Source organism: Amblyomma americanum, chromosome 10 (assembly GCF_052857255.1).
Source record: "Amblyomma americanum isolate KBUSLIRL-KWMA chromosome 10, ASM5285725v1, whole genome shotgun sequence".
NCBI classification, from domain to species: domain Eukaryota; kingdom Metazoa; phylum Arthropoda; class Arachnida; order Ixodida; family Ixodidae; genus Amblyomma; species Amblyomma americanum.
In genome coordinates, this window is record NC_135506.1 from 125,173,992 (window position 1) to 126,327,424 (window position 1,153,433).

Sequence of the window (1,153,433 nt, forward strand, 5' to 3'; positions counted from 1 at the left end):
TACATGCGAGACTTCCTCGTGAACGGGAAAGAGTGCCGAGTGCTTCGTGATTCCGCAGCTACAATGGATGTAGTTCACCCCTCTTACGTAGAACCCGATATGTTCACGGGCGAGTGCGCATGGATCAAGCAAGCCTTGGAAGCTCATAGCGTGTGTCTGCCCGTAGCAAAAGTGCTTATTGAAGGACCTTTCGGAGCACTTGAGACGGAGGCCGTAGTGTCATCTAGGCTGCCCCCCCAGTACCCGTATCTTTTTTCGAACAGGTCCGATCACCTCCTGCGCGAGAAGGGGCTTTTGTTTGGTGAGGCTAGCGTTCAGGCCTTAACCAGACCGAGAGTTCGGGAGCTCGCTGCAAAGGCGGTAGTTGCGGGGCCGACGTTGTCGAGCAATGAGAAAGGGTCGGAGGCGCAGCAAGCTGATATTCAGAGCACGTCCGAACTGAATAAAATTGAGCCTGTAGCGCTGAAGGCACCAGGTACTGGAGAGGAAATGCCCGACAAGGGAAAGTTAGAAGAGCTTCCGGTCGAGCTTCCGGGACTAGGCTCAGTTACGAACAGGGAAGACACCGATCAGGTCATTAGTGACTTAATCATTAAAGCACCGCTGTCGGCTGAGCAGAAAACCGAACTACACCAACTCTTACAAGAGTTTCAAGGTCAGTTCTCTGAGAGGCCTGGTAGGACTTCTGTCCTTACTCATGATATAGAACTTACCTCCCCAGAGCCAGTACGATCCAAGGCGTACCGGGTGTCACCCCGCCAGCGCGATATTATGGAGGCTGAGGTAAAGAAAATGCTACAGCTTGGTGTTATTGAGGCCGGTGAGAGTGATTATACCTCCCCTTTGATTTTAGTTGAGGTACCGGGCAAGGAACCTCGTCCTTGCGTCGACTACCGCAGGCTTAATTCCATTACTAAGGATCAAATTTATCCGATTCCTAACATCGAGGAGCGCCTTGAGAAAGTTAGTAGCGCTCAGTTTATTTCCACCCTAGATCTTGTCAGGGGTTATTGGCAGGTTCCACTTACAGAAGAGGCTAGTAGGTATGCGGTGTTCATTTCACCAATGGGAACATTCCGTCCTAAAGTTTTGAGTTTTGGTTTGAAGAACGCGCCATACTGCTTTTCAAGCCTCATGGACAAAGTGTTGCGGGGCAGGAAGAATTCGCTTTACCGTATTTAGACGACGTAGCGATATTCTCCGCATCCTGGTCTGAGCATATGGCACACTTGCGGGCAGTGCTAACCCGCCTGCGCGAAGCGGGCTTGACAGTCAAGGCTCCCAAGTGCCAATTAGCACAGGCCGAGGTTGTCTACCTCGGTCACGTGATTGGACAGGGTCGTCGCCGCCCCTCTGAAATAAAGGTGGCCGCTGTGCGAGACTTCCCGCAACCGCGAACGAAGACCGATATTCGGTCGTTCTTAGGTGTCGCCGGCTACTATCAGAGGTACATCCCCAGGTACTCCGATATCGCGGCTCCCCTGACGGATGCTCTAAGAAAAACAGAGCCCCAAACAGTCGTCTGGAGCGAGACAAAGGAAAGAGTTTTTAGCGCCTTAAAGAGCGCCCTAACAAGCCAACCTGTGCTACGATCGCCAGACTACACCAAAGGGTTCGTTGTTCAGTGCGATGCTAGTGAGCGAGGCATGGGCGTTGTACTGTGCCAAAGGGACAATGGAGAAGTGGAACACCCCGTCCTGTATGCTAGTCGTAAGCTGACCTGTCGTGAGCAGGCGTACAGCGCCACCGAGAAAGAGTGTGCGTGTCTCGTGTGGGCCGTTCAGAAATTGTCATGCTACCTAGCCGGCTCGAGGTTTATCATTGAGACGGATCACTGCCCTCTCCAATGGCTGCAGACCATCTCTCCAAAAAATGGCCGCCTCCTGCGCTGGAGCCTCGCTTTGCAACAATATTCCTTTGAGGTGCGTTACAAAAAGGGGAGTCTCAACGGTAACGCCGATGGCTTAAGTCGAAGCCCCTAACGTAGGAATCCGCCTCAAAGTTGTTGGTTACTGATGTTTTCTTCCTGAGGCAGGATTTTTAACATATTGCTTTTGTTTAGTGTTTCAAAGTGATTATGTGCTTTCTAGTGCAATTTTCCAATTTGTGGACGCGTTCTGAGTGCTGCTTGACTACTGTAAGGAACTAGGCAGTAGTATAAAAGGGGAAAGAGCCTGGCAGAGCTTAGTGAGGGTTGTCTCGTGCTTGCTGACTGAGCGGTTGCGTTTCGGCGTAGTTCTAACGCTTGCTGGGAACAAGCACAAAAATGGCAACTCTCCTGAAGTGACTTTGCAGTGCCCTGTGTGATCCTGAACCTGAGAACGAGGCCTTCTCTGTGCGCTGCGCTCAAGCAACGTCGAGGGACGACCGGTTTCGTTTACGAGCATCATCGAGCGACATCCCTCTGGACAGCGGATGCAGTCCCCTGACCATCGGGATCTCCTTCTCCCGGCGGGGCGGTCTGTTACGTCTCGCCTACAGCGCGCGGTGTAGCCGGCGCGGATGCACCGGATGCCGCGGCTTCGTTCATCGCTGCCGCAACGCCTCCCGCCAAGCGCGTCCAGGCAGGTTTCAGTGCCACGTGTCGTCGTGCGTGCGTGTGTGTGTGTGTGCATGTTTTGCCCACGCTTGTCAAAGCGCGGCAGCCGGGGAGAGGAGCTCCCCAACTGGGAGGCGAGGAGGTCTGACCGGCGCCGGCCTGGCGGACGCGCCCGTCACGTCTGGACATGTCGAAGCGACGCCGTATCGGATGACTCTTCCCAAGCCGTTCCCTCTTGCCCTCGACTCCGATGGTATAAAACGCCGCTGCCCCGGACGCCGAGAGAGACTTCGATTCCTTCCTTCGAGTAACGTGGTCGCCCTGACCGGCTGCTCTTTTGCGATGCCATAATAAACAAGTTGTTCTGTTGCCAGTCGACTCATCCTTTGCCGGGACCTTCGGATGTTTCCAGCTTTGCCCCAGGCCGCCAGGCCAACGCTACCCTTGGGGCTTGCAACCCAAATGCAACAGCCGGTATGTGCGACAGATACTGCGCCATTTCCTTTCCGCAAAAGCCAATTAGAGTGTTTATAAATGGCGTTTTAGAGGGGGTAATTCATCAGGGAATCGGCAGCAAATGGCGAACTGAGTTCCTTTGCTCAATGTATTTGGGCAAATTTCTCAGACGGAATATACTTTACCGAGTGCAAGGCTTCATTCCCAGCGATGTTCAGCAGGCGCGCGGAACTCGGCGATTGGTGTAGTGTTACGCCGCATGAATACAATATAAGTGAATACGACACCCATACACACACCGACACGCCACTGTTTGCAGTTTATTTGTAGCTGTGCTTATGTAAAATAAGAGGGTCCAGAAAACGACTCATCTGATAATTTAAAGAAGATTTCGGTGGTTGAGAGCCGCTTGGCCAGCGTCTTCACAGTGTGGTTAGTATGCCCTTTGGGCGCGGCGATTTTAAAGGATTATAGACACCTAGCTTTTGGGGCGTTTTGTTTCTTTATTATGATACGTAAGGCATTGTTGTACATGGACTACCATGTGGTATTCTCCTAGGACCATTAAATAATTTGTAATCGAATTTCTTTCTCGTGTTCTGTCGGTTTCGGTTTCAACAGCTTAACGATGTGGGTGACGTCAAAGTGCTGTTTTAGGTCATGTGAGGTATTAAAAACGTCAATATGATCACTGATTGAACATTTGTTGTTATTGTCGCTCTTCAAGAAGACTGACTTCAGCACTATAGTGAATTAAAACGATGAAGCAGCGAATATATCGCGGTTTTTGCATGCCTCACTAAAACAACCACACTTTGACGGCACAAGCATCGTTCGGCTGTTGGAAGTGAAACCGAAACAGCACGACAGAATAATTCGGCTATAAATTATTTATCTGTCATTGGCATATACCGTCTGGTGATTCATGATTAGTAGCGTCTTCCGCATGACTGCAGAGAAGAAAAGATGCAATCAAAAATTAGGTGTCTCTACTGCTTTAAGCGGATGCTTTTTTGCACGCCTCTTCTTTTCTTGGTGAGAAAGTGAAGGTCACTAATTTTCAAAGGTAAAGACGGTCCCAGCAAGTTTTTGTGGAGACTGCCGCTGAATCTATTCAGCTTTTATATGTCAAAAGGAAGCGAGACTAATGAGCCTGCTGCGGTCATTTTATGTTCTCGAGCCTTTGAACGATATTCATTCACATACAAAAATTGAGATTAGGAAAGAGGCATAAAATAACAGGTGACTATATTCGTAGCAAAAAGTTCAAGAAGGATAATGAACGATTAAAAACTTTTTTACATGATGTGAGCACAGTTAATCCCTAAAAACACCCGTGTAGAGATTTATTCTGGGCACCACTTTGCTCTTAGTGCTATTTCTGCAGTTCGTGAAGCTCACGAATGTTTTTACGATTTCATTTGTACAATTGTTGACTCGCATTGGCCGTATATAGAATGTAAATTTTTTACATTGTTACGATATAAGTGTTTGCTTATGATTTAACTCATTATTACAAGGTCTGCCATTTCTGCTTTCTTTACTTTGTATTTCGGCTCTTCACTAAACTACGGGTTCGATAAGCTGCGTGTAGACCGTTTAAATGAAAATCTGAGAAATTGATAAGGCCCCATAGGTGGAAATTTTATTTTGTAAAAATAATAATACTTGGTTTTTGGGGAAAGGAAATGGCGCAGTATCTGTCTCATATATCGTTGGACACCTGAACCGCGCCGCAAGGGAAGGGATAAAGGAGGGAGTGAAAGAAAGGAAGTGAAAGAAAGGAAGAATGAGTAGCCGTAGTGGAGGGCTCCGGAACAGTTTAGACCACCTGGGGATCTTTAACGTGCACTGACATCGCACAGCACATGGGCGCCTTAGTCAAAAAGGGCCTTTTAGGTTTTAAGGAACCATAAGTTTGGCAGATGCAGCTATGTTGCTAGAGAAGTGTTGTCGAAAATAAATAACTCAAAGCAAGTGTTCAACAACTTGAACTCATTTTTCCGCGACCTAAATTCTTCATAACAGTGATAAACAATATTATGTTAATTATTCTACATTGTAATTCATGTTATGTCTGTTTTTGTTCTGTCTTGTAGTTGTGGTTAGTGCTTTGCAGCTGAGAATGAAATTCAGCACAAGACTATTACCGTGCAAAATAAATCAAAGCTAATGGTGTATGAAATACCAGGAAATGGTCATGCAAACACTACAGCTCCGTGTCTTAAATAGCACCATATTTGACCGCTAAGGTTGCTCAGAATATTTTGAGGCAAATAATGACATCCACGAAAATTTGTGCTTCGTGCCGAGCGTTCTTTTGATGCAGCTCAGTGATGCCTTAGCCTGCGCTCGGATAAGTGTCCGCCGTGTTCGAAATACGCAGTGTAAGGGCGCTAAACAACCAATGGTGTTGGCCGTTCTAGTCGTGCAGCTACACCGAGCAGGGAGGCTGTCAATTAGGTCGAAAGTCGCGTTTCTGTGGAGCTTTGTGTTCTAATTAAAAGCGTCGGTGTTTAACTGGAGAGTTGTTCGACATTTCTATAGTTACCTACAGAGGACGTCGGTTCCATTCATATAAGTACAACTTAAAACGTTCCTCTTATGTCCTAGTTACTGTATAAATGAATCTTGTCTGGAACCAGACTGAGTGGAGAAAAAGACGCGATTTAAGCTTTCGCTTAGAGTCGGTTCGCAACACGGGCAGAAATATCGTACCGTGAACAAGCCAAATTGATTGTAAACATCCGAAGTCTTGTTGAAATTATAAACTGAGGCGTTTTCTCGCCACTGTAATTATGCTTAGGCATAGACTCACCGCCGGACAACCGTCGGTAAAAATGGGTCCAATCGTCTCCCGGCCTGGCGCCCGACTTTCTTCACTGGTGCGCGCTTGGGATAACCTTCGTAAACCCCGATGCAGTCCATCGCGGGCCAAGCTAAGCTTCGAACATTCTCACAGCCTCCTAAAGGTGCTACCATACGGCCAAAGTGGTACGAACAGGAGAGTATCGATGCGCTGTCACCTGGCGCGCGAACGCCTTACCGGAATGGCTTCAGCTGCGTAAGGACAACATACCCCTTCCGCACCCGCAGAGAGGTTGGCGACCACAGCGACAGGGTCCAACTCACCTCATCCTCTTGGCGCCACAGTGTCTCCGCGACGACACCTCCCTCTCACGCTCACGCTGTCGTTTGCAGTTCTTTGGACAGAGCCCACACCTCTATTCGAACCTTGAACTGCTGGCAGAAGGCTGCTTTAGCAGCAGTCATAAATAATAACTTGAAGACTAAACATTTTGACAGATTTGCCTGTCTGGTTGGGCTTGAAGACTTATAATAAACTGCACATCTCCAACCAAAACTAACTTTAACCCAACGTTTCGAAGCCGACTCGGCTCCTTCATCAGTGGTGACTGAGGGCAGTAGCTAGCGTCTTTTAAGTATGGTGGGGAGGGGGGGGGGGGGGGTGAAAAGAACAGCGGTGTCGCGAATGGCGCGGGGGAGGGGGTTTAGGCTGTTAGTCACGCTGGCGCACTGCAGGAAGTTGCTGAATGGCGACTTTTTTTCGTTGCGTTGAAGAGCGAAGTCCCTGGGCATATACTGGGCAGGTTTCGTTTTGTGCGGTTGATATTGTTCGGGGTGGTTTGGATATGCCAGGATTCCAGAAGGAGCCTCTTGTGGTAATTTGTTTCGGTTCCAAGGATGCGGGTTTCTTCAAAGTTGTTTCTATGGTCGGAGTTCTCGGAATGTTCGGCTACTGGATTGCGCTCTTGCGAATTTGCGGACGTCGTTCTTATGTTGCCGAATTCTTTGAAATTTTTGGTTTCGCCGATTTAGCTTGCGTCGCAGTCGGCAGAAGAATTTGGTAGACAATGCCTTGGGCTCTTTCTCTCGGCGGCCAATGCCTGTTCCCAAAGACCGGCCTAAACCCCCTCCCCCTCCCCCGCGCCACTCTCGACACAACTGTTCTTTTCACCCCCACCCCCCCCCCCCTCCATACTTAAAAGACGCTAGCTACTGCCCTCAGTCATCCCTGGTGAAGGAGCCGAGTCGGCTTTTAAACGTTGGGTTAAAGTTAAAATTTTGGTTGGAGATGTGCAGTTTATTATAAAAAATAACTGCGTTGGGCTTTAGAGCACAGGGCGGGTATTTTTCCTCGCGATTAGATTTTCTATCGAGGGAGAGGTGAGGTGGCAAAATGCCCTTTTGCAAGCATTTTACCCCAGAAGAACCAAGCACCTAGCTTGGGGAAATCTAGTGCCCATTAGAAAACCCGTGGTAACCGGCGGCACTAGTGATCGAACCGAGTACCTCCTGAAAGTGACGCCGGTGCACACTTAATTGGCACCGATTAAGGAAATTGTGTTTGATCAAAACTGGCCACGAAAACATGGGGAGCAATGGCGTGTCAGTGTGCTTGCGTGTGTATGTGTCTGTGTATAGTACAAATAAAAATCCTAATCACGTGGCGAGACACCAACCATAAGACAACCAATCCTCATGACAACCATAACCAATCCTCATGACTAACCATGAAAGTTGATCAACGTGAAGAAATTCAAAGAAGCGCTCCCTCGGCAAGTTCATTGCGCGGGCTTGCTTAGCGTTATCCGCGCAGAGGTATGGCTTAGTGCGTCTTGAAAACCTGACGAGTTCTCTCCGCCGGCCGAAAGCTTTCGACCCAGGCGACACAGGGACGCGTTTCGGAGGTGCGGGTCTGTGGCTGCTGCAACCCTCTTGTCTTCGACTCCAATGATTCGGCGCGCCCTGAAATCACACGCCGGCGGCGCGGCACCAGTGTGCTGTGCGGCAGTCGAGGGGCATTGTCCCGCCGAACACGATCTCTTGGTTGGGAAGGTAGCCACCACAATCAGGGCTCATGTGAGATTGGTTTGGCTGACACACCAGGCTAAGGGCCCTATATAGAGGCTACCGCTTAGAAAAGGCTACCATTTCCTCTTGTCTAGTGTGGTGTAGATGGCCTGGCCCCCGTCGGTGGAATTCTGACTCGCCACCCACGTGGCTGCGGGCCATGGGCCCGCAGGTTGAGAACGCTGGATTCCCGCGGTGTACTAAACGCACGAGCAGCCTAGGCAAGTTCGACGACCAATGACAGAACTCCTTTTTATGCATTGTGGTCTCCTCTCGTCGACTCAGTGACTTCTGCGGCGGTCCTGTGCGCTCGGCGGACTATCATGGATTTAAGTGGTACTGCTGCCAAGACTTCAGCAGAAATACGGTCTCCAATCTTGGCACCAACGCTATTACTAAATAAAGGGGCGATGATGCTGCGCTGGTGGGACACTTAATGTCCCACCGGCTAGTGGTGCGGATGACAGCAAATTAAAATATCCAAACGAATCGTCATCTAATTAGTGACGCGCATGAATGAATTAACGATATTACTAGGGGCAATATTATTTTTAATTATTTTTTGCCCCACTCTACTATATGTCCTAATATACTTTAGCCCTTTGTGCCTTCTGGCGGTGCGGGCTGGGCAAGCTGCCATTTGCTTGCTAGCTTCCATTGACTATCAGGTGGAGTGCACTAACGTAAGGTTGGTTGGTCTAGAGCGAAAAGGCCATCCTGTCTAGGGGTGAAGTGGCTAGCTCCCATTTGCCAGCTGCGATGGCTGTCAGATGGAGTACACTAATGTAAGGTAGCTACATTGCGAATACATTGCGGGTGGTTTAGCTCTGGTTAACTCTGGCTGAAAGCGGAAAGCTGCGTCTCCCTGACTACGTTTGTGGTCGAGCGACAGGGGGTTTTCATAGATAGCCATACTGAAACGCACTCAGTAGTAGGCATTTTTTTATTTGTTAAACATCTTGCTTTCTTTGGAACGACATTAAAGGTACTCACACACGAAAGTATATATTTAATATAGCTTCGGTTATATTTACAACTATATTCTTGATCCTTTTATGCGAAGATACAGAACCAAATCCGGTTCCAAACGACACGAAAACCCTGCAGACAATTTCAGAAAGCCAAATTCATAAAGAAAATTTTTTGGGGGAAAGGAAATGGCGTAATGTGAGACAAACATCATTTACTTTTCTTAATGCAAACATTCATTTTCCTTCCCTTAGGGCACGGTTCACGTGTCCACCGAGATATGAGAGTGAGAGAGAGAACAACTTTAGTTCCCACTTGAGGGTTGGGAGTTAGGGCAAGTGGGCCGAGTGTGGCCCCCAGGTGGGGGCGATGTCTTGAGCCCACGATACGAGTGCGAGTTGTCTTCTTGTCTGGTTTTGCAAGAAGTTTGATCCAACCCTCCAAGGAGGGAGCTGGAAGTAATGTTTGTGGTGGCGGGTTTCCCTCGCACCCCCAGAGGATGTGGTTGCTGAGGGGAAAACACTCCGTGGTCGCAATTAGGACAGATGGGATCATATTCCCCGTCAGTGATGAGGTACAGCCTAGAATGACCGAGATTCGAATTGGTCTGCAGTTTTCGAAGTATGGTGGCTTGCGCTAGGTCGAGGTCGGGGTGGGGAGGCGGGTACACGCGTCTTGTCTCCTCGTAGAGAAGTTGGTGATTTCCGCATAGGAAAGAAGGGCCTCGGCTAGACCATCGGGGTTTGAGGGTCGGCTGCCCGGTTGGCTAGGCCTCGGGCTAAACGGTCGACCACTTCGTTCCCAGGGTTTCCCGCGTGCGCAGGTACCCACACTAAGCTTACCGTGTGGTCGAGGCCTCGTATAGTGATGTTATAGGGGAACAGGGACAGGACTGCTCCCTGTGGTGTCCCCCGGGTGCCCATGGTCATTTTGTCGCTGCAGAGATCTCTAATGTGGAGTTCTGCCGTGCGGTTGTGGAGAATGTTGGCAATATAGTTTAACGTGCGCGTGCCTACATTCATCTGGCAGAGGTTGGTCAGTATAGATGCGTGTGGCACGTTGTTGAATGCCTTACTGACGTCGAGGCCGAGAATGGTGCATGTGGCCCGGTTAGGACCCGGGCCGAATATGTCGTGTCGTATCTGCCACAAGATGTCCTGGGTGGACAGACCAGCCCAGAAACCAATCATGGTGGGCGGAGGAGGCCCTCCTTGTCTACGTGGGTGTGAAGTCTGTGTAGAATTATGTGCTTCATAACCTTCCCCAGGGAAGACATGAGCGAGATGAGCCGGAGGTTGCCCACCTCGAGTCGTTTGCCTGGTTTGGATATGAAGATTACCTTGGCATGCTTCCAGGAGTCTGAAAGGCGACCTTCATGCCAGGGGTGATTGAAAAGGTCAGCAAGTGCTTTCAGTGAATGGTTGTCGTTGTTGCATAGCATCTTATTTGTGATGCGGTCGTCGCTGGCGGCCGCAGTAGCCTTGATGTGGTTCAGGGTGGCGCGGACTTCCGATGCCATGATGTCTCTTTTCATGTTTGGTTTCTTAGATCCCGTGTATTCCGAGGGGATGGGTATCTCTGTAGAGGTGTTGATGTATTTGTCTTTCAAGGTAAAAAGGAGTTCTTCGTTGGTGCCTTGAAACGCGTGTATGACGAGGTTGTGGTTCTTGTAGGGTGCAGATTTGGTGTGTGTCAGATCAAGCAAGTGCTTGAACATAAGCCACGTGTTCTTGCATTCCAACTGCCCGTTGAGACCGTCGCAAGTTTGGTGCCATTGCTCCTGTATGAGTTTGGCAGAGTAGACTTCGATCTCTCGTTCGAGGGGAGCGAGGTGAAGCTTGTGAGGGCGGCTGTGTTGTTGGAGCCAGCTAGCGTGGAGGCTGCGCTGGGTCTCCCATATGTGCATGAATTTGGCGTCGGGGTGGGACCATCCTCCTCCTGGGTGGCCATGGAGGTGGCGTTGGCGGCGTCGCGGAGCAGTGTCTATCTTCATGTGTCGATGTCGTTTATGAGGCTCGGAGGTCGCTGAGGCCAGACGTACCGAAAAGCGTCCCAGTTGGTGTGTGCGACAGTGCGACGGGGGCTGTGCTGTGTGTGGCAGTAAAGGTAGTGCTCAGATCATAGTGATCGCCATCCTGTCTGGGTTTAAAGTGGCCAGTTGCCAGCTTGAATTGCTGTTAGCTGGAGTGCGCTATAGTAAGGTAGCTTCAATGTGAAAAGGCCATCCTGTCTGGGTGTGAAGTGTCCAGCTGCCAGTTGCCAGCTTCCATTGCTGTTAGGTAGAGTGCGCTGAAGTGAGGTAGCTCAACTGCGAAAATGTCATCATGTCTGGGTGGTAAGTGGCCAGCTGCCAGTTGCCAGCTTCCATTGCTGTTAGGTGGAGTGTGCTCAAATCAGGTAGCCTTAATTCGAAAAGGACATACTGTCTGGGGGTGATGTGGCCAGCTCCCAGTTGCCAGCTTCCATTGCTGTCAGGTGGAGTGCGCTGAAGTAACATAGCTCCACTGCGAAAGGTCATCCTGTATGGGTGTGAAGTGGCCTGCTCCCAGTTGCCAGCTTCCATTGCTGTTAGTTTGAGTGTGCTGAAGTCAGGTAGCCTCAATTTGAAAAGGACATCCTGTCTGGGGGTGATGTGGCCAGCTCCCAGTTGCCAGCTTCTATTGCTGTCAGGTGGAGTGCGCTGAAGTAACGTAGCTCCACTGCGAAAAGGTCATCCTCTATGGGTGTGAAGTGGCCAGCTGCCAGTTGCATGCTTCCATTGCTGTCAGGTGGAGTGCGCTAAAGGTAGCTTCAATGCGAAAAGGTCATCCTATATGGGGATGAAGTCGGCAGCAGCCAGTTGCCAGCTTCCATTGCTATTAGGTGAATGTGCTGTAGTCAAGTGGCTCCACTTCGAAAAGGGCATCCTGTCTCAATGTGAAGGGGCCAGATTCCAGTTGCCATATTCCGTTGCTGTTATGTTGAGTGCGCTAATGTAAGGTCGGTTCAATGCGAAAAGGCTATCTGGTCTGGAGGTGAAGTGGCCAGCTGCCAGTTGCCAGCTTCCATTGCTGTCAGGTAGAGTGCGCTAACCTATGGCAGCTTCAGTTCGAAAAGGCCATCCTGTCTGGGGGTAATGTGGCCAGCTGCCAGTTGCCAGCTTCCATTGCTGTCAGGTGGAGTGGGCAGAAGTCAGGTAGCTTCAATGCGAAAAGGGCCTTCTGCCTGGTTGTGAAGTGGCCAGCTGCCATTTTCCAGCTTCCATTGCTGTCACGTGGAGTGCGCTAACGTAAGGTAGCTTCAATTCGAAAAGGCCATACTGTCTCGGGGATAAGTCGGCTGCTGCCAGATGCCAGCTTCCATTGCTGTCAGGTGGAGTGCATTGAAGTCAGGTAGCTCCACTGCGAAAAGGTCATCCTGTCTAGGTGTGAAGTGGCCAGCTGCCAGTTGCATGCTTCCATTGCTGTCAGGTGGAGTGCGCTAACGTATGGTAGCTTCAATGCGAAAAGTTCATTCTGTCTCGGTGTGAACTGGCTAGCTTCCAGTTGCCATATTTCATTGCAATTAGGTGGAGTGCGCTAACGTAAGGAAGGCTCAATGCGAAAAGGTCATCCTGCCTGTGTGTGAAGTGGCCAGCTGCCAATTGCCAGCTTCCATTGCTGTTAGGTGGAGTGCACTAACATCAGGTAGCTGCAATACATTCACAAAATTGACAAGAGCCCAATTTGACTTTTTGAGAAAATGACATAAACAAATAGAGGTCCCTTTTAAGGTAATTGAGTGCTTTTCAAGAGAAGGAAAGTGCAGCAGGGGGCATCAGGCAGGTGGCTGGTAGGGATTAGAAAGTTCGCGAAAACTAAGTGGCTGTAGATGGCGCAGAGCATGACAATTGGAGCGATATGGGAGACGCCTTTGTCCCGCATTGTGAGACAGTAAGGCTGACACTGATAGTAGCTAAAAATTGTGCAGAGTTGAGGCTTGCACTACTTTTTTTATGTCATGCAGGCTATCCTTATCCCTGCTTATCCTCACCTGCTTAGTAAGCTGTCTGGTCTCCGAACTTCTGGCAGTAGTCCCGGAAGCTTCAAAAAACTTGTTCAAGGATACTGCAAAAAATGATTGCAATGGCAACATGTAAGCCTCTACTTTCATTTGTCTCAGCGCGCAACAAATTTATGTGTACACATGAATACAATAGTACAATATATATATATATATATATATATATATATATATATATATATATATATATATATATATATATATATAAATATATATAGCATTTAGACTATTTGTACAAGGCCATGAGAATCTCTGGGATTTTTTAAAACACAACATCCAATCTGCACAGCTGCAGGATGGCGCAGTATCTGTCACACATCTGGGCACAGCTGAAAAGTGCTGTAAGAGAAGGGATGACGAACTGAGAGAAGAAAGGAAGAAAGAGGTGCCGTAGTGGAGGGCTCTGGTATACTTTGGACCACCTGGGGATTTTAAATGTGCACTGACATCGCAGAGCACACGGGCACCTTTTCTTTTCGCCACGGTCGAGACGCTGCCGCCGCGGTCGGATTCGAACCTGGGTGCTCCTGCTCAGTGGCCAAGCGCCCTAACCTCTGAGCCACCGCGGCAGGTATGACAGATGTTCATAAAAACATTTTAAAGACAAGCTCCTATTTTGAGGATTACAGAGCAATAACAAACTATGAACAATCCGCGAAGGTTGAAAAACAGTTCAAAAAATCAGAAAACCTATATAAAGAAGGAAACTTCTCAGTACTGCAGGTAATGCACAGAAATGCAATGAGTTTTAGCTCTTGACTGTGAAAAATGCCCTAAACATAACCTGCAACTACCAGAGCACCTATAGAAAAACTGACAGTAGCACAATGCTTTGGAAAGAATCACTTTGTATTGTTTGTGACAGCCGCTACAGAGGACATGATATTTTGCACGAAAAAGTGTATCCATTCATGTTAACTACCACAATAGAAAAAAACACGCTGTAGCGCTGCATCCACTAACATCAAAGAGAAGAAAAGGGGTAGAAAGAGCAGAGCCTCCAGAGCTCCCTACTAATGACCCTACCTGTGTACCCTTTCTAGATGAAGTCACAAAGTACATCCATAGTGCAAACCATGTTTTCAGGTTTGATGGATGAACAGTGACCACACTGACAACAGTGCTCTTAGTTGTAGATATTTTTACATTGGGCAAACCAGTCATCTCAAAAAGCAATATACTTTCAACACACTGCAAAATGAACAGCAGGTGTCTCAGTTGAGCAATGCTGATGTCAATGTAAGCACCAAAAATATTCTGACCCGCAAAAGTCTTGGGGCATCACTAATATTTTCACGTAGTGGTGACGGCAGTCGAAGCAGCGATGAAGTTCTGAAAAAAACTGTTTATTGGGCTGACTTGCACCCAAAATAGATTGAGTCACTCGGCGGCGGCGAAACGACAAGCGTGCTCGGCGGTCGTCGAACAGAATGCCCGCGTTGTCGGCCGTGCTCAATTTTAATGCTGATAGTGAATTTTCGAGATAAAGCGTGCAAAGTTACTGGAAAATTCCAGAACAACGTAGAATCAGCTCTGCCTGGCTGCGATCAATCGAGATAAATCTAGTCGCGTCTTGCGTCGCAAACAAAGCGATAAAGTGGTGTGGCGGCAAATTTGAAAAACGAACAAACACTGCAAATATTCGCGGCATTACTGCCCTCTCAAAAGAAGCATCGATCCGATGGATTAAAACAAATAATGCGACTAGTAAGAGAAAAAAACGGATCTTGCGAAAATAGAGCATGGAAATGCAGCGGCCCTTAGCGCGCATAATACGGCTTCAGACGGACTACAAGGACAACTTCTGGTTGTACGCGGCGTCGCTGGAATGCAGACATTGCGTCAGGGATGACTTCATAATCCAGTTCACATAGCCGACGAAGAACCTTGTGTGAGCCGAAATAGCGGCGCAAAAGCTTTTCACTCAATACACGGCGGCGAATGGGCGTCCACACCCAGACTTGGTCTCCTGGCTTGTATTCCGCGTTGCGTCTCCGTAGGTTGTAGCGTCTGGCGTCGGACCGCTGCTGATCTTTGATCAGTAATCGGGCAAGCCTTCGAGCTCCTTCTGCGCGTTGAAGGTGGGCGGCAACGTCGACGTTCTCTTCTTTTGTAACGTTGGGCAGCATGACGTCTAGCGTAGTCGTGGCCTCCCTGCCATGGACGAACCTAAAAGGCGTCATCTGGGTGGTCTCCTACAGTGCAGTGTTGTAGGCGAAGACGACGGAAGGCAGGATGACATCCCAGGTTTTGTGTTCGGCATCGACATACATGACGAGCATATCGGCGATGGTTTTGTTCAGGCGCTCGGTCAGTCCGTTGGTCTGCGGATGGTATGCAGTTGTCTTCCGCTGGCTGGTTTGGCTGTAACGCAGGATGGATTGCGTTAATTCCGCCGTAAATGCTGTTCCTCTGTCCGTGATGAGCACATCGGGGGCGCCGTGTCGAAGAAGAATGCATTCCACGAAAAATTTGGCGACTTCTGCTGCTGTTCCGTTTAGTAGGGCTTTCGCCTCGGCGTAGCGGGTCAGGTAGTCGGTCGCTATGATGATCCACTTATTTCCAGATGTTGACGTTGGAAAAGTGCCAAGCGAGTCCTTGCCAATCTGCTGAAAGGGTCATGAGGGAGGTTCGGTGGAGTTCAGAAATCCTGCTGGTCGTGTGGGAGGGGTCTTTCGTCGCTGACAATCTCGGCAGGATTTCACATAGTATACGACATCGGCAGACATTCGGGGCCAGTAATACTTGTTTTGAAAGCGGCAGAGGGTGCGAGTAAACCCGAGATGTCCAGCTGTCGGCTCGTCGTGTGAAGCCTGTAGAACGTCTTCGCGGAGACAAGCAGGTACAACAAGGAGGTATGCTGTTTTGCTCGCTGCAAAGTTCTTCCTCACGAGGACCTCGTTCTGCACACAGAAGGAAGACAGTCCTCGCTTAAATGAAGTTGGGGGTGAAGAAACCTTGCCTTCCAGGTACTCGATGAGGCATTTTAGGTGGGGGTCCGAGCGTTGCGGCTAGGCAAAAGAGCTGGGGCTGATGGGTCCCAGGAAGACGTCGTCATCGTCGCCCGGTGTGGTGTGTCTACAGGGGCTCGTGAGATCGTGAGAGGCTATCGGCGTCAGAGTGCTTGTGTCCGGACTTGTAAACGACGGTGACGTCAAACTCCTGGAGACGCAGACTCCATCGAGGGAGTCGGCCAGAGGGCTCCTTCAAATTGGCGAGCCAGTACAGCGCGTGGTGATCGCTGACCACCTTGAATGGTCGTCCGTACAGGTAGGGGCGGAATTTTGACGTGGCCCAGATAATGGCAAGGCACTCCTTCTCATTTGCTGAATAGTTTGCCTCGGCCTTGGAAAGGGAACGGCTAGCGTATGCGATGACCTTCTCCAGCCCGTCGCTTTTTTGAACGAGAACTGCACCTAGGTCCACGCTGCTTGCGTCGGTATGAACTTCAATATCGGAGTTTTCATCAAAATGCGCGAGGATCTGTGGGGACTGTAAACGACGCTGATGTTCCTTGAAGGCTTCTGCTTGCGGCGCTTCCCATTTAAACAGCACGTCTGTTTTCGTCAGTTGGGTCAGGAGCACGGCGATGCGCGAGAAGTTTTTCACAAATCGTCGGTAATATGCGCACAGTCCGAGAAATCTGCGCACTGCTTTCTTATCGGCCGGCGGTGGAAACTGTTCAAAGCAGCTGTTTTCTGCTGGGCCGGGCGTACTCCCTCCTTTCTAACGATGTGGCCTAGAAACAGTAGCTCTTCGCAGGCAAAGTGGCACTTCTCTGCCTCTCTGTTAGGCCAGACGACTTGATGGCGTCTAGTACTGTTCGAAGTCTTTTGAGGTGCTCTTCAAAGTTCGAGGCGAAGACAACGACGTCATCTAAATATACCAGACAAATTTGCCACTTCAGGCCTACCAGCACTGTATTCATTACTCGCTGAAACGCCTCTTGTGCGGAACAGAGACCAAATGGCATCACCTTGAACTCAAACAGCCCATCCGGAGCGATGAATGCTGTCTTCTCGAGATCTTTTTCGTCGATCTCAATTTGCCAGTAGCCGCTCTTGAGGTCCATCGATGAGAAATATTTGGCGTTGCAGAGGCGGTCCAGTGTGTCGTCGATGCGGGGGAGGGTGTAGACGTCCTTCTTTGTTATGTTGTTCAAGCGGCGGTAATCCACGCAGAATCGAAGTGCGCCGTCTTTCTTTCTCACTAGAACAACCGGTGCCGCCCATGGGCTGTTTGAAGGCTGGATGACGTCGTCGCGAAGCATTGCTTCGACTTGGTCCCGGATGGTTTGTCGTTCTCTCGGTGACACACGGTAGGCGCTTTGACGGAGAGGTCGGACGTGTTGGTCCGTTATAATGCGATGCTTGGCAATTCGCGTTTGTCGCACCTTCGGCGATGTCGAAAAACACTCACTGTAGCTTTGAAGCAGATGGCGGATCTGGTCTTGTTTGTTCCGGTGCACGGCTGGGTTGATGTCGAAAGTGGGCGAGTTCTCTTGGTCAGGCGAATCTTCTGCAGAGGGGTCGGAGAGGGTGAAGGAGTCTCGTACGTCGGATATTTCGTCGATGAAAGCAATCGTCGTTCCCCTGTTAATGTGTCGGTATTCTTCGCTGAAGTTAGCAGTACTTCGGCCTGGCCATTGCGGAAATATGCGATGCCTCTTGCGATGCTGATTCCTCGGTCTAGAAGCAACTGAATGTTGCCCTCGGTGATGGCTTCAGCGTTAATGGCTTTCGTGGCGCCTACGGTCACGATAACGCTTGAACGGGGTGGGACGCTTAGTTGTTCCTCCAAGACACTCAGGGCAACCCGATTTTGCCGAAATTTAATCGAAACGATCGCTTCATCCGTCGAAAGCGTGATCAGCTTGGATCGCAGGTCGATGATTGCCTGATGCTCATTAAGGAAATCCATACCCAAGATCACTTCGCGGGAGCATTGCGGTAGCACAACAAAGGCGCAGGATAGGTATGTCCTTTGTCCGTCATTCGCCCTGTGCGTCGTCCTAATTGCATAATGAGGTGGCCCATTGCGGTACGAATTTGTGGGCCGTCCCAAGCCGTTGTGACTTTTCTCAGCTGCGCAGCGAATGTTTCATTCATCGCCGAGTAATCGGCTCCTGTGTCGACTAGAGCGGTAACTTTCTGGCCGTCGATAGTCACTTCTAAGTCGGAGGTCCTGGCTCTTGCATTGCATGTCGCTCTCGGCGTCGGGTCACGGCTTCGTCGCGTATGCGAGTCGCGGGTGGGGCGTGTGGTCGAAGCTCTTCAGGGTGGCGGCATCGTTTTTAAGGCAGCCTGCGTCGTGGTCGGGGTTCTCATTGTGTGCGGCGTCGGTGCAGCGAGTGTTCGTTCTTCATGCGGCGTCGCAGGTGCAGCGTCTTCATGGGGCGTGGTCGGTGGAGGATCTTCGGCATTTTGCTCGTGAGCAACTTCACCGCCAGAGGTTGCTGCATTCAGTTTCCCCTACGGGGCTGGGAGACCTTCCTTGTACCGCGGCTGCGTAGCTGCGGCGTGGCGACGCAAAGCGCGAGGTTGACGGCGATGGTGAGCGCGAAAAGCGGTTCGGCGTGTACTCTTCTCGACGCAGGTACTCGTTGATTTCCTGCGCACGTTGTCGGAAGCGTGGTAGCAGGGCGTTATCGGCAAATCCTCGAAGAGCGATACGTCGGTACGGGCAGTGACGAAGGATATGGCCGGCCTCACCGCAATGGAAGCACAACGGCGGGTTGTCGGAAGTCCTCTAGGCGTCGCATTTCCTGGGGCTTGAGCGTCGGTCATAGGCTGGGCGGGCGGGGGTTGGGAGGCGGCTTTGTGGAACAAGTGGCTCATCTTGAGGAGGACGTGTGGATTGTCGTTGGGGCTGAGCAGTCCTTACTGCAGCGGCGTTGGTCATGGTCTGGGGTTCTGTGGCCGTCGGGGTGCCAAGTGCCTGCTGCACTTCTTCCCGTACCACATCCATCAGAGTCGCTGCGTGTGGCTGTGGGGAGGACGGCAGTAATCGGCGTAGCTCCTCTCGGGCGATTTCGCGGATAACTTCCCGCAAGGTGTCGCTGGTGGTGGCCGGCGTGTCCGAACGGATTGCACAGGCAGGCGAATAGCGATTGTACTGCCGAGCTCGTACGTCGAGGGTCTTCTCAATCATGCAGGCTTCTTGCATGAATTCCTCTAATTTTTTTGGCGGCTGGCGGACGAGGCTGCCAAAGAGTTGTTCTTTTACGCCGCGCATTAAAAACGGAACTTTCTTTCCCTCGGTCATCCCAGGGTCGGCGCGGCGAAATAGGCGCTTCATCTCCTCGACGTAACTGCGGACGAGCTCATTCGGAAGCTGGATCCTGGACTCGATGAGTCGTTCGGCTTTTTCTTTCCTCACGACACTGGTGAATACCTTCAATAGTTCTCTCTTGAATAGCTCCCATGTCGTAAGGGACGACTCGTAGTTTTCGTACCTCGTGCATGCGGAGTCATCCAGTTAGAAGAACACGTGTTCTATTTGTGCCGCATCATTCCACTTGTTGAATGACGCCGCGCGCTCAAATTGATCCAAAGATTATTCAGGGTCTTCGCCTAGGGATCCATTGAAAGTTGGCGGCACCCGCCGCTGCTGTGGTATGATCGGTGACGACATCTTCGGCGAGGTTGCGGTCCTCGTAGCAGCGTCTTTTCGCTGTCTAGTGCGGTCCGGCAGTTTCCGGAATTTAGGCTCCTCTCCTTGGAGACGTCGGCTGGCTCGCTGAGCTGCTGGTTCGTCCTCGGGTGCGAAGCACTTAGGGCTGGCTTCACGACTTGAAGGGGGCGTCCGGAACATGGAAGGCTACCCAGCACCTCCACCAGATGTCACGTAGTGGTGACGGCAGTCGAAGCAGCGATGAAGACGGACGAAAGGGTCTTCTAAAAGAAAATTGTTTATTAGGCTGACTTGCACCCAAAATGAACTGAATCACTCGGCGGGGGCGAAGCGACAAGTGTGCTCGGTGGTCGTCGAACAGAATGCCCGCGCTGTCGGCCGTGCTCAATTTAAAGCTGATAGCGAACTTTCGAGATAAAGCGTGCAAAGTTACTGGAACATTCCGGAACAACTTAGAATCAGCTCTGTCTGGCTGCGATCAATCGAGATAAATCTAGTCGCGTCTTGCGTCGCAAACAAAGCGATAAAGTGGTGTGGCGGCAGATTTGAAAAACGAACATACACTGCAAATATTCGCGGCAATATGCAAGCCATGAATTTAAATGGGCATCACTCTTCTTAAGAAAAAAGGTCAAACTACTCACTACCTGGTCAACTTTACTGGTGTACAATGGATGTTCAAAAGTGTGGTTTCCGACTTTTTAGCATCCCTTGACACAAAGTGCATTCAATATTCTGCATTTTCGCAGTTCTTATTTACCTGAAAATAGCACCACTTGATCCGTACTACTAAATCTGCCGGTGAGGGCACTCAGGAAGGTCGTTCAAAAAATTCCTATTCTTTGTTAGAAACTGCCTTTTCTTCATCCTCTATACTTGCGCATTTCGACCGTGATGCTGCACCAGGTGCTGTGCAGACATATTTGTGAAGTGTTTTATTGGCACAAGCAGAAAGCTAACTTACGTGTCACAATTATTTAGTTAGGTGCTTAGGACTTAGTGCAAAACTAAGTCCCAGGACTTAGTTGTGCAGGATGAATAAAAAGCAACAACGACCACAATAATTACACTGCAGCATATAACCTTAACAACGCTGAGTATCAAAAAACAAGTAGGTAATGTGTAAAAAATGAATCACCCCTCTAAGTTCACCATCATTATTGCCAGCCAAATGTTCCACTGCTGGAAAAAAGGTTCCTCCAAATGATCCTAAAATAAATTATTCCTATATTCCATACTCATGCACAAAAAAATAGAAAATTGGAGCAGTCACATTTAAGCATAATACTGCCCTTGCCTTGAAAAAGACTGCCAATCAGAGGAAAAATGTCTTTAGCAGTAAGAACATGAGCAAATGCAAAATTACTGCATGATTAGAAAAGGCCATGGGCACATATAAAAACTCCAAGAGCTGTCCCTCTGCATACACTGAAGACAATGTGCCATGTGAATTTCAAGAAGGCGGGAGGTGTCTCATATATCCCTAAGCAAGAACTTTTCTACTGAAGAGTCATACTCTACTCTAATTTCACTAAGAATAACGCTACAGGAAGCACAGTGGAAACATCTCCCAGCATCATGTGTGTACACTCTAGATTCATCCCTGTCGTCCACACTGCTCTGCAACCCCTCCGCTGCCCATAAATCTGCCCTTGTGTCGTATCTAATACTCTTTTCTTGCATTGATGAAACAACTGCCTTTATGGAAAACATACAGGCAAAGGAATTCAAATGTAAGCCATGTAGTCGAGCTCACTATCACCTTTGGGAATCCCAAGCTTGAGACAGGTGAGGTTAAAAGTTTCTTCCACCACACACACATATGGAAGGCTGGGATGAAAAACAAACTTCTCTTCATGGCCCAGAAGCAGACACGATGCGGTGCACCTATTTGGACTAATGCTGCAGACAAGGCAAGATTGTTAGAGAAAAACAACTGATATTAATAATAAGAAAACCTACCACTTATCACGATTTTTATAAATGAGCTTGGTCTATTTGCTATCCGCCAAGACCATTCTCAGAGCTAACAGGATAGTCAATTACATCGATTAGTAGTTGTATAAGAAGAATGGTGAGTTGGGTGAGTTGGATGTAGTTCATTTTGGCGGTAAAATTCAGCGGGAACGGACGATGGACAGAGAAAGGGGACAAAACAAGCGCTGAGTAGTTGTATGCAGATCATTGCATGAAATACTGCCTAATGTGCCCAAGCTGCATGCTCTCCAACTGTTTTGTAACTAATAAGTCAGCATATGTGTGAGGGAACAGTGGTTAGTTAGTCTGGTAATGAAAGCTGACTGTGCTTTCATTCTGGGGTTGTTATAAAGGGCTGACTTGCTAGTGAATATTTTGGCAGTATTTGGCAGTTGTTACGAAAATTTCACTTTCCCAATGGAGATGTCACGATACAGCAGAGCAGTGCAAAATGCAGGCCAAGATGTTTATTGGTGAACGCTGCCTGAAAGAAAAATAGGATGAACACGTCACGAATTGAAGAATGCTACACGAGTCTTTCATGATAAAGTAGTTTGGTCACATGACGCAGTCTGTCCACAAATGGGATGGGTATTACACATTCATAGGTGTTTTATACCGGGTGTTATAGGGAAGACCAAGTAATTTTCAAAAACAGGATTTTTGAGGTAAAAATATGCTTTTTGCAGCATGGTTTTGCCACTGTTCGCGGACGTCCGAAAACCTGTGATTCATTTTAACTAGTAAGGTGGTTAATTAACTTTTAGCAATTAATTTTTACTATTAGAGTTAGGCACCTGGTTGCAATTAGAGATTTGTAACCAGTCGTTAGCGACCGCCATATCAGTTTTTAGAATTTCGAAGACATGATTACTCTCGGCGCTGTGGCCCCCAAAATTTGGTTACATCGTGCCAAAATACATGCGCAGTTTAATAGCATGCAGGCAAAGAAACCCATCCAGTGCACGTAAGTAGTCGAAACAGCCAAGTAATTAAAAAGTTAATTATTAGCAATTAATTAACCAGCTTACTACCCAAGATCAATCACCACTTTTTTGGTGTGCCACTGTTGGAAGTACTACGCTGTGAAAGCCATGTTTTTACCTCAAAAATCGTATTTTTGAAAATTAGTTTTCTATGTAACACCTGATCATAGTGCGGGGAATGGTCAGGTGCAGTGTTCTGGCCGCATTAAACAGCCTTTTGTCTGGCCGACCACGGCAATATGCACACTGAGAGAGTTCGCAATGTCATATAATGTAAAAGGGTACCAAATAAGTGTAAAGTGAATGTTTTTACCATGGTGCTCTGCAAATTGTCTGGTTTTTGTGCATTTGTCAACTGTCAGTAAGCCAAAAAGCAGCATGTCATGCCAAACACTGCACCTTCATATTCTGCACTGTAGGTGGAGGGCAGAAAATGTGTATCATTTGTGCATGTAATTCTATTGGCCAGCCATAATAATGTTCACAAACCGTTTTTGATTGGAAGGCTTAGTTGGAAGGCTTAGTTGGAAGGCTTTCCAACAGAAGTAGCTGGCAAGGCTGCACTTATTCTTTCTGCTCTCTACATTATCCCGTGTTTCTTCACTGTTTTCAAATGTGTTTCATCAACTATGTCAAGTGTCTGCATTACTAGGAGTCTGAAGGGGAAGTGCTACATTATCTGCCAGCCAAACATGGAGCGGAAAAATATGGGAAGATAAAATGAAATGAATAGAAACAGCACATGTTACTTTTGAAACAATGACTGCATACAAGATGATAGCACGAAAACATGGCCTTCATAAAATTGATGCTAGATTAAGGAAGAATGATTGTTGCTGCCACAGCAAAGCAAACGTTTTAGTACTAAAGGTAGCTTAAACAATTCTTTCTAATTTGTTTCTGCATACGGTTCTGCATTAGTGCATGCGGGTAACTGCATTTTGTCTTAAGGCTGAAAAATAACCGATAAATAAATTTTTCTCTAATGATGTTACGGTTTCAACAGGTGCTTAGGATATATCACATGAGGCACTAAAAACAGCAACAATCCGTGCCTCATTTCATTCAATATGATGCTAAAGTCAGCCTGCCTCGACAACTAGAATGACAACAAATTAAGATGCAGCGATTATATTGCTTTTTATTTCACAAGTTAACTATATTAAACATAGATGTGACAGCTATTGTTACGCCATTTGAAACCGGAACCGAATGACAGAAAAAATTGCAACTATTTTTTAGATAACAGTTTAGAAGAATACAAGTGGTCATACACGGACGCTGATGCCTTAAGCAATATTAAAAAGGAGGAAGCACGCAACAGAATCTCTGCACCCATGCTCGTTTATACTATGTGCAGCACTCTATCTGTTCTCAGGGAGGCATTACTTCAAAGTAATAGTTCATAATTTAAATTACCCCTCCCCTCAAGACAAACAAATCATTAACAGTGAATATGAATATGTTAGGTTTATGTGGGTTTAAAGTCCCAAAGCGACTCAGGCTATAAGAGATGCGAATATAATTATTTACTGCCATACTTATGCATCTTTTTTTGTTGACTACAATGAGCAACAGAGCAATGGTAAGGCATCCCCAAAAAAAGCAATCATGAAAACTGATATGCACCTGAAACTCCATGTGAAAATCAAGCAGACATGTAGACAGACATGCACACAGATATTTAAATTCACCTAAAAAGCAACGCACTACTAAAAAGACAAACACACCAAGAAAACGTCAAACAAAAAATATTTCGAACTACTTAATTTTCGTGGAATTACCAGTCAAGTTAGAACATCCCAAGTCATGACAGCAAATTTCAGCCGGAAATGTCTCTACTCTCTAAGAATTCTGTAGCAAATATTACAGAAGGCAGCCTTTAAAAATGCCACGCACATGGTTCACAATCTACTACACAATAAGTACAAGGCAGGCATTTCGATGAGTATCAGTGGTCCTGCACGCATCTACACTGCACTTCTCCTCCCCTAACTTACTCCAATATAATTTTCTTCACTGTACTGCCGCTGTGCTCCTTAACAGTGCAAGATTGCGTAAGCAGTGCGTGGTCTCTCGCCAAAATGGTTAATATTTTTCTTCATGTTAAATCAACATTGGCCCATAAGACATGCTGCTGTACAGAGTTTCGCATTAATTTCTATCCAGTGGGGTTCCTCAAAATGTGTAGTAAGCTCTGCAAAAATGCAGCCATCCTACTTCACAGTGCATGCCTTGTACCTGCGACACACTGACTACTATAACGGTGGGCCAAAAGAGTGGCAAAGGCATGTTCTTTCGTCTAATCTGTGTGCTCCCAACTGCACTGTGAAAGCTTCATGGGAGCCAAGCATGGTGCCACTGATATCACGTGGAAGCCATCCATAATATTGAGGCTCCTGATACCAAACATTCCAAACAATACCTCGGCAGATACATTACCACTTCCGAGAACCAGCTACACCAAGTAACAATGCTAAAAGGACACTGAGGAGAACTCTATCATTTTTTTTTGTTAGCAAAATCTGATAGTTCGGCATTTCATGGCTTTGTTGCCGCTTTTCCGGGCGCGAAAGATGCATTTATTTCAAAGAAATTTGGATTCGAAGTTGAGAAAGTTTTTCCCGCCACTGTGATTTAAACTCGAGAACTCTTATGACGACACGGAGAACTCTTATGACGTCACAGAACGGAGTGACGTGATACGTGACGTAAATGCAGACTCCGTGATTTCTCGCGGCTACCGGTGCAGTGCGCAACCTTCCTTTGCCAGCCTCAGAGATTCGTGACTTCCATGAAGTAAGGAAAATTCCTCCAAGGTGGCGCCTCTTGTCCTAGGAAGTCATCACGCTTGTACTTGCGAGATTGGCCTGTGGCGGCGACACCTGTATTTTGGTTCTTGCTATTACAAGAGCTTTGTTTTCAGTAAGAGTGGCGTTTTTGTGATCAGGAGCTGCTATTTTATCGATACAAGCCAACTTCAATTTCTCCTCCGTGTCCTTTTAATCCCGTCCGCAGTGATGCCTCCATAGGAATCTGCATACAAGGCTGACATTAGCGACGAACCTCGTTTGTCCATATTTTTAGAAAAAGTAACAATGTCCTACACAAGCAATAACCGCAGACACACTTTGCACTGCGAAAACTGAATGAGTTAGTGCATTCGATGAATGCAGGAAGGAAACGATTGAATCCATGCTTACAGAAAGCACTATTCCTTCTAGCACTGGCTCCTTACAGCAGCAAAACACATACCATTGCAATGGAATCCAGCATATTGTATCAAACTTGCAGGGCAGTGGACACTTTAGTGATCCTTTCGATTCCTTAGCGATCATATGAATTTTTCGTTTAAGGCAATAAGAGCTACACTTGGGCTTTGACACTAGTGCCCAAATACAACCTGCACAAATCCATTCATCACAATAACTCAAGACTTGACAAACTTAACCCAAAAGTAAATTGGAGCTAGAAAAAAAAGAAAACTAAAGCAGAGGTCCGTAAAAAGGTTTGTTTTGGTTTATGGGGGTTTAACGTCCCAAAGCGACTCAGGCTATGAGAGACGCCGTAGTGAAGGGCTCCGGAAATTTCGACCACCTGGGGTTCTTTAACGTGCACTGACATCGCACAGTACACGGGCCTCTAGAATTTCGCCTCCATCGAAATTCGACCGCCACGGCCGGGATCGAACCCGCGTCTTTCGGGCCAGCAGCCGAGCGCCATAACCACTCAGCCACCGCGGCGGCTCCGTAAAAAGGATCGCACCCTAAACGTTACGGCTGCTACAAAGACAAGAAACTGTCATCAGCTCTTCAAAACTGTTACACAGTAACAATTAAGGAATCACCATCAAATTGCGCAGTGTATGGAGGAGATACGCTATTTTAAAAAAGGAACATTATGTTTCTATGTGTATAAGACCTAATGAAAAATAAGAATCATAAAATGAACTGCATTTGCATTTGCTAATGCATCTGCAATATGTGCTCTAGGTCCAAACCACATTTATATTTTTTGGAAACGCGAAATACCCGGATACGGAAAACACAAGTGCACGGGACAAATCACTCTATGTATAATTTCGTGGTTGAAAAAAATGTCAGTTCATACCACACTCTTCCAGCTTCCAATTTCAACCCAAAACGCGTTACAGAAAATCTCGACACAATCAAGGATTAAGGTCCACCAGTCTAAAAAAATTGAATCTCCAGCTGGCTGTTTAAGAGCATTGCTTTGCAGCTAGGCTACCTGCCGAATAAAGAGAAGGATTCATATACGCGAAAAAGAACAAGCGACGTGCTGAGGCGGCGCGGTAAAGACGACCGCCGTTCGCTCTGTAGCTTGGTAGGGAGACGCGCTGGGTGGGACTCTAGCACAAACCAAGCACGATCGATAGCCCAAGAGCTATGGATTCCAAACAATGACCCTCTTAACGTCTCCGATTTCCCGCATGGCGCATCCTCGCTGCGCCCCTCTTCTCGAAACCGACCGGCTCAGGCAGCCGGCGGCGGCGGCGGCGAATTTCTCCGCCTTCGTGTCTGTGCTAGCGAGCAGCGCAGCGCCGACAGGCGAGACGTGCGACCTGCACCAGCGAAAATCTGTTCGTTCTACAATGCCTGCAGGGTACGCCGGCGTTCGAAGCAAGGCGTTTTTATAACACGAGCATAATTTAGACGAGAAAACTTTCGCTTTCTCATTAGCAGAAGCTGCGCACTTCTTCAATTGGCGCGAAGGGCTTGCGTTACACACGACAGCATTGAAGTCAGGCGATCTCTAATAATGGTCTTCTGAATGTATACGTACCTTGGAAGACAGAAGGACTTTTGCAGCCCAAAGGTATGCTTCCAGCACGACATGGCCCACGTCAAATGTCTTCGGAACATCTCTGACAGCTCCAGGCGCCTCCCACCGCCTTGACTGCCGCAAACGACGCTGCTGCGCATGCGTCGCTCACTCCGCGCAGGCGCGAGCGCGCCGTAGCGTAACTGCGAGCTGTATTTCTCCGCGAAAGAATGAAGTTCGACAAAGTGTAGCGTACTTCTTGCTTTTTTTTTTAAGCAGATATAGAGCGTGTAGTGTGCATGATGTGTTTGAACTGTTTTACCACAGGGCCCTGCTCATACGTGCAAAGAATCAAACGCTCAAAGTTTAATTCTGCGTTTTAATAGTAACATAGCAGAAGCGATTTTGAAGTGATACCTATCGCTGCGCCGACTCACGGGGCTTACCACGTTCGGCTTTTTCCCGTAAATGAACGGAAAGTTCTTGCAGAGCAGCTTCCATTGCTGTTAGGTGGAGTGTGCTAACGTAAGATAGCTTCGGTGCGAAAACACCAGCCTGTCCGGGGTTGAAGTGGCCAGCTGCCAGTTGCCAGCTTCCATTGCTTTTAGGTGGAGTGCGCAAATGTCAGGTAGCTCCACCGCTAAAAGACACCATTCCCGTGGGTGAAGTGGCCAGATGCCAGTTGCTATTTCTGTGAGGTGGAGTGCACTAACGTCAGGCAGCTCCACTGCCAAAAAGCCATTTTGTCCGGGTGTGAAGTGGTGAACTGCCAGTTGCCAACTTCCATCGCTGTCAGGCGGAGTGCGCTAACGTGAGGTTGCTCTACTGTGAAAAGGCTATTTTGTATGGGGGTGAAGTGGCCAGCTGTAAGTTACCCGCTTCCAAGGCTGTCAGGTGGAGTGCGCTAACGTAAGGTAGCTCCGCTGGGAAAGGGCCATTCTGTCTGGGGCTGAAGTGACCAGTCGCCATTTGCCAGCATCCATTGCTGTCAGTTGTCGTGGGCAGAATAAGGCAGCTCCACTGCGAAATGGCGATCCTCTCTGGGCGTGAATTGGTCAGCTGACAGTTTCCATTGCTGTCACGTGGAGTGCGCTAACGTAAGGTAGCTTCAATTCGAAAAGGCCATCCTGTCTGGCGGTGACGTGACCAGCTGCCGGTTTCCAGCTTTCATTGCTGTTCGGTGGAGTGCTTTATTGGTCTGAAAGTAGATGCGGCTACTTTTAACTCTTGATGACGGTCCATGCGAACTGTTGTTGTACCTACCGTTGAGCTTTTTGCCTTCATTCAGCCAAGAGAAATCTAGACGAGTGAGGCTGCTGCTGCTGTTGTATGCCCTTGAGCCTTTTAAACAATATTAATTCCAATACGTACATTGAGGTCACGAAAAGCACGTGATAAAGAACGCAGCTGCATGATGTAGCCCAAATAGGCGATGGATGTTAGCGAGCGATGTAAAAAAATTCATAGATATGAACACGAACAGTTCAGTGCTAATAAAGTCTGTGTGGGAGGCTTATTGCTGACGCCGTGCACCTCTTTGCTTTGAGTGCCCGTTTTATAATTCATGCAGCTGATGAAGATTTTCGTCGTCTGAGTTGTGCAATTCTCGACATATTTATCGTAATTAGCATGCAAAAACTTGTCTGCTCCGATAGAAGCGCTCGGTTTTGCTTGTGCCTGATTGTGATAAGGTCTGCCTTTACTGCTTTGTTTATTTTGCATTCCGGCCGCTGATTATACCAAAAAATAACAAGATTGCAGTTAATATTGCTTAAGTACAAAAATGAACAATCCTTTCTCTTTCCCCTTTTTCTCCCTGCGTTGTTCTTTTGAAAATTTTTATTTTTATTGTTTAAAATTTTATTTTTCTTTTCAATTCTCAGCTGTCTAAATTTTCTGTTTTAATTTTACTTTTTACTTTTATTTTATACCAAGTAACCCTTCTCACTCATTTACAACATTTTTATCGAATCACTCGCGAAAAACGTGCTTCAAACTTAGCTTTTAATTTCATCGCTTCAATTTAATGAATTACAATTCGTCCCCAAAACTTTTCCTATTTCAAGATCCACTAACGCACTACCTAACACAATCAAAATTTTGCACATTTACCTCAACAGAAGAACATAATCGCGTCGACAAAAATTGCAGACACTTTTTCCTTGCGCGACATAACCATATAATGCTTTCGCATTAAAAACTATGTGCATTCATTTTTAAAAATAAAAGTGCAGGAAAAGTTGCAAAGCGCCGTTGTAGCTGAAAGTTTGTTTTCGTCGAGAATTTTCTTTATGGTTCCCAGCAACCATAACCTTGGGAAACACACCCACGTTTTAAACAGCTGATCGCTGGGGAATACATGATTCAAAGCACGTTTTTCCCAACTTGACCTCAATTTTTAAATATAAGCTCTCCATAACACCGCTAAACAATACAATGCTGATTATTGTATACGGCGATTCATCTAACCGCAATAGTTCTTCTCTCGTGTGGTGGTCGCTAATGATTCGGCAGCTGAGTGTGAAATTCAGCACTAATATATGTCCTCCGAACATTAGTCACTTGTCACACGTATGCAAATGCGAGCAGATGTAGGTTAATGTAAACACTGCAGCTCCCTTTCATACAATAGCTTTATTACCGACCACTGAGATTGCTCAGAATATCTATGGCCAAGCTATGTCGTACACGAAAACCTGCGCTTCCTACAAAGAGTTCTCTTGATGCAATTCACTCATGCCTAAACATGCCTTCACATAACTGTCCACAGGGCCCAAAACACGTAGTGAGGACGCTGAACAACAGGGAAGGTTTGGCAGCCTAGCCATGCAGCGGCGCCGAGCAGTGAAACAGCCGAATATGTCGACACTCGCGAACAGTTTGCACGTGGAACGCATATTCCAGATACATTTACGTGGAGCTTTATGCACACTTAAACCTTGCTCGCTTAACTGAAACGTTGATCCACATATTTCCTCAGCTTTATGTCTGGAACGTCGGTTCCGTTTTCATAACAGGAGCTTACAAAAAAGGTTCATTAAGCTCCTGTTACTAACTGTAATTTAAGTGGAACCAGATCAAGAGCCTATAAAAATAGTCCATCAGTCGCCTTCTTTCTTCCTGCGCAGTTCAACGTCGACAATAAAGGCATGTTTGATAGAGCACAAGACAATATAATTGGCCTAATCAACGTCTTCATTGAAAGCGACAGTGGAGTCGTGTTCGAGGTCCACCAAACATCAGAAGACAACGACGTGATTTTCGACGTGGTGAGTGAAAGTTCTCTACCCCGTTTATCTTGTGAAACTAACTAAACCGGCCCGAAAGACGCGGGTTCGATTCCGGCCGCGGCAGTCGAATTTCGATGAAGGCGAAATTCTAGAGGCCCGTGTACTGTGCGATGTCAGTGCACGTCAAAGAGCTGGAGTTGGTCGAAATTTCCGGAGCCCTTCACTACGACGTCTCTCATAGCCTGAGCTGCTTTGGGATGTTAAACCCCTAAAAAACAAAATAAACCAAACCAAAACGAACTAAAATTTTGCAATTTTAGAGCTTCGCCGTACATGCGCTAGCCGTAAGCTGCGTTTTTTTCTTCAGCGAACTATATGTACTTCGTTCAAAGAAACTGTTGCGTTGCCATTGCGTGTTGATTAGAATTTCCATCAGCAGTGCTGGTTTAAGTAAGAAAGGTTCAGCGAATCTTGCTTGCACACAGTTCTGCTGATAGCATAAATGCAGGAGTGTGTTTCGTCACAGACGTGGCGCGCATATGCTGAAGGCTGCTCTCATAAATCGAGTGCTAACACCGCCCACGAAGATGACGTCACCGCGTCATTGCGAAACGCATGCAAAATGTCAACATTGCAATATTTACATTGCAATATTGACAATGTCAATATCTGGGGGCCTGCCGGATCGCGGCGGTGCATGCAACCATGGACTGGGGGACCCACTGAGGAAGGCAAGCACACTATACCTAATAAAAGTTCCTCCTTCTCTTCCTCTACGCTTCTGCTTTTATTGCCATAAACGTGGTGACGCTAGGATCTGGTCAGGTCTTACAAGAGACTTTCATATGATTGTTTCCCCATCAAAATAGGCTGCTTCGTTGAAAAATCAAAGAAGCCACACTAACTACAGCAAAAATTGGGACACGTCGACCTCCCTAAGCAAGCCTTATTGCAACACGCAGGAGTCAAGTTTTGATTTAGAGTCTAGTTTAGGATCCAGGACAATAGCTAGTTTACGCAGGCAGCAATTAAGCCAGCAATTTGGCATTTGATCTGAAATTACTTGTGAAGCAGAGGTCAGATTTCAATACGTCAGTTAGTAAATTTCGGATCTGGACTAATTTATCAAGTCGAAGCGGTACATACAGTGTCATGTGGGTGGAAATAATGCATCATATGCAGCACAAACGAGGTAAAAATGTGCACAGGCCACGGAAGCTGGAGCTGTTGATCGAGAATGTGTTCTACGGCTGGCAGAGATAGAAGGGATTAAATGCAGCAGTGAATGAGACAAGGAAATGCGGAAAAGAGAACCGTGAGCGGGTAAAATCAACTAGCCAATGGGGTTGCGCTTCTCGTTAATGCGCTTTATAAGCTCAGCTGCTGGACTACTAGAAACGCAGGTGACCGCATACGGAACATGTAATTCCAATAGTGGGCGGCTCTGGGTTTCGACTTGGCCAGTGTGCACAGCGTTCCGCCGCCGAGTAGCCTCGCTTTGGATGAATGGCCATCGCATTTACAGCACGCGCTACTCTGGTACCCTCTCAGGCAAGCGATATATACCTTACCAATGGCGACATCGGCCAGCAGACGACGACGTGCGCTACTCTGGTACCACGGGTCGCTGCCGCGCAACCTGACTTTTCTCTATTGCCGACCCTTCGCCACCGCTTTTCTTCTCGCACTCTGTTCGAGGTCAACGTCTTTCATCCTCCGCTGCGCTCTGCGCTCGGTTGCACCAACGACGTCGAGGAACGCCGCTCAGCCGTGAACGGGAGCCTAATAGCACGCTCGAAAATGTCACTTTATGTACACGTCAGCAAATATACGTTGGTAAGTAAGGGTGTTGTTGCGGGCTAGTTGGCTTAACATTGCTTAAAAGGAAAGAGCGCAAACAAAGGACGAGAAGAGGCACGTACAACACAGGCGCTGACTCACAACTAATCTTTATTCGAAAGGTGCACACACATAAGTAGTCTCGAGGCAAGCTGTCGGCTTAGTCAACATCAGGGGCTGTGTAAAGGGCCGGATAAAAGGATAAAATGAGAGAATGAAAACAACAAGATGTAGGTAAAGGATGGACAATGGGCATTCGGCCGGGTAAACAAAGGGACGTGGCTATGCACTTTATGTAAGAGAGTTAAGAGGTTAAAAGTAATATAAGATCACTTGTCTAGAGAGGCATTCTCTTTTGCAATATGTTGATGAATGAGCTGCTGACACGTGCCGCCACGGTTTTGATTTAGGTAAGCTCATGTATCTCACGTGTGCGTTTTCCGTGGTATCTTTTCCAAGCCTTTGTTTCAAGCGTGGTATCTTTTCCAAGCCAATAGAGGATGTGCTCGTGGAGCCCGAACGGGGCGAAGGAAGCATAATCTCGGTTGGAGGTGAGCCGGCCGATGAGGGAGCGTAGCTTGGAACCTAAGCGCTGATCTTAATCAATGTTGCGGGAGTCTGATATAGAGAGAATGCAGGCGTCAGTCACACATTCGCTGTAGGAAGGCGAATCGACAGGGTGACGGGACAACCAATATTGGTCTTGGTGCAAGCAGCCAGACTTGTGGACGAGAGAAAATGAAAATTCTTGAAAGCGAAGAGCGCGGCGCCTCGGCTGACCAGTAGAGTCTTTGAAAGAAGAAAGCCACCATGAGGGGTGGTGATCTGTTATAACAGAGGACTGTTGCCCAAACAAGTAACGGCAGAATTTGGCAATTGCCCAATTTAGGGCGAGGCATTAAAGCTCGGTGATAGAATGGTTGCGCTATGGCAAGTAAAGAATAAGGCTGGCGTATGCAATATCATGCGAATCTGATTGCGTTGCCGCTGGGCAAGTAGGGCACCAATGCTATGGTTCTTCGCGTTGTCTGAAGTTCCGCGGAGGTTGAGGACCGATGTGAGCCAAGACCGGTTGAACAGTGATGGCACTGATAAGGTTTATGATAAGAGCGAACTCGGTGGATTGAGGGTGACGTTAGGTGGTGGAGTCGTCATAGCAGAGAGGGAGGTCCAATTGCAAAATGCCATAGGAACGGTCAAATATAACTGAAGAGGCTGTTAAAAAGTCAAATCGAAGGATCTCGTCCTGAGGTCACCCGGTCAGGACTCGAGTTATCTGGAATATGATATGAATATGATATCAGCCAATGCTGATTCGTGCAGTGCACGTTCAAATCACGGCAGTGGTGCTGCCATCAGAGACGCGAACGGGAGACGTGGCGGCTGGCGTTAAATCTTTCTCTAGGCAGCCGCTAAATAGATGAGCTCAGGACACACTTGGACACCAATGTGAATAAGGGCAAGGACGGGGACACCATTCACAAGAACATTCAAGAGAATACGTTGGGCAAGAGGATCTGCAGGCTGGGTCAATTAAGCAGCCTCATCGCCGCGGTCTGCATCTGATAATTTTTCAAATTTTGGGGGAGATGCATGGCGAAGAGTTGCGGCAACTAACAGAAAACGGAAGCGGTGGATTTGCGGGGATGGTGAACGGTGCGACCACAGAGCTTTCGGAGCGGGATCGTCACGGAGAGGATCGGTACGAGGTGAGGGACGCCGCTGGGCGGAGTGGCTGCTGCGGTCGATGAAGAAGAGACGGTGTGGCGAGGACCAAGGGCTGCGGCAGAGACGGGAAATCTGTTAGACGCGCGAGCACGTAAAAAATTGCCGGATCATCAGTGGTGCGCCATTAGTCAGGATTGCGGTACGGGTATCGAGGGGAGCAGCGGGAAATAGAAGTGGCAGCCGCGATCATTGAAGGGTCTAGGCTGGCTTTGCTGTTTTCCACGAGGCTATCAGAAGGTACGGCCATGTTTACAACCTCCCGTAGAACTACGGCCTTCATCTGCCAGTGCTATCCGGTAGTTGCAAGGTAGAAACCGCGGGCGTCATTGCCTCCAGTGCAGGGCGCACGATGAGGGTTCAGTTAGCCTGGTCGGAAGCTGTCATAGTTTTGACAGATCATCGTATAGAGAGCTGGAAGCAGTGCTCGGCAGCCGGTCAAAACAATAGGAAATGCGCCTGTGTTTCGCCGCACAATATTCACAGTCGTTATTCGGCTTTGGTAAGTCCCTTTGAGCGTACCGGGAAAAAAAAGTCTGGGAGAAAAATATTCTGCAAGTCCGTTCATTTGCCAAAGCGATTGACAAAGGAAATGAATGCTTATTCGACATTTCGCAGGGAGACATGCATGCTGCACGTTTAATCAGAGCGCTCCCGAGGGCACATATCCAGAAAAAGCTGACGGTCGACTGAGGCCGCCGAGGTAAGCAAGGAATACAGAAGGTTTCAGGGATAACGAAGAGTGGAAGGGGTACAGAGAGGGTTAGGAGAGAGAAGGAAAGCCGGAGGTGGGGAGGAGAAAGAGTGGTTATGTGTTCGGCTCCGCTGGTAGGGAGCCGAATGTGTAAATGAGGGGTACTCGGCTCATTGGGTGCCACGTGAAGCGCGCTTCCGCCGCAGATGACGACGAGACCGGAGTGCTTGTGCAGGGCCACGTATCATAGAAACGATCATGTCACACGGTGTTCCGCCGTCGTTCGTAGTTAAATGAATCGTGTACTATGTCCTTAATGACATGTGCGCTGATTTGTCGATGAGGTGGAAGCATTTTCTTTCACGAGTGACGGACCAAGTGCGGCGGACCTTCGTCGTTCTCTGCGATCTGAACAACAACGCACGCCGACAGCGCCAAAGAGTTCGGCCGGGTAAAACAATCACGCCAACGCAGCCCCCAAGAAGCGCCACTTTGAGTCACAAGAGGTCCAGAACGCGTAGCGTAAACAGCATTAAGATGCAGCAATGAGGAAGGCCTAGAAAGAAGCCCGCACGCAAAGATGCGTGCATGCAGCCGAAAGAATTTGTCACGAGCATGTACCGCAACAATTATTTTTCGGCGTCAATTCGTCAAGACACTTTTGGTCACCGTTTCTGTGTGTGTGTGATCGGTTAGGCACAAGGATAATCTTTCCAGGCTTCCTATCGGCAAGTATGGAGTGTTGGACCTCGCATTCGGAGAGAGTGACATGAGGCCGTGTCGTTTGTCTCGTACGCGCAAACATGCAATCGAGTCTATAGATTTCATGCAGTCCACTTGTTCTCACACATTCCTGTCGGATCACTTGTTCCATGCCCCTTAGATTTTGAAGCCTAGCTCTTATGCGCTCGTTCTTGGCTAGCGGGACGTAGACGTCGGCGGAACAGGCAGTACAAGTAGCAGAGCGAAACGTTGTCTGGAAGATGACTGTGACGGCAGGATCCCGGAGGATAACCACCCGCGTAACGCGCCACCTGCCAGTCATGAAGAGCTGAGGTCGAATTTCGCATTACCGGCTGCAGCAACCTGTGTCAATTCATTTTATACAGTCTTAATCTCGGTTCCACATAAACTGCCGTGGTACCACATAGTTTCCGGTTAAAGCCTTTGTTTGATTTATTTTATCCGCAATGAGGCTCGTTTCGGCTCTTTAAGTGGGACGTGTATTTTCGCAGCCCTTTTTTCTACTTTATAAGGAGAAACTGTATGGAGCATTTACTATTACTGGAGCAACCAGCTCCTTGTTTTTTCGCGAAACGGCTATGTGGAACAAAGGTTCGAGTTACTTCATGGCGCGTTCCGGCGATAAAACGGTGGCTTGCACCGCGATGGGAGCCTTCTTTTTACTTTGCCATAGGGCACGTGAACAGAAGGCTGCCGATAACTGGGAGCCAATGGCCTGAAAGTTCCCACCGGAATGGGGCCGCTGCTCTCTTCGCCTCAGCTGCCAGCGACAGCCCTCCGTACGTTTGCTTTGTTTATTTCACTTAGATCCTTTAAAGTTCTCATAAAGTGCTGCGTCCTGGCATACCTGCACGCGGATTGCCTTCAACTTGGCCTTCATCTCTGCCCTGTTGATACATACCCCATCGCTGTGGCCCGCAAGCCACGGTTCGAGAGCGGTTTTCATCACGGCCTCGCCGGCTTCTCCGCTGACTGGTGTCCACCTTGATATTCCTCTTCGCGGCGCCGCTTCAGGAGAGGCCCCAAAACTTTGCCATTTGTCGACTCTCAGTTTAACCTGCGTGCGCCTTGACGGGCACTCCACTTATTCGAGCCTGTTCGCTGTGCCAAAGTAAAAAGTGTAGGTTGGATTGAAAGAAGTGCATTGGCGGCTTCAAGTGACAACAATAGTGTGCGTGCATGTAGTTTGGATAGCCTTTCTTTCTCTGTCGACCTCCAGCGCTGTATATCAACAACAGGAGCGTCTGAATTGCCGTTTCATTGGAATAGGGCTTCTGCACAGTAAGCACGTCATTGAGCCTACTGTGAATTTTACTCTTGAACAAATGGATGGTTCCGATAAATGTGCATCATTTTTGGGACTGTCTGGCAAGACAGTACGTTTTTTAGTGCGAAAGGAATTCTAAGTGCAGTCTCGGCGAAAGCCGTGGTATGATTGCAGCCTCGTGGTGGGTAACGTGACTCAATTTGCAGCGGCTGTAAAAACCTTTGGTTTTGGATTTTGAGGATAGGAAATGGCGCAGTAGTTGTCTCACGTCACGGCGGAAACCCGCACCACGCTCTAAAGGAAAGAAGCTTGGAGTGAAATAACGAAAAGAGAAAGAGGTGCCGTCGTAGAGGGCTCCACAATAATTTCGACCACCTGGGGATATTTAACGTGCACTGACCATCGCACAGCACACGGGCGCCTATGTGTTTCGCCTCCATCGAAACGCGGCCGCCGCGGCCGTGTTCGTACAAAGGAGCTTCGGCTTAGTAGCCAAGTGCGCTGCCCACTGAGCTACCGCAAGGGTCTGTAAAAACAGGTGTAAAGTGATTTGGCAAGGTTGGGGATGTGATTATGGCATATCCTGGCATAATCCACGCTCAAATATAAAATGCATTACCCGAAACTTGACAAATAGGTGACCTCGGCTAAAGGCGACGAAAATTGAAAGGTGGATTCCTGAGAGGTCCCAACGTGGCCCATACCCAAGTAAGGCATGGACCACCGAAATTTGTCCTTGAAGTGACTTTGAATGAAATGAAGGAAAATTGAATGGCGGGTTGCTAACATATACTTATGGCGCATCTCCAACGTGGCCCATAGCGACATATGGCAAGCACCACCCAAATATTTTTCCATGCAATGACCTTGACTGAATTTGACAGCCGGTGAATGTGGGTGTGCTCGGGTGAAGGACAGGCTTGGCCTAATCTAGAAATGAAGTTAGCCTCTCTCCAAAAATGATTTTGGCCCACCCCCGAAATTTGCGTAGCCCACCGCAAAAATTTTAAACTTAAGTGAACTCACTTCCTGAACAGACTTGGAACACCACCAATATGGGCTTGGCCCACTCCCAAAAAATTGAAAATTGAGTTCACCCATGCTCGGAACCGACCTCGTACACGCCCAAAATTTGCGTTGCTCCCGAAATTTGGGTGTCCCATCGAGTTTTGGCAATGCTAAACAGCCAGCCATTTCATTAAATTTCTGTACGTGGAAGGCTGCTCATAACTGCATAGTATGAAAATTGAGGACTGTTTTTTCGTGATCTCTATATGAAAGCCAAGCTCAGTTGGACTGTACTCCACAGAAACACGAATGCCTTTTGCTTTGAACGACGTGTTTGCGACAACGGTTTCGTTTTATGCTGTTTTTAAGTTTAATCATTCATAACTGTAAGGCTTGTTAGGTTCTTAATTGAAAGGTCTCTTTCTAGCACGAAAATTTCCTTCGAGGGCCCACTTCGTTCAATAACTTTTCGCTAGATAGGCAATGCTTTCCGAAAAAAAAAAAGCGGAAATTGCTTACAATCTCCCTTTTATAAAGGATGCTGCTAACCGACAATAATAAAATAAAACTGTTCCTTGTCTGTGTTTGTAAGTTCTCGAGATTCTTGGGATGCAACTTGTAGTGATTGTTTCCTTTCTGTACCCGCACGTTTGTCAGGAATTCAAAGTAAAGCATTAGTTGCGCGGGTAATATCTTAAAAACATTCTTTATTGCCGCAGTGTTAGCCATTTACTGGCGCCACCATGCGGTGGGACAGCACTCGCTGCTCTTTGCCTTCCCCGGCTCGTGCGTTGGTTCGCTGAATGTGTCTGCTTTGCTAGTCCTGGTGTGCCTTTCTGCCCATTCTGACGGCTTTCAGTGACATTTTGGTGGAGGTGCTGGATATTTTCCAATGCACGAAGAGCTCCCGGGAGCCTCCGACGGCGCCCAGCTACACCCCGTGGACACAGCACCTGTTCACAAGGCAAGCCGCCGCTTGCGAGGCTAAACTCCTAAGTTTCGACCCCCGACGGCACGACCCTGCGCAATGACGTCCACTGCGACAAGTCAGACCACCCAAAATGCCGTCAGTTTCTCGCCGCTGCTTCTTCATGCGCCTCGCACTCCCGCGTCGTTTCATGGCGACAATTTCGAAGGCGTGGAAGACTGGTTGGCCAGCTACGACTGAGCCGCTGCGTTTAACCTGTGGGACGAAGACCGCAAGCTAAGCAATGTCTATTTTGTCCTGGAAGACTCCACGAAGACGTGGTTGAAGACCATGAATCCGTTATCCCCACCTGGCAAGACTTCCGGCGACTGTTGCTCGACACCTTCGGCAGCAACGAACGGAAGGAGCGAGCTGAAGTCGCCCTGCAGTCCCGAGCGAAGTGGCCAAATGAGAGCGTCACCATGTTCGTGCAAGACATGACGCGGCTCTTCAACCGCGCAGATCTTACCATGTTTGAAACAAAGAAGGTGCGTCATCTTATGGGAGGAGTGAAAGAGCCGCTTTTCGTAGGCCTTGTGCGCGACTCTCCTAGCAAAGTGGTTGACTTTGCTCGGGAGGCGATGAGCATAGAGCGCCTTGCAGCAGAGGTTCGGGCATTATGGCCGTCCGTCGAATATAACTGCTATGGACGCCAACATGCCGCTGCTTGGAACCGACTGTGAGGCTCTCCGTGAGCTTGTCAGGAGCATTGTGCGCGAGAAGCTACGGAAGCTTCGCCCTGTCGAGCAATACCCGGGTGTCGGAGCCATCTCGGATGTCATTCGTGCCGAAGTCAGTCGAGCGGTGCAGCCAATGGGCTGTCCCCAGCCGTTGCCTGAGCCGTATGTCATGACGTACAGTGAAGCGTTGCGCAGCTGTGCGCCAGCACCACAGGTGTTTTACTGCCCTGCTCCTTCTACACCGCATCAATGCTTTTCGACTTCGCCTCTTTTCTCCAACGCAAGACAACCCCTCAACAAAGCACACGCGTGGCGCTCATCGAACAACCGGCCCCTGTGCTTCCACTGCGGTGAAGCTGGCCACACATTGCGCCACTGCCCGTATCGTCGGATGGGCCTGCGAGGGTTTTCACCAGACGCACCCAGGCCACGCTATTGTGAACGACCCCGTGACATCGAGAAGTACCTGTCGGCCAGCGTCCTACCTGCGCCTTCGCCACAGCGTCCGTCCAGGTCGCCGTCGCCCCGTAGGGTCTCTTCCCCAGGCCGCCAGCCGTCCATCCGACAGTCCCGTAGTCCACGCCGCGAAAACTGAAGACGGCGACCTCTAGGGGTAGGGCCCCCGTTGCTCCGCAATTCGAACAAGATCCTCCGCTCGCCGACTTGACCCTTCAACCGGAACTACCACCTGCTCCGACCCCCTTCCGACGCCCAGAACAGCCTCTGCTTGACCCCCGTCTCTACGAACACCTCGACGCTGAACTCCGGAAACTTCCACTACGCGCATTCCGGAAAATGAGGTTGTTTCAGCCGAAATGCCGGTCCTCGCTGACATTTCATCAGTTATAGCTGAGTCATTTAAGAAAGACGATAGAGTAATCACCCCAAATGAGGGAGCAACACAGGAACGCACAATAGAAAACAGCGTGGAACTGACGAATCCTAACTGAAAAAAGGTGGAAGCGAATATTCCAAGATGTACGTCCCCAGGGATAGACGAAATTCCAATCAAGCGAATTACTGAACTTGGTCCAAGAGGCAAGGAAACGTTGATAAAATTATTCCAGGTAATCATTAAAATCGGGAAATTCTGCGCAGCTGGAAACAGTAAAATGAATTTGATTCATAATGGAAAAGGCAATAAGACGAACATAAAATCCTTCCGACCGATTACGATAAGATCAGATACATACAGGCTGGCGATGCAGGCGGTGATGATAAAAATGCAGTCATGGGTACAATGTAATAAGAATACTTGGAGAACTTCAGAACGGCTTTAGAAGTGGTAGGCGCTTAGATGATTACCTGTTCGTGCTTACCCAGTGCATAGAAATAGCAAAGGCGGAAAACAGACCTCTGTATTTAGTATTCTTGGATATAAGCGGTGCATACGACAACGTGAACAGGGAACTCCTGTGGAACATATTAAAAGGTGAAGGTGTCAGTCATCAAGTAATTAATTTTCTACAGGAAATATATCGAGAAAATGAATTTGAAATAACATGGGAAGGAATTAAGAGTACAAAAACTCTCCAGATACACAAAGGATTAAGGGAAGGTTATCCTCTATCACCGCTGCTGTTCATGCTTTATGTGATAAGTATGGAAAGAATGCTACAAGGAAGCAATCTAGGTTATGATCTGTCATACACATTAGGCGGAAAGGTTGTTAAGCAACGACTACCGGGTTTAATGTATGTGGACGATATTGTACTGTTAGCAGATAGCCAGGAAGATTTGCAAACTTTGTTGAATTGCTGTGTAGACGCAGGAGACAGTCTAGGATTCAGTTTTAGCGCAACTAAGTCAGGTGTGATGGTTTTCAACGGCACAACTGATCAGGAGCTTACAATACAAGGCCATGAAATACCCCTGGTGGCCTAATACAAATATCTCGGGGTATGGGCAAACAACGGGCATATGTACACGGAAAAGCACGAACAGTCTCTCATAGCAAAAGGGCGAAGAGATGTCGGGATAATGAAACATAGGGCACTGTTGGGGTACAACAGGTATGAAGTCCTCAGAGGTATTTGTTAAGGAATAATGGTGCCGGGGCTTACTTTCGGGAATGCGGTTCTATGCTTAAGGGCTGAAGTTCAGTCGCGATATGAAGCAAATCAGAGAACTGTCGGAAGATTAGCACTAAATGCTCACGGGAAAACCACAAACGAGGCAGTAGAGGGGGATATGAACTGGGCAACGTTCGAAGCACGAGAAGCTCAGAGTAAAGCACTATACGAAGAACGCCTGAGGAAATCGGATGATAACCGGTGGGCAGCTAAGGTATTTAAAAACCTGTACAGAAAGAGCGTTGACACAAAGTGGCGGAAACGAACTAGAAAGCTGGCCAGTAAGTTTACCAGAGACGAGGAAGGAGAAAGAAAGAGCATTAAACGACAGGTTAAAAACGCCGAAGGTAAAAATTGGATAGATTCAATGGAAAAGATGCATAGTGTAGAACTATATCGATGCTGGAAAAGGCAGATCAGGAAGGAAACGTTTTATGATAACTCAAGAGGCAGTGCCCTACTCTTTGAAGCTAGGTCAGCGTGTCTTAGAACGCGCAGCTACAGAAAAAAATTTAACGAAGAAGACACTTGTGCTGTGTGTGGTAAATCTGTAGAAACAATAGAACACCTCATCCTAAAATGCTATGGTATTCTTCCCGACGTCGATGCAGACACAGTCACTCTTCCTGAGGCTTTAGGGTTTAGACATAACAATAGTCATATAAATAAATCTGCGGTGGAAATTAGCAAAAAGCGATTGGAGGATTGGTGGTACAAAAGCAGAGAGGTGACATTAGTTGTAAAGTGTAGGAAGAGGTTTTTTTAAAGGAAATGGCGAATTGTATTAACAACTTACAGCTGAGTAAACAAAAATAAAGGAAAAGACTGAGCATAGTGGCAACAACCACTGCCCCGTTTCAAATTGGATGCTTCTACCTTCCATCCATCCATCCATCCATCCATCCATCCATCCATCCATCCATCCATCCATCCATCCATCCATCCATCCATCCATCCATCCATCAACCATCCATCCATCCATCCATCCATCCATCCATCCATCCATCCATCCATCCATCCATCCATCCATCCATCCCTCATCCGTCCGTCCGTCCGTCCGTCCGTCCGTCCGTCCGTCCGTCCGTCCATCCATCCATCCATCCATCCCATCCATCCATCCATCCATCCATCCATCCATCCATCCATCCATCCATCCATCCATCCATCCGTTGCCAGGATGAAGCCCTACCATGCCCGCTAGGACTTATTCTGCTAAGTCCGGCACCACAGACTTTATTCCGGATTTCCGTGATTCCGCGGCATCGGGACAATGCCCTTTCCAAGAGGAAGGGCAATGCCACAGTGTTAGCCATTTACTGGCGCAGCCATGCAGTGGGACAGCACCGCTGGTCTTTGTCTTCCCGGCTCGGGCGTTGGTTCGCTGAGTGTGTCTGCCTGGCTAGTCCTGGTGTGCCCTTCTGCCTTTTCTGCCGGCTTTCGGTGACAATATATATATATATATATATATATATATATATATATATATATATATATATATAATTCCCGCTAGTTCCTCGAACAGCACTGCTAGGATAGCCTCACTAGATAAAGTTCTAGCGTTAAACGTTGCCAGGTTCAGATTCCAATGGCGGCCTTTCCGGATCTATGATCAAACTATATATACAGTTTTATATAGATCCGGACAGGCCGCCATTGGAATCTGAACCTGGCAACGTTTAACGCTAGAACTTTATCTAGTGAGTCTATCCTAGCAGTGCTGTTCGAGGAACTAGCGGGAATTAAATGGGATGTGATAGGGCATAGCGAAGTTAGGAGGACAGGTGAGGCGTATACAGTACTAAAGGACGGGCACATACTGTGCTATCGCGGATTAGAGGATAGACGAGAACTAGATGTGGGGTTCCTCATTAATAAGGATATAGCTGGCAACGTAGAGGAGTTCTATAGTATTAACGAGAGGGTAGCAGCTATAGTAATTAGGCTGAATAGGAGGTACAAGCTGAAAGTGGTGCAGGCCTACGCACCCACATCCAGTCATGATGACCAGACTGTTGGAAGTTTCTATGAGGACGTAGAATCGGCAATGAATAAAGTAAAATCGCAGTACACTGTACTGATGGGCGACTTCAATGCGAAGTTGGGCAAGAAACAAAGTAACCAGAAGCCCAGTTAATATGACAGAAGGAAGCCCGATCTGGCGCCGACATGGCAGCCAGACGCTTACATCTTGTTCTTCTTCAGGTGCTGCAAATGATGGCGATTTTCGATGCTGCCGCGATGTCGACGTGCCTGCCAATGACCGGAGCCGCTTCTACCGAGCAAGTCTGTTCTGCTGACCAGGCTTTTTTGGGTGACGCTTCGCCGTTGGACCTCACAGCGCTACCGGCGCTCGAACGCTTCATCGACTGGCAACCCTGGAACTTTCCGCACAAGCATGACCTACATAAGCAGCTGTTGTACCCAGCCACACCGGGATCTGGCGCCGACATGGCAGCCAGACGCTTACATCTTATTCTTCTTCAGGTGCTGCAAATGCTGGCGATTTTCGATGCTGCCGCGATGTCGACGTGCCTGCCAATGACCGGAGCCGCTTCTACCGAGCAAGTCTGTTCTGCTGACCTGGCTTTTTTGGGTGACGCTTTGCCGTTGGACCTCACAGCGCTACCGGCGCTCGAACGCTTCATCGACTGGCAACCCTGGAACCTTCCGCACAAGCATGGCCTACATAAGCAGCTGTTGTATCCGCTTACATCTTGTTCTTCTTCAGGTTTGTTACTATTACCTTTCTGTTAATGGCAAACCGTTTAGGAAGTCGACGCCAGATCCCAACTTTGCTGTGTGCATGTTTTTACGCCTTCTGTACGACGTGTCCGCGAGCTGTTCAGGATACATAGGTTTGTTTCAAAGAAAGCTTTTGCTTGCGGGAGACGTTGAGCAAATCCCTGGGCCTCTGTCTGCTGAGCAGGAAAAGCAGATGTTCGATACTATCATGACAATACCTGTGATACAAGAGCAACAGACCGAAATATTGGACGAACTACGTTCCATTCGGCTTGAGCAAAAGAATCTCGAAGAAAAACTAACAAAACTCGCAGAAAAAGTCAAGAGCGTTGAAGATAATGTGTCACTGGTGCTCCCGCTAAAGCCTGAAGTAGAAAGATTATCTCAAAGTTCCCAGAAACTTGCTGTCGCGTGCACGGCCCTCGAGTCATCGCACGATGACCTGGAGAACCAATCACGAAGAAACAACCTAATATTCTACGGCATCCATGACAAAGAAACCGAATCGTGGGAACAATCTGAGACTAAAATTATCTCTTTTTGCGCTGAAAAGTTAAAACTTTCCGTTGACGCCGCTGCCATTGAAAGAGCGCACAGACTAGGAAGATATGCGCCCGACAAGCACAGACCCCTGATCGTTAAATTTTGGTCCTTTAAAGAAAAGAATCGTGTTCTTTCAAATGCTGCCAAACTAAAAGATACTGACTGGGCGATAAGCGAGGACTATTCGGCCAAAGTACGGCAACAAAGAAAAAAGCTCATGCAGTTTGCTAAGGCACGCGGCGGAAAGTTGAAACTGCGGTTTATTAAGCTAAACCTGGACAACAAAACCTATATGTACAACATTGAAACAGACGATATCACTTGTGTAAACCAATAGCCATCACCGAGGCTTTTAGCTAGCCCACAACCTGCTATTAAAAATGAACTTGTCTGTATTGTTGTTAATTGCCGCAGTCTAAAAAACAAAGAGGGGCTAGGTTCCGGGCTAGTTGGTAATGCATTTTAGGGGAGAAACAGCGCAATGAAACACGGACACACGAAGAACGGACACACACGTGTCCGTTCTTCCTCTCAATCTTACAAATGAAGAACGCACATGTGGCAATTGGAACCGAGTCATGGCTGGACAGCAACATAAGTGATGGTGAAATATTTCCTCCATCCTATACCACGTATAGTAAGGATCGCAATGTACGCGGTGGTGGTGTGTTCCTCCTCGTTCATAGCAATTTGAGAAGCGTGTCTGTTAACTTAGACAACGATTCCTGTGAAGCTGTCTGGTGCAGGGTACGGCTGGGCGATGGTACTTCTTTGGCAATTGGCTCTTTTTATAGGACGCCCGGTTCAACCTGCGCACAGCCATTTTTTGAACTTAGCAACACATTATTAGCCTTAGACGCAACACATATTATCCTTGCCGGTGATTTTATATGCCCAGCGTAGAATGGTCTTGTTTTAAACCAGTAATTCGCACTGCATTCCTCTTGTATACCGCTTTCCGTGAAGTAATTGGTGCTCACTCATTATTTCAGTTTGTTCATACCCCTACCAGACTCGGCCTTACCAGTGCTAATGTGCTAGACTTGTTTTTCTGCAATGACCCTAGCCTAGTCTCGTCTGTCATAACGCTGCCAGGCATAAGCGACCATGATGTAGTTTTAGCAAAAGTATCCTGTAATGCTATGAAGACCCACCACACCCAACCACACAAAGTGTCTTTTATGAAAAAGGGGATTATGCTTCGCTATCACAGGAACTCGACGCATTTTTTCCTGAGTTTCTTTCACATCAGCCATCCCTGAATATTGATTCCTTCTGGAACTTGTTTAAAACTAAAATTTTGTCACTGACGCAGACTTTCATCCCATCCCGCTTGATTTCAGCCAAGCGTCGTGACGATATGCATTGGATGAATAGACAGTTGCGGGCAATGATCAACCGGCGGAAACGGCTCTTTCGCAGATATTGTGATACGCCCGCACTAACTTTGTACTCCGAGATGAAAAAGCAAACAAAGAACATATCGAAAGAAATCCGTAAACCGAAAAGGGCATACTTCAGCACACTAGGCCAACAGCTAAATACAAACCCAAAGGCAGTCTGGAAATACGTTAGAAATAAGAGAAACAGCAGGGTCTCTGCGCCTGATATACTAGACGCAACTGATTTTGGAAGGAATTCAAAAGGTAAAGCGAGAAGTTTCAATCTTTATTTCCAATCGGTGTTTTCCGATCCCATTAATACACATACTCACTTTCAATCTTCCAGCACCCTGACCAGAATGAATGACGTAGAAATTTCTGAACGGGGGATCATGCTTTTATTACAGAAAATTAAAGTTACATCAGCACCAGGGCCTGACAACATTTCCAATTACGATTTGAAAAATTGTGCAGCTTCAGTTGCCCCGTATCTCGTTGCATTATTTCAGAAATCGCTAGAGAATTCTTCTTTGCCCCTTGACTGGAGAAGTGCCAATGTCGTTCCGATTCATAAGAGTGGTGATAAAACTAAAACATGTAACTATAGGCCCATATCGCTGACGAGCGTGTCGTGCAAAACACTGGAACATGTCATTTATACTCAGTTAATTAGCCATCTACAAAACAATAGTTTTTTCTGTTCGACACAACATGGATTTAGGTCCGGCTTCTCATGTAAAACACAGCTCGTGGAATTCACACATGACATTTCTGTTTCCTTAAACTCCGCGGGTCAGGTAGATTGTATATTTTTAGATTTTCGAAAAGCGTTCGATTTAGTTGCTCACAACCTATTGTTACAGAAGCTTTCAGAATTAAATATTCCTACCTCACTCTTATCCTGGATTGAGGCGTATCTTGCGGAAAGGAGACAGTGCGTGGTTATCGACGGTGTCAGCTCGGAAAGTGTGGGTGTAACTTCAGGTGTTCCGCAGGGGTCGGTTTTGGGCCCTCTTCTTTTTCTCATTTTTATAAATGATCTCACTAGTAACATTTCAAGTATAATCAGACTTTATGCTGATGACTGTTGTATCTTCCGCAATATTTCTTCTGAAGCAGATGCAATTTCACTACAGCATGACCTCAACTCTGTATTCTTTTGGTGCAACAACTGGAATATGGCGCTAAACATCTCCAAATGTAATCTGGTCCGGTTTACAAAAAAGAAACAATTCCTCCAAACAGACTATTTCCTTGGTAGCACTGAATTATCCGCAGTTTCAACTTATAAGTACTTGGGAGTCTTTTTTTCTACTGACCTATCATGGAATACACACGTAAATTACATATCTGCTAAAGCCAGCCGCACATTAAACTTTCTCAGACGTAACTTTAAGGACGCTCCCCTTACGCTGAAGGAGACATTATACATGTCTACTGTACGTCCGATACTTGAGTATACTTGCGCGGTTTGGGACCCGGATACAAAACTGAATATTGAGGAGCTGGAGCGCGTCCAGAAACGGGCTGCTAGGTTTGTGTCCGCCGATTACAATTTCCAAAAAAGTTCTTCGGGTTTGCGCGAGAAGTTGGGATGGCCGTTACTTGAAAACAGGCGCAAATATTTGAGACTCTCTTTCTTTTATAATGTGCTTAATAATAAAACAGGAATTCCAAAAGAGAAATACATTAATGAACCCAGCTACATTTCCGCCCGCACTGACCACCCACTTAAGGTGCGCGAGTACAATTGCCGTATAAACGTATTCAAATATAGTTTTTTCCCACGAACAGTGCATGATTGGAACTGTCTCCCTTCGCGGGTCGCTACTGCTCCTCCTACATCGTTTCTGACCGAATTGCAAAGCCACCTGTCAATATAAGTGCAATAATTCTTGTCTGAGTGTATTATGTTTTAAGCAGTGCTGTATTTAAAATGTATCTTTTTTGTGTGTATGTGTGTGTTTAGGGTATGTTTGCCTTTATACAATGGTTTTTATTTTGTTTGTTTGTTTTTGCTTCCGTGTGCATGGGTTTATTGTATTTTCTGTGTAGACCGCATCATTTGCCTAAATTATTATGTACTAGATGTTTGTTCTTATTTATGATGTTTCCCCCCTACAATAATGCCCCAATGAGGGCGCTGTAGGTACTGTGTATAAATAGAATATAAATATAAATAAATAGGTTTAAGTTTGTGTATTAGTTTGCCGCGTGAAATAGGGTCAAGAACTTTCTTCAAATCGAGCAAAATGACGTCCGTTTGCCCTTACTTAGAACATCAACAAAGCTAAGAACTACAATATTAAGGTATGGCGAAAAAGCCTTTTCCAAGGAAAAGGTGGATGACCTTTCGTAATTGAAACAAACCGCAACTAAAATTGAAAAATCTATCCAACGCATGTTAGACAGATATGATCAGCTGCTACAATTATAAGAGGAATGAGAAAGATTGATGCTAATCGGAAGAGGGCTGATGAAATAGGCACAGAGGAAATTCTTAAGTTGAAACTTCAACTGAAAGATATGGAGCGATACTGCCACTGCGAGAACATAGAAGTTTGCGAGCTATCCCTCAGAGCAAATTAAAACCTGCTGGAGAAAGTGAACGACCGCACAAATCAACTTGATTTGCCATGTCTTACAGAAAGCGATATCGAAGGTCTACATTGTGTGCCCGCTCGACCAAACACTATGCCAGCTCTATTAATCAGGTTTGCGAAGAGATCAGCAGAAACCATTGCAATAGCTCAGCGTTCAGGCTTTAAGGACGGTGTCTACTTTGTTGACAGCTTGACTGCTTTAAACAAAAAGTTGTTTTGGCTCGCGAAATCCGCAGCCAACGAAAAGGGTTGTGAATTCGTCTAGACTAAGAAAGGGAAAGTCTACATTCGTAAGGAAGCAGGTTTTAGCGCTATCAGGATTGGGTGCGAGGAAGATATTGACAAGCTAGTGTAGTCTGGCCTCATATATAAGTTTTTACACTAGGATCATCTTTTTGTTACCATGTATAATTTCAATACTAACACATTCGACGACTTACTCAGAAATGATTGCCACTCTACAGATAACTCTTGTCCAATCTACCATTTAAATGCTCAAAGCTCTAAAAATAAAACACATATTGATGGCGAAATTAAAGCTGTGGTGTACAAATTTGACTTTCTGGCATTTAGTAACCATGGTTCAGCAGTCCGGAGGATGTCATACTTATTGCAGGGTACGTGTACGTGTCACAATTCAGGGTTGGCAAACGTGGATGGGGAGTGTTCCTGTTCATGATGGACCACTTACGTTTTGAAATTTTGTACAGTTATTCACTTCTGATTGACCATTTTGGAGTTGTTACCATACGTTATCATAATATAGCTATAACGGTGGTGTACCACACCCCTCTTAGCGTTGTGGCTGTGTGTTCTCAGTTTGGTGAGTCTTATTTAGAATTTACCAGTAAATATAACATGCATGTTGTATTACTAGGCTACGTGAATATTGTCAAGTAGTGGTGAATGCAATGCGGACTGCAAGACCGCGAGATTTCTTCAATGCATAACACTAGCTCAATTTGGCAAGCCATCAATAAGCTTATCGGCAAAAAGAGACATGTTTTTTCTTCAGAAGTGCAAGTCAATGGAGTTCTCTATAGCAATGTCTCACTCGATAATCAACTCAACGCCCAATTTTTTTAATTTAGGCAATTCGACTTTGTATAACCTTCCTTTATCTGTCAAATCATTCGATTCTTTTTCGTTTCCAGCGTGTCAAACTTCAATATTTTTATCCACCACGTCTATAGATCATATTCTTTCCATAATTAATTCAGTACGCAATACATGCTCGCCTGTCCAGATGGCATCGCTCCACTTTCAATAGAAGCTGCTCCATTGTTTAGTAGCATTCCTCTCGTACACATTTTTGTAATCGAATTCTTCTTACAGGTGAGTTCTGGCATAAAATGAAATCCGCCCGCGTAAAAGTGAATTATAAAGGAGGAAAAAAGAAGGATGTCAAAAATTATAGTCCCATTTCCATACGGCTTTATTTTCTAAAGTTGCAGAGCGAGTGATCTTCACCAAGGTATACGGATCCCTGCATTCTAATACTCTCATTTGTAAGGAGCAATACGGATTTTAGCCTGGAAAATCCACCAAGACAGGTCTTTTCGAAATAAAAAATATTCTGATTTGTAATATTGAACATAAGCTTTACAATATTTGGTATATTTCTTGAGTTTACCAAATCCTTCGATTTCATTAAGCACAACATTCTGCTTCATAAGTTACACAGGTATAATATTCGTGCAAAACACGCCATCGGTTACTACAAATCTACTTGTCTAATTGCACTAAATACACGAGACTCAACGAGGCCGTATCCGACTCAGAAATAATAAACTTGGGAGTTCCTCAAGGTTCTATACAGCGGCCCCTTCTTTTTATGCTATATATTGTATGCACAGTGCGCAACATTTGTCTTCGTCTGTAAATTTTCCTCATCATCGCGCATCTGCGGCTTCGGAGGAGTGGCCGCCATATTTGCGAGTGGCGATAAAGCTCGCTCGGTCCACAGTCTCACAAGTGGTGGAGGCTGCTCTCGATCCTGCGCCCTCTCCGCCGCAACACTGCAGATACGTTCCGGTCGTATCCTGGTCGGACCATCCCCCTCGATAGAAACCGTGGACCAACACCGCAATGACACTTCCGCTGGCATTGCCGGTGCCTCAGCTGGTGCGCTTCGTTTTCATGCTTATCCCTCTGCCAGCAATCCTGACTCCAACGCAACCGCTGCTCCTCAGCCACGTGAACACCCGACATGGATCGTCACCACTCTTCAGCGCGAACTTGCTACATTTGCGGGTCATCGTGGTGACGACCTCGGGGACTCACTTGACCAGTACATCCAAGTGAATGCCTGTAATCGTTGGTACTCTGCCATGAAGCTTCTTAACGTCTCATTCTATTTAACCGTTGTAGGAAATGCTTGGTTCGTCAATCACAAGGATGCTATCCTGGACTGGACCCACTTTTCCTCGCAACTTGGGCAAATTTTTCGAACCTTTGTTGCAAGCCCAGACATCTACAAAAACATTTATATGCGCGTGTCCAGCTGCCCGGCGAATCCTACACGTCCTACATGAAATATGTATTAGGCCTGTGTCGACGTGTCAACAATGCAATGTCGGAGTGCGAACGGATCTGTCATATTATTCTTAAAGGCATCGGATCATTTGCTTTTAATGCGCTTGCTAGCCAGAAGCCTACCTCAGACCACGATATCCCTTCCACATTTCACCGTCCTGGTGACCTTCAGTCGCTCTGCCTGCAATACGCCTGGGACCCCCGCCTTTCAACCGATGTGGACTTGCGCTCTCTCATTCGCTCCATCATCCGAGATGAGCTGCGCGACTCCACCTCACCACTAGTGGAATCCCATTCGCATCGGCCTCCGACCTCGGCATTGCGTGATCTCATCAATGACGAGCTCGCTTCCGTCACTCGCCCCGAACCACCTGTACCCCTTTGTGTGCCCACATATGCGCAGGTTGCTGTGTCTCCTGCTGCTCCCGTTTATCCTTGACATCCGGCACCCGTCCAGCAGACAGTCGCCTCCTTATCTCAGCAATCCAATGTGTACCCAAAGGTTTGCCGCCCTCCTCAGCCTTCTCCTATCAGCCACTACTGTGGAATTCGCGGATATTTTTCCCGGGCTTATCCTCAGCGTCAGCGCGTCGAGCGTAACCAGTTTTGTCACTTCCGCAAACACGAACCATACGAACCATACTCATCGTATGGTTACCGCCTTACGTTTGCCGCTAATGCTCCTCATCACGACGACAAATACTCATCGGGTCCTTACCGCCCAACGTTTCTCCCCAAAGATCCTCTCCGCTTCTCTTCTCTGTAGACCTCTCCCGACCGCTTGTCGAACGTCTGGTCGCCGTGCCGCTGCTCCCCGTCCCCGTTCCCCTTCTACTCATCGCCTGTACGTCCAGCCTATCAGAAACCTAGTTCCCACACCGAAAACAAAATTGTGCAGTTTCCGGAGGTAAAGCTGCGTCGCCCGCTCACCCTTCAATTTCTCCTCTGCCACCGTTGAACATGTTAACCTTCGATGTTGTAGGCAGTATTGTAGAAGCGTTGATTGATACCGGCGCCGCTGTTTACGTTATCAGCTCTGCTTTGTGTGCTGCTAATGAAGAATCAATGCATCCTTCCGTACTGTGTGCAGCACGCGTCACTATCGACGGCATCTGGCACCACGTCGAGTTCGCTGTCATTCCCTCCTGTGCTCACCCCGTGATACTCGGCTGGGATTTCCTCCACTCCGTGCAAGCTGTCATTATATGCTGCCATCCTACTTTGCAAGTTGCTGAATCCGACCCTTCTGACGCTCCTGGAGTGCCTTCTCATTACTAGATTACCACTGCTGACCATCTACTTTATCTCGGCTCCGAAGATGTCATCTCCGTTGCTTCCGCCCACCTATACGCTGGGAACGTTTTCGACACACCAAGCCCCCGTCTTCTCCCCAGGGGTATTCTCACCGAATCCTTCAATCGCTTCACCAATGGGTCTGCCTTTCTAAATGCCTTCAATACTACGACGGAGCGCATTCGTCTAAGCACACGCAATAAAGTCGCTTCTGTGGCTACCGCTCAACCTTTCACTGCTCTTTCCTCGCTCCCATCAAGCTTCGCTATTTCGACCCATGTTTGTTCTCTTGCGTATATTTCCGCTACTATCAGCACTGGTCTCACACCTGCCCAAAAAGCAGAAATGTTTGCAATAGTGACCAAGCATACAGCTTCTTTTGATACCCAGTCAAAAGTTTTGGGCCAAACCACCGCGGCTACGCATCACATTCACACTGACGGTTCGCGCTTCATTCGCCGCCACCCTTGTCGTGCGTCATCTACTGAGTGCAAAACTATTCAAGACAATGTAACCGACATGCTAAAGCGCCACATCATACGTACTTCTTCAGGTCCTTGGTCCTCATCAGTTGTGCTGTTCTACGTATTCTACTGAGGGTTTATGGGTACTGCAGCAGGAAGGGACGTATACCTTGTGAACTCGCCGCATTGTTTGGTTTCGCGAGACCCTCCATTGGTCATGTTAAAAGGATGTACCGGATCTTACGATGCGAACTATGGAGACAGGTTCGTGTGTTCTACGAATGGCATTGTTTAATGTGCTTTTCTCTGGACCCTATCACCATCGCCGGCATGGAGCTACAGTCTCTGCGGAAACTAGCAGCGCAGACCACAGAATTCTTGTGGCAAAAGACTCTGCTTTTCCTACCCAAAGGAAGCAAAGAAGTCCAAGACGGCGGCACGGCTCCTCAGATTCTGGGGGGAGCATATATTCCGGAAGACATCGCTGTCACAGATCTCTCCGGAGAACACTCGGACTGGAAGAATGGACCAGGCGACGGGTGTACCCACACAAACGCACATTTAATACACCCTACGTGGCACACACACTAGAACACAAAACTAACAAAACTGACACAAAACACAAAGACTATAAATACACACGACCCGGCACACTGCTACCAGCGTCTACTACTAGTGTTCTACTATTAGCGGTCGGCGTTCGTGCTCACGGTTGGTTCGGTGCGGCTGCGGCGTTGTACGGCTCCCGTAGCCGGCGTCGAGGCGGCGTTCGGCATGCTTGGGCTGGCGTTGCTGGCGGCTTTCGACGTGCTTGGGCTGGCGTCGCTGGCGGCGTCGCTGGCTGCGTCGTACAAGCTCCCGGTCCAAGCGCCCGTGTAGGTGATGCCGGTGTTGTTGGCGTGCGGGCACCACCCGGATGGGTGGCAACAGCGCTGGAGACACCCCTGGCCGTAGCAGGTGGTAGCGCCCTCCCCGGAACGGGCTCAGGTACGGCAGGAAGTCCACGATGCGATGTCGTAGAACGCGAGCTCAGCGGAGCAGTAGACGGCGTCGCTCTCTTCCAGCCGATGTGTCCCTGACCTGCCGGAGCCTCCGCTTCTCTGCTGTTCCCCCCTGTGCCTCGCTCTCACTCGTCCTTTTATAGCCTCGGTGTTAGTCCACGTAAGCCTTGTCGTCGTCTTCTTCTCTTCTCCACCAATCATCTCTCTCCATCTGAGCGAATGCGTCTCCACCAATCATCTCTCTCCACCTCAACGAATGCTTTTTCTTCCTCTTTATTCTTCAGTTAATTTGCGTCGTCTTCTGCGCACCCTTTTCCTTCAAAATTTAATTTAGGCTCCTTAATATATGTGACAAGGGCCCCTCTCTCAAGAGTTTTTCTATGAAAAACTGCTCCCGTCATACTCATCTTCAAGCCATCCAGCCCACCGACTATCTTCTGTGGCGATTCTGGACCCAGCACTCAACACACCGCAGAGGTCCAGCACACACCAAACGCACACCACGAACGCAGCATACCAAATTGCGTTTTCAGAACACTAACACACCACTGCCGCTGTCAGTAAAGAGTCCTTAATAAACATGTTCGTGACCACAACACACTCCCTTGTATGATCACAACACCAACAACAGCAGCAACAACAACAAGATACATCCAAGAGATACCTAGAGCTGTTCAGTTGGCTCTACTCATGAAGTCCGCTCCAACGTTATCTCTGCCTTTAATATATTCCACCTGAAATGAGTATTCTTGCAAGGCCAAACTCCATCTCATATCTTTACTATTGTTCATTTTGGCCTTGCTTAAGTATTCAAGCGGCTGATGATCTGTTTGAATGCTAAAATGTCTCCCATAAAGATAAATGTGGAATTTCTTTACCGCCCACACTGCCGCTAGACATTCCGTCTCAACGGTGGAGTAGTTGCGTTCACTAGCCGATAATCTCTTGCTTGCAAAAAATACCGGATGTAGCACGCGATTCTCTTCTTGCAAGAGTACGGCTTCTAAAGCTCTGTCTGATGCATCAGTGCGAAGCACAAACTCTTTATCCATATTCGGAGCAAGCAGAACGGGCGGTTTTGCCATACACCCTTTTAACATCACAAATGCATTTTCATGTTCAGCAGTCCAATTCAGCTTATTGATTGCCCCCTTCTTAGCGAGTTCGACAAGCGGGTCGGCTATGTGGGCATAACCGGGAATAAAGTCCCTGTAGTATCCCGTTAACCCCAGGAACGATTGTGCCTCCTTCTTGGTCGTCGGTGTCTGGGCCTGCTGTATTTTGTCCAGGATGTCTTTCGTCGCGATGCGGCCCATCCCCAGCTTGTGTCCAAAACAAGAAATGGCTTGAAAGCCCACCTTACATTTCGCCGGTTTTATGGTTAATCTGGCTTGGTGAATTCTGTCAAATAGTTTTTCCAATGTAATTACATGCTCTTCCCACGTATCTGTTGCCACCAGGATGTCATAAATATAGTGTTCTACATTTTGGAGCCCATCCAAAACCTCCTTCATCAGGATCGTAAATATTGCAGATGCAGTCTTCACACCAAAAGGTATGAATTTAAATTGGAATAAACCCGCCGAGCACGAAAAGGCAGGCTTCTCTTTAGACGAATCTTCCATTGGTATTTGTCAATATCCTTTAGTTAAGTCAAATTTAGAAAAACCTTTTGTGAGCCACCCTAGCGAACACCACGTCCGCTCTTGGTAAGGGCTCTGCATCGGGTACTATGATGTCATTTAGCCGACGAAAATCTACACACAGTCGGTTAGTACCATCGGGTTTTTTGACAACCACGAGGGGCGCAATGTATGCTGACCACGACCTCTCAATCACATGAAGCTTCGACATATCCCGCACCTCCTTTTATATTGATTCTTGAACTGCTAAAGGTAGTGGGTATTACTTCACGTTGATTGGTCTATCTGTAGAGAGATCTAGTCTGCAACATATGACATCCGTTTTGCCCGGCACATCTGAAAACACATCCTCTTTGCTTTGGAGTAGGGCCTTTATCTGTGAGCTTCGGGCTTCATTCAAATTGGGGTTTATTAGCACCTTATCCCAACCTACAGTTTTCTTCCCACTGCATGTGGGCATCTCGACAACATCATCTGTCTCCTTGGCTACTACCGAGCATGCTACCTTGGGGGCGCACTGAACAGGATCTCTTTCTTCGTACTTTTTCAACATGTTTGCATGGAAAGCCTTCTTGGTGTTATTTATCAATAACTCATTATCCATGTTATTTTTCTTTTGCGTCACAAGGTAAGGGCCCTTCCACTGCATCAGTAACTTAATATGATCCGTGGGTAGCAAGATTAGAACCTTGTCGCCTGGATTCAGATTCCTGTGAGTGGCTTTCTTGTCATAGTAGCCTTTATAGCATTCGCGCGCCCGTTCCATACCTTGATGTGCAAGCCTGCATGTTTCTTCCAACTTGTCCCGCAACTCAAGAACGTATGTGTATGTTGCCTTGAGACCTGATGCAATTTGCTTATTAGTCCACAGCTCCTTGAGTATTGTAAGTGGACCTCTAACGGTTCTCCCATACAACATCTCAAAGGGCGAGAAACCAATACTCATTTGTGGTACTTCGCAGTAAGCGAACAAAAGAGCTGGGAGATATCTATCCCAATCAGTAGGTCTCTCCCGGCACATTTTCTTGATCATGTTTTGGGGGTGATCCGGAGTTCCCGGGTTCGAACCCGACAGCGACGGCTGCGTTTTTGTGGAGGAAAAACGCTAAGGCGCCCGTGTGCTGTGCGATGTCAGTGCACGTTAAAGATCCCCAGGTGGTCGAAATTATTCCGGAGCCCTCCACTACGGCACCTATTCTTCCTTTCTTCTTTCACTCCTTCCTTTATTCCTTCCCTTACGGCGTGGTTCAGGTGTCCAAAGATATATGAGACAGATACTGCGCCATTTCCTTTCCCCAAAAACCAATTATTATTTTTATTATTTTGAGGGTGCTGTTGAACAGCTCTACAAGCCCATTACACATGAGATGGTATGGCGTCGTCAGTAACTGTATTACTGACAAAAGTCGGTTAACCTCCTTCATTAGCTCCGATGTGAAGTTCGAGCCCCTGTCACTCAAAACTTCCCTCGGGAACCCATAACGCGAAAACATTTCCAAAAGACCCTCCGCCACTTGGATACTGTCAATAGTTATCAGTGGAATAGCGTCGGGATAACGAGTGGCCACATCAACCAGAGTAATCACTAATCTATTACCTTTGGCGGATACTGGAGAGATCGGCCCCACAATGTCAATCGGCACTCGCTGAAACGGTAGGTCGATGGCTGGCATCTTGCCCAGAGGTGCTGGACCAACTCTTGCCTTCGGAAATGTGCGCTGGCACACATCACATGAGCGAACAAAGGGCTTAACGTCACTCTGAACACCCGGCCAAAAGAACTCCTCGGTTATCCTAGGCACCGTTTTTTGAACACTCTTGTGTCCGGCCATAATGGCGTCATTTCCTAAGCGTAGCACGGTCTCTCGCATATCTCTTGGTAACACCAGCTGTTGGACGCGCCTTCCTGAACTAAATATGCATTCCCTGTGCAGAAGGCCATTTACCAATTGATATTTGAAGGACGTACCACACTTCTTTCTTTTCACTTTTCCCCCGTCTCGTTCGAAGCAGGCTTTCAAGCTCGGGTCTTCTTTTTGCCTAATTGCAATTTCGCCGGTGTTACGCTCAGGCACATCGCAACAGCATTAGAGAGCGGACGCTGCGTTGCTAGGGCTGTCGCTTGAGCTCTTGTCTCAACTGCCGACGAGAAACTGACTGCACCCGTCTGAGCTGTCGCGGGCCTTTCCTCCTTTGGATGTTCTTCAACGTGAGCATCCTCCACTCGGGATCGGGGTCTTCGACACTTCTTGCACCCGTAATGTTTCCCGTAATGTTTCTCGCTCTTCTACCTCACGAGCTTCTGCGCGTGCTTGCGCCCTTTAATCTCTCTGCCTCTTTGCCTCCTCGTCATAGACACGCATCGCCTATTCTTTGCTAAACCCCAGCTTGAGCGCCAGTTCTGTTTTTGCCAAATCCATCCTTTCTGCCGTCGAGAGATCGGAAAGACCCGAGACAAAGCAAAAAGAAAAAAAGGAAATGAATCCTGGCACAGGCTCGCCACTTACCTTTGTCACGGATCTCTCCGGAGAGCACTCCGAGTGAAAGAATGGACTGGGCGATGGGTGTACCCACACAAACGCACATTTAATACACCCTACGTGACACACACACTAGAACACAAAACTAACAAAACTAACACAAAACGCAAAGGCTATAGATACACAAGACCCTGGCACACTGCCACCAGCGTCCACTACTAGTGTTCTACTATTAGCGGTCGGCGTTCGTGCTCACGGTTGGTTCGGTGCAACTGCGGCGTTGTATGGCTCCCGTAGCCGGCGTCGAGGCGGCGTTCGGCGTGCTTGGGCTGGCGTTGCTGGCGGCGTTCGACGTGCTTGGGCTGGCGTCGCTGGCGGCGTCGCTGGCGGCATCGCTAGGTGCGTAGTACAAGCTCCCGGTGCAAGCGCCCGTGGAGGTGATGCCGGTGTTGTTGGCGTGAGGGCACCACCCGGATGGCTGGCAACAGCGCTGGAGACACCCCTGGCCGTAGCAGGTGGCAGCGTCCTCTGTTTACTCCCTGGAACGGGCTCAGGCACGGCAGGAAGTCCACGATGCGATGTCGTAGAACGCGAGCTCACCGGAGCAGTAGCCGGCGTCGCTCTCTTCCAGCCGATGTGTCCCTGACCTGCCGGAGCCTCCGCTTGTCTGCTGTTCCCCCCTGTGCCTCGCTCTCACTCGCCCTTTTATAGCCTCGCTGTTGGTCCACGTAAGCCTTGTCGTCGTCTTCTCTTCTCCACCAATCATCTCTGTCCGCCTCACCGAATGCATCTCCACCAAACATATCTCTCCACCCCAACGAATGAATTCTTCGGTTAATATTCGTCGTCTTCTTCACACCTTTTTCATTTAAAATTTAATTTAGGCTCCATAATACATGTGACAATCGTTGAAGTCCTCAAGAAGGGTCCGAAGTACACAGCCTTGAGCGGAGGATCCCGGAACATGAGCTCCTCTCCCTGAATCGACGGATTTCCAACAAAGGCGATGAGGAGGACAAAGAAAGGTGCTTGCTCGACGGTGTTGACAGCCTCGTCAGGACGGTGCCTACTAACGGGCCTCTCCAACGATCTCCAATGAAACATGTCGTTGATTTTTTCAACGACAATGACCTACGACTCCTGCAGGCCGACAAACAAGGAGGCTTCGTCGTCTTGCCGTCAGCCATGTTCAACTAAAAAGCAGCCCAGGCTATCAAGAAGAACTTCAAGACCACTAAACAGAAACTTGGAAAGGTAAAATGTCGGGTCTATTCTAGCTGTTATAAGCCAAAAGTTGGACGAGTTGTTGCCGCTCAAAGAAACTGTGCCAAGCATCGAACGGTCGGTGCAGCTCATGTCGGACAAGTACGACGAAATGTTGACGCGACTAGCTGCACAGGAAAAAGAATCGAAAGAAATACGGAAAAGGCTAGAACACCTTGAACAGAACACTCGCGCTTGTGACGATGCAACTAGAAGACTTGAGGCAGATTTGAACGACTTAGAGTGGAGAAACCGGAAGCTAAATTTAGAAATTCACGGTGTTGGTGTTTCTGAGAATGAAAATTTGCTTCTAAAAGTAAACTCTGTTGCCAGTTTGATTGAGGTTCCTGCACTTGCTGAAACAGACGTCGCCGCTATTCACCGCCTCCCATGCAAACCTGGAAAAATACCAGGTATAATCGTTCGGTATATCAGGCAATCTATCAGAGATCAATGGCTGAATAACCGATCTAAACTAAAAGAAGAGAAATCTAACCTGTTCATCCAAGAAAACATGACCAGTCAAAGCCGGCAACTGCTTCGAGAGGCTAAGGATTGGGCCAAACAAAACGAGTGCAAGTACGTGTGGCACAGGAACGGAAAAATCTTGCTGCGCAAAGCCGACGGTGACTCTGTGGTAGTAGTGCGTCACAGGTCAGACCTTCCAACCTAAGCCTGCTGACTATAGACCGTGTCAAGATTAATTTTTGTTAAAAATGGCTAGTCACAGTCATATTCTTCCGCATGAGTTAAACACCTTTGTCTCAAGTCACCATGCTGTTTCACTGAAATGCCTTCACCTAAACGTTCGCTCGCTGTACAGCAAAGAAACCGACATATATGACTTCATCACTGGTTTTAATTTTTTGTTTGATGCAGTCATGCTTAGTGAAACTTGGTGCAGGGATGACCGCGAGCTGCCCAATTTTCCGTCCTACCGGTCGTACAGTGTGAATCGAACAAATCGTCGGGGCGGTGGTGTAATGCTGTTGTTAAGAGAGCATGTGAACTGCGAGTTGCTTTCCGACTTTTGTATCTGCTGTGATGATTTTGAAATTATAACAGCTTGCGTGAATGACTATACGTTTTCTGTTTGCTACAGACCACCACATGGAAACCTTTCTAGCTTCTTTTCTTTTTATGAGCAACTGCTGTCATTTACTTCAGAAACTGGTAATTACTTGGTGTCTGCCGGGGATTTCAATATTGACATGTTGACCATCTCTGCACCGCAAAAGGCCATGCTAACCATTTTAACCTCAAACGGATATGAAAATGTCATCCGTGCGCCAACTAGGATCACAACCGAAAGCGAAACACTGCTTGATATGTTTATTACAAATGCCGATTCTACAAACGCTGCTAGTGGTGTAATATCATACGACCTAAGTGACCACCTTCCAATATTTTTTCTGTTAAGAAAACATAATCTTATATCAAACAAAAAGCATCAGTACGTTTCCCTCCAGACCATTACACAGACTGGTTTAGATAGTTTCAGAGCTGAGTTACAGTGTTGCGACATGAAGGAAATTCTGGAAACAGATAACGTAGACATCGCGTACAGCAAGCTTATTGATGAGATCTCTCGAATATATAAGCGCCATTTCCCAGAACAGAAGTTTAGAGTGGGTAAAAAGATAAGAAAGCCATGGATAACTCCCGAATTGTTAAAACAAATAAATTGTAAAAATGCACTCTACCACAAGTTTATTAAGACCAAGGATCCATGCGTATTAAAGGAATATAAATCATTTAGAAACAAACTGAACAGAAAACTAAAAGTGCATAGGAAATTCTATTTTCATGCCGAATTTGACAGCTGCTCGAATAAACCTGATATTTTATGGCAGAAGTTAAATACCCTCTTGAATCGTCGCAGGTCATCTCCGCGTGTAGAAAAGCTACTTCTTGATGGCAAAGAAATATCGGGAATTGCTCTAGCAAATACGTTTAACGATTATTTTGTGGGCTACTCCAATAGTTGTGCATCGACTGATATTTCGACATTACTGCCTGATAGAAATCAATTTTCACTTTTTTTTCGCCCTTTTACGGAACTTGAGGTACAGTCAGTTTTCCTTTCACTCAAAAATAGCTCAAGTTGCGACGTAGAAGGCATGCAGGTCCGGCCAATCAAATATGTGCTCGATATTCTTTCTCCATATCTCACTTGTATCTTTAATATGTCTTTGGCGAGCGCTATCTTTCCGAGGAGGATGCAGATTGCAAGAGTTTCGGTCCTGTTTAAGAAAGGTGACGTAAACGATATCAAAAATTACAGGCCTATTTCCATTTTACCGGTGCTATCCAAGGGATTAGAGAAGCTAATACATATGCAAATGTCTAATTTTTTTGATAAGCATAATCTTATTTCCTCTGCCCAGTTTGGATTTAGAAAACGCCGATCGACGGAATTAGCACTACTTGAGCAAAAAGAATTTATTCTGTCGCAGTTTGACAACAAGAATTTTGTGCTCGGCCTTTACATAGATTTCACTAAAGCATTTGATTGCATCCATCATTCCATATTACTTGAAAAGCTTGAGACTTACGGCGTTCGAGGACACAGTCAAAATCTCATAAAATCGTACCTAGATCATCGCCATCAATATGTACAAATAGAGAACTGCCGTTCAGATTTGAAACAAATCAACAGAGGTGTTCCTCAAGGCAGTATTCTTGGCCCGTTCCTTTTTATAGTCTATATAAATGACTTAGTTCATATCTACAGAGATGCAAAATACATTTTATACGCTGATGACGCTAGTATATTTTTTTCATCACCTGAACCTAGTAGCCTTCAGAATAAAGCCAACTCTGCTCTAAGATCCCTTCATAAATGGTCCGCAGCAAACAGTCTACAAATTAATACAAAAAAGACAAAAGCCGTAATTTTCAGACCGAAATCGAAGCAAATAAACAGCAGTCTAATCACCCTTCTTTACGAGAACGAAAAAATCGAAATAGATAGTAGTGTTAAAATACTTGGAGTTACCTTCACACAAAATATGCTTTGGGATGCGCACATTGAATCTGTGTCAGGGAAGCTATCTCGTGTTGTTGGTATGACGGCGCGACACAGAGCTATATTACCTTTCAATATAAAGCTTCTTATTTACAATACTCTCTTTTTTTCTTCTTTGTATTATTGTGTATTGGTATGGGGTACCACGACACGTACAAATCTTGAAAGAATACATATACTTCAAAAAAAAATTTGTTCGAGCACTTTTTAATGTACCGTATCATTCCCATACTTCACAGCTATTTTCGAAAGCAAACATAATACGCGCGTTTAATCTTTATAACTATAAGTTAAGTCTGGCTTTCAAACGGGAGGTGAAAGAAAATCTCAAGTTTTTTCATGAATTATCAGATCTCGATAAAAACACACATTCCTACACCACCCGTTACACAGAACCGTGGAAAGTGGTCACTGCGCGGGTAAATTATTCCAGGCAAAAAGTGTCATACACACTGCCAACCCTTTTAAATTCATTTCACAAATCAGGTATAGATTTGCATACGATTTCTGTACGAACCCTACGCCAACATTTCATTAACAATCCTTGCTTACAATAACAACTAAAAGTGTTATCTTGCCTTTTGTTATGTTTACCTGTTGTGACTATCAAGTGTGCGTGCATTAATTTTGAATATTGTGCTTTCTGCGAGTTCTTTGTTTTATTTTTTTGTTGTTGTCCTATCGCTGCCTGCTTTGTAGGGAGGCTGCGGGCTTCAGTCAAGTCGCTTGTTGTCAAGCGGCTTTTATCCGCAGTCTCCCCCATCACTGATGGAAATAAACAAGTTATTATTATTATTATTATTATTAATTTCCTTATGTGAACAACTCGGTTTACAGAAGCTCGCAAAAGGTATTCAGGACAGCAAGCGCAATAGCTTGGATGGGTTCTTCACTGCGAAGACACACAAGGAATGTGTACCTTCCAGGTGCATAGTGAGCGAAAGAGGTGCCTGGGAAAATCAAGTTAGCCGCTACCTCCTAGAACAGCTATATAACCTGGTTGTGGAAGATACATTTGGAGTCAAAAACAGTCTTGCAGTCATTGAATTTCGGCGGGAGAACAACTCACTAGGTTGTATTTTTTCTGTAGATGTGGTTGATCTCTATTACTCTATACCGCATGCAGAGTTGATGGCATCTGTCTTAGCTTGCATAGAAAAGAACGACATGATTTCTTTCCCAAATACTGCCGGTATATCTGTAGATAACTTTCTAGCCCTCTTAGAGTTTTATTTCTGTTCGACAAGCGTTTCCTTTCAGAGTCAAATGTATGTGCAAAAGCATGGTATATGAATTGGTTCATGCGTAGCTCCCGTACTGTGCAACATTATTCTTGCGGGCATTGACAGAACCCTATCGGGGGCATTTGACGCAGGCAAAGTTCTGAGGACCTTTAGGTACGCTGACGATTTTTTCATTATATTGACTAAACAATCGCCCTTGACTTACTCTGTGCAGAATATTTTATCGGATTTTAAACAACATGCTAAGGGCTTGGATTTTACATATGAACATGCGAAGGAAAACAAATTACAGTTTTTAGATATTGACGCAACCATTACTGACGAAGGTGTTTGCTGGATGTATCTTCTTCGTGCCCGCAAAGAATTGTTGCCGCATGATTCGACGCGCTCGAAAACAGCGAAACGTGCCATTGCCATCATGTGCCTTGATTCTGCTCTAAAGAAATCGTGCTGTCATAATATACAGGAAAGCTTTGACGCACAGATAAAAAAGCTTAAACAGGCAGGCTTTCCTTCCCTGGGGATTAGCTCTGTGACGGAAGCATTGCTGCAAAAGGTAAAAAAAGAAAGCGAAAAAAGAGCGAGGATGGTGAAGTATCTGAAAAGAAAATCAAACCGATGGTCATTCCATACTCCCACAAAGTGGCCCATAATCTGAAGCATGTTGCTGTAAAATACAAAGTCCCGGTGGTGTTCTCTGCACCCAGAAAACTTGCATCGCTGTGTCGGAAGATTGGAAATGATAATGCAGTCAGCAGATTGTGAAACTAAGCATGCAAACCCTTTTCTGAAATGGGCTGTGGGAGGTAGTCTATTGCATCCCGCTGACTTGTGGAAAGGTGTACATCGGCCAGACAGGCTGATGTATTAATGGACGCCTAACGGAGCATAAACGTTTGCTAAGAACCAGCACCGGATCACATTTGCCGCATCACTGCAAGGACTGTGGTAAAGAAGAGCAAAAAATTTGTGAAGCGAAGCTCCAAGAAACTCAGATATAATGTAGGAGTAAAGATAAGACTGCCCGTGAACTGCTAGAATCCTACCGGATTAAAAAAAGCGGGAGTTCCTGTGTCAGCACACCACCGCTGGTCATTCATAAGAATGAAAGTATAATTTTAGATAAATTTAGAAAGATTTGAATCACTTTTGTTCTCCCCTCTGTAGTATCCTTCCCCTCGCACTAGTCATTTACCTGTTGTTTGTTATATTGCTTTTGTCCCCTTTCCTCCACGCCTTCTTCTTGGCTATAAATAAGCCATACTTGACTTAAATAAACAGTTGCAAGTAGGGCCTGTCTCGTGTCTTCCGTTCCTGTGTGCTGTGTTTTTGTGCGCTTCATCTACTCAAGCTATGCACCAAATTGCCCAAGAACGTGTTCTACTGTGATTCCTGACATGCCTTGCATTATTTGTTTATTAATGAACGAGGACATGTAGCTGTTTACCGAAAGATGACTGCCAGCCTCTCTGCAGGGTAGGTGGGCCTCTTCTGGGTAGGCGCGTGGAGAATTTTGTAGTACACCAAATTGAGCAACTTGTCGAATGAGGCCTTAGTCATTCTGCAAGTGGCATTCGAAGCAAGTAGCATTGCATGCACAGCAGCATTAGATCCCTTTCTCACTCTTTGCATTGGTAGCGAATAGGCACTCCAGGCTGCGACCGCACCTTTCACAGCCTGGAGCTCAGTGTGCAAAGAAGTATCAACAGCATCACGCTATATACCCGAAGTGCCTGAAGTGGTAGTCCGGGTCATAGTTCTGCTGCTCGTGTGCAAGTCGGTGATACTCGCCAAATAAAGGACGATTGCAAAAATGGAACGGATGTACATGAAGCGCTTGCGCTTTCGTCGCAGTCGGTGCGCGAGCATCGTCGCGCAACATACGACCAAGCCATCCTAACAGCCCAAACAAATTGCGCGAAATCACTTGATCCGGAGCGCACAATCCAAAATGTAGTCTGCGGAGCGCGCAGCCGCTACTCGGAGGCAGCAGGCCGGATGAATGGATTTCTTCGCATGCGCGCCGCCTGTCTCGCGTCGACGCGGCATTAGTATAGGGAGGCGAATTTCAGCCCGACGCAGCGTCCCAAACATTACGTGTCCGACCGCAACCGCCGCGCTTGCACGCGCCGAGAGAATCGGAGTATAATAGAGCCTTTAAGCGGGGGCTTCATGGGGCGTTTTTCTCCTGCGATTATCGCGTGTAGACAAAAAAACGCGTCAGAGGGACGCTGGCCAGGCTACATGAGGCGTACAAGTGGCGAACGCCGCCGCAGTGTGGCCAGACAAGGCAAAAATGTTTTGGCCACCACTAAATGAACGATCAATGCTTATATGTTGTTTGCTTGTGTTATAATTAATAAATTAGGCAATAAATATCCTACAGTTATGTCTATACACATTTTCAGGTATGTTTAGTATTGTCTCGATATTTTTGTGGATGTTCAGCGGAGAGAGTTGGCCAGAACTGTTTCGTCTGGCGACCCTGTGCGACTGAAATGGCGGTGCGGATTGGGCAGACACTATATGTGAGCTTCGTTCTGTGCACTGCTTGTGGCTCTCGTTGCTGAAAACCAGTTTTGAAAAGAGTTTTCATTTACTTCGAGCGGACGGCAAGCAGGGAGATAACTGCGAGGGAGAACACGCCGCTTCTATTCTTGTGACCAAGGCCAGTGTCCATGGGGGCACATCGGCGTCTTCTGCTGTTAAATAAAAGATTATTGCTCATGAAGATGAGGGACATAGAAGACAAGCAGAAAATAAAGAGGAAATTTTAGGTGCACCCCATCTGGCAATTAAGAAAGGAGGAGGGTGAATAACGCGCGCGAAGTGCTCAAGGGACGCTGAGACGGCTGGCCGCTGCCGCCGAATACAGACGGAAGTGAGTCCGGCAGGCACTTCCGGTAGCGTCTGACGCGCGCACGCCGCGTCAAAATCTAGCCGTTCCTGATCGGCGGCGGCGGGCGTTTTTCTTGACGCCGGGCGTCAAATCAGCGCCGTCGGGCGAAAATCGCCTCAAAAACGCTCCATGTATTCCGGGCTTTACTGTGGAAATCTCATCGATCGCCTGAGTAGCGCTACGCGGCCTCTAAATGCCACGTCCCCAGCTTAACGTTTCAAGCTGGTCGACACACCGTTATTTGGCACAAATTAAGCCTCCAGGGTCACTCCTGGGTACCTGTCATTCCCCGTTCTGTTCGGCGTGAAGTTTTTCAGGCGCTTTATGATGACCCCATGGCCGGCCACTTAGGATTCGGGAGAACTTAAGACCGTATCAAGTTCCGTTGCTTTTCGCCTGGCCTCTCAGCCTCTGTCGCCAAATATATTGCATTTTGTATCCCTTGCCAATGCCGCAAATGCTCCACGTCTCCTCCTGCCGGCCTTCTACAACCCCTTCCCTGTCTTTTTTTTCACCCTTAGAAGTCGTTGGGATTGACCCCCACGGTTCATTACCACTAACGCCAACGTGCAACTATTGGATTGTCACCGCCATCTGCCACTTAACCCGGAACGCTGAAACGGACCCCGTTCCGTCCGACTCTGCCTTCGAGGTCGCCAATTTCTTCCTCAACGCTATATTTCTGTTCCATGGACCTACTCGTGTCCTTACCAGTGGCCGCGGCAAGTCCTTCCTCTCCAGTATTCTTGCCGAAGTACTTCATGCTTCCACAACCGCCCATTAAACAGCTTCAGCCCTAGACCAATCGGCTCACCGAACGGTTTCATCGCACCGTGTCTGATATGTTGTCCACATATATCCACACAGACCACACCAACTGAGACGCCATGCTCCCCTTCGTGACATTTGCCTACAATACTGCCGTGCAACGAACAACCAGCTTATCTCTGTTTTTTTCTTGTGTATGGTAGCCCACCTACCTCAAATCAAATCAAATCATATTTTATTATCCAGCAAGTATCTGGATGGTCACCTGGGCTAAAAGCTGTACGAACAGCTTGACGAAGGCCCAGGAAACCATTAGATGGCAGCAGCAGACAGAACGAAATAACAATTAATGAACAATACAGAAGTGGTCATCAAAAATAAATAGAAAATAAATTATACATCGTATGCACGAGAGCAACACAACAGCAACACGCTAACAGAATGTTTATCAATAATGTATGAATGCAATAAAAACAAGAGTACAATAATAACCGAAATTTTCTCATACGACATAAGAATAAATACAGATTACATTTTCACAAAGTATATACGCAGTAGTTTTAGACTAAATCCAGCAGTATCTTTATATTTAACAAGAAAAAATAGCAGATTGTGAGCGAAGGTTTGCAGCTTGTAATCGGTTTGAAACTGTGGCAAGGACCAAGTCTCAGTACAACGAGTGTTAACTGTTTGTGTACGATATTGTCACGTAGTGGTGACGGCAGTCGAAGCAGCGATGAAGACGGACGAAAGGGTCTTCTAAAAGAAAACTGTTTATTGGGCTGACTTGCACCCAAAATGGACTGAATCACTCGGCGGCGGCGAAGCGACAGGCGTGCTCGGCGGTCGTCGAACAGAATGCCCGCCGCTGTCGGCCGTGCTCAATTTAAAGCTGTTAGCGAACTTTCTAAATAAAGAGCGCAGTTACTAGAACATTCCGGAACAACGTAAAATCAGATCTGCCTGGCTGCAGATCAATCGAGATAAATCTAGTCGCGTCTTGCGTCGCAAACAAAGCGATAAAGTGGTGTGGCGGCCGATTTGAAAAACGAACAAACACTGCAAATATTCGCGGCATTACTCCCCTCTCAAAGAAGCATCGACCCGATGCATTAAAACAAATAATGCGACTAGTAAGGAAAAAAAGCGGATCTTGCGAAAATAGAGAATGCAAATGCAGCGGCCTTTAGCGCGCATAATACGGCTTCAGACGGACTACATGGACAACTTCTGGTCGTACGCGGCGTCGCTGGGATGCAGTCATTGCGTCAGGGATGACTTCATAATCCAGTTCACCTAGCCGATGAAGAATCTTGTAAGGGAGGAAAGAGCCCCGCAAAAGATTTTCCCTCAATCCACGGCGGCGAATGGGCGTCCACACCCAGACTTGGTCTCCTGGCGTTTATTCCGCGTTGCGTCTTCGTAGGTTGTAGCGTCTGGCGTCGCACCGCTGCTGATCTTTGATCCGTAATCTGGCAAGCCTTCCAGCGTCTTCTGCGCGTTGAAGGTAGGCGGCAACGTCGACGTTCTCTTCTTCTGTAACGTTGGGCAGCATGGCGTCTAGCGTGGTCCTAGCCTCCCTGCTATGGAAGACCCTAAATTTCCCATACAAAAATGTCCTATGGCCGGCTATAAAATTTTGGCCCAAATAGCTATAGACCTTTCCTATTTCTTTCTATAGCTGTCTATACAGGCTGATATATTTTTCTATAGAGAGCTTAAGACAATTGTATGGTTCCAAAGCTATAGCTTTAGTGGCATATATTTTTCAATAGCTGTCAATAAGCACCTCTATGGGTGCTTATAGGCGTTCATAAAAGGCCATAGACGGACATAGCTTTTTCTTAAGACGCCCATAGGACTTTTTTGTATGTGAAAGGCGTCATCTGGGTAGTCTCCTGCACTGCGGTGTTGTAGGCGAAGACGACGTAAGGCAGGATGACCTCCCAGGTTTTGTGTTCTGCATCGACATACATGGCGAGCATATCGGCGATGGTTTTGTTCAGGCGCTCGGTCAGTCCGTTCGTCTGCGGATGGTATGCAGTTGTCCTCCGGTGGCTGGTTTGGCTATAACGCAGGATGGCTAGCGTTAGTTCCGCCGTGAATGCTGTTCCTCTGTCCATGATGAGCACATCGGGGGCGCCGTGTCGAAGAAGAATGCATTCCACGAAAAATTTGGCGACTTCTGCTGCTGTTCCGTTCGGCAGGGCTTTCGCCTCGGCGTAGCGGGTCAGGTAGTCGGTCGCTATGATGATCCACTTATTTCCAGATGTTGACGTTGGAAAAGGGCCAATCAAGTCCATGCCAATCTGCTGAAAGGGCCTTGAGGGAAGTTCAATGGGGTTCAGAAATCCTGCTGGTCGTGTGGGAGGGGTCTTTCGTCGCTGACAATCTCGGCAGGATTTCACATAGTATACGACATCGGCAGACAATCGGGGCCAGTAATACTTGTCTTGAATGCGGCGGAGGGTGCGAGTAACCCCGAGATGTCCAGCTGTCGGCTCGTCATGTGAAGCCTGTAGAACTTCTTCGCGGAGACACGCAGGTGCAACAAGGAGGTAGGCTGTTTTGCTCGCTGCAAAGTTCTTCTTCACGAGGACCTCGTTCTGCACACAGAAGGAAGACAGTCCTCGCTTGAATGAAGCGGGGGTGAAAAAACCTTGCCTTCCAGGTACTCGATGAGGCGTTTTAGGTCGGAGTCCGAGCTTGGCAGTACAATCGTCTTTCCTCAGCCTGTGCAATCCGTTCGGACACGCCGGCCACCACCAGCGACAGCTTGCGGGAACTTATCCGCGAAATCGTCTGAGAGGGGCTACGCCGATTACTGCCATCCTCCCCACAGCCACAAGCAGCGACTCTTATGGACGTGGTACGGGAAGAAGTGCAACAGGCACTTGGCACCTCGACGGCCACAGAACCCCAGGCCATGACCTACGCCGCTGCAGTAAGGACTGCTCAGCCCCAACGACAACCCCCATGTCCTCCCCGAGATGAACCACTTGTTCCAGAACGCCGCCTCCCAGCCCCCGCCCGCCCAGCCTATGACCGACGCTCAAGCGCCAGGAAATGCGACGCCTGGAGGACTTCCGACAACCGGCCGTTGTGCTTCCATTGCGATGAGGCCGGCCATATTCTTCGTCACTGCCCGTACCGACGTATCGGTCTTCCAGGATTTGCCGTTAACGCCCCACGACCACGCTTCGGACAACGTCCGCAGGAAATCGACGAGTACCTGCGTCGAGAACAGTACACGCCGAACCGCTTTTCGCGCTCACCATCGCCGTCAACCTCGCGCTTTGCGTCGCCACGCCGCAGCTATGCAGCCCCGGTACGAGGAAGGTCTCCCAGGCCCCGTGGGGGAAACTAAAGGCAGCAACCTCTGGAGGTGAGGTTGCTCAAGAGCGAAACGCCGAAGATCCTCCACCGACCACGCCCCATGAAGACGCTGCACACGCGACGCCGCATGAAGAACCGGCACTCGCTGCACCGACGCCGCACACAATGAGAACCCCGACCACGACGCAGGCTGCCTTGAAAACGACGCCGCCACCCAGAAGAGCTTCGACCACACGCCCCACCCGCGACTCGCATACGCGACGAAGCCGTGACCCGACGCCGAGAGCGACATGCAATGCAAGAGCCAGGACCTCCGACTTAGAAGTGACTATCGACGGCCGGAAAGTTACCGCTCTAGTCGACACAGGAGCCAATTACTCGGTAATGAATGGAACATTCGCTGCGCAGCTGAGAAAAGTCACAACGGCCGTCTTCATCGCTGCTTCGACTGCCTTCACCACTACGTGACATCTGGTGGAGGTGCTGGGTAAACGAGCTGGGGCTGATGGGTCCCAGGAAGGCGTCCTCATCGTCGTCCGGCGGCGGTGTATCTAAAGGGGCTCGTGAGAGGCAATCGGCGTCAGAGTGCTTGCGTCCGGTGTTGTAAACGACGGTGACGTCAAACTCCTGGAGACGCAGACTCCATCGAGCGAGTCGGCCAGAGTCGTCCTTCAAATTGGCAAGCCAGCACAGCGCGTGGTAGTCGCTGACCACCTTGAACGATCGTCCGTATAGGTAGGGCCGGAACTTTGACGTAGCCCAGATGATGGCAAGGCACTCCTTCTCAGTTGTCGAATAGTTAGCCTCGGCTTTGGAAAGGGAACGGCTAGCGTATGCGATAACGTTTTCCAGTCAGTCGCTTTTTTGAACGAGGACGGCCCCCAGGCCCACGCTGCTTGCGTCGGTATGAACTTCAGTATCGGCGTTTTCGTCAAAATGCGCAAGGATCGGTGGGGACTGTAATCGACGCTGAACTTCCTTGAAGGCTTCTGCTTGCGGCGTTTCCCATTTTAACGGCACGTCTGCTTTCGTCAGGTTGGTCAGGGGCTCGGCGATGCGCGAAATGTTTTTCACAAATCGTCGGTAATATACGCACAGTCCGAGAAATCTGCGCACTGCTTTCTTATCGGCCGGCGGTGGAAACTGTTCAATAACAGCTGTTTTCTGCGGGTCCGGGCGTACTCCCTCCTTTCTAACGATGTGGCCTAGAAACAGTAGCTCTTCGTAGGCAAAGTGCCACTTCTCTGCCTTCAAGGTTAGGCCAGACGACTTGATGGCGTCTAGAACTGTTCGAAGTCTTTGGAGGTGCTCTTCAAAGTTTGAGGCAAAGACAACGACGTCATCAAAATATACCAGACAAATTTGCCACTTCAGACCTGCCAGTACTGTATCCATTACTCGCTGAAACGTCGGTGGTGCGGAACAGAGACCAAATGGCATCACCTTGAACTCAAACAGCCCATCCGGAGTAATGAATGCTGTCTTCTCGCGATCTTTTTCGTCGACCTCAATTTCCCAGTACCCGCTCTTGAGGTCCATCAATGAGAAATATTTTGCGTTGCATAGGTGGTCCAGTGTGTCGTCGATGCGGGGGAGGGGGTAGACGTCCTTCTTAGTTATGTTGTTCAAGCGGCGGTAATCCACGGAGAATCGAAGTGCGCCGTCTTTCTTTCTCACTAGAACAGCCGGTGCCGCCCATGGGCTGTTTGAAGGCTGGATGACGTCGTCGCGAAGCATTTCTTCGACTTGGTCCCGGATGGCTTGTCGTTCTCGCGGTGACACACGATAGGGGCTTTGACGGACGAAGCCATCGCTTCGATGAAAACTCGGGAAAATCACATTGCCCTGAGTGTCCTGCAGGAAGAAGTGAGCCTCCCACCCCGATCAAGCGTTATCGTGACCGTAGGCGCCACGAAAGCCATTAACGCTGAAGCCATCATCGAGGCCAACATGCAGTTGCGCCTACACCGAGGAATCAGCATCGCAAGAGGCATCGCACATTTGCGCAATTGCCAGGCCGAAGTACTGCTGACCAACTTCAGCGAAGAATACCGACACATTAACAGAGGAACGACGATTGTTTTCTTCGACGAAATATCGGACGTACGAGGCTCCTTTACCCTCTCCGACCCCTCCGCAGAAGTTTCGCCTGACCAAGGGAACTTGCCCACTTTCGACATCAACCCAGCCCTGCACCGGAACAGACAAGACCAGATCCGCAATCTGCTTCAAAGCCACAGTGAGTGTTTTTCGACACCACCGAAGGTGCGACAGACGCCAATTGCCAAGCATCGCATTAAAAAGAACAAACACTGCAAATATTCGCGGCATTATTCAAGGGAAGCAAGTTGTGTCAAGAAATTACTCATACCTGTGGAAGAAAAGTTGGTTGTTTGTAAAAAACGAAATTCATAATGTTATCTACACGGATCATATTCAATGATGCTATTGTGGTATTAACACTCGATATATCATTTTAAACGAACACTCGCCAAAGTCATAAAGGAAAAAAACAACCGTAAGAGAATTGACGTTTCATCCCATTGTGAACAAGGCACCCGTAGTGGTGTCGAAACGTCAATTCTCTTACGGTTGTTTTTTTCCTTTATGACTTTGGCGAGTGTTCGTTTAAAAGGATATGCTGAATTTCCCTCGCCAGACGGGTTTCCGTTGAACCCTCAACTATATTAACACTCGATGTTGGTTCGGTGTTTGCGATAACACGAACAATTTTCCTGTGCAAAACGAGAAGCTTGTTAATTTTTCGTTTAGTTGTTGTTGTCCATACCAGTGTACAGTAGTTAATATGAGAAAGAAATGGAGCCTAAAATATTTGTAGTTTAGCGCTTGTGGGAAGAAATGTACGGCAGCGTGAGATTACGCCAGTTACAGCAGACAGTCTTCTAGAGATATAAACAATATGAGCTTCCCATTTAAGATGGGCAGAAAAATACACACCGAGAACCTTATGCTCGCTGACTATTTCTATATGCCGGTCTTGAAAAACGAATGAATTTACCGGAGGAACTGTTTTATTCTGAACACGAAAAATAACGGCTTTGGATTAAGTTGGGTTTACTTTGATTTGATTTACTCTAGTCCATGCCGATAGTTTAGTAAGGATATCATTGCATTTTAACTCTAGTGCGCTGATATTACTCCCAGAAATAATAAGGTGCTATCATCAGCATAGAGTACGAATTTTACTGTGGTGTCGATATTTACGATATCATTGATAAAAGTATTAAATAAAAGGGACCCCAATATACTTCCTTGTGGCACGCCACATACTATTGGTGATAATGATGACCTTTGGTTGTTAATACATACGCGCTGGTACCTATTTTTTAAGTAGGATTTAATTAAAACCAAAGCGGTACCACGAATTCCATATGATGAAAGTTTACTAATGAGAATACTGTGATCAGTGGTGTCAAACGCTTTACTAAAATCGAGGAAAATTCCGGCTGTCAATAAATTATTATTAATATTTTGCAAAATTATTTCCTTCAGGGTTAACAAGGCGGCTTCAGTCGACCACCTCTTTATAAAACCATATTGTGAGTTTGTCAAAATACTGTGTTATCATAAAGGTTTGTATCGCGAGAAAGAATAATTTTTTTCAATCCCTTCGAAATTACTGCGACGACAGAAATGGGACGGTAATTGGACGCAAGGTTGTCATCACCGCCTTTGTACAACGCAGATACCCTCGCACATTTCATGGAAGTTGGAAATATGCCTGTCTCAAGGACAAGATTAAAAACATGAGCAAGGGCAGACGTTAGCAATTTTAATACATACTTAACAGGTTTAATCTGAATATCGTTAGTGTCCGATGATCTACGGTTCTTTAGGATCATGAATGTGCTGTATATTTCATTTTCATCTGTAGGAGCAAAAAATATGCTTTCAGCACAGCTATAAGCTAGGGTAACTGTATCTGAGGGAGTACTATTCGGTGTTGTAGCGTTTACAAAACAATGGTTGAAGTATTCAGCTATGTCGCGATCTCCAAGTTCACGCTCATTAATAGTTATCTTTCTCGGAATTGGACGGGAGTCATTCCGTCCAATGACATTGTTTATAATTTTTCATGCAGCACAAGGTCGTTGCTTATTTATATCTGCACACGGCTTTTGGTAATGAGCAGTCTTCGCACGTTTAACCTCCGCGTTTACTTGATTCCTTGTTTTCTTAAATTCCTTTAGGACGGCTTCAGAACGTGAACGTAGAAAATCATGATAAAGGCGGTTTTTCGTTCTAATCAATTTGAGGTGTTCCCGGTTTATCCATGGTTTTCTCGTTTTCCTTGATGACTTAAGTGTTATCAATGGGAAGTGCTTTGCATAGATATCCACAACGATTTTAATAAATTCACCGTATGCATCATTCGGATTTGTTTGAACATTTCTAAACTGTCGTGCGTTATATATTGAATTATAATGGGTTCTTTGAGTTCCCTTGTTTGAGTGCAGTTTGTTTGATAGGTCATAAATACAGTGCAATGGTCACTTATGTCAGAAGTTAGAGTGCCAGAGGTATGAACTTTAGTATTAATATTTGTCAAAATAAAGTCGAGTGCGGATTGAGTAGTGACTGTGACTCGTGTAGATATTGTGAGTAGGTACAGAAAACCAGAGAAATATAACGCAGTCCTAAATTGTCGAGTAGTGTTTATATCATAAAGTATATTTATGTTAAAATCGCCACCGCAGATAAGGCGGAAGTTGTTGCTGCATACATAGTCTAGCAATGACTCAAAAAACTCTATGAAAGTTTTTACTTTACCTCCTGGTGGACGAGATACAACAGAGATGGTTTCATTTTTGCATTGTACGGTGATTATTTCAAAGTCGGAGGTTACTTTGCTAAAGTTAGGCAAGATTTCACAGTTCTTGTGCACTTTAACATGAACTGCAACACCACCACCTCGTCTGCCAGTAGGATTTAAAAAGAAATCCCTATAACCTGGTAATCTCAACATATTACATCCGTCGCGATACCACGTCTCTGACATCACAATACTAAATTTAAACCCAAAATCATCCAGAAATGAGGTAAGAACATCTTCTTTTCCAATCACAGACCATGCATTATTGTGCAGAACAGATTCGCAAGATTTTGCAGGAGGTTCAACATCTTTAGGAAAAATGAATTCTTTGTACTTCATAGAGGAATCCATGACGTGCTAGCTAATCTGCGTTGTTATCAGAAAGAACAAGTCCTATTCCAAATGACCAAAAATGCCTTCAATATCACATTATTGTGCTATCAACACTGCCGAGCTGCCATCCGATTGCTATGCGTAGATTTTGCCGCTATACGCCCAAATTGATTTCCATTTGTGTTCGTGTTTCTTTTTTACAGTCATCGCAAGTAGTTTCTTGAGCGCGGGACATGGGCGCTCGTTTACAAAAACAGGTGCGGTATTGTCAAGGCCGAGGTCGTCATTTGTCAGCCGTGCTTTCTTGGCTTTTTTCGAGACAGCATCCCGTTTTGAGCGTGTCTTGAACTGCACGACAATGCTTTTGGTCTTAGCATTTCGTGTCGGCACCCGGTGGCAGGCTTCAATGTCACTTTCCGCTATCGGTTCTTTCACAGCACTGCCAATCCTAACAAGCAAATCTGTCATGCTTTCATTTTCTTTCTGAATGACGCCTTGAATTTCGATGTTTGCCCTCCGAGAATACTGCACTGAAGACACGATACGATCTTCAAGATCTTGAATTTTACTTTCTGCTGCGAGACATTTTTTGCCGAGGGCTTCCTTTTCTTTTGCAAGACATTCTTTTTTCAAGACTTTAATTCCAGTTTTTTCTTTAGTTCATCAATACTGCCGTGAGCAATGTCACGGCTCTGCACAAGATTCCTTTGTTCAGCTTTCAAATCCCGGATTTCATTGCGCAAATCCCTCTCTAGTGATTCGCGAAACACTTTAAGCCCTTGCCTTATTTCATGTTTAAATTTGAGAAAGTGTGGCCTTTTTAATCGACATAGTGCATGTGACAGGTGTGACAAACGGGAACAACGCTGAGAATTATATACTTGGCAAGTAAGACGGTCCTAAGAAAATACTATTTCGGAGCAGGGAGGCATTATCAATAAAAAGTTACAACCAGAGCAGCAGCAGCGACAGCAGAAAAGTATTACAAGAGGAAAAGAAAACACAGTAGTGTTAGAACTAACCTGCACACAAATAATAGAAGACTTAGACGTTGCACGTTTCGCTGTCGCTGCTGCTCTTGAGGCGGTCCCTTGATGCCGGCTTGATTTTCCGGTGGCCGCTGCTATAAAATCTCGAAACACCTTTCTTCTCTGTTCCCACCCCTCTTCCGGACTCTCCTATGACGAATTTACTTCCCGTCTTGCCTAATGCTTCCCCATTGCCGGCCTGAACACGGACGCCTACCAAACCTCCCGGAAAAGCACCTATGACTTCAAGCACGGTGCTGCGTGTTTCTTCCCTGAAGATGAAGTGTTGCTGCGGACTCCAATGGGCACCCCCGGCTTGTGTGAAAAATTCCTCAGCCGCTATATTGTTCCGTACACTGTAATCGAACAAATGTGCCCTTGAACGATCGCACTGCCCCTGCCCATCGTGTCAATGACCGTCGTTGTCGAGGTGTAGAGATTGTCCATGTTTCGCGCTTAAAGCCCTTCCCCCGTCGCCGTACTTCGCTCCGACGTGCGCCCAGGCCAGTCGCTTTTATCTGTAGGGGAGGAAAGTGCAAGCACAGGGCACGACCTTGGCCTTCATCTGTCATGATCATCGCGCATCTTCGGCTTAGGAGGAGTGACCGCCATACTTGCGAGTGGCGAAAAAGCTCGCTCCGTCCCCAGTCTAACAATATAAATGACCTAGTAAACACTCCAACTTATTCTACCATCGTTTTATATGCACATGACGCGAGCTTTTTCTTTTCCGGTTCTGATGTAGCGAACTCGAGCGTCGTTCCAGCTCTTGGCTACATGAACTTATGCTTTGGGTTGCAGCGAACAAATTGGAATTGAGTGTTAAGAAAACACAATTCATGCTTTTTGGTCATAAAAATAAGCCTATAGATTACCCCCCCCCCCCCCCCAATACCCAGACTGACTCGGTAAGCTGCTGTAAATTCATAGGCGTTTCTTTTCGCTGTGACCTAGGCTGAGCAGATTGGGCATCCGTCGCCGTAACTCAGTTAGTAGAGCACCGGACACGATATTCGGAGGTTGTGCGTTCGGATCCCACCGGCGGCACGGTTGTTTTTTCTGCTGCTTTATAAGTAATTTTCTTTACACATTGATTGGAACTACAAATTAAAACACACACACACACACACACACACACACACACACACACACACACACACACACACACACACACACACACACACACACACACACACACACACACACACACACACACACACACACACACACACACACATATATATATATATATATATATATATATATATATCTGCGATAACATGATGTACTTGACTGGTAAAATAATATACATTGAAGTATACACTTCATTTAAGGAAACATTTTTATTTTACTCGACGGAAAATGGCACCAAATTACGCCAACATATTTATGAACAAAATTGAATCAGACTTCCTTTCCTCATATCACACCAAAACGGCTTTTTACAAACGTTTTCTTGATGACATATTCATAATTTGGGCAGAAACAGAGTAAGAACTAATTCAGTTTATCACCTCATTCAGCAACATACATCCAAATATCTCGTTCATACACACGTACTCAACTAATAGCATTAACTTCCTTGATGTGCTTGTTCGTGTTGACAGGGGTGCATTAATCTCTAGCGTTTATAAAAAACCCACAGACAGACAACAGTTTCTTCATTTCATCAGTTGACACCCACGCCATTGCAAAACTTCAATTCCGTACTCACAGGCTATTCGATTCAAACGCATTTGCTCTCGATCAGAAGATTTTCAAAAAAATGCTAAACACATGGGCGAAATTCTAAAGAAACAGCGCTACCCGTCTTCAATCATCAACGATGCCATTAAAAGGGCGGAAGTTACTAACCGTAATCACATCCCTGCGGAATTCCCGCCAACACCGCATCGCTCTAATCTAGTACTGACATTCACCGACAACTTACCGAATATTAACAAAATCCTTGAAAAACAGTTCAGTATCATAGAACAAAGTGAGTGGCTCTGAAATAATTTTCCAATTGTCCCCCAGGTAACATACAGAAGGCCAAAAAATTTACAAAAACACCTTGTGCACTCAACGCTTAATAAACCGAGGCCGGTGGGTTGCACACCTTGCGGAAAGAGCAGATTGCAAGTTTGCAAACACATGCAAACCACAGCCCTGACTAAAAGTACTCATTCAGATTTCAAACATGTTATCCGAGAGGACTTAAACTGCGATTCCAGTAATGGTGTTTACATGCTCGAGTGTGGCGAATGTCAGATGCAATACATTGACCAAACAGACAATTCCTTCCCAGCAATATTTAATAACCACAGCGCACATACTCAATCTCTCCCTGGCCTCCCACTTTCGAGACACCTCCGCGAAAAAGGCCACGACTTTGATAAACTTAAAGTAACGATATTGCAGAGTAGCTTTAAAAACACTCGGGAGCGCGAACAACGCGAATCATAATGACACAAGTATATTTCGTACTGGAAAGGACCTTGATCTCCTTGTTCAGGAATGCAATGACACCTTGACTGAATTACAATATTGGTCTGAATCCAAATCTACGCGTATAAATGATAAGAAAACAGAAGCTGCTATTTTTCGTCCTAAAAATAAAGTGCTTCCCTCCTCCATCGAGATTAAACTAAGCTCGCGGTGTATAGATTTGGTTGAACAAATTAAATGTCCAGGAGTAGTTTTTTTTTCCAACATGACTTGGGATCGCCATGTGGACCATATAGCAACGAAGCGGTCTCGACCAACCGGGGTCAGAAGCCGGCTGAGATATGTTATTCCAAGAAAAATAAAGATACTCCTCTATAATTTCCTTTTCTGCTCCTATTTAAACTACTGCCACTTAGTGTGGGGTACAGCCACGGATAGCAGTCTTCAACGTATCTTTATTCTACAGAAAAAGTTCCTTCGTCTTATTTACAATGTCCCCTGGGACTCTCCAAGTGCAGATCTCTTTTTAGAAAGTGGTGTGGTAAAAACTCACAACTTGTATAAATATCGTCTAAGTATCCGGTTTAAACTTGAAACACGTAGGAATGTAAACTACCCACGTAACCTTGCTGAATTACACGCACGAGAAGCCAGCTACACGACAAGGCATGCGGAGACTTGGGTGGTGCCGACTCCTCGAATAAATTCAGGTAGAGAACGCCTGCAATGCACTCTTCCTTCCCTGTTAAATTCATATGCATATAATAATTTTGACCTCTTTAGTTCGTCAAAAAAATCTTTGCGTGCTATGTGCGTTGACATCTAGAATATGTTTATTCTTTTTCTTTGCTATCGATCTGTGTTTGTCGAGTGCGAGTGTCGATTCAGTATTGTATAATGTTGTTTCACTTTATTTTGTTGTTTAGTTATTGTATACCTGTTAATAAGCTAACCAACTGTCTTTGCTTTATAAGCCTTTGCTGTCAAGCCGCTGCCAAGCTAAAGCGGGCAGCGGCTTTGTGAAGCTGTATCTTACAGCTTTTTCTGTGCCTCCGTTGTGTGTACCTTTTCAAGGCTGAAATAAAATTTGATTTCATTTGATTTGATTTGAAAAGCTGCACCGGCAACTCCTTTATGTACGTTAGAAAAAAAAGACGACCAAGAACCGAGTTCTGAGGTACGCTTGAAGATACGTGGGCAGGATGAGATGACTGGCTGAAATTAGCAACCGACTGAAAGCAACACGCTCGGAATTCTTCAATCAATTTTAAATCTTTAAAGTGAAAATATAGCTGAGAAAGTTTTAATAATGGTTGTCGATGGGAAACTATCTCGAATGCCCTAGCAAAGTATAAAGAATGGAGTCAGTATAGATATTCAAGACGAGGTTGCCTTGCAGATACTGGAAAAATGCTGCTAATTGTGTGTGGCAAGAATACCCGGTACGAAATCTATGTTATGAACGAGGAAAAATTTGTTTAGCATCCAGGAACTGTATAATTGCAGTACTCCATGAATGAGATAGGACGATATATAATTGAATGGTCAATTTTACGACTGGATTTGTAGACTGGAACTTTATTTTCGTCTTTTCAGTCATCAGGCTTGGTGCCTGTGGCGAGGGACTTGGCAAAGAGTAACATCAAATATTGTAACGTGCAATGCGAAGGACAACCACCGAAGCTCAGCGGTCCCGGCGGTCCCAAAGTTGTTGTCCGAGCGCGCGAGCGAGAGACAACTTCTCCCTCTACTAAAGCATGAGCTGCTTCTGCTTCTGCAGTGGCATGTATCACTGCATCCCTCTTCTGCTGCAGCGACACGATGCGGCTAGGAGTTTAAAGTTAGCGAGAAGGCTTACACAGCTGCAGTCAACCGTTGTTCGGTCAGGTGGCCTGTCGTGGTAAGAATTGAAGCGCACTGTATGCACTACTTCAGTACGGTGTGACCTGCACGATGAGCAAGCCGCTGGGGCGGGAGCAACTGCATACGTCACATCACTGATACGGCGCACTACTTCGTAAGGGTTGAAGTAGCTGCGCAGCAACTTTTCATAAAGCCCGCGGTGACGAACCGTTGTCCAAACCAACATAAAGTCGCCAGGCGTGTGACTTAGAAAGGGGCGTCAGTCTCCTGTTGATGGTTAATGCGCGGGCGTGCCAGTTGCCGCACTTCCTCAGCACGCTTAATGAAGTCTGCGGCGAGGTGTCAGAGCCGCTGTAGGGGTCAACGGGCAACATACTAACCAAAGGAGTGGCCACGTGCCGACCGAAGGCAAGCTGAAAGGGGGTCAGTTGGGTTGTCTCCTGCAGGGCGGTGTTGTATTGAAACGGTGAGTATGGCAGAATTGTTTGCCAAGTTCAATGCTCGACGTCAACATACATACATAGCATGTCAGTTAGTGTGCGGTTGAGTCGTTCGACCAACCCGTTTGTTTGCGGCTGATACGTCGTAGCACGTCGATGGCTGGTGTGCGTCAGATTCATCCCGGACTGATTTAAGCGAGCTGTGAAAGCAGTTGCCTGTCAGTAGCAACAACGACGGGGGCTCCATAGCACAAGAAAATTTTGTGGGCAATGAACTGCGCGACTTCGGCAGCAGTGCCTTTGACGAGGGCCGTGGTCTGAGCGTACCGCGTCACGTACTCACTCGCAACGACTATCCAACGCGTCTCAGAGGAGGACTTCGGATAAGAACCCAGGAGGTCTATGCCCACCTGGTAGAATGAGGTCTTGTTTGGATCGACGGGGTGAAGAAATCCGAATGGTTTTACTAGAGGAGACTTCAGACGTCGGCAGTCACGCCAGGGGCGTTTTTCGTGGGCTCACACCGATGGGTGTAACCTGGGCCAATACTACTTTTGTCTAATCCGTGCGAGAGTACGGCTCAATCCAAGATGGCCGCCGGATGGTGCATCATTACAGGCACTGAATATGTCAGGCCGCAGCTGTGATGACGCGTTTCTTCTCAGGAACGCTTGTTCGCTGTTGACAAAGTTGCGCTTGGAGAGAACACCAGGCTGTAAAGTGAAGGTGTGGAGCCCACAAAGAAAACCACACGGAATGCGAGCGGCGATGCCTACGAGGCAATCGATGAGCGGAGCTAACTCCGAGCCCACCATTTGAAGCTGCGCCTTTTGGGCGGTACTAGCAGCATCCAGGAAAGGAAAATCATCGGCGGTTTCTTCAGGATCTATTTTGATAGGCGCGTGACAAACAGTCCGCGTCATGATTCTTATGTCCAAAATTGTAGACAACTGTTACGTCGCACTCTTACAAGCGCAATCTGCTTCTAGCCAAGCCTTCTGAGAGGTCTTTGAGGCTCGCCAGCCAGCATATGGAGTGGTGGCCGCTTACAGCACGGAAGGGTCGCCCGTACAGCTACGCTCCAAACTTGCTGATGGTCCATATCAGTGCCAGACATTCTTTCATCTCCGTACAATAATTGGTCTCGGAGCTCGTCAGTGCTCGACTGGCACAATGATGACCCGCTCTTCATCGTCTTGTCACTGTGTCGGTACCGCACAAATGTTAAAATTGTTTTCATCAGCGTGATGTCCGTGGAAACCTGTTCGTCGAAATTGCGTAGTATCGGAGTACTTTTTAGACGGCCGCGAAGCTCGACGAATGCCGACTCTTGTTCGCTTGAGTCAGTGAAATTAACGGTTCTGCGAGTCTTGAGAAATATTCAGCAAAGCGTCTATAATAGAAGCACAGGCCCAAATCCCGGTGAACGGCACTTTTACCAGTTGGGCGTGGAAACCTGAGACGGCAGCCGTCTTTTCAGGGTCCAGGCGAACACCTTGTTCGCTGACAACGTGACCAAGGAAGCGAAGTTTCTCAAAGCGAAAAATACATTTCTCAGGATTATGGCGAGTTGCATGGCATTTAGCGCTTCTAGCAAAATGCGCAACTGCAGCTAAGTTTGACCAAAAGTGGTCGAAAACATAACGACATCGTCCAGGTACATCAGGCAGGAGTACCACTTCAACCCCAAGAGAACCATGCATCGGAACGTGGCCAGCGCTGAGTGCACGCCAAATGGGGGCGCCTTAAGCTTGTACAGGCTTTCAGGGGTTACAAAAAGCGCCTTCTCCTGGTCTCTTTCGTCCACTTTGATTTGCCAGTACCCACTCCTCAGATGTATAGACGGGAAGTATCGGGCATACAACAATCGTTCGAGCGCCTCATCAATCCTGTGGAGCGGGTAAACATCCTTTTTTGTCATGTTATTAAGTCTTCTGCAGTGAACACAGTAGCGCAGACGTTTGTATTTTTCTTTTACAAGAGCCACAGGCAATGTCGATAGATTTGTGGGCGGCTGATTGACACTGTCTGTAAGCATTGTGGCAACCTGATTCTAAATGCCTTCTCGTTTTATCGGAGAAACACAGTATGGGCGCTGGCAGATGGGTCGCAAAGTTTCACCAGTGATGATACGGTGGTTAGCGAGTGGAGTTCGGCGACCTTCGAGCACGTAGCGAAACAGTCCGCAAAGTCTGCTAAGCGTTCCAACAGAAGATACTTCTGAGCCGATGGCAGGGCCGGGTTTCTTTTGACCGACTGAAGAACATGGTGTGGGCCAGCCCTGTCTTTAGTAGGGCCTGCCACGGTGCACAAACCTGGGACCTCAGCAACGTCGTGGAGGAAAGTGACAGCCGGGCCTTTGACCAGGTGCTGATTGATATTCGTTGGCAAAGTTTGTCTCTGCCTTTGCCTTTTGACTGTATATTCACTCGCTTCCTAAGTGAATAAACAGTTACTGGTCGCGCTTGTTTCATGTCTACCTCTTATGTTGTCCGTTTTGCGTCTCGCGTTTTTTCAAAACCATGCACCAACTTGCCCCCTAGAGTGTATTACAAAGTTGGTCAGGAGGATGTGGGTACGGCCGTCACATAGCTGGACGAAATTTCTTGCAAGGGCAAGTCCCCGCTCAAGCAGCAGTGAAGTATGGGCGTCCTCCATGCCCTCGTAGTCGTGAAATAGGACATTCCGCACGAGTGCCAGGACACTGCACCATAGCGGCATCGTGATGTCATTACCGACAATGCACAGAGTGTTGCTGCAGGGATATCGGGATTGAAAGCAGGCCACGTCCTGTTTTGTTGAGAACGTGACACATGCGTGCTGAAAGTTAATCACAGCACCGTTCGCTTGCAGGAAGTCGATCCCCAGAATCAAGTCCCTGGAACACTCAGGGAGCACAAATTCATCAACGTAGGTGAAACCACGAAGGCCAACTCGAGCCGGTGGAGCCGATTTTATGTTGTTCCAGAATAGCCTAGTAACTTTACACGCTTTATCTCGAAAATTTGCTATTAGCTTTTAATAAAGCTCGGCCGAGAGCGGCGGGCATTCTGTTCGACGACCGCCCAGCACGCTTGTTGCTACGCCGCCGCCCAGTGAATCAATTCATTGTTGGCGCAAGTAAGCCTAAATAAAAACAATAATTTAGACGCATTTTCGCTGCCTTTCCGTTCTCCGGATTGCAGTCACCACTACGAGACACTAAAGTCAATTCCAGTTGATCGGATCAGTGGCGAATGATGACTAGGTTGGTGTCGGTTAAGAAATTTCGTAAAAAATAATTTTGCATCTTCGTTATCGTTTTTTGGCGTCTTCAGATCGGGCCTCCAGATCTCGCATGACCTGTGTACTATTTCCTGCGTTGCATTGCACGCCTTATTTAGCGAAATCTGTTTTATAAATAGCCAGATTCTGGTAATGGGGGGGGGGGGGGTGCTCTCTTAATGGGCAGTTCTCTGAATTTTGGTCAGCAATAGTTTTTTCTGTAGTTCTTAGCTTGTTTTTGATGTCTTGAAAGTCACTGAGTATTGAAGCCTGACCCGAGGACAACTTCTTTAATTCAGCAAGCACCGCCTCTGTAGTGGCAGGTCCCGTATTCTTTTCTGTGTCCTCGGACAATAGTAGCAGGACGCGTGTAGTTTCTAAATATTCAGTAAAGACACCGACACAACTCTGACGGCTCAGAAGCTGCGCCAGGCAGTAATTACTGGTTTTATTTGCAAAGCGTATGGTTTACTGACCTGCATAATGAACAGAAGCGGATTAGTTTTCTGTTTCACGGTACAGCCATGAAGCGCACAGGACGTACCAGATCATCGCTGCTCTTTTATAGACAGTGTGTCAGGTGCCGTCGAAGAGGATGGGTGTGCCCAAGGTTCCGGGAAGGTCCAGGGTTTCAGAGATGACGCTGGCAGGTTTGAGTTGCTGATGGCGGTGAGGCAACGGGCTTGCATATCACGGCAATGGTAACCAAGTGGGTCTGACGGCGCTCATACCACCCCAGTCGAAATCAGAGCGGGTAGGAGCGCGTGTATGACGATTGCTGCGAGGAGATGCATCGTGAACAGAAGCAGATTAGTGGTCTGCTTCATGGTACAGCCGCCAAGCCCACTCAACACACTATGTTGCTGCATATCCCATGTTTGGTCCTCCAGAGTGTCTGTCATCAAATTGGTGCCACTCCCCGTCTCGTCACCCTTTGTCCGCCTATCTCACCTTCTTTCTCGCTCACTGCCGTATCATAACCATTCATTTTCCGTCTCACGCTCTGGTTGTTAAAACACCAACATGACCATCACTCAAGGCATGAATCGGGCAGAAATAGTAAGGCTGTAAAATATCACCTAAAGTCTATTCACTTGTGTGGCGGAGGCCGGGCTCGGATGGTGTGTAGAACTAAGTGACAGCTACAGCAGCTGGGGCACTGAAATTGAAACGCTGAAATGGGCTGAGTGGAAAAATGCGAAGAGAAAAATGTTAGGGAATATATTTGTGGTTGAAAACCACTGAAAACACCATTCTAGTTTTTCGTTTTAAAAAACAATAGTGGCGAAATTTTGATTCATAGTACAAGGCTTGTTTTGTAAAAAAACATTTTTCCTGTTCTATCACAGCAACAGCAGCTCCGAGTGGCTCTTAAAGCAACCATCTTGACCAAGGTCAATTAGTTTTACTAGGCTTGCCGCTAGCAGCAGGCCTTGGCTGGCAGTTGTTGGTTTAGCTATCTTGTGACTTCGTTGCGTGCCTCTGCTGGCATTTCGTCAGCTTCAATATAAGCTGCTTGCCTAGTTTCGTTTCGTCGTTCTATGTTCCGATGGGCTACGAGTGTGGAATTGTTTTTGGCCTACCAGCCACAGTTCCATTCGAAAGTTTCTTCCAGTCGAACGTTTTGACACATTTCACTTTTCGAAAGAAGGCGCGGCTCATGACAATTAGTGCACTGCACGTGAAGAGCTGATGCTTCACCCGAAAGTGTCAAAGTGCGAACTGCCACGCTGTTATAACACCGCGACAGTACACTATTGCAGACAATTTTGTGCGCTGTTTTGACAGAGTGCCTATAGTAGCCACAAAGCTGTCGTATAGCGCTTGTATGGGAGTTGTAAACATGTTCTGTTGTGAATGCTGTTAATTTCCTTGCATCTGCAATGGGACAGAGTGAGTACGCATTTGGCTGGCAGTATCGAGTGAGGTAATGTTCCAGAATCATTTATGTTCATGGTGAAGCAACGTCTTGTCAACGCACATTTAGAAGAAATTTCGATGCTTACAATATGACGCATAGGTCTTGCGTGTCATAGAATTTCGGTGATTGGAAAAGTACGTATGCTTTTATATCACCCTAAATGTCGGGGCGCACAATAAAGAAATCAGTAACACGGTTCGTCAAAAATAGTGAACAATCCCTTTAAAGGTCATGATAATTATGTAATACTGAACACTAGAAACTTTCACTGAAACTGTTTTGGTACGCAGTACGTTTTGTAGATATTCTGCTATCGTGATAGTGTCCTCTTATAGCGCCTTAATACCGTAGATAGAAGAAAATTGTTAAGTGTCACATGTCATGGTCTGCTCTTTGCAAGATCCGCGATGATCAGATGCTATTTCTATTTGTATGTTATTGCCGCACAGTTTTGTTAAACAATTCCTGAAAAATCTCTATAAAGAACTGCTTGTTTTATTCCTTCCTATAGCATCACGCTTACTGTTCTTATCTTCTTTGTGAGGAAACCTCGATGAGCGAAAATATGCCACAGTTCATTGTTCGCTGTCTCGCGTGGTCGAAAACTGCTCGAAACAGCGAGTAAATCTCCTATAAGCGAGTAAATATCCTATAAATATTAAAATCGTTGGGCTTCTTGATAGCTTCTAAACTTCGAATTCAGCGACGCACAGAACGCAAGGACGGAGGAAGACACAACGAGCGCTGAAAATCTAAAAATTGTGTTGATAATCACCGCTCGTCGTGTGTTCGATTTTTTTTTTCTTCGCTCACGTGTCGCGCTGAACGTTGACAAGCTCTAATATCCCGTTTGCGCGCCAAACGGCGCCTCGGCGTCACTTTTTGTTCTTGATTTATTGTTAATTTGTGCACTCAGTTCAAAAGAGGACATAGAGAAGACATAGGGGCCTAAGAAAGCTACACTACCAATCTAAAACTACCTTGCATATTCCGGAATAGATTCTCCCGTTGGTTCCACTTTCGGATCACAAAATTTAGCAGGTGAAATTCACATATGAGCAAGAAGAGGGGGTTCGATAAGCATTAAACTTTTTCTGTGTAACTTTTAATGGTTCAAGAATACCTCAGCTGCATACAGCTCGCTGCCTACCATAAATTTCATATTTCAATAGTATTTTTGTATACCTCTCCTCCACGTAACTCCCCAATATTTTTTATATATCCACAGACACATCCTGTGAACCTCTCGCCCACGCTGACTCTCGGCGCTTACATTGAAATGACCGGAACCACGGATTCAGACAAAAGGTAAGACTCATACAGTACTCATTCGCAAAAACAGCATTTCACTGTATTTTTTTCAAGCGATGTTTATTGCCTAAGGGCATCAAAACTATGTAATGAGCGATGAGTAAGATGTTTAAATAAATGAAAAAGAGTAGGCTGCTCTGATGAAATCAAGAAGTGAACGATGATATAGACCCTGTGCCCAGGCAATATAGGAACCCGGATTGTCCGGTGAGAGACCCACTGCCGCCAGGTGCAAAATTCTCGTCGGCTTCAGCGCCGGACAGTCCCACAAAAGGTGGTCGATATCCGCCTCACAGTCTCTGACCTTGCAGACTGGACACCCGGGGCGGGGATATAAATATTTCAAATGCAGCCACTTGCGTGTCACAGCTGGAGTTGGGGCAACCCCGACCCATATCCTCCGAAGCGCAACTTCCTGTGCACGGGTAAGAACACGGGGTAGGGTTACCGCACACGGAGGGATTAGAGCACGTGTGCGGCGCCGGAGGTGTTCCTTTCTTGCTAAACGGAGGGTGATGTCATCCAGAGTGAGGATTCGAGGCAAAGACGAGGTTGGGGTCGAAAGGCGGGTCGCAGAATCGGCGCGGCTTTGTGCGCTCTGGAGGTCACGCGGGACCCACTCAATACGGATTTGCTGCGGGATGCGTGCCGTTAGACGATGGATGTCTTGGCAGATTTCTGGGGTGCGACTAACTCGTCACAGTAGGCGTGTGACGTGAACGGCGTCGATGCGAATGACAATGCGGGCTGTGGGTAGCATGGGAACGGCAGCCACAGAACAAAGCCTCTTGAACCGCAAACATCTCCGCACAGAAGGAGGAAGGAGGTTGTGAGAGGCGAAACCTTGACGTTATGGTCAGAGCAGACTTGCAAGGACTAGAAACTGCCGTTGTTTTTTCGCAGGCCTGGATTCTTGCGTCAACGTACATAACGATAGAGCCATGCGGCAGACTGGCGTCTTGCTCTGTAATTCGTCCGCGAAACGACGATGCCGCGCAGGTAGATGATGCCCGACGTAGATCAGTCGGCTTGTTGTCGCTTAGCTGCACAAAACGCCAGGGAAGAAGAACTGGCGGGGGCGGCTGTAGAATGGAGTGCGATGAAGCATATGCCCTGAGTGCACACGTTATGTTTGTAAGGCTTGACTTAAGGCGGCGAGCATCGCCTCGTTGCAGCACCAGCTCATCTAGTGTATTCAACTGCGCATGTATTTAGAGCACCACGATCGGGGTAATGTGGGAAGAAGAAGTGATGACCCTCATTGCCTCTCGATTAACAGCTTCTAGACGATCCCATTTAGCTCTCGTCAAATGCTGCAATTGGGCTTGGTAAACGAGGCGCGGTTGCACAACCGCCCGCACCAACTGTCGTGCAACATGAGAGCGGGCTCCGCCTGTTTTAGGAGCAATGCGTCTAATCAGACCCAACGCCTTATTGATTGCTTTTTAGCCCGACATAGCCTCGTGTATAGTCAAGCCCAAGATTTTTACTGTCGAACTTTCTTGAATTGGAGTTCCTGATAGATGGAGACGAATTGGTGTTGCACCCAGTTTACGGCGCCCCCAGCGATTGGCGAGTGACACGAATGTTGTTTTGCTCACTGAAAGCTGCAGACCAATTGAAGAAGCAAAAGTCGACGTAATACCTATGGCTGATTTTAGGCCTGCGGCTTGAGTCATCAGGTCGTCGTGGGTGCTCCACACCGTTATGTCATCAGCATACAATAAGAACTTATTCTCAGACACATCATGTAAGCGCCAAGCAGGGAAGGATAAAAGGAATATTAGATAATGTTGGCGATAACACTGACCCCTGGGGAACGCCGCAAAGAGGATCAAATGATCCGACGGACTCAGCACTGAGGTGTATGTCAGTGTCAGCCTTCATGGAAGGATTTAACAAAAATTGCGCACTCTAACGGGGAAATACAGCATGTCAAGCGATTCCAGGATGGAAGCACGACTGATATCGTACCCCTTTTGAACGTCCCTGGCAAGTACAGTTCGTACATTGTGGCTACGAGTTGAGGCCAGAACTGCTGACGCCAAGACAGCCAGCCCATGTTCTGTACATATGGACGCACGAAAGTCAATTTGGGCGGGATGGTAGAAACCATGGTGCTCAAGCCACCACGACAGTCGTGTGGCAAACATTTTTTCGGTAAGCATGTATAACATGTATAATGTTGGTGTAAGCGATATAGGCCAGAAATTTTCGAGGTCTGCCGGAGGCTTCCCCGGCTTTGGTGTGGGGATCACAATAGCCGATTTTCCGGTTTCCGCTACGACGCCTTCTATCCATACCTTGTTAATGGTGGCGAGGATTGGAGGCAGTACAGCGGAACTTAAGTTCTTTTAAACCTCGCACGGAATGGGCTCCGGACCGCGCGCAGTCTTCCAACGGGCCTTGTCTATTGGTGCAAGCAACTCGGGCATTGAAAATGGGCTTGCAATTCCCTCGGCGTCGGCTGTAGATGGAACCTTATTGACATATGCTGGACTGGCAGCCAAGGAGACTCCTATGACCCTACAACACATCATACTTGGGGAAAAACTTCCGCGCTGCCTCCCTGGTGAAACCATCCGGAGCTAAGTTAGCTGCGAAGTATGTTGTGGGCGCTGCATCAGGACGACGGGAACCATGTTCCATTGCACGAAATGTTCGCCAGAGAGCAGCATTCGATGACTTTGTCGAGAACTGCTCCACCCCTATGCCACTGCTGTCGCGAGAGATCGCGTTCATATCTGCGAGCCTTGGCAGTAAGGTAATTGAGCCTTGTCCGTGCATGCGCGGTAGTCGAGTCGCGGTAAGCTGCCATCTCTGCTTGTCGGCGAGCAGCCCACAGGTTAAGCAGACGCACATCCGGCGCCGGGCGATTCACGTCCGTCCAGGTGACAGCAGTCCACAAGTAGTGTAGATGAATGCAGAGAGAGATCTTCGATGGTGGTGCGAAACGTGTCCCAATTGACCACAGAACAACTACGGCGTAATCCGGACGGAGACCGATGATGATAGGATGGTGATCACTACCCCAGCAGTCTGGCTCCAGGTGCCACGATGGAGTCCCGGGTTCTGACCACCACGTAAGGTCCGGAGCATATGTTGGACTGCGAGCACGGTGCACAGTCCGCGTTGCTGAATCTGGATGGTTGAGTAAAACAAACAGCGCATCCGCGAATGCGTCCCGCACACGCCTACCACAGGGGCTTGAAGTGGGGTACCCCGAGTCCGGATGAGGGGCGTTAAAGTCACCACCGACTAAAAGAAGCCACCCTGGGTGCTGTCGTCGTAGTATTTATAATGATCCCAGATTAATGCGGGAGCGAGTTCCACCTCCGGGTCTTACATAGTATGACACGACCACAACAGTTGCCGTGGGAAGCTTCACGGCCACTGCGACTACCTCTTGATATAAGGTGCACTAGTTTTCTAGAGAGAGGCAAGCTTGAGGGAAACGTGCACCAACGTCACCGCCACCTTTCCCGGAGGGGCAGCAGTGTGCACAGGATGGTCGTTCGTTGAAGGAGACATGTATCTATTAAAGCCCGGAATTGATGGCAAGGCATTGGTCTCCTGCAGTAGCAGGGCCTACACCTGGAGCTTGTTCATGCGAAGTAAAGATTTGAGCTCTATCAGCGTTGTGGGGAGGCCTCTGTAGTTCCATTGGAGCACACCACAACAACGTGTACTCGCCATTTTCGATTAGGCTTCCAAGCGTTGTAATAGAACTCATGTCAGGTTAAATAACTTGTTTACCATAAATCGGAGGAGGAGTGTTTTTCTGTCATCCTGCAGTGCTGCAGAAGACCTGGTAGAGTCTGCGAAAAACGCACGAGTGCTGGACGTAGTCGAAGGCGCTGCAGCACTGATTGGCGTGAAGTGGGATTCCGCTGGTTGTCTACGGCGAGCACGCAGTTCACGGCGTTTCCGTAGCTTACAGACCTCGGCTAAAAGGCGTGCAATTTGGTCGTCAACTGCTGCCATGCCCTCACGCAGAGGTTCCAGTATGCTGTGCTTTTGTGTAGCTTGAAGGCGACGGCGGCCCTTGTACACATTATCACTGCACGACTGTTGGGCAGGGGCTGCAGGTAGATTGGGCTCAGAAAGCTCCGGCCAGTCATCTTCCTCCCACTGAAGAGCCGAAAACCTGTTGGATGTCTGTATCGGGGCTCTGTTTTCATTCGGAGGCACTTGCTTACGGATCACAGGCCGAACCTTCTCAGTTGATTTCTGTTTTGTTGGTCAAGTTGGAGAGGTGATCTTGTGGTCATTAGTCTTGCAAAGTCCTCACCTGTAAGACGGTGTGCCTTGTGGCCGAGCCTCATCTTGCGTTGCAAAAGGACATGATCGGCGCATGTGGCCAGGTCTGAAACAGCAGTAGCAATAGACAGCACTCGGTTTGTAAGGGCGAGGCCGCAGAAGACAGCCATTGTATTAAACTCGTTCAGGGAGAGCTGGTGGGCCCTGTAGTGTAACGATGCACGAGCGCCCCTTTTCCATATACCGCACTTGGATGACACGGTGGGTTGGACAGTACAGCTCACGCTGGACGGTCGTCTTGTCTTCGGCAACGTCGACGTTGTAAACAACACAGCGTTGTAGGTCCGAACCTTCTACTAGGTACACCCTGATCGGCACTGAGATCTCGCTTGTAATCGATATGCTCTTGAGCGTTTGGAGACGCTCCACAGCTGCCAAACTCGGGAGCCACACAGTGATGGTATTAGCTTTCGTTCTATACGTGAAGCCACGAAAACCTTTGGCCCCAAAACACTCTTCCAGGTTCGCCTGAAGAATCCTGTTCGGAACGTCTGTCATTCTTTTGGCTGCTAAAACTTTAATGGCCACTTTATACGATACCGATCCCGATGCCGGCACAGCCACCTGGTTGGCATACGCTGGGCAGGAACTCTTGCCTTTTGAGCTGCAGTTGGCAGAAGACGAATCCTGGCGCTTTTGAGAACTGCGCTTAGCCGGTGGCACGGATGGAGGTGCTGAAAACAGGTCCATTGAAGACCTCTCCTCAAGCTGCATAGTTGAAGCCCCATCCAGCAGTTGAGGCTTGGCAGCCATTGTCGAGTTCCGCCCAGAGGGCGGATTGCTCACGGGCAGAAGTGCGTTTCGAGGAGGCGGGATGTGCTCTGCCGTTGATGGACCGGGAGCAGGAACCAAGGGCTGGGACCCAGGCTCAGTTGTCAAAAGTGGTGTTGCTGAAGCAGTGGTGACCGACGCGGGCGAAGTCACCTCTGCCAGCGCATCCCCGGTGGTTCTAGGCCTAGCCTCGAGGACCAGTCCAGCTGGCGGGATGACTGAGCAATTCACCGGGAGTTTCCGGAAGCAATTCACTAGCGTTTCGGTATATTAGCTACACTAAGGTCCTGCATGGAGCGCTTCCTTCGTTCTCGTTCAATTATATTCTCTTGCTTCAAGCGTCCTTTTGCAGAACCACCCCAACTCATAAAACACTTTGCTTCACCGTTGGCTGATTCCTTAAAATATAAGGCAGCTTCATATTACAATGGCTCTATTGACATTGCTAAAATATGAGAACAAGAACTTTTACAATTGCAGACAAAAAAATAAATGAACGTTTTGAGCCTACTGCTACCCATTGAATATGTCCTGATAACGCATCTTTATACGTTTCTATCACAATACCTTGCAGTCAAACATGAAACATATTTAACAGTTCCAAGCTACAACGTTCAGAAAAGACTTACAGATTGATAATAAACAACCGTCGAAGTCAAATAACGACATAGTGGTAAGGGGGAATGTAGCGGGATTAAGGAAAACGCTGCAGAAGTGATATTCGGCATTAATGGAGGAGCAAGGCCTTAACGTTCAAACAATGAACGGTAATCTGACAGCTATCATTAAAGAGTGCACAATGCATCTAGAAAGTAGGATGGTTCCAAATACACAGGCAAATTATCGGAACAGACGAACGATCTCATTAAGGAACGACAAAGTGTGAAAGCATCTAACCCTACAGACAGAAGAGAACTGTAATCTGTACGAAAGCTAATAAATAAGCGCCAGGTAGCCGACATAAGTAAGTTTAATATGGACAGAATAGCGCATGCTCTAAAGAATGGAGGCAGCCTAAGCTGGTGGTGAAGTTGAAATTAGGCATAGATTGGAAACAGATGTGTGCTTTAAGAGGCAAAGGGGTCAATGAAAATTGTAATATAGATAAGATTGTTAAGCAGCCGAGGGTTCTACATAAACCTTAACAGCTGCGAACAAAATCAGGAAGTTAATGTGCAAGCCAGGAGCACAAAGTAATGGAACATCCCACCGGTGACAAAAAAAGAAGTAAAGAAAGCCTTAGGACTAATGCCAAGAGTCAAAGCAGCTGCTGAGAATCAGGAGACAGCAGTGTTGAAAGACAGATCGGAGATTGTGCTAGAAAAGCTAGCCACCATGCATACGCATTGCCTTATAACCTCGATCGTACCAGTAGCTTGGAAGAACGCCAGCATTATCTTAACTCACAACAAAGGACACGTCACGAACTTGAAAAAATTTCTAGACCGCTCTCATTTTCCTACAAAACGTTTACTACGTCAATCGCTAATAGAATGAGGACAACCTTAGACTTCAATCAACCAAATCGTCAAGCAGCTTTGGTGAAAGCCATATTCGTAATAGGCCATATTCACACTGACAGTCAGGTGATAGAGAAACACGCCGAATGTAATAAACCCCCGCATATAGCCTTCATTGATTACGAGAAAGCATTTGACTAAGTGGAAATCTCAGCCGTCGTACAGGCGTTGTGGAATAAGGGTGAACATCCTTGTGAAAATATTGTAATATGTCTATAATGACTGTAGAGCTGTCATCGTCCTTCATAAACGCAGGAAGTGAATTCCAATATCGAGGTGTGTCAGCCAGGGAGACACTATCTCTCCAACGCTATTCACAGCTTTTTTACTGAAGGGGTTCTGAGGCCTGTATCGGAAACAGTTGGGGCTAAGAGTAAGTTCATAATACCTGAATATCGAAAAGCAATCTCAATGATTTAGCAAGATCAATCAGCGGATCTAAAAATTCACACGTAGAAAACCAAAGTAAAGTGCAGTAGTCTCGTGAGGGAACATCAGTTTATAATATGATACGAGGTGCTGGAAGTCGCACGTGATTACATCTATTTAAGGTTGGTACTGACCGCTGAACCGAATCATGAGAGAGAAAAAGCTAGAAGAATAAGATTGGGGTGGAGCGTGTAAGAAAGGTTATCTCAGATCATAAATAGCAGTTTAACAATATCCGTCAAGAGAAAAGTATACAACAGCTGTATATTACCGCTACTCACCTATGTGGCAGAAACGGGGAGGCAATCAAAAAGGGTGCATCTTAACTTAAGGTTTGTTTATAGATGGTTCATCGAAGCTAAGCACAACGCAGCAGGCTGTTGGAAAGAAAAATAAGGCCGCCAACGTCTGGAAGACGTTGAAGTAACGAGCGTTAGCTTTATTGGTTATGCGTAAAACGAAAGTCTTTCCGCATTCAGCGGAGCCAGTGAAGAAAACCCTGAGCGGTTCGGAAAAGTCATATAACTTTTTAACGCGACAGCGTCCAAGGGGCCCGTGTCGTGTCGCAGAAAAGCCGGTGTCGGGGTCCGAGCTTGGCTGTACAATCGTCCTTCCTCAGCCTGTGCAATCCGTTCGGACACGCCGGCCACCACCAGCGACAGATTGCGGGAAGTTATCCGCGAAATCCTCTGAGAGGAGCTACGCCGATTACTGCCATCCTCCCCACAGCCACAAGCAGCGACTCTGATGGACGTGGTACGGGAAGAAGTGCAACAGGCACTTGGCACCCCGACGGCCACAGAAACCCAGGCCATGACCTACGCCGCTGCAGTAAGGACTGCTCAGCCCCAACGACAACCCTCATGTCCTCCCCGAGATGAACCACTCGTTCCACAACGCCGCCTCCCTGCCCTCGCCCGCCCAGCCTATGAGCGACGCTCAAGCCCCTGGAAATGCGACACCTGTAGGACTTCCGACCACCTGTAGTTGTGCTTCCATTGCGGCGAGACCGGCCCTACTATTCGTCACTGCCCGTACCGACGTATCGGTCTACGTGGATACGCCGTTAACGCAACACGACCACGCTTCGGCTATGGTCAGCAAAAAATCGACCAGTACCTGCGTCGAGAGGAGTCTCGCCGAACCGCTTTTCGCGCTCACCATCGCCGTCTGCTTCGCTCTTTGCGTCACTACGCCACAGCTACGCAGCCGCGGTACGAGGAAGCTCTCCCAGCCATCGTAGGGGAAACTAAAAACAGCAACCTCTGGAGGCGACGTTGGTCCCGAGCAAAACACCGAACATCCTCTGCGACCATGCAGCACTCTGCCCCCGACACGCCGATGCCGCATACAATGACAACCCCGACCACGACGCGAACCGTCTTCAAAACGATGTCGCTACTGACAAAAGCTTCAAAGACACGTTCTACCCACGATTTTTATGCCCAACAAAGCCGTGAGCCGGCTTCCAGGACGATGTGCAACGCAAGAACCAGGACGTCCGAATTAAAAGTGGTTATCGACCGCCAGAATGTTAACGCTCTAGTCGACAAAGGAGCCGATTACTCGGTAATGAATGGAACATTCACTGCGCAGCTGAGTAATGTCACGACCACTTGGCAGGGCCCACAAATTCGCACCGCAGGGGGCCACCTTATTACGCCATCAGGACATCAGGACGACGCACAGCGCGAGTGACTCAAAGCACACTACTATCCTGCGACCTTCGTTGTGCAACGTCAATATTCCCGCGAAGTGATCTTGGGCATGAATTTACTTAATGAGGATCAGGCTATTGTCGACGTGCGATCCCTGTACTTCCAAAGTACACATGCTAAAATTGGAAGGATACAGAGAAGATTAGCATGGCCCCTGCGCAAGGGTGACACGCAAAATCGTGAAGCGTTCCAAATTTTTAAGTCGCTATTTTCAGTGACTCTCGTGCTGCTGTCTCGCAACTCCTTCATCCGGATCGCAGTGCAATGTGTGTACAGTGGCTCCACCACAAAAGGTTGCACTTTGCCACCCAGACCCCCGCGTCGCGTCCGGCAAGCTCCCAAGGGCTGTCCCGTACCTTGCCTTCGGACGCGCGGCATACTCTCTACTCCTGCGCATCAGGATTGGTTGCGTCTGCACGGCAGACCGACGCCACCGCCTCATGGGAGAGGCCGAAACAAACTGTATTGACTGCGGAGACACAGAAACAGTTGAGCACCTGCTCTGTGAATGCCCCGCTCAGGCTAACGTGCGCTCCATAATGCGCACCGAATACAGCAATCTTGGCCTGCCGTCGGCCACTGCCGGCGACCTAGTCTTCACTGAGGCATCGTTACAAAAAGGAAAGCTGCCCTGTTCGCTCTCGTCTCATTCTTCGATGAGGCAGGCCTTCGCAGGCGCATCTAGTGTCACCGCAGTGCTTTGTGCTGCGTGCCGTGCACACAAACCTTCTGTTCATTGTGCCCCAGTGCGCTAAATTTTCACCAACGCACGCTACATTGTGTGTTCCCGCAAAATCCTTTCCAGAGACTCTTTGGCGTCTCCACTCCCCTCCTCCTGCACTCAGAAACATACTGTGATCAATGAGTGCATGGGCGTCTTCTGACTCACACCAGTGCGCGCTTCGCAATGTGTGCCCACCCGCTGTTTCTCGTGCCACATTTTGCCGTGCTCTTGCCGTCCTTTCCTCCCCGGACCCGTCCTCTATTCTATCTATTTAACTCCCCTCCCCCAACCCTGTGCAGTGCGGCGAAGGTGTTCTCCATGAAATAGTTGCACGCCCTGCACACAATTTTTCACCAACAACCAGAACCACTTACGTGTGATCCAAGCTGATCACACTTTCGACGGACCAGGCCACCCCTTCGATGAGAACTCTGGAAAATCTCTTTGCCCTTAGTGTCCTGGAGGAAGAAGTGAACGTCACACCCTGTTCAAGCGTTATCCTGACCGTAGGTGCCACGAAAGCCATTAACACTGAAGCCATCATCGAGGAGAACATGCAGTTGCTTCTAGAGCGAGGCATCAGCATCGCAAAGAGGCATCGCACATTTGCGCAGTGGCCAGGCCGAAATACTGCTAACTTCAGCGAAGAATATCGGCACATTAACAGAGGAATTACGATTGCTTTCTTCGACGAAATATCCGACGTTTGAGACTCCGCCCTCTCCGCTGAATCCGCAGAAGATTCGCCTGAGGAAGAGAACTCGCCTATTTTCGACATCAACCCAGCCCTGCACCAGAACAGACAAGACCAGATCCACAATCTGTTTCGAAACTACAGTGTTTTACGTCATCGCCGAAGGTCCGACAAACGCCAGTTGCCAAGCATTGCATTATAACCGGCCAGCACGCCCGACCCATTTTAGACAAGACAACCCTCTTTTCCTTTGCTTTTGCATTTGAGACAAAATGTCTAAAATGCAGAAGCAAAGAAAAGGAGGGTTGTCGTCCTCTTTTTCACAAATGCAAAGTTCTTTACGGGAACAAATGTCAAATTACGAGAGAAATTGTTAAGGCTTTGGAGATAGTACGAGCTGGCGATGAATGCGGAAGTGCTCCATCAATTCTGCTGTCACAAAAAAAGATGTCCTATGTTTTATCGTTCAAGTGTGACGCTCGATGACTGTTATCTACCCTTCACCACTGTGTGGTAATGCCTTGCAGGCATTACCGAGAGTAAAAAAATTCCGTTCCTTGCATGTAATAAAGTCAGTTGGAAGTGAGCGCTCGTGTTGTCTGTCTTATTTTATGTCCTTGTTTCTTGCGATTTTACGTTCAGCATGGCATCTAGCGTGGTCTTGGCCTCCCTAATATTAATGAGCCTAAAAGGCGTCATCTGGGTGGTCTCCTGCACTGCACTGCTGTAGGCGAAGACGACGTAAGGCAGGTTGACGTCCTATGTCTTGTGGTCGGCATTGACATGCATGAAGACCATATCGGCGATGATTTTGTTCAGGCGCGCGGTCAGTGCGTTGGTATGTGGATGGTTTGCAGCAGTCCTGCGGTGGCTGGTTTCGCTGTAACGCAGAATGGCTTGAGGTATTTCCGCCATGAATGCTGTTCCAGTGTCCGTGAAGCACATCGGGGGCGCCGTGTCGCGGCAGAATGCACTCCACGAAAAATTTGGCGATTTCTGCTGCTGTTCCGTGCGGTAGGGCTCTTGCCTCAAGGTAGCGGTTCAAGTTGTCGGCCGATATGATGATCCACTTACTTCCAGACGATGACTTTGAGAAAGGGCCAAGAAAGTCCATGCTGATCTGCTGAAAGCACCTTGAGGGGGGTTCAATGTGTTTCAGAAATCCTGCTCTTCGGGTGGGAGGGGTCTTTCATCGCTGACAATCTCGACCGGTTTTCGCAAAATGTGCGACATCGACAGACAGTCGGGGCCAGTAATACTTGTCTTGAATGCGGTGGAGGGTGCGAGTAAACCCGAGATGTCCAGCTGTCGGCTCGTTGTGTGAACCCTGTAGAAATTCTTCACGGAGAGAGTAAGGTACAACAAGGCGGTATGGTGTTTTGTTCGCTGCGAAGTTCTTCACGATTACATCATTCTGTACACAGAAGGAAGATTGTCCTCGCTTTAATGATGCGGGGGGTTACGAAAACTTGCCTTCCAAGTATGCGATCAGGCGTTTTAGGCAGGGGTGCGAGCGTTCCTGCTGTACAAAGTAGCTGGTACTGAAGAATCCCAGGAAGGCGTCCTCACATTGTCAGGCGGCGGTACATCCACAAGTGCTCGTGAAAGGTAATCGGCGACAGAGTGCTTGCGTCCGGACTTGAAAATGACGGTGACGTCAAACTCCTGGAGGTGCAGACTCCATCGACTGAGGCGGCCAGAGGGGTCCTTCAAACTTGCAAGCCAGCACTGCTCGTGGTGATCGCTGACCACCTTGAACTGCCGTCCGTACAGGCGGGGGCGTAATTTCAACGTAGCCCAGATGGTGGCAAGACACTCCTCAGTTGTCGAATAGTTAGCCCCGGGCTTAGAAAGGGAACGGCTAGCGTATTCAATGACTTGCTCCAGCCCGTCACTTTTTTGAACGAGGATGGCGTCTAGGCCCACGCTGCTTGTGTCGGTACGAACTTTGGTATCTGCGTTTTCATCAAAATGTGATAGGATCGGTAGGGACTGTAAGCGACGCTGAAGTTCGTTGAAGGCTTCTGCTTGCGGCGTTTCCCATTTAAACTTCACGGCTGTCTTCGTCAGTTTTGTCATGGGCTCGGCGATGCGGGAAAAGTTTTTGACAAATCGTTGTTAACGTGCGCACAGTCAAAGGAATCTGCGCACGGCTTTCTTAACGGCCGTCGGTGGAAACTGTTCAATAGCAGCTGTTTTCTGCGGGTCTGGGCGTACTCCCTCCTTGCTAACGATGTGGCTTAGATACAGCACCTCTTCATAGGCAAAGTGGCACTTCACTGCTTTCAAGGTTAGGCCAGACGGCTTGGTGGCGTCTAGAACTGTTCGAATTCTTTTGAGTTGCTCTTAAAAGTTCGAGGCGAAGGAAACGACTTCATCTAAATATACAAGACAAATTTGCCACTTCAGGGCTGCCAGTAATATATCCATTACTCGCTGAAACGTCGCTGGTGCGGAACAGAGATCAAAAGGCACCACCTTGAACTCACAGAGGCCCCGTAACGTCGTGTTTCCTTTCGTTGTAAAATTTTGGCGATTGTATGTTTATTTCTACAATTACTGGTTCTTAAGGGTAACGGAGTGGATTCAAAGATAAGGCAAGCGTAGCAGGGGCGGCAAAGAGTTTGGTCGGTGGTTGAGATTAGACTTTTAGCAGAGCGGGCCAGCGGCCAACGGAGCGGAGCGGACGAGAGTCGACGCCGCTGCGCATGCGCAGAACGCTGAGGCGGCCAGCGGGTTTACGCCGCTGCGCGCTCGCCCGCTCCTTTGGTCATCCCAGCGGAGGGCTCCCAGCGAGCGAGCGTCGTTATTCTAATATGGCGCCCTCCATTGCCAATGATGGTGCGTCGGGCTCATCGGGTATACTATACCCAGCTTATATCGTATATCGAGCATATACTACAAGGACTGATAATAACTTGAGCAATTTTAGTATAGTAAAACCAAGCGCGATTTGTTTAGCGGAACTCCGCTTTTCACCAATAGATGGGGCAGTACATTGCTCCATTCCATAAGGATCATTCGGGCGTTTTAGGCGCTGCGCTAAAACTTTTTACTCAGGCTACGTTCTACTGGCGCTACACTGGGCGGCTCCCAGCGGAATCGGAACGTAAATATTCTCAGCTATAAGCCTCTATTAAGAAGTTTGCAGGATAGGTTGCCCCCAACTGGCAAAGAATAGGACATGGGGCAGGCCTTTCTTTTGCACTACGCGTAGCCAGGATGATAATGATAATGATGACCCAGCATAAAAATGCTAAAACTGGCTCATAGTGCACGCAGAACGAAATCAAGCAATATAAGGGTGGTGTTATTTCTCATTTTCTTGTCAAGCAGTAGTGCGCTCAAGCAACTGAGTTACGCATAATGTCAGAGCAGAAATTACCGGGGTGCTGAAATTGCCATCCTTCCATGACACTGCGTTAGTATTAAGTATTCGCCTTGCTTTAAACTGCATATTTTCTGCTTCTTATCTACCCTTTATATTTTCTTGAGTACTGTGCCGTGGACTTCTTCGCTAATTTGAAATGCTTTCCGTAATTTTGCTGATCAAGCGCTAAGCACTTTTGCTGTGGTATTTGCTCAGCCCCTGCAAGATATCTTCACGTTTTATAGCGTGAGCTACACTGGCCGAGGTTGAGCAGTTTCGCGTGGCTCCTGGAGAGCTGTGCTGCGCATGCGCCAGGAGCAGTTACGTCACACGGCGCACAGTTGACGCGCTGCAGTCGCCGCAGCCGCGCGCGCTCGCCTCGCCGGTCATCAAAAAGTGCGTCATAGCCGCGGCAGACGCAATGGCGCCGGGGCGTGCCCAGCTGCGCGCCTGCGTTGCGCAGTAGCCAAGTCTGACGTTGCGCAGGAGCCGCTTGATAGCGCCTCTTATTTTGTGCGCATGAGCAAAGGAATGAGGGGGGTACACATATAGCGGAGCGTTTGCCAGTGTAGTATAGCCATGAAGAAAGAGAGCGAAATTGCTGCTCACGCCACGTATATCCTGGAATAGCCGAGCTAAGCCACTGGTAATTTTTTCAGCTATTGTTGGTCACTTTGTTTTCGCTGATTCTTTCTTAGTCCCTTTATTTTTGCTGAGTGGTTCGTGGTTATTATTCTTGAATCAATTTACAATGCCATTTTTCAGAAAGGCGTCGGGAGAGTCTTCCCGTGGCAGACTCCGTCCAGTATCTCCTTTTACAAGCGAAGAGATTTCCCTCTCTCCAGTTTGTCAGGTGCCAAGTGTACAGAAGAATACGCCACCAAGATGATATATACTTTTTCTTCATAGACGAACTTTTAGTATTGTCGCGTTAATAAATTGCCGAAAGAACTCACGCATCACATTTTGCAATCAACAGCAGCAAGCACTTTCACTGCTCATTATTGAGAGTAAAAAAAAGAGTGTAAACATTTGGTAATCGTGAAGAACATCCGAATAACATTATACTGGTTTATTCCGGCTAGCTTGTTTCGCGCAGAGGAATGGTACGTTTCCAGAGGTAAGCTTGTTCGTTAACGAGTCGTGTCGGACGAAGACATGCGTCGTCGTCGGCGCTGATGTCGGCGTCGTATACCGGGAGTGAGAAATATGCGAAAAATGATGATGGCTTAGTCCTGTTAGGCAAGGATACACGTAGCGTAAGCGCGGCGACAACTGATTCGTAAAAGTTAATATATGAAAGGCGCGCATTCACTACATGCGCCTTTATTCACCGTTAGACCTTGAGCCGTCATGGCGGAGTGGCAGAGTCTCCGCCTGAGACGCCAAAGGCCCTGGCTTGATTCCCACCCTCGACACAGGGTATTTTTAATTCAGTGAGGATGCGGGGGGTCGACCACGTGGTCGGTCACGTGGGGCGGAGCAGCTGCCGGCGGCACGGTGCCGTGGCTGGTCACGTGGATCTTCACGCGGTTGGTCACGTGGTGCGGTTTCCAGGGGAAGCGCAGACCGGCGAGGCGCGCTCGGCGGCGGCTCCGGCGCGCCAGCTGTGCGCCGTGTGCCTTCACTGCTCCTCGCCCATGCGCAGCACGGCTCTCCAGGAGCCACGCGAAACTACTCAGCCTCGGCCAGTGTAGCTTACGCTACAGAAACTGAGATGCTGCTTGAGAACTGGACCGACGGCAATGGCCGATGCATCGCTGACAAGGTGCAATGGAGCGTCAGGAACTGGATGCATGAGCAAGGTCGAATTTGCGAGCGCCTTTTTGGCAGCAGTTAATGTAGATGCAACGTCATCAGTTTACTCATGAGTAAGTGGCGCTGCAGGATTTTTTTGGTAGGCAAAAGTTCTGTCAGAGGCTTCAGGAAATTTGCGTACTTCGGGAGAAAGCGGCCGTGAAAGTTCAGAAGTCTCAAAAGAAAACATTTAACAGAAGTCTGCCTGGTTGGGAAATTTATTGCAGTAGAAATATGAGTGACACTAACCAGGTTAATTTTTGAAGAACACGTCGGTTCGGGACCGGCTCGGTCCCTTCTTTATGGTGTGACTACGGACTTGGCTTTTTTAAAAGACCAAGCTGCGGCTCACCCATAGTGACACTATGAACAGGGGACCGAGCCGATCCCTAAACGACGTGTCTTTCAAAAATTAATCTAGTTGGAATCAGTCATCTTTCTACTAAAATTCAGAAGGATCAGGAATTCTCTAAGCTTTTAAGTGACACGGAAGGTGGAAAATCTTCAATCGAATCAACTTTGATGTCGAGAGGCCGGGGGGGGGGGGGAGGTGAATCCGACTGTGCGGCCTGCTCGTGGCCCCTCGCCCCCGCCACCGGATACAGGTCGGTCTAGTTCCGGATACTAGGCTTTTTTCCGGTGCAACGTCAGCAGCGGGGATGGGTTGGCCGGGGCCCATCCTCTGGGGATGCAAAACCCCATGGGAGTGGCAGCGACTGTGAGGGCCAGTCGCGCTTGTGTGGTCCGATGCCTGAGCGGAAGCAGGCCAGGAGAAACGCCACGCTGTACCCACGAAATCCCGCGCGGAAGGCATGTCAAAAGATCAAAAAGTTTACAAATACATACTCGCCTCGGCACGCCGGGGCGTGAGCGTCTGGTAACCGACGCGCCAGGTTCTGGCTATGGAGAGGCCAGGTTTGCGCGGGGGTTTACAGCAGCCAGGCCTCTCGGAATCGGTGCCTCGGAGAAGCGGCCTCAAGGCTGACCGCGGGGCTGTAGTTGCCATTGCGGGACGCGGAGGTAGGGAGGCGTAGAACGACCAGTGCAGAAACCGCCGATGTTGTGGAGTACCGGTGGAGGAGGCCCGATTCATCTCCCTTAAGGCACATTCTTGTTCTGTGGACCGGTCAGCGCAGCCTTGAACACTCCATCCTCAGTAGGCGTGGAGCAAGCTAGAGGAGGAAATAAGTCTATGGTTGATTGGTTGGAAGTACAGGTGGGTTCCCCCGGAGGTGTAAGATGATGCTGCCGAGGGCCGGAGGGACGATAGGCTGACGACCTAAGCCTCTGCTGGCAGGATCCCACCACGCATATTTCCGATGTCTGAAAAACCACGAAAAATACTCGACGGCAAGTAGCTGGCAGGTCCGAGACAAACACTGAAAGTCGTGGAGGGGTCCTAGGTAGCTGACCCCTGGTAAGGTTTTCCTGTCTCCAGTGGTCGGAGCCCGTTGCGTTTGTGGGTGGTCGGGCAACCCGTGAGAGGGACAGCACCATTGGGCAATCTTGACGGCCTCCCTGTGACATGGCGTTCTGAAGTTCGTCTCGGACGATTTCTGCGATGGCCATTGCCGTTTGAGCCTTCAGAGCAGTGAACATTTGCAGCTCCTCACGGATAATTTCCCGGATGAGTTCGCGCAAAGCAATCCGATTAGTACCTGTCAGCTGCGCCGTACTCGTAGGAGCGCCGTCGGACGGCCTGCTCTGCTCGCGATACCGTCTGTGGAGGGCACACTCGATGGTTGTGCCGTCCTCGACGAAGTCGCTGACGATCGTAGGCGGGTTACGCTCTAAAGCCGCAAGCGACTGCTCCTTGATGCCATGCAGGAGATACCGTAGCTTCTTTTGTTCACTGATATCCGCATTGGAACGCTAACAGAGGCGGGCCATGAGCTCCACGCACATATCGACATCCTGATTCGGTATCTAGATACGCGCTTCAAGCAGGCGCAGCGTGTTTTCGCGACGGCCAGGGCTCGGAAAGGTCTCTACTAGCTGCCGGCGGAAGGCGCGCCCTGTTGCTTACCTGGCCTCGTGATTCTCAAGCTAAATTCTGCCGCTGTCTCGAAGAGCGAAATAAACGTTCGAGAGCTTTTGGTCTGGGCTCCACTGGTCAAACTTGGGGACCCTTCCTAACTGTTCGAGCCACTCTTGCATATCCTCGAACGCATCCCCGCAGAAGCACTTCGGCACCTTGGGGTTGTGCCCCGCCACGGTGGCTCAGTGGTTAGGGCGCTCGACTACTGATCCGGAATTCCCGGGTTCGAACCCTACCGCGGCGGCTGCGTTTTTATGGAGGAAAAACTCTAAGGCGCCCGTGTGCTGTGCGATGTCAGTGCACGTTAAAGATCCCCAGGCGGTCGAAATTATTCCGGAGCCCTCCACTACGGCACCTCTCTCTTCCTTTCTTCTTTCACTCCCTCCATTAACCCTTCCCTTACGGCGCGGTTCAGGTGTCCAACGATATATGAGACCGATACTGCGCCATTTCCTTTCCCCGAAAAAACCAATTAATATCACCTTGGGGTTGTAGAGAGTCACCGGCGTAATTATGGCGTCTGCCATGGCTAAGTGGTCCTGGCGAACTTGAACGCTCGAAGAACCGCCCGGTAGATGGGTGTACTCCGGGGATAGACCTAGAATGCGGCGGCTAGGCCAATGGGCAGGAATGTCAACGCTCGGGAAGCGCTGTGGACTGCCGGAGTCCTGTGCAACCCAGCGCCTCCACCAGTGTCACGTCTCGATGAACCTCAAAGATGACCTAAGAAACAAGCGCTTTAATGGGCGACAGGAAAGAGTCCGCCCTTTTCTAGCTTCGTCTTCTAAGGAAGGAAGGAAGGAAGGCCTCAGATGTTGCTGGCACATACCCACTACGGGGGAGTGGCCAAGACACAGGCGGTTAATTACTGGATACAGGAAAGTTTTGACGGGAAAAGGAGTGGTAATAGTATGTAGTCTGAGAGATTGGAAAAGGGAAGGAAAGGGGTCCAGTTAACTTGAAGATCAAAGACGGGACAATTGCTTAATGTGCATAATAGTACACAATGCCTGTAATGTTGCAATGTCGTACTGATTGAGGGCGGGAAAAAGAAATTAGAATGGGAGTCGCTGCGTTTCTTGAAGAAAATTTTTCACAGCAGAGCGCACATTCCTGTCGCTTCGTCCAAGCAAAGAAGCGCCAATGGAAAGAACAACCGCGGAAGACACAGGCAAGCCCAGTTGATGAAATGGAATCTGCAAAATACTCTCCCTCAAATGAGAAAAGCGGCGGCAGAACAGCAGGAAGTGATCTATTGTCTCAGGTTCGGCACAAAAAGGGCACAGTGGGGAAGCTGCCAGGCCAGATCTGTGAAGGTAGAAATTTAGAAGGGGAACCCGGCAACGCAAGCGCGTGAAAGAGACCTCTAGTCTGCGTGAGCGCCAGTCTTTGCTACTCCAAGGATGCAGAAGATGCTGATATTCGGGAGATGATGTAAGAGCCGAGGCAGCACATTCCTGAAATATTGTGTAGCTGCGAAACCTCACCGCAGCTGTATATGCACATGATGGCAGGACAGCAACAATTGGGCCGCTGAGAGAGGCTCTTGCTAAGGAATCTGCAACCTCATTTAAGTGAAAGCCCATGTGACCGGGTACCCAAAGCAACCTTACCGAATTTAGATGGAGCGGAATCAGGAACTTAAAGAGGCGTAACGGCCGAGAGTCAGTGGGTGAGGATAAGGACAGAGAGTCTGTCATAACCACGACCTGGGAAACTGTAGATTCTAATTTTCGTAAGACTAAGATTACTGCTAATAATTCAGCCAGAAAAATTGGAGTGAAGTCAGGAAGACGGAGAGAAAAAGACCAATCCAGTGAAGGCGAAAAAATTCCCACACCTGCCTTTTCGCGATCCTGCGAGGCATCAGTAGCAATTAGAACATGAGAGGGAAAGGACCTTAGGTGGTCCTGCAATAGACCCTGAAGAAGTGGGAAGGGCTGCAGCTTTGCATTCGATGGGAAAATATCATCGAATTCAATCTGGACAGATGAGGAGTTGTTAAATATTTGGCGGACATCTGTGAAATGAATATTTATGCGATCAAGGAGGGACTGCACGTAACATATCTGCGGGGTATGAAATCGAGACCAGGCAGCACTAAAAAAGGCGGAAGGTTGACTAAGAAATATTATACTGGAAGCGTGAAGAGGTGAGTCGCACAATTTTAAAAATGTTTGAACTGTTAAAAGGCGAAACCTAGCTGATAACGAAGGCATTCGCGCCTCAAGGTGCAGAACAGCATTGGCGACATATTTTGGAAGCCCCAGACAAAGGCGCAACGCCTCACGCTCCAATAGCACAAGAGGGCGAAGTTTATAGGCAGGAGCTCCTGAGAATAAAACACACCCGAACTCCAATATTGTGCGGACGTACATTTTATAAATCACCAGAAGCGTATGCCTTCTCATGCCTGACCTAGCACTACAAAGCCTGCGCAGGATGCCAATGGCCCGAACTCCTTTTGCAGAAACTTGCTCAATGTGGGGCCGCCAGGAGAGAGTAGAGTCGTATATTACACCGAGATACTTCACCGTCTGAACTTGAGGTATTATGTTATTTCTATAGACCAGGCAGATATTTACTGGAACAGAAACTGGAAATACTAACAATGCGCATTTCTTCACATTAAGGGACAGATGAATTCTTCCTAGCCAGTTGTCAAGAACATTGAGGTAATTTTGTAGGGTTTGATAAAGAGTGTGAATGTCACTTTCTGATGCAAAAAATGCAATATCGTCGGCGTACACATAAGTTTTCACATTTTGAATGCATGGAATTGAGCTTAGAAAAATGTTAAAAAGAACAGGTGAGAGAACTGATCCTTGCGGAACACCTCTGGTCTGTGGGAATCTCCTTGAGGAAACACCATTTTGGCAGCAGTAAAATTCTCTATTTTCCAAGAAAACAGATATCCAGGCTACAAAATAGCTTGGGAAGTTGAGTTCCTGTAATCTTAGTAATAGAGTCGAGTGCTCCACGCTGTCGTATGCTTTACTGACATCCAAGGTGACAAGCGCAGCAAACGTTTTTCTATTGCGAGCTAATTTAATACGACTCTCAAGGTCAGTATGAGCACACCAAATTGAACAACCCGGCCTGAAACCAATTTGGCATGGATTCAATACAGCATTTTCTGAAATGAATGACATGACACGGCTGAGAAGGACCCTTTCCGCCAATTTCACAAGGTTCGATGTTAACGAAATAGGGCGTATATTGTCTAAAGTTAAGCCCTCCCCTTGCTTTTTAAGCAATGGAACTATTTCAGCAAGACGCCACTCATGCGGTATCCAAGGACCTTTAATAGAATGGTTAATTAGAGCCAACAGGTCTGCAGGAGATTCATTGAACAATATTTTGATCATAGATGAAGTGACCCTATCGGGGCCAGGAGCCGCTGGGGATAAGCGCAGAACAATTTGCGACAGCTCAGGCATAGAGACCTCAGTGAAATCACTTGAGGTGCATGTGAATATAGTAGGAGGAGGTAAAGCAGATGTAAAGCGAAGCTCTAGGCCACACGCAATATCCTCTAAGGCCTTTGCGATGTCAGCAGGGGACTGAACAAAGGATTCAATGTTGGCAGCCGGAGGAATCACCTTGTTGCGCCTCAGGAAATTAAATAAAGCTCGTTTATTTCCTGATTGGGAAAGGAAATCATAATGATTTGTATTATACTCCTCCTTTGCACGGGCGACAGTGCGCTTAAATGTTGCTGCAACATACTTATAATCCAGCCAATTTTTTGGGCATTGATTGATGAGAAGTTTCTTCCAAGCTGCTTTTCGTCGTCTATAATCACGCGTGCACTCAGCATTCCACCAATTGTTCGCGATTGCACCCTTTGTGATCTTAAGCAAAAATTCAGACTTTTGCCTTGCATGGTCCAGTACCGAACATAGATGTGCAGCCTTGCTTTCGGCACTTCTCGGAGCGCGAGTGTCTGAAGTGATTTGGAGGGCTGATTGTAGCGCGTCTTTAAAGCAATGATAATTTATTAACGTGCGCTGATGTCGCTCAGGAAGAGTTAATTTACACGCAAACTTGAAACTAATCGGTAGATGATCACTATTTGTTGCACAGTCAACAGGCGCCCAAGACATAACAGAGACTCCTGGGGAGGAAAAAGTTAAATCCAAGGCAGAGCGGCATTGACTGCGGACAAACGTAGGCAATCCGGAATTGTTTCAGATCAAGTTATTGCCAGAAGCCCAATCAAATAGTCTAGAACCAAAGCTGTCTGTTTTAAACCCCCAAGTCACATGGTGCGAATTGAAGTCGCCAAGTAAAAGAACCTGAGATCGGCTACTAGACATGAGTGAGTCAAGGGGCCGAGTGTCCCGCACACCAGAAGGGAAATATGCATTAGCTACCGTAAAGGGCTGTTGACCTGGGACACTAAGGTCAACCGCAAGGATTTCACAGTCATTGTCCGCATATTGAAAAGAAATGCATGTCCTGTGGCAAAACTTTGTAGATATGAGCACTAACAACCCTCCCCCTCGTGATGACCGGTCAAGCCGGAACGGATGGTAATCCTTGAGATGATAAGTGAAATTTGAAGTTAGCCATGTTTCCTGTAAAGCAACTAAATCCGGTAGAAGCTGAGTGCATAGGCAATTTAAATCTGTTGAAGCTGAGAATATAGATCGACAATTCCACTGGAGTACACTTAAGAACCCTATCTTGGCGGAAGTGCCGCAGCCGCGACTGCCTTTTCTAGAATACTGGTCTTAGCCTTTTGACTTGCGTTACTTTTCTTTGTCTTTGACTGGGGGCAAGATGGACCTGCAATATTCAGAGGAGACCCACTTCGTTTCTGGGCGCGGAGATCAGACTCCATATCCATACAATCCATAGAGGATGCGTCCATAACGCTATGCGAAGAGGCCTGAGAGGTCTTTTGTTGCTCACATTGTTTTTGACCCTGTGGAGCGGAATCGATAATTACAGAAGGAGGGGTAGCTTCCGAAGCCAAAGAAGACAAGAGCGGAGCGGTGGACGCCTGCAGAAGATTGGTCATCTGAGCAGCTATGACCTGCGAAATGCACGTGAACACGGTTTCCATAATGCGATCCATTGCATTTGCCACAGCTTTCTCAACTGCCGCTGTAATAGCCTGGGACCAACTAGAATCCATTATGGGTGGACATTTGGCGGCCACACTAGAGTAGGCTGAGGTTCTCTCCTTGACTGCGGCAAAAGCCTCTCTCCGCGTGCATCTGCGCTTGTCTATAAGCTCGAGCACCTGAACTTCTTGTGCTCGTGCAGGACAGTCAGGCGAATCAGCAGAGTGAGCACCGCTACACAAACAACATTTCTCTTGCTGTTCAGGACATTCCTCTCTGCAATGACGTTCCCCACAGGCACAGCAGCGTAAGGCCGATTTGCAGGCTTTGCCGCTGTGGCCAAATCACCAGCAGTTTTGACACTGAAGGGGCCGAGAGTTAAAGGCATCTACTCGAAAAACCAATGGCCACACCTTAATCTCTGACGGGCAAAATATTCCTGCAAATGTGGCAATTACGGACTCCGTAGGAATTTTTTCTCCGTCAACCATCCTGCTGCATCGATGGACAGCAATCACTCCCGCAGGCGAGAGGTTCTCAAGCGTTTCCGCAGGGCTCAATCGAGAGTCGACCCCTCGGACCAAGCCCTTGGAACATGCTAGATGAGGCGGAATGAATGCGCTCACCGGGTGGTTGGCGAATGACGTACACTTCAGCAGGTCTTCAATACAGGCTTTATCCGGCGACCTGCACAAAATGCCACCCCTGCCGAACTGCCGCACGTCGGTAATGTGCATGAAATCCTGCGATGTTGACCTAAGGGCCGCCTGCACGGCCTCCGGGTTGTTCAGTCGGATAGCGCTTCCATCGGAAGGCACTAATGCGACTGGAATGCTTGAAACACCGCTGCGGAGAAAGAGATCGATTGGGAGCTGGTCTTTAGGAAGAGATGCCGACCAAGGGGAAAACCCCTGGCCAGGAGAAGAAGTAGACATTAAACTTTCGTCCCGCACCCAATCACCCAAGAACAGGAGCGAACAGGCACAGACAAAAAGGAGAAATTTAGCAAGCTAGAGCAACACCGCCAGGTACTTAGCCACTGCCCCGCAGCCTGGGTAGCTGAGCCACGTCAACAGAACAGCGACCAGAACCAGCAGCGATTGTAGCTTGCAGGCTTTCTCACGTGTCACGCGCTCGTGGTCTCAGTCGTCGTCGTCGTCTTTCCGGAACATAAACCATCTTGCCCAACAGAAACTTCTCTTTAAATAATGTGGGCTACCAAGGAAAAGAAAGTAAAAGAGTTGAGAATTTACATGGATGCGCAATGGTGCAATGTTTGTGTCCGAAAAAAGGAAAAAAACGATGATGAAAATCAAATCAAATGATCTTGCGCTTTTGAAATTAACACTAATCTCTTCAGAACTGTCCTTGCCGAACAGGAAAAGGTAATATGCAAATATGCATCTGTCGCGAACTTTATTCGGGCAGGTGATATTAACGTAGACACGTGAAGTGCAACTAAAGACTATGGGGGAGAATCTAAAAGCATATTAGCTTCATCCCCAATTGAAAGTGCCAGTGATGACGTCCTGCGAGAGGAGTACTTGAACGACAGTTTGATAAAATCGTGTGTAGACTATATTTAAAGTAGGTGCTCTGGTCTCTTTCCGGAGTCTGGAATAATGACGAAAACTTAGCAGATAACTACTAACTATCATTAATGCTAATTGGTCCTTGCAACAAAGCCACAGAGAATATGCCCTATATGGAAATCGTTGAAAACAAAAGGCACATCAGATGGCACAAGTAACTGAGTCGGACGCATTTAGGGCATCTGATCACTTGAAACTATGTGAGCAGATGGCTAAAAAATTCTATGATATATAAAAAGTCTAGGAAGAAGAAGGCAGAACACCGAGCAAATAAAAATGGACACTTAAATGACGTTTCAGCTCCCACGCGGGAGCCTTGTTCACGAACAGGTACAGATGTGAAAGACTGGCTATTTAGGTTTGAAAATGTGCCCCAGGCAGCGGGCACATGCACTAGGAAGTGACTCGTCAGTGCGATTAAGAGTGTGTTCGGTTGTCTTAATTATTAAGGATTCTAGATATAAATGGCTTTGGAGATTCTTTTCTGTTTTTACAATGCGCGCGTTGCTCCAATCTATATCCTACTGCCTGCTTTCAGAATGTTCGGCGAGTGCATTTCAAGAAGCTTTCTTGTTTGCAATGTCATACTGGCGTTGTTTCAACCTTTTAGCAAATTTGCCACTTCACGCACATACACTTGGTCACAGTCTCTGCACGGTATACTCTATACTACGCCCGGAAATTTTTCTTTTGGCAGGCAGTCTTTTACGGTGACGAGGGCTTGCCGCAACTTTTTCTCCCGCACGTGTGACACCTCAACGTCGTAGGATCGCAAGATGCGCGCCAAGGTTTCGCTGATCCCGGGCACATATAGCACAGGTGCACGCTTTTTGGCGGCTGGGCCAATGTCAGATCGTGGATGTCGCAATAGTTTGCGTTCAACAGCGTTGACGAAATACACGGGTAGCCACATTCGGAGAGGTCCTTGCGAACTCTTTGACGGTCGGCTTTCACGTCCTCTGGCTCTATGCAGGTGCGGTCTGCTCGACGAAAAAGCGAGGCAACCCCTGATCTTATGTGAGAGGCTAGGGAAAGGTAGTTAAATTGAAGATAGCGGCCAGTATGAGTGCTCTTCCTGTTCCTTCTCAAGGGGGAGATGGGCGAAGGGTGTTTGTGGGAGGGCAATAGACAGAGCCCTAGAGGCTATAGCCAAGGCATCACAAATAAGAATGACAGATTTGGCCAAAGTGAGATTAGTAATGATAATGCATTAAACCTTATGTCGGCTGTGAGAGGCCAGTAGAGGTCAGAGCGCACCAATTGCTTGAAAGCAATATGAAGGTTAACGGTATGAACCTCAAGACCGTCTTCTTCAGTTAAAGCCGAATATCAGTTTTGTAGCGCTATCCTAAATTCCTGTACTTTCCCTCTTACGGCTAACCCGATAATGGACTTCCTCTTCACTAGCTTCTTCCGTTCCCTTTTCAAGTCTAAGCTAATTCGAGACCTTACTATTCTGTGGTCGCTACAGCGCACATTTCTGAGGACGGCCACATCCTGAACGATGCCAGGTTGAGTATGAAGTCTAGTATGAAGTCTATTTCATTTTTAGTCTCATCATTGGGGCTCTTCCAGATCCACTTCCTGTTTTCTCGTTTGCGGAAGAAGGTATTCATGATCCGTAAATTATTTCTATCTGCGAACTCGACTAATATCTCCCCCCGCTATTTCTAGTGCCTATCCCATAGTCACCCACCGCGTGGTCGTCAGCCTGCTTCTTTCCCACCTTCGCATTGAAGTCGCCAATCAGTACAGTATACTGTGATTTTACTTTATTCATTGCCAATTCTACGTCCTCTTAGAAACTTTCAACGGTCTGGTCATCATGGCTGGATGTAGGCGCGTAAGCCTGCACCACTTTCAGCTTGTACCTCCTATTCAGCCTAATTAAAATAGCTGCTACCCTCTCGCTAATACTATAGAATTCCTCTACGTTGCCAGCTATATCCTGATTAATGAGGAATCACACACCTAGTTTTCGTCTATCCTCTAATCCGCGATAGCACAGTATGTGTCCGTCCTTTATTACTGTATACGCTTCACCTGTCCTCCTAACTTCGCTAAGCCCTTTCACATCCCATGTAATTCTCGCTAGTTCCTCAATAGCTTCAATAGGTAAAGTTCTAGCGTTAAACGTTGCCAGGTTCAGATTCTGATGGCGGCCTGTCTACTCAGTGCAGGTAGTGACAGCTGATCAGGATCATGAAAGAAAAACATCACTTCACTTTATTCCCTTAAAGACCCTCGTGTGAGGGTATTACATAAGAGGTGGGACACATATAGATTAACAACAGAAAAAGTACACAAAACTTGAACGAGTTATACAAAGAAAAATGATTATCGTGATGCAAGCAAACGCGTAATTTGGTTAAGAAACATAGTTTGGCATGTGATGGCAGCAAGTTCATGGGGAAGGCCGTTCCAGTCGCTAGCAGTCCGGGGAAAGAATGATGAAGAAAAAGTTGTTGTGCGTGCTCGTGGCCGAGATACATGCTGCCGATGTCCGGTGCGAAGAGAAAAGCGCGGTGGGGGAGGGCAGATATAGGGTTCCTGTGATAGCTCGGATTAAAATAATTTATGAAATAGGGATAAACTAGCAATGTGGCGATGAAGTGCAAGAGTAGGTAGATTGGACTGCGATTTCAGAGCTGATATGCTGATATCAAAAGAGTATGAGGAATGAATGAATCTAGTTGCCCTATTTTGAACTGATTCAAGTGAGTTAGTAAGGTATACTTGTTTCGGAGACCAGATGGGCGATGCGTATTCTAATTATGATAGAACTCGTGATTTGTATGTGAGTAGCTTACCATGCTGGAGGGCAGAGTGGAGATGACGCTTTAAGAAGCCAAGCGTTTTGTTAGCAGATCAAATAATGTTCGCGATATGGCTATTCCACGTGAGGTCATGACTAAGATGAACACCGAGATATTTATATGATTGAACAGGGTCGATAGGAACGTTAGAGATAGAGTAGGGGAACAGGAGAGGATTACTGCGACGGTTGAAAGATATATACTTGCATTTGTTTATATGAAGTGTCGTTAGCCAGTCGTTGCACCAGTTTTGTACCAGATTTAGGTTATCTTGTAGGGATTGCTGGTTAACGGAGTCAGTAACTGTTTTGTAAATAACGCAATCGTCGGCAAACATCCGAATATGGCAATCTAATTTCTGAGGTAGGTCGTTAATATGAATTAGAAACAAAAGAGGCCCTAGGACGGATCCTTGGGGCACCTCTGAGGAAACTGGTAATAAGTTAGGCATTTGATTATTAATGACGACTGATTGGGAACGGTGAGTCAAAAATTCTTTTATCCATGCTAGTATGTCAGGATGCAAGCTTGGGCAGGAAAGTTTCAGAAATAGGCGGTTGTGGGGTACCTTGTCAAAAGCCTTAGCAAAGTCGAGGAAGATTGCGTCGGTTTGGAGGTTAGCGTCAAGGTTGGCATGCAGGTCATGAACGAAGATAGCTAATTGCGTTTCACAGGAGTATCCTTTACGAAATCCGTGTTGTGATGAATGGAAGAACGTATTTGAGTCCAGAAACTGCATTGTTAAAGAGTAAATGACGTGTTCCATGAGCTTGCAGGGTATGCTGGTTAGTGATATGGGGCGGTAGTTAAGTGGCGAATCTTTTTTACCCGACTTGTGGACTGGAACGACCTTCCCCACTTTCCAGTCGTGGGGTATGATACCCGTTGAAATAGACTGCGCGAACAGTAAGCATAAGAACTTGGCAGATGCATGGCGAGTGTTCTTTAGGACTTTTGTGTTAATTCCATCAATGCCGGTGGATGAAGAAAATTTTAATTTATCTATTAGAAGGGACATGCCGGTTTCTGCGAACGTAACGGTTGGCATTGCAGTTGTGGGGTCATTGGTTGTCATGAGGGGTGGTGGTTCTCGTTCATTAGTGAATACAGATGCGAAGGCAGAATTAAATATGTTAGCGCACTCAAAGTCCGAAATAACACGTCCAGAATAGTCAGTCAGGGTAACAACGCGCGAAGATTGGGGATTTAGAAGCTGCCAGAATTTAGTCGGGTTATTTGTAAGTATATTTGGCAAGTCGATATGATAAAAGGAACGTTTAACGTTTTTTAGTGCGACCAAATACGCCTTTTCAGCACCGTAATATTTTTCCCATGCGCAGTCTGCTCTGCTCAGTTTGGCACTTCTGAAGAGGCGGTTCTTTTTATTTTCTAATCTTCCAAGAGTCTTGGTGAACCAAGGTTTCTGGTGGTTAGCGCGGAAGCTGCATTTGGGGATATATTTGTTAGTCAATTCATTCATTTTGTGCTTAAACATTGACCAGTTTGTGTGGATGTCTTGTTCGTCAAATGATTCCTGATAAGATGGAAAAAAGGCCTCCAATTCCGCGTTGAAGGCCTCATAGTTTCCTTTGTTGTAAAGAGAAATTGTTTTTTGGGAAGTTTCTTTTGTCATTGGAGAGAAGTTAAAGCATGCATGAATAACTTTATGATCGCTGATTTCATGGAGGTAAGTGATAGCGTTGAGGCTGTCGGGGTAGCTAGATAGTATGAGGTCAAGGATGTTAGCAGTATCTCCGGCGATGCGTGTAGGCTGTGTTATTAGTTGCGCTAGGTTAAAGTTTAGGCAGACATCCATAAATGCACGGGATTCATCCTGTCTAAAAACAGGTTGATGAGGAGTAGACCAATTTATGCCAGGATAGTTGAAATCTCCAAAAAGGAGGATGTGTGCCTTAGGGTGTCTAGTTTTAAGTTCGTTTAAAATGTTCTGCAGTTTACGGGGGAATTCGGGACTATTATGAGGGGGTCTGTAACAAACTCCAATTAATATAGATACTCGTGTGGCTCGGCAAAGGAGCCATAGTATTTCGAGGTCTGATGTGATGTTGATGTGGGAACACTGTAACTGATTGCTTGTAGCAATAAAAACGCCCCCCCCCCCCCCCCCGAGAGCTAGTGCGATCAGCACGAAAAAGATTAAAGTTTGGTAAGTTGCAAAGAACTTCAGCGTCGCTTATACTGTCAGTCAGCCATGTCTCTGTCAAAACGAGCAGATTGCTGCCCCTTGAAGACATGAGACTGGACAGAAGATCGGTCTTTGAAAGCAGGCTGCGTATATTGGTATAGATAACCGACAGGCAAATATTCTCTCGAGGGGTGGTATAGCAAATATTAGATTTGTGACGGTAGCGAGATAAGCGCTATGCTATTTCGGTAACCGTTTCTGTGGCAGCATCAAAGGTGTAGCGTTTTTTCCCGAGAAAAAGTGTCTTGTACCGCAGGGAGAACGGTCCGGTTTCTGCTTTTGCAAACGCGAGAAGGTGTTTGCGTGCTTTTCAAACAGGAAGGGAAAAGTCTTCTCCGATGCTAAAATCGGTGCCCTTCAACTTGGGTCCCTCTGAGAGGATAGTTTCTTTTGTTTTAGAGGACAAAAATTTTACTATAATCGGCCGTCGACGGCCTTCCTCATAGAGGCCCAAACGATGTGCACGCTCAATTTGACTTGTGTCCAAGGTTATCTGTAATTTGTCCTGACAATGGTGGATTATTAATTCTTCCGATTCAACGAGCGTTTCGCGCGAATTAGAATCCGAAAGGCCATAGAATATCAAATTGTTACGGCGTTACCTATTTTCGGTGTCATCTAACCGAGCTTCAAGGTTAGTAACAAGAGCAGCAGTGTTTGCGGAGACAGATTGGGCAGATTGTAGATCGGTTTTGAGAGTAGATAAACCCTGGAAAACACTTTCTAGGTCAGCTACGCGCTTACTCAAATCAGAAATTGTTATGTCAATAGAACGCATCTGACGCTTAAGGTCCTGTACATCGGTTATTATTTGGTCTTGACCAGCTGACAATGTCTCCAGCTTAGCAAGAATACGGTCCAATTTATCAGGACCAGGATTCGTCTCAATATCGCCCGACAAGAGCAGGAGGGATTTTATGACACCAAAACATTCATCAGCGACAAAAATGCAACACTGCAGGCTCGGCAGCTGTAGCAGACAGTAGTTACTAGTTTTTTTTGCAAAAAGGCAATATGGTTTACTGACCTGCATAGCGAAAATCAGTGGATGAGGAGGCTGTGTCATGGCACAGCTACCGAGCCCACAAAGCGCCGGCGGGAAGCGGTGCTTCTTATGCGCTGGCAGGAACGATGTTGTCGCTGCCGCTTGTGCTTTCCATCCGGTGTCGAGGATCCAGTGAGGGGGCGCGGCTTTTATCGACGCTTCCGAGGCGCCCAAAGCAAAGGTTCGGTTGTTCCCATTGTAGAATGGCATTTCCAGCTCTGGTAGGACGACCCACGAAAAGTTTAAGAGCGCTGGCAAGACGTATGCGAAGGTAGGCACGAGCACCTGCATAGCGAAAATCAGTGGATGAGGAGGCTGTGTCATGGCACAGCTACCGAGCCCACACCGCTACCGAGCCCACACCACCAGGATAAAAATGGGGTGGCGCCCACATGGCATGTTCTCTCAGATCATGAGTGGCGGTTTACCAATTTCCCTCAAGAGAAAAGTGTACAACAGCTGATCCGGATCATGAGAGGGAGATAACTAGAAGGATAAGAATGGGGTGGAGTGCATATGGCAAATTATCGCAGATCATGAGTGGCAGTTTACCAATTTCCCTCAAGAGAAAAGTGTAAAACGGCCGTATCTTACAGGCACTCACCTACGGGGCAGAAACATGGAGGCTAACGAAAAGAGTTCAGCTTAAGTTAAGGACAACGGAGCGAGCCATGGAAAGAAAATGATAGGTGTAGCGTTAAGAGACCTGAAGCTGGCAGGGTGGGTGAGGGAACAAACGCGGGTTAAGGATATCCTAGTCGAAATCAAGAGGATGAGATTGGCGTGGGCAGGGCATGTAATGCGAACGCAAGATAACCGTTGGTCCTTAAGGGCAACGGAGTGGATTACAAGAGAAAGTAAGCGTAGCAGGGGCCGGCAGAAGGTAGGTGGGCGGATGAGATTAAGAAGTTCGCAGGCAAAGGGTGGATGCAGCTGGCAAAAGATAGGGTTAATTGGAGAGACATGGGATAGGCCTTTGCCCTGCAATGGGTGTAGTAAGGTTGATGATGATGATGATGAATATGGAGGACACCTCTACAGCTTCTATAATAGCGTATGTAGAGATTCGGATTGCATTCTCCGCAGGCTACATAGGGCTTTTTATTTTACTCCAAATTTCAACGCACCGAGGTGGATCAGTGGTTTCGCTGATCGGCTGCTGATCATAAGTTCCCGGGTTCCATGCTGGCCGTAGCAGTAGCATTTTGGTGGAGACGAAATAGATAACCACCCTCGCGCTATGTGGTTTTAGGGCGTGTTGAAGAATCCAAGGTGGTATAAACAATTCCGGAAATCTTCACTACTGCATCCCCCCAAACCCGTGTCATGTCTAAACGCTAAACTGCCAACTCAAAACCTAAGTTTAAGGTTGACGCAACACGAGATTACTCAGATGTCGTTTAGGTATCGCTTGTCCGGCCGTGTACTTATTTAGGCTGATTATCACTATAAAGACTACTCTTTGTTTTTAATTCGCTTTTAGAGTGTTGTGGATGGCACCGTACCCATTTCGTCATTGTAAGCACGGCAAATTGTCAATATTTCTTAGATACACCAACTGATCAGGCTACAGAAAGATTCTAACCGAACTGTACTCTTGTCCGTTTTGCAGAAATGCGTCATTCACACGTACGCTTTAGGTTTGTAGTCCGCTTTCTCTCTTCTGTCAAACGTTTTGTTGCGAATACTTTTTTTTGTACCTAAATTTATTGAACAAAAACGCCCTCATTTTTTCTCCCCCTAGGCCAAAAGTGGAGATTACCCAGTTCCCGATTCTCGCCCGTAACATACCGAAGCCAAAGGGCTACGACACGCAGGCTAAATTGTTTGTAGAGATTAAGGTTCCACAACCCTCGGGCCCCGATCAGAAGTTCACGTGCTACATCAAGTACTACAAGAGCCATATAACGGTCGACGCCGGAGCAGGGATCGACGTGATTGCCCATAAGTTTCACGAACCGAAGCGGTACCACGTTACCGGCGCCACTCTCCACAACATGACGGTGGTAAGTGTCTGGCGACTGACGTTTGCGATCGGGTCGATCTGAAACTTTGCTGGCGGCATTCGGACAGATAGCGTGCCACATTTATGCGAGTAAAACGCTTAGAGCTTTCATTGTGCTTTATTCGTAAGGCGTTCTACTGTCAAGTTCCACTAAAACACTTTCCCTCGCCTATCATTTCGAGAGATTTTCAAGAAGCAGTAGGATCTCACAGGGCAGTTTTTATTTAATATTTATTTATTCCTGTTTTAGGTTATCAATAGGATGGGAAGCAAAAACGCATAATTCATACCACATAAAAGGAATTAAACTTTAACAAATAATAAAAGACAAGAATAAGGTGTTTTAAGACCAAAGGAGCAAGAATGTATGTACAAACTGTGAGAAAAATTAAGAACGCACGTCGCTACAGTTTTGCGTCGCGGCGATCGGCTTCTGCAAGGTCTTAGACGCCACGATCGGAATAATGCCCAGCAGGGCGCTGTGGGGACATTTAGAAATATATAAATAAATAAAGCAATGAGTTGGTAAAAAAAAATTAGTTTTAAGTTACGCATTGACTTTCAAAACATGATCACATCGTGGATCATGACATTGGGCGACTGGAAGAAATTATATCTGAAGTGTTGAATTCTGGTAAAGTGCATTAAAGTGTTAAATAAACATGTTTCAAGCGACATGACAGGTTTGCTGTTTCGATGATTGCTTTTGAAGTTTCGACGCGTGAAGTGCGACTTGTCTAAGGAGATACAACACGGCCCTCTAACGATTCGATGTTGCTGAAGAAGTAGCCATTGTGAGATTCCTAAACGGATGCGGCGTATAGCGTTGTGAGTGTGACTGTGCACTTATCAGGTACTACTTTATTTTAAAATCCTGGATGTACTCTAGCCAGAATTTCTAGGAATGGTATGCTCTGCCCCTGACAAGCTGATACCCGAACGAGCCTGGGTGGGACTGGTTTAGAGCTCGCATCACAGAGGCCAACTTTCACAGAACTTAAAGAGGAGTTAATGAGCCCTTCTTAGCGCTTGTCCGAGATACCTTACTTGGACTTGCTGCACCCAAGGAAAGCATACCCTTCTGTCAAGCTTTGAGGATAGCCACTGGCTTGGTGAATCTTTAGCCTGCGTCATCTACCTGGCGGTGCACCTTCGTATAAGTGACGGACAAATAGCTTTCAACCGAAACATGGGAACAAAGCTGAACACTGGGCTTGGGAATATTTACTATCTTTTCTATTTCTTCTGTTGATGAATGAAAAATAATGAGGCAGCAAATAATTTATTGCTCAAAGATAACTGATTATGGAGGAAAAGAAAAAACAATCACGTGCCAGCCGTGGGATCTGAACCCATGACCTCCGAGTTTTGTGTGCGGTGCTCCATTGATTTAGGTACGGCGGTCGCTTTGCAGTCTTGTACTTTCGGAGGTATTTATGTTGCGTGAAACGTAACGATGAGGGAATGCACAATAGTGGCTCTATTTCACGATGGGAGAAATGTTACGCCCTGAAATAATGCGAGTGTGAAATGGAACGTTATCGAAGAGTGCATCGGGAGAGAATAAACTGTGAAATCCCTCTTATGGTACCTATGACACCAGGAGCACCAAAACCGAGGCCCTCGATTGCAATTGAGGAGGCAAAGGAACTTAGGAGAGCAGAAAGTTGGGCTGGTTGGTTGGTATGCATACTGAAGAAGTTGGCGCGGAACAACGAGGACAAGCAAGACAAACAAAGACGAGTTGTAAGTAGCGCTCGTCTTTGTTTGTCTCGCTTGTCCTCGTTCTGCTCCACCTTCTTCAGGAGGCAAAGGAAGGCAAAATAGGGGCTTGTTATGACTACATGACTGAAGCGATCAGCCACTGAACCCAGAAAAGCGTAGGAATGGTTTTCTATCTTTTTAACTTGTTATATTAGTCAGTGGGAAATTATTAGTGCATTTTTTCACGCTTGAATTATAATAAATTCGAAAGCACACAGAAAAATGGCTGTGGTTTAGCGCTAGTTAAACCTGGAGTGACGCGATAGCTACAGCTGGCCGAGTGGAACTCGCTCAGTCGAATTGCAATGTTAGTCTTTCGCCGCTGGGGTTCACTGGGCGTTCTTTTTACAACTTCGTCCCTGGGCGTGGATTCACTCTCCCTCTTCCCCCCCCCCCCCCCCCTCTGTTTCGTCGGAGCCACGTGCCACCAGCAGCTGCCATGGTGACCACAGCACCGCCGCGCTGAGGGCTCGAAATGCTACTGTAATGTAGGCGCGCGGCGCGCACACCAGCTGCGTGCTCTGAGGTCACTCCGCGCATGCGCACAACTGACGAGGCGGGCTGTGTCTGCTGCGCCGTCGGCGCAACGGCGAGGCATGCGGCGCGCACACTATCTGCTTGTTATGAGGTCACTCCGCGCATGCGCACAGCTGGCGGAGCGGTGGTGTCATGGCTCATGCGTAATGGCTGGCGTAGTGTAGTTATCGCTACAAAAACACCCGCATGCCAATGGTCAGGTTTCAAGCCATGCAAACACCACTGAAAGCAAAAAACGCCTAAGCCGCCATAGCTCAGTTGGAAGAGCAAAGTAATTCGCAGGTCGCGGGTTCGGATCCAACCGGTAACATATAGTTCGCTTTCTTATGCTCCCTCATCGATCATCGTTCAGGCATGCAGTAATCACACTGATAATGTTCCACACTAATAATTTGAAAAAAAAATTGGCGGTGGTTTAGCTGGCTGTGGTTACATCTGGAGTGACGCGATAGCTACAGCTAGCCGAGTGGAACTTGCTCACGTGACTAAACACTTGATCAGCCACGGCGCCACACCGCCGGCAGCTGCTCTGCACCACGTGACCAACCACGTGAGAGCGTAGCGGCACAGCCACTGGGTGGCAGCGCACCCAGCGCAGCCAGAGGGTGCGCTGCCACACAATAATCCACACAAAAATTTGTTTCGCATCAGAACGACCTATTCACACTGCATAAATCGAAACCAAAACATACCCACGAAGTAGCTTTCAGCGTCACCAATGCTTTTAACATGATCTACGAAGATTTCCTAACTCAGTGACGCCCGCAGCTAGCCCCAAAACACACGCCAGCATTCAGTCCTGCGGATGGCCTTCGGGCGCTGGGACGAAAGAGGCTGCCACCGTCTGGAAGACGTTGAAGTAACGAGCGTTAGCTTTATTGGCCATGCGTAAACTGAAAGTCTTTCCGCATAAAGCGCGGCCAGTGAAGAAAAGCCTGAGCGCTTCGGAAAAGTAACACACCTTTTCCACCTTACGCAGTGATGGACGCCTGGTGCCACCTATCAGATAAATGACAATGCACGTCTATTCGTTGTCGAGTTATGCTCCTTCGAGATACGTCCCACACAAAATTTGCTTCGTTTGGGCGGTCAAGGTGGGCCTAGAATTCGGCTTGCGGTGCGATATGCTAACGCTTCAATTAGTAATTGAATGTATACAAATCCTATCTATTATTTATTTGTGGTTTTATTTCTATACCACAACCCATAGTGTTTTATTAGCCAAGCAAGTTCGCTACACAACTGTACCCGGATGGGTGCCCCTTGCTGTTCGAGTATATATAACGGAACGAATGCAAACATTGTAGATGGGGCTATACGTTTCAATGCGAGATGTGCTGTTTTCTATTACTTATGTGACGATTCGTGCACATGCACCGGTGCCACGGCGAGCCGGTCAGTGACTTTTCCTGGAGACGGTTGGCCGCGCCGTCCTGGCGTCGGGTCACAGCGGAGAGACATGACCATATTTGGTTGTGGCGGAGAAACATGACCTTATATGGTAACCGTCGACGGCCCTGTCGAACGACGCTTCAGTGTCCCCGTCATTATGCACCCCTCGAGAGCTACGGGGGAGTGGACAAAGACGCGGCCACGGCTGAAGAAAGAAGCAAAGGCTTTAAAAGCGGAAGCCGACGGGAGGAAGGGGGAGAGCGATCGGGGCGAGTGGACGAGAGGGCCGGAGACGGAGCGAGGCAGAAGACTGGGGCTGCGCATTGACCTGAGCCCGGGGTCTAGCCGTCGCTAACGTTCGACCTTCGCCAACGCGCCTCCACGCCTGGCCGCTCATCCAACGACCAGCCGAGAACGAGGGCAGCACAGCCACGAGGAACTCCCAGCCCGGCCGCTGCAGACAACCAGCCATTCATCGAGCCCGGGCCACACCACGCTGACTCAGCCCCGGCGACGACGAGCCCAGCTTCTGTCCCGTAAGCGGCATCGAGCCAGATGCTTTAATTAAATCACTTCAAAATCATTTTGGAGTCTGTGCATCAATCTCCTCATGCCCAGTGTGGACCCAGGGCCATTTTAAGAAACTGGTTCATCACATTGGTGTCAGAAGTGGGGTCCACACTTAAATCATTGGGCAAAAGCTGGACTGCACCCCCGGCGAGAAGAGCTTGAGGCACTGACTATATTTGGTCTAATATGGAAGAAGCCCACTCGAGTGCACAGCCCTTTGGGGCAAGCGTACTTGCATTAGCAAACATGGTGGAGAGATTCACTGGCGACGGTCAGGGGCCGTCTATTGTTGAATTTTTTGACATGTTGGAGCAGGTGTGCAAAATGGGCGGGTTAACGGATGCACAACAGCTGGGAATGGCGAAATGTCGCATGTCAGGGGCAGCACATGATTTTGCCTGGAGAGATGAGGGAGTCAGGAAGGCGGGCACGTTGGCTGAATTTAAAAAGCTAGCGTTTAAATATTTCGACAGGGAAGCTTCTAGCGTAAAGCTCAGGCGGTTCCTCGACGCTCGGCAGAAGCCGAGGGAAGACGCACGAGCGTTTGCCGCCCGCCTTCGCTTCCTTGGGAACGAAACCCTAGCGCGAGAACCGGGGCCTGATAGTTCGAAGCAAAAGCACGCCAGAGAGCTGCTTCTGGAACAGATGACGTCCCAGTTCATCACTGGCTTGAGGGATCCGGTGCGCAGGTTTGTTCTGTCTAAGGCGCCGTCTACTTTTGAAGGAGCGGTAGAGGCAGCTGTAGACGAGGAGCGTAATGAGTTGCTTGTCTCCAGTGAGAAGGTGCGGCTTGTAACAGAGCCAAAAAGTGCAAGCGCCGACGCGAATGTTACTCAGTTGACCGATAGGCTAGACCGGCTGGAGGCGCTCCTCGCGGAAGGCCTACAGTTAAATAACAGGGGCAATTTCCGGAACCGTGAAAGGAGGCAGGTTCGCTGTTATGCTTGCAGAGGGTACGGACACGTTGCCAGATACTGTCCCGAGCTAAACCGCGAATCTGGTACGCCAAATGGGCAGCAGCGCGCGCCGACCAACACGGGGATGGAACAAAGATATATTGTGTCAAAAAACGCGTAGAGTCCCCCGCAGCCGAGCCGGTTGGGGGGGAGAGCAGTAATAGCTGTGCTATTGTAAGCGTTTTTGGAGAATCCTGCCCGATTGCCAAATTCGTGGTAAACGGGGTCACTTGCAATCTGTTGGTTGACACTGGCTCCCGGATAACGCTCCTTAAGCAAAAGTTTTTTGATCTGCTGACAAGGAAGGGAGACAGGCAGGTGCATGAGGCCCGAGAATCCCCGAAAGTAAGATTCGTGGGCATCACAGGAGCTGACCTCGGCACGGGAGGACTGTACCTTTTGCGCTTCACAATCGGGAACGAAAGTTTTGACCATCCCAGCTACATTTGTTCCGATGCTGTGTCGCTGCCGGATGGTATATCGGGCCTCGTAGGTCAGGACCTGTTACGGCAGCATGGCATCGATCTCATATTAAGCCAGAACTTCCTTTCCTGTCGCGGGGCTTTGGTCCCATTAGCAAATCGAGAGGCCGAGTACGTTGCACGAGTGGACTATGGAACAGAGCGCGAAACAGGGCTCGCTAACACACGCGGGCGTTAGTGTTAGGACAACGAGAGAAACAGTGGTGCCGCCTCGGTCAGAGATAATCTGTGTGGGAGCTATGTCAGCTCAGATTGATGAGGGACACATAGGAGTCGTTGAACCTATAGAGGGGCTCGCAATAGGACTGGGTGTGGCGGGCTGTTTGGTCACGGTTGACTCAAAGTAAAGGGTTCCTTCCGCTTATGTAACTACTCGCAACAAGAGCTTCACCTGCCGAAAAACAAAAACATACCTACATTCTCCACGGCTGAGGTAGATGAGCAGGGTACCCCGATTTGCACTACGGGCCTCGTCAATGAAAGGAAAGGAAAAGAAGGGAACCTGCAGTTTGACCTCTCTCACATCGACTGCAAAGAGCGAGGAAGAGTTGAGGGTCTCCTACAGCGCTACTCGGATGTGTTCGCTGCATCGAAGCTAGACCTGGGAAAGTGCGGAGTGATTAAACACCGCATTACAACTGGCGACTCGCCACCAGTGTACCAACGGGCCTATAGAATTCCCTACTCACAAAGAGAGGAAATGGATAGGCAGGTCCAAGAGCTAATCGACAAAGGCATTGTTGAGCATTCCAAGTCGCCGTGGGGGGCACCGGCACTTCTAGTTGAGAAACCCGATGGTTCATTTCGACTGGTAATAGACTACCGGCGATTGAATTCCGTTACAAGGATAGATCCCTACCCGCTGCCACAGGTGCAGGAAACCCTCGCGCACCTTGGGTCAGCCAAGTATTTTACAGTTGTCGACCTCGCATCGGGGTTCTGGCAGATCGAAATGGATCCACACGATGTCGACAAAACCGCATTTAACACCCCGTCTGGCCACTTTCAGTGGAGACGCATGCCGATGGGACTTGTTAACAGCCCTGCAGTCTGGCAGAGAACTGCGGACGTAATCTTGGCCGTGTTGCTGGGAAAGAGGTGCTTTGTCTACATGGACGATATAATAATTTACAGCAGCACCTTTGCCGAACACTTGGAGGCCATTGAGGAAGTGCTGGTCAGATTGCGAGCTGCTGGCTTAAAATTTGAACCTTCAAAGTGCCAACTTCTACAGCGGCAGGTCAAATACCTTGGACATATCGTTTCCGCAGACGGCGTAGAACCTGAAGCGGGAAAGTTAAGTAGCGTCCGCGACTTCCCTAGACCAACTGGAGTTCGAGGCGTTCGCGAGTCTCTTGGCTTAGTCGGATACTACCGAAGGCATGTGCGAGATTTCGCCCGAATCGCAAAGCCACTGACTGCACTAACAGCAAAAAACATAGAGTTCGTATGGTCGGAGGAGGCAGAGGTGGCGTTCGAAGAACTAAAGGAAAAATTAATAACCGCTCCCTTGCTAGGATATCCAAACTTCAGCCAGCCTTTCATTGTAGCGACTGATGCCTCGAAGTTTGCAGCGGGTGCAGTGCTGTCTCAGAATTTTGACGGCAAGGAGCACCCTATCGCTTTCGCGAGCCGGCAATTCAGTCCAGTCGAGCAGCGGTACAGTGCCACTGAGCGGGAGTGTTTTGCAGTGGTTTGGGCCGTGCGGCACTTTCGGTGCTACCTCTATGGCCACAGATTCAGGCTAGTGACCGACTGCCAACCCCTTAAGTGGCTTCTAAACGTGAAGGATCCGAGCTCGCGCCTCGCGCGCTGGAATCTGCAACTTCAGGAATACGATTTCGAGATAGAACACAAGCCAGGCAAGGTGCACACTAACGCGGACGCATTAAGTCGAGCTAACCTGGTACGCACCATGAATGAGTTTTGTCCGGCCATAGATACAAACGATCTCCGCACCGAGCAGCGAAAGGACAAAGGGCTAGAGAAAACATTTCATGCCATTTCTGGGGGGATCGCCCGGGATCCCGACAATTGTTACTTTGTTGACAACGAAGGAACCCTACGAAAGCGCACCCGGCCTACGCGGTCAGGAAGGAAGGCTGGCCAGGTGTGGGAAAGAGTGGTGGTACCAAAGTCAATGGTGCCGCACGTCTTGAGGGTTTTTCGCGATGCCCCATACGCGGGCTATTTTGGAGTAATGAAGACGCTAAGGAGGTTGGAGCGCTACTACTATTGGCAGGGCATGCGTTCAGATGTCAAAGAGTACTGCGCTAACTGCCGTTCTTGCCTGGAAAGAAAAACTCCGAAAAACCGCAGGCCGGCCCCCCTTCAGGAATTCGACGAAGTCTTGACGCCTTTTGAGAGGGTTGGCATGGATATCCTAGGCCCACTTCCGACTACGACAACAGGAAACAAATATGTACTGGTGTGCGTTGACCACCTAACTAAGTATGCTGAGATAACAGCACTGCCCGACCAAAAACCAGAAACTGTGGCACGTGCCTTTGTAGAAACAGTGGTTCTGCGGCACGGCGTTCCGCGGCAGTTGTTAACGGATCAAGGGTCAAACTTTGTGTCGAGGTTGATGAAAGATGTGTATAACCTTCTGGGAATTGACAAAAGACAGAACACCCCTTACCACCCGGCTTGTAACGGTGCTGTGGAGAGGCTTATTCAAACAGCAAGCAAACTGTTATCCCATTATGTTTCGCGAGACCAACAGGATTGGGACCTCTGGATACCGTTTGCTGTTTTTTCTTACAACACGGCGGTGCACGAGAGCTCCGGTGACTCCCCTTTCTACCTTTTGTACGGTCGCGACCCAGACACACCGAATGCGGTGGTTGATGGACAGAGACGGGTGCCATACGGGTCAGTAGATGATTATCGAGCCGAACTGACGTCTCGATTGCAAGTGGCCCATGACGTAACAGCCGAAGCATTACGGGAAGCAGCCGACAAAAGAAAAAGGCGGTTCGACCCTAGGGCTAGGGCGGTTCCTTTCAGGGTGGGAGACCGCGTATACCTTGAGTGTGTGCAGGTCAAGGCAGGGCTTGCCCTTAAGTTAACGTCCAAATGGAAAGGACCTTACCGCATAGTAGAGCAGCTATTTCAGTAGAGTTAGTTCTTGGGCTAGTTGGTATTGCTTCAAGACGGTTTCATCACCTCAGAAGTGAAGCTGCAAGATTGACAGAAGTTTGGTCAGCGCTGTGTTCGTCCTTGTTCGTCCTTCTTCTTTTCTGTCTTCTGTCTACTTTTCCTTGGCTAAAAACGTGCCGTTGCGCTGAAGAACTATCAACTTCAATAGAGCAGCTATGGCCGGTTAATTTTCGGATTCGGGAGATCGCAGGGGCCTCAACCGCTGTGGTCCATGCTAACCGGTTAAAGCAAGCACCAACATGCTCGCCTCTTTCTGAAACGGCTGCCCCAAGGGAACAGGAGGGGGAGGATAACCTTCGCACGGAGCCCGCCATTTTAAATAACCCTGCATTGCAGAAAAGCGGTCAGAGCGGCCGGCACAAAAATTTCAGTCCATGTGATGAACTGGAACGCTTCATGCAGTCGCAGCTCGGAGGCGCCCTTCTCGAGGAGGAGGCATTCCAACCTGGCAGACGTATTCCAGCCGCTAGGTACTACCTCCGTAACCGAGTAGTGGACAGGGAGGTACCTCGCTAAGACTACATTTCCTTGTTTTGTACATTACAAGTGCGCTTCGTTTAGTTTCATTTTTTGTTCGTTCTCTTGTTTGAGATGTTGTACATACTGTTAATTATGGTCTTATATTGTGCCCTCGAGTGGTATCTACGGTGAAGAATTGTTCTGAAACTCCGCTCTGGCTCGGTGCTCGTGGGGAAGAAAGGAGTGACTTGTGCGGGATACTGGCCCGAACAGCGCGGCGTGTGTGTGCATGACGAATTCCTAATGTTCAATGAACATTCCTTTTAAGAAGGAGCGGATGTGACGATTCGTGCACATGCACCGGTGCTACGGCGAGCCGGTCAGTGACTTTTCCTTGAGACGGTTGGCCGCGCCGTCCTGGCGTCGGGTCGCAGCGGAGAGACATGACCATATTTGGTTGTGGCGGAGAAACATGACCTTATATGGTAACCGTCGACGGCCCTGTCGAACGACGCTTGAGTGTCCCCGTCATTATGCACCCCTCGAGAGCCACGGGGGAGTGGACAAAGACGCGGCCACGGCTGAAGAAAGAAGCAAAGGCTTTAAAAGCGGAAGCCGACGGGAGGAAGGGGGACAGCGATCGGGGCGAGTGGACGAGAGGGCCGGAGACGGAGCGAGGCAGAAGCCTGGGGCTGCGCATTGACCTGAGCCCGGGGTCTAGCCGTCGCTAACGTTCGACCTTCGCCAACGCGCCTCCACGCCTGGCCGCTCATCCAACGACCAGCCGAGAACGAGGGCAGCACAGCCACGAAGAACTCCCAGCCCGGCCGCTGCAGACAACCAGCCATTCATCGAGCCCGTGCCACACCACGCTGACTCAGCCCCGGCGACGACGAGCCCAGCTTCTGTCCCGTAAGCGGCATCGAGCCAGATGCTTTAATTAAATCACTTCACAATCATTTTGGAGTCAGTGCATCAATCTCCTCATGCCCAGTGTGGACCCAGGGCCATGTTAAGAAACTGGTTCATCACACTTACCTGGTGCTGGGTCACCGGCGATCAGTGCTGTTACTCTGCCCGTTTGTGCCGCAATCTTCAGCTTCAAGGCGGGCCGTGGATTCTGCCCGCCGGATCGTCTATCAGTTCCGCCCAGTTTCCAACCGCCCGGGCACCACAGCCTCGTGCCGTGGGAGCCGCCCTGCCACGCGATGGCGTTCGCTGAGCCGCCGCCCAAGGCGCACTGCTTCTTCCTCAGTGTACCTGAAGGCAGCACTGTCGACGACATCATCGATGCCTTGGAAGTTGGTAGGAGTGAAGTTTGGCCTTGCGGCTGCATCGGACAACGCAGGATCAAATATCAAGAACAGGAGAGCTATTCTTCTGAACGGAGTGTCGGTACCTGTAGTTAGTGTTGGACCCGAGATTGTTCACGTCTCAGTCTTTAGAGTACTTTTATGTGTTGTTGACGCTTCAGTCGCGGCAGCCTTATCAGCGTACGGTAACGTACAGGAAGTCTATCAGTCTGTTTTCAAGGGCCGGCCTGGAATCAGCACAGGCATAAGAGTGGCGAGGGTTGAAATGAAAACTCCGATCCCAAACTTTATCTCCGTCCAAGGTCACACTGTTATGTGCGACTACCGCGGTGTGCAAAAGTTGTGTTCAAGATGACGCCTTGCCAGCCACATTGGACGAGATTGCCACAACCCCCGCTGCTCGAGGTGCCACTTAGGGGTGTGAAGTGCCATGTCGAAGGTGCGCCGGGGCACACGCCAGTGTTGACTGTGTACGACCACGATCTTTCGCGGCAGCCGCGGCTGCTGAAGTGCAGGTCGTATCTACCCCTGCTACACATGCCTGGGGGCGATTCAGATCAAGCCTCCAGCCCTGAAGATTTGGTTTTCGATGAGAAGATAGGCGAAGAAGATGCACACAGAACCAAGGAAACCGATTAACCAGAAGATGAATTCCCTGCAGTCCAGTCAACCACATCAGACGAGTCTAGCGGAGAGAACACAGGCGGGAGCACTCCGCAACCGGCCGTTACAACTTAGCCGACAAGTGAGGCCAGCTCCAGCGGTGACAGCAGTCAGGACTTCACCGAGCCACGTCGACAGTCAGCTGGACGTGGTACCCGTGCAACAAGACGCGACACCTCGACAGGCAGGCATGACATGCCGGCTAGTGTCGTACAGAACGTGCGCATGAGCAGACTTTTAACCGAATCACGGAAAATGGACTCTAAACATGCACTCGGCCCCCTCGTTGGCTCACCCGCGGGCTAAACATGCACTCGGCCCCCTCGTTGGCTCACCCGCGGGTGACGAGGCCATGGACTTCGACCGTACAACCATGAAACGGGCACACCCCGAGACGGCCGGCAGCGACAGCTCTCCTAACACCAGTAAGCCCCGCAAGATCCCTAGTGCCCCGATGCAGTCTGGGCACAAGTCCCCCTAGAATAATCGCTTTAGTTTTGTTTTTCCTTTTTCCTTGTTTCGAGAATATTCGCGTGTGCGTTTCTTGCAATGGAGGCGGTCCACTTTCTTTCTCTGAATACTCGGGGCTTTAGAAACCTGGATAAGCAGAGGGAGATAGTGGGCTTTGCCAGTGCATAGGACGCGGATATTCTTTTCCTACAAGCATGCAACTTTAGTTCCCCGTATGATGTTCAGTCCTTTCGTTCGCGCTTTTGTGTTGACGCCTTTTTTACACTTACGGATTCTTTTATGTCTGGCGTTGGAGTTGTCTTTCTCAAGCCACATTTCCCCGCGGTGCTCACTGCACGTATGGCTTTGATGGTCGCACCCTAGCCGTGGATTTTAACCTTCATGGAAGGCGAGTGAGAGCAATTGTAGTGTACGCTCCAGCCCAACGTTCTTTTACATCCGAGTTCTTCGATTCTCTCGATTCTTTCGTGCTAGATAGTTATCCAACGTTTATAGCAGGGGATTTTAACTGCGTCGAGGATTCTTACAGGGATGTAAGCGGTCGCAGACAAGGCCTGCCGTATACTGGTGTGCGAGGTTTGAAGCAGCTTATCCATAACTTTAACCTTATAGAGCAATGGCTTGAACTACATGGTAACGAGTTAGCTGCCACATAGCAACGCGGCTCGAACATGAGCAGGCTCGATCGTTTCTACTTTCCGCCAATTCTCGCTACTCATGTCACTAGTTGCGAAGTTCTGGCTTTTCCGCCAGATGTTCCGCTCATAACGGACCATTTTCCAGTATCTGTGAGGCTGCACTTTCGTCAGCCCGCCCCATCCAATAATTTTTGGAAAAAGGACATGACACTAGTGCATGACCCCGAAAGTGTGGCCATCCTACGCGAAGCGCTCGCATAAACATGCAGTCATCCCGCACAGCCACGCAGCTGGGACGATTTAAAAGCTAGTTGGCGTGACAAGCTGACCAAAGCTGGCAGAGATAGTGAGAGCACAGGCATAAGCGATGTAAAAGCAGCTGTTCGTGAATTTTTCTCAGGGATAGCTTGCATACCTGAAGATCACCGCGTCAGCCTATGTAATCCAGTCACGCTGGAAGAGCTTCGCCTGGTTTTCCAGGGAACGAACGCCTCCGCTGCAGCCGGTCCAGACGGGCTACCACTTGTTTACAAAACATTCTTCACGGAGATACAATCGCATCTTTTGTCCATCCTCAGTGGCCTTCTTGTCGACTGGTTTCGGCCAGAATCTTTTCGCGAGAGTGGTATAGTGCTCCTTCTTAAGAGTTGTGGTGTGCCTTCCGACCCAAAAGCATGGAGGCCTAAATCGCTCCTGAACTCCGATTACAAAATACTAGCTGCAATATTAGCACACCGCATAACGCCAGGGGCGCGATTACGGATCAGTCTCAAAAAACTGTCTCAATATTGAGACAGTGACGTCAAAATGACGACACCGAGAAATGCCGACCGCCGAATCGGCCAATGCGGAGCAAGGAGGCGGTGGGCTCCGCCCCGAAACCACTAATCGCACGACAAGGGACCGTAGACTAATGTTTTGCAGTAAAAACGCAGTGAATAAAAACGAGTAATGTTTTATTTTGCTAAGTAACTGTATTTCAACCCCAACAGCACCAAGCAAAAGAACCAGTGTTTTTATTTTTGCAATTAAGTTTGCTGTTCAGTCACTTTTTTTGCCGCGAAGGTGTGCTGTCAGCGGAATAGCGTGAACATGTTAGTCTGAAAATGAACAAAAACGCAATGAAGAAAACAAGCCATGTTTTATTTTGGTAGTAAACTGTGTTGCAATCTCAACAACATGAGGGAAAATTAGAAGCATTTTCAGTTTTGCAATTAAATTTGCTGCAGGTTAACTTCTCTTGCCATGAGGGCGCGCTGGCAGTGGCATAACGTGAACATGGCGTCCTGCAAGAAAACAGCTGATTCCATGGCTAGTTCCTGTTTTTTCGCGTGTCGTCTAAAATCAAGGTACTTTGCGGATGTCTTAAGTGCGCAGAAAAATCTGATTGAAGGCAGTGAATGCTACGGGCCTGCCGAGATCAACTTACAAGCAGCGCTCGGCTCGAAAATCGACGAAGACAACTTTAGTCTGTGTTCTCGGTCGGCGCCTATCGATCGCCGAGTGACGTGTGGTTCTGTTTATTTTCTTTAGAAAATACCAGAAAACCATGAATCATCACATAGAAGCAACTGCCGACAGACAGGTGCAGCTGCTGATAGCTTGCAATCTCGGTGCGGGAAATGAGAGCCGACACGGCCTGCCTCTGTGGCAGCACTCTTCTGCCTCGTAACCAAGTGTTGCCGCCCACATCGGGCTAAGCACTTGATGTTTCGTTTGTATTTTTGTAGCTCCGTTCGGTTTATGTTCAGTTGTTGCCGTAGTTTCTTTTTTTTCCTGTGCAAGATGCAGAAATTGTGATGCTTATGCTCCACTTTGTTTAGAGAGAAAGGAAGCACTTGACTTGATAACTTTGCTATTGTCACCGAGGAGAGAACGAGCTTGTTCCATTAACGTTATTTACTGATCATGTAGTAGATCCAGGGTCAACCTGGAAAGAAGTAGTTTGCTTGTATAGAGGCTAATTGCAACTGGGCAGAAAGTTGAGCAAGTTTGTTCATGTTTGCTGGTACACAGCGCTTGAATTGCATATGATCCAGGGCAGTGAGGTAGGTAGGACAGGGCAGTGATGTGTAATATTGTATTTTGCTCAGCAGGCGGAGTGATGTTGGTATAACTGGGTTTGGTGAGGGCAGTGTTTGAAGGGCTTTAAATACTTTGCATACCTTCTAACATGCACTTCCTTTCAGGTCGGAAGACCACTTGTTTTTTTTTTTTTTAATTATGGTCCATCATATCTGAGACACCCTGTATACAAGCCACTCCAGTTTGAAAGGGAACAGCCAGTTGAAAATGACTAGGACATTAAATACCTAGGCGAAAAGTAGCTTGACAGCAGTTGCACTTATCACACATATTATATGATAGCACAAGGAGCTTGTCCGGCCATTCGGCATTGTCACCGTCTCGTGTCATCATGGACAAGACTTCATAGCCCTGTGTTACGCAAACCAAGCTAGGTGTCAGTTATGGGGCAATAACCGGTTGCTCAAAATTTCCCACAATGGAGCTGCCTGTATATTCTTAGAGCTGTAGAGCATTTCCAGTAACGGTGTTGCATGATTTGTGATTGTAAACTAACCTCTAATCACACACCATCTCCTTGATGTGTCTGTGATGTTTACACATCTTTGTCTATCAGTGAAGATGTTCTAGTCATTCAGCAGTCATTATAGCCACTGCACCTTACAATCTTTATTATGCATTGTTGTACAGCGGTTTCCTTGCAGTAGGTACAGCTTTTAGCACAGAGCGAAACCCCTAGCCACACACCATTACGCTAAAAGCTTAGCTTTGGTATTTACACTACTTATATGTACCGAAATGTTTTGTAGTCCGGAAAATGCATCATGTACACTGTACTATGCCATATTTATTGTACAGGTAGCCTCTGTATGAAAGAAAACATGCACTTTGAACTCAATTTTTCAAAATTTTTTTTCTTAACTGCACTTGGAAGTGCCATATGGCATTTGTAAATCAAGGTAATGTATGCTTGTGTGTACATGGCTTTTTCTGCAATAGAAACACTCGTGTCAAATGCTGTGCCTAAAAAAATAAATTCGCTTACTGAATGTATTATGCAATAAAAAACAGCTTTTTGATTCCAACAAGCATCACAAATATTTCATGCCTTATTCCAGCACTACACGTTTGGTTCATGCATGTTCGTCACACAGGTAATGACCACAGGCACTCCACCAAGCTGGAAGGAGACAGCAGAGAAGGGGCAGGTGGGCTGACATAAGCATTGACAAAAGAGAGTTCAAAATGATGCTTTTCAGAAATTGGGCGAGCTGCTTCAACACCTTTTCCGTCTTCAGGAAGAGACTGTGCAACACGCTGCTGAGGGACTGGAAGATATACTAGCAAACACACTGAAAATGAAGTGGCAGCCGGTGGGGGCACTTGTTTGGCACTGCTGGCTTCTCGCTGCACACAGGTTGGCCAAGGGCACAATCACATCACACAATTGCTCACACACTTGCAGATGTGTGTTGTGCAATGACACAAGGAAATGACAGTGGCAACAGGGGAAGAGTGCCTGATATGACTCTCTATGCCAGCATGGTGAGTCGTCTCTGGACGCTAGATTTTCCATCGCAACTGCCGCTGCACCATCCCTCGGTACGCCTTCCTCTGGAGACGGGTCGTCCTAGAGAGGCCAAAAGTACAGCACCGTATGCTCTTCTCAGGAGGCAGGTGAGGAGGGATCCTGTCTGTACGAGGCAGCCACCATTTAGAGGTGGCCCGTTGTTATCTGGGTCAGAGGTAGTGTCGCCTGCACCCTCTGCTGATATGGGCACATCCAAACAGAGGCTGTGAAGTGCAGCACGTGCGGTGATGATGCGCACTGTCCACTTCCACTGGCACTGGTGCATCCGGTGTCCTTGAAAGCAACGGAAGCAGCTCTTCGGCACACCAATACAGCGCTCAGCCACAAATTGTGTGCAAGCATGTGGCGTGTTGTACAGGCCTTCTGCTGAGTCAGGTCTGTAATGTCATGCAACTGGTGCAGGCAGCCATGGCTCCAGTGGGTAGACATAGTCTCCTGCATAACAAAAAATGATGCAGCTAAGCATGTCCTTTCTCAGTGATCTCAACAGCATTACAGGACACTCTGCTATACAGTAGAAAACTCACGCCAAGTAGCCCACATCCAGGCTTTGCTGAATATGACATTCAAGAGCATACATACATGCAGGATTTAGATGTATAAGTGAGCACTACTGTAAGGTCAGTCTTTTACCACCATATTCATATAAATGATGCGCTATGATTGCCTACAAAACACAAGCGCTGTCAGGTGCATTTTGCTTTGGTTTCTTCAACAGGAAAGGCTATGCATTTCAACAATGTAATATGTGTCCTGTGTTTCTGCTGCAATTATATTTAACAAAAGGAAAGGGTGGCAATACACTGTATCATACTGTAAAGTGTCTGCATTTGTGTAACTGTCCAGACTGATTCTTGTAGCTTTAGCAGATCCGGCCAAATGCATAGTGCTGGAGCTCAATAGATGTGACTGAGTTCGCCCGACGGGTGACACGGCTATTTTACTGCTTACCCAGAAAAAAAAATCACCGTCGTCCAGCAGGCCTTCCTCCGCCTCGGAATGCCGCCAGACAAACGCGTCGCGGAAGGATCCGGGTCAGCGCGAGTCCACGGCCAGGATGCACATGTTCGCGCCACAGATCTGAGAAAAAACAAGCACAGCCCGTACTCACTCTCGCTGCCGAGGCCCGCACTTGTAGCTCATGCACTTGTAGCACTTGAACTCATGCGGTCAAAAACAGTGGCCGAGGTATACTCACTATTACGTCCGCAGCGTAGAACCGCTTGCGGCTCGTTCGCAGCACTGCCCCCAGACTCCTTGATAGTGATGAGTGCCCAATCGACACACCCGACGACGCCGGAGATACTGCCGCGGCGAACGTTTAGGCAAAGGACGCCCTCCTTCGCCGCCGCCTTCCCCTCGGGTCTCCTCGGAAAGCGAACACCCCCCTTCTGTTACCCAACGTTGACATTGGTCTCCGCTGCCCGCCGCAAAGGCTTGTTCACAGTCGGTTGGGCTGCGCCGACGTTTTCTTCATTTCCAACGGCGCCTTGAAACCCACCGGAGGCGAAGAAGCGCAGCGCGCACAGCACTGCCGCTCCACTGACAGCGCACTCACCCGCGCACCTCCCAGTTTAACGGCGAGTTCGTCGCACAGACACTGCGCAGTCTCCTCGAAATAACTCTCCCGCGCGTCAAAGTCGTCTTCATGCACCCTCCGACACCGTTTCTCGCGCGGTCACCCGCGTATACGACGATGTAAACAGCCGCCATTTTCTGTCTCAAACGTGTTGATACTACTTTTTCCAGTCTCAAAAAATCGTCTCAATCTGCTCGCATAATTAGATGGCCAACGTCACCACTTTTGCGCCATTTACGACGTCAGTCAGTGACGAAAAAAATCAAAATGGCCGCCGACCAATAGGAGAGAGCCAAATGATATACTTTTTGAGACAATTTCGATTGAGACTGATCCGTAATCGCGCCCCAGCTCTTTCTGACATAATAAGCAACGCACAGACATGTTGTGTGCCCGGACGCACAATTTTTTCGTCACTAGCTTTAACCAGCGATTTGTTCACTTTTGATACGTGCACGCGGATTTCGGGAGCTTTTGTTTCCCTAGATCAAAAAAAAGCCTTTGACCGCATTGAGCGTGACTACCTTTTCAAGGCTATAGACTGCTCTGGCTTCCCAGGGCATCTGATAGAGGTCTTGAGATCGTTGAACACCGACTTAGCAGCAAGCCTCGCAGTGAACGATCAGATAACCGACCCCATTCCAGTGAGCCGCGGAATAAGCCTGGGCTGCCCACTGTCATCAATTCTTTTCGTCCTTTGTATAGAACCGCTGTTGCAACAAATTCAAAGTTGCAAGTCGATACGGGGCTTTCCTCTCCCAGGCTTGGACGAGGTTAAATTATCAGTTTATGCCGATATTTCTCTGTTTATTAGAAATGCTCTATAGCTCAGAAATGCTCTATAGCTGTAATTAGCTATAGGGCATTTCTGAGGCTCTTTCACACTTACAGCTGCCTGTCAGGTGCACGTCTCAATCCAGCTAAAAGACCGAAGTTACGCTTTGGATCTTTTAATGATCAATTCCCGATGGGTAGGTGGGTAGGGTCCAATGCGTAGGTGGCATAAAAGTACTTGGTGTCACGTTCCTCGCCTCTCGCGACATGGCCCGAGGCACCTGGAAAGAAATAAAACGCAAAACTTATCAGCGCATCGAAGTCACAAAATCCTTCGACCTACCCTTCTCCGAACGAGCTTACCTTATCCAAGCAAACATTAATACAGGTAGTGAACAAAATGATAGTGGATGAGAAAGTCCCCGATGAATGGCGATTAAGTAGAATGAACATGATATATAAGGGAAAGGGGGACAAAGCAGACGTAAGTAACTATCGCCCCATAACAGTGACATCTGTGGTTTACAGGGTGGTGATGCAAATTATAAAGGATAGACTGCAGGCTTGGGTGGAGAACGAGGGGGTGTTAGGGGAACCACAGAATGGGTTCCGGAAATAAAGGAGGTTGGAGGACAATCTATTTTCATTGACACAGTGTATAGAAATGGCGGAAAAGGAACATAGGCCCTTATTGCTAGCATTTCTGGATATTAGGGGGGCCTATGACAACGTTACTCAGGAGCATTTGTGGGACATATTGGGCACATTGGATGTGGAAAATGGAGTAATTAATCCTTTAAAAGATATATATAGAGGTAACAGAGTGCTCATAAAATGGGAAAAAAATGTATCAGGGCCTGTAGAGATACAGAGGGGGCTTAGACAAGGATGTCCTCTGTCCCCTTTGTTGTTCATGTTGTACCTGCAAGGTTTGGAGGCCAAGCTAGAGGGGAGCGGACTAGGTTTCAACCTATCTTTTTTCAAGCAAGGGGAATTGATTAAACAGACATTACCGGGACTAATATATGCGGACGATATAGTGATAATGGCTGACAACAAGGAAGACCTGCAGAAGTTGTTAGACATATGCAGTACAGAGGGAGATAGATTAGGCTTCAAGTATAGTAAGGAGAAATCTGCAGTCATGACATTTAATGAAGAGGGCAGCGAGCATAGAATTCAGGAGTTCGTGCTAAAAGTAGTGAATGAGTACAAGTATCTTGGGGTGTGGATAAATAACAGTGTTGAGTATCTGACAGAGCATGAAAAATATGTAATGAATAAAGCTAGTAGGAATGCAGCTGCCATGAAAAATAGGGCACTGTGGAATTACAATAGGTATGAGGTGGTAAGAGGGATCTGGAAAGGGGTGATGGTCCCTAGCCTGACCTTCGGGAATGCGGTCCTGTGTATGAGGCCAGATGTTCAAGCAAGGCTGGAAATTAGGCAACGGGGAGTAGGGAGGTTAGCTTTGGGAGCACATGGCAATACACCAAATCAGGGGGTACAGGGTGATATGGGATGGGCGTCGTTCGAGAGCAGAGAGGCTAGCAGTAAGATAGCATTTGAGGAACGATTGAGAAGGATGGAGGAAAAGCGGTGGGCTAGGAAAGTTTTCAGATACCTGTATATAAAGAATGTTGACACGAAATGGAGAAAGCGAACTAGAAAATTGAGAAGCAAATATCTGGACAGCAGTAAGGGGGCAAATCAGCAATTATCGGTTAAGAATAAGGTTAAAGGAACAGAGAGAGCTTTGCGGAAAAGAGGGATGCTGACGAAATCGGCACTAGAAACATACCGGACCTTTAAACAGGAAATTGTCAAAGAAAATATCTATGATAATTGTAGGGGAACTTCTTTGTTGTTTGAGGCCAGGACTGGAGTTTTGCGGACTAAGACGTATAGAGTCAGGTACCAGGAGATAGACACTTTGTGCATTGCGTGCGGAGAGGAGGAGGAAACAGCTGAACACTTGATACTTTTCTGTAAAGGGCTTCACCCTACAGTGGAAGGCAGCGGGGCTGACTTACCCAAGGCATTGGGGTTTAGGGATAGTGAAGGGAAAGTGGATTTTAAGAGGTTAGAAGTAACCAAGCGAAGGTTATCTGATTGGTGGCTAAAAGCAAGACAGGAGTAAAATTTCACAAGACATGGCTAGGTGGCTTGAGCCACCGCCCGATGTAAAGGGTTCAGCCGTATCCATCCATCCATCCATCCATCCATCCATGCATCCATCCATCCATCCATCCATCCATCCATCCATCCATCCATCCATCCATCCATCCATCCATCCATCCATCCATCCATCCATCCATCCATCCATCCATCCATCCATCCATCCATCCATCCATCCATCCATCCATCCATCCATCCATCCATCCATCCATCCATCCATCCATCCATCCATCCATCCATCCATCCATCCATCCATCCATCCATCCATCCATCCATCCATCCATCCATCCATCCATCCATCCATCCATCCATCCATCCATCCATCCATCCATCCATCCATCCATCCATCCATCCATCCATCCATCCATCCATCCATCCATCCATCCATCCATCCATCCATCCATCCATCCATCCATCCATCCATCCATCCATCCATCCATCCATCCATCCATCCATCCATCCATCCATCCATCCATCCATCCATCCATCCATCCATCCATCCATCCATCCATCCATCCATCCATCCATCCATCCATCCATCCATCCATCCATCCATCCATCCATCCATCCATCCATCCATCCATCCATCCATCCATCCATCCATCCATCCATCCATCCATCCATCCATCCATCCATCCATCCATCCATCCATCCATCCATCCATCCATCCATCCATCCATCCATCCATCCATCCATCCATCCATCCATCCATCCATCCATCCATCCATCCATCCATCCATCCATCCATCCATCCATCCATCCATCCATCCATCCATCCATCCATCCATCCATCCATCCATCCATCCATCCATCCATCCATCCATCCATCCATCCATCCATCCATCCATCCATCCATCCATCCATCCATCCATCCATCCGTACTATAGTGAATATCAGCGCGTTGTGTTCCAACACTCACGTTTTGGCACGCTGTGGAGAGCTCGCCCGAATGAATTTATTATTGCATTTTCTGCCTCTTATTCGGCCGCATGGCATGGGAGGTACAAATATTACCCAAATAACTGCCCCGACCCACGTTGCACTGCTTTATCGGAACTTTTCTTACTGCGATCGCTTTAATCGCGGTATATACGGTATAAGTGGAACGAGCGAGCTCGCGACACAATCGTGACTGTCTCGGAGTCCTGTTTTTGAACCGGCGTCTTTTGCCCAATCTTATTAAAAATTTAACTCCGCAAAGAGAAAGTGGACCGACGTGCGACTAGATGTGCGGCCTAAGCTTCATTTGAACGGATGGCGGTATAATGTCCCTATAATATATTCTCTCAAAGGCGTGTTCGCTCGTGCAACTGGCTGTGCTAGTCAGTGAGCAGGTGATTACTCGTCTTAATTTCAATTATTTTCGTGCAGCAACGCTTCCAGATTATTTAGGAGTTAATATACCTCGGACACCACGCAGGCTACCGTTAAAAACATCCGACTGACGGTAGCCACGTAATGTTTGTTTGTAAATAGGCGAATATGAAGCCCTAGAGTTTCACACTGTAACATGGTTGTGATCAGAATTTTGATGCAGGGTTAATAGTTTGGGTTGATTAGCAGCAACCAAGAAAGGCATTTAAACGCTGGTTTGTGAGCAACTACAGCGCCGCATGAGTCATTCGAATGCTGCTTGTTAAGGTGATTATCGTCTTGGATCAGCATATGCAATAATGGCTTGTAAGATAACAGTGCCTTACCTCTTGTAATCTCGATGCCTAACGCGCAGTAGTTTGGACCGCCGCAGTTAATCGCTTTCGGTCGAAGTACCGTGCAGCAACAACAACAAAAACTCAAATGCAGAAAAATAGAACTCTAATTTACTCAGTTCTCTCAGAAGAAAACAAGTTGGTTACTTTAGGAATAGCGAGCAGCATGAACAGCGGGGGCTTCAACAGCGGTAACCACACCTTTGGCGTCGAGTTCGTGAGCGACGAAGTCCAACTGCAACGAAACAAATACGTCTAGCGATGCGCCAAACATGAAAGATAGATCTGCACCGCGAGCAGCATGAACAGCGTAGGCTAAAACGGCAAGAACCGCCATATTACTATCGAATTCGTGAGCGAAGGAGTCCATCTGTAACGACCCAAATACGGCAAGACATGCGCACAACATAAGAGCTAGACATATATAGCGAGCAGCATGTACAGCGGGTGTCAAACAGAGAACCGCCCCTTTAGTATGGGGTTGGTAAGCGGAGGAGTCCAATTTCGACAAAAATTCCTGCAGCAGTGTGCAAGATAAAAGCTAGACCTTCAACGCGAGCAACGTAAACATGAGGGGCGCAAACAATATGAAGCGTAACTTTCGAGTCGAGCCTGCGAACGAGTCTGACTGCAACCACATTGACACGCCACGAAATGCGCGCAATATGCACCTGCAGAATCTAGCAGAGCTGGCACGGTGGGAATAAGACAACAAAAAGCACAGCTTTCGTAGCCTACGAGCGAAGAAGTCTATCTACAACTATGCCAAACAGCATTTACTTCGATGAAAGACTGCGGTCGCTCGCGCTTCGCACCAAATCACCCGAAAAAATAAAACACGACTGACAATTGAAGAACGCCCACTCACCTCACAAAGTGGCGGATCCAGGACGTTATCGAAGTTTGCCCGGCCGATCCTGTGCAGTCAAACCTTTCGGCGAGCCACTTTGCTTTTTCCGGACGGAGTTACAAAAAATGTTTTCCCCTGCCTCCTCGGTTGTTGCATCCACACGCGCAACAGACGCTCGGCATCGTCGCAACGCGTAGACGCCGTCAAAGATGGAAAAACACTTCCCGCCAAAACTGTTGCGCAAAAAGAAAACGAAGCGCCACTCCTACCCCGGCAATGGCGCCGGCGTCTGCTGCGGAGCAAAAAAGCGCGCGCTAACACGTGACCACGGCGCCTCGGCCAATGGGAGGCTCGATTATCCGGCGACGCACTAGGAGAGGAGGGAACCCGGCAAGTTCAAAGCTTTGCGTTACTTTTGCTTCATTTGGGGGCTTTAATGGTGGTTGCTTTGTTGGATCCTGTGTCATGGTGGATCCCGTCTCCTTTGCTGTTCCTGTTGTACCTGCAAGGGTTAAAGACCAAACTAGAGGAGGGGACTACGCTTCAAGCTGTATTTTTCAAGCAAGGGGAATGGATTAAAGTCATTACCAGGACTAATATACGCGGATGATATAGTGCTAATGGCTGAGAACAAGGAAGATTTGCAGAAGTTGAAAGGCAATTGTGGTACAGAGGGAGATAGAATTAGGTTTAAAGTTTAGTAAGAAAAAATCTGCAGTCATGATGTTTAATGATGAGGGCGGCGAGCATAGAATACAGGAGTTCCCGCTAGAAGTAGTGGACGAGTACATGTACCTTGGGGTGTGTATAAATAACGGTCCTGAGTATCTGACAGAGCATGAAAAATATGTAATTAATAAACCTCGTAGCAATACTAATGCCATTAAAAATAGGGCACTGTGAAATTACAATAAGTATTCGGTGGTAAGAGGGATCTGAAAAGGGGTGATGGTTTCTAGCCTGACTTTCGGTAATGCGGTCCTGTGTACATGACAAGATGTTCGAGCAAGGTTAGAAATCAAACAACGCGGCGTAGAGGCTAGCTTTGGCAGCACATGACAATGCACCAAATCAGGGGGTACAGGGTAATATGGGATGGGCGTCGTTCGAGAGCAGAGAAGGTGGCGGTAAGGTAGCATTTGAGGAGTGATTGAGAAAAACGGGGGGAAAAGCAGTGGGCTAGGAAAGTTTTCAAATAAATGTACATAAGGAATGTTGACACGAAATGGAGAAAGCGAACTAGAATATTGAAAAGTAAATATGTGAACAGCAGTAGGGGGGCAAATAAGCAATTATCGGTTAAGAAAAAGTTAAATAAATAATAAGAGCTTTCTGGAAAACCGGGATGCTGACAAGGGCTATCGTGTGTCCTGTCTCTTACTCTTACTTTGGTCCCCGTCTGTGTATGCGCTAGTCAGTATGCTGATGAAATCGGCACTGGGAACATATGGAATCTTTAAGCAGGAAACTGCCAAAGAAAATATTTGTGATAATTGTAGGGGAAGCTCTTTGTTGTTTGAGGCCAGGACGGGGGTTTTGCGGACTAAGACATATAGAGTCAGGTACCACGAGATAGACATGTTGTGCGTTGCGTGCGGAGAGGAGGGGGAAACGTCTGAACACTTGATACTTTTCTATGAAGGGCTGCACCCTACAGCAGGAAGCAGCGGTGCTGATTTACCCAAGGCATTGGGGTTTAAGTACGGTGAAGGGAAAGTAGATTTTAATCGGCTAGAAGTAACCAAGCGAAGGCTATCTGATTGGCGGCTAAAATCAAGATAAGAGTAGAATTTCACAAGTCATGGCTAGGTTGCTTGAGCCACCACTCGATTTAAAGGGTTCAGCCTTATCCATCCATCCATCCATCCGTCCATCCATCCGTCCGTCCGTCCGTCCGGTAGCAGACCACACAAAATCTCGAAACGTGATTACTAAGAGCTCACTCTCTTAAAACCGGGCTGTGTGCAGCGTTGGGAGCCGGCGGGCGATGAGAAACGAAGACGGCAGCACCGCACATTGAAGAGCGTCGTTGCTTTATATTGTCTAGTCGGGCGCTCGCTTCGAGGGTGTACTGAGTGACGACAAAGCTTCGGGCTCACTCTGTCCTTGACACGCCATACGACTGAGAAATTTCAAGTGCGGCGTTCAGATGATTGACGGCTGTGGTAAGTACGAAAGGGGGCTCTGCAGTGCGTTCTGCGTGTGACCTTCAGTGCCGCGCTAGCGCCGACTCAAACATTTCGTATCCACAGTGCGCCGACCGGCTTTGGCAGACGCGCATTCGGCAGTCGACTAAGCGCGCGGCGCATACGCTTGCGTAGTGTCCCAGTTCGGTTCGCATCTCATATTTACGGGCGTCTCGCCTCCGTGTACGGCGCGCTCCAGTTTTGGGCTCTTAAGCGGGTGGCACAAGTGCATTCAAGCTCTCAAATGAGTGAATGAACGGTTACTGAAAAATTCCGATAAGTCCTGAGAGACGTGAGCGCTCTCTTCCGTCAAGCACTCCTTCGTTCTTCGGTGCGGCCCGGGCGCGTCGGTCCAATTTTAGCTGGCCAGCGGGCGACAGTTGTAAATTGGCCAGAGTCAGGCTATGATGATGCTTTTTGGCACGAATCATCGTCGTTATTTTCGGGAGCCGTTGAGGAAGCAGCAACACCATTTAATGTTAATTTACCAACAGTGCTTCTCAGTCGCTTTTCCTTAGGTGATCGCGCATAAAATATATATTCAAATTAGTGCGCAGCAATGTGCGCTTAACCCTTATTAACAGCTCGTTCCTTTAAAATCGTCTATTTATGGTTTTAAAAATGTCAAAGCCCCCTTCTGCGCCAACTGTATGTATCCATCCTAGCAACGAAACAGACGACTAGCAACGAAACAGGGCTTCATCGAGTTCACAGACCGGGGTCTCGACACGACATTAACATTTTCTGCCCTATTTCTTGAGCGTCCCAATGCTCGCGCATCGCGCACCAAGGCACACCACGCATGGGCGCGCGGAGCATAAGAGAGCAAAGCTGTAAGGAGGCTGCCGCGCGGCAAACGAGGCAAAGTAAAGGCGTGTTCCTTCATACCTGCCGTCAGCCGTGAAACCGCCTAAAGGCGCATTTGAAGTTTGTCAATCGTGTGACGCGTCCAGAGCAGAGTGAAGGCGAAGTTTTGTGAACGCCCGATGCACCCTCGCAGGAAGCACGCATTCAGATGGCAGCGCCGCGGTGCGACCCGACGGCCGTTCCTTGCGCCTGAGCCGCGGGCCGGGTATTTGTGATCGCGACTGTAGTGCCTACTGTATTACCGCGAGTGTCACGTAGTAACGTGATCGAACGATAACAAAGGAATGTGTGCGAGAACCTTCTTATGTTGCCTATGACTTCAAGAGTTTCAAGAGTGTCAGATTTGAAGCCCTCGCTAAACTATTCAGAAGACAAGAGCATGGAAACAGGTGCTCGTTATGACATACATTTCGGACGTCAACAACCACCAAAACCAAGTAGCATAAGAGATGTCCTTTTGTAATTCCTTGTTTCCATCAATGGGACATAAATATAAGGAGAAAAACTACCACATGCCGCCAGTGAGATTACAACACACGACTTCCGAATTTCCACTGAGGTGATTTTCTAACTGACCTACGGTGACGTCTGCACAATCTTCATTTTTTAGCAGTATTTATATGTAGGATACCCTACGCATAAGAGGTTCCATAGCGCTGATAGTAGGGACAAGACAAAACAGAAGCACTAACTTCCACTGAACGCTTTAATGGAGCTCAGAAGGTTTGTGAACGTACAACCAGCAGGGGGGGGGGGGGGGGGGGGGGGCACATGAAGGATTGTTAGAATGATGATGTGAAATAAGACATCTCGAAAGCAAACAACAAAAATAATTGCAAACAAAAAAAACTACAAACATGTAAGAGCGTTTCACATGCTCGCACAGTACCCTGCATCCAATAAAGAAAATAAATTTTTTTGATGGTGACAAGGATAGACTGCTTACACAATTTTCATTCCCAAGTTTTTCCGATTCAAAGGCTTCAATTATCTTTGTTCTTTTAAGCCTATTTTTCTATACCACTACTCATTCCTTAAAGGTAGGTTTAAGCGTACGAAAACAGCAATGACATGCCAAATGTCCGACGCCCTATCTTATTAATATTACCGTTGTGCTCGCCTAAGCGTTCGGTTTGGCAAAGGCCCGTTTGGACACTGTGCGACTTGCGCAAGAAAACGGTATCTTGTACACGTGTTGCGAGTGCACGGTAAAAACGGATTCTGGTGCCTAATCGAAACAACGACTCTGGTGAGTATTGTCAGGGCGCTTGGCCTTTGCACATGCGGGACTGTTTCTCCGGTGCATACATTGAGACCTTCACGCCCACTTTTTGGCTAAACTTTTTTAAAGGGCATGACGCCTGGTTGATATACGGCATCACCACTGTTTTGTTACCACCCACTCGTACTGCTGTAGTTTTTGTCTCCTTGACCTGCGTATGTCACCAGTCTGCAACTGCAACTACTAAGTGCCTAGGATAAGCAGCTGCCAGAAGACGATCGACCTGGTTGTTAAATCTGGGCATCATTAGGCAAGCGCAAGACTTATTCACTCCATTGGAAAGACATGTCTTCACCATACTTCCCTTGTTCAGCTTCGTAAGCGCGGACGATAAGGGCAGGAAGACCTTGTCACCCCTAGACTCATACAACCGGTAAATGCGGTCCAAGGGTACCAGTTCTAGATCAATAAATTGAATGGTCCACTGAACGGGAAGCCCATTTGTGATGCTCTGCACATTAAGATATTGGCAAAAAGTTCATATTGCCGCGAATCTTTGCAGTGTTTGTTCATTCTTCAAATCTGCCGCCATACCACTTTATCACTTTTTTTGCGACGCAGGACGCGACTACATTTATCTCGACTGATCGCAACCAGGCAGAGCTGATTCTGCGTTGTTCCGGAATGTTCTAGTAGCTTTGCACGCTTTATCTCGAAAGCTGAGCACGGCCGACAGCGGCGGGCATTCTGTTCGACGACCGCCGAGCACGCTTGTCGCTTCGCCGCCGCCGAGTGATTCAGGCCATTGTGGTTGCAAGTAAGCCCAAAAAACACTTTTCTTTAGAAGAACGTTTGTCCGCCTTCATCACTCCTTCGACTGCCGTCACCCCTACGTGACATCTGGTAGAGGTGCTGGGTAGCCTTCCATGTCCAGGACGCCCCCTTCAAGTCGTGAAGCCAGCCCGAAGCGCTTAGCACCGGAGGACGAGCCAGCAGTTTACCGAGCCAGCCGTCCTTTCCAGGGAGAGCAGCCTGAGTTCGGGACCCTGCCGGGCCGCACCAGACAGCGAAAGGACGCCGCTACGAGCACTACTGCTTCGCCAAAGATGTCGGCCTCGATCATATCGCAGCAGCCGCGGGCACCCAGACTATCAATGAATACCTATGCGAAAACCGCGAAGAAGGGTTGGACCAATATGATTGCGTGGCATCATTCAACAATTGGGATGATGCGGCGAAACTCCGGAGGGTTCAGCACGCACGTGGTATGGAAACCACGAGTCTTCCCTAATGACGTGGGAGCTTTTCAAGAAGGAACTTTTGAAGGTATTCACCAATGTCGTGAGGAAAGAAAGCAGAACGACTCCGCGAGTCCAGAATCCAGCTTCCCAATGAGCCCGTCCGCGGTTACGTGGAAGAGATGAAGCGCCTCTTTCGCCGCGTCGACCCCCAGATGACCGAGGAAAAGAAAGTTTGGTTTTTAATTCGCGGCGTAAAGGAACAAATCTTTGCAAGCCTCGTCCGCCAGCCGCCAAAAACAGTCGACGAATTCATGCAAGAAGCCTGCACGATCGAAAAGACCCTCGACGTCCGGGCGCGGCAGTACAGCCGCTTCTGTCTGTGCAATCCGTTCGGTCACGCCGGCCACCACCAGCGACAGCTTGCGGGAAGTTATCCGCGAAATCGTCCGAGTGGAGCTACGCTGATTACTGCCATCCTCCCCACAGCCACACGCAGCGACTCTGACGGATGTGGTACGGGAAGAAGTGCAACAGGAACTTGGCACCCCGACGGCCACAGAATCCGAGCACATTACCCTACGTTGCTGCAGCACGCACTCCTCAGCCCCAACGACCACCCGTACGTCCTCTCAGATATGAACAACTTATTCCAGAACGTCGCCTCCCTGCCCTCGCCCGCCCAGCCTATGAGGGACGCTCAAGCCCCAGGAAATGCGACACCTGTAGGACTTCCGACAACCGGTAGTTGTGCTTGCATTACGGTGAGGCCGGCCATATTCTTCGTCACTGCCCGTACCGACGTATCAGTCATCAAGAATTGGCCGTTGACGCCCCACGACCACGCTTCGGCAAACGTCCGCAGGAAATCGACGAGTACTTGCGTCGAGAGGAGTACACGCCAAACCGCCTTTCGCGCTCACAATCGCCGTCAACCTCTCGCTTTGCGTCGCTACGCCGCAGCTACACAGCCGCTGTACGAGGAAGGTCTCCCAGCCCCCGTAGGATGGATGGATGGATACGGCTGAACCCTTTAAATCGGGCGGCTCAAGCCACCTACCATCACTTATGAAATTTTGCTCTTCTCTTGATTTTAGCCGCCAATCAGATAACCTTGGCTTGGTTACTTCTACCCGCTTAAAATCTACTTTCCCTTCAATGTCCTTAAATCCCAATGCCTTGGATAAATCAGCTCTGCTGCTTTCCGCTGTAGGGTGAGGCCCTTTACAGAAAAGTATCAAGTGTTCAGTCGTTTCCTCCTCCTCTCCGCACGCAACGCACAACGTGTCTACCTCGTGGTACCTGACTATATACGTCTTAGTCCGCAAAACTCCCGTCCTGACCTCAAACAACGAAGGCTGCCCCTACAATTATCATAGATATTTTCTTTGAAAATTTCCTGCTTAAAAATCCTGTATGTTCCCAGTGCTGATTTCGTCACCATTCCTGTTTTCCACAGAGCTTGCTCTGTTTCTTTAACCTTTTTCTTTACCAATAATTCCTGATTTGCCCCCTCCCCCCTACTTATGCCCAGATATTTCCTTGTCAATTTCCCAGTTCGCTTTCTTCATTTCATATCAACATTCCTCATGTACAGGTATCTGAAAACTTTCCTCGCCCACTGCTTTTCTCCCATTTTTCTCAATCGCTCCTCAAATGCTATCTTACCGCCACCTTCTCTGCTCTCTAACGACGCCCATCCCATATCATCCTGTACCCCCTGATTTGGTGTATTGCCATGTGCTCCCAAAGCTATCCTCCCTACGCCACGTTGTTTACTTTCTAACCTTGCTTGAACATCTGGTCGCATGCATAGGACCGCAATACCGAAATCAGGCTAGGAACCATCACCCCTTTCCCGATCCCTCTTACCACATTATACCTATTGTAATTCCACAGTTCCCTATTTTTTTGAGAGCTGCATTCCTACTAGCTTCATTCATTAGAAAGTTTTCATGCCCTGTCAGATACTCAGCACCATTATTTATCGCCACCCCAATATCTTGTACTCTTCCACTACTTCTAGCGTGAAATCCTTTATTCTATACTCGCCGACCTCATCATTAAATGTTATGACTGCAGATTTTTCTTTACTAAACTTGAAACCTAATCTATCTCCTTCTGTACCACATATGTCTATCAACTTCTGTAAATCTTCCTTATTGTCAGCAATGTGCACTGTATCATCGGCGTATATTAGTCCCGGTAATGACTGTTTAATCAATTCCCCTTGCTTGAAAAAAGAAAGGTTGAAGCCTAGTCCGCTCCTCTCTAGCTTTGTCTCCAACCCTTGCAGGTACAACATGAACAAACTAAAGACAGCAACCTCTGGAGGTGAGGTTGCTCACGAGCGAAACACCGAAGAACCTCCACCGACCACGCCCCATGAAGACGATGCACCCGCTACGCCGCATGAAGACTTTACGCTGGCTGCACCGGCGCCGCACAAAATGACAACCCAGAGCAGGACGCGAACTGCATTCAAAACTACGCTGCCACACAGAACAGCTTCGACGACACGCCCCACCAACGATTCGCATAGGCGACGAAGCCGTGATCCGACGCCGAGGCCGAATGGCAATCCAAGAGCCAGGGCATCTGACTTAGAAGTTATTATCGACGGCGGGAAAGTTACCGCTTTTGTTGACACAGGAGTCGATTACTCGGTGATGAATCTAACATTCGCTGCGCAGCTGAGGAAAGTCACGACCGCTTGGGACGGCCCACAATCTCGCATCGCAGGGGACCACCTTATTACGCCATCAGGGCGATGCACAGTGCGAGTGACTTTCAAAGGACATACCTATCCTGCGTCCTTTGTTGTGCTACCGCAATGGTCCCGCGAAGTGATCTTGGGCATGGATTTTCCTAATGAGTATCAGGCGATCATCGAACTGCATTCCATGCAGATCCCGCTTTCGATGGACGAGGCTATTCCTTCCATGAAAACTCTGGAAAATCACGTTTCCCTGAGTGTCCTGGAGGAAGAAGTGAGCATCCCACCCCGTTCAAGCGCTATCTTGAGCGTAGGCGCCACGAAAGCCATTAACACTGAAGCAATCATCGAGGAGAACATGCAGCTGCTTCTAGGCCGAGTAATAAGCATCGCAAGAGGAATCACACATTTTCGCAATGGCCGGGCCGAAGTACTGCTGACTAACTTCAGCGAAGAATACCGGCACATAACAGAGGAGCGACGATTGCTTTCTTCGACGAACTATCATACGTACGAGACTCTTTCGCCTCTCTGACCACTCCCCAGAATATTCGCCTCACCAAGAGAACTCGCCCATTTTTCACATCAACCCAGCGCTGCCCCGGAACAGGCAGGACCAGATATGCAATTTGCTTCGAAGCAAAAGTGTTTTTCGTCATCGCCGAAGGTACGAGTAACGCCGATTGCCAAGCATCGCATTATAACCCGCCAACACGACCGACCTCTCCGTCAAAGCCCCTACCGTGTGTCGCCGCGAGAACGTCATCCAGCCATAAACAGCCTATGGGCGGCACCGGTTGTTCTAGTGAGAAAGACGGAGCACTTCGATTCTGCGTTGGTTACCGCCGCGTGAAGAACATAACAAAGAAGGACGTCTACCCTCTCCCCCGCATCCACGACACACTGGACCGGATCTGCAACGCCAAGTATTTCTCATCAATGGACTTCAAGAGCTGCTACTGGCAAATTGAGGTCGATGAAAGAGATCGTGAGAAGACGGTATTCATCACTCCGGATGGGCTCTTCGGGTTCAAAGTGATGCCATTTGGTCTCTGTTCCGCACCAGCGACGTTTCTGCGTGTAGTGGGTACAGTACTGGCAGGCCTGAAGTGGCAAATTTGTCTGCTTTGTTCAGATGACGTCATTGTCCTCGCCTCTAACTTCAAAGGACACCTCAAAGAACTTCGAAGAGTACTAGACGCCATAAAGTCGTCTGGCCTAACCTTGAAAGCAGAGAAGTGCCACTTAGCGCATGAAGAGCTCCTGTTTCTAGGCCACATCGTTGGCAAGAAGTACGTCCAGACCAGCAGAAAACAGCTGCTGTTGAACCGTTTCCACCGCCCGCGGTAAGAAAGCAGTGCGCAGATTCCTCAGATTGTGCGCATATTACCAACGATTTGTGAAAAACGTTTCCCGCATCGGCGAGCCCCTGACATACCTGACGAAGTCCGGCGTGCCATTTAAATCGAAAGCCCTGCAAGCAGAAGCCTTCAAAAAAAATAAGCGTCGTTTACAGTCCATACCGATCCTCGCACATTTTGATGAAACCCCCACACTGGGGTTCATACCGACACAAGCAGCGTGGGCCTAGGCGCCGTCCTCGTTCAAAGAACCGACGGGCTGGATCAAGTCATCGCACACGCTAACCGTTGCATTTCCAAGGCCGAGGCTGACTATTCGACGACTGAGGGGGAGTGCCTTGTCATTATCTGGGCTACGTCTAAATTACGCCCCTACCTGTACGGACGACCGTTCAAGGTAGTCAGGGATCACCATGTGCTGTGCTGGCTTGTCAATTTCAAGGACCCCTCCGGCCGCCTCGCTCGATGGAGTCTGCGCCTCCAGGAATTTGACGTCGCCGTCGTTTACAAGTCCAGACGAAAGCACTCTAACGCCGATTGCCTCTCACGAGCCCCTGTAGATTCGCCGCCTCCGGACGACGATGAGGCTGCCTTCCTGGGACCCATCAGCTCCAGCTCTTTTGTCCAGCAGCAACGTTCAGACCCCGACCTAAAACGCCTCATCGAGCACTTAGAAGGCAAAGTTTCTTCACCCCCCAGCCCATTCAAGCGAGGACTTTCTTCCTTCTGTGTACAGAGCGATGCCCTCATGAAGAAAAACTTCGCAGCGTACAAAACAGCCCACCTTCTTGTTGTACCTTCTGGTCTCCGCGGAGAAGATCTAGAGGCTTCACACGACAAGCCGACAGCGGGATATCTCGGGTTTTCTCGCACCCTCCGCCGCGTTCAAGACAAATATTACTGGTCCCGACTGTCTGCCGATGTCGCACATTATGTGAAAACCTGCCGAGATTGTCAGCGACGAAGACCACTACCACATGACCAGCAGGATTCCTGAACCCCATTTAACCCATCTCAAAGCCCTTTCAGCAGATCGGCATGGACTTGCTTAGTCCTTTCCCACAGTCAACGTCTTGAAATAAGTTTTATCATCATAGCTACCGACTACCTGACCCGCTACGCCGAGTCAAAAGCCATACCTAACGCAACAGCAGCAGAAGTCGCAAATTTTTTGTGAAGCGCATTCTTCTGCGACACGGCGACCCAGATGTGCACATCACGGACAGGGGAACAGCATTCACGGCAGAACTAACGCAAGCCATCCTGCGTTACATCCAAACCAGCCACCGGAGCATTACTGCATACCATCCGCAGACCAACGGGGTGACTGAGCGCCTGGACAAAGCCATCGCCGATATGCTCGCAATGTATGTCGATGCCGAACACAAGAGCTGGAACGCCATCCTGCCTTACGTCGTCTTCGCCTACAACGCCGCATTGCAGGAGACTGCTAAGATGACGCCTTTTAGGCTCGTCCATTGCAGGGAGGCAAAACCACACTGGACGCCAGGCTGGCCGACGCTACCGAAGAAGAGAACGTCAACGTCGCCTCCTACCTTCAACTCGCAGAAGCTCGAAGGGTTGCCCGATTACGGAGCCCATTAGCTACCGTCGATTGAGTGAAAAGCTTTTGCGCCTTTATTTCGGCCCTTACAAGGTTCTTCGTGGGCTCTGTGAACTGGATTGTGAAGTCACCCTTACGACGTGTCCCTGACCCAATGACTGCATCCCAGCGACGCCGCGTACGTCCAGAGGTTGTCCATGTCGTTTGTCTGACGCCCTGTAATGTGTGCTAAAGGACGCTGCATTTCCACACTCTGTGTTTACTTTCGCACGATCTGTTTTAGTTGTTGCTAGCCGCATTATTTGTTTAATGCATCGGATCGATGCTTTTTTGAGAGGGGAGTAATGCCGCGAATCTTCGCAGTGTTTGTTCATTCTTCAAATCATCCGCCACGCTACTTTATCGCTTTGTTTGCGACGCTAGACGCGACTACATTTATCTCGATTGATCGCAACCAGGCAGAGCTGATTCTGCGTTGTTCCGGAATGTTCTCGTAACTTTGCACGCTTTATCTCTAAAGGTCGCAATCAGCTTTAGAGTGAGCACGGCCGACAGCTGCGGGCATTTTGTTCGACGACCGCTGGGCACGCTTGTCGCTTCGCCGCCCCCGAGTAATTCAGTCCATTGTGGGCGCAAGTCAGCCCCATAAACAGTTTTCTTTTAGAACTTTTGTCCGTCTTCATCGTTCTTTCGACTGCCGTCGCCACTATGTTGCAATATAGTGCTTTCTGCTGCCCCAAAAGGATCTCTGTCGCGGTTCCGAAGCACTGCAATGCAGTCGTCTGCATATCTGAATGTTCTTAGTACGGCTTTAATCCCAAGAGCACTAAGGAGCGCAATGTCGAGGCTTGCATGCTAATGATCTTTAAGGGCCGGGGCAGTACAAGACGTGATTGTGTGAACGAGAGGATGGGTAAGCACAGGACAAAAGTTGGTGCTGGTGAAGATGACAATCTTGCTCGGCACTGCAGTAGATGACCCGGTAAATTTTCCCCGCGTTTCTCTGATGTCACCATTCTCTGCTATGAAATAACACAGAAGGCCCGTGAAATATTTGAGGCCTTTCAATAAGCTGGACATCGCGATGCTTGTTTCAGATCGCCAGCGATAGCGCTGACGATAAAATAATTTGATAATTTGAATAACCATGTTGGAGTGTCTGCCCTGTCTTGGCGCACGCGTTGAGATTACTCGGCGGTCTGTACTCAATAAAGAATTGAGTTGTTATTCCAGCCGTTGTCTTGTGCTGTTAGCTCCTTGTGTGTCCGTCTTTCTTGGCTGGTATATTTCTTATTTAACATACAAGAGCCAATACACTCTGCATTTCTTGCAGATATACCTCCTCGTTCCAATCGAAGAACTTTGACGTAGGATAAGAGGACAAAAAATTAAAAAAAAAATCAATGGACACAGCATATCCATTTTGAAAAGCAACTGCGCCAGAATGCAGTCCTTGATGCATTATGAATGCTTGTGATGTGGCCAAGAGCAGTACAGGAAAATGCGTATGTACAAACTTGCAAAACATTCTTCTAACTGTGGCCGATGGACTGCGTACAAAATCGCTTCACGTGAATATATTGCAGCACTAAAACAGGCGAAGAACACTTTTTACAATATACACTTTCGTCCATGCTATGCACTGATCCGCGAAAGTTTTGGCGCATCATCAACCCGACTGATAGCAATAACATATCTCTTGTTAACAACTCTGGAGCTACGAGTCCCCCCGAATTGCAAGCTTCCGTATTAAACGAGGTTTTCACATCCAATTTTTCTATCACCGGCTATCCCCCGCTTCCTGGCACAGTGTCATTCGATTATGCGCCCATGTATCCTGTCACAATAGACCTTGATGGTGTTGCAGACCTGATAAACTCTCTAAAAATATCCGCTGCTCCAGTCTGCGACCTAATCAATGCCAAATGCTTAAAAAATACAAGTGTTTATTCTTCCGCCACACTTACAAAAATTTTTCAGCAGTCACTTGACCAGTGTTCGCTACCTGGTGTCAACCGTGGCTAATGGACCTTTATGTTAACAAGGGCAAATTCCTGCGTATGTCTCGAGTGACTAATAACTTGCCCTCTTATCACCTTAACGGTTTGTCCCTAGGCTCTGTACACTCTTCTAAATACCTAGGTGTTCACATTACTAATGACCTTACCTAGACTGCTCATGTCACACATGTTGTTAACAACACCAACAAAACACTTGGATACCTTCGTCGTAACATTGCTAAAGACCCATCATAGTTGAAGCTTTTACTGTACAAAACACTAGTTTTACCTAAACACGAATACGCAGCATTGATATGAGATCCTTATCACCAGAACTCAACGCACTCACTTGAGATGGTCCAAAATACAGTTGCTCGATTCATTCTCTTTAATTACAACAGAACTGCAAGCATAACCAGCATGAAATCTATTCTCGGTCTGCCATCTCTTGCGTTCCGTCGTCGAGCACTTCGTCTTCGCCTTTTTCATAAACTTTTTAACCATTCTTTTCTACGCGAAGAACTTATTTCACCCCCACAGTACAACTCATCACGCATGGATCACGCCCACAAGGTTGGAATACCATTCTGCAGAACGAAAACCTACTTTCATTTCTTTTTACCCCGGACATCCGACGAGTGGAATCACCTTCCCGCACCACAGGCACTAATTGATGATCACCGTTTATTTCAAGATGCATTAGCTAACACTCTATAACTAGCAACCTTCTGTAATATTGTGCTGATATTTATATGTTTTGTTACATTGTATAACCACTCCCCTCTATAATGCCGTATGGCCCTGAGGGTATTTCAAATAATTAAATAAATAAATAAATAAATAAATGTGAAGATGGTGCAGAGAAGTGTGGTGAAGACATGCCTATCCAATGCAGTGAATAACTCATGCACTTGCTTAATGAAGATCAGTTTTGACAAATTGGTCAGTTGCCTTCTGGCAGCTCGTGATCTGATACAGGTAGTGATCGCGGTTGAAGAGGGCCTGCACAGGCGGTAAAGGACACAAAAACTACAGCCGAATGACAGGGCGCTACTGAAACAGCAGTGATGCCGCATATCCACTAGGTGTCCCACAATCTCGAAATGGTTGCAAAAAAGGTTGCAGCATGTTGTGATTTGCAGGTTGGCTTAGCTCGAGACAAACGAGGACGAGAGGGATACAGGACGGGCGCTAACTTGCAACTGAAAAAACGGAAGTAGAATTATGAGCTGAATGAAGATCTGTAAGTATGCAGTTGAGAAACTGTCTTGCATGTGCAAAGCCACCAGCCCTGAAACCCCTCATCGCAATCATTGTTCGTTTAAGCATCAGAGTCCGTTTGTACCGTGCACTGACAGCATCGTGTACTATACATCGCTTTCGTGTGGCAAGTCGTACGTTGACCAATTGGGTCGTTGTCTAAATGAGCGCTTACTTGAGCACAGCAGGAATTTTAAGGCCCAGGGATCCGGACGTTTGGCACGTCATTTCCGTCTTCCCAAGTGCAAACCTAGCTTCGAAGAGTTCGTAGTTATAGAGAAAAATGGCGATAAAACAAGAAGAGAGACAATTGGAGCATTTGCTCTAGAAAAAGTTGGGATTAAAAAATATGTAAGCAGTCCATCCTTAATACTATCAACAAAAGACATTGCCATCTTGGATGCAGGACACTGTGCGAACTTGCAAAACATGCTTATATTGTTTTCAGGTTTTCTTTCGGTTGTAGCTAATTTAGTTTAATTTTTGCATTTCGAGATGTCTGTTCTCTGTTCGTCAGCTTGATAACCCTTCATGTGGTCCCACAGCTCTTGATTGTACCTTCATAAACCTTCTAAGCGCCAATAAAGTGTTCAGTGGAAGGTAGCGCTTGTGTTCTCCGTGTCGCTGTTTTTTGCGCTATGAAAGTTAATGTCAGTTACCCAATAGCCAGAACAATCACACTTATCTTATAAACTGTATATAAACACCTCTGAAAGCAGAACATTGGATAGCCGTCACAGTGGGTAGTTATTAGAGCACCGGATGCGAAATTCGAAGGACGTGAGCTGGGATACCAACGGTGCCGAATTTTTTTTTCTTTCGCTTTTATTATTCTCCCATTGATGAAAACCACGTATTAAAAAAATCACGGTGGTTTAGCTCCGGTTAAACCTGGAGTGATGCAGCGCCGCCAGCAGCAGCTGTTCCGCACCACGTGGCTGGTCACGTGGTCAACCAGGTGACAAACCACGGGATCAGCCATGGCACCACGTCGCGGGCAGCTGCTCCGCACCACGTAACGAACCACGTGACAGCGTGGCGGCGCCGCCACGCTGAAGGCTCGAAATACTACCGTAACGTAGCTATCGTTAAAAACATCCACTATGCTCCTTGCCTTCGTTGGCTTTCCGCTTCCGTCATGTATGTCATATCAAGCACCTCTTTTCATTCCCCATGTCTGCTGAACAGTTTAACGAGATGATGAAGTGTTGGTAGCTCGAAGACATAAGGACATAACAGAGAAGTGGACGGGACGAGCGCAAGAGGGCCTCGAATCTGGCAGTCTGGAAGTATTATAAAAATTGTAAGAATCTGGCAGTATTAAAAGAGGGTTCTCGCACACCTTCCGCCCTCATCGTGTGATCGCGGTCTTACGTAGCACTCACTGTAATGCAGGACGTACTACGTCAGCCGCTGAGGGCAAGGGTGGCGCTCATGAGCACTCTCAAGGTTCGCTTAAACTACACGTAAACAAGTGCGGAAGCGGAATATTGGACAGCCGGCGGCGTAGCTCAGTTGGTAGAGCATCGGACGCGCACGTTGTAGGTTCGGATCCTGCCTGCGGCTTGTGGTTTTCTTTTCTTCTGTTTTTATTATTCCCGCATTGATGAAAAGCACAAATAAAATCTAAATGCGGCTGAACTTCTGTTGAACATGGACATGAAAATAAAAATCGGTTTTTCAAGCGAGGAAATGACGCAGTAACTATCTCACATAAATTGATGAACCAGAACCGCGCCGTAAGGGAGCGGTACTCAAGTAACACTTGTTGCTGGGCTAGTTGGTGCATAGTTCTATGTACAAACGTTAGCGCAAAATAAGATACAATCACAAGAAAGGTGTACAAGACAACGCGCTACTGACAAGTGATTTTTATTGAAAGAAACGCATCATATATAGGTTCACCGTCACACCACCTATCAGCTGCAGCAAACGTCAGAAAGATGAATGGGGTCATAAAAGCGATAAAAGAAAAACACTAAAAACATGACTTAGTTAAAAACGATAAGATCGGAGAAAGAACAATAACAGGCATTACACGTGGTGTAAAGGGCCAAAGAAACATGACTGACTGGGATCTGAAAGGATTACAACCAACCAAAAAGCATTAAAACCATAAAAATCCAGAAAAAAGCACCTGAGACAAGAAAACCATCTAAAAGGCTTTGCGTACCAAACCTTTCAGATTACACTGAGAAAAAACCACACCACCTGTACACGTATGCGTATCAGGAAAACTTTCCTAAAAACGTCTCTTCGCTTTTATACTAGAAGATAGAAGCATCACTAACGGCACTCAGGCGCGTTTTCCTAATTATAAAGGCTTCTTTTCGCGAGACACTCGATCCCGGCCTTTACCTAAAACTATATTTCTTTCAAGAATGGGCCCGCAGGTGCTTTATTCACAGTCCTTACAGTGAAGAGGCAGATTAGAACCTGTTCCCGTCCCCATCGATCGCTCATGCTCCCTCAACCTTTCATTTAGGCAACGCCATGTCTGTCCAATATACACTTTCCCACACGCGAGTGGGATTTGATAAACAACTCCTTCATTGCATTCTACTTACCTACGGGCATCCCTGGTTCCGCAGGTTTTTTCCTTTCTTTTTTCTGAGTTTACACGAGGACATAATGAGGTCAGCTTACAGGGAGCAGAGAATACAACTGGAACTTTGAATTTTGATGCAACTTTTTTCAGGTTGTGGGCAACGCGGTTGGAGTAGGGCACCACTTCTGGCCTAATTCTATCCTCAACAGGCATAGACTGTTTACGTTCCACGCCTTTTATACGGTGAAGAAGGGACTCCGCCACACTACTCAGGACAGACTGAGGGAAGCCTGCATCCTGAAGCCTTACCATCTGCAAATGGAAGCCCCTTTCCATGGTATGACAACAGGATTTCGCAATGGCGGCGTTTAAACCAGACGTAGCAATGGGTCGCTTCACTGTCTTAGAGTGTGCCGATTCATATGACAAAAAACCTTTTTTGGCACGAGGGTGGTACATCCAGCAAATTTTCCCTTTGGTTATGGAAAGTTCCAGGTCTAAAAATTGCAGTTTGTCACTTTCAGGTAGCTCTTGTGTAAATTCTTAGCCTTCTCCGTTTTCACTAATAATTCCTAGAACATCGTTAACTGTGCCTATGTAGGACTGTGTGTCCTGTTTCTTTAGTAGGATTAAAACATCATGGATGTATCTGAAAACACTCATTACCCTATTCTTGTTCAACTGCTCATTCACACTTCGATCAATCATTGAAAGGAAAATATTGCTCAGAACCGAGGCCACACACGAGCCAATACAAATCCCTTTCTTCTGTATAAGCGGCCCACTTTCAAACTGTACAATTGTTGCATTATGATAAAATTCCAACAAAGCCATGAAATTCCCTACTGACACACCAGCTGCGTTTTGAAAAGATGTACACCCGCTTTCTTCAATGCATGCTTGAACGGCTGTGAACAATTCTTTATGGGGAATGGAGTGGAAAAGATCTTTTTCATCAACAGAAAAGAAATACCCAATTTGCTGATTACCGTCAAGAAATTCAATTATATCCAAACAGTTCTTTGTTGCCAAAGGATCAGTGACCCCAAGCTGGTTAAGATGATTCAGCAGGAATTGACTAACAAGGCGTTGCCAAGATCCCCTTTCGCTTACAATACAACGGAATGGTACACCTTCTTTGTGGGTCTTAGCTGTAAAAAACATGCCAAGAGGTTTGCCCTTATAGTCACTTATAGACTTTGCTAACCTTTACAGCTTCAATTCGTTGCAGAGGGCGATGGCTCTTGACTTAGCTTTCACGGGATTGAGTTCGGACCGTTTAAAGTTTTTCTCAACTGCACGGCACGCTTTTTCATTATATACTCTCTTAGGCACTACCACAAAAATATCTTCCTTGTCGGCTTGCAGCAAACGTATGTCGTTCTCTTTGAAGATATTCACCACTCTGTTGACCGTAGACCCATATCCACTGGCTCTCTTGGAAGCCGTTCTGGCTAGCGCATCCACTCCTTCCAGCAGGCATCGCTCACGATCTTCCAACGGTGCCTTCCCTGCCATTCGCCTATTCAGAGCAAGGATCTCAAGAGCCGCTGTAGTTGGCTCTAGACTGAACTTCGGTCCTTTTTTCAAGACCTTGACGACATCCTCCGGGAGTTCAACATCACCCAGCACCTTCAGAGAACCGCTACTTGCCATCTTCCTTCCCGGAGTTCTCGATGAGTTGATCAAGAAATGACGCCGCAGGAATTCAGTGGTCTGTGCCACGAGGTTGTTATGTGCCTGGAATTTTTTTCTGCTATCCATTCAGGGTCTTGTCTATGGCAGACGTCACGAAGCCAGTCATGAAAGAGCCGTACTTGTTTCCACAGCTCGGACCGCAGGATTCTGCACAGACGTTTTACGTGCCCGAAGGAAGGACGGACTGCACTGAAGAGCGATGATCTCACCGGGTATCAATCCCTCCTTGATGCAGAACGTTATTTGTCTTGCGCGGCAGACAATGATATGTGGGTGACGATGGCTGACATTTGCGAAGAAGGTGAAGAAAAACTTAGAAAAGGGCCCACAGTTTTGGAAAGGTACTCAAGTAACACTTGTTGCCGGGCTAGTTGGTGCATAGTTTTTTGTACAAACGTTAGCGCGAAATTCTTGACGGTAATCGGCAAATTGTGTATTTCTTTTCTGTTGATGCCAATGATCTTTTCTACTCCATTCCCCATAAAGAATTGCTCACAGCTGTTCAAACATGCATTGGAGAAAGCGTGTGTACATCTTTTCAAAACGCAGCTGGTGTGTCAGTAGGGAATTTCATGACTTTGTTAGAATTATATTTTAATGCAACAATTGTAGTTTGAAAGTGGATCGCTTATACTGAAGAAAGGGATTTGTATTGGTCGTGTGTGGCCCCGGTTCTGAGCAATATTTTCCTTTCAATGATTGATCGAAGTGTGAAGGAGCAGTTGAACAAGAATAGGGCAATGAGAGTTTTCAGATACGTCGATGATTTTCTAATCCTAATAAAAAAATAGGACATACAGTCCTACAAAGGCACAGTTAACGAGGTTTTAGGAATTATTAGTGAAAACGGAGAAGGCTAAGAATTTACACAGGAGCTACCTGGAAGTGATAAACTGCAATTTTTGACCTGGAACTTTCCATAACCAAAGGGAAAATTTGCTGGATGTACCACCCTCGTGCCCATAAAGGTTTTTTGTCATATGAGTCGACACACTCTAAGGCAGTGAAGCAAGCCATTGCTACGTCTGGTTTAAACGCCGCCATTGCGAAATCCTGTTGTCTTACCATGGAAAGGGGCTTCCAGTTGCAGATGGTAAGGCTTCAGGATGCAGGCTTCCCTCAGTCTGTCCTGACTAGTGTAGTGGAGTCCATTTTTCACAGTATAAAAGGCGTGGAACGTAAACAGCCTATGCCTGTTGAGGACAGAATTAGGCAAGAAGTGGTGCCCTACTCCCACCGCGTTGCCCATAACCTGAAAAAAGTTGCATCAAAATTCAAGGCTCCAGTTGTATTCTCTCCTCCCTGTAAGCTGACCTCATTATGTCCTCGTGTAAACTCAGAAAAAAGAAAGGAAAGAAACTTGCGGAACCAGGCATGCCTGTAGGTACGTAGAATGCAATGGAGTTGTTTATCAAATCTCACTCGCCTGGGGGAAAGTGTATATTGGACAGACGGTGCGTTGCCTAAATGAAAGGAGGGAGCATGAGCGTTAGATGGGGACGAGAACAGGTTCTAATCTGCCTCTTCACTGTAAGGACTGTGAGCAAATCACCTGCGGGCTCATTCTTGAAAGAACTGAAGTTTTAGGTAGAGGCCAGAATGGAGTGTCCCGCGAATCAAAAGAAGCATTTTTTATTAGGAAAACGGGCTGAGTGCCATTAGCGATGCTTCTATCTTCTGGTATAAAAGCGAAGAAGCGTTTTTAGTGAAGTTTTCCTGATACGCACACGAGTACAGGTGCTGTGGTTTTTTCCCAGTTTAATCTGAAAAGTTGAGTGCACAAAGCCATTTAGATGGTTTTCTTGTCTCACGTGCTTTGTTCGGGATTTTTACTGTTTTAATGCTCTTTGGTTGGTCGTCATCCTTTCAGATCCTAATCAGTCATGTTTCTTTGGCCCTTTACACCACGTGTCATGCCTGTTATCGTTCTTTCTCCGATCTTATCGTTTTTAACTAGGTCATGTTTTTAATGTTTTTATTTTAAGGGAAGGAATAAAGGAGGGAGCGAGAGAAGGAAGGAAACAATGAGCTGCCGCAGTGGAGGAATAATTCCGACAACCTGGGGATCTTAAACGTGCACTGACATTGCACAGCACACGGGCGTGTTTGCGTTTTCCTCCATCGAAACACGGCCGCAGCGGTCGAGTTCGACCCCAGGTATTGCGGCTCAGTAGCTGAGCGCCTAAAGCACTGAGGCACCACAGCGGATGGGCCCAGATACAGAGCAAAACTGTGGTGTATTTGGCAAGTAGACGTGGCTTGGCGTCTGCAATGTTGAGTGCGTTCCGCATATGGATAGGCAGCGCGCCCACCCTGCAACCCTGGTTGGTGGCAGTTAATGGTTGATCGTGAGAGGTTGGTCACCTAATGAACGCTGCGGCCTATTGCTGCAGTTGCGCGTGTCTGCCGCAACGTTGTCTGCGCTAATGCTTGCCGCCTACTTCTCTCTCTCACCACACCCACGTACCTCAAAGCGCAATTGAGGTGTCCACTATCTCAGGGGCCAGTTATGCGCCTTTTCTTTGCTTTCGCAGCTCCCGCTTGTAGCGTGCAGCATTGTGCCGGGCCGCAAAAGAAGACGACATACCCAGGCACGCTCGGCGGGCGCGCGCAGATCAGAATTCGACGGCCTCACGATCGGATCTCGGCGCTGCGTCTTCTCGGCTTGCCGGCGGCTCAGCTCCCTCCCGGCTGAACGAGTCGTCTTACTAAATTTATTGACACCAGACAGCTTCGGTATGTCTGGGATGCTCCTTCCACAAACTTGTGGCTCCAGACATTGAGCTGCCCCGCCTCGGTTCCCGGCCTGCGCCTGCATCTGCCCACCACTGCACGTAGCTGGGGACCCCGGCTACCTTTGATGCCTGCCTCAAAACCTGTAAGCGATGGCCACAGCTTACTTCACTGCCTCGTCGCTTCTGTTCTCTCCGCGCTCCAGCTGCCCAAATTGTGGCCCCCGGACTGGGAACTGTGGTTCCTGACCATCAAATACAAGTTTTCGCCTAAGCGGCATCAATCTGAGAGAGACATGTACGATCATGTGATCGGAGCTCTCCCTCGTCTCACTGCTACGGTCGTCCGATACATTCTGCCGTCACCGGCTGCTGATCGCCCTTGCGACCATTTACGAACAGCGCTCATCCGGCGCACTTGTGAATCGGAGCAACGTTGCCTGCAACACCTGCCTCACCCGAATGAACACGGCGCCCGCAAGCCTACCGAGCATTTCAGTCGTAAGGTGCGCCTTGCTGCGAACTATTCTCCCTCTGTGGACGCATTTCTGCTGCGAGAACTGTTCCTGCGACGTCTTCCTCAGCGTCTGTGCGCGTTTCTTTGCGAGCGCGAATCTCTGCGCGTGTTGACAGCAGGCGTCGCCTCCTTCGACGAAATGGCTGACCAGCTCATGGACGTCTTGCCTGCGGTTCACTATTCCTCCGCTCCTGTCTCACCTGCTAGATAAGCTACCGGCGACTGCTTAGGCCGGCTACTCGCCCCCATCGCAGCGCTGAGCCGCGATATCGGCAAGCAGCCTTCCGACACTTTCCTGCGGGCACATCGCGCTGCCGCCTCATCCCAGTCTCGGCACTACGAGGCACTCCGAAGGAAAGACCGTTCCCTCTAGTCTCGTCGCCGCTGCTCGTCCAATGCGCATTATGAATGACGAACTCACCACTGCACCTTCTCAAGTCACGACCCTGCTTGGAATGTGCCGCTGTCCTTTGCCCCGGACGAACTCTTCATGGCCAGCACAGCAGCAGAGCATGCCTGGAGTCTTCGACTCCTCCGAGATCCCTGCCTGTCCGATCCCGCTGTAAACTGCAAGTAACGACCCCACCAACTGTAAAGAACTCCAGCACCTCTTCCATCACTCCTGCCTCCTAATGTCTCACCATCCGACGCCTTCTCACAGGCTGCGACGCCTTTGTGTTCTGCCACTCCCACTGTCGAGGAGCCGGACGACCCGCCTACTTCTGCTTCGAGCTCCTATGCTGAAGCCACTGCAGCCGTTCAGTCTCACTCAACACCCGGTATGTGCTTTCACACAGCCCTTGAGCCGATCTCGCATCTCGGCTCAGTGGCGGTGACAATCCTGCCTTCTCGTGAGCCTTGCACCTTAGGCTTCCTTCCGCCGGTACCGAATGTCGCGGCCTGCGAAGGTGGTGTGGCTTCAGCAGCATCCTCTATGCTTGCCGCAACGACCTCGCTGCCCACAGACAGCACTACTGGCCACGCTCAGTCCATCGGACAGTATCGGAAGCATGCACTGCAGTGGCCCCGCCTAAGCCACACCTTTCCGATAGCTGTCTTCCAGACACCCATCACATTTCGCGGCCGACCCACTACACGCTGCTTTCGCCGTGCTGTTGTTGCTCCGGCACGTCACTTATCTAGAGCACTCTTTCAGACTCCCTTTGTTGCCGCTGGGGCTTTTCTGCCCCTTGCCACACACACTTGGATACCCCGCGTCAAGTGCGTTCGCCTTTGGCCTCAGCGCCTCTTCCGCGGCCATTACGATTCAGCCTTGGCCTACTGCCCGAAGCCTGAGGCCTTTACAGGCAGCTCTACCAGGCCTCGTTCTCGCTTTGCGAACGGACTTTCCCTGACGTCCCCGTTTCACACTGCATGCCACCTCGCTTTCTCACTGTCCTATCGATCGTCTCCCTCGCGACTTCCTCGCTACCAAGGGGGGGGGGGGGGGGTGCAGCGTGCAGCGCGTTGTGCCCGGCTCCAGAAGAAGACGACATACCCCAAAACGCTCTGCGTGCGCGTGCAGATCAGAATTCGACGGCTACGCGATCGGATCTCGGCGCTGCGCTTTCTGGGTTTGCCGGTGACTGCTCCGTTCTGGCTGAACGGGTCCTCTTAATAAATTTGTAGACACCAGACACCTTGGGTTGTGTCGGGGATGCTCCTTTCACACGATCATTGTCGGTTTTGGCACAGCTGCAGCTCGGCGACGTCACGTGGTCATGAAACACACGTCGAAGAAGCTACGGGAACGAGTAGTGAAGCTTTCGCTACAAAAAAAAGAAAAAAAAACATCCTTTATGCTCCTTGGCTTCGGTGACTGTTGGGTTCCGTCATGTATGGTATAATGAGCACCTCTTTCCATTCCCTGATCTGCTGTATAGATTATCATATAGTTTAGTGTGGCTAAGTGAAGATTTCGCGCCGTAGAGCTGGTTATGGTGGGCACTTCAGATCCTTGCTGTGAATGGAAATGCATCCTTCGACCTTCATGACTTTACACTAAAGGCCTTAAGCACGAAAGCCTGTGAGCTTAAGAGATTTACCCGCCATGCATTCACCATGAAGGCCTTTGCCTAAAGAATTTGACCGCTAGGCGTTTACCGTAAAGGCATGTGACATAAAGAGTTTTATCCTACAGCCATTTTCTTTGAAGGCCATTATCAAGGTGTGCCTTTCACCCAGATGTAGCTTTGCCAGGTTCCACAGTTGGTAGGTTTCCCAAATCACGGTGGGCAGGTGGGCGGTCTGCCACCTAGCAGGTTTCCAGGCTGCCAGGTTGCCAGTAAATAAGTCCAGAAGTATTTGCCAGAACTAAGCGAGGAGCCACGACGGCAGCGGGCAGCATCAGGCGAGCGGCGGCGCTGTGGTCCCTGCCGTTACCGGCTGCTGCTCCCTGGGTGCGAGTGCAAACTGAGTAACGTAGGCCTGCGCTCTTGCCCTGCGTCCATGGATGATAAGTGCGATCAATTTCGCGCCTTTGCAAAGCTGTCATACTGAGCGAGGGCGTGGCCCTACGTCATGCAGTGTTCAGTCGCAGCCGGGGAGCAGCCGGGAGCGGCCTGGGCCGCAGCGGCGTCGCTCGGCTGCGCGCCCGCTACGGCTGCAGGTTCGGCTGTTCGGTTACTCTTGGCAAATACAGTACGCAGGGACGTGTGCCCGAACTCTGGAAACGTACCTAACAGGGCTACAGTACTAAAAATAATGTTGAAGAAATGAAGAACAGATTTTAATGTCTGTTTCGAACAACTGATTCCTTTGTTTTCTGCCGTTACTAAAGCACTGCATATAGACTAGACAAGGAACCGTTTGTTCGACGCTCTCTGGTGTGTTTACACCTGTAGATGGCTTCATCGGAAGCAAATTTTTAGCATCGCTGCCGCGTGGTCCTGGTGTTAACCTAAGTAGTGCGGAAAGTAGAGACAATGTCAGAGGCAAGTAGAGATAGCATTCGAAAAGCTCAAAGACACTTACACGGCGGTCGGCTAGCTGCGATGGCAAGCTCCGCACTGGTTAAAGTAACCCATGACAGCAACAGTGCGGTTGATCTGGGCGAGCAGAATGGAACACCAAAACTTCAGTGATAATGACAACCGCTACAGCTTAAATGTATAGAAATTGAGCAGAGGCTCGCGGTGGTAATCGGGATTCTGTTAAGAAAAGAACAAGCCAGAAGAATCTCTTCCGACAGGCTCGCGAAGGTGCGCTAGGCTTATCCCATTTGATTAATGAAGATGATTTATGGGGGTTTAAAGCCCCAAAGCTACTCAGGGACGCGGTAGCGGATGGCTTCGGATAATTTCTACAACCTAGGGTTCTTTAACGTGAACTTACATTGCACAGCTAGTGCGCGGGCCTGTGGCATTTCGACGCTATCGAAATGCGACTGCCGCGGCCGAGATCAGACCTGCGTCTTTCGGATGAGCAGATGAGCACTATAACCGCTGAGCAATCATAACAGCTAACAAATAAAGAAGGCGTAAACCGTTCTCCTTTGTTTAGGCGCGCAAAAGAGCCCATTTTACGAGAGGTCGTGCGAATGAGATTAGAGAAACTTCGCCCGAACTTGTCTGTATCTAGTAACTGCATGCCGAGGGGGCATATTTGTAGCTGTAGGAAAACCTACGGGAAGGAAGGAGATGTCAGACTTGAAAAGTTACAGATCGATCAGCTTACAACCCGTTACCTACAAGGCATTTACTAGGTAATCCCAGACAAAATCAGGGCAAACTTTAGACTCCGTCAACCAATTGATCGGGCAGGCTTTCTTACGATAGCAGACAATAGACCTTATTCACACTATCAGTGATGTGGTACAGAAATGCGCAGAATATAAGCAACGACTAAATATTACAACCTAGTCGAAATCAAGACAAAGAAATGGGCTTGGGCAGGACATGTAACGCGAAGGCAAGATAACCGCTGGTCCTTAAGGGTAACGGAGTGGGTTCCAAGAGAAAGTAAGCGTAGCAGGGGGCGGCAGAAGGTTAGGTTGGCGGATGAGATTAGGAAGTTTGCAGGCAAAGGGTAGATGCAGCTGGCAAAGGATAGGGTTAATTGGACCGACATGGGAGAGGCCTTTGCCCTGCAGTGGGTGTAGTCAGGCTGATGATGATGATGATATATAGCAGGCATTGATTACGAGAATTCATTTCGCTGGATGGAAATCTCAGCAGTCATGCTCGCATTGCTGAATGAGGATGTAGAAGAGGCTTATTTGAGAATACTGGAAAATATATATATATATCGGTTCCACCGCTACCAAAATCCTTCGGAAAGTCAGCAATAAATGCCAGTAAGGAAGGGTGTCAGGCAGGGAGACACGATCTCGCCTAAGATCTCTCAGATCATGAATGGCAGTTTAACAATAGCCCTCAAGCGCAAAGTATACAACAGCTATATCTTACCGGTACTCACCTAAGGGGCACAAACGTGGAGGCTAACAAAAAGGGTTCGGATTAAGTTAAGAACAAGGCTGTGAGCTATGGAAAGAAAAATTGTAGGTGCAACGTTGAGAGACCCGAAGCAGGAAGAGAGGTGAGGGAACAAACTCTGCTTAATAACATCCTAGGCGAAATCAAGAGGAAGAAATGGGCTTGGACTGCGCATGTAATGCGAAGGCAAGACAACCGCGGGTCCCTAAGGGTGACGGAGTGAATTCCAAGACAAGGCAAGAAGAGAGTTAGATTAGCGGAAGTAGTCTGCGCAGCTGGCAAAAGACAAGGTTAATTTGAGAAACATGAGAGAGACCATTGCCCTGGAGCGGCTGTAGTAATGCTGATAATGATGACAAAAACGAAATATATCAGAGCTATATGAACATTATTATTCCTGTTTCCTTTTGTCACCTTCGCGCACCTGCCGCGTGCACTCGTAGACAACCTCAGCGCGTGTCCTTAGTGGTCTAGGGCTCAATGAGTGGCAAGCTCAGCCAGAAACCAGCTTCCAAGAGACAGTAGGTGTTGCCGGTTTGTGCCCAGCTTTCGCCAGTGCCCAGCCAGAGAAGTGGCCGGCGCCTGACAAACAAAACAAAGTTTATGCAGCGAAGAGACGATAGAGAGGAATTTCTAATTATCACATTAACACTTAAAAAATAATCTACAACACAGTGTCACACATGCAAAGCAACACAAGTGGGAGATTACAATGCATAGAAGGCTATGCAGCTAAAGTACACAAATGCAGGGCAGAGACAAAAAGTCAAAAATAGAGGGGAGCACTTAATTCTCCTTACGTGCATCAAGGCCAAAGCCTGTGTCGTCCAGCTGAGCTAGAGCGATTGCCTCTCGCTTCTCAAATTAGTTTTAGTTTCAATGTAGGACATACTACACCTTCATTATATCCTATATCTGGTTCCAAGTTACGACATATGTCTTCTAAAACGGCCTCGTTTATTCGGACTAGGCGGCAGAGTGAATTAAGCGATGGCCTGCTAATCCATTGGGCCCTGCCCGCGTGGGTCGAACCTCCATCCTCGTCGAAATTTCTATTTTTTCGTTTTATTTATTGCCAGGTGGAGCAGGCAGTTCTTGTACACGTTTCCTTTTTGTACACATTGCAAGGAAGGCTTTCGCCTTAAAACACAATTTGTTTACAGCGCTCTGCGGCAGCCCGACTACCGGACGATCACGGCTGAGCTGTCCCGAATACTGGCGCTCGCTGCCTTGCTTGTCCTTTGGCTAGGCGAATGGTGCCGAACCAGGGAGTCGAGCGGGCGCGCTTCACGGAAGATTGAACGGCGGCACAAACTGATAGACAGCATTCAACGCCCTTCAAAAATAGACTGTTTTATTAAGCGCGCCGCAATCTTGGGAAGGTGGCACTGCACGATGCATAGGCTTTCAGCGAGCGTCCTGCGGCTGGCACAATTCGGCATTTTGGAGCTTCCACAATATTTTTTTCGTTCTTAAAGCTCCTTACTGAGAAAAAACATTTAAAGCAGCGGTGAAGCCATTTGTTCGAAAAATGATCGAACCTTCTACGGGTGATCGGGCCAGATGTGCCGCAGATGTGTAGGTAGTACATGCCTACTGACAGAAGTGAAATCTCACTCGGAGTTGTTTTTCGCAGTGGGCCATGTTTGTCTTACCTCATTCTTTGATAGCGTCTTTTGCGCTGTAACTGTGGGAGTTGTTTGTAACCTATATATGTGGTACAAAGCGGCGGTGTCGTATGGCGCTGACCGCGAACGGAGGTGAAGCGAGAGGTGCAGGCCGAGGCGAAGAAAACCATTGGGTCCAATTGCGGCTTCCACTAGTTTATCTAAAACCAGTTGGTATCAGTCGGTCATTCCAACTGGAATGTCAAATTGGAATGCCCAGGTGCTTACATTTGTGTGATCATCTGTCTGGCTACGCCAACTGCAAGGCAAGGTCTCCGCTATCTCTCCATGTAACTCTATCCTTTGCTGGCTGAGGCCACCCTTTTTCAAAGACGGCATGTAGGAAGGAGGGCGAAGGCGACGCTGGAGCTCCCTGCCGACGAGCGGACAACCACGAGCTGGCTGCACCGTACTGTTTTATGATTTTAGAATTCTGGGCCACTAATGCCAGTCCGCTCTCGCTCATCAATGTGTTCATCCGCTAAGCTTAGACCTACCACTTTTCTTTGAAAAAGCTAATCGGTTGTTTTTAGAGGATCACTTTCCCTATTGGGTTTAGTTCACGTGCTCTACAAGGTTCCAAAACGAAACGCCAACCATGGATACTGCATTTGACTAAGAGTCCAGAGGCTCAAAGATTACGAGATTTCAATGGCAACTCGCCAGAACGCTAAGCAAGGCAGGTTAAACCCTCGTAGGACGGCGGGACTCATATTTTCCCACTTACTTCATCTACTAGGAAATGGATGCTTTAGTGTGCTTTTACATTTCAGATAATGAGCTGGTTGATGTTTTGTGTGTTCTTAAAAGCTAGCGTGTACAGGTTGACACGGTACATTTCAAAGTCTGCTCATGTTTTATGTCTTTTACTTCGTTGAAGTGCTTCAAAATACTCCTAGCAAATTGCAATTCAGATGGTGGCTTTCTTCACATGTAAAAGAGAGAAATATTGATACGTAGCACATTTGAGGACTTTTTCAAAGCCATTTATACAGGTGTCTCTTTATTTTCTTCTACAGAACCAATTGGTCTAAATGGATTGAAAGTGCTGTCATTCAATATATAATCATTCCGAGTGGAGTTTTACGATCTGAATTTATGTTACTCATGCGTAGAGCTTGCACCTTATAAAGGGTTTTATCTGCCTACGATCAGTCCACTTTATCTGCAGTCCCTGATATTTTGTGAGGCTGAAATTCTTACTCGGATATAGTAGGTCTATAAACTCTCTCGGAGAAACGGTGGTCCCGGGCTCGAAACCCGGACCAGGACGAATTTTTCTTTAGGTACAAAGATTCGTTGCAAACTGTATAGCTTTCTTTTCCTGCGCTTGAGTTGAGGATAACGAGTGATTACTCGTCAACTGAATAATCAAAACAAAAAGTGTAAAGCAAGTATTTTGTTGTAATTCATTCTATAGCACTTCCTGTAAAATGTTTTGCTCGGTTAAGCATTTGTTCATATAAGTGTTGCTGTAGGAATTTACTTGAACTGACCAAGCCTCTTTCATGACGGGCTACCGGTTTCAAGGGTAAAATCGTAAAGTTTCGGGTGAGTTTAATGAGTAGTGAGAAAAGCGGCGCCAGTCTGCCCAGCACGGAGAACGGTGACCGTACTACATTCCAAGTGTTACTTTGGTTCAGGAGAAAACGGTCCGAACGGGCACTTGCTGCGCTGCTGTGCTCCTGCTTTGGCGGTGCTTCCTCGTGATTGGCCATACAAACAGCACTGGCAAGACAGCGCTATGCAAATGGAATGGAGGGGTTTGAGCTCTTGGGATCCCCTTTACAATTTTCAGTCATCGTCAGCATGCAGGTGTATTTCTGTGCGCTATTGGTTTAAGCGGTGCTTGAAGGCTCCTACATGGATGATGCATTTCGACCGGTGGTTGATCCTGGTGAGAGGAAGCTTCACACACGCTAACAAGCACACAAATACCAGAGCTTTTAGCCTAAAGAAGAATAACTCTGCTTAGGCACTTAATTGAAAGCAGTGAGGGCTGTAACCCTGGGGTTGTACATTATTTTATTGCGACACTGTGTCTGTGGCATAAAGATCTATTTATAAATATAGATTCTTGCACTACCAGTAAAAAATCAGCAGTGGCTCAGCTCGGCTATGCCAGGATATCCGTAGCGTGAGCTACGCTGAGCCGCTGAGCATCAATTGCCGCTGAGCAGCAAATTCGCTCTCCTTCTCCATGGCTATGCCACACTGGCAAACGCCCCGCTATATATGTACACACACTGAAACCTCTGCGCAAGCGATCATGCGATCACTGGCAAGAAGACGATAAAGGTAACCTGAGCTGATTAAACACTATAAAAAGAAGCACCAGAAATTATGCCCGAAAAGCCGTAGCCAGGCGGGAATGCCCAGCGGGGCGTCGTCCGCATTGCGCACTGTTGAAAATGCATATTCTTGCACTACCAGTAAAAAATCTAAATGTGAGAGCTGCTCCAGCAAGCAAAACTACCTTCAGGCACCTGTAAAAATTTAAAAATGCAGGTCCAACATACGGGCCTAGCAACTCTCGAATTCATGGCGGATGTGCTCCCGCAGCGTTCCCCGCTGCGGTGGCATGCTAGGTTGTTATTAAGATAATATTATTATTAATAATAATAATATTGTTACATCTTGGCCAGCCGAAGAAAGAGAGACAATGATCGATGACAGTAAGGTGATTTAATGGCCGCTGGCCTTGCGCGAGCGCTCCTGCCCGCGCCACTGCACAGTTCGTCGTCTTCTTCGTCACACTACCCGAGTCCACCGCGCGATTGTCCCGATCGGTGACAAAGAGATGCGCGAAGTGGTTACGGGCTTAAGAGGATGGTTGGACAGGAACGAGAAGGTGGTGAGGTGCTGGCCGCCACGATGAAGGGGATGGCTGAATGATTTCTGGTCCAAGAAGATTCCGGGCCGCAGGTGGCCATGAGCCGACGGCCGAGGTCCCAGGACGCGCCAAACGCCCTGGGCAGGGGAACGGTGTCTTCAGATGTAAGCGGCATCTTGGGTCGGTGGGGTCGGCAAGTCAGGTCCTTGCGTCGGATTCGGTTCATCGTGTTTAGTGGTCTGGGTTGGGTACAGGGCGGGAAAACAACGGCGAGGTAGGTTCGTGTCTGAAAGACTGGGGCACATCTGAGCGACGCAGGGCAAGAACTCACGGCCGACGACGACGGCTGATGCAGGACACCGAAGCTCCAGGACCAGCATGTCGATGATAACCCACACCTCCACCAAATGTTACGTGGAGGCCAGCCGAAGAAAGAGACGCGATGATCGATGGCAATGAGGTGATTTATTGGTTTTTGACCTAGCGCGAGTGCTCCTGCCCGTGCCACTGCACAGTTTGTCGTCTTTTTCTCACAATATTATTCACTCTGATGAATAAACTCTGAATTGTATCCTTTTCTTCGCGATGACTGGCCAGCTAACACTGGGGCAATTACGATACAAACACGTAATTGTACAGTGAGTTTAAAGCGAAAACATACTAGTCCTGGGGTTAATTCGCCCGCGTGTGTTATTATCTTAGCGTATGTTCGCAGATGGTAAAGAAAATCCGAGTGATGGCTAGAAAAAATGGGGTGAAGTCATCGAGCAGCAATAGGACGTTGACAGCCAGCCGAGCAGCGCAGGTGAGGAGCAATAGGTGTTAATACCAGGTTTATTTATTTATTTGTTTATTTATTAGAGATACTATCAGTCCGGTCAGGACCAAGGTAGGAGCGATACAGGGTACAGATTACAAAGGCGGAACACGACAAACAAAACACCAGCACCATCCAGTCGGTGCCAAGTTTAACATATCAAAAAATGGAACTGACCTCTAAGCAACAAATAAAAATGCGCAAAAATATCGCTGCAACGAAACAGAAAACAATGTCAAAACACCATGCCCAACACAAATGCAGGGCGCATTATATCAGGCACTATACCAACAATCACGAACTCCGGCAGAGAACATATCCAGACCCGATGCGAGCACCACATTCTCTGGCAGTCTGTTCCATTCTCTCGCCGTGGACAGGAAGAAGGAATGCTTGTAGCAGTGCTTAGAAAACTTTTGTTCTTTTACGTGTCTGCAATGTTTACCCCGAGTGATACGTGAAGTAGTTTCGCTAATGTATTGCTGCTTATCGATATGTACCATGTTGTTCATAATCTTATAGAAAAGAATGAGTCCTTTTTGTTTCCGGCGACATTGAAGAGGGCGCAAGTTCGCTAAAGTGTAAAGTGGGGTTACCTGATCTTGTCTTCGGAAGCGAGAATAGATAAAGCGAAGTGCACGTCGCTGCACTCGCTCCAGTTCAGCTGCAAGTGTTTGAGTGTAGGGATCCCACACCTCACACGCATATTCCATTATCGGGCGTACGAGCATCTTATAAGCCGTAAGCTTAGTATCCTGTGTAGCATGCTTAAGTGACCGCCTAATGAATCCTAATCTTTTATTTGCTTTAGCAACAATGTTATGTACGTGAGTGTTCCAACGCAGGTCTGAAGTAATTGTCACTCCGAGGTATGTATATTCTGTTACTCGATTAAGTTTGTTTTCTTGTAATGAGTAGTCAAATCCGAGTGGCTGATGTTTGTGTGTGATTGTCATACATACTGTTTTACTGGGGTTTAAAGACATTTTACTGGGGTTCTCAAAAATTACCCCAATTCGCGCCCTCTAGGCCGAGGCGCAAATAAACACGCTTGACGAACTGATTCACCAACAGCGCCAAGCACGGTGCACAAAATGCTGCATTTATCCCTGAAGCCGCTGCTCTCGCAAAGTATGTGGAAGATGGCTCTGTGTTTCCTGTTGTTTCCTGCATGTCACGACCGCAGTGGCTTTACCAGCAAGTCACAAACGATTGGACTAGGACTCGTGTACACTCACGATCCGTTGGCCACGTGAATGAGTGCAGTGTGGGGACGGATGTTTAGTGCTCCCCGAGGAGTAAAACTTTTGCTGCTCTCAAGACGGGGTTCTTTTTGGAGTAACTGTTCTTATTATCAAGGAGTATTAGTGCTCCTTTAAGTATCTGCTTTACTCTGACATGCGGAGAGGTACCTTTGGTGTTTAAAGGAATACAAATTTTACTCATCTTAGGAAAGGGGTTCTGTTTGTAGTGATTGTTTTAATCATCAAGGAGTATTAATGCTCCTTTTAATACCTGCTTTACACTCACGTACAGAAGAGAGGTTTATTTGCTGCCCAGACGAGTATATTTTAATTGATGAGGGAGCCTATTTTAAATGTGGTAGTCCTTTGGAAGCCGTATTTTAGACCTTTGTGTTACGCAATAAATGCCACAATAAAATTAGTTACTGATTTCAAACAATATTTTTATTCAGCACGGAACACTTGAGACCAATGTGCCGGAGCTTGCTTTCGATGTTTCGAGGGTAAGAAAAGCCAGAACACTGGTAGATACTGAACCGCCCATCAATCTCCCGCAAAATTTTTCGACGTAGTTTGCGCATTACCAGAGATACAGATGATTAAAAATGTCAGTCCGCCTTTCCCCCCCTCAACTCTTGCGCAAAAGGGAGCCATAAAAAAATAAAGAATTCAAGCTGGCGCGACGCTCCGCCTACGAATACGTCACCATTGTTTACTTCCGGTAGCCGCGCTCTCTAGCTCGCTCGCTTCAAGCCTGACGCATCATCGCATCGTCTGCCATCGACAAGATTCGCTCATATATCTTCGTTATGGACCCCTATCTCGAGCAACGCATGATACAGATGAGTACTGAGATGGGCTTCGAGCCATACAAGATTAGGCCGTTTGAAAACCAGGCGTTGAATTTCGACGACGACGAAAGCGATCCGTCGGCGGGATCACCGGACTCTCCTGACGACGGCGGTGGCGATGCTGTTGACGGGTACTGATGCATCTGGGAATAATCGTCCGCATGTTCTTACTTGTACAAGTTCTGTAAGTCACAAAATGGCAAAAAGTAGCTAGCGTGAGTGCTTGCTTTCTTCAATATTTTGAGCTGTCGCCCGTCGAGCTATGTTCTGCAGATAAACATTCAGGGCTAACGCAGGTGCAGTTGCGGCTTCTGCGGTGTAATGCCGACGCCCCTGGAGCAAGTTTGCTGCCGCGACATTCCGGCAGTAGTTGCGGAGTGCAAGGAAGGGTGCGTGACACAGCATCGCGCATTTCAGAGCGTATGCTGCACCACTGAGGTTCTCAGGGTGGTGTATTGGACGATGCGGGAGAACGGCTCCCACCTGGAAGAAGACGATGAGCTGCACAGGTAATCCAAAAGTGTCTTACAACTGAAACACAAATATATGTTCCCCATAAGCCCTGGTGATGCATTTATTTCAAAGAAATTTGGATTCGAAGTTGAGAAAGTTTTTCCCGCCGCTCTGATTCAAACTCGAGAACTCTTATGACGACACGGAGAACTCTTATGACGTCACAGAACGGAGTGACGTGATACGTGACGTAAACGCAGACTCCGTGATTTCTGACGGCTACCGGTGCGGTGCGCAACCTTACTTTGCCAGCCTCAGGGATTCGTGACTTCCATGAAGTAAGGAAAATTCCTCCAAGGTGGCGCCTCTTGTCCTAGGAAGTCATCACGCTTGTACTTGCGAGATTGGCCTGTGGCGGCGACACCTGTATTTTGCTTCTTGCTATTTTCTACATTACAAGAGCTTTGTTTTCAGTAAGAGTGGCGTTTTTGTGATCAGGAGCTGCTATTTTATCGATACAAGCCAACTTCAATTTCTCCTCGGTGTCCCTTTAAGGGGTCTTTCAAGTGCCCTATAGTTATGTAACTTCCATGGTGACTTCCTTCTTGTATGCCTGGTGAGTAGTTGCTACTTGACCAAGACAGGTTTATTTTCTACTTCTGATACCTGACTACTCACTTAAAACTGTCTTTACCTCCCCTGAACTACTTACAGAGCACTGTCATTAGCAAATAAAAGGTTGCCAGGGTGCTGTTCGTTAGATTTTGTAGCAAGTTTTCATTCCTCTGTAAACATGCAGTAATCAGTGAAAGAATTTTGTGAGCTTGTATGTTTCTGATTACTATTTGAACTTTTCCTGTAAACGAGCATGATTACTGTGCAGTCTGTAGGCCTCTTTGGAAACCTTTACATATGCCTCTTTTATTTCCTGGTTATGCATAGCTTGCATGATTGCTGATATTTTAACTAAATGGAATGCGTTTTTGTAATGCAGCTCCAATTCTTTTTTGCGGTGGCGGTGGAATTTAAATCAAGGGAATTTTACAAACAAGCCAGGTGATCAATCTTTGTTTCAGCATTGTGACATGATTGCATTGCTCTTTGTTCACAGGTAACGAAGACTCGCCTCTTTAACCACAACTTGTTCCGGGCAGACAATTTTGCCGACTTTCATGGCGAGAAGGCTGTACGTCAGGTATTTGGCGCTGCACCCTGGTGAGTCACAGCGACCGTCACCAACCAGTTCAAGTTGCACGCCTTGCAGTTCTGCGAGCGTTGCCTGCAGCTCCTGAAAAAAGCTCCATGCAAGACAACACATACTTTTCATTTCATTCCTTAATCAATAAACAGCTCACTTGTGGGACTTACATGAGCCCCATATTTCAGCACATAATATAGACTCCATATCTTAGGGTTTTTACAGTCATGACTAAGGCCCCTGGTTTGTTGCGGTTACATAAAAAATCACGGACTAAGCATTTTTCGCATAAATTGTTACTAGCCACGTTCTCTTTTGAGTGCTATTATTTTGACAGTAGATCAGCGGGAATGGCATTATGATAACAAATATCTGATTTATCTTATTAAGGCGAAAGTCTTTAATGGTTAATACTCGCGTCCGTCCGTTACAATTTAGGTCACGGGACCTTGTGATGTCACGGCATAGCCGAGAGGCCAAAAAAATGCAGATGGAATGCAACTTAGGAGGCGATTCTTAAGAGTCGCATTCCACAATAGAGAGAAGTGCTCGTCCTAAGTCGTTCTTCTACTGTGTCTGTGTGTTTTTTCGGCGCCACTGTTTACCTTTCTGGATAGAGAAGTGAAGCCTACAATAGATTTAATACATGTAGTGGCCGCTGATGCGGCAGCAGTGGACATCACTGCCTTCTTGCCACTACTCGGTATTGAAAGCAGCCCAGTCCTGCACCTGTTTGCCCTTTCTTTTCTTACTCTACTCAAGTCTTTTAGTGCCTTCTCTTTCTCAGCTACCCACACTACCTTCTTACTTCATCCATAGCCGCCTCTTCGGCACTTGCGCATAGTCCTTTGCCATAAGGCCGCTGAAAAGCTCCTCTCAAGTCTTATGACGAAGGTTGTTTTAGCTACCATTAAAAGCTTGAAAACAATTCACGCTGTAGATTGTATTTTTCAGCATTATTTGTTACCTCGCGCCAAAGTTTGCAATTATTTGTTCTCAATTAGCAGAATTTTTAATTTTCTACCGCAGAAAGTTAGGGGCCTCATTCATAACGATACGCTGGTAAATACTGCTTGAAAACGCGGCTGTAAGGAGCGACCAATACAATTTTTTTTCTAAATTCAGTGCCAAATTGTGAATCATTAAATCCTGGAAATAAAATACGTTTTTGCATTGATGAACAATGAAACCAGGACATTTCAAATGTCATATCATTATACGGCATCAGAATCTGACAGCCAAGAGCCAAGGTTCATAGTGCTAGCTCCAACGCTTATTTTGGTTTCAAAAATGGTCTGCCATACTAATTATAAATGCTGAATGGAAGCTGTCCATGTGGAGCCTCAGTTGCAGCTATACACAGTCATGCATCCTTATAGCTTTATTATACTACTTCCATCAAATTCCTTCCAGAGAACAAATAAACTAGTCTGCATCATTACTGATTGATTTATTGTTTTTGTATGTTTTTCTCCGATGAAACTGGTGTTTAAGGCGGGCTATGAAGTTGCACAGAGCTTTGTACAGCATGCAGCCATTACCTTCTTCACAGCGGACAGCAAGTAGGCCCGCTGATAATTGTAGCGTTCTCCCGCAGATAGTCTGCTCATTGATGGACCGCAGGCAACGCAGTGATGCAAGCACCAGGCATCCGCAGAACAGTATCGGCGCTGCCAGTGGAAGGTTGCCAGCTGCCTTATCACCCACATGTGGCTGGCTCTCCCAGATGTAACTATGGCCTAGTGCACACACAGCCTGCACTGTGAGCAGTGTGCCCTCCACAGTCAAGTGACTGCTGCAGATGGCAGCAGGTGCGGTAGGTGCCCACTTGCTCTCGCAGGCACCTGTCAAATACAATGAACTTTCGTTCACTTTGAACAGGTGCATCTTCATGTAAACTGAAAATAAATAGCATTCCACTGCATTCCAATTGCATGCACTCAGGGTACATTTTTTTCCTTGCAATACAAAGGTTGGACCTTTCATTCAGCTGCCCTTGTCCGAGGTTTTCATAAGTGCACTCCTACAATGCAAAATGGTTGTTGTCAATGTGAACACTCCTGGTGGCTTCCACGTTTCATAGGCCCGTTTGGCGCTAACGCTGAGATTATTAAGACTTCAACACCTATTGAAGTAATTGACATGCCAACCTATCTTCAAACACTGCATATACCTTATTTCATACTGCACTTCAGTACATGCACACATAAATTAGCTATGAGCAAAGAGGAAAGCACAGTACGTGTATCACTTTGAACGGATACCATTCGTGCAGTATGAGGAAAGGAGTGAAAAACGGGAAAGAAAAAGGCACCATAGTGAGGGCATAGAATTATTGCAGTGAATTGGAGCTCTTAAATGCGCTCTCGCATGGTTCGGCATGTGGATGCCTTCTGTATTTTGCGTGCATCAAAATTGGTTCTCTAAGGGCAAGAATTAATCACACATTCTCAGGCTGAGCTGCCGAGCAGTGACCATAAGTTTTCTGTGACAGGAGCAGATGCTGGTATAGTTGTTAAAATATTAATTATACACTTCACATATCTGCCGAAACTTGTATCCAATGGTGACATGTATGTGGTGTCGTGCTCTGCAGCTGACTGTTTAACTCCAACCCAATCAAAGCTGACCACTGTCTCAGACACCACACTTGCTGCCTCTTGTTTCTGTGGTGTTGACGCATCCTGCACTGGGTGGTATGGGCGACAGCAGGGCAGGCAGCATTGCATGTGGCTCGGTCTGAGGCCTGGCAGGAACAAGTTTTTTAATGCTGAAGTTTACCTGTGTAGCTGCAGCAATTTTCTGCACTTATTACCTGACTAGTAGTGGTTTCCAGCCTTTTCAGGCTGGAATCCCCTACCAAGTTGCGGAGTGCATCCTACTTACCAGAAGACCGTCGTAGCGGTGTTCTGGGCACATCATGCCACGGCTTTGTGGTTTGTGTTACCACCGTGTTCCTTGTTGCAGAACACATGCAGTTACGAACTGGCTCCTAAAAAAAGGCAGATGCAATTATCTGAAAGTTGTGAACTTATGGCATGCTCTCTAGACTGGCGTGTATAGCAGCACTCCTACCATTTTCTTATGAATGCTGATGCTCTTGCAAAGCAATGGAAGGCCTCTCTTTAGCTGAAATTCTTAACAGCCACAAACAAGCATGACTGAGTTGTACAGCTAACTTTTCTGAACATCATCTGCTCGCTATATGCCGTTGTCAGCCATATCCAGGAAGCAAAGGACCACGATCGCGGACAGAGAGTCAGAATGGTGTGCATTGTTGGCGTCGTAACAGTGGGACTACTCTTATTTTCCCTTATGCCTTTAAACGACTGTCCACAGCACAGGAGCATTAAAAAGATTACATTGCTTGTTTGTGGCACGTGTTATGTTATAGTAATGCTATTAAGTGGAGCTGTTGCACAGTAACTGATTACAATTCCTAGCTTATAAAGAAACAAAGACAAGTGTAATGCGGCAGCCAAATTGGGCTACTACATATTGCAGTTCTTAGCTGGCTAGTAGATGCTCCAGTGGCTTCACTAACTGTGGCTTCACTGTTCTCTACACCAGCCTGTGGTGGAACTTGACGCTGAAACTAAATTAATCATAAGGAAGCACATATTTTTTATACTCTATGATTTGTATATTAAACAAGGCTGAGCTACCTCATTTTTCGTATGTAGGAAAGAAATTGCTGGGCATGATAAAACACAATATCAAGAACACTCAAGGTGAACCAGCACTGAAATGCAAGGACAAATTTTTCCTTTCATGCAGTGTTGTTCATTTTGTTTATATATTGAAGAAATTGCATATTTACTTCTTCCTTAAGTAAATAACTTTCTCTTTTTTGCACAGTGCTATATAATGAAGCCTTTTGTGTTCACTGAATACTGAAAACTAAGTTATCAATAAGTGTCAGAAAGAGAAATCTATTTTATTCGAAGGTTTATTCGGTGAACCGATAATTAAAAAAGCAAACAAACGCAAAAATGTAGGCCCAGCTGTTTTCAGTATCTGCTTAATAGCTATAGCGCTTTTGAATGGGGACCTGTCTTTATAGCATTACTTTTCCCGACCTCCTTACAATGGCCGGCATGTCTGCACTCATGAAATTTTTACGGACAGAAACACTTTCCCGTAACTGGCAGGCTATGCGCGAATTTTCCTTCAAAACAAAATGCACGGTGACGAAGGCTTCGAAAGCCACTATCGCGTTTTTTTTTGCCGTGCCTCTACTTTCTTTGGAATGACGGAAATGTTTTTGCTGTTGCGAGGACTGCAGCCAGCGGCAAAATCACGCATGTACAAGTACGTACGGCACAGGTGGTCCCTGCACGGATATCGCACGACGGGCGCAGGTATGTTTTGTATAGTGCCATGTCAGCTAGCTAGCTATATATATATATATAATGACTAAAGGGAGACCAACGTTTGAAACAATGTAATTTGACGTTTCGGCCGTGGAACGGCCTTCATCAGAATAACTATTCAGAATAACCTACTAGGATTTTCTGATGAAGGCGTTTCACGGCCGAAACGAAAAATTACATTGTTTCAAACGTTGGTCTCTATTCAGTCACTGCTACTGACCGTGCCAAGAAGTCTTTTTCCCAGAAATATATATAAATACGATGCTGTATATATATATATATATATATATATATATATATATATATATATATATATATATATATATATATATATATATATATATACAGCATCGAATTTATATATATTTCTGGGAAAAAGACTTCTTGGCACGGTCAGTAGCAGTGACTGAATAGAGACCAACGTTTGAAACAATGTAATTTTTCGTTTCGGCCGTGAAACGCCTTCATATAAATATATAAATATATATAAATATATATATTATATATATATATATATATATATATATATATATATATATATATATATATATATATATATATATATATATATATATAAATTAAAAACATTCCCCTATGCACCTTGGTTTCGGTGACCGTTGGCTTCCTTAATATGTTAGTCAAACGAGCCCCTCATTTCCTTTACATTGTCTGCTAATAGTTTAACGGGGGTCTCGGTTCTGTCAGTCTTGTTGCCATAGGTAGCATAAGAGGGCTCTCGCACAGTTTCCGCCCTCGCCGTTAGATGACGTTCTACGTCACACTCGCGGTATTTCAGGACGTGCTACGTCCACCGCTATGGTTGAGGCTGGCGCTGGTGAACACTCTGAAGGTTCGCTTACATCCAGTAAACATAAATACCCACGAAAGCAGCAGATTGGACAGCCGTCGCCGTAGCTCAGTTGGTAAGAGCACCGGACGCGATATTCGGAGGTCGTGGGTTCGGATCCCACCGGTGGCATGGTTTTTTCTGCTACTTTATAAGTAATTTTCTTTAATACCGATTGATTGGCACTACAAATTAGAAAAAAAATTAAAACATTCCCCTATGCACCTTGGTTTCGGTGACTGTTGGCTTCCTTAATATGTTTGTCAAACGAGCCTCTCATTTCCTTTACATTGTCTGCTATATATATATATATATATATATATATATATATATATATATATATATATATATATATATATATATATATATATACGGTGCTGGAGTTCTGACTCACGCACAGCATCGTACGATAATTATCAGAGTGCCACATTACAGTTATTCCCACAGGAATACTTACCTTCGTCGTTGGAAGAAATAACGCCGGCAGAGCTCTCGGCTTCAACCTCAGCTTCTTCACATTCACACCTGTCCGCCGCACGAACTCTGGGTTGTAGCAGTAGTCGTCAGGCGAGAAATGCCGACCACAGACACGGGGGCTCTTGCGCTTGTCCGACGGGGGAGAGTCCGATGCGCTGGAGCCAGACAGCTCGCGCGCCTTCATTTTTCGGTAGAGCTTGCCGAATGGTAACACCTTGCCGGCCCCTGGCTTTGCAACCGACAACATAGCACGGCCCATTTATTCTGGTCGCGAGTGCGACGGAGGTCGCGACCTAAATCACTGGAATGTTAGCACTAGCACCGCTTCTAAAATTCCGAAATTTACTGCGCTTGTTAGCGAGCGTACTTTTCGTGTCTATATTAGGCGACCGTAGTGCGTCCCCTTCTAACACGTTGGGTATAGTTCCCGATACACCACCGGCGCCGGCGGAGTGACACACGTGCTGCGAGCAGACGACAGTATTGAAAACCGGAATTGCAGTAATAATTTTTCCCCGCCGCGGTGGCTCAGTAGTTAGGGCGCTCGACTACTGATCCGGAGTTCCCGGGTTCGAACCCGACCGCGGCGGCTGCGTTTTTATGGAGGAAAAACGCTAAGACGCCCGTGTGCTGTGCGATGTCAGTGCACGTTAAAGATCCCCAGGTGGTCGAAATTATTCCGGAGCCCTCCACTACGGACCTATTTGTTCCTCTCTTCTTTCACTCCCTCCTTTATCCCTTCCCTTACGGCGCGGTTCAGGTGTCCAACGATATATGAGACAGATACTGCGCCATTTCCTTTCCGCCAAAAACCAATTATTATTATTTATTAGTAATAATTTTTCCCCGCCGCGGTGGCTCAGTAGTTAGGGCGCTCGACTACTGATCCGGAGTTCCCGGGTTCGAACCCGACCGCGGCGGCTGCGTTTTTATGGAGGAAAAACGCTATGGCGCCCGTGTGCTGTGCGATGTCAGTGCACGTTAAAGATCCCCAGGTGGTCGAAATTATTCCGGAGCCCTCCACTACGGACCTATTTGTACCTCTCTTCTTTCACTCCCTCCTTTATCCCTTCCCTTACGGCGCTGTTCAGGTGTCCAACGATATATGAGACAGATACTGCGCCATTTCCTTTCCACCAAAAACCAATTATTATTATTATAATAATTTTTGATGCTGCACACACAATAACGGCGTAAACATGCATACAAACGACTACTTTCCTTTCTTAGATTAGAAACGTTTCCGAAAAGCAAAGATTTAATGAATCTTGCAATTTTATTTCTGTAATTACCGGGTCTGGCGTTTGGTCGCGCTGGCGTGGCGAACCAATGAGAACCCATGGCTCCTGACGTCATCTGCAACATGCGACGTCGTCTGCCAGACTTCGCTCGAAAGCCCGCCACCGATGGTCGCCGTGAGGTGCGAAAGCGGGAATTTTTTAAAATGTACTGTAAACTATCCGCTCGCTTCTGAGGCCTCGTACGTGGCATGAACGCTCAGTGGTCTGTACTCTACTTAATGAAATCATTTTATAGCCAACTTCGAACCCTCCTTTCAGAGGCCCTTTAAGTCAAGCTCACAAAACCTGTTCAGAGTACACTGTTCAATAAGTTAGATATTGTTGATGTTTCAACGTTTTTCTTGGCAAACATTAGCTAACAGGACATGGTATCTAATCTAGTCGCTAGTAAATTCTGTAGCTTGTCGGATGAGAGCGGCTGAACGCGGTTATTAGGCTATCACGAGCTGCAGAGAGCCGGTTTCGTAGCCGTTAAGGCATTGCCGCGAATAGAAAGCAGCGTTGATCGAAAACCTTTTCCCCATTAAGCTTAAAATTGAAAGGAATCAAAATTTTCTTGCTGAGGCATTTGCGCGTTCCCATTGCCTTTGCCTGCTTTCCTGTGCTGGAAGGTGCACTGTTATATAAGTTTTTTTCACTTGTGAGAAGGTTCCTCACGCGTTACGCATTGCACATAAGCAGTGGAAGCTTGCATATGCAATTTCCTTGCAGGTATAACAAAAAGCAGCGCATTTTGAGGGCGCCGTCATTCCGCGTACAGGTCAAAGGCAAGGGGGGTTAATGATACAGCAGAAGGGGTGAAACTTCATTATAATTTCTTTGGCATTGCTAGGACTACCACCAGACCCCTCCCTCCAATCCCCACTGACTTCTGTTCTGCTTTGCCCTCAAATTCGGGGCGAGAGTTCGAAAGAAAACATTCGTCGCAGGTCTATCTGGTGAGGAAAAGAATTTAAGTCACAAGAAACGCCAATTAAAAACAAAACACCATAAGTTTCGGAAACTACTCGTTTCCTTTATCAAGTGTAACTGGGGGCGTGTTGCAGCTAGCCTTTTCTTAAGCCGTCGGTTATTCATCCACCCGGTCACTATATCTAGACATTGGAATTCAAAAGGGGGGGGGGGGGGGGGGGGGGGGGGGGTTGCTGGAGAGCGCTTAACATTGCCCTTCGTCCACTGAAAATTCCATGACTTAAGTAAGAGTCTTTAGAGCGGGCGCGGCTCAGTGTCCAGCACATTATTTCCCTCAAGTTAGTCTTGTCTGCCCTAGCTCCGTTTCCTGTTCATTTGTTTGACATCCGGTCTGTGCTGCTTCATTCTTTCGCGCGAAGTGCTTGGTTTTGCCACTGTACGACGCCAAGCACTTCGAGCGCAGGATCATGTATATTTGTGTATGCCTTATTATTTTTTTCCGCTGCCTTCTGGGATCAGCAGTTAAAACCGGAACGCTTGGCTCCGCGATTTTCACATAAATGGAAGGTGTTTAGAAACTGGAAGCGACGAGAAAACTTTTCTGCAATTCTCAAATGCAGAAAGCTTACAATACCCCACATTTTGGAACTCGAGGTGTCACGACCCCATGCCCGCTGCCGAAAATCACTCCTACGTTAAGACGCCACCAACACGGAAAATATAAAAAAAATAGGCAATCTCCTTGGATATATTTATTTATTTAATTATTTATGCAAAATACCTACAGCGCCCCCAATAGGGCATTGTTGTAGGGCGAGTCATCATAAAAGCTACAGTTTAACTACAGTAATTGAGGCAAAGGAGGCATCGGCATATGCTGTGCTATGATAACAAAGAAAAAATCGCTTGCTTTGTTTACATCACAAGCATTTCTTAAAACAGGAATGGAAGCAACCGATTAGGGGAAGTAAGGTTTTGTTCTCACTGCTGATCGTAATAAGGTGACGAAAATTCACGAACCCCAAAGGCCATGCATTTTCACACTTCTCATTGCCACCTGTACAGCTTTTCTGTATTCATGGCACGTAAGTACATGAAGCAAATTTGGTCCTTAGGGAAACTGATCATACTGCCAGTTGTACATAACGAAAAGAGCCACAACTGTACTGCCGCACTTGCACTCTCAGCCACACTGTCTTTTTCAGCCGCATACAACAGCAAATTTCTCAGATTATTACTTACTTACCACTGTGCGAGTTGGCTCCTTAGGGCGATGATGAAGCCTTTCCTTTCTGTGCACCCGGCATTCACAGCAAGACTTTTAACAGTGAAAAGGGAGTGGCGTTAAGTTCATGCACGTCTGTGGCAAGAACGGAGTGTTCAATGCTGCTTGCCCCTATACACGACGATGATAGTCCGGTCTTTTGTATCCCTGTAAGTTCATGTGAAAATACAGGGAACGAATGAGGGACCGTCGGTGTCGAGAAAACGGATACGTCGCACACACCGCCATGTCGGCGCTGCGAAACAGCAGCCGCCAGCACTTGTATGCTGCGTAGACCATGAATGACCAATCGTTGCTTCTGCACGTGTTGCCGGCTTGACTGAGACTTTCATTACAGCATGTTGCAGCAGAGGTCCAAGATGTCCAGTCTCGTATGTTTCGGCAAGCGCGGGCAAAGGAGCGAGCGATAAGCTGACGGCTGCGGGAAGCGAAGGAGGTCAACGCGTTACACACCGGCATGTTGGATCGACATAGCTTGGCTGGCTAAGCCTCTCGAGGACTGCCGTCGCAGGGGATGCAGCATCAAGCATTCCGTGAACACGCTGGAGGCTTCCGAGGCAGAGTCTGTGCAGCACATGGTTGCGCAGGGCGGCGGCGCTCCGGTGTCTTGTAGCGTGACAAACGTGCACGAAGCAGCAAGAGCAGAGGCGAAAAGCGAGCAAGCAGCCACGAGAGAGAGCCGGAGCCGTCACCTGCAAGTGCAGCAAATAGAAATCTGCCACTAGGGGCGGGCAGATGCTGAGGAGTGTTTAAAGGGCCCAAAGGAGTAATCAAGCCGACGTACTGCTGTTTGGAAAAGTAGTCAAATCTTGTGAATGGTTTGTTTTACTCCTTGATTTCGTGACGGCTGTGAAATGGAGGATTTCTTCATTTTCTCGACCTGCTGCCGGTCACACTATTTGCGACAAGGAGTTTAAAAGCGGATGGTAGCCTTATATACTCCAGTGCTCATGTTATTGCCGCTCACAAGATATACCGCTACCTTTTGAGTGCTCGGTTCAAATGTTAACTGAAAAAAAATATATATTCGCAGCCTGGATGCCTTGGCACATTTAGAAATAAATGAGAAATGTTTTAATACTAGACGTGGAGAAAACTGAAAGGTTGCTTTACCACTCTTGAATTCTGGTATGGAGCGTTTGTGTTCATCTCCGCCACCTTTTTTAAACTATCAGTCACTAAATTTTGATTTATTTAGTCGTTCCCCTGTTTAACCTAGAGACCTGTTTGCAGATTTACTAACCTGATTTCATCTATGGTGGTGTTTGTTTTATCCAGCTCAGGACTTTTTCTTTTCTTCTGCATTGATCAAGTGTCTTGATATGCTTATTGCTTGTTCACTCTCTTGTGCTTTCTAGATGCTGCCTTATATATGAGCTGCTGACTCATCAAGCCGCCATGTGGCAGCTTTTTTTCCGTAGCCCCTTCATCTGTCGCACATGATGGAAAATAAAGATTTGATTTGATCATTCGAGGCTCATCTATGTTTACAGTGTGGTTTCATATGATTTCGCGTCCCATACAGCTTATGTCTCTTAGGTTGGAGTCCAGCTTGCGACAGGTGTCTGAACCGAATGTCTAAGTGTTTCATTCGGACGTATGTGAATTCAGCGCTTGTGGAATCAGCGCTAGGAGGGGCGTCTGGGTTTCATTTATCGGTGCGCAAGCTGCGTCGGTGGTCGAATGCTATTGATGACACACTAATGCTGTCGCCTTTAAAGCAAGTAACATTTTTAAGTTCGATCTGACTTTTTTTTTTCATTGCAGGTGACCGGCCCCGAACTGCTGTGAATACGAACAGCGCCCCTGGTTGACTGTAGTTCCCTCTTTTGTTTGACTTTGTTGGGTAGCTTTCATTTTTAGACAATAAAGGTTCGAGTCGCCTGCAACCGCTGCTTTACTAATTCTTAAGATGTGTCTACTTCAGTTGTGTGTTTTCGCGGGTTGAAATGCTTCTGGACGTACTTTGATTGCTTTCCCAATGCTTTTATGCAGCATATTTGAGCACTCCCGTTATATGCGTGGTCACCTTCAACCATTTCACAGTCACGTTGCATAAATACTTGCTCATTCGTTTGCGAGCACTGACCAGTATTTGGCCACTGGGGGCAATAATTTCATCATAGAGGGTGCACAAGCCTCCACATTTCCTAACGCTTTTCGACACCCTGAATAAGCGGATCTTTTTGTCGGCGAAGCCACGTGAATGTTCGATTACACACTGTCCTTGTTCACACACACAGTCCTGTTGTTGCAGAAAGAATTTCTCAAAAAGGCTTTACTATTTATTGATGCCTTTGCTCAAAATCGGACTACAGTGACCCCGCGTTTTTATGGAGGCAATACGCTAAGGCGCCCGTGTTCTGTGCGATGTAAGTGCACGTTAAAGATCCCCTGGTGGTCGAAATTATTCCGGAGGCCTCCACTAGGGCACCTCTTTCTTCCTCTCTTCTTCCAATCCCACCTTCCTCCTTTTCCTTACAGCTCGGATCGGGTGTCCAACGATATATAAGACAGATACTGCGCCATTTCCTTTCCCCAAAACTAATTATTATTATTATTATTATTATTATTATTATTATTATTATTATTATTATTATTATTATTATTATTATTATTATTATTATTATTATTATTATTATTATTATTATTATTATTATTATTATTATTATTATTATTATTATTATTATTATTATTATTATGACCCGGCACGAAGCGATAGAGCACTTGCGGCAAAAGAAAGTATTCCGCGAACAAAATATGAGGCAGCCTTGAGCAGCAATGATGAGCAGAAGAAATGCGGGGTGTTAGCAAATAATTTCTTAAATTCTTGATTAAGCAAACGCCACCACAATAAATTTTCAAATAGTTTACTAAACCAAGGAACTTTCATAGTACACAAAAAATGATGCTGGGCCCGAGCGAGTAAAAGCAGAGTGCAGAATTATTATACATTGCTATCAAGCAATATTTAACAATCAGTAATTATCTGCACAAAAAACTTCGGATGTTATCCAGGAATTCCATTGTATGCAATAATAGTATCGCACCTTAAATCCGGGATATCCGCGCCAGAACATCAGATCAGTGTGAGTAATTATCTGCGCATGCAAACTCGCGGGTTTCGGCGCGAAATCCTTCAGCGGTGTGATGCAGCTGTTGTGTAGGCCATTCTGTCTGACAAGAATGCCGAGCGAACGGGGGCGCGTATAGCCACATTGTAAAAACCCGTGTAGGTTTCAACAGGTCTCTACCAGTCTTTATAGCGAACGTCGGCCCGCGTACCATCCTGTACTAATCCTCGTCATAGGAGCCGGTCGGCAGTCAACCACCCTAGAACGGCTCCTCATATGCTTCGTTTGTACGAATGTGACTGTAGTGCATTGTATTTGCTAGGGTATATCGAAAGGCATGTGCGCCACTTTTTATATGCAGCATGTCAAGTAGACAGCGCCACGAAGTGGCATATCTTCAAGTAAGAGCAGAGGCGGTCACTCGATTGGAGCTTCCGGTTTGCTCGGTTTCTGTTTGTGCTTCTGCGCAAGAGGACGGCGCGTTAAAAAAGCGCCTTTCCCCCGAAGCCTGCTACATGCTTCACACTGCAAAGCTTCGTTTCCCTTTTCGATTTTTTTTTGTTCTGGCGGAGAGGATCCGCTCCTACACACCTCTTGCTGCACACTATATCCCACACACACCATGCGCAGCAGCGCCGTTAAATGCGACCAGCTTGCAGTGAAACGCTTCAGCCGTTATTAGATTTGCTGCAAGATAGACCACCAACGGACAGATCTTAAATAAAGGTAAGAAAAACTTGGACTACGCTTAACATACCCATAAGAGAACAGTGAGATGGCATTAGAGCTCCCTCCACAACAACAACATTTTCATAGATGGCGGGGATTTCTGATATTATTACATGAGCAGTGTTGCAATGATTAAGCGATCGGCCACTACGCCAGTAGGCCATAGGTAGACTGTGAGACCCAAGTGGCTTTTCCGGAACTCTAGTCACGCTCATCTTGGTACAGGTAGCTCTTAGAAAATTACGAGCAAGAACTTGACACTGCTGAAGGAAAGCAGTCATGAAGGCATTAAGGAATGAATGCGTAATTTCTGTTATGAAGAAAGGCTAGAAGATATCGATGACAGCTGCATAGCCACTGTAGCCTCCATAAAGCCAGCAAAAATATTCCCACAAGGATGGGTATCAGTCAAGGCGACACGATCTGTCAATACTGTTCACCGCCCATTTACAAGAGGTAATCAGAGGCCTAGATTGGGAGCTATTGGGGGCAATAGTTATTGGAGATTACTTTAGTAATGTACGACTCGCTGGTGAAAAAGCCTTGCTTTGACATTGCCTTTCAAGTAACTCAGGGAACGAACTGCAAATTAAGACCTATCACTCACGGAGAGCACAACGATGTGCCTAAAAAGTTATTATGCAGAAATTTTACATTCTAAGAAGGAAGCAGAAGTTAAAACTTTGTACCGAGATGCTGGAAGTGGTTTGGATTGCGTCTTCTTAGTACACGTTATGACCGCAGAATAGGATTGCGAGTGCTAAACAACTAGAGTAAAAATGCGATGGAGCGCATTTGGGACATTTTCTGAAATCTTGACTAGAAGAATAGAGCAAGTGTATATTACATATACTCACCTAGGATGAAGAAGTGTGGAGGCTAACGAAAAGGGTTCAGAACAATATGAGGGTGATTCAGCGATCTGTAAAAAGGAAAATGATTGATGTAATGTTAAGATACAGGATGAGGGCATGGGTGTGAGAGAACAAAGGCGGCTTAATGATACCCATCTCAAAATCAATAGAAAGAAATCAACGTGGGCAGGGTATATAATGCGAATACAATTAAGATACTCGGTGGTAACTCAGGGTAACAGACTGCATTCCAAGAGAATGCAACTGTAGCAGCAGGTGGCAGAAAAATGGGTGGGCGGATGAGATTAAGATTTTAGAGGAAAAGCTGGCCGCAGCGTACAAAGGACAGTGTGATTTGAGAGACATGGGAGCGACCTTTGTTGTGCAGTTGGCATAGTCTGGCCGATAGTGATGATGTTTATTTCCGACCTCTGAGCTCACACACACAGTAACACAATGAGCAGATGGCAACTGCATTGCATTTAATTTCATTGCCACGCACCATGGTAGGCACGTTGCACTCCATTCATTTGAGAGGTTGCGAGCTTCACATTGTGCTAGGTCGAGCACCTGCTTCTGTAGTGAACCAGAACTGTAATGCTATCACAGCAATGTAGTGCAGCTGTTGGCAAGCGTATTCAACGTACTGGAATGGCGAACTGCGGTGCCAAGAAAGCTAAATTTTGAAGCAGTACTATAGTCGGATCCACCTCAACAACTAAGCAGCCAGTTCCCCTCGAAGGTCACCCTTTAAACCAAATAAGCATGCCTATTGCCTGGACATCGCAGCTGACCGGACTGCATATGAGTAGCGCATGGAGCGCGCCCACTCTAGGTCCCCTCTCGCAAATAGATGCTAAAAATCTGTTATTCCAGCGAGAAGAAAAATGTTTGGTGACCACGTTATGTGCTTGCAATAGTTGAACACAAAATAGATTGACTTAGTTTTGAACAATATTGGCGTGCAAAGAAAAAGCGATTGAAGAAAAAGCGATCGAGGCAGTTCCGCATGAAGCGAACAGCCGGAGAGTATGGTGCAGTGCATAAACGCATTTCTGGCTGGTCAAGCAGTTAACTGTCACAAATTTATTCCATGGATTTTTTTTCGACACGTGACGGCGGACAGAACAACCAAGGAGGAAAGACGGCTTTGAGCAAAACTCTTCTGCAATAGTGTATCTCTCGACATTCAAAAGCTTCTCGCAGCGGGCCAGCTTCAGGGAAGGTCTGCGCCGAGCGGTATGCTTCAGAGAGGCATTCGCGCAATAATCAAACTATGCGGCAACCCGGCGGCTTAGTGAAGGTCCAATAGCAGACACGACATGGCAGCCTAATGAAAATCTGTTAGCGCAGCGCTGCATGCAGCCGCAAAAACGTATATAGCAAACGGAAACAAAATCACACTCTCACCTTAGGACCAGAGGTATTACAGAGGGACAATGGAAAAAACAAGAACAAGACGAGAAAAGATTCAGGAGACAGAAAAATTTAAATAACACCTGAGCATGCATACTAGCTGTAGCTTTGCGGAACATCTCGTAATTAGTGATGTCGGCAATATCTGCGGGAAGGTGATTCTAGTCGCGTGAGGTACGCGGCAAGAATGATTGAGAAAAATATCTGGTATTAGAAGAATCAAAGCCGACTTAATGAGGATGATCAGTATGATGGGTCACAAAATGGCTGTGGGATAAGGCGACAACGCATTATGGGGCGATCGTACAATTTTTGAAACAAAGCGATACGAGACACTTTGCGACGAAGTGACAGCAATTAAAGAAATACATATATTTCATGGTAGTTATGCTTGCAGTGAGGTTGTAATTAGCGAGAATGAAACGTACAGAGTTATTTTGAACCATGTTAAGAGCAGTAATAAGAATGTCCTAAGTAGGATCCCAGACTGATGTTGTATACTCTAGTTTGAAACAAATTGGTCTTTTAAATAGCAAAAGTTTGAAAGGAGAAGGAAAGTTGAAAAAATTGCGATATAAGCAACCCAGCATGCGATTAGCATTTTTGATTACATTTTCGATATGAAGAGACCGCCTTAGGTTATCAGTGATGTAAACGCCAAGGTATTTATGCGATGTTATCGACTCTAAAATTAACATTATCAACGTAATACGAAAACGGCGCGGTAGATTTTCTTGAAACACGCATGCCTTTGCATTTGTTAATATTTAGTTAGTTGAATATTTCTTGCACCAGTTGGCTACAGTGGTAAGGTCGGACTGAAGTAGACAGCTGTCATTAGTATCGCTTATTTCAATAAAAATAACGCAATCATCAGCAAAAAGGAAGGTATGAAAGTTAACAAGAGACGGAAGATCACTCATGTAGATTAAGAACAAAACCCCAAGGACTGAGCCTTGAGGACGGTCTGAATGCACTTCAGTAAAACCGGAATTAAAACCATTAGCGGTAACACACTGTGACCGATTAAGGAGAAAACACTTAACCCATTTCACTAGATTATGTTCAATATTAAGGTTATTTAGGTTCAATGAGAGGCGTCTGTGACAAACCTTATCAACAGCTTTACTAAAATCTAAGAATATACAATCAGTTAGTGATGGTTGGTCAAAGATACGGTGTAATGAAAGTGTAAAACATAAGATTTGAATTTCTTATGATTAAAATCTTTGCAAACCGTTTGCGCCAATGAGAAGAAAGCGTTTAATTCAAGAACATGAACAAGATTTGCAAATATTTTATGTACAAACATTTTGCAACATGTGCTAGTTAAAGAGATGGGACGATAGTTAAAGGCAGATGTTCTGCTACCCGACTTGTAGACTAGAACCACCTTCCAGATTTTGCGCTGTTTCGGTAGAATAGATTGGTCGTAAGATTTTTGGAAATTTTTGTTAGCATAATGGAAACAGACTGAAGTGTTTTCCAAGAACTTGGCATTAATAAAATCACAGCCTGGAGCGAAATGAAGATTGAGGTTATCAATAAGTTTAATGACGCTAAAAGTATCAACTAATATTGGCGACATATTTGCATAGTGGTAATTATAAGCTGTAGGTATGTGTCCAGCAGATATAACAGAAACGTTCTCATCAAATAAATGGTTAATAAATGTGGCAACAAGGTCTGAAGGAATTGGGACACCAGAAAAGTCGGCTAGGGCGATATTTTCGTGAGCCATGGGATTAATCACGCCCCAAAATTTTCTTATATTTGTTGCGAGACGGAAGAATGTCCGAGTGAAAGTGTTTCGTGGCGTCTTTAATTGCGTGCACGTATGCCTCGGACGCAGCCGAGTACAAAACCAAACGGTCTATAGTGGGGGACAGCTTAGCGATGCGATAAAGTCGCTTCTTTTTATTAGATAAGCGCTTGATATGATTGCTCTACCAGGAGGCATTAGTGAGGTTGATGCTGGTGCGTTTAGGAATGAATCGTTCAGCGAGCCGGTTTACTTTGGCCGAAAACGTGTTACAATTAGTGTGAACAGTACAACTTTCAAAGCCACCAAGAAAAATGTCAATAAATGAAGAGACTTCTATGTTTATAGCCTCAAAATTGGCTCACCTATAATCGCGTATCACAGTTACCTTTTTTAAATTCTGGGCAAGTTAACTTAATGAAAAGGTTAAGAAGAGCGTGATCGCTAATACCAGGCAGATAAGTTATAGATGAAAATATTGCGGGTTGGCTAGTTAGGATGACGTCTAGTGTATTGGCAACATTATCTTTAAGTATTGTAGCTTGCGTGCACACTTTGTGTAAGGAGAAAACAGAGCACACATCCAAAAATTCATTAGGTGGAGACGAGAATGGCGACAAATTGGGGATGTCGGAGCTCCAAGAGATGTTGGGAAAATTAAAATTGCCTAGTAGAATTATCGGAGATGCGGGAAAACGTGCTGTATAAGAATTAATGACGTCGTGAAGTTCATTGCAGAAGGTGGGGAGGAAGGTTGTGGGCGATAGCAGACTCCTATTTTGGCTTTTTGGTGACTAAGCGTTATTGCTGCCCATACCATTTCTAAGTCAGTCTGGACAAGCACACATGATGAAGTGATATCGTTTGAAATGGCCGGCAGCACGCCTCCGCCTCTCTGTGTTCCACGATCACAACGAAAGAACGCAAAACAATGAGCGTTAAGGAAGATATCAGAACCACGGACATGCGCGGATAGCCAGGTTTCTGTTAGATCAATAATTTTTGCAGAACACGTGTTGGTAGCTGATGACATCGAGTTATATTTGTTAAAAACACTTCTGATGTTTGTGAAAAGAACTGATTCAAAGGCTTTAAATGCCCAACCACTACCCCTCACGTGTGCCCAGGACGTGCAGGGTTCGCAATCGGCTGCGGGGAAACCAGAGCCTGCCCTGCGTGTCGGAATGTTCCCAATAGCGTCCGTGGCCAAGTCATACTAATATGCAACTTGTTGCAGCGAAATTTGTCTTTTGTACAGGAGGTTGGCTTTTACCAAATTCAAGAAGCTTTTTACGAGCGACTATTGTTGCAGCTGAAAAACCTTGAGTAAGGGCGATTTTAGTGTCCTTCAAACTATTAAGTGCAGCGAGAATGGCATCTTTTCTTTTCCAATTTAAAAATTTACCTATGCCGGGGCCATTTATTCGGCCTAAAACTCCCAACCAATGCACGCTTTCGAATGCATCAGGAGGAAGGGGATCAGTAAGACATTTAAGAGAAGAAGTTAGTTTCACTTCTGTCTCTTGCACTGTCTCATCAGAATCTGGAATGCCAAAGAATATTAAGTTGTTACGTTGAGACCATGACATCATGGAGATTATCTGTGGATACCAGTGGGCTCCAGTGGTGTAAATCTGGTGGAGAGGAACCCCTATGTATTAAAAGGTCCCGCAGTCCTAAAGTATGCCGCCAAAATAACTTGGTATTGTACCCCAATGACAAAGCCAAACCCCTTGAATTTATTTAAATTAAGAGCTGCCGTTGATACCTCACAAAACTGGTCAGACAAATGTAGTGCCTCGAGCACATTCTTTTTTTACGCAACGAAAGAGGGCGACATCATCTGCATAGGCTGAAATCTTAATTTCACATTACGCCAGAGAGAAACATTGAAGAGCTGCGCTATTAATAATACTAAGGCAAAGAGGTTCAAGATATAAGACAAACTACAAAGGCGATAATGAACAGCCTTCGCGAACAGATAATTTCAATGGAATAGGTTTGGTTAGCTCTTGGTTAACAATTAGACTTCTATGGGACTCCTTATAACAGAGTCCTATGCCCTGAGCTAAACAACCCCAATATTTGCATGCTCTAAGACAGCAAACAAGAAATCGTGAAGAACTTTATCAAATGTCTTGACAAGGTCAATCTGAAATAGAGCTACTTGTCCGGCGTCCTCTTATACTGTCAGCAGTACTGCGCCTGTAATATGAATATGAGTTTGGATGCAGCCACCTCTGATACCACAGCCCTGTTGCGTGCCTATTAAAACAGCGACAACTAGTTGCAGACGATTGCAAAGAATCTTCGCAAAAAGTTTGCAATCTACATTACAGAGAAAAATTGGACTTCTCTAAGCTCATTAGACCCGGTTTGTATCGGTGCTTTTTGGAATTAACATTGTATGCCCAGAATAAAAAGTGGGGAAAAAAAACCAACACCGTAGGAAGCCTGGAAAACCTCCATTAAAACAGGTGCTAGGCAAGTGAAAAATGTTTTATAGCACTCGCTTGCAATACCATCTGGCTCAGGAGGTTTCTCCGCCGTCAGGCCAGAAATGGCGCATATAATTTCGCCCAAAGTAATAGGCCCCTCCACTACGGCACACTGCTCATCGTCAAGATGAGGAAAGGCCTCAAATAAGCGACTTCAATCTGATCCCATATTTAGGCCCGCACAACCCCCAAACAGCTTACGATAATAGTCAAAAGAAGCATAAACAATCCTTTACAAAAATTTGAGATGAGTTTCTGGTTTAAAGTTGATTACATTTGAAATCACACTCATCAGGTATTTGTGATGACTTCTGCGGTGAGTTTCTGATTAATTGCTGCGGAAAATTTTGCCACCCATATTTTGATTAGGAAGTGATGTTCCTCCCTGTCGAAATTATAAATTGTGGTGCATATATTAGGCATTTTATGATGCATTTCTGCTTACTTCGTGGTGCATGCCTGACGACTTTCCAGTTGATTTTCTGATGCATTGCTGATTATATATGGCCACTAATATGCTGATTCAGACCTGATGTGTTTCCTCCTGAGAAGGTTTTTTGAATTTGTGATGCGTTTCATGATGCATTTCTGCTCCGCTCGTGATGCACACAGACTGAGTGTATGATTTTTCTGATTGAAATATCATGCAACTGCTGGAGTGAAATAACAAGCTGGCAGTGCGACAATCCGAAAGGGAAGCTACGCTCTAGCCACCGACTCACTTGAGACAAGTTGTTTGATCATTTACTTTATTTCCTGTGACAATATAAAGGATATGCTGTTTTTAAATTGCAGCATTGTGGTGTGAAATTTTCCAAGGACATATGCTGAAAGAGCATAAATAAAAACATGGTACATTGGCACAACGAACGGCTACATTTCTATCACAAAGGACGCAATTTTGGCGGATAGACAAAGACCAAATTAAACCGCCGTAGGAACTAGCTGTTTTGTGGACATAAAAACAAAGATTTATTTCAAAAATATTTACTTTTTTGTCTTGGCAATAGGCCTCCGAGATTGAAAATTTTAACACTTATGAAATACTGATGACCAGATATTTTAATGGCACACCGCGTCAATTGCCCACTTTCCAAGGATTTTACCTCAGAGAAGCCGAGCATCTGGCCAGGGGAAAGATTGTATCATTAGATAATCCGTAGGTATATGGCGGCACTGCAGATTGAACCCCGCTCCTCAAACATATAAAAGGCAAATGCTCAAACTTCTACGCTTCCGCGGTCGTCGCTCATAGAATATTGTTTTAAAAGCTTCCACTAGAATAGACCCCAGTGTGGCGTCAAATTATTCTATATCCAGATCCCTAGGCAATCAAAACTTCTTGCCAAGTTGTGAAAAAAATGAGAACAAAATCACCTTTTGGTGCATGGCAGTGCGCTGTGACAAAACAGACTACATAAATTAAGCGAACATAAACCATCGCTCTATAGGAGAGCGCTCATAACGATACACTCCGTATGCACGTTTGGCAAATGCAATAAAAGCCAATTGTAATAAATGACTGTATAACAACTGTTATTCCCGGCAGCTTTTTCTGTTGCATGTCGTCCTGGATAGGCCAATGAACCAAACGAAAAAAAAGAACCAATGCAGAAACTATCTTTACATGTTATAAGCAGTTTTCAGGACATGGCAATGAGATTACTGTTCACACTGTATCTGCTGTCATATGAAGTGCACAATTGTTGCGCTCTCTAAAGAACCCAAAAGCATTCAAAGACAAAGTTGTTTCATGTGTTTCAAGTGATATATAGCGAACATATTGAGCAGACAATTTATTTTCTACTTTCGAACAAAAAACTATTGAGGTGAAAATGAATACACTACTAAGTTCACATTGAGCAAAACCAAAAATTAAGAAACAAAACACATTCCCCTATGTTTTCTTTCTTTTTGATGACTGCGCTTTCTTCAAACACTGTGAATTGAGCCTGTCAAAGTTCACATGAAGTAAAGCTTCCATCACAGTTTAGGAAGGCAGCGCACATATGCTGCCTCAAAATATGGCCTATGGCCAGATTAATGGTCATACAAGAGAAGTGAAGCTGTGAAATGACATGCAAAGATATTGCTTCTCACCAGCGTTGACACAGCATCAATACATAGCACCAAACAACTACACATTTTTCCCACAATCACTAATCTGCTCATACTGGCCGGCCATGTGTGTGGCCGTTGGAAAACATAGCGTTAAAAAAGGGCTCTTCACAAATATATCCTGTCATTATGAAGATCTAAAGGCATCTTCATGCTCACAATCACATTCAAGCATTCAAGCACCTTTTCTGAAAAGGAAAGTTGACAGCAAAAAAATAAGCATGGCATTTAACACGCAACTAACTTTCCCAAGACAGCTCAGTGGTATTCATTGTAGCACTTGAAAGACATGGACATGGACAAAGACAGAAACAGAAAAGCGGCTGCACTACTCTCTCTATTCTTGTGTTTCAAGTTTCTCATTTTTTGATAATTAGCAACCAACTCACATGAAATTTACTCTGATGCAGTTATTCAGTGTTTTCAAATACATTATTTATTTTCAAACAGAGAAAACACCCTCAAATTTTTAAAAATCACAATAACAGGAATTAAATTCTTTGCTTAAAGGGGAATGTGTGTTTCATCAATGAATTTTATTATTATTTTGATGAAATTTCTGCCGCACATGAAATGCTAAATTCAGCAATATATCTGAAAAATGTTTTCTACAAGTGTCTCTACACCTTGTGGAAAGCCTCCAGATCAGAGAAAATGTGGTAAAAGAATGGTTCAGCAATCACTCAATTTATAAATGATTACTACGTAGATAAAATTTTTTTTTTCAGTGACAAATTTTTGCTTCCATTTTTCGCAAAGCAGTTGACACAGATTTGTAAAAAGTGTAAGCAACATGTCACAGTAGAAAACTAAGAGCAATGAAGATAAAAATGCAAGATGGTCTTCGCATGAAGAGGAGTTTTTTGAGGGCAACAAAACAAATGAGGTCAAAATAGCGAAACCAGTCGTGAAAAAATCTGCTCCACAAGGCGAGTGAATAGCAGAAAACCAGAACGGAGAAAAACACAATTTTTCGAGCGCTTCCCAATATGCTGCGCGGCGATGGTTCAAAAAACCATCTTTTGCAGTCCTTCGAGGTAGATTTCAGCAGTAAAATTTTGAAGTAACATAAAAGCAAGACACGAGTGGGTACAACGGTGCAGCCTTTCCCCCCAAAAAATTTCCCTTCATTTCTTCTGTGGTGAACCGAACCCTCTTCAGGCCCCTTGGGAATTTGGTGGGTGAACCTCGGTAGTGGGCGAGAAGCCGACCAAGGACCGACTTCACCGTAACTGTGCTGCAAATGTTGGTCGCCACAATGCAAAAGTTCAGGTCAGAGTGTATTAAAAAAATTCCAATTCATTCCAACCTATAATGGCCATGAGGCAAGCAGTGAAATACTGCTCTGGAGTAAAATAAATCGCCAAAAGGATGAAGGAAAGAATAACCTGAGAGGAATAACATATTTTTTCACGTTATTTATAATCTAACAAAAACCACAAACACAGAAAAAGCAAAAATCTACAATTTTGAAAGAAAGTATGTCCTGCTCAATAACCTTCTACCCTCTTACGAGAAATCCACATAAATAATTGCTGTTCCTCAAAAAGCACAATTTTTCATCGCTAGTTGATAACTATTTTAGCTGGTACACCATCCAGCTGCTCACACGGTATGAAATACGTGTGCTACTTCTCAAACAGCTTTTTCCTTTTCTGGCTATACATTCCAGTTTAGACAACGAAAGTCACACAACTGTTAGCGGGCTATGTCAAAAGGGAAAGCAGGAAGGCGATCACCCTCCGTCTTTCAAACAGAAAGGTCTCTTTAGGAAAACCGTACATGTGGATTTCCTTTAACCTTAAACGCTCTGGAAATGCACGATGGAACAACTAAAACAAAAATAGGACTCAGCTTCTGCACCAGCAATCCTATGTCACTGATTGTGCCTCCAGTCTCTAATATCCTATGAATTAACACAGCTGGCATTGTAGAGGGCCGCTTTTGAAAAGCGGCCCTCTACTCCACAGATTTTTTTTGTTTTCATTTTTTTCGTTTATATTGAAGCTTTCCATTTAATTATAACAAAAGCTAGCTATTTACATAAGCAGGTATAACCAGATGTCGAAGAATTGTTAGAGCTAGAACAGAAGGGGTCGCATCAGACCAGATCAGAGGCGGAAATTTTGAGGCTCAGAAGCTCGCACATCCGGGGTTTGTGGATGTTTGATAGCTGTTAGGTACAAATTAATTGTCTACACGGAATTAACAAAAAAAAGATACGTACCAAAAAGCTTGGTGTTCCTATTACTTTAGCATACTGCCCCCTTTCAGTGGACTGATAACAACATAGATGCTTTCTTTTAATATATTCACAAGCCACAGCCCCTCCACCAAAATGTGTTGCCTAAGACGGAGACGGATTCTTAAAAAGCAGGGTTCCAGCCTTTATTGCATACATGACACTAACCCCTAGTCTTAGTATGCCACCTGAGGACTGCTGGTGGCAATGTTCTGTAACTCTGAAAAATTATCTTTTTGCACTGCTCACAAGTATGAAAAATGCAATGATCATACAGCATTCAGGCAGAGCATAAGTGCTCAATGTTGAACACAATAATGAAGCGCTAGGGACACCTGTGCTAGTTTCTGCCATCACGACAATTATGCTTAGTACAGTAATTATCTTGTGGAGCCATGAAATCCTGTTTATAAGAATTTCAAAGGAAAACTGAAAAGAATAAAAGAATGGAACAGCAGTTTGAGATCTGCAGTAAGTCTCCACATGAGCCTTAAGGCTTAGGTCTTGAATAGGAGTTATGAGCACGAGAAAAGCAGCAAACTTTACCATCTCAGCTGCGGCACTGGTGCTAGGGGCTGCTGAGGACTCCGGTTGGTGGGTTATTTTTTTAGGTGCTTCACCATCTTGAGTGAGTAAGATTGCCAAGCACATAGAGTACAAATTAAAAATATGTCTGGCCTTATTCTCAATACCATTACTATTTGGAGTGGAACGTTCATTCCAGGCAAGCAAGCCCAAACATAAGTGTGCAACAAAAAGAGAAAACAAATTTCATACACACACACGCTGATATACAAACAGGCATACGAGCCATGTGACCAATCTGATGGCAAGCATGCATGTTTTGAGCTTAAGAATGAATGGACAAGAATTCACAACTAGTTATACTATATAAATTTTCACTGCGGAAACAAGCATACAATCTTTTCTTCCCATTTTAACGTTACTGCATTTCTTGATGTGCATTGCACCTCTTTCCTTTTTTCTTCTTTCGCTCCCTCCTTTATTTCTAAAGCGCGGTCCGCGTGTCTACCAAGATATGCGAGACAGGTTTTAGGTTTACGGGAAAAATTACTCCGCCTTATGTAAGTCCACAAAGACTAGATATATTCAGAATCAGCACACAAAAATACATGTTATCTGAAGATAATAGAATTGAATTAATTATGAACAATTTGTGTTTTGAAATCAGCTTCCTTTCCTAACACCTGAGCTTTAACATTGACAACTTGAGAAAAGAGGCTTTTTGGTACAGCATTTCTTCGTTACTTGTGCTACGTACTGTTGTTCTCTTTTTTTTATCGTCTATACCCAGCCCTTCTAAGCAATGAAAAAATGCTTTACCACCGTGCACCTCTCCCGCACTATGACCTATTATTCTCTTTCTGTTCGTTTTATTTTGTCTGCACTCAGCACTCTCAAGTGATGAAGAAGCCTCAGAGTGGTATGTAACAATAGTCGCAAATAGTGCGGAATATTGAATCTATCAGGGGCTCCGAAACACATATTCAGGGCATTGTTTGACCTGTTGGTTGCATAGAACGAGTTATAGTGATGCTATTAGCATCAGTCATACCGCGTATACTGCGTTTTTTAATATTTTAATTAGCTCGCAAAAATGAATTCGTGGCGCTGACGGTGTCACCACACAGTGGTCGTTTTTAGCAGCGGAAATGACATCACTTAGTGCGAGCTTTATGATTGGACAAAAAGTAAACATACTGAAGATTGTGTTAATAACTAGAGATAGGCTTTGTCAAGGTTTTTCGTTTTATATTACGTCCACCAAACCAACTTGTTTGCTTTAGATAAAAGCTCATTAAAGCAGTGAAACAAAAATACACCACCAGAGGCTCTGGCTGTTTTTTGTATCGAAGGACATTGCGCCTCTCTGTGCACATTCAACTGCCCGGCATAGAGCACTTATGGCTACCCTCTATATAACTTTATAGCCTGTTCTTAGCCTGCTCTGAAATGAAACGCACTTTCAAGCTCTCCCTTTTTCTTTCCTGCGACTTACCCGCACACCCAAAACGGGCAAGAATAAAACAAAAAAGAAAGAAATTTCATCAGTGCGCGAAGCATTGTCTGTAATGTGAACCTTTAGATTTCTTGTTGTGGCTGCAAAGTATGAACACAGTTATAAGAGCTTAAACCTTTAAGTAGTCCACTAAACCAATATAGAGCGATAAAAAAGTAATTCATTTCTCATAGGAGTCTTTCTGTGTCATCTGTGTGTGCCTCGTGGTTCTTCGTAGCCTTGTGCTGCTTGTGCTTTTTTGACAAGATCGCTTCTCTTCAGATGGTGAAACTTTTGCGTTTCGCGCTGCTATGGGCAAGAAACGCTGCGCAGTCCCAGGCAGCTGGAGCATCGCAGGTGCTCTTGGAGTGTCTTTCCACAAATTTTCTGCTCAGAATGAGCGGAAAACAATGTGGATGCAAGCTCTGGGCGTTCCGGAGCAATCGAATCGGCTGGTGTGCTCGGCTAATTTCGCCCGAGACGCCTTAGAAGGATCATCACAAGCTCTTGCATCCGCTGGCTACAAGCAGCGACGGCTACGATGCGACGCAGGGCCGACGGTGGCAGGCGCCCAAGGAAAAACTTCGGTAGAAGGAAGAACCATTACTTAATTACCTACGCATTGGCCGAGCAATGAAAGTTTGTGGCAATGCCCGCGTTATAGTTTCAAGAGCCTATATAAGTTAATACATCAATGAGGTTATGATGCTTTTACCGCTGTTCTTTCACAAGGAGCCATCGTCACGAGTAATGGCCCAGCAGCCGCTCGCTATGCTCTCGCCTGTCGGCCGACTGGGATCAGCCTGTTGGGCTTATGTGCGCACGTCGACGGCTCGAGCGGGGCTGAATGAATGAATGAAAAAATGAATGAATGAATGAATGAATGAATGAATGAATGAATGAATGAATGAATGAATGAATGAATGAAAACAAGGCGGGAGGTCGGTGAGAGTTCTCGCAAGGGCACGAAATTTTCTTCAGCAGGAGAGTAACCTGCTCCGCGCCCTGCGACATTTTCTGCTAGCAACAAAAGAAAAACTAGGGGAAATAGAACACGTAAACGGTACATCACTGCGGAGCGCGCGTTCCCGTTTTTCTCGCCGCACTGTCTGTTGACGAGACAAAGCAAATGAAACGCACTTTCAAGCTCTCCCTTTTTCTTTCCTGCGACTTACCCGCACACCCAAAACGGGCAAAAATAAAACAAAAAAAGAAAGAAATTTCATCAGTGCGCGAAGCATTGTCTGTAATGTGAACCTTTTGATTTCTTGTTGTGGCTGCAAAGTATGAACACAGTTATAAGAGCTTAAACCTTTAAGTAGTCCACTAAACCAATATAGAGCGATAAAAAAGTAATTAATTTCTCATACGAGTCTTTCTTCATATGTTCACAGTGGTTTTTTGCAACAGGTAGTGTGGCAGGGTGTGGCCTCTGCATGTTGGCAGAGGCTGCCACTGATCTCAAGCTGTGCTTTGCTGATAACAGGTTGTGAAAGCTGCTGGTGAAATGATTATATAAGGTAATATTTGAATTGAAGGAGTTCATCACTGCATATTTCAGGGGCACCTAACCGAACCTGAAAAAGCTGATACTACTGATGTTTCTGCACCAGAGATACCATCTACTTCAGGCATAAACGTGAGGATTTAAACTTTATGTGTACGGTCTGGTATGAAAAAGCAATTGTGCTAAAAAATTTACTTCTTACCTAGATGCCTACAGACCAGACTTCATTTTTCCTTCGAATTGGCGCAAATGTTGGTGTTCCTTCACCAGTTCAACGTGGCTTATCAGACCCTACTTTGAACATTGGAGAGAAAGTATGTGAAAACATTTGCTGAGTGACCAGGTTGTATGTTGATGCACGCATGTTTCATTTTCACCCAAACATTTCTTTGCAGCTATCAACAAGTCCAAGAATAGACCACGACTACTGCAAGCTAGTCACTGCTTCCACACAGACGCATATCACTGCTATGAATGAAAAGAAGTCTATAGGTAACTTTTTAGTTCCAAGAAGACTTCATCACCATTTATAGGAGTTTAATTCTGGTTGAGAAGTATGATATTTAGCAATAGAGTGGCGCAATGTGTGTGCGTAGCTTATTTGGTCGTTGTTTGTTTTATCAGGGCCTTGACAAGTTGCTTGGACTTCCATTTCTGAATTAAGTGCCATCATGCCTAGTGTTATTGCGAATGCCTCACTTTTCTCTCAGGTGTACAGGCCAGCTTCCAGATGAAAGCCATATAAGATGAATGTACGCAGACATAGTCTGCGTTGCTCCCTGAAGCAGGCACCACAAAATGCCAAGCAGATGGCACATCTGAGGATTCTTTGAACACATCATTGGAGTTTTTTGCAGAAGGTTCCATCATAGGGTGCTCAACATCACTGAATGCTCAACATGCATTTTCACTCTCAGTAGTGGAGCCATTTCCTGTGAAGTTCTCTGCATATGATACTTATAGCCGTCACGTGATGAGTCATTTTTGTGTGTGTTTTTTTTAATTCCACTTTAGCTTGAACCCTTCACTCCTGCAGTGATTATCTCTGAAGAGTATTCTAAGTTTTTGTTGTAATAGTAATTGTAACTAGTCTTGGGGATTTTTTACACCAGACATTATTCATATTTTTATATTGGTTCTGAGACTCCAAGTGCATCAGCACATTCTCAGAGAAAAGTCATCATCTTTGAGGAAAACTTGTTAAAATTGTTCAAAGTGTGCAGACAGTGCCAGGCACCTCGCAAAGTATCCACAAAAGTCACTGGCTCTGCACTTCAAGTCACAGCAGTATGTATGGAGCAGCATAGATTGACATGGATGAGCCAGCCTATGTTTAACAAAAAGGCGGCTGAAAATGCACTGCTTTCTGCTGCCATCTGTTTTCTGGAGCCAGTCCAGAAAAGGTGCTGCGGCTACTTCAACAAGCGGAAATCTTTGTACCGTCAAGCCGCTGGTATTATATGTATTAAGCACTCATTTTGGAGTCGGCTATCAGACACGTATGTAACAAGTGTTACAGCATCTGAAAGTTGCTGTTTAATGCCTGATACTTCTGTGCATAATGCTTGGTGCGGGAACATTTTTCTTGACCTATGTTCTTTCTGTCAGCAGCAATCAGTGCAGAACATGCTGCACATCTGTAGCATAATTAAATCAAACCCAATAAAAATTAATTTCACTTCATTTAGTAACAAGCTTTTACTGTTCTGGAAGCAGTAGATTGTGAAATAGGTTGAAAGTGACAACAATGCATTCCACAGTTCGACATGATGTCCAAAAGGCCGCATGTGAAGCATTTATTTCTGCATTGTTCTCAAGCTCATTCTACATGCTTTCATTTACCAGATGTGCGAAGATGAACAGCAAAATGTGCTTGAAGCACTAGATGGTCCGCTTAACTTGGCTGGTGATGGGCGATGTGACTCGCCAGGTTTCTCGACCAAATACTTGACCTACAGCTTCTTGGACACAGCTTCCAGCAAAGTCATTCATTTTCTTCAAGTGCAGCATGGAGAGGTGGGTCTCATGCTTCTGTCTGGCTTCTTTGTATGTGTCAGCCAACTGCCACTTTTGCACCCGTTGTATAATTCTGGGATGCATCACATCCCATTTTCAGAGTATGGAAGTATTAACAAGCAATGCCATGAAGAATTACGGGCTTGCGAAAGGCATGAAATAGCGGAGACCTCATGGTGTGGCTGTTGCATCACTAACAACTGACCGTCACCCGTATGCCAAGAAGCACATGCAAGTACATGAACCATGTGTTGACCACAAGGTTGATACGTGGCATGTTGCAAAGAGTAAGTAATCAATGTTGTGCATTGATAGCATTTTGTGCCTATGAGAATTGCTTTTTGAGAATGAGAATGAGCCTTCCTGTGAAAAATCATTAACATCTAAACATGTCAAAGTACACATTTTCTTGCAACATGAACAAGGACCCCAAGCACGCCAGGTGTCTCTGCTTATCCTGTATTGCATTTAGGTGTGGTCACAATCACTTGTTACAGCAGCTTATACCCCTGCCATGCAGGCACTTTTAAAGGGGCAGCGAAACACTGCTTGAACGGATGTCGGTTACTTTAAGATCAATTCTTTATGTCACACAGATGCTGAATCAAAAAGTACAAGAATCGATGCATAGGAACGGGAGATATTCAATGAAGAAATTTCAAAAAAACAAGCAAAACAAATGCTGCCGTCAAATCAATTTTTGCCCAGCTAACCCTTACCATTTCACTCTCCCAATGACGGCATTTAGTGCAACCATTAAAAACAGCCTATCTGAGCACTGAGCACGTGGCGCAAGTTTGTACTCCATGGTTGCCTGTTCTCTGTAACTCGTTCTTGCCAAGGCTGGCAGCGCCGTTTGCACGGTTACAACAAACATGTGAACGCCCAGCCGAACCAGCTATGCTTCATCGTCACGCCGATGGCGCAGAAGAGAACACTGATAAGTGACGTTCCCTAACTTATGGATCTGAACGCGATCCGAACTGGATCCGAACTCGAGCGCGAGATACTGCGACGTTGTGACAGCCAGCGCAAGATATCAGACACATTTAGCATAGTGCGTACCGCTACTGCTTACCGCCTACCATTGCCCGTCAGTCCTAGCACGCTGGTTGGTCACAGCGAGCAAGGAGCGCGCGCTGTTGACGGGAACGTGGCGCCATCTGGCGCCGCCGCCCGGTGATCCTCCACAAGCTGACGATGCGCACTGCTAAATGTGAAACGAACGGCTTTTTTCTTTGCATCCTTCCTCGTGACCGAAACGAACGTTGTGCAATGGCTCGATCAGATCGATTCGGCAAAGCCGTTCTCAACTACATAGAGAGTAGCCATAAGTGTCGTGCTCTATGTCGTAGGATGTTTGCAGAGAAACGCAAAGTCCTTCGATGAAAAAGTAGCCAGAGCCTCTGGTGGTGTATTTTTGTTTTACTTGCTTTACAGCGCTTTTATCTAAGGCAAAAAATTTAGTTTTGTTGATGTAATATAAAACACGAGAACTTGACAAAACGTATCTCTAGTTATTAACTCCATTTGAAGTGTGTGCGCTGTTTGTCCAATCATAAAGCTCCCATTAAGTTGTCATATCCACTGGTAAAAATCGCCACACTATGATGACACCGTCAGCGACATGAATTTAGTTTTGCGAGCTCATTAAAATATTAAAAACCGTACTATACGCAGTACGGCTGATGCTATTAGCATACCTATAACTCATTCTATGCAACCAAGAGGCAAAACAGTGCAATGATTATGTTTTTCTTGGTTCCTTTAAAGGCTATGGAGTGGATATCCTTCGAGATTCTCAATAACTATTGAACCTGAAGGAGTTTTTATGCTTTTACACAGCAAACTCAAGTTCGAGAGATTGCATCATCAAGCACCACCGTTTTGTGCCAAAATAATTGCTGCCATTGAGCCAACAAGTTTAACGTGAAAGGTTGAGAACAAAACGTTTATTTGGTACAGTTACATACCACTCTTGAAATGAAGTCTATTGTCTCGAACAGGTTGTAGTAGCATTCATGCACCTTTGAGGAAACTGGTGTTCGTTTTTTTTTTTACTGCTGGCAGCAATGATACTATGCTGCTGCGCTTTGTCATCTGACATGTCTTTTTGTTCTGCCATCGAAGATGTATATTTTGAAGTTCACTAAGATAGTGCTTTAATATTATTCCCAAGCGTTGTGCTGTGAGCCCTGTGTCGAGAGTGTGCGCAACCACTGCTTGAAGGTCCTCAAAATCTCACTACAGTTTCTTGCCGTTCCGTTGAGTTTCTAGGTTATTCAAACGATGGCCATCGGAGCCGCCCGTGTCGCAACGCTCAGTTGGCCTTTGAGTGTTTAGACAGTAGGTTTGAGAGCCCACAAAGTGACCGCGTGATGGGTAAAAAAACAGTTCAATACTATGTACAAAGTGTATCATCATACTGCAGTTTATATAGGCATAAACTGCACTGCAATGACACATTTTCACTCCAATAAATGTCTGTGCACTTGTCATATATTTGCTGCTCTCCAGGCAGTCATACTATAGGTGAACACATGTTTTTTCAACAGTAGATACTTGTTTGTGTTGGTGTAGTTGCAGCTTGAAATATGTAGCACTGACACGGACAGAAAGAATGCTTTGTGTGTGTGCTTTCTTTTGGTCCTTGTCCCTTCGTACTGCGTATTTCATATTATGCATGCTTTGTCAGTAAGCGATACATTTTTGAACCACATATTTGCGTGTGAAAAAAATAATAAACTTCACCGCAACCAGCATCTCAATTGCAACGATAAAGAAAAGGCTGGTTGCAGCGAGCAAGAAGACAGACAGCGGTAACCTTCGTCACTGGGTCCAGCCAGTGGTCAACCACCTATATTGGTGCGTCGCTGTGAGTGCAGGGGATGGAAAAATTCTTGTGACATATGGAAAAGTAAGCTTGCAAAGTCATTCCTTTACCATAATGCAATTATAAAGGGTCACTGAGGAGAAATTGAAGTTGGCTTGTATCGATAGAATACCAGCTCCTGATCACAAAAACGCCGCTCTTACTGAAAACAAAGCTCTTGCAAGATAGAAAATAGCAAGAACCAAAATACATGTATCGCCGCCACAGGCATATCTCGCAAGTAAAAGCACGGTGATGCCACAGGACAAGAGACGCCGCGTTGGAGGAATTTTCCGTCCTACATTGTTTCGCGAATCTCTGAGGCTGACAAAGGTAGGTTGAGCGGTTCAATATTGAAGGAAGTTTTGTTTTAAAGCCGATAGTACACTTTTATAACACAAGGAAGGCTGACAAAAGACAACCTGAATGCTGGAAGCAAAGAAAACCGATGCTTGACGGCGCCACAGGCGGCCAGGAGAGTTTCGATTTGTTATGGCGCTTCGCGTCTGTAAGCATTGCGTGCCCCGTGGTTTTGTTTTTGACGCGCCTCGATTTACAAGCGCCGAACAGCAGAGGAACAACAAGCGCCGCTTCAAGTGTAGTTAACTTTTGAAGGAGCCTGTTAAGGCTTGTCATATGATCGCCACGGTCGATGAAAATCTACGATGGCACGAAGTTCGGTGATCGTACAAGGCAGCACTTGTGTATTCGCACGCTCGCCCGGCGAAACATTCCCGGATGTGCCAGTCAACTTCAAGCTACTTAACGGAAATTGTTTTTAGGGACGGGAGACAAGGTACAAGGCAGTTCAGAAAAATTGCTGATGGCCTAGCTCTGTTAGGCCAGGAGACAGGTAGCGAAAGGGCGGAGATTTCTGCATCGGAAGAGTGCATTCACTAGATGCGCCTTTATTGATGGTTGTAACTTGAGCATCGTGGCGGAGTGGTAGCGTCTCCGTCACAAACGCCGAATGCCCTGGTTTGGTTCCGAACCTCTGCACAGGATGTTTTTTTTTTTCTTCAGTGAGTGAGTGGGCGGGAGGTTTCAGTGGCTCCCATGGATCATCATCATCATCATCAGCCTTACTACACCCACTGCAGGGCAAGGACCTCGCCCATGTCTCTCCAATTAACCCTGTCCGTTGCCAATTGCATCCACCCTTTGCCAGCTGCATCCACCCTGCATCCACCCCTGCTACGCCTACTTTCTCTTGGAATCCACTCCGTTACACTTAAGGACAAGCGGCTATCTTGCCTTCGCATTACATGCCCTGCCCAAGCCCACTTCATCCTCTTGATTTTGACTAGGATGTCATTAACCCGCGTTTGTTCCCTCACCCACTATGCCCGCTTCCGGTCTCGTAACGTTACACCTATCATTTTTCTCTCCATGGCTCGGCGCGTTGTCCTTAACTTAACTTATGGTGAACTCTTTTCGTTAGCCTCCACGTTTCTGCCCCGTAGGTGAGTACCGGTAAGATACAGCTGTTAAAACACTTTTCTCTTGTGGGAAATTTGTAAACTGCCACTCATGATCTGCGAGAACCTGCCATATGCGCTCCACCCCTTCTTATCCTTCTAGTTATCTCCCTCTCATGATCCGGATCAGCTGTCACTTCCGGCCCTAAGTAGACGTATTCCTTCACAACTTCCAGGCTCTCGCTGCCATTTGTGAACTGTTGTTCTTGGTTTTCTGCATGTTAATTTTTAGACCCCTCGTTCTGCTCTGCCTGTCTAACTATTGATCATGATTTGCAGTTCACCTCCTGAGTGACTCAGCAAGGCAATGTCATCAGCGAATCGCAGATTAATTAGGTATTCTTCATTTATTATTATTGTCCCATGGATGCCGTCACCCAATACGTTGGTTAGGGGTTAAGCGCAGAGCCAGGCTCTGTTAATGCGCGTTTATGCTCCGGCGTAACGCGCGCGTGCGCGCTGCACGGTTACGTCACATTGGCCAAAGCGAGACCGTCTATACTACCACTGCGATTGACCGCCGACGTGTTCGGCGGCTTCGGCGCAATCTGACCTCACTGGCGGGGAGACCTGGAGCATGTCTCTATTTCGCGCTGAGTGCGCCAGCCGTCGCCGGGCCGGCCAGGCTGATTAGGCTCCGCGGCGAGGTGCGCGTTGTGACGTAATTCAATAGCTTCGGCAGTTGGGCAGAGCTGTTCTTTTCGAGCTCGGCTAAATTAATACATTTACAGTACATATCGGAAGGTACATGCAAGTGGCCGAGACAGCCAGATCCGGAGGACCCGTTGGATCTAGCGGAAGCCGTTGAAGCGTCGTGCGCCGGCTTTAGTTTCAAGATGCCAACTTTAAACGCGACCGCCCTTGGGCATCCGTCCTTTATTGTGTCAAAAAAATAAATAACTTTGCCCTTGCAACCATTGGAGACCTCGACGCCGCCTGCTGCGCCGTGCAACCGCGCCGTTCAAGGAATCACAATCCGCTGGCCCCAAAGCCCCGGCGAGCCTCCGATGGGCGCAAGGCGCTGACCTTGTCCTGGCCCCTCGCGACTCCTCACACTGGGGTTATGATATTTAGTTTGAAACGGCTGCTCACTGAGGAAGGGGGAAGCGACCCGCCGGCGCCTAACCTAACCGTGCTCCCTCAAAAGCATCGCAAGCTCTGTGGGGCTCAGGTCGCTGAAATGCAAGCCGGAGTTTTAGCGAGAACTACGCCGTCGGTTTCAGGAACAGGATCCATCGTAATACTGGCAAGACGCCGGTGAAAACGTAAACGAAGCGACGGTACCGACCCCTGATAGATGCCTTCAACGTGCGGCAGCTGTAGCTTTCATTTCGGCAGCTGCTAGACCGTACCGCTAGACCCCAGAAATAACGAAGTCTACGTTTACATCAAGTTTCATGTCACTCCGTCCTATGACGTCATAAGAGTTCTCCGTGACATCATAAGATTTCTCGAGTTTGAATCGGAGCGGCGGGAAAACATTTTTCAACTTCGAATCTAAATTTCTTTGAAATAAATGCATCTTTCGCTCCCAAAAAAGCGGCAACTAAGCCATGGAATGCCGAACTATCAAATTTTGCTAACAAAAAAATTTATAGGTTTCTCCTCAGTGTCCCTTTAAGAGCCTGGAAGCATTCATTTGTGAACCACAGTCAGTAACATTTCTGAACTTGTTGATTAAAGAGATTAGCAGTAAAACCCTCATGAGCCATGCTGGTTTGCCATGCTAATTAGATGTGCAAACTGAAAAAAATGATTCTGATGTTGAACACTGTGTGTTCGTGAATGTGTTTTTCTAGGCATGCTGAAGTATGTTGCCAACGTCATTCTGGGCATGGTGACCCATACCCAAGGTGCCTACATGACAGCATACCAAATGTAAAATGGCTCTCACCAGGTACAGTCATGTATGTGCCTGCAGTTGCATCCACTCAAAACTAAAAATTTTCAGACACACCAGCTTACGCTCGACTCGTTGCCCTTGCATCAAAAAGGCTGCTTCTTAAAGACATTGACAAATTTTCGGCATCTGGGCAAACATACAACCTTGAGTTTTTCTACAGCGCGTTGATCTAGTTTGCCCCAAAGGCTATGTCATTTTCTACTGACATAATGCCTGCAAGGTACATCCATCACAAGTGGCTGCTTTGCTTACTTATATTGAAGAATAAGGCTAACTGTGCTTTTGTACGTTTCCACTTACATATTTTGTTATACGATTAGGACTCAGCTAGCCATTCTTTATAACAATGAAAACACTACCCGTGCTCAAGCAGTCACCAAGGATGGCGAGCGAAAATGAAAAAGGAAACAACTGAGGGCCAGAAAAGGAGAAGTAGTTGTTTTCCCAGAGAAGACTGCAACAACGTATGGTGTGTAAATAAAGTTTAGATAAACGTAACGTGGCACTGTTTTCTTTTCTATGGTATGTTCCAGCACTCATGCAAGAGGTTGTCGACCGTTGCATCTCCTGCCCTTCTTTCAGACAGGCACGGAATGAAAGAAGCAGGAGCAGCAGCCAAAACCCTTCAATAATTGAACTTTGCACGCCACGGCACAAAAAGCAGGAGCTCATTGCTACACGCCAGTCACGCTTCGCAATGAACGCAGCTATTTCTGGACTGGACCCTGCTCCCTCAACGAGCAGGGCGTGCTCAAGTGAGAAGTGACCTATGTTGTCATGGCAGGACTGTTTTAAATCCACGCTTACAGCATTGGCCCTCGCAACTTCAGCACTGCTGCTGTTCTTGGGCAGCGGTGGCTATCCCTCTGACCCAAATGTATGCCCTGCACGTAAAAGGCTGGTATGGCAGCGCCAAATTCTGCACTCATCGCGTACTGAGGATTGAGCATTGTGGTGCGAAAGCACTCATACGCTGACGAACACCGGCCAAGAATCTTGTCCAGTTGTGGTTTGTGCCAAGGGCACGGCTATGCAATGTTGAGTGAAAGAAATATTGCCACGGCAGATTCGAATCCACGGCAGCGCGAACAGATCAGCTTCGCTTGCCACTAACCAAGAGAACTATCCTATCACCGCATCCGATCACACCTGGTGTTAAACTGCAACGCACTCTCACGCTGTGCATTGCACATCGTCATCATCAACTAATACTACTGTCAGACTATTATCGTCGCCAGATGTGCGGATGACCCAGCGAAGCAAAACCATGAGGCAGCCAAGCTAAACACAGACTTTCACATGTTTACTGGGTGTAACTATGTTGAAATCCTACAGATTTTTTGGTGAGCCATCTATCTCCTGACTCCTCGCCAGTACTGGACTTGGCCGCATTTGTTGTCAGGCAACTAGCAACGTCAGCTGATCAGCCACCTTAAACCTTCAGTTTTCCTGCTGACACCTTGGTCCATGTCGCCACTGTTATATGCCCACACTAATGACCAATGTTTGCAGAGGTTGACTGTGACAAGCCCCTGTGCTTCGGTGTCAAGCTCTACCCACTGGTGTTCTTGAATTCAAGCCTTGTGAACTACTCGTGCCTTGAAAGCTTTGCCCAGAGGTCCTTGACTCTTGAAAAAGGAGGTTTCTTGCGAGAGGGGACGAGGATGAAGACTTTGTTCGATCTGCTGTCACCTCAGCTGTCATATTTTAACTTGTGGTACTTGCAGTATTGGAAGACAACTACGTCTTCAAGCCAGTACTTGTCCCTACAGTAAGGGTACGGTTGCTTCAGCGCCAGCATTGCTAAGTGGACGGCAGCAATCGAAGGAGGCCAGTACAGAGGAGGTGGCCATAGCTTCACTTTGCACGTAGCTTCCAGACCATGGGATGACCACCAAACCAGTACACCGTCATCAATTAGGATGACTCAATCATTGTGGATTGTGATGAGGTAGTTTCTGATATGGCCGATGTGGACGGCGAGTGTTTCGAAGTGAATGGTCATCAGAAGCAACAAATGCTGAGGGTTCCGGCAATGCTTTTAATGGCTCTTTAGTATTGCTGGGATTAGTACTGCTTTGCAGCTGATTCTCAACACAAGGGGTTCTTTGCCTAGATATGTGCACAGAAGACCAGGTAGACATAGTTTTGCAGTTCTGTCAAGTTGGCATCATAAGAGTGAAAGCCCAGTTGCCTTAGTGCTGTGTGAACACTTTTATTTTCAAGGGCTTCTCGACAAGGTGCTTGGAGAATGACCTCACTCACTTAAAACCATAAGGTGTTCTTTGTGCGGTGACTAGTGCGTCACATAGAGTCTCTAGAAATGGAATCAGTAGCGAACCCTGCCAACTCTGTTGAGCTGACTTTCACCCTGCAACACTAAGCACTCAGGAAAAATTAACCTTTAGTTCACAGAGTATGCGATGACAGAGTTCACTGAAACGACTCGCCAATGTTTTGTCATTGTCGCTCGACGTTTCATGAGAACGAAGCCTCCTTTTTGAAGAGAATGTGGGGTGGCGAGGCGCCTTTTATCCGCATACATCTTCATGTCTTCTTTCCTGATGTTGCCTCTTCATCATAGGAGTTTGTCATTCTCTTTATGGGTAGCCTGAAGAAGTTTGGTTGATTTTTCATCCATATTAAAGCTCAGGTAGGGACAACCCAGTTGCAGCCTTTAGTGTTGCTGCATAATTCAGCAAGTAATCATCTACCTCCGTTTTACATTCTCTCCCCTCTGCAATGGCTGTCTTTGCTATCCTCTTGACATTCTTGGTGAATATCTCTCCTTCTGCATTGGCTTGAGGCCATAGTGAAGTTACTCTGTGGTGCTTAATTCTTTTGGCTGTCATAAAGTATGCAAACTTCGAGGTAAAAAATGGTAGGCCATTGTCAATGTTGATTTTCACTGGCACACGATGAGTGGCGAATATTTTTAGCATTTTGGATGTTACTTCTTGGATATTCAGCGATGGAAGTGCAGAAACCCTAGAAATATGGAATATTCATCAACCATAATCAAGGCGTATTTCCCACTTGGAAGGAGACATGCACAATTTATATTGCTCAGGCATGAAGTTTCATTATTGTTGGTGACGGTAAGTTCGTGATAAGTCAGGCCAAAGGCATTAAAGTAGGTCTTCACCGCATTTCCGATATGTTTTCTTCCTGGATGGCCTTCTCCAGCTACTGAATCAGTGGATCATCCCCGTAAGCTTTTTCCACTCCGGGCATTGTCATGGTTTCGGGGACTGCTAACATACTGACAAAGGGTGCATATTCTTCAGTGGCTTGACCTTCTATGGTTTCCAGGTTGAAATCTCTTGCATTTCTTGATAGATAGTCTGTCGGGTTCTCTTTTGCTGATATGTGTTTCACTTTGTAGTCGTACTGTTGGAGTCATAGGCAGACACACTAATCGGGCGACAGTTCTGCACTCCAGTTATGATGTAGGCAAACGGTTAGTAGTCAGTCTCATTTACAAAGCTTCCTCCAGCCAGGTACACTCTGAAATGTCCTACTGTTGATTCTATCGTCAGAACACCGTTATCTATTTGAGGACAGCGCCTCTCTGTAGGAATCAGTGCTTCACTATTGTACACTATGGTATATAGCTTTTGTCCTTTTCTTTCTTGTGTCAACGCTGCACCTATCCCTGCTGGGCCTGTATCTGTGATGAGGCAATTTTTCCCGTCGCGTAGTAGTTGAGCAAGTGGCGGGCAGCCAGTTCTTTCCTAACGTAATAGTGTTGTTCTTTGCTGGTCCATTGAAATGTGCTGTTTTCTCAAGTAAGCGCGCGGAGATGTTCGTGAGCCTGCGCCAAGTGTGGGATAAATCAAATGCAGTAGTTAAATCATCCCCAGCAAGCTTCAACCTTCTGGGGAGTGTCTGGATTAGTAATGTGCTTGATTGCCACCACGTTGTTGTGATTTGCTGTGATACCCAGTTTGGACAATATGTTTAATATAGAAGAAGTTAGCGCAAAACTTAGACGAAGACAGAGAAGAAACACACAAGACGACAGACGAGCGCTACTACCAACTGTTTATTGGGTCTTAACACCCGGAATATATATCCGAAAAAACAAGCATGCGCAGACAGTTGGAGGCACACACGTCATACACCAGCGCCGTGACGAGGCGAAAGGTAATCCAGAAAATCACATTCAGAAGTATAAATCTGTAAGGAAGGATCACTCGCGCAGCGATCAGATAGCCTTTTAATGTGGAAGGCCTCCAGCACAAGCCTCGCTGTGACATTGGCGCTCCTGCCCAGAATCTTTGTTTTCTCAAATCGTGCCCTACACGTGCTGTCACAGGAAGAAATATGCCGCACAATATTAGCGGTTCTGTCGTTGTTTTTTAAATTTCTATCATGCTCCCGTAGCCGGTCATTAATGCAACGGCCAGTTTGACCTACATAAGAAGACCCACAAGAAAATGGTATGCTGTACACCACCCCTGTAGCGCATTTGACATAAGAAATGCCATGTTTCTTTTTGCAGCCACTCTCACAAGGGCCAGAAATGCGTCGGCAAAGCTTTGAAAGCTTGTTGGGGGCTGAGAAGACTAAGGGCACATGGTGCCTGCCGGCCACCTTCTTGAGGTTGTGTGACACTCGGTGCACATATGGAACCATATGACACTCGGTGCACATATGGAACCATATGTGCACCGAGTGTCACACAACCTCAAGAAGGTGGCCGGCAGGCACCATGTGCCCTTAGTCTTCTCAGCCCCCAACAAGCTTTCAAAGCTTTGCCGACGCATTTCTGGCCCTTGTGAGAGTGGCTGCAAAAAGAAACATGGCATTTCTTATGTCAAATGCGCTACAGGGGTGGTGTACAGCATACCATTTTCTTGTGGGTCTTCTTATGTAGGTCAAACTGGCCGTTGCATTAATGACCGGCTACGGGAGCATGATAGAAATTTAAAAAACAACGACAGAACCGCTAACATTGTGCGGCATATTTCTTCCTGTGACAGCACGTGTAGGGCACGATTTGAGAAAACAAAGATTCTGGGCAGGAGCGCCAATGTCACAGCGAGGCTTGTGCTGGAGGCCTTCCACATTAAAAGGCTATCTGATCGCTGCGCGAGTGATCCTTCCTTACAGATTTATACTTCTGAATGTGATTTTCTGGATTACCTTTCGCCTCGTCACGGCGCTGGTGTATGACGTGTGTGCCTCCAACTGTCTGCGCATGCTTGTTTTTTCGGATATATATTCCGGGTGTTAAGACCCAATAAACAGTTGGTAGTAGCGCTCGTCTGTCGTCTTGTGTGTTTCTTCTCTGTCTTCGTCTAAGTTTTGCGCTAACTTCTTCTATATTATGCAAAGCCAACTTGCCCGACAACACGCTCTTCTGGACAATATGTTTCCTAAGAACTTTACTCTTGTCGCAATCACTCAGTCCTTCATGTTCAGGGTAAGTCGGGTCTCTTGCAGTGTTCGTAGCACAAGGTGAAGCCGCTGATCGTGCTCTTTGAGAGGGCGTCGTGACACTAAAATGGCATCACTTTCGTTGATGGACCTCTCTTCGTCATTGAAGATGTATGCTTCTGCGTTTACTCAATAGAGAAGTTTCTCAGTGCGCAGCGCATGGCGAAAGTGACTATCTTTTGTGATGTCTCATCAAGGTCTAGCCGGTGATAACCCTCATTCAGGTCCAGCTTCGAGAAAACGTCACTCCATTGAGGATACAAACGACGTCTTCCATCATCGGTATGACGCGTCTTTCTCCATTGATGGCAAAATTTGCCTCCCACATGTCCACGCATGTCCTAACTTCCTCATCATACAATATGTACTTGTGCGGCAGGCTTTTCAAAGTTGTGACTGATCATCAAGTGCTGCGTTGGCTCCCAAACTTGAAGGACTCATCTTGCCGCATCGCTCAATGGAGCTTACGACTCCAAGAGTTTGGCGTTACCGTTGTTTATAAGTCCGGATGCTAACACTCTGACACCGAATACTTTATAGACGCACCACTAAAAGAAGACGACGACGCCTTCCTAGGATCAACTAGCAGCAGTGCTCGGACTCTAAGCTCCAATGCCTCATCGAGTAATTGGAAGCCAAGGTTTCTTCACCCCAACCTCATCGGAAGTGAAGACTGTGGTCTTTCGGCATACAGAATGCTGTCCTTACTTGGCAGCGGTGACAATAAACGGCGAGCACGAACTTATTGTGTTTCTGCGTTTGGCTGCACATTGCCTTCCACCGTCTGAACTTTGTGCCCTCAGCCAGCTGGCTACACGAGCCTGGCAAGAGTCGGCTTGCCCTTACAGGCTAAAAGGGTCGGTTTCGTTCAGCGGGGGTGGCTATCGGCGGCGTTCTCACCAAATTCCTCACGTCATCGAACGCCAGCTATAAAGACAGCGACTCATCGCCTTTGGCCTCAATTGGCAGCGGCGACGATAAACGGCGGGCACCAACTTACTTTGTTCCGGCGTTTTGCTGCAGATTAGTGTAAAAACTGTATCAATTGTATTTTGCCTGTGCTGTTTTTCCGACGTCGTCGCTGCTGCCAATTTGTGCGCTCTGTTCCCGTTCTTTATTTTTGTGTGCGCGTGTTTGCATATCCTTGTCGTTAACCACATAGCGAAAGATAAAGCCAAACTTGAAGAGGAACTGAAGGCTGAACTAGCCAAGATGGAGGAACAGTACAAACTGAAGTAACGGAACGTAGCCGGTGGGTAGTGGCAGAACAAAGAACGTTTATTGCCGGGTGTTGCTGGCTTATAAAGAGCGGAAAGGTCACATGACACATGACTGGCATGATACGCGGCACGTGTGATACAGTCTTGGCTCAAGCTATACATCAGCCTGCGTGCTTGATAACTTATCACGCGCACTTGATAATACTACATCCCTTCCCCCTAAGCTGGAGTAAGCGAGACGATACGGTGGCTTCCGTGGGCGTGTCGAGCGACGTGGTGGTTGGTCTTCAGCTTGAGAGCGGACTTCCCGTGTCTCCGTACCTTGATGATATTCTGCCTCCTCAGAGCTACTTTGAGCTTCGTCAGGGGTCCGGACTGGGCTCGGCTTGCTAGGTGACGACCCCACGTCGAGCCGAGGCCTGAGTTGGTCCACGTGGCGGCGCTGCGATCCCTCCGGTGTTTCTAGAGTAACCATGCGCGCTCCCGTCGTGGACACCACAGTCGCAGGCATCCATTTCCGAGCAGACCGAAACTGGCGCGACCATACAGGCTTTCCTGGTTGATAACGTGTTGGTGATTTTGTCACTGCTGGCACAGGTTCACCGGAATCATTTTCTGTGACCTTGATGTCCGTGAGTGAAGCCGTCAGCCTGGTTCTGGGACTGAAGCCAAACAGCAGTTCCGCTGGCGATTTCCCTCGCTCCAAAGGTGTCGTTCTATAACGGAATAAAAACTTGATTAGTCGTTCTTGCAATGTCCCTGCTGAATTCTTTCGAAGCCCTTCTTTTACCGTCCGCACGGCCCGCTCCGCCAACCCATTTGACTGAGGATGGTATGGGGCCGTTCGGACGTGTTTCACATGGCTTTCCTGCAAGAAACTAGACATGGTGGCACTTGTGAACTGTGGTCCGTTATCCGATACCAAGCAGTATGGTAGGCCAAACCGTGCGAAAATACCCTCAAGTACTTGAATGGTGGTCTCTGCTGTGGCGGTCTTTAAAGGTATGGCCTCCATCCACTTTATCTCGGCGTCAACCAAAACGAAAATTTGGTAGCCATCGATGGGGCCTGCAAAATCCATATGCAACCTGTACCATGGTTTGTTGCTCGCTGGCCATGGAGACGGAACCTCAGCAGCTGGCATGGGCCAGCATTGAACACATTGAGGGCAGCTTTGAACTAACAATTCGATGTCCCTATCTAGTCCAGGATACCAAAATAGCGCTCGAGCTGTGCGCTTCATGGCTGTGATACCGGGGTGACTGTTGTGCAGTTCCTTTAGCATGCATCGCTGCGCCGCCTCCGGCAACACTACTCGATGGCCCCAGTATACCAGGTCGTGGCTGGCGGCGAGCTCGTTACGGCGAGAAAAGTACGGCATCAGGTGTTGCTGTGCTGCCGATAAGTGCCGTGACCAGCCGCGTGAGATCCACCCCCTGATCCGCTGAAGCTTATCGTCCGAGCGGCTTAGGTCCGCTAGTTGCCGAGCGGAAAGGGCCGTGGAATTAAGGCCCCGTGTATAAAGCACGTATTCCATTGATTCTTGCCCTTCTCGTTCACCCAAGCCCGGCAAGGGTAGGCGACTGAGCGTGTCTGCGTTAGCATTTAGGTGTCCTGGGCGGTACTCGAGATCGTAATGGTAAGCCGACAGCAACAGGGCCCAGCGCTGGATTCTTCCCGCGGCCATGTGCGGAATTGGCCGTTCCCGGTGAAACAGCCCGGTCAGTGGCTTGTGATCCGTCACGAGAGTGAAATGATTTGCCAACAAGTAATCTCGAAACTTGGTAACGCCGAACACCAAGGCCAACGCTTCTTTTTCCAGTTGCGAATAATTCCGCTCAGCCGGCGTCAGAGCTCTCGAACGGAACGATATGGGGTGGTCCTTGTTCCCGATTCGGTGTGACAGCACCGCGCCGACCCCCACTGGTGAAGCGTCGCATTCAAGCCGCAACGGCTTTTCGGGGTCGTAGTGGACGAGAAGTACCGCTTCCCCCATAGCGCGCTTGGCTGCCTGAAAGGATTTTTCGTGCTCGGCTGCCCATTGCCACCGTGCTCCTTTAGCCAACAGCCTATAGAGTGGAGCCAACGTCGTTGCAAGATTCGGCAAAAACTTTGCGTAATATGTGATCAAACCCAAAAAGGATTTTAGCTGGCTCACCGTCTCGGGTCTTGGTGCGGCGGTGATGGCTTCCATATTCTGAGGGGTGTGCAAGCCAGTTGCGTCGATCTTGTGGCCCAAGAACGTAACTTGCTTCTCGCGGAACCTGCATTTGTCCAGGTTCAACTTGAGTCCGTTGTCGCGCAGTCGCTCGAAGACTTGCCGGAGAGTTGAATCGTCGTTCTCCTTTTCAGCAATAATGATGTCGTCCATGTACACCTTGACGCGAGGAAGACCTTGCAGAACGGATTCGAGGCGGCGCTGGAACAAAGCTGGAGCGGATGTGATGCCGAAAGCGAGGCGGTTGTATGCAAACAACCCTTTGTGTGTGTTCAACACTGCCATTTTTCGTGCTTCGTCGTCCAGTGGAAGTTGATTATACGCGTGTCGTAAATCCAAAGTAGTGAACACCTCTCCACCGTACAGAGATGCGAAGATGTCCTCAATTTTTGGCAACGGATACTGTTCCAGATGTGTCGCCAGATTTACGGTTAACTTGAAGTCTCCACACAGCCTAATATCCCCGTTTCGCTTCACTACGGGCACGACGGGCGTAGCCCACTCGGAAACTCTCACTGGTGAAAGCACTCCTTCCTGTACTTGGCGGTCGATTTCTGCAGACACCTTTTCCCGAAGCGCGTATGGCACCGGTCGAGCCTTGAGGAAGCGTGGTAGAGCGTCATCTTTTTTGTGTAGTTTCACGGGTGGTCCCTTACAGCAACCCAAACTCTGCTCGAAAACTTCTGGAAATTCCGTCAAAAGTTTCGCCGTCGTGGCGTCAGCGTGCACTGCATGTATGTTCTGCGACGCGCATTCTTCCAGTAGTGCCAGGCCAGCCTTACGGAAGGCCTGTATGGTGTTCTGGCCGCACAAAAGAGGCCCGTTGCAATCCACTACAACCAGCGAGCTGTCATCATCATCATCATCATCATCATCAGCCCTACTACACCCACTGCAGGGCAAAGGCCTCTCCCATGTCTCTCCAATTAACCCTATCCTTTGCCAGCTGCATCCACCCATTGCCTGCAAACTTCTTAATCTCATCCGACCATCTAACCTTCTGCCGCCCCCTGCTACGCTTACTTTCTCTTGGAACCCACTCCGTTACCCTTAAAGACCAGCGGTTATCTTGCCTTCGCATTACATGTCCTGCCCAAGCCCATTTCTTTCTCTTGATTTTGTCTAGGATGTCATTAACCCGTGTTTGTTCCCTCACCCACTCTGCCCGCTTCCGATCTCTTAACGTTACACCTATCATTTTTCTTTCCATGGCTCGCTGCGTTGTCCTTAACTTAAGCTGAACTCTTTTCGTTAGCCTCCACGTTTCTGCCCCATAGGTGAGTACCGGTAAGATTATGCTGTTGTACACTTTCCTCTTGAGGGAAATTGGTAAACTGCCACTCATGATCTGCGAGAATTTGCCATATGCGCTCCACCCCATTCTTATCCTTCTAGTTATCTCCCTCTCATGATCCGGATCAGCTGTCACTACCTGCCCTAAGTAGACGTATTCCGGCACAATTTCTAGGCTCTCGCTGCCAATTGTGAACTCTTGTTCCCTTGCTAGGCTGTTGAACATTACCTTGGTTTTCTGCATGTTAATTTTTAGACCCATCGATCTGCTCTGCCTGTCTAACTCGTTGATCATGATTTGCAGTTCACCTCCTGAGTGACTCAGCAAGGCAATGTCATCAGCAAATCTCAGATTATTTAGGTATTCTCCATTTATTCTTATTCCCAACTGTTCCCAATTCAGGCCTCGAAATACCTCCTGCAAACATGCGGTGAACAGCATTGGCGAGATCGTGTCTCCTTGCCTGACGCCCTTCCTTATTGGAATTTTATTGCTGACTTTATGGAGGACTATAGTAGCTGTGCAGTTGCTATATATATCTTCCAGTATTTTGACATAAGGCTCTTCTACCCCCTGATTACGCAATGCCTGTATGACTGCTGAGGTTTCCACTGAGTCGAATGCTTTCTCGTAATCAATGAAAGCTATATATAGAGGTTGGTTATATTCTGCGCATTTCTCTATCACCTGATTGATGGTGTGAATATGATCTATTGTAGAATATCCTTTACGAAAGCCTGCCTGATCATTTGGTTGATTAAAGTCTAACGTTGCCCTGACTCTATTAGCGATTACCTTAGTAAATACTTTGTAGGCAACGGATAGTAAGCTGATCGGCCTGTAATTTTTCAAGTCCTTGGCGTCTCCCTTCTTATGAATTAAGATAATGTTTGCATTCTTCCAAGCTTCTGGTACAGTCGAGGTCATAAGGCATTGCGTATACAGGGTGGCTAGTTTTTCTAGCACGATGTCCCCTCCATCCTTCAACAGATCTGCTGTTACCTGATCCTCCCCAGCTGCTTTTCCCCTTTTCATTGCTTCTAAGGCTTTCTTTACTTCATCTTTCGTTACTGGCGGGATGACGCATTGCTGTGCACCGCTGTCTTTCTCATTAGCGTTCTGATTACATTGGCTACTGTACAGGTCTGTGTAGAACTCTTCGGCTAAATTAACTATCTTATCCATATTGCTAATGACATTGCCCTGCTTGTCTCTTAATGCATACATCTGGTTTTTACCTATGCCTAGTTTCCTCTTCACTGTTTTTAGGCTACCTCCGTTCTTTAGAGCATGCTCGATTATCTCCATATTAAACTTCCTTATGTCGGCTACCTTGCGCTTATTTATTAACTTTGATAGATCCGTTAGTTCTATTCTATCGGTAGTGTTAGATGCCTTCATGTGTTGGCGCTTCTTAATCAGATCTTTCGTCACCTGAGATAGCTTCCCGGTATCTTTTCGAACTGTCCTACCGCCTACTTCTACTGCGCACTCCGTAATTATTGATGTCAGGTTATCGTGCATTGAATGAACATCAAGATCATCTTCCTCAGTTAAAGCCGAGTATCTGTTTTGCAGCGCTATCCTAAACTCCTGTGCTTTCCCTCTTACGGCTAACTCGTTAATGGTCTTCTTCTTCTCTAGCTTCTTCCGTTCCCTCTTCAAGTCTAGGCTAATTCTAGACCTTACCATTCTATGGTCGCTGCAACGCACCCTTCCGAGGACGGCCACATCCTGAATGATGCCAGGTTTAGCGCATAGTATGAAGTCTATTTCATTTTTAATCTCACCATTGGGGCTCTTCCAGGTCCACTTCCTGTTTTCTCGTTTGCGGAAGAAGGTATTCATGATCCGTAAATTATTTCTATCCGCGAATTCGACTAATAACTCTCCCCTGCTATTTCTAGAGCCTATCCCATAGTCACCTACCGCGTGGTCGTCAGCCTGCTTCTTGCCCACCTTCGCATTGAAGTCGCCCATCAGTACAGTGTACTGCGATTCTACTCTATTCATTGCTGATTCTACGTCCTCATAGAGGCTTTCAACGGTCTGGTCGTCATGGCTGGATGTGGGTGCGTAGGCCTGCACCACTTTCAGCTTGTACCTCCTATTCAGCCTAATTACTATAGCTGCTACTCTCTCGTTAATACTGTAGAACTCCTCTACGTTGCCAGCTATATCCTTATTAATGAGGAAACCCACACCTAGTTCTCGTCTGCCCTCTAACCCGCGATAGCACAGTATGTGTCCGTCCTTTAGTACTGTATACGCCTCACCTGTCCTCCTAACTTCGCTAAGCCCTATCACATCCCATTTAATTCCCGCTAGTTCCTCGAACAGCACTGCTAGGCTAGCCTCACTAGCTAAAGTTCTAGCGTTAAACGTTGCCAGGTTCAGATTCCAAAGGCGGCCTGTCCGGAGCCAGAGATTCTTAGCACCCTCCGCTGCGTCACAGGTCTGACCGCCGCCGTGGTCAGTTGCTCTGCAGCCGCTGGGGACTGAGGGCCGAGGGTTAATTGGTTTGATCATAGAAGGTTGTGGCCAAGTACTACACCAGGGTGGCCAAATCCTGCTCTGGTGAGAGAGTGCGTTGTCGGTTCTGGTCACCGAGATAAGGCCGCACTCCAGGCCTGGTTATGCAATTCCATCGACACGCGGATTTTTTTTTTAAACCCGGTGGAGAATTGCGCGGCACCAGGATTTGAACCCCGGTCCTCTTGCACGCGAGGCGGATGTTCTACCTCTACGCCATCGCTGCATCCTACTGGACTGCGAGCTGTCCACTTGCGTGTTACTGCATTCGACTTTCATGGCTACTCGGCCAAGAACCGGCAGCGGCCCCAGGAAGCACGTCAGGCGCAGTGAAGTCTTCTCCAGTGGCGGCCACCATTCGCGGTTATTATCGAATACCCTTCTTGGAATGACGCTGATAGTGGACCCTGTATCTACCAGCATGCGCAGGTTCCGGCCTTCCCAGATGAAATCCCTTTCAAATGGCCGTGCGGACAAGTTCCTACTGTTGTTGTGAGCCTCCAAAGCGTAGAGAATATCCTCGCTACTTCCGTCACTGCCGTCTAGCTCCTTCACCGCAAAGGTGCCTGAGCGGTTAGTGCGACCGCTGGAGCACATCCTTGCCAGGTGACCCTTCATGCCGCACTTGTGACACGTCGCTTTCTTGTGTCTGCACACTTCCGAACCATGGTTCGAGCCACACCTTCTGCACTGCGTGGACTCTGTCATGGATCCATGCCCGCGTCCGGACTTCTGCGAATTCCTTCTGTGCTTCTGTACGAAGTTGGCAGCACCGTTGTCGTTGAAGCTCCTCTCTTGCATTGCCCGGACATTCGTTTTTGCGGCTTCCGCTGCTTGAGAAAACGCTTCTACCTCCGCCAGGCTTAACTTCTGCTGCGACAACAAGTGTCGTCGAGCTTGTTTATCACGGATTCCGCAGACAATCCTATCCCGCAGCATGCGGTCCAAAAACTTTTCGAAACTGCAGTCCTTTGCGAGACGTCTCAAGTCGGTGATGTAGTCCCGTACCTTATCGCCTTCCGCCTGGTGCCGCATAAAGAATGCGTAGCTTGCTGCAATCTCATTGGCTTTTGGATCGAAGTGGTTGTCCAGGTGCTGTATGACGACTTCGTAGCTCAAGCTGTTCACCGATTCCGACTGGCACTGGCCTTGAAGCACGCGAACCACGTTGTCGCTCAGGGCCGACAGCAGAAGCGCACGCTTTTTTCCCGGATCTGTGATGCCGTGGCCCTCAAAAAAGGCCTCCAAACGAACACGGTAACTGCTCCAGCTACGTGTCGTATCGTCGAACTCGGGTGGCCTGGCTGTCATCGTGCAGCTATCCCATCCTCGTCGCCACTGAAGTAACGGAACGTAGCCGGTGGGTAGTGGCAGAACAAAGAACGTTTATTGCCGGGTGTTGCTGGCTTATAAAGAGCGGAAGGGTCACATGACACATGACTGGCATGATACGCGGCACGTGTGATACAGTCTTGGCTCAAGCTATACATCAGCCTGCGTGCTTGATAACTTATCACGCGCACTTGATAATACTACACAAACAACAAATTAAAGCTTCGTGAGAGCGTATCGAAAGAGAGCTTTGAAACGACATCAGAGATCTAAAGACTGAACAACGAATCTGGCCAAAAAACCTTGACTTTTCCCATGACTCTTTAGATGAGCTAAAGCAGAAACTTGAGGCTGAAATTTTGAAAAATGTAAAACTTGAAGAACAGAATCAAGAGCTTCACACGAGGTGCGCATAACTAGAGAAAAATGAAGATAAACTTGTGAAACGCATGGTCCTCATGGAGCTATATTCTACAAACACGAACATAGAAATTCATGGTGTTGAGAAACATGATGATGAGAATGCAGATTTTCACTAAAATTGGAGAGAAGATCAGCCAATCAGTGAAAATGACATTGAATGTTGCCACAGAATTCCTACTAAAATCCTGACAAGAGCATTCTTGTTGTTCAGTTCAAGTCTCGAGCAAACGTGATAGCGCACGTAGAAAAGAAAAAAAGGCCCGTCTAACAAATGAGGACATTGGAATAAAAACTCGGCACCAATATACATTAATGAAAACCTTTGCCCGGGCCTAAAAGACTCCTGGGTATGAATGTAAAGAGCAAGTATGCTCACAGCTGGAAGTCAGTATGGACTTTCAATGGGAAAATATTCGCTAAGCAGTCAGACACCTCGGATGCTATACAAATAACTTGTGAAGGTGACTTTGCAAAGATTCAGTGAATTCCGTGATTTTTTTGCTGTTGCCTAGATACACTTCAATCAAATTAAATTGGAATATCACAGCTTCGCCCTACCAGATTTCATTCGACAAAAGCAACGTTATCTGAAAAAAGTGTTACACTTTAATGCTCGTTCTGCTGATGGAAAGCACGATGACATTATTTGTTTATTAAGCCAGTTTTCTTTTAAATTCCGTGGAATCAGGATGACTGAAACCTGGTATTATGGCGGCTGCGTTATGCTTTATCTTGATGTGTATAATAATTTTTTCATGAATCGTGAAGTTCGACGTGGTGGTGGCGTTGCGATTTATATAGAGGTGTGAACAAAGTGTGAACTTCTTCAGAAAGTTTGCTAGGTTACGAATGAATATGAGTTTCTCACTGTAAAAAAATAACTTGGAAATTATAACTGTTACCTATCATCCACAAGAGGGAAATTGGTTATCGTTTTTTGAATTCTTGAATCGGCTCCTGGAGTATGTCCGTAGCAATAATCTTCAGTGAACTTGTGGAGGAGACTTCAATATAAATACCTTGCTTAATACACCGACTGTTGTGAACTTTACCGCTCGTATTCATTCTCTGGGTTTCGTAAGTGTGATTAATACACCAACCCGTTTTCACTTTATCCACTTCATCTGCACTGGATTTGTTCATTGTCAACTCTGAAATCTCGATTCACAGTGCTGGCACAACAACATCTGACATCAGTGATCATTGCCCAATTTTTGTTTTGTGACCCTGTAATGAAAGTTAGAAGTTGTTCCGAGGAGATAATCGTCCAGCATATAACTGATGATTCCCTGAGTGCGATTCAGCATGACATTAGCCAACAAAACTCGTCCTCGGTATATAATAAAACGAATGCGAGTGAGGCGTATTTAAGATTTCTTGAAATGATTTCTCAAACCTATTCTAAAGACTTCCCAATAATAACCTTTAAGCTATCAGTAAAGATAAGAAAACATTGGGTGACCCGCAAACATTTAAAAGCTATAAAGCAGAAAAATGCTCTTTTCATACATTTCTGAAAACGCGAAGTCCTGATGAGTTAAAAAATTTCAAAACTGCCAGAAATAAAGATAATGCTGAATTCTTACCAGAAAAGGTTTCATACTATGAAAAACTATTTGCGAACATCTATAGACACCAACCAGCTGCAGCGTGGAGAGCAATAAATAGTGCACTAGGAAGAGATGAATAAGAGGCAGTCCCTGATCAAGAGATTTATAGAAACCAAACAATTAGCGGTCGTGCTCTTGCCGACTTTTTCATTAAACATTTTATTGGACCTTCAGCACACATTAATAGTTGCATAACTGGCGAAGATATAGGACACTCGCGGGCCGATAGTATATTTCTTGAACCGACAGATCAGGCAGAGGTCTACAGAACATTTATGTCCTTCAACAACAGTAAAGCGCTTGATATTAATAATATCCATATCAAACCAATTAAGTATATTTTACATTAAATAACTGCTCAACTTACATATATTTTAAACCTATCTATTGAGTCGGGAGAATTTCCCACTGCAATGAAAAAGTCTAGGGTGTCAGTTGTATATAAAGTAGGCGATAAAAACTTGCCAAAAAATTACCGTCCAATGTCAAAAATAGCAACATTTGCTAAAGGTTTAGAAAAGATATTGCACTATTGTTTTAACCGATTCAATGTGAAGAATCATCTCATTTGTGATGCACAGTTTGGCTTCAGAAAAGGACGTTCAACTGAGCTAGCTTTATTGGGGTGGAAGGAACACGTGCGGCAAATTATAGAAAAGAAACTAATAACCCTTTGCCTCTTTATAGACTTTAGTAGGGCTTTCGATTCTCTTGATAACTGTGTTCTAACTCAAGCTCTCAGTCTATGCAATTCGTGACAATCCTTTATCTTTGATAAAAGCTTACTTAGCTGACAGCCAACAGTGTGTGTGTCTTAGAAACCACCAATCATCTCTAATACCTATAATCAAAGGCGTACCTCAGGGAAGTGTACTAGGCCTTCTTCTATTTAATGTCTATAAACAACATTTTGAACATTCAGAAAAGTTTAAAATTCGTTATTTACGCTGACGACTGCACTATTTTGTTCTCTGGTCCTGATGTAAATAAACAAGTCAAAATTTTAATCAACTTCTTAATCGGCTCTATGAATGGTCTAATGTTAGTCTACTAAAAATTAAGCCTGCAAAAACGAAACATGTTATTTTTTGCAGGAAAGAAAAATTTTCGCCAGAAAAAACATCACTTGTGGTGGTGAAGAAATTGAAATTGTTCACGAACACACCATACTAGTAGTAGCATTTTCTTCTCACCTTACATGAAATTCGCATGTCTAGAAGTTAACAAAAATCTCTCGTTGGTGAGAGGTGCAATTGCTTGTTGCCGCGCATTCCTTCCAGCTAAAATAAAGGTTCAAATTTATAATGCACTATTTGTGTCGCAAATAAGTTATTGCTCATTAGTCTGGTTGACAACTACTAAAACCAAGCTAGAAAAATTTACCTTCTTCAAAAGAAAACCATACGTCACATTGCCAATCTTGATTACCTAAGCCACACAGGGCAAGCTTTTGAAACGTTCAGTGTGTTAAGAATTCAAAGTATGTATGAATTCCGTATATTACTTTCATTTCATTTGTCGTTATCCTTTAGGTCAATGATAGAAGGCACTGAGCTATTGAAATAGAACGACCACACAGTAAATACTCGCAACACAGACACTTGATTAATTCCCCTTTTTGCACTGACTATAAGTTCCAAGCATTACAGCACAATCTTCCTATAATTTTGAATAGACATAAGATATCATTAGCCCTACTGTCAAAGCATTGCGTGAATTATTTCTTCGCAAATAATTCCTGACTTCTCCTTCACGCCCAAGTACAGCTTTTTCCTTGTATGTTTTTGCAAATTTGTTTTTTGCACTCCCGTATTTTCAATAATGATGATTTTGTGCTTTTTGACTCTCCTGTTATAGTGAAAACTGTAACCTGACTAAGTGTTCGCTTCTTTATTTTGTGTATGCAAAGATTCTCAACTGTATCTGCTCCTTTTTTTTCTGTGCATGTAAAGATTTGTAACTGAGTCTGCCCCTTTTCTTTGTAACGGCTGCCTGGGCCTCGTCAAGCTGTATACCTACAGCTTTTAATCCAGGCAGCCAGTCAGAATTTTCTGGGAAATAATTGAAATTGAAATTGCACTCTGAACAAAGCAGCTTGCCGCCTACTGTACCTAGAAATCCTTGCGAAGAAATTCTTCATGCTTTACATGATGAGCTGACAGCTGGACATCTTGGGTTTTCGCACATCATCCACAGCATTCAAGACAAGTATTACTGTCTCCAGTTATCTGCCGATGTCGCCCGTTATGTGGAAGCCTGCAGAGATTGTCAGCGACGGAAGGCTCCTCCCCTCAGACCAGCAGGATTCCTGATCCTTATTGAATCTCCGTCAAGACCCTTCCAACAGATTGGCATGAACCTGCTTGGCTTTTTTTCAAAGTCAACAAAGTGGAGCATTGTAGCGATAGACTACCTGACCCACTACGCCGAGGCAAAAGCCCTACTGAACGCAACAGCAGGAGAAGTCACCAAATTTTTCGTGCAGTGCATTCTTATTCGACGCGGCACCGCACAAGTGCCCAATACGGACAGAGGAACATGGTGAAGCTGACGGAAGCAATCCTGCTTTATAGCCAAAGAAGCCACCAGAGGACACCTGCGTACTATCCGCAAACCAACGGACTTGCGGAACGTCTGAAGAAAACCATCGCTGACATGCTCGCCATGTATGTCGATGCCGAACACAAGACTTGGCACGTCCATAGCCACCGCCATTGCAACTAAGAGTTTGACCGCTGCCTTGAATCGGATGTTTTTTACCTTCAGTAGTCTCTGCAGTAAGGATTAGGTGTTGTACATGTAACACATCAGGAAGACAGACCTCTCTTTTCCTGTGTTATGCTATTGACGCTGAACAGTTGGACATACTAAAGAATATAGTGATGCAATACCGGAAGAACTTTTACCTTGCTGTCAGAACAATATTAGTTATGGCCGGGCCTTGAAACATATACAAGAATGGGTTCCCGAAGTGCCAGGCGCACAAGAAGAGGCTTCCCAAAATGGACAGTGCGCATGGCTGGTGCAAGTGAGACTGGCTTCTCACTCCGCTAATAGGCAGGGGACGCATAATTGGCCCCATAATTCTGAAAAGTGTAAACTCAAAAGCGATGGGTTCTGAACAAAAGCAAAAGTTGCACATGCATGTTTTTCTCTATGTTCTGTCAATTTCTAGAATACTGTTTGCTTCGTGGCTTACAGTAGCACATGTAGCAATGCTGGGGTGCAGGTTATTCACAGTATAACAGAATGCAGCTTGATCGTTGATCGCTCAGATTATGTGGAAATTTACATATTTTTAATTTGTTCCTTCATAGTTCTCGATACTTAAAACCTGTGTAGGATTCCGATGGGAAAATTTTTCTTATGATTGATACAGCACACGAAGGGATGATTCGTCGACGCCCAATTCCAAGCCGTCCCCACATCCATCTTGTGAACTGGCGGTATGCCATGTAACGATATCTTCTGGAATTAAAAGAATAAAGACATATGTCATACTGTGATCTCTGGATTTACTCAGATCTAGTGCATATTGTTTCGACTATAATGTCTAGCTTACAGTTCATTGACAGTTATGTGCCACTATAATTTATCTTCATAGCTGTTTATGGTGGAGTTTTGTTCTAGACATTTTAGTTACAGCTTGTACAAATGTGTACCCAACCTGTTTCGTATCTGATTTAGTCGCTGCTAGGACAAAATGTGCCGTAAACGGCTAGACGTTTTATTTTGAATCTGTTGCGATAAGTCATGCACAACCGCTTGAAGCCAGGCAACCGATACGAATGCAGAAGTCAGTTTTTAAGGTGGTCGGCATTGCATTTCGCATAAATGCTGGTGTGGCTCTGGAACGTACATTCATCCATTCACTTCTTTGCACGGATTAGCGTTTTGAAGAGTCCTAAAATGGCCGATTTTTTACACAATGATTTTTTTTACAATTGTTTCAAAAGTACAACTGGCTTTCTGAAAACACACTGCGGTCATTAAGTAGAAATTTATCACCCGAAAACAATTATGCAGTTAGTCTCCAGGGAGCGTTGAGTTTTCTTGTGTGCTCTCGGATGTTCCATACAAAAATCTGAAATATGGAGTTTTATTCCAACTGGGATGCAATTCGTTACTGAAGTGGCGAGAATAGAACATTCATCATACACATTTGAAGGTGCTTTGTACATGAACGTATGAAATGAATATAAATGAATAAACTGCATCAGTGAAAGCAATGAAATACTATCTGCTTTGGCATGCACAAATAGCAGGCTTAAGAAGTTGCAGAAGCTGACAACATTTGCATGTGAACTGTCAAGCTTGCTGCTCGAGCTGACCAGCCAGTGGAGGGTACTGACGACACATGGCGAAGCAACAGCTAGGCGTTATAAAGGTAGGCGGATATCCAGCCTGGTGCAGGGACTCCGAAACTTTTTTGAGTGGGGGCAAGTCTTCGAGTCGTTTAGTTTTTTTTAATAACTCCAAGTTTTATTTAAATGTTAATTCAATTTTACTTACTTTTTGTTCATATTTACCTACTTTAATGTTCAAAAGTGTATTTGTAATGCATATAAAACTTGAAATGGGCAACTTTATATTGCCACACTACTGACTGCCATAATGGCGCCGTATCGCGGCAAAACTGTATTGCCTGGCAGTTGGCAAGCCTTGAGCCATCTCAGGGCTTGAGGCCTCCTCGTCTTCATCTCTCGAGCTGCCTGCTGCCTTGCGCGTTCCAACAGCGTCTTGCACATACAAGTAAACGAGGCCTGCGTACGTCAACCGTATTTCAGTAGAACACGTTCTTTTGCAAGTTGGTTCATAGCTTGAGTAGATGAAGCGCCCAAAACAGCACACAGGAAAAGAAAGACACCAGCGCCTGTCTCGTGTCTTTCTTTTCCTGTGTGCTGTGTCTTTGTGCGCTTCATATCCTCAAGCTACGTCAACCGTTTCTCGGTCACATATTTGGTGGAGCCGCGGGGTAACGGTCTATGTACGCTGACCTCGAGGACACCCTTGACCTCAGTTCTCAACGCATGGCTACAACACGAGTCCACAAGGCGAGCCGCCGCCTGCGATGCCTACAACCAGAGTTCGGCCAAATCGCAAGATCAGCAAGAGCCTTGACGTCCGCTACGGCTAGCCAGACAAGTCAGCTTTCCGGGAATGCCCCGCCGTTTGTCCTTCACACACTTCGGTCGCCCCCATCATTCCACGGTGAATGGTTTGAGGACGTCGAAGACTGGTTGGCCTGCTTTGACCGTGTGGCGGGCTTCAACGAGTGGGACGGCGAGCGCAAATTTCGGAACGTGTACTTCGCACTACATAGCTCGACCAAGACGTGGTATGATAACCACGAAGCTTCCTTCACTAACTGGGAGATCTTTCGCCGAGAGCTCTTAGCCACGTTCAACACCAGCGAACGAAAGGAGAAGGCTGAAATCGCCTTGCAATCGAGGTCGCAGCAGCCGAACGAGATCATCGCCATGTTTATTGAGGACATGAGGCGACTCTTCAATCGTGCCGACCCTGCTATGCCAGGGGACAAGAAGGTACGGCACCTAATGCGCGGCGTCAAAGAGGAATTGTTTGCTGGACTGGTACGTGACCCGCCAAGAACGGTGGCCGACTTTGCCAAGGAGGCAACAAGCATGGAGTGTTCTCTGCAAGAACGGGGCGCGCACTACGGCCGTCAGGCTAGTGTAGCAGCCGCTCACTAGTGTACGCCCAAGTCGCTACCCACTGTGGAGCTTCGAGAGCTTGTTAAGAGCTTGGTGCGCGAAGAACTCAAGAAACTTCGCTTCGAAGCTCCGCAGGCCAGCGTCGCTGCCATACCGGACGTGGTCCGAGATGAAGTCCGGCGAGCTTTTCAGTCGCTACCAGCACCGCAGCCAGCGCCTTATGTGGTGACATACAGTCAAGCACTACAAAGTCGTCCCGGGGCAGTGAGACAAGCCTTTTCCGCCGTCACTCCTGTGCCTTCACTGCGGTACCCAACTGCAGCTGTACCCGTCGTACCGCAGGAGCCCCTGTCCACCATGAGCAAAGCGCACGTTTAGCGTACGCCAAACAATAGGCCGCTCTGCTACCGCTGCGGGGAGCCCGGCCACATCCTCTGCCACTGCTCCTACCGCAGAATGGGTTTAAGGGGGTTTTCACCTGACGCACCTCGACCACGCTACGGAGACCGGCCGCGGGGCATCGAGCAGTATCGGTCCGATAACGTGCAGCCGGCGACCTCGCGGCGACGCCAGTCCCGGTCACCATCCCAAGGTAGTTTTTTTCGCCACGCCGCCCGTCTTTTCCTAGCCAGTTCGGAGGCGCGTCCCCACATCGGGAAAACTGAAGACGGCGTCCACCGGAGGTAGGGCCGCCGCTATTGGATAAAGTCAAGAGCCACCACCCGATAATTCGCGGCTACGATCCGACCGATGACGACTTCACCCGACGACCTCAACGACAACGACGTGCCGTGACCGACTGGTGTCGGCCGAAATCCCAGTAATCGCTGATAATCGCGATGTTACAACACTTGTGGATACCAGCGCTGATTTTTCTGTAATGAGCAGTCGTTTAGCCACGGCCCTCAGAAAGGTTCTGACCCCTTGGTCTAGACCACACATCCGCACCGCCGGCGGCCATGTGGCTATGCCAATTGGCGTCTGCACGTCACGAATCAAATCAGCAGTGCTACTTTCCCTGGTTGCTTTGCTGTGCTGCCCGAGTGCTCCAAAGACCTGATACTTGGTTTGGATTTCGTTCGGGAATATGGTGCTGTCATCAACCTTCAGGAGCTGGTCGCGTCATTTTCCGCTCAACCCCCTGTTGACGGCGATCCCGAGCCACGCGGGACTAAGTTAAGCGCCTTTGATGACCACGTATTAATCCCGTCAAGAACTAGCATGTTTGTTACTGTAGATTGTGACAAAATCACTAGAACTCGTGGCATCGCTGGAACCAACATGTCGCTGCTCCTTGGTCGGCAAGCCTATGTTGCTCGCGGATTTGTTGAGCTCAACAATGGCCGAACTGAGCTCTTGGTAACCAATTTTGGCTGTGAACTTCAGTGTGTGCCTGGCAGAACATTTATTGCGTATTTCGAAGAACTCGGCGAATTCGCGGGACAGCACGCTTTGTCCGAAGCCTCGGCATCAGTGGAGGCACCGACCACTCCCATAAAAACTGACGTGAACCCGAACCTCTCGTCTAATCAGAAACGCTGCCTCGAAAGCGTTATCCAGTCTTTCTGTGACTACTTCGCCTCGACCTCTAAGGTTAGGCAGACACCACTCACAAAGCACCGAATTATAATCGAAGCTAACCAGCGGCAGTTATGTCAGCCGCCTTACCGGATCTCTTCAAAGAAGCGTGATGCCATCCGCCGCCAAGTTCATGAAATGCTCCAGGACGACGTGTTACAGCCATCGACGAGCCCGTGGGCGTCGACTGTTCTAGACGCAAAGAAAGATGGAACCCCACTGTTCTGCGTTGATTACTGACGTTTAAACAAAGTCACAAAAAAGGATGTTTATCCTATGCCGCGCATTAATGACTCCCTGGATAGGTTGCGCCACGCCAAGTACTTCTGATCGCTAGATTTACGGAGCGACTACTGGCAAATCGAGGTGGACGAACGCGACCGCGAAAAGACCGCCTTTATTACACCAAACGGTCTGTGAGAATTCCGGGTGCCCCCTTCAGGCCTGTGCTCGGCTCCTGCAACCTTCCAGCGGATGATGGATACCGTTCTTGCCGATCTGAAATGGCACTCCTATCTCGTGTACTTGGATCACGTTGTCATCTTCTCTGATACGTTCGAAGAGCACCTGAGACGCCTGCGCGCTGTGTTCGAAGCAGTTCGGTCGGCCGGTCTTTCAATGAAGCCCGAAAAGTGTCACTTCGCTTTCGAACAGTTGAAGTTTCTGGGCCACATCGTGAGTGCTAAAGGGGTTAGCACCGACCCCGATAAGACAGCCGCCGTGGCTGCTTTTCCTGTGCCCACCGATAAGCGAAGCGTGCGTCGCTTTCTGGGTCTCTGCGCCTATTATCGGCGTTTCGTGCAGAACTCCGAGATCGCTGAACCCCTTACCCGTCTCACGAAAGATTCTGAACCGTTTTTCTGGGGCCTGGAGCAACAGGTCTTTGAACACTTCCGAACTCGGCTCCAAAGTACGCCCATCCTGAAATACTTCGACGAGTCGGCCGCCACTGAACTGCACACAGACGCCAGCAACATCGGCCTCGGTGCGGTCCTTGTGCAGTGGCAGGGACACCAAAGCGACGACATTGAACTACGGCCCCTCATTGAGTATCTGGAAGGAAGCGCTCGGTCTCCCCCATGAATCTTCTCACGCGGACTGTCATCGTGCCGTTTACGCGACGGCATCCTGTATAAGAAAAACTACAGCTCGACGAAAGCTGTTTATCTGCTCGTGGTGCCTACGGCTTTTCGCGACGAAGTCCTGCAGGCGTGCCATGATGACCCATCTTCTGGTCACCTGGGTTTTTGTCGAACTTTGGCACGAATACGGCAAAACTACTACTGGCCCAGGGTTGCTGCAGTTGTGAAGCATTACGTAAGAACTTGCCGCGAGGGCCAGCGTCGCAAGACGCCGCCGACTAAGCCAACCGGCCTACTGCAGCCTATTGATTCGCTTCTGGTCCCTTTCCATCAAGTCGGCATGGACTTACTCGGCCCATTTCCAGAGACCTCACTGGGTAGCCGCTACATTGTGGTCGCCACCGACTACCCCAGCCGATACTGTGAAACTAATCCTCTTCCCTGTGGTACCGCTGATCAAACTGCTACATTTTATCCAAAACATTGTGCTTTGTCATAGTGCACCCATCATCGTTTTAACTGACAGGGGAACAGCGTTCACCTCGGCCCTTACGCAGGAGGTTATGCGACTGAGCGGCACAAGTCACTGAAAGACAACCGCTTACCCCCCTCAAACCAACGGCCTCACCGAATAACCAAACAAGACGATCGCCGACAATATTTCAATCTAAGTCGATGCGGACCACCGGAAATGGGACGCCATGCTCCCTTACGTCACATTTTCCTATAATACTGCAGTGCAGGAAACGACACGCTTCACTCCATTTCGTTTGGTACATGGTCGCGAAGACACAACCATGCTGGATGCAGTGCTGCTTCCAACTAGCACTAACTCCTCGGTTATGGGTGCTACCCAATTCGTTCGTTACGCTGAGGCCGCCCGCCAACTAGCTAGAGAGCGCATCCGGCACCAGCAAGTTCTCGACGCTCGGTGCTATAACCCCGCCACCGAAATGCGTGTTACCAGCCCGGCGAACAAGTCTGGGTGTGGAGCCTAATCCTCATGCGAGGGTGCTCTGAGAAGCTTCTACGTCGATACTTTGGCCCCTACGAGGTGCTCCGCCAGCTCAGTGAAGTCACCTACGGAGTTCTTCCCCAGAGAACCGTTCGCTCTTCTAGACGGCCGACCTCCGAAGTTGTCCACGTCGCCCAGATGAAACTATACGACGCGCAATAGCGCCTCGCATGTGTATACACCGTACGCCACACACATCCGACTACCCTTATTGTCCTGCCTCCCATTGCTGCCGCACCGCGTCGGTGTCTTTCAGAGGGGGGGGGGGGGGGAGTAATGCCACACTACTAACTCCTATAGTGGCGCCGTATCCCGGCTTAACTGTATTACCTGGCAGTTGGCAAGCCTTGAGCCATCTCGAGGCATGAGGCCTCCTCGTCTTCATCTCTCGAGCTGCCTGCTGCCCTGCGCGTTCCATCAGCGTCTTGCACGTACAAGTAAACGAGCCCGGCGTACGTCAACCGTTTCTCAGTGAACGGTGAAAATGTACACACACACACACACACACACACACACACACACACACACACACACACACACACACACACACACACACACACACACACACACATATATTTATATATATATATATATATATATATATATATATATATATATATATATATATATATATATATATATATATATATATATATATATATATATATATATATATATATATATATATATATATATATATATATATATAAGAGAAGTGGGCACTTCTACAAAGACACTTTTATTTATCAACGTTTCGACCGCGGTGCGGTCTTCTTCGGTACTTTAGTGGTCTCGCGTCAGATGGACGTTTTAAGTTTGTGAGCTCAAGAGGAGGGAGAAAGGAGTGTAACACGCAAATAGCAACAACGGTTCAAAAAATTAAAAAAAAATAAAAAATAAAGACGGGGGTGCGGGGAGCAGACAGGGACAATATTGGGGGAGGAAGCAAAAAAATGGAAATAAAAGAAAAAAAGGGGGAAACTAGTATAGTAAGGAAGGGTGGGGTACAAAAGGAGATGGCGAAACGAGAGAAAGGGAGAGGAAGACGGTGCGGGGGACATGGGCAGCACGGCAACCACAGGCGTACGAAAGCAAAACGTGCAAACAAAACACACAAACAAAATGGACAAACACAAAGGGCGCCGCTGCAGATGCGTGGCCGAAGAGGAGCCGCTGCGCAAATGACACTGGCAGTGACGAACAGGCCGAACCAGGCGCCTTTTGGGGTCTCACTAATTTCCGGTGAGCCGAGGGCTAGAACGCTAAGGAAGGAGAGGGCTACGTTAACGAGCACATGTCTAAGAACTCACTCACGCGGTCTGGGTTTCACTGAACGGTGCACCCCTCTCCGTGGGTGGGTCGTTGAACCGACCTCGCCGGGAATACTTGTTTGTAGGGGAGGAGGGCTGGGCTAGCTGTGTGCAGATTTCAAATTGTCGGAAAATGTAAGGAAAGAACGTGAAAAGCTTATCAATACTGCACGAGCCAGGATAGTGTAAGTAGGGAGGGGTATGATTGCCTGGGATATACACTAGGAGTTATAAAAGGTATATCTGAGTTAGCCAATTAACGAGAAGTGCAGTATTATTTTGTTTGGAGGTCGTGAATAAAAGAAAGGGTACCAGGCTTTTCGTTAAGACCTTCTTGAATAGTATTAAACTTGTGGATAAAATAGGATTCACGCTGTTCACGTTCTCGCCTGTTTTTGAAGCCCCCTTGAATAATTGTTACTTTTAGTTGGTCAAATGGGTGTCCTTCTGCGTTTACATGCTTGGATAGGGGAAGGTTTGGGAGAGACTTGGCGTGTGCGCGGTGATTGTTAAATCGAATGCGGAATGCAGTGTTTGTCTGTCCTATGTATTGCTGGTTACACAAAGTGCATTCAAGAAGGTAAATAATGTTTGATGAGTCGCAGTCAAAGTTACCGTTGATTGAATGCTGGAAAACTGACCTCGTACTAGTTGCGGAACACGTAGTCTGCATGTGCTTGCAAACTTTGCAGCGACCCTTACCACAGGGCTGGCATCCATATTTTGGAGTTTTGTGTTCCTTGGAGTGTACTAGGTGGTTCTGAATGTTTTTGGCACGCCTGTAAATCACGCGGGGTGCGCATGTATATATTTTCGATAGTCGTTGACTTTGCTGGAGAATGTTAAGTGCTTATTAAGAATTCTGTTTATGTTCGGTGCGTTACTGTTAAATGTGAGGATAAGGTTTGTAGTGTAATCATTTCGGTTATCTATTTGGTGCCCCTGGAGTATTTGACTGCGGTTAACGTTTGAAGCTCTGCTTATGGCGTCATCAATAAGGGAACGTGGATAGCGCTGTGTTAAGAGCACATTGCGCATGTGTTCGGAGTTTTCATGAAAGTCTAGGTCGTTAGAGCAGATTCTTCGAAAACGATGGGCCTGCGAATAAGGGATGCTGGTTTTGCAGTGACGGGGATGGGCGCTTTGAAAATGTAGATATTTTTGTGAGTCGGTTGGTTTTCTATAAACGGTTGTACTAACTGACCCCTTGTCCACCAGAATGTCAACATCAAGAAAATTTATTTGACTGGCAGAGTAGGTGTGCGTAAACTTTATGTTTGGGTGCACAGAGTTGAAACTGTCAATGAAATGGATAAGTTGTTGTTCTGTGTTTGTCCATATTATAAAAATATCCAAATAGCGCTTGTAAAAGTACGGCTGATTTGGACAAGAAGAAAGAAATTTTGACTCTATATGATGCATGAAGATATTGGCATAATTTGGGGCCATTCTTGTCCCCATAGCGGTGCCACTTACTTGCAGATAATATTGAAGATCAAATTCGAAGCTATTATATTCTAACACAATTTTGGCTAGTGTTCCTAACACGTTTGGGCTTGGAGATTCATGAGGTTTCTGCTGTTCATAAGATTCTAAAAGGGCTGCAATGCCGTCGGCATGGGGAATGTTTGTGTATAAAGATGTTACATGGTCATCTTTGCAAGAAGTGCAAGAAGTTGGAAGGTTTTTTTTTCGGGGAGGGGGGGGGGGGGGCAACCGCCCCTTTTGCCTCCGGTGTTCCGGAGTCCCTGGGCCTGTGATCAAGCCCCATATATTGTGAAAACCTGTTCAGCCTGCGTCTGGTGCACAGCACTCGTTTTTAAAGCAAATGCGGTATCGCCATACTTTGTTACGAGACCTCATCAAAATGAAAATGTGGAATAGGTTGGACGCACTATGCGCAAAATACCGCTAACGCTTTTCTATGATAATGCCGCACGGGAAATACCTACCTGTGGATATGCATGTCCGGCACCTGGCCTCTCTCAATAAGGTCGCCGTATGCGACTTTCAGTACCTCTGTATTCAAACAGAGATATTCATCCTCGCAGATGCTGCCGTCCAACCGGGCTGCGCACTGCGCGAGGTCTCGGCAGCACAGCCGCTCCGCTGCCGTTGGCATAGCTTGAAAATTGCCGCGTGTACACCTGAATGCAGTAGCATTTTATTTATGTTCACAGTGTAGTGTTTTTCTCCACACATTTTAACTTTCTGGGTTAAAAATGAACGTATTGTCATAACAGTGGCTCCATCAGTGCATTTCGGAGTGGGAGAATGGCCACAAGGCGTTAATTTTCTAAGCCTTATCTCCGTACGTCCGCGTACATCGCACATCGTACGAAGATCGCGGGGCACACATAGGTGTTGAGAACGGCTTGGCGGAATCGATCGGATCGACCCACTGCATGCATTGCACAAGCGTTCGTTTCGGTGCCAAGGAAGGATGCAAAGAAAAAAGCCATTCGTTTCACATTTACCACTGCATATTGTCCGCTTGTGGAGGGTCACCGGGAGGCGTCGGAGTGGCTGGATGATCAGCGGCGTCAACGCCGCGCGGACTGCTGGATGCCGGGCTAGCGCGGGTCACTTCGTCATTTCTCGGTGTATCCCCAAAAGAAATAACGCGCATGTCGTCACTACGTCGCAATATCTCGCGCTTGAGCTCAGATAAATCGGGGAAAGCCATTGTTAAACGCTCCCCTCGGCATAACGAAGCGTCGTTGGGCCAGCTCTGCGCCCACGTGAATGCTGTAAACAAGGAAACGACGCTGTTACCATGGAAACGACGCTGCCAACATTAGCTTGATCGAGTTAAAGAGAACAGGCAACCACGATACGCAAACTTTCGCCACGTGCTCGGATAGGCTCTTTTGATTGGTGGCACAAAGTATCGTCAATGGGAGAGTAAAATGGGAATGGGAAGCTGCGCGAAAACCGAGTTGAGGGCATCATTTTGTTTGCTTGTATTTTGAAATTTCTTCGTTGAATATTCCTACGCATCGAGTTTTGTAATTCTTTTTGATTCAGCATCTGTGCGACATAAAGAATCCATCTGAAGTGTAACCGGCATCCGTTCAAGCGGTGTTTCGCAGCCCCTTTAAAAGAGTACAGACACCAAATTTTAGCTATGTGTTCTTTTGGAACGATGCGCAACAAATTGAAAACAGATAGGCACGTGGATTGCGCCAAAAAACTAGTAATTAACAGAATTGAAAGGTGGGCAAGTTGGAGGCTGTTCATGATGGTTTTTGGTGCGAAAACTTGACATGTATGTCTCCACCTGTACGTGTCCGGCGTCTTCTTTCTATATCTGGGATATATTAGGCTCACAAAACCGTCATGAAGTGGTATATAATTTAAAACAATTTTTTCATTTCTGTATATCTCTAAGTTTTTTTTTCACTAAGCCAAAAGACTACTATGAAATAACAGACAATCTGAAGTCACGTGAGGCATACAAGGCTAGGGTGGAGTCGCTCTTTCTTGGTTTTATTTAACGCCCACTCCTATTAACGCCTGCCCAAGAGTTCAAATCGCAAAGAAAGGTATATGGCTTTCATCATCATCAGTCTCACTTCACCCACTGCAGGGCAAAGGCCTCTCCCATGTCTTTCCAGTTAACACTCTTCTTTGCCAGCTGCATCTACACTTTGCCTGCAAACTTCTTAATCTCATCCGCCCACCTAAACTTCTGCCGCCCCCTGCTACGCTTGCCTTCTCTTGGAATCCACTCCTTTATCCTTAAGGACTAACGGTTATCTTGCTTTCGCAGTACATGCCCGGCCCAAGACCATTTCTTCCTCTTGATTTCGACTAGGATGTCATCAAAACGCATTCGTTCTCACATCCACTCTGCCTGCTTCCGGTCTCTGAACGTTAGCTACACTGATAGTTTTTCTTTCCACGGCTAGATGTGTTGTCCTTAACTTAAGGTGAACGCTTTTCGTTAGCCTGAATGTTTCTGCCCCGCACGAGATTACCGGTAAGATACAGCTGTTGTGCACCTTTCTCTTGAGGGATAATGGTAAGCTGCCATTCATGATCTGAGAGAACCTGCCACATGCGCTACACCTAAATCTTATCATTCTAGTTATTTCCTTCTCATGATGAGAATCAGTGGTCACTATTGCCCTAAGTAGACGTTTTCCTTTACCTCTTCCAGGCCCTCGCTGCCAATTGTGAACTGTTGTTCCCTTGCTAGACTGTTGAACATTACTTTGGTTTTCTGCATGTTAATCTGTAGATCCAGCATTCTGCTCTGCCTGCCTAACTCATTATTCATGATTTGCAGTTGACCTCCTGAGTGACACAGAAAGGCGATGTGATCTGCGAATCGCAGATTATTTAGATATTCTCCGTTTACTCTTATTTCTAACTGTTCCCAATTCAGGCCTCGGAATACCTCCTGTAAATAGGCGGTGAATAGCATTGGCGAGATCGTGTCTCCTTGTCTGACGCCCTTCCTTATTTGAATTTTATTACTGATTTTATGGAGGACAATGGTAGCTGTGCAGTTGTTATATATATCTTCCAGTATTTTGAGCCCTGAATACCCAATGCCTGTATGACAGGTTTCCACTGAGTCGAATGCTTTCTCGTAATCAATGAAGGCTATATATAGAGGCTGGTTATATTCTGCGCATTTTTCTATCAACTGGTTGATAGTGTGAATATGATCTATTGTGGAATATCCTTTACGAAAGCCTGCCTGATCATATGGTTTATTAAAGTTCAAGATTACACTGACTCTATTAGCGATTACCTTGGTAAATGCCTTGTAGGCAACAGATAGTATACTGATCGCTCTGTAATTTTTCAAGTCCGTGGCGTCTCACTTGGTATACATTAGGATAATGTTTGCATTTTTCCAAGCTTCTGGTACAGTCGAGGTCATAAGTCATTACGTATATAAGGTGGCTAGTTTATCTAACACGATCTCCCCTCCATCGTTCAGCAGATCTGCTGTTACCTTATCCTCACCAGCTGCTTTTCCCCTTTCCATTGGTCCTAAGGCTTCCTTTACTTCCTCTTTCGTTACTGGCGGGATGACGCAATGCTCTGCGCTTCTGTCTCTCTCATTAGTGCTATGATGACATTGGCTTCTGTACAGGTCTGTGTAGAACTCTTCGGCTACTTTAACTATCTCATCCGTATTGCTAATGGCATTGCCCTCCTTGTCTCTTAAGGCATACATCTGGTTTTTACCTATGCCTAGTTTCCTCTTCACTGCTTTTAGGCTACCTCCGTTTTTTCGAGAATGCTCGATTCTCTCTATTTGAACCTCATTATGTAGCCTACCTTGCACTTATTTATTAACTTCGATAGCTCTGTCACTTTTATTCGGTCGGTAGGGCTAGACGCCCACATGCTTCGGCGTTTCTTAATCAGATCTTTCGTCACCTGAGATAGCTTTCCGGCATCCTAGAGTCGAACTGTCCTTCCGCCTGCTTCTACTGCGCACTACGTAATGATGGCTGTCAGATTATCGTTCATTGTATGAACATCAAGATCGTCTTCCTCAGATAAATTCGAATATCTGTTTTGCAGCGATATCAGGAATTCATGAACTTTCCCTGCTACCGCTAACTCTTTAAAGGACTTTCATTTCACTAGCTTCTTTAGTTTCCTCTTCAAGTCTAAGCTAATTCGAGACCTTACCATTCTGTGGTCGTCGCAGCGCACCTTTCCGAGGACGACCACATCCTCTACGATGCCTGTTTGAGCGCATAGTATGAAGTCGATTTCAGTTTTGGTCTCACCATTGGGGCTCTTCCAGGTCCACTTCCTGTTCTCTCCTTTGCGAAAGAAGGCATTCATGTTCCGTAAATGGTTTCTATCTGCGAAGTTTATTAATAACTCTCCCCTGCTAATTCTAGAGCCTATCCCATAGTCGCCTACCACGTGGTCGCCAGCATGCTTCTTGCCCACCTTCGCATTGATGTCGCCCATCACTACAATGCAGTGTGATTTCACTTTATTCATTGCCGATTCCACGTCTTCACAGAAACTTTCAACGGTCTGGTCATCATGGCTGGATATAGGCGCGTAGGCCTGCACCACTTTAAGCTAGTACCTCCTATTGAGCTTAATTACAATCGCCGCTACCCTCTCGTTAATAATATAGAACTCCTCTACGTTGCCAGCTATATCCTTATTAATGAGGAATCGCACACCTAGTTTTCGTCTATCCTTTAATCCGCAACAGCACAGTATCTGTCCGTCCTTTAGTACTGTATACGCCTCACCTGTCCTCCTAACTTCACTATGCCTTATTACATCCCATTTAATTCCCGCTACTTCCTCGACCAGCACTGGTAGGCTAGCCTCGCTAGATAAAGGCCTAGCGTTAAACGTTGCCAGGTTCAGATTGCAATGGCTGCCAGTCCGGAGCCAGAAATTCTTAGCACCCTGCGCTGCGTCACAGGTCTGACCACCACCGTGGTCAGTTGCTCTGCAGTCGCTGGGGACTGAGGGCCGAGGGTTAATTGCTTTTCTCATAGAAGGTTGTGGCCACCAGGGTGGCCAAATCCTGTTCTGGTGATAGAGTGCGTTGTCGGTTATAGTCACCGAGATCAGGCTGCACCCCAGGCCTGGTTATGCAATTCCATCGACACGCGGATTTTTTTTTTTTCAAACCCGGTGGAGAATTGCGCGGCACCAAAATTCGAACCCCTGTCCTCTTGCACGAGAGGCGAATGCTCTACATATACGCTATAGCTGCAGGTTATTGGAGTTTAACGCCACAAAACGACTCAGGCTACGAGGAATGCCGTAGTAAAGAGCTCTGGAAATTTCGACCACCAGGGATTCTTTACCGTGCACTGACATTGCACAGTACACGGGCCTCTAGAATGTCGCCTCCATCAAAATCACAAAAAATCAATTAGCAAAAATAATTTTTGTATGACCCATGACCTAATATCGCCTGTTATCTCGCAGTTTTCTTTCGCCTGCAGAAACCGGAACCAAACTGCCACAATAGAAAAATTCAGTTATGAAATTTTTAGGCGGCGTTGGTGAACACCACATCGTGACTCTTGCATACTTTTGTCTACAACACCATTTCAAAGAAAAAAACAAACACGAGCAAAATGTGGTGTCTACTGTTTTAAATTAAGACAAAAAAAAGCACGTGCAAAAATAAATTTAAAGACACAAATATGATGATGGGAACGCAAATAAGCCTAGAAATAAGCCTAGTGAAGTGAAGTGAACTACAGTGAAGGCTTGGCTGTTGATATTCTTGACATCTTTTTTTGCTCACTGACAAAAAGGCCCGCAGGACTGATCAAAACTTGGACCAGTACATTCTGAGTACATGTCTGCAAGCGTACGACTAACAAGCCCTTGCTTTTTACATTGTTTATTTGGTGCGTCAGTAGCATAAGTAATTATTCATTGAATAGAAAAACACAGAAAGAACTGCCAGACATGAAAAATTGTGCATTCCCTGCTACTCTCCATCCACTCCGCAACGCATTCAAAATCTGGTATCCGTAGAGTTAAGACCCATGACAACAGCGGTGGCGTAAAAAAAACCCCAAGGTGGAATCAGTCAACTGCACATCAAATGTCAGAATACATGCTTCAAAACATGCTTCAAACAGACAGCATGCTTCAAAACAATCTGTTCAGCACGCCATATCTATATTGTGTCTGCCACAATATAGATTATCAGCCGAAAATATCCCAAATGCAGCAAGGCATACATGCACATCACCAATGCTGCAAAAAATCTGTGAAGTTAAGTAATCAATAAAGTGAATTGCCATAGTTGTTCTCGGCAACCTTCAGCCGCTCTTCTAGAAATTCGACATATTCCTGCATCTTCTCGAGTTGCCACTGTTCACCGCAGCCGCATTTGAAGACAGTCTGATAAACAAATTGCACATAATTTTAGTAATTTGCTCGCTGCTTGCTGCTTGCACTGCAGCAGGCAGCGTATTTCCTGAAACAAAGTGGTGCCGCATTTTGGAGACATTTCATACAAAATAAGACATGAAGGGGAGAATCTAGCATTCCCGTTTACAGGGGGTCAGTTCAGCGGCAGGGGAACCAATCTTTCTCGCTGCAAAATTTGGGGATTGCCTACCGAAAAATAAGGAGCTCCTGACAACAGCCGTGATTCCGTGTCTAAATATATGTGACAAAGTCAACATTTGAATTATGTTGCAGCTCCACCACTTAGGCTCTCTGAGACGACGACGAGGTGGCGGCAAGCATGCACACAAAGGAACACGTCTGGCTATATTCTGCGACATTTTCTGGCAATGGTGCGGAAGCTAAGAGCCAAGGCACATCCTATATTCTTACGCAGCAGAATAAAACTACACTGGCAGTTTAGTTTTCTATACAAATATAGTATATTGTGAACAATCATTATTTAAAAATCGTTATTTAAGGCACAACTTTCAAAGGTGATGGTCGTGGAAAAGATGGTTTTTTTAATTAAAACAAATACGATAGGCCCGTGTAGTTACAAGAAGCTTCAATAGATGGTGGCAGCTGCTCCAGCAGCGGAAGAAGCTCCCGTGGGGAATGCTGTGCGCCAGGCAGCCGGGTGCACCGTCGCGTGGCTGAACTAACTGGCGGAATGACATTTATGGAAGCTCCGGCCCTGTGGCCTTCCCTTCACTGCTAAGAAAATCGGTCACCGAGTGTACCAGTCCCAGCGGACAGGCCTCTCAAGCGCCCACCTGTAACCTGGATGAAATGTGGCCTCCGTGGCCACATCGATCAGCCAAGTGGCCCAGCTAAATGTGTCAAAATTTTTAAAACACAGGGAATGTCCTAGCAGAGTTAAACCAATTGGGGGTTATTGAGTGTTGCATGACCTAGCCTGCAGCATTATTTTTTGTTCTTCATAGGTTAATTAGTTAAGCCTTGATCACTATTAATTATTGACTTCACAAATTGTCTCAAAGGAAAAGTTGTGGATCACTTTGAAAAACAGCTGACTGAAACGTTTGCACCAAGATACCATTTCAGTAAAGTAGTTTTTTTACCGGCCTTAAACTAAAACTCACACAATAAAAAAAGATTACACGTGACAACGGCGCCACTTCAACGTCCCCTTTCCGAAGTGCTCTCCCCGATTAGCCTCTGCGTGCACATTGGGCAGAGATGTGAACCAGCAGCTGGTCACGTGATAGATTTAAGAGCAATAAATGAAGCTGCGTAAAGCGTATCAAGCGGCGCTAAAGGTTTTTGAAACAATTTGTAGCATTTCAATTGGCGCTTTGTACCTCAAGTCGACCATTTTAAAGTCCACTAATTAGGCCTAACTAATAATTAACTTTAAAGAAGGAAAAATTAAGGGAGGAACTTTGTTGACCTAAAGTGCGGTGAGGCGGCAGCCTGTAGCACGGTGTTGCTACTTGTGTTACTGATGTGTGGTTAAGATGTTAATTAACTACGCAATTGTTTGTGAATCTTAAATGCTGGAGGCACTGGAGCGCATTTTGGAGGCATCCGTCTGATTCGACGCCTTTCTGCAAACACTCTCCAGCGTCCTAGGCAAGGGAACCTACATATGCGCAGAGAGGGAGTAGCGTTTGAGTACATATGCGCTGAGAGGAAGTAGAGGAACTATGCCGATGATGTGGCAATTTTTTTGTAGAGATCACAGGAGCATAGAACATGCAATGTCGGTTGTTTGCAGGTTTTGTGATGTAACCAATAGCGTTGTTAATCTGGGTTAATCTGCGGGCTTTGGCATGGGAACTGCACATCTGCGCCTTTGTTTCATGCAAGTGTAAAATGGCCACATGTCTCTTCAAAGTACCTATGTGTTCCTCTTGACAAGTATCGAGATAACGATGACTTTTGGAAGGATAAAATTCAAGAACTTTCCACTCGTACACAGAAATGGTCGGTAAAGGAGCTGTCTGTATTCGCGCGTGCAAACATATGTAGTGTATACCTCGTTTCAAAACTGTGGTATTTGGTTGCAGGTCGTTTCGTGCTCTCGACTTAACAATCAAAAGTTTCATCGTCTCTTTGCAGTTTTTGTTTGGCAGTCCTCGTAGGAGAGGACTAAACGTGATGACTTATTTCTGCGTTTGTGAAAAGGGGTTTTTTATCTGCCACACTTGTACCTGAGGGAGATGGTGTCAAGATATATGTTTCTTCGAGGTCAGCGGGACCCTTTCCTGCGGACGTTTATTCAAGTGAGGATTTCTTCGGCTTTGCGAAACTATGTTATTTCCACTGTAGACGAGATGCGATACAGTGTACGTAGATTTTTAAAAGAAGTGGTCTTTCCTTTCCGGTTTCTAAATGCTCCGTTCAGTTTGGAATACCTTTCAAATGTCACGCGTAAGAAATTGCTAAAAGATTGGCTTGACTCTGCCTTCCCTGAGCCAATATATCGATCTCTGTATAGGGGGGGGGGGGAGGGGGGCCACGGAGGAAATGTTTTAAAAAGAGTAAAGAAAATGGTGGTGCCAGCGGGTGTGTGAAGACGTTTTTCTTCATGTTGCTCACTGGTACGTTGCCGGCTTAAACATGGATGCAGGAGATGGGATTGTTTTTACCATGGGTGCTGACTGCTTGTTATGTCACAAACCAGAATCCATAGATTGAAAGTGGGACGAAGATGAAGGGGCGCCCAGCGAAAAGGAGCGGCGAAAGACTGACTTTGAAATTCGACTGAGCAAGTTCCACTCGGTCAGCTGTAGCTATCGGGTCACTCCAGGTTAACCATAGCTGAACCACCGTCCATTTTTATTCTTGCTGCGAAGCCCTCACTTAGCATGCGATACTGCCTATGAATTTTCTCGTGTAATACTTCACTTGCTACTAATGGCCGGTGATATGGGGTCCAATCCTGGACCCACTGAGCCATCTACATCAGATCTGCTCAAAGCCATTCAAGCCGTCCATTCCAGGCAGTTAACTCTCTCAGAAGAGTTAAAATCTATCAAATCTTCTCTAGCCGACCACGAATACTGAATCGGTGAATTCAAAAACCGCATTTCTAAGATCGAAGCAGATTGCGCATCCTTCTAGTAAATAAAATCTGAGGTAGAAAATATCGAATCTACTACAGCCGAATGCAAGACTGCGATTGCAGCGTTGACTGCTCGCCTGGACGACGCTGAAAACCGAGAACGAAGAAATAACCTAGTGTTTTATGGCGTGAAAGATTCCAATGAAGAATCATGGCTGGATAGCGAAAAAATAATCACCGAGAGCTGCAGCCAGCACCTAGATCTATCTATCGAGCTTCGTGGCACCGTCTTGGCGCTTATTCCTCAGAGAAAAAAAGACGACCTATTATCGTTAAACTGGCTCATTTTAAAGACAAACAGCATGTGCTATCACTAAGCAGCAAATTTAATGGGACTTGCTACAGAGTCTCCCAAGATTATTCCCCAAACACTGGTCTTGCGCGTAAACTCCTCTATAATATGGTAAACGTGATAAGCTCACCTTCAAAATGAGATATGACCAGCTGACATCGGGAAATAAGTCATATGTTCTCGACTCGGCCACTAAAAACGTAATTGAGGCCAAGCCCTGGCAATTACCTCTACACAATCGCACAGTTAATCAATGTCATAGCTTCCAGTTATATTTTGTTGTTTCCAAACATCCGCAGTGTAATCCAAAAACACGACTCACAAGGGACCTGGTTGAATCTTGCTCCGATAATATAGTTTTATGAACCGAAATTTGGCTTGTCTCTGCAATTAATGATGATTCCTTATATTGATACCCTCCGAACGGACCGTACTGACGGGAGGGGTGATCGCTTATTACGTTGCTCTCGTGTGGACATTGCAAGCCCGTTAGAAATGATATGGCTTTGCTGTGATGCACCCTATCCACTTGTTATATTTAGTATCTTATAGTCCCGCAAACTTTGATTCTTCATTTAATTCTTGATTTCACGACGCGTTGAGCAGATTAACAACCTCTATACCAACACCCCAATTTTATTGTTTGGTGACTTCAACTTCCCATCTATCATGTCGTCTGATCTTGCTTCCGCACTTTCGAAATATAACCCTGCCAGCGAGTTTGTGCACACCTGTCATAGTTTCGGGCACGATCAGTTAGTGAACAGTCCCGCTCGAGTGGTTGACCATTGTGCTAATATCCTGGACCTTACGCTGACGTCGCAACCTGATAGCTGCTCCCCCTTCACTTATCTAGCCGGTCTTAGCGATCACTTGACCAATCAAGCTGCATTTTCTTTCCAGTTGCAAAAAAACAAAACGATAAAAACCGCTCACTTTTTATGACAAAAATATTATATATGTCTCAACCATGACCTCGCTGCATTTCTTGACAAGTTTACATCTCGTTTTTCTCTCCGCTGTGTCGAAGCGAACTGGGTTCTTTTCAAGTCTGAAATACAACGCCTAATCAGCATGTATATTCCGACAATCACCATATCTGAACACCCTAGTTGCCCAAGGTGTAAAAAACATTTAAAAGACTAAGCAACAAAAAGATGTGATTATTTCTTGCAGCTAAAGCTATAGGCACGGCCCAGGCCTGAATTAAATATCACACAGCCGGTACTAACTATGACATCAAGGTAGCCCGAACTAATAATATCTTCACCTCTACCGCCTTACCTAACAAGCTCCGTAATAATCCAAAGTGCATCTAGAAAACAATTATCCTCTCTACCTCTAATGTAATTTCACTGGCTCATTATTCTGGAGATTCTATTTCTGACGTTCCAAATATCCTAAACTACATATTTTGCTTCATATTCACACAGGAACCTCTTGATAGTTTCTCTGAAGCCACGTACTTTCTTCATCCGCCTATGAAAACTTTATCTTCGAACAGTGCGGGATTGCTAAAAGCATCGGCATACTAAAGAATTCTTCATCCGCAGGTGTTGACGGCATTAACGCTGTCGTTCGCAAAAACACCAAATAAATTTGTAGTATCATCTTATTTGTATTTTTTAGCAGCTGCTTTCCTCGTGCTCATTACCACGTGACTGGCGGATAGGGAAGGTCATTCCAGTGTTGAAGAAATGTAACCGATCTTCACCCCTTACCTATTGGCCAATTTCATTAACAAGTGTTTGTTGTAAAATCATGGAGCATATAACTAATTCGCATACTGCCCAATTCTTATCATCGAATAACTTCTATTACCATAACCAACACGGCTTCCGTAAAGGTCGCTCCTATGACACCCAACTTGCTCTCTTTCTTCATGATATACATGCGTGCCTCGATCGAAACATTCCCACAGATTTAATATTTCTAGATTAAAAAACATTTGATAAAGTACCCCATAGGTGCCTGAACATAAACTTTCACGCCTAAATCTACAACCCTCGGTTCTGGATTGGATTCGACCTTTCCTAAGGGACCACTATCAATTCGTCCACGCTAATTCAGACTTGTCATCCCTCTCCTGTCTTGTCTGCCGTTCCCCAAGGTTCTGTTGTAGGACCAATTCTATTTCTTATCTACGTAAATGATTTACCCTCTAACAGCAGGTCTAATGTTCGACTATTTGCTGATGGTTGTGTTATTTACCGCCCAATTAATAATCAGACTGACACCACCAGCCTTCAAGATTTTTTTCGTATCGAAGATTAGTGCCGCACTTGGCTCACGTCACTACATAGTACTAAAACGTGCCTTCTTTTTTTCCATCGCCGGCGTAACCATCAGGATAATACACAATTAGCACTATTCCTATCATGTCAGTTAACTGCTACAAGTGCCTTGGCATCCACTTAAGATTTAACCTGGTCCCATCAAATTCATCATGCTACGAACTCAGCAAACAAAGTCCTCGGGTACTTACGGCGTACAATCATTAGCTCCCCGTTCCATAAAACTTATTGCTTACTTAACAAAACATGAGTTAGCATGTGCAGCGTATGACTCTTTCTATATAACCTTATAACTATACTTGAACCTGCCCAGAACCGTGCTGTCAGATTCATTTGTTCCGGCTACTCTTATCATACTAGCGTTTCTACACTAAAATCCCAGCTCAATCTTCCCACGCTAGCCTGCGGTCAGAAATCTCCCGTCTTTTTTTGTATCATACATTGTATCACACCTTTAACCAAGATGCCCCGTATCACACGCGCTCATCGGATATCCCGTAACACCCACCCTAACGGCATCTACCCCGAGCATTCTCGCGCTGTAACATATCAGCAGTTTTTCTTCCTTTGAACAGCCAACGACTGGAATGGCCTTCCATCCGCAGTGGCGATCATGCGATCATCATCAATCCAGTTCATTTCAAATCCGCGGTCGAAGATCATCTATGTCGTAAAATAATACAATTTGGTAAGCCCCCCGCCCCCTCCCCCTTATATAATGTCCTTGCAGACATTTGGGGAATACTAAATAAATTAATAAATAAATGTTGGACAATGAGAACTTATGCCCCACTTTGAAAGAACCTCTATCCTTGGCCATCGCTACAGAGCGACAGTTTCAATAGCGATATGTGTAGACACGTAATGGTCTTGTCTTTCATCTAAGACTGAGAGTGATAAGTCAGTTCAGACGAGCTCTGCTCATAGCTAAACAATTATGCATATTTAAATTAATTTTATTGCTAATCTTGCCATATAAATTAACAAAACACTGACTGAACCCATAGGCAGAGGCTACTTTGGGGTTCAGAAAAAAAATACGTAATTTCAATGACAGAGCACTTGTGCGAAATGAAAAGCACAAAATCATGGCGAAGGACCAAAACACAACATACAATGAGGAGAAAATAAACTAATGTGCATTTTACAGCAAAATGAATAAAATTTTATAATGAAGACTACTGTACAACAAATGCAAACTGAACACGACTGTCACAGAGGTCAAATACAGCTCATAGAGTGTGTTCTTAATGTTTTATTTGTTTCATGGAACTGTTTTATTTCTGAGGGTAAAGCATTCCAAACTTTCGTTCCCCAAATCTGCACCAATCTTTCGCTGTAGAGGTTATTATTCGGTGGCAGATGAAAGTTGCTATGTGTCAGGTTTCTTGTGAGTCGAGAGGGAGAGCGGAACAGGAAAGCATTGAAAACTTGATTATAATTTATTATGTTGTTTACACACACCGCTATCTTTGAAGTCCGCATGAGGTCATAAGGAAGGATATCTGATAACTGGAAAAGTGGTTTACTTGGCTCGGTATACTTGCTTTGTGTTATAATTCGGATAGCCCGTTTTTGTAATCGCCATATGGGGTCAAGGTAAGTGTTGTATGTCAAACTCTATGATTCTACACAGTATGTAAATGACTGTTAATAAGGGCAAAATAAAGTGTACGCAGTGTATGCGTATCAAAACAATCGCAGGCCTGTAATTAAGGCATAGCAACCAGAAGCCAACTTCGAACAGACGGTGCTAACCTGATTTTTCCAGTGAAGATGTTCATCTAGAATGACACCAAGATATTTAAAGAATGTGTTCGTTCATTTGAGTGGTCGTTAATGAAAATTTAATTTTTTTGCTGGCAATTACCTTTGTTCGTGAGCTGAATACTAGATGTTTGGTTTTGCTTGAATTATTCGTCAGCTTGTTGGTAAAAAAGCAGCTTTATTTTTTTCAAATCAGCTTTTGTTTTTGCTTCTAAATCGTCTTTGTTGTCAGCTGTAACTATGATCGCAGTGCATACATTAAAATATCAGAGCAACTTAAGGCCTTCGGCAAATCATTGAAGCATAACGAGAATAACATGGGCCCTGAGATGAATCTTTCAGGATCCCCGGTCTGTAAATATTGAAGTGATGATATATGTTATTCATAACTACAACTTGTTGACGGTTTTTGATGTAACTGAAAAGTCATATGTAGACTTCACCGCGGAATCCCTTAAAGTTTAATTGGTCGAGCATAATAGCCTGATCCGGGGTATCAAACGCTTTCTTCAAATCAACAAATACTATATATCTTTGTTCTCCCATCACTTTGAAATATTTGTTTATTGCACTTCATGAAAAAGGAATGTTATGAATATTACAATGAAATAAATATTATAAATGAATATTATCAAGGGTTTGTTAATCCTCAATCGCTCTAACTTTGCGCTGACAAGCAAAATGAATATCTTTACGTTAATGCTCATTCTCTCGTCAACAAGAGTTACCAGTTGATGCTGTTTTTTGTGAGCAAGTCAAGCTCAGATATAACGTTAATATGCTAACCGAAATATTGTTCTTGTCACCAGATATTGCGCCTAGCATTAATGGATAAAACAATTTTCTGCTCACCTATCTGCCAAACGTGGAGGTTTTGTAGCAGTTGATGCCTTAGAGTCTATTTGTTTTAATGAGGTTGTAATGTATAGTGATAAGGCAGAATTATGACGCCCTTTGTTTGCGATACAACAATACTCTGGGTCGTGAATCTTCCCCGTTCGCCTAATTTAAGAGGTTTGACGAATCCAATCTTGATTTTGCTTCTTTTAAAGGCTTAACCTTCTCTCGGAGGCTGTTACTTCCAAACATCAAGTGAAGCGAACAGCATCCTCTGATTTTCGAAACGTTATTACCACACCTACTTGTGTAACGCCACCGGCTTGCACTTTTCATGGCTCTTTAGTCACTAACAAAAACACATCTTTAATTTCAGCTGGCATCAATAGTTCCGGCATTAGTGATAACTGTCCCATATTTAAAGCTTATATCGTCACCACTCTCCGAGTGAGACCACGTCTGCCAGTGATCAAAACATAATATCAGTTCAATTTATTACCTTAGTGGCTCAATTACTTCGGGGGTATCATTTAAAGGGTGGGATTTTATTGAAATCAGCAAACAGCGAAAATTGTTTAGCGTTGAAGTTGATCGGTTGTACGTTCATGAAAAAGAGAAAAGTAATGACGATGTCACGTGGTAGGCCGTCCCAGTACGGGGCTGCTTGAAAAAAGAATGAAGCAGATAGGTGGCAGTGTGTCATGGTGGCTATAGAAATTTTTAAGGAATTATTGGTACTGCTTAAGTAATTACTCCTTGCTCTTGTTGTGATATACGGTGATGGATTGAGAGAAGAATTCAACAACTTGTGATAAACGGTGAGACTAGCAAAACGGCGAACGGAAGGAAAGGGGCGGTAGTCCTGATGTCGCTTTCAAAGAAGAAATACTGACGTCGTTTGAGCACGAAGAGTGGATGAATTTTGTTTCAGAGTTTTTAACTGTTTCTAATGCATTGATTACATACTCTTGGCGCATGCTCTATATGGGAGAGGCGTATTCTAATTTCGGTATGAAAAGTGCTCGCCAGGAAAAAAGCTCTTGGAATTTGCCAAATCTAAAACAACGGCCTACAAGCTCAGCGTAGACAAACTGCGCATGGGTGATTCAGTATTCATGTACGACTCTGACACTGACCAAGTAATAGAAGTCTCACGATAGCTAAGATGCCGAAGCAATGCACGTGTTACCAAAAACCCGATCCAGTCGTCTATAGATAGCATTCCAAGCCCACCTCTCCATTTGACATTCACTAACGTACGCAGCCTTCTTCCTAAACGCACCGAACTCTGCTCATATCTTGATAATAGCAACTGTAATATACTACTTCTAACGGAAACGTGGTTGCGTCCAGATATCGCTGACGAGGAACTTCTGCCTGATAGCAACGGATTTCAAATTTACCGAAAAGATAGAATAAGCAAAAGGGGCGGTGGAGTATTAATTGCAGTTAATAATAACATTTTGTCTTTCCTTGTGGATATTCCATGTGAACTGGAAATCATATGGGTAGCAATAGCATCCCGCCTCGGTAACACTGTCTTAGGCATCTGCTTCAGGCCCCCGGACTCCCCTGCCACGTTTGTCGCTGACCTACATGACAATATCACGGCTATTCGAACCAGATTTCCTAAATCTGACATTTTCTTGTTCGGGAATTTTAATTACCCAGACATTGATTGGCTGAACCTATGTTCACATTCATCTGCCTCTAATGAGTTCATGCAGCTAACACTCGACTTTTCTTTTGTTCAACTAGTCAATGCTCCAACACGCGATGCTAATATTTTAGACCTTATTTTATCATCTGCTCCCGAGAGGGTTAGTGATATATCTTATAATGACGGGTTCAGTGATCATCAGCTTCTTCAGTTATCGATTAATGCCCCTTATTACTCACGCCGCACCCAACCAAAACAGATTCTAAATTACAGGAAGGCTGACTTTGACGCTATTAATCGTTGTCTCGAGCATTTCTCCGAAATTTTTGTGCGTGATTTTTCATCCCGGTCTGTTAACGAAAACTGGACTTTGTTCAAAGAAAAAATAGCGAAACTGGTGCGCAAACACATTCCGAGAATAACATTACGGGTCAACATATCTAAACCTTGGTATAACAATTCCTTACGAGCATTGAAAAACAAGAAAAAACGTCTTTTCAGAGCCGCGAAACGATTGCGCACTGATTCTGCGCATGCTGAGCACAGACTGTGTGAAGCATCATACTGCCATGCCATCCGGAAGGCCAAACATAAATTTTTATCACAGGACCTTCAATCGCTCATAAAAAATAACCCCGCAAAATTTTGGAAAACAATTTCCCCGTCTTGCACGTCGGACACCATTTCATTGCTTGATGAAAACAAATGTCCAATACCCTAAGAGAACTGTCCAGTCACGTTTAATGACTACTTCACATCAGTATTCACTACCGAAGACTATTCCAACCTACCTCAACCCCAAGAACTCAATTACCCATTCATGACTACAATAGATATAACAGCAGAAGGCGTAGCGTCTCTAATTAACAGTCTTAAGGTATCAACTTCCTCAGGGGTAGACGGAATAAATACAAAAATTCTCAAACACACCATACATCCCTCTAGTATCATTCTGTGTCATATTTTTAGGCAATCTTTAGCAACCGGCGAAATTCCTTATGACTGGATGATTGGCAAAATAATCCCTGTTTACAAATCTGGCGACAAAAACACAGTTAGTAACTACCGCCCCATATCACTAACGAGTATTCCATGTAAGTTACTTGAACACATCGTTGCATCTAACGACGCGCGCCATCTCGAGAACAATGATTTCTCTTTCCCACGCCAGCACGGATTCAGAAAAGGGTTTTCCTGTGATACACAACTAATTGCACTTACCAGTGATTTATTCAAGAACATGGATGAAAACTACCAGACTGACTGCATATTCATTGACTTTTCCAGAGCGTTTGACCGTGTTGCCCATTGTCGCCTTATAGCTAAAATATCGTCGCTTAATTTAGACTCGCTAACTGTCTCCTGGATCCGGAACTTCATATCTTTTCGTAAGCAGTTCACGGTAACAAACAACTTTTCATCACCCCTTAGTGACGTCACTTCTGGCGTCCCTCAGGGAAGTGTTCTCGGTCCCTTATTATTTTCAATTTTCATAAATGACCTGCCATCGCATCTTACATCATCGGTCCGACTGTTCGCCGATGACTGCATAATTTATCGCCAAATCCGCTCAACCACTGGCCATGCAATTCTTCAGCAGGACCTTGAATGTGTAACTAACTGGTGCACATCATGGCAAATGACACTTAATACTGACAAATGTAAAATCATAACAGTTAGCCGGAAGCATTCAAACTCGCTATTCACTTATTCCCTTAACAGTGTCACACTATCCCGCACGTCTTCCTATAAATACCTTGGCGTTTATGCGACTTCAAATCTTTCTTGGGCGGAACATATTCAATGCATAACTGCTAAAGCATCCCGCACGCTTGGCTACCTGATAAGAAATCTTCATAGCGCACCTGTTTCTACCCGCAAGCTAGCATACTTAACATTTGTCCGTCCCCAACTCGAATATGCATCAGCCATCTGGTCACCACATCAGGCTTATTTAATTCATTCACTCGAAGCAATTCAGAACCGTGCAGCGCGTTTTATTTCTCACGACTACAACCGTCATTCCAGCGTAACAAGCATCAAGTTATCTTTATCGCTAACAAGTTTACAGACACGTAGGGATATCGCACTTCTTTGCTTACTACAGAAACTAATATACAGTCGTCACGCGGCCACATTGCCACTTACACCCCCAATGCGCACTTCACGTCGCCTACATAATAATCTTAGCTTCCAACGTCTATTCGGCCGAACACTCGCGTTTAATTCTTCTGCTTTGCCACGTGCTATCAAGTGTTGGAATGGCCTTCCGGATTGCATTGCTACCATACGTGACCCATTAATCTTCAAAAACGAATTGACCACCTTCATGCATCCATGATATTGTACATAAATTGTTTTCGTATGTGTTGTCCAATCCATGCAGCGCCACTATTTGTTTGCTGTTTTTCCTCTGTGTCAATATATTACGTTTTTTTTTTCATGTACGGTGTAATCATTGTTTGCAGTCCAATGTATTTAATATTGTTTATTTTTTGTTCTTTCCACTTTGTACCATCTTTTGTCTGCTAAATATTGTAACCCCTCCCCTCACACAATGTTCCAAGTGTGGAACCTGTGAGGTATTTGTATAAATAAATAAAGCGAGCGGCTATGAAAAAGATACGTAGGCTGCGCATGTTGATTTCACCTTTTTAGTACCTTTGTATCAATTCTGTTCATTTGAGCTGAAGACGAAGGTTTTGATGTTCTCAATTGTGAAAGCGATGCCATCTCCAAAAAATTTAATAGCTTGCATGATGGATTCTATGTTGAACAATGGGAACTGAGAATGCGCGTCAATTTAAGTTGTGAAAACAGACGCAAATGCGTTGCTAAATATTTCCTCACATACATGGCTATCAACCGCTTCATGCGAGTCGTTAGTCAGTATGATATCATGACTGCGCTTACCATGTAAAGTGTGTTGGGTTGTGTGTTGCGTTGGGTTGCATGGCACATAGGCAGCTAAGGCAATCATGCGCCAAGATCAACGTATAGAAATGGTTTTCTGTAGAATGTTTAGGAATATAAAAAATCGTCGATGATGTAGATGGCCTAAAATATTGAACTGCCTAGTAAAAGCAGAGAAGAAGAAATATGGAAATAGGTAATTGTAAAAGCCACAGAGAAGGTAAGGTAGCCACAGCGGCTATCATTGCGAGGCAAGGATCCTGAGTCTCGCAAGTGATAAAAAAAAATCCTCAGCCTTCCGCTCAGGAATCAAAAAATGGCTGAGGTGTACCATGCATTAAAGCGGACCTGTGGTTCAAAATTTAGTTTTTCAAGCACCCCTGCGTCTTTTAGAAAGCTAAAAACGGAAGGTATGTTGGCATTATCACCTAAGAGCAGTGCTGAATAAAAAGGAATGCATTCATTATAAAATTGGGTAAAATAATTTCTTCTCGGCGTTTCAAGTTTCACACATGAAAAAAAATGTGATTAGCAGTAAGATCATCTCCGAATTCCCAAACAGGTTTGTCTTGCTTTGTTAGCAGGAAGTTGTGCGTAAGGTGCGTGTTGCCTATCCAGAGACGGCATGAAATCACTTCTTTAAACATTCATGGTGAACACATGATTTAAATTAACCTAAAACCAGTTTTACCAAGTGTAGTTAATTATTCACTTCGCCGTTCCATGCGGACTGCCAATTTTCTTTACGCTGTACTAAGTTCATGCAATGCACAAAAGGTATATTTACTTTTTACTTTTTTATTTCCTTGCCACGAGCACTAGCAGCGCACAAATCCGCCCTCTAATTGCCTCTTATCCCGACATGACTGGGAGCCAAGCAGAGTTTTATGTTTTGTCCTCGAGCTGTCGCTGTTACTCATCTTGTGTACGATGTCAGCAAGAATCGGAGTGACTGCATTTCTAGAGTGCAGAGCTGTATGTATACTGAGGGAATCTGTGTAAATAATACTGTCGGTGAGGTTTTCGTTTTCTATTTTTTCCACGGCCACACAGACTGCGTAATATTCTGCAGTGAAGATGGATGAGCACTGTTCAAGTCGTACTGTTTTCTCCGACTTCCGTCGGACCACTGGGTTTCCTACGTAAACGTCTGTTTTTGAATCATCTATATAAAACGGCGTAAAACTACTGTTTTTGTCTTCGAGTGCAAGGAATTCTTGTAGTAGATGTTGTTGAATAGTTTGTTTTTTATGAAGCTGAGTAATAGTGAGATCACAGATTGCAGGAAAATTGTACCAAGGAGGTAGTGGATCTCGTCTCCGAGCAATGTCAGGTACTTTATCTAGTACGCCGAGGTTTTGGTTCATCTCTTCAAAACGAAGGAGGAGTGGCCTGATAGCGAGCGGTTTATCGTTAAACAATGTTCTAGATGGGCACTTTGTGACTATTGGGTAACATAGGTGCTTGGGCAGCGAACGGCTTTTTAAAATCTATGAGCACGTGAGCATGGTTCTTCTATCTGTATGTGACCGTTCGTGGATTTCTACATAAAGACTATTTATCGGCGGCGTCCTGTAAGCACCAGAGGAAAGACGCAAACCTAAATTTTGTATTGGACCTAGTCGTTTCAGGTACGAAGGTCTCGCTGACCCGTAAACTAAACTTCCGTAGTCTAAACTAGAACGAACAACGGACCGATAAATTTGTAAAAGGCACATCCTATCAGAACCCCATTGTTTCCGGGAAAGTACTTGAAGCATGTTCAGACTGGGAGTCTTTCTTTTATAGAGCATTAATATATGGTAGGAACCTCAGCTTTTTGTAAAAAATAATGCCCAGAATTTTTACTTTCATTTTTTGTAGGCAGTTAGATTTTGTTTAGATGTAAGCTGGGGTTCGATTGTAGACCTCGTTTTAGTGAGAACAGCCCGCCCACAGTTTTCTGTGTGGAGAACTAGAATCCGTTTTTTCTGCCCATGTCTCTAGTTTGTTTTGTGTTAGCTCTGTTAGTTTCTCGCATGTTGCTACATTGGATGATATACAAGCTACTTGATGGTCGTCGACATAGACTGAGTACATCATGGACTTTAGGATTATTTTCCTTATGGAATTCATCTTTACAATAAACAATGTTGTGCTTGAAATACACCCCTGAGGAACCCGGTTCTCTTGAACGAAGTTCCTGGAAAGGGTTTATCTCAAGCGTACTTTAAATGAGCGGTCGGAAACGAACTCATTTAGGCAGTTCAACATCCTGCCGCGGATACCTAGGTCCACTAGGTCGCGGAGGATCCCAAACCTCCAGGTTGTATCATATGCCTTCTCCATGTCAAAGAAAACGGCAAGACAATGCTATTTGTGTATAAAATCTTCTCTTATTGTGTTTTCGAGGCGAATTAAATGGTCTGTCGTTGAGAATCTCTTTTTATAACCGCATTGATGTACATCAAGAAGTTCGCGGGATTCAAGGAGGAATGTTAATCTTATATTTAGAACACTTTCAAAAGATTTCGCGAGACAGCTTGTAAAGGCAATCGGCCTATGGCTACTTGGGGAAATTGGCGGTTTCCCAGGTTTCAGGAGTGCCACTATGACGGCTTTTTTTCACTCCTTAGGTATTTTTCCTTCTCGGACTATTTTGTTAAAGAAATTCAAGAGTGCCTCTATAGCAGGCTGGGAAAGATGGCAAGCATTTCGTAGTGTATCTGGTCGTGTCCTGGAGCAGTTTTGTTTGCCGGCATACAGTACTTTAGTAATTTCTTGGAGGGTAATTAGCCAAATGTATTTTTCATTTAGAACTCCATTTGTTGGGAGCCTGTGTTTTTCGGCGGTGCTCTTTTATTTCCAGAATTACTGGCTATAGTGTGATGAACTTGAAACTGCAGCAAAGTGCTCCCCCAATATGTCTGCCTGTTCTCCTATATTTGTTTGTGTACCGGGTCTTGTCAAGAAAGAAACTGTGAAGGGTGAGTATCGACCATTTAATTTTCGAACTTTTTCCCACATTTTCATCGATGGGGTTCAACTAATTATAGAAGGCACATGAGCTCTCCAGGATGTTTTTCGGCATTGAGCCGAATATACCGTGCTTATGCTCTGGCCGTTTTTGAAATGGATAAGGTTCTCGTTTGTTGGGTATCTGCGAGATACTCCCCATGTTTTATTTTGCAGTTTTTTTGCTTTCTTGCATTGACGTGTGTACCATACTTTTTGGTTCTGACGGACCACTCCTGATAATTTTGGGATTGATAGTGTGCTGCAGTAAGGATACATGATGTGAATGCGTCATTTATTTCGTCTATGCCGAGATTTTCTAAAGAAATATTCTCTAAACTGGACTGTTCTCTAAACAATTCCCAGTTAGCTAAATATAACTTCCAACGGCGTGGTTTTGTCGGGATGACTGTTGGTGAGGATGATAGGCCTATTATGAAAGGAAGCTGATCGCTTTAATACAGGTTGTCAAGAACATCCTATTTCAAATTGGTAAAAACATTTGGTGAACAAAACGATAAATATAGCAAGCTCATTTTCCCACTGCTTGGAGAACTGTAACTCTGTTTTCCTGTGTTCAGGAGGCAGTCATTGTTGCAGAGGAGAAAATATTCTAAAATCCGGCCTCTGACATCTGTTTGTTCGCTTCCAAAAAAAGTGGAATGAGCATTAAAATCCCAACTAAAAGAGATGGCTTCGGAAGTTGTGTTAGAAGATTTTCTAGATGGTGAAGTGTGACTATGTGACTATTTGGTGAGGTTCCATGCATACGAAACATGTTGTTATTGCCTTAAAATTGAGGACAGAGACAGCAACTGCCTCGTATGAGGTTTTTAGGTCAATTTTTTTAGTAGCAACACCACCCTGGACAACTATTGCAGTGCCTCCAGAGAGCCTGCTTGAGGTATCTCGGTCACATCGAAAGACTTGATACTTTTTCAGAATATTTTGTTTTCTGTGGTGCTATGTTAGTCTCCTGGAGACGCAGTGGTACCAGGGAGAATGAATTTAAAATATCTGTTACGTCAGTGTAGTTGTTTAAAAGTCCGCGACAGTTCCAGTGAACTGGAAAAGCCATGATTGTACACTAGTTAAGGATAAGATTTAGGAACTACGTTTGTCGGTCTTTTGGACCTGTTACAAGGACTTTATCCCTTTTTTGTGCTCAAGAGAGCTTTGCCGCCGCTGCAGCGGGGGCGTGGGAGGAGTTGCGTCCATCACCTCACGAGAGGTGCTGGAGGACCACGGCGTCGCCGCGGGTGTCTGCGTTTCAGACCTCGCCTGACGCGGCGAAGTCGCATGGGATGCCGGCCCATGGAACGGCGCTCCCTGCTTCCGGGGTGACAGAGCACCCTTCGCTATCCCTGCCTGGGGCGTGGCTGGCCCTCCCATGGGCTCGGTAGAAGCCGACTCGGTAGGTGCCAGAGTGATGTGTGGTGCTACGCTCCTGCGCACCACATCAGCGAAGCTGGATTTCGCTGTGTAGGAGAATTGGTTGGTGAGGGCAAATCGCCTCTCGCTTCTCTAAATGAACTGTTTTCTGTGGTCTGTGAGGTAATTATCTTCTTTTCCTTTTTGCAGGACAGACACGCGCTGGAGTATGCAGCATGGTCTCCGCAGTTTGCACAGCGCAGTGCTGCGTCACATTCCTCAGAGGGGGGGGGGGGGGGGGGTGTTCTTCGAAGCGCATTTTGCGCAAGTTTTTCAGCCGCGGCAACTTTTTGTGAGCCGTGGCCAAACTTCTGGCAATTGAAACATCGGCGGTGAATTGTTATGTAGTGTCTGACGTTGACCTTCATATATCCAACTTCGATAGTTTCGGGCAAGGTGGTGGTGTTAAATGTAAGGACCATGTGTTTAGTATCTATTTCCGTGTTTTAGTTGCGGATTTCCATTCTGTCAACATCAATTACATTTTGGTCAGATAGTCCTTGAAGCCTTTCGGCTTCTGTCAGATGGATAAAGTCACTTTCAGAGATTACGCCTCGGATTGTGTTGAGAGATCGGTGGGGAGTCACGGAGACAAAGATGCCCCCTATAGATCCAATGTTTTCGAGTTTGGAACACTGCATGCTATCACGTAATGCAAACAGTAAGTCACCGCTGGCCATTTTTGAGACCTTGTAGCCAGGGTCCAAGGTGTCGGTTAAGCATTTGGACACGAGAAATGGGGATATTATACGGGCTTGCTTTTCATCACATTGACTGTGTATGACATGGAACTTCGTTAAAGCCGGTTTCTTTTTGGCAAACAAATCTGCTGCTTCGTTCCGTCCTCTCTTGAGAGAGCGATCTGGTTTTGAAAGGGGAGGGAGCCATAAAAAAACGTAGTTATTTGGTCATGGTGCCGGCCACCCACCACGGAGTCCGACAAGGGGACGGACTGGAACTTGAAAGCAAGTCCTGCCTACGCCAGCTGTACACCTCAACTATAACCAAATATGACGCAACTCAGGGTAGTTCGTCACACAAGATTAACCCTTGCCATAAAGTTGAATGGCGCAAGGGAACGAACAAAGGAAGACACACAGACGGAAAGAGCGCCTCTCTGTGTCTTCCTGTGTTCGTTCCCTTGGGCCATTCAACTTTATGATGAACCAACTAGCCGAACAGCAAGTACTAATGTAACCCTCGCCGCCAGGAAAAAAGGAAAAACCAAGAAGTGAGTAGGATATAGGAGAGTTGTCAGAAAGAGATAGGAAAGTAAAAGATGGAAGGGAGGATAAGAAAAGGCGACTGCCGACTTCCCCCGGTCGCGTCAGGCCGGATGCCCGTCTACAGGAAGCTCGGGCCAAAGTGGCGTGTTGCCTCCGGCGAGGGGCCTTAAAGGTCCAAACGCTCGGCATAGGCTCAACCACCAGGATCCCCTTTTCTCCGGTCAAGGCGATGCCCCGCACGGCTAAGCGCGGGGCTCGGGTCGGGGGTGATGCACGGTTCGCCATCATCACCTTGCGGGCATGTCCCTGCGGATGCTCGTGAACCCATGGTGTCACCACTCACCAACGCCTGAAAGCTGCAGACGCCCCCCTGGGGGGCTTAGCATGTAAAAGTTGCTAGAATTGTCTAGGTTTGCTGGTTAGTAGCTGCGGTAAGGCAAGATAACCGCTGGTCCTTAAGGGTAACGCAGTCGATTCCCGCGAAGGCAAGCGTAGCAGGAGGCGGCGGAAAGTTAGGTGGGCGAATAAGATTAAGGCAAGATAACCGCTGGTCCTTAAGGGTAACGCAGTCGATTCCCGCGAAGGCAAGCGTAGCAGGAGGCGGCGGAAAGTTAGGTGGGCGAATAAGATTAAGAAGTTTGGGGGCATAGGGTGGGCGCAGGGTTAATTCGACAGACATGGGGGAGCCCTATGCCCGGCAGTGGGCGTAGTCAGGCTGATGATGATGATGATTGTGAAAAAAATGAATGCTTGGCGCTACGAGCAGCAAGTATTTTTCAGAAGCGTGGTATTTTTTCCAAGTGGCCGATTTTACGTTCGTTTGGCTTTGCGAAACAACCGTGTCTTCGTATTTTCTAATCGTTTAGGATGGTTGGTAAAGCATGGCTAATGGCGAATATTTTGGACTATTAAGGCCGCCTCAGAAGGAGCAATTTTTGTAGTATTATCAAGTACGCGTGATAAGTTGTCAAGCACGCAGGCTGATGTATAGCTTGAGCCAAGACTGTGTCACACGTGCCGCGTATCATGCCAGTCATGTGTCATGTGACCTTTCCGGTCTTTATAAGCCAGCAACACCCGGTAATAAACGTTCTTTGTTCTGCCACTACCCACCGGCTACGTTCCGTTACTTCAGTGGCGACGAGGATGGGATAGCTGCACGATGACAGCCAGGCCACCCGAGTTCGACGATACGACAGGTAGCTGGAGCAGTTACCGTGTTCGTTTGGAGGCCTTTTTTGAGGGCCACGGCATCACAGATCCGGGAAAAAAACGTGCGCTTCTGGTGTCGGCCCTGAGCGACAACGTGGTTCGCGTGCTTCAAGGCCAGTGCCAGTCGGAATCGGTGAACAGCTTGAGCTACGAAGTCGTCATACAGCACCTGGACAACCACTTCGATCCAAAAGCCAATGAGATTGCAGCAAGCTACGCATTCTTTATGCGGAACCAAGGCGATAAGGTACGGGACTACATCACCGACTTGAGACGTCTCGAGGTAGGGGTAGTATACCAAATTCCCTTCTCGTGTGGCGCCACATATATTGGCCAAACAGGAAGATGCATCAACAAGCGACTCATGGAACATGAGAACACCAGACAAAAAGACCCCCTGTCACACGTGGCGGTCCACTGCAGAAGGTGCAAATGCAAACACGAAAAAGAGTACGAAAAAAGAAAAACAGAAGGAGACCCTCTCACTAAAGGTGCATTCCGTTGCAAGAAATGCAAATGTACCCCCGACTATAAGAACACCAATATCGTGTTTCGCCATTGTGATAAGATGACGCGAGAAGTGTTTGAAGCTTTTCTTATACGTGAGGAAGGCGCAACGTGCATTAGTTGCCCATCGGTCGCCCTTTCCGAAGGGGAGATTGGATATCTGGCGTCACATGTGGCATGAGTTGACTATGGTGGCGATTAATCTTTCCTAACTCTGTATATATTTTGTGTGTTTTTTTCAATAAACCCAGTTGTTAGTCAGCGCATGTTTGTCTTTACACCTCAGTTTCCACGTCCCGTCTTTGTTGCGCTGTTTCAAAATGGATACGTACCAACTTGCCCAAATTTCTGCTTTACTCGAAAAGGACTGCAGTTTCGAAAAGTTTTTGGACCGCATGCTGCGGGATAGGATTGTCTGCGGAATCCGTGATGAACAAGCTCGACGACACATGTTGTCGCAGCAGAAGTTAAGCCTGGCGGAGGTAGAAGCGTTTTCTCAAGCAGCGGAAGCCGCAGAAACGAATGTCCGGGCAATGCAAGAGAGGAGCTTCAACGACAACGGTGCTGCCAACTTCGTACAGAAGCACAGGAGGAATCCGCAGAAGTCCGGACGCGGGCATGGATCCATGACAGAGTCCGCGCAGTGCGGAAGGTGTGGCTCGAACCGTGGTTCGGAAGTGTGCAGACACAAGAAAGCGACGTGTCACAAGTGCGGCATGAAGGGTCACCTGGCAAGGATGTGCTCCAGCGGTCGCACTAACCGCTCAGGCACCTTTGCGGTGAAGGAGCTAGACGGCAGTGACGGAAGTAGCGAGGATATTCTCTACGCTTTGGAGGCTCACAACAACAGTAGGAACTTGTCCGCACGGCCATTTGAAAGGGATTTCATCTGGGAAGGCCGGAACCTGCGCATGCTGGTAGATACAGGGTCCACTATCAGAGTATTCGATAATTCGGTATTCGATAATCACCGCGAATGGTGGCCGCCACTGGAGAAGACTTCACTGCGCCTGACGTGCTTCCTGGGGCCGCTGCCGGTTCTTGGCCAAGTAGCCATGAAAGTCGAATGCAGTAACACGCAAGTGGACAGCTCGCTGGTTGTAGTGGATTGCAACGGGCCTCTTTTGTGCGGCCAGAACACCATACAGGCCTTCCGTAAGGCTGGCCTGGCACTACTGGAAGAATGCGCGTCGCAGAACATACATGTAGTACACGGTGACGCCACGACGGCGAAACTTTTGACGGAATTTCCAGAAGTTTTCGAGCAGAGTTTGGGTTGCTGTAAGGGACCACCCGTGAAACTACACAAAAAAGATGCCGCTCTACCACGCTTCCTCAAGGCTCGACCGGTGCCATACGCGCTTCGGGAAAAGGTGTCTGCAGAAATCGACCGCCAAGTACACGAAGGAGTGCTTTCACCAGTGAGAGTATCCGAGTGGGCTACGCCCGTCGTGCCCGTAGTGAAGCGAAACGGGGATATTAGGCTGTGTGGAGACTTCAAGTTAACCGTGAATCTGGCGACACATCTGGAACAGTATCCGTTGCCAGAAATTGAGGACATCTTCGCATCTCTGTACGGCGGAGAGGTGTTCACTACTTTGGATTTACGACACGCGTATAATCAACTTCCACTGGACGACGAAGCACGAAAAATGGCCGTGTTGAACACACACAAAGGGTTGTTTGCATACAACCGCCTCGCTTTCGGCATCACATCTGCTCCAGTTTTGTTCCAGCGCCGCCTCGAATCCGTTCTGCGAGGTCTTCCTCGCGTCAAGGTGTACTTGGAGGACATCATTATTGCTGAAAAGGAGAACGACGATTCAACTCTCCGGCCAGTCTTCGAGCGACTGCGCGACAACGGAGTCAAGTTGAACCTTGACAAATGCAGGTTCCGTGAGAAGCTAGTTACGTTCTTGGGCCACAAGATCGATGCAACTGGCTTGCACCCCCCTCAGAATATGGAAGCCATCACCGCCGCACCAAGACCAGAGACGGTGAGCCAGCCAAAATCCTTTTTGGGTTTGATCACATATTACGCAAAGTTTTTGCCGAATCTTGCAACCACGTTGGCTCCACTCTATAGGCTGTTGGCGAAAGGAGCACGGTGGCAATGGGCAGCCGAGCACGAAAAATCCTTTCAGGCAGCCAAGCGCGCTATGGGGGAAGCGGAACTTCTCGTCCACTACGACCCCGAAAAGCCGTTGCGGCTTGAATGCGACGCTTCACCAGTGGGGGTCGGCGCGGTGCTGTCACACCGAATCGGGAACAAGGACCACCCCATATTGTTCCGTTCGAGAGCTCTGACGCCGGCTGAGCGGAATTATTCGCAACTGGAAAAAGAAGCGTTGGCCTTGGTGTTCGGCGTTACCAAGTTTCGAGATTACTTGTTGGCAAATCATTTCACTCTCGTGAGGGATCACAAGCCACTGACGGGGCTGTTTCACCGGGAACGGCCAATTCCGCACATGGCCGCGGGAAGAATCCAGCGCTGGGCCCTGTTGCTGTCGGCTTACCATTATGATCTCGAGTACCGCCCAAGACACCTAAATGCTAACGCAGACGCGCTCAGTCGCCTACCCTTGCCGGGCTTGGGTGAACGAGAAGGGCAAGAATCAATGGAATACGTGCTTTATACACGGGGCCTAAATTCCATGGCCCTTTCCGCTCGGCAACTAGCGGACCTAAGCCGCTCATACGATAAGCTTCAGCGGATCAGGGGGTGGATCTCACGCGGCTGGCCACGGCACTTATCGGCAGCACAGCAACACCTGATGCCGTACTTTTCTCGCCGTAACGAGCTCGCCGCCAGCCACGACCTGGTATACTGGGGCCATCGAGTAGTGTTGCCGGAGGCGGCGCAGCGATGCATGCTAAAGGAACTGCACAACAGTCACCCCGGTATCCTGGACTAGATAGGGACATCGAATTGTTAGTTCAAAGTTGCCCTCAATGTGTTCAATACTGGCCCATGCCAGCTGCTGAGGTTCCGTCTCCATGGCCAGCGAGCAACAAACGATGGTACAGGTTGCATATGGATTTTGCAGGCCCCTCGATGGCTACCAAATTTTCGTTTTGGTTGACGCCGAGACAAAGTGAATGGAGGCCATACCTTTAAAGACCGCCACAGCAGAGACCACCATTCAAGTACTTGAGGGTATTTTCGCACGGTTTGGCCTACCATACTGCTTGGTATCGGATAACGGACCACAGTTCACAAGTGCCACCATGTCTAGTTTCTTGCTGGAAAACCATGTGCAACACGTCCGAACAGCCCCATACCATCCTCAGTCAAATGGGTTGGCGGAGCGGGCCGTGCGGACGGTAAAAGAAGGGCTTCGAAAGAATTCAGGGGGGAGATTGCAAGAACGACTAATCAAGTTTTTATTCCGTTATAGAACGACACCTTTGGAGTGAGGGAAATCGCCAGCGAAACTGCTGTTGGGTTTCAGTCCCAGAACCAGGCTGACGGCCTCACTCACGGACATCAAGGTCACAGAAAATGATTCCGGTGAACCTGTGCCAGCAGTGACAATATCACCAACACGTTATCAACCAGGAAAGCCTGTATGGTCGCGCCAGTTTCGGTCTGCTCGGAAATAGATGCCTGCGACTGTGGTGTCCACGACGGGAGCGCGCATGGTTACTCTAGAAACACCGGAGGGATCGCAGCGCCGCCACGTGGACCAACTCAGGCCTCGGCTCGACGTGGGGTCGTCCCCTAGCAAGCCGAGCCCAGTCCGGACCCCTGACGAAGCTCAAAGTACCTCTGAGGAGGCAGAAGATCATCAAGGTACGGAGACACGGGAAGTCCGCTCTCAAGCTGAAGACCAACCACCACGTCGCTCGACACGCCCACAGAAGCCACCGGATCGTCTCACTTACTCCAGCTTAGGGGGAAGGGATGTAGTATTATCAAGTACGCGTGGTAAGTTATCAAGCACGCAGGCTGATGTATAGCTTGAGCCAAGACTGTGTCACACGTGCCGCGTATCATGCCAGTCATGTGTCATGTGACCTTTCCGGTCTTTATAAGCCAGCAACACCCGGCAATAAACGTTCTTTGTTCTGCCACTACCCACCGGCTACGTTACGTTACTTCAATTTTCTTGCGAAAAACTGGCGAACGGCCGCCCGGCGGCCGTTCACTGTCGATCAAGCCGCGATAGATATGTCGCCCGGCGGTCAGCCGCTGGCCGGAAGCGGCCAGCGTGAGCTCTCAACACGAAACAATCAGGGCGAGACCGCGTCTGACTTCGGCCCGCTTCTACAACATGGCCGCGCCGGTCGAAGCCGAGAAAAGTCGCACTAGGCTTTCGCTGTGTATGAAGATGCCGGCACCACAAAATTTTAGCGATGAAACGCGGAAAGTTTCAGATTTCTTCTGATTTTCAAAGCTGCTAGGCTTAGCCATACTCGTGGGTTGACGACAGGAAGCGCGGCAGGTTCAAACAGGTTAAAAAGTTTGGTTCAGAAAGAGGTCAGAAATCCTCTGAAACGGCAGAAGAGGCGGCTATAGCCCTCGCCCTAGCACATACCCAAGGGAGCATCATCCTCAGCGATTCCAAAATGGGTATCAATAATTTCGCTAAAGGGCGAATTACAAACACCTCCCTTAGAATCCTTAACGCAACCAAATTCTCACCAAATTATTCCGAATTGATATGGGTCCCAGCCCATTCGGGGAATCCGGGGAACGAGGCAGCCCACAATAAAGCCCGAGGTTTCGTCGACCGGGCAGTGGATGAGTCTGGCTCCCTGAATTTCACGAAGGACTCAATGATCACATATCATGATCTCACCAATCATTTTAAACTAGAGAGGAGAATTTTCCCCCCTCCAGACAAAAGACTTACTAAAGAACAAGAGGTTACGTGGCGTCGTCTACAGACGAGATCGATACGCACCCCATCACTCCTCGCGCACATTTATCCAGATCTTTACAACCCAAACTGCAAACACTGTGGCCAACGTGCTACCTACGATCACATCCTGTGGGACTGCAAAATAGAGCCACCTCCGGGTGATCTAGTTACAGCTCCTTCTCTCGAGCGGTGGGAGACCGTGCTGGCTAGCTCTGACCCCAGAACGCAAGTTTTGGCGGTGGAGTGGGCTGACAAAGTCGTCGAGGGCTATGTACTCTCGACCACTTAACGCGACCTCTTGCCAAGCTCTTCCCGGCGAATAAAATGTTTTACAATAAAGAAAGAGGTCAGAGTATAATTCGTCTCCTTTGTCGTCATTGAATAAATATTAGCTTAATTGTAAATACAAAGATATTATTTTCAGTATTTCACTAATCATATAGAATACCGCCGTTTCTAACAGCACTGAAATCCTGGCGGCAGCAGTCTGGCCGCATCCGCCCGTTTTCCGCCGCTTGTGGTGCTGCACGGCGGCGGTGCGTCGGCGTTGCGCCGCGCTGCTCAAAATCCGCAACGCGTGTTAACTCCATGCGGGTCGCCTTCGGGATAAACATATTACAGCGAAAGCTTTACTACGCCAGCCAGGGAGCCATTTCGGCTTGTCACGCACTTCAGCCGTGTCACGGATCTCTCCTGAGAACACTCGGACCGAAAGAAAGGACTAGGCGACGGGTGTACCCACACAAACGCACATTTAATACACGCTACGTGAGACACACACTAGAACACAAAACAAACAAAACTTACACAAAACACAAAGACTATAAATACACGCGCCCCGGGCACACTACTACTAGCGTCTACTACTAGTGTTGTACTATTAGCGGTTGGCGTTCGTGCTCACAGTTGGTTCGGTGTGGCTGCGGCGTTGTGTGGATCCCGTAGCCGGCGTCGAGGCTGCGTTCGGCGTGCATGGCTGGCGTCGCTGGCTGCGTCGCACAAGCTCCAGGTCTAAGCGCCCGTGGAGATGATGCCGGTGTTGGCTTTGGTGGCGGCGTCGCTGGCTGCGTCGTATAAGCTCCAGGTCTAATCGCCCGTGGAGATGATGCCGGTGTTGTTGGCGTTGGGGGCACCACCCGGATGGGTTGCAACAGCGCTGGAGACACCCCTGGCAGTAGCAGGTGGTAGCGTCCTCTGTTGACTCCCCGGAACGGGCTCAGGCACGGCAGGAGGTCCACGATGCGATGTCGTAGAACGCGAGCTCACCGGAGCAGTAGCCGGCGTCGCTCTCTTCCAGCCAAAGTGTCCCTGACCCGCCGGAGCCTCCGCTTCTCTGCAGTTCCCCCAGTGCCTCGCACTCACTCGCCCTTTTATAGCCTCGGTGTTAGTCCACGTAAGCCTTGTCGTCGTCTTCTCTTCTCCACCAATCATCTTTCTCCACCTCGCCGAATGCTTTTCCACCAATCATCTCTCTCCACCTCACCGAATGCCTCTTCTTCCTCTTCTTTATTCTTTGGTTAATTCACGTCGTCTTCGTCACACCATTTTCCTTTAAAATTTAATTTAGGCTCCTTAATATATGTGAAGGGCCCCCTCTCTCAAGAGTTTTTCCATGCAAAACTTCTCACGTCATCCTCATCTCCAAGCCTTCCAGCCAGCCGACTGTCTTCTGTGGCGATTCTGGACTCAGCTCACACCACACCGAAAATGTCCAGCAGACACCAAATGCACACAACGAACACAGCACACCAAATTTCGTGTTCAGAACACTAACACACCACTGCCGCTGTCCGTACAGAGTCCTTAATAAACATGTGCGTGTCCACAACACACACACTCTTGTATAATCACATAACACCAACAATAGCAAGAACAACAAGGTAAATCCCAGACACATTAACACCGCAACAACATGATATATTCCAGAGACACCCAGAGCTGACCAGTTAGCTCTATCTCTATACAAGTCTAATTTGTGACATATGATCTCAATTTGGCTTAGCCCATCCCAAAATGTCTCCCTCTTGATTTAGAGCTGGGCTGTAATCCTTTGTCTCCATTCAAATTGGGCTTCTTCAGTATTTCATCCCCTCCTGCGTTTTTCTTCCCACCGAACGTGGACACCTCGACAGCATCACCTGTCTCCTCGGCCACTACCGAACAAGTTGCCCTGGGGGTGTACCGGCATACGGGACGTCTTTCTTCATATTTATTCAACATATTTACATGAAAAACACTCTTAATGCCATCTATACACAATTTCAGTTTCGATACCTGGGGGCTGCCATATTGCTAGCCCCCAGCGCCGCGTAGCGGCGTTGCCGTTACGGGCTGTTACTTTTGGCTTGGGCTGCTCGGGCTGCGTTGCGTCTCAGCGTGTTTTGGAGTGCAGCTCGTCGTTCTGCCGGCACCCGCTCGCAAAATAAATCTGCCGAAACGTAGCAGTGGTGAGCTTGAAGCCGTATACGTGTGCATTTTGAAAGGCGCAAGCGGCTGGAAGCGCTGGTGGTCAAGACAACCAACCGCCCGTTATTGCATCGACGGAGCAAACGATCACGATAGGTGAGTGTCTGTGCTACTTACTACTAAAATAATGAATAACCGTAGTAAACAAATAAATATCGTTTTTTAACGGCTGCGTAGCGTGTTACAGTCTTTGTAAGTTACCGCGGGCCACCTGACATTCAGCGGAATGAAGGGCCGGCAGTCCGCTGACTGCGGAGTCGTCGATCTGCGCTGCCTTCTGCCACCGATGGGCTGGCGTTCCGAAATTACTCGCGAGGGCTCCGGCAATCCCGCACAGTTCGTCTTTGGCCGCATCTGACGTGTACCGTACGTTCTACTACATGTAAATCCTTCGAATTAGCTTCGTCAGTACGCGTGCTCTTTCCCGTTGTCGGCCGCGTCCCACATAGCCACACCACTGCAATGTGGAACTCGCTCGATGCGTCACGAAACAGAAAGTTGGAAAGAACGATATTGGTATACCCTTCACGCCTCGTACGTAGGCTGCACGAGCGCACGCAGCCGTGAGAGCGCAATTTGATTATGTGCGAGGCAGTGTTAGTTGATAGTCTGCCCAGTTGCCGAAATACGTGTAAAGTCGCCAACTCCTGTTGCGTCAGAGTATTTTGCGCAACTATATGTGCTTTGCGATCGGACTTGTGTGCCTTGTATTCGGGCAGTTAACCAGCATTATCGCATCTGTTTTGCACTGCTCAAATTTCAAGAAGGCAGAAGCAACTGTGGGATCCATATTATGGCAGCACTACAGTGAACTCATGATCGTACATATCTCCTTAAGAGCTGTAGCGCCCAATGCACTTTTGCCGGCCTTTGGAGGTATCTTTATTGTAATGTCCTTTTCATGCCGTCTTTTTTTTTTCAGATGGTGACATCCATGCTCATCCCCTGCTCGTGCAGCAGTGGACAGATGACACCAAACCCTGGCCAAACATAACAAGTGCTCATATTGTATGCTACTTGATTAGATCAAAGGCCTGTGATCTTAAAGAGGCAGAGGCGTACAAAAGCCTGGACTCTTATAACCAGCTGCAGTGCGGTTGGGTGGGCCGGGTGCTGAGTCACGAAGCAGCTGCTGATATTGTGTATGTGAAGGCCGATGTGCGACCCTCTCAGGCAGCAAACAAAAAACCATGGTCGCCATGGGCCTGTGTGCGGAAGAATGGTCAAGTGGTGACTGCTGGTTGTTCTTGCATGGCCGGAAAAGCACGTGTTTGTAGCCATATTGGTGCCCTGTTGTGGAAGCTAGAAATGGGCGTCCAGCTAGGCATCACTGGCATCTCATGTACCGACAAGACGGCAGCTTGGAATCGGGGTACAAAGAGAAATGTTGAGCCGGCCCTTCTCAATTCCATGTCCTTCAATCTTAAGAGGTCAACGGTGGACCCCGCAAGCACGCAGCACCCAAGGCCGACCCGAAAGGTCGAGCATTTTGCAAGCAAAGAAGAACTCGCAGACCACATCAAGAAGTCACCTTATGGCGAGCTCTTCAATATTCCTGGTGAGTATTGCTGAGATGACACACATCTATTAAACAAGCTGGTTGCCGGTGTAGTAATATGAGTGTGCTTTGCTGGTATTCAGTGTCAGATAACATTGTCACTTGCTGCATATAGTACGAGTAAGGCTCTACAACAAGGAAGTGGCAAGTGATCAAAGTCATTAGTTTCTAGAAGTTCAGTAGCACAATGAGTACCATGGACACTCATGAGTGAAAACTGATCTAAGATATAGAGCTTATGTACTTTATATGGAATACACATGCAGCTCATTTTGGAAGCCAGTCATTTTCGCAGACAGAGGAGAAAACAATTGTCACATTTTGAAGATATTTCACATTCCAAGAAAAATCTGTTTGCAAGCATATGTGAATGAGAAAAATCATGAACCTGTTTGAATTCTGTGTAATGGCTGGCTGGACGACAAATTTTCGTATTGTCGGTAACACAGAACACGAATAATGAGAGCTTCATTTCTTTCCAAGGGAAGAGAAGCCATTTTTGAGAACTCCGGCTCATAAGAAAAAAAATTTGCTCATTGACGCGTGTATCTGGGAGAGAATGAATGCTGCATTTAATGTAAAAAAAAGTTCACCGCTGTATGTGTTTAGTCCCGTTTTGCAGTGTTCCGTATGAAAGAGATGATTTCTTTCTTAGTTAGAGCTGCATATTCAGTGCAGTTATGTGCTGTGAGGATAAACTGAAATGGAACACTGTAAGGAGAAAAATAGAGTGTAAGTGTAAAAGGGATCTATATCTTTGAATGTTAGTTTGTGGAAAGACTTTGCCAAGCATTGACAATTCCTCGGAGCACATGTGCTAGCCACATATGAAAAATTTTCATTGTAGAACATATTTTCTACTTTTTTGATGAATGCAGTTGCAAGTGAACACTGGGCTGCTCCATCCATTTTTTCACTCTTGTCCTGATTGCAGTCATATTTTTGAAAATGTAGGTAGTACATTGACTACTATATGTAGGTGCGAGTTTGAGTGCCTTTCATGGAATGAAATTGGCTGTTAGGCATTGTGGTGATGCTTTTCATTTGCAGGCACCCTTCTCCACAACATATTGATGACGACGAGAAGGGAGATCCAGCAACCTTCTCAGGCACCAGCAAGTGTCCAGAGGCAACAAGCGACACATCACTCAGAGAAGGTAGCGACAAAAATGCATAAGCCTCTGTCATGCATGAACATAACTTGACTCATTTATCTTGAATTGGAGTGCAAGCTTTAGGAATGACCTGAACCCACAGCCATGCTCAATGTAATCTTGCTGACCAGGCAGTGTTGCCGCCCTTTTATTGTTGCTTAAACTGCTATAGTCAGACTTCTTAACCTCTTTGCCCTTAATAAAAATTTATAACTAGACTAATGAAGACATTTTTTTCAGGTTGCCTTCCAGTCACCGAAGTGCAAAGAAAGGCAGCTGAACAAAGTGGAGCCACCAGTGGACGACTTCGAGATTACTCTCCAAAGACCTCTGTGCAACCTCAACTTCGGAAAGCTGCTTGGAACTGAGCGAGCAGTGGATAAGCTCATCCTTACCATGACCTCTGCAAAAAAAATTGAAGCTGCCACAAGGGAGCAAAGAAACTGTGCCGAGTGGTTTTCCCACCGCAAGGGCAGGATAACTGCTTCATTGTTCAAAGATGTTTGCCGTTCCAAACGATTGAATTGCTAGTCATTAATGAAGAGAATACTTAATGACAACTGCATTACCAGCCTTGCCGTGCAGTATGGCATAAATTATGAGCAGTTAGCGAAACAGCGTGCTCTTGCTGCTTTTCAAACAAAGCATACAAATTGCAGACTCGAAGATTGCGGTTTGATGATCCATCCAAGGTATCCGTATCTTGGGTGTAGTCCAGACGGTTTGCTTGTCTGCGATTGCCACCCCCCAGCACTTTTAGAGGTTAAATGCCTATATAGCTTGCGGCATGTACATCCGGACGAATTAATTAAGGAGGGGCAGTGCAAGGCAGATTTTTGCTTAGATTCTGCAGGTGTACTAAAGGCAGCACATAAATACTACCAAGTTCAGGCACAGCTGCACCTGAACCTGGTAGGGAGCACTGTTTGCTACCTGTACTTGCATGTAGACCAAGGGAGAGCATTGATTCCAGTCAAGAGAGATGAAGGATTCATGGAAACCCACATTAATAATCTTGAAAGCTTTTTTGAGAGCATAATATTGCCTAGGCTGTGAAGGGAGTTGGTTGCTAAATTTACGAGGATAACATAAGTCTCAGCTGGATGATGCCTTTATGGTGCAGTGGATATAACCAAGGCTGATGATGCACAGCAGGAACTTCCTCCTCCTTGCACAGCTGTCTCCTAAAGACGCAGCGGCCATAGAGTGCACTGTTAGTGATGCCTGTGTTCTGCATTTTTTGCTTTCTTAGAGTGTTAATCGCACGTTCGCATTTGAAATAAATGAGTCTTGCCCTAACAGTACTGGGGTTGAAGCTGAACCTTTATTGTTCTTGCTGCTCTTTGATCAGAGGGCCCTTCAGAATGCATAGGCCAGCACAAACGAAAACAATCATGTTGATATGCTTCCTTGACTTGATAGGCAAAGCCTGCTTAAAAATTCGATAAGTCTTTATCCGATTGATAGCGCGTTCCACATGGATGCGCAGTGAAGCGATTCGCCTGGTTTTTGTCACTTCTTTTTCAGACAGTTGACTCTTTCCTAAAAGACAACAAATATGAGCATTTCAAACCCAGAGGTGCATGAAAGCTTGCAATATAGAGAACAGTCTACATACCTCTGGTGAAGGCCGGTGCATTCATGCGGATTCCTTGTGCTTCAAGATGTGGCTCAAGCTTGAATCCACGATCTGCCATAATTTCGTCGCCTGGGAGTAAATAGTCCTTCACACCACATGTCCGAACTATGTATTTATCGGAGGCCCTTCCACCATATACATCTGATACAAACATGATTAGCCCGTTGGGCGCTATGACTGTCAAAAACTTGATAGTATTTGACCCTTTGTATGCGCTGTAGCTCTGTGCCCTTGCCATTAATTTCTTGGGTCTTTGCAACCACGCCTCTGTGCAGTCAAATATGCATGTTGTGCGGTCGTAGCCATTCTTGACAAAGGTGTACGGCATACTGTCATAAACTACTGACCGAGGCAGCCACACCACTATGTCTTCCATTACTTTAGCTAAGGTGGACATCATACTTGAGAATATTGTTGACACTGTCGCAATTGAAATGCTGAATCTTCTTGCAAGGTCCCCACAGAGGAGCCCAAGTCTTAGTCTCATAAGTGTGAGCAACAGCTGTTGTTCTAAACCCAATATTCCCCCTACTTTTGTGCCATTGGCCCTCAGTAAAATAATGAGCTTATTAAAAGCATCAAATGGGAGGCCAGTGTAGAAGTGTACGTCTTGTGGCGTTAAGTACTGAAAGTGAATGCTTCTCATTGTAAGAGGAGTGTTTGAACTGTCATTTGTGTCTGCATATGTGTGGTCTGGGACTGGTTCCTCCAATTCCCACTGTGTAGAGTTGTCTTTCTTCTCCACCTGAAATAATAAACAATCTTTTATATTGTTTTGAGAATCCATTTTTTTATAAATTACCTTCATTTCTGTTTCCTCCCTTGACAAACTGCTGTTTTGTTGGTCAGCAGCCATCTGTCGGAAAAATGCAGGAAAAGAAAAACATGAAGGCAATGCAGGTTGTCTTGGTTGGAAAAGTGAACTTTGTATGAGCACTCACAGTTGTTTCTTCAAAGCTAGCGTCTAGGCGAGACGAAGCAGCATCAGTTTTCAATGAGACCTGCTAGAAAAAAAGAGGCAACATCAGAAACGACCGTCTGGAAGCTCGGACAGCATGCAAGCTTATATCCAGTTTTCTGGTGCATAGCAAGCTCGTTTTTGGAAATTAATACAGATTTGATAGTTATAGCCATGAGGGTTAACAACTTGCTGGCAGACAAACACAAGAATGGCAAAAACGGCCTATTTCAGTATGTAGTGGACCTGTATGTGCATGCATGCTTACATCTAGTTTGTTGCTGGTTGCAAATACATCTTGAACATTACTGATAACCTGTGAAAGAAAGTGCAACAGATGGCTGCAATTTAGCTTCAGCAACAAAGGAATGATGAGAGCATGCATACTTACACTCACTCCGTGGCTGAAAGGCAGGCTGACCGAGTGATGTCCGATACAAACAACCTGCCAACAGAGAAGTACATTAGCTGTGAGTGTACTTTCTCAGCACATTGCAAAGCATCAAATAGTGAATGCACACTAACACTGTTTGCTGATTGAGGACAGGCTTGCTATGGAATCTTCTGTGTTGGATGAGACATGTTATGAAACAGTGCAATAACCCTGATCTCAAATTATCTAGCATGTGATGATGCTTAACGAGCTTCTCCGTACAATAACTCTGGCTTCACTAGAACAGTCATAGCTTGTCGAGACAGATTCAGTGCAAATGACATGACAAATGCCTCGCACCTTTTGTGTGCTATACGTGAGTGTGTTGCTCCAGACGTCACTCTGCATAGGACCTCTTGCATGCTCAAATATTTTGGGAAAATTTCCCTCACAGTGCTACACTCTGTTTAGGCAACAAGTTGCACAATACTCAAAATCATGAGCTCTGAAAGCCAGTGCACTGCACAATTCCTTTTCTCTGCTTTACATGGCGGCATCAGCATAGATACGTGCCTAAAGCCATCTGCCTACCAATGTATAACTAGATATGGTACTTGATGCCTTTGTTGCACTGTATGATCTTTCTAGAAGACTCGCGTTTGTGAAATTGCTGTTCTGTATATTTTTTGTACACGAGTCTCATTTCTTGCTCGAATTTCACAGCTGTGCATTCGTCTGAACCGAATATTTGAGACTGCTGTGTTTTTATTGCTTTGAAACACCTTGCCACCTGTTTGTACTTCAGCCTGCTCCTGTAGAAGCCCGATAAATGCTAACAATATTGTGAAATAATAAATGCGAATTTCTTACATTGTGCGGTGGCGTCTGCTGAACTGCATCAGATGCTTCGGACTCGTCACTTGGGCTTTCTTGTCTCTAAAATGCGAAACAAGTGTAACGTGAGCAACAGCTAGCAAGGCAGCAATGTGGGCTAGTTGGTTGTACATTTGATGGGAATAACGCACTACACAAGGAAAAACAACAACTGAAACGACGGCGTTTGGACTTTGGTGGGAATAACCCGCTACACGAGGAAAAACGACAACTGAAACGAGGGCGCTTGTGCAAGCGCCGTCGTTTCAGTTGTTTTTCCGTGTGCAGCGCGCGTTATTCCCATCAAATGTAACGTGAGTTCCAGCATTTCCATGTACAGACTCAACAATCTGACCTTTCGTTTGACAGGTGGTGGACCACGGTCATCGCGCATCAGGCATCTGCGGCCGTGGATGACCTGAAACGATTATTATTTCTACTAACGGAAATAAAAAGCGCTCCTGTACATCACATATGGCGGTGGTGAAGTTGTAAAGCTGCACTTTTACGTTATCGACAACGTTTTAAGTTCAATCTGCGGCCAACCAGCGCATATCGCACCGCTGTCGCGAAACGTGCCCGGTGATGGAGCAAGCAATGAAAAAAAAAAGTGACAAATGCTGTACGTGCTTTTACGCATGCAAAATGCAGCATAATAAACATTTAAGCTCTGCAGCAAGCAGATTGCATGTTTACTATACGTAAAACGACAATAATTGTACTTGCCTTTCGCTCGTAGCCGAGATTCAGCATGGGCAGTGGGTTTTGCTCCGTTCGCTTGCCATCGATGAAATGCAGAGAACAGACGCGCGAGTTTGTAGTCGGGGCAAAGTCCTTTCTGTTAACCAGCGACGTCCACTGACGATTCAACTCGGGGTCGACGAGAAATCGGTGCAACATGAACATGTCACACCCGCACTGAGACCTGGACACAGCATGCTTGGCGCAAGTGCTATCGGCGATGTTTTTCCTTTTACGCTGGTTGTTGCCACAGCCGACGACTACGCAGTGCTGACCAGTTGAAGTTCGCGCCGAGTACGGCATCGCGGCATTAGTTGCGAAAGGCGAGAAAATCACGATAAGGTACGGATATCTGTAAACAAGCTACGCCGAGAAGGTAAGAGCCGGCGATGTAACAGCCCGCAGCCAGTTGGCCACCGTGGCAGGCTGGAGAAGCGCGCGGTTCGAGAGTATTTTCTCCCTCTCCCAGCAGCCCTCGGTAAAATCGTGTATAAATACCCCATAATGGCTATCCTTTTTCTTCCGCGTCACAAGGTACGGGCCCTTCCATTGCATCATTAAATTATTATGATCCATGGGTAGCAAGATGAGAACCTTGTCGCCCGGATTCAAACTCCTGTGAGTGGCTTTCTTGTCACAGTAGCCCTTATAGCGTTCGCGCGCCCTTTCCAGGCCTTGATGTGCAAGCCTGCATGTTTCTTCCAACTTGTTCCGCAACTCGAGAACGTATCTCTAAGTTGTCTTGAGATCTGATGCAATCTCCTTATTAGCCCACAGCTTCTTGAGTATTGTAAGTGGACCTCAACCGGTTCTCCCATACAACATCTCAAAGGGCGGGAAACCAAGACTCGTCTGTGGTACTTCGCGGTAAGCGAACAAGAGAGCTGGGAGATATCTATCCCAATCAGTAGGTCTCTCCTGGCACATTTTCTTGATCATATTTTTGAGGGTGCCGTTGAACCGCCCTACAAGCCCATTACACATGGGATGGTAAGGCGTCGTCAGTAACTGTCTTACTGACAAAAGACGGTTAACCTCCTTCATAAGCTCCGATGTGAAGTTCGAGCCCCGATCACTCAAAATTTCCCTAGGGAGCCCATAACGCGAAAACATTTCCACAAGACCCTCCGCCACTTGGATACTGTCCATAGTTCTCCGTGGAATAGCGTCAAGATAACGAGTGGTCACGTCAACCAGAGTTATCTATTGCCTTTGGCGGATACTGGAGAGATTGGCCCCACAATGTCAATAGACACTCGCTGACACGGTAGGTCGATGGCTGGCATCTTTCCCAGAGGTACGGGACCAACTCTTCCCCTCGGAACTGTGCGCTGGCACGCATCACATGAGCGAACAAAGCGCTTAACGTCACTCTGAACACCCGGCCAAAAGAACTCCTTGGTGATCCTAGACACCGCTTTTTGAACACCCTGGTGTCCCCATAATGGCGTCATGTCCTAAGCGTAGCACGGTCTCCCGCATATCTCTTGGTAACACCAGCTGTTGGACCCGCCTTCCTGAACTAAATATGCATTCCTTGTGCAAAAGACCCTTTACCAATTGATACTCGAATGACGTCTGACTCTTCTTTCGTTTCTCTCTTTCCCCGACTCTTTCGAGGCAAGTCTTAAGGCTCGGGTCTTCCTTTTGCCTAATTGCAATTTCGCCCGGTGTTACGCTCAGGTACAACGTAACAGGAGTAGAGAGCGGACGCTGCGTTGCTCGGGATGTCGCATGAGCTCTTGTCTCCACTGCCGACGAGAAACTGACTGCACCCGTCTGACCTGTCGCGGGCCTTTCCTCCTTTGAATGTTCTTCAACGTCGAGCATCCTCCACTCGGCATGGGGTCTTCGACACTTCTTGCACCCGTAATGTTTCCGAGGATGAGATCGTAAATGGGTTGGTCTATGCACTTTGCCACTACCTGCCCAGTATAATATGGCGTGGACACTACAATCCTTGCTTCAGGAAGGTACCTCACTGTGCGATCTACAAGAGTCACGACCGACGCTTCCCCTGTAAGATCCTCGTCCTTCACCAGGCTTATACGAACCAAGACTGTGTTAGGTCCGCTGTCTCTAAGCACCAATATAGGACGGTCCCCTATTTGCCCAACCACCACTGGCATTGCTGCCTTCGACTTGGGTGTTCCACTCACTGCCTCATTTTCCAGCGGCGTTTGCTCTCCTTTCAGCTTTGGAACTTCGGATGGCGTGACAAATTCTACCCTTGAGTCGACAACGCATGCAGCTCGGTCCTGCGTTCTGTATCGGCAATCATTCAGAGTATGACCCCTCCTCTTACAACCTTGACACACAACCTGTGTTCACTGGGCAGCGCTACTAGTCCGACAGTCAGCTGCACGGTGTCCCACTTTGCCGCAGAGAAAACACCTTACTGGCGCCTTAGACGCACCGCCATAAGCTCTTGGTTTTGCCGCATCTGTCTCTAGGACCTTTTGGGTTTCCTCCTTTGCATTACTCAAATTTCTAAGCCCTTGGGCCTCGAGGAATTGGTCTGCAGTGTCGGCGAACTCTTCTAATGAACACAACTTTCTTTCCTTCAGGAATAGCGCCAGCTTTGAGCTGCAACACGCTAAAAATTGCTCTGTGACCAGCTTGTCACGCACCCCTTCAAAACTCTTTACTGTGTTTGACATATCAAGCCACCTATCAAAATAGTTGGATAGCCTGCAGAAAAATTGCTAAGCGGTTTCCGAATCCTCAGGTTTCGCGGTGCGAAATCTCTCACGAAAACCCTCTGCCGTAAGCCTGAATCTTTGGAGGAGTGCCTTTTTGACTTTCTCGTAGTCCATGGAATCAGCAGCAGGCATCTTTCCAAACACATTCAGCGCCTCTCTGACTAAACACATGCTCAATGCCGTGGCCCATTCACAGCGCTCCCAGCCTTGCCATAAAGCTATCCGCTCGAATCGTTGCAGATATGCATCCAAATCATCTCTCTTGTCATCAAAAGGAGCCATCAGCTTTCTTGGACAAACTCTGGCCGGTCTAGGGGATTCTGTACCCCCTTAGGAACGCTGATCATTGTCCGTGATCTCCTCATATCGTCCCGCGACATGCGCCTGTTTCCACAAAATAAACTCCTTCTCCCGTTCTATCCTTCTTTTCTCCTTTTCTTCTGCCTCGCGAGCTCTTCTCTCTGCCTCGCGAGCCCTTTTCTCTTCTCGCTCTTCCGCCTCGCGAGCTCTTCTCGCTGCCTCGCGAGCTCTTTTCGCCTCGCGCTCTTCTGCTTCACGAGCGTCTGCACGTGCTTGCGCCCTTTGCTCTCTCTGCCTATCTGCCTCCTCTTTCTTCCTCTTTCCCTCCTCGTCATAGAGACGCATCGCCTCTTCCTTGCTTAACCCTAGCTTGAGCGCGAGTTCTAACGTGTTTGCCAAGTCCATACTTTCTGGCGTCGAGAGATCGGAAAAATCCGAGACAAAGCAAAAAAGAAAAAGGAAATGTAACCTGGCACAGGCTCGCCACTTATCTTTGTCACGGATTTCTCCTGAGAACACTCGGACCGAAATAATGGACTAGGCGACGGGTGTACCCACACAAACGCACATTTAATACACGCTACGTGGCACACACACTAGAACAGAAAACAAACAAAACTAACACAAAACACAAAAACTATAAATACACGCGACCCGGGCACACTTTTACTAGCGTCTACTACTAGTGTTCTACTATTAGCGGTCGGCGTTCGTGCTCACGGTTGGTTCGGTGTGGCTGCGGCGTTGTGTTGATCCCGTAGCCGGGGTCGAGGCTGCGTTCGGCGTGCTTGGGCTGGCGTCGCTGGCGGTGTTCGACGTGCTTGGGCTGGCGTCGCTGGCTGCGTCGTACAAGCTCCAGGTCCAAGCGCCCGTGGAGATGATGCCGGTGTTGGCTTTGGTGGTGGCGTCGCTGGCTGCGTCGTATAAGCTCCAGGTCCAAGCGCCCGTGGAGATGATGCCGGTGTTGTTGGCGTTGGGGGCACCACCCGGATGGGTTGCAACAGCGCTGGAGACACCCCTGGCCGTAGCAGGTGGTAGCGTCCTATGTTGACTCCCCGGAACGGGCTCAGGCACGGCAGGAAGTCCACGATGCGATGTCGTAGAACGCGAGCTCACCGGAGCAGTAGCCGGCGTCGCTCTCTTCCAGCCAAAGTGTCCCTGACCCGCCGGAGCCTCCGCTTCTCTGCATGGATGGATGGATGGAAAAAATTTATTTTCGTCAGAGAGCATGTGTGGACGATTCCGTGTCAGATGGCCATCAACCCATGGCTGACGGCGACCTGGGTGGCCCACTCCACGGCCCTGGTCTGGACGACCGGGTCTGAGCTGGCCAACACGGCCTCCCACTGCTCGAGGGAAGGATCACGCATAATGTCCGCCGGTGGCAGTGCTATGCTACAGCTCCATAATATGTGGTCATAGGTTGCCAATTCGTGACACCTTTTGCACTCCGGCTGAATGTCCGGGTAGATTTTGCTCAATACGTATGGGTTGAAGAAACATCTAGTCTGCAATCGTCGCCAGACGCATTCCTGCGCCTTCACCAATTGCTTGTCCGGGGGTGGGTAAATCCTCCGCTCAAGTCTGAAATGATTAGTAATGTCATGAAAGGATACCAGCCCATCTCTCGTGGACCTTCCCGGGACGTCCAGCTCACCTACTCGGCTGACGAAACCTCGAGCATTCATGTGAGCCGTCTCGTTCCCAGGGTTCCCAGAGTGTGCAGGTACCAAGACAATTTCTGTCTCCGTAATCCCTCGCTCCGTGGCCCGATTCAGCAACCGCGCCGCTGTGACAGATATTCTGCCCCTCGCCAAATTTCGGATGGCTGTTTTTGAATCGCTGAAGATCAGGTCAGCATCGCCGCTTCCTCAGCAGTTTCTGGGGAGCGGGTTTTGACTGATCCAGAGGCGATCAAGCGTCCTCGCCCGTCCACCACCGCAATTGCAAATTCATCCTTGTCCTTATACTCGGTGACATCTACATAGACTGCCCCGTTGTACCTCCCGTACTTAGCATGTGAAGCTTTGGCTCTTGCCTTCCTGCGGTCCTCATGATGTATTGGATGCATGTTCTTGGGCAAAGGTTTTATGTACAAGCCCTTGTGCATTTCCCGCCTCATCTGAATTTTCGTGTCACCGGCTGGAACGTCAACTCCAATGCCGATCCTTTCCAATATGTCCCTTCCTGCTTTTGTTTTTGAAAGCCTACCGAGCTGCATCACCAAGTGCGCCTCCCGTAGTTCTTCTAGGGTGTTGTGCACCCCTAATCCCAGCAGCCTTTCGGTAGACGCATTTTGAGGCAACCCAAGGGCCGCTTTATACGCCTGCTTAATCATAGCCTCCACCTTTCCTTTTTCCGCCGCGTCCAACTTCAAATAAGGCGTCGCATACACTATTCTACTGAGCACAAATGCCTGCACTAGCTTACACAAGTCTTTTTCCTTAACACCTCTCTTACGATTGGCGATTCTCCTGATTAGCCGCACGGTAGCATTGACCGTATTTTTAAGCCTTTGCAAGGACTCGCTTTTCTTCCTGTTAGTCTGCAGATACATACCCAGGATTCTGATCGTTTGGACCTCAGCGACCGGTACTCCCCCCACTTTCACCTCTAAAGGTGGTGGCGGCGTATAGTGCCTCGCATGTATCCCTCTTGGTTTATCCCTCAGAACAAAAAGCTCGGACTTGGGCTGAGAGCACGAGAGTCCTGCTTCCCCTGCTAGCTCCTCCACAATATCCACCGCCTGTTGTAGAGTTTCTTCCAACTGTGCGTCACTGCCTCTTGTTACCCATAGAGTAATGTCATCCGCATAAAATGTATGTTTAAGTCCCGATATCCCTTGCAGCCTGGGGGGTATCTTGATCAAGGCGAGAATAAATAGGAAGGGCGATTATACCGACCCTTGCGGTGTCCCCCTGCCCCCCAATGGGAAGGGATCCGATTTCATTTCTCCGACTACAATCTCCGCAGTCCTACCCTCCAGAAACGATCTGATGTACCGGAAGGTTCTACCCCCCGGTCCTATGTCTGATAGGTTCCTCAATATTGCCTCATGGGTAACATTGTCAAAGGCCTTAGTGAGGTTGAGCCCCAAGATAGCCTTGGTGCCCGTGCCGTACCCAGGATCAACCACTTCTTTTTAGCTGTAACATGACGTCCTGCGTCGATAAATTAGCCCTGAAGCCAATCATTGTTTCAGGTATCAACTCATTGTCCTCTAAATAACCCTGAAGCCTGTTCAAGACCACATGCTCCATCAATTTGGCCAAGCACGACGTTAGCGAGATGGGACGCAGATTCTCAATGCAGAGCTTCTTCCCTGGTTTAGGAATAAATGTAATCCTAGCATGTTTCCGCTCTGGCGGAATCTCCCCGGCCGCCCAATATTTATTCATCAAATTCGTGAGTGCCCCCACTGACTTGAAATCCAGGTTCCGCAGCATTTTATTAGTAACCCCGTCCGGACCCGCTGCTGACGTGGTACGAAGCTGGCCCATTGCAAACTCCACTTCCGCCACCGTAAAGTCTGCATCCAATTCAAGGTTTTCCTCTCCCGAGTAATCCGGCAAGCAACCGCCCGCCTCTCTGTTTATGTAACGACTTCGGAGTTCATGTATGAATTCCCCAATCGTGCCTTGATACCGATGCACTAGCCTAGCCATTTGCCCCTTTTGCGCAGATTTGGTTGCGGCCGGGTCTAAAAGGTGCCTCAACAACTGCCATGTTTTTTTGCATCCGAATTGCCCATTCATCCGGTCACAAATCTGCCCCCACTGTTGACACTGTAACTCCAATGTGTAGGCTTCTACTTGTCGTTCTAGCTTGGCCATTTTCCTACGGAGGACACCATTATGCCTTTGTTTCCTCCACCTCCGAAGGAGACTCGCATGTGCTTCCCACATGTGTAACAATCTAGAGTCAGCCGTAAAGCACTCCCCCTCCGTCGGAACCTCTTCTGTGGTACTCTTCACGGCCTGCTTGAGCGTGTCAATCCAGGCTCCTAACTCCTCGATTTCCCCGTTCACTATGTCATTCCTGTATTGCCGAAATCGGTCCCAGTCCGTCACTCGAGTTCCTTTCACCGTGTCTTTGTGCTTAGCAGCACTAAATATCGTGGAAAGGATATAGTGATCACTTCCCAGTGGCTGTCCCGTGTTTACCCACTGTGCATACCTGATACCATTCACAAATGTGAGGTCTGGAGAGGTGTCTATGCTTACGCTGTTGCCTATCCTGGTATAATCTAGCGGGCTGTTTAAGATCGTCCATCGCAGGTCCTGGGCAACCTGCCAAAGCTTATTTCCATTTGGGCTGGCTCGGATGTAGCCCCACTCCGGATGAGGCGCATTGAAATCTCCCACCACGATGAGTTGAGACCTAGCCGCTAGCCGTTGCGTCTTTATCAGAAGGTCTGGCAGGCCCACCCCCTTATCTTTTGGAGAAGAGTATACATTAAGAACAAATAGACTCTTATCGTCCTTTCTTTTGGGCAAAATCTCCAGCAGGACGTAGTCCTCCCTGCTGCTATCTATGGTATGCTGAATCACTGTGGTGTTGCGATGGACTAACACGGCCGTGAAGACGCTCAATACGCCTCTCGATCAATCTCTGGTGGTGTAAATGTCTTAAATCCTGGTAATTTCACCGAGCCGCTAGCCTCCTGCAAAGCTATAATGTCCGGCTTACTATCCAGATTTTGTATGTGCAACTGTAGGTTCCCCGCTTGCGACGGAAGCCCCTGCAGTTCCACTGCCAAACCTCAATTTGCTGGCGAAGGGCCATGGTGAAGCCCTAGGTTCACTAACATCGGTTCTTGGCCGGCTACGGGAGGCAATCTAACCTCTAGCATAGCATTTAGCTGTTTAAACATGTCCATTACCTGGGTCTGGAAACCCCGCATGTCATTGGTGAAGGCGTCAAGACGCTCCTCAATGTTGCCTAGTCTAGCTTCTATCCTGTCGACCCGGCGATCCAGCCTATAATGTCTTTCTTCCAGTTTTCCTACTCTCTCCGCAAGGGTAAGCATGTCTCTCTTGTGACTGTAAATACTGTCTGCGGCGTGTCCGCCGCCGAAGTTTCTGCTACTCTCTTTGCACGAGCTCCCTCATCTGCCGGAGGTGGCCTTTTGACCGTCCCCCGATTCTCCACTTTCTCCACTTCCATAGCTGTGTTATCGTCCACGCGAGAAGCGTTCGCCTGCGCCGCTTGCTGTGGGGCTTGGGCCAACGGCGTCTGTACCCTGTCTACTCTGCCGGTTTTAAGCGCGCGTTCCATCTCTGCTATCCTAGCTTCCATCTTTTTGATAGTTTCGGCTTGCTGCAGCACCTGCCTTTGTAGCTCCTTCTCTCGAGCAGTCTCATTTTGGGAGCCCGCGTTGGGCCAGCTCACCTTTTTCCTCGTGGCACTTGGGCTTCTTCCATGACCGGAACCTTGCCCTCCTCCTTTGCCAGGCTCGGGTCCGGGCAGTGGCGGGAAGGAAGCTGACCGGTCCCTGTTCTTGCTATCGCCTCTCGCACCGCTAGATGACCGCTTCCTGGGCCTCGAACGCCGCTCCTCCTTGCCCGTTTGGCTCTTGTCCTCGTTGCTCTGCTGCAGACCCGTCGGCTGCTGACGGGCTAGGCGAAACTTGCAGTTCCGACTTCCCGTGCTGTGCGCCCCATGACACACGATGCAGTCCGGCGTGCAGGTCAGCGACTCTCCCTCCGGTGGTGCAGGATGTTCTTTCCCGCAGTGGCGACACAAATTAGTCTTCGGACGATAGCAAACGTCCGCCCGATGTCCCACTCGTCTGCAGTTATAGCAGGTCTCGACTAACTCTCTATATGGGATCACAGCGTACAGACAGTTCCAATAGATGACTTGCCGGGGAACGCGCTTCCCCCCGAACGTGATCTGAATCGCCTTTGACTTGCCCAAAGGTCTGGCATCCAAAATTTCCATGTCTTCATTCCTCTTCAAGAATCCTGCGCGAATTTCTGCCAGTGGGCATCCGTTGTACGCATTGTAAATTACTCCGCGCACAGAATTCTCCGGCGCCGCCACGTACGCCGAAACCGCAAGGTCACGACCGCCCAGCTTGAGCGTCTTGACATTCGCATATGCCCCACTACGATTCATACACGGCGTGCTCACCGTCATCGTGTTGTTTCTCTCATTGACCCGCACCAGGTCTTCTTCCACCGCAGTCGCGTTCGTCAGCTTCGCTGCCGCTCTCAGGGCATATCCGAGCTCCCTCGGCGTCACTATGCTCAAGTCCCAATTCTTGGGCTGGCACACAACCTTGAAATCCTTGGCTGGCATCTGAAGAAACGGTCCCCGTTTCTTCCACACCGGCGCTTTCCCCCGCTTGACTTGGGCTGCTCCGTGCGTCTGGCGCCCGTCGCTGCCCGCCTGTTTCTCGGCAGGCCTACTCTCGGTGTGGTCCCCGTACACAGTCTTCTTGAAGCGATCTTGCGCCTTCAAAACCCAGCAGTTCCCCCAGTGCCTCGCTCTCACTCGCCCATTTATAGCCTCGGTGTTAGGAAGGAAGGAAGGAAGGAAGGAAGGAAGGAAGGAAGGAAGGAAGGAAGGAAGGAAGGAAGGAAGGAAGGAAGGAAGGAAGGAAGGAAGGAAGGAAGGAAGGAAGGAAGGAAGGAAGGAAGGAAGGAAGGAAGGCCTCAGACGTTGCTGGCACATACCCACTACGGGGGAGTGGCCAAGACACAGGCGGTTAATTACTGGATACAGGAAATTTTTGACGGGAAAAGCAGTGGAAATAGTATGTAGTCTGATAGATTGGAAGAGGGAATGAAAGCGGTCCAGTTAACTTGGAGATCGAAGACGGGACAATTGCTTAATGTGCATAATAGTACACAATGCCTGTAATGTTGCAATGTCTTACTGACTGAGATCGGGAAAAAGAAATTAGAATGGGAGTCGCTGCGTTTCTTGAAGAAAATTTTGCACACCAGAGCGCACACTCCTGTCGCTTCGTCCAAGCAAAGAAGCGCCAATGGAAAGAACAACCGCAGAAGACACAGGCAAGCCCAGTTGATGAAATGTAATTTGCAAAAGACGCTTCCTCAAATGAGAAAAGCGGCGGCAGAACAGCAGGAAGTGATCCATTGTCTCAGGTTCGGCACAAAAAGGGCACAGTGGGGAAGCTGCCAGTCCAGATCTGTGAAGGTAGAAATTTAGAAGGGGAACCCGGCAACGCAAGCGCGTGAAAGAGACCTCTAGTCTGCGTGAGCGCCAGTCTTTGCTACTCCAAGGATGCAGAAGATGCTGATATTCGGGAGATGATGTAAGAGCCGAGGCAGCAAATTCCTGAAATATTGTGTAGCTGCGAAACCTCACCGCAGCTGTATGTGCACACGGTGGTAGGACAGCAACAATTGGGCCGCTGAGACAGGCTCTTGCTAAGGAATCTGCAACCTCATTTAAGTGAAAGCCCATGTGACCTGGTACCCAAAGCAACCTTACCGAATTTAGATGCAGCGGAATCAGGAACTTAAAGAGGCGTAATGGCCGAGAGTCAGTGGCTGAGGATAAGGAAGAGCAAATGGACAGAGAGTCTGTCATAACCACGACCTGGGAAACGGTAGATTCTAATTTTCGTAAAGCTAAGATTACTGCTAATAATTCAGCCAGAAAAATTGGAGTGAAGTCAGGAAGACGGAGAGAAAAAGACCAATCCAGTGAAGGTAAAAAAATTCCCACACCTGCCTTTTCGCGATCCTGCGAGGCATCGGTAGCAATAAGAACATGAGAGGGAAAGGACCTTAGGTGGTCCTGCAATAGACCCTGAAGAAGCGGGAAGGGCTGCAGCTTTGCATTCGATGGGAAAATGTCATCGAATTCAATCTGGACAGATGAGGAGTTGTTATATATTTGGCGGACATCAGTGAAATTAATATTTATGCAATCAAGGAGGGACTGCACGTAACATATCTGCGGGGTATGAAATCGAGACCAGGCAGCACCAAAAAAGGCGGAAGGTTGAGTAAGAAATATTATACTGGAAGCGTGAAGAGGTGAGTCGCACAATTTTAAAAATGTTTGAACTGTTAAAAGGCAAAACCTAGCTGATAACGAAGGCATTCGCGCCTCAAGGTGCAGAACAGCATTGGCGACATATTTTGGAAGCCCCAGACAAAGGCGCAACGCCTCACGCTCCAAAAGCACAAGAGGGCGAAGTTTATAGGCAGGAGCTCCTGAGAATAAAACACACCCGAACTCCAAAATTGGGCGGACGTACATTTTATAAATCATCAGAAGCGTATGCCTTCTCATGCCTGACCTAGCACTACAAAGCCTGCGCAGGATGCCAATGGCCCGAACTCCTTTTGCAGAAACTTGCTCAATGTGTGGCCGCCAGGAGAGAGTAGAGTCGTATATTACACCGAGATACTTCACCGTCTGAACTTGAGGTATTATGTTATTTCTATAGACCAGGCAGATGTTTACTGGAACAGAAACTGGAAATACTAACAACGCGCATTTATTCACATTAAGGGACAGATGAATTCTTCCTAGCCAGTTGTCAAGAACATTGAGGTAATTTTGCAGGGTTCGATAAAGACTGTGAATGTCACCTGCTGATGCAAAAAATGCAACATCGTCGGCGTACACATAAGTTTTCACATTTTGAATGCATGGAATTGAGCTTAGAAAAATGTTAAAAAGAACAGGTGAGAGAACTGATCCTTGCGGAACACATCTTGTCTGTGGAAATCTCCTTGAGGAAACACCAATTTGGCAGCAGTAAAATTCTCTATTTTCTAAAAAAACAGAAATCCAGGCTAAAAAAAAACTTTGGGTAGTTGAGTTCCTGTAATCTTAGTAATGGAGTCGAGTGCTCCACGCTGTCGTATGCTTTACAGACATCCAAGGTGACAAGCGCAGCAAACTGTTTTCTATTGCGAGCTAATTTAATACGACTCTCAAGGTCAGTATGAGCACACCAAATTGAACAACCCGGCCTGAAACCAATTTGACATGGATTCAATACAGCATTTTCTGAAATGAATGACATGACACGGCTGAGAAGGACCCTTTCCACCAATTTCACTAGGTTCGATGTTAACGAAATAGGGCGTATATTGTCTAAAGTTAAGCCCTCCCCTTGGTTTTTAAGCAATGGAACTATTTCAGCAAGACGCCACTCATGCGGTATCCAAGGACCTTTAATAGAATGGTTAATTAGAGCCAACAGGTCTGCAGGAGATTCATTGAACAAAATTTTGATCATAGATGAAGTGACCTTATCGGGGCCAGGAGCCGCTGGGGATAAGCGCAGAACAATTTGCGACAGCTCAGGCATAGAGACCTCAGTGAAATCACTTGAGGTGCATGTGAATATAGTAGGAGAAGGTAAAGCAGATGTAAAGCGAAGCTCTAGGCCACACGCAATATCTTCTAAGGCCTTTGCGATGTCAGCAGGGGACTGAACGAGGGATTCAATGTTGGCAGTCGGAGGAATCACCTTGTTGCGCCTCATGAAATTAAACAAAGCTCGTTTACTTGCTGATTGGGAAAGGAAATCATAATGATTTGTATTATACTCCTCCTTTGCACGGGCGACAGTGCGCTTAAATGTTGCTGCAACATACTTATAATCCAGCCAATTTTTTGGGCATTGATTGATGAGAAGTTTCTTCCAAGCTGCTTTCCGTCGTCTATATGCACGCGTGCACTCAGCATTCCACCAATTTGTAGCGATTGCACCCTTTGTTCTCTTAACCAAAAATTCAGACGTTTGCCTTGCATGGTCCAGTACTGAACATAGATGTGCAGCCTTGCTTTCGGCACTTATCTGAGCGCGAGTGTCTGAAGTGATTTGGAGGGCTGATTTTAGAGTGTCTTTAAAGCAATTGTAATTTATTAACGTGCGCTGATGTCGCTCAGGAAGAGTTGATTTACACGCAAACTTGAAACTAATCGGTAGATGATCACTGTTTGTTGCACAGTCAACAGGCGCCCAAGACATAACGGAGACTCCTGGGGAGGAAAAAGTTAAATCCAAGGCAGAGCGGCATTGACTGCGAACAAACGTAGGCAATTCGGAATTGTTGCAGATCAAGTTGTTGCCAGAAGCCCAATCAAATAGCCTAGAACCAAAGCTGTCTGTTTTAAACCCCCAAGTCACATGGTGCGAATTGAAGTCGCCAAGTAATAGAACCTGAGATCGGCTACTAGACATGAGTGAGTCAAGGGGCCGAGTGTCACGCACACCAGACGGGAAATATGCATTAGCTACGGTAAAGGGCTGTTGACCTGGGACACTGAGGTCACCCGCAAGGATTTCAAATTCATTGTCCGCATATTGAAAAGAAATGCATGCCCTGTGGCAAAACTTTGTAGATATGAGCACTAACAACCCTCCCCCTCGTGATGACCGGTCAAGCCGGAACGGATGGTAATCCTTGAGATGATAATTGAAATTTGGAGTTAGCCATGTTTCCTGTAAAGCAACTAAATCTGGTAGAAGCTGATTGCATAGGCAATTTAAATCTATTGAAGCTGAGAATATTGATCGACAATTCCACTGGAGTACACTTAAGAACCCTATCTTGGCGGAAGTGCCGCAGCCGCGACTGCCTTTTCTAGAATACTGGTCTTAGCGTTTTGACTTGCGTTACTTTTCTTTGTCTTTGACTGGGGGCAAGATGGACCTGCAATATTCAGAGGAGACCCACTTCGTTTCTGGGCGCGGAGATCAGACTCCATATCAATACAATCCATAGAGGATGCGTCCATAACGCTATTCGAAGGAGAGGGCTGAGAGGCCTTTTGTTGCTCACATTGTTTTTGGCCCTGTGGAGCGGAATCCATTACTACAGAAGGAGGGGTAGCTTCCGAAGCCAAAGAAGACAAGAGCGGAGTGGTGGACGCCTGCAGAAGATTGGTCATCTGAGCAGCTATGACCTGCGAAATGCACGTGGACACGGTTTCCATAATGCGATCCATTGCATTTGCCACAGCTTTCTCAACTGCCGCTGTAATAGCCTGGGACAAACTAGAATCCATTATGGGTGGGAATTTGGCGGCCACACTAGAGTAGGCTGAGGCTCTCTCCTTGACTGCGGCAAAAGCCTCTCTCGGCGTGCATCTGCGCTTGTCTATAAGCTCGAGCACCTGAACTTCTTGTGCTCGTGCAGGACAGTCAGGCGAATCAGCAGGATGAGCACCGCTACACAAACAACACTTCTCTTGCTGTTCAGGACATTCCTCTCTGCCATGACGTTCCCCACAGGCACAGCAGCGTAAGGCCGATTTGCAGGCTTTGACGCTGTGGCCAAATCTCCAGCAGTTTTGACACTGAAGGGGCCGAGAGTTAAAGGCATCTACTCGAAAAACCAATGGCCACACCTTAATCTCTGACGGGCAAAATATTCCTGCAAATGTGGCAATGACGGACTCAGTAGGAATTTTTACTCCGTCAACCAGCCTGCTGCATCGATGGACAGCAACCACTCCCGCAGGCGAGAGGTTCTCAAGCGTTTCCGCAGGGCTCAATCGAGAGTCGACCCCTCGGACCAAGCCCTTGGAACATGCTAGATGAGGCGGAATGAATGCGCTCACCGGGTGGCTGGCGAAGGTCGTGCACTTTAGAAGATCTTCAATACAGTCTTTATCCGACGACCGGCACAAAACACCACCCCTGCCGAACTGCCGGACATCGATAATGTGCATAAAGTGCTTCGATGTGGACTGAAGGGCCGCCTGCACTGCCTCCGGGTTGTTCAGTCGGATAGCGCCCCCATCGGAAGGCACTAATGCGACTGGAATGCTTGAAACACCGCTGCGGAAAAAGAGATCAAGTGGGAGCTGGTCTTTAGGAAGAGATGCCGACCAAGGGGAAAACCCCTGGCCGGGAGAAGAAGTCGACAATAAGCTCTCGTCCCGCACCCAATCACCCCAGAACAGGAGTAAACAGGCACAGACAAAAAGAAGGAGAAATTTAGCAAGCTAACGCAACACCGCCAGGTACTTAGCCACTGCCCCGCAGCCTGGGTAGCTGAGCCACGTCACTGCGCTGCATGCTGCCTCGCGACCCTTCTTTAGTTAAAACAATCATAAAATCATCAACATACCTAAATACTTTAAAAACCTTGTCAATGGGTAAAACTTGCTGCAAAGCTTGGTCCATATGAGATAGAAAGATGTGACATAGCACCGGTGCCTCACAGGACCCAATGCATATGTCTGATTTCTGCAGAAAAAACTGCTGGTCAAAGGTTATAAAAGTAGATTCCAGGTAAAACTGTAATAAGGTTAAAAAGTCATCTATGGAAATACCGGCTGAGTTCTGAAAAGAAATCGGGTCATTTCCCTCAATACATTCCCTAACAGCAGAAAACAAGGGGCCATGAGGGACTGAATAGAACAAATCTACAACATCCACTGAAAAAGCACTCCCAACATCAGGGTTGGTTTCAAAAAATTCACAAATATCATTTGACCGTTTTGTCAAAAAAGGATCATTTACATGCAGCTTGGACAGGTGCTTAGTCAAATACATGCTAAGATTTTTCTGCCACGTGCCTTTTTCGGATACGATAGTTCTAAACGGCATGCTTTGCTTGTGAGTTTTGACAGAAAAGAAAACTTTGAGCGCGCTCTTTTTGCTATCTCTAATCTGGTTAGTAAGGGTGCTCAACCCCAGACCATCACACAAGGCCATCGCGGCCGATTTCACTTTTGTAGATTTTTTAGATATTGGAATGAAATTCTTTCTAACCGCTTGAGTTGCTCTCGCTGAGTAGTCATCGTCCGAGATAACTAAAAATCCGCCCTTCTTATCAGCTTGTAGTAGACGCAGTTGATTTCTTCTGCAGTACGACACAATGGCTTTTGTCGACATTCCCTTGTTTCTTGTGGTGTCCGGATAACCCGACTTTAGAAGGGATTCAACGCCTTCCAGCAGGCATTTTTCTCGCACCTCTGCTGTGGCTTTTCTATGCAATTTGTTGGTTGATGGATAATAGATTTTGACCATATTCCTAGTACAGTGGGTCTTTCCTTTTGTGTGTCATCTCCACGTTTCATTGATGATTGTATCACATGTGTCGTCGCCAACACCTGTCGTGCAAGGACAGTCGCCTTTTGCATCAAGAACGGCTTGGTCCCCGTTGAAGTAAGTGCGCTTTTTCGCCCTGTGCTTCCTTCATGGGGTCACGTAAAGCGAATTAGCAAGATCCTCAGGTCGGAGTTTTGGCGCCAGAATCGCCTTTTTTATGACCTTCTGCGTGCTGCCTGCTTCGCACAAAGTCCTGCATGTGTAGCTTGTACCGCTTTTCGATCCATCACCAAGTTGGCCTCAAGGATGACTGAGCAACAGTGGACGTGCATGCTCAACTGTTTGCTGAGGGAAGTAAGAAAGGACAAGAAGATGAAAGGTGGAGAAGGATTGGTGATAATGGGTGATGTACATCTGCCAGAGAAGATGAAATCTGTTTTGGAAAAAGGACCGAAGTACGCAGTGGAGCCAAAAGTGCCGTCTCAAAATCTATTAGCCATCAACCGACAAATTGCAAGAAAAGCCACAGCAGACGTGCGAGAAAAATGCCTACTGGAAGGCGTTGAATCCCTTCTAAAGTCGGGTTATCCGGACACCACAAGAAACAAGGGAATGTCGACGGAAGCCATTGTGTCGTACTGCAGAAGAAATCAACTGCGTCTACTACAAGCTGATAAGGAGGGTGGATTTGTAGTTATCTCGGACGATGACTACTCAGCGAGAGCAACTCAAGCGGTTAGAAAGAATTTCGTTCCAATATCTAAAAAATCTACAAAAGTGAAATCGGCCGCGATGGCCTTGTGTGATGGTCTGGGGTTGAGCACCCTTACTAACCAGATTAGAGATAGCAAAAAGAGCGCGCTCAAAGTTTTCTTTTCTGTCAAAACTCACAAGCAAAGCATGCCGTTTAGAACTATCGTATCCGAAAAAGGCACGTGGCAGAAAAATCTTAGCATGTATTTGACTAAGCACCTGTCCAAGCTGCATGTAAATGATCCTTTTTTGACAAAACGGTCAAATGATATTTGTGAATTTTTTGAAACCAACCCTGATGTTGGGAGTGCTTTTTCAGTGGATGTTGTAGATTTGTTCTATTCAGTCCCTCATGGCCCCTTGTTTTCTGCTGTTAGGGAATGTATTGAGGGAAATGACCCGATTTCTTTTCAGAACTCAGCCGGTATTTCCATAGATGACTTTTTAACCTTATTACAGTTTTACCTGGAATCTACTTTTATCACCTTTGACCAGCAGTTTTTTCTGCAGAAATCAGGCATATGCATTGGGTCCTGTGTGGCACCGGTGCTATGTCACATCTTTCTATCTCATATTGACCAAGCTCTGCAGCAAGTTTTACCCATTGCCAAGGTTTTTAAAGTATTTAGGTATGTTGATGATTTTATGATTGTTTTAACTAAAGAAGGTCTTTACAACCTTAAGAAAACGATGGACTGTGTTTTATCTGCCTTTAGAGAGCATGGAAAAGGTCTGGAGTTCACACACGAACTACCTGCTCATGATTCATTACAGTTTTTAGACTTGAAAATTGAGTTCTGTGGTGATCGGGTCTGTTGGTCTTACTTTCCGCGTGCAAAGAAGCAGCTGCTACCTTTTGACTCCTGCCATTCCAAACTTGTTAAACGCGGGATTGCTTCGCTTTGCCTTGAATCCGCTCTTAAAAAGTCATGCCCTCACAAAATGCGGGACAGTTTTTATAACCAATTGGCTAGGCTTTTTGCAGCCGGGTTCCCCCGTTCGCTCGTGACTGCGGTGGTTGAGTGTCTCCTAAACAAGACAAAGAATGGTACTGGTAGAGCTAGACCAGAGGTCCCTCGAGAAGAGGTAAGACCAGTGGTAGTGCCATACGTGCATCGTGTGGCCCATAATTTGAAAAAAGTTGCCAGCCGCCATGGTGTACGGCTCGCCTTTTCGGCACCGAGAAAGCTAGGTGGCCTTTGCTCCCGTACTGATAAAGAGAACAGGAAGGAACGAGGCTGCGGAACAAAGCACCGGAGACCGTTCGTAAAATGTGCTGAAGGGGTGGTCTACGAAATCCCCCTGTCTTGCGGGCACTCCTACATAGGCCAGACTGGCAGGTGCCTGAATGAGCGAACGAGGGAACATGAGAGAAACGTAGAGCAGAAAAAGGAAGGCACACATCTAACTAAGCACCTTAGTAAGTGCCCGTCCCGCAATTGTGAGCCTTGCTTCACTGATGTGCGCATTCTGGGCAAAAGCTGGAATACTAACGCTAGGTAGTTGATAGAAGCGTTTTTTATCAAAAAGAAAGGCGACCTGTGCGTAAGCGACACATCGATAGTATTGTACAACTGTGAAAAGAAATTCCTGGAGCGCGCCTTATCAAGTCGTACTTGAGCTTTAGGTGACCCATCTGCACATGTGACGACAAGCTATTTAATACTGATGAAGAAAACATACACTCGCCAAGGTTCAAAGAAAATAAGAATGAATTGACGTTTCGCGCCCGTACGGGTGCCTTGATCACAAAGAGGCGAAGGACGGGCAGGTGAGCTATATATGGGCAGTTTTTTGAAGGGTGCGCAGGTATATCTCTGGGAGATTGCCACGGGTCCGGTTAATCGTGTTTGGCGTGGATTGAATGCACAATGATTCTATGAGAAGGCGTTTTGGTAATGATTTTTCCTTTGCAATTACACGTGCTGCGTCCCAGTCGATGCTATGGCCAGTTTCTTGATGATGTTGCGCCAAAGCGTTTGAGATAGATTTTCCTTTGGCGACGTCATTTTGGTGCTGTTTGAGCCTTGTCTTGAATTTGCCTGTTTCTCCGATATAGGAAGCGTCGCCATCATGACAGGGGATCTTGTAGATCACACCTGGAAAGATATCGATGTCAAGAGGGTCCTTGACTCGCAAGAGTCGTTGCCGAAGTTTGCACGACGGGACGTGGGCCACATGAATGTTATAATCTGAAAAGATGCGAGCAAGGTTCTCACTCACACCGTGGGAATACGGAATCGGCACCCGCTTCTTTGCGCATGCGTCAGTTCGGATAGTCGGAGCAGAGGCGCGTCGTTCCTGGGATCGTAGCATTTGGGCTGGGTAACCGTTCCGTATCAGGTCTTGCCTGACCTGTTTCACTTCTGCTGCTCTGCGCTTAGGACTTGAGCATATCCTAAATGCGCGGTTGAACAGAGACGCCGCGACTGAGCGCTTGTGCCGGTGGGATGAGATGACTGAAAGTTTAGGTACCTTCCGGTGTGAGTGGGTTCACGATAGACGGTGGTTTGCAGAGAATGCGGTAAGCGTTCCACGAGGACGTCGAGGAAAGCGATGTGGCCATCCACTTCCTCCTCTAGGGTGAACTGAATGCTTTGCTGGAACGTGTTGAGGTGCGCTAGAAACCTGTGTACGTCTGGCCGGTTGATGACAGAGAAGCAGTCATCGACATAGTGTACAAAAAACTGCGGTGGGAGGTCGAATGAGGCAAGTGCTGCGGATTCTATTGATTCTAAGGCAAGGTTAGCACATACTACAGAAACTGAGGCACCCATGGCTGTTCCGAAAGTCTGTCTGTAGAAGTTCTTGTTGAAGGTGAAATAAGTATTCGAGAGGCAGAATTTTAGGAGTCGGCAGAGGTCGTCGGCTTCAATCGGGGTTCGTTCAGGCAAAGTCGTGTCTTCGTTCAGGGCTTTCTTGCAACACTCCACCGCAAAATCCACAGGCACAGATGTGAACAGAGACTTCACATCGAAAGAAGCCATTATTTGGGTGTCGTCAATGGGCACATTCTTCAGCTTCTCGACGAAGTCGCTTGCATTCCGGACGTGCGTGGCGGTTTTTACCGCTAGAGGGGCCAGCACCCGGTGAAGGTAACCAGAGAGCTTGTTCAACGGGGACCGTGTAAAGTCCACAATTGGACGGAGCGGTGTGCTCTCCTTGTGCACTTTTGGTACGCCGTAGATGGCAGGAGCGGCGCCATTGTGACACAGTAGCTTGTTGTAGATATATTGACCGTCGGACGGGGGGACGGGATTCCGTCGAACCCTAGACTTCACAAGCTATTTAAGTACGTTTCACGCATGCACTAAAATCAGTTGGAAGTTGGCGCTTCGTCCTGTCTCCTACCCTATGTGTCTTGTCCTTTTTTGCGCCTAAAACTATTTAATTATGAACCAAAACCAACTAGCCCAGCAGCAAGTGCCCTTGGCCAATGGTCGCGCGGTGCTGGCTTTATTTGTCCTACTCCCATACTACAGACGTAAACCACGCACCTGTCAGATTCCTGCCTCGTACCCTTCTTGCGTAGCTCTCGATTCGTCCTCAGCGCAGCGCTTATTCCAAAGACAATCGGCTGGAGCAACAGGTTGGCTTGCTGCTTGCAGAGGTGGGCTGAGTCGTTCGCTCCGCCTATCACTTGAGGATGCTGTTCCTTGCCAGACGAATACAGCGTTGTAAGTTACTGCGTTTGTTCGTTTTGTGGCACCATGATTAGCGAAAATTGTTTTCCGCGGATAAATGGTGTGGTCCGCGACGCTGACGAGGAGTCCTCGCCCCAGCACTAAAATGGCACCAGTTAATTATGGCAAGCACGGCTGCTGCTTTCAGTTTTGTGCGAAGCGCCGGAAATTTAAACTCGTTTGTAGAAAAAAGAGAACGTTCACGTGCATTTCTTTACATATTTTTGCAACTCTTTAAAGCAATAGCATATACAACACTTTATATCTTTCTGCTGCTATATAAATTACGACTCTGTTTATAGCTATTTACATCTCCAGAATTTGTGTACTTGCTTGTACTGACACTTATTTAAGACATAAGAAATATACATTGTATCGCAACCACTTTGTACGCTCGACGAGGAAAAAGCATCTCGTGCGCGAGCGGAACATAACAACAGTGAACTAAAAAAAATACACCTAACGCCCGTCGGGGTTTGTACGGCCTATCGTGTTTGATCACCCTCTTCTGCGGCCTGAAGCGACAACGACGGTAGAATAAACGTTGATGCTGCGAATAAGATATGCTGCCTTGTGGTCCAGCCTTTACGGTGACTGCGCCTGGAGACGTGCCCAAACAGACTTGATTTCGATTTGATCTGCTTCCTTTCCCTCAAGCGGTTTTTTAGTTTCGAATCTTTTTATTACCGCCTGGTTGTTGTCAAGACCAGGTCGAACGTCCGAAATGCTTCGGCATCAGCTGCTGCGCCATGCACTTGCGACTCAGTTCTTTTCGCTTCTTAAAACAATCGTAGCTGCAGCCTACCATGCACAGAGAAAAATCTATCTAGTTATCGTAACTACAGCTGAGCGTGCAAAAAGTATAGCTACGACTTGAAAGCTACTGCTACTTGGCAGTTTCAAAAAATGCCTTCTCGGAAGATATATCATTCCTTCTTTATTTCATTCTAGGATTTTTCTTACTCATCATAATTGAATCGCAAATCAATAGAGTAAACGGTATTACTAACTACCTTTACGCTCTGATTTCATATTTCTGCCAAGTAATTTCAGTACCTCTCCCGGAATGTTTCAGCGTTGCAGCTAAAAGATAAACATGATCCGAAAACGTCGCCACAGCCTTTCGTTACAATGACAACGCCGCTGCACCGCATTGTCTTTGGCTACTTTTAAACCCAGTGCAGCAGCGGGTCCACGGTGAGCAGCGCCACGAACTGCGCGCTCTATCACGCGTCAGTACCTGACCGGCGGCCTGATTATTACGAGGGATGCAAAGCGCAGCCTCACGAAAAAACGAGAGAACGTTTAAAAAATTATCTTTGTCCGCTTTTTTGTCGTCAGGCCATTCAGATGGCACTCTCCCCCACACTCTCCTCCATCCGTATGCTTGAGCACGTCGTTGATTCTAAAATGCTTTTCTACTCCGCACTATCAGAACATTTTAATTCCCAGTTTACAAGCGTACTAGAAGGAGAGGCACCGATTAAAAACACCCCCAGTTCCCTTCAATGCCCTGAAACCATGTTTTCGAAACCGACAGATGAGTCACAAGTTAAGGCTGCGTTTTTTGCCTCAAGAACAGTGAAGCCCGTCGTCGATAGTATCCAGATTAGACATATATATGATGTCATCCGTATTTATCTTCATATTTATTTTTTATTTATTCAATACTCTAAGTGCCCGCAAAAGGCAGTTCTGCGTGAGCAGTGGTGCACTGTAATCAGTGTTGTAGGCGTTACGAAAAAAAAACAACTAAATACTTTGCTCGTTACGCTATAAAACAAGGAACGCGTTACCGCCTTACGTTAGCTACAAAAAAGGTAACGCGTTACCATTACCGTTACCGAAAAAAGTATCGCACGTTACTTTGCCGTTCCTCCATGGCCATATATTTAGCTTATTTATTTTGGAATACTGTTAATCCCTTCCTGAGATTATTTACGGGAGAGGACAAAACATTCAAATACAGGTTCAATGCTAATATTTTTTAAGAGTAAAAAATAAAGGCAAAACATGCAATACACATGACAATAATAAATAAAGCAATCCTGTCATAAAACGGATGATGACACTTGAATAAAAAAAAATTTAAGAGGAGCACTGTACGACAAGATTATAAACAAGATTATGGTGAGAGGAATGTAGGCATAGAATCATCAGCGAGGGTAATAAATTTCAATATGTTGCGCTGGGCTGTGGCTGATGAATGCAAGTGATTCCAATCTCGGACAACTTGTGGAAAAAAAGAATATCGGAAATTATTACTGGGACAGAAATATTTTTCAAGTGTGAGTGCATGCTTGTGACATGCTCCTATTGTAGTGTTTATAAGAACAACGTTTGTGGGAAGCATCCTTAATGCATTATTAAGCAGTAAATACAAAAACTTAAGACGGTGTAATTTGGCACGGCTGGACACCGTATGAGGCCGAGCCATGCGTCAAAAATCTGTGACGGAATGCATGCGTCTATAGCAGTTGAAGATAAAGCGCACGGCTTTCCTATGAACCATTTCAAAATTTTTTAGTTTGGGGGAACCAAGCTATGTTAGCCTATTCTAACGCTGGACGGATAAAAGTGACGTAAGCAAGAAGTTTTACATAAGATGTAGAATGACGAAGGGTCCTTTTAAGGAAAAGTAACTCGTTCATTGTTTTGCTAGCTATGCTTTCATCATGCGTAGTCCTGTTTGTCAGAAGTAATGACTACACCCAATTATCGATATTCAGTCACACTACGGATATTCACGTTATTCCAACTGTACACATAATATAATTGAGACTTTTTCCTTGTAAGGATCATAGAGACCATTTTTACATTAATTACCATCTGCCATTTATTACACCACTCAGCAATTTTTCCTAGATCACTGTTAGTTTTTTCTGGTCATCAGAGTCTTTTATTTCTTGGTATAGCACGTACTCATCCGCAAATAGTCGCAAAAGTTTGTCTTTGCTGCAAGAACTCACGATAAAATTGATAAAGCTCATCTTTCGCATAAAACTTCTAGCCCAACCAACTTTGTACCGAAATTCGGATTTAACAAGAATACTTTGCACAAGTGTGCAGGTGCTTAGCAATGTTATTGTGGCCTAAAGTTGCCTGCTGACTTACATGTGATGGCTTCTAAGTCTGTTGCACATGATGAAACCATTTTGTGAATGACATTCAACACAAAATGACACTTAGTCATCAAATATTACTGCACAGAAAAACATCGCTGAACTGTCAACAAATTTACACTAATTCTAAAAAATGTGATGTTCCAAAATGGTTTGCATGCTTCGACTATTTGGCGAGTTGGGTGTGTTTGAGTGGTTTGGGAAGGTTGAGGTAGGTGAAGCCAACTGTTTCAATGCGTGCTCGTGCACGTGTTTCGTGCTTTATGGGTATTCTGTATTTTTCTTTTAGTTCGGTGCTTTTCAAGGGCAGGTGTTTTCTGGCATGCATGCGAACCGCAACAAGGGTTGTCGAGAGCACCTGTACTTTCGTTTATTTCCAACATCACCTTAGGTGCTCTGCTCTTTTTTCTAAAAAGGAGGCATAGTGTGTGTGTGTGTGGGGGGGGGGGGGCAATTGGAATAAAAAGTATCTATTAACCTGACACCTTACGTTACCAAGAAATGTGAACGTAAGTTCGTTACCCGTTACTGTTCCCGAAATGGTGCGAGTGCATTACTTAGCTAGCGAAAAAAGTAATGCGTTAAGGGTAATACATACTGCCAACAATGAGTGTAATGCATAAAACCTTCATGAATCAAGCGTAAGTCCGCTTGCCGTTGAATCTGACTTAGTGCTTGTTTTTAACCTTTCACTGGCATCAGGTACCTACGCTGATTTTATGAAATGTGTAAAGTTTCTCTATTATACAAAATGCAAAATGATAACGACTTGAACCACTAGAGACTTAAATCTCCTATTTTCGTTTTTTTCTGATGAGCTTAGAGATGATTATGCTCACAAGACTGGATAGCATTTTACCAAGCATGATATTTTATCTGAATGGCAGCATGGTTTTCGGAGGGGCAGGTCTACTAAATCCGCTCTTCTAAAGCAAAAAGAAATTATTCTTCAAACAATGAGGCTGACAAATCCGCATCCGGCGTTTTTGTTTACCTTAGTAAAGCTTTTGACTCTATGTGTCAGGCAAACCTTTTAAATAAGTTAGATCTTTACGACGCTCGTAGATTGTCACGTACACTTTGGCAGTCGTACTTAAATGGCCGAACCCCATGCATTGACATTAATGGCTGCTGTTCTGCTTTCCAATTAGATTGGTGTTCCTGAAGGCAGCATCCCTGGAACGCGTTTATTCAATGTCTACGCAAATGGTATTTTGTCTAGGGACAGTAAAGCCATTTTTCTACTACATTCGGATCAATCTAGTTTGCTCTTCAGTCAGTGAAATTATGCGTATTTGTTCAGAATGGTCAATATCACTTTGTAGAAATACAGATTGGTTCCAAGTAAATAGTTTAAAATAATGCTAAAACTAAGCAAGTTTTATTCGCGCCTAGAAACGAACGTGTAGTTCCATGGGCTTTAATTAGGTTTCCACCCCTGAATATGGTAAATGAACATGAAATATGGCGGTAAAATTTTCAAGCCGGTAGACATCGTAAAGCAATGTTGAAGGACTGGCTGAAAAACTGCCCTCTGCTTTAGACGCCCTGTTTCAAACCCGTGCTATTTTAACATCCTGTTCAAGCTTATAGGTTCTCATTTACTTTAGGTTCTAGTGTACTTATCTCTCGCTTGTTTAGAAATTTAGAATATAATTTTTGAACACCCTGCATTTCTTCAGCCTACATTTGCTGCTCAAGATTGCCTCTGGGATTCTTGAATAAATTTTTTTTAACACAGCGGTGGCCAAGTGGTTCACCATCCGCCTCGCATGCGGGAGGTGCGGGATTCGATCCTCAGTACCGCCGGGTACCTAACAGTGATACAATGAGTACAAGTCGGATTCATGGTATTCCAGCGCAATGGCACGTAGCCAAAGAAAGGAAGACGGAAAAGAAGAGGACGAACACATCGCTGCTGACAACTGTTTAATCAGAGACGCACACAAAGCCTAAATACTCTTAGACCAGTGCAAGCGCACACCGTAAAAGAAGCAAACAGGAAAAACATAGGAAAACAGAATCTCATCACATCTTTATCTCAAAAACTTTGAAAGGAACGCCTTTTCAGCATTATACAAAAGGACTGAGGTATCGCTGACACATGCTGACCCAGCTTTTTTAATATAGTAGACCTCTATCGTTTCATGGGTTGTTTTTAATTTCCTTCTGCTCAGAATCCTTACTCCCGAAAACATCGGAGTGCAATCCTTGCAAGTTGCGCAGTGCTCGACAAGGTTAACACCTTCCCCATTCCTTAGGTCTCTTGCGTATTCCCTAAGGCGGTCGTTGACGCAGCGCCACGTTTGCCCTATTTACGACCTGCCACACGTCAAGGGGATTTCGTACACAACACCTGTGGCGCATTCCGCAAAGCGGTTCCCGTTCTTCTTATTACACCCAGGTTTTTGGTTTTAACCTGTGATGCGTCGGGCCAACTGGCCAAGCTTTTGAGGGGCTGAAAAGACCAACGGCACATTGTGCCGGTTTACCACCTTTTTGAGGCCATGCGATAATTTGTGCACGTAGGGCATCACTTCAGGCTTTACTTTAGTCTGCGGAGGGGTTATTGCCTCCTTCCGAGTTCCGGGCTTCAACTTCTTCAATAGCGCTTCTGTACCAGCGACAACAACCGAGTCAGGGAAACCGGCTGCCTGAAGCCTAGCCAATTGATTCTCAAAACTATCTTGCATATCATGCACAGAAGATTTTCGGAGTGCAGACTCTAAGCAGAGCTTTGCGATCCCTCTCTTCACAATTTTTGAGTGGGAAGGCAATAGCTCTTTTTGTGCTATGGGCAAGTAAGACCAACACACATGCTTATTCATGAACCTAATTCTTACATCCATGAACTGCAGGCTGTCTTCAACCGGGAGCTCATACGTGAAAGTGAGCCCCCTTCCATGCTCTTTGAAAAGATTAAGTACACTCATAAGTGTACCCTCATTCGGAATGGCACAATGCTTGTCTAAAACAATTAAAAAGTCATCTACGTAACGAAACACTTTTCGAACACAGTCAATCTTAGATTGCTTAAAATGATCGCTAAAATGGCGATCAATGCATGCTAAAAAGATATCACAAAAAACCGGCGCGACACAAGACCCAATGCATATCCCCTTCTTTTGCAGATAAAACTCCTTGTCAAAGGCGATAAACGTACTACACAAATAAAATTCTAAAAGCGCTAAAACGTTTTCTACGGTCATCCCCGATGTATTTTGAAACTGAACGGGTCCGTTATCGTCAATACATTCCTTGACCGCAGCAAACAGTTCTTGGTGCGGAACGGAATAAAAAAGGTCGTCAACATCAACCGAAAAGGCTTATCTTACATCTTGGTTGTCCTTTAGGAACTGAATTACATCCATAGAACTCCTCGCCAAAAAGAGATCATTTATCTTCAGGCCATTCAACACTTTTTATAGGAATCTGCTGACATTATTCTGCCATGTTCTCCTTTCACTTACAATTGTACGAAGCAGAACACCAGGTATATGGGTCTTCACACAAAAAAAACACCTTTAACCCGCCACTTTCACTATTTTTGATGGCTTTAGCAAGCGGCAGTAGATCTAAACGCTTACAAAAATCCGCGAATTTGCCTTTAATCTGGGTGTCACGTTTTTTTTTTTTACTGCTACGAAATTTTTCTTCACTGCTTGCAAAACGTTATCATTAAACATGGCTCTGGGCATGGCGACAAAACCGGTTACTTTATCCGCCTGTAAAAGACAAAGCTCATTATACGTAAAAATCTCACGATACCATCCAAACATTTTTAGCCTTGTCTTGTCCCTTAGGTTTTACGTTCTTTGACAAACAATCTATGCCATCTAAAAGGCAACGTCCCTGATTTTCCTGAGCTGCCTTCTCGGCTATGCGACGGTTCAGGCCCACAAGCTCATGAGGGGGTACGCAAGGTTCCAGACCGAATTTCGTACCTTTGTCAAGCAAGTTCGAGATCTTGGCAGGGACAGAAGCCCCGCCCATCACTACAAGTCCACCCTTATTGCGCTCTTGTTTGTTAGGTATCCTTGATCTAGAAACAATCCATTTCAAGTTCTTGTTCCACCACACTTCCGTCAGTCTTGCAGCTACACTTCTAATGTGATGAAACCGTCTTGGCGCGATCCATTCCGGGTAGTGCGCAAAGCATGCAGCACGTAGCCAGTCGGGGTATAGCCTTACTTGTCGCCACAGTTCTGACCTTAAGAGTTTGCAAACGCGTTTCACATGCCCCCACGACGGCGGAACAGCACCAAACAAGGCACTCACTTCTGCGGGCGTCACTCTCTTCTTTATGCAAAATGCCCGGAACCTAGCACGGTACGTCGCTCTTGCAATGCTGGTCTGGAGCACATTCACATCCTAAAGACCAGGAACACGGAGGAAAGGCGAGCCCGATGTATAAGAAATGTACTTCAGTAGAGTCAGCTCTTGGGCTAGTTGGTATTCTTGAGTCACATTCATGGTATTCCATGCAACGGCACATAGCCAAGGAAAGGAAGACGGAAAAGAAGAGGACGAACACCGTCTTCCTTTCTTTGGTTATGTGCCGTTGCATGGAATACCATGAATGTGACTCAAGAATACCAACTAGCCCAAGAACTGACTCTACTGAAACGGGTACAAGCTTTCCCCTGGCCTGTTTCTCGGCTTACCTGGGGTAGAATGCTTGGAAATAGGTCTTTCAACCCCCCTTGAGAAGACGAAAACACCTTGTTCTATGGCACTCTTGGGCCATAGATGCCCTTGCGCCATAAATATCCATATTCAAGATCAATAATTTTTTATCCCATGTGCTTTATCGCCTCTTTCTGGATAGATACAGTGATGTGTATGGCAGTGACACAAATAAATGGATACTTTTTCTTAAAATATCTAGTGTTAATAATAAGACACTAGAACAAGGAACGGTATTTAATGATGGTTTCACGTCTATCCGTCGAAGAAGAGTGACGCTCATGGGGGGATTCGGAAGGCGTTAGGAAATGCGATTAGTTGTCTACCGTTGTGGCACTGTTAAGAGAGCAAATATTGAAATGGGAACCTTTGAAATTAATGAAGGCTTCAGTTTGTTCGAGTTGTTAATTATGCAAGGTAAAACAGCGCCGGGAGACAGAACAAAGAAAGAAAAGAAACGTAAAACAAGAGCTGAGTTGCAACTGATTTTTTGCTCAGAGAAACTGTCCTCTAAAATCGAGCAGCATACATGCATTTAAGGAGGCTCTCCAGGCTTGATGCTATGCAAAAGCATTGCTATAGCAGTCACACGGTTACAGAATCATAACCGCCCACTAAAACTGATAGCTGCACCCGGACGTATCTTAACAATCACCAATTCAAAGCTTCCGCATAAGTGAAACTTTTATTGTCAAAAGAAAACAAAACTACCAAACAACGTCACACCAGCTTCTCCTCTATTTCAAACGAAAAGCAGAAGTACGGTAGTCGAGGCGTGCTGTCGCTCTTCACGTCAGTTCAGGGCCGGTCACCTGCAAAGAAAAAATCACAGGACGGTAGGGAGTTTGTAACGGCAAGAAATGAAAAAAATGGAACTGTTTATTGTAGAGGATACTATAGTATAAAAATCCGCCTGGCATTTCGCAGCTGCTGTGCTCGTACATTGGAGCTACATTTATTTTATTTTTTATAGGTTGGTGCAGGAAGTTCGATTTGATTGCGGGTGCGGCGGTCGTTCGTAGAAGAGGTGCATTTTCGCCAGTCGGTCATGCGGACTGCCTCCCGCTGGGCATTCGACTCGGGCCATGGCATTTAAGCAACAATCATTGGTTCTTTTTTTCATCGTCTTCCGTCAGCCGAGGTGAGCACCGTGGTGTTCTTGGAAATGATCGCGAGAAAAGTGAGGATTTCATTTTAAAATTGCGAGAAGAAGACGCGATAAAAAGACGACGCACAAACAGGACAAATAATGAGACTTGCATCAAACTTGTTTAGTATAAGCAGGAACCTCATACGCGCCTTCAACATAACAAAAAAACAAGGTGAACAAGGTAAAATCATAGATTAAGTGTATGCAATCAAGCGACAAACAGAATAAAAAGGGAATAACAAAGCTACTTGTGCATTAACACAGATATGTATCACGGACGCGTCCATCAAGAATTTCACTCTCTTTTTCTCGATAACAATAATGATGGGGAGTTGATTCAGTTGTCATCCTTCTTGGTGATGTAGAAAGCCTTGAATACTTCTCTTTCCATTTTCATTTTTGTCTTCGATAGGAATTATGTTCCTTAAAACAAAGGTGAACAGCTGTGGCTGTCACAGCTCTTAGAGTGCAGGGGGAGATTGCTGCCCGCACCGATGCGCATAAATCGGTAATGTTCCAGAGTGCTCTAATTAAAACAGCGGCTAGTTTGTCCCATACAGGGCCGGCGCACGACAAGGGTATCACATATATCACGTCACAAATGCATTATGTGCAACTGCACTGATTGTCCTTTTTGCACAAGTTGGCATCCCGTTTTTCTTTGCTCAATAAGGGACACACCTGCTTGCGTTTGCACAGGGATTTCTTATGTGAAATTGATACCTTGTGCCTGTGAGGGCCTGTTGAGGATATTAGTAAAAACACAGTCAAGGTCACTGGTCAAATGATTCATGAAAATCACTAAAAGGTCGTCAACATAGCGCAGCACATGTAGCACTGGTAGTTAAGAAAGCTCTTTTGCTAGGCGTCTATCGAAGACGGTCATAAAAATGTCACACAGTACAGGATCGACAGAACAACTGATACAAATACCAATTTTTTGCATATAAAATTGACAATCCTGGAAGTGGCTATGGGACATAGTTAAAACTGAAACAACTCAAGAAAATGCCCGTTAATAATACCTGCAATAGGAAAGATTATTTTGCCAGATCTTCTATGCTTTCCCTTATCGTCTTGAACAGACACTTGCGGCATTAAATAAAAAAAGTTCTACTCTAACGGCAAAGGCCGTAGTGGCGGAGGGCAATCCTTTTTTAGAACTTGCACTAGATCCTTTGAGCTGCGGATGAAATATGGGTCTTGTACCCCATATGCTCCAGGTGGAGGTTCAGGAGAAAGGGGGCAGGACACCGGACACAGCACAATGTTCACTGCACTCCAGATATTTCAGGCGCTGTCGCACTGGACACCTGCTAAGTTTTTTTGGTTTGGTTCATTGGCCTAGCCAGGACGGCATGCAACTGGAAAAGCTGCAGAGAATAGCACTTGCTATACAGTGACTTATTACAATTGGCTTTTATTGCATTTGCCAAACGTGCATACAGCACGTTTGGCGAATGCACGTTATATGTGCTCTGCTAGAGAGCGATGGTTTGTGCTCGCTCACATTTAGCACTCTGATTTGTTACAGCAGACTCACATGCACAACAAAGTTATTTGTTCTCATTATTTTCACAACTCGGCAAGAAGTTTTGATTGCATAGGGACCTGGATATAGACTAATATGACGCCACACTGCGGTCAATTCTAGTGGGAGCTTGTGAAACAGTATACTATAAGTGACCACAGCGGAAACCTAGTGGTTTGAGCATTTGCCTTGTATATGTGGGAGGTGCGGGGTTCAATCTCCAGTGCCGCCATATACCTACGGGTTATCTAATGATACAATCTTTCCCCTGGCCAGATGCTCGGCTTCTCTGGGATAAAATCCTTGGAAAGTGGGTAATTGGCCCTGTGTGCGATTACAATTTGTCTTCATCTGCAGTTCATAAGTGTTAAAATTTTCAGTCTGGAGTCCTTTCTTTCAGAAAAGAACAGTAAATTTTGTTGGAATGCATTTATGTTTTCTTGTCCAAAAACAGCTACGGCTGTTAAATTTAGTCTGTGTCTATACGCCAGAATTACGTCCTTGGTGATAGAATTGCTTTCGTTGATTGTGCCATTGTAATATGTTTTTATTTCTGCTGTTTCAGCATATGTCTGGGGAAAATTTGGCACCAATTCAATTCAATTCAATTCAATTTATTTCAACACTATAATGTTGAGGACCGCGAAACAAAAAGCCTTTTGTGGCTTGACAAGGTCCGCAGCCCCTTTTAACGAGCAGTGACAGAGCATAGGTTTAGGTATTACATATTAAGCTAGATGTACCTAAGTCCCAATAACACGAGTGTCAGACGTAATTTTATAATATATACAAACATATATGTGTAAAATGAATTCAAGTGAAACAGAAAGTATATGTAGTACAGATAGCACTCACGTACAATTGGTACCGAAGGAATTAAACCTAATTACTAATACACATTATACATATATGAAATCAAAAAATGGGTCACATAAAACATACTGCATTGCACAATTCCGCAAATACACTGTTACAAAAACAATTTCTTCCATTTTTGCTTAAACAAAGAAAACATAGCTACATAGATAGCGCAATAATGAAACTTATACATTTTTAACATTATTTAGACAAGATGGTAATGTAAAGCGCCACATTTGGTACGTGTATTTAGTCCTTGCCCGTGACATCTCCCAGAGTTCGCAACGGCGCGTATTTAGCTTCCCATCTCTACGTTTTAAGTTCGATATAGTATTTAACGTGTTATTATTTCTTTTAATACCTGTCTTATATTGGTGAATTATTGTTTGCTCATTAATATCAGGCATAGGAAGTAAATTCAGTTTTTTGAAAAGAGGGTGCGTATGAGTGTCGTGGGGAACATCCAGAATACTACGGACGGCCCTTTTTTGTATTCTGTGTAATGCGGTGATAATAGAAAGTGTCGTAGTACCCCAAACAAGATGGCAATAATGAATTTTTCTGAGAGGCAAGGATTTGTATAGGAGAAGTTTGATGCTTTTAGGGAGAAAATATCTTAACTTGCATAACATTCCACTCACACGGGATATTTTCGCAGCGAATAAATACACATGCAAATTCCACGACATGTGTTGTTCGAATACAACCCCAAGACATGTAACAGTGGGCACAATCAGAATAAGAGAATTATTAAGTTGTAATGTTAGGTCTGTAGCGACATTACGATTTCTTGGTCTCAACTCAACAGAACAGCTGTTGTTTTCTTAATATTTATACTAAGTGAATTTGTGGTAGACCACAAGGACAGTTTTGTTAGTGCTTCATTTGCGATACCGATAGCCTCTGTGGAATTCGGTGCGGTAACCAGAATAGTTGTGTCGTCCGCGTACATAATAAATTTTACATTATTATCTATAGCAACTGTCATTGATATAAATACAAAAACGCAGGGGCCCCAGAATACTTCCTTGTGGCACTCCCGCGTGAACTGGCTTTAAATTAGACACATATCGTTCTATGATCACTTGTTGCATACGGTGTTGCAGATACGACTGTATTAATTCAAGAAATACGCCACGAAATCCATAATGTTCAAGTTTGTTGAGTAGTGAGGAATGATTTATACAATCAAACGCCTTCGAATAATCAACAAAGATGCCCAGAGTGCATAATTGCTGTTCAAACGACTGCAATATAATTTCCTTTTGAGTAAGTAAGGCTGTTTCTGTCGACTGCCCTTTCACAAAGCCACACTGCATACTAGTTATAAGGTCGTGTTTGATCAGAAACGATGTCATGCGGGCATGTACTAGTTTTTCTATACCGTTAAAAAAAATGGGCAACACTGATATTGGACGGTAGTTTGTCAGTTCGAGTTTATCACCACCTTTGTACAAAACTACTACCTTCGCAACCTGAAGTCATTTCGTGAACGAGCCCCTGGAAAATATCAAGTTGATTATGTGTAGTAATGCAGGTAGAATAAAGTCCAGGACATGCTTAATTGGCATGATCTCGAATCCTTCGACGTCACTAAATCTGCTGTTTTTGATAGACATAAAAGTAGTAAATACCTCATTTTCCGTAGTAGGCGCTAAAAAATGCAGATTGTTTAGTCCTGCAGCGAAGATAACTCAAAGAATTAGGATCATGAGTACTGTTTACTAAGGTTGTGAAATAGTTATTAAATGTATTTGCAAGCGTCTCATTTGGTAAAACGTTATCACCTACTGTAATTTCTGTTATGGTCGTGTTCTTATCTCCTCGCCCAAGAAAACCATTAATACGCTTCCAGATAACATCAGATTTCTTTATTACGTCATTATTGAACAAATTATTCAAATACTGCTTCTTCTCTTCACGCAAAATACTATTTGTTTTGTTTCTTTGCACCTTAAATTCATGCAAAGCTTTTTCAGTCCTGGTGTCAATAAAAGTCTTGTAGAGGTGGTTTTTGGCACGAATTTCACGGATACAGTTTCTATTTATCCTTATTTTTTTTGCTTTACGTGCTGGTTTAACTACTTTGTATTTGAAGCATTTATCTTAGGTATCCCTAAACCTACCGCAAAAGTATTCATAAGCAGTTTCTGGATCACTGGCACGCATCAGTTCTGATCAATCTATCAGCGATGTTGCCTCACGAAAATACTTCATGATTTGCATATTGACACCACGAACCATTTGTGGTAAACGGTGGTTGGATGTTGAAGGTGAACACTGGGTCATCAAAAGAAATATTGGAAGGTGATCACTTATATGAGCACTCACAACACCAGATAAAATGTTAGAATGGTGGATGTTCTTTATGAAGACGTCAATTAATGTCGATGTATCTATTGAAATAGGAGTCGGACTATTTATAACATTTTCAAAACCATTTGATTCGATTGTCTTACTAAGTTCTTCTCGAGAAGTAGAAGCCTTTAAGAAATCAATGTTTAGGTCCCCTGCCAGAATTAACTTGTAACCATTATCAGTCACCCAGCAGAAGCATTTTTGCATAAAAGACAAAGTTCTGCGTGCTCAATCCTGGTGGCCGATATAGGACGCAGAAAATATTATCATTGCAGGGAACAGTAAGCACTTCATAATTCAACGTATCAAGAGAAAAAGATGCAACAATGTTGCAACGGAGTGTGCTTTTCGCCACAAACAGAACGCCACCTCCTCTTCGACATGATCGATTCATAAAAAATGTTGTGTAGCCAGGTAACTTAACTTCCGATTCACAATAATACCATGTTTCTGTCACCATTAAAATGTCAGGAGCAAAGCCTGTTCCTCTTTATTTCGGGCAGACTGCGCATTAAGATGGATAAAAGATAGGCAGTTCTTATTTTCGGCATACAGGCTGCCAACTTCATGCGGCGCAAAATATGATGCGTGCATAGCGCTTCCCAACATGACGTCATCATTAGTAGCCATGAAACCTTGGTTAGTCAATTTTTTCCAGATCAGAAACATGCATTACTTGCAGTGACCGGGAAGATTCACTTTTTCTAGCGAAAATCCTCCCGTTCCGCGTCCATGCGAAACGCCAATTCTTTTCCCTTTTTTGCGCGATCGTCATGCCCAAAAGTTATTTCAATTCAGAGCACAGGTGTTCCTTGACAAACACAGCACAAGGCTGTGTAGCCAAGATCAGTGGCTGATAGTCGCTTCTTCCGAGTTTTGTTGAGGACAGCGTCGCGTTTTGATCGGCTGCGGAACTGTACCACAATGTTAGACTGCCCAGGATCCCTCGTTGGAATTCTGTGACAGATCTCAACATCATTTTCACTAATAGGCTCACCTACAACTTCCCCGACTTTTTTCAGAATGGCAGAAATGTTCTCGCCCAGTGAAGTTAGAACACCTTTGATTTCCAGATTCGTATTTCTGGAATATTGGTCTAGTTGTACAATTCTGAGCTCAGCTTCCAGTACACGCTTCTTCAGTAGTGTGCACCATGAAGTGAGGCAAGCGTTCTCAGCCTTGATTTCAGCGTTTTCTTTCTGAATATCTTTCATGGTGGTACACATTTCCTCAAAACATTTGTTTATATTATCCAGGCTATTCTAAATCTCTCTATTTTCCTTCCTAAATTCTCTCTCCAGAGATGCGCGCATATCAAGAATTTCTTGTTTCAAATCTTTCAGCATATTTTGTTCCTCAGGGGACATTGCAGCAAAACTAGACACATAAAAAATGACTTTAGCAGTAGCAACAGCAGAAAAAAAGCAACGTGAATAATTCAGTCGCACATAGTGCCTAACCTGCGAGGCATAGAAGAAGAGACACAGCGTAAACCGTGCTGTCCCGCTGCTGCCGCCGCTGCCAAGTGAAGCGTCCCAGTGCTTGCGTCGGGTTTATGTAGAGCTGGCACCGCAGTATGGTGATGACGTAGACCGTGACGTAAAAACAGGCTCGTGGCTTGTCACGGGATGATCACGGGCGGCCGATATATCCGTGTGGCCGGCGGACGATAGGCAATCTGCGAGGCATAGAAAAAGAGACACAGCGTAAGCCAAGCTGTCCCGCTGCTGCCGCCGCTGCCAATGGTACAATTAAAACACAGCATATGTTGTATGCTCTCACGGGAATTATAGTAAATAAACAGAAACAGTATGACTCAAGTGAGTAAGTAAACTTGAGTGTGCGTTCTCTTGTGGATCGACACATTATCACCTTGTTATTTTGAGTACAGCAGTTGCATGGCATTTCAATAAGAAACACATCATAAACTCAGTTTGTGTGCATCACGAACTAAGCAGAAATGCAGCATGGAGTTCATCACAAATTAAAGAGAATCTCCGCAGAAAGAAACACATTACGTCTTAATCAGAACATAGGTGCCCAATTTTAATCAGCAATGCATCAGATACTCAACTGGAACGTTGCTAAGCATTCACTACGAAGTAACCAGAAATGCATCATTAAATGCATCATTAAATGCATCATATATGCCTCACAGATGAAAGAGAATGTCGACACGAGGAAACCCATCATGTCCTAATGAATATCGGTGGTCGAATTTAATAAGCAATTCATCAGAAACTCAACACAGAAGTCATCACAAGTACCAAATGAGTGTGATGTCTGCAGTAATCGACTTTAAATCACGAACTCATCACAAATTTTTGCAAGGTGGTTGACAGAAGAGGGGCAAGGAACACCTGTCTTTATTTCCCGCTTTCTCATATACCGGCCTGCAGTGATCAGCATCCGACGTGCGCCGCCTTATCACGCCTTATTGCGCATGAATATGTGCGTCCAAGTTATAATGACACCGCATCCTACTTTTTGTTTTTCCACAAGCGAAGCAGTAAGAAAATTCTACAAAGAAGAACAGGCGAAAAGCAACACACGAAAAATAACCCACCTGAACGTGTAGAAGCAAGTTTAGTCGCAGGTTAAGTGATGCCATAACGTTCCGGCTTTTTTACTTTGCGGCCATAACGGACGACATCAGCCCCAGACGTTCTACTATCGTCTGGTGCAGCTGTAGCAGCAGTAGAAGGGGAGGTTGGAAAAGTGGGGAATGAATGTTTCTTTCCGGAAGTTTTCCCTGACACTCTGCTTACTCCTTGGTGCTCCACAGCTTGCAGTGTTCCTGGAAGCTCAGGGATTTTCCTCGAGGAGTCATAGCTCTCCTCTGGTTTTTAACCAATACAGGATCAGTGCACGCCGGTTCCTCCCCAGTTCCAATCCCGCGTCGGTCCTGACGACGTTGGACCGCGGCTGAGAGGCACGTCTTAAAACCATCGCACTGACCCGACTATCTTTGACCCACACTCGATTTCTGGCTCGCAACTGTTTAAGCTGTCTAGCCGCTTGATCGCTGTCGAAGTTCCGCCACTGCTGTTCTGACTGCTTAGTCTATACTGAAAAAGACTTTTAAGTTTCTAGATTTTGAAGGTTTCAACCGGCTGGGATGCAGCGCTAATTATGAGCGCCAACGTCTGTCCTTGAGTAGTTCGGCAGGGCTTTTGCTCAACGGACCTGAAGTGTTAGTGTGCCAACAGCGCCAAGTATGGATCTGCTTACTTTCCGAGGAATCGTTTGGTGGTTTGAACTGCGCGCTTCGTTGCACTGTTAGAAAGCGGATACATGGGGCTTGACGTAACATGTGTGAACCCGTACGCTTTTGAAAATGACTCGAATTCTTCTGACGAAAACTGACTACCGTTGTCAGTCGCCAATGTTGCTGGTATGCCATGCCTGGCAAAAAAGCTTCTGCGCTGTAATATAACAGCAGTAAAATTGAACGACTGTAAGAAAGGAACTTCTGGAAAGCGCGAAAAGTAGTCCACAACCGCTAGGTATCCTCTGGTTGAAATAAAACAGGTCCGCTCCTAGTTTCTGCCAGGCAAAAGTAGGCGACTTCAACGCCATCATTGGTTCTGCCCTTTGTTTCCTCAGTTTCGCGCACTCTAGGCAGCTATTCACCTCAGAAACCAGTTCTGAGCTAATTCCCAGCCACCAGCAAGATTCGCGAGCTCGAGCGCGACATCTTACGATCCCTTGATAGTCTTCATGTAACGCTGCCAGGACTTCAGCGCTCATCCCCTAAGGGATGACTAGGCAGTGATCATACATAAGAACCCCGTCACATTCTATAATGCGTGCTCTGTGCGGCTGAAAGGGCCTCAACCAACTGTTGACGTTTGCGAAACGCGGCCATGCGTTCCGGCAGTAGAACAGTATCTGCTGGCAAGTAGCATCGAATTCTTGAGCCAGCCGTACCTTATTTAGATGGGATGATGACGTTACTTCGCTGAAGGAGCCTTGAATGAAACTTCAAACCTCATCCGGCAACATCTATCCCCACACCGGACTGACTTCGTTACAAGGAGCCTGAGAAAGGGCGTCAGCAGTGAAAATATCTTTTTCAGGGATATATACAATGGTGAAGGAAAACCTCATAACCCTTATACGAAACCTTTGGATTCTCGGCGGTAACACGTCGATTGTCTATTTTCCTAGAAGAGAAACCACGGGCCAGTGATCAGTTTCAAACTAGAAGTCAAGCCATCTCAAGTAACATTCTGGGCGTCCGGCCACGTAGCTGAGAGCGAGCGCTTCCCTTTCAATTTGCGCGTATCTCTGCTCAACTGGCGTCAAGGTACGGGAGAGGAAATCACCAGGCCATTTCTGTCCGTCTGCCTGCACTTGAAGCAGCACTGCTCTGATGCCGCACAAAGATACGTCAGCCGATGAGACCGTGGGAAGCGTCGAATCGAACTTTGCAACACACTTTGCTGACGACGCCAGCTGTTTCAAAGCAGCAAACGCTCGCAAGTGCGGTTGGCCCCAATGCCACTCTTTGCTCTTCTAGATCAGTTGTTGGAGCAGCGCAGGTAGTTCAGCTAGGTTTGGAACAAACTTTTCCAAATAATTGGCCATGCCCAGAAACCTGCGCAAGTTCGGTACCGCTGACGGCGCATCGATTTATTTATTACTTCTACATGTGCATATGTCGAAGAGGGCAGACTAGCTGCGCTGCACTGTCTCGGTGTTTGCGGTGTATGGCTTGCATTGTTTTTCATCGGTTGGTTTTCCTCTGTTGTTCTTTGTAGAACTTTTTTTGTTATTGATTTTTCTTTTCTTGCTATTTTACCTAATCTGTTAACTGGCTTGTCGGTGTCTGCTCGTGAGTCGCGCCGTTCCCTTGACGCGACATGGTGTCATAAGAGGAATATTGTTCATAGGGGCGGTGTCGTGGCGCTCGGCTGACAGCAGATTGTGCAATGGACACCCCCGGCACCCCCACGTCAATACCCAGCAGCGCGCCTGCCTCTCTGCCGGGAAACTTCATCTTTGAACGGATCATTGTGTCCAAAATGGATTCAAGAGTTAGGGCAGGTTTTCCGCATGGCATTTCGCAGACAAAGAATTGCGATACCCTTTTTCACTAGTTATGCGTGTGAGGAAGTGTAGGGTAAAATGCCTTTCTTAGTTCGAAGAGCGCATTTGCAGAAAACGTGGTCATCGTCAGAAAAGGTGAGAAGCAAGTCTATCATGCGAAGCTTTCATGAAGTGGCACCTCATGAATGGAGCTGATGTCAGTCGAAGTGTGATGAAAGATATAATGTCACTGGCTGCCGAGTCGACGATGTCAAGAGGAGTAAGCTTTAAAAGGATAGAAAAAATATCAACATATCTAACAACTTCATGACCCAAGCGTCTGTATTAAGCTTAATAGGTAACACATTTTCCAAAGTAGAAAAAATTATTGACACCACACAGGAGCTACGCTCGACTCAATAACAATGCGCTGCTTCTTTATGTATCTGCGATCTTCATGCTCAACAGCAGTAGATGACAAGTAACACGTTAAATGTTTCTAAAACGAGTGGACACATAGGCACGCACTGTTCTTAAAAGTAATTGCACCTCTGATTTCGGTAAGGTCACGCAAAGTTTGAAGTAACTTCTAGTGTGCTACTGAACAGAACGAGTCCTAGACATCAATCTATATGGCAGAAGTGGCACCCGTTGGGGTACTGGAGATGAAGTCCACTACGGTCATCTAGGACTGGACTGCAGTGAGATCTTGGAGTTTAAAAGGTCATTGGACCCCCTTGGGCGGAAAATCTTGACTCTCGATTGATGGCCCGGCATGCTGTGAAATGCTTTCAAATGTGTTTTATTTTTCTCTGGACGTTCACCGTGCCTTAGTTCACTTTTGTGCCGCACTTACGGTTGTTTTTTCGTCGAGATGACATGTTAGTGTCTTTGCTTGAGCGGAATGTGGATTACGCTCATGCCAGTGTATGCCTAACGAAAGCTGCATGACAAATAGCCGGAAAAACGAAAAATAGAGGCAAAAAATTAGGTTTCCGAGTCTCCTCCGGGAGGAAGAAGCACAGAGCGCCTGGTTAAAAGCTACAACACGAGCGAACATCGTTGTGTCACTACACAGAACTGTAAGATGTTGGACACTTATTCAAAATCTTTGTAAACTACGATGCACACAAAATAAGCATTTTATTAGAAAAAGTGTCTTTAAACCAGGAAGCCTGTAAGAATCGTAAGCAGTGGGTGCAGCCTTTGAAGAGGTAAAAGTCTTTCCATGCTTGAGGCGGTATTCAAACGAAATTGAACTACCCTATGGTTTTTCGAACTTCACTTCAGTGACGCCGATATCGTGTGAGAGGTCTGCCACATCGACGAGCTTACAGGATACAATACCACTGCACTGCTTTCGCAAAGGCGTAATCCGATCAAAGTTTCCAGAATGCTCACGCGATATTTCTAAGCCAAGCCCCTCAAGTGATGACCTCGACTCGAAGCGCATGCGTCGTGAGGCTGCTGTTTTGAAGAATGTGCTTAAATGGTCTGCTGAAGTAATCAGTAGAGTTGGAAAAGCGGTTAAGATTATAAACATACACGAATGGACAGAATATGCAGCAAGCAAGAAGTGATGGTGATGGTGGATTTTTATGGCGCAAGGGTATCTGTGGTCAAAGAGCGCAATGGAACAAGGTTTTTTTCTTCTAATCAAGGTGGGGTCAAAGACCGATCTCCCAAGAATTTCACTCTAAATAAGTCGACCACTAGCCCAGGGGAAAGCCTGTGCCCTTTGTGTCATCGGTGGGCACCCGGCGACACTGGGAATCGAACCCCGCACCTCCCGCATGCGAGGCGGATGCACAACCACTTGACCACCGCTGCGGTGCAAGCAAGAAGTTTACATTCTGACATGAGATTGAAGGAAATGAATGCCTTATTTTACTGCACATCCTTGAAGAAGCACCATGCATCGAATATTCAGGTGCATTAAAAGCTGACCTTAACGTGAGATTTTACTTTGTAAAACACCAGTGAATTAACTGGCACCAGTTGCACTGCTCCAACTGTAGCAAAAGAACAAGAATTCGGGGATGGAGATACTTGTGAGCACTGAAAAGAATGCCAAACTCACAGTCCTAAATCCACCAATGAAGACATCTGCAAGCAGGTTTTTCTGCTTTCTATGTTGCAAATAAGTGGGCTGCGGAAGTGTATGCATTTGTCCTTAAATTTAAATTATTTGTTTAAATCATAGTCATGAAATATACGCGTCCCTAATAAAACATTACGCCCGGAGCTGTGGAGATAGAGTGTTTAATTTCTCAATATTGCTGCTCTCCATAAAACTTTACGTAGAAAAAGGAAGGAAAAGTTTAAAACATGTGTAAATTTATTTAAAACAATTCGTAAAGAAAAACGCCCACTGTGAACGACGGGAAAGCGCAACGCGACAGTTTGTCACATCAGTGCCTGCAGAATTTTTATAAAGCCGTTCAAAATAAGGAGAAAGAAACGGGCTTGGGCAGAGCATGTAAGTGGAAGACGAGAAAACTTAGCTACTTAAAGGTAATGGAGTGGATTCCTAGAGAAGGAAAGCGTACTAAGGGGCGGCAGAAAGTTATGTGTACGGATAACATTTAGAAGTTTATGAGGATACGGTGGCCGCAGCTGGAACGATAGGGTCGATTGAAAAGACATGAAAGAGGCCTTTCCCCTGCAGGTTGGTAAGCAGGCTGAGGGTGATAAATGCAATTTCGTCTATAAGCTTCCACGGGATTGCACAAACTGCTTCATGTGCTTCATACGCCATTCACCTCGTTTTGACGTTTAGTGATGCGCGTCCACTTTCTTTCATATGGGCTGCCAATTATGTGGGAAAGACTGGCAGATGCTTGGCTGACAGATTGAGGAACGCGCAAATGACGTCAGAATTGGCAGTAGGATCGCGCTCGTCAAGCCTGTGAATGCTTGCCATTACATTCCTGAGTATGAAAAATGCGACTTGCTTTCAGCGTACATATGCCAACAAAAAAAGGAACTGTGCCAAGTTTTCGTTGTCCAGTACAGATGTGAGAAGAGCCTGAGCGTGCCGCATGTTCGGTTTTTCAAGAGCGAAGCAGCATGTTTAATTAAGGACAGATAGGAGCGAAGATATTGCTTGTGGTAGTAGCCACAGCGATAGCCAATTAGTTGGCACACCCGCCTCGCATGCGGGAGGCTAGTGGTTCGATACCCACTGCCGGCTGGCATCCACAGGTGATACACTGGGTACAAGCTTTTCCCTAGCATGGTGCTCGGCTTTCCTACAATGACCCGCTTAGAGAATGGCCTCACCGCTAGTAGACCAAATCGCTTGTGCTGGCGCTGTTCCCTGACAGCTGCCCATGCGTATGCAAATTAACCAAAACCTTGAGTTTGGCAGTGTTTTTTGCTTGTGCTGTATATTTTATCTATTCCGACGTCGCATGAGATACACTCAATTGTAAGTTCGGCGCAATGTCTGTGGCTTCGTTTTCTCTTCCCGTATTTCGAGCAGTTCTGCTTGCTTCAGAGGAGAAATGCAAGATGCAAATCGTGCTTAGCTACTTATTGGCCTTTCCATCCCTGAAGCAGCAGTCTCTGCGACTATCTTTCACCCAGAGGGTGGATTTGCACTGCACCTGCCTGCCACCGGGGGACCTGTGATTCCGAGAGCCACTTTTATACACACTGTTCACAGTAGCGCATCCCGGACACTGAGGGCAGTCTTCAAAACTTCGGGGACATGCCCAGTTTCGCCGAGCTTTTGTAAGGTGCTTGCTGAATAGAGGCTCCTGAGTATGACGTTCGGGTAGAATGCAGGACAGATTTAGAGAGCGCACAGGGAACGTTCCAAAAGTGGTCTTCTTTTTGTTTAAACTTCACATACATAAAAAAGTGAATCTCAATAACGGCCATCATCGGGGGATCGGTTACTGCGTCCCGAGAGCACATAGAGCACTGTTTTCATCGGACTGCATTCATGGAGGTAACCATCGTTTCCAGGCGATTGTGCCACCTCATATTAGGCGTAAAAAATGGGTCAAGCGGTAAATAATGAAATTCAGTGAATAATGCTGCAGGAGATACTCATGCGTGAGCACAGCTTCCGTGTTCCCAGCTGAAAAGGTGTATCTTTAGTACGAAACCTCTATTTGCTCTCGGCCATATTGGAAACTTTAATACAGCAGTTATACAGGGTATGGGTACGCCAATTATTAATGCGAAAGCGTTATATGGTTCTGTCGCGTTAACATAAAGTGTCCGAAAATTTTGTCCACACGAATATATCGTTCTGTTGAGACAAATGTGCGAAAGTTTTAAAGTGTTGGGTAGTGCGTGAATAGATCTTGAATCGAAAATGTTAAACTGATAAAATAAAAACTGAATAATTAGAATAAATGCTCTATTTGGAGCAGATTTTGCGTAACTAATTCGATGAAAAATGACGTGAGCGCGTGAGAAGGCTTTCTAATTCTAAAGAAACTAAAAAGTAAAATGAAAACAAAAAATAATAAAGGAAGAGAAAAGATAAGAAACTTTCAATTCATAAAAAATTTAAAACGAAAAATGGAGGCAGCAAGAGAGGAAAGGGAAAGTCTTTCGCATTTTTGCTCTTAATCAGGCTCAACTGCAATCCTGTAATATTTTGTACCTGTTCTGTCTTTTGGCACTCTTTAACAGAGCGCCGCAGTTTTCAATATTAGAAAAATCGGGCTTCAAAAATAATTCATAGCCTGGAATTTCCTGGATGCATTTAGAAGTAAAATGTAAAAACAAAAATAGGTAAGAAACGAAAAAAAATGAACGAACAGAAAGAAGGCAATTTTCAACGTCACGGTTCGAACTGGTCACCTACAGGTGTCGTCCTCAGAGAACGGAGCTTTCGTTAAGGCGCGGCTGCTTGTCTTATTTCCTGAGTTTTTATATTGGTAATCAAAAGAGCCCCAAGATATAAAATCCAAAAATTTACTTCCGGAAGAGCTATTGTTGGGCTATTTTGTCTGTGAATTTAAACGCTGTAGAAAGGTTTTTCCGAAAAAATACAATTCATGGCCTCTGAAAAAACAATACATGAAACACTGTAAAAAGCCTTGGAGGGGGAGCAGGAGCATGTTTGAGGCGGTCTAGCTACTCTCGTGATGGGATTCAAGTGTCAACGAATCGACTCGTTGACTGACAAAAATGCTCTCAAGTCGCCATACATCAATGCCTCTATGTAGGCATGCCAGATACTCTGCTGATACATTTATTTATTTTTTATTTGAAAATACTGCAGCCCCATTCCAGGGGCTATAGCAGGAGTGGTTACATATATCATGCGGTACAGTTGCGCGCATAAAGGGGTACATGGCAAAATGTGAAACAAACGCTGAAGCATTACCGCTTTAAATGGCATTTTCAAACAAGATTCTGCTAGATGCTCCGGTACGCAGATCAAAAATGAGGCATTGCGGTGGAACAGCAGGGTCGATTTTCTTAAGCGTTTCAACAGGTATTTACCAAAAAAATGTGAGGTTCCGGAACAGTCGGTACTGGTTTACGCAAGCAGCAAAGCGAGGAACATGAAGAATCATCAATGATCAGGCGCACTCGAGCAGTATCGTTCATTACATATTTTGCGTTGTTTGTCCTGAGCAAATTTCGAAGAAAGGAATGGGAATAATAATGTTTCCATTCTTTTGATATAACATCTTTCTGTCTACAGCATTTTAGTACTGATGCAAATGCTTAGCTCAAGAGAAACCACAGGCGACAGCGACTTCCCGTAGATCGGCACGCGGTCGGAATCTACGAATAAGTCCGGCAATAGTCGCTCTAATATTATTTGCACGACTTCACTTAAGTTAGGCTCATTTGCATGGTCAAAGAAAAAAACGGTTTATGAGTTCCTTATTAATCAAATGAGATAAGCTGAGCCCGCCTTGCCGGACACTTCGGTATATATTATTTTGGCTTGTTCCTACTTTTTCAGGACCTCGACGACCACAGTGAACATCTGTTCAACTTCTGCAGCTTAACGTAGAAGTGGTTGCCACTGAAAATTGCTGTTTGATTCTTACCGTGTAGAACAACCGCGCTGTTGCTCTCTCGGGTTATTTTGATCCAGTGCTGAGGTTATGATCGCAGCTAGCTGATTCCCTGTAAATATGCTTAAGCGTGTTGGAGGCTATCACAACGTGCCGTTGATACTGTAGTTCTTGATGCGCATGCAATGTGTAAAGCATGGTAAAACACCTGTCTATGCTACATTTTCTTCATTTTCTCACCGCTCGTTTTCTGGTCGTGGTATCACAGCGCATATACGTAATTCTTGCTACACATGCCGCGGTCACTAAAAGTTTCCTGGCACATTGCGTTGCTTAGCTTAACACGAGACCAAAGCTGTTGGCGACGCCGATAGTTTGCTTCCGACAAAGCCACCTCTAGGAGTAAACATGCCAGGAAGCGTTGAATGAATCAAGCCGTGATTAGTCCATATGCAGTGGTTCAGGAACTAAAGACCTAAAGAATGTCAAAACATTTTTGCAAAACAGGTTCTCGGTTCTCTTCTTAATTTCTTCAATACTGTCTCTTTCTTAAACTTTGGCTAGTCAGTTTTGCGCTAATGCTTCCGCCATCGGTCGATGGAGAAAAATGGCGCTCATAGGCTGTCACTGCTGCTTGCACTATTTAATCATTTACTATTTATTCTCATACCCTAAATGCCCTTTTCAGGCATTACATAGTAGGGGGGGTCGGTGTAAAGTTACGTATAAACAATATTCCACACATAGTTCTACAAGCAACACAATTCCTGGACAACAGGCAAAATTGGAAAAAAAAGTACAGAAAATTCGAAGTTCGAGCCTTCCTAATCAGAATTTATTTGTAAAAAAACACTTTAGTTTTTGCACAAAGGCGTCATGAGTTAAGGTAAAGACAATATCACCCGGTAACTTGTTCCAGTGGTGAACGGCAAGAAACAATGGTGAATGACTAAAGAGGTGGGTACGTGCAAACACGGGTTCGATTTTGAGAGCATGATCTAAGCGCGGAGTGATACGGTGGGCGGGTCTACTATAGTATGAAGCGAATGAACGGTGACTGCGAAACAATCTGTGAAAGTGTGATAATAGCGCTAGTATTCTTCTCTTTTCAAGTGATGGTAGCTTTAGCGATGCTTTCATTGCCGTGATGCTAGGCTGACGTGAATAGTTCTTAGTTATAAATCTCTCTGCATTATTTTCTATTGTCTGCAGTTTGTGATTTAAGTACAATTGATGCGGGTTCCAAATTAAGGATGCGTATTTTATTTTTGATTGGATGAGGGTATAGTGAGCTAAAACTTTGGTGGCAGGATCAGCTTGGCGAAAGTGACGTCTGATGAAAACAAGTGCTTTAGATGATCTTCTGACAATTGCATCGATATGGTTATTTCAAGTTAGATCAGACAAAAAATGAACAGCTAGGTATTTGACTTTAGAGACAGTCTCAATGGGAATACTATTTATAGAATAAGTAATTTTGAAGCAGATTATTGGTGGTGAATGTGGGCTCGGTAGCTGTGCCATGTCGCAGCCTCCTCATCCACTGGTTTTCGCTACGCAGGTGCTCGCGCCTGCCTTTGCCTACATCTTCCCAGCCACCTTCGACACTTCGTGGCTTGTTCTACCGGACCCAGAGCAGCCGGTCTGCGTCGGGTACAACGGACCATTCGGTTTGAGCAGCGCAGATGCATCGGTGAAAAGAGCACCCCCTTCCTGGACCCTCGACATCGGATGGCAAGCGCAACCGCCAGCGACAACATCGACCTTGTCAACATATAAAGAGCACCGCCTTCCGCCCGCGCTCTGTGGGCTCGGTAGCTGTGCCTTGTAGCAGCCTCCTCATCCACTGGTTTTCGCTACGCAGGTTAGTCCATCATACTGCCTCTTTTCTAAAAAATGTAGTGACCGTTGCCTGGTACAGCTTCCGAGCCTGCAGTGTTGCATTTCTATTGCTGGTGAATGCTTTTCTGTTGTAAAATATCTTCTTCTTTTGTCCGGAGATGTTGAGATGAACCCTGGTCCGGACAAACTTGATAGTGTTCTTGCTGAACTCAAGAAGTTGTCAGCCGGTCAAGGCCAAATAATCGCGGATGTACAGGACCTTAAAGGTCAGATTCGTTCTGTCGACCAAACCATCTCCGACCTGAGCAAACGCCTAGCAGACCTGGAAAGCCTCTTTCAGGACATTGCTACCCTAAAATCTGATCTAGAATCCGTCAATTCCATTGCCGCCGGGACGGCAGCTCTTGTTACTAACCTTGAGGCCCGAATAGACGACACAGAAAACAGATCACGCCGCAACAACCTGATATTCTATGGCCTTCCAGACTCCAATCCCCGCGAATCATTCATCGAATCTGAAGAAATAATAATTAAGCACTGTCAGAAAACGTAAAGTTAACCTTAGAGCCCAGTCAGATAGAGCGTGCCCATCGCTTGGGACGCCATAACGAGGACCGCCAACGGCCAATTATAGCTAAATTCGTCTCCTTCAAAACCAAAGAAACTATCCTTTCCAAAGGTCCTATGCTGAAGGACACGAACTATAGCATTGGAGAAGATTTTACCCGCTCTGTTCAAAAAGCCCGCAAACATCTTGTCGCATTTGCAAGAGCAGAAACCGGACCGTTTTCTTTGCGGTACAAGACCCTATTTCTCGGCAAAAAACGCTACACTTTTGATGCTGCCACCGAAATGGTGAAAGAAATAGCATAGCGCTCACCGCACAATCGTCACTTATCTAATCCACGCCATACCTCCCCTCGACAGAACATTTCTTTTTCGGTTATCTATACTAATATACGCAGTCTGCTTTCAAAGTGCGATAGTGTATCCAGCCTTGTATCTTCAACAGGCTCTAACCTGCTTGTGCTGACAGAGACTTGGCTGACCGATAATGTGGGCGACACTGAAGTTCTGTGCAACTTACCTAATTTTAACCTTTTCCGTGCCGATCGCAAAGTCCCCCGAGGAGGAGGCGTCCTTATCGCTACCAGCAATCAACTACAGTGTTCCCACATTAACATCCAATCTGACCTCGAAATATTATGGCTGCTTTGTCGCGCCACGCCAGTGTCTATACTAATTGATGTTTGCTATAGGCCCCCCAACAATAACCCCGAACTCCCTCGAAAGCTGCACAACATTCTGAACCAACTTACAACAAAACACCCTAATGCACACGTGCTCCTTTTTGGAGATTTTAACTATCCTGACATAGATTGGAATAACCCTCATCAGCCTATTTTTAGACAGCATGAATCACAGGAATTTGTGGATGTTAGCTTAAATTTTAATCTTACTCAATTAGTAACCCAGCCTACACGCATCGCCGGAGACACCGCAAACATTCTTGACCTTATACTATCTAGCCACCCCGAATGCCTCAACTCCATTACTTATCTCCGGGAAATTAGTGATCACAAAGTCATCCATGCGTTTTTTACCTTCACTCCAACAATAAAAGAAACTTCCAAAAAAACAATCACCCTTTATAACAAAGGTAACTATGAGGCTATAAACAGGGCGTTGGAAGCTTATTTCCCATCTTTTCAGCACTCTTTCCCGGAACAAACCATCCACGAAAATTGGTCGATGTTTATTCATAAAATCAACGAACTTACTAACAAATATGTTACCAAATGCAGCTTCCGCGCAACCAAACAGAAACCATGGTTTACCAAGGCTCTAGGAAGTCTAGAGAACAAAAAGAAACGCTTGTTCCGCACTGCTAAACAGACTGGAAATGACTACGCATGGGAAAAATATTACGCTGCCGAAAAGACATACCTGGTCGCAGTAAAAAACGCTAAACGCTCATTTTATCATACTGACCTTCCCAATATACTTAAAGATAACCCGACTAAATTCTGGCAGCTTTTAAATCCGCAATCTATACGCACTATTACCTTAACTGATGATTCCGGGCGTGCTGTTTCTGATGTCGAGTGTGCTAACATATTTAATTCTGCTTTCGCATCTGTATTCACTCATGAACATGAACCGCCCCCCCTCATGACAGCAAATGACCAAAGAAGTTTAATTCCAGCCGTTACTTTCTCTGAGGCCGGCATATCATGTCTCATAGATAAACTAAAACTGTCATCATCTGCCGGCTTTGACGAAATCAACACCAAGGTACTAAAAAACGTTAACCATACTTCTGCCAAATTTTTATGCCTGCTGTTCTCACAGTCTCTTTCTACAGGTGTCATACCCCATGACTGGAAAGTGGGGAAGGTCGTTCCGGTCCACAAGTCGGGTAACAAAGATTCACCACTTAATTACCGACCCATATCACTCACCAGCATACCATGTAAACTCATGGAACACGTCATTTATTCTTTAACAATGCATTTTCTGGATTCAAATAACTTTTTTCACTCATCGCAGCACGGATTTCGCAAAGGATACTCATGTGAAAGTCAACTAGCACTTTACGTTCATGACTTGCATGCCAATCTTGATGCTAACCTCCAAACTGACGCAATTTTTCTCGACTTCGCTAAAGCATTTGACAAGGTACCTCATAACCACTTATTTCTGAAATTCTCTCGCCTAAACTTGCATCCCGATATACTAGCATGGATAAAAGAATTCTTAACTCACCGCTTCCAATCAGTCGTTGTCAATAACCAAATGTCTGACCTCCTACCAGTCTCCTCAGGCGTGCCCCAAGGATCCGTCCTTGGGCCACTCTTGTTTCTAATTTATATTAACGACCTACCTGAGAAATTAAATTGCCATATTCGGATGTTTGCTGATGATTGTGTTATTTACAGAACAGTCACTAACACCTTTGACCAACAATCCCTTCAAAATAATTTAACTCATGTACAAGACTGGTGCAGTGAATGGCTAATGACACTTAACACAAGCAAATGCAAATATATGTCGTTCCATCGTCGCCGTTACCCTCTTCTGTTCCAATACAGCATATCTAACGTTCCTCTCGATCTTGTCCAATCATACAAATACCTTGGTGTTCATATTTGTCATGATCTTACATGGAATACGCATATTTCAAACATCATATCATCCGCCAACAGAACACTAGGATTCTTAAAGCGTCACCTACGCTCTGCACCTCAGCATGTCAAGCTCCTCGCATACAAATCATTAGACCGATCAAAATTAGAATACGCATCTCCCATCTGGTCTCCAAAGCAAGCATATCTCTGTAATTCAATTGAAGCAGTTCAAAACCGAGCAACTAGATTCATTCATTCATCATATTCTTTTGATATCAGCATATCATCCCTCAAATCACAGTCCAGCCTACCTACCCTTGCTCATCGCCGCTACATTGCTAGTTTATGTTTGTTTCACAAGTTTTTTTACTCTGAGCTACGACAGGAACCCTACATCTGCGCACCACCACCACGCATCTCCCTCCGCACCGGCCATCAGCAGAAAGTGTCACGACCTCGCGCCCGCACCACTACATTTTCTTCATCATTCTTCCCCCGGACCGCGAACGACTGGAACGGCCTTCCCCGTGAACTTGCTGCTATCACATGCCAATCATTGTTCATCGAAGAAATCACGCGTGTACTTGCTTAGTGATAATCTTATATTTGTATAACTTTCAACTTATCTGTTAGTCTTTCTGTTTTTCATTCTGTGTGCCCCACCCATTATGTAATACCCTCTAACGAGGGTTTTTAAGGTATTAAAGTGAAGTGAAGTGAAGTGAAGTTTTTTTTGTTTTAGAGACGTTAATTTGCATTTGCCACTGTTCACACCAAGTGGTGATTCTGTCCAGGTCTGCCTGCAAAGAGATGGGTCGTCAGGGTTTGGTATTCTGTCTATATATAACACAGTCATCAGCAAATAATCTAGTATAGAGGTAATAAATTCACTTACATTGTTAATGTAGATCAGGAATTAAATTGGTCCAAGCACCGAGCCTTGCGGCACGCCAGATTTTACCGCTGTTGGGGAGAAACAGCACCCATTTATAGATACCTATTATTAACAATTAAGAAAGTTAGTAATCCTGGTGATATATTGCTTGGTAATGTTGAGAGAATTTAGCTTGAGTAATAAACGATAACGGGGTACCTTATCAAACGCTTTCGAGAAATCAATAAATATAGCGTCAATCATTAATTTAGCGTACACGGCATTATGAAGGTCAGTTATAAATTCAAACAATTGCGTCTCACACGAACGACCATGCGACAAACCATGCTGATTAGCCAGAGACCAAACGGAACAGTATTTCATTGGTTAAAGCATTATCGACCAAATTTTTATAGTTACCAACGAGCCGCCGCGGTGGCTGAGTGGTTATGGCGCTCGGCTGCTGGCCAGAAAGACGCGGGTTCAATCCCGACCGGGGCGGTCGAATTTCGATGGAGGCGAAATTCTAGAGGCCCGTGTACCGTGCGATTTCAGTTCGGGTTAAATAAACCCAAATGGTCGAAATTTCCGGAGCCCTTCACTACGGCGTCCCTCATAGCCTGAGTCACTTTGGGACGCTAAGCCCCATTACCCATAACCCATAACCTATACTGGTTAGATACCAGGAGTGACATGTGCAATGGAGGATGGCATAACTCGGTGAACTGAAACAAAAAGAACGCCACTCCTGCCTTCCCCACGAGAATTTCGATGGTTTCGGTTGACATAAAATTCCGGAAAGGCAGTTAAAAATTTCAGCGTATGACAAATTATTCTTGAACAAAGTTTCAAACAGTATAAGCATGTTGCCTCTGGACGATGAAATTACGATGGATATCAGTTCCCGCGGAAGAAGCCAGCTGCGAATATTACTCAATAACATGTAAAAAGAGAGAAGATTGAGGGTGTCGCGCGTTGACGTTTTATTCGTGAATTCTGATCTGGAGTTGTTCCTGAAAAAAATTATTAATAACGAAAGGCCTTCAATCCTTTAGTTCTACCCGAGCAGTGGTGCACTGAAGTCAGTGTTGTAGGCGTAACGAAAAAAAAGCAACTAAATACTTTGCTCGTTACGCTATAAAACAAGGAACGCGTTCCCGCCTTACGTTAGCTACAAAAAAGGTAACGCGTTACCATTACCGTTAGCGAAAAAAGTACCGCACTTTACTTTGCCGTCATTCTTTGGCCATATATTTAGCTTATTTATTTCGGAATACTGTTAATTCCTTCCTGAGATTTTTACGGGAGAGGACAAAACTTACAAATACAGGATCAATGCTAATATTTTTTAAGAGTAAAAAATAAAGGCAAAACATGCAATACACATGACAATAATAAATAAGGCAATCATGCCATAAAACTGATGACACTTGAATAAAATAAATAATCTGAGGGGACCACTGTACGACAAGATTATAAACAAGGTTATGCTGAGAGGAATGTAAGCATGGAATCATCAGCGAGGGTAATAAATTTGTATATGTTGCGCTGAGCTGTGGCTGATGGATGCAAGTGATTTCGATCTCGGACAACCTGTCTAAATAAAGAATATTGGAAAATATTACTGGGACAGAAATATTCTTAAAGGGTGAGTGCATGCTTGTGACATGCTCCCATTGTTGTGCTTATAAGAACAAAGTTTGTGGGAAGCATCCTTAATGCATTATTAAGGAGTAAATACAAAAACTTTAGACGGTGTAATTTGGCACGGCAGGACATCGTATGAAGCCGAACCATGCGTCAAATTTAGTGGCGGAATGCATCCGTCTATAGCAATTGAAGATAAAGCGCACGGCTTTCCTTTGAACCATTTCAAAAGTTTTAGTTTGGAGGAACCAAGCTATGTTAGCATATTCTATGGCTGGACGGATAAAAGTGACGTAAGCAAGAAGTTTTACATAAGATGTAGAATGACGAAGGGCCCTTTCAAGGAAAAGTAACTCGTTCATTGTTTTGCTAGGTATGCTTTCATCATGCATAGTCCTGTTTGTCAGAAGTGATGACTACACCCAATTATCGATATTCAGTCACAATACGGATATTCACGTTATTCCAACAGTTTACATAATCTAATTGAGACTTTTTCCTTGTAAGGATCATAGAGACCATTTTTACATTAATTACGATCTGCCATTTATTACACCACTCTGCAATTTTTCCTAGATCACTGTTAGTTTTTTCTGGTCATCAGAGTCTTTTATTTCTTGGTATAGCATGTACTCATCCGCAAATAGTCGCAAAAGTGTGTCCTTGCTGCAAGAACTCACGATAAAATTTATAACGAACATCTTTCACATAAAACTTCCAGCCCAAACAACTTTGTAGCCGAAATCCGGTATTAACAAGAATACTTTGCGCAAGTGTGCAGGTGCTTAGCAATGTTATTGTGGCCTAAAGTTGCCTGTAGACTTACATGTGATGGCTTCTAACTCTGTTGCACTTGATGAAACTATTTTGTGAATGACATTCAACACAAAATGACACTTAGTCATCAAATATTACTGCACAGAAAAACATCGCTGAACTGTCAAAACATTTACACTAATTCTGAAAAATGTGATGTTCCAAATTGTTTGCATGCTTCGACTCTTTGGCGAGTTGGGTGTGTTGGGTGGCGAGTTGGGAAGGTTGAGGTAGGTGAAGCCAACTGTTTCAATGCGTGCTCGTGCACGTGTTTCGTGCTTTATGGGTATTCTGTATTTTTCTTTTAGTTCGGTGCTTGTCAAGGGCAGGTGTTTTCTGGCATGCATGCGAACCGCAACAAGGGTTGTCGAGAGCACCTGTACTTTCGTTTATTTCCAACATCACCTTAGGTGCTCCGCTCTTTTTTCTAAAAAGGAGGCATAGTGTGTGTGTGTATGGGGGGGGTGGGGCAATTGGAATAAAAAGTATCTATTAACCTGACACCTTACGTTACCAAGAAATGTGAACGTAAGTTCGTTACCCGTTACTGTTCCCGAAATGGTACGGGTGCATTACTAAGCTAGCGAAAAAAGTAATGCGTTAAGGGTAATACATGCTGCCAACAATGACTGTAATGCATAAAACCTTCATGGATCAAGCGTAAGTCCACTTACCTTTGAATCTCACTTTGTTCTTGTTTTTAACCTTTCACTAGCATCAGGTACCTACGCTGACTTTATGAAATGTGGAAAGTTTCTGTATTATAAAAAGTGCAAAATGATAACGACTTCAACCACTAGGGACTTATATCTCCTATTTTAGTTTTTTTCTGAACAGCTTAGAGATGATTATGCTAACAAGACTGGATAGCTTCTTTACCAAGCATAATGGTTTATCTGAAAGGCAGCATGGTTTTCGGTGGGGCAGGGCTACCAAATCCGCTGTTCTAAAGCAAGAAGAAATTATTCTTCAAACAATGAGGCTGAGAAATTCGCATCCGGCGTTTTTGTTTACCTTAGTAAAGCTTTTGACTCTATGTGTCAGGCAAACCTTTTAAATAAGTTAGATCTTTACGACGCTCGTAGATTGTCACGTACACTTTGGCAGTCGTACTTAAATGGCCGAACCCCATGCATTGACATTAATGGCTGCTGTTCTGCTTTCCAATTAGATTGGTGTTCCTGAAGGCAGCATCCCTGGAACGCGTTTATTCAATGTCTACGCAAATGGTATTTTGTCTAGGGACAGTAAAGCCATTTTTCTACGGCATTCGGATCAATCTAGTTTGCTCTTCAGTCAGTGAAATTATGCGTATTTGTTCAGAATGGTCAATATCACTTTGTAGAAATGCAGAATTGGTTCCAAGTAAATAGTTTAAAATAATGCTAAAACTAAGGATGTTTTATTCGCGCCTAGAAACGAACGTGTAGTTCCACGGGCTTTAATTAGGTTTCCACCCCCTGAATATCGTAAATGAACATGAAATATGGCGGTAAAATTTTGAAGCCGGTCGACATGGTAAAGCAATGTTGAAGGACTTGCTGAAAAACTACCCTCTGCTTTAGGCGCCCTTTTTCAAACCCGGCCTATTTTAACATGCTGTTCAATCTTCTAGGTTGTCATTTACTTTAGGTTCTAGAGTACTTATCTCTCGCATGGTTAGAAATTTAGAATTTATTTTTGAACACCATGCATTTCTTCAGCCTACATTTGCTGCTCAAGATTGCCTTTCGGATTTTCGAATAAATTTTTTTTAACACCGCGGTGGCCAAGTGGTTCACCATCCGCCTCGCATGTGGGAGGTGCGGGATTCAATCCCCTGTGCCGCCGGGTACCTAACTGTGATACAATGGGTACAAGCTTTCTCTTGGCCTGTTGCCCGGCTTCCCTGGCCTGGAATGCTTGGAAATGGGTCTTTGACCTCCCCTTGAGAAGACGAAAACACATTGTTCTATGGCACTCTTTGTCCATAGATTATCTTGCGCCATAAATATCCATAATCAAGGTAAATACTTTTTTTATCACATGTGCTTCATCGCCTCTTTCCGGATAGATACAGTGATGTTTATGGCAGTGACACAAATAAATGGACAATTTTTCTTAAAATATGTAGTGTTAATCATAAGACACTAGTACAAGGAACGTATTTAATGATCGTTTCACGTCTCTTCGTCGAAGAAGAGTGACGCTCATGGGGGATCCGGAAGGCGTTAGGAAATGGGATGAGTTGTCTACATTTGTGGCACTGGTTAGAGAGCAAATATTGAAATGGTAACCTTTAAATTAATGAAGGCTTCGGATTGTTCGAGTTGTTAATTATACAAGGCAAAACAGTGCGGGGAGACAGAACATACGAAGAAAAGACACGTAACAAAAGCGCGGAGTTGCAACTGATGTTTTGCTCAGAGAAACTGTCCTCTAAAATGCAGCAGCATACATGCATCTAAGGAGGGTCTCCAGGCATGATGCTATACAAAAGAATTGCTATAGCAGTCACACTGTTATAGAATCATAACCGCCCACTAAAACTGACAGCTGCACCCGGACGTATCTTAACAATCACACATTCAAAGCTTCCGCATAAGTGAAACATTTATTATCAAAGAAAAACAAAACTGCCAAACAACGTCACACCAGCGTCTCGTCTATTTCAAACGAAAAGCAGAAGTACGGCAGTCGAGGCGTGCTGTCGCTCTTCACGTCAGTTCAGGGCCGGTCACCTGCAAAAAAAAAAATCACAGGACGGTTGGGAGTTTGTAACGCCCAGAAATGAAAAAATGGAACTGTTTATTGTAGAGGATACTCTAGTATAAGTATCCGCCTGACATTTCGCAGGTGCTGTGCTTGTACATCGGAGCTACATTTCTTTTATTTTTTATAGGTTGGTGCAGGAAGTTCGATTTGATTGCGGGTGCGGTGGTCGTTTGTAGAAGAGGTGCATTTTCGCCAGTCGGTCATGCGGATTGCTTCCCGCTGGGCATTCTAGTCGGGCCATGGCATTCAAGCAACAATCATTGGTTCTTTTTTCATCGTCTTCCGTCAGCCGAGGTGAGCACCGTGGTGCACTTGAAAATTATCGCGAGAAAACTGAGACTTTAATTTTAAAATTGCAAGAAGACGCGATAAAAAGACGACGGACATACAGGACAAATAATAAGGAGACTTGCATCAAATTTATTTCGTATAAGCAGGAACCTCATACGAGCCTTCAACATAACAAAACAACAAGGTAAACTCATAGATTAAGTGTATGCAATCAAGCGACAAACAAATTAAAAAGTGAATAACAAAGCAAAGTGTGCATTAACACAGAAAGGGAGCGCGGGTGCGTCCATCAAGGATTTCACTCTCTTTTTCTCGATAACAATAAAGATGGGTTGTTGACTCAGTTGTCATCCCTCTTGGCGATGCAGTATGCCTTGAATGCTTCTCTTTCTGTTTTCATTCTTGCCTTCGATAAGAATTATGCTCCTTAAAACAAAGGTGAACAGCTATGCCTGTCACAGCTGTCACAGAGCAGGGGAAGATTGCTGCCCGCACCGATGCGCATAAATCGTTAATGTTCCAGAGTGCTCTCATTAAAACAACGGCTAGTTTGTGCCATACAGGACCGGCCGCACTACAAGGGTATCACATATATCACGCCAGAAATGCATTATGTGCAACGGCACTGATTGTCCTTTTTGCACAAGTTGGCATCCCGTTCTTCATTGCTCAATAAGCGGCACACCTTCTTGAGTTTGCACAGAGATTTCATATGTGAAATTCAAACCTTGTGCCTGTGAGGGCCTGTTAAGGATAATAGTAACAACACCGTCAAGGTCACTGGTCAAAGGATTCATGAAAATTACTAAAAAGTCGTCAACATAGCGCAGCACATGTAGCACTGGGAGTTAAGAAAGCTATTTTGCTAGGCGTCCATCGAAGACGGTCATAAAAATGTCACACAGTACATTCTCGACAGAACAACCGATACAAATACCAATTTTTTACATACAAAATTGACCATCCTGGAAGGTGGCTATGGGACATAGTTAAAACTGCAACAGCTCAAGAAAACGCCCATTAATAATACCTGCTATAGGAAAGAATATTTTTCCCGATCTTCTATGCTTTCCCATATCGTCTTGAACAGACACTCTTGCGGTATTGAATAAAAAATGTTCTTCAACGCTAACGGGAACAGCCGTAGTGGCGGAGGGCAATCCTTTTTCCAGAACATGCACTAGATCCTTTTAGCCGCGGATGAAATAAGGGTCTTGTTCCACGATATGCTCGAGGTGGAGGTTCAGGAGAAAGGGGGCAGGACACCAGACACCACACAATGTTCACCACACTCCAGATATTTCAGGCGCTGTCGCACTGGCCACCTGCTCAGTTTTTTTTTCGTTTGGTTCATTGGCCTAGCCAGGACGACATGCAACTGGAAAAGCTGCACAGAATAACAGTTGTTATACAGTCACTTATTACAATTGGCTTTTATTGCATTTGCCAAACGTGCATGCAGCACGTTTGGCAAATGCACGTTATCAGTGCTCTGCTAGAGAGCGATGGTTTGTGCTCGTTCACATTTTGCATTCTGATTTGTTACAGCAGACTCACATGCACAAAAAGGTGATCTGTTCTCATTGTTTTCAAAACTTGGCAAGAATTTTTGATTGCCTAGGGACCTTGATATAGACTAATATGACGCCACACTGCGGTCAATTCTAGTGGGAGCTTCTGAAACAGTACACTATGAGTGACCACCGCGGAAACCTAGTGGTTTGAGCATTTGCCTTGTATATGTGGGAGGTGCGGGGTTCAATCTCCAGTGCCGCCATATACCTACGGGTTATTTAATGATACAATCTTTCCCCTGGCCAGATGCTCAGCTTCTCTGAGGTAAAATCCTTGGAAAGTGGGTAATTGGCCCGGTGTGCCGTTACAATTTGTCGCCATTAGTAGTTCATAAGTGTTAAAAATTTCAGTCTGGAGTCCTTGTGTCAGAAATAAACAGTAAATTTTGTTGGAATGCATTTATGTTTTCCTGTCCAAAAACAGCTATGGCTGTTAAATTTGGTCTGTGTCTATACGCCAGAATTACGTCCTTTGTGACAGAAATGTCTTCGGTGGTTGTGCCATTGTAACATGTTTTTATTTCTGCTGTCTCAGCATATGTCTGTGGAAAATTCGGCACCACAATGGTGCAATTGAAAAACAGCATATGTTGTATGCTCTCACGGGAATTATAGTAAATAAACAGAAACAGTATGTCTCAAGTGAGTAAGTAAACTAGAGTGTGCCTTCTCTTGTGGATCGACACATTGTCACCTTGTTATTTTGAGTACAGCAGTTGCATGGCATTTCAATAAGAAACACATCATAAACTCAGTTTGTGTGCATCACGAACTAAGCAGAAATGCATCATAGAGTTCATCACAAATTAAAGAGAATCTCCGCAGAAAGAAACACATCACGTCGATAGTCCAGTGTCGTCCTGTGTTCCTTGTTCCTGTGTCTTCGTCTTTTGCGCTGGTTTCCTTCTTCAATCTTAATCAGAACATAGGTGGCCAATTTTAATCAGCAATGCATCAGATGCTCAACTGGAACGTTGTTAAGCATTCACTACGAAGTAACCAGAAATGCATCTTTAAATGCATCATATATGCCTCACAGATGAAAGAGAATGTCGACAAGAGGAAACACATCATGACCTTATCAATATCGGTGGTGAAATTTAATAAGCAGTTCATCAGAAACTCAACACAGAAGTCATCACAAGTGCCTGATGAGTGTGATGTCTGCAGTAATCGACTTTGAATAAGGAACTCATCACAAATTTTTGCAAGGTGGTTGACAGATGAGGGGCAAAGAACGCCCGTCTTTATTTCCAGCTTTCTCACATACCTGCCTGCGGAGATCAGCATCCGACGTGAGCCGCCTTATCACGCCTTATTGCGCATGATTATGTGCGTACAAATTATAATGACACCGCATCCTCCTTTTTGATTTTTCTACAAACGAAGCCTTAAGAAAAGTCTACAAAGAAGAACAGGCGAAATGCAACACACTAAAAATAACACACAGTAACGCGTAGAAGCAAGTTTAGCCGCAGGTGAAGTGATGCCTTAACTTTCCGGCTTTTTTACTGCATAACGGACGACATCAGCCCCAGACGTTCTACTATTGTCTGGTGCAGCTGAAGCAGCAGTAGAAGGGGAGGATGGTAGAGTGGGGAATGAATGTTTCTTTCTGGAAGTTTCCCCTGACACTCTGCTTACTCCTCGGTGCTCTATAGCTTGCAGTGTTCCTAGAAGCTCAGGGATTTTCCTCGAGGGGTCATAGCTCTCCTCTGGTTTTTGACCAATAAAGGATCAATGCACGCCGGTTCCTCCCCAGTTCCAGTCCCGCGTCGGTCCTGACGACGTTGGACCGCGGCTGAGAGGCACGTCTTAAAACCGTCGAACTGACCCGACTGTCTTTGACCCACACTCGATTTCCAGCTCGCAAATGTTTAAGCTGTCTAGCCGCCTGATGGCTGTCGAAGGTGCGCCACTGCTGTTCTCACTGCTTAGTCTCCCCTGACAAAGACTTTTAGGTTTCTCGATTTTGAAGGTTTCAACCGGCTGGGATGCAGCGGTAATATTGAGCGCCAATGTCGATTCTTGAGTAGTTCGGCAGGGTTTTTGCTCAAGGGACCTGGAGTGTTATTGTATGCCGACCGCGCCAAGTATGGATCTGCTTACTTTTCGAGGAATCGTTTGATGGTTTGAACTGCGCGCTTTGTTGCACGGTTAGATAGCGGAAACCTGGGGCTTCACGTAACATGTGTGAATACGTACGCTTTTTGAAATTACTTGAATTCTTGAGACGAAAACTGGCTGCCGTTGTCAGTTGCCAATGTTGCCAGTATGCCACGCCTGGCAAAAAAGCTTCTCCGCTGTAATATAACAGCAGTAGAATTGAACGACTGGTAACAAAGGAACTTCCGGAAAGCGCGAAAAGTAGTCCACGACCACTAGGCATTGCCTCTGATTGAAATAAAACAGGTCCGCTCCTAGTTTCTGCCAGGCAAAAGTAGGCGATAGGCGACTTCAACGCCATCATTGATTCTGCCCTTTGTATCCTCAGTTTAGCGCACTCTAGGCACCTATTCACGTCGCCGAAACCATCTCTGAGCTAATATCCACCCACCATCAAGATTCGGGAGCTCGGGCGCGACATCTTACGATCCCTTGATATTCTTCCTGTAACGCTGCCAGGACTTCAGCGCTCATCCCCTAAGGGATGAATAGGCAGTGATCATACATAAGCACCCCGTCACATTCTATAAGGTGTGTTCTGTGCGGCCGAAAAGGATTCAAGCAAATGTTGACGTTTGCGAAAAGCGGCCATGCATTCCGGCAGTAGAACAGTATCTGCTGGCAAGTAGCATCGCCTTGTTGCGCCAGGCGCACCTTATTTAGATGAGTTCATGACGTTACTTCGCTCTAGGAGCCTTGAATGAAAAACTCATCAGGCAAAAACTGGCCCCACACCGGACTGACTTCCTTACAAGGAGCCCGAGAAAGGGCATCAGCAGTGAAAATTTCTTTTCCAGGAATGTATACAATGGTGAAGGAAAATGTCATAACCCTCATACGAAACCTTTGGATTCTCGGCGGTAACACGTCCATTGTCTATGTTCCTACAAGAGAAACCACCAGTGATCAGTTTCAAACTAGACGTAAAGCCATCTGAAGTAACATTCTGGGCGTCCGGCCACGTAGGTGAGAGCGAGCACTTCTGTTTCAATTTGCGCGTATCTCTGCTCAACTGGCGTCAAGGTACGGGAAAGGAAATGAACAGGCCGTTTCTGTCCGTCTGCCTGCACTTGAAGCAGCACTGCTATGATGCCGCACAAAGATACGTCAGCCGATGAGACCGTGGGAAGCGTCGAATCGAACTTTGCAATACACTTTGCTGACGACGCCAGCTGTTTCAAAGCAGCAAACGCTCGCACCTGTGGTGTGCCCCAAAGCCAATATTTGCTCTTCTAGAGCAGTTATTGGAGTGGCGCCGGTAGTTCAGCTAGGTTTGGAACAAACCTTTCCAAATAATTGGCCATGCCCAGAAACCTGCGCAAGTCCGGTACCGCTGATGGCGCATCGATTTATTTATTACTTCTACATGTGCATATCTCGAAGAGGGCAGACTAGCTGCGCTGCACTGTCTCGGTGTTTGTGGTGTATGGCTTGCATTGTTTTTCATCTGTTGGTTTTCCTCTGTTGTTCTTTGTAGAACTTTTTTCGTTATTGCTTTTTCCTTTCTTGCTATTTTGCCTAATCTGTTAACTGGCTTGTCGGTGTCTGCTCGTGAGTCGCGCCGTTCCCTTGACGCGACATGGTGTCATAAGAGGAATATAGTTCATAGGGGTGATGTCGTGGCGCTCGGCTGACAGCATATTGTGCAATGGACACCCCCGACTCCCCCACGTCAATACTCAGCAGGGCGCGTGCCGCTCTGCCGCGAAACTTCATCTTTGAACGGATCATTGTGTCCAAAATGGATTCAAGAGTTCGACTATTACCGATACGCCTCCGGTCTAAACGAAAGGCCAGAAGAAGTCCAAGTCCGGATGCTATTGTACAGCATGGGCAGACAAGGCATTTGACAGATGAGGGTCATAGAACCCCCGTCTTTATTTCTCACTTCCGTATATACCGGCAAGCGGTGATCAGCTTTCAACTTGCACCGCCTTATAACGGTTGCGCATGACCGCGTGCCCACAAGTCAGAATGACACCACAACCTGTTCGTAGTAACCGGCTCACCGCAGACGACTAGCTTGTTCAAAGAAACTATTCTGTATTCGTAAGGGCAGGTTTTCCGCCTGGCATTTTCCGGACAAAGAATTGCGATACCCTTTTTCACTAGTTTTGAGTGTGATGAAGTGTAGGGTAAAATGCCTTTCTCAGATCGAAGAGCGCATTTCCGGAAACGTGGTCATCGTCAGAAAAAGTGAGAAGCAAGTCTAACATCCGATGCTTTCATGAAGTGGCACCTCATGAGTGGAGCTCAGGTCAGTCTAAGTGTGATGAAAGATATAATGTCACTGGCTGCCGAGTCGACTTTGTCAAGAGGAGTAAGTTTTAAAAGGATAGAAAAAATATCAACATATCTAACACCTTCATAACCCAAGCGTCTGTATTAAGCTTAACAAGTAACACATTTTCCAAAGTAGATAAAATTATTGACATCACACTGGAGCGACGCTCGACTCAATAACAATTACTCAATAACAATAACCGCCATAACTTCACCAGAGTCCTCATAAGCGGCGATGCCTATGATCCAGGTTGACGCCAACGATATCAGCAACCTTATTGCTTCTCTAATACTGTCTTCGTCTGCAGGCTGTGATCATATCAATCGTAAACTACTAAAAAATACATCAAGAACTCCGGCTCAGATACTACAAGTAATCTTTACTCAGTCTTTACAATCCGAGGAAGTTCCCGATGATTGGAAAATTTCCCAAATCATCCCAGTCTCCAAATCCGGTGACCGCAAATTAGCCTCCAACTACCGTCCTATTTCTCTAATCAGTGTGCCATCAAATTTACTCGACCACATTGTATGCACAATCCTAATGACACATCTTGAATCTAACGACTTTTTTTTTCGCACCAGCATGGTTTTAGGAAACACCTTTCATGTGAAACCCCAGCCTGCCGAGTTCATACACGATTTGCTCGAATCCATGGATACCAACCTCCAAATAGATGCTATATTCCTCAATTACTCCAAAGCATTTGATTGGGTCCCGCACAATCATTTAATTCAAAAAGTTACATCACTAGGAATACCCGTCAACCTAATCCGTTGGATCGCATATTTTCTTTCAGGGCGCAAGCAGTTCACTTCTACAAATGATAGCCACTCTCCTCTTTCCAATGTAACATCGGGAGTCCCTCAGGGCGCCGGCCTGTCACCACTACTAGTCCTAATTTACATTAATGACCTCCCTTGCAATATAAAATCGGAATTACGGCTTTCTGCCGATGATTCCGTCATATACAGAGTAATTAGAGACACCAACGATTCATCTTTGATTCAGGACGATCTTGACACACTCTCCTCTTCGTGCGATAAATCCCTCCTCTCCTTAAACATTTACAAATGCATATCCATGTCGTTCACCAAAAAACGCACCGCGAATCTGCATCAATACAATATTGGCTCATTTTTCATTGATCCCGCATTATCCTACAGATATTTTGGCCTTCATTTAACGCCATCTCTATCATGGATAACTCACGTTCAAAACATCAGCGCTGCAGCCTATCGCACACTCGGATACCTGCGACCCCCGGAATGCTGCATCCCCCGACATAAAGAAACTTGCATATATAACATTCATTCGCCCAAAACTAGAATATGCTTCATCCATTTGGCACCCATCACAAGCGTACCTCGCCGCTGACCTTGGAGCCATACAGAATCGCGCCGTCCGATTTATATCATCTTGCTATTCAAGGAAAACCAGTATCACCGCGCTGAAAGACTCCCTGGCCATCCCTTCACTCGAGTCACGCCACATTTTATCTCGCCTCTGTCTTCTTCATCATTTCTACTATCACCCACGCACGAGACACGAAAAGCTGAAACCCCCGCACAGGACGTCTAGCCGCCTAAGCCATGACTATAGCATCGCACGCATCAACTGTCGCACCTCAGCTCTAAAGTCATCATTTCTTCCGGACGCGATAGCACTATGGAATGGCCAGCCAAATACCATCGGATCATGGACTGACCGCCAATCATTCTGGGATAAACTAAACGACCATTTTTCATATTCAATTCGGCAATTTGAACAGCTGATTATTTTTACTTATTTTTACTTTTTTTCTGTGTCATGTCTTTTTCACTATATTTTTCTCTTGTATTAATTGAGTGTTTCATATATATATATATATATATATATATATATATATATATATATATATATATATATATATATATATATATATATATATATATATATATATATATATATATAGTATTCTGTAGGGGTTCCAATGCGCCAGTTTACAAGTGTAAGTACAGTATTACGACAAACGCGACTGTTCGTTTTAAAGGTTTATTGTGCCAACAGTTTCGGGAATGGTATTCCCTTCGTCAGGGCAGGCTTACAATGAAACAGTCTTGTCAATATAAGGACACAAAGCGGGCGAGGATGTATAAACTCCGCCCTCAAAGCAAACTTGAAAGTGAGGGCAAGGGGCCGTATAATGGACCGCGCAGCAGTTCTCACAGGGGCAGTGGCCAAATTAAACACAGAAAAAACACACAGAGCAAAACGGGGAGGTGGAAATAGTAAAGGAGTAGAAAAGACAACGAGTTTGAACAGCGATAGAAAAGGGAAAGGAGCGTTAAAACCGGCTCTCGGCGCACCGGGAGGCCGCAGTCCCCCCCCTTCTCTACGACACTCCCGCAAGACGCCGCCGAGTCCGCGCCGCCGGCCCGTATCAGGTTTCCTGAGACGCTTGCTGGGGACGCGCACGAGAGACACTTGTTGCGCGCCGCAGCGGCAACCTGCAGTGGTGTCGCATGCGTATCTTTGCTTCTTTTCTTCGGTAGGCCCTTCCGTCGGGCTTTGTCTACCAGACATCCTGGCGCCCTTCTTCCCATAAATAAACTAGGCCGTTTCAACTAGAGTCCGGCAGTGCGCTTCCCGTGAAGAAGTGGCAGCCGTGGGGGAAAAAAGACAACAAATATTGAGCGAAGCCCGAGTGCGTAATGAGAAGGCAGAGAGGAATTTGGGAGAGAAAACGAAAAGGAAAAAGAGAAAAAATTAGTAGCACAAGAGAACTTTGAAAGAAGAAAATATTAACACACACAAAAAATAAAAAATAATAAAAAATATATATATGAATAGAATGGGGCGCCAACCAAATACCAAATGGTTAATGAGAATGAATTGGGCGCGGAAGACATAGCACAGAATTCAAGAAATGTATCGCACGGTAGTTAAAAAAAGAAGAAAGAAAATAATAATAATACATGTGTGCGGAAACCGTGAAAGGTTTGCGGCCCGCGGGGCAGCCGCGTGGTCCCAGTAGGCTAGGTGATAGAGTTAGAATATAGGTGTTTATTCCAGATTCCGTGTTCTATCTGGAATAAACACCTATATTCTAACTCTATCACCTAGCCTACTGGGACCACGCGGCTGCCCCGCGGGCCGCAAACCTTTCACGGTTTCCGCACACATGTATTATTATTATTTTCTTTCTTCTTTTTTTAACTACCGTGCGATACATTTCTTGAATTCTGTGCTATGTCTTCCGCGCCCAATTCATTCTCATTAACCATTTGGTATTTGGTTGGCGCCCCATTCTATTCATATATATGTTTTTTATTATTTTTTATTTTTTGTGTGTGTTAATATTTTCTTCTTTCAAAGTTCTCTTGTGCTACTAATTTTTTCTCTTTTTCCTTTTCGTTTTCTCTCCCAAATTCCTCTCTGCCTTCTCATTACGCACTCGGGCTTCGCTCAATATTTGTTGTCTTTTTTCCCCCACGGCTGCCACTTCTTCACGGGAAGCGCACTGCCGGACTCTAGTTGAAACGGCCTAGTTTATTTATGGGAAGAAGGGCGCCAGGATGTCTGGTAGACAAAGCCCGACGGAAGGGCCTACCGAAGAAAAGAAGCAAATATACGCATGCGACACCACTGCAGGTTGCCGCTGCGGCGCGCAACAAGTGTCTCTCGTGCGCGTCCCCAGCAAGCGTCTCAGGAAACCTGATACGGGCCGGCGGCGCGGACTCGGCGGCGTCTTGCGGGAGTGTCGTAGAGAAGGGGGGGACTGCGGCCTCCCGGTGCGCCGAGAGCCGGTTTTAACGCCCCTTTCCCTTTTCTATCGCTGTTCAAACTCGTTGTCTTTTCTACTCCTTTACTATTTCCACCTCCCCGTTTTGCTCTGTGTGTTTTTTCTGTGTTTAATTTGGCCACTGCCCCTGTGAGAGCTGCCGCGCGGTCCATTATACGGCCCCTTGCCCTCACTTTCAAGTTTGCTTTGAGGGCGGAGTTTATACATCCTCGCCCGCTTTGTGTCCTTATATTGACAAGACTGTTTCATTGTAAGCCTGCCCTGACGAAGGGAATACCATTCCCGAAACTGTTGGCACAATAAACCTTTAAAACGAACAGTCGCGTTTGTCGTAATACTGTACTTATATATATATATATATATATATATATATATATATATATATATATATATATATATATATATATATATATATATTGCTAGTGTTTCAAACCCGTGAATTTTACTGTGCATTGTATACGCGTGACAAGATCATTTAACTGTTAGATACTCTTTTTTTTTGTTATTGTTCTCTTTTGTCAATTTATTCTTTTTCTTTTGACCTTGATTTGGCTCCCCCCTTGAGTAATGCCTTCGGGCCGTTAAGGGAAAAAATAAATGGAATGAAATGAAATGAATACACTGCTTTTGTATGTATCTGCGATCTTCATGCTCCACAGCAGTAGGTGACAAGTAACACATTAAATGTTTCAGAAACGAGTGGACACATAGGCACGCACTGTTCTTAAAAAGAATTCCACCTCTGATTTCGGTAAGGTCATGCACAGCTTGAAGTAACTTCTAGCGTGCTACTGAATAGAACGAGTCCTAGACGTCAATCGATATGGCAGAAGTGGCACCTAATGGGATACGGGAGATGAAGTCCACTACGGTCATCTAGGACTGGACTGCAGTGAGATCTCAGAGTTTAAAGGGTCACTGGACCCCCTTGGGTGGAAACTCTTGACTCTCCATTGATGGCCCGGCATGCTGTGAAATGCTTTCGAATGCGTTTTATTTTTCTCAGGACGTTGACCGTGCCTTAGTTTACTTTTGTGCCGCACTTACGGTTGTTTTTCCGTCGAGATCATATGTTAGTGTCTTTGCTGGAGCGGAATGTGGATTACGCTCATGCCAGTGTATGCCTAACGAAAGCTGCATGACAAATAGCCGGAAAAACGAAAAATAGAGGCCAAAAAATTAGGTTTTCGAGTCTCCTCCGGGACGAAGAAGCCCAGAACGCCTGGTTAAAAGCTATAACACGAGCGAACTTTGTTGTGCCACTACACACAACTGTAAGATGTTGGCCACTTCTTCGAAATCTTTGTAAACTACGATGCACACAAATTAAGCATTTTATTAGAAAAAGTGCCTTTAAACCAGGAAGCCTGTAAGAATCGTAAGCAGTGAGTGCAGCCTTTGAAGAGGTAAAAGCCTTTCCATGCTTGAGGCGGTATTCAAACGAAATTTAACTACCCTATGGTTTTTCGAACTTCACTTCAGTGACGCCGATATCGTGTGAGAGGTCTGCCACATCGACGAGCTTACAGGGTACAATACCACTGAACTGCTTTCGCAAAGGCGTAATCTGATCAAAGTTTCCACAATGCTCACGCGATATTTCTAAGCCAAGCCCCTCAAGTGATGACCTCGACTCGAAGCGCATGCGTCGTGAGGCTGCTGTTTTGAAGTATGTGCTTAAATGGTCTCCTGAAGTAATCAGTAGAGCTGGACAAGCGGTTAAGATTATAAACATACACGAATGGACAGAATATGCAGCAAGCAAGAAGTGATGGTGATGATGATGATGGATTTTTATGGCGCAAGGGTACCTGTGGCCAAAGAGAGCCATGGCACAAGGTTTTTTTTTCTACTCAAGGCGGGGTGAAAGACCCATTTGCCAAGCATTTCATCCTAAATAAGTCGACCACTAGCCCAAGGGAAAGCCTGTGCCCTTTGTGTCATCGGTGGGCACCCGGCGACACTGGGAATCGAACCCCGCACCTCCCGCATGCGAGGCGGATGCACAACCACTTGACCACCTCTGCGGTGCAAGCAAGAAGTCTACATTTTGACATGAGATTGAAGGAAATGAATTTCTTATTTTACTGCACATCCTTCAAGAAGCATCATGCATCGAATATTCAGGTGCATTAAACTTGACTCTAACGTGAGATTTTACTTTATAAAACACCATTGAATTAACTGGCACCAGCTGCATTGTTTCAACTGTAGCAAAAGAACAAGAATTCGGGGATGGAGATACTTGTGAGCACTGAAAACAATGCCAAACTCACAGTCAAAAATCCGTCAATGAAGACATCTGCAAGCAGGTTTTTCTGCTTTCTATGTTGCAAATAAGTGGGCTGCGGAAGTCTATACATTTGTCCTTAAATTGAAATTATTTGTCTAAATCATAGTCATGAAATATACGCGTCCCTAATAGAACATTACGCCCGAAGCTGTGGAGATAGAGTGTTTAATTTCTCAATATTGCTGCGCTCCATAAAACTTTTGGTAGAAAAAGGAAGGAAAAGTTTAAAACATGTGTAAATTTATTTGAAACAAAGCGTAAAGAAAAACGGCCATTGCGAATGACGGGAAAGCGCAACGCGACAGTTTCTCACATCAGTGCCTGCAGCAGTTTTATAAAGCCGTTTAAAATAAAGAGAAGGAAACGGGCTTGGGACGATAGGGTCGACTGAAAAGGCATGAGAGAGGCCTTTCCCCAGCAGGTTGGTAAGCAGGCTGAGGTTGATAAATGCGATTTCGTCTATAAGCTTCCACGGGATAATACAAATTGCTTCATGTGCTTCATACGCCATTCACCTCGTTTTGACGATTACTGATGCGCGTCCACTTTCTTCCATATGGGCTGCGAATTATGTGGGAAACAAAAGACTGGCAGATGCTTGGCTGACAGATTGAGCAACGCGAAAATGACGTCAGAATTGGCAGTAGGATCGCTCTCGCCAAGCCTGTGAATGCTTGCCATTACATTCCTGAGTATGAAAAATGCGACTTGCTTTCCGCGTACATATGCCAACAAAAAAAGGAACTGTACCAAGTTTTCGTTGTCCAGTACAGATGTGAGAAGAGCCTGAGCGTGCCGCATGTTCGCTTTTTCAAGAGAGAAACAGTATGTTTAACTAAGCACAGATAGGAGCGACGATATTGGTTCTGGTGGCAGCCACAGCGCTAGCCAAGTAGTTTGCACACCCGCCTCGCATGCGGGAGGCTAGTGGTTCGATACCCACTGCCGGCTGGCATCCACAGGTGATACACTGGGTACAAGCTTTTCCCTAGCATGGTGCTCGGCTTTCCTACAATGACCCGCTTAGAGAATGGCCTCACCGCCAGTAGACCAAATCGCTTGTGCTGGCGCTGTTCCCTGACAGCTGCCCATGCGTATGCAAATTAACCAAAACCATGATTTTGACAGTGCTTTTTCCTTGTGCTGTATATTTTATCTATTCCGACGTCGCATGAGATGCACACAATTGTAAATTAGGCGCAATGTCTGTGGCTTCGCTTTCTTGTCCCGTATTTCGAGCAGTTCTGCTTGCTTCAGAGGAGAAATGCAAGATGCAAATCGGGCTTAGCTACTTGGTGGCCTTTCCATCCCGGAAGCAGCAGTCTCTGCGACTGTCTTTCACCCAGAGGGTGGATTTGCACTGCACCTGCTTGCCACCGGGGGACCTGTGATTCCGAGAGCCACTTTTATACACACTGTTCACAGTAGCCCAACCCGGATACTGAGGGCAGTCTTCAAAACTTCGGGGACATGCCCAGTTTCGCCGAGCTTTTGTAAGGTGCTTCCTGAATAGAGGCTCTTGAGTATGACGTTCCGGTAAAATGCAGTACAGATTTAGAAAACGCGCAGGGAACGTTCCAAAAGTGGTCTTTTTTTTTAGACTTCACATACATAAAAATGTGAATCTCACTAACGGCCATCAGCGGGGGCACAGTTACTGCGTCCCGCAAGCACATAGAGCACTGTTTTCATCGGACTGCACTCATGGAGGTAACCATCGTTTCCAGGCGATTGTGCCACCTCATATTAGGCGTAAAAAATGGGTCAAGCGGTAAATAATGAAAGGCACTGAATTATGCTGCAGGAGATACTCATGCGCGAGCACAGCCTCCGCGTTCCCAGATGAAAAGGTGCATCTTTACTAAGAAACGTCTATTTGCTCTGGGCCATATCGGGAACTTTAATAAAGCATTTATACGGGGTATGGGTACGCCGGATTATTATTGCGAAAGCGTTATATGGTTCTGTTGCGTCAACATATTGTATCGGAAAATTTTGTCCATACAAATATATCGTTCTGCTAAGATAAATGTGCAAAAGTTTGAAGGTGTTGGGTAGTGCGTGAGTAAATCTTGAATCGCAAATTTATGCTGATAAAATAAGAACTGAATAATTAGAATAAATGCTGTGTTTGGAGCAGATTTTGCGTCACTAATTCCATGAAAAACGACGTGAATGCGTGAGAAGGCTTACTTATTCTAAAGAAACTAAAAAGTAAAATGAAAACAAAAAATATTAAATTAAGAGAAAAGATGAGAAACTTTCAATTCATAAAAAATTTAAAACGAAAAATGGAGGCAGCAAGAGAGGAAAGGGAAAGTCTTTCGCATTTTCGCTCTTAATCAGACTTAACTGCAATCCTGTAATATTTTATACCTGTCCTGTCTTTTGGCACTCTTTAACAGAGCGCCGCAGTTTTCAATATTAGAAAAATCGGGCTTCAAAAATAATTCATATCCTGGAATTTCCGGGCATGCATGTAGAAGTAAAATGTAAAAACAAAAACAGGTAAGAAACGAAAAAAAACGAACGAACAGAAAGAAGGCAATTTTCAACGTCACGGTTCGATGATGCATATGGATTTTTATGGCGCAAGGGCAGCTATGGCCAAAGAGCGCCATGTCACAAGGTATTTTTTTCTTTTTCTCAAGGTGGGGTCAGAGACCCATTTCCCAAGCATTTCACCCTAAATAAGCCAAGCACCAGACCAGGGGAAAGCTTGTGCCCATTGTATCACCGGTGGGTACCTGGCGGCACTGGGGATCGAACCCCGCACCTCCCGCATACGAGGCGGATGCTCAACCACTTGGCCACCGCTGCGGTCGTCACGGTTCGAACTGGTCACCTACAGGTGTCGTCCTCAGAGAACGGAGCTTTCGTTAAGGCGCGGCTGCTTGTCTTATTTCCTGAGTTTTTATATTGGTAATCAAAAGAACCCCAAGTCATAAAATCCAAAAATTTTCTTCGGAAAGAGTTATTGTTGGGCTATTTTGTCTGCGAATTTAAACGCTGTAAAAAGGTTTTTCCGGAAAAATACAATTCATGGCCTCTGAAAAAACAATACATGAAACACTGTAAAAAGCCTTGGAGGGGGAGCAGGAGCATGTTTGAGGCGGTCTAGCTACTCTCGTAATGGGATTCAAGTCTTAACGAATTGACTCGTTGACTGACAAAAATACTCCCAAGTCGCCATACATCAATGCCTCTATGTGGGCATGCCAGATACTCTGCTGATACATCAAGCATTACCGGTTTAAATGGCATTTTCAAACAAGATTCTGCTAGATGCTCCGGTACGCAGCTCAAAAATGAGGCATTGCGGTGGAACAGCGGGGTGGACTTTCTTAAGCGTTTCAACAGGTATTTTCCAAAGAAATGTGAGGTTCCGGTATAGTCGGTACTACTTCACGCAAGCAGCAAAGCGAGGAACATGAAGAATCATCAATGATCAGGCGCACTCGAGCAGTATCGTTCATTATATATCTTGCGTTGTTTGTACTGAGCAAATTTCGAAGAAAGGAATGGGAATAATAATGTTTCCATTCTTTTGATATAACATCTTTCTGTCTACAGCATTTTAGTACTGATGTAAATGCTTAGCACAAGAGAAACCACAGGCGACATCGACTTCCCGTAGGTGGGCACGCGGTCGGAAGCTACGAACAAGTCCGGCAATAGTCGCTCTAATATTATTTTCACGACTTCACTTAAGTTAGGCTCCTTTGCATGCCCAATGGAAAAAAAAAACGGTTTATGAGTTCCTTATTAATCAAATGAGATAAGCCGAGCCCGCCTTGCCGGACACATCGGAATATATTATTTTGGCTTTTTCCTACTTTTACCGGACCTCGATGACCACATTGAACATCTGTTCAACTTCTGCAGATTAACGTAGAAGTGGTTGCCACTGAAGTTTAGTGTTTGATTCTTACCGTGTAGAACAGCTACGCCGTTGCTCTCTCGGGTTATTTTGATCCAGTGCTGAGCTTATGATCGCAGCCAGCTGATTCCCCTGTAAATGTGCTTGGACGTGTTGGAGGCTATCACAACGTGCCTCTGATACCGTAGTTCTTAATGCGCATGCAATGTGTAAAACATGGTAAAAGACCTCTCTATGCTACATTTTCTTCATTTTCTCACCGCTGGTTTTCTGGTCGTGGTATCACAGCGCATATACGTATTCCTTGCTACACATGCCGCGGTAACTAAAAATTTCCTGGCACATTGTGTTACTTAGCTTAACACGAGACCAATGCTGGTGGCGACGCTGATAGTTTGCGTCCGACAAAGCCACCTCTAGGAGTAAACATGCCGCGAAGCGTTGAATGAATCAAGCCTTGATTAGTCCATATGCAGTTGTTCAGGAACTAAAGACCTAAAGAATGTCAAAAAATTTTTGCAAGCCAGCTTCTCGGTTCTCTTCTTAATTTCTTCAACATTTCCTCTTTCTTAAACTTTGGCGAGTCAGTTTTGCACTAATGATTCCGCCATCGGTCGATCGAGAAAAATGGCACTCATACGCTGTTGCATGCTGCTTGCACTATTTATTTATTTATTATTTATTCTAATACCCTAAAGGCCCTTTCCAGGCATTACATGGGGGGGGGGGGGGGTGTACAGTTGCATATAAACAATATTCCACACATTGTTCTACAAGCAACACAAATCCTGGACAACAGGCAAAATTGGAAAAAAAAGTACAGAAATTTCGAAGTTGAGCATATGCAGGAATCGAGCCTTCTTAATTAGATTTATTTGTAAAAAACACTAGTTTTTCAACAAAGGCGTCATGATTTAAGGTGAAGACAATATCACCCTGTAGCTTGTTGTAGCGGTGAACGGCAAGAAACTATGGTGAATGACTAATTAGCTGGGTACGTGGTAACACGGGTTCGTTTTTGAGAGCATTATCTAAGCGCCTAGAGATACGGTGGGCGGGTCTAATATAGTATGAAGCGAATGAATAGTGACTGCGATACAATGCGTGAAAGTGTGATAATAGCGCTGGTATTCTTCTCTTTTCGAGTGATGGTAGATTTAGCGATGCTTTGATTGCCGTTACGCTGGACTGACGTGAATAGTTCTTAGTTATAAACCTCGCTGCTTTATTTTGTATTGACTCAAGTTTGTGAATTAAGTACATTTGATGGGGGGGACGGCGAGATCGGCTCGGGTCTGAAAGGATGGGGCACAGGCGGGCGACGCAGGCCAAGAACCCACGGCCAACGACCACGGCTGACACAAGCGCCGAGGCTCCACAACGAGGATAGGGAAGAACTCCACACCTCACACGAAATGCTACGTGACTGCCAGCCGTGAAAGAGACGTGTTGACTGATGGCAGTGAGCTGATTTAATGGCCACTGGCCTAGCGCGAGTGCTCCATACCGCGCCACTGCGAGCTTCGTCTCCTTGGTCACAATATGCTTTCTCTGTGTGCAGTAAGACCAAACCAGGTATCCCGGGCAAGCGCTAAGTAGGGACCATATACTCCTGTTTAATTTCTGTGAAAGTTGGCCTGTGTGATATGAGCTCTAGAACTGTCACCTAAAGACTCGTTTCGGCGGTAAATACGTATTGGTACAGACTTGTTTGTCGCAAAGCATACCAGTTCTAGAAAAGCTGGCTACAGTACATCCAGGGTTTTAAAATTAGGTAGCGTTGCTAACCCACACACTCGCCCTCACTCACATCACTATATTCGCTCCAAAATAACGTACAATACACCGCGGCCAATGGTGGCTCTCACCATGTGTACTTCTTCACTAACATTGAATCGTTAGAGGTCCGTGTTAGGTTTTTTTTCCTTACACAAGTCTTGCTTTTTCTGTCCAAACTCCAAAAGCAGGCTTCGATTTGGTAAACTTATTATGTTGCCAAGGCATGCATTATTAATACTTTTCTGTGCACTTCTATACTATTCATCACCACAGCTATGTACCCTATGTGCCCTAGTGAGTACCCTATACCCTATGTCTTGCCCCACGATGTGATCATTTTCAGATTTCAATGCGTACCATACAAATCACCGGTTCTTTTTGGCAACTAATTCATTTTCCACGCTATCGTTCAATGGGAATGTTTGTGGGAAGACACCCCAGAAAAATGGCTTTCTAAAAATTTCCAGAGGCCTTTCGCTGCCGCTGAAAACTTTAACGACGTGGTGTATGCCTTTATTCACAATTGGGGCACGTAGCTTTGCTTCATTTATTTATTTAGTTTTGTACTCTCAGGGCCTGGGAGCATTAATGACGAGAGTGGGGGTACATAAAAATACAATAATAAGCAGCAACAAAAAGAAACAGGAACAAAAAACAGAAACAGAGGGAAGAAGAAACACGCAGAAATAAGTGCAACACAACAGCAAGAAAATGTCCTTTAGAAGTTCCGGGTTGATAGATTAGAAAGAATGTTCATGCAGATGAGGGAAATATTTAGACAGTAACAAGTATATACAAATTCAGGGAAAAAAGTAACTTTAAGAAATTGGTTATTATCTGTTATAACAGCGATATCATGAAGAATGTAATTCCAGCCAAAACAAGTTCTACGTATGATAAGACAGAAATAGAAAGGAAAAAAACTTGATTTCATTGCATTTATGTTTATTGTTCGGTGATAGTTTGAAGGTACAAAGCACAGCTTGCAAATCGAAAATGAGTGAATCAATGCCTAGGGCTCGAGAGAGACGCCGAGAGAGAGAGAGAAAGACAGAAAGGCAGGGAGGTAAACTAGGCAGCGCAGACGCAGAGTATTCTAAATTAAAAAAAAAAGACGCAGAGTATTCTAATTTTGAGCGTACGAGTGTTTTATAAACCAATAATTTTCATAAACTTGCTGATCGAGATAAATTTCTGTGAGAGAGAAGCATGCGGTTTGCCTTATTGGCGATATTGCAACGGGTGAAATATTGGAGCACAGTCAGCCGGCTTGGTAGTAATTGGTGATGATAATGTTGATGTCGTCACACTTTACGGCACATATCATGGCGGGGTATTGGCCAATGCAGTAGTCAGCGCGCACATACCCACACTTCGTCGTCCTCAATTTCCAACGAGGGTGCAACGCCGATGCCACCGACAGTGCTCGCCATATGCATGTGCCATTATCCCCTTCCTCACGAAAAGAATCGTCCGGATTGTAAACTGAAGCAAGATAAAATTAATGTGAAGAAAGAACCCCGATAAGCGACAGAACATTGGCAGCAAAAGGCCGAGCGCATAAACGCTGCCCTTAACGTGAATAGTAAAGTTTCAGTCTGTTGATATGCACGATAAACAGAGCAGCACGGCGCGAAGAGGAGGGAATGCCTTAAGGAAGCACTTCGTAATCCACGCACTAACTCGACGGAGCGCCCTGTGGGGGCCAAAATAGTGAAGCAAAAGTTTTTCTGAGCGGCTTCTCTGACGAATGGGGCTTCAGATCCAGGCGCGTTCTCCTGTGACGGAGGTTGTAGCGCTCGGCGTCTCAGCTTTTTTGCTGACAAATGCGAAGCCTGGCTAGCCGTCGGGAGTCTTCCACAATCCGCGAAAATTATTCGGCATCCGACACGGAAGCGTCTGTTCCATCCGGTGGGAACTGTATCACATCTAACATGGCCATCTCTTCACGGCCATCAACACAGCGGAAAGGCATGTGACCAGCAATTCAATTCCTGTTCTGCAGTATTGTACACAAACGTGACGTAGGGAAGGACAAGACAGCACAGCAGTTTTAGTGGTCGAAGTTTACGTACATGGAGAGCATATCAGTCAGCGCTTTGTTTACCAGTTCTGTGAGCCCATTCGTCTGGGGAATATAAGCGGTCATCCTTCGGTGAGTGGTGCAACCGAGCTGCTTGGCTTCATGCACTAAATGCTCATTAAATGCACTTCCGCGTCCGTGATAACAGCAGCTGGAGCGTCGTGGCGAAAGCCGATGTTGTTGACAAAGAAGAGCGATTTCAGCAGCAGTGCCTCGTAGGGAGGCCTGTGTTTCGCAATAAGGCGATAAATAATCAGTGGCGACCACAATCTATCCGTGTCACAAGATATGATGTAGGAAACGGGCCTGACAGGTCCATCCAGACTTGTTGAAATGGAGCTTTAGCCGCACTGACAGGTTGGAGGAAGCCGACAGGTTTCAGAGGTGGTATCTTCCTATGCTGGCAGTCACGACAAAATATCACTTACCCTTACACTGTGACCGCAAGGTTGGGCCAGTAGTACTTCTGGCAATAGTCTGATGTGCCGGATGGGACTGTAGCACGCGTAAAACAGTCGGCGTCGTTGTGTTTTTGGCCAGGTTTGTAGATGATAGTAACGTCGAGCTCTTGGAGCCTCAAGGTCCGCTGGGCAAAACAGCCAGAATGGTCCTTGAGGTTTGCTAACGATCAAAGGGAATCATGATCACACACAACACCCTGAATTGTTGGCCATAAATGTACGCTCAAAGTTTGGGGAGCGCCCAATTCACAGTGCGGCACTCCTTTTACGCGGTGGAATATATCTTTTCTGAACGTGAGAGGGTGCAGCTTGCGTGGCGACGACTCTATCAGCACCGTCCTGCCACTAGACAAGGACCACGCCGACGTTGCTCGCATCGGCGTCGTCAAAGTGACCTAATATCGCCGACGATCGGAGACGTCTTCGGAGCGCCGCGGAGGCATTTTGCTGTTCCTGTTCCCATGCGAAGAGCACTCCTTCCTTGGTGAGAGGAGATAAGGGCTCAGCCATCTTGGAGAAATTAGCAACAAAGCGCCGGTAGTACGCGCGAAGGCCCAAACAGCGGCGCTGGAAACGCCGCAGCAGCAGTAGTCTTCTCAAGATCAGGTAGTAAGAAATCGGAGCTGACAAAGTGGTCTAGAAATTTCAGCTCGTGAAAAGCAAAGTGGCTTTTCTTCGGCTTAAGAGACAAGCCAGCAGAACGGACGCCTTGAAGGACTGCAGGTAGGCGGTTGCGATATTCTTGTAAAGTCTAAAAAAACCACGACATCATCTAAACAGACGAGGAGAATATTCAGCATTCTTTGTCACGTGGCTGGTGCAGAGCAGAGGTCGAATGGGAGCACCCTAATTTCGTATAAGCCATCTGGAGTTATAAAGGCGGTCTTTTCACAGTCACGTTCATCAATTTAAATTTGTCAGTAACCATATCTAAAATTTAATTGGTTTGTTCATAGAAGGTTTTGGCCAAGTACTGCACCAGAATGGGAGAAACGTGCTCTGGTGAGGGAGTGCGTTTTCGGTTTTGGTCACCGAGTTCAAGCCACACCCCAGGCCTGGATATGCAATTCCATCGATACACAGAGTTTTTTTCGTTTCTTTTTCAAAACCGATAGAGAATTGCGTGGCCCCGGAATTTGAACCTCGGTGTTGTTGCACGCAAGGCGGATGCTGAACCTCTACTCCATAGCTGCAATCAGATTACTTTCCGCTGGCTGCAAGGTTGCCACAAGTTCGTTGCCTTCTCAGGTAATCGCAAATAGAGGCAGGGCGACCTGGGACTTCATTTAACCAAACGTTAAGGCAGGTATTTGTAAAAGATATTCCCCAATAAACGATATTCACACTATCAGTCAGATAATAGAGAAATGCGCAATATATAACCAGTCATTAAATAGAGCCTTTTTTATTACGAGAACGCATTTGACCCAGTGTAAAACTCAGCATTGATGCAGGCACTGCGGAACCAGAGTGTAGAAGGGCCTTATGTGAAAATATTAGATCTCTATAGCAACTGCATAGCTATCATGCTTGTCCATAATGTTAGGAATGAAATTCTTATAAGGAAGTGCTTCAGGCATGGAGACACGATCTCGCCAGTGGTTTCCACCGACTGTTTACAGGAGGTATTCCAAAGCCTGAATTGCGAACTGTTGGGGATAACAGTTAATATATAATACCTAAATATTCCATGATTCGTTGAGAACATTGCCATGATGACATTCAAGAGGTGAATTGCAAAGCATGATCAATGATTTAGGCGGAGCAGACCGGTGCGCCTAAAAATAAACATGCAGAAAATCAAAGTAATGTTCAACAGTCTAGCAAGAGAACAGCAGTTCACAATTGGCAGCGAGGTGCTGGAAGTGGTAAAGAAATATGTCTGCTTAGGCAGGTAGTGACAGCTGATCCGAATGATGAGAAAGAAATAACTGGAAGAATAAGAATAGGGTGGAGCCCATATGGCAGGTTCTCGCAGACCTTGAGTGGCAGTTTAGAAATATCCCTCAACAGAAAAGTGTGGAACAGCTTTATCTCTACAGTACTCACCGACGGGGCATAAACGTGGACGCTAACGAAAACGGTTCAGCTCAAGTTGTAGGCAACGCAGCGAGCTAAGGAAAAAAAAATTATGGGTGTAACATTAAGAGACCGGGAGCGGGCAGAGTGGTTGAAGGAACAAACGCGGGTTAATAACACCCTACTCGAAATCAAGAGGAAGAAATGTGCTTGTGCAGGGAATGTAATGTGAAGGTAGGATAACTGCAGGTCCTTAAAGGTGCACTGAAGTGGAATCTGAACTCGTCCCTTTGCGGGAACTCGATCTACACGTTCCGAGCATTCTTCAAAATTGAAATTTTTGTCCTGTGGGGCTGATTCCCGTAATTTAAATTGGACTAAACATTCCTGCCCCAGCCTTTTTTTTGGACTCAACGCTGAAGGCAGGGGAAGTCAACCAACACGTGGATTGCCTTTCAGCCAGTCCCGTGGCAGCTTCGCTTTCGCTTTTATTTTGTCTTTTTTAAAGATTTTTCCGAAAAAATGGTTTCACTCGCAGACTACACGGACGGAAATTAGGCCTACGGATGTAAAAATACGCGTGGAGTCTTTGATTTACGTATCACTACGCAAAGGCTCAGCGGGAAGCCGCCACGTAACCGGCTGAAGTTCTCTCTACGCATTAGTTGACTCCTCCTACCTTCAGCGTTGAGTTCAAAAAAAGCGGGAGCCGGGGCGTTTAAACCGATTTTCATTAAGGAAATCTGAAGCACACGACGATAGTTTGAAGTTTATAAGAGTGTTGGGAACGTGTAGATGAAGTTCCCGTGGTAAAAAGACGAGACTCCTCTTTAGTGCACAATTAAGGGTAAGTGAGTAGATTACAAGAGAAGGCAAGGACTGCAGCAAGCAGCAGACTGCAGAAAGTTAGGTAGGTGGATGAGATTAAGAAGTGTATGGGAATATGGTGGTCGCAGCTTGCAAATGACGGGGTTAATTGGACAAGAATTGGAGAGGCCTTTGCTTTACAGTGGGCGTAGTCAGGCTGAGGATGATGGTGATATTTGAAGCCATCCCTCTATCTGCATGAAGAAGCACATGGTGCCAAACAACCGCACAGCGATGCTGTTCACAAGCCCAATGGAAGGCACGGGCCGCTTGCATCCGTTTTATCTAGAGGTAATTGCGATCTTGTAGCGATAGCATGTACTTGTGCGAGGCAGCAATGTTAAAGGGAGATAGCCAGAACTGGTTGTATTCTGCGAAGTCACCATGACGGCAATCAGCTGCAGGCATACACGGAGGGACGATGGCTGGAGCATTCGATGCCGCGTAGATTTGATGACATCCCTCTATCTGTATGGTCGAGCGCATGGTGTCAAACTACCGCAGAACGATGCTTTTCACACGGCCACTTTACCTTAAAACACTTTCTTTTCTCTTGGTACCTGTTTATTATTTATTCATATTTAATGCTTTTGAAGGAGTATAAATTATGCGTTTCTGTTCTCCCTTCCTTGCATAATACACTCCACTAAGGCACCTTCAAGTTGGTCACAGGAAAATATACCAACAATAAAAGCTGCACTGTCAGACACTGTCTGAGAATATCTCTGAACGGTCGGTGCGGCAAAGTGTTTTTTAGCGGCATTTGCTAAAGCCATTCACGTTTTAGGAATAACATACGTTGAAAGCTGCAAGTGTTTCAGACACATAAATAGCACTAATTCCGCCAATCCCACAACAGGTCTCAACAAGACTCGTCTGCAACCTCGTGTAGCCAAACACTTACCACTGTCATGTCGAGAACATCCGCGTGTCTAACGTGGTAACGCTTGGGATGGTAAAGCTGGTGGGAAACCACGTCGATCCCTGCTCCGCCGTCGGACATCATATAACTTCTATAGTACTTGATGTAACCCGTAAACACCCCGTCGGGAGAGGGTGGAACCCTAATTGATACTTGAATTTCATTGCCGAGGTCTTCCAGTGGCTCCTCGGAGATAATCGGGTCCTGGCCAAAGTCAACTCTTGGCCTAGGGGGAGAAAAAACATGCACGTTCTTGGTCGATAAAATTTGCTACAATTAAGAGTATTCGGAACGCAAGTCTTTACAGAATAGCGACAGCGGATTGCAAACCTACAGCGCACATGACAATGACGGATTGCTGCAAAAACGACAAGAGTACACTCAGTATTTTTGTGGGACCTGATAAAATGAAGTATGCTAAAAATTAGGGCATTAGCCGTGCTTAGAGGGTTGATGTGTGTGCGGTGCCAGTATCCCCCTTTAAATGCTAGAACACAAGAGCACAGTCGTCGTCATTGTTATTATCAGCTTAACTAAGATCACGACCGGACAATGGATTCCTGAATGACATCCTTGTAATCTTGTGCTGCGCCAGCTTTAAACTCTTATTGTGGAAGGTGGAATCTAACCAAACGCTACACACGGGCTTCGCTGGATGGCGTAGTGGAGGTTGCAGGAATAATAAACACCACCTGGGCTTCTCTAACCTGCGCTAACGCCGGATTGCTCGTGGGTATTTGTTTAATTCGCCTCTTTCGAAATACAGCAGCTGGAGCCATGATCGAACTCGCGCCCTTTATATCAGCCGCCGAAAGTCCAGTCCACTGAGCCACCGCGGGGAGTTTAAATTTAGGATAGAAGAAATCGAAGGTCTTAGGTAGCATGCAGTGAACGACTTTCGAAGCTGCACGGATGTTATGATCGAAGCCATTAAAGTGGCCTCCAGGTTGGGTTCAGAAATTTGCAATACTCTAACGTGTACTGTCGCCTCACAGCCGACACATGTGTGGTTTAAGGCGGTGTCATCACTACCCTCAGTTTGGAAAAATTTGTTCATCCGTTGTGTGGTGCCGTTAACCTCTACGAGGACTCTCCCACTGTTGTCCTGCACCCATCTACACCCTCGAGAATGCACAACCCAGAAACAAACAACCCACATCGCATTCCAGATGCTTCAACTCCCCATCCAACCACCTTTGCCGTCCGCCAGTGACAGAAGTGGGGAGCGGGCGAAAAACGGCGGGAAGCAAATGGCAGCCCACGCACTCGGTTACACGCGTCTTGCCCTTAAGGCGGAGCTGATGTGTCTGCTGCGATCTATGCAACTACCCCAAGGGCCTGCGCGGGCATTACACAAGGGGACAACAACAGTGAAAATTAAAGTAATCCAAAATTTCAGTAAGAACAAAACTAGTAGCTGTACGCACCTTAATTAAATGCACATAATACACTAAAAAAATATCAAGACAGATAGCGGGAAACATTTATTTTCATTCCAGTGTTTTGTTCCCGGAAAAAATACAGAAAAATGGAAGAATCAAGAATACAGCTCAGAGGAAACGTTCCGACCGGATTCAAATTTATCTTTACCAATGGGAGAGGCAAAGATGAGAGGGAACTGATTCCATTGAAAGCTGGCAAAAAGTAGAGGTGACTTGAATTAAGAATAATAAAAGCAAATGTAGGTTCGGCTTTCGGTTGGTGTTAAATGCGTATTAAAACATGGCGAGCAGGAGTAATATGGTATATTGCACACGAAGAACTATATAAGTTGTGGAAAAGGGAGAGAATGGAAAAAAAATCTCCGCCTTTCCAGAAAAGGTATGCTAAGATGTTTCCCCTGTTTCTGTTGCACTCTATACTCGTGAGTAATTCTTCGATAAAATAGGGCGCATCTGTTTAAGCAGACTAAAATTTCGTTACTAAGTGTAGTTGATGTGGGTTCTCATCCTAGGGGGAGTAATACTCTTTAGTAGTGCAATGCAGAATTGCACTCTAAAACTGTGTCTGCTTTTGCGAAACGAAGTTGCGTCGAAGGACGCGACGTGCCTTGTTAATAATCACATTTATGAAACTATACCAAGAAAGGTAGGATGCGAAGTGAATACATAAACACTACATGGTGGGTGCTGCTGCTATTGGCACATTGTTCAGAGTGTACGGGTCTAGAAGCTGTAGCAAATCTGAGTAGTTTCAATTTTCTATGTTATTTTTCAATTGTAATATGTGATTGTATGCGATTTTTGTGGGAAGTATCACGGGTGGTTCGCGCCCAGAACTTCGAAATCATTGATGATTTATTCTTCTGCGCAGTCAAAACGATTAACCGTGCTTTACCGTTCCTTCCCCGCGATTGGCCTTCGTAAAATCACGCCTGCACAATGCTCAAAAAGCTTTTCAAGAACAGGTAGCTGGGATGAGAACATAGGGTTCCCCTGAAGGGGCTTGTAACTTCCGCGAGGCCCCACACGGCCAGCTGTAGGCGCAAGCGCGAAAAAACAAAGGTTGCTGTCATGTCGTACATTTATAAAACTTCACATTAGCTGAAAAACTGTAGGTGGACGTTATTATGTTGACTTCGTTTTCTCCTGCCCCTGCCAAGTTTTCCCGTCTGTGCCCGGTGGTCCAGAAACCGGCAGACGCAGCACCGTGTCCCGTAGGTGAAGTATGCGGTGGCGAATATGTTAACAAATATCTTGAATGCTGTAAAAATATAGTCTACAAAATTCCGACGACCTGCGGCCATGCTTACATTGGCCAAACCGGCAGCTGCGTAAACATGCGTCTTATGGAGCATAAACATTCCTTTAACCAAGACCGCTCTTGCCCGGCTCACCACTGCAAGGATTGTGACCGGCTATGAAAACTTAAGCTACTCACGCCAAAATTTGAGAACACCACTGTTATTTTTACAGGCCATAATCAATTTACACGCGAGTTAAACGAAGCGTATTACATCGAAAAATCAATTGACACGTGCATTAGCAACCCTTCAGTTATGCTAACATGCCCTAAAATGCTTTCCTTGATGACGCTTGATTTTGTTTCGTGTATTTCTTCTTTTGTGCCGATGTTGACTGCATTGGCTTAGGTCTTTTGTGGATGCGCGTGTAACCTGTTCTCGATTAAGATCACTGGTGCGGCGTAATTGAATTTTAGTTGCTTGTTTGTTTTTATTATAGCCTTTTTCTGTACATATTGTTTTTTTCTCAATAAACGTCCATTTGGGAATGAGCTCTTGTCTCGTGTTGTGGTATTCTTCTCTGCGCCATCGTGTTTTCGCACTTGTTAACCTTGAAGGATCACATATCTCTCGGCAGATCACGCACTCATCTGCATATTATCTGACTTTAAAAAATAGGTTATAGCTTATATCATTAATATTAACCCAATATAAAATTGATCGTGGTACACAATATTACAGAAATCCAGGTTTACAGTAAGATAGGGACGATAAATTACCATTTACAAAGAATTGTTGGAGGCGATTGGTCAAAAAACATGTGACCTCTATCGAACCCTATCGCAATGTCTAAAAATATAAAGCTTATTTTAAAATGAGCCTGAACCGCGTAATTAGGGTCACTAACAAACTCTAATTGTTCAGCGTCGCAAGATCGACCGCTTAGGAAACAGTGCTGATCAGCAAAAAAAAAAAAATCTTCCTTCACTAGGTAGCCCATGATAGCAGATAAAATATAGGATATAGTAATTTGCAGGTGGTATTAGTTGACTACCTACACGGTTTACGCAGCGTACCGCATTCGTGCACCCACAGTGATAGTGAAATCATGCGTGAATGTGCTCATTTGTATTTTCAACTCCAGTATGTGTAAATGACATGCGCAGGTATGTGCTGAAGACATGAATTTCATGTGCGTGTATTCACAGTGATGCCAGTGCCAGCCAGTGCGTGTGTGTGTGGACATCACCCCATGAAACTCACTGTATTATGCCATTATTAACCTTAATTTGCTTTTTCCCTTTCCTCCCCTTCACTTTTATTTAGTGTGAAGTAGCAGGCCAGGGTCATGTTGCCACCGGCCTAACTTTCATCCTTTCGTTGGATTAAAAATCCTTTCTCTCTCTCCCTTCTGCGCATGACACTTAATTTGTTTCGTGCTTACCCTCACCGGTTATTGCAGATTCTTTTATTTGCTCAGCCATTTTCTTCCAAAATAGCACAAGCCGTTCAAATTTCTTGGGTGCAGAGCGAACAACCCCTACGTCATACCTTTTTTCCACATTTTTAGTCTTATGTGAAAGACGTTGCAAAGAAGGGAGATTGGAAAACTTCTTTCTTTCCTTCTCTTTTTGTGGACTAGGCACAAAGCTGAATCCCTAAGCATTTTAGCTATCTTATTACATCCAATAACATAACACCATCCGGCTATTCATCTTTCTTCAGTTTTTTAATTTTCTCATTGAAGCCGTTGGTTGCTTTATGAATAAAAGGTTTTGATAAAACCTACAACAGAGAGGAGACCATAATTCCTGTTTTATTATTTTTCAATTACGCAATTTTAATTTAACAAGCGGTTTTTCTACCCTTAGTAACAATCCTCAAAAGATATGCCCCGTCTCAAACTAAGATAAAAAAATTGTAGCTTGTTTTCAACCAAGAGGTTGACCAACCGATAAGTGTTGAGGAGTGTACTGTGGTTTTGTCACAGCATTTTCTTTAAATACTTTTAATACATCAGCCGTGCCCCGTGTTTTCAATAAAAATTAAGAAGCCATCGACTTGACGAAAAATGTCTGAGGCTATTCCTTGCATATTTTCTTGAATCCCGCGACAGCAAAACAGGCAAAAAAATATCGCTTACCACTGGCGCCACTCTAGACCCAATGCAAATACTCCCTTACTGGGCATACAGTTTATACTCTCATTCAAAGAACAAAAACTTCAAACCAAAAGACCGCCGCTCAAGAAAGCTGCCACAAGAAAAATGCCACATCCTCTAACAAACCGTTCTTCAGGAAGACGAAGAAGTGTGTCCCTGCTAAAGTGGCTGCACATCGCTCTTCGAAAAAGCCTCGCCATCCATGCAAATACGTTCCCTATTTGAAGAGAGCTGCATCCTCGCCTTCTGAAGAAACTCCGGATGTCCTCCCACCGTCTGAGGACTCCTGGGAACCATGCATGAGTGCAGCTGAGCTGGGCACGGACGCTAGGCTTAGAGCCTCCGCTGCCACGCTTGCGGAGGTAGCTCTGCCGGCGTCTCACGTGGCAGCACCTGCCACGCAGTCGACAACTGATCCGCGGCGCCAGGTCCAGCTTTGTGCTCTCAGTTCATAGCAGATGCACCCCTCCCGCCTTCCCGAAATGCCGAGCTGCTCGTAAATGATCTGCCCCCAGGGCCAATTGCCATCAATTCTACACCACCGGATGGGCCTCAAACCGCATCGCTTGATGAACCGGGCATTCTAATGGACTTATCGGTACCTTTACCCTTGCAAAAGTGCCCTCGTGCAACCCCAAAGCGTCCCTCAAACGACAGCCAACCGATTATATCTTCGGCAAGTGATGGCTCGCAAGGTAAGCGCACTTGTTTTAAGATCGAGAACTCGGTGGAGCCTGCACCCGGATCGTCTTCTTACAAAGTGACCATTAAATTCCTGACCAACAAAAGCCTCACGGATATACCAAACAAGATTTTACAAGATAACTTGGACGCGTGCCTCGAAACCAAAGGTTTTCGGGGCTTCACCGCCAAAAAAAAGTCCGACTCCGTTGCAGTGTGGCTTCCGACTCTGACTGCCCGAGAACGGCTGCAAACGCTCACCAGTATCTCACTAACAAGCGAGCTCTCAGTGCCAGTACAAGTGAATTTAGATGAAGGCTCCGACTTGCAGCGCTCCGTCGTCTACAATGTCGATATCACTGAGGATCAAACTGCACTCCAGCGTGAGCTGTATTGTCCCACGAACCGTGTCATCCAGGCCCGATGCACGGGAAAACGGGCGCTCATGCATAGTCACCTTGCGAACCAGAACACTATCAGCCCGTCAGTACTAACATGGCTGTATTTTACGGCCTCGCCCATATAAACCGAGTGTGGTATACTGCTATAACTGCTTCCGTACTGGGCATATGCGCAAATCCTGCCCCTTCACTGCTCCCGGAGAAAGTATATCGGAAGGGAAAGTGGCTTATCGATGCTCCCTTTGTAAACACGACGACCGCGAGATAACATCTCCAAGCTCTCCGACAAAACAAAAGGCAACACAAAAGGCTCGTTGTCGAAAGACTAAGCATTGGCCAATACATGACAGTATAACTTCATTGCAGACATCCAATCGGTTTGCTGCTCTCCAGTGGGATGACGATCACTGGCCGGAGCTCCTTGAGCACACCTCGCATGATCCTTCAGCTCAGAAGACTTCTAACGGTACTGTGCGAAAAGAACGCACCCGAAAACAGCCATCAAAGCAGCGCAGTGCGCCTGAACTACCGCAGCACGGTATGGCCGGAGTCGACGACCAAATCGCACGCATTTTAGCGGAGGTCACCAAGCTCCGGCAACACCGTGAACTGCTCGCTAGACGTAGACGGGCAGAGGAATAATCCGCCATATCTGTCAATGGCGCAGCAGCATCGCCTTCCTACCGCCTCTTCCCAGATTACCGCAATGCCACTGGTCAACTCTGCGAATTCTTTGCTCCGGTTTATGGTCAGCCAGTTGTTACCCTGACGCCCGTGATTCAACAGCGCTTAGGCTAGTAACGAGAATAGGCAAGTTCCATTCGTCCTTGTGGGCTGCAGTGTAACTGCAGAGGCATTTCCACGAAGGTGGGAGAGCTCAAGACCCGACTACTAATTCACAAGCTCCACGTAAGTGTCACGTTGCTACAGGAAACGAACACCTTGCTGCGATTCCAGGCTTCTGTGCCTACATGTCTCCTTTAAAGATAGACCGTCGTGTACAAACTGCTGCTCCCACGGGAAAGGCGGCGGTGTAAGTGGACTCACATTTTCCGCATGTGCGCCTTGCTCCCGAAAACTGGCGCAAGTCGTATCAAGAGGTAGTTGCAGTGGCTGCGAAATTTAAGAAGGGAACGGTTCTGGTCGTTTCATTTTACGTTAGACCAGCTGGTGGTACTTCCTCCCGTATTAATCTTTGTTGGTTAACAAGTGTCCGTCGGCAGTATCCCGGGTGTCTGATTTTAGTTGGAGGCGACTTTAACGCCATCACCAGGATTGGGAGTACCCCACTTCGTGCCCTCGTGGCAGGCGTGTGCTGGACGCCTTCACGGATGTCCAATTTGTGCTGTTCAACCATCCTGGGACAGCCACACGGCGAGTGCGTCAAACTCGCAGCGCTTCCTATGCTCCAGGCTTGATGTGGTGGTCGCGTCCGGGTGCTCCCTTCTGGCACATGAACCAGACTGCAGGGGAAGTGATCATCACTCTATCATCATTGGCCTTCACACCTCACATTTCCGACGTTTAGGCTACAAATTTTCTGTGATCAACTGGGACAGTTTTCGCTCCTCTATGGGCAATCTCTCCCCAGACTCTCCGCAAAGCCTTGTTGAGCGCATACAAGCAGCGCTCAACAGTGCTACAACTACCTCCTGGACTGATGTTGATCGACCGGCATCAGACCTCCTTCGGCCTTCTTAACTTGTGAGCGGCACGCCGTCAAGCCTTGCTGGCTGCTACGCGAGACCCTTCTTCGTCGCAGGCACGTACGCGATTGCACTATCTTACAGCTAAGGCACACAAATATGAACGCGACCTCTCTCGACGGCAATGGCATGCGTGGTGCGAACAAATTTCTGCAAAATCCTCGAATGCCTCTCTCTGGCGAACATTCCGTACAATGGAACGTGGTCGCCGTTCGACTTACGCAGCAGCAACCGCATGCTTCGCTCGCGGCTAACTTGTCGCCAGATGATTTCGCCAAAGAAGCAGCGCGACAGTTTTTCCCACAATACGATGCTGTGCCTTTTTCAGCCGCTAGTTTAAATATGGCAGGCATCCCAGCACATGTATATCAAATGCCGTCTGATGTCGACGCAGATGCAATTGCGTGTCCGTTCTCTATGCCTGAGTTGCTGGCTGCAATAGATCATGCGAAACGGTAAACAGCGCCCGGCCCGGACAATATTCACTACGAGGTGTACAAGAACCTGAATAGCGCTGCACTACCTCAACTACTAGACACAACAAAGTATGACTGGATGGCGTCGTGCTCGAGAGCTGGAAATCCGCTGTCGTGATTCCTATCCCGCAACCATGAAAACCTTCGATGGACCTTGGCAACTTGCGACCTTTCTCCTTAACTGTTACGCTGTGCAAGTTGGCGGAGAAACTTCTAACCACACGATTGTCATGGTGGCTAGAGCAGCACGGTTTTCACAAATCGGCTTTCGTTCATATCTTGGTACAGAGCACAAATCGACTTTCGTTTATATGTTGGTACAGAGGACGGGTTAGCTGTCTTGGCATGTGCAGTTTTGTCATCTACCCTCAGCTGCAATGTGCGTAGTGTTTTAGCAATGGACGTTGAAAAGCACATGACAACATCAGTCATGCAGCCATTCTGAACTCCATTGACATGCTTCATCTCCCTCTGAGAGTGCGTAGTTTTGTTCAATGATTTTCGGAAGGCCGAATATTTGCAATACGCCTCAGCGGCGAAGCGGTCGGATCACTTTTTCCTCACTGCGGCGTGCCCCAGGGATCAGTATTGTCGCCGACGTTATTCAATATTGCTTTCATCCCGCTGGCTTGGCGCTTACATGACATCCGTGACATAAAATTTCCTCAGTACGCTGACCACATCACGGTGTGATGTCCGACCACCCGACCACCCGGAGTCGGCCAAGGGCCGCGACGTGTCGCCCACGCGACACAAGGCGTGCATTCTCATGTGAAGTACCCCCCCCCCCTCCCCCTTGACGTGCACTCCCTTCCCACTTCGGACTGCGACTCACGGTGTGTGTGTGCCGGAGAGTATGTGACAGTGCTGCTACGCATTGCCGGATGTGCGTTTCGGCCCATCCTCGCATGCCCTCACGTGGTGCATCAAATGGTCCCTGTGGACATTGAGTGGGGTTGGAGGGCACGAACAGTGTTCACCACAGGGCGACGGCACGGTTGCGCTGACGGCGTCGAGATTGGCAGCCACGCAGTCGGCAGTGAGAAGCAAGCCGTCCGCAGCTAGTCAAGACTGTAAGATACTTCTTTTTAATAGTTGACTACTCGTCGCAGTTTTTTCGAAGTAGTATTTTGCCATCTCATTGTCCGCAGTACAAGTTTTCGCGTAAAATAAATGTGCCCCTACCTAAGCGCTGTGTCCCCTCTGTGTCGTTGTTTGTGAGCGCCTGGATTTATCAGCATGTGGAGTACCCACCAAGATATCCGTACAAGGGAGGCTGCCCTTCAATCTGCCTTGATGTTACCTGCAATTACGCATCATCCATCGGACTTCAGCTATCCGTGCATAAAACATACACGTCAGTCGCCAACCACTGGGGACGCCGTAAACTTGCTGCAAGCCCAATCCGTCTCTGTCTATCAGGCACCCCACTACCGGCAAGTCCGAATGTAAAAATCCTTGGCTTAATGATTCACCAATCAGGATGAGCGACTGCATGGCTTTCTCAAGCGAAAAGGCAAGCTTTCAGACTTTGGGTTTGATTAGAAGAAATGCTCCTAAAACTGGTGGCTCAGGCTCGTTCATTGAACGCAATCGGTGAGGGCAGTTCCGCAGCCACGTATTGTTTATCAAGCCCACTTTCAACATCTTACAAGAGCCCAATGGGATCGCCTTGAAGCCGTGAACCGAGAGGCTATGAGGACCATTACGTGCCTTCCACGCATCACACCAGTCATAGCTGTACAAGAGAATGCGCAGCTCAATACCATTGATGAGCTGGTGCAGTAGCGCCGTGAAGCGCTCAGCTTTAAGCCCACTCTATCGCACTCCATGCATGCACTGAGGACTTATGCAACGTCACACTCCATTCTTCAGCCACCAACGCCAGTTCTTCCCCTATGGAAGTTTGTACAGCTCAGCGGAAACAAGTCAGCAGATGATCGCCGGCCAACATCTGCTAATTCGGCATCGTTGCTTCGGAAGAAATTTGCGGAACAAGATGCTTGCCTGCCTGAAGGATCCATTGTTCTCTACGTAGATGCAAGCATACAAGACTGCAAAGCAACAACGGCTACCTAACTGTCCGTGCAGACCTGCCCAGAGTCAAACCACTTGGTTTCAGCTTACGGAACCCCCTTCATCCTTTTGTGCTGAGCTCGTTGCAGTTCAAGAAGCACTCTGCTCCGCGGCCGACATAACTATGCTCCCTGCGGCCCGCGTTGTCCTCTGCACGGGCGCCCTTCAAGTTGTCCGGTTTCTACGACGTGTTAGCCGCTGTCCAACGATATGTCAGGACAACCACTGGCTCGCGGCACGCATCCCGCAGCCAGTACGTATTGAGTGGGTCCCACGGGATCTGCTTATCTATCATGACCAGGCATATTTAGCGACCCGCCTTGCGAATACAAACTCATCACCGCCTCGGCTCCATAATTTGGACAATTTTACTCTGCTTTTATCAAGAAAGGAACTCCTCCGGTGCCGCACACGTGCTGTCATTCCTCCGTGTGCGGTAACCCTCCCCCGCGGTTTTACCCATGCACATGAGGTTGCGCTTAGGAGTATCCGGGTCAGGGTAGACCACACCAGCCGTCACTCGGAAGTGGCCTCAGTACCGAGATTTTTGTCCTCTGCCAGGGTGTCCGATATGCAAACACGAGAACATTGAGGCCGACATTCATCACTTACTCTGGGACTGGCCAGCTCTCAAGGCTACAAGGTTCCGGCACCTGATGGTAGCAGGTCTTTCACCAAACAGCCATGCTTCATACACTGCCTGGACGCAGGGACCGTACCATCGTTCTCTACTGGACTTCATGAAAACAGCTAACCTTTTCCATTCATTTAATCTCTACTACATCATTCATCACACCTTAACCCATCATTGATACCCTGGGGCAATAAATTTCGCTTAAAAACCGTTCTTAATATCACTACCTCTAATAAACGGTACTTTATCATTATCTAGTGTTACACATTTGAAAACAGCCATCATAAGTTCATAGTGAGGGAGCGAATGGAATAAATCAACCAGGTCAACCCTGTAGAGCGTACAGAACCCTGGGTTTTTATGCCGATGAAAACTAACGACACCCTCCGAGTTCCGAACTCTGAATCGGTCATTTATAGCCAAGGAACCCAAATGTGTCTTCAAATAGCCCGTAATTCCATATTGCCAAGTGCTCCTCTTCATCACACTAGCTCGAAACGGCATGCCTTCTTTAAACGACTTCACTAAGAAGAAAATTTTTGCCTTTCAATATATACCACCAACTCGTCCGCTTAGCTGTTGTGCTGAACTTTATTTCTTCTACTGCGGGCTCCACTATTTCACCTCACCGCAACCTGGATAACACGACTGGCGTCGACGATAGCTGAGTGTGCGTGCAAAGCTCGTGTTGCGTCGTGGCATTCGAGGCAAGGCCTTTGTCCACCAGATCTTCAGGTGATGTTTGTTTTCCCGCTGCCATCGAAGGGCCATTCCCGCCGTACGTGGAAAATATTTTCATCCGAATAGTGGCATCAAAGGTCATTTTTCAAAGACCGCCTTCGTGCTGATTGCGAAATGAGCGGAGACCATCACGGTCACCCACATATCTTCGGGGTCTGCATGGAGTGCAACTGCTGACAAGTGTATGGAGTTCCTATCGGCCGCAGTGAGACCAAAACAAGGAAGAGGACATCGCAGCTGCCAAGTCATCATTCTGGGTTAAACGCCAATTTGCAACAGCGTGCTACAAATGGGACCGAAGTTCGCGCAGCCGACAATTCGATAAAATGAAAGGGGACACTCGCCCGGTCGAGTTCTCGTCTCGCACAGGACGTTTACCAACCTGGTGGCGTGGAGGAGAGTACTGTGGGTTTGTGAAGAACATAAAATGACAAATATAAGCAGGGGTACGATGCTTTGGTGAATTTCCTACATTGGAATAATGTGAGGCTTCTGACAGCTGATATAGAAGGGTGTTTAGTGCTCCTTTCGAAAACAATGTTTCCTTCGAATGCCATGAAGGCTGAGCAGAAAACCTTTGTCCCGGTTCCGACAAAACCAGGAAAGGTTAAAGCTAGAGCTCTGCGCTTACTGGCGGGTTAGAAACTGGACTTGCTAAAAGCAGGTGTCGATAATGCAAAAGGCCTTAGTTTAAAAAAATTCCTTCTCAGCTAAGCCGCACAAAGAAGGCATGCCGTTCCGAGCTACAGTGAAAAAAGGAGCGCTTGGCAATATAAAATTTCATGGTATTTGCCGAAAAATTTGGGCTCCTTGGTTTTCAACGACCCAATCAGAGTTGGGAAGTCTGTGGGTGTCGTAAATATTCTTTTTTTTTTCAAGCGCGAAAATATGTCCTTCGGCATAAGAGGGTTATACCCCTGTCACACGGGCACTTGTATGGCCTTAAGAGCTAAGATCCTTTGCCCCAAAGGCACGTGACGCGCATCTACACGACAAAGCTTTGAGACCTTTGCGAGAAAGGTCCGTAGCCGCAAAGGTGGCCGTCAGCGGCATTAAAGTTGCTTAAAGTAGCCATCCAGATGGCAGCTCGCGAGCTCAAAGAATAAAAAATTGACGCAATTTTTACTTGTGAAAACGCAAAAAAAAATCTAATTTATCTTCTTTAATGGTTAATTTTGCGTTACAGTGTACTTAATCGTAGAGGAGACTATGACTTAAGACATCTACTCGGCTAAGAAAGGACTTGAATGCTTTTCAGGAGCCGCATCGACACACACGTGCTTGCGCTTCTCGCTTTGCTGTTTTTTATTCGTTTGCTCTTCACGGCAATTACACACTTCGTTCTAGTGTCATGCGTTTCGTCGCTCATGATTACGGCAGCACGCTAAACAAGCACAACCTAATTTCTTTGAAATACGCACAAGGACATAAGAAACAAAGCACGCTTCTCTTGCACAACGAGGAGCCGAACGGAAAAGTGCGCCTACCGTGGTCGGACCGGGAACGAGGAAAAAAAAAAGAAACTTTTGTTTCAAAATATCAATTTCTCACCGTCAGAACGCTCGTTTTTTATTGTGATAGCTACTTTTTCAAACATACACGAAAGCACTTTTAGTCTCTTAGCTGAAGTGCTACCGTCTGCATTAATTTCATAATTTTACTAGCGCCGCTTCACACACAGCGGTGAATTTTGGCATTCATGGAGGCGGCTTTCTAGCTCCTTTGTATTTGCCGTGTAGCAGCGCCGCTGCTCCTTTTCGGTTTTCCTCTTTTAGTTCAATAATACAACTTTACGGCAAAGGCCGTGAAGAAGTCCTGTGTGACAGGGGTATTATATGCACAAGTGCAGGCCGGTGTCGGCTATGAATGCCAACGAGGACCTGTATTGGGGAGAATGGGTGCAGTTTAGGCCGTCCAGTGGTCGGCTGGGGAGGTAACCCTGAACGCCGAGGTGCTGCTTGTGTGGCTGCGAAGTCCAAGACAAATCACCAAAGAGTGAGGCAACGTCGAATCCTTACCAGAAGCAGGGCAGAAACCGCAGTTGAGAAGCTGGGTCTGTGACGTCCAGCAGACCGTGCCCGCAGCCGTCAGCGAGGTATCCACCCCGATTCCCAACGCCACCTCCTCACGATGAATTAAACCGCCGTTAAGGTTGGATCCACTGGGTGAAATTAGAGTACGCGTGGAGCGGCGTAGAGTTTCCGTTTGAGGTAGTCCGACTTCTCCTGCGGTTAATTTCCGTAGAGGAAGCGGATATTGTATTTGCAGGGAATGGGGCGCATTGTCTGCTTCCCTCAGATTGTGCGTATTGCGCCTAGCCCATACAATTCGGGCAGGGCATTGATACCATTCCAAAACGGAGCACACATCGACAACAATGCCCAGGAGGCAGGCTTTGAGGTGCACAACAAACGTTCGGAGGATTTTTGAACGCGGTGCGTCTACAATGTGCCTCGGAGAGCGGAGCGCTGCGCGTTCCAACCGTGCGATACGCGAGTGCGTGTGGGATGGTGTGTGCGAGGCGACGGCGAGAGGGAGTGTGGCGAGCAGGAAGAGCGGAGAGCTGACGTGTCAGAAAACCGAGGTGTAAAGGAAGACAGCGCAGTGGATGTCGGGACATTCAAGCGTGGCGATGACAGCCGTCGGAAGTTGGGTCCGTACTGGCGTGGATCTCCCTTGGGTCACCGACGCAAGCCTGCTGCGTTCCTTGCTAGCGTGGATGTGGCAGCCGATTTACTGTGCGTCCGTGCTGCCGAAAGGCACTCTTGGACAGTCTGTTTTCAGCCTCCGGTATTTCGGGACGCCGTCGACGGGTCCTGGCTACGCTTATCCTGCTGCTGCAAAGTCCTTCGGGCTGTTGACTGGGGACCACCGGCGTCTTCCTGCAGTTCTTTCTACTCCTAATACCGCCTGGCTCTCTTCTGTGGCTTCCTTCGACGCAGACCCTGCGACGCGTCGCACTACATCCATCCGCGTCCGCTGTTCTGCAAGGCATCCCCGTTTCACCTGGGACGCTCAGTACCTGGCGAACTCTCTCCTTTACTCTGTAGTGTTGTAAGCGTGTTGAATGTGTGTTTTTCTTGTTTTCTTTTCGTATCGGCTCTTTGCCTTTTAATTATGAATATGGCTTCATTTCGTTTGATATCTTTGTTATCTTCTCTTGTTCGAATCCGCACGCGATAGCGTTCCCCTTCGGAAAGTCGAGGACGCGTTACCAGTTCGCGACACAGGCCACACGCCGTAAAGCCCCTGCTGCTTGTGTTTAGTCGGTATACAGGAGAAGACAGTGCGGAGAAGTACAGAGGAGGTCCTCTAAATTGGACAAGCCATCACGAATGGTGAAAAGCCATCACAAAATGATGAGGGTTGGCTAAGGCAAAAAGTGGAAACAACTTCCAGTTGAAACAGCCTGAACACCCCATATACATGGCTTGCAGCGTGGGGGGACACGTGTACAAAAAAAGGAACACGGCTAAGATTTGCGTACGAAGTAAAGCGCAAAACAGTTGGCACTTAAGATGTTCATTCTGCTAAATCAAGAAACATGTCAAGCATGGCAGTCACTAGTTCTTAATTATTCCACAAAAAAAGTGCCTCAAGTGAACATATGGAGTCTCAGGCACAAACAACTTAAATGAGATTACAATTGTAAACTTATGTCCCGGATGTCTTTCGAACTGCAGGTGTCAATACAGACGTTCTTCAAAATATTTTTATCTAGCAGTACTAGAACGTTATGGCACAGCATTTGATGACCAGATGTCTTGCGTGAGAAGGGGATCCACCAAGACTCAGGATTTCGAAGAGTATATGTCGGATCATTTGGTTTTAGCCCGCATATGTCTAGAAAGCTATCATAGATGTGGTGAAGAGACTTTTTATACCAAGGTACTCTTACAAGGTGAAAAATTGGGCTGGTGGTCGTTAGTCAGCGTCGTGTTCCTCCTCTCTCTTTTTTGTCTCGTTCTGCGTTCCTCCCGCCAGAAGGACTGTTTATACCATGTGGCTAAGTAATGTTCGTAGAGTTTCAGAATTTTGATGATACTGAGGCGGGTAAACAACTCATCTGTCTCGGCTCGGTTTTCTGCATTTGCAATAAAATAAATCGCATCTGTTTTGCGGTCAAAAAGTTTTTGGATTTTTGTCTCCGTAGTACTGCCTCAGACCAAAAAAAAACAATAACTGAGATAGGGCAAAAACCTTGCATTGTACACTATGAGTTTGGCACCGGTAAACAGGAGGAATATTTTGCAAGAACACCCGTGCATTTTGAAAGCTTAGACACAACATTTTCAGATTGTTCCAACTCAAATTTTCGTGAAAAATAACTCCTATTGCTCTAACAGAATATGAAACGTTTTTAATGGACTCTCTCATGCATAAACGAAAGTTTTGAAGAATTGCACGTTGCCTGGGTGCAATATAGGTGCTTTAGTTTTTGTGTATTTATGATTGGAGAATTTTCTTCACTCCAAGCCCTCAGTTTATCTAGTGTACTGTATACAACATGAATTATTGAATCAGGAGTGCCGCCCTTAAAAAGCAGAGTAGTATCGTAAGCGTATATTGTAAGCTGGGCGTCCGAGGCTTTACTGGCACTGCTAACAATGGCATCGAAGAACGAACCAACGAACGAGCGTTGATGATGATGATTCACAAATGAGAAAGCGGCCATCTTGGTCGCAGGAATTAAAGGAAATAAGGACGGCGGGTGAAGGGCTTGAGCCGAGGCACGTGCACAATCTCAGTTCTTCGACAGCGACGGTCGTTGACAGGAGACACTGGGGCTACGCGATAGTTCACTGGCGAAGTTTGTTCGGGCACCGTGTATTGGTCGATGAAGCGACTGAGAAGTTTGTCGGACAAGCCTGGCGTGCGGGTAGGCGTCCAGAGCAAGACTTTGTCACCGGGATGGTCACCACATGGTGAACGGAGTCGTAGGTGCTTTCACGCGCAGTCTGGGCAGCCTCTGTGTTGTGTGACAAGTTCGCGACAGTGGGCAGTACGTGAAGGGAATTGTTCATAGGGTGGGTCAGAGAGAACAGTTGCAGAGGAGGATGCTTCCAGGATGAATGTATGGTACTGATCATAGACCAGGAAAAACGGAGTAGCGGGTCGTGCGTTGAACTGCAGTGTTGTAGGCGAAGGTGACAAAAGGAAACAAGGAATCCCAGTTACTGTGATGAGGGTCAATGTATGAGGATAGCACATGGGACATGGTTCGATGAAAGCGTTGGGTGAGTCCATTCGTTTGCGGATGGTAGGCGGAGGTTGTCTTGTGTACAGTGTTGGCGCCGTGAAGAACTTGGACCATGATTGCACTGAGGAAAGACTTGCCGTGATCGGACAGGAGAAAATGAGAAGCTCCGTGGCGCAGAATGATGTCTCGCAGAAAAAAAAGTTTTAAATCTCCGCAGCAGAACCAGACGGTATAGCTGCGGTTTTAGCATACCGGGTGAGAGGGTTCACAGCTATGACGATCCAGCGATGTCCCGCCGCGGTCAACGGTAAAGGGCCATATAGGTCAATGCCTACAATTTTGGAAGGTCGACAGGTCAGAGAACAGGTTGAAGTAAGCCCGCTGGAGGTGACGTGGACGGTTTACAGCGTTGGCATGTTACACAAGAGGCAACGTACTTGGCAACACTCGTGGAGAGACGGGGCCAGAAAAAGCGGCTCTTGATTCTGTCGTAACTCTTAGGGTAGCAAAGTGAGTAGCGGTGGGATCGTCGTGAAAGGCACGCAAGATCTGGCGGCGAAGTGAACGGGGAACAACGGCGCCCACGGCTCTCCGAAAAGGGTGTGGTTATGCCAATAAGGCAGTCCACCCTGCATTTAAAAGTTGGTAAGTTGACGGCGCAATCGAGAATTCTGGGGTAGCGAAGTACCCTTTAGTCGGTCTATCAGCGTGCGACAGTACGAGTCCGATTGCTGGGCGGAAGCCAAATCATGCTGGATGTCGGAAAAGGCAGCAATCGACGCGGTATTCACATCTTTGATGGCCAAAATATTGGCACGTTTGGGCAAGGAAGCAGTCAAATAATTACTAGGTGAAGGTGTGCCAATGGGGCAACGAGAAAAGACATCAGCGTCGAGGTGCGTCTTGACAGAATTGTAAGTTATTGTGAACTGAAATTCTTGAATTCGTAGAATCCAGCGTCCGAGCCGGCCGGTTAAATTTTTCAGGGATAAGAGCCAGCATAAAGCGTGGTTATCAGTGACTACCACGAAACGCCGGCCGTAAAGGTAAGGACTAAATTTTTCAACAACCCAAAGAACTGCAAGGCACCCTTGTTCTGTTATAGGGTAGTTCTGCTCAGCCGGAGTGAGCGAGCGGCTGGCATCAGCGAAAACCCTTTCGCTGGTTGACTCTTGTTGCAGAAGCACAGCGCCAATGCTGCGACCACTAGCATCATTGTCCAAAATCGCTGGCAAAGACTCATCAAAATGGCACAAAACTGAATATGATGTCAGAATTCGCTTCATCTTCCGAAAGGCAGTCTCGAAGTCAGGAGTCCAGCCGAAAGGGACGCCTGTAGACAGCAGCCGATGTAGGGGGATGCAATAGAAGCGAAAATACGGATGAACCGGCGAAAATAAGACGGCAGTCCGAGGAATCTATGAAGATCTTTGAGGCAGGACGGCCGAGGAAAATGCACAAGAGCAGCTGTTTTGTCAGGATCAGGACTAATGCTATCTTTGCTGACGATATGCTAAAGGACTTTGATGGATTTTGATGCATACCGACATTTCTTCGTATTGAACTGGAGGCCGGCGCTAGAGATCAGAATCAGAATATATTTATTTAACATCATGGCGATGTTGGGTGCACCGGCAAAAAGCCAGTGGCAAGGCTTGACGAGGCCGGCGCACCCTACAGAAGCTTGGCAGTGATATACTTGTTCACGTTAATAAAACAAACGAAAGAAACAATACGAGGGCACTTTCAACAAAAAAAATGTACAAATATACAGGGCATATAACAGGTTTTGGCATTATTTAGCTATATATTTATAAGGATTTCTTATTTAATAAATGTGGGAGAGTGAAGTTCAACATTTGATACCCGTAATTTGTGCGGGTCTTAGGTACAAACCAATTCAAAACTATTCGAGTAGAGTATTTAGACTCTTTGTATTTCAGTCCAGACAGCTGTAACATAAAGCAATTGTTTTTAACAACACTTGTTTCATACCGTCTTAAGAGCAACGTTTCGCAATTAAAACTTCGAGACACTGTACGTGTTCTGAAAACGTTCGGAAAAATATTAGTATGTCGTCGAGGTAGCATAGGCAAGTTTTTTATTTGAGGCCTCGCAGAACGGTGCCGATCATACTCTCAAATATTGCGGGAGCGTTGGAGTGGCCAAAGGGCATCACATTAAACTCGTATAACCTATCGGGAGTGGCGAGAGCGGTCTTTTCTTTGTCCTCCTCATGCATGGGTATTTGCTAATAACCGGATCGAAGGTCTAAACTGGAGAAGAATTCGGCACCTTGAAGACAGTCAAGGGCGTCGTCAATGCGTGGCAAGGGATATACATCTTTTCGAGTAAGCTTATTAAGAGTACGGTAACCAACGCAAAATCTAACAGAGCCGTCCATTTTCTTCAACAGCACAACAGGCGATGACCAAGAAGTAGAAGACGGGCGAATGATGTTGTGATTCATCATATCCACAACGTTATCCTGTATTATCTTACGTCCTGAAGAAGTCACACGGTAGGGCCGGCGGCGAACTATGGTAGAACCGTCAGTTGTATTTCGTTGTGTGGCTGCAGAGGTGCGACCCAGAATATAGGAGTGAGTGTCGAATGAGCGGGCATGTTTCTTTAAGAGGGTAAGTAAGGCTTGCTGCTGGTTTGGCGAAAGGTCATGGCTGATGGAATTAGAAAGCGTCTCACCTTGCAAGAATCAGGTGCAGGGAGTGGAATGCTGAGGAGTAGAAGTCCAACAGGTTGAGTGCGGGCGATAGATGCAACTGCAGAACCTTTCCGTAGAAGAATGGGATCGTAAGTAGTGTTCCGGACGGTCAGACGGGACGAGCCCGATGAGAAGCGAAAAAGCGATTTATCAACGTTGATCCCGCGGGAGAAGGTTCATGCGCACGGTACAACTAAAACGTCACCAGCAGTAACATATGTTCGCACTTGACTTCAATAACGTGATCTCTCCCAGGGCTGAATACATTGCCATTAGTTGTTATCGCGCGCGACTGTGGCCAATGATTAAGGGGAAATATGTTTGTTTCGGCAACCTCTATCGTGCGATCACGGCACTTGACTGTAGACGCGGAAGACAGAAAGTCCCAACCAAGAATCAGTGGATGAGCACATAAGGAAAACACAGTAAGTACGACGTGATGGCGGCAGCCGTCTATGATGATCCGAGCGGTGCAATGTCCACAAGGGGATATGGGTGCTTCATTGGCGGCGCGTAAACGAGGACCACAGTAGAAGGTACGAACTTTCTTGAGCCGAGAACATAAATGAGATCGTATGGGGGAAATAGATGCGCCGGTGTCAATTAAAACTTCGACGGATATCCCTTCAACTTCTACTGGCAGCGTGTTAGACGTGGGTGCGGGAGGAATTGTATGATGAACGGTCGGTGCAACTTCACCTCTGGAAACTGCACAGGTCAGTTTTCCGGACGGCTGTCAGAGGCATACGATGCTGGTCGAAGAGGTGACGGCGAGCGACGGTAAGGAGATGGTGAACGGCGCCGTGAGGACCGGCTTGTGGATGCCCTGTCAGATGGCGGCGGCGGAAAGGTGGGCGATCAGGGTCTGTAGCAGCGTAGGTTGACGGTACGGAAACTGATCATACGTGGCCTCCCGTCGAATGTCAAGGTAGTGATGTCTCTCGTCCCACATACGCCGACGACAGACTCGGGCGACGTGGCCGCGAATGCCGCAGTAGAAGCAGACCGGCCTGGGTGAACGGGGACGCCAGAGTAAAAGGAGGCGGGCCGCAGACAGGAGCGGGTGGGTGATGCGAAACGGCGGCTGTGTTAGGATGCGGAGGACTGGAGCTGGGAGGTTGTTTAGGAGCAGGGGGAGTGGTAGCAACTGTTGGCGTACCATTGGATGCGTGTGGGGGGGCAGGGCCGGTAGAAGCCTCGGAACCGGGAGGAAGTAGGCACGGCAACCGGAACAGGGGGCTGTTAATCAATGTTTTCCATCCTGGCTGATGGGCCAACCAGTATTCGACCAGAGCGTAGCTGCAGGGTATCGATTGAGCCGGACAGGGACCAACAGCACGCTCCACCACTTGTAAGCTGGGCGTCCAAGCTTTTACTGGCACTGCCATCAATGGCGTCGAAGAACGAACCTACGAACGAGCGTTGATGATGATGATTCACAAATGGGGATGAAGTTCACGTGAAGCGAAGGGTGGTGTTGTGGTGTTGGATAATCACAGATGTGGATAATGTTCACGAAAAGTGGTCACAATATTATGTATTCTGGTATATGTAAGGCTCGTTGTTCGGGCTCCACAACCGGTGCTCCACCGTCCGAGACGGTATAACTGACGAGATCCGGCAAAACTTGACTGAAAGAAGAAAAACTGAATTTTTATACAAGAATTCACACATTTACGACAGAATAAACGGCAATAATGATTACATGGAACTGGGTAAGGAAAAATCTTCCCTCCTTGGCATCGCCGAGGATGCAAGGGATCTAAATCTATCTCAAAACCCTTTTTCCAGGCTCCGGTCTTTCACTTCCTTCCTTATCCCTTCCCTTACGGAGCGGTTCAGGTGTCCAACGATATATGAGACAGATACTGCGCCATTTCCTTTCCCCAAAAACCAATTATTATTATTATTATTAGCCCGGTTTTAAAGACCTAGAAGCCTGGCCCATCCTTTGTATCAACGAATCACAACAATCTAATAGATGATTGGTTTACAAACTGCATGGCCCGCCTTCCATTTACGGCAAGGTTCTAAACCCTCTCCCTAAAATGCACAGCAGGAAAAGAACATCAAAATCGGTATAAGAAAAGAGAATTCCGGGAATGAACCCTCGAAATGCTTGGCCCACCAGGTGCCACGCTCCATACGTATACAGTATTGCTCAAACTCTCTCTCTCAGAAGAAGAATAGCAAAAGCAATCACACATCGTGCCCGCACGTGCAATCGGTTTCATCGAAGCTCGTCCACCCTGAGGCCATTCTGCAATAAGCTCTGTCGTCGGATTCCAGCTGGGTACTACCGCAATGCTCGACAGCCGGCTCGGTCTCGACCTTCCCAGGGAGATGAGTGTTCTCGTGAACTTACGCGGTTTAGCTTGTCGCCGGCCTACCGGCTAACCAACGCCCCATAGATACCCGATCGGTGGGGTTAACTGAAATGGGGCCGCCGCTGCCCACCCGTCGTTTTCATTGCTCCCCTCCTTGAAAAGATTACTATTTTTCAAGGTTTTCCCACGAGATACTGTTCGCCAGGTCACGTCGCGCTTTGTGTTTGCCAAGACGAGGGGGCCTCCGGCGCAAAACAGTGCGGGGACAAAAGAGCGCGGCCGTCGCTGTCAGGGGCGCTTGATCCCAAGACGGGCGCTACTTTTCAGCGCCCGTCACCGAAGGGGTTTCAAAGGGGGTCCGCCACGGGGAGGTGCCCAGACCGTGCCACTGGTTCTAGTGACCCCGCGGATCATTAGATTCCTTACAGGTATGTGTTCGATGTTCGTGATGTCATTTATAAACAAAAGAAAAAATGGCGGACCTAAAATGCTACCCTGTGGAACACTAGTTTTTATATTCAAAAAAGATTGGGCCTGCTTCGTTACCATTACACATTGAAGACGATGCGACAAATATGACTTTTTAAGAGGCAGAGGAGTTCCTCGGTTGCCTAGAAATTCCAATCTTCTTAATAAACGCTGGTGATTAAGGCGGTCGAATGCCTTAAAGAAATTTCTAATTACTCCTAGACAGATGTGTTTATTTTCAAAAGCACTCAAAATAGTTTCTTTTTGCATCAACAGGACGGTTTCAGTTGACTTGTCTTCCAAAAACTCGTATTTGTATGAAGGGAGTTAGGAGAGTTTTATCGCAAAACTTCGTTAGTCTACTATGGAAAACCTTTTCTAAACCTTTAGAAAAAACGGGTAGCATGGAAATGGGACTATAATTAGACATATTATTCTAGTCTCCACTTCTAAACAACACATTAACTTTAGGAATCCGAATTAATTTCGGAAATTCCCCAGAAAACAAAGCAATTAAGGTTACATATGTAGGTAAGCACAGGAGCTGCAAGACTGTTATCATGTTTCACCGGTTCTCTTTCAATTCCATCAGTATCGAAAGCTTTACTGTGTTTGAAAGAGGTAAAAATGCTGCAAATTTTATGTTCATCAGTTGGTATAAAAATACTGTCAGTATTACGTCTTATATCTAGCTCCACAGTATCATATGAATGCACATTGCGGACAATGTTTCTCAAAAAGTTATTGAATGCTTCTGCCTATTCTGATGCTTGTATGCGGTGCCCTTGAAGAATTAATCTTCTGACAAAAGATACAGTTGAAGCTCGACCGAATAAATGATTAAGTTTGTTCAAAACGTCGCTGCTTCCTTTATAGGCTTCAAATTGGTGATGCAAGAATGCTTTTTTCTCACACTTTATAAGAGCAGTCACCTTATTCTGATATTTTTTATAGTTCACCAAGTCGCTCAAATATTTCGTAGTCAGAAATGTTTTAAAATGTTTTTTTTTATCATCTTCAAGAGCGTTTTAGTAACCCAGGGCTTGTGATTTTTTCCTTTATCTTTAATCCTTTTCTTCAAAATCCGGCTTATAAATAATCTTAAATATAGAAATGAACGACTCGTATGCTTCATCCATGGGCTCAGAGTTGTACAGATCATTCCAGCTTATGTTTGCGATGATCGCTGGGAATGCGTCAAGCGCAAGCGGTGTAATATTCTGCATGGTAAAGGAAGGTTCATTCTGCACTACTCTATAAGTGTCTTCTATGAGCATAAAAGTCGGTTAATGTTCACTGATACCACTACAAAGGACACCCGACTGTAGATGTCTTGCGCCAATATTAGAGATAACAAAATCGTTTAAAGATTCTGCGCGGACGGTCACACGGGTCGCAGTTTTTTCTAAAAAGGGTAAGTGCATTTGACTCTAATATTGAAAAGAACACTGAGCAGGCCAGTGTTTAAAGATATAAATTTTAAGATCTTCTACAAGAATAACTTTGAACCTGTTTCTGTTCACGGATTTCATGGTATTGCCAAGGAAAACAAAGAAAATACTCAAATTAGATTCAGGAGGACGGCAAATTACACAGCACATGTAGCCACGAGATTTCAAAGCTAGAAATTCAATATCTGCATTTATAATGCAGAAGTCTGGGATCAGTCCCAAGCCCAGCCCATATTTTGCCAGAATTGCTGCACCACCACCGACCTTGTGTGATCGGTTCAGGAAAGACCTTTGATAACCTGGGGGATTGTATACTTCCTTTGAGGTATACCCTGCTTCTGTTAACATAATCACGTCAAATTCAAATGAAACTTTTTTAAAAAAGGTAGCCAATTCTTATTTTTTATGTCTTGCGGGAGATATGAGTGTAAAAGCAAGTCAGCCTGATATCTTTATGAACACGAACGACGGCATTCACATCAGAGGGAGCCCCGCCATTTTCATTTAAACGATTTTATCAAGCTTTCGGATCTCATCAAGTTTGTCGGATATAAACGACATCAAATGACCCATCTTTCTATGCAAGCACCTTTCTGTTTTTTATCCAAACAAAGCACCACTTAAGTTCCTTCTTTTTTGATTAGGCGATTCCAAGTAACTGCTTAACTACCGGGCATAAAGGTTCGTTGATGAAAACTGGGGCGTGAGGGGAGTGGTGAGGATCTGTCGAAATGCGTATCTTTTTCGCCTTCTGTAGCACCGCATCAGGTTTGGAGCGATGCCGGAAATTTACGACAATATTCGGCAAAGCATCTGAGTTCTTTGCTGGCGCACGAGGAAAAATCTCAATGTGATCATCAGCAATGGGCACGCGTACAAGTTCTTCAATGTCATCAAAAATCTTAGGAAGATGATCATCCTGTCGTTGAGGTATGCCTTTTAATTCAAGGTTACAGACCCTCGAATACTGCTCGGACGCCGCGATCCTCTTCTCATGCAAGTTCGAAACATTTTTTCAGTTCTTGGCATTCAATTTGCAGTTCTTCATTTTGCTCTTTGAATGCCTTGTTCTCTGACAGCAGAGTGTCGTTTTGATCACTTAAAAACTAGAGGCTTACCTTCAGATGTCGTATTTTAGTGCTTAAAACTCGTTCGATCTTAGCTTTGAATTATCGCAACTCTTTTCTTAACTCTTCACGAAATTGGGCCAGCTCAGCAATCTCGAGCTGCTACCTGAGTGGCTCAATGTACAACACACAACACAACATTCGGGCAACAGACGGGGCGGCAATACACACAGCAATTAAGTAATATAAAAAATTGGTTCACAACGTGCAACAATTCAAAGAAAAGCGTCACACGATGCGTCTATGCCGCCCGCGCTGTTGCTAAGTTGTCGCAGCGCTGTCCTCCAGCCGCCTTATTAGAAGCTTCTACTGGTGGGCGTGCTGCACTTGCGCAGGTGTCTTGGCCGTTATCTCCTGCACGAGCCTTGGAAGTGAGCGCTGGTGTACGGTAGATTGTAAAGCAGAGACTGCAGCAATGCCTAGAAAACCGTCACACGATGCGTCTATGCCGCCCGTGCTGCGGCCAATTGGTCGAATTACGTTTGGTTGTTGCAGGCTGTAACAATAATTGGTTCTTGGGGAAAGGAAATGGCGCAGTATCTGTCTCATATATTGGCGGACACTTGAACCGCGCCTTAAAGGAAGGGATAAAAGAGGGAGTGAAAAAAGAAAGAAGTGCCGTAGTGGAGGGCTCCGGAATAATTTCAACCACATGGGGATATTTAACGTGCACTGACATAGCACAGCACATGGGCTCCTTAGCGTTTTTCCTCCATAAAAACGCTGCGGCCGCAGTCGGGTTCGAACCTGGGAACTCCGGATCAGTAGCCGAGCGCATTAACCACTGCGCCACCGCGGCGGGTTGTTGCAGGCTGTACCGATCGCGTTTGAAAACTGGACTGGCATGAATTTCTTGATGTCCATGCCCTTCTTTGGCCTTATTATGACTTTCAATATTGTTTTCTTTTTTTGTTTTGTTTTGTGCAAGGATTTGCCCTGATGCAGTCATGCTGTGCTGCCCAGCCACGCTCACAAGCATCAATGCTTAAGCGGACTGGTTACTATCATGTACAAGTGCCTGGAAAGAATGCATATTATTATTATTATTATTATTATTATTATTATTATTATTATTATTATTATTATTATTATTATTATTATTATTATTATTATTATTATTATTATTATCTTGTAGTCACTTTTAGGAATCGACGGCTGTTTCCTATTTTTCTGCTTTTCCTGGTGCATTGCCAGCTGGGCTAGCGATGCTGTCGTCTTCTGAGGTTTTACTACGGTCTGAAGTAGGTGCGTCGGGGGAGCTTAGATCTTTCCTGCGATCACGACTTGCTCACCCTTTGCTAACCTTTGGCGATTCTTCTTGCATATGTTTACGTGCCAATTAGGGCGAAGGTCTTCAGGCGTCCAGGCACGGCCTTCTTCCGCATGTGGATGACTTGGGATCTATGCGTCTATACACGACTCCAGGAACTCCTGGGGATTCGTAGAGTTCGCTAGGTCAGTGGTTGTTAAGCACAGACCACTAGGACACACCCCATTATGGTTTGATGTATTCGTGTTGACTGAGTCAGCTTCACTAGGTCTCGCCATGCTCAGTGTGCCGGCTACCGCTTGGAAGCCTCAAAAGACCGTAAAAATGACGTAAAAACACTTACAGGATTGAGAAAGGCATCGACGGATACCGGATAATGTCACAAATCTTCTCAGAACTAAATTTATGAGATTCGAGGGGTCTTTCGCAGAACTTTTTCTCTTGTTGGCAGAACCAATCCGATCTGCGTCCACTCACATCAGCTCTTCGTCTTTGTCGAGAAAGACATCGTTATGGCTAGCCAAAAAAGCCCCAGGTTGATTGCTATTGGTTTGTTGTTTGGCCTCGGTTTATGCTGGCACATACCCACTGCGGGGGAGTGGCCAAGACACTGGTGGTTAATTGCTGGAAACATGAACGTTTTGAAGGAAAAAGGAGTAGAAATAGTATATAGGCTGATAGATTGGAAGACGTAAGAACAGGGGTCCTGACAACTTGGAAATCGAAGACGGGATAATGGCTTAGTGTGCATAATAGTATACAATGCCTGTAATGTTTCAATTTTGTACTAACTGAGAGCGGGAAAAAGAAATTAGAAAGGGAGTTGCTGCGTTTCTTGGAGGAAATTTTGCACAGCAGAGCGAACATTCCGGTCGCTTTGTCCAAGCAAAGAAGCGCCAATGGAAAGAAACAACCGCAGAAGACAGAGGTAATCCCCAGCTGATGAAACAGAATTTGCAAAAGGCTCTTCCTGAAATGAGAGAAGCGGAATCAGAACAGCGGAAAGTGATCTATTGTGTCAAATTCAGAACAAAAAGGGCACAATGGGGAAACGGCCAGGCCAGATCTGTGAAGGTAGAAATTTATGACGGAAACCCTACAACGCAAACGCGTGAAAGAGACCTCTAGTCTGCGCTAGCGCCAGTTTATTGCTACTACAGGATGCAGAAGATGCTGATATTCGGGAGATGACGGAAGAGCTGAGGCAGAAAATTTCTGAATTATTGTGTAGCTGCAAACCTCACCCCAGCTGTAAAAGCACAGGTTGCCAGAACAGCAATAATTGAGCCGCAGAGAGAGGCCCTTGCTAAGGAATTTACAACCTCTTTTAAGTGAAAGCCCATGTTCCCCGTACCCCAAGCAACTTTACCGAACTTAGATGGAGCGCGGTCAGGAACTTAAAGAGGCGTAATGCCCGAGGCTCAGTGGGTGAGAATAATGGACAGAGTCCGTCATAGGCACGACCTGGGAAACGGTAGTTTCTAATTTTTGTAATGCTAAGATTACTGCTATAATTCATCCAGATAAACTGGAGAGAAGTCAGGAAGACGGAGAGAAAAAGACCAGCCCCGTAAAGATGAAAAAATTCCCATACTTGCTCTTCGCGATCCTGAGAGGCATCGGTAGCAATAAGAATATGCGAAGGAAAGGACGTTAGGGGTCCTGCAACAAACTCTGAAGAAGAGGAAAGGGCTGCAGCTTTGCATTCGATGGGAATATGTCATCGACTTAAATCTCGATAGAAGATTAGTTGTTACACATTTGGCGGACATCCGTGAATTGAATGTTTACGCGATCAAGGAGAGACTGTACCAAACATTTCTGCGGAGTATGCAAATGAGACCAGACGGCACTAAAAATACTGCAGGTTGACTAAGAATTATACTAGAGGCGTGAAGAGGCAAGTCGCACAATTTTAAAAATGTTTGAACTGTTAAAAGGCATAACCTAGCTTATAAAGATGGGATTCGCACATCAAGGTGCAGAACAGCATTGCCGAAATATTTTGCAAGCCCCAGACAGAGGCGCAACGCCTCACGCTCCAAGAGCACAAGAGGGTGATGTTTATAGGCAGGAGCTTCTGAGAACAAAACACAGCCGAACTCCAAAATTGGGCAGACGTACATTTTATAAATCATCATAAGTGTATGCCTTCTCATGCCTGACCTAGCACTACAAAGCCTGCGCAGGATGTCAATGTCCCGAACTCCTTTTGCAGAAACTTGCCCAATGTGTGGCCGCCAGGATTGAGTAGTGGCGTATATTACTCCGCGAACCTTCACCGTCTTAAGTTGAGGAATTATGTTATTTCTATAGACTAGGCCGATATTTACAGGAACAGAAACAGGAATGAATAAGAATGCGCTTTTTTCGCCTTGAGGGACAGATGAATTCTTCCTAACCAGTTGTCAAGAAAGCAGAGGTAATTTGGCATGGTTTCACAAAGAGTGTGAATGTCACCTGATGTTGCAAAAAGTGCAATATCGCCGCCGTAAACATGTGTTTTCACATTTTGAATGCATGGAATAGAGCTTAGAAAATAGTTCAAAAGAACAGGTGAGAGAACTGATCCTTGCGGTACACCTCTTGTCTGTGGAAATCACCTAGAGGAAAAACCATTTTGGCAGCAATAAAATTTTCTATTTCGAAAAATTCAGAAATCCAGGCTGCAATATAGTTTGCGAAACTGAGTTCCTGTAATCTGACTTACAGAGTCGAGTGCTCAACGCTGTCGTATGCTTTACTACATCAAAAGTGACAAGCGCAGCAAACTGTTTTCTGTTGCGGGCTAAATTAATACGACTGTCTGGGTCAGTATGAGCACACCAAATTGAACAGCCCGCCCTGAAACTGATTTGACATGGATTCAAAATAGCATTTTCAGAAATGGGAGACATGGCAGGGCTGAGAAATACCCTTTCCACCAATATCTCTAGGTTCGATGTTATTGAAATAGAGCGTGTGTTGTCTAAAGTAAAACCCTCCCCTCACTTTTTAAGCAATGGAACTATTTGTGCAGGACGTACTCACGGGGTACCCAAGGACCTTTAACGGAATGGTTAACTAGAGCCCATAGGTCTTCAAGATATTCATTGAACAAAAGTATGATCATAGATGAAGTGAGCTTATCGCGGCAAGAATGCCCTGGGGATAAGCGCAAAACTTGCGACAGCTCAGGCATAGAGACCTTAGTGAAATCACTTAAGGTGCATGTGCATTAGCTGGAGAAGGTAGAGCAGATGTAAAGTGAAGCTCTAGGCCACACGCAATGTCCTCTAAGCCATGGCGATGTCAGCTGCATGGGGACTGAACGATGAATTCAATGTTGACAGCCGGTAGAATCACTTTTTGCGCCTTATGAAATTAAACAAAGCTCGTTTATTTCCTCAGTGTTAAAGGAAATCATAATGATTTTTATTATACTCTTTTGCGCGGGAGACAGTGCGCTTAAATGTTTCTGCAACATACTTATAATCTAACCAATTTTGGGCATTGATTTATGAGAAGCTTCTTTCAAGCTGCTTTCTCTCGTCTGTATGCACGCTTGCACTCAGCATTCCAACAATTATTGGTGATTGCACCCTTGGTTTCCTTGACAAAAAATTCAGACGTTTTCGTTGCATGTTACAGTACTGAAAATAAATGTGTAGCCTTGCATTCGGCACTTGTCTCAGCGCATGGGTCTGAATTGATTTTGAGAGCTGATTTTAGCGTGTCTTTAAAGCAACTGTAATTTATTAACGTGCGCTGATGTCGCTCGGGAAGAGTTAATTTGCACGCAAACTTGAAACTAATCGGTAGATGATTGCTCTTGGTTGCACCGTCATTGCAACAAGCGCCCAAGACGTAACAGAAGCTCCTGGGGAGGAAAAAAGTCAAATCAAAGGCAGAGCGGCATTGATTCCGTAAAAATGTAGGCAATCTGGAATAGTTGGAGATGAAGCTGTTCTCAGAAATCCAATCAAATTGTCTAGAACCAAACCTGTTTGTTTTAAACCCCCACGTCACATGGTGCGTATCGAATACGACTTTCTAGGTCAGTATAAGCACATCAAATTGAACAGACCGGCCTGAAACCAATTTGAAACAGATTCAAAAAAGCATTTTGAGAAATGGGAGACATTACACTGCTGAGAAAGACCCTTTCAAACAATTTCCCTATGTTCATTGTTAATGAAATAGGTCGTATGTTGTCTAAAGTAAAACCCTCCCCTTGCTTTTTAAGTAATGCAACTATTTCTGGAAGACGCGACTCATGGGGTATCAAATGACCTTTAATGGCATGGTTAACATGAGTGAGTCTAGGGGCCAAGTGTCATGCACACCTGACGGGAAATATGCATTAGCTACCGTAATGGGCTGTTGACCCGGGACACTGAGGTCACCTGCAAAGATTTCACATTCATCGTCCGCAATTTGAAATAAATGCATGCCCTTTGAAAAAAAATTGCAGAGATTAGCAATAACAATCCTTCCGCTCATGATAACTGGTCAAGCCGGAATGGACGGTAATTTTTGAGATAATTGAAATCTGTAGTTAACCATGTTTCCTGTAATGCGAATAAATCTGGTAGACGCTGATCGCATTGGCAATTTAAATCTGCTGAAGCTTAGAATATGGAGCGGCAATTCCACTAGAGTACAATTAAGAACCCCATTTTGGTGGGAGTGCCGCAGCAGCGACTGCATTTTCTACAATCCTGGTCTTGGAATTTTGACTAGCGTTTTCTTACTTTGTCTTCGATTGGGGGCACGATGGAGCTGCAATAATCAAAGGAGACCCACTTCGCATTTGGGCGCGGATATCTGATTTCATATCAGCTAAGTGCATGGAGGATGCGTCCATAACGCTGTTCGGACGATAGACCTCAGAAGTCTTTTGTTTCTCATTTTTTTGGCCTTGTGGAGCGCATTTGATGACCAGAGAAGGAGGAGCAGCTTCCGAAGCCAAAGAGGGCAACAGCGGAGCGGTGGACGCCTGCAGCAGATTGGTCATCTGGGCAACTATAACCTGCATAATGCACGTAGATACGGTTTCCAAAATGCGATCCATTGCATTTGACACAGCTTTCTCAACTGCCGCTGCGGTTGCCTGGGACCAACTAGAATCCATTACGGGTGGGCATTTGGCGGCCACACTGAAGTAGCCTGAGGCTCTCTACTTGACTGCGGCAAAAGCCTTTCTCCGCGTGCATCTGCGCTTGTCTATAAGCTCGAGCACCTGAACTTCTTGCGCTCGTGCAGGACAGTCAGGCGAATCAGCAGGGTGAGCACCACAACAAAAACAACATACCCTCTAGCCGTTCTGGACATTCCTCTCTGTCATGACCTTCTCCACATTCACAGCAACGTAAGGCCGATTTGCAGGCTTTGCCGCTGTGGCCAAATCTCCAGCAGTTTTGACACTGAAGGGGCCGAGAGTTAAAAGCATCTACTCAAGATACCAACGATCACACCTTTTTCTCTGACAGGCAGAATATTCCTGTATATGCGGCTTCGACGCACTCCGTGGGAAGTTTTACTCCGTCGACCATTCTGCTGCATCGATGGACAGCAATCACTGCAGCAGACGAGAGGTTCTCAAGCGTTTCCATAAGGCTCAATCGATTGTCGACCCCTCGAACTAAGCCCTTGGAACACGCTAGAAGAGGCCCATTGAATGCGCTCGCGGGCTGGTTGGCAAATGACGTACACTTCAGCAGGTCTTCTATACAATGCTTATCCGGTGACCTGCACAAAATACTACCCCTGCCTAACTGCCGGACATCAGTAATTGCGCATGTATTGTTTCGATGTAGATTGAAAAGTCGCCTGCACTGCCTCCGGTCTGTTCAGCCGGATCGCGACTCCATCGGAAGGCGCTGAAGCGACCGGAATGCTGGAAACATCACTGCGGAAAAAGAGATCAATTGGGAGCTGGTCCTGAGGAAGAGAGGACGATCCAGGGGAAAAGTCCTGGCCGGGAGAAGTAGTAGACATTAAGCCTTCGTCCTGCGGCCAATCACCGTGGAACAGGAGCAAGCAGGCACAGGAAAGAAGGAGAAATTGAGCGAGCTTGTGCAACACCGCCAGGTACTTATCCGCTACGCCGCAGGAGGACAGAAGCCGAAAAGTGGCCCAATATAGAACAGACGCTCCAGCACTTTGCCTAATAGCGAGTCCATTACGATGGGTCGGTATGATGTGTCGGAGTCCTGTGGTCTGCCTGGTTTATGTAGGGAAATTGTCCTGCCCTTACGCCAGGCCACCTGGAAGTGACTAAAGCAGAGGGCGGTGGAGAATATGGTGGTGAAAAAATGCGGATGTTGTCTCCAAAGTTCTGTGACCAGAATGGCATGAGCCCATCCAGGCCAGACGCTGTACCCTGCATTATGGTAGTGACCGCCCTGTCAATCTGAACGTAAGTAAAGGCACGTCGGGCGGACCGTCTAGCGCAGGGTCTTGCGGCATTGATCTTGTATGTGTGTGGTGTGGAAGGTCAGTGGATGTGTCATCTGTTGAAACGTGCGCTGATAACAGTGTTTTGGCTGTGTCGAATAAAGAAGTGGTGAGAGTGCCGTCAAGGCGCAGTATGGGAGATAGCGTGAAGGGTGTGCGCAACCTCCCGAATGCAATTTTGAATGGGCGGCCGTATACACCATTTTTTATAAACTCGAATGCCAATGATTGAGTGTCAATATGTCGGGCATCGTCAACGTGTGGTCGGAATTTTCGATGTGCGGTGTACTAAGTGTGTCCGTGGTGTTGTCCCATGAGGTGGTCTTAGCAGCGTTGAAACCTCCTTCGGAGTGCGCGCACCCGTGAATGTTCGGTGGTGACTTCATGTGACCTCCAGGACGCAGAAATGTTTGTTCGGTTTGGAGCTGGTCTGAAGAATGAGTGACGTTTGCGTGATTTGTCTAAAATGCACTGGCATTTTGTAATAATTCGGTTAGCAGCGTCCGCCGGAGCCAGATGAACGACGGCCACCGCATCAAAGATGGGGTCACGAGACATATCTTGTAAGAGTCGTGTGGTGCCTCTCTGGGGTTAGTCTGCTTTGTGTATTCGTAGATTGTCTTCCAAATTCAACCTTGGTGTGCTTGTGCTCTTATTGTGTGCATATTTCGGATACTGTCCATGTATATGGTACAGCGAAAATTTCGGGGGATGCTTGTGTGACGTCAATCCAGCTGTCCGTGTACGTTGTTGAATCCGTAGGAGGGGATGGCCGGTCGTTTAAAGTTAACAAGCGTGAGGACATAGCTGGATTTAGGAATTCCTCTCCCGAATATCAAAAATATCTGATCCCCTGGCTGCGTATTTTGCGTTAAGTTCGCCGCCCAGAACAACCGGCATGCCCACTGTGACGATGAGTGCATGTCGAGTATCGTCTAATGTTTGGGTCATGAGAATGTGGGGAGAGGGTTTTGCCCTGCAGTGGGCGTAATCAGGCTGATGATGACGATGATGTGGATAGGTTAGGAATAAAAAAAAGAGTTTTGATTAAATGTATTGGAGCTCTTGCAGCCCGGGAATGATGGAAGTCTTTGCATACTTCGGCCCAAACACAATTTATATGGAGCGAGTTGTCAACTTCTCTCGTTAAACCTGAGCGGCGGGAAAGTAATGGTACAGGTGTGATTTTCTGCTCCTTGATTGAATTCAAGAAACCATGACAGAAGATGTTGACCAGGGTTTCCTTCAGAGGATCATGCTTCTATAGGCTCGTAAGAGCATGATATCTGGACGTGTGTCGCACTAGATTTATGATCCGAAGCACTTTCTACGCTTGCCTAAACTGCCTCAAAAAGAAGATGTTGGACCTTATGGAGGATCCAGGCCGGTCTACTGAGATTATTTCAACTGAACAATTTTGCTTATCGTCCGAAGGAGAAAAAATTTCAGTAGTGCTGAGCAGAAAGGAAGAGAATGATGAAAAAGTCGGGAAACATGGAGTCGACGTTTACTGAAAGCTTCCTCGACGCCATTGTTTTAGCGGAGCCAAGCAGTTATCACCGGAAGAGGCCTGTGCGTGTGAACTACTGATACATTAAGTAGCAGCAACAAGGAATTATTGGAATAGTCCCCTCATTTTGTAACCAAAAAAGCGTGTAATCACGGATGCCTTCCAGCAATACCGAAAGCAGTCCTTAAAAAATTGCTCTGGGAACAAACTGTCGCCTGTTGTAACAATTAATATTGGTTATCTTTGGTCAAATGTTTAGTGGAAGCCCCCAAGGTGGAGTAAGTTTCTAATAAAATAGAAAAAAGCTTCCATATAAACCTCGTAGTTAAGGAAAAATTGGTCCTGGGCTGGGGTTCGAACTCAGGACCACCGATTTTCCGGACCAGTCGCTCCAAAATCTTACTCGTTGGTCAATGATTAATTTGCTTCCTTATTGGTTACTTTTGTTTAAAAAGTCTCACATTGTGCTACTAATCTTGAACGCAACTCATTATTATCATCAACCTGACTACGCCCACTGTAGGGCAAAGGCCTCTCCAGGTCTCTTCAAATAACCCCGTTCTTTGCCACGTGCGGCCAATGTATCCCCGCTTATTTACCTCCTCCGCCCACTTAACATTATACCGCCTCTGCCTTAATTCTCATTCAATCCACTCCGTTAGGCTTAAGTACCAGAGGTCATCTTGCCTTCGCAGAACGTGCCCTACCTGTTGCATCCCGCTTGAATTTCAGTTTAGTTTTCCCTGCCGCAGTCTGTAGGTTCATCATCAGCACATCTCTCTTTTCGCTGGAACGTGCACTCTGCTCGAAATGAAGAGTCCACCCGGAGCTGTCGTCTGCTCTTGTTCGTTTCTTCTGTCCGGGTACCGGACACCACAGAATGGCGACGAGGACTGGAGTGTAATTCGCGTTCCGAGAACCGTGCTTGCAGAATAATGTCTCCCTGCATTTCTTCCGCCCCCACCATTGCTGCCTACGCCAGGCGAACCTGCAGTACCTGGGCATCACATGGAAGCTCGTCTTCCTGAACTTTCTGGAAACGGTTGTAGGCGAAGAGTTACAGCCCAGGCCAATTACTCTCAATTGCCTTGGTGTCAAAGCCCAACATGTGCACCGCAGCCTCGCTGCATTACGGAGCACCGCCGATCCTTGGGCAAGTGACTTGTCAAGAGCTTACAAAGACCCCTTGAACGGTACTGTCGCCATACTGGATGCTTATTCGCAGCAGCCACAAATGACCTGGTGGAACGCCACCGGTTTCACTAGCGCAGACAACAACCGGGTGACACTTTTGAAGCATTCGTAATTGGTGTTCGAGAACTTTCCGCTACATTAAAATTTGCAAATGTAACTTACTGCATTATTCGTAACCAGCTACTTGCTGGAACAAATTCACAAAAGGTACGAGAGCGATTAACGTGCCAGGAATCCTCTCTGACTCTTGAATGCGCGCTAAGCACTGGAAAGCATCTCGAGCAAGCACAAAAGCAATTACAAGAATTCAACGCCAGCTCTTGAGTGAAACGCCTTCAAGAAACAAAAACGCGAATTGTAGCCCCTTACGTGCGACCTGCGACCGCTGCTGTTCGATTTCACACCTCGCAAATTTGTCTGCATGTCCAGCAAAATCCAGACAACTGCCTCAACTGCGAAAATATTGAACATTTTCCAAGCTCCTGCAGGTCAAAGAAAACGAAAACTGCGCAAAGCACAGTACCGTGCCAAGAAGCTGAGATGTGCCATTGTGTCAGAGTAACAACAACAACAACGGCATCAAAATCTTAAGTATTAGCGATCAGGACGGCCCACCTAAACAAATTCGTGCCACGGTTACGATAGAACACAGATAATTTTCTCTCATTGTTGATAATGGAGCTGCAGTCTCTTTGCAAAGCGAGGGACAGTATCACAGTTTCCTCGCGGATATGTATGGCCAGCGCTCACCTGCTGTCACCGTCAACAACTACTCCGGGCAACAGATAAACATTGTCAGATGCTTTTTGGCCCAAAATGGCTCATGGCGAAAGCACCGCTGGTGTGCTGTCCCACATGGCAACTAAAAGCTGGTCTTCACTCGTGCTCGACATCTTGCGCAGCCTGGGCACAAGCATTATATATTCAACGTTGAGATGCTGCAACGTCACTCGCGCAGACTTGCCCCTCTCGCTCGCCGCCGTGATGCAGGATCAGTTTTCATACCTGTCCACGTCGGACCTCAGGCAAATCTGTGCCGCCGGTTTCTACGAAACTACGGTGCCTGCCCCTGACTCTGCAAGGATGTGTTTCCGAGGAGATGCACCATTGGCAGTCGCAGGAGGTAACGGAACCCATGACCGCTTCGGAGAGCAAAACCGAGAACCAAACCTTCCAGGCATCTATGGTTACAAAACGGCAATTTTATTCAACGCTTAAATCAGCACGAACACTCCGCATTCATCTACCCTATTCATCGTTCCAAAACGCGGCATTAGGCAGGCAGAACACAATAATTTTTATTTACCCATAGCGCAAAGAAGAATTTTTTCAGACAGAGGACAAGAGTCCACTTGTCTCATGGTCGCTTCTACTGCTCTCTTCTCATCAGTCTAGTACGGGCAGTCGCAAAGAAGGAGCCCAATAGTCTCTTGAGGTGGCAGTGTAGGCAATTTGAGTTAGTTTTTATTCCCTTCGAGCCAGATCGTGCTGATCTGGCGCCTGGGCGAAACGTGCTGATTGGTGGTTTGTGACGAAGGCCGTGCTCAAGTGTTATGTGAAATCAGCCTGGATATCCGTCTGTGACCGCCTACACACCGCCTACACGGTTTACAGAGAGTACCGCGCAAGTGCATACACAGAGACAGCTCTTAATCATGCGTGAGAGTGCACATTTGTGTTTTCATGGAGCCCATACTCCAGTATGTGTTAATGACATGCGTCGCTGTGTGTTCAAGACATGAATTTCACGTGCGTCTGTTCACCGCGATGCGAGTGCCAACCAGTGTGTGTTTGTGGACATCAACCAATGAAACTCATTGTTTTATGCCATCAACCCTCATGCCCTCTGTTCCTTTCTTTCCCTTTCCCTCTCACAAGGGCCGAGTAGCAGGCCATGGTGATGTTACCATCGGCTGACCTCTCCTTCGTTCCTCTCAATACATTTCCTTTCTCTCTCTCTACCCATAGCGCATAACATATACGGGCAGTGGCGTCGTGAGAGGGTGCGATCCGCACCGGGTGCAAGATTCAGGGGATGCTGCTGCAGCACAGAAGTGGGGCGGGGGGGGGTGGGGGCGCCCAGGGCCTTCCCTATCTGTGAATGAGCTCTGTTTGTAAGGATAGCTACATTACGGAAGCATTTCGAGCCTTCAGCGTAGCGGTGCCGTGGCGTGCCACGTGATCCCATGGCTGGTCACGTCGTTGGTCACGTGGTTGGTCACGTGACGAGCCACGTGGTTGGTCACGTGACGAGCCACGTGGTTGGTCACGTGGTGCGGAGCAGCGCCCGCGAAACCGAGCTGCAACAGCTTCGCGCAAGCCCCGTGTCAAGTGGGACGAAGATGAAGAAGGAATGCCCACAGAAACGAAGCGGCGAAAGACTGATTTTGCATTTCAACTGAGCGAGTTCCACTCAGCCAGCTGCAGCTATCGCTTCACTACAGGTTTACCCAGACCTAAATCACCGCCATTTTTTTATATTCCTCCACTCCCAGCCTTTTCTGACCATTTGCTGAGAGCGTACTTTAAGGAGTTGTACCTTGGCTATGGAGACACCTCAAAGCGGCATACATTTTGCCTGAATGAAACGTAGCATCGGTCAGCATTGCACTTCACACTCATCCCTCAGTTTAATTTTTCATCTTACGCGACGTTTTTACTTGGAAGTGCAATATTCCTCCTGATATCTTGCCTAGGGCGTCAGATACTGAACTTGCAACCTATCAAAAACTTTGCATCTAAAATGAAACCGTCTAGGTTCGCAGCAATTGCAGAATTACCTCTATAAAGCAAACTTTCAAAAAGCTTCGAAGCTGAAGAAACGATCAGCAGCTATGCAGCCCTTGTTGCATCTCAGGTAGCAGCATCCCACCGCTGCCACGAGTTATTGGGATTCAGGTAGCGTGACTGGGCCGTAGAAGAGACGAGGACGATCGGAGGAAGAAAACTGGGAAAAATTTACACAAAGAATATTTACAGTATGTACAAGTACGGGCAACTGAGAGTGCTTCTCAGTAAAGAGAGATTCTTAGGAGTCGGGAGTCTCTGATACCTCTAAAGAAGGGGGCTCTCTTGACATCAAACCAGCAGCTCCTTAAATACTCTTCTTATTCCCCAGATCCCTAGCTGGGGAATACAGTTCGAAGAATGATGTCCAATCACACGATAGCACTGTTGGTACAACCCACGGCAGGGCGGTCTTGATGCTTCTTCGCAGCTCGGCCGAGGGAAAGGGAACAGGACCCGGTCACGTTGTCGTCCCCACGGCTTCCAGGTGGCCGCGCATGTGCATCCGGAGGGCAGCTGCATGACACAGGAGTGCTGGCTGTCTCCCCGCAGGTGTCGAAAGATCCTGCACTGGTGACCGGAAGGAATACGCTTATGGTCGTCGCTGGCATTCCTGTTAAACACTATCGTTGCTATGGGGACGCTGTCGTCGCTGCTTCCGGCATTCCTGTTCGAACCTCTGGGGAGGCTATTGTTGTCGTTCCATCTGGCAGTCCTGCAGTCACGTCTCTTATCAGAATTCCACAGCAGGAATGAAGCGCGATCACAACAACCTCAAGGTGTGAAAAAATCATTGCATTTTTCTTTTTGTTCAGCAGAAACTCTTAGTCAGTAAATACGTTCAAAGTGCCAATACCTATTATTCTTAAAAGTGCCAAAGATATGAACGCAAAATGTTCGAAGAAAATTGAATTACTATATATACCTTGTCATCAAAACACTAATCCCATTGCATCTAGTGTGGTTGCCCTCACAAGAGAGGCGACCTCTTGGTGCTGCAGGAACGATTTGTTTATTTATTATAAACTGCACATCTCCAACCAAAAATTTTAATTTTAACCCAACGTTTCGAAGCCGACTCGGTTCCTTCATAAGGGGAGACTGAGGGCAGTAGCTAGCGTCTTTTAAGTATGAAGGGGAGGAGGGGGTCAAAGGAACGACAGCTGTGATGCAAAAAGCGTGGGGGAGGGGGCTTATGGCTGTTAGTCACGTTGTCGCACTGCAGGTAGGCGGTCGATGGCGACTTTTTTTCGTTGAATCGAAGAGTGATGTCCCTGGGCATATTCTGGGGGCAGGTTTCCTTTTGTGCCGTTGATGTTGTTCGGGGTGATTTGGATGTGCCAGGATTCCAGAAGGAGCCTTTTGTGGTAATTTATTTCGTTTCCGAGGATGCCGGTTTCTTCGAAGTTGATTCCATGGTCGGAGTCCTCGAATGTTCGGCTACTGGACTGCGCTCTCTTGCGAATTTGCGGACGTCGTTTTTATGTTGCCGAAATCTCTTTTAATTTTTCGGTTTCCCTGATGTAGCTTGTGTCGCAGTCGGTGCAAGGAATTTTGTAGACAATGCCTTGGGCTCTTTCTCTCCGCGGCTGTTCTTTGGTAACAGGTAGGCAACGCGCAACAGTGTTTGTGGGCTGGTGCGCAACCTGGAAGCCCACTTTTTTCAGGATTCGGGCGATGGTTTCGGTGGTGGCATTGGTTTATGTGCGTTGATTTCTTGGCGAATGTTATGTTTTTGACGTCGAATGGTTTTTTGAATAATGTCTTTTGGGTGGCCGTTCATGATGAGTTCTTTGAACACCTTTCGTTGTTTTTTTTTCTGTCAAGTTCTGTTCTGCAGTGTGTCTCAACTCTTTTGAACAGACTTCACCACTGATGCTTTATGGGCTGTCGCGTGGTTCAAAGAGAAGTGGAGGTAAGGGCCTGAATGAGTTGGATTGCGGTATACGGAGAATTTAAAGGGACACTGAGGAGAAATTGAAGTTGGCTTGTATCGATAAAATAGCAGCTCCTGATCACAAAAAGGCTACTCTTACTGAAAACAAAGCTCTTGTAATGTAGAAAATAGCAAGAACCAAAATACAGGTGTTGCCGCCACAGGCCAATCTCGCAAGTACAAGCGTGATGACTTCCTAGGACAAGAGGCGCCACCTTGGAGGAATTTTCCTTACTTCATGGAAGTCACGTATCTCTGAGGCTGGGAAAAGAAGGTTGCGCACCGCACCGGTAGCTGTCAGAAATCACAGAGTCTGCGTTTACGTCACGTATCACGTCACTCCGTTCTGTGACGTCATAAGAGTTCTCCGTGTCGTCATAAGAGTTCTCGAGTTTGAATCAGAGCGGCGGGTAAAACTTTCTCAACTTCGAATCCGAATTTCTTTGAAATAAATGCATCTTTCGCGCCCGGACAAGCGGCAACAAAGCCGTGAAATGCCAAACTATCAGATTTTGCTAACAAAAAAAATGATAGAGTTCTCCTCAGTGTCCCTTTAAGGGTACTGTGGTTTCGCGGCACGAGGACGTCCAAACACGGCAGGGGGTTTCCTTGTTCCACCTCTAGCGTGAACTGAATGTCAGGTTCCACCGAGTTTAAATGAGAAAGAAAGTTTGAATTTGAGATCTTTTGATGACGGCGAAGCAGGCGTCGACATACCTGGGGAAAATCTTTGGTTTCGGGTGGAAGAGCGTGTTGTCGGGCAAGTTGGCTTTGCATGATATAGAAAAAGTTAGCGCAAACCTTAGACGAAGACGGAGCAGAAACACACGAGACGACAGACGAGCGCAACTACCAACTGTTTATTGGGTCTTAACACCCGGAATATATATCCGAAAAAACAAGCATGCGCAGACAGTTGGAGGCACACACGTCATACACCAGCGCCGTGACGAGGCGAAAGGGAATCCAGAAAATCACATTCAGAAGTATAAATCTGTAAGGTAGGATCACTCGCGCAGCGATCAGATAGCCTTTTAATGTGGAAGGCCTCCAGCACAAGCCTCGCTGTGACATTGGCGCTCCTGCCCAGAATCTTTGTTTTCTCAAATAGTGCCCTACACGTGCTGTCACAGGAAGAAATATGCCGCACAATATTAGCGGTTCTGTCGTTGTTTTTTTTAAATTTCTATCATGCTCCCGTAGCCGGTCATTAATGCAACGGCCAGTTTGACCTACATAAGAAGACCCACAAGAAAATGGAATGCTGTACACCACCCCTGTAGCGCATTTGACATAAGAAATGCCATGTTTCTTTTTGCAGCCACTCTCAAAAGGGCCAGAAATGCGTCGACAAAGCTTTGAAAGCTTGTTGGGGGCTGAGAAGACTAAGGGCACGTGGTGCCTGCCGGCCACCTTCTTGAGGTTGTGTGACACACGGTGCACATATGGAACAACCACCGGCTTTGATGTCGAGAAATCCGGTCTTCTTTTTTGAGCGCCTTTTTGTTTTTGCAGGAGGGTTTCAGCAATAGCAGAAATGACTGGACTAGGGAAGCCTACCGCCAAGAGGCGGGAAACCTGATTATTGACACTCTCCTGAATGCTATGAGGGCACGATTTAAGAAGGGCAGACTCCAGGCAGAGTGACGCAATAGCTCTTTTCACAGCTTTTGAGTGGGAAGAGTCGTATCTCAACAACTCTTTGTTGGCACGGGGGGAGTACACCCAGCACACGTGGCGATTACAGAACCTAAGCTTTAAGTCCAGGAACCGTAACTGTTGATTATCAGGCAATTCATGCGTAAAAACCAACCCTCGTCCTAATTGATTAAAAACAGCTAAAATCTGAGAAACAACCGGGTCAAGGGATGTAAAGGTCCCAGCCCTTAATATGTTAGTGCACTTGTTGGCCCTGTTCAACCGTCGTGGGGCCATGTCAAACGCCTTCTCAAGATTCTCCGTTCGGAACTTTGGCGGCAGATCAGGCTCTACCATGACTGGATGTGGGTCGTCTGCCAGAGTTTGTACCCTGACTGGTTCGCCAAAAAGAAGACAGCTGACCTAAAGAGTCTAGTTTCGCACGTCGTCGAACAACGTTGGAGAGCTGAACTTGCCTGTCTCCTCACCTCATTCGGTAAGAAAAAAAGCCATGACAACAAGGAGCGTGTGGTCTTCGCCGGTGGTTCTACTGTGCCAGAAAACATTTTATCTGTCCTGGAAAAAGGCCCCAAGTTCTGCATTCAAACCAAGGTACCGGCTCACGAGCTCCTTGCTTTTAATAGGAATATTGCCTCAAAGGCCAACGATGAGGACAAGGAACGATGCCTACTAGAAGGTGTGGACAGCCTTAAAAGGTGTGCAAAATATTCCCCGAGTAAGTCTGGTTCTGTGGATGTGAATTCTTTTGTGCACCATTTCAAAAGCCACGATTTGTGCTTACTGCAGTCCGATAAAGACGGCAAATTTGTTTTTTTACCAAATGGCCTCTTTAAGGAAAAAGCCCTTGAGGCGCTGGGCAAAAACTTTTTGCCTGTTAAACGAAGCAAACTCAGAGTAAAAACAAAATTTGTTGACTTTTGCAAGAGCTTGCAGCTGACGCCTTTAGCGAGTGCTATTGATAACAGTTCAAAGAATTCCTTGTCGGTCTTTTTTTCGGCCAAAACACATAAACCAGATATGCCGTTTAGGACTATTGTAAGTGAGAAGGGTTCATGGCAACACCACGTCAGCCGATTTCTTCTTTCCATGCTTAAACCTCTGTCTATTAATGACCCCTTCTGGGTAAAGAGGTCAGCTGATGTTGCCGATTTTTTTAAAAACAGCGATTAGGTGTGCTCTGCCTTTTCTATCGACATTGAAGATTTGTTTTATTCGATACCACATGCTGAGTTGTTGGCCTCTGTTAGAGAGTGAATCGAAAGCTCGGGGGCGGTGGCGTTCCAGAACAATGCCGGCATTTCAACTGATAATTTTCTAAAGCTTTTAGAGTATTACTTGAATGTTACCTTTATCTTACATGACAATCAGTTTTATCTGCAGCGCAAAGGTATTTGCATAGGTTCTTGTGTAGCGCCAATTTTATGTGATATTTTTTTAGCTTTTATCGACCGCTCTTTGGAAATTGCCTTACGTGATGGTCCGGTTTTAAAAGTTTTTAGATATGTAGATGATTTTTTAATCATATTAAGGGCTGGGACCTTTACATCCCTTGACCCGGTTGTTTCTCAGATTTTAGCTGTTTTTAATCAATTAGGACGAGGGTTGGTTTTTACGCATGAATTGCCTGATAATCAACAGTTACGGTTCCTGGACTTAAAGCTTAGGTTCTGTAATCGCCACGTGTGCTGGGTGTACTCCCCCCGTGCCAACAAAGAGTTGTTGAGATACGACTCTTCCCACTCAAAAGTTGTGAAAAGAGCTATTGCGTCACTCTGCCTGGAGTCTGCCCTTCTTAAATCGTGCCCTCATAGCATTCAGGAGAGTGTCAATAATCAGGTTTCCCGCCTCTTGGCGGTAGGCTTCCCTAGTCCGGTTATTTCTGCTATTGCTGAAACCCTCCTGCAAAAACAAAAAGGCGCTCAAAAAAGAAGACCGGATTTCTCGACATCAAAGCCGGTGGTTGTTCCATATGTGCACCGTGTGTCACACAACCTCAAGAAGGTGGCCGGCAGGCACCACGTGCCCTTAGTCTTCTCAGCCCCCAACAAGCTTTCAAAGCTTTGTCGACGCATTTCTGGCCCTTTTGAGAGTGGCTGCAAAAAGAAACATGGCATTTCTTATGTCAAATGCGCTACAGGGGTGGTGTACAGCATTCCATTTTCTTGTGGGTCTTCTTATGTAGGTCAAACTGGCCGTTGCATTAATGACCGGCTACGGGAGCATGATAGAAATTTAAAAAACAACGACAGAACCGCTAATATTGTGCGGCATATTTCTTCCTGTGACAGCACGTGTAGGGCACTATTTGAGAAAACAAAGATTCTGGGCAGGAGCGCCAATGTCACAGCGAGGCTTGTGCTGGAGGCCTTCCACATTAAAAGGCTATCTGATCGCTGCGCGAGTGATCCTACCTTACAGATTTATACTTCTGAATGTGATTTTCTGGATTCCCTTTCGCCTCGTCACGGCGCTGGTGTATGACGTGTGTGCCTCCAACTGTCTGCGCATGCTTGTTTTTTCGGATATATATTCCGGGTGTTAAGACCCAATAAACAGTTGGTAGTTGCGCTCGTCTGTCGTCTCGTGTGTTTCTTCTCCGTCTTCGTCTAAGTTTTGCGCTAACTTTTTCTATATCGGGTGGAATGAGTTGAGGGCTAGTTGTTCGATGTGTTCCATGGTTAAATTGGCCATGTCGACATAGATGGATGCTCCTATTGGTGTTCCTTTAACTTCTCGGTAAACCTCCCCGTTTGGCAAGAAGCATGTGCTTGATAGACAACTCCAGGAGGTGGCACGCATCATTTACACTCAGCGGGGTTCGCGCGCTGAATGTGTCGTCACGTTGTAGGGCGTCTCCGGTAGCGGTCACCGCAAGCTTCACGGCATTGAGGAATAAGAACTCAGGAGAGGCCCTTTCCATACAACAACATGGGAGAAAAGTGTGGAGGAAGTCACGTGGTTTTTTTTCGCTCGGGAGGCTATCTTGTCCGGGCAGCTTAGCAACGGCGTCGTAGTTGCTGTTTACGAACCGGGTGGCAGCAACCGGCCGCGGCGTACTATTTGAGGTGCGGCGTAGGCATACTTTCTTTAACTGCTCAAGTTTATGTTTTTGGTGGTGCTCACAGGCTGACGTTGGCGGCGTTCAACCATATCTTAGAGCAAAATTCTTGTAGCGTGCCCGGATTTGAACGCTTTCGGCGACAACCATTCAACGACAACGTCTACTGCAGCACTGCTAGGATCCGTCGGGAGACCGCCGCTGTTCATTAAAAAGAGCATTCGTGCTGTTCGTTCACCAGTGATTCGAAACGGCGTGCACTACAGAGCGGTCGTCGGCGTATTGTGCGAACGTTTTGTGTCTTGTGCGTGCCGTGTGCTATTCGCGTTCCCGTTTCGATCAGCACTGAAACCTCGTTGCTAGTTATGCGTGTTCTTGCAACGCTCCTGCAATTACAACTGGTGTTGGTTATAATACAACTGGTATTTTTGTTTTTCGACGATTGCGCTTGTGTGAGCAGCGGGGTTCATGACATGGGCGGAGAGCGATATTGCAAAGGAAGCAGCTGCGCTCGCTTTGTTCTTAGTATATAGAAACTTTGTCGCATGCCTGTTTGAAGTGTTGTGCGAGCTATTTGCCTTTGGGACGTGCCGGGCTCATGTGCATTCGTTCATATCGAGATCAAGTCTGTATTTCTGGTCGCGCGCTGTTTTTAGATCCGTTTCTTGTAGCACGTTCAGCAATTGCTTTGTTGAGGTCATGAGAAAAAATTGCGAGAAAGGCGAAGCATTTTCGCACTTCATGACAGCGAAAAGGTTTCAACTCCCCATATGGTTCCGTTTGCCGCTCTTCGCGTCTTAATAGTATGAACGTTTACGCTCCGAGCTTTCACTGCGTAATTAAGCTCGAACTGAATTTGGGCGCCTTTTCACACATGTGTTTATTTTTCCCATGTCCCATGACAGTGTCATTTGTGGTAAAAAGTACTCATTGAAATGAGAATGCGCATGTGCATTCAATTTCAATGATGCCTGTGGTTATGCTGAAGAAAAATAATTTGATGTGTTCAATTCATTGACTTTCATTTTCTGCATGGTGGATCACAAGTGAAGTGAGCTACTCTGCAGTGGCATTACAAGCTAGTATTTCAACTAGAGAAAATTGATGTGTACAGCTGCAACTATGCTCGTTAAACATGAAACACAGCATTGAAGTAATGCACAGCACTGTGAAACCTATACTGAAGCCACTGGGTACTCCTAAACTTCAAGAAGCAGTCTGAAAAGGCACGGTGATGTATATTAATTATCATGCGCTAAACTAGATCTGTGGATGTAAAACCTGCCATGTGGCAATACTAGAAGGGTGGATTTATGGATCATTCCTAAAGGGGGGAGGAGAGGGGCTGTCTCATATGAAACATGTATTTCTTGGAATTTTTTGTTGAGAAATAGGGACTCGGCACGGTTTTCCTATGTAAAATTTCAGGCTCTTGGATGGGGATGACATTCCCCCCCCCCCATAAATCCTTCCGTGCCGTGCTACTATAGCCACTGTCGGCACTCTCTGTTTCTGTCACCTCTATGAGTAGCTATTGTCGGCGCGGTCATCATTATGAATATGTTATGATGCTAAGTTTTGCATTCAGGTTCATGAACTCAGACTTCTTAGTGTATTTCCCGATCCTCGCTGCTGCATGAGAAGCCTTTCCTGGCATGGCCAGCCACACGAAAACTTGTTATGAAGAAAAATACAGTATTCAAGACCAAAAACAAAATACTCCAGGATTTTTTTTGTCCTCACTGCTGCAGCAGAATACATTGCTGAAATACCTGCTTCCCAAACATATGCAATATAGAGATTGCAATATTCATCAACAAGAGCAGCATTAAAATGCAGGCTGAACACTAAGCTGCGGTGTTACCGTGCATGGAAGCATTGTTCACGACTTAGCCAAAACCATGGACGTGCACACTCATTCAGAATAATACTGAGAGGACTGTGCTAAAACCTTGCTCAGGGATCTGAGGCATAAAGTTCTAAATTCATTCCAACAAATGAAGATTTTTTTACAACCTCATGAGCACGTTTGACAGCTGTCCATTCGAAAATCATGATGATCTCATGTACAAAGTGTTGCAGAGGGCCATTTAAATATAAGCCTCGTGCCAGCAAGCTGGACATGGAAAGCTTCCAGGGTAGCCATGTTCTAAAGCTTTTCAGGAAGCTTAAATTTAAAGGCCGTACTTTACATTGCATTAAAGTGGGATAGTTCTTTCATAAGTATCATGAAAAGCACAGTGCAATCCAAGACACACAGCATAAAAAAGAATGAAAGATGATACACGGCACAGATTAATAAGTTGTATTTCAGTGGCACCATAAGTAATAGTTTATTTGAAAAATAGAACAAAAAAGCATGCTCTTCAAAGTATATTGTCACGTGCTGCGCATGGGCTCTGAGGAATAAAGAAGACGTGCGGCGGCTGGAAGTAGAAGAGGAAGTCAAGGATCCTGCCTCCGGCGCACCAGGCTCCTCTCGACCTGCCTTGTAAATATTATTTGTAAATAGAACCTGTAACAGTGTGGTGGAGGTGCTGGGTCGATCACCACGGACCCCTCTCGCAACCGCTACAGCCGAAGAATCGCCGGATTGCCACCGTTGCCCGTGCCAATGCCCAAGGAAGCCGACGCACGTCCGACCGGCGCCGCAACGCCCGCTTGGCAGCACTACCGTGAGCCGCGGACGTTTTCCGGGAAGGCTGGCGAAGACGTGGATGATTGGCTCACCAATTACGAGCGGGTGAGCAAATACAACGGCTGGGTTGCCACTCTTCAGCTGGCCAATGTCGTCTTCTTTCTCGATGGCACCGCGCTAACTTGGTTCGAAAACCATGAGGCATCAATAACAAGTTGGGACCGCTTCATGGAAGAGCTCCGCAGCTGCTTCGGGGATACTGTTGCCAAACGAAAATGCGCTGAGCAGTCTTTGCTTCAGAGAGCGCAAGTGCCTGGAGAGACCTGCACGACTTACATAGAAGAGGTCTTGAAGCTGTGCAATGTCGTTAATCCCAGTATGTCCGACGAAGATCGCGTTGGTCATCTCCTCAAGGGCATCGCAGAGGACGGCTACAGCTTTCTTATTAGTAAAGAAAATTTAGACTCGCCCACGGATATCATCAAGCACTGCCGCACCTTTGAAGCTCTAAAACTGCGTCGAATTACTCCCAAGTTCGGTCGCCTGCCTAACGTCACCACCGTCGCCAGCGTGGATTTCCACGAGCCTGTGAATGCGGCGACTCTCCCTGACGTCATTCGTCAAATCGTGCGTGACGAACTCTCCCGGCATCAAGATCTTGCGCGCCGCAGTGAGGTCCCGTATGGGAGCTGTTCTCTGCAGGCGGCTCCCGCCTACCGCTCCTCCCCTTGGAGTTTGTCTGCCCAGGCCCCTACCAGTGCTACTCGCATTGATTACAGCGACGCTCCCCGGATCACCCGCCCCGGCCCCAGGGCTCCAGCTCATCCGCAACGCCACCTGCGGCAGCCGGAGTACGATGGTCGTTTCGACACTGGCTACGAGGAGTGTTATCCCGAGTGCCCCCCCCCCCCCCCCCGACCCACCACTTTGTTAACGCTGTGGTATGATCGGTCACATCTCTAGATTCTGCCGTCGCCGGGGCCAGTTTTCCCGCTCCCAGCGCCAATGGTCGAACCCTCGCCTCAGTTTCAATGCGCCTGTTCATGACCGTGTCTTCACATCGTCTCAGCGCCCATCCAGTTACGCGCCACCACGGAACGACTCCCCTGCCTCTGACCGAAGTCTGACTCCACCTCCGCACCGCTCTCGCCGCTCGCCTTCCCTCCAACGTCGTTCCCCACCGTCCCCGGGAAACTAGCGTGTGCAGCCGATGGAGGTGCGGTCGCCGGATCATCGAAAGTGCCAATTCCTCTGCCCATTGTTATGTTAAGGAACCGCCTTGAAGTTTTAGTGGACGGTATTTGCGTCATGGCCTTAGTGGACACTGGTGCCACGGTGTCAGTGATGAGTTCAACTTTCAAGAACCGTCTGGGTCGTAAAATAATGTTCGCTTGGGATCGTGCTGTTATATTCCGGGGTGTAGGGGGACAATCATTGGTTCCGATTGGCATTTGTTTTGTGAATGTAGTGATCGCTGGCCACATGTTCCGAACTGAATTCACGGTGCTCCCTCGTTCTACGCATGACATTATCCTCGGTATTGACTTTTTGCACCAGTGCGGCGCTACTCTCGACTTCCGCAGTGGTGGCATATCGTTAAGTCCTGGCCTTCGGTCAGCTCTCATAGAAGACTCGCCAGTGGTTGCCCAAGTGTTTTCTGTCTCTGAAGATACCGTCGTTCCAGCAATGTCTGCTATATTCGTTCCCGTTGTGTCCTCGAGCACGATTTCTGATGCCTTCGATGCTGTGGTGGAACCTTGTTCCCTTAACTGTGCAAAGAAAAGTGTGCTAGTACCCCGCAGCGTCGGCCATGTGACCAAGGGCCATGCCACTCTTTGGACTGTCAATCATTCCAACGAACCTGCAGTATTGCCATGTGGTTTAAAACTTGCTGGCTTTGAAGAACGTTTTCCTGTACCAGTTGCCGCGATCACTGACAACGTGTCTCGTCCAATTAGACGCCGCGATGTGAGCGACTCTCAATTCCTAGCCATGGTCAACAAATCCCTACCCACTAGCGACCGCCAGGTACTAGTGGCCGTTCTTATGAAGCATGCGGACGTGTTTGACTTTGCTCGCGACCAACCACCGCCGATTCCAGCTTCCCGTACCCATCACATGATCAATACTGGATCTGCACAGCCGATTCGCCAGAAGCCATACCGCGTCTCGCCTTCCGAACGTCAGATAATCGATGAACAAGTCCGTGACATGTTGCACCGCGGCATTATTCAGGAATCCTCAAGCCCGTGGGCTGCTCCAGTGATCCTTGTCAAAAAGAAAGATGGCACTTGGCGATTTTGTGTCGACTAGTGCCGGCTTAACACTGTCACAAAGAAGGATGTTTACCCGCTCCCGCGCGTTGATGATGCCATTGACTGCCTCCACTCAGCCTCCTACTTTTCCTCGGTGGATCTACGGTCCGGGTACTGGCAGATCCCGATGCACCCGCAAGACAAAGAGAAGACAGCATTCGTGACACCTGACTGGTTGTATGAATTTAATGTTATGCCTTTCGGCTTTTGCAACGCTCCTGCCACTTTTGAACGATTTATGGATACGCTTTTACGTGGCCTGAAGTGGCAAGTTTGCATGTGTTATCTGGACGATGTTGTTATTTTTGGTAGGACCTTCGCCGAACATAACAGCCGCTTAGCCATTGTCCTAGGCTGCATAGAGAGAGCGGGCCTCGTGCTGAACTCGAAGAAGTGTCGCTTCGGTGAACGCCAAATTACTGTGCTTGGTCATCTCGTTGACAAGGATGGCCTCAGACCCGACCCGCAGAAGGTTGAAGCTGTAAGCAGTGTCAAAGAACCCAAATCAGTGAAAGAGCTCAGGAGTTTCCTAGGACTTTGCTCATATTTTCGGTGTTTCGTTCCCTAGTTTTCTGATTTAGCCTACCCGCTTACAAGTCTCCTGCAGAAAGACACCCCTTTCCACTGGACTCCCGAATGCGACTCCGCGTTTCGGCAGCTCAAGTTTCTCCTCACCTCGCGGCCAATATTGCGTCATTTCTGCCCGACAGCACCGACTGAACTCCACACTGACGCCAGCGGCATCGGCGTGGGTGCTGTGCTTATCCAACGCCATGAGGGCAATAAACACGTTGTCGCTTATGCAAGTCGCACCCTCAGCAAGTCGGAACGCAATTACACTGTAACAGAGCAAGAGTGTCTCGCCGTTGTTTTCGGCGTACAACGGTTTCGTTCGTACCTTTATGGACGTGCTTTTACAGTCGTCACAGACTATCATTCTCTGTGCTGGCTGGTCAATCTACGCGACTCCTGCGGTCGGTTGGCCCGCTGGGCGTTACGCCTCCAAGAGTTTAACTTCAAAGTGTCTTACAAAAGTGGCCGCCAACACGCCGACGCAGATTGCCTCTCGCGGCTGCCGCTCACGGTTACTACTTCCGATGATGAAAACTTCGATGACTACCTTGCTGCCGTTTCCCAAGAGTTTCCAGATCTTGGCACTTTCCAGATGGAACAACGCAAGGATCAGCACTTGGCGCCACTTTTTGCCGAAGCCCGTGACCCGACATCCGCAAGCCCTTTCTGCGTTCGCGACGGTTTACTCTACAGAACGAATTACTCGCCTGGAGGTGCGCGCTTTCTCCTCGTCGTTCCGGCTACTCTGTACTCCTCTGTTCTGCAGGCAATGCACGATGACGTCACGGCTGGGCACTTGGGGTTTGCCAGGACCCTTAACCGCATCAAAGAACGTTTTTACTGGCCAAAAATGCGTCACATTGTTCAGCGCTACGTGGCCACCTGCGTGCAGTGTCAGCGGTTCAAGCTACCCACGACTTCTCCGCCTGGACGCCTGCATCCTTTGCCACCTCCAAGCACGCCATATGAACAAGTTGGACTCGATCTGCTCGGCCCGTTTCCCCGCTCGTCCAACGGTAACCGCTGGATTATAGTGTGCGTTGATCACCACACCCGTTACTGTGAGACCGCCGCCCTACCTTGCGCCACCGCTGCTGAGGTCTCGCTCTTCCTTCTTCGTGCTGTCATCCTCCGGCATGGACCTCCTCGAGTTGTTATCAGTGACCGCGGTCGCCAGTTTACGGCAGACGTTGTGGAAGAGCTTCTGCGTCTTAGTTCATGCCATTTTCGCCACTCGACGCCGTACCATCCCCAGACTAATGGACTGGTTGAACGTACCAATCGGACACTCACGACCATGCTGGCCATGTATGTCGATTCCCGCCATAAGAACTGGGACGACGTGCTTCCCTTCATTACATACGCCTATAACACGTCGAGGCATGAAATAACTGGTTACAGCCCATTCTTCCTTCTTTATGCCCGTCCGCCTCGAAGCTCCCTCGACAGCATCTTACCTTTCTCTCTCGACACCGAGCCTTCTATTGCCAACACTCTATGCCGCGCTGAAGAAGCCCGTCGGATTGCCCGGATACGCACCTTGGCATCACAGCATCGCTCTAAGCAGCGTTATGACCGCCGGCGCAAGGATGTCTCCTACCTGCCCGGTGACGTTGTATGGTTGTGGACGCCCCTACGCAAGCGTGGCTTATCAGAAAAGCTGCTATCCCACTACACAGGCCCGTTCATCGTTGTTGCTCGCCTCAATGACCTCAACTATGTCATCTCTCCCCAATCAACGCAAGGACGCCGCTCAAGGACACCCCAGGTCGTGCATGTCGCACGGCTGAAGCCATTCCACTCTCGGGACTCCGATTGATTGACTGGCCCAGAGGGCTTCGTCTGCGAACGGGGAAATGTCACGTGCTGCGCATGGGCTCTGAGGAATAAAGAAGACGTGCGGCGGCTGGAAGTAGAAGAGGAAGTCAAGTATCCTGCCGCCGGCGCACCAGGCTCCTCTCGACCTGCCTTGTAAATATTATTTGTAAATAGAACCAGTAACAATATATATGTAAGATTTGGTTGTGTTTTCTTCTCCAATATTTTGGGAGCAGCTGTGTATTTATACACAATTTCATTGAACTAAATTTTTTGTCCATCACCTTACCTGGTGAAATTAACCTTCTAGCCCTGCTATTAACACGTACTAGTCTAGGATGAACCGGATGTAAGTATACCAGTATATTTCGCAAAGTGCAGCCTGGAAGGAACCCAGGGACACATATCTCCGTCTTCGCAAAACGAAGCAGGCAAAAGCGGCAAAAACCTGGCGTACCATGGTGGGCCACCGTATTAAGTTCCTTCCCGAGCTTACCACAGTTGCGATAAGTGCCTTCGCCGAATGCTACTTGATTATGGCCATGCAAGGCCGGACTGTTTCGTTCGAACGAGAGAGCGGGGACGGCGTGGTGACGACGCGGCAAAGAGCAAAAAATGGAAGCAGCTGGATGTCTCGCACGAACGCTTCCGACATCTCCCGTACATGAACAACGGCCAGAAGTCAAGCGCCACTCGCACTGGAGTCTCTCTAGTCTGGCTAATTCGCGTGGTTTAAAACACGCGCGAGGAAAATGTAAACAAGAGCGCAAACAAAAATAAACAAAAGCGCGCCCGAACAATATGGCGCCGAGCTCGTTTCCGGCTTCAAAAAATGTCACGTGACGGCCTCTCATTTTTTTTTCCTTCCTCCATGCTTCACGGGATTTTTTTGAAAAGGGACACCACGTCGAACGAGGCAAGGCATTCGTCGGCCTCATGGGTGGCTGTGGACACCAGTTCGATGAACTGACTGGAATGACGGCTATGCGCCGCTGTTTTTCTAGCGATTGGGGATATGAATTTGTGAAGGCGTTCTGACAACGAGCGAAGGGGGGAACGCCGGAAGTCTACAATCGGGTGCAAAGGGATCCCCGGTTTGCGGACTTTGGGCAGGCCGTAGAATGCTGGAGCCGATCCGTTGGTGCTCAGTAGCCTAAGGTAGAGGTTTCGGAAGTTGGGGCGCTTTTGGAATACTTCTTTCAATGATTTGTTTAGCCTGGCTTGGGTAGTTGTTGTGGGGTTCTTCTTCAATTTTTCATGTTCTTGACTGCTCAGTAAGGTGAATATTTTTCTTTCGCAGTCCCGTCTGTCCCGAAGGACCGTTGTGTTGCCCTTGTCCGCTGGGAAGATCACTATGTTGGTGTCTGTCTTAAGGTCTTGCAGGGCTTGCCTTTCATCCGGTGGTAGATTTGATTCTTTTCGGTGTGCTTGAATTGAATTAGGTACACCTATTGTTTTGAGCCTGACCTCTTCTCGTGCACCAGGTACGAACCTCTCGTAAACTCCGTAGATCCTGACATTCAGGTCAAGCTAGAGGTGGAACAAGAAAACTCCCTGCGGTTTTTGGACGTCTTCGTGTCCCGAAACCACAGTGCCCTTAAATTCTCCGTATACCGCAGACCAACTCACTCAGGCCGGCATCTTCACTTTTCTTTGAACCACCCGACAGTCAACAAAGCATCAGTGATGAAGTTGCTGTTCAGAAGAGTTGAGATACACTGGAGCACAGAACTTGACAGAAAAAAAGCACAACGAAAGGTATTCAAAGAACTCATCATGAAAGGCCACGCAAAAGACATTATTGAAAAAACCATTCGACGTCAAAAACACAACATTCGCCAAGAAATCAACGCACAAAGACCAATGCCACCACCAAAATACTTCACTTTACCGTACGTCAGAGGTGTCAGTGAAACCATCGCCCGAATCCTGAAAAAAGTGGGCTTCCAGGTTGCGCACCAGCCCACAAACACTGTTGCGCGTTGCCTACCTATTACCAAAGACCAGCCGCGGAGAGAAAGAGCACAATGCATTGTCTACAATATTCCTTGCACCGACTGCGACGCAAGCTACATCTGTGAAACCAGAAATTTCAAAGAATTCAGCAACATAAAAGTGACGTCCGCAAATTCGCAAGAGAGCGCAATCCAGTAGCCGATAATACTGAGGACTCCAACCATAGAATCAACTTCGAAGAAAATGACATCCTCGGAACCGAAATAAATTACCACAAAAGGTTCCTTCTGGAATCCTGGCACATCCTCACCACCTCGAACAACATCAACCGGACAAAAGGAAACCTGCCCCCAGAATATGCCCAGAGACTTCACTCTTCGATTTAAGGAAAAAAAGTCGCTATTGCATGACTGTCTCCCTGCAGTGCGACTAGCAGCCTTAATCCCTTTCCCCCTCCCCCCCCCCCCCGTCTTTCGCCTCACAGCTGTCGTTCATTTGACCCCCACCTCCCCATCATACTTGAAAGACGCTGGCTACTGCCCTCAGTCACCCCTGATGAAGGAGCCGAGTCGGCTTCGAAACGTTGTGTTAAAATTCAAATTTTTGGTTGCAGATGTGCAGTTTATTATAAATTAAAGAAGCGGTAAGAAGATTCCTGCAGCACCAAGAAGTCGCCTCTTTTTGTGAGGGCAACCACATCAGAGGAAATGGAATTATTGTGTTGATGACAAGGTATATACAGTAATACAATATTTTTCGAAAGTTTTGCTTTCATAATATTCACACTTGTACGAATATTAACTATTGGCACTTGTGAACGAATTTACTCACTCAAAGTTGGTGCCGAGCAAAAAGAAAAATGCATTTTTTTTCACACCTTGAGAACTGCGTAGCTGCTGATCGTTTGTTCAGCTCGAAACGTTTTGAAAATTTGCTTTGAAGACATAATTCAGCAATGGCTGAGAACGTAGACGGTTCTATTTTAGATGCCAAGAAGTTTTTAATAGGTTGCAAGTTCTTTATCTGACGCCCTAGGCAGGGATATCAGGAGGAATATTACACTTCCAAGTAAAAACGTCGCGTTAGATGAAAAATTAAACTGAGGGATGAGTGCGAAGTGCAATGCTGAGCGATGCTTCGTTTCATTCAGGCAAAATGTATACCGCTTCGAGGTCTCTCCATAGCCAAGGTACAACTCCTCAAAGTACGCTCTCAGCAAATGGTCAGAAAAGGCTGGGAGTGGAGGAATATAAAAAATTGGTGGTTATTTAGGTCTGGGTAAACCTGGAGTAGGGCGATAGCTGCAGCTGGCCGAGTGGAACTAGCTCAGTTGAATTGCAAAATCAGTCTTTCGACGCTCTGTTTCTGTGGGCATTCCTTCTTCATCTTAGTCCCACTTGACACGGGGCTTGCGCAAAGCTGTTGCAGCTCGGTATCACCGGCGCTGCTCCGCACCACGTGACCAACCACGTGACCAACGACGTGACCAGCCACGGGACTACGTGGCGGCGCCGCTACCGCCACGGCGCCGCCAAGCTGAAGGCTCGAAATGCTACCGTAATGTAGCTATCATTACAGACTGAGCTCATTCACAGATAGGGAAGGCACTGAGCGCCCCCCCCCCCCCCCCCGCCCCATTTCTGTGCTGCAGCAGCACTCCTTGAACACTGCACCCGGTGTGGAGCGCACCCCTCTCACGACGCCACTGCCCGTATATGTTATGCGCTATGGGCAGAGAGAGAGAAAGAAAATTTATTGAGAGGAACGGAGGAGAGGTCAGCCGATGGTAACATCACCATGGCCTGCTACTCGGCACTTGTGAGAGGGAAAGGGTAGGAAAGGCACCGAGCGCATGAAGGTTGATGATGACATAAAACAATGAGTTTCATGGGTTGATGTCCACGAACACACACTGGCTGGCACTCGCATCGCGGTGAACAGACGCACATCAAATTCATGTCTTGAACACACACCGACGCATGTCATTAACACATACTGGAGTATGGGCTTCGTGAAAACACAAATGCGCACACTCACGCATGATTAAGAGCTGTCTTTGTGTATGCACTTGCGCGGTACGCTCAGTAAACAGTGTAGGCGGTGTGCAGGCGGTCACAGACGGATATCCAGGCCGCTTTCAAATAAACACTTGAGCACGGCCTTCGTCACACACCACCAATCAGCACGTTTCGCCCTGGTGCCAGATCAGCACGATCTGGCTCGAAAGGAATAAAAACGAACTCAAATTGCCTACACTGCCACCTCAAGAGACTATTGGGCTTCCTCTTTGCGACTGCTCGTACTATACTGATGAGAAGAGAGCAGTAGAAGCGACCTTGAGACAAGTGGACTCTCGCCCTCTGTCTGAAGAAATCTTCTTGGCGCTATGGGTAAATAAAAATTATTGTATTCTGCCTGCCTAATGTCGCGTTTTGGAACGGTGAATAGGGTAGATGAAGGCGGATGTGTTCGTGCTGATTTATGCGTTGAATAAAATTGCCGTTTTGTAACCGCGGACAATGGTGAAAGGCATTATGTTTAAGTCGCTAAACAGATGCCTGGACGGTTTGGTTCTCGGTTTTGCTCTCCGAAGCGGCCAGGGTTCCGTTACCTCCTGCGACTGCCGATGGCGCATCTCCTCGGAAACACGTCCTTGCAGAGTCAGGGGCAGGCACCGTAGTTTCGTAGAAATCGGCGGCACAGATGAGCCCAGGCTGCGCAAGTTGTCGAGCCCAAGTGAAGACATGCCTTTAGTTGCCATGTGGGACAGCACACCAGCGGTGATTTCGCCATGAGCCATTTTTGGGCCAAAAAGCATCCGACAATGTTTAGCTGTTGCACGGAGTAGTTGTTTACGGTGACAGCAGGAGAGCGCCGCGCATACATATCCGCGAGGAAATTGTGATACTGTCCCTCGCTCAGCTAAGAGACTGCAGCTCCATTATCAACAATGAGAGATCATACCCTAATAAGAGGCGAATTTCATATACAGACACTGCCACATTCGATAACCTAATAGCAGACTTTATCTTGGACTCTTTCTTCGAGGAAGTTCATTCTTGTTACGTGTACGACAGATCTGCGAAGGTTATCACTTCCTTAACTGCCTCATCACAAAAGGTCAATTGGTCAAAAAACGCAAACCAAACATTCCTTGCTTGAAAAGTGACATTTTAACGGCCATTGCAGAAAAAGGCGCCCTTTACACACGTTGGAAGCGTAGTACATACAACACACGCCAAAAAGATAATTTCTGGTTGTATAGAAATACAGTTGCTGCCATGATTGGAACCTCGCAACGTAACTACTTCAATTCTGCTTTTCGTAACAACTAGCACTCTTCACGTAAAACTTGGTCAACTATCAATTGCCTTTTTGGACGAAACCCGAAACAATCTATTAGCGATTCATTTGCCAAATCCTTCAAATACTTGCCCTTTGCGGCCTGTGAGAATAATGCATTTTTCTCTCAGGTTTCCACGAAGTTATCTTTATCCCACTATGAGGTTCCACAGCCTTTATATTGCAGAGCTTCTTCAGCTCTTCTTCCCTCTATTGCACCGCAGGATCTTCATAGCATAATATTTAGCTTCAATTCTAAGAAAGCTGCCGGTATTGGAAATATCAGAATGAGTGACCTCCATCGAAATTTTACGAAATTACAGTCGGTACTGCTTTTTATGTTGAACAGTTTTATTACTGAATGCTTCATTCCACACAATTTACAAGTCTCCATAGTTAAACCATTACATAAAAGTGGCTCTTTAAAGGCTATTGAAAATTACAGGCCTATTTCAATTCCACCTGCGATTGCGCAGATTCTTACAAAACACCTATTCTGAGTTATGTAATGTTTTCTTTTCAGGAAAAATATCCTATCAGAGGCACAGTCTGGTTTCATTGAAGGTAAAGTAAGTGTTTTGTTATAAGAAAGTTCTACTGATATTATTTACTCATGTTTAGATAATCACAAATTCGCATGTGGTCTGTTTTTGGACGCTAGCAAAGCTTTAGAATGTGTTCAGCATGACCTACTGCTAGGGAAACGATGTCACCGGGTTTAGGGGCCCTTTTACTGATTTGCTGAAAGTCTTTTTCTAATCGCGCTAAAGTTGTTGAAATAAGCGGGCATCAAAGTGCTGAATCATTTTTGTCGGCAGGTGTTCAACGGGGCTCTGTTTTATTGCCTTTACTTTTCAATTTATTTGTAACTGATTTTTGAAATGCTGTAGCAAAATGTTACATTTTTCAATACGCCGATGATACGCTATTGTTCTCAACAAATGCTTCGCTGCCTCCGGCCATGGATGCTCTTAGAACGGATGTGGTGCATGTTATGGACTGGTTCTTAAAATTTTCTTTTTCAATTAATCAACATAAAATAAACTTATTTCTTTTTATAATCACGATAAAAAGCTTTTCATTATTGAACCATTGCTTTTACATTCTTCGCTTTGCCTTCATTGTTATTGCATTCCTATTAATGTTCAAATAGTGTCAAGTACCTTGGTATACTTCTTGACCGAGAAATGTCTTGAAATAGTCATCTTACCGTAGTATGTAACAAGCTTCGTGGTTTATCATGTGCACTATACAATGTTCGATATTGATTACCTTTTGCGGACTCGCGAGAATTTTGCACATGCTCTTATTTATGGTATCCTCTGATATGGAGTCACTGTGTATTATCACTGCTCAAAGACTTGGCGAATGAAATTAAATGCTATACTAAGGAACATCCTTCGATACGTGGCATACAACACGAATGTTTCACCTGACTGCAGTTTATTTTCGTTTTGACAGCTGCCCTTTTTTGATGCCCTTTTCCATCCTGTAGTTATTCTTGCTCACTTCTGGGAGAGTGAATTTTTGGTTCCTTTCATTCCTGCACAGCCTTTCCGCCAGCACCCCCGTTATACGGTACCTGGCTGCTACACTTACTATAGCCACTTCACTCGTAATTATTATATACCCAAAATTTTTAATTCTCTGTTTTATTCGATATTTTCGGTTTCTTCGCGGTCGCAATTAAAGCACTTCTTAAAAATTCGTATGTCAGTAACTTAAACTGTTCCTTTGTTCTTGTTTGCTTTTGATATAAAGGTTTATCTTTGTTTGCTTGTTTTGTCATGCCTGTTTTTCAATATATTTTTCATTCACCGACTGCCGGGTACTGCCCTAAATGCCTTCATGGCTTGCGCAGACTTGTCTTAAAGATTGTAAATATCTTTTCTGAAAATAAAGGTGTTCATTAATATTATTATTATCGCATATGCGGTCGTGTAACTAAGAATGCACCGAAAACGATTTGCCGCAACTCCGGTGGGTTCTCTCTTAAACTTGCAAACAAGATCAATGCTTTTTTTTCTGGCTGCTGTTCATGCTGCACTTTCACCATTGCACAGTCAACTGGCTCACAGAATGGGATCAGCTTTGGGTCAGCATTTATGCCGCCTTGCATCGGAAGACGTTCTGCGCTCTAATCTTTCCGGTTTTAGTGAGCGAAAGTCTTCCGGGTGGTATGGTATTTCAGCTTATGTACTATGCAGACACTTTGCACAAATCGAGCATATTTAACTCCTCATTATTAAAGAATTCATTTCCGATCAAATAATATCAAACAGCTTCAAGAAAACGCTAATTATCGCTCAGCATATCAATGGGGTAGGAAACAATGTCGAAACTTATCGTGCCATATCTATTTTGCCGTTCCTCGCGCTCGTTTTTTAAAAAAATTAACATCATTGAAGACGGCCAGTTGCCTTCAGGCTCCTGACGTGTTCACCAGTATTCGGTTCAGCTTTATCAAGAATCGTAGTTCGCAAGAAAGCTCTTGATGTCCTCTGTGATCTTTTAATTACTACTACTCACAAAACACTCACAAAAACATTGTGCATGTTTCGAAGATTTTGATTCTGTAAATAATTAAGTATTGTCTGATAAACATAGTAACTGTGGCTCCGGCGGTCCTTTTACAGGTCTTTTGTTCACTATTCAAGCGTTCACAGATTGCTGTGCGCAAGCATAAAATTTACTAGCAGCACCTAAGATCCCGTATTCCGCGAGTTCCTACCCTTGCGCTAATATTGTTCAATATTTCTGTCAGCGAATTATTCATTCCTTCAAACATGAACGTGTATTCCAGTATACGGATTGTACACTTCTGGCTGCTCGACACAAAGACTATGTGACAGCTTAACCGCACATTCAACATGATTCCGAGAAAGTCACGGAATGATGCAACAGCAAACTAATTACTGTTAACCATAAAAATACTCAGTTACTATATCTCCATCATTATGCGAATCGAATTCCTTAAGGTTTACAAAGTTTTTCCCAGATATCAAGTTGTGTACATCGTGAGGCAGCATCGCCCCTGAGGTTTTCATTGCCAATGAGCAAGGTAGCATCCGTCGGATGCAGTCGTAGCCAAACCGTTCCTCTTTTTTACGCAGGTTTTTAGATATCGCTACTAATATATGGATTTAAAAGTGATTGTCTTCGTCTCGTCGTTCTGCCTTGCCCAGGTGTCTTGCATGAAACATTTTCAGAGTGTTTTGACTCACTTTTGTTTACCTGCACATTTTCTTAACGATACTGAGCCTAATCCAGCCCAGAGGTAACAAACTCAATGAAATTATCCAGAATCAAAGCCTTCTTCATGAGAACTACAGTCTCTAAGATCATAACTTGACTTGCATATATCGGAGACAAATCAGAGACTTGCTTCAATTGAAAGCAAACTGTAAGTGCTATCACAAACAGCTCAAAGGGTGGAAGCCTCTGAGCACTCGTTGGCAGGATTGAACAGATAAATAGTTTCGCTAAGAACAAAAGTGGACTATTATTTATTTTAGAGGTACTGCCAGCCTTATTATCAGGCCTTAGGCAGGAGTGGACAACACAAATGAACAAATTCAGAAACATCAAAATCAGCAAACAAGGTACAGGACGCTGAATAATAAATCAGAACAAAAACAAAAAACACAAGGCGCTATTTAGAAAACGATTCTCATTTTTGTGGGGGGGGGGGGGGGGAGGCACATGTCACTCAGGATTTACGTGCAAGTGCGCAGATGAATGACGAAACCGTTCTGCAGTCAACCGTGTCTGCGGATAATGCATTCCAATCGCAAACAGTGCGCGGAAAAAAGGAATTTTTGAGTGCGTTAGTCCTGCACGAAAAATCAAGGACTTTTTTGGTGTGATATGAGCGCGTAGAGCGGCGGTTATCTGGCAGAATGTATAAACTTTTGTCTATTCCCAACTGGTAATGATAGAGTAAATAGAAAAATTTCATCCTATCCCGGTAACATCTCAATGTGACACTTTCCAGTTCTGCTGCTTCTAGAAGTAATGACGGGGCCGTGCGCCAGCTGTATGAGTTAAAGATGAGCCTGAATGATTTTCTTTGAACTTTCTCAAGTTTCGCAATATTAGATTGTGTATGTGGATCCCAGACAATCGCGGCAAGCCCTTGGACGGGTCGGATGATACTTTTGTAGGCTAAAATTTTAATTTCAGGCGAAGCGTTCCCTAACGTACACCTTAAAAATCCAAGTTTCTTCATTGATTTATTGTAGGTGTGTGTTACATGTTCATTCCACCTAAGATCTGATGAAATAATAACTCCCAAGCATTTGTAGCTGAAAACGACAGATAAGCACTGGTTTTTAATGTTATAAGCAAATGTTAAGGGGCTATTTTTGCATGTAACGGTCATTGCCATGGTCTTTTTAAGATTAATAGTCATCTGCCATTTCGAGCACCAAGTTTGTATTTTAGATAGGGAGGTGTTCAAAACTGCCTGGTCGTTCGCATTATGTATTTCATGATACAGGACGCCGTCGTCTGCGAAACGCCTGATGTTGACCAGTATGCCACTCAAGATATCATTTATAAAAACCGGTAAGAATAGCGGACCTAAAACTGAGCATTGTGGAATGTCTGAGTTAGCGTTTGCTGAAGAAGAAGCTGCATCATTGACTTGAACACATTGCTTCTGTAAAGGGAGGTGTTCTTGAATGCAGTTAATTAAGGTGTTGTTCTTTAGTATGGGCCTTAGTTTAAGCAGTAATTTGGAGTGAGGGACGCGGTCAAATGCTTTCTCGAAATCGAGGAAAATTATGTCAACTTGAATTTGCTTATCTAAAGCTGCTGATAAATCATGAACTGTTTGGATCAGCTGAGTTACGGTGGAAAACCCTCGCCTAAACTCATGTAGTCTGGTATCAGTTAATGTGTTATCATTGAGAAAGAAAGATATGTGTTTGAGTATTGTGTGTTCGAGCAATTTAGCACATGTGCAAAGTAAAGAAATTGGCCTGTATGACGTGAGGAGGGACGGATTTTCTGTATTTGGTATGGGTACGATCTTTGCATGCTTTCATTCGGTTGGGAGTTCCGCGCTTGATAATGACTTCTTGAATGTTAAAGTCAGGTATCTTGAACACCACTCGGCGTAGCGGAAAAGAAATGCGTTCGGAATTCCATCAGCTCCAGGCGATTTTTTGGTGTCTAGATTGAGTAAACGTGCTAACACTAATTCCTGAGTATTAGTGACGTCACCAATTGGCAGAATGTGTTCATAAACTGGAAAGTGTGGGCTGATACCGTCATCATGTGCAAACACCGAGCAGAAGTACTGGTTGAGCGCATGTGCGATATTTGCATTGTCAGCGATAAAAGTGTCACCGATACACAGTTTGGGTGCAACTTTTTTTTCGGCGATAAGTGCTGCCAGAACTTCTCCGGGGAAGAGACCAGAAATTTTTTAGCGTTTTTTTTCTGAAAATGACCTTTTGCGTTTTTTTTTATTTTTTCAGCTAATGATACACGGAAGCTGAGCAATCTGTTACAAGTGGAAATAGTGGGGCGTAGTGTGTGTTGTTTTCTTGCTTTTTTAACTTACGCTTTAACCGCACGATTTCTTTTGTTACCCGGGAATTGCGTTTTCGCAGCACTTTTCGCTTCCCCGGAACAAACTTTTGCACACATTCTAAGACGAGCCACTTGAAGGAACACCACAGGTCATCAGTTGAATGTTCATTTGATACACATAAATTGAAATGTAGAAAACGAGCTCTCCAGTGCATGAAGTTTATCAATATCTCGAAAACTACTCTCGTCGAAACAACATGCGAATTTAGGGCAGAGAAGAATCACAAGATGAAACAGTAGATGGCCTCAAGAAACATGTTATTGCGGAAATTTTTGAACATAAACTTTAAATGAAAGTAGGGAGTTTGGAGGAGGTACTACGCTTCGGGAAAAAGCTGGAGTTGAAAAACGTCCCGTGATTAAGAGGATTTTCATTTCACTGAAAAGGAAGAGGTTCTCTGTAATGCTTCAAAATTGAAGGGCTCCCAAACGTTCATTACAGAGGACTTCTTGTCTAGGCTGCGCAAAACGAGAGAGCTACGCTCGGCTAATGTTAAGAGTGTTAAGAATCCTGAAGATAAAGTGTACATGAAATATGAGAAATTAGTTGTCAATCAAGAAGTGTACGCGTGGGAGGAAAAGAAGAGCCAAAGGTATGAAGTAAGTGGTGCCGTTTCACGTGATGTCGGTCGTGACTATGCGAGTAATGCAGTAGCAACCTTTAAATCAATGAAAAACGCCGGGCGTCTTTGAAGGAAATGTGCTCACGCTTCTTCTTGACAAGCCGCCAGTTCAGTTATGTCTTCTTTGAACGTCCTTAGTAATAAACATCAAATTAAATAGATACAGTCATCAGCATAGAATATCGTTTGAAATTCTTTTGTCAGTCAGACGAAACCATCATCTGAAATTCCCCAACTACATGTGATATCTGCGAACGCCAGAACCATTGTGAATAAAATAGATAGCCTTGAGGTATTGCTCTTTTCTTATGATCCCCATCTACTAGTTATCAACTAGACATGGTTACACAGGGGTATTTTGGGGGAAGAAATTGGGCCACAGGGCTACGCCATAAAGAGACGCGATCGCGGTTAACGTAGTGGAGGGGTTGCTGTGATTGCCAAGCGTGAAGTGAACATAACGCTCCTTCGTCAAACTGATTAGCATACACGCTTGGTTTTGCGCCTAATGACGCATGGCTTGACCTTTTGCCTTTGTGCTGTGTATCTGCACCTGATGAAATGGATTATTTTATGTCTAGTCATTTCGATCGTGTAATAAATTTCCTAAATTCGAATATAATCCTGAGCGAAGATTTCAATCGCTTGCCTTCGACTGGGACAAACCGTATTATGGCCCATGTGCCTGATGTGATATTACTTGAGATCTGATGTTTTCGTTATACCTTAAGGAAGCTGTTCGTCAACACACCGGAGAGTCACCTGTTCTAGACCTATTCCTTGTTACCAAAACCTTTTTAGACGAGATGCTTGAGGTTGAACCGGGAATTTCAGATCATCGTCTTTTATACTTTTGTTGTGCTTCGCCTGCTGCTTCCGGAATGTGTACAGTTAAAATGATACAGGACTATGTTCATACTGATGATAATGAAGTTATCGACGCCTTAAAATCGCTGTTCAGCAGCTCTTGCGGTAATGATTTCATGGCATCACGAGATTTCATAGTATTGCTTTAAAAATGCAGTGCAGTACTCTGCTGAACATCTTGTTCCACTTAGAAAAGTTCACATCAACCGCCGCAATCCTACGATAAGTCAATGATTGTGATTTTTTTATGGCGCAAGGGCATCTGAGGCCAAAGGGCGCTAAGACACAAAGTATTTTTCTTCTTCTCAATGGGGGTCCAAAACCCATTTCCCAAGCATTTCACTCCAAATTAGCAGAGCACCGGACCAGGAAAACTTGTGCCCATTGAAATTGTTCAACTCAAACGCAAAGTGAAGCGATGTAGGCAGAAAGAGATACCTGCCTTAAAACAGTGCTAACTACTGAAGCAGAAACTTCACTGAAAGTTAAAATCGGAGAAGTCATCATTTTAACACGACGCTTCCCAAATGCGTCACAAGTAATTCCCAAAAATTTGGATTTTTTAGGTCGAAAGAATGAGCAGTTGAATAAAGTTCGAGTTTATGGTGGCGTTGTGACTGACTGCGCAATGTTAGCAGAAGGCTTTAACTGGTATTTTTGAAAGCGTGTTTCTGACGGAGAGGGCAACCACAACTAGAATTCGAAGTGAAGATGCCGGTAATGCACCGGCTATTTCTGTGAATGGTGTTTTGTCCATGCTGCGTAAACTTGGCGATAAAAAAGTGCTGGTCCTGATGGGCTTGCAAACGCTTTACTTAGAAATTTTTCAGCACTGTTATACGAGTTGTTAACGCAGATGTTTCAAGTCTCTTTACTTTCTGGTGCAGTTTCGGAGGACTGCAAAATGGCTCGCGTTGCACCAATCCATAAAAAAAAACGAGATAAGCTATCTCTAACCACCGACGAATTTCAACCACTTCTTTTTCTTGTAAGTTATTAGAACACAATCTCTGGTTACCTAAATTCGTTTAGAGCTGAAAATAACATTTTATCTCCTTTTCAACACGCCTTCAAAAAGGGTATGTCCAACGGGACACAGTTGGTTACTACGGTTAATGAATTCGAAGTTCTTGATAAATGAGGCAGGTTGATGTTCTTTTTTTAGACTCCCGCAATGCTTTTGACACAGTTTCTCATAATAAACTCATCATAAATTAGATAGTTTTGGCGTCTCTACTTACCTTGTTAATTGGATTGGTGCTTATCGTAAACACAGGAAACAATACGTAGAGGTTAATGGCTAAAGATCTAACTAACGTGCTTGCAGTTAGTTCAGGTGTACCCCATTGAAGTTTCTTGGGGCCGCTGCTTTTCCTAATCTATATAAATGATCTGTCGGTATCTCTCCCTGAGGTATCTCGTTAAAGCATTTCGCTGATGCCTGCATTCTGTTTGAGACCATAAATGAAAAGAATGACCACTACATCTTGAAAAATGCGCGTTTAGCTGTTCATCAGTGCTATGTAAAATGGTTTATACAATTAAACCGTGACAAAACTGTTCTTTCGTGAATTTCGCGTAAAAATATTTTTGTCCTGTCTTTTTCAGCCAGCTAAATCATTTATTCCCCGAGGTTACACATTATAAATATGTAGCGGTAACTTTAACACATGGCTAAATATGGACTTCCGACATCGCAGACATTTTAAGGCAGAAGCTTAAAGATGCCCCTTGTAAAGTCAAATTCCTTGCATACTCAACATTTATTAGGTACAAAGTAGAGTTCACTTCGGTTTTATGGGATCCATTCCTAAAGAAAGACATATACCAGATTTTGATGTTGCAAAAGAAAGTGGTTACGTTTATTTATCACAAATCCACGATGTTAGACTCACCTACAACACTGCTGCAAGCCAACCGTTCTCCAATACTTGAAGTAGGCAGAAAAATTTCCCGTCTATTGTTTATGCATAACATTTTTACGCACAAATTAAACATACCCCGGCCCACAATTCTCAAAATTTGTCGCGCCGAGCACAGAATACACGAATTTATTTGCTCGAACCGATTTTTGCAAGGACTCTCTCTTTCAAGCACAATTTTTTTCAACGGTCTGTTTCCGACTGGAACTCTCTTCTCGAGGCCAGTTTCCAGTCCTGCAGTTTAAGTAAAGCTCTCGAGAAGCATTTTCTTGCGTGAATGGGCGTTGTATTTTGTTATTTTTTTCATGATGATTATAACCTCCTGTACCCCTTTGGTATTTGTCATGTTAAATGCCTTTATAGCCCCTCCTGCATGTGACAATATATTAGCCTGCAGGATTTGGAAATAAATAAACAAATAAATTTCCTCCTTTCATGCCTGTCTCAACGGTAAAACTCTTGGGTGCAGTCTTTTGATTAAGAGATGTCTTGGATTATCTATATCTTGCTTTCACTTTTTCTGAGCGTTTTGGAACAAGAAGGTCAGCTGTGTACAGAAATCTACATTTCATTGAGAAATACACGGTTCTTGACGCGATCAAGGCATGTCCAAAATTTTGGGAGAAATTCGAAAAATTTGAGAATTAGAAATTTCTAAGGCTCAGTTAAAGAAGTATTGAAGGTAATGGTGCATTCTTCCCATATCTAGCAAAATGTTTCTTTTAGAGCGTTTCCATCGCTCGCATCCAGCAGTGAGGACTGCCGTATAAAACCAATCGGGAACACTTTTACGATAGAAAAATTGTTAACAACTAAGAAATCCAAGCCAGCCGAAAGATATATGCGGTTATACTGATTGTCAGAGTCAAAGGTTTCAATATGAAAAAAAAACTGCATTCATGAATTCTTTGGCGTTCTAAAATGCATTAGTCCAAAATTGTTGGGTGCAATGACAGGTTTTTCAATTTTTGCTCACGCCTTACTTTCTCAATCTCTTAAACGAAACTGTTTTATTTAAACACATCGTGAGAAGATTATTGTACATCATATGCTCCCATTCCATACCTAAGGTTTTATAGCTTTATACTGCCTGGAATGCGTACTAGGTACGGAAAAGCGGCTTGGCAAGTATTATGTGCCACCACACACCTAACAAGTACTTTCGCTTCACGCTAGAAATAAAATTAAAAATTTCCTTTTAAGCTAGGTTGTTAGTTCAGTATTCTACTCAATAGCTACTATTTTATCTCCTTTTATGTCTTTTTAACTAGCGGCTTTATCTTTTTCTTGGTGCTTTTGTGGCGGTGTTGTTTTTTTTGTGATGGTAATGCCTGTTGTGTTGCTTGCCACCGGGCGCTACTACTGAATACTTTTCAGGCCTCGGCAAGCCCGCATTTCTAATTCCGAATGGGCAAGGAACAATACTAATATTCTTATTATTATTATTTAGACGCTGCCACTTAGTTCAGTGGAGATGACTGACGTTTGTATCTTCTCTGCCCAACACAACATTTATAGTACGATACCAATGTAAGCGTAAGTGGGAAAAAACATAAAGCAACGACCTCCCACTCACAAAACAATGTATTAACACTCATCAGGAGCCGTCCATGTTTCTTAAAGCACACACACCGTCTTGAAGCAAAATGGCTTCACATGTGGCAGACCATTGGAGTTAATACCTTACTGAGAAGAAAAAATCTGACGGTCGATTCTTGTTCTTAGGTCAAATGCGAAGACGGTGCGCTAGAACTTCGGTATTTACTTCAGATACGGCTTTCAGGTCAACTGCTCACGCATGGAAGTTGTTGGATTAGCCGTAATGGGTAAATGCCCGCATTTGCAGAGATCCTTGGGAGTCGCCGAAACCAAGGCGCATAGGGGAATGTTTCTATTTTTTTTAATTTGCAGACCCAATCAATGGGAGAATAATACTTTGATTAACCTGTCGACTAAAGAAAATTACCTATGAAGCAGCAGAAAAAACAACCATGCCGCCGGTGAGATCCGTACCCACGACCTCCGAATATCGCGTCCGGTGCTCTACCAACTGAGCACCGGCGACGGCTGTTTAATCGGCTGCTTTCTTGGGAATATATGTTTTGCATGTAAGTGAACCTTAAGAGCTTTCACCAGCGCCACCCTCGCCCATAGTGGCGGACGCAGCACATCCTATATATAAATATAGATAGATAGATATATATAAAGTATGCAAAAGTAAACGTATTTGGTTGCTAGAGGGGTAAATGCAATGTTGAGAAACGCTTCATTTAGTCAGATTATTTTAAGTGAACGTTTCGGACAGAGCCTGTCCTTTTTCAAGGCTGAAGTTACAGCGATCTTCCTTCTCTTCTTAAGGAGTTGGCATCGGCACACATATCCGACACATGAACAAACGATCATGCAAATGGATGCTGGAAATAAGATTGGCTGAAAATATAAAATACATGGAAAGAAAGAGAGAAACAAAAAAAGAGAAAAATAAAAACGCGCTGTCGCCCGCTGCCGACCGAGCAGCCGCGGGGAGCCGGCAGAAAAAAAAAGGAGAATGAAAAAAAAGGAAAACGAGGAGCGGTATGAGAGCACAGGCACCGCTCGAGGCAACAACAGAGCTGCTGCCAGTAAGATACAGAGAAACAGACGGTGGCGGAATTGCAGATCGGATAGGAATTAGAGAAGCATGCACTCACGAGCCGCCCGCCGGCCAAGAAGAGTAAAAAATACACAGAATATAATGCAGACAGGGCAGCAGACTTCCGTCATCTGCAGCCTCTTCGGCCCGAAGAGTCAAGGAAGAATCATCGGCGCAGTGAGCTTGACTAGACACACGTGGACTCTGCATGAAAACGCATACACACAAAAAAAAAGGCGAAAAAGAAACAAGGCGGCAACACATCCGATTGCGGGAAAGTGTCTTGTGGGGGATAAATGTCAATGGCGGGAGCGTTTAAGCCAGGGTTCTTCAATTGCACCGCGCTCGGCAAGGCGGTCGAACTGGGAAGATAGGGGTGGACTGGAGGATGAAGAGCTTTGCGTAAGCGGATGGGCGAAGCTTGAAAACGATGGCGCTGGCGAGGAACAACCAATGTATGTCAAACCAGCGCTCGTAAGGTCAGCACAAGCTCTGCAAGGGGCGGATGGAGGACATTACACCCGGACTTTCATCAATGCCTTGAAGGAATTGTTCCCAGTTTTTAAATAAAGTACGACTCGCGTTGTTCTTTTTACCTGGTGTTGTTGAACCCACCCTATAGGACTGAACGTAATTGCGTCAAATTAGTGACTTTTCTTAATAATGTGTTTTGACAAGGGAAGGTTGGGTAGGGATAGGATATGAGCGCGGTGGTTATTAAAGTGAATTCGTAGGTGGTTAACTGTCTGCCCATTGTTCTGCATACTGCATACACTGCATTCTAGGAGGTATGTTACGTTGCAGGAATCACAATCAAAGTTGCCTTTAATATTCCACTTGAAGCCTGAAGCTTTCTTTATTGCATAGCTTGATGTTTGTCTGGGTTTGCAGACCTGGCGTCTACTTTTTCCACAAGGTCGGCACCCCCAGCCCGGCTGGTTACTTGTTTTGGAGTGTACTAGAATGTTTCGAATGTTTTTGGTCGTCTGTAGACTGCGTGATGGGAAGCATGAAAATTTTCGCGAGGAGCTCGCTTTGTTCGAAAATTTTGAAATGATTTTTGAGGACTTTGTTACGTTAGGCGAGTTACTAGTGAACATAAGTACGAGATTAGCCCGGTGATCTGTTTCCTCGCTGTATCGACCGCCCTCCAGTATTTGCTGTCGGTAGAGTTTAAATGCCCTTTGAATGGCACCGTCGACAATGGCGGGGGTAACGTTGCTTAATGAAGACTTCTCGCATGCGTTTGGAATTTTTTACGAAGGCTTCATCTTGGGAACATATCCTTTTAAATCGATGCGCATGAGAGTATGGGGTGTTTGTTTTAGAGTGACGAAGATGGCAGCTTTGGAAGTGTAGGTATTATTAACGGTCCGTCGGTTTTTTTTATACACCGCTGGTAAGTGAGCCTTCGTTTACCGAAATCTCAACATCTAGAAAGTTAATTGTGGTGTGGGAGTACGTGTAAGTGAAAGATATGTTGGTATGGACGAGGTTTAAGTGTTGAAAAAATGCATGATTTCTTACTATGTGTCAGTCCAAATTAAAAAGATGTCATCCAGGTAGCGTTTGTATAGGGTGAGCTTAATGGGGCAATCTTGCAGAAATTGAGTTTGAATACTATGCATGAAGATGTTGGCGTAGGTGGGGGTCATCCTTGTGCCCATGGCCGTGCCGCTAAGTTGTAAATAGTGTTGATTTTTGAATTCGAAGTTTCTATACTCGAGTACGATTTTCGTCATTATTTCTAAAACACGTGGAGCATATCCTCAATCGCAGGGAAAACAGCGACCCATATCCGTCATGCCAGTCACTTCATCGAACTGGTGACCCAAGCAATCCTTGAGGCCGACGGATGCCTTGTCTCCTTCGAGGTGGTGTCCCTTTTCACAAACACCTCGTGAAGCTTGCGGTGAAAGCTACCCGAGACGCCCTACAACGCGACTTCACACTCAGCGCACGAACCCCGCTGAGTGTAAATGATGTGTGCTGCCTCCTGGAGTTGCGCCTATCAAACACAAACTTCTCGTCAAACGGGTAATTTTGCCTACAAGATAAAGGAACAGCAATGGGAGCATCCATCTCTGTGTCGTCATGGCAATTTAACCATGGAGCACATCGAACAACGAGTCCTCAAGTCATTCCACCCGAAACCAAAGATTTTCCTCAGGTATGTCGACGACTGCTTCGCCGTCATCAAAAGATCTGAGACTCAAAATGTCCTTCATCATTTAAACTCCGTAGAACCTGAAATTCAGTTCATGCTTAAGGTGGAACAAGAAAACTCCCTGCTGTTTTTGGACGTCCTCGTGTCCCGAAACCACAATACCTTTCAATTCTTCGTATACTGCAAACCAACTCACTCAGGCCGGTGTCTCCGCTTCTCTTCGAACCACCCGACAGTCCATAAAGCATCAGTGGTGAAAACACTGTTCAGAAGAGTTGAGACACACTGCAGCACAGAACTTGACAGAAAAAAAAGAACAATGAAAGGTATTCAAAGAACTCATCATGAACGGCTACCCAAAAGACTTTATCAAAAACCATTCGATGTCAGAAACACAACATTCGTCAAGAAACCAACGCACAAAGACCAACGCCACCATCAAAATACGTCTCTTTACCTTATATCGGAGGTGTCAGCGAAACCATCGCCCGAATCGTGAAAAATTCGGGCCTCCAGGTTGCGCACAAGCCCACAAACACTGTTCCGCTTTGCCTACCTGCTCCCAAAGACCGCCCGCCGAGAGAAATAGCCCAAGGCATTGTCTACTAAATTCCATGCGCCGACTGTGACGCACGTTACATCAGCAAAACCAAAAATTTCAAAGAAAGAATAAGGCAGCATAAAAGCGAAGTCCGCAAATTCGCAAGAGAGCGCAGTCCAGTAGCCGAACATTCCGAGGACTCCGACCATAGAATCAACTTCGAAGAAACTCGCATCCTCGGAACCGAAACAAATTACCACAAAAGGCTCCTTCTGGAATCCTGGCATATCCAAACCACCCGGAACAATGTCAACCGCACAAAAGGAAACCTGTCCCAGTATATGCCCAGGGACTTCGCTCTTAAACTCAATGAAAAAAAGTCGCCATTCACCACCTCCCTGCAGTGCGACAACGTGACAAGCAGCCTGAACCCCCTCCCCTCCTCCGCGCCTTTCGCGTCAGAGTTGTCATTCCTTTGACCACCCCCCCCCCCCCACCCTCCCCCCTCCATACTTCTAAAACGCTAGCTACTGCCCTCAGTCACCCCTGATGAAGGAGCCAAAGGAGGCTTCGAAACGTTGGGATAAGTTAAAAAAATTTGGTTGGAGATGTGCAGTTCATTATAAGGAGGGGATTCCTCGTTTCTGTTTGTTCATACGCTTCGATCAGAAATTTGATGCCATCGGAATGAGGAATGTTTGTGTAGAGAGACACTACATCTAATTTTGCCTGGAAGGCTCCTATCGGAAGTTTGAGACTTGCAATTTAGCGAAGAAAATGGTTGGTGTCACGTATGTAGGATGGGTGTGTTGTTGGAATATGTCTAATTAGTGTGTCAATGTATCTGGAAATTGGTGCCGTTATCGTGCCGATTCCCGATACTACAGGGCGGCCAGGATTATTCTTTTTGTGGATTTTCAGTAGCATATAGAATCGGCCTGGTGACGAGTGTGGTGCGGTGAGGGCTTTAGATAACCGTAGGGATATGTCCCTACTCTTTGCAACTTGATCCACAGTCTCTGCTACAAATTGTTGGTGTTGCAGAGTTCGGTCTGCTTCAAGTAGTGGTGGTTGGTAACGCAGAATGCTCTGATATCCGCGTTAACTTGTGCCCGATGAGAAAAGGTTTCCCTGAGTGGCAATATTGGTGCAAAATTCTCCAATTCTTTTAGCACCGAGAATTCGTTGTTATTTAAGGGTGTCAGCGCAAAATGTAAGACCTCGAGTGAGGACGGATCTGTCATTCGTCGTTAGGACCCTGGTTGATAGAGTAACAATGGTATGGTGGAAACAGAAGTCGGTGCTTGTAACCGCAGGATTATTATTAGTAGCTGCTTTTGTACTAGATAGTTCTACGCGTGTTTTTGGAACTTTTGATGTTTGTGCAGTTCTATTGAATTTGTTGTTGGAGCTTATTGTAACAGTAGGGTTATTATCAGTAGCTGCCTCTGTTCTTGATTCTCTTTAGCTTTTTATTGAATTTGACCACGCGAGGCGTGGAACCCCCTCTCGAATGAACTTTTTGCGTCTGGTTTCGCGAAACTCAGTCGCTTTCTTCTTCTCAAAGAGCATAAGCTTGGTGGCCTCAAGCGCGGTAAGGGGATCTTTGGTTGCAGGCGCTAAAACAGACACAACACATGGACGGGGTCGCTTAACACAGGACGGGACGGAGCTTAACACAAGACGAGACGGAGCGCCACTCCGTCCCGTAACCGTGGACGGACAGAGTGGCGCTCCGTGCGGTGTTTCTGTCTTGTGTTGTGTCTGTTTTCGCGCCTGTAACCAAAGATGTTCAGTTACCATCTTGATCAGCAAGACGTTCTTTTAAGCGGTAAGGAGAATTTGTTGACGAGTACGACTATCTTCTATTCTCAGAACCACCAATGCCTTCTCAGAGTGAGCGATGGCAACTTCAAGCAATTTAAAGAGGCAGATTTTAGTATACGGTTGCAATTAACCTTCTCCTCTTCACATAGTTCACCTATTGACGGTGTTAACCACACTTGTAAACCATTTGGAACGATTTTGACTGAAGATACGCCTTTATGCTTTGAATATGGACTTGATGCCTAATTCGTTTATCCACAATATTTCTGAATTTTAGAACTTTGGAGTTATTTGAAGAAGGCTGTTCGTAGGATGCGTTAGAGAGTGTCGGGCAACCCGTTGTGCCGAACGGCAGCGTTTGCGGAGGTCGTAGCGTTACAAAGGGGTGGTGGGAAGTTCTTTCCGGCTGGATATGGTATCAACATGGCCCTGCGCAGTGGAAGGCAGCTGATGCTGCACTGCACACGAAAGTCCTGATGCTCCGCCGAGGCTTGCTGGAGTGCTGGCGCTGCTCGCTCTGGATTTCGCTGTTGTACTGGAAGTGGTGGGGGTATACACATGTTTCGCCTTAGATGGAGGTTGCTGCCGGTGGGTTCCAGCGGATAAGCCTATTTCTGAAGTGGGTCTCTCGGCGGTGCTGTCTAGTGCGGCGCCCCTGGGTTAGTTCGGGCGAGCGGGAACAACTTCACTGTCCAATTGGCGAAGAGGTGGTGGCCGCGTTGATGTCGGCAGTAGAGCTCTGCGTTGGGTCATGGTTGATCTTGCACTGGTCATCTCGCACAAGTGTCCTAGGTATTCTAGCCGTTATTTGGAATGGCACCTTTGTAGGACCATTGTTTTACTCTCCTCTACCTGTCGTTGCGTCTCCGCGCGGGTCGGCAACTCTGGGTCTCCGGCTTGTCTATCTTTTTCCCGGTGGTTCTTGAGAACCTCAGAGTAGGTGCGAGCTACTCGCGTGTGATACTGCACGGGGTACCGGGTGTAATCCTCTGTTGCCGGCAGGTGGTCTTGCCATTCTGCCAGGAAATGTCGCTGGTAGTCGAGGAGGAGGTTATACATGTGCCATGACAAGACTGAAACGCCATGAAAACTTGAACTCCATCTGCTGAGATGACACTGGATGTTGGAAAGATCTCCCGCGAATGGTTTAGGAAAACACATTGGGTTCTTGTCTACAAAGTTCAACAAGTTGGCAATTGAGCTTCGCAGCCCGGCGATTGAAGTTATCAACGAGTTGCCAGTTACTAGACCGTCGCCGGTGGTTTGGCGCACAGGGTATTAAAAGCATTGCACAAGTTACTTGAGTTTTGGGCCGGTCTGTGCGGATCATGTTGAAGGTTTCTGCGTACCTTTTGAACGTGGTCCGGATGTTGTCGCTGCTGAGATCATTCGTTCCCAAATGCAGAATCACACAGATCACACTTGGAGGCACAAAGTCAAGTAGATTCTTCAGGTCATTGATCTCGACACCAGGTTGGGTAATGAAGGCCGGGGTGCACCGACTCATAGCGTCGATGTGTTTGAAGAGGTGTTTAGTCTGCGAATCTTCAATTACTGCCCATTTTGGTGGATGAAGAAGAAACTTCCCAAAAACTATTTTAGAAGCGTTGCCAGCAGCCATCGAAGAAATGAAGTATACAAAGAAAAACGTATTTGAATACTAGAGTTTAAATGCAAAGTTGAGAAACGCTTTATATAGACAGAGATTTATATTGAGTGGACGTTTTAGACAGAGCCTGTCCTTTCTCAAGAATGAGGCTACAGTGAACTTCCTCCTCTTATTAAGGGGTTGGCGTTGGCACACGTGTCTGACATATAACAATAACAAAAGAGAGAGAGAGAGAGAATGAAAAGGAAACGCAGGGAGGTTAACCAGATGTGAGTCTCCGGTTTGCTACCCTACACTGGGGATGGGGGATAGGGGTTAGGAAGATGACAGAGAGGAAAACGCAAAAAAGAGGAACGTGCACACATGGAGACACACACACACACAAGGCGTTCCAGTTAAAGTCTTTCACACAGGCCGGTAGATTGTAAGAAGCGCAAAAGCGCTTGCACGGCCTTCTTCTGCGACGGTAGGTCCTTTCGATGTCGTAGAATTCTTTTTTCGGATAGCGGTTGGTCGTCCAGTTGGTCAAGTTCGTGGCTAAGGCATGCCCTCTGTGGACAGTACTGTGGGCAGGAGCACAATATATGGCCAATTGATTCTTCATGGCCGCAGTGGTCACAGGTTGGGGTGTCGGTCATCCCTATGCGGAAGGCATTGGCAACACCCAACCAAAGTCGATATAAAAGCGTAGCGTCTCTACGGCGAAGCTGTGATGGCGCTCGAAGACTTAATGTTGGACCAAGTGAGTACAGTCGAGTATTTTTTAAATGTGGCTCATTCCATTGCGACTCGGTGCACTGCCGAGCAAGTAGGCGGAGCTTCCGTGCCGCGTTAGTTCTAGAAAGAGGAATTGGGACGTGGCGCTCGTCAGTATGGGCTGAGCGGGCAGCGTGATCCGCCCGTTCATTGCCGATAATCCCGCAGTGATTTGGAAGCCACTGGAACGTTATTTCATGGCCGGCATCACTTATATGGTGTAACGTCTCTGTAATATGGAAGATTAGTTGTTAGTGTGGTCCGCGTCGTAGAGGTTACAGTAGAGACTGCAGTGCCGCCTTCGAATAGCAGAATATTGTCCATTTGTGTGGCGGTTCATCACCAATGTGATGAAGGGCAGTTAAGAGCGCTGCGAGCTCTGCTGCCGTCAATGTTGTCGCGTGGGTCGTCTTAAATTTGATTGTTGTAGCTTTCGCTGGAATGACGATTGCCGCCGCGGAGCTGCTTGGAAGGACAGATCCATCAGTGTAAATATGCGTTAAGTCACGGTAGTTCTCGTACAAATGTAGTAGCATGAGCTGTCTAAGGGCTGGTGATGACAGATCAGCTTTTTTCGAGATACCAGGTATAGCGAGGTTGATTTTGGCTGAGCGAGGCACCATGGAGGGATCCAAGGTATCGCAGCCGGAGTAAAACAAGCTGGCAATGATTCATCATATGCAGTTATCGTTTGGCAGAAAGATGTGTGGCCTTGCCGCTGGTAGAGAGGCTAAATGGTGAACAGGATTCCTGGCTAGATACCTTATATGGGTCCTGAGTACTTCAATTTCAAGGTGGGTCTTGACAAGGTGGTCTCGAGCGATTGCTATCGTAGCCACTGCTGAAGAAACAATAACAATAACAAAATAACAATAACAATAACAACAATTTCAACAATAACAACAACAAGCAACAATAACAATAACAAAATAACAAGCAAACAAATGCAGCACAGAAGATGGGCTGGAAAGGAAAAAATACTTGAAAAGAGAGAAAGAGAGAAGCAAGAAATAGAAAAACAAAGACGTGCTGTTGCCTGCCGCCCACCCAGCAGCCACGGGGAGGCGGAAGAAAAAAAGAAAAAAGTGGGAAAGAGAGGGGGAATAAGCAACCCACAAGGCAACAACAGAGCATCGACGAGAAAAGTGCACACAGGCTTGAGAAAAGACAGGCTCTGTCCGAAACGTCGACTCAAAATAAATCTGTCTAAATGAAGCATTTCTCAGCTTGGCACATATAAATACGAAGAAAGCTATCACTCACAGAAACCAAGGTGCATAGGGGAATATTTCTATTTTTTTTATTTGTAGCGCTGATTTTTGGGAGAATATTGCCTCGATTAATCTCACACTTCAAGAAAATCACTTCGAAAGCAGCAGAAAAAACAACCATGCCGCCGCTCGGATCCGAACCCACGACCTCCGAATATCGCGTGCGGTGCTCTACAAACTGGGCTACGGCGACGGCTGTCCAATCTGCTGCTCTCGTGAGTATTTATATTTACTGCTTCTGAGCGAACCTTGGAAGGATTGAAGGGTGGAAAGTAGGAGCGTCCTTTTTGAAACGGGGCAGTGGTAGTTGCCAGCATGCTGTTTCTTTCCTTTATTTTTGTTTAACTCTGCTGTAAGTTGTTAATAAAATTCGCGATTTTTTTTCAAAATTCGTCTTCCTACACTTTAAAACTTATGTCACCTGAATGCTTGTGAGCCACCAATCCTCCAGTCGCTTTTTGCTAATTTTCACCGCTGATTTATTTACATGAATATTGTTATCTCTAAACCCTAAGGCCTCAGGAAGAGTGACTGTGCCTGCATCTACATCGGGATGGATACCATCACATTTTAGAATGAGGTGTTCTATTGTGTCTGCAGATTTACCCCACACAGCACATGTGTCATCTTCTTCGTTAAATTTCTTTTTGTACCGGCGCGTTCTGAGACATCCTGACCTAGCTTCAAAGAGGAGGGCACTGCCTCTTGAGTTATCATAAAACGTTTCCTTCCTGATCTGCCTTCTCCAGCATGGATATAGTTCTACACTATGCGTCTTTTTTTATTGAATCTAATTTTCACCTTCGACGCTTTCAACCTGTCGTTTAATGCTCTTTCTCCTTCCTCGTTCTGGCAAACTTACTGGCCAGCTTTCTAGTTCGTTTCCTGTCAACGCTTTTTCTGTACAGGTATTTAGATACCTTAGCTGCCCATCTCTTATCGTCCAATTTCCTCAGGCGTTCTTCGTATTGTACTTTACTCTGAGCTTCCTGCGCTTCGAACGTTGCCCAGCCCACATCCCCCTGTACTGCTTCGTTTGTGGTTTCCCCGTGGGCACTAGTGCAAATCTTCGAACAGCTCTCTGATTTACTTCTAATCGCGAATGAACTTCAGCCCTTAAGCATAGAACCGCACTCCCGAAAGTAAGCCCCGGCATCATTATTCCTTCCCAAAAACCTCTGAGGACTTCATACCTGTTGTACCCCCACAATGCCCTATGTTTCATTATCCCGGCATCTCTTCGCCCTTTTGCTATGAGAGACTGTTCGTGCTTTTCCGTGTACATATGCCTTTTGTTTACCCATACCCCGAGATATTTGTATTCGGCCACTCGGGGTATTTCATGGCCTTGTATTGTAAGCTCCTGATCAGTGCGCAGATGAATGACGAAACCGTTCTGCAGTCAACCGTGTCTGCGGATAATGCATTCCAATCGCAAACAGTGCGCGGAAAAAAGGAATTTTTGAGTGCGTTAGTCCTGCACGAAAAATCAAGGACTTTTTTGGTGTGATATGAGCGCGTAGAGCGGCGGTTATCTGGCAGAATGTATAAACTTTTGTCTATTCCCAACTGGTAATGATAGAGTAAATAGAAAAATTTCATCCTATCCCGGTAACGTCTCAATGTGAGACTTTCCAGTTCTGCTGCTTCTAGAAGTAATGACGGGGCCGTGCGCCAGCTGTATGAGTTAAAGATGAGCCTGAATGATTTTCTTTGAACTTTCTCAAGTTTCGCAATATTAGATTGTGTATGTGGATCCCAGACAATCGCGGCAAGCCCTTGGACGGGTCGGATGATACTTTTGTAGGCTAAAATTTTAATTTCAGGCGAAGCGTTCCCTAACGTACACCTTAAAAATCCAAGTTTCTTCATTGATTTATTGTAGGTGTGTGTTACATGTTCATTCCACCTAAGATCTGATGAAATAATAACTCCCAAGCATTTGTAGCTGAAAACGACAGATAAGCACTGGTTTTTAATGTTATAAGCAAATGTTAAGGGGCTATTTTTGCATGTAACGGTCACTGCCATGGTCTTTTTAAGATTAATAGTCATCTGCCATTTCCAGCACCAAGTTTGTATTTTAGATAGGGAGGTGTTCAAAACTGCCTGGTCGTTCGCATTATGTATTTCATGATACAGGACGCCGTCGTCTGCTAAACGCCTGATGTTGACCAGTATGCCACTCAATATATCATTTATAAAAACCGGAAAGAATAGCGGACCTAAAACTGAGCATTGTGGAATGTCTGAGTTAGCGTTTCCTGAAGAAGAAGCTGCATCATTGACTTGAACACATTGCTTCTGTAAAGGGAGGTATTCTTGAATGCAGTTAATTAAGGTGTTGTTCTTTAGTATGGGCCTTAGCTTAAGCAGTAATTTGGAGTAAGGGACGCGGTCAAATGCTTTCTTGAAATCGAGGAAAATTATGTCGGCTTGAATTTGCTTATCTAAAGCTGCTGATAAATCATGAACTGTTTGGATCAGCTGAGTTGCGGTGGAAAACCCTCGCCTAAACTCATGTAGTATGGTATCAGTTAATGTGTTATAATTGAGAAAGAAAGATATGTGTTTGAGTATTGTGTGTTCGAGCAATTTAGCACATGTGCAAAGTAAAGAAATTGGCCTGTATGGCGTGAGGAGGGACGGATTTTCTGTATTTGGTATGGGTACGATCTTTGCATGCTTCCATTCGGTTGGGAGTTCCGCGCTTGATAATGACTTCTTGAATGTTAAAGTCAGGTATCTTGAACACCACTCGGCGTAGCGGAAAAGAAATGCGTTCGGAATTCCATCAGCTCCAGGCGATTTTTTGGTGTCTAGATTGAGTAAACGTGCTAACACCAATTCCTGAGTAATAGTGACGTCACCAATTGGCAGAATGTGTTCATAAACTGGAAAGTGTGGGCTGATACCGTCATCATGTGCAAACACCGAGCAGAAGTACTGGTTGAGCGCATGTGCGATATTTGCATTGTCAGCGATAAAAGTGTCACCGATACACAGTTTGGGTGCAACTTTTTTTTCGGCGATAAGTGCTGCCAGAACTTCTCCGGGGAAGAGACCAGAAATTTTTTAGCGTTTTTTTTCTGAAAATGACCTTTTGCGTTTTTTTTTATTTTTTCGGCTAATGATACACGGAAGCTGAGCAATCTGTTACAAGTGGAAATAGTGGGGCGTAGTGTGTGTTGTTTTCTTGCTTTTTTAACTTACGTTTTAACCGCACGATTTCTTTTGTTACCCGGGAATTGCGTTTTCGCAGCACTTTTCGCTTCCCCGGAACAAACTTTTGCACACATTCTAAGACGAGCCACTTGAAGGAACACCACAGGTCATCAGTTGAATGTTCATTTGATACACATAAATTGAAATGTAGAAAACGAGCTCTCCAGTGCATGAAGTTTATCAATATCTCGAAAACTACTCTCGTCGAAACAACATGCGAATTTAGGGCAGAGAAGAATCACAAGATGAAACAGTAGATGGCCTCAAGAAACATGTTATTGCGGAAATTTTTGAACATAAACTTTAAATGAAAGTAGGGAGTTTGGAGGAGGTACTACGCTTCGGGAAAAAGCTGGAGTTGAAAAACGTCCCGTGATTAAGAGGATTTTCATTTCACTGAAAAGGAAGAGGTTCTCTGTAATGCTTCAAAATTGAAGGGCTCCCAAACGTTCATTACAGAGGACTTCTTGTCTAGGCTGCGCAAAACGAGAGAGCTACGCTCGGCTAATGTTAAGAGTGTTAAGAATCCTGAAGATAAAGTGTACATGAAATATGAGAAATTAGTTGTCAATCAAAAAGTGTACGCGTGGGAGGAAAAGAAGAGCCAAAGGTATGAAGTAAGTGGTGCCGTTTCACGTGATGTCGGTCGTGACTATGCGAGTAATGCAGTAGCAACCTTTAAATCAATGAAAAACGCCGGGCGTCTTTGAAGGAAATGTGCTCACGCTTCTTCTTGACAAGCCGCCAGTTCAGTTATGTCTTCTTTGAACGTCCTTAGTAATAAACATCAAATTAAATAGATACAGTCATCAGCATAGAATATCGTTTGAAATTCTTTTGTCAGTCAGACGAAACCATCATCTGAAATTCCCCAACTACATGTGATATCTGCGAACGCCAGAACCATTGTGAATAAAATAGATAGCCTTGAGGTATTGCTCTTTTCTTATGATCCCCATCTACTAGTTATCAACTAGACATGGTTACACAGGGGTATTTTGGGGGAAGAAATTGGGCCACAGGGCTACGCCATAAAGAGACGCGATCGCGGTTAACGTAGTGGAGGGGTTGCTGTGATTGCCAAGCGTGAAGTGAACATAACGCTCCTTCGTCAAACTGATTAGCATACACGCTTGGTTTTGCGCCTAATGACGCATGGCTTGACCTTTTGCCTTTGTGCTGTGTATCTGCACCTGATGAAATGGATTATTTTATGTCTAGTCATTTCGATCGTGTAATAAATTTCCTAAATTCGAATATAATCCTGAGCGAAGATTTCAATCGCTTGCCTTCGACTGGGACAAACCGTATTATGGCCCATGTGCCTGATGTGATATTACTTGAGATCTGATGTTTTCGTTATACCTTAAGGAAGCTGTTCGTCAACACACCGGAGAGTCACCTGTTCTAGACCTATTCCTTGTTACCAAAACCTTTTTAGACGAGATGCTTGAGGTTGAACCGGGAATTTCAGATCATCGTCTTTTATACTTTTGTTGTGCTTCGCCTGCTGCTTCCGGAATGTGTACAGTTAAAATGATACAGGACTATGTTCATACTGATGATAATGAAGTTATCGACGCCTTAAAATCGCTGTTCAGCAGCTCTTGCGGTAATGATTTCATGGCATCACGAGATTTCATAGTATTGCTTTAAAAATGCAGTGCAGTACTCTGCTGAACATCTTGTTCCACTTAGAAAAGTTCACATCAACCGCCGCAATCCTACGATAAGTCAATGATTGTGATTTTTTTATGGCGCAAGGGCATCTGAGGCCAAAGGGCGCTAAGACACAAAGTATTTTTCTTCTTCTCAATGGGGGTCCAAAACCCATTTCCCAAGCATTTCACTCCAAATTAGCAGAGCACCGGACCAGGAAAACTTGTGCCCATTGAAATTGTTCAACTCAAACGCAAAGTGAAGCGATGTAGGCAGAAAGAGATACCTGCCTTAAAACAGTGCTAACTACTGAAGCAGAAACTTCACTGAAAGTTAAAATCGGAGAAGTCATCATTTTAACACGACGCTCCCCAAATGCGTCACAAGTAATTCCCAAAAATTTGGATTTTTTAGGTCGAAAGAATGAGCAGTTGAATAAAGTTCGAGTTTATGGTGGCGTTGTGACTGACTGCGCAATGTTAGCAGAAGGCTTTAACTGGTATTTTTGAAAGCGTGTTTCTGACGGAGAGGGCAACCACAGCTAGAATTCGAAGTGAAGATGCCGGTAATGCACCGGCTATTTCTGTGAATGGTGTTTTGTCCATGCTGCGTAAACTTGGCGATAAAAAAGTGCTGGTCCTGATGGGCTTGCAAACGCTTTACTTAGAAATTTTTCAGCACTGTTATACGAGTTGTTAACGCAGATGTTTCAAGTCTCTTTACTTTCTGGTGTAGTTTCGGAGGACTGCAAAATGGCTCGCGTTGCACCAATCCATAAAAAAAAACGAGATAAGCTATCTCTAACCACCAACGAATTTCAACCACTTCTTTTTCTTGTAAGTTATTAGAACACAATCTCTGGTTACCTAAATTCGTTTAGAGCTGAAAATAACATTTTATCTCCTTTTCAACACGCCTTCAAAAAGGGTATGTCCAACGGGACACAGTTGGTTACTACGGTTAATGAATTCGAAGTTCTTGATAAATGAGGCAGGTTGATGTTCTTTTTTTAGACTCCCGCAATGCTTTTGACACAGTTTCTCATAATAAACTCATCATAAATTAGATAGTTTTGGCGTCTCTACTTACCTTGTTAATTGGATTGGTGCTTATCGTAAACACAGGAAACAATACGTAGAGGTTAATGGCTAAAGATCTAACTAACGTGCTTGCAGTTAGTTCAGGTGTACCCCATTGAAGTTTCTTGGGGCCGCTGCTTTTCCTAATCTATATAAATGATCTGTCGGTATCTCTCCCTGAGGTATCTCGTTAAAGCATTTTGCTGATGCCTGCATTCTGTTTGAGACCATAAATGAAAAGAATGACCACTACATCTTGAAAAATGCGCGTTTAGCTGTTCATCAGTGCTATGTAAAATGGTTTATACAATTAAACCGTGACAAAACTGTTCTTTCGTGAATTTCGCGTAAAAATATTTTTGTCCTGTCTTTTTCAGCCAGCTAAATCATTTATTCCCCGAGGTTACACATTATAAATATGTAGCGGTAACTTTAACACATGGCTAAATATGGACTTCCGACATCGCAGACATTTTAAGGAAGAAGCCTAAAGATGCCCCTTGTAAAGTCAAATTCCTTGCATACTCAACATTTATTAGGTACAAAGTAGAGTTCACTTCGGTTTTATGGGATCCATTCCTAAAGAAAGACATATACCAGATTTTGATGTTGCAAAAGAAAGTGGTTACGTTTATTTATCACAAATCCACGATGTTAGACTCACCTACAACACTGCTGCAAGCCAACCGTTCTCCAATACTTGAAGTAGGCAGAAAAATTTCCCGTCTATTGTTTATGCATAACATTTTTACGCACAAATTAAACATACCCCGGCCCACAATTCTCAAAATTTGTCGCGCCGAGCACAGAATACACGAATTTATTTGCTCGAACCGATTTTTGCAAGGACTCTCTCTTTCAAGCACAATTTTTTTCAACGGTCTGTTTCCGACTGGAACTCTCTTCTCGAGGCCAGTTTCCAGTCCTGCAGTTTAAGTAAAGCTCTCGAGAAGCATTTTCTTGCGTGAATGGGCGTTGTATTTTGTTATTTTTTTCATGATGATTATAACCTCCTGTACCCCTTTGGTATTTGTCATGTTAAATGCCTTTATAGCCCCTCCTGCATGTGACAATATATTAGCCTGCAGGATTTGGAAATAAATAAACAAATAAATTTCCTCCTTTCATGCCTGTCTCAACGGTAAAACTCTTGGGTGCAGTCTTTTGATTAAGAGATGTCTTGGATTATCTATATCTTGCTTTCACTTTTTCTGAGCGTTTTGGAACAAGAAGGTCAGCTGTGTACAGAAATCTACATTTAATTGAGAAATACACGGTTCTTGACGCGATCAAGGCATGTCCAAAATTTTGGGAGAAATTCGAAAAATTTGAGAATTAGAAATTTCTAAGGCTCAGTTAAAGAAGTATTGAAGGTAATGGTGCATTCTTCCCATATCTAGCAAAATGTTTCTTTTAGAGCGTTTCCATCGCTCGCATCCAGCAGTGAGGACTGCCGTATAAAACTAATCGGGAACACTTTTACGATAGAAAAATTGTTAACAACTAAGAAATCCAAGCCAGCCGAAAGATATATGCGGTTATACTGATTGTCAGAGTCAAAGGTTTCAATATGAAAAAAAAAACTGCATTCATGAATTCTTTGGCGTTCTAAAATGCATTAGTCCAAAATTGTTGGGTGCAATGACAGGTTTTTCAATTTTTGCTCACGCCTTACTTTCTCAATCTCTTAAACGAAACTGTTTTATTTAAACACATCGTGAGAAGATTATTGTACATCATATGCTCCCATTCCATACCTAAGGTTTTATAGCTTTATACTGCCTGGAATGCGTACTAGGTACGGAAAAGCGGCTTGGCAAGTATTATGTGCCACCACACACCTAACAAGTACTTTCGCTTCACGCTAGAAATAAAATTAAAAATTTCCTTTTAAGCTAGGTTGTTAGTTCAGTATTCTACTCAATAGCTACTATTTTATCTCCTTTTATGTCTTTTTAACTAGCGGCTTTATCTTTTTCTTGGTGCTTTTGTGGCGGTGTTGTTTTTTTTGTGATGGTAATGCCTGTTGTGTTGCTTGCCACCGGGCGCTACTACTGAATACTTTTCAGGCCTCGGCAAGCCCGCATTTCTAATTCCGAATGGGCAAGGAACAATACTAATATTCTTATTATTATTATTTAGACGCTGCCACTTAGTTCAGTGGAGATGACTGACGTTTGTATCTTCTCTGCCCAACACAACATTTATAGTACGATACCAATGTAAGCGTAAGTGGGAAAAAACATAAAGCAACGACCTCCCACTCACAAAACAATGTATTAACACTCATCAGGAGCCGTCCATGTTTCTTAAAGCACACACACCGTCTTGAAGCAAAATGGCTTCACATGTGGCAGACCATTGTAGTTAATACCTTACTGAGAAGAAAAAATCTGACGGTCGATTCTTGTTCTTAGGTCAAATGCGAAGAAGGTGCGCTAGAACTTCGGTATTTACTTCAGATACGGCTTTCAGGTCAACTGCTCATGCATGGAAGTTGTTGGATTAGCCGTAATGGGTAAATGCCCGCATTTGCAGAGATCCTTGGGAGTCGCCGAAACCAAGGCGCATAGGGGAATGTTTCTATTTTTTTTAATTTGCAGACCCAATCAATGGGAGAATAATACTTTGATTAACCTGTCGACTAAAGAAAATTACCTATGAAGCAGCAGAAAAAACAACCATGCCGCCGGTGAGATCCGTACCCACGACCTCCGAATATCGCGTCCGGTGCTCTACCAACTGAGCACCGGCGACGGCTGTTTAATCGGCTGCTTTCTTGGGAATATATGTTTTGCATGTAAGTGAACCTTAAGAGCTTTCACCAGCGCCACCCTCGCCCATAGTGGCGGACGCAGCACATCCTGTATATAAATATAGATAGATAGATATATATAAAGTATGCAAAAGTAAACGTATTTGGTTGCTAGAGGGGTAAATGCAATGTTGAGAAACGCTTCATTTAGTCAGATTATTTTAAGTGAACGTTTCGGACAGAGCCTGTCCTTTTTCAAGGCTGAAGTTACAGCGATCTTCCTTCTCTTCTTAAGGAGTTGGCATCGGCACACATATCCGACACATGAACAAACGATCATGCAAATGGATGCTGGAAATAAGATTGGCTGAAAATATAAAATACATGGAAAGAAAGAGAGAAACAAAAAAAGAGAAAAATAAAAACGCGCTGTCGCCCGCTGCCGACCGAGCAGCCGCGGGGAGCCGGCAGAAAAAAAAAGGAGAATGAAAAAAAAGGAAAACGAGGAGCGGTATGAGAGCACAGGCACCGCTCGAGGCAACAACAGAGCTGCTGCCAGTAAGATACAGAGAAACAGACGGTGGCGGAATTGCAGATCGGATAGGAATTAGAGAAGCATGCACTCACGAGCCGCCCGCCGGCCAAGAAGAGTAAAAAATACACAGAATATAATGCAGACAGGGCAGCAGACTTCCGTCATCTGCAGCCTCTTCGGCCCGAAGAGTCAAGGAAGAATCATCGGCGCAGTGAGCTTGACTAGACACACGTGGACTCTGCATGAAAACGCATACACACAAAAAAAAAGGCGAAAAAGAAACAAGGCGGCAACACATCCGATTGCGGGAAAGTGTCTTGTGGGGGATAAATGTCAATGGCGGGAGCGTTTAAGCCAGGGTTCTTCAATTGCACCACGCTCGGCAAGGCGGTCGAACTGGGAAGATAGGGGTGGACTGGAGGATGAAGAGCTTTGCGTAAGCGGATGGGCGAAGCTTGAAAACGATGGCGCTGGCGAGGAACAACCAATGTATGTCAAACCAGCGCTCGTAAGGTCAGCACAAGCTCTGCAAGGGGCGGATGGAGGACATTACACCCGGATTTCATCAATGCCTTGAAGGAATTGTTCCCAGTTTTTAAATAAAGTACGACTCGCGTTGTTCTTTTTACCTGGTGTTGTTGAACCCACCCTATAGGACTGAACGTAATTGCGTCAAATTAGTGACTTTTCTTAATAATGTGTTTTGACAAGGGAAGGTTGGGTAGGGATAGGATATGAGCGCGGTGGTTATTAAAGTGAATTCGTAGGTGGTTAACTGTCTGCCCATTGTTCTGCATACTGCATACACTGCATTCTAGGAGGTATGTTACGTTGCAGGAATCACAATCAAAGTTGCCTTTAATATTCCAATTGAAGCCTGAAGCTTTCTTTATTGCATAGCTTGATGTTTGTCTGGGTTTGCAGACCTGGCGTCTACTTTTTCCACAAGGTCGGCACCCCCAGCCCGGCTGGTTACTTGTTTTGGAGTGTACTAGAATGTTTCGAATGTTTTGGTCGTCTGTAGACTGCGTGATGGGAAGCATGAAAATTTTCGCGAGGAGCTCGCTTTGTTCGAAAATTTTGAAATGATTTTTGAGGACTTTGTTACGTTAGGCGAGTTACTAGTGAACGTAAGTACGAGATTAGCCCGGTGATCTGTTTCCTCGCTGTATCGACCGCCCTCCAGTATTTGCTGTCGGTAGAGTTTAGATGCCCTTTGAATGGCACCGTCGACAATGGCGGGGGTAACGTTGCTTAATGAAGACTTCTCGCATGCGTTTGGAATTTTTTACGAAGGCTTCATCTTGGGAACATATCCTTTTAAATCGATGCGCATGAGAGTATGGGGTGTTTGTTTTAGAGTGACGAAGATGGCAGCTTTGGAAGTGTAGGTATTATTAACGGTCCGTCGGTTTTTTTTATACACCGCTGGTAAGTGAGCCTTCGTTTACCGAAATCTCAACATCTAGAAAGTTAATTGTGGTGTGGGAGTACGTGTAAGTGAAAGATATGTTGGTATGGACGAGATTTAAGTGTTGAAAAAATGCATGATTTCTTACTATGTGTCAGTCCAAATTAAAAAGATGTCATCCAGGTAGCGTTTGTATAGGGTGAGCTTAATGGGGCAATCTTGCAGAAATTGAGTTTGAATACTATGCATGAAGATGTTGGCGTAGGTGGGGGCCATCCTTGTGCCCATGGCCGTGCCGCTAAGTTGTAAATAGTGTTGATTTTTGAATTCGAAGTTTCTATACTCGAGTACGATTTTCGTCATTATTTCTAAAACACGTGGAGCATATCCTCAATCGCAGGGAAAACAGCGACCCATATTCGTCATGCCAGTCACTTCATCGAACTGGTGACCCAAGCAATCCTTGAGGCCGACGGATGCCTTGTCTCCTTCGAGGTGGTGTCCCTTTTCACAAACACCTCGTGAAGCTTGCGGTGAAAGCTACCCGAGACGCCCTACAACGCGACTTCACACTCAGCGCACGAACCCCGCTGAGTGTAAATGATGTGTGCTGCCTCCTGGAGTTGCGCCTATCAAACACAAACTTCTCGTCAAACGGGTAATTTTGCCTACAAGATAAAGGAACAGCAATGGGAGCATCCATCTCTGTGTCGTCATGGCAATTTAACCATGGAGCACATCGAACAACGAGTCCTCAAGTCATTCCACCCGAAACCAAAGATTTTCCTCAGGTATGTCGACGACTGCTTCGCCGTCATCAAAAGATCTGAGACTCAAAATGTCCTTCATCATTTGAACTCCGTAGAACCTGAAATTCAGTTCATGCTTAAGGTGGAACAAGAAAACTCCCTGCTGTTTTTGGACGTCCTCGTGTCCCGAAACCACAATACCTTTCAATTCTTCGTATACTGCAAACCAACTCACTCAGGCCGGTATCTCCGCTTCTCTTCGAACCACCCGACAGTCCATAAAGCATCAGTGGTGAAAACACTGTTCAGAAGAGTTGAGACACACTGCAGCACAGAACTTGACAGAAAAAAAAGAACAATGAAAGGTATTCAAAGAACTCATCATGAACGGCTACCCAAAAGACTTTATCAAAAACCATTCGATGTCAGAAACACAACATTCGTCAAGAAACCAACGCACAAAGACCAACGCCACCATCAAAATACGTCTCTTTACCTTATATCGGAGGTGTCAGCGAAACCATCGCCCGAATCGTGAAAAATTCGGGCCTCCAGGTTGCGCACAAGCCCACAAACACTGTTCCGCTTTGCCTACCTGCTCCCAAAGACCGCCCGCCGAGAGAAATAGCCCAAGGCATTGTCTACTAAATTCCATGCGCCGACTGTGACGCACGTTACATCAGCAAAACCAAAAATTTCAAAGAAAGAATACGGCAGCATAAAAGCGAAGTCCGCAAATTCGCAAGAGAGCGCAGTCCAGTAGCCGAACATTCCGAGGACTCCGACCATAGAATCAACTTCGAAGAAACTCGCATCCTCGGAACCGAAACAAATTACCACAAAAGGCTCCTTCTGGAATCCTGGCATATCCAAACCACCCGGAACAATGTCAACCGCACAAAAGGAAACCTGTCCCAGTATATGCCCAGGGACTTCGCTCTTAAACTCAATGAAAAAAAGTCGCCATTCACCACCTCCCTGCAGTGCGACAACGTGACAAGCAGCCTGAACCCCCTCCCCTCCTCCGCGCCTTTCGCGTCACAGTTGTCATTCCTTTGACCACCCCCCCCCCCACCCTCCCCCTTCCATACTTCTAAAACGCTAGCTACTGCCCTCAGTCACCCCTGATGAAGGAGCCAAAGGAGGCTTCGAAACGTTGGGATAAGTTAAAAAAATTTGGTTGGAGATGTGCAGTTCATTATAAGGAGGGGATTCCTCGTTTCTGTTTGTTCATACGCTTCGATCAGAAATTTGATGCCATCGGAATGAGGAATGTTTGTGTAGAGAGACACTACATCTAATTTTGCCTGGAAGGCTCCTATCGGAAGTTTGAGACTTGCAATTTAGCGAAGAAAATGGTTGGTGTCACGTATGTAGGATGGGTGTGTTGTTGGAATATGTCTAATTAGTGTGTCAATGTATCTGGAAATTGGTGCCGTTATCGTGCCGATTCCCGATACTACAGGGCGGCCAGGATTATTCTTTTTGTGGATTTTCAGTAGCATATAGAATCGGCCTGGTGACGAGTGTGGTGCGGTGAGGGCTTTAGATAACCGTAGGGATATGTCCCTACTCTTTGCAACTTGATCCACAGTCTCTGCTACAAATTGTTGGTGTTGCAGAGTTCGGTCTGCTTCAAGTAGTGGTGGTTGGTAACGCAGAATGCTCTGATATCCGCGTTAACTTGTGCCCGATGAGAAAAGGTTTCCCTGAGTGGCAATATTGGTGCAAAATTCTCCAATTCTTTTAGCACCGAGAATTCGTTGTTATTTAAGGGTGTCAGCGCAAAATGTAAGACCTCGAGTGAGGACGGATCTGTCATTCGTCGTTAGGACCCTGGTTGATAGAGTAACAATGGTATGGTGGAAACAGAAGTCGGTGCTTGTAACCGCAGGATTATTATTAGTAGCTGCTTTTGTACTAGATAGTTCTACGCGTGTTTTTGGAACTTTTGATGTTTGTGCAGTTCTATTGAATTTGTTGTTGGAGCTTATTGTAACAGTAGGGTTATTATCAGTAGCTGCCTCTGTTCTTGATTCTCTTTAGCTTTTTATTGAATTTGACCACGCGAGGCGTGGAACCCCCTCTCGAATGAACTTTTTGCGTCTGGTTTCGCGAAACTCAGTCGCTTTCTTCTTCTCAAAGAGCATAAGCTTGGTGGCCTCAAGCGCGGTAAGGGGATCTTTGGTTGCAGGCGCTAAAACAGACACAACACATGGACGGGGTCGCTTAACACAGGACGGGACGGAGCTTAACACAAGACGAGACGGAGCGCCACTCCGTCCCGTAACCGTGGACGGACAGAGTGGCGCTCCGTGCGGTGTTTCTGTCTTGTGTTGTGTCTGTTTTCGCGCCTGTAACCAAAGATGTTCAGTTACCATCTTGATCAGCAAGACGTTCTTTTAAGCGGTAAGGAGAATTTGTTGACGAGTACGACTATCTTCTATTCTCAGAACCACCAATGCCTTCTCAGAGTGAGCGATGGCAACTTCAAGCAATTTAAAGAGGCAGATTTTAGTATACGGTTGCAATTAACCTTCTCCTCTTCACATAGTTCACCTATTGACGGTGTTAACCACACTTGTAAACCATTTGGAACGATTTTGACTGAAGATACGCCTTTATGCTTTGAATATGGACTTGATACCTAATTCGTTTATCCACAATATTTCTGAATTTTAGAACTTTGGAGTTATTTGAAGAAGGCTGTTCGTAGGATGCGTTAGAGAGTGTCGGGCAACCCGTTGTGCCGAACGGCAGCGTTTGCGGAGGTCGTAGCGTGACAAAGGGGTGGTGGGAAGTTATTCTTTCCGGCTGGATATGGTATCAACATGGCCCTGCGCAGTGGAAGGCAGCTGATGCTGCACTGCACACGAAAGTCCTGATGCTCCGCCGAGGCTTGCTGGAGTGCTGGCGCTGCTCGCTCTGGATTTCGCTGTTGTACTGGAAGTGGTGGGGGTATACACATGTTTCGCCTTAGATGGAGGTTGCTGCCGGTGGGTTCCAGCGGATAAGCCTATTGCTGAAGTGGGTCTCTCGGCGGTGCTGTCTAGTGCGGCGCCCCTGGGTTAGTTCGGGCGAGCGGGAACAACTTTACTGTCCAATTGGCGAAGAGGTGGTGGCCGCGTTGATGTCGGCAGTAGAGCTCTGCGTTGGGTCATGGTTGATCTTGCACTGGTCATCTCGCACAAGTGTCCTAGGTATTCTAGCCGTTATTTGGGATGGCACCCTTGTAGGACCATTGTTTTACTCTCCTCTACCTGTCGTTGCGTCTCCGCGCGGGTCGGCAACTCTGGGTCTCCGGCTTGTCTATCTTTTTCCCGGTGGTTCTTGAGAACCTCAGAGTAGGTGCGAGCTACTCGCGTGTGATACTGCACGGGGAACCGGGTGTAATCCTCTGTTGCCGGCAGGTGGTCTTGCCATTCTGCCAGGAAATGTCGCTGGTAGTCGAGGAGGAGGTTATACATGTGCCATGACAAGACTGAAACTCCATGAAAACTTGAACTCCATCTGCTGCGATGACACTGGATGTTGGAAAGATCTCCCGCGAATGGTTTAGGAAAACACATTGGGTTCTTGTCTACAAAGTTTAACAAGTTGGCAATTGAGCTTCGCAGCCCGGCGATTGAAGTTATCAACGAGTTGCCAGTTACTAGACCGTCGCCGGTGGTTTGGCGCACAGGGTATTAAAAGCATTGCACAAGTTACTTGAGTTTTGGGCCGGTCTGTGCGGATCATGTTGAAGGTTTCTGCGTACCTTTTGAACGTGGTCCGGATGTTGTCGCTGCTGAGATCATTCGTTCCCAAATGCAGAATCACACAGATCACACTTGGAGGCACAAAGTCAAGTAGATTCTTCAGGTCATTGATCTCGACACCAGGTTGGGTAATGAAGGCCGGGGTGCACCGACTCATAGCGTCGATGTGTTTGAAGAGGTGTTTAGTCTGCGAATCTTCAATTACTGCCCATTTTGGTGGATGAAGAAGAAACTTCCCAAAAACTATTTTAGAAGCGTTGCCAGCAGCCATCGAAGAAATGAAGTATACAAAGAAAAACGTATTTGAATACTAGAGTTTAAATGCAGAGTTGAGAAACGCTTTATATAGACAGAGATTTATATTGAGTGGACGTTTTAGACAGAGCCTGTCCTTTCTCAAGAATGAGGCTACAGTGAACTTCCTCCTCTTATTAAGGGGTTGGCGTTGGCACACGTGTCTGACATATAACAATAACAAAAGAGAGAGAGAGAGAGAGAGAGAATGAAAAGGAAACGCAGGGAGGTTAACCAGATGTGAGTCTCCGGTTTGCTACCCTACACTGGGGATGGGGGATAGGGGTTAGGAAGATGACAGACAGGAAAACGCAAAAAAGAGGAACGTGCACACATGGAGACACACACACACACAAGGCGTTCCAGTTAAAGTCTTTCACACAGGCCGGTAGATTGTAAGAAGCGCAAAAGCGCTTGCACGGCCTTCTTCTGCGACGGTAGGTCCTTTCGATGTCGTAGAATTCTTTTTTCGGATAGCGGTTGGTCGTCCAGTTGGTCAAGTTTGTGGCTAAGGCATGCCCTCTGTGGACAGTACTGTGGGCAGGAGCACAATATATGGCCAATTGATTCTTCATGGCCGCAGTGGTCACAGGTTGGGGTGTCGGTCATCCCTATGCGGAAGGCATTGGCAACACCCAACCAAAGTCGATATAAAAGCGTAGCGTCTCTACGGCGAAGCTGTGATGGCGCTCGAAGACTTAATGTTGGACCAAGTGAGTACAGTCGAGTATTTTTTAAATGTGGCTCATTCCATTGCGACTCGGTGCACTGCCGAGCAAGTAGGCGGAGCTTCCGTGCCGCGTTAGTTCTAGAAAGAGGAATTGGGACGTGGCGCTCGTCAGTATGGGCTGAGCGGGCAGCGTGATCCGCCCGTTCATTGCCGATAATCCCGCAGTGATTTGGAAGCCACTGGAACGTTATTTCATGGCCGGCATCACTTATATGGTGTAACGTCTCTGTAATATGGAAGATTAGTTGTTAGTGCGGTCCGCGTCGTAGAGGTTACAGTAGAGACTGCAGTGCCGCCTTCGAATAGCAGAATATTGTCCATTTGTGTGGCGGTTCATCACCAATGTGATGAAGGGCAGTTAAGAGCGCTGCGAGCTCTGCTGCCGTCAATGTTGTCGCGTGGGTCGTCTTAAATTTGATTGTTGTAGCTTTCGCTGGAATGACGATTGCCGCCGCGGAGCTGCTTGGAAGGACAGATCCATCAGTGTAAATATGCGTTAAGTCACGGTAGTTCTCGTACAAATGTAGTAGCGTGAGCTGTCTAAGGGCTGGTGATGACAGATCAGCTTTTTTCGAGATACCAGGTATAGCGAGGTTGATTTTGGCTGAGCGAGGCACCATGGAGGGATCCAAGGTATCGCAGCCGGAGTAAAACAAGCTGGCAATGATTCATCATATGCAGTTATCGTTTGGCAGAAAGATGTGTGGCCTTGCCGCTGGTAGAGAGGCTAAATGGTGAACAGGATTCCTGGCTAGATACCTTATATGGGTCCTGAGTACTTCAATTTCAAGGTGGGTCTTGACAAGGTGGTCTCGAGCGATTGCTATCGTAGCCACTGCTGAAGAAACAATAACAATAACAAAATAACAATAACAATAACAACAATTTCAACAATAACAACAACAAGCAACAATAACAATAACAAAATAACAAGCAAACAAATGCAGCACAGAAGATGGGCTGGAAAGGAAAAAATACTTGAAAAGAGAGAAAGAGAGAAGCAAGAAATAGAAAAACAAAGACGCGCTGTTGCCTGCCGCCCACCCAGCAGCCACGGGGAGGCGGAAGAAAAAAAGAAAAAAGTGGGAAAGAGAGGGGGAATAAGCAACCCACAAGGCAACAACAGAGCATCGACGAGAAAAGTGCACACAGGCTTGAGAAAAGACAGGCTCTGTCCGAAACGTCGACTCAAAATAAATCTGTCTAAATGAAGCATTTCCCAGCTTGGCACATATAAATACGAAGAAAGCTATCACTCACAGAAACCAAGGTGCATAGGGGAATATTTCTATTTTTTTTATTTGTAGCGCTGATTTTTGGGAGAATATTGCCTCCATTAATCTCACACTTCAAGAAAATCACTTCGAAAGCAGCAGAAAAAACAACCATGCCGCCGCTCGGATCCGAACCCACGACCTCCGAATATCGCGTGCGGTGCTCTACAAACTGGGCTACGGCGACGGCTGTCCAATCTGCTGCTCTCGTGAGTATTTATATTTACTGCTTCTGAGCGAACCTTGGAAGGATTGAAGGGTGGAAAGTAGGAGCGTCCTTTTTGAAACGGGGCAGTGGTAGTTGCCACCATGCTGTTTCTTTCCTTTATTTTTGTTTAACTCTGCTGTAAGTTGTTAATAAAACTCGCGATTTTTTTCAAAATTCGTCTTCCTACACTTTAAAACTTATGTCACCTGAATGCTTGTGAGCCACCAATCCTCCAGTCGCTTTTTGCTAATTTTCACCGCTGATTTATTTACATGAATATTGTTATCTCTAAACCCTAAGGCCTCAGGAAGAGTGACTGTGCCTGCATCTACATCGGGATGGATACCATCGCATTTTAGAATGAGGTGTTCGATTGTGTCTGCAGATTTACCCCACACAGCACATGTGTCATCTTCTTCGTTAAATTTCTTTTTGTACCGGCGCGTTCTGAGACATCCTGACCTAGCTTCAAAGAGGAGGGCACTGCCTCTTGAGTTATCATAAAACGTTTCCTTCCTGATCTGCCTTCTCCAGCATGGATATAGTTCTACACTATGCTTCTTTTTTTATTGAATCTAATTTTCACCTTCGACGCTTTCAACCTGTCGTTTAATGCTCTTTCTCCTTCCTCGTTCTGGCAAACTTACTGGCCAGCTTTCTAGTTCGTTTCCTGTCAACGCTTTTTCTGTACAGGTATTTAGATACCTTAGCTGCCCATCTCTTATCGTCCAATTTCCTCAGGCGTTCTTCGTATTGTACTTTACTCTGAGCTTCCTGCGCTACGAACGTTGCCCAGCCCACATCCCCCTGTACTGCTTCGTTTGTGGTTTCCCCGTGGGCACTAGTGCAAATCTTCGAACAGCTCTCTGATTTACTTCTAATCGCGAATGAACTTCAGCCCTTAAGCATAGAACCGCACTCCCGAAAGTAAGCCCCGGCATCATTATTCCTTCCCAAATACCTCTGAGGACTTCATACCTGTTGTACCCCCACAATGCCCTATGTTTCATTATCCCGGCATCTCTTCGCCCTTTTGCTATGAGAGACTGTTCGTGCTTTTCCGTGTACATATGCCTTTTGTTTACCCATACCCCGAGATATTTGTATTCGGCCACTCGGGGTATTTCATGGCCTTGTATTGTAAGCTCCTGATCAGTGCGCAGATGAATGACGAAACCGTTCTGCAGTCAACCGTGTCTGCGGATAATGCATTCCAATCGCAAACAGTGCGCGGAAAAAAGGAATTTTTGAGTGCGTTAGTCCTGCACGAAAAATCAAGGACTTTTTTGGTGTGATATGAGCGCGTAGAGCGGCGGTTATCTGGCAGAATGTATAAACTTTTGTCTATTCCCAACTGGTAATGATAGAGTAAATAGAAAAATTTCATCCTATCCCGGTAACGTCTCAATGTGAGACTTTCCAGTTCTGCTGCTTCTAGAAGTAATGACGGGGCCGTGCGCCAGCTGTATGAGTTAAAGATGAGCCTGAATGATTTTCTTTGAACTTTCTCAAGTTTCGCAATATTAGATTGTGTATGTGGATCCCAGACAATCGCGGCAAGCCCTTGGACGGGTCGGATGATACTTTTGTAGGCTAAAATTTTAATTTCAGGCGAAGCGTTCCCTAACGTACACCTTAAAAATCCAAGTTTCTTCATTGATTTATTGTAGGTGTGTGTTACATGTTCATTCCACCTAAGATCTGATGAAATAATAACTCCCAAGCATTTGTAGCTGAAAACGACAGATAAGCACTGGTTTTTAATGTTATAAGCAAATGTTAAGGGGCTATTTTTGCATGTAACGGTCATTGCCATGGTCTTTTTAAGATTAATAGTCATCTGCCATTTCCAGCACCAAGTTTGTATTTTAGATAGGGAGGTGTTCAAAACTGCCTGGTCGTTCGCATTATGTATTTCATGATACAGGACGCCGTCGTCTGCTAAACGCCTGATGTTGACCAGTATGCCACTCAATATATCATTTATAAAAACCGGAAAGAATAGCGGACCTAAAACTGAGCATTGTGGAATGTCTGAGTTAGCGTTTCCTGAAGAAGAAGCTGCATCATTGACTTGAACACATTGCTTCTGTAAAGGGAGGTATTCTTGAATGCAGTTAATTAAGGTGTTGTTCTTTAGTATGGGCCTTAGTTTAAGCAGTAATTTGGAGTGAGGGACGCGGTCAAATGCTTTCTTGAAATCGAGGAAAATTATGTCGGCTTGAATTTGCTTATCTAAAGCTGCTGATAAATCATGAACTGTTTGGATCAGCTGAGTTGCGGTGGAAAACCCTCGCCTAAACTCATGTAGTATGGTATCAGTTAATGTGTTATAATTGAGAAAGAAAGATATGTGTTTGAGTATTGTGTGTTCGAGCAATTTAGCACATGTGCAAAGTAAAGAAATTGGCCTGTATGGCGTGAGGAGGGACGGATTTTCTGTATTTGGTATGGGTACGATCTTTGCATGCTTCCATTCGGTTGGGAGTTCCGCGCTTGATAATGACTTCTTGAATGTTAAAGTCAGGTATCTTGAACACCACTCGGCGTAGCGGAAAAGAAATGCGTTCGGAATTCCATCAGCTCCAGGCGATTTTTTGGTGTCTAGATTGAGTAAACGTGCTAACACCAATTCCTGAGTAATAGTGACGTCACCAATTGGCAGAATGTGTTCATAAACTGGAAAGTGTGGGCTGATACCGTCATCATGTGCAAACACCGAGCAGAAGTACTGGTTGAGCGCATGTGCGATATTTGCATTGTCAGCGATAAAAGTGTCACCGATACACAGTTTGGGTGCAACTTTTTTTTCGGCGATAAGTGCTGCCAGAACTTCTCCGGGGAAGAGACCAGAAATTTTTTAGCGTTTTTTTTCTGAAAATGACCTTTTGCGTTTTGTTTTATTTTTTCGGCTAATGATACACGGAAGCTGAGCAATCTGTTACAAGTGGAAATAGTGGGGCGTAGTGTGTGTTGTTTTCTTGCTTTTTTAACTTACGTTTTAACCGCACGATTTCTTTTGTTACCCGGGAATTGCGTTTTCGCAGCACTTTTCGCTTCCCCGGAACAAACTTTTGCACACATTCTAAGACGAGCCACTTGAAGGAACACCACAGGTCATCAGTTGAATGTTCATTTGATACACATAAATTGAAATGTAGAAAACGAGCTCTCCAGTGCATGAAGTTTATCAATATCTCGAAAACTACTCTCGTCGAAACAACATGCGAATTTAGGGCAGAGAAGAATCACAAGATGAAACAGTAGATGGCCTCAAGAAACATGTTATTGCGGAAATTTTTGAACATAAACTTTAAATGAAAGTAGGGAGTTTGGAGGAGGTACTACGCTTCGGGAAAAAGCTGGAGTTGAAAAACGTCCCGTGATTAAGAGGATTTTCATTTCACTGAAAAGGAAGAGGTTCTCTGTAATGCTTCAAAATTGAAGGGCTCCCAAACGTTCATTACAGAGGACTTCTTGTCTAGGCTGCGCAAAACGAGAGAGCTACGCTCGGCTAATGTTAAGAGTGTTAAGAATCCTGAAGATAAAGTGTACATGAAATATGAGAAATTAGTTGTCAATCAAAAAGTGTACGCGTGGGAGGAAAAGAAGAGCCAAAGGTATGAAGTAAGTGGTGCCGTTTCACGTGATGTCGATCGTGACTATGCGAGTAATGCAGTAGCAACCTTTAAATCAATGAAAAACGCCGGGCGTCTTTGAAGGAAATGTGCTCACGCTTCTTCTTGACAAGCCGCCAGTTCAGTTATGTCTTCTTTGAACGTCCTTAGTAATAAACATCAAATTAAATAGATACAGTCATCAGCATAGAATATCGTTTGAAATTCTTTTGTCAGTCAGACGAAACCATCATCTGAAATTCCCCAACTACATGTGATATCTGCGAACGCCAGAACCATTGTGAATAAAATAGATAGCCTTGAGGTATTGCTCTTTTCTTATGATCCCCATCTACTAGTTATCAACTAGACATGGTTACACAGGGGTATTTTGGGGGAAGAAATTGGGCCACAGGGCTACGCCATAAAGAGACGCGATCGCGGTTAACGTAGTGGAGGGGTTGCTGTGATTGCCAAGCGTGAAGTGAACATAACGCTCCTTCGTCAAACTGATTAGCATACACGCTTGGTTTTGCGCCTAATGAAGCATGGCTTGACCTTTTGCCTTTGTGCTGTGTATCTGCACCTGATGAAATGGATTATTTTATGTCTAGTCATTTCGATCGTGTAATAAATTTCCTAAATTCGAATATAATCCTGAGCGAAGATTTCAATCGCTTGCCTTCGACTGGGACAAACCGTATTATGGCCCATGTGCCTGATGTGATATTACTTGAGATCTGATGTTTTCGTTATACCTTAAGGAAGCTGTTCGTCAACACACCGGAGAGTCACCTGTTCTAGACCTATTCCTTGTTACCAAAACCTTTTTAGACGAGATGCTTGAGGTTGAACCGGGAATTTCAGATCATCGTCTTTTATACTTTTGTTGTGCTTCGCCTGCTGCTTCCGGAATGTGTACAGTTAAAATGATACAGGACTATGTTCATACTGATGATAATGAAGTTATCGACGCCTTAAAATCGCTGTTCAGCAGCTCTTGCGGTAATGATTTCATGGCATCACGAGATTTCATAGTATTGCTTTAAAAATGCAGTGCAGCACTCTGCTGAACATCTTGTTCCACTTAGAAAAGTTCACATCAACCGCCGCAATCCTACGATAAGTCAATGATTGTGATTTTTTTATGGCGCAAGGGCATCTGAGGCCAAAGGGCGCTAAGACACAAAGTATTTTTCTTCTTCTCAATGGGGGTCCAAAACCCATTTCCCAAGCATTTCACTCCAAATTAGCAGAGCACCGGACCAGGAAAACTTGTGCCCATTGAAATTGTTCAACTCAAACACAAAGTGAAGCGATGTAGGCAGAAAGAGATACCTGCCTTAAAACAGTGCTAACTACTGAAGCAGAAACTTCACTGAAAGTTAAAATCGGAGAAGTCATCATTTTAACACGACGCTCCCCAAATGCGTCACAAGTAATTCCCAAAAATTTGGATTTTTTAGGTCGAAAGAATGAGCAGTTGAATAAAGTTCGAGTTTATGGTGGCGTTGTGACTGACTGCGCAATGTTAGCAGAAGGCTTTAACTGGTATTTTTGAAAGCGTGTTTCTGACGGAGAGGGCAACCACAGCTAGAATTCGAAGTGAAGATGCCGGTAATGCACCGGCTATTTCTGTGAATGGTGTTTTGTCCATGCTGCGTAAACTTGGCGATAAAAAAGTGCTGGTCCTGATGGGCTTGCAAACGCTTTACTTAGAAATTTTTCAGCACTGTTATACGAGTTGTTAACGAAGATGTTTCAAGTCTCTTTACTTTCTGGTGTAGTTTCGGAGGACTGCAAAATGGCTCGCGTTGCACCAATCCATAAAAAAAAACGAGATAAGCTATCTCTAACCACCGACGAATTTCAACCACTTCTTTTTCTTGTAAGTTATTAGAACACAATCTCTGGTTACCTAAATTCGTTTAGAGCTGAAAATAACATTTTATCTCCTTTTCAACACGCCTTCAAAAAGGGTATGTCCAACGGGACACAGTTGGTTACTACGGTTAATGAATTCGAAGTTCTTGATAAATGAGGCAGGTTGATGTTCTTTTTTTAGACTCCCGCAATGCTTTTGACACAGTTTCTCATAATAAACTCATCATAAATTAGATAGTTTTGGCGTCTCTACTTACCTTGTTAATTGGATTGGTGCTTATCGTAAACACAGGAAACAATACGTAGAGGTTAATGGCTAAAGATCTAACTAACGTGCTTGCAGTTAGTTCAGGTGTACCCCATTGAAGTTTCTTGGGGCCGCTGCTTTTCCTAATCTATATAAATGATCTGTCGGTATCTCTCCCTGAGGTATCTCGTTAAAGCATTTTGCTGATGCCTGCATTCTGTTTGAGACCATAAATGAAAAGAATGACCACTACATCTTGAAAAATGCGCGTTTAGCTGTTCATCAGTGCTATGTAAAATGGTTTATACAATTAAACCGTGACAAAACTGTTCTTTCGTGAATTTCGCGTAAAAATATTTTTGTCCTGTCTTTTTCAGCCAGCTAAATCATTTATTCCCCGAGGTTACACATTATAAATATGTAGCGGTAACTTTAACACATGGCTAAATATGGACTTCCGACATCGCAGACATTTTAAGGCAGAAGCTTAAAGATGCCCCTTGTAAAGTCAAATTCCTTGCATACTCAACATTTATTAGGTACAAAGTAGAGTTCACTTCGGTTTTATGGGATCCATTCCTAAAGAAAGACATATACCAGATTTTGATGTTGCAAAAGAAAGTGGTTACGTTTATTTATCACAAATCCACGATGTTAGACGCACCTACAACACTGCTGCAAGCCAACCGTTCTCCAATACTTGAAGTAGGCAGAAAAATTTCCCGTCTATTGTTTATGCATAACATTTTTACGCACAAATTAAACATACCCCGGCCCACAATTCTCAAAATTTGTCGCGCCGAGCACAGAATACACGAATTTATTTGCTCGAACCGATTTTTGCAAGGACTCTCTCTTTCAAGCACAATTTTTTTCAACGGTCTGTTTCCGACTGGAACTCTCTTCTCGAGGCCAGTTTCCAGTCCTGCAGTTTAAGTAAAGCTCTCGAGAAGCATTTTCTTGCGTGAATGGGCGTTGTATTTTGTTATTTTTTTCATGATGATTATAACCTCCTGTACCCCTTTGGTATTTGTCATGTTAAATGCCTTTATAGCCCCTCCTGCATGTGACAATATATTAGCCTGCAGGATTTGGAAATAAATAAACAAATAAATTTCCTCCTTTCATGCCTGTCTCAACGGTAAAACTCTTGGGTGCAGTCTTTTGATTAAGAGATGTCTTGGATTATCTATATCTTGCTTTCACTTTTTCTGAGCGTTTTGGAACAAGAAGGTCAGCTGTGTACAGAAATCTACATTTAATTGAGAAATACACGGTTCTTGACGCGATCAAGGCATGTCCAAAATTTTGGGAGAAATTCGAAAAATTTGAGAATTAGAAATTTCTAAGGCTCAGTTAAAGAAGTATTGAAGGTAATGGTGCATTCTTCCCATATCTAGCAAAATGTTTCTTTTAGAGCGTTTCCATCGCTCGCATCCAGCAGTGAGGACTGATGTATAAAAACAATCGGGAACACTTTTACGATAGAAAAATTGTTAACAACTAAGAAATCCAAGCCAGCCGAAAGATATATGCGGTTATACTGATTGTCAGAGACAAAGGTTTCAATATGAAAAAAAAACTGCATTCATGAATTCTTTGGCGTTCTAAAATGCATTAGTCCAAAATTGTTGGGTGCAATGACAGGTTTTTCAATTTTTGCTCACGCCTTACTTTCTCAATCTCTTAAACGAAACTGTTTTATTTAAACACATCGTGAGAAGATTATTGTACATCATATGCTCCCATTCCATACCTAAGGTTTTATAGCTTTATACTGCCTGGAATGCGTACTAGGTACGGAAAAGCGGCTTGGCAAGTATTATGTGCCACCACACACCTAACAAGTACTTTCGCTTCACGCTAGAAATAAAATTAAAAATTTCCTTTTAAGCTAGGTTGTTAGTTCAGTATTCTACTCAATAGCTACTATTTTATCTCCTTTTATGTCTTTTTAACTAGCGGCTTTATCTTTTTCTTGGTGCTTTTGTGGCGGTGTTGTTTTTTTTGTGATGGTAATGCCTGTTGTGTTGCTTGCCACCGGGCGCTACTACTGAATACTTTTCAGGCCTCGGCAAGCCCGCATTTCTAATTCCGAATGGGCAAGGAACAATACTAATATTCTTATTATTATTATTTAGACGCTGCCACTTAGTTCAGTGGAGATGACTGACGTTTGTATCTTCTCTGCCCAACACAACATTTATAGTACGATACCAATGTAAGCGTAAGTGGGAAAAAACATAAAGCAACGACCTCCCACTCACAAAACAATGTATTAACACTCATCAGGAGCCGTCCATGTTTCTTAAAGCACACACACCGTCTTGAAGCAAAATGGCTTCACATGTGGCAGACCATTGGAGTTAATACCTTACTGAGAAGAAAAAATCTGACGGTCGATTCTTGTTCTTAGGTCAAATGCGAAGAAGGTGCGCTAGAACTTCGGTATTTACTTCAGATACGGCTTTCAGGTCAACTGCTCACGCATGGAAGTTGTTGGATTAGCCGTAATGGGTAAATGCCCGCATTTGCAGAGATCCTTGGGAGTCGCCGAAACCAAGGCGCATAGGGGAATGTTTCTATTTTTTTAATTTGCAGACCCAATCAATGGGAGAATAATACTTTGATTAACCTGTCGACTAAAGAAAATTACCTATGAAGCAGCAGAAAAAACAACCATGCCGCCGGTGAGATCCGTACCCACGACCTCCGAATATCGCGTCCGGTGCTCTACCAACTGAGCACCGGCGACGGCTGTTTAATCGGCTGCTTTCTTGGGAATATATGTTTTGCATGTAAGTGAACCTTAAGAGCTTTCACCAGCGCCACCCTCGCCCATAGTGGCGGACGCAGCACATCCTATATATAAATATAGATAGATAGATATATATAAAGTATGCAAAAGTAAACGTATTTGGTTGCTAGAGGGGTAAATGCAATGTTGAGAAACGCTTCATTTAGTCAGATTATTTTAAGTGAACGTTTCGGACAGAGCCTGTCCTTTTTCAAGGCTGAAGTTACAGCGATCTTCCTTCTCTTCTTAAGGAGTTGGCATCGGCACACATATCCGACACATGAACAAACGATCATGCAAATGGATGCTGGAAATAGGATTGGCTGAAAATATAAAATACATGGAAAGAAAGAGAGAAACAAAAAAAGAGAAAAATAAAAACGCGCTGTCGCCCGCTGCCGACCGAGCAGCCGCGGGGAGCCGGCAGAAAAAAAAAGGAGAATGAAAAAAAAGGAAAACGAGGAGCGGTATGAGAGCACAGGCACCGCTCGAGGCAACAACAGAGCTGCTGCCAGTAAGATACAGAGAAACAGACGGTGGCGGAATTGCAGATCGGATAGGAATTAGAGAAGCATGCACTCACGAGCCGCCCGCCGGCCAAGAAGAGTAAAAAATACACAGAATATAATGCAGACAGGGCAGCAGACTTCCGTCATCTGCAGCCTCTTCGGCCCGAAGAGTCAAGGAAGAATCATCGGCGCAGTGAGCTTGACTAGACACACGTGGACTCTGCATGAAAACGCATACACACAAAAAAAAAGGCGAAAAAGAAACAAGGCGGCAACACATCCGATTGCGGGAAAGTGTCTTGTGGGGGATAAATGTCAATGGCGGGAGCGTTTAAGCCAGGGTTCTTCAATTGCACCACGCTCGGCAAGGCGGTCGAACTGGGAAGATAGGGGTGGACTGGAGGATGAAGAGCTTTGCGTAAGCGGATGGGCGAAGCTTGAAAACGATGGCGCTGGCGAGGAACAACCAATGTATGTCAAACCAGCGCTCGTAAGGTCAGCACAAGCTCTGCAAGGGGCGGATGGAGGACATTACACCCGGACTTTCATCAATGCCTTGAAGGAATTGTTCCCAGTTTTTAAATAAAGTACGACTCGCGTTGTTCTTTTTACCTGGTGTTGTTGAACCCACCCTATAGGACTGAACGTAATTGCGTCAAATTAGTGACTTTTCTTAATAATGTGTTTTGACAAGGGAAGGTTGGGTAGGGATAGGATATGAGCGCGGTGGTTATTAAAGTGAATTCGTAGGTGGTTAACTGTCTGCCCATTGTTCTGCATACTGCATACACTGCATTCTAGGAGGTATGTTACGTTGCAGGAATCACAATCAAAGTTGCCTTTAATATTCCACTTGAAGCCTGAAGCTTTCTTTATTGCATAGCTTGATGTTTGTCTGGGTTTGCAGACCTGGCGTCTACTTTTTCCACAAGGTCGGCACCCCCAGCCCGGCTGGTTACTTGTTTTGGAGTGTACTAGAATGTTTCGAATGTTTTTGGTCGTCTGTAGACTGCGTGATGGGAAGCATGAAAATTTTCGCGAGGAGCTCGCTTTGTTCGAAAATTTTGAAATGATTTTTGAGGACTTTGTTACGTTAGGCGAGTTACTAGTGAACGTAAGTACGAGATTAGCCCGGTGATCTGTTTCCTCGCTGTATCGACCGCCCTCCAGTATTTGCTGTCGGTAGAGTTTAGATGCCCTTTGAATGGCACCGTCGACAATGGCGGGGGTAACGTTGCTTAATGAAGACTTCTCGCATGCGTTTGGAATTTTTTACGAAGGCTTCATCTTGGGAACATATCCTTTTAAATCGATGCGCATGAGAGTATGGGGTGTTTGTTTTAGAGTGACGAAGATGGCAGCTTTGGAAGTGTAGGTATTATTAACGGTCCGTCGGTTTTTTTTATACACCGCTGGTAAGTGAGCCTTCGTTTACCGAAATCTCAACATCTAGAAAGTTAATTGTGGTGTGGGAGTACGTGTAAGTGAAAGATATGTTGGTATGGACGAGGTTTAAGTGTTGAAAAAATGCATGATTTCTTACTATGTGTCAGTCCAAATTAAAAAGATGTCTTCCAGGTAGCGTTTGTATAGGGTGAGCTTAATGGGGCAATCTTGCAGAAATTGAGTTTGAATACTATGCATGAAGATGTTGGCGTAGGTGGGGGCCATCCTTGTGCCCATGGCCGTGCCGCTAAGTTGTAAATAGTGTTGATTTTTGAATTCGAAGTTCCTATACTCGAGTACGATTTTCGTCATTATTTCTAAAACACGTGGAGCATATCCTCAATCGCAGGGAAAACAGCGACCCATATCCGTCATGCCAGTCACTTCATCGAACTGGTGACCCAAGCAATCCTTGAGGCCGACGGATGCCTTGTCTCCTTCGAGGTGGTGTCCCTTTTCACAAACACCTCGTGAAGCTTGCGGTGAAAGCTACCCGAGACGCCCTACAACGCGACTTCACACTCAGCGCACGAACCCCGCTGAGTGTAAATGATGTGTGCTGCCTCCTGGAGTTGCGCCTATCAAACACAAACTTCTCGTCAAACGGGTAATTTTGCCTACAAGATAAAGGAACAGCAATGGGAGCATCCATCTCTGTGTCGTCATGGCAATTTAACCATGGAGCACATCGAACAACGAGTCCTCAAGTCATTCCACCCGAAACCAAAGATTTTCCTCAGGTATGTCGACGACTGCTTCGCCGTCATCAAAAGATCTGAGACTCAAAATGTCCTTCATCATTTAAACTCCGTAGAACCTGAAATTCAGTTCATGCTTAAGGTGGAACAAGAAAACTCCCTGCTGTTTTTGGACGTCCTCGTGTCCCGAAACCACAATACCTTTCAATTCTTCGTATACTGCAAACCAACTCACTCAGGCCGGTATCTCCGCTTCTCTTCGAACCACCCGACAGTCCATAAAGCATCAGTGGTGAAAACACTGTTCAGAAGAGTTGAGACACACTGCAGCACAGAACTTGACAGAAAAAAAAGAACAATGAAAGGTATTCAAAGAACTCATCATGAACGGCTACCCAAAAGACTTTATCAAAAACCATTCGATGTCAGAAACACAACATTCGTCAAGAAACCAACGCACAAAGACCAACGCCACCATCAAAATACGTCTCTTTACCTTATATCGGAGGTGTCAGCGAAACCATCGCCCGAATCGTGAAAAATTCGGGCCTCCAGGTTGCGCACAAGCCCACAAACACTGTTCCGCTTTGCCTACCTGCTCCCAAAGACCGCCCGCCGAGAGAAATAGCCCAAGGCATTGTCTACTAAATTCCATGCGCCGACTGTGACGCACGTTACATCAGCAAAACCAAAAATTTCAAAGAAAGAATACGGCAGCATAAAAGCGAAGTCCGCAAATTCGCAAGAGAGCGCAGTCCAGTAGCCGAACATTCCGAGGACTCCGACCATAGAATCAACTTCGAAGAAACTCGCATCCTCGGAACCGAAACAAATTACCACAAAAGGCTCCTTCTGGAATCCTGGCATATCCAAACCACCCGAACAATGTCAACCGCACAAAAGGAAACCTGTCCCAGTATATGCCCAGGGACTTCGCTCTTAAACTCAATGAAAAAAAGTCGCCATTCACCACCTCCCTGCAGTGCGACAACGTGACAAGCAGCCTGAACCCCCTCCCCTCCTCCGCGCCTTTCGCGTCACAGTTGTCATTCCTTTGACCACCCCCCCCCCCCCACCCTCCCCCCTCCATACTTCTAAAACGCTAGCTACTGCCCTCAGTCACCCCTGATGAAGGAGCCAAAGGAGGCTTCGAAACGTTGGGATAAGTTAAAAAAATTTGGTTGGAGATGTGCAGTTCATTATAAGGAGGGGATTCCTCGTTTCTGTTTGTTCATACGCTTCGATCAGAAATTTGATGCCATCGGAATGAGGAATGTTTGTGTAGAGAGACACTACATCTAATTTTGCCTGGAAGGCTCCTATCGGAAGTTTGAGACTTGCAATTTAGCGAAGAAAATGGTTGGTGTCACGTATGTAGGATGGGTGTGTTGTTGTAATATCTCTAATTAGTGTGTCAATGTATCTGGAAATTGGTGCCGTTATCGTGCCGATTCCCGATACTACGGGGCGGCCAGGATTATTCTTTTTGTGGATTTTCAGTAGCATATAGAATCGGCCTGGTGACGAGTGTGGTGCGGTGAGGGCTTTAGATAACCGTAGGGATATGTCCCTACTCTTTGCAACTTGATCCACAGTCTCTGCTACAAATTGTTGGTGTTGCAGAGTTCGGTCTGCTTCAAGTAGTGGTGGTTGGTAACGCAGAATGCTCTGATATCCGCGTTAACTTGTGCCCGATGAGAAAAGGTTTCCCTGAGTGGCAATATTGGTGCAAAATTCTCCAATTCTTTTAGCACCGAGAATTCGTTGTTATTTAAGGGTGTCAGCGCAAAATGTAAGACCTCGAGTGAGGACGGATCTGTCATTCGTCGTTAGGACCCTGGTTGATAGAGTAACAATGGTATGGTGGAAACAGAAGTCGGTGCTTGTAACCGCAGGATTATTATTAGTAGCTGCTTTTGTACTAGATAGTTCTACGCGTGTTTTTGGAACTTTTGATGTTTGTGCAGTTCTATTGAATTTGTTGTTGGAGCTTATTGTAACAGTAGGGTTATTATCAGTAGCTGCCTCTGTTCTTGATTCTCTTTAGCTTTTTATTGAATTTGACCACGCGAGGCGTGGAACCCCCTCTCGAATGAACTTTTTGCGTCTGGTTTCGCGAAACTCAGTCGCTTTCTTCTTCTCAAAGAGCATAAGCTTGGTGGCCTCAAGCGCGGTAAGGGGATCTTTGGTTGCAGGCGCTAAAACAGACACAACACATGGACGGGGTCGCTTAACACAGGACGGGACGGAGCTTAACACAAGACGAGACGGAGCGCCACTCCGTCCCGTAACCGTGGACGGACAGAGTGGCGCTCCGTGCGGTGTTTCTGTCTTGTGTTGTGTCTGTTTTCGCGCCTGTAACCAAAGATGTTCAGTTACCATCTTGATCAGCAAGACGTTCTTTTAAGCGGTAAGGAGAATTTGTTGACGAGTACGACTATCTTCTATTCTCAGAACCACCAATGCCTTCTCAGAGTGAGCGATGGCAACTTCAAGCAATTTGAAGAGGCAGATTTTAGTATACGGTTGCAATTAACCTTCTCCTCTTCACATAGTTCACCTATTGACGGTGTTAACCACACTTGTAAACCATTTGGAACGATTTTGACTGAAGATACGCCTTTATGCTTTGAATATGGACTTGATGCCTAATTCGTTTATCCACAATATTTCTGAATTTTAGAACTTTGGAGTTATTTGAAGAAGGCTGTTCGTAGGATGCGTTAGAGAGTGTCGGGCAACCCGTTGTGCCGAACGGCAGCGTTTGCGGAGGTCGTAGCGTGACAAAGAGGTGGTGGGAAGTTCTTCTTTCCGGCTGGATATGGTATCAACATGGCCCTGCGCAGTGGAAGGCAGCTGATGCTGCACTGCACACGAAAGTCCTGATGCTCCGCCGAGGCTTGCTGGAGTGCTGGCGCTGCTCGCTCTGGATTTCGCTGTTGTACTGGAAGTGGTGGGGGTATACACATGTTTCGCCTTAGATGGAGGTTGCTGCCGGTGGGTTCCAGCGGATAAGCCTATTGCTGAAGTGGGTCTCTCGGCGGTGCTGTCTAGTGCGGCGCCCCTGGGTTAGTTCGGGCGAGCGGGAACAACTTTACTGTCCAATTGGCGAAGAGGTGGTGGCCGCGTTGGTGTCGGCAGTAGAGCTCTGCGTTGGGTCATGGTTGATCTTGCACTGGTCATCTCGCACAAGTGTCCTAGGTATTCTAGCCGTTATTTGGGATGGCACCCTTGTAGGACCATTGTTTTACTCTCCTCTACCTGTCGTTGCGTCTCCGCGCGGGTCGGCAACTCTGGGTCTCCGGCTTGTCTATCTTTTTCCCGGTGGTTCTTGAGAACCTCAGAGTAGGTGCGAGCTACTCGCGTGTGATACTGCACGGGGAACCGGGTGTAATCCTCTGTTGCCGGCAGGTGGTCTTGCCATTCTGCCAGGAAATGTCGCTGGTAGTCGAGGAGGAGGTTATACATGTGTCATGACAAGACTGAAACTCCATGAAAACTTGAACTCCATCTGCTGAGATGACACTGGATGTTGGAAAGATCTCCCGCGAATGGTTTAGGAAAACACATTGGGTTCTTGTCTACAAAGTTCAACAAGTTGGCAATTGAGCTTCGCAGCCCGGCGATTGAAGTTATCAACGAGTTGCCAGTTACTAGACCGTCGCCGGTGGTTTGGCGCACAGGGTATTAAAAGCATTGCACAAGTTACTTGAGTTTTGGGCCGGTCTGTGCGGATCATGTTGAAGGTTTCTGCGTACCTTTTGAACGTGGTCCGGATGTTGTCGCTGCTGAGATTATTCGTTCCCAAATGCAGAATCACACAGATCACACTTGGAGGCACAAAGTCAAGTAGATTCTTCAGGTCATTGATCTCGACACCAGGTTGGGTAATGAAGGCCGGGGTGCACCGACTCATAGCGTCGATGTGTTTGAAGAGGTGTTTAGTCTGCGAATCTTCAATTACTGCCCATTTTGGTGGATGAAGAAGAAACTTCCCAAAAACTATTTTAGAAGCGTTGCCAGCAGCCATCGAAGAAATGAAGTATACAAAGAAAAACGTATTTGAATACTAGAGTTTAAATGCAAAGTTGAGAAACGCTTTATATAGACAGAGATTTATATTGAGTGGACGTTTTAGACAGAGCCTGTCCTTTCTCAAGAATGAGGCTACAGTGAACTTCCTCCTCTTATTAAGGGGTTGGCGTTGGCACACGTGTCTGACATATAACAATAACAAAAGAGAGAGAGAGAGAGAGAATGAAAAGGAAACGCAGGGAGGTTAACCAGATGTGAGTCTCCGGTTTGCTACCCTACACTGGGGATGGGGGATAGGGGTTAGGAAGATGACAGAGAGGAAAACGCAAAAAAGAGGAACGTGCACACATGGAGACACACACACACACAAGGCGTTCCAGTTAAAGTCTTTCACACAGGCCGGTAGATTGTAAGAAGCGCAAAAGCGCTTGCACGGCCTTCTTCTGCGACGGTAGGTCCTTTCGATGTCGTAGAATTCTTTTTTCGGATAGCGGTTGGTCGTCCAGTTGGTCAAGTTCGTGGCTAAGGCATGCCCTCTGTGGACAGTACTGTGGGCAGGAGCACAATATATGGCCAATTGATTCTTCATGGCCGCAGTGGTCACAGGTTGGGGTGTCGGTCATCCCTATGCGGAAGGCATTGGCAACACCCAACCAAAGTCGATATAAAAGCGTAGCGTCTCTACGGCGAAGCTGTGATGGCGCTCGAAGACTTAATGTTGGACCAAGTGAGTACAGTCGAGTATTTTTTAAATGTGGCTCATTCCATTGCGACTCGGTGCACTGCCGAGCAAGTAGGCGGAGCTTCCGTGCCGCGTTAGTTCTAGAAAGAGGAATTGGGACGTGGCGCTCGTCAGTATGGGCTGAGCGGGCAGCGTGATCCGCCCGTTCATTGCCGATAATCCCGCAGTGATTTGGAAGCCACTGGAACGTTATTTCATGGCCGGCATCACTTATATGGTGTAACGTCTCTGTAATATGGAAGATTAGTTGTTAGTGCGGTCCGCGTCGTAGAGGTTACAGTAGAGACTGCAGTGCCGCCTTCGAATAGCAGAATATTGTCCATTTGTGTGGCGGTTCATCACCAATGTGATGAAGGGCAGTTAAGAGAGCTGCGAGCTCTGCTGCCGTCAATGTTGTCGCGTGGGTCGTCTTAAATTTGATTGTTGTAGCTTTCGCTGGAATGACGATTGCCGCCGCGGAGCTGCTTGGAAGGACAGATCCATCAGTGTAAATATGCGTTAAGTCACGGTAGTTCTCGTACAAATGTAGTAGCGTGAGCTGTCTAAGGGCTGGTGATGACAGATCAGCTTTTTTCGAGATACCAGGTATAGCGAGGTTGATTTTGGCTGAGCGAGGCACCATGGAGGGATCCAAGGTATCGCAGCCGGAGTAAAACAAGCTGGCAATGATTCATCATATGCAGTTATCGTTTGGCAGAAAGATGTGTGGCCTTGCCGCTGGTAGAGAGGCTAAATGGTGAACAGGATTCCTGGCTAGATACCTTATATGGGTCCTGAGTACTTCAATTTCAAGGTGGGTCTTGACAAGGTGGTCTCGAGCGATTGCTATCGTAGCCACTGCTGAAGAAACAATAACAATAACAAAATAACAATAACAATAACAACAACAAGCAACAATAACAATAACAAAATAACAAGCAAACAAATGCAGCACAGAAGATGGGCTGGAAAGGAAAAAATACTTGAAAAGAGAGAAAGAGAGAAGCAAGAAATAGAAAAACAAAGACGCGCTGTTACCAGCCGCCCACCCAGCAGCCACGGGGAGGCGGAAGAAAAAAAGAAAAAAAGTGGGAAAGAGAGGGGGAATAAGCAACCCACAAGGCAACAACAGAGCATCGACGAGAAAAGTGCACACAGGCTTGAGAAAAGACAGGCTCTGTCCGAAACGTCGACTCAAAATAAATCTGTCTAAATGAAGCATTTCTCAGCTTGGCACATATAAATACGAAGAAAGCTATCACTCACAGAAACCAAGGTGCATAGGGGAATATTTCTATTTTTTTTATTTGTAGCGCTGATTTTTGGGAGAATATTGCCTCGATTAATCTCACACTTCAAGAAAATCACTTCGAAAGCAGCAGAAAAAAACAACCATGCCGCCGCTCGGATCCGAACCCACGACCTCCGAATATCGCGTGCGGTGCTCTACAAACTGGGCTACGGCGACGGCTGTCCAATCTGCTGCTCTCGTGAGTATTTATATTTACTGCTTCTGAGCGAACCTTGGAAGGATTGAAGGGTGGAAAGTAGGAGCGTCCTTTTTGAAACGGGGCAGTGGTAGTTGCCACCATGCTGTTTCTTTCCTTTATTTTTGTTTAACTCTGCTGTAAGTTGTTAATAAAATTCGCGATTTTTTTTTCAAAATTCGTCTTCCTACACTTTAAAACTTATGTCACCTGAATGGTTGTGAGCCACCAATCCTCCAGTCGCTTTTTGCTAATTTTCACCGCTGATTTATTTACATGAATATTGTTATCTCTAAACCCTAAGGCCTCAGGAAGAGTGACTGTGCCTGCATCTACATCGGGATGGATACCATCACATTTTAGAATGAGGTGTTCTATTGTGTCTGCAGATTTACCCCACACAGCACATGTGTCATCTTCTTCGTTAAATTTCTTTTTGTACCGGCGCGTTCTGAGACATCCTGACCTAGCTTCAAAGAGGAGGGCACTGCCTCTTGAGTTATCATAAAACGTTTCCTTCCTGATCTGCCTTCTCCAGCATGGATATAGTTCTACACTATGCTTCTTTTTTTATTGAATCTAATTTTCACCTTCGACGCTTTCAACCTGTCGTTTAATGCTCTTTCTCCTTCCTCGTTCTGGCAAACTTACTGGCCAGCTTTCTAGTTCGTTTCCTGTCAACGCTTTTTCTGTACAGGTATTTAGATACCTTAGCTGCCCATCTCTTATCGTCCAATTTCCTCAGGCGTTCTTCGTATTGTACTTTACTCTGAGCTTCCTGCGCTTCGAACGTTGCCCAGCCCACATCCCCCTGTACTGCTTCGTTTGTGGTTTCCCCGTGGGCACTAGTGCAAATCTTCGAACAGCTCTCTGATTTACTTCTAATCGCGAATGAACTTCAGCCCTTAAGCATAGAACCGCACTCCCGAAAGTAAGCCCCGGCATCATTATTCCTTCCCAAATACCTCTGAGGACTTCATACCTGTTGTACCCCCACAATGCCCTATGTTTCATTATCCCGGCATCTCTTCGCCCTTTTGCTATGAGAGACTGTTCGTGCTTTTCCGTGTACATATGCCTTTTGTTTACCCATACCCCGAGATATTTGTATTCGGCCACTCGGGGTATTTCATGGCCTTGTATTGTAAGCTCCTGATCAGTGCGCAGATGAATGACGAAACCGTTCTGCAGTCAACCGTGTCTGCGGATAATGCATTCCAATCGCAAACAGTGCGCGGAAAAAAGGAATTTTTGAGTGCGTTAGTCCTGCACGAAAAATCAAGGACTTTTTTGGTGTGATATGAGCGCGTAGAGCGGCGGTTATCTGGCAGAATGTATAAACTTTTGTCTATTCCCAACTGGTAATGATAGAGTAAATAGAAAAATTTCATCCTATCCCGGTAACGTCTCAATGTGAGAGTTTCCAGTTCTGCTGCTTCTAGAAGTAATGACGGGGCCGTGCGCCAGCTGTATGAGTTAAAGATGAGCCTGAATGATTTTCTTTGAACTTTCTCAAGTTTCGCAATATTAGATTGTGTATGTGGATCCCAGACAATCGCGGCAAGCCCTTGGACGGGTCGGATGATACTTTTGTAGGCTAAAATTTTAATTTCAGGCGAAGCGTTCCCTAACGTACACCTTAAAAATCCAAGTTTCTTCATTGATTTATTGTAGGTGTGTGTTACATGTTCATTCCACCTAAGATCTGATGAAATAATAACTCCCAAGCATTTGTAGCTGAAAACGACAGATAAGCACTGGTTTTTAATGTTATAAGCAAATGTTAAGGGGCTATTTTTGCATGTAACGGTCATTGCCATGGTCTTTTTAAGATTAATAGTCATCTGCCATTTCCAGCACCAAGTTTGTATTTTAGATAGGGAGGTGTTCAAAACTGCCTGGTCGTTCGCATTATGTATTTCATGATACAGGACGCCGTCGTCTGCTAAACGCCTGATGTTGACCAGTATGCCACTCAATATATCATTTATAAAAACCGGAAAGAATAGCGGACCTAAAACTGAGCATTGTGGAATGTCTGAGTTAGCGTTTCCTGAAGAAGAAGCTGCATCATTGACTTGAACACATTGCTTCTGTAAAGGGAGGTATTCTTGAATGCAGTTAATTAAGGTGTTGTTCTTTAGTATGGGCCTTAGTTTAAGCAGTAATTTGGAGTGAGGGACGCGGTCAAATGCTTTCTTGAAATCGAGGAAAATTATGTCGGCTTGAATTTGCTTATCTAAAGCTGCTGATAAATCATGAACTGTTTGGATCAGCTGAGTTGCGGTGGAAAACCCTCGCCTAAACTCATGTAGTCTGGTATCAGTTAATGTGTTATCATTGAGAAAGAAAGATATGTGTTTGAGTATTGTGTGTTCGAGCAATTTAGCACATGTGCAAAGTAAAGAAATTGGCCTGTATGGCGTGAGGAGGGACGGATTTTCTGTATTTGGTATGGGTACGATCTTTGCATGCTTCCATTCGGTTGGGAGTTCCGCGCTTGATAATGACTTCTTGAATGTTAAAGTCAGGTATCTTGAACACCACTCGGCGTAGCGGAAAAGAAATGCGTTCGGAATTCCATCAGCTCCAGGCGATTTTTTGGTGTCTAGATTGAGTAAACGTGCTAACACCAATTCCTGAGTAATAGTGACGTCACCAATTGGCAGAATGTGTTCATAAACTGGAAAGTGTGGGCTGATACCGTCATCATGTGCAAACACCGAGCAGAAGTACTGGTTGAGCGCATGTGCGATATTTGCATTGTCAGCGATAAAAGTGTCACCGATACACAGTTTGGGTGCAACTTTTTTTTCGGCGATAAGTGCTGCCAGAACTTCTCCGGGGAAGAGACCAGAAATTTTTTAGCGTTTTTTTTCTGAAAATGACCTTTTGCGTTTTTTTTTATTTTTTCGGCTAATGATACACGGAAGCTGAGCAATCTGTTACAAGTGGAAATAGTGGGGCGTAGTGTGTGTTGTTTTCTTGCTTTTTTAACTTACGTTTTAACCGCACGATTTCTTTTGTTACCCGGGAATTGCGTTTTCGCAGCACTTTTCGCTTCCCCGGAACAAACTTTTGCACACATTCTAAGACGAGCCACTTGAAGGAACACCACAGGTCATCAGTTGAATGTTCATTTGATACACATAAATTGAAATGTAGAAAACGAGCTCTCCAGTGCATGAAGTTTATCAATATCTCGAAAACTACTCTCGTCGAAACAACATGCGAATTTAGGGCAGAGAAGAATCACAAGATGAAACAGTAGATGGCCTCAAGAAACATGTTATTGCGGAAATTTTTGAACATAAACTTTAAATGAAAGTAGGGAGTTTGGAGGAGGTACTACGCTTCGGGAAAAAGCTGGAGTTGAAAAACGTCCCGTGATTAAGAGGATTTTCATTTCACTGAAAAGGAAGAGGTTCTCTGTAATGCTTCAAAATTGAAGGGCTCCCAAACGTTCATTACAGAGGACTTCTTGTCTAGGCTGCGCAAAACGAGAGAGCTACGCTCGGCTAATGTTAAGAGTGTTAAGAATCCTGAAGATAAAGTGTACATGAAATATGAGAAATTAGTTGTCAATCAAAAAGTGTACGCGTGGGAGGAAAAGAAGAGCCAAAGGTATGAAGTAAGTGGTGCCGTTTCACGTGATGTCGGTCGTGACTATGCGAGTAATGCAGTAGCAACCTTTAAATCAATGAAAAACGCCGGGCGTCTTTGAAGGAAATGTGCTCACGCTTCTTCTTGACAAGCCGCCAGTTCAGTTATGTCTTCTTTGAACGTCCTTAGTAATAAACATCAAATTAAATAGATACAGTCATCAGCATAGAATATCGTTTGAAATTCTTTTGTCAGTCAGACGAAACCATCATCTGAAATTCCCCAACTACATGTGATATCTGCGAACGCCAGAACCATTGTGAATAAAATAGATAGCCTTGAGGTATTGCTCTTTTCTTATGATCCCCATCTACTAGTTATCAACTAGACATGGTTACACAGGGGTATTTTGGGGGAAGAAATTGGGCCACAGGGCTACGCCATAAAGAGACGCGATCGCGGTTAACGTAGTGGAGGGGTTGCTGTGATTGCCAAGCGTGAAGTGAACATAACGCTCCTTCGTCAAACTGATTAGCATACACGCTTGGTTTTGCGCCTAATGACGCATGGCTTGACCTTTTGCCTTTGTGCTGTGTATCTGCACCTGATGAAAAGGATTATTTTATGTCTAGTCATTTCGATCGTGTAATAAATTTCCTAAATTCGAATATAATCCTGAGCGAAGATTTCAATCGCTTGCCTTCGACTGGGACAAACCGTATTATGGCCCATGTGCCTGATGTGATATTACTTGAGATCTGATGTTTTCGTTATACCTTAAGGAAGCTGTTCGTCAACACACCGGAGAGTCACCTGTTCTAGACCTATTTCTTGTTACCAAAACCTTTTTAGACGAGATGCTTGAGGTTGAACCGGGAATTTCAGATCATCGTCTTTTATACTTTTGTTGTGCTTCGCCTGCTGCTTCCGGAATGTGTACAGTTAAAATGATACAGGACTATGTTCATACTGATGATAATGAAGTTATCGACGCCTTAAAATCGCTGTTCAGCAGCTCTTGCGGTAATGATTTCATGGCATCACGAGATTTCATAGTATTGCTTTAAAAATGCAGTGCAGTACTCTGCTGAACATCTTGTTCCACTTAGAAAAGTTCACATCAACCGCCGCAATCCTACGATAAGTCAATGATTGTGATTTTTTTATGGCGCAAGGGCTTCTGAGGCCAAAGGGCGCTAAGACACAAAGTATTTTTCTTCTTCTCAATGGGGGTCCAAAACCCATTTCCCAAGCATTTCACTCCAAATTAGCAGAGCACCGGACCAGGAAAACTTGTGCCCATTGAAATTGTTCAACTCAAACGCAAAGTGAAGCGATGTAGGCAGAAAGAGATACCTGCCTTAAAACAGTGCTAACTACTGAAGCAGAAACTTGACTGAAAGTTAAAATCGGAGAAGTCATCATTTTAACACGACGCTCCCCAAATGCGTCACAAGTAATTCCCAAAAATTTGGATTTTTTAGGTCGAAAGAATGAGCAGTTGAATAAAGTTCGAGTTTATGGTGGCGTTGTGACTGACTGCGCAATGTTAGCAGAAGGCTTTAACTGGTATTTTTGAAAGCGTGTTTCTGACGGAGAGGGCAACCACAACTAGAATTCGAAGTGAAGATGCCGGTAATGCACCGGCTATTTCTGTGAATGGTGTTTTGTCCATGCTGCGTAAACTTGGCGATAAAAAAGTGCTGGTCCTGATGGGCTTGCAAACGCTTTACTTAGAAATTTTTCAGCACTGTTATACGAGTTGTTAACGCAGATGTTTCAAGTCTCTTTACTTTCTGGTGCAGTTTCGGAGGACTGCAAAATGGCTCGCGTTGCACCAATCCATAAAAAAAAACGAGATAAGCTATCTCTAACCACCGACGAATTTCAACCACTTCTTTTTCTTGTAAGTTATTAGAACACAATCTCTGGTTACCTAAATTCGTTTAGAGCTGAAAATAACATTTTATCTCCTTTTCAACACGCCTTCAAAAAGGGTATGTCCAACGGGACACAGTTGGTTACTACGGTTAATGAATTCGAAGTTCTTGATAAATGAGGCAGGTTGATGTTCTTTTTTTAGACTCCCGCAATGCTTTTGACACAGTTTCTCATAATAAACTCATCATAAATTAGATAGTTTTGGCGTCTCTACTTACCTTGTTAATTGGATTGGTGCTTATCGTAAACACAGGAAACAATACGTAGAGGTTAATGGCTAAAGATCTAACTAACGTGCTTGCAGTTAGTTCAGGTGTACCCCATTGAAGTTTCTTGGGGCCGCTGCTTTTCCTAATCTATATAAATGATCTGTCGGTATCTCTCCCTGAGGTATCTCGTTAAAGCATTTTGCTGATGCCTGCATTCTGTTTGAGACCATAAATGAAAAGAATGACCACTACATCTTGAAAAATGCGCGTTTAGCTGTTCATCAGTGCTATGTAAAATGGTTTATACAATTAAACCGTGACAAAACTGTTCTTTCGTGAATTTCGCGTAAAAATATTTTTGTCCTGTCTTTTTCAGCCAGCTAAATCATTTATTCCCCGAGGTTACACATTATAAATATGTAGCGGTAACTTTAACACATGGCTAAATATGGACTTCCGACATCGCAGACATTTTAAGGAAGAAGCCTAAAGATGCCCCTTGTAAAGTCAAATTCCTTGCATACTCAACATTTATTAGGTACAAAGTAGAGTTCACTTCGGTTTTATGGGATCCATTCCTAAAGAAAGACATATACCAGATTTTGATGTTGCAAAAGAAAGTGGTTACGTTTATTTATCACAAATCCACGATGTTAGACTCACCTACAACACTGCTGCAAGCCAACCGTTCTCCAATACTTGAAGTAGGCAGAAAAATTTCCCGTCTATTGCTTATGCATAACATTTTTACGCACAAATTAAACATACCCCGGCCCACAATTCTCAAAATTTGTCGCGCCGAGCACAGAATACACGAATTTATTTGCTCGAACCGATTTTTGCAAGGACTCTCTCTTTCAAGCACAATTTTTTTCAACGGTCTGTTTCCGACTGGAACTCTCTTCTCGAGGCCAGTTTCCAGTCCTGCAGTTTAAGTAAAGCTCTCGAGAAGCATTTTCTTGCGTGAATGGGCGTTGTATTTTGTTATTTTTTTCATGATGATTATAACCTCCTGTACCCCTTTGGTATTTGTCATGTTAAATGCCTTTATAGCCCCTCCTGTATGTGAGAATATATTAGCCTGCAGGATTTGGAAATAAATAAACAAATAAATTTCCTCCTTTCATGCCTGTCTCAACGGTAAAACTCTTGGGTGCAGTCTTTTGATTAAGAGATGTCTTGGATTATCTATATCTTGCTTTCACTTTTTCTGAGCGTTTTGGAACAAGAAGGTCAGCTGTGTACAGAAATCTACATTTAATTGAGAAATACACGGTTCTTGACGCGATCAAGGCATGTCCAAAATTTTGGGAGAAATTCGAAAAATTTGAGAATTAGAAATTTCTAAGGCTCAGTTAAAGAAGTATTGAAGGTAATGGTGCATTCTTCCCATATCTAGCAAAATGTTTCTTTTAGAGCGTTTCCATCGCTCGCATCCAGCAGTGAGGACTGCCGTATAAAACCAATCGGGAACACTTTTACGATAGAAAAATTGTTAACAACTAAGAAATCCAAGCCAGCCGAAAGATATATGCGGTTATACTGATTGTCAGAGTCAAAGGTTTCAATATGAAAAAAAAAACTGCATTCATGAATTCTTTGGCGTTCTAAAATGCATTAGTCCAAAATTGTTGGGTGCAATGACAGGTTTTTCAATTTTTGCTCACGCCTTACTTTCTCAATCTCTTAAACGAAACTGTTTTATTTAAACACATCGTGAGAAGATTATTGTACATCATATGCTCCCATTCCATACCTAAGGTTTTATAGCTTTATACTGCCTGGAATGCGTACTAGGTACGGAAAAGCGGCTTGGCAAGTATTATGTGCCACCACACACCTAACAAGTACTTTCGCTTCACGCTAGAAATAAAATTAAAAATTTCCTTTTAAGCTAGGTTGTTAGTTCAGTATTCTACTCAATAGCTACTATTTTATCTCCTTTTATGTCTTTTTAACTAGCGGCTTTATCTTTTTCTTGGTGCTTTTGTGGCGGTGTTGTTTTTTTTTGTGATGGTAATGCCTGTTGTGTTGCTTGCCACCGGGCGCTACTACTGAATACTTTTCAGGCCTCGGCAAGCCCGCATTTCTAATTCCGAATGGGCAAGGAACAATACTAATATTCTTATTATTATTATTTAGACGCTGCCACTTAGTTCAGTGGAGATGACTGACGTTTGTATCTTCTCTGCCCAACACAACATTTATAGTACGATACCAATGTAAGCGTAAGTGGGAAAAAACATAAAGCAACGACCTCCCACTCACAAAACAATGTATTAACACTCATCAGGAGCCGTCCATGTTTCTTAAAGCACACACACCGTCTTGAAGCAAAATGGCTTCACATGTGGCAGACCATTGGAGTTAATACCTTACTGAGAAGAAAAAATCTGACGGTCGATTCTTGTTCTTAGGTCAAATGCGAAGAAGGTGCGCTAGAACTTCGGTATTTACTTCAGATACGGCTTTCAGGTCAACTGCTCACGCATGGAAGTTGTTGGATTAGCCGTAATGGGTAAATGCCCGCATTTGCAGAGATCCTTGGGAGTCGCCGAAACCAAGGCGCATAGGGGAATGTTTCTATTTTTTTTAATTTGCAGACCCAATCAATGGGAGAATAATACTTTGATTAACCTGTCGACTAAAGAAAATTACCTATGAAGCAGCAGAAAAAACAACCATGCCGCCGGTGAGATCCGTACCCACGACCTCCGAATATCGCGTCCGGTGCTCTACCAACTGAGCACCGGCGACGGCTGTTTAATCGGCTGCTTTCTTGGGAATATATGTTTTGCATGTAAGTGAACCTTAAGAGCTTTCACCAGCGCCACCCTCGCCCATAGTGGCGGACGCAGCACATCCTATATATAAATATAGATAGATAGATATATATAAAGTATGCAAAAGTAAACGTATTTGGTTGCTAGAGGGGTAAATGCAATGTTGAGAAACGCTTCATTTAGTCAGATTATTTTAAGTGAACGTTTCGGACAGAGCCTGTCCTTTTTCAAGGCTGAAGTTACAGCGATCTTCCTTCTCTTCTTAAGGAGTTGGCATCGGCACACATATCCGACACATGAACAAACGATCATGCAAATGGATGCTGGAAATAAGATTGGCTGAAAATATAAAATACATGGAAAGAAAGAGAGAAACAAAAAAAGAGAAAAATAAAAACGCGCTGTCGCCCGCTGCCGACCGAGCAGCCGCGGGGAGCCGGCAGAAAAAAAAAGGAGAATGAAAAAAAAGGAAAACGAGGAGCGGTATGAGAGCACAGGCACCGCTCGAGGCAACAACAGAGCTGCTGCCAGTAAGATACAGAGAAACAGACGGTGGCGGAATTGCAGATCGGATAGGAATTAGAGAAGCATGCACTCACGAGCCGCCCGCCGGCCAAGAAGAGTAAAAAATACACAGAATATAATGCAGACAGGGCAGCAGACTTCCGTCATCTGCAGCCTCTTCGGCCCGAAGAGTCAAGGAAGAATCATCGGCGCAGTGAGCTTGACTAGACACACGTGGACTCTGCATGAAAACGCATACACACAAAAAAAAAGGCGAAAAAGAAACAAGGCGGCAACACATCCGATTGCGGGAAAGTGTCTTGTGGGGGATAAATGTCAATGGCGGGAGCGTTTAAGCCAGGGTTCTTCAATTGCACCGCGCTCGGCAAGGCGGTCGAACTGGGAAGATAGGGGTGGACTGGAGGATGAAGAGCTTTGCGTAAGCGGATGGGCGAAGCTTGAAAACGATGGCGCTGGCGAGGAACAAACCAATGTATGTCAAACCAGCGCTCGTAAGGTCAGCACAAGCTCTGCAAGGGGCGGATGGAGGACATTACACCCGGACTTTCATCAATGCCTTGAAGGAATTGTTCCCAGTTTTTAAATAAAGTACGACTCGCGTTGTTCTTTTTACCTGGTGTTGTTGAACCCACCCTATAGGACTGAACGTAATTGCGTCAAATTAGTGACTTTTCTTAATAATGTGTTTTGACAAGGGAAGGTTGGGTAGGGATAGGATATGAGCGCGGTGGTTATTAAAGTGAATTCGTAGGTGGTTAACTGTCTGCCCATTGTTCTGCATACTGCATACACTGCATTCTAGGAGGTATGTTACGTTGCAGGAATCACAATCAAAGTTGCCTTTAATATTCCAATTGAAGCCTGAAGCTTTCTTTATTGCATAGCTTGATGTTTGTCTGGGTTTGCAGACCTGGCGTCTACTTTTTCCACAAGGTCGGCACCCCCAGCCCGGCTGGTTACTTGTTTTGGAGTGTACTAGAATGTTTCGAATGTTTTTGGTCGTCTGTAGACTGCGTGATGGGAAGCATGAAAATTTTCGCGAGGAGCTCGCTTTGTTCGAAAATTTTGAAATGATTTTTGAGGACTTTGTTAAGTTAGGCGAGTTACTAGTGAACGTAAGTACGAGATTAGCCCGGTGATCTGTTTCCTCGCTGTATCGACCGCCCTCCAGTATTTGCTGTCGGTAGAGTTTAGATGCCCTTTGAATGGCACCGTCGACAATGGCGGGGGTAACGTTGCTTAATGAAGACTTCTCGCATGCGTTTGGAATTTTTTACGAAGGCTTCATCTTGGGAACATATCCTTTTAAATCGATGCGCATGAGAGTATGGGGTGTTTGTTTTAGAGTGACGAAGATGGCAGCTTTGGAAGTGTAGGTATTATTAACGGTCCGTCGGTTTTTTTTATACACCGCTGGTAAGTGAGCCTTCGTTTACCGAAATCTCAACATCTAGAAAGTTAATTGTGGTGTGGGAGTACGTGTAAGTGAAAGATATGTTGGTATGGACGAGGTTTAAGTGTTGAAAAAATGCATGATTTCGTACTATGTGTCAGTCCAAATTAAAAAGATGTCATCCAGGTAGCGTTTGTATAGGGTGAGCTTAATGGGGCAATCTTGCAGAAATTGAGTTTGAATACTATGCATGAAGATGTTGGCGTAGGTGGGGGCCATCCTTGTGCCCATGGCCGTGCCGCTAAGTTGTAAATAGTGTTGATTTTTGAATTCGAAGTTCCTATACTCGAGTACGATTTTCGTCATTATTTCTAAAACACGTGGAGCATATCCTCAATCGCAGGGAAAACAGCGACCCATATTCGTCATGCCAGTCACTTCATCGAACTGGTGACCCAAGCAATCCTTGAGGCCGACGGATGCCTTGTCTCCTTCGAGGTGGTGTCCCTTTTCACAAACACCTCGTGAAGCTTGCGGTGAAAGCTACCCGAGACGCCCTACAACGCGACTTCACACTCAGCGCACGAACCCCGCTGAGTGTAAATGATGTGTGCTGCCTCCTGGAGTTGCGCCTATCAAACACAAACTTCTCGTCAAACGGGTAATTTTGCCTACAAGATAAAGGAACAGCATTGGGAGCATCCATCTCTGTGTCGTCATGGCAATTTAACCATGGAGCACATCGAACAACGAGTCCTCAAGTCATTCCACCCGAAACCAAAGATTTTCCTCAGGTATGTCGACGACTGCTTCGCCGTCATCAAAAGATCTGAGACTCAAAATGTCCTTCATCATTTGAACTCCGTAGAACCTGAAATTCAGTTCATGCTTAAGGTGGAACAAGAAAACTCCCTGCTGTTTTTGGACGTCCTCGTGTCCCGAAACCACAATACCTTTCAATTCTTCGTATACTGCAAACCAACTCACTCAGGCCGGTATCTCCGCTTCTCTTCGAACCACCCGACAGTCCATAAAGCATCAGTGGTGAAAACACTGTTCAGAAGAGTTGAGACACACTGCAGCACAGAACTTGACAGAAAAAAAAGAACAATGAAAGGTATTCAAAGAACTCATCATGAACGGCTACCCAAAAGACTTTATCAAAAACCATTCGATGTCAGAAACACAACATTCGTCAAGAAACCAACGCACAAAGACCAACGCCACCATCAAAATACGTCTCTTTACCTTATATCGGAGGTGTCAGCGAAACCATCGCCCGAATCGTGAAAAATTCGGGCCTCCAGGTTGCGCACAAGCCCACAAACACTGTTCCGCTTTGCCTACCTGCTCCCAAAGACCGCCCGCCGAGAGAAATAGCCCAAGGCATTGTCTACTAAATTCCATGCGCCGACTGTGACGCACGTTACATCAGCAAAACCAAAAATTTCAAAGAAAGAATACGGCAGCATAAAAGCGAAGTCCGCAAATTCGCAAGAGAGCGCAGTCCAGTAGCCGAACATTCCGAGGACTCCGACCATAGAATCAACTTCGAAGAAACTCGCATCCTCGGAACCGAAACAAATTACCACAAAAGGCTCCTTCTGGAATCCTGGCATATCCAAACCACCCGGAACAATGTCAACCGCACAAAAGGAAACCTGTCCCAGTATATGCCCAGGGACTTCGCTCTTAAACTCAATGAAAAAAAGTCGCCATTCACCACCTCCCTGCAGTGCGACAACGTGACAAGCAGCCTGAACCCCCTCCCCTCCTCCGCGCCTTTCGCGTCACAGTTGTCATTCCTTTGACCACCCCCCCCCCACCCTCCCCCCTCCATACTTCTAAAACGCTAGCTACTGCCCTCAGTCACCCCTGATGAAGGAGCCAAAGGAGGCTTCGAAACGTTGGGATAAGTTAAAAAAATTTGGTTGGAGATGTGCAGTTCATTATAAGGAGGGGATTCCTCGTTTCTGTTTGTTCATACGCTTCGATCAGAAATTTGATGCCATCGGAATGAGGAATGTTTGTGTAGAGAGACACTACATCTAATTTTGCCTGGAAGGCTCCTATCGGAAGTTTGAGACTTGCAATTTAGCGAAGAAAATGGTTGGTGTCACGTATGTAGGATGGGTGTGTTGTTGGAATATGTCTAATTAGTGTGTCAATGTATCTGGAAATTGGTGCCGTTATCGTGCCGATTCCCGATACTACAGGGCGGCCAGGATTATTCTTTTTGTGGATTTTCAGTAGCATATAGAATCGGCCTGGTGACGAGTGTGGTGCGGTGAGGGCTTTAGATAACCGTAGGGATATGTCCCTACTCTTTGCAACTTGATCCACAGTCTCTGCTACAAATTGTTGGTGTTGCAGAGTTCGGTCTGCTTCAAGTAGTGGTGGTTGGTAACGCAGAATGCTCTGATATCCGCGTTAACTTGTGCCCGATGAGAAAAGGTTTCCCTGAGTGGCAATATTGGTGCAAAATTCTCCAATTCTTTTAGCACCGAGAATTCGTTGTTATTTAAGGGTGTCAGCGCAAAATGTAAGACCTCGAGTGAGGACGGATCTGTCATTCGTCATTAGGACCCTGGTTGATAGAGTAACAATGGTATGGTGGAAACAGAAGTCGGTGCTTGTAACCGCAGGATTATTATTAGTAGCTGCTTTTGTACTAGATAGTTCTACGCGTGTTTTTGGAACTTTTGATGTTTGTGCAGTTCTATTGAATTTGTTGTTGGAGCTTATTGTAACAGTAGGGTTATTATCAGTAGCTGCCTCTGTTCTTGATTCTCTTTAGCTTTTTATTGAATTTGACCACGCGAGGCGTGGAACCCCCTCTCGAATGAACTTTTTGCGTCTGGTTTCGCGAAACTCAGTCGCTTTCTTCTTCTCAAAGAGCATAAGCTTGGTGGCCTCAAGCGCGGTAAGGGGATCTTTGGTTGCAGGCGCTAAAACAGACACAACACATGGACGGGGTCGCTTAACACAGGACGGGACGGAGCTTAACACAAGACGAGACGGAGCGCCACTCCGTCCCGTAACCGTGGACGGACAGAGTGGCGCTCCGTGCGGTGTTTCTGTCTTGTGTTGTGTCTGTTTTCGCGCCTGTAACCAAAGATGTTCAGTTACCATCTTGATCAGCAAGACGTTCTTTTAAGCGGTAAGGAGAATTTGTTGACGAGTACGACTATCTTCTATTCTCAGAACCACCAATGCCTTCTCAGAGTGAGCGATGGCAACTTCAAGCAATTTAAAGAGGCAGATTTTAGTATACGGTTGCAATTAACCTTCTCCTCTTCACATAGTTCACCTATTGACGGTGTTAACCACACTTGTAAACCATTTGGAACGATTTTGACTGAAGATACGCCTTTATGCTTTGAATATGGACTTGATGCCTAATTCGTTTATCCACAATATTTCTGAATTTTAGAACTTTGGAGTTATTTGAAGAAGGCTGTTCGTAGGATGCGTTAGAGAGTGTCGGGCAACCCGTTGTGCCGAACGGCAGCGTTTGCGGAGGTCGTAGCGTGACAAAGGGGTGGTGGGAAGTTCTTCTTTCCGGCTGGATATGGTATCAACATGGCCCTGCGCAGTGGAAGGCAGCTGATGCTGCACTGCACACGAAAGTCCTGATGCTCCGCCGAGGCTTGCTGGAGTGCTGGCGCTGCTCGCTCTGGATTTCGCTGTTGTACTGGAAGTGGTGGGGGTATACACATGTTTCGCCTTAGATGGAGGTTGCTGCCGGTGGGTTCCAGCGGATAAGCCTATTGCTGAAGTGGGTCTCTCGGCGGTGCTGTCTAGTGCGGCGCCCCTGGGTTAGTTCGGGCGAGCGGGAACAACTTTACTGTCCAATTGGCGAAGAGGTGGTGGCCGCGTTGATGTCGGCAGTAGAGCTCTGCGTTGGGTCATGGTTGATCTTGCACTGGTCATCTCGCACAAGTGTCCTAGGTATTCTAGCCGTTATTTGGGATGGCACCCTTGTAGGACCATTGTTTTACTCTCCTCTACCTGTCGTTGCGTCTCCGCGCGGGTCGGCAACTCTGGGTCTCCGGCTTGTCTATCTTTTTCCCGGTGGTTCTTGAGAACCTCAGAGTAGGTGCGAGCTACTCGCGTGTGATACTGCACGGGGAACCGGGTGTAATCCTCTGTTGCCGGCAGGTGGTCTTGCCATTCTGCCAGGAAATGTCGCTGGTAGTCGAGGAGGAGGTTATACATGTGCCATGACAAGACTGAAACTCCATGAAAACTTGAACTCCATCTGCTGCGATGACACTGGATGTTGGAAAGATCTCCCGCGAATGGTTTAGGAAAACACATTGGGTTCTTGTCTACAAAGTTCAACAAGTTGGCAATTGAGCTTCGCAGCCCGGCGATTGAAGTTATCAACGAGTTGCCAGTTACTAGACCGTCGCCGGTGGTTTGGCGCACAGGGTATTAAAAGCATTGCACAAGTTACTTGAGTTTTGGGCCGGTCTGTGCGGATCATGTTGAAGGTTTCTGCGTACCTTTTGAACGTGGTCCGGATGTTGTCGCTGCTGAGATCATTCGTTCCCAAATGCAGAATCACACAGATCACACTTGGAGGCACAAAGTCAAGTAGATTCTTCAGGTCATTGATCTCGACACCAGGTTGGGTAATGAAGGCCGGGGTGCACCGACTCATAGCGTCGATGTGTTTGAAGAGGTGTTTAGTCTGCGAATCTTCAATTACTGCCCATTTTGGTGGATGAAGAAGAAACTTCCCAAAAACTATTTTAGAAGCGTTGCCAGCAGCCATCGAAGAAATGAAGTATACAAAGAAAAACGTATTTGAATACTAGAGTTTAAATGCAGAGTTGAGAAACGCTTTATATAGACAGAGATTTATATTGAGTGGACGTTTTAGACAGAGCCTGTCCTTTCTCAAGAATGAGGCTACAGTGAACTTCCTCCTCTTATTAAGGGGTTGGCGTTGGCACACGTGTCTGACATATAACAATAACAAAAGAGAGAGAGAGAGAGAATGAAAAGGAAACGCAGGGAGGTTAACCAGATGTGAGTCTCCGGTTTGCTACCCTACACTGGGGATGGGGGATAGGGGTTAGGAAGATGACAGAGAGGAAAACGCAAAAAAGAGGAACGTGCACACATGGAGACACACACACACACAAGGCGTTCCAGTTAAAGTCTTTCACACAGGCCGGTAGATTGTAAGAAGCGCAAAAGCGCTTGCACGGCCTTCTTCTGCGACGGTAGGTCCTTTCGATGTCGTAGAATTCTTTTTTCGGATAGCGGTTGGTCGTCCAGTTGGTCAAGTTCGTGGCTAAGGCATGCCCTCTGTGGACAGTACTGTGGGCAGGAGCACAATATATGGCCAATTGATTCTTCATGACCGCAGTGGTCACAGGTTGGGGTGTCGGTCATCCCTATGCGGAAGGCATTGGCAACACCCAACCAAAGTCGATATAAAAGCGTAGCGTCTCTACGGCGAAGCTGTGATGGCGCTCGAAGACTTAATGTTGGACCAAGTGAGTACAGTCGAGTATTTTTTAAATGTGGCTCATTCCATTGCGACTCGGTGCACTGCCGAGCAAGTAGGCGGAGCTTCCGTGCCGCGTTAGTTCTAGAAAGAGGAATTGGGACGTGGCGCTCGTCAGTATGGGCTGAGCGGGCAGCGTGATCCGCCCGTTCATTGCCGATAATCCCGCAGTGATTTGGAAGCCACTGGAACGTTATTTCATGGCCGGCATCACTTATATGGTGTAACGTCTCTGTAATATGGAAGATTAGTTGTTAGTGCGGTCCGCGTCGTAGAGGTTACAGTAGAGACTGCAGTGCCGCCTTCGAATAGCAGAATATTGTCCATTTGTGTGGCGGTTCATCACCAATGTGATGAAGGGCAGTTAAGAGCGCTGCGAGCTCTGCTGCCGTCAATGTTGTCGCGTGGGTCGTCTTAAATTTGATTGTTGTAGCTTTCGCTGGAATGACGATTGCCGCCGCGGAGCTGCTTGGAAGGACAGATCCATCAGTGTAAATATGCGTTAAGTCACGGTAGTTCTCGTACAAATGTAGTAGCGTGAGCTGTCTAAGGGCTGGTGATGACAGATCAGCTTTTTTCGAGATACCAGGTATAGCGAGGTTGATTTTGGCTGAGCGAGGCACCATGGAGGGATCCAAGGTATCGCAGCCGGAGTAAAACAAGCTGGCAATGATTCATCATATGCAGTTATCGTTTGGCAGAAAGATGTGTGGCCTTGCCGCTGGTAGAGAGACTAAATGGTGAACAGGATTCCTGGCTAGATACCTTATATGGGTCCTGAGTACTTCAATTTCAAGGTGGGTCTTGACAAGGTGGTCTCGAGCGATTGCTATCGTAGCCACTGCTGAAGAAACAATAACAATAACAAAATAACAATAACAATAACAACAATTTCAACAATAACAACAACAAGCAACAATAACAATAACAAAATAACAAGCAAACAAATGCAGCACAGAAGATGGGCTCGAAAGGAAAAAATACTTGAAAAGAGAGAAAGAGAGAAGCAAGAAATAGAAAAACAAAGACGCGCTGTTGCCTGCCGCCCACCCAGCAGCCACGGGGAGGCGGAAGAAAAAAAGAAAAAAGTGGGAAAGAGAGGGGGAATAAGCAACCCACAAGGCAACAACAGAGCATCGACGAGAAAAGTGCACACAGGCTTAAGAAAAGACAGGCTCTGTCCGAAACGTCGACTCAAAATAAATCTGTCTAAATGAAGCATTTCTCAGCTTGGCACATATAAATACGAAGAAAGCTATCACTCACAGAAACCAAGGTGCATAGGGGAATATTTCTATTTTTTTTATTTGTAGCGCTGATTTTTGGGAGAATATGGCCTCGATTAATCTCACACTTCAAGAAAATCACTTCGAAAGCAGCAGAAAAAACAACCATGCCGCCGCTCGGATCCGAACCCACGACCTCCGAATATCGCGTGCGGTGCTCTACAAACTGGGCTACGGCGACGGCTGTCCAATCTGCTGCTCTCGTGAGTATTTATATTTACTGCTTCTGAGCGAACCTTGGAAGGATTGAAGGGTGGAAAGTAGGAGCGTCCTTTTTGAAACGGGGCAGTGGTAGTTGCCACCATGCTGTTTCTTTCCTTTATTTTTGTTTAACTCTGCTGTAAGTTGTTAATAAAATTCGCGATTTTTTTTTCAAAATTCGTCTTCCTACACTTTAAAACTTATGTCACCTGAATGGTTGTGAGCCACCAATCCTCCAGTCGCTTTTTGCTAATTTTCACCGCTGATTTATTTACATGAATATTGTTATCTCTAAACCCTAAGGCCTCAGGAAGAGTGACTGTGCCTGCATCTACATCGGGATGGATACCATCACATTTTAGAATGAGGTGTTCTATTGTGTCTGCAGATTTACCCCACACAGCACATGTGTCATCTTCTTCGTTAAATTTCTTTTTGTACCGGCGCGTTCTGAGACATCCTGACCTAGCTTCAAAGAGGAGGGCACTGCCTCTTGAGTTATCATAAAACGTTTCCTTCCTGATCTGCCTTCTCCAGCATGGATATAGTTCTACACTATGCTTCTTTTTTTATTGAATCTAATTTTCACCTTCGACGCTTTCAACCTGTCGTTTAATGCTCTTTCTCCTTCCTCATTCTGGCAAACTTACTGGCCAGCTTTCTAGTTCGTTTCCTGTCAACGCTTTTTCTGTACAGGTATTTAGATACCTTAGCTGCCCATCTCTTATCGTCCAATTTCCTCAGGCGTTCTTCGTATTGTACTTTACTCTGAGCTTCCTGCGCTTCGAACGTTGCCCAGCCCACATCCCCCTGTACTGCTTCGTTTGTGGTTTCCCCGTGGGCACTAGTGCAAATCTTCGAACAGCTCTCTGATTTACTTCTAATCGCGAATGAACTTCAGCCCTTAAGCATAGAACCGCACTCCCGAAAGTAAGCCCCGGCATCATTATTCCTTCCCAAATACCTCTGAGGACTTCATACCTGTTGTACCCCCACAATGCCCTATGTTTCATTATCCCGGCATCTCTTCGCCCTTTTGCTATGAGAGACTGTTCGTGCTTTTCCGTGTACATATGCCTTTTGTTTACCCATACCCCGAGATATTTGTATTCGGCCACTCGGGGTATTTCATGGCCTTGTATTGTAAGCTCCTGATCAGTGCGCAGATGAATGACGAAACCGTTCTGCAGTCAACCGTGTCTGCGGATAATGCATTCCAATCGCAAACAGTGCGCGGAAAAAAGGAATTTTTGAGTGCGTTAGTCCTGCACGAAAAATCAAGGACTTTTTTGGTGTGATATGAGCGCGTAGAGCGGCGGTTATCTGGCAGAATGTATAAACTTTTGTCTATTCCCAACTGGTAATGATAGAGTAAATAGAAAAATTTCATCCTATCCCGGTAACGTCTCAATGTGAGAGTTTCCAGTTCTGCTGCTTCTAGAAGTAATGACGGGGCCGTGCGCCAGCTGTATGAGTTAAAGATGAGCCTGAATGATTTTCTTTGAACTTTCTCAAGTTTCGCAATATTAGATTGTGTATGTGGATCCCAGACAATCGCGGCAAGCCCTTGGACGGGTCGGATGATACTTTTGTAGGCTAAAATTTTAATTTCAGGCGAAGCGTTCCCTAACGTACACCTTAAAAATCCAAGTTTCTTCATTGATTTATTGTAGGTGTGTGTTACATGTTCATTCCACCTAAGATCTGATGAAATAATAACTCCCAAGCATTTGTAGCTGAAAACGACAGATAAGCACTGGTTTTTAATGTTATAAGCAAATGTTAAGGGGCTATTTTTGCATGTAACGGTCATTGCCATGGTCTTTTTAAGATTAATAGTCATCTGCCATTTCCAGCACCAAGTTTGTATTTTAGATAGGGAGGTGTTCAAAACTGCCTGGTCGTTCGCATTATGTATTTCATGATACAGGACGCCGTCGTCTGCTAAACGCCTGATGTTGACCAGTATGCCACTCAATATATCATTTATAAAAACCGGAAAGAATAGCGGACCTAAAACTGAGCATTGTGGAATGTCTGAGTTAGCGTTTCCTGAAGAAGAAGCTGCATCATTGACTTGAACACATTGCTTCTGTAAAGGGAGGTATTCTTGAATGCAGTTAATTAAGGTGTTGTTCTTTAGTATGGGCCTTAGTTTAAGCAGTAATTTGGAGTGAGGGACGCGGTCAAATGCTTTCTTGAAATCGAGGAAAATTATGTCGGCTTGAATTTGCTTATCTAAAGCTGCTGATAAATCATGAACTGTTTGGATCAGCTGAGTTGCGGTGGAAAACCCTCGCCTAAACTCATGTAGTCTGGTATCAGTTAATGTGTTATCATTGAGAAAGAAAGATATGTGTTTGAGTATTGTGTGTTCGAGCAATTTAGCACATGTGCAAAGTAAAGAAATTGGCCTGTATGGCGTGAGGAGGGACGGATTTTCTGTATTTGGTATGGGTACGATCTTTGCATGCTTCCATTCGGTTGGGAGTTCCGCGCTTGATAATGACTTCTTGAATGTTAAAGTCAGGTATCTTGAACACCACTCGGCGTAGCGGAAAAGAAATGCGTTCGGAATTCCATCAGCTCCAGGCGATTTTTTGGTGTCTAGATTGAGTAAACGTGCTAACACCAATTCCTGAGTAATAGTGACGTCACCAATTGGCAGAATGTGTTCATAAACTGGAAAGTGTGGGCTGATACCGTCATCATGTGCAAACACCGAGCAGAAGTACTGGTTGAGCGCATGTGCGATATTTGCATTGTCAGCGATAAAAGTGTCACCGATACACAGTTTGGGTGCAACTTTTTTTTCGGCGATAAGTGCTGCCAGAACTTCTCCGGGGAAGAGACCAGAAATTTTTTAGCGTTTTTTTTCTGAAAATGACCTTTTGCGTTTTTTTTTATTTTTTCGGCTAATGATACACGGAAGCTGAGCAATCTGTTACAAGTGGAAATAGTGGGGCGTAGTGTGTGTTGTTTTCTTGCTTTTTTAACTTACGTTTTAACCGCACGATTTCTTTTGTTACCCGGGAATTGCGTTTTCGCAGCACTTTTCGCTTCCCCGGAACAAACTTTTGCACACATTCTAAGACGAGCCACTTGAAGGAACACCACAGGTCATCAGTTGAATGTTCATTTGATACACATAAATTGAAATGTAGAAAACGAGCTCTCCAGTGCATGAAGTTTATCAATATCTCGAAAACTACTCTCGTCGAAACAACATGCGAATTTAGGGCAGAGAAGAATCACAAGATGAAACAGTAGATGGCCTCAAGAAACATGTTATTGCGGAAATTTTTGAACATAAACTTTAAATGAAAGTAGGGAGTTTGGAGGAGGTACTACGCTTCGGGAAAAAGCTGGAGTTGAAAAACGTCCCGTGATTAAGAGGATTTTCATTTCACTGAAAAGGAAGAGGTTCTCTGTAATGCTTCAAAATTGAAGGGCTCCCAAACGTTCATTACAGAGGACTTCTTGTCTAGGCTGCGCAAAACGAGAGAGCTACGCTCGGCTAATGTTAAGAGTGTTAAGAATCCTGAAGATAAAGTGTACATGAAATATGAGAAATTAGTTGTCAATCAAAAAGTGTACGCGTGGGAGAAAAAGAAGAGCCAAAGGTATGAAGTAAGTGGTGCCGTTTCACGTGATGTCGGTCGTGACTATGCGAGTAATGCAGTAGCAACCTTTAAATCAATGAAAAACGCCGGGCGTCTTTGAAGGAAATGTGCTCACGCTTCTTCTTGACAAGCCGCCAGTTCAGTTATGTCTTCTTTGAACGTCCTTAGTAATAAACATCAAATTAAATAGATACAGTCATCAGCATAGAATATCGTTTGAAATTCTTTTGTCAGTCAGACGAAACCATCATCTGAAATTCCCCAACTACATGTGATATCTGCGAACGCCAGAACCATTGTGAATAAAATAGATAGCCTTGAGGTATTGCTCTTTTCTTATGATCCCCATCTACTAGTTATCAACTAGACATGGTTACACAGGGGTATTTTGGGGGAAGAAATTGGGCCACAGGGCTACGCCATAAAGAGACGCGATCGCGGTTAACGTAGTGGAGGGGTTGCTGTGATTGCCAAGCGTGAAGTGAACATAACGCTCCTTCGTCAAACTGATTAGCATACACGCTTGGTTTTGCGCCTAATGACGCATGGCTTGACCTTTTGCCTTTGTGCTGTGTATCTGCACCTGATGAAAAGGATTATTTTATGTCTAGTCATTTCGATCGTGTAATAAATTTCCTAAATTCGAATATAATCCTGAGCGAAGATTTCAATCGCTTGCCTTCGACTGGGACAAACCGTATTATGGCCCATGTGCCTGATGTGATATTACTTGAGATCTGATGTTTTCGTTATACCTTAAGGAAGCTGTTCGTCAACACACCGGAGAGTCACCTGTTCTAGACCTATTCCTTGTTACCAAAACCTTTTTAGACGAGATGCTTGAGGTTGAACCGGGAATTTCAGATCATCGTCTTTTATACTTTTGTTGTGCTTCGCCTGCTGCTTCCGGAATGTGTACAGTTAAAATGATACAGGACTATGTTCATACTGATGATAATGAAGTTATCGACGCCTTAAAATCGCTGTTCAGCAGCTCTTGCGGTAATGATTTCATGGCATCACGAGATTTCATAGTATTGCTTTAAAAATGCAGTGCAGTACTCTGCTGAACATCTTGTTCCACTTAGAAAAGTTCACATCAACCGCCGCAATCCTACGATAAGTCAATGATTGTGATTTTTTTATGGCGCAAGGGCTTCTGAGGCCAAAGGGCGCTAAGACACAAAGTATTTTTCTTCTTCTCAATGGGGGTCCAAAACCCATTTCCCAAGCATTTCACTCCAAATTAGCAGAGCACCGGACCAGGAAAACTTGTGCCCATTGAAATTGTTCAACTCAAACGCAAAGTGAAGCGATGTAGGCAGAAAGAGATACCTGCCTTAAAACAGTGCTAACTACTGAAGCAGAAACTTGACTGAAAGTTAAAATCGGAGAAGTCATCATTTTAACACGACGCTCCCCAAATGCGTCACAAGTAATTCCCAAAAATTTGGATTTTTTAGGTCGAAAGAATGAGCAGTTGAATAAAGTTCGAGTTTATGGTGGCGTTGTGACTGACTGCGCAATGTTAGCAGAAGGCTTTAACTGGTATTTTTGAAAGCGTGTTTCTGACGGAGAGGGCAACCACAACTAGAATTCGAAGTGAAGATGCCGGTAATGCACCGGCTATTTCTGTGAATGGTGTTTTGTCCATGCTGCGTAAACTTGGCGATAAAAAAGTGCTGGTCCTGATGGGCTTGCAAACGCTTTACTTAGAAATTTTTCAGCACTGTTATACGAGTTGTTAACGCAGATGTTTCAAGTCTCTTTACTTTCTGGTGCAGTTTCGGAGGACTGCAAAATGGCTCGCGTTGCACCAATCCATAAAAAAAAACGAGATAAGCTATCTCTAACCACCGACGAATTTCAACCACTTCTTTTTCTTGTAAGTTATTAGAACACAATCTCTGGTTACCTAAATTCGTTTAGAGCTGAAAATAACATTTTATCTCCTTTTCAACACGCCTTCAAAAAGGGTATGTCCAACGGGACACAGTTGGTTACTACGGTTAATGAATTCGAAGTTCTTGATAAATGAGGCAGGTTGATGTTCTTTTTTTAGACTCCCGCAATGCTTTTGACACAGTTTCTCATAATAAACTCATCATAAATTAGATAGTTTTGGCATCTCTACTTACCTTGTTAATTGGATTGGTGCTTATCGTAAACACAGGAAACAATACGTAGAGGTTAATGGCTAAAGATCTAACTAACGTGCTTGCAGTTAGTTCAGGTGTACCCCATTGAAGTTTCTTGGGGCCGCTGCTTTTCCTAATCTATATAAATGATCTGTCGGTATCTCTCCCTGAGGTATCTCGTTAAAGCATTTTGCTGATGCCTGCATTCTGTTTGAGACCATAAATGAAAAGAATGACCACTACATCTTGAAAAATGCGCGTTTAGCTGTTCATCAGTGCTATGTAAAATGGTTTATACAATTAAACCGTGACAAAACTGTTCTTTCGTGAATTTCGCGTAAAAATATTTTTGTCCTGTCTTTTTCAGCCAGCTAAATCATTTATTCCCCGAGGTTACACATTATAAATATGTAGCGGTAACTTTAACACATGGCTAAATATGGACTTCCGACATCGCAGACATTTTAAGGAAGAAGCCTAAAGATGCCCCTTGTAAAGTCAAATTCCTTGCATACTCAACATTTATTAGGTACAAAGTAGAGTTCACTTCGGTTTTATGGGATCCATTCCTAAAGAAAGACATATACCAGATTTTGATGTTGCAAAAGAAAGTGGTTACGTTTATTTATCACAAATCCACGATGTTAGACTCACCTACAACACTGCTGCAAGCCAACCGTTCTCCAATACTTGAAGTAGGCAGAAAAATTTCCCGTCTATTGTTTATGCATAACATTTTTACGCACAAATTAAACATACCCCGGCCCACAATTCTCAAAATTTGTCGCGCCGAGCACAGAATACACGAATTTATTTGCTCGAACCGATTTTTGCAAGGACTCTCTCTTTCAAGCACAATTTTTTTCAACGGTCTGTTTCCGACTGGAACTCTCTTCTCGAGGCCAGTTTCCAGTCCTGCAGTTTAAGTAAAGCTCTCGAGAAGCATTTTCTTGCGTGAATGGGCGTTCTATTTTGTTATTTTTTTCATGATGATTATAACCTCCTGTACCCCTTTGGTATTTGTCATGTTAAATGCCTTTATAGCCCCTCCTGTATGTGAGAATATATTAGCCTGCAGGATTTGGAAATAAATAAACAAATAAATTTCCTCCTTTCATGCCTGTCTCAACGGTAAAACTCTTGGGTGCAGTCTTTTGATTAAGAGATGTCTTGGATTATCTATATCTTGCTTTCACTTTTTCTGAGCGTTTTGGAACAAGAAGGTCAGCTGTGTACAGAAATCTACATTTAATTGAGAAATACACGGTTCTTGACGCGATCAAGGCATGTCCAAAATTTTGGGAGAAATTCGAAAAATTTGAGAATTAGAAATTTCTAAGGCTCAGTTAAAGAAGTATTGAAGGTAATGGTGCATTCTTCCCATATCTAGCAAAATGTTTCTTTTAGAGCGTTTCCATCGCTCGCATCCAGCAGTGAGGACTGCCGTATAAAACCAATCGGGAACACTTTTACGATAGAAAAATTGTTAACAACTAAGAAATCCAAGCCAGCCGAAAGATATATGCGGTTATACTGATTGTCAGAGTCAAAGGTTTCAATATGAAAAAAAAAACTGCATTCATGAATTCTTTGGCGTTCTAAAATGCATTAGTCCAAAATTGTTGGGTGCAATGACAGGTTTTTCAATTTTTGCTCACGCCTTACTTTCTCAATCTCTTAAACGAAACTGTTTTATTTAAACACATCGTGAGAAGATTATTGTACATCATATGCTCCCATTCCATACCTAAGGTTTTATAGCTTTATACTGCCTGGAATGCGTACTAGGTACGGAAAAGCGGCTTGGCAAGTATTATGTGCCACCACACACCTAACAAGTACTTTCGCTTCACGCTAGAAATAAAATTAAAAATTTCCTTTTAAGCTAGGTTGTTAGTTCAGTATTCTACTCAATAGCTACTATTTTATCTCCTTTTATGTCTTTTTAACTAGCGGCTTTATCTTTTTCTTGGTGCTTTTGTGGCGGTGTTGTTTTTTTTGTGATGGTAATGCCTGTTGTGTTGCTTGCCACCGGGCGCTACTACTGAATACTTTTCAGGCCTCGGCAAGCCCGCATTTCTAATTCCGAATGGGCAAGGAACAATACTAATATTCTTATTATTATTATTTAGACGCTGCCACTTAGTTCAGTGGAGATGACTGACGTTTGTATCTTCTCTGCCCAACACAACATTTATAGTACGATACCAATGTAAGCGTAAGTGGGAAAAAACATAAAGCAACGACCTCCCACTCACAAAACAATGTATTAACACTCATCAGGAGCCGTCCATGTTTCTTAAAGCACACACACCGTCTTGAAGCAAAATGGCTTCACATGTGGCAGACCATTGGAGTTAATACCTTACTGAGAAGAAAAAATCTGACGGTCGATTCTTGTTCTTAGGTCAAATGCGAAGAAGGTGCGCTAGAACTTCGGTATTTACTTCAGATACGGCTTTCAGGTCAACTGCTCACGCATGGAAGTTGTTGGATTAGCCGTAATGGGTAAATGCCCGCATTTGCAGAGATCCTTGGGAGTCGCCGAAACCAAGGCGCATAGGGGAATGTTTCTATTTTTTTTAATTTGCAGACCCAATCAATGGGAGAATAATACTTTGATTAACCTGTCGACTAAAGAAAATTACCTATGAAGCAGCAGAAAAAACAACCATGCCGCCGGTGAGATCCGTACCCACGACCTCCGAATATCGCGTCCGGTGCTCTACCAACTGAGCACCGGCGACGGCTGTTTAATCGGCTGCTTTCTTGGGAATATATGTTTTGCATGTAAGTGAACCTTAAGAGCTTTCACCAGCGCCACCCTCGCCCATAGTGGCGGACGCAGCACATCCTATATATAAATATAGATAGATAGATATATATAAAGTATGCAAAAGTAAACGTATTTGGTTGCTAGAGGGGTAAATGCATGTTGAGAAACGCTTCATTTAGTCAGATTATTTTAAGTGAACGTTTCGGACAGAGCCTGTCCTTTTTCAAGGCTGAAGTTACAGCGATCTTCCTTCTCTTCTTAAGGAGTTGGCATCGGCACACATATCCGACACATGAACAAACGATCATGCAAATGGATGCTGGAAATAAGATTGGCTGAAAATATAAAATACATGGAAAGAAAGAGAGAAACAAAAAAAGAGAAAAATAAAAACGCGCTGTCGCCCGCTGCCGACCGAGCAGCCGCGGGGAGCCGGCAGAAAAAAAAAGGAGAATGAAAAAAAAGGAAAACGAGGAGCGGTATGAGAGCACAGGCCATATTACTTGAGGAGAAGAAGAAGAAGAAGAGCACAGGCACCGCTCGAGGCAACAACAGAGCTGCTGCCAGTAAGATACAGAGAAACAGACGGTGGCGGAATTGCAGATCGGATAGGAATTAGAGAAGCATGCACTCACGAGCCGCCCGCCGGCCAAGAAGAGTAAAAAATACACAGAATATAATGCAGACAGGGCAGCAGACTTCCGTCATCTGCAGCCTCTTCGGCCCGAAGAGTCAAGGAAGAATCATCGGCGCAGTGAGCTTGACTAGACACACGTGGACTCTGCATGAAAACGCATACACACAAAAAAAAAGGCGAAAAAGAAACAAGGCGGCAACACATCCGATTGCGGGAAAGTGTCTTGTGGGGGATAAATGTCAATGGCGGGAGCGTTTAAGCCAGGGTTCTTCAATTGCACCGCGCTCGGCAAGGCGGTCGAACTGGGAAGATAGGGGTGGACTGGAGGATGAAGAGCTTTGCGTAAGCGGATGGGCGAAGCTTGAAAACGATGGCGCTGGCGAGGAACAACCAATGTATGTCAAACCAGCGCTCGTAAGGTCAGCACAAGCTCTGCAAGGGGCGGATGGAGGACATTACACCCGGACTTTCATCAATGCCTTGAAGGAATTGTTCCCAGTTTTTAAATAAAGTACGACTCGCGTTGTTCTTTTTACCTGGTGTTGTTGAACCCACCCTATAGGACTGAACGTAATTGCGTCAAATTAGTGACTTTTCTTAATAATGTGTTTTGACAAGGGAAGGTTGGGTAGGGATAGGATATGAGCGCGGTGGTTATTAAAGTGAATTCGTAGGTGGTTAACTGTCTGCCCATTGTTCTGCATACTGCATACACTGCATTCTAGGAGGTATGTTACGTTGCAGGAATCACAATCAAAGTTGCCTTTAATATTCCAATTGAAGCCTGAAGCTTTCTTTATTGCATAGCTTGATGTTTGTCTGGGTTTGCAGACCTGGCGTCTACTTTTTCCACAAGGTCGGCACCCCCAGCCCGGCTGGTTACTTGTTTTGGAGTGTACTAGAATGTTTCGAATGTTTTTGGTCGTCTGTAGACTGCGTGATGGGAAGCATGAAAATTTTCGCGAGGAGCTCGCTTTGTTCGAAAATTTTGAAATGATTTTTGAGGACTTTGTTAAGTTAGGCGAGTTACTAGTGAACGTAAGTACGAGATTAGCCCGGTGATCTGTTTCCTCGCTGTATCGACCGCCCTCCAGTATTTGCTGTCGGTAGAGTTTAGATGCCCTTTGAATGGCACCGTCGACAATGGCGGGGGTAACGTTGCTTAATGAAGACTTCTCGCATGCGTTTGGAATTTTTTACGAAGGCTTCATCTTGGGAACATATCCTTTTAAATCGATGCGCATGAGAGTATGGGGTGTTTGTTTTAGAGTGACGAAGATGGCAGCTTTGGAAGTGTAGGTATTATTAACGGTCCGTCGGTTTTTTTTATACACCGCTGGTAAGTGAGCCTTCGTTTACCGAAATCTCAACATCTAGAAAGTTAATTGTGGTGTGGGAGTACGTGTAAGTGAAAGATATGTTGGTATGGACGAGGTTTAAGTGTTGAAAAAATGCATGATTTCGTACTATGTGTCAGTCCAAATTAAAAAGATGTCATCCAGGTAGCGTTTGTATAGGGTGAGCTTAATGGGGCAATCTTGCAGAAATTGAGTTTGAATACTATGCATGAAGATGTTGGCGTAGGTGGGGGCCATCCTTGTGCCCATGGCCGTGCCGCTAAGTTGTAAATAGTGTTGATTTTTGAATTCGAAGTTCCTATACTCGAGTACGATTTTCGTCATTATTTCTAAAACACGTGGAGCATATCCTCAATCGCAGGGAAAACAGCGACCCATATTCGTCATGCCAGTCACTTCATCGAACTGGTGACCCAAGCAATCCTTGAGGCCGACGGATGCCTTGTCTCCTTCGAGGTGGTGTCCCTTTTCACAAACACCTCGTGAAGCTTGCGGTGAAAGCTACCCGAGACGCCCTACAACGCGACTTCACACTCAGCGCACGAACCCCGCTGAGTGTAAATGATGTGTGCTGCCTCCTGGAGTTGCGCCTATCAAACACAAACTTCTCGTCAAACGGGTAATTTTGCCTACAAGATAAAGGAACAGCATTGGGAGCATCCATCTCTGTGTCGTCATGGCAATTTAACCATGGAGCACATCGAACAACGAGTCCTCAAGTCATTCCACCCGAAACCAAAGATTTTCCTCAGGTATGTCGACGACTGCTTCGCCGTCATCAAAAGATCTGAGACTCAAAATGTCCTTCATCATTTGAACTCCGTAGAACCTGAAATTCAGTTCATGCTTAAGGTGGAACAAGAAAACTCCCTGCTGTTTTTGGACGTCCTCGTGTCCCGAAACCACAATACCTTTCAATTCTTCGTATACTGCAAACCAACTCACTCAGGCCGGTATCTCCGCTTCTCTTCGAACCACCCGACAGTCCATAAAGCATCAGTGGTGAAAACACTGTTCAGAAGAGTTGAGACACACTGCAGCACAGAACTTGACAGAAAAAAAAGAACAATGAAAGGTATTCAAAGAACTCATCATGAACGGCTACCCAAAAGACTTTATCAAAAACCATTCGATGTCAGAAACACAACATTCGTCAAGAAACCAACGCACAAAGACCAACGCCACCATCAAAATACGTCTCTTTACCTTATATCGGAGGTGTCAGCGAAACCATCGCCCGAATCGTGAAAAATTCGGGCCTCCAGGTTGCGCACAAGCCCACAAACACTGTTCCGCTTTGCCTACCTGCTCCCAAAGACCGCCCGCCGAGAGAAATAGCCCAAGGCATTGTCTACTAAATTCCATGCGCCGACTGTGACGCACGTTACATCAGCAAAACCAAAAATTTCAAAGAAAGAATACGGCAGCATAAAAGCGAAGTCCGCAAATTCGCAAGAGAGCGCAGTCCAGTAGCCGAACATTCCGAGGACTCCGACCATAGAATCAACTTCGAAGAAACTCGCATCCTCGGAACCGAAACAAATTACCACAAAAGGCTCCTTCTGGAATCCTGGCATATCCAAACCACCCGGAACAATGTCAACCGCACAAAAGGAAACCTGTCCCAGTATATGCCCAGGGACTTCGCTCTTAAACTCAATGAAAAAAAGTCGCCATTCACCACCTCCCTGCAGTGCGACAACGTGACAAGCAGCCTGAACCCCCTCCCCTCCTCCGCGCCTTTCGCGTCACAGTTGTCATTCCTTTGACCACCCCCCCCCCCACCCTCCCCCCTCCATACTTCTAAAACGCTAGCTACTGCCCTCAGTCACCCCTGATGAAGGAGCCAAAGGAGGCTTCGAAACGTTGGGATAAGTTAAAAAAATTTGGTTGGAGATGTGCAGTTCATTATAAGGAGGGGATTCCTCGTTTCTGTTTGTTCATACGCTTCGATCAGAAATTTGATGCCATCGGAATGAGGAATGTTTGTGTAGAGAGACACTACATCTAATTTTGCCTGGAAGGCTCCTATCGGAAGTTTGAGACTTGCAATTTAGCGAAGAAAATGGTTGGTGTCACGTATGTAGGATGGGTGTGTTGTTGGAATATGTCTAATTAGTGTGTCAATGTATCTGGAAATTGGTGCCGTTATCGTGCCGATTCCCGATACTACAGGGCGGCCAGGATTATTCTTTTTGTGGATTTTCAGTAGCATATAGAATCGGCCTGGTGACGAGTGTGGTGCGGTGAGGGCTTTAGATAACCGTAGGGATATGTCCCTACTCTTTGCAACTTGATCCACAGTCTCTGCTACAAATTGTTGGTGTTGCAGAGTTCGGTCTGCTTCAAGTAGTGGTGGTTGGTAACGCAGAATGCTCTGATATCCGCGTTAACTTGTGCCCGATGAGAAAAGGTTTCCCTGAGTGGCAATATTGGTGCAAAATTCTCCAATTCTTTTAGCACCGAGAATTCGTTGTTATTTAAGGGTGTCAGCGCAAAATGTAAGACCTCGAGTGAGGACGGATCTGTCATTCGTCATTAGGACCCTGGTTGATAGAGTAACAATGGTATGGTGGAAACAGAAGTCGGTGCTTGTAACCGCAGGATTATTATTAGTAGCTGCTTTTGTACTAGATAGTTCTACGCGTGTTTTTGGAACTTTTGATGTTTGTGCAGTTCTATTGAATTTGTTGTTGGAGCTTATTGTAACAGTAGGGTTATTATCAGTAGCTGCCTCTGTTCTTGATTCTCTTTAGCTTTTTATTGAATTTGACCACGCGAGGCGTGGAACCCCCTCTCGAATGAACTTTTTGCGTCTGGTTTCGCGAAACTCAGTCGCTTTCTTCTTCTCAAAGAGCATAAGCTTGGTGGCCTCAAGCGCGGTAAGGGGATCTTTGGTTGCAGGCGCTAAAACAGACACAACACATGGACGGGGTCGCTTAACACAGGACGGGACGGAGCTTAACACAAGACGAGACGGAGCGCCACTCCGTCCCGTAACCGTGGACGGACAGAGTGGCGCTCCGTGCGGTGTTTCTGTCTTGTGTTGTGTCTGTTTTCGCGCCTGTAACCAAAGATGTTCAGTTACCATCTTGATCAGCAAGACGTTCTTTTAAGCGGTAAGGAGAATTTGTTGACGAGTACGACTATCTTCTATTCTCAGAACCACCAATGCCTTCTCAGAGTGAGCGATGGCAACTTCAAGCAATTTAAAGAGGCAGATTTTAGTATACGGTTGCAATTAACCTTCTCCTCTTCACATAGTTCACCTATTGACGGTGTTAACCACACTTGTAAACCATTTGGAACGATTTTGACTGAAGATACGCCTTTATGCTTTGAATATGGACTTGATGCCTAATTCGTTTATCCACAATATTTCTGAATTTTAGAACTTTGGAGTTATTTGAAGAAGGCTGTTCGTAGGATGCGTTAGAGAGTGTCGGGCAACCCGTTGTGCCGAACGGCAGCGTTTGCGGAGGTCGTAGCGTGACAAAGGGGTGGTGGGAAGTTCTTCTTTCCGGCTGGATATGGTATCAACATGGCCCTGCGCAGTGGAAGGCAGCTGATGCTGCACTGCACACGAAAGTCCTGATGCTCCGCCGAGGCTTGCTGGAGTGCTGGCGCTGCTCGCTCTGGATTTCGCTGTTGTACTGGAAGTGGTGGGGGTATACACATGTTTCGCCTTAGATGGAGGTTGCTGCCGGTGGGTTCCAGCGGATAAGCCTATTGCTGAAGTGGGTCTCTCGGCGGTGCTGTCTAGTGCGGCGCCCCTGGGTTAGTTCGGGCGAGCGGGAACAACTTTACTGTCCAATTGGCGAAGAGGTGGTGGCCGCGTTGATGTCGGCAGTAGAGCTCTGCGTTGGGTCATGGTTGATCTTGCACTGGTCATCTCGCACAAGTGTCCTAGGTATTCTAGCCGTTATTTGGGATGGCACCCTTGTAGGACCATTGTTTTACTCTCCTCTACCTGTCGTTGCGTCTCCGCGCGGGTCGGCAACTCTGGGTCTCCGGCTTGTCTATCTTTTTCCCGGTGGTTCTTGAGAACCTCAGAGTAGGTGCGAGCTACTCGCGTGTGATACTGCACGGGGAACCGGGTGTAATCCTCTGTTGCCGGCAGGTGGTCTTGCCATTCTGCCAGGAAATGTCGCTGGTAGTCGAGGAGGAGGTTATACATGTGCCATGACAAGACTGAAACTCCATGAAAACTTGAACTCCATCTGCTGCGATGACACTGGATGTTGGAAAGATCTCCCGCGAATGGTTTAGGAAAACACATTGGGTTCTTGTCTACAAAGTTCAACAAGTTGGCAATTGAGCTTCGCAGCCCGGCGATTGAAGTTATCAACGAGTTGCCAGTTACTAGACCGTCGCCGGTGGTTTGGCGCACAGGGTATTAAAAGCATTGCACAAGTTACTTGAGTTTTGGGCCGGTCTGTGCGGATCATGTTGAAGGTTTCTGCGTACCTTTTGAACGTGGTCCGGATGTTGTCGCTGCTGAGATCATTCGTTCCCAAATGCAGAATCACACAGATCACACTTGGAGGCACAAAGTCAAGTAGATTCTTCAGGTCATTGATCTCGACACCAGGTTGGGTAATGAAGGCCGGGGTGCACCGACTCATAGCGTCGATGTGTTTGAAGAGGTGTTTAGTCTGCGAATCTTCAATTACTGCCCATTTTGGTGGATGAAGAAGAAACTTCCCAAAAACTATTTTAGAAGCGTTGCCAGCAGCCATCGAAGAAATGAAGTATACAAAGAAAAACGTATTTGAATACTAGAGTTTAAATGCAGAGTTGAGAAACGCTTTATATAGACAGAGATTTATATTGAGTGGACGTTTTAGACAGAGCCTGTCCTTTCTCAAGAATGAGGCTACAGTGAACTTCCTCCTCTTATTAAGGGGTTGGCGTTGGCACACGTGTCTGACATATAACAATAACAAAAGAGAGAGAGAGAGAGAATGAAAAGGAAACGCAGGGAGGTTAACCAGATGTGAGTCTCCGGTTTGCTACCCTACACTGGGGATGGGGGATAGGGGTTAGGAAGATGACAGAGAGGAAAACGCAAAAAAGAGGAACGTGCACACATGGAGACACACACACACACAAGGCGTTCCAGTTAAAGTCTTTCACACAGGCCGGTAGATTGTAAGAAGCGCAAAAGCGCTTGCACGGCCTTCTTCTGCGACGGTAGGTCCTTTCGATGTCGTAGAATTCTTTTTTCGGATAGCGGTTGGTCGTCCAGTTGGTCAAGTTCGTGGCTAAGGCATGCCCTCTGTGGACAGTACTGTGGGCAAACGCTCACCAGCATTTCACTAACAAGCCAAATCTCAGTGCCAGTACAATTGTATTTAGTTGAAGGCTCCGACTTGCAGCGCTGCGTCGTCTACAACGCCGATATCACTGAAGATCAAACTATACTCCAGCGTGAGCTGTACCGTCCCACGCACCGTTTAATCCAGGCCCGACGCTTGGGAAAGGGGCGCACTTGCATAGTCACCTTAGAAGGCCCTCTGACACTACCAGCCCGTCTGTTCTATTATGGCTGTATTTTACGGCATCGGCCATATAAACCGAGTGCGGTATATTGCGATAGCTGCTTTCGTATTGGGCATATGCGCAAATCCTGCCCCTTCACTGCGGCTGGTGAAGGTACATCGAAAGGGAAAGTGGCATATCGATGCGGCCTTTGTGAATCCGACGACCACGAGATAACACCTCCAAGCTGTCCGACAAAACAAAAGGCAACACAAAAGGCTCGTGGTCGAATGACTCAGCATTGGCCAATACATGACAGCATAACTTCATTGCAGACATCCAATCGGTTCGCAGCTCTCCAGTGGGATGACAACGAGTGGCCGGAGCTCCCTGAGCGCACCTCGCATGATCCTTCAGCTCAGCAGCCTTCTAATGATACTGTGCGAAAAAAGAGCCTCCGAAAAACGCCAAAAAAGCAGCGCAGTGTGCCTGAAATACCGCAGGACGATAAGGCCGCAGTCGACGACCAAATCGCACGTCTTTTAGCGGAGGTCATCAAGCTCTGGAAACACCGTGAACTGCTTGCTCGACGTAGACGGGCAGCGGAAGCATAAGCCACATCTATCAATGGCGCAGCAACAACGCCTTCCTCCCTCTCACCAGTGTCATTTCCTGCCGCCTCTTTCCAGGTTACCGATGTGCCAGTGGACAACTCTGTGACTTCTTTGCTCCGGTTTATGGCCAGCCAGTTGTCCAACCTGACGTCTTTGATTCTACAGCGCTTGGGCTAGTAACTTGAAATGGCAAGTTCTAGTCGTGCTGGTGTGCTGCAGTGGAACCGCAGAGGCATTTCCGCGAAGGTGCGAGGGCTCAAGACCCGACTTCAAATTCGCAAGCTCCAAGTATGGGCCATGCTGCTACAGGAAGCAAACGCCTTGAGAACGATTCCAGGCTTCAGTGTCTGCATATCTCCTTCAATCATAGACCGTCGTGTACAAACTGCTGCTCCCCCGCGAAAGGCGGCGGTGTATGTGGACTCACGTTTTCCGCATGTACGTCTTGCTCTCGAAAATTGGTGCACGTCGTATCAAGAGGTAGGCAGTGGCTGCGAAACTTAAGAAGGGAACCGTTGTGGTCGTTTCATTTTCCGTTAGACCAGCCGGTGGTGCTTCCTCCAGTATTAATATTGGCTGGTTAATAAGTGTCCGTCGGCAGTATACCGGGTGTCCCATTTTAGTCGGAGGCGACTTTAACGCCCGTCACCAGGATTGGGGGTACCCCAATTCGAACCCTCGTAGCAGGCGTGTGCGGGACGCCTTCACGGATGCCCAATTTGTGTTGCTCAACCATCCTGGCACAGCAACTCGGCCAGTGCGTCAAACTCGCAGTGCTTCCTATGCTCCAGACTTGACGTGGTGGTCGGGTCCGGGTACTCCCTCCCGGCACATGGAGCCAGACTGCTGGGAAAGCGATTATCACCCTTTTATCATCGGTCTTCATGCCTCACATTTCCGACCTTTACGCTACAAATGTTCCGTGATCAACTGGGACAGTTTTACCTCCTGTCTGGACAATCTCTCCTAAGATTCTTCGCCTATTCTTGTTGAGCGCATACAAACAGCACTCAACAGTGCTACAACTAACACCTCGACTGATGTTGGTTGACCGGCACCAGAACTCGGCCTTCTTAACTTTTGGGCGGCACGCTGTCAAGACGAGCTGGCTGCTACGTGAGACCCTTCTTTGTCGCAGTCACGTACGCGATTGCACTATCTCACTGCTAAGGCACGCAAATATGAACGCGATCTTTCTCAACGGTAGGGGCTTACGTGGTGCGAAAAACTTTCTGCGAAATCCTCGAATGCCTCTCTCTGGCGAACAATCCGTACAGTGGAACACGGTCGCCGTTCGACTGGCGCAGCAGCAACCGCTTGCTTCGGGGCTAACTTGTCGCCAAATGATTTCGCCAAAGAAGCAGCGCGAAAGTTTTTCCCAAAATACGATGCTGGGCCTTTTTCAGCCGCTAGTTTAAGTATGGCAGGCATCCCTGCGCATGTATATCAAATGCCGTCTGATGTCGACGCAGATGCAATTGCGTGTCCGTTCTCTATGCCTGAGTTGCTGGCTGTAATAGATGACGCGAAACGTAAAAGAGCGCCTGGGCCGGACAATACTCAGTACGAGCTGTACAAGAACCTAAGTGGCGCTGCACTCCCTCAACTACTAGACATCATAAACATGGTATGGCTTGATGGCGTCGTGCCCGAGAGTTAGGAATCCTCTGTCGTGATTCCTATCCCGAAACCAGGAAAGCCTCCGACAGACCTTGCAAACTTGCGACCTATCTCCTTAACTCCTACGCTAGCCACACGATTGTTGTGGTGGCTAGAGCAGCACGGTTTTTATCACCCCGAACAAGTCGGCTTTCGTCCATATATTTGTACAGAGGACGGGTTGGCTGTCTTGGCATCTGCAGTTTTGTCATCTACCCGCAGCCGTAATATGCGTGCCGTTTTATCAATGAACGTTGAAAAGGCATATGTCAAGATCAGTCATGCAGCCATTCTGAACTCCATTGATATGCTTCGTCTCCCTCTGAGAATGCGTAGTTTTGTCGATTTATTTACGGAAGGCAGAAAAAATGCAATACACCTCAGGGGCGAAGCGGTCGGATCATTCGTTCCTCTCTGCGGCGTACCCCAGGGATCAGTATTGTCGCCGACGTTATATAATATTGCTTTCATCCCGCTGGCTAGGCGCTTACATGACATCCGTGACACAAAAATTCTTCAGTACTCTGATGACATCGCGGTGTGGAGCACTCACCAAGATCTCCATACTCAGGAGGCTGCCGTTCAATCTGCTTTGGATGTTACCTCTAATTACGCATCATCCATCGGATTTCAACTATCCGAGCATAAAACAACGTACACGTCACTCGACAACTGCTGGGGACGCCGTAAACTTGCTGCAAGTCCACTCCGTCTTTGTCTACTAGGCACCCCACTACATGAAAATCCGAGTGTAAAAATCATTGGCTTAATGATTCACCAATCAGGATAAGTGACTGCATGGCTTTCTCAGGCAAAAAGGAAAGCTATTCGGACTTTGGGTTTGATTAGAAGAATTGCTCCTAAAAAAAGTGGCGCAGGCTCGCTCGTTGCACGGCAGTTGGTGAGGGCAGTTCTGCATTACGTATTGTTCATCAAGCCCACATTCAACATCTTAAAGGAGCCCAATGAAACCGCCTTGAAGCCGTGAACCGAGAGGCTATGAGGACCATTACGTGCCTTCCACACATCACACCGGTCACAGCTTTACAAGAGAATGCACAGCTCAATACCATTGATGAGCTGGTGCAGCAACGCCGTGATGCGCGCAGCCTTAAGGCCAGTCTGTCGCAGTCCACGCACGCACTGAGGACTTATGCAACGTCACACTCCATTCTTCAGCCGCCAACGCCAGTTCTTGACCCATGGAAGTTTACACTGCTCAGCGACAACAAGCCAACAGAAAATCGCCGACCAACATCTGCTAATTCGGCTTCGTTGCTTCGCCAGAAATTTGAGGACCAAAATGTGTGCCTCTCTGAAGAATTCATTGTTGTCTACGTAGACGCAAGCATACAAGACTGCAAAGCGACCGCAGCTATTTACCGCCCGTGCAGACCTGCCCTGAATCAAACCTCTTGGTTTCAGCTTACGGAACCCTCATCGTCCTTTTATGCTGAGCTCGTTGCAGTTCAGGAAGCACCCTGCTCCGTGGCCGACATAACTATGCTCCCTGCGCGTCGGTCGTGACTCTTGTAGATAGCACAGTGAGGTACCTTCCTGAAGCTAGGATTCTAGTGTCCACGCCATATTATACAGGGCAGGTAGTGGAAAAAATTCGTAGACCAACCCATCTACGATCTCATCTTGGGGAACATTACGGGTGCAAGAGGAGTCGAAGACCCCGATCCCGAGTGGAGGATGCTCGACGTTGAGGAACATCCAAAGGAGGAAAGGCCCGCGACAGCTCAGACGAGTGCACTCAGTTTCTCGTCGGCAGTGGAGACAAGAGCTCAAGCGAAAGCCCGAGCAACGCAGCGACCGCTCTCTTCTCCTCTTACGATGTGTCTTAGCGTAACACCGGGCGAGATTGCAATTAGGCAAAAAGAAGGCCCGAGCCTGAAGGCCTGCTTCGAAAGAGTCGGGAAAAAGTTAAAAGAATGAACAGTCGTACGTCATTCGAATATAAATTGGTAAATGGTCTTTTGCACAGGGAATGAATATTAAGTTCAGGAAGGCGGGTCCAACAGCTGGTGTTAGCGAGAGATATGCGAGAGATCGTGCTACGCTCAGGACATGACGCCATTATGGCCGGACACCAGGGTGTTCAAATAATGGTGTCTAGGATCACCGAGGCCGGGTGTTCAGAGTGACGTTAAGCAGTTTGTTCGCTCATGTGACGTGTACCGGCGTACCAGCGCACAGTTCCGAAGGGAAGATTTGGGCCCGTACCTCTGGCCAAGATGGCAGCCATCGACCTACCGTTTCAGCCAGTGGCTATTGACATTGCGGGGACAATCTATATCAGTATCCGCCAAAGGCAATAGATATGTGCTTACTCTAGTTGAAGTGGCCACTCGTTATCCTGACGCTATTCCACTGAGAACTATTGACAGTATACAAGTGGCGGAGGGTCTCGTGGAAATGTTTTCGCGTTATGGGTTCCCCAGGGGAGTTTTGAGTGACCTAGGGCTCGAAGTTCACATCGGAACTAATGAAGGAGGTTAACAGCCTTTTGTCAGTAAGACAGTTACTGATGACGCTTTACCATCCCATGTATAATGGGCTTGTAGAGCGGTTCAACGGCACGCTCAAAAATATGAGCATAATATGTGCCAGGAGAGACCTACTGACTGGGATAGATATCTTCCAGCTATTTTGTTCGCTTACCGCGAAGTAACACAAACGAGCCTTGGTTTCTCGTCCTTGGAGATGTTGTATGGGAGAACCGTTAGAGGTGCACTTACAATACTCAAGGAGCTGTGGGCTAATAAAGAGATCGCATCAGATCTCAAGACAACATACACTTACGTTCTCGAGTTGCGGGACAGGTTGAAGGAAACATGCAGGCTTGGACATTAAGGCATGGAAAACGCGCGTGAACGCCATAAGGGATATTATGAAAAGAAAACCATTCAGAGAAATATGAATCCGGGCGACAGGGTTCTCGTCCTGCTGACCACGGGTCATAATAAGTTATTGATGGAAGGGCCCGTACCTTGTGACGCGGAAGAAAGAGGACATGGCTTATGAGTTATTGATAGATGACACTAAGAAGGTCTTCCATGTATATATGATGAATAAATACGAACAATGGGGTTCCGTACGGTACGCCCCCAAGGTAGCGTCTGCGATAGGGGCCGAGGAGACGGGTGATATTTCCGAGGTGCCCATGTGTATTGGGAAGAAAAATGCAGTAGGGGATGAGGTACTATTCAAGCCCAATGAGAATGAAGACATACGATCGCAGTTCTACTCCAAATCAAGAGGGAGACGTTTTTGGATGGGCCTGGCAAAACTGATGTCATATGTTACAAATTAGACTTGTATACACATAGAGCTAACTGACCACCTCTAGGTATACTTGGGATGTATCTTGTTGTTGTTGCTGTGTTAATGTATCTCTGGGATTTATCATGTTGTTGGTGGTGTTATGTGATTATGCAAACGAATGTGTTGTGGACACCAACATATTTATCAAGGACTCTGTACGGACAACGGCAGTGGTGTTAGCGTTCTGAAAACGCAGTTTGGTGTGCTAAGTTAGCGGCGTGGTCTAGGTGTGTGCTGGACATCTGCGGTGTGTTGTGTGCTGGGTCAAGAATCGCCACAGAAGATAGTCGGTTGGCTGGAAAGCTTGAAGAAGAGTATGACGTGAGCAGTTTTTCATGGGAAAACACTTGAGAGAGAGGGCCCTTGTCAAAGATAATAAGGAGTCCAAAATAAAATTATGAAGGAAAGAGGTATGAAGAAGACGACGCGAATTAACCGAAGAATAAAGAAGAGGAAGAAGAAGCATTCGTTGAGGTGGAGAGAGATGATTGGTGGAGAAGAGAAAGAGAAGACGAGGACAAGGCTTACGTGGACTAACGCCAAGGCTATAAAAGGGTGAGGAAGAGCGAGCCACGGGGAGGAACAGAGAAGCGGAGGCCCCGACGGGTCAGGGACGCTTTGGCTAGAAGAGAGCGACGCCGGCTACTGCTCCGGTGAGCTCGCGTTCTACGGCTTCGCATCGTCTACTTCCTGCCGTGCCTGATCTCGTTCCGGGGAGTCCACGGAGGAAGCTACCACCTGATACGGCCAGGGGTGTCTCCAGCGCTGTTGCCACCCATCCGGGTGGTTCCCCCAACGCCAACAACACCGGCATCAACTCTACGGGCGCTTTGACCGGGAGCTTATACGACGCAGCCAGCGACGCCGTCAGCGACGCCAGCCCAAGCACGTCGAACCCCGCCTCGACGCCGGCTACTTGATCCATACAACGCCGCAGCCGCACCGAACCAGCCGTGAGCACGAACGCCGTGAGCACGAACGCCGTGAGCAGAACGCTAATAGTAGACGCTGGTAGCAGTGTTCCCGGGTCGTGTGTATTTTTATTCTTTGTGTTTTGTGTTAGTTTTGTTAGTTTTGTGTTCTAGTGTGTGTGTGTCACGTAGGGTGTATTAAATGTGCGTCTGTGTTGGTAAAACCTGTCGCCTAGTCCATTCTTTCGGTCCGAGTGCTCTCCGGAGATATCCGTGACATCAACGCAGAAATTTGAAACTTCTTCAGAGCAGCAAGTTCATCCAACACGGGTAGCCACTCTGGTGGCTCTAGTTAGGCAAGGTAAGCTTCCCGCACGTACATAATACTTTCTATAAAATTTTCTCTCACTGGCCGAATGTTCACTTGAGAGAGACGGGCTAGTTGGTGACCATTAGTAGAGTGCATCTTGAAACCGCTCAAAAAAAAAGGGGGGGGGGGGGGGGCGAGGAAGAAACCGTTCCGCGCTCTGTCCTGTTGGTTTCTTCCTCGTACCCTGTCTTTTTTGCTCGGTTTCAAGATGCGCGAACGTTTACATCAGCATTTCTAAATGCCACCCTTGTAGTCCATAAACTGTGCAGGCCGAGTAGTATGATGAAGACATCAGGGAAACCTCCCTCGTCACCTACAGGCAAAACCCGGATCCTATAAGGTGTGATTGGCAGGTCTTTCTTTGACGTCCTTTGAAGGATGTCCCAATGAAATACAGGGTCCCAACAGTTGATGAATGCATGTTCGATCGTTTCTGGCTTTTTGCACAAGAAACAATTTACTGTCCATGGCCCAAAAATTCTCTTCTTATCCAGCCGTGTTTTGACTTGAAGTGTGTTGCTATGGCGTTGAAAGAAAAAGCTTTTAACGCAGGGTTTTACTGGCGTTCTTTTCACCCTTTTGAGAACATCCTGCCCTGAGCCTGCACAGCTTTGCTGTCGGTACATTGGTATGGGTAGCATGACATCCAATAAATTATTATGCATTTTTTTTGTTAAGAGGAAACAACTTCACGCCAAAATCTTTTTACCCTTGCACTTCTTTTAACAGAAAATGGCACGATGTACTCGTGCAGAGCATTTCACAGATGTACTTGCATGAATGTGCGCAAAAAATCATCGTTCTGGTCACGAAGAAAGAAAGAAAAACGCGTCGCAATTTGCCTCAAATATAGGAGCACAAGACCCACACCATCATTTCGAAGCGAAAGGAACAAATTGGTCCTGCTCGTACGTTCCCATGTGCTACGCCACACAAAAACTGCAAATACTCTATGTATTTTTTGTAAGTTCACACACGACATAAATAATACCTGCCGAACATACCATATCTTTGCGACTAGAAAAAGATTAGCAATAGTGGCGTGTGCGAACATAGAGAGATTGCGACCATTAGATGCAAGCGTTTTATCCCGAGCACTTTCTATTTCATCCTTCCAGTATTGACTGCTGTCATCGTAGTGCTGGAGGGGCACACCGAGATATTTCAAGGGCAGCGCTGTCCATTTTATGTTGGCAAACACTTCAAGGTGTTGGTCCCACTCGCCATGCCAGAAACCTACTGACTTGTCCCAGTTAACGCGACATCCTGTTTTATCGCAGAAATCACCCGCCTCCTGAACAGCTTCATGAACGCTGGCTCGATTATCGCAGAAGATACCATCGACCGCGTACGGAAGCACATAAACTTCCGCTCCCTCGAGTGTGAAACCGCGAATCCTTTCATTATGTATCAGGCTTAAGCAAAAGGGTTCGAGATATAACGCGAAAAGGAAAGGGGACAATGGAAAGCCTTGCCTCCCGGAGGATTTTACAGTCAGTTTCACTAAGTTTAATTACAATGATGTGCACAGCACACTCAGAGTACGCCATTTGGACACCTTTGGTGATAATATTCCCAATATTGACATATTCTAAGAGCTGAAAACGGATGTCATGGAATACTCAATCAAACGCTTTCGCCAGATCGAGTTGCAACATAGCAACTCGACCTCCGAGAGTGTCGCAGCACTCGAGAATGCTTCTCGCCACGTGTACATTGGTGGTAATGGTGCGCCCTTGAATGCCATAGGTTTAATGTGGACCTACCAGATAATTTATAACGCCTTGTGTCCTTCTTGCCAGCACTTTCATAAAGACGTTATAATCGACGTTGGTGAGTCTTATCGGCTAATAGGACCCAACCAACAGTACCCTAGTTGCGTCGTCACAATGCGGAATCAAGAAAATAAGTGCCGTCTTAAAAGTGGGAGGCAATTGTTCTGTATCATAAGCCTCCTTGAAGACTCTATGCAAAAAAGAACTGAGCTCTCATTTGAAAAATTTGTGGAAGACGGCACCTAGGCCATCAGGTCCAGGTGACTTTCCTGCACTTAGATGGTCAATAGCACATTCGATTTCGGTTATACTGATTGGCGCTTCTAATCTTTATTTAACGCTATCATCTAATTTGGGCGTTCGCCGCAAAAAATCAAACTCAAAACCTTCTTTCTTTGTATGCTCCTTTCCCAGTAAATCTCGATATTAAGCAACAAGTGCGGCTTCTATAAGATTGGGGTCGATGGTTTCCTTATTTCTGTAAAGTGTTTTGTGAATTTCGTTTTTTCAGGCATAACTCTTTTCGCCAATCAGGGATCGCTTAGTGGGCGTCTCTCCCAGCCATAATCGCTCAGAGCGTGCTCGCACCACTGCCCCTTATTCTTATCTTCATTTACAAGCCCAAGATTGCTTTTCACTTCCTTTATCTGCTTCATATAGAAACCATGCTGCGCACTTTCGATGTTCAGCAGTAACTTCCGCTGGCACCGCAAATTATTTTCCTTTTGCATTTCTTTGTGTTGCAGCACGGTTGCTCGCTCGATTGCTTTCAGTGTTACCTTGACTTTAATGCCTTCCCAGCTGGTTGCAAAGCAACTGTGATCATTCGCTCCAGTGTGCAGCAATTGTTTTAGATCTTTTACAAAGAGATCGTCTTCTAAACGTTTAGCAGTTAATTTTAAGAGATCCCGGTTAAATTGCGACTTCCCTGCTTTGGAACGGAGGTTGAACACAACGAGGCAATGATCAGAAAAAGATACCGGTATAACGTCATAGCTTTCACACAAAGGTGTCAAACCCATCGATATATATATATATATATATATATATATATATATATATATATATATATATATATATATATATATATATATATATATATGCGATCGAGCCTCGCATGGCTCTCACCTAGGAAATGCGTGAATTTCACTTGAGTGCTTGTGGATAAAAGACAGCCAACAACTGTTAACTCGTTATCGTCAACTAGCCCAATCAATGCATTAGCACTTTGATCTTTTACTTGCCAACCTTTGGCTCGGTCGTCTGGCCTACCTACAAACACAATTAAAATCTCCAAGAAATATAATATTCCGCTCGGATTTCAGATTACTGCCCTAGATTTTCAAAAAAAAAAAAACAGCTTGTGATCACATTCTTTGTTGGGTGTGTAAATGCACACAACACGCCAAGAAGACCCAGTAAAAGCAAAATCTAGGACAATAAATCGACCATTTTCACAAACAAAAGCTTGTTCTTTCAAAATTCCCACACTTTTCCGTGTACGAAGCGCGCAACTTGCCGATGCTCCTACAGCATGAGAACGGCACACGTTATAGATGGCAGTGAAAGCCTGCACTATGCGGTCCGTCTGCTTTTGGCTTCTGACCTTGGTTTCTTACACGGCAGCGATGTCAATCTCGTTTTCAATGAATAGGCGGCTAACCAGGTACTGCCTACGCCTACTTCTCATGCCTCGTACGTTCAATGTTGCTACACGTAGTGCTTTCTTAAAATTTGCTGCCGTGCTTTATCAGACCAAAAGGGCCCCGTGTGGCTTACCTCGATATGCAGTACAATAAACAATACGTCGTTGACAAAGTCTAAAGTCGCTCCCGCCGCGCAGGAAGAGCCGACTTCCTGCCATGTAGCTGGGTCTTGAGATGCTGCCACGATGAACGCAAATATTGGTTGCTTACGCTGAGGGACAATAAGCCCTCGCTCTTACGTGGGCTCCTGGTTGACCGCTTTGCGGTCAGGGTGAACTGCCTGTTTGGACTTGAAGCCTGGCCGCCGAGTCACAGCTGTTTTGGGGGCGGTTCCACGCTGGAACTGTCTCCAGCACCCATCTTCTCATGCAATCTTTTTGCTGGCCCTCCGCTCGTGGCATCCATAGGTTGTACTTTTTCTTGCCCTTCCACTACCGAAATTGTTTTCGTAGCGCTACCGGAGTCTTCTCAACAGCCTTTTTGCTGGACAGGCTTTCACTCACATGAACTTGTTTACCAGTGGTAGCATTAGCACCGTGATTTTCCTTCGCGCGTTCAGGTGCCTCACTGCCTGGGGACCGCACTCCTGGAAGTCTCTTCCGCATCTTGAGCGTCCATGACGTGCTCTGCCACCAAATCAGTCTTCGGTTGGCTTGTGATGGAAGCGTAGGTCTTGACACACTGGGTAGCGTCGTGCCCAAAGCGTCGGCATCGCTAGCACCTTGGCACCTTGCAGTCTCGCCTGACGTGGCTCGTGTTGCCGCACCGTAAACACAACGGAACCCGATTCAGCACCACCACTAAGGCAACCTCACCTGCGACACGTAACTGATGAGGTAGATCGTCAATCGCGCTTCCCGGCCTCAACTTGAGGACAACTAGCCTTGTCGTCGACGCCCTGTCGCTGATGCCGCGAACTCGGCTTTTCTCTCGGGTAACTTCTGTTGCCTTGCCATAAGCTGCTAAGGCAGCCCGCACGTTGTCGTAGCTGACTCCGTGAAGTAACCAATGAAGTTTAAGTCTGATCTCTTGGCTATCCGGATTAATGACGAGGCACCGACGCTCCTCGACGACGAGCTCCCCTTTAGCTAGCATGCGCTTTGTCGTTTCAGCTGATTTGAGTGTTACCGCCTAAACACGATTCGTTTGGTAAGCCACCAGCGCGATGACACCTTCGACACGGAACGGCCGAGCCTTCACATTTCCGTGCAAAAGGACGGTATTCAAAACTATCTGACCTGAGGGCCGTTGCGGCAGTATAACTTGGTAGTCCTCTCCAGCTTCATCAAAAACCCTGTCACCGCGACCAGAAACAGCCGCTAACACCGCTTTGTTGGAGCACATGATAAGCACGTCCGCCCGCTGGCGCGGCCGGAAGTCGAATTCCCTCCGCTACGACGGCTCAAGATTCAATCTTGAATAAAGGCGCATGTAGTGAATGCGCGCCTTTCACACATTAACTCTTCCGAAACAAATGTCGCCGCGCTTTCGCTACGTATATCCTGGCCTAACAAAGCTAGGCCAACATCAGTTTTTGAGGCGTCTGTGTTCTGCCCACCCTCTGCTTGTTTTTCACAGCTTGCCGGCCTACACTGTAACCTCTACTGAAGGAGCACGCAGCCCTTCGCACCTGGGTTTTCCCTTTTGCAGTTGATATTTTTTCGTAGGTATCGCCAATCATTTGGCGCCATCTGATTGATACGTGAGTATATTTCTTCTATATTTACTATAATGGTTGCAGATATTCCTTCGCACGTACATATTACTCGCGATCCGCAATCTGCAGAATACACGCACTTATGAGATAATTCGCGTAACACTTTCAGCAATTTTTATAATAGGCTTTTTGAGCCACAAGCACGGTTTTCTCGGCATAGCATTCTCGGTGATGTAGCACATAAGAGCACAGCTAACATGTACGAACTATCAGGTTAGTTAACTAACATAGGATAACTTTTTCCCTATTACTGTTAGGCCCCTAAATTGTTGAGAGGCGCTAACCCGCCGCAAGTAATATCTAAATAAGTTTTTATAGTTTCTAAAACGTGGTTACCCTCGGCGCTGTGGCCCCAACAACTTTTGGCTGTTTTTTGGTATTTTGGCTGGAGAAGTTGCTTTGCTTCGAAGCATCTCGAAAGTGAACGTATTTTGGCGCGATGTAGCCAATTCGTTGGGCGAGACCGCTCAAGACAACCGCGTTTTCCAAATTCAAAACCTGATATTTAGGTTTTTTTACGGTGGGCTACACGCCTCTCAGTAATTATGAACCTAAAAGAAGTAGGTAAAACTTAAATACTGAACATCAGTAAGGCAGCCTGCATACTAACTCCTTTTAACTGTAATCTAACGCATTGCAAGACTGTCCATATTATGCCAAAAAAGCGCTTTTCTCACCCGAAAAGCCAATTTTAAAAAATTGCAGAAATTTAGGGAAAACGTCTTCTATAGGCGAATTCTTCATCCCAATATTTTATCGCTGACTTTGCAAATGATTCTGTTCAAATGAAACAACAGATGGGTCATTGCGCATATGTGGACGTTAGATACCTTTAAATAAATTCTTCTTCGGGTGTGGTATTTCTCTTTAGATGGGATACAGCTGTCATGGGCTTTTGTGTCCGCTTCACTTTTGCTCCGTTTCCTGCTCATATTTTTAATGACCGAAAACCGTCGGGTCACTGCACACCGGCGGACGTTGCAAGCAATTTTTGTGCTGTCGTCTTCGGCGAAGTTCTCTCGAAGTGGCATCGCCGGACCAGAGCATGTCTTGAGCATACAGTTTTCGTGCAATGGTCGTACAGTCTAAGTAGAATTTTAAAAGGAAACAAAAGTTTTAAAATACTGATGCACCGATAACTTATTTTCAGCCATACATTTAAAAACCAAATAGGTCCCCTCTTGAAGGGTGACCAAATTTCGAGCCAATAGGAGCACGAAAGGGCCTTTGATTTCATTCGGTTAACACATGGCGAAGTGAATTAAGGGGTATTCACACGGGCGATCTAATCCCTCTGAAAGTGACCGCGGCTGCGTTCACGTCGCGCCTTCGGGAGTGCTCGCGGCGACGCAGCTTCTTGTTTTGCTCCGGCGGCGGCAGCCGACCGGGAAGGGGACCGTTCGCTCGGCCGGTATGTTCAGTCCCTGCCTCGCGAGTAGATGTGGCCTGCGGTGGCATGCGTGGGTTACAGCCCGCTTCCGTCTTTCTTTTTTTTGTCTGTTCCCGCCGTCGCGTTTTTTCCTCTTATATCCCTCCCTTTCGCGAATATATTCTTCGTTCCTTTTCAACCGTTCCCCTCAGCCTCCAAAGCCTGGCCGCTTCGCTGGCCCCTTGGGTCATGGTAGAAAGCAGCTGCTCGGTGAAACAGGCTTGAGACAGGCAGATATGTTTTCGCAAAAAAGGACAAGGATCGCCGTGCTTCTTCAAGCTTGTTCCCTTTCCTTCTTGCACGTAAGACTTAACATACATGACCAACTAGCCGAGCAGTTTGTTTTGTCGACGAACACATTCTATTCTTGTGAGTTGAAACTCTGATTCGAAATTATTTGCTTGTTGTTTTAAGCGCCGGCAGCTATTCCAGCTAAGGTCCGCAAGCTCCCAGAGGTTGAAGCCAGAGTTGGGAAGGCTATTAGAGGCCTTTCCGACCATCTCAAGTTTAGCAGGAAAGCTTTTATTTTGAGAAAGCTCTACAGAGGAGACACAGGTGATTTTTTTTCTAGTTCATACGGCATGTATCAGCAATCCTAGTCCAAAATGCATTTTGTCAAATAACGTTTTCTTTTGCGGTTTGTACGTGCAGGGGCCATCATCGAAAAGGAGAAGACAGCTTTGTAGGTTGTCCTGGCATATATGGGCAGGCGGCTGTGCGCAGCTTGTTCGGGGTAGGCGGCCGCAAAAAGCGCATTGCTGAGGTGCTAGCTGGCTGGGATAGCACCTGGGCCTGCCCTCAATGCAGCGCCTCCGTCGAACCCGGTGACTGCTACAGCAGCGGAGCCTTTGATGAGACGGTAGGGCCCTGCTGAGACCCCACAGGGCCAATTAATCGATTCCACGCAGCCTCCACTGCCCGCCTAGTCCGGCGGCTCTTTGCTATATTTTTAATAGATGTTCCACATTGCTCTTCATTACTGGCTTGCTCATTTTCAATGCACATAACAATAAGCTGAGGCATTTACAAACTCATTACATACACAATGGTTTCCAAAATGAAACATTCATCAGAGATGAACTTGGCAGTCCGAAACACAGAATCCATAGTAAGCAGTGTTGGGGAACGACTAATGGGACTGCAAGTGAGTGTACTTAGATGCATGCGGTGAACAACCAGCGGTAGAACTTGGGTGGGAAACAATCGGTAAGCAGTGAGTGGCTGGATGCCTTTGGCGAAAGCCAGTGCATTAGCTTGGGTGAGCAATAGTGGGTATCCAGCTAGTGTCGCTGGATGCCAGTGAAAAACAGTGGATAAGCTTTGGGGGGAAGCATTGGAAAGCCGCTGAGTTAGGCCGGATGCCTATGATATATAAGCCAATGAGGAATCCTTGATGGATAATGTTGAATAGCCAAGGATTGCCATTCACGCCATGCCATAAACTTGTACGCCATTACTGGCTGCTGATTGGAAAGCCAGTTGTGTGGACTTGTTCAAACACTGGATCGGGTAGCGCCCAAGTCAGATGCCATTATAGACCTTTATTGGAGCCAACTTTGTCGGGTATTCGACCACTTCTGGGCAATTATCGGCGTGCTGCTTGGGGCTGTGAAAAGTCAAACACGAAGCAGTGTCGCAAGAGGATGGCCAATAGAGAACGGCGCTCCTGCATGAAAAGCGAGTTGTCAATCATGCGAAGTAACTGCGACTCGTCGTAAAGCTCGCGCTGCTGCGGCCAAGGCGCGGGTAACCACGGCAACGGACACAGGCGCCTGAGTCGTGGCTGCATGACACAAGCTTCATGCCTTCACGCAGGGCTACAGATTCTGTCGAACAATTCACGGTCCCCAGTTCAATGCGTCTGTTACTGACAGAAATATACAGCCGCAGAAGGAGGCTCGACAGTATGCTGCGTAACACAGAACACACTCTAAAACTGAACGGGCCTTCTACAAGGCCAGTGGTGAAACATTTGTCGACGCTGAGCTCCACGATGTGACAGTCGAGGCTAGCCCCACACATCTGCAAAAAGTAGAGGCCAAGAATAACGTTGTGCGTCGATCGCGCGAGCACCTCCATTTCCGTGCTGAACACTTCACCACTTAAGGAAAGCTTAACAGTGCACACTCCAATTTTCGGTGGGACATTTTTTTTTTCCACCAAAACAAAACTTTACTTTTGAGGAGACACTCAAACGTCGCACTTATAACGGAAGCAGTGGCACCGGTATCCACTAAAGCCATCACAGCTACACCATCCACTAGCACAGTCACTTTGTTCCGCAACATACCTAAAGGCACGGATATCTCTTCCGGCGGCAGACTTCAAGCGACCTCACCTTCATCTGCCGCGCACTGACTAGTTTACCGCTGGAGGCATGGAGGACTGTCGTAGTGACGATGGAGATAGACGACTGCTGAAAGATGGAGGCGGTGTCACACTTCTATCCTATATTGGCGAACGATTCCGCATTTGTGCAGGCCATGGGTTGCCGGAATCAGGCGGGCAGGATGAGTACCGAGAAGAACGGGTTGGTAATCCGGCCGCGGATGATAGGTAGATGAGCCATAAAGGGATGATTGTCGCCGGGGACAAAATCGCGTGATGTGACCGGGCTGACCGCAGCGGTAACACACAAGATACGAACCAGGACCAGGCTGCGGCGGCAAGTAGTCATCATGCGAAATATTGGGCCGAAAGTGCTCGTCGTATGTGGCTGTCGTAGGCTGGTAAAAGCCGGACCAGTGCTTTGGGGGCAATCTCGGTATCTTGCTAGGGGGCAGCCCTCGGGGTACCTGGTGCTCCTCAAAGTCCACTGCGTTAACGGCGGCGGACGGAGGAGGGCGCGTGGGATACACAGGACCGAGGGCTGAGGAATTCTGAGTACCTGGTCAATTCTTCGCAAACAATCTGGCGGATCGTGAAGGCCAGAACACATGACGACATTGTGTCTACTGCTGTCACCGTCGTCACCCCGGACAAACGTCCAAATTTCAATGCGATACGACGCATTCAATGTCTCAAACGTTCGACAGTGCTTGATGACGTTAGACACGGACTCGACAATTTCTTTTCCGGCAAGAAAATTGTAAATGTCTTCGGCGAATCCTCTAAGAAAGTGGGAAACTTTGTCCTTTTCTCTCATGACAGGAGAGACGACCTTGGATAACTTGCCGATTTCCTCAATGTGCTTCGTATACGTCTCACCGTGAAGCTGAGCCCTTTGCGCAAGCGCTTGTTCAGCCCGCTTCTTCGTAAGTGAGTCACCAAAATACTTCTTGAAGTCCTGTACAAAGCGCTCACATGTCTTGAAAGAATCCGCGTGGTCATCATAGCACGTTAGGGCCATGTCGGTAAGGGAAAAAACGACGTCGGGAAGTCGGGCGGAGGAGTTCCACTTATTGTAACAACTCACCCGTAGGTAGTCGGTGAGCCATTCAACGACGTTGTCGCTTGTTGAGCCAGCGAACGACCGTGGGCCCCAGCAATGCTGCCATGAACTGCTGGCTGCAGACCTTGGAGCGTCGCCGTCCAGGGACATCATAGGCCCAGAAGGCGGCAGACAAGTATGCGAAGACTCCGGTGATGGTGAAGCTGGAGATCCGTCCTTGGAGGAACCTGTATACGCGGCACCTTCCACCAAGATGCTGCAACCAGTGGTTTATTCAGACCACTACGGGCGACTGAAAGGAAGAAAAGAAGGAGGAAGTCCTGAGACGTTGCTGGCACATACCCACTATGGGGGAGTGGCCAAAACACAGGCGGTTAATTGCTGGATACAGGAAAGTTTTGGCAGGAAAAGGAGTGGTAATAGGATGGTAGCCTGATAGATTAGAAGACGGAAGGACAGGGATCCTGTTAACTTGGAGATCGAAGACGGGACAATGGCTTAATGTGCATAATAGTATACAATGCCTGTAATGTTTCAATGTCGTACTGACTGAGAGCGGGAAGAAGAAATTGTAATGGGACGCGCTGCGTTTCTTGAAGAAATTTTTGCACAGCAGAGCGCACACTGCTGTCGCTTCGTACAAGAAAAGAAGCGCCAATGGGAAGAACAACCGCGGAGGACACAGGCAAGTCCAGTTGATGAAATGGAGTTTGGAAAAGACGCTTCCTCAAATGAGAGAAGCGGCGACAGAACAGCAGGAAGTGATCTATTGTCTCAGGTTCGGCACAAAAAGAGCACAGTGGGGAAGCCGCCAGGCCAGCTCTGTGAAGGTAAAAATTTAGAAGGGGAACCCGGCAACGCAAGCGCGTGAAAGAGACCTCTAGTCTGCGTGAGCGCCAGTCTTTGCTACTCCAAGGATGCAGAAGATGCTGATATTCGGGAGATGATATAGGAGCCGAGGCAGAAAATTCCTGAAATATTGTGTAGCTGCGAAACCTCTCCGCAGCTGTATATGCACACGTTGGCAGGCCAGCAACAATTGGGCCGCAGATCTAGAGAGGCTCTTGCTAAGGAATCTGCAACCTCATTTAAGTGAAAACCCATGTGACCTGGTACCCAAAGTAACCTTACCGAATTTAGATGGAGCGGAATCAGGAACTTAAAGTGGCGTAATGCCCGAGACTCAGTGGGTGAGGATAATGAAGAGCAAATGGACCGAGAGTCTGTCATAACCACGACCTGGGAGACGGTAGTTTCTAATTTTCGTAAGACTAAGATTACTGCTAATAATTCAGCCAGAAAAATGGGAGTGAAGTCAGGAAGACGGAGAGAAAAAGACCAATCCAGTGAAGGCGAAAAAATTCTCACACCTGCCTTCTCGCGATCCTGCGAGGCATCGGTAGCAATAAAAACATGAGAGGGAAAGGACCTTCGGCGGTCCTGCAACGGACCCTGAAGAAGCGGGAAGGGCTGCAGCTTTGCGTTCAATGGGAAAATGTCATCGAATTCGATCTGGACAGATGATGAGTTGTTATACAATTGGCGGACATCTGTGAAATGAATATTTATGGGATCAAGGAGGGACTGCACATACAATATCTGCGGGGTATGAAAACGAGACCAGGCAGCGCTAAAAAAGGCGGAAGGTTTACTAAGAAATATTATACTGGAAGCGTGAAGAGGTGAGTCGCAAAATTTTAAAAATGTTTGAACTGTTAAAAGGCTAAACCTAGCTGATAACGATGGCATCCGCGCCTCAAGGTGCAGAACAGCATTGGCGACATATTTTTGAAGCCCAAGACAAAGGCGCAACGCCTCACGCTCCAGCAGCACAAGAGGGCGAAGTTTATAGGCAGGAGCTCCTGAGAATAAAACAACACACTGAACTCCAAAATTGGGCGGACATACATTTTATAAATCACCAGAAGGTTATGCCTTCTCATGCCTGAGCTAGCACTACAAAGCCTGCGCAGGATGCCAATGGCCCGAACTCCTTTTGCCGTAAGTTGCTCAATGTGTGGCCGCCAGGAAAGACTAGAGTCGTATATTACTCCGAGATAATTCGCCGTGTGAACTTGAGGTATTATGTTATTTCTATAGACCAGGCAGATATTTACAGGAACTGAAACTGGGAATACTAACAATGCGCATTTCTTCACATTAAGGGACAGATGAATTCTTCCTAACCAGTTGTCAAGAACATTGAGGTAATTTTGCAGGGTTCGATAAAGAGTTTGAATGTCACCTGATGTTGCAAAAAATGCAATATCGTCGGCGTACGCATAAGTTTTCACATTTTGAATGCATGAAATTGAGCTTAGAAAAACTGTTAAAAAGAACAGGTGAGAGAACTGATCCTTGCGGTACACCTCTTGACTGTGGAAATCTCCTTGAGGAAACACCATTTTGGCAGCAGTAAAATTCTCTATTTTTCAAAAAGCAGAAATCCAGGCTACAAAATAGCTTGGGAAGTTCAGTTCCTGTAATCTTAGTAATAGAGTAGAGTGCTCAACGCTGTTGTATGCTTTACTGACATCAAAGGTGACAAGCTCAGCAAACTGTTTTCTATTGCGAGCTAATTTAATACGACTCTCAAGGTCAGTATGAGCACACCAAATTGAACAACCCGGCCTGAAACCAGTTTGACATGGATCCAATATAGCATTTTCTGAAATGAATGACATGAAACGGCTGAGAAGGACCCTTTCCACGAATTTCACAAGGTTCAATGTTAAGGAAATAGGGCGTATATTGTCTAAAGTTAAGCCCTCCCCTTGCTTTTTAAGCAGTGGAACTATTTCGTCAAGACGCCACTCATGCGGTATCCAAGGACCCTCAATAGAATGGTTAACTAGAGCCAACAGGTCTGAAGGAGATTCATTGAACAAAATTTTGATCATAAATGAAGTGACCTTATCGGGGCGAGGAGCCGCTGGGGATAAGCGCAGAACAATCTGCGACAGCTCAGGCATAGAGGCCTCAGTGAAATCACTTGAGGTGCATGTAAATATAGTAGGAGAAGGTAAGGCAGATGTAAAGCGAAGGTCTAAGCCACACGCAATATCCTCAAAGGCCTTTGCGGTGTCAGCAGGGGACTGAACGAGGGATTCAATGTTGGCAGCCAGAGGAATCACCTTGTTCCGCCTCATGAAATTAAACAAAGCTCCTTTATTTCCCGATTGTGAAAGAAAATCGAAATGATTTGTATTATACTCCTTCTTTGCACGGGCGACGGTGCGCTTAAATGTTGCTGCAACATACTTATAATCCAACCAATATTTTGGGCATTGATTGACGAGAAGTTTCTTCCAAGCTGCTTTCCGTCGTCTATATGCACGCGTGCACTCAGCATTCCACCAATTGTTCGCGATTGCAGCCTTGGTTGTCTTAACCAAAAATTAAGACTTTTGCCTTGCATGGTCCAGTACTGAACATAGATATGCAGCCTTGCTTTCGGCACTTGTCTGAGCGCTACTGTCTGAAGTGGTTTGGAGGGCTGATTTTAGCGTGTCTTTAAAGCAACTGTAATTTATTAACGTGCGCAGATGTCGCTCAGGAAAAGTTAATTTACACGCAAACTTGAAACTAATCGGTAGATGATCACTGTTGGTTGCATTGTCAACAGGCGCCCAAGACATAACAGAGACTCCTGGGGAGGAAAAAGTTAAATCCAAGGCAGAGCGGTATTGGCTCCGAACAAACGTAGGCAATCCGGAATTGTTGCAAATCAAGTTGTTGTCAGAAGCCCAATCAAACAGTCTAGAACCAAAGCTGTCTGTTTTAAACCCCCATGTCACATCGTGCGAATTGAAGTCTAAGTAATAGAACCTTAGATCGGCTACTAGACATGAGTGAGTCAAGGGGCCGAGTGTCACGCACACCAGACGGGAAATATTCATTAGCTACCGTAATGGGCTGTTGACCTGAAACACTGAGGTCAACCGGAAAGATTTCACATTCATTGTCCGCATATTGGAAAGAAATGCATGCCCTGTGGCAAAACTTTGTAGAGATGAGCACTAACAACCCTCCCCCTCGTGATTACCAGTCAAGCCGGAACGGACGGTAATTCTTGAGATGATAATTGAAATTTGAAGTTAGCCATGTTTCCTTTAAAGCAACTAAATCTGGTAGAAGCTGATTGCATAGGCAATTTAAATCTGTTGAAGCTGAGAATATAGATCGACAATTCCACTGTAGTACACTTAGGAACCCTATCTTGGCGGGAGTGCGCAGCCGCGACTGCCTTTTCTAGAATCCTGGTCTTAGCATTTTGACTTGAGTTACTTTTCTTTGTCTTTGACTGGGGGCAAGATTGGCCTGCAATATTCAGAGGAGACCTACTTCGTTTCTGGGCACGGAGATCAGACTCCATATCCATGCAGTCCATAGAGGATGCGTCGATAACGCTGGTCGAAGGAGAGGCCTCAGAGGTCTTTTGTTGCTCACATTGTTTTTGGCCCTGTGGAGCGGAATCAATTACTACAGAAGGAGGGGTAGCTTCCGAAGCCACAGAAGACAAGAGCGGAGCGGTGGACGCCTGCAGAAGATTGGTCATCTGAGCAGCTATCACCTGCGAAATGCACGTGGACACGGTTTCCATAATGCGATTCATTGCATTTGCCACAGCTTTCTCAACTGCTGCTGTAATAGACCGGGGCCAACTAGAATCCAATATGGGTGGGCATTTGGCGGCCACACTAGAGTAGCCTGAGGCTCTCCTTGACTGCGGCAAAAGCCTCTCTCCGCGTGCATCTGCCCTTGTCTATAACCTCGAGCACCTGAACTTCTTGTGCTCGTGCAGGACAGTCAGGTGAATCAGCAGGGTGAGCACAGCTACACAAACAGCATTTCTCTTGCTGTTCAGGACATTCCTCTCCGCAATGACGTTCCCCACAGCCACAGCAGCGTAAGGCCGATTTGGAGGCTTTGCCGCTGTGGCAAAATCGCCCTGCAGTTTGGACACTGAAGGGGCCGAGAGTTAAAAGCATCTACTCGAAAAACCAATGGCCACACCTTAATCTCTGACGGGCAAACTATTCCTGCAAATGTGGCAATGACGGACTCCGTAGGAATTTTTACTCCGTCAACTATCCTGCTGCATCGATGGACAGCAATCACTCCTGCAGGCAAGAGGTTCTCAAGCGTTTCCGCAAGGCTCAATCGAGAGTCGACCCCTCGGACCAAGCCCTTGGAACATGCTAGATGAGGCGGAATGAATGCGCTCACCGGGTGTTTGGCGAAGGTCGTACACTTTAGCAGGTCTTCAATACAGTCTTTATCCGGTGACCTGCACAAAATACCACCCCTGCCGAACTGCCGGACATCGGTAATGTGCATAAAGTGCTTCGATGTGGACTGAAGGGCCGCCTGCACTGCCTCCGGGTTGTTCAGTCGGATAGCGCCCCCATCGGAAGGCACTAAAGCGACCGGAATGCTCGAAACACCACTGCGGAATAATAGATCAATTGGGAGCTGGTCTTGAGGAAGAGATGCCGACCAAGGGGAAAACCCCTGGCCGGGAGAAGAATTACACATTAAGCTCTCGTCCCGCGCCCGATAACCCCAGAACAGGAGCTAGCAGGCACAGACAAAAAGAAGGAGAATTTAGGAAGCTATCGCAACACCGCCAGGTACTTAGCCGCTGCCCCGAAGCCTTTGTTGCTGGGCCACGTCACACGAGCACGACCCACTCCTGCTGCTGCTCTAACCGATTGCAGAAGGTTCCAAGTAGCTGGGTTCGCATGCCGAGCACGAGACGCATCCACCTCGTTCTCCTCATCTTCTGCGTGGCCAGCAATGGCGACCAAATAGGATAGGCATCGCGTCTTATGGGTGTCACATTAGGAAATCGGTATCGAAGAAGAGGGCCGCACGAACGAAAACGGTGGCTTATTTCAGACGTTTCAGCCGGGGCCCGGCCTTCGTCTGGGAATGCGAAAATCAACCTACGATTGTTTCTCAAATACCCATACTGTGCAAGATCATGTGATCAGCCACTATCGCCTTTTGTGTACATAATGAAATGCTCCTGATATCACAGGTGATACAGCATCCATATTAGTTTGTTTCAAAGGCATTACACAGACACGTGTAACTTGTCACATCGTCATTGATTAAAACCAAATATGAATTGCAGTACACGTGGTAAATTATTTCGTGCTGAAAGAAAGACAGTGGTGACACAGGCTGGCACTTGTGGTGTCAATTGATGCAAACTCTAGATTTTAAATAAAAACAAAAAAGGTCGTTTAACACTACTAAACAATACAACATCGATAGCGCATGCACATCTGGCACAGCAGCATACAATAATCAATACCTGTTGCGTTTACCAAGTGCAGCTTTGGCGCTCGAAAACAAAGTTATGACGCGAAAATACTAGTATTTGAAGAAATAAAAGTCAACCACGTGGCCTCTAATTGAGGTATCAGTACTTTGAAGGAAAACATAATTTTCCTGGGTTTTCATTTAGACAAGAAGTTACTTCCTTCAATTTGTTTTGATTAAAAAATATTTTCGAACCTCTTTTAATGCTTATATGTAAAGCCAGATTTAAGTACCATGGCGGTAATGTTATCATATGAGTGGCCCTGGGTTCTGACAAGCTTGAGTGCGGAAGATTAGTTAGGCTTCTCGCACGTGATCTATGATTATTAAATCGCTACCTGAAGGGCTGTTTTGTTTGCCCAATGTATTTGAGCTTACACGCACTGTACTTGAACATATAAATTACATTCTTGCTGTCGGAAGTGTAATTCGTTATGATTTTACATTAAAAGTTCGGTACTGTGCTATTTACCATTGTGGCAGTTTCCATGTGCGCGTACACCTTCCAATGATGTTTAAGGCCAGGACGGCAGCAAGTTGGTGAAGTATTTCTTGTGTTTGACGAAGCTAGCACGCCGGACAGGTTTCCCGACCTCCGGTATGTTACACGCGGGGTCTAGCCCTTGCACGTGGCCCCCTAACAACGCGACCCTGTCGACACATTCCTAGCACGACGGCAGAGCCCCATATTTGGCCTCTTGTGTTAAGATCATGAGATGAGTGGCTGTAGATCCTCTTCGACGATTGGGTTCGAACCCGACCGCGGCGGCTGCGTTTTTATGGAGGAAAAACGCTAAGGCGCCCGTGTGCTGTGCGATGTCAGTGCACGTTAAAGATCCCCAGGTGGTCGAAATTCTTCCGGAGCCCTCCACTACGGCACCTATTCTTCCTTTCTTCTTTCACTCCCTCCTTTATCCCTTCCCTTACGGCGCGGTTCAGGTGTCCAAAGATATATGAGACAGATACTGCGCCATTTCCTTCCCCAAAAAACCAATTATAATTATATATAAACAGAGATAGATGCAACTGGTTTGGAACATGGTGACCTCCTCGTCCAGCCTCCTCCGTCTAGACTTCAGGTCACAAAAGCACTGCGGCTAGAGCTCACTGTACCGTATGTTGTCAGTTGCTGGTACAATTTAAGGATTACAGTTGTATCCCCCTCCAAGAGCCTATGTCTAGATTACCGCCAATCGGCACGACAATCGATTCGTGACTGCAAGGTTTCCCATTGTAAGAATATGGCAAAAGTGAAAAACTTGCTTTACGTATATTCACTTCGACCTTTATGAATTAAACTCGTCGACGTTATCTTTCCGGGCAGTAAACTGAATATATATTACGCACTATACCTACATCACAAATAAAATGCTACTAACATCATACATAAAACAGTCGTCAAATAGTGTTTAGCTTCGCTATCTTCCTCAGTCACATAATACGAAAAGTAATAGGTGACTTCGCAACCAGCGCTACGCCTACGCCGTTTTTCTCCACATAGGTTACGCCAAACTCATCATATTTCTTTTTACTTATGTCAGCCGTCACCAGAACGGTGGAAGCGCCTGCAGCTCCATAATCCAATGTGTTCCGGACATTTCGTGTGAGAACGGTGTAAATGGTGCTTAAAAAGGTTTTTCTCTCAGCACGCAATTTTAGAACGCGGAACAATGAATACGGAAGCTACGAACTGACGATTTACGCAATTTGCGTACTGTTTCGTGTGTGCGTCGCGAATGCGACCGCATATACCAGCATGGCGGTCGTTTCCAGAATGTACACTAGAAGGCACCAGATTCCCAAGATGGCGGTGACCATGATAAAATTGTTTATACGCTTCGCGTAATACTCGGACCGAATGGCAAGGCCCTTCGCTGAGTGGTCTGCATCAGCTTTAGCCTAAGCCAATCTGTTCGCGCCGCTGCGAGTTCGAAGTTGTCTGGTTTTATGAGTAGGGCTTTGAGAACAAAATTCGAAATGACCAGCGCGGAAACAGATGAGGACGCGCGAAGAAACACTGACGACAGGACGTTCGCTGACTGCCTGGCTGCGACCATGGGTGGTTTCGTTTTGTTTGGAGAAGAGGACAGTAAGCGCCCGTCCAGTCATCAGTGTTTCTTCTGTCTCCAACCAACGAGACGATGCCATTGCGGGCCGTCCGTGCACCGGCGTCCGTAAGTGGCCGTGGATATCATTGCAGCCAATGGGATATGTCCGTTTGTGGTAGCGCATCCGTTGATTAAATAGGGCTCAGCGTGTAGTGGGATTCTTGTTTTGTACCTCTAGCTCAGAAAGAGCCAAGTATGCCAACCACCCAAGAGGCCTCTTCCGAGTGGTCTGTTGGGGTGGAAAAGTGTACGATCAATGGGCATCTTGCAATCACCCGTTCATAGAAGTGCTTGTTGCTGAGCGCGTTCGTTAAATGGTTCTAAACTCAGAACAAATTGCACTAACATAAAATACCGACACAGAAGATGGGGATGACGCGGCTGGCGCAAACTTCCAACTTATTTCATTGGGATCAAAGTGGAGTCTTACGTAGGCAATGATAAAAAACTAGCAGATAGTTCAGCATGATTAAGCGTTGCATATCGTGCAGTAATACCAGTTACGGTGGGCATTTTCGGTGCTTATGTTTTGTGAATATGAAGGCATTCTTTAGCCTATAGGCTGATACAATAAGGCCTTTACCCTTACCGCATTTTCTTTGAGAGCCTTCACCCAGGCGCTCTTCCAGGTGAAGGCCTGCCAGGTGTACACACCTTGCAGGTTGCCGAGGACTCGGTGGGCAGGTTGGCCGTGAGCCGCAAAGCATGCTTCACAGACGTATGTGTGCTCGTAAGCGAAAAATGCGCCTAGAAGGTAAACGACACTAAAAACACGCCACGAAAACAGGCAGCGCCCGTTTCTGGAGTAGAAATAGCTCAAAACATTACCCGTTCCTCGAGAAGAAATGGCTCTATGAAACTGCGCTCGCAATCTAGATTTGCGGATTGAATGTCTTCTCCAACCGACATGACGATGCCATTGCGGGCCGTCCGTGCACCGGCGTCCGTAATTGGTCGTGGACATCATTGCAGCCAATGGGATATGTCCGCTAGTGCTAGCGCATCCGTTGATTAAATAGGGCCCAGCGTGTAGTGGGATTCCTGATTTGTACCTCCAGCTCAGTAAGAGCCAAGTATGCCAACCACCCAGGAGGCCTCTGCCGAGTGGTCACCTCTACCATCGCGCACTGTAAGCTTTGTGACACGTCTGCCTGTGCATCCATTGGATATGCCTAAAAAGGATGACCAAATCAGGGCGACGCTGAAACAACTGATATGCACCTTACGGCTTACAATTGCCATAATTGACATGCCCATTGCTAAGGCTGCTGTCCAAATTTTTGGATGCTACTGAACCGGTGCTTGCCACACTTTAAATGCAGCCAGAAATCGTGGCTCTACCGTTGTCAGCACCATCACTCTCTCTCGATCAGCAGTATTTGAATAGAATGATCGACGTCTGCGAGGCCGCCTATAATATTTCAGACAGAAGATTTTCAAGTACCGATTTCCTGTGCTTATATTTTGTGAGCCGAATATCACATCTCCTTTTAGACTGTCCGGCGTTGAGAATTTTCTCCCTGAAGCGGCCAGGCATTATGGCACGGTATTACTATGCGTCCGAAACGACCTCACATTCGGCATCAAATTCTTGGAGGGAGTAGCAATAAGTATGTTGCGATCACTGTGAGTTTAAAGGGGCGCACAATCTCTGTTATAGATGGCTACAGCCCACCAAAAGGTCGATTTGACGCCATACGACAAAAACTGCTACTCGACAAGGGTTTCAGAACCACATATAATAGTAAGAGATTTCAATGCGCATCACCATGGCTGGGGAAGCGCCGTTACGAACTTTCGAGGACGGGATATCCCTACGTTCATAGAAAGTGCGGGTCTTGTTTTACTCAATGATGGCCCGCCGACCTTTTTGCACGCGACTGCCAACAGCAGCTGCCTGGACCTGGAATTTGTATCCAGGCGCCTCTCATCGTCCCAAATGTGGTTTTATGACATTGAAACTTATAGAAGTGACTATATAGCAACGTATGTGCAGCTACGGTAATTTCACCGTCGTCCACATGCCAAAATATGAAGCACCGACTGGGGTGCTTTCCGCAATGTTCGAGAAAAGAGCTTTGAGAACCTCACTAGCACAAGAGATGTGGAGCAGCATATTACTGCGGCAATGCAAGATCAAACGCGCAACATACAAGCGCCCAGTTCCACAGTTTCAGTGGATGTTATCTACGCGCAGCTTCGGACGATTCGTGGGCGGGCAGAAAGAAAATAGCGCAAGACCAAAGATGTCTCGGATCACAAGCCCTCTCGTTGCGACCAGAAGCAAATAGAGCGCTATTTAAAGAATCTAGGCAGGCAACGGTGGCGGTCGTTTAGCAACAGGCTGGATCCCCGTAAGCCACTCTCCATAATGTGGCACGTCATCTGAGCTCTGCCGACATTTCCCCAGCAGCAACACTTTTTCCGCGCATTGGCACTTTATGAAAAACGGCAAGAATAAGAGGTCGCGGAGGATTTCTGTTCGAAAATTGCCAGAAGCGCTTCTTCATTTCGGCAGCATCAATGTGATCCTCCCAGATTTGACGGCCTGGAAATTCCCTTCAGAATTCAAGAACTGAAAGCAGCGCTTTCTGCTTGTATGCATTCTTCGTCCCCAGGACCTGATAGAATCACTTACATAGCGCTTCGCCATCTGAGGCCAGAGTTAATAGAAGCCCTCATAACCTTGTTCAACCAGTACTGGTCTTCTTGCCACTGTTGCACAGCAGTGGAAAAGAAGCCGCACTGTGGATTTGCGGAAACCGGGAAAAAAGCCGCTCGACTAAGCATCCTACAGACCAGTAGCACGTACTTGCAAGCAGTATTGGAAAGACCGTGGAGCGTATGGTGTTAACCCATCTAGAATTGTTCCTTGAAACATATGGACTATACCCATCGACGATAACGTGTTTCAGCAAAGGCCGGTCTGCCATCAAGAGTAAGGTTGATCTGTTGTCGACGATAGAACATGAAAAACTCCATCACAGGTTGACTCCTGCTCTTTTCCTCGACATCAAGGGCGCATTAGATAATGTAAAGCACGGTGCAGTAATAAATCCACTGGATTAATGTGGTATTGGTGGACGTCTGCAACATTGGATTGCAAGCTCTTTGACAAACCGGGCAATCTGCATGGAGACTATTGAAGGACACATCAGCAGATCATCACGTCGCTCGTGGTGTTCCTCAGGTAGAAGTGCTCAGCCCAATGTTGTTTAATCTCGTGCTTATCGGCATTTTCAAACAATTACCGACCACTCTTTCGATGTCCGCCTACGCAGATGACATTTGCAAATGGGCATCAAGTGTCACGCGCACCAAATGCAAGCAGGGTTACAGCGCTTGGTTTCGATTACATCTGAGTACTTGAGCCGTCAAGGGCTTGAACTTTCACCGACTAAAAGCGCAATTTTGGTTTTCACATGCAAGTTAATGACCGTGTATCCGATCACAATAGACGGATAAATTGTTCCATATGCAACACAACACAGGTTCTTAGGTGTTACGATAGACCATGATCTACCATGAACGAAGCACATTTCTTTGCTCATAAAAAAGCTCGACAGCTTTGCAAGGATTCTGCGGTGTATGACAGGGAGATCCTGGGGTCCCTCTGAGCGATCTTTACTTCACCTGTATCAGGCACTGGGGGTCGGTCTTCTCAGATATAGTGCACCGTTCTCTCGGGGTTCCGACTATCAGGCCTGCGTGCGCATGAAAGCGCACAGGTTCGTGTTTTAAGAGTGTATTTTGGTTTGCGATACAAAACTTCTACATGGGGAACATTATACAAAGCTCGTGCCTGCCCAGTGTGAATTTTATTTGAAAGGAGCCACTTCGTCCGCTTTTGCGACATCTGACCAGGCATTGTCATCACCCCCTGACCAAAATTAGTATTGTGCGTTCAGATTTAGCCTTTTCCAAAGCCCACTGGATGCAGTGAAATGCAGTGCCTACAAACTACATGCCACGCCAGGTGGCGGAGGTGCCACTTTAGGCTGTGCCGAAACGGTACATACGTACAATCATTTCAGGAATAACAAAGAAGATGAACATCCCTCAGTCGGTCTGAAACCGCTAGCACTGTCAAACATTGCATCTATCTATGGTGACTCACAGCATGTTTTTGTGGACGGACCTGTGACGACCACCTCTCCAGCTGCAGCGCTGATAGTGCCTGGAAATGCCTTAACTCACCATTTCAGGCTAGTTTATAAAACGTCATCTACGACAACAGAATTGTCAGCCACATGAGAGGCCGTCCGTTATATTTGTCACCAGTCCGGACGCCAATGGATTTATTCCGCGACTTCAGATTGCCATTACAAGTCATACAAACTTACGTTAAACCAGGATATGCGAGTAGCTAGTTCAAAAATTGTGCTTTTGTTGGCTGAAACTTTTCACTGCGGCCATATCAAAAAGCTTCAGTGGATACCGAGCCATTGCGGCATAGCGAGAAACGAGTGTGCTGATGCTGAGGCTCGGCTACTGCATGCTGATGGGGCTTTCATTAAAATAGCCTTTTCCAGATCTGGCATTGGAGCCTTTCTGCCGCATTTAATGTAAGCCACAATGCAGTTGCACTGGAACTTTCGAGCCATCAACAGGAACACATCTCTAAGCGGCACACGGGCTAACCATTTCATCTGCCATCAGGGGTAATGCGAAGACAAGGGACATTATTCCACCGCCAGTTTGGCGTTGCCTACACCCAACGCTACCTTCACAAGATCGGAATTGAAACTAATCCAAATGGTTTACTGTATCCCACCATAGAGATTTTTGGACACCTTCTTTGCGAGTGCCCGAACTACACTGATAAGAGGAGAACACTGGAAGCGACTGTGGGACCACTGGGCACTCGCCCTATCTCTGAACAAACTCTTTTAGGCGCCAGAGCGAAGTGTGCTTATGGGTGTTGTGTGGCGAAGGCCGTGCTGTGGTTTTTTATGTGAAACAGGCCTGGATACCCGTCTGTGACAGCCTTTGTACTGCTTTCACAGATTATACAGCGTACCGTGTTGGTGCATATACAGTGACAGCGACATCATGCGTGAGTGTGCACATTTGTGTTTTCATGGAGCCACTACCTGAGGATGTGTTAATGACATGCGTTGGTGTGTGTTAAAGACATGAAATTCACGTGCATATAATCACTGCGGTGCGAGTGCCAGCCAGTGTGTGTTTGTGGACATCACCTCATGAAAATTATTGTATTATGCGATCATCAACCTTCATTCGCTCTTTCCGTTTCCTCCCCTTCCTCTTTCTGCAGCGTGGAGTAGTAGGCCAGAGTCGTGTTACTTCCGGCCGATCTCTTCTTCTCTCCTGTAATTAAAATCCCTTTCTCTCTTTTTTTGTGTAGTGATATCGGTGCTATCACGAGACGTGCCCGGGAGTATGCAGAGTAAGTGACTGGCGGCTCCAAGTTCATCGAGCAGTCGGCGCAGTCCAGCCACTGCAGAACAGAAGCGCCCTGAGATGCGCAGTGGAGGCATTGCAACTCTGATGGAACACATCATGAAGAGCACTCATATCTTCCAATGTTTTTGTTATTCCGGTTGGCGCTAGAGCAGTAGTAGCTGTGAGAAGAAGCAGTCCAAGGGTGAGCTTGTGTGGCTTGCAGAGAGTGTGGCCATGCTTGTGAGTTCTCACCAAGTTTTATTGTGATGTAGGGGATTCTACAGGACGCATAAGCTCATGAGAGCCCTTACTGACCACGGAGTGTTGTGTTCACGCCATGTGGGTAATCCGAAACATGTCAAATATTATTCATAACGTGATGGCTCTGACCGAAAAGTCAGTACGGTGCATAGGTGGCGTATTCATTAGGCGTAGGGGCTAAGCCGAGTACACGAATGCCGGACTTCCAAAGTACCCGCTGGCAGTTAAAGACAGCATTCAAGGGGAATGTGCTTTGGCAATGAGAGTGTCACGTGGTGTTTAAAAGCTCTTATTTGTTTGAAGATCATGTGCGAACACTTTTCTGCGCATAATCCTCGTCATTTGGAGCCGCGAGCTACTGCTGACTTTCTATGTCACTAAGGGAGCCAGTTTAAAAAAAAATGAATTTGCAAGGCTTCCATACGCACATTGACACTGAACCCATAGCCAAAGGCTAGTTTTGTGTCCATCACAATACTGTTCTTAAATGCGGCACGCTAAGACGACACACTGCGTTCATAAAATAAAAGTCAGAATCTCACCATTATAGGGATAAACAAAAGTAAGCGTACACAACGCACACATCCTCACAAAAAAAACAACACACCATAACTTCACATATTCATCAGGAACGTTTTTGAAGATTGCATAAAGTTTGTTTTCGTTTTAATATCAGCAGGTATACTATTCCATGCCAAAACTCCACTTAAATCTATTAGACTCTGCCCGCAACTATTGCGACACGCTGGTAAGTTCAGATGTTTGGCACTGGTCACTCTAGTTTCCATTTTAGGTGTGATAAATATGTTATGAGGAAGTGGGTCATTGATTTGTAAGGTTTGGTGAATTGTCTGCGCTACTTTTAAAGTGTATATTGAGTGAAAAGGCAGTATACGGGTTGCCTTGAGCGGTTTGCTCGAGTCGCTGCCAAGTAAAGAGACACAAAGCGGCTGTCATCCTTATAAAGGCCATTCTCGGGGCCGCCTCAGTGTTTCATGGCAGATCACACGTTTTCCACCCTGTGCACGTGTTCTCATTTCCATTTAAATAGGTCCTTCAAACCCTGCAGAAGACTTGAATTAGGAACTGCTAATATCAAGATGGTGGATGATACTTGAGAAACAATAGCGGCGACAATCACAAAGATGAAGAAGGGCTGGAGTTAAACGCAAATAAAAAAGGGTAGGAGGTACCCAGATAATCGGAAATGGTTTTGGGCGGTACTCCTAGTTATTCGATATAAAAGACTCAAATAATGCATATTCAGCGTTTATCAAGGTTTTTGTAGAAATATACTCTAAGCACTTGCCCTTCAAGAACATTAAGCAGTCTAAACGAATAAGAAAACCATGAATCACGCCAGAGCTCAGAAGAATGATAAAGCGAAAAACAAGTTGTACCATGCCTTTTTAAATAATCGCTCTCTAGAATCCCTAATATTATTTAAAAAAAAAGAAATAATCTAAATGCTGAGCTTAGGCGTGCTAAGATTGTGTACCATCAAAAACTGTTCGCTGATGTTAGAATGAAAAATTCAGACGCTGTGGGGAAAGTTGTAAATAACTTGTTACGTCGCAATACGAAAAATGCGCCAACTCAACGAATTATCTATAAGGGCTCTGAATTATACAGTCAGGCTCTTGCTGACTATTTAAAGAGCAATTATTTAACTACCCATTTACCTATGATGCATCTACCTGAAGTTCCATCATCTTGTAGCCCTTTCGAAAGCCTTTTCCTTGAGCCCATCAATGACCCCGAAGTATGTACAACCTTTATGAATTTGAATAATTGCAAAGTTTAGATGTTTACAATATGCAGATAAAACCAGTCATATATATACTAACTTTTATTGCAACTGTGCTTGCATACATCTTCAATTTGGTCATTGAAACGGGAGTTTACCCGGAATAAATGAAGAAAGCAAGAGTTACAGTTGCGCTTAAAGGGGGAAATAAAGATGTAGTGTCCAATTATAAACCAATATCTGTGATTCCAGTCTTTTCAAAGGGCTTGGAAAAAGTAATCTTTTCCCATCTAGTGAACTTTTTTTAATGCAAAACAAATCCTGTCTGAGGCTCAATTTGGCTTCCCAAGGGGCAAGTCGACGGAAACAGCTTTGTTATCTCTTAAGGAATGTATCCTGCAAAGTGAAGAAGTTGGCGCGGAACAACGAGGACAAGCGAGACAAACAAAGACGAGCGCTACTCACTCCTCGTCAGCTCTCGTCTTTGTTTGTCTCGCTTGTCCTCGTTGTTCAGCGCCAACTTCTTCAGTATGCATATCAACCAACTAGCCCAACTTTCTGCTCTCCTAAGTATCATGCAAAACATTGAAGCAGGTATTCTCACTGTCGGAATCTTCATTGATTTTAGTAAGGCTTTCGATTCCCTAAACCATCAAATTTTAACCCACAAACTTTCTCAAAACGGAGTTCGTGGAACACCTTCAGACCTCATGATATCATAATTGCAAAATCGAGAACAATCTGTCTATATCCGCAACCATCAGTGTTCTTTTCTGGCGGTACGAAATTGTGTGCCTCAAGGCAGCATTCTGGGCCCGATGCTTTTTAACATCTATATGAATGACATTGTGCATATTTATGACAAAGCGAAGTTAATTATATACGCCGATGATAGCGGTATACGTATCTCTGGTCACGACATAAACAAGTTAATTGAAGAGTGCAACGTTATCCTTACGAAACTAGATAACTGGTCCTCTTCTAATTGCCTCCAAATAAACCCTACAAAGACTAAGGTAATAATTTTCCGCTCAAGGAACCAGACAGTCGAACTAAAACGCGCTCCTAAATACGCAGGTCAAGAAATTCAAATTGTTGACAGCCACAAAATCCTTGGAGTTACTTTCTCGTCGCATCTCAGCTGGGTTCGGCATGTGAAAAGTATTTGTAAAAAGCTCTCTTCGGTAACAGGTGTTCTATCACGATGTCTATGGCTCCTTCCCACTCACGTGAAAATTCAAATTTATCATGGTCTTTTCGGTTCCGTTTCGAATTATTGTAACTCTGTTTGGGCAACCACCACAAAAACAAATGTGATAAAAATACAGGTTAATGAGCCCCGCCGCGGTGGCTCAGTGGTTAGGGCGCTCGACTACTGATCCGGAGTTCCCGGGTTCGAACCCGACCGCGGCGGCTGCGTTTTTATGGAGGAAAAACGCTAAGGCGCCCGTGTGCTGTGCGATGTCAGTGCACGTTAAAGATCCCCAGGTGGTCGAAATTATTCCGGAGCCCTCCACTACGGACCTATTCGTTCCTATCTTCTTTCACTCCCTATTTTATCCCTTCCCTTACGGCGCGGTTCAGGTGTCCAACGATATATGAGACAGATACTGCGCCATTTCCATTCCACCAAAAACCAATTATTATTATTATTATACAGGTTAATGAGATCCTGGTCGAAATCAAGAGAAAGAAATGGGCTTGGGCAGGGCATGTAATGCGAAGGCCAGATAACCGCTGGTCCTTAAGGGTAACGGAGTGGATTCCAAGAGAAAGTAAGCGGAGCAGGGGGCGGCAGAAGGTTAAGTGGGCGGATGAGATTAAGAAGTTTGCAGGCAAAGGGTGGATGCAGCTGGCAAAGGATAGGTTTAATCGGAGAGACATGGGAGAGGCCTTTGCCCTGCAGTGGGTGTAGTAAGGCTTATGATGATGATGATGATGTTTTTCGCATTTTGAGGTTCTTCTACCATTCTTCTTCTGCTTATAGATTTTTCTTAATACGTACTGCACATTTATTGACCGCTTCGAATCGACTCTACACCCGAAACACCGATCTGTGGTATATTCCATATTTTCGAAATAATTATAAACTACAAACGCTTGAACACAATTTACCGACCACTCTTAATAAGTACAAAGTTTTGGCTAGTGTTAAACCAAGCGAGTTAAAAATGTATTTTGTTAATATATAGCCAGGTTGCATTTTATCTGCCTCTGCTGTTTGCCGGTGCCATTTATGCCTATTAAGTGTTTTTTTCTCTCTATTTTTCTCGGGTCCTCTCTGTTTTCATGCGTCTGTAAACTATTGTTAGTGAACATACATGCTCATTGTTTTCATTGCATTGAATCTATATGTCACTTGCTTCGTTGTTTTTAGTGTTTGTTATAATATATATATTTGTGTGTGTGTGTGTGTGTGTGTGTGTGTGTGTGTGTGTGTGTGTGTGTGTGTGTGTGTGTGTGTGTGTGTGTGTGTGTGTGTGTGTGTGTGTGTGTGTGTGTGTGTGTGTGTGTGTGTGTGTGTGCGTGTGTGTGTGCGCGCGCGCGTGTGTGTGTGTGTGTGTGTGAATATTTTTTTTCTTGCTTGAAGTGCGTTTGTCCTGCACTGCCATTTCAGATGCATTTGGGCCCAGTCAAGCTGATTTTTAGCAGCTTTTAACCCTTGCGTCTCTCTAGGATGTAACTTGTATTCTGGAAAAATAAAGTGAAATGAAATGAAATTAAATTGCATTTGGAAGAGAAAGACAAGGTTTCATTTTTCAGTGTAATCTTGCGTCTCTAGAATGAAAAAGAGAACGTTGCCTCGCATCGATTGGGCTTGACGTTTGACCCCTCGTTGACCCCACTGAAAAAAAAAGGACGTCTCTAGGAAACTATTTGCGGGATCTTTCCCCCGCTTCCGGAGGAGAGGGGGAGTGGGGTTGATGGCCTCCCCTTTGTCGGGTTCGCCGCGAGACGCGACGCACAATGGACAAGACGACGAAAGGAAGCGGGCAAAGCTGCCTTTCCGAAATTAACCGTGACTTACAGGTGCCTATAGCTGTGTTTGGATTCCCATTCCCACGGGGCTCCGCGTGCCATGTCACCATGTGCGGTGAAAAGAGCAGTGTGCAGAGTTTAAATGAAACAAGTATGAAGCTATACAATGAATCCAATTACAGACAGCTAGAGGAATTTCAAGAGCATGCAGTGTGATGCTAGTTATCTCAGTAAAAAACTAATGCAGTCAACTATTATTTCATTTTTTTTATCCAACAGACATGAAATGTCTGAAGATGAATCTGTACCAAACACATCGGTGCATCACTTGTGATGCCTGAAAAAAGTTGTACGAACATATAAATGACCATGTCGAGATAATCAGGAATACCGAAAAAATGAGGAAAATAAAAACATTTTTTTTTTGTTCGAGCTCACACACCTGCTACAAACATATTTATGCGTAGCGATTTAAATGACTGTAGGAACCTTTTTCGGTAAAAAGTACAGTATGGCAAAAAGGAGTCTTTAGGAAATGCACTGTGTAGAAATAGCCATACCAATTGCATGTCATCGTTCGATAAATGTAACAAATACTGTGCAAAGAAGCTTGCTGCATAGTATAGTTGCAAGTTACTGGTTGCAGAACGCTCTGCAGTCACTGGACTGTGATTGTGTATGCACTGCATGACAGTGCGTGGATTGCAGAGCAGTTAGCCAACACAGAGATGCTTGTTCCTATCGTTTACCACACATATAAACATCATCAATGAAACAGGATGCTATGTGTAACTTTTGGACATGTTCCTTTTTGGCAGCCTCTAAAAATGTTCACGTATAAATGAGCTAGCTTGGTTTGCAGCAATATAACCACTGGACTGCTGTAACTTGCCACATTTTCAAATTGTGTGAAAATCATTGCATGTGAGGGGTCACTCCATATCCTGTTTCTTGAAGGTCCCGTTGCTTTGTTGGCAATGCTTTGACAGCCATGACCAGCTTTCCGCATTCATGTGCATAGGGTATGCCCATTACGTGCATGCATTTCTACCTATTAATAGCTTACAATGCAAACAGACAAAAAAAACGCAGAGCACAAGTACAGAGAGTGTTCGTAGTCCACACTATTCTTCACCTCAGTAAATATGGCACATACGCACGCGGGGGGATTGGCCAAGGTACAGTGGAGATTGCCAGTGAAGTATTTGCGCGAGGAAAAAAAAGACGTGAGGTGGCGGCGTAGAAGACTGAATCAAGGTAAAAATAGAGAAATTCAATTAAATTTAAGAAATATGAATTACCAGGAATAAAATCAAGCATTTTGGACATGAGACAGAATTTTGTATACAGCTAACAAGGTAACCGATCAATTGCACTTATGTAATCATGAAGGTAGCCACAAACACTACTTAACGGGAATTCCTTGGCGCTCGCACCGAACGAGAGAAGAACTGGAAGAGACAGAGGGAGTGCTAACCTTGAAAGAGGAATCTCCAAAAACTGCTTTCCTTCAACTGCGAACTGCCGGCAAGAGATGAGAAAATGATCTAATGTTTCAACTCGCCCACACGAGACACAAAGGTTTGTCGCAGTGAACCCACATCTGCGTAAGTACAAATATAAGTTAGGGATTCTGCATCGCAGAAGTGTCATGGACACTTCACAACGCCTTGATTTACATCACCGGACATTCCATGGGTACTTTAAGTGGTGGAAATCCACGGTATTGAGCAACAGATCACTCAAGCTGGCTGAAATATTTTGGAAAAGCTGGAAACGTGAAGTTTCCAACAGGATGAGGTGAGGGACGGGATAGATTACAGGAGCGCTTAGAGCTAACCTTGCAATAAATCAGCCACCTTGTTAAAATAGACACCCGAATGCCTGCAGGTACCCGGACAAAGCGGATCTCACGCACTGTGCACGGAACAAAAAACCTAAGCGGCCGATTCAATAAAGATTTTCCGGAATTTTGGAGAGAGACTAAAACTGAAAGGCAGTCTGCAAGAATAAGAACCTGTGCTACATGTCTGGAAATTTTGAGAAGAACCAAGCCAATAGCCAGAAACTCTACGAACAATATAGGAGTATAATCAGGGATGCAAACGGGATAGCTCCAAGCCAGATCTTGCGAATATATACCAATCGCCGCCTTCTCACAGCTGCCGGAGGCATCAGTGGAGAGAACAGTATGATGAAGAAAATTTTGTAGGTGTTCAGAAAGAAGACCGATTAGAATATTTGCGGGCATATGTTTCGCATGGGACGGGCAAATATGGTCGTAATAGAAGACGGGGTTAGCCTCGTATCAGCAACTAGTGGCAAGGAGATCAGATCAACCTGCAGCAGAGCTTGCATGAACCTAACTTGCGGAAGCTGATAGCGTGCCAGTGCTTTTCTTCTTCTTCTTCTTCTTCTTCTTCTTCTTCTTCTTCTTCTTCTTCTTCTTCTTCTTCTTCTTCTTCTTCTTCTTCTTCTTCTTCTTCTTCTTCTTCTTCTTCTTCTTCTTCTTCTTCTTCTTCTTCTTCTTCTTCTTCTTCTTCTTCTTCTTTCTCTTCTTATTCTTCTTCTTCTTCTTCTTCTTCTTCTTCTTCTTCTTCTTCTTCTTCTTCTTCTTCTTCTTCTTCTTCTTCTTCAGCTTCTTCTTCTTCTTCTCCTTCTCCCCAGTGCCTCCCATGCCTACTGTCTTTTTCTTCCATGAATCATGACAGCATTCCGGCTCAACCCTTTCTCCATGCTTACACAGACATTTCATTCATTCATTCATTCATTTTTATTTGTTCTTCACAACATGACGTACACATTGTGAAAGGGGCCAAGAAGAAAAGCCGTTCCTTTACGGCTTGAAAAAAAATCTTGGTCCCCCCTGGCACTGACGGCAACGAAGCAACACAATCCAGAAACAAATGTACAGAAAAAAAATATACAGAAATATACAGAGACAAACAAAATTATAACTTGGCATTTTTATGAAAGGTATGGCGACAAGCTCATGGAACGGTCGGGAAAAAAAGACATGCAGTCATAATGAAACAGTGGCTAAATATCTGTACAAGGTGTTTTGTTTATGAAATGTGTGGTGTGTATTAGGGACATACAAATTAATAAAACAACGCCTTCAGGTTCCGGAAATTTAGTCCTAAAATATCTGTTCCCGCTTTAATATTTCTCACAATTAGCCTGAAAGCCGGCCGTAGTATGAGATGAGTTTAAGGAAAATTACCTTTTTAGTCGTTTTATCTGCACTGCTTAGAAGTATGTGAAAGGTACTTTGGATGTGAGTGATTTGCCCTTTCTCTCTCATCGTCTTTTTGCGAACTGAAGTGGTGAAATATATATGACTTCTTCATTACATATTGTGCCATCATTGTCGCAATAACAAAAATTGGGCACATAGTAAATATCTGCAAGCATTGAGGATTTGTCTTTAAACTCTGACATCATTATGGATGGAATCAATACAAAGTAGAAGAAAAAGTATACTGCAGCACATATATGATTGAAAGTGAAAGGCGAATGTTGTTGATATTGTTAGCCTATCAAAAGATGTCACATACCCACACTGGGCGATCGGCCAACAATCCGGTGGCTATTCATCTGTACTCAATTAACAAAAAAGAAAACCACGAAGAACGCAACACTGGCGGATGTGCTGAATTTCAGGAACAAATTGTGCAACAAGTATCAAAAATATTCCTAACTCAGATTTTACATTGCATAATGAATCATGACTGTACCAAAGCAATGAGACATAAGTAAAGCATTTCATTCCTTTCGAGACAGAAATGAGTTATGAGGTTTGTTGAACAATTAAAAAAGTGATTTTTGATGCAGCCAGCATGGGTCATTTCAAGTTATAGTCAAGATTACAATCAAATCTGATATAGATGACACGCATGCTATGAAAGCAAGATAATTTTTTTCCTTTTTTTATGAGAAATGCACAGGCAGTTTCAAGGCCTGCTTCACATTTTAATTTCTGGCGTATACACAAAGACATGCCTATAAATTATTCGTGCGTTACAACAGAACCAACACTACTTAAGTTGGTAAATCATGTTCATTACCTGGGTGTCATTAATAGCAAACATATACTAATGCTGCTAATGTTATAGAAGAACAAACAGCGGTTTTATGAAGAACAGAAAGGGTTTAAACTGCGCGAACAAGACGGGACGAGAGGCACACAAATCGACAGACAAAGCGCAGAAGACGTTAAGTAATAAGTGATACTGTTGTGTCCATCAGGTAATGAACTGTGCGGCAGTTTCAGTTTCTCTTCTCTTATTTTCAAATTCAATTCTCTTACTTTCAGTTTCTCTTCTTCAGAGTTTCCGTTTCAGTCACATGCATGTTGCTTGACACCACGTATACGTGACGCAGGAAAAGTATAGGGTGGGGGGGGGTCGGAGGAAACTTGGCGTCATCATGACATCGCTCGCTCCGGTGTGTCCTTCGGTCTTGCATCTACAATACAACAACGTGCCGACGAGGTAAACCTTTACTATGAGTTTCACGGGATCTTACGCCCCCTCGTACATTCCTGCAAACCCCGGGCCAGCCACCAATACCATGGAACTAGTGGAAGGCACTGTTTTCTACCTACTTAGAGGCGTCTGGCGCCTGAGTTTCTTGCATCCCGGCGCAAAGCTATAGACGCTTCTGCATTCGCGCGGCGTCGGAGGTCGGCGTTGTTCCGGAACGCCTCCCGCCACGAGCGCAATTTTAAAGCGAAGGAGACCTCAATTAAGTGAAGTTACAAAACGCGAAGATGCGTCGAAGGTGCCTCCGCCCGCCTTCCGTCGCGGAGACAAAAACTGAGCTCCTTCCTAAAAACTGAGAGAGGGGGGAGAGTAACAGAAAGAAAATGGGGAACGAAGGCGCGAATTCGCCCAAGTGTGCGTTATTGCAAATGGGTTACTGCCCTATATGGAGCATCACGCTCTATTATCTGCAAAGCAGGAAAAAATAAATAAATAAAAGATATAAAAATATAAAAAGTTGAGGGGGGAATAGGCAATATGCTTTGCTGTCACAACTGTTTTCTCTGGTCATGAGCATGAAAGAATGGCAGGGGGAGGAGAAGGGCGGCATGTGGAAGCACGCACGCAATTTGGCATGACCTCAGGCGATGCAGTCGGGGTGCTGTGAATTTCAGTAGGGCTAGGACTCTGACCTCTGAAGTGTGGAGAGAGTACCAGTGTTCTCATTCATACCGGCATGCACAATATTAAACTTATATATAAAGTATGATTCTCGTTGCTCACGCTCACGGGTATTTTGGAAGCCGTTCTGTAGCAGCGTAACTTTTAGTTTGTAAAACTCGTGACCTTCCTGGGAAATGCGTTTCGAAAGGGGGAGGAGAGGAAGAGATCTGGCGTGCGCGCGGTGGTTGTTGAATCTAATTCGGAAGGAATTCTCGGTTTGGCCAATGTATTGCATCTGACAATCGCCACACTCGAGCATGCATACTAAGCTCCTACTGTCACAGTTCAAGTTTTCACGGATGGGGTGTTTGAAGTTAGAGTGTGTGCTTTGAGCTAGTGTTGTTGTCCGCATGTGCTGGCGAACTTGACAGCGATTCTTCCTGCAAGCTAGGCAAACCACAGGCTTTCCCTTATTGACAGTAGAGTGAACTACATAATTCTGTATGTTTTTTGGTAGTCTGTAGGTAACCCGTAGAACTGTTGGAAAAATTTTTGACAGTCGATCGTTTTGTTCGATTATGCTGAAATGTTTTTTTTAGAGTTTTGTTGACATTAAGAAGGTTGTTTGCGAAGGTTAACACGAGAATAGAGCGGTGTTCATTTGCGGTTGCTGATGGGGAATCCCCAAACTTTTCATTACGATCTGTTGCTTCCGCTTTCGTAACGGCATCATCAATAATAGAGGCCGGATAGCATTGGTCCCTCAGAACCTCCCGCATACGGCTAGAATTTTCTTCGAAATCTTTTGGTCGTTAGCAGATCCGTTTGAATCTGATGGCTTGGGAATATGGAATTGAAGTTTTGCAGTGGCGTGGGTGGCAGCTCTTGTAATGAAGGTTCTGTTGCCTATTCGTGGGCTTTCTATAGACACTGGTGATTAAGGTACCCTTCTCCATTCGAACTGAGACGTCCAAGAAATTAATTTGACTGGTGGAGTAAGGGTGTGTGAAACAGATGTTTGGATGTACGTTGTTAAATGCTGAAATAAACTGGATGAATTGGTTTTCGTCCATACCATGAATATGTTGTCTAGGAAGCGTTGGTAAAAAGCCGGTTTTGTTGGGTACGAGCGGATAAACTCCGATTCAATGCTATGCATATATGTTGGCATAGTTTGGCGCCATTTTCGTTCCCATAGCGGTACCATTCGTTTGTAGGTAAAAGGAGTTGTTGAATTCAAAAAAGTGGAGCTTGAGGACCAGATCAGTACTTTGGCAGCTATGGTACTTTGGCTACGAGCATCAGCGTTTTTGTGTTTTCCATAGGATGCGACCAGAGCTCGGATGCCATCATCATGCGGCATGTTGGTGTACAGAGACACTACATCAAGGGTAACTAAATATATATATGCAAAGTCGAGAGACGCTTCGTTCAGACAGATTTATTTTGAGTCGAGGTTTCGAACAGAGCCTGTCCTTTCTCAAGACTGAAATTACAGCGATCTTCCTCCCGTTCTTGAGGAGTTGTAATTGGCACACATGTCCGCCACATGAAAATAGCAACAAGCAATCGGGTGCTGGAAAGAAGATGGACACAAAAGAAAAATACTAGAAAAGGGAGAAAGAGTAATATATAGAAAAATAAAAACGCGCTGTCGCACCCTGTCCACCCAGAAGCCGCTGGGAGCGTGCAGACAAAAAAAGAGAAAGAAAGGAAAACGAGGAGCGGGAGGGGAAATGGTCGCCCCTCAAGGCAGAGCAGCAGCGAGTACAGAAACAGACGGTGGCGGATTCGCGGAGATGCGTGTACTCGCGTGCCCCTGGCCAGAACGAGTAAAAAAAAAAAAAACAGAATAAAGCGCAGACATGGCAGGACACTTCCCTGGAGCCTCTTCGGCAGGAATAGTCAATGCAGAATCAGCGGCGCAGTTAGCTTAAGTAGAGACATGTGCTGTGTGCATGCAAACACAAACACACAAAATAAAAATAAAAAAGGCGACAAAACTTTCGAGTTCGGGAAAGTGTCGTGGGAGGGGAGGGGGAGCGGGGGGTAAACGTGAATGGCGGGAGCATTTAGGCAAAGGTACTTCAACTGTACCCCACTCGGCAAAGTGGTCGAACTGGGTGGGGTGGAGGTAAAGATGCCCTTTTTAATCCCGCGCACGCTGTCAACAACGTGGGGAATTCCGAGAAAAATATAGAGAAAATGTGTCTGTCCCTGACCGGACATGACGTCATTAAAAGTCACGTGAGCATGACGTTCAGGCGTGACGTCATTTTTTTGACCAATCAGCGTTTCCAGCCTACCGACCCGCAAACACTTGTTTAGGGAACGGCTTTGCCCCAAGAATGACAAGCGATTGCGGGTCGGTAGGCTGGAAACGCTGATTGGCCCAAAAAAAGTGACGTCAGGCCTCTAACGTCATGGTCACGTGACTTTTAATGACGTCATGTCCGGTTGAGGACACACACCTTTTGCCTAGAGTCTTCTCAGAATTCCCCATGTTTGTGACAGCGTGCGCGGGATAAAGAAGCGCATCTTTACCTCCACCCCACCAAGTTCGACCACTTTGCCGAACGGGGTGCAGTTGAAGAACCCTTGCCTAAATGCTCCCGCCATTCACGTTTACCCCCCGCCTCCCCCCCCCCCACGACATTTTCCCGAACTCGGATGTTTTGTCGCCTCTTTGAAGCGTCTCTCAACTTTGCATATATATATTTAGTTACCCATGATGTAGTGTCTCTGTACACAAACATACCGCATGATGATGGCATCCGATTCTGGTCGCATTCTATGGAAAACACAAAAACGATGATGCTCCTAGCCAAAGTACCATCGCTGCACTTACTGATCTGGTCCTCAAGCTCCACTTTTTTGAATTCAACAACTCCTTTTACCTACAAACGAGTGGTACCGCTATGGGAACGAAAATGGCCCCAAACTATGCCAACATATATATGCATAGCATTGAATCGGAGTTTATCCGCTCATACCCAACAAAAACGGCTTTTTACAAACGCTTCCTAGACAACATATTCATGGTATGGACGAAAACAGAGGACCAATTCATCCAGTTTATTTCAGCATTTAACAACGTACATCCAAAGATCTGTTTCACACAACCTTACTCCACCAGTCAAATTAATTTCTTGGACGTCTCAATTCGAATGGAGAGGGTACTTTAATCACCAGTGTCTATAGAAAGCCCACGGATAGGCAACAGTACCTTCATTAGAAGAGCTGCCACCCACGCCACTGCAAAACTTCAATTCCATATTCCCAAGCCATCAGATTCAAACAGATCTGCTCACGACCAGAAGACTTCGAAAAAAATTCTAGCCGTATGCGGGAGGTTCTGAGGGACCAATGCTATCCGGCCTCCATTATTGATGATGCCGTTACGAAAGCGGAAGCAACAGATCGTAATGAAATGTTTGGGGATCCCCCATTAGCAACCGCAAATGAACACCGCTCTAATCTCGTCTTAACCTTCGCAAACAACCTTCCTAATGTCAACAAAACTCTAAAAAAACATTTCAACATAATCGAACAAAACGATCGACTGTCAAAAATTTTTCCAACAGTTCTACAGGTTACCTACAGACTACCAAAAAACATGCAGAATTATGTAGTTCACTCTACTGTCAATAAGTAAAACCCTGTGGTTTGCCTACCTTGCAGGAAGAATCGCTGTCAAGTTTGCCAGCACATGCGGACAGCACTAGCTCAAAGCACACACTCTAACTTCAAACACTCCATTCGTGAAAACTTGAACTGTGACAGTAGTAACGTAGTATGCATGCTCGAGTGTGGCGATTGTCAGATGCAATACATTGGCCAAACAGAGAATTCCTTCCGAATTAGATTCAACAACCACCGCGCGCACACCAGATCTCTTTCTCTCCTCCCCCTGTCGAAACATCTTTCCCAGGAAGGTCACGAGTTTCACAAACTAAAAGTTACGCTGCTACAGTGCGGCTTCCAAAATGCCCGTGAGCGTGAGCAACGAGAGTCATACTTTATATATCAGTTTAATACTATGCAGGCCGGTATAAATGAAAACCCTGGTACTCTCTCCACACTTCAGAGAACATAGTCCTAGCCCTACTGAAATTCACAGCACCCGGACTGCATCGCCTGAGGTCATGCCAATTTGCGTGCTTGCTTCCACATGCCGCCCTTCTCCTCCCCCTGCCAGTCTTTCTTGCTCATGACCAGAGAAAACAGTTATGAGAGCAAAACATATTGCCTATTCCCCCCCTCAACTTTTTATATTTTTTATATATTTTATTTCTTTCTTTTTCCTGCTTTGCAGATAATAGAGCGCGATGCTCCATATAGGGCAGTAGCCCATTGCAATAACGCACACTTGGGCGATTTCGCGCCTTCGTTCCCCATTTTCTTTCGGTTACTCTCCCCTCTCTCTCAGTTTTTAGGAAAGAGCCCTCTTTTTGTCTCCGCGACGGAAGGCGGGCGGAGGCACCTTCGACGCATCTTCGGGTTTCGTAACTTCACTAATTGAGGTCTCCTTCGTTTTAAAATTGCGCTCGTGGCGGGAGGCGTTCCGGAACGACGCTGACCTCCGACGCCGCGCGATTGCAGAAGCATCTTTAGCTTGGCGCCGGGATGCAGGAAACTCAGGCGCCAGACGCCTCTAAGTAGGTAGAAAACAGTGCCTTCCACTGGTTCCATGGTATTGGTGGCTGATCCGGGGTTTTCAGGAATGTACGAGGGGGCGTAAGATCCCGTGAAACTCATAGTAAAGATTTACCTCGTCGGCACGTTGTTGTATTGTACATGCAAGATCGAACGACACAACGGAGCGAGCGATGTCATGCTGACGCCAAGGTTCCTCCGACCCCCCCCCCCCCTCTACTTTTCCTCGGTCACGTATACGCGGTGTCAAGCAACATGCATGTGACTGAAACTGAAACTCTGAAGAAGAGAAACTGAAAGTAAGAGAATTGAATTTGAAAATAAGAGAAGAGGAACTGAAACTGCCGCACAGTTCGTTACCTGATGGCCACAACAGTATCACGTATTGCTTAACGTCTTCATAAAACCACTGTTTGTTCGTCTATAACATTAGCAGCATTAGCATATGTTTGCTATTATTGACACCCAGGTAATGAACATGATTTACCAACTTAAGTAGTGTTGGTTCTGGTGTAACGCATGAATAATTTATAGACATGCCTTAGTGTATACGCCAGAAATTAAATTGTGAAGCAAGCCTTGAAGGTGCCTGTGCATTTCTCATAAAAAAGGAAAAAAATATATCTTGCTTTCATAGCATGCGTGTCATCTATATCAGATGTGATTGTAATCTTGAGGTTTAACTTGAAATGACCCATGCTGGCTGCCATGAAAAATCACTTTTTTAATTGTTCAACCAACCTCATAACTCGTTTATGTCACGAAAGGAATGAAATGCTTCACTTATGTCTCATTGCTTTGGTACACTCATGGTTCATTATGCAATGTAAAATCTGATTTAGGAATATTTTGTTACTTGTTGCATGGTTTGTTCCTGAAATTCAGCACATCCGCCAGTGTTGCGTTCCCGCGTGGTTTTCTTTTTTGTTAATTGAGTACAGATGAATAGCCACCGGATTCTTCACCGATCTCCCAGTGTGGGTATGTGCGATCTTTTGATTGGCTAACAACAACAGCAACATTGGCCAGGCTATCAGCTTCCGCAAGTTAGGTTCACGCAAGCTCCGCTTCAGGTTGATCTGATCTCCTTGCAACGAGTTGCTGATACGCAGGCTAACCCCGTCTTCTATTACGACCATATTTACCCGTTCCATGCGAAACATATGCCCGCAAATATCCTAAATGGTCTTCTTTCTGAACACCTACACAATTTTCCTCATCATACTGTTCTCTCCACTGATGCCTCCGGCAGCTGTCAGAAGGCGGTGATTGGGATATTTTCGCAGGATCTGGCTTGGAGCTATTCCGTTCGTATCCCTGATTATACTTCTAAATTCTTCGTAGAGTTTTTGGCTATTGGTTTGGTTCTTCTCAAAATTCCCAGACATGTAGCACGGGTTCTTATTCTTGCAGACTGCCTTTCAGTTTTAGGCTCTCTCCAAAATTCCGGAAAATCTTTATTGAATCGGCCGCTTAGGTTTTTTGTTCCGTGCACAGTGCGTGAGATCCGCTTTGTCCGGGTACCTGCAGGCATTCGGGTGTCTATTTTAACGAGGTGGCTGATTTATTGGCAAGGTCAGCTCTCAGCGCTCCTGTAATCTTAATCTATCCCGTCCCTCACCTCATTCTGTTGGAAACTTCACGTTTCCAGTGGTTCCAACATATTTCAGCCAGCTTGAGTGATCCGTTGCTCAATAACGTGGATTTTCACCACTTAAAGTACCCATGGGATGTCCGGTGGTGTAAATCAAGGAGTTTTGAGGTGTCAATGACGCTTCTGCGAAGCAGAATCCCTCACTTAAATTTTTACTTACGCAGATACGGGTTCCCTGCGACAAACCTTTGTGTCTCATGTGGGCAAGTTGAAACATTAGACCATTTTCTCCTCTCTTGCCGGCTGTCGTTCAAGGAAATCAGTATTTGGAGGTCCCTCTTCCAATCTCTTCCAGTTCTTCTCTCGTTCGGTGCGAGCGCCAAGGAATTCCCGTTAAGCAGTGTTTGTGGCTACCTTCATGATTACATAAGTGCAGACGATCAGTTACCTTGTTAGCTGTATACAAAATTCTGTCTCATGTCCGAAATGCTTGGTTCTATTCCTGGTAATTCATATTTCCTAAATTTAATTGAATTTTCCTATCTTTATCTTGATTCAGTCTTCTACGCCGCCGCCTCACGTCTTTTTTCCCGTGCAAATACTTCATTGGCAAATCTCCACTGTACCTTGGCCAATCCCCCCGCGTGGGTATGTGCCATATTTACTGAGGTGAAGAAGAGTTTGGACTACAAATAATATCTGTACTTGTGCTCTATGTGTTTTTTTTTGTCTGTTTGCAATGTAAGCCATTACTAGGTGGAAAGGCATGCACGTAATGAACATACCATGTGCACATGAATGCGGAAAGCTGGCCATGGTTGTCCAAACATTGCCAACAAAGCAACGGGACCTTCAAGAAACAGGATAGGGTTGTGACCCCTCACATGCAATGATTTTCATACAATTTGAAAATGTGGCAATATACAGCAGTCCCGTGGTTAAATTGTTGCAAAACAAGCCAGCTCATTTAGGCGGAAACATTTTTAGAGGCTGCCAAAAAGGAACATGTCAAAAAGTTACACATAGCATCCTGTTTCATTGATGTTGTTTACATGTGTGGTAAACGATATGAACAAGCATCTCTTTGTTGGTTAACTGCATGCTTTGCTATCCACGCACTGTCATGCAGTACATACACAATCACAGTTCAGTGACTGCAGAGCGGTCTGCAATCAGTAACTTGCAACTATACTATGCAGCAAGCTTCTTTGCACAGTATTTGTTATATTTATCGAACGATGAGATGGAATTGGTATGGCTATTTCTACACAGTGCAGTTCCTAAAGACTCCTTTCTGCCATACTGTACTTTTTACCCAAAAAACATCCTACAGAGTCATTTAAATTGCTACGTATAAAGATGTTTGTAGCAGGTGTGTGAGCTCGAACAAAAAAAAATATTTTATTTTTTCTTAATTCTTTAGTATTCCTGATTATGACGACATGGGCATCTATATGTTGGTACAACTTTTTTCAGGCATTACAACTGATGTACCGATGTGTTTGGTACTAATTCATCTTCAGACCTTTCATGTCTGTTGGGTAAAAAAAAAATACGAAATAATAGTTGGCTGCATTAGGTTTCACTGAGATAACTAGAATCACACAGCATGCTCTTGAAATTCCTCTAGCTGTCTGTAATTGGCTTCATTGTATAGCTTCATACTTGTTTAATTTAAACTTTGCACACTGCTCTTTTCACCGCACATGGCGACATGGCACGCGGAGCCCCGTGGGAATGGGGGAGGAGGATTCAGAGGTCGGCTGCTACTTCCCTGGAATCCAAACACAGCTATAGGCACCTGCAAGTCACGGTTAATTTCGGAAAGGCAGCTTTCCCCGCTTCCTTTTGTCGTCTTGTCCGCCGTGCATCGTGTGTCGCGGCGAACCCGACAAAGGGGAGGCCATCAACCCCCTTCCCCTCCCCCTCCCCTCCTGAAGCAGAGGAAAGATCCCACAAATTGCTTCCTAGAGAGGTCCTTTTTTCCCTGCGGTGAACGAGGGGTCAAACGACAGGCCCAAGCAGTGTGAGGCAACGTTCTCTGTTCATTCTAGAGACGCAAGCTTACACTGCAAAATGAAACCTTGTCTTTCTCTTCCAAATGCAATTTCATTTCACTTTTACAAAATGCAAGTTACATACTGCAGAGATGCAAGGGCTAAAAGCTGCTAAAAAGCAGCTTGACTGGGGCCAAGCGCCTCTGAAATGGCAGTACTTCAAGCAAAAAAAAATTTTTAGATATACGTATAAAAAGTATTAAAAAATGTTTACGTGCTCTTCACGCAGCGCTATCCACGTTCTTTTATTGATGACGCCATAAGCAGAGCTTCAAATCTGAACCGTAGTCTAATACTACAGGGGCACCGAAGAGATAACCGAAATGATTACACTACAAACCTTATTCTCACATTTAACAGTAACGCACCGAACATAAACAGAATTCTTAATAAGCACTTTAATATTCTCCAGCAAAGTCAACGACTATCGAAAATATTTACATGCGCACCCCGCGTGATTTACAGGCGTGCCAAAAACATTCAGAACCATCTAGTCCACTCCAAGGAACACAAAACCCCAAAATATGGATTCCAGCCCTGTAGTAAAGATCGCTGCAAAGTTTGCAAGCACATGAAGACTACGTGTTCCGCAACTAGTACGAGGTCAGTTTTCCAGCATTCAATCAACGGCAAGTTTGACTGCGACTCATCAAACATTATTTACCTTCTTGAATGCACTGTGTGTAACCAGCAATACATAGGAGAGATAAACACTGCATTCCGCATTCGATTCAACAACCACCGAGCACACACCAAGTCTCTCCCCAATCTTCCCCTATCCAAGCATGTAAACTCAGAAGGACACCCATTTGACCAACTAAAAGTAACAATTATTCAAGGGGGCTTCAAAAACAGGCGAGAACGTGAACAACGTGAATTCTATTTTATCCACAAGTTTAATACTATTCAAGAATGTCTTAACGAAAAGGCTGGTATCCTTTCTTTTATTCACGACCTCCAAACAAAATAATACTGCACCTCTCGTTAATTGGCTAACTCAGATATACCCTTTATAACTCCTAGTGTATATCCCAGGCAATCATACCCCTCCTTACTTACACTATCCTGCCTCCTGCAGTATTAATAAGCTTTGACGTTCTTTCCTTACTTTTTTCCGACAATTTGAAATCTTTGTACACAGCTAGCCCAGCCCTCCTCCCCTACAAACAAGTATTCCCGGCGAGGTCGGTTCAACGACCCACCCACGGAGAGGGGTGCACCGTTCAGTGAAACCCAGACCCCCTGAGTAAGTTCTTACACATGTGCTCGTTAACGTAGCCCACTCTTTCCTTAACGTTCTAGCCCTCGGCTCACCGGAAATTAGTGAGACCCCCAAAAGGCGCCTGGTTTGGCCTGTTCGTAGCTGCCAGTGTCATTTGCGCAGCGGCGCCTCTTTGGCCACGCATCTGCAGCGGCGCCCATCTTTGTGTTTGTGCATTTTGTTTGTGTCTTGTTTGCACGTTTTGGTTTCGTACGCCTGTGGTTGCCGCGCTGCCCATATCGCGGGCACCGTCTTCCTCTCCCTTTCTCTCGTTTCGCCATCTCCTTTTTTTACCCCGTCCTTCCTTACTAGAATAGTCCCCCCCCCCCTTTTTTTCTTTTCTTTCTATTTTTTGCTTCCTCCCCCAATCTTGTCCCTGTCTGCTCCCCACACCCCTATCTTTATTTTTTTTTTTACTTTTTGTTCAATTTTTTTAACTGCAATGAAAACAATGAGCATGTATGTTCACTAACAATAGTTTACAGACGCATGAAAACAAAGAGAAGACCCGAGAAAAATAAAGAGAAAAGAAACACTCAATAGGCATACATGGCACCGGCAGACAACAAAGGAACATTAAATGCAACCTGGCTATATATTAACAAAATACATTTTTAACTCGCTTGGTTTAACACTATCCAAAACTTTGTGCTTATTAAGAGTGGTCGGTAAATTGTGTTCAAGCGTTTGTAGTTTATAATTATTTCGAAAATATGGAATATACCAGAGATCGGTATTTCAGGTGTAGAGTCGATTCGAAGCGGTCCTTAAATGTGTAGTACGTATTAAGAAATCTCTATAAGCAGGAGAAGAATGGTAAAAGAACCTCAAAGTGCGAAAAACATATATATGTTCAAAACGAATGATGTTACACTTTCTAAAAGCAGTTTGCGTTGGAGAGAGAGATAAGGAAGGTTTGCAATGTAGTGGATCATTTTCTTCTGCAGAACCTGTATTTTTATAACATTTGTTTTTGTGGTGTTGCCCAAACAGAGTTACCGAACCGAAAAGTGCATGATAAATTTGAATTTTCACGTGAGTGGGAAGGAGCCATCGACATCGTGTTAGAACACCTGCTACTGAAGAGAGCTTTTTGCAAATATTTTCCACATGTCGATCCCACCTGAGATGCGACGAGAAAGTAACTTCAAGGATTTTGTGGCTGTCTACAATTTGAATTTCTTGACCTGCGTATTTAGGAGCGCGTTGTAGTTCGACTGGCTTGTTCCTTGCACGGAAAATTATTACCTTAGTCTTTGTAGGGTTTATTTGTAGGCAATTAGAAGAGGACCAGTTCTCTAGTTTCATAAGAATTACGTTGCACTCTTCAAATAACTTGTTTATGTCGTGACCAGGGATTAGTAAACTGCTATCATCGGCGTATATAATAAATTTCGCTTTGTCATAAATATGACCAATGTCATTTATATAGATGTTAAAAAGCATCGGGCCCAGAATGCTGCCTTGAGGCACACCATTTCGTACCGCCAGAAAAGAACACTTATGGTTGTGGATATAGACAGATTGTTTTCGATTTTGCAGGTATGATTTCATGAGGTCTAAAGGTGCTCCACGAACTCCGTTTTGAGAAAGTTTATGAGTTAAAATTTGATGGTTTAGGGAATCGAAAGCCTTACTAAAATCAATGAAGAGTCCGACAGGGAGAATACCTGCTTCAGTGTTTTGCAGGATACATTCCTTAAGTGATAACAAAGCCGTTTCCGTCGACTTTCCCCTTCGGAAGCCAAATTGAGCATCAGACAGGATTTGTTTTGCATTAAAAAAGTTCACTACACGGGAAAAGATTACTGTTTCCAAGCCCTTTGAAAAGACTGGAATCACAGATATTGGTCTATAATTGGACACTACATCTTTATATCCCCCTTTAAACACAGCTGTCTCTCTTGCTTTCTTCATTTATTCCGGGTAAACTGCCGTTTCAATTAACAAATTGAAGATGTATGCAAGCACAGGTGCAATATATGATAGTACATATTTGACTGGTTTTATCTGAATATTGTCAACATCTAAGGCTTTGCTATTATTCAAATTCATAAAGGTCTCATTGGTGGGCTCAAGGAAAAGGCTTTCGAAAGGGCTACAATATGAAGGAACTTCAGGTAGATGCATCATAGGTAAATGGGTTTTTAAAAAATTGCTGTTTAAATGGCCAGCAAGAGCCTGACCGGATAATTCAGAGCCCTTATAGGTTATTCTTTGAGCTGGCGCATTTTTCGTATTGCGACGTAACAAGTTATCTACAACTTTCCACACAGTGTCTGAATTTTTCATTCTAACATCAGAGAACAGTTTTTGATGATACAGTCTTAGCACGCTTAAGCTCAGCATTTAGATTATTTCTTGTTTTTTTTTAATAAGAGATTCAAGAGAGCGATTATTTAAAACGGCATGGTACTTGTTTTTGCTCTTTATCATTCTTCTGAGCTCTGGCGTGATCCATGGTTCTCTTATTCGTTTAGACTGCTTAATGTTCTTTATATATTTCTACAAAAACCTTGATAAACGCTGAATATGCATTATTTGAGTCCTATATAGAATAACTAGGACTCCCGCCCAAAACCAGTTCCGCCTATCTGGGTACCTCCAACCTTTTTTATTGGCGTGTAACTCCAGCCCCTCTTCATCTTTGTTATTGTAGCCGCTATTAATTGTTTCTCAAGTACCATCTTGATATTAGCAGTTCCTAATTCAAGCCTTCTGCAGGGTTTGAAGGACATATTTAATTGGAAATGAGAACACGTGCACAGGGTGGAAAGCGTGTGATCTGCCAGGAAACACTGAGGCGGCCCCGAGAAGGGCCTTTATTAAGGTTGACAGCCGTTTTGTGCCTCTTCACTTGGCAGCGACGACACAGCGTGTGTGGTCCCCATGGTTTTGCCCCAGCTGTCGAAGCAATCCTCGGGCACGACCTTCGACATCTGATGTTTTTATTTAAAAAACACATGGACCAAAGTCGTGCTGTATGCAGTGCGATCGCCATGTGGTTCCACTGACGGCGAACAATCATCCACCTAGCCCGGCTCTTTAGACAGATTCAGGAAACGACTGAAAAGAACAAAAGTAACGAGCAAACAAGTTAGAACGCAAAGAAACGAAGGCGCTTTGCGCTAATGCTGTAGCGAGGTCTAATATGTAAAATTTCACGGCTGGCGTCGATTTCTACAAAGCACGGGTAGTCGCTACGGAAATAAACAAAGGCGCACTGGAGCTGGGTAAGTCTGCAGCTACAAGCACGAGTGTTTTGTCTCTACCGCCGATTTCCACACCGCGCGATCGTCATAACTTTTCTTGGACTTGCTGTTGAAGCTGACAGCGATCATAAAAATTAAGGCCGCCGACTGTAGTGACAGAGGCTTGCCATTGAAAGGAACAAAGCCGTGCACTTTGTCAACCAGGCAACGAGGCCTAGAGCGAGTTTTAGATCCGACTTGGACAAAGCGCGAGACGGCGCGCGCTTCTAACGCTTGCCGACGCAAAGAAACAAAGGCGCGCTGCGCTGGGATAATGCTGTAGCGAGGTCTAATAAGTAAATTTTCACGGCTGCCGTCGATTTCGACAAAGCGCGAGAAGTCTCTAAGGAATTAAACAAAGCTGCACTGCACTGGGTGAATGCTGGACACTTAGGCCAGGCGCGATTTCCACAATGCGCGAGTCGGAACTTCTGGACTTACCGTTACAGCTGATAGCGATCCTAAAGGGCAGATTGTAGTGGCAGAATTATCGTGGTCACTTTTACCCTGGACTTGCCACTGCAAAGGATCAAAGGCGCACTGGGGTCGATGCCCCGGCGTCTCGCCACGTGGTATCGGTTTGCGGCAAATAAGGACAGCATCGGCTCACCAGAAGCATCTAGGAAACGATGCTGCAAAAAAAGTTACGTTACAAGCGCCGCAATTTGGCGAGTTCTGCACGAGAAAACTTGCGAAAACGTTGTTCAACCCTTACCTCGTGATTGAGAACGTGCACGCCCGACAAGCGCTTCATCGTGGCTGTCAGACGGCGGTTCAGATGGCGACGCCGGCGGTCCTCAAACCGCACCTTATGTGGGTCGTCGTAATGGAGTTGCAAAATTTTGAACACCAGCACGACGTGCTCCTGCAGCAGGAAAACGAGGTCCTGGAATGCGCAAGGCATGTAGGTAAGCGGTACAGCACTTCATGAAGCGAAATTTGAGATAAAATGCGTACCTTTATGTCGCTGGCGATTTCTCGCGGGTCAGCGCCTTTTGGGGGTCGTCGCAATGTCGTGGAAGCAAGAACTGTACAGAAATTTCAGCTGGCTGCACCGACGAGCGCACCACGCAAAAAAAAAAAGCCACACCTGGACAGCTTCCGAAACGCGCGCGCCGCCCCCTACGCTCACGAAGAGAATGCCCGCCGACCACGCACGCCCGGCGGCCGGCCGGCCGGCCCTAGCGATTCCCTAGGCACTCTAGGGACAGGCAGAGAGAGGCGCGGCGACCCCACATCCGGTTGAGAACGAGGGCGAAGCGAAAAAACGTCACGCAGACACGCATCCCACTGACCAATCGGCGTTTCCAGCCCACCGACCCGCAAACGCTTCTCAAGAACGCGGCGCGCACGGGAAAACCCGGCCGCCATTGTAGGCGCATACAAATGTTCACCGCCGATACTTCCGAAGTCGCGCCCTGCCCCAGCCGGTAAGTCGGAAGTCCTTCTTACGTTGCCTTCTACTTCCGAGGAATGCCTCGTTGATGTTTTGTAGCTAGCTGGCCCGCTCTGTGTATTAATTGAAAGTGTAATAAATAGCATATGAGTGTTCACGCTGTGTCGTCCCTTCCCTTTGTCCCTCGAGCACGAACCCCAACCGTGGTTAGCGAGCGGGAACACTGCATACGCGGAGTGGGAGTGCGGGCGGGGCGAAAGGCTTTGTTCCCCCATATTTCCACAAGGTTAGAGGAGAGAACCGAGCCTTCAGGTGCACCGGGGTTGAGAACAGAGTCTGGAGGAGAACACGTGGCCAGGGGTGGTGACTTCCTTTCAGAACCTGACAAAATCTCATTTGTAAGTGTATACGCGTGAGCCGATGACCCCAGCAGACAGACAATCGAGTACGAGATCACGAGAAGGATTATCAAAAGTTCCTTTCAGATCTAACACCGGTAGATCCCTATGGGCTCCGTGCGCTGGTATGGTGGCGCCAGCAGCGACCACATCGCCAGCGCCGCCTCGTGGCGCTCGCCGCGTTAACCGGACGCTCAGTCACGGCCGGTCTCTCGAAGGGAGAGCGCGCGCGCGCCCCCCTCGAGACTGGCCCTGCGCCTTCCTCCATGCCCGATGCGTTCGCGCCAGCCCGGCCGCATAGCAGACGCGCACTGACCGCGATGCCATTCTAAGTCGCCTTCTTCTCTGCGGATTTCAACGCATTGAAAGCTTTGACGCCACCACTGCTGCATTTCGTTTCAATTGCTTTCAGGTTGGGCTGATCGCCGATTCCGAGCAACCATGATTGTGTTACAGTCCCGACGGCACTGCAATATCTGGCAGCGCAGTTGAGCTTATTGAGATTAAATACCATTACAGTTTGAGAAAGAAGGCTCTGACCCAAATAATGAAATTAGCTATGTAATTTACATCCATTGTGACATCGACTATGTGAATGGTCGGCTAGAAATGTGAAAAACGCAAACTTACTACACATATATATCAGATGATAGGGCTCTACATCCTGCAGGATCGACACTTCTTTACTTTGTGTATTCCTCTCAGAGAAGCATAGCTCTAAACAGACGAAAAGACGATGGGTTTCTTGCTAAGTACCTTCCACAGGACTTTCATGAAGACACCAAGTACATGAATTATTTTGGTCGTATTGCTCTTTTGGTAAATACTAAGCATGTAAGATTCTCTAGCGTAGCAGAAACATCACAGAATAATTACCGGTTAAATAATAGTGGAATTGACTCCGTGTCATGTATAAAATATCTGGGAGTGTTTTTCAGTCAGAACTTAACCTGGGATGCTCACATTGAATACATAACTAATAAAGCCTTTAAAAAAATTGGTCTCTTGAAACGCCGTTTACCCCTTGCGAACGCTGAAACACGGCACAGCGCTTATAAACCGCTTATCAGATCATCTGTTGAATACGCTTCTGTTATATGGAACCCCTCCCACGCGATTCTTACAAATGCTCTAGAAGCAGTACAAAATAAAGCCGTCAGATTCATACTGTCATCCTACTCACGTCATCAAAGCGTATCAGCAATGAAGCAAGCCATGAATCTTCAACCTCTTGCTACACGTAGAAAGTTCGCCCGGTTGTCATTATTTCACACCTTATACTATAGCGAAACGCCATTCTCCCGAAATCATATCTTTCCTGCACCTCATTGTTCAGCTCGCCTGGATCATGCGCATAAGGTACGTCCGATTTTCGCTCGCACACTAAAATATCAGAAGTCACCGCTGGTTTTGTCAATAAATGAATGGAACTCATTGCCACCCAGCATTGTCGGCCATACTGAATTATCATCTTTTCAAACAGCTTTACTAACATTTCTGAACACGGAAAATGCGTCATAGAGTGCTGAATGATTTACCGCGTCCGTGAATTTTTGGCGGTCCTTTCTTGCTTTGCCATTTCTTGTGTGCTGAACAGCTCCGGAGCCTCTTTTATGTGCCATTGTATTTTTAGTTACGTATTTTGCCCTAATTATTACTCACTTGTTTGAACGTGTTGAATTTTGTGGTTTCAATATGTTATACTGCACTTAACCAAATGTTACCCAAACTCTGCCCTCTGTATATTTACCATCATTTGTTATGAGTTGATTTGTTATGTGTGCTTTCTTTTCATCGTTCCCCCCCTATGTAATGCCCTCTTCTGGGTCTTTAGGGTAAATAAATAAAATAAATAAATAAATAAACTATAGAAAGGCCGCCGCGGTGGCTCAGTGGTTATGGTGCTCAGCTGCTGACCCAAATGACTCGTGTTCGATCCTGGTTGCGGCGGTCGCATTTCGGTGAAGGCAAAATTCTAGAGGACCGCGTACTGCGCGATGTCAGTGCACGTTAAAGAACTCCAAGTGGTTGCAATTATCTGGAATCTCCTACTATGGCGCCCCTTATAGTCTTCGTTGCATTGGGACGATAAACCTAATTAAAATCAAAAGATTAATTCCCGAAATTAAGGGTTTAGTGATGTTGTGAAATCAAAGAAATATATATATATATATAGAGAGAGAAATTTGAACCACTCACTATTTTTCTTTTTATTCGTCTAGAACAGGATTTGAGATCTCATAAATGCAACAAATAAAGATACAAAATTTTAAACCACTGAAGGAAATAAAATGATGCAAATAAATACACAAAAGCTTATGTGAAACAATGTGAAAAACGACATAAGCACTCTCAGAAGTACGACGTCGCTCCCACTGCATACACACACGCACGAAAAAAAAAACTAGAAACAAAATTGACACGCTGAACCACAGATGAGCATAACAAACGAAGACTTAAACTTCAGATGCTAGCTCCAAGAACTTCACCGTAGACCATTTCCTGTGACTGACTGATCGCATTCCTTCGCTCTACATAAAGACATAAAGCAGCTCCTACCAATGATGCCAGGTTCGAAACACCCCAGTCAATGTAAACCCTTTCCCAGTTCACTCTCATGAATTTAATTCCACAGTGCACTCATTTCCAGCATACCCTCTGTGCATGAGCTAGCATGCACTATGTCCAAGAAAAGCGTTTAAATATATTCGGTACCTTGACTGCAGTGTTTTTATAGCTGTTATGACATTAGGTAAACACAGCAGTAGGTACAGCACCCATAATTATCCAAGTTTGTTTCCGCCTTCGGACGAAACACCTGACCGCTCGCCTCGCTCACTGCAAACTGAACCAGAGAGCTGCGTTGGCTGCGTCCGCCTTTCGCCACCGCTGTTAACCAGGTGGCGCCACTCGCGCGCGCCAAACTGCAGCGCGCGGAGCCCATACTGCGCAGTGGTAGGAATACCCAGGAGGTAGAAATGTTGTTTTAGGATGCTCTGTGTGGAGATGAGCAGGTGGTTGCCGTGCAGCGTGAAGGAAAGAACATTAATTTCAAATAGGAATTTGTGGAGCCTGAGCTCTTGTACCTTTAGAAACATTGTTCCCGGCGGTGACCTGAGGGGAATGGGGCGGAGATTCTTAAGAGGGAGGGGCTCATCTGTGTGTTTCCTTGTTCTGTCTTTTGTCTGTTTGCTGTGTTTTCCACCCAAAACGCTAGGGATTTTCCCGGATTTGGGATCCTGAAGACTGTGGGTTCCTTGCACTCCGCAGGGAGGAAGCCAGTCACCAACAGCTCACTGAAATTGCAGAGCAGGAATGTGAGATAAGCATCAGATATATTGTAGAGAAGGGCTCAAGTTACATGACTAGGGCCGCTAACAGCACTACGTAGCATGTTAGCATGCGCGACCCTCATTTTGGCTAAAAAAATGAACGTGTTTAGGTTAACCCTCACCATTAGGATGTCAGGTGTACGGTGCATAACTTTGTACACCACGGAGAAGGAAACGTTTTTAAAGCAGCTGGATGGGGCGATCACTGTCTTTGAGGCAGCTTGTATGCAGCAGGCTCGCATACAGTTAGCCTGGCCACGATGTATACTGTGGCACATAGAGGAATATATATATATATTTGCAGCTGTGCGTAACAAATAAGTAGCCCCTTAAAGAATGCGTGGAAGTTGTGGCTAGTAAGCTACTTGGCCCACAAATCGACCTTCTCGGTGGGTTGAACCACGCATCACAGGAGTTTTAGTTCCATGCCATGGCCGTCATCCGCGCTTAATTAGACTTCATCATCATCAGCCTGACTACGCGCACTGCAGGGCACAGGCGACTCAAGCATCTCTCCAATTTATCCTTTCCTCTGCCAGCTGCGGCCACCCCCTCTCCGCAATCTTGTTAATATTCTACGCCCACCCAGCGTTCTGTCGCCCCCCGCTGCGTTTGCCTTCTCTCGGAATCAAGACCGTTAACATTGATGACCGTTGGCTATCTTGCTTTTTAATTATATGGCCTACCCACGCCCGCTTCTTCCTTATTATTTCGACTATAGATGCCATAATCCCGCGTTTGATCCCTGACTTATTCTGTCCTCCGGCCGTTTTTTCACGTTGCAGCTGTCAGTTTCCTTTCCATGTCGGTGCGTTGTCCTTTACATGAGCCCTTTCCGTTACAATCCACGTTTCTACCCCATAGGTGAGCACCAGTAAGATACAGCTGTTATGTTCTTTTGTGATGACGGATATTTGTAAAGTGCCATTCACGATCTGAGAAGACTTGCAAATGCGCTCCACCGTATCCTTATTATTGTAGCTATTTCACTATCGTGATACGCATATGCGGTGAATACCTGCCCTAAGTAGATATATTTCGTTGCCACTACCAGAATGTAACGGACATTTGTGAACTGCTGTTTATTCCGGTAGTGTTTAACTTTAGTTTGGTTGTCTGCGTATTAAATTTTAAGCCCATAGTAATGCTCTCCCTGTCTAGCTGGATCATCATGTTATTCTTCAGCAATACAATCTCATTGGCGAGTTACAGATTACTAAGGTATTCTTCATTCACTCTAATACTCAGCTGTTCCTAATCGAGGCCTCTGAATTCTTCCTGTAAGTAGGTGGTGGTTGTCGTACCGCGGCAAAACGCTATCTAGTCAATAACGGCTATGGAGTGCGCTTCACCTGAAAAGTCGAATGTGGTATTACGAGTGGCGAGCATTAGGTGATTGCACAGGCAGCACATGTCATAGGTCCGACATTGCCGACATTGGTACTATGGTGGCCTGTTCTTGCCAATGCGCGACCAATAATGGGGATACGATTGGAGAACACGTCCATTATTGGCCCAGCTATGTTCTTTATTGCCGAACAGCGGCATACCGTGGTGTACAACGGTCAACGACGGCCAGACAGAAGTATTGGCACGCCAACATCGCGTACAACCTGGCATTGGATAGGGAATATTGCGCGGGCAGTTGCAATGGCTATCCAGAGTGGCATACATCATGGCATACATTGGTCGATGTTGTCATGCAAATTTTCATGGCCAGTGAACATCATTTTTGCTCACAGCGCGACAAGAAGGGGACACGAAATGAAAGACTGACACAAAAAGTCGTTCATCTCGTGTCCCGTTTTTGTTTAGCGGTGAGCAAAAATGAACACGCACCAACTCGCCCAAATTTCCGCCTTCCAGTGAACATCAGACATATCTTTATACTAGTATAAAGTTGGTGAATATTGCCCTGGAAATTGTGATGGCTTCCCAACAGTGTATGCAAACTGGGCTTGGCTGTCCAATATTGCTCCACTTGTTGCGTTGAGTAGCCAGTGCAGCATACGTCTTGCGATGCGTTGGCCAATATTGTCTCACTGGTAACGATCGCTTATAAGAAACGTGTATATCCTGGCATATGTTGTCCAACTGTACCGCTTGTTGCGATTGGCCACTGAAATTTCATACATCCCCGCATAACCTGGTCAATATTCTCCCTCCATGCGATTTTGATGGCTCGTCGACATTGATCATGTCACTACTTGGTCTGCACGCGCGATGTCAAGCGAGCCAAGTATTGTAATATTCTACGCCACAAACCGTGCAAACTAGATTTTGCTTAGGCCACAGTGGCTAAAAAGAGAAAATAAAAACAGCTGGAAATGCACCTTTCAGTTTTGTCGATATTGACCAGAATCCAGAGCGGCTCGCGGGCGCGGCCATATTCCGCATATTGACGCTCCGCGGTGCAGGCGTTTCGCTGTGGGACTGCGAGGCAGCGGCAGGTCACCGGCCGCGCCTGCATATACCCTTGAATTACTGCCCTGCGGGCGCTAAGAATAACGTTGTCCAGCATACTTCCACAGCGTGGCTGTTTTGCAGGGAAACTTTGCTTTATCAAAAGAATAAAACTGATGTGCTAATCTTGACATTTAGTTCGGAATTCACGTTAATTGTGCCGGCCCTTAGCACGCGCTCGCGGTTATATCGTTACATTCTTGGTGCTCCATCACAGAAAAAAATATTTTTGTGTAGTATCAAGCATAATGTGCACAGCTAGCTGGCAATTTCAATTCCCATGCGCTCTTAATATTTCCTGTCGGCCAAAGAGCACCCACCACAAATAGAGCTTTCTTGTCGCCAGCCACGTGTTGCGCCAGTTACATCAACAAATTATTGTTGTGAGCTCAACACAGTCGCAGGGCTAAGAGAAAAACATTTTCTTGTTGGTTTATGCTCTCTGGCGCATAAAAATGCCTTTTCGTTTAATTTATCATAGATTGAATCAATGTGAGCCTCTCTGTAGAGAGGCCAGAGAGGCCAGACGAATTCTCTGACCCGAAGTCGCGTTCATTTTATTCGGAAGCTCTCGGCTCCTGTGACGGCGTCGCGTAGCAGCTTGGCCAAGTGTCATAGAATGTAATAAAATCGTGCATATATTGCTGTGATGCAGGCAGATACCAACAGCAGAGAGATACTATACGATCAGCCCTTTGCCCCGCCGATCCCTCACTTGCGGTAATAGCAACTTTAATTGGTAGCGGTCGTGCTTACATCCCAGTGCACGAAATGTGTTGAACAGGAAAAATAGCAAGCTCGGCGCACGGATGTCGAAGACGTACTGGTGATGGAAAATACGCGCTTCGCCTGGACAACCTTCGGTCTGCAGCAAGCCGTTCTGTTTACCGCTTGCACAGCAATGTAAAATCGAGCCGAATCATAAGTATATATTCTGATGCATAAAATTTGCATAGATGGTAGCGTACGTAAAAGACGGCAACAGTGGTCATTGAACACACGCAAGCGCAAAAATGTGCTTTTAAGTACGTGTTTCCAATCCACGCCCTACCTGGTCGACTACCCTCGGATATGTGTGTAACAATGTGTGTCAGATAACCGTAGTACGGCCTGGAGAAATCTTAGTAGTGATGCACAGCACACACCCACACATGTTACGTGATAGAGCGCATCAGCAACGGAAGCTAAGAACACGTAAACACTCATGCTACGCGCCGACGGCGTGACCTGCCCGATGTCCAACGTGCCGCGCGCGCTGACAGATGGCGACTGGTGTCGAGAGTGGGAGCGCTCCAGCAGCCTTCGTGCGAGAGTAAAAGATTCTGGTCTATAGCGGTGAGAGCCATAGGCGCAGTGCGAGCGCCAAGCGCGGCCGAGAGGTTTGGCAGGTGTGTGCGAGCCGGTCCCGTTGTGCGTACTCTGGTCTTTGATTAGGAACTTTTTAAAGTGCGCGCCCTTCGTTCCTTAGTCCCTCCGTTTCGCGGCATCATCTTCGGCGGAGGCCGCACCGCCATCCGCAGGACAGAATCTTCCCTTCTGTCTCACTTGATCGCCGCACGATGGTTCAAGTGAGCTTGGTTGAGCCGGGCCCAAGCTCGGGCAAAACGAGCGCCCTGTGCGCCCTTGAACGCTTTCCAATCGCTCTACAGAACGCACTGCGACCCTTGGTCCCCTCGCTGTCCCGAAACGTGGCCCGATGGGTTGCGGAGTGAACTCGGCGCAACACCCGCGAGTTTCAAAGAAATTGCGGGGCCGTTGCCTTACCTGTGCGAAGTAAGCATCTGCCGCAGTGGCGAATGGCCCGCTCGGTGAGGGGATCCCGAGGAGAGAGGAACCAACAAGTATACGCGTTCAACGCATGTGTGACAGAAGACTGAGAAGGAATCCACGGGTGCCCGCATTCAGAAAGATTACTTTCCACTCTAAGATTCATTCGAATGCGCTGCCGCATAAATTCTGTGGTTTGGCCCGCCAGCATCTTGAGCCTCAGAAGTGGCGTTCTCCTTACGACGGGTTAGTGCGGTGTTTTCGGTAATCTACGCAGTCGCCTAGCAAAGGAACTTAATTTTGTCGCAAAAATTATGACTCAAGTGCTTCTGTGGTTCTTCGCGCATGGCCCCAAGCCGCTGAACAATTGTGAGCATGCGCTTGAGTTCAGTGGGCACGAATAATATCTTTCGCCTGAGGCAGTGTGACAAGTATATATCTAACTTTCAGGTGGTGCTGGCGATAAGATTAAAACGTATGATATGATCCATGATATTCAACATACAACAACTAACAAAACGATCACAATGGCGTCATCGCTGCATTGAAAAATTGGAACTGTCAAAATAGAAGTCTGAAAAACTGATTCCTCCCACTGCAGCGAACGCCCGAAGATTCCATCACCTAACACAAGCGAAACTGTTCTGTGATTTTTATTTACTCCATGCAAACTTTTCACGCTGCCGTATTTATTTATTTATTTATTTCATAAATACTGCCGACTGCCCTTTGGCGGTCAAGGCAGGAGTGCACAAAGGAAGAAAATTACAAAGTGGTAACAACAAAAATAACAGCGACAAAGGGCGATTACAGTACGAGGACAAAATTCAATAAGACCAACGGGAAGCAAAAAAAAAGTACAGGCAAATCATCCGACGTCAAATAGACTAAGTGAACAGAATAAAAACAAGGAAACCGAAATACACTGTGTACTAGACACGCTACTGCGATACATGAGCCGAAACAGCAGACAAGAAGGATTCTGAAGATACCAGGTTGGTGATATCGCTTGGCAGTCGGTTCCATTCGGGAATGGTGCGTGGAAAGAAGGAACAAGAATATGCTTTTGTTCGGCATCGTGGCATCAAGATAGTCCTTTCGTGTTTGTTACGGGTGGGGCGTGTTGTGTTGTATTGCATGTAACTCTGAAAATTCAGTTTTGTTTTATTATGTATGATATTGAACAACATTTTTAGTCGGTGCTGCTTGCGACGGGATTCAAGAGTGGGAAGCCCAGATCTGTTGAGCAAACCAGACACCGAGACCTGCCGACCATAAGCGTGGTAAATAAACCGGAGTGCTTTCCTCTGGACGCCTTCAAGATTTTTTTATATCCGTTTTTGTGTGCGGATCCCATACAGCGTCGGCGTATTCGAGCACTGGACGCACAACTGATGTGTATGCTGTCAGTTTAGTTTTGCTCGTGCAATGCTTTAGGCGGTGCTTTAATAATCGAAGTTTTTTGGACGCTGCTGAGACAATGGACTGGATGTGTACGCTCCAGTTCAGGTTGGATGTCATGGTTACCCCAAGATATTTCACCTGAGTCACTGAGTTGATCGGAAGGCCATTGATTTTGTATGTGCATTGGAGCGGTTGTTTCTTTCGTGTTACTGTCATTTTTCCGCATTTTGAACTGTTTATACCCATTTGCCAAGTACAACACCAGCTGGAAACTGCTGTTAAGTATTCGGCTATGAGTGTCTGGTCTTCGACTGATGTGATACTATGGTATATAACACAGTCGTCGGCGAAGAACCGACAGCGTATGTGTGAGTTGAAGGACAGGTCGTTCAAATAAATAAGGAAGAGAAGCGGCCCAAGGACTGAGCCCTGGGGAACTCCTGAAAGTACCGGCGCTTTTGTGGAGTGAGATTCAGATATCTGAACAAACTGATGCCGCTGTGTAAGGTAGGAATCTAACCATTGTACTACTTGCCGATTATTTAACCACCACCTTATTTTTAACAAAAGATTGCCATGCGATACCCGGTCAAACGCTTTTTCGAAGTCAATGAAAATTAAATCTACCTGTCCATTATTGTCTAGTGACATCATAATTTCATTTGTGATATGAATAAGCTGCGTCACTGTCGACAAGCCTTGCCGAAACCCGTGCTGGTTTTCAATAAAAAAACCGCTCACCTCTAGGAATGAACTTATGTGGTTGAAAATAAAATATTCTAACACCTTACTGGACGTACATAACAAAGAAATTGGCCTGTAATTCTTCACGCAAAGCTTGTCTCCTGATTTGTGAATGGGTATCACATTTGCTGTTTTCCAATCGTTTGGAATTTCTCCTGTCCTGAGACTTTCAGTAAAAATAATGAAAAGGTATTTAGCGCACCACTCAGCATATCTGTACAAAAAAGCGTTAGGAATATCGTCTGGTCCAGAGGATTTTTTTTTGTGTTCAACTGCAATAGAGCCGAAACAATACCCTCCTCGTTAATAATTAGGTCTGGCAGATTGAAATGGCTAGTTCGAGATTCGGAGACTGAGTTGCTGTTACCCAGGAATACAGAAGAAAAGTGCTCATTGAAGGCAGTCGCTAAGCAGAGGGAGTCGGTAACAACTGTGCTGTTAAGGAGAAGTTTGTTAACCGGGTCTTTTTTCTGTGACAGATGCCTCCAGAACTTTTGGGGGTCAGTTTTTAGAAAATTGTGCATCTTGACATTAAAAAAGTGGTACCGTGAAGATTTTATTTTTGAACGCAGTTCAGCCCGAAGAGCCGGCAAAGCACCACCAACTTTATTGCCTGACCTTGATAAGCGCTTCACGCGACGTTTTAACTGTATGATCTCGCGTGTTATCCAGGGACACGCCATTTTCAGCTTCTTATCTTTAAGCGACACGTACTTGTTGATACATTGATGAACCGTACTTTTGAATTCTAACCACAAGTCATTCACACTTGTACGCCCATCAGTGTATTTTTTAGCAAAGGATTCATACGTCAGTTCAAGCTGATCTAGAACGCTTTCATCCTGAGCATTGTTAAAGTCGCGAAACGCTTTTCCTTCCTGATGAACAATTACTGGTCGCATCAATTCGCTTTTAAAGAGCACCGCTTCATGGTCTGATATTCCGGGAAAGACATCTGTCGAAAAGCCCAATTGACTAACAGGGTCTGATATAAATACCAGGTCAAGAAGAGAACTCGTATTGCCTGTAATGCGCGTAGGTTTCTGAACAACCTGGTTTAAGTTATAATTAAAAGCTATGCTGAGCAAAGCATCCGAGTTAGCACCAAAGTTTGAGCGCACAGAGAATCCCAGTTGATGTTTGGCAAGTTTGACAAGTGCCTAAGTCATCTTTATTCACCTTGTCATTCGCTATACAGACAAGATTTAGTTCGATACGACCACTGCCGCATTTTGTGCACTTCTTCTTGTAGTGATCGCTTATATAAGCTCATCCGTGTAAGTTGGCAAATTATCTTCGCGCGTCCCCGGCGTGCTTCATTGATGAGGCGCCATTTTATCCTCTTACTGACTTAATGTTTACTGCGCGGTTAAGAAAAGTGGATGAGCAACATTCATTGTTCCTCACCCACCTAGAAATTCTGATGTATAGAAATTTTTTAAGCCGTAGGCAAATATGAAGAAAGTGTCTCAGCTAAACTATCTTTGCACTGTTGGGAATCGTGTCGCATAGTCTATATTTTGTTCTTACTGAAGAATTACTTTGAATTATAAGCCTAAGTTCTTAAATACTGGCCCGGGAAAAGGGTAAATTAAGAAGCAGACATAAATGTTTTAAATAAGGCACCAATTAGGTAGCGTTTTTTTTTTTACCCTCGTTAAAGAACTAGCCAACGAATGGGTTAGCATATTAGTGGCGCATATTTCGCGGCCACTGAAAACGCAAACCCGGTCGAGTGGGGGCAGCGCGCTCCGGAAATGAGCGCATTTAGTTTTCAGAGAGCGTGTGTCTCGGGGGCTAGCTACTGCTATGAAGCGAGCTTCGCTAGGCGAACAATAACCAATGAGCCTAAAAACTGAACAGCTTTTCAGGGGGTAGAAATGCTGCAGACTAGGCCACACGGCTCATATCAGCACCCATGTATCAGTTTCACACACCTTTCTAGGGCGCTCCTTTTTTTATATCTGATTACAGGCTCTAGGTTCCAATTTACTGTTATCTGGCATGTCGTAACAGAAATAGAAAGGCTGCTGCCTTTATTTAGGCACAAGCGCAAGAACCGCATTTGCTTCCATATATATATATATATATATATATATATATATATATATATATATATATATATATATATATATATATATATATATATATATAAACATACGGTAATTTTCACTTCCAAACGCGTCATATAAGTTTGTCTGCTGAAGCGTGCTCCATACTATTCTGTCCGCAACTGCACAATTAATGTATGGCCCAATGTCTTTGTCCTGTCTTCAGGCACTCAGATACAATTTTTTTCCTGACCGCCTCGGTCAATCTCTCGCTTTACCTCTAGATGTGTGATCATGGCCTTAATGTTATGTGCTTTAAATTGTATTCAGTTTTGCGCATATGCTTGGGGTTATTGTGGATATATTACTCCAAATGTCACCTTATTTGTTACGTAACTTTTTTGCTTATTTATTTTTTTGTGTGATTATCCCCACTTATTCCAAGATATTCATTCACTTTCTGTATGCATTTCTGGCTTGTCCATTTTTCTGTGTTCTGTATTAATTGCTAGTGGCAGCTCTCGTTGCGAAAAGAAGTAGCCCGCGACACTGGCCGGTACCAAAACCTCTTTTTCATATGCAAGTGAAGTTTTACAATTCTGAAATATCCTACAGAACTAAGTTACTTTCTGGAGCATATGGCTGAGCCGCGAGCTGCACTTTACAGCGCTTAAGCCCGGGATACATGGAGCGTTTTTTGGGCGATTTTCGCCCGACGGCGCGCATTTGACGCCCGGCCTCGAAAAAAACGCCCGCCGCCGCCGATCTGGCCCCGCCAGATATTGACGCGCGGCGTGCGGCGAGACCGGAAGCGGCAGCCGAAGCAAGCCAATAGCAGCGCAGAAAGCCCACTCTTCCGGTTTGGCCTCCGCCGCCAACATGGCCGCCATGGCCGACGAGCACTGCTGTGTTTATTGCAAGGAAATGCTATTATCGCGAAAATAAACGCTTCACGAGACATCAAATGTCACTTTTTTTGGAGAACACGACCGAATCTTGGATCGAAATGACCACTTTTCCTCCCTGAAGCGAAGGTGCAGAAGAAAACCGCAGCCGATGGTAGCCGCGGCTGAGCGGGCATCGAAAGGTACGCGACCGCATGCATTCGAGCGCGCAAAACCTTGTAGATATCTATGCACACGTGCTGCAATCAGTACAGTGGTATCTAAATGAAAAATGTCGTTATTCTGACAGAGGAGTCAGTGTCGCTGCTCTCAAAGAGCTCCTCGCTGAATGGTATTTGCCACTTGTTGATCATATTGCTTTCGCGCTGAGAGATACGCGGCGGCGGGCTGCCGCTTTTTCGCTCCATGTATCTCCGGCCGGCGTCGCGCCGCCACGACGTTTTCCGCCGCGCGAACATCGTCGGAAAAAACGTCGCATGTATCCGGGGGTTTAGAGAGGATTCAGTTCCGGGACTGCCGCGGACACGTGTTTTTCAGCGAACATTTTAAATGGGCTATCCATGGCAGCCGCCGCTTGCAGCCATTTTTTTTTTGACGACCTACCTAGCATGCATTGCAACCCCCTTTTCCCAGCACCCCGCGAGGAAACGCACGCGTCTTTACCCTTGCCCTTTCCCCCTCCTTCCTGGCACAATAGGGGCCCTTCACATTACTATTCTTTCAATTCCCCCCCCCCCCCCCCCCCCATTCCCTGACGCGGCACCTCATCAGAGAGAGGTTACTGCCCGCGCTGCATTCCCCCTTCCCCCATCGGCGCCAAGAACGAAATTCTCCTCTCTTGACCATGCAAGCTTTTTGAGGCTTCTGTGTTCTGTCCACCCTCTGCCTGTTTCTCATGCCTTGCCAGCCTTCACTGCAACTTCAACTGAAGGAGCACAGCCCTTCGGACCTGGTTTTACCTTCTGGAATCGATACTTTTTCATAGGTATCGCCAACCATTTGGGGCCACCTTGTTGACACGTGTGTACATATCTTGTATATTAATTTTAATTGATATAGATATCGTTTGGAACGTACATATAACTCGCAACCCGCAATCTGCAAAATACACGCCGTTATGAGTTGCTCGCGTAGCACTTTCAGCAATTTTTTAAATAGTCTTCTTGAGCCACAAGAGCGCATTTTCCGGCACAGAATTCTCAGTGGTGTAGCGATCACAACACAGCTAAGAAGATACTATCAGGTTGGTTAACAAATATAGAATAATTAACCTCTGTAGATTAGTGTGAGCTTTCTTGATTATTGAGAGGCGCTAATCCACCTTAAGTAATATCCAAATCAGTTTTTATACATTTAGAAATGGGGTTACCCTCGGTTCTGTGGCCCCGACGTATCTTGGCGCGATGTAGCCCAAATTTGTTTGGCCTTGAGCGCCTAGGACAACCGCGTTTTCGAAATTCATAATCTCATATGAAGGTTACTTACCGTGGGCTACGCGCCTCTCAGTAGTTACGAAGCTAAAGAGTAATAGTTAGAAACTTTAACTACTCATTGTTATTTAAGCAGCATGCCAATTAGCTCGTTTTAACTGTAGTCTACTGCATTGCACCACTGTCAATGTTATGCCGAAAAAGCGCTCTTCTAACTCATAAATCATATGTTAAAAAAATTCCAGAAAGTCAGATGAAACACCCTCTATAGGTGAATTTTTCATGCTTTTATTTTATCACTGAATTTACAAATGATTTTGTTAAATTGCATCAACCGATGGGTCATTGCGCACATGTGGACATGACAGATCAAGAAATTCTTCTTCGGGTGTGGTATTTCTCTTTAGCTGGGATACAGCTGTCATGGGCTTTTGTGTCCGCTTCACTTTTGCTTCGGTTCCTATTCATATTTTTAATGACTGCAAACCGTCGGGTCATTGCGCACCGGCGGACGTTGCATATAATTTTTGAGCTGTAAGTCTTCGCCGACGTTCTCTCGAAGTGGCATCGCCGGACCAGAGCATGTCTTGAGCATACAGTTTTCGTTGAATGGTCGTACAGTCTAAGTAGAATTTTGAAAGGGAACAAAAGTTTGAAAATATTGACACAACCAATAATTTACTATTAGCCGAACATTTCGAGGCCAACTCGGCCCCTATTGAAGGGTGACTGAAATGCGAGCCAGTAGCAGGAGAGAAAGGCCTTCGCTGCGATTCTGTTAACACATGGCGAAGGCTATTAAGGTGTATTCACACGAGCGATGTAATCCCTCTCTAAGTGTCCGCGGGTGCGTTCAGTCGCGCTTTCCGGAGCGCTCGCGGCGACGCAGAATCCAGTTTTGCTCCAGCGGCCGCCGAGGACCCAGGAGGAGGGAACCGTTCGCTCCGCCTGTATGTTCACTCCCTGTCTCTCGGGGAGATGTGGCATAACGTGGCATGCGTGGGTTACTGCCCGTTGACGTCTTTCTTTCTTTACCAGTTCCACTCTGCATTTTTTGCTCTTATCGCGGTTCCTTTCGCGCATCTATTCTGTTTCCCCCTACGTTTTTTTTTTCCTCCTGTGTCCAGACTCCAGCACAACCCCTCAAGGGTGTATTATTTTGGCGCCTTTCTTGCTTTTCGACCCTTCCCCTCTGCCCTAAAGCCGGGCCGCTTCGCTGGTCCCTATGGTCATGGTAGAAAGCGGCTGCTCGTTGAAACAGGTTTGAGACACGCATATATCATGTTTTCGCAAAAAAGGACAAGGATCTCCCTGCTTGTTCAAACCTGTTCCTTTTCCTTTTTGTAGCGTAAGACTTAACATACATGACAAACTAGGCGACCAGTTTGTTTTGTCGCACAAGACATTCGATTTTTGTAATCTCAGATTGCCATTCACAATTATTTGCGTTTTGTTTTCGGCGCCGGCAGCTGCTCGAGCTAGAGTGGCCTGCAAGCTGCCAGAGGTTGCGGCCAGTGTTGTGAAGGCTATTATAGGCCTTCTCGACCAGCTGAAGTTCAGCAAGATAGCATTTACTTTGACAAGGCTCTGCAGTTGGGCTACAGGTTATATTTTTATTTCGAATCCTTAATGCGTGTACTGGCTATCCTATTCAATATTGTCCAAAATGCATTTTGGCAAATAACGTCTTCCATTTTGAAAACAGCGCAACAAAGACGGGACGTGGAAACTGATGGACTCATGGAACATGAGAACACCAAAAAAAAAGACCCCCTGTCACACGTGGCGGTACACTGCAGAAGGTGCAAATGCAAACACGAAAAAGAGTACGAAAAAAGAAAAACAGGAGACCCTCTCACTAAAGGTGCATTCCGTTGCAAGAAATGCAAATGTACCCCCGACTATAAGAACACCAATATCGTGTTTCGCCATTGTGATAAGATGACGCGAGAAGTTTTTGAAGCTTTTCTTATACGTGAGAAAGGCGCAACGTGCATTAGTTGCCCATCGGTCGCCCTTTCCGAAGGGGAGATTGGATATCTGGCGTCACATGTGGCATGAGTTGACTATGGTGGCGATTAATCTTTCCTAACTCTGTATATATTTTGTGTGTTTTTTTCAATAAACCCAGTTGTTAACAGCGCATGTTTGTTTGTTTGTTTGTGTTTGTTTGTTTGTTTGTTTGTGTTTGTCTTTACACCTCAGTTTCCACGTCCCGTCTTTGTTGCGCTGTTTCAAAATGGATACGTACCAACTTGCCCAAATTTCTGCTTTACTCAAATAACGTCTTCTTTTGCTGCTTGTGTGTGCGGATTCCATCGCTGAAATGGAGAGCACAGTTGTGCAGGTTGTCCCGGCGTGCATCGGCAGGCGGCTGTCCGCAGCTTGTCAACGGGGTAGGGGACCGCAAAAAGCGCATGACTGAGGTGCTTGCTGGCTGGGATAGCACCTGGGCCTGCCCCCAATGCAGCGCCTCCCTCGAACCCGGTGCCTGCTACAGCAGCGGAGCCTTTGGCGAGAAGGTCGGGCCCTACTTAGACCCTACAGGGCCAATTAATCGATTCCACGCAGCCTCCGCTGCCCGCGTAGACCTGCGGCGCCTTGTTATGTTTTTAATAAATGTTCAACATTGCTCTTCATTACTGGTTTGCTTATTTTCAATGCATGTAACAACAGAATGTGGCATTTACAAACTCACTGCATAGACAATGATTGCCAAAATGAAACATTCGTCATCAATGTATTTGGCAGTGCGAAGCACAGAATTCATAGTAAGCAATGTTGGAGACTTTTGTGAGTGCTACAGAGTGCGCTTGGATGTATGCGGTGGACAACAAGCGGTTGAACTTGGGTAGGAAATATTCGGCAGCCAGTGAGTGGCTGGATGCCTTTGGCCAAAACCAGTGCATTAGCTTGGGTGGACAATACTGGGCAGCCTGCAGGTGTCGTTGGATGCCTGTGACAAACAGTGGACAAGCTTGGGCGCGAAATATTTCATAGCCTCTGAGTTTGGCCGGCTGCCTGTGACATATACGCGAATGAGGAATCTTGGATGGCTAATATTCAATAGGCAAGTAATGCCATTAATGCCAATAAATAATCTTTTATGACATTACTGGCTGCTGATTTAAAAGCCAGTGGGATGCACTGGCTCAAACACTGCATAAGGTAGCGTCCCCGTCAGATGCCATTAGAGGCCTTTATTTGAGCCAAATTTTCCCGGCAGTCGACCAGTTCCGGTCCATTATCGGCGTGCTGCTAGGGCGTTGCTCTGGTTCTTTCATGTGCACGTATGGGACAAGCGATTGCGAGAGCTCAGGACAGGTGTCACGGGTGGCACTGCTACCGGTGCGGGTGGGTGTGTGTAGATGAGTTAGAAGCCTAAGGGGCGATTTTGAATCAGTTTATGGATTAGTGTGTTGTGTGTACGCGGGCTAAACCTAACTGCGATAAGGGGCACTAAATCACTGGCACTAAAGATCGAAATTCCCTCATAGTGTGCAGTGCGAGAGTGTGTCGAAGGGTGCAGTACAGTCCCGTGGACGACTCCGAAGAGTCAGCATCAGAAGCGGCGGAGCGAGATCCGCGTCCTCTACAGGATGGAATGAGCTTCACGGGTACATGCGGAGTGTCGTCCTGTCTCTGTCTTATAGCAGTAGTTAAGGTCTGGGTTTGCTAACCATCTAACACAATAGGGAGCCATAGCAGTTTCTAAGGTTTTAGTTGTAACTTACTGTGCCAAATCTTTTCAAGAAATTTTTCTTCCGCTGTCACACAGTTAAAGCCATGCGCCGAGCTAATGGCTGAGTTGATGGCGTCTTACGCCGGGCAGCAACTCGCCCAGACTTCTCCATGCCGCCTAATGGCGCGTTCACACTTGGACTTTCGGCGGCGAGAGCGAGCGGAATTCGCTACCGCGGCGAAGATTCCGCCGAAATACCCAGCGGAAAGGCCGATCGGTCCAGGACCAAATTCTGCTGCTGGAAAAAAATCCACCGAATCTCGTCAGCCAATAGGAAGGCGAGTACCCGCGGCGACAAACATGGCGGCGCCCTTCGAAGCAGGACGCCTCGCTTCGGACTGAGTTCGTCGCTGTTACTGCCTTTTTCAGCGCGTTTACTGGCCATAAAAGAGCCAGCGGTATTTCGCTTTGTCTTATCTCGCCCATAAAAAAACGTTCGAGCGATAAATTTGCTTTCATTTTTATTTCGGGAGACGATTCTTCCCTTTTTAGGCTTAAGAGGGGCGTCGGTTTGTTGAGAACAATGATTCCTCTCCTAACCACCAGATGGCGCCACTAGGAGTTTAAAATTGAGAATGCTAAAAATGGCGTAACGTCCGACAAAATAGCTGCATTTAGCGTACGAAAGCGTGCATACGGTTTTGGTATGTAGGCAGCATCGATTAACCTCTTGCCACATCTGTGTACGCCGTCAGCAGACGACACACAGACGATGAGCGACGACGCGGTGGCCCGGAAGTGTGAACGAGACAGCATTTCGGCGTTCATTATTACAGCGCAAAGACGGCACAGAACAAGAAGGGGACTCAACAGCGCTTCTTGTTCTGTGCCGTCTTTGCGCTGTAATAATGAATGTAGGTAACCAACTCGCCCAAAATGTTGTATTATGGAGCATTTCGGCGGCCGCGGATTCCGCTCCCTCTCGCCGCCGAATGTCCAAGTGTCACTCATCCGGCGTGGCTGTTGATACAACTGTCGGTCTACCGGCGACGGTACAAAAAGAGAGTCTGGAGATCAGAGAAAAAAGAAAGCGCGAGATGCATGCATATATGCTTCAGGCCTTTAGTACCGAACCTTTTTACTGTCCTGTACATATTTACGTACATATACTATCCTGTACATATTATACATGAGGCTGTTTTCAAGGGACTCGGGAACTTTTTTGTGAGGGGAGTGGGGGCAGAGGGGGCAGGGGGGGGGGGCAAAACTTCGAGCTTATTTTGTTACTTATTAATCGAACGCTCTTTTATAAAAATACATTTTATATTTTTTTATTTTTCAGTGGTCAAGTTGATGCAAACTGCCCCGTTTTGGTAACAACACTCAATAGTCAGGAAGACAACGAAAAGGTTTCAAAAGAAACTGTTTAAGGAACTGAGTCGCGCTTACTGAGAACTGAATGTCAAGCGTGCTCGGCGGTCATCGAACTCAATGCCTGCAGTTTGTTCTTGACCACGCTCAACTTACAGTTGGCAAGGAACCTTGAGATAAATAACCAAAAGCAACTACTGCAATCTGGAAAAATGTGGAAGCTTTTGCCCGTGACCAAGATCAATGGAGATAAGTCTGGTCGCATTTCGCATTACAAAGCAAAATGATAAAGCCGTGTTCCGGCAGTTTTGAGTGCGAACGAATAAACGGTGCAAAGATTCACGGCAATGTAAAACGAATTGAAATGGGTAGCTTTATAGATGGGAAGCTTTACGCACGAGGAGTGATCAATTGCATTAAAATGTTTGTGAGTAGTTTGTTAAGTTCTCCTAATCATGATCATGTACACGGGTAAGACAGCCGACTTCTGTTGGGACATGATTGGTTTAGGTTGCTCATATACGAAATGCTTTACAACTGGCTTCGAACCCAATAGCTCTGCCCCGACTGTGGTTGGCATGAAAACTAAGAGTCCTGGAGATGAAGTGTTTCAGTTGTCAGGCATCTGATCCAAATGCAAGCAGTCGGAGATTGCGGGGGAAGGGTGGGGGGGGGGGCGTTGTTAAGTTTACAAAGATCAATCAATCAATCAATCAATCAATCAATCAATCATTTTTTATTCAAGACAATAATACAAGACTATTGTCTTGGGGGACGTGACAAAAGGCGGAAAAGTGCCTGACGAGGTCACGCCACCTTGTGGCAAGCAGCGGTTTGACACTCATGCAGAGTTTCAACAGAGTTTACATGCAGAGAAATGTCTTAGATGAAACTGTATCCCCCAACCCCCTTATTATATATATATATATTTTTTTTTTTACAGTGCAAGAATATGTACAGGAAGCAGAGTACAAGAATAAGTGCAGCAACTTCTGCTAGCAATACATGTTAACAAAACACTTCCAAACATAAAATACATGTAAACTATCGAACTTGAAGCACATGGAACATAAAATTGAAAACAAGAAGAAAAACATGAAAACATAACACACTAGTCTTCCGTTAAGAATAATCCCTTGAATGTTTTCTTAAACCTGCTTAATGAAAGATTTTCAGTTAATAGGTCGTGAATGACGGGATAGTTGTTTAATAAATCTGCTATCTGACAGCTTAATCTTTGATGTCCATAGTTTGTTCGAGCTCGGGGCTTGACTATGATGCTTTTTCTTAAATCGTACACACTTCTTTTTTCTTGGTATTTTGTTTCAAAGGTAGATTTATCCAACCGGTATTGGCGGTAAACTTCCAGGCTTAGTCTGTATTTGTAGAACTGAGGCATTTGGAGTATTCTATGCGATCTATAGTAGGGCGCACAACTAGAGGACAGCTCTAAGTTACTGGTAGCGCGTATTGCTCTTTTTTGTATTGATAGTAAGGAATCTAAATTTGTTTTCGTGGTGGTTTGCCACACAAGAGAACAATAGCTAAAACGTGAATGTATAAGGGAGTAGTACACTAGTCGTTTGATATGGGGAGAGGGGGCGCGACCGCCTTCTTATCCCCCCCTTGTTCGGTGGTCCCTGCCCTTTTCGTATGCTCCGATGAAGACTTTTTTCGACTGGCCTGTCGTTGCGTGGACGCCGAGCCAACTGAAAGTAAACACGGCCAATATACTGTGGCCATCACAACGGCACTAATGGCTGTGGCTCGTGTTGAAGCTCTCTATCATAATCTCGAGTAGGACTTGAAGCACGGACATTGGTTGGTTGGTAATGACTTATTTAGGCCCACTTCAGTGGATCAAGTGAGGGTGGGTGAAGGGGGAGGGATGAAGAGCAGGGCGCAGACGGGCCCTCGAGCCGCTCTAGATGGCCGGCAACTGTTGGGCGACGGCGGCCTCCAGGCCCAGCCCACGATGCGAAGCTGTAGCTCTTTTGAGCTGCGCAGAGCAGCCTCCCATCTCTCCTGTGATTACATCCCTTGGAAGGGAGGTGGTTTGATTGGGCAAATTTGATATGTGTGTTTAAAATTCGCGGTAGTCCTTGGGCATAAGTGACAGGTTGGAGATTTCTCCCCTCTATGTGTGAGGGAGAGGAGGAAAGGAGATGACATGGTGGCGGTTTGTAATCGATGCCTTATCAACTGTTCGGTTTTGTCAGAGAAGGGTGAGGAGGGGGTAGATTTCGCGGGTCTTTCTATAATGGATAGTGAGGTCGTGATAGGTGAGGACACGGTCCCTCGCAATATAGAACGAGCGAGGCCGCCCGCGGCACGGTTGACGAGAGCTCGGGCTTGCCCGTGAGCGGTCGTGTTACCCGGGTGTGCACAGTGCGCAAGAAACCAGAGGAGAGTGATGTGCAGTTGGGAAGGGGGAGCAGATTGGAGGGTTTTAGCAGCCGGGGTGTTCGAGCGACTGTCTACGGAGCAAAAGACACTAAAATTTACCGCACATAATGTGTCTCAAAAGAAGTGCTTCCTATATGTAGGCTTTAACGTTCAGAAGCTACGAGTGAGCGGTGCGCTAGGGATGTTAAAGTGGCACGCTTCGGGTTAATTTAGTCGACCTGCGGTTTGTTATGCGCTGACATCGCACAGCTCGCAGGAGTCTAAAATTTCACCTCCATCGAAATGCGGCCGTCTTTGCGAGGATTTGCTCTCGCGGCCATGGCATCAGCGGCCGAACGCTAAACCACTAAGCCACCGCAGCAGGTACACGGTATTTGCGTTTGAGCATGGCAACAGAAGCCGCGTTTACATGAATGCCCCAGTAGAATATCACATCAACGTTGTGTTGTATCTCTCGCAGTAAACCGGGATAATGTGCCAAAAAGCGCGTTAATCCGCTAGTGGGCTTTGGTGAAGGACTTTGACCAGAGGGGGGTGACGCGTGGCTAACGTGTGCGTGCATGCTACTTAGGCCGTCCGCAGTGCCCCACTTGTGGGATACAATCCATAATGCACCAGAAAGAACCGACAAATGCCTCACAAGAGAGGTCGGTAACCGGTACCATTCTAATTTTCTTCCTTCCTTTTTCTTTGTGACAATTTCTTTGGCCACCATTTTTTTGCTTTTTTCCTGTGCTGCGCCTGTATACACTTTATTTTCTCCCGTGTCTAGGCTTTCCATTCTATGTGCTTGTTGCTATTATTTTATGCGACAAAGCTGTATAATTGTGTATTCACCCGGATTTATTAGTTTTATTCAGAATTTCCTCCTTTACTATCCACCTAAAAAGTAAATACGGCGTTATTTCTCTTGTCCTGCTCAAATTTATTTCTTTTCCTTTTTGAATGTTTTTCTCGTTTTCTACAACTTTTTCTTTCCTGTTTCCTCGCTGTTCGTTCTGTATTATCATTTTATCATCTCCTTTCTTCGAGTGGTGCGGTCTTTTACTGTTCCTTGCCTTTTTATTCTTCATTCTGCAAATTTATGAACATACAGGCATATTTTAGCGCAATATTTTTGTTGATGTTTTCTTTGTATTGTCTCAATGTTCATTGCTTTATAATCATTCAGGTCTCCTTTGCGTTTAGTTCTCGGCATGTGCTTTACTTTTCCTGTTTGTTTCTCCTGTCAGCATCCTCCCATTCCTCTTTTTGTCTTAATTGTGGCGATGATCTCTGCACTTTTACTTCTTCCTGCTTATTTTTTTTCTTTTACAAACGTGCACAGTGGTTTATTTCTAAATTTCTTTCCCGGTTACTTATCTTCTTTAGGCTATGACTGGCTGGTTTTGTTTGTTATCAAATTTAAGCGCGGCATTCAGTGCTAGCCTAGATTTTCTTTCATTTCTATTTTTTTTTTTCGAGAGGGTTATTACTAGAGCGTCGCCCTGTTATTATGACACCGTGGTCAACTGCCTTTACCTGATAGCGCGCCAAATTAAATACTAGTTACTCGTTTTGGAAGTGTTCACTGAAACACTGCATACTTTTGTCTGCAGTTTCATCTTCAGTCGGTGCTCCTGGCTGCTCCTGAAAAAAATTTGACCATGAAAATCCACGCAGCCTAGACATATTCACCCAAGATGGGCATGCATCTGGGTATAACTTGAAGCACTACAAGTTGCAGCAAAGTGCATTATTATTGTAGTACGCATTGCACGGATAGGTTTGTGGGAAAATGCCGTAGCACCACTCATACGAGCAGTACATGTGCAATTTATCCATTGGCAAAGCTGAGTAAGTAAATGTTTTAGAGGTTGGCTATCCAGTGAGCTTACGGGAACATCTAGAATGAAATGACCAATCTGGGCGCTAATAAAAGGTTGCTGTTGCTTGAAGCCAAAGGAAGTTGGTTACTTAACCCGTTAGCACGGTAGGGGTTATTCTGTTCATTGCATTTTACCTTGTATTCTGGTAATTTGACATTCGTTCGTAATTAGTTGCAACTTTTACATTCATACTTTTATTCTCGCTACTCGTTAGTAATAAGATGGACATGTGTTTGAGGTATTTTGAGCCTCTAACTCTGTGAGATGCGCTTACTCTATGGTAGAAATGTGAGAATGCAACTCGTATAAGCTTTGAAAAACATTGTGTGAGTGCGTTGACTGGTATTATTGAGTAATCTAGCTACATACCATTTATATAGTTTCTTTCCACGGTGTGTTAAGCCAACTCTGTAATTGAGAAGGCAGACCATCCTGTTCTGAAGCGTGTCTCTAAAAGTGTGTTAAAAACAGTTTGTTAACGGCAACTAAAATTATAACCAGCGAATAACTTGGTTACTTAAGCTTAGAGGTGGGACTGCAACAGTTTTTTTGCTATACTTGGCCAAAATGCTTCAACACGTTTTGTCTCACTATGCAATACAGCAGACTTAATCTTGTAATTTATAGCTTGTATATATTTAAGGAAATTGAGCTGTGCAGAAAGCGCAGCAGAAGATGGAGAGAGCGTGGAGAACCTGTCTGTCGAAATTGGGGGCTGACTAGCAGGCTCTGCATGTCGGCTGGTAGGCAATAATCGTTTCAGTGTTTGTTATCCTTTTCATATTAGAACAGGGTTAATATCGTACATATGAAAGCAGTGTTAGCATTTTCATATTCTCCTGCAAATATTAAACGACCAGCTACTCATGAAACATGTGTTCCCCAGGTGGAAACAGATGTGCATGGGAGAAGGCTCAACGTTTTCGCTAAGTTCTATTCCAGGATACCACGGCATTCAATAATTTGGTCTGTGCTTACAGTGTCGCATTACTGCTTCAATGGCTCCTGTCAAGTGATGGTTTTCTTGGGGGAAATCTTGAAGCTGGCACCATAAAAATTGTTTTCGCTGTTTGACAATGAGGCATGCAACCTCGTATAAAGTAGCTGTGGTAAAACACGAGTGATTTTCTTTGTGTGCACTTTTTCTCGAATCTTCTGCAGAAGCGGAGCTACAGTGAAGCAGACATGTTGAAGCGCCGCAAGCTGATGATGAGGTACACGGCGTAGGAGTGCTGGACCTTCACCACTAAAGTAAGTTTCGCAGCAACTTCCGTGTTGAGTGTATTCTAGTAATTGCGTGCGCCACTGTTTTTTGTTCTATGCAATTTTTTTTCGTGCATAACTACCCAGCATATGGTAGATGTTCCTCGGCTGCCCGTGGAATAGGCTGAAGAGGAAAAAAAAAGAACGGCTGACACAACTTTTGAAATCCTTTTTCAGCAGAGGCAGGCAGACGTGGTCCTCATACTTTCACATTTACGTCGTTAAATGGATGGGTACATGAGTGTATAGCAAACAAATGCATCTCATATTTGTCTGCAAAGTCATATATCTTCAAAATATGCCGGTATAAAATGTCGCCACGCCAAGCTGGACGAGGTCATGCATGCGGCAAAGCATTAGTGCCCAGGACACCCCAGGAGTGCCAGAAGCCGAAGCATCGATAAATTTATTAGGATTTATCTAAATGATACTTTTACGTGACTGCTGCATTACAAATCGGTGTACATGAGTGGTTAGTCTCTCCAAGAGGCTAATTAATGACAATTTATCAGTGTTCATTTTGTGTAATTTGGCTGTTGTGAAAACAGCTCCATTTTGTACCTGTTGCGGTGCCTGAGTGCGTCGGCGTTCAGCTGCCAATGCCAAAATCGAGGACTCCATCCCGACTGTGGTGACCCTGACCTCGACGAAGGCGAAGTTGAAAACCGTCCAAGTGCTGCGCGCTGTCAGCGTACATTACAGAACATCATAAGGGAGTAACTGCTCATTTGTATCCACCAAAGCGCAGCCGTTAGACTACAAAAAAAAAGCTGGCTGAGCTATTACTCCCTTATTACCAATCTACTCCACCTCGGGGATTCCCCAAAACATTTGACTACTGCAGAACATCAAGTTGCCAAAATGATTCTGGAGCTCTCCATTATTTGGTCCCTCATAGTTAGCGGGACCTTAGACCCCAAAATTAAAAGAAGTTTGATTTAGTGCTATTTTTTAGCTTAGTGTGCCTTTCTAGGTATCAGGTTTCGATTTTTTTTCATTTTGAGAGTAATTTTTTACGAAGACACGTTTACTGGCACAAAAACCTTTCGATTCATATTTCATTCACATAGGCATGTTCTTTTTTTTTCTTCCGTGCAGGTGTTCCTGCTAAAGCACCTCCTCCCCAGTGTTGAGGCTTGGACCTATATAAACGGTGGCTACCCAGAGGTCTTGTTCTGCATGTGTTTTACATGCTCGCAAAATTTCTGTGCTGAGCTGGCAGCTCCGTACGCCTGTAAAGAACTGTCAAGCCTACCCACTATTAAAGGGGCCCCGAAACACATTTTTAGTGCATTTTTTTGTATGTTGGTTGCATAGAATGAGTTATAGTGATGCTATTAGCATCGGTCATCCCGCATATACTGTGGTTATTAATATTTTAATTACCTCGCAAAAACAAATTCCTGGCGCTGACGCTGTCACCATACAGTGGCGGTTTTTAGAAGCTGTTATGACATCACTTAGGGCGAGATTGATGTTTGGACAAAGAGTAAATATACTGCAAATTGCGTTAATAACTAGAGATATGCTTTGTCAAGTTTTTCTGTTTTATATTTCATTAACAAAATCAACTTGTTTGCCCTAGATAAAAGCAATGTAAATCAAGTAAAACAAAAGACGCCACCAGAGGTACTGGCTACTTTTTGCATCGAAGGACTTTGCGCCTCTCTGTAAACATCCTGCGACCTAGCACTTAACACTTATGGCTACTCGCTATGTATCTGAGAGCGGCTTTGCGGAATCGATCCGATCGAGCCATTGCACTCTATTCGCGTTCGTTTCGGTCCAAAGGAATTAAGGATGCGTTCATTTCACATTTAGCAGGCAGTGCGCATCGTCAGCTTGTGGAGGATCACCGGGTGGTGGCGCCAGATGGCGCCACGTTCCCATCAACAGCGCGCGCTCCTTGCTCGCCGTGGCCAACCAGCGCGCTAGGAGCGACGGGCGATGGTTGGCGGTAAGCAGTATCGATACGTGCGCGCTATGCTAAATGTGTTTGATATCTTGCGCAGGCTGTCAAACCGTCGCAATATCTTGCGCTCGAGTTCGGATCCATAAGTAAGGGAACGCCACTGATCAGTGTTCCCTTCTGCGCCGTCGACGTGACAGTGGAGCATCGCTGGGTCAGCCGGGCATTCACATGTTTGTTGTAAAAATGCAAACGGCGCTGCCAGCCTTGGCATGAACGAGTTGCAGAGAACAGGCAACCATGGAGTGCAAACTTCCGTCACGTGCTAAGATAGGCTGTTTTCATTGGTCGCACTGAGTGTCGTTATTGGGAGAGTGAAATGAGAATAGGAAGCTGCTGGAAAATCGAGTTGAGGGCAGCATTTTGTTTGCATGTATTTTGCGATTTCTTCATTGAATAACTCCGGTTCCTATGCATCAATTCTCGTAATTATTCTTGAGTCAGCATCTCTGTGACATGAAGAATCCACCTGAAGCGTAACCGGCATCCGTTCAAGCAGTGTTTCGCAGCCCTTTTAAAGGGACACTGAGGAGAACTCTATCATTTTTTTTGTTAGCAAAATCTGATAGTTCGGCATTTCATGGCTTTGTTGCCGCTTGTCCGGGCGCGAAATATGCATTTATTTCAAAGAAATTTGGATTCGAAGTTCAGAATTGATTGTAAAACATTTTATTCGCCGGGAAGAGCTTGGCAAGAAGTCGCGTTAAGTGGTCGAGAGTACATAGCCCTCGACGACTTTGTCAGCCCACTCCACCGCCAAAACTTGCGTTCTGGGGTCAGAGCTAGCCAGCACGGTCTCCCACCGCTCGAGAGAAGGGGCTGTAACTAGATCACCCGGAGGTGGCTCTATTTTGCAGTCCCACAGGATGTGATCGTAGGTAGCACGTTGGCCACAGTGTTGGCAGTTTGGGTTGTAAAGATCTGGATAAATGTGCGCGAGGAGTGATGGGGTGCGTATCGATCTCGTCTGTAGACGACGCCACGTAACCTCTTGTTCTTTAGTAAGGCTTTTGTCTGGAGGGGGGAAAATTCTCCTCTCTAGTTTAAAATGATTGGTGAGATCATGATATGTGATCATTGAGTCCTTCGTGAAATTCAGGGAGCCAGACTCATCCACTGCCCGGTCGACGAAACCTCGGGCTTTATTGTGGGCTGCCTCGTTCCCCGGATTCCCCGAATGGGCTGGGACCCATATCAATTCGGAATAATTTGGTGAGAATTTGGTTGCGTTAAGGATTCTAAGGGAGGTGTTTGTAATTCGCCCTTTAGCGAAATTATTGATACCCATTTTGGAATCGCTGAGGATGATGCTCCCTTGGGTATGTGCTAGGGCGAGGGCTATAGCCGCCTCTTCTGCCGTTTCAGAGGATTTCGTTTTGATTGTCGCCGAGACGATGTGGTCACCATTCTCGTTCACAACCACAACTGCAAAGGCATTGGTATTTTTGTATTCTGCCGCATCTACATAAAGTGTTGTAGCACACTGTCTGTATTTCTTATACAAGGCTTTGGCTCGTGCTTGTCTTCTACCCTCATGGTGTAAGGGGTGCATGTTTTTGGGGAGTGGTTTGATTAGTAGGGCCGTCCTATAGGCGCGGGGTAAGTCTACTTTAGCATCGTTATTCGTAGGTTGAAAGTTAATTCCGAGCCTGGTAAGAATACTCCTGCCAGTTCTGGAATTGGCTAATCGCGCTGTTTGAGCCATTAAATGGGCTTCTTTCAGTTCATTGTAGGTGTTATGTATTCCTAACCTCATAAGCCTTTCGGTTGAGGCATTTAGTGGGAGTCCTAACGCAGCCTTATAGGCCTGCCGTATCATGCTATCCAATTTGTCCTTTTCTGCTTTCGAAAATTTCAGATAAGGGGTGGCATAGAGTATCCTGCTCAGCGCAAAGGCCTGCACTAGGCGGCATAAATCTCTTTCCCTCACCCCTTGTCTGCGGTTAGCTATGCGGCGGAGTAATCGCGCCGTCGCTTCTACCGTGCGTTTTAGCTTAGTGAGTGTGTCAGTATTTTTTCCATTTGTTTGTAAATACAACCCCAGTATTCTCATGGTCTGTACCTCTTTGACAGATCGTCCATTAACATAGACGTTTATTTGCGGGGGGGATGTCGTGGTACGCCTACCGCTTTGTTTACGACGGATCACGAAGAGTTCAGATTTTTGCTCAGAACAAGTGAGGCCAGAATCCCATGCGCATGCCTCGATGATGTCCACTGCTGCTTGGAGTGTGTCTTCTATGTAGCCTTCGCATGCTTTGGTTACCCAAAGTGTGATGTCATCTGCATAGAACGTGTGATGTAGGTCTGGTATTTGTGCCAGTTTGGGGGGAATTTTGATGAGGGAGAGGTTAAAAAGGAAAGGGGACAGGACGGAGCCCTGTGGCGTTCCTTTACTTCCTAGTTTGATTGGGGCAGACTCTATTGTTCCGACCGTTATCACTGCTGTTCTGTTAGTGAGGAAGGATCGGATGTAGTTGTACGTCCTTTCTCCGGGGTTGATTTCTGACAAGTTTGTCAAGATGGCTTTGTGGGTGACGTTGTCGAAAGCTTTAACAAGGTCTAAACCCAATATTGCTTTCGTTCCTGTTCCCTCGTCAGCTTCAATTATGTCCTTGTTAAGCTGCAAGAGAATGTCCTGGGTAGATAGTTGGGCCCTGAATCCTAACATTGTTTCAGGTAGGAGGTTCATGTCCTCCGCATAGTTTTGGAGCCTATTGAGGATGACATGCTCCATGAGTTTGCCTAGGCATGAAGTTAATGAAATTGGCCGTAGATTCTCAGTGCTGAGTTTCTTACCCGCTTTAGGAATAAAAGTGATTTTCGCGTGTTTCCACTCTGGTGGTATGTTGCCTGCATGCCAGTATTTGTTCATAAGGTCTGTAACCGCCGCGATCGACGTTGCGTCTAAGTTCCTGAGAGTCTTATTTGTAACTTTGTCTGGTCCTGCCGCAGATGTTGTCCGCAGTTTTCCAATTGCGTACCAGACCTCTGCGTCTGTGATGTCTGCGTCTAAATTTGGATTAGGAGTCCCCCGGTAGTCTGGTTGTGTGGTACTATCATCCGTGTTTAGATAACGTTCTGCTAGCTCTTTGATTAGGTCTTCAGTTGTACCCTCATATTTATGTATGAGTCTGTACAGTTGACTTTGTTGCACGGGACGTGTTTGTTCTGGATCGAGCAGGTGTCTTAGAAGATGCCATGTCTTCTTATTTCCGAGCTGTCCATTGACGCTTTCACATATTTGGTTCCATTGTTGTGTTTGGAGAGTAAGTGTATGTTCCTCGATTCGCCTCTCGATTTCAGCAATCTTTTTGCGTAGTCGCTTGTTGTGTTTTTGCTGCTTCCAGCGTTTTTGGAGGCCTTTTTGTGCCTGCCACAGGTGTAACAGTTTTGAGTCTGCAATCTGCTCCTCCTTCTCAACTGGCACCACAACGCTAGTGGAGCTGACATCCTCATTCAGGGCGATAACCCAGTCGCTAAGGTTAGAGATCTCCTTTGGAGCTGTTTTGTCGCGAAGTTGCCTGAACTTGTCCCAATCCGTGGTTCGTATTTCTTTTGCTTTGTTTTTAAGTTTTGTCGTGGGGAACGTGATGCTAAGGATGAAGTGATCACTGCCAAGGTTTTGCCCGGTGTTGACCCACTTTGCGTCCTTGACGTTTTTAGAGAGGGATAAGTCTGGAGATGTGTCTACACATACACTGTTACCCATGCGTGTGTGGTCGCTCGGGTTGTTTAGCGTTGTGAGCCCTAGTGACTGTATGATTTGCCAGAGCAGGTTCCCTTTCGGAGTTGCTTTGGTATATCCCCATGCTGGGTGTTGAGCGTTGAAGTCTCCCACAATTAATAGTTGAGCCCTAGCAGCCAGCTTTACTGTGTTTATCAACAAGTGTGGGAGTCCATTGCCTTTGTTTCTGGGAGGGTTGTATACATTAAGGATGAAGAGATTTGAGCCTCCTTTTTGCCTTGGTACTATTTCAAGTAGGGTGTAATCTTCGTCCGAATCATTTATAAAATGTTGAATTGCGGTGATATTTCTATGCACCAGAGTGGCTGTGAAGGAGCCGGCTGCGTTACTAGTATCATAATGAGGTGGCAGATATGCTTTATAGCCTGGCAGTGTAGCCCTGCCGCTAGCTTCTTGCAATGCAATCACGTCTGGGGTTGGAACAGACGGTGCTTGTTGGATGTGGAGCTGCAAGTGGGCCCGCTTGCGGCGGAAGCCTCTGCAGTTCCATTGCCAAATTTCAAATTTTTGGCGTGGTGCCATGTTGGGTTATAGATGGTTGTGGCGTCGTGGACAGATCCACGGTGGGGGGTAGGCGGGCCTCGATAGTTGTAAGCCTATCCATTATTTGCTGCATGCAGGTGGCTATTTGGGATACCTGTCCCTCTAGTGTTGCAAAGCGAATATCTATCTCTGCAAATTTGGTAGTAACGAGGCCTTGGAAGGTAGCTTGTTCTGTTGATATAGCGCTAGTTCTCTCTGACAGAGTATTGATGTCTGCCCTGAGTTTGGTAGGCGCTTTCGACGGCTGCGGGGTGTCGGATTCCGAAGCCTCGGCCTTTCTTTTGGATTCCTCGCCTTCTTTTGTAGGATGCGGTCTTTTAGTTGCTATTCTGGCGTCTGTGTCCGTCGCGTTATGGGCTGAAGACTGGGACGCGTTGGAGGGAGTGTGGCAAATAGCGTCTGTTTCCATCGCATTATTGGTCGAATCCTGGGACGCGGTGGGTGGCATTCTAGCCGCAGTGGCATTCTGTGCCTGATGCGCTTGTAACAGGCGTTTAATGTCAGCCAACTCTTTTTTAAGGCTGGCAATTTCTCTGTCTCGGGATTGTAGTTGGATCTGAAACTCCTTCTCTCGAGCGTCAATAGATTGGGAGGCCTCTGCTGGCCAGCTCACCTTTTTATTGGAGCGGCTATCGCTGCGTCCGCGGCTTGAGCTCCTCTTGTCTTTCCCTGCAGGGTTCCCCAGGGGCGGGAAGGAGCTGGAGTTGTTCCGGCTGTGGCTTCCTCCTTTTCCGGTAGCACCGTGTTCCTTCTTCCTGGGCCTAGACTGGTGTCCGTGTAGTGATGAGTCGTTGTCCCCTTGCTTGGGTGTCTGGTTGCCATGGGGCGTTCCTTGTTTGTTCTTGTTGATCAGCCGGAATTTGCAGTTCCGGCTGCCTGTGTTGTGGCCCCCGTTGCAGACGATGCATACGGGTTGGCAGGTTGGCTGTTCTCCCTCAGGTGGAGGCGAGTGATTTTCTCCGCAGCGGCGGCAAAGGTTCGTTGTAGGTTTGTAGCAGACATCGGCCCGGTGTCCTACTCTCCTGCAGTTGTAGCATACCTCATGTTGCTCCCTGAAGGGGTGGACCCGAAAGACGCCGCACTGATAGATTACTTGGCTGGGTAGCTTCTTTCCAAAAAAGGTGATTTGTATTGTTCTGGATTTCCCGATCCTTCGGGCATCCACAACTTCTATTCCTTCGTTTCGGTTTCCGAAGCCTTGGCGAACCGCTTCGGGCGAGTCTCCCGCGTAGGCGTTGTAAATGACCCCTTTTACCGAGTCTTCGGGCGCCGCCACGTACGACGTTACGTTGTAGGTTTGATCTTGGAGGTTCAGTTTTTCAATATTGGCGTATGCAGTCGCCCGTTGACGATCGGGCGTGCATAGCGTAAAGGTGTTGTTGGCCGTATTGACTCTGATAATGTCTTCATTCTTCACCGTATCATACGGCAGCCTGGCCACCTCGCAGGCGCAGAAGAGTAGTAGTCCGGGCGCAAAGTCCCTCAGATTCCAACCTTGTGGTCGGCAGACGATTTTGTAGTCGTCGGTCGGTAAGCGCGGGAGAAGGGCTTTCTTGCTGAGTGCAAATAGCTTCTTCCCGTTCTTTCGCGATGGAAAATTGGAATTAGACTTGCCTTGGCCGTGCCCCTGCGCAGGCTCGTCGTCGGTTGATGCGGGCCCTTTATTCTTCAGGCCTCGTTGTCGGTCGCGGTAACGAAGAATGGTTTCCCATTTTCCGGCCTCGAGCTCCGACGGTGATATTTTCTCGCCTTCCACGGCGTACTCCATCTGTGCGGGTCCCTGGGCGCTCAGTTCCCGGCGGAGAGGTGACGAGCTAGGTCGAGCTCGATGGCTAGGCCGGCAGTCAGCCGGCAATATGCCTAGGTGTCCGTAGATTGGCAAAATCCGGCTGCAGCAGGCACTGGACAATGGCCCGGATGTCGTCCAAAATATTCGAGCCCGAAGGCTGACTCTTTCTGCCGAAAAGTGGCTTCGAGGCGGGAGCCCATGCGAGACACGTCAGCACAGCTCCGTGGATTCTCGAAGTTCAGAAAGTTTTTCCCGCCGCTCTGATTCAAACTCGAGAACTCTTATGACGACACGGAGAACTCTTATGACGTCACAGAACGGAGTGACGTGATACGTGACGTAAACGCAGACTCCGTGATTTCTGACGGCTACCGGTGCGGTGCGCAACTTCTTTTGCCAGCCTCAAAGATTCGTGACTTCCATGAAGTAAGGAAAATTCCTCCAAGGTGGCGCCTCTTCTCCTAGGAAGTCATCACGCTTGTACTTGCGAGATTATTCTGTGGCGGCAACACCTGTATTTTGGTTCTTGCTATTTTCTACATTACAAGAGCTTTGTTTTCAGTAAGAGTGGCGTTTTTGTGATCAGGAGCTGCTATTCTATCGATACAAGCCAACTTCAATTTCTCCTCAGTGTCCCTTTAAGACTATTTCGACATAGTTGACTCTAGTAACATTCCACACGTCTCAATGTGTTGATATTAGGATAGAACAGGTGACAATAGCTTGAGATTGGATTGTAGGGGATTCAACAACAGAACATCAGAGTGCGCAACGTCAGAGTGCAGAACATCACAGTGCGGACCATCAGATTATAAAACAACAGACTACAGAAAAACTGAACGTCAAACTACATAACGTCACACTACAGAACGTCAGACTACATGTTAAGTTCACGACAAGACGAGAGATCATCAGAAATAGAGAACGTCAGAACACAGAACGTCAGACGGCAGAACGTCAGACTACCTGTCAAAGTTACGGCAAGACGACAGACCACCAGAAATTTTCTGTTGTTTTTATCGACTGGATATACACGAAACAAACAATGAGACAATAAAAATGGAAAATCATTAGATGACATGGAAGCACACGATCAAATAACAATTAGTCAATTTAAAACCAAGGCAAGATACCAAAAATCAGAGTGACACGTAAGAGTTCAGTTGAGGTTAAAGAAATAATTTTTAAATTCTTTCTTAGATGAAAAAAACTTGCTTGGATATTAGTTTAGAAGTCATGGGACATAATGCTTTAATGATTGAAACTTGTTTTGGGTGCGAAAATAGCGAACTAGCTAGTGTGGGGGTTACTACAGAATACATCTGTTATTTTCTGTTGTAAGGTTGCAAAAGTTTTAAGAAAATTTGCAGATGCAACGGACGAGAAAAAAAGCCGGTTAAAGAGTTTATGTTCATAACTGTGCAGGAAACGAATGAACCCATACTTCGCAAATCGGCTGTTTGTAGATGTGTGCATTCCAACAATAGCCACATAGCGCTAGGCTTTCTTCTGTAGCACATTAATTTCATCCAAATTTCTTTTTGCTGTTAAGCTTCAGACAAGAATGCAATAATTTGTGTGGGGTGCAAATAACGCTTTGTACAACTAGAGTTATAACTCTTTCGGGAATGAGGTTTTTGCTGCAGGAGAGAGTGCCTGCAGCAGTAGACAGCTTCTTGCAGACGTTATTAATGTGGTGATTCCAGATTAGTTGAGAAATAAATGTAACGCCAAGAACCTTATGCTCCTCTACTATTGTTTTATCTTTATTCTTATATATGATCTTATTTTGCAGTGCAGATTTATTTCTTAGTGTAAATAGTAAAACCTTAGTCTTAGCGGCATTGATTATTATGCAGTTATAGTGGGGCCAGCCTGATAGTGATTCAAGCGTTCGGTTTCCCTGCTGAGCTAAATTGTAAAGATCTTCATCTTTAAAAAGAATGCTACTGTCATCAGCGTATATCAACCATTTATCTGACAGAATAATAACAACTATATCATTAATATATAGATTAAATAATAGCGAACCTAGAACATTACCTTGCGGTACTCCCGTTTGTAGGGGCAATAGATATCGTTCAATATTATGGATATACGGATGCAGTGGACTCTATCTTTTTGGTATGGCATTATTTAATTGAGGAGCCTTTCCCGTATTCCATACTGTGAGAACTTACCTATCAGGACATTTTGGTTGAGGGAGTGAAAGGCTTTACTGAAGTCAATGAAGAAACCAAGAGTAAAATGACCAGACTCTTTCTGTTCTTTCATTAGAAGTAATGCCATTTCTGTCAACCGTGCCTCCCTATATCTATATTTGCAGTCATTTCTTATGCTGTTTTTTCTCGGGGAAGTTACGAAATCTATGAAATAAAACCTTTTCAGGCACTGCTGAAGAAATCGAGAGAATGGATATTGGCCTATACTAATTCACGACATTTATATCGTCTCTTTTGTGCACTACAGTAATACTAGCCTCTTTCATGTCATCGGGGAAAATGCTGGATTCGAGAGCTCAAGTAAAAATGTGGCTAAAACAGGAGCGATATATTATATTAACAATTTTCCTGTGTTCTTATGAATGTTATTGGGATAAAACGCCTTACTGTTTTTCATGCCAATAAACGTGTAGTAGACATCCTCGGTACCATGGACTCAAGAAACAAACTGTGCGAGGGACTGAGGCTACTGCGCTTATTGTTGGTGGGCTTATATTAGCTGCTTGGGTGATATTAACAAAATGACGGTTGAAATGATCTGCAAGTTTTACACCACACAACTCTACGCCATTATGAAGTGTCGTTTTTGGGGCAGCAATTTTCCTTCTTCTACCAAGAATATCATTTACAATATTCCATACGGCAGGTGGGTTCTTAGTTATAGCTTCAGTGAAAAGGTTTTTGTAGTAAAAATGTTTTGCCTGTTTAAGCGTGGCATTTAGAATGCTTCGCACGTTCTTAAATTCTATTAGCTTGTCTTGAAATCGTGAACGTTTGATATGTTCTGAAGTCACCCAGGGTGTCTTACTTTTCCGGATTCGCTTTGCAGTTTTAATCGGGAAATGTTTTATATAGATTAAAAGGAAAGCTTCAAGAAAGGCTGAATAAGCTCCGTCAGCATCTGTCTCATCGAATAAAAATTTCTAGTTATACGCAGTAACGTCGTGCTTAAAGATTCCAAAGCACTTTCGAAAATCGTTGTTGTTTTATGGGGTTTAACGTCCCAGGGCGACTCAGGCTATGAGGGACACCGTAGTGAAGGGCTCCGGAAATTTCGACCATCTGGGGTTTTTTAACGTGCACTGACATCGCACAGTACACGGGCCTCCAGGGTTTCGCCCTTATCGAAATTCGACTGCCGCGGCCGGGATCGAATCCGCGTCTTTCGGGTCAGCAGCCGAGCGCCATAACCACTGAGCCACCGCGGCGGCCTCTGTCGAAAATGGGCTGAGAGGTGAACTCACGGGCGAAATTTTTTTGTTCGGACCAGGAAAAGTCATGAAAACTGCGCAATGATCGCTTATGTCGAATGCGATTGTGCCCGCACTCCAGATATGTGTATTGAGATTAGTGATAAGAACGTAGTGCTGATGAACGTGAAGGTGTAACACGTGTTGAAGTCTAAATGACATTGTTGTAACCGGCTGAGAGTAGTCTAAGATCGAAGTCGTAATTGTCCATGATATCAATTCCGTCCATGATATCAATATTAAAATCACCGCCACAAGTGAACGAATAAATATTTTGAGAACGTAATCCATTAGGCTGTAAAAAAAACGTGAAAAAAATCTTTCACATTATCATATGGAGGTCGGTACACAGCCCCGACGATTTCGTTACAGGTTTTTATTGTCAGCACTTCAAAATTTGCAGTGGTTGCGGAAAATTCGTTTACTTTTTTCCAAATGCAATTCTGTGATGACGTAAAGTACCAAACCACGCCATGTCTGCCCAGGCGATTTAGAAAGAAATGTTGGTAAGCTTCAATCGGAACGATGTCAAATGCAAGAATACATCATGCTTGAGATGTAATCAGGGTTATAAATTTGAATTAAAACCTCGCAACACTTCATCAACCTCGTCACGCTTGTTGCGAATGGAACGTGCATTGATGCAAATCAGATATGTCAGATTGACTGGCTAATTTAAGATCAGCTGGATAAATAAATTCAAAGTACTCCATTTTGGAAACTGCGCAGCCACTCGATAAAGTATTTCTTTACAGAATCTTGCACAAATCAGGCTCATGCTCAAATTTGATGAGCAGCTCATCATCCGACTTTCTTGCAAGAATCTTGCTTTTCAGCGTCCGAACCGATTTCCACTCCTGTTTACGCTTCCTACCGATATCTGCTCCGAGAAGTTTCTTTTGGACAGGACAAAGATGTTCGTTGACATATATCGGGTCAGACATGTCCAGATTTATGCCAGAGTTTAAGTCTTGTTTTCCTTCCCTTCATCAGAGGAGCTTCTTCGCTTTGCTCTCGACTTAAATTGCACAACAATGTGTTTTTCAGCGTCATTTCGTTTCGGCATTCTGTGGCACATCTCGATGCATCCTCAGAGATGGGTTCTTTCAAGGAACTGCCGTTCTGCATGACAATGTCGACAACGTTTTCCTTATCTTGCAGAATTAATCCCCGAATTTCAATTTTATTCCCGGAATATTGTTCTGTCTGTGTCATGCGCCCCTCAAGGTCCCTATTTTTTTTTCCTAACTTAGGCATTTTTTCTGCAGTGCCCCGTTTTCTTTTTCAAGTGTTGATTCTTGGTGACATCAGCAATTATCTTTTCTTTCACGTCTTTGATATCCTGGTGTGCATATTCTAAGCTTCGAGTTATGTTTCGCTGCTGTCACTTCAACTCGCGAGTTTCGTTTCTTAGGTCTCTTTCAATAGTTTGTTTAAAGGTTTTAAGCTCCTGTTTTCAGCCACTGCGGTGGCTGAGTGGTTATCGCGCTCGGCTGCTGGCCCGAAACACGCGGGTTCGATCCCGGCCACGATGGTCGAATTTCGATTGAGGCGAGATTCTAGAGACCCGTGTACTGTGCAATGTAAAGAACCCCAGGTGGTCAAAATTTCTGGAGCCCTTCACTACGGCGTCTCCCACAGCCTTAGTCGCTTTGGGACGTTAAACCCATATAAACCAAAACCTAAGCTCCTGTTTTACTTCCCCCTTCATTTTATGCAGGTCCTTTGTCATGACTAGCTGAGTACACGGGTGTCGTATTAGTAACGCAAAACAGAACAGCAATGCAGGTGAAGTGATTGCACCTTTGATAGCACTTGGCAGCAGCGACAACAATGACAAAAAAAGCTTCGAAGAATCTACACGTACCTGCGGAAAGAGTGCAGAAAAGTGCTTAGTGCGATGAAAGCTGTTTCCGCCGCTGCAGCCAAGTGAGAGTAGACGAGGAACGGATGCTCGTTTTCTAGTCGGCAACAGGCCACGTGGTGCAGGTCACAGGGGCCAGGTGATATGCTGTGATGACGTGGTACCGCTCTGCGTTGTAATCCGGGCAGTCAATCAGTTGTCCACGTGTGGTCACGCAGACAGCAGGAAGCACAGCCTGGTACGCAGCTCTGATGCAAGTAAACCTGCGGCAAAGAACGCCGCAAAATGCTTAGTGCGATGAAAGCTGATTTTGCCGCTGCGGCTAAGTGAGGGCGGACGAGGAACGGATGCTCCTTTTCTAGCCGACAACAGGCAACGTGGTGCAGTTCAAAGGGTCCAGGTGATATGCTGTGATGACGTGGTATCGCTGTTCGGTGCAATGCGGGCGGTCAATCAGTTGTCCACGTGCGGTCACGCAGAGAGCACGAAGCACTGCCCGGTACGTAGCTCTCATGCAGCGCCTCCTCTATTTTTACAATAGAGGAGGTGCTGTCTCATGCAAGTAAACCTGCGGCAAAGAGCGCAGCAAGGTGTTTATTGTAATGAAACCTGTTTTCGCCGCTGCTGTGAAGGCAACAAGTCTTTTTGTGGCCGTGGCGAGTGCATCCATTATTCAAACAGGAAGCAAGGCCTTCGCAATCCCAATGACCTGATGATTGAGGCTATCATGTATCAAGTATGGGCAATACTTAGACAAGGCGCCCTGCAGGCTTCAAGACCACTTTGATCTGGTGGTAAAGCTAGAACATAATTAAGCTACTGAGGCAGTTCAAAAGCGTTGTACGGAAGGATAGGGCCGAGATGCTGCTGCACTCAAGCATCCAAAAGCTTGATGAGTGCCTTAAAATGGACAGCATGCACGGCAGTGACTAAGTGGCGTTAGCGTTCTGATATTGATCCCAAAGTCGAGGGTTCGATTCCGGTCGCAGCAGCCGTATTTTGGTCGAAGCAAACTACAATACTGACGGATGACTTACACGGCCGACTTAACCGCGGTTAAGTTTGCCTCAGTTAATATTAACCACAGTTGTGCGCTGTTAGACGGAGAGTCTAACCGCAGTTATGCCACTAACCATGGTTATCGGTAGCTGAGGTTGTCTACAGGCGCGCTCACACTAGCGGGAAGCTTCCCGCACCGGCACAGCGTCAACGTCGACGCTGCCTCGCAGCTCCTCGGAATGACGCTCACACTGCGCGCGTTTTCTCGCTGCGGTAGTCTTGGAATGTGGAGAGAGGAGGCGCTGAGGGAGGACCCGAACGAGCAGAAAGAGAAGGGGATAGTCACGTGACACTAGAGAAGACTGGAAAGCGCACCCTTTTCTCGCGTCGTCGTCTTGATTAGAGTCACTGGAAAAATCAGAGTACCGCAAAGGTCGGCATTTGACTGGCAACACTGAGCGGCCACTGCCATATACCTTCCAAGCCGACTGCGTCGCAGGAAGGCCGACGTGTTGGAAGAGCTCGATATTCGGTGACACGCCGGGTTGAGTGTTTACTCAAGTGCTTTGTGCACGAAGATAATGGTTGCTAAGAGCGAAAAGAATGTTATTTTGTGCGAAGTAATGCAGCTGGTGATTGTTTTGCACGCCGATTGTGTTTACTTCCGGAACTGTGCTACGATTGTGGGCAGCAGCTTAGCGCTGCTATCGGGAGCTTATGCACGCGTTTTTTTTCCCCCTTCCGTGGAGCGAGCTACGAAGGAAACATTTCTTTACTTCGAGCCGCAGTGAGGCAAGCTTGTGCTTTTGGGCATGAACATCGTGGACCGCCGTCGGCTTCTGGTGAATGTTTCCAAGCAGGACGAAACTAACACCTGACAGTGTCACAGGTAAGTACGTGCGTTCACTGTATAATTTCACAAGCTAAATAGGATATATTTAATTTAGTTTATAATCGGATACCGCTCGTTCTGGACTCTGCCGGGCGACTTCGTCCGCCGTATACGCACGACACACCGCGACTGCCATGTGCGTCGTGTGCGCACCGGTGTTTGGCCGTGATCGTAAGACGATCTGTGCACAGCAGGCCTAAAAACCAACTTCGATGGCCATTTTGCGCACTAAATCTAGCGTGATTACAGCAACGTATATGTACAGAAGTACACTGATAATGAGCGAGCGTTTGCTACATTGCGATTTATGAACGCGGCTGTCTAGTGCGTTCATGAGTGGCTACTCTTCTCAACTTATTTACGACTGTTTTCTTATACTGCAAAGATTTGCTGCCTGTGTAAAAAAAAAAGGCAGGAACGCCCGCTTGTGACGCAGCACTTTGTTTTTATAAGTTACATGGGTGATGTATAAAATTCTTGTGGTTTTAGAGCGGTTTATGCAACATGCCCTGCATTTGAATTGTATGTGGCCACATAGTGACAGAGTGAAACTAAAGCTACTGGGTGTTCTGTTGGTTTGTATTTCTTGTTATGGATCAAGCACAACATCATTTGGGTATGCACCGTAGCATTTCAACATAAAACATAAGTATGATGACTTCAGTTCATTACAAGCTCAAAATTTGAAGCATGTGTTGTGAATATCACCTGGCCGTCGGTTTCAAGCTCAAAATGCGTATGTATACATGAGCAAAGGATAAGTGGAAAAGAGGAAGTACTATGGGCCTCGTATTGACCATATTTTAAGAAAGGACTGCAATGTGTCAGATTCTGAAATCTTGTGTGTAGGTGACCAAAGGAAAATAAATCAAAATATGAGTTACTTGAATATTATATGCTTGCAGTGTTTGGTAATATTTTCTTGAATGTTATTTGTATAGGTCAGTTTCATTTGTAATAAAGATACAGTTACAAATTACACATTCAATGAAAGCAAGGCAGTAAACAATATGAACGCTTTTTGCGCGGTAAGCGATAGCCACCTTGCATCCATTTATTGATACCATATATAACATATACATTGCTTTCATTTTGCCGACCGCAAGCCTACAGCTTTAGTCATGAATAAAGAGGAACTTTGCGCTAGTTGGCAGTACTTTTTAGAGAGAGACTTGCCGAAGAAACAGAGGACGGAGAAAGAAGGATTGGAGAAGTGAAAACACTCAAAGAAGCTTTAATTGCAGAGACATACTCAAGGAGACCAACATGTCGGTGCTCACTGCTGTTGCAGAAAGCCTGTTTCAGAAATTGTGCAGAGAATATAGATGACCCACTGTCCTCAGTGCCACAAAGGAACAGCAGAAAAAAATTCAGATTTTGCCCTGCTTCCACCCTATCTCTGTTCTGAAATGGCAGCAGAACAGTTCAACACAGACGTAGTGTTCGTTGGCTCCCACTCCCCTCACAAGTAGTCAAGCTTTTATACACTTTTCAGCTTAATTATGGTGAAGAAACTGGTTTGAAATAGGAAGTATGTCACAAAGCTTGTTGAATGTGCAGGAGCTGTGGTTTGCAAGATAGACGTAGGTCTGTTTATATAGGCAGACTGGTCGTTTACTAAACAACTGACCAAGAGAATATGGTGCTTAACCTAATAAAATAATGCTCAATATCTGCATATACACTGTAAACCCTGTAGTTTTTATCTGCTGTACAGAAGCACAGAAGTCTTAGGACAATTAAAAGACAAGTTAGCTAGGGGGATTCCTGAGGCACCTCTCATTGATAGGTTGGGAAGGGACGCATGGCAATGATAGATCTGGTGTTGATTTTCTTCAAAGAGCACTTAGGTTACTTAATTCTAGATAATATATTTTTTTTGTCATAAGGTGAGTCTTTATTCTTGTTTTTAATTTCGCTACAGGTATGAAGCTTTCACCTTTTTGCTTTTGATAGTTTTTGCTGTGATACAAATTTTTTTCCCGTAATCACAAAGCTTTCACCATTCCTGTTTAAGTGTTGTGGCTAGACACATTGCTTTCCTTAATGGGGTTATCAAATAGAGCTCATCCCGTTCTTCCTTCATCATCCTGTGTTTCTGAGTAAATCCTCTCCTTCAAATGTGATCATGAAGTAGGCACACCATGCAAACTTCAAAAATGGGTCGACTAAGACACTTTGTCACCTGTAACAAAGTGCACGTAAATGAGTGACAGTGCCTTTTTTCTCTTTATGGCACATAAGCCAAACGTGCTTATGCTGAAGAAACTTGGAAGTGGAGGTACACCTGAAGAAGAAATTAAGAATGGCTTAGTTTTGCTCCTTCCGACTAGCAAACTGCCTGTAACATCCATCATGTACGGAAGCTACAAGTTCTGAAGCCTAATGAATTTTATGATTTCTTTTCTCGGATTTATAAAGACAACTTTAACTAAGCTTCAATGCATGTGTTGCTTGGAACGTATCACGATCTGTAATTACTGTGCTAGCAAACTAGTTTCAGTTGCAGCGCCAATAATCACAATGGCAGTGAGGTAAACCAAATGCCCCTGCTGTTGCGCCCTTGGGTTAAGTGGAGTAATCACTGACTAAAGAATAAAGAGTAGTAATAGTGGAAGCAACTGCATTTCTTTCATACATTAAATTTTGATGGCACTGCAGAGGATGCTTTGCTATCTGTGAAAAGCTTTCAAAAAGCCCATGGGATCAGCAGATACAGTTTGAGCTATGAAATTGTCTGCCTTGTCATAAACAAACTACTCTGCATTACTCTGCAGCTGAATGGCACCGACAGAGACATATTCAGCCAACGGAGGTCCTCATCTGTCACCACTGGGAAGGCACAGCATTACACAAGAAAGGAACCCTCTTACAACTCACAACAGCGGGCGCTGGTGACTGGTGCCAGGACCTTCCCCGCAAGCCTTGTTTCTTAGAAAATATGCCGGTGAGCCAGTTCCTCTTCATCCGCATGTTCCAAGCAAACACTCATTCCAAAAGTATACATCACTGACCTCACCTCCAGAAGCAAACAAGTTTGCTTCACCTACGGAACACACTGGAGGCTAACACCACCAGTGTAAATAAACAAAGTAGAAGCACTGCAAACAGCACACGCAAGACTAGAAACACATATCACCCCTGCAGTCATCTTGAACAGCAAGTGGAGTTTGCTGTACAACATAACAATAACAGCTACCTTGTGCTGAAAACACAATTTAAAAGTACCAACTCTCAAACAGCAACACCCTTGGTGCATACGAACAAAAATAAAATTTTGTACATATGACAATGAAACTGCAAGAGCATGAACACCAGAAAACACCGATTGCACAGTACCTCCTCAAAACCACAGCAAAGTCTGATTTCATCCTTTCTGAAGAATACAGAAAATAGTTTTTGAAGCTACAAAGCCTTGCATACAAGCCATAATAAGCAGAGTGAGCCAGTACTCTCATCCTAAGCACGGACCAGAACAGCTTCTCAAATACACTTAACATTTTGCCAAGATGACAGTATATAAAGCATCATCTACCACACAAATATGAATGTGTGCTTACAACCCACCTAAACAATGCAATCCAAGAACATTTCAAATGCATCAAACTGCTTGAATAAATTTTAAAAATTCTATGCTATGCGTACAGCTTCTATACAAAAAAAATAACAGCAACAATGAACAGCACTAACTGGGTTCAGCTCACAAAACTCCTGCAGGCATTTTTTCCCACATAGTGCAGCAAATTAAGCATTAGTGGAATGGCTAACAAAGACTAGACACAGAGGCACAGTCATTCAATATCTGTGCCTTCCGACTCCCTCAACAAAGACTTGGTCAGGTTTTAAAAAAAAAACCAGAACCAGCTTGCAGTGATGAGCCACGAGTCAGAAATAAATAAATAAATATTGCAAACTGGAATAATTTCTTCTTTGCCTGACCCTGAAGGCTGAACTCAGCATGGAACATCATATGTGACCAAATTCAAAACACATTTCACACCAAACACACATGGCCATTGTTGTTAGAGGACTATAAACACCTAACTTTATTGCGTGTTTTCTTCTGTCAAACGATGCGTTAGACATTAGAATACATGGGTTAGTGGGTGGTATTTGCCTACAACTGCTAAATAATTTATAATTGAATTTCTTCTGTCATGTTGTTTTGGTTTCATTGACCAATTACGCCTGTCATTTCAAGTTAATGTTTTGGTCACGTGATCCATTAAAAATTAATATAATCGCTGATGTGTAGTTTCAATTCACTACAACATTTAATCCAGCCTCTTTCAAGACCTGCAATGACAAAAAATGACCTGTCAGGAATTATATCAGTTTTTCTAGTGGATCAAGTGACCATCAACTTGACGTCACAGTCGTCGTTTGGTGAAACTGGAACAGCATCAAGAAGAAATTCAATTATAAATTATTTAGCATTTGTACACGAATACCACAGGCTGCTCCATGTATACGAATGTCTAACGCATCGTTTGAAACAAGAAAACATGCAAGCAAAGATGTGGTGTCTATAGACCTTTAAGGGTACTAAAGACAGTGACAAGCCCATATTACAAAAACACGTCATCCTTTTCAGCCTGAGACACACAAAACGTAGAATAATGGTACCCCGCTGTCGATTCTTAGCACAGTGCAACAACGTACTGATATGGACACAGAATCTATGCTTGAAGAGCTAGACCATTCTGAAAGTTACAGCTCACTTTACAGTTGAAACAGCTGCACGCATGCCAACACTTTTTGATCCGCACTTAGAGTTCTGTGCTGCTTTCCTTTGCAGCATTTCATTTTTTGCATGCAGTGCAAAGCGCAGCCTACACAACAAAAATTCACGCACAACTTTGTCTGCAACATTGTGACATACAGGAAAAGCCGTGAACGTGGGCTCCACGGCTGCAATGAGGGTTCTGACTTGATCAATGTTGGCTTTTCCCATGACAAGAGACTCTTCATTCTCCCTGAAGTAAGTCTCCACGCACTCTATGAGGTGCATAACATTTTCAGATGGTGTGCAAAGAGATTGCTTGTCTGGAACGTAGTTCTTGAGTGCCAAAAACCTGTTTTCATTCTTTGCCGGCTGGGCCAATAAAGCTGTGCAGCTCTCACAGAGCTTGTGCTTTTTCATAATGTTGCGTGCTACATAACCAGCGACATACTCTAGAGACTGCTGTTCTTCAGGCTCAAGGTGTCCTACTTCCTCTGGCATATTTATATTTCCTAGTTCTTCAGCCAAGTCAGATCGGGAGGAAAGAAAATCTGTTAGCTGAACAGAGTCATCAATGTCGTAAGAGCCATGCCTGCTTGGCTTGAAAAATTGTGCCAGGACAATGACTCTCAAAGTATACTTGAATTCCCGTGCCCTGGGCACGGGCGACTTAACTCTTATCGTGCTAAATAGGTTCTCGAGTGCGTCTTGGCAGAGGCGACTCAATAGCAGAAATTTCAAATTCTTGCTTTGCACATACAGTTCACGTAAGTTCAGTGCAGTTGTAGTTGTTATTATTATGCCGGCCTGGATAGGCTTCCATGTTGCATTCGTCTTTGCTTTGTCAATGATGCGGAGGTTCCTGATGACCTCCATGAAGTCATTCAGGAAGGTCACAGCTTCCTTTCCCTTTTCAGAGCAGAGGTCACTCAACGCCATAGTTGGCGTTCGAGATGTCATGAGGGAAAACCACTTGAACACCTGGTCCACAAACCATGCTGTCGTTAGGGCCTCTTCGTCTATTTTGCCCTGCTCGACCAGAAGCCGTAGGGCAGATGCTACTGCATGGTTAAATACAGCATATGCTGTGCCTACATTCATTTTTTCATAATGACTTGGATTTAAATGTTTTAACTTCAGGCGTGGAGCAAGCTTCAGACTATGCTTCTCGTCAATCTCGCATAGCTGCTCTAGGTACTTGATGGAAACCTGCAGAAGAAGCAAATGATCACTGTCGATTTACATGTGTAGGCTAATGTAGCATTTTGTATGTTTGCAGGCGCTTGCCTCTCATGTAATGCCCTCACAAAGGGACACTTGAGTTATCTGAATAAATAAATAAAACTGTAAAACCATATTTGTATTTATTTGAGCTGAATCCTATACATGCATCACACTGAAGTATGCATCACACTTCATTGCAGATGCAAAAGTCGCAACATTTTTCAAATAATTAAAATCCATTGTGCATGCTGTGTGGTGAACAGCAATAAAAGACGGGTTGAGACTTATACAGCAACTTACCTCATTGGATGGCAACTTGTTCTTCCGCACCGTGTCGTCGTCTAGAAGGATTTTTTGTTGCCGAACCAGGTGCCCGCGCCAGTGCTTCAGCAGGTGGGGTGCGTCCGCAAGGAAATGGAGGCTTCGGTTGTTTCCACATGGATGGGGGCAGGTGGTCCTTGGACGACCATACTTAGTGGCCATGATTCCACGTAGCCTCCAGATGGCTTGATTTCCTCCACCCATATCTGACGTAATGCAGTCCACCGATAGGCCGATGCTTTCACAGCGCCTGATGATTTCAAATAGCAAGTCCAGTACTTTGGCTGCATCAAAGGATTCAGCTGAAATGAAAATAAAATGCTGAAACCTTTCATTTATTTTTTGCACATTTTACTCATAGGGATATGCATACTGATGCTGCATTTATTGCATTATGCTGCTATTAGTGGTGCCTCTCACCCGCTCCACACTTGGCTGGCACACAGGCAACATGGCAGGGCACAAGGCCAAGTCGATAACCACTTTCTTGAAGCCTTGCTTCATTTTTTCATGCTATCTTCGTTCACTCATCAGCCGCTTAGGAGGTTTAGCAAGCAAGTAAACTAAGTACCAGCGATGACATGTCATCAGTAGTCGTGCCAAGGATGCTGCTTTAGTTGTGCGAGACATCACTTCGCATACCTATGTAACAGTCTATACAGTACGGACAACTCATTTCGGCTTTATTCTGTGGGTTGTCATTGTCTGAGACACTAGGTGGTCTTAACCAACATCAACTGCACTTTCTGTAAACCTGCCCTGTGCATTAACTCGCTACCATCCAAGAAAAAGTAGGCAGTTCAGTAAAGATTCTAGGAGGAACGTTGCTACTCCATGTTACACATCACCGGCATGCAACTCTTTAGGAATTGGCCAAACAGTCCCTGCAGTTATGCACATATGAAAAGTGAAAACATTGTGTTGTTCCCAACTTTACATGAAAATTCACTTAACCCTTTAACTTCCAACTGCTACTTACCTGTGAAATGATACCCGACAGTCTGCTTCCATCTTGATGCAATTCCACCAAGCATGAAAACCAATGCATGTGTGGCCAGTACAAGTTCTGCACTTGGGTCCGAGGAAGGAAGAGTGGGGCGGCCTGAAGAATATTTCAAGAATGCTTATTTGGGGCATAGCAGTGCAGAGCTGTCCAGCATACATTATAAAGTAAGCATGTAGTGTGTTTTATTAGCACAGGAAAGCACCAAAAATAGAATCAAAACAAATATCGCTGAGTTGGGTTTAGTAGCACATAAGCATCTAAGCCTGTCATGCAGCAAGCTTAAGCAAATTAAGTTGGACACCACTTTGATAGCTTTGTTTATCAGGTATAACAGGTTTCATCTAAAACTACACAAATATAAGGTATTCCAGGGATGCTTGAACGGCTTTCTGTGTGTACCTATACACACACATTTAGTCATTAACCCTTAGATATTGAAATTAGTGCAGTAAAAAAATTAGTTGCATTTCATTTTTGTTTCCACACTGCTAAATTAAGTATCACATGCCAGTGCTCATTACTGCATTGGTTTTAGCTGCAAGAGAACTACACTGCCTGATATGTAAACAACAGGCCGCATTTGTTTTTGATGAAGCCTTACCTATGACGGAGCGTGTTGTAATATCATAGTCCAAACCAGGTGTCAGTTGCATTTCGTCCAGCATTAGAACCGCATAACGCTCTTCATTGTGGAATGTTGCCACTTTTGATGCCAAAGCTGGAAACACTTCTTCAAGAATACCTAGAATGGCAAGAAAAGAGCCTTTTATTATGTTTGATAGCTTTAACATTAGTTCAAGGGTATTGTAGAGAGCATAATTACAGTGTATCTTTGCTGAAAAACATGCATGCTGGAATGATCACTGCTAGTTTTCTTTGAAATTCAAAATTACAAGCTTCAGCCCAGTGTTTCAAACAACCTCCCTTGTCACTATCAGAGCATTTATAAAATCTTTTCTAAAAAGATGAGTGCAAGCCTTCTGCTGCCGCCTAATATTTGTAGCTGTACTTGCTATGTGATCATCGGTGAAGTCAATAGCTAGTCCTGAGTTGCACCTGGAATTTGGAAAATGTTATTATAGAGCTGCAAACATTGCTGCATACCTGGGGTAAACTTGATGTCTTCAATATGCTTCTGAAGTGTGCGTTCAGCAGGGAGCGGCCAGCCATTACCTCTCAGGTACTCATAACCTCTTCCCCCACAGGCAAGTCTGACCTTCAGAGACTCCTGAATTGTCTTCTGAGTCCATGATGACCCTCTCATTGTTCCCTTTTGCAGGACACGGAGCTGGTCTTCTGCAAGAAGTCCATTAAAAGAACTTCTCAGGGCGTCACACTCCATTTCCGCCCTTGCACGCTTTCTTCTTTCCAAGTTAAGTTGGCGTTTCAGTACGTCAACTTCACTGAACATGTTGGGAGGTGCATCCTCTTGAATATCAGAGGTTATGGGCACTTCTGTTGCCACATCAGCAGATTCATCATGATCATGTGGCTCTTTTGAAGACTTGAGTCCATCTGCTATGCTGTCAGCAGCTGCAAAAGTTTTCATAGCAATTTTTTGGTTTCCAACACTTTTTGTACCAACATATCCAACTGCATTACTTGTAGTGCTACACTTAAAAGGGCAGTGTTAATGAAATAATTGATGTTCCTCTGTTTGGTCACCGTATCAAGCCATGATTCAGATCGTAAAAAAGTTAGAAGATCAATACCAGTTACATTCAAGTACGAAATTGTCCATTTTGCATTACATGTGGCTACATGATAACTGACCGACAACGCACTGCCGCAGTGTATGTATGAAAAAGACATTTTGATTAGGGGGAAAATTACCTATTAGCAAGTTTTCCTCTTCAGGTTCAGCCTGTTCTTCAGCCAAGTTGTTTGCTGGTGAATTAGGAAGGCGGGCGAATGGTGGCTTTCTGATTTTTTTTGGCACACGGTGAGAAAAAATACTTGGAACAGCTTTGTGCTTTAGCCTCTTCTTCCCATCCACTCTAGCCTTCTCAAAGTCTTCTGCACAAAAGTGGTCCTGCAAATTTTGTATGGTTAGAAGTGTGATGCTGGTCACCCAAACGCTGGGCTGCCCAAGGAGGCTCCCAGGGCTTTTTGAATGAAGCTTTGTTTCAGACATGTGAAACAAGAAAAACATGAAAGATAGCTGCAATAACAAGTTTAAAGACCAACTCAAGAGACAAAGAATACGTTAAAAAGGTTTAGAAGTTTACGCAACTAAAATAGCTCATTTGGGTGCAAACGCGCACGTGGCCGCAAACACGCAGCTTTAAGGATTGCTAACATTTAACTCATTTCTATTTTTCTACCTATGCCAACACAACTGCACAGAAAGCGGCCGTTATGCGGACGCATGACATGCACTGACGATGTTTTTATTGACTGTGATCGTCACGGTCTGCGAAAAACAATCAGGTGCATGGATCGAGTGACTCGAGGCGAGAGCGCGCTCACGTGCGCGGGGAAATCATGCGAGTACGTGGTGCACGTGAGGACGCGGAATTCTCGCGTGGCAAGTGGACTCTAGACAAGTGTTCCTTCGCGTGCCACGAGCACGGAATAATCGCGTGCGATGAGCAACAAACGCGAGCACGTGTACGCGCGCCAAGAGTGCGAGGCGCTAACGATCCCTGCAATGAACTATTTTCGTAGCATCGCTAACACCGCGTGCACTTCGCTTAAATATCTTCTAAAACAGTGCCGAAAAGCACAAACAAGGTGTACTTACCTCGCACACGCGGGAGTTTTTCGTAGGCTTGAAGTTCTCCCGGCCGATTCTGTGTAGCCACGCAGAACGACGCTCTCGGTCATTTTTCCCGGTCGGAATCGAGAAAAACGTCTTTCCAGACTCGGTTCGGTTGCTGCATCCGAAGGCGCAGCAGCCAGGCATGATTCCTTGCAGTCAAACACGAGTGCGACAATCAGAAAACAAGAATCGTAGGGGACCTGCGATGTCTGCGCTCTAACTCAGCCGGCCCGCCCGGCGCTTGGAAGGTATATGGCAGCCCAAGGTCACGTGGTACGGTTGGGCCAGTGAACGCGTCGGCGGCGAGGGGCAAACGAATGCGGTACTCTGAAGTTTTTCCAGTGACTCTAGTCTTGATCGTCTGCTAGCTCCCCTCCCGTCGCCCTGGCAAAGCAGCCGCCGAGTGCCCGGCCGGCCGGCCGGACGCGCGCAGCCTCAGCCTCCGCCGACGGGGTCACTGAACTGGGACCGACGTCACGGTTCACGGTCGGCGCCCATTGGCTGTTCTCGTCAGCGGCACGGGAAAAAACCGAACCCATCGCTCTGCGGGACGGCACAGCAGGCTGTCCGCGGGAGAAAACCGGCTTGTGCGGGAAGCGGCACGCGGAAAACGTCCTGCGTTGCGCGTTTTCCCGCTAATGTGAGCGCGCCTTACCTCAGTCAAGCGGCTAACTGACACAATGGCTGCCACCATGTCGGCTGAGCCCGCGATGCACGCTGCCACATCAAGTGAGCCGAAGCGTGTGAACTGGTCTGTTGCCACAAGAGAAGCACTGATACGCATCTGGGAGGACAATCTCTCGGCTCGGCGGTCAAATACGCGCAATGCAAAAATATACAGCGCCTTGGCGGACTCCCTGAACGCAGGCCTGCCGGCAGGCGAAGGGCCGTATTCAGCACAACAGATCGGGCAGAAGCTGGAAAATCTCAATAAGCACTACCGATAAGTACGAAAGCCATTTCATATAGTGGTGTAGTTTACAAGCTATTTTAGTGCTTTTTAACGCTGGTATGTGGTGCGCTGCACGTACGTACAAACATTCGCCGTGCTGCATGGTGCTTCGTCCGTCATGACAGCTACTTTGCTGTAGGGTACATCACTCTTTTTCTGGCTCACCTGTGATGTGCGCGGATCGTTACTGTCCTGAACTCGGCTCGTTTGAACTGACCACTTGTATACTTACTAACGGGAACCGCGTCAAGTGCAGTGTTTTTCGGCAGCGTCTCCTGAATTGATTCCTATATCGTCCTAAGTGATGTGCGCCAGCAGCACGCAGGTCTGTTTCGTTCTTGATGCTCTTTGGAGCGCAGAGCATCGCATGCACCCGCCTGGAAGTGCGAACGTCACTCGCGTAGTTTGCACGCGTCGTATAATGACTATAAACGTCGAAGAAATGTTGACTTAGATGATTTTGAAACTGGTCATTAGTTTGGATATTCCATTCAATTACTGTTCGTCAAGCCAAAGAAAACTTAAAACGCTTATTGCGCGTGGCAAATGACCTTACTGTGTGGGCATATCTTTGCCTAGTGGCGTAACCAGATGAAAAAGAAATTATTCTCGTGAGATCTGAATTATATTGGCCGTTAATATGTCAAAGAGAAATTTTAGTCGTGACACCCGGTTTCATTGTGTTTATGGTGACAAGTCCCTTTTTAGTAAACAGTTGTCACTGACGTACGTCCAAATCTATTATAAATGAAGCGAGCTGCATTTCATTGCGCCATTTCTATCTTCATGTAAGTTTTAGTGAAAGGGACGTAAATAACGCATGCTTAGGTAGTCTAGTATCGGCAGAATTGCAGTTTTGTATGCGAGCAGTCGGTCAGCAGGAGTAGCAAGTCTCAAAAGTCTCCTCTAAAGAGAAACTTGCAATTAACATTAGCCATTACGTAGTCAATGTACTTAGTCCAAGTGAGGTCATTAGTGATCAAGAGTCCGAGATAGTTATAATGTATCTCAAGGAAAGCTTGATAAAAGTTTCGATAGGATGAATATTCAGGTTTCTAATCTAATGCGGCGTCTGCAGTAGTGAGCAGTACAGCTTTGTGGTGGATATTCCAGCTACAATTTGGCAATTTGTTTTGGCAGTAATTTATCTGCTAACAAAAAATAGGTCGAGCATTGATTAAGAATTGCCCTGAAATATGGTATGCAAAAGCAATGTCCGCTATGGTTTCATCTTGGGGTCATTCTTTTTAACTGAAAAGTTGACCAGTCTACTTCAGGCAAATTAAAATATCCTGAAAATAGAATACGATTACTGGGTTTAACATTCGTGCACAAATATTGTTTGAGTTCATCTAATACGGCGACGATAGAGTTGAGGGCACCGTATATTGATCCAATAATATATCTAACGTTTCCATAGCGCTAGTGAAAAAATGCGCTCTATATTGGGTACATCAGGCATTGGTAAAATTCGCAGGGATGATTAAAACGAATGCTGACATCTACACCTCTGCAATCGCGACCTTTTCGTTACGAACTGTAGGCAGTGGTAACGAATTCTCTGTCAAACACTGCGTTGTTAAGCCAAGTTTCTGACAAAAAAAAACAAAACAAGGGACAAACACAAGCGCTGCGCTACGGATCATAACGCATACCCCTAGCCCGAACCATCACCTTGTTAAGTTATATTTCTGACAAAACCGCTACTTCATGGTCATGCAAAAGCGCCTCCAACACAGTTGCCTAGTTTAGGACAATGTTTGCAATTAACATTTAGCATTTTGAGGGTCTGAGTTCTTTTTGTCCGGAGTCAGTTTGATTTGTTTCTAATGTAAAGGTGTTTATTCGAAGCGAAGGCCGGTTGGCGTTGGTCGAACGGCGACGCGACGGACACACGCACAGGCGTCAAGAAGAGGAAGACGAAGACGTTGTTCGATCGCCTGTCGCCTCAGCTCTGTTTGTTTAGCTAATTTTTCCTAATTTACCTAGTTTAATTTGAATATTCGAGGACGGCAGCATCTTCAAAGCGGTACTGTCCCTACGGGAAGACTACGGGAACTTCATGAAGCGCTGGTGGTCAGCCGGATAATGTATCAATTACCTTTAATTTCCCCTTCGGCATCACAACTTGAGCGTTTCGAAGTTGTCCACAGAAAGGGCCTAAGAAGAGCCATTGGAGTTCCCCAGGCGGCTGCGAATAAGGCAGTACTTCATGAGTCCCTATCGAAACCTCTTAGCCTTATCGCTTCTCTGAGACTATTAATGCATCTTGACCGCTTAGGAGAGACGGTAGCTGGGCGATCCCTTCTCCAGCGGCTCTATAAGAGATATGAGTCGAAGGCTTACTTGGCACTCAATACTCTTAGTTCTTTAGGCATTAATGTCCGAAGGTAAAGGAAACGGTTGAAACCCCCCTGGTCTTTTCCGACCCTTGACTGTAAGGTCACAATTCCCCATGTGAGCGCAAAGCGCAGCTCTCCTTTGGCAGCAACGCGCTCGCTTGTACTGGAATACTTGGAAACAGAGTATGCCTGCCATCTTCAAATTTTCACAGATGATTCTGTGGACAAGGTCAAAGAAGCTAGCGCAGCGGCTTTTTACATTCCTTCTTTGGACTGCAAGTGGTCCGTACGCTGTACTGCTGTCGTATCCTCCACAACAGCTGAAAGTGTTGCCATTGAGGCGGCTTTACGGAAGTTAGGGTCTTTTCCGGCTCAACCTTTTGTCATCCTAACAGATTCAAAATCTGCCCTTCAGAGGTTAGAGCGCAGATTCCCTACTGACGCCTTGTCTCTAAGCTCTCTGCGCTTGGTGCAGAATCTCCACAGCAGAGGCTTTACTCTTCATTTCCAGTGGGTGCCCTCTCACATAGGAATCAACGGTAATAAGATGGCAGACAGTCTCGCCCATAAAGCTCTCTCAAGGATTCCATCAATAAAAGTACCTCAAGATGGGAAAAGTCTCTGCAAGAAAACGGTGCTCGATCACTTCAGTACCCTGTGGAGTGCGTCCCACAAGCCATGTGTGACCAAGGGTCTGAGAAGATCTCAGGCGACCCTTCTACATCGAATTCGCACGGTCTCTGCTCGCACTCCTGCTTGGATGCATAAGACCGGCATAGCATCGTCTCAGCTCTGCTCTTTATCTGGTGTGTGCGGGGATATCGAACATTATATTATGTACTGCCCAGAGTACTACGCGAAAGTCATGTGATGTTCGCTTCCTTCAAGAAGACAGGAACACGTCACAGCACAGTGCAGGACATTGTCTACCCGAGTGGAAACCAGGCATGCAGAAGGGAGGCTGCACGCCTTCTTTTAACATTTCTGCAGAACACGGATCTTGTTTTTAAATGGTGAAAGCAGGAACGGACTATGGTCTACTGTATTTGAATTTGTGCGTAGATGGTGTCTTCTGGAGTGGACTACTTTATACTGTGAGTGAATGTGTGTATGGAGCGTGGCACTACAATGGCCTATGTTCTACTGTGACTGAATATGTGAATAGATGGTGACTTCTGGAGTGGACTGTGATGTGAACTGTGTGGATTGATTGTGTGCGTAGATGGTGACTGCGGGAGAGAATGTGTGCTATTATAAGAGACTGTGCGCTTATCGAGGTAGATGCGGCATTGTTAATATCGAAGGGACGCTGCGGTGGAGCAATTGCCGGCAGATAAAGCAAGGCTAACCCCACCTGTAGCATTCAACACCTCAACCTCAACCAACCTCACTCGAAATCCCAGCTGCACTTCGTCTACCTCTTCTCTGCGCTGCTCCAACTCCTGCAGGTCGGTCGCATTACACTAAGTGTAAAGCGAGGAGCTTTTGGTTCATCACCATCATACAGTACGCTATCAATGCTTAGCTTATCATAGAGTAGCTTTGAAGCTTGACGCCCTCTTTCCCATCTTCATTAAAGCTTTCAGGCAACTGCAAAATAAAAAAGCTCGCTAAAATGCAGCATTGCGCTGAATGATGGTAGTCACTAACTCCCTGTGCCATTAGCAAACTATTAATGTGGTTGCCATTTTAGTGCCCTATCGTTTCGAATCCGCCGAAAAGTTGTGTCTACCCGAAGCCTGTTTCTAGCTCGTGCGCAACCTTGGTCACGTGACGTTGTGACGTCATCCCAAGCTGACCATCGGACTGTGAGCAAACTGCCCACCATGGCAGTTCAATTTAATGATTAGTCGCGAGAGAGTCCTCAGGAACATCTATCGGTCTCACAAGCAGCACCGATGGCAGCACCTGCCATCGAAGACCAGTGCCGCTTAGCTTAACCGCTGCACCTCTGAGCCTGGAGTGGAATCAGGACTCCCAGCTATCTCTGAATGTAGAAAATGACCAGCTCTACTGCAGTACAAGTGTTGAATGATGCAATGTCATGCGAACTTACATCATATTGTCACGTGGTGGTGACGTTGAAGAACACTGTAGCAATACTGTGAAAGACTAAACTTTTATTGGGCGAATCTGTGTCCACCAAAGAGTCTGCACTTACAGCACAGCGGTAGCGGCGAACACGGTCGGCGATCGTCGAAAATCTGTTCCGCGGGTCAAGCGCGTCGGCTGTTATATAGCAGTCGTCGAATGTTCCAGACTAATCGTTGGGACCCGCGTGCCTTCCACAAAGTTCTACACCATTCGCGTCAGGCGATGAAATCAGATAACATAAGGTTCGTCTACAACAGACAGCGAATAGAAGCATCAATGACTTGCCAGAAACTTCGGATAGATACAGGCGCGTCCCGCGCTGTGCGATAACACTTGTTAGGCGGCGAAACATGGTCGCCCGATAAAGATAAATACACATGTCATTAACCCCCTCTAGAAAATCATCGATTCGATGCTGCAAACGAAATAAAGGAAAGCACTCGTAGCAAGGAAAACAAAAATAAGGAAGTTCGTCAGCGTCCGTAAAAGGGTTTAAGGCGCACCACGTGGACCACTTCAGATTGTGCGCGGCGCCGCTGTGAATGCGAAATGCCGTCTGCACGACCTCATAGTCCAGTGAGCCAATACGTCGAATGACCTTGTAAGGTCCGAAATAGCGTCGCAATAGTTTCGCACTCAGTCCTCGTCGGCGTATCGGGGTCTATACCCAAACACGGTCGCCGGGCTGGTACTCGACGAAGCGTCGTCGCAGGTTGTAGTGTCGGCTGTCGGTGCGCTGCTGGTTCTTAATCCGTAGGTGGGCGAGCTGTCGAGCTCCTTCGGCACGCTGGAGATAGGTAGCGACGTCAAGATTTTCCTCGTCAGTGACGTGCGGCAGCATGGTGTCGAGCGTCGTCGCCGGGTTCCTACCGTAAACCAGCTTAAATGGCGTGATCTGTGTTTCTTGCACCGCTGTGTTGTAAGCGAATGTTATGTACGGCAGGACCGCATCCCATGTCTTGTGCTCGACGTCGACGTACATTGCTAGCATGTCGGCGAGGGTCATGTTCAGCCGCTCCGTGAGACCATTCATCTGCGGATGGTAGGCAGTTGTCCTCCTGTGACTTGTCTGGCTGTATTGCAGAATGGCTTGCGTGAGCTCTGCTGTAAAAGCCGTTCCTATGTCGGTGCATAATTAAATAGTTTTTAGGCGCAAAAAAGGACAAGACACATAGGGTAGGTGACAGGACGAAGCGCCAACTTCCAACTGATTTTATTGCATGCGTGAAACGTACCTAAATAGCTTGTCGTCACATGCGCAGATGGGTCACCTAAAGCTCAAGTACGACTTGATAAGGCGCGCTCCAGGAATTTCTTTTCACAGTCGTACAATACTATCGATGTGTCATTTACGCACAGGTCGCCTTTCTTTTTGATAAAAAAACGCTTCTATCAACTCGCTAGCATTAGTATTCCAGCTTTTGCCCAGAATGCGCACATCAGTGAAGCAAGGCTCACAATTGCGGGACGGGCACTTACTAATGTGCTTAGTTAGATGTGTGCCTTCCTTTTTCTGCTCTACGTTTCTCTCATGTTCCCTCGTTCGCTCATTCAGGCACCTGCCAGTCTGGCCTATGTAGGAGTGCCCGCAAGACAGGGGGATTTCGTAGACCACCCCTTCAGCACATTTTACGAACGGTCTCCTGTGCTTTGTTCCGCAGCCTCGTTCCTTGCTGTTCTCTTTATCAGTACGGGAGCAAAGGCCACCTAGCTTTCTCGGTGCCGAAAAGGCGAGCCGTACAGCATGGCGGCTGGCCACTTTTTTCAAATTATGGGCCACACGATGCACGTATGGCACCACCACTGGTCTTACCTCTTCTCGAGGGACCTCTGGCCTAGCTCTACCAGTACAATTCTTTGTCTTGTTTAGGAGACATTCAACCACCGCAGTCACGAGCGAACGGGGGAACCCGGCTGCAAAAAGCCTAGCCAATTGGTTATAAAAACTGTCCCACATTTTGTGAGGGCACGACTTTTTGAGAGCGGATTCAAGGCAAAGCGAAGCAATCCCGCGTTTAACAAGTGACAGATCGATAGTATTGTACGACTGTGAAAAGAAATTCCTGGAGCGCGCCTTATCAAGTCGTACTTGAGCTTTAGGTGACCCATCTGCGCATGTGACGACAAGCTATTTAAGTACGTTTCACGCATGCAATAAAATCAGTTGGAAGTTGGCGCTTCGTCCTGTCACCTACCCTATCTGTCTTGTCCTTTTTTGCGCCTAAAAACTATTTAATTATGAACCAAAACCAACTAGCCCAGCAGCAAGGGCTCTTAGACCTATGTCGGTGATGAGGACTTCTGGAGCACCATGTCGCAGCAGGATGTTCTCGACAAAAAATTTCGCCACTTCGGCTGCGCTGCCTTTCGGCAGAGCTTTAGTTTCAGCGAAACGGGTGAGATAGTGTGACGCCACGACGATCCACTTATTTCCGGAAGTTGATGTCGGAAACGGTCCCAACCAGTCCATCCCGATCTGCTGAAAAGGTCGGTAAGGAGGCTTGATCGGCTGTAGTAATCCCGCTGGCCTTGTCGGCAGTGTCTTGCGTAGCTGACAGTCTCGGCATGTCTTGACGCAACGGGCGACATCGGCGGTTAGGTGCGGCCAGTAATATCTTTCTTGTATCCTTGATAGCGTCCGGGAGAAACCGAGGTGCCCAGCGGTCGGATCGTCATGTAGGGCATGCAGTACTTCTGGACGCAGCGCCGACAGAACAACAAGAAGATGGCGCGGACTGGTGAGAAGTTCTTCACGAGTAGGTTGTCTTGAAGCGTGAACGAAGACAATCCACGCTTAAATGCCCTAGGGACAACGTCGGTGTGCCCTTCCAAATAATCGACTAGGGCTTTTAGCTCCGGGTCTCCTCGTTGCTGTTCGGCGAAGTCTTCCGCGGTTATTATTCCAAGGTAGGCGTCGTCATCCTCGTCATCTTGCGGCGGCGGGTCAATGGGGGCGCGTGATAGGCAATCGGCATCTGAGTGTTTTCGTCCGGACTTGTAGGTTACAGTGATGTCGTATTCTTGTAGTCTGAGGCTCCACCGTACCAGCCGTCCTGAAGGGTCCTTTAAGTAAGCTAGCCAACACAATGCGTGCTGGTCGCTGATCACTTTGAATGGCCTGCCATACAGGTAAGGGCGAAATTTCGCTGTGGCCCAAACGATGGCGAGGCATTCCTTTTAGGTTGTAGAATAATTGCCTTCCGCATTTGATAACGACTGGCTAGCGTAAGCTATCACGTGGTCATGCCCATTTTTTCTCTGGACTAGGACGGCACCGAGGCCTAGGCTACTGGCGTCAGTGTGGATTTCGGTATCGGCGTGCTCGTCGAAGTGCGCAAGTAGGGGCGGCGACTGCATGCATCGTTTGAGTTCTTGAAATGCGTCGGTCTGTGGCGTTCCCCAATTGAACTCGACGTCACATTTAGTTAGCTGTGTCAGCGGCTCAGCGATGCGTGAAAAATCCTTGACAAATCGCCTGTAGTAGGCACACATGCCAAGAAATCTACGCACTGCCTTTTTATCGATGGGCTGCGGGAACTGTGCGATGGCAGCTGTCTTCTGCGGGTCAGGGCGGACTCCAGACTTGCTGATGATGTGGCCTAGGAACAGAAGCTCATCGTAAGCGAAGCGGCACTTTTCTGGCTTCAGAGTGAGCCCTGATGACTTGATGGCCTCTAGTACTGTGGCAAGTCGCCTAAGGGGATCGTCGAAATTTGCGGCGAAGACAACGACGTCATCCAAGTAAACGAGACAGGTCTGCCACTTCAATCCTGCTAAAACCGTGTCCATCACGCGCTGGAACGTTGCAGGCGCCGAGCACATTCCAAATGGAATACCCTTTAACTCGTAGAGGCCGTCTGGGGTGATGAAGGCGGTCTTTTCGGGATCTTTTTCGTCGACTTCTATTTGCCGATAGCCAGACTTGAGGTCCATCGACGAGAAGTATTTTGCGTTGCAGAGCCGATCAAAGGCGTCGTCTATCCGTGGGAGGGGGTATACGTCCTTCTTCGTGATCTTGTTGAGACGACGATAATCGACGCAGAAACGTAGGATTCCGTCATTTTTCTTCACCAGGACAACAGGGGATGCCCACGGGCTTTTCGACGGCTGGATGATGTTGTCGCGCAGCATTTCGTCGACTTGTTCTCTTAGAGCTTCACGTTCTCGCGGCGAAATTTGGTAAGGGCTCTGGCGGAGTGGTCGAGCGCACTCATCGGTGATTATGCGATGCTTGGCGACTGGTTTGAAGTTTGAAGTTTATTATAGTTCTGACAATACAAGATTGTCATGGCGCCGGAGCAAAAGGCGAGACTATACCCGCCTGACTAGGCCCGTGGCGCCACGAGCACAGCAGACAACAGTGCACAAAAAAATGTATACATATATACACATAATACACACATATACATACTTATATATACAATAGACACAATTATACATACAATAGGTCAATGCAACTTAATAGGTATAAATAATGCAAATGAAGAAATAAAGATACAGAAAGGCCAAAAGTCAATTGTTGGAAAAATATAGTTTTGATTTGTTTTTGAATATTGAAATGGTTGAGAAATCTTGCATGATATCAAATAAAGCGTGCTCACTATTAAGTAAATTAGGAATCTGCCACTGTAAAAGCTGATTGCCGTAGTTTGTTCTAGTTTTAACCTTAATAAAGTTTTAAGCTCTTAAGGTGTAGTTAGTTGTGGTATTAGTATATATAGAAAAAAGTTATCACGATTACTTATGAATTCTAAAAATGCTTTTTCGGATAACTTTTGTTTATATAGATTATTGACACTTAAAATATTGTCCTGGTGAAAGTACTCAGAGGTATGTTCGTACATCGAGAGGTTATGAATAATACGAAGACACTTTTTCTGCATTCGGAATAGAGTTTCCAAGTTAGCCCTAGAAGTGACGCCCCAGATAAGTAGACAATAGTGTAATCTAGAATGAATAGTAGAAAAGTATAACTGATATTTAAGTTTTAAAGGTAACAGCGTGCGATGCTTATTGAGCATACCAATTAATTGTGCTATGCTACGTTTAATGGGACTTACGTGATGCGTCCACCGTAGATTTTCATGGAAGAATACACCCAAGAACTTGTACTGGGAAACCCTTTCAAGTGGTTGAGATTGAAATAGTAAGGAAGATGCGAAATTAACTGGCTTATTAATAGGAGTAAAACAATATACTTTGTTTTTTTAACATTTAGGCTCAACTGATTAGCCGATAACCATGCTGAAAGGGAATCTAACCAGTTCTTAATAAGAGGAATTAGAGTAGAGATGTTATCAGAGGAGAAAAAAACGTTTGTATCATCGGCATATAACACAATATCGGGTGTTTCTGGTATTGCCACGATATCATTGATATAAAGCAGGAAAATCGTAGGACCTATAATAGAACCCTGCGGAACGCCGTACCTAATGTCTGCTAAATCTGATTTTATGCTGTTGATTTCCACAAATTGGGAGCGGTGTGATAGATAGCTACGCAATTAGTCTAAAGTAATGCCTCTAATTCCATAAAAGGTTAATTTGGAAAAAAGTATGTCATGTTTAATTGAATCAAATGCTTTATTAAAGTCTAAAAATAAGCCTATTGTGTATTGTTGGTTTTCTATATTGGCAACAATTTTATCACGTATTTCAAGTAACGCAGATTCAGTGGATTTACCTCTTTGAAAACCATACTGATTCGGGGATATAAGGTTATGTTTTTGCATGTGTCCAGTTATTCTGGAATTTAAGGCTTTTTCAATAATTTTAGAAAAAACTGGAAGTATGGATATCGGCCGGTAATTAGTAATGCAATCAGTTGCGCCACCTTTATGCAAGACGACGATCCTAGCAATTTTCATGTTATCCGGAAATGTGCCTGTAGAAAACACAATATTTGTTAAGTCACAAAGAACATTGCATAATAAATCCGCGACTGCTTTAATCGGCGCTACTTTAATACCGTCATAGCCACAAGAAGGGCTGTTCTTTAAATTGCTAATAATGTGTGCTATTTCTGTAGGTGTAACAGGACGAAGATACATAGTATTTTGCAAACTGGTGTTAATATAGTCCGTAAAGTTGTTGCTAACTTCCGAGTCAAAGGAGCCGAAGCACAAGAACTGCTGATTGAATACTTCAGCGAGGGATTTACCGCTTAGCACTTTATCGCCGTACGCAAGTTCCTGGGGAATGCTATTTTTTGTGTGCCGCAATAGGTCCTTTAGGGTGCGCCAAGTTTTTTTAGGATCATAAAGAATGTCCGTAAATTTGTTAGCGGCATTTAGCCTGTTCCTGACCTTTTTATATTGCTTAAGAATTTCTACGTCCTTATATTTCAGGAAGTTGCTGAAGAGGTTATCTCGTGCTTTTATTCTCTTGACTAAGTCGTAGGTAACCCAGGGTTTCCTCGCTTTCTTAAACTTTCTAACAGTTACCAAAGGAAAAGAACGTACGTAAATTTCAATAATTTTCTCGAGAAAACTGTTGTATAAAAGGTTTGAATCAGATTTATTTTTATCTAAAATTTCATTACAGTTTACAGATGCAATATTTTGACGGAAATTATCTATCGCGCGATTAGTTATCACCCGCGTAGTTTTTGTCGAGTGTTCTATGGTAACCTGTGGAAAGGTGCGCTTAGGAATGAAGCAAAACAAAGGTAAATGATCACTGATCGCACTTACAAGCACTCCCGCTTTCACGTCACTTTTATCATGATTAGTCAGACACAAATAAATCAAGGTTTCACTGGATGCAGAGACGCGAGTAGGCAGAGCAATATTGTTTGAAAAGCCATACATTGATAACAGGTCGACAAATTCATTAACTGATGTGTTAGCAGGTTGCAACAAATCAATGTTAATGTCACCCAAAATTACCACACGCATTTTCAGTGACGACAGAGAATCGAGCAATGTTTCAAATCGACGGAAAAATTCAACCAGAGACCCACCGGGAGGCCTATAAACAACGCCAATTACGAAAGTTCTGCATCTGACAAAAACAATTTCGTAGTCGGACAACATAGCACAGTCTTCAGCCATTACTTCATAATGAACAGCGCTTTTTATGTAAAAAGCAACCCCACCTCTTTTTTTACTACACCTGCTCAGGCATTCAGATTTGTAACCATTGATGTGGATTACATCTTCGAATCCTCGATGACGTCGAAAAGCAGCCTTTGTATGGTCGGAGCAGACTTCTGAGCTGCTGTTGCTTAATCACGGGGAGACTTGGATGAATGTCGTAGTCTGGTTCAGGAACCATGGTCGTCGGGGTAGATGCGGCGGAATCCGAGAGGACAAACGCATTACTGGTTTCCAGAATATCCTCGATGTACGCGATCGTCGTGCCCTTGTTGATGTGCTTGAACTCCTGGCTGAAGTTTGTCAGCAACACTTCAGTTTTCCCTCCATGCAGTCGAGCGATCTCTCTTGCGACGCAAATTTCCCGGTCTAGCAGTAGACGTTGGTCGCCTTCGATGACACCTACGTCAGCGGGTATTTCGGTGCCGACCGAAATAACAACGCTGGAGCGAGGCGGGATGCTCACTTGATCTTCGAGCACACTCAAGGCGTTGTGACTACGAGGGCTCTCCGGCGGTATCGCTTTATCTTCCGACAGCGTTATTGACTTCGACTTCAGGTCGATGATTGCGCCATGTTGGTTCAGGAAGTCCATACCGAGAATGACGTCTCGTGAACACTGTTGGAGGATAACGAAGGTGGCAGGGTAAGTGCGGTCATGAATGGTTATTCTTGCCGTGCAGATTCCAGTCGGCGTGATGATGTGTCTTCCAGCGGTCCGAATTTGAGGGCCTTCCCATGCGGTCTTAACTTTTTTCAACTGGGCGGCGATGTGTCCACTCATTACGGAGTAATCAGCCCCTGTGTCCACTAAGGCGGTAACTGCGTGGCCGTCGAAAAGCACGTCGAGGTCGGTGGTTCTTTGTCTGGCGTTGCAGTTAGGTCTTGGCGCCGGATCACGGCTGCGTCGTGTTGAACTGAGTTGCAACAGCGCGTCGTCAAGTCGTCTTTCGTCGGTGTAGTCTTAGCTTCCTGACTTCGTCGGGACGGCGGCGTGTCGTTATTATGTCGTCGAGACGGTATCTGCGTCGTCTTCGTCGGCGGCGGAGGATCTTCGTCAGTTCGACGAACAACAACCGCACCTCCATCGGTTGCTGCTTTTAGTTTTCCGGATATGGGCTCGCAGAGCGGCCCCGTGCTGGGCCAGTGTATGGATGGTGCTGCGGCGACAGGTAGCGGCCTGGTGACGGCGACCGGGACGGCCGTCGAGGGCTCCACTGAGTAGCGGCGAGGTAGTCGGCGATGTCACGAGGGCGTTTGCCTCCCCGAGGGCGCGGTGCGTCCACGGCGAACCCTCGCAATCCCAGGTCGCGGTATGGGTATCGGCGGTACACATGGCCGGCTTCCCCGCAGTGGTAGCAGAGCGGGCGGTGGTCGGGAGCGCTCCAAACGTCGGTCTTCCTCGGGTAGCTGCGCTGGTCGACTGGTGGGCGTGTTGGCGGCGGCGGCGGTGGTCGACGGAATTGCGGCGGTACAGGGTCCTGGCGCGGTCGTGGAGGGGACCCTGACGGCGGGCGACAGCGGCGTAGGTCATCGCTTCTGGCTGGGGCTGCGATTATTGTGGTTGTACCTCGGGAACTCCCAGCGATCGCTGGACTTCTTTGACAATTTCGGCGACTGGGGCCACTTGAGGTTGCGGTGAAGGGAAGATCCTTTGAAGCTCCTATCGTACGACTGCCCTGATGGTCTCGCGCAGGTCGTCGGTGGCCAGTGACTGAACTCCGGCGTAGTTTGTCGAGTTCGTGCGGCGGTTGAATAATCGGTTCCGCATTTCGAGTGTCTTCTCAATGCTGGTGGCCTCGCGAAGGAACTCTTCTACTGTCGTCGGTGGGCTTCGTATCATTGCGCCGAAAAGTTCCTCCTTTACACCACGCATCAGTAGGCGGAGTTTCTTCTCCTCGGACATTTCCGGGTAGGCGTGCCGGAACAGACGGCTCATTTCCCTAGTGAAGATTGCGATCGTCTCATTCGGAAGCTGCGCTCTGGTCTCCAGTAGAGCTTGGGCTCGCTCTTTTCGCTGGACGCTTGTAAATGTTTGCAGGAAGCTGCTTCGGAACAGGTCCCACGTCGTCAAGGTGGCTTCTCGATTCTCGAACCACGTCCTGGCGGCGTCCTCCAATGCGAAATAGACATGTCGCAGCTTGTCGCCGCTTGCCCAGCTGTTAAACGTAGCGACCCTCTCATACGTTTCCAGCCAGCTTCCCGGGTCCTCAAATGTGGAACCGCAGAACGTCGGTGGTTCTCTGGGCTGCTGCAGCACGATGGGGGACGCTGGGGCTGCCATTGGGGTTGCCTCGGACACAATCTTCTTGGTCTTCGCAGGTAGAGGTCCGTGATCCAGGGGCTGCTGTTGAAGACGGCGGCTTGCTCGATTGTCTGGGACTACGTTGGTGTTCTCTGTGCGGTCCGGGCTTGGATCACGGCTTGTCGGGGGCGTCCGGTACATGAACAAAAAAAAACAAAGCACCTCTACCAGATGTCACGTGGTGGTGACGTTGAATAACACAGTAGCAATACTGTGAAAGACAAAACTAACTTTTATTGGGCGAACCTGTGCCCACCAAAGAGTCTACACATACAGCACAACGGTAGCGGCGAACACGGTCGGCGATCGTCGAAAATCTGATCCGCGGGTCAAGCGCGTCGGCTGTTATATAGCAGTCGTCGAATTTTCCAGACTAATCGTTGGGACCCGCGTGCCTTCCACAAAGGTCTATACCATTCGCGTCAGGCGTTGAAATCAGATAACATAAGGTTCTTCTACAACAGACAGCGAATAGAAGCATCAATGACTTGCCAGAAACTTCCGATAGATGCAGGCGCGTCCCGCGCTGTGCGATAACACTTGTTAGGCGGCGAAACGTGGTCGCCCGATAAAGGTAAATATACAAGTCAATATGATATATCAACTAAAGTAAGCATGTCCAGGCCAAACAACCGCACAGAAGGTCAATATAAACCGTGTGAAACAGGACTCATGAGAGGGAGATAACTAGAAGGATAAGAATGGGGTGGAGCGCATATGGAAAATTCTCGCAGATCATGAGTGGCAGTTTACCAATTTCCCTCAAGAGGAAAGTGTACAACAGCATAATCTTACCGGTACTCACCTACGGGGCAGAAACGTGGAGGCTAACGAAAAGAGTTCAGCTTAAGTTAAGGACAACGCAGCGAGCCATGGAAAGAAAAATGATAGGTGTAACGTTAAGAGATCGGAAGCGGGCAGAGTGGGTGAGGGAACAAACACGGGTTAATGACATCCTAGTCGAAATCAAGAGAAAGAAATGGGCTTGGGCAGGGCATGTAATGCGAAGGCAAGATAACCGCTGGTCTTTAAGGGTAACGGAGTGGGTTGCAAGAGAAAGTAAGCGTAGCAGGGGGCGGCAGAAGGTTAGATGGGCGGATGAGATTAAGAAGTTTGCAGGTGAAGGGTGGATGCAGCTGGCAAAGGATAGGGTTAATTGGAGAGACATGGGAGAGGACTTTGCCCTGCAGTGGGTGTAGTAAGGCTGATGATGATGATGATGAAACAGGACTAATGGTGCTAGCCCACGATTCATAGGGAAGCTAAACTGGTCGTGTTTTTTTTTGTTTTCCACGGCTACCCCTGACCGAAACGATGTGTGAATTCCCTACCATGCCTGCTAAAAATTTGATCAAAAAATCAGGCTCACGATTACGTAGTCACAGGTTTTACCAGGGACAGGAATAAACCACGAGATGTTCATTTCAATCGGAGAGCAGTACTTTTTCTTTTTTAGCGCATCGTATAAAGCAAGGTGGAGCGAGCGATCATTCAGACCAAGGTAGTTAAGTGCTGCTTTATTTTCATGGTAAGACTAGAGCATTCACCTTTGCGCACCACATTGCGGCACCGGTTTCCTATAGCGCATTTCCAGAGAAAATAGAAAGAAAATATGACTGTACTGAACTACTCACAGTGTAAATAGGAAAAAATCCGCACCAACGCGCCAACAGGCATTGATTTGACAGTAGAATATCGTTAAAAGGTTTTCTGCGCTGCAGGCAATTCTTCGAACCCTCACCGAGTTGAAATCGGACTTCGTTCCGACAAAGAAGGCCTAAAACTTGGGAATTGAACAGTCCTACTAGGTATAAGAGCGCTACTAGGTTTTACTGTAGACTCGGAGCTGATAAGGAATATGTTGACTGGGGAACCATGGTTCCCATTGGACTGACGGCCATACGTACGGCCCGGCCAGTGGCCCCTCGTTAGCGCACTTTGCAGTGTGTTTCACCGAATACTTTACACAATTTAAAAAAAATAGGATTTTTGAGTTAGAAGACTACGAGGAAGGTGTGCAGCACCGGAGTTTCGTGTTCGCCTCGTGTACCTCCACAGTGCAGAAACTACGTCTTCTCCGCGAATGTTCACCCTAAAAAGTAGGGCTTGGAAACGGGAATTCATAACGGGCTGCACAGACAAAAGCGTTGGCACGGAGAATAGTTCGGGCCACCACCCTCGCCCTCAAACAGTGAATTTTGGCCCACCTTCACCCTCACCTCATCATGCCTCCTTTCCCTCACCCTCACCATTTCTTTCCTCCCTCACCCTCGTGATCACGAATTTCCATCCGCTCATCCTAACTCACCCTCACGTCACAGTGAAATCCTCATGAGATGATGGCACGGTGTAAGAATAACATACTGAGGTTTTGACACTCTCCCCCTGCCGCGCGCGAGAGCGCCGCACGCTCGCGGCCACAATATGTTCGGGAGGGGGGGGGTGGGGGGGGGGGCGGGTGCCATGGAAACCGGTTGCTAACTTAGAGGGCGCTGCGAAAGGCGGGCCTACGCTGGGCGGCTCAGTCCGGTGTGACGCGGCACTGCGCACGTGTTTTTGCCACACCTCAGAGTGTGCGGCTGCACTGCTGTGCTGTTTTTAACAAGTTCTTTTTTTTCTCCGCCAAGATCTTTTGTTTGGCTATTGTCGGCAGAGTACCCCACAGCAGGTGAGTGCTGCGCTGAGTGCTGCGCGATGGGAAAAAAGTGCTTGGTGCCGAATTGCAATTCGGGCTACCGGACTTGTGCGGAGCATGTGCCATTATTAAAAGCTCCGCCCGACAATGTTCGTTTGGAGAAGTGGCGCCGTCCGATTCCTAGGGCCGACCGAACGTTAATGCCCACTGACCATGTCTGCGCCAAGCATTTTGCAGAGGACGCGATATCCCTGGCATATTACGCGGAGCTCGATGGCAGAGTGCTACTTGACGCGGAAAAGAGGCCCGTGCTTTCCAGAGATGGAGTTCCAACCTTAATTCAGAACTATCCCAAGTATCTCACGCGGCCAGAGAGACATAGAAAGCCACCTTGGAAACGCAAACCTTTTGCGCAAGCATCCAAGTGACGTCGGCTTTCAGTCGACGACAACCGTGCGATGGAGCCTCTCCAAGCTTCCTAGCCTGCTGTGATGCGTGCAGATCCGGAAACAGCCTTGGAGCCAGCGGTTAAGCGACAGCATCTTGACTCTGACTTTTCCACTCTGAGGCCATGTCTGGCACTTGATGGTGCTTCAACAAATACACGGCCTCGCCATTTAGCCTCCAGTGTAAAGGAGCTTATTGAAAATCATGCCAGTTCTATGATAATTTGCATCGGAATAAAAATGCCGTTTTCTCAAGCTTGCGTGCTGGGTTATGGTCCATGCTCGGACGCGCCCTTTTATCCCGTATTTTATATTTCCGGCGTGAGAAAGTTTTTACCTCAAACTTCAGTAGTAAATAGCCGCGGTATACTAGTTCGCTGCATCTTGAAAATTAGCCCACTAAACGAAACGTTTGAACGGTCTTCACATAGAGTTAAGAAGCAACGATAAGCGGGTTGCAAAAACTTCCCGATGCAATGATTTTCTTCCCTTGTGAGCGGAAAAGGCGCGAGGACCCCTTTAATGTTTAGTATGCTTGATCTATGATTATATTGAATGAAATATGAATCGAACGAGGAAGCGAAACGTGAATTAGTTTCGAGTGCTGCTCGACCGAGACTATGTAATTAACAGCTTTACACAAAATAATTTAGTGCAAACAAAATTTTAAGACTGCCACACTACTGATTTCAATATCAAGCAAAGAATTTCCTTGGTGTCTTGAATTCAATTCACGCCACCAAAGCGAAAATCAAGCTTGGACAGCCTAGATCTCAAGTCGCCAGAACCGCTCAACTGGCTGGCTGGCTGGCTGGCTGGCTGGCTGGCTGGCTGGCTGGCTGGCTGGCTGGCTGGCTGGCTGGCTGGCTGGCTGGCTGGCTGGCTGGCTGGCTGGCTGGCTGGCTGGCTGGCTGGCTGGCTGGCTGGCTGGCTGGCTGGCTGGCTGGCTGGCTGGCTGGCTGGCTGGCTGGCTGGCTGGCTGGCTGGCTGGCTGGCTGGCTGGCTGGCTGGCTGGCTGGCTGGCTGGCTGGCTGGCTGGCTGGCTGGCTGGCTGGCTGGCTGGCTGGCTGGCTGGCTGGCTGGCTGGCTGGCTGGCTGGCTGGCTGGCTGGCTGGCTGGCTGGCTGGCTGGCTGGCTGGCTGGCTGGCTGGCTGGCTGGCTGGCTGGCTGGCTGGCTGGCTGGCTGGCTGGCTGGCTGGCTGGCTGGCTGGCTGGCTGGCTGGCTGGCTGGCTGGCTGGCTGGCTGGCTGGCTGGCTGGCTGGCTGGCTGGCTGGCTGGCTGGCTGGCTGGCTGGCTGGCTGGCTGGCTGGCTGGCTGGCTGGCTGGCTGGCTGGCTGGCTGGCTGGCTGGCTGGCTGGCTGGCTGGCTGGCTGGCTGGCTGGCTGGCTGGCTGGCTGGCTGGCTGGCTGGCTGGCTGGCTGGCTGGCTGGCTGGCTGGCTGGCTGGCTGGCTGGCTGGCTGGCTGGCTGGCTGGCTGGCTGGCTGGCTGGCTGGCTGGCTGGCTGGCTGGCTGGCTGGCTGGCTGGCTGGCTGGCTGGCTGGCTGGCTGGCTGGCTGGCTGGCTGGCTGGCTGGCTGGCTGGCTGGCTGGCTGGCTGGCTGGCTGGCTGGCTGGCTGGCTGGCTGGCTGGCTGGCTGGCTGGCTGGCTGGCTGGCTGGCTGGCTGGCTGGCTGGCTGGCTGGCTGGCTGGCTGGCTGGCTGGCTGGCTGGCTGGCTGGCTGGCTGGCTGGCTGGCTGGCTGGCTGGCTGGCTGGCTGGCTGGCTGGCTGGCTGGCTGGCTGGCTGGCTGGCTGGCTGGCTGGCTGGCTGGCTGGATGGATGGATGGATGGATGGATGGATGGATGGATGGATGGATGGATGGATGGATGGATGGATGGATGGATGGATGGATGGATGGATGGATGGATGGATGGATGGATGGATGGATGGATGGATGGATGGATGGATGGATGGATGGATGGATGGATGGATGGATGGATGGATGGATGGATGGATGGATGGATGGATGGATGGATGGATGGATGGATGGATGGATGGATGGATGGATGGATGGATGGATGGATGGATGGATGGATGGATGGATGGATGGATGGATGGATGGATGGATGGATGGATGGATGGATGGATGGATGGATGGATGGATGGATGGATGGATGGATGGATGGATGGATGGATGGATGGATGGATGGATGGTGCTGAATACTTTAAATTGGGCGGTGGTTCAAGCCACCTAGCAATGATATGTGAAATTTCTCTTGTCTTAATTTTAGCCACCAATCAGATAACTTTCGCTTTGTTACTTCTACCCGCTTCTAATCTACTTTCCCTTCACGGTCCTTAAGCCCCAATCCCTCGGATAAACCATCCCACTGCTTTCCACTGTAGGGTGAAGCCCTTACAGAAAAGTATCCAGTGTTCAGCCATTTCCCTCTCCTCTCCGCACGCAATGCACGTGTCTAACTCGTGGTACGTAACTCTATATATATATTAGTCCGGAAAACTCCCGTCCTGGCCTCAAACAACAAAGAGCTTCCCCTACAATTATCATAGATATTTTCTTTGGCAAATTACTGCTTAAATATCCTGTATGTTCATAGTCCCGATTTCGTCTGCATCGCTGTTTTCCACAGGACCCTTTCTGTTTCTTTAACCTTTTTTCTTAACCAATAATTGCTGATTTGCCCCCTACTGCTGTCCAGATATTTGCTTGTCAATTTTCTAGTTCGCTTTATCCATTTCGTGTCAACATTCCTTACGTACAAGTATCTGAATACTTTTCTAGCCCACTGCTTTCCCCCATTTTTCTCAATCGCTCCTCAAGTGCTATATTACTGCTATCTTTGCTCTCGAACGACGCCAATCTCATATCACCCTGTACCCCCTGATTTGGTGTATTACCATGTGCTCCCAAAGCTAGCCTCCCTACGATGCGGTGTTTGATTTCTAACCTAGCTTGAACATCTGGTTTCATGCAGAGGACCGCATTGCCGAAAGTCAGGCTAAGAACCATCACCCTTGTCCAGATCCCTTTTACCACTTCATACCTATTGTAATTCCACAGTGCCCTATTTTTCATGACAGCTGCATTCCTAACAGCTTTATTCATTACATATTTTTCATGCCGTCAGATACTCAGCACCGTTAATTATCCACACCCCAAGATACTTGTACTCGTCCAATACTTCTAGCTTGAACTCCTCTATTCTATGCTATTCGCTGACACATATATTTGGGAGTCTAAAATAAAATTATGGAGGAAAGAGGGTTGAAGAAGACGACGAGGCTGGCGATAAGTTTGACGTGGATTAACCACAGACTAAAGAAGATGGAGAAGCATTCGGTGAGGGGGAAAGAGATGGTTGGTGCAGAGAAGAAGAGAGGACGATTATAAGGCTTACGTGGACTAACGCAAAGGCCATAAAAGAGCGAGGGAGAGCGAGGCACGGGGGTGAAAAACATTGAAGCGGAGGCTCCGGCGGGTCAGGGACGCTTCAGCTGGAAGAGAGCGACGCCGGCTACTGCTCCGGTGAGCTCGCGTTCAACGGCTTCGCATCGTGGACTTCCTACCGTTCCTGAGCCCGTTCTGGGGAGTTAACTGAGGACGCTACCACCTGCTACGGCCAGCGGTGTCTCCAGCGCTGTTGCCGCCCATCTGGGTGGTGCCCCCAACGCCAACAACACCGGCATCACCTCCACGGGTGCTTGGACCGAGAGCTTGTACGACGCAGGCAACGACGCTGCCACCCACGCCAGCCCAAGCACGTCGAACGCCACCTCGACGCCGGCTACTGCACCCGTACAACGCCGCAACCGCACCGAGCCAACCGTGAGCACGAACGCCGACCACTAACAGTAGAACACTAGTAGTAGACGCTGGTAGCAGTGTTCCCGGGTCGTGTGTATTTATAGTCTCTGTGTTTTGTGTGGTAGCGTTTGTGTCAGGTAGGGTGTATTAACTCTGCGTCTGTGTCGGTACACCCGTCGCCTAGTCCGTTCTTTCGGTCCGAGTGTTCTCTGGGAAGATCCGTGACAGCTGCCCTCATGAGTAAATATCATTACTTCAGATTTTTCCTTACTAAACTTGAAACCTTATCTATGTCACTCTGTACCACATATGTCTATCAGCTTCTGCAAATCTTCCTTGTTGTTAGCCATTAGCACTATATCATCCGCGTACATTAGTGCCGGTAATGACTGTTTAATCCATTCTCCTTGCTTGAGAAATGAAAGGTTGAAGTCTAGTCCGCTCCTGTCTAGTTTGGTCTCCAACCCTTGCAGGTACAACATGAATAACAAAGGAGACAAAATACATCCTTTAAACCCCCGCTATATCTCTATAGACCCTGATACATTTTTTTCCATTTTATAAGCGCTCTGTTACCTTTATATATGTCTTTTAAAAGATTAATTACTACATCTTCCCCGTCCAATGTACCCAGTATGTCCCACAAATACTCTTGAATAACGTTGTCGTAGGCCGCCCAATATCTAGAAATGCTAGCCATAGGAGCCTGAGTTCCTTATCAGCAATATCTATACACTAAGTCAACGAAAACAGATTGTCCTCTAACCTCATTTGCTTCCGGAACCCATTTTGTAGCTCTCCTAGCACCCTTTCGTTCTCCACCCAAGCATGCAGTTTGTCCTTTATAATCTGCATCACCACCCTGTAAGCCACAGACGTCACTGTTAAGGGACGGTAGTTGCTTATGTCAGCTTTGTCCCCCTTACCCTTATATATCGTGTTCATTCTACTTCCTCTCCATTCATTGGAACGTTGCCATCCACTATCATTTTATTCAATACCTGTATTAATGTTCGCTTGGATTTTGGTCCTAGCTTCTTTATTAACATAGTCGGAATACCATCTCGTCCTGTCGACGTGCGACTAGGAATCTTCTCTGCTCTTTCCCACTCTCTTTGCTGAAGTGATGCAATTGCGGTAGGCGGTCTATCCTCCTTCGATAAATTACGTGCAACATATCTTTCTTAAATTTTTCTGTCATCCTTGTTCCTATGTGTTTCATTGCTTCATCCCCTTCTGGTCTAATACCTTGATCTTTAACAATAAACGCTTGCTCTAGACTAGTCTTTTTACTCATTGTATTTAGATGTTTGCAGAATTTCTGAGCTGCTTTTCCATCCTTTTTATTTACTTTTGACATCCATTGGGTACCCTTTCTTCTAATTTTCTCATTGATCAGATAGGATGCTACCCTTCTACACTTTATGAAGGTATCCTTCATAAAGATATCCTTCAGCTTCTGGTTCCCCTTTCTTGGAATATTTGTTCCTTGGACGCTTCCTGACGTTTCTCTAACGCCTTCTTGACCTCCTCATCGCACCCACTCTTGGGTTTGCGTCTTTTCTCGTTTGGCTTGACTCACACCTTAGCTAGCTCTCGCTCAAGTTATCGAGTTAATTCGGTATAAGTTCATGCTGTTTCATTATCATCAAAAATTACTTTCTGAATTTCTTTGGCTACTGCTTCGAATCGCTTTTCTGAGTAAAAATTCCCCTCTGATTGTCCATCTCGCTTCAGTCCTACATTGGTTTCTCTTCTGAAACTCAACTTGACACGTTTGTGGTCACTGCCTAGACTTCTGGAACCATGTTCATCTATGCTCATTGCCCCTAATCTATTATACATCATCTGTGATATTAGTGCATAATCTATCGTCAAGTGCAGACTCCCTTCCCCCCATGTTATGAGTCCCCTCACTCTTGTCGGTACTCATGCATACAACTAAATCAAGCCTGTCACGTATGTCCAGCAGCATGCTTCCTGTCAAATCTGTGTACCCACCCAGGTCTTCTCTATGTGCATTCATGTCACCTAATATAATTATCTCGCCCTGTCCTCCTAGCTCATCAATGTCGCTTGCAATACATTCTAACATTTTCCTGCTTTCCTTTTTTGGCATTAGCTCCTGTCCACAGGTATACAAAGCCAAGGATTGTTTGCTCCGCTGCTACTTTTACTTTAGTCATAATTAATCCTTGTTTCCCAGTTTAACCCTCTGAAAATTCATAAATTTATGAATGAATGCCCCAATTTCACCCCCTTTTCTGGTGCCCTCTGTTCTATTGCAATATTCCCAAGCGTAGTCTGGGCTACAGGGTGGTTGCTCCATGTTTCTAAGATGCGTTTTCTCTAACCCATATACCATTAGTACCGCCTGCCTTAGCTGTTCTTGTATTTCCTCCCATTTCAGTCTATTTCTGCCACCTGGCATGTTAATGGAACCTATATTTGAATTAACTTGGCCCTGACGCTTGCATCTATTTTTTCTCCTATGATTCCATGGTTTCTTTGACCTTGGTTCCTCCTTCTCTCCACTGGTTCTTTCAGAGCTCGGGGTCCCCCCCCCCCCCAAAAAAAAAAAAGCTGTTGCCTGGCGACCTATCCTACTACCCACACTCTTGCCAGTGGCACCACCGAAGTGAATTCCATCCTGTGCAAAAAGGTGGGAGCTGATCTCGTACACGTCCCTGTTAACTTCCATTACCCTATATCCTAGTCGTCGACTCATTTACCTAATTACACGGTTAGCCTCAAAGACCCTCCTTAGCCCGCTGATATCGGCGCCCTCGGTCGGCTTGCAGCCGAACTGCAAGGCGCGCTCCACCATGGCCGAACATAATCGGGACGCTCCAGCTGGCGCAGTGTCAACTCTCAAGTTTTTCAATCAAGAAGTCTGTTGAATTTTTAATCGACCACGCACTTACGCTTCAAATTTCGGACAAAACCGGTCAATTCGTGGTTATGAAAAGAGAAGAACACGAGAGAAAAGCTATTGACGCCATTCGAAGGAATTTCGACGAATTGAATGTGGAGGAAAAAGATCTGGAGAAAATGAGATTGGAAGCGGCCAAATCCTGTGCCCGACTTGGTTTGGAAAAGCTCTCGAACGCGGTCAAAGGAAGCAAGGGGCTCACACTGCGGCCATTCTTTTCGGTCAAAACCCACAAAGAAGGCAACCCCTTTAGGATGATCGTTGAGGACAAGAACACATGGCAAAGTCATGTTGCTAGATACTTGCAGGTCCAACTGTCTAAGCTGACTTGTGATGACCCATACATGGTGAAAGGATCAGAGCAGGTCATCTGCTTCTTGAAGAATGGGACACCGGTGACGTGCTTGTCTGTGGACGTTAAAGACATGTTTTATTCAATTCCTCAAGACGGTGCGATTTCTGCAGTAGAGGAAAGTATTGACAGCCACGGAGCGACGAAGTTTCAGAATGAATGTGGGACGAGCGTCAGTGGGTTCCTTGAACTACTTTGGGTATATTTAAGATCCCTGTACGTGCAGTATGAAAGAAAAGTGTACGCACAGAGAGCCGGCATATGCATTGGTTCGTGTCTGGCCCCTGTGCTTTCGAACCTGTACATGGCAAAGGGTGATCGCACCCTCAGACAAGAGCTCGAAGGCGGGAACGTGTTGGCATGCTTTCGGTATGTACACGATTTCTTGCTCTGTTTTAGTACGGAAAAAGCAGGCGCGGTTGAAGCGGAGGCGATGGTCACGCTTTTTAAACGCATATTTTATGGCCTTGACTTCACGTATGAACTCCCGGAAAAAGCGATGATAAGATTCCTTGATCTACAAATACAGGAAACCCCGGTCCATACTTGCTGGTGGTATCATACGAAAAGTGAAAAAAGCATCAAGCGATATGATTCCAGCCAGTCTAAGCTTGTCAAAAGGAGTGTTGCTTAATCGTGTATGATGCATAGCCTGACGAAGTCCTGCGAGCACAAAATGACTGAGAGCATCAGCATGCAAATAAGTCGGCTGACCGATAGTGGGTTCCCTGACAACATGATCGCGTCAGTGGGCGAAAATGTGCTGAAATCCCTGACGAGGAAAGGAAAAAAAGAAGTCGAAAGAACAGAGTAATAGAGAAGGAATGGTTGTTATACCGTATATACATAAGGTATCGCACGGATTGAAGAAGGTGGCGAACAAACACCAAGTGAAAGTTGTATTCAGCGCACCAAAAAAGCTGATATGCCTGTGCAACAAGGTGAACGCAAAAGGAAAGAGTGACAAGCGCAAGGAATGTGACATTGCCCACGGGGAAAGGTTCGTACCATGCCAGAAGAACATCATATATAGAATACCAATATCATGCGGAAAACAATACATTGGACAATCGGGAAGATGTGTCAACACGCGACTTTTGGAGCATCACAATGACTGCGACAAAATTAACCACCCGGGAAATCTAGCGCAACATTGCAGCAGGTGTAAGAAGAAGTGCGCACCAATCTTCCACAGGACCACAATTGGAGGAAAACAGAAAGAAAGGATTGAAAGAGAGATAGTCGAAGCATTTTTAATCGAAAAGGCGGAAAATGGAACCTGTGTAAGCACTCCTTCTATTGCACTTAAAAAACTGAGACTGACTTGATAAGGGCAGATGCTGTGTCGTGGTGATGGTCATGTGTATGATGATGGGATGGTTGCTTCTTTCAAAAACTGACGCTGCGTATATAAACTCACCTTCCGTATGGAATAAACAGTTGTTAGTTTGTGCTTGTGCCGTGTGTATGTGTCCTTTTTGTGTCGCTTGTAGCGCATTTGTTCTCAGTAGTGTCAACACCTCAGTCTTCCTGCACCTTGGAAGAACGTTAGGACGCCATCATGAGGGTTCGCCCTTGTGAGGATGCCCATCTCTGCCTCCCGCGGTAGTGGCCGCGCTTTTTCGCAAATCTAGGACAGATGACTCGTCAAATGCACCGCGCATGATATGCGCATGCGCTTCTACAGGCGCAGGCGCTTCGCCGCATCGGAGGGGTCGGACTGCGGGATGGCCGGATTTGCGCCTGGCGCGGCGTGACCAGCCTGATGTGACTGACCACCACCGGCGCTCGCCGGCGCGCCAAAGACGTCAGGGTGCAAACGTGCCTTAAGTGTTCTAACAGCCTGCCAACTTTGAAGAAACAGTTTAATTCAATTCAATTCAATTCGTTTGTTTTCCAGAGTGGTACAAACACAAACTCTGAATGGTCCCCTGGACTAAAAGTTTCACTAAGCAACTTACGACGACCCAGGGGCCACCTTACAAGACCGCAGGCGACGCAGATTGTCAACGAAACAAAGAAAACCGCACTCATCAAAGGTCACATTGAAAAGATATGGACAATAAAGCAGGTCTCAAGAGCGCATATATACACAAAACAAACAGCCAGACAAAAAGAAAAAATTCATGAGATGATATGGAAACACACGGTCAAAGGACAATTAGACAGTTTAGAACCAAGGCAAGATATATCAAATCAGGGTGACGCGCAAGAGTTCAGTTGAGGTTAGAGAAATAATTTTTACATTCCTTCTTAGATGGAATTATTTCTTTTTTATATTTGTTTAGAAGTGATGGAACATTATGCTTTACTGACTGAAACTTAGTGTGGGGTGTTTCTAGTGAATACATCTATTGTTCGCTGTTGTAATGTTGCAACAGTTTTAAGCAAATTTGCAGATTCAACGGTCGAAAAATAAAGCCCGTTTAAGAGTTGATATTCATAACTGTGCAAAAAACGAATAATCCCATACTTCGGAAATAGGTTGTTTGTAGATGTGTGCGGTCCAACATTTGCCACATAGCGCAAGACTTCTTTCTGGAGCACATTAATTTTATCAATATTTCTTTTTGTTATTGAGCTTCAGACAAGACTGCAATATTTTATGTGGGGTGCAAATAACGCATGGTACAATTGGAGTTTAACTCTTTCGGGAATGAGGTTTTTGCAGCAGGACAGAGTGCCTGCAACAGTAGACAGCCTTTTGCAGACGTGATTAATGTGGTGATCCCAGTTTAGATGATAATTAAAAGTAACGCCAAGAACCTTATGGTCATCTACTATTGTTTTGTCTTTATTCTTATAATTGATCTTATTTTGCTCCTTGAAAACTTTATTTCTTGGTCTAAATAGTAAAACCTTAGTCTTAGTGGGATTGATTACTATGTACCCTTGATCCTGTCTTTCATGTATGACATAATTAAATTAAACTAATAAAACCTATATTTAAACTAATAGTCTAAATGAGTTACTTGGGGTGGCGCTGATAAGGAAACGTGACACACAAGAGAAAGATTAAACGAAAAAGAGAATGGGCTACCTTAGCATATCTAATAGTCCTAAACGAAAGTTCACTGCTGTTTGTGCAAGTGGGAACTGTATCAATCTTACCAGTGTTCAGAAGAAATCCTGGTTCCGGTAATTTCCATGTAAGCGCCAATAGTCAGCGTGGGTGAGAGGTACGTATATTGCCCCTGTGAATAAATAAAAGTATTGGGGAGTTAATGGGCGAAAAGGAGACAAAATACTTATTAAATGTGAGATATGCGGTATGGAGTGAGCTTTATGACCCTGAAGTATTCAGGAAGTATTCACTGTTGCAGAGAAAAAGGTTTGAAAGTATATCGAAGCTCACGTTCTTAATCATGCGTGCATATCACAAGCAAAAATTTGCGCTTCATAAGTTGCACCCACGGGGCCATCTTTTTCTGCCTATGCAATGTAGACGTAGACGGATAGCATACTTGCATACTACCGTTCACATTGAAAACATCGCGCTTGTACTGCGGAGCGAGCGCTACCTTTGAACTGAGTGCGCAACAAAAAAAAAAAACAAAAATGAAAAAAAATGAGCTGCTGTTTACTGCTGAACATGGTCAGAGAGCGAAAGCTGCGGTGTATGGGGCAATTAGACGTGGTTTGGCGTCAGCAACGTTGAGTGCGTTCTGCACGCTGAATTGGCAGCGCGTTCGCCTCGCCACCCTGGCAGTGAAATTAATGGTTGATCGCGAGACGTTGGTGAACCCAATGAACGCTGCGGCCTATTCCTACAGCGCCGCGTGTCTGCCACAACGTTGTCAGCGCTACTGCATACGCCCAGATCTCTCACCACGGCCACGTTTCTCAAAAGCGCTATTGAGACGTCCACGGCCCCTGGGAGCCAGTTATGCGCTCTTCCTTTCCTCAAAATCATAATAGTAGAACGTTGTCAACGCCAACACCAATGTACACAATGAACGCCGACGGACAATAGTTTCAATGCCGCGTTTCTGCTACAATGTTGAAATGAAAATGAAAACTGTTTTGGGGGAAAAACCTGCCGCGGTGGCTCAGTGGTTAGTGCACTCAGCTACTGATCCGGAGCGCCCGGGCTCTAACCCTAACGGGGCGGCCGCGTTTCGATGGAGGCGAAACGCAAAGGTGCTCGTGTGCTGTGCGATTCAGTGCATGTTAAAGGCGCGCAGGTGGCCGAAATTATTCGGGAGCCCTCTACTACGGCACCTGTTTCTTCCTTTCTTGTCAGTCTCTTCTTTATCCTTTCCCTAACGGCGATGTTCAGATGTCAGCCGATTACTGGGAGGCAGATAACGCGCCATTTCCTCCCCCCTCCCCCCCCAAAAAAATAATTAAAATGGTTGTTGGGGAAGGAAATGACGCAGTATATGTCTTACATCTTGACAGACAGCAGAACCACGCCGTTCGGGAAGGGATAAAGGAGGGACTGAGAGAAGAAAGGAAGAAAGAGGTGTCCTAGTGGAGGGCTCGTTAATAATTCCGACCACCTGAGGATCTTTAGCGTGCACTGACATCACACTGCACACGGGCGCCTTTGCGTTTCGCCTCCATCGAAACGCGGCCGCCGTCGTCGGGTCCACGACGTTGTTAATAACAAGGCATGCAGCGCACGTCTGTCAATACCGCCATGTAGGTTTAAGCGAGACTGAGGTGTTCACTTTCCCAGGGGGCCAGTTATGCGCCTTTACTTTTCTTTCGAAGCTCCCGCTGTTCATCGGTTTCGGCGCAGCTTCACAACACGCGCTGAAGGTGGCTGAAGGTGAAAGCGACGCGGTCGGCGAAATCGCGGAAGATGCTGTAGTAATGCTTATGTTTTAATAAAACAGACATTACGTCATGGCTTGCGGGTCGTTTTCCGGGTGACGAAATGCTAGATGATGATGATGATGAAACGATGAAAAGCATGACAGCTGACTAGTGGTGTGGGATAGACGAGACGCCTGAGCGATGACGAAATGCTAGAACGTCTCAACTTTAAGCGCGACACGTGATATAAGGGCAAGAAAAAAAAAACACGAGGAGCACTGAATTTGAAATTTTTTAGATTGTCGGAGCTCGTTGTACATCTTCCGCCTTCGTATTTTCTTGCAATATATCACTGAATTTCAAGGAGTTAACGTGCCAACACGCCCAACAAGTTGTGTGGATATCCAAATGCTGCATTTATAGCAGATTTGCACCCTGTTGCCGAGCTGTTTTGGAGTGCACGAGATAGCGAGCAGTGAACTGAAAAAATTCCTTCGCCGAGTTTTGCTCTCTAGAAAGGGAGCAATAGTTCATTTTTAAATTAAAACTGATATTGTAATATTTGAAAATTCACGACATTCAAAAATGATGGGAGAATAAGCTTACAAATGAAGGGAACAGCAAAGCTCGTTCTCACATACATGACGGAAGAAAACGGTCACCGAAACCAGGGAGCTTAGAGGATGTTTTTTGTTCTTAATTTTTGGTATAATTAGTATTACATCAATATAGTAATTATTTCATCCCATAACAACCTTCGAATATTGCGTCCGATGATGATCCACCAACTGAGCTTCGGCGACAGCGGTCCAATCTTCTGCATTCGGTGGTGATTATGTGTAGTGCAAGAGAACCTTGAGAGTGTTCTCCAGCGCTACCATCGTCCATAGCGGCAAATGTTGTACGTCTTGCATTACTGCGAGTGCTACCTGAAACGTGGTCGATGGTTAGGGCGGAAGCTGTACGATATCCCTTTTATGCTATTCGATAATCATCAGCACGTTTTTCAACCACCTGGAAAAACCAAATAAGTAACTAAAACAGTCACTCTTTATATTAAGACGATTATGGCAACAAAAACCTTGAACTCTGACAATCACTGTCCTTAGCCTCTTATCGACTTCGAACATTAATCTGGCGAGAGTAAGTGGCAACTCTTTAAGAATAAAATGGACTCATCCAACGGTAGATTCCTATAATTACAGCGAGCGAGCGCATTTTGACTCGTTGGTTAAATAATGCATTAAAATGCCTCAATGACAAGAAAAGGCTTTTTCCGACTGCCTAACGAAATAACCCTAGCACACGACAAAAGTGTTACGAAGCAGAAAGGGTTTATAGAGCGCAAGTGTTAAAAGCTCAGCAATCATTTTTGAACCCTACACTCCCCGAGATTCTGCGCACAAACCAACGTGAATTTCAAGGAGGGCGTCTATCCTAACCCTAGCAACAAATTAACACTTCGTGATTACAATAAAGCTGCAGTTGGAGAATAGAACGTTGCAGAAGTGCCTAACCGGACCTCTATTGCGGCATTATTTCGTGCACATGGTGAGGATCTGCCTGATTTTCTGTCCTTTGGTTTCGGTGTTATTGCCGATATGTCATTCAAACCGGACGGAATTGTTAAAATAATTTATTCTTTAAAACTCTCCTCGTAAGCAGGTATTGTTGACATTGACGCAAAGATAATAAAAAAAACACAAAACATGCCACAAGTTTCCAGCTCTCTCTTATATTTCAGAAACCTCTTTCGCCAAGCATTGTACCGCACAACTGGAAAGTGGGTAAAGTCATTCCAGTACCAATAAAGTACCTTCATCTTCTCGTCATAATCATTGTCCTATATCCATTGCTATCGTTACATCAAAGCTAATGAAACATGTAATCTCTCACATCATAAAATCTCTGGTATCGTTTGTTTGTTACACGGTAGCTAGCACGGATTCATACTAGGCTTTTCTCGCGATACTCAGCTGTAGTTATCAGTGGCTTAAGCTCCAACCCCGGTCTCAACAATCAGTAGACGCCCTCTTTTTAGACTTCGAAAAGACCTCTGACAAAGTTCTACACAAGCAGCTTTCTTTGAAACTGTCACATCTTAATCTCAGTTATGTTGTTCTTGATTGGCTTCTAAACTTTATAACTTAGCGGCACAGCTTTGTTTTCGCTAATAAACTCTAATCTTCCCCCATCTCTTATTTCTGGGGTACCCCAAGGCGCACTCCTTCTTTCTCTCTGAATGAATAAACGATCTACCAACTGTCATACTCTCTAACATACGCCTATTTGCAGATAATAACAGACTCGTGCGGAACATGATAATAGAATTTGTGATGTAGACATAGCCTTACGATGTGACGTCGGCTTGACTAAGTTGTGAATTAGGCATTGCATTTTAGTTTGGTGACACTATCGTGACAAGAATAAGAAGAAAATGTGTTTATCAACGAACAGTTACTAACAGTGCCCGAACAAAAATGATGTTAATACTGTAGAAGCAATACAGAATAGCGCCGCAGGTTCTTGTTTTCTGCTTATTCTTATCATGATAGTGTCACCAAGCTAAAATGCAATGCTCATCTCACAACTTTAACAAGTCGACGACACATCGTAAGGCTAAGAATACATCAAATTTTATTATCATGTTCCGCACGAGTCTGTTATCATCCCTGCCTGCCGCACCTCCAGCCTCATGAACTATGGAAACACCACTCATCCTCTGCCTGCACCCCACATCTTTCTTCATTTTTTGTACGCACTGCGCCAGACTAGAATGACTTGCCCGGCCATGTCGTGCCCCAAACTCCCCGATCACTATTCAAGGCATCAATTTAAACAGTGTTTTGCTCTGAAACACACTCCTTCATGTAACATTCCTTCAATGAGGTCTTCGAGGTAGTAATAAATAAATAAGCGTAAGCATGACAAACATTTTATTCAGTGCGATAAAAAGCTACAAAGGCCGAAGTAAACGCAAATTCAGGTGCTCACACAAAGCACGAAGAGAGAGCAATAGAAAGTAAGAGCAGATAGTTACAGTGAGCTTGAAGTTACATGAAACAAGCACTTAATCTAAGAGATCACACAGGGATATTTCAGCGAAACTGACCAGGTCCTAAAGCACAAATAGAAATAGCATCTTAGTGCCGCGACTGGGCCAAGACAGCATAATATAGTACGCGACATACAACACACTTCTGCCATCTACGCTTCTTGGTTTGGTTTATGGGGGTTCAACGTCCCAAAGAGACTCAGGCTATGAGGGACGCCGTAGTAAAGGGCTCCGGAAATTTCGACCACCTGGAGTTCTTTAACGTGCACTGACATCGCACAGTACAAGGGCCCCTGGAATTTTGAATCCATCAAAATTCGATTACCGTGGCCGGGATCGAACCCGCATCTTTCGGGCCAGCAGCCGAGGGCCATAACGACTCAGCCACTCAGCCACCGCGGCGGCCCATCTACGCTGCTGAAGCGCTATAAAGCTCACTTTGTGCTTAAACAGTTTCATTCGCAATTTTCGGTGATCAATATTATGTAAGTAGCACGAACGTACAAGGCAGGTGTTACTTTGTGAGGGATGACGCTATAAATTTATTCAAAGCATTCCCTATCATTCAGTGTGAAATAAAGCATATGTGCACTTCAAATCACCTAAACTCTATGGTACGCAAGACATATATATTACATATTGAAGACTAAAGCGCTTCCTAGTGCATGCTCGCCGTGGCGTTGCTTCTCCATGAACACAAATGATCCGCATGCATGATATCACTTAGCAAAGTGAGCAGAACGCGAGAGGATTCAGTCCTATTGCAGATCCAAAGAAATTAGCAGAATTCAAAACAGAACAAGATATTTCGGAAAAGGTGTGAAGCGATTATCTAAAGTTGCCAAACGGCACCTCCCATACACGCGTTATAAGACACGTTTCTAACCTCTACACGCACCCAGTGACAACGGCGCTTTAAAGTGACAGTAATACCCTATTCTCGCTGAGTGGTGCCGATGGAGTAATGCACACATTGACTTTCAGAATGAGCCTCAGTTGTTTGCGTGCGGTGCTCTATTTGTCTCGAACCACGCCGTCTATGGAATGGAAGAAGCGTAATTGGCTACACTGCGGCTGTGGCTAAAAAATTAGCCCAGCATCACTGACTAATGTCGCGAACGCTGACATAAGCACAGAAGCTTCTTGGCGTTCTCTACTCGCAAGGGTAAGCTTCGTAGAACTTTTCAAATCCAGAATCGATTGGCTGAGTGTTCATATATCCTTGCCACGCTCTCTCCCTCTTCCGACCACTAAAGCATATTATTTTCCGACCAATATTGCTGTGATATTTTTTTTTTCCTCCCTTTAGACTCGGGGGTTCATCGCAATCCTTTCGCGCTTGGATTTGGCTTCTCTTGCTCGAAGCTGGGGATCTTCCGCCCTCCGCTTTCTAAAGGCTTTGGTATCCCTAGCGCGGGCTTCTGAATTCGTCCGACAACACTGTGCCCGCACGCGTGCCAACTCTTGCTTGCGCTCGCAACGAGTGGCTTCTTCCGGAGAGCGCGCGACCCATTTTTTCGAACATTGAATAAACTCCTTCCAAGCGCACTCGTCTATATATGCGCTTTCCTCCGAACTACCTGACCTGTTGGGCCCGCGCTCTCTAATTAGCCGACTCCTCTCTTCTCCTTGACTCCGCCCACCAGCGCTCGGCATGTGCTCTCACCCGCGCCTTAGCTCTGACTAATTGCGCCTAACTCCCCCTCTCTCCACTACGCTGCACCTGTGCTTGGTGGTTGCGCTCTCTCTCCCCTCCTACCTGCACCTGTTTTTGGCGATTGCTCTCCCCCTCGCTAGGCTTTGCTCTCTCCACATCGCTACGCCCGCGTTACCACGCCTTGTCCCATGAAAACCTCGACCAAGAACAACTTCGCTGTTAAAAAACAGGGAGCACATGTAGCCTGTGATAACCCAGCACGGTGAAACAAAATTAACCAAGTACCTTATATTGGCAATGATAAAGGATAGCAGTGGCACGCGATGAAGTCATGAGATGGCGAGACCAGCACCTTCTAGACAAGGCCTGCAGCTAGCGACAGAACTATCACATCTTTAACCAGCCCGAAGACTCAGACACGCTTCCAAATGGAGCCAGGGTTCCACGTAGCCTGTGCGCCGCAACTCGTGATTAGCGGAGGGATCTGAATCTACAAGCGGCAACAAAGATCGGCCAGCGAAAGAGCAGCTGTCTCTGGGCATGATCACATGTTTGGGTCAGTGCTTCGGTTTTCTCTGATGTGTACCAGGTTCCAAAAGAGGGTTAAAGAACTGATTGAGATCTGTGCTTAAATTCTAGATGTTTGGTATTTTCGCATACTTTTTCTAGAAATAGCCCACACTTAGAAGCATCATGGACCTACTGAAGGCGCAGAAGACTGACCTGTTGCTATTGTTTGAGGAATTCGGAATTGATACAAGGGGCTTGGCGGAAAACCCGTATCATTCAGGCAATCACTGATTTGGGGGCAAATGATGAGGAGCTCAGTGAAGCGTGGAGCCTCGTCGAACAAAAGAAGGAAGAGCAGCTCAGACATCATAAAGGGCGGGAAAAAGAGAATAAGAGGCGTGAACATGAAAGTGAGAATAAAGCAAGAAACTGGAACAGGCATAGAGCTCCGTATGTTAGAAATGGAGTTGAGCAAGAGTAGGACAGTTGTCCCCAGGAAGCGGTATCGCCTCTCAACAAGGAGTTCAAGATGTGTAGGTATCAGGGAATATCGGTCTGCATCTTGCAGAGTTTGAAGGAACGCGCGAGAAACTGTCCTTCAGCCGAGACACTTGGTCTCAATGGCGATTGATCGTTCTGCCCCCTGTGAGGAAGTGGAGGTTGTCGCGCGTCTCAGCAGGGAGGACACGGACAAATAAGAGAAGCTCAAGGCTTGCCTTCTACAAATATACAGACTCAGCGCCGAAGCGTTAAAGCAACAATCTCGGGGAGCTAAGAATTCGAGGGACGAGAGAGATCCAGAGTTCTTGTACAAGTTCAAAGTGACTTCACTTCACTTCACTTCACTTTATTACCTTAAAGACCCCACTTTGGGCGTGTTACATAAGGGGTGGGAGTACAAATATAGATTGAATATGATTGCTTACATGATATTTATGAAATGCATATTTAAATTGTTCACAAAACTTGATTGGCAGGTGATGGCATCAACGTCGTGGGGAAGGCCATTCCAGTCTTTAGCAGTGCGAAGAAAAAAGGATGCGGAAAAAGTGACGGTGCGGGTGTGTTGGCATGACACTTGCAGTGGATGGCCGGTGCGATGAGATATGCGAGCGGGCGGTGTGATGTAGGGTGGTTGTCCGAGGGAACTGTAAAAAAAACTTATGGAACAGACTAAGAGAAGCAATGCGACGACGATGGGCAAGAGTTGATAAACCTGATTGTCGTTTAAGTGACGATACACTGATGTCGTATGAATAGGCCGAATGAATGAACCTCGTGGCGCGATTTTGGACAGATTCTAGTGAACTGATGAGATATGCTTGTTGCGGGCTCCAGATAGCAGATGCGTATTCTAGTTTTGGTCGAATGAGTGATTGGTAGGCGAGAAGTTTAATACATTGAGGGGCGTGCCGTAGATGACGTTTCAAAAAACCCATTGACCGGTTAGCTGATGCGACGATGTTCGTTACATGAGAGCGCCAGGAGAGATCCTGTCACAAGGTGACACCTAGGTACTTGTATGAGTATACAGATTCTAGTGGAACGTTAGCAACGGAGTAAAGGAAAATATGGGGGTTACGCCGGCGGTGAAAAGATACGAGTTTACATTTATTAGGATTAAGCGACATTAGCCAGTCATCGCACCAGGCATGCACTGTGTCAATGTCGTTTTGGAGCTGTGATTGGTCAAAGGTGTTGGAAATCGTGTGGTAAATAACGCAGTCGTCGGCAAACAGACGAACATTGCAAACCAGGTTTGAGGGTAAGTCGTTTATGTAGATTAAGAATAGGAGGGGAGCAAGTACAGAACCTTGGGGTACGCCTGATGTTACTGGAAGAGGGTTGGAATTCTGGCTGTTAGCGAGAACAAATTGGGAGCGGTTAGAAAGGAATTCTTCGATCCACAATAAGACGTTAGGATGCAGTTTTAGCATGGTTAGTTTTAGCAGTAAACGCCTGTGAGGAACTTTATCAAATGCTTTAGCAAAGTCTAGAAAAATAGCGTCAGTTTGTAAATTTAGGTCGAGGTTAGAGTGAACGTCATGAAGAAAGACGGCCAGTTGAGTTTCACATGACAAACCCTTGCGAAACCCGTGTTGTGAGGGATGAAAGAAGTTGATAGCGTCAAGAAAGTCCATGATTTGAGAATAGATGACGTGTTCCATGATTTTGCAAGGTATGCTGGTTAATGATATCGGACGGTAATTTAAAGGAGAATGTTTGTTACAGGACTTAAAGACGGGAATGACCTTTCCCACTTTCCAGTCATCCAGAATGGAACCTGTAGAAAGCGACTGTGAAAACAATAATAATAAGTGCATTGCAGAAATATTCTTAGTGTTGCGCAGTATTTTGGAGTTAATTTCGTCGACGCCGGCCGATGATGAAGTTTTAAGGTGTTCAATGAGCGAGGAAATGCCGGCTTCAGAAAACGCGATATCAGGCATGCTGGATTCTATATTGACGGCGAAAGTTGCAGTTGGTGGGTGAATTTCATTAGTGAACACAGATGAAAAGGCGTTATTAAAAATGTCAGCGCACTCAATGTCATCAGCTTCCTCTCCAGACTCTTTAGTTAGAGTGATGGTATGTGCCGGGTGCTCACTTATGACCTGCCAAAACTTTCTGGGATTGGAAGTCAACAATTTGGGGAGGTCTTTGTGCAGGAAAGAGTATTTTGCGTTGCGGATTTCTGATAGGTAGGTGCGTTCGGCTGTATAGTATATTTCCTTGGTCGAGTGGCTAAAGAGCACAGTGTCTTACATTGACCGGGACGCTGTAGGTGAGAGAATTTTGCTGGAGCAGTTTTACAACTGCTTCCATGAAGAGGAAAGCAATTGGCTACACGACAGGAAGAATGTAACGTCTGCGACAAAAGCTGCCGATCTGATTGAGGAGTATGCCTCACGCCAACAGTTTAACCTCAACACCAGAATTGATAGGCGTCGTAATTTTGGTACAAGTGCGAATTATCGTCACGAGTGGCACTTTGAGAGTTCTACAGTCGAGAAAGAAGAAAGGTTTCTTCGGAAAAACCTCTAAGAAAGAATGACAATGACAAGGGTGCAAAAATGGCAAAAGCGCAGAAAGACAAAGTCGCGTTCAAGGCCAGGAGGCCGCTGAGTTGCTATAGATGCAATAAGCCAGGTCACATAGCAGTGAACTGCCGAAAACAAGGGGTTGCGTTCTTGTATGTCAGTAATAGAGATGAAAACATGAAGCTGTTGGAACCTTACATTCATGACCTGGGGGCGAACGGGAAGCCTTGGAAGGTGCTGCGCGACTCAACCGCAACGATGGATGTTGTCCATCGATCGTATTTGTCACCATCTGATTACACAGGCCACTGTACATGGATCTAACAGGTAGTGCAGGAACTAAGCGTGTGCTTGCCTATAATGAAAGTAGTAATTGAGGGCCCTTTCGGTACGCTTGAAACCGAAGTCGCAGTTTCAGGAAAGCTACATAGATGCTATCCTTATTTGTTCTCCAACAAAGCGTATGTGTTAACGAGAGAACTGAATCCCTTCTGGGGACTGAACTGTGCGGGCCTTAACACGTTCGAAGGCGCGAGAACTTGCACCACAGCTTACTCCTGTGAATTCCACTGCGGAGGAAACAGCAGTTAAACTTCGGGTGGAAATGGATGAACAAGGTTCAGAAAATCACGCTAACGAGGCACCCAAGACCGGTCAACCTGGTATTAACCCTGACGAACCGCAGAACGAGGAAATCCTAGACAGTGGCCTTTTTACGCCAGTGTCAACAGTTTCACGACGCTGCTAAGTGCGAATCGAGAAGAGTTAGGTTGGAACAAACAAATGACCCGACCATACAGGAGATCAGGAAGCTCCACAGAACGAGTAAGGGTGAAAAAGAATATTGCTTTCCAGATGGCAGGGGATGCGCTTTATCGCTTGTACAATGATAAGCGTGGACTGGAGCGATACCAACTAGCCGTTCCCCAGCAGTACCGACAAAACTTACTGTGATTTTCTCATGGCGATTCGTGGTCATGCCGCCTGAGAATCAGGAAAACAAAGCAGAGGCTTTTGAAAGAGTACTATAGGCCTGGGGGACGTGAAGAGTACTATGGGCCTGGGGCGTTTTTTAAGGTCGTGCAACACATGCCAGCGAGTTGGGAAGTCTCAAGATAAGTGGAAAGCTCCGATGGTCTTAGTACCGATTATTACTTTCCCGTTTGACCGGCTGGTGATAGATGTATTTGGAACACTTCCCATGACAAAGTCGTTATATGCTCACTATGTTATGCCCTGCCACAAAATTTCCAGAGGCCGTCGCGCTGCGTGAGGTGACGTCAGAGAGTGCTGTGGATTTACTGATGTCAGTCTTTGCCCAACTTGAATTGCATTCCGGGATCCAAAGTGATCAGGTAGTGTATTGGCTAGCGCCCTAACCAGCTCATTTCTAGAGCGGTGTGGCATTAAGGTAGTTCAAAGCTCAATCCATCATCCGCAGAGCAACAGCGTAGAATGGTGGCATTGTGTTCTAAAGCGCGTGCTTAGGAGACTGGGCTATGAAAACAAGCGCGACTCTGAGGCTTGCCAACCTGCGACCCTTTTGGCTTTGTGGTCAGAACCGCATCATTACACTAGATTTAGCCCCGCCTAGTTGGTGTGCCGAAGGTCACTGCGCTCACCTCTGCGAATGGTACGCGAAGCCTGAAAAGGACGCGGAGAGGACCCGACAGTAGTACAGTTCATGTTGACTATGATGGATCGTCTACACATTGTTACGGGAAAGAATGTATTTACAGCTATGTAAACCAGGGAAGGAACACCTACGAGCGGCACTCAGAACACAGTCAAAACTTCGTTGTCGTCTTCGTCTTCGTCCACCCTTTCACTCGCTCAGTCTCGTCGTCGTCTTCCCGCTTCAGGACCCCCGGCTGATGAGACGCCGCCTCGGCGTTAGAGTGGCGACGTATGAACGTCGTGATAAGGTTTTAGGTGGGAGACATGGACGACGTCGGTGGAGGGGCCGGAGGACGATGGCGAGCACGCAAGGGGTGCAATTTCATAGTTCACGTCGGTGACACGGCGCACCACATGGTAAGGGCCCCGGTAGTGAGAAAGGAGCTTCTCGGAGAGACCGACGCTGCGTGACGGCGCCCAGAGAAGGACGAGTGATCCGGGTTCATATTCGAACGCCCAGTGATGGCGGTCGTAGGCGGACTTTGGGAAGCTGGTGAGGCACGGAGCCGACTACGGGCGATTAGGCGCGCCTGCGAGGCCTGAGCGATGGCGTCCTGAGCGTAAGCAGTGGTGGCGACTGAAGAAGACGGCATGAGTGTGTCCAAAGACAAGATGGGGTGCCGACCAAACAAAAGGTAGAAAGAGGAATAGCCGGTTGTGTTATGCCGTGAAGAGTTGTACGCAAAAGTCCCATAAGGCAAGGCAGCGTCCAAATCTCGGTGGTCTGGCGAGACATACATTGCGAACATGCCGGTGATCGTGCGGTTGAACCGTTCCGTAAGCCCGTTGGTTTGTGGATGGCAAGCTGTCGCGAGCTGGTGCTGCGTGGCACACGAAAGAAGAATGTCATTAATGACTCGGGACAGAAAATTACGACCACGGTCGGTGAGCAGATGACGAGGGGCGCCATGGTGAACAATGACGTTTTGGAGAAGAAAATCAGCGACATCGGTAGCGCAGCTGGTAGGCAAAGCACGCGTGATGGCGTACCGAGTCGTATAATCAGTTGCGACAGCGATCCACTTGTTGCCGGAGAGGGACGTGTGAAAAGGGCCAAGAAGGTCGAGGCCAACACAATGAAAAGGTTCCGGAGGTACGTCGAAGGGTTGTAGGAGACCGGCAGGCAAAGTGGAGGGCCTTTTCCGACGTTGACACAGGTCGCAAGCGGCAACATAACGCTTGACGGAACGATACAGGCCAGGCCAAAAGAAGCGGTGCCGCACTCGAGCGTACGTGCGGGACACGCCAAGGTGGCCGGCTGTCGGCAGACCGTGCAATTCTTCAAGGACAGAATAGCGTAGATGGGGTATGACGAGCAGCAATGGAGGACCATCGGAGCGTAGATTGCGGCGATATAAAATGCCATTCTGGAGCACATAAAGTTGCAGAGACGGAGATTGGTTTGCAGAGCGGAGGCTATCAAAGTTAGGGCGTAAAGATGAGTTGTGGCGCTGTTCGTTGGAGATATCTTTGAGAGCAGTGACAGCTAAGAGGCAGGGCAGGGTCTCAGGGTCTTCTAGGTCAGGTGGCTTCACAGGGTACCGAGATAAAGAGTCAGCGTCCTGGTGGCGACGACCCGACTTGTACACTACAGAGTATGAATATCCTTGGAGGCGCAAAACCCAGCGACCAAGGCGACCGGTGGAATCTTTTAGTGAAGACAGCCAGCAGAGAGCGTGGTAATCAGTGACAACAGCGAATGGGCGGCCGAACAGGTATGGGCGGAATTTAGCTAGAGCCCAGACAAGGGCGAGACACTTGCTCTCAGTAATGGAGTAATTTTGCTCTGCGGCGGATTGTAGGCGGCTGGCATAAGCGATGACGCGATCTTAAACCTGTTGACTTTAGGCTAGCACGGCACCGATCCCATATCCGGAGGCGTCGGTGTGAACACCTGTGGGAAACGACGGGTCAAAATAGGCTAATATGTGTGGAAAGGTTAGCAATTGAACGAGGGAGGAAAATGAGTGCTCTTGAGCAGGGCCCCAGGCAAAGGGGGTGTCGTTCTTAAGAAGGTCGGTGAGGGGGCGAGCGATGCTGGCGAAATCTTTGATAAAACGGCGAAAATACGAGCACAAGCCGACAAAGCTGCGCACATCTTTCGACGAGCTAGGAAGAGGAAAGTCCTTGAGGCTTGAATTTTGACTGGATCTGGGCGGACACCAGAAGCGTCAACCAGGTGTCCGAGAATAGTGAGTTGGCGGCGACCGAATTTGCATTTCGATGAGTTCAGCTGGAGTCCGGCGTTGCAGAACACTGTCAGAATACTGGAAAGGCGTTCGAGGTGCGTGGCAAAAGTAGGCGAGCAAACCACAACATCGTCAAGGTAGCAGAGGCAGGTCGACCACTTAAAGCCGCGAAGAAGGGAGTCCATCATTCGTTCAAAGGTAGCCGGCGTGTTACAGAGTCCGAATGGCATGACTAAATTGGTATAAGCCATCAGGCGTAAACAAGGCGGTCTTTTCGCGGTCCTTTTCATCAACGGCAATTTTCCAGTATCCCGATCGAAGATCAATTGAAGAGAAATATTTGGCGCCGTGGAGGCAATCTAATGCATCATCGATCCTCGGGAGAGGATATACGTCATTTTTTGTGATGCGGTTTAGGTGCCGGTAATCAACGCAGGAGAGCCAGCTGCTGTCCTTTTTTACCAGGACAACTGGTGAAGCCCAAGGGCTTGACGAGGGCTGGATGATGTCCTTTGCGAGCATCTTGTCCACCTCTTGATTGATGACGGTGCGTTCAGCGCTGGACACGCTGTACGGACGTCTGTGGATAGGAGCGGCATCACCAGTGTTTAGGCGATGCGTCACTACAGAGGTACGAGCCAAAACACGGGCATCAATGTCGAAGATATCGCGAAAAGATGATAAAAGGCACCTAAGATCGTGAGCTTGCATCGGCTGTAGGTCAGAAAAGATCATGTCGGCGTAGTCGTCCGTTGGTTTCTCGGTTGATGTGGCCGCAGGCAACAGGCTTTGATGAGTAGAAGGCAATCAGGTGTACACGACTGATATGACACATTCGGCAGCCGGACAGAGCGTGGCGGGTGAGATGCCTTGCGGGAGCGGTTGGATAGAAGAGCCAAAGTTCAGAACCTGAAGGTACGCTCGGTTGGCCGGCATTGTACAGACAGTGTGCGCAAGCGCAATACTTCGCGAGAGGGCGACGTCAAGGTCCGGAGTGACTACGTAGGGACCATCAGGGACAGGAGGAGCAGATGAGAAAGAAATGTAAGTGGCGGCTTTAGGCGTTAGACAGACAAAGTCGACAGCACAAAGGCGAGGTACAACTGGGGACGGTGACTCAGCAGAAAGGGGAAGGTCAAGCTGGACAACACTGGTGGCGCAGTTGATGAGGGCTGAATGCTCAGACACGAAGTCGAGGCTAAGAATGACATCATGAGGGCACTGGTCCAGAACAGAGAATAGAACGGATGTTTGGCGGCCGGAAATGGTCACACGGGATGTGCATAGTCCAACCACAGGAGGCGTTCCGCCGTCGGCAACGCGGAGAACGGCTGTGGGTGCAGTGGTCAGTACTTTTCTGAGGCGGCGTCGGAGGGTTGAACTCATGACGGACACGTGCGCGCCCGTATCGATAAGGGCTCTAACAGGGACTCTATCGACATGAATAGCGAGCAAATTTTGGTGTGCGCGGAGGGCTAAGCGAGGATTTTGGGACTGGGGCTGTACTGCAGCATCACCTCCAGACACTGCAAAGTCTAGGTTTCTGCTTGCGAGCGTACGTAGGGGCCAGGAGAGGAGCGACGGCAAAGTGGCGAACGAGACTGCCGACGCAGGGGAAACGGGGATCGGCTGGGGCGGGAAAACTGGCCGTTGATTGTAGCACTCTGCCAGGCTGGAGGAGGCGTGAAGTGGCTGGGCTGTTCGTCGTTGCGGTGAGAGCTGAGAGGATTGTATGCGCTACGACGGGACCAATAATTGCGACAGTGACGGGAGATGTGGCCAATACGGTGGCAGAGGAAACAAATGGGCCTGTCGTCGGGTGTCCGCCAGTCGTTAGGGTTACGTCGACGTGGAGCGAAGTAGGAAGGTCGGTCACGAGCAATCGCAGTGATGTCGGGTGGGGATGAAGGACGTACGGAGCTGACGGGTTGGAGGCCAAGATTTGCAAGCTCTTGACGGACGACGGCTTGTACCATAGAGATGGGGGGGCAAGTGGTTGTCGCCATCACATAGGTGCAGGGAGGTAGGGGACATGGCTTCGAGTTCGCGTTGAATTATGCGGGTCACATTTTCTGGAGGCGCAGGAGTTTGCCTGAGCAGCAGGTCTTCACATGGGGAAGTGGCAGCCGTGTTGGGGAGGCGTGTGTACGGCTGGCTAATACGCCTGCTTTTTGCTTCCTCGAAGTGGCGACACTCCTTAATAATGTCGTCGACTGTAGTGCATTTCTTGTAGACGAGCAGGTTGAAGGCATCGTCGGCGATCCCCTTAAATACGTGACCCTTTGTCAGATTCGGGCATGTTATTGTCAACTTTGTTGCAGAGGGCCAACACGTCCTGAATGTACGAAACATAGGACTCCGTAGAAGTTTGAGCTCGGGATGCAAGGTCCCTCTTAGTGGCGAGTGTTCGGCCGAGCGGCCGTCCAAGCAGGTCGCGCTGTTTCTGCTTCAAGACGTCCCAGCTGGTCAAATCATCTTCGTGAGTCTCGTACCAGACTCGGGCGGTGTCGTTTAGGGAGAAAATGACATTGGCGAGCATAAGGGTTGGATCAAAGCGGTTGTATGTACTCACGCGTTCATACATCTGGATCCAGTCGTCCACGTCAACGTTGTCGGTGCCAGAAAATGTCCCAGGGTCACGAGGAACAGAAAGAACGAGTGATGGCATGGCCGCTGGTGATGTTTGCTGGCAGGCGTCCTTGGTCATGATGAGTGAAGGCAGCTGTCGGCCGCTGCGGAGCTCCGTCGTTGGTAGACGTAGGGGAGAGGCGCACCGCCACCAAATATGTAACGGGAAAGAATATATTTACAGCTATGTACATCAGCGAAGGAACAGCTACGAGCCGCGCTCAGAACACAGTCAGAACTTCGTTGTCGTCTTCGTCTTTGTCCACCCGTTCACTCGCTCAGTCTGGTCGTCGTCTTCCCGCTTCAATATCGCTAAGGAACTCCTGGAGGCCATCATGAAGTCAGCCCAGGCTCGTTCCAAGGTCTACTTTGATCGGAAAGCCCGCCAACGGACGTTTTGTATCGGTGACAAGGTAATGTTGCTTAGAGCTTCAAGATAGAATAGGCTCTAAGAACACTGGGAAGGACCCGCTGGACCAATTTCCAAGCTCTCTAACACCAACTACGTGGTGAAAACCCCATGAAGGCTCAAAAGAGTGCGCACTTACCTTTGAAACCTATTGAAGCCTTACGTGCATAGAGAGGCCGCAGTAAACCTAACGCTGAACCTTCCTCAGGAGATGGAAGACAGCCTTATCTTTGTAAACAGAGAGGAAAGCAGCGAGCAGGAACTCCTCACGAAGGCTGAGCGTAGAGGAAAACTAAAATATTCTCTGTTGTCTGATCTCGGCGAACTGAAAGCAGAGTTTGATGAGTGTTTCGTAGACAGGTAGGGCAGGATTGATTTGATTGAGCATGATACTGAGCTAACTTCCGAGGAGCCAGTGCGGTTAAGGTGCTATCGACTCTCTCCAAGGCAGGGAGATAGCCTTGATAGGGATGTAGAGCGCTTGCTGAAATTAGGAGTAATCAAGTGCCCCGAAAGCGAATACGCCTCGCCTATGATGTTGGAGAAAGCTCCGGGTAAAGATCCAATGTCTGTAGCAGACTACCGGAAGTTAAATGCTCCCACCAAGGATCAAGTGTACCCTATCACTAATATGAAGAGAGAGTGGTACAGGTCAGTCGAGCAGTCCTTGGTAACTACGCTAGACCTTACGCAAGGGTACTGGCAAGTGCCGTTCACTGAGCGCGCCAGCAGATACGCAGCTTTCGTCAGTACAACCAACAATGATGAGCTATGGGCTCCAAAATTCTCCTATTTATTTTTCCCGCCCAATGGATAGTTCCAAACGGCTGTGAAGCATTTTCGCTGCCCTACTTGGACGACATTGCTGTCTTCCCAGTTTAATGGGCGGTCTATTTATTGCATCTGAGAGCATTGCTAAGCCATTTGCGTCAAGCTGGGCTCACTGTAGAGGCCTAGAAGTGTTGCCTCGTGAGGGAAACAATGGACGATTTAGGTCACAACGTAGGCCAAGGTTTCAGGAAACCCAGTGAGGCTACGATCTAGGCGCTGGCAGAGTGGCCGCGGCATAGAACAAAGGCGGACATTCGGTCATTCTTAGAGCTCATCTGATATTACAATCACTACATCCGTGATTATTTAGCTTTGGGAAGCCCCCTGAGTGATTCTCTCTGCAGGAAAGTGCCGACAAATGCAGTTTGGGACGAAAAGAAAGAAGCGTCCTTTTTAAACCTGAAGGTGGTACTAATAAGCCGCCCGTATGGCGAGCACCTGATTACGACCGAGAACTCACGGTCCAATATGATGCGAATGATCGAGGGCTAGGTGACGTTCTTAGCCAGAGGGATGACGACGTCACCGAACATCCCGCGCTCTACCTGAGCCGAAAACTGAGCTCTCGACATATGAAATACGGCGCGTTGAAAAAAAATAGTTTGCGTGTGCATATTTTGGGCTATCCAGAAATTACAATGCTATCTCGGAGGCGCCAAATTGACCGTAGAAATGGACGATTTTCCCTTTTCCTGGCTGCAAACTATGACACCAAAGAACAATCGCCATCTGAGGTGGAGCTTGATTGCGCAGCAGTATCGTTTTGACATAAACTACAAAAAGGAAAAATTGAATGGAAAAGTGGACGCACTTAGCCGTTCTTTATAAGCAGTACGGGGTGCCCTTCATGCATCCAAAATTGTTAGTCAAGTTTTTTTTCGTGCTTTTGTATGTGTGAATCTTTATCTTATCATGTTTGGTTTTCTAAGCAAACATGGGCCCTGAGATTTTTCAGTGTGGGCTTTTATCCAACAGCTTAAGCACGGACATTGCAGCAATATGTCTCTTAAATTAACTTCTTTCGGTGCTATAGCTGTTGGATAAAAGCCCAAACTGAAAATTTTTAGGACCCATGTGTGCTTAGGAAACCGAACATGATAAGATAAAGATTCACACATACAAAAGCACAAAAAAACTTAACTAACAATTTTGGATGCATGAAGGGCACCCAGTACTGCTTATAAAGAACGGCTAAGTAACTAACTTCTTTGGAGGGCAATTGAGTGCTTGTGCGAGCATGTGGTTCAAGTTTCAGAGACGCCTCAGAGAATCTGGCCAACATCAAGGAAGACAATGTTACGAGCGACAGAGAGGTGCTGGTTCATCGGCAAGAAATTCATGAAATTCAGCAAGCAATCCTTTGTGCAGCAGCAGCAACTGCTACCCGCCAAGACTCGTATGGCTGGGGACGAAGCTGTCATGACTAAGCTTGCGACACTACATTTGACCAGCCGACGAGCCCCAAAAAATGGGTGCCTCGCTGAGAAAGAGCCTGCAAAATTTCTCACGATTTGCTCAGGGGAATGACCTTCCCATTGACTGCTTCCTGCTAAAGGACGGCTGTGGACTGCGACCCACGAAGGAAAGACGTCGAGTGAATAAAATGACGGCGCCGCCAAGTAATTAGCCGTTTTTGTTAGGAGCCGGCCACACCACAGAGAGCTTGCCGCATTTGAGGCCCGCGGCGCTGCAATGACGACAGGTGTTTTCGGGGATAGGGAGCCGCTTGCACCACTGTTGCTTTCAGCGACCACCGCCTCCGAGGTGTAACGCTGGGAGCATGAGGTACGCCCCATGGCGCCGTCCTATCCACTATTCTCTTTAACAAAGCACTCCTTCACCAACCTTGACAGCTAGCTCAAACCCTTAACATACATTCTAGCCTCTACGCCGACTATATTACTGTCTGGGAAAACTGCGGCAGCGTTGCCGAAATAGAAGAACACCTACAATTGGCCCTAACCATGCACCATCGACGCATATGTATGGGAGCGTGGACTGACCTGCTCCCCCTTAAAATCAGAGCTCTTTCTCTGCCGGCCCAAACAATATGATTCAGTCAATTCACCCATCTCCCTCACCCTATGTACCCACCTCATCCCAATAGTAGACAAAATCCGCGTGCTTGGGCTTGTTATTTACTCTCATGGCGTGCACGGAGAACTCATAAAGACACAAGTACACGGTCAACAGACCACCCGACTGATTCGCCGCATAGCGAACTGCCGGGCTGGCCTCCGCGAGCGACACACGACTCGCCTCACCCAGGCTTACATCATAAGCAGCACAACATATGCCCTTCCCTACCTACACCTCAAACGAAGGAAAGAGACAGGGTAAATGCGCTCCTGCGAAGTTGCGCGAAAACGGCTCTACGTCTTCTCCCCCCCCCCTCCTCCCTAGCACATCAAACGACCGACTCTTCAAACTTGGTGTCCACAACACGTTTTAGAAACTCACAGAAGCTACCTTTATGGCAAAAATATCCCGTATATTCAACTCAGAGGCTGGCCGCACTTTATTATCCCAATTAAACCTCACCCCAATTACAAATTCTACCGAGGGGGTCCCCCTTTCCCCTATCCTCCGCTTTAACCTCAACGTACCGCCCGTGCCGAAGAACATGCACCTTGAGCGGGACAGGGACCTCAGAGTAGCAAGGGTTCGGACCCTCCACAAACAGTACGGGGATGACCACGAGGTTTTTTCTACGTGGACGCAGCGGAGTACACGTCAGGCTCCCGTATTGCCCTGGCGGCAGCCAACAATCATGCAAATCTTCTGACATCCAGCTCAATCATCACCAATTCTACTACAGAGGCAGAATAGGGAGCCAACGCGCTTGCTCTACTTTCTACATCTGCTACGAAAATTATGTCTGACTCTAAATCTGGCATTCTCAACTATGCCATTGGCTACTTATCCCACATTGCTGTTCGTTTACTACACTTCTGGCAGCCCCGGCGCCCAACAACCCTCATCTGCACGCCAGCACATGCCGGCCTCTCTGGCAACGAGGAGGCTCATTCCTTATCCCGAGGTCTCACATTCAGGGCGAGAGTCGAGCCCCTTCTACGAGCCGAGGAGCACCTGCTCGCCTTCCGACTACCGGGAACAACGAAGGCAGTAAGAATCCCCCGCCCCATCCCTCACCATAGCACTGGCCGCATACTGGCGACTACTACAACCTCGGACTGCACCACACCCCATACTACTGTATGCCCGATACCCAGACCAATTCCCCTCGGCATGCAAACTTGCGGCATATCAGGAGACTTTCTACACACTCTGCCCACATGCCCCACCTTCCCTCATCCCCCATCACCGACCGCGGTGGAGTCTTACGGGGAGACTCTTATGACCGAATCTTCTCCTCAAGACCATCGCCGGCTCATCTCCAGCGCTCTCAGAAGTATCGCTCTCCAAGGGCTATCCTTCGCTTCGTAGGGGTGCCTTCGCACAGTGAGGGAGCAACCAAGTGCCATGTAGGCGGCTTCGCCCCCTCCATTTACATCGTTGGCAATAAAAGTTTCCACCACCACTACCACCACTGTTGGTACGCTATAGAAAAGATCAGCGGATTTTCGATTTCTCCTCGCCCGTTCTCACAGGTCAACTCTGCAACGGGTGAACCCGCTTGTTACCATGCTGTGCAACTTTGATAGGTTCGCATCTTGGAAAATGTGCCTCGTGTTGGATTGGCCACCGCCAGATGAAGGGGCGGAACCTTAGGTGATTTTAGGAGCCTGCTGAGTGCGAAAGCACGCTCAGGGCCCTGGCGACAAGGATCATCCAGTCGCTCCACTCATGAACTCCCGTCTTTTGACTCTGCTCTTTCTTCAATATGTAAATAAGTTTCGTAAAAGTGCCATTAAACGCGCTTGCTTTCATTTTGCCAAACCTCAAGTACGATCTTTCCTCAACCACAAGACGCAAACAGGCTACCAAACGGAGCCCGGGTATCAGTTAGCCTATGCGCCACGACAATATGCACAACCATCATGTAGCAAGCCAAACCCTCGCGCCACAGAAATCCCCATAGTTATTAATAGGGAGAGTTAGGCTCGACAGCCTGGAGTCCCCGATGTGGTTCGACGCAGGTAGCTCCAGCAAGAATGCTGGCGCGTGGTTGCACTGTGATGTTATCAGCGGCGGCTCACAGTGCAGACCGGGAACCCTTGTGCTCAGAATTTTCTGTTCCATTTTGGTGGAAAACGTCACCAAGCTATTCGCGAGGCCGATAGTGGTACCGTGCTCCCGAAGAAAATCAGTCAAGGATGACAGCGTGAGCGATTTCACGCAGGACGGGAAACGTGGAGACGAACGTGCAGCCTCTAAACGTAACCCGTGCCTTACACAGTGGTGCGACATGTCCTCCGGCCGTACGTATGTCTGGCCCTTCCCACGGGTTCGTCTATTTTTTGTAGGGTCACCATAAGCCGTCAGTCGTAAGTCGATGGAAGAATTCGGGCCAGTATGGGGCAATGCGCTGACCTTCGTGTTGACAAGAACAGGAATGTGCAAAGAGATCCGCCCTTCAGCGCGGCCCGTCTATTTCGGTTGGGAGTGACTCGAGTGGTGCGGCAGCGGAATCTGGTAGGCAATTCGGAGTCCGGCGTCGGGACAATTCAGGCGGCCCCTTCGGGAAACCAGTTCGGCGATGGGGTGGGCGAGGTCTGGCGATTGGATCGGCGCCGCGGTGGAACCTTCTTTGCGAATCGGCGTTCGGCGGGCTCGCCTCCAAAGGTAGCTGATCTAGTTTTCCCGACGAGGGCTCGAGGAAACGCGTTGTGCTGCGGCATAAGGTGACCCAGAAGGTGAAGAGAGGCGCGATGAAGGCATTCGCGACTCGCGAAGCGGAGAAGGCGGGGGACTACGCTTGCGGGTGACGTACTCGGCGAAGCGCTGAGGCCGCTCATCAGGTCGTGGACGAAGGCTGTCGGGGGAAAATCCTCTCAGTCCCAGTTTGCGATGAGCGCACCGCTGGTAGAGATGACCTGCCTCGTTAAAGTGATAGAAGAGAGGTCGTTGATCTGAAGTGCGACAGAGATCTGTTTTCAGCGGCGCCTGGCGCTGATCCGACTAGTAGACAAGCGTTTGGGCAGTGCGAACCACGACCACTTGAGGAGTGTAACACAAGGAGCTAGGAAACGGGTCTGGGCTGCGCACGACGACCCTGAACGTCACTAGCTCGATGGGGGCCGCGTACGATGCTGGAACGGATGGGGCTGATTGCGGCGCTGGAACGACCACAGCGACCGCTACCCTGAGTGCATGCTGGACTACCACGAAGATGACGCTAGTCAACGAATCGAAGCCAGGGGAAAACATGTCTTGGAGATGCCGCAGCTCCTCACGGACCACGAAGCAGATGAGTTCGCGAACGGAGCTCGTATTTGTCCCGGGATCGTATATAGTCGACCCAGCCTAACGTGGATAGCATGTACGCAGGATGCTGTTGCCTGGGGCGAGAGGTCAGGGCGCGCTCCGCACTCTCCCGGCAGTCACTTTTGGCGAACGTACTCACAAGTTGACGGCGGCAGGCCGGCCACGTAGGCTATAGGGCCTCGCGATTCCCAACCCACGTCCGGGCAGTATATTTAAGGCTGAAGTAGACTTTCCGCATGTTCGCAGCGTCGTCCCATTTTTTCAACATTGCGAACCGTTTGTAGTGAGCTAGCCAGTTTTCTGCATCCTCGAACTGGTCACCATGAAAGGGCTTAGGGGTCCATTGGGTATGAAGGGTACCGGCGGGAGGGATAGTCGCAGTCAGGGCGGGTGGTGGCGTTACCATGAGTGATGTAGAATTCAGGGGCGGTCCGTCTAGAGGGAAGACCTCAGAGGACAAGCGTTGGAGCCCCAAGCTTGCACGACGAACAGGGATGGTGACAAGAGGCAGGCGCGTCCAGTCCTCCGCAGCAGCCGGGAGCATCGATGGCACCTCCACGAGTGTCACGCCCCAATAAGAGTCATGCAGGTAGGCGTAGGGGAGAACGCAAGAATGAGATCAGAGTGGCTGTTCGGGCGAGTTGGTTTGCCATGACGAAATATATAGCGCTAAAAAACCAGGACGAACAAAAGAAATCTCTCGTGTTGCCTCTTTCTTTGTTCTTCCTGGTTACTTAGCGCTATATGTTCCGTTCCGGCAAGAATGAGGTCGGTTCTCATTCGTGCCCCACATGCACGATTTCGGGCCGCTGAGGCCGAGGGCCAACGGTGACAGTTCCATCAGGAACGACTGCGTAGTTTTACAGTGCTATGCACGTGGCAATATAGTATGTCTCGTACAGATCCAGCGCTCATTAAATCTTGCTTCATCCTAGAATCCTCGCCCCGTAAAATCGTGCCTCGCACTTATACGTGTCAAAATGCATGAACAAACTGTAAAATTTATCTTTACTATTTTCTAACTTGTAAATCTCTCTAAGACAGTCGTTATGGCATCGTCCTATTTAGGACTTTCCAGCGGTCAGGGGGTCTTATCTACCATTCCTACCATCAGTGGACGTAGTTTTCTCATGCTTTGTCTTGCAGCCATGCGCTTCTGCGCCGCCCATTTGCGGTTTTTTCAGTCCTCAACAATACGAGTCACTTTGTGCAGATAAGGCACAGCTTCAGGTTTGATAGTGGTGCCCCCTATTCACATCTTTTTGATTGAGTGCTGCCTTTGGTTTTTAGTGTAAGACTAACGCCTAAGTTCTGCCATATCTATACATTGTGCCACCCACAAGGTAGAGCTGGTTTTTTAACCCCACACGATATCTAAGCTTATACCGCAGACAAGCGGCGCAGAAGCACATAGCTATAAGACAAAGCATGAAGCAGCTGCGTCCGCTGCGTGGTAAGGGTGGTATATAGAATCCGTCTGACCTGTGGAAAGTCGTATGGACCGCAAAGCAGGTTATGCATCAAGGAGCGCCTTAAGGCGCATGGCAAATGTTTAGAGAGTAAAGAAGATAAATGTGCACATTTGGTCATGCATGTTGACACGTGCTGCCTTTGTTGCGGTGTGAGAAAAATGAAACACGTGTAAGTGCGAAGCACGATTTTCCAGAGCGAGGTTTCTAAACAAAAGCAAGATTCAAAAGGCTAAATTTACCTTTCACATCGACCACGAGGCGCTATCAAGGTTGTCAGTGTTGGAAAATCCGATCACTTTTCGAAACTGGTAGACTTGCAGCCATTGCGCAAATCTCGAAGGGAATTTGCAATAAGCTCTTAGAAACAGCCAGGCGCTTTTTTTCCTGTACAGCTTATCACGGACGATGGTTCTTATTTCATGGTGAGGTTATTAGTTGAGACCTGTGAGGCTTTAGGCGGCCGGCACAAAAAGATGACGCCCAACAATCATCAAGCCAACATCACAGAGCGTGTCGAAACTAATCTCAAGGCAACGCTGTTGGCGTCACAGAATACCATAAGGAGAGGGGCGCTCTGAGTGGGCTTGGCTACACCAAAACGATGGGCCACACTTACCGGTGGAATTTCCCTGTCTTGCTTGTGTAGCTCCTAGGCCTATGGTGCATTGACCTCCAGGTTCAACCCCACGAGCCATGACACGTCCCGACACCCCTCTTCCAACACTGCTGCCGTACCGATCTGCCAGCCCTGAATCACCACTGTAGGACATCGGTGCACTGCTGGGATGACCGCTGTTGCCTCGCACCCAACGCATCTGCCGAACACGCATTCCTGCGTGCGTAGTTACGCCCCCTCCGCCTCAATGGATCGCCTTGCCTGCCGCCACGAAATCGGGAAACCTGCCTCGTGGCCTTGTTATCACCCCATCAGAACGCCATCATAAAGCCTGTTTCCAGCAATTGCGCCCTTCAGTGGGCTCGGTGGCACCGAAACGATGGGGCATATACTTACCGATGGAATTTTCCTGTCTTGCATGTGCAGGTGAGCAAGTGTCTTTCTCTATATGGTAAACGCACAGGCAATCTCTTTCTGTTCGTGCTGCCGAGCGCACGGTGCGCATGTGACATTCTATCTGAATGCTCTTGTGTGGTCTTCAACTTGCTTTCAAAAGCTACCGATGTTGAGGCGAATCCTGGGTCTAATCACGTTGAACCCTCGGCATCCGATCTAGTGAAAGCCATTAAACAAATTCCGACCGGAAAGTCAAACTTGCTTGCAGAGCTGGAAACTATCAAAGTATCACTATCTGACCATGAGAAAGCCTTCACTGAAGTGAACAACCGCCTCTCGAAGATCGAAGTATATCGAGCTTCTTTCTCTTCGATACAATTGAAAGTAGAAGATATGTAGTCCACAACAGCCGAATTCAAGGCTGAAATTGCAAAAATGACTGCCAGGTTGGACAATGGGGAAGATCGAGGAAGAAGAAACAACCTAGTTGTTTACGGTCAGAAAGATGCAAGCAATGAGTCCTGGCAAGATTCCGAAAAAAAAATTATGGATCACGGCGGTCAGTATCTCAATCTCTGCATTGAACCTCGAAGCATTGAACGCGCCTATCGCCTTGGCTCATTTTGTTCTGGTAAAAACCGCCCTATCATTGTACAATTCGCTTACTTTAAACATAAAGACCAGGTAATTCGTGTGCAGCAAATTTAAAGATACTGGTTACAGTCTGTCCGAGGACTATTCACCAAATGCCCCTCTTGCACGGAAGCGCCTTTATGTTTATGGTAAAAGTGAGAGCCTCACATTTAAAATAAGAGATGACAGAATGACACTCGGAAACAAAACGTACACTTTCGATCAAGTCATAACACCGTATTTGAAGCATATCTAGCAATCACTTCATCAGAAACACAGTACAAAACAGGCTCTCCGTTTCCAGTTATCTTTCTTATTTACTAATATCCGCAGTGTCATTCTCAAACGTGACGCTTTAAGCAGTTTAGTTGAACCATGTTCCGCTAATGTCCTTTTATTAATCGAAACCTGGATTACATCTGCTGTCTACGACGTCGAAATATTACCCTCTTTTCCTAGCTTTGATTTTTTACGATCAGATCGCAGGTGAATCTGATGTGGGGGAGTTCACAGATTGCTCGTTACATTGTTCGTACGTAAACATTTCAAGCCCTTTGGAAATGGTCTGACTTTGCGGCGATCAATCTTACCCTTGAGTTCTGATCGGAGTCTGTTATCGCCCTTCTAACCATGACTCTTCATTTAGTGCGCTGCTCCATGACGCTTTGAGCTGATTAATAATCCGCTATCTAAACACTCCGATCTTATTGTTCGATGACTTCAATTTTGCTTCCATAAATTGGTCTGATCTTGAATCCACTCTCTCAAAAAATAATCTTGATAGCGAATTTGTTCAGACCTGCCTTACTTTTGGGTTAGAACAAATAATTGATCATCCAGCTAGAATAACCAATCATTCTGCTAATATTTTGGACCTTGTGCTGACATCCCAACCTGGTAGTTTTTCACCTATAACTGATCTAGAAGTGCTTAGCGATCACTTGGCTATTCATGCTACTTTCTCATGTCGTGTCCAGAATAACAAAAAGAAAAAGAAAACACTTTACCTATATGATAAAGGTGATTACAACAGTTTTAACCATAACCTCACTGCTTTCCTCGATAGCTTTAGCCCTGATTTTAAATTCGTTCACTGGAATGAAACTGATTACATTTTAAGTCCGAAATACAACACCTTATGAGTATACACATTCCTACTATCACAATAACAGAGCAACCTAGTTCCCCATGGTATAATAATACACTAAAAAGATTAAACAACAAAAAGAAACGATTATTTCGTACAGCTAAAGCTACTACCGTGGCACACGCTTGGAACAAATATTTAGCTGCCTCCGCTAACTATGACGCCGAAGTCGCCAAAGCTAAGGGTAACTTCTTTCCTTACACCTTGCCTAATATGCCGCATAATAACCCAAAGCGCTTCTCGCAAACTATTACTGCTTTTACGTCTGGCGCATTTTCACTAAGTGATCAATATGGACCTACTTCTGATTTAGATGTTCCAAGTATCCTAAATGATCAGTTTTGCTCTGTATTCACTGATGAACCTCTTGATAATCTTCCTGAAGTCCTCTGTATTAATGACTCTCCTATGGAAAACATTATCTTTGAGCCGAGTGAAATATTAAAGATCGTAGAATTGTTACCACTTTAATCATCTGCTGGTGTTGACGGCATCAACCCGAAAATCTTGAAATATACTAAAGTTCTTTGTAGTTTCATATTATCTCTAATTTTTCAGCAGTCGCTTTCTTCGTCCTCACTACCACGTGATTGGCGGATCAGGATGGTCATTAACCTCTACAAAAAAGGCAATCGATCATCATCACTTAATTACAGACCAATCTCGTTAACAAGTGTTTGCTGTAAAATCATGGAACATGCAATATATTCCCATACTACCAAATTTTGATCATTTCGTAATTTTTTTCATCCTATTCAACATGACTTCCGCAAAGTTCGTTCCTGTGATACACAACTTGCTCTCTTCCTTAATGAAATACATGAATGTCTAAATCATAACCTTCCTACAGATGCCATATTCAAAGTTTTTGAAAAAGCCTTTCATACATTTCCTCATGCATGCCTCATTCTTAAACTTTCTTGCCTAAACATTCATCCTTTGGTTCTGGATTGGATCCGTGCTTTCTTAATGAACCGTTATCATATCATTCACGCTAATTCTCAATGGTCATCACTTTCCCTTGTTCTGTCTGGCGTTCAGCAAGGATTTATCTAAGCCCCCCTATTATCTCTTATTTATACAAATGATTTGCCATCTAACATAAATTCTAAAATACGGCTATTTGCTGACGATTGTGTCATCTATCGCCCAATATTCAACCAGTCCGACATTACCATCCTCGAAGAAGGCCTGCTACGCGCCTAAACGTGGTGTAAAACCTGGCTAATGTCATTAAATTCTGCTAAAACTTCCCTTCATTCATTCAACCGCCGGCACAACCACCAGGATGCAATTTATAAAATTAACAACCTTCCCATTAAATCAGTAAATTCTTATAAATATCTCGCTATCCATTTAAGTAAAAATGTAACCCGGTTGTGGAGTTCGCTGACCTTTTCGCGAACTCGTTGGTCTTGAGTTCGCAAGGTAGGCCGCTCCAGTGGGGTCGGAAGTCGTCAACAAAGGGACTCGTCCCGTCTCGGCCTCCCCTGCTTGCGGCGGACGTCCTCATTTACACCGCGCCGCCTCGGGCATAATCCGCCTTGAAAAAGCATAACCAGATACAGCTGTCGACATGTGTGCGTCGTCAAGGGGTGCCGAGACTTCGGCGATGCGGGAGAGATACAGCTGGGTGGGGACCGAGTGCTCGGTGACCAGGAAACGGATTATTCCCTAAACGACTGTGTTCTCTTTGTTGCTGTCAATAACCTGAGTCATCGCCTCGTCGGCACATGTTTCTAGCATCTGTGGTGCCGTGGGTGCCGTGGGGAACGGACGTCGCATTTTTGTTGTTTTGTGTGGTTATTTGAAACCTCCTTCCAAAATGTGTTAATCATAACTTTTTTCCCAATCTCTGATCAATGGGCGGACCTTGTTTTCCTTTCCCTAACGACTGATTGGCGAGATGGGCGTTTGTTATCTCATTGGTTGCTGTCCCCGCTATGGGCGGAGACAGAGGGTTTAAAACCAAGCGCTCTGGGTTGAGCGGGGGCTGAATTCGTCTTATCCACGATTTAGTCATGTAAATAGTTTTCTCCTTGCTTTGTTTCTTCTCGTTTTTTTACCTATGTTGTAAATAAATAGTTAACCTTCTCCTTTCCTTGAGTAATGTGAATGTTTGCGAGTTGAACCACTGGGTCATCAAGAAACCCCGATTTCATCATCAAGTAGTTTCCTCTCATCGCCACCGGAAGGGGAAACTCAACTGGCGCAGTCGACACAGGATCGCAACTGGCGCAGTCGACACAGGATCGCAACTTCTTTCTGCTCAAGGCATTGGACGGAAGGTGAGAAGAACAAGTCGGTGGACAAGCTGTTTGTCCTAAAGGAGAGAACGTGAAGCTGCGTCGAAAGACGACGTCGAGAGCTTCAGGATCACGGGTCGAGTTCGAGAGGACGTCGGAGGCTCAAGTCAGCTAGGAGCTGAAGGAGCCGAACAACAACAAGCCATCGAGGGTTCGAGTCAGCGAGCTGCTGAAAAGAACCAGGCGTCCACCTTGAACTGGTTTGAGTCAGCGAGCTGCTGAAAAGTAACCAGGCGACCAAGTCAAGCCAGTCACACGAGGCAGAAGTCAGCGAGCTGCTGAGAGATCCAGAGCTCAAGTCGTCTGCATCGAGGAGCCTGTCGTCATCACGGAGGACGACGAGATCACCGGGGCAGAGAGCAACCAGTAAGGTAGGAGACCTTTCTGCTTTCTCTGAATTCACCATGTCGGTGCAGTGTTTATGTGCTAGAAACGATAGCGCGGAAAACGGAGATAGCTGCCGTATGCTTCTTTTCATTCTAAGTTAAAAAGCAACCCTAGAGAATTCTGGCAGTTTATCAAGAAGAATAGAAAAGACGAAGTGTCAATTCCTGTGCTCGAACACAATGGGTCTCTTGTGCATGATAGTCTAGATAAGGAAGAATGTTTTAGCTCGTTCTTCGGTTCTGTTTTTTCTGCGCGCGCAACTAATACTGATTCAATATTTCACTACGGGCTCATCGGAGGGGAACCAATGAATGACATCGTATTCGACAGGACGGGTATTCAACTACAACTTCAACGTTTAAGTACCACTAGTGCCAGCGGTCCCGATGGCTTGCCGAACTATCTGCTTTCCGCTTGTGCAGGCCCATTGTCTAAATACCTTTATGTGCTCTTTGCCAAATCCTTGACTTGCGGAATGTTGCCTATAGACTGGAAAATTGCCAATGTTGTTCCTATTCCGAAGTCAGGACCTCGAAAATCTGTGTTTAATTATCGACCGGTGTCCTTGACTAGCGTACCTTGCAAGATCCTTGAGCATGTACTTTTTAGCAATATCATGACTCACTTAAATTTGTTTTCCCTGTTGATCTCTCAGCAACACGCATTTTGAAGTGGTTTTTCTTGTATTACTCAGCTTACAGAATTAACGCACGACCTAGCATCCACTCTTGACAAAGGGGGCTGTGTAAATAGCATCTTTTTAGATTTCAGGAAGGCTTTTGACCTAGTGCCCCATTGTTTACTACTTGAAAAATTATCGTGGTACAACATAAATAAAACGGTTGTTGAATGGATAAAAGAATGCTTAAATTGTAGGACACAACGCGTAGTCGTTGGAGGTAGGCTGTCGCATGGTGTTGATGTGGCATCGGGGGTGCCCCAAGGTTCAGTTTTGGGTCCGCTATTGTTTTTGTTATACATGAATGACATTACCGTTGGCATATCGTCTTTCATCCGATTGTTTGCGGAAGACTGCGTTCTGTATCGCGTTATGAAAGGTCCCGATGATTATAATGAACTACAGAAGGATTTAGACAAGGTTGCAGAGTGGTGTGGTAAATGGGGCATGAGTATAAATCTTGATAAAACTGTGCAGATGTGCATCACGAGACAAAGGTCACCAAATGTATATACATATAGCATTAACGGGACCAATCTTGCATCCGTGTGCGAATATAAATACCTTGGGGTGTACTTGACCCCTCAACTATGCTGGCACCGTCATGTTAACTATATAATTGCTAAGGCGTATAGAGTTCTTGCTATGCTACGTAGAAATGCGAAGTGCTTTCCTTTAGAAACAAGGAACCTGCTTTACAAGACTAACATAAGACCAATACTGGAATATGCTTGTACTATCTGGGACCCGTGGACTGCGACAGACATAAAGAAACTAGAAAGAGTACAAAGCTTAGCAGCCCGTTTCGTGGTTCAAAATTATACTCGGTATTTTAGCGCATCCCAAGCAAAGGAAACATTAGGCTGGAATACACTTCAAAATCGTAGAAAAACATTCAGATTAAAATTTTCGCACAATATATATCATTCTAAAACCGGCCTCAATCGTGATAGCTACATAAGGCCACCGGAGTACACTTCTGGATGTCATTTTTTCCTAAGACGGTCAGTGAGTGGAACAGGTTGCCCGGCGATGTTGTATCGCTATCTTCAAATGATGCCTTTGCTTCAGCAGTATGACTTGCAATTTTTTTTTTACTTTGTGCTTGCGTCAACAGAACCGTTTTGTTTCACTTCGCAGATGTACGGTTATGCTCTGCTTCTTTGTTCCTTCTTTATGTTGTGACGGCGATTTGCCCTGATCTGTATCTTCTATATAAACTGTATTCTATCTGTATTCTATATAAACTGCTGTTTGTCAATGATATATGTACTTCTCCCCCCCACTGTAATGCCAAACTGGCGCTGTGGGTACTGTGATAAATAAATAAATAAACAAAAAATACGGTATGATCAGGAGGGCAGGATGCGATGCATTGGGCACGAGGAGGCTGAACAGCTAAGTGAAATTGAAAATTTGAAACTGCAAATTGAACTGCAAAAGAGAAAACTTGCACAGATTCAGTTGAAATTAAGGCAGGGGACGAAAGTTGATAGCGAGGTCTTATTCGCAGCAGTTCAATGTTATACCTGCATGAAATTTGGACACTCGATGATTGAATGCCCGAATTCAAAGCAAAAACAAGATGTTCCTGCGGTGGGGACAGATGTGTGCAAACTAGTAGCTCAGGTAGAGATACTGGCGCCTGATAAGCTACATTCCCAGTCGGAGATGACTTAATAAGGTCAGTCAACCAGATGGGACAGAGGATCTGGCATGCGGAGACTTGCATACCGAAGATCAGAGTTCTGAAACCTGTGTGGATTCAGGGACTGAAATAACGTTACCAGGAGAACAAATTCAGTCACTTTCTAGGGGTGAGTGCTCTGAAGAAACAAAACAGGAAGGTGCGGTTCTCCAGGTAGCGGACGCTAATCTGACGTGTGTGCCGATGACTACAGCTTTGACAGCTGCAGCAGTTAGACAGCAGGGCCTAACCTTGTGTGTCGTGCCAGAAGAGATAGGCATAGGAGTGTTAGTCACTCCTGTGACGAACATGCTGTCAGATCCAACCAATATAGACCAGACCCAGGAGACACTTCAGTGTATTGCTCGCGAACAAGGGTTCAGCATCGCGCCCCAGCCAGTGTGCGTTAACTCTGACGCAGCATCAAGGGTCGAGGACGGGGAGAAGGCGGACCTGATTGTGAGAACGCTCTTTGCAGTCGATAGTAATCTAGCCGCCAAAGATGAGTTGTTTTGCCAGCCGGTGCTGACACTGTGCGCGCTGACAGATCTAGCTGAAGGTGTAGGGCAGCTAGTAGCATCGGAAACACACTCGCTACTAGAGCAGCCAGAAAGGGACCAGCCAGATGAAGAACATCAGAGCTCAGATTTCGATGAGCGTTTCAGAATCTCGCACGAATCTGTTCGAGACAGACTCGAGGCTTCAGTGGAGCTTCAGGCAAATCCGGAAGCTGCAAATGTTTCTGCATCAGATTGGGAGCTGACAGGGACAGCTGCAAAGAGTTTCGCAGCACATAGGAAACTGGTGGATGCGGGCAATGCCTCCATTCCTGTAGGTTTCCACATGGAGCAACCTGCCCCATTAGCAGAAGTGTGGAAGCAAGGCGGCGAAGATGATCGTAAAACGATAACGAATGAGCGCATGCTTTTCTTTGAGGAGAACGCCAGCTGTCAACGCTGGAAACAGCTAGCACTGCCGGAAACTGCATGTCAAAATGTAGGTCAAGTTGCCGATGACAGGCCCAACCCTATTCTAAAATTCAAAGTTAGGGCGAATGCAGACGCAATACCAACAGCAGCCTTCGTGGCCCGTGGGGAGTCTGTAAGCTCTGTTAATTTTGAGAAAAGCGACAAGGGAGATCCGATAGCGGCGGCAGCCTTTACAACCGGCGCCGTTCCGGATAAATCGGAATTTTGGTCCAATCTTGTGGATAACGCTCAACAGAAACATAATGTTCTGTTTCGAGATGTAGGCGGCTAGAAATCATTTCTGCAAATCTGGTGCACCGATATGACATGTGGATTCTGGAATGTGCAGATTGGTGCCCTAACCTTGTGTGTGCTGATTGAATTAAGCGCAATGTACGCGCGTGTGTGTGTGTGGACTGATGGAGCAGCCGAGCATACATGGGCGCGCGTGTGTAGTTTTGTTCCGGGAGCCTTGTGGCCGGACTTTGTCACACTGACAGCAAGTGTCCGCGTGACATTCTTGGTTGGGAGGTGTGGAGTTCGCTGACCTTTTCGCGAACTCGTTGGTCTTGTGTTCGCAAGGTAGGCCGCTCCAGTGGGGTCGGAAGTCGCCAGCAAAGGGACTCGTCCCGTCTCGGCCTCCCCTGCTTGCGGTGGACGTCCTCGTTTACACCGCGCCGCCTCGGGCACAATCCGCCTTGAAAAAGCCTAACCAGATACAGCTGTCGACATGTGTGCGTCGTCAAGGGGTGACGAGACTTCGGCGATGCAGGAGAGATACAGCTGGGTGGGGACCGAGTGCTGGGTGACCAGGAAACGGATTATTCCCTTAACGACTGTGTTCTCTTTGTTGCTGTCAGCAACCTGAGTCATCGCCTCGTCGGCACATGTTTCTAGCATCTGTGGTGCCGTGGGTGCCGTGGGGAACGGAAGTCGCATTTGTGTTGTTTGTGTGGTTATTTGAAACCTCCTTCCCAAATGTGTTAATCAGAACTTTTTCCCCAATCTCTGATCAATGGGCGGACCTTGTTTTCCTTTCCCTAACCACTGATTGGCGAGATGGGTCGTTTGTTATCTTATTGGTTGCTGTCCCCGCTAAGGGCGGAGACAGAGGGTTTAATACCAAGCGCTCTGGGTTGAGCGGGGGCTGAATTCGTTTGATCCACGATTTAGTCATGTAAATAGTTTTCTCCTTGCTTTGTTTCTTCTCGTTTTTTTTACCTATGTTGTAAAGAAATAGTTAACCTTGTCCTTTCCTTGAGTAATGTGAATGTTTGCGAGTAGAACCACCGGGTCATCAAGAAGCCCCGATTGCATCATCAAGTAGTTTCCTCTCATCGCCACCGGAAGGGGAAACTCAACTCCGGTCACAACCCATTCACCGTGTAACAAATTCAGCTAATTAAGTTTTAGGGTACCTGTGCCGTAACCTTGCCTTAGCACCGCGTTCCATAAAATTATAGCTTACTTAACATTTGTACGGTGGAAATTGGAGTTAGCATGCGCCGCCTATGATCCTAACTTTGCTAACCTCATTGAAACGCTCGAATCCGTCCATAATAGCGCTGCAAAATTCATTTGTTCTAATTTTTCATACTACACTAGCGTTTTCCCACTAAAGTTTCAGCTTAATCTTTCCACATAGGCCTGTCGTCGCAAGATTCATTCATTCATTCTTCATTTTTTTCTTACTATATAATAGAAAAAGGAGCCAAGGGAAAAGCCGTTCAAGCACGGCTTGAGTTGTCCTTGGCCCCACTTATCAGGCAGTGGCAGCAGCGAGAGCAGCACAAAAGGCAATACTCTAGGACGCAGCTAGCTTTGTCAGCATAAAGCAAACTATATACAGCAAAAAAATGGAACCGTATCAAGTGGTAAAAACGTTCAACTTATCAAAATAAACTACATCACACTGAACTAAATGAGTGCATATCATATGGCACCCAAATAATAGAGTAAGATTCAGCGGATGAACATCGCCATGAGATCAGAAAGTTGCAGTTTAGAAATGTCGATAGCTTGATTTATACAGTTATTATATGTTATTATACATTTATTATACGTGGTAAAAGATCATGCAGCATTTGTCGACCATAATTAGTCCGGCAGGTAGATATTTTCCAAAATAGGGCAGACCTCCTGGTGGTGCATACTGAATCGGCTAAGCATAGTCTGGCAATGTCGGTAAGGGTAACGCTTCCGCGCTTTTGACTAATATATAGTGCCTAGAAATATACTGGCTAGTGTGCGCAGCGCGCGCGTTTCTAACGGGAGGGCGAGGCACCCGCCGCGATGACTGCGCGGAGAGGCCGCAAGGGGCGCTGCCGGTCGAGTGGGTGCGCCTGTCGTCTGCTGTCGCGCCGATGCCGCAGCCTCGCGCGATTGCTTAGGACGTGTGAAATCAATGTTTGACAGGCATCATCTCTTGGATTGTGAAGCTGGAAGACGCTAAACGTGAGCAAAGACGTCCTGAGATGTTAAAGGCTAAGAGGCAATGCAAAGAGAGGACGTGTTTTGTTCCGTTCTGTCGAAGCGGTTATCGGTCTAACGAAGAAGAGGTGTCTTTGTTCACTGCACCGGCGGACCCAGCACGGCTTGCTGAATGGGAAAATAAGATCAAGAGGGCAGACAGAAGGCTGACACCGAAGGCTGTCGTGTGCGAAAAACATTTTGAGAATGAATGTATCGAAAGATCATTTAAAATTGCGGTGAACGGCGTCGTGAACGAACTCGAGCGAGAGAAGCCACGCCTGAAGCCCGATGCTGTCCCTACTGTATTTGAAAATTACGCAGCTCATCTTGTGCCTAAAAAGACGGTGAAAAGGATGGTGCGAATACTTTGCGACCAAGGATCAGCGCCTAAAAAACGGAAGCGAAATGTCGAGCTGGTGGAACCCGAGTTGCACTCTGCAGTCGGCGGTGGTGATACGTGGGTTGACTCTCACTGCGTCTCTCGTGGAGGCGCATCGGAGGAACTCCAGAAACGTTCCGATTCTGAGCAGACAGACATTGCTAGAGAACCGGTGTGTGATAACGAAGCGATACTGCAGTCGCCGTGCCCAGGTGATCTCGTTCGATGCACTTCTGATTCAGGTGACATGGATGAAGTTGCCGGCTGCGTCAAATGGCGTTCTAACTTATGCCTGTAGCGAGACAGAAGCTGGTGACTTCTCAAAGCTTTTCATCGAAAGAATGGTGACTTTTGGAAAACCCTTGAGTGAGCACGGTTCTGTAATTGCCACAATTTACTTCCGATGAAGAGAAAAGGAAAAGCGCGTGCTTACAGCCCGCCATGAGGCAGAGGCATTAATCAAAGAAATTGCTCTGCGTGGTCGCTGCAATGGCTGTGGCATGATTCCTGTTGCAGGCAAGCACACCTCATACAGAAATATGTACTTTGCAGAAAAATGCTTGCTGAACAACAATGGAGCAGGAGAGTCATGCTTGCACTGCAAATATTTACGGAAGCTCTCGCAAAACAACATGTACAGAAGAAAAAAGATGAAAGATCCTTGCAGTGACAAAAAAATTCAAGAATTTTTCTCGTGCTTTGAGAAAGACAAAGAAAAGCCTGGCCAATTCACAGCAGCAGTTGACTCAAATAAAGGAGCAAAACAATGCACTGAGCGAAGAAGCTCTTGAGGCAAAAACACAGTCACTCCCGAAGAAGCAGCTGTTAGCTGTGAGCTTGTTTCCTGGCCGCAAGACGAAAGTCACTGAGAGGCATGCCTTATGATGATGTCTGGATTGTGGAGTGTTTGCTAATGAGGATGCGGAGCCCATGGCTCTACGAGCACCTTCGGAAGCAGAACACTATGACTCTGCCTGGACGAAAATGCTTGCAAAAATATCTGCAACGATTTAAGGGTGGCTTTGGTCTGAACGAGAAGGTTTTTGCGGCTTTAAGCAAAAAGACCAAAAGCATGGACACGTTCAGCCGTCACGGGGGCCTGCTTGTGGATGAGATTAAGCTCTCGGAACATCTCAGTGTGAAGGCAGCTGGTGAGTTTTAATACCAATTCCAACATGTCATTCCTGTAGCTTTAAATTAATTCTACAATTCAGGTAGAAAAGCAAGATTACATTTGATTTGCTCCATTATGAGAGTCAATGTTCCACATGGATGCGTAATGTGCTTTTTGTAACAATTCAGGTAACATTGAAGGCTTCGTGGATCTTGGAGATTACACGACCAGTGACCACAAAGGTGTGCTTGCAGACCACGGGATGATTGTGCTTTTTCAGCCCTACACCGGTAAGTTGTTTCAAACGTGCCAGCTTTCAAACTCATGGCATAAACAACTTGGTCATATATCTCGCCCCATCATTGGTCTTGCCCATTCTTTAGGGAACTGGACGCAAGTCCTTGGCGTTTTTGCCTTTAATGGAAATGTAAAAGCAGACACACTGGAAAAATCGTAGTCGAATGCACGGTCCTGGCTGAACAAGCAGGCTTGTACGTTGACTCCGTGACGTGTGACGGCGCCAGCTGGAACAGGAGCATGTAGCGGACCTTTGGCATACATGGTGAGCAAGCTATAAATTTCACTCATTTGTTAATACTTTCAGCCTGTGTGTAAGCATCATAAACTTCTCAAAAGCGAAATTTCACAATTAGTTGAAATCTCCACATAATTGTTCTTAAAATGTATATAAATTATAGGCTGCAATGGATTCATAATAGTGAAGTGTACTTTTTATCGGTTTCCGTACTAATATATAGTCAAAAGCTGCAAGTTTGATATCCTGCCACTGTGGTAAATATAAAAATGTGCTACTCTATCACACCCAAAGCTGTGCAGGTGAAGCCTACACAGTGTCTCTGTTGCTGGCTTTCAAGACATTGTTCTCGCATCATCTTGTCGTTAACTAATGTACAAAACATGTTTTCAATAGGTTCTGCTACTCATCTGAGAAACAGCACGAAGCACCCTGTCGACTCTAAAAGGCAAGTTTTCTTATTCTCAGACTATCCACACCTTCTGAAAAATGTGCGGAATGGATTTGTGTCCAAAGGCTATCTGACTCCGTCTGGCTACGTTCACAGCGGTATTATCGAGACAGCGTGGGAGTCGGACCGCGACAATGTCGCGCTGAAAGCTATGCCCAACATAACAAGTTCACACCTGAAGCCAAATTCACTCGAGAAAATGAAAGTAAATTTAGCATTTCAGCTTTTTGGTGATGAGGTGATCAAGGGACTCCATGTGCACAGAAAACGTGTACATTCTGTGTACACGAATGCGGAACCAACAAAGGAATTCGTCAAGCAAATGAACCGGCTTATCCGCATAATGACCTCAAGGACGAGTCAAAAGGCTCTGAAGCCTGAAAATGCAGATGAAAAATTCCTAAAAACTTTTTTCCATTACCTAGACGCATGGCAGCGGCATGCAGAACCAGCTGGGGCGGATTTCTTACTGAAAACACGGCTTGTGGACTAAGGGTTACGATAAGAAGTACATTAGACTTGCTATCTTACCTTAGCTCCACTGTAGGATACAACTACTTCTTCACATCGCGTTTGAGTCAGGACAAACTGGAAAACGTTTTCGGCATTATAAGGCAGTCATCGGGTTGTAACGACCACCCTACCGTGTCACAGTTTCTGGTGACTGTTAACTTAATGTCTTTTTATAACCCGGCAAAACCACCGAGAGGTACGAACTGTTCACCAGATGTTATCAAAGCACTCTTGAGTGAAGCACCTGTATCACAGTCTAGCACCAAGGCAGCGCCACTTTTGAACATCATTTATGATTTATTTGACCATGGAAATGTTGATGAAGTCGAGGAGGCAATTGATAGTGTTCTGTTCAGAAATGACCATGCCGGGTACGTAGAAAGGAAAAGTAACGCTGCCTTGATCTACTATGCTGCTGGCTATGTGGCGAGAAAGACAATCGCAAAAAACGCATGCCCGCAGTGTGCATCTTGCCTTTGTGTGACAGCAAATGACGCAAACATGGATGAGAGTTCTCACTTTACGGCTCATTTTGACAACGGTGGGCTTGTTTACCCTAGTTCCGCCCTGTCCACTGCAGTCAAGCTAATCGAGGACGAATTCACCGCCTTCTTCAGCAGAAATGTTCTGCATGAAGAGAGTTTGCTAGATTTCGCCCAGCGCTTACCTTCCTCCTCACTGCCGCAGCTTGGCTGCTCTAGCCATGAGAAGGAAAATTTGTCCGAAGTGGTCAAGTTTTATGTCTTCTTAAGGTTCAGATTTTTTGTTAAGGGCCTGAACAAGGAAACAGAAGGTCAAAGGCAGCGATAAAAATTCCTTAAATTGCGCCACTGCCAGTAGCGTGAAGTATGAATAATTCTGCTTTGTCCTCTTTATGTAGCACTTTATTTGTTATATAATATGTACACTTTTGTGCGAATAAATTACGTACTTTAAGTTTCATGTGTGCAGTAAATGGAGACGTCCAGATTTTTGTTTTTATATTTTGGTGTTTTCAGATATCCGTAGATCTCATGCACGTAATTACCACTGGCTCGGCTCGATCCAACAGAGTGTTAAACAGTGGTATAAAAAACAACTTTTTAAAATCTTGTTTATTCTGGATGGAAATGAGAAACAGGTTAAATATTGCTGGCATGCTTTGGGCATGCCAGTCTTTACGTGTGGCATCGAGCTTCAGTTCTCAACATCTCGCTATCGGGTAAGTGGGCTAGTTGAATTATAAGGAAGCTGTTAAGATCGGTGGAGTTATTATAAATCGTGGTTGTAATATTCTAAATTAGGCGCATCATGAGAAAGAAATCAGAAAATGCTTGTTTTTAATGTTCTTCATTGTGAAGCACAGCTGTTCTAAGATTTTTAACGGAAATATTATTTAACGTATGTCACTATTGTAGTTTTTTTTTAAACAATTTAAGTTTTGTGCATTTTTTTAAATGCTCTGATTAAGGAAATTTTCATTAAGTTCATTATTCGCCTTCAACAAAATCAGCCCTTTAAAGTCATTTCCAATTATCAGCGTGTATTTAAATTTAATCGAGGGTGGCGCTTTAAATTTCAATGCCATGAAGTTCTAGATCTCAACGTTTTAATTTCCAGTGCAATGAAAATCTCGCACGTTCCTTCAGCTAATGTGCAGTTTATTGCTTAACCTTATTGTCATTCTTTATTTTCACTTCAGCATAGTCGAATGAAGGATATGTGGTAAGGGGCTTTGGAATTTCTGAAATAATTTTGCTCTCGAGAGCTTAGTAAATAAAATAAATCGGTTGCATGGTTAGTATCGAGTTTTTTGCGGGCGAAAGCGAACTGCTAGAATACGACAACAAATTGATTTTTGTTTGGTATTGCAAAATGTGCGCACAGTGAACGAGCTCGCGTAGTTCTTATATTACAAAACATTTTTTTAAAAAAGAGCGCTCCAAATACAAAAAAAATAGTTTGCTTCAAGCTCCTCCGAGCTCGCGTATCACGGCGCGAATTGAACGGAGATGTACCCATTCGCACAACAGCGCATCAAGCGGGCGCCGCCGGAAATCATCGACATCGGGACCTTCGCCTAGCCCGCGCTTGCCACACTAGCCAGTATATTTCTAGGCACTATAACTAATATAATATTCTCGTGATAACCTAAACCTATACAGCTCACTAACTCTGACTGAACTGTTTAAAAAGCTGAGAGGTAGATTGTAGGTCTGGCACGTTAGTAATAATGCGTAGGTTTTTCTTTTGTGTTATTAGTAACTTGTTTAGATTACCCTATGTGAGTTTGTCCCATACTAGAAAAAATTTATTTAGTTAGGATGCGAACAGAGACCTGTATATGAATAACTTCACGCTCTCAGGTAAAAGACACCTGCTTCGATTTACTATTCCTATCGTACTGCTGAATCGGTTCAACACAAAATTTACATGGTCATCCCACTGCAAGTGTTCGGAAAAATGTACTCCAATTACTTTAATACACTGCATAATTTGAATTTTTGAAGATTTAAATATTAGGTCAGATTTAAATATGGCGGCCAGTTTACCTCTAGGTTGAAAAATTGTTGCTTTTGTTTTTGTAGCATTAACCTTTAGGTGGTTATTTCTCGACCAGATATCTAACGCTCGCATGACCTCGTTTGCTTTTACAGTTGCGTCGTTGACACTTGGAGAGGCAGTAAATATGCTGATGTCATCAGCATAAAGAATAAATTTAGTTTCTGACGCTACATTAACCAGACCATTTTTGCACAGGATGAAAACCAAAGGGCCCAAAATGCCACCCTGTGGGACACCCAATATGATTTGCTTATTGCTATGTACCAAACTGTTAACAGAGACAAACTGACACCTATGTGAAAGATAGCTTTTCAACAAAGTAAGTGGAAGCCCACGGTTGCCATAGTGCTCTAATTTTTTGAAGAGAATGTTATGACGGATATAATCAAATGCCTGAATGAAGTCAACAAATACGCCTAAAACAAAATTTTTGATTTCGAAATTGTGCAAATATACTCTTTTTATCCAGTATTGCCAATTCTGAAGATAGGTTTTTTGAAAACCCTACTGCAGTGTTGTTATAATGCCATGTTTATTAAAAGATGAATAAAAAAGTTGTGAATTAATTTTTACAGGCCTTTAGAAAAAACGAGGAGGATTGATATCGGCCTAAGTTGTTGACTTCATGCCTCAAACCCTTTTTATAGGCAGTTATTACACGTGCTATTTGCATTTCTGACTGAAATTTACCCAACGATATGAAAAGATTGTAGATATAGGCAAGCACGGGATTTAATATATCAATAAGATAATTAATCGGCTTTATTTGTGCACCGTTTGCATCACAAGCGTGACAGTTCTTGAGGCTTAAAATTATAGACTGCACTTCGTTTGTGTCTGCGGGTTTTAAGAAGATTGAAATCGTATTTACCTGACCTAATACATTATAAGCAACCTGTGATGCAATGTTAAAATCTCTTCGAACAAAATAATCATTAAATCTATCAACCGTAGCCTGGCCAGCAATTGTCTGATCCTGGTGGACAATTTCTTTAACTGCTTCCTTTCCTGAATTCCGTCACATTAGTGAATTTAATTTATTCCAAACTACATCTGTGCCTGAACAAGATAAGAAAATTCGGAGACAGTACATATCTCTCGCCCTCTTCAGCTCGTTACTTAACGCCTTGCGAAAGCTTTTAAAGGCGCGAAGGTCAGCTTCATTTTATGTTCGTATAAACTTCTTAAAAATGGAATCTTTTCTATCAATTTTTTTAAGATGCGCTCGATTTATCCATGGCTTACGAGCACCTTTAACACTCGAACTATGCTTCTGGACAAAGTCTTTTTTTTATAAATAGGAACACATTGTTGCAGGAGGGTCTCATAAGCGGTTTCTGTGTCCGTTTCAGTTAGGACAGTATACCAACATGTCTGGCAGATTTCTACTCGAAAAGCATCCAGGGCGGCTTGAGTCACATGTGTATATGATAAAGGTGTATCAGCATTCGTAATGTTAAGACACTTTGTTTGAACACTAGAGCACACGGGAATGTGGTCAGTCACAGGAAAAGTAAGAACACAGCTCTTTAACGATGAAGTGTCATAATTGCTTATAAACAATTCAATTACGGTTTCCGAGGAGAGTGTCACTCGGGTCGGTGACTCAATGCAGTTTCTGCACTCATTGCAGGCAAGACGGTTTTCAAAAGTTTTGCTGCGCTGTTACTACTGAAGTCACTGTTACAGTCGCCACCGATAATAACATTAAATTGATTTTCATTTATGAAAGTTAAGGAATGATCCGTGAAGCTAAAAAACTCTGATATGCTTCCATCAGGAGGTTGGTAGCAGGCAGATAAGATTAAATTATCTAATTTTACACAAACCATGTCGTGATTATTTTTGACAAAGGTAAATTTATCTAATAAATTCGCTTGCAAGAAGTCCTTCACCAGTAGCGACACGCCACCTCCTTTTCGAGTCAACCAATGTACGCTAAACGTTTTTACGGCGGGCACGTGAAAAAGATCGAAGCTGCTTGTTTTCACGTTTCAGTAAACATTACTATGTCAAAAGAGTTTCTGAAATCTATAAACAAACTTTCAAGTACGGCGACCTTGTCTCCAATCAATTGAACATTTAAATTAAAACAGCCACGAAAACCGCTTTTTTTTTAATGTGCAAGGATTTAAGCAATTCTGTTACTGTAATGTGCCCTAGATGAGCCGTGTTAGGGCTACTCTTGCACACAGTAGAACAGTTTATCCACTCAAATCTTACAAACCACTCAGGCTCCTGATTACAGCCTCTGTTTCTCCACTTTTTCAGCGGACTAGCACCTTAACTTTAGTGTGCCATAAAAAATCATAGCCCGCCTCTTTTGCACATGTTTTCGCAGCCAAAAGGATGGTCTTAGAGTGCTTAGTCAGGTTTTCGGAGATGTAGATGTACTGTTCTAGTTCTTGCAATTTTTTCCTTTTTGGAGCAAGGAATCTCGCATGCCCTGCTGCGAAACGAAAACAATCACTCCTGGGAACCTTTCGTTTCTTTGCGGGCAGGCGATGAAGGGCTGCGACATCGCACTGCTCAGGTTCTTTAGTCCCAACTTTTCACCAATTTGATTCATCTTTTCGAGCAAATCTTTTTCAGCTGTTTCAGGAACGCCATTAATTTTAATTTTAAGGCGTCTGCTGCGCCATTCAAGATCGTCAACTTCAAGTTTCAGCTGGTTAATTTCCTTCCCTCCGTTGTCGCTTTCAAATTGGTCGACCCTTCCTAAGATGTGTTTAATTTCCGTGTCTTGTGTGTGAAGACGTTTCCGAAACTTCTCAAAATGACTGTTGATCATGTCAACAGACTCCTCTGTACTGTAAATTTTCTCATTTAGTGGAAGAAGGGAAGTAAGCTTTCTGTTCATTTCTACAACAATAACCTTAAGGTCAGCATCCTTCTTGTGGTTCGCAGCAGAGCCGCTACCTTTCGCGCCACTAGCTCTGCATGTTTCACAGTTTCAAGACTTCTTTTTAGGTTCACGCATTGCCAAAAATATCCCTTCAGTCATTCCTAAACACGCAGAGCCATGGAAGCTGAATTCGCATTCACTGCAGACAATGAATTTTTTGTCATCCCGCAAGTTCGAGCGACATACATAACAACGCGTCATTATGAAGTGCTCTCAGCTGTTACTCGTTTGTCAGAGAAATAACGCAAGCAAAACTCCACTGTACAGAAAACCGAAAACACTGGCAGCAGCACGGCAGAAAACAGAAGTGGAGAGATGAAAAGAGGATCGCTACATTCAAAACCTGCCTGCCTGAAAAAATGCAAAGTCACGTAGAAGTTAGGCCACGTCCTTTCGCTGCCGCTACCGCTGCCAGAGTGAATGGTCCTCCGAGCACAGCACCAGTCGAAAGTTCCGGCAAGAATTCTTCCGCCGACAAGGGGCGTTGAATCCTCATCGAAGGGCGATTCAAACAGTTGCAGCCGTGTGCAGAAAATCATCGTGACACCGGTAGCTGAGCGGTTGTCGCCCGTCTTTTCTTGTATCATAAATTTTTCCATACCTTTAATCAGGAAGTTATTGCAGCGATGGCGTAGAGGTAGAACATTCGCCTCGCGTGCAAGAGGACCGTGGTTCAAATCCTGGTGCCGCGCAATTCTCCACCGGGTTAAAAAAAAAATCCGCGTTTCGATGGAATTGCATAACCAGGCCTGGAGTGCGGCCTGATCTCGGTGACCAGAACCGACAACGCACTCTCTCACCAGAGCAGGATTTGGCCACCCTGGTGTAGTACTTGGCCACAACCTTGTATGATCAAACCAATTAACCCTCGGCTATCAGTCCCCAGCGGCTGCAGAGCAACTGACCACGGCGGCGATCAGACCTGTGACGCAGCGGAGGGTGCTAAGAATCTCTGGCTCCGGACAGGCCGCTATTGGAATCTGAACCTGGCAACGTTTAACGCTAGAACTTTAGCTAGTGAGGCTAGCCTAGCAGTGCTATTTGAGGAACTAGTGGGAATTAAATGGGATGTGATAGGGCTAAGCGAAGTTAGGAGGACAGGTGAGGCGTATACAGTACTAAAGGACGGACACATACTGTGCTATCGCGGGTTAGAGGATAGACGAGAACTATGTGTGGGATTCCTCATTAATAAGGATATAGCTGGCAACGTAGAGGAGCTCTACATTATTAACGAGAGGGTAGCAGCTATAGTAATTAGGCTGAATAGGAGGTACAAGCTGAAAGTGGTGCAGGCCTACGCACCCACATCCAGCCATGATGACCAGACCGTTGAAAGTTTCTATGAGGACGTAGAATCGGCAATGAATAAAGTAAAATCGCAGTACACTGTACTGATGGGCGACTTCAATGCGAAGGTGGGCAAAAAGCATGCTGACGACCACGCGGTAGGTGACTATGGGATAGGCTCTAGAAATAGCAGGGGAGAGTTATTAGTCGAATTCGCGGATAGAAATAATTTACGGATCATGAATACCTTCTTCCGCAAACGAGAAAACAGGAAATAGACCTGGAAGAGCCCCAATGGTGAGATTAAAAATGAAATCGACTTCATACTATGCGCTAAAACTGGCATCATTCAGGATGTGGCCGTCCTCGGAAAGGTGCGTTGTAGCGACCACAGAATGGTAAGGTCTAGAATTAGCTTAGACTCGAAGAGGGAACGGAAGAAGCTAGTGAAGAGGAAGACCATTAACGAGTTAGCCGTAAGAGGGAAAGCACAGGAGTTTAGGATAGCCCCGCAAAACCGATATTCGGCTTCAACTGAGGAAGTTAATCTTGATGTTCATTCAATTCACGATAATCTGACATCAATAATTACGGAGTGCGCAGCAGATGTAGGCGGTAGGACAGTTCGAAACGATACCGGGAAGCTAGCTCAGGTGACGAAAGATCTGATTAAGAAGCGCCAAAACATGAGGGCATCTAACCCTACCGATAGAATAGAACTAACGGAGATATCAAAGTTAATAAATAAGCGCAAGGTAGCCGACATAACGAAGTTTAATATGGAGAGAATCGAGCATGCTATAAAGAACGGAGGTAGCCTAAAAACAGTGAAGAGGAAACTAGGCATAGGTAAAAACCAGATGTATGCATTAAGAGACAAGCAGGGCAATGTCATTAACAATATGGATAAGATAGTTAACGTAGCCGAAGAGTTCTACACAGACCTGTACCGTAGCCAATTTATTCAGAGCGCTAATGAGAAAGACAGCAGTGCACAGCAATGCGTCATCCCGCCAGTAACGAAAGATGAAGTAAAGAAAGCCTTAGAAGCAATGTGTGGTTGTTGATGGTGTCAAAGTGTGGTTGTGATGGTGTCCTCTCTGATGCTGTCCCAGTAGAATCCAGTATTCCGCAGGGCTCAGTCTTGGGTCCCGTTTTCTTTTTAGTTTATTCTTTCAATAAAATTTAAGCAGCGCTAACTTTTAGGACGAATACACAGACGACATGACAGGACGGGCATGTCGTCTGTGTATTCGTCCTAAAAGTTAGCGCTGCTTAAATTTTATTGAAAGAATATGCATAACCAACTAGCCCCGCAACGTGTTTTACTAAGTGAACTTTCTTTTTAGTATTTATTAATGACGTTGTTCACAACGTACATGTTAAAATACGGCTTTTCGCAGACGATTGCATACTTTATCAAGAAATTTCTAGCCTTGAAGATCAACTCCTTTTAAGCGATTCACTGTCTGCAGTAGAAAAATGGTGCTCCACGTGGCAAATGACTTTGAATTCCAACAAGACAGTAGCGATGACTGTGACACGTAAAAAGAATCCTTTTAGTTTTACATACCGCTTAGCCAATGAGCCCCTCTTAGTTGTCTACGCTTTTAAATACTTAGGAATTCAGATAGTCTCAGACCTTCGATGGAACGAGCACATATCGTATATATAAAAAAAAAGCTCTAAGACACCTGCACTACTTGAGAAGAACGCTGGCACAATCCACACAAGAAATAAAGCTTTTAGCTTACAAAACATTTGTTCGGCCAATGTTGGAATATGCTGCGGCAGTGTGGGATCCCTGGATTGAAAGTAACAAACTTAAAATAGAAAATGTCCAACGCAAAGCTGCTAGATTGATCTTTAATTGTTACAGTTGGAATATTTCCCCAACAGCCCTACTGCAAACCGCAGGACTTGAACACCTGGCCATGCGTCGTCATCGAGAAAAATTTAAGTTATTCTACTTGTATTATCACAATAAACTAACGATAGAGGAAGGAATTTTAGTTGAGCACACATCTCGACACCCCACACGCTCTTACCATACTAAGACTAACGGTAGAGGAAGGAATTTTAGTTGAGCACACATCTCGACACCCCACACGCTCTTACCATACTAAGAAAGTTGCCGCGTTTTTATGCAAAATAATGTATTTAAGTATTCGTTCTTTCCCCATACTATCACTAAGTGGAATGGTTTACCTGCTGATGTTGTCAATTGCGAATCGGTGAATTTATTTTTACAAGCTCTGAAGGATGTATAGGGCTCTTATGTATCCTTGTTTTGGGCCAAGTACCGATGCCTTCGTTTGCTGCCAGGATCGATGTCATCATATGTTCTATGTCTTTGTAATCGATTTTATGTTGTGTGTACTGGTTTTTGCTCTGTTCGCTATCTGCTTCTTTTGCAATGTACTTGTCATTTTTATCAATATGTTTGCACCCCACTCCTGCCTAAAGCCTGTAACACAGGCCGGCAGTATTGGCAAAATAAATAAATAAATAAAATGGAAAAGCAGCTTGGGAAGATCAGGTAACAGCAGATCTGTTGAAGGATGGAGGGGACATCGTGCTTGAAAAACTAGCCACCCTGTATACGCAATGCCTTATGACCTCGACTGTACCAGAAGATTGGAAGAATGCAAACATTATCTTAATTCATAAGAAGGGAGACGCCAAGGACTTGAAAAATTACAGGCCGATCAGCTTACTATTCGTTGCCTACAAAGTATTTACTAAGGTAATCGCTAATAGAGTCAGGGCAACGTTAGACTTTAATCAACCAAATGATCAGGCAGGCTTTCGTAAAGGATATTCCACAATAGATCATATTCACACTATCAATCAGGTGATAGAGAAATGCGCAGAATATAACCAACCTCTATATATAGCTTTCATCGATTACGAGAAAGCATTCGACACAGTGGGAACCTCAGCAGTCATACAGGTATTGCGTAATCAGGGGGTAGAAGAGCCTTATGTCCAAATACTGGAAGATATATATAGCAACTGCACAGCTACTATAGTCCTCCATAAAGTCAGCAATAAAATTCCAATAAGGGAGGGCGTCAGGCAAGGAGACACGATCTCGCCATTGCTGTTCACCGCATGTTTACAGGAGGTATTTCGAGGCCTGAATAGGGAACAGTTGGGAATAAGAATAAATGGAGAATACCTAAATAATCTGCGATTTGCTGATGACATTGCCTTGCTGAGTCACTCAGGAGGTGAACTGCAAATCATGATCAATGAGTTAGACAGGCAGAGCAGATCGATGGGTCTAAAAATTAACATGCAGAAAACCGAAGTAATGTTCAACAGCCTAGCAAGGGAACAACAGTTTACAATTGGCAGCGAGAGCCTAGAAATAGTGACGGAATACGTCTACTTAGGGCACGTAGTGACAGCTGATCCGGATCATGAGAGGGAGATAACTAGAAGGATAAGAATGGGGTGGAGCGCATATGGCAAATTCTCGCAGATCATGAGTGGCAGTTTACCAATTTCCCTCAAGAGGAAAGTGTACAACAGCATAATCTTACCGGTACTCACCTACGGGGCAGAAACGTGGAGGCTAACGAAAAGAGTTCAGCTTAAGTTAAGGACAACGCAGCGAGCCATGGAAAGAAACATAGGTGTAACGTTAAGAGATTGGAAGCGGGCAGAGTGGGTGAGGGAACTAACACGGGTTAATGACATCCTAGTCGAAATCAAGAGAAAGAAATGGGCTTGGGCAGGGCATGTAATGCGAAGGCAAGATAACCGCTGGTCCTTAAGGGTAACGGAGTGGATTCCAAGAGGAAGTAAGCGTAGCAGGGGGCGGCAGAAAGTTAGGTGGGCGGATGAGATTAAGAAGTTTGCAGGCAAAGGGTGGATGCAGCTGGCAAAGGATAGGGTTAATTGGAGAGACATGGGAGAGGCCTTTGCCCTGCAGTGGGTGTAGTAAGGCTGATGATGATGATGATGATGATGATGATCAGGAAGTTATTCCTATCGCACACGGTCATCGTATTTCCCGTAATTGTCACCATAACGGCGTCTAAGACCCTGTGAAAGCGCGCACCGAAACATATCACCAGTCTTTTTTCTTGAAAACAGCCCGAGACTAGAATGACCTTCCATCCGATGTGGCAATCATCATCAACTTCAGCAGATTCAAAACCGCCATCGAAGATCGTCCGTATTCATGCTAATGGCCTTCTCAGCCAACCCCTCATGTAATGTACCTCGTGGTGCTTTGGGAAAAATAAATAAATAAATAAATGCAGGAAATGGCCTTCGTCACAAGGAAAACGGTAAACCGGTCTAGTAGTTTTCGCCTAGAGTTATCCTCTGCGGTCGTGAGCTGCAGGGGTCGTGCCTGTGCAGGGTGGACACGAGACTGGGCCCTTTGACATGGCTTACCTCAGAGAATACCACAGTCGTTCACTAACCACGTAGACGCGCGTGGCCCACCAGGCAGATGTCACGTTCGTACTGAGAGGACAGCGGTGACTACCATAGCCTCTCTGACGGTCACGTGGCTAGAGCTTCCCAATTTCTGCAGACGCTTGCAGTCGTTAACTCGCCAAGAGCAGCACTCCATGCTTTTGTTCCCGTTTCCTCGCCACTTTCCCTTCGTTTTTTTTATGCCCAGGAAGGTGCCCAGCTTTGTGAAAGGCTGGAGGAGATAGCCGGGCTCTATGGCACTTTTTAGCCATTTAAACTGCCGACTCTGTTGCAGTAGTCTAGGTGCGTGCGGGTGGAGGGCAACTGCGCATTACTGAACTATTGCCCGCGAGATGCGGGATATGATTGCTGCTAGGAGGACTTGGTAAGGCTACCCAAAAAGGTTGCGGAGGATTCGGGTGGAGTGCTGCTGGGGGGGCTTATGCTTTCGGCGGCACGATCCACCGGGATGTAGACGGACGCCGGAGCGGCACCTTCACAGAATAGAGAAGAGTCATCTCGTAAAAGGTATAGCTGTTTAACGTGAGTGGCTGCTGCGCGAGCAGCTAGGTTTGATGTACCTCTTTGAGCCCTTGTCTCTGCCGTTTTATCCCATTGGCGTCCCAGTGTGTTTTTGTTTTGCCACACTCAGGAATCGTGCCACTTTTGACATAGCCATAGCACTCCGCTCTCGAGTGCCTTGGCTTCATGCTCTGCTTCATCGCTACGTTTTATGCTGTGCCCCTGGGAAGCGTTGGTTGGGTCCGGAATAAACCGGTATCTATGTGATGCCGGCTGTGGGTGTTTTACCCGTCGGGCGAGACAAGGGTTCGCAGACCCTGTTCCTTGGAAAGCGAGACCTGCAATAGCTTTCTATTAATAAACTGCCATTCATAATCTTAGAGAGCCTTCCAAATCCGCTCTACCCCATTCTTAATCTTCTTGTTATTTTGCTCTCGAGAATCGCGTGTGCAGTCATTATTTGCCCTATACACGCATTTCCTTACCACATCCAGCACCTCGCTACCCATTCTAAACAACCGCTTCTTTTCGGGAATGGTGAGCAGTACTTTGGTTTTCATCAAATTAAACTTTAAACCCAGCATTATGTTTTCACTGTGTAACTCATTTATTACGTTTTGCAGTTTTTTCTTGACTGAGCTAGCAAGGTAAAGCCATCAGCGAATCTCAAAATACCAAGTACTGTCCATTAACTCTGATCCCCAACTTTCCCTAATCCAGTCCTCTGATTACCACATGTAAAGTGTTGAATAGCGCGGCGGGGGGGGGGGGGGGGGTACGGGGAGGGGGAGTGTGTCCTTTGTGGGACACTCTCCCTTGTTGGAAATTTATTTCTGACTGAAGTGAGGACTGGGTAGCTTTGCAACCGGTACATATATATTCCAGTATTTTTGCATAAGGCTCTTCTACAACATGATTCTGCTCTACCAACATGACTGCTAATATGTCGGCTGACTTTCATGAGCTTATCAGAACTTGTAATCACACAATGAAAACACTAGAGAGATGGTCAGCGGCAAATGCTATGCGTATTAAAGAAAATAAAACAAAAGCTGTTATATTCCGACCAAAAAATAAAATTATTCCACCTCATGAAAAACTAGTACTGAGTACTCACACTATTGAAATAGTTGACCATTTTAAATGTCTGGGCATATTTCTTTCCGCGAATATGAGTTGGGATTACCACGTAAGACATGTTCTGCAAAAATTAGCTCAGGTGACAGGTGTAATTGGTAGCCTTCGATACTTACTTCCAAAAAAAAATCAAGCTTCTACTCTATCATTCGCTCTTTAGCTCTCATTTAAATTATTGCCCCCTAGTATGGGGTACAACGACGGCCACAAATCTAAATCAAATATACTTGGTTCAGAAAAAATGTATTAGGCATATTTTCAATGCACCTTTTGCAGCATCTACTAATGTTTTATTCTGCATTTCAGGAATAGTTAAAATACACCAGACATACAATTATACGTTAAGCAGAAAATTCAAATGAAAAACTTGTAAGAACATAACAAATTTGCGTGTTCTGGCCAATTTAAGAATTAGGCATTTAAATTATCCCACGCGTCATGGAGAAAAGTGGGAAATAGACACAGTACGATTAAACTCCGGAAAAGAGCGCTTGTCTTACACTCTTCCGTCCCTCCTCAATCACTATGACCTTAACAATTTTGACTTATTTCATTGTTCATATCAGGATATCCTCAAGTTATACACAGTGATGTATAGCTCTGATATTTCCACTACTTAACACTGGTTATACTACAAACTTTGTCTCGTTTATCAAATCCATAACCGTATTAAATTGTTTCATCTGGTTGTATGTAATTATCTGTAACAAATTGATTTCTATATTGTATTTTCCTGTACATTCAGAGTATTTATTCTACACATTTTGTAATTTGATAGCATTTCAGATATACATTTTTCTAAGAAACTGTTTTGTATTCATTTTTGACGACTGTAAAAACTGCCTTCTGTATTAACTTAGCATTTCCTTTACTTAGTGTGTGCCCTATAGTCTGTTAAGTTTCAATTTTTGATTTATTTTACGGTAGTGCTGTTACCGCTCCGAAATTTTTCCATGGGGCTGTGGCCTAGTCAAGCTGTTCTGAAAAACAGCTTTTTGTCACAGTCCTTCTTTCTGTATCACTGACAGAATGAAAATAAAGATTGATTTATTGATTGACTTAAATGCTCCCTTGTAATAGTTGAAGGCTATCTATAGGCGTTGGTTATATTCTGCACATTTTCTATAATTTGATTGATAGTGTGATCAAATGGTTGGTAGGTCAGTTCGTTGGTAGAAGTCTAAGGTTGTCCTAACTCTATTAGCGATAACATTAGGATATATTTTATAATCAACAGACAGTAATTTGTCCTGTCTTTGTGATGAATCGCCCATGTTGTCATGTGCTCAATTGTTGAACCGTCATGGTCGTCTGTGCTGAAAGGAGAAGCAGGATAAAAAAAGTAGAAGAAGCATGCTTTTCCAGGAAACGAGCGCATGTAGCCTCGTTACTACACCTTGTAAACTATTATATCAAACGCGCTTGGATATGGAACTGAAAGAGTGAATTGACGAAGCACGTGCGAACGAGAGGCACAAGCGTGCTGCCCAAACCGATGATGCTCGCAAAGCGGAACAACAAACTCGTGCCCGTTTGGAGGTGGAGCGAACGGTACTTAAGCTGAAGCTTTTGTTGTAGGCAGGTTCTGGAGCGAAAACATCGAGCACGATGGCTGAAGCTAGAACAGTAGAGTCCCTTCCTTGTCAAAGTCCGTAGAAACTGATCCAAGTCTTCAGTGAAGTTAGTGACAAGCTGGATGCCGATGTCCAAAGCTTCGCGCGTGTAGCGTCTAGCCAAGGCTTATCTTAGAAATAAACGGGCTCTTTCTTTAATAATTTGCTTGATCGCTGAAGCTTTGAGCGTCGTGGGTCGTTTGGCGGCAGATGATGCTACTAATTATAGCAACTTGACACAGGCCATCCCACTACGCTTGCGATCGGTGTAAGTTTAGAAAAGCGCGACCACGGTATGAAAAAATGGGAGGCAGTTTTTTCTTCTACTGCAGGGTTATTTTGATAATTGCCAAGAGCTGGCCAAACCCGAGCAGACACATAAGCCGCTCCGAGATTAAGATGGTTTCTGAGCAATTTCAAATTCATGCCGCAGTGCCTAGAAAAGCTTGCCATATTCCTGAATAAGCGAGGTTTCACCACGCTGGAAAAGTTAACCAAAGGAAGCGTCCAGTACCTTGAGACGCAAGAGGTCATGGACCTAGACACAAATGTGAGGCTAAAGACTTTCCTAAGTCGGAAGGGCAGGGTCGGACGCTTTCCCAGAACTACGGGAAAGGCAAGCCTATCTTCTTCTTGTTTAATAAGCAATGACACCGAGCTGCCGACGGCTGGACGAAAGCGAGGGGGTTCAGCTTGAAGTCGGCTGTGCGCTGGAAACTCACCAATCCGGGCAAAACGATGATGCTTGCCCGTCGAGAACAGACGCCAAAGGAGAAGTGATGTTATGTGACTCGTGTGTTCCCACTGTCTCGTGTTTAGCGCTGTAGATATAGAAGTTAAAAACCAACTCGCCCAGCACACTGTATTGTCGAGAAGTGGTGGGCTCGGTCTCATAGGCTCGGTGCAACGAGAGAAAGGCCGGGGCGGAAAAATGAGCAAGGTTAACCCTAGGCCGTCTAGAATGCCAGTGGAACTCACTGCGCTGCTTTGCAAAAAGCCGAAGGTGAGCTGGAGGGACACCCCGTAATAGTACTGCGACACTCAGGATGCGACAACGTTATTGTCAAGGGGTCCCTAGTTCCTGATCCTGAGCTCACGAGCAACCACAGCATCATCTTTCTGTTAGACCACACAGCCAAATCCTTTCCCAAGGCTGACGTGGACATCGCTTCTCCATTCTTCAATTGACGGGTTACAGAGCTCTGTATGTAAGACCACCATTATGAATTGGTCCTCGGGATCATGCCGGGAGTGAATGAGGTCTTAGCGACTTTGCCTGCAAACCTTGAGAGACGCGGATGTCATCAGCGGAGCTGCCACCCATGGGAACAAACGAAGCTGCTCAAGCGCTTGCTGTGGCGGTGACATCAGCGCAAAACCATGTTCAACCACTCCAAGTTTCACCTATAGCACCACTCAGCGTGTGCCCTTCCGACCTACGTGATTGATAGCGGGCTGGCTGTATGTTGCAAGGGTGTTGAGGCTCTCGGAAACCGCTTAACAATAAGAACCACTAAGGTAAAGTTTGTGTTGCTCAACGACGTTCTCTTCCGTCAGTACAAGCTACCATCCTGCAAAGACGTGGGGCAGTTGCTCGTTCTTGTACAGCTGCGGAATTTTGTTCTATAAATGGCACGCGAAATAGTTTTCTCCGAGCAGCAGGGCATCAGACGCACGGCGACCGCCTGTTAAATGAGTTCTGGCCAGGCGCACAGGCGCGTGTTAAGCTCTTCGCAAACCCGTGTGACGCCTGTCAACGAAATGGTCCCAAAAACCTCGTTGGCCACGCTCATCTCGGCTCTGTGCCCTTTATTGATACTACTTGCAAGCGGGTGGCCATCCATATCATCGCACCCCTGTCTCCGACCTCTGCGAAAGACAACCACTGCGTGCTTACAATTGTAGACTACGCTACTCGCTGCCCCAATGTACCAGCGTCGCCGAGCATCGACACGGTTGGGATTGCAGAGGGTTACTGTGGTTCTCCTGAATGCGTACACGAAAACCTGGGCTACTTATCCCAGTCAGTAATTTTTAACCCGACAGCGTTAAAAACCTTGTTCTCCAGAAAATCTGGCGTCGCCAGTGTCGGCGTAGTGAGCGAAAAATCACCGGTATGGCTGTGGCAGATGGACCACAGAGAGCTACCTATGAGGCAGTGGCCCACCTAGGCCACGTGATCTCTCGCCTTCGTAGCAGCCTGCCCATCGGATAGAGAGCAAAGTTCCCACTCCGCCGGGTTGAATTTAAAGTAATGATTGGTCGCTCGGGAAGAGAAACCTGTGCTTTACAATGCTCACTGCTAGAAGAACCTTGCACGGCAGGGCAGTGGCGCATCGCTTAGCCGCTGCATAAATGCGCGAAGAGGGATATGAGGACTCCCAGGGATCTATGAATCGAAATTAAAGAAGGACCTTCTCTATATATGGGACCGAAGGTATTGCGCTATGGTGGCATACTTTTAAGGCGCAGCTCAAGTGTTCCTTCACTTTTTATCAAGTCCTTGTCGAGGTTTTTCTTACGGATCAAGATTACGTTAGCGTTCTTCCAAGCTTCTTGTACGCTCGAGGTCGTAATGCATTCGGTATACAACGTGGCTAGTTTTACTAGCGTAATCTCCTCTCCATCTCGGAGCTAATCTGCTGTTTCCTGATTCTGACCAGCAGCTTTTTTCCCTTTTGCACTGCTCCCAAGGATTTTTCGGCTTCCTTCTTCGTTACTTACGGTATGTCCTATTGCTATATGAGAATGCCTGTCTCATTAACGTCTGATTGGATTCGCTACTGGATGTGTTTATTTATTTATTTGAAATACCTTACATGCCGGTAGGGCATTGTGTAAAGGGGCGGCAAAACATCAAGATCAAATTTAGAAGGGGACAAGCAAAAACAGGGAAACAAGGCCCTATAGATGATTAGCAAAATTTTGAAACACCTGAATATGATATAGAACAGTTGAAATAGGAACACAGAAATAGGAAGGCATGGTAAGTAAAGATGTATTTGACATAGGAACACCGAAATAAATCCAAAAAAGGTACACAGGGTACATAGCACAAAAAATAAATTTAAAAAGCACATGGCGCGTTTACTAGTGTGAACAAAATTTGGAGAACAGAAATACAAACAAAAAGAGAGAAAAAAGTAAATGAAATGCGTAACAGAAAACGTAAATGAGATTGCATCAACATGTTAAGATGGCTTCAGTGAAATGTGCAATGAGTTGGTGATGGAAGGCATGAGGATTAGACGGTGAGGCGATGTTGTCTGAGAGGTTATTCCATAATCTGATGGCTCGCGGAAGTGCTGATGCGTTGAAAACTAATGTGTCCTCATAGATGTGTGCAAAACTGAAATGATTGTGCAATCTTTTGGATGTGCGATATGGGACATCTGGGTGAAATGGCCATGCTCTATTGAAGTGCATGTACTTGTGAGATAATGTTAGTAAAGCGATGTCACGGCGTATGCCTAAAGATTGCAAAGAAAGATCGGTTTTAATCGGAGTGACACTTGAATGGTAGTGATAGTTTTTTTAGATGAACCGGGTGGCCCTATTTTGAACGATTTCTAATGTGGTGACATGTTGTAATTAGGAGATCAAATGGAGGAAGCGAACTCAAGCTGTGGTCAAACGAATGTTAGGTATGATAGTTTCCAAATATTAGCAGGAGAATTTTGTAAGTTACGGCGTATGTACCCTAATGACTTTGAGGCCACAGCGCATATGGATGTGACATGAAAAGACCATGAAAGGTCGGACGAAGGTGAACACCAAGGTATGTGTAATGGGACACATGGGAGAGTAAGTCATCTTGAATATGGTATGTATAGTTAGAATTGTTATCTTTCCGGCTGAATGAGATGATTTTACAGTTTGCTACGTTAACGCTCTGTAAACATTTATTCCACCACTCTTTAATAAGATGAAGATCTGATTGGAGTACCAGATAGTCGATAGCAGATTTAATAGGGCGGTAGATAATACAATCATCCGAGAATATTCGCATTGAGGAAGATACGTTATTAGGTAAGTCGTTTATATATATAAGAAATAATAAAAGGCTAAGTACGCTGCCCTGCGGCACACCGGAGGTAACTGGGGAAAGGTTAGAGGACAAATTAGTATCAAATATGAACTGTTGGCAATCTGTGAGGAAGTTACGAAGCCATAATAAAGTTAACGAGTTTAGACGGAGTGATGACAACTTTGTAATCATGCGGCAGTGTGCTACGCGGTCGAAGGCTTTGGGAGAATCAAGAAATATAGAATCAGTTTGCAGGTTATCGTTGATATTAAAATGCAAGTGAGTGCTTAGTTTGCATATCTCGTTTTCAAAACCATCTGTAACAAGGAGCCATCACGATCTTAATATCCAACCTTTTTTTGCCCGTACTAACGCTTTGAAATACAGCTTTTTTCCGCGTACCGTCGAAAGTTGGAACTCTTTGCATGGCAATATTCGTGGATTACCAATTTCGTATTTTGCGTCGGCAATTGAGTCGTAGCTTTGTATGGTGTTGTCTGCAGCATTTATATCTGTAAATTCTTGTCATGTACCCTTTTATGTGTGGAATTGTACCACTTCATATCTAACCACTCCTGCTATAGTCCCTAGAATGGGGCTGCAGCATTTTCAAATAATAATAATAATAATAATAATAATAATAATAATAATAATAATAATAATAATAATAATAATAATAATAATAATAATAATAATAATAACTGTGTTTCACTCGAATGACCCCTTCAAAACCAATGTTGATTCCGGTAAAAAAAGTTATTGTGCTCAAGATGACAGAAAACATGAGATGTATTCTCAGGACCTTTCTCCCAATACACAAAATTACACGGTTCGGCCTCTCGCACTCCCGCTAATTGCGAAGAATAATGAGAGCACATGCAGAGAGATAACTGCGCCCATTTGCCAGAATGCGCTGGACAATCGGGACTGTCAAACGTCATTAAAATTCGGAGCACAAGCATAGGCTGTCCGCACAATGCCCAACAATAAGGTGGGCAACCTGACAGCTGCGACACCGGTGCCGTGTTGGCAGCCGATATTGCCTTTATTTCTCACTGTGCTTACAAAGAACACTTAGGTTGGCTTCTTATGTCACGGTGACATTTTAAAAATTAATGCATAATAATAAGACTTGAGGGAAAATGCGAAGGGGGCATTTGGGACAGCGGCTGCCCCTAACTAAGCCAAATCGGCTCATTGTAGGGACTATGTGGGCAGTCCGATATTAAGAAGAGTGGAGAGTTGGACTTGTTGGTTTACGATCATCTTGGGAACAGCGCTAACACAGGATGGAGCGAGAACACAACACAGACGCTCACTAGCAACTGGTGTTCAGTTCAGAATTACAGATATATATACATATCGCAACCCCGCAATCACGAAAAACAGATTCAACTTGCTGCGCGGAAAGATGGCGAAGAAAAAAACAGCACGTGCTCAGATCATGACAAGGAGGAGGAGGAGGAAGAAAAACATTTATTAAGAGCATAAATATTGGGTGGGTTCAGTAGGAGAACCCATTGGTCGCCATCATAATCCGGCCCCTCACAACCAGCAATTTCTGGTCGAGGGGACGGTGGCTATGAAGGGTTGCCTCCCAGCGCTCATTTGTCGGATTGGGATTGCTGTCCAAGTCTACGTTTTGTTAACATTCCCAAACTGTGTGAAAGAGTGTGCCAACTGCTCCACTGAAGGGGCAGGAGGAATTTTAAGTGTCTGGATACCATTTACTCATGAAGTAGGGATTGCGCAGAGTATTAGTTAGTAGTCGCCTGCTCATGACAAAAGAACGTTTCATTTCTATTTATGTTTTTTTGTCATGAACAGAGCACGTGCCTTTTTTTCTTCGCCCTCTTTCCGCGCAGCAAGTTGAATCTGTTTTTATTGCGGGCTTGCGGTACGTATATATACCTGTATTTCTGAAATAAACGCCAGGTGATAGTCAGCGCCTGTCTGGTGTTCTCACTGCATCCTTTGTTAGCGCTGCTCCCAACATGCCCATATTAAGCTTGCCCCCTTATAAACCGCGTCGGTGCAAAATTTGAAGGGGCTAACTGAGATGAAAACCTAACACTGGTCCTCAGCAACTGCCCACAAATCACCAAAATAGGACTGATGGGGTAGGTGGGTCGGCTGCCTTCATTAGGCACTGCAGGCCGAAAGTGGCCAGCCCCAAGTGGGCTACCCGCATCAGACCCACATGAGGCTAATAGGGACGTTTATTTATGGACGTTTAAAGCCGGGTTAACGTCCCAAAGTGACTCAGGCTATAAGGAACGCCGTAGTGAAGGGCTCCAGAAATTTAGACTTTCTGTACACTGCGCACTGGAACCGCACAGTACACGGGGCACTAGAATTGAGCCTCCATTAAAATGCGACCTCAGCGGTCGGGATCAAACTCGCGTCTTTCTCGTCAGCGGCCGAGCCCCATAACCACTGAGCCACAGCGGCCGCCTTGGGGCTTTTGTGGGCAGCTCACTAGGGGCGGACGAAGGCCTGCTTTGAAGAACCACATTGGTCGCACCGGGGATCACAAGGGCTCCCGACATTGGACCAACTGGAGCCTCACTTTAAAGTCCACTTTGTTTACATAGGTAGGGATTCTTAAGGATATTGAGATTTTGCATTGGTCTCTCAACTGCATAGAGATGTCTTAGTTGTGGACGATGGTAACCCTCAGCAGACGAACGCAGCCGTCGGCATCTATGCGACATATCTATGAAGACCAACTCCTGCAAGTTTACGACCTGCACCACTGAGCCCAACTAGATTTCGCTAAACCTGTTTCTTGCGCAAAAAAAGCGCTAGTAATGCCTCTTAATTGAGCATGCATGCAACCGCAAAGTTTTCTTTGAGTGAACCACGTATGGCTCGCTGAAAACAAAACGGAGCTTATGGCTTGCGCATTTGCGCCGGAACTCGACAACAGCAGAATGGCAGTCAGTTACGCGTTATTAATTCGTAGAAGAGTTTCACTCACCTCGTTGAAAATCATGTCTCTCTCGGGTGCTGTCTGGTGCACTTCGAACACGGCTCCGTTGTCGCTTTGAATGTGTATGATGATTGTGCGATGTATTCTAACAGCAACTCTTTGAAACATGGGTTTTTTGTCGACGCTGAACTGCGCAGCAAGATGGAACACAATAGATAGACAAGCTCTCGGTGTCAGAGATTACACTCCGGTCCTTATGTACACGCTTCCCATTTGTTGTGCACTTAAATTCATAGCTGCTTGTGTGGCTGTAAGCGATAGACGAGCACAGTCCAAACCAATATTCCACTGTAGACGCAACTCACAAAACTTGAAGTAATCTCAGGCGTTGTAGTAGAGTTCGCAATTCTTCTCTGTACCTGGGCGTAACCTCGTGCGAAGATAAAAACGGGACTGCACATAACAGTAACCTCCTATCTTCACCTTAAATCACATGTTACTTTCGTCAAACATCACTTGCGCCACGCGCCGCCGAACGTAAGCTTTTTGCATTGAATTCCTTGACTCCAACAAAACGAAGTTTCAAACGCGATCTGAAAACCTAAACAACTGCATCTCACAAGTTTACTAGAGTCACTACCGAATCAGGCTGTGAGATTCATTCGCTCTTGATATTCATAAAACGTCACCATGTCAACTTTGAATGTCCGGTCTAACAAATCTTGCATGTCGTTAAATTGAACATAGCGCATGTTCGCCAGCTAACGTTTTGAATCGTGCATCAGTCTTTCAGCTGAAATAAACAAACTGTGACCATCTGGTCGCCAGCTAACGTTTTGAATCGTGCATCAGTCTTTCAGCTGAAATAAACAAACTGTGACCATCTGGTTGGATCCGTCAGTTTTAGGACTTTCTTATCATAATAATAATAACACATTATTTTACACGATTTAACATGACGCAGGAGGCCCTCTTCATTGCCAATTCGGATAAAGTGAACAAACAATAACATGAACTGCATTTTTGTCTCAGTAAGTTAAAAACAAAAACATGAAAGCGCTTAAATGCATAAAACCCTGCGAAACTACATGATAAGCAGGAAACATTGCATTTAATTACGACATTTCGAACATGAATATCCCAGTAATATAATTCATAGCTTCAAACATGCAGGAAAAATCAAATGTAATATAATTTGATAAGATCGTAGAATCTCTTCAACGGGATTTTCTCTAACTGGTATTTCTAGTGTGTAAACTGTTCAGTATCGTGGGTAACTTATTTGGAGCTTTTGTAGACCGCTTGTTTTTCCAAATTTTTTTGTTCTTCCATGGCTCAAACTGTGCGCGTGCTATCAAATTAAACATTGTTTTGTAGTTTAGCTATTTAGTGAAAAGGATTATTATTACATGTTCGTTCTTGCTTGAAAACTTGCGAAGCGGGTAGTCGTCACATTTTGGGGCTATAACAACGCTGTATTTAGCGAATAATTCACGTTTGTAATGCTTCAGTGCTACGTTCTCAACAGCTCTCAAAAGCGCTTTTGCAGGATGTGCAGACTTTCTATATTAGGTTTTGTTTACGAGGATTTAAGGTTTCAAAGCGACTCAGGCTATGAGGGACGCCTTAGTGAAGGACTCCTGAAATTTCGACCACCTGGGTTCTTTAACGTGCACTGACATCGCACAGTACACGGGCGTCTAGAATTTTGCCTCCATCGAAATTCGACCGACGATATTACAATTGGTAGTTGATGTCTATATAAAGTGACAGTATTTAATACTCGAGGAGAAAAGGCTATTTCAAGTCACTGCATGGCAATGCAGTACATGCAGATTAAGAAAAACTATACCAACTTTTTGGGAAAAAAATTTTTGTAACGGATACAATGTGCCTTCCTCCGACAGTTTATTTTGAAAAATGACGCCCTACGTTTTAAAACTAGCCACAACTATTACAGGAGTTGACTGTAGCATTAAGAAAACACATGAAACCTGAAGCTGCGACAAATGAAAGTCATTTCACACAATTATGATTTTAACAAACACGAGGCAAAAGGATAACCAAAGCATGTAATTGCGAAAAAGTAATTTTTAGACCCGCCGCGGTGGCTCAGTGGTTAGGGCGCTCGACTACTGATCCGGAATTCCCGGGTTCGAACCCGACCGCGGCGGCTGCGTTTTTATGGAGGAAAAATGCTAAGGCGCCCATGTGCTGTGCGATGTCAGTGCACGTTAAAGATCCCCATGTGGTCGAAATTATTCCGGAGCCCTCCACTACAGCACCTCTTCTTCCTTTCTTCTTTCACTCCCTCCTTTATCCCTTCCCTTACGGTGCTGTTCAGCTGTCCAACGATATATGAGACAGATACTGCGCCATTTCCTTCCCCCCCCCCAAAAAAAAACAATTATTAGTCTAACGGCGTAAACGGCCAGACGGTCAGGAAGCTCTTACACAAGAGTGCCAATGCAGCGAGGTTACAAACAAGAGTCGGCCACAGAAGTGGCATGAGCCAGGAGAACCTGATACGACTCGTGCACTGCTTCGTCATAAATCCTTGTCCGTAAAGTTTTGAGGCTGATTTATTTTCTTCTCTAGAAATGATTCCCCAAAACATATCTTGGTGCGTATGTGTAGCGCCATTTTTTCGGACTAACCTGAGCTATTTATATTAATTTCTGTGGCAGCCGCTAGATGGCATTACACGTAGAAAAATATGTTTCACTAGTCATCTGCGCATGCGACTGTGAGTGAATGAGAAAAAATGGGCGTCAACCTCGAACAGCGTGTAAACGTAAAACTCTGTTTGAAGCACGCCAATACAGCCATACAGACGTATGAGCTCCTTCGTGACGCTTAAGGCAACGAGACATCGCTGGTGCGAGTTCTCGAGAGGCACAAGAGGTTCGTTTCGGAAGAACGCCGGTGGAAGAAGACAGAAAGCAGGAGCGCCCTTCAACCTGACGAAAAAAAAACAACGTGGCTCGGATCAGGGAAATCGCACAGCAAGACAGCACCATTGCTGTCCGCATGCTATCAGGTGTTCTCGACAAACATGCCACCAAACTTTCAGGAGAACTTGGGGAAACAAAAGCTAAATGCCAGACTTGTGCCGCACTCCCTCACACAGGACCAGAAGAACGCGCGGGCATCAGTGAGCGCTGAATTCTTCTCTGAGGCAGAGAAGGATGCTGCACTCGTCGACAGCATCATTGCTGAAGAAGACAAATGGAAGAAGAAACATTCTCAAACAAAGAACTAAAGCGCCGATGGCGGTCCACAAGCTCTCTGGCGTCAATAAAGGTGCGGCGACAGAAAACCAAAGCTAAGACGATAGTGATAGTTTAATTTTCAATGCCAGAAGTGCCATACACCACGAGTCATACCCCACGACGGGCGACGCCATCGCCCGCCGTAGTGTCTCATTGTGTTCCTATGTGGTGTTGTCCCCTTGTCTAGATTGTAGCGCTCAGCAGTGTCAGTCGCCCTGACTTATGAGCATCTGGACAATAGAGCGTTCTCCACGATAACGCAAGTCCGCACACTGCTCTCAGCATGAAAGAAATTCTCGCCAAGCACAGCATTACTGTACTTCCCCATCCGCCATACTGGCCTGACCTCTCTCCATAGGATTTTTTCGTTTTCTCGTGTGAAGAGAGCCCTTAAAGGTCACTGGATGGGGAGCGTGGAGGCCATTCAATACGCCTAGACAAAGGAGCTGACAGGCCTTCCAAAAGAAGCGTTTTCCTACTGTTTCCAAGACCTCAAGAAGCGTTGGAAGCTGTGTATAGACTGCAAGGGAGGCTATATCGAAAAGAGCCGCCGCGTTGACCTAATGGTTATGGCGCTCGGCTGCTGTCACGAAAGACGCTGGTTCGATCTAGCCGCGGCGGTCGAATTTCGATGGAGGCGAAATTCCAGAGGCCCGTGCACGGTGCGATGTCAGTGGACGTTAAAGATCCCCAGGTGGCCGAAATTTCCGGAGCCCTTCACTACAGCGTCTCTCAGAGCCTGGGTCGCTTTGGGACGTTAAACCCCCATAAACCATAAACGTTATCGTAGTGGTGCTGCACAAATCATTTCAATGTGAAACGCATTTTTAATGGACTCAGTCTCGGAAGTTTACGGACAAAGTTCGAATGTCACATAACCTATGTGGCTGCATTTCACAATTGGTACTCAGATAATGAATGGCAGTTTACGAATATCACTCATAAGAAAAGTATACAACACCTGTATCCTACAGGTACCCACATATGGGGCAAAAACGTGGAGGCTAACGAAAAGTGTTAACCTGAAGTTAAGGACAACACAGAGAGCTATGGAATGAAACACTATAGCTGTAACGTTACGGGACCGGAAACGAGCAGAGTGGTTGAGAGGACAAACGGGGGCTAGTGGCATCGTAGTCGAAATCAAGAGGAAGAAATGGGCATGGGCAGGGCATGTAATGCGAAAGAAAGATAACCGCTGGTACAGAAGGGTAACGGAGTTGATACCAAGAGAAGGCAAGCGTTGCAGAGGGCGGCAGAAAGTTCGGTGGGCGGATGACATTATGAAGTTTCGGGGCATGCGGTGGGTGCAGCTGGCAAAGGACAGGGTTAATTGGAAGGGGTCCAAGATCTACGCCAGGGATTGCAACGTGCTGCGACGGCCTCTTCTGTTGACGTAGAGGGCCTTTTTTACTCTATTCCCCATAAAGGACTATTCACATCTGTGCTCTAAAGAATATACGAGATCGGCACTGTCAGCTTTCTGAATGCAACCGGAATAAGCCAAAACAGGTTCATCCGCCTACTTGAGTTTTACCTGCTGTCCACAAAAGTGTCGTACAATGACCAGTTCATGATACAAAAATCGGGAATCTACAATGGTTTGTTCGTTGCCCCAGAGCTGTCAGATATTTACTTGACCGCCCTGTATAGGACAGTTCAAGAACATTTGCATGAAAAGCACATCATTAAGATCTATCGTCATATGGATGTTTTCCTCATTGTGTTAGACTGTGCAGCCGCCATGCACATGCCTGAAGCCATAAAGGACATCGTCGGGGTGTTCAAGGCCTCTTCTGGTGAAAGGAACTTCTCCAAGAACAGGATCCAATTTCTAGAACTGATGCTCGTTTTTAATGTCGAGCGAGTGTGTTGGTCCTATAACGTAAGGACGAAGAAATATTTGCTCGCTTTCGACAGTGGGCATTCTAAACTTGTCAAGCGGGCAGTCGTAACTGGTGCACTTAATGCTTCGTGAATAAAGAGTTCTGAACACATGGCTCATGCTAGGTTCGACAACCAGGTTCAAAGACTTCTTTTGGTTGGCCACAAACCTTACGTCTTATCAGGCCTGTGCGAAGCCTTACTCCAGAAAGTGAAACTAGGCGAAGCAGTGAAAGAGCCCAAGAGAAAGAAACGTTTGGCGGTCATTCCATACATCCACAAACTCTAGCACAATATCAAAAAGGTTGCAGCCAGGTATGAAGTGAACGTTGTGTTTTCTGCCCCATGTAAGTTGGGTAAGATATGTCCGATGGTGAACCGGAGGAAACAGGTGACGTGCACCGCAAAGCATTAGAATCTGTACACTTAATGTCGCTTCAGAGTGGTTTACCAGAATCCCCTCACTTGCGGTAAAGTATACATCGGCCAGGCCGGACGCCGCTTCAATGAGAGGGCAAGTGACCACTTCCGCAACGTAAAAAACAAGTCTGGGAGCCACATGGCAGTTAAGTGCCATTAACCCCGTCACGAATGTCGGCCTATGTTATCGGCCACTAAGTTTCTGGCGACGCAAGGAGTAAAATAGAGAGTGAAGTTATTGAAGATTTTTTGGTTGAAAAGGCTGGGGACGCGTGCAGCAGCAGCCCTTCTGTCTGTCTACTGGAGAAATAAATGCTCTTATTAGGACGGGCGCGATTATTGAGTTTTAACCACATCTAGGCATCCTGGTAAACGGTTTTTCCTCGCACCACGCCTCATTGTGTTCATTTCCTCTTAGTCGTTTTGCGTAGTTGTTTGTTGGCCTTTAGCGGGTCGTTTCTTATTTCTCGTTTAAAGACTTATAATGGTGTTTTTAACGTCTTGAATGTCTAACCGGAGGTGGTTCGTTTATCTCCTCTTTCTTGATTTTCTTTATTCTCTTCCTTCTTTATAGGATTTTAACTTTTTGCAGAGTTATTTGTTGCCGTCAGTTCCTTCCTTTTTTCATTTTCGCTTTTAGCCTACGTACTGTGCCTATTTTCCGGCAAGTTTTCGTTCCTTTTTATTCATACTCTGATTGTACACCCCATTTCATCGCCATTTCATCTCTGTCATCGTTGCGTTTCTTCTACTCGTTACAGCCCGTGGCACCGCCGTTGTTAATGGCAGAGGCACAAGCGCGATTATCATTCATTAGCGCCTTCTCGCTTTTTTAACTCCTTCACATAGCTCCAAGATTTCGTTTGCCGTACTCCGCGATTTCCAGAGCTGTCGTTCTCTAAGGTGTGTAGCTGGTTCATGCACGCCTTTTTATTTGTGGTCCGTTTATCATTAGTTTAGCAATGCTATTGCATGTTAGTGCTTGCACGTGTCAAGAGTGGGTTTTCGCTGTGTAATGATCTCCAGCGTGTGAGCCGTATCTTCGCAAGTCCACTGCTTGACAGTGTATCATGTGGTCCAGGTGAATGGGAGAAATTGTGCTGGTATTTATGACGCACTATTGAGTTGGTAGTCAGTACCCGTCCTCTGCTTCGTGTTCCTTCTTCTCGTCCGCGTTGCGCTTCTCTGTGTCAATCTGTGTCGTAGAAATTATGAACCAAATAGCCCACACCAGAATCCTCTTAGGGCCAATTATTAATTTAACTGCTAAGCTGCGCAGTTTGCTCACAGTCAGGTTGCCAAGCTGTGACGACGCCATAAGGATACATGAGCTAGCTGGCCAACCTGCCACGTAGGTTTCTTCAGGCTGATTCACACGACCGAAGAGATCACCGATTCCGGCCGTGGAAAGAGCAGCACGCCACCCGACGTCACAGGTGCTATGTCGTCCGCAGGCAGCAGCGCTTCGCATGCCCATGACGGATGGTGACAGCGGACGACGGCGCGGACGGACGGGAAAACCGAGAGGCGGTAGCCTCTTTCCAGTCGCGCGACGCTCCACTCCGTTCGCGTTGTGCTATCAAACGTCCTGCTCGCTATAGATTGTCCGCGTCGGCCACGCCACTCAGCGCATTGTCTTCTTAGTATAAACCTTCTGCTTATTATCCGCATGTTGGTGCAGTAGGATGAAGATACCACCATCTATTTGTACGGCCACAAAGCCACCTTCGTGACGATCAAAGACAGGAAGAGGAGTGTTGCTTGAAGAACGAGTGTATGTAGAAAAACTAGAGTGCTTTGTTACTCTAAATACATACACGTATCTCTCAAATTCTTTATCTCAATATATCGCAAAAGCAAAACACCTACAGAGCTGCGCTCCAATTTGCATTAGGAAGTATCATACTCGTCACTGCTATTCTTTCTCACCTCCCTAAATTGAGCGCGCTTGAGCTCGACGGGCATTTGTATTCACGACGACTGCCTAGGGCATGATACGCTTGCGCTGATGCACCTCCTTTACAAGGCAAGAATATTCCGAAACAAATCAACTACCGAGTTTGATCGAAGCATGCTTCTCTCCTTCCCGGTGCGCCTGCCAATACGAAAACGTTCTATGGGCATCTGTGAAAAAAAGCTATGTCCCTCTATGGCCTCTTATGAATGTCTGTACTCATCCAAAGAGGTGCTTATTTCCAGCTATTCAAAAATAGCTATACATGGGAATAGAAATGTTTATAGCTTTTTCGCCAAGTACCTATAGCCGGCAATAGGACATTTTTGTATGGGTGCATTACCACTGCTCGACGCCTGATACATGCACTACGATCCTTTTCTCTAATTTTCTCGAGGCTGTATGGTGCTTTATGGCGAACCCGGAGTGTTTTTGTCAGCACGTGTGCCGCTGACCTTCGATGGCCAAAGCCAGAATCCCAAAATTTGAACACAATGCAAATCTTTTGGCGGTCGCACCGAACAAAAACAACATTGGCAGAGATAACGGGAGCCCTAGGAGAGGGGGATCTCCAAGTAAATATTTCTCTGAAGTGCGAACTTTGGACAGTAGAAGAGAAAAGGGTCCACAGATTCAACTTTCGCACATGAGTCATATAGGTTTGCCGGTGTCCACCCACATGTGCATACATATAAATTCAAACTGATAATCCTGCTGCGCAACCGCGTCATTGATACCTCACGCTTCCTGGTTTTGCACGAATGGACATTCCAATTATGTGCTAAGTGCTTATAATCAGTGGTATTTAGTAAGGGATCGCGTAACCTGGCTGATATCTGTTGGAACCGCTGAAACCTGGAAATCGCCAGCAGGCTGAAATTAAGGCCGGGATGTATCACTGACCCGGCAAAAGCCGACCTTACTAAGTAATCAACCACGTCGTCTGGACGAATACATGCATCGCTAGGAAACCAAACAAAACGGACCTCCTAGACGGTGCATGGGACGAAAAATTGCAGGAGACGCCCAAAATAATTGTTCTGTGAAATTTAAATTCAGACTAAAAATGACAAACAATGTGTAAGGATGATAAATGTGACACATGACATGGAAGCTTGTGCAGCGCCATTCCAGGAGCCGAAAATTCCGCTGAGAATATATTCATATAATGTGGGCCACGGACAGAATAACTCTTTGCCAAATCATCGAAAAGATGCCAACTGAAGCTTTTTGGCTGCTGACGGAGGCATCAGTAGAAATAACCGCAAGGTGGGGATACTCCTCTTTGTGATGATAAAGAAGACCGTTTAAAATGTTCGCACGCAGGTGTTTCGTATGAGATTAGAAGATGTGGTGAAAATAGTATTCCACTGCGGCTGGCGTGTCATCAACCCACTGCAAAGAACTGAGATCAATGCCAATCAGTGTTAAAAGATTCAGGGTTAACTTAATTTGTGGCATTTGATACCATGGCTAATGATGGGAAAAGAATGAGGCTGGCTGAGATACAAAAATAGGAGTAATGACATCAGTCACAGGGTCCAACGACCTAAGGAAAGTTCGCAATGTGAGTATTTCAAAGCTGGAATTTAGATCTGGGTTACAGGGCTTCCAGATTAAGCAGGGCGTTTGAAACTGATTTTTGGACACCAAGACAGAGACGTAGAGTACCCCTTTCTAGTAAGATTATGGGGTGAATCTTGTAGTTTGAGCTACCAGGAAAAGGAATGCAACCAAATCCAAGTAAAAGTCTTTCATAGACCTTGTGTAGTAATAACTAGGTGTCTCGGCGCATCCCATACTTTTATTGATGATTCGCGTCAGCCGACCTGGAGCGCGTTCTTTAAACACATTGTTGTTCATATGAAGGTTCCAATCTAATGCTGGGTGATAAGTAACAACTATATGTTTCACCGACTCCACTTGTGGAGTCTGGTTCGAGCGATGAACTAATGAAATGTACAAAGGCGTGTCTCGAGGAAATACCAATACGCCGCATTGGTTAACATCCAGGGATAAATTAATTCGGTGCAACTATACTCATAGACCATCCAAATATCTCTGCAGAATCTGGTAAAGGTAATCGATATCCCTGGCCTAAGAGAAAAAAGCTGTGTCATCTGCACACACAAAAAGTGTTATATCGCGAAGAATGTCGATGTCACTGACCAAAATATCAAAAAACAGCGGTGATAGCACCAATCTTTGCGGCTCATCACTTGATTGCTAATATGTATTAGAACATAGGGTTCCCACCGTGCCGTAAATGTATATGTCCTTCAGGAATTCGGATATACAGGCATAAATGTAGGTTGGAGTACATAACTGAGCAAGTCTGTAGCAATTAAAATGGTGTGTTCTACACCGCCATAGGCCTTTGCTACATCGAGAGTCACAAAAGCTGAAACTTCCGTTCTGAGTAGCGAGAGCCGGATTCTGCTCTCTTGATCGAAATGCGCGGACCATACAGAGTATCCGCGACGAAAGCCAATCTGCGCTGAGCGGAGATGGTTAACGTCATGAACATGTCTTGTGAGGCGACTATGCAGTGTTATTTCTATTAATTTGACTAAATTTGAAGTTAGCGCAGTTGGCCGGATATTATCTAAGACGTATCCTTTTCCTACATCATTGAATAATAAAATAATTTTCCCCGTCTTCCAAATGCTTTGAATCCATGCATTTTCCGGAGAAGCATTGACCATATCTAAGAGGGCGCTTGTAAACTCCTGGGCTAAAATTTTAATCATACCAACAATGACACCATCTTGTCCAGGAGCTGCAGGCTGCAACATGGTAAGGACTGAGAGGAGCCCTGGTGTGTCAACCTCGGTATAATTATAAGAGGGTGAGATTGTGCACAAATGGACGTTTCGCTGTGCCTGGAAACGTAACGCCAATCCTTAAACAATACGCTCCAGGGATTCCTGAGCCTTTGGTGTTGATAACACTGCTGAACTAGTGAGGAGAGGGAATGCAGAAAGCTTGTTACGTTCCATGAATCTATTCAGTGCATTCCGATTACGAGGATTTTAACGATATGTGTTTGAATTTTCGTTATACTTCTCCTTGGCTTTCTTCTGAAATATGCAGAGAAGACTTTGTAATTTAACCATTTAGCTGGACCCTCGTTGCAGGATAGCCTTTGCCAGGTCACTTTTTTGCGACGATAGGCCTGCTCACATTCGTCTGTCCACCAAGCAGGAGGCTGTTTAATAGAGGCTGCTACGGGCACAGGATATATTGAGTGGTCTATTGCCTTTTGCAAAAATGAAACCATCTGCTGAGTTCTGTCATCCCGGCTTGTACTAACTATAGAGGCAAGTAAGGTGGGCTTCAGATTTTTGTAAATTTTGTGGTTGACAAATTTACGAGTCACAAAGATATTTTTGAGCGGGAATAACCGCATAGTGAAAGTTATCTGAAAGTGGTCACTAGATGTACCCGAATACTCTGTCAACCAATCAGTCAGCTCTAACGTACCTGCTGATAATGTGAAGTCAGTGACTTACGGGCAGCCCCTGGCAAAAAGGATATTTCTCTGGAATTGCAGTGGCGTCCCCGCAAACAACCTACCTCCCCAGGAGCGTCCAGAAAGGATGGAATGTCCCTGTCCCAGTACAAAATTTATCGAACATTTCCAGGCCGTAGAGGCAGGACATAGAAACACAAGCAAAACGGAAGTGCGCCCACTAATGTCGTAGAAACGTTTTTTCGAGGGTGTTAAGCAGAAACAAAAACAAATCATAGCATTTTGGTACCAGAAAGGTAACTAGGAGAACGTTTTGGGGACTAATGCTTTTCAACAAACAATAGAAATTGACTCCTCGATCCCTTTTCTCTCTCCCTCACACCAAAAGCTACGGGGAGGGAAGGTTTTGCGCTTGCACTCGCCGTTTTGAGAGATCAGACAGTTTTGTTCGAACAGCCGAAGGAAGCGCAGTTCACCCCGCATCTCTCTCGTGGGCCGTCGGCTCAATGCTGCAGGCAGGCAGGCGACGGCAGTCTGCCTTTTCATCGCATCGCCGGGAGCGGCGGTCAACAGCGTGCCCGTCTTCAATAGTGTTTCCAACTTCAGCACGGTGCGGCGGTCCCTGCAGGCATCTCCAACTACCAGCAGTCCTCGCTGCGGCGCTGTCTAGCAGAAGCGCAGTAATGGGCCTCCCGTCGCTTGCCCCGCTTCTTCGCTAGACGGAAGCCATCTTGCGCACACGTATTCGCGCAACCACTATCCGCTCGCGCGCAAGCCCCAGCGCGCAGCAGCTCTTGCTCTCATCACTGGGCTGTCGTGAACTTCGTAGCTGCGGATTCATGGCAGCTTTCCCGCGCACCTCGGCGTGCCCACATAATTCCTTTTGGAACTGGTGCAGCGGCGCGCCGCATCGCAAGTCTTTTGCACAGCTTCACGGCGGCCCTACACCATAATGGCGCTCTTACGGGCGTCGTTCACGGCAGCGGATTTCAAGGCAATGGGCGACGCCTAGCGCGCACTCTGCATCCCTGAGCGCCTCCGACGACTGTGGCGTGTTGTTGGTGGCAGCGTGGCCGTCCACTGCGGTGATAGGCGGGAGAGATCTTCGGAAGCCCACCAGACTCTTGCTGCGAGTGCCCATGGATTAACCTGCTCTACCTACATTGCCGTCCTGTTGCAGAGGTTTAGTTTGTGCTGTGTTCGCGTCGCTGACTCCCAACCCGCCCCCATCGGATTACTTGTGCCTTGATCACCTTGATCTCGCCTCCCACGCCGTATTGTGCCGCTCGCGTGGTCTGCTATACCATGGGTGCGGCGCGCCAGGGCTCCTACCCCCGTTCCATCCGGCTCCAAGCATTCTTATCTCCACGCTTAGTCACAATAAAACGGGGGTGTAACGAGGATGTAACGCGCATGTTAGAGCGGTCGCTGTGCCGTGAGAAGGCGCAGGACAGAAGGCTGCGTTGAACTCATATGTATATATATAGTTGGATCATTTTATTTCATCCCCAGGTTTCTGTTTGCATCGTCGTCAAGGTATGTGGTTTATGCTTGTTTTTTATTTTCGCCTCGTAGAATTAATTTGTTTTATTGTTTTGATAACACGCTCAAGATTACTCCGAGGCTCGTGTGAGAGGGAAAGCGAGAGGGAGGTTTCACCCTGAAGAATATCTGTAACCTGAGTCCGCGTATCTGTATCGTACGTACATATCGTCTTTTCTTTTGGCACGCAGGTTGCTCTTTACATGCGTTTGCTTTTGCGTGTGCATATATGCTTTTGTACCCTTTAGAATGTTTGCTTATGGTGTATCAACTTTCAGCCTGTATTATTTTTTTATTGCTCCATTTTTTTAAAGATTTCTCAGAGCTAGAGAAAATTTTGGCCATTATTATTGGCTGGTGTCGTAGTGCTCCGTACATTATGTGTTAAATGGTGCATGCATATGCGTCTCCTGTTCGTATTCATTTAAATGCGAAGAGCACATCTAATAAACTGAAATTACATCTGTATTGCGCTGCTATTTCCTGTTATATGGGCGGGATCGGGCGACGTTTTGAATTAAAATTTCCTTTGTGTGTAAAATTCTAGCACATTTCATGTTCTTGTGGCGGGAGCAGCGCAGCAGGAAACAAAGAAGAGAGAGGCGGGAATCAACGCTGACTAACAACGAGATTTTTAATCCACGTTCGATCGAATATATGCATCTCGCTCGTGCAATAAGGAAAGGACAGAAGCATGACAAAGACATAAGATGTACACCTGGTAAAAGATTAGGACAACGCACGCAGATAATCAATTCCGCTGTCACGAAACGCTATCAAAAGTATGCTGACGCATTACGTCGCTCTTTTGCAAGATGTTGAAGGCTTCTTCAATCTCCGTGGTCCATTGATTAAAATACGACGGGATGACCATTGTGTTGATAAGCTGCGGACCGCATTCATGCTCTCTGCAATTTTTTGCTAATTCACTGCTGATGGCGCCCTCTAGGAATATTTTGTGCTCTCGAAGCCATTCATTCCAACAGTGCCCTGTTTTACCAATGTAGGTGCGTCCGCATGACAGAGGTATTTCCTAAACCCGCTTTTACCACATTTCACATGTTTTTTTCAGGTGCTTTTTCGGGCATTGATTTTTCTTTGCTCGCTGTTGACTTTGGCGCACAGGCTTCTTAGTTTGTTGGGTGCTGACATAGCACTTTTGCACCAGCTCTTGCGCCTGCCTTTTTGAGACTGTGGAAAATGTCGTTAATGTAAGGAATGACCGCGTACGGCTTCCTTTCTTCTGACGTGGTTGTGACATATTTTCTGACTCTAAGTGCTTGCAGAATCCCTTCTGCGACACTGGATAGCAGTCTCGTCGGGTAAACTGCTGCTTTCAGCCGACTGTTCTGGGCGTCAAAACTTCCTCGAACTTCATGACGACAGAATCTCGTCAATGCGGCTCTCATTGCTACTTTTGATAAGGACTAGAAGGACTAGAAGAACTAGGACTAGAAATAACAAGTGAACTCCCAGAAAACAACGTTATGCGATTTCTTGAATTGACGCTAGCCTTTCTAGGCGCTCACATATGCTTGCGGTACGGACCACGAAGCTAGAAGGGACTGCTCCCCCACACATCTTCCCACTCCAAGATCATCAAGCGGGGGTAGAAAATAAACAGCAATGAGAGCCGCATTGACGAGATCCTGTCATCATGAGGTTCAAGGCAGTTTTGACACCCAGAAGCGTCGGCTGAAAGCAGCAGGTTGCCCGACAAGACTGCTATCCAGTGTCGCAGAAGGGATTCTGCAAGAACATAGAGGCAGAAAATATGTCACAACCACATCAGAATAAAGGAAGCCGTACGCGGTCATTCCTTGCATTAATGGCATTTCCCACCGCCTCAAAAGGGTAAGAGCAAGAGCTGGTGTAAAAGTGCTCATGTCAGCACCCAACAAGTTAAGGAGCCTGTGCGCCAAAGTCAGCAGCGAGCAAAGAAAAAAATCAATGCAAGAAAAAACACCTGAAAAAACATGTGAAATGTGTGAAAAGCGGGGTTTATGAAATACCTCTGTCATGCGGATGCACATACATTGGTCAAACAGGGCGCTGTTTTAATAAACGGCTTCAAGAGCACAAAAGATCCCTAAAGGGCGCCATCCGCAGTGAATTAGCGAAACATCGCAGAGAGCATGAATGCGCCCCGCAGCTTATCAACACAATGGTCATCACGTCGTATTTTGATCAACGGACCAGGGAGATTGAAGAAGCCTTCAACATCCGACCAAAGAGCGACATATGCGTCTGCATACCTTCAATAGCGCTTCGTGACAGAGAAATTGATTATCTGCGTGCGGTGTCTTAATATTTCACCACGCGCACATCTTATGCGTTTTTCATGCTTCTTTCTTTTCTCTTATACGAACGAGATGTACATATTCGACGAACGTGCATTAAAAATCTGGTTGTTATCCAGCGTCGTGTCCCGCCTCTCTCTTTGTCTCGTGCTGCGCTGCTCCCGTCACCAGATCATGCACCAACCAACCCAAATTTTCACCTTGTTAAAGCACATTTCCTGTAAACAGGTAAGCCTGAATGGCCTAGCCAGCAAGTATTGACGCGAACTGACAGATTTATTACACCACCTCTAACGTAAGCATCTGCCTGAAATTTGGCACATGTGTGCGCTTAGATACCTGAATTCTGCTTGAAAAAGAAGAAATAATTTTATTGAGCCAGAGCCGAGAAATCTAGCATTAAACTTTTGGGGCTGTCCCTGGGACGCACAACTTTTTGGACACGGCTAGTTGTGGGGACATTTTTTGGACGTCTTCGGGAAAAATTAGAACCTCCTGGCGACATTCCAAATGTCCTGATGGGATATTTCTGGGAGATTTTGAGGAGGTTTTGTGTTTGTTGGGGTACATAATTTGCAGACAGCCACGACCTTAGAACCTGGCCGCAGGAATCAGTACTACTTCCCCATTCACTATGGTGGGAATTAAAATCTACTGCGATGAGTACACTCCTTTGCGCCATTCACCAAGCTGTCTAAACAGTTTATCTTGTGTACACCTGAAGGAAAATAGACACCAGCAATTTTAATATCGGCACAATGCGGAAATGAAATTTTAACGCTAAATGCTCGCATTGAGGGAGAAGAATTTTCTTTCAGTTAGATGCCTAATGGCATATATTTAGATAGCACTGTTACCAATCCACCTCCCCTGCCAACATTTCGTTCTGACCGGAAAGCTAGAAATTTAATAATTTAAAGTGATTTATAAGGTGATAACCACGTTTCTTGTAAAAGCACAATATCAGGGTTACGTTTGAGAATAAGCAGTTCTATATCTAGAAGAGAAGACAGTACGGAGCGGCAATTCTATTCTAACACTTTGACAATTGCCATGATTACTGACCAACTGAATAAGAACAAACCGCCTCCTTGAGGATATCAACCTGGAGAAGAGCTTTGCGTGGTATTTCTTTAGCATACATCTCGGGAGAACTAGAATTTGATGGTGACGAAGAAGCAGGGCACTTCTGCGTAGGACACTACACGTCAACATCTGTTGTGCAGATGTCAGTGCGCCATGCATTGCTAGAAACAGATATGTTAGGCGACCCCTGAGAAGCATCAGAAGGTGACATTGAGCGCCTAGCACTAGCTGCACAAGCTGAAACAGATGCAGACGTTGCTGTCAGAACGGATGTTGATGGTGACAGGTGAATTGCAACAAGCTGAGCCAACGCCTCAGAAAAAGTGTTTCGTATTTGCTCAACCACATAGTTAAAAGCTTTTTCTACAGTGGTCACAATTGAGGCTGTCAAATTGGACTCAATGTTCCCAACAGAAGCGCGCACAGACTAGAAAGCGATCCTTTTTTATGTTAAAAAGAGCCTAAACATCGGCTCTTGAGCACCACTTATCTTTAGTGATGTCTAACAATTTACGCTCTCGAGTGCGTTTTGCGCAATCAGCATCATCAGCTGAGTGATTGTTGCTGCAGAGGCATCAATGAGGCTGTACTGAGGTGCCGTTATCCGCAGAATGGCCTTCACATAAACGGCAGCGGGTCTCCGACCTTCATGCTTTGCCGCTATGCCCGAACCGCCAACAGTTGGCGTTTTGAAGATGGCATGGTTGCAGATTATTCACACGGTGTACAATCGGCAAAATTTTTAGTTCATCAGGGTAGGAAGCGCCAGCAAATGTTGTTTATACATACTCAGTAGCAAAACGTGAGCCGTTTACGTTTCTACGGCAGCAATAGACGGAAAGCATCCCAACTCACGCATCGTGAAATTAGTCCAGAACTTCTTGCTGCGAAGATGCTGTGTCGACACCACGCACGAAACCCTTATTACATGCTAGCTGTTTGTGAATCAATGCTTTCAGCGGTAGTGAGCTGAAAGTTTTGCACTGAAGCATGTGTGCCACACAAGCGATGTCTGAGGACTTGCAGACAATACCTCTATGGTCAAATGAAGGCCCTTCAGAGATCTCCAGGTTATGGACTGTGAAAGATCTCAGCTCCCGTTGAATTAGTTTAGGGGGTTTTCCTTTTGATCGTACCCTTATAGATAAGGACGAGAGCCACAGAAATTGCATCAATGCCATTTTTTAAGCACACGATCGGCAGGCTGTGGGCAGGCAAGCTTGCAAACCAAGCTGCCGACCCTCCACCTGGGGAGGTCAACGACATTTCAAAGAAAAATGCATCCGCAGATTAACATGCACTGCGTTTTACCTGAGCCTTGGCCAACCCTCCTGCTCCTCCCTAGAATGGCCTCACCAATGATGAACAAGCCAGAACTACCAGGAGAAGCAGAGAACAGCAGCAGCCATCAAGGATACGTCAGCCTAGTGGCCTAGTGACCAGTATCCTCGCAGCTGACACTCTTCGAGCGAGCGAGGACGCGCTGTAAGCTTCATCTTAGTCATCAGCGACGTTGGCGATACCAGCGTGGCTACGGAACCAAGGCAACAGTCGAGTGAGCCAGAAGCAGTCCGGTACCTCCTCTGCTTCAGAATAACACTAACAACAAAAATGGTCCTCAGAATGCACGCGCACCAGGGAAGAAAGCAAACTGGAAGCTCAGGTCAACGAAATTCATCAAAGCATGCAACGCTTAGAAGCGGTGCTTAGCAAGACAACCAACACACAGGCAGGGACGCTGCGCGGAAAGATAACCTGCCAGCCCCTATCCCTCTCCCCTCTTGTATTCTGACTCCCTCCTCGCTTCCTGGCTCGCTATCGGTAACGGCAGGCCAGACAACTCCAATTATCCTCGAAATTATTTATGCTACGATGAAGCAGATGCTTTGCCGGATGGGCCAACTAAACAACAAAGTCAAGGAGAACACGCTAAGCAGTGAAGTCCTGGAAGGACTGCGCAAGGTGGAGTTTGGATCAAGCAAGCGCGTCGACGGCGAGAGCGGCAACCGACGCGCCATAGCGTACAGACGAATAAACAACCCGGGTGACGTCAGCGGCGCCGTTGGTCGCGACGAGAGCAGCATATTTGAACCGCGCAACAAACCAACGGGACAAACGAAGAATGGACCCCACAAGCGCTCACTCGCAACTAGATTTTTATTCAAGGCAAAGATATCTTAAATACTAGGAACAACAAACACGAACGAGAGGGGAAACAAAATAAAACAAAAGAAAAACATAAAAGCTAATCATCATGCCCACAACGGTGACAATCGGCACGAGCGCAAAGCTATACATCTTGGCCGAATAAGTAGATCATTTTTTTATCAGTTAGTGTGACAGAAGGGTCACTAATACAGCCATCTGATCCCAAGCGGATGTGAAAAGCCTCTAATATCTCATGCGTTAGGCTGTCATTATGTTTACCTAAGATGACGGTGTTAAAAAACAGATTGGTGCATGTACCTTCTCTCCAGTGACGGGCAAGGTTACAAGATGACCCATTATCTCGCGACTTCTGGTGCTCACTTAGATGAGCGTTAACGCAACGTTCAGCCTGGCCAATAAAAGCCACTCCGCAAGTGCACGGTATCCTGTAGACAACACCGGCATTACAGGGCACAAAACGGCTCTTATGGTTGGTCTGACAGCCGCCACTCTTTTTCTTCGCGGTTGTTGCTTTTGCCTTCGCTTCCCCCTGGCTGGCCACACCTCTAAGTTTCCTAGGCGCTGAAAAACCACGTCAACATCGTATCTAGCCGCCACATTCTTTAAACCATGCCTTACAGCATGTGTCGCAATGAACCGGCATTTGTTGTTTAATTTGGCGCCAATTTTTTCTGTTCATATGCACCAACTAGCCCCCAAACATGTTCTACTCAATTCAAATGTGCTTTTGATGTAGCTTACTTGAAAAAATTGTTGATTTCGTTGTTTAATGTTATTGTTGCTTTTAAGTTAATCATGCATGAACTATTTTTTGTTCTTTATTTCGCCTTAATCAGGCGGCATGATTTCCTGTATGGGAAAGATTAGAATATGTATAACTTGATATTAAAATTTTTCCTTGAATATTTAAACTTCAAGTAATCTCTCTTCTGCATCTGCAATATGCACTGAACACCTAATGAGATATTGCTTTCTAATCACTGATTGCACTGTTTCAGTACTAATTACTTGTCTAGCTACTTGCTTTATACTGCATACCCTCATGTATGAACAAGCCGGTTTCGTTGTTATATGTGTTTTTTTTCCTGGTGTTTGCATCTTCACGCTGCCCTATCTTGCTGTGGCCTCTTGGGTCCCAGTCAAGCTGTCCTCAGCAGCTTTTGGCCTAAGAGTTCCAACTTGTGTATGCTGATATAAACAAATTTAATTGAATTGAATAAAATAATTAAATCATGAATGAAGTAATGAATAAATGAGTAAGGTTCATTTATGCATACATTTTATCTCGACGACCAAATAGAGGGACATTTTTACAAAGATGATAAGAAAGACATCCTCCAATGCAGGTTGTCAATAAGTGTCAAAATCTGATAACAATACATGCGGCTTGACTAGTGGACGCGAAGGCGACAATCCTGCAAGCAACACTGTAGTTCGCGCTTTTGGCAACTGTCCACAGCACCGCCATAAATTCACTAACCAGAATAAAACCGTCTCCCAGCCTTTTGAGAATTGAGGGACTTCACTCCTGCTGCATCAACCAAGGCAACTTATTCTTCTCGTTCGAGTCTGTACGGGCAGGTCCTAGTTGCGAACACTACGGTTCCAGCCGGTTGCTGGATAGGGCGTAAATGGTACGTACCATACTCGAAAGTTGATCGTCAACGTAGATGCTTATGATGTGATATCCGGGCAGAACGACGTTGTCCGTTACATCCATAGTAAAAGGAGTGCCGCTTGGTTGGAAGTTGCGCCAACTAATCGCTTCTGTGCTGCCGGGAGACTTCGGGAACCGGTAGTCGTAGTAGCCGAAACCTTCGACGTTTCTCATCTTCATGTAAAACCTGCAATGTAACCCGCATGCTGACGCGCGGTGGATAAGGCCGAGCGCGGCATTTTTCTGACTTTTGATTTTGCTCCACCTCAGAGGTTATTCTCAGACTAGTGGAAGCTATCATACAAGCTAAAAGTATGCGGAATTCAGAGATTTTTTTATAGGGGAAGGAAGAGAGAAACTTATGTGCATAATAGAGTCCCTAAATCATTTGAAAATTCTTCGGTTAAGGAAAACAAATCAGGGAGCATGTAATATAAAGCTGCGTTAAGACTCTCTTATCAAAACATAATCCCCTAAGTCCCAGCCAATATGCCTTGAGGCGGGTTTTATCTCTCATTACACAGATTTAAAATTCACCCACGACAAATTTCGCAAGCAAGTTGTTTACTCCGTTTTCTTAGATTTCCGCAAAGCATTTGATGAAGTCAAGTACAATCTGTTTCTAATCAAAGTGAAAGCTTATAGTTTGGAGGAGAATAAGAATGCGGTGGAGCGTATTTAGCAGGTTCTCTCTGATCAGCAATGACAGTTTACCAATATCTCCCGAGCGAAAAATATATAACAGCTGTATCTTACCGGTACTCATCTATGGAGCAGAAACGTGGAGGCAACGAATCGGCTTGAGATAAATTTAGGACGACGCAGTGGGGGCTTATAGCAAAGAAAATAGAAGGTGGCGATAAGAGCGAGGAAGAGGGGAGAGTTCGTCAGGGAACAAACAGACTGTATTCACATCATAGTCGAAATCAAAGAGGCGAATTGGGCTTCGGCAGGGGAAGTATTACGAATACAGAGTAAACGATGGGCGTAAAAGATGGCGGACTAGATTCGCAAGTTTTCTGATGCGGGTTAGTTTGTGTAACACAACAAAAAATAGCGGAACAGCTCAAATACAGAACAAGGTAGAGACCAACGACACAGGCGCTGACTAACAACTGATGTTTATTAAAAATGTGCGCACAATAAGTAGACTTGAGGTGAATTAGCAGCTGATTAATCAACGTCAGGGGCGGTGTAAAGGGCCCAATAAAAGCTATAAAATCATACCATTCATAAACGCGAGAAAATATCGACAAAGTATGATATTACGAGACTGTGCGCTGAGTGATGTATGAAAATTGGGAACAACAAGATATTTGTCGAAAAATGAACCGTGAATGTGGGGGTTAGCTGGTGCAGTAAAAGGGGTAAAAGATTAGGTTATAGGCTGAAAATGTTCTTAGGAAGGAAAGATTGCCTCTTTTCCAGATAGGCTGTCTCTTTGGTTAGTAGGTCTATGGACGGGCTGCTGACACAAGTGGCGCCGTGGTGTCGAATCAGGTAAGCTTCATGAATTTCTGGCGTGCGTTTTTCGAGATATCACCTTAAAATCTTCGTCCTGCCGAAGCCTGCCAGGCCGAAGTATTTCTTCCAGAGAGCAGAGGAGTTGCTGCTTGCGCCAGTCTCGAGCAAGTTGGAATATTCTCACAGACGGTCGTTGATGGACTTCCTGTCTTTGTAGAATAGGATGCTCCACAAGACAGCGGTGTCTCGTAGACGACCGAGGTTACGCATGGGCTCAAAAATCGAAGTCTATGCTTTATCGCGCATTTTTTGGGGTGATCGCAATTCATAAAAATTTATAGATTTTTTATTGTCAATTTTAAAGTTGTTTTATGCCCTTTACACCGCCTCTGGCTTTTACTGCTCGGCCGGTGTGTCGCCTCAAGAGTACTTATTTTAAGCACATCTTCGAATAAACATGTCTTCTTAGTCAGCGGCTATGTCGTTAGTCTCTACCTCGTCCTCAGTTTGCGATGTTCCCCTTACTTCTGGGGATTCGAAGAGAATGCAAGCGTAGCGATAGTGTGGCCACACCTGGCGCAGCACAGTTTATTGGAGAGATACGGGAGAGGCCTTGGTCCTGCAGTGAGCGTAGTCAGGCTGATGATGATGATCGCATTTTCGGTTGTGGCGTATTAACAGTATGGCTGAAAGTTTTAGCGGCGTTTAGAGTTACTTGGCGGCGTCTCGCTGTTTCCCTGCGCCCCACCTTATGACGAAGTGAGCCTGAGGCAAAGGTTCTGTGCCTGTAATGATCAGTTAATCACAAAAGCTATGGCCTCGCCTTGAAAGCCACACCGCACGGAGGTAGGGAACATTCGCTTGAAACGGCAATTCTGTAAAAGTCATGTATGCCTGCGTGGCCTTTGCCGGTAATGATTACCTGCGGTAGCTTCTTCAAAAACTTCTAAACGCTAACGCGGACCTCTCTGTCTCGACCATAGGCATATCGTTTTCTGACATGCGCTAAAATTCGTGTTCAAAAAAGCAATAAAAGATTTTCTGAGTCTAGGCGTTCTTTTGAATACATATAAGCATTGTGCAGTTTTATGTCCTGCAGTTTTCTTCCTCTAGACTTGTCTTAATACTCCTTCAGAAACATCAAACAATGTTATATTGGGCATAATCAGCAGATGTAAATGCGTCAGAATTCCTGATATAATACAAGCACTATTTTAATGAATAAGCGCGAGACATCTTGGCCTTATTTTGCCACTGGGCCCAGAAATTCGTGTTGGAAAAAGTGACAACCTTTGAAGAGCGTTCAAGCTTCCCTATTGCAAATAAGTTTTTGAAAAATAAACGGCAAAGAGCACTGTATCATGTGCTATCCAACGGCACTTAGACTGCACATTCGGCTTCAAACCTGCGTATCTTTTTACAAGCCGTAGCAAAGAATTGTCCCTGGAATGCACACGGGGTATGACTAGGATTCAGGAAATATCTGTAAATGCATCTCCTTTAGCGCGATTGAACGACAAGCGACGAGAAAGATGCAACGTAGGTTAGACATCAAGTGTAGTCTTAGCTAGCAAAAGGCGGGTGTACACACAGCCTCGCACATGCGACAGGTCCAACAAAAAAGTAAAAGTTAACCTCTGATGCGCCCTGACATCGCAGAGCTCACGGGCGCTTTTGCGTTTCGCCTCCATCGAAACGCGGCCGCCGAGGTCGAGTTCGAGCATCGGGTTTCGACCCCGACCAAGGTGGCCCCGAGGTGAAACGCAAAGGCGCCCATGTGCTGTGCGATATTATTCTGGAGCCCTCAACTACGGCACCTCTTTCTCTCTTTTTCCTTTCACTCCCCCTTTTACACTTCTTTTACTGCGCGATTCAGGTGTCCGCCGAGAAGTGAGACATAAACTGCGCCCTTTCATTTCCCCCAAAACCAATTTTACCCTACAAAAGATTTTACCAAAATTCAACACAATATCTTCGTTGCGGTCGGGTAGGACACGCGCTGACGACACGATGCCAAACGCTTCATGCTACTTTTCAGACTTTCTGCGCTCATCTTTATTTCCCTATGCTGGTCCATGACATATGGGACCTACAGAACAAGCTTGGCAAAACGAGGCACACAACGCATTCCTTGTTTAATATATTTACGCTGAGTCTCATCGAGTTGGGCGACCTATCTTGCATGGCGTTAGGTTAGTTAATTATTTGTTATTTGTGTTTCTCGGCAATCTTCCTCAATACCTCACTGCATTTTTGCATCGCCATGCCTCTGCAGAGAGAATACCTGTTCAAATATTTTCACCGTCTTGAAAGCCTGGCCAGGACGTGGAGCGAAAACGACGGTGCTTCCTGGGAGAGCGCGATTCACTCAAGCACAGAAGCTGAGGTCACAGCATTTCTGCTGACCAGAACTGCTTATGCTGACGGTGCCGGAAAACACCATCCTCCTTTATTTTCGCTGGTGGATCGACAGTGAGTGACGACGGGTAGTCAGTCGCGGATTACAAGTGACCGCCCTGAATGATGGCCAGCATCCTCGGTTCTTCAAGGCTGCTCTTCCAGGACTTCAACTTTATGATTATTTAAAAGCCGGCATATCCTACCGTACTTCCGTCGTACCGCAGGTCATCAATACAGTAACACGGCTCCGTACAGCTGGGCCGCCGCGGTGGCTCGGTCCGTGCTTACGGCGTCCGCTGTTGACCTGAAAAACGCGGGTTCGATTTCGGGGTCTGCGGTCGAATTTGGATAGAGGCGAAATTCTAGAGGATCGTGTGCTATGCGATATCAGTGCATATTAAAGAACCCCAGGTGGTCGAAATTTTCGGAGCCCTTTACTACGGCGTCTCTCAAAGCCTGAGTCGCTTGGTCCCGTTAAACCCCCACAAACCACCCGTCATATTTGGTTTATGGTTTATCTTTGATGGGTGTTGAACGTCGCAAAGCGACCCAGGCTATGAGATACGCCGCAGTGGAAAGCTCCAGAAATTTCGACAGCATGGGGTTCTTTAACGTGCACTGACCTCGCAGGTGGTACACGGGAATCTAGAATTTCGCATCCATCGAAATTCAACCGTCGCGGCCGGGATTTAACCCGCGTCATTCGGATCAGCAGCCGAGCGTCATAACCAGTGAGCCACTGAGTTTGACACCGCAATGCAATAACCATTAGTGAGTCGTGGTGGTTAATGGTTAAATGTTAGTGGTTTGAAACTAAGCACTGAGTTCGACAGTGGAGATAGTCATAATCGCCCTCAACACACACCATGTACTCATATATCCGTGTCCGTTTCTGTTTCACACCCAATGGTATTTTTCCCTGTGTCCTACGATGAGTTTTTAGTGATGTTTTTTTTTACCCAAGACACAATACCTGATTTATTGAGCGGGTATTAGTCTTGCATATGCGGCTCGTGTGGATTTCATGTCTGTGACTTGTAAACGTATTACTGCAGGCTGCAATACCTCTTTTACAATGTTCAGCTAATATATAGTGAAAACAAGCAAACTTCCCAGCGGCATGCCTTTACCTCTATCTTGTAAAAGGGGTAACTGCGCTAGAAAACGCGGACAACGCAAGCAGAAGTGGGCAGACTGCGCGCGTCGTGTCCACTTCTTCCCACTAGCCCAGCTTGTCGTTCCACTAAGGTATGCCTTTACGATGCACTGAGCGCGCTTTCAATCTTATAATCTTTCGCTCAGTCTTTGCGTTTGTAAGCTCTGCCGTGAGGGGGTACATGATGGAATCATATTCTTAAAATTGCGAATGCTTATACCGACAGTAACACAACGCTGTTGTAGTACCAAACACTAGTCGTAACTGTGATAGCAAAATATAAACCAACTGCATAAATGTGCAGACAGTCATCGATTCACCGGTATTGCGAATAACTTCTTTACAGAACCGAGAAATTCAGCTACGTACTTCTCTCATTAGCGTTGCAGAGATTTCAGAGGAGGCAAAAAAAGTTACACTTACCCCTTTCCGACCCTCACGGCGATGTCAACGCCCGCTCCTTCAAAGCTCAACTCATCGACCATTCCAAACATGAAAGTTTTTGTGGTCGACTCGCCGCTGTCCTGAAGCAGGAAAGGCCATTCGTAAATGTATCAATTACTTTTCCGGTGGTTGTGCAAGTGACAAAGACAGGATTCGCGAAAATGCCCGTGATAGACAATTTCTGGTACGAATCAAAGGCGGACGTCCCTCGCTGAAAACAGGGATTCTCGGCTAAGAAAAAAAAAGCAAATTTACTTCCACAGTGCATAGTCTACTGTAGCTAACATTCATGTGCGTTACATGCCCCAACAGCGCTCCAATCATCTGAGTCGGCGCCGCGCATCGGCCGTCTGATCCCTTGTTGGGCCGCTGCCTCTGGTAAGAATTCCTTCCCTTGCAAATTTTTCACGCAATGTGCAAATAGCCGGCTGTAGTCTCGTGACCGCCCCAAAACGCAATGCTAGCAAAACTCTGAAATAATCCCCTGCATTCAGTGGACAACACAAGGCGACATATCACACTGCACCGATTTTTTATAATACTGTGCGAAACTTTGTAACATTCATTTCTTCATGCTGAAATCCCCCATAATTTAAAGCTGGCTGAGGACATTAGCTACAAGGTGCCAAAAGCTGCTATCAAAATGTCGAGCAATGTAGAAGCAGCTACGAGAGGCTGCGCTCATTCGAAGTAAAACTTGTGGGGAATACGTAAACTACAGGAGCCGGTCGAAGGAAGAACGAAAACACATTGCTAGAGAGCACACCGAGTGGGCTCTCTTGGAAGATCACAATGAACGCAGTCACAATCATTGTCATCGAAAAGTACTATTGCAATGTCTGCTAGCGTAGTTATTTCACATCCCGCCAAGTACGACTGCATCTCGTCAGGCACATGGACCAATGCCTGAAGTGTGCACATGCTCATCTGGATGATCATCACTCATACATACAAGGCAGCTTCGTTTTTATCCTTGTTTATAAACAACGAACCCGTGTGGGCTCCGAATCCTTACCTTCTTTTTCTTATTATTTTTCTATTTGGTGAGGCTTTGCTCAGAACATGTCGTCAAATTCCCTGTTTAAGGGATTTCCTCAAGTACTATCATTCCTGGTTCGCGCGCAAGAAGTATACGTTGTAACAATGAAAAATGATATAAGAGTTTTGAGCACACTCCAGTACATTGTAATACTATTTTTTTCTTAAAACAATCATAGATCATATCAAGCTAACGTAGTGCGTAGTCGACAGCCTGAAGTTTGAAGCGCCTATCGATAATTTGAGATGCTTGCCAATCTGTAAGCCTTGTGAATTTTTGTATCACCTGTCAGCGCTTGAATGAAGTTCGTGTATATCTTTTTCGTGACATTTTGACTGCCACTTGCACTCACCACTGCTTGTAGTCATACGCACAGGCAGTCGCATTAAGTAACTAAGTGATTACATAAATTCAACTCCTCTTTGTAAATTTTTCGCTGATTAAGGATATACATAATATGATCCGAATAGTTCGTCGTATGTGGACACCTCTAAGTTTGTGTTGCAAATGCGCTGCAGTTTCTTTAAGTGTGTGTCACTGTGGTTTAGCTTGTGCCTAAATTTCACCACTATTCACGCTGAGGAAGGTTACTGGCACGTTGCCGGCGATGAAGCACCACGAGCTTGCACTGCAAGAGAGTGACAGTAGAGTAAACGGAAGAAAGCCCTCGTAAATCGGCGAGAGTTTGGAATATTCATAAGTATGTCTCAAATAGTGGCTCCTCACGGTCCTGCAAATTTGATGCTGAGTGCACAAACAAGAGTGGCGACGCTCGCTGAGGACGTCTTGGAATGGCGTATTTTGTGCCACATAATATCTGCAGGTATGGACAGATGTTTACGGTATGAAAGTTCGCAGAACGGGTTTCATTTCTGGGCGATCAGGCTAAGAAGTTTAATAAAAAGCTTACAACAACGAGGACACATGCTTGCAGTATCTTCTGAGAAAAATACAAATGGACTGGTTAATACGGACACTTTTGAAAAAATTGTTACCGGGATAAAATTGATGAAAATTTATTCCGCGAATGCACTTCACGGAAATTTCTGGCTATGACTGTAGTGCCACCCGTCGTGTGCTTCACACGTAGGTCTTGGCACTTCTCTGAAAGCACCGAAATTTCTTTCATATTTTCAAAAGACATGTACAACGTGGTTGTATGTACATGTATGTGCTTTATTGTTCAAAACAGACAATAGGTGATTCGTGCACTGATATGTAGCGGGGTACTCTGTGGTCGTCTGACCACATTGGCTAGACCGACGGCGTATACAAGGAAGCGTAACGTAATAAAGGTGGCTTTTTCCGTGTGAGTAATAGTGGAAGCGTCTTGAGATTTGATGAATGCTGTCGGAAGTTGGCTACAACTTCAGCTAGGCCTCCTACTCAATCAAACCTCAACATTTCAATGGTGCGTCGTGGCAGGAACGCTGGAACAACGAATGATGCATACCCTTCAGCCTCTTGGCCCGCTAATCCTTAGGGGCAGCGCAGCGGATAATTGGAAGAAATTCAGGCACCGCATTGACCAATATTTCCAGGCAACAGGCAAAAAAAGCGCGAGTTCGGAAAAAGGTTATTGTATTTGTGAACATGGCGGTCAAGACGCCACCGACGTGTTCAACAAGTTTCTTTTCATATCAATGCAACAGGAGACATCGTTCAGAAATTGGAGGACAACTGCAGACCACAGTGGAATGAAACCTTGGAGAGGTATGTTTCTCGTTTCCGAATCAATCAAGAGGGTGAAACATTTGAGAAATATATGCGTTATCTCCAGAGAAAACTAGAAACATGCAACTTTGGAAGCCTGGCAGACTCGCTAATACGAGACCAGCTATTGTGTGGAACAAAGGGTAAGAACCTGAGAGCTGCAGTTCTGAGAGAAAAAATGGCTGTTGCTCAACTCGGCTGAGCCGGGTTATTCTGAGCGAAAGGCAACCGAACAACTGGCAGACGTCAACGCGAAGACATTGGCAACATCCACTGCACTTTTCCGCGTTGCATACTAATGTTGCCTGTGCCGCTGCTTCTCCAGACGTACCTCCCGTACTTCATCGGTTCCAATCAACTCGACGAGCCCGCTTTCACGACTTGTCACTAGCCAACGCGGCTCCGTGACGCTTCGTGTCGTAGGGATCACGAGAAACAGCCCGGTGCCGCCAATGCTCCGTCGTAGAACTCGTCCCAGTGGCCGGGTCTGGCTCCCTGTATGTGGTGTCTAGTTGGTGTTGCTGCGACTGAAGAAAGAATGAAAACAAAGTGCACGGGCCTGCCCACTGGCTCCAGCTGAGCCGCAATGGCTGCCAAGTGCATGAAGTTAAAAGAGATGTGAGAGGAAAGACAGACAAGACGGCGTCGCAACATCATGAAACGAGGACGACGGTTTAGCAACAGATACACCCGCAGACAGGGAGCCCTCGTCACTTTGGTGAGAGCTCCTTGACCCCAGCACCATAGGGCCATGAATCCACGCATCCCTCACCGTGATGTCTAGGCGGCGAGCTCTGGCCTTTATTATCAAGAGCGATACGCGCGGTTATTCACGTTACACAGCTGGCGAAAGGGACTGATCGGAGCGGTGGTCTGCGCAGCGGCGGAACGAGGGATAACAGCCGAGACAAACAACGTGGTATGACGACACAGCCCCACTTGCGGCTATCCTCTAGTTTGAGGTCAAATCCGAGCGTAATTCCACCTCGAGGTTTTCATGCGAGAAGTGAAGCTTTTCGCTCCCCATTAGAAAAAATAGCTGTGGTTTAACTTCTATTCAACCTGGTTAAAGAGAAAAAGCTGTGGTGTATTGGGATAACTAAACTCGGCTAGGCGTCTGTAACATATAGTGAGTCCCCGGCAACATCGCTACTCGCTTAATTGGAAACTGTTATTTACGCGTTCATAATTACTCATGAATGCCTGAGTACGTAACTCGAAGATACGTTTATAAGATATCTGTGCAATCACTAGACGTGAGCTATCTGCTGCACCGTCACCGTACATTGTGTGTTCGGTTTCAGAGAGTGCTGCTTGATGGTGATATAACTGCCCGCTATGCACGTAGGAAATTCCCAGGAAACGTATTTCGCTACTCGCCTAACTGGGATATCAGTAGTTTACATGCCGCATAAATAAATTATTCATGGACGCCTCAGTAAATATCTCGAAGATACGTTTCTTAGACATCTGCGCATTCACTAGACGCACTTCCATTCACTTCCAACAGTCGAACAGCCGTGGCGGAGTGGAACCGTCCCCCAGTCGCATGCCGGGTGCCCGGGTTCAATAATTTCGATTGCCACCTACACCACAATTTTGTGTTATTATTTGAGGCCGCATGAAGATCTTATCTGCACCATGAAATGACCTTCAAGGTTTGTACGCGAGAACTGGCGCTTTCGCTCGGCTCAAGACCGGTTAAAGATCGCCCTGCTCTCAATACACATTTACAGCGAAAGCTTTACTGGCCTAGTAAAGCCAAGGTACTCGATGCCGCAGGTTAATCTTTATGTGGAGGGGCTGGTGGAGGTGCGGCAGCCACGTGACATCCAACGTAACTATTTGCCAGGCCGGCAACTTTGGCTGTGGGCTACCGGACGTCACATCAAATGCAACTAGCTTTCCGCTGAAACGCATCGAAGTGCACCGGCGTTCAATGCAGAACCCACATTTATGCCCTGCGCATGCGATGCCGGCCGATGCTTTAACGCTCCACTCGGCCAAGGTGCGTGACGTCACGGAGGGAGCAGGCAGCACACCTGGGATGCCTCCTTTCATCCTCTCCACAACGCAGTTACGCCGACGGAGCGCACAACTGCCGGCGATCTTCACAGCAGGCGTTGCATCGAACACAATTAGTGTTCTATTGAAAGCATCGAAGTGCACCTGTGTTCTCTGCAGAACCCTTTTTCATGCATTGCACACGCGATGCCGCGTGTGTAGGACTAAAGAATCAGGAATTAAGAAACATAAACGATGCTAAACAACACAAACGCTTGTTCTCCTTTATGACTCTAACCTGGCTTAAACTACAGGACAACAAACCATAACAAAACCATTCGCATGCATAACCACGCCTAGCTGAGCTACACTTCAGCAATATTTTTGCAAGGGAAGTCCCGCACCTAGGAGATGTGCGGCATGCAAAAGCAAATTGTCCGCCAACACTGCCTCAGTGTCCGACATACCAGTGTTAGCTATGGGAACTTAAAGGGTTTACATCGGGGTGCTGAACAAACGTGAAGAATGCCAAATCCAAACATCCGCGTTTTTTTTCTTCTGGGAACAACCCTCGATGCGTGCGTGCGTGCGTGTGCGTGCGTGCGTGCGTGCGCGTGTGTGCGTGTGTGTGTGTGTGTGTGTGTGTGTGTGTGTGTGTGTGTGTGTGTGTGTGTGTGTGTGTGTGTGTGTGTGTGTGTGTGTGTGTGTGTGTGTGTGTGTGTGTGTGTGTGTGTGTGTGTGTGTGTGTGTGTGTGTGTGTGTGTGTGTGTGTGTGTGTGTGTGTGTGTGTGTGTGTGTGTGTGTGTGTGTGTGTGTGTGTGTGTGTGTGTGTGTGTGTGTGTGTGTGTGTGTGTGTGTGTGTGTGTGTGTGTGTGTGTGTGTGTGTGTGTGTGTGTGTGTGTGTGTGTGTGTGTGTGTGTGTGTGTGTGTGTGTGTGTGTGTGTGTGTGTGTGTGTGTGTGTGTGTGTGTGTGTGTGTGTGTGTGTGTGTGTGTGTGTGTGTGTGTGTGTGTGTGTGTGTGTGTGTGTGTGTGTGTGTGTGTGTGTGTGTGTGTGTGTGTGTGTGTGTGTGTGTGTGTGTGTGTGTGTGTGTGTGTGTGTGTGTGTGTGTGTGTGTGTGTGTGTGTGTGTGTGTGTGTGTGTGTGTGTGTGTGTGTGTGTGTGTGTGTGTGTGTGTGTGTGTGTGTGTGTGTGTGTGTGTGTGTGTGTGTGTGTGTGTGTGTGTGTGTGTGTGTGTGTGTGTGTGTGTGTGTGTGTGTGTGTGTGTGTGTGTGTGTGTGTGTGTGTGTGTGTGTGTGTGTGTGTGTGTGTGTGTGTGTGTGTGTGTGTGTGTGTGTGTGTGTGTGTGTGTGTGTGTGTGTGTGTGTGTGTGTGTGTGTGTGTGTGTGTGTGTGTGTGTGTGTGTGTGTGTGTGTGTGTGTGTGTGTGTGTGTGTGTGTGTGTGTGTGTGTGTGTGTGTGTGTGTGTGTGTGTGTGTGTGTGTGTGTGTGTGTGTGTGTGTGTGTGTGTGTGTGTGTGTGTGTGTGTGTGTGTGTGTGTGTGTGTGTGTGTGTGTGTGTGTGTGTGTGTGTGTGTGTGTGTGTGTGTGTGTGTGTGTGTGTGTGTGTGTGTGTGTGTGTGTGTGTGTGTGTGTGTGTGTGTGTGTGTGTGTGTGTGTGTGTGTGTGTGTGTGTGTGTGTGTGTGTGTGTGTGTGTGTGTGTGTGTGTGTGTGTGTGTGTGTGTGTGTGTGTGTGTGTGTGTGTGTGTGTGTGTGTGTGTGTGTGTGTGTGTGTGTGTGTGTGTGTGTGTGTGTGTGTGTGTGTGTGTGTGTGTGTGTGTGTGTGTGTGTGTGTGTGTGTGTGTGTGTGTGTGTGTGTGTGTGTGTGTGTGTGTGTGTGTGTGTGTGTGTGTGTGTGTGTGTGTGTGTGTGTGTGTGTGTGTGTGTGTGTGTGTGTGTGTGTGTGTGTGTGTGTGTGTGTGTGTGTGTGTGTGTGTGTGTGTCAATGCATGGATGGATGGATGGATGGACGGACGGATGGATGGATGGCCAAAGCTGAACCTTTTAAATCGGGCAGTGGTTGAAGCCACCTGGCAATCACATGTGAAAGTTTATTCTTGTCTTGATTTTAGCCGCCAATCAGATAGCGTAAGCTTGGTGACTTTACCCGCTTAAAATCTAATTTTCCTACACTGTTCTTGAACCCCAATGCTTTGAATAAATCAGACTCGCTGGTTTCCACTCTAGGGCGAAGTCTTTTACACAAAAGTATCAAGTGTTCAGCCGTTTCCTCCTCCTCTCCGAACGCAACACACATCGTGTGTATCTCGTGATACGTGACTCTATATTTCTTAGTCCGCAAAACTTCAGTCCTGGCCTTGAACAACAAATAGCTTCCCATACAATTATCATACAAATTTTCTTTGGAAATTTCTTGATTAAATATCCTGTATGTTCTCAGTGCCGATTTATACCCCTGTCACACGGGCACCGCAAAGGCCTTTAAGAATCAGGTCCTTATATCCAAAGGGGTAAGGTGAGACACGATCTCGCCAATGCTGTTTACCGCAAGTTTACAGGAGGTATTTCGAGGCCTGAATTGGGAACAGTTGGGAACAAGAATAAATGGAGAATACCTAAATAATCTGCGATTCGCTGATGGCTTTGCCCAGCTGAGCCACTCAGGAGGTGAACTACAAATCATGATCAATGAGTTAGACAGGCAGAGCAGATCGTTGAGTCTAAAAATTAACGTGCAGAAAACCAAGGTAATGTTCAACAGCCTAGCAAGGGAACAACAGTTCGCAATTGGCCGCGAGAGCCTAGAAGTTGTAACGGAATACGACTACTTAGGGCAGGTAGTGACAGCTGATTCGTATCATCAGAGGGAGATAACTAGAAGGATAAGAATGGGGTGGAGCGCATATGGCAAATTCTCGCAGATCATGAGTGGCAGTTTACCAATTTCCTTCAAGAGGAAAGTGTACAACAGCTTTATCTTACCGGTACTCACCTACGGGGCAGAAACGTGGAGGCTAACGAAAAGAGTTCAGCTTAAGTTAAGGACAACGCAGCGAGCCATGGAAGGAAAAATGATAGCTGTAACGTTAAGAGACCAGAAGCGGGAAGAGTGGGTGAGGGAACAAACTCGGGTTAATGACATCCTAGTCGAAATCAAGAGAAAGAAATGGGCTTGGGCAGGGCATGTAATGCGAAGGCAAGATAACCGCTGGTCCTTAAGGGTAACGGAGTGGGTTCCAACGGAAAGTAAGCGTAGCAGGGGGCGGCAGAAGTTTAGGTGGGCGGATGAGGTTAAGAAGTTTGCAAGCAAAGGGTGGATGCAGCTGGCAAAGGATAGGGTTAATTGGAGAGACATGGGAGAGGCCTTTACCCTGCAGTGGGTGTTGTCAGGCTGATGATGATGATGAAGGTGAGCAGCTACAGTGCACAAATGTTGCGCCTTTGCCGCTAAGGGCCTTGGAGGCGAAGGCGCTTGTGAGAGACCTTTGGAGCCTAAAGGCGCGGCCTTAGAGAACTTACGATCGCAGTGCCATCCAACGCCAAAAGTAAATGCAATAAAAAATAGATACAGCCAACAATGTTTGAAAATATTTTTTTAAATACGAAAGGTGTTTCTGGCTTTGCTTTTGGTGCGAGTGTTTTTTATTATTATTTATTTTTTATTTCAATACCCTAAAGGCCAAATGCGGGCATTACAAAAGGGGGGGGGGGATTTATCAAAGATAACTTGACAAATATAGAACACAGCATATAAACGGCTGAACTCAGAAATAAACAAGTTAAGAAGCCAGGTACAAGTTAATAGGAGGGGAGGGGGGAAAGGCAAGGAACAGGTACTAAAAAAATGCACATGTAGCAAATCCCAGAGAACAGAAAAAAAATCCCACCTTCAGAAGTTACAGAACATGGCACCTAACATTTCATAGAACGTCACGGCTGACAAGCACAGACTGAAGCAAACGAAAAAAAACGTACATCATTCTGCATAATTTAACATCATTTTACTGCCAATGAATTTTCTAAGTATTACAAGAGAGCTGTTCGAAATGATGATGTTCCAGCGACAGCCGCAATGTCGGAAGGAAGCGAATTCCACTCTGCAATAGCTAGTGCCAAAGGTGAATATTTGTGTCGTTATGTCCGAGCGAAAATGGGTTTAGTCTTCTTCACATGATCTATACGAGCCGATGTGTGCGGTGCCGGGAGAAGATGTGAACTTGCAAATGGTGTGTTGCTGTGGTAGAGAGTATGGAAAAAAGATAAATGGCTGAATTTTCTGCGCATGACCAGAGGCAGGAGATGGAGCGATATTTTCAGCGCTGTTACACTTTGATACCGGGAGTAACGGGAAGGGATGAATCGAGCAGCCTTGTTTTGCACATATTCCAACCAGTTAATAAGATAGGCATAATGAGGGTCCCAGATCGCTGACGCGTATTCTACTGCTGGCCTGATTAGCATGTTGAATGCGTGTGGTTTTGTGTCCTGGTTGGTTTGGTGTAGTCGGCGTTTAAGAAGACCAATTTTTTTAAGGCTTTGTTAGTGATCAGTTCAATATCAGAGTTACAGGATAAATTAGAGCTAAAATTAACACCGAGATATTTTACCGACGCTGCACTTTCATTTATAGTATTATTAACTGGGTAGGCATTAGGACTCGTGTTAGCAGTGGAAGTAAAATCGAGATGCTTAGCTCTATCTGCGTTAATTACCATTTGCCACCTGCCACACCAATGAGTTAGCTCATCATGATCAGTCTGCAGTGCAATGATGTCGCAAGGGCTTGATATTACTCGGTAACTTACACAGTCGTCTGCAAATAGTCGTATTTTTGATGTCATGTTCGACGTGATGTCATTAATATATATTAAGAAAAGCAGTGGACCCAGCACCGAACCCTGGGGTACTCCTGAAGCAACACCTGTACGTCTTGATTAGAAGCTCCCGAACTTAACTGACTAAAAGCGGTTTGTTAGAAATGCGTTGATCCACTGCGAAGTACGTTGATCCAGCTGCAGTTTGCGTATCTTTATCATCAGGCAGTTATGAGGCACGCTATCAAAGGCTTTAGAGAAATCTATGGAGATGGAGTCAGTGTAGAGGGAAGAGTAGATTGCTTGACGAAGGTGCGTTATTAACTCAAATAACTGTGTCTGACACGAAAAATGTTTGCGGAAGCCATGTCGGTTGTTATGAAGCAAGTTGTTCTGGTTAAGATGAGTCATAATGTTAGCGTATTTTATGTGTTCGAGTACCTTGCAACATACGGAGGTTAGAGAAATTGGCCTGTAATTGTTTGGAACGAATCTGTCCCCAGATTTAAATACCGGGATTACATAAGCGGACCTCCAATCTTCTGGTACACATGTCGTATCGAATGACTGTTGTAAAATGAGAGATAGCAGGAAAGCTGTGTGCTGGAAGGTAATTTTTAGCAGTTTCGCGTTGATACCATCGGGTCCAGGGCATGTGTGGTGAGGTAAGCGTTTAATTGCACGAGCCACGCCAAGGGCAGATATGTGAATGGGTGAAAAGGGAATCCGGATATCGGCCTCAGGAAGCAGCAGTGGGTTGTAAATGGGCAATTCGTCCGTAAAAGCTTGTGAGAAGTTGCTATTGAATTGTTCGGCACACTGTTCTGTAGGAAGGGTGCTGCTGTTTACACCCAAAAGAACAGGAACCGTACTATAGCTTTTAGGATTAACAGTGTACCAAAATTTCTTAGGGTTGGTTTTTATCAAACTAGGGAGTGTAAAATTGAAATATTTGTTTTTTTTTGCTTCAGAAATCTGTTTTTCAGCTATTTTGAAAATGCTTTTGTAGTTTTCCTAGTCTGTAGCTTCCTCTAATAGAACCGCTTTCCTAAATGCTCTTTTTTTCTTATTTGGTGCTTTGTTGACAGCTGTCGCAAAACAAGAATCATTAGTTCGTGCGCTTTTCATTCGTTTTGGCACGCAAGAATCTTCAAATTTTTTTAGTTTGTCATGAAACAACTTCCTATTTTCATTAGTACTACGGTTATAGAAATTGGCCTGAAAGCTATTTGTGAAAGTTTCCAGCAACAGGTTCATTTTTTCAATATCCGCACGAGCGTAGTTGTAGATGAGCTTTTTGGATTTTTGTTTTGTCGGCCTGTGGATGTAGATAATTGCAGTAACCGATAATTGCTGATTTTCCCCCTACTGCTGTCCAGATATTTCCTTGTCAATTTTCTAGTTCGCTATCTCCATTTCGAGTCAACATTCTTTATCTACAGGTATCTGAAAACCTTCCTAGCCCGCTGCTTTTCCCCCACTTTTATCAATGACTCCTCAAATGCTATCTTACTGCTAGCTTCTCTGCTCTCGAACGACGCCCATCACATATAAACTTTTACCCCCTGATTTGGTGTATTGCCATGTTCTCCCAAAGCTAACCTCCATACACCGCGTTGTTTGATATCTAACCTCTGGCCTCATGCACAGGACCGCATTGCCGAAAGTCAGAATAGGAACCATCACCCCTTTCCAGATTCCTTTTACCACTTCATACCTAATATAATTATACAGTGTTCTATTTCTCATGCCAGCTGCGTTCCTACTAGTTTTATTCATTACCTATTTGTCATGCTCTGTCAGATACTCAGCACCCTTATTTACAAACACCTCAAAATGCTTGTACTCATGCACTACTTCTAGTGTGACCTCCTGTATTCCAGGCTCCCCGCCCTCATTATTAAAGATAATGACTGCAGATTTTTCCTTACTTAACTTGAAGCCTAATCCCTCTGCCTCTGTACCACAATAGTCTATCAACTTCTGCAAGTCTTCCTTCTTGTCAGCCATTACTACGACATCATCCGCGTTCATTCGTCCCGGTAATGACTGTATAATCCATTCTCGTTGCTTGAGAAAAGAAAGGTTGAAGCCTAGTTTCCTCCTCTCTACTTTGGTTCCTGGCCCTTGCAGGTACAAGATCAACAAGGGAAACATAGGACATCCTTGCCTAAGCCTCCGCTGTATCTCTGTAGGCCCTGATACAATTTTACCAGTTTTTAAGCCCTCTGTTATCTTTGTATATATCTTTTAAAAGATTAATTACTCCATCTTCCTCATCCAATGTGCCCCGTATGTCCCGCAAATCCTCTTAAATAACTTTGTCGTAGGCTCCTCTAATATCCAGAAATGCTAGTCATAAGGGCCTGTGTTCCTTTCAACAATCTCTATACACTGCGTCAATGAAAAAGATTGTCCTCCAACCTCCTTCGTTTCTGGAACCCATTTTGTAGCTCCCCTAGCACCCCCCCCCCCGTTCTGCAAAGAAGCCTGTAGTCTGTCCTTTATAATCTTGATCATCACCCTGTTAAGCACAGATGTCACTGTTATGGGATGGTAGTTGCTTTTGTGAGCTTTGTCTCATTCCATTTAATCGCCATTCATCGACGGTTTAGCATCCCCTATCATTTTGTTCGCTACCTCTAATAATGTTGACTTGGATTTTGATCCCAGCTTCTTGATTAACATAATCGGAATAGTATCTGGTCCTGCCGAAGTGCACACGGGAACCTTCATCTCTCCCCTTTCCCACTCTCTTTGATCAAGTGAAGCAATTGCAGTAACTGGTCTTAATAATAATAATAACAATAATAATAATAATAATAATAATAATAATAATAATAATAATAATAATAATAATAATAATAATAATAATAATAATAATAATAATAATAATAATAATAATAATAATAATAATAATAATATTAATTGGTTTTGGGGGAATAGAAATGGTGCAGTATCTGTCTCATATAACGTTGGACACCTGAACCGCGCCGCAAATGAAGGGATAAAGGAGGGAGTGAAAGAAGAAAGGATGAGAGGTGCTGTAGTGGAGGGCTCCGGAATAATTTAGACCACCTGGGGATCTTTAACTGGTCTTTCTCGTATCAATAAATTATGTGTAACCTTTCTTTCTTTTAATTTTTCTGTCATCCTTGTTCCTATGTGTTTCGTTAATTCATCTCCGTGTAGTCGAATACCCTCATCTGTAACAATGAACATTTGCTCTAGCCCAGCCATAATACTAATTGTATTTAGATGTTTCCAGAATTTCCGAGCTGCTTTTTTATCTTTTTCATTTAATTTTCACAATCATTGGGCACTGTTTCTTTTCATTTTCTCCTTAACAAAAGAGAATGGTTCTCTTCTACACTTTCTGAAAGAATCCCATTTTCTGCCTACGTCAGCTTCTAGTTCCTCCTCTTCTTGGAATATCTGTGTTCCCTTGACGCTTCCTGACGCTTCTCGATCACTTTCTTGACCTCCCCATCCCATTATATTTTGGTTTTGCATCTCTTTTCTTTTTGGCTTGTCTCGCACCTTACCTTGCTCTAACTCAAGTAATCGAGTTAATTTGGTATGAGTCCATTCTGTTTCATTATCCTCAAAATTAACTTTTCAGTTTGTTTGCCTGCTACTTCCAATTGCTTTTCTTAGCGAAAATTCCCCTCTGATTGTTGATCTCGCTAGAGTCCTACATTGGTTTTTATTCTGAAACTCAACTTGACACGTTTGTGGTCACTATATAGACTTATCGGACCATGTTTATCTATGATAATTACCCCTAATCTATTATACATACTACGTGACATAAGCGCATAATCGATCGTCAAGTGCAGACTCTCTGCCTGCCATGTTATGAGCCCTTCACACTTCTGGGTACTGTTCCATACAACTAAATTATGCCTGTCACACAAATCCAGCAGCATGCTTCCTGTCGAATGGGTGTACCCATCCAGGTGTTCTATGTGTGCATTTGTGTCGCCTAATATAAATATTTAGCTCTGTCCTCCTAACTCGTCAAGTCGCTTACAATACATTCTACAATATTCCGCTTTTTCTTTTTGGCATGAGCTACTGTCCACAGGTATACAAAGCCAAGGAGTTTTTGCTCTACTGCCACTTTTCCTTTTATCGATAAATGCTCCTTGCATACCAGTTTAAGCCTTTGAAAATTCGTACTTTTATGAACGAATGCCCCAGTGCCGCCCCCCTGTCTGCTTCCCTATGTTCTACTGCAATATTCCCATGTGTAGTCTGGGTTACACGGTGGTTGCTCTAAGATGTGTTTCCACTAAACGAAATGCCATTATTCCTTCTGCCTTAACTGTTCTTCTCTTTTGTCCCATTTCATCGTATTCCTGCCACCTTGCATGTTTATGTAACTTATATCTGAATTATCTCGATGGATGGATGGATGAATGGTTAAGGCTGAACCTTTTGAATCGGGCGGTGGTTCAAGCCACCTAGCCATGACTTGTGATATTTTTCTCTTGTCTTTGTTTCCCTTTAATTCTCTCTCTCTCTCTTTTCTCTTGTCTTGATTTTAGCCACCAATCAGATAACGTTAGCTTGGTCAATTTACCCGCTTAAAATCTACTTTTCCTTCACTGTCGTTAAACCCGAATTCTCTCAATAAATCAACCCCGCTGCTTTGCACTGCAGGCCAAAGTCCTTTACACAAACGTATCCAGTGTTCAGCCGTTTCCTCCTCCTCTCCTCACGCAACGCACAACGTGTCTATCTCGTGGTACTTGACACTATATTTCCTAGTCCGCAAAACTTCCGTCCTGGCCTTGGACAACAAAGAGCTTCCCCTACAATTATCATAGATTTTTTCTTTGGAAATTTTTTGCTTAAAGATCCTGTATGTTCCCAGTGCCGGTTTCTTCAGCATACCTGATTTCCACTGGGGTCTCTCTGTTTCTTTATCATTTTTCATAACACCTAATGGCTGATTTGCCCCCTACTGCTGTCGACATATTTGCTTGTCAATTTTCTATTTCGCTTTCTCCATTTAGTGTCAACATTCGTTATCTACAGGTAACTACAAACTTTCCTAGACCGCTGCTTTTCCCGTCTATTATCAATCACTCATCAAATGCTATCTTACTGCTAGCTTCTCTGGTCTGGAAGGACGCCCAATCCCATATCACCTTTTACCCCCTGATATGGTGTATTGCCATGTGCTCCCACAGCTAGCCTCCCTACGGTACGTTGTTTGATTAATAACCTTGCTTGAACATCTGGTCTCATGCACAGGACCGCATATGGCGAAAGTCAGACTACGAACCATCACCCCTTTCCAGATTGCTCTTATCACTTCTTACCAAATATAATTCCACAGTTCTCTATTTTTCATGACAGCTGCATTCCTGGTAGCTTTATTCATTACATATTTGTCATGCTCTGGCAAATACGCAGAACCGTTATTTATCAACACCCCAAGATAGTTGTACTCATCCACTACTTCTAGTTCGAACTCTTTTATTCTAGGCTCGCCACTCTAATCATTAAATATCATGACTGCAGATTTTTCCTTGCTAAACTTTAACCCTAATCTCTCTCCCTGTCTACCAGAAATGTCTATCATCTTCAGCAAGTCTTCCTTGTTGTCAACCATTAGTACGATATCATCCGCGTACATTCGTCCCGGTAATGATTGTTTAATCCGTTCTCCTTGCTTGAGAAAAGAAAAGTTGAAGACTAGTACACTCCCCTCTAGTTTGGTGTCTGACCCTTGCAGGTACAACAAGACCAACAAAGGAGAAATAGGAGATCCTAAACCGTGGCTGTATCTCTATTGGCTCTGATACATTTTTTCCAATTTATAAGGACTGTTACCTTTCTATGCGCCTTTTAAAAGATTTGTTACTCCGTCCTCCACATCCAGTGTGCCCAGTATGTCCCACAACTCCTCTTGAAAAACATTTTCGTAGGCTCGCCTAATATCCATAAATGCTAGCCATAAGTACCTGCATTCCTTTTCAGCAAAGCCTATACACTGCGTCAATGAAAACAGATTGTCCTTCAACCTCCTTAGTTTCTGGAACCCATATTTTAGCTCCCCTAGCACCCCCTCGTTTTCCACCCAAGCTTGCAGTCTGTCCTTTATAATCTGCATCACCACCCTGTAAAACACAGATGTCAGTGTTATGGGATAGTAGTTGGTTATGTCAGCTTTGTCTCTCTTCCCTTACATGTCATGTTCATTCAATCTATTCGTCATTCATCGGAGGTGTAACATCCACTATCATTTCGTTCACTACATTTATTAATATTTGCTTGGAGTTCGGTCCTATCTTATTTATTAACATAATCGGAATACCATCGGTGCCTGTCGACGTGCACATGGGAACCTTCATCTCTCCCCTTTCCCACTCTCTTTGCTCAATTGAAGCAATTGCAGTAACTGGTCTATCCTCTAAGAATAAATTATGTTCAACATTTCTTTCTTTAAATTTTTGCTGTCATTCATGTTCATATGTGTTTCATTGCTTCATCACCTTCTAGTCGAATGCCCTGATAAACCTTTCCTTTTGCCCGTCCATAATAATCGTTGGAGTTTGATGTTTCAAGGATTTCTGAGCTGCTTTTCTATTCTTCTTATTTACTTTTCACAGTCATTGGGCACCCTTTCTTTTAATGTTCTCGTTAACGAATTAGGATAGTTTGCTCCTACATTTTATGAAGGTATCCTATTTTCAGGCTACATCAGCTTCTGGCTCCCCCTCTTATAGAAATATCTTTGTTCCCCTGACGCTTTCTGACGTTTCTCTATCTCTTTCTTGACCTCCTCAGCCCCCTATCTCTTGGGTTTGCACCTTTTTCCTTTTGGCTTGACTCGCACCTTATCTAGCTCTAGCTCAAGTAATACAGTTAATTTGGTATGAGTCCGTTCTGTTTCTTTATCCTCTAAAATTACTTTCTGAATTTGTTTGGCTCCTACTTCCAACTGCTATTCTGAGTGAAAATTCCCCTCTGATTGTTCATCTCGTTGGAGTCCTACATTCGTTTCTCTTCTGAAACTCAACTTGACACGTTTGTGTTCACTACCTAGACTTCTGGAACCCTGTTCATCTTTGCTCATTACCTGTAATATATTATACATCTTATGTGACATAATTACATAATCGGTCGCCGAGTGCAGGGTCCCTGGCTGCCATGTTATGCGACTTCACACTTCTCGGTACTGTTCCATACAAATAAATTATGCCTGTCTCACAAATCCAGCAGCATGCATCCTGTCGAATCTGTGTACCCATCCAGTTGTGTGCGTGCATTCATGTCGTCTAATATAATTATTTTTCTCTGTCCTCCTAGCTCATCAATGCCGCTTGCAATACTTTCTAATAATAATAGTAATAATTGGTTTTGGGGGAAAGGAAATGGCGCAGTGTCTGTTTCATATATCGTTGGACACCTGAACCGCGCCGTAAGGGAAGAGATAAAGGAGGGAGTTTTTTCCCACGAACAGTGCATGATTGGAACTGTCTCCCTTCGCGGGTCACTACCGCTCCTCCTACATCGTTTCTGACCGATTTTCAAAGCCACCTGTCAATATAAGTGCAATAATTCTTGTCCGAGTGTATTATGTTTTAAGCAGTGCTGTATTTTAAAATGTATCTTTTTTTGTGTGTGTATGTGTGTGTTTAGGGTATGTTTGCCTTTCTACAATGGTTTTTATTTTGTTTGTTTGCTTGTTTGTTTGTTTTTGCTTCCGTGTGCATGGGTTTATTGTATTTTCTGTGTAGACCGCATCATTTGCCTAATTTATTATGTACTAGATGTTTGTTCTTATTTATGATGTTTCCCCCCTACAATAATGCCCCAATGAGGGCGCTGTAGGTACTGTGTATAAATAAATAAATAAATAAATAAATAAATAAATAAATAAATAAATAAATAAATAAATAAATAAAGGAAGAAAGAGGTGACGTAGTGGAGGTCTCCGGAATAATTTCGACCACCTGGGGATCTTTAACGTGCACTGACATCGCACAGCACACGGGCGCCTTAGCGTTTTTCCTCCATAAAAACGCAGCCGCCGCGGTCGGGTTCGAACCCGGGAACTCCGGATCAGTAGTGGAGCGCCCTAACCACTGAGCCACCGCGGCGGGTCCCCACTTTCTATACTTTCTACAATTCTCCTTTTTTCTTCTTTGGCATTAGCTCTTGTCCACACGTATACAAAGCCAAGGAGTTTTCCTCTCCTGCCACTTTTCCTTTTCTCGATAAATGTTCCTTTCATACCAGTTTAAACCTTTGAAAATTTATACATTTATGAATTGATGCCCCAATTTCCCCCCCCTCCTTTCTGCTGCTCTCTGTTCTATTGCAATATTCTGTTCACTCTGTGTGACAGGGCGGTTGCTCCATGTCTCTAAGATGTGCTTCCACTAAACCATTTTCCATTAATTCCCCCTGCCGTACCTGTTCTTCTATTTCCTCCCATTTCAGCGTATTCCTGGCTTCTTGCATGTAGCTAACCTATATCTGATTTATCTCGATGGATGGATGGATGAATGGATGAGGCTGAACCCTTTGTATCGGGCTGTGGATCAAGCCACCTAGCCATGAATTGTGAGATTTTACTCTTGTCTTGATTTTAGCCACCAATCAGATAACGTTACCTTGGTCACTTTACCCGCTTAACATCTACTTTTCCTTCACTGCCCTTAAACCCCAATGCTTTGGATAAATCAGCACCGCTGTTCTTCACTGTAGGGTGAAAGCCTTTACAGAAAACTATCGAGTGTTCATCTGTTTTCTCTTCCTCTCCGCACGCAACGAACAACCTGTCTAGCTCGAAGCACCTGGCTCTATGTCTCAGTCCGCAAAGCTCCCGTCCTTGCCCCAAATAACAAATAGCTTGGCCACAATTATCATAGGTATTTTCGTTGGCGATTTTCTGTTTAAAGATGCTGTATATTCGCAGCGTCGATTTCGTAAGCACCCCTGTTTTCCACAGAACCTTTTCTGTTTCTTTAACCTTTTTCTTAACCGCTGATTCCTGATTTGTCCCCTACTGCTCTCCAGATATTTGCTTGTCAGTTTTCTAGTTTGCTTTCTTCGTTTCGTGTCAACATTCCTTATCTACAGGTATCTGAAACTTTCCTAGCCCTCTGCTTTTCCCCCATTTTTCTCAATAGCTCCTCAAATGCTATATTACTGCTAGCTCCGCTGCTCTCGGACGACGCCCATCTCATATCACCCTGTACCTTCTGATTTGGTGTATTGCCATGTGCTCCAACAGCTAGCGTCAATAAGCCACGTTGCTTGATTTCCAACCTTCCTTCAACATGTTGCCTCATGCACAGCACAGCATTGCCGAAAGTAAGACTAGGAACCATCAAACCTTTCCAGATCCCTCTTACCTCTTTATACCTTTTGCAATTCCACAGCGCCCTATTTTTCAGGACAGCCGCATTGCTACTAGCTTTATTCATTACATATTTTCATGCTCTGTCAGATACTCAGCACCGTTATTTATCCACACCAGAAGATACTTGTACTCGTCCAATAGTTCATTCATTCATTCATTCATTCATTCATTCATTCATTCATTCATTCATTCATTCATTCATTCATTCAATGATTCATTCATTCATTCATTCATTCATTCATATTTTATTCATACACAGGAGTGTTTAGAAGTTTACAGGTACTTCTAGCGTGAACTCCTGTATTCTATGCTCACCGGCCTCGTCATTAAATATCATAAATGCAGATTTTTCCTTACTAAAGATGAAACCTAATCTATCTCCCTCTGCACCACAAATGTCTACCAAGTTCTGCATGTCTTCCCTGCTGTCAACCATTAGCACTATATCGTCCGCGTACATTAGTCCCGGTAATGACTGTTTGATTCATTCTTTTTTCTTGAAAAAAGAAATTTTGAAACCTAGTCCGCTCCTCTCTAGTTTTGTCTCTAACCCTTGCAGGTACACCATGAGCAACAAAAGCGACAGAGGACATCCTTGCCTAAGCATAAGACACAAGCAGCGCCATCTGCAGGGTGGATTCACAGGCACCTTCGATATATCAGGTATATTTCCTCCTGATATCGGTTAATAAATTTCTTAAACGCGGGCGTCGCAACAGGACCAATCGTTTGACACAATCCGGAACTACGTGCGACAAACGTTTCGGCCATAATAGCCATCTGAAGGTCCTCGGAATGCGCGGTTCGTCTTTTCGAATACCACACATATTTAGGGCTTCATCTCATATATTAATTTTATCCTCGGGAGCATGCCAAGTCATCTGACACCACATTAGGAACTTGTAATAATGCCCTCGGGCGCTGTAGTATCTGTGAATAAATAAACATTATGCAATTGTGGTCGAGGGGGGGGGGGGGACAGTTCAGTTCGATGGTCGCTCTACTGGCACATGTAGAACAGATCGAAAGTATAGGTATCAACTGAACTGAGGCACTGCGCATCCACTGTTACTACGAGATATGGTGTGGTCACGTGGTTACTGTTTTGGTCAACTTGACCTTCATTGCAGACAGACGCGCTCTTGAGAAACGTAAGTAAAAGCCTGTACAAACTGCGGAAAGCAGAATCATTTTGTCGTTTGTTGCAACGCGAAAAACATAGGCGGAGCTAACTAAGTTCCAAGGAAGAAGAAAGCGAGCTTGAGATGTTACCAGTGCCAATAAGCGGCTTCGCAAGCGATATAGGACAGGACTGGTTAATCGACGCCATGTTCGGAAGACACAAATTTACTTTCATTGTTGATACTGCAGGTTAAGAAAATCTGCTGCAACATTCTCTGTTTTTAAAACTACCCCGTCTGGCAACTATAATTCCCAAGGAAGAGGGTTTGGACTGTCTACGGAATAAATGTGAAAAATTGAAATGAAATAAGCATTTTAGAACTTCTTTACATATCTTAGTTTTTAATTGTGTAATAGGGTAAGCAGGCGCAGGCGCTGTCGGTGCTCTCGCCGTGTGACCGTCTCGGTCTCGTTTCTCGCACTCACGCGATTTCAAGTGAGTCGACTCTCAAGGATCGGATCGCCGAAGAATTTATGGACTTCTTTAATGGACTTGGATGTGCCAAGCATCTTCCCTTCTTCAACATTAAGGAAACCGTGAGGCCTACAGCCGTGCCTGCCAGAAGTGTGCCACACGCAAGGCAAGCTCCCTGCGTGAGGAACTGCAACGCTTGGAAACCGAGGTTATCATTGTGAAAATGGAGGAGGCGAAGGACTGTATGAGTCCACTTGTTATTGTTGAAAACAAGAACGATAGCATTCGCCTCTACATTGACAACCTGTATATACACGAAAACATCAAGCGCAAAAAGGTACGAGCTTCACAAAAATAGACGATATCGAAGCCGAGTTGGTAAGTGCCATTTATTTCAGCAAACTTGACTCACGTCATGGGTTTTATCAGATACCTTTAGACGAACAATCGCCCAAAAATCGCACCTTCAGTACACCTTATGGACGGCACAGGTCCCTGATATTGTCATTTGATTTAAGGTCAACATCAGACATAATTTAAAGCCAAATTTGTCATGCACTGGATGGGCTGTACAGTTTAAAAGTGTACTTATCTGAGGTATTGATCTGGAGCGCCACGACTGCCGAGCAAGATAGCCGTTTGAGGGCTCTGCTTAAGGCGATTCCCGAAGATGGATACACCTTGTAAAAGGGGAAGTGTATCTTTGGTGTCCAAGAAATGAAATTGCTTGGAGATATAATCATCAGGAAAAGAATCAATCCAAATGAAGATCTCATTCAGTGTGTTGTCAACTTTCAACCCATCGTCCAAGCATGATGCGCAAAAGATTTTTGGCAGCACTGAATTACTTCAAGATGTACATTCCCTGTTTCTCAAAAAAGACGGAGGCTCTGCGGAGTTTAATCTGGCAGCACGCGTACTTCAATTGGAACAACGTGCTTGAGAAAGAGTGGAAGAGCTTGCGTCTTTCGCTGACAGCAACGCCCATCCTGGCAGTATTTCACACGCGATTAGCCCAGACGCACCTAGCAAAGCTTTCAGAGCCGCACTATTGCAAAGACATAATTAGGAGTGGCGACCGGTGTCACATTGCTTTACAGGCGCTCACAGAAGCCAAATGAAAATACGGCCTCATCTCAAAAGAGGCGCTTGGGATCACCTTTGTATGTAATAGATAGGATAACTTTATTGAGCGCTAGCGCAAGTGCTTTTATGTGGTTCAGATGAGTCCATTTCCGCAACGGTCGACTGCCCCTTTGTAAGTGAAGTATTTTCTGTGTTCGTAGTTGAAACTAAGATAACTTTGAAATCTTATCAACTTTTGTTTGCGATAGAAGAGATACACTTCGTCGAAATGCCGCCTCGTTTACAGCGATTTTTTGCGACTGATGTGATTTGAATATGACTTGCAGTTAGCGCCTGCCAAAGAACTGCTACTAGCAATGATTTATCCTTGATAGCAGCTCCCGACAGTGTTTCGCCTAACGAAAGGGAAGACCTTAAGACGCATGCGACGCAGCGTGACAAGCATCTTTAAGGAAAAAACGAAGCAAGAACTGCAGACGGAAATGCAGAGCTATATTTAACTGAAGGAATTATTGAGAGGTTTGCACCTAGGTACATTAACTACACAGTACGCCATTGTCTCCAATCAGAGTTAGCCTGTGTTGATGGAATATTGAAGAAAGTCCTGCAAGGTCGCAATTTCCAGACCAATGCGTAAGGAGATGCTGGAAGGGCTTCATGAAAGACATCTTGCTATAAATAAAATGAAAATGACGGCACGGTTTAGCCCGGAATGCAGAAACATATGGAGGACGTGACTTCAAAGTGCAGAACGTGCTGCCGTCTCGCCTACCGTCAACCGGAAGAACTAGTCATGAAAATCCCTGCAGCGAAGCTCATTTATGTATTTATGTTATTTATGTAAGCTGTGTTACGTGGTTTTGCAAGTGAAGTTACTTGCAGCATTTGTTAGGCGCTAGTGTCCGCAGACAAGGAATAGCTAGCGAAGCCTCTGTGGGCAACTGTAACTTAGGTAGCTGGCGTAAACTCCCATAGATGCCATCTCTTACCTGCATTAAGCATTGGAGTATGCTCCTGCCTCGGTACTGTTTTGTGGTGCAAGTTTCGCTCATTACAACTGTTGTCGTAGTATCTGCTGCAAGGCAGAACGTAAAGGAAGAACGCATGATCAGCTGTGCTAGTTAGGAACAGGAGCTAGCTTGGGGCAAAATTAAATGACCTCATTTGCTTTCTCTGTAGTGGGTTTTCGGTCCAAGTGATTTCAAGGGGACCATTCTATATTCATTAGTATTGCTGATTATAATTGGTCCTGATATTTTAACGCATTGTTACTTTGAAAAATGATCGTTTGAACCTTGTGTACCAGATCGTACACCTGCCTCTTCTTGCAGCGGGAGCAAAAAGAGGGAGAGCAATTTAGTTAGGTTGATTTGGATTATGCCTTGCGTGCTGTTTGACACGAGACAGCAGGCACTTGCTCGTGTTGGGTGTAGCCTTTTGCCGGTGTCAGTACTCGCGCACTTTAGCGTGCGCTCCCAGACACCCTTAGAGCGTGTGGGGGCAGCGGTCTCGGTTTCAAAGATGCCCTCTACTCAGCGTGTCAAGCTCAACCGGAGACCAGCTACCGAGTGACAAGGGGGTTGGTTGTTTGGTGCCCTGCTTTCGCCGGACGCAAGCAAGAGAATGGGTCGGAGCCAAAGGTTCACAAAACAAAACAAAATTTATACAGTAAAGAGACGATACACTTTGTAAAAAGTGATTTACAAATAAAATGCAACTCATGCAAGTAACCATAGAAAGGGAATACAATTCAACAAAATCTTAGCACCGAAAGTGCACTAACACTAGAGAGACAAATAAACAAAACACAATTTGTTCACCGGGCACTGCGACAGTCCGACGACCTAAGGACCACGACGGGGCCGATCCCCAGGATGGCGCACGTTTCCTCGACGGTCCAGGCTGGTCGAATGGTGCACTCCCGGGAGTCGAGTGGGCGCACTTCTCGGAAGCTTAAACGGTGGCTCGGGCTAACAGACAATGGCTGCATCCCCGTATTTATAGGCGCAGCCCGCGTCTGTTTGTTCTTCGCGCCAAGGCAGGCGCGCACATACACGCAGTATCAACTGCACAAGCTCCTTCTTCTCGCGACCCCATTGGTCGAGCGCAGAAATCAGCTTCTAGAACAGTTTAGGTCATTCGCGCCACGCGGAGTCATCGGCGTAAGAGCGAAGGGGAGAAGTATCACTTTGGGCGCGGACAGGGTTACCCCCTGTCTGTCGACAACGAGGCGAAACTTCTCCGACATTCTATAGAAATCGACGCCGCGTGCGGCCATGCCTCCCTCGGCGTCGCGCCAGCGAGCTGAGTTGCAGCAGTGCGCGCAAAGCTACGCGCTCTCCGGTGGTCCTTCCCCGCTGTTTTTGTTTTATGTTACCGCGCGCGGGAGCAATTGCTTAAGCGCAGCGCCGTTTTTTCGAATATGCAACGAATTTTGTGACAGCCGTCCGCTTTTGCAAGCTGCAGAACGACCAACCTTCACTAGTGGCGAGAAGTAAGGGCGTCGGAACTACCAGTGTGAAGCTGGTCGAAGTACCTTGGCGACAACGCTGTGAGCAGCGATTCTGGTCCGGCGAGTGGGACCTGGGCACGTGAAGCTACCTGGCGTCCGGACACTGGACGTGAATTTTGGTAGAGCCTGACGAACGAGCGCGCCTGACATCCGAGCCACGTGGAAGCAGCTCGTCTTCCCGTCACATTTTCTGATGGCGGGGATGCTGTTTTGAACGGACAAGCAGCCCGGATTCCAAATCTACAAGATGCAAAATTTCTCCTGCGAACGCCCTTCAACAAACCCGGTGCTGCGCCGCAAGGCAACAGCGCTCCCTAACGCTCCCTTGACAAGCTAAGATGCTGCCGCGCCAGGCAGCGGCGCCCTATCAAGAAGCATCGGCGAGTAACATGACCAAACGTGCAGCAAATTGCTAGACAGCTAGGCGCCGGTTCCCCTTTCTCACTAGAAGCCACCGCTCGCGGCAGACTTGAAGCGGGTGGCCAGCGTGGTCGCTGGTTGGACCTCTGGGACGGCCGTCAAGTGCTGGCTTTGTATTGGACCGTTTGATTCACAACCATTTCTCCGGGCTTTATAAGCCCCAACGTTGCCGCCTGGAGAGAACCTCCGTTCTACCGAGGCCTGTTCCATAGAGACCGACCCACCGTGAACCGAGTGCTGCTAACGAGTGGTGGCAGATGTGTGACGCGTCGGAGCCCCGCCGGACGTCGCTGTGCAAGAAAAGTCGCGTTTGCTGTTAGCTCTGGGCCCGCGTGCCGATCTCGTCCTGTGTAATGTTCTGTACATAATGTATAAAATTCCTTTTGTTATTCTCACCGACGCCTGACTCGGAGTCTTCGCTACCGACTGGAGAGCTGGCAACGCTCTGTCACAAAACGGGTGGCGAGCGTTACGGGACCACCTCGAAGTCGGAACAGCGCCCAAGTTTGAGAGGCCCTTGACGTAGCGGTGGGAAAACTGCTACAGCACATCAGCCAACTTCTACACCCACTGCAGGGCAAAGGCCTCTCCCATGTCTCTCCAATTAACCCTATCCTTTGCCAGCTGCATCCACCCTTTGCCTGCAAACTTCTTAATCTAATTCGCCGACCTAACTTTCTGCCGTCCCCTGCAACGCTTACTTTTTCTTGGAATCCACTCTGTTACCCTTAAGGACTAGCAGTTATCTTGCCTTCGCATTACATGCCCTGCCGAAGCCCATTTCTTCCTCTTGATTTCGAGTAGGATGTCATTGAACCGCGTTTGTTTCCTCACCCACCCTGCCCGCTTCCGGTCTCTTAACGTTAGATCCATTATTTTTCTTTCCATGGCTCACTGCGTTGTCCTCAGTGACCTGACGCACCACACGATAAGGGCCAGGGTAGGGGGGAAAAGTTTCTTTGAGAGACCGACGTGGCGAAAAGGGGACCACAGAAGAACGAGCGACCCGGTTCGCAGGTGACGTGGCAATGGCAATTGTCGTACAGATTTCTGTCCTTCCTGGGACGCTTGGAGCAGACTACGGGCGATTTGGCTTGCATCTGCAGCTTTAGCAATGGCGTCACGGGCGCAGGCGGTGACGGGATGGTCATCGGATGGGCGAGTGTGTTCAGTTTCAGTTTCAGTTTATTTCCCACAAGTACAGGGCATGTACGATGTGTGGGGAGGGTGACGGGATAAAAGCTGCGTCAAGGGCAGCTTGACCGGCCCCGTCTCCCCGAACCACATTGCAGCAAGCACGACAGTTTAGAAGGACATAAAATATATATGATGGGAAGAATAACAAGGAACAAATGGGAAAAAAATATACGAACAAGATAAGTGCAAAAACAGTGAATGAGTGCTTAAGTTAAAAAATACATTCAAATCTAACAGTACAGGTTAGTTAAGCCGTGGTAAAAACAGCGCAGCGACGACAGACACAGAGAAGACAGAAGAAGACGGACAAGCGCTGACTAACAACTAAAGTTTGTTGGAAAAAACACAGGTATTAATACACTCCTAAAACAACCAGGGAACACGCCCCTCTTAACATCCTTCTAATCGTTCTAAGCACGATTACCTCTTCCGGAAATCCTGCCGATTGCAATCTACCAACCTGCTGATTAAAACTATTCTTCATTCCAGGATTTCCGGAAGAGGTAATCGTGCTTGCTTGCAATAAATTGCTGAGGAAACTAAAATCTTTCAAGAGTTGCCATCCATCAGAGCCGTCAGGCATGAAGAGGCATACGGTTATACCATATCTTCATCGTTTGTCACACAACTTAAAAAGAGTAGGCGCCGGATATGGAATTCAAGTGCTCTTCTCAGCCCCGCAAAAGCTTGGAAAAATTTGTGCCATAATAGATAGGAAAGCAAAGGCTAAAAAACAGAAACCAACCGGGAGTAGAGCCTGCAAAATAAACCACCAAAAGAAGTTTACGTCATGTGCTGAAAGCGTAGTGTATGATATTGGGTTTTCCTGTGGCAAGAAATACATTGGCCAAACGGGAAAATGTGTGAACACCCGTCTTCGTCAGCATCATACCTCGTTAAATGGCCCCCCATCGTCCAACCTTGCATTACATTTTAGAGATTGCCCCTAAATAATATCCCAGGTTCCCCCGACAAAAAAATGTGCAACCCTCTTTTCCATGAGACAAAAGTTGTTTGCAGGCACAGGGATAAATTGACAAGGGAACTGTGTGAGGCGTATCGCATCCACGCGATTGGTGATGCATGCGTCAGCACACCGTCAGTGCTTCTTCACGAATGTGAGATTAAGTATCTAGATTCGCACGATTAGAAGGATGTTAAGAGGGGCGTGTTCCCTGGTTGTTTTAGGAGTGTATTAATACCTGTGTTTTTTCCAATAAACTTTAGTTGTTAGTCAGCGCTTGTCCGTCGTCTTCTGTCTTCTCTCTGTCTGTCGTCGCTGCGCTGTTTTTACCACGGCTTAAAGATGCACCAACTAGCTCAGTTGTCGGTTCTTCTGCAGGTAGGTTATAATATCGAATAATTTTTTCTTGGTTAGAACCCGCAGCTGCTCTTCCGTTAGCTTATATTTGTTAAGTGTACTAGGCAGCCTGTTTCGAAGCATCTGGAGACCGTAGTTAGTACGTGATCGCGAAACGTGCCAATGTTCATGGTGGCGGGTGGAGCGAGATGATATGTTAATCTGCAAGTTTGCAATGGCTCGTAATGTTGTTATATTTTTATGGATTTCAGATTTCAAAGATGCCAGCAACCGGCGCTCATAAAGCGTGGAAATTTTAGTAATCTTGTATTTAAGGAATAGGTCGGAAGTGTGGGCATTATATGGAGAGTTTGAAATGGCTCTAACTGCATTTTTTTGTAATGTAACCAATATATTTAGTGATTTCCTGGTGCCAGTACCCCAAACAAGATGACAATATAATAGATGAGGCGCAAAAAGCGTGTTATAAAGCATTAGTTTTTGGGGGACAGGTAAAAAATGTACTTTTCTCATTATACCTATTGCTTTGCACAGTTTAGTTTGTATGTTTTCGGCGTGAAAAGCCCGTAGCATGTTTTCATCAAAAGGCACAACTGCGCGTCTCCCATATAATAGATAGAACGGAGAGTAACCAGTTGCGATGTCGGGAGGTGTTGTAAGCAAACGTCACATAAGGCAAAGCGAGATCCCCGTCTTTGTGGTCAGGGATGACGTACATAGACAACGTGTCTGTTAATGTCCGGTTCAAACACTCGGTTGGGCCTCTCGTCTGCGGGAGGTACGCTGTGGCAATCTAATGCTTGGTAGAACATTCCATTCCATTCCAAAAACCTTTATTTCCACCAGAGAAGAGGCTCCCCTACTCCCCATCTCTGGCACGCAGGCCTAGGGGTGGGGGCCGGGAGCCTCGCATCTAAAGGCAGGCATAGAGTTCTTGGTCTCTTGCGGCCTCCAGTGCCAGGTGAATGACTTTTTTCTGCACGGCGGGGTCCGCGCTTTGCAGAAGGGTTTCCCAGGCTTCCTTGCTATTTATTCCTTCTTTAATCCCTGGGGAGTGTGTACATTCCCAAATGATGTGATCTAGGGTCCCCCTATTCTCACATTTTTTGCATTTTTCCTCTATTTCCTTTTCCCTAAATACGTGTGATGCCCACATGAACACATGACCACAGAACATGAACACAGGATGTCGTCAACAACTCTGGACATGAAATAGCGTCCGCGGCCCGTGACTAATTGACGAGGGGAACCATGTTGTAGAATAAGATTGTGCAAAAGAAAGTCAGCGAAATCGGTCGGGCAGCTCGTAGGCAATGCACTTGTGATCACATACCGAGTGGCATAGTCGGTGGCTCCTGCAACCCACCTGTTTCCCGATTCCGAGGTCGGGAATGGTCCAAGGAGGTTGAGCCCTACACGTGAACCGGCTCCACGGGCACGTCTATACGGTGCAGAAGACCAGAAGGTGGTGCCGAAGGCTTCTTCTTGCGCTGACAGAGGTCGCGAGTGGTGACATAACGCCGAACTGTACGGTATAATCCAGGCCAAAAGAAACAGCGTTGTATCCGGTCGTAAGTTTTTGATAAATCAAGATGTCCAGCTGCTGGCACGTCATGGAATTCTGCCATTATTGAGTAACGCAACTGCTGGGTAATGACTGGAAAAAAGGAGGGCACTTCAGGACGGAAGTTGCGGTGATAGAGGATGCCATTTTTGGTATCTAAGAGCTACCGGGAGCGCTTCGAGCTTCAAGAGCGGATGCTCTCGATGATGGTTTGCAAATATGGTTCCTTGCACTGCTCCTCGGCTATGTTGTGTATATCTGAAATGCCAAACAGGGAAGGGATATCGTCAATGTCACTGAGATCAGGTGGCTCGACAGGGTACCGGGACAAGCAATCAGCGTCTTGATGAAGACGTCCAGACTTGTACACGACATTGTACGAATACTTCAGAAGGAATAGCGCCCAGTGGCCAAGACGCCTGGAAGGGTCTTCCATCGAGGACAGCCAGTAAAGGGCATGATGGTCCGGGACAACAGAAAAATTGCGCCAGAATAAGTATGGCCGGAATTTGCCCAAACCAGGTCGAGGCACTCACGTTCGGTGATCGAATAATTTCGCTCGGCGGCTGGCATAAGCAACGACCCGATCTGGACCCCGGGAACTTTGCACCAGCACTCATCCGATCCCGTAGCTGCAGGCGTCTGTGCGGAGTTCAGTAGGGGCCGCGGGATAAAAATGTGCCAGAATCGGTGATGACGTCAGCAGGCGCACAAGGGTGAAAAGGCATTTTATTGATCAGGGCACCAGGTAAAGTCAGTCCACTTTTCAGTAGGTCAGTGAGGGGATGAGCAATAAGGGCAAAAACTTCAATAAAATGGCAAACAAGGAACACAACCCAAGAAAACTGCGCACATATTTCTGGGACTGCGGGCGAGGAAAGTGTTGCACCGCTTCAATTTTAGCGGAATCAGGACATGCACCGGAGGCGTCCAAGATGTCCAAGAATCATGAGTTGCCAGCGGCCGAGGTGCCATTTGTAAGAGTTGAGCTGTAGCCCAGCCGTACGAAACACAATAAGGATACTCCTGAAACCCTCAAGGTGCGAGGCCAATGTGGGTGAGAAAGCGACAACATCGTCGAGGTAGCACATACACGGAGTCCACTTTAATCCGCGAAGGAGCGAGTTCAGATACTTTCGAAAGTACCTGGTGCATTACAAAATCCGAGCGGCATGACTTCGAACCGGTATAAATCGTCAGGCGTGACAAACGCTGTTTTTTCGCGGTCCTTCTCATCAACGGTGATTTGCCAACAACCGGAACGAAGATCAATGGTAGAAAAGTTTTCTCGATCCGTGGAGGCAGTCGAGGCCGTCATTGACCCTTGGGAGTGGGAACATGCCTCTTCTAGTGATACGGTTCAGGTGGCGGTAATCAGCGCAGAAACGCGAACTGCCGTCTTTATTTTAACTAGGACGACTGGAGAGGCCCAAGCACTGGACGACGGTCCGATGGTGTCCTGGGCAACAATCTTTTTGACATGCTCTTGTATCTATTGGCGTTCGGAACTGGACACCCTGTAGGGATGGCGGTGCAGACGAGCGGCGTCACTGGGGTTGATACGATGCTGCACAATAATCGTACGAGCTAAAGGGGGATCATTGAAATCAAATATGCCTCAAAGGATGTCGGGAGATGGGTAAGCGCCTGTGCTTGGACTGCAGAGAGATCGGAAGAGATATTTTCATAGAGGTCAGGTATCTAAATAGCAGTGAAATGGCCGCCCAAAGAGGACCATACACACTTTGTGACTGCGGAGATCACGTATTCGGCGATCGGACACAGCGTGGTGAGGCATATTCCTTGAGGAAGCGTCGAAACGTGCGCACTGAAGTTAAGAACAGGTAGACATGCGCTGTTTGCCGAGACTGCGACAAGTGTATGTGCAAGGGCAACATTCTTTCTGACGTGCATATCAAGGTCAGCGGTGATGACGTACTGGCCGTTAGGAAGAAGTTGAACGGATTTCCACAATACGTAAGTAGTGGTCTCCGGTGGCAAGCGGCTGAACTCGGCTGTATAGAGACGGTGCACAACTTGGACAGGTGGTTCTGAGAGGAACGGTAGGTCCAACTCAACAGCACTTGTAGCACAGTTAATAAGGGCTGTGTGCTCACATAGGAAATCAATGTCGATTACGATGTCATGAGGGTCTGGTTCGGAACCGTAAAGAGCACGGTGGTTCGGCGGTCAGAATCGTCACACGAGCAGCACACAGGCCTAGGACTGGGGACGTTGTGCCATCGGCACCTCAAACAACGGCTGTAGGAGCAGGCGTCAGTATTTTGCAGAGGCGGCGTCGTAGGTTGGAACTTGTAACAGAAATGTGGGCGCCCGTGTCAATCAGAGCAAAGACGGCAACTCCATAGACTTTTTTGGCCAGTAAGGAACGAAGAACTAAACGAAGATTTTGAGGCCGGGTCGTCTCTGGAGCATCACCCCTAGACGCTGCAGAAGCTAGTTTTCCGAATGTGATCGTACGTAGGGGCTGGGAGAGTTCGCGTGTGGTCGTTCCGGTGAAAGAGACTGTGGCGCTGTGGGGTTGGGGAGTGGCTGAAGAGGGGTGGCGAGACGTCTGTGGTGAGGCTTGATGGGTCCAAGGGTCGCGAGAATGAGCTTGAGCTGGCAGAGTCGGGGCGATAAGGAGGGAGGACGGTCGATTAACCTGTTCGCTGGGAGGAGTACCATCGACTACAGCAATGATGGGCGATGTGGCCGACACGGGAACAACTGAAACAAATGGGCCTGTCGTCAGGCATGCGCCACTCGGAGGGGGATTGCGCGGTCCAGGAGCGGCGTAACAGGCCGGAGAGGATATAGAGGAGGGACTTCGGGTACTTGGGAGGGATGAATAGCTAGCGGTGTCAGAGTTTAAACCCAAGTTAGCAATTTCCTGTCGCACAACAGCTTGAATAATTGGAAGGGTCAGCGGCTGTTCGGCCACAGGAGTTGCTAAGGGAGCCGGACCAATTGCTTCCAGCTCACGGCGTACAATACGGGTCCCGTTCTCAGGTAAGGTCGGCTGGTTCTGAGAACAAAGATCTTGGCAGGAGGAAGACGCAGCCGTGTTGGGCAGGCGTGCGATATGCTGAGTGATCCGTCGGCTTTTGGCGTCCTCGAAGCGGCGGCATTCTTTTATGCTTTCGGCATTCTTGCCACAGCTTTTGAAGACGACCAGCTTGGAGGTGTCGTCTGCGATGCCCTTGAGCACATGTCCGAATTTGTCAGTTTCGCTCATCTCTGTATCCACCGTGTAGCACAGAGCAAACATACTGAATATAGGAGACGTAGGACTCCGTGGATGACTGGGGCGCGACTTGCAAAATCTCTTTTAGCGGCACACTGCCGGCCCCGTAGTTTTCCGAAAAGGTCGATAAGCTTCTGCTTGCGGTCAGTCCAGCTGGTCAGTGTCTCTTCGTTGGTATCATACCACCTGAACGCCGTGGCCTTAAAGTAAAAAAACTATGTTCGCAAGCATGAAAGTTTCCTTCCAGCGGTTGTTAGCGCTGCACCGTTAATACCTGTGAAGCCAAGTCTGGACGTCGGCGTGATCGTCCCCAGAGACGGGCACAGGATCACGAGGGTGAGGGAGGACGACGGAGGACACCGATGTTGCCGAATATTGGGGTGATGCTTCCGTCATTGTCGGCCTTGGAAGGTAGCGTCCGCTGCGTCGTTCTATCTTGCCGCACCTACACGAAGGATGTTACGAGGAAATACTATTCACATTCATATAGAAGCGGGAGGGTTTCAGAATGAAGAGTTTCTAGCAGGTAGCACCAACGCGAACAGGGAGCCACATTAACCTCTTTTTGTTGTTGTTGTCTTCGTGACCTGGCACATACCCACGACAGAGGATTGGCCAGGGTTCAGTGAGGAGAGCCCAAAGAAGAAGGTAAACTGGTGCCAAGACAATGATTATGCCTTGGTTGAAATTTCAAAAGAAGTTAAAAGAAAAGGAAAACAAAAACTAAATTTCAGCAGACCTCTTCTTCGTTCGTCCTTTCACGCGAGAGGCCATTTCGCCTTCCACTTCCACTTCGTCGCAGCACGGCACTGTTTCATGTAACAACTCCAGTTGTGTGATGTTTATTTCAGGTTGCTTTAGGTTAATGCACATGGCTTGACGTGTGCTGCAATGAAATATTCCATGACACCCCTTTGGCTCTTTCTAATCTCCAAATTGCTGCAAGCATGAGAAAATCAGCTACAATTCCAGGTGAACGAGATACATACCTGCCTGAATAAGTGATTAAACTCGTGCAGTTATATGATTTAGCTGAATTACTTCTAAGAATAATTTCTTGGAGATTTATTTTAAAACTTGCGAAAAAAAGCCCTTTAGCATCCCGTAGCAGCTCCTTGAAGGCTGTAAAAAAGTTTCCACGGTGCTCAACAACACTAACTTGTACGCGAATAAATTATTGTTCTCAGCTGGGGGGGGAACAGTTGTTCTTTGGTTTTAAAAAATAAAACCAATGATCAAGTTAGTGAGCCAGCGATTTATTACCATCGGGGCATATTATTTGCCAACTATTCTTCTAAACGCGATCGTTGTTTTGTCACCACTTAGAACAAGCATTCTCGAAAACAGTTTATTGCAGCTGCTGCACATTATTTATCCATTTTTATTTAATTTTTGAACACGATACTCTACGTTTGTACAAAGCAGGAGGCGCGTAGATGAAAAAAAAATGCTTTCAGCCAATATATCAGGAGAAACACAAAGAGCGTAAACTCGAAATGGAAAATTTAAAACGCACAATTTAGAATTATAAAGTCACAAAGAACCGTTAAAATGCTACAAAAAACCGCCACAAATTTATAGCCACTCTTAGTCGCTGCTTTGCATGACGAAGAATAGACACTTTCTGGCTTAGTTGAAATTTGCAGAGCCTAACGGTCACATAAAGGCTTAGGAGTCAAAGCAGCGTTAATTTGTCTGTAAGCACACTTGGACAAGCTGCCTCTTTATTTCCTTTCATTTTATTTCCTTCTTTTTAATTCGGATCGTTTACCTATTTGTTTTATTGATTTGCACTTTAAAGGCCCCACTCTGTGTCAACAAATGAGGAGTACTACTTGGCAGTAGCGGTGAAGCGTGTGTGCACTTCGCTAAGTCTTCTGCTTCATTGTAGGGCACATACTGCAAAGTTGTTTAAAAGCCATCCGGTCCAACGCCCGTGCGATCATCGGCTTTCCAGATACCAGGAGGCGTAATCGCTGGCTACGTACGCCTGCTACTTGCTGCTTCGTCTACGCCTGCGTAGTCGTCTTTCGACTGGACCCTACAAAAGGAGCCCCTTCATCCCCACAGCCTTCACTTGGCAGTAGCGGTGAAGCGTGTGTGCACTTCGCTAAGTCTTCTGCTTCATTGCAGGGCACATACTGCAAAGTTGTTTAAAAGCCATCCGGTCCAACGCCCGTGCGATCATCGGCTTTCCAGATACCAGGAGGCGTAATCGCTGGCTACGTACGCCTGCTACTTGCTGCTTCGTCTACGCCTGCGTAGTCGTCTTTCGACTGGACCCTACAAAAGGAGCCCCTTCATCCCCACAGCCTTCACTTGGCAGTAGCGGTGAAGCGTGTGTGCACTTCGCTAAGTCTTCTGCTTCATTGCAGGTTAGTGCTAAAAAAATTTTTTTTACACTTCCACTGGACTACTTCTGTTCTACGCTTCGTCGCTGCTGCCAATCTAGAAACCGCTCATTACGAGTCAAGTTACGGGTGTACAGTGCATTGTTTCCATTTCGTGTTTCTGTGTTTTCGTGTTTCTGTGTTTCGTGTTTTTGGTTTTGTGCAAAGAAACTAGCCACCTTAGTCATGAGTAAAGAAATAGGCAAACTAAAGGAAGACATGAGAACTGAATTGGCTAAATTAAAGGAGGAACTGAAACAAGAAGTCAAAGCTTTTCGTGAGTCCCTTGAACGAGACTTGCGAAGTGAAATCCGAGAACTAAAAATGAGCAGAGAAATATAACCCAGAGTTTGGAATTCGCACATCAAACGATTGAGGACCTGGAAAAAAAGCTGGACGATGAGGCAGCAAAAAATACGCAGCTAAGAGTTGCAAATGAAGCTCTCCACGCAAAGTATTCATCCCTGGAAATCAAAATAGACGATCTCGAATACAGGCTTGTTCAGTCTGAGCAATATTCCAGAAAAAACAACCTCGAAATTCAAGGCGTAATCAAGAAAGAAACTGAATCACTCCCCGAAATACTGTCCAACATTGGCAGCTTGATAAGTGAGCCTATTGGGGAAAGCGACATTGAAATCTGCCATCGCGTCCCGACAAAGAAAAACGTCAACAAGACCAACATCGTCGTCCAGTTTAGATCACGAGCGAAGCGTGATGCTGTTTTGAGAAAGGCTAGGAAGGAACGGTTCACAAACACTGACCTTGGTTTCGAAGATACAACCCCAGTTTATGTAAATGAACATCTTTGCCCAGCGCTAAAAAAGCTTCTTGGAATGACCGTAAAAAGGAAATACGAACACAGCTGGAAATCAGTTTGGACGAACAACGGAAAGATTTTCGCGAAGCAAGCAGATAATACGCCTATCATTCAGATAGCGAGGGAGTGTGATGTCGAGAAGATTGTTTCCAGGCAGATAGGCGACACATCGGCTCGTAACGAGAGTGGGCAGGAATGATGACTCCACAAAGCCAGAACATAAGTTGCACAATGAATTATCAAGAGCTCACTTTACCTACCGAAGTCAAATGTGATTTCCCCTTGTGCGAATCTGTTATTCATATAAACGCCCGCTCAGTTGGTAACAAGGAGGATGATATTGCTCTGCTTTTGGATCAGTTTCGCTTCAAAGTTGACATTCTTATGATTTCTGAGACATGGTATTCAACTGATTGTAAAATAGTAGATATATATGGCTACGATAATTTTTTCTTAATCGTCCAGAAAGACGAGGTGGTGGCGTGGCAGTTCTTGTCAAGAAAACAAAGAATTGTTGCCTGGTGTCGGATTTCAGCACTGTAACGGATGACTATGAAATCGTGACCGTCAAAAATAGGAGCGATGTCATCTCTGTGCTATATCGCCCTCCGAGTGGTAATATTGCACGCTTTATGGAATTTTATGAATCTTTTTTGGACTATGTTTGTGATAATAACCTTCGCCTGATCTGCGCTGGAGATATTAATATTAACATGCTTGAAGAATGCAATTCTGTTTTCGAGTTTAATGACATTTTGGTTTCATCTGGTTTCAAAAATTTAATAATCACGCCAACTCGTATCACAAGAACTACATCATCAGTACTTGACCTCCTTGTAACTAATATCGATACCACTGTTTACAATTCTGGCACTATTGTGTCCGACATAAGTGATCATTGTCCAGTTTTCATGGCATATTCTACCCACTCACCCAAATCTATCAAACAAAAACAGTCCTTTATTGCTCAGCACATCACCCAGAATGGTTTACAGGCATTTCAGAAGGACATTCTTTCACAAGACTGGTCACCTGTGACCAATAAAATGGATGTTAACGATGCCTATAATGAATTCATTACACGTTTTGTGTGTGTGTACGCTAGGCATTTTCCATTGAAGATGCACTAACCTTCCAAAAAAGCCAGGAAACCATGGGTAACTCGGGACCATTTAAAGAAAATTACAAACAAAAACCGCCTCTATCATTCTTTCTTGAAGACACGCTTAGAAACAACCTTAAAAGAATTTAAGAAAGTCAGAAACGAAGTGAACAGTGAACTTAGACGGGCAAAGTGTGCATATTACGAGCATCTGTTTGCACATGTTGCCCGGCAGAGCCCAGACATTGCTTGGAAGGCTATGAACGACGTCCTCGGTCGTGAGAGCAAAAATTATATGCCAGATACTGTAATGGTAGATGGTAATGAATTACGGGACAAAGCTCTAGTAAAACACTTCAATCATCAGTTTGTAAACGCTGCTGCCGCATGTAATGGAACCCCCTCCACAAATTCGCACCATAGTGTTGTCACTGAAACCATATTCCTCCAGCCAACTGATGAATCTGAGATATACAGTACTTTTATGTGCCAGCGGAACAGTAAAGCATTAGACATTCACGACCTGCAGATAAGACCGGTTAAGTACGTTTTACCGATAATTAGTCCTGTACTTGCACATATCTTTAATTTAATTCTAGAGTCTGGAACCTTTCCTGAGCAAATGAAAACAGCCAGAATATCTGTTATTTTTAAAGGTGGCGAACGTAACTTGTCCACTAACTACCGCCCGATATCTGTGCTGCCTATCTTCTCCAAGGGAATTGAAAAAATCATTTTCACTCGGATAACACAATTTTTCGATAAAGAAAACGTTATCACAGCTGCACAATACGGATTTAGGAAAGGCAGATCAACGGAATCAGCTTTGTTAGCACTTAAAGAAAATATCTTGCGGAATATTGAAAATAATTTGTTAACTGCTGCCCTTTTTGTAGATTTCAGCAAGGCGTTTGATTGCTTACATCATAAAGTGCTCCTTAGTAAGCTGCAGTCATATGGCATTCGCGGTAATTGTTTGGCCCTGCTGGAGTCCTACCTCAGCCACAAAACTCAGTGTGTATATGTAAACGGTTATATGTCCTCCCTCCTACCAATTACTCACGGCGTTCCACAAGGTAGCATATTAGGACCGTTATTATTCAATACTTATATAAATGATCTTGTAAACATAGATGCCACAGTTCAATTTATAATATATGCTGACGACAGTACCATCCTTATTCCCGAGTACAATGTGGACCGACTAATAATAAAATGCAATGAAGTCCTCCAGAAGTTATCCATATGGTCTCAGCTCAACGTAATTAAAATAAATACAATGAAAACAAAAGCAATGATATTCCGTGCCCGAAATAAACCTGTTGAAATACATCAGTCTATTAATTTTCAGTGCCATAACTTCGAAATTGTGGACGTTCATAAAATCCTCGGTGTACATTTTTCTCAGAACTTAAGCTGGGATGCACACACTCACTATCTTAGGAAAAAACTATCCTCAGTTGCAGACATGATATCGCGTTGTCGGAGACTGCTTCCGGTAAAAGCTAAACTTCAAGTCTATAATGCTTTATTCAATTCCTATTTAAATTACTGTTCGTTGGTATGGGCCACAACAACAAAGACAAACTTAGACAAAGTCCATTTGTTACAAAAGAAGGTTATCCGCTACATTGGAAATATCTATCCAACAGCCAGTACTAAAGATGCGTTTGTTTCCTTTAACATCATAAGGGTTGATAACTTATACAAATATCGATTACTCCAAACATTCTTTTTTTCCTCTACTGAAGTCAAGAACTTACTCTCATCTCTGGCATTTTTAACACTACGTAGCACAGATATACACACAAGAAGTAAAGATGTCTGGGAAATCCCCCACTTCCGCACTTATTATAAACATCAATCATTAGCACATAACCTGCCATCAATGCTTAATATTTACCAAAACACAACTCGTCTGAATCCCAAGAAATTGCGCACGTACTTCACAACATTGTGAACCACATTTTGATGTTATACTTAGTTTTTTCTACTGTGCTTCCTTTGTTTACAATTTCGTACTGTAATTTATGTCAACTTGTACTATTTTTAACTATTTTTAGCTCATTTTGGCGAATATGGTGCATTACATACTGTATTATGTTGCCGCAATACTGTATTATGTTGCGTATGGTGTACATTGCTTTATATTCACATTATTTTTTTTTCTCAACTTCACTGCTCTGCCATGTAACGGTCTCCTGGGCCTCGTCAAGCTGCTCACCCAGCTTTTAGCCCAGGAGACCATTCCAGTTCTTTCTGGGAAAAATAAAGAATGATTGATTGATTGATTGATTGATTACTGCAAGTCAAGAATTTGATAGCCATACATAGCTGCCTCGTAAGGCTGGCTGGTGAAACGATAACCTTGTGCGCCTCTATAAAAGAAAGATATAGCCTTGCCTGGATGCAGCTGATGCTTTTAGTGATGGGTGAGGGTCATTTCTAACATCGGCTTTTGTCGGGCTGTTTTCACAACCTGTGCCTATAAAAACAGTTTTTTCTTTGAATAATATGCAGTAGCAAGTGCAGCATGTGTGTCCATACTCTTTCTTTGTCTTGTCCTCGTGATATTCTGCATTTCTCGCTTTATCATGGAACGACATGAACTGGCTTGAGCTATAGTTAGTATGTGAACTTACTACTTTAATGACATTCTTTTTCAGTGGTGCATAGGACAGAGATGTTGCACCATATTTTCGACAGAATTTTTGAACAAAATCGGAGTGTTCACTATGTCTTTATACTAAGCTGAATCTGTTTTATTCAGACATACAGCTCTTTCTCCTACTTACGGCTGAGACGTGATATTGGCCAAGTTGAACGCTATTCTGCATTTGGAGCTTTTTATGCATTACGTATTCTTCTGCACAACTGCCTCTCTACCTGACTTAGGTGTAACTTGCGTTGTAGAACTTGAAGCTATATATACAAGGATTACAACCCCCTAGGAATGTGCTTGCACCGTGGAGGAAGCACAAGATGGCTTTGAATTCAAAGAGATTGCCAGTTTGCTATATGGCATAAGCAAGCAGAGCTTTTGCCTAATAATATTTAATCACCACCGTAGTGGCTCACTGGGTCATTTTGAAACTTATCTTTCTCCCTCTGATTGCGGAAAGAAGACGGCGAGGGGCGGGAAAATTTGCCGGCCGACAGAAAAACCTGCTCAGGGCTTTCTTCGCGCCCTGACGAGGAGTACGTTTCATATTGCCGCGAATATTTGCAGCGTTTGTTCTTTTACGCCGCGCATTAAAAACTGAACTTTCTTTTCTTCGGTCATCTCGGGATCGGCGCGGCGAAATAGGCGCTTCATCTCCTCGACGTAACCGCTGACGGGCTCATGCGGAAGCTGGATCCTGGACTCGAGGAGTCGTTCGGCTCTTTCTTTTCTCACGACACTGGTGAACGCCTTCAATAGTTCTCTCTCGAATAGCTCCCATGTAGTAAGAGACGACTCGTAGTTTTCGTACCACGTGCGTGCGGAGCCATCCAATGAGAAAAACACGTGTCCAATCTTTGCCGCATCATCCCACTTGTTGAATGACGGCACGCGCTCAAATTGGTCCAACCATTCTTCAGTGTCTTCGCCTAGGGATCCATTGAAAGTTGGCGGCACCCGCGGCTGCTGCAGTATGATCGGTGTCGACATCTTCGGCGAGGTTGCGGTGCTCGTAGCAGCGTCTTTTCGCTGTCTAGTGCGGTCCGGCAGTTTCCGGAATTTAGGCTCCTCTCCTTGGAGACGTCGGCTGGCTCGCTGAGCTGCTGGTTCGTCCTCGGGTGCGAAGCACTTAGGGCTGGCTTCACGACTTGAAGGGGGCGTCCGGAACATGGAAGGCTACCCCGCACCTCCACCAGATGTCACGTAGTGGTGACAGCAGTCGAAGCAGCGATGAAGACGGACGAAAGGGTCTTCTAAAAGAAAATTGTTTATTAGGCTGACTTGCACCCAAAATGGACTGAATCACTCGGCGGCGGCGAACCGACAAGCGTGCTCGGCGGTCGTCGAACAAAATGCCCGCCGCTGTCGGCCGTGCTCAATTTAAAGCTGATAGCGAACTTTCGAGATAAACCGTGCAAAGTTACTAGAACATTCCGGAACAACGTAGAATCAGCTCTTCCTGGCTGCGATCAATCTAGATAAATCTAGTCGCGTCTTGCGTCGCAAACAAAACGATAAAGTGGTGTGGCGGCAGATTTGAATAAAGAACAAACACTGCAAATATTCGCGGCAATGAGCATCAGGCGATCATCGACCTGCCATCCAAGCTGATCACGCTTTCGACGGACGAAGCCATCGCTTCGATAAAAACTGGGGAAAATCACGTTGCCCTGAGTGTCCTGGAGGAAGAAGTCAGCGTCCCACCCCGATCAAGCGTTATCCTGACCGTAGGCGCCACGAAAGCCATTAACGCTGAAGCCATAATCGAGGGCAACATGCAGTTGCTCCTAGACCGAGGAATTAGTATCGCCAGAGGCATCGCACATTTGCGCAATGGCCAGGAAGAAGTACTGCTGACTAACTTCAGCGAAGAATACCGACACGTTAACAGAGGAACGACGATTGCTTTCTTCGACGAAATATCCGACGTACGAGACTCCGTCGCCTTCTCCGACCCCTCCGCAGAAGATTCGCCTGACCAAGGGAACTTGTCCACTTTCGACATCAACCCAGCCCTGCACCGGAACAGACAAGACCAGATCCGCAATCTGCTTCAAAGCTACAGCGAGTGTTTTTCGACATCGCCGAAGGTGCGACAGACGCCAATTGCCAAGCATCGCATTATAACGGACCAACACGTCCGACCTCTCCATTGAAGCCCCTACCCTCTGTCACCGCGAAAACGACAAGCCATCCGGGACCAAGTCGATGATATGCTTCGCGACGACGTCATCCAGCCTTCAAACAGCCCATGGGCTCCACCAGTTGTTCTAGTGAGAAAGAAAGACGGCGCCCTTCGATTCTGTGTGGATTACCGCCGCTTGAACAACATAACAAAGAAAGACGTCTACTCCCTCCCCCGCATCGACGACACACTGGACCGCCTCTGCAACGCCAAATATTTCTCATCGATGGACCTCAAGAGCGGCTGCTGGCAAATTGAGGTCGACGAAAGAAATCGCGAGAAGACAGCATCCATCACTCCGGATGGGCTGTTTGAGTTCAAGGTGATGCCATATGATCTCTGTTTCGCACCAACGACCTTTGAGCGAGTAATGGATACAGTGCTGGCAGGCCTGAAGTGGCAAATTTGTCTGCTACATTTAGATGACGTCGTTGTCTTCGCCTCAAACTTTGAAGAGCACCTCAAAAGACTTCGAACAGTAGTGGACGCAATGAAGTCGTCTGGCCTAACCTTAAAAGCAGAGAAATGCCACTTTGCCTAAGAAGAGCTGCTCTTTCTAGGCCACATCGTTAACAAGGAGGGAGTACGCCCAGACCCGCAGAAAACAGCTGCTATTGAACAGTTTCCACCGCCGGCCGATAAGAAAGCAGTGCGCAGATTTCTCGGACAGAGCGCATATTACCGACGATTTGTGAAAAAAATTTCGCGCATCGCCGAGCCGTTGACCCAACTGACGAAGGCAGACGTGCCGTTTAAAAGGGAAGCGCCGCAAGCAGAAGCCTTCAAGGAACTTCAGCGTCGTTTACAGCCCCACCGAACCTTGCGCATTTTGATGAAAACGCCGATACTGAAGTTCATACCGACGCAAGCAGCGTGGGACTAGGCGCCGTCCTCGTTCAGAAAAATGAGAAGCTCGAGAAACTCATCGCATACGCTAGCCGTTCCCTTTCTAAAGAGCCGCCGCGGTGGCTGAGTGGTTATGGTGCTCGGCTGCCGGCCCGAAAGACGCGGGTTCGATCCCGGCCGCGGCGGTCGAATTTCGATGGAGGCGAAATTCTAGAGGCCCGTGTGCTGTGCGATGTCCGTGCACGTAAAAGAACCCCAGGTGGTCGAAATTTCCGGAGCCCTTCACTACGGCGTCCCCCATAACCTGAGTCGCTTTGGGACGGTAAATCCCCCATAAACCATAAAACCTTTCCAAAGCCGAGGCTAAATATTCGACAACTGAGAATAAGTGGCTTGCCATCATCTGGGCTACGTCGAAATTCCGCCCCTACCTCTACGGACGACGGTTCAAGGTGGTCAGAGACCACCACACGCTCTGCTGGCTTGCCAATTTGAAGGACCCCTCTGGCCGACTCTTTCGATGGAGTCTGCGTCTCCAGGAGTTTGACGTCACCGTCGTTTACAAGTCCGGACGCAAGCACTCTTACTCCGATCGCCTTTCACGAGCCCCTGTAGATACACCGCCGCCGGACGACGATGAGGACGCCTTCCTGGAACCCATCAGCCCCACCTCTATTGCTCCGCAGCAGTGCTCGGACCCCGACCTAAAAGGCCTCATCGAGCACCTGGAAGGCAAGGTTTCTTCACCCCCCGCTTCATTCAAGCGAGGACTGTCTTCCTTCTGTGTGCAGAATGAGGTCCTTGTGAAGCACTTTACAGCGAGCAAAACAGCCTACCTCCTTGTTGTACCTGCTTGTCTCCACGAAGAAGTTCTACAGGCTTCACACGACGAGACGACAGCTGGACATCTCGGGCTTACTCGCAGTCTCCGCCGCATTCAAGACAAGAATTACTGGCCCCCCCCTGTCTGCCGATGTCACGCACTATGTGAAAACCTGCCGAGATTGTCAGCGACGAAAGACCCCTCCCACACGACCAGCAGGATTTCTGAACCCCATTGAACCTCGCTAAAGGTTCTTTCAGCAGATCGGCATGGACTTGCTTGGCTCTTTTCCAACGTCAAGATCTGGAAATAAGTGATTCATCATAGCGACCAACTACCTGACCCGCTACGCCGAGGCGAAAGCCCTACCGAACGGAACAGCAGCAGAAGTCGCCAAATTTTTTGTTTAGTGCATTCTTCTTTGACACGGCCCCCCCGATGTGCTCATCTCGGACAGAGGAACAGCATTCACGGCGGAATTAACGCAAGCCATCCTGCGTTACAGCCAAACAAGGCACCGGAGGACAACTGCATACCATCCGCAGACCAACGGACTGACCGAGCGCCTGAACAAAACCATCGCCGATATGCTCGCCATGTATGTCGATGCCGAACACAAAACGTGGGATGTCATCATGCCTCACGTTGTCTTCGCCTACAACACCGCAGTGCAGGAGACCGCCCAGATGACGCCTTTTAGGCTCGTCCATGGCAGGGAGACCACGACCACTCTAAACGCCATGCTGCCCAACGTTACAGAAGAAGAGAACGTCGACGTTGCCGCCTACCTTCAACGCGCAGAAGAAGTTTGAAGGCTTGCCCGATTACGGATCAAAGGCCAGCAGCGGTCCGACACCAGACGCTACAACCTACGAAGACGCAACGCGGAATACAAGCCAGGAGACCAAGTCTGGGTGTGGACGCCCATTCGCCGTTGTGGTTTGAGTGAAAAGTTTTTGCGCCGCTATTTCGGCCCGTACAAGGTTCTTCGTCGGCTAGGTGAACTGGATTATGAAGTCACCCCTGAAGCAATGACTGCATCCCAGTGACGCCGCGTACGACCAGATGTTGTCCATGTAGTCCGTCTGAAGCCTTATTATGCGCGCTAAAGGCCGCTGCATTTCCATGCTCTATTTTCACAAGATCCGTTTTTATACTCTTACTCGTCGCATTATTTGTTTTACTGCATCGGGTCGATGCTTCTTTGAGAGGGGAGTCATGCCGCGAATATTTGCAGTGTTTGTTCTTTTTTCAAATCTGCCGCCACACCACTTGATCGCTTTGTTTCCGACGCAAGACGTGACTCGATTTATCTCGATTGATCGCAGCCAGGCGGAACTGATTCTACGTTGTTCCGGAATGTTCTAGTAACTTTGCACGCTTTATCTAGAAAGTTCTCTATCAGCTTTAAATTGAGCACGGCCGACAGCGGCGGGCATTCTGTTCGACGACCGTCGAGCACGCTTGTCGGTTCGCCGCCGCCGAGTGATTCAGTCCATGTTGGGTGCAAGTCATCCCAATAAACATGTTTTCTTTTAGAAGACCCTTTCGTCCGTCTTCATCGCTGCTTCGACTGCCGTCACCACTACGTGACAATATCACAGTGCAGGTCTCAATACCCCTTCGCTGCTGGATCTCATCGCTGTATATTGTGTGTCTATGTTAATGAACAGTAATATTGCCACAAAGACATATATGCATGCCCACATGAAAATGAAGCACTATTTCAGCTGGAGTGGCTGGAAATGGTACTTCCATTTCCTATTCTAGCCGGAAATAGAAATCTTTCAGCCGGAGCTAGATGGAAAGTATTTTCCTGCAGGAAGCAAGAAATATTCCAGCTGGACGCAATCTCCAGTTTCATAATGCGGATGAAAATGGCATTTTTCAGCTAGAATTGAACGGTTTCCAGCTGAAAAAGAGCATGATTCTCTGTTTTATAACCCAGCAAGTAATAGAAACATTTTCATCTCGGCAGCCTGCCCGGCATCATGCCTCCTTTGTGGCGCGCTACCCCACCACGAATTTCTAGGCGCCTTCCCTTGTTGCTCCACCAGGTTCGCTTCCGAAAGAATAAATTAAATCTACAAGACATGAACAAAACGTGTAAAGAACTGAGGAAGCGCCGGCGCGCCACGCCTGCGCGTGAGCTTGCTCCCTACGACGGCGACCTTACCTTGCGCGCGCCTTTCTGCCATACAGAAGCGGTGAAACCGCCGGCGACAGTAGAGACGGGCAGCACCATCACTGCATAACCATGCGAACATTACACAGCACATTGACAGTTAACTCGACCATAACGCCAACATCGTCAAAACAAACTTTTTGTTCTTTTCGCTGCGCGGGTACAGCACGGTTTGTCATCGGCGCACGGGCAAAAAGCTAGCACGCAAGCAACAACAACAACAAAAAATGCGCTGGGTGAAGCATATATCCGAGCAAAAATCGGTGAGCAGTTATCGAAGAGGTGGTTTGCGCTGTTAAGCTGTCAATTTTCGTGGTGTCATCTGCTCTTTTATGGCACGTAGAGAGTAATTTTTCATGACGTTTAACATTCAAATCTCTCTTATATCTGATCACAAACAATCCTGTATAGCTGATCACAAACAAAGCCAAATTTCTGCGTTTTTTTAAATGTATTTTCAGCAATGGTAAGAAAACAGCGCATACCTGCGCCGTCTGTTCCACGCAATCCAAACCAACAGCTGTCAAAAGGCCACGCTAACCCGAGCCGAACATAGCCGAACAGCTTTTTCTTTTTAGCTATGCCGGCGTCAAAAGCCTGCGGCGGTAGTGGTTGTCTTCATTTACCTTGCCTTTCTTTGTATGTGCGTGTGTGCGTGTGCGTGTGCGTGTGCGTGTGTGTGTGTGCGCGCGTGTGCGTGTGCGTGTGTGTGTGTGCGTGCGTGCGCGCTGTTTACTGCAACGCCTTTACGGGCAGTTAACTTTTGTTGTGCACTTGATAACATGAGTTCACCGACGTGCCCTTGTGGGTAGAAGTTCTCTGGACATGTGCGGTATATGAGGCGGCCATGGAAGTGATGGTGAGTGCCGTGTTGATATTCGTCGAAAACTTCCCGGGAAGACGCGATGTGGACTTCACTGCGGTCACGGACGACGAAGGCATTTACTTCAATACCGTCGAAGAATTGAGCAGTAACTCAGCATTTATGCGTTCTGTACTGTGCGGGACATAGTTCAGCTAAAGAGCGCGGCACCATTATGCCACATATAATAGGGAGCGTGAAATAAAAGTATGAACGAAAGAGATTTGGAGAAGACGACGAGGTTGGCGATAAGGATGACGTGGATTAACCAAAGAATAAAGAAGTATTCGGTGAGGTGGGGAGAGATGATTCGTAGAGGAGAGGAGAACAAGAGGACGACTACAAGGATTGCGTGGACTAACGACAAGGCTATAAAAGCGCGAGGGAGAGCGAGGCACGGGGGGGGGGGGGGGGGAGAACAGAGAAGCGGAGGTTCCGGCGGGTCAGGAACGCCTCGGCTGGAAAACAGCCAAGCCGGCTACTGCTCCTGTGAGCTCGAGTGCTACGGCTTATCACCGCGGAATTCCTGCTGTTCCTAAGCCCGCTCCAGGGAATCAACGGAGGCCAAGGTGTGTAGGCAACGGTATCTCACACTATACGTAGTACGCGCACGACGACAACGAGCGCGACTGGAGCAACAAGAGAAGGCACAGCTGGACGAAGAAAAGCAGCATGCGGAACGCGACCGATCGGCGTCAAGGACGCTGGCACGCAGCCGCTTCCGCTCTCGATCGAGGAGCCGACCACCTGCGAGGACAAGCAGGAGTCGTTCAAGATCACAGGTGCGCTTCGGAGGAATGAACAACGGCGGCGATTGCACGTGGGCGGACAAGGTCAGAGGCGCTACGACGACCACTCCAAGGGAAAGTGAGTCCCGCAACCCGGATAAAGAGCGGATAGCTAGGTTAGAACAGGAACTGAGAGAGCTAAAAGCCGCTTATACTAAGCTAACACTCGAATTGACTGAAATAGGTAAGCGAACCGCAAGCAGTAGGCCATCGCGCACTCACGAGCCCCCAACCGATATCGAATCTCCCCAACTCGTTGAGATTGAGAGACAGGAAGAAAAACGCGAAGAATGCCCGCCTCCTAAGAAGCGAATGGCCGTGCGATCAGATGTTAAGGACGCCATGAACGCCATGAGCGATAATATGAGGCTAATGCACGAGAGCATGGCGCGCATGAACGAGAAATTGGACATATTTAGCCCACGAGTACAGAAAATGGAAATGTATCTAAACAACACTGTAGTACCGGCAATGGAGAGGATGTGTTCACAAAACATTGCTGCGCAAGGCCCACCTCACGACGGTCTCACTGCAAGCGAAGGGTGCTACAATGGCCAACATGGCAGTGACCAATAAGTCACGAAGTCTCCGCGTCTGGCAATAGAACTGCAGGGGGATCGCCTCAAAAAAGGCGGTCCTCCTGCAGCTGGTCAAATCAGAAACCGAGGAGCCACACGTCATTATGCTACAAGAAACACTCACAACCGAACTGACCCTTACGGGATATAAGGCCGAAGCCCACAGAAACGAGCAAGGCAGAGGCGTCGCTTTACTGATTGGAAAGAAGATCCCGTACATTCGGCATGACATCCGCCACACAGCCTCCTATCTAAAACACCTCACGATCGAGATCATACCGAACTACCACGTAAGGAACAATCAAAGCATCTTCCTCACAAATCTGTACAGCAGCCCCAATGATACCAGGCAAGGGTTCAGAGGCATTCTGGGCAAGATTGCGCACATCGCCTAAGATACTCCGCTGATTGTAGGTGGAGATTTTAACGCCCCACACCAGGCATGGGGCTACGCGTATTCCTCTAGTAAGGGCGATCGTCTTCAAACGACAGCATCTGATCTCGACTTCACGCTGATCACAGACCCGGAAACTCCAACCAGATGTGGAACTTCAATCAATCAATCAATCAATCAATCAATCAATCAATCAATCAATCAATCAATCAATCAATCAATCAATCAATCAATCTTTATTTTGCATTTTTAGTACAAATAAAAATGCAGGGAGTGGGGACAAAAAGCTGCTCTAAGGCAAGCTTGACTGGGTCACCACCCCCTTTACATGGCAGTTTGTGCAGCAGTTATGCATGAAATGTTGAATGTTTAAAAGAGAACAATTCACAGCACATGCGATTTTCGCGCAGGAAATGAATAATGTTACAAATGCAGTCTTGTTACAATATAAAAAAATACAACAAAAATGCAACAAACACTCGCGTGATAGCAGACCTGAAAAATGACAATGTTAATAAACAAACTCGCCTGAATATAAGGGAAAAGAAATAGTAAAGACAAATACACACAACTACAGTACTCTGGGATGAAATGACGTGTTACAAAAGCTCTGTTTTTGGTTATGAAGATGGTTGACACTGTTAAACGCCATGAAACTGGTTGATGAAATGAAGCTTTATATTACATTTAGTGGCTGTTTGCAGCTCGATTTCCATCATTAATAATTTGTTCAATTGTCTCGGAATGCGATTTTCGACGCTATCAAGCCCGTGTGTTAGCCTAGTGAATGGCACGTGCCATGTTCCTTTATTCCGAAATACATACCCCCTGTCAGGAAGGCTTTTTAAACTACATAAAGACAAAAATGCATTGATATTAGTTTTTAAGCTATGTTTATATCTCATCGACAGGTTAAAGTCATATAATACTGGAAAGGGTATAATTTTGTATTCATAATAGGTATTATGTAATGGGCTTTCACTTGGAATGTTGACTACGTGACGAAGGGCTTCCTTCTGCAGAGAAAAAATCTTATTTATGTTTTCTTTTGATGTTGTGCCCCATACAAGTCCGCAGTAATTTAGTTGAGCATAGAACAACGCGTTATATATTAATAGCTTAAATTTCAGTGGTAAAATATAACGAAGCCTCCAGAGTACTCCTGATATTTTGGCAAGATGGGTTAATATATGCTGCACGTGTGAGTTCCATGATAAGTGCTGGTGAAATGTCACACCAAGTGTCTTTGCTTCTGAAGCCACTTCAATAGGATTATTGCCGATATGAATGTTAAAGTTGTAGATAATTGGCTTTTGATAGGGTGTAAATAACACAGCTTTGGTTTTTGCACTGTTGATCTGCAGGGAATTTCTATTGCTCCATTCGTATAAGTTTTGTAGTGTCAAATTTACGTTATTGCACAAATCACTGGGATTATCTGACTGAACAAAAATACTTGTGTCATCGGCATAAACAATAAGTTGTGATTTCTCGGCTATCTTCTCTATATTATTTATATAAAAGTTAAAAAGCTGTGGCCCCAATATGCTGCCCTGAGGAACGCCTGCATTCAAGTTCATTAGAGAAGAAAAATTTTTATTTATAGCAACGCATTGTTTTCTGGTTGAAAGATATGACTTGAGAAATTCCAAGGCAATGCCTCGAAACCCATAAAATTCTAATTTTGCTATTAGCGTTTGGTGATTTAAGCTGTCGAATGCTTTTGTGAAATTTATGAAAATGCCCATTATTAACTTCTTATCCAAAAATGACTTAAGGATTATTTCTTTTTGTGTTAGTAAGGCTAACTCTGTGGACATACCTTTCCGGAAGCCAAACTGGAAAGTGGAAATTAATGAATGCTTATTGCAGAATAAGTGCAGCCTCAGCAATACTAACTTCTCAAGCGGTTTTGAGAGAACGGGAAGGACAGATATGGGGCGATAGTTTAAAAATGCGTTTTTATCGCCTGATTTATAAATAACAGTCACTTTAGCACGTTTCATGCTATCGGGAAATACACCTGATGACTAACATAAGTTGTATATGTGATTGAGCACAGGCAAAATGTAGTCTAAGACAAATTTGATTGGTGTAATTCTAAGACCATCAATATCTCTTGTGTTGCTATTGCTTAGTGATGTAAAGACCGAACGTATTTCATTCTCAGATGTTGGATAAAAAAAGCGGTATGTTCGTTACGATTACGCAAGAAGCTCGTCACACGTTCATCATGACCACTTTTTACTAAGTTAACAAAATAGGAGTTAAATGCGTCTGCGAGTTGAAGGCCCTCGAGAGCTTTCCCGTTTTGTGTTACTTGAATATCGTCATTTCTCGATTTATTGCGGTTCATGATGGTATTTAGAGCGCGCCATAGCTCATCGGTGCGATTATTTGCCCTGCCAAGTAAGCTGTTAAAATAAACCTGTTTTGCATTTCGAAGAAAGCGCGTCACAAAATGTCTGTACTTTTTAAAATTAGCGAGGTCTGCTGGGTTCCTATTTTTTATGAATTGCGCATACATGGATGTCTTCTTACGGATCATAGCAAGGCATTCGGCCGTAATCCAAGGCTTCCGTACTCTTTTAGGTTTTTTAACATTTTTAATTTTTAAGCAATCCCTGTAAACGCGCTTGAAAATATTGAGGAAAATATCATATGCCTCATTTGCTTCGCGAGATTCGAACACGGCGTCCCAGTTTGCTAAAGAAATTTGAGTCCGAAAATTGTCAAGCGCATTAGGAGATATGTCCTCAACTGTGAACGTTTCTAGAATAGCTTTTCTTTTATTCTGAGTATCAGCATTCCAAAACATATCTACTGGCAAGTGGTCGCTTATACTAGTCGCAATGACACCAGCCTTTATATCGTCTATGTAACGGTGGGTGATGAACATATCTACTAGTGATTCTGATTCTACTGTGATGCGCGTTGACTCTGTAATGACGTTATTGAAGTCGTGTGACTCAAGGAGTAATGTGAAATCCTGTGATGCCGTACTATGTTTAAGGAGATTAATATTTAGGTCCCCACCTATAACTAGTTTTAATTGGTTGCTATGGACAAAAGAGAACATGTTTTCCAGGAACAGGTAAAAGGCATCTAGATTTCCAGAAGGTGGGCGGTATATAACTGTAAACATATTGCAGCCACAAACGTCAGAAAGTGCCTCATAATTTTCATTTGAGATTGAAAAATCTGATAGTAAGCTAGCGGGCAAGCCGACTTCCACTAGTTGTAGTACTCCTCCACCGCGTTTTCTTTGCCTATTTAAATAATAGGTAGTGTACCCAGGTAGGGTCAAGACATCATATTCAGTTGTAAACCAAGTTTCAGTTAACATTACAATCTGAAATTTAAAAGAGAATTCATTAATAAATTGCGATATGTCATCGTGCTTATTTCTTGCTGATTGTACATTACAATGGAAAAAACCAAAGTTCCCCCCTACCTGGGGAAAAACAACGTCATGTGGTTCAATCATGGCGGGCTTAGGAATAATGCACGTTTTGTTGCCGCGAGAAACAGATATACGGTGGTAGGAATATCGGGCACACGAACACTTTTCATCCTGTGATCAATTTTGGGGGGCGTATTCAGGTTGCCAAAATGGCTTCTATTGAGTGAAAGCCTGAATGATTAGGATGGGCTGAATGGTATTCATGAAGCAAAAGAGTGACGTTGCCGGACAAGCTTGCGCATGTAACTTTGGGAGTGATAATTGTATCTGCTCTTCGGACAAGAAGTGGCCTTCCCGTCATGAGACCATGATAACAAGGGTAACAAGAAAATTCCGAAAACACGGCAGCATAATCGCGCAGAAATGTTTCCATGACTGATAAGACTGAACTCCGAAATCGCTTTGTGGCACCCGGAAGTTGTTTAAATGATCTTGGACAGGTCAGACATACGAAAAATTTTAAGCAATGGCGAGTTTTCAACTTTTCGTGCAAAAAATGTGGCCGTTTCGAACCCAAACAAATTTCCACCCAACCTCGCGTTTTCGCGCCACCGCGCTTCCGAGGAGCCTTTTCAGCTGAGGACACAGATGCTCATTGACATATACGGTGTCAGAAGTGTCTAGACCAAGGTCAGTTCCCACAATGTTAGCTTTACGAGCCTTTTCCAAGACTGCGTCACGTTTCTTGCGGTGTACAAACTGGACAACAATGTTTTTATGGCTAGAATTTTTGGCAACTGGCACACGGTGCACAATTTCGATGTCTGATGCATCGATTGGCCCTCCGGCCTTTTCGCCAATCTTGCCGAGAATGTCTGCAAGATTTTCGCTTTGTCGCACAGGGACACCTTTGATCTCTAAGTTGCAATTTCGGGATTATTGCTCACACTGAGTCAGCCTGTCCTCATCAGTTTCCAGTTTCGTTTCGAAGGCCTCATGCTTTGCGTTCAGGGATTGATTTTCTTCTCGCAGTCTTTCGTTTTCTGCTTGCGTAGACTCCCGCAATGTTTTACTTTCCTCGTACTTTTCACTGAGGAATTCCACTGTTGCTTTAAGCTCCGCTATTTTATCTTCCATTTCCTGTTTACACTGTGCAAGGTTTTCCTCGAATTCAAGCCTTAACTCTGCAATAGCAGCCTTCGACATATCAGAGGTCCACAGCAGGTAAGAAAGTTTCACACAACACGGTCAAGAGTTTGATGTGCCTGGAGGCTGCTAAAGGCTATGCACAGAAAGTAACAGGGAAGCACAATCAGGCAGCAGCAGCAGCAGCAGTGGCGAAGGTGCAATAAAACAGACAGAGTAAATATAAGGTCACAAACCTGCGATGTGCAGAGTGAATGGGTCAGATATACAGCGCAAGAGCTGTGCCCGCTGCCACTGCTGCCAAGAAGCGTTGACGGTAGATTTTCCGGTTATATAGCCGTAGTCCAAGATGCCACCCACTGCAAGGGCCAATGGGCGTTTCAGCTGCCGGGTGGCAGCGCCGCAGGACGGTTGAGAGCTACCGCTGGCCACGGGCAGAAACAATCGGCGTTCCGTGGGATAGTTCCGTGATATGGTGATGCTTCGCTATCAGGAATCCAAACAACCTGGGATGTGCAGAGTGAATGGGTCAGATATACAGCGCAAGAGCTGCGCCCGCTGCCACTGCTGCCAAGAAGCGTTGACGGTAGATTTTCCGGTTATATAGCCGTAGTCCAAGATGCCACCCACTCCAAGGGCCAATGGGCGTTTCAGCTGCCGGGTGGCAGCGCCGCAGGACGGTTGAGAGCTATCGCTGGCCACGGGCAGAAACAATCGGCGTTCCGTGGGATAGTTCCGTGATACGGTGATGCTTCGCTATCAGGAATCCAAACAACCTGCGAAGTGCAGAGTGAATGGGTCAGATATACAGCGCAAGAGCTGTGCCGGCTGCCACTGCTGCCACATGTCGAGACACCACACCGGAACTCACATTCGTCCGAGGCCTTGAGAAATGTGCCTGGCAAAACTCGGGCATAGACCTTGGAAGTGTCCACTATATTCTCCGAATGGATGCAGAGATACCGAGAAAGAAGCAAAAGGAGTACAAACTCATCGACTGGGACAAATTTCGTGCAATACGGATGCAGACATCCGACTCACCAGGGGCAAACACAAACTACACGATAACGAGCTGGACCGAGCAGCTCAAAGCAGACATCGTAGCCTCGGAACGAACGCTTACTACGGATGTTAAGGTAGAGAGAATGGACAGTCGGCTAGCGAATCTTCTCAAAGCCAAGCATTCCATTCTAGCCAAGTGGAAGGGTCAACGTTTCAACAGAAGACTACAAAGAAAACTTGCCGAACTCAACAAGACCATTGAAGAATACTGCGTGGTTTTCTCCCGACAACAATGGGACGAAGTCTGTAATTCCTCAACGAGCAAATACGCAGAGGAAGTGGGTGGGTGCTCATAAAACACCTCCTCGATGAAAACGGAACAAAGTCCAAGACTATGCAACGGATCAGGCTAAGCAAATTAGTGCACCGTGCGATGCAAAGCAGTAAGCCGAAGCACTTCTGGATGACCTTGCCAAACGGTACTTACCGGTTAAATCGGGGCAACCTAGTAACTTACAAAGGACGAACTGTGACGGTGCCCCAAACTCAGAGTTACTAGATAAGGACTTCACAGAAAGCGAGCTACGCTTCGCAATTCACGAACTCAACAGTAACTCTGCGGCAGGCCCCGATGGTATCACAAATCGAGCTCTCCGAAATTTAGAGGACAACTCGGTCACGTTCCTAACGCAACAAATCAACGAAGCCTGGAAAACTGGCCATCTACCTGCAGAGTGGAAACATGCCAACATGGTCCTCATCCCAAAACCGGGCAAGCCGCTGGGCCTACCAAACCTAAGGCCAATCTCACTAACGTTCTGCCTAGGAAAGCTAGCCGAACACGTCATCCTGAATAGACTATCGGAATACGTAGAAGGAAAGGAGTACTTCCCCTACAGTATGATCGGCTTTAGGCCGGGCCTCTCAACGCAAGACGCTATGCTACGAATCAAGAAAAGTCTGCTGCATCGCCCCACACGAGACACCAAGGCGCTACTCGGACTCGACGTGGAGCACGCTTTTGACAACATCCACCATCAAGCCATTCTCAAAGCCATAGCTGGCCACAATCTCGGAACACGCTACCACTAATTCTACCACTACGTCAAGGCGTTCTGGAGGATTCGATGGCCACTCTCCGGATAGGCGAGCACGTCTCGGAGAGTTTTGATCTGGGCGATAAGGGAACACCACAAGGCACCGTACTTTCACCATTCCTTTTTAACTTGGCGATGACAAAGCTCTCTCGCGCACTGGTGAAATTGTCGATGTGGAGCACACCATATACGCAGACGATGTCACCATCTGGATCACCGGTGGCCGCGATGCGGAATTGGAAGCTCGCATGCAAGAAGCCATCTCAGTTACCGAGGCCCATCTCACCCCAATGGGACTTCGCTGCTCTTCTAGAAAATCCGAGCTGCTCATCTACCACGCCCCAAGACCAGGGCGCCCGTCCAACGACTGGCGCAAACACCACACTCCGTGTATAGAGTTACACGACATGGACGGAAATCGCGTACCTGCGGTTGACAAAATACGAATTCTAGGACTAATCCTCCAAAGTAACGGCTCCAACTGGGCGATGCTGGACACCATCGCGATCAAAATTGCGAACGCGATCTGAATGTTTCGGCGCATCATGAATAGACACAGGGGATTAAGCGAGGGCAACGCCATTAGAATGGTCCACGCTTTTGTACTCTGTCACACCACATACGTGGCTGCGATGCTGAACTGGAAAAAAGAACATCGGAAAAGGCTCGAAGTACACATACGCCGAGCTTTGAAGACAGCGTTGGGGCTCCCCGATAAGGCCTCCACTGATCTACTCTTACAGCTAGGAGTTCACAATACCCTTGACGATATCATCGAGGCTCAGCACACGGCACAGATCGCGCGCCTATCAAGCACCAAAGCGGGCCGAGAGATTCTCGTCAAGCTCGGCCTGAACACCATAACAGAAAGGGACGACATCCTGCAGTTACCTAAAGTAATGCGAGAAGCAATTAAAGTGCTCCCCTTCCCAAGAATCGTACACCCGGTCCACAATCAAGAACTAAGACTTGCCGCGCCAAAGCCCTCGCTGTGGACGGGGCAAGGTTTCCCGACGAGACAGCTTTCGTGGATGCAGCATACCGGGAAAGCATGCCTACTCGGTAGCAGTAATAGACGGACGCGGGCGAACGCGCAACTCACTCACGCTTTACACCAAGAAGCCAGAGGTAGCTGAACAATCAGCATTAGCGATAGCTCTCAAAGACTCGAGCTTTACAACTGTCTGCAGCGACTCTAGAGCAGCCACACGAGCTTTCGCCAAGGGCGGAATAGACAAGACGACGCTACGAATCTTAGGCGGAAGTAACATCACCGATCACTCCATCATATGGTTCCCCGCACAAATGGGTGGCTTAGGGGGAGGTCTGCGGAATCTCAACAAGATCGCACACGAGGCGGCCCGAGGACTCATCGACCGCGTCCCTCCGATTTCCTCCGCTACCGCTCATATCGAGTACAGGAATCAATTATTCACGTACAACGAGCTGACTAAGCACTTTTATTTAGGCAGACTAGAGTTTCCTCTCCGGCATAAGAAATTAAACCGCAGCCAGTCGGTCACGTTACGCTTGCTCCAAATGAACTCATACCCCAACCCCTGGCGCATGAAGCACATCGACCCAGTATACGACGGACAACATGTGTGTGAACAGTGCAGTGAACGTGTAGACTTGAACCATATGCTGTGTGGTTGTGCATCGAGTGACGCCTACGCCAAGAACAAGGACCATTAGGACAAAGTGCTAAAAAGTGCTTCACTACACGACCAGCTTCGGGCTGTCCAGGAGGCCCGCGCGGCGGCGGAGAGCTTCGGGCTCTCTATGCCGACGTGGGAGCTGACCTCTACACCTGGCGCCTAGCCGAGTGTCCTTTAGGACCCCTACTGGGGAATATAAAGTTTCACCAACACCACCACCTGGGAGGCAACAGAGGACGCTACCATCCGCTACGACCAGGGGTGTCTCCAGCGCTGTTACCACCCATCCGGGTGGTGCCCCCAACGGCAACATCACCGGCATTCACAATCGCTTGGACCGGGAGCCTGTACGACGCAGCCAACGATGCTGCCAGCGACGCCAGTCTGAGCACGTCGAACGCCACCTACGCCGGCTACTGGACCCATGCAACGCCACAACCGCACCGAACCAACTGTGAGCACGGACGCCGACCGCAAACAGTAGAACGCTAGTAGTAGAAGCTAGTAGCAGTGTTCCCGGGTCGTGTGTATTGATAGTCTTTGTCTTTTGTATTAGTTTTGTTTGTCAGTCTTGTGTACTAGCGTTTGCGTCACCTAGGGTGTATTTAATGTGCCTCTGTGTGGGCACACCTGTCGCCTAGTCCATTCTTTCGGTCCGAGGGTTTGTTCTCCGGGAAAATCAGTGACAAAATGGCGAGCTTGTGCTAGGATTCCTGTCTTTTTTGGCGCTTTGTCTCGGATCTTTCCGATCTCTCGACGGCACAAAGTATGCATTTGGAAAAAACGTTTGAACTAGCGCTCAAGCTAGGGCTAAGCAAGGAAGAAGTGATGTGTCTCTATGTCGAGGAGGCAAAAAGGCAGAGAGAGGATGCAGATAGGCAGAGAGAGGAAAGGGCACAAGCACGCGCTGACACTCGCGAAGCAGAAGAGCGCGATTGTAAAAGAGCTCGCTAAGCAGCAGAGCGCGAGGACAAAAGAGCTCGCGAGGCACAAGAACAGAACAAAAGAAGGATAGAACTGGAGAAGGAGTTTATTTTGTGGAAATCGGTGTATGTCGCGTGAGGATATGAGGAGATCTCGGACAATGATCAGCGTTTTTTAGCGGGTACGGAGTCTCCTAGACCTGCCAGAGTTTATCCAAGAAAGTTGATGGCTCATTCGGATGGCAAAAGAGATAATTTGGACGCATATCTGCAATGATTCGAGCGGCTAGCTTTGCGGCAAGGCTGGGAGCGTAGTGAATGGGCCACGGCATTGAGTATGTTTTTAGTCGGGGAGGCACTGAATGTGTTTGGAAGGATGCTTGCTGCTGAATCCAGGGACTACGAGAAAGTGAAGAAGGCACGCCTCCAAAGCTTCAGGCTTACGGAAGAAGCTGCTTTTCACGAAAGATTTCCCGCCACGAAACATGAGGATTCCGAAACCGCTAAGCAGTTTTCCTGCAGGCTGACCAACTATTTCGATGGGTGGCTTGATATGTTAAACACAGAAAAGAGTTTTGAAGGGGTACGTGACAAGTTGGTCACAGAGCAATTTTTAGCATCGTGCCGCTCAAAGCTAGCGCTATCCCTAAAAGAGAGAAAGTTGTGTAGATTGGAAGAGTTCGCCGACACTGCAGACCAATTACTCGAGGCTCAAGGGCAGAAAAATATGAGTGAGGCAAAGGAGGAAACCCAAATCGTCCTAGAGACAGATGCGACAAAATCAAGATCCTATGGCGGTGCATCTAAGGCAACAGTAAGGTGTTTCGTCTGTGGCAATATGGGACACTGTGCAGTTGACTGTCGGACCAGTAGCATTGTCCAAATGGCACAGGCTGTGTCAGGGTTGCAAGAGCAAAGGACACACTGTGGATGATTGCCGATATCGAGCGCGGGACCGAGCTGCATGCGTTGTCGACTTTTGAGAAAAACTTGTGACACCACCTGAGGCTCCGCAGCTAAATGTAGAACTAACGCCGCTGGAAAATGAAGCGGTGAGTGAATACTCGAGTCGCAAGCAGCAATGCCGGTGGTGTTTGGGCAAGAAGGGAACCGTCCAATATTGGTGCTTAGAGAGCGAAGCCAACACAGTTTTGGTCCGGAGAAGCCTGGTGAAGGACGAGGGTCTTACAGGAGAAGCGTCGGATGTCACTCTTGTACATAGCACAGTAAGGTAGCTTGCTGAAGCTAAGATTTTAGTGCCCACGCCATATTGTACGGGGCAGGTAGCGGCAAAATGCATAGCTCAACCCATCTACGATCTCATCTTGGGAAACATTACGGGTGCAAGAAGTGTCGAATACCCCGATCCCGAGTGGAGGATGTTCGACGTTGAAGAACACCCAAAGGAGGAAAGGCCCCCGACATCTCATGAGAGTGATGGGGCAGTCAGTTTCTCGTCGGCAGTGGAGAAAAGAGCTCAAGCGACAGCCAGAGCAACGCAGCGTCCGCCCTCAATTCCTGTTAGGATGTGTCTGAGCATAACAACGGGCGAAATGGCAGTTAGGCAAAAAGAAGACCCGAGCTTGAAAGCCTGCTTCGAAACGGATGGAGAAAAGGTGAAAAGAAAGAGGAGTCGTACGTCATTGGAATATCAAATTGGTAAACGGTCTTCTGCACAGGGAATGCATATTTAGCTCAGGAAGGCAGATCCAACATGTGGTGTAACCGCAGGATATGAGAGAGACAGTGTTACGCTCAGGACATGACGCCATGGTGGTCGGACACCAGGGTTTTTATAAAACGGTGTCTAAAATCACCGAGGAGTTCTGGCCAGGTGTAGAGAGTGGCGTCAAGCGCTTTTAAAGCGAAAGCTTTACTAGCGGCGAACTTGAGATTTTGCCTTGGCGGTGCTCTAAGGAGGCACATGACGTCTCAACGCGAGCCTCGCCGCGGATATTTCAAATTCAAATTTAAATTCAAATTTATTTGCCACCATGGTACAGATGATGGCGGGGACCCGTAGTAAAAGCTGCCGTTTGGCAGCTTGACAAGGCCACGGGCCCCCACTTTGACAGCAATACAGTAAAGAAATAAAGAAAATACAATACAATACAATAAAAAAATAAAAAATACATATAGCAGAGCTGTTATCCGGTTACAGTAGTCAGCATAAAATCAACAGCATTGTCCTGGCTGGAAAGAAAACTTACAATTTCTCTCTCTCTCGCTCCGTAGTAACTACTGCGCATGCGCCACTGGTAGCACCCAGCCAGTGGTGTTCCGCCGCTGCGCAGCGCCACGCATTTCCTCAAAATCCAACCTTCATTTTTCACTTTTCTCTTTCTTCTTTCCCTCCGTTCTTTATTCCTTCCTTTACGGCGCGGTTCAGGTGTCCACCGAGACATGTGAGACGGTTACTGTGCCATCTCATTTCCTCAAAAACCAAACAAAACAAGTGAGCCGACGGCGTTCATAGAGCGCATTGGCGTTGACAACTTTGTAAAGGCCGTTCATTTTCACGAAAGGAGAGGCGCACAACAGGCTCCGTGCGTCAGTGGAGACCTCAATCTTGCTTTCGATTTGTATATCCGGGATAAGCTGAGCTAATCTACGTTAATTTTGTTCGCTAGTGTTTCGTGTGCCAGCGCACAGTTCCAAAGGGAAGAGTTGGCCGCGTAACTCTGGGCAAGATGCCAGCCATGTCGACCTAGCGTTTCAAAGAGTGGCTATTGACATTGTGGGGCCAATCTCTCCAGTATCAGCCGGAGGTAATAGATATGTGCTTACTCTCGTTGACGTGGCAACTCGTTATCCTGACGCTAATCTGTTGAAGACTATTGAGAGTATCCAAGCGGCGGAGGGTCTTGTGGAGATGTTCTTGCGTTATGGTTTCCCGAGAGAAATTTTGAGTGACCGGGGCTCGAACTTCACGTCGGAACTAATGAAAGAGGTTAACCGCCTTTTGTCAGTAAGGCAATTACTAAGCACGCCATACCTTCCCATGTGTAATGAGCTTGTAGAGCGTTTCAACGGCACTCTCAAAAATATGATCAGGAAAATGTGTCAGGAGAGACCTACGGATTGGTATAGATATCATCAAAGCTCTTTTGTTCGCTTACCGCGAAGTACCGCAAATGAGTCTTCATTTCTCGCCCTTTTAGATGTTGTATGTGAGAACCGTTAGATGTCCACATAAAATACTCAAGGAGTTGTTGGCTAATGAAGAGATTGCATCAGATCTCAAGACAACATATACATACGTTCTTGAGTTGCGGGACAAGTTGGAGGAAACATGCATGCTTGCTCATAAAGGCCTGGAAAGGGCGCAAGAGCTATAAGTGCTACTATGAAATGAAGCCACTCACAGGATTCTGAATTCGGGCGACAGGGTTCTCATCCTGCTACCGACGAATCACAATAAGTTACCGATGCAATGGAAGGGTCCGTAGATTGTGACGCGGAAAAAAAAAGGGCAAGGATTATAAATTACCGATAAATAACACTAAGCATGTTTTCCATGTACATATGTTGAAAAAATACGAAAAAAAGAGGTCCCGTAAGGCACGTCTCCAAGGTAGCACGCGCGGTAGTGGCAGAGGAGACAGATGATGTTGCAGAGGTGCTCACTTGCAGTGGGAAGAAAAGTGTAAGTTGAGATGAGGTGCTAATAAAGCCCGATTTGAATGAAGACAGACGGTCACTGTTCTACTCAAAGGGGGGGGGGGGGGTGTTTTCAGATGGGGGGGGGGGGGAGAAATGGAGGTCATATGTTCAATATTAGACCTCTCTACAGATACAGCTAACTAAACGGCTCTAGCTATCTCTGGAATGTATCTTTTTGGTTCTGTTGTATTGTTATTGCTATTGATATGTGATTATAAAAGGGAGTGTTTTGTGGACACTAGAATATTTAGTAAGGACATCGTAAGGACAACGGCAGTGATGTGCTATTCTTTCGTAAGGGTAATTTGGTGTGCTGTGTCAGTGGTGTGCTTTTGGTGCGTGCTTGACAATGGCAGTGTGTTGTGTGCCGGGTCCCAGAAGATAGCCGGTTGGCTGGATGGCTTGAAGATGATGATGATGTGAGTAGTTTTTCATTAAAATCTCTATAGAGAGGGGGCCCTTGTCACATATAATAGGGAGCCTGAAATAAATGTATGAACGAAAGAGCTTTGAAGAAAACGACGAGGTTGGCAAGAAGGATGACGTGGATTGACTTAAGAATAAATTAGGTGAAGTATTCGGGGAGGTGGGCAGAGATTATTGGTCCGAGTGTTCTCTGGGAAGATCCGTGACACATTAACAGGTTCGTTCACTCTCTAAATTAAAGAGTGGCCGTTTGTTTGGCGCGCAGTTGCCAATTTTAAAGCAAGTGACGGTCGCGAAGGCTTGTTTACGCCAGTATGTTTCAGAGCGATTGGTTCCGTTGCTGACTGGTCGTAACCAAGGTCGTAGCTGCTGTGCCGTTTTCATACGGTCGAGAAGCTTTTAATTCATGCTTCCAGAACGATTGTTTCGTGTCAGCGCCTGGTTTCGTTAACCTCTAACGCCATGTACTCGGTGCCTAATTAAGCTTGCGTTTAGAAGCGTTCGCGACATTTGCAATCACTGTTCGCTATCCAGTCTACTTAATTGACGTTGCCCATCGAATAATCTTTCTGAGCAAAAAATTTCTTTAGCAGTAAGTCTGCTTCTGGGCAGAAATATCTTTAGCCGCTTGCTCAGCGCGTGCGATGTATGACGCAAACAGTGCAAAAAAACCATTTGCTTCATGATATGCTTGGTATGAAAGCACTGTGAGATCAGTATGAAGTGATGATTTACAGTATTGAAAGAAATCAGGCTTGTGGATTGTACCAGAAAAGAGAGCTTTTTTCCATCAAGAGAAACTGGTATTGGTTCTAGCATTATGTTCGTGTATGGTTAGGGAGTACGTTAAGCACCGAAAGGGTTCTATCACGAGGTGTGCCCCAAGGAAGTGTTCTTTCCCCACGCTCTTTAACGCCGTAATGGCTCGCCTACCCGATTAGTTGAAAAAAAGTTGCAGACAAGTGCGTATGTCACTTTATGCTGACGACATCTGTATTTGGATTACTGGCTACCAACACAAGTGATTAGCCCTGATAGCTCGACAGGCTATACTTTCGGCACAAGCTTACCTTCAAGGTGTGGGGTTGTCTCTGTCAGTGGACAAATCCGGCTTTATTCTGTTTCCAGGTTTAGGAAGACGTCAAGCGCGGTTGAAGATAGACCTCGGTCACTCTTGCATCCGTCAATTCAACTACGCGCGTATCCTGGGCGTAATTATTGACTCCCGTCTACAGTGGTGAAAAGCTGTAGACGCCATTGTTTCATTTATATCTTCTCGTCTCAATGTGATCCGTAGAATTGCACGTAAGCAATGGGGAAACCTTCCTTCTTCAATGCTCAAACTTCATGAAGCGCTGGTGGTCAGCCGGATAATGTATCAATTACCTTTAATTTCCCCCTCGTCATCACAACTTGAGCGTCTCGAAGTTGTCCACAGAAAGGGCCTAAGAAGAGCCATTGGAGTTCACAGGCGGCTGCGAATAAGGCAGTACTTCATGAGTCCCTATCGAAACCTCTTAGCCTTATCGCTTCTCAGAGACTATTAATGCATCTTGAGCGCTTAGGAGAGACGGTAGCTGGGCGATCTCTTCTACAGCGGCTCTGCAAGAGATATGAGTCGAAGGCTTACTTGGCACTCAGTACTCTTTGTTCTTTAGGCATTAATGTCCGAAGGCAAAGGAAACGGTTGAAACCCCCCTGGTCTTTTCCGACCCTCGCCTGTAAGGTCACAATTCCCCATGTGAGCTCAAAGCGTAGCTCTTCTTTGGCAGCAACGCGTTCGCTTGTACTGGAATACTTGGAAACAGAGTATGCCTGCCATCTTCAAATTTTCACGGATGGTTCTGTGGACAAGGTCAAACAAGCTAGCGCAGCGGCTTTTTACATTCCTTCTTTGGAGTGTAAGTGGTCCGTACGCTGTACTGCTGTCGTATCCTCCACAACGGCTGTAAGTGTTGCTATAGAGGCGGCTTTACGGAAGTTAGGGTCTCAAACCGGCTCAACATGTTGTCATCCTAACTGATTCAAAATCTGCCCTTCAGAGGTTAGAGCGCGGATTCCCTACTGGCGCCTTGTCTCTAAGCTCTCTGCGCTTGGTGCAGAATCTGCACAGCAGAGGCTTTACTCTACATTTCCAGTCGGTGCTCTCTCACATAGTAGTCAACAGTAATGAGGTGGCAGACAGTCTCGCCCATAAAGCTCTCTCAAGGATTCCATCAAAAAAAGTACCTCAAGATGGGAAAAGTCTCTGCAGGAGAATGGTGCTCGATCACTTCAGTACCCTGTGGAGTGCGTCCCACAAGCCATGTGTGACCAAGGGACTGAGAAGATCTCAGGCGACCCTTCTACATCGAATTCGCACGGCCTCTGCTCGCACTCCTGCTTGGATGCATAAGACCGGCATAGCATCGTCTCAGCTCTGCTCTTTATGTGGTGTGTGCGGGGATATCGAACATTATATTATGTACTGCCCAGAGTACAACGCGGAAAGGCATGTGATGTTCGCTTCCTTCAAGAAGACAGGAACCCGTCACAGCACAGTGCAGGACATTGTCTTCCCGAGTGGAAACCAGACATGCAGAAGGGAGGTTGCACGCCTTCTTTTAACATTTCTGCAGAACACGGATCTTGTTTTTAAATGGTGACAGCAGGAACGGACTATGGCCTACTGTGATTGAATGTGTGCGTAGATGGTGTCTTCCGGAGTGGACTGCTTTATACTGTGAGTGAATGTGTGTATGGAGTGTGGCACTACAATGGCCTATGTTCTCCTGTGACTGAATATGTGCATAGATGGTGTTTTCTGGAGTGGACTGTGATGTGAACTGTGTGGATTGGCTGTGTGCAAAGATGGTGACTGCGGGAGAGAATGTGTGCTATTATAAGAGACTGTGCACTTAGCGAGGTTGATGCGGAATTGTTAATATCGAAGGGACGCTGCGGTGGAGCAATTGCCGGCAGACAAACCAAGGCTAATTCCACCTGCAGCATTCAACACCTCAACCTCAACCTCTATGACAACTTGCATTACATCACTCAGTACCAGAAGTGCTGACTTAGCAATACAGTTTTTTGGTAAAGAAAGTGCAGTGATTGCTGCTTAATGCTTATTTCATATTTTTTCCATTGGCCGACGCCAGAAGCATCTTTTTGGCGTGGGGCACTCCTTTTAGTATGACATACTAGTGTTATGCTGTGCAGATGTTTTATGAAAAAGAAACCCACCCTGATGCTGCCACAAGAAGCTGGCCAAATGATATTCGGGGTACAGAAATTGCCATGCCTTATATCGCAGATTCAGATAGATGCCATCGTGTGGAACATACATTTGGATTTGACTTTTTGCTTGTCACGAAGCGTGCTGTAAAATGTCTTTGGCATTCCCACCATTTATATTGAGATCAACTTTTGTAGTGCCAGGTTGTAGTCCTTTCCAAACAATAAAAGCTTCCTTTAAGCCTTGGGATGACATGCACAATGTAAGTTTAGTGAGGATATTTGGTTAAGTTTGCATGATTGAGGCCTGGAAAAACTTTTGTTTTATGTAAAATAATATGTGTAAAGGGCGTGCTATCGGCCTAGTTGGTGTTGCGTAATGTAAAGAAATTAGAAGAGGTCAACTTGGTGATCATCATACCTGTCTCCTTCTTTGTCCTTTGTCTCTGTTTTTACGCTAATTTGGTTACGAGATGTGTAAAGGGTGACAATTGTAAGAAATAGCACTGACAGTAAGTCTGCTACAGCAATATTTCGAGCATGTTGCTGTCAATTCTTGCGTCAGGTATGAGTTAACATTCTGTTGCTCGCAACGACGGCGGTAGGGCGGCAAAATATGGCCAATGTCGCATGGTGAAATATGCTCATTAGTGAGTAGTTCATTTCTGTCTAAAATTACAATATACATAGTTTTTACTGACTTCATACCGGCCGCCATCTCTGGGTCGAGAAAGTGCAGCGAAAGCCGTCGCTTTTTGTTAGCCTGCCTATCACCATTCTGTTCCGGCGTGCTTTGCAGAATATAGCCACACTACCCAAGGATGGCGGCTGTGACGTCGCGTGAAAAATATCTATGGAATGGTTTACTTGTGTTGTAAAACTACGAAAATGTAGTTTTTAATCATGGTGTTTTAATGCTGGTCTACATGTGACGAGGCTACGTTGTATGCGAACAAACAGCGCAATGAAAAAAGTGCTTGTGTTTGAAATGAGTGTAGGAAAGGCGCATAGTGCAGTAACGCATATTCTAGGTCCCTTGGATTCTGAACATCGCCCTGCCATTGCCATTGCAGTCATTGCATAAACTCAAGTTGCGCAGTGTACAAAGATCTCTGTGGCTTCTTTGCAGCTTGAGGAGGTACTGCTGTCGGCTGTTTTTCTTGCAGTACACTCGGCTTCCCTAACCTCATTTGGTGCTCTACATGCTGCTGCATTGAACTGCTTCTCTTCTCGCAGCGAGAAGCTGTTTAAAGGGACACTGAGGAGAAATTGAAGTTGGCTTGTATCGATAGAATAGCAGCTCCTGATCACAAAAACGCCACTCTTAGTGAAAACAAAGCTCTTGTAATGTAGGAAATAGCAAGAACCAAAATACAGGTGTCGCCGCCACAGGCCAATCTCGCAAGTACAAGCGTGATGACTTCCTAGGACAAGAGGCGCCACCTTGGAGGAATTTTCCTTACTTCATGGAAGTCACGAATCTCTGAGGCTGGCAAAGGAAGGTTGCGCACCGCACCGGTCGCCGTCAGAAATCACGGAGTCTGCGTTTACGTCACGTATCACATCACTCGGTTCTGTGACGTCATAAGAGTTCTCCGTGTCGTCATAAAAGTTCTCGAGTTTGAATCAGAGCGGCGGGAAAAATTTTCTCAACTTCGAATCCAAATTTCTTTGAAATAAATGCATCTTTCGCGCCCGGACAAGCGGCAACAAAGCCATGAAATGCCGAACTATCAAATTTTGCTAACAAAAAAAATGATAGAGTTCTCCTCAGTGTTCCTTTAAGGAACATCAGCTGGGATAACTGCCCTATTTTAAGGCATATCATCTGCGGTCATTATAATCAGTACATGAAGTCCATTTATCGTAAGTATAGACATTGCTCGTCTGAGAAAAACTCAACAGCCAAAGGAGATACGAAGTTAAGATCTGTATGGCAGCTTACGCTGAATTAAGCCGATGAAGCCATAGCTTAAATGGCCTCTTGTTTGGTGCCCAGCAGCACACTCAACGTTTTCACTGACAGGTGCCCTCACTTTGGCGCTGCACCGGGCATTTTTGATGCGGACACTTGTGGACGTGCCGTGCGACGGCTGTTAGAGAGGTGGGCCTGTGTGAGGTGCACAAAAGATCCTCGGAGGATTTCTGAATTTGGTGCGTCCACAGTGGTGCGTCGGACAGCGGAGCGCTGCACTTGCCAGCCCAGCGTTGCGCGCATGCGCGTGCGAATGGTGTGTGCGAGGCGACGGCGACAAATAGTGTGGCGAGCACGAGGAGCGGAGAGCTGACGTGTCAGAAAACCGAGCTGTTAAGGAAGTTAGCGCAGAAGAGATCGTCTCATGCAAGCGTGGAGGTGGCAGCCTTCGGACGTTGGGTCCGTGCTGCTGTGATCTCCCTTGGATCACCGACGCAAGCCTACTGCGTTCCTCGCAAGCATGGAGGTGGCAGCCGATGGACTGAGGTTTCCTGTGATCGCGCTTCCTTTCTGCTGTGGAATTCGGCGAAGAGACGTGACTGCAGGACTGCCAGAGGGAACGACAACAATATCTTCCTCAAGTGTTCGAACAAGATTGCCGGAAGCAGCGACGATAGCGTCCCCATAGCAACGATAGTGTTCAACAGGAATGCCAGCGTAAGCTATACCATAAGCGTATTCGTTCCGGTCACCAGTGCAAGATCTTTCGACAACCCATAAGCGTATTCGTTCCGGTCACCAGTGCAGGATCTTTTGACACCTGCGGGGAGACAGCCAGCATTCCTGTGTCATGCAGCTGCCCTCCGGACGCACGTGCGCGGCCCCCAGGAAGCCGCGGGGACGACAACGTGACCGTGTCCTGTTCCCTTTCCCTCGACCGAGCTGCGAAGAAGCATCAGGACCGCCCTGCCGTGGTTGGTACCATCAGTGCCATTGTGTAATTGGACATCATTCTTCGAACTGTATTCCCCAGCTAGGGATCTGGGGAATACGAATAGTATTTAAGGAGCTACTGGTTTGATGCCAAGAGAGCCACCTTCTTGAGAGGTATCAGAGACTCCCGACTCCTAAGAATATCTCTTTACTGAGAAGCCCTCTCAGTTGCCCGTACTTGTACATACTGTAAATAGTCCTTGCATAAAGTTTTCCAAGTTTTCTTCCTCCGATCGTCGTCGTCTCTTATTCGGCCCAGTCACGCTACCTGAATCTTAACAGGGTCCATGCTGCCGAAAGGCACTCTTGGATAGCCTGCTTTAAACCTCCGGCGTTTCGTGACGCTATCGACGAGACTTGGTTACGTTTTTTCTGCCGATGTCAACTTCTTCGGGCTGTTGACTGGAGACCACCGGCGTCTTTTTGCAGTTTTCTCCTCTCCCAATGCCACCTGGCTCCCTTCCGTCACCTCGGCGCAGCGCCAGCGGAGCATCGCATTACAACCACCCGCGTCCGCCCTGTCTGTAAGGCATCCCCGCTTCCCCTGGGACGCTGAGTACCTGGAGAGCACTTTCCTTTACTCTGTAGTGTTGTACGCGTATGTGTTTTTCTCGTTTTCGTTTCCGTTTCTTATTGGCCCCCTTCTTTAAATTATGAATACGGATTCGTTTTGTTTTGTTTGATCTCTTTGTTCTCTCGTTCTCTTGTTCGAACCGACGCGCAATAGCGTTTCCCCTCGGAAAGTCGGGACGCGCTACCAATTCGCGACAATTAGCTTCCGCGCGACAGGACGAAGCCGTTTAACATATACTCAGGGATTTTTTTTTTAAGAATAAGAAAACGATCAGCACCCTTAAGGAGTTAATTGAGTTAGGGAAAGTGTTGGGGTTGAAAGATGCCGAGATGCGCACGTGGGTGTCTGCTGAGCAAGAGAAGGAACACGCAGCACGTGCAGCCGAACGCAATGCTCTACGCGAGCATGAAAAGGCGCCAGCAGAAGCCGAACGCTAGCACGCGAGGGCGCAAGCAGAGGCTCAGGAGTGCAAAGCACAAGCAGAACGCAAACATGCAAAGCTGTTAGCAGAAGCCGATCGCAAGCATGCAAAGTCACTGGCAGAAGCTGAAGAGTGTAGATTGCAATCCAAACTATGGCTCGCAGAAGCTGGTGGGGGTAATCGTGAACCCGCATAGGGGCCCTCAGCAGCGGTCAGCCCACACTTGTTTATCCCGCCTTTCGATGGTCGCAGGGATGACTTGGATGCTTACCTCAAATGTTTGAGCGTATTGCAGAAGAGCACAGCTGGTTCAATAAAAAATTGGCTACAGCACTGAGTATGACTGACTGCGGAGGCTCTCCTTGTGTTCGGTCGATTGTCTCCGACAGATTCAATGGATTATGATATGGCAAAACTAGCCCTGCTCCTACAATATCGGTTCAGAGGAGAGGGTTATCGCGAAAGGTTTCGTTAAAGTAACCCGCTAGATGAAGAAACAGGAGAGCAATACGTTGTACGCTTGCTCATTTGTTTTGATCGATGGGTCTAGATGTCGGGAACGGCCAAAACGTACGCTGATTTACGTGACTTGGTGGTGGCCGAACAGTTCATGAGGAACAGTCAGTGTCGTCTGTCGATTTTCCTTTCAGAAAGATAGTGCTAGACGCTGGACAAAATGGCTGAGGCAGCAGACACTTTCTAGAGGCCCAGCGGCAAAGAAACTTGTCTTCGTTCAAATATTCATTCCAAGTGGGCGTTCCGAAAGTGAAGGATGTACCATCAAGTAGACAGTTAGGAAGGTGCCTCATTTGTAAAATAACGGGACATAAGGCTGCCGCGTGTCAATCTTAGCCAAAACAGCTTTATTGCGTTCACTTTCGAAAAACGGGGCATGAAGTTCCTGCTCAAGGAATCACGAAAACCAGAAGCAGTCGCCTTTGTTTGTCCAACCAGAGAGTGTTCGGTCTGAAACGGTGTCCACAACAGCAGGGAAACTTGAACCAGCTGAGGACAAAGTGGTGGTCGGACTTGTCCAGAAAAATCCTGCAGAAGCACAACACATGCCTGTTCTAGAGGCGTGTTGTTTGAAAGTAGGAAAGGTGTTCCATGGCAAGCACGGCACATCGCACTCGTATTCTGTTGAAAATTGTTTGCAGTACCGCCTTTATCATCTCGCTTCCGGCAGAGAGGTTCGACAAGTAGTACTTCCAAAGTCTTGTAGCTCACAGGTGTCAAGCCTTGCCCACGATGGCCCACTGGCGGGGCATCAGTGCATCAAGAAGACTACAGATCGAGTTAAGGAAGAATTATACTGGCCGGGCGTGCAGGAGGAGATTAAGAGGTACGTCAGGTCGTGCGACTACTATAAGAGAACGTGCCCGAAAGGCAAAGTAGCGAAGGCTCCGTTGGGACGCACGCCTCTTATGGACACTCCATTTTATCGGGTCGCTGTCGATATTGTCGGTCCGCTGTAGCCCACATCGGTGAAAGGGGATAGATATATTCTGACTCTCGTTGATTTTGCCACGCGGTATCCCGACGCCGTGGCTCTGGCAATGATAGATTCATCGACCGTGGCGGAAGGTTTCGTGGATATGTTTTCACGAATAGGTTTTCAGAGAGAGATCCTTTGTGACCAGGGCTCCTGTATCACTTCCGAAATGATGAGAAAGCTCAATGATCTCTTGGTGGTGAAACATCTCAGCACGACCCCTTACCATCCAATGTGCAATGGGATGGTAGAGAAATTTAACGGCACACTGAACCAGATGCTGCGGAATCTCAGTCTGGAGCAGCCAAAAACATGACATCGTTATATCGCTCCGCTTCTGTTCGCATACAGAGAGGTGCCGCGGGGCGAGTCTGGGGTTTTCTCCATTTGATTTGATATTTGGACGTAACGTGAGAGGACCGCTCGTAGTTCTACGAGAGCTCTGCACCAGGGAAGAGCTGGAATAAGACATGAAGACGACCTATGGTTACGTTCCCGATCTAGGAGAACGTCTCGAGAAAACTATGAGAGCAGCACATCAGAAGTTGTTGCGTGCCCAACAGTCTCAGAGGAGATATTATAACAGGAACAGCAAGAAGCAGCATTTAATGGTAGGAGATCGTGCTCCCATTATTTTGCCGAGTAGCCACAATAAACTCCTAATGCAGTGGAAAGGTTCGTTCGAGGGTGTAGGCAAAAAGAACGACGTGGATTATTGGATGGATTTCGGCCACACTAAGAAGCTATTCCACATAAATATGCATAAAACAATACGAAGAGCGTGCGTCCCAAGAAACCGTGCAGGCGTCATCTTTCGTCGTAATCGAAGAAGGTGACTCTGAAGAATTACTGCCTACCATTAGCACGGACCACGGCAAAGGAATTGAAGCCTTGGAGATCTTCACCCAGCTCGATGAAGACAAACAGCAGGAGATTCAGAGCTTACTTGACAGGTATGCAGACATCTTTTCTGAGATTCGCGGGAAGACTAACCTACTGGAGTGTTAACCCAGGCTCTCAACTTCTCAAGTCGTGAATGCCCCGCAGTGCCCGTTGCCTTTTGCCATGAAGGATGTCGTTGAAAAAGAAATAGACTAGATGATCGTATTAGGGGTCATTAAACGTTAAAAATCTCCACACAATTCCCTCCTCGTTCTGATTAAAACGAAAGAAAACATCTATCGGACTTGCATCGACTTTGGACGCGTCAATGGTTTCTTGTGTCTGATACAGAGTCCATTCCAAGAAGAGGCTTAACTTTTACCGAGGTTGAAACCAAGGTCTTCTTTTCGAATTCTGACCTGGCTAAAGGCTACCGGCAGGTACCTTTAGAGGAAGCATTGAGACCAAAAGCAGCGTTCTGTACCCAATCTGGTCACTATCAGTTTGTCTGTATGCCCTTCAGCATTAAGACAGCATCGGCTATCTTTGCGCGCCTGTTGGGCATTCTGTTACAAGGCATAGACAATGTCGTTCTCTACATCGACGATGTTCGCGTAGGAACCTGTACCTGGGAAGAGCATCTTTGGACTTTAAAATGGCTTTTTACCAGGGCGCGCGAGGCCGGCCTCACGATCAGGCCGCATGAAAGTGAAATCGAAGCCACTAACATCTCTTTTCTGGGACACCATCTTGGAGAAGGAGCCATCCGACCGTTGGAAACGGGGGTGCATGAATGAATGAAAAACTTTATTGTATAAGGGTTATTTCTCGCAGCGTAGGTGGAGCCCTCAGTCCAGGGCCCTAGCGGCCTTCGCAGTCTTGCGAGCCCTGTCGATCAGCTTGAGCTGCTCTTCAGGCTTCGAGCTGGACAGCGCAGCCTCCCACTGCTCCGGTGTAGGTGTGTTGTTTATCGGCGCTGCCTGCATTTTCTGACAGGCCTATGTAACGTGGTAAAGCGTTGCGTGTTCACCGCATAGCGGGCATTTGTTTTCATAAGTGGATGGATAGATTTTGCTGAGTAAACTCAGATTGGGGTATGTATTAGTCTGTAGTTGTCTCCAGGCAACCGACTGCTGTTTACTAAGGTCTTTGTGGGGAGGCGGGTAGGTCCTCCGGAGGGCTCGTTGGTGTTCTAAGATGGCTCCATACCGTCTAGTGAGTGCGTCTAGTTCCCCTTCGGTGCGCGCCTCCCGGTTGGCGTATGCTCGGGCATTGGTGTCCGCACATTAGTTCCCTTTGACAGCCTCATGGCCTGATGTCCACGTGATGAAGCATCTCGTAAAAGTGATTGTCCTCGCCTTGAGTATGTGAATGGCTGCAGTGGATATGCGTCCACTGCTGTATTTTCTGCACGCCTCTTGCGAGTCTGTAATGATGTGTGCATGGGGCTCGTCACTCTGCTGGGTGATGGCGAGTGCAATTGGGTGGAAAAGCTTGTCAACGTGCGCCGCTCCCAAAGACGAAGAAGCAAGTGCGCTCCTTCTTATGGCTTGCCGGATAATATCGTGATTTCATCCCTGGCTATGCCGACTAAGTCCGCCTGAATGAATGCCGACAAGGAACGCCTGAAGGAGCCCAAACGATGTGCATAACACTGTTAAAGGTCACCTCGGTGTCGAACTGTAGAGACTGTGACAGCAAAAATTGCCAACCCTGACTTCACTCGCACACAAGTTTTAAGCAAGCACAGTAACCAACAAACACGTGAAATAACTGAAGCAGCGCACATCGCCTGGTCTAAACACGCCTGCGTCAGCAGCCCCTCCTTATCGCTTTGTTCGAAAGAACTGCATTTTAGTGGGGAGAAATGATCTTCGTTATCTTCCTTGTTCAGTGCAGCTTCTTTGAATGACTTGTATTTATGAATGGTTGTGTGTTTTTTTTTCTTTTTCTTTGAAATATATATATATATATATATATATATATATATATATATATATATATATATATATATATATATATATATATATATATATATATATATGTCTCGTTCCAAGCAATTAACGTCAGTTGCAAGTCAGCGCTCGTCTGTGTCACGTCTTCCTCGTAGTACCTGCCAAAGATTGAGCTGTTCTGTTTTAAAATGACATACCAGCTCGCCCAAGCATCCGTTTTAACGAATTTCATTTCTAGTACATTGGGCCTTTTAATTGTCTGTCCGTCCATCCATGCATTCTTGTCGCCTACATTGCTGTCGCCGTATGCAACGCTCGTTCATTTGCTTTTCTAGTTAAAGAAAAACATGTTCCAACGTACGTTCTGCAGCTGTTTAGTGGATTCCAGCTTTCGCAGGGCCACTGCTCAAGAATATGCTACATCTTGAAGGCTTAATGGAACAGACAAGTTCGGTTTTACAAGCGCAGTCTATTTCTTCTGCTGCAAAGTACCGAAGCCCCACCGCATAGAAAGAAGAAATGGAAAGAGTTCTGATTTAGCGAACTCCACGGCCGACTTCTTGTGGCAACAAACCCTTTTCCAGCTCCGCGAATCACTGCCCAGAAAGAACAAGACTGCGAGCGTCATCCACACCTCAGGGAACGTGTCGCTGCCCACAGAAGTGCATCGTGTTCTCTCCCAGGGGCCGAATTACGCCACGGAACCCAAAAGGTCGCCTGCTGAATTTCTGAGCATGGTTAGGCAGGTATCCAGGCTGGCACCGGTGGCAGAATCCGATAGGTGCGTGTCTGAAGGAGTGGACGCGTTACTACGTTGAAAGGCTCCAGTGAACGCCGTCTCTGTTCGGCGAACTGTGTCGTATTTGAACGGCATTCGCTGCGTTTGCTCCCAGCAGACAAGGAAGGAGGATTCCTAGTGCTACCCTCTCAAATGTACGTCAAGAAGGGTAGAGAATATTTTTGTCTTCGGTTTCTGTGGCCAAGAATATTGCCTTGAAAAAAATTAAAGCTAAGGCCAAGAAAGTGTGCAAAAAACTTAACCTTGATTTGTTAACGAAAGGAGCCGATAAAAGTAGAGGAGTTAGTTTACAAGTGCTTTTTTAGCGCAAAGACCCACAAACCAGCGCGTGCGTTTCGTGTCATCGTATCTGAGAGAGGCACTTGGCAGAAAACTGTAGCCGTTTTTCTAAAGGAGCTTTTACATTCGCTCACGTTGGACGATCCTTTCCAGGTAAAAAATTCGCTGGATGTAATCCAGTTTTCAGAAACTAACAAGAACAAGGGACTGATGGCCTGCTCTTTTGACGTTAAAGGCTTATTTTATTCACTATCGCATGTTGAGCTTTTCGCGTGCATAGAAGAATGTATTCACCAGCAAGGATTAATTGAATTCCAAAACAAGAACGGCATTCTCGCATTTTATGAATTGATGCGTGTGTTTCTCCTTTTTGTTTGAACTGTATATATGCCTCGTTCCAAGCAATAAACATCAGTTGCAAGTCAGCGCTCGTCTATGTCGTGTATTCCTTGTAATCCCTGTCAAAGTGCGCGCTGTTCTCTTTTAAAAAAGACAAAGTCCAAGCGCTCGTGGAGGGAACACGCAAAAATGAACGCAACCTTGTCTCTTGGACACCGCAGCGGCAAACCGCTTTTGATGAGCTAAAGAACGCGTTAACTTCTAGGCCCGCATTAAGAGCTTCAATTCTCAGTAAGCAGTTCGTGCTTCGCACAGATGCTTCCGAGGTGAGCATAAGCGCCGCTCTCATGTAGGAGCATGATGGAAACCTCCACCTGGTATCATATGCGAGTCGACTGTTGTTACCTCGCGAATCTCGCTACACAGCGATTGAACGCGAGTGTTTGGCAATAGTCTGGGCTGTTGAGAAATTCTGTATCTTCTTGTACAGGACGTTCATCATTCAGACTGACCACCAAACCTTGCAACTTTTAACACAGGCAAAGCACATGAACAGCAGGGTACTGCTTTGGAGCTTAACATTGCAAGAGTATACCTTTCGTGTAGAGTACATCAAGGGCTCCGAAAACGTAGGCGCCGATTGCATGAGTCGTTTGTAAATTACCGGAATGAGATGACCAACATACACCGCTACTATCCGGTGTTTGCAATGGTTACCTGTGCAAATATAATCTAGGAATGTCTAAGAGTTGTTTTTTAATTCTTTTCGTTCTGCGGTTATGTGTTGTTGAGTGTGTACATGTTCACCTTTGTGGTACAGACGTGTTTAAAGTTTGTGTCTGATGTTTTGTACGGTTTCTATTTTCTCTTTTTCTAGATGTATAATGTTTTTCCCCATGTTTCCTGTGTGCGCGTTTCCATGTGCCTCCATGTGTCATGATGTAGATTGTCTTCGGGGACTTCAACGGCGTCTAACTTGTCCGTTTACCACGTGAACCACGTGTTGTGTCCACCAACAGCAGTTTTTTCTAAGTGGAAAAATATTTTTGAATGGGGGCTTATGTGAGGTGCACAAAAGATCCTCGGAGGATTTGTGAACGCGGTGCTTCCACAGTGGTGCGTCGTACAGCGGAGCGCTGCGCGTGCCATCCCAGCGTTGCGCGTGTGCGCATGTGCGCGTGTGTAGGGTGTGTGCGAAACGACGGTGACAAGGAACGTGGCGAGCACGAGGAGCAGAGAGCTGACTTGTCAGAAAACCGAGCTGTTCAGGAAAACAGCTTAGCAGAGATCGTGTTATTGAAGTGTGGAGGTGGCAACCTTGCGACGTTGGGTCCTTGTGGCGGTGAACTCCTTTGGATCACCGACGCCAGCCTACTGCATTCCTTGCAAGCGTGGATGTGGCAGCCGATGGGATGAGGGTCCGTGCTACCGAAAGGCACTCTTGGATAGCCTGCTTTAAACCTCCGGCGTTTCGTGACGCCATCGACGAGACTTGGTTACGTTCTTTCTGCCGGTGTCAACTTCTTCGGGCTGTTGACTGGAGACCACCGGCGTCTTTTTGCAGTTTTCTCCGCTTCTAATACCACCTGGCTCCCATCCGTCGCTTCCTTAAGCACAGCGCCAGCGAAGCGTCGCAATACAACCACACCCATCCGCCCTGTCTGCAAGGCATCCCCGCTTCACTTGGGACTCCCAGTACCTGGTGAACACTTTCCTTTATTCTGTAGTGTTGTATGCGTGTTGAGTGTGTGGTTTTCTTGCTTTCATTTTCATTTTTTATTGCCCCTTTTTTAAAATTATAAATGCGTCTTCGTTTCGTTTTGTTTGATATTTTTGTTGTCTCTTGTTCGCTTGTTCGAATCTGCACGCGATAGCGTTCCTCCCAGGGAAGTCGAGGACGCGCTACCTATTCGCGACAACCTGCGCTGGACCCGCGATCGTGACTATGCTGATCGGACTATGAACAATCGTTTCATCGGCAAGCTCTGCGACTATCTCAGCGCAACGAGTCTTCACTCCTCCTTGTAACTTTCTGTCTCCCGCTTTCCTTCTCCTTTTTTTCAAATTATGCCTTATCGCACACTTTTGGAATAAGAAAAACTCTTCTTCGGCATTAGCTCTACATTCGGCCACATTGGCTGCGTATATTCAGCAAAGTGGTTGTTCGAGCATGTTGGTGAAACATTCCAAATACTTGAAGCACACAAAGCGACAAGGCCGAGAGAGAAGACGTCATACACACGAGTGGTCGTGTGTGTGTCACACCTTTTTCTCTGGCCTCGTCTATATGTGCGCTTCAAGTTTTTGGAATGACTATGCTCATTTCCTGGTTGGCTGCATAAAGTTTCCATTGGGGACATAGGCGATCCTTTGTCACATATACTAAGGAGCCTAAATTAAACTTTAAAGAAAAAAGGTGCAAAGAAGACGACGCGAATTAACCGAAGAATAAAGAAGGGGAAGAAGAAGCATTCGTTGAGGTGGAGAGAGATGATTGGTGGAGAAGAGAAAGAGAAGACGACGACAAGGCTTACGTGCACTAACGCCAAGGCTATAAAAGGGCGAGGAAGAGCGAGCCACGGGGAGGAACAGAGAAGCGGAGGCCCCGGCGGGTCAGGGACGCTTTGGCTGGAAGAGAGCGACGCCGGCTACTGCTCCGGTGAGCTCGCGTTCTACGGCTTCGCATCGTCTACTTCCTGCCGTGCCTGATCCCGTTCCGGGGAGTCCACGGAGGAAGCTACCACCTGATACGGCCAGGGGTGATTCCAGCGCTGTTGCCACCCATCCGGGTGGTTCCCCCAACGCCAACAACTCCGGCATCAACTCTACGGGCGCTTTGACCGGGAGCTTGTACGACGCAGCCAGCGACGCCAGCCCGAGCACGTCGAACAACGCCAGCGACGCCAGCCCAAGCACGCCAAACGCAGCCTCGACGCCGGCTACGGGATCCACACAACGACGCAGCCCCACCGAACCAACCGTGAGAACGAACGCCGACCGCTAATAGTAGAACACTAGTAGTAGACGCTAGTAGCAGTGTGCCCTGGTCGTGTGTATTTATAGTCTTCGTGCTTTGTGTTAGTTTTGTTAGTTTTGTGTTCTAGTGTGTGTGCCACGTAGGGTGTATTAAATGTGCGTTTGTGTGGGTACACCCGTCGCCTAGTCCATTCTTTCGGTCCGAGTGTTCTCCGGAGAGATCCGTGACATCCTTCTAACTCTTGTCACATGTGGCTTCATTGCATGGGTGGCTGCACTACTACTGCTGAGCACTTGTGAGTGTAGAACTAACGTATAAAAGGTGCTTATAATTCAGCTACTAGCAAGTTCCATACAGGGTGTTTCACATACCTTGAGTCAAGGCTTAAAAAAAGACAGGAAACCACAGCTCGCTGCATTCAGTAACATCCTGTTTTCCGTCAGTACACGCTTATCATCTCGAAAGATTTTTTTATATTTTGCTTAATTTGTTAACTAGAGGAGATGAATTATGCAAAAAATTTTAATGTGCATTGTAGGTTGAAGTGTATTCACAAAATTATAGCTGGGATTTAGAGAGAACTGGTCCATTTTTTGTGTGATCTTAACTCTTGCAGTGTCCTTTTTTCTGGAATCGAAACAAAAGCCCACGAAACATGAAAAAAACATGACCATGCTGATGCGCTACCATATTTTAGCACTCGCAGCCATGTTTTGAATCAAGGAAACATGCTTGCTGACCTTGCAAAAGTTAATGGCTGCCTCTGAGTTCAACAAACTGCACTTTGCTACAAATAAAAAAAAGCCGAGGCTACCATGAAGATCATGACTTCACTGCTTTCCCTTCCTTTCTTATTTTGTCTGTACGACGGTTCAGTACAAGCTCCATCTGAATTGATTGTTGGTGAACAGCTTGTCACATATCGCAGATCACTGAGCACGCTTTCTATGCTCCGAGAGCATTTCGCTACCACACTTTCAAGACATCGTCAAAAGCAGCGTTGGCCACTCACTTTGAGATGGAGAGCACATGTGCGTAATTCGTTCAAAGAACGCTTCGTAGTCATATAATTGTGACGACCCCCCATAATGCGCAGGTCCACACTGGACGGAGAGGCAAAGAGACACCGTATGGCTCAGTTTAAACAAACAGATATATTCAATAATTATACATGATTATGATTATACATCAGAGGCTGGGGTGTCCGAGCTTACGTGCCGACGACTTCATGGGGACGATGGAGGGGCTCCGGAGTTGAGCTCGAACGGTTGCTGGCAGAAGCTCCACGCCGTCGGGCTTCGGCGCTGAAGGCCCCCTTGGCGAACGATGTCGTCCTGAGAGTCCTCTCTTCCGTACCCTTGTCGTTTTTTATATACTTCTTATTCCCCACATTCCCTAGGTTGAGGACGCCCACGCCGGAGTGGGAGGGGCCTAGGGCTTTCACTTGGGCGCACAAACACACCACCGCACTTATGGTCTCGCCCCCGTCACGTGTTGAGTCCGAGGGAAAGAAGGTTGTCGTCGAGGTAGCGTCGGCTGTGGTAGACGGTCTCTGGCCCGCTGACGGTTCCCGCGGGTCACCGACCTTCGTTCTCCATCAAATGACACTCGCCACTCAAGGCCGGAACGCGAGGTCACTAAAAGGCCGGGAAAGTGGTCCCTTGTCCTAGGATGTGCTCGGGAGTGTTGGTGATGATGCCCTTCGTCTTGTCACGATGCCAGGCCCGCCGAAACGAGGCCCTTTGCCCCCGGCACGGTCACGGCAATTGGGGAAGATAACGCCCGTCTCCCCGCGGCGGCGGCGGCGGTGTTCGACACGTGCCGACACTATGGAAAGGGGGTCCGGTTGTGCTTAAACCCCTTCGTTTTGGTCGTTCACTTTCAACGAGTATGGCTCGGTAATTGGACGCAGCTGTCACCTGGGTCTTCTCCGTGCGGTCCATGGCGGCAGGCCCGAAAGCAATCCCACTCAAGTTGCTTGCAGCCATATACAGTAGAAACATGTGTGCTGGCTGCTTCCAAAACGAGACCGGCTGTCGCCGATCTCCTCTCTTCCAGCTGAATTGCTTTCCCTTGAGTGCTTTTGCCGCCACTGGGGCTCCGTCTACGCCGCGCCGACGAACGCGGACCCTCGTAGCACACACAAGGAACGTCACATAATATAGTAGCACAAAAGAACAATTGCATGGTTTTTTTATATTTCGCGGCCTTTCTTTAATCATCGTCGTCAAACTGACTACACCGACTGCACGGCAAAGGCCTCTCCCTTGTGTCTCTAATTAACCCTGTCGTTGGCCAGCTGCAGCCACCGCATCCCCGCTTACTTGATCTCATCCGCCCAGCTAACTTTCTGCCGCCCCTGCTATGCTTGCCTTCACTAGGAACCCACTCCGCTATACTTAAGTTCTCTTGTCTTCACATTATATTATTGAATGCTGGAAAAAAGGACACACAGAAGATAAGCTGATACAAATATTTGGATCTTATGGTTTCTCAACCCTCTGTAAAACTTAATCAAATGCACCTTACCCTAAAATAAATAATAAAATTGTTACACATCTAAACTTCGCCAATTGATTCCGCGCAATTTAAAATCTACTGAGGAGCATCATGCGACGGGAAACAATGTACCTTTGGTTTCAACCAGCTGCAGTCCACCACTTTTTCTCTATTCCTTGGCTCTAGTAATGTGAAACATCCTGTATGCCATCTGCAACACGCAGCATGAGAAGTTGAGGTCATTGCCAAGTGGTGTAAGCCTTGGGAAGCAAAGCAGATACGGTTCCTCTGGCGCTGCCTAGAATCCTTCTTGGGACCACAACCAGCCTTCTTGGGACCGCAACCAGCCGCCATTAATGGTCCAGCGCCGCTGAAGCGACGGCCGCGCGCAGTCTCTACGCAGGCATGAATGCACAAGCAACACTACGGGACTGGAAATGTTGTGCACGCTTATCTCGGCCCATAAGAGCAAGTGCTACGTAATGCTCCGGGCGGTCTGTTTGTCGGCGGCCGCGAGAAAGAAGCGAGTGGACCGTTTATGGCGGGGAACGACCACGTCACCGCGCAGAACGAATCGGGAGCGCGCGTGAGCTGGACCGCCGGCGCTGAGGCGAGAGAAAACGAATGCGGTACTTTTCCCATTCCAGTGACTTTAGTTGCCATTAAGGTGCCTCGATGAGCCAGCGCCGCTTTCAGGGCGAAGACACCGCTCCCGGCGGGGCCTTGTTGCGTCTCACTCTCCCGTTCAGTTGCACTGAGCGCAATGTGGCGGAGCGCCGTTTCGAAGAAAAAAGTGCATTTGCCGCGAGGAATTCAGAAAATTTGGTTTCCTACCTTGACAGAGTGGTACCACAGATAGTTTAAACAGCGAATCAGAGGTAGTTACTATAAAGTAGGCTATCTTTCGCAGCCAACCTGCCGATAAAGTCGGCGCCTTATGAACAGTCGGTGCACTCATGCGTGTTGGTTCTCTTCCGTAACGTTTATTCTGCGCAGTGTTCCTTCATAACAGCTTTCTTACAACTTGCGTAGCATATTCCAGTGCAACCTTGTGACCCAAATACTCTCCACTTCAATTACTTTTCCAACAATCAGGATTACTTATATCGAGCTGCAGTTGCATTCAGGCAGCTTTTCGCTCGCCATGAAATCAATGCGAGAAGGTGCGTTTCGTGGCTGCTAATTTAAATAACTAAGAGGATGCAAAGATAAGTAGTCCATCATCCCTCCGTCCCTAGCAGAAATTTTTCTGGAAAACAAGCGTTCCGCATGCCTTACTTCTCATACTTTGAGGTTTACTGTCTTTCACGCAGTCTGGTTTGACCCGCGATTGGCAATTTTTTCGGCGCGTGCTGTCACGAACAAAGCCAAATTGCCGGGTCATTTCAATAGTGCGGGCAGAACACCCGGAAACAGAACAATCCCTCATAACTTGGTCTCTGACTGCTACATCACGCACACTACGAGCTCACTTGAAGCAAAGGGGCGTGGCCCGTTTTCACCTTGGTTTTGCAAGTTCTGTGCGTTCTCCGCCGCCTTTCTTTTTCCGATTAGAAGCACGTCGTCGTCGTTACGCGCCGCGGCCTTTCTTCTCCCGATTACAGCCGCCTCGGTACATATCGCACGTTCTGCACGACGCTGTGAAAAGTTGCATGTTTTCGCCATCAGACCACAAGCGATTGCACTGATGACGTAGGCCAAGAAAGCTGAAACGCGAGTGCTAAAACCTGCCAGGCCACACCAAAAGTTGCCGAGCGGCTTTGGCTTCACGACCCGATCACAAAGGCGTTTCGCAATAAGGCAGCCGTATTATTTATGCGCTCTTGAGGGTAAGCGAATATGTGAAGTTCTGTCACAGCTTTTTGTTCAGTTTATCAGTTGTTTTATCTTAATGCCACGAAGGCAGGAAGACTCTCCTCTCTCCTTCTTTGCGTCAACTCATTACGAATATCCTGGCGCCAAACCTATCTTCTGTGCGTCAGTAAGCAAATAAGTCGTGGCTGCGTGACGCGAACGCAAGGCGGTTTTTTTCCTCCAGTAACGGCTTATTTTCCTTCCTCTTCGTATCACTTTTAAAGAAACCACGACTGGAAAAAAAAGACTCTTTTCATTGCCCTCACGCAGCCACGTCAGTAAAATTCATCACGCGTGTTTCTGGGCAACCATATCCTATAGATTACTTTTTTATGCGTAGCATATTATCAGCGTTTCACTTCGGCGCTCGCGACGGTTACACGCCGGCTTCGACCTTGAGCTATACCACGTGACACCATGACGTCACGACCGAGGAGAGGAAGGCCGCATCTTGCGCCGTCGCGACGGTTGCGCGCCGGGCGACCACGTGACACCATGACGTCACGACCGAGGAGAGGCAGAGCCGCATCTTGCGCCGTCGCGACGGTTGCGCGCCGGGTGACCACGAACAGACAAGAGGATGCTAGTCTGTACAGGAGACTTCAACAAAGACCCTGTGAGAGATGAAAAATTCTTGGAAGACGTTCGAGAACGATACAACCTCGACATATCGGAGTTACAGCCAAAGTCTACGACCCAGTGGGGCAACAGTTTGGATCTGGTTCTGTCGAGAAATGAAGGCAGACAATATCTAATAAGTAACATAGAAACCAAGAGTCACAGCTTCACAGACCATAAGAGTGTGTTTATTGGCTTGCAAAAAATAATGATTTACAGTGATGTACTGGCTATGTGTGTGTTTCCGAGATTAGCCAAGAGAGACCAGGTTTAACCGAGAACAGTCAAGAGAAACCAAGATTAACCGCTAATATGCTTCGCATCTGCCGGGCTTAACCAAGTTAAGCCTCTGCCATTTTTTCCTCTTTCGATGACAGCAGCAGCAGGGATGGGTGAAACGCAAAGGCGCCCGTGTGCTGTGCAATGTCAGTGAATGCTAAACGTCCCCAGGTGGTCGAAATTATTGGGGAGGCCTCCACTACGGCTCCTCTTTCTCTCTTCTTTTACTCCCACCTTCCTCCCTTCGCTTACGGCAGAAATGTGAGACAATTACTGCGCCAATTCCTTTCCTCAGAAACCAATTTTCAATTTTTTTCCTTTGTTGTTCCGGCTCCTCTTTCTTAGTTGACCCTGGCTGGGACAATGATATTAAAATCACTATTTATCAGGGGCTGATTTTGTGAGGCCTCTTTTTGCATCTGTCGCCTTTGGTGATTTTTCTTCGTGTTTTGAAAGGAAACAAATTGTTTAGTAAAATTTGTCCTCGAATATAGCGACTTACTACGAATTAGGAAGATGAAATCGCATCGCATCATCAGTCTACGTGTAGTCAACACCATCCAAAGGGAAACGCAACCATTTGCATTCTTTTGTTACGGTACAAGCCACTAAGGAAGGCAGTTCAGAAAATATGACCATTTGTCTTCAGACGTGTCCTCAGCTTTCTACTCCAAAGCAGGGAGGTGACAGATTACTTGGAAGAGAAATTTGACATTATTACGTGGAATTTTTCACATACAGTGCAGCAACAAGACAAAGGCAGTTAAGAAAGTGTTGGAAAGTGAATGTTGACTACGTAAAAATATTTTATTTGGCAGGACATGCATGCTCCGCGCTGCTTGTATACAAGGGAAACTTGGGGCCTTGGGAACAGTCTTTACGTTCAAAACAACAAAGGCAGCATAATTATATGGAATTCGGTGACCCTAATATAGTCCATATTATTATATCAAGGAAAACCAAATCACTTCTGTCCTTTTAAAGTGCAGCTGTTGACTTAAAAACACAGCAGTCCGTCATAACTTTTCGTTTGTTGTGTAGCCAGAACGAATGCATCATGCATAAAATACTATCAAAATTGCAAAAACACTACTACTACGAGTGAAATAAATAAGTACTGTCTTTTTCCAGATCAGTAGCATTATTACAGTCGCCACGCGACCGCACAGAAACCGTGCCAGACGCATAATGCACTGCACGCAACTGACGCGTGAGACCCAAAATGCCGCTGCGAGGGGGAAACGGCGGCGCGGGGTAGCACAAAGGTTGTCCCCATTCTGAAAGCTTAGGCGAGCGGGCATCCAGGTGCTCTTGTTGCCATTCGCTTGCGGAGCAGCGGTGGCGGCAAGCGGTTTGCACGGTTTTCTGTTTGTTTTTGGCTGTGTTTGTCGGTGTTTTGCGCTGCCGCAGTGTATCACAAGGTGTGGCCGCTGGATTCTCGGCTTCCACGTTTTGGTAGGCACCGTGCACCAACAAAGTTTGCTAGAACCAACTTTTTGTGTCGCGGTTTGTGACCAGCCGCAATCATCGTTGTGGAAACACACATGATGGCGTGGGCCGACGCGGTGGATGGCCGTCGAAGCCTGTATAAATAGTTGCTGTGACGTGCTGGTTGTCGTGGTGGCACACCTGAGGACTCCAGACGGGCCCAGTAGCCGATTAGACGCGATTATGGGTAAGTGCTTAGAAACCAACTGCAGATAGGTCTACCTCAATTGTCCGGACCCAGTGCCACTTTTTAAATCTTCTCCGGAGCGTGCTCGCCCAGAACTTTGGCACGAGGCAATCGCCAGAGCAGCTAGAATATTGCAACCGAGCGACTGCATCGGCGCGAAGCACTTTCGCAAGCATACGATATAAAATCTTACTACGCTGACTTCAATGGCAAGGCACTTCTAAATGCACCCAAGAAGCCGGTGCTCTCCTCGAATGCTGTGCCCAGTATTTTTTCCAGGTGTCCCAAAGATCTGATGAAACAGGTAAGTTCAAAAAATCCTCCTAGAAAACGACAGTTTGCAGCCCCCTTCCAAGCAGGCAAGCCACCCCGACGCTGCCGCACTGCCCTGGCGGACCGCCTGTAAAAAACCAATAGACGCCGATCCACCATGGATCCCCTAAAAGAAGCTGCGCACAGTTGGCTGGAGTACGTCACACGTGTCAACTGATCAAGGAACATGTCCTTCTTCCACCGTAAAACTTGGAGGCGCCTCCTGACTTAAGTGGAAGCTCCGTCGTCATCGGCATTCGTGGTACTAAGGATTGTTATGTGCACTGGTCCTGGTAATTAGCATGCCAGGCACACAGCGTTCCCTGTACATGCCATGGCAGCATAGCAATTAATTTCTGGCGGCGATATCATGGCCAGTTTCTACACGTTGTACATTTTGGTGCACTAAACATGTCGGCATGAAAGGCAGAAGGCATGCCGGTAACATTTACAACAAATATGCAGCTACATAATTTGCCCGCCCTTGGCGTAAAAAGTCTGTGCTAAAAATGCATTTCGAACACATTGTTTTTTTACATTTTAATTTCGCATTTTTCTTGTCCGTATGCTTAAATTTCAATGAGAATGCCTTAATTCTAAGCACGCTAGGAGTAATATTTTGAACATTCTTGCATATGCTCTAAAAATGCATTCTCTCTCTGGTTAGTATATTTATTATACTTTAAAGATATACTTAATATATATTAGATACAATAAAAGTATACTAGAAGTATACAATAAATGCATTACATTACAAATACAGTGCACAATTAATATATAGCTATATTCACTGCGATTTGGCTTGAAGAAGGCGTACTATTCGAATTGACCAGGTAATACTGATCACTGCTGTCAAACGCACAGCATTGACTGAACTGGCTATAAACATCACGAGACAATCCCAGAGAAAACGCGTTGTCATCAACAAGACTTTGACAATGGGAGGTCACGTGACGGGACCTGAGCAGGAAAGATGTCCCCATACAGTAAATGCTGACGGAAAGTGATGTTAGCAAACAGGAACTGCTCCGACAAGCGTGATGCTCGGCTTGGCTTATATATACGCCTCGAGAGAAGACATTATCTTGCTCGGAGAAGCACTTTTTGGGCAATGACTGTGGGACCCCAAATTGTCGCACAAGTGTCGTAGTGGTCCTTTTCAAATCTGCGGTCTAGCTGGAACCGATTTGCTATGCGTAATTTGATAAAGACATCGGTCAAGACTCGAACTTTGAGCTAACAAATACATGGGCGTCTATGGGAGCCAGTCGGCCCTGCCAGTCGGGGTTTTTTCCGCTAGCATTTTTGGGCCTGGAGGTGGGCATGGCGCCCTTGCCGGTGTAATGCTATCACACTGTCCACACGTAATTTAAATATGTGGTGGTTGCCTTGCAGCTAGAAGTTACTATAAACAAATGGACGACTGAAGAAGAGAGTTTTCACAGTTCTCGGAAACGTGATTTCAAACACAAGGTGGTTCCACGGCAGCTTGAAGTATTCTAAAAAATGCTGACGCGGACTACCCAATTGTTAGAAATGAATTATACTTTGGACGAATTAGGTTCGTATTTACGAAAGCACAATCTAAATACATTGCCAACATGCAAATTCAGTTTTCTGAAACGCAATTTTCAGCACCAGGTTGTTCAACGGCAGATTGCAGTGTGCTGCAAATATGTCTACGCGGCTAGCTCATTTATTTGAAGTGAACTATACTTTGGACGAATTAATTTATTTTTTACAGAAGTGCACTTTAAATACATTGCCAACATGTCATTTCCCGAAACGTGATTTCGAGCACTAACTTTCAATGGCGGCTTGAATTGTGCTGCGAAGTATGTTTTGGACGAATTAATTATCAACGAAAGTACGCTTAATATACATTGCCAACATGACATTTCGCGAAATACGATTTCGAGCACTAGCTGTTCAACGGCAGCTTGAAGTGTGCTATGCACATTTTTACGCGGACAGGCCATTCGTTAGAAGTGAAGTATACTTTGGGCGAATTAATGCCGTATTTGCGAAAGTGCACTTTAAATACATTGCCAAAATGCAAAGGCTATTTCCGGAAACGCGATTTCCAGCACTGGATTTTTCTACGGCAGGTAAAAGTGTGCATCAAATATGTTTAAAAGGACTGTCTGTTTGTCAAAATTGAAGTATACTTCAGGCGAACTTATTTATTATTTACGAAAGTACAGTTTTAATACATTTACAAAAGGATAAAACAGCCTACATAATTTTTCGCGTGCTTAAAAAGTGCGCGAAACATGCTGGATGTGGCGTGTGCTTCGGACGAATTAATTTCATATTTACGATAGTACAGATTTTTTGCATTTGAAGGATGCTAAAACCGCATACTTATTTTCTCGTGTTTTTAATCTTGCTCGAAGCATGCTTTATGTGTCTATTTTTGGCAAAATTTAAGAATATATTTCGAATACCGAGCATAACATCTCTGGAACCTATTTCCGGCATACTTTTAGTGTATTCATGTATAGAAAATGTGTTTAAAATAAGTTATATATATCTCGCCTTATATTCCAAACACATAAGTTTTCTTAGTAAAACACGTTGCGGGGCTAGTTGGTTATGCATATTCTTTCGTTAAAATTTAAGCAGCGCTAACTTTTAGGACGAATACACAGAAGACATGACAGGACGGGCGCTGACTCCAACTATGTTTATTGAACACGTTTTTTCGTAGACAGTGTCAGACAGTGCATTGAAGCAAACGGTACTATCGCATTCCAGAATACAGCCGGATTAAGTGTAGATAACTTCATGTCACTTTTAGAATTTTATATCAACGCTACTTTTATCGAGTTTGACAACCGGCGCTATCTACAGCGCCAGGGCATTTGCATCGGATCATGTGTCGCTCCAGTTTTGTGTAACATTTTTCTTGCATCATTCGACAACGCTTTGGCTTCACTAACTGACGAAGGCAATGTCCTGAAGATTTTTAGATACGTAGACGATTTTTTAGTAATTTTAAAGAAAAGTGACCAAGGCCGGTATGAGGAAATTGCGATGAATATTTTAGAACAATTTGTACAACATAGAAAAGGGCTCTCTTTTACCTACGAGTTACCTGTACTTAACCGCCTCCAGTTTTTGGACTTGAACATCATGCTCGGAGAAAAGTGTGTATGCTGGTGCTACCGCCCTAGAGCCAAGAAAGATTTTTTGCCTTTTGATTCGGCCCAGTCAAAAACTGTTAAGAGGGCTATTGCGACCCTTTCTCTAGAATCCGCACTTGCTAAGTCGTGCCCTCACATGATGCAAGAGAGCTTTCGGGGCGAGGTAGAAAGACTGTGAAAAGCAGGGTTCCCTGATCACGTGTTGACAGCTGTGACCGAAGCACTCCTACAGAAATTCAAGGAAAGGCAGAAAAAGACACGTAGAAAAGAAAGACCCGGGAATGCCAAACCAGTGGTTATGCCATACATCCACAAGGTGTCCCATAACCTAAAAAGGGTGGGCAACAAGTACGGCGTCCCGATGGTGTTCTCTGCGCCTTGTAAACTGGCTAAGATGTGCCCTAAGGTCAGCAGCAGTGGCCCTGCAACATCCGGCTGTGGAACAAAACACGCCAAGCCCTTTGTCCGGTGTGCCACGGGTGTGGTCTATGAGATCCCCCTTTCTTGTGGCAAAGTGTACGTTGGCCAGACAGGGCGTTGTGTTAACGACCGTGCCAGGGAACATGAACGAAGTTTGGGAAACGCATCAGACTCATGCCTGAATCTACCCGCTCATTGCCTTTCTTGCAAGAACCAAAACGATGAGAACTGTAAGCCACGGCTTGACAAAATCAAAATTCTAACCAGGAGCAAAGATAGATTAGCTCGGGAATTATCCGAAGCATTTTTCATCAAGGCAAAAGGCGACACGTGTGTCAGCGCCACTTCTGTCTCCCTGCATGCCAGCGAATTCAGATTGCTTAAAAATATGGGACGAAATGCGTGCCGCCCTCATTAATCTACCTTAGCTGTCATCGTTGTCATCTTGGCCTTTTCTTTTTGTGGTCTGTCGCAGATGCGCATGCGCTCACGGTTCGTTTTGTCTTATATGTTCTACGAAAAAACGTGTTCAATAAACATAGTTGGAGTCAGCGCCCGTCCTGTCATGTCTTCTGTGTATTCGTCCTAAAAGTTAGCGCTGCTTAAATTTTAACGAAAGAATATACATAAGTTTTCGCTAAGGGAGACCGAACGTTTGATGGACAATCTCATGGCCCAACATTATTGAGGTAGCAAGTAGCCTTACCATGCCAACTGCAATTATTCTCAACTGATATGCGCCAACCCCAGTTTAGAGTCGCATAAGTACTTTAGCTCTGCGTGTGCATGCCAGTCTTTCCTCGAGGGAAACGTCAGCTGAGCATCGTGTGTGTCGGCGTCAAGCGTGGCCCGCATTGAGCGTTTTTTGCCCGCGAAATCGCGTCGCGCGCCTGACGTCCGCGCCAGCGTCGACGAATTCACTCCCATATGGCAAGCAGCCGAGTGGCGTTTTTTTTTTTTTGCCGCCCATTTGTGCGATGCGCCCGCCCCCATCTATACTGAAATCAGACGGATGCGCATGAAGCGAAGTGAAGCCGCTGGCTCTCGCGCGCGAAATGCTCGCGAGCGCGCATCCTCAATGCGAGCGCGTCTCCCTCGGCCGGGTTACTGTAGCGGGTTGCACCGGCGCGGCTCCGTCCAGAATCACTTGATGCCCGCTCCGGATCTCATTGGCCCTCTGTCGGTGCCCTCTCCTGGCGTCGACGCGACGTCGGGTTTTTTTTTTCTTTTCCGCGAGAACCCGACGATTTCGCAAAAACGTCCTCTCCGACGGGAAAAAAACGCTCCGCTGCCGGCGACGATGACAATTCGCCCGGAAAAGCGCTCCATGCGGGCCACGCTTAAAAAAGATGAGCTTGGCAGAAGGAATGCCAGGGGAGTTTCCATTAACCACTTTTGCGTCGGGTAGCTAAAAGTGCACTGCAGTACCAGTTGTTGGGCGAGTTGGTTCTGACGATGATCCATAACAGCGCGACAGACGGGACAAAGAAGAGGAGACACAACACACAGTAGCCACAATTGCACACTTGGTTTCTTTCCAGTCCCTGAGATCCTTCGTACAGCGGTGGAGGCCTTCCGCAACGCAGCACAAGCGCGCGGGTTTTATTCCTCGCTGCGGAGGCAATTTTTCTGATGCCGGCGAAATGCAGCAATGCCCTTGAGCTTTCTCTGCACATTAAAGAGTCCCAGTTGGCCGAAGTTAAACATGTTCTCTACACGGCTGGCATCATCTCACAGCATCGGCGCATCACACTTTGGCTTAAGCAATGTCTGAGTGTACACTTAGGTTCTTTGGCCCAAATCTAGGAGCATGCGCGTTGCAGCCGACCCTTTACATATAAGAGTTGGTATAGTTAACTCTGCTCTCCGCATTCACGTGGAAGAAGGAAAAACAACATTGCACTAAACGCATTTCGATAACGAGCTGGGAAGGATCGCAGGGCCTCGTCCTCGCTGCTGTTCCAACCATTCATGCGGGTCTAGCGTGTAATACATGAAGGCGCCCAGAATTATTTGGTGTTGATTTGGTAGCAGTTTCAATAATTCTGTGCCTTGCCACACTTAACAAAACGCGCACACGCTGCGGCACCGAACGATCGCGCAACACCTGCATTATGGCCGCCGCAGATCGGCGACTAGACAAGACCCAGCGTGTGGCGCATCTGTCCGCTTTCTAGAGAAGCGCAATGAGCGGCGAACAAGATCTGGTCGCGCCGCCGGGCGCAGTGTCAGCATCTAAATATATTCTTACACTGTGCTCTGCGGTGACAAAGTAGTCCTGGTGCTTCCTGGTACGGCCTTTCTCTCTTTGTGATTTTTTTTGCACAATCTTGTTTCGGGTGGAAAAATGCACTCCGCAATTCTCACTCCGCTTACAGTCTTCTTCAGATTTGGCAAAACTTTGCCTGGACATCAGTTGAAAGCAGTATTTGGGGGGGGGGGGGGGGGTGCAGGTCAAGGTTACGTGCACAAACTTCAGAATTTCCAATCTCCAAGCGAACAATCCCCAACGCTTGACAAAAATTTTAACGGGAATTTCACAATGGTTGGCATCTCCATTTGGGCACTGAATGTGCTGGCCGTATAAGCCACAGTCATGAAAGAGCCTGTTGCCCCTTCAGTAGGCTCATTTAAACTTAGTCAAGCAAGGGGTAGCAAGAGTGTGCAAGAACACCGAATTGTTCAGGTCATGTGTACATTTAGTACACACCAGTTTTGTCGCCTAGGTGAAGGGGCCTACCAATGCAGGGATTCTGTTAATAATATTGTCATATTTAGGGGACTTTTCCTTAGAGATTCTAAGGACGAACGTGTGCGTCGACACTCACAAGCCACCCAAGCGAAACGTTTCTTGTATTCAGTGTGCACACAATTTTGTGCAGTCTGATCAAGATTGCTAACCACAGTAAGTGTGCTTTCCTCATCTTGGTACAAACTGTGAGGGCTATGCAAGAGAAAGAAAGCACGGCCGCAAGGAGAACCACCAAAGGTATATTGATTGCCACTGCAAAGTCATTCAAAGGAGTTTGCTGTCAAGTGGGAATTCTTATATTTTAGCGACATTCGAGGTTTTTGTGTGTCGCTTTGCATTTTGTTCTTATAAGTTCATTCAGCCTGTAGCAACAAACCAATTGGATGTGAATCAGTGCAGTCGTTTGTTGTCACCTCTGGCCAGTTAGTCGCACTACTTCCTGCTTTTTTACTGAAGAGGAGCCAATCAGCTCGTGTTTGCCCTCTTGTTTGTAAGTGTCCTAGCTCTGTTCCTTCTTTCTGCATGCTGCCCTTTTATCATGAAGTCGTCACCTATCTGTACTTAGTGTGAACAGTAGTGTTTTGGAAGCTGGTGTAACTTGTAGAAACTGGCATATATGTTGCGGCGGTAATTGACGATTTAAACAACTGACTTGCTTGCGGTTGTACACGCAAGACCCCTTAATTCAAAACTCATTGGAAGTGATGGATTTTACATTCGGGATGATGTGGGCAGTGGACGGACAAATTACACGGACACAGAGAGGGAAAGGTATAGGTGGCAATTGCATTCCTGCGATAAGTCCTCTAGATATTATTCCTGCTAGTTTTTCTAGCAATTATCAATTTGAAATGTTTTTTTCGAAGAGTAATTCTGATTGCTTGCAATACCAACTCGATCCTTTTGGCACACTGTTGTAGCGCTCGTGCACATTTAGTTGCACATTTATCAGATATTTTTGCAATACTTAACACAGAATGAATTATATTTTTGAGTCTAGCAGTTTCAGAGTCATTATACTGCTCTAATTTTTGTTTTGCAGCAAGTAACTGACTGCGCCATGTTTAGTGTGCATGCTGCTGCGGTGCAAAGGCCCTTGAAATCTCGTGTTCTACACTGTGATCTGTCATGGTGGACTGTTGACGTGATAGTCATTCAGTCCATCTCTGTAGCAGCTTTCAACTGGCCATTCGCATTTTTGTACTTCTTTTGAGGGCCTTCGAAATGTGCACAAGGCATGAGTATAAAGCAAGCTTCCAACCAATCACTGCTGCATTCGAATGTAAATAAAGTGCTCATTCAGTCACATTATAATGAGGAGGCCCTCTAGCCAGTGTTGTCGACGGATTGTAATGACGAAGAACCCATGTCATGCTAATGTGAGAGGGGATTAAACTAAAGCGCCTTGGGATTCATCATGGATTTACCCTAAAATAATGACAATTGGTTGAAGCCATTGGCTGGAGGGTATCCTTTGAGGGCATCTGCCGCTTCATTCTCAAGTTACCATCTCCATTTCAACTGCTCTTACCACGAAGCGCCTGTATTTTGTTCGCCAACACTAATACTCCAATGCTGAAAAAGCTGCGACTTCCTCAGCCTGTTTTAAGTTTTATTAGCAGGCTTTCGTGAAACACCTGGTATATTGCTAGGCCAACTTGAACCAGTTACGAACGAAAGGAGTAACTAGTCAGTAGCATTCGCCCAAGCTCAGGCTTGCGGCCACAAAAGAAATTGCTCTTTAGGCACTCTTTATCTGGGATATCAAATAGTGCCCCGAACTATTAGTTTTTACGTTCTACATTTCTCCTTATAAATATAGTAGCAAGTGCTATGTATTGAATTCTGAATAGCACAATGCTCTTTGGTCTCCTAATTAGTTGAGCAGAAATTTCAGGTAACTGTAATAACCAACAATGACAACTTCATTGTTGAATAAACAGTTTCCCGTCTAGGCGCTGATATTGCGTGCACTTTTTTAACCGATTATTGAATTTATTGCAGATGAAGTTATAACTTCATGTACTGCTTGCTTTTCGCAGGTACCTATCCCAAGGCAGGCGTGATCATGGCACATTTAAGAATGGGAGCAAAACATGAATTTGGTGGACATTTAAACAGCGTTCAAGAATCGAACCTAATTGGCATGCAGTCTGGCTCGTCAGCATTTTCAGGTTCTACGACTGTGGGTAATAAGTTGAAACCACTGAAAAATGTGACAGCGTTACTTATTATGTGCCAGTGGCACGTATTTCGGCACACAGTTGGAGTGCTGCATGTTTAGTACAGCTTACATTTTTGCTTGGCCTCACCAAACATTTTTCTGCTGCAGCCGATGAAAAACTTTGTACACAACGAATATAAGTCGTCATTGATATCATGCATATGATATGAAACTTCTTACTTTAGGTGTTTTTAAAAGCCAACAAGGCGCATTTCAGGTGTAGATCTAAATTTGTAACTTGCCTAAACATGTCCGTAACATCTGTATACTGCGAAGACCATGTCTATATGATAAGAAAATTCATATGGGTTTGGTTTTTTTTCGAAATTCATGTTTCCGCATTATATGGAGCTCCATATATAGTCTATGTAATATGGAGTCCGTATTCCAATAAGTGCGTATGAACGGAAATTGCGGAGACCGTATATGCTGTTTTTTCTAGCAGGGAAGTGACAGACATAAACAGGGTAGTGCATAGAGCAGGCTTTAGCAGAGGCTTTACCCGAGAACCCGAGATGGCATTCATTTTAATGGAAATCTAGGACCAGATATCGACTTGCGCCTGACAGGCCGGGCAGTTGCTTACACTGCGGCTGAAAGCGTAGGCATGGATAAAAGCAAAGTAGAAAGTAAAAATGGCGGCTTATCCCAACAAAGTGCCCATTAAGAGGTCCAGGAAGAAAACTACAAAAAAGAAATTTAACACCACGATCAGGTGCATAAACATGCAAGGTGGAAGAAAGAAAGCGAAATGGTTAGAAACAGGACAGCAGTTAAAGGACGAAGAAATAGGTTTTTACGCGCTATGCGAGATACATCTCAAGAATGTAGAAGATCTACTATTTATTGATGGCTACGTCTTGAAAGGGAGCAACAGAACAACGTCGGAGAGGAAGGGAGGAGAAGTAGGTATGCTGATACATCAAGGAACAAATTGGCAAAGAATAAAGTCCACTTGCAAGGAACATGTCTTCGTATCAGGTACGATTGCCGGTGAAAGGACACGGCTAGGAGTAGTTTATTTAGGGACAGGAAACGACTGCAGGCAGGAAAACAAGGATCTATTTAAGTTTATCAAAGACGATATAACGCAGTTTAGAGAAGGTGCCGATATTATTATGCTGGGTGACATGAATGGCCACATCGAGGATCAGGATGGATACACAGATTATAACGGTTAGTTAATGCTAGACTTCTGTAAGCGATACAACAACCTAGTTGTTGTAAATAGAGAATCTAAGTGTGAGGGACAAATCACTAGGGAATCCCATAATAGGCAAACGACCATCGACAACTGATTAATGTCGCAGGTGATGTATAGCAAGTTCGAAATAATGAAAATAGACGAGGAGGTGAAGTACAGCCTCGGAAGTGGTCATAAGCGTATTAGTCTACAGTGGGCGCTCTGCTCAAAATTGAAATGCAGGGAAGTCAAAAAGAGTACGCAAAATTAAATGACGAACAAAGAGCGCTAATAGCAGCCGGAATAGAAGAATCAATTGAGAAACTTCTCTTCAAAAGTAGGATCATAATCAGTTAGAACTACCCATTAGTACAAAAATGAAAGAAGTTAAAAGGAGTAAACCACTGGAGAGGAAAGAGCAAGCCACGAAGCTGGTGGAATAAGCAAATTAGGGACGCCATCGAGGAACGATGATTGGCATCACGGAAACACAGAGAAGTAAAGAGGGCGCAGTTATCTAAAGAGGAAATAGCCCAAGAAAGGGAATATTCTCGATAAAATAAACAGCAAGTGCAGGTTCTCGTCTTGGCTAAAATAAATCATTCCACTGATTGCTGGCTGGCTGAAGTTCGCGATGCTACAAAAGGGGGGTCAAGAAAATTCCGGAACCATATAAGCTGGCTAGGTAAAGCGGATCAAATTCCTTAATTCCTTATTTCCTTCCTCAATTCCTTCAGATCTCAATGCACAAGACCTCTCAGTGGTGCACCAAGATTGGCCTGGCGCTGTCTGTTAAAGCACAAACTTTATGGTTATCGCAAACCGATGGAGTGGACACTGCTTTTTGCTCACACGCATACAGCTGTCTTTGAAAGGCCAACCCTTTATTACAGCCTCGTAGACGCGGGGGCTAGGTGTCGATCTGGACAGCTCTGGATCGATAGCACCGTAGATTCGATCTGCCCGACAGAAGGCCGCCAGTACGCTGCACCTATTTAATCGAATTGTCGAGAAAACAGCTGGTGCATGTTTCAGTACGGATCAAACATTAGTCTACTCTGTGTTGCAGCCTTGGGTAATTTATCAAGCACAGTTACAGTGCCTTAGCCTAGGAGATTAGGACCGCAAGGAAAGAGTCAAAAGAGAGGCCATATGATTTACCACCACCCTTCCTCGCTTGATCCACAATCACACACCACAAGCGGAAGCTGGGTTGAATACCACTGAAGAGCTCGTGGAGCACCGCGGCAAAACGCGCTGCCCGAAATTATCAGCAACCGCATCGGCATCTTCCCTTGCAAGTTTAGTCCTGCTTAACAACTTGTTCACGCAACACTTTTGGAATTCCCTCCTTCGCAGCATACCCAGGTCACCGACAGCAGACCCTTAAGTGTCACGCGCAACGCTCATCGTTCCGTGAGAGAAACAGAGCATCCTCTCCGAGGAAACTCCATAGGCGCACTTCAACATTACATGTACGCAAGCAAAAAAGATACGTTGCACACCAGTCTCCTCTGCCCAGCTATACCTAATGCACGCCAGACACGTTCCTACGTCACAGAGGCGCCGCTTCTCTCTGTGATAGCAGAGCTCATTGCAATTCGTGACGGTTTGTCCAGTTTAAAAAATCTCCTCTGCATTCCGCCACCAAACCGTCATCTCATGTATAGCGACTCATCACAAGCAGTAACTGCTCTACGGCGCGTAGCCTTTCCCCTGCGCAGTGTTGTCAATGTGTGCATCATTGGGAAATCATATGCATGCCTTGTCCGAGTTTTGTGGGCTCCACGCAATACGCACCATCTCAGGGAAGCGGACAGTGCGCTTCATTCACTGCAAGTGCTATTCCCACTTCCTCTACCGAATTTATCCTCAGGAGACGCCACTCTGCCTAAAAAAGAATTTCGCCGCTGCTCTACGCGTGTTTTAATTACCCAGCCTGGATCCAACCTTCCCGGCGATTTAACTCGCCTTCAGGATGTGGCTTTGAGGAGGATCCGTGTGGATGCCGCTCTGATGCCTGCGGTGAGGGCCTCCTGGACATCACAGACCCAGCTTCTGAACTGTCCCTTATGTCCTGCTTCTTCTACGGAGGCGACGTTGTCTCACTTTCTGCTGATTTGCCCTGGACTTCGGGAGCCAAGAAAGCGACACCTCGGCATTCAGGGTTACCACAACAGCCGGCCACCAGACACTCGAATGTGCACCAATAGGCCTTGTTGGCATTTGTAGCTGACACCATCCTGCGCATGTACCCATAGTCCTCTTATGCTGAAGGGCATATTTGCGCAATAAAAAACTTGATTGGCGCATAATGACCACGAATGACCCAGCCAAAATGAAAATTGCCGAGCATAGCTGAAAAACCTTCCCTCCTAAGGGCAGACGCGATCAGGCTAACGAGTTGACTCCCTTCTATGCGAAATTGGTCATTCTCAACTTTACATTCGTAGATACGTGATAGTTCTCACAGAAATCTTTGCCCAATGATACAGTGGTATAGCGATGCGCAACTGTCTGGCGATGGCGGGGGTTGCCACCGGTGGGGGCTTGTTCGACCCAGGTTGCTTTTGAATTAACTACCATCTGCCACGGGTGTCAGTTTTCTCACACTCCGCTGTGCAGGTGGTGATTACGCCAAAATATCACGTCACCTCGATGCGCTCTCCAGGTTTCTTCTGCAGTGATTTTTCGCTTATAATGCTGACACAGAAAACAATGACGCCTGAGTTTTTTGGAGAACAGCAGCCTTAATGCTATGATGTTAAAAGATGTGAACACTTTATAGGGGAATAATATTCATCACTAATTTTTCGCAGCAGTGCACAATCTTTAATACGTTCGGCTCCAAAGCGTAACAGCAAGCAGGATTCGTGAAAGTTAGGTTTAAAATGCAATTATCATCGAGCAGTCCCAAGGAATACGACATACAGGGAAAAAATTGGCGGTGGTTTAGCTCTGATTAACCCTAGTTGAATGGCGAAAGCTTCGTTTGCTCGTCACGCCATCTACGCAGCGTCTCATTACGACGCTCTAGAGAACTCAAACCGGTCTCTTCCGATGTTGAAGAGTTACTATGGGACGTGGCACGACTTCTTCTAGCCGCATCTTCGTTACGACTCTTGTCGAGTCGTGCGGCGCGTTCTTCTGGCGCCTGTTGAGCGCGTTGTTTCTTCCTGGCTTCGTTCTGTCGTTGTTGCGTCTCTTTCGCGCTCTCCATAACGACTGCAATACAGTGAGGCGAAGCACATATATACATACCCCCGCGAAACGACACCTCCTCTCATCTCCCTCTACCCCAGCGAACCACATCTGGTGGAGCGAGTGGCAACGGCAGTGACGTCGACGGCGGCGCCATCTGTTGGAGCGCGGCTGCGACGTCGCTAGGCAAAGGCGGCTCAAGGTCGTTTGTCGGCCACAGCGCACAGCATACGGCACACGGCAAAAGGCCTACGGCTGAAGTGCACGACGAGCCGAAATGGCTCTCTGGCTGGCGTAGTAAAGCTTTCGCTTTAAAATACCAGTGATCAAAGTTAGAACACTCTGCGGTGGCTCATGGTTAAGGCGCTAGTCTACTGAGCCGCAGTACCCGGGTTCAAACCCCACCGCGGCGGCCGCATTTCGATGGAGGAGAGCCGCCAAAGGCGCCCGTGTGCTAAGCGATGCCAGGGTGTGCCCCAGGTTGTCGGCCTCTATTAAGGCGCCTATTCCTTCTTTCACTCCCTCCTTTATCTCTTCCCTTACGGCGCGTTTTGGGTGTCCACCTAGGAAATCAAGACACTTATTGCGTCACTTCGTTTCATCAACATCAATTTTCAATTTTTTCAGAAAATTAGAAAAACGACCCTAGAACTGACCATTGCAGGATGCCTGATGCAAAAACTGACTTTGAAATCTAACGGACCTTTTGTTTTGTTATAAAGCAAAGCACTGTTAGACCGAAGCAATTAATTTAACGTTGTTTTTTATACCATAACAATTTTTTTATTAGTATACCATGACGACCGACATGGAAAGGTTCCCTCAAATCAAGAGACACGAATTCAGTGAATAACCATTCATCTTTTGCACCCTGTATGCGTTAAGATAACTTTCCCACTCAAAACAATTCACAATGAAATACATGCGATTTTATACGTTCACTGATAATTATAGCCTATTAGTATGTAATTGATGCGCCAGAGTGTTAGTTAGCATTAGTGCTCGCGCTGATGGAGCAGCGGCTGCCACTGACGGCGTTGAGTTCGTGCGAGTGGGGGGTGTTATTAAGTCTTAAGGACCGTGTAGAACGCCGACCTACCACCGCTCCTCTCTCCCTGTCCAATCCTGCAATAGATCTGGAGCCTGCAAACCAAGCCTTGACAAGAACACAGAGATATTTCCGACGTGCGAGTCTTAATATAAATCAATTAAAATTTCTTGAAATGATGCATATAATTGAAAAAATACGTGTTTCAGAAGCGGGGAAACTGCTTTCTTCACGGAGGCAGGCTCGTTGATTGAACAAAATTTTTTGGCCACGATTTACAAATAGGCAGAATATGAACCAATGTCTATTCACAAGGAAGATCAATCTCATCGAGCGTATTTGAAGAAAAGAAATACAGATTTTTCCCCAAATTACCTTCAAAGGTTATAGCAATTCCCTAGAAAATTTCTTAATTTTAGTGGCTCTGAATGTCATTGAGTGCGCTAAGCGATTTCTCAATGTACTTAACAATTCTGGACAAAAGCATTTCTGAGCGGGAAACGGTCTATGAACGCAATATTTTATTTGATGTAAGATTTCACTGTAACAGTCAATATATCCGGACATCACCCGACGTCAATCTTGTATTTTTTTTCTAATCATGTTTTTGTTGTCGTCAAAAGCGTTCTCTACTGGCTTTCTGTAACAATCTTATCAGGTCGGTGCGATCAATGGAAAGACTTTAAAAGAAATATTTTGCTATATATCACAATAGTGGGACATTACCTTCAATATTTCCATAAAATTGTCAAGAATTTTACAATTTTCAAAATTTTTGCCTGAGAAAGCTAGACATGCAAACACCAACTAGCCCCCGCTCCTGGCTTGCTGACAATTATTTCAAGTACTACGCGCTTCGTCCGTCCGTTTTCATGCCTTTCTCTACCCTAGCGCGATTTCCTGAATATGAACCACCAGAGCGACCTACATAGTCCTACCCGTTCCTAAGCACACACGCCCACAACTACACTGAGGCAGGAGGGAAGTAAGGGCACAGGTGGAAAGAAGAATGCACCCATGCAGCACCTTAAATTACTAAGGAGGATCTATCCCTCCCCCCTCCCACCCCCATAGCCAACTCAGTAAATAGCAGACTTTAAGTAGGAGACAGCTCCAAAGAAACACAAATCCATGCTTATTTATTCCAAATAAGATAAACTCCACTGCATACAGGCACTCATGCACATGGTGCGTAGAGACCGCCACACTATGCCACACGGCATGGGGCCGCAAACGCAACCCTGCAGCCTCTGTCACACACAGTGTCACGGCGGAGCAGCGGGAGGTTGCAAATCCGGAGATCAGCTTTCACTCGTACAAAGGACTCAATCTGCCGCAGCCGCCACAGAAGTCCTGGACTAGGGACCCCACCGTTGAAGACTCCCAAGACGCTACTAACAGTGTATAAACGTTTTCTTTCTCTCTCCCACGTTTATCATTAACACTGTCATCCACTGGTTGAACACAGGATGTACGAAGTTCAGTAAAGCCAGTGCGATGGACACACGAAGAAAACACAGAATTAAAAAATGTACGAAAGTGCTTCACCAACATTATCCCAAATATCAATATCGATATGTTCCAGCCGAATCCATTAAGTCGGCAGCAACCCCAGGTGTCTGGAATATATAGGAGGAGCAAATGCGCAAGCCTAATGAATGTGAACGGCGTCTAAAGGTGTACGGTCTTCATCTGGCTTCCTATGTGCATGCATGTTGCTTCGCGTTTCAGAAAAATCATAGCATGTGCTGCTTCAGCGTTTTTGAGCGCATAGTACTAAATGTTTCCGAGTGGACCGGCATTGTGGAAGCTGAAGGAAAATAACTTGTGTGTTGGTGTTGTATTATTATAATGCTTTTTTTATTGTTACCTGGAATAACGACATTGCTAGGGCACAGTATTGCTATTCTGGGAGAGTTTCTAGCGCGTGCGCCTGGTGCCAAGGATTGCCGCCGCCGCGCAGTACAAAGCCGTTCGAACAAGAATCGCGGTGTACTGTGCGATGTTAGTGCACATTAAAGAACCCCAGGTGGCCGAAATTTCCGGAGCCCTTCACTACGGCGTCCCTCACAGCCTGAGTCGCTTTGGGAGATTAAACCACCATAAGCCATAAACAATAAATGTTCCTTCTTTAAATATGTGTGTAGCTTTGAATAATGCGAGTGTGAAACATGAAAATTTAGTGTCCCTTGGCGCGAGTACACTTAGCATCTCGAAGAGTCACTTTCGCGGACTGGCGCCAAACGGGGAAGAAAATTGACATTTGCATACGGTCTTTTTACTGTAGAATACTACACAGATACACACGTTCAGCCTCTTAGTTTGCCATTTTTGCTGGACAGAGACGACGAAATACGGGATTGTATTATGAACACTGCTAGCATGCGCTTAGCCCGTGGACGTGTGCACTGGCCACTGCACTGACCTGCCTGATTCAGCCTGAATCACTGCCTGGAATGTCAGCGCAAGGCTTGTTTGAAAGATTGAGTGCAAAGATAATTACATTCCGCGAAACCGCTTCCTGTAAGCTTTCACCCACGTCTCTACCCGAAAACGACACAAATGTGCCAAAAGGTGAAGATTGAAAGTTGGGGCGTACGTCTCGTCTTCATGCACTGCATGTGGTTTCTTACCGCGGCAGGTCTCGTTGAGGTAACGCCATGAGCTTTAAACGCAAGAAGCAACTTTCGCGGTGTATAATAGTTTACACCAAACGCAGGAAGCATTGCGTGGAAGTTGTTGCTTAAAATACAAGCTTCGCGGAATTGGTGGAGGAAGCTTGGCTTAGTTATCCAAGCACAGCTTCTTTTATGGATATTTATAAACTGTAGCCACCACATGCTTTAAACTACAATTTAACAAAGGCGTGGCAAGCATTCATGCCTGCAGCCTCTCCGTAGGTGCCTGTGCGTGAACGAGATAGATGCGGCGGTGTTTCACCTGGTAGAAGACGTGCTGACCGAAGCGAGACCTCGCAGCGTTCAGCTGATCCAGCTGCTCGTTCGTCAGTGCAGTGAGGTGCCGGTTGCGAAGAGTAAGGGCCATGCCTGAGCAATAGCTGCAGCGTTGCCAAAGATACCTGCAAGAATTCAACGTTTAAATGAGCAGCCGAAGGTTAGATTCTCCAAATGAAAACGACCCATGAACACAAACCACGCCCTAGTGCTGTAGCACCCGTAACAGTGCGTTTGTTATGTTCATTCTACTTTTTTTTTCTGACGGAAGAAAAGGCAGAAATTAAAAGCATACCGAAAACAAAGCGGCTGCCACTTCGCATTGGCGCCGGTTCCACTTTCTTTGATATGGCACGCGTAGTTCCAGCTAATGGCTATCTTCGGGTGTTATAAACAATGATGTGTTTGACTGAAGAATACATTCTACGTACGTCTTTTACTCTCAGAGACGCATGCAGACGCGCTAAAGGTCATGGCTAAAGTATGCATCATAACATTGTTCCGCAATTTTTGTGCTGGTAGAAAAATTCATCATATATGCATTTATCACTAGAGAAGCCTCATAGAGGCTTCTAACTGCCTAGCTTCATGTGCCAGCAACAGCGTTTAGAAAAAGAGGTCCATTGAAACTTATATGTACTCGACCAAGTGCGGCGCCCTGGTTTAGGGAACAACACACGCACAGGTTCACACTACAGATGTTCAAAGCCCCATGATCTCCCCTAATCCTGCGCGTTCGTTCTCAATTATTCTCCGCCGCCGGCTCTTTGCTCTTAGCAAGGCCACTCTCAAAGCTTTAGTGCGCCCACCGGCTCATTGCTTTTGCTGCAACCATGATCAATCCAAAGTTTGTGCTTTTCCTTCCGATGTCTTAATAAAACGCCGCTATAAGCTGGTGCGACATCCTTAACTCTAAATGAGCCACATTTATCACCTTCTTGATTGAGCACTGAACGCGCTAAATGTGAGCGCTTGCGGTATTACCGGTTACAGACAACCGGAAACCCTTTCTGGTTAACATCCCTGCCTTTCTCTCCTCCTCTTTATCTATCTATCTTCAGCGTACTATGGCTGCATTGCATTTGATATTTTGATATCGTCCTCCTTAGAAGGGTAGAGTTTTTATTAGCATAAGATTTCCGTTAACTTTGTGTGTTCATCGGTACTTTTCTGCCCTTGGACACTCCGTTAATTGAGATTTCACCCAGCGCAGCATTTTCGCAGAAATTCTGTTGTTTACGACACTATTGTTTTGCAATGGAGAGAGGTAAAAAATATGGTAATTTAGTTAAAGATGACATCTCCCAGCGAACGTTCAGAAGCATGACAGTGGCTGCGAGAATGCTCGGACATTTTCTTTGTTGCACGTTGAGCGCTTGTTTTTTTCCAAGTTTCTCTCCGAAAGCTCTTGGGGTCTCGGAGTGATGTACACGCAGTGGCTTTATTAACTTGTCAATAAGAATTTCATGGGTAATTGAAAGAGTTTTTCTATTGTTTTCCTGGTCTTAAGAGAGAGACAACCTCATAATACTGTACAAATTAGCCTGGCAAAAGATTTGGTTCGAAAGTTTTGGATAATTGCTTCAGATACCGGTCAAGAATAAATGTTCAACACTTCAAAGCATGATCAGAAAGATTGTAGCCTTGCAGTGACGGAGCCAGCTTCTGGGAAAAACTTTGTACTATTTTTTAAACTTCGGGGTTAAATACTATTACTTTACGTTGAAAACATAATCGATGTATACTGCAATGATTATTCCTGTCGCTAGTGAATGGTTGCCCTTAAAGGCGTCTTTCCTGTGACTCGCTACCTCATGTAGTGTTTGACCTCCGAATAGCGGCAGAGTTGCGGACTCTAAATGTTGACATCTCCTATTACCCCTAGAGAGACAATAGTATAATTCTGCTATAATTCGGCATTGTTGTCTCCGACCAGACTAGAGCTCTGGGCACACGGGAGATGGACTGCCCTATACGCTACGGAATCGGTATGTTTTCTATTACGTGCCACGTAACAACACGCGTATTTGCTTTCAAAGCAATGAACGTATGCGGCGCGAACATTTTTTTTTTTGCGGGGAGGGGGGGGGGGAGGAAATCCACTCTGAGATTCAGAAATTAAAGAGGCTATAATAAGAGCATTCCGCACGCCAGCAATCGCGAAAAAAAAAAAACTCCCAGAGCAGTGCCATAAAAATGGAAGAATAACATGCAAAACGACACACAACGCCAGCTTCCTCATGAGCTTGCAAGACGTTAGTTGTATGCGCACTATTGTAGGTGCCAACATATGCACAGTAATTCGTAGAAAGCTGTTTCATTCGTCGTAACAAAGTCCTTACGGCCGATGTTGTGGATATACATTTTTTTATTGCTGTCATTTTTTCCTCGACGAATAACAAACAGCACGAAGACATTTTTACGCCGGCTTGTACACTGAGCTTTGTAGCAACCGAGCATAACACGACAATAAAAGTTGGTTTGTAATTGTGAGCGCGTAACTCAACGGCGTTCTACCCGCAGCGGAGGCGGACGCCCTGCGCCTAGCACCGCCGACAAACGAAAACACATGCATATCGATCTTTGCGCGCCTTTTCAGGGCGACGCTCGGAGGTGCCAATCGTAAAAGTGCCGAGGAGGGCGAGGAGAAGCTGCGAAGGAAGCGGCAAAGTTCACAGAATGGCGGCGCATTCACCATTAAGGAGCCTTCTAGCGACCCTCGCGTCGTGCTCAGCCCAGAGGTCACAATTCGCTCCAGGAGCAGCGCCCATCAGTAAACCAAAAGTTGCCACTTGGCATAACGGCGCATGCAGGCCAAAAAACTAAAACATTTCTTTAATATTTTGTTCTTAATTTTAATCAATGCTTTACCTGCCAGTATTTTTATTAATGGGCGGCTTTTTGCTGACGATTGCATACTGTGCCATGAAATTAATTCTCCAGATGATCATGTAACACCGAGCAATGCATTACAATCGATATCTGAACGGTACGATGAATGGCATATGAATTTTAATATTGGAAAATAAGCGCTCTTACGAATTACCAAGCAACATAACATGTTCGACTCTTCATATACACTAAAGAATATCCATCTTCCCGCACATACACAGCATAAATACCTTAGTTTAATTTTATCATCTGATTTTAAATCGACTCTCACGCTAACTTCATTACGTCATCAGCACTGAAACAACTTTTCTTTCTCAAGAGACGCCTCCCAGACGCGCCGTTACATATTAAACTGCTTTCCTGCAATAATTTTGTCAGACCTGTACCCAAATATGCATATTTAACCTGGTTTCCATTTACAGACAGACTTATAAGGAAACTTGAGGGAGTTCAAAGAAAAGCTGTAAGATTTAGCTATAACAAATTCAAACTGAATCCCCCACAAAACTGATGAACAACGCTGGAAATCTCTCGTTACAAAACCGCGCCAGGCTTGCAGGACGGCAGCTGCTTTATCAAGTAATGTACAACATGCTGAACATATATAGTACAAGGTATATTTCAAATTCAGAAATAAAGACATCGACACATAAGCGCTCACAATCACTGGAAGAATATTGATTCCACACAGACCGTTTAAGGCATTGGTTTTTTTTTCGTTAGCCAATAGAGAACGAAATAACGTACCATAACGTGTAACTATCTCATCTTTAGAAAAATGCTTAGACACATACGAAGTGCAGCTACTAGCTCTACAATGTGCTATATAAACACCATTTCGTCAACTGCAGTGCTGTAACTTAAGCAATGAAAAGTGTGCTTTTAGGTGTATAATGCATCATGCTGTTCTTTTTCTAGATTCTTTTACTTGTAACTCCTATAATATTCTTCACCGATTATTATCATTGCTATTACCTGAATAGCGTCTGTTCATATAAAGTGGCACTGCTGTGCTTTCTGTGCTTTGTTTGTTGTATTCTGTATTTTGCTCTTCCTGCGATGACCCCGTTCGAGATTGGCAGCATTTCTAATATTTTTAAAATTTCGAATCCTAACACTGTCGTGGCTTGTTCTTCATCAACATAGCACCACATAATTTTGCAACTCGGCATCGAACGCACGCTGTCCCGCCTTTACACCACAGGCGACGCCTACCAGGAAATACGCCCTAGGGGCGATTCGTTGGCAGCGATCCAACGCGTCAACCTGTCTCATTTTAGGGCAACCACCCCAGTGCTTGCTCCTGCAGGCCGAGGCGCAGTTGCGTCTGCGGTTCCAAGTTGCTCCATTTCGCGCGCTCCTGGCCTCTTGACGTAGCTGAGGAATCAGCGTACATCACAACGCCGGACACAATCCGCCCTTCCAACATAATGAGCGCGCCTATCATTGTTGCAAGTCAGAGTACGACCGCAGCTTGGTTCGGAGCTGACCGAACCGGTTCAAACGGGTGTAAACAAAAATATTCTGAATGTAGATGAGTTTTATTCAACCTTATGCGGTTTAGTTTTATGTGCAACATTAATATACATTAAATAAACATCTGCAAAATTTCCTTAGTGCAACATCTTTTCACTGCACCAACTCGAACCTACTGTCTGCAGCGGAAAGATAAGAATTCATGGTAAAGCCTCGAAATCAAACGAACTCCAAATTAGTGTAAATTGGCTATGCATAAATCTGAATTCCTCTGATGAGATACATAAAGAGAAAAGCTGGTGGATTCTGCATCTACAAAACCCTTCACCTTGAGCACTTTCGCTGACCTCGACGCTCGAGTAATATCTCCCTTGAAGCTCAGGTTAGTAAGGCATTCCTCCTACGGAGAGGTACTTAAACGGGCACTCGTTACGTCACCGTACAATATTGAGATAGGAAGCTGTCGTGTATCGGCAGGTGCATACAGAAGACACTTCTTCGTCACCACAAAACCAACTTTAGTCACCTTCCAATCTGCGGCACACCTCCATATGCATCACAAGAGCTTATCAAAGATATTTAAGTCTCCTGTTCGACATCGCATTTGTAATTCGCGTTGTATATATATCCAGCCTGTAGCACCCAGAATTGTGCCCTGCTCCAGAAGAAGACATACCCCAGCGCGCTCGACTGCGGCGCGCATATCAGAATTCGGCTGCTACTCGATTGGATGTCGGCAGTACACCTTGTCGGCATGCCGGCGGATCCGCTCCCTCCTGGTTGAGCAAGTCCTCTTGTCAATAAATTTGTGGACACCAGGCCCCATCGGCTTGTGTCTGGGATTCTCCGCCCACAAACTGGTGACTCCGGACTTGGAGCTGCCCCGCCTCTGCTCCCGGACTGCGCATGCCTCAACCTACGCCCTCTGGTGCACGGAGCTCAAGACCCGGCTGTCTTCCACGCCTTCCGCACATCCTGTAAGCGATGCAACAGCTTCCCCCACTGCCTCGTCGCTTCTGTTGCCCCCCCCCCCCCCCCCCCCGGGGCCGCCCCTGCATGAGCAAGCCATCTCCGCGCTCAAGCTACCCGAATTCTGGACCTAGGACTCAAAGCTCTGGTTCCCCACCATCGAGTTCAAGTTTCGCCTACGCGCCACCACGTCTCGAATGGACATGTACGATCCTGTCATCGGTGCTTTCCCTCCTGTCAGCGCTAGGGTTATCCGAGATATTTAGTGCTCCCCGCCTTCCACTCGGCTGTACGAGCATCTACGGGTGGTTCGCATGCAGCGCACTTGTGAATCGGAGCAGTGTTGGCTGCAGCACTTGCTTCAGAAGGAAGAACTACGCGCCCACGGAGTTCCTGCGTTGTATGATGCACCCGGCTGCTCACCATGCTTCGTCTGTAGACGCATGCTGTTGCGGGAATTTTTTCTGCACCGTTTTTTTTGAGCGTTTGATCCTTAGTGTGTCATCACACCTCGCGTCGCTAGCCCAAATGGCTGACCAGCTCATGAACACATTGCCTGCGGTTCAGGGTTCCCCCACCCCGCCTCATCGGCTCGTTCAGCGACTGACGGCCGCTTACACCGGCTACTCGCCTCCATCGCAGCTCTGAGCCGCGAGATCGGCAAGCTGCCTTTCGAGAGTACCGTCCTGCGAGCACATCGCGCTGGCGCCTCATCCCAGTCTCGGCACTACGAACGTTCGGCTGGAAAGACCGTTCCCCATGGTCTCGTCGCCGTTGCTCCTCCCACGCGCACTATGAATCCCTAACTCCCCACCGCTCGCAACCGTACTGTTTCAAGAGCAACCACCGTGCTTGAAATGTGTCGCTGTGTCCACAGCCCCGGGCGACCTGTTCATGGCCAGTACAGCGACATGCCCGAAGTCTTCCACTGCTCCAACTTCCCTGCGTTTCCGATCTCCCTGTCAGCCGCCGGTGATGACTCCTACCGTGAGCAAAACTCCGGCACCCGCTCAGCCAGTCCTGCTTAATGCCCTCTCACCATCATACGCCCGGTGACCAGCGGCGACGCGTTCGTATTCCGCCGCTCCCACTGTTCAGGAGCCGCACTGCTGCCCAGTTCTGCTCCGAGCTCCTCTGTCGGAGCACACGCAACCAGTCCGTCTCGCTCAACACCCGGTGGTCATTTTCACACGGCCCTTGAGCCGCCCTCGCGTCTGGACTCAGTGGCGGCGATAGCCATAGCTTCTCCACCGCCTGACACTATCCGCTCCCTTCCATCGGTACCGAATGTCCTGGCCTTGCAAGACGACCGTGCAGCTTCGGCAGCATCTTCAGTGCTTGCCACACAGGCCACTTTGCCCGCAGTCAACATTACTGGCCCCGCCTGGTCTGTCCGACAGGATCGAAAGGATGCACTGCAGTGTAGCTACCAATCTGGGCCACACCTTCCCGATCGCTCTCTTCCCGACAACCTTTACATTCGGCAGCCGGCCCAGTACAGGCTGCTTTCTTCGCGCTATTGTCGCACCGGCACGTCACCTGCCTCGAGCACCGTTTCAGATGCCTTTTGTCGCCGCTGTGACTCTTCTGCCCTCACGTTCCTCCTTGCCACTCACAATCGGACACTCGGCATCAAGTGCGTCCTCTTTCGAGTTCACCGCCCTCCCCCCGAAGCCTGAGGCCTTTCCCAGAAGCTCCACCCGGCCTCGTTTTCGCTTTGCCAAAGGACTTTCCCTGACGTCCCCGTTCCACTCTGCACCTCATCTTGCCGTCCTGCCACCATATCGCTCGATTCCCTCACGAATTCTTCGCTAGAGAGGGGGATCCTGTAGCGTGCAGCGATGCGCCCGGCTCGAGAAGAAGCTGACATAGCCCAGCGCGCACGGCTGGCGCATGCAGATCAGAATTCCGCGGCTTCGCGATAGGATGTTGGCGATGTGTCTTCTCGGCATGCAGGCGGCTCCACTCCCTGCTGAATAAATTTATGTGCACCTGACACCATCGGCTTGTGTTTGGAATCCTCTTTCCACAAATCCATATACCTCTGTGTCTTCAAAAACACAGCTAATCGTGGCTCCTCGCCCGAACACTCTAAGATTAAAATTTTTGCCCATCAGATGTCGTTGCCAAGTTTTATTCTGATAAAAGCGGATAATAAAAATGTAGCCTTGGATAGGTTGGCACCATTTTCTGTCTGTAAGGACACAACTTTGCAAAATCGTTGTTTCAACTTTGCGCTGTGACACTGGTGGAAGCCATGCACTGTGCGAAAAAAAAAGTCATTGCACTACATAAATTTTGTGACCTTTCTGGGGTGCTATCAAAGGAAGCCTATGCGTCAATTAAAATTTTCTTGGCACATTGATGAGTCTGGTGAATCTGTCTCGTACGTTTATTGCGAAAGCAACACCTAATAGAGTAAAACGCAACCAAGAATCTTGTGTGAAGCCTCGGATTAACTCGAGTAAGTTCGGAGGAACGTCGCGCCCGCTGTAGCCAATGGGAGGAGGGCGTCGCGACAGCATCGCCGAGTGGAGAGAGGGTGTAGAGATGAAGAGCGAGAAACTCGGTTGCGTGCGCTGCCGGAAAGGAGAAGCAAAGAATGATTGCATGCTTTACCATGTCTGCGGGGTTTAACTGCGTGAAAATCCTGCCGCATTTTGTTCATTAAATAGTTTCAAGCATTTTATTTTTAAATGTCGCAAACGGCCCTTTCCTGACAGCTGTGCTTACTAGGTGACTAAGCGCTGACACGTCTTTCTGGAAATGGCCGTGACAAAATCTTGTGCTGATACGTTCGCTTTCCTCACCCCTGGCTTTTCCTTGGAACACCTTTCCAGCCACTCCATAATGCAGATGAAAATTGTTCTGATCGGTCTTTACTGGCTCTACCCATATACCTGAAGCCTTACCCAGCCTTTCTTGACAATTGTGCTTTAGAGCGAATTCAACAGATTTAGATTCATTAGGTCGCAAAAACATTTTTTTGACTTCAAACGTGGGCGGACCTTGCGCGTTAGGCGGCGCCATCGCTTCAAGGGGCATTTTGTGCGACGGTCAGTGAATTGCTACCTGTGCTAGCAATGAGCAGCTACCTTTGTTCGTTTTGGACATACTTCAGGAGACACTTAAAAAGGACGTTGAGATCGCGCCTTCCACTATAAATTTCTGCTTGTGATGAAGGACACTGAAATTTTGTGTGAAATTTTCGTATTAATAGGACAGTTTAGCATGTGGAAAAGCCATGATGGATAAGCGCGCACAATAGCCCCGTTCAGCAAAGTTAGTGTTCAGAGAAGAGTGATTTTAGCGCAGGAGGCATATAGGCATATGGTGCGCATGTTGAAAATCCTGACTTGTAGGCGCTCCTTTGTTTGCCGCAGCCGGAATTTTGATGCGCAGACGGAGTAAAGGAGCCATGGTGGCGTGAGGCCTCATGCCGAGATCTCTGAATTCGACAGGATAAACTGCAGCAAGAGCAGGGTGAGGGCGGTTCATGGTAATCCAGGTGAAAACAAAAAAAAATTGGTCGCGGTTTAGCTCTGGTTAAACCTGGAGTGACGCGATAGCTACAGCTGGCTGAGGGGAACTTGGCCACGTGATCAGCAACGGCGCCAGCAGCTGCTCCGCACCACGTGACTAACCACGTGACAGCATGGCAGCGCAGCCACAGGGTTGCGGCGCCGCCACGCTGAACCCTCGAAATACTACCGTAATGTAATTATCGCTACAAAAGCTTCGCAGATGGCCGAGTAGCCTAGGGCGTCAGCAAATCAAAGCTGCCCTGCTGCGCCACCACTGGTTCGAATCCCACTCGGGGTAAGAGTATTGCAGTTGTTGTCTTTATTGCGTTAACTTACTTTACTTTATTAGGTTTAAGGTTTCCGAGGAAAAGCGCTATAATGTGAAGGTCCTATTTGTCGTTTAGACAGCAAGTGGTATTCATAAATGGTGTACGGTCTGAACCGAGGCCGCTCTTCCAAGGCAGTACGCTAGGGCCTCTACTGTTAATACTTGCCTAAACGATATTTTCAACATTAGTGATAGTACGAAGTTTTTCATCTATGCCGATGATACGAGCATATTTCTTTCAGGTGAAAATGCTCATGAACTTATCAGACAATGCAATGACATAATGAAAGCTCTTCAGGCCTGGTCTACAGTCAACCTTATGCAAATAAACGAGAGCGAGACCAAATCTGTCATATTTAGGCCGAAAACAAAGTTATCCCACCGCACGATAATGTTATATTAAACTCGCGGTCCGTAAAAATAGTGGAGCAGTTTAAAGGCCTTGGAGTTGTATTTTCTGCAAGTATGTCATGAGAAAGTCATGTAAATTATGTCTTGAAAAAATAGCTCAAATTAGTGGTGCGATAGATCGTATAACATGCATGCTACCCACAACAACTAAGATGCTGGTATACAATTCAATATTAAACTCGCATTTAAACTATTGCCAGTTAGTGTGGGGTACTACACATTCACTAACCTTGAACGTATTCATTTAATGCAAAAAAAGATATCTCCGAAATACATACAATTAACCATTCCGACATCCAAGTGCAACTTTATTTTGTAGCTCCAGAGTTATTAAAGGACAATCTTTATAAAGGTCGCCTTAGTGTCAGAATAGAAATCAAGAATAATAAAACAAATATGAAGAATTTAGCAGACTAAAGAAAAAAGAATCGGTGTATCCAAGAAGACATGGCGAAGAACGAACGGCGCCTGTTCCATCTCGCTTGCGATGTGTTGTCTATTTCGGCGCTACAACCCTCTTCTGGAAATGAACGGTACCGACACCCCGACTAATTCTTGGCAAAGAATGCCTTCCATACACTCTTCCATCTGTTCTAAATATGCATGTCCGCATTAATTTCGATTTGTTTTCCTGTTCACGTCGAGAACTTCAGAATTTTTGAATAACGTGGTTTAAGTTTCCTTATGTACACATATTGCTGCTTCGTGCATTCTTTGCTGCTTCCTTGATGTGCTTGATTTTAAAAATTCTGTAAACTCTTATGCTGCCTCCCTGCTGATCAGTAGGATCGTAGACTCGTCAAGCTGCCCAACGGCAGCTTTTTTCTAGGATTCCTTTATCTGCATTGTTAGATGGCAAATAAACTTTGATTTGATTTGATTTAAACAGTATAGCTTGCTTACCCAAAAATACCATGGTGTGGGCGCGTGCGTGCGTGTGTGTGTGTGTGTGTGTGTGTTTGCGCGTGTGCGTGTGTGCGCGTGTGCGTGTGTGTGTGTGTGTGTGCGCGCGCGCGTCCGCATTTGCATGTGCGTGTGCAGCCTCGATCCTAGATACGCACTGCACACTTAGGTGAACGCACATCCGGGAATTCACGGGTAGAATGGCTGGTGGTTTAGCATTTTTGCTAAGCCCGAAGTACTGTGCAAAAGCCCCGTTTTTGCACGTATACTCACCGCCACGTACCTTAAATAACGATAGCGGTGTCCACTCACCTAGGCGGCCAGTTATGCACCTTTCCTAAAAAATTATCGGTGTGTAAACCTTTCGTTGGCTTTAAGAATTAGTAGGAGGACGCCACCGTCTATTCATAGCGTGATGGAGGTGTACGGCGACCCAGTGAGCCAGTTACACTCGCTACTCAGAAGCTTGACACACGCAGTTAGATACCGCTTAAACCCGGGCAGCGTGGCTAGAAGTGCTTTTAAATAAAGTGCACCTTCAGCCACCTTCCCCCTCCCTGCAGCCGATGTAGCCGAGGCGGATTGCTGTTAATGCTTCGCGTATGTCGTCGCCAAAGCGTTCTACAAAACAACGCCTACCACCATAAGCTTCTCATCTCAAGCACCATCAACCCTAGCTGCGACAGCGAGAGGCAGATATACTCCACCCGTCAGAGGATTCAAGAAAAGCGTGACGAAGCCGTCCGCTAACGAATGACATTCAATGTTTACTTAAGCATAGTTATTTCAGCGCATCGGCACAACACAAAATCATTTCATCACAGTTACATTTCATTGGCTGCCATCGTTCTGGGCGTAATCATTATCGCATGCCAGCAAGCGTATGCATTTCCGCACTGCCGCTTTGCGCACTAGCTTTTTTAGAGAGAAAGTTCTACTGCTACCGTTCTTCAAGGTCATGTCGGCATGCAGAATGACCTTGGGTGGCAGCGCAGCGCAAAGTAAAAATAAATAAATACTCCTCCTGTTCTTCAAGTTCATGTCTGTATGCAAAACGACACTGGGAGGCATCGAAGCGCAAGAAAATTAAAAATAGAATGTAAAAAAAAACGATTCAAATGAAATCATAAAATAAACCAAAATCACGAAAGGCAGATGTAACAACAAAATAAACAGCAAAATATAAAGAAAATGAACGAAATAACAGAAAAGATAACAGCAAATATGAACACCCAGAACAAAAACCGAAAAGTGAAAATAACAATAAACAATTTAAAAAAATCAAAAGCCAAATGATTAAGAATAGAAACAACATAAATAAAAGCAAACAATTGCGGAAATAAATGCGTAAAGAATTATAAAACGAATTCCAGAAAGGAATGCTTTCGGATTTGCAGAAATAACCGCAGAAAAGTAGCTTTCGCTCTGCATTAAGTATCGGCAGAACTGCGACGAACCTGCGTCAGTTTTGTTTCTTAAGTATCTCTACTGCTGTTACAAGCCCGCTTTTTCTTGCTTCTCTCCGTCGCGTGCAACAAAGACTGTTCGGATGCTCAAGAAACTGCACCTATTTATACTTTCTTCATTTTGTAATAACGTTAGTATTATCTGGGCTTTAACGTGTCCAACTCACATGGAGTCTTTCCGGGAAGACGTAGGGGGATATCCAAGGTTTATCATTATATATTTATTACCTCAAAGACCCCTGGTATGAGGCATTAGTTAAGAGATAGGCAGACCGAGTACGAGGTGATGGGCTCGATCTTTTCCTTTAATTCGGCGGGGTTTGTAAGGTGTACCACTTCCGGCGCCAGATGGTTCCAGTTCCGGTTTCATAAAAAAGATCGGGAATGAGATGTAGTTTCTGTAAATCAGAATGAAACAAATAAACTTAAAGTGAAAAACTGAGACTGGGGTTCTTGCAGAGGGAGGGTACACGGTCTTATTGTGGTTAATAAGGTTGGAGAGGCGATGTGCTGATTTTGTGTTTGATGCTCCTAAAGATGAACGATGAAACTTATGGAAGAGGAATCATCGAGATATTGTTCTTGTCATTTCAAGATTGGACAAAGAGGACAAAGAAGACACACTGTCATAATATGAGCAGCCACAATAAATAAATCAGATAGCGAGATTTAGTATTTTTTAATTGGTTAGTGAGAGGTTTGACTGATGAGGGTCCCATACTGCTGAAGAGTAATCTAATTTAGGGCGACCGAAAGTCTGCTAAACTAATAATTTGATCGAACGGGTAGCAAACGAAGATTGCGACGATGGCAGATGCCGAGGCTAGCAACATCTTTTCCTTCCGTTGTTATTTTCGTTAATAAATAGCCACTAACAACAACGTAAAAAACGAAGGGTGCGGTTAGCGTCATTAACGATATTTTTTATATGCGAAGACCAGGCTAGAGTATCAGCCAAAGTAATGGCCATAAACTTACAGGCAATAACTGAAGACATTTAAGAATAGATAAATAATCATATTGAGAGGGAATGACGGATTGCCTGCGATGAAAGGAAATCATAGATGTTTTAGATATATTCGCACCAAGTTTCAATTCGGGTTAGATCTTGTTGAAGGGTCTCGGCGTATGGCTTTCAGAAATCCGGCGGTAAATTACCCAATGGTCGCCAAATAATCGGATATTAGAGGTAAAGTTGGGCAGAAGATTGTTAATGTAAGTGCAGTGTGCTTTGACGAACATCTGAAGTAACAAAAGAACAAGGGGACGAGGCTTTGTTACCATAGACTAATTGTTATCTGTTAGTAAAAAAATATAGAAGCCACTTTATTACCAAACGGTTAAGGTATAGACGCGCGAGTTTTAGTAGCAATCTTTTTTGCAGGCACTTTATTGAAGGTTTCTTCAAAGAGATCAACGTAGGCCAGCTGAGCAACGTGTGCTCACATCGCACAGTAAACGCCTATTTTTGCAATTCACCGATACCGAAATCCGGCCTCCGCGGTCGGGATGGAACTCGCAAACTCGCATCAGGAGCGGGCGCCACAGCCGCTGAGACATCATGAGCGGTCTAATTTACTATCTGCTGTGTGAGACAACGAATGGCTCCGAAAGTAAATGTTTCACAGTGTGTTGGATCTTTTCGCCTGTTTCCTATATTTATGGGACATGAAACAGAGGCAGGCTATTCTCACTAGGTGGTTTATGAGTTAAAGCAGTGCTAACAATTCAATTAAAACCATGCGCAAACATATAAAAAGCGGAGATTCTAATCACCTTGTTAAATTCTAATAAACACAAGATTTTGCATCAATTTGGAGTACGATGTTTTAGAATTGACGAAACCGCATTAATGAAGCGCCAATTAAGTTCATTCTTAAATACCAGGCTTCAGTTTTTTGCCGCATAACAATGTCATTTTCGCACTCTATTATGCAGACAGAGTTCCGTACGAGCAAGTACATCTTATAATTTCTAAAAAAGAAATAAATGTAGACAGGGTTGCAAAAAAAGTGGGGCTAAACAGAGTTCCGAACCGGGTCGGAATAGGCCCTATGAATCGTTCCGTTTCGTGTTCAGTTCCAAGACAGCGAAGAAAGTATGGTTCTGTTCGGTTTTGGTTCACGGCAAAAATGCGGGTTCGATTGCGGTTCGACACACTGCATAGAGCAGCTTCTCACCGCTAAGGAGCTCGGGGACTGCCGCCCTCAGCTCCTCCGCTGTATGCCTAGCTGTTAGGAGCCACCACAGCCCCGCACGGAAAGCTGCAGCGTGAGTTGTACGAAATTCACACGTGACCCCTACGTGGTTAAGGTCGATTAAGTACTTGTCACAAGTGGTGACTGCGGTGGGGAGAGCACAAAAACAGATAACTGGCGTCTAAACAAAGCTCTTTATTTGGGCTCACTTGCGCCCACAATGAACTGAATCACAGGCGGCGGCGTAGCAACAAGTGTGCTCGGTGGTCGACGAACAGAATGCCCGCCGCTCTCGGCCCAGCTCAGTTGACAGCTGATAGTGAACGTTCTAGATAAAGCGTGCAAAGTTACTACAGCACTCTGGAGCAATGTAGAATCGGCTCCGCCTGGATGCGATCAATCGAAATAAATCTGGTCGCGTCTTGCACCACAAACAAAGCGATAAAGCGGCGTGCCACCCGGTTTGAAAAATGAATGAACACTACAAATATGCGCGGCATTTCTTCCTTCTCAAAGAGGAGGACCGCTAGGGGGCCGGCGAGTGCGAACGCGCTTCGCATTGGCTCTGTACAAGCACGGCGATTTCGTCCGGATTTCGACCCAAGCAGTGCCCATCGCTTCACGGCACCGTCCGCAATGGTGAGCGCTACCATCTGTACAACTTTGGTGGGCGTCGGTCCCACTAAGTGGGCCCACGGGCCGAAAACCGCCCTTTGCCGATAAGCTACCGCACTAGGCCTCGCGCCACTGTGCGCTAAGCCTAAGCCGCTTCAACCTCCCCTACATCGACAGTATGGAGGTACAAGTCATCGGAGAGACCATCAACACAAAGGACTATGATCCCAAGGACTAGAACCATATCCTCAACTTACCCGCTCGTCAGAAAGGAGCACCGAGAATCCAGGACCAGGCGAACGCCACCACCGGCTCACTACCTGCAGATTCAGTACACCAAGCATCCCAGCTGCGCGCTATGCGTCTCGCGGCGCAAAGGTCGCAACGCCAGCCGCGGTTGCCTGAGGATGCCTACAAGATAGTGTTTCATTCAAACGTTGGACTTAAACAACCTTCAACCGCGCCAGCTTCGCCTGGGCGTGATAGCTGCAGCCAAGGACCTCCAGGCCCCGGACGCACCAACTTGCATATCCACCCCCTAAACAACACCTGCACGATGAGTACCCTGCATCAAGCCGACGCGCTACGCCTGGTCGCCATCAAACAAATGTCAATTCAAACCCAAGACTACACCGTCACCGCCTACATCGCACGCCACTCCGGATGGTGCATTAAGAGGAGTAATCACTAACGCCTACTGGGAAGAAACCCCCGCACAGATTCTGGAAGAGCTCATCACGGGCAACCCTGGCGTCCCCATCATTCATGCACGCCGCATGGGACAGACCCGTTCGATCCTCATAACCTTCCAGGCGGGTCCGGTGCACCGAACCATCTCCTACGGAGGCGGTCTCCACAGCTGCACTTTATATAGAGGACAGCTGGATGCTTGCACAAACTGTAGAAAATCAGGGCATTGTGCGGATGTCTGTACCCTTCAGCGTACGCAGAATCATTCAAGATGAGGTATCCCGCACCCCCGAGAGGACCCCCCGACATGCACCCCAGCCTGCATACTCTCTGGAGGCGCCCACATGACGGGTACTAAAGGTCGCAAAGCGAGGGGACGCCGCTCACCGCCCGCTTCACCGCAACAGCACATCTCCCGCACACCGGAGCGAGACGCGGACCGCGCCAGCGTTCATCGCTCCGGCAAGTCTTCCTACTTTCCTTTCCATCTTTCATAGCAATCTCTCTTACTGCATTGAGCCTTGGTGTGCCACTTTCACAACTTATCTCGAACGTGTAATCCGTCTGCAAAAACGTGCATTACGAATTACTACATTTTCAAGTCGTTGTCAATCCAGTAGATCTTTGTAAAATTTTGTCCACGTGCTGCCATTCAATGCATTGTACGAATTAAAAATTGCACGAACTATACATAGAATCTTAGAGACTAGTGATCCTCTCCCCATAACTTTGTTTAAACTCCCATTACGAAATACAAGAGATGTAACTAATCATAACTTTAACCTGCCCCCATCTCATAATGTGCACGGGAAACGGCTCATAGAATTTAACGGGGCCTTGATCTGGAATTCTTTGCCAGTACACATCAAGCAAGCCAATAACTTCAGAACTGTTCTAAAGAAATACCGTTTTGAAACCTATTGTAATGTTTAAATCAAATTGTGGCACAACATTATTGCATTGCCTACGATGTGTGCGTCAATTATAAACTTTGTGTTTGTTAATTACATTCCTCCTCTGCTGTGTTAGTATTTGTATCGTATTTCTTCACTGGACCCTTTACTAGCCAATGACTATGTGTCCAGCAACTGTTTTGTATTTTGAAAGAAACATGAATAAAATCCTTGAATTGAATTGGTCTCGCCCATCGTCTCGTCGCTGCCAGGACAAACCGCCTCCACAACTTTCCTGGGCGGACAGAGTAGCAGGCAACAGACTCAAAGCTACCAGCAAGCCCTCAGCCCCCCGCCCACACAGGTGGACCCCCGTGACCGGGAGCTCCAGGCCCTGCGAGAGGAGGTGAGTCGTCTTACCTCTCTCATCAGGACCTCCACCCCTCTACCGCTTCCGCCAATAGTCACTCCCACGCAACCTACGCTGCTACCTCAAACACCCACTGAAAACATAAAACAATCGGACTCCCAAACCCCCACCTCACACCCACCCAAGAAAAAACGCACAACAGAGCAACCACCCGTCACCCAGACCGACTTTCAATCCCTAGAGGCCCGCATGGACGCTAAACTCGCCGAAATGAACGCGTGTCTAGAGCCAAAATTCAATCACCTCATCGACCACCTGTCCGAACGCTTCGAGCAACAAATTCAAGCGACATTTACGCGTATGGTGCGCAGCCTTGAGATGAGCCTTGCGTGGTACGACACACGCCTCCAAACAATAGAGCAGGCCCTTCCCTCGTTGCACCTACCCAATCCCCCCATCAATCCCACCCACCTACCCCACAGAACAACCTACTTAACCCACCTACCCTCACCCCCCTCAGCCGCCGCGGTGGCTGAGTGGTTATGGCGCTCAGCTACCGGCCCGAAAGACACGGGTTCGATCACGGCCGCGTCGTTGGAATTTCGATGGAGGCGAAAATCTAGAGGCCCGTGTGCTGTGCGATGTCAGTGCACGTAAAAGAACCCCAGGTGGTCGAAATTTCCGGAGCCCTTCACTACGGCATCCCTCATAGCCTGAGTCGCTTTGGGACGTTAAATCCCCCATAAACCATAAACCTCTCCCCACCCAAGCTACAGTATGGCGGGGCAACCACCTAATTCCTTATCAATTCTGCAATGGAACTGTCGCCGCTTCCGGGGTAAGCGCACACCCCTCCAACTCCTCCTCTCTACACTTCCCACGCCCCGCATCCTCCTCCTTCAAGACACACATGCCCCTGCCACACTTCCCAGCTACACATCCGCTCACTCGGACGCAACGAATACACCCAGGGCTTCCACACTCATACATCGCTCCATTGCACACCAAACACATCAGATCCCCTCCAAGACGCCCTGCGTGATCACAGAAATCATACCAGATGCGCACTGCACACCATCTATTTTTATTGCAAATATATACCACACACCGTCTCATCCGATGGCTTCATTGCAAACGCTACTGCGCGATCTCCATCGTATTGCAACCAAGCATCCATTGATTATAGGAGGGGACTTTCACAGTCAGCATACTGACCGGGGCTACCGCATCACCACGAGACGAGGAAGGCGACTCTGGTCCTTGGTACAACAGCTGCGCCTCACAATACACAACAACTTTAACACTCCCACGAGAATTGGCAACAGCGTAAGCGCGGACACCAGCCGGGACTTGACACTGAGCCGCAACCTCGCGGGTATTACGTGGAACACAACACATCACACATTAGGGAGAGATCATATTATCCTCTCCGTTACAGTACCGTACTAACAAAGAACTACCCTTCACCTAACACACAAACTCAACAACTGGGATGCGGTCCGCGCCGCACGGGCGGCCCTGCCTGACGCTCCCATTACAGACATCGACCCCCTATGCCGGCACCCTGAATGCCAATCTGGAAGCGAAGATTACGGAAACAGAAGTCAGAGTGGCCCTCCTAACTCTCCGCTCCAACTCCACTATAGGCGTTGACTGTATCTCCAATAGCATGCTCCGCATTTTGGACGATCAGTCGATTGCCCAGCTCACGGGGTACTTCAGCACATGCTGGCAGGAGGGCACCCTTCCGCAATCCTGGCGTCACGCCAAAATCTTATTCATACCCAAGTCCCACAAACCCGTTACACCTGCAAATCGTCGTCCCATCTACGTAACATCATGCGTGGGCAAGCTTTTGGAGCATGGCGCACTCGCCCGATTCACCCAACACATGAGGGAACAAGACCTCTACCCGCACAGCATGGTGAGCTTCCGTCCCCATCTGTCTGCACAGGACGCCATGCTCTAGCTCACACAGGATATTTTTTACCCCCTCATACCGGGCCAAACAAAAGCTGTCTTCGCCTTGGATCTCTCCAAGGCCTTTGATCGCCTAGACCACAAAGCGATCATGGCGGCGCTCTCCCCCTTGAACATAGATGAACGTGTGGAGAGTGAACCACCTTTATTGGACGTCCCTGTAGCTGCGGCTGCTGAGACGGTGGAGCCTACTGTTGACGTTGCTGGCTAGGCCAGTTGCCGAAATCATTCTCTATTGCACGAGCGAGAGCTTCTGTTTGCGCGAGGCAGTTCGCGCCAACTTCATCTTCATCAGCGTCACTGGCGATGCCAGCGCCGCTACAGATGCTCCACTCCTAGCGCGATGCGCGATAAAGGAAAAAATAAACGGTATGTACAGTACTCACGGATTGAAATAGGACATTCGGAGCGCTAGCCTTGGAGTGCCACGCAGGCAAGTGGTAAACCACAGGCCGGCTGATTGGCTACTGGAAGGAACAATTCTGCTTTGTAGTTGTTCTCCCTCTCACGCCATACCACAATGCACCACCTTGGTTCCATGAGCGTCTACGGGCGGCGCTCCATGAAGCGACGGCCACGCGCTCCGAATGTCCTATTTCAATCCGTGAGTACTGTACAAGTTTGTACAGGTGAATCAAGTCCAGGCTACGGTTAGGTTCGTGAAGGCCGCCGGGTGGGTGAAACAAACTCTGGCGGTCGAGCCTGGCTGCTGTGCAAAGGGCGAAGGGAGCCAAAGGATGAGGATGATGACGTAAGGAACAGGCGGGAGAAGTCGAGGAAAAGGAGGCGAGCTAAGCGTACTGCAGTCGGAGGTATACTGGTGGGGCCGCCAGTTGGGTTAAAGTAGGCCGGAATGCCATTGCAGAAAATGCACCCGTGGCGGGAGTTACGGGCGATATGGGCTTTGCGCCGGCCCAGCGGGTGCAGACAAAGGGATGGCGTGCGGTAACCGCAGCCGTAGAAGAGGAGGGGATGCCTCAGCCGCTGGCGACGGTGAAACGACAGCACACGACTCTGGGCTGGAGGTCTGCTGCGTGGGGCTCGGACTGCCATGTAGGGAAGTGGTCGAAGTGGTCGACAGGCCGGAACGGATTTATGCAAAAACGAGCTCACTGTGGCAGTGGGGCGGGTGGCTGGGAGCACTAGAAGCAAATCCGGGGCGTAGTTGACGGAATGGGACGAATACGGCAGGGCTGTCTCGTCTGTCGCGGACGCACAGGCACTGGTGAAAACGCCAGGCGGGTAGGGATGTGTGGCAGGCGTTGCAGGTGGCGCGTGAGGAGCGACAAGGCCCTGGGGTGGCGTGCATGCGGGCCTCGCGACAGAAACGACAGTTGTGCTCACTGTGGTTGGGCTTGAGGGAGCAGGCGATAGTGGGACTAGAAGAGAGTCCGTGACCGGGTCGAGAGAGTGTGCTGCCGGTGATGGCCCAAGGGCAGGCGCCACAGCTGGGAAGCAGGGGTGGGCAGGAGGCGCCGTGGAATGGGAGATCACAGGTGGATGGCCGTCCATAGGGGCTGGTGAAGCAAACTTGAGAGAGACCGGGGTGTAGATTGAGGCAGCTGGTTGAGAAGGTTGGCAAGAGACTGGCGAGTCTTCGCGTGGCACTTGCCGAACCATAGTGTGGCGACGATAGTGGAGAGACCGGTAGGGGGTGGGGCGCCGACGTAGGAGCGGGCGGAGGGAAAGCCGGAACAGCTCGGGTAGGGAATGCGGCCAGGGGTGGTGGTTCGAGTGGCGCCGCAGTTTCTGAGTCCGGAACAGGAGCGTAGAGAGTCAGTGGGAGCTCCAAGCCAAAATACGCCGTCAGGCCCTTCTTGAAATCGGCGTATATGTCGGCGCCAGCAGGCGGTTTTCCCGCAGCTGTGCTAGGAGACCGGATGGGAGTTCGCAGCTGGCGTGCTGATAACGCAGCAGCTGGCTGGACACGTTGTTGATATGGAAGTGCGAGTCCACCAGCGGACGCCACAAAACGAGGTCCCTGGCGTAAAAAGCGGGCAGGCCGGGCAGCCGAGGAAGGTAGGGGCGCTGATATGGCTGAAGGAGCTCACCGGATGTGATGGGAGGTGCGTACATGGCGGCGAATAGCCAGGTGCGAACTGCAGCCGTGCAGCGGCAAGGCCAAGTGGAGGAACAGGACGGGCAGGAGCGCAGCGCCGGTGGGAGCGGCGTTGCGTGCGTCGGGGCGGTCGTCCGGTATCTCCAGAATGTTGCCTTGCGACAGGAATGGACGCGACGTATGAACACCTATATTCAAGCATTCCTTACTAACCGCATGGCCGAAATTCACTTCGGTCCCCACACATCCCGCCCGTACACCCTTTGTTGGATTGGCACCCCCCCCCCCTGGTATCGGTCCTCTCCCCTTTCCTTTAGAATGTCACACTCATCTCCCTTGCCCGCAAACTACAAACCATCCCTCACCTTCGGTATACACACTATGCTGGTGATATCACTCTATGGACCACTCATGGCAGTGATGGAGACATAGAGACTACTCTGCATTTGGCAGCTACCCTCACCCAAACACATGCTCGGATTATCGGACTCTCATGCTCTCCGGAGAAGTCGGAGCTCCTGATACTCCGCCCCACAACCCGAAACTGCCCACAGCCCCGATAACTGTGAAAGTGAAAAACTGGTACATCCCGGAGGTATACACTCACCGGGTACTGAGCCTGCACATCCAGAACAACAGGAAAAACACTCTCACCATCCAGAAACTCAAGCAGACGGCGGTGTTGATATCCCACCTAATGCGGTAAAATCCCACCTGGACACCACCAGGGCACGAAGGAGCATGACCTATGTCGTCTCATTCATGCCTTCGTCCTCAGCCGTTTTCTCTTCACACTCCCCTACCTGAAACTCCCGGCCACAGAAATCTCCACCCTGGATGCCATGATCCGACAAACATTTAAGAGAGCACTACACCTGCCCCTAAATACCTCAACCGAAAAATTCCTCCAGCTAGGCCTACACAACACGATAGGTGAGCTTATCGAGGCCCACCGACAGACACTACAAACGTCTCGCGAGAACCACCACCGGCAGACACATCATACACACCCTCGGCATCTGGATACCAGCCACGGATCCCACACAACTCCCAGTCCCCTACCACATTCACCGCGAAATACTTATTAAACCTCTCCCCAAAAAACAAGCATCCCACCTACCACGAACCCCGCCGCAGAGCTCCCGCACGGGCACCCCACAAACACTATGGCATGGAACCGGATGCCGTGTGGGTGGATGCTGCATGCACAGGCGAGGACGCCGTTGTAGCCATCACGAACCCCTCCCTACAACCGACTGCGACCCTTCACATATCCCCCACTGCCACTTCGGAGGAGGCTGAAGAGGCCACTATTGCCCTAGCCATCACGCGCACGGAGGTGCGGTATATACTCTCGGACTCTAAAACTGCCATACTAAATTTCGCCCGCGGGAAAGTTCACGTCCCTGCATTTCGCATACTGAAATCTCTCGCCGCACACCCACCCCGCCACATGGAGCTCATATGGGTGCCTGCCCACTTCAGGAATCTCGGAAACGAGGCTGCCAACGCTTTAGCCCGAGGTTCTCTCAACCGGGCACCGGCGGCCTCCGATCTTGGGTTCTCACGGGAGCGCATGCATTCCTTCAGTGAACAGACGCAGGCCTGCAAAACCGAGGGTCGGATGTACCACCCCACCCCATCCCTCCCTCGACAATTATCATCAGACACTTTGGAGGCGGCTCCAAACACGCACCTTACCCTCCTCTTATATACGCACGCGATATCACCAAGTCCGCACAAACCCCTCCTGTACCCTCTGCCACCACCCCAAAGCCACTCTCGATCATCTTTTTCCTCGGCCCGGCGGATCCTCCCCCGCGGGGCCTGGCGCACTTTACCACTTTGGAGGCTTGGGAGACCCAACTGCTCTCCGAGGACCCGGCCAAGCAAGCCATCGCCACAGGCCGGGCTGCGAGCGTCGCGAGCCTCCGGGACATGAACGTTTGAGTGCAGTGGGGCCGTGCGGGGGCCCAAGGACCTGCGCGTCCTAAACTCCCCTGTGTGTAAAAGTTTCCACCACCACCACCTTTTCAAAGAAACTTCGATCCGATTTTAAAGCTTAAGGCGACTAGAAACAATACGAATTGTTCAAAATAAACACCGATTGTGCGAAAACAGCGTCCCTAATTTTCAACGCGCATAATAGGGCATCAGAGGGACGACATGGACAACTTCTGGTCGTACGTGGCGTCGCTTGGATTCAGTGCTTACGTCAGGGATGACTTCATATTCCAGTTGACCAAGCCGACAAAGAACCTCGTACGGGCCGAAATACCTGCGCAAACGATTTTTCACTCAAACCGCGGCGACTAATGGGCGTCCACACCCAGACTTAGTCTCCTGGCTTGTATTCCGCGTTGCGTCTTCGCAGTTTGTAGCGCCTGGAGTTGCTTCGTTGCTGGTCTTTGATCCGTAATCGGGCAAGCCTTCGAGCTTCTGCGCGTTGAATGTAGGCGGCGATGTTGACGTTCTTTTGGGTAACGTTGGGCAGCATGGCGTCTATCGTGGTCGTGGCCTCCCTGCCATCGTTCATTCCAAAAACTTTATTTCCATCAAAAGAGAGGCCCCCTACTCCCTACCCCCGGCACGCAGGCCTAGGGGGTAGGGGCCGGGACCCCCGCGATTAAAGGCAGGCAAAGAGTTGCTGGCTATTCGCGGCCTCCACCGCCAGATGAATGGCTTGCTTCTGCTTGACGGGGTCCGTGCTCCGCAGCAGGGTCTCCCAGGCTTCTCTACTATCAATTCCTTCGTTAGCACCTGGGGAGTCTACACATTCCCAAATTACGTGATCTAGGGTCCCCCTCTCTCCACATTTTTTGCACTTATCATCTGTTTTCGTCTTTGAGGACGTGCGATGCTCAGACCGGATTAATGTAATTTCCTGCCTGTAATCGGCGCCAGATCGTCGCCTCTTTGTTTCCGAGCTCTTTTTCCGGTGGAGGGACTAGTCTCCTTTGTAATCTGTAGTTTTCAGTTATTTCCGTGTAATTCTGCAGTCTCTCGTCTAGTTCTTTGCAGTCGGGCGGTTCTGCTCCGGCTCGGAAGTAGATATCTCGAGCCAGAGCGTGTGCCGCCTCATTGCCTGGAACTGACGGGTGAGCTGGTGCCCATACGAGGCTAATTTTCCTGCCTATCTTTCCTCCTGTTAGTATCCGCACCGCTTCTGGTGCAATCCTACCTCTACTATTGTTATATATGGCCGTTTTGCTGTCGCTAGCTATGAATTTTGCTTCTGTCCCTACGCAAGCAAGCGCTATTGCAGCTTCTTCTGCTGACTCCGGATTGCGGCTGCGTATGGTTGCTGATGAGGCTGCCTCATCCCGGCCATTAACCACCGAGGCTACCGCCGCTACCAGCTTGCAACTCGCCGCGTCCGTGTATGCTACTGTTTTCTCGTTTGCCTCGCTGAATCGCCTGACTAGCGCCTCAGCTCTCTTCTCCCTCTTTTCCTTGTGAAAGGTGGGGTGCATACTCCTATGGAGAGGATCCACCCTATGTTGTTCTCGAATTTATTCTTGGGATGTCCTGCTTCTTTAGCATCACCCTTTCTATTTGTAGTCCTACCATGTTTAGGATAGCCCTACCTGTGCTGGATTGGCTAAGTCTTTCCAGCTGGGCTGTTTTAACAGCCTCGGCGATTTCCCTCCATGTGTTGTGAACTCCCATTCCTAAGAGTCTTTCTGTTGAAGTGCTTATGGGTATACCGAGTGCTCGCTTGTAGCATCTCCTGATTATTGAATCTAGTTTGTCTCGTTCCGAGGCCCGTATATTAAGGTATGGTGTGGCGTAGCTCACACGGCTAATAACGTAGGCCTGCACCAGCTTAATTAGGCTCCTCTCTTTAAGCCCTCTTCCCTTGAGGGCTATTCTCCTAAAGATTCCTATGACCTGTGCCGCATAGCCTTCCAGCTTCTTTACAGTCGCATAATTATATCCGTTGCTTTGGATATGGAGACCAAGAATCCTGATCTTGTCTACCTCGGGGACAGGTTTACCCTCGACATGAGCCTAAATGACGTCACCTGGGCGGTGTCCTGCACTGCGGTGTTTTAGGCAAAGACGACGCAAGGCAGGATGACGTACCAGGTCTTGTGTTCGGCATCGACATACATGGCGAGCATATCGGCGATGGTTTTCTTCAACCGCTCGGTCAGTCCGCCAATCTGTGGGTGTTATGAAGTAATCCTCCGGTGGCCGGTTTGGCTGTAACGCAAGATGGATTGCATTAATTCCGCCGTTAATTCTGTTCCTCTGCCCGTTATGGGCACATTGGGGCGCTGTGTCGCAGGAGCATGCACTTCATGAAAAACATGACGACTTCCGCTGCTGTTCCGATCGGCAGGGCTTTTTCCTCGGCTTACCGGCTTAGGTAGTCGCTCAATATGACGATGCACTTACTTCTAGGCGTTTACTTACGGAAAAGGACAAGCAAGTTCATGCCCACCTGCTGAAAGTGCCTTGAGGGGGTTCAATGGCGTTCAGAAATCCTGCTGGTCGGGTGGGAGAGGTTTTTCGTCGCTGACAATCTGGGCATGTTTTCACATAATTTGCGACATCGGCATACAGTCGGGACCAGGAGCAGTTGTCTTGAAATGAGGGTGCGGAATAACCCGAGAAGTCCAGTCGTCGGCTCGTCGTGTGAAGCCTGTAGAACTTCTTCGCGGAGACAAGCAGGTACAAAAAGAAGGTAGGCTGTTTGTTCGCTGCCAAGTTCTTCTTCACGAGGACGTCATTCCGTACAGAGAACGAAGACAATCCTTGTTTCTAACGAGGTGTGGGGTAAGGAAACCTTGCCTTCTAAGTACTCGATGAGGCAGTTTTAGGTCGGCGTCCGAGCGTTGCTGTTGTGCAAAATATCTGGAACTGATGAGTCCCAGGAAGGCACCCTCATCGTCGTTTGGCGGTGGCGCATCTACAGCGGCTTCCGACAGGCAGCCGGTGTCAGAGTGCTTGCGTCTGGACTTCTAAACTACAGTGACCTCAAGCTCCTGGAGGCGCAACCTCAATGGAGCGAGGTGGCCAGAGGTGTCGTTGAAACTGGCTGCCTTCCAGCGTCAAACTCCTGGAGACGCAGACTCCATCGAGCGTGTCGGCCAGAGGGGTCCTTCAAATTGGCAAGCCAGCAGAGCGCGTGGTGGTCACTGACCACCTTGAACGTGCTTAAAATCAGTTGCTGGGCGAGTTGGTACTTCATGCTTACATTCACAGCGCAAAGACAAACACGGACCTGAGGGGAGACACCACAAAGCGCTTTGTGGTGTCTCCCCTCAAGTCCGTGTTTGTCTTTGCGCTGTGAATGTAAGCACCTTGAATGGCCGTCCGTAGAGGTAGGGGCGGAATTTCGACATAGCCCAGATGATGGCAAGGCACTCCTTCTCAGTTTTCGAATAGTTAGCCCCGGCTTTGGAAAGGGAACGGCTAGCGTATGCGATGACTTTCTCGAGCTTGTCACTTTTTTGAACGAGGACGGCGTCTAGTCCCACGTTGCTTGCGTCGGTATGAACTTCAGTATCGGCGTTTTCATCAAAATGCGCAAGGATCGGTGGGGACTGTAAACGACCCTGAAGTTCCTTGAAGGCTTCTGCTTGCAGCGCTTCCCATTTAAACGGCACGCCTGCCTTCGTCAGTTGGGTCAGCGGCTCGGCGATGCGCGAAAATGTTTTCACAGATCGTCGGCAATATGCGCACGGTCCGAGAAATCTGCGCACTGCTTTCTTATCGACCGGCGGTGGAAACTGTTCAATAGCAGCTGTTTTCTGCGGATCTGGGCGTACTACCTCCTTGCTAACGATGTGGCCTAGAAACAGCAGCTCTTCGTAGGCAAAGTCGCATTTCTCTGCTTTTAAGGTTAGGCCAGACGACTTGATTGCGTCCAGTACTGTTTGAAGTCTTTTGAGGTGCTCTTCAAAGTTCGAGGCAAAGTCAACGATGTCATCTAAATATACCAAATTTACGACTTCAGGCCTGCCAGCACAATATCCATTACTCGCTGAAACGTCGCTGGTGCGGAACAGAGACCAAATGGCATCACCTTGAACTCAAACAGCCCATCCGGAGTGATGAATGCCGTCTTCTCGCGATCTCTTTCGTCGACCTCAATTTGCCAGTAGCCGCTCTTGAGGTCCATCGATGACAAATACTTGGCGTTGCAGAGCCGGTCCAGTGTGTCGTCGATGCAGGGGAGTGGGTATACGTCCTCGTTTGCTATGTCGTTCAAGTGGCGGTGATCAGCGCAGTATCGAAGTGCGCCGTTTTTCTTTCTCTCTAGAACAACCGGTGCCGCACATGGTCTCTTTGACCGCTGGATGACCTCGCGAATAATTTTTCCACTTGGTACCGGATGTCCTGTCCTGGCGGCGACACACGGTACGGACTTTGGCGGAGAGGTCGAGCATGCTGGTTTGTTAAGCAATGCTTGACAATCGGCGTTTGTCGGACCTTCGGCGATGACAATAGACACTTGCTGTAGCTTCGAAGCAGACTGTGGATACAGTCTTGTCTGTTCCTGGACAAATTCTGGATTAGTGTCGAATGTGGGCGAGTTCTCTTGGTCAGGCAAACCTTCTGCGGATGGGTCAGAGAAGGTGAAGGAGTCTCGTAGTACGTCGGATATTTCGTCGAAGAAAGCAATCTTCGTTCCTCTGTTAATGTGCCGGTATTCGCCGAATTTATTCAGCAGTGCTTCGGCTGGCCATTGCGGAAATGAGCTACCGATGGCTCTTGCGATGTAGATTCCATAGTCTAGAAGCAATTGCATGTTTCCTTCGATGAAGGCTTCAGTGCTATTGACTTTCGTGGCGAAGACGGTTACGACGACGCTTGAAAGGGGTGGGAGGCTCAATTCTTCCTCCAGGACACTCAGTGCAACGATATTTTTTAAAATATTTTTCATACTGCAGATCATGTTACAGATCCAAGCAGAACAAATACATACTAGATATTCCTGATAAAAGGGCAAGAAGTAAAAAAAAAGAAAGAGTTCTCATCGAAGGGATGGCGTCGTCCGTCGAATTCGTGGTCAGCTGGGATCGCTGGTCGATGATAGACTGATGCTGATTAAGGAAATCGGTGTCCAAGATCACTTCGCTGGAACATTGCAGTACCACAACGAAGGTTCCAGGATAGGTATTTGCTTTGAGTCACTCACGCTGTACATAATCCTGATGGCGGAAAGAGGTGGCCCTCTGCGGTGCTAATTTTTGGGGCTTCCTAAAAGGTCGTGACTTCCCTGAGCTGCGCAGCGAATGTTCCATTCATCACCGAATAATCGGCTCCTGTGTCGACTAGAGCGGTAACTTTCAGGCCGTCGTTATCCACTTCTAAGACGGATGTCGTGGCTGTTCCGTTCTATTCGTCCTGGACGTCGGGTCACGACTTCGTTGGGTATGAGAATCGTGGGAAGGGCGTGTCGTCGAAGCTTTTCTCGGAGGTATCGTCGTTTTGAAGGCGGTTCGCGTCGTGGTCGAGGTTGTCACTATTTGCGGGGTAGGCGTGTCGGGGGCGGCACCTTCGTGCGGCATGGACGTTGCAGGATCATCGGCGTTTCGTTCGTAGGCAACCTCACCTCCAGATGTTGCTCTCTTTAGCTTCCCCTACATGGGCGTGGAGACCTTCCTCGTACCACGGCTGCGTAGCTGCGGCGCAGTGACGCAAAGCGCGAGGCTGACGGCATGGCGAGCACAAAACGCGGTTGCGCGCATACACCGCTCGATCCATTTACTCGCGGATATCTTGCAGACGTTGGCAGAAGCGTGGTCGCGGTGCGTCAACGGCAAATCCAGGCCTCGGATTTCCTGGGGCTTGAGCGTCGCTTATAGGTTGAGTGGGCAGGGGGCAGGAAGGCGGTGCTCTGGAATAAGTGGTTCATATCAGGGAGAACGTAGGGTTGTCGTTGGGGCTAAGGAGTGCGTACTGCAGCGGCATAGGGCATGGCCTGGGGTTCTGTGGCCACTGGGATGCCAAGTGCCTGTTTCACATCTTCTCGCACCACATTCATGAGAGTCACTGCTTGGGGCTGCGCGTAGAATGGCGCCAGTCGTCGCAGCTCCTCACGGAAGATTTCCCGTATAACTTTCCCAAGCTGTCGCTGTTGGCGGTCATTGTGTCTGGACAAATTGCAGACATAACCAGGGCGCTTGTACTGCCGAGTCCGGACGTCGAGTGTCTTCACGATGGTGCTAGTTTCTTGCATGATTTCCTCGACGGCTTTTGGTGGCTGGCAGACGAGGCTGGCGAAGAATTGCTGTTTGACGCCGCGCAATAAAAAGCAAACTTTCTTTTCTTCAGTGATATCGGGACGAGCGCGGCGAAACAGTCGCTTCATTTCTTCCACGCTACCGCGTACGGGCTTGTTCGGAAGCTGGATTCTGGACTCGAGAAGTCGTTCGGCTCTTTCTTTCCTGACGATGCTGGTGAATGCCTTCAAACGTTCTCTCTTGAATGGCCCCCCTGTCTTCAAGGAAAACTCGAGGTTTTCATACCCCGTGCGTGCTGAGCCATCTAGTGAGAAAAAGACGTGCCCTTACTTAGTCTCATCATGCAATGCGCTCAAATTGGTCCAACCATTCCTCGTGGTCTTCTCCTGGGGTGCCACTGAACGCTGGCGCATTCGAGGCTGCTGCAGGACGATCAGGGACGACGTCTATGACAAGGACATTGTTGACGCTGCGGCGTATTTTCGTTGTCGGGCGCGGTACCGCCGTGTCCTGAACTCAGGCTGCTCTCCCTGGAGACGTGGCTGGGTCGGTTAACTGCCGGCTTGGCCTCACGACTTGAAGATCCGGTATATGGACGGAAACCAAGCACCTCCACTAGATGTCACGAAGTGGTGACTGTAGTCCGGAGAGCAGAAAGACAGCGAAAATGGCGTCTACAGAAAATATTTCATTTAGTCGGAGGGCCGCCGCGGGGGCTGAAGGGTTATGGCGCTCGGCTGCTGGCCCGAAAGACGCGTGTTCGATCCCGGCCGCGGCGGTCGAATTTCGATGGAGGCGAAATTCTAGAGTTCCGTGTACTGTGCGATGTCCGTGCACGTTAAACAGCCCAAGATGGAGGAATTTTCCGGAGCCCTTCACTACGACGTCTCTCATAGCCTGAGTCGCTTTGGGACGTTAAACCCCCCTAAACCAAACCATTTGGTCTGAATTGCGCCCACAATGGACTGATTAACTCAGTGGCGGCGAAGCTAACAGTGTGCCCCGCGGTCGTCGAACAGAGCGCCCGCCCCTCTCGGTCGTGGTCATTTTGATGCTGATAGCGAACTTTCTAGATAAAGCTTGCTAAGTTAATAGAGCATTCTGGAAAACGTAGAATCAGCTCCACCTGGATGCCATCAATCGAGATAAATCTGAACATGTCTAGCATCGCAAACAAAGCGATGAAGGAGCTTTGAAAAATGAAAAAAACCTGCAAAGATTCGCGGTAATGTTGAATTTTCTTTTTGCTTACATGTTCTGCGCACACTGTTTTTTCTTGGGGCTCCTACTACCCTTTTATGCTTTTTGTTTTCCATGTTTTCATATTTGTTTGTAGTCGTTCTTACTTTTTGCTTATATTTACTTATTCCATTAATCTCTGTCTATTTTTCACTCATCTGTTGTGTGTATAACACATATATAAAGGGAAACAGCAGCGAAGACAAATCACTCTTAAAAAGATTGCTCTCCAATCGAATCAACGCGTCAAATACAAATGTTTTCGTTCAGGCAGCGTATATTTCGCTATTAACTTGTTTAAGCAGTCAAGGCCGATATATATATATATATATATATATATATATATATATATATATATATATATATATATATATATATATATATATATATATATATATATATATATATATATATATTGTGAGACTGTGGACGACAAACGCGGGCAACATGTCCACGAATTCCGCAGTAGTAGTAGATAGGGCGAGGCGAAGGCGGCCGCCAAACCGCTGGGTACATTGCGGGCCGCTGGGATAAGGAGGCGACAGTCGGCTGTACGGGCGGCGAATGTGAGGCATAGACGGGAGGAACAGGGGACGCAGCGACCTGGGCATACGTGGGCGCACAAAGAGGCACAGATAGTTCGGACGCCCGGGACGAGTGACGGAAGCGAGCTCGTCCTTGATTAGATCACGCAATGGCGAGGTCGGAGGCCGGCGCTGATGGGAATCCAGCGGCGGTAAGGTGGAGCCGTGCAGCTCCTCACGGATGATGGAGCGGATGAGAGAGCGCAAGTCCACATCAGTTGAAAGGCGGGGGTCCCAGGCGTCTTGCAAGCGGAGGGATTGGAGGTCGTCAAGACGGTGACATGTGGTGCGGATATCGTTGACTGAGGTAGGGTTTTGGCCAGCCAGCGTGGTAAAAGCAAAGGAGCCGATGCCTTTAAGAATGTGACGGACCCGATCGTACTCAGACATGGCACTGTTGACACGTGACACAGGCTCAAGACATCTTCAATGTAAGACGTGTAAGATTCGCCGGACAGCTGGGCACGCGCATCTAACTTTTGTTTGTAGATGGCCGGCTGGCACCAACAGTGCCAAAAATTTGCCGAAGCTGCGATGTAAAGTGGGTCTAGTCCGGGATGGTATCTTTATGGTTTACGAACCAAGTCTTAGCCACGGCGGTTAAATAGAATGGCACGTGGAGAAGCTTTATGGCAGAGTCCCAGCGATTGTAGGCACTGACCTGATTGTACTGATCGAGCCAGTCCTCGACGTCATCACCACGGAGACCCGCAAACGTAGGAGGCTCGCGCTGAAGGGTCGTGACCGTCCATGTCGGGTGTCCAGGTGACATAGGAGCAGCGAGGGCGTTGGAGTCAGGGTTGCGGGCGGAGGGATCAGCAGGTACGGGTAGCACATTTGCTGAGGCACCGGCAAGGCCTGCGGAAGCGTCACGGCGTTGTTGGCTGACGGTTTCCATCTTCGGAGATGGTCCGACCAGGTAACGACCGGAACGGAGCTGCAGTGTGGCGACGGAGAGGTCGCGGGATCTAGAGCAGCCTCCACCACTTGTGAGACTGTGGACCAAGCGAGCTCTTTATTCCCGCTGGCAAATATGGCGGCCACTCCTCAAAATACGAAGATGCGAGATTATGATGAATATTCACAGATGAAGACGAGGGTCACGCACTGTGCTCACAATATATATATATATATATATATATATATATATATATATATATATATATATATATATATATATATATTGTCACGTTGTGGTGACGGCAGTCGAAGCAGCGATGAAGAAGAACGAAAGGGTCTTCTAAAAGAAAACTTTATTGGGCTGACTTGAACCCAAAATGGACTGAATCTCTCGGCGGCGGCGAAGCGACAAGCGTGCTCGGCGGTCGTCGAACAGAATGCCGGCCACTGTCGGCCGTGCTCAATTTAAAGCTGATAGCGAACTTTCGAGATAAAGAGCGCAAAGTTACTAGCGCCTGTTTGTGCTAGTCCTTCGCCTTGTGTCCCGTTCGTGTTGCGCTGAGAGCGAAAATGAACACTTACCAACTCGCCCAAATTTCCGCCTTGCTGAACGTAGAATCAGCTCTGCCTGGCTGCGATCAATCGAGATAAAACTAGTCGCGTCTTGCGTCGCAATTAAAGCGATGAAGTAATGTGGCTGCAGATTTGAAAAACGAACACACTGCAAATATTCGCGGCAATATATATATATATATATATATATATATATATATATATATATATATATATATATATATATATATATATATATATATATATATATATAGAGAGAGAGAGAGAGAGAGAGAGAGACAAGGTAAAGTAGGTAAATGAGGGGCCCGTTTGACAAACTTATGAAGGGAGCGAACAGTCACCGAAACCAAGGTGCATAGGGGAACGTTATTTTTTTATTTTTTTAATGTGTTGTGCTTATCAGTGGGATTATGTTACTTAGATTAATTAATCGCTTAAACAAAATTATTCATAAAGCAGCAGAAAAAACAACTATGCCGCCGGTGGGATCCGAACCCACGACCTACGAATATCGCGTCCGGTGCTCTTACCAACTGAGCTACGGCGACGGCTGTCCAATCTGCTGCGTTTGTGGGTATTTGTGTTATTTTGGTGTACGCGAACCTTGAGAGTGTTCACCAGCGCAACCCTCGTCCATAGCGGCGGACGTAGCACGTCCTGTAATACAGCGAGCCCGACGTGAAACGTCATCTAACGGCGAGGGCAGAAACTGTGCGAGAGCCCGCTTAAGCATCCTGTGGCATCAAGACTGCCAGAACCGAGACCCTCGTTAAGCTATTAGCAGACAAGGTAAAGTAAATGAGGGGCCCGTTTGACAAACTTATGAAGGGAGCCAACAGTCACGGAAACCAAGGTGCATAGGGGAACGTTATTCTTTTTTTTAATGTGTTGGGTAATATTACTTAGCGCAGAGGGCATCCCGCCAGTGGGATAATATTACTTAGATTAATAAATCGCTTAAAGAAAATTACTCATAAAGCAGCAGAAAAAACAACCATGCCGCCGTTGGGATCCCCTTCGGTGGGATATATATATATATATATATATATATATATATATATATATATATATATATATATATATATATATATATATATATATATATATATATATATATAGACAGTAGCCAAACTGGTCAGGAGGTTAATGAGAGAGGCATTAGCGCACAACACTGGGACACCCTGCCAGAAACGACAGATGTAAGTAATGCTTTATTAGCAGCAATGCAAAGGGAGAAAGCAGCTGCTGATTCAATTCAATTCAATTCAATTCTTATTATTATCATTTCTTCAGTACAGTACATAACATCACTGTCTGGATCCTTAGCCAAAGGCTAGTTATGGATCCATGCAATAAAAGCAAAGAGATTAGTGAGGACAAATGATTTCTACTGCATGCCAAAATAATACACATAAGAATGGTGGAAAAATGCAAAGCGTACAAGCAAGATGGTTCAAATTACAGAAATACAAGAGGGCTCATGACAGAAAAACATATGAAGACAGGAACAGCATTTTTTATACAAAATAAACGCAGTTGCCTTAGAAGTGATTATTCAATGACATATGAATGGCAAACCCAACATAGACACTACAGAGAATAATAAGAGACAATCACTAAGCGATTTGCATTGTAAATCAGGTAATTATTTGTGACAGAAAAAAGGTCTTTAGTGAAATATAAGGATTGGACGTTGCAAAGACTGCACAGGGGATTTTATTCCAAGTTTTTACCCCTTGATACTCGAAGCGGCGCTGGCCATAGTCATTGCGAGATGTAGGTACCAGAAATCTTCCCTGTGCTGCTGAACGGCTGTTAGTTGGGGCTCTATGGAATGTGTTCAAAGGAAAGGGGGAGGTGCCGGAGAGGTCTCTTAGTACGAGTAGTGCAACGCGAAAATCTCGAAGCTGCAATGCCGGCATTATTTGGAGTCTAAAAAACAAAGGGCGAGAAGGCGTATATGGTGTTGTGCAAGTCATTATTCTCAGTGCCCGCTTCTGCAGGCGTAAAACAGGTTCAATGTAAGTGATGTAAGTGAACCCCCATGATTCTATACAGTAAGTTAATTGGGACTGAAAGAAGCTAAAGTATATTGTTTTTAGTGTGTGTATTTCGAAATGTCGCCGAGCTTTGGCCAGAACGAAACATGCATAAGATAGTTTGCTACGCAATTTTTCGATATGCGGTTTCCAGTTTAATGCAGCGTCTAAGGTTACACCCAAGTACTGAATAGTCTTAACTTCTTCAATTTCTTTATCTCCTATCGTTGTTGCGGAGCAGGTATTCTGGTATTTTTTATAAGGGGATGCAAATATAATATATTTAGTCTTGCCTATGTTCAAAGTGAGTCTATTTGTTAAAAACCATTTATTGACTCTCTGAAGTTCTGAGTTTAAAGTATGCTTGGCTGTTTCAACGGAATTAGCGGTCACCAACAATGAGGTGTCGTCGGCGTACATAATGGCACGGGTATTTATTAGGCAATCGGGTAAGTTGTTTATGTAAAGTGTAAAAAGTATAGGCCCCAGTACTGAGCCCTGCGGAACACCTACGGAAATAGAACGCGAACTTGACGCGTGTTCGTCAATAATAACACACTGCCGTCGACCAGTTAAATAGCTTCTAAAGAAATTGAGTGATACACCTCTGAACCCATATCGTTCTAGTTTCTTGCATAAAATATCGAGATCCACAGTGTCGAATGCCTTCTTAATATCCAGGAATACACCAACAGAAATATTGTTATTATTGAGTGCTTCATTGATTGAGTTAGTTATAGAAAGCACAGCCGTGGTGGTCGATCTAAATAAATTTCTGAAAACCATGTTGGGACGTTGACAGAATGGCATTTTAAGTCAGGAATTGCGTAATTCTTCTAGCCAATAGTTTTTCAAACAGAGTGTTGATACAGCTAAGGATTGAGATCGGCCTATAGTTTCCGAGTTCATTAGGATTCCCACTTTTGTAGATAGGGACTACCTTGGCGAGCTTCAAAATATCAGGATAGATGCCGGACAGAAACGCTTTATTAAATAAAGATGCTAAGGTGGCAGCTAGGACGCCACTGTTGTTTTTAATTATGGAAACCGGAATACCATCGAGACCCGTGGCCTTAGTAGCATCCATTGAATTAAGTGCACTCATTACTTCATCACTGCTTATTTCTATAAAACCGAAGGTCTTTTCAAGATACTCAGGCAGAGAAGGTTCGTCTGTGAGACCCATACTTAAACGTAAATCAGCACCCACTGAGCAGAAATGATCGTTAAACTGATCTGATAGCAGGTGTTTATCTGGGGAAAGGGCCAGGTCAGGAAGTATTCGGTTTGATGGAGTAGGCTGAATTATCGAGTTCACTGTAGCCCAGAGTTTCTTAGAATTGCCGGCGCATGCGTTTATTTGGTTACTAAAATATAGCTTCTGTACACGCATGGTAGCAACAGCTTTATTTCTATGAATCTTATACTGAGCACTATAATATGCGTTCCATCTGTTTTGTTTCATTTTGGTGTGCCAGTGGTCGCGCGTTTTTATCATATTTAGCACAGCTGCTGTCATCCAAGGGCACACTGGATGTGTATAGTACGTTTTTTTCTGCGTAAAACTACAATCATTTATCACAGCTTTGACTCTATAGACAAGGCTGCAGCAGTGTTCATTGGCATTCATATCGGCGAGGTCTGCAAAGCTCATTTCAGAGAGCCTGAGTGCGCATTTTTGATAGTCAATTTTCTTCCTAAGCTCGCATGTGCTGTCAGAAGTTCTACGGCTATCTCTATCGTCTACGCGGTATAAGAAGGCAATCGCGAAGTGATCTGCCACTGCTGTATCATATGCCCCAGCCAAATAACTAGGTGGCACGAAATTGCATATCACATGGTCGAGGCATGTCGAGCTGGAACCTGCGATTCGGGTCGGAGTAGAGATAAGATTCGTAAATCCATATGAAAATAACTGGTCAGTGTATTCGCTGTGGTTGGCACCTAAAGTATCAATATTAGTATCGCCGACGATGATTGCTTTTTTGTTCTTATCGGTTACGTGTATAAAAACAGATTCAAGATCATTCACAAACTTACTACGATCTGCGTGGGGGGCTCTATAAACAACACCAACCATGACACCCTCAAGTTCAACAAATAGAAATTCCGAACTGCTACTGACGGATGCGTTAAGATACGGACAGTCGCAGTGTACAAGGGTCTTTTTAATGTACAAACCTACCCCTCCTCCTCGATTGTTCGAAATGCGGGGACGGGACAGAAATACATAATTGGGAATGTTATAGCTTTCACCGGGCATCAGCCAGGTTTCTGTAATGGCTATAACATCGTAAAGAAAGCTGTGCTCTGCTATAAACGTACAAAGGCCGTCAAAATTTCTAGCTATGCTCCTTACATTGCAATGCAGTATGGTGCGTGATTCATTTAACGTGAGAAATTTATGAGTGGTTCGTACAGTCAGCATTTTGAATGAACTAGACTATAAGGCCGAGGTCGGCCTCTGTAGAAATTTGGATCACGTCCGAGTTGTCTGCTTCTCGCGCCAAAATCCGGCCACGAGATACCCATGCATACTTCCAGTTGTGAAGTTTCTTCGCCGCTATAGCCCAAGCAAGCAACACTTTACACTCTGGGCAAAGATGTTCGTTTACGAACACGGATGTTGATCCAGAAATGCCAAGGTCCGATGTGATTAAGCGAGTTTTTTTTGCCGATTCGAGCAGTTTATCACGGGCATCACTTGACCTGAACTTAACGATGATATTCGATTTGTTCCTGTCTTTTGTTGGCACTCGATGCACGAGGTCAATATCGTTCACCGTTATTTCCGCTCCCACCTTCGTGGCAAGAGCGGAGACAATGCCTGTCAGTGACTCGCTGTCAGTAGTAGGGATGCCTTTTAACTCAAGGTTATTTCTGCGACTGTACTGCTGAAGTTCAGTTAGCTCTGCTCTAGTACGCTGCAGCTGTTTCGAAAGTTCACTGTTTTCATGCTTTAGATACTTCTGCTCTTCCTTAAGCTCGCTTATCTCCCGACGAGCTTCGGCCAGTTCTTTCTTAAATTCTTCAAAACTTTCATTCATAAATTCGACTGATCCCCGCAGGGTGCCAAGCTCATGGTTCAGGTTACTTCCCAAGGCTTCCAACTTGCTGTTAAGCTTCACAAGAAAACTTCCAACTTCTTTCACAGTAGTTGGAGCCCTGTCGAATAGCTTTTCTCTCTTTTCTTTCGTGTTAGACGCGGTACCGGACCCTTCATCATCACTCATTGCTTTAGGACGACCCAGGCACAAACTACAAAATGTATGTACAAGTAAAAAGTATTACAGACCTGTAATACGAAAAGTGGGATGAGCGTCGGGCCGATGCGTTCGTGCCTGAATCGTCCTCAGCAATGCTTCGTCCAGGGTCAGGAGTTCAGCTTTTATACGCCCCGCTGCATCAGTGCGCCACAGTCGGAGAGCTGGAGTATGCGCACATGCGCCGACGCAGTAACCACTGGGCCCGGTGTGACGAAGTTAGTAAAAGCCAGCAAGTAGCGTTGGCAATCGATGGCACGTGTTGGCGAACCGGGAAGCCGCGACGGTGATCCAGACAGCCGGGCCAGCTGTAATACGAAAAGTATAAGCATGGAGACGTTAAGGACTTGAAAAACTGCAGACGAATCAGCCCACTGCACGTTGCGAGTAAGGTATTTATTAGGGTATTTGCGATTATAATCAGGACAACCTTAGATTTCAATCAATAAAATGATCAGGCAGGATATCGTGAAGGGCACTCGACATTAGACTATATTTAAAATTTCAATCGCGGGATAGATAAGTGCAGCAAGTGGAATCAACCGCTATATATAGAGATTGCAAGAAAGCATTTGACTTGGTCGAAACTTCAGCATTTATGCAGGGGTTCCGGAATAAAGGTGTTGAAGTGCCTTGTGTAAATATAATAGAAGAAATATATAGCGGGTGCACAGCTACAGTATTCCTTCCTAAAAGTCAGCAATAAAATTACTGTAAAAAAGGGTGTCAGGCAGAAATACACTATCCTGCCAATGCTAATCACTTCCTGTTTACACGAGGTGTTCAGAGGCCTGGGTTGGGTACAGTTGGGGTTAAAAGTTAATGAAGATTACCTTATAAATCTGTGATTCGATAGTGACATTGGTATCCTAGGTCACTCTGGAGATGAACTGTAAAGCATGATCAATTAGTTAGACAGGCAGAGGAAAACGGTTGGCCTAAACATTAATATGCAGAAAACCTAATTAATGTTCAACAGTGTAGCAAGGGAACAGCAGTTAACAATTGGTAGCGAGGTGCTGCAGGTGGTAAGAGAATGCGTTCCCTTAGGGCAGGCAATGACCACAGATCCGGATGAGGAGACTGAAATAACTCTAGAAACGTTATTGGATGGAGCGCATTTGGCTTCTTTTCTCAGGCCATGATGGCAGTTTACCAATATCCCTCAACAGAAAAGCATAAAACCAGTATCTTGTATGGGACAGAAGCGCATTTGGCTTCTTTTCTCAGGCCATGATGGCAGTTTACCAATATCCCTCAACAGAAAAGCATAAGAGCAGTATCTTGTATGGGACAGAAATGGAGAGGCTAAGTAATAGTGTTGAACCGAGTTTGAGGAGAGCGCAGCGAGCGGTGGTAAGAAAAATCATAGGTTTAGCATCAAGCGAGAGCAAGAGTACAAAGTCGGTCAGAGATAAAAAAATTAGTTGTGGCTTAGCAGCGCTATACCAGCGAAAGCTTTGTTTGGCAGTTGTTTTTGCTTGGTCAGGCGTCCCTTTGCTTTTCTATATAACTTGCATGACCAGCAATGTCTTTGGGATCGTCAGACCGGCCCGGCACCGCCGATACACAGTCTCAACCGAGGGCTGGGTATCCATGCCTGAAATTCTGAACTGATTCACGAATGCGAAATCAAACGGAGACCGTTAGACAAGTTGTTTTCACCCATGCTTTCGACAACTTCAAGACAAACGCGCACATCACAAAACAACGATTCGTTTGGTACCACCCGCATCCCTCTGCGGCCAATGGTTTGCCCGCCAGGGCTCTCCGAAGGTCGAACCACTTACAGTTTTGAGGAGGTCGTCGGCATGAATACCTCACACAAGCCAGGCTTCAACTCGACTAACAACTTCGTGCGCAAATTTCTTTGACAACGCTCCGAACCCTCTGCGCCAAACGGATCGGCGACAATTTGGTCACGAAAGGCTACCTAATGTGTTACCAGTCTCAGCACCCGCTTAGACGGTATTAGCGCGGCGCCAGCAGAGTTGCGCTTTAAATCATGACTTGTTCCGCGGCGGCAGAGCGTTTTTGCAATCGTGATATAAATCCCAGTGCTTAGGTTTCTACGATCCTTTTTTGTTGAGGCTTTAATTTTGCTCTGTCTTATCACAGCGGGGGGGGGGGGGGGGGGGATTCGAGTGGGCGGCCTGCTTGTCCCGCACCCCCCCCCCCTCCCCCCCCCCCCCCGCCGCCACCGGACACGGGCCGGTGTGGTTTCGGCTACTAGACTTTGTTCCAGTGCAACGCCACCGGTGGGGATGGGCATGGCCGGGACCCATCCTCTGGGGATGCGAACCCTATGCGAGTGGCCGCGACTCCCGCGCAGCTGAAACGGGTCATTCCCTTTTTAATGTACTGGTGCTGCTTTTGTTGTTCTTAGCTCCACACAAAATAATTTGAAGGTTTATCGCATATTCTTAGAAGCACCCTCTAGTGCCTATGCCGCGGAGCTTGTAGCATTCCATTCTGCGGTTGCATTTGCTATTAACAGCGCTCCTTCTTTGCCCGTTCATTCACTGATTCTATATCTCTGCTTTCTGCCCTGTCTTCAGTTACTTCATTTAACCCGACTATTATTTACGTTAAGAAAGATCTTTATCGTTTGTCTTCTGTTGCCCCATCTTTTCTCTTTCATATCTGGGGTCATTCCGGAATGATTGAAAATGAGTTAGCCGACTAGGCTGCTGGTAGTGCTGTGCAATATGGCCATTTACACACTTGTAACCTTTCACGCCGTTGAGTGCGTTCCCGTTTACACCATTCTTCACTTATTTTATGGCGAACTTATTGGCAAGAAAATAATGGTGGCACAGAATTATTTAACTGGATCCCTGATACGCTCAATATTCCTTCCATTTATCTACCTAGGAATTCTATTGTTACTTCCCTCACTGGGCGTGGTAGATTCCCTTTCTACATTACACAAATTGGCCTATCTCTATCTTCAACTTGTTCATGTGGTATGTTGTGCGAGGATGTCAGTCATTATTTTCGAAATTGCATCCTTACAGCTCCTTTCGTTTCCCGTTTAAAGTCTCTCGGCTCATCTGACATTACGCCGTCTACTTACCCCTCTCTTTTGAATAACCTTGCTGCCTGCGCTGTTCTGATTCAAATGGTTCATGTCATAAGCAGCACAATTCCTACACATTCCCGAAGAGTTTCTTGTGTCACTGTCATTTCTCCTGCAGAATCTCGGCACAGAGGAGCGCTATGTGTTCCTTTGCTGTACATGAATGCATCTCGCTGTCGTCTGACACTGTGTTTGGACGAAGTGTGCCTGCGACATTGTCTGTGCTGACATTATATGTGGCACATTATCTCTGCCTCTTACTGTTCTTTTGTGTTTGGACCAACTGTGCCCGTTACATTATCTGTGCTGCCATTATCTGTGACATTATCTGTGTATCGGACTTTTCTGTGACTTTGGGTTTTGAAGTTTTTTTTTGTTTGTTGTTTCTATTTTCCTGCTTTTCTCTGTAAAGCAAGTCCCTTTTCGAGCCTATAGCCGTTTTTGTGCTCGCTTTAAGCTCGGTAAAGCGTTGCTGCTCCGAGCTCCCTCTCTCTTTCATTTATGTTTTTGTTGTATTTTTTTCTGAGAGAAGCAAAAAAGGTAAAAAGGCCAGTTGCGCCCGTCAGGTCCGATGCCTGAGCGGAGGCAGGCCTGGTTATATTACCAGGCTGGACCCATGGTATCCGGCACGCAAGTCATGTACAAATGTCAAAAGGTTTTCAAATACATGCTATCTCCCTCCGCATTTTGATACCATCTCGGCAAATGCTCTGCGCAAAATATTCTTCTTGAGGCGTGCACTACGGTTCGCTACTCATGAAACACGTTTCCTTGCGTATAACACTATTGTGCGGCCAATCTTAGAATATGCCGTAATGATCTGGGACCCATATACCAAGATTAAGATTAACAAATTAGAAAGGATTCAAAAGAAAGCAGTAAGATTTATTTATAATTCCTATTCTATCACTAATCTTATTAAAAAGAGTGGCTTACCATCCGTTACTGAAAGAAACCATATCTGTCGTTTCAAATTCTTTTTCCAGTTAATTCATGGGCAATACAACATTGACATCTCGAAAATTGTTAGTTACTCTAGTGGTTATGCAACACGCCTGAGACATTCTCTTTCCGTAAAACCTTTATCCACAAGAACGAACTGCTACAAATATTCCTATTTTCCTAGAACTATTACCGAATGGAACAACCTTGCTGGTCAATAGTCGAGGAGAATAATTTGTTCCATTTTGAGACGGTGCTGCAACAAGTGACGAAATTTTGAATGTTCGGTTGATGAGTAATTTGTTGAGATTTACTTAATTATATGCTTGGCTCTATGACTGCAGTATATATATTCTGAGGTTGTGAAACGATACAGTACAGTGTGATGTACTAATTTCGTTGCTGTGACGCCTTGTCTGCTGTATTTCCTTTTTTTTTGTCCTTTGGTGTTACACAAATTATGTACCCACCTGCGATGGTCTTGTTGTTCAAGACCGCAGTATTTATAAATAAAAAAAATGCGAGGGCGGCACGTTTGGCTACCGACGCGCCGGTGTCTGGTTCCGGAGAAACCCGGTCCGGGCGGGGGTTCATAGTAGCCGGGCTCTGACCAGCGCTTCGAGGAAGTGGTCTTATACCCCTGTCATACGCAATTCCTTTCAGGTCTTTCCAGCAAAGGCACCATTGTTCACCAAAGAAGCGAACGCTGAAAGGAGCAGCGACGCAGCTACACGGTGCAGCCCAAAGGTGAAACGGTCCTTCAGGCTTAGCACCCGCTGCTCTGCTCGAGGCGGCTGAAGTGAGTGTTTTAAAATTAAAGTGGCGTATTCTGCTCATTCGATGAGCTCAACAATTTTTTATTCTAATTCCTTAAAAGAACTGCAGCAGCTACACTCATCAGCAAAAGCAGGTTTTGTGTATTGCCTTGGCCACCAAGGGCACTCGATATTGCTGCAACACGTTCACTGTCATGAAATCTGGGCATAAAATATAAACACGCGTACAAAAAGCAGTCAGGCACACTTTTCGTATTAAAAAAAATCTTTTCGAACATGCTGGCTGCATCCATTTTTTTATTGCTTTTACTTTTTGACGTTGAGTGGCACTGCGATCGCAGGTTCTTGAAAGCCGCGCCTTTGGGCTCCAAAGGCCTTTGACGGGTGCTTCGCCTCCAAAGCCCTTAACGGGGAAGGCGCAACATTTGTGCTGTGTAGCTGCACACCTTACGCCATTGGTTATACGGACCCGATTCTCAAAGGCTTTTGCGGTGTCCGCGTGACAGGGGTAATAGGCCGGCCGCGAGGCCGTAAAGATCGTTGCGGGACGCGGAGGAAGGGGTTTGTCGTAGGACCTGTGCAAATACCGTTGATGTTGTGGAGTAACGGCGGAGTAGGCCCGGGTCGACTCACCCTAAGCCACGTTCTTGGTATGTGGCTCCGGTCAGCCCTGCCTTGAGCACTCCTTCCAGAGAAGGTGTAGGGCAAGCTAGGGAAGAAAAGTGCATGATTGGTTGGATGGAAGCACAGGTGGGTCCCCCCGGAGGTGTTAGGTCATGGAGCCGATGAGCAGAGGGTCGATAGGCTGACGACCTAAGCCTGTACTGGTCGGATCGCACCACACATACTTCTGGTGTATGAAGAACCGTGAAAAACACTCGACGGCAAGCTGGGCGGTCCGAAACAACCGCTGTGTGTCAGAATAACCGACGGCCTGGTGTGCGGTTGGCACGAACTGTGGAACCAGGTGTCGTGGAGGGGACTCAGGTAGTTAACCCCGTGGTCGGTCTTCCTGTTCCCGGCGTTCGGAGCCCTTTGCGTTTCGTGGGTGGTCGGGCATCCCGAGAGCGGGGACCGCAACATTGGGCAATCTTGACTCCCTCCCTGTCCTGGCCAGACAGGCCATTAATGGAGTCGAGACATTCGAAGGATCTGAATGAAAAACTCCCTGTCCGCATTCAGCTCTAAATTCCGATAACCTATTTATCCAACCCCTTCGGCTACTTCCCAGGCGAGATCAGGGGAGTCTCCCCGAAGCCGGCTGTTGGTCGCGATAGTATCATTTTCATATTGATTTCTTTCCACCCTCGGTTGGCAAAATGAAATTTACCCAGGGCCACATCATTCATGTTGTTATTGGGATTATACCCGTGATACAGTAGTGGTGCGGAAAAGGCCATTATACTTCTTCATTTTGTTGCCTCAACATACTGTATGTCCTATCACAGCCACTCAAAAAATAACTGCATGAACAAATAAAGGAATAGCAATTAAGCTCGGTTATTAGATTCAGCCAATCAGAGCAGGGCTTTACGGCAATTTTTTTCTGATTACTTTTTAGATTAGGTGAATTTGAGTTGTACAATATTTAACTGTTCCTTCTCGAGCGGTTTTCTGCGCCGCCCAGACGAACGCCTATTTGAGGCATTTGGCTAATAAGTCATTGCTCAAGCTTTGCGAGCAAGGTATTAGGACACTGACATTTGGTTAGCAGGTCAGCATTTCGACTGCTTGGGGCACGTATCGTTTTATGTGGGGTCAGATAATTGATATTAGAGCCCTTACATGTCAGAGAGAATTTTGATTGACGAGCGGCAAATTTCTTTAGTTCGGCCAAAGCAGACTTGGCAGACGGGGCAGCGAACGGGACAGCTGGAAGCTCATACTTCAGCATTCATTTACGGGTGCCTACATGGTTCATCGACAGGCTTCTCACGAAGCGTCTAGGGTGCGGCTGTACTGGCGACATCGCAGTCAACCATCCTGCATCGCTGTAACCACGTGACTGAGCGTCACCATCGGTTTTGCTCAAAAGGACGAAGCCACCATTCTCGCGGTCACTTGGCAGCCGGCACAGCGAACGGGACAGCTGGAAGCTCACACTTCTGCATTCATTCACAGGTTCGAATATTATAGTTTTTCCTTTTTTTGTTTTGTTTCTATGCCCCAGCTGCCAATTGTCGTCTGAAGTTTTGCGTGAGGCTTTGAAGTTTTGTACGAGCCTGCGGTAAAACCTTCGCTATGGGAGGACCCGACATTGCTGACCTGACGCGCGAATTTTGCGAAGAAATACGGGAGTTGAAAAACTCATTGGAATTTGCTAGCAAACAATATGAAGACCTCGAGGATGAATGCACCGAGGTTAAGATGGAAAATGCCGCACTGAAGGCAAACCAAGAAAAACTGCCCCAGGAACTGGAAAGAGTAAAGAAATCGGCGCATGAAAATCCCCAAAATATCGTGGCGCAGGACCAGTCTTCCCGGATTAAGAACATTGAACTAAAAGGAATTCCACATGTAAAGAAAGAAAAACTTTTCAGTATTCTAGACAAGGTTGGCAACGTGATTGATGAGCCGATTAGCGATGAGGATATCGACATATGCCACCGTGTTCCAACACGCAATGCTTCAGCCGAGCCGAACATTATGGTGGTGTTCAACAGTCGAACAAAGCGTGATGCAGTATTCGAAAAAAGCACGCAAGAAACGTTTCACGGCGGAGAAGCTAGGATTTAAAGATGAAGGCCCAGTGTACGTGAATGAACACCTGTGCCCACAACTGATGAAATTGCTCGGAATGACCATCAAAAGGAAAGACGAAAGGCGCTGGCGGTTCGCATGGGCGTGTGGTGGAAAGGTGTTCGCACGGCAAACAGAAACGTCCAACGTAGTGCATATCACTTGTGATGCAGATCTGGAAAAGATAGTCTAGTTGATATTTCAGCAGAAACTTGAATTTTCCCATTTCCGTTGCAATGACTGCGCCGAATGCTATCAAGCAACCAAAAAATGACCATCTTTCCTTTCTGCACTTCAATGCACAGTCCCTCCGGAACAAATACGAAGAATTGACGGCCTCCCTTCTTGAATTCCGTTTTCCACCTCATGTTATTATGAAAACTGAAACTTGTTACAGATCTGCAGATGTGTTTTCTTTAGCTGGTTACCAAACGTTTTTCTTAAATAGATCTTGTCGCCTAGGCGGTGGTGTGATGCAGCTTATATCACAACGCCTTTCATGCAGCATTGTGGAAGAGTTTTCCGTAATCACAACAGATTATGAAGTTTTGACGGTTGAGTGCAAGAAATCCATGTTTATTGTTCTGTACCGTCAGCCTGATGGTCAAGTCGATGCGCTTTTGGGATTTTTACACAGACTGCTAAATTTCGCTTGCACTAATAAGTTGCGTGTCAATAAGTTGGGGGTGACTTTAACATTTACCTTTTGCACCATACATCCATTGGTCGTCAATTAGAGGCTCTTCTCGATTCATTTGGGTATAAAAATGTCATAACAGAACCCACACGAATAACTTCTATGACCGAAAGTTTGCTTGACCTTTTCATAACAAAGAGTACGGATGACTGTGTGCGATCGGGCGTTATTGAGACACATATCAGCGATCACTTACCAATTTATATGTTTAGCAAGCACACTCAAATATTGAAAACATCGAATCACTGTGAGTCATACGTTTCACAATAAACTTTAAAACGCTAAACGCTTTTCGATCTTGAAATCAAACGAATACTGTAGCCGAATTTTTGAGAATAGGAATCCTGATAGCACTTATAACATGTTCATGCTAATGCTGATAAGTATATATATACAAGAACTGTTTTAAGTTCAAAAAGGTAACGAAGAATGGTAAGATACGTAAGCCATGGCTCACCAATGAGTGCCTGGGAATGATCGAGAAGAAAAAATTTATTTTCAGAATTTTTGCGAACGAGAAATTCAGCAGATCTCTCTGCTTTCAAAAAATACTGCAACTCTATAACAGAAGTTTTACGTAATGTTAAAAATAATTAATTTGAGAATATTTTGCGTGCAAACAAATCTCGCAGCGATGTATTATGGCGTAAACTAACCAACTTTTTAACCGTGGTATTCACCAAACGGAAGAGTTAGAAATAATAGTAAATAGCAAGCGAGTTAAAGGAAAGGAGTTGGCAGACATATTCAATGACTACTTTGTACATCTAGCCAAGAGCGTTTGTTCCAATCCTTAAACACAGCATTTGAGTGATCCGAGTGTGAATAGCGCTGTTTTTTTCCCAGCAACTCCAGAAGATGTTCATTCGGTTTTCATGTCGCTTAGAAATAGCAAGGAACATGATATAGACGGCCTCCAGATTAGGCCGATGAAATTTGTTCTAGATCTCTTGGTCCCAGCACTTACGCATAAAATTAATGCTTTCCTCTCTGCGGGACTATTTACCGAAACTATGCAGCGCGCCACAGTTCTTTTTAAATCAGAGAATAAAAATGAGCTATCGAACTATCGCCGCCTCTCGGTTCTGCCTATCATATTAAAATGACTAGAAAAAATACTTATAAACGTGGCACTGCGTTCTGCGAAAAATATTCCATTATATCACCACAGCAGTTTGGATTCCGTAAAGGAATGCCAACTGTGTTGGCTTTGCTTACTCAAAAGGAATTAATATAGAATGTTTTAGAGGAGAAGAAATTAACCCTAGGCTTATTTGTAGACTTTTCGAAAGCTTTCGATTATATTGACCACTCTATATTGTTCACTAAATTGCAGCACTATGGATTTCGCGGCGTTCCTCTGACGCTTTTAAAATCATACTTACAGCACCGGAAACAGAGCATTGCCATTGCTGAAGAGCTTTCATCTCTGCAAGGTTTAACAGCGGGGGTCCCGCAAGGTAGTATTTTAGGGCCGGAATTGTTTAACTCATATGTAAACGCCATAATTAACATCAGTGACAGCGCACATTTCATAGTTTACGCAGATGACACAAGTATATATCTACAGTCAGATAATGTCTTACAACTTGGGCGTTTAGCCAATAATACGATCGCTTTGTTGTCTGATTGGATTGCGACTAGCTCGCTAAAAATGAACACATCAAAAACAAAGACCGTTTTATTTGCGCCATCACAAAAGCCTGTAAAATTTGACATAAACTTATACCTTGTAAATGATAAGCTAGACCTTGTCAAAGAGATAAAAACCTTGGGAGTAATAATTAATGAACACTTAACCTGGAATGCTCATGTAGACCGGATAAGTATAAGCCTCGCGAAGACTTGTGGTATACTATCTCGACTTCGCTGCACTATTCCTCCAAGGATTAAGGTTTTATTGTGTAATGCCATATTCTCTCCTAATCTAAGGGTTTGCAGCCTTCTATGGAGCACAACATCCCAAAAGAACTTTCACAAACTATTTCTTATGTAAAAAGGAGCTATCCGTCACATCGCTAACGTTTGGTACGACGCCCTCACAAGCGAATTATTTCCACTTCTTGATATTCTTCCTGTCAAGCACATATACGAATTCAACCTTTCGCTAAAATACAAACAGGTCATGAAAAATTCTCTCAACTACTTTCTCACACTGTGCGACCTGACAAAAACATCGCAACTTTCCTACGACAGCAGAAACAGAAAAAGTTGGACGCTGCCATTTTCTAGAACTAACCCAGGGTGCAAGAGGATAGCAAATCGTCTTCCAAAACTGTTAAATAATTTAGAGGATGTAAATCTAGATATAGAGATAATCTCAAGAAAAGACTGCAAAAAATATATTATTTCTAAAACAGATCTTGCAACTTAGCTTAGCATTGTAATTAACTTCCGGTCCTCAATGATAATTTGTTGTTATTGTGTCGATAATTTCTGGGTTCTTCGTCTAGGGGTGGCTTTATATGTTTTCACTTACATTTCATTGTATCAAGTCTTATCGACTTTTGTTAATTTTTTTCTGCTGTGAGATTACAGCAAAATGAACAAGATGCGTTTTTATTATGTGTATTATGGCAACATGATATGCCAAGTGCTTGAGTAGTATTGCAGCTAATGTATATATGCACTAATGTATGTCCAATAGTGTTATTTGTTGTCTTATTGCTTGTAATATGTCTCTATGTACGCCTATGAAAAGTGAGCTTGATTGTGCCAAATGAAAATATCAACAACATAAGTATAAGGGATCTCTGCTTTTAATCCAGACACCAATAATTGTTTAATGAGAAGCAGTATGTAAGCGCCGTTCAACCTGTCAAGTATGGTGGGAGCAATCTTCTTCAAGCGGCTAATCAGCAGCTTTTTGTTGCTTGCCCTTGCATTTTTGTACTCTTCTAAAAAATGCGAAATAAATTGAATTGAATTGAATTCAAAATAGTATCAGGCGGCCCGGCCCAGGCACCACAGGGCATCGGCCCGATATTGGAAATCTTTTGGCAAAGGTCGGTCTTACAAAGGACCAAAGTCGCCACTTTGCTCCAAATATAGGCAGTGCCACTGTCTAACAAGATCAATGATAGCACCATCTGTCCTGTGTCCCCAACATAGGCAGGGCCGCTCTCTGACGGCACAAATAATGGCCCTACTGCATCTCTGTTCTTCCAATACTGGTTGTGCCGCTGCGTTACACTGCCAACAATGGCCCTGGTTAACCACTGTCTCCTCTATGTTGGCAGTGCCACTCTGTTACATTTCCCATAATAAAGTTATTTTTCCACTGCGTCACGCTAATGAGCACTGCCGCTCCGTTACACAGTTAACAATGGCCCTCGTTGTGCAGTGTTTCCTCATGATTGGCATGACCACTTTAACAGGCTGGACATAATAGGTCAATGCTTGTCTTTATCCTCCGATATATAGGGTGTTTGACATAGCTTTAACCAAGGTTTTTAACAATAAGTGGCGTACCGGAGGTACCTGAAAACAACAACCTGCTATTTCCCGCCATGTGGGTCTCCTCACAGCACTTTTTAAATTCCGGATAGTAAGTTAGTTTGCTAAGGGTATTTATGCAAAATATCAAATATTCTCTTCAATGTGACGTGCTTTCTGTCAAACTGTACAGGCGGTTAAGAAAAACCCACTCTAGTTTTTGTAGCAACACCTCGATCCTACCTGTGATTTTTTTCAGACTCTTAAAGACCGCAAATTATAAAACAATCACGTGACCATGCTCACGTGCTACCACATTGAACGAACGGACGTAATATGAAGGAACTCCACGTGCGCTTCAACTATGCCCATGTGAGCGGCCGCTGCTCAGTTCGCCGGGCTACAAAACGACAAAAATGAAAAGGAGGCTGCTTTGAAATATATAACTTCAGTGATTTCTCTACATTTTTTTGTTTTGTCTGCGTGATGCCTGAGTAAAAGCCCCGCCTGAAATGGCTGTCTGTGACCTACCTATCACATATAGCACATCACGATACGAGCTTTCCATGTTCAAGAAGAATGTGCTAACGCTCTAGCAAGGCTATGTTGAGAGCGGGGCCGCCCCACTTCGAGACGGTGAGCGCGCGCATTGTTCATTCAGAACGCGCTTGGCAGTGCTACAATACGGTAACCTATTTGCGCAATCACACGTTTTTTTTTCGTACTTCGTGGCTTTAAATGATAGAAAAACGACCACGTCGAAGATACCCTGCTACAAAACAGAAGTTCAGGGAGCGCATTGTGGACCTAAAGTGTGGTGAGGCGAGAAACTCTTTAGCGTGGTGTTGCTGCTTGTGTCAGTGACGTGTGGTTAAGATGTTGATTAAGTACACAATTGTTTGTGAACTTATATGCTGGAGACACTGGAGGGCGTCTGGGAGGCATCCGTCAGATTCGATGCCTTTCCGCAAACACTCTCCAGCGTCCTAGACAAGGAGAACTACATATGCGTTGGCAGGAAGTAGCCGAGTCGGTAGCATGCTCAGCTAGGGAACGGAAGGATGGTGTTTCGAGTCCTAGTCATGCACAAAGATTTTTTTATCTACTTGAAGAGCGTAACGAATGGTATGGCGTCACTTCCTTTGTCGCGATTTCCGGTTGGCGATGTAACGGACGGACAGGATCTCCACCGGGAGTACGAGCCATTAAAGGCTTTCGCCTTAAAGGGGCTTTGAAACGCCTTCCGAGGAGAGCACACTAACTCACTTAATGACTGCACTGTGTTTCCATGAAAACCAGAGCCAAATAATACTCTTCTACACGCAGCAGACGACCCACAATCACGCGTCGAAGTTGGCGAGCCCTTCCCGGCAACTTTTTCACGCTCGCACCCTCCTCCGTCCCCCGCATCTGCGTAGACATGGTGAGAGGTAGCCATTGGTTAGATTCGTTCAGACCTGAGGCAGCTACCGTAGCCGCGGCCAATAAGCCGCTTAGCTCCGGCGGGTCGGGAAGCTCCACCCCCAGAAGGGGGGCGGCGAAGGTGCGCCTACCTTCCAGCGTGCAAAAAGTGACGAGAGGAGAGGGAAAGGCACGAAGACGCTGAAATTCAAACTTTAACTTCAGATAACTCAGCTTCTATGAAGCGCAATTAAAAAATCTTTGCTGGTCACTATTCGTGAAGCGGCGTGCTTCAATATCCCAGGCATGCAGCAACTTTATTAGAAACCCCTTCACAGCCCCTTTAAAACCGAATCTGTCCTTTCGTGACCCCCTCTACAACTTAAGGAAACGCTCGTGTCCTTACAGTCAAAATTAAGTTTCTCATAATTAATCTTTGCCAATTAAGTAAAATTAAAAAGTTCTCTGAGCTGTGCCACACGACGGAAAACAATACGTCGTTCCGCCTACCTACACTACAGATTTTTAATCCTGTTTTAATGTAATGTGAAACAACCATTCGGATAAAATAGACGGTGTGGTTAAAGCGAGATTGAGGTTTTATCGCAAATGAACAACAGCGGACATGATCACTTGCTGTACGTAAACTTCGTGAAGAGGCAGTTGACGAGAAAGGAAAGAGCTATAGCTTAGATTAAAAAAAAATCCCATGTGCCTTCTCAAAGCGTGAAGCTAACGTGCTAGTTTCTTTATGGTTGTAAATTGCTTTTGTCATCTTAGTCTGTTTTCGAATATGTTGTACTTGCGGCTCTTGCATACGTTTTCGCTTATAAACATCGCCTTTATTTATTAAAAGCATCGGAAGATGCTATCAGTCGCAGCTGCACTTGTTTCTCCTTGCTTTTTTTTTTGTGGCTACCTCAAACTCACGCGGACAGGCCGCATGATAATTGCTGAGGCTGACATGTCTTCCTTGTGCATAAAACGTACAGGATTCTTTGGTCTGCTAGCGAATCATTGTATTGATAAATTGTGCTGCTTGGACGTGCGTTATCCCATTTTGATTGTCTTATGGGTCATATATGAAACACTCAAACGCATACTGTGCATGCAATTTTCAGTGATTGTTGCACATTTTTTGTAGCGGTAGCTACATTACGGTAGTATTTAGGGCCTTCAGCATGGCGGCGCCGCCACCCTGTGGCAGCGCTGCCACCCTGTGTCTGTCACGTGGGTGGTCATGTGGTGCGAAGCAGCTGCCGGTGGTGCGACGCCGTGGATGATCACGTGGTAGGTCCCGTGACCAAGTTCCACTCGGCCAGCTGTACCTATCGCGTCACTCCAGGTTTAAGCATAGCTAAGCCACAGCCAATTTTTTATTTTCATACCAACACTTCTATAAACATCTTCAACAAAAAAAAATAAGGCTACAGCACAGGAGCGCACACATTACGCATCTATTTGGAGTCTTTTTTAGTGAAATCGATGAGCAAGCTCCCATTTCTTTGCTTCAAAATTTCCGGCGCCGAACACGAGTCTCGTTCTTCATTCTTGCACTTTATTTTGCACTCAGGCAGTAGTAGACACCTTCGCGTCATACTTCCCTTTCCTCTTTTCGCCTTGACAGCTGCCTGTGACGCATCCTCCAAGCATTCTGGAATTCTGTCGCGCGTTTCTCCCCCTCCCGTTCTTTCAAGTCTATATAGTCGCCTTTTGTCCCGGCCGAGCACTTTTCTCGGAAGAGCTCTGGTTCCTACCGCGCTAAGCGCTATTTTTTCGTTGTGATTTTACTTACTAGTAGCCTGTTTTCTCCTCGCACCCAGCTACGCGCGGCACCCCTCATTAACCCTGTCTGAATTTCCCTCCCGCCACTTTTCAGCTGCTGTTTCTCTTGCGACAACAAAATTCTTCAAAAAAAAAAAAAAGAGAATGAGCCTTTCCCCTCGCTGTCTCCTCGTTTCCCCGGCACTCGCTACGGCGTAGCGCGATCCACTGCAATGGCGCAGCTTCGACGACACGTGCTTGGCCTGTGGCTGGCATGGCGGCGAATAACCACACAATCAGTGCGCCGAGAAGGGATGTACACTGCGCTCGAGGTGATGCCATTCGTACTCTGCGCAAGCGAAAATCCACACCTGACAGGTTGTGAGAGCTCTGAGGTAATTTAGTAGCATGGCCAGCAAGATCATAGTTGTGAGCATCAATATCCTTTCATATTTAAGTGCGTTTCAAAATGGATTTTTCTGGGTGTAATTTCCGCTTTGAGTGTGCTCCAGGTATTTTTTTTTCCGGCAGGAAAAGAAAATGCGACTAAGCGCGAGGACGACTTCTAGGTGTGTGCCGACTGTACGAAATGTCTAGCTTGACGGCTTGCGCAAAGGAATGCAACCGCAATGGTGAGAACAATTTTAAATCTTTTGGGGAATGAATTCACCGAACGTTGACCACCTTTCAAATCAGTCGGGCGAGGTGCCATATGTGGCCCGACACATGCTGTGTTCATGAGGACGTTGGTGGTCTATCGTTTGTAGAACTTGAGAATCAGACATGCTTCTTCTTTCATTGCAGCAGGCGAGTCAGAATATGTGTAACTGTTCCATATCGTTTGTCTTTCGCTTGCCCAGTTTCAAGTGTTCCAGAAAATGCGAGATTTCTGGTTCCTGCTGATTCTGCCCAAGTTACCTCTGAGTTAAAGAGCCATGGACTCTTAGTGGAGTGTTGTGTGGTTTTCAAGTAAGAGTGCCATTTCCCAAGTACCATTCACACAAAGTGATGTGAACTGCTTACTTTGTTTTTTTCTTTTTGGAAACAAGGGTGCCCTCAGTCTCCGGCATTGAGCGTATTTCGCTAAACTGCTCAAATTATCTGCGCATGAAATAATGAATTCCGTACAAAAAAAAAAGCTTCGTTTAAAGTTGTTTTAAGGGCAGATGCTACCACCGGTGGCGTAACATTACTGGAATAAAATGATAAAAAGCTTGTTATTTATAGGTATGTAAATACGATAATACAGCTATATACACGCTCATTTGTATTCAGTAATATATTTAGCTTGTTTGTGAATTTGATTGTGTATTTCGTGGTCTGAAATGGCGCATTAAAGAACTGTAGACACCATATTTAAGTCGTTGTTTTATTCTGTTAGAAGATGCGTTAGACAAGTAAATAAATCAAATACTGGGTGGTATTTGCCTACAACCGCTAAAAAATTTATAATTGAATTTCTTCTCTCATGCTCTTTTGGTTATGGTTTAAAGAGGCCATGATGGCTAATCGTCATGCACACCCTGCTTATCGCATTTAAATCTCAACACGTTAAATTAAAATTCCCCTAAGTTTCAGTTGATTCTGTGCGGTAAATATTTTTAAAACGAGTTTTTTTCGTTTCTTCTACGAACTGCTGGCTGGTCTGGCAACGTCTAATCGCTGACGTCACAGGGGCATGCCCGCCCCGCGTCGTCTGCTGCGCGCTTTTGAGGTGCTTGCATGTACACCGTAGACGGAGGTCGCTCGAAAAGTTTCCTTATTTTTAGCTTATCGATAAAAAATGCATTTTTCTTGTTTTCTTTTCGGAAGCCTGCAGCTTAGTACGCGAGCTGAGTGATCCTTGGGAAAAAAGACTTGCTCGTGGCGCCAGTTTTGTGATTGTCGAGGAAACAGAAATCGATGGACCCATGCTTTATTGTTTACGCTCAGAAACATGTTAATTTTATGTATGAGCGTGGTCTCTTTTGAGCAGTCATGTGCACCCGTATGTGAAAAGCGGCACGTGCCGTGCATGCCTTCGCTGATGTGCGCCGTGAAAGCCGCGGCGTTTTGTAGCTGGCTACAAATTTCGGTTCCGCTATTCATCGCCTCGATATTTAAACTCAAATTACCGCAAGATGGTACTAGAGTAACCTTGAAGCACGAAGGAAGGAGGGAAAATTTCCGAATGAGACGACTTCCCCGCTACATATGTGCATTTGCAAGTGGAACATACAATCTCTTCGACTCGTATTCTTTCGTTAAATGCGTGCCGCCCTCATTAATCTACCTTAGCTGTCATCGTTGTCATCTTGGCCTTTTCTTTTTGTGGTCTGTCGCAGATGCGCATGCGCTCACGGTTCGTTTTGTCTTATATGTTCTACGAAAAAACGTGTTCAATAAACATAGTTCGAGTCAGCGCCCGTCCTGTCATGTCTTCTGTGTATTCGTCCTAAAAGTTAGCGCTGCTTAAATTTTAACAAAAGAATATGCATAACCAACTAGCCCCGCAACGTGTTTTACTTCGACTCGTAGAACGCTTTTGCCGGAACCAAGCGGCTGGCAAAACCCTACGCGACTCGAATGCTTTCACTGTCCGCACCGATGAATAGACGCCGTCGTCTAAATGAGTGCTTCAAAATAATAGTACATAATTTAGCGTTTTTTTGTTCGTGCGCATTGTGACCAAGGAATGCGACGATTACGACACCTGGAGCCCCGCGCATGGGTTGTTTACATAGCTGTGCGCAAACAGTACTACTCGTTTGCGTGGCATAAAGCGCAAGGTGTTCTCTCCTTATCTTAAATATTACCTACTATTTCTCACAAATTGTAGTTTTACTGATTTACACATTATCATAACAGTGCAACAAGCGCCGCTGATGCTATATCGCCGGCTTTGGAAACGCTTCGCGTAAGTAGGACCGGCGCTTCCAGCTCAATTCTACCTGCTTCTTCTTATGTCAACAATATTTGATTTTAGATCGCATTAGCTAAACTGCGTTCGAAAATTACTTGAATTAATGAAAACAACCAAATTTGTTGTCCACAACAAATCACACGTTACAATGCCAGAAGTCCCACGGTATTAAAAACACAAACGGGGCGTCTAATTGCATGCGATAATTCCCCTCTAGGGTTGTTGGAAATGCCAGTGGTTTGCCATGTTGGAAATTTCTGCAGGCAGCCACGCTGTGCCAATAACTGAAAGGCTACTATTTGTGCATACTGGGCCATGCACTGGCAGTGTTCTTAGGGCCATTTTTTGCAGTCAGAGTGGCTAAACATAATCCCACTCTTGGCGGGAATGATGGGCCATTCTTAGAAATGGTTGCGATTTGCCTAAACGCCAATTAAGAACCCACATTCGCGCCATATTTCACCAATTATATGCCATCGGTGGGCCTATATTGGCGTGCTGCTCGGGGGATTTCTTTTTTATTCCCTGATGACAGGAAAAATTTTCGGAGGACACTGAGGGATTCAACCACACACCGTGCATCGTAAAAAGCAAGGGGGCTCTTAGATGGTGTGGCGTATTTCAATCTAGATTTCCGTCTAGACTAGGAGCAGTGTATCATTATTAGTGGTGGGCGAATATTTGAAAGTTCCGAATAGCGAATCTAATTTGGGGCACGGTACGCATAACAAGCACGGTGTCTAACGTGCTCGTATTTGCCTGTCTGCAGGTCACGTTTTTTTTTAAGCGAAATTTGTTGCCCCAGGGCATCAATGATAGGCGAACGTGTAATGAATGATGTAGTAGAGATTAAATGAATGGAAAAAGGTTAGCTGATTTGATGAAGTCCAGTAGAGAACGATGGCACGGTCCCTCCGTCCAGGCAATGTATGAAGCAGGGTTGCTTGGTGAAAGACCTGCTGCCATCAGCTGCCGGATCCTTGTAGGCTTGAGAGTTGGGCAGTCCCACAGAAAGTGATGAATGTCGGCCTCAATGTCCTCGTGTTTACATATCGGACACCCTTGCCTAGGAAACAATTCTCGGTACTGAGGCCACTTCCGAGTGATGGCTGGTGTGAGGGCAACCTCGACCCGGATCCTCCTAAGCGCAACCTCCTCTGCACGAGTAAGACCGCGGGGGAGAGTTACCGCACACGGTGGGATGAGAGCACGTGTGCGGCGCCGGAGGATTTTCTTTCTAGATGAAAGGAGGGTAAAATTGTTCAAATGAAGGAGTCGAGGCGGTGATGAGTTTGTATTCGCAAGGCGGTTCGCTAAATCTGCCTGGCTTTGATAGGTCAGCAGATCCCGTGGGACCCACTCAATACGTACTGGCTGCGGGATGCGTTCCGCGAGCCACTGGATGCCCTGACATATCGTTTGACAGCGGCTAACACGTCGTAGCAACTGGAAAACTTGAATGGCGTCATTGCGGATGACAACACGGGCTGCAGGGAGCATAGTTATGTCGGCCACGGAGCAGAGTGTTTCTTGAACTGCAACGAGCTCAGCACAAAAAGAAGAAGAGGATCCCGTAAGCTGAAACCAAGAGGTTTGATTCAGGGCAGGTCTGCACGGGCAGTCGATAGCTGTTTTTGCTTTGCAACCTTGTATGCTTGCGTCTACGTAGACATCAATGGATCCTTCAGGCAGGCAAGAATCTTGTTCCTCAAATTTCTGGCGAAGCAACGATGCCGAATGAGCCGATGTTGGCCGGTGATTATCTGTTGGCTTGTTGTCGCTGAGCTGTACAAACTTCCATGGGGGAAGAACTGGCGTTGGCGGCTGTAGAATAAGAGTGCGACGTTGCATAAGTCCTCAGTGCATGCGTGGAGTGTGATAGACTGGCTTTAAGACTGCGCGCTTCCCGGCGCTGCTGCATCACCTCATCAATGGTATTGAGCTGAGCATTCTCTTGTAAAGCTATAAGCGGTGTGATGCGTGGAAAACACGTAATGGTCCTCATAGCCTCTTGGTTCACGGCTTCAAGGCGATCCTATTGGGTTCTTTTAAGATGTTGAAACTGGGCTTGATAAACAATACGTGGCTGCAGAACTGCCCTCACCAATTGCCGTGCAACGAACGAGCCTGCGCCATCAGTTTTAGGGGCAATTCTTCTAATCAAACCCAAAGTCTTATTAGCTTGCCTTTTTGCCTGAGAAAGCCATGTAGTTGCTGATCCTAATTGGTGAATCATTAAGCCAAGGATTTTTACACTCGGACTTTCCTCTAGTGGGGTGCCTCATAGACAAAGACAGATTGGGCTTGCAGCAAGTTTACAGCGTCACCAGCGGTTGCCAACTGACGTGTATGTTGTTTTATGCACGGATAGCTGAAGTCCGATGGATGATGCGTAATTACAGGTAACATCCAAGGCAGATTGAAGGGCAGCCTCCTGAGTACGGAGATCTTGGTGAGTAAGGTCCCGTTTCTCGCCACAGCTGGGAATTTGAGTGCTATCACGAAGTTTGACACGCCAGAGCGCTCACCGCTGCTCCCTACTTATCTACAACAGTCGCCGATGCAGCTGATCGACACGCTCATCCAGGACCCTTCTTCGCCGACTGCCACCCATCACTGTCGACCACGGAAGAGACTGCTCCCTACATAAGCGGACTCTCGGACCCTCATAGTTTCAGTTGCGGGCCCGGCATGTACACAAGCATGGTGTCCAACGTGCTCGTATTTGCCTGTCGGCAGGTAAGATGGGGCACTTCGTCAATTAGAAGTAATTGTCTCTAGTTGTCGTGCCGTGCCCCCGCACTCTAGCGTCGCTTGTGTGTGATTGTTGGTCTGCATGTCTTAAACTTATCACAAGTGGTGATGTTGAAGTGAATCCGGGAGCCGGCTCGACCAGAGATGAAAAACTCGAACAAATTTTGCAAACGCTGAAGGAACACACAACGACGCTAGGTGACATTGAACGTGACCAAAGGGCAGTTCAAAAAGAAGTAAAACAAAACAGTATAGCCATAAAAAATGAGGACCGCTTAGCTAAACTTGAATCTTCCTTTTCTAAGATCAATGACACACATGAGACGGTGACTAGCCTAAAGGAAGCAGTAGCTCACTTATATAGGAAAATTGATGACATGGAAATCCGCTAACGCTGCAATAACCTTATCGTTTATGGTCTACCAAAAAAAGACAACAAAACCGGGGAAGGTCTGGTGAAAGCAGTGAATAGAAAAGTGTTTTATGTGATTGCGGTTGCTCCAAAAAGTTTAGAGCGAATGCACCCACTCAGAGGAAAGCAGGGTAATTCGCGAACAGTTATAATCCCCCTTTTTGATTTCAACGAAAAACAGAGAATTATGCGCCACTGTTCCAAGCGGAAGGACACTGAGGTTTCGATCAGCAAGGATTTTTCAAAGCAAGTTTCGCGTCAGAGAAAGTGTCTTTGAGAAAGCGCGAAAAGTGATAAGTTATGTGGAATGAAAGTACGGCTTGCTTACGACAAGCTCTGTATGGATGGCAAGGCTTATTACTGGGATGGCGACGCTAAAACGCGAAAGCCTTACAGAGATGCTCGTAACCGCGGGAGTGAAAGCAGCTCACAGGGCAACGAGAACTCTTCCTGATGGGCTCATAATTTTGAACCTTAATGCAAGGAGTATTTTCAGAAGACGTCACATTTCGAAGCAGTCCTCTTAGGACACGAACCGGATATCGTGATTGTCACTGAAACTTGGTTAAGCGATTCCTTTGAGAGCGCTGAATGTTTTGCTCCGAATTGAGCAGCATACCGCCGAGACCGTGGATCTCGAGGAGGAGGAGTCGCCATTATTGAAAAAAACTTCAATTGTTTGTACAGAAATTGCTTCCCCATCTGATTTGGATTGTGACGTGTGTTCCATGAAAACTGGTGGCTTGTTAATTGTAGTTGTCGCAATATATCGTCCTGCAGGAACCACCGAGGAATACGTGATTTTACCTGATGATTTATTAACTGACAGGTGTGGTCTCAGTACATGTAAGATGAGAATGGCTGGGGATTTAAATCTACCACATATTGACTGGACAAACTTTAAAGAAGATCAGAATGAAAAGGCAACTTCTCGCGCTCTTCTAGATATTGCTTTCTTCCTTTATTTAATGCAACTTTTGAGCACACCCACGCGAACCCATGAATCGGGAGAGTCGCTACTTAACCTCTGATCACAAGATGGTGATTATGCACATATCCACTTAACACCACACTGTTGAAAACAAAAAAAAAACTTTACCGTCCCGGACTTTTCTAAAGCTGATGATGTCGCAATATTAGAAAACTTAGAACTAGGGTATGATGAGTTCACTCGTTATATCTCTCTAGAATTTACGTCTGTAAGCGATGCGTGGGGGAGGTTTAAATCAGTAGTGTTTGACTGGATAAATCGATTTGTTTCCATGCGCACTAAAAAAGTCAACAAAAGAAACCCATGGATTACACGAACGATTATTCATAAAAAGCTCCGTTTTAAACATCTCAGGGCTAAAAAATCCACCTATAAAACAGCGCGCGAGTGCATTAAAGTACTCTCTCAGGAGTTCAAAATGAAAATTATCCAAGCAAAGCACCTTTATATGACTCAAACAGTAACTAGTTTCATCAATATGGCTCCTGGAAAATTTTGGAGATTTGTTTCAAAGCCAAAATCTGGCATTGAAGTTTTGACAAGCAAAGCGAGAACTATCACTGATAGGACTGAAATGGCATGCCTCTTAAATGAATACTTTGAATCAGTTTTTACTTTGGATGACGGTACTACGCCCCAAACGAAAAATCTAGGTATACATCCTTTACCTGAGCTTAAAGTAAGTCAAACCGGCATTCTCAATGTACTTCTAAAACTGGACGAAAAAAAATCCCCGGGTCCTGATGAAATTCCTAATGCCTTTTTAAAGCGATATGCAGAGTGGTGTTCCTTTTTCCTGGTTTATGTTTTCACGAAATCTTGTGAATCTGGTCAAGTACCTAATGTCTGAAAACGGGCTAAGGTTATACCAATTCGTAAACAAGGCCGAAAAGATGATGTCACGAATTACCGACCAAGTTTCCTGACCAGTACACGTTGCAAAACGCTGGAGGATATTTTGACCAACCACTTGATGAAATTTGTGGACGAAAACGGCATTGTGGCGACCAATCAGCACGGTTTTCGACGAAGGTACTAAACATCCACAGTTCTGACTGAGCTTATACATAAGATGTGTAAATGTATTGATGGAAGGAAACAAACAGATATAATTTTTATCGATTTGCGGAAAGCTTTTAATAGAACGTCGCATAAAAAGCTTCGTATAAAACTGTCCTGTACCCTCGGAAACAATCAGCTAGTGAACTGGATAGAGGCGCCTCTATCACAAAGGGAGCAATTTTTCTAAATAAACTCTACTCGTAGTTCTAAAAAAATCAGCTCGATCAGGTTTGCCGCAAGGATAGGTTGGCCTTTGCTGTTTTCAATATATATCGGTGATACTAGCACAGGTTTTTCCCCACAAGCTGCGATGAAATATTAAGCAGATGATACCATTGTGTATTCCAAATTATGTTCCTCTTCTAACCAGCAAGAACTTAGCAACCATTTGGAGAAAATTGGTTTCTGGTGTGACGAGTGGCAAATGGAACTAAATGCATTGAAAAAATTTTTTTATCCGCATGACACGCAGAAAAGACCCCTTAATCTTCCCTTACAGTATCAATGGTGCTGCATTAACTCAAGTAACCGTTGTCAAATACTTCGGAATTCATCTTAAACAAAACCTAAACTGGACAATGCACATTGACAATGTTTGCAAAAAGGTCATGCGGAAACTGTGGTTATTGCAAAGAAAATTTCATGATGCCACTGTCGAGGTAAAACTACAAGCTTACAAGATGGCTGTGCTTCCGGTGCTGACTTACGCTAGTCATGTTTGGGAACCGTATACTCAACAAAACATTTTGAAATGTGAACGGGTACAAAGCAAAGCTCTAAGATTTAGCTTCAGTCCGTACTCTAGAACCCGATCAGTGTCTGAACTTAGAAACAGGGCAGGGCTGACAACTGTGAAGCAAAAATGCAGTTTAACAGGCTGGTATTCTTTTTTAATGTGCGGACAGGAAACTATAAGGTCCATCAGAGCCGATACATCAGACCACTGAATACTTCTGACAGCAGAACAAAACATTCCAAACTTATCACACCCCGTGATTTTATAACAGATTATTTCAAATACTCTTTTCTTGTTCGCACTATATATTGACGAATGAAACAATTTACCGAAGGAGGTTGATCAATGTTCGGATTTAAAGGCTTTTGAAAACGCCCTCTCGAAATATCTCTGACTGGTTTGAATGGTATGTTTGTGGCCCATATCACATGTCATTTTGTCTTAGTCCTTCCTATAATTTACTTTCCGCTGTTTGAACCTGCTTCGGACACTGTACTGTTTCAAATTGCTTGAAGTATTCGTACTCCTCCTGATTCATTGATCTGGTGATGTGTTGCATATTGGTTTTGATTATTTATTTCCGCTACATTTGTAGCTTTTCGTTTGTAAATGGTTTGAACGAAACCAATTTTGAACAGTTGATGCTATGTTGTGCTTTTTTACCATAAATGTTATGTACTCAATTCTCGCATGTCTGACTCTAGAATGCAGCTTTGTATTGCGTTTAATATTGTTCAACAATCGCAACTCCTGTTTTGGTAGCAGCTGACAGTATGAATAAATAAATAAAAATAAGTAAATAAATAAAATTATGCTTCTATATAGTTATTCGAACGAATCAAATATCCCATTTTCAAAATTAATCGAAACAAATTGAATATGTTCTAAAGTTTTAGAATGGATTCGGAATAATGCAAGAAGGTTCGGATAAGGCCCACCGAATTTTCTTCAACAATTGCTCCAACAACGGCGCACACCGACGCCACGCACCATCCTTCCGCGAAAAATATGAACGCGACGAAGTGCTCAGCGCCACAGCGAGGTCCATTTGTGTTTTGGCGTTAATAATGCATGTACAAGGACTCCCAGATTGGTCGACGCAGCAGGACTAAGGCTTATTTAGGAAAACCATGCCTTGATGCTCGACACTGGTGGCCATGGCTCACTCGTTCGGCCTCCAGTCTCATGTCCTGCGATGTGGTTCCAGTGCCGCATGGTAGTTGCCGCTTCAAAAATGGATGCAAAGCTTCCTCTGACCCGTGCTCGCCTTTTGTGAGGTGAAATGCATGGGAGAAGGGTCTTTGACCGAACGAATAAAATGGTAATATTCCCAAGGCTATCACTTGACGGTCTTAGAGTTAATATAGTGACTTCGTGTTGCGGTCTGTTGCTGAAGTACTAATCGGATACACCTAATCGTTATCCGTGAATATTAATGCAACATTCCGTGTTATTTAAATTCTCAGTATATGTTGAATACCTCGACCTTCTTGAATAAGTTTACTTTTGAATTTGACTGTATTCCTCCCTGCCGAATCAAATACGTGACGTTCATAGCAAAAAGACAGGTTGCCAAAGCTTTGAAGTCATTTCGTTTCGCGGTCTCCTATCAGCTTCTCTTCACAGTCATATGACCTAATTGTCCGACACAGTGCAAATTAAGAGCTCCGCTTGGACAAAACTGCCTCTTGAGCATATCGCTACTTGTTTTCTTGTGGAGGCAACTATCTACCCAAAACTAGCATCCCTTTTGCGACTCCCTTCATGGCACCCTGAGTATTTTCAAAACATGGGCCATACTGCACAACCTCCGACATCCTGACACAACCAAGGCGGCTACCAGTAGAGCTTTGCTAGCAGTAACCCATCAATTCACCGGCACTCACCAAAAGCTTCTGGACACCCTCCGCTCCAAATATTTTGGCGCTCGACAAGCCTCCAAGCACTTACCCAATACATCAAAAATGAACTGTGGACCCAAGGCAAAATACCCCCTTAATTGAAATAGGCAGAAGTGATGCTAATGTCTAAACCCAACATGCCGCCCTACCTCACTGCTCTCAGGTCCATATCGCTCACCTCCTGCTTGGGCAAGCTATACGAGCGAATCATCCAAAAACGCGCGCAAAACTATATTGAAGGTCATATTCTCATACCCCCTTTTATGCTCGGCTTTCGACCACGTCTATATACGCAAGATGCCTTCTTCTCAAACACTGAGTCCTCACGCGGGTATCTCCCGCCGGAGAGCACCTTCTAACACTTATTACTAATGGTGTCTTTGACAACAATTCCCAGTCTGCAATCCTAGAAGGACTATATCAGACACACTGTGGGTCTCGCTCTCGCATGTTCCAGTATACCTCCACTTTCCTCACTGCCCGCACAGCCACGATACGTATCGGATCTACTACATCGTCTCCCTGCCAAACACCTGACGACGGCACTTCACAAGGTGCTGTGTTATCACCACTGCTACTCAATATAGCCATGGCCCCTTTCGCCCGAAAGCTATCTACACTCTCCGACATCGGATATACCATCTGTGCGGATGACATCGCGATCTGGTCAACCCGAGATCCCTTGACGCCAAAAAGCAAGCCTTCAAGCAGGCATCACTGGGATCGAGCATTTTTTTCAGACCAGCGGTATGCAATGTGCACCGGAGCAATCATGCTCGAAATTCACAACCACCCTATAGAAAAAATCACTCATCTGAATGCTTGGCCTCAGGGTGCAGCATGACGGCAAGCCAAACCCACACCATTGACACTCTACGCACGTAAGGTTTGACGTATCGCTGGACATCGCAAGGGTATGCGCGAGAACGACACCACCCGCGTCGTCACGGCCCTGGCCATCGAGTCGAATCCAGTTTGGTCTCCCTTACCACAATGTTGGTAGCACCACCAAGAGTAGGGTCGATATCCTTATCCGTACCCTCTTTTGAAACAGCTCTGAGCCTTCCCATGTGTACATCTACTACTAGACTGCTTGCACTCGGGGTTCACAACACGTTTGCGGAAGTCCAGGAGGCTGTTCTAAACTCCCAAAAGACCCGTCCCCTCACCACCTCGGCGAGTAGGGCCGTCTTTTAAAAAATAGGCGACCTGCAAACCAGCAGGACCATGGTCCTGACTGCAGTTCTTCCCAATGCTGTCAACTCACGCCTGCACATGGACCCTATCCCTCACCACATGGACCACGAGTCACAGGCCCCGCGCAGCCAGGCCGGTCTTAGCAGACTCCGTAGGAAATACGGCCAAGACACCTTGGCTATGTATGTGATGCGGCTTCCAATGCACAGCCCCACAGATATGCTTGCGCTGCTGTCAACCACGCCAACACCCCTTATCTTGGAGCGTCCTTCACGGCACCAGATCCGGCCGCCGCAGAAGTCATTGCAATAGCCATCACCATAATAATGAGAGAGACCAAAAATCATGGCACTCACATTTTTACTCACCCAAGCGCCTGTAAAGTCTATGCGATCGGACGTGTCCTGCGCACGCCTCTCCGCGTGCTGGGCGGCCATCTCCAGTATCATGCCATCACCTGGGTCCCAGGATATGCAGGTCTCAATGGCAATATTAGGATAGATGCCCTAGCTCGAGATAATAACAACCGAGTGGAGCACACCATTGCCTCCTCTAGAAAGATGCCTGCGGCGTCGCTCGCTCACCCATTGTAGTCGCCGTGCCCTAATTTGCGGACGGTTGTTAAGAGATGACGCTAGCTACTTCCCTATCTCCGCCAGTCAGGGTGGTGGGGTGTCACAGCGGTAGCAGCCGGTGGCGGCATCGGTGGCGCTGGCCGACGAGTGCGGCGGCCCGTCTGTTTATTGTATTTGAGCGAAGTCATTGTGTTCTGGCCACTTGCATATATTTGCGACTTTTTACTTTCATTTCTGCACGCTTACCTTTCCGTTTGCTTATTAAACAGTCGAAAACGCGCGGAAGGCCCCGTTTGCCGCCGAGACGTCAGCTACGGCTACTGCGCGCCACGACCGCGCCAAAATGTGTGCATGCGCGCATGTGTAGCAAGCGGCCGCCACAAGGATCGCTAACGACGACCTCAAATGAAAAGGAGGAAAAAGGGAAAGGTAAGGCCAGCAGGTTTTTGGCGCAACAACAGGCATCTTTCCAAAGGAGGCGATGGGCACACTGACTCTACTCTCTACCTCCTCTCAAACCATCTTTACACTCGCCTAGAGACCCTCAACCTAAAGAGGCGTCTCAACATACCGCCACATGAGAAACTTTCCCCGGAGGACTCCTACCTCCTAAGACGCATCCAAACACAAACTGTCTCTAATCTCCACCATCTACACCGCATTCACCCAACATTATAGGCAGATACATCTTGGTGTGGCAAACTTCTCAAATTCACACAAACTAAATGAACATGTTTAGCTAAACCGGACCATTTAAAGGCGCACAACGCGGCGCTCGAGCAGTGGAAGGCGGCGCTGCCCAGAGGCACCTTAGAAGACCAGGAGGCGCTAGTCGCCATCGCCAAAGCATCGAAGGAAGCCACTGGAGTCTTGGACTGAGAAGCCCACCCACAATCCGCTCCGGTCTCCTTTTTGCAAATGAATGTTTGTTCTCTCCATCTCTCTCTTTCAGGGGCGGGATTTATGAATGACAAAAAACTGAGCATGCAATCGAACCCCATGTGTTTGGACACACTTGGCTTTGTGGTATGCGTCATTGAATTCGTGAACATTCGTGAAACACGGATTCGTCAACGTGCTGTAAATCGGCGTTGCCAGTCGAACCAGATTTTTCTGCTTATCGCTACTTCTCACTGCGTGCGAAAAGGCCAGAAACTGGAATCCCGGCAGAAATTACTTCCAGCTGAACGCTGCTGCAATTCCAGACCAATATCATTTCACTGGCCTCCACGACTTCACTCTTGGTCTCAATGACATGAAGATTTAGTAGCCAAAGCTACATTAGGCTAGTCAGGGGCACCTTTCGGGTAGGAGTCGCTAGCCACTACTGCTCATACACCGTGACCATGGCAACTAGTTGCACCGATCCAGAGGTGCCACATTTCTGCCACTCTGCCGCGTGCAGTCGCCGCCGCGTTGCTGCCACCATCCTGCGCCACGTGCGCTGGCTCGTGAGGGCATCAGCCTCCTCGCCACGCGTTACAGCTGTGCTGACCTAGCTGAGCTAGGCTACTGCTGATTTCTTAAGGCTTAGCATAAAATTACTATAGATCCAGAGGAGAGCGAAAATGTGAATCACGACGTTGTTTGGTCCCTGAATTCTTGCCAATGCAATTCTATCTAAAGAATACAAGGCTGCCTTCATTGATCCTGTGCTGTGCGTAGTGCGATATAGCCAAAAATTATCACCATCATCATCATCATCAGCCCGACTACACCCATTTCAGGGCAAAGGCCTCTTCCATATCTCTCCAATTAACGCGGTCCTTTGCCAGATGCGCCCACCCTATGCCTGCGAACTCCTTAATCTCATCCGCTCGCCTAACCTTCTGCCGTCTCCTGCTGCGCTTACTGCCTTCTCTTGTAATCCACTCCGTGACCTTTAAGGACCTGCATTTGTCTGGCCTTCGCATCACATGCCCTGCCCAAGCCCATTTCCTTCTCTTGATTTCGACAAGGATGTCATTAACATGCGTTTGTTACCTCACCCATTGTGCCCGCTTCTGGTCTCTTAACGTTACACCAGTCATTTTCCTTTCCATGGCTCCCTGTTCTGTTCTTAACTTAAGATGAACCCTTTTCGTTAGCCTCCACGTTTCTGCCCCGTAGGTGAGTACCGGTGTGATACAGCTGTTGTACACTTTTCCCTTGAGGGATAACCAGCAATTCATGATCTGAGAGAAACTGCCATATGCGCTCCACCGCATTCCTATCCCTCTTGCTATTTCCCTCTCATGATCCTGACCAGCGGTCACTACGTGCCCTAAGTAGACCTTTACAACTTCCAGCAGCTCGCTTCCAATTGTGAACTGCTGTTCCTTTGCTAGGCTGTTAGACATTACTTACATTGAGCATGTTACGTTTAGGCTGTTGAACATTACTCTGATTACATTCACTACTGTATAGATTCGTATAGCTGAAGAGTTCTAGACAAATCTATACAGTAGTGAACGTAATCTGAGCGTTAATGAGAGAGACAGTTGCGCACAGTAGTGCGTCATTCTGCCAGTAACGAAAGAGGATGTAAAGAATGTCTTAGGAGCAATGAAAAGAGAAAAGGCTGCTGGTGAAGATCAGGTGACAGCAGATGTGTTGAAGACGGAGGGGGAATTGTGGTAGAAAAACTAGCCACTCTCTATACGCAAAGTCTTATTGTCTCGGCCGTATCAGAAGCTTGGATGAACGCAAACATTACCTTAATTCATAAGAAAGGAGACGCCAAGGACATGAATAATTACAGACCGAATTATTGTCCGTTGCCTAAAGGTATTTACTAAGGTAATCGCCAAAATAGTCAGGGCTTTAATCGGCAAAATTATCTGGGATGATTTCGTAAAGGATATTCAAGAATAGATCATACTCACACTACCAATCAGGTGATAGAGAAATGTGCAGAATATAACCAACCGCTGTATAGCCAAAACACACTTAGCGAAATGTACCTTCAGTGACATTGTTCTAATCCTTCGAGCCAAACATTTTTAGCGATGTAACCTTACATTGAATTAAGCTTCGGGTGCGGTCGATAAGACCCTGCTGTGAGTTACGAAGTTTCTTGCAGTCATCGTTGAACGTTTGCAGATTATTACATGGTCATTTGTAGGGGATGCTGGCCAAAATTTCACGCGTTTCCTGATTTCACACACGTGTGCTAGTCTATGAACCAGCTTATTATTAAAAACCGTTACGCAACACCAGAAGAGGCATTTTTACTCCTTTTCGGACCTTGATGCCTAGCCAAAACAGCTGAGGCACAGGGGCGAAGATTATATTTGAAGTTAGGGGTGATAAGCTAACCCTTGCGACAACTGTATCTTACCGGTACTTGACTGTGGGACAGAAATGTGGAGGCTAACGCAAACATGGTTAGGCTTAAGTTGAGGACAGCGCAGCCAGCTATGGAAAAATCATAGCTATAACGTTAAGAGACTGGAAGTGGGCAGAGGGGTAGAGAACAAACGTGGATTAATGACACCCTAGTCGAAATCAAGAGGAAGAATTAGCCTTGGGCAGGTAATGCAATGCCAAGGCAAGGTATCCGGTGGTCGTTAAGAGTAACAGAAGGATTCCAAGAGAAGGCAAACTTTGAAGGAGGCAGCAGAAAGTAACGTGAGTGGGTAAGATTAAGAAGTTTGCGGGCGTAAGGTGTCCACATCTCGCAAAGCTTAGGGTATATTACAAAGAGATGGAAGAGGCCTTTGTCCTTCAGGGGTTATAGTGAGCCTAATGATGATGATGTAGAAATGAATCGCTGTTTTGCGGAAAAAAATACTGCCTGTTCCATTAGGCGAAGTTCCCAAAATATGGGCTTGTTGTCGACAACTAACCCAATACTGCCAACTCTCACTCCCTAGGACTAAACGGGGGATATAAGAGAGTGTCTGTGGGAGGATGCTGGTATCCGGGTCACCAGATGTGGGATGCCATTCGGTAGAAGGACGAATCACAACATAAAACGTAACAACTGTTCATTAGTGGCGGCAACGGACGAGCATACCTACGCTACGCCGGCATCATCCCATCACGTCCGGGTCACCAGATGTGGGAGGATGCCGGCGTCCGGGTCACCAGATGCGGGATGGCATTCGGTAGAAGGATGAATCCCAACATAAAACGTAACAACTGTTCATTAGCGACGGCAGCGGAACAGCATGCTCACGCTACACCCGTCCGGGTAGCGGAACGAAAAGAGCCGCTCTTCCCAGCATGGCAGTCTGTTTTTCTAGCCGCCGTTTGTGACGCGTACCTCGGGTGACGCAGAGATGGCGCTGTGCTTATCGGTAACGCAGTCCAGCGCGTGGCCGTGTTACGCTGGGCCGGATGATAAAAATGTAAATGCTTCGCGGAAATATGCGCAGAGTGTGTCGCCAGAGCCCAATGCATCGAAATCGTTTACGGAAATTGGCAACGGCTAGATAGAGGCTTTATACTAACAACGTCGATAAAATTTAGCAGCGGCTTAGCTCGGCTATGCCGGGATATACGTAGCGTGAGCTGCGCTGAACCGCTGAGCATGAATTGCCGCTGAGCAGCATTTTCGCTCCCCTTCTCCACGGCTATAGCACACTGGAAAACGCCCTGCTATATGTATGCCCCTACTGATACCTTTGCGCATGGGCACAAAATGAAAGGCGCCATCAAGCGGCTCCGGCGAAGCGTAAGACTTGGCTACTGTGCAACGGAGGCGCACAGCTCGGCACGCAGCGGCGCCTATGCGTCTGCCGCGGCTAAGACGCGGCTGTGACCTGCGAGGCGCGCGAGGCATTGGCGGCAGCGGCGCTCCAGTTGTGCGCCGTGTGACGTCACTGCTCCTCGCGCATGCGCAGCACGGCTCTCCAGGAGCCACGCGAAACTGCTCAACCTCGGCCAGTGTAGCTCACGCTCTAAAATCATATGCTCTGGGAGGAGAAAAATGGTATTTGAAGCATACAGTGGGTGGACCCATTAAATGTGGGTGGATCGAAGGAGGCGTTATCCAGGTGGCTTCGAAATGTTTTGTCAGTTTATGGTGGTTAACGTCCCAAAGAAACTCAGGCAATGAGGGACACCATAGCGGAGTGTGCGGTAATTTCAATCACCTTGGGTTCTTTAACGTGCAATGCATCGCACAGTGCGCGGGCATCTATCGTTTCGCCTCGATCGAAATGTAAAAGCCGTGGCCGGGATTGAACTCGCGTATTTAGGGCCAGCAGCAGAGCAACATACCCACTCAGTCACTGTGCTAGTTCACTGTACAAGATGTCAGATCATCCGCACTATTGCTTTTCCCACACAAGCGGCGAAAAAAAAAAATATGGGAAAGGTCGTGAATTTGAGTGTAAAGTGTCGTAGTGACGACGGTAGATTCACAATCTGCCGCAAACATTCCCTCTGACCGGAGTTCCTTCTTCCTTCATAGGAGCGATAAGTTTTTTTTTCTAACCCCCGAGAAATTGGCGGTGCTTAAACGAAGAGCCTAACAACTGACCCTCTCCCTACAAGGCCGCTTCATACTGCAAGCTCTTCGAACGAGTACGTCACACTTCCTACCAAATCCTGATCATCAGCCACCATGGCACATCAACACAGACTCACCATTCTAGCTACCACAGCAATTTGCACATTTAAAGATATTCTACATTCCTAGAAGTTAGAGCTTGGCTCCCTAAGGCCCCACGGCGCGGCCCGGTTTCAGCCGGCTCAACCTTCACCTGCTTCATCCTTATGACTGCGGCGCTAGGTTCCCACCATCAGGCGGTCCGGTATTACATTGGCGCTCCTGATCACATCTAACCTGAAATACAAGCAATATCCGAACGTAACACGCGCGGTAGCCAAGGCGTCGTACGGACTTGCCCTTCAGCATGATCATAGAGCAGATCTATACCAGCTATACACCTAACTTGACCATCACCTACACTTACACGTTCTTCTGGAATTGGTAGCCGGTAACCATAGAACAGAAGGGAGTGACTGTGCACATAAGCTTACTCACAAAAAGTCACCGAGAAATCGTTCCCTCTGAAACGATGATAAGAGCCACAAACAGTGACTGGGCTCTGCATTACTATCACCTAAGAGACATACAGAAAGGACTCTGACTATGGTATATTTGCTGCCTCCTTCGACTTCATTCTGTTCCCCTCAGAAAAGGCAAATGCTCTTAAATTAGGAAAGTGCGAATTCTCTATAATGCGACCTATACGGCAACCACAGACTGAAACGAGCAGGTCTATTCTTCCCGTAAGGAACGCAGTGACTAACATGACAGTACTCACACATACTCGACTTGCACTCGCGCCACAAAGTAACTATAATGCTTTCAGCTGAAATTACTATCCCACCCTCTACCGTACCGTATTCAGGAGGGACATGAGCCGACACACGTGCTGCACTACGCCCAAAAGTGTGTTAAACCATGTATAGCTGCAGTTACAACTCACCAGCCTGAGGTGGCGATCCTGTGTCGAGAAGCACAGTCGATGTTTTTCCTCTAACACACACAGAGTAGACACCTTGACCGCAGCGTGACGGTTTGAAAGAAGGAAAAGTACCATCGGCGGTTGCCATTGTTTACCGCCAGACTCACGATAGCTATAGTATAGAAATATTTTGGAGAGCAGAATAGGAAAGCGACATCTTATCTGTATATTGAAAGAGTGCTCTTTCAGTACGGTTTCAGTTAGAAGGGCACAACAAATTTTAATGGCCGCCTTCTTGGATTCGAGAAACCGGAACTATGTAGCTATTTCGTCCCCTGACGTCATAATGAGGGTAAGGGGGAAGGGATTGGATGGCACAACAGATTTTATTGGCCGCCATCTTGGATTCTACAAACCGAAAATACCGCACCATTTCGACCCCTGACATCATACTCACATAGTTCGACCTCCATCCACGATATTGAACCGTGACATCATCATTGGCACGCGGCAGGTGGTCGTTTCTAGAATGCTATTGTAGATGGCGCTGCAAGTCTGAATAATAATAATAATAATAAGTCTGAATGCGAGATATGCATTTTTCTAGTCGCTGCCAGAGATGGCGCTGTGATCTCAGGGTGGTAGCAGACTCCAGAAAATCTCGAAACATGATGAGTAGTTGCTGCCACAGATGGCGCTGTAATCTCAGGGTGGCAGCAGACCCCACGAAATCTCTAAATGTGATGAGTAAGTGATTATGAGTAAGTAACGCTCTTAAAAGATAGAAGAAAACCCGGGCCTGCGGCGTGCGAGACGATGACGATTCCACTGCGTCACGATGGTTGGGCGTTTACAGCTGAATAAAGGCGCGTCTTGTGAATGCAGAAATGTCTTTGAAACGTATCTTTCATATATGTACCGAGGCGGACGTGACCAATTAATAGCAGATAAATTACAGATGTCGCAATTAATCGAGAACAAAAGTGCCATTCCGGCAGATTTACTTCTTGTTGACCGTCTCGCAGCGCCATCATGAAAACCCACTGAAAACACTCTTCTAACATACGACGCTTACCAAAGAGATGGAGCGCGCATAGTAACGCAGCGGATGCCGGCTCGGCAACTCAGCCATGCCCCAGGATGCAAATTCGGATGGCCCACAGCGCTCAGATTTCGCATTTCCGCACGTAAAGTCACTTCAGTGCACCTCTACCTTTATTTCTCAGTTTCATTTTTTATAAATCTGCCACCTCGGATATAAGGTACTTGCGTGTCTTCGTGTGTTTACACAGGGCATTGCAGATCTGAGTGTTGCAGCACAGATATAACGAACTGTAGCGCGTGCACCTCGGATATAGCTAATGTTTCGATGCTAAGGTATTGAAATAATCCACCGAGACTGGCATAGCAGTTTTTTATTGAGACGGATTACAATTTTGGCAACATCACTCTTTGCGGTGTTTAGTGCCTGCCAATGGCAACAGGTCATTTTCGTTGTGGAGAAAAAAAAAAGGAGTGCCGTGTGTGTTTTGCCCATGAATTTTGATTATAGAACATGCAACTTTCCTCATTTAACAGTGCCAATGCCGGGTAACTTTATTTTCTATTATTTTAAATAAGCCTTTTATACAAAAGCCGACGTGATGCTGCCGTAGATTGGTCTCAGTCTAACTTGCCGCGTTTTAAGCATTTTGCATTGTTGCTTTCTGTTTGAGGGAATTTAGAGGCAACTTGAAAATGTACACATTTTAATTTACTAACCACTTCCTCTTCCCTTGCTATATTTGCATGTGTGTGGCTTTCACTCTCGGGCATTTCATATTCACTGTTCGCTGTCAACCACGGACTTTGATATCACCTGCCACGTAAGGGAAAGTGATACTCACCTAAAATGCTTGTGCTGAAAATTGCGACCACCACCTGGTGTGGGCGGCCAGTGATATCTGGCTGTATATATTGCTCCTGTAACAAAAGAATTGCTACACAGTTTGCAGTAAAAGCAACGAAAATGCTTACCTGGCGTAGGTGGTCCCTTGCAGCACGTCTGATCCTATACGCCCTGAGATAAGTGACTTTTCTCAGAGCACAGAAGGAACCGTTCAAGGCTTTCGCTTTTGTATCAATCCTAGTTATTGCAGTACTGTTTATAAAAGGTGCCATGAGCTGAGAGCGGTAAAGGGGGGGGGGGGGGAGACGTAACGCTCACGGGTAGAACAATCGAGCCGCCAGGTTCTATAGTTTCTCATTCTTGATATACTCTCAGGCCTCCAATAAGAATCACTATTGGCAGCTACCGATTTTCCACTTAAGCTATATGCGGCCTTTCTCACTAACCGGCTCAGGAGCATAGCTGTTGCGGCTATTGTCTGGGTTTATATGAGATCCATTAGCCACAATTCACTTCCTTCGTGCAGCGGGCGCCAGAGCCTGGAAACAAAACATAAAGATTGATAGAATGCCGCCAATGATGCTATGTTACCGGCCCATGCTTAGGAAAACTGAGTTTATTTATTTATTTACCCACAGCGCCACAGTGCCATTACAGTAGGGGGTAGGTTGTAAAAAGCAAAATAAAGTATTACAAGGCCAGTCACAATGACAATGCAAACACTTCACTCATCAATAATAACAAGAAATGAAGATAAAGCATTCCATTCTCGAACAGTGTGAGGAAATGGAAAGATATGTAATTTTACAGAGGAAAAAAAACTATGGTTCCACAGCACCAATACGGCCTAGGAACGTCCTGTATGGAGGCTTTATTTGTATCTGACAAGAACTTTCTTATCTGCAAGTGTGCCATAGGCGGCAACTGTGACGCGCTTTAAGCTTAACATTTAGCTTGTGTACTTGCATCTTTTTGCCCAGACGCCGTTGAAAAACTTGAGCATCTAAGAGTGTGAAATCAATAAAGAAAGGCGCTTCAAGCAGTGTGCTTAGCTGCAAGGTACACTGACTCGCTTTTAACGATGTCAGCCTAAGCCCCTGTTTTATTACTCATCCCATAACTGAGGCTATACGCACAGGTGCACCGGAGTGACGTTTGCGTCGTCAAGTCTTCTATGATGTACACGAAACACGAAGGGTAATACACGCGACATTGAAACCTCGCACACTGCGCAGACTGTTTTTACACTTGCTTTCGAAAATGGAATGCGAAACAATAATGAACAACTTAGATAGCCTATCAGGGTTAAGAAGCCAATTGAAAGTGCCTACCATGAGCTACACAATATTTCCGCTTAGCCAACAGATTTGTAAGATTCACTGAAACGAAGCGCTGGTTCAAAATGAAAAAAAAAATTGTTGCTTGTTTAGGATTGCTAAGCACAGTTTTTTCGCATGTGGACACCACCCTTACGAACCCCAAAGCGCGATTGTGGGGTCCTCTGATATTACGCTGGTTTCGTGGAAAGGAAAGGTGTATAAGTGGCTCAGTTAATAGTTGGACGTAATGGCATACTTACAGCGTGACTGAGGAGGCTTTGTACAGGCACCACTGAAACCCGGGGAATGCAGCCAGAAGTGCGCTCGCACTTAAATAAACTTTACTAAGTACAGTCTGGCCAACGTCGCTAAAAAGAAAATCTTAAATTTCCACATTCTTAAAATGAGCGAATCCATCGATTACAAAGAGATATATCCCATTAAAAAAATTGCAGGACGCTTAAGCTTAGTCTTTAGGAGTGATTTAAGCCGCGTTGCCGAGGAGTACACTGAACGCCATCGCCCGTTCGGCGCGACGCGTTGCCCGTTGAACAATTTAAGGAAATGACGAATGTCTCACATATCTCGGCGGACACCCGAACCGGACCGTAAGGGAAGGAAACTGAAATGAACAATTGCTTTTAAGGAAAGGAAATGACTCCTGACTCACATTTCTCGCTGGGCACCCGGATCGCGCCGTAAGGGAAGGAAAAAGCGATCGTCGATCAATCAATCAATTAATCAATCGATCGAACGATGAATCTATCAGTCTATCAATCAATCAATCCATCAATCAATCAATTAATCCTTGACGCTGTCGCTTTGAAATCCCTTCCTTTACTGCGCGGTTCAGGTGTCCACCGAGATGCGCCATTTTTCGCTCATAGCCAAAGACGCCGAAGCCGACGACACCGGAGTTTCTGCGACACGAGCTCCTTAACGCTGTCGCGTTAATAGTAGTGAACGCAAAAACGCCGCACTGGGAGGCCCCTGATTACTTTTGACTAGCTCTGGTCTTTAATGCGTGCTGATATCGCAAAACACTGATGGTACGTTCGCAGGCAAATCGAATTTTTTTTGCGGTCTGATGCCATTATAGCTTCGCTCCTGCTGGCCAAGCCGCGTGGCGCGGGTGCACACGCAACTTTTTCCCGCAAAAGTGAAAAGGAGGTATGTCACAAGGCTCGCACGTCGGAAATACAACGTGTTGGGTAGGCAGCGCATCAAGATGTGGATTTCCAGCGTGGAGGCGGCAGCTGACGGATGGCGGATCCATGCTCCCGCGGGCTTCAGTTGAGTCGCCAATGTCAGGCCTCCTGCGTAGTGTCGCCGCGCCCTGCTCCTGTTCTAGCACCTTATCACCAGCCGCCGACCTCCTGTGGCAGGTGATGTTCGGTTTCCTGCGACCTCAGCGCACTCTATTGCGACACACCATTCGAGCACCGCTGCGTCTACCGCCTGGGCCTAGATGCAAGGAGCGCTGTATGTGCGTTGGAGCGCTAGCATGCTAAAACGCTAGCAGAGGCTGAGGAGCGTAGACTGATGCTGCAAGTAAAGATCGCAGAAGCTAAAAGAGCCATTAGAGAACCCCTGCTGGTTCCTTTTCCCGAGATTAGTGCACATAAGTTGATCGCGCATTTCAACAATGGGTGGGATGATTTAGATTCTTATGTGAAAAGCTTCGAGGATTTAGCATTCTGAAAGGCACGGTACGCCGAAGGAGAAATTGCTCTAGCACTCAGAGTTTCCCTGACTGGTGAGGCTCTGCGTGTGTTCGGATGATTGTCCCCAGTAGATTTGCTGAATTATGATAAAACCACCGTGCTCTTGCAAGACTCTTATCTGCGCAGTTGATGAAGGAGTGTCATAGTCGTCCAGTGCTTTTTCTTCGGAAACGGTGGTGTAAATCATGGGATACTATGCTTGACGTGGCTGATAGTTTTCTAGAAGCTAGCGCTATGTCGAGAAGAAAACAGACAGCTCAAAAAACGCGTAGACGATCTTATAAGGGAACTGCAGGCGCAGAGGGCAGGTAGCCCACCGCGGTCGCAGTCCCCATCAGTAATGGAGCAACAGCCACAGCAGCCAGCTATGAGCTTCGAAAATCAGATGAAAAAGTTCATGCAGAAAATGCAAGAGGAGATGAACCAAATGAAACGGGAAAAGACATTGCAAAACGAGAAAATGGCGATGCGGGACCAACGTTTCTGAAACTACATAAAAAAATCAAAACACTCAGAGAATAGCTAGCGAAGCCAGAGACAGGCTTTACCAAGAGAGAAGATTTGGTACCGAAAATCAAAGCACAACTCAAACCAATAATAATTCACCATGGTTAGGCACGACACATTAGAGATCTTGCAGTGGAACTGCAGAGGCTACCGCAACAAACAAGGCCTACTGGAACAATTCCTAAGTTCGCAAGAAAATTCTCCCGACATAATAGCACCGCAGGAGACGAAACCGTGCCGGCTCTCAAAGGATACACGTGCCAGGAAAAGGGTCGTACGTCCACGCTCGTTAGCAAAAACCTAGTCACCATAGCGCACAATGAAGTCCCGGACACGCGCACAGAACATATCGTGACGGAAGTAATGCCCAAGAAAAAGGTGTAAGAGAAAAGTGCATACGCTATAAATCTGTATAGCCCGCCGCGGCAGAGAGACGGAGACTTCTAGAAGCTCTTTGCAGGGGCAAGCGAATTGGCAAAATCTAATACTCTGCTCATAGTAGGAGATTTCAACGCTCGCGGATGGAGCTGGGGATATCAAAAAGACAGCAAAAAGGGGGCGCAAGTCAGCGAGGCAGCTGAAACCACACATTGCAACCCCCTAACCGATTAAAATCATCCAACGCGTCTGGGGAACAGCGTTAGCCCCGACACATGCCCGGATCTGACCTACGTCAAGGGAGCAAGGCAGGCCATGTGGGAAAATCTGCTGGAGAACCTGGGAAGCGACCATTATATAATGAACACTCAAGAGTCAGCAGAAAACGTCAAGCGCAAGATTGGAACAGCCCGAATAATAGATTGGAACGCCTTCCGAAAGGACTTCAAGCAAATGGAAGGGGGATAGCCTCTATAGAATATTGGTGCAGGCAGCTTGAAGACGTACAGCAGAGATAGACTCAAGAAGCGGACAGAACAGAACAAACACCATAGGTCGATTCTCGGCTCCTCAGGCTATGGGAGGCAAGACGCGGACTCACCAAAAGGTGGAAAAAGCACAGACTAAGCAGGAAGCTAAAGAAGAAGATTGCAGAAATCACCAAAGAGGCGGAGGAGACGCAACGCAACTTGCCAGACAGAGATGGCTACAGTTTAGCAGCTCGCTAAACGACACCCTAAGCGCAGCAAGAACGTGGCGTATCCTCAAAGCCTTTAGGGACCCAACAAAATCCAAATCGGAGAGCAACAAAGCCACTCAAAGACTAGTGCATCATTATGAAGGAACAAACGAAGTACTTTTGGAAAACGGCTATGTCAAGTGGTACGGAGCGGAGCGACCCGAAGCGTACACGGGTGAATACCGCGGCCGGGCGAACTCAAACCTGGACAGGCCGATTACCAGGAAAGAGGTCTTTCCGGCCATCAAGGCATCAACCCCGGAACACAGCAGCGGGCGCAGACAAGCTTAGGAACGCACTGATCCGCAATCCGAGCGATGAGGCAGTCACGCAGCTGACGGATTTTCTCAATGCGCACTGGGTTGCGGGAACAGTGCCGGAAGAATGGAAACATGCGGAAGTAGTAATGATACCCAAGCCTGGGAAGAAGCTACAAGTTGAAAATCTACGACCGGTATCACTTACGTCTTGCCTTGGAATGCTTTACGAGCAGGTGATAACAAGAAGACTGCAGCAACACATGGAAGACGAAGATCTGTACCCCCGCAGCGTGTCCATATTCCGCACCAAACTATCTACGCAAGACGTCCTCCTACAGATCAAGGAAGAAGTCCTCAGCAACATTCCATACAACGGATAGAACGTGATAATGGCCCTGGATGTCAAGGTGTCACGGATCTCTCCGGAGAACACTCGGACTGAAAGAATGGACTAGGCGACGGGTGTACCCCCACAAACGCACATTTAATACACCCTACGCGACACACACACTAGAACACAAAACTAACAAAACTAACACAACACACAAAGGCTATAAATACACACGACCCGGGCACACTACTACCAGCGTCTACTACTAGCGTTCTACTATTCGTGGTCGGCGTTCATGCTCACGGTTGGTTCGGTGTGGCTGCGGCGTTGTATGGACCCAGTAGGCGGCGTCGAGGCGGCGTTCGCCGTGCTTGGGCTGGCGTCGCTGGCGGTGTTCGACGTGCTCGGGCTGGCGTCGCTGGCTGCATCGTAAAGCTCCAGGTCCATGTGCCCGTGGAGATGATGCCGGAATTGTTGGCGTTGGTGGCGGCGTCGCTGGCTGCGTCGTATAAGCTCCAAGTCCAAGCGGCCGTGGAGATGATGCCGGTGTTGTTGGCGTTGGGGGCACCACCCGGATGGGTTGCAACAGCACTGGAGGCACCCCTGGCCGTAGCAGGTGGTAGCGTCCTCTGTTGACTCTCCGGAACGGGCTCAGGCACGGCAGGTTGTCCACGATGCGGAGTCGTAGAACGCGAGCTCACCGGAGCAGTAGCCGGCGTCGCTCTCTTCCAGCCAAACTGTCCCTGACCCGCCGGAGCCTCCGCTTCTCTGCCGTTCCCCCCTCGTGCCTTGCTCTCACTCGCCCTTTTATAGCCTCGGTGTTCGTCCACGTAAGCCTTGTCGTCGTCTTCTTCTCTTCTCCACCAATCATCTCTCTCCACGTACCGTATGCTTCTCCACCAAACATCTCTCCACCACAACGAATGCTTCTTCTTCCTCTTCTTTATTCTTCGGTTAATTCGTGTCATCTTCTTCACACCTTTTTCCTTTAAAATTTAATTTAGGCTCCTTAATATATGTGACAAGGGCCTCCTCTCTCAAGAGGTTTTCCATGAAAAACTGCCCACGTCATCCTCATCTTCTAGCCATCCAGCCAGCCGACTACCTTCTGTGGCGATTCTGGACTCAGCACACAACACACCGCCGAGGTACAGCACACACCAAACGCACACCACTAACACAGCACACCAAGTTGCGTTTCCAGAACACTAACACACCACTGCGGCTGTCCGTACAGATTCCTTAATAAACATGTTCATGTCCACAACACGCTCCCTTGTATGATCACATAACACCAACAATAGCAACAACAACAACAAGGTAGATCCCAGAGACACATTAACACAGCAACAACATGATAAATCCCAGAGACACCCACAGCTGACCAGTTAGCTCTATCTCTATACAAGTCTAATTTGTGACATATGACCTCAATTTGGCTTGGCCCATCCCAAAACGTCTCCCCCTTGATTTGGAGTAGAGCTGTAATCCTCTGTCTGCGTTCAAATTGGGCTTCTTCAGTACCTCATCCCCTCCTGCGTTTTTCCTCCCACTGAACGTGGACACCTCGGCAGCATCACCTGTCTCCTCGGCCACTACCGAACAAGTTGCCCTGGGGGCGTACCGCCGTACGGGACCTCTTTCTTCATATCTTTTCAACATATTTACATGGAAAACCCTCTTAATGGCATCTATAAATACACCGAAGTACCCCGAAGTACGGCGTCAACGTGGTATTTTCAGCGCCGCGAAAACTAGCCGGAATGTGCTCACGTATTGGGAGAAAAGAAATGCAAGAGTGCGCCATCAGACACCGAACGCCACTTGTTGGCTGCAAGAAAGGAGTGGTGTACGAGTTCCCGCTTACATGCGGGAAGGTGTACGTTGGACAGACCGGTCGGTGTCTTAATGAGCGCCTGCTTGAACACAAGAATTCTTTGAATAAGAAAGGAGCCCATCTTCCAGACCACTGCCAAGCATGCTCGAAAGAGAAACGTATAGTCTGCAAGCCCCAACTGCCTGAATGCAAAGTGCTACTGAAAAGCCGTGATAAGACCGAACGTGAGCTCGTGGAAGCCTTTTATATCAAAAAGCGAGGGGACAATTGCATCAGTGATACCTCGGTTATTATCCGGCACAGTGAAATGATGTTCCTTGAGGCATATCTGTGAAAGGTAGATCTTTATCAAATTGAGATTAAGAGCATGGATAAGGTAAGAGGCTATATATACGCTCTTCCCTGAATAAACCCTGTTGAAAGTGTAGCGTTCGTCCTGTTCCCTTCCTTGTCCGTGCTGCCAGTTTGCGCTCTTATGTCTTTCACGTATAAATACCCCATAATCGATATCCTTTTTCTTCCGCGTCACAAGGTACGGGCCCTTCCATTGCATCATTAGCTTATCATGATCCATGGGTACCAACGCAAGAACCCTGTCGCCCGGATTCAGATTTCTGTTAATGGCTTTCTTTTCATAACATCCCTTGTGGCGTTCACGCGCCTTTTCCAGGCTTTGATGTGCAAGCCTGCATGTTTCCTTCAACCTATCCCGCAACTCAAACACGTATGTGTATGTGCTCTTGAGATCTGATACAATCTCTTTATTAGCCCACAGCTCCTTGAGTATTGCAAGTGGACTTCTAACGGTTCTCCCATATAACTTTTCGAAAGGCGAGAAACCAAGCCTCGTTTGCGGTACTTCGTGGTAAGCGAACAAGAGAGCTGGGAGATATCTATCCCAATCAATAGGTCTCTCCTGGCAGATTTTCTTGATCATATTTTTGAGGGTGCCGTTGAACCGCTCTACAAGCCCATTACACATGGGATGGTAAGGCGTTGTCAGTAATTCTCTTACTGACAAAAGGCGGTTAACCTCCTTCATTAGTTCCGATGTGAATTTCGAGCCCCGGTCACTCAAAACTTCCCTCGTGAACCCATAACGCGAAAACATTTCCACGAGACCCTCCGCCACTTGGATACTGTCAATTGTTCTCAGTGGAATAGCGTCAGGATAACGAGTGGCCACGTCAACTAGAGTAAGCACATATCTATTGCCTTTGGCGGATACTGGAAATATTGGCCCCACAATGTCAATTGCAACTCGCTGAAACGGTAGGTTGATGGCTGGCATCTTGCCCAGAGGTACGGGACCAACTCTTCCCTTCGGAACTCTGCGCTGGCACAAATCACGTGACCGAAGAAAGCGCTTAACATCCCTCTGAACACCCGGCCAAAAGAACTCCTCGGTGATCCTAGACACCGTTTTTTGAACACCTTGGTCTCCGGCCATAATGGCGTCATGTCCTAAGCGCAACACGGCCTCTCGCATATCTCTCGGTAACACCAGCTGTTGGACCCGCCTTTCTGAACTAAATATGCACTCCCTGTGCAGAAGACCATTTACCAATTGATATTCGAAGCACGTGCGACTCTTCTTTCCTTTAACGTTTTCCCCGACTCTATCGAAGCAGGCCTTCAAGCTCGGGTCTTCTTGCTTAATTGCAATATCGCCCGGTGTTACGCTCTGGCACATCGTAACAGGAGAAGAAAGCGGACGCTGCGTTGCTCGGACTGTCGCTTGAGCTCTTGTCTCCACTGCCGACGAGAAACTGACTGCACCCGTCTGAGCTGTCGCAGGCCTTTCCTCCTTCGAATGTTCTTAAACGTCGAGCATCCTCCACTCGGGATCGGGGTCTTCGACACCTCTTGCACCCGTAATGTTCCCCAAGGTGAGATCGTAGATGGGTTGGTCTACGCATTTTGCCACTACCTGCCCCGTATAATATGGCGTGGACACTAGGATCCTGGCTTCAGGAAGGTACCTCACTGTGCTACCTACAAGAGTGACGGCCGACGCTTCCCCTGTAAGATCCTCGTCCTTCACCAGGCTTCTACGAACCAAGACTGTGTTGGCTCCGCTGTCTCTAAGCACCAATATAGGACGGTTTCCTATTTGGTAAAACCACCACTGGCATTGCTGCTTTCGACTTGGGTGTTCCACTCACTGCCTCATTTTCCAGCTGCGTTTGCTCTCCTTTCAGCTGAGGAACTTCGGATGGCCGTGACAAGTTCTACCCTTGAGTCGACAACGCATGCAGCTCGGTCCTGCGTTCTGTATCGGCACTCATCCAGAGTATGACCCCTCCTCTTACAACCTTGACACACATTCTGTGTTTTTTGGGCAGCACTACTAGTTCGACAGTCAGCTGCACGGTGTCCCACCTTGCCGCAGAGAAAACACCTTACTGGCGCCTTAGATGCACCACCATATGATCTTGGTTTTGCCGCGTCTGTCTCCAAGGTCTTTTGGGTTTCCTCCTTTGCCTTACTCAAGTTTTCTAACCCTTGAGCCTCGAGGAATTGGTCAGCAGTGTCGTGGAAGTCTTCGAACAAACACAACTTTCTTTCCTTCAGGAATAGCGCCAGCTTTGAGCTGCAACACGCTAAAAATTTCACTGTGACCAGCTTGTCAGGCACCCCTTCAAAACTTTTTTCTCTGTTTGACATATCAAGCCACCTATCAAAATAGTTGGATAACCTGAGGAAAACTGCTTAGCGGTTTCCGAATCCTCAGGTTTCGCGGTGCGAAATCTCTCACGAAAACCCTCTGCCGTAAGCCTGAATCTTTGGAGGAGTGTCTTTGTGACTTTCTCGTAGTCCATGGAATCAGCAGCAGGCATCCTTCCAAACAGATTCAGTGCCTCTCCGACTAAACACATGCTTAATGCCGTGGCCCATTCACTGCGCTCCCAGCCTTGCCCAATAGCTATCCGCTCGAATCGTTGCAGATATGCATCCAAATCATCTCTCTTGTCATCAAAAGGAGCCATCAGCTTCCGTGGGCAAGCTCTGACTGGTCTAGGAGATTCTGTACCCGCTACGGAACGCTGATCATTGTACGTGATCTCCTCGTATCCTCCCGCGACATGCGCCTTTTTCCCACAAAATAAACTCCTCCCGTTCTATCCTTCTTTTCTCCTGTTCTTCTGCCTCGCGGGCTCTTCTAGCTTCTCGCTCTTCTGCCTCGCGAGCCCTTTTCGCCTCGCGTTCTTCTGCTTCACGAGCGTCTGCGCGTGCTTGTGCCCTTTCCTCTCTCTGCCTTTTTGCCTCTTCTTTCTCCTCGTCACAGAGACGTATCGCCTCTTCCTTGCTTAACCCTATCTTGGTCGCCAGCTCTAACGTTTTTGCCAAGTCCATACTTTCTGCCGTCGAGAGATCGAAAAAATCCGAGACAAAGCAAAAAAGAAAAAGGAAATGTATCCTGGCAGGCTCGCCACTTATCTTTGTCGCGGATCTCTCCGGAGAACACTCGGACCGAAATAATGGACTAGGCGATGGGTGTACCCACACAAACGCACATTTAATACACCCTACGCGACACACACAAGAACACAAAACTAACACAACACACACAAAGACTACTAGCGTTCTACTATTCGTGGTCGGCGTTCATGCTCACGGTTGGTTCGGTGTGGCTGCGGCGTTGTATGGATCTAGTAGGCGGCGTCGAGGCGGTGTTCGCCGTGCTTGGGCTGGCGTCGCTGGCGATGTTCGATGTGCTCGGGCTGGCGTCGCTGGCTGCGTCGTACAAGCTCCAGGTCCAAGCGCCCGTGGAGATGATGCCGGAATTGTTGGCGTTGGTGGCGTTGTCACTGGTTGCGTCGTATAAGCTCCAGGTCTAAGTGCCCGTGGAGATGATGCCGGTGTTGGCGTTGGGGGCACCACCCGGATGGGTTGCAACAGCGCTGGAGACACCCCTGGCCGTAGCAGGTGGTAGCGTCCTCTGTTGACTCTCCGGAACGGGCTCTGGCATGGCAGGAAGTCCACGATGCGGAGTCGTAGAATGCGAGCTAACCGGAGCAGTAGCCGGCGTCGCTCTCTTCCAGCCAAACTGTCCATGACCCGCCGGAGCCTCCGATTCTCTGCTGTTCACCCCTCGTGCCTCGCTCTCACTTGCCCTTTTATAGCCTCGGTGTTCGTCCACGTAAGCGTTGTCGTCGTCTTCTTCTCTTATCCACCAATCATCTCTCTCCACGTCACCGTATGCTTCTCCACCAATAATCTCTCTCCACCTCAACGAATGCTTCTTCTTCCTCTTCTTTATTCTTCGGTTAATTCGCGTCGTCTTCTTCACACCTTTTTCCTTTAAAATTTAATTTAGCCTCCTTAATATATGTGACACAAGGGCGCATCTGACAACGTTACCCACGCAGCCATCCTGGGAGGGCAGGACGGTCTAAACAGCATCAAGAAAATACACAGGTATGTGAAGGCATTCCTCTCAAATCGCACGGCAACAGCGGGATTAGGAGACCTGCTAAGTGGCAAGTTTTACACCTCCAACAGGGAAAGCCCGCCAGGATTCGTCATTTCACCAATTTTGTTTAACATCGCAATGATAGGAATGGCCCATAAACTAGAAAACTTCGAAGGCATACAGCACACCACATATAACGACGATATCACGGTCGGGACCAACCAAGGCTCGCTCAGCCAAAAAAATAACGCCTACAAGCAACAGCAACATGCATAGAATACGTCAAGGAAAAAGGCCTCGCCTAGTCAACGGAGAGGTCTGAGCACCTGAGAGTCAGGCGAGGATGTCGGTCGGAGGAAGATCTCAACGTCATCATGGAAGGGCAAAAAATACCGGAGAAAGAACTAATTAGGGTGTTGGGAATGTGCGCGCAAAGCAAACAGCGATGCACAGACGCAATCGGCCTCCTCAAACAAGTAACAACGCAAGTCGGCCGAATGATCACCCGAGTATCGCAAAAGAAGAAGCGGTAGGAGGGAAGAGGACACGATAAAGCTGGTCAGAAGCCTTGTGATCAGCCGAGTCACTTACTCCCTCCCGTACTACAACACCAACAAGGGCGAAAGGAACCAATCCGACGCCATCGTGAAGAAAGCCTACAAGACAGCACTCCACCTGTCAGCCACCACATCAACGGAGTAGCTGCTGGCCCTCGTACTTCACAACTCGTTCGAGGATCTCAAAGAAGCCCAACCAGAGTCACAACGAGACAGGCTCCGCAGACGACCACTGGCAGAGCGCTCCTCACAAGACTGGGGCATGAAGCAACGCTAAGAGCAGAGCAGAGAACAGCGAGTCTGCGTGATAATTTCCGCAGCATCATCAAAATAGGCTCGCTTCCAAAAATATGGATCTAAATTTACACGCAGCTAGGCGAAACGCCCAAGCGAATTATGTAGAAAGATACTTGGCAGTTCAGGTGAACACGGTCTACACAGACACCACGATGTACCCCCGGAGACGGGAAACAACGCTACAAAAGGTCGTCGCGACAGTAATAGGCTCAGACTATAAGGAGATCACTTGCGCATAGGCACTGGACTGCACGGAAACTGAGGGAGAGGAAGTGGCTGTTGCTCTAGCGGCCGCGGAGTCTGTGAGGATTGTTAAGTCCTTAACAATCCTCACACAGACTCGAAAGAGGCATGCAGTAACTACATTGAGGGCAGAATAGGTCATAGAGCGCTCCAAATCCTCCTCCGGCCAGGCCTACCCAAAGATCACATTAGACACACCACTTTCTGGATACCGGGACACCGAGATAGAAGGCAACCAAACGGTCGATAGAGTGGCTCGCAAGTACACTAACCGAGAACTCTTGAACGAAGTCCCGGATGACTTCTTGAGGGTAATCCCGACGTACTACCACATTCTAAATTATTACCGAGGGACGAGACTAAAGTATCCTCCTCCCCACAAAAATTAAATCAACAAGAAACAGTTTACTGGAAGAAGCTGCAAACTGGAACCTTCCCCAATTTGCACATCTTTAGCAAAATGTTCCCGAACTAATACAGGGACATCTGCCCATGGTGTGGTGCAACACCCACCCTATACCATTTTACTTGGGAATGTGACAGAAATAAAGCACTCTTTGGCTCAGAAAATCCCAGTGTGGAGCAGTGGGAGAGAGTGCTCTCCAGCGGCAACCCAATTCTCCTAAGAGGATTGGTCATCCATGCCCAGTGAGCGGGCAGACTCAGCGGTGCCCTGGAATAGGGGCGCCGACCTCTGCAAGACGGAGGGAGACATCTGCTTGAAGATGAAGACCTCTGTCTGACCGTAAGACCTTGTTAGAGCAATGAAGTGTATCCTATCCTATCCTATCCTAGCAGCTCAACGTAATAGAAATTGCCGGCATTCAAAGAAAGGTGCGTGGTGGACCTTCCCTACTGGAAAAAAAATCCGCATATACGGACTCCGAAACTTCTGTTCATACGCACTTATTTGAATACGGGCTCCACATTATATGGAATCTATATGAATCTCCATATAATGCGGAAACATAAGAATTACCGTACAATTAGGAAGCTTTATGAATTTGCTTATGATTCGAACATTCTGTCTCCGCCACTATACAAATGACACGGACATGTTTCTGCGCGGTATAAATTTAGATCTACACCTTAAATGGGCTGTGTTGGCTTTTAGAAATGCAGAAAGCAAAACGTTTCATGTCATATGCATGATATCAATGAGTTATATGCGTTGTGGACTAAGCTTTTCATTGCCTTCAGGAGAAAAATGTGTGGTAAGGCCAAGCAAGAATGTAAGCTTCACTAAATATGCAGCGATCCCACTTTGTGGCGAAATACGTGCCACTGGCATAAAATAAGGAGTCGAGCTGTCACGTTTCCTAGTGGTTTCAATTTATTACCCACAGTCGTGCAACCTCTGAAAATGCTGACGAGCCGGACTGCATATGAATGTGGTTCGACTCTTCAACGCCATTTAAATGTCCACCAACTTCATGTTTTTCTGCCATTCTTTAAGGTGCCATGATCACGCCTGCCCTGAAAAAGGTACCTGCGGAAAGTAAGCAGTACATGAAGTTATAACTTCATCTGCAATAAATTCAATAATCAGATTAAAAAAACTGCACACAATGTCAACATCTTCAAGAAAAACTGTTCGCTGAACACTAATGTAGTCATTATTGAATATTCCCACAACAGTTAGCTCAAATTTCTGCTTAACTAACTAATAACACCCAAGAGCATTCTGCTGTTCAGAACTCAATACACAGCACTTGATAGTCAATTTCCAAGGAGAACTGTAATACTTAAACATAAATTATTAGGGGCTCTGTTTGATATCCTATATAAGGAGTGCCTAAACAGCCATTTTTTTTGTGGCCGCAAGCCTGCGCATGGGTTAATGCTAATGAGCAGCTACTCCTTTCCTTCATGAAAGCCTGTTAATAATACTTCAACAGGCTGAGGTAGCCGCAGCTTTTGCAGAATTGCAGTACTAGTGTTGGCGGACAAAATACGGGTGCATGAAGGTAACTACAGTTGAGATGGAGATAAAAAATTGAGAATTCAATTCAATTTCTTTATTTTGCCATATACATGGAAGGGCTCTTGGGCAAAAAAATGCTCGAGGCAGCTTGACTGGGCCCAAAAGACAACAACAAGGTAGGGCAGCATAAAGTTCACTCAATGTACATTGCAGATACAGGAGAGACACCATTACAAATTTCAATGTGTGGCGCGAAATTTCAATTTCAAGTTATACATGTCGTCCAGATGACCTCTTTTATAATCGAAAGGAGGCATCAGCTTCCTGGGACAAACTCTGGCCGGTATAGAAGATTCGCAATCCGCTAAGGAACGCTGATCACTGTCCGTGATCTCGTCATATCCTCCATGTGACGAGAAAGCCCTTGAGGTGGTTCGCCGTAAGACTTACAAGCGTGCTCTCGACCTCCCGGTCACCACGTCCAACCAGCGCCTCCTGAGCCTGGGGATGGTCAACACCATCATGGAGCTCCGAGAAGCGCACTTGACAAACCACTACACAAGACTCCCAAAGACGCCGTCGGGTCGCCGCCTGCTTGCCCGACTTCACATCCACCATCCAATACTAACGGAAGAGCGCGTGCGCACCCTCGAAATCTGGAAATACGCCCTGCACGTACGCCCTCTTCCGGCCAACATGACACGAGACGACCATAGTGGCCGGCGCCTCGCGCGGGTGGAAGCCTTGGCACGCTACTATGGAAACAAACACGAAGTATTTTACGTGGACGCCACCGGTCCACATCATGGGGGTTGGTACACAGCCGCAGTCGTTCACCAAAACACCGCAGTGAACAGCCTTACGTTCAAAGCTCAAGGCATTACTCATGCGGAATAGGTGGCAATCGCGCTCGCCGCCGCCGATCAGGACTCGCGGGTCATCATTACCGACTCGCGGGGGGCCTGCAGGAACACTGAAACGGGCTTTATTCCCTATTTGGCATACTAAATTCTTTAACATAGTAATTATCTCGGGGCTCCCGCGTCCCGCAGAACAGTATGGGCTCCCGCGCAGACGAGTCTCGAGGGCAACGAAGCGGCCGAGGCCACTTCCCGCGCGCTCACTCTCCGGGCATAACCCTCGCCTCCCACCGATGCGGACTCCGATCTTAATCCGGCTTTTGCCTTCAAGGAAATCATCCTGTAATACCAATTTGGCCAGGCAATCTTTCCTAAGCCCTGCAAGGGCCCCACGAAGGCGGAGGAACACTTACTCCTTCGCCTTTATACTAAAACACTTCTGTGCCCGGCAGTCATTAAACATTTCGACCCTGCGTGCACAGGGGAGTGCCCGCACTGCAGGGAAAAGTCTTCGGACATTTACCGCATGGTGTGGGCATGCCAATCAACTCCGCATCTTCCCTCTATCCCCATCCTTACCCGGGAGGACTGGGAGGCGGCCTGTTCGGCTGCTCTGACATGACGAGCCAAAAGGCCCTGGTCGGGCACGCCCGAGCAGCAGCTACCGCCAATGTGCTGCTGTAATGAGCAGCCCACCTAGCATTTATAACGGACCCTTAAGGACCGCTCCACTAGCTCCCTGTATATATTTAAAAAATAAGGTTTCTCAGTCAGTCCAGCGACATGCGCCTGTTTCTACAAAAGAGACTCCTTCTCCCGTTCTATCCTTCTTTTCTCCTGTTCTTCTGCCTCGCGAGCTGTTCTAGCTTTTCGCTCCTCTGCCTCGCGAGCCCCTGCGCGTGCTTGCGCCCTTTCCTCTCTCTGCCTCTTTGCCTCCTCCTCATAGAGATGGATCGACTCTTTTTTGCCTAACCCTTGCTTGAGCGCCAGTTCTAAAGTTTGTGCAAAAACCATAATTTCTGCCGTCGAGAGAACGGAAAAATCCGAGACGAAGCAAAAAAAAAAACCAAATGAATCCTGGCACAGGCTCGCCACTTATTGTCACGAATCTCCCCGGAGAACACTCAGACCGAGACAATGGACTAGGCGACAGGTGTACCCACACAGACGCACATTTAATACACCCTACGTGACACACACAGACTAGCACACAAAACTAACAAAACACAAAACACAAAGACTATGAATACACAAGACCCGGAAACACTGCTACCCGCGTCTACTACTAGCGTTCTACTGTTAGTGGTCGGCGTTCGTGCTCACGGTTGGTTCGGTGCGGCTGCGGCGTGTTATGGGTCCAGTAGCCTGCGTCGAGGCGGCGTTCAAAGTGCTTGGGCTGGCGTCGCTGGCTCCGTCGTACAAGCTCCCGGTCCAAGCACCCGTGGAGATGATGCCGGTGCTGTTGGCGTTCGGGGTACCACCCGGATGGGTGGCAAAAGCGCTGGAGACACCCCTGGCCGTAGCAGGTGGTAGCGTCCTCCGTTGACTCCCCGGAACGGGCTCAGGAACGCAAGGAAGTCCACGATGCGAAACCGTAGAACCCGACTGCACCGGAGCAGTAGCCGACGTCGCTCGCTTCCAGCCGCAGCGTCCCTGACCCGCCGGAGCCTCCGCTTCTCTGTTCTTCCCCTCCGTGCCTCGCTCTCCCTCGTCCTTTTATAGCCTTGGCGTTAGTTCACGTAAGCCTTGTCGTCGTCTTCTTCTACTTCTCTTCTCTACCAATCAATTCTCTCCACCTCACCGAATTCTTCATCTTCTTTAGTCTTCGGTTAATCCACGTCGTCTTCTTCCCACCTCTTTCCTTCATAGTTTTATTTTAGACTTCGAATTATATGTGACAAAGAGAAGAAAAATCGCAGCAGTAAAAAGTACGCGGACCACAGAAAATAGCTCGCACTCATCATAAAGTACGTTCGAGTAGTACCGACAGAAGACCGGACGTGTTGGGGTCATGATGAAGTAGCATTTATAAACCCTAATTTGTTTAAGCTGCATGATAGCTGCCCTCTACATAAAAGCTGTCTTTTGATTGCTTTCTCGTTGTAAGTTGATTCCATAGCCGCAGGCTTAGTGACATTTTGCTCTGTTTTCTTTGCGCAAATTGTTCTGTCCAATCAAAATTCCCGACGTCTGTCATCCTTTCGGTGTGTGTTCTTCTGCTTGCCACTGAAAGACCCATAGGTGAATGCTTTCCGACGTAATGTCCTGAATCTCTGCTCATTGTACTACTGCATCAGCAGATTGATATAGATCATAGCGTGTTGGGTAAAAAGTATGTTTTTTAACCGTTTGTAATGCAGCTAAGCCCTCCAAGTACGGGTCTGCTTCCTGTGTTCCGTTTTTTGTATTGGACACGTCGAATAAGTGTTACGCTTCTGATGGCCAAGGCGTTTTTTTACATAGAGTCACAGGTGACTGGTGCTATGGATCACGTGTCTTTGTTTGAAGGTTGTTTATATTTGTGGAGTGCAGAAAGTTGATGAACAAAGACAAAAGACAGGTGACACAAGTATTTTCAGGTGGAGATGTTTTTGACAAAGCAATAAATTGGGGAAAAGTAATGAATTATAGGGCCAAGATAACAATAAAATGAGACAAAAATGACCGCTAAAAACAGGTGTGGAACTCTATGCTGCAGTGTTTGCAAATGTTTAGGGAAGCCTATCTTGTTTCACCTCTTCATGCAAGGCCGGCGAGCACTTAGATCTTACTTTTTATCTATTTGGTCGGTTTGCACATAAAGACTCTCTTTCATGGTATCACGAGGGGGGGGGGGGGGTTAGTGTATAGGGTGTATAAAGATCAAGAACAGCAAAAAAAATTTTGTTTACCTTTCGAAAGGCTTCTTCTACTCTGCAATTGCGGTGATCAGTTTGCTTTACAAAATTCAAATTTATAGCGCCACAAGAGACCCGCCGCGGTGGCTCAGTGGTTAAGGCGCTCGACTACTGATCCGGAGTTCCCGGGTTCGAACCAGACCGCGGCGGCTGCGTTTTTATGGAGGAAAAACGCTAAGGCGCCCGTGTGCTGTGCGATTTCAGTGCACGTTAAAGATCCCCAGGTGGTTGAAATTATTCCGGAGCCCTCCACTACGGCACCTCCTTCTTCCCTATTTCTTTCACTCCATCTCTTGTCCCTTCCCTAACGGCGCGGTTCAGGTGTCCAACGATATATGAGACAGATACTGCGCCATTTCCTTTCCCCAAAAACCAATTAAAAAATTAAAAAATAGCGCCACAAGAGCAACAATGAAGAAGTTAAAGAGAGTTTGGCACACCTTTCAAGAATTGAAGCGTTCTTCCAAATATCACACAGTGCCCTTCATTATCTGGCAGTTATATATTCTTGCACAGGTGGAAGGAACTCTGGAAACAACACCCATGCCGCACTGAGTAAGATGGACTTTGCATTTTACCTGACATATTTTCTTAATAGCCCCTACTGCTCCCAGCTGATATTTGTTTAACTAGCCAACACAATTTAGGCTGGGCTATCTTATACAGCAATAGACAGCGCAGTGCTTGGTTTTCTAGTAGCTTAAAGGATGGCTTTTTTCTCATACAGTACGGCCAGTGATTGAATAACTCTGATGATGCCCCAGTGCATATTCCTGCACCTCTTGTAGAGAGCCTGCAGTGGGATACAGCCCTGCAAAAGTTTGACACTTAGCTCCTGCTCACTTTTATTCCTGAAAGGCCTGGTGCTGCCGCTAGAGGAAGCCCCAGAATGGATGCTTAACGTTATTTGAAAGAAGTAACACTTTTAGTTACTGAGCATTGTTCCCGTATCTCACCTCTTACTATAAAACACAATAAATGGGTTGCCACCACACGTACCATGCTTGATGTGCTCGCTTGCTTGAGCAGATATCTGTCCATGTGTAGGTTCTTATTTACCATGGTATAGCTTTCGCAAGAGTTCAGATTAAATTCACAGCATTCCTATCGATCTGATGTGCTCACTGATGTGCGTAACACCTGCATAAAGGAAATGTAGCTGATTGCTCAGAACTCCCTATATAAAGCTCGAATTTAAAATATTTCGTAGAATTGCGAGAATCTCGGGCTCCTAGTGATACTACACCCTGACTTTCTCGAGTTTTGAAGTTCATTTCCCAGTGAAAGCTCCTTGGCACACACAAACAGTTTCTGCTCAATCATTCATAATTGCTGCCAGCTATTACCAGTCCTTTTCCATTTTGTTCCTCCCTCTGCCAAATTTAATTTAGCTGTAATTGTTGTTTCTTCCAAATTACCTTCACTCAATTAGCACAAGTGTCACTTTTCTGCTGTCCTTATCCTTCAAAACTGAGCCCACGGCAACTTGTCCAACCCTCAAGTCTTCATTACTTGCACGTATTTGCTTTGTGTGAAGTGCACTCGTGTTGTTGTGCTGTACTGCTTGTTCAAAACTACATTAGCGTACTGCTGATCAGGGTAACATTTCTTTGCTTATCCGTTCAAACAAAGCGGAGCAAACGGGAGAAAAAAAGATAATTGGAGAGGATTTGATTATATAAAACTGGTTCGTCCGGATAACATTGATATTGTGAAAATGCTGACATGATAATATTCGGTGCTTTGCAGAACGCAAGGCATGCACCTTGACACAGTATGGGTGATTAATTCACTTCTCAGGAATTTGCAAAAAAAAGTGCAAACAACTGAGGAAGTCCGTTGTATAGCAATGTCTGTCATGGTACCCGCATATGCTTGGCACAAGCTGGCTCGGCTGGGGTCCCTCTTTATGCATGGGAGGTAATGCAGGTATAGCTGTTCTGCCATTTTACTGTTGTGTATGAAAATGTGTGTGTTCATTCATAGCGATTACAGAGCAATGTGATATTTTATCACTGGTACAAACCCTGTTATGCGCTGTGTGAATTTCGGCAGTTGTATTATTGAAGGTAGCATTTTATGCATATATTGTATGTGTAGCTAGGCCAGCCCAAAGTATATATATATATATATATATATATATATATATATATATATATATATATATATATATATATATATATATATATATATATATATATATATATATATATATATATATATATATATATACAAAGTACACATTTGTCCGAAATATCACTTCTAATAATTCAGACTAATGGACATTTTATTTTTTGTTTTACCTGGAGTTCATTGTTCTGCTTTGCATTTTGAAGGGAAATAAATAACTGTACACCTTGTTAGCTTCAATGAGCACAGTTCATTTCTGAGACTGATTTATTCCAGGTAGCGAAACCCACAGTATCGCTTTGCGGGGAAAGCATTTCTCATTTCTCCCACGACACAGCTTGGCAGACCTCAGAGATTCCTCCTCCCAAGGCGACGCCAAATCCAGCGCACAAACTGTCGGTACGCCGCGTACTTGTAACGACTGCAAAAAAAATAGTCGCTGCGTTATGATGGTGATGTGCAAAACACAAAAACTGTTAGTTACAGAACCCTGAATCAGTTTTTCTAGTAGTAGTTCAATATAAGTGGCAAGTTCCAGCAACTGAGGTGCCAGGCTAGGTGTATAGACAGAATAAGGGCGTATGTAGCGATATTATGTACGTAGCCATATTTTCACATGATAAAAGAATGCAGCGCGAAAAAAACAAGGACGAACAGAAGTGGACAGGACAGGGCGCTGACTACCAACACATTTATTAAGAAAGATGAGCAGCTTATATAACGCATTCCAACACCCACGTGACCAAGAAAATAGCAAACGCGTTCAACTATCTAATACAAAAAAAAAACGAAGTACACAATATCAAAGTGATACATATCTAGGTAACGCAAAGTCAGCCAAGAACCGATAAAACCGAGAGGACCACGAAGAACCGTAAGGTGCACGCAAGGAAAATGATCAGTCAGCGACCTTTGCCGCCAATGCAGCACGAGGCAAAACGAAAACGAAAACAACAATATAGTCACCGAACACTAAGTAAAAGTCGAAGCTAAAAGCAAGGTCGGAGCCAAACGCATAACAAAACAATACAAAACGCAACGCTAAAGCTGAGTGAACCGTTCACAGTCAAACTGAGTCAAAAAAGCTGAAAGTTCTCTAGAACAAGAATTAAAAGCCGACGTGATTAAAAAAAGACGTGTTTATAGTGGGCCTAGAAAACTGGACTCCTTGTCTAAGTAAAATTGAAGGCGTGCTAACGCGTTTGTCTCCAGCTTTGGCTATCATCCTTGCCTCAATGATGACCCTTTCAATTTCTGTTCGCGCCCCTGCTCTGACAACCGTGCCCGTGTAACAAGGTTCGCACCCTTTGCAAGACTTGCAATGGTCGTCCAGGTGCCCGCCGCTTTTGTTACGGACCCTCCGGCGGTGTTCAAACAATCTCTCGTTGAGACACCTGCCGGTTTGCCCAATATACACGCGTCCACACTTCAAGGGAATCTCGTAAATGACACATGTAGCACAATGTGTGAGTGGTTCTACATGTCTAATAGGGCAAACCTTTTTCTTTTGCTTTGTCAGCAGTGTACACACTCGTGGCAATTTGCACGGGGCTGAGAAGACAAGGTTTACGTTGTTTTATTTTGCAACCTTCTTTAAATTGTGAGACAGCTTGTGAAGATACGGGATGACGGCCAAGGGAGGTCGTTTTGCCTGTTCTAGCTTGCCGGCGTCTTTGCCTTGCACTTTGAATTTCTAGAGAAGAGTCTCTAAAACGCTACTCACTAGTGTTGGTGAGCAGCCAGCACTGTAAAGACGTTGGACTTGGTTGTTAACACTGCTCTGCATTGTATGGGGCAGCTTTTTTGTGAGCGCTGCCTGGATGGCAGCAGAAACAATGCCTCGCTTGATCAATTTCGAGTTAGCTCTGTGATGCGGAAGAAGACCTTTCTTAGAGCGAGGGTTGTACGTCCAACAGAGGTGGGTTTGTTCAAAACTAAAAAGTACGTCTAAAAACTGAACATCCTTGCCTCTCAGCGGTTCATAGGTAAAGTTCAGTCCCCCAAAATGGGATTTGAAAAGGGCGACAACTTCAAGAATGACACGCTCCACAGAACCAGGTGGGTGACTTCTGAGGACGATCATAAAATCATCCACATACCGGAAGACCAAATGGACCACATCACCCGGGAGAACCTGGCTACAGCGCTTATCGGCTGCCGCCAGGTAGATATCACACAGGACTGGCGCGATTGATGACCCGATGCATACGCCATTCTTTTGCACGAAGTACTGACCGCTGTACTGAACAACAGTAGATTCAAGGTAGAAATCAAGAAGGCGAAGGAAATTGTCGCTGCTCACACCCTTGCTGTTCTGGAAACGCACTTCACCCGACTGTTGGATCACGTCGCGCACCGCTGCGTATAGACCACCGTGCGGAACGGAATAAAACAAGTCTTCAACGTCAATTGTAAAGCCAGTCGTAGCGTCTGAACTTCTTTTGAATCGCTGTAACACCTCTGACGAGTTCCTTACCAGAAAAGGGTCATCTAAAGGTAGGCCATTCAAGTGGCGTTGTAGGTAGGCACCAACTTCAGCCTGCCACGTACCTTTTTCCGAGATGATGGTCCTCAGAGGACAGTAAGGCTTATGGGTTTTGCCTGTGAAGAAGACTTCCAAGAAGCAGTCTCGGGCCTTTTCTGCCGATGATCTTAATCTCTCGAGATGAAAACTTGTCAGTAGCTTCAAAGCCAATGTTTTCTGTCTGCTGGGGTGGAATTGAACCTTCTTGAAATTCTTTTCGAGCGCTACCTCAGCCTTCTCGTTGTACAAGTGGTCAGGGAGGATGACAAATCCGCCTTCTTTGTCGCTTTGCAATGCCATAAGGTTTCCCTCCTTGAGGCGTTTAGCAATGAACACGTTGGGAGGCTTATCATGCGTGAGCGAGGCCCCACAACGACGTAGAACATCGACGCCATCCCCAATGACTCGTGACTTGTCTTGCTCTGCTACTCGTTGTGCCATGTGCCGCACCATAGCCAGGAGCTGGTACTTGTTTGAAGGTGGTTGAAAGCTGAATTTGGGACCCTTCTGTAGGACCTTCAAGTCCTGAGACGAGATGCAAGCACCTCCGAGTACGGTGACGTTGGTCGTAGACGACTTCACTTCCTTCTTTCTTTCTGGAAGGCGCAGACGGTACTGGTGCCATAGGAATTCAGCCGATTGTGCTGCGAGCGTTTTGTACTCATAATATCTGCAGCTCACCCCCGTCGAATCTGGCCTCTGGGGCGCGAACACACCTAGCCAGTCTTGAAAAAGACGCACTTGTCTCCAGAGTTCTGACTTCAGAATCTTGCACATACGCCGAACATGCCCCCAAGACGGCTCCACAGGGCCGAACAACACTCGCACTTCGAACGGCACAATTTTCGTTTTGATATGGAACGAGAGGATCCTGGCCTTGCAAGTAGAAATAGCTCCTGGATATGGTGCGGCAGATGGCACAACGAGTACCAGAGCAAGACAAGGCACGAGTCATTGGGGATGGCGTCGATGTTGTACGTCGCTGTGGGGCCTCGTTCACGCAAGCTAAGCCTCCCATCGTGTCCATTGCTAAACGCCTCAAGGAGGGAAACCTTATGGCACTGCAAAGCGACAAAGAAGGCGGATTTGTCATCCTACCTGACCACTTGTACAAGGAGAAGGCTGAGGTAGCGCTCGAAAAGAATTTCAAGAAGGTTCAATTCCGCCCCAGAAGACAGAAAACATTGGCTTTGAAGCTACTGACAAGTTTCCATCTCGATAGATTAAGATCAGCGGCAGAAAAGGCCCGAGACTGCTTCTTGGAAGTCTTCTTCACAGGCAAAACCCATAAGCCTGACTGCCCTCCGAGGACCATCATCTCGGAAAAAGGTACGTGGCAGGCTGAAGTTGGTGCCAACCTACAACGCCACTTGAATGGCCTACCTTTAGATGACCCTTTTCTGGTAAGGAACTCGTCAGAGGTGTTACAGCGATTCAAAAGAAGTTCAGACGCTACGACTGGCTTTACAATTGACGTTGAAGACTTGTTTTATTCCGTTCCGCACGGTGGTCTATACGCAGCGGTGCGCGACGTGATCCAACAGTCGGGTGAAGTGCGTTTCCAGAACAGCTCGGGTGTGAGCAGCGACAATTTCCTTCGCCTTCTTCAGTTCTACCTTGAATCTACTGTTGTTCAGTAGAGCGGTCAGTACTTCGTGCAAAAGAATGGCGTATGCATCGGGTCATCAGTCGCGCCAGTCCTGTGTGATATCTACCTGCCGGCAGCCGATATGCGCATTAGCCAGGTTCTCCCGGGTGATGTTGTCCATTCGGTCTTCCGGTATGTGGATGATTTTATGATCGTCCTCAGAAGTCACCCACCTGGTTCTGTGGAGCGTGTCATTCTTGAAATTGTCGCCCTTTTCAAATCCCATTTTGGGGGACTGAACTTTACCTATGAACCACCGAGAGGCAAGGATGTTCAGTTTTTGGACGTACTTTTTAGCTTTGAACAAACCCACCTCTGTTGGACGTACAACCCTCGCTCTAAGAAAGGTCTTCTTCCGCATGGCAGCGCTCACTCGAAATTGTTCAAGCGAGGCATTGTTTCTTCTGCCATCCAGGCAGCGCTCACAAAAAGCTGTCCCCATGCGATGCAGAGCAGTGTTAACAACCAAGTCCAACGTCTTTACAGTGTTGGCTACTCACCAACACTAGTGAGTAGCGTTTTTGGAGACTCTTCTTCAGAAATTCAAAGTGCAAGGCAAAGACGCAGGCAAGCTAGAACAGGCAAAACGACCTCCCTTGGCCGTCATCCCGTATCTTCACAAGCTGTCTCACAATTTAAAGAAGGTTGCAAAAAGAAACAACGTAAACCTTGTCTTCTCAGCCCCGTGCAAATTGTCACGAGTGTGTACACTGCTGACTAAGCAAAAGAAAAAGGTTTGCCCTATTAGACATGTAGAACCACTCACACATTGTGCTACATGTGTCATTTACGAGATTTCCTTGACGTGTGGACGCGTGCATATTGGGCAAACCGGCAGGTGTCTCAACGAGAGATTGAACACCGCAGGAGGGTCCGTAACAAAAGTGACGGGCACCTGGACGACCATTGCAAGTCTTGCAAAGGGTGCGAACCTTGTTACACGCGCACGGTTGTCAGAGCACGGGCGCGGACAGAAATTGAAAGGGTCATCATTGAGGCAAGGATGATAGCCAAAGCTGGAGACAAGTGCGTTAGCACGCCTTCAATTTTACTTACAGACAAGGAGTCCAGTTTTCTAGGCCCACTATAAACACGTCTTATTTTAATCACGTCTGCTTTTAATTCTTGTTCTAAAGAACTTTCAGCTTTTTTGACTCAGTTTGACTGTGAACGGTTGACTCAGCTTTAGCGTTGTGTTTTGTATTGTTTTGTTATGCGTTTGGCCCCGACCTTGCTTTTAGCTTCGACTTTTACTTAGTGTTCGGTGACTATATTGTTATTTTCGTTTTCGTTTTGCCTCGTGCTGCATTGGCGGCAAAGGTCGCTGACTGATCATTTTCCTTGCGTGCACCTTACGGTTCTTTGTGGTCCTCTCGGTTTTATCGGTTCTTGGCTGACTTTGCGTTACCTAGATATGGATCACTTTAATATTGTGTACTTCGTTTTTTTTGTATTAGATAGTTGAACGCGTTTGCTATTTTCTTGGTCACGTGGGTGTTGGACTGCGTTATATAAGCTGCTCATCTTTTTGAATAAATGTGCTGGTAGTCGGCGCCCTGTCCTGTCCACTTCTGTTCGTCCTTGTTTTTTTCTCGCGGCATTCTTTTACCATGTTCACTGACCAACAAGCCCAAACAGCCGCTTTAGTTCATTATATTTTCACCGCTTTCAGCATTGCTGTCAGGATTGCAAAAATTTCAACCACTGTCCTGGAACTTTAAAACTGAGTTCATACGAAGGCGGCTGCATTCAAACTGTATAGCTGCAAGCGAAATGGGGGCAAAGCTAGGTTTGAAGATCAAGACAAATGTGGAGTTTAATGCAAGAGACAAAAATGTCATCATTGAAAATGATACAGGAATGGAGCATAAAAATATCGCAAGTGCCGCTCATTTTTGATCGAACATGCAACATCCAGTTACCTGTGGATCTCTGGTGCGTTGACGAGGGCCGGTCTGTCTTCCAGTAGTGCCAAATATGCAAGTTGCAGTGCGTAGATGTCAAGGCACCCCTGCACAAACATGTTGCTGCTGGTGATGCACAGCGCACACTCGGGGATGTGGGCAGCTACTGCAGGGATTTGACGGCAGTAGAAAGACTCGGGCATGGTGTCCATGGCACGACAGCGGCCGCATTCACGCCTATGATAAACGTGGTTATTATTATTATTATTAATATTATTATTATTATTATTATTATTATTATTATTATTATTATTATTATTATTATTATTATTATTATTATTATTATTATTATTATTATTATTATTATTATTATTATTATTATTCATATTATTATTATTATTATTATTATTATTATTATACAAGCCATGTAGAGGCTTCGGCAGGCCCGGCAACATATATGTATTCCTTGAGGAGTAATAAAGATTTATTATTATTATTATTATTATTATTATTATTATTATTATTATTATTATTATTATTATTATTATTATTATTATTATTATTATTATTATTATTATTATTATTATTGCAGCTCGCAAAACTGCACTTGCAAGCCGTCGCGCCCGCAGCCGAAGGCAATTTCGGAAAGACCGCTTTGTGCATGCATCTGACGCTTTTTTGCGAGTTCTCAAATTAGCGCACGCTCACCACGAAGCACGCGTCACAAGCGTAAGATCGTGTATTTTACGGAGCACGAACAAAAAAATTAAAGAAACTAAATGAGGTGTTCCAATGGCTTGCTGGAGCGGCAAAATTATGCCCCTCAATCACGCATAGTCTACGGGACTATACATGTACGTGGGGAGGACACATGCAAAAAGTTAAGGGAGAAATGGCATCAAAACGGCGTAATGGGTGCTTGCGACAAAATATATACGCAGTATTTACGCAAACATCAAATGCCGAGCTATAACATGCGGGGTTGCAAGTGTTAGTGGTCTCGTTTAAATTCTGTCCGCGATACGTTTCACTATTAGTGACTGACATAATGGCAAAGAGATCGGGCACTGCACCTGAGACGAAAACAAACAAAAATCTCTTAGACGAGCAGCAAAATAACACGACAACAACACTGCTTACCATTTGACGTTGCCTACACGCTTGACGTCCGCTGGCACAACCTGAACTGCGACGGGCCGGACGCCTGCCTCCTCTACAGAATCGCTGGCCAGCGGGTCAAAAATAAAGTTATTGTTGCCTCAAATACGATGGCACATACCCACGGTGGCGGATTGGCTAGGGTTTGGCGCAGATCTAAACACGAAAAAACTCATCCAAGTTTATGTCAAGCGGTGTAAAAATAAAGAGATTGTCGGGGTTCGCAAACCAGGCGTCTTCTTCATCGTCTGTGTCGACATCCGATGCGTCATAATAAGTGTCCTCGCAAAAATAATATTATTTGCCCTCTGACTCGGAGCTACTCGCCATTAAGTTTCGACTTGCCCTGCTCTCGTCTCTCCGTCGTCTCCGTGTTTACGCACGTGCGTGTCAAGCCGACGACACGTCCACTCGACGTCACGGTTTCCGGGCCCACGTGACAGCGCATTGTCTGGTTTTTGACGTCGTGTAGAAACCTGGCAACTACAAACCGAAACTGGTGGGTACAAATAGTACAATTATTAATTATATAATACGCCTTCGTGCTTCTAAAATCGTGTAGCATGCTTACAGAATCGCTACGTGCATTATTTACAACCGAAAAGTGCAACACAAAAGTGTGGTGTCTCTACCCCTTTAAGCCATAAATACTTAGGTTCGACCGCCTGCTTCTGTTTTCAAGGTCATCTACCTTACATTCAAGACTATTCAAGCTGTTTTGAAGGTGTGTAATTTTTTATTCACCATCTTTAATCCTCACCTTAAGCTGCGCTAGCGTGTCCAATTTAGCATAGATGGCCTCTAAAGATCCATGTGTTTCCTTACTTTCGCTCTTGATAGCTCTTATGTCAATAGCCATACTTCGCATTTCAGTACCTCCTGCATGTTTAGGCTAGGGTTGGCTTCTACATCCCCAGCAAGAAACAAAAGGCGTTTCAACGAAACCCCGTAGATCTCATGCGTTAAACATTCCTGCCATGGGCACGGCAGCTCCAGAAGAAAGAAGTCGTTACTTCGGGAGCATTTGCCAAACCGTTTTCTCACCTGGAGCAGAACGACGAAGGGGTCAATGACGCACATGCTCGCTTCGGTGTCGCCGTGCCCAATGCTGGAGTTTAGCGCGTTCTATATATATATATATATATATATATATATATATATATATATATATATATATATATATATATATATATATAACGTATGATCTCGATGCCATTTTGGGTGCGACCGGTATTCCAAAGAATTCTGCAGAAGGGAAATCTAGGTGGGCGGATAGTGCATTGTACTGTAGACTGCCCCATGGTAGTGCGCAGCAGTTGACTCATGACGCGTCATTCCTGGTCAGAGTGCCGATGATAGCCGGACGGCCCGTGCTAGAATTGCAGGGATAAGCCAGCATTAAAGCGGGAAGAACCTGGAGCAGAATGACGAAAGGATTGGTGACGCACATGTTTGCTTCAATGCCGCCGTGCCAAATATATTAGTCATTTAGTGAACAAAACACACATATCATACATCAGAATTTGTTGGGCCCATAGCCGTAGCTGTTTTCTTCAACCGGCAGTTTTCGGTAAACGTGCCTCCTGCCCCCTCTCGCCACCGCACAGAGTCGACGGTACTTTCTTTATTACTGCGCCGCTTTACTTGGTGACGTCGCCGCCTCAGGGGTAGTTTCCTATAGGTTCTGCCGCACTCGGATATCCGATGGGACGCCGCCTGGGCTCCGTGCACAGTCATGCGCGACGGCAATCATCGCCGACGTATGCTTGTTGCAAGGCCCACTGTTGCAATCCGATTTCAAACTTCTCACGGTGCCCATGACACCACTGAGGCGCACCGGTGGTTTTGGATACATACAGCTGAGCCATAAGAACCGCCAGCTTTAGGCTCCAAAAGCATCCCGCTCCGTCAGGCGAGCCAAGGGCAGACACATTGACTTGATTCCGCCGCCGCTGCCGAAAGTCCTCGCCGCCTCGTTGCTTCTTGCTGCCTCACCCGCCTTCACTTTGTTTCACTGAGAATTCTTCCCTGTCCCGAGCTCGCCGATCTCAATGCTGGCAACCTCATAGAAGCTCCCATCCTTCGCCCTAACCTGTCCACCGTGCAGCATGGCCTCTTGACGAGCAATAATCTCCAACTACACATTCTGCAACGATACTACATGGAGTTTCGCCGCAAAGAAGACACTGTGCAGCAGCTCCTGTTTACTTCTTCGACACCAGCTTACATAGTACCGTTCCAGTATGCTGGCGCAAATGCATAGTCGCCAGTATACATTCTGCTACCCTATGACATCACTCCAAACTTCAGTGTTACCGCGCAAGTTCACCATTTTTTACCATATGTTTGTCAAGTACTGAACGCTGGCAGCTCAGATTTTTATACTTATCTCGTCCACTTTAAAATACTTTTCATTTTGATCCTTAACTGTTACGTCCTTCTGTAGCAGGCGGTCTCAGAATTAATTACCGTCATTGTAGCTGCCTCCACCGCTCTAAAAAACCGCCTCATTGTCCTGGAGAACTTAAACTGCGCACACATAGGCTGGGCGCACCTACACACTCACAAGAGAAGAGCAGGATTATAGAACACCCTTCAGGTGCAGCGCCTATCTCTGTTTAATGACCTCTGCACACATACAAGAATCAGCAAGAGTGTCACCGCTGACACACCTGTCTGGAAGAACTGAAAGCAGGCCTTGGCCAGTGATCATTACATCATAATGACAGAACCTGACTTCGCTAGGAAAGCTAAAAACTACCGCGTACGGCGCACAAACTGAAAAACCTTCCCAAGAACAGAGAGACAAAAACTTTAGAGTGCCGTTTTCATCTCCACACATGAAATACGGCTATCAAGCAGGGTATCCAAGATTTCGTGCAAACGTTCAATACCACCGCTGGGACCCCGATTACAGGTAGTAGGTTAGCGCACCTACTCCCAGCCCAAAACAGTATTCTCAAAAGCTCGAAAACCCCCCAAAAAACTTGAAAAGAAATTCAAACTGGCGCAACTTTAAAAACTAATAGTAGAAAACAGCTCCGTCCTCAGAAAATCTCACTGGCCAGAAGTATGAAGCCACACGGAGAGGTAATTCCTCCTCCTCCAGGGCCTGATATCTTTTTCAGTGTATGATAGACCCCACTGAAACTAAAACGCAAAAACGACTTACCCACAACAGACTTATGCATCAAAATCGATGTATTCGGCGGCACTACTAGGCCAACTTGAATCCACATATTCAAATCTCCACATTTCCTTTCATCAAATGACTTGCCCTCTCTCTCACTTATAATAATGTTGGCCACGCAGTGTCATATCCAGACTGCATAGGCCGCGATCAACGCTGGCTTGATGCCTCCATTACGGAGGCGTCCGACCAGCCCTCATTAAGCTTCAGAACTAAACCAGCAATGTCACGCACAGGAACCTAGATTACCGTTCTATATCCCTGCTTACGTGTACTTCAAGGAGTGCTGGGAAACTCGAGAGGCAATTATTGAGTGAAATGATGTTAAAATAATTTTCATCCCTATTGTGAGCCTTCCAGGGATCATCTTCTTTCTCCTGTACATACCATCATCCCGTGGCTGCGCCTGTGGCACGCGCTGGTGGTACGCGCCCGGGCTCGCCTTCGGAATAAACACCAGGCACGGCCGTCTTGCCATCTCGGTCTAGTCTTCCACAGACATCTTGCCGTCTCGGCCTGGCCTTCCTTCACACTATACACAATAAACTCAATATTGCCCAACATCTCCGTGCCATGTCCCTGATTTCGTCCCTCGGAAAACTGAACATGTAATCCTCACCCGTTCCACGCAACACATGGGATCCCATGTACTCCATCCATATAGCGTTGCTGAACTTAGAGCCCATTCCTTCGCACAGGATGCCTCGGTGCAGATTTGACACGCTATATTTAATGACATCTTAAACCACACCAGACCAATCCTTCCAGTACACCTCACCAAATTTTTTGGCAACCTTACACACAGTTCAATCCTGCAGTGCATCCAAAAGATGATGTTAGGACCTAAGACCTATGACTATAATCGAGCCTTAAACGAACGCAATTCCTCACTGCATATGGCTGGCACTGGCCTCCTCCACAAACCCTAAGAATACTGACACCCGCAAATTGCGTTGTTATCGCCATTCCTCTTCCACAATCCCCCTTATCCCCTTGGCAATGCCCTAAGCCACATCCCGCATTTTGGAGAAACACTTGACGCGGATAATATTCCGGGTTGGACTAAATGCAGCTGGGATGGTGACATAGAATTGGCCCTAAAAGAAAAAGGCAATGCAATAGGTACCTACGCGGTATGCATTGGCAAAGAATGCTCGCCCCTAAAGTGAGTACTTTTCCGACCGGGGCGTGTCCTTTACTGCCCCAATCACGATTTATCGTCATGACATTCCCGCACCGCAAGCAACCACTCTACGCATTCTTGCCCTCTACTTGCCGGACACGAGGAAAAACAAAGCACTAAAACAGACCGTTTACTTCGTCATGCATCTTAAAAGCTTTTCACACTCACGAGCTGGTTTAGACAAAGAAGACAACATTAATGCTATATGCTTTTGAATTAGGTATCGTTATCAACGCCTTCTTTAGATGAACCTCTCCAGTGAGGAAATGCTCTAACCCGCAGGGCTCTAACCCGCATGGGTACAAAAGCAGCGTTGAGCCTACCAAAAACACTAGCACAAGCAGGCTCTCATTATTAGGAATGCATACTTACCAGAATTTATTAAATGTAACCAAACTGGTCGCAATAAAGAAGAGGAACAAATTGTTATGACCTAAAATTACAGACAAAACCCAGCCTTAAGCTGCATTAACGGGCTTTTCGAGAAACATTTGGCCAACCGCATCAGAAATTTTCTGATGACCTATGACATCCTCTGTGCTGAAGAGCATAGGATTTAGGAATGAAAGTATACCACACTTGAAATCTTGTCTTCATTCGAAATCATAAATTGCGCAATTAATGGCTATAGCTTAACAATAGGTGCATTCTTAGACATAAAAAAAACATTCTACACTCTTTATAACAAATTTCTCGTCAAATAGCGCGAGAGATATGGATTCTGAAGTTATCAGAGTTTGTTTTTTTTGCAACTGCTGAAAAGTTCTTATATAACCACAGTCAGCACCGCAGCGGTGGCCAAGTGGTTGAGCATCCGCCTCGCATGCGGGAGGTGCGGGGTTTGATCCGCAGTGCCGCCGGGTACCCACCGGTGATACAATGGGTACAAGCTTTCCCCTGGTCTGGTGCTCGGTTTATTTAGGGTGAAATGCTTGGAAAATGGGTCTTCGACCCCACCTTGAGAATTTGAAAAATGCCTTGTGCCATGGCGCTCTTTGGCCATAAATGCCCTTGTGCCATAAAAATCCATCATCATCATCATAACCACAGTCAACGAGCCATTGACAGCTACGCATCTGACCATAAGCCAGCTCTTAAGGCTACTCCATATGGCTCAGTTCCAAGACCTGTTCTCTTTTCTTTACATGAATGACCTGCCAGTACCCCATGTAAACCTGGTGTTATATACGCAGGTGGCTAATCCTAAGCCAGTGGAGGTTGGTGAAATTTTAATTGTCAATTGCAATACATTAAGCGTTAGTTTTTCTCTACCAGACGGCCATTAAATATCGAGTAAATAAAATCCTTTGTTGTAAGATCGCCCCATAAGCCATTTGACTTAGTGTCGTGCCCACTGTGTTTTGGAATGAATAATTTACAAATAGGTCGACACGATTTTCTACCTTGGAGTCATACTGGATAAAGGTTTCAACTGGAAAACGCATATTGATGTCCTGTTCCAAAATTAGTCATTCTCCTGCTATGTACTAACGAAGGCATGAAAATGTTTTGAAACACGCACCTTAAAAACAAATTTCTGCCTCTTCCAATCACGGCTAGCATATTGTATTGAGGCCATGAGTGTAGCCTATTCATCGTATGTTGATCCTGGAATACAATTGTAGAAAGAGCTCTTAGAATAATGAATTTTGCAGGTCCAAGAACTCCATCTAAACCTTGATTTGTACCGTGCGCCATAATGCAACTTTCAGCTTTATGAAACTATCCCTTTGTCCTTCTGATCAATGATGTCATTAATAAGCGAATTCACTTCCAGTTAGCCTCGTTCACGTCACCCCCACCTTGTTTTCGCTAAGCCTCGCAAAGAAAATAATTGCGGCCAATATATAACTATGAATACGGTCAACGTCATGTTGAATCTTGCGGCAGGAGAATCTAGAACCACATTCCCCGTCTTTCTTGCTTCACCTCACATTGAAGCGCGCGCCGAAATTTTTCCTCCCTAAAAATGTGTCTTAATTGCATTTTGTGATTACATGGCTTTTTTACATGTAATGTGTATTGGCAGTGATTTATAGGCGCCTCTGGTAATCTTCATTGTTGTTTTATGATATGTAATCTGAGGAAACAGTTTTCGATTCAGTATCTCTTTGTTGTTTTCATGTCGCAACTTCGCTTTCCATAACTGTAGGTACTTGTCTAATCTGTATATTGCGCCGTTGCTCTGAATCGTAAAACAATTTTTTTTTCTAATCGAGAGCAATGACTAGCCACAGGCCAAAGATCCTTGTATGTCTTTATAAGAGTGGCGTGTATGCCTTGAGAATTAATAAATGAATATATCATAGGGCACATCGACATACACAGTACCTTCGCCTGGCTTGCACGGAAACCGGACGTCACGTACTCGACTCTCTCAGAATTCGCATACCCGCACACGATGCAGACTTAATTAACCTACCTCACGTTAGGCATGCCGCGCTTATACTCAAACTCCTCCCTGAGAATGTTCACCCAGAATGTAATCAATCCAGCCGCGTCGCGCGCGCACTTTGACGACGTGCGCTGTGTGGACGCCACGTGTCATCAAGACCGTTCGGTCGCTGTGACTTATCATCGAGCAGTCCCTCCCTTTCACTCACTTACTTCATAGATCTCCTTTGTACCCTCAAGAAGCCGAGGAAGCGACTAGAGCCTTAGCAATTGACCAAATCAATGTAGCTCACGCAGTTATCGACTGAAAAACAGCCAATCTGAATTTTCCCGCCTGCGCGCCCATCCCCACGCGAGGCAAATTTTGATAGGAGTTAACAACGTGTAGGTGCCGCCTCTCTCTAGCAAAAACTGAAATGAGGCTGCCGAGAACATTACGCTAGAAGTTATTAGTAGAGAAAAAGCGACCCTGGACGTCATTTCTCAAGTGCATAATACAAGACCAGCAAAACACCCTGACCGTCAAAAAGCTCATAATTACTCGGCAGACAACGAAGATGCTCAGCCGCATATACAACAAGAACCACTGCATGAAAGAAACGGACAAAATTCACCTGGTGCAAGCTTTTCTCGTGTTGCGAGTAATGTCCGGGACTACCTGCCTCTCTCTCATCTAGTCAGGAATAGGAAAGCTGGATTCGCTAATGCGGGTACATACACAACGGCACTGGGTATCCAGACGTGCCTCATGTATCAGCATCCACAACACAGTCTAAGAAATCTGGGAGGCGCAAATACTGTCAGAGCTCAACCGCCTGGCTATCACTCGAACAGGCCAGACCCTTCTGAGCAATAGGTACACCCCACAGTATCCTACACGGTCGACCAAAGGACAGAACTTTATCGATTCGCAAGAAGATCTACGTCCACCAGATATCCAGAAAAATGCATCCCCCATTTAACGCGGAGCGAAGAAACGCCGGAGCCGAAAGCCTGTGCAAGAAATGGGACGGCCACCCGGACACGCTCTACTTGGATGCAGCCGGTCCAATTCGAGGGCGGACAACGATCGCCATAACGAATCCCCAGGGCCAACTAATCCATTGCGCGTCAGTGCGCACAACCAACCCCACACTAATGCATGGTAATGTAATGTATGCTACATGTACACTGATGCAATGTGTGGTAGCGCGAGCTATAATCTACATGCTAATATACTGACGTACTCCCGAAATTCCAGCAGAAATTTTTTAGCAATAAATTCTCGCAATCAAGCATCAATCATAGTTTCAAGGAAACACGAACTACAGCAGAGGAGAATGATGCATAATCAGCCTCGGCCAACCCCTAAAGGCCTACAGATAGGCCCTACAGAGTACAGACATACCCCGCACCTGAAAGAACTGTAGACAAGACGGAAGGACACACTCTTCGCCGACTACAAACAGACACTCTCGTAACAGCACTGCAACAACTATACTCTTCCCTCTACAAACCACACTGCCCACACTGTGGAGAAATAGCTACGGCCTTTCGCGGGGTGTGGGCATGCCAATTCGGTCCCGCTATTGACAGACTTCATACTCCCAATATGGAGCAAGGCGAGGCCATTTGCATAGCGAAGGCCCCGACCGGCAACGAGGACTGGTTCGCGGGGCTGGCAAATAGGCTACCGGATAGGCGGACCGCCCACGCTTTGGATAATTGCCATTATTTAGTCAGTCAGTCGATCAATCAATCAATCAATCAATCAATCAATCAATCAATCAATCAATCAATTAGGAGAGCGAGCGAACATTTTATTTGACCTTGTTCAACAAGCACGCCTTGCCCAATCCCACTCCCAACAAAACCTCTGGAGGCGACTCAGGCCCAAACTCTTCGTACCCCTCAGCCCCTATTCCACTTACACCTTGATTCCCACAGTGCGCTCTCTGTAAGGAAGCGTACCACGCCACATTACACATCATCCTTTTCAGCTACCCTACCAATCCTACCCCGCAGGGATAGCCCGCCATCGGATGAGGGGAGGAATCGGAGGCTTTGCTTGCGTTGTCCCGACACTCAACTTCGCTATTGGAAGCAGGGTCCCAATGCCATGGCCCTGCGCGGCCTGGACACACGCGAGTAATGCGAGGGCTCTACAGCGGCCCTGAGCACTCAAAGGGTCCAAACTCACTTGCTCAATAAAGTTTTTGCATCCTTCCTTATCACGACCGCTGCGTGCGCTCACGCACCTTCCCTAAGCCGACCCACCCTCATATCCCGCGCCCCACCCGAAGACCACGAATGCAGCGCAAAATTACGCGTATTATTTGCCTGCAATTCCCATATTATTTTTCTGAAAACTCCATGCTGAAAAGAGGGCACTGCAAACGAATGTTATGATTTCCGTACTCAAAAAGAATACGCCAAATTAAATGACGAACAAATAGAGCAGATAGCGGCCTGCATAGAGGAAGCAATAGAGACACATCCCATGGAAAAGTGCGATTATAATAAGTTAGAACTACTCATTAGTACAAAAATAAAACAAGTAAAAGGAGTAAACCGGTGGAGAGGAATGAGGAAGCCACGAAGTTGGTGGAATAAGGAAATTAGGGAGGCCATCAAACCACGACGGTTGGCATCGCGAGAACACAGAGAAGCAAAGAGGGCGCAGTTATCTGAAGAGTAAATAGGCCGAAAATGGGTATCTTATTGCGCAGCAAGTGCAGGTCCTCATCCAGGCTAAAATAAAGCAGTCCTCTGATTGCTGGCTGGCTGAAGTTCGCGATGCAACCAAAGGGGGCTAAGAAAATTCTGGAACCATACAAGCTGGCTGGGTAAAGCGAATCACAGAAAGCAGGAACAGATTCACGATGCCGAGGGAAAATGCTTAGAGGGAGATGACGCTGCGAACTACCTTTCATCAGTTATAGCTGAGTCATTTAAGAAAGACTATAGAATAACCACCCCACATGAGGGAGCAACACAGGAACGCACAATAGAAAACAGCGTGGAACTGACGAATCTTAACTAGAAAAAGTTGGAAGCGAATATTCCAAGATGTACGTCTGCAGGGATCGACGAAATTCCAATCAAGCGAACTACTGAACTTGATCCAAGAGGCAAGGAAACATTGATAAAATTATTCCAGGTAATCATTAAAAATCGGCAAATTTCGCGCAGCTGGAAAGAGTAAAATGAATTTGATTTATAAAGAAGGCAATAAGACGAAAATAAAATCTTTCCGACCGATTACGATAACATCAGTTACATACAGGCTGGCAACGCAGGCGGTGAAAATAAAAATGCAGTCATGTGCAGAAAGTAGGAGAATACTCGGAAAACTTCAGAACGGGTTCAGAAGTGATAGGCGCTTAGATGATTGCCTGTTCGTGCTTACCCAGTGCATAGAAATAGCTAATGTGGAAAACAGACCTCTGTATTTAGCCTTCTTGGACATAAGCGGTGCATACGACAACGTGAATCGGGAACTCCCGTGGAACATATTAAAAGGTGAAAGTGTCGGTCATGAAGTAATTAATTTTCTACAGGAAATATATCGAGAAAATGAAGTTGAGATAACATGGGAAGGAATTAAGAGTACAACTGTCCAGGTACACAATGGACTAAAGCAAGGTTGTCCTCTATCACCGCTGCTGTTCATGCTTTATATGATAAGTATGATGGAAAGAAGGCTACAAGGAAGCAATGTAGGTTATGATCTGTCATACACATTAGGCGGAAAGGTTGTTGAGCAGCGACTACCGGGTTTAATGTATGCGGACGATATTACTAATAGCAGATAGCCAGGAAGATTTGCAAACTTTGATGAATTGCTGTGGAGACGATCGAGACAGTCTAGGCTTCAGTTTTAGCGCAACTAAGTCAGATGTGATGGTTTTCAACGGTACAACTGATCAGGAGCTTACAATACAAGGCCATGAAATACCCCGAGTTGCCGAATACAAATATCTCGGGGTATGGGTAAACAAAGGGCGTATGTACACGGAAAAGCACGAACAGTCTCTCATAGCATAAGGGCGAAGAGGTGCCGGGATAATGAAACATAGGCCATTGTGGGGGTACAACAGGTATGAAGTCCTCAGAGGCATTTGGAAAGGAATAATGGTGTCGGGGCTTACTTTCGGGAATGCAGTTCAATGCTTAAGGGCTGAAGTTCAGTCGCGATTAGAAGTAAATCAGAGAACTGTTGGAAGGTTAGCACTAGGTTCCCACGGGGAAACCACAAACGATTACAGGGGATATAAGCTGGTCAACGTTCAAAGCACGGGAAGCTCAGAGTAAAGTACTATACGAAGAACGCCTGAGGAAATTGGACGATAACAGGTGGGCAGCTAAGGTATTTAAATACCTGCATCGAAAGAGCGGTGACACAAAGTGGCAGACACGAACTATAAAGCTGGCCAGTAAGTTTGCCAGAGACGAGGAAGGAGAAATAAAGAGCATTAAACGACAGGTTAAAAACGTTGAAGGAAAATTTGGATATATTCAATGAAAAAGAAGCATAGTGTAGAACTATATCGATGCTGGAAAAGGCAGATCAGGAAGGAAACGTTTTATGATAACTCAAGAGGGAGTGCCCTCCTCCTTGAAGCTAGGTCAGGGTGTCCTAGAACTCGCAGCTACAAAAAGAAATTTAACGAAGAAGATGACACATGTGCTGCGCGTAGTAAATCTGTAGAAACAATAGAACACCTGACTCTAAAATGTGATGGTATTCATCCCGACCTCGATGCAGGCACAGTCGCTCTCCCTGAGGCCATTGGGTTTAGAGATAACAATACTCATGTAAATAAATCTACGGTGGAAATTAGCAAAAAGCGATTGGAGGATTGGTGGCTCAAAACTAGAGAGGTGACGTATTTTAAAGAAAATGGTGAATTTTATTAACAAATTACAACAGAGTTAAACGAAAATAAAGGAAGAAAACAGCATGGTGGCCACTACCACTGCCCCGTTTCAAAGGGGACGCTCTTACCTTCCATCCATCCCATGATACAAAGAATAGCAGCACACAGCTTATTAGTTTTTTATTGCAATACTTCCCCCAATACATAGGAAATTGTGTACAGAATGAGTCATGCAAAAACAGTTATAAGGTGCTAATATTGAGGACGTTTTCACACAGCAGCGGCGGCAGGCAGCACGCTGCGGATCTGCTCTTTCTGCCACGCAACATTCGTGCCGATACGCCTGTTTCGATCTTGCCTTCGCCGGATTTGGTTTAACCTTCTTTCTTTCTTTCTTTCTTTCTTTCTTTCTTTCTTTCTTTCTTTCTTTCTTTCTTTCTTTCTTTCTTTCTTTCTTTCTTTCTTTCTTTCTTTCTTTCTTCATTTCTTTATTTTTTCCTTAGACAATTGCCTAAGAGAGGGCTGAGACTAAAGGCTTGGTATCGCCTGACGAGGCCTCAGCTCCCTGGGCATGACAAAGAAGCATATATATATATATATATATATATATATATATATATATATATATATATATATATATATATATATATATGAGAAGTGGGCACTACTACAAAGACACTTGTATTTATCAACGTTTCGACCGCGGTGCGGTCTTCTTCAGGACTGTAGTGGTCAGATGAACGTCCATCTGACGCGAGACCACTACAGTCCTGAAGAAGACCGCACCGCGGTCGAAACGTTGATAAATAAAAGTGTCTTTGTAGTAGTGCCCACTTCTCTTAAATCTTTATTCTGTGGAGCCAACGCAACGTACGTTCGGAACATTATATATATATATATATATATATATATATATATATATATATATATATATATATATATATATATATATATATATAACAGTGCGGCTGGGCGGCGCACAAACAATATCATTGGCCAAAACACAAACGCATACACTGCATACAACAAACACAAAGATACATCTGCAAAAGGAAAGGCCACTCAACGTAGCGACACTTTTCGACCACCGCCCACCGACCTGCACTTCGAACAAACATTTACAGCATATGCATTGGATCATGGGTAGTATCTATTTTAAGCGACACCTTTTTAGCCAGCCTTGACTAGGTTTTAGCTATTGTTTTTAATCCGGACGAGGTCATAAAAGTATACCGATGTTTTGATGGCTTTTTTTATCTTTTTGGACAAGCAGAGCACTTTACACTACTGCGCTATTGTTCAAGATTTTGGATGCTTTTAATAAGTATGGAAAGGAACTAACATTCATTTTTGAGACAGCGGATCACAATGAACTTCTGTCTTTATAAAGTTGTATCTACGGCTCAAGTAGAACAGAGACCATGTGTGTTGGTTGTATGCCCCTCGTGTACAAAAACACCTCTGACCATTTCACTCAGCTCATTCTATAGTGATAAAAAGAAGGACAGCTAGGTTGTGCTTGAAATCGGTGGTTGAGAAATCGTGCGTTCGTGAAATGCAGGCTAGGTTTGAGAAGCAATTGACGAAAATTATGGCTTCGGGCTGCCCTTCGTCGGTCGCCACAGCTGTCGCTGAAAGCCTCCTAAAAAAAGTTAAGGCACTCATATCGGACCCAAAGACGAGTGAAACTTTTAGAACCTTACGACCAGCCCGTGAGGTATTTGAATAAATAAATTGTCCTCTACCTACAAAATGTCTCGCATACCATGAACAAGGTCGCCGACAGGTTTGATGTGCAACTCATTTTTTGGACTCCGGTGAAACTTTCGAGAATGACCTATAGTATGTACGGAAAAGAGACGAGAAGAAGGGGGTGTGGAAAACAGCACACCATGGCCTCTCTGTAGCGCACTTCCAGAGTGGTCTGCGCACTAAGATTTACGTGCGGTAAATGTATGCCGGTAAAACTGGTCGATGCATCTACGACCGACTGGAGAAGCATCAAAGAATCCTAAAACACAAAGAAATTGTGCACTTTATTGCACATTGCAGGTCACACTGTAAATGTGCGCCGCGTTTTGACAGCGCAAGAATTCTAGGTAAGAGCGAGGACAGAACCGCATCAGAACTCGTGGGGCCTATCAGATAAAAAGAGTCCACCAGTGCATTATCAATGCGTAAATTTTTCTGTACTCATTACAAAATGACCTTTCTCGCCAAAGAGATAAGATATTTCGGGGTTCACTATGGCACGTGGTTATATGTGGCGCGCAGGCGAAAAAAAAAACGTATTGAGCATGCCCTGTTACCAATAAAGCCAGAAGTGCGTGCAGCGTTGGCCCGTGTATAGTGTGCTTCTTCTACGAGGTACCAGATAGTGGCTCCATCCGCTTCCTCGAGTGACTGCTTTTTTTGTCGCCACAGCATATCTGCGGGATTTTCCAGCCAAGGGGAAATAAGCTTGTTCTGCCATACGACTCCGCCGATTCGAAACTTGTAAAGCGAAACGTCCAGTCTGCGTTTAACAACGCGCTCACTAAATCCCTTGACCACTGTCAGGAAAGCAGTTTTCGAAACCAGGTGCAGAGATTGCGTCAGTCGGCATCATACCCGCAGTTGGTTCTATAGTCTGACGAAACGTGATGAAAGAAGAAGGCGCAGACCAAAAGAAAGGATGGGATGACGTTTCGGCTCTCCCACGGGAGCCTTGTTCACAATGAGGCATAACGCAGCTTCGTCGTTTATTTATACAAGGCGCATGAGCGAACCCAGGCACCTGGCATAGATTGGGGGCAAGTTGCCATCAATTTCGATTAAACATATGCGCTTTCGTCTGAATAATCAGCGATTCCAGATAGAGCCGTGACTTCCTGTCCTTTTCTTTTGCGATAACACGTGCCTCTGCCCCGTTTATGTTGTGTGCGGCGGACATCGAGTGCTCGGCAAGCCATTTTGATCTGCGCGCCGGTTTCTGACGTCACTCTGGTGATCACGTATTCTTCGCTTAAAGTCACCCGACTCACCGATATACACAGACGGGCAGTCCGCACATGGTATCGAATACACGACACCCGGGAACTTTTCCTTCTTCAACTTGTCCTTGACGTGCACAAACTCACTCCTAGCCTACTATAGTCTACTATAGCCTACTATAGCCTTCCAGCCTACTATATGCTGACAATACCCTCGGTGGCTGAAAAAATGTTAAAGAAAATGCAATATAAGAAACGCCACCCCGTCGCATGGAATGAAACGCAACAAGAAATTAAAGCGTATTCCTTACGTCCTCCAGGTTTCCCACAACCTCAAAAGGAATGGACGCAAAGAAGTAAACTTTGTTTTTTCAGCCCCTCACCGCCTCTCTGGACTCTACAGGAGAGTGAATAGTTCGGGCGAAAATGTTCGCGAATGCGCTGTTCGGCATCGTGATCCGTTCGTAAGTTGCTGCACAGGAGTTGTGTACTCAACCCTCTTGTCTTGAGAGAGAGAATCCATCGGCCAGCCAGGTCGATGTATTATTAAGAGACTGCTCGAATACAACTCTAATTCTAGCAGCTTAGCCGTCCAGGTTCGTGACTGTAGTCCCTGTCGCAGGTGCCCTCCGATGTATAAGGAAACAAAAATTCTGCCAAAGAGCAGCAACTCACTCGGGAGATAATTGAGGCAGGTTTCATCAACAAGGAACAATTCTTGTGCGTCGGTACGCCTCTCAGTAATCCTTTAGAAAAATAAATTTGCGTTTCTTTCTGATTACGTATAATTTCTGGGCAACTTGATTCCTATCGCTGCTTTTTTTCCCAGCACATCCCTTTCACCACTTCTCTCTTTAAACTTTCTTGAGACTCTCTTTTCTTTTATTCTAGTTTTCATCCCTCTCTTAGCTTTAGCCCTCATTGTTCTTTTAGGTCGGCCTTGTGGTTAGCCTCTATCCCCCCTCTTGGCCGTGTTTATTGTTGGCTAGCATCGCCGCATTAAGGCCGTGTTTATTTTTGGCTAGAATCGCATCATTTTAGGCCGTGTTGTTGGTTGGCTTTGATCGCTCTCTTTTAGGTTGTCAACACTTCCCCCATTCCAACCACCTTTTAACTTCATTCTCATTATGTACGCCTTCACGCTATTTTCCGAGATTTTAACATGTATTTAGCGTCCTTGCTTTTTAATTTTATTGTTTTTATGTTTTTATCTCTCTCATCGCCAAGCCGCACAGGAATGCCGTCGAGTGTAGACTTTTCTTTTTACCAAGAGTTGTTATGGCGCGGCTCAGATGTCCAACGATATAGGAGACAGATACTGCGCCATTTCCTTTCCCCAAAAACCAATTATTATTACTATTAAGAGTTGTTATTATGCCCTTTATTCTCTCTCCCCTTCGCTGCCGCTTCTTGAATTTGGTGCGATTGCGGGCGTGCCTGATGCCTGGTCGACAGGGGTGGGTCACTCCCTCCTGTATCTTTTTGCCTCTGTATGGTGTGGGCTCAAAAATGAACTTGCGCGCTTACCCTATTTTTTATGTTGTTTGCTTTGAATTGCGCATGTGCCCTGTCATCACTGGCTAATCTTGGATAACTGTATAAAATGTGCGGATCGCCCTCCTTTGATATTAAAATTGTTATTTCAGCGCACTGTGTGTCTCGTCTTCAATGCGTCTGTCGTCTGCCAGCGCTACAATGTTCACACTGTGAAACCAACTTACTCCACAGCACGCCCTGTTCTTCACGTTTCTTCACGGCAGTTATGATACAAGGTGGAGACTACCCGGAAGTCTTTCATAACAGAAAAGGTGCTTTCTTCTATCGATTTGCATGTATGCACTGCTAACTTTGTTTTGAACGAATATCTATTTAGTTGTGCAATTAGATTTCCTGCAGTGACTTGAAGGCATTGTTTCAGACGGGATGCGCACATACACAAGACGAACATAATAAATTGTGCAATCTAAACGAATAGCAATAGAAAGAGGGCCGACTGTGGATTCAAACGGGTCAAAGTTCTGGATATGAGAAGGAAAGAAACACCAAAGAACAAAAAGCGGGAAAAGGCCTCTTAGCAGTCAGCACGTCTCAAGTCCGACAAAACCGCAGAGAACATAACCTCGGACTGGCTGATGCCAGTCCGAGGCTATGACGGGGCAGCTTTTTCCTTTCTTTGACGGCATGCTGATAAACAGAGTGCTTCTAGCAACATAAAGGCATTTTGTGTCGCCTATTTTCCATTCGTGGCCACACCTTCCGCTCAATAAATGTGGTGCAGCCAGTAAGTTTTATTTTATTACGGTTTTATTGATAGAGTTGAGGTTGAGAAGCTACAAACTAATTCGCAGTCGGGGCTCATTTATCGAGTCAGTTAAATGAGATAACCCAGTTCAGATACTGCTTCGTATAGCTACTTCGATCAATAAAAGGATACTTGTTAGTAACTAACCATGATGGACGATTTTGAACGGGTCCGAATATAGACAATGCGTTCCAAAAACAGGACTCCAAACTTCGCAGGCATAGTGCATAATTTGGCCTGATATTATCGAAATATAAAACTCCCATAAAGTTCTGAGGACTATCCCAGAAAATTCGTTTAAGTGTGTAACATTGTCTTTGTTGAAATGTATTCCTGGTAGAGATAGATGCCTTTCTCAAAATATATTCACCCTGTTTTCTCCAGGATAGGCCAGCCGAAAAATTAACACCGAGATAATATAATCTGTAGTTCTAGATAAAGGCTCTTTGTTCGAAAGGTAATCCGACACGATAGGAGTGCGCCTGCGCTTGAAGGAAGCACCGCAGCACTTGGCAGTTTTCAAATTCATGTCCCACTTATCGCTCCACCGTTGAATTCGGTCCATGATTTACTGGAGATTATCTGTCACATGAGAATATAAATTAATGACACAAAACGCATTTATCTGCCTACAACTCAACCTAGTAAGATTTTTCACTTAGTCGGTCGCATAAATTAAGAACATCAGAGGCCCTAACACCGATACCTGCGGAACACCAGAGGTGACTAATTTCTATGTCTGAAAAGACTTGTTCCTTGTGCCCTTTAAGGCAATTTTTAACGCATTGAACCATTTCGCTTCTTCTGCCAAGAAATGAAAGCTTATGAAGTAAGAGGCCGTTGGGAACTCTATCGAATGCCTTTTTGAAATCAAAGAATAGAATTCTGCCGGCTCCTGGCTATCGAAGGCAGGCAAATGCTACGACTAAATTTACCTAATTATGTTTTGCTTGATGGCCAGCCATAAAACCTTGTAAGGCGTCTGGGAAGAAAATGTGTTTAATCAGAGAACTGTAAATGATTGCCTCCATTGTTCTACAGCAGATGCAGGTGAGGAAGATAGGCCTGTAAAGCCTTTCTGCACTACGTGCAATGTTATGCGTGATGCGAAAAAGCATCAACAATTTATTTTTGGAAACACCTAACTCCATTTCTTGTTTTTGGTACAGTACCTGCTCTCGCAGTGCGTATAATACTAAGCTGCATGTCTGTATCGCAGCTTAAAGACTGCTTGACTGAAATCACAGGGGAACAAAGGTACTACACAGGCAGGAAGCAGGCGAGAGAGTACGGGCGCTGATCCTAAGACCCAGGGGTGCGCACCATCGTAGCGGAATGTTAAAACAGTCGCAGGGAGACACGGGAACACCGAGCACCAAAGCAGAAGCTCCAGACCGACGCCGAGACGAGCCAGGATTTTGCAGTTCACAAGCGAATTGCAGCGCCGCCACCGTGATGACCGTGGAGTTATGTAGAAGCTGAAGATAAACGCCGCCGCTGCCCTCTCCCAAAGCGCCGTGTTTCGCAACAGGCTCCGCCGAGCAAATGGCCACATTCCTCCTCTCCTGCCATACCTGTCTCGCTCCACACTAACAAGCCGCCGTGGTAACAAACCTCTGTTGACGCCGACGGCCTACAGCGGCGCCGACGCTCAACCCGAGGAACGGGCAATGGGACCTGCGCTGTCAAAGCAGCCCTGGAACGTCGACATGAAACCGACCGTGAACACGGTAAAATGCGCCGTCAAGAGCCGAGCTGCGCGCAGCCGGCACACTTAGTTGACCAGCGCAGAGAGCCTGCCGCCTGAGTTGCGGGCCTGGTCACAAGGGCGATGACGTTATTAATCACGGAAGGGGGAGGAAGAGGTTAAACTTTATTTTCGCCGACAAAAGTAGCTGACGGTGTGGGGTTATAGCCCCATAAAGTGGCCATGAGCCCGTGGCGTTCGGCGACTTCTAGGGTTCTTGTCACAACCTGGATCTGTATGTCCGGGTCGGAAGTGAGAAATGCGGCCTCCCACTGGTCTGGATTCGAGCGCTGCAAACCTCGTGGAGGGGAGCCCTGAGGGCAAGTCCAGAGTATGTGGGATAGAGTGTAATGTTGGCCATATAGCTGACATAAGTGGGAGTAGACCCCAGGGTATATGCAGGCATATATCGCGGGGTTGGGGAAGGTGTTCGTTTGGAGTTTCCTCCATGCGACCTCTTGGGGTTTGGTTAGATAAATATGCGCGGGGGGAAGGGGGGGAGGATATAGAAGTCTACGTAAAAAGCTTGGCTCACTGACGTGTCGCATTACCTATCGCTAATGAAAATCAGTACGTTATAACTCATTCACGTCTTTTAACGCCAAATGAGGTGAATACCAGTGTAGATGGAGAAAAATACTGTTTGTCGCCTACGCTTTTTTCTGCGTTCTGCCATTAAACCATAAACACTTTTACGGATGTCGGTAGTCGCTCCCGCTACCACCAACACTATCGAGCGCAAACCATAGAAACCAATTTTTATGTCATTAACCGTTATAAGGAACAACACTCCGTGCAAAGGTGTGGATCAAGTCTGTTCTAAGTCACTGATTGAAGTTGGCAGAAGGGAGAAGAGATTCGATAATTAATAGAGGAGCGATGATGCGAGAGAAGAAAAAAGTAGGGGAGAAAATGGAGGGACCCTGTTGCCGACAGAGATTGAAAGAAGAGATGAAAACCAAGGCTAGGTAGGGAAGAAGAAGAAGTAAGAGTGCAGACAAGGTGGAGAAATGAAAGAATGTTGTTGCGGGGAGGCAAATAGAAAGACCTGAATCTCCAAGGCTAGCTATCTCGGTAGAGCTAGCAATAAAAAATTTCATGCGCACGGATTCAAGCCGCCGGCCTCTTGATGTCAGAGCCGTGAAAGCTGCTCCGTGAGCCGGTGTAATCTGCCCTGTATACTTCCTCTCTCCCCGAGCGCTGCAGCTCGGAAGCAAAGCGCTCCTCAAGACAATATTCCGTGTGCGGTGGCTGAAGAGAGAAAATAAGAAACCTAAAAGAAATTGGCAGTGGCTTAGCTCGGCTATGCCAGGATTCTTTTCTATGGCGTTCCTGACAAGGATAAGGCTGAAATGTGGGAAGACTCAGAACGTCTTGTTAACGAATTTTGTTCTGATAAACTTGGTCTTACTGTATCTTCACTATCCCGGGCTCACCGCATAGGCCGTTTTTCAGACGACAAAAACCGGCCTATTATTGCTAAGTTTTTCAACGATAACAAAGTTGAATATGTGATGAGTAGGGCTAAAATCTCAAGAATTAGAACTTCAGTATTTCACGCGATCACTCTCAAATTGTTCGCAATAAACGCCGCCAGCAACTCACGTATGCAAAACCAGTAAACTCTGATGGTGACAAAGTTCGTTTCATTTTTGATAAACTGTATGTCAATAGTGTGTCTTACTTCTGGGATAACGAAGCCAATTGTGCAGAACGCGTGTCTCAAGAGTGACGCAGACCTTCCAGTCCTCAAGAATTAGCATACAAACCACCCTTACTGTCACTTGCACAGCGCTGCGCTGTTCTGGGTACAAACTTCTTCTACACTAACATAAGAAGTGTTCTTTCTAAAAACGTGGCTCTTTCATCACTAATCAATTCGTGCTGTTCGTCGATCATCGCGCTTGCCGAGACATGGTTATATGACACGATTCCTGACAATATCCTTTTAACCTGTGATTCTGAATTTAACACATTTCGTTGTGACTGCGTGGGCAGTAGAGGTGGTGGTGTACTTCTAGCAGTTGAGAAAGAGATAACCGCTTTACTCATTGACGTCGCGTCGTGCCTGGAGTCAGTGTGGGTTCGCTTGCAATGTGACCCTTCTGTTATCATTATTGGTGTAGTTTACCGGCCTCCGGACATGAGCACTTCATTCTTAAGAGCATCTTCTCGAATATTAAGCGAAGTAGCTGTTCGGTTTCCGAAGTCAAGCTTCCTGTTACTAGGTGATTTTAACTTTCTGACAATTAACTGGTCCTCACTGCTTGCTTCAACTAATGATCCAGAAGCTCAGGCTTTCCTCCAGTCTTGCATAGACTTGCAGCATCTAATCTCTGAACCCACGCGTTGTTCCGCCACTTCTGTAAATGTTCTAGATCTTGTCTTAACCAATAATCCTTATCTTTGTTCTAATATTACGCTCATAGAAGGACTTTCGGATCATTCCATGATCCCCGGAAAGATTAAATTCACGCTTCATAAAAAAATAACTAGCAAGAAACAAATCAGGTGCTACAACCGAGCAAAACTCGATGAAATTAACACTGAGATGACAGTTTTTGCTGAAGACCTCCTTCTCGATTTCTTAACTCGGTCAGTGGAGGACAACTGGAACCTTTTCAGCAACAAACTTGCTGCTGTTATCGCCAGATATATACCTGTTATCAGTATACCACACACCAACACCGCGTCCTGATTTAATAAACACCTGCGTCGCCTGAACAATAAGAAAAAGCGTCTTAGCAGACAGACCGACAAAAACAGGCACTCTGATTTCCGGCAGCGATACAAAAAGTGCGATAAAGATTATCAGACGGCGCTTAAATCTGCTCCTCGCCATTTCTTCACCCAAGATTTACCATCAATGTTAAAGAATAACCCTCGTAAGTTCTGGCAGACGATCAACCCTCCCAATCAACCTGATATAACTCTTACCAATGCCGAAGGAGGCAGCGTTCCTGTGGCTGAATGCGCACAAATTCTTAACGACGCATTCACATCAGTCGTTACCAGAGAAGAGGTTTATTCAGTACCTTCTACTACGAATCATTCTTATACCTCAATGTCCGAAATAGTTATTAGCGAGACTCGTATTTTACCTTTATTAAGGAAACTTAAAACGACATCAGCGTCTGATCATCATCATCATCATCATCAGGCTTGCTACACCCACTGCACGGCAAAGGCTTCTCCCATGTATCTCTAATTAACCCTGTCCTTTGCCAGCTGCATCCACCCTTTGCCTGAAAACTTCTTAATCTCATCCGCCCACCTAACCTTCTTCCGCCCCCTGCTACGCTTACTTTCTCTTGGAATCCACTCCGTTACCCTTAAGGACTAGTGGTTATCTTGCCTTCACATTACATGCCCTGCCCATTTCTTTCTCTTGATTTGGACTAGGATGTCATTAACCCGTGTTTGTTCCCTCACCCACTCTGCCCGCTTCAGGTCTGTTAACGTTACACCTATCATTTTTCTTTCCATGGCTCGCTGCGTTGTCCTTAACTTAAGCTGAATTCTTTTCGTTAGCCTCCACGTTTCTGCCCCGTAGGTGAGTACCGGTAAGATACAGCTGTTGCAGACTTTTCTTCTGAGGGAAATTGGTAAACGGCCACTCATGATCTGAGAGAACCTGCCATATGCGCTCCACCCTATCTTTATCCTTCTAGTTATCTGCCTCTCATGATCCGGATCAGCTGTGACTACCTGCCCTAAGTAGACGTATTCCGTCACAACTTCCAGGCTCTCGCTGCCAATTGTAAACTGTTGTTCCCTTGCTAGGCTGTTGAACATTACCTTGGTTTTCTGCATGTTAGTTTTTAGACTCATCGATCTGCTCTGCCTGTCTAACTCATTGATCATGATTTGCAGTTAACCTCCTGAGTGACACAGCAAGGTAATGTCATCAGCGAATCGCAGATTATTTAGGCATTCTCCATTTATTCTTATTCCCAACTTTTCCCAATACAGGCCTCGGAATACCTCCTGTAAACATGCGGTGAACAGCATTGGCGAGATCGTGTCTCCTTGCCTGACGCCCTTCCTTATTGAAATTTTATTGCTGACTTTATGGAGGAGTATAGTAGCTGTGCAGTTGCTATATATATCTTGCAGTATTTTGACATAAGGCTCTTCTACCCCCTGATTACGCAATGTCTGTATGACTGCTGAGGTTTCCATTGAGTCGAATGCTTTCTCGTAACCAAAGAAGGCTATATATAGTGGTTGGTTATATTCTTCGCGTTTCTCTATCATTGATTGATAGTGTGAATATGATCTATCACCTTGCGTCTGATCACCTTGGATTTAATAACAAATACTCAAGGACTCATCTGAAGATATCCATCGCATCTTGTCCGCTACTTTTTTGCAATCCCTTTCATCTCGTTTGGTAGCTAAGGTTAGGTCTATTTTCAAGTCCGCTGAACGTTCTTTACCACTCAATTATCGACCCATTTCATTAACTAGCACGGTTTGTTAACTCATTGAACACGTGGTTAATTCGCAGGTGTTTAACTTTTTGAACAACACAAAGTCATCTTTAAATACCAACGTGGCTTCCGTAAAGGGTATTCGTGCGAAACGGAACTTGCTAGTTTCATCCACGAACTTCATTCATCTGTTGTTGCTGGAATTCAAGTCGACTCCATATTTCTTGATTTTTCCAAAGCTTTCGACAGGGTTCCCATAACAGGGTATTAACCAAATTAACACTTCTTAATATTCACCTTCTTGTTATTGCATGGGTTAAAGATTTTCTCGGTTCCACGCTTCAGTTTGCCAGTGCCAATAACCATAATTCGTCTCTCTGCCAAGTACATTCTGGCGTCCCACAAGGAAGCGTGCTTGGCCCCTTGCTTTTTTTATATTTATTAACGATTTACCTAACTCCATTTCTTCCCGAATCAGAGTTTTTGCCGACAATTGTGTAATTTATTGCAAAATTTATACTAACGAAGATCGTCTACCCTTACAATTCGATTTCGAGACAATAACAGTATGGTGGTCTACTTGGCTTATGCAAGTTAACTTTTCCAAAACAAAGTTTGTCTTTTACTTACCGAATGTCTCGATTTCAAACAACCTATTCTTTAAATAACACTCCAGTCGAGTAGGTAAAAACGTATAAATACCTCGGTCTTCACCTACATTCAGACGTAACATGGAACCACCACATTAACCTTATTCTTGCATCTGCTAATCGGTCATTAGGCCTCTTAAAATATAACTTAAACATGCTCCCTCTCACCTCTGATTACGTGCTTATACCACTCTTATTCGACCTAAAATTGGATATGCTTCGTCTATTTGGGACCCTCATCAAGCATATTTAAAAAATAACATCGAATTATTGCAGAATCGCGCAGCTCGTTTCATCTACTCTGATTATTCACGTCACTCCAGCATCACTGCCTTGAAGAAACGCGCTGATCTGCAAGATTTATATCTCCGTCGTACGGTGGCACGCTCATAACTTTTCATAAACTGTATCATCACCCAACGCTTCATAATGAAATTTTTTCTTTTCCTTCCTCCATTTTTGACCGCCGCGGCCATCCGTTTAAAGTTAAGCGCTTGTATTGCCGTAGATCTAACTATGCCCATTCATTCATTCCACGCACTAAAACCAACTGGAACGCTCTCCATTCAGATGTTGCTACTACCACTGATCCGGAAAAATTCTGCCACTATTTCTGGGTAACATCTTTTAGTACAATGTTAACTTACCAGTGCATTAGATTTTTGTCTTTTATTTCTGTTATTGATGATTCTCGTTGTTTTATTTTCGTGCCGTTGTGGATAGACATTTTATAACCTATATTAACTTTATTGTGTTAATGTTTTTGTTTCTTGCCATTTATGCTTTTATGTTTAGTTATGTCGGTTTTGTATTTTTATTCCAACAATCCATATGCTTTTATCTGTTTTTGTTTGTAGTTTCTTGAATTTTTTGGCTTATTTATTTCTTACTTTGACTCTTGCCTGTACCGCCCCCCCCCCTTATGTAATATCCTCAAATTAGGGCCTTTAGGGGTATTTTGTATAAATAAGTATAAATACGTAGCGAAAGCTAAGGCATAGCTTGGTTAGACTTGGTTAATCTTGATTGCAAGTCGAGGTTAGTCTGGTTGTCTGGCTAGTTGTTGTCACGTGGTTCGTCACGCGGTTGGTCACGTGACCAGCCACGAGGTTGGTCACGTGGTGCGGTGTGACCACGGTAAGAATGCGAGCAGGACGAAACCGCGAGTCTGTGGCCACTGTAGCCTTCGCTACAAAACCAGCGCGCGTATGGTGCTGCGTCTGCCGTGCCGCAGTGGTATGGGCCATGTGTACCGCTTTTGGACGTCACCATAAAGACTCAGTTGTGCTCGCGGTTAAGCGAGAAGCTCATCTGCAGCGTCGTCACAGTGAGGAGCTACCTGCAACTTCTGGAACTACTGTCTCGGACGAGATGCATGCTACGAGGGCGGCGCTGGAAAAAGAAGTTCAAGCACGAAGCAGCCGCCGTTGCCGCCGAACGCCTGCTCCCACCGATTGTTCAACTGGACCGTTGCGTGCTTTAACCAATACTTTTCTTCCTTTGCATTACTAATGACATCAATAAAAGCTTCAAAAAGGCACAAAGCAGTCTTGGAAACTTTTCTGTGGCTGCTATCAGAGAAACAGTTTCGCTGACACTGTTATGTGTCTTAAAAACCACACTACGCCTCAAACGTTTCGACACTGTGCAGAGTAACTTTATTTTTTCTTTCAATAAACTCTTTTATTGTTGGGAAGACGTACATGTTCAGGTATCTGTTTAAGAATTCTGGTTTGCTGAGGCTGTCTTTAGCTTGTTGGCACGCACTGAAAAAAAGGAAAACGAAAAATTTACATTACTCAAGGATCAGAGTGTGGCTAAATGAATGGATCAAATATACTATCTGCCCTCGTGTGAAATCTGAATTCACCGTTAAAGAGTTTCACCCGTGCGACGGAGTTTTGGGAGCTATGGATTTGCATTGGTCTATATTTCATCCATAATGGAAGAACACAGCTTTTTCTAGCGTCTTGCTTCAAGTAACCAATGTGTTTTTCTCTCCGGTTTTGTCTGGAGACACTGGTGGTTTACTAGATTTACTGAAGCTGCGTTGGAAAGACACTTTTTCCACTAGTGCCAAGGTGCGAAACGCTGGAATTTTTTTTTCTACTTTTGACGAGCCACTCGTATCCCTCATGGGACTGGAACAAGCGCTGCACACGATGAAAAGGCGCGTATCCAAAAATCACAGCCGGCCGCACGCAGGCAGCGGTAAAATGAAAAATATCTTGCCGGCAAGCGCTAGTTTCTCGGATCGCATTCGCATTTCCGTAGAAAAAGAAACCCATTCCACGTTCTGTCGAGTTTTTAGATGTAAAAGTCAGTTCCAACGCGATCGACATGACGGTGATCATCAACCTTAACCAACAACATGCAACGGAACGTGAAGGGAGTGTTGTAGTCCATTGCCGCAAATCTGAGAGACACGCTTAACAACAACAAAACACAGTAAGTACTGCAGAAATATACAAAACTATAGCTAGAGTACAGGCTTCGAATGAGGCCCACGAAGCAGAGGACATCCGTCGGCTATCTTTGCGCACCGACCAAGTTGAAACCGCAGTGCAAAACGAATGCAACTGAATATCCCGCAAAGCGATGAACCAGTGAGTGAGAATGAGATTGCATAAGTCGCTTTTTAGAACTCCGTGCGTGGTTCTTTACTTTTGCTGTATTTCTTGAATTAAATGTACAGTTGCCGAGGGGATGATCGTCCAACGTTTCCTAATGGGTTGATGGGATAAATATAACGTTTAAATGGAAGTAAACTACGCTGCTTGCTGCTTCGTGGGCCAGTTGCGAAGCTACGTCATGCATTACGCCGGGAAGTTTAGCGCTGCATCTTCTTGCGTAGCGTCATTAATGTGCTACACCACCGGTATACGAAGACGACCAAAATACCGGAATTGAGCAAATTCATGCGCTAAAACGTTTCCTTTTATACTCTAGTGCGGAAAAACATTCAGAATATCAGAGGCAAACCTCGATAGGTGGCGACCAGCTGCAGCGCTCCTTCAGCATTAATCGAAGAGCGGCGGCAACAATTTCTGCTCTTCATGAAATAAACCAGTCAGGCTGAAATATGCAGTCAGACTATGCATGGATAAGTAACAAGGTTTTTCCGAGTTGTCACAATAGTAGGCAATAATGGGAAAAGTAAAGGTGCCATGGTGCTGTAGGTTGAGTTTTGGGTTGACAGCCGCTTGGTGCTTGGAACGACTCCGGCAGGTCTCTTCGTTTTGAACTGTCATCTTGAAAAGTTTCATTTCATTTAATTTTACAAGAGCAAGCATTGTAGTTATTAATTTCTGATTCAAGCATTCTCTTTCGGGCAGCCAGTGCCGCCCGGCACGAAGCTTCATAGTTCGCAGCTTGACAGACTACAGCGCCATACTGGCCCCATAATGAACTATGGCGTTGGACACTGCACAATGGCGGCACTGCTTTTCGCAATAGAGTTGCTTAGGAGTCGCCATAAATGTGATTGTGAGTGAATGATTGTTTATTATTGTAGTCATTTATAACTAGTGGCGTGGGCTGGGGAATTTTATCTTTCAGTCGTTTTGTCTATCCAAAACATTTTTTGGTACCATTAGCATAAACTATGGAACAGAAATTAATGATCATGCGAGATATTTTGCGCGCAAATGCACAAGCCAAACAATGTTTCGAGACCCATCTTCCGTGCCAGCCGCATATTAGGAGGCCACTAAAAATTATTCTATCTGGTTCCTTACAAAGTGGAGATTTTGTGAATCACAACGGAACTTAAGCTCAGATATGTAGGTTCCTAATTTTATGAAGAAAATGAATTGTAAACAGCTTTACATTTGAATTAATAATAGGAAATGAACGATTTCTCTCAGAAGAACGAGATTTTTCTCAGAAGAACCAGTGCAAAAAAAAAAGACACGGACTAGAAAGAAGGTGGTCGACAGGGACAAAGGCGCTGGATTTTTAACGATTGCAACGTATTTATAGTTTCTTGTCAAGGGACAATTAAACCCAGTTAGAGCAAGACCGTTTTTTTATAAGACAATGACAATGACAATTTCGGATAAAAACACGCTTTTCGAATATTTGATGGAAGAATCAATTTATCGCCCTATATTCTTAGAAAAAGCAGCGATAGGCATAATCTATAAACTATGACAATGTTTGTTTCATATAAAAAAAGAAATGGGGAATTTTCCCGGCATTGCACTTTCAATCCTCGTGACTACATCCACCCTCACGAATGCTCCCACCCATCATTGGCTCCTCCACGGCTCCTATGCCTTATCTAGTTCAGGTTATCTTTAGGGCTGAACCTAGATATGCCCGCTCGAATTCACATGCTAAGAACATGCCTGAATTGCCCAACTAGAGAGTGCGCTCACTTTCGATGTTCTCAAACAGGGAAAAAAGAGAATTTGCGGAGAACCTCAATAGATATCATAGCTACCTTCCGCTCATCGCTCTCTTGAGGCTGCTTCCCGGTCATCCAGGCAAGTGGTCCTCAAAGCAACAGACTCAGCCATAAATCCAGCAAGGCAAGCAAACGGATATCAACATGGGTGACAGGAGCAGTTTCTGCGCCTTCCACAGTGGCGTGGAGCGCGGCCTACTGGTTAGGTTGGCGGCAAACTGAACTCGCAATGATCCTTTACTTTCAGATTCCGACAGGACGAGTGTTCCAATGATTAATGGACTTTACGTCACTAGCCGGAAGATTTGTCCCGCACCACCTGCCGCACATTGGGAAAGGAATCCTCAGCATGAGGGAGCAGGTTAAAAAACATGCTTTTCGAATATTTTATTGAACAACCGATTTGGGTATTTATCTATTTTATTTGGAACCCACTGTAGCCTCGGAGTGCGCAGTAGGTGGCAAGATACAGATAGAGATTACAACATTTCCTCAATATTAAGAGAAACGTACTTGAAACATGCTAATGGTTCCAGAGACAACAAAAATCACATGGCACATCGACTTACCAACGACAGAACAAGAATACAGTCAGCAAGACAAAAATTCCTATAACAGTGCGCATCAGCATAGATTAGATTTCCACGAAAAAATAAACGATAAACAGCAAGAGCGTAAAATATGAAACTGCGCTTGCACAAAGAGACTAGAAAAATGTCCCAGTGAAACATCAAGCTGTATCTTGATTGCAATGCACTGGTCAAAGCATTCTCAAAATTTTCCGAAGGAAAAATCGCTTTACGCAGATCATTCCAATCTGTTATGAATCTTGAAAAGAGAGGATTTTAAACAAATATGTGCTCGCGGCGTATGGGAACAAATTATGAACATAAGTAAATAATTAACACCGAGTTCAAAGTTGCTTTAGCAGAAGCGATTTGGATGTACGTTCACAGTTTTTCACGGAGCTCTATGCCGCTTGTTGGGAGAGGGGCACAGTGTGTGCGACTTGGACCTCACTATTAATTGTTCATTTTTACAATACCAATTCAAAGTAACGTCTCTAAGATGGCAACCATGCAATCAGCCAGAGCAGATGAGACTTCGGCTGTTCGGAGCACGATTTTAATTATGCATCCCATTGCACCCCGAGGCGCGTCTTCGGGAAATAAGAGCGCGATAGAATTGGAGAATTACGGTAGTCGTTCATTCAGGAGAAGTCCAGAGTACTGGTTTTGTTGCGCCAATCAGAGCTCGCAGATTGTGGCAGTAATCCCTCATTTGAGAAAAACTGTCTCAAGCAAGCTTCCTGTACCATAGTTATGTGAGACGCGCTGCAGAGAGGGCGCCCTGAGATGATATGTTACCATTCGCAACCTAGGTTTGTGATGGGTCCGCAGAGAATACCCATGACTTAGCCAAGCTAACACTTAAAAAGGCCTCGCCAGTAACAAATATTTGTGGGTTTGGTGACGTGCTATCTTGGGCGGATACAGTATAGTTGTCTATTCGCACTTTGGAGGTGAATGTTTATACAATATACTTCATATTTGTTTCCATGGACGCGGTAGTTCTCCAACAAACGGCGTACAAACATTAAACTGAAAGACAGTTTGCACGCCTTCTTAGATCTAGATTTTTTTCAGAAAAAACAGTCTCTACTCATACAGAAGTTACAAACGAACACATTGCCAGTTTATTATTGCCCCTCACCACGCCGATGGCAAATATCAGGCAGCGTACAAAAACCACGTCTAGCTGTCGGGAAGCGAGTGAAAGTTCAATCAGAGGCAAGTGGAAGTTCTCGCAGACAGAGAATGCCTCCGTCAGTTCTCAAATAATTTTTTGTGCGGCGACAAACTATGGCGGCGCTGAGGAACTCAAATTAGCACTAGCATTCCTTCAGAAGCTTAGGATCTTGCGAATAAGCACAGTCCGACAAAATACTGTAGTCCTACGCCATTCGTAGGGGTAGTTTGATACCATGGCCGACTTTGATGAAATTTGCTGAAAGAAAACAGGTTGCTGGTAAAGAGCTGCTAATGTTAAACAGAATAATACGCCGTGATATCGTGTGCCACCGAAATAAACAAAGCAAAGTAACTGCCCCTTCGTCTTTGACGCAGCACAAAATGCTGATCATTAGAGATCCAGAAATCACATATACACTGCAAAAAGTGCAAATTTTGGGATTTAATGTCACGAAGGAACACTTGGGCTATAGGAGACGACATATAGGAGGGCTCGAAAATAATGTTTGCCATGTAGAACCGTCTGCCATTAGCTATGCATTTCAGAATGGCCAATGGTACAGTTCGCTTTCATAGGTTACTCATATACACCTGCAGTTTTCAAGCGTCTGTCGGAAGCGACGCGAAAATTGGGTAGACGGCGATCGGACGTAACTCTTGGCTATATAATCGCAACCATAGGAGCCTGTGGGCTGGTCCGGTCGCCTGCTGTTGACAGAGCGCTGCGATGTACCTTACCACTGGCTGCATATGACAGTCAGGTCTGGTCGACAACCACCCAATGCCACGTCGCTCTCCACAGATGCTAGAAAGCTATGGATGTATCCGAGTGATAGAAGAATAGACGGTCACAAAATGATAATCACTGTGAAATGGACAGCTTATAGCGTTACTGAAGCAATATTCTGTAACAATTTATTCGTTTATCATTTGATTTTTTTTTGTGACGTCAATAGGATGAACGCGAAAACAAGTGGAAATGCGAACGGCAAATGTCAGAAAGAGAAGGTCTGGTCGCGGCTGCTGTCTCATCTAGTCAGGCTGAATCACTGTGCGCAATTTAGTCGCAAAAAACGAAGCCGAATTCATTTGGCGAGACAGGATTAGATTCACTGAAACCCGTCAGGCTTGCCAAACGTGCCGTCGTGCTCAGTGATTCGTGGTTTTCGGTGCCAGCGCACCAGAGTGACATGGGCGTGAGACCTGTCTATGCGAGTTATTGTCATCATGGGCGTGTTTCTGAAGCGGCCAGCTTGACGTCCTCACTGACGCCCTATGTCTTTTGGAGCAGCGGCCAATCGCGGAGGACCAACTGGAATGTAAACGAAAAAGATCGTTAGAGAATACGGACCCAAGCCTTTACAGGCTGTTGACGCTGTCTACTAGGAAAGCTTTCGTCAGCAGCGCTTCCCGTGGTCAGCACCAAGAAATAAGCCAACGGACGTCTCCTGATGCAGGGCCCCACTACAGCTTATAATATGAAAAACATTCAACAAAAAGCTCAATTAGAGCCCTAGAAGAAGTATTTATTTATTTCGTGTGTCCTCAGGGCCAGAGGCATTATAGAGGGGAGTAGTCACACAAATAAAAAACAACGTACAGTGCAGCAAATAAATAGGTGATAGAGAAATGATGCTTCCTAGCCATACTATTATCTCAGGGTTTCTTCATGTGCCGGTTAATAGAATGTAATACAGTACATACAGCGCAGCAATACAGTGGAAAAATTAGCAGTACAACAGAGAAAAAGAAGCAGATGTTCCAATTTATAAAATGTTTGCTGATGCAGTCTTGATGTGTGTGTCATCATGCAGCAATGGTAGCCATTGATGCGGGAAAGTGATTACACTGAATAGCTGTGCACAGCAGAAACGACTCTAACATGACATTGGTTTTGCATAGTGGAATACTGACTTTGTTACTGTTGTCTAGCCTTGATAAAATGTTATAGGGAGGTGAGCTGGGTTTGTCGCGAAGGGAAGCATGATTAAATATTCTGTAAAAAAGTTAAAGTCTAAGGGCTTTACGGCGAGATGCTGAAGAGGGCAGGCTAAGATTTTATTTCATTACAGAATTGCTGGCAGTTCGGTAACAATTACAAAGAATAAAGCCGTAGCAAAAGTACGCTGTCATTCCGAGACCGCAACGAAATATTAATGATTGACAAGCTTAACAATCGCAAGCTTCCGACGTACATGCATACAGAAATGAGAAGCGATCGTAAAAATTTCTAACTAACGTTTATGGTAACGAATCAGATGTTTGATCTTAGGAGAATAATTTACAGAGTACCAAAGCTGCGAACAAATTATGGTGAACAAAGTATAAATACCAGATACCTAAGCTTTTGAATAACAATAAGGATCTTATGGCAATAATTGAGTGGCACTAGCCAGCATCTGGTTTTATTTATTTATTTGTTTACTTATTAATAATTAATGTATTTTTAATACCGCGAGTTTCATCTGGAACATAGCAGGTGGGCGAGCAACAATGAGGAACATTGTGAATTCAAGCAGTGCACTAGTGAGTTACGTGAGAGAAAAACAAAGGTAAACGTAAATGAACAAGCAAAGTAAAAAACATTAGAAAAACATCTTGGATTACGAACAGAAGTATACACATGCGTATTTAGAAAACAATTACATGTATAGGAGCCAGGTTAAAGATAGCAGTCAGAAATTCAGCGAAATAGCAACAAACGGGAGCGAGAATGAGGGAAAAATAAAGAGGAAAAAGAGAAAATTATTCACGATTAGGTTACAGTTGCGTTATTGTTTAATTGAAATGGACTCTATGCGTGCCGCGAACAGAGATGATGTATCTGCAGTATTGACTGACAGATCAAGGCGATTCCATTCTATGAGTACGAGGGGGAAGTAAGAATACATGATCGTGTCGTTATGGCATGAGTATTCTCTTATAGCGAGTGCGTGTTTATGCCTCGAAGAACGTGACTGCGAAAAAGATATGTATTCTGGTAAGTCTATCTTGTAAAAGTTGTGAATCAAGAGAAAGAAAAACCTTAATTGTGCTTTTTGCTTTTTGAATGTTAGTTTCACTAAACCCGAAACAGCTGCCAGGTTAGTTGGCGAATCAATGCGCTTATATTTGTTATGAATAAACCTCAGTGCTTTACGTTGTACTTTTTCTAGTGTTCTTACATTAATCACTGAATAGGGGAAGAAAACTGTGTCAGCGTACTCTGAAACCGGACGAACGAAAGTAGTATATGTCTGTAGCTTAGTCGACGTGGTTGTGAGGCGCAGACATATTTGGAGAAAACAGTTTGCGTAATGCCTTCGAGGTTACGTTACCAATGTGCGCGTCCCATCTGCGGTCGGAAGTTAGCGTTATGCCCAAGCACTTATGTTGGTGAGCTTTCGGCAGTATTCTGTCCTTAAAAAAGTAAAGAAAGTCATAAGGTGGCTTTTTCTCGTTACCGTCATGCATACTCATTTAGTCGTGTTTATGGTCATTTGCCATGTTTTGCACCATTCTGTTAGCTTGCTCAGTGAATTGCTGAGTGAAATATGATCTTCCTAGCTGTTAATTGTTTTGCAGATAATGCAGTCATCGGTAAGAAGTTTGATGTTAGAATCAATGTTGTTTATTGTGTTATTAATTAAAATTTAAAATAACAGTGGCTCGAACACGAATCCTTGAGGGATACCTGATGTGACGGGCATTATCGCAGATTTCATTTGCCGAAACAGTGCAAATTGTGTCCGGTTCAATAATTAATCAGCAATACAATCAGTAATACAGTTGGGCAGCAGTGCATGCGGTTTTCACAACACTCATCCAAGTCCTTTCTCGCACAGGTGCGGAGCGCATACTTTCTTCGACGTGATCCGCTGTCTTCGGCGTGGGTACGAGCTGCGCTGGGAAAGAAGATGTCTGACAAGCTAAAGCGTCGAGTGCAACAAGCATCGTTGCACTGTTATCCTCTGGGATCAGCTGGTGAATGTCGACGTTGCCGCGCCTGCGTCGTGTCCTACCAAGCCACAGACCGCGCCTAAATATACGGGCCGCTTTCGCGCGCTCTCCTCAGTTGGGCAGCAGTGCGTGCGGTTTTCACAACGCTCGTCCAAGTTCTTTCTCGTGCAGGTGAGGACCATTTTCCTCATTTTTTATCTTACTGTTCTGCGCGCACTGCTGCCAAATAACAGTCCAAGTGTTTTAGATCATTTATTTGTCATGTAAAGCGTGAAGGAGCTTAGTAAGACACTTGAGGATTTCAAAAGCGAAATTCGTGCTGAACTTCGCTCCTCAAACAGAGCGTAGAATATTGTAGTGAAACTTGTGAGAGTGTAAACACACTGTCCGCAGAAATAAAGGCTCTACGTGAGGAACTTGCCGCAACGCGCAACTGCAGCCAAGAACTCGGTGCAGAAAATCAGAAACTGCACATGTGAATCACAGAATTGGAACAGTACTCACGGGCCGATAACCTTGAATTTAAGGGTGTGCCTGATAGCGGAGATGTTTTTGAATCTGTGCAGAAGATTTGTGAAAAGGTAGGGGAGCCGGTAACTCAAGAATATGTTGACATTTGCCACAGAGTATCAACCAAAAAGTCTCATGTAAAGAGCATTTTCGTACGCTTTGTGCGACATGATACGCGAAATGCTGTATTGGCTAAAGCCAGGAAGGCACGTTTCTCCACTCAAGACATTGGTTTCGAAACCGATGCTTCTGTATTTGTCAATGAACATCTGACTAGGCATGTCAAACAGCTTCTGGGTGCCGAAGTAACACAAAAACGAAAGGGAGGATGGAAATTTGTTTGGACACAAAGCGAAAAAACTTGTGCTATGAAGACAGATTCATCAGACATGGTAAGAATCACCTGCCAAGAAGATCTAAACAAAATGCAATAGTAGGGCTTACTTTCGCACTAACAGCGATATGGCTACCGCACCAAAGAGTAAATGCTATGAACTTGAAATTTTCAACAAGGCATTAAAATGCCGTCTCACTACTTCTGGACATTTCACCTGTATGCTCGAAGCATTAAAAATAAAATGCACGATCTGCGCATGTTCTTAAATGAATTATTGGATAAATTTGATGCTATATTATTCACAGAATCCTGGCTTTTCTGTAACTGACAGTCCACTGAAAATACCAGATTATATTTATCGCGGCATCGTGCCGCGCGCAAACAGAGGCGGTGGAAATGCTATATCAAAGCCTCAATTATGTGTGAAGTTTTCAATGAATTAACATGCATTACACCCAGTCCTGAGTGCCTTGTGGTACGGTTGAAAAATATTCGTATAGCAGCTGTCTATAGACCACCATTAGGATACAAGTTCCAATTTTTTGAATTCATGCAAACTTTGCTGCCAAGCCTCCATTCAATGCAAGGAGCTTTATTAGTTATAGGTGGTGTGAATATCAATATGCACGGGGAAGATACTTCTTGTGAGCACCTATAAACCATACTTCTGACTTTCACTTGTTGAAATATAATTTCCTTGCCCACCCGTGTTACCGATACCAGAGCCACGAAATATCTGCACTACCAATGTACCTTGTGACCAGCGCTACTCAGGTGTGGTGTGCTTTCCCTTGATATCATTGACCACCTTCCGGTTCTTACATGTTTGCCGACAGCGATTGCCAAACAGAAACTCACTTATTGCTCTACTTATCGTGACATAAGCTTTGCTTCGGTCGAGAAATTCTACACCGCGATAGATAATATTCACTGGGAAAGTACCTACGCCGAATGCGATCCTAGTCAAACGTATCGTCTTTTCCTCAGAAAATTCAATGCCTGCTATGAGAAACGTTTTCCCTTGGGCACAATTCTAACCGAAGGAAAAAAATACGCAGGCCTTGGTTTACGACCACCTTGCATAATAGAATAAAAGTAAAAAACAAAAGGTACCACGCTTTCCTCCACTCACGTGATACTATTCTACTAAAAATATTCCAGGCATTTCGCACCAAATCAAATGCCGATTTAAAGAAGGCAAAAATGTACTACTATCAGTGTTTATTTCCTGAAATATACAACAAACCAAGAAAGCTATGACAAGAAATTAATAGTTTATCCAATAACCTTAAAGCTAAGTGTTCTCTTAATATTGCAGCTTTTGCTGATGGGAAGACTGATATATAGGCGTTAGATGCAATATATGAGTTCTTTAATAACGTTGGCGAATACAGTTTTCTACACAGAGACTATGCTAATTCGTTTTCGATACTTTGCCCAAGGCTTGAGAATTCGGTTATATTCTCAGTTACTTCCAAAGAAGTCATCAGCTTCATTGCCAGCATTCGAAAAAATGTAGCTGCTGGATTGGATGACCAGAGCAGTGTCCCTATTAAACATGTAGCACCTATTATAACCATACCACTCGCATTTATATTCAATCAAATGATTGAAACTGGTATCTTCTCTCCTGACCTTAAACAAGCGCGTATAACCCCGGTGCACAAAGGTGGAGGTGTTAGTGATATATCAAACTATCGCCCGATATCTGATTTGCCCATATTTTCTAAGGTTTTTGAGAGTGTTAATAATGCTCAACCTACGAATTTTCTTACTAAATACCGTGCTATCAGCGATTCACAGTACGGCTTCCAGGAAGGAAATCAGTTGAAATGGCCTTACTACAAATCGAAGATGCAATACTTAAGAACATTGATAACAAACCAATCACTTTAGGCTTATTCATTGACCTCAGGAAAGCATTTGACTGTGTAAACGATAATATATTACTCTCAAATTTTCCAGATTATGGCATACGTAGCGACGCCCTTGATCTTATGAAAAGTTATCTCTCAGACAGAAAACAGTGTATAAATGTTTGTGATCTGACGTCTTCGATGAAAACGGTAAAACATGGTGTACCTCAGGGGCCGATGCTGGGACCTTTGTTGTTCATCCTGTATAATAATAACACCTGCAATTTGCCTCTTTCCTGAAACTGGTCATGCTTGCTGATGACACAAATATCTCTTTCTCCGCACAAACCGTAACTCAATTGAACACTGTCATAAATAGTTGTTTGATCAAACTTGAAGAGTGGTTGCATAAAAACAGACTACCTTGGACGCTAAAAAGACTGAGTATATTATTTTCAAGCCACATAACAAAGCCTGTGACACTGAGCTTGCTCTAAATTTTCAAGGTACAGCTTTGCAGCATCTGACAACAGAAAAATTTTTAGGCGTATGGTTCGAAGAAACCATGTCGTGGAACACGCATGTTAGCAAGCAGGCGATAGAATTAATTAAAACAGTTGGCTGTCTCAATAAGCTGGGAGAATTACTTCCAGTGAGGCTCAAAAAAGCAATATATTTAACTAATTTTTACTATCGTCTTTCATATTGCATTTTAGTTTGGAGAGTGACAACCATGCATATTTACTATAAACTGGACCGGCTTCAAAAAGAGAGCGTTACGAATTCTTGAGAACTTTTATGGAAACCCTAGCCAGCTATCTAATGACCCCTCGTTTACTAAGCATAATATGCTTAAAGTAACTAAATTATATGATTAAAAACTGTCTCTCTTTATGAATAAACCAAACCTTCCAAATAATACACATCCTCCCTTGTATTCTTACAGCTTACGTAGGGGGCTAAGACCAGTGCCACGTACACGAACAAATTATGGCCCGCCCACTCTTGACTACCGCATACCATCACTGTGTAATAAACCTAAAACCCACATTGACTTTACTGCCCTGGATAACACATGTAGACATGAATTTAACAATATTTTGATGCAGCAATATATATTACTAGATCCAAAATAATTGCACTTACCAATAACACCTGACACCACTACTCGACCGACGGACAACTAATTGGTTTTTAATCGATTAACTTCTGTTTGCACCATAATGTGCTGGCGTGTATTGGATTTTTAAATGTATTGAAATGAAATATATTTGATTGAAATATTAATTATAACTCTCCAGGAAGTGTAAACACTCCATTTGCTTTTTGTATAAGCTTCATGTTCATATTCATTTTTGACATCTGCTGTGTGTATAATTCTTTCGGAAGTGTAATGACTGCATTTGCTCTACGTATAAGCAACCTGTTCATAATAATTTCGATTGCTCTGTGAAGTCCACTGCGTGATGCTGCCTGATGGCCCCCATGGCCCAGTTAAGCTGTAGGTGACAGCTTTTTGCCGGGGGGTTGGAAACTTGGAGGTTGGAAATAAAGTGGACTTGGATTTGAAAGATTTTCCCTTCCCCGATGAAAACTCTTCATTTTTTATTACCTTGCTGTCGCAGATGGGATGAACCGCTTTAGAAAGGTCCAATAATGTAATGTCAGTCTGGCTACAGTTACTTATGGTAAATGCCAGATCATCCACAACCTCTGTAAGCTGTGTGATGGTTGAAAGCCCATGAAGGAATCTGTGTTGGTCTGACGATAAAAGACTATGAGTATCAGGAAAGTTTGTTAGGTACTTAAGAATAATATGCTTGAGCATCTTTCAAGCAGTCCTGGTGAGAGATATTGGTCTGCAATTGAAAGGTGATGTGGTATCTCCTGTTTCGTGAATTGGTATGATTTCAGCCTTCTTGCACTCGTTGCGTAAATATGAGGTCCAGAGGGATTTAAGAAATATAAGGCCCAAGTATCTGCCGCACCATTCTGTGTATCGTTTCAGGAAACTGTTTGGAATATTGTCTACTCCGGATGATTTTATATGGTCAAGCGTGAGTAATAGATTGAAAATGCCTGTGTCTGATATGATTAAAAGATCGATGCGTGGTGCTTGACTGCAATAAAAGACCGGGAGGAATCCGTCATCTGTTGTGAAGTTTTAGAGAAAAAAGGTATTGTACGCGTTAGCATTGTCAGGTCTTTGCTCAGGAGGCAAGTCTCGACGACATATTTTAACGCAATAGCGTTAAGGAGCTCGTGTCGCAGAAAAGCCGGTGTCGTCGGCGTGTTTGGCCGTGAGCAAAAAATGGCGCATCACGGTGGACACCTGAACCTTACAGCGCGGTACGGGTGTCCAGCCAGAATTGTGAGACAGACGTAATTTCCTTTCTTAAAACCAATTTTCATTTCAATTTACTTCCCTCACGGCCCGGTTTGAGTGTCCACCGAGATGTATGTGACAGGCGTCCTTTCCTTAAATTGTCCAACGGGCCGAGCGTGGCGCCGAACGGGCGTTGGCGTTCCGTGGACTTCTTGGCGAGCGCTGCAACACGCTGTCGCGCCTCTCTTAAAAACGAAGCTTAATCTTCCTCCAAATTTTTTTTGGGGCGGAAATAGCTCAAAAATCTATGCGGCCTGTTTGTCAGAAATTTAGGTAGCGCTACATAAAAATACCGTTCCTTCGCCTGTTTGCTTACTGCCTTAACTTCGCGTTTGCGCATGTTAACTTCGTACATTTAGAAGGACATGAACCATAATTTTATCAGAATCACGTATCCTTTTCACATGTAGTTTTACATGGATCACATCCCTGGTTACCCATGGACTATTTAATTGTGGTGGCTTGTTTTTTAATGGAACGTAATTAGTTACCCAGTATGAAACGATAATCTTAAATTGAAGCCAAAACGGGTTTATATCAATTGAAGGGTCACAGGCTATATTAATGAAGACTTCAAATTCATGTGCAAGATAAGTTAATATGCTGGGGTCATCTGCATTATCGAAGCAACGTCAAAACGCGCTTTTATATGGCCGTCGAGAGGTAACAAGCTTAGCGGTATGTTGTGATCAGAGATGGCTTCAATAATTTCCGTCTGCGCTCGGTGTACTGGAAAATGATCACTGATTAGTATAAGATCAAGGATGTTAATTGCTGAACCTTCCTTGTGCTTCGGTTCTAGGACCATTTGGGGAAGATTAAAGGAGAGCATTCGGTTAAAGAGCGGTTCAGAAGACGATGATGTTATGTGTTGTATAGTTATTCAGTCCACGTCCAGAAGGTTAAAGTCAGCCATGAGGATCATTGTAGAGTTGCAAGCATATCGTTGAAGGAAGTCATGCATGACAGAAATACACTATTCTCCTGAAGAGGCGCTTCTATACAAACAACCAACAGTGACGGTAGTATTGTTCGAAATAAGCCTGCAAAATACGCTTCCAGTACCTGTCACATCTGTGAGCATAACAAACGACAGGTTTTTCTTCACCAATAAAGCCACACCACAGCCACGGGAACCTCTATCTTTCCGACTGACTGAGTAATTAGGTGGTACGATTTCATGGCTTGAAACATCGGGTGAAAGTCAAATTTTCGTGACGGCGACTATATCAGGTTCCCGATGAATTAATAGTAATTCTGTTTAGTGGGCTGCAGGCATTTAAATTTGTGAAGGTAAATTCATTGATCGCCCTCTTCTCGGGGTCTATGGCGGGCTGCTTTTTTGGCTTGTTTCCACCTCCGCTTCCTTTTTTTTCGAGCGTAACTATGTCCTTGGCTTCGTCTTTCTAAAGGCGCGACTGTATAGGAATAATCTGTCTAAGGCAAGCGATAATTTGTCTTTGTTTTCTCGAATTTGTTTGCACTGCTCCACAAGTTTTTTCTCAGTTCTCTATTTTTCGGAGACAAATCTTCTTCAATGGAATACTTCGTGCCTTTTTTTTAAATAGTTGCTTCAGTATTGTAGACTTCTCACAGAAGTCGAGAAGTTTCAAGATTGCAGGACTATTCTTTTTAGGTTGCGGTCCGCCTAACCGGTGAACACGCTCAATGGCAAATACGTTGAGCTCTAGAGAGTCGTGAATGATTGTTTTTTTGACCAATTGCTACAGATTTTCGCTTGTTTCCTCATGCACTTCTGGTACGTCGTAGACAATTAAGGTGCACCTGCTACTTAGGTGCTCAAGATCATCATTTTTTTTTCATGCTTTCTATTACGCAGCTCATGCGAAAAATCTGTTTCACAAGACACGACTTTCCCTTTTAAATGTGTTAGGGTGTCTAACTTGTCTTCGATGTCTGTGAGACGCTTTTCTTTTATTTCTTTAGCATCGCGAGCATTATATTTCAGTTGTTTCGCGATTTGAGCCAATTAAGGGCCATGATTTGTTTCAATGTCCCCTGGCAACAGTAGGAGCTTCCATATGAATACAGCAACATTAAGCACGTATGACATAGCCGCGGGCACGGCAGCACCAGCAAGAAGAAACGTGCTTTCACCTAAACAACCCTTTTGTAGGCTTTTGTATTGTACTTATTCTTTTAACCGAGAAATAAAATATGCACTTCTTCAAGACAGGTATTAGGCGGTTTTAGTTTTTTTTTTCGTCCCATTCTTTATGTGTAGTTGTGTTGGTGTGGCGCCAAGGAAGAGGTCGATACTGTTAGTATTATGAACTTTGTTTCCTGTTTGCTGCTTTATATGTATGCTGTGCATGTATGCTGTCTGTGTAAACTTTTTTATTTTTTCTCCAATATATGTGAGTATAGCGCGTTTCCTCCTCACACAGTTTGTATGGCGTCTGGGACCCAGTCCGGTGCAAGGAAGCACCTTTTGTCTAGCACCCTTTAGTTTCTCGTATAGGTAACTAAGAATACAAATAAATGAAAAAATGTATTGCGTGACCATTCATCGTTTCTGGGGGCATCGTTTAAAATTCTGCGCAGCAATTTAAGGCCCTGGCGGAAAAAGTCGCGTATGAAGGGCAACGTACCTAATAAATAAGGAAGCAGCAACACTCGAGCTATTCATCTTTCTTGCCTTCTGATAACAAGGTGTGGTTACAAGACGTCGCGTAAGCAATGTTGCTAACGTGATTTAGCGATGAACACTTACACGAAAAGGAAAACTAGTGCCACACCTTTTTTTTGTTGTCAAAAGGCAATAATTAACTACAACGCTCTATGAGTACTGAAAATGCCCTGTGGATGATAAGACACTGCGTGCTAAACTGCAGAACACTTTCTTTTCCGCCCGTTGACACCAACGGAATAGTCTGCAGGCAGGTAGGTGACTTTATTTTTCACAGTTTTCAACATGCGGCCACCACGGCCATGCATCAACGTGAAACATCGCTATGACAATCCTGAGTCCTTGTCCGCAAATAATTCAAGGGACGCGAGCCATCTGTATCACGGATAATTCTGTGCCAGGTGGAAAATTAATGTGAGCAGTGGCCGCATGCTATTCCTTAACGGTTCTGTGATTGATGGCTACAGAGAAGCGTACCACGAGCATTGCATCCAGGACGAATTCGTAGATTCCGAAGAAGCTTGGAGCGCGAAACACCGTGGCGGTAACGATCTCCAGGCCTTCGCTGGTCCAGATGGAGAAGTGCTCCTCAAAGACCTTGAACACCACCTGGATCTTCTCGGTAACCGGCGCAGCCTCTTTTCTGAAGTATATTATCTCCTCGGGGTCCTTCTGGATGAAACTGTAGCGGATCTCGATCCGCGGCCTGCAGGAGCCATCACGAATTCGTCAAGAGGCGCACTAGAAATTGGCACACCTGGACTTACCTCACATAGCAAAGAAGAGTGAAGACCTAAGACAAGCACGGGACACAAAGGCATGCTCTATAACCACGTCCCTTTTTATAGATCCTCTGCCTTGCGCCCCTTGACATTGACATATGATGCGTGCTAAATTTTGTGACCACGAACAACTGTGCTTTTAGACACTGCGTTGCCCCTTTGTATAGAGGAAGCAGAGAAATCCAGTTCACATTTAATCGAAGAGTTACGTGTTACCCACCGCGGTGGCTGAGTGGTTATGGCGCTCGGCTTCTAGCCCGAAAGACGCGGGTTCAAACCCGGCCGTGGCGGTCGAATTTCGATGGAAGCGAAATTCTAGAGGCCCGTGTACTGTGCGATTTTAGTGCACGTTAAAGAACCCCATGTGGCAGAAATATCCGGAGCCCTTAACTACGGCGTCCCAATAGCCTGAGTCGTTTTGGGACATCAAACCCACATAAACCAAACCAGTTACATGTCGTATCACGATAGAGGCCTCGTATATTAAAAAGTTACTGTATTGAACTGTCGAAAGCATCTACGGCTGATTGCCGCGCACTGAGTTAGCGACTAGAAGTTTTCATCTCTCTAGTCCAATGGCAGCAAGCACATGCGAAGTTTGTGACACGCAGGATCAGGTGTTGCGGAGTGCGTACGTCGAAATATCACCGCAAGGCAACGCTGACCGAATTTATCCATACCTTTGCTTACTCTGCCGCTCTCACTTAAAGAAGACCTTGTTTGCTCAACTTATAAACAATATACTTCGTTTGCTCAGCTTATAAACAATAAAAGAGGATTATCTTCCGCGAGGATGGAATACAGTGGCTGACAGCGTATCAAAAAATTCCCTTTGCCAGAGCTGCTTTTCGGGTAATGAACAGGTATTCTGTATGCTGTTTAACTTATCTTCCCTTTTGGCCATTTATTACGCCTGATTTTGAGATAAATTTCATACAGTTCCTGTATCTCCTTTCAAGTAATCGGGGGTTTTTTCCTGCCTTGTTTATATATTTATTTCTCGCACTATTGAGACACGCTCATAACAAGATGGCTGCTTTCTCTCTAGCGTAGTTTTCTCGCAAACATCAGTGTCATAATGATCAACAATGAACCGTTCAAATATTATGAATAACAACTTTTCTTCATCGGAAAATGAAAAGCGCAGCAAATGTCTCACCCTAGGGGGACACCTGAGCTGCATTGTTGTGGAAGGAATCAAGAGCGCGATGAAAGAAAAGGAGAGTGTCGCCGTTACGAACGACTACAGATTTTTTCGACAATCTAGGGTTCGTTAGGGCGCAGCTGTGACATCAGACAGCACACTGACGTAATTTGAGCTTCATTGCACTAAACGTACGGGTGTCGCAGCCAAGGTTTTAATTGTCATATAATGCCCTGAACGAATGAGACGCAACGGTCGTTCACTGACAAGCGCGAAGGTATGGGTTGGGTAGTTAAATATGGCTGCTAATAGCGGCTTCGCGGGCTTTCTTTCAGGCCACACGTAAAAAATAAGTACCGGCACGCACCGTTTCTTTTCGAAAGGCTTGCCGCTGAACTGTATGTAAGATGACGGGTACATGGTTGGATTCTTGGGCATTTCCAAGCCGTTCTGCAGTACAGAAAGGAAGATAAGAAAAGGGTGCATTTTTCACTGAACAAATTACAACACTTTTGATGAAGGTATGCAATCAACAAAGCAACAAGCATTTATTTCAAACTCGACTATGAAGGTAATCAATGAGCAGATCGCTTCGTTTTCTTTGCTTACACTAAGGTTGGGCTTCTGAATTCATGCAGAATGCCTGTTGCCATCTCTTGCAACTAGCTTGTTTATTCAGTTCTTTTCACCTAGCTTCCTTCGTTCTTCGATCAAATCTCTGCAGTGGGCGACTGCACCGTGGTATTGCAGCTACATCGCACCCATATTACCTAAAACCTGTGCATGCAGCTTGATGTCTGGGTGTGAACAGAATAAGAATTCTGTTTCAATTTTAGTGTGGCTGTTTAGGGTCATTCAGGTCTACTTCTGGTTTCCCTGGTTGAGGCAGAAAATAAGCTTGTTGATAAACTATTCCATTTGTTACTTAACAGAACTTGTTTATTATTTATTCTATGTCAAATATTACTAAATTTGTACTAAATTGTTTAATATTCTCTCCCCGCATTGCCAGAATATATGAAGTAACCTTCTAATACATAGCCGCCTGTCTTCCTTTTGTATGCCTTGGCATAGAAGAAGCCCATCAGTAAAGAGTACTACGTGATTCTTTGCTCACTGCCGCATGCGTACGTTCGTAGAACCTTGGTACGGGGTCGTTTCCATGACGATGTGTGCAGGAAGGCCTGGTAGAGTTTCAATTTGGGCATCCAACTAAGCCTAATCTTGATTGCCGTCGCCCTCTCGTTATTGCAGTACAGTTCGCCAATATTGCCGACTACATATCCTTATTGATTACGAATCAAGCACCTCGCTCTTAGCTCTCCGTTAAACCATGATAGAAGGAGCCGTATTACGGAATGATCAAATGTCGGTTCAAAAGTTAGTGACAGTGAAAGCAAAGTTTCGCAACGATGAGGTGTCGCCACTCGACGCAAAGGGGAATAAGCCAATTACAGAACAATGGTGCCCTGGAAGCGCCTATATGCAGGACGAAGAATTAGAGACGAACTAGCGCCAAACCATGCAAACCGCAAGACAAGAACGAAGCCGACACACAAGCGCTAACTCACAACTGAAATTTATTGAAGCCAGGATGCAGCTTATATAAGGTGAAGTTTCAAGGAGAGAGAACGTTGACAGGGAGGAGAAGGTGAACAAAGGCAACATCTGAGATCGCAAAAAACAGGCAGCCAGCCAAAAATCACACCTGAAAAAGAGCAGTTACTTGATAACTGAATCTAAAAATTTAAACTCGGACGCAAAAAAGATAAAGGAGTACTGACACACATAGAGCCACATTTATTTATGTAGAAAGCCTCCAGACTAACACCTGCTGTCTTATCTGTGCTCTTGCCAAGAATCTTCGTCTCATTCAACCGTGCCTCGCAACCGTCGCTGCTTATTACGTGCGCAACCAAATGTGCGTACTTATCTTTTAAGTGTGATAAACTTCGGGAATGGTCCCCCAAACGCTCGTTGATGCATCGGCCAGTCTGGCCGACATAATACTTCCCACAAGTTAAGGGGATAGCCTACACCACTCCTACTGAACACTTGGTAAAACGGAATTTCACGCTTTATCTGGCCACCCCGCTTCCTTGAGTTGCAGAATCTGGGGCACAACTTTTCCAGCTTGTTGGGAGTCGAAAAGGCGACGCTCACGCCCTAACTGTTGGCCACTTTCCACAAGTTGTGCGAGCTCTTGCGTACGTAAGCAACAACTAGCGGCTTCTGTGTCCTTAAACGACCTTCTCCGGAATTTCTTCGTGTTCCGTGCTTAAGTTTTTGAAGGAGGGTCTCGCAAACAGCAACAAACACAGAGCAGGGAACCCAGCTACCGAAAGTCGGCTCATCTGATTTTGAAAGCTACCTTGCAACTGATGCGGGCACAATTTCTTGAGAGCAGACTCCAGGCAATGCGACGCTATTGCTCTTTTTGCAGTCTTGGAGTGCATAGAATCATGTCAAAAGATCTTCTTTTGCGTCGGGTAATAGCCCCCGAACAGGTGTCTTCAAAGGAAGGTTAGTTTTAGGTCTAAAAACTGTAAAACGTTAGTGTCGGGTAGTTCATGCGTAAAAGTGAGCCCTAATCCATGTTTGTCAAATGCATTTAAAACTTCACCTACTTTAGAGCAGTTGCTGAAGGAAGTCTGCTTTTTGAAAAGCACTAAAAAATCGTCAACATACCACAATACCTTAAAAATCACCCCTCCCCATAAAAAAGTTTATCTAAAGATTGATCAACCTTTGCTAAATATATATCGAAAAGAATAGGGGCCACGCAGGACTCTATGCACGCACAACAGCGCTGCAAAATGGCAGGTTGTAAAAATGTATAAAAGTAGCAGTTAGGTAAAACTGTAATAAAGCGATAAAATTACCAACCGACAGTCCTGAAGAATTCTGCAGACACGTCGCCGTTTGCTTCTATGCATTCCTTTACAGCCATCAAAAGCTGGTCTTGCGGAACAGAGTAAAACAAATCTTGCACATCTACCGAAAACCCAAAGCTGATTTCGTTGGTACTCTGTAGGTACTCAGCGACAACTGTCGAATTTTTTGTGAGGAAGGTGTCGTCCAAAACAAGTAATTTAAAATGTTTTCGCAATAAACCGCGGACATTTACTTGCCATGAACCTTCTTCGCTGACAATAGTTCTGAAAGGTATTTCTGGCTTGTGGGTCTTGGGTGTAAAGAAAGCATTTTGGCTATTACCTCTGCTCCTTTTTATATCCTTCGCAAGAGTCTGGAGATTTAATTCTTTCGAAAATTGATGAATTTTGTGGTAAATCTAACAGCACTTTTCTTGACCCGTACAAAGTTCTTATAGACTGCAGCACGCGCTTTCTGATCGTAAATTTCCTTCGGCAAAACAACAAACTAAGTCTCTTTGTCAGCTTTAACAAGCTTTAGGCTGTTCTGCCTAGAGAAGGAAACAACACCATTCAGCATTCTGTGGCTTTGCGCACCTACGCATTTTGATGAACAGTTCCTCAAACAGTCCACACCTTATAGCAGGCACAGGTTCTGGTCCCCTCCATCTCTAACTTTATGGCCAATTTCCTGTTCCCAGCGATGGGTTCGTGTGTCTGAACACCAGGCTCCAAACGGTATTTCGGACCTTTTTGAAGAAGCCGAATGACGGTGTAGGGAACCGAGACGTCGCCCAGGACTGGAACATTTCTCTTTTTGTCTCGTGTAGTCCTCTCCCCCAAGCACAACAGCAGCTGATTCACGATGGCTCTCCAATGAAATTAAGCGAGTTGAGCAGCTCTTTTCTTCATAGAATAAATCTTTCTCACGGGGAGCCATTCGGGGTGATCTTTGTAGCACATCATGCACTGCCAATTATGGAACATGAAGCCTGTTGTTCAAGCACTCGAACTCATCGCTCCCACAGGAAATTGGTTCCAAAAATAAGAGATGGAGAGAACCAGGGCCGGTGCCTCCTAGAGGGTGTAGACTGTTTGAGGAACTGTTCACAAAACTGCGTTGGTTCGCAGAGCCATAGAACGCTGAATGGTGTTGCTTCCTTCATTAGGCACAACAGCCTTAAGCTTTTTCAAGCTGACAAAGAGACTGACTTTGTTGTTTTGCCTGAGGAAATGTACAGATCAGAAAGCGCGTGCTGCAGTCAATAAGAACTTTGTACAGGTCAGGAAAAGTGCTGTTAGACTTAAGACGAAATTCATGAACTTTTCCAAAAAATTAAATCTTCAGGCTCTTGCGAAGGATAAAAGAAAGAGCAGAGGTAATAGCTTAAATGCTTTCTTTACAGCCAAGACCCACAAGCCAAAAATACCTTTCAGAACTACTGTGAGCGAAGAAGGTTCCTGGCAGAAGAAGTTCAGCGGTTTCTTGCAAAAACATCTTAAATTACTTGTTTTGGACGACCCCTTCGTCAGAAAAAATTCGACAGTTGTCGCTGAGTACCTACAGAGTACCAACAACATCGGTTTTTGGTTTTCGGTATATTTGCAAGATTTGTTTTTTTCTGTCCCGCAAGACCACCTTTTGTTGGCTGTAAAGAAATGCTTAGAAACAAACGTGACACCTTTTTGCAGATTTCGTCAGCACTATCGGTTGATAACTTTATCGCTTTATTAAAGTTCTACCTAAGTGCTGCTTTTATACACTTTGACAACCTGCCTTTTTTGTAGCGCGACGGTGCGTGCATAGGGTACTGCGTGGCTCCTATCGTTTGCGATATATTCTTAGCATATGTCGATTAATCTTTAGATAAATGTTTTTGAGAGGGGGGTGGTTTGAAAGGTTTTCAGGTATGTGGACGATTTATTAGTGGTTTAAAAAAAGCCGAGTTACTTCACGTACCTCTCTACAGGTGGTAAAGTTTTAAATGCATTTGACAAATATGGACTTGGGCTCACTTTTACGCATCAACTACCCGACACTAACGTTTTACAGATTTTAGACCTAAAACTAACCTTCTTCGAAGACACGTTTGCTGGGGCTATTTCCCGAAGTGCAAAAAAGAATCTTTTGCCTTGTGATTCTATGCACTTCAAGACTAAAAAGAGCAATATCGTCGCAACGCCTGGAGTCTGCTCTCAAGAAATCGTGCCCGCATCAGTTGCAAGATAGCTTTCAAAATAAGATGAGCCGACTTTCGGTAGCTGGGTTCCCCAGCTCTGTGTGGGTTGCTGTTTACGAGACCCTCCTTCAAGTATTTAAGCACGAAACACGAAGAAATACCGGAGAAGATCGTTTCGGGAAACAAAAGCCGCTAGTTGTGCCTTACGTACGCAAGACCTCGCACAACTCGAGGAAAGAAGCCAACATGTATGCCTTGACTGTCGCCTTTTCGGCTACTAACAATGTGGAAAGTTGTGCCCCCAAATCTGCAACTCAAGGAAGCGGAGTTTCCCGATTAATCATGATACCCCATTTACGAAGTGTTCTGTAGGAGTGGTCTACGCTACCCCCTAACTTGTGGGAGGTTTTATGTCGGCCAGACTGGCCGATGCGTCACCGAGCGCTTGGGGGGCTATGCCCGAAATTTGTCAGACTTGAGAGATGAGTACGCAGATTTGGTTGCGCACGTAATGAGCGGCGACGGTTGCGAGGCGCGGCTGAATGAGACGACGAATATTGAAAAGAGCACAAATAAGACTGCACGTGTTATTTTGGAGGCTTTCTACAGAAAGAAATTTGGCTCTAGGTGTGTCAGTACTCCGTCCTTATCTCTTTTTGCCCCCGATTTTAATCTTTATATTCAGTTATAAAGTGCCGCTGCGGTGGCTGTGTGGTTATGGCACTCGGCTGCTGGCCCGAAAGACACGGTTTTTAATCCCTGACGCGGCGGTCGAATTTCAATTGAGGCGAAATTCTAGAGGCCCGTGTACAGTGCGATGTCAGTGCACGTTAAGAAACCCGAGGTGGTCGAAATTTCCGCACCCCTTCACTACGGCGTCTCTCACAGCCTGAGTCGCTTTGGGACGTTAAACCCGCATAAACCAAACCAAACCAAACCAATCAGTTATAATGCAACTGGTCCTTTTCTGGTTTGATTTTAGGCTGGCTGCCTGTTTTTCGCGATCTCAGATGTTGCCTTTGTTCAGCTTCTCCTCCTTTCCACCGTTCTCTCTCCTTGAAACTTCCCCTTATATAAGCTGCATCCTGGCCTCAATAAATTTCAGTTGTGAGTTAAAGCTAGTGTGTCGTCTTAGTTCTTGTTTAGTGGTTTGCATGGTTTGGCGCTAGTTGTTCTCTAATTCAAGTATGCAACAACTAGCCAAAAAAGACGTGTTAATGCACGGCGAAGAGCCTTCTGTAAACTTTTTTGCAAAGAACTCAGCGAATAAACGAAGCTAAATTTTATTGTTCTAAAGCATTCAGTTTAAAGCTGAAAAATACCAAGGAAAACAAGGTGCGTACGAATTAAGTTCTGGTACTTAATTCGCAGGTGGGTTAACTTTCCTGCCGCAGGGTTGCGCTGAGGTGGTTGAACCGAGAACATGACGACCTGCAAGAAAACAGCTGATTTCACGTCTGTTTAGTGGATTTTACCCGTAGTCTTCTTCGGGAGTCAAAACGAACGTCAATGCAGCTCGTACAGCAAGTGAAACGCGTCTTCGTGCGCCAACCGTTGCGCACTCTAGCACGACCGCCTGAGTCGTATTGCAACGTACGCTGTTGTCATTTTCGATGAAAAACGCAAAGCTCGAATATGCCGCCTCGAGGCGATCACAAAAACAAACATTTAGTGTGCGCCTATAGAATTAGGGGTTCAAAGTCGTCTCTTGTGACACATCTGTGACGCAAAAAGCAGCCGTCGGCCCGGCAGACATATAGGAGCGGGGCTAAATGATCTGTTTCAGACAAGTTTGTGATTTCACCGTTTTAATACTACGCCAGAATATATATCCTTGCATTACTTCAGAATATCCTTCAGTGGTCCTGGTAACACCACTAGGCGGAATAACACCCCTTTTAATACCTGCCCGTTGCTTCAAAATCTGTTCTATGTTATCCCCACTAATAAGGGTACTTCGTAAAGGTTTCCAAGTTCTGTTCCCTTTTACGGCCTGTCCTAATCCGAATCTTCTTAGCACCCTCGACTGCGTCAGAGGCCTGATCATTACCATGGTCAAGTTCCCCGCAGCTTTTGGGGACTGGGGGCTGGTGGACCACAGCTGTGGACTAGTGGTTTGAGCTTCCGTCTCGCATGCGGTAGGTGTGGGGTTTGATGCCCAGTGCCCCCGGTTACCCACCGATGATACAATGGGCACAAGCTTCCCCCGCCTGGTGATCGGCTTCTTTAGGGTGAAATGCTAGGGAAATGGGTCTTTGACCACACCTTGTACAATGAAAACTACCTTGTGCACAACATGGCGCTCTATGCCCAAAGCTGCCCTTGCGCCATATAAATGCATCATCATGAGGGCTGGTGGTTTACGAGTCCTCTCATGCAGAATGTGATGGCGAAGTGGTATACCCCGGTGTCTTAATTGTGTTCTGTAGAAAAGACGTCGGATTTTGATACCGCTGCAGAAGAGCGACAGCAGGACGACTGAACCTTTGTCCCTTTTAAAAGCACGCCAAACAGACAATGTGCCTCTACGACACCGCTGTATTCGCGTATTGGTTCACAGTTGACGGCGCCAACTTACAGCGTGAAAAACAGCGTAGCTAGCTCTCCCGGGATAAGCGAAATGGGCCTCGTACACGGTGATGCCGGCTACGTTGATGTCCAGTGCCCTCAGTGTACCGAATTGCCGCTTTCCTCCCTGGAGTAGCGGCTCATCGTCCACGAAGATCTGCGTGTGGGGACAGGCAGGACCACAGGCATGTGTCGACCCAAGTCATACCGTGTGGCGTTCATTTACACTGTCAAGCTTTATATACATAAGATTACACATTCCTTCAGTTATCTGTTCATAGAGGCCCCAATCACCAAGTCGCGTAAACAGTCAGTCGAAAGGTGTGCGTCTAAATGTTGCGCTGCCAATGTCACAGACATAATATACCTGAACAAATTAAGCATTAAAACCAATTTTTCCTAAACATGGTAAATTAGGAAAATATGAATTATGTCTTGCCACTTGGCGCGAATCCTCTTTATGCCAGCTCAAAAATATGTAAGTACATAAAAAAATAATTTGCACCCCAAGGTAGAGTCACTCAAGGTCTTGGCCAGCCGACAGTTTTGTGACAGCTGAGGAAATAGACATGTTCGGCTAATTTGGAAAACGACCAAAGAAAGACACTCTCATCGCTTCATAAGAAAGACGCTTAATTTAAAATGACCCAGATGGCGTTGCATGACCCCTGCATGCTACAAAAAGAGTGAAGTTTACTTGTCTTTGATTGCTAACGATTACGCTTTGCATTCTTTTCATACCAAAGACTAATTTTCCTGTAATTAGGGATAACTTTCAGTTTTTTCGGCGATATATTCATAAAAGACAAGCCACACATTTCTCTAGGTTCTTTCTCCCAATTAGGCATTCAGTTTGTCATGTTGTGATGCCAGACATTGCGTCACACGACCATCAAGAGCAATGATTGAATTAAGACATTGAACCTTCAATTTAGTTGGTCTCTAGACCAAGAAAGCGTTGAGCTTTTATTATTCTCTGCATGTCTGCAGAAATTCCTCATCTGCCCATATTGTCTGCGTTTCAAAGCAAGAACCACGTCATATTTTATTTATTTATTAATTTTTATTAAATCATACTGTCAGCTGCTGCCAAGACAGGAGTTGCGATCGTTGAACAATATAAAACGCAATGCAAAACTACGTTCTATGGTCAGACATGCGACAATTCAGTACATAACGTTTATGGTAAAAAGCGCAACATAGCATCAACTGTTCCAAACTGGTTTCTTTCAAATCATTTACAAACGAAAGCCACAAATGTAGCGGAGATAAATAATCAAAACAAAGATGCAATACATCTGCAGATCACCGCCTCAAGAGCAATACTAATACTACTTCAAGCAATTTGAAACAATACAGTATCTCAAGCAGGCGCAAACAGCGGAAAGTAATTGGAGGGTCCGAACTGTTTTCAGAAGGGTATATGCTTGGGCTTGTTGGTTCATAACTTCAAGGTGAAAAACGTAGCGCAAAGAAACGAGGACACAGAAAGACGGACAACACACGGCGCTTACTTCCAACAATGGTTTATTTCAGAAAGAAAAAGTGGTTTTATAACGAAATCACGACCAACACGCCGTCAAACCATGTGCTAGCAAAGCGTATCAGCCAGATATGCGATCTCTTTCGCCATCAATGATACAGAGGGGGTACTCACACAATCATCTTTCAAAAGTTATATCCATTCCGCTTCTATGATTTCTCGTGTCAACCGGTTATTGTGCACATTTAAGACCATGCATTGTTCAAGAAGCGGTATGCAGTGACATGACCGGCAGTGGACTGACAACCCTTTTCCACGCATATCATCTACGTCACGCCCATGCTCTCGAAGCCTATCATTAAGGCATCTGCCGGTTTGCCCTACATACTGCTTGCCACAGGAAAGAGGAATTTGATAAATGACATTTTCAATACAAAGGACAAACTTTTTCCTATGTTTTTTCGTACAACCAACACCGTTTTTAGATTTTTTGAAATGTTTCGTACACAGATGACTCAACTTCAAGCGCCGTGTGTTGTCCGTCTTTCTGTGTCCTCGTTTCTTTGCGCTACGTTTTTCACCTCGAACTGTTTTCTCGCGAACACAGCGTGAGCTTCAAAAAATATTCTTTCATCATGGGCGTCTGACGCAATCAAGCTATTTAGAGAGCTATGTTTACTTCGCGTCATGTCTAATGTGGGTTACAGATGTCCTCCACAGTGCAGACAGGCCTACGGTTCAGCCATTAACACTACGTCGTTCAATCTTCGTTCACGCTTTGGCTGTAAGGAATTGTGCTGATTATTTCATAAACTGTTGATATCATACAGCGGTGCATATGCATTATGACCCATGCGTACACCCACATATTCTAATCGGCGGCACAGTAAGGGGGGAGAAGTTAGTAAGAATAATCTGGAATCCGGTTCTGTGTTTTCGCGCCTACGCAGAATTAGTTCTTGCAGGGTCAATCCTGTAGTAAAATTTTGCCTCGTGCTAAACGGCGTTACTGTTAACATGAGAATTTCATGCCCTCCACCACGTACAAGTCAAAAAGTGAAGCAAGAATATTAGGACATCTATTATTACTTGAAGTACCCGTCTCGCTCGCCAGCTTACGTTTAGTCCTCCTCTCCTTGTAACCGCTGCCTTTATGATATGCACGCCTTCTGTGACCACGTAGTTAGTCGTGGCCAACACTTCCGTTCTTTTCCCCTGTTTTGAGGATGCTGTCGCTGTCCGCTTTTGGCCTTGATATGATTGCTTGTAGCGTAGCGTTTCGTCCAGAAAAAAATGCCTCAGGGTCATGCTGAACCTGCAGATGTCAGACATGAAAAAATTGCTGAGAATAATTAAAAAAACAACTGCAACCCGAACCAGTTACGGCCGCAGGGAGTGACATTCTAAAAAAATAGACAAAGTTGTAATTTTCAGGCTTGACTATTCGTGGATGCCGAACTAAGAAGTCCGCCCCCAGCTGGACCTTTCAAACCTCCTCTTTGTTTGACACTAGCAGGTGTTCATAGGCCGCTATTATTAAGTATGGCAATCAATATATGGCGATAAACAAAATAGGAGTTGTCACGTGCTGATGAGAAATATCAGCCTTCCACAGTGGTAGATGTTTCCTATATGAAGCCTATGGAAGGCATTCAGTCCTTGCTAAACGGTCCCAATGCACTGTTTCGGTTAAAATAATTCAGTTTCCCATAGAGTATCAACCAGTGCTTTTCACATACGGCCCTCAAACTGGGAAAGACAAAAGGACCCCATTATGCTCAGAATTTAAATCCCCAAAGACATTTTTTGCTTTGCCCGCTCTCAGCGATATACCACAGCGGTGGTTTGAGCATCCTCCTGGCACGCGAGGGGATTCGGTACCCAGTGCGTGGTTTCCTCATGAGTGCTAGGCTGCTCCTAGGCCTCTCTGTGGTCACCTTTTGTAGAAAAATACACACCGCATATCACGTACGAAGGCACATAGACGAGGACAGACAGAGACGTAGGCGTCACATTACGCCAAGGTGCTTGTGGCGTTTACGCCTCTGTACTGTAACACAAACCCACTCACTAGTCTGAGCTTTCGAACAAACCCTCCCGCCACGGAGCTCTGAGTTCGAAGCTGCCTTTGCGCCAGTACAATTCACCATAATAATTCTTACTGTGAACACAAGCAACACGTTCATGTAAGGCTGCTCCTTCATTCACATAGATTGGCTGTTATTGAGACCACGAATCGCGAAAAACAGAAATTAGAAAAAAAGAACCGAACGTTTCACTACCGGCCTTCCTTGTTTAGTGTTTTTTTATTTTATATAAATACATGCATAAATATAATAAAGGCTGCCTGAAACCTTCCACTTTGAAATAGAGCAGTTATCAAGGTAATGGTTCAGTTTTTTATTTAATTTCCTAAAAGTTAATGACAGAAGTTTTTTGACACCATCAGTTCGAGTCCAGTGTCCAACAGCACACTAGCAGTTATGACCTACTTAGTCCGTGTGTCTTCCCCGTGTGTTGTAGCGTCTTGTGACCCGACCACAATGGATCAGCGTCTCTGGAGCTCACCTGCTCTTGCCACGTTCGCGAGGTAGAAACTCAGCCACGGCTGCCGCATCTGGATGGACGTTAAATGTAAAAGGCACCCATCTGCTGTGCAATGTCAGCGCTGATTAAAGAAGCCCAGGTGCTCTGACTAGGTCAGAGAAGTACTGTACGAATTTTAAATTTTCCAGACCGAATGTAATATAAATACTGTATATTTGCTACCGAATCGAATGCGAAGGGTCAGAGAACGTAATCGAATACGAATCACATATTCTTACCAAGATTCGCTACTTGTTATATTATACAGTGAGCAATCGTGAGAAACAGCGAAGGGCTGCATTCGCAGTAATAGGTGTATCTCATGAATGACGCCACATTGTTCTCCATTTGGGGGGTCGAAACACATATTCAGTGTATTTATATTTGTTTTCTTATGTTCTTACGAAAAGTACTTTTGCTGCTGATACCTGAGGCTAGCAAAATACCGCCGCAACTTAGTGGAAGAGACGGGCGAGAACTACGCATTATGCATGGCCACCGGGTTCAGGCGTAGAGGCCGGGTTAGCGCCTTGTCCCTGCAGTGTCGACAAATCTCTGAGGCATGCATGAGGATTATGAGCAAAGCCACGCAACTGGGCCGCACAGCTGAGCTGAATCCTCCATCCAGTACGAGCCTATTGGAACTTCGCGCCAATTACTCGAAATGTATTCGAAAACTAGAGGCCATTTTCGAATTGTTTCGAATAATTTTAAACGCACCATTTGATTCGTCCCATTCTATGAGTATCGGGATATTTAGTTCTGTATTCAAAATTTCCGAATACTAGCACACCCTCAGTCCAGAGACGTGTACTGCGGCCCCCTTCATAGCCCATGTTAGCTCCAGGACAATGACAAAACGTGCTGTATACAACCAGCAATAGCCAGGTGCGCCACTCGCGCGTAAAATTCTTTTGAGTTTGAAAGTACAGCGCTTTAAAATTTTCCGCCGGAGCGCCGAACCCAGTACTTCCGATTCGCCCGCTTGAATAATCAGCGCATTTCTGAACCATGATTGGCAACTCCGGCAGGCGCCCCGGAGGCGGGAGCGGGCGCTCGATTTCCTTGATTTTCATTTTTGTACGGTGCCATTTGCACAACGCCTCCGGCTGGCCGTCTCCAGCTGCGAAGAGCAGTGGTCCTCCGCGCTTCGGGTCTTTGCTTACGCCGCAGTGGTCGATATTTTACGCTAAAGGCCACGTCTCACCATCGAATTTCAATGCACCTAGTGCTACAAGCTCTGAATAGTATTATCACTGCACGCAGAGATACAGCGCATCGGTACGACTGAGCCAGTTGCATCTCCAGAAGGAGCTTTATTAAAGTCTGTACCAAGCCTTGCATCTTTAGTCGTGCACAGAAGATTGCGAAGCACGCTTCAATGATCAGGCTGTTCAAGCACGCTATGCTGGGATTGTTCCAATAAATTGTGCTTGCTCGCTCCCACATGAAGACAGCAAATCTTAGTCTTTGTGTTGCTCGATGCTATGAAAGACATCTAATGATAAAGCGTGGTCGACATTATCTGTCCGTGATTGCGCAGATTTGCGGAAACAAATATTTCTGCGTTGTCTTCCTGCTCAGTCAGATGAAATTTTTACAGAGGAGGGAGAATGCTTGGTGTTTTGTGCTTAAAGACTTATTGCTGTTCTCTATTGCTCAATCGCATAAAAATACAGCATTTTCATTGAACCTACACCCGAAACCTATTCTCGATGAGTGGAAGGAGCTGCACTCACAGCTGCAAAAAAATGTTGACGAGCTGTGTAACTGCAAAGCTGCCAAGCTCTTCCTCTATGGAATATGCCAGGCTCCGAAATTGAAGCTCTCATCATGGCTACGAGAAAAAGACATCGTCGCGGAAAAAGTGGAAGAAGCAACGTGGAAAAACAACAGTGGAATAAGCAACGTGTCGTTCATCTCATCGATAACTACGAACAAAGCGCCTGACCACAAACAGGGCAAGAAACGAACGGGCACTACGATTCTGCTTATATTCACGCGACAGCAGTGGACCGTGGTCTGAACGCGTGCTTAACCCACTCTAGACTTGTTGACAGGAAGCCTTGAGCGATAATACAGAAACCTCCTGGGCTGTCCTCCGGCTGACAGTAGAAAAAGCATCGGCCCGTTCATCGCATCGATAACTGCGGACAAAGCACGTGTCCACAAACGGTACGAAAAGAACGGGCACTACGGTTCGGCTGATATTCACGCGGCAGCAGTGGACCGTGGTCTGAACGCGTGCTTAACCCACTCTAGACTTGTTCACAGGAAGCCTTGAGCGATAACACAGAAACCTCCTGGGCTGTCCTCCGGCTGACAGTAGAAAAAGCATCGGCCCGTTCATCGCATCGTTAACTGCGGACAAAGCACGTGACCACAAACAGGGTACGAAAAGAACGAGCACTACGGCTCGGCTGATATTCACGCGGAAGCAGTGGACCGTGGTCTGAACGCGTGCTTAACCCCCTCTAGACTTGTTCACAGGAAGCCTTGAGCGATAATAAAGAAACCTCCTGGGCTGTCCTCCGGCTGACAGTAGAAAGAGCATCGGCCCGTTCATCGCATCGTTAACTGCGGACAAAGCACGTGACCACAAACAGGGTACGAAAAGAACGGGCACTACGGCTCGGCTGATATTCACGCGGAAGCAGTGGACCGTGTTCTGAACGCGTGCTTAACCCGCTCTAGACTTGTTCACAGGAAGCCTTCGCGATAATACAGAAACCTCCTGGGCTGTCCTCCGGCTGACAGTAGAAAAAGCATCAGGCCGTTCATCACATCGATAACTGCGAACAAAGCACGTGACCACAAACAGGGTACGAAAAGAACGGGCACTACGGTTCGGCTGATAATCACGCGGCAGCACTGGACCGTGGTCTGAACGCGTGCTTAATCCGCTCTAGACTTGTTCACAGGAAGCCTTGAGCGATAATACAGAAACCTCCTGGGCTGTCCTCCGGCTGATAGTAGAAAAAGCATCGGCCCGTTCATCGCATCGATAACTGCGGACAAAGCACGTGACCAGAAACAAAGTACGAAAAGAACGGGCACTACGGTTCTGCTGATATTCACGCGGCAGCAGTGGACCGTGGTCTGAACGCATGCTTAACCCGCTCTAGACTTGTTCACAGGAAGCCTTGAGCGATAATACAGAAACCTCCTGGGCTTTCCTACAGCTGATAGTAGAAAAAGCATCGGCCCGTTCATCGCATCGATAACTGTGGACAAAGCACGTGACCAGAAACAGGGTACGAAAAGAACGGGCACTACGGTTCTGCTGATATTCACGCGGCAGCAGTGGACCGTGGTCTGAACGCGTGCTTAACCCGCTCTAGACTTGTTCACAGGAAGCCTTCGCGATAATACAGAAGCCTCCGGGGCTGTCCTCCGGCTGACAGTAGAAAAAGCATCAGGCCGTTCATCGCATCGATAACTGCGAACAATGCACGTGTCCAGAAACAGGGTACGAAAAGAACGGGCACTACGGTTCGGCTGATATTCACGCGGCAGCAATGGACCGCGGTCTGAACGCGTGCTTAACCCGTTCTAGACTTGTTCAAAGGAAGCCTTCGCGATAATACAGAAACCTCCTAGGCTGTCCTCCGGCTGACAGTAGAAAAAGCATCAGGCCGTTCATCACATCGATAACTGCGGACAAAGCACGTGACAGCAAACAGGGTACGAAAAGAACGGGCACTACGGTTGTGCTGATATTCACGCGGCAGCAGTGGACCGTGGTCTGAACGCGTGCTTAAAACGCTCTAGACTTGTTCACAGGAAGCCTTGAGCGATAATACAGAAACCTCCTGGGCTGTCCTCCGGCTGACAGTAGAAAAAGCATCGGCCCGTTCATCGCATCGATAACTGCGGACAAAACACTTCACCACAAACAGGGTACGAAAAGAACGGGCACTATGGTTCGGCTGATAATCACGCGGCAGCACTGGACCGTGGTCTGAACGCGTGCTTAATCCGCTCTAGACTTGTTCACAGAAAGCCTTCGCGATAATACAGAAACATCCTAGGCTGTCCTCCGGCTGACAGTAGAAGAAGCATCGGCCCGTTCATCTCATCGATAACTGCGGACAAAGCACGTGACCAGAAACAAAGTACGAAAAGAACGGGCACTACGGTTCTGCTGATATTCACGCGGCAGCAGTGGACCGTGGTCTGAACGCATGCTTAACCCGCTCTAGACTTGTTCACAGGAAGCCTTGAGCGATAATACAGAAACCTCCTGGGCTTTCCTACAGCTGATAGTAGAAAAAGCATCGGCCCGTTCATCGCATCGATAACTGCGGACAAAGCACGTGACCAGAAACAGGGTACGAAAAGAACGGGCACTACGGTTCTGCTGATATTCACGCGGCAGCAGTGGACCGTGGTCTGAACGCGTACTTAACCCGCTATAGACTTGTTCACAGGAAGCTTTCGCGATAATACAGAAACCTCCTAGGCTGTCCTCCGGCTGACAGTAGAAAAAGCACCAGGCCGTTCATCACATCGATAACTGCGGACAAAGCACGTGACAACAAACAGGGTACGAAAAGCACGGGCACTACGGTTCAGCTGATATTCACGCGGCAGCAGTGGACCGTGGTCTGAACGCGTGCTTAACCCGCTCTAGACTTGTTCACAGGAAGCCTTGAGCGATAACACAGAAACCTCCTGGGCTGTCCTCCGGCTGACAGTAGAAGAAGCATCGGCCCGTTCATCTCATCGATAACTACGAACAAAGCGCCTGACCACAAACAGGGTAAGAAAGGAACGGGCACTATGGTTCGGCTGATATTCACGCGGCAGCAGTGGACCGTGGTCTGAACGCGTGCTTAACCCGCTCTAGACTTGTTGACAGGAAGCCTTGATCGATAATACAGAAACCTCCTGGGCTTTCCTACAGCTGACAGTAGAAAAAGCATCGGCCTGTTCATCGCATCGATAACTGCGGACAAAGCACGTGAACAGAAACAGGGTACGAAAAAAACGGGCACTACGGTTCTGCTGATATTCACGCGGCAGCATTGGACCGTGGTCAGAACGCGTGCTTAACCCGCTCTAGACTTGTTCACAGGAAGCCTTGAGTGATAATACAGAAACCTCCTGGGCTGTCCTCCGGCAGACAGTAGAAAAAGCATCAGGCCGTTCATCACATCGATAACTGCGGACAAAGCACGTGACCAGAAACAGGGTACGAAAAGAACGGGCACTACGGTTCGGCTGATATTCACGCGGCAGCAGTGGACCGTGGTCTGAACGCGTGCTTAACCCGCTCTAGACTTGTTCAGAGGAAGCCTTCGCGATAATACAGAAACCTCCTGGGGCTGTCCTCCGGCTGACAGTAGAAAAAGCATCAGGCCGTTCATCACATTGATAACTGCGAACAAAGCACGTGACCAGAAACAGGGTACGAAAAGAACGGGCACTATGGTTCGGCTGATATTCACGCGGCAGCAGTGGACCGTGGTCTGAACGCGTGCTTAACCCGCTCTAGACTTGTTCACAGGAAGCCTTGAGCGATAATACAGAAACCTCCTGGGCTGTCCTCCGGCTGAGAGTAGAAAAAGCATCGGCCTGTTCATCGCATCGATAACTGCGGACAAAGCACGTGAACAGAAACAGGGTACGAAAAGAACGGACACTACGGTTCGGCTGATAATCACGCGGCAGCAGTGGACCGTGGTCTGAACGCGTGCTTAACCCGCTCTAGACTTGTTCACAGGAAGCCTTGAGTGATAATACAGAAACCTCCTGGGCTGTCCTCCGGCAGACAGTAGAAAAAGCATCGCCCCGTTCATCGCATCGATAACTGCGGACAAAGCACGTGACCAGAAACAGGGTACGAAAAGAACGGGCACTACGGTTCTGCTGATATTCACGCGGCAGCAGTGGACCGTGGTCTGAACGCGTGCTTAACCCGTTCTAGACTTGTTCAAAGGAAGCCTTCGCGATAATACAGAAACCTCCTAGGCTGTCCTCCGGCTGACAGTAGAAAAAACATCAGGCCGTTCATTACATCGATAACTGCGGACAAAGCACGTGACAACAAACAGGGTACGAAAAGAACGGGCACTACGGTTCTGCTGATATTCACGCGGCAGCAATGGACAAAAAAGACGAACTGCGCAACAAGAACACGGACGAAAGGGAGGCAGACACACACTAACGCAGAACGTTAGTGTGTGTCTGCCTCCCTTTCGTCCGTGTTCTTGTTGCGCAGTTCGTCTTTTTTGCATTATGATCAACCAACTAGCCCGACAAGTCCTGTTGAAAGCAATGGACCGTGGTCTGAACGCGTGCTTAACCCGCTCTAGACTTGTTCACAGGAAGCCTTGAGCGATAATACAGAAACCTCCTGGGCTGTCCTCCGGCTGACAGTAGAAAAAACATCAGGCCGTTCATCACATCGATAACTGCGGACAAAGCACGTGACAACAAACAGGGTACGAAAAGAACGGGAACTACGGTTCTGCTGATATTCACGCGGCACCAGTGGACCGTGGTCTGAACGCGTGCTTAACCCGCTCTAGACTTGTTCACAGGAAGCCTTGAGTGATAATACAGAAACCTCCTGGGCTTTCCTACAGCTGACAGTAGAAAAAGCATCGGCCCGTTCATCGCATCGATAACTGCGGACAAAGCACGTGACCACAAACAGGGTACGAAAAGAACAGGCACTACGGTTCGGCTGATATTCACGCGGCAGCAGTGGACCGCGGTCTGAACGCGTGCTTAACCCGTTCTAGACTTGTTCAAAGGAAGCCTTCGCGATAATACAGAAACCTCCTAGGCTGTCCTCCGGCTGACAGTAGAAAAAACATCAGGCCGTTCATCACATCGATAACTGCGGACAAAGCACGTGACAACAAACAGGGTACGAAAAGAACGGGCACTACGGTTCTGCTGATATTCACGCGGCAGCAGTGGACCGTGGTCTGAACGCGTGCTTAACCCGCTCTAGACTTGTTCACAGGAAGCCTTGAGCGATAATACAGAAACCTCCTGGGCTGTCCTCCGGCTGACAGTAGAAAAAGCATCGGCCCGTTCATCGCATCGATAACTGCGGACAAAGCACGTGACCAGAAACAGGGTACGAAAAGAACGGGCACTACGGTTCCGCTGATATTCACGCGGCACCAGTGGACCGTGGTCTGAACGCGTGCTTAACCCACTCTAGACTTGTTCACAGGAAGCCTTGAGCGATAACACAGAAACCTCCTGGGCTGTCCTCCGGCTGACAGTAGAAAAAGCATCGGCCCGTTCATCGCATCGTTAACTGCGGACAAAGCACGTGACCAGAAACAGGGTACGAAAAGAACGGGCACTACGGTTCCGCTGATATTCACGCGGCACCAGTGGACCGTGGTCTGAACGCGTGCTTAACCCACTCTAGACTTGTTCACAGGAAGCCTTGAGCGATAACACAGAAACCTCCTGGGCTGTCCTCCGGCTGACAGTAGAAAAAGCATCGGCCCGTTCATCGCATCGTTAACTGCGGACAAAGCACGTGACCACAAACAGGGTACAAAAAGAACGGGCACTACGGCTCGGCTGATATTCACGCGGAAGCAGTGGACCGTGGTCTGAACGCGTGCTTAACCCGCTCTAGACTTGTTCACAGGAAGCCTTCGCGATAACACAGAAACATCCTAGGCTGTCCTCCGGCTGACAGTAGAAAAAGCACCAGGCCGTTCATCACATCGATAACTGCGGACAAAGCACGTGACAACAAACAGGGTACAAAAAGAACGGGCACTACGGTTCAGCTGATATTCACGCGGCAGCAGTGGACCGTGGTCTGAACGCGTGCTTAACCCACTCTAGACTTGTTCACAGGAAGCCTTGAGCGATAATACAGAAACCTCTCGGGCTTTCCTACAGCTGGCAGTAGAAAAAGCATCGGCCCGTTCATCGCATCGATAACTGCGGACAAAGCACGTGACCAGAAACAGGGTACGAAAAGAACGGGCACTACGGTTCTGCTGATATTCACGCGGCAGCAGTGGACCGTGGTCTGAACGCGTACTTAACCCGCTATAGACTTGTTCACAGGAAGACTTGAGCGATAATACAGAAACCTCCTGGGCTGTCCTCCGGCTCAGAGTAGAAAAGGCATCGGCCTGTTCATCGCATCGATAACTGCGGACAAAGCACGTGAACAGAAACAGGGTACGAAAAAAATGTGCACTACGGTTCTGCTGATATTCACGCGGCAGCATTGGACCGTGGTCAGAACGCGTGCTTAACCCGCTCTAGACTTGTTCACAGGAAGCCTTGAGTGATAATACAGAAACCTCCTGGGCTGTCCTCCGGCAGACAGTAGAAAAAGCATCAGGCCGTTCATCACATCGATTACTGCGGACAAAGCACGTGACCAGAAACAGGGTACGAAAAGAACGGGCACTACGGTTCGGCTGATATTCACGCGGCAGCAGTGGACCGTGGTCTGAACGCGTGCTTAACCCGCTCTAGACTTGTTCACAGGAAGCCTTGAGCGATAATACAGAAACCTCCTGGGCTGTCCTCCGGCTGAGAGTAGAAAAAGCATCGGCCTGTTCATCGCATCGATAACTGCGGACAAAGCACGTGAACAGAAACAGGGTACGAAAAGAACGGACACTACGGTTCGGCTGATAATCACGCGGCAGCAGTGGACCGTGGTCTGAACGCGTGCTTAACCCGCTCTAGACTTGTTCACAGGAAGCCTTGAGTGATAATACAGAAACCTCCAGGGCTGTCCTCCGGCAGACAGTAGAAAAAGCATCGCCCCGTTCATCGCATCGATAACTGCGGACAAAGCACGTGACCAGAAACAGGGTACGAAAAGAACGGGCACTACGGTTCTGCTGATATTCACGCGGCAGCAGTGGACCGTGGTCTGAACGCGTGCTTAACCCGTTCTAGACTTGTTCAAAGGAAGCCTTCGCGATAATACAGAAACCTCCTGGGCTGTCCTCCGGCTGACAGTAGAAAAAACATCAGGCCGTTCATCACATCGATAACTGCGGACAAAGCACGTGACAACAAACAGGGTACGAAAAGAACGGGCACTACGGTTCTGCTGATATTCACGCGGCACCAGTGGACCGTGGTCTGAACGCGTGCTTAACCCGCTCTAGACTAGTTCACAGGAAGCCTTGAGCGATAACACAGAAACGTCCTGGGCTGTCCTCCGGCTGACAGTAGAAAAAGCATCGGCCCGTTCATCGCATCGTTAACTGCGGACAAAGCACGTGACAACAAACAGGGTACGAAAAGAACGGGCACTACGGTTCTGCTGATATTCACGCGGCAGCAATGGACCGTGGTCTGAACGCGTGCTTAACCCGCTCTAGACTTGTTCACAGGAAGCCTTGAGCGATAATACAGAAACCTCCTGGGCTGTCCTCCGGCTGACAGTAGAAAAAACATCAGGCCGTTCATCACATCGATAACTGCGGACAAAGCACGTGACAACAAACAGGGTACGAAAAGAACGGGCACTACGGTTCTGCTGATATTCACGCGGCACCAGTGGACCGTGGTCTGAACGCGTGCTTAACCCGCTCTAGACTAGTTCACAGGAAGCCTTGAGCGATAACACAGAAACGTCCTGGGCTGTCCTCCGGCTGACAGTAGAAAAAGCATCGGCCCGTTCATCGCATCGTTAACTGCGGACAAAGCACGTGACCACAAACAGGGTACAAAAAGAACGGGCACTACGGCTCGGCTGATATTCACGCGGAAGCAGTGGACCGTGGTCTGAACGCGTGCTTAACCCGCTCTAGACTTGTTCACAGGAAGCCTTGAGCGATAATACAGAAACCTCCCGGTCTTTCCTACAGCTGACAGTAGGAAAAGCATCGGCCCGTTCATCGGATCGATAACTGCGGACAAAGCACGTGACCAGAAACAGGGTACGAAAAGAACGGGCACTACGGTTCTGCTGATATTCACGCGGCAGCAGTGGACCGTGGTCTGAACGCGTACTTAACCCGCTATAGACTTGTTCACAGGAGGACTTGAGCGATAATACAGAAACCTCCTGGGCTGTCCTCCGGCTCAGATTAGAAAAGGCATCGGCCTGTTCATCGCATCGATAACTGCGGACAAAGCACGTGAACAGAAACAGGGTACGAAAAAAACGGGCACTACGGTTCTGCTGATATTCACGCGGCAGCATTGGACCGTGGTCAGAACGCGTGCTTAACCCGCTCTAGACTTGTTCACAGGAAGCCTTGAGTGATAATACAGAAACCTCCTGGGCTGTCCTCCGGCAGACAGTAGAAAAAGCATCAGGCCGTTCATCACATTGATAACTGCGGACAAAGCACGTGACCAGAAACAGGGTACGAAAAGAACGGGCACTACGGTTCGGCTGATATTTACGCGGCAGCAGTGGACCGTGGTCTGAACTCGTGCTTAACCCGCTCTAGACTTGTTCAGAGGAAGCCTTCGCGATAATACAGAAACCTCCTGGGCTGTCCTCCGGCTGACAGTAGAAAAAGCATCAGGCCGTTCATCACATCGATAACTGCGAACAAAGCACGTGACCAGAAACAGGGTACGAAAAGAACGGGCACTATGGTTCGGCTGATATTCACGCGGCAGCAGTGGACCGTGGTCTGAACGCGTGCTTAACCCGCTCTAGACTTGTTCACAGGAAGCCTTGAGCGATAATACAGAAACCTCCTGGGCTGTCCTCCGGCTGAGAGTAGAAAAAGCATCGGCCTGTTCATCGCATCGATAACTGCGGACAAAGCACGTGAACAGAAACAGGGTACGAAAAGAACGGACACTACGGTTCGGCTGATAATCACGCGGCAGCAGTGGACCGTGGTCTGAACGCGTGCTTAACCCGCTCTAGACTTGTTCACAGGAAGCCTTGAGTGATAATACAGAAACCTCCTGGGCTGTCCTCCGGCAGACAGTAGAAAAAGCATCGCCCCGTTCATCGCATCGATAACTGCGGACAAAGCACGTGACCAGAAACAGGGTACGAAAAGAACGGGCACTACGGTTCTGCTGATATTCACGCGGCAGCAGTGGACCGTGGTCTGAACGCGTGCTTAACCTGTTCTAGACTTGTTCACAGGAAGCCTTGAGCGATAATGCAGAAACCTCCTGGGCTGTCCTCCGGCTGACAGTAGAAAAAACATCAGGCCGTTCATCACATCGATAACTGCGGACAAAGCACGTGACAACAAACAGGGTACGAAAAGAACGGGCACTACGGTTCTGCTGATATTCACGCGGCACCAGTGGACCGTGGTCTGAACGCGTGCTTAACCCGCTCTAGACTTGTTCACAGGAAGCCTTGAGTGATAATACAGAAACCTCCTGGGCTTTCCTACAGCTGACAGTAGAAAAAACATCGGCCCGTTCATCGCATCGATAACTGCGGACAAAGCACGTGACCACAAACAGGGTACGAAAAGAACGGGCACAACGGTTCGGCTGATATTCACGCGGCAGCAGTGGACCGCGGTCTGAACGCGTGCTTAACCCGTTCTAGACTTGTTCAAAGGAAGCCTTCGCGATAATACAGAAACCTCCTAGGCTGTCCTCCGGCTGACAGTAGAAAAAACATCAGGCCGTTCATTACATCGATAACTGCGGACAAAGCACGTGACAACAAACTGGGTACGAAAAGAACGGGCACTACGGTTCTGCTGATATTCACGCGGCAGCAATGGACCGTGGTCTGAACGCGTGCTTAACCCGCTCAAGACTTGTTCACAGGAAGCCTTGAGCGATAATACAGAAACCTCCTGGGCTGTCCTCCGGCTGACAGTAGAAAAAACATCAGGCCGTTCATCACATCGATAACTGCGGACAAAGCACGTGACCAGAAACAAGGTACGAAAAGAACGGGCACTACGGTTCTGCTGATATTCACGCGGCACCAGTGGACCGTGGTCTGAACGCGTGCTTAACCCACTCTAGACTTGTTCACAGGAAGCCTTGAGTGATAATACAGAAACCTCCTGGGCTGTCCTCCGGCAGACAGTAGAAAAAGCATCGCCCCGTTCATCGCATCGATAACTGCGGACAAAGCACGTGACCAGAAACAGGGTACGAAAAGAACGGGCACTACGGTTCTGCTGATATTCACGCGGCAGCAGTGGACCGTGGTCTGAACGCGTGCTTAACCCGTTCTAGACTTGTTCAAAGGAAGCCTTCGCGATAATACAGAAACCTCCTAGGCTGTCCTCCGGCTGACAGTAGAAAAAACATCAGGCCGTTCATTACATCGATAACTGCGGACAAAGCACGTGACAACAAACAGGGTACGAAAAGAACGGGCACTACGGTTCTGCTGATATTCACGCGGCAGCAATGGACAAAAAAGACGAACTGCGCAACAAGAACACGGACGAAAGGGAGGCAGACACACACTAACGCAGAACGTTAGTGTGTGTCTGCCTCCCTTTCGTCCGTGTTCTTGTTGCGCAGTTCGTCTTTTTTGCATTATGATCAACCAACTAGCCCGACAAGTCCTGTTGAAAGCAATGGACCGTGGTCTGAACGCGTGCTTAACCCGCTCTAGACTTGTTCACAGGAAGCCTTGAGCGATAATACAGAAACCTCCTGGGCTGTCCTCCGGCTGACAGTAGAAAAAACATCAGGCCGTTCATCACATCGATAACTGCGGACAAAGCACGTGACAACAAACAGGGTACGAAAAGAACGGGAACTACGGTTCTGCTGATATTCACGCGGCACCAGTGGACCGTGGTCTGAACGCGTGCTTAACCCGCTCTAGACTTGTTCACAGGAAGCCTTGAGTGATAATACAGAAACCTCCTGGGCTTTCCTACAGCTGACAGTAGAAAAAGCATCGGCCCGTTCATCGCATCGATAACTGCGGACAAAGCACGTGACCACAAACAGGGTACGAAAAGAACAGGCACTACGGTTCGGCTGATATTCACGCGGCAGCAGTGGACCGCGGTCTGAACGCGTGCTTAACCCGTTCTAGACTTGTTCAAAGGAAGCCTTCGCGATAATACAGAAACCTCCTAGGCTGTCCTCCGGCTGACAGTAGAAAAAACATCAGGCCGTTCATCACATCGATAACTGCGGACAAAGCACGTGACAACAAACAGGGTACGAAAAGAACGGGCACTACGGTTCTGCTGATATTCACGCGGCAGCAGTGGACCGTGGTCTGAACGCGTGCTTAACCCGCTCTAGACTTGTTCACAGGAAGCCTTGAGCGATAATACAGAAACCTCCTGGGCTGTCCTCCGGCTGACAGTAGAAAAAGCATCGGCCCGTTCATCGCATCGATAACTGCGGACAAAGCACGTGACCAGAAACAGGGTACGAAAAGAACGGGCACTACGGTTCCGCTGATATTCACGCGGCACCAGTGGACCGTGGTCTGAACGCGTGCTTAACCCACTCTAGACTTGTTCACAGGAAGCCTTGAGCGATAACACAGAAACCTCCTGGGCTGTCCTCCGGCTGACAGTAGAAAAAGCATCGGCCCGTTCATCGCATCGTTAACTGCGGACAAAGCACGTGACCAGAAACAGGGTACGAAAAGAACGGGCACTACGGTTCCGCTGATATTCACGCGGCACCAGTGGACCGTGGTCTGAACGCGTGCTTAACCCACTCTAGACTTGTTCACAGGAAGCCTTGAGCGATAACACAGAAACCTCCTGGGCTGTCCTCCGGCTGACAGTAGAAAAAGCATCGGCCCGTTCATCGCATCGTTAACTGCGGACAAAGCACGTGACCACAAACAGGGTACAAAAAGAACGGGCACTACGGCTCGGCTGATATTCACGCGGAAGCAGTGGACCGTGGTCTGAACGCGTGCTTAACCCGCTCTAGACTTGTTCACAGGAAGCCTTCGCGATAACACAGAAACATCCTAGGCTGTCCTCCGGCTGACAGTAGAAAAAGCACCAGGCCGTTCATCACATCGATAACTGCGGACAAAGCACGTGACAACAAACAGGGTACAAAAAGAACGGGCACTACGGTTCAGCTGATATTCACGCGGCAGCAGTGGACCGTGGTCTGAACGCGTGCTTAACCCACTCTAGACTTGTTCACAGGAAGCCTTGAGCGATAATACAGAAACCTCTCGGGCTTTCCTACAGCTGGCAGTAGAAAAAGCATCGGCCCGTTCATCGCATCGATAACTGCGGACAAAGCACGTGACCAGAAACAGGGTACGAAAAGAACGGGCACTACGGTTCTGCTGATATTCACGCGGCAGCAGTGGACCGTGGTCTGAACGCGTACTTAACCCGCTATAGACTTGTTCACAGGAAGACTTGAGCGATAATACAGAAACCTCCTGGGCTGTCCTCCGGCTCAGAGTAGAAAAGGCATCGGCCTGTTCATTGCATCGATAACTGCGGACAAAGCACGTGAACAGAAACAGGGTACGAAAAAAACGTGCACTACGGTTCTGCTGATATTCACGCGGCAGCATTGGACCGTGGTCAGAACGCGTGCTTAACCCGCTCTAGACTTGTTCACAGGAAGCCTTGAGTGATAATACAGAAACCTCCTGGGCTGTCCTCCGGCAGACATTAGAAAAAGCATCAGGCCGTTCATCACATCGATTACTGCGGACAAAGCACGTGACCAGAAACAGGGTACGAAAAGAACGGGCACTACGGTTCGGCTGATATTCACGCGGCAGCAGTGGACCGTGGTCTGAACGCGTGCTTAACCCGCTCTAGACTTGTTCACAGGAAGCCTTGAGCGATAATACAGAAACCTCCTGGGCTGTCCTCCGGCTGAGAGTAGAAAAAGCATCGGCCTGTTCATCGCATCGATAACTGCGGACAAAGCACGTGAACAGAAACAGGGTACGAAAAGAACGGACACTACGGTTCGGCTGATAATCACGCGGCAGCAGTGGACCGTGGTCTGAACGCGTGCTTAACCCGCTCTAGACTTGTTCACAGGAAGCCTTGAGTGATAATACAGAAACCTCCAGGGCTGTCCTCCGGCAGACAGTAGAAAAAGCATCGCCCCGTTCATCGCATCGATAACTGCGGACAAAGCACGTGACCAGAAACAGGGTACGAAAAGAACGGGCACTACGGTTCTGCTGATATTCACGCGGCAGCAGTGGACCGTGGTCTGAACGCGTGCTTAACCCGTTCTAGACTTGTTCAAAGGAAGCCTTCGCGATAATACAGAAACCTCCTGGGCTGTCCTCCGGCTGACAGTAGAAAAAACATCAGGCCGTTCATCACATCGATAACTGCGGACAAAGCACGTGACAACAAACAGGGTACGAAAAGAACGGGCACTACGGTTCTGCTGATATTCACGCGGCACCAGTGGACCGTGGTCTGAACGCGTGCTTAACCCGCTCTAGACTAGTTCACAGGAAGCCTTGAGCGATAACACAGAAACGTCCTGGGCTGTCCTCCGGCTGACAGTAGAAAAAGCATCGGCCCGTTCATCGCATCGTTAACTGCGGACAAAGCACGTGACAACAAACAGGGTACGAAAAGAACGGGCACTACGGTTCTGCTGATATTCACGCGGCAGCAATGGACCGTGGTCTGAACGCGTGCTTAACCCGCTCTAGACTTGTTCACAGGAAGCCTTGAGCGATAATACAGAAACCTCCTGGGCTGTCCTCCGGCTGACAGTAGAAAAAACATCAGGCCGTTCATCACATCGATAACTGCGGACAAAGCACGTGACAACAAACAGGGTACGAAAAGAACGGGCACTACGGTTCTGCTGATATTCACGCGGCACCAGTGGACCGTGGTCTGAACGCGTGCTTAACCCGCTCTAGACTAGTTCACAGGAAGCCTTGAGCGATAACACAGAAACGTCCTGGGCTGTCCTCCGGCTGACAGTAGAAAAAGCATCGGCCCGTTCATCGCATCGTTAACTGCGGACAAAGCACGTGACCACAAACAGGGTACAAAAAGAACGGGCACTACGGCTCGGCTGATATTCACGCGGAAGCAGTGGACCGTGGTCTGAACGCGTGCTTAACCCGCTCTAGACTTGTTCACAGGAAGCCTTGAGCGATAATACAGAAACCTCCCGGTCTTTCCTACAGCTGACAGTAGGAAAAGCATCGGCCCGTTCATCGGATCGATAACTGCGGACAAAGCACGTGACCAGAAACAGGGTACGAAAAGAACGGGCACTACGGTTCTGCTGATATTCACGCGGCAGCAGTGGACCGTGGTCTGAACGCGTACTTAACCCGCTATAGACTTGTTCACAGGAAGACTTGAGCGATAATACAGAAACCTCCTGGGCTGTCCTCCGGCTCAGATTAGAAAAGGCATCGGCCTGTTCATCGCATCGATAACTGCGGACAAAGCACGTGAACAGAAGCAGGGTACGAAAAAAACGGGCACTACGGTTCTGCTGATATTCACGCGGCAGCATTGGACCGTGGTCAGAACGCGTGCTTAACCCGCTCTAGACTTGTTCACAGGAAGCCTTGAGTGATAATACAGAAACCTCCTGGGCTGTCCTCCGGCAGACAGTAGAAAAAGCATCAGGCCGTTCATCACATTGATAACTGCGGACAAAGCACGTGACCAGAAACAGGGTACGAAAAGAACGGGCACTACGGTTCGGCTGATATTTACGCGGCAGCAGTGGACCGTGGTCTGAACTCGTGCTTAACCCGCTCTAGACTTGTTCAGAGGAAGCCTTCGCGATAATACAGAAACCTCCTGGGCTGTCCTCCGGCTGACAGTAGAAAAAGCATCAGGCCGTTCATCACATCGATAACTGCGAACAAAGCACGTGACCAGAAACAGGGTACGAAAAGAACGGGCACTATGGTTCGGCTGATATTCACGCGGCAGCAGTGGACCGTGGTCTGAACGCGTGCTTAACCCGCTCTAGACTTGTTCACAGGAAGCCTTGAGCGATAATACAGAAACCTCCTGGGCTGTCCTCCGGCTGAGAGTAGAAAAAGCATCGGCCTGTTCATCGCATCGATAACTGCGGACAAAGCACGTGAACAGAAACAGGGTACGAAAAGAACGGACACTACGGTTCGGCTGATAATCACGCGGCAGCAGTGGACCGTGGTCTGAACGCGTGCTTAACCCGCTCTAGACTTGTTCACAGGAAGCCTTGAGTGATAATACAGAAACCTCCTGGGCTGTCCTCCGGCAGACAGTAGAAAAAGCATCGCCCCGTTCATCGCATCGATAACTGCGGACAAAGCACGTGACCAGAAACAGGGTACGAAAAGAACGGGCACTACGGTTCTGCTGATATTCACGCGGCAGCAGTGGACCGTGGTCTGAACGCGTGCTTAACCTGTTCTAGACTTGTTCACAGGAAGCCTTGAGCGATAATGCAGAAACCTCCTGGGCTGTCCTCCGGCTGACAGTAGAAAAAACATCAGGCCGTTCATCACATCGATAACTGCGGACAAAGCACGTGACAACAAACAGGGTACGAAAAGAACGGGCACTACGGTTCTGCTGATATTCACGCGGCACCAGTGGACCGTGGTCTGAACGCGTGCTTAACCCGCTCTAGACTTGTTCACAGGAAGCCTTGAGTGATAATACAGAAACCTCCTGGGCTTTCCTACAGCTGACAGTAGAAAAAACATCGGCCCGTTCATCGCATCGATAACTGCGGACAAAGCACGTGACCACAAACAGGGTACGAAAAGAACGGGCACAACGGTTCGGCTGATATTCACGCGGCAGCAGTGGACCGCGGTCTGAACGCGTGCTTAACCCGTTCTAGACTTGTTCAAAGGAAGCCTTCGCGATAATACAGAAACCTCCTAGGCTGTCCTCCGGCTGACAGTAGAAAAAACATCAGGCCGTTCATTACATCGATAACTGCGGACAAAGCACGTGACAACAAACTGGGTACGAAAAGAACGGGCACTACGGTTCTGCTGATATTCACGCGGCAGCAATGGACCGTGGTCTGAACGCGTGCTTAACCCGCTCAAGACTTGTTCACAGGAAGCCTTGAGCGATAATACAGAAACCTCCTGGGCTGTCCTCCGGCTGACAGTAGAAAAAACATCAGGCCGTTCATCACATCGATAACTGCGGACAAAGCACGTGACCAGAAACAAGGTACGAAAAGAACGGGCACTACGGTTCTGCTGATATTCACGCGGCACCAGTGGACCGTGGTCTGAACGCGTGCTTAACCCACTCTAGACTTGTTCACAGGAAGCCTTGAGCGATAACACAGAAACCTCCTGGGCTGTCCTCCGGCTGACAGTAGAAAAAGCATCGGCCCGTTCATCGCATCGTTAACTGCGGACAAAGCACGTGACCACAAACAGGGTACGAAAAGAACGGGCACTACGGCTCGGCTGATATTCACGCGGAAGCAGTGGACCGTGGTCTGAACGCGTGCTTAACCCGCTCTGGACTTGTTCACAGGAAGACATGAGCGATAATACAGAAACCTCCCGGGCTTTCCTACAGCTGACAGTAGAAAAAGCATCGGCCCGTTCATCGCATCGATAACTGCGGACAAAGCACGTGACCAGAAACAGGGTACGAAAAGAACGGGCACTACGGTTCTGCTGATATTCATGCGGCAGCAGTGGACCGTGGTCTGAACGCGTACTTAACCCGCTATAGACTTGTTCACAGGAAGACTTGAGCGATAATACAGAAACCTCCTGGGCTGTCCTCCGGCTCAGAGTAGAAAAGGCATCGGCCTGTTCATCGCATCGATAACTGCGGACAAAGCACGTGAACAGAAACAGGGTACGAAAAAAACGGGCACTACGGTTCTGCTGATATTCACGCGGCAGCATTGGACTGTGGTCAGAACGCGTGCTTAACCCGCTCTAGACTTGTTCACAGGAAGCCTTGAGTGATAATACAGAAACCTCCTGGGCTGTCCTCCGGCAGACAGTAGAAAAAGCATCAGGCCGTTCATCACATCGATAACTGCGGACAAAGCACGTGACCAGAAACAGGGTACGAAAAGAGCGGGCACTACGGTTCGGCTGATATTCACGCGGCAGCAGTGGACCATGGTCTGAACGCGTGCTTAACCCGCTCTAGACTTGTTCAGAGGAAGCCTTCGCGATAATACAGAAACCTCCTGGGATGTCCTCCGGCTGACAGTAGAAAAAGCATCAGGCCGTTCATCACATCGATAACTGCGAACAAAGCACGTGACCAGAAACAGGGTACGAAAAGAACGGGCACTATGGTTCGGCTGATATTCACGCGGCAGCAGTGGACCGTGGTCTGAACGCGTGCTTAACCCGCTCTAGACTTGTTCACAGGAAGCCTTGAGCGATAATACAGAAACCTCCTGGGCTGTCCTCCGGCTGAGAGTAGAAAAAGCATCGGCCTGTTCATCGCATCGATAACTGCGGACAAAGCACGTGAACAGAAACAGGGTACGAAAAGAACGGACACTACGGTTCGGCTGATAATCACGCGGCAGCAGTGGACCGTGGTCTGAACGCGTGCTTAACCCGCTCTAGACTTGTTCACAGGAAGCCTTGAGTGATAATACAGAAACCTCCTGGGCTGTCCTCCGGCAGACAGTATAAAAAGCATCGCCCCGTTCATCGCATCGATAACTGCGGACAAAGCACGTGACCAGAAACAGGGTACGAAAAGAACGGGCACTACGGTTCTGCTGATATTCACGCGGCAGCAGTGGACCGTGGTCTGAACGCGTGCTTAACCCGTTCTAGACTTGTTCACAGGAAGCCTTGAGCGATAATACAGAAACCTCCTGGGCTGTCCTCCGGCTGACAGTAGAAAAAACATCAGGCCGTTCATCACATCGATAACTGCGGACAAAGCACGTGACAACAAACAGGGTACGAAAAGAACGGGCACTACGGTTCGGCTGATAATCACGCGGCAGCAGTGGTCCGCGGTCTGAACGCGTGCTTAACCCGTTCTAGACTTGTTCAAAGGAAGCCTTCGCGATAATACAGAAACCTCCTAGGCTGTCCTCCGGCTGACAGTAGAAAAAACATCAGGCCGTTCATTACATCGATAACTGCGGACAAAGCACGTGACAACAAACAGGGTACGAAAAGAACGGGCACTACGGTTCTGCTGATATTCACGCGGCAGCAATGGACCGTGGTCTGAACGCGTGCTTAACCCGCTCTAGACTTGTTCACAGGAAGCCTTGAGCGATAATACAGAAACCTCCTGGGCTGTCCCCCGGCTGACAGTAGAAAAAACATCAGGCCGTTCATCACATCGAGAACTGCGGACAAAGCACGTGACAACAAACAGGGTACGAAAAGAACGGGCACTATGGTTCTGCTGATATTCACGCGGCACCAGTGGACCGTGGTCTGAACGCGTGCTTAACCCGCTCTAGACTTGTTCACAGGAAGCCTTGAGTGATAATACAGAAACCTCCTGGGCTGTCCTCCGGCAGACAGTAGAAAAAGCATCAGGCCGTTCATCACATTGATAACTGCGGACAAAGCACGTGACCAGAAACAGGGTACGAAAAGAACGGGCACTACGGTTCGGCTGATATTTACGCGGCAGCAGTGGACCGTGGTCTGAACGCGTGCTTAACCCGCTCTAGACTTGTTCAGAGGAAGCCTTCGCGATAATACAGAAACCTCCTGGGCTGTCCTCCGGCTGACAGTAGAAAAAGCATCAGGCCGTTCATCACATCGATAACTGCGAACAAAGCACGTGATCAGAAACAGGGTACGAAAAGAACGGGCACTATGGTTCGGCTGATATTCACGCGGCAGCAGTGGACCGTGGTCTGAACGCGTGCTTAACCCGCTCTAGACTTGTTCACAGGAAGCCTTGAGCGATAATACAGAAACCTCCTGGGCTGTCCTCCGGCTGAGAGTAGAAAAAGCATCGGCCTGTTCATCGCATCGATAACTGCGGACAAAGCACGTGAACAGAAACAGGGTACGAAAAGAACGGACACTACGGTTCGGCTGATAATCACGCGGCAGCAGTGGACCGTGGTCTGAACGCGTGCTTAACCCGCTCTAGACTTGTTCACAGGAAGCCTTGAGTGATAATACAGAAACCTCCTGGGCTGTCCTCCGGCAGACAGTAGAAAAAGCATCGCCCCGTTCATCGCATCGATAACTGCGGACAAAGCACGTGACCAGAAACAGGGTACGAAAAGAACGGGCACTACGGTTCTGCTGATATTCACGCGGCAGCAGTGGACCGTGGTCTGAACGCGTGCTTAACCTGTTCTAGACTTGTTCACAGGAAGCCTTGAGCGATAATACAGAAACCTCCTGGGCTGTCCTCCGGCTGACAGTAGAAAAAACATCAGGCCGTTCATCACATCGATAACTGCGGACAAAGCACGTGACAACAAACAGGGTACGAAAAGAACGGGCACTACGGTTCTGCTGATATTCACGCGGCACCAGTGGACCGTGGTCTGAACGCGTGCTTAACCCGCTCTAGACTTGTTCACAGGAAGCCTTGAGTGATAATACAGAAACCTCCTGGGCTTTCCTACAGCTGACAGTAGAAAAAACATCGGCCCGTTCATCGCATCGATAACTGCGGACAAAGCACGTGACCACAAACAGGGTACGAAAAGAACGGGCACAACGGTTCGGCTGATATTCACGCGGCAGCAGTGGACCGCGGTCTGAACGCGTGCTTAACCCGTTCTAGACTTGTTCAAAGGAAGCCTTCGCGATAATACAGAAACCTCCTAGGCTGTCCTCCGGCTGACAGTAGAAAAAACATCAGGCCGTTCATTACATCGATAACTGCGGACAAAGCACGTGACAACAAACTGGGTACGAAAAGAACGGGCACTACGGTTCTGCTGATATTCACGCGGCAGCAATGGACCGTGGTCTGAACGCGTGCTTAATCCGCTCAAGACATGTTCACAGGAAGCCTTGAGCGATAATACAGAAACCTCCTGGGCTGTCCTCCGGCTGACAGTAGAAAAAACATCAGGCCGTTCATCACATCGATAACTGCGGACAAAGCACGTGACCAGAAACAAGGTACGAAAAGAACGGGCACTACGGTTCTGCTGATATTCACGCGGCACCAGTGGACCGTGGTCTGAACGCGTGCTTAACCCACTCTAGACTTGTTCACAGGAAGCCTTGAGCGATAACACAGAAACCTCCTGGGCTGTCCTCCGGCTGACAGTAGAAAAAGCATCGGCCCGTTCATCGCATCGTTAACTGCGGACAAAGCACGTGACCACAAACAGGGTACGAAAAGAACGGGCACTACGGCTCGGCTGATATTCACGCGGAAGCAGTGGACCGTGGTCTGAACGCGTGCTTAACCCGCTCTGGACTTGTTCACAGGAAGACATGAGCGATAATACAGAAACCTCCCGGGCTTTCCTACAGCTGACAGTAGAAAAAGCATCGGCCCGTTCATCGCATCGATAACTGCGGACAAAGCACGTGACCAGAAACAGGGTACGAAAAGAACGGGCACTACGGTTCTGCTGATATTCACGCGGCAGCAGTGGACCGTGGTCTGAACGCGTACTTAACCCGCTATAGACTTGTTCACAGGAAGACTTGAGCGATAATACAGAAACCTCCTGGGCTGTCCTCCGGCTCAGAGTAGAAAAGGCATCGGCCTGTTCATCGCATCGATAACTGCGGACAAAGCACGTGAACAGAAACAGGGTACGAAAAAAACGGGCACTACGGTTCTGCTGATATTCACGCGGCAGCATTGGACTGTGGTCAGAACGCGTGCTTAACCCGCTCTAGACTTGTTCACAGGAAGCCTTGAGTGATAATACAGAAACCTCCTGGGCTGTCCTCCGGCAGACAGTAGAAAAAGCATCAGGCCGTTCATCACATCGATAACTGCGGACAAAGCACGTGACCAGAAACAGGGTACGAAAAGAGCGGGCACTACGGTTCGGCTGATATTCACGCGGCAGCAGTGGACCGTGGTCTGAACGCGTGCTTAACCCGCTCTAGACTTGTTCAGAGGAAGCCTTCGCGATAATACAGAAACCTCCTGGGATGTCCTCCGGCTGACAGTAGAAAAAGCATCAGGCCGTTCATCACATCGATAACTGCGAACAAAGCACGTGACCAGAAACAGGGTACGAAAAGAACGGGCACTATGGTTCGGCTGATATTCACGCGGCAGCAGTGGACCGTGGTCTGAACGCGTGCTTAACCCGCTCTAGACTTGTTCACAGGAAGCCTTGAGCGATAATACAGAAACCTCCTGGGCTGTCCTCCGGCTGAGAGTAGAAAAAGCATCGGCCTGTTCATCGCATCGATAACTGCGGACAAAGCACGTGAACAGAAACAGGGTACGAAAAGAACGGACACTACGGTTCGGCTGATAATCACGCGGCAGCAGTGGACCGTGGTCTGAACGCGTGCTTAACCCGCTCTAGACTTGTTCACAGGAAGCCTTGAGTGATAATACAGAAACCTCCTGGGCTGTCCTCCGGCAGACAGTATAAAAAGCATCGCCCCGTTCATCGCATCGATAACTGCGGACAAAGCACGTGACCAGAAACAGGGTACGAAAAGAACGGGCACTACGGTTCTGCTGATATTCACGCGGCAGCAGTGGACCGTGGTCTGAACGCGTGCTTAACCCGTTCTAGACTTGTTCACAGGAAGCCTTGAGCGATAATACAGAAACCTCCTGGGCTGTCCTCCGGCTGACAGTAGAAAAAACATCAGGCCGTTCATCACATCGATAACTGCGGACAAAGCACGTGACAACAAACAGGGTACGAAAAGAACGGGCACTACGGTTCGGCTGATAATCACGCGGCAGCAGTGGACCGCGGTCTGAACGCGTGCTTAACCCGTTCTAGACTTGTTCAAAGGAAGCCTTCGCGATAATACAGAAGCCTCCTAGGCTGTCCTCCGGCTGACAGTAGAAAAAACATCAGGCCGTTCATTACATCGATAACTGCGGACAAAGCACGTGACAACAAACAGGGTACGAAAAGAACGGGCACTACGGTTCTGCTGATATTCACGCGGCAGCAATGGACCGTGGTCTGAACGCGTGCTTAACCCGCTCTAGACTTGTTCACAGGAAGCCTTGAGCGATAATACAGAAACCTCCTGGGCTGTCCCCCGGCTGACAGTAGAAAAAACATCAGGCCGTTCATCACATCGAGAACTGCGGACAAAGCACGTGACAACAAACAGGGTACGAAAAGAACGGGCACTATGGTTCTGCTGATATTCACGCGGCACCAGTGGACCGTGGTCTGAACGCGTGCTTAACCCGCTCTAGACTTGTTCACAGGAAGCCTTGAGTGATAATACAGAAACCTCCTGGGCTGTCCTCCGGCAGACAGTAGAAAAAGCATCAGGCCGTTCATCACATTGATAACTGCGGACAAAGCACGTGACCAGAAACAGGGTACGAAAAGAACGGGCACTACGGTTCGGCTGATATTTACGCGGCAGCAGTGGACCGTGGTCTGAACGCGTGCTTAACCCGCTCTAGACTTGTTCAGAGGAAGCCTTCGCGATAATACAGAAACCTCCTGGGCTGTCCTCCGGCTGACAGTAGAAAAAGCATCAGGCCGTTCATCACATCGATAACTGCGAACAAAGCACGTGATCAGAAACAGGGTACGAAAAGAACGGGCACTATGGTTCGGCTGATATTCACGCGGCAGCAGTGGACCGTGGTCTGAACGCGTGCTTAACCCGCTCTAGACTTGTTCACAGGAAGCCTTGAGCGATAATACAGAAACCTCCTGGGCTGTCCTCCGGCTGAGAGTAGAAAAAGCATCGGCCTGTTCATCGCATCGATAACTGCGGACAAAGTACGTGAACAGAAACAGGGTACGAAAAGAACGGACACTACGGTTCGGCTGATAATCACGCGGCAGCAGTGGACCGTGGTCTGAACGCGTGCTTAACCCGCTCTAGACTTGTTCTCAGGAAGCCTTGAGTGATAATACAGAAACCTCCTGGGCTGTCCTCCGGCAGACAGTAGAAAAAGCATCGCCCCGTTCATCGCATCGATAACTGCGGACAAAGCACGTGACCAGAAACAGGGTACGAAAAGAACGGGCACTACGGTTCTGCTGATATTCACGCGGCAGCAGTGGACCGTGGTCTGAACGCGTGCTTAACCTGTTCTAGACTTGTTCACAGGAAGCCTTGAGCGATAATACAGAAACCTCCTGGGCTGTCCTCCGGCTGACAGTAGAAAAAACATCAGGCCGTTCATCACATCGATAACTGCGGACAAAGCACGTGACAACAAACAGGGTACGAAAAGAACGGGCACTACGGTTCTGCTGATATTCACGCGGCACCAGTGGACCGTGGTCTGAACGCGTGCTTAACCCGCTCTAGACTTGTTCACAGGAAGCCTTGAGTGATAATACAGAAACCTCCTGGGCTTTCCTACAGCTGACAGTAGAAAAAGCATCGGCCCGTTCATCGCATCGATAACTGCGGACAAAGCACGTGACCACAAACAGGGTACGAAAAGAACGGGCACTACGGTTCGGCTGATATTCACGCGGCAGCAGTGGACCGCGGTCTGAACGCGTGCTTAACCCGTTCTAGACTTGTTCAAAGGAAGCCTTCGCGATAATACAGAAACCTCCTAGGCTGTCCTCCGGCTGACAGTAGAAAAAACATCAGGCCGTTCATTACATCGATAACTGCGGACAAAGCACGTGACAACAAACTGGGTACGAAAAGAACGGGCACTACGGTTCTGCTGATATTCACGCGGCAGCAATGGACCGTGGTCTGAACGCGTGCTTAACCCGCTCTAGACTTGTTCACAGGAAGCCTTGAGCGATAATACAGAAACCTCCTGGGCTGTCCTCCGGCTGACAGTAGAAAAAACATCAGGCCGTTCATCACATCGATAACTGCGGACAAAGCACGTGACAACAAACAGGGTACGAAAAGAACGGGCACTACGGTTCTGCTGATATTCACGCGGCACCAGTGGACCGTGGTCTGAACGCGTGCTTAACCCGCTCTAGACTTGTTCACTGGAAGCCTTGAGTGATAATACAGAAACCTCCTGGGCTTGCCTACAGCTGACAGTAGAAAAAGCATCGGCCCGTTCATCGCATCGATAACTGCGGACAAAGCACGTGACCACAAACAGGGTACGCAAAGAACGGGCACTACCGTTCGGCTGATATTCACGCGGCAGCAGTGGACCGCGGTCTGAACGCGTGCTTAACCCGTTCTAGACTTGTTCAAAGGAAGCCTTCGCGATAATACAGAAACCTCCTAGGCTGTCCTCCGGCTGACAGCAGAAAAAACATCAGGCCGTTCATCACATCGATAACTGCGGACAAAGCACGTGACAACAAACAGGGTACGAAAAGAACGGGCACTACGGTTCTGCTGATATTCACGCGGCAGCAGTGGACCGTGGTCTGAACGCGTGCTTAACCCGCTCTAGACTTGTTCACAGGAAGCCTTGAGCGATAATACAGAAACCTCCTGGGCTGTCCTCCGGCTGACAGTAGAAAAAGCATCGGCCCGTTCATCGCATCGATAACTGCGGAGAAAGCACGTGACCAGAAACAAGGTACGAAAAGAACGGGCACTAAGGTTCTGCTGATATTCACGCGGCACCAGTGGACCGTGGTCTGAACGCGTGCTTAACCCACTCTAGTCTTGTTCACAGGAAGCCTTGAGCGATAACACAGAAACCTCCTGGGCTGTCCTCCGGCTGACAGTAGAAAAAGCATCGGCCCGTTCATCGCATCGTTAACTGCGGACAAAGCACGTGACCACAAACAGGGTACGAAAAGAACGGGCACTACGGCTCGGCTGATATTCACGCGGAAGCAGTGGACCGTGGTCTGAACGCGTGCTTAACCCGCTCTGGACTTGTTCACAGGAAGACTTGAGCGATAATACAGAAACCTCCCGGGCTTTCTTACAGCTGACAGTAGAAAAAGCATCGGCCCGTTCATCGCATCGATAACTGCGGACAAAGCACGTGACCAGAAACAGGGTACGAAAAGAACGGGCACTACGGTTCTGCTGATATTCACGCGGCAGCAGTGGACCGTGGTCTGAACGCGTACTTAACCCGCTATAGACTTGTTCACAGGAAGACTTGAGCGATAATACAGAAACCTCCTGGGCTGTCCTCCGGCTCAGAGTAGAAAAGGCATCGGCCTGTTCATCGCATCGATAACTGCGGACAAAGCACGTGAACAGAAACAGGGTACGAAAAAACGGGCACTACGGTTCTGCTGATATTCACGCGGCAGCATTGGACTGTGGTCAGAACGCGTGCTTAACCCGCTCTAGACTTGTTCACAGGAAGCCTTGAGTGATAATACAGAAACCTCCTGGGCTGTCCTCCGGCAGACAGTAGAAAAAGCATCAGGCCGTTCATCACATCGATAACTGCGGACAAAGCACGTGACCAGAAACAGGGTACGAAAAGAACGGGCACTACGGTTCGGCTGATATTCACGCTGCAGCAGTGGACCGTGGTCTGAATGCGTGCTTAACCCGCTCTAGACTTGTTCAGAGGAAGCCTTCGCGATAATACAGAAACCTCCTGGGCTGTCCTCCGGCTGACAGTAGAAAAAGCATCAGGCCGTTCATCACATCGATAACTGCGAACAAAGCACGTGACCAGAAACAGGGTACGAAAAGAACGGGCACTATGGTTCGGCTGATATTCACGCGGCAGCAGTGGACCATGGTCTGAACGCGTGCTTAACCCGCTCTAGACTTGTTCACAGGAAGCCTTGAGCGATAATACAGAAACCTCCTGGGCTGTCCTCCGGCTGACAGTAGAAAAAACATAAGGCCGTTCATCACATCGATAACTGCGGACAAAGCACGTGACAACAAACAGGGTACGAAAAGAACGGGCACTACGGTTCTGCTGATATTCACGCGGCACCAGTGGACCGTGGTCTGAACGCGTGCTTAACCCGCTCTAGACTTGTTCACAGGAAGCCTTGAGCGATAATACAGAAACCTCCTGGGCTGTCCTCCGGCTGAGAGTAGAAAAAGCATCGGCCTGTTCATCGCATCGATAACTGCGGAAAAAGCACGTGAACAGAAACAGGGTACGAAAAGAACGGACACTACGGTTCGGCTGATAATCACGCGGCAGCAGTGGACCGTGGTCTGAACGCGTGCTTAACCCGCTCTAGACTTGTTCACAGGAAGCCTTGAGTGATAATACAGAAACCTCCTGGGCTGTCCTCCGGCAGACAGTATAAAAAGCATCGCCCCGTTCATCGCATCGATAACTGCGGACAAAGCACGTGACCAGAAACAGGGTACGAAAAGAACGGGCACTACGGTTCTGCTGATATTCACGCGGCAGCAGTGGACCGTGGTCTGAACGCGTGCTTAACCCGTTCTAGACTTGTTCAAAGGAAGCCTTCGCGATAATACAGAAACCTCCTAGGCTGTCCTCCGGCTGACAGTAGAAAAAACATCAGGCCGTTCATTACATCGATAACTGCGGACAAAGCACGTGACAACAAACAGGGTACGAAAAGAACGGGCACTACGGTTCTGCTGATATTCACGCGGCAGCAATGGACCGTGGTCTGAACGCGTGCTTAACCCGCTCTAGACTTGTTCACAGGAAGCCTTGAGCGATAATACAGAAACCTCCTGGGCTGTCCTCCGGCTGACAGTAGAAAAAACATCAGGCCGTTCATCACATCGATAACTGCGGACAAAGCACGTGACAACAAACAGGGTACGAAAAGAACGGGCACTACGGTTCTGCAGATATTCACGCGGCACCAGTGGACCGTGGTCTGAACGCGTGCTTAACCCGCTCTAGACTTGTTCACAGGAAGCCTTGAGTGATAATACAGAAACCTCCTGGGCTTTCCTACAGCTGACAGTAGAAAAAGCATCGGCCCGTTCATCGCATCGGTAACTGCGGACAAAGCACGTGACCACAAACAGGGTACGCAAAGAACGGGCACTACCGTTCGGCTGATATTCACGCGGCAGCAGTGGACCGCGGTCTGAACGCGTGCTTAACCCGTTCTAGACTTGTTCAAAGGAAGCCTTCGCGATAATACAGAAACCTCCTAGGCTGTCCTCCGGCTGACAGTAGAAAAAACATCAGGCCGTTCATCACATCGATAACTGCGGACAAAGCACGTGACAACAAACAGGGTACGAAAAGAACGGGCACTACGGTTCTGCTGATATTCACGCGGCAGCAGTGGACCGTGGTCTGAACGCGTGCTTAACCCGCTCTAGACTTGTTCACAGGAAGCCTTGAGCGATAATACAGAAACCTCCTGGGCTGTCCTCCGGCTGACAGTAGAAAAAGCATCGGCCCGTTCATCGCATCGTTAACTGCGGACAAAGCACGTGACCACAAACAGGGTACGAAAAGAACGGGCACTACGGCTCGGCTGATATTCACGCGGAAGCAGTGGACCGTGGTCTGAACGCGTGCTTAACCCGCTCTGGACTTGTTCACAGGAAGACTTGAGCGATAATACAGAAACCTCCCGGGCTTTCTTACAGCTGACAGTAGAAAAAGCATCGGCCCGTTCATCGCATCGATAACTGCGGACAAAGCACGTGACCAGAAACAGGGTACGAAAAGAACGGGCACTACGGTTCTGCTGATATTCACGCGGCAGCAGTGGACCGTGGTCTGAACGCGTACTTAACCCGCTATAGACTTGTTCACAGGAAGACTTGAGCGATAATACAGAAACCTCCTGGGCTGTCCTCCGGCTCAGAGTAGAAAAGGCATCGGCCTGTTCATCGCATCGATAACTGCGGACAAAGCACGTGAACAGAAACAGGGTACGAAAAAACGGGCACTACGGTTCTGCTGATATTCACGCGGCAGCATTGGACTGTGGTCAGAACGCGTGCTTAACCCGCTCTAGACTTGTTCACAGGAAGCCTTGAGTGATAATACAGAAACCTCCTGGGCTGTCCTCCGGCAGACATTAGAAAAAGCATCAGGCCGTTCATCACATCGATAACTGCGGACAAAGCACGTGACCAGAAACAGGGTACGAAAAGAACGGGCACTACGGTTCGGCTGATATTCACGCTGCAGCAGTGGACCGTGGTCTGAATGCGTGCTTAACCCGCTCTAGACTTGTTCAGAGGAAGCCTTCGCGATAATACAGAAACCTCCTGGGCTGTCCTCCGGCTGACAGTAGAAAAAGCATCAGGCCGTTCATCACATCGATAACTGCGAACAAAGCACGTGACCAGAAACAGGGTACGAAAAGAACGGGCACTATGGTTCGGCTGATATTCACGCGGCAGCAGTGGACCGTGGTCTGAACGCGTGCTTAACCCGCTCTAGACTTGTTCACAGGAAGCCTTGAGCGATAATACAGAAACCTCCTGGGCTGTCCTCCGGCTGAGAGTAGAAAAAGCATCGGCCTGTTCATCGCATCGATAACTGCGGAAAAAGCACGTGAACAGAAACAGGGTACGAAAAGAACGGACACTACGGTTCGGCTGATAATCACGCGGCAGCAGTGGACCGTGGTCTGAACGCGTGCTTAACCCGCTCTAGACTTGTTCACAGGAAGCCTTGAGTGATAATACAGAAACCTCCTGGGCTGTCCTCCGGCAGACAGTATAAAAAGCATCGCCCCGTTCATCGCATCGATAACTGCGGACAAAGCACGTGACCAGAAACAGGGTACGAAAAGAACGGGCACTACGGTTCTGCTGATATTCACGCGGCAGCAGTGGACCGTGGTCTGAACGCGTGCTTAACGCGTTCTAGACTTGTTCAAAGGAAGCCTTCGCGATAATACAGAAACCTCCTAGGCTGTCCTCCGGCTGACAGTAGAAAAAACATCAGGCCGTTCATTACATCGATAACTGCGGACAAAGCACGTGACAACAAACAGGGTACGAAAAGAACGGGCACTACGGTTCTGCTGATATTCACGCGGCAGCAATGGACCGTGGTCTGAACGCGTGCTTAACCCGCTCTAGACTTGTTCACAGGAAGCCTTGAGCGATAATACAGAAACCTCCTGGGCTGTCCTCCGGCTGACAGTAGAAAAAACATCAGGCCGTTCATCACATCGATAACTGCGGACAAAGCACGTGACAACAAACAGGGTACGAAAAGAACGGGCACTATGGTTCTGCTGATATTCACGCGGCACCAGTGGACCGTGGTCTGAACGCGTGCTTAACCCGCTCTAGACTTGTTCACAGGAAGCCTTGAGTGATAATACAGAAACCTCCTGGGCTGTCCTCCGGCATGACAGTAGAAAAAGCATCAGGCCGTTCATCACATTGATAACTGCGGACAAAGCACGTGACCAGAAACAGGTTACGAAAAGAACGGGCACTACGGTTCGGCTGATATTTACGCGGCAGCAGTGGACCGTGGTCTGAACGCGTGCTTAACCCGCTCTAGACTTGTTCAGAGGAAGCCTTCGCGATAATACAGAAACCTCCTGGGCTGTCCTCCGGCTGACAGTAGAAAAAGCATCAGGCCGTTCATCACATCGATAACTGCGAACAAAGCACGTGACCAGAAACAGGGTACGAAAAGAACGGGCACTATGGTTCGGCTGATATTCACGCGGCAGCAGTGGACCGTGGTCTGAACGCGTGCTTAACCCGCTCTAGACTTGTTCACAGGAAGCCTTGAGCGATAATACAGAAACCTCCTGGGCTGTCCTCCGGCTGAGAGTAGAAAAAGCATCGGCCTGTTCATCGCATCGATAACTGCGGAAAAAGCACGTGAACAGAAACAGGGTACGAAAAGAACGGACACTACGGTTCGGCTGATAATCACGCGGCAGCAGTGGACCGTGGTCTGAACGCGTGCTTAACCCGCTCTAGACTTGTTCACAGGAAGCCTTGAGTGATAATACAGAAACCTCCTGGGCTGTCCTCTGGCAGACAGTATAAAAAGCATCGCCCCGTTCATCGCATCGATAACTGCGGACAAAGCACGTGACCAGAAACAGGGTACGAAAAGAACGGGCACTACGGTTCTGCTGATATTCACGCGGCAGCAGTGGACCGTGGTCTGAACGCGTGCTTAACGCGTTCTAGACTTGTTCAAAGGAAGCCTTCGCGATAATACAGAAACCTCCTAGGCTGTCCTCCGGCTGACAGTAGAAAAAACATCAGGCCGTTCATTACATCGATAACTGCGGACAAAGCACGTGACAACAAACAGGGTACGAAAAGAACGGGCACTACGGTTCTGCTGATATTCACGCGGCAGCAATGGACCGTGGTCTGAACGCGTGCTTAACCCGCTCTAGACTTGTTCACAGGAAGCCTTGAGCGATAATACAGAAACCTCCTGGGCTGTCCTCCGGCTGACAGTAGAAAAAAACATCAGGCCGTTCATCACATCGATAACTGCGGACAAAGCACGTGACAACAAACAGGGTACGAAAAGAACGGGCACTATGGTTCTGCTGATATTCACGCGGCACCAGTGGACCGTGGTCTGAACGCGTGCTTAACCCGCTCTAGACTTGTTCACAGGAAGCCTTGAGTGATAATACAGAAACCTCCTGGGCTGTCCTCCGGCAGACAGTAGAAAAAGCATCAGGCCGTTCATCACATTGATAACTGCGGACAAAGCACGTGACCAGAAACAGGTTACGAAAAGAACGGGCACTACGGTTCGGCTGATATTTACGCGGCAGCAGTGGACCGTGGTCTGAACGCGTGCTTAACCCGCTCTAGACTTGTTCAGAGGAAGCCTTCGCGATAATACAGAAACCTCCTGGGCTGTCCTCCGGCTGACAGTAGAAAAAGCATCAGGCCGTTCATCACATCGATAACTGCGAACAAAGCACGTGACCAGAAACAGGGTACGAAAAGAACGGGCACTATGGTTCGGCTGATATTCACGCGGCAGCATTGGACCGTGGTCTGAACGCGTGCTTAACCCGCTCTAGACTTGTTCACAGGAAGCCTTGAGCGATAATACAGAAACCTCCTGGGCTGTCCTCCGGCTGAGAGTAGAAAAAGCATCGGCCTGTTCATCGCATCGATAACTGCGGACAAAGCACGTGAACAGAAACAGGGTACGAAAACAACGGACACTACGGTTCGGCTGATAATCACGCGGCAGCAGTGGACCGTGGTCTGAACGCGTGCTTAACCCGCTCTAGACTTGTTCACAGGAAGCCTTGAGTGATAATACAGAAACCTCCTGGGCTGTCCTCCGGCAGACAGTAGAAAAAGCATCGCCTCGTTCATCGCATCGATAACTGCGGACAAAGCACGTGACCAGAAACAGGGTACGAAAAGAACGGGCACTACGGTTCTGCTGATATTCACGCGGCAGCAGTGGACCGTGGTCTGAACGCGTGCTTAACCTGTTCTAGACTTGTTCACAGGAAGCCTTGAGCGATAATACAGAAACCTCCTGGGCTGTCCTCCGGCTGACAGTAGAAAAAACATCAGGCCGTTCATCACATCGATAACTGCGGACAAAGCACGTGACAACAAACAGGGTACGAAAAGAACGGGCACTACGGTTCGGCTGATATTCACGCGGCAGCAGTGGACCGCGGTCTGAACGCGTGCTTAACCCGCTCTAGACTTGTTCACAGGAAGCCTTGAGTGATAATACAGAAACCTCCTGGGCTTTCCTACAGCTGACAGTAGAAAAAGCATCGGCCCGTTCATCGCATCGATAACTGCGGACAAAGCACGTGACCACAAACAGGGTACGCAAAGAACGGGCACTATGGTTCGGCTGATATTCACGCGGCAGCAGTGGACCGCGGTCTGAACGCGTGCTTAACCCGTTCTAGACTTGTTCAAAGAAAGCCTTCGCGATAATACAGAAACCTCCTAGGCTGTCCTCCGGCTGACAGTAGAAAAAACATCAGGCCGTTCATCACATCAATAACTGCGGACAAAGCACGTGACAACAAACAGGGTACGAAAAGAACGGGCACTACGGTTCTGCTGATATTCACGCGGCAGCAGTGGACCGTGGTCTGAACGCGTGCTTAACCCGCTCTAGACTTGTTTACAGGAAGCCTTGAGCGATAATACAGAAACCTCCTGGGCTGTCCTCCGGCTGACAGTAGAAAAAGCATCGGCCCGTTCATCGCATCGATAACTGCGGACAAAGCACGTGACCAGAAACAAGGTACGAAAAGAACGGGCACTACGGTTCTGCTGATATTCACGCGGCACCAGTGGACCGTGGTCTGAACGCGTGCTTAACCCACTCTAGACTTGTTCACAGGAAGCCTTGAGCGATAACACAGAAACCTCCTGGGCTGTCCTCCGGCTGACAGTAGAAAAAGCATCGGCCCGTTCATCGCATCGTTAACTGCGGACAAAGCACGTGACCACAAACAGGGTACGAAAAGAACGGGCACTACGGCTCGGCTGATATTCACGCGGAAGCAGTGGACCGTGGTCTGAACGCGTGCTTAACCCGCTCTGGACTTGTTCACAGGAAGACTTGAGCGATAATACAGAAACCTCCCGGGCTGTCCTCCGGCTCAGAGTAGAAAAGGCATCGGCCTGTTCATCGCATCGATAACTGCGGACAAAGCACGTGAACAGAAACAGGGTACGAAAAAAACGGGCACTACGGTTCTGCTGATATTCACGCGGCAGCATTGGACTGTGGTCAGAACGCGTGCTTAACCCGCTCTAGACATGTTCACAGGAAGCCTTGAGTGATAATACAGAAACCTCCTGGGCTGTCCTCCGGCAGACAGTAGAAAAAGCATCAGGCCGTTCATCACATCGATAACTGCGGACAAAGCACGTGACCAGAAACAGGGTACGAAAAGAACGGGCACTACGGTTCGGCTGATATTCACGCGGCAGCAGTGGACCGTGGTCTGAACGCGTGCTTAACCCGCTCTAGACTTGTTCACAGGAAGCCTTGAGCGATAATACAGAAACCTCCTGGGCTGTCCTCCGGCTGAGAGTAGAAAAAGCATCGGCCTGTTCATCGCATCGATAACTGCGGAAAAAGCACGTGAACAGAAACAAAGTACGAAAAGAACGGACACTACGGTTCGGCTGATAATCACGCGGCAGCAGTGGACCGTGGTCTGAACGCGTGCTTAACCCGCTCTAGACTTGTTCACAGGAAGCCTTGAGTGATAATACAGAAACCTCCTGGGCTGTCCTCCGGCAGACGGTATAAAAAGCATCGCCCCGTTCATCGCATCGATAACTGCGGACAAAGCACGTGACCAGAAACAGGGTACGAAAAGAACGGGCACTACGGTTCTGCTGATATTAACGCGGCAGCAGTGGACCGTGGTCTGAACGCGTGCTTAACCCGTTCTAGACTTGTTCACAGGAAGCCTTGAGCGATAATACAGAAACCTCCTGGGCTGTCCTCCGGCTGACAGTAGAAAAAACATCAGGCCGTTCATCACATCGATAACTGCGGACAAAGCACGTGACAACAAACAGGGTACGAAAAGAACGGGCACTACGGTTCTGCTGATATTCACGCGGCAGCAATGGACCGTGGTCTGAACGCGTGCTTAACCCGCTCTAGACTTGTTCACAGGAAGCCTTGAGCGATAATACAGAAACCTCCTGGGCTGTCCCCCGGCTGACAGTAGAAAAAACATCAGGCCGTTCATCACATCGAGAACTGCGGACAAAGCACGTGACAACAAACAGGGTACGAAAAGAACGGGCACTATGGTTCTGCTGATATTCACGCGGCACCAGTGGACCGTGGTCTGAACGCGTGCTTAACCCGCTCTAGACTTGTTCACAGGAAGCCTTGAGTGATAATACAGAAACCTCCTGGGCTGTCCTCCGGCAGACAGTAGAAAAAGCATCAGGCCGTTCATCACATTGATAACTGCGGACAAAGCACGTGACCAGAAACAGGGTACGAAAAGAACGGGCACTACGGTTCGGCTGATATTTACGCGGCAGCAGTGGACCGTGGTCTGAACGCGTGCTTAACCCGCTCTAGACTTGTTCAGAGGAAGCCTTCGCGATAATACAGAAACCTCCTGGGCTGTCCTCCGGCTGACAGTAGAAAAAGCATCAGGCCGTTCATCACATCGATAACTGCGAACAAAGCACGTGATCAGAAACAGGGTACGAAAAGAACGGGCACTATGGTTCGGCTGATATTCACGCGGCAGCAGTGGACCGTGGTCTGAACGCGTGCTTAACCCGCTCTAGACTTGTTCACAGGAAGCCTTGAGCGATAATACAGAAACCTCCTGGGCTGTCCTCCGGCTGAGAGTAGAAAAAGCATCGGCCTGTTCATCGCATCGATAACTGCGGACAAAGCACGTGAACAGAAACAGGGTACGAAAAGAACGGACACTACGGTTCGGCTGATAATCACGCGGCAGCAGTGGACCGTGGTCTGAACGCGTGCTTAACCCGCTCTAGACTTGTTCACAGGAAGCCTTGAGTGATAATACAGAAACCTCCTGGGCTGTCCTCCGGCAGACAGTAGAAAAAGCATCGCCCCGTTCATCGCATCGATAACTGCGGACAAAGCACGTGACCAGAAACAGGGTACGAAAAGAACGGGCACTACGGTTCTGCTGATATTCACGCGGCAGCAGTGGACCGTGGTCTGAACGCGTGCTTAACCTGTTCTAGACTTGTTCGCAGGAAGCCTTGAGCGATAATACAGAAACCTCCTGGGCTGTCCTCCGGCTGACAGTAGAAAAAACATCAGGCCGTTCATCACATCGATAACTGCGGACAAAGCACGTGACAACAAACAGGGTACGAAAAGAACGGGCACTACGGTTCTGCTGATATTCACGCGGCACCAGTGGACCGTGGTCTGAACGCGTGCTTAACCCGCTCTAGACTTGTTCACAGGAAGCCTTGAGTGATAATACAGAAACCTCCTGGGCTTTCCTACAGCTGACAGTAGAAAAAGCATCGGCCCGTTCATCGCATCGATAACTGCGGACAAAGCACGTGACCACAAACAGGGTACGAAAAGAACGGGCACTACGGTTCGGCTGATATTCACGCGGCAGCAGTGGACCGCGGTCTGAACGCGTGCTTAACCCGTTCTAGACTTGTTCAAAGGAAGCCTTCGCGATAATACAGAAACCTCCTAGGCTGTCCTCCGGCTGACAGTAGAAAAAACATCAGGCCGTTCATTACATCGATAACTGCGGACAAAGCACGTGACAACAAACTGGGTACGAAAAGAACGGGCACTACGGTTCTGCTGATATTCACGCGGCAGCAATGGACCGTGGTCTGAACGCGTGCTTAACCCGCTCTAGACTTGTTCACAGGAAGCCTTGAGCGATAATACAGAAACCTCCTGGGCTGTCCTCCGGCTGACAGTAGAAAAAACATCAGGCCGTTCATCACATCGATAACTGCGGACAAAGCACGTGACAACAAACAGGGTACGAAAAGAACGGGCACTACGGTTCTGCTGATATTCACGCGGCACCAGTGGACCGTGGTCTGAACGCGTGCTTAACCCGCTCTAGACTTGTTCACAGGAAGCCTTGAGTGATAATACAGAAACCTCCTGGGCTTTCCTACAGCTGACAGTAGAAAAAGCATCGGCCCGTTCATCGCATCGATAACTGCGGACAAAGCACGTGACCACAAACAGGGTACGCAAAGAACGGGCACTACCGTTCGGCTGATATTCACGCGGCAGCAGTGGACCGCGGTCTGAACGCGTGCTTAACCCGTTCTAGACTTGTTCAAAGGAAGCCTTCGCGATAATACAGAAACCTCCTAGGCTGTCCTCCGGCTGACAGCAGAAAAAACATCAGGCCGTTCATCACATCGATAACTGCGGACAAAGCACGTGACAACAAACAGGGTACGAAAAGAACGGGCACTACGGTTCTGCTGATATTCACGCGGCAGCAGTGGACCGTGGTCTGAACGCGTGCTTAACCCGCTCTAGACTTGTTCACAGGAAGCCTTGAGCGATAATACAGAAACCTCCTGGGCTGTCCTCCGGCTGACAGTAGAAAAAGCATCGGCCCGTTCATCGCATCGATAACTGCGGAGAAAGCACGTGACCAGAAACAAGGTACGAAAAGAACGGGCACTAAGGTTCTGCTGATATTCACGCGGCACCAGTGGACCGTGGTCTGAACGCGTGCTTAACCCACTCTAGTCTTGTTCACAGGAAGCCTTGAGCGATAACACAGAAACCTCCTGGGCTGTCCTCCGGCTGACAGTAGAAAAAGCATCGGCCCGTTCATCGCATCGTTAACTGCGGACAAAGCACGTGACCACAAACAGGGTACGAAAAGAACGGGCACTACGGCTCGGCTGATATTCACGCGGAAGCAGTGGACCGTGGTCTGAACGCGTGCTTAACCCGCTCTGGACTTGTTCACAGGAAGACTTGAGCGATAATACAGAAACCTCCCGGGCTTTCTTACAGCTGACAGTAGAAAAAGCATCGGCCCGTTCATCGCATCGATAACTGCGGACAAAGCACGTGACCAGAAACAGGTTACGAAAAGAACGGGCACTACGGTTCTGCTGATATTCACGCGGCAGCAGTGGACCGTGGTCTGAACGCGTACTTAACCCGCTATAGACTTGTTCACAGGAAGACTTGAGCGATAATACAGAAACCTCCTGGGCTGTCCTCCGGCTCAGAGTAGAAAAGGCATCGGCCTGTTCATCGCATCGATAACTGCGGACAAAGCACGTGAACAGAAACAGGGTACGAAAAAACGGGCACTACGGTTCTGCTGGTATTCACGCGGCAGCATTGGACTGTGGTCAGAACGCGTGCTTAACCCGCTCTAGACTTGTTCACAGGAAGCCTTGAGTGATAATACAGAAACCTCCTGGGCTGTCCTCCGGCAGACAGTAGAAAAAGCATCAGGCCGTTCATCACATCGATAACTGCGGACAAAGCACGTGACCAGAAACAGGGTACGAAAAGAACGGGCACTACGGTTCGGCTGATATTCACGCTGCAGCAGTGGACCGTGGTCTGAATGCGTGCTTAACCCGCTCTAGACTTGTTCAGAGGAAGCCTTCGCGATAATACAGAAACCTCCTGGGCTGTCCTCCGGCTGACAGTAGAAAAAGCATCAGGCCGTTCATCACATCGATAACTGCGAACAAAGCACGTGACCAGAAACAGGGTACGAAAAGAACGGGCACTATGGTTCGGCTGATATTCACGCGGCAGCAGTGGACCGTGGTCTGAACGCGTGCTTAACCCGCTCTAGACTTGTTCACAGGAAGCCTTGAGCGATAATACAGAAACCTCCTGGGCTGTCCTCCGGCTGACAGTAGAAAAAACATCAGGCCGTTCATCACATCGATAACTGCGGACAAAGCACGTGACAACAAACAGGGTACGAAAAGAACGGGCACTACGGTTCTGCTGATATTCACGCGGCACCAGTGGACCGTGGTCTGAACGCGTGCTTAACCCGCTCTAGACTTGTTCACAGGAAGCCTTGAGCGATAATACAGAAACCTCCTGGGCTGTCCTCCGGCTGAGAGTAGAAAAAGCATCGGCCTGTTCATCGCATCGATAACTGCGGAAAAAGCACGTGAACAGAAACAGGGTACGAAAAGAACGGACACTACGGTTCGGCTGATAATCACGCGGCAGCAGTGGACCGTGGTCTGAACGCGTGCTTAACCCGCTCTAGACTTGTTCACAGGAAGCCTTGAGTGATAATACAGAAACCTCCTGGGCTGTCCTCCGGCAGACAGTATAAAAAGCATCGCCCCGTTCATCGCATCGATAACTGCGGACAAAGCACGTGACCAGAAACAGGGTACGAAAAGAACGGGCACTACGGTTCTGCTGATATTCACGCGGCAGCAGTGGACCGTGGTCTGAACGCGTGCTTAACCCGTTCTAGACTTGTTCAAAGGAAGCCTTCGCGATAATACAGAAACCTCCTAGGCTGTCCTCCGGCTGACAGTAGAAAAAACATCAGGCCGTTCATTACATCGATAACTGCGGACAAAGCACGTGACAACAAACAGGGTACGAAAAGAACGGGCACTACGGTTCTGCTGATATTCACGCGGCAGCAATGGACCGTGGTCTGAACGCGTGCTTAACCCGCTCTAGACTTGTTCACAGGAAGCCTTGAGCGATAATACAGAAACCTCCTGGGCTGTCCTCCGGCTGACAGTAGAAAAAACATCAGGCCGTTCATCACATCGATAACTGCGGACAAAGCACGTGACAACAAACAGGGTACGAAAAGAACGGGCACTACGGTTCTGCTGATATTCACGCGGCACCAGTGGACCGTGGTCTGAACGCGTGCTTAACCCGCTCTAGACTTGTTCACAGGAAGCCTTGAGTGATAATACAGAAACCTCCTGGGCTTTCCTACAGCTGACAGTAGAAAAAGCATCGGCCCGTTCATCGCATCGATAACTGCGGACAAAGCACGTGACCACAAACAGGGTACGCAAAGAACGGGCACTACCGTTCGGCTGATATTCACGCGGCAGCAGTGGACCGCGGTCTGAACGCGTGCTTAACCCGTTCTAGACTTGTTCAAAGGAAGCCTTCGCGATAATACAGAAACCTCCTAGGCTGTCCTCCGGCTGACAGTAGAAAAAACATCAGGCCGTTCATCACATCGATAACTGCGGACAAAGCACGTGACAACAAACAGGGTACGAAAAGAACGGGCACTACGGTTCTGCTGATATTCACGCGGCAGCAGTGGACCGTGGTCTGAACGCGTGCTTAACCCGCTCTAGACTTGTTCACAGGAAGCCTTGAGCGATAATACAGAAACCTCCTGGGCTGTCCTCCGGCTGACAGTAGAAAAAGCATCGGCCCGTTCATCGCATCGTTAACTGCGGACAAAGCACGTGACCACAAACAGGGTACGAAAAGAACGGGCACTACGGCTCGGCTGATATTCACGCGGAAGCAGTGGACCGTGGTCTGAACGCGTGCTTAACCCGCTCTGGACTTGTTCACAGGAAGACTTGAGCGATAATACAGAAACCTCCCGGGCTTTCTTACAGCTGACAGTAGAAAAAGCATCGGCCCGTTCATCGCATCGATAACTGCGGACAAAGCACGTGACCAGAAACAGGGTACGAAAAGAACGGGCACTACGGTTCTGCTGATATTCACGCGGCAGCAGTGGACCGTGGTCTGAACGCGTACTTAACCCGCTATAGACTTGTTCACAGGAAGACTTGAGCGATAATACAGAAACCTCCTGGGCTGTCCTCCGGCTCAGAGTAGAAAAGGCATCGGCCTGTTCATCGCATCGATAACTGCGGACAAAGCACGTGAACAGAAACAGGGTACGAAAAAACGGGCACTACGGTTCTGCTGATATTCACGCGGCAGCATTGGACTGTGGTCAGAACGCGTGCTTAACCCGCTCTAGACTTGTTCACAGGAAGCCTTGAGTGATAATACAGAAACCTCCTGGGCTGTCCTCCGGCAGACATTAGAAAAAGCATCAGGCCGTTCATCACATCGATAACTGCGGACAAAGCACGTGACCAGAAACAGGGTACGAAAAGAACGGGCACTACGGTTCGGCTGATATTCACGCTGCAGCAGTGGACCGTGGTCTGAATGCGTGCTTAACCCGCTCTAGACTTGTTCAGAGGAAGCCTTCGCGATAATACAGAAACCTCCTGGGCTGTCCTCCGGCTGACAGTAGAAAAAGCATCAGGCCGTTCATCACATCGATAACTGCGAACAAAGCACGTGACCAGAAACAGGGTACGAAAAGAACGGGCACTATGGTTCGGCTGATATTCACGCGGCAGCAGTGGACCGTGGTCTGAACGCGTGCTTAACCCGCTCTAGACTTGTTCACAGGAAGCCTTGAGCGATAATACAGAAACCTCCTGGGCTGTCCTCCGGCTGAGAGTAGAAAAAGCATCGGCCTGTTCATCGCATCGATAACTGCGGAAAAAGCACGTGACCAGAAACAGGGTACGAAAAGAACGGACACTACGGTTCGGCTGATAATCACGCGGCAGCAGTGGACCGTGGTCTGAACGCGTGCTTAACCCGCTCTAGACTTGTTCACAGGAAGCCTTGAGTGATAATACAGAAACCTCCTGGGCTGTCCTCCGGCAGACAGTATAAAAAGCATCGCCCCGTTCATCGCATCGATAACTGCGGACAAAGCACGTGACCAGAAACAGGGTACGAAAAGAACGGGCACTACGGTTCTGCTGATATTCACGCGGCAGCAGTGGACCGTGGTCTGAACGCGTGCTTAACGCGTTATAGACTTGTTCAAAGGAAGCCTTCGCGATAATACAGAAACCTCCTAGGCTGTCCTCCGGCTGACAGTAGAAAAAACATCAGGCCGTTCATTACATCGATAACTGCGGACAAAGCACGTGACAACAAACAGGGTACGAAAAGAACGGGCACTACGGTTCTGCTGATATTCACGCGGCAGCAATGGGCCGTGGTCTGAACGCGTGCTTAACCCGCTCTAGACTTGTTCACAGGAAGCCTTGAGCGATAATACAGAAACCTCCTGGGCTGTCCTCCGGCTGACAGTAGAAAAAACATCAGGCCGTTCATCACATCGATAACTGCGGACAAAGCACGTGACAACAAACAGGGTACGAAAAGAACGGGCACTATGGTTCTGCTGATATTCACGCGGCACCAGTGGACCGTGGTCTGAACGCGTGCTTAACCCGCTCTAGACTTGTTCACAGGAAGCCTTGAGTGATAATACAGAAACCTCCTGGGCTGTCCTCCGGCAGACAGTAGAAAAAGCATCAGGCCGTTCATCACATTGATAACTGCGGACAAAGCACGTGACCAGAAACAGGTTACGAAAAGAACGGGCACTACGGTTCGGCTGATATTTACGCGGCAGCAGTGGACCGTGGTCTGAACGCGTGCTTAACCCGCTCTAGACTTGTTCAGAGGAAGCCTTCGCGATAATACAGAAACCTCCTGGGCTGTCCTCCGGCTGACAGTAGAAAAAGCATCAGGCCGTTCATCACATCGATAACTGCGAACAAAGCACGTGACCAGAAACAGGGTACGAAAAGAACGGGCACTATGGTTCGGCTGATATTCACGCGGCAGCAGTGGACCGTGGTCTGAACGCGTGCTTAACCCGCTCTAGACTTGTTCACAGGAAGCCTTGAGCGATAATACAGAAACCTCCTGGGCTGTCCTCCGGCTGAGAGTAGAAAAAGCATCGGCCTGTTCATCGCATCGATAACTGCGGAAAAAGCACGTGAACAGAAACAGGGTACGAAAAGAACGGACACTACGGTTCGGCTGATAATCACGCGGCAGCAGTGGACCGTGGTCTGAACGCGTGCTTAACCCGCTCTAGACTTGTTCACAGGAAGCCTTGAGTGATAATACAGAAACCTCCTGGGCTGTCCTCCGGCAGACAGTATAAAAAGCATCGCCCCGTTCATCGCATCGATAACTGCGGACAAAGCACGTGACCAGAAACAGGGTACGAAAAGAACGGGCACTACGGTTCTGCTGATATTCACGCGGCAGCAGTGGACCGTGGTCTGAACGCGTGCTTAACGCGTTCTAGACTTGTTCAAAGGAAGCCTTCGCGATAATACAGAAACCTCCTAGGCTGTCCTCCGGCTGACAGTAGAAAAAACATCAGGCCGTTCATTACATCGATAACTGCGGACAAAGCACGTGACAACAAACAGGGTACGAAAAGAACGGGCACTACGGTTCTGCTGATATTCACGCGGCAGCAATGGACCGTGGTCTGAACGCGTGCTTAACCCGCTCTAGACTTGTTCACAGGAAGCCTTGAGCGATAATACAGAAACCTCCTGGGCTGTCCTCCGGCTGACAGTAGAAAAAACATCAGGCCGTTCATCACATCGATAACTGCGGACAAAGCACGTGACAACAAACAGGGTACGAAAAGAACGGGCACTATGGTTCTGCTGATATTCACGCGGCACCAGTGGACCGTGGTCTGAACGCGTGCTTAACCCGCTCTAGACTTGTTCACAGGAAGCCTTGAGTGATAATACAGAAACCTCCTGGGCTGTCCTCCGGCAGACAGTAGAAAAAGCATCAGGCCGTTCATCACATTGATAACTGCGGACAAAGCACGTGACCAGAAACAGGTTACGAAAAGAACGGGCACTACGGTTCGGCTGATATTTACGCGGCAGCAGTGGACCGTGGTCTGAACGCGTGCTTAACCCGCTCTAGACTTGTTCAGAGGAAGCCTTCGCGATAATACAGAAACCTCCTGGGCTGTCCTCCGGCTGACAGTAGAAAAAGCATCAGGCCGTTCATCACATCGATAACTGCGAACAAAGCACGTGAACAGAAACAGGGTACGAAAAGAACGGACACTACGGTTCGGCTGATAATCACGCGGCAGCAGTGGACCGTGGTCTGAACGCGTGCTTAACCCGCTCTAGACTTGTTCACAGGAAGCCTTGAGTGATAATACAGAAACCTCCTGGGCTGTCCTCCGGCAGACAGTAGAAAAAGCATCGCCCCGTTCATCGCATCGATAACTGCGGACAAAGCACGTGACCAGAAACAGGGTACGAAAAGAACGGGCACTACGGTTCTGCTGATATTCACGCGGCAGCAGTGGACCGTGGTCTGAACGCGTGCTTAACCTGTTCTAGACTTGTTCACAGGAAGCCTTGAGCGATAATACAGAAACCTCCTGGGCTGTCCTCCGGCTGACAGTAGAAAAAACATCAGGCCGTTCATCACATCGATAACTGCGGACAAAGCACGTGACAACAAACAGGGTACGAAAAGAACGGGCACTACGGTTCTGCTGATATTCACGCGGCACCAGTGGACCGTGGTCTGAACGCGTGCTTAACCCGCTCTAGACTTCTTCACAGGAAGCCTTGAGTGATAATACAGAAACCTCCTGGGCTTTCCTACAGCTGACAGTAGAAAAAGCATCGGCCCGTTCATCGCATCGATAACTGCGGACAAAGCACGTGACCACAAACAGGGTACGAAAAGAACGGGCACTACGGTTCGGCTGATATTCACGCGGCAGCAGTGGACCGCGGTCTGAACGCGTGCTTAACCCGCTCTAGACTTGTTCACAGGAAGCCTTGAGTGATAATACAGAAACCTCCTGGGCTTTCCTACAGCTGACAGTAGAAAAAGCATCGGCCCGTTCATCGCATCGATAACTGCGGACAAAGCACGTGACCACAAACAGGGTACGCAAAGAACGGGCACTATGGTTCGGCTGATATTCACGCGGCAGCAGTGGACCGCGGTCTGAACGCGTGCTTAACCCGTTCTAGACTTGTTCAAAGAAAGCCTTCGCGATAATACAGAAACCTCCTAGGCTGTCCTCCGGCTGACAGTAGAAAAAACATCAGGCCGTTCATCACATCAATAACTGCGGACAAAGCACGTGACAACAAACAGGGTACGAAAAGAACGGGCACTACGGTTCTGCTGATATTCACGCGGCAGCAGTGGACCGTGGTCTGAACGCGTGCTTAACCCGCTCTAGACTTGTTTACAGGAAGCCTTGAGCGATAATACAGAAACCTCCTGGGCTGTCCTCCGGCTGACAGTAGAAAAAGCATCGGCCCGTTCATCGCATCGATAACTGCGGACAAAGCACGTGACCAGAAACAAGGTACGAAAAGAACGGGCACTACGGTTCTGCTGATATTCACGCGGCACCAGTGGACCGTGGTCTGAACGCGTGCTTAACCCACTCTAGACTTGTTCACAGGAAGCCTTGAGCGATAACACAGAAACCTCCTGGGCTGTCCTCCGGCTGACAGTAGAAAAAGCATCGGCCCGTTCATCGCATCGTTAACTGCGGACAAAGCACGTGACCACAAACAGGGTACGAAAAGAACGGGCACTACGGCTCGGCTGATATTCACGCGGAAGCAGTGGACCGTGGTCTGAACGCGTGCTTAACCCGCTCTGGACTTGTTCACAGGAAGACTTGAGCGATAATACAGAAACCTCCCGGGCTGTCCTCCGGCTCAGAGTAGAAAAGGCATCGGCCTGTTCATCGCATCGATAACTGCGGACAAAGCACGTGAACAGAAACAGGGTACGAAAAAAACGGGCACTACGGTTCTGCTGATATTCACGCGGCAGCATTGGACTGTGGTCAGAACGCGTGCTTAACCCGCTCTAGACATGTTCACAGGAAGCCTTGAGTGATAATACAGAAACCTCCTGGGCTGTCCTCCGGCAGACAGTAGAAAAAGCATCAGGCCGTTCATCACATCGATAACTGCGGACAAAGCACGTGACCAGAAACAGGGTACGAAAAGAACGGGCACTACGGTTCGGCTGATATTCACGCGGCAGCAGTGGACCGTGGTCTGAACGCGTGCTTAACCCGCTCTAGACTTGTTCACAGGAAGCCTTGAGCGATAATACAGAAACCTCCTGGGCTGTCCTCCGGCTGAGAGTAGAAAAAGCATCGGCCTGTTCATCGCATCGATAACTGCGGAAAAGGCACGTGAACAGAAACAAAGTACGAAAAGAACGGACACTACGGTTCGGCTGATAATCACGCGGCAGCAGTGGACCGTGGTCTGAACGCGTGCTTAACCCGCTCTAGACTTGTTCACAGGAAGCCTTGAGTGATAATACAGAAACCTCCTGGGCTGTCCTCCGGCAGACGGTATAAAAAGCATCGCCCCGTTCATCGCATCGATAACTGCGGACAAAGCACGTGACCAGAAACAGGGTACGAAAAGAACGGGCACTACGGTTCTGCTGATATTCACGCGGCAGCAGTGGACCGTGGTCTGAACGCGTGCTTAACCCGTTCTAGACTTGTTCACAGGAAGCCTTGAGCGATAATACAGAAACCTCCTGGGCTGTCCTCCGGCTGACAGTAGAAAAAACATCAGGCCGTTCATCACATCGATAACTGCGGACAAAGCACGTGACAACAAACAGGGTACGAAAAGAACGGGCACTACGGTTCGGCTGATATTCACGCGGCAGCAGTGGACCGCGGTCTGAACGCGTGCTTAACCCGTTCTAGACTTGTTCAAAGGAAGCCTTCGCGATAATACAGAAACCTCCTAGGCTGTCCTTCGGCTGACAGTAGAAAAAACATCAGGCCGTTCATTACATCGATAACTGCGGACAAAGCACGTGACAACAGGGTACGAAAAGAACGGGCACTACGGTTCTGCTGATATTCACGCGGCAGCAATGGACCGTGGTCTGAACGCGTGCTTAACCCGCTCTAGACTTGTTCACAGGAAGCCTTGAGCGATAATACAGAAACCTCCTGGGCTGTCCTCCGGCTGACAGTAGAAAAAACATCAGGCCGTTCATCACATCGATAACTGCGGACAAAGCACGTGACAACAAACAGGGTACGAAAAGAACGGGCACTATGGTTCTGCTGATATTCACGCGGCACCAGTGGACCGTGGTCTGAACGCGTGCTTAACCCGCTCTAGACTTGTTCACAGGAAGCCTTGAGTGATAATACAGAAACCTCCTGGGCTTTCCTACAGCTGACAGTAGAAAAAGCATCAGCCCGTTCATCGCATCGATAACTGCGGACAAAGCACGTGACCACAAACAGGGTACGAAAAGAACGGGCACTACGGTTCGGCTGATATTCACGCGGCAGCAGTGGACCGCGGTCTGAACGCGTGCTTAACCCGTTCTAGACTTGTTCAAAGGAAGCCTTCGCGATAATACAGAAACCTCCTAGGCTGTCCTCCGGCTGACAGTAGAAAAGACACCAGGCCGTTCATCACATCGATAACTGCGGACAAAGCACGTGACAACAAACAGGGTACGAAAAGAACGGGCACTACGGTTCAGCTGATATTCACGCGGCAGCAGTGGACCGTGGTCTGAACGCGTGCTTAACCCGTTCTAGACTTGTTCAAAGGAAGCCTTTGCGATAATACAGAAACCTCCTAGGCTGTCCTCCGGCTGACAGTAGAAAAAACATCAGGCCGCTCATCACATCGATAACTGCGGACAAAGCACGTGACAACAAACAGGGTACGAAAAGAACGGGCACTACGGTTCAGCTGATATTCATGCGGCAGCAATGGACCGTGGTCTGAACGCGTGCTTAACCCGCTCTAGACTTGTTCACAGGAAGCCTTGAGCGATAATACAGAAACCTCCTGGGCTGTTCTCCGGCTGACAGTAGAAAAAGCATCGGCCCGTTCATCACATCGATAACTGCGGACAAAGCACGTGACCACAAACAGAGTACGAAAAGAACGGGCACTACGGTTCGGCTGATAATCACGCGGCAGCCGTGGACCGTGGTCTGAACGCGAGCTTAATCCGCTCTAGAGTTGTTCACAGGAAGCCTTGAGCGATAATACAGAAACCTCCTGGGCTGTCCTCCGGCTGACAGTAGAAAAAGCATCGGCCCGTTCATCACATCGATAACTGCGGACAAAGCGCGTGACCACAAACAGGGTACGAAAAGAACCGGCACTACGGTTCGGCTGATAATCACGCGGCAGCAGTGGACCGTGGTCTGAACGCGAGCTTAATCCGCTCTAGACTTGTTCACAGGAAGCCTTGAGCGATAATACAGAAACCTCCTGGGCTGTCCTCCGGCTGACAGTAGAAAAAGCATCGGCCCGTTCATCGCATCGATAACTGCGGACAAAGCACGTGACCACAAACAGGGTACGAAAAGAACGGGCACTACGGTTCGGCTGATAATCACGCGGCAGCAGTGGTCCGTGGTCTGAACGCGTGCTTAACCCGCTCTAGACTTGTACACAGGAAGCCTTGAGCGATAATACAGAAACCTCCCGGGCTTTCCTACAGCTGACAGTAGAAAAAGCATCGGCCCGTTCATCGCATGGATAACTGCGGACAAAGCACGTGACCAGAAACAGGGTACGAAAAGAACGGGCACTACGGTTCTGCTGATATTCACGCGGCAGCAGTGGACCGTGGTCTGAACGCGTACTTAACCCGCTATAGACTTGTTCACAGGAAGACTCGAGCGATAATACAGAAACCTCCTGGGCTGTGCTCCGGCTCAGAGTAGAAAAGGCATCGGCCTGTTCATCGCATCGATAACTGCGGACAAAGCACGTGAACAGAAACAGGGTACGAAAAAAACGGGCACTACGGTTCTGCTGATATTTACGCGGCAGAATTGGACCGTGGTCAGAACGCGTGCTTAACCCGCTCTAGACTTGTTCACAGGAAGCCTTGAGTGATAATACAGAAACCTCCTGGGCTGTCCTCCGGCAGACAGTAGAAAAAGCATCAGGCCGTTCATCACATCGATAACTGCGGACAAAGCACGTGACCAGAAACAGGGTACGAAAAGAACGGGCGATACGGTTCGGCTGATATTCACGCGGCAGCAGTGGACCGTGGTCTGAACGCGTGCTTAAGCCGCTCTAGACTTGTTCAGAGGAAGCGTTCGTGATAATACAGAAACCTCCTGGGCTGTCCTCCGGCTGACAGTAGAAAAAGCATCTGGCCGTTCATCACAGCGATAACTGCGAACAAAGCACGTGACCAGAAACAGGGTACGAAAAGAACGGGCACTATGGTTCGGCTGATATTCACGCGGCAGCAGTGGACCGTGGTCTGAACGCGTGCTTAACCCGCTCTAGACTTGTTCAAAGGAAGCCTTCGCGATAATACAGAAACCTCCTAGGCTGTCCTCCGGCTGACAGTAGAAAAGACACCAGGCCGTTCATCACATCGATAACTGCGGACAAAGCACGTGACAACAAACAGGGTACGAAAAGAACGGGCACTACGGTTCGGCTGATATTCACGCGGCAGCAGTGGACCGTGGTCTGAACGCGTGCTTAACCCGCTCTAGACTTGTTCAGAGGAAGCCTTCGCGATAATACAGAAACCTCCTGGGCTGTCCTCCGGCTGACAGTAGAAAAAGCATCAGGCCGTTCATCACATCGATAACTGCGAACAAAGCACGTGACCAGAAACAGGGTACGAAAAGAACGGGCACTATGGTTCGGCTGATATTCACGCGGCAGCAGTGGACCGTGGTCTGAACGCGTGCTTAACCCGCTCTAGACTTGTTCACAGGAAGCCTTGAGCGATAATACAGAAACCTCCTGGGCTGTCCTCCGGCTGAGAGTAGAAAAAGCATCGGCCTGTTCATCGCATCGATAACTGCGGAAAAAGCACGTGAACAGAAACAAAGTACGAAAAGAATGGACACTACGGTTCGGCTGATAATCACGCGGCAGCAGTGGACCGTGGTCTGAACGCGTGCTTAACCCGCTCTAGACTTGTTCACAGGAAGCCTTGAGTGATAATACAGAAACCTCCTGGGCTGTCCTCCGGCAGACGGTATAAAAAGCATCGCCCCGTTCATCGCATCGATAACTGCGGACAAAGCACGTGACCAGAAACAGGGTACGAAAAGAACGGGCACTACGGTTCTGCTGATATTCACGCGGCAGCAGTGGACCGTGGTCTGAACGCGTGCTTAACCCGTTCTAGACTTGTTCACAGGAAGCCTTGAGCGATAATACAGAAACCTCCTGGGCTGCCCTCCGGCTGACAGTAGAAAAAACATCAGGCCGTTCATCACATCGATAACTGCGGACAAAGCACGTGACAACAAACAGGGTACGAAAAGAACGGGCACTACGGTTCGGCTGATATTCACGCGGCAGCAGTGGACCGCGGTCTGAACGCGTGCTTAACCCGTTCTAGACTTGTTCAAAGGAAGCCTTCGCGATAATACAGAAACCTCCTATGCTGTCCTCCGGCTGACAGTAGAAAAAACATCAGGCCGTTCATTACATCGATAACTGCGGACAAAGCACGTGACAACAAACAGGGTACGAAAAGAACGGGCACTACGGTTCTGCTGATATTCACGCGGCAGCAATGGACCGTGGTCTGAACGCGTGCTTAACCCGCTCTAGACTTGTTCACAGGAAGCCTTGAGCGATAATACAGAAACCTCCTGGGCTGTCCTCCGGCTGACAGTAGAAAAAACATCAGGCCATTCATCACATCGATAACTGCGGACAAAGCACGTGACAACAAACAGGGTACGAAAAGAACGGGCACTATGGTTCTGCTGATATTCACGCGGCACCAGTGGACCGTGGTCTGAACGCGTGCTTAACCCGCTCTAGACTTGTTCACAGGAAGCCTTGAGTGATAATACAGAAACCTCCTGGGCTTTCCTACAGCTGACAGTAGAAAAAGCATCAGCCCGTTCATCGCATCGATAACTGCGGACAAAGCACGTGACCACAAACAGGGTACGAAAAGAACGGGCACTACGGTTCGGCTGATATTCACGCGGCAGCAGTGGACCGCGGTCTGAACGCGTGCTTAACCCGTTCTAGACTTGTTCAAAGGAAGCCTTCGGGATAATACAGAAACCTCCTAGGCTGTCCTCCGGCTGACAGTAGAAAAGACACCAGGCCGTTCATTACATCGATAACTGCGGACAAAGCACGTGACAACAAACTGGGTACGAAAAGAACGGGCACTACGGTTCAGCTGATATTCACGCGGCAGCAGTGGACCGTGGTCTGAACGCGTGCTTAACCCGTTCTAGACTTGTTCAAAGGAAGCCTTTGCGATAATACAGAAACCTCCTAGGCTGTCCTCCGGCTGACAGTAGAAAAAACATCAGGCCGCTCATCACATCGATAACTGCGGACAAAGCACGTGACAACAAACAGGGTACGAAAAGAACGGGCACTACGGTTCTGCTGATATTCACGCGGCAGCAGTGGACCGTGGTCTGAACGCGTGCTTAACCCGCTCTAGACTTGTTCACAGGAAGACTTGAGCGATAATACAGAAACCTCCTGGGCTGTCCTCCGGCTGACAGTAGAAAAAGCATCGGCCTGTTCATCGCATCGATAACTGCGGACAAAGCACGTGAACAGAAACAGTGTACGAAAAGAACGGGCACTACGGTTCGGCTGATAATCACGCGGCAGCAGTGGACCGTGGTCTGAACGCGTGCTTAACCCGCTCTAGACTTGTTCACAGGAAGCCTTGAGTGATAATACAGAAACCTCCTGGGCTGTCCTCCGGCTGACAGTAGAAAAAGCATCGGCCCGTTCATCACATCGATAACTGCGGACAAAGCGCGTGACCACAAACAGGGTACGAAAAGAACCGGCACTACGGTTCGGCTGATAATCACGCGGCAGCAGTGGACCGTGGTCTGAACGCGAGCTTAATCCGCTCTAGACTTGTTCACAGGAAGCCTTGAGCGATAATACAGAAACCTCCTGGGCTGTCCTCCGGCTGACAGTAGAAAAGACACCAGGCCGTTCATTACATCGATAACTGCGGACAAAGCACGTGACAACAAACAGGGTACGAAAAGAACGGGCACTACGGTTCAGCTGATATTCATGCGGCAGCAATGGACCGTGGTCTGAACGCGTGCTTAACCCGATCTAGACTTGTTCACAGGAAGCCTTGAGCGATAATACAGAAACCTCCTGGGCTGTCCTCCGGCTGACAGTAGAAAAAGCATCGGCCCGTTCATCACATCGATAACTGCGGACAAAGCACGTGACCACAAACAGAGTACGAAAAGAACGGGCACTACGGTTCGGCTGATAATCACGCGGCAGCCGTGGACCGTGGTCTGAACGCGAGCTTAATCCGCTCTAGAGTTGTTCACAGGAAGCCTTGAGCGATAATACAGAAACCTCCTGGGCTGTCCTCCGGCTGACAGTAGAAAAAGCATCGGCCCGTTCATCGCATCGATAACTGCGGACAAAGCACGTGACCACAAACAGGGTACGAAAAGAACGGGCACTACGGTTCTGCTGATATTCACGCGGCAGCAGTGGACCGTGGTCTGAACGCGTACTTAACCCGCTATAGACTTGTTCACAGGAAGACTTGAGCGATAATACAGAAACCTCCTGGGCTGTCCTCCGGCTCAGAGTAGAAAAGGCATCGGCCTGTTCATCGCATCGATAACTGCGGACAAAGCACGTGAACAGAAACAGGGTACGAAAAAAACGGGCACTACGGTTCTGCTGATATTTACGCGGCAGAATTGGACCGTGGTCAGAACGCGTGCTTAACCCGCTCTAGACTTGTTCACAGGAAGCCTTGAGTGATAATACAGAAACCTCCTGGGCTGTCCTCCGGCAGACAGTAGAAAAAGCATCAGGCCGTTCATCACATCGATAACTGCGGACAAAGCACGTGACCAGAAACAGGGTACGAAAAGAACGGGCGCTACGGTTCGGCTGATATTCACGCGGCAGCAGTGGACCGTGGTCTGAACGCGTGCTTAAGCCGCTCTAGACTTGTTCAGAGGAAGCGTTCGCGATAATACAGAAACCTCCTGGGCTGTCCTCCGGCTGACAGTAGAAAAAGCATCTGGCCGTTCATCACAGCGATAACTGCGAACAAAGCACGTGACCAGAAACAGGGTACGAAAAGAACGGGCACTATGGTTCGGCTGATATTCACGCGGCAGCAGTGGACCGTGGTCTGAACGCGTGCTTAACCCGCTCTAGACTTGTTCACAGGAAGCCTTGAGCGATAATACAGAAACCTCCTGGGCTGTCCTCCGGCTGAGAGTAGAAAAGGCATCGGCCTGTTCATCGCATCGATAACTGCGGACAAAGCACGTGAACAGAAACAGGGTACGAAAAGAACGGACACTACGGTTCGGCTGATAATCACGCGGCAGCAGTGGACCGTGGTCTGAACGCGTGCTTAACCCGCTCTAGACTTGTTCACAGGAAGCCTTGAGTGATAATACAGAAACCTCCTGGGCTGTCCTCCAGCAGACAGTAGAAAAAGCATCGCCCCGTTCATCGCATCGATAACTGCGGACAAAGCACGTGACCAGAAACAGGGTACGAAAAAAACGGGCACTACGGTTCTGCTGATATTCACGCGGCAGCAGTGGACCGTGGTCTTAACGAAGGGAATTGCGCTAAAAAAGACAAGGACGAGAAAAGACAAGAACGCGTGCTTAACCCGTTCTAGACTTGTTCAATGGAAGCCTTCGCGATAATACAGAAACCTCCCAGGCTGTCCTCCGGCTGACAGTAGAAAAAACATCAGGCCGTTCATTACATCGATAACTGCGGACAAAGCACGTGACAACAAACAGGGTACAAAAAGAACGGGCACAACGGTTCTGCTGATATTCACGCGGCAGCAATGGACCGTGGTCTGAACGCGTGCTTAACCCGCTCTAGACTTGTTCACAGGAAGCCTTGAGCGATAATACAGAAACCTCCTGGGCTGTCCTCCGGCTGACAGTAGAAAAAACATCAGGCCGTTCACCACATCGATAACTGCGGACAAAGCACGTGACAACAAACAGGGTACGAAAAGAACGGGCACTACGGTTCTGCTGATATTCACGCGGCACCAGTGGACCGTGGTCTGAACGCGTGCTTAACCCGCTCTAGACTTGTTCACAGGAAGCCTTGAGTGATAATACAGAAACCTCCTGGGCTTTCCTACAGCTGACAGTAGAAAAAGCATCGGCCCGTTCATCGCATCGATAACTGCGGACAAAGCACGTGACCACAAACAGGGTACGAAAAGAACGGGCACTACGGTTCGGCTGATATTCACGCGGCAGCAGTGGACCGCGGTCTGAACGCGTGCTTAACCCGTTCTAGACTTGTTCAAAGGAAGCCTTCGCGATAATACAGAAACCTCCTAGGCTGTCCTCCGGCTGACAGTAGAAAAAACATCAGGCCGTTCATCACATCGATAACTGCGGACAAAGCACGTGACAACAAACAGGGTACGAAAAGAACGGGCACTATGGTTCTGCTGATATTCATGCGGCAGCAGTGGACCGTGGTCTGAACGCGTGCTTAACCCGCTCTAGACTTGTTCACAGGAAGCCTTGAGCGATAATACAGAAACCTCCTGGGCTGTCCTCCGGCTGACAGTAGAAAAAGCATCGGCCCGTTCATCGCATCGATAACTGCGGACAAAGCACGTGACCAGAAACAAGGTACGAAAAGAACAGGCACTACGGTTATGCTGATATTCACGCGGCACCAGTGGACCGTGGTCTGAACGCGTGCTTAACCCGCTCTAGACTTGTTCACAGGAAGCCTTGAGCGATAATACAGAAACCTAATGGGCTTTCCTACAGCTGACAGTAGAAAAAGCATCGGCCCGTTCATCGCATCGATAACTGCGGACAAAGCACGTGACCAGAAACAGGGTCCAAAAAGAACGGGCACTACGGTTCTGCTGATATTCACGCGGCAGCAGTGGACCGTGGTCTGAACGCGTACTTAACCCGCTATAGACTTGTTCACAGGAAGACTTGAGCGATAATACAGAAACCTCCTGGGCTGTCCTCCGGCTGGCAGTAGAAAAAGCATCGGCCCGTTCATCGCATCGATAACTGCGGACAAAACACGTGACCACAAACAGGGTACGAAAAGAACGGGCACTACGGTTCGGCTGATAATCACGCGGCAGCAGTGGACCGTGGTCTGAACGCGTGCATAATCCGCACTAGACTTGTTCACAGGAAGCCTTGAGTGATAATACAGAAACCTCCTGGGCTGTCCTCCGGCTGACAGTAGAAAAAGCATCGGCCCGTTCATCGCATCGATAACTGCGGACAAAACACGTGACCACAAACAGGGTACGAAAAGAACGGGCACTACGGTTCAGCTGATATTCACGCGGCAGCAATGGACTGTTGTCTGAACGCGTGCTTAACCCGCTCTAGACTTGTTCACAGGGAGCCTTGAGCGATAATACAGAAACCTCCTGGGCTGTCCTCCGGCTGACAGTAGAAAAAGCATCGGCCCGCTCATCACATGAATAACTGCGGACAAAGCACGTGACCACAAACAGGGTACGAAAAGAACGGGCACTACGGTTCGGCTGATAATCACGCGGCAGCAGTGGACCGTGGTCTGAACGCGAGCTTAATCCGCTCAAGACTTGCTCACAGGAAGCCTTGAGCGATAATACAGAAACCTCCTGGGCTGTCCTCCGGCTGACAGTAGAAAAAGCATCGGCCCGTTCATCACATCGATAACTGCGGACAAAGCACGTGACCACAAACAGGGTACGAAAAGAACGGGCACTACGGTTCGGCTGATAATCACGCGGCAGCAGTGGACCGTGGTCTGAACGCGAGCTTAATCCGCTCTAGACTTGTTCACAGGAAGCCTTGAGCGATAATACAGAAACCTCCTGGGCTGTCCTCCGGCTGACAGCAGAAAAAGCATCGGCCCGTTCATCGCATCGATAACTGCGGACAAAGCACGTGACCACAAACAGGGTACGAAAAGAACGGGCACTACGGTTCGGCTGATAATCACGCGGCAGCAGTGGACCGTGGTCTGAACGCGTGCTTAACCAGCTCTAGACTTGTTCACAGGAAGCCTTGAGCGATAATACAGAAACCTCCCGGGCTTTCCTACAGCTGACAGTAGAAAAAGCATCGGCCCGTTCATCGCATCGATAACTGCGGACAAAGCACGTGACCAGAAACAGGGTACGAAAAGAACGGGCACTACGGTTCTGCTGATATTCACGCGGCAGCAGTGGACCGTGGTCTGAACGCATACTTAACCCGCTATAGACTTGTTCACAGGAAGACTTGAGCGATTATACAGAAACCTCCAGGGCTGTCCTCTGGCTCAGAGTAGAAAAGGCATCGGCCTGTTCATCGCATCGATAACTGCGGACAAAGCACGTGAACAGAAACAGGGTACGAAAAAAACGGGCACTACGGTTCTGCTGATATTCACGCGGCAGCATTAGACCGTGGTCAGAACGCGTGCTTAACCCGCTCTAGACTTGTTCACAGGAAGCCTTGAGTGATAATACAGAAACCTCCTGGGCTGTCCTCCGGCAGACAGTAGAAAAAGCATCAGGCCGTTCATCACATCGATAACTGCGGACAAAGCACGTGACCAGAAACAGGGTACGAAAAGAACGGGCACTGCGGTTCGGCTGATATTCACGCGGCAGCAGTGGACCGTGGTCTGAACGCGTGCTTAACCCGCTCTAGACTTGTTCAGAGGAAGCCTTCGCGATAATACAGAAACCTCCTGGGCTGTCCTCCGGCTGACAGTAGAAAAAGCATCAGACCGTTCATCACATCGATAACTGCGAACAAAGCACGTGACCAGAAACAGGGTACGAAAAGCACGGGCTCTATGGTTCGGCTGATATTCACGCGGCAGCAGTGGACAGTGGTCTGAACGCGTGCTTAACCCGCTCTAGACTTGTTCACAGGAAGCCTTGAGCGATAATACAGAAACCTCCTGGGCTGTCCTCCGGCTGAGAGTAGAAAAAGCATCGGCCTGTTCATCGCATCGATAACTGCGGACAAAGCACGTGAACAGAAACAGAGTACGAAAAGAACGGACACTACGGTTCGGCTGATAATCACGCGGCAGCAGTGGACCGTGGTCTGAACGCGTGCTTAACCCGCTCTAGACTTGTTCACAGGAAGCCTTGAGTGATAATACAGAAACCTCCTGGGCTGTCCTCCGGCAGACAGTAGAAAAAGCATCGGCCCGTTCATCGCATCGATAACTGCGGACAAAGCACGTGACCAGAAACAGCGTACGAAAAGAACGGGCGCTACGGTTCTGCTGATATTCACGCGGCAGCAGTGGACCGTGGTCTGAACGCGTGCTTAACCCGTTCTAAACTTGTTCAAAGGAAGCCTTCGCGATAATACAGAAACCTCCTAGGCTGTCCTCCGGCTGACAGTAGAAAAAACATCAGCCCGTTCATCACATCGATAACTGCGGACAAAGCACGTGACAACAAACAGGGTACAAAAAGAACGGGCACTACGGTTCTGCTGATATTCACGCGGCAGCAATGGACCGTGGTCTGAACGCGTGCTTAACCCGCTCTAGACTTGTTCAGAGGAAGCCTTGAGCGATAATACAGAAACCTCCTGGGCTGTCCTCCGGCTGACAGTAGAAAAAGCATCGGCCCGTTCATCGCATCGATAACTGCGGACAAAGCACGTGGCCAGAAACAAGGTACGAAAAGAACAGGCACTACGGTTCTGCTGATATTCACGCGGCACCAGTGGACCGTGGTCTGAACGCGTGCTTAACCCGCTCTAGACTTGTTCACAGGAAGCCTTGAGCGATAATACAGAAACCTAATGGGCTTTCCTACAGCTGACAGTAGAAAAAGCATCGGCCCGTTCATCGCATCGATAACTGCGGACAAAGCACGTGACCAGAAACAGGGTCCGAAAAGAACGGGCACTACGGTTCTGCTGATATTCACGCGGCAGCAGTGGACCGTGGTTTGAACGCGTACTTAACCCGCTATAGACTTGTTCACAGGAAGACTTGAGCGATAATACAGAAACCTCCTGGGCTGTCCTCCGGCTGACAGTAGAAAAAGCATCGGCCCGTTCATCGCATCGATAACTGCGGACAAAGCACGTGTCCACAAACGGTACGAAAAGAACGGGCACTACGGTTCGGCTGATATTCACGCGGCAGCAGTGGACCATGGTCTCAACGCGTGCTTAACCCGCTCTAGACTTGTTCACAGGAAGCCTTCGCGATAATACAGAAACCTCCTAGGCTGTCCTCCGGCTGACAGTAGAAAAAGCACCAGGCCGTTCATCACATCTATAACTGCGGACAAAGCACGTGACAACAAACAGGGTACGAAAAGAACGGGCACTACGGTTCAGCTGATATTCACGCGGCAGCAGTGGACCGTGGTCTGAACGAGTGCTTAACCCGTTCTAGACTTGTTCAAAGGAAGCCTTCGCGATAATACAGAAACCTCCTAGGCTGTCCTCCGGCTGACAGTAGAAAAAGCATCGGCCTGTTCATCGCATCGATATCTGCGGACAAAGCACGTGAACAGAAACAGTGTACGAAAAGAACGGGCACTACGGTTCGGCTGATAATCACGCGGCAGCAGTAGACCGTGGTCTGAACGCGTGCTTAACCCGCTCTAGACTTGTTCACAGGAAGCCTTGAGTGATAATAAAGAAACCTCCTGGGCTGTCCTCCGGCAGACAGTAGAAAAAGCATCGGCCCGTTCATCGCATCGATAACTGCGGACAAAACACGTGACCACAAACAGGGTACGAAAAGAACGGGCACTACGGTTCAGCTGATATTCACGCGGCAGCAATGGACCGTTGTCTGAACGCGTGCTTAACCCGCTCTAGACTTGTTCACAGGAAGCCTTGAGCGATAATACAGAAACCTCCTGGGCTGTCCTCCGGCTGACAGTAGAAAAAGCATCGGCCCGCTCATCACATGAATAACTGCGGACAAAGCACGTGACCACAAACAGGGTACGAAAAGAACGGGCACTACGGTTCGGCTGATAATCACACGGCAGCAGTGGACCGTGGTCTGAACGCGAGCTTAATCCGCTCAAGACTTGCTCACAGGAAGCCTTGAGCGATAATACAGAAAGCTCCTGGGCTGTCCTCCGGCTGACATTAGAAAAAGCATCGGCCCGTTCATCACATCGATAACTGCGGACAAAGCACGTGACCACAAACAGGGTACGAAAAGAACGGGCACTACGGTTCGGCTGATAATCACGCGGCAGCAGTGGACCGTGGTCTGAACGCGAGCTTAATCCGCTCTAGACTTGTTCACAGGAAGCCTTGAGCGATAATACAGAAACCTCCTGGGCTGTCCTCCGGCTGACAGTAGAAAAAGCATCGGCCCGTTCATCGCATCGATAACTGCGGACAAAGCACGTGACCACAAACAGGGTACGAAAAGAACGGGCACTACGGTTCGGCTGATAATCACGCGGCAGCAGTGGACCGTGGTCTGAACGCGTGCTTAACCAGCTCTAGACTTGTTCACAGGAAGCCTTGAGCGATAATACAGAAACCTCCCGGGCTTTCCTACAGCTGACAGTAGAAAAAGCATCGGCCCGTTCATCGCATCGATAACTGCGGACAAAGCACGTGACCAGAAACAGGGTACGAAAAGAACGGGCACTACGGTTCTGCTGATATTCACGCGGCAGCAGTGGACCGTGGTCTGAACGCGTACTTAACCCGCTATAGACTTGTTCACAGGAAGACTTGAGCGATTATACAGAAACCTCCAGGGCTGTCCTCTGGCTCAGAGTAGAAAAGGCATCGGCCTGTTCATCGCATCGATAACTGCGGACAAAGCACGTGAACAGAAACAGGGTACGAAAAAAACGGGCACTACGGTTCTGCTGATATTCACGCGGCAGCATTGGACCGTGGTCAGAACGCGTGCTTAACCCGCTCTAGACTTGTTCACAGGAAGCCTTGAGTGATAATACAGAAACCTCCTGGGCTGTCCTCCGGCAGACAGTAGAAAAAGCATCAGGCCGTTCATCACATCGATAACTGCGGACAAAGCACGTGACCAGAAACAGGGTACGAAAAGAACGGGCACTGCGGTTCGGCTGATATTCACGCGGCAGCAGTGGACCGTGGTCTGAACGCGTGCTTAACCCGCTCTAGACTTGTTCAGAGGAAGCCTTCGCGATAATACAGAAACCTCCTGGGCTGTCCTCCGGCTGACAGTAGAAAAAGCATCAGGCCGTTCATCACATCGATAACTGCGAACAAAGCACGTGACCAGAAACAGGGTACGAAAAGCACGGGCACTATGGTTCGGCTGATATTCACGCGGCAGCAGTGGACAGTGGTCTGAACGCGTGCTTCACCCGCTCTAGACTTGTTCACAGGAAGCCTTGAGCGATAATACAGAAACCTCCTGGGCTGTCCTCCGGCTGAGAGTAGAAAAAGCATCGGCCTGTTCATCGCATCGATAACTGCGGACAAAGCACGTGAACAGAAACAGAGTACGAAAAGAACGGACACTACGGTTCGGCTGATAATCACGCGGCAGCAGTGGACCGTGGTCTGAACGCGTGCTTAACCCGCTCTAGACTTGTTCACAGGAAGCCTTGAGTGATAATACAGAAACCTCCTGGGCTGTCCTCCGGCAGACAGTAGAAAAAGCATCGGCCCGTTCATCGCATCGATAACTGCGGACAAAGCACGTGACCAGAAACAGGGTACGAAAAGAACGGGCGCTACGGTTCTGCTGATATTCACGCGGCAGCAGTGGACCGTGGTCTGAACGCGTGCTTAACCCGTTCTAAACTTGTTCAAAGGAAGCCTTCGCGATAATACAGAAACCTCCTAGGCTGTCCTCCGGCTGACAGTAGAAAAAACATCAGCCCGTTCATCACATCGATAACTGCGGACAAAGCACGTGACAACAAACAGGGTACGAAAAGAACGGGCACTACGGTTCTGCTGATATTCACGCGGCAGCAATGAACCGTGGTCTGAACGCGTGCTTAACCCGCTCTAGACTTGTTCAGAGGAAGCCTTGAGCGATAATACAGAAACCTCCTGGGCTGTCCTCCGGCTGACAGTAGAAAAAGCATCGGCCCGTTCATCGCATCGATAACTGCGGACAAAGCACGTGACCAGAAACAAGGTACGAAAAGAACAGGCACTACGGTTCTGCTGATATTCACGCGGCACCAGTGGACCGTGGTCTGAACGCGTGCTTAACCCGCTCTAGACTTGTTCACAGGAAGCCTTGAGCGATAATACAGAAACCTAATGGGCTTTCCTACAGCTGACAGTAGAAAAAGCATCGGCCCGTTCATCGCATCGATAACTGCGGACAAAGCACGTGACCAGAAACAGGGTCCGAAAAGAACGGGCACTACGGTTCTGCTGATATTCACGCGGCAGCAGTTTACCGTGGTTTGAACGCGTACTTAACCCGCTATAGACTTGTTCACAGGAAGACTTGAGCGATAATACAGAAACCTCCTGGGCTGTCCTCCGGCTGACAGTAGAAAAAGCATCGGCCCGTTCATCGCATCGATAACTGCGGACAAAGCACGTGTCCACAAACGGTACGAAAAGAACGGGCACTACGGTTCGGCTGATATTCACGCGGCAGCAGTGGACCATGGTCTCAACGCGTGCTTAACCCGCTCTAGACTTGTTCACAGGAAGCCTTCGCGATAATACAGAAACCTCCTAGGCTGTCCTCCGGCTGACAGTAGAAAAAGCACCAGGCCGTTCATCACATCGATAACTGCGGACAAAGCACGTGACAACAAACAGGGTCCGAAAAGAACGGGCACTACGGTTCAGCTGATATTCACGCGGCAGCAGTGGACCGTGGTCTGAACGAGTGCTTAACCCGTTCTAGACTTGTTCAAAAGAAGCCTTCGCGATAATACAGAAACCTCCTAGGCTGTCCTCCGGCTGACAGTAGAAAAAGCATCGGCCTGTTCATCGCATCGATATCTGCGGACAAAGCACGTGAACAGAAACAGTGTACGAAAAGAACGGGCACTACGGTTCGGCTGATAATCACGCGGCAGCAGTAGACCGTGGTCTGAACGCGTGCTTAACCCGCTCTAGACTTGTTCACAGGAAGCCTTGAGTGATAATAAAGAAACCTCCTGGGCTGTCCTCCGGCAGACAGTAGAAAAAGCATCGGCCCGTTCATCGCATCGATAACTGCGGACAAAACACGTGACCACAAACAGGGTACGAAAAGAACGGGCACTACGGTTCAGCTGATATTCACGCGGCAGCAATGGACCGTTGTCTGAACGCGTGCTTAACCCACTCTAGACTTGTTCACAGGAAGCCTTGAGCGATAATACAGAAACCTCCTGGGCTGTCCTCCGGCTGACAGTAGAAAAAGCATCGGCCCGCTCATCACATGAATAACTGCGGACAAAGCACGTGACCACAAAGAGGGTACGAAAAGAACGGGCACTACGGTTCGGCTGATAATCACGCGGCAGCAGTGGACCGTGGTCTGAACGCGAGCTTAATCCGCTCAAGACTTGCTCAGAGGAAGCCTTGAGCGATAATACAGAAACCTCCTGGGCTGTCCTCCGGCTGACATTAGAAAAAGCATCGGCCCGTTCATCACATCGATAACTGCGGACAAAGCACGTGACCACAAACAGGGTACGAAAAGAACGGGCACTACGGTTCGGCTGATAATCACGCGGCAGCAGTGGACCGTGGTCTGAACGCGAGCTTAATCCGCTCTAGACTTGTTCACAGGAAGCCTTGAGCGATAATACAGAAACCTCCTGGGCTGTCCTCCGGCTGACAGTAGAAAAAGCATCGGCCCGTTCATCGCATCGATAACTGCGGACAAAGCACGTGACCACAAACAGGGTACGAAAAGAACGGGCACTACGGTTCGGCTGATAATCCCGCGGCAGCAGTGGACCGTGGTCTGAACGCGTGCTTAACCAGCTCTAGACTTGTTCACAGGAAGCCTTGAGCGATAATACAGAAACCTCCCGGGCTTTCCTACAGCTGACAGTAGAAAAAGCATCGGCCCGTTCATCGCATCGATAACTGCGGACAAAGCACGTGACCAGAAACAGGGTACGAAAAGAACGGGCACTACGGTTCTGCTGATATTCACGCGGCAGCAGTGGACCGTGGTCTGAACGCGTACTTAACCCGCTATAGACTTGTTCACAGGAAGACTTGAGCGATTATACAGAAACCTCCAGGGCTGTCCTCTGGCTCAGAGTAGAAAAGGCATCGGCCTGTTCATCGCATCGATAACTGCGGACAAAGCACGTGAACAGAAACAGGGTACGAAAAAAACGGGCACTACGGTTCTGCTGATATTCACGCGGCAGCATTGGACCGTGGTCAGAACGCGTGCTTAACCCGCTCTAGACTTGTTCACAGGAAGCCTTGAGTGATAATACAGAAACCTCCTGGGCTGTCCTCCGGCAGACAGTAGAAAAAGCATCAGGCCGTTCATCACATCAATAACTGCGGACAAAGCACGTGACCAGAAACAGGGTACGAAAAGAACGGGCACTGCGGTTCGGCTGATATTCACGCGGCAGCAGTGGACCGTGGTCTGAACGCGTGCTTAACCCGCTCTAGACTTGTTCAGAGGAAGCCTTCGCGATAATACAGAAACCTCCTGGGCTGTCCTCCGGCTGACAGTAGAAAAAGCATCAGGCCGTTCATCACATCGATAACTGCGAACAAAGCACGTGACCAGAAACAGGGTACGAAAAGCACGGGCACTATGGTTCGGCTGATATTCACGCGGCAGCAGTGGACAGTGGTCTGAACGCGTGCTTAACCCGCTCTAGACTTGTTCACAGGAAGCCTTGAGCGATAATACAGAAACCTCCTGGGCTGTCCTCCGGCTGAGAGTAGAAAAAGCATCGGCCTGTTCATCGCATCGATAACTGCGGACAAAGCACGTGAACAGAAACAGAGTACGAAAAGAACGGACACTACGGTTCGGCTGATAATCACGCGGCAGCAGTGGACCGTGGTCTGAACGCGTGCTTAACCCGCTCTAGACTTGTTCACAGGAAGCCTTGAGTGATAATACAGAAACCTCCTGGGCTGTCCTCCGGCAGACAGTAGAAAAAGCATCGGCCCGTTCATCGCATCGATAACTGCGGACAAAGCACGTGACCAGAAACAGGGTACGAAAAGAACGGGCGCTACGGTTCTGCTGATATTCACGCGGCAGCAGTGGACCGTGGTCTGAACGCGTGCTTAACCCGTTCTAAACTTGTTCAAAGGAAGCCTTCGCGATAATACAGAAACCTCCTAGGCTGTCCTCCGGCTGACAGTAGAAAAAACATCAGCCCGTTCATCACATCGATAACTGCGGACAAAGCACGTGACAACAAACAGGGTACGAAAAGAACGGGCACTACGGTTCTGCTGATATTCACGCGGCAGCAATGGACCGTGGTCTGAACGCGTGCTTAACCCGCTCTAGACTTGTTCAGAGGAAGCCTTGAGCGATAATACAGAAACCTCCTGGGCTGTCCTCCGGCTGACAGTAGAAAAAGCATCGGCCCGTTCATCGCATCGATAACTGCGGACAAAGCACGTGACCAGAAACAAGGTACGAAAAGAACAGGCACTACGGTTCTGCTGATATTCACGCGGCACCAGTGGACCGTGGTCTGAACGCGTGCTTAACCCGCTCTAGACTTGTTCACAGGAAGCCTTGAGCAATAATACAGAAACCTAATGGGCTTTCCTACAGCTGACAGTAGAAAAAGCATCGGCCCGTTCATCGCATCGATAACTGCGGACAAAGCACGTGACCAGAAACAGGGTCCGAAAAGAACGGGCACTACGGTTCTGCTGATATTCACGCGGCAGCAGTGGACCGTGGTTTGAACGCGTACTTAACCCGCTATAGACTTGTTCACAGGAAGACTTGAGCGATAATACAGAAACCTCCTGGGCTGTCCTCCGGCTGACAGTAGAAAAAGCATCGGCCCGTTCATCGCATCGATAACTGCGGACAAAGCACGTGTCCACAAACGGTACGAAAAGAACGGGCACTACGGTTCGGCTGATATTCACGCGGCAGCAGTGGACCATGGTCTCAACGCGTGCTTAACCCGCTCTAGACTTGTTCACAGGAAGCCTTCGCGATAATACAGAAACCTCCTAGGCTGTCCTCCGGCTGACAGTAGAAAAAGCACCAGGCCGTTCATCACATCGATAACTGCGGACAAAGCACGTGACAACAAACAGGGTACGAAAAGAACGGGCACTACGGTTCAGCTGATATTCACGCGGCAGCAGTGGACCGTGGTCTGAACGAGTGCTTAACCCGTTCTAGACTTGTTCAAAGAAAGCCTTCGCGATAATACAGAAACCTCCAAGGCTGTCCTCCGGCTGACAGTAGAAAAAGCATCGGCCTGTTCATCGCATCGATATCTGCGGACAAAGCACGTGAACAGAAACAGTGTACGAAAAGAACGGGCACTACGGTTCGGCTGATAATCACGCGGCAGCAGTAGACCGTGGTCTGAACGCGTGCTTAACCCGCTCTAGACTTGTTCACAGGAAGCCTTGAGTGATAATAAAGAAACCTCCTGGGCTGTCCTCCGGCAGACAGTAGAAAAAGCATCGGCCCGTTCATCGCATCGATAACTGCGGACAAAACACGTGACCACAAACAGGGTACAAAAAGAACGGGCACTACGGTTCAGCTGATATTCACGCGGCAGCAATGGACCGTTGTCTGAACGCGTGCTTAACCCGCTCTAGACTTGTTCACAGGAAGCCTTGAGCGATAATACAGAAACCTCCTGGGCTGTCCTCCGGCTGACAGTAGAAAAAGCATCGGCCCGCTCATCACATGAATAACTGCGGACAAAGCACGTGACCACAAACAGGGTACGAAAAGAACGGGCACTACGGTTCGGCTGATAATGACGCGGCAGCAGTGGACCGTGGTCTGAACGCGAGCTTAATCCGCTCAAGACTTGCTCACAGGAAGCCTTGAGCGATAATACAGAAACCTCCTGGGCTGTCCTCCGGCTGACATTAGAAAAAGCATCGGCCCGTTCATCACATCGATAACTGCGGACAAAGCACGTGACCACAAACAGGGTACGAAAAGAACGGGCACTACGGTTCGGCTGATAATCACGCGGCAGCAGAGGACCGTGGTCTGAACGCGAGCTTAATCCGCTCTAGACTTGTTCACAGGAAGCCTTGAGCGATAATACAGAAACCTCCTGGGCTGTCCTCCGGCTGACAGTAGAAAAAGCATCGGCCCGTTCATCGCATCGATAACTGCGGACAAAGCACGTGACCACAAACAGGGTACGAAAAGAACGGGCACTACGGTTCGGCTGATAATCACGCGGCAGCAGTGGACCGTGGTCTGAACGCGTGCTTAACCAGCTCTAGACTTGTTCACAGGAAGCCTTGAGCGATAATACAGAAACCTCCCGGGCTTTCCTACAGCTGACAGTAGAAAAAGCATCGGCCCGTTCATCGCATCGATAACTGCGGACAAAGCACGTGACCAGAAACAGGGTACGAAAAGAACGGGCACTACGGTTCTGCTGATATTCACGCGGCAGCAGTGGACCGTGGTCTGAACGCGTACTTAACCCGCTATAGACTTGTTCACAGGAAGACTTGAGCGATAATACAGAAACCTCCAGGGCTGTCCTCTGGCTCAGAGTAGAAAAGGCATCGGCCTGTTCATCGCATCGATAACTGCGGACAAAGCACGTGAACAGAAACAGGGTACGAAAGAAACGGGCACTACGGTTCTGCTGATATTCACGCGGCAGCATTGGACCGTGGTCAGAACGCGTGCTTAACCCGCTCTAGACTTGTTCACAGGAAGCCTTGAGTGATAATACAGAAACCTCCTGGGCTGTCCTCCGGCAGACAGTAGAAAAAGCATCAGGCTGTTCATCACATCGATAACTGCGGACAAAGCACGTGACCAGAAACAGGGTACGAAAAGAACGGGCACTACGGTTCGGCTGATAATCACGCGGCAGCAGTGGACCGTGGTCTGAACGCGTGCTTAACCCGCTCTAGACTTGTTCAGAGGAAGCCTTCGCGATAATACAGAAACCTCCTGGGCTGTCCTCCGGCTGACAGTAGAAAAAGCATCAGGCCGTTCATCACATCGATAACTGCGAACAAAGCACGTGACCGGAAACAGGGTACGAAAAGCACGGGCACTATGGTTCGGCTGATATTCACGCGGCAGCAGTGGACCGTGGTCTGAACGCGTGCTTAACCCGCTCTAGACTTGTTCACAGGAAGCCTTGAGCGATAATACAGAAACCTCCTGGGCTGTCCTCCGGCTGAGAGTAGAAAAAGCATCGGCCTGTTCATCGCATCGATAACTGCGGACAAAGCACGTGACCAGAAACAGGGTACGAAAAGAACGGGCGCTACGGTTCTGCTGATATTCACGCGGCAGCAGTGGACCGTGGTCTGAACGCGTGCTTAACCCGTTCTAAACTTGTTCAAAGGAAGCCTTCGCGATAATACAGAAACCTCCTAGGCTGTCCTCCGGCTGACAGTAGAAAAAACATCAGCCCGTTCATCACATCGATAACTGCGGACAAAGCACGTGACAACAAACAGGGTACGAAAAGAACGGGCACTACGTTTCTGCTGATATTCACGCGGCAGCAATGGACCGTGGTCTGAACGCGTGCTTAACCCGCTCTAGACTTGTTCAGAGGAAGCCTTGAGCGATAATACAGAAACCTCCTGGGCTGTCCTCCGGCTGACAACAGAAAAAACATCAGGCCGTTCATCACATCGATAACTGCGGACAAAGCACGTGACAACAAACAGGGTACGAAAAGAACGGGCACTACGTTTCTGCTGATATTCACGCGGCACCAGTGGACCGTGGTCTGAACGCGTGCTTAACCCGTTCTAGACTTGTTCAAAGGAAGCCTTCGCGATAATACAGAAACCTCCTAGGCTGTCCTCCGGCTGACAGTAGAAAAACCATCAGGCCGTTCATCACATCGATAACTGCGGACAAAGCACGTGACAACAAACCGGGTACGAAAAGAACGGGCACTACGGTTCTGCTGATATTCACGCGGCAGCAGTGGACCGTGGTCTGAACGCGTGCTTAACCCGCTCTAGACTTGTTCACAGGAAGCCTTGAGCGATAATACAGAAACCTCCTGGGCTGTCCTCCGGCTGACAGTAGAAAAAGCATCGGCCCGTTCGTCGCATCGATAACTGCGGACAAAGCACGTGACCAGAAACAAGGTACAAAAAGAACGGGCACTACGGTTCTGCTGATATTCACGCGGCACCAGTGGACCGTGGTCTGAACGCGTGCTTAACCCGCTCTAGACTTGTTCACAGGAAGCCTTGAGCGATAATACAGAAACCTAATGGGCTTTCCTACAGCTGACAGTAAAAAAAGCATCGGCCCGTTCATCGCATCGATAACTGCGGACAAAGCACGTGACCAGAAACAGGGTCCGAAAAGAACGGGCACTACGGTTCTGCTGATATTCACCCGGCAGCAGTGGACCGTGGTCTGAACGTGTACTTAACCCGCTATAGACTTGTTCACAGGAAGACTTGAGCGATAATACAGAAACCTCCTGGGCTGTCCTCCGGCTGAGAGTAGAAAAAGCATCGGCCTGTTCATCGCATCGATAACTGCGGACAAAGCACGTGAACAGAAACAGGGTACGAAAAGAACGGACACTACGGTTCGGCTGATAGTCACGCGGCAGCAGTCGACCGTGGTCTGAACGCGTGCTTAACCCGCTCTAGACTTGTTCACAGGAAGCCTTGAGTGATAATACAGAAACCTCCTGGGCTGTCCTCCGGCAGACAGTAGAAAAAGCATCGGCCCGTTCATCGCATCGATAACTGCGGACAAAACACGTGACCACAAACAGGGTACGAAAAGAACGGGCACTACGGTTCGGCTGATAATCACGCGGCAGCAGTGGACCGTGGTCTGAACGCGTGCTTAATCCGCACTAGACTTGTTCACAGGAAGCCTTGAGCGATTATACAGAAACCTCCTGGGCTGTCCTCCGGAAGACAGTAGAAAAAGCATCGGCCCGTTCATCGCATCGATAACTGCGGACAAAACACGTGACCAGAAACAGGGTACGAAAAGAACGGGCACTACGGTTCTGCTGATATTCACGCGGCAGCAGTGGACCGTGGTCTGAACGCGTGCTTAACCCGCTCTAAACTTGTTCACAGGAAGCCTTGAGCGATAATAGAGAAACCTCCTGGGCTTTCCTACAGCTGACAGTAGAAAAAGCATCGGCCCGTTCTACGCATCGATAACTGCGGACAAAGCACGTGACCAGAAACAGGGTACGAAAAGAACGGGCACTACGGTTCTGCTGATATTCACGCGGCAGCAGTGGACAGTGGTCTGAACGCGTACTTAACCTGCTACAGACTTGTTCACAGGAAGACTTGAGCGATAATACATAAACCTCCTGGGCTGTCCTCTGGCTGAGAGTAGAAAAAGTATCGGCCTGTTCATTGCATCGATAACTGCGGACAAAGCACGTGACCACAAACAGGGTACGAAAAGAACAGGCACAACGGCTCGGCTGATAATCACGCGGCAGCAGTGCACCGTGGTCTGAACGCGTGCTTAATCCGCTGTAGACTTGTTCACAGGAAGCCTTGAGCGATAATACAGAAACCTCCTGGGCTGTCCTCCGGCTGACATTAGAAAAAGCATCGGCCCGTTCATCGCATCGGTAACTGCGGACAAAGCACGTGACCAGAAACGAGGTACGAAAAGAACGGACACTACGGTTCTGCTGATATTCACGCGGCAGCAGTGGACCGTGGTCTGAACGCGTGCTTAACCCGCTCTAGACTTGTTCACAGGAAGCCTTGAGCGATAATACAGAAACCTCCTGGGCTTTCCTACAGCTGACAGTAGAAAAAGCATCGGCCCGTTCATCGCATCGATAACTGCGGACAAAGCACGTGACCAGAAACAGGGTACGAAAAGAACGGGCACTACGGTTCTGCTGATATTCACGCGGCAGCAGTGGACCGTGGTCTGAATGCGTGCTTAACCCGCTCAACACTTGTTCACAGGAAGCCTTCGCAATAATGCAGAAACCTCCAGGGCTGTCCTCTGGATGACAGTAGAAAAAGCATCAGGCCGTTCATCACATCGATAACTGCGAACAAAGCACGTGACCAGAAACAGGGTACGAAAAGAACGGGCACTACGGTTCGGCCTATATTCACGCGGCAGCAGTGGACCGTGGTCTGAACGCGTGCTTAACCCGCTCTAGACTTGTTCACAGGAAGCCTTGAGCGATAATACAGAAACCTCCTGGGCTGTCCTCCGGATGACAGTAGAAAAAGCATCGGCCCGTTCATCGCATCGATAACTGCGGACAAAGCACGTGACCAGAAACAGGGTACGAAAAGAACGGGCACTACGGTTCTGCTGATATTCACGCGGCAGCAGTGGACCGTGGTCTGAACGCGTGCTTAACCCGCTCTCAACTTGTTCACAGGAAGCCTTGAGCGATAATAGAGAAACCTCCTGGGCTTTCCTACAGCTTACAGTAGAAAAAGCATCGGCCCGTTCATCGCATCGATAACTGCGGACAACGCACGTCACCAGACACAGGGTACGAAAAGCACGGGCACTACGGTTCTGCTGATATTCACGCGGCAGCAGTGGACAGTGGTCTGAACGCGCACTTAACCTGCTATAGACTTGTTCACAGGAAGACTTGAGCGATAATACAGAAACCTCCTGGGCTGTCCTCTGGCTGAGAGTAGAAAAAGTATCGGCCTGTTCATCGCATCGATAACTGCGGACAAAGCACGTGACCACAAACAGGGTACGAAAAGAACAGGCACTACGGCTCGGCTGATAATCACGCGGCAGCAGTGCACCGTGGTCTGAACGCGTGCTTAACCCGCTCTAGACTTGTTCACAGGAAGCCTTGAGCGATAATACAGAAACCTCCTGGGCTGTCCTCCGGATGACAGTAGAAAAAGCATCGGCCCGTTCATCGCATCGATAACTGCGGACAAAGCACGTGACCAGAAACAGGGTACGAAAAAAACGGGCACAACGGTTCTGCTTGATATTCACGCGGCAGCATTGGACCGTGGTCAGAACGCGTGCTTAACCCGCTCTAGACTTGTTCACAGAAAGCCTTGAGTGATAATACAGAAACCTCCTGGGCTGTCGTCCGGCAGACAGTAGAAAAAGCATCAGGCCGTTCATCACATCGATAACTGCGGACAAAGCACGTGACCAGAAACAGGGTACAAAAAGAACGGGCACTACGGTTTGGCTGATATTCACGCGGCAGCAGTGGACCGTGGTCTGAACGCGTGCTTAACCCGCTCCAGACTTGTTCACAGGAAGCCTTGAGCGATAATACAGAAACCTCCTGGGCTGTCCTCCGGCTGACAGTAGAAAAAACATCAGGCCGTTCATCACATCGATAACTGCGGACAAAGCACGTGACAACAAACAGGGTACGAAAAGAACGGGCACTACGGTTGTGCTGATATTCACGCGGCAGCAGTGGAGCGTGGTCTGAACGCGTGCTTAACCCGCTCTAGACTTGTTCACAGGAAGCCTTGAGCGATAATACAGAAACCTCCAGGGCTGTCCTCCGGCTGACAGTAGAAAAAGCATCGGCCCGTTCATCGCATCGATAACTGCGGACAAAGCACGTGACCAGAAACAAGGTACGTAAAGAACGGGCACTACGGTTCTGCTGATATTCACGCGGCAGCAGTGGACCGTGGTCTGAACGCGTGCTTAACCCGCTCTAGACTTGTTCACAGGAAACCTTGAGCGATAATACAGAAACCTCCTGGGCTTTCCTACAGCTGACAGTAGAAAAAGCATCGGCCCGTTCATCGCATCGATAACTGCGGACAAAGCACGTGACCAGAAACAGGGTACGAAAAGAACGGGCACTATGGTTCTGCTGATATTCACGCGGCAGCAGTGGACCGTGGTCTGAACGCGTACTTAACCCGCTATAGACTTGTTCACAGGAAGACTTGAGCGATAATACAGAAACCTCCTGGGCTGTCCTCCGGCTTAGAGTAGAAAAAGCATCGGCCTGTTCATCGCATCGATAACTGCGGACAAAGCACGTGAACAGAAACAGGGTACGAAAAGAACGGGCACTACGGTTCGGCTGATAATCACGCGGCAGCAGTGGACCGTGGTCTGAACGCGTGCTTAACCCGCTCTAGACTTGTTCACAGGAAGCCTTGAGCGATAATAAAGAAACCTCCTGGGCTGTCCTCGGGCTGACAGTGGAAAGAGCATCAGGCCGTTCATCAAATCGATAACTGCGGACAAAGCACGTGACCACAAACAGGGTACGAAAAGAACGGGCACTACGGTTCGGCTGATATTCACGCGGCAGCAGTGGACCGCGGTCTGAACGCGTGCTTAACCCGTTCTAGACTTGTTCAAAGGAAGCCTTCGCGATAATACAGAAACCTCCTAGGCTGTCCTCCGGCTGACAGTAGAAAAAGCATCGGCCCGTTCATCGCATCGATAACTGCGGACAAAACACGTGACCACAAACAGGGTACGAAAAGAACGGGCACTACGGTTCGGCTGATAATCACGCGGCAGCACTGGACCGTGGTCTGAACGCGTGCTTAATCCGCTCTAGACTTGTTCACAGGAAGCCTTGAGGGATAATACAGAAACCTCCTGGGCTGTCCTCCGGCTGACAGTAGAAAAAGCATCGGCCCATTCATTGCATCGATAACTACGGACAAAGCACGTGACCAGAAACAAGGTACGAAAAGAACGGGCACTACGGTTCTGCTGATATTCACGCGGCAGCTGTGGACCGTGGTCTGAACGCATGCTTAACCCGCTCTAGACTTGTTCACAGGAAGCCTTGGGCGATAATACAGAAACCTCCTGGGCTTTCCTACAGCGTATAGTAGAAAAAGCATCGGCCCGTTCATCGCATCGATAACTGCGGACAAAGCACGTGACCAGAAACAGGGTACGAAAAGAACGGGCACTACGGTTTGGCTGATATTCACGCGGCAGCAGTGGACCGTGGTCTGAACGCGTGCTTAACCCGCTCTAGACTTGTTCACAGGAAGCCTTGAGCGATAATACAGAAACCTCCTGGGCTGTCCTCCGGCTGACAGTAGAAAAAGCATCGGCCCGTTCATCGCATCGATAACAGCGGACAAAGCACGTGACCACAAACAGGGTACAAAAAGAACGGGCACTACGGTTCGGCTGATATTCACGCGGCAGCTGTGGACCGCGGTCTGAACGCGTGCTTAACCCGTTCTAGACTTGTTCAAAGGAAGCCTTCGCGATAATACAGAAACCTCCTAGGCTGTCCTCCGGCTGACAGTAGAAAAAACATCAGGCCGTTCATCACATCGATAACTGCGGACAAAGCACGTGACAACAAACAGGGTACGAAAAGAACGGGCACTACGGTTGTGCTGATATTCATGCGGCAGCAGTGGAGCGTGGTCTGAACGCGTGCTTAACCCGCTCTAGACTTGTTCACAGGAAGCCTTGAGTGATAATACAGAAACCTCCTGGGCTGTCCTCCGGCAGACAATAGAAAAAGCATCAGGCCGTTCATCACATCGATAACTGCGGACAAAGCACGTGACCAGAAACAGGGTACGAAAAGAACGTGCACTACGGTTCGGCTGATATTCACGCGGCAGCAGTGGACCGTGGTCTGAACGCCTGCTTAACCCGCTCTAGACTTGTTCACAGGAAGCCTTCGCGATAATACAGAAACCTCCTGGGCTGTCCTCCGGCTGACAGTAGCAAAAGCATCAGGCCGTTCATCACATCGATAACTGCGAACAAAGCACGTGACCAGAAACAGGGTACGAAAAGAACGGGCACTACGGTTCGGCTGATAATCACGCGGCAGCACTGGACCGTGGTCTGAACGCGTGCTTAATCCGCTCTAGACTTGTTCACAGGAAGCCTTGAGCGATAATACAGAAACCTCCTGGGCTGTCCTCCGGCTGACAGTAGAAAAAGCATCGGCCCGTTCATCGCATCGATAACTGCGGACAAAGCACGTGACCAGAAACAAGGTACGAAAAGAACGGGCACTACGGTTCTGCTGATATTCACGCGGCAGCAGTGGACCGTGGTCTGAACGCATGCTTAACCCGCTCTAGACTTGTTCACAGGAAGCCTTGAGCGATAATACAGAAACCTCCTGGGCTTTCCTACAGCTGATAGTAGAAAAAGCATCGGCCCGTTCATCGCATCGATAACTGCGGACAAAGCACGTGACCAGAAACAGGGTACGAAAAGAACGGGCACTACGGTTTGGCTGATATTCACGCGGCAGCAGTGGACCGTGGTCTGAACGCGTGCTTAACCCGCTCTAGACTTGTTCACAGGAAGCCTTGAGCGATAATAGAGAAACCTCCTGGGCTGTCCTCCGGCTGACAGTAGAAAAAGCATCGGCCCGTTCATCGCATCGATAACTGCGGACAAAGCACGTGACCAGAAACAAGGTACGAAAAGAACAGGCACTACGGTTCTGCTGATATTCACGCGGCACCAGTGGACCGTGGTCTGAACGCGTGCTTAACCCGCTCTAGACTTGTTCACAGGAAGCCTTGAGCGATAATACAGAAACCTAATGGGCTTTCCTACAGCTGACAGTAGAAAAAGCATCGGCCCGTTCATCGCATCGATAACTGCGGACAAAGCACGTGACCAGAAACAGGGTCCGAAAAGAACGGGCACTACGGTTCTGCTGATATTCACGCGGCAGCAGTGGACCGTGGTTTGAACGCGTACTGAACCCGCTATAGACTTGTTCACAGGAAGACTTGAGCGATAATACAGAAACCTCCTGGGCTGTCCTCCGGCTGACAGTAGAAAAAGCATCGGCCCGTTCATCGCATTGATAACTGCGGACAAAGCACGTGTCCACAAACGGTACGAAAAGAACGGGCACTACGGTTCGGCTGATATTCACGCGGCAGCAGTGGACCATGGTCTCAACGCGTGCTTAACCCGCTCTAGACTTGTTCACAGGAAGCCTTCGCGATAATACAGAAACCTCCTAGGCTGTCCTCCGGCTGACAGTAGAAAAAGCACCAGGCCGTTCATCATATCGATAACTGCGGACAAAGCACGTGACAACAAACAGGGTACGAAAAGAACGGGCACTACGGTTCAGCTGATATTCACGCGGCAGCAGTGGACCGTGGTCTGAACGAGTGCTTAACCCGTTCTAGACTTGTTCAAAGGAAGCCTTCGCGATAATACAGAAACCTCCTAGGCTGTCCTCCGGCTGACAGTAGAAAAAGCATCGGCCTGTTCATCGCATCGATATCTGCGGACAAAGCACGTGAACAGAAACAGTGTACGAAAAGAACGGGCACTACGGTTCGGCTGATAATCACGCGGCAGCAGTAGACCGTGGTCTGAACGCGTGCTTAACCCGCTCTAGACTTGTTCACAGGAAGCCTTGAGTGATAATAAAGAAACCTCCTGGGCTGTCCTCCGGCAGACAGTAGAAAAAGCATCGGCCCGTTCATCGCATCGATAACTGCGGACAAAACACGTGACCACAAACAGGGTACGAAAAGAACGGGCACTACGGTTCGGCTGATAATCACGCGGCAGCACTGGACCGTGGTCTGAACGCGTGCTTAATCCGCTCTAGACTTGTTCACAGGAAGCCTTGAGCGATAATACAGAAACCTCCTGGGCTGTCCTCCGGCTGACAGTAGAAAAAGCATCGGCCCGTTCATCGCATCGATAACTGCGGACAAAGCCCGTGACCAGAAACAAGGTACGAAAAGAACGGGCACTACGGTTCTGCTGATATTCACGCGGCAGCAGTGGACCGTGGTCTGAACGCATGCTTAACCCGCTCTAGACTTGTTCACAGGAAGCCTTGAGCGATAATACAGAAACCTCCTGGGCTTTCCTACAGCTGATAGTAGAAAAAGCATCGGCCCGTTCATCGCATCGATAACTGCGGACAAAGCACGTGACCAGAAACAGGGTACGAAAAGAACGGGCACTACGGTTTGGCTGATATTCACGCGGCAGCAGTGGACCGTGGTCTGAACGCGTGCTTAACCCGCTCTAGACTTGTTCACAGGAAGCCTTGAGCGATAATACAGAAACCTCCTGGGCTGTCCTCCGGCTGACAGTAGAAAAAGCATCGGCCCGTTCATAGCATCGATAACTGCGGACAAAGCACGTGACCAGAAACAAGGTACGAAAAGAACAGGCACTACGGTTCTGCTGATATTCACGCGGCACCAGTGGACCGTGGTCTGAACGCGTGCTTAACCCGCTCTAGACTTGTTCACAGGAAGCCTTGAGCGATAATACAGAAACCTAATGGGCTTTCCTACAGCTGACAGTAGAAAAAGCATCGGCCCGTTCATCGCATCGATAACTGCGGACAAAGCACGTGACCAGAAACAGGGTCCGAAAAGAACGGGCACTACGGTTCTGCTGATATTCACGCGGCAGCAGTGGACCGTGGTTTGAACGCGTACTTAACCCGCTATAGACTTGTTCACAGGAAGACTTGAGCGATAATACAGAAACCTCCTGGGCTGTCCTCCGGCTGACAGTAGAAAAAGCATCGGCCCGTTCATCGCATCGATAACTGCGGACAAAGCACGTGTCCACAAACGGTACGAAAAGAACGGGCAATACGGTTCGGCTGATATTCACGCGGCAGCAGTGGACCATGGTCTCAACGCGTGCTTAACCCGCTCTAGACTTGTTCACAGGAAGCCTTCGCGATAATACCGAAACCTCCTAGGCTGTCCTCCGGCTGACAGTAGAAAAAGCACCAGGCCGTTCATCACATCGATAACTGCGGACAAAGCACGTGACAACAAACAGGGTACGAAAAGAACGGGCACTACGGTTCAGCTGATATTCACGCGGCAGCAGTGGACCGTGGTCTGAACGAGTGCTTAACCCGTACTAGACTTGTTCAAAGGAAGCCTTCGCGATAATACAGAAACCTCCTAGGCTGTCCTCCGGCTGACAGTAGAAAAAGCATCGGCCTGTTCATCGCATCGATATCTGCGGACAAAGCACGTGAACAGAAACAGTGTACGAAAAGAACGGGCACTACGGTTCGGCTGATAATCACGCGGCAGCAGTAGACCGTGGTCTGAACGCGTGCTTAACCCGCTCTAGACTTGTTCACAGGAAGCCTTGAGTGATAATAAAGAAACCTCCTGGGCTGTCCTCCGGTAGACAGTAGAAAAAGCATCGGCCCGTTCATCGCATCGATAACTGCGGACAAAACACGTGACCACAAACAGGGTACGAAAAGCACGGGCACTACGGTTCGGCTGATAATCACGCGGCAGCAGTGGACCGTGGTCTGAACGCGTGCTTAATCCTCACTAGACTTGTTCACAGGAAGCCTTGAGTGATAATACAGAAACCTCCTGGGCTGTCCTCCGGCTGACAGTAGAAAAAGCATCGGCCCGTTCATCGCATCGATAACTGCGGACAAAACACGTGACCACAAACAGGGTACGAAAAGAACGGGCACTACGGTTCAGCTGATATTCACGCGGCAGCAATGGACCGTTGTCTGAACGCGTGCTTAACCCGCTCTAGACTTGTTCACAGGAAGCCTTGAGCGATAATACAGAAACCTCCTGGGCTGTCCTCCGGCTGACAGTAGAAAAAGCATCGGCCCGCTCATCACATGAATAACTGCGGACAAAGCACGTGACCACAAACAGGGTACGAAAAGAACGGGCACTACGGTTCGGCTGATAATCACGCGGCAGCAGTGGACCGTGGTCTGAACGCGAGCTTAATCCGCTCAAGACTTGCTCACAGGAAGCCTTGAGCGATAATACAGAAACCTCCTGGGCTGTCCTCCGGCTGAGATTAGAAAAAGCATCGGCCCGTTCATCACATCGATAACTGCGGACAAAGCACGTGACCACAAACAGGGTACGAAAAGAACGGGCACTACGGTTCGGCTGATAATCACGCGGCAGCAGTGGACCGTGGTCTGAACGCGAGCTTAATCCGCTCTAGACTTGTTCACAGGAAGCCTTGAGCGATAATACAGAAACCTCCTGGGCTGTCCTCCGGCTGACAGTAAAAAAAGCATCGGCCCGTTCATCGCATCGATAACTGCGGACAAAGCACGTGACCAGAAACAGGGTACGAAAAGAACGGGCACTACGGTTCTGCTGATATTCACGCGGCAGCAGTGGACCGTGGTCTGAACGCGTACTTAACCCGCTATAGACTTGTTCACAGGAAGACTTGAGCGTTAATACAGAAACCTCCAGGGCTGTCCTCTGGCTCAGAGTAGAAAAGGCATCGGCCTGTTCATCGCATCGATAACTGCGGACAAAGCACGTGAACAGAAACAGGGTACGAAAAAAACGGGCACTACGGTTCTGCTGATATTCACGCGGCAGCATTGGACCGTGGTCAGAACGCGTGCTTAACCCGCTCTAGACTTGTTCACAGGAAGCCTTGAGTGATAATACAGAAACCTCCTGGGCTGTCCTCCGGCAGACAGTAGAAAAAGCATCAGGCCGTTCATCACATCGATAACTGCGGACAAAGCACGTGACCAGAAACAGGGTACGAAAAGAACGGGCACTACGGTTCGGCTGATATTCACGCGGCAGCAGTGGACCGTGGTCTGAACGCGTGCTTAACCCGCTCTAGACTTGTTCAGAGGAAGCCTTCGCGATAATACAGAAACCTCCTGGGCTGTCCTCCGGCTGACAGTAGAAAAAGCATCAGGCCGTTCATCACATCGATAACTGCGAACAAAGCACGTGACCAGAAACAGGGTACGAAAAGCACGGGCACTATGGTTCGGCTGATATTCACGCGGCAGCAGTGGACCGTGGTCTGAACGCGTGCTTAACCCGCTCTAGACTTGTTCACAGGAAGCCTTCGCGATAATACAGAAACCTCCTAGGCTGTCCTCCGGCTGACAGTAGAAAAAACATCAGGCCGTTCATCACATCGATAACTGCGGACAAAGCACGTGACAACAAACCGGGTACGAAAAGAACGGGCACTACGGTTCTGCTGATATTCACGCGGCAGCAGTGGACCGTGGTCTGAACGCGTGCTTAACCCGCTCTAGACTTGTTCACAGGAAGCCTTGAGTGATAATACAGAAACCTCCTGGGCTGTCCTCCGGCAGACAGTAGAAAAAGCATCGCCCCGTTCATCGCATCGATAACTGCGGACAAAGCACGTGACCAGAAACAGGGTACGAAAAGAACGGGCGCTACGGTTCTGCTGATATTCACGCGGCAGCAGTGGACCGTGGTCTGAACGCGTGCTTAACCCGTTCTAAACTTGTTCAAAGGAAGCCTTCGAATAATACAGAAACCTCCTAGGCTGTCCTCCGGCTGACAGTAGAAAAAACATCAGCCCGTTCATCACATCGATAACTGCGAACAAAGCACGTGACAACAAACAGGGTACGAAAAGAACGGGCACTACGGTTCTGCTGATATTCACGCGGCAGCAATGGACCGTGGTCTGAACGCGTGCTTAACCCGCTCTAGACTTGTTCAGAGGAAGCCTTGAGCGATAATACAGAAACCTCCTGGGCTGTCCTCCGGCTGACAACAGAAAAAACATCAGACCGTTCATCACATCGATAACTGCGGACAAAGCACGTGACAACAAACAGGGTACGAAAAGAACGGGCACTACGTTTCTGCTGATATTCACGCGGCACCAGTGGACCGTGGTCTGAACGCGTGCTTAACCCGTTCTAGGCTTGTTCAAAGGAAGCCTTCGCGATAATACAGAAACCTCCTAGGCTGTCCTCCGGCTGACAGTAGAAAAAACATCAGGCCGTTCATCACATCGATAACTGCGGACAAAGCACGTGACAACAAACCGGGTACGAAAAGAACGGGCACTACGGTTCTGCTGATATTCACGCGGCAGCAGTGGACCGTGAACTGAACGCGTGCTTAACCCGCTCTAGACTTGTTCACAGGAAGCCTTGAGCGATAATACAGAAACCTCCTGGGCTGTCCTCCGGCTGACAGTAGAAAAAGCATCGGCCCGTTCGTCGCATCGGTAACTGCGGACAAAGCACGTGACCAGAAACAAGGTACAAAAAGAACGGGCACTACGGTTCTGCTGATATTCACGCGGCACCAGTGGACCGTGGTCTGAACGCGTGCTTAACCCGCTCTAGACTTGTTCACAGGAAGCCTTGAGCGATAATACAGAAACCTAATGGGCTTTCCTACAGCTGACAGTAGAAAAAGCATCGGCCCGTTCATCGCATCGATAACTGCGGACAAAGCACGTGACCAGAAACAGGGTCCGAAAAGAACGGGCACTACGGTTCTGCTGATATTCACCCGGCAGCAGTGGACCGTGGTCTGAACGTGTACTTAACCCGCTATAGACTTGTTCACAGGAAGACTTGAGCGATAATACAGAAACCTCCTGGGCTGTCCTCCGGCTGAGAGTAGAAAAAGCATCGGCCTGTTCATCGCATCGATAACTGCGGACAAAGCACGTGAACAGAAACAGGGTACGAAAAGAACGGACACTACGGTTCGGCTGATAGTCACGCGGCAGCAGTCGACCGTGGTCTGAACGCGTGCTTAACCCGCTCTAGACTTGTTCACAGGAAGCCTTGAGTGATAATACAGAAACCTCCTGGGCTGTCCTCCGGCAGACAGTAGAAAAAGCATCGGCCCGTTCATCGCATCGATAACTGCGGACAAAACACGTGACCACAAACAGGGTACGAAAAGAACGGGCACTACGGTTCGGCTGATAATCACGCGGCAGCAGTGGACCGTGGTCTGAACGCGTGCTTAATCCGCACTAGACTTGTTCACAGGAAGCCTTGAGCGAATATACAGAAACCTCCTGGGCTGTCCTCCGGAAGACAGTAGAAAAAGCATCGGCCCGTTCATCGCATCGATAACTGCGGACAAAACACGTGACCAGAAACAGGGTACGAAAAGAACGGGCACTACGGTTCTGCTGATATTCACGCGGCAGCAGTGGACCGTGGTCTGAACGCGTGCTTAACCCGCTCTAAACTTGTTCACAGGAAGCCTTGAGCGATAATAGAGAAACCTCCTGGGCTTTCCTACAGCTGACAGTAGAAAAAGCATCGGCCCGTTCTACGCATCGATAACTGCGGACAAAGCACGTGACCAGAAACAGGGTACGAAAAGAACGGGCACTACGGTTCTGCTGATATTCACGCGGCAGCAGTGGACAGTGGTCTGAACGCGTACTTAACCTGCTTCAGACTTGTTCACAGGAAGACTTGAGCGATAATACATAAACCTCCTGGGCTGTCCTCTGGCTGAGAGTAGAAAAAGTATCGGCCTGTTCATCGCATCGATAACTGCGGACAAAGCACGTGACCACAAACAGGGTACGAAAACAACAGGCACAACGGCTCGGCTGATAATCACGCGGCAGCAGTGCACCGTGGTCTGAACGCGTGCTTAATCCGCTGTAGACTTGTTCACAGGAAGCCTTGAGCGATAATACAGAAACCTCCTGGGCTGTCCTCCGGCTGACAGTAGAAAAAGCATCGGCCCGTTCATCGCATCGGTAACTGCGGACAAAGCACGTGACCAGAAACGAGGTACGAAAAGAACGGACACTACGGTTCTGCTGATATTCACGCGGCAGCAGTGGACCGTGGTCTGAACGCGTGCTTAACCCGCTCTAGACTTGTTCACAGGAAGCCTTGAGCGATAATACAGAAACCTCCTGGGCTTTCCTACAGCTGACAGTAGAAAAAGCATCGGCCCGTTCATCGCATCGATAACTGCGGACAAAGCACGTGACCAGAAACAGGGTACGAAAAGAACGTGCACTACGGTTCGGCTGATATTCACGCGGGAGCAGTGGACCGTGGTCTGAACGCCTGCTTGACCCGCTCTAGACTTGTTCACAGGAAGCCTTCGCGATAATACAGAAACCTCCTGGGCTGTCCTCCGGCTGACAGTAGGAAAAGCATCAGGCCGTTCATCACATCGATAACTGCGAACAAAGCACGTGACCAGAAACAGGGTACGAAAAGAACGGGCACTACGGTTCGGCTGATAATCACGCGGCAGCACTGGACCGTGGTCTGAACGCGTGCTTAATCCGCTCTAGACTTGTTCACAGGAAGCCTTGAGCGATAATACAGAAACCTCCTGGGCTGTCCTCCGGCTGACAGTAGAAAAAGCATCGGCCCGTTCATCGCATCGATAACTGCGGACAAAGCACGTGACCAGAAACAAGGTACGAAAAGAACGGGCACTACGGTTCTGCTGATATTCACGCGGCAGCAGTGGACCGTGGTCTGAACGCATGCTTAACCCGCTCTAGACTTGTTCACAGGAAGCCTTGAGCGATAATACAGAAACCTCCTGGGCTTTCCTACAGCTGATAGTAGAAAAAGCATCGGCCCGTTCATCGCATCGATAACTGCGGACAAAGCACGTGACCAGAAACAGGGTACGAAAAGAACGGGCACTACGGTTTGGCTGATATTCACGCGGCAGCAGTGGACCGTGGTCTGAACGCGTGCTTAACCCGCTCTAGACTTGTTCACAGGAAGCCTTGAGCGATAATACAGAAACCTCCTGGGCTGTCCTCCGGCTGACAGTAGAAAAAGCATCGGCCCGTTCATCGCATCGATAACACAGCGGACAAAGCACGTGACCACAAACAGGGTACAAAAAGAACGGGCACTACGGTTCGGCTGATATTCACGCGGCAGCTGTGGACCGCGGTCTGAACGCGTGCTTAACCCGTTCTAGACTTGTTCAAAGGAAGCCTTCGCGATAATACAGAAACCTCCTAGGCTGTCCTCCGGCTGACAGTAGAAAAAACATCAGGCCGTCCATCACATCGATAACTGCGGACAAAGCACGTGACAACAAACAGGGTACGAAAAGAACGGGCACTACGGTTGTGCTGATATTCACGCGGCAGCAGTGGAGCGTGGTCTGAACGCGTGCTTAACCCGCTCTAGACTTGTTCACAGGAAGCCTTGAGCGATAATACAGAAACCTCCAGGGCTGTCCTCCGGCTGACAGTAGAAAAAGCATCGGCCCGTTCATCGCATCGATAACTGCGGACAAAGCACGTGACCAGAAACAAGGTACGAAAAGAACGGGCACTACGGTTCTGCTGATATTCACGCGGCAGCAGTGGACCGTGGTCTGAACGCGTGCTTAACCCGCTCTAGACTTGTTCACAGGAAACCTTGAGCGATAATGCAGAAACCTCCTGGGCTTTCCTACAGCTGACAGTAGAAAAAGCATCGGCCCGTTCATCGCATCGATAACTGCGGACAAAGCACGTGACCAGAAACAGGGTACGAAAAGAACGGGCACTACGGTTCTGCTGATATTCACGCGGCAGCAGTGGACCGTGGTCTGAACGCGTACTTATCCCGCTATAGACTTAATCACAGGAAGACTTGAGCGATAATACAGAAACCTCCTGGGCTGTCCTCCGGCTTAGAGTAGAAAAAGCATCGGCCTGTTCATCGCATCGATAACTGCGGACAAAGCACGTGAACAGAAACAGGGTACGAAAAGAACGGGCACTACGGTTCGGCTGATATTCACGCGGCAGCAGTGGACCGTGGACTGAACGCATGCTTAACCCGCTCTAGACTTGTTCACAGGAAGCCTTGGGCGATAATACAGAAACCTCCTGGGCTTTCCTACAGCGTATAGTAGAAAAAGCATCGGCCCGTTCATCGCATCGATAACTGCGGACAAAGCGCCCGTGCTCGTCTTGTCTGTATCTCGTCCCGTCCTTTGCGCTAAAAATACGCCTGTAAAATCCGAACACCAACTAGCCCAACAACTCACCCTGTTGAAAGCACGTTACCAGAAACAGGGTACAAAAAGAACGGGCACTACGGTTTTGCTGATATTCACGCGGCAGCAGTGGACCGTGGTCTGAACGCGTACTTAATCCGCTATAGACTTGTTCACAGGAAGACTTGAGCGATAATACAGAAACCTCCTGGGCTGTCCTCCGGCTCACGTGACCGGCTCAGAGTAGAAAAAGCATCGGCCTGTTCATCGCATCGATAACTGCGGACAAAGCACGTGAACAGAAACAGAGTACGAAAAAAACGGGCACTACGGTTCTGCTGATATTCACGCGGCAGCATTGGACCGTGGTCAGAACGCGTGCTTAACCCGCTCTAGACTTGTTCACAGGAAGCCTTGTGTGATAATACAGAAACCTCCTGGGCTGTCCTCCGGCAGACAATAGAAAAAGCATCAGGCCGTTCATCACATCAATAACTGCGGACAAAGCACGTGACCAGAAACAGGGTACGAAAAGAACGTGCACTACGGTTCGGCTGATATTCACGCGGCAGCAGTGGACCGTGGTCTGAACGCCTGCTTAACCCGCTCTAGACTTGTTCACAGGAAGCCTTCGCGATAATACAGAAACCTCCTGGGCTGTCCTCCGGCTGACAGTAGAAAAAGCATCAGGCCGTTCATCACATCGATAACTGCGAACAAAGCACGTGACCAGAAACAGGGTACGAAAAGAACGGGCACTACGGTTCGGCTGATAATCACGCGGCAGCACTGGACCGTGGTCTGAACGCGTGCTTAATCCGCTCTAGACTTGTTCACAGGAAGCCTTGAGCGATAATACAGAAACCTCCTGGGCTGTCCTCCGGCTGACAGTAGAAAAAGCATCGGCCCGTTCATCGCATCGATAACTGCGGACAAAGCACGTGACCAGAAACAAGGTACGAAAAGAACGGGCACTACGGTTCTGCTGATATTCACGCGGCAGCAGTGGACCGTGGTCTGAACGCATGCTTAACCCGCTCTAGACTTGTTCACAGGAAGCCTTGAGCGATAATACAGAAACCTCCTGGGCTGTCCTCCGGCTGACAGTAGAAAAAGCATCGGCCCGTTCGTCGCATCGATAACTGCGGACAAAGCACGTGACCAGAAACAAGGTACAAAAAGAACGGGCACTACGGGTCTGCTGATATTCACGCGGCACCAGTGGACCGTGGTCTGAACGCGTGCTTAACCCGCTCTAGACTTGTTCACAGGAAGCCTTGAGCGATAATACAGAAACCTAATGGGCTTTCCTACGGCTGACAGTAGAAAAAGCATCGGCCCGTTCATCGCATCGATAACTGCGGACAAAGCACGTGACCAGAAACAGGGTCCGAAAAGAACGGGCACTACGGTTCTGCTGATATTCACCCGGCAGCAGTGGACCGTGGTCTGAACGTGTACTTAACCCGCTATAGACTTGTTCACAGGAAGACTTGAGCGATAATACAGAAACCTCCTGGGCTGTCCTCCGGCTGAGAGTAGAAAAAGCATCGGCCTGTTCATCGCATCGATAGCTGCGGACAAAGCACGTGAACAGAAACAGGGTACGAAAAGAACAGACACTACGGTTCGGCTGATAGTCACGCGGCAGCAGTCGACCGTGGTCTGAACGCGTGCTTAACCCGCTCTAGACTTGTTCACAGGAAGCCTTGAGTGATAATACAGAAACCTCCTGGGCTGTCCTCCGGCAGACAGTAGAAAAAGCATCGGCCCGTTCATCGCATCGATAACTGCGGACAAAACACGTGACCACAAACAGGGTACGAAAAGAACGGGCACTACGGTTCTGCTGATATTCACGCGGCAGCAGTGGACCGTGGTCTGAACGCGTGCTTAATCCGCTCTAGACTGGTTCACAGGAAGCCTTGAGCGATAATACAGAAACCTCCTGGGCTTTCCTACAGCTGACAGTAGAAAAAGCATCGGCCCGTTCATCGCATCGATAACTGCGGACAAAGCACGTGACCAGAAACAGGGTACGAAAAGAACGGGCACTACGGTTCTGCTGATATTCACGCGGCAGCAGTGGACCGTGGTCTGAATGCGTGCTTAACCCGCTCAACACTTGTTCACAGGAAGCCTTCGCAATAATGCAGAAACCTCCAGGGCTGTCCTCTGGATGACAGTAGAAAAAGCATCAGGCCGTTCATCACATCGATAACTGCGAACAAAGCACGTGACCAGAAACAGGGTACGAAAAGAACGGGCACTACGGTTCGGCCTATATTCACGCGGCAGCAGTGGACCGTGGTCTGAACGCGTGCTTAACCCGCTCTAGACTTGTTCACAGGAAGCCTTGAGCGATAATACAGAAACCTCCTGGGCTGTCCTCCGGATGACAGTAGAAAAAGCATCGGCCCGTTCATCGCATCGATAACTGCGGACAAAGCACGTGACCAGAAACAGGGTACGAAAAGAACGGGCACTACGGTTCTGCTGATATTCACGCGGCAGCAGTGGACCGTGGTCTGAACGCGTGCTTAACCCGCTCTCAACTTGTTCACAGGAAGCCTTGAGCGATAATAGAGAAACCTCCTGGGCTTTCCTACAGCTGACAGTAGAAAAAGCATCGGCCCGTTCATCGCATCGATAACTGCGGACAACGCACGTCACCAGACACAGGGTACGAAAAGCACGGGCACTACGGTTCTGCTGATATTCACGCGGCAGCAGTGGACAGTGGTCTGAACGCGCACTTAACCTGCTATAGACTTGTTCACAGGAAGACTTGAGCGATAATACAGAAACCTCCTGGGCTGTCCTCTGGCTGAGAGTAGAAAAAGTATCGGCCTGTTCATCGCATCGATAACTGCGGACAAAGCACGTGACCACAAACAGGGTACGAAAAGAACAGGCACTACGGCTCGGCTGATAATCACGCGGCAGCAGTGCACCGTGGTCTGAACGCGTGCTTAACCCGCTCTAGACTTGTTCACAGGAAGCCTTGAGCGATAATACAGAAACCTCCTGGGCTGTCCTCCGGATGACAGTAGAAAAAGCATCGGCCCGTTCATCGCATCGATAACTGCAGACAAAGCACGTGACCAGAAACAGGGTACGAAAAAAACGGGCACAACGGTTCTGCTTGATATTCACGCGGCAGCATTTGACCGTGGTCAGAACGCGTGCTTAACCCGCTCTAGACTTGTTCACAGAAAGCCTTGAGTGATAATACAGAAACCTCCTGGGCTGTCGTCCGGCAGACAGTAGAAAAAGCATCAGGCCGTTCATCACATCGATAACTGCGGACAAAGCACGTGACCAGAAACAGGGTACGAAAAGAACGGGCACTACGGTTTGGCTGATATTCACGCGGCAGCAGTGGACCGTGGTCTGAACGCGTGCTTAACCCGCTCCAGACTTGTTCACAGGAAGCCTTGAGCGATAATACAGAAACCTCCTGGGCTGTCCTCCGGCTGACAGTAGAAAAAGCATCGGCCCGTTCATCGCATCGATAACAGCGGACAAAGCACGTGACCACAAACAGGGTACGAAAAGAACGGGCACTACGGTTCGGCTGATATTCACGCGGCAGCAGTGGACCGCGGTCTGAACGCGTGCTTAACCCGTTCTAGACTTGTTCAAAGGAAGCCTTCGCGATAATACAGAAACCTCCTAGGCTGTCCTCCGGCTGACAGTAGAAAAAACATCAGGCCGTTCATCACATCGATAACTGCGGACAAAGCACGTGACAACAAACAGGGTACGAAAAGAACGGGCACTACGGTTGTGCTGATATTCACGCGGCAGCAGTGGAGCGTGGTCTGAACGCGTGCTTAACCCGCTCTAGACTTGTTCACAGGAAGCCTTGAGCGATAATACAGAAACCTCCAGGGCTGTCCTCCGGCTGACAGTAGAAAAAGCATCGGCCCGTTCATCGCATCGATAACTGCGGACAAAGCACGTGACCAGAAACAAGGTACGAAAAGAACGGGCACTACGGTTCTGCTGATATTCACGCGGCAGCAGTGGACCGTGGTCTGAACGCGTGCTTAACCCGCTCTAGACTTGTTCACAGGAAACCTTGAGCGATAATACAGAAACCTCCTGGGCTTTCCTACAGCTGACAGTAGAAAAAGCATCGGCCCGTTCATCGCATCGATAACTGCGGACAAAGCACGTGACCAGAAACAGGGTACGAAAAGAACGGGCACTATGGTTCTGCTGATATTCACGCGGCAGCAGTGGACCGTGGTCTGAACGCGTACTTAACCCGCTATAGACTTGTTCACAGGAAGACTTGAGCGATAATACAGAAACCTCCTGGGCTGTCCTCCGGCTTAGAGTAGAAAAAGCATGGGCCTGTTCATCGCATCGATAACTGCGGACAAAGCACGTGAACAGAAACAGGGTACGAAAAGAACGGGCACTACGGTTCGGCTGATAATCACGCGGCAGCAGTGGACCGTGGTCTGAACGCGTGCTTAACCCGCTCTAGACTTGTTCACAGGAAGCCTTGAGCGATAATAAAGAAACCTCCTGGGCCGTCCTCGGGCTGACAGTGGAAAGAGCATCAGGCCGTTCATCAAATCGATAACTGCGGACAAAGCACGTGACCACAAACAGGGTACGAAAAGAACGGGCACTACGGTTCGGCTGATATTCACGCGGCAGCAGTGGACCGCGGTCTGAACGCGTGCTTAACCCGTTCTAGACTTGTTCAAAGGAAGCCTTCGCGATAATACAGAAACCTCCTAGGCTGTCCTCCGGCTGACAGTAGAAAAAGCATCGGCCCGTTCATCGCATCGATAACTGCGGACAAAACACGTGACCACAAACAGGGTACGAAAAGAACGGGCACTACGGTTCGGCTGATAATCACGCGGCAGCACTGGACCGTGGTCTGAACGCGTGCTTAATCCGCTCTAGACTTGTTCACAGGAAGCCTTGAGGGATAATACAGAAACCTCCTGGGCTGTCCTCCGGCGGACAGTAGAAAAAGCATCGGCCCGTTCATTGCATCGATAACTACGGACAAAGCACGTGACCAGAAACAAGGTACGAAAAGAACGGGCACTACGGTTCTGCTGATATTCACGCGGCAGCAGTGGACCGTGGTCTGAACGCATGCTTAACCCGCTCTAGACTTGTTCACAGGAAGCCTTGGGCGATAATACAGAAACCTCCTGGGCTTTCCTACAGCGTATAGTAGAAAAAGCATCGGCCCGTTCATCGCATCGATAACTGCGGACAAAGCGCCCGTGCTCGTCTTGTCTGTATCTCGTCCCGTCCTTTGCGCTAAAATAATGCCTGTAAAATCCGAACACCAACTAGCCCAACAACTCACCCTGTTGAAAGCACGTTACCAGAAACAGGGTACAAAAAGAACGGGCACTACGGTTCTGCTGATATTCACGCGGCAGCAGTGGACCGTGGTCTGAACGCGTACTTAATCCGCTATAGACTTGTTCACAGGAAGACTTGAGCGATAATACAGAAACCTCCTGGGCTGTCCTCCGGCTCACGTGACCGGCTCAGAGTAGAAAAAGCATCGGCCTGTTCATCGCATCGATAACTGCGGACAAAGCACGTGAACAGAAACAGGGTACGAAAAAAACGGGCACTACGGTTCTGCTGATATTCACGCGGCAGCATTGGACCGTGGTCAGAACGCGTGCTTAACCCGCTCTAGACTTGTTCACAGGAAGCCTTGAGTGATAATACAGAAACCTCCTGGGCTGTCCTCCGGCAGACAATAGAAAAAGCATCAGGCCGTTCATCACATCGATAACTGCGGACAAAGCACGTGACCAGAAACAGGGTACGAAAAGAACGTGCACTACGGTTCGGCTGATATTCACGCGGCAGCAGTGGACCGTGGTCTGAACGCCTGCTTAACCCGCTCTAGACTTGTTCACAGGAAGCCTTCGCGATAATACAGAAACCTCCTGGGCTGTCCTCCGGCTGACAGTAGAAAAAGCATCAGGCCGTTCATCACATCGATAACTGCGAACAAAGCACGTGACCAGAAACAGGGTACGAAAAGAACGGGCACTACGGTTCGGCTGATAATCACGCGGCAGCACTGGACCGTGGTCTGAACGCGTGCTTAATCCGCTCTAGACTTGTTCACAGGAAGCCTTGAGCGATAATACAGAAACCTCCTGGGCTGTCCTCCGGCTGACAGTAGAAAAAGCATCGGCCCGTTCATCGCATCGATAACTGCGGACAAAGCACGTGACCAGAAACAAGGTACGAAAAGAACGGGCACTACGGTTCTGCTGATATTCACGCGGCAGCAGTGGACCGTGGTCTGAACGCATGCTTAACCCGCTCTAGACTTGTTCACAGGAAGCCTTGAGCGATAATACAGAAACCTCCTGAGCTTTCCTACAGCTGATAGTAGAAAAAGCATCGGCCCGTTCATCGCATCGATAACTGCGGACAAAGCACGTGACCAGAAACAGGGTACGAAAAGAACGGGCACTACGGTTTGGCTGATATTCACGCGGCAGCAGTGGACCGTGGTCTGAACGCGTGCTTAACCCGCTCTAGACTTGTTCACAGGAAGCCTTGAGCGATAATACAGAAACATCCTGGGCTGTCCTCCGGCTGACAGTAGAAAAAGCATCGGCCCGTTCATCGCATCGATAACAGCGGACAAAGCACGTGACCACAAACAGGGTACAAAAAGAACGGGCACTACGGTTCGGCTGATATTCACGCGGCAGCTGTGGACCGCGGTCTGAACGCGTGCTTAACCCGTTCTAGACTTGTTCAAAGGAAGCCTTCGCGATAATACAGAAACCTCCTAGGCTGTCCTCCGGCTGACAGTAGAAAAAAACATCAGGCCGTTCATCACATCGATAACTGCGGACAAAGCACGTGACAACAAACAGGGTACGAAAAGAACGGGCACTACGGTTGTGCTGATATTCACGCGGCAGCAGTGGAGCGTGGTCTGAACGCGTGCTTAACCCGCTCTAGACTTGTTCACAGGAAGCCTTGAGCGATAATACAGAAACCTCCAGGGCTGTCCTCCGGCTGACAGTAGAAAAAGCATCGGCCCGTTCATCGCATCGATAACTGCGGACAAAGCACGTGACCAGAAACAAGGTACGAAAAGAACGGGCACTACGGTTCTGCTGATATTCACGCGGCAGCAGTGGACCGTGGTCTGAACGCGTGCTTAACCCGCTCTAGACTTGTTCACAGGAAACCTTGAGCTATAATACAGAAACCTCCTGGGCTTTCCTACAGCTGACAGTAGAAAAAGCATCGGCCCGTTCATCGCATCGATAACTGCGGACAAAGCACGTGACCAGAAACAGGGTACGAAAAGAACGGGCACTACGGTTCTGCTGATATTCACGCGGCAGCAGTGGACCGTGGTCTGAACGCGTACTTATCCCGCTATAGACTTAATCACAGGAAGACTTGAGCGATAATACAGAAACCTCCTGGGCTGTCCTCCGGCTTAGAGTAGAAAAAGCATCGGCCTGTTCATCGCATCGATAACTGCGGACAAAGCACGTGAACAGAAACAGGGTACGAAAAGAACGGGCACTACGGTTCGGCTGATATTCACGCGGCAGCAGTGGACCGTGGACTGAACGCATGCTTAACCCGCTCTAGACTTGTTCACAGGAAGCCTTGGGCGATAATACAGAAACCTCCTGGGCTTTCCTACAGCGTATAGTAGAAAAAGCATCGGCCCGTTCATCGCATCGATAACTGCGGACAAAGCGCCCGTGCTCGTCTTGTCTGTATCTCGTCCCGTCCTTTGCGCTAAAATAATGCCTGTAAAATCCGAACACCAACTAGCCCAACAACTCACCCTGTTGAAAGCACGTTACCAGAAACAGGGTACAAAAAGAACGGGCACTACGGTTCTGCTGATATTCACGCGGCAGCAGTGGACCGTGGTCTGAACGCGTACTTAATCCGCTATAGACTTGTTCACAGGAAGACTTGAGCGATAATACAGAAACCTCCTGGGCTGTCCTCCGGCTCACGTGACCGGCTCAGAGTAGAAAAAGCATCGGCCTGTTCATCGCATCGATAACTGCGGACAAAGCACGTGAACAGAAACAGGGTACGAAAAAAACGGGCACTACGGTTCTGCTGATATTCACGCGGCAGCATTGGACCGTGGTCAGAACGCGTGCTTAACCCGCTCTAGACTTGTTCACAGGAAGCCGTGAGTGATAATACAGAAACCTCCTGGGCTGTCCTCCGGCAGACAATAGAAAAAGCATCAGGCCGTTCATCACATCGATAACTGCGGACAAAGCACGTGACCAGAAACAGGGTACGAAAAGAACGTGCACTACGGTTCGGCTGATATTCACGCGGCAGCAGTGGACCGTGGTCTGAACGCCTGCTTAACCCGCTCTAGACTTGTTCACAGGAAGCCTTCGCGATAATACAGAAACCTCCTGGGCTGTCCTCCGGCTGACAGTAGAAAAAGCATCAGGCCGTTCATCACATCGATAACTGCGAACAAAGCACGTGACCAGAAACAGGGTACGAAAAGAACGGGCACTACGGTTCGGCTGATAATCACGCGGCAGCACTGGACCGTGGTCTGAACGCGTGCTTAATCCGCTCTAGACTTGTTCACAGGAAGCCTTGAGCGATAATACAGAAACCTCCTGGGCTGTCCTCCGGCTGACAGTAGAAAAAGCATCGGCCCGTTCATCGCATCGATAACTGCGGACAAAGCACGTGACCAGAAACAAGGTACGAAAAGAACGGGCACTACGGTTCTGCTGATATTCACGCGGCAGCAGTGGACCGTGGTCTGAACGCATGCTTAACCCGCTCTAGACTTGTTCACAGGAAGCCTTGAGCGATAATACAGAAACCTCCTGAGCTTTCCTACAGCTGATAGTAGAAAAAGCATCGGCCCGTTCATCGCATCGATAACTGCGGACAAAGCACGTGACCAGAAACAGGGTACGAAAAGAACGGGCACTACGGTTTGGCTGATATTCACGCGGCAGCAGTGGACCGTGGTCTGAACGCGTGCTTAACCCGCTCTAGACTTGTTCACAGGAAGCCTTGAGCGATAATACAGAAACATCCTGGGCTGTCCTCCGGCTGACAGTAGAAAAAGCATCGGCCCGTTCATCGCATCGATAACAGCGGACAAAGCACGTGACCACAAACAGGGTACAAAAAGAACGGGCACTACGGTTCGGCTGATATTCACGCGGCAGCTGTGGACCGCGGTCTGAACGCGTGCTTAACCCGTTCTAGACTTGTTCAAAGGAAGCCTTCGCGATAATACAGAAACCTCCTAGGCTGTCCTCCGGCTGACAGTAGAAAAAAACATCAGGCCGTTCATCACATCGATAACTGCGGACAAAGCACGTGACAACAAACAGGGTACGAAAAGAACGGGCACTACGGTTGTGCTGATATTCACGCGGCAGCAGTGGAGCGTGGTCTGAACGCGTGCTTAACCCGCTCTAGACTTGTTCACAGGAAGCCTTGAGCGATAATACAGAAACCTCGAGGGCTGTCCTCCGGCTGACAGTAGAAAAAGCATCGGCCCGTTCATCGCATCGATAACTGCGGACAAAGCACGTGACCAGAAACAAGGTACGAAAAGAACGGGCACTACGGTTCTGCTGATATTCACGCGGCAGCAGTGGACCGTGGTCTGAACGCGTGCTTAACCCGCTCTAGACTTGTTCACAGGAAACCTTGAGCGATAATACAGAAACCTCCTGGGCTTTCCTACAGCTGACAGTAGAAAAAGCATCGGCCCGTTCATCGCATCGATAACTGCGGACAAAGCACGTGACCAGAAACAGGGTACGAAAAGAACGGGCACTACGGTTCTGCTGATATTCACGCGGCAGCAGTGGACCGTGGTCTGAACGCGTACTTATCCCGCTATAGACTTAATCACAGGAAGACTTGAGCGATAATACAGAAACCTCCTGGGCTGTCCTCCGGCTTAGAGTAGAAAAAGCATCGGCCTGTTCATCGCATCGATAACTGCGGACAAAGCACGTGAACAGAAACAGGGTACGAAAAGAACGGGCACTACGGTTCGGCTGATATTCACGCGGCAGCAGTGGACCGTGGACTGAACGCATGCTTAACCCGCTCTAGACTTGTTCACAGGAAGCCTTGGGCGATAATACAGAAACCTCCTGGGCTTTCCTACAGCGTATAGTAGAAAAAGCATCGGCCCGTTCATCGCATCGATAACTGCGGACAAAGCGCCCGTGCTCGTCTTGTCTGTATCTCGTCCCGTCCTTTGCGCTAAAAATACGCCTGTAAAATCCGAACACCAACTAGCCCAACAACTCACCCTGTTGAAAGCACGTTACCAGAAACAGGGTACAAAAAGAACGGGCACTACGGTTCTGCTGATATTCACGCGGCAGCAGTGGACCGTGGTCTGAACGCGTACTTAATCCGCTATAGACTTGTTCACAGGAAGACTTGAGCGATAATACAGAAACCTCCTGGGCTGTCCTCCGGCTCACGTGACCGGCTCAGAGTAGAAAAAGCATCGGCCTGTTCATCGCATCGATAACTGCGGACAAAGCACGTGAACAGAAACAGAGTACGAAAAAAACGGGCACTACGGTTCTGCTGATATTCACGCGGCAGCATTGGACCGTGGTCAGAACGCGTGCTTAACCCGCTCTAGACTTGTTCACAGGAAGCCTTGAGTGATAATACAGAAACCTCCTGGGCTGTCCTCCGGCAGACAATAGAAAAAGCATCAGGCCGTTCATCACATCGATAACTGCGGACAAAGCACGTGACCAGAAACAGGGTACGAAAAGAACGTGCACTACGGTTCGGCTGATATTCACGCGGCAGCAGTGGACCGTGGTCTGAACGCCTGCTTAACCCGCTCTAGACTTGTTCACAGGAAGCCTTCGCGATAATACAGAAACCTCCTGGGCTGTCCTCCGGCTGACAGTAGAAAAAGCATCAGGCCGTTCATCACATCGATAACTGCGAACAAAGCACGTGACCAGAAACAGGGTACGAAAAGAGCGGGCACTACGGTTCGGCTGATAATCACGCGGCAGCACTGGACCGTGGTCTGAACGCGTGCTTAATCCGCTCTAGACTTGTTCACAGGAAGCCTTGAGCGATAATACAGAAACCTCCTGGGCTGTCCTCCGGCTGACAGTAGAAAAAGCATCGGCCCGTTCATCGCATCGATAACTGCGGACAAAGCACGTGACCAGAAACAAGGTACGAAAAGAACGGGCACTACGGTTCTGCTGATATTCACGCGGCAGCAGTGGACCGTGGTCTGAACGCATGCTTAACCCGCTCTAGACTTGTTCACAGGAAGCCTTGAGCGATAATACTGAAACCTCCTGGGCTGTCCTCCGGCTGACAGTAGAAAAAGCATCGGCCCGTTCATCGCATCGATAACAGCGGACAAAGCACGTGACCACAAACAGGGTACGAAAAGAACGGGCACTACGGTTCGGCTGATATTCACGCGGCAGCTGTGGACCGCGGTCTGAACGCGTGCTTAACCCGTTCTAGACTTGTTCAAAGGAAGCCTTCGCGATAATACAGAAACCTCCTAGGCTGTCCTCCGGCTGACAGTAGAAAAAACATCAGGCCGTTCATCACATCGATAACTGCGGACAAAGCACGTGACAACAAACAGGGTACGAAAAGAACGGGCACTACGGTTGTGCTGATATTCACGCGGCAGCAGTGGAGCGTGGTCTGAACGCGTGCTTAACCCGCTCTAGACTTGTTCACAGGAAGCCTTGAGCGATAATACAGAAACCTCCAGGGCTGTCCTCCGGCTGACAGTAGAAAAAGCATCGGCCCGTTCATCGCATCGATAACTGCGGACAAAGCACGTGACCAGAAACAAGGTACGAAAAGAACGGGCACTACGGTTCTGCTGATATTCACGCGGCAGCAGTGGACCGTGGTCTGAACGCGTGCTTAACCCGCTCTAGAGTTGTTCACAGGAAACCTTGAGCGATAATACAGAAACCTCCTGGGCTTTCCTACAGCTGACAGTAGAAAAAGCATCGGCCCGTTCATCGCATCGATAACTGCGGACAAAGCACGTGACCAGAAACAGGGTACGAAAAGAACGGGCACTACGGTTCTGCTGATATTCACGCGGCAGCAGTGGACCGTGGTCTGAACGCGTACTTATCCCGCTATAGACTTGTTCACAGGAAGACTTGAGCGATAATACAGAAACCTCCTGGGCTGTCCTCCGGCTTAGAGTAGAAAAAGCATCGGCCCGTTCATCGCATCGATAACTGCGGACAAAGCACGTGACCAGAAACAAGGTACGAAAAGAACGGGCACTACGGTTCTGCTGATATTCACGCGGCAGCTGTGGACCGTGGTCTGAACGCGTGCTTAACCCGCTCTAGACTTGTTCACAGGAAAACTTGAGCGATAATACAGAAACCTCCTGGGCTTTCCTACAGCTGACAGTAGAAAAAGCATCGGCCCGTTCATCGCATCGATAACTGCGGACAAAGCACGTGACCAGAAACAGGGTACGAAAAGAACGGGCACTACGGTTCTGCTGATATTCACGCGGCAGCAGTGGACCGTGGTCTGAACGCGTACTTATCCCGCTATAGACTTGTTCACAGGAAGACTTGAGCGATAATACAGAAACCTCCAGGGCTGTCCTCCGGCTGACAGTAGAAAAAGCATCGGCCCGTTCATCGCATCGATAACTGCGGACAAAGCACGTGACCAGAAACAAGGTACGAAAAGAACGGGCACTACGGTTCTGCTGATATTCACGCGGCAGCAGTGGACCGTGGTCTGAACGCGTGCTTAACCCGCTCTAGACTTGTTCACAGGAAACCTTGAGCGATAATACAGAAACCTCCTGGGCTTTCCTACAGCTGACAGTAGAAAAAGCATCGGCCCGTTCATCGCATCGATAACTGCGGACAAAGCACGTGAACAGAAACAGGGTACGAAAAGAACGGGCACTACGGTTCGGCTGATAATCACGCGGCAGCAGTGGACCGTGGTCTGAACGCGTGCTTAACCCGCTCTAGACTTGTTCACAGGAAGCCTTGAGCGATAATAAAGAAACCTCCTGGGCTGTCCTCGGGCTGACAGTGGAAAGAGCATCAGGCCGTTCATCAAATCGATAACTGCGGACAAAGCACGTGACCACAAACAGGGTACGAAAAGAACGGGCACAACGGTTCGGCTGATATTCACGCGGCAGCAGTGGACCGCGGTCTGAACGCGTGCTTAACCCGTTCTAGACTTGTTCAAAGGAAGCCTTCGCGATAATACAGTATCCTCCTAGGCTGTCCTCCGGCTGACAGTAGAAAAAGCATCAGGCCGTTCATCACATCGATAACTGCGGACAAAACACGTGACCACAAACAGGGTACGAAAAGAACGGGCACTACGGTTCGGCTGATATTCACGCGGCAGCAGTGGACCGTGGTCTGAACGCGTGCTTAATCCGCTCTAGACTTGTTCACAGGAAGCCTTGAGGGATAATACAGAAACCTCCTGGGCTGTCCTCCGGCTGACAGTAGAAAAAGCATCGGCCCGTTCATCGCATCGATAACTGCGGACAAAACACGTGACCACAAACAGGGTACGAAAAGAACGGGCACTACGGTTCGGCTGATAATCACGCGGCAGCACTGGACCGTGGTCTGAACGCGTGCTTAATCCGCTCTAGACTTGTTCACAGGAAGCCTTGAGGGATAATACAGAAACCTCCTGGGCTGTCCTCCGGCTGACAGTAGAAAAAGCATCGGCCCGTTCATTGCATCGATAACTACGGACAAAGCACGTGACCAGAAACAAGGTACGAAAAGAACGGGCACTACGGTTCTGCTGATATTCACGCGGCAGCAGTGGACCGTGGTCTGAACGCATGCTTAACCCGCTCTAGACTTGTTCACAGGAAGCCTTGGGCGATAATACAGAAACCTCCTGGGCTTTCCTACAGCTTATAGTAGAAAAAGCATCGGCCCGTTCATCGCATCGATAACTGCGGACAAAGCACGTTACCAGAAACAGGGTACAAAAAGAACGGGCACTACGGTTCTGCTGATATTCACGCGGCAGCAGTGGACCGTGGTCTGAACGCGTACTTAATCCGCTATAGACTTGTTCACAGGAAGACTTGAGCGATAATACAGAAACCTCCTGGGCTGTCCTCCGGCTCAGAGTAGAAAAAGCATCGGCCTGTTCATCGCATCGATAACTGCGGACAAAGCACGTGAACAGAAACAGGGTACGAAAAAAGCGGGCACTACGGTTCTGCTGATATTCACGCGGCAGCATTGGACCGTGGTCAGAACGCGTGCTTAACCCGCTCTAGACTTGTTCACAGGAAGCCTTGAGTGATAATACAGAAACCTCCTGGGCTGTCCTCCGGCAGACAATAGAAAAAGCATCAGGCCGTTCATCACATCGATAACTGCGGACAAAGCACGTGACCAGAAACAGGGTACGAAAAGAACGTGCACTACGGTTCGGCTGATATTCCCGCGGCAGCACTGGACCGTGGTCAGAACGCCTGCTTAACCCGCTCTAGACTTGTTCACAGGAAGCCTTCGCGATAATACAGAAACCTCCTGGGCTGTCCTCCGGCTGACAGTAAAAAAAGCATCAGGCCGTTCAGCACATCGATAACTGCGAACAAAGCACGTGACCAGAAACAGGGTACGAAAAAAACGGGCACTACGGTTCGGCTGATAATCACGCGGCAGCACTGGACCGTGGTCTGAACGCGTGCGTAATCCGCTCTTGACTTGTTCACAGGAAGCCTTGAGCGATAATACAGAAACCTCCTGGGCTGTCCTCCGGCTGACAGTAGAAAAAGCATCGGCCCGTTCATCGCATCGATAACTGCGGACAAAGCACGTGACCAGAAACAAGGTACGAAAAGAACGGGCACTACGGTTCGCCTGATATTCACGCGGCAGCAGTGGACCGTGGTCTGAACGCATGCTTAACCCGCTCTAGACTTGTTCACAGGAAGCCTTGAGCGATAATACAGAAACCTCCTGGGCTTTCCTACAGCTGATAGTAGAAAAAGCATCGGCCCGTTCATCGCATCGATAACTGCGGACAAAGCACGTGACCAGAAACGGTACGAAAAGAACGGGCACTACGGTTCTGCTGATATTCACGCGGCAGCAGTGGACCGTGGTCTGAACGCGTACTTAACCCGCTATAGACTTGTTCACAGGAAGCTTTCGCGATAATACAGAAACCTCCTAGGCTGTCCTCCGGCTGACAGTAGAAAAAGCACCAGGCCGTTCATCACATCGGTAACTGTGGACAAAGCACGTGACAACAAACAGGGTACGAAAAGAACGGGCACTACGGTTCAGCTGATATTCACGCGGCAGCAGTGGACCGTGGCCTGAACGCGTGCTTAACCCGCTCTAGACTTGTTCACAGGAAGCCTTGAGCGATAATACAGAAACCTCCTGGGCTGTCCTCCGGCTGTCAGTAGAAAAAACATCGGCCTGTTCATCGCATCGATAACTGCGGACAAAGCACGTGACCAGAAACAAGGTACGAAAAGAACGGGCAATACTGTTCTGCTGATATTCACGCGGCAGCAGTGGACCGTGGTCTGAACGCGTGCTTAACCCGCTCTAGACTTGTTCACAGAAAGCCTTGAGTGATAATACAGTAACCTCCTGGGCTGTCGTCCGGCAGACAGTAGAAAAAGCATCAGGCCGTTCATCACATCGATAACTGCGGACAAAGCACGTGACCAGAAACAGGGTACGAAAAGGACGGGCACTACGGTTTGGCTGATATTCACGCGGCAGCAGTGGACCGTGGTCTGAACGCGTGCTCAACCCGCTCCAGACTTGTTCACAGGAAGCCTTGAGCGATAATACAGAAACCTCCTGGGCTGTCCTCCGGCTGACAGTAGAAAAAGCATCGGCCCGTTCATCGCATCGATAACAGCGGACAAAGCACGTGACCACAAACAGGGTACGAAAAGAACGGGCACTACGGTTCGGCTGATATTCACGCGGCAGCAGTGGACCGCGGTCTGAACGCGTGCTTAACCCGTTCTAGACTTGTTCAAAGGAAGCCTTCGCGATAATACAGAAACCTCCTAGGCTGTCCTCCGGCTGACAGTAGAAAAAATATCAGGCCGTTCATCACATCGATAACTGCGGACAAAGCACGTGACAACAAACAGGGTACGAAAAGAACGGGCACTACGGTTGTGCTGATATTCACGCAGCAGCAGTGGAGCGTGGTCTGAACGCGTGCTTAACCCGCTCTAGACTTGTTCACAGGAAGCCTTGAGCGATAATACAGAAACCTCCAGGGCTGTCCTCCGGCTGACAGTAGAAAAAGCATCGGCCCGTTCATCGCATCGATAACTGCGGACAAAGCACGTGACCAGAAACAAGGTACGAAAAGAACGGGCACTACGGTTCTGCTGATATTCACGCGGCAGCAGTGGACCGTGGTCTGAACGCGTGCTTAACCCGCTCTAGACTTGTTCACAGGAAACCTTGAGCGATAATACAGAAACCTCCTGGGCTTTCCTACAGCTGACAGTAGAAAAAGCATCGGCCCGTTCATCACATCGATAACTGCGGACAAAGCACGTGACCAGAAACAGGGTACGAAAAGAACGGGCACTACGGTTTGGCTGATATTCACGCGGCAGCAGTGGACCGTGGTCTGAACGCGTGCTTAACACGCTCCAGACTTGTTCACAGGAAGCCTTGAGCGATAATACAGAAACCTCCTGGGCTGTCCTCCGGCTGACAGTAGAAAAAGCATCGGCCCGTTCATCGCATCGATAACAGCGGACAAAGCACGTGACCACAAACAGGGTACGAAAAGAACGGGCACTACGGTTCGGCTGATAATCACGCGGCAGCACTGGACCGTGGTCTGAACGCGTGCGTAATCCGCTCTTGACTTGTTCACAGGAAGCCTTGAGCGATAATACAGAAACCTCCTGGGCTGTCCTCCGGCTGACAGTAGAAAAAGCATCGGCCCGTTCATCGCATCGATAACTGCGGACAAAGCACGTGACCAGAAACAAGGTACGAAAAGAACGGGCACTACGGTTCGCCTGATATTCACGCGGCAGCAGTGGACCGTGGTCTGAACGCATGCTTAACCCGCTCTAGACTTGTTCACAGGAAGCCTTGAGCGATAATACAGAAACCTCCTGGGCTTTCCTACAGCTGATAGTAGAAAAAGCATCGGCCCGTTCATCGCATCGATAACTGCGGACAAAGCACGTGACCAGAAACGGTACGAAAAGAACGGGCACTACGGTTCTGCTGATATTCACGCGGCAGCAGTGGACCGTGGTCTGAACGCGTACTTAACCCGCTATAGACTTGTTCACAGGAAGCTTTCGCGATAATACAGAAACCTCCTAGGCTGTCCTCCGGCTGACAGTAGAAAAAGCACCAGGCCGTTCATCACATCGGTAACTGTGGACAAAGCACGTGACAACAAACAGGGTACGAAAAGAACGGGCACTACGGTTCAGCTGATATTCACGCGGCAGCAGTGGACCGTGGCCTGAACGCGTGCTTAACCCGCTCTAGACTTGTTCACAGGAAGCCTTGAGCGATAATACAGAAACCTCCTGGGCTGTCCTCCGGCTGACAGTAGAAAAAGCATCGGCCCGTTCATCGCATCGATAACAGCGGACAAAGCACGTGACCACAAACAGGGTACGAAAAGAACGGGCACTACTGTTCGGCTGATAATCACGCGGCAGCAGTGGACCATGGTCTGAACGCGAGCTTAATCCGCTCTAGACTTGTTCACAGGAAGCCTTGAGCGATAATACAGAAACCTCCTAGGCTGTCCTCCGGCTGACAGTAGAAAAAACATCAGGCCGTTCATCACATCGATAACTGCGGACAAAGCACGTGACAACAAACAGGGTACGAAAAGAACGGGCACTACGGTTGTGCTGATATTCACGCGGCAGCAGTGGAGCGTGGTCTGAACGCGTGCTTAACCCGCTCTAGACTTGTTCACAGGAAGCCTTGAGCGATAATACAGAAACCTCCAGGGCTGTCCTCCGGCTGACAGTAGAAAAAGCATCGGCCCGTTCATCGCATCGATAACTGCGGACAAAGCACGTGACCAGAAACAAGGTACGAAAAGAACGGGCACTACGGTTCTGCTGATATTCACGCGGCAGCAGTGGACCGTGGTCTGAACGCGTGCTTAACCCGCTCTAGACTTGTTCACAGGAAACCTTGAGCGATAATACAGAAACCTCCTGGGCTTTCCTACAGCTGACAGTAGAAAAAGCATCGGCCCGTTCATCGCATCGATAACTGCGGACAAAGCACGTGACCAGAAACAGGGTACGAAAAGAACGGGCACTACGGTTCTGCTGATATTCACGCGGCAGCAGTGGACCGTGGTCTGAACGCGTACTTATCCCGCTATAGACTTGTTCACAGGAAGACTTGAGCGATAATACAGAAACCTCCTGGGCTGTCCTCCGGCTTAGAGTAGAAAAAGCATCGGCCTGTTCATCGCATCGATAACTGCGGACAAAGCACGTGAACAGAAACAGGGTACGAAAAGAACGGGCACTATGGTTCGGCTGATAATCACGCGGCAGCAGTGGACCGTGGTCTGAACGCGTGCTTAACCCGCTCTAGACTTGTTCACAGGAAGCCTTGAGCGATAATAAAGAAACCTCCTGGGCTGTCCTCGGGCTGACAGTGGAAAGAGCATCAGGCCGTTCATCAAATCGATAACTGCGGACAAAGCACGTGACCACAAACAGGGTACGAAAAGAACGGGCACTACGGTTCGGCTGATATTCACGCGGCAGCAGTGGACCGCGGTCTGAACGCGTGCTTAACCCGTTCTAGACTTGTTCAAAGGAAGCCTTCGCGATAATACAGTATCCTCCTAGGCTGTCCTCCGGCTGACAGTAGAAAAAGCATCAGGCCGTTCATCACATCGATAACTGCGGACAAAACACGTGACCACAAACAGGGTACGAAAAGAACGGGCACTACGGTTCGGCTGATATTCACGCGGCAGCAGTGGACCGTGGTCTGAACGCGTGCTTAATCCGCTCTAGACTTGTTCACAGGAAGCCTTGAGGGATAATACAGAAACCTCCTGGGCTGTCCTCCGGCTGACAGTAGAAAAAGCATCGGCCCGTTCATCGCATCGATAACTGCGGACAAAACACGTGACCACAAACAGGGTACGAAAAGAACGGGCACTACGGTTCGGCTGATAATCACGCGGCAGCACTGGACCGTGGTCTGAACGCGTGCTTAATCCGCTCTAGACTTGTTCACAGGAAGCCTTGAGGGATAATACAGAAACCTCCTGGGCTGTCCTCCGGCTGACAGTAGAAAAAGCATCGGCCCGTTCATTGCATCGATAACTACGGACAAAGCACGTGACCAGAAACAAGGTACGAAAAGAACGGGCACTACGGTTCTGCTGATATTCACGCGGCAGCAGTGGACCGTGGTCTGAACGCATGCTTAACCCGCTCTAGACTTGTTCACAGGAAGCCTTGGGCGATAATACAGAAACCTCCTGGGCTTTCCTACAGCTTATAGTAGAAAAAGCATCGGCCCGTTCATCGCATCGATAACTGCGGACAAAGCACGTTACCAGAAACAGGGTACAAAAAGAACGGGCACTACGGTTCTGATATTCACGCGGCAGCAGTGGACCGTGGTCTGAACGCGTACTTAATCCGCTATAGACTTGTTCACAGGAAGACTTGAGCGATAATACAGAAACCTCCTGGGCTGTCCTCCGGCTCAGAGTAGAAAAAGCATCGGCCTGTTCATCGCATCGATAACTGCGGACAAAGCACGTGAACAGAAACAGGGTACGAAAAAAGCGGGCACTACGGTTCTGCTGATATTCACGCGGCAGCATTGGACCGTGGTCAGAACGCGTGCTTAACCCGCTCTAGACTTGTTCACAGGAAGCCTTGAGTGATAATACAGAAACCTCCTGGGCTGTCCTCCGGCAGACAATAGAAAAAGCATCAGGCCGTTCATCACATCGATAACTGCGGACAAAGCACGTGACCAGAAACAGGGTACGAAAAGAACGTGCACTACGGTTCGGCTGATATTCCCGCGGCAGCAGTGGACCGTGGTCTGAACGCCTGCTTAAGCCGCTCTAGACTTGTTCACAGGAAGCCTTCGCGATAATACAGAAACCTCCTGGGCTGTCCTCCGGCTGACAGTAGAAAAAGCATCAGGCCGTTAAGCACATCGATAACTGCGAACAAAGCACGTGACCAGAAACAGGGTACGAAAAGAACGGGCACTACGGTTCGGCTGATAATCACGCGGCAGCACTGGACCGTGGTCTGAACGCGTGCGTAATCCGCTCTTGACTTGTTCACAGGAAGCCTTGAGCGATAATACAGAAACCTCCTGGGCTGTCCTCCGGCTGACAGTAGAAAAAACATCGGCCCGTTCATCGCATCGATAACTGCGGACAAAGCACGTGACCAGAAACAAGGTACGAAAAGAACGGGCACTACGGTTCTGCTGATATTCACGCGGCAGCAGTGGACCGTGGTCTGAACGCATGCTTAACCCGCTCTAGACTTGTTCACAGGAAGCCTTGAGCGATAATACAGAAACCTCCTGGGCTTTCCTACAGCTGATAGTAGAAAAAGCATCGGCCCGTTCATCGCATCGATAACTGCGGACAAAGCACGTGACCAGAAACGGTACGAAAAGAACGGGCACTACGGTTCTGCTGATATTCACGCGGCAGCAGTGGACCGTCAGCAGTGGACCGTGGTCTGAACGCGTACTTAACCCGCTATAGACTTGTTCACAGGAAGCTTTCGCGATAATACAGAAACCTCCTAGGCTGTCCTCCGGCTGACAGTAGAAAAAGCACCAGGCCGTTCATCACATCGATACCTGCGGACAAAGCACGTGACAACAAACAGGGTACGAGAAGAACGGGCACTACGGTTCAGCTGATATTCACGCGGCAGCAGTGGACCGTGGTCTGAACGCGTGCTTAACCCGCTCTAGACTTGTTCACAGGAAGCCTTGAGCGATAATACAGAAACCTCCTGGGCTGTCCTCCGGCTGACAGTAGAAAAAGCATCGGCCTGTTCATCGCATCGATAACTGCGGACAAAGCACGTGACCAGAAACAAGGTACGAAAAGAACGGGCACTACGGTTCTGCTGATATTCACGCGGCAGCAGTGGACCGTGGTCTGAACGCGTGCTTAACCCGCTCTAGACTTGTTCAAAGGAAGCCTTCGCGATAATACAGAAACCTCCTAGGCTGTCCTCCGGCTGACAGTAGAAAAAGCATCGGCCCGTTCATCGCATCGATAACTGCGGACAAAACACGTGACCACAAACAGGGTACGAAAAGAACGGGCACTACGGTTCGGCTGATAATCTCGCGGCAGCACTGGACCGTGGTCTGAACGCGTGCTTAATCCGCTCTAGACTTGTTCACAGGAAGCCTTGAGGGATAATACAGAAACCTCCTGGGCTGTCCTCCGGCTGACAGTAGAAAAAGCATCGGCCCGTTCATTGCACCGATAACTACGGACAAAGCACGTGACCAGAAACAAGGTACGAAAAGAACGGGCACTACGGTTCTGCTGATATTCACGCGGCAGCAGTGGACCGTGGTCTGAACGCATGCTTAACCCGCTCTAGACTTGTTCACAGGAAGCCTTGGGCGATAATACAGAAACCTCCTGGGCTTTCCTACAGCGTATAGTAGAAAAAGCATCGGCCCGTTCATCGCATCGATAACTGCGGACAAAGCGCCCGTGCTCGTCTTGTCTGTATCTCGTCCCGTCCTTTGCGCTAAAAATATGCCTGTAAAATCCGAACACCAACTAGCCCAACAACTCACCCTGTTGAAAGCACGTTACCAGAAACAGGGTACAAAAAGAACGGGCACTACGGTTCTGCTGATATTCACGCGGCAGCAGTGGACCGTGGTCTGAACGCGTACTTAATCCGCTATAGACTTGTTCACAGGAAGACTTGAGCGATAATACAGAAACCTCCTGGGCTGTCCTCCGGCTCACGTGACCGGCTCAGAGTAGAAAAAGCATCGGCCTGTTCATCGCATCGATAACTGCGGACAAAGCACGTGAACAGAAACAGGGTACGAAAAAAACGGGCACTACGGTTCTGCTGATATTCACGCGGCAGCATTGGACCGTGGTCAGAACGCGTGCTTAACCCGCTCTAGACTTGTTCACAGGAAGCCTTCGCGATAATACAGAAACCTCCTGGGCTGTCCTCCGGCTGACAGTAGAAAAAGCATCAGGCCGTTAAGCACATCGATAACTGCGAACAAAGCACGTGACCAGAAACAGGGTACGAAAAGAACGGGCACTACGGTTCGGCTGATAATCACGCGGCAGCACTGGACCGTGGTCTGAACGCGTGCGTAATCCGCTCTTGACTTGTTCACAGGAAGCCTTGAGCGATAATACAGAAACCTCCTGGGCTGTCCTCCGGCTGACAGTAGAAAAAGCATCGGCCCGTTCATCGCATCGATAACTGCGGACAAAGCACGTGACCAGAAACAAGGTACGAAAAGAACGGGCACTACGGTTCTGCTGATATTCACGCGGCAGCAGTGGACCGTGGTCTGAACGCATGCTTAACCCGCTCTAGACTTGTTCACAGGAAGCCTTGAGCGATAATACAGAAACCTCCTGGGCTTTCCTACAGCTGATAGTAGAAAAAGCATCGGCCCGTTCATCGCATCGATAACTGCGGACAAAGCACGTGACCAGAAACGGTACGAAAAGAACGGGCACTACGGTTCTGCTGATATTCACGCGGCAGCAGTGGACCGTCAGCAGTGGACCGTGGTCTGAACGCGTACTTAACCCGCTATAGACTTGTTCACAGGAAGCTTTCGCGATAATACAGAAACCTCCTAGGCTGTCCTCCGGCTGACAGTAGAAAAAGCACCAGGCCGTTCATCACATCGATACCTGCGGACAAAGCACGTGACAACAAACAGGGTACGAGAAGAACGGGCACTACGGTTCAGCTGATATTCACGCGGCAGCAGTGGACCGTGGTCTGAACGCGTGCTTAACCCGCTCTAGACTTGTTCACAGGAAGCCTTGAGCGATAATACAGAAACCTCCTGGGCTGTCCTCCGGCTGACAGTAGAAAAAGCATCGGCCTGTTCATCGCATCGATAACTGCGGACAAAGCACGTGACCAGAAACAAGGTACGAAAAGAACGGGCACTACGGTTCTGCTGATATTCACGCGGCAGCAGTGGACCGTGGTCTGAACGCGTGCTTAACCCGCTCTAGACTTGTTCAAAGGAAGCCTTCGCGATAATACAGAAACCTCCTAGGCTGTCCTCCGGCTGACAGTAGAAAAAGCATCGGCCCGTTCATCGCATCGATAACTGCGGACAAAACACGTGACCACAAACAGGGTACGAAAAGAACGGGCACTACGGTTCGGCTGATAATCTCGCGGCAGCACTGGACCGTGGTCTGAACGCGTGCTTAATCCGCTCTAGACTTGTTCACAGGAAGCCTTGAGGGATAATACAGAAACCTCCTGGGCTGTCCTCCGGCTGACAGTAGAAAAAGCATCGGCCCGTTCATTGCATCGATAACTACGGACAAAGCACGTGACCAGAAACAAGGTACGAAAAGAACGGGCACTACGGTTCTGCTGATATTCACGCGGCAGCAGTGGACCGTGGTCTGAACGCATGCTTAACCCGCTCTAGACTTGTTCACAGGAAGCCTTGGGCGATAATACAGAAACCTCCTGGGCTTTCCTACAGCGTATAGTAGAAAAAGCATCGGCCCGTTCATCGCATCGATAACTGCGGACAAAGCGCCCGTGCTCGTCTTGTCTGTATCTCGTCCCGTCCTTTGCGCTAAAAATATGCCTGTAAAATCCGAACACCAACTAGCCCAACAACTCACCCTGTTGAAAGCACGTTACCAGAAACAGGGTACAAAAAGAACGGGCACTACGGTTCTGCTGATATTCACGCGGCAGCAGTGGACCGTGGTCTGAACGCGTACTTAATCCGCTATAGACTTGTTCACAGGAAGACTTGAGCGATAATACAGAAACCTCCTGGGCTGTCCTCCGGCTCACGTGACCGGCTCAGAGTAGAAAAAGCATCGGCCTGTTCATCGCATCGATAACTGCGGACAAAGCACGTGAACAGAAACAGGGTACGAAAAAAACGGGCACTACGGTTCTGCTGATATTCACGCGGCAGCATTGGACCGTGGTCAGAACGCGTGCTTAACCCGCTCTAGACTTGTTCACAGGAAGCCTTGAGTGATAATACAGAAACCTCATGGGCTGTCCTCCGGCAGACAATAGAAAAAGCATCAGGCCGTTCATCACATCGATAACTGCGGACAAAGCACGTGACCAGAAACAGGGTACGAAAAGAACGGGCACTACGGTTTGGCTGATATTCACGCGGCAGCAGGGGACCGTGGTCTGAACGCGTGCTTAACCCGCTCTAGACTTGTTCACAGGAAGCCTTGAGCGATAATACAGAAACCTCCAGGGCTGTCCTCCGGCTGACAGTAGAAAAAGCATCGGCCCGTTCATCGCATCGATAACTGCGGACAAAACACGTGACCACAAACAGGGTACGAAAAGAACGGGCACTACGGTTCGGCTGATAATCACGCGGCAGCACTGGACCGTGGTCTGAACGCGTGCTTAATCCGCTCTAGACTTGTTCACAGGAAACCTTGAGCGATAATACAGAAACCTCCTGGGCTTTCCTACAGCTGACAGTAGAAAAAGCATCGGCCCGTTCATCGCATCGATAACTGCGGACAAAGCACGTGACCAGAAACAGGGTACGAAAAGAACGGGCACTACGGTTCTGCTGATATTCACGCGGCAGCAGTGGACCGTGGTCTGAACGCGTGCTTAACCCGCTCTAGACTTGTTCACAGGAAGCCTTGAGCGATAATAAAGAAACCTCCTGGGCTGTCCTCGGGCTGACAGTGGAAAGAGCATCAGGCCGTTCATCAAATCGATAACTGCGGACAAAGCGCCCGTGCTCGTCTTGTCTGTATCTCGTCCCGTCCTTTGCGCTAAAAATATGCCTGTAAAATCCGAACACCCTGTTGAAAGCACGTTACCAGAAACAGGGTACAAAAAGAACGGGCACTACGGTTCTGCTGATATTCACGCGGCAGCAGTGGACCGTGGTCTGAACGCGTACTTAATCCGCTATAGACTTGTTCACAGGAAGACTTGAGCGATAATACAGAAACCTCCTGGGCTGTCCTCCGGCTCACGTGACCGGCTCAGAGTAGAAAAAGCATCGGCCTGTTCATCGCATCGATAACTGCGGACAAAGCACTGTGAACAGAAACAGAGTACGAAAAAAACGGGCACTACGGTTCTGCTGATATTCACGCGGCAGCATTGGACCGTGGTCAGAACGCGTGCTTAACCCGCTCTAGACTTGTTCACAGGAAGCCTTGAGTGATAATACAGAAACCTCCTGGGCTGTCCTCCGGCAGACAATAGAAAAAGCATCAGGCCGTTCATCACATCGATAACTGCGGACAAAGCACGTGACCAGAAACAGGGTACGAAAAGAACGTGCACTACGGTTCGGCTGATATTCACGCGGCAGCAGTGGACCGTGGTCTGAACGCCTGCTTAACCCGCTCTAGACTTGTTCACAGGAAGCCTTCGCGATAATACAGAAACCTCCTGGGCTGTCCTCCGGCTGACAGTAGAAAAAGCATCAGGCCGTTCATCACATCGATAACTGCGAACAAAGCACGTGACCAGAAACAGGGTACGAAAAGAACGGGCACTACGGTTCGGCTGATAATCACGCGGCAGCACTGGACCGTGGTCTGAACGCGTGCTTAATCCGCTCTAGACTTGTTCACAGGAAGCCTTGAGCGATAATACAGAAACCTCCTGGGCTGTCCTCCGGCTGACAGTAGAAAAAGCATCGGCCCGTTCATCGCATCGATAACTGCGGACAAAGCACGTGACCACAAACAGGGTACGAAAAGAACGGGCACTACGGTTCGGCTGATATTCACGCGGCAGCTGTGGACCGCGGTCTGAACGCGTGCTTAACCCGTTCTAGACTTGTTCAAAGGAAGCCTTCGCGATAATACAGAAACCTCCTAGGCTGTCCTCCGGCTGACAGTAGAAAAAACATCAGGCCGTTCATCACATCGATAACTGCGGACAAAGCACGTGACAACAAACAGGGTACGAAAAGAACGGGCACTACGGTTGTGCTGATATTCACGCGGCAGCAGTGGAGCGTGGTCTGAACGCGTGCTTAACCCGCTCTAGACTTGTTCACAGGAAGCCTTGAGCGATAATACAGAAACCTCCAGGGCTGTCCTCCGGCTGACAGTAGAAAAAGCATCGGCCCGTTCATCGCATCGATAACTGCGGACAAAGCACGTGACCAGAAACAAGGTACGAAAAGAACGGGCACTACGGTTCTGCTGATATTCACGCGGCAGCAGTGGACCGTGGTCTGAACGCGTGCTTAACCCGCTCTAGACTTGTTCACAGGAAACCTTGAGCGATAATACAGAAACCTCCTGGGCTTTCCTACAGCTGACAGTAGAAAAAGCATCGGCCCGTTCATCGCATCGATAACTGCGGACAAAGCACGTGACCAGAAACAGGGTACGAAAAGAACGGGCACTACGGTTCTGCTGATATTCACGCGGCAGCAGTGGACCGTGGTCTGAACGCGTACTTATCCCGCTATAGACTTGTTCACAGGAAGACTTGAGCGATAATACAGAAACCTCCTGGGCTGTCCTCCGGCTTAGAGTAGAAAAAGCGTCGGCCTGTTCATCGCATCGATAACTGCGGACAAAGCACGTGACAGAAACAGGGTACGAAAAGAACAGGCACTACGGTTCGGCTGATCATCACGCGGCAGCAGTGGACCGTGGTCTGAACGCGTGCTTAACCCGCTCTAGACTTGTTCACAGGAAGCCTTGAGCGATAATAAAGAAACCTCCTGGGCTGTCCTCGGGCTGACAGTGGAAAGAGCATCAGGCCGTTCATCAAATCGATAACTGCGGACAAAGCACGTGACCACAAACAGGGTACGAAAAGAACGGGCACTACGGTTCGGCTGATATTCACGCGGCAGCAGTGGACCGCGGTCTGAACGCGTGCTTAACCCGTTCTAGACTTGTTCAAAGGAAGCCTTCGCGATAATACAGTATCCTCCTAGGCTGTCCTCCGGCTGACAGTAGAAAAAGCATCAGGCCGTTCATCACATCGATAACTGCGGACAAAACACGTGACCACAAACAGGGTACGAAAAGAACGGGCACTACGGTTCGGCTGATATTCACGCGGCAGCAGTGGACCGTGGTCTGAACGCGTGCTTAATCCGCTCTAGACTTGTTCACAGGAAGCCTTGAGGTATAATACAGAAACCTCCTGGGCTGTCCTCCGGCTGACAGTAGAAAAAGCATCGGCCCGTTCATTGCATCGACAACTACGGACAAAGCACGTGACCAGAAACAAGGTACGAAAAGAACGGGCACTACGGTTCTGCTGATATTCACGCGGCAGCAGTGGACCGTGGTCTGAACGCATGCTTAACCCGCTCTAGACTTGTTCACAGGAAGCCTTGGGCGATAATACAGAAACCTCCTGGGCTTTCCTACAGCGTATAGTAGAAAAAGCATCGGCCCGTTCATCGCATCGATAACTGCGGACAAAGCACGTTACCAGAAACAGGGTACAAAAAGAACGGGCACTACGGTTCTGCTGATATTCACGCGGCAGCAGTGGACCGTGGTCTGAACGCGTACTTAATCCGCTATAGACTTGTTCACAGGAAGACTTGAGCGATAATACAGAAACCTCCTGGGCTGTCCTCCGGCTCAGAGTAGAAAAAGCATCGGCCTGTTCATCGCATCGATAACTGCGGACAAAGCACGTGAACAGAAACAGGGTACGAAAAAAGCGGGCACTACGGTTCTGCTGATATTCACGCGGCAGCATTGGACCGTGGTCAGAACGCGTTCTTAACCCGCTCTAGACTTGTTCACAGGAAGCCTTGAGTGATAATACAGAAACCTCCTGGGCTGTCCTCCGGCAGACAATAGAAAAAGCATCAGGCCGTTCATCACATCGATAACTGCGGACAAAGCACGTGACCAGAAACAGGGTACGAAAAGAACGTGCACTACGGTTCGGCTGATATTCCCGCGGCAGCAGTGGACCGTGGTCTGAACGCCTGCTTAACCCGCTCTAGACTTGTTCACAGGAAGCCTTCGCGATAATACAGAAACCTCCTGGGCTGTCCTCCGGCTGACAGTAGAAAAAGCATCAGGCCGTTCAGCACATCGATAACTGCGAACAAAGCACGTGACCAGAAACAGGGTACGAAAAGAACGGGCACTACGGTTCGGCTGATAATCACGCGGCAGCACTGGACCGTGGTCTGAACGCGTGCGTAATCCGCTCTAGACTTGTTCACAGGAAGCCTTGAGCGATAATACAGAAACCTCCTGGGCTGTCCTCCGGCTGACAGTAGAAAAAGCATCGGCCCGTTCATCGCATCGATAACTGCGGACAAAGCACGTGACCAGAAACAAGGTACGAAAAGAACGGGCACTACGGTTCTGCTGATATTCACGCGGCAGCAGTGGACCGTGGTCTGAACGCGTACTTAACCCGCTATAGACTTGTTCACAGGAAGCTTTCGCGATAACACAGAAACCTCCTAGGCTGTCCTCCGGCTGACAGTAGAAAAAGCACCAGGCCGTTCATCACATAGATAACTGCGGACAAAGCACGTGACAACAAACAGGGTACGAAAAGAACGGGCACTACGGTTCAGCTGATATTCACGCGGCAGCAGTGGACCGTGGTCTGAACGCGTGCTTAACCCGCTCTAGACTTGTTCACAGGAAGCCTTGAGCGATAATACAGAAACCTCCTGGGCTGTCCTCCGGCTGACAGTAGAAAAAGCATCGGCCTGTTCATCGCATCGATAACTGCGGACAAAGCACGTGACCAGAAACAGGGTACGAAAAGAACGGGCACTACGGTTCTGCTGATATTCACGCGGCAGCCGTGGACCGTGGTCTGAACGCGTACTTAACCCGCTATAGACTTGTTCACAGGAAGACTTGAGCGATAATACAGAAACCTCCTGGGCTGTCCTCCGGCTCAGAGTAGAAAAAGCATCGGCCTGTTCATCGCATCGATAATTGCGGACAAAGCACGTGAACAGAAACAGGGTACGAAAAAAACGGGCACAACGGTTCTGCTTGATATTCACGCGGCAGCATTGGACCGTGGTCAGAACGCGTGCTTAACCCGCTCTAGACTTGTTCACAGAAAGCCTTGAGTGATAATACAGAAACCTCCTGGGCTGTCGTCCGGCAGACAGTAGAAAAAGCATCAGGCCGTTCATCACATCGATAACTGCGGACAAAGCACGTGACCAGAAACAGGGTACGAAAAGAACGGGCACTACGGTTTGGCTGATATTCACGCGGCAGCAGTGGACCGTGGTCTGAACGCGTGCTTAACCCGCTCTAGACTTGTTCACAGGAAGCCTTGAGCGATAATACAGAAACCTCCTGGGCTGTCCTCCGGCTGACAGTAGAAAAAGCATCGGCCCGTTCATCGCATCGATAACTGCGGACAAAACACGTGACCACAAACAGGGTACGAAAAGAACGGGCACTACGGTTCGGCTGATAATCACGCGGCAGCACTGGACCGTGGTCTGAACGCGTGCGTAATCCGCTCTAGACTTGTTCACAGGAAGCCTTGAGCGATAATACAGAAACCTCCTGGGCTGTCCTCCGGCTGACAGTAGAAAAAGCATCGGCCCGTTCATCGCATCGATAACTGCGGACAAAGCACGTGACCAGAAACAAGGTACGAAAAGAACGGGCACTACGGTTCTGCTGATATTCACGCGGCAGCAGTGGACCGTGGTCTGAACGCGTACTTAACCCGCTATAGACTTGTTCACAGGAAGCTTTCGCGATAATACAGAAACCTCCTAGGCTGTCCTCCGGCTGACAGTAGAAAAAGCACCAGGCCGTTCATCACATCGATAACTGCGGACAAAGCACGTGACAACAAACAGGGTACGAAAAGAACGGGCACTACGGTTCAGCTGATATTCACGCGGCAGCAGTGGACCGTGGTCTGAACGCGTGCTTAACCCGCTCTAGACTTGTTCACAGGAAGCCTTGAGCGATAATACAGAAACCTCCTGGGCTGTCCTCCGGCTGACAGTAGAAAAAGCATCGGCCTGTTCATCGCATCGATAACTGCGGACAAAGCACGTGACCAGAAACAAGGTACGAAAAGAACGGGCACTACGGTTCTGCTGATATTCACGCGGCAGCAGTGGACCGTGGTCTGAACGCGTGCTTAACCCGCTCTAGACTTGTTCACAGGAAGCCTTGAGCGATAATACAGAAACCTCCTGGGCTTTCCTACTGCTGACAGTAGAAAAAGCATCGGGCCGTTCATCGCATCGATAACTGCGGACAAAGCACGTGACCAGAAACAGGGTACGAAAAGAACGGGCACTACGGTTCTGCTGATATTCACGCGGCAGCCGTGGACCGTGGTCTGAACGCGTACTTAACCCGCTATAGACTTGTTCACAGGAAGACTTGAGCGATAATACAGAAACCTCCTGGGCTGTCCTCCGGCTCAGAGTAGAAAAAGCATCGGCCTGTTCATCGCATCGATAACTGCGGACAAAGCACGTGAACAGAAACAGGGTACGAAAAAAACGGGCACAACGGTTCTGCTTGATATTCACGCGGCAGCATTGGACCGTGGTCAGAACGCGTGCTTAACCCGCTCTAGACTTGTTCACAGAAAGCCTTGAGTGATAATACAGAAACCTCCTGGGCTGTCGTCCGGCAGACAGTAGAAAAAGCATCAGGCCGTTCATCACATCGATAACTGCGGACAAAGCACGTGACCAGAAACAGGGTACGAAAAGAACGGGCACTACGGTTTGGCTGATATTCACGCGGCAGCAGTGGACCGTGGTCTGAACGCGTGCTTAACCCGCTCTAGACTTGTTCACAGAAAGCCTTGAGCGATAATACAGAAACCTCCTGGGCTGTCCTCCGGCTGACAGTAGAAAAAGCATCGGCCCGTTCATCGCATCGATAACTGCGGACAAAACACGTGACCACAAACAGGGTACGAAAAGAACGGGCACTACGGTTCGGCTGATAATCACGCGGCAGCACTGGACCGTGGTCTGAACGCGTGCATAATCCGCTCTAGACTTGTTCACAGGAAGCCTTGAGCGTTAATACAGAAACCTCCTGGGCTGTCCTCCGGCTGACAGTAGAAAAAGCATCGGCCCGTTCATCGCATTGATAACTGCGGACAAAGCACGTGACCAGAAACGGGGTACGAAAAGAACGTGCACTACGGTTCGGCTGATATTCCCGCGGCAGCAGTGGACCGTGGTCTGAACGCCTGCTTAACCCGCTCTAGACTTGTTCACAGGAAGCCTTCGCGATAATACAGAAACCTCCTGGGCTGTCCTCCGGCTGACAGTAGAAAAAGCATCAGGCCGTTCAGCACATCGATAACTGCGAACAAAGCACGTGACCAGAAACAGGGTACGAAAAGAACGGGCACTACGGTTCGGCTGATAATCACGCGGCAGCACTGGACCGTGGTCTGAACGCGTGCGTAATCCGCTCTAGACTTGTTCACAGGAAGCCTTGAGCGATAATACAGAAACCTCCTGGGCTGTCCTCCGGCTGACAGTAGAAAAAGCATCGGCCCGTTCATCGCATCGATAACTGCGGACAAAGCACGTGACCAGAAACAAGGTACGAAAAGAACGGGCACTACGGTTCTGCTGATATTCACGCGGCAGCAGTGGACCGTGGTCTGAACGCGTACTTAACCCGCTATAGACTTGTTCACAGGAAGCTTTCGCGATAACACAGAAACCTCCTAGGCTGTCCTCCGGCTGACAGTAGAAAAAGCACCAGGCCGTTCATCACATAGATAACTGCGGACAAAGCACGTGACAACAAACAGGGTACGAAAAGAACGGGCACTACGGTTCAGCTGATATTCACGCGGCAGCAGTGGACCGTGGTCTGAACGCGTGCTTAACCCGCTCTAGACTTGTTCACAGGAAGCCTTGAGCGATAATACAGAAACCTCCTGGGCTGTCCTCCGGCTGACAGTAGAAAAAGCATCGGCCTGTTCATCGCATCGATAACTGCGGACAAAGCACGTGACCAGAAACAAGGTACGAAAAGAACGGGCACTACGGTTCTGCTGATATTCACGCGGCAGCAGTGGACCGTGGTCTGAACGCGTGCTTAACCCGCTCTAGACTTGTTCACAGGAAGCTTTGAGCGATAATACAGAAACCTCCTGGGCTTTCCTACTGCTGACAGTAGAAAAAGCATCGGGCCGTTCATCGCATCGATAACTGCGGACAAAGCACGTGACCAGAAACAGGGTACGAAAAGAACGGGCACTACGGTTCTGCTGATATTCACGCGGCAGCCGTGGACCGTGGTCTGAACGCGTACTTAACCCGCTATAGACTTGTTCACAGGAAGACTTGAGCGATAATACAGAAACCTCCTGGGCTGTCCTCCGGCTCAGAGTAGAAAAAGCATCGGCCTGTTCATCGCATCGATAACTGCGGACAAAGCACGTGAACAGAAACAGGGTACGAAAAAAACGGGCACAACGGTTCTGCTTGATATTCACGCGGCAGCATTGGACCGTGGTCAGAACGCGTGCTTAACCCGCTCTAGACTTGTTCACAGAAAGCCTTGAGTGATAATACAGAAACCTCCTGGGCTGTCGTCCGGCAGACAGTAGAAAAAGCATCAGGCCGTTCATCACATCGATAACTGCGGACAAAGCACGTGACCAGAAACAGGGTACGAAAAGAACGGGCACTACGGTTTGGCTGATATTCACGCGGCAGCAGTGGACCGTGGTCTGAACGCGTGCTTAACCCGCTCTAGACTTGTTCACAGGAAGCCTTGAGCGATAATACAGAAACCTCCTGGGCTGTCCTCCGGCTGACAGTAGAAAAAGCATCGGCCCGTTCATCGCATCGATAACTGCGGACAAAACACGTGACCACAAACAGGGTACGAAAAGAACGGGCACTACGGTTCGGCTGATAATCACGCGGCAGCACTGGACCGTGGTCTGAACGCGTGCGTAATCCGCTCTAGACTTGTTCACAGGAAGCCTTGAGCGATAATACAGAAACCTCCTGGGCTGTCCTCCGGCTGACAGTAGAAAAAGCATCGGCCCGTTCATCGCATCGATAACTGCGGACAAAGCACGTGACCAGAAACAAGGTACGAAAAGAACGGGCACTACGGTTCTGCTGATATTCACGCGGCAGCAGTGGACCGTGGTCTGAACGCGTACTTAACCCGCTATAGACTTGTTCACAGGAAGCTTTCGCGATAATACAGAAACCTCCTAGGCTGTCCTCCGGCTGACAGTAGAAAAAGCACCAGGCCGTTCATCACATCGATAACTGCGGACAAAGCACGTGACAACAAACAGGGTACGAAAAGAACGGGCACTACGGTTCAGCTGATATTCACGCGGCAGCAGTGGACCGTGGTCTGAACGCGTGCTTAACCCGCTCTAGACTTGTTCACAGGAAGCCTTGAGCGATAATACAGAAACCTCCTGGGCTGTCCTCCGGCTGACAGTAGAAAAAGCATCGGCCTGTTCATCGCATCGATAACTGCGGACAAAGCACGTGACCAGAAACAAGGTACGAAAAGAACGGGCACTACGGTTCTGCTGATATTCACGCGGCAGCAGTGGACCGTGGTCTGAACGCGTGCTTAACCCGCTCTAGACTTGTTCACAGGAAGCCTTGAGCGATAATACAGAAACCTCCTGGGCTTTCCTACTGCTGACAGTAGAAAAAGCATCGGGCCGTTCATCGCATCGATAACTGCGGACAAAGCACGTGACCAGAAACAGGGTACGAAAAGAACGGGCACTACGGTTCTGCTGATATTCACGCGGCAGCCGTGGACCGTGGTCTGAACGCGTACTTAACCCGCTATAGACTTGTTCACAGGAAGACTTGAGCGATAATACAGAAACCTCCTGGGCTGTCCTCCGGCTCAGAGTAGAAAAAGCATCGGCCTGTTCATCGCATCGATAACTGCGGACAAAGCACGTGAACAGAAACAGGGTACGAAAAAAACGGGCACAACGGTTCTGCTTGATATTCACGCGGCAGCATTGGACCGTGGTCAGAACGCGTGCTTAACCCGCTCTAGACTTGTTCACAGAAAGCCTTGAGTGATAATACAGAAACCTCCTGGGCTGTCGTCCGGCAGACAGTAGAAAAAGCATCAGGCCGTTCATCACATCGATAACTGCGGACAAAGCACGTGACCAGAAACAGGGTACGAAAAGAACGGGCACTACGGTTTGGCTGATATTCACGCGGCAGCAGTGGACCGTGGTCTGAACGCGTGCTTAACCCGCTCTAGACTTGTTCACAGAAAGCCTTGAGCGATAATACAGAAACCTCCTGGGCTGTCCTCCGGCTGACAGTAGAAAAAGCATCGGCCCGTTCATCGCATCGATAACTGCGGACAAAACACGTGACCACAAACAGGGTACGAAAAGAACGGGCACTACGGTTCGGCTGATAATCACGCGGCAGCACTGGACCGTGGTCTGAACGCGTGCATAATCCGCTCTAGACTTGTTCACAGGAAGCCTTGAGCGTTAATACAGAAACCTCCTGGGCTGTCCTCCGGCTGACAGTAGAAAAAGCATCGGCCCGTTCATCGCATCGATAACTGCGGACAAAGCACGTGACCAGAAACAAGGTACGAAAAGAACGGGCACTACGGTTCTGCTGATATTCACGCGGCAGCAGTGGACCGTGGTCTGAACGCGTGCTTAACCCGCTCTAGACTTGTTCACAGGAAACCTTGAGGGATAATACAGAAACCTCCTGGGCTTTCCTACAGCTGACAGTAGAAAAAGCATCGGCCCGTTCATCGCATCGATAACTGCGGACAAAGCACGTGACCAGAAACAGGGTACGTAAAGAACGGGCACTACGGTTCTGCTGATATTCACGCGGCAGCAGTGGACCGTGGTCTGAACGCGTACTTAACCCGCTATAGACTTGTTCACAGGAAGACTTGAGCGATAATACAGAAACCTCCTGGGCTGTCCTCCGGCTCAGAGTAGAAAAAGCATCGGCCTGTTCATCGCATCGATAACTGCGGACAAAGCACGTGAACAGAAACAGGGTACGAAAAAAACGGGCACAACGGTTCTGCTTGATATTCACGCGGCAGCATTGGACCGTGGTCAGAACGCGTGCTTAACCCGCTCTAGACTTGTTCACAGAAAGCCTTGAGTGATAATACAGAAACCTCCTGGGCTGTCGTCCGGCAGACAGTAGAAAAAGCATCAGGCCGTTCATCACATCGATAACTGCGGACAAAGCAGGTGACCAGAAACAGGGTACGAAAATAACGGGCACTACGGTTTGGCTGATATTCACGCGGCAGCAGTGGACCGTGGTCTGAACGCGTGCTTAACCCGCTCCAGACTTGTTCACAGGAAGCCTTGAGCGATAATACAGAAACCTCCTGGGCTGTCCTCCGGCTGACAGTAGAAAAAGCATCGGCCCGTTCATCGCATCAATAACAGCGGACAAAGCACGTGACCACAAACAGGGTACGAAAAGAACGGGCACTACGGTTCGGCTGATATTCACGCGGCAGCAGTGGACCGCGGTCTGAACGCGTGCTTAACCCGCTCTAGACTTGTTCACAGAAAGCCTTGAGTGATAATACAGAAACCTCCTGGGCTGTCGTCCGGCAGACAGTCGAAAAAGCATCAGGCCGTTCATCACATCGATAACTGCGGACAAAGCACGTGACCAGAAACAGGGTACGAAAAGAACGGGCACTACGGTTTGGCTGATATTCACGCGGCAGCAGTGGACCGTGGTCTGAACGCGTGCTTAACCCGCTCTAGGCTTGTTCACAGGAAGCCTTCGCGATAATACAGAAACCTCCTGGGCTGTCCTCCGGCTGACAGTAGAAAAAGCATCAGGCCGTTCATCACATCGATAACTGCGAACAAAGCACGTGACCAGAAACAGGGTACGAAAAGAACGGGCACTACGGTTCGGCTGATAATCACGCGGCAGCACTGGACCGTGGTCTGAACACGTGCTTAATCCGCTCTAGACTTGTTCACAGGAAGCCTTTAATACAGAAACCTCCTGGGCTGTCCTCCGGCTGACAGTAGAAAAAGCATCGGCCCGTTCATCGCATCGATAACTGCGGACAAAGCACGTGACCAGAAACAAGGTACGAAAAGAACGGGCACTACGGTTCTGCTGATATTCACGCGGCAGCAGTGGACCGTGGTCTGAACGCATGCTTAACCCGCTCTAGACTTGTTCACAGGAAGCCTTGAGCGATATTACAGAAACCTCCTGGGCTTTCCTACAGCTGATAGTAGGAAAAGCATCGGCCCGTTCATCGCATCGATAACTGCGGACAAAGCACGTGACCAGAAACAGGGTACGAAAAGAACGGGCACTACGGTTTGGCTGATATTCACGCGGCAGCAGTGGACCGTGGTCTGAACGCGTGCTTAACCCGCTCTAGACTTGTTCACAGGAAGCCTTGAGCGATAATACAGAAACCTCCTGGGCTGTCCTCCGGCTGACAGTAGAAAAAGCATCGGCCCGTTCATCGCATCGATAACTGCGGACAAAGCACGTGAACAGAAAGAGAGTACGAAAAAAACGGGCACTACGGTTCTGCTGATATTCACGCGGCAGCATTGGACCGTGGTCAGAACGCGTGCTTAACCCGCTCTAGACTTGTTCACAGGAAGCCTTGAGTGATAATACAGAAACCTCCTGGGCTGTCCTCCGGCAGACAATAGAAAAAGCATCAGGCCGTTCATCACATCGATAACTGCGGACAAAGCACGTGACCAGAAACAGGGTACGAAAAGAACGTGCACTACGGTTCGGCTGATATTCACGCGGCAGCAGTGGACCGTGGTCTGAACGCCTGCTTAACCCGCTCTAGACTTGTTCACAGGAAGCCTTCGCGATAATACAGAAACCTCCTGGGCTGTCCTCCGGCTGACAGTAGAAAAAGCATCAGGCCGTTCATCACATCGATAACTGCGAACAAAGCACGTGACCAGAAACAGGGTACGAAAAGAACGGGCACTACGGTTCGGCTGATAATCACGCGGCAGCACTGGACCGTGGTCTGAACGCGTGCTTAATCCGCTCTAGACTTGTTCACAGGAAGCCTTGAGCGATAATACAGAAACCTCCTGGGCTGTCCTCCGGCTGACAGTAGAAAAAGCATCGGCCCGTTCATCGCATCAATAACTGCGGACAAAGCACGTGACCACAAACAGGGTACGAAAAGAACGGGCACTACGGTTCGGCTGATATTCACGCGGCAGCTGTGGACCGCGGTCTGAACGCGTGCTTAACCCGTTCTAGACTTGTTCAAAGGAAGCCTTCGCGATAATACAGAAACCTCCTAGGCTGTCCTCCGGCTGACAGTAGAAAAAACATCAGGCCGTTCATCACATCGATAACTGCGGACAAAGCACGTGACAACAAACAGGGTACGAAAAGAACGGGCACTACGGTTGTGCTGATATTCACGCGGCAGCAGTGGAGCGTGGTCTGAACGCGTGCTTAACCCGCTCTAGACTTGTTCACAGGAAGCCTTGAGCGATAATACAGAAACCTCCAGGGCTGTCCTCCGGCTGACAGTAGAAAAAGCATCGGCCCGTTCATCGCATCGATAACTGCGGACAAAGCACGTGACCAGAAACAAGGTACGAAAAGAACGGGCACTACGGTTCTGCTGATATTCACGCGGCAGCAGTGGACCGTGGTCTGAACGCGTGCTTAACCCGCTCTAGACTTGTTCACAGGAAACCTTGAGCGATAATTCAGAAACCTCCTGGGCTTTCCTACAGCTGACAGTAGAAAAAGCATCGGCCCGTTCATCGCATCGATAACTGCGGACAAAGCACGTGACCAGAAACAGGGTACGAAAAGAACGGGCACTACGGTTCTTCTGATATTCACGCGGCAGCAGTGGACCGTGGTCTGAACGCGTACTTATCCCGCTATAGACTTGTTCACAGGAAGACTTGAGCGATAATACAGAAACCTCCTGGGCTGTCCTCCGGCTTAGAGTAGAAAAAGCATCGGCCTGTTCATCGCATCGATAACTGCGGACAAAGCACGTGACAGAAACAGGGTACGAAAAGAACGGGCACTACGGTTCGGCTGATAATCACGCGGCAGCAGTGGACCGTGGTCTGAACGCGTGCTTAACCCGCTCTAGACTTCTTCACAGGAAGCCTTGAGCGATAATAAAGAAACCTCCTGGGCTGTCCTCGGGCTGACAGTGGAAAGAGCATCAGGCCGTTCATCAAATCGATAACTGCGGACAAAGCACGTGACCACAAACAGGGTACGAAAAGAACGGGCACTACGGTTCGGCTGATATTCACGCGGCAGCAGTGGACCGCGGTCTGAACGCGTGCTTAACCCGTTCTAGACTTGATCAAAGGAAGCCTTCGCGATAATACAGTATCCTCCTAGGCTGTCCTCCGGCTGACAGCAGAAAAAGCATCAGGCCGTTCATCACATCGATAACTGCGGACAAAACACGTGACCACAAACAGGGTACGAAAAGAACGGGCACTACGGTTCGGCTGATATTCACGCGGCAGCAGTGGACCGTGGTCTGAACGCGTGCTTAATCCGCTCTAGACTTGTTCACAGGAAGCCTTGAGGGATAATACAGAAACCTCCTGGGCTGTCCTCCGGCTGACAGTAGAAAAAGCATCGGCCCGTTCATCGCATCGATAACTGCGGACAAAACACGTGACCACAAACAGGGTACGAAAAGAACGGGCACTACGGTTCGGCTGATAATCATGCGGCAGCACTGGACCGGGGTCTGAACGCGTGCTTAATCCGCTCTAGACTTGTTCACAGGAAGCCTTGAGGGATAATACAGAAACCTCCTGGGCTGTCCTCCGGCAGACAATAGAAAAAGCATCAGGCCGTTCATCACATCGATAACTGCGGACAAAGCACGTGACCAGAAACAGGGTACGAAAAGAACGTGCACTACGGTTCGGCTGATATTCCCGCGGCAGCAGTGGACCGTGGTCTGAACGCCTGCTTAACCCGCTCTAGACTTGTTCACAGGAAGCCTTCGCGATAATACAGAAACCTCCTGGGCTGTCCTCCGGCTGACAGTAGAAAAAGCATCAGGCCGTTCAGCACATCGATAACTGCGAACAAAGCACGTGACCAGAAACAGGGTACGAAAAGAACGGGCACTACGGTTCGGCTGATAATCACGCGGCTGCACTGGACCGTGGTCTAAACGCGTGCGTAATCCGCTCTAGACTTGTTCACAGGAAGCCTTGAGCGATAATACAGAAACCTCCTGGGCTCTCCTCCGGCTGACAGTAGAAAAAGCATCGGCCCGTTCATCGCATCGATAACTGCGGACAAAGCACGTGACCAGAAACAAGGTACGAAAAGAACGGGCACTACGGTTCTGCTGATATTCACGCGGCAGCAGTGGACCGTGGTCTGAACGCGTACTTAACCCGCTATAGACTTGTTCACAGGAAGCTTTCGCGATAACACAGAAACCTCCTAGGCTGTCCTCCGGCTGACAGTAGAAAAAGCACCAGGCCGTTCATCACATCGATAACTGCGGACAAAGCACGTGACAACAAACAGGGTACGAAAAGAACGGGCACTACGGTTCAGCTGATATTCACGCGGCAGCAGTGGACCGTGGTCTGAACGCGTGCTTAACCCGCTCTAGACTTGTTCACAGGAAGCCTTGAGCGATAATACAGAAACCTCCTGGGCTGTCCTCCGGCTGACAGTAGAAAAAGCATCGGCCTGTTCATCGCATCGATAACTGCGGACAAAGCACGTGACCAGAAACAAGGTACGAAAAGAACGGGCACTACGGTTCTGCTGATATTCACGCGGCAGCAGTGGACCGTGGTCTGAACTCGTGCTTAACCCGCTCTAGACTTGTTCACAGGAAGCTTTGAGCGATAATACAGAAACCTCCTGGGCTTTCCTACTGCTGACAGTAGAAAAAGCATCGGGCCGTTCATCGCATCGATAACTGCGGACAAAGCACGTGACCAGAAACAGGGTACGAAAAGAACGGGCACTACGGTTCTGCTGATATTCACGCGGCAGCCGTGGACCGTGGTCTGAACGCGTACTTAACCCGCTATAGACTTGTTCACAGGAAGACTTGAGCGATAATACAGAAACCTCCTGGGCTGTCCTCCGGCTCAGAGTAGAAAAAGCATCGGCCTGTTCATCGCATCGATAACTGCGGACAAAGCACGTGAACAGAAACAGGGTACGAAAAAAACGGGCACAATGGTTCTGCTTGATATTCACGCGGCAGCATTGGACCGTGGTCAGAACGCGTGCTTAACCCGCTCTAGACTTGTTCACAGAAAGCCTTGAGTGATAATACAGAAACCTCCTGGGCTGTCGTCCGGCAGACAGTAGAAAAAGCATCAGGCCGTTCATCACATCGATAACTGCGGACAAAGCACGTGACCAGAAACAGGGTACGAAAAGAACGGGCACTACGGTTTGGCTGATAATCACGCGGCAGTACTGGACCGTGGTCTGAACGCGTGCGTAATCCGCTCTAGACTTGTTCACAGGAAGCCTTGAGCGATAATACAGAAACCTCCTGGGCTGTCCTCCGGCTGAGAGTAGAAAAAGCATCGGCCCGTTCATCGCATCGATAACTGCGGACAAAGCACGTGACCAGAAACAAGGTACGAAAAGAACGGGCACTACGGTTCTGCTGATATTCACGCGGCAGCTGTGGACCGTGGTCTGAACGCGTACTTAACCCGCTATAGACTTGTTCACAGGAAGCTTTCGCGATAATACAGAAACCTCCTAGGCTGTCCTCCGGCTGACAGTAGAAAAAGCACCAGGCCGTTCATCACATCGATAACTGCGGACAAAGCACGTGACAACAAACAGGGTACGAAAAGAACGGGCACTACGGTTCAGCTGATATTCACGCGGCAGCAGTGGACCGTGGTCTGAACGCGTGCTTAACCCGCTCTAGACTTGTTCACAGGAAGCCTTGAGCGATAATACAGAAACCTCCTGGGCTGTCCTCCGGCTGACAGTAGAAAAAGCATCGGCCTGTTCATCGCATCGATAACTGCGGACAAAGCACGTGACCAGAAACAAGGTACGAAAAGAACGGGCACTACGGTTCTGCTGATATTCACGCGGCAGCAGTGGACCGTGGTCTGAACGCGTGCTTAACCCGCTCTAGACTTGTTCACAGGAAGCCTTGAGCGATAATACAGAAACCTCCTGGGCTTTCCTACTGCTGACAGTAGAAAAAGCATCGGGCCGTTCATCGCATCGATAACTGCGGACAAAGCACGTGACCAGAAACAGGGTACGAAAAGAACGGGCACTACGGTTCTGCTGATATTCACGCGGCAGCCGTGGACCGTGGTCTGAACGCGTACTTAACCCGCTATAGACTTGTTCACAGGAAGACTTGAGCGATAATACAGAAACCTCCTGGGCTGTCCTCCGGCTCAGAGTAGAAAAAGCATCGGCCTGTTCATCGCATCGATAACTGCGGACAAAGCACGTGAACAGAAACAGGGTACGAAAAAAACGGGCACAACGGTTCTGCTTGATATTCACGCGGCAGCATTGGACCGTGGTCAGAACGCGTGCTTAACCCGCTCTAGACTTGTTCACAGAAAGCATTGAGTGATAATACAGAAACCTCCTGGGCTGTCGTCCGGCAGACAGTAGAAAAAGCATCGGCCCGTTCATCGCATCGATAACTGCGGACAAAACACGTGACCACAAACAGGGTACGAAAAGAACGGGCACTACGGTTCGGCTGATAATCACGCGGCAGCACTGGACCGTGGTCTGAACGCGTGCATAATCCGCTCTAGACTTGTTCACAGGAAGCCTTGAGCGTTAATACAGAAACCTCCTGGGCTGTCCTCCGGCTGACAGTAGAAAAAGCATCGGCCCGTTCATCGCATCGATAACTGCGGACAAAGCACGTGACCAGAAACAAGGTACGAAAAGAACGGGCACTACGGTTCTGCTGATATTCACGCGGCAGCAGTGGACCGTGGTCTGAACGCGTGCTTAACCCGCTCTAGACTTGTTCACAGGAAACCTTGAGGGATAATACAGAAACCTCCTGGGCTTTCCTACAGCTGACAGTAGAAAAAGCATCGGCTTGTTCATCGCATCGATAACTGCGGACAAAGCACGTGACCAGAAACAGGGTACGTAAAGAACGGGCACTACGGTTCTGCTGATATTCACGCGGCAGCAGTGGACCGTGGTCTGAACGCGTACTTAACCCGCTATAGACTTGTTCACAGGAAGACTTGAGCGATAATACAGAAACCTCCTGGGCTGTCCTCCGGCTCAGAGTAGAAAAAGCATCGGCCTGTTCATAGCATCGATAACTGCGGACAAAGCACGTGAACAGAAAGAGGGTACGAAAAACACGGGCACAACGGTTCTGCTTGATATTCACGCGGCAGCATTGGACCGTGGTCAGAACGCGTGCTTAACCCGCTCTAGACTTGTTCACAGAAAGCCTTGAGTGATAATACAGAAACCTCCTGGGCTGTCGTCCGGCAGACAGTAGAAAAAGCATCAGGCCGTTCATCACATCGATAACTGCGGACAAAGCACGTGACCAGAAACAGGGTACGAAAAGAACGGGCACTACGGTTTGGCTGATATTCACGCGGCAGCAGTGGACCGTGGTCTGAACGCGTGCTTAACCCGCTCCAGACTTGTTCACAGGAAGCCTTGAGCGATAATACAGAAACCTCCTGGGCTGTCCTCCGGCTGACAGTAGAAAAAGCATCGGCTCGTTCATCGCATCGATAACAGCGGACAAAGCACGTGACCACAAACAGGGTACGAAAAGAACGGGCACTACGGTTCGGCTGATATTCACGCGGCAGCAGTGGACCGCGGTCTGAACGCGTGCTTAACCCGCTCTAGACTTGTTCACAGAAAGCCTTGAGTGATAATACAGAAACCTCCTGGGCTGTCGTCCGGCAGACAGTAGAAAAAGCATCAGGCCGTTCATCACATCGATAACTGCGGACAAAGCACGTGACCAGAAACAGGGTACGAAAAGAACGGGCACTACGGTTTGGCTGATATTCACGCGGCAGCAGTGGACCGTGGTCTGAGCGCGTGCTTAACCCGCTCTAGACTTGTTCACAGGAAGCCTTCGCGATAATACAGAAACCTCCTGGGCTGTCCTCCGGCTGACAGTAGAAAAAGCATCAGGCCGTTCATCACATCGATAACTGCGAACAAAGCACGTGACCAGAAACAGGGTACGAAAAGAACGGGCACTACGGTTCGGCTGATAATCACGCGGCAGCACTGGACCGTGGTCTGAACGCGTGCTTAATCCGCTCTAGACTTGTTCACAGGAAGCCTTGAGCGATAATACAGAAACCTCCTGGGCTGTCCTCCGGCTGACAGTAGAAAAAGCATCGGCCCGTTCATCGCATCGATAACTGCGGACAAAGCACGTGACCAGAAACAAGGTACGAAAAGAACGGGCACTACGGTTCTGCTGATATTCACGCGGCAGCAGTGGACCGTGGTCTGAACGCATGCTTAACCCGCTCTAGACTTGTTCACAGGAAGCCTTGAGCGATAATACAGAAACCTCCTGGGCTTTCCTACAGCTGATAGTAGGAAAAGCATCGGCCCGTTCATCGCATCGATAACTGCGGACAAAGCACGTGACCAGAAACAGGGTACGAAAAGAACGGGCACTACGGTTTGGCTGATATTCACGCGGCAGCAGTGGACCGTGGTCTGAACGCGTGCTTAACCCGCTCTAGACTTGTTCACAGGAAGCCATGAGCGATAATACAGAAACCTCCTGGGCTGTCCTCCGGCTGACAGTAGAAAAAGCATCGGCCCGTTCATCGCATCGATAACAGCGGACAAAGCACGTGACCACAAACAGGGTACGAAAAGAACGGGCACTACGGTTCGGCTGATATTCACGCGGCAGCTGTGGACCGCGGTCTGAACGCGTGCTTAACCCGTTCTAGACTTGTTCAAAGGAAGCCTTCGCGATAATACAGAAACCTCCTAGGCTGTCCTCCGGCTGACAGTAGAAAAAACATCAGGCCGTTCATCACATCGATAACTGCGGACAAAGCACGTGACAACAAACAGGGTACGAAAAGAACGGGCACTACGGTTGTGCTGATATTCACGCGGCAGCAGTGGAGCGTGGTCTGAACGCGTGCTTAACCCGCTCTAGACTTGTTCACAGGAAGCCTTGAGCGATAATACAGAAACCTCCAGGGCTGTCCTCCGGCTGACAGTAGAAAAAGCATCGGCCCGTTCATCGCATCGATAACTGCGGACAAAGCACGTGACCAGAAACAAGGTACGAAAAGAACGGGCACTACGGTTCTGCTGATATTCACGCGGCAGCAGTGGACCGTGGTCTGAACGCGTGCTTAACCCGCTCTAGACTTGTTCACAGGAAGCCTTGAGCGATAATACAGAAACCTCCTGGGCTGTCCTCCGGCTGACAGTAGAAAAAGCATCGGCCCGTTCATCGCATCGATAACTGCGGACAAAGCACGTGACCAGAAACAAGGTACGAAAAGAACGGGCACTACGGTTCTGCTGATATTCACGCGGCAGCAGTGGACCGTGGTCTGAACGCGTGCTTAACCCGCTCTAGACTTGTTCACAGGAAGACTTGAGCGATAATACAGAAACCTCCTGGGCTGTCCTCCGGCTCAGAGTAGAAAAAGCATCGGCCTGTTCATCGCATCGATAACTGCGGACAAAGCACGTGAACAGAAACAGGGTACGAAAAAAACGGGCACAACGGTTCTGCTTGATATTCACGCGGCAGCATTGGACCGTGGTCAGAACGCGTGCTTAACCCGCTCTAGACTTGTTCACAGAAAGCCTTGAGTGATAATACAGAAACCTCCTGGGCTGTCGTCCGGCAGACAGTAGAAAAAGCATCAGGCCGTTCATCACATCGATAACTGAGGACAAAGCACGTGACCAGAAACAGGGTACGAAAAGAACGGGCACTACGGTTTGGCTGATATTCACGCGGCAGCAGTGGACCGTGGTCTGAACGCGTGCTTAACCCGCTCTAGACTTGTTCACAGGAAGCCTTGAGCGATAATACAGAAACCTCCTGGGCTGTCCTCCGGCTGACAGTAGAAAAAGCATCGGCCCGTTCATCGCATCGATAACTGCGGACAAAACACGTGACCACAAACAGGGTACGAAAAGAACGGGCACTACGGTTCGGCTGATAATCACGCGGCAGCACTGGACCGTGGTCTGAACGCGTGCATAATCCGCTCTAGACTTGTTCACAGGAAGCCTTGAGCGTTAATACAGAAACCTCCTGGGCTGTCCTCCGGCTGACAGTAGAAAAAGCATCGGCCCGTTCATCGCATCGATAACTGCGGACAAAGCACGTGACCAGAAACAAGGTACGAGAAGAACGGGCACTACGGTTCTGCTGATATTCACGCGGCAGCAGTGGACCGTGGTCTGAACGCGTGCTTAACCCGCTCTAGACTTGTTCACAGGAAACCTTGAGGGATAATACAGAAACCTCCTGGGCTTTCCTACAGCTGACAGTAGAAAAAGCATCGGCCCGTTCATCGCATCGATAACTGCGGACAAAGCACGTGACCAGAAACAGGGTACGTAAAGAACGGGCACTACGGTTCTGCTGATATTCACGCGGCAGCAGTGGACCGTGGTCTGAACGCGTACTTAACCCGCTATAGACTTGTTCACAGGAAGACTTGAGCGATAATACAGAAACCTCCTGGGCTGTCCTCCGGCTCAGAGTAGAAAAAGCATCGGCCTGTTCATCGCATCGATAACTGCGGACAAAGCACGTGAACAGAAACAGGGTACGAAAAAAACGGGCACAATGGTTCTGCTTGATATTCACGCGGCAGCATTGGACCGTGGTCAGAACGCGTGCTTAACCCGCTCTAGACTTGTTCACAGAAAGCCTTGAGTGATAATACAGAAACCTCCTGGGCTGTCGTCCGGCAGACAGTAGAAAAAGCATCAGGCCGTTCATCACATCGATAACTGCGGACAAAGCACGTGACCAGAAACAGGGTACGAAAAGAACGGGCACTACGGTTTGGCTGATATTCACGCGGCAGCAGTGGACCGTGGTCTGAACGCGTGCTTAACCCGCTCTAGACTTGTTCACAGGAAGCCTTGAGCGATAATACAGAAACCTCCTGGGCTGTCCTCCGGCTGACAGTAGAAAAAGCATCGGCCCGTTCATCGCATCGATAACTGCGGACAAAACACGTGACCACAAACAGGGTACGAAAAGAACGGGCACTACGGTTCGGCTGATAATCACGCGGCAGTACTGGACCGTGGTCTGAACGCGTGCGTAATCCGCTCTAGACTTGTTCACAGGAAGCCTTGAGCGATAATACAGAAACCTCCTGGGCTGTCCTCCGGCTGAGAGTAGAAAAAGCATCGGCCCGTTCATCGCATCGATAACTGCGGACAAAGCACGTGACCAGAAACAAGGTACGAAAAAAACGGGCACTACGGTTCTGCTGATATTCACGCGGCAGCAGTGGACCGTGGTCTGAACGCGTACTTAACCCGCTATAGACTTGTTCACAGGAAGCTTTCGCGATAATACAGAAACCTCCTAGGCTGTCCTCCGGCTGACAGTAGAAAAAGCACCAGGCCGTTCATCACATCGATAACTGCGGACAAAGCACGTGACAACAAACAGGGTACGAAAAGAACGGGCACTACGGTTCAGCTGATATTCACGCGGCAGCAGTGGACCGTGGTCTGAACGCGTGCTTAACCCGCTCTAGACTTGTTCACAGGAAGCCTTGAGCGATAATACAGAAACCTCCTGGGCTGTCCTCCGGCTGACAGTAGAAAAAGCATCGGCCTGTTCATCGCATCGATAACTGCGGACAAAGCACGTGACCAGAAACAAGGTACGAAAAGAACGGGCACTACGGTTCTGCTGATATTCACGCGGCAGCAGTGGACCGTGGTCTGAACGCGTGCTTAACCCGCTCTAGACTTGTTCACAGGAAGCCTTGAGCGATAATACAGAAACCTCCTGGGCTTTCCTACTGCTGACAGTAGAAAAAGCATCGGGCCGTTCATCGCATCGATAACTGCGGACAAAGCACGTGACCAGAAACAGGGTACGAAAAGAACGGGCACTACGGTTCTGCTGATATTCACGCGGCAGCCGTGGACCGTGGTCTGAACGCGTACTTAACCCGCTATAGACTTGTTCACAGGAAGACTTGAGCGATAATACAGAAACCTCCTGGGCTGTCCTCCGGCTCAGAGTAGAAAAAGCATCGGCCTGTTCATCGCATCGATAACTGCGGACAAAGCACGTGAACAGAAACAGGGTACGAAAAAAACGGGCACAACGGTTCTGCTTGATATTCACGCGGCAGCATTGGACCGTGGTCAGAACGCGTGCTTAACCCGCTCTAGACTTGTTCACAGAAAGCATTGAGTGATAATACAGAAACCTCCTGGGCTGTCGTCCGGCAGACAGTAGAAAAAGCATCGGCCCGTTCATCGCATCGATAACTGCGGACAAAACAAGTGACCACAAACAGGGTACGAAAAGAACGGGCACTACGGTTCGGCTGATAATCACGCGGCAGCACTGGACCGTGGTCTGAACGCGTGCATAATCCGCTCTAGACTTGTTCACAGGAAGCCTTGAGCGTTAATACAGAAACCTCCTGGGCTGTCCTCCGGCTGACAGTAGAAAAAGCATCGGCCCGTTTATCGCATCGATAACTGCGGACAAAGCACGTGACCAGAAACAAGGTACGAAAAGAACGGGCACTACGGTTCTGCTGATATTCACGCGGCAGCAGTGGACCGTGGTCTGAACGCGTGCTTAACCCGCTCTAGACTTGTTCACAGGAAACCTTGAGGGATAATACAGAAACCTCCTGGGCTTTCCTACAGCTGACAGTAGAAAAAGCATCGGCTTGTTCATCGCATCGATAACTGCGGACAAAGCACGTGACCAGAAACAGGGTACGTAAAGAACGGGCACTACGGTTCTGCTGATATTCACGCGGCAGCAGTGGACCGTGGTCTGAACGCGTACTTAACCCGCTATAGACTTGTTCACAGGAAGACTTGAGCGATAATACAGAAACCTCCTGGGCTGTCCTCCGGCTCAGAGTAGAAAAAGCATCGGCCTGTTCATAGCATCGATAACTGCGGACAAAGCACGTGAACAGAAACAGGGTACGAAAAAAACGGGCACAACGGTTCTGCTTGATATTCACGCGGCAGCATTGGACCGTGGTCAGAACGCGTGCTTAACCCGCTCTAGACTTGTTCACAGAAAGCCTTGAGTGATAATACAGAAACCTCCTGGGCTGTCGTCCGGCAGACAGTAGAAAAAGCATCAGGCCGTTCATCACATCGATAACTGCGGACAAAGCACGTGACCAGAAACAGGGTACGAAAAGAACGGGCACTACGGTTTGGCTGATATTCACGCGGCAGCAGTGGACCGTGGTCTGAACGCGTGCTTAACCCGCTCCAGACTTGTTCACAGGAAGCCTTGAGCGATAATACAGAAACCTCCTGGGCTGTCCTCCGGCTGACGGTAGAAAAAGCATCGGCCCGTTCATCGCATCGATAACAGCGGACAAAGCACGTGACCACAAACAGGGTACGAAAAGAACGGGCACTACGGTTCGGCTGATATTCACGCGGCAGCAGTGGACCGCGGTCTGAACGCGTGCTTAACCCGCTCTAGACTTGTTCACAGAAAGCCTTGAGTGATAATACAGAAACCTCCTGGGCTGTCGTCCGGCAGACAGTAGAAAAAGCATCAGGCCGTTCATCACATCGATAACTGCGGACAAAGCACGTGACCAGAAACAGGGTACGAAAAGAACGGGCACTACGGTTTGGCTGATATTCACGCGGCAGCAGTGGACCGTGGTCTGAGCGCGTGCTTAACCCGCTCTAGACTTGTTCACAGGAAGCCTTCGCGATAATACAGAAACCTCCTGGGCTGTCCTCCGGCTGACAGTAGAAAAAGCATCAGGCCGTTCATCACATCGATAACTGCGAACAAAGCACGTGACCAGAAACAGGGTACGAAAAGAACGGGCACTACGGTTCGGCTGATAATCACGCGGCAGCACTGGACCGTGGTCTGAACGCGTGCTTAATCCGCTCTAGACTTGTTCACAGGAAGCCTTGAGCGATAATACAGAAACCTCCTGGGCTGTCCTCCGGCTGACAGTAGAAAAAGCATCGGCCCGTTCATCGCATCGATAACTGCGGACAAAGCACGTGACCAGAAACAAGGTACGAAAAGAACGGGCACTACGGTTCTGCTGATATTCACGCGGCAGCAGTGGACCGTGGTCTGAACGCATGCTTAACCCGCTCTAGACTTGTTCACAGGAAGCCTTGAGCGATAATACAGAAACCTCCTGGGCTTTCCTACAGCTGATAGTAGGAAAAGCATCGGCCCGTTCATCGCATCGATAACTGCGGACAAAGCACGTGACCAGAAACAGGGTACGAAAAGAACGGGCACTACGGTTTGGCTGATATTCACGCGGCAGCAGTGGACCGTGGTCTGAACGCGTGCTTAACCCGCTCTAGACTTGTTCACAGGAAGCCATGAGCGATAATACAGAAACCTCCTGGGCTGTCCTCCGGCTGACAGTAGAAAAAGCATCGGCCCGTTCATCGCATCGATAACAGCGGACAAAGCACGTGACCACAAACAGGGTACGAAAAGAACGGGCACTACGGTTCGGCTGATATTCACGCGGCAGCTGTGGACCGCAGTCTGAACGCGTGCTTAACCCGTTCTAGACTTGTTCAAAGGAAGCCTTCGCGATAATAGAGAAACCTCCTAGGCTGTCCTCCGGCTGACAGTAGAAAAAACATCAGGCCGTTCATCACATCGATAACTGCGGACAAAGCACGTGACAACAAACAGGGTACGAAAAGAACGGGCACTACGGTTGTGCTGATATTCACGCGGCAGCAGTGGAGCGTGGTCTGAACGCGTGCTTAACCCGCTCTAGACTTGTTCACAGGAAGCCTTGAGCGATAATACAGAAACCTCCAGGGCTGTCCTCCGGCTGACAGTAGAAAAAGCATCGGCCCGTTCATCGCATCGATAACTGCGGACAAAGCACGTGACCAGAAACAAGGTACGAAAAGAACGGGCACTACGGTTCTGCTGATATTCACGCGGCAGCAGTGGACCGTGGTCTGAACGCGTGCTTAACCCGCTCTAGACTTGTTCGCAGGAAGCCTTGAGCGATAATACAGAAACCTCCTGGGCTGTCCTCCGGCTGACAGTAGAAAAAGCATCGGCCCGTTCATCGCATCGATAACTGCGGACAAAGCACGTGACCAGAAACAAGGTACGAAAAGAACGGGCACTACGGTTCTGCTGATATTCACGCGGCAGCAGTGGACCGTGGTCTGAACGCGTGCTTAACCCGCTCTAGACTTGTTCACAGGAAGACTTGAGCGATAATACAGAAACCTCCTGGGCTGTCCTCCGGCTCAGAGTAGAAAAAGCATCGGCCTGTTCATCGCATCGATAACTGCGGACAAAGCACGTGAACAGAAACAGGGTACGAAAAAAACGGGCACAACGGTTCTGCTTGATATTCACGCGGCAGCATTGGACCGTGGTCAGAACGCGTGCTTAACCCGCTCTAGACTTGTTCACAGAAAGCCTTGAGTGATAATACAGAAACCTCCTGGGCTGTCGTCCGGCAGACAGTAGAAAAAGCATCAGGCCGTTCATCACATCGATAACTGCGGACAAAGCACGTGACCAGAAACAGGGTACGAAAAGAACGGGCACTACGGTTTGGCTGATATTCACGCGGCAGCAGTGGACCGTGGTCTGAACGCGTGCTTAACCCGCTCTAGACTTGTTCACAGGAAGCCTTGAGCGATAATACAGAAACCTCCTGGGCTGTCCTCCGGCTGACAGTAGAAAAAGCATCGGCCCGTTCATCGCATCGATAACTGCGGACAAAACACGTGACCACAAACAGGGTACGAAAAGAACGGGCACTACGGTTCGGCTGATAATCACGCGGCAGCACTGGACCGTGGTCTGAACGCGTGCATAATCCGCTCTAGACTTGTTCACAGGAAGCTTTGAGCGTTAATACAGAAACCTCCTGGGCTGTCCTCCGGCTGACAGTAGAAAAAGCATCGGCCCGTTCATCGCATCGATAACTGCGGACAAAGCACGTGACCAGAAACAAGGTACGAAAAGAACGGGCACTACGGTTCTGCTGATATTCACGCGGCAGCAGTGGACCGTGGTCTGAACGCGTGCTTAACCCGCTCTAGACTTGTTCACAGGAAACCTTGAGGGATAATACAGAAACCTCCTGGGCTTTCCTACAGCTGACAGTAGAAAAAGCATCGGCCCGTTCATCGCATCGATAACTGCGGACAAAGCACGTGACCAGAAACAGGGTACGTAAAGAACGGGCACTACGGTTCTGCTGATATTCACGCGGCAGCAGTGGACCGTGGTCTGAACGCGTACTTAACCCGCTATAGACTTGTTCACAGGAAGACTTGAGCGATAATACAGAAACCTCCTGGGCTGTCCTCCGGCTCAGAGTAGAAAAAGCATCGGCCTGTTCATCGCATCGATAACTGCGGACAAAGCACGTGAACAGAAACAGGGTACGAAAAAAACGGGCACAACGGTTCTGCTTGATATTCACGCGGCAGCATTGGACCGTGGTCAGAACGCGTGCTTAACCCGCTCTAGACTTGTTCACAGAAAGCCTTGAGTGATAATACAGAAACCTCCTGGGCTGTCGTCCGGCAGACAGTAGAAAAAGCATCAGGCCGTTCATCACATCGATAACTGCGGACAAAGCACGTGACCAGAAACAGGGTACGAAAAGAACGGGCACTACGGTTTGGCTGATATTCACGCGGCAGCAGTGGACCGTGGTCTGAACGCGTGCTTAACCCGCTCCAGACTTGTTCACAGGAAGCCTTGAGCGATAATACAGAAACCTCCTGGGCTGTCCTCCGGCTGACAGTAGAAAAAGCATCGGCCCGTTCATCGCATCGATAACAGCGGACAAAGCACGTGACCACAAACTGGGTACGAAAAGAACGGGCACTACGGTTCGGCTGATATTCACGCGGCAGCAGTGGACCGCGGTCTGAACGCGTGCTTAACCCGCTCTAGACTTGTTCACAGAAAGCCTTGAGTGATAATACAGAAACCTCCTGGGCTGTCGTCCGGCAGACAGTAGAAAAAGCATCAGGCCGTTCATCACATCGATAACTGCGGACAAAGCACGTGACCAGAAACAGGGTACGAAAAGAACGGGCACTACGGTTTGGCTGATATTCACGCGGCAGCAGTGGACCGTGGTCTGAACGCGTGCTTAACCCGCTCTAGACTTGTTCACAGGAAGCCTTCGCGATAATACAGAAACCTCCTGGGCTGTCCTCCGGCTGACAGTAGAAAAAGCATCAGGCCGTTCATCACATCGATAACTGCGAACAAAGCACGTGACCAGAAACAGGGTACGAAAAGAACGGGCACTACGGTTCGGCTGATAATCACGCGGCAGCACTGGACCGTGGTCTGAACGCGTGCTTAATCCGCTCTAGACTTGTTCACAGGAAGCCTTGAGCGATAATACAGAAACCTCCTGGGCTGTCCTCCGGCTGACAGTAGAAAAAGCATCGGCCCGTTCATCGCATCGATAACTGCGGACAAAGCACGTGACCAGAAACAAGGTACGAAAAGAACGGGCACTACGGTTCTGCTGATATTCACGCGGCAGCAGTGGACCGTGGTCTGAACGCATGCTTAACCCGCTCTAGACTTGTTCACAGGAAGCCTTGAGCGATAATACAGAAACCTCCTGGGCTTTCCTACAGCTGATAGTAGGAAAAGCATCGGCCCGTTCATCGCATCGATAACTGCGGACAAAGCACGTGACCAGAAACAGGGTACGAAAAGAACGGGCACTACGGTTTGGCTGATATTCACGCGGCAGCAGTGGACCGTGGTCTGAACGCGTGCTTAACCCGCTCTAGACTTGTTCACAGGAAGCCTTGAGCGATAATACAGAAACCTCCTGGGCTGTCCTCCGGCTGACAGTAGAAAAAGCATCGGCCCGTTCATCGCATCGATAACAGCGGACAAAGCACGTGACCACAAACAGGGTACGAAAAGAACGGGCACTACGGTTCGGCTGATATTCACGCGGCAGCTGTGGACCGCGGTCTGAACGCGTGCTTAACCCGTTCTAGACTTGTTCAAAGGAAGCCTTCGCGATAATACAGAAACCTCCTAGGCTGTCCTCCGGCTGACAGTAGAAAAAACATCAGGCCGTTCATCACATCGATAACTGCGGACAAAGCACGTGACAACAAACAGGGTACGAAAAGAACGGGCACTACGGTTGTGCTGATATTCACGCGGCAGCAGTGGAGCGTGGTCTGAACGCGTGCTTAACCCGCTCTAGACTTGTTCACAGGAAGCCTTGAGCGATAATACAGAAACCTCCAGGGCTGTCCTCCGGCTGACAGTAGAAAAAGCATCGGCCCGTTCATCGCATCGATAACTGCGGACAAAGCACGTGACCAGAAACAAGGTACGAAAAGAACGGGCACTACGGTTCTGCTGATATTCACGCGGCAGCAGTGGACCGCGGTCTGAACGCGTGCTTAACCCGCTCTAGACTTGTTCACAGGAAACCTTGAGCGATAATACAGAAACCTCCTGGGCTTTCCTACAGCTGACAGTAGAAAAAGCATCGGCCCGTTCATCGCATCGATAACTGCGGACAAAGCACGTGACCAGAAACAGGGTACGAAAAGAACGGGCACTACGGTTCTGCTGATATTCACGCGGCAGCAGTGGACCGTGGTCTGAACGCGTACTTATCCCGCTATAGACTTGTTCACAGGAAGACTTGAGCGATAATACAGAAACCTCCTGGGCTGTCCTCCGGCTTATAGTAGAAAAAGCATCGGCCTGTTCATCGCATCGATAACTGCGGACAAAGCACGTGAACAGAAACAGGGTACGAAAAGAACGGGCACTACGGTTCGGCTGATAATCACGCGGCAGCAGTGGACCGTGGTCTGAACGCGTGCTTAACCCGCTCTGGACTTGTTCACAGGAAGCCTTGAGCGATAATAAAAAAACCTCCTGGGCTGTCCTCGGGCTGACAGTGGAAAGAGCATCAGGCCGTTCATCAAATCGATAACTGCGGACAAAGCACGTGACCACAAACAGGGTACGAAAAGAACGGGCACTACGGTTCGGCTGATATTCACGCGGCAGCAGTGGACCGCGGTCTGAACGCGTGCTTAACCCGTTCTAGACTTATTTAAAAGAAGCCTTCGCGATAATACAGAAACCTCCTAGGCTGTCCTCCGGCTGACAGTAGAAAAAGCATCAGGCCGTTCGTCACATCGATAACTGCGGACAAAACACGTGACCACAAACAGGGTACGAAAAGAACGGGCACTACGGTTCGGCTGATATTCACGCGGCAGCAGTGGACCGTGGTCTGAACGCGTGCTTAATCCGCTCTAGACTTGTTCACAGGAAGCCTTGAGGGATAATACAGAAACCTCCTGGGCTGTCCTCCGGCTGACAGTAGAAAAGGCATCGGCCCGTTCATCGCATCGATAACTGCGGACAAAACACGTGACCACAAACAGGGTACGAAAAGAACGGGCACTACGGTTCGGCTGATAATCACGCGGCAGCACTGGACCGTGGTCTGAACGCGTGCTTAATCCGCTCTAGACTTGTTCACAGGAAGCCTTGAGGGATAATACAGAAACCTCCTGGGCTGTCCTCCGGCTGACAGTAGAAAAAGCATCAGGCCGTTCATCACATCGATAACTGCGAACAAAGCACGTGACCAGAAACAGGGTACGAAAAGAACGGGCACTACTGTTCGGCTGATAATCACGCGGCAGCACTGGACCGTGGTCTGAACGCGTGCTTAATCCGCTCTACACTTGTTCACAGGAAGCCTTGAGCGATAATACAGAAACCTCCTGGGCTGTCCTCCGGCTGACAGTAGAAAAAGCATCGGCCCGTTTATCGCATCGATAACAGCGGGCAAAGCACGTGACCACAAACAGGGTACGAAAAGAACGGGCACTACGGTTCGGCTGATATTCACGCGGCAGCTGTGGACCGCGGTCTGAACGCATGCTTAACCCGCTCTAGACTTGTTCACAGGAAGCCTTGAGGGATAATACAGAAACCTCCTGGGCTGTCCTCCGGCTGACAGTAGAAAAGGCATCGGCCCGTTCATCGCATCGATAACTGCGGACAAAACACGTGACCACAAACAGGGTACGAAAAGAACGGGCACTACGGTTCGGCTGATAATCACGCGGCAGCACTGGACCGTGGTCTGAACGCGTGCTTAATCCGCTCTAGACTTGTTCACAGGAAGCCTTGAGGGATAATACAGAAACCTCCTGGGCTGTCCTCCGGCTGACAGTAGAAAAAGCATCAGGCCGTTCATCACATCGATAACTGCGAACAAAGCACGTGACCAGAAACAGGGTACGAAAAGAACGGGCACTACGGTTCGGCTGATAATCACGCGGCAGCACTGGACCGTGGTCTGAACGCGTGCTTAATCCGCTCTAGACTTGTTCACAGGAAGCCTTGAGGGATAATACAGAAACCTCCTGGGCTGTCCTCCGGCTGACAGTAGAAAAAGCATCGGCCCGTTCATCGCATCGATAACTGCGGACAAAGCACGTGACCAGAAACAAGGTACGAAAAGAACGGGCACTACGGTTCTGCTGATATTCACGCGGCAGCAGTGGACCGTGGTCTGAACGCATGCTTAACCCGCTCTAGACTTGTTCACAGGAAGCCTTGAGCGATAATACAGAAACCTCCTGGGCTGTCCTCCGGCTGACAGTAGAAAAAGCATCGGCCCGTTTATCGCATCGATAACAGCGGACAAAGCACGTGACCACAAACAGGGTACGAAAAGAACGGGCACTACGGTTCGGCTGATATTCACGCGGCAGCTGTGGACCGCGGTCTGAACGCGTGCTTAACCCGTTCTAGACTTGTTCAAAGGAAGCCTTCGCGATAATACAGAAACCTCCTAGGCTGTCCTCCGGCTGACAGTAGAAAAAACATCAGGCCGTTCATCACATCGATAACTGCGGACAAAGCACGTGACAACAAACAGGGTACGAAAAGAACGGGCACTACGGTTGTGCTGATATTCACGCGGCAGCAGTGGAGCGTGGTCTGAACGCGTGCTTAACCCGCTCTAGACTTGTTCACAGGAAGCCTTGAGCGATAATACAGAAATCTCCAGGGCTGTCCTCCGGCTGACAGTAGAAAAAGCATCGGCCCGTTCATCGCATCGATAACTGCGGACAAAGCACGTGACCAGAAACAAGGTACGAAAAGAACGGGCACTACGGTTCTGCTGATATTCACGCGGCAGCAGTGGACCGCGGTCTGAACGCGTGCTTAACCCGCTCTAGACTTGTTCACAGGAAACCTTGAGCGATAATACAGAAACCTCCTGGGCTTTCCTACAGCTGACAGTAGAAAAAGCATCGGCCCGTTCATCGCATCGATAACTGCGGACAAAGCACGTGACCAGAAACAGGGTACGAAAAGAACGGGCACTACGGTTCTGCTGATATTCACGCGGCAGCAGTGGACCGTGGTCTGAACGCGTACTTATCCCGCTATAGACTTGTTCACAGGAAGACTTGAGCGATAATACAGAAACCTCCTGGGCTGTCCTCCGGCTTAGGGTAGAAAAAGCATCGGCCTGTTCATCGCATCGATAACTGCGGACAAAGCACGTGAACAGAAACAGGGTACGAAAAGAACGGGCACTACGGTTCGGCTGATAATCACGCGGCAGCAGTGGACCGTGGTCTGAACGCGTGCTTAACCCGCTCTAGACTTGTTCACAGGAAGCCTTGAGCGATAATAAAAAAACCTCCTGGGCTGTCCTCGGGCTGACAGTGGAAAGAGCATCAGGCCGTTCATCAAATCGATAACTGCGGACAAAGCACGTGACCACAAACAGGGTACGAAAAGAACGGGCACTACGGTTCGGCTGATATTCACGCGGCAGCAGTGGACCGCGGTCTGAACGCGTGCTTAACCCGTTCTAGACTTGTTCAAAGGAAGCCTTCGCGATAATACAGAAACCTCCTAGGCTGTCCTCCGGCTGACAGTAGAAAAAGCATCAGGCCGTTCGTCACATCGATAACTGCGGACAAAACACGTGACCACAAACAGGGTACGAAAAGAACGGGCACTACGGTTCGGCTGATATTCACGCGGCAGCAGTGGACCGTGGTCTGAACGCGTGCTTAATCCGCTCTAGACTTGTTCACAGGAAGCCTTGAGGGATAATACAGAAACCTCCTGGGCTGTCCTCGGGCTGACAGTAGAAAAGGCATCGGCCCGTTCATCGCATCGATAACTGCGGACAAAACACGTGACCACAAACAAGGTACGAAAAGAACGGGCACTACGGTTCTGCTGATATTCACGCGGCAGCAGTGGACCGTGGTCTGAACGCGTGCTTAACCCGCTCTAGACTTGTTCACAGGAAACCTTGAGCAATAATACAGAAACCTCCTGGGCTTTCCTACAGCTGACAGTAGAAAAAGCATCGGCCCGTTCATCGCATCGATAACTGCGGACAAAGCACGTGACCAGAAACAGGGTACGAAAAGAACGGGCACTACGGTTCTGCTGATATTCACGCGGCAGCAGTGGACCGTGGTCTGAACTCGTACTTATCCCGCTATAGACTTGTTCACAGGAAGACTTGAGCGATAATACAGAAACCTCCTGGGCTGTCCTCCGGCTTAGAGTAGAAAAAGCATCGGCCTGTTCATCGCATCGATAACTGCGGACAAAGCACGTGAACAGAAACAGGGTACGAAAAGAACGGGCACTACGGTTCGGCTGATTATCACGCGGCAGCAGTGGACCGTGGTCTGAACGCGTGCTTAACCCGCTCTAGACTTGTTCACAGGAAGCCTTGAGCGATAATAAAGAAACCTCCTGGGCTGTCCTCGGGCTGACATTGGAAAGAGCATCAGGCCGTTCATCAAATCGATAACTGCGGACAAAGCACGTGACCACAAACAGGGTACGAAAAGAACGGGCACTACGGTTCGGCTGATATTCACGCGGCAGCAGTGGACCGCGGTCTGAACGCGTGCTTAACCCGTTCTAGACTTGTTCAAAGGAAGCCTTCGCGATAATACAGAAACGTCCTAGGCTGTCCTCCGGCTGACAGTAGAAAAAGCATCAGTCCGTTCATCACATCGATAACTGCGGACAAAACACGTGACCACAAACAGGGTACGAAAAGAACGGGCACTACGGTTCGGCTGATATTCACGCGGCAGCAGTGGACCGTGGTCTGAACGCGTGCTTAATCCGCTCTAGACTTGTTCACAGGAATCCTTGAGGGATAATACAGAAACCTCCTGGGCTGTCCTCCGGCTGACAGTAGAAAAAGCATCGGCCCGTTCATCGCATCGATAACTGCGGACAAAACACGTGACCACAAACAGGGTACGAAAAGAACGGGCACTACGGTTCGGCTGATAATCACGCGGCAGCACTGGACCGTGGTCTGAACGCGTGCTTAATCCGCTCTAGACTTGTTCACAGGAAGCCTTGAGGGATAATACAGAAACCTCCTGGGCTGTCCTCCGGCTGACAGTAGAAAAAGCATCGGCCCGTTCATTGCATCGATAACTACGGACAAAGCACGTGACCAGAAACAAGGTACGAAAAGAACGGGCACTACGGTTCTGCTGATATTCACGCGGCAGCAGTGGACCGTGGTCTGAACGCATGCTTAACCCGCTCTAGACTTGTTCACAGGAAGCCTTGGGCGATAATACAGAAACCTCCAGGGCTTTCCTACAGCATATAGTAGAAAAAGCATCGGCCCGTTCATCGCATCGATAACTGCGGACAAAGCACGTTACCAGAAACAGGGTACAAAAAGAACGGGCACTACGGTTCTGCTGATATTCACTCGGCAGCAGTGGACCGTGGTCTGAACGCGTACTTAATCCGCTATAGACTTGTTCACAGGAAGACTTGAGCGATAATACAGAAACCTCCTGGGCTGTCCTCCGGCTCAGAGTAGAAAAAGCATCGGCCTGTTCATCGCATCGATAACTGCGGACAAAGCACGTGAACAGAAACAGGGTACGAAAAAAACGGGCACTACGGTTCTGCTGATATTCACGCGGCAGCATTGGACCGTGGTCAGAACGCGTGCTTAACCCGCTCTAGACTTGTTCACAGGAAGCCTTGAGTGATAATACAGAAACCTCCTGGGCTGTCCTCCGGCAGACAATAGAAAAAACATCAGGCCGTTCATCACATCGATAACTGCGGACAAAGCACGTGACCAGAAACAGGGTACGAAAAGAACGTGCACTACGGTTCGGCTGATATTCCCGCGGCAGCAGTGGACCGTGGTCTGAACGCCTGCTTAACCCGCTCTAGACTTGTTCACAGGAAGCCTTCGCGATAATACAGAAACCTCCTGGGCTGTCCTCCGGCTGACAGTAGAAAAAGCATCAGGCCGTTCAGCACATCGATAACTGCGAACAAAGCACGTGACCAGAAACAGGGTACGAAAAGAACGGGCACTACGGTTCGGCTGATAATCACGCGGCAGCACTGGACCGTGGTCTGAACGCGTGCGTAATCCGCTCTAGACTTGTTCACAGGAAGCCTTGAGCGATAATACAGAAACCTCCTGGGCTGTCCTCCGGCTGACAGTAGAAAAAGCATCGGCCCGTTGATCGCATCGATAACTGCGGACAAAGCACGTGACCAGAAACAAGGTACGAAAAGAACGGGCACTACGGTTCTGCTGATATTCACGCGGCAGCAGTGGACCGTGGTCTGAACGCATGCTTAACCCGCTCTAGACTTGTTCACAGGAAGCCTTGAGCGATAATACAGAAACCTCCTGGGCTTTCCTACAGCTGATAGTAGAAAAAGCATCGGCCCGTTCATCGCATCGATAACTGCGGACAAAGCACGTGACCAGAAACAGGGTACGAAAAGAACGGGCACTACGGTTCTGCTGATATTCACGCGGCAGCAGTGGACCGTGGTCTGAACGCGTACTTAACCCGCTATAGACTTGTTCACAGGAAGCTTTCGCGATAATACAGAAACCTCCTAGGCTGTCCTCCGGCTGACAGTAGAAAAGCACCAGGCCGTTCATCACATCGATAACTGCGGACAAAGCACGTGACAACAAACAGGGTACGAAAAGAACGGGCACTACGGTTCAGCTGATATTCACGCGGCAGCAGTGGACCGTGGTCTGAACGCGTGCTTAACCCGCTCTAGACTTGTTCACAGGAAGCCTTGAGCGATAATACAGAAACCTCCTGGGCTGTCCTCCGGCTGACAGTAGAAAAAGCATCGGCCTGTTCATCGCATCGATAACTGCGGACAAAGCACGTGACCAGAAACAAGGTACGAAAAGAACGGGCACTACGGTTCTGCTGATATTCACGCGGCAGCAGTGGACCGTGGTCTGAACGCGTGCTTAACCCGCTCTAGACTTGTTCACAGGAAGCCTTGAGCGATAATACAGAAACCTCCTGGGCTTTCCTACTGCTGACAGTAGAAAAAGCATCGGGCCGTTCATCGCATCGATAACTGCGGACAAATCACGTGAACAGAAACAGGGTACGAAAAAAACGGGCACAACGGTTCTGCTTGATATTCACGCGGCAGCATTGGACCGTGGTCTGAACGCGTGCTTAACCCGCTCTAGACTTGTTCACAGGAAGCCTTGAGCGATAATACAGAAACCTCCTGGGCTGTCCTCCGGCTGACAGTAGAAAAACCATCGGCCCGTTCATCGCATCGATAACAGCGGACAAAGCACGTGACCACAAACAGGGTACGAAAAGAACGGGCACTACGGTTCGGCTGATAATCACGCGGCAGCAGTGGACCGCGGTCTGAACGCGTGCTTAACCCGTTCTAGACTTATTCAAAGGAAGCCTTCGCGATAATACAGAAACCTGCTAGGCTGTCCTCCGGCTGACAGTAGAAAAAACATCAGGCCGTTCATCACATCGATAACTGCGGACAAAGCACGTGACAACAAACCGGGTACGAAAAGAACGGGCACTACGGTTGTGCTGATATTCACGCGGCAGCAGTGGAGCGTGGTCTGAACGCGTGCTTAACCCGCTCTAGACTTGTTCACAGGAAGCCTTGAGCGATAATACAGAAACCTCCTGGGCTGTCCTCCGGCTGACAGTAGAAAAAGCATCGGCCCGTTGATCGCATCGATAACTGCGGACAAAGCACGTGACCAGAAACAAGGTACGAAAAGAACGGGCACTACGGTTCTGCTGATATTCACGCGGCAGCAGTGGACCGTGGTCTGAACGCATGCTTAACCCGCTCTAGACTTGTTCACAGGAAGCCTTGAGCGATAATACAGAAACCTCCTGGGCTTTCCTACAGCTGATAGTAGAAAAAGCATCGGCCCGTTCATCGCATCGATAACTGCGGACAAAGCACGTGACCAGAAACAGGGTACGAAAAGAACGGGCACTACGGTTCTGCTGATATTCACGCGGCAGCAGTGGACCGTGGTCTGAACGCGTACTTAACCCGCTATAGACTTGTTCACAGGAAGCTTTCGCGATAATACAGAAACCTCCTAGGCTGTCCTCCGGCTGACAGTAGAAAAGCACCAGGCCGTTCATCACATCGATAACTGCGGACAAAGCACGTGACAACAAACAGGGTACGAAAAGAACGGGCACTACGGTTCAGCTGATATTCACGCGGCAGCAGTGGACCGTGGTCTGAACGCGTGCTTAACCCGCTCTAGACTTGTTCACAGGAAGCCTTGAGCGATAATACAGAAACCTCCTGGGCTGTCCTCCGGCTGACAGTAGAAAAAGCATCGGCCTGTTCATCGCATCGATAACTGCGGACAAAGCACGTGACCAGAAACAAGGTACGAAAAGAACGGGCACTACGGTTCTGCTGATATTCACGCGGCAGCAGTGGACCGTGGTCTGAACGCGTGCTTAACCCGCTCTAGACTTGTTCACAGGAAGCCTTGAGCGATAATACAGAAACCTCCTGGGCTTTCCTACTGCTGACAGTAGAAAAAGCATCGGGCCGTTCATCGCATCGATAACTGCGGACAAATCACGTGAACAGAAACAGGGTACGAAAAAAACGGGCACAACGGTTCTGCTTGATATTCACGCGGCAGCATTGGACCGTGGTCTGAACGCGTGCTTAACCCGCTCTAGACTTGTTCACAGGAAGCCTTGAGCGATAATACAGAAACCTCCTGGGCTGTCCTCCGGCTGACAGTAGAAAAACCATCGGCCCGTTCATCGCATCGATAACAGCGGACAAAGCACGTGACCACAAACAGGGTACGAAAAGAACGGGCACTACGGTTCGGCTGATAATCACGCGGCAGCAGTGGACCGCGGTCTGAACGCGTGCTTAACCCGTTCTAGACTTATTCAAAGGAAGCCTTCGCGATAATACAGAAACCTGCATAGGCTGTCCTCCGGCTGACAGTAGAAAAAACATCAGGCCGTTCATCACATCGATAACTGCGGACAAAGCACGTGACAACAAACCGGGTACGAAAAGAACGGGCACTACGGTTGTGCTGATATTCACGCGGCAGCAGTGGAGCGTGGTCTGAACGCGTGCTTAACCCGCTCTAGACTTGTTCACAGGAAGCCTTGAGCGATAATACAGAAACCTCCAGGGCTGTCCTCCGGCTGACAGTAGAAAAAGCATCGGCCCGTTCATTGCATCGATAACTGCGGACAAAGCACGTGACCAGAAACAAGGTACGAAAAGAACGGGCACTACGGTTCTGCTGATATTCACGCGGCAGCAGTGGACCGTGGTCTGAACGCGTGCTTAACCCGCTCTAGACTTGTTCACAGGAAACCTTGAGCGATAATACAGAAACCTCCTGGGCTTTCCTACAGCTGACAGTAGAAAAAGCATCGGCCCGTTCATCGCATCGATAACTGCGGACAAAGCACGTGACCAGAAACAGGGTACGAAAAGAACGGGCACTACGGTTCTGCTGATATTCACGCGGCAGCCGTGGACCATGGTCTGAACGCGTACTTAACCCGCTATAGACTTGTTCACAGGAAGACTTGAGCGATAATACAGAAACCTCCTGGGCTGTCCTCCGGCTCAGAGTAGAAAAAGCATCGGCCTGTTCATCGCATCGATAACTGCGGACAAATCACGTGAACAGAAACAGGGTACGAAAAAAACGGGCACAACGGTTCTGCTTGATATTCACGCGGCAGCATTGGACCGTGGTCAGAACGCGTGCCTAACCCGCTCTAGACTTGTTCACAGAAAGCCTTGAGTGATAATACAGAAACCTCCTGGGCTGTCGTCCGGCAGACAGTAGAAAAAGCATCAGGCCGTTCATCACATCGATAACTGCGGACAAAGCACGTGACCAGAAACAGGGTACGAAAAGAACGGGCACTACGGTTCGGCTGATATTCACGCGGCAGCAGTGGACCGCGGTCTGAACGCGTGCTTAACCCGTTCTAGACTTATTCAAAGGAAGCCTTCGCGATAATACAGAAACCTCCTAGGCTGTCCTCCGGCTGACAGTAGAAAAAACATCAGGCCGTTCATCACATCGATAACTGCGGACAAAGCACGTGACAACAAACCGGGTACGAAAAGAACGGGCACTACGGTTGTGCTGATATTCACGCGGCAGCAGTGGAGCGTGGTCTGAACGCGTGCTTAACCCGCTCTAGACTTGTTCACAGGAAGCCTTGAGCGATAATACAGAAACCTCCAGGGCTGTCCTCCGGCTGACAGTAGAAAAAGCATCGGCCCGTTCATTGCATCGATAACTGCGGACAAAGCACGTGACCAGAAACAAGGTACGAAAAGAACGGGCACTACGGTTCTGCTGATATTCACGCGGCAGCAGTGGACCGTGGTCTGAACGCGTGCTTAACCCGCTCTAGACTTGTTCACAGGAAACCTTGAGCGATAATACAGAAACCTCCTCGGCTTTCCTACAGCTGACAGTAGAAAAAGCATCGGCCCGTTCATCGCATCGATAACTGCGGACAAAGCACGTGACCAGAAACAGGGTACGAAAAGAACGGGCACTACGGTTCTGCTGATATTCACGCGGCAGCCGTGGACCGTGGTCTGAACGCGTACTTAACCCGCTATAGACTTGTTCACAGGAAGACTTGAGCGATAATACAGAAACCTCCTGGGCTGTCCTCCGGCTCAGAGTAGAAAAAGCATCGGCCTGTTCATCGCATCGATAACTGCGGACAAATCACGTGAACAGAAACAGGGTACGAAAAAAACGGGCACAACGGTTCTGCTTGATATTCACGCGGCAGCATTGGACCGTGGTCAGAACGCGTGCCTAACCCGCTCTAGACTTGTTCACAGATAGCCTTGAGTGATAATACAGAAACCTCCTGGGCTGTCGTCCGGCAGACAGTAGAAAAACCATCGGCCCGTTCATCACATCGATAACTGCGGACAAAGCACGTGACAACAAACCGGGTACGAAAAGAACGGGCACTACGGTTGTGCTGATATTCACGCGGCAGCAGTGGAGCGTGGTCTGAACGCGTGCTTAACCCGCTCTAGACTTGTTCACAGGAAGCCTTGAGCGATAATACAGAAACCTCCAGGGCTGTCCTCCGGCTGACAGTAGAAAAAGCATCGGCCCGTTCATTGCATCGATAACTGCGGACAAAGCACGTGACCAGAAACAAGGTACGAAAAGAACGGGCACTACGGTTCTGCTGATATTCACGCGGCAGCAGTGGACCGTGGTCTGAACGCGTGCTTAACCCGCTCTAGACTTGTTCACAGGAAACCTTGAGCGATAATACAGAAACCTCCTGGGCTTTCCTACAGCTGACAGTAGAAAAAGCATCGGCCCGTTCATCGCATCGATAACTGCGGACAAAGCACGTGACCAGAAACAGGGTACGAAAAGAACGGGCACTACGGTTCTGCTGATATTCACGCGGCAGCAGTGGACCGTGGTCTGAACGCGTACTTAACCCGCTATAGACTTGTTCACAGGAAGACTTGAGCGATAATACAGAAACCTCCTGGGCTGTCCTCCGGCTTAGAGTAGAAAAAGCATCGGCCTGTTCATCGCATCGATAACTGCGGACAAAGCACGTGAACAGAAACAGGGTACGAAAAGAACGGGCACTACGGTTCGGCTGATAATCACGCGGCAGCAGTGGACCGTGGTCTGAACGCGTGCTTAACCCGCTCTAGACTTGTTCACAGGAAGCCTTGAGCGATAATAAAGAAACCTCCTGGGCTGTCCTCGGGCTGACAGTGGAAAGAGCATCAGGCCGTTCATCAAATCGATAACTGCGGACAAAGCACGTGACCACAAACAGGGTACGAAAAGAACGGGCACTACGGTTCGGCTGATATTCACGCGGCAGCAGTGGACCGCGGTCTGAACGCGTGCTTAACCCGTTCTAGACTTGTTCAAAGGAAGCCTTCGCGATAATACAGAAACCTCCTAGGCTGTCCTCCGGCTGACAGTAGAAAAAGCATCAGGCCGTTCATCACATCGATAACTGCGGACAAAACACGTGACCACAAACAGGGTACGAAAAGAACGGGCACTACGGTTCGGCTGATATTCACGCGGCAGCAGTGGACCGTGGTCTGAACGCGTGCTTAACCCGCTCTAGACTTGTTCACAGGAAGCCTTGAGCGATAATACAGAAACCTCCTGGGCTGTCCTCCGGCTGACAGTAGAAAAAGCATCGGCCCGTTCATCGCATCGATAACTGCGGACAAAACACGTGACCACAAACAGGGTACGAAAAGAACGAGCACTACGGTTCGGCTGATAATCACGCGGCAGCACTGGACCGTGGTCTGAACGCGTGCTTAATCCGCTCTAGACTTGTTCACAGGAAGCCTTGAGGGATAATACAGAAACCTCCTGGGCTGTCCTCCGGCTGACAGTAGAAAAAGCATCGGCCCGTTCATTGCATCGATATCTACGGACAAAGCACGTGACCAGAAACAAGGTACGAAAAGAACGGGCACTACGGTTCTGCTGATATTCACGCGGCAGCAGTGGACCGTGGTCTGAACGCATGCTTAACCCGCTCTAGACTTGTTCACAGGAAGCCTTGGGCGATAATACAGAAACCTCCTGGGCTTTCCTACAGCGTATAGTAGAAAAAGCATCGGCCCGTTCATCGCATCGATAACTGCGGACAAAGCACGTTACCAGAAACAGGGTACAAAAAGAACGGGCACTACGGTTCTGCTGATATTCACGCGGCAGCAGTGGACCGTGGTCTGAACGCGTACTTAATCCGCTATAGACTTGTTCACAGGAAGACTTGAGCGATAATACAGAAACCTCCTGGGCTGTCCTCCGGCTCAGAGTAGAAAAAGCATCGGCCCGTTCATCGCATCGATAACTGCGGACAAAGCACGTGACCAGAAACAAGGTACGAAAAGAACGGGCACTACGGTTCTGCTGATATTCACGCGGCAGCAGTGGACCGTGGTCTTAACGCGTGCTTAACCCGCTCTAGACTTGTTCACAGGAAACCTTGAGCGATAATACAGAAACCTCCTGGGCTTTCCTACAGCTGACAGTAGAAAAAGCATCGGCCCGTTCATCGCATCGATAACTGCGGACAAAGCACGTGACCAGAAACAGGGTACGAAAAGAACGGGCACTACGGTTCTGCTGATATTCACGCGGCAGCAGTGGACCGTGGTCTGAACGCGTACTTAACCCGCTATAGACTTGTTCACATGAAGACTTGAGCGATAATACAGAAACCTCCTGGGCTGTCCTCCGGCTTAGAGTAGAAACAGCATCGGCCTCTTCATCGCATCGATAACTGCGGACAAAGCACGTGACAACAAACCGGGTACGAAAAGAACGGGCACTACGGTTCGGCTGATAATCACGCGGCAGCAGTGGACCGTGGTCTGAACGCGTGCTTAACCCGCTCTAGACTTGTTCACAGGAAGCCTTGAGCGATAATAAAGAAACCTCCTGGGCTGTCCTCGGGCTGACAGTGGAAAGAGCATCAGGCCGTTCATCAAATCGATAACTGCGGACAAAGCACGTGACCACAAACAGGGTACGAAAAGAACGGGCACTACGGTTCGGCTGATATTCACGCGGCAGCAGTGGACCGCGGTCTGAACGCGTGCTTAACCCGTTCTAGACTTGTTCAAAGGAAGCCTTCGCGATAATACAGAAACCTCCTAGGCTGTCCTCCGGCTGACAGTAGAAAAAGCATCAGGCCGTTCATCACATCGATAACTGCGGACAAAACACGTGACCACAAACAGGGTACGAAAAGAACCGGCACTACGGTTCGGCTGATATTCACGCGGCAGCAGTGGACCGTGGTCTGAACGCGTGCTTAACCCGCTCTAGACTTGTTCACAGGAAGCCTTGAGCGATAATACAGAAACCACCTGGGCTGTCCTCCGGCTGACAGTAGAAAAAGCATCGGCCCGTTCATCGCATCGATAACTGCGGACAAAACACGTGACCACAAACAGGGTACGAAAAGAACGGGCACTACGGTTCGGCTGATAATCACGCGGCAGCACTGGACCGTGGTCTGAACGCGTGCTTAATCCGCTCTAGACTTGTTCACAGGAAGCCTTGAGGGATAATACAGAAACCTCCTGGGCTGTCCTCCGGCTGACAGTAGAAAAAGCATCGGCCCGTTCATTGCATCGATAACTACGGACAAAGCACGTGACCAGAAACAAGGTACGAAAAGAACGGGCACTACGGTTCTGCAGATATTCACGCGGCAGCAGTGGACCGTGGTCTGAACGCATGCTTAACCCGCTCTAGACTTGTTCACAGGAAGCCTTGGGCGATAATACAGAAACCTCCTGGGCTTTCCTACAGCGTATAGTAGAAAAAGCATCGGCCCGTTCATCGCATCGATAACTGCGGACAAAGCACGTTACCAGAAACAGGGTACAAAAAGAACGGGCAACACGGTTCTGCTGATATTCACGCGGCAGCAGTGGACCGTGGTCTGAACGCGTACTTAATCCGCTATAGACTTGTTCACAGGAAGACTTGAGCGATAATACAGAAACCTCCTGGGCTGTCCTCCGGCTCAGAGTAGAAAAAGCATCGGCCTGTTCATCGCATCGATAACTGCGGACAAAGCACGTGAACAGAAACAGGGTACGAAAAAAACGGGCACTACGGTTCTGCTGATATTCACGCGGCAGCATTGGACCGTGGTCAAAACGCGCGCTTAACCCGCTCTAGACTTGTTCACAGGAAGCCTTGAGTGATAATACAGAAACCTCCTGGGCTGTCCTCCGGCAGACAATAGAAAAAGCATCAGGCCGTTCATCACATCGATAACTGCGGACAAAGCACGTGACCAGAAACAGGGTACGAAAAGAACGTGCACTACGGTTCGGCTGATATTCACGCGGCAGCAGTGGACCGTGGTCTGAACGCCTGCTTAACCCGCTCTAGACTTGTTCACTGGAAGCCTTCGCGATAATACAGAAACCTCCTGGGCTGTCCTACGGCTGACAGTAGAAAAAGCATCAGGCCGTTCAGCACATCGATAACTGCGAACAAAGCACTAGACCAGAAACAGGGTACGAAAAGAACGGGCACTACGGTTCGGCTGATAATCACGCGGCAGCACTGGACCGTGGTCTGAACGCGTGCTTAATCCGCTCTAGACTTGTTCACAGGAAGCCTTGAGCGATAATACAGAAACCTCCTGGGCTGTCCTCCGGCTGACAGTAGAAAAAGCATCGGCCCGTTCATCGCATCGATAACTGCGGACAAAGCACGTGAACAGAAACAAGGTACGAAAAGAACGGGCACTACGGTTCTGCTGATATTCACGCGGCAGCAGTGGACCGTGGTCTGAACGCATGCTTAACCCGCTCTAGACTTGTTCACAGGAAGCCTTGAGCGATAATACAGAAACCTCCTGGGCTTTCCTACAGCTGATAGTAGAAAAAGCATCGGCCCGTTCATCGCATCGATAACTGCGGACAAAGCACGTGACCAGAAACAGGGTACGAAAAGAACGGGCACTACAGTTCTGCTGATATTCACGCGGCAGCAGTGGACCGTGGTCTGAACGCGTACTTAACCCGCTATAGACTTGTTCACAGGAAGCTTTCGCGATAATACAGAAACCTCCTAGGCTGTCCTCCGGCTGACAGTAGAAAAAGCACCAGGCCGTTCATCACATCGATAACTGCGGACAAAGCACGTGACAACAAACAGGGTACGAAAAGAACGGGCACTACGGTTCAGCTGATATTCACGCGGCAGCAGTGGACCGTGGTCTGAACGCGTGCTTAACCCGCTCTAGACTTGTTCACAGGAAGCCTTGAGCGATAATACAGAAACCTCCTGGGCTGTCCTCCGGCTGACAGTAGAAAAAGCATCGGCCTGTTCATCGCATCGATAACTGCGGACAAAGCACGTGACCAGAAACAAGGTACGAAAAGAACGGGCACTACGGTTCTGCTGATATTCACGCGGCAGCAGTGGACCGTGGTCTGAACGCGTGCTTAACCCGCTCTAGACTTGTTCACAGGAAGCCTTGAGCGATAATACAGAAACCTCCTGGGCTTTCCTACTGCTGACAGTAGAAAAAGCATCGGGCCGTTCATCGCATCGATAACTGCGGACAAAGCACGTGACCAGAAACAGGGTACGAAAAGAACGGGCACTACGGTTCTGCTGATATTCACGCGGCAGCCGTGGACCGTGGTCTGAACGCGTACTTAACCCGCTATAGACTTGTTCACAGGAAGACTTGAGCGATAATACAGAAACCTCCTGGGCTGTCCTCCGGCTCAGAGTAGAAAAAGCATCGGCCCGTTCATCGCATCGATAACTGCGGACAAAGCACGTGACCAGAAACAAGGTACGAAAAGAACGGGCACTACGGTTCTGCTGATATTCACGCGGCAGCAGTGGACCGTGGTCTGAACGCGTGCTTAACCCGCTCTAGACTTGTTCACAGGAAACCTTGAGCGATAATACAGAAACCTCCTGGGCTTTCCTACAGCTGACAGTAGAAAAAGCATCGGCCCGTTCATCGCATCGATAACTGCGGACAAAGCACGTGACCAGAAACAGGGTACGAAAAGAACGGGCACTACGGTTCTGCTGATATTCACGCGGCAGCAGTGGACCGTGGTCTGAACGCGTACTTAACCCGCTATAGACTTGTTCACATGAAGACTTGAGCGATAATACAGAAACCTCCTGGGCTGTCCTCCGGCTTAGAGTAGAAACAGCATCGGCCTCTTCATCGCATCGATAACTGCGGACAAAGCACGTGACAACAAACCGGGTACGAAAAGAACGGGCACTACGGTTCGGCTGATAATCACGCGGCAGCAGTGGACCGTGGTCTGAACGCGTGCTTAACCCGCTCTAGACTTGTTCACAGGAAGCCTTGAGCGATAATAAAGAAACCTCCTGGGCTGTCCTCGGGCTGACAGTGGAAAGAGCATCAGGCCGTTCATCAAATCGATAACTGCGGACAAAGCACGTGACCACAAACAGGGTACGAAAAGAACGGGCACTACGGTTCGGCTGATATTCACGCGGCAGCAGTGGACCGCGGTCTGAACGCGTGCTTAACCCGTTCTAGACTTGTTCAAAGGAAGCCTTCGCGATAATACAGAAACCTCCTAGGCTGTCCTCCGGCTGACAGTAGAAAAAGCATCAGGCCGTTCATCACATCGATAACTGCGGACAAAACACGTGACCACAAACAGGGTACGAAAAGAACCGGCACTACGGTTCGGCTGATATTCACGCGGCAGCAGTGGACCGTGGTCTGAACGCGTGCTTAACCCGCTCTAGACTTGTTCACAGGAAGCCTTGAGCGATAATACAGAAACCACCTGGGCTGTCCTCCGGCTGACAGTAGAAAAAGCATCGGCCCGTTCATCGCATCGATAACTGCGGACAAAACACGTGACCACAAACAGGGTACGAAAAGAACGGGCACTACGGTTCGGCTGATAATCACGCGGCAGCACTGGACCGTGGTCTGAACGCGTGCTTAATCCGCTCTAGACTTGTTCACAGGAAGCCTTGAGGGATAATACAGAAACCTCCTGGGCTGTCCTCCGGCTGACAGTAGAAAAAGCATCGGCCCGTTCATTGCATCGATAACTACGGACAAAGCACGTGACCAGAAACAAGGTACGAAAAGAACGGGCACTACGGTTCTGCAGATATTCACGCGGCAGCAGTGGACCGTGGTCTGAACGCATGCTTAACCCGCTCTAGACTTGTTCACAGGAAGCCTTGGGCGATAATACAGAAACCTCCTGGGCTTTCCTACAGCGTATAGTAGAAAAAGCATCGGCCCGTTCATCGCATCGATAACTGCGGACAAAGCACGTTACCAGAAACAGGGTACAAAAAGAACGGGCAACACGGTTCTGCTGATATTCACGCGGCAGCAGTGGACCGTGGTCTGAACGCGTACTTAATCCGCTATAGACTTGTTCACAGGAAGACTTGAGCGATAATACAGAAACCTCCTGGGCTGTCCTCCGGCTCAGAGTAGAAAAAGCATCGGCCTGTTCATCGCATCGATAACTGCGGACAAAGCACGTGAACAGAAACAGGGTACGAAAAAAACGGGCACTACGGTTCTGCTGATATTCACGCGGCAGCATTGGACCGTGGTCAAAACGCGCGCTTAACCCGCTCTAGACTTGTTCACAGGAAGCCTTGAGTGATAATACAGAAACCTCCTGGGCTGTCCTCCGGCAGACAATAGAAAAAGCATCAGGCCGTTCATCACATCGATAACTGCGGACAAAGCACGTGACCAGAAACAGGGTACGAAAAGAACGTGCACTACGGTTCGGCTGATATTCACGCGGCAGCAGTGGACCGTGGTCTGAACGCCTGCTTAACCCGCTCTAGACTTGTTCACTGGAAGCCTTCGCGATAATACAGAAACCTCCTGGGCTGTCCTACGGCTGACAGTAGAAAAAGCATCAGGCCGTTCAGCACATCGATAACTGCGAACAAAGCACTAGACCAGAAACAGGGTACGAAAAGAACGGGCACTACGGTTCGGCTGATAATCACGCGGCAGCACTGGACCGTGGTCTGAACGCGTGCTTAATCCGCTCTAGACTTGTTCACAGGAAGCCTTGAGCGATAATACAGAAACCTCCTGGGCTGTCCTCCGGCTGACAGTAGAAAAAGCATCGGCCCGTTCATCGCATCGATAACTGCGGACAAAGCACGTGAACAGAAACAAGGTACGAAAAGAACGGGCACTACGGTTCTGCTGATATTCACGCGGCAGCAGTGGACCGTGGTCTGAACGCATGCTTAACCCGCTCTAGACTTGTTCACAGGAAGCCTTGAGCGATAATACAGAAACCTCCTGGGCTTTCCTACAGCTGATAGTAGAAAAAGCATCGGCCCGTTCATCGCATCGATAACTGCGGACAAAGCACGTGACCAGAAACAGGGTACGAAAAGAACGGGCACTACAGTTCTGCTGATATTCACGCGGCAGCAGTGGACCGTGGTCTGAACGCGTACTTAACCCGCTATAGACTTGTTCACAGGAAGCTTTCGCGATAATACAGAAACCTCCTAGGCTGTCCTCCGGCTGACAGTAGAAAAAGCACCAGGCCGTTCATCACATCGATAACTGCGGACAAAGCACGTGACAACAAACAGGGTACGAAAAGAACGGGCACTACGGTTCAGCTGATATTCACGCGGCAGCAGTGGACCGTGGTCTGAACGCGTGCTTAACCCGCTCTAGACTTGTTCACAGGAAGCCTTGAGCGATAATACAGAAACCTCCTGGGCTGTCCTCCGGCTGACAGTAGAAAAAGCATCGGCCTGTTCATCGCATCGATAACTGCGGACAAAGCACGTGACCAGAAACAAGGTACGAAAAGAACGGGCACTACGGTTCTGCTGATATTCACGCGGCAGCAGTGGACCGTGGTCTGAACGCGTGCTTAACCCGCTCTAGACTTGTTCACAGGAAGCCTTGAGCGATAATACAGAAACCTCCTGGGCTTTCCTACTGCTGACAGTAGAAAAAGCATCGGGCCGTTCATCGCATCGATAACTGCGGACAAAGCACGTGACCAGAAACAGGGTACGAAAAGAACGGGCACTACGGTTATGCTGATATTCACGCGGCAGCCGTGGACCGTGGTCTGAACGCGTACTTAACCCGCTATAGACTTGTTCACAGGAAGACTTGAGCGATAATACAGAAACCTCCTGGGCTGTCCTCCGGCTCAGAGTAGAAAAAGCATCGGCCTGTTCATCGCATCGATAACTGCGGACAAAGCACGTGAACAGAAACAGGGTACGAAAAAAACGGGCACAACGGTTCTGCTTGATATTCACGCGGCAGCATTGGACCGTGGTCAGAACGCGTGCTTAACCCGCTCTAGACTTGTTCACAGAAAGCCTTGAGTGATAATACAGAAACCTCCTGGGCTGTCGTCCGGCAGACAGTAGAAAAAGCATCAGGCCGTTCATCACATCGATAACTGCGGACAAAGCACGTGACCAGAAACAGGGTACGAAAAGAACGGGCACTAGGGTTTGGCTGATATTCACGCGGCAGCAGTGGACCGTGGTCTGAACGCGTGCTTAACCCGCTCTAGACTTGTTCACAGGAAGCCTTGAGCGATATAACAGAAACCTCCTGGGCTGTCCTCCGGCTGACAGTAGAAAAAGCATCGGCCCGTTCATCGCATCGATAACTGTGGACAAAACACGTGACCACAAACAGGGTACGAAAAGAACGGGCACTACGGTTCGGCTGATAATCACGCGGCAGCAGTGGACCGTGGTCTGAACGCGTGCTTAACCCGCTCTAGACTTGTTCACAGGAAGCCTTGAGCGATAATACAGAAACCTCCTGGGCTGTCCTCCGGCTGACAGTAGAAAAAGCATCGGCCCGTTCATCGCATCGATAACTGTGGACAAAACACGTGACCACAAACAGGGTACGAAAAGAACGGGCACTACGGTTCGGCTGATAATCCCGCGGCAGCACTGGACCGTGGTCTGAACGCGTGCTTAATCCGCTCTAGACTTGTTCACAGGAAGCCTTGAGCGTTAATACAGAAACCTCCTGGGCTGTCCTCCGGCTGACAGTAGAAAAAGCATCGGCCCGTTCATCGCATCGATAACTGCGGACAAAGCACGTGACCAGAAACAAGGTACGAAAAGAACGGGCACTACGGTTCTGCTGATATTCACGCGGCAGCAGTGGACCGTGGTCTGAACGCAAGCTTAACCCGCTCTAGACTTGTTCACAGGAAGACTTGAGCGATAATACAGAAACCTCCTGGGCTTTCCTACAGCTGATAGTAGAAAAAGCATCGGCCCGTTCATCGCATCGATAACTGCGGACAAAGAACGTGACCAGAAACAGGGTACGAAAAGAACGGGCACTACGGTTCTGCTGATATTCACGCGGCAGCAGTGGACCGTGGTCTGAACGCGTACTTAACCCGCTATAGACTTGTTCACAGGAAGCCTTGGGCGATAATACAGAAACCTCCTGGGCTTTCCTACAGCTTATAGTAGAAAAAGCATCGGCCCGTTCATCGCATCGATAACTGCGGACAAAGCACGTTACCAGAAACAGGGTACAAAAAGAACGGGCACTACGGTTCTGCTGATATTAACGCGGCAGCAGTGGACCGTGGTCTGAACGCGTACTTAACCCGCTATAGACTTGTTCACAGGAAGACTTGAGCGATAATACAAAAACCTCCTGGGCTGTCCTCCGGCTGACAGTAGAAAAAGCATCGGCCCGTTCATCGCATCGATAACTGCGGACAAAACACGTGACCACAGACAGGGTACGAAAAGAACGGGCACTACGGTTCGGCTGATAATCACGCGGCAGCACTGGACCGTGGTCTGAACGCGTGCTTTATCCGCTCTAGACTTGTTCACAGAAAGCCTTGAGCGATAATACAGAAACCTCCTGGGCTGTCCTCCGGCTGACAGTAGAAAAACCATCGGCCCGTTCATCGCATCGATAACTGCGGACAAAGCACGTGACCAGAAACAGGGTACGAAAAGAACGGGCACTACGGTTCTGCTGATATTCACGCGGCAGCAGTGGACCGTGGTCTGAACGCGTACTTAACCCGCTATAGACTTGTTCACAGGAAGACTTGAGCGATAATACAGAAACCTACTGGGCTTTCCTACAGCTGATAGTAGAAAAAGCATCGGCCCGTTCATCGCATCGATAACTGCGGACAAAGCACGTGACCAGAAACAGGGTACGAAAAGAACGGGCACTACGGTTCGGCTGATAATCACGCGGCAGCACTGGACCGTGGTCTGAACGCGTGCTTAATCCGCTCTAGACTTGTTCACAGGAAGCCTTGAGCGTTAATACAGAAACCTCCTGGGCTGTCCTCCGGCTGACAGTAAAAAAAGCATCGGCCCGTTCATCGCATCGATAACTGCGGACAAAGCACGTGAACAGAAACAAGGTACGAAAAGAACGGGCACTACGGTTCTGCTGATATTCACGCGGCAGCAGTGGACCGTGGTCTGAACGCATGCTTAACCCGCTCTAGACTTGTTCACAGGAAGCCTTGAGCGATAATACAGAAACCTCCTGGGCTTTCCTACAGCTGATAGTAGAAAAAGCATCGGTCCGTTCATCGCATCGATAACTGCGGACAAAGCACGTGACCAGAAACAGGGTACGAAAAGAACGGGCACTACGGTTCTGCTGATATTCACGCGGCAGCAGTGGACCGTGGTCTGAACGCGTACTTAACCCGCTCTAGACTTGTTCACAGGAAGCCTTGAGCGATAATACAGAAATCTCCTGGGCTGTCCTCCGGCTGACAGTAGAAAAAGCATCGGCCTGTTCATCGCATCGATAACTGCGGACAAAGCACGTGACCAGAAACAAGGTACGAAAAGAACGGGCACTACGGTTCCGCTGATATTCACGCGGCAGCAGTGGACCGTGGTCTGAACGCGTGCTTAACCCGCTTTAGACTTGTTCACAGGAAGCCTTGAGCGATAATACAGAAACCTCCTGTTCTTTCCTACTGCTGACAGTAGAAAAAGCATCGGGCCGTTCATCGCATCGATAACTGCGGACAAAGCACGTGACCAGAAACAGGGTACGAAAAGAACGGGCACTACGGTTCTGCTGATATTCACGCGGCAGCCGTGGACCGTGGTCTGAACGCGTACTTAACCCGCTATAGACTTGTTCACAGGAAGACTTGAGCGATAATACAGAAACCTCCTGGGCTGTCCTCCGGCTCAGAGTAGAAAAAGCATCGGCCTGTTCATCGCATCGATAACTGCGGACAAAGCACGTGAACAGAAACAGGGTACGAAAAAAACGGGCACAACGGTTCTGCTTGATATTCACGCGGCAGCATTGGACCGTGGTCTGAACGCGTGCTTAACCCGCTCTAGACTTGTTCACAGGAAGCCTTGAGCGATAATACAGAAACCTCCTGTTCTTTCCTACTGCTGACAGTAGAAAAAGCATCGGGCCGTTCATCGCATCGATAACTGCGGACAAAGCACGTGACCAGAAACAGGGTACGAAAAGAACGGGCACTACGGTTCTGCTGATATTCACGCGGCAGCCGTGGACCGTGGTCTGAACGCGTACTTAACCCGCTATAGACTTGTTCACAGGAAGACTTGAGCGATAATACAGAAACCTCCTGGGCTGTCCTCCGGCTCAGAGTAGAAAAAGCATCGGCCTGTTCATCGCATCGATAACTGCGGACAAAGCACGTGAACAGAAACAGGGTACGAAAAAAACGGGCACAACGATTCTGCTTGATATTCACGCGGCAGCATTGGACCGTGGTCTGAACGCGTGCTTAACCCGCTCTAGACTTGTTCACAGGAAGCCTTGAGCGATAATACAGAAACCTCCTGTTCTTTCCTACTGCTGACAGTAGAAAAAGCATCGGGCCGTTCATCGCATCGATAACTGCGGACAAAGCACGTGACCAGAAACAGGGTACGAAAAGAACGGGCACTACGGTTCTGCTGATATTCACGCGGCAGCCGTGGACCGTGGTCTGAACGCGTACTTAACCCGCTATAGACTTGTTCACAGGAAGACTTGAGCGATAATACAGAAACCTCCTGGGCTGTCCTCCGGCTCAGAGTAGAAAAAGCATCGGCCTGTTCATCGCATCGATAACTGCGGACAAAGCACGTGAACAGAAACAGGGTACGAAAAAAACGGGCACAACGGTTCTGCTTGATATTCACGCGGCAGCATTGGACCGTGGTCAGAACGCGTGCTTAACCCGCTCTAGACTTGTTCACAGAAAGCCTTGAGTGATAATACAGAAACCTCCTGGGCTGTCGTCCGGCAGACAGTAGAAAAAGCATCAGGCCGTTCATCACATCGATAACTGCGGACAAAGCACGTGACCAGAAACAGGGTACGAAAAGAACGGGCACTACGGTTCTGCTGATATTCACGCGGCAGCAGTGGACCGTGGTCTGAACGCGTACTTAACCCGCTATAGACATGTTCACAGGAAGCCTTGGGCGATAATACAGAAACCTCCTGGGCTTTCCTACAGCTTATAGTAGAAAAAGCATCGGCCCGTTCATCGCATCGATAACTGCGGACAAAGCACGTTACCAGAAACAGGGTACAAAAAGAACGGGCACTACGGTTCTGCTGATATTAACGCGGCAGCAGTGGACCGTGGTCTGAACGCGTACTTAACCCGCTATAGACTTGTTCACAGGAAGACTTGAGCGATAATACAAAAACCTCCTGGGCTGTCCTCCGGCTGACAGTAGAAAAAGCATCGGCCCGTTCATCGCATCGATAACTGCGGACAAAACACGTGACCACAAACAGGGTACGAAAAGAACGGGCACTACGGTTCGGCTGATAATCACGCGGCAGCACTGGACCGTGGTCTGAACGCGTGCTTTATCCGCTCTAGACTTGTTCACAGAAAGCCTTGAGCGATAATACAGAAACCTCCTGGGCTGTCCTCCGGCTGACAGTAGAAAAAGCATCGGCCCGTTCATCGCATCGATAACTGCGGACAAAGCACGTGACCAGAAACAAGGTACGAAAAGAACGGGCACTACGGTTCTGCTGATATTCACGCGGCAGCATTGGACCGTGGTCAGAACGCGTGCTTAGCCCGCTCTAGACTTGTTCACAGGAAGGCTAGAGTGATAATACAGAAACCTCCTAGGCTGTCCTCCGGCTGACAGTAGAAAAAGCATCGGCCCGTTCATCGCATCGATAACTGCGGACAAAGCACGTGACCAGAAACAAGGTACGAAAAGAACGGGCACTACGGTTCTGCTGATATTCACGCGGCAGCAGTGGACCGTGGTCTGAACGCGTGCTTAACCCGCTCTAGACTTGTTCACAGGAAGCCTTGAGCGATAATACAGAAACCTCCTGGGCTTTCCTACAGCTGACAGTAGAAAAAGCATCGGCCCGTTCATCGCATCGATAACTGCGGACAAAGCACGTGACCAGAAACAGGGTACGAAAAGAACGGGCACTACGGTTCTGCTGATATTCACGCGGCAGCAGTGGACCGTGGTCTGAACGCGTACTTAACCCGCTATAGACTTGTTCACAGGAAGACTTGAGCGATAATACAGAAACCTCCTGGGCTGTCCTCCGGCTGAGAGTAGAAAAAGCATCGGCCTGTTCATCGCATCGATAACTGCGGACAAAGCACGTGAACAGAAACAGGGTACGAAAAGAACGGGCACTACGGTTCGGCTGATAATCACGCGGCAGCAGTGGACCGTGGTCTGAACGCGTGCTTAACCCGCTCTAGACTTGTTCACAGGAAGCCTTGAGCGATAATACAGAAACCTACTGGGCTTTCCTACAGCTGATAGTAGAAAAAGCATCGGCCCGTTCATCGCATCGATAACTGCGGACAAAGCACGTGACCAGAAACAGGGTACGAAAAGAACGGGCACTACGGTTCGGCTGATAATCACGCGGCAGCACTGGACCGTGGTCTGAACGCGTGCTTAATCCGCTCTAGACTTGTTCACAGGAAGCCTTGAGCGTTAATACAGAAACCTCCTGGGCTGTCCTCCGGCTGACAGTAGAAAAAGCATCGGCCCGTTCATCGCATCGATAACTGCGGACAAAGCACGTGACCAGAAACAAGGTACGAAAAGAACGGGCACTACGGTTCTGCTGATATTCACGCGGCAGCAGTGGACCGTGGTCTGAACGCAAGCTTAACCCGCCCTAGACTTGTTCACAGGAAGACTTGAGCGATAATACAGAAACCTCCTGGGCTTTCCTACAGCTGATAGTAGAAAAAGCATCGGCCCGTTCATCGCATCGATAACTGCGGACAAAGCACGTTACCAGAAACAGGGTACAAAAAGAACGGGCACTACGGTTCTGCTGATATTAACGCGGCAGCAGTGGACCGTGGTCTGAACGCGTACTTAACCCGCTCTAGACTTATTCACAGGAAGCCTTGAGCGATAATACAGAAACCTACTGGGCTTTCCTACAGCTGATAGTAGAAAAAGCATCGGCCCGTTCATCGCATCGATAACTGCGGACAAAACACGTGACCACAAACAGGGTACGAAAAGAACGGGCACTACGGTTCGGCTGATAATCACGCGGCAGCACTGGACCGTGGTCTGAACGCGTGCTTTATCCGCTCTAGACTTGTTCACAGAAAGCCTTGAGCGATAATACAGAAACCTCCTGGGCTGTCCTCCGGCTGACAGTAGAAAAAGCATCGGCCCGTTCATCGCATCGATAACTGCGGACAAAGCACGTGACCAGAAACAAGGTACGAAAAGAACGGGCACTACGGTTCTGCTGATATTCACGCGGCAGCATTGGACCGTGGTCAGAACGCGTGCTTAGCCCGCTCTAGACTTGTTCACAGGAAGCCTAGAGTGATAATACAGAAACCTCCTAGGCTGTCCTCCGGCTGACAGTAGAAAAAACATCAGGCCGTTCATCACATCGATAACTGCGGACAAAGCACGTGACAACAAACAGGGTACGAAAAGAACGGGCACTACGGTTCGGCTGATAATCACGCGGCAGCACTGGACCGTGGTCTGAACGCGTGCTTAACCCGCTCTAGACTTGTTCACAGGAAGCCTTGAGCGATAATACAGAAACCTCCAGGGCTGTCCTCCGGCTGACAGTAGAAAAAGCATCGGCCCGTTCATCGCATCGATAACTGCGGACAAAGCACGTGACCAGAAACAAGGTACGAAAAGAACGGGCACTACGGTTCTGCTGATATTCACGCGGCAGCAGTGGACCGTGGTCTGAACGCGTGCTTAACCCGCTCTAGACTTGTTCACAGGAAGCCTTGAGCGATAATACAGAAACCTACGGGGCTTTCCTACAGCTGATAGTAGAAAAAGCATCGGCCCGTTCATCGCATCGATAACTGCGGACAAAGCACGTGACCAGAAACAGGGTACGAAAAGAACGGGCACTACGGTTCGGCTGATAATCACGCGGCAGCACTGGACCGTGGTCTGAACGCGTGCTTAATCCGCTCTAGACTTGTTCACAGGAAGCCTTGAGCGTTAATACAGAAACCTCCTGGGCTGTCCTCCGGCTGACAGTAGAAAAAGCATCGGCCCGTTCATCGCATCGATAACTGCGGACAAAGCACGTGACCAGAAACAAGGTACGAAAAGAACGGGCACTACGGTTCTGCTGATATTCACGCGGCAGCAGTGGACCGTGGTCTGAACGCAAGCTTAACCCGCTCTAGACTTGTTCACAGGAAGACTTGAGCGATAATACAGAAACCTCCTGGGCTTTCCTACAGCTGATAGTAGAAAAAGCATCGGCCCGTTCATCGCATCGATAACTGCGGACAAAGCACGTGACCAGAAACAGGGTACGAAAAGAACGGGCACTACGGTTCTGCTGATATTCACGCGGCAGCTGTGGACCGTGGTCTGAACGCGTACTTAACCCGCTATAGACTTGTTCACAGGAAGCCTTGGGTGATAATACAGAAACCTCCTGGGCTTTCCTACAGCTTATAGTAGAAAAAGCATCGGCCCGTTCATCGCATCGATAACTGCGGACAAAGCACGTTACCAGAAACAGGGTACAAAAAGAACGGGCACTACGGTTCTGCTGATATTAACGCGGCAGCAGTGGACCGTGGTCTGAACGCGTACTTAACCCGCTATAGACTTGTTCACAGGAAGACTTGAGCGATAATACAAAAACCTCCTGGGCTGTCCTCCGGCTGACAGTAGAAAAAGCATCGGCCCGTTCATCGCATCGATAACTGCGGACAAAACACGTGACCACAAACAGGGTACGAAAAGAACGGGCACTACGGTTCGGCTGATAATCACGCGGCAGCACTGGACCGTGGTCTGAACGCGTGCTTTATCCGCTATAGACTAGTTCACAGAAAGCCTTGAGCGATAATACAGAAACCTCCTGGGCTGTCCTCCGGCTGACAGTAGAAAAAGCATCGGCCCGTTCATCGCATCGATAACTGCGGACAAAGCACGTGACCAGAAACAAGGTACGAAAAGAACGGGCACTACGGTTCTGCTGATATTCACGCGGCAGCATTGGACCGTGGTCAGAACGCGTGCTTAGCCCGCTCTAGACTTGTTCACAGGAAGCCTTAAGTGATAATACAGAAACCTCCTAGGCTGTCCTCCGGCTGACAGTAGAAAAAACATCAGGCCGTTCATCACATCGATAACTGCGGACAAAGCACGTGACAACAAACAGGGTACGAAAAGAACGGGCACTACGGTTGTGCTGATATTCACGCGGCAGCAGTGGAGCGTGGTCTGAACGCGTGCTTAACCCGCTCTAGACTTGTTCACAGGAAGCCTTGAGCGATAATACAGAAACCTCCAGGGCTGTCCTCCGGCTGACAGTAGAAAAAGCATCGGCCCGTTCATCGCATCGATAACTGCGGACAAAGCACGTGACCAGAAACAAGGTACGAAAAGAACGGGCACTACGGTTCTGCTGATATTCACGCGGCAGCAGTGGACCGTGGTCTGAACGCGTGCTTAACCCGCTCTAGACTTGTTCACAGGAAGCCTTGAGCGATAATACAGAAACCTCCTGGGCTTTCCTACAGCTGACAGTAGAAAAAGCATCGGGGTGTTCATCGCATCGATAACTGCGGACAAAGCACGTGACCAGAAACAGGGTACGAAAAGAACGGGCACTACGGTTCTGCTGATATTCACCCGGCAGCAGTGGACCGTGGTCTGAACGCGTACTTAACCCGCTATAGACTTGTTCACAGGAAGACTTGAGCGATAATACAGAAACCTCCTGGGCTGTCCTCCGGCTGAGAGTAGAAAAAGCATCGGCCTGTTCATCGCATCGATAACTGCGGACAAAGCACGTGAACAGAAACAGGGTACGAAAAGAACGGGCACTACGGTTCGGCTGATAATCACGCGGCAGCAGTGGACCGTGGTCTGAACGCGTGCTTAACCCGCTCTAGACTTGTTCACAGGAAGCCTTGAGCGATAATACAGAAACCTACTGGGCTTTCCTACAGCTGATAGTAGAAAAAGCATCGGCCCGTTCATCGCATCGATAACTGCGGACAAAGCACGTGACCAGAAACAGGGTACGAAAAGAAGGGGCACTACGGTTCTGCTGATATTCACGCGGCAGCAGTGGACCGTGGTCTGAACGCGTACTTAACCCGCTATAGACTTGTTCACAGGAAGACCTGAGCGATAATACAGAAACCTCCTGGGCTGTCCTCCGGCTCAGAGTAGAAAAAGCATCGGCCTGTTCATCGCATCGATAACTGCGGACAAAGCACGTGAACAGAAATAGTGTACGAAAAAAACGGGCACTACGGTTCTGCTGATATT

At 47.0% G+C, this 1,153,433-nt stretch overlaps 7 protein-coding genes, 2 long non-coding RNA genes, 1 other non-coding gene and 1 pseudogene across 12 annotated transcripts in view; 4 read left to right on the plus strand and 7 right to left on the minus strand.

The window, feature by feature from the left end:
* Window positions 1-120,289, plus strand: part of LOC144108690 (uncharacterized) — a 344,153-nt gene extending 223,864 nt beyond the window's left edge. The window contains exons 5-7 of the mRNA XM_077641861.1: window positions 30,387-30,527; window positions 88,047-88,126; window positions 119,986-120,289. Of these exons, the coding sequence (XP_077497987.1) occupies window positions 30,387-30,527; window positions 88,047-88,126; window positions 119,986-120,289 (525 nt within the window). The remainder of the gene's footprint in view (window positions 1-30,386; window positions 30,528-88,046; window positions 88,127-119,985) is intronic.
* On the plus strand, window positions 96,984-97,086 carry LOC144108911 (U6 spliceosomal RNA). Its single transcript, XR_013309550.1, has one exon. It is a non-coding gene; the product is annotated as a U6 spliceosomal RNA (small nuclear RNA).
* A 15,839-nt stretch (window positions 120,290-136,128) lies between the features above and the next one.
* LOC144106238 (uncharacterized) lies at window positions 136,129-137,854 on the minus strand. Its single transcript, XR_013308939.1, has 3 exons — window positions 137,468-137,854; window positions 137,221-137,349; window positions 136,129-136,704 (listed from the first exon to the last, which is right to left on the minus strand). It is a non-coding gene; the product is annotated as an uncharacterized LOC144106238 (long non-coding RNA).
* A 39,225-nt stretch (window positions 137,855-177,079) lies between these two features.
* LOC144108691 (uncharacterized) lies at window positions 177,080-223,613 on the minus strand. The gene is made up of 6 exons (XM_077641862.1): window positions 223,270-223,613; window positions 222,466-222,594; window positions 221,432-221,826; window positions 184,442-184,686; window positions 177,597-177,614; window positions 177,080-177,256 (listed from the first exon to the last, which is right to left on the minus strand). Exons 1-6 carry the CDS (start codon window positions 223,611-223,613, stop codon window positions 177,080-177,082), a joined length of 1,308 nt encoding a protein of 435 aa, XP_077497988.1.
* A 97-nt stretch (window positions 223,614-223,710) lies between these two features.
* Window positions 223,711-228,465, minus strand: LOC144108692 (uncharacterized). Its single transcript, XM_077641863.1, has 2 exons — window positions 227,388-228,465; window positions 223,711-223,730 (listed from the first exon to the last, which is right to left on the minus strand). The coding sequence occupies exons 1-2, from the start codon at window positions 228,463-228,465 to the stop codon at window positions 223,711-223,713; spliced, it is 1,098 nt and encodes a 365-aa protein (XP_077497989.1).
* A 42,510-nt stretch (window positions 228,466-270,975) lies between these two features.
* Window positions 270,976-277,625, plus strand: LOC144108693 (uncharacterized; annotated as a pseudogene).
* LOC144108695 (uncharacterized) lies at window positions 276,525-280,554 on the plus strand. The gene is made up of 5 exons (XM_077641864.1): window positions 276,525-276,750; window positions 277,577-278,212; window positions 279,263-279,369; window positions 279,607-279,832; window positions 280,490-280,554. Exons 2-5 carry the CDS (start codon window positions 277,906-277,908, stop codon window positions 280,552-280,554), a joined length of 705 nt encoding a protein of 234 aa, XP_077497990.1. The 5' UTR covers window positions 276,525-276,750; window positions 277,577-277,905.
* A 136-nt stretch (window positions 280,555-280,690) lies between these two features.
* On the minus strand, window positions 280,691-283,789 carry LOC144108696 (uncharacterized). Its single transcript, XM_077641865.1, has 8 exons — window positions 283,565-283,789; window positions 283,207-283,272; window positions 282,355-282,408; window positions 282,232-282,279; window positions 281,947-282,006; window positions 281,808-281,861; window positions 280,985-281,750; window positions 280,691-280,908 (listed from the first exon to the last, which is right to left on the minus strand). Exons 1-8 carry the CDS (start codon window positions 283,601-283,603, stop codon window positions 280,691-280,693), a joined length of 1,305 nt encoding a protein of 434 aa, XP_077497991.1. The 5' UTR covers window positions 283,604-283,789.
* A 56,256-nt stretch (window positions 283,790-340,045) lies between these two features.
* On the minus strand, window positions 340,046-903,616 carry LOC144106403 (uncharacterized). 2 transcript variants are annotated; one of them, XM_077639208.1, is made up of 10 exons: window positions 903,522-903,616; window positions 903,392-903,467; window positions 867,774-868,049; window positions 830,158-830,296; window positions 729,294-729,394; window positions 723,836-724,037; window positions 704,143-704,283; window positions 643,901-643,983; window positions 364,570-364,813; window positions 340,046-340,150 (listed from the first exon to the last, which is right to left on the minus strand). In XM_077639208.1, the coding sequence occupies exons 4-10, from the start codon at window positions 830,260-830,262 to the stop codon at window positions 340,127-340,129; spliced, it is 900 nt and encodes a 299-aa protein (XP_077495334.1). In that variant the 5' UTR covers window positions 830,263-830,296; window positions 867,774-868,049; window positions 903,392-903,467; window positions 903,522-903,616; the 3' UTR covers window positions 340,046-340,126. The 2 variants fall into 2 exon arrangements, with proteins under 2 accessions (XP_077495334.1, XP_077495333.1); XM_077639207.1 differs by lacking the exon at window positions 867,774-868,049.
* Window positions 613,349-615,024, minus strand: LOC144106341 (uncharacterized). The gene is made up of 3 exons (XR_013308976.1): window positions 614,904-615,024; window positions 614,175-614,603; window positions 613,349-613,812 (listed from the first exon to the last, which is right to left on the minus strand). It is a non-coding gene; the product is annotated as an uncharacterized LOC144106341 (long non-coding RNA).
* Window positions 903,617-956,440: 52,824 nt separating the features above from the next.
* LOC144106405 (uncharacterized) overlaps window positions 956,441-1,153,433 on the minus strand; it is a 667,694-nt gene continuing 470,701 nt past the window's right edge. The window contains exons 3-7 of one of the 2 annotated variants that reach the window (XM_077639210.1): window positions 984,764-984,959; window positions 982,172-982,318; window positions 974,908-974,990; window positions 973,092-973,320; window positions 956,441-956,543 (exon numbers count right to left, since the gene is read on the minus strand). In XM_077639210.1, the coding sequence (XP_077495336.1) occupies window positions 956,526-956,543; window positions 973,092-973,320; window positions 974,908-974,990; window positions 982,172-982,318; window positions 984,764-984,959 (673 nt within the window). In that variant the 3' untranslated portion in view covers window positions 956,441-956,525. Of the gene's footprint in view, window positions 956,544-973,015; window positions 973,321-974,907; window positions 974,991-982,171; window positions 982,319-984,763; window positions 984,960-1,153,433 lie in introns of those variants that run through there. The other variant, XM_077639209.1, reaches the window with a different exon arrangement.

Bases quoted from the DNA above. Each gene is read 5' to 3' on its own strand.
- LOC144108691 (XM_077641862.1), bottom strand. From the start codon at position 223,613: ATGGCAGTGTTGAACACACACAAAGGGTTGTTTGCATACAACCGCCTC. The intron at 221,827-222,465 runs GCTCGCCGCCAG...ATTCCGTTATAG, and splicing joins TACTTTTCTCGCCGTAACGA to AACGACACCTTTGGAGCGAG. The intron at 184,687-221,431 runs GTACGGAGACAC...TTGCAAAGCCAG, and splicing joins GGAGGCAGAATATCATCAAG to GGGCCGGCAAGGTGTTACCA.
- LOC144106403 (XM_077639207.1), bottom strand. From the start codon at position 830,262: ATGGCCCTTACTCTTCGCAACCGGCACCTCACTGCACTGACGAACGAG. The intron at 364,814-643,900 runs GTAAGATTGATA...TTCTCCCCCTAG, and splicing joins AGGATTTCTTCTGAACACTG to GCCAAGAGTTGACTTTGGCC. The intron at 340,151-364,569 runs GTAAGTGTTTGG...TTTTTTTTGCAG, and splicing joins ATGTTCTCGACATGACAGTG to GTGACCGGCCCTGAACTGAC.
- LOC144108692 (XM_077641863.1), bottom strand. From the start codon at position 228,465: ATGACAGCCAGGCCACCCGAGTTCGACGATACGACACGTAGCTGGAGC. The intron at 223,731-227,387 runs GTAGGATGCAGC...CATCTGGAACAG, and splicing joins AGTGGACAGCTCGCAGTCCA to TATCCGTTGCCAAAAATTGA.
- LOC144108695 (XM_077641864.1), top strand. From the start codon at position 277,906: ATGGCCGGAAAAGCACGTGTTTGTAGCCATATTGGTGCCCTGTTGTGG. The intron at 278,213-279,262 runs GTGAGTATTGCT...TTTCATTTGCAG, and splicing joins CGAGCTCTTCAATATTCCTG to GCACCCTTCTCCACAACATA. The intron at 279,833-280,489 runs GCAAGGGCAGGA...TTTATGGTGCAG, and splicing joins TGCCGAGTGGTTTTCCCACC to TGGATATAACCAAGGCTGAT.
- LOC144108696 (XM_077641865.1), bottom strand. From the start codon at position 283,603: ATGCGCGATGACCGTGGTCCACCACCTGTCAAACGAAAG. The intron at 281,862-281,946 runs GTGAGTGCTCAT...TTTTTCCGACAG, and splicing joins CTAGCTTTGAAGAAACAACT to ATGGCTGCTGACCAACAAAA. The intron at 281,751-281,807 runs GTAATTTATAAA...TTATTATTTCAG, and splicing joins GGGAGGAAACAGAAATGAAG to GTGGAGAAGAAAGACAACTC.